Here is a 1,109,845-nt window from a genome sequence, read left to right on the forward strand (position 1 = left end):
ACGAAGACCACGGGAGCTAACGGACATTGTTAAGATAAATAGGACTGAAGTAGAACGTAACGCGTCGTTTCGTCGCTCGGCACCGTCTCGATTAACGGACTCGAACCGAGGCGATCATATCCGATGTTATCAAACGGAGATTTCAATATATATTTCAGTTGTAATGATACCGTTCAAGTGATTTCATGTGTGTTAAAAATATAACTGTAAATATAAAATATACAATATAAAATATAAAATATAAAATATAAAATTACAATATACAATATAAAATATAAAATATAAAATATAAAATATAAAATATAAAATATAAAATATAAAATATACAATATAAAATATAAAATGTAAAATATAAATTGTGCTACATTTCTGCAACCTCAAATATCACCAATCAGTATAACATATTTTGAAACCGTTGTAAAAATATAACTATGATGCAATATTGCAATAGTATGTATTTAAGGGTTACGTTGAGTCTGAAGACAACATGAGTGTATTCATAAATTCGTATGTGTCCCCTGTCCACTATAAGTATGTTTAAATAAATGCTTGATTCGGTAATCGAATTTGAAATCTGCTTATTTTCCGTAAAACCGCCGCGCAGTATTATACGCGTCTTATCTTTCTCCATGACGCTTTGTAGTCCGCGAGCGTTAATACAGAGTCCGCGGGGCACTCGCGAATCCTCTTTCGCTCTCTGTTTCAGTTGCTCTCTTGCAACTCGTATCCCACTCTATTCCCCAGACGCGTTTCTCTTTCCCCGTCCTTCGAGGACTGTACTCTGGTACATTCGGACCTCGATAAAGATTCCGAGTTATTATAACGTAGAAATAATAGAACATTGTTCGATTAAATCGCATACGAGACGTTTGTAGTTCGATGCGTATCGTAAAACGCGTGTTCGCGTTTACATGGTTCGTGACTTTTATTAACCATGGCGGTTAAGGGTTAAGGTCACGCGCGAAGCCATGGCTCCCGGAACGCGTGTCGCGTGCTCTCCGGCATACGGCCCTGATGATTCGCTCGCGCCACCAAGCGGAGCGAAGCGCCCCTCCTCGTTTGTCCTCGTCCCCCTTATTTCTCTCGCCAAACCCACCGCCCGCCGCTCGACGAGCCACTCGATTTACTTCCCCCTTTCGCGCCGTTATCCTCTCTATCCTCCTCTCTCTCTTTCGCCGCCGAGTCGCGTGGCACTCTCTCCCCCCTCGCGCTACACTCTCTCTTTCTCTTTCCTCTAGCCCCTTCCGTTTATTCTTTTCCTCGCGGTATTTCATTACGCTCCTTCCTCTTTCCGAACCGTCTACGTTTTGCATTGTTTTCTCCGATTTTCGAAACTCGCTCCTCAAGTCTTTTTCAACAATCGTTTTTATCGAATGTTAACATTAAACCCACCTGCATAATTCACACTTCACAATTACTATCTTAAAATAAATTAGTACAATCCTCACTTCAAAATTATTATCTTAAAATAAACCAGTATAATTCACATTTCAAAATTGCTGTCATAAAATTTATTTTAAAATTGAAAATGACATTAAAAGATAAATAAACAATTTAATAAATTAATGTACATATTAATTCTGCATATTCATGAAGATCAACATAGATTTCATTACTTGAACAAATTTTATAATTTATAATAAAAGATTTCTAAAATTAAAATAAATCAGTATGATTGTATCATAAGTGCGTCATGATTGCGTCATGAGTTAATATGCAGTCAGTACAATTCACACTTCAAAATCACTATTTCAAAATTTACTTTAAAATTGAAAACGTCATTGACAAATAAATAAATGCAATAAATTAATATCCATAATAATTCTTTATATTCATGGGGATCAACATAGATTTCATTACCTGAACAAATTTTGTAATTTATAATAAAAGATTTCTAAAATTAAAATAAATCAGTATGATTGTACCATGAGTGCGTCCTGAGTGCGTCATGATTGCGTCATAAGTTGATATGCATTCAGTACAATTCACACTTCAAAATCACTATCTCAAAATTTACTTTAAAATAGAAAACGTCATTGAAAAATAAATAAATGCAATAAAATAATATCCACAATAATTCTTCATATTCATGAGGATCAGCATAGATTTAATTACCTGAACAAATTTTGTAACTTAAAATAGAAGACAAGAATAAAATGGAAGACTACTAAAAAAGCTTTGGTCATTTAGCTCTGGTTTGCTGTCAAACTATACTGTCTATAGCCTAAGTTTGAATTCCCTGAATTACAAGATTTGTCGACAGGCTTTCTTAAAGTATTTTTGACAGTGTTTTAGGATTTGTTATCGACAGGGGGCACGACGTACGCGCGTTACGCGATAAGTTTTCTTGTTTCCGTCGCGTGCCTCCGTCCGTTACGTACGCGCCCGAACGGCTGACCGACCGGTCTTCTGTTTCCTTCTCGTTCGACCTCGAAAGGAATCGCGGCGTAAAGCGTAAGATTTCTCCTTCCTCGTCGCGCGTGCCACGCTCGTGTTTCTTCGTTCGAATCGTTTTCTCCTACGAACGTCCTTTTCGTTTGCTTCGGATGCCAGTGCCGATAATCTCTGTCCGAATACCTCTAACGACAGTTGCATTTGTTTATGGTCATCTCGACAAATCGATTTCGTAAATTCGATTATGAAGATTTAAAAAAATTTGAAAATGAAATTTTTACAAGTACAGCACTTTCAGTAAACTTCATCACGAATATTCTATTTTATCGTCAGGTATTTTTCGACAGAATTACTTCATGTTTAATGACGTCAATTTCGGAAGATATTTGACAGATGCATATGTAAACAAAATGGCGGCAAAACAAGTGCGTCTATACGCAGCTAGAGTTTTCGAAAACATGTTTAGTGTCAAAAACGTAAAATAGTAAATATATTTATGCTAAACAAGTTGCGTGAAATAAATAATAGTAAATATTGTGAGTTAAAAATCTCAGTAGCAGTTTATTTATAACTGTTGCTTCTGTCCCCCACCACGACGCGGATAACCGTTTTACGGGACTCGCAAGTAAGCGAAAAGTTTCGTCGGCGTTGCCAGCTTGCGTTTCCAGCTATCCGATGAAACGACGCGTTACAGTTTTTCGTACAGCTCGTACAACGGGAGTTTCCAGTTTCTCCGTGAATAGGAAACCGTGTATCTTTCACCAACGAAAATGCGTTAACTAGCATTTAATTTTCGCGGTGTAGAAATAAGATGGACGAAGCTTCTAGAAAATTCGATGCCTGAATTTCTGTTTATTTTTAGGTAAGTTGGTGAATGGAAATTGTATGCCTGTGAACTTTATATTCAAGGACGGTATCCCTTTTCAAGGTCCTGTAAACCCTTCTGACATCCGAGGTCCAGAAACTTTAAAGCAAAAAAAGCAAGTAGGTTAAAATAAAATTTTGTGTGAAATTTATTTCCGTTAAAAGAGTTAATATGTTTGAATTAAAGTAATTGTATTATACGGTCGAGTAACGAAAGAGAATATATAATCGACACCTGTTGTTCGCTCATTTCTTTTTAAATAATATTCGCAGAATGAAAAAGCACTGGAATTTGAAGAGAGAGGATTGGCGGGATTCTGCGGCGAATATTTTTTAATATTTTTACCTGTTGCTATTTTCGAGCTTTCCCGACCTATCGCAACGACTTCGATATAAAGCCGGCGTTGAACGTGAAAATGTCGCGTGGGCGTATCTCCGGGCGTCGGGGCGCCGGGCGTCGCTACTGGGTACACCGGCCACGGAGTTTCCATGGCGATCACTCACCAGCTGACCATGATTTCAACCTGACGTCATAGCTTTCGAAAGGACAACCACGCGCCGCCGACGTGTTATCGGTTAACGAGTTTACCTCCTCCCCTCTCCAACCATTTTTCACCGTTACGTCAGAGCAAGAAAATCATCGCGTCAAAATAACGAGTGCGTGGGTGCGGCTACCTGACGCGGTTTTTACGGAATTAAAATTTACGTTTTAACACTAAATTGACGAACATATTATAGTAAAGATGGAGGTCGAGATAGGTAAGGTAAATGGACGTTCTTAGTGAACTGAAATATACAGTCATTCTTTTAATTTATATTGTAAATAAATTACACAAGGTATAGGATAAAGATATTATACAAAGTAATACAAATAATACAAATTAATTTATATAAATAATACAAATTTAATTTATATAAATTATATTATGTTCATAATTATATAATTTTAATTATATTTATAAGATATGAAGAATAATTTCTTAACAGAAACTGTATTAAAAAATATTTCAAACAAGAATATTCAATAATATAATTTGTACAAATTATGTGGTTAGGTTAGGTTAGGTTATAATTTATACAAATTATATTATATTTCTAATTATATAATTCTAGTTACATTTCTAAGATGTCAAGAATAATTTCCTAGCACAAATTGTACTAAAAAATATTTATAAAAAAATTGTATGCAAGAATATTGTCAAACAAGTTATATCAAAATAATTATTAATTAAAATAGTAACTAAAATAGTAAAAGTATTAATTTGTTAAAGTGAATTATTATTGTTATATTAAAATAGTTATATTATAAACTATTTTTTTTCTTATTTATTTATTTATTTATTTATTTTCTTTCAGGGAGATGTATCATTTATGCCATATAACAAGTATTCCATCGAAAGGCAATGTCTGCAGTTCCTTTATTTAAAAATCGCACGAACCCCGCCTGGACAGGAGACCATTTTTAATGATAATCTATGAAATATCGCTGTCAAGATTCTTTGCGTTACGTATACGGACCTCTAAAGTAGGCCACGAACGTAGATCGAATTTGAAGCGACTGCGGTGAAATGGGGTTACACAGCTGTATCATTTATGAATCCGTTGAAATGCTAGACTGAATGCTGTTTCCGAAAACGAGCAAAATATATGTACACCGTACGAAAAACTGTAAATCGTTATGATTTTTGTATCTCAAAATTAACCTCTTGCACTGTGACTTGTCAGATGCGTCAGAACTGATCTATCATATTTACACAGACAAAGAAGAAGTGTTATGTCAATTATATATTATGCAATAGATGACTATGCAAATTATTGAACTTCGTATTGAAGCGTATTAAAAATCCGAGTAAAGTCGTAGTTGAAATTCGAGTGTCATGGGTGCGTCATAGGTGCGTCATGAGTACACTAGTGTGTCATGAGTGCGTCACGAGACTGAAAATAGTGCAAGGAGTTAAATATCGCGTATTCAAAAATCTGTAGAAGCTATAATAATGTAACTGAGTTTTCTATTCAATCACTATTAAAATCAGAGTAAAATCAGCTGAAATACTAGTGCGTCGTAGGTGCGTCATGAGTACACTAGTGTCATGAGTGCGTCACGACACTGAAAGTAGTGCAAGGAGTTAAATATCGCGTATTCAAAAATTTGTAGAAGCTATAATCGTGCAACTGAGTTTTCTATTTAATCACTATTAAAATCAGAGTAAAATCAGCTGAAATACAAGTGCGTCATAGGTGCGTCGTGAGTACACTAGTGTCATGAGTGCGTCACGAGACTGAAAACAGTGGAAGGAGTTAAATATTGCGTATTCAAAAATCTGTAGAAGCTATAATAATGCAACTGCGTTTTCTGTTGAATCACTATTAAAATCAGAGTAAAATCAGCTTAAATACTAGTGCGTCGTAGGTGCGTCGTGAGTACACTAGTGTTATGAGTACGTCACGAGACTGAAAACAGTGCAAGGAGTTAAATATCGCGTATTCAAAAATTTGTAGAAGCTATAATCGTGCAACTGAGTTTTCTATTCAATCACTATTAAAATCAGAGTAAAATCAGCTTAAATACAAGTGCGTCATAGGTGCGTCACGACTACACGACTGTGTCATGAGAGTGTCACGACCGAGGCTCGTGGAAATAGTGCAAAGAGTTAAATATCACGTATTCAAAAATCTTTACAAGCTACAATCGTGCAATTGCGTTTTTTATTTAACCACTATTTCTAATCTTATATAATTACTGAAATTTGCATGTACACGCTTATATAATCGTTGCAAGATGTAATTGCGTCAACTAACCTGAGGTTAAATTATGTCGCAGTATTTTTTACACGAGAACAATTTCGCTTTTATGTTCCCGAAATTCGATCTAAAATTAGACGTCGGAGAAAGTCACTCTTGGAAATTTGATGTCGTCACGTTTGCTAAGAATTTAATTTGCTTAAATCATTGCAAGTCGAGCAAACTTTGAGCTTCTGTGTAAAACTATATTTTTAATCGGACCGTGATAACTATTTAATTTGAATCGTTGATAACGCTGTTTCATAAAATCATTCGATAAGCTAAAAATATTTGAGAACCTTTGGGAAACGGCGGTTTAAAGCTTTGTTCGTCGCAGCTTTGGAAAGCAGAATGTACAGGAACCTTCGTCACGTGATGAAGTATTGAGTCAAGTATCTCTTTTGATAAAATAAAGCAGTGTTACGGTAAGTATATTTTGTAGCTGATCTACAGTCACGCAGGAGTTTCAGAAATGGCTGTACGGTAAGTATGAAGCTTCATACTGGAAAAATAGAGTTAAATATAAATGGTTATAGAAAGCTTAGTCATCTAACAGTGGACAGAGAAATAGCACTTTACATTTTTAATAAATTTGACTATTTCGGGACTCTGTAGGGTTTATAATTGTAAGGAAAACATACTAAGGTCAAATAAGACGAGTTTGTGGAGAGTATTGTAGCGTAGCAGTGCAAAAAATGAATATTAATTGAAATAGGTCGAACACGATAAAAATGGCGCCATCTGTCAGTACGATGTACACCTGTCAAGATATAAAATTGCGATTTTCTGGAAAATTAAAGGTTTTTATACTGTTTTGGACTTTTTAAAATGTTCAATATCCTTAATAGAACAGAAATAATGCCATAATAACACGTTGAAACCGTTAATAAAGAAAATTAAAATTATTGCGTTTTATGGACCTAAAAAAGTGTAGCCACCTAGCGGTGAAAAGTGGAACTACGAAAACACAAAATATCGATTTTCTCGGAAACTAGATATTTTTTCGCAATTCTGAAAAGTACAAATTGTTCTATGTTCTGAACGCTATCGAACGAGTGTAATTACAGCGCTCTAAGTCTATTATTAAAGAAGTTGAAAATTATTTCATTTTATGGACCTAAAAAAGTGTAGCCACCTAGCGGTGAAAGTTGGAACTACGAAAACACAAAATATCGATTTTCTCAGAAACTAAATATTTTTCCGCAATTTTGAAAAGTACAAATTGTTCTATGTTCTGAAAGCTATCGAATGAGTGTAATTACAGCGTTCTAAGTGCATTATTAAAGAAGTTGAAAATTATTGCATTTTATGGACATTAAAAAGTCCGTCCATCTAGCGGTGAAAGTTGGAACTAATTTCAGTATAGGTAGAATACAAATTTCGTATTTATTGACTTTTCGGGCATGTAGACACTTCAGAAATGATCTAAAAGTAATTAGTATTGCTTTCCTGATGAATTTGTTGCATAATAAGTGCTCTAAGTCGAAAAATAATGAATTTTAGAGTGAACTCAGCCGACAACGGTTTACGATGACGTCATCAATATGCTTCATATTTATCGAAGTCAATTAATATTGATTTTCTTTAGTTTAGGAGGTAAAATATGCACTAAATTACTTACAAAAACACTATTAATTAATTGGATAATGTTCAGGTAGCACCACCGTGTCAGAAAAGTCGTAAAATTCGAAAAATGTAAGGGTACTGTAGTTCCATATACTGAAATTAGTTCCAACTTTCACCGCTAGATGGACGGACTTTTTAATGTCCATAAAATGCAATAATTTTCAACTTCTTTAATAATAGACTTAGAGCGCTGTAATTACACTCGTTCGATAGCGTTCAGAACATAGAACAATTTGTACTTTTCAGAATTGCGGAAAAATGTCTAGTTTCCGAGAAAATCGATATTTTCTATTTTCGTAGTTCCAACTTTCACCGCTAGGTGGCTACACTTTTTTAGGTCCATAAAATGCAATAATTTTCAACTTTTTTAATAATGCACTTAGAGCGCTGTAATTACACTCATTCGATAGCTTTGAGAACATAGAACAATTCGTACTTTTCAGAATTGCGAAAAAATGTCTAGTTTCCGAGAAAATCGATATTTTGTGTTTTTGTAGTTCCAACTTTCACCGCTAGATGGACGGACTTTTTAATGTCCATAAAATGCAATAATTTTCAACTTCTTTAATAATTGACTTACAGCGTTGTAATTACACACATTCGATAGCTTTTAGGACACAGAACAATTTGTACTTTTCAGAAATCCAAAAAAATGTATAGTTTTTGAGAAAATCGAGATTTTGTATTTTCGTAGTTCCATCAGTAGCTCAATCTTTTTTCAGGTCCACAAAATAATACTCATACGCGAATTATGATATCCTATTATACTCATAAAATATTATTTAGTCATTATAAAGCCAAAATTTTCAGTTAATAAGCCGGTAAATATTTTTTCTTTGAAACAATTCAAGTTTTACTGCCAGATGCCGCTAACGTATTGTTTAACAATGACGTCGAAATCTAAGATGGCGTAGTCCATTCGTGATCAATGAGTTTACCGGTTAACCTAATTCATTGTTTTCCTTTAAACATTTAAATCATATTCAGGAGTTTTTAAACATCATTGTCATCAAAATGTTTCCTTTCAGAATTTGTAATCGTATTAGATATATGTCGACAAATGTCGACAAGATTGCTAACCTTGTAAAGGTAAGCAGTCTTGCGAAATGTTTGCAACGCAATATATTTACTTATAATTATCTTAATTGTTGCTTAACTTTAATTGATAAGCGTTATATAATCCTACCTTATGATTTAATTAATTATACTTATTTTAATGGAAGGGTGTAAGGGTTAATTTTGATTCAAAGAAAGTTCCTATTGATTTCATTCTTTGTTAATTACTTTATGACGTGTTAATTGTATTATACAGAAGAACAAAGTGGTCGTGTTCATGAAGGGTGTTCCGGACAGTCCCAAGTGTGGCTTCAGCAATGCTGTCGTACAAATACTAAGGATGCACGATGTGAAATATGATGCTCATGACGTTCTTGAAGATGAACAGTTGAGACAAGGTTACTATCGTTCCAAATAAAAGTCTCCTCAGTATTAAGCTCTGTAACAAAGCATTAGCTGTTACACAGCAAACGTAACTTTTAACAAACTTTATTATCTTGTACATCCAGGTATTAAGGACTTTTCCAATTGGCCTACTATACCACAGGTGTTCATAAACGGAGAGTTCGTGGGAGGATGTGACATACTGTTGGAGATGCACAAGAACGGAGAGCTCGTGGAGGAGTTAAAGAAAGTTGGTATCCAAAGTGCCCTGCTTGAGAAAGAAGAGTCCCAAGAGAAGAAGCCTACGAACTAAGCTTGTTTTTAAGCTTTGTAACATGTAAATAAAGTAATTGTTATTTTTGTGTTCATGTTTGAGTTGTTTTAAATAAATGATGGCAGGAATTTTGAAGCGTATATTTAATAACCGTTCAATTAGGACTTGTTACAAATTAGGACTGTCTTTTGTAGGGTTGTTTCGTTGTTCCTTAAGCTGTTGAGTACAATAATACAATGTACAATGTATGTACAGTGTGGTACGATATAAGTTTAAGATGTAATATATGGATGAATAAAATTTTTTAGTGCAAACATTTTACCACTGGCTTATAAACTTTTTAATTTACACAAGAGGATGTACACCAGAGGATTTGTAGAAATTAGAAAATTGGAAAGGGTTCATATGTTTGGTTTTCAGAAAATCAAAAATGTGGAATTTCTGGTTCTCCACTGGAGGACTAAAGGAAGCCACGTTGTAGCCAAATGTACTACCGTTTCCCTTTAGCGTTCATTGAAAAGAAGGAAACAGCGGAAGGGGGAGGAAAAAGTAGATCAAGGTCACGTGACGCGGGTCACGATCCAAGAGGTTCCGTTTTGCGTGCGCGTGCACGCACAACCACCACCAGGTCCTGCTTTTCCGCATTGCGTTCGCCAACTTGGACTCGATTAACTTCGTTGCAGTCCCATAAAAATTCTGTTCCAAAACGAAGCTCTTCGGTTGCTTTTTCTTCGATGGATCAGGAACGATGTCTCTTCGATTTCTACAAAATTAAACAAAATTTATGATATTAGAAATTTATGTAATATATTTATATTATACACGTTATTTATTATTACGTAATATTTTATATGGAGAAATATTTGTATACTGAGAAAGAAGGAGGTGAAAGTTAAATTATGACGTACGTAATTAAGTCAATAGTTCGAAGAAAATCTGTTTAGCAGGAGGTTAAAAGATAAGTCAGAACCAGGAGAAATATTTACGTGAGCAGTTGGCAGACACGTGCATTCTGATTCTCTGACACTAATTGCGAGTCGCTCGCGTCTGGCTGGCTCTCGAGGCCCAAATTAATTAATGGCATACCAAATGACGAGCGGAATCTCGACTCTACAGCAACCTGGAAAAGGAAAAAAAAAAGAAGATATTAAGTAACACGGTGTACGATCGTGCCGGGAATATCAATGCTTCCTTCGTTGTCGTCAAGAAGCACGTCGGCGTGCTCGTTAACGACCTACCGTCCTGTATCGTTTTCATCCCTTTTTCCGCTACTCCATGTTACGCTCTTCATATCTGTAAAACGAATTTAGCTTTTCAAATTAACGCGTTTAAATCCGAGAATCTTTCGCAATGCACATCAGCGTTAGATATTTTTCTAACGCAAGTATAATAAACAAAATTGCGTTTGGACGAAAGGTCGTACCGGTGCCAGCGAGAAACTCGTCCCATCGATCCCCCTGTCGGCGAGAGCGCGAACTATCGAGGTTAATCGAATTTCAAAGCAGTTTCTTAACTTTTAATCTGTTTAGTTAATTTCATTTGATCGAGCTCGGTGTCTCATTTCAATACGCTCGAAAGAAAGTCGGAGTCTTTCGTCGGGCGTTAAAGATACAAAACGATAACGGAGGATGCAGGTACAGCTTCAATTATCTTATAGCCAGGGGTGTAATTGAATTCGGGCTGGTTCAGAAAGGCCCTTGTGACGCGCATTAGCCAGGACCAAACGAAATTACACATTCGCTTAACGATTTCTCGGCGGACTGTAAATGCACTCCCTCTTTCCCTCTGCGTCTATGGAATTGCGAGGCTCCATCGAAACTTGTAAATCTCTCAAGTTTCTCTTTCGAAACTTTTCATTTCGGATCGTGTTTGACTTTTACTAGGTGAAATTTACGTCGAATAGAACCACGATAATTTCACTTTTATAACAGTGTCATATATGGAATATTGTGTTGGGTTAAAATTATTGCTAGATACATTGATGACGATGTATATAGCAATTCACTATCGTGATGAATTGCGAGTTAAGCGATTGAGAACACTAAGGAAAGCTAAAATGTTCATTTTGTTTTCATTCTAGATTATAAAGATTGCGAGTTTGCACTCAACATTCAATTGGAGTGAATATCTGAATGTTTATCCCATACCAATTGTAGTGTGCGTCATGAGTGCGTCATGAATGTGTCGTTAGTAGATCAGGAGTGCGTCACAAGTGCGTCACGGGTGCGTCATCAGTAGGCCACGAGTGCGTCACGGGTGCGTCACGAGTAGGTTACGAGTGCGTCATGGGTGCGGCACGACTAGGTCACGAGTGCGTCAGAAGTGCGTCATGGGTGCGTCACGAGTAGACTACGAGTGCGTCACGGGTGCGTCATGAGTAGGTCACGAGTGCGTCAGAAGTGCGTCATGAGTAGGTCACGAGTGCGTCGGAAGTGCGTCATGAGTAGGCTGCGAGTGCGTCACGGGTGCGTCATGAGTAGGTCACGAGTGCGTTGGAAGTGCGTCACGAGTAGACTACGAGTGCGTCACGGGTGCGTCATGAGTAGGTCACGAGTGCGTCATGAGTAGGTCACGAGTGCGTCGGATGTGCGTCATGAGTGCGTCACGAGTGCACATGAAGTGCGTCATGGGTGCGTCATGAGGTCAGAAGTGCGTCGTGAGTGCGTCATGAGTAAGTTAAGGGTGCGTCACAAGTGCGTCAGCAGTCCCTCACAAGTGCGTCATGATTGCGTCACAAGTGCGTCATCAGTCCCTCAGAAGTGCGTCACGAATGCGTCACCAGTCCCTCACAAGTGCGTCATGAATGCGTCACGAGTGCGTCATGAGTAGGTCACGAGTGCGTCACGATATTGCAGTTCCAGATACAATTGCCCATCACCACAAATTGATACTTCAATATTAACGACCATACAAAGCACATGATCAATGTGCAACGCCACAAGCCACGACCGAAGCAAAGGAAACAGATACGCGTTAACAATGTTGCAACGGTATCACGTTCGTACAGGTTTAACATCGAAAACGTACAATTCCGAAAACATATATGGAGTGAAAAATGTCGAGAAAGGATAAGATTAATGTACGGGAACAGGTTTTGAAAAATAAGTCGGTTAACAGGTGACGTTGAATGACAAACAGGTAACGATAGGGTGATAAGTGGAAAATGGGGTGGTCGGCAAGGTGGCGCCCTCCCTTCGACAACTTCGATCGAACCGACCCTCCTTCGTTCTCCTTTATTCAGGAACGTCTCGATCGCCTCGACCACCCCTTGATCTTGAACCCTTATCTCGATCTCGTTCGATGTCTAGATCCTAGATTACCACCCTTGCCTTGCAGAGTACCACTCTCGTGACGCACGGTGCAATTCGGATCAGACTCGTATTTTCACTGCAATTTTCCGTTCGATTCTAATTCTAATGTGGGCAATCGAGGATTGCTGGTTATGTAACGTTAACACTTTATTCTAACGTCTTAATGTCCTAACCTTAATGTCTTCGTGCCGCAGAAATAATTAGCTAGTGAATAACGCAGTTGGCTAGAAAATTGTAGGTTAAGGAAACCAAAAGCTTTCCGTAATTCGACTTTGAAGAGTGATCGAAATTCTACAAAATTTCTCTCAGTAAACTTTCGAAATTTCTTTCTGTGAACCTTCTTGAGATTTCTAGTAACCGATCTTAGAATAAACTCGACAGAGAAATAAAGATTCCCGTTCAGGAATCGAGTTTCTTTGCCACGCTTAACGAATCGACATAACATCGTCTAATCCTCTTCCCGCGAAGGTTTCGCGAGTAGCTTGTCAGCCGCAATTCCGAAGCGTGTATATCGTCGGTGAAGTAATTAAAGGGTGGTTCGTTAAAGCGATGAAAACACGTTTCACGGATAATGAGACGCCCCTGGCACTTTGTCGCTCCTCGGCGTTATGTCTGGAGGAATACGTTCGCGGAATTTGGTCCGTTGTCGAAACCACGTTGAAACATTGTCCCTTTATCGAAGCTTCGTTTCGAACATCGAAAACAAGTCTGTTAAAAAATACTAAACCTACTGATTTACAACTTTTGTACAAACTATTATTTTTCGTAGGATTGAATGTTTATAAAAAGATAAGTGTACGAGGCGCAAGAAAAAATAACCTAACCTCACTTGCAACATTGATGTCTTAAAAATATTATTATTTATGAATGTCATAAATGAATACTTTGTATTAAACTTTATATCCAATACATGATTAATGTTTAACTAATACTCTTCCACAATTTTTATTTTAACAATTAGAAAAATGATGTGTTTCTTCATAGGTGGTTTAGCGCAGGTCCGCCATATTTAACTTCCCATCAAAATGAAGTATTTCACACCTGACCGTCCATGAAGAAACCAAATAAACATTTTTATTCCACGCTTCTTAACTCCTTGTTCCACAAATGCTAACAATAATGGTAATGGTTTTCAATGAAGCCCGAACAGAAAAATATACCGGTGGTAAACCGGCTATTTCTCGTAGGTAGACGCATTACTAATGTACACCTGCTCGCCCCTGAAATTATGGGTTCCAAGGGTTTACCATCGTATGAACTATAGAACGTACTAAGCATTCTTACCTGCTCATCGAGATTGATAACTTACCCTGTAATATTGTGTCACTTGTGACAAACACTACAGTCAGATTGTGACAAACATTGGTTAGTTCAGATATGGTTACTAAACACTACAGTTACATTGTGATACATGGGTGCGTCAGGAGTGCGTCATGAGTAGATCACGAATGCGTCAGGAGTGCGTCATGGACGTGTCACGAATGCATCACGAGTGCGTCGTGGGTGCGTCAGGAGTAGATTACGAGTGCGTCGTGGGTGCGTCGCGAGTAGATTACGAGTGCGTCATGGGCGCGTCATCAGTAGGTCACGAGTGCGTCAGGAGTGCGTCATGGCTGCTTCACGAAAGCATCATAAGTGCGTCATGAGTGCGTCAGGAGTAGATTACGAGTGCGTCGTGGGTGCGTCGCGAGTAGATTACGAGTGCGTCATGGGCGCGTCATCAGTAGGTCACGAGTGCGTCAGGAGTGCGTCATGGCTGCTTCACGAAAGCATCATAAGTGCGTCATGGGTGCGTCGCGAGTAGATTACGAGTGCGTCATGGGTGCGTCATCAGTAGGTTAAGAGTGTGTTACCAGTGCGTCACCAGTGCGTCACCAGTGCGTCACGAGTGTACTCAAGACTGTACTGAAGACTTCCATCACATCAAATGTTTGACTACATAACAAAATATCCGACACTTGACGAATTCCGAAAACCGTCACAATGTTAACATGGCAGTAATAATTAGTTAACCGTGAAAGCGGCTGCCTAGAAAATTGTAGGTTAAGGTTAAGAAGTAGGCGCGAAGATCGGTACCTAGAGGCCTCTATTCGTCCGCGGAGACAAAGACGCTATTTTGGACACGGAACCTCTAGTTACCTTGTGTATGGGCACTTCACGGATGCTGTATAAGGGTGTCTATAATTCCATCGGGCGTGGGATAACATTCGCGGTGGATCCTTGTGTGGTTCGATAATTCGTCCCGCAAGTGTCGTTAGGTCCATCTTGTACGCACCCTTTCGACGGGGGACGCGTCGAGAGTCTTGAACCGTATTCTTAGCGATCGTTATCCTGAGGACGTTGTGTCGGATGTATACGTTGTCAGAAACAACGTGCTGATCTGAACATCGTATTGGACATTGTGCTAGAAGTATACATTGTGAGAAATAACATATGTTTCTAAGAATATTGTATCTGAAGTATACATTATAACGAACAGCATATAATTGCAAGAATTTTATAAGAAACGCATCGTGACGCACTCGTGACGCACGCATGATTTACTCTTGACGCACTAGGCAGGAAGGCAGGACGCACACACGACGCACTCTTATTGCATCTCTGACGCACCCATGAAGCACTAGACATGAAGTCGTGACGCACACACGACGCACCTATGACGCACCCATGACTACTCGACGCACTAGATAGGAAGTCACGACGCACCCATGACGCACTCTTATTGCATCTTTGACGCACCCATGACGCACTAGAGATGAAGTCCGGACGCACTCGTGACGCACCCATGACTTACTTTTGACGCACTAGGCAGGAAGTCACGACGCACCCATGACGCACTCTTATTGCATCTCTGACGCACCTACGACGCACTCTTATTGTATCTCCGACGCACCCATGACGCACCTACGATGCACTCGTGACGTACTCATGACGCACTCGTGACGCACCCATGACACACACTACAGTTTTAGTTACAAAATTAACATTTTACCTTTCCTTAGTGTTCTCAATCGTTCATCACACAATTAATCACGACGGTAAATTGCCACGTATGTCGTCATCAACTCAGTAATAATTTTGACCTAAGACAATTTTGCATATGGAGTAACGTCATAGCCGTAACAGTGAAATTTTCGTACACGGTCCTAAGATGGCCAGGTACATGGTATTACGGAATTAGGTTTGTTCGAAATGATCGAACGAGAGTTAATACAAAAGCAGTATTTACCGAGAGGAACGTTATCCTATAAGAAGAGGGAAAATCGTGGAAAACCGGTACGAGCGACGAACAGAGATATCCGAATCGACGGAGTCACGCAACGTCGGTCGGATTGCGGAGTAGGGAAGAGGGTTGCGTGGAGGGAGTTCTCGAAGCAAAAGAGGGTAGGGTGTTCGGGGGTAGTCAGCGCCGCCACAGAGGGTGAGTCTCAGTCGCCACTCGGTCAGCCTGCCGTACGGTCGGCTTTCGGTTTCCGTCTGCTTGATAAAGGGGCGCGCGCGCGCTCTCCCTCTGCCTCGACGAGGCAAGGACAAGGTGCATCTTCCATCTGGAAAAAGATCCTGCGTCCATTATCCTGGGACGTCCCCGAAGGTGTCTGGGACGCGTTTTCCGAACGCGTACCGCAACCGGTCAGCGCGTGTGCACCCGACCACGATCGATCCTCGGGGCGATACGATCCAGAAACGCGATGGACGGAACCACCCTGCCACGGGACGGATAACGACGTCGAGCAACGCACGTACCGCCAGGACGTAACTCGGTACGATCCCAAGTTTTTCCGATCCGGCGCCGATCGAGCGCGTGGTGCGCCCTTCCCTCTTGCACACTGTCCCATTCACTTCTTCACCCGTGTCACACCGGTCAGATCACGCGAGTTTGGGAGTGGACCGCTCCGAACGTGTGGACTTAAGTGGTGTATTCACGCCAGTCTCACGGCGCAAGGTCAGGGGACATTTTTCGTTCGACCGATCCTCCAGTGTGTTAAGTGGAACGCGTGGATCAATCCGATGCTAACCTTTGGGAGCTCGGACACCGTGCTGGATAGGTCAAGGCATGCGTCACCGATACCGATCGAGCTTTCGATCTCCCTAACCCTGCAGAAGGGAAAGGACGAGATCCTGGCCGAATCGAGGATCGAAAACGGGTCTATCGGAAGAGAAAATATTTGGGTCGCGGAGAGGTCAAGGAGGACCGTGAAATTTCGCGTCAAGTTGCGGAGATTCGTCGGTTTCCTTTGTCCGCGGAGCGGAAGGGTTGTGTTGGTCGCCGGTTGAAGGGCGCGGGATTTTCTGAAAGAAAGGAGAAATAGGTTAGATTTATTAGGGTTTCACAGTTAAGATAATCGAGGAAGGCTTACGCGAGGATCGAGGCCAATACGATTTACGACCGGTGCGAAAACAAAGTATTTCGAAACTCGGATACTTTGTCCGCGTAGTCTAAAATCGTTTCTTTATGGAATCTGTAATGTTACGTCGAAAGTGACGCGTTAGCATATCCCAGAAAATTGCGCGCGTAAACTTGGAACTTGTTCGGTTTCGAGGTTATATCGTGCAGCCGACTTTGCAGGATCATGCGAAAGTATTACCATTTATGAGATAATTCGACTCTCGAGGTATTAGCTCCTTAACCTACAATTATTTAGTTGCGTCACTAATTATGTGAACTAATATGACAGATGAAGAAAATGGAGAAGCTAGGTTTCAAGGATTCTTTGTTGTAATTAGAATACTCGAATTGCAATGAAAATGTGAATATGGTTTAGCGTGAACTGCATCACGAGTGCGTCACGAGTGATACGGTATTGTACAAGGGGATCGGGTATGAAAACATAACCTAAAATTTCAGAATCTATCTATATAAGAGTTTAACATATGAGACTTTAATTCTGAAGCATTTAGAATATGTCTTTGTACCGAACTCTAACTTTAACCCTCAACCTCTTCTTTATTCCGTGACGCACTCATAGTTCAAATGTGACAAAGCTTCCTCAAGTTTCATTCTTCATTTTGAAATTCAGGTGCAACTATTATTTGCATAGTCAAGATTCACCGAATATAAAAAACGCTTTAATTTTCTTTGTTTTATTATAGCTATGCTTTCGAGGCATTTGACAAATAAATAGCACAGGGGGTTAAATGTGTCATTTCTGTGAAAGACCAGATTTCAATATTATTTATTTTATTAGTAACGATACAGTGCTGAGGAGATTATTTCGCATGAATATTAAAAATATAACTGTGTTGTAGTTTTGCAATTTCATGTCACTATTCAGTATGATATATTTTGAAAGAGTTATTGCGGTAGGGAAAGATTCTAAAATGTATGTTGCTGTACTGCAACGTTGTGTTAGTTATGATCGCTATGATAGTTACGATGGCTATGATAGTTATGAGTGGTGGTTATGACGGTTTTGATAACTGTGATGGTTATAATAGTTATGGTAGTTGGGATAGTTATGATAGTTACGATAGCTATGGTAGTTGTGATAGCTATGATACCTGTGATAGTTGTAATATTTATGATAGTTGTGATAGCTATGATACCTGTGATAGTCATGATAGTTACGATAGTTATGGTAGTTGAGATAGCTATGATACCTGTGATAGTCATGATAGTTCCGATAGTTATGGTAGTTGTGATAGCTATGATACCTGTGATAGTTGTAATATTTATGATAGTGATGAGAGTTGTGATAATTATGATAGTTATGATAGACATGATAGTTATGATAGCAAGATTAATTATGATAGTCCTGTTAATTATGTTGTTTTTTATGTTAGATATGATAATTATGTTTGTCGAGTCAGTTATGATAGTTATATTAGTCAAGTTGGTCATGATAGTCATGTTTGTAAAATTAGTTATGATGGTTATATTAGTCAAGCCAGTTATAATAGTTATGTTAGTCAGGTGAGTTATGATAGTCGTATCAGTGCAGTTAGTTGTAATAGTTATATTATCGAAGTTACTTATGATAATCATGTTAGTCAAGTTACTTATGATAATTATGTTATCGAAGTTAATTATGATAGTTATGTTATTGAGGTTCGTTATGATAGTTACGTTGGTCAAGCCAGTTATGACAGTTATATTATTGAGGTTCGTTATGATAGTTATATTATTGAGGTTCGTTATGATAGTTATGTCAGCTCAGTTAGTTATGATAGTTATGTCAGCTCAGTTAGTTATGATAGTTATGTTATTGAGGTTCGTTATGGTAGTTATGTTATTGAAGTCAGTTATAATAGTTACGTTATTGAAGTTCGTTATGATAGTTATGTTAGTCAAATTGGTTATGATACTTGTGTTATTGAAGTTCGTTATGATTGATATGTTATTCAAGTCAGTTATGATAGTTATGTAATTGAAGTCAGTTATGATAGTTACATTATCGAAGTTCGTTATGATAGTTATGTTATTCAAGTCAGTTATGATAGTTATGTTATTCAAGTCAGTTATGATAGTTGTGTTATTGAAGTTCGTTATGATAGTTATGTTAGTCAAGTTAGTTATGATACTTGTGTTATTGAAGTTCGATATGATTGATATGTTATTCAAGTCAGTTATGATAGTTATGTTATTGAAGTCAGTTATAATAGTTACGTTATTGTAGTTCGTTATGATAGTTATGTTATTCAAGTCAGGTATGATAGTTATGTTACTCAAGTTGGTTATGATACTTGTGTTATTGAAGTTCGTTATAGTAGTTATGTTAGTCAAATTGGTTATGATACTTGTGTTATTGAAGTTCGTTATGATTGATATGTTATTCAAGTCAGTTATGATAGTTATGTTATTGAAGTTCCTTATGATAGTTATGTTAGTCAAGTTAGTTATGATAGTTAGGTTATTGAAGTCAGTTATGATAGTTACATTATTGAAGTTCGTTATGATAGTTACGTTAGTCAAGTTAGTTATGATAATTAGGTTATTGAAGTTAGTTATGATAGTTATGTTATTCAAGTCAGTTATGATAGTTACGTTAATCAAGTTACTTACGTTATACGTTAATTCACTTACGTTATATACTACGCTATTTATTATCATTTAAGCCTAAAAGCACAGTTCAAGTACTCTCACTCCCGAAAATGTATCGAGCTCATCAGATATCCCACCTTACCAGACTTCCCGAACTTCCGTAGCTTAGCCTTCTCCTAAGTTCACGTTACCCTCCTCCAGGAGTTACGACTCTAAACCCCTAACTTACGTTTAGAAACCTAGGGAAGTTAAGTTTCGGTTCTAGAAGCGTTCTATCGAGTCCAACGAAATGGAACAAAGGGGCCGATCTCGAGCAACGTTTAGGATGATTATGGCCGTCGTCGGTGACGCTGCTTTTGGATGCCTGCCAGGTTTAGCTAGTCCGTTTGCTAACCAGACACGGTATAGCCCTTTTCGATACAGTTCTTTTATGTAGGACTTCCACGAATTTATCCTCTTGTTGAACAGGTGATCTATTCATGATCGCTGTTCAAACAACTTTTGGACTACATAACATACGCGTTATTACGTCAAAATGTGGTTTGTACATTAGGGTTGTTCACACGATCGACTCTCATATTACTCTCGTGTATCAAGATTGACTCTCATGTTACTCTCGTACATCAAGATTGACTCTCATATCGCTGTCGGTTGTTTTACAAACATGGAAAGTTGTGGAAATGGGTGTAGGATGTAAGCTGGATGCTGAATCTGCTGGATCTGCTGGATATGGACACTTTAGGGTGATTGCAAGGTTCAAATTTTGAGGTTGCAAGGTATATTGAAATTTGGGAAATTAATGACAGATTCATAGTCATAGTTCATGCTGGATCTGTTGGATATGGACATTTTAGAAAATGATTGCAAGGTTCAAATTTTGAGGTTGCAAGGTATATTGAAATTTGGGAAATTAATGACAGATTCATAGTCATATTTGATGCTGGATCTGTTGGATATGGACATTTTAGAAAATGATTGCAAGGTTCAAATTTTGAGATCGCAAGGTATATTGAAATTTGAGAAATTAATGACGGATTCATAGTCATAGATGATGCTGGATCTGTTGGATATGGACACTTTAGAAAATGATTGCAAGGTTCAAATTTTGAGGTTGCAAGGTATATTGAAATTTGGGAAATTAATGACGCATTCATAGTTGCAAATAATATATAGGAAACAACACATGCAATGATACATACATATATGTGTTAAAAGACACATAGGTTGTGAAGTATATGTATAGGTACAAAGAACTATGTGGTAGAGCAATATTTGTTACCTTATCAAACCAGAGACTTATATTGTTCTTAACTCTTCGCTTTATTCATTTATTTTATTTTTAATATTTTTTGTATTCATTTGATTTTTTCAATTTTTGTTAATTATTTCATTTTATGAATTTTCTTTATGCATTTTCCTTTTTCAATTTTCTTTTATGAATTTTCTCTTTTCAATTTTCTTTATGCATTTCTCTTTGTGAATTTTATTTATGCATTTTCCTTTTTCAATTTTCTTTTATGAATTTTCTCTTTTCAATTTTCTTTATGCATTTCTCTTTGTGAATTTTCTTTATGCATTTTCCTTTTTCAATTTTCTTCTATGAATTTTCCTTTTTCAATTTTCTTCTATGAATTTTCTCTTTTCAATTTTCTTTATGCATTTTCCCTTTTCAATTTTTTTAAATGCATTTTTCTTTTTGAATTTTCTTTATGCATTTTCCTTTTTGAATTTTATTTATGAATTTTTTCTTTTCAATTTTCTTTATGCATTTTCCTTTTTCAATTTTCTATATTCATTTCCCCTTTTCAATTTTCTATATTCATTTTCCTTTTTCAATTTTCTATATTCATTTTCTTTTTTCAATTTTTTAAATTCATTTTCTACTTTTCAATTTTCTTTATTCATTTTGTGTTTTCAATTTTCTATATTCATTTTCTTCTTTCAATTTTTTAAATTCATTTTCTTTTTCCCAATTTTCTTCATTCATTTTGTTGTTCTCAATTTTCTATATTCATTTTCTTTGCTCAATTTTGATTCATAATTACACTCCTCACAGTTTCCCATTCTCGACAAGAACCAGTATCCATCCACCCCATCCTTTTATGATTCGCTTGATTTCACCCCTTCTTTCTCTCTCATTCGACGTAACGCCTTCTCTATACGGTTATCCGCTCATCAATCTCTGTTGCCCTTTGTCTTCGTCCATCGTAGGTGCAAGGTGAAACCGAAAAGGTAGTCCACCTTCGAAGAACGTTGAAGGTTCGTCGATCGATACACGTTCCCCGCCTTCGAACGAGCCGAAACAACCGTTGTGCCGAACCGTTCGTTCTCCGGCTAACTTATGGTTCTCACCAGGAACAGACCTCGTAAACAACTATTCCTTCTAGTTAACGTCGTGGAACGGATTTATATCTCAAGCTATACTATGCTTGCACAATTCTAGTAAATAGTAGATTCGACGTGATGCTTCTTGCCTTTCAAGTTTTTTAGTTATATTAGTAGTCAAGGTTTTATTCCTAGGTTTTTCTGGGGATTTATATCTCAAGTTATACGTATGCTGCACAATTCTAGTTAATGCTAGAAATTCGACACGATTCTTCTTCTCTTGTTTTTCAAATTCTCTAATTACTTTATATTACCAATGTTATTCCTAGATTTTTCTAGGGATTTATATTACAAGCTATATTCATGCTGTACAGTTCTAGTAAATTCTAGAGAATTCGACGTGATCCTTCTCTGCCTTTCAAATTTTCTTAGTTACATTACCAAGTTAGCCCTAACTGTATTTGTTAGGGTATCTACTTACTTATGAAGGTTTGGTGGTTTGGGGAGAAGGTGCAAGGACTATAGAAAGAATGAAGGAGAGGTGAGAGTGTTTCGTTCAAGGACTTGCTAGTGTACTCATCAGTAAGGCATCCTAGCAGGTCCTTAGACGCGGGATGTATGGAAGTGATGGACTGGCACTATATATATGAGTAGACAGGCTCCTCGAGCACTAGCGAGAAAGTCTCGGTCCCATGCGCCATCTAGTGGCGGTGAACGTAAGCGTGATACCATCACAAAGTTATATCTTCTAATCATCGTGTGTACCTTATAAATTTGAACAATTGTTATGTAGCTATCCCTAGACTTTCTGTAGACATCCTCTAACAGCTCCTATATGATCGGAGTATATAGTTTATAGAAGTCCCTATGTGCATAGGTATCCCTAGATTTTGCATAGGTATCTCCAGATGTCGCATAGTTAACTAAGTGATCCTATGACCAGGTTATGTACCTTATAGTTATCCTACATTTAGCACAATGCAAGATTACATTTAGCTTGTGTATCACATACGTCTCTAAGGGATCCTATGATCAACGTATGAATTGTATAGGTATCCCTACATTTTTCATAGCTGTCATCAGATGTCGCATATCTGTAGACTTCACATACATCACATATATATCTAAGTGAACCTATAATCCATGGAACCACTTCCACAAGTATTAATGCAACCTATGATGCATGTTCCTTATAGGGTTCCCTAGATTTCACGTAGGCATCCTCAATTGTGGCATAGATATCCAAGTGACCTTACAATCGGTGCATGTACTTTATAGGAATCTAGTAACTTAATTTACGTATTATATCAGTATCCCTAGATGGCACATAGGTGTCTAGTAACCCTATGGTCGATCTAGTTTATAGGTATCCCTAGATGTGACATAGGTACCTAAGTGACTTGCGATCGGTGCGGGTACCTCATGTCCCTAGATTTCACGTAGGTGTCCCTAAATTTGACACAGGTATCTAGATATAGTAGGTATCTAACAAGTGATCCTATGATTAACCTATCTCATATCCCTAGACGTTGCATAGATATCTAACTAACCCTACAATCTACGTTTGAACCTTATAGTCATCCCAAAATTTCGTATATATCTAGATTTCGCTTATGTCCAAATTTCACGCAGATATCCCTAGAGTATAAATATCCCTAGACGTAGATATCTAAATGAGCCTACAATCAGTCTGTAACTAGCTCATATCTCTCGACATTGCAATAGACTTCTAACCCTAGAATCAACGTGTGAAGCTTATAGTAATCGAATTTCGCATATCCCTAGAGTATAAATATCCCCAGAAGTAGATATGTAAATAACCCTACAATCAACCTAGCCATCTCACATCACTCGGCATCGCGCAGACTTCTAATCGCGCAATCAACCTTACAGTCATCGGATTTCGCATATCCCCAGATATCCCCACATCCATATCTGATTTAACGAAGCTTTCAGTTGACGAGGTAATAACATCGATTTAGCCGGACGCGTCCATAGGTTTGGAAAGTCGTAAAAGCTTTCGAAGGCGATGAAATCTAGCGTGTGGTAGTGCCTGGTAGTCTGCGTTACGCTGGTCGAATGCATAGTCTCGGTGTCGATCGATCATCCGAACGGTGGGAAAAAAAGGATGGCAACCGTGCCAAAAACTCCTCCCACGAAAAATGATGGGCTACCTTAAGATACGACTTGCTTTCTGGTGAGTAGACCGCTCGAAATCCGGGTGACCTCTTTCCACCGACACGGTCTTTGCCCTCTTTCCTTCCTCCCTCGTGAGCACCCTCTCCTCTCGCGCAACCTATCCCTCTTCTTTTATCCGTGGGACAAGTTGATCTTCCGGAAGTCTTGCCTCCAGTTTGCCCTCGTGTCCGAACGCCGGAAACAACCATCGGAAAATGGAAAATCGTTTACTTCTTACTGGGGACTCACTATTTCGATACTAGTATTTTTCTATTTTCTATAATACTGTTAGATAGATCTTTAGGTTAGATTTACTTTGGGTGCTGATATCTGGATACAGGTATTTTTTGTTTTGAGTACAGGTATTTGGATACTACTGTTTCTTTTTTATGAGGGATACAGCTGATGGGACACCACTAGTTTTTTATTTTGGATGCAACTGTTTGGATACAAGTATTTTCTTTTATTTTGAGTACAGGTATTTGGATACTACTGTTTTTTTATTATTATTAGGGATACAGCTGATGGGACACCACTAGTTTTTTATTTTGGGTGCAACTGTTTGGATACAAGTATTTTTTTTGTTTTGAGTACAGGTATTTGGATACTACTGTTTTTTTATTATTATTAGGGATACAGCTGATGGGACACCACTAGTTTTTTATTTTGGGTGCAACTGTTTGGATACAAGTATTTCTTTTGTATTTTGAGTACAGGTATTTGGATATCAGTATTTTTTTAATTGGGTTGCAGTTATTTGGGTACAAGTATTTTTTTAGTTTGGGTGCAGCTAATTAAATACAAGTATTTTTTGGTTGAGGTGCAGGTATGTAGATACAAGTACTTTTTTAGTTTGAGTACAGGTACTTGGATACAAGTACTACTTTATTTGGAGTACAGCTATTTGGCTGCCACTAGTTTTATATTTTGGGTGCAGCAGAATTTAAGAACAAGTATTTCTTCATTTTAAGTACAGGTATTTGAATACAAGTATTTTTTTATTTGGGTTGCAGATAATTGGGTACAGGTATCTTTTTACTTTGAATACAGGTATTTGGACACAAGTGCTATTTTATTTGCAGTACACCTATGTGGATAACATTAATTTTTTTACTTTGAGTGCAGTTGTTTGAATACAAGTATCTTTTTATTCTGAGTACAGGTATTTGAATACAAGTATCTTTGTATTTGGACTGCAGCTAATTAGGTACAAGTATTTTTTTTATTTTGAATGCAGCTAATTGAGTACAGTTATTATGTTACTTTGAGTACAGGTATTTGAATACAAGTATTTTTAATTTTGAGTACAGCTGTTTGAATACAACTATTCTTATATTTTGGATGCAATTTTTCCTCCTTCTTCAAGTTTGTTTATCGATAAGCTTACATCTCCAGATCCCGAACAGTAGATAAACTTTGACGAACTTTAGGACTCCGTGGCTTTGTCTCTGGCTGTCGACATCGATAGTCGATACTTAACACCAGGCTTACGTGTTACAACCTTTACTTTACTCGTACAATTACTCCTTCCAAAATATATATATTAACTTTGGTACGAAGAATAATTACATAAATCATGTTCAACTCTTAACAAACCTAGTGTGAACACTTGAAGCCTATCTCATTCATCTTTTGACTCCACCTTGACTTCCATTGACGTTCATTTTTCGGTCACGTCATAGGAACTGTGGAGGATAATTGCGTCACAGCTCGTCCGTCTGGACTGTCACTTTCATCTCTTACAATTTCTTCTATGGGGACTTCAAGCATTCTTTTCACATAATACTTTGATAATTCAACCCTACTCCAAAGGCAGTTTAATACAACTTCAAATATTTTTTAATTAAATCTATTGTTTTATGGGCTGTAGATTTGATATAGTGATGTACATGTAAACACTGTAAAGTAACAGTGATATATAAACATAGTGAAGACATAGAAACATAGTAAAGTGGCTGTTAATATTAATGTTTACGCACATTTTCTAAAACAGTTAAAAAATTAATCGTTTCGTTGTAGGCTCGTATCGACGCACGGTTAAATGCAGAATTTCTATCGATTCCAAGTTGGAGAACGAATTACCACGATCCAATGAATCCCGACCGCAAATCCAGATAAGAGCAATCGTTTGCTCGATCGACGAGAAACCACGCGACTACAAAGAACAGTCCCTAACGAACAAAATACGAGTCCAACGAAACAGATATCTGTACTCCACTTAAACAGAGTGCTAATTAAGCGGAATTTTTTCCTAAGCTTCGCTCGGTTTGATGAAATTCGTAAACGTTTCACGTATTGTTATTTAACCTCTGGAATTTACATTTTAATTTCTAATATAAATTTAGAGCTAGTTCTTGGTCATTGAGCCATTATTTTTCAGAATTGTTCATACTTGCACAAGGGTATATTTTTAAAGTGCAATCTCTCTATAGACTTACACAGTATGTCGGAAAAGAAACGGAACTTTTTAAATTCAAGGAAAACTAGCGCTATCTATTAAAACGTGTTGTCTGAAAGTATACCTCCCCTACAAAACACAGCAATTATTGGAATCGAGCAACGGATTGCAAACTTATAGCGTTTAACGCGACAGAACCTTTCGTCACCGTGTCACAAAATCACGGGCAAGCGCGACAAATTGCTCGCGTTGAATATTGCGAGATCTTATCAAAGCCAGAAACTGTACATTGGAATCAATTGTAACTAGTGACGAGACTCGGTGCTTCAAGTATGAACCTCGAACAAAGCGCCAAAGTGCTGCGTGGAAATCTCCAGGCTCTCCAAAATCAAAAAATTGCGATTCCAGAAGTCCCTCGAGAAGACGATGTTAATTCGCTTTTACGATTCTAAAGGAATTATACTTCGGGAATTCGTTCCACAGGGACAAAACGTTAATGGCGAATATTATCTGGGTGTTGTGGAACATTTGTGGAAGAGGATCGTTCGTGTGGGGCCCGAATATCGAGCTCCGGGAAGTTGGGTTCTGTTGCACGATAACGCACCATGTCGGAACTGTCTGTTCGTGAATTTTTGGCGAAAAAGTCTGTGTGCTCCAACATCCTCCGAATCCTGACTTATCTGCGTGTGATTAGTTCCTTTTTTCAAAACTGAAATTGGCTGTGAAAGGTTTTGTGACACTGTTACACGAGTCCAGGCAGCTGTGACAAGGTTTGAAACGATTCCGCAAAATGACATAAAGAATCTATGTTAACGTTGTGTGAACCCAGCGGTGTATCGATGCGGATTTGAATAAAAAAATTAATTCTAGCAAAATAATTTTCTTTTTATTTAAAAAGTTCCGTTTCCGACATACTGTGAAATATATGAGAAACAGTAACGCGTAGAAAATCGATGGGAACCGATAAGAAAGGTCGTCGAAATAGCTCGATATTCGAAGGATTAGAATAGGTTCGATGATTTCGAACAAACGACAAACTATGTGTTTCATGATTCGTACTTTACCTTCCACCGCGAAAACACTTGGCATCGATCGAGCGAACTACTTCTCCACTTTCGACCGACCTTCGAACTATTAACTATTAGAATTCCTGCGAATCGGACCTAGCCCGATTTCGTTTCGTTATTTCTAATATTATCGCTCGCGTGCCGCCTTTAAACGAATAAGAATAGGATCTCGTTAAAGATAAAACTGCATTTTTCGCCCGCTTCAAAAACTGTCTCTCTGCGATATCAATAAATGAACGTCGGTATAATTTTACTCGAAAACTCGTGCTACTTTTTGGCCCGCAAAGAGTCCTTCGGCGACTTCGATTCTTTTGAACGTTTCGAGCACAACCCTGGGGAACTCTTACGTATTCGTAACCGTAGGGATTCGTCGATTTTTATTCCCTCGAATAATAGATGCTGCGACGTGAACTAACTCGATGATAGAAGTAATTAGGGAAAAAAACCCCTCGGTTTGTCCCTGGCCATCTCGTTCGGAATGACAAACTCTACCACCCCTTTCAGGGATCTAGTTGTGAGGCATCTTGCACACGTAGCAATTTACTATCGTGACAAATTGACTGATGAGCGATTGAGAGCACTAAGGAAAGTCAAGATGCTAATTTCGAATTCATTCTTGAATATACAGATTGCGAGTTTGCACTCGAAACTCAATTGGAGTGAAAATACGAATGTTTATTACACTTCAATTGCAGTGAGCGTCATAAGTGCGTCACGAGTGTCTCCATTAATCCTTGTGGATGAGTCACAAGTACGTCACGAGTGCGTCATGTGTGCGTCATGAGTGCATCGTGGGTGCATCACGAGTGCGTCATATGTACATCATGGTGCGTCACGAGTGCGTCACGATAGAATTTAAGTGCGTCGCCCGTGCGTCATTGTAGAATTTGGGTGCGTCACGAGTGCGTCACGATAGAATATGGGTGCGTCACGAGTGCGTCACGATAGAATTCAGGTGCGTCACGAGTGCGTCACGATAGAATTTGGATGCGTCACGAGTGCGTCACCATAGAATTTGGGTGCGTCACGAGTGCGTCACGATAGAATTTGGGTGCGTCACGGGTGCGTCACGATAGAATTCAGGCGCGTCACGAGTGCGTCATGATAGAATTTGGGTGCGTCACGAGTGCGTCGTTATAGAATTTGGGTGCGTCGCGATAGAATTTGGGTGCGTCACGATAGAATTTGGGTGCGTCACGAGTGCGTCACGATAGAATCGGGGTGCGTCACGATAGAATTTGGGTGCGTCACGACAGAATCGGGGTGCGTCACGACAGAATCGGGGTGCGTCACGATAGAATTTGGGTGCGTCATGTGTTCATCCTGGGTGCGTCACGAGCGCATCACCTATCAGACTCCTCAAAATAATACAAGACTCTCATAATAATAATTTATCATTGAAACCCTTGAAATTAGAAGTCCATAGGATTAAAAGATTCACGAAAATTCATTGAAAACAACGGGGAAACCCTGTCGATAGAACGATGCCACCGCATACTAGGAAGACCAAAGAGTATCGAAAGAACGAGAGACGATATTAAACGGGTACATAACAGAGATGAAAGGTAATCTTCCTGTCGAATGGACCGAACGGAATTCAGCTCGAATTCCCTCTCCCGAAACAGGGATTGAAGGATTTCCCTTCCAGAATTCGCTAAGCTCCTCGCGTATATCGAATGGTTTGAAAAATATTGAAAGAAGCTCCTAGGAAGATTTTTCGCTGGATTAAACTCCGAGGAGATTTCGAGAGAAAGAACAATTTACAGTGCGTCTTATAAAATTCGAGTTGCGTTTATTTTATGCTGTAGCGCCCGATTGGTGCGGTATCGATAAGTATCGAAGCGGTTTAGGACTTTGAGATGCAATTTTCAAACTTTCAAACTCACAAGCTCATTCTCACATTCTCAAATTCTAAAACTAAAACTTAAATATCGATAAATAATTAGGCAATTGTAAAATTTTGCCTTAAAAATTAATCTTGAGAAGGATTGTCTTCCGAAGAGGCTAAGACACATTTCTGAATTACGGAAGCGTGCGCGTAAATTCGAAACGAGCAGCAATGGCGTCGCGAATTTCATCGACGCGCACGATGACGTAACGTTTGTTTCTCGGTTATTCTCGAGATTAAAGAGTCGTTCGAGTGCGAGCACTCGAATCGATCCGATCCCCCGCCTCCTCGAATACCGAGCATCGCGAGCCTGGAAATTCCAGGCTAAAATTAAATCGGCCGAATTGATGAAAATTACCGCGATACCTTCGAGTTATCGAATCCGCAATGGAGCGTCCTCCTGCAGTCATTGTTAACGCTAATTACTCGAGATCGTCTTCTTCCCGTGCGATATTCGAAACGTTCGTTACAATCCCTTCCATTATACAATTTGCTAATTCTACCTACATTCTTCATTCTTCTACATTTTTAAATTACGCGCGTTTATTATAAGTGAAAGAATGATATTTCTGCTTAAAACATCACGGTCCATTTTAAAACAGAGGTTATTACGAGGCGCGTTTCATAAAGTGGCGACTGCGGCGGAAAATCAAAGCGCTCAGAAAAGGAAACAATTTTCATTTGATCCCTTTTGTCATTTTTCCTGCGATTTTTTTTTTTAGAACCCTTCTTTTTAATTATTACGACGCTAGAAATTATTAAGATGCCTTTATAAATGTGTATATAACCTTCCAAGATGAAGAATTGTATAAATTTATGTACTTTATTTTTCAATTTTTGTCTAAAAGCTACTGCACATGAACTTATAACATTTTGTCAATTTTGTCTGGATAGAAGGGCTAGGAGAAATAGAGAGGGAAAGAACGTTTTCAGGACTTCCCTTAGCGGTTATGGAAGGAATAGAACTGTTTGTATGAATAGAAAGGCTAGCACTAGCGAGAAAGTCGTCTCGATGCGCCGCCTAGCGGCGAAGAGCGTAACCGCCACAAATATTTACACGACATAACTGTACATCATTACATCCCTTCATACACCCCTAATCAGATTGCAAATAATAACAAAAGAAATATTGTGTGTTACAGCAATCGTCGATCCGCAAGGGCGTAGATTCCATCGCGTGTCAACGTTGAAGGCCCATCTGGTTGGTCCTGCGATCGGTTGGCGTCCGCATCGGCAGCAGAATCGGTTTCGGGGACGAGTATGTGATCGAGGCTTACTCTACGGTCGCGTTCCCCTGTCTAAGGGATGTCCTCCTCCGCGGGCACCAGCTGCACCGACGCCGAGGAGGACGCCGAGGATGTGGAGAACGACGTGGCAGGTAGCGCGCAGTCGTCTAATTACTTGCCGTCGGGTCTCAACGATAGCGCGCGCGATCACCTGGAAGGACTGCGGTTAGATGGGTCATCGATCGGTCCACCAGCCGAGGACACTTCCGCGAGCCCATCGTCAAGGTGGTCGGTGCCTCGATAAAGGATCCAGCCGTTCCAGAACCATTGACCCGGGGTCGTCGAACGCGTTGGCAGGCGTCGCGAGCTGGAGACCTGCGTTCAGGTGACAGAGACAACTCCGGAGTAACGAGAAGCGGGACGTGTCCGGGACAATCGGGTGATCGTGTGAACCGAGGTGCTCCTTTGGAACGATTCCAGCGTCAAACAGGTGATTCTATACACAATGGTGAACCCGCCGTTCATGCCGTTCGGTTAGCGGAGTGTCGCGAGTGCAATACGAGGCCTACTCGGACTGACATGTCGCCGGAACCAGAGATAGTAGCCAGAGGTTGGCCGAGGTCCTGATAGCCGCAGCGACCAGGATCCGGGATCATCCAACGGAGAAAGGATGCCAGGGGGGCGCAGGGGCCTGGTCGCCCCGCAAAACACATTCCTCGAAAACATCATACGTCGTAGCAGCAGTCAACGTGAGTCCTACTATGTACCTTCATTGGTTTCGTTTTCCGATCAATCGATCATTCGAATATAATGCCGAGTCCCTGTGGATTCTACTCGGGGAGGGATTGATTCCGAGAGCTTTTGTGGGAATTCATGGCATTTTAGTGCGTGCTCTCTCTCAACTAGGTCAAACTAATAACTTTATGTAACCGCGCAGATAAAAGTTGCGCTCGTAACCAGATTATTACCGATGACCGTGATATATTACTACCTGATTCGTTCGGACCTGCTAGTGAACTAAGGCATCTTAGGCCCTTGCCTTAGGTGGAACTATTTGTATGAATACGAAGGCGAGTACTAGCGAGAAAGTCGAGTCTCCGTGCGCCGCCTAGTGGCGTAAGAGTGAAACCGTCACTTTATCTCCCTTTTTTACACGTTTCTCATAGATCTCTTAGTACTCCTTCCACACAAGGGGACTCTAGAGGTACCTCCAGGATAATTATACTATGGTGTCTAAACTTATCTTTGAAACGTGGTGAAGGTAGAAAAGTGTGAATCAGATATATGAAGGCCATTTGATTCTAATGGTACTGAGTGAGCCACAATGTAATTTAGGATGAAACTATAGTCCAGAGAGACACCCGTGACATGACGCTAAGTGGTTAACCAAAGAAGTTAAATTTACAGCAAGCTACGAGTAATGTCCCGTTCGACTTCGCGACCAAACTTTTTCGCGCGATTTACCTTTCAACGTTTCCAAAGTTGCCTCTTCCGTAGTTTTCGACGTATCCGGCGAAACTGTGGAGGCTGCCGGAAAGTGGAGTACCGCGAACTCTCCTTGGAAGGATCCGTTACAACGAATCCGCGATAGCTGGCTTTTCAAACGAGACCGAATCGATTATTCGAGGCTGAAGGAGCTCGATAAACGTTTAACTGGTCGAAAAAAGAGCAAATATTCTCGTCGCAGTGTATTAACCCGTTACATTTTTGATGAACCGCCGCAATAGCGTGACACGATTTACCTCGAATCTGTATCGCGGAGTCGGTTGCAGTTTCAATGGCGGCACACACGATGATTAACAAACAGACGCTTCGAACGCGAGAACAAAAGCTTTCGAATCGATTAACCGGAATGTAGGGAAGCTTTGGGAACCTTGGATTAATCTGAGTCTGGAAACTTTCGACGTTTAAGGACGTTCGAACGCGTCTTAAACCCTTGCGCCATTTTCACGAGTCTCGTCACGCGGCTCTTATCAATTTCGTTCGACTTTTCAATGATTTAAGTTTAGTTATCAAGGGTTCACTTAATGCGCGATGTTACACGTGCGGTGTGTAACAGTGAGACTGCAGTGACGATCACTTGCCTTATAATATCACGTGATACATTCGTGACGCACCCAAGATGCAATCATGACGCACTCGTGACGCATCTACGACGGGCATGACGCACCCATGACGCACACACGATGCATGTGACGCACTCGCGACGTACCAATCGCGGACGTGACGCACTTGTGACGCACCCAAGGTGGATATGACGCACTCATGACGCGCCCATCACGGACGTGACGCACTAGTGACGCACCCATCACGGACGTGACGCACTCGCGACGCGCCCATCACGGGCATGACGCACTCGCGACGCACCCACGGTGGATATGACGCACTCCTGACGCACCCATCACGGACGTGACGCACCCACGGTGGATATGACGCACTCGTGACGCACTGATCGCGGGCGTGACGCACTCGCGACGCACCCACGGTGGATATGACGCACTCGTGACGCACCCATCACGGTCGTGACGCACCCATGGTGGATATGACGCACTCGTGACGCACACCTCATGGATGTGCCGCACTAGTGACGCACCCATCACGGACATGGCGCACTAGTGACGCACCCATCTCGGTAATGACGCACTCGTGACGCACCCACGATGCACATATGACGCACACGTGACGCACTCACGATGCGTGTGACAGTCAAATAATTTCAGACATAACTCTTCATCGTGGTTAAAATCGATAGATGTACATTTCCTCGCGATTTTTTTTTAGTCAAAGAGTCGAACAGAAGTCATTCGTGTGCATCGTTCGAAAAATGTCGATATCGAGTTTATTTCGGTGTAAGCTCGTAGGTACCGGCTGCTAGCAGCGATATCCGATCGTGAATCACGCCGACGCGTGAATTCTGGCGATAAACGATAAATGGCTGAAGTTTGAAATAATTAGTGAAGCGGTATGTTAATGAATTGCAGTGTTGTTAAAGGCACACTGGAAGAACGTTAACGGTGCTACTTTCGCTCTCTTGTTCACACTCGTGTTGGGGTGCTCGTGCACAGGTTGTTACGTCCTCAATTCAAAGGTGCCGCGAATGAATTAACTGGCGGTGGGAGCCGCAGTCACGTACCACGTATGTTTTTCGACGACGGCCAAAAAAGCTGGGGAAAAAAACCGGGAAGAAAAGACGAAAAACGACAAGGAAAAATAAAGAAATTGCCGGCGACACACTTAGGGAGTGTCCGCGTTTTAAGTAACTGGCTAACCGGCCATTAACCCGTTTACAGCGCTTGTAAAACGTAGGGAGCTTTCGGAAACGTTTTCTCCTCGAGAATTACCTGTTTAATAACGCGCCGCTGGAATACTTTATTGCCGGACTAATCAGCCATTTTGTATCAACCTACAACTTGCGAGGCACTTACGTCATTCGCGGGTACATTGCGAAGAAAAAGGCATGATTCGGTTATAATTAAAATCGAACATAAATTACGTGGTGGAAATACGATTCTGGTTTAGCATATGAGTGCGTCACGATATAGGGCAAGGGGTTAACGCCGCCGGTCTACGCAGTCTCGTGAAACGTTAAGCGAATTGATATGTCACAAGCAGAGTACTTTTCTGTTATGAAATTCTAGTGGACTTTATACGATTCGAAATTGGCCCATTTGGTACGCAACGACGTGGCAGCGATTTTCTCGAAGATGGTAGTTTTCCATCGAATGAAAATCAGGGAGTCGATGTCGATTAATTGGCCGGATATTTCATCGAAGCGCGATCCGGTTCGATCGTTGAAAGGAAATTTCCTGTCTCCCTGAACGACGTTAATGTTCGACGAGAGCTTAAACTGCGTTCTTATCTCTGTCGAGATGAAAGGAAAGCCACTTGTTTCGTCAACTTTTTGCTGTTGCCTAATCGAGCACTCGAACTAATCGTTCGATATTTTAATTCTCGCCGGAAGAAACTAAATTCTGCTTTTAATCGAAACTTTCTGTACGTGTTTCGCGGTGAACGCAAACACGCGAGTTTCGAAACTCGGCTGCCTCGTTAAACGGCCGAGAAAAAGTTGTTTTCCAATTTTAAATACGAGGAGAGTTAATTTTTACACGGGCTCACCGCCATTCGGTGACCTTTCGCCGATAAACGAAAGCGTGGTCTGTTCGCGAATGCCGCAGAAAATTTCGCTTTGTACACGGTATTTGCTTTAAAGTGGTCTCGCGTTATATTGCCGGTGGTTGCTAAAGCCATCCAATTACCTGGACAACGTGTTCCATTCGTCAAGTTGCAGTTAATGTACGAATTAACTCGTAGAATTTACTTTTGGGTGGACTCGCGTTATATCGCCGATAGCTGCTACTGTCATCCAATTACCTGGACAACGTGTACAATTTGTCAAGTTGCAGTTCCTGTACAAATTAACTCGTACAATTTACTTTTCGGCAGACTCGCGTTGTATCGCCGGAAAGCGTTAATACCGCTTCCGAATACTTGGACAACTTGTGAATTTATCTACAATATGTAAAGTTTCAGTTTCTGTACGAATTAAGTTGAAATATTCACTTTCGAGTGGACTCTCGTTATATCGCCGAAAACCGTTTCTGCTGTTTTTGAACACTCGGACAATATTCTACTTGTCCAGCTTGAATTCCTGTGCGAATCAACTCGAAGATACTTAGTTTTGACTGATCTCTCGTTATATCGCCGGAAAGCGTTATTACCGTTATCGAGTACTTGGACAACTTGCAAATTTATCTACAATCTGTAGAGTTTCAGTTTCTGTACGAATTAAGTTGAAATATTCACTTTCGAGTGGACTCTCGTTATATCGCCGACAGCTGCTACCACCATCAAATTACTTGGAAAATGCATTTAATTTGTCGAATTTCAGTTCCTATGCGAATTAACTCAATGAATTTACTTTTGAATAGACTCTCGTTATATTGCCGAAAAGCAATGTCACCGCTATCGAATACTCGCACAACGCATTCGATGTATCAAGTTTTTAATTTCTGCATAAATCGACTCGAATTCAGCTGAAAGTATCTCATCAAAAGTTATATCGCCACTTACCGACATAACAAGAGTTTAGTAAACTTTTTCGAACGGTTTGTTTCACTGAAATTCGATCCGTATATCGAAACGTTTCATCAGCGGTCCCTTCAATAATGGAAATAAATGCGGCGTTAATTACGTTCGCCGTTAATTACCGGACACGAGTCGTCGCGAGCGAAGGCGGCACGGATATCAGTTTGTCAATTAGTCCGTGCAAACATTTGCATCACGGTTTTCTCGTAACGTCGCACGCCTACTTGCATGCGTTTCAAAAAGCGGAACAGCCGTGAAAGCGTTGAAATTTGCAGAGAAAACGTTTTAGATAACGTAAAAAATTACGCATGATAAAAGATCAACGGTTAATATCGAGACAATCGCGCAAGCACCGGAAGTGTTTCGAAAATAGAACAGGATATCGAGCGTCTGTTGAAACAGCGCTATCGTTGCATCGTTCTGCCGATATTTCCCTATCTCGCTCTCCTATTTAGAATATTCATCGTGCATTCGTTGCTCGTAGCAGTCTTGCCAAAAATCCGGATGAAACTTAGAAGAGATTCCATCGAAAACACTATTCGGGTCTTTCTCGATTCTCTACTTTCGTCGATGCTTTCTCGCGATATCAAAATTCGACAAAAAATACGGAGCAGAGAAATTTGCATTTTCGAGTCGAGCGGAGAAACTGAATTCGCTCTCGGATTTAAAGGGCACCGTTCTGGTGACGTTTGTCTGTCAGAGGATGTCGATTTTCGATAAAAAAAACCAACGGTATTCTGTTTTCCCGTCAAATGTTTGCCACGCCTTCGACGCCGATAAAAATACAGCTTTTCACGTTCAATTTTCCTCTGGTGTAATTCTTAATTCTTTTTTAAAACTCGCTAAAGTATCGCTATACATTTTTCACGTATAAGAGTGCTTAGAAGTTTGACGCACTCGCCGCTCAAATATGACGCATCTTATTCGGATTATTAATACTCTTCAATTTAAAGTTTATATCTCCCGTCACGAATATAAAATCGCATTCGAATGTTCACGGAATAGCAGAAGCAGAAGTCCGGAAGCTGTGAGATGTTGGCAACGGAAATTCGAAGAACTTTTAAGATTTCGAAAGGATGAAAGATGATCGGTCGTTTTCGGCCGGTCTCGGGTCAGCTCGCTGGGTCATTGGGTCAAACGTTAGGTTACATGGGGTACGGCATACGGTACGCGTTCACAATGCAAACTTGAAGCGTTAGCTGTACGGGCCGGCTCGTTATTCGATGCACGACTATTTTTAGAAACAAGCCGGCCCGAGTGAGAGAAGCGACCGAGTGGCCGGGTCGAGCTCGAATAAAAGATGAATAACTCGTGCTGCACGAGACACGGTGCCCCGTAACCGTAACACCCCACCCGCCAGTCTCGCGATACCGATATCGATTTTAAAACGAGTCCTGTCAATTCGACCCGCAGCGAACGCTAGACAGCTTCGAGGGTTGTTAACCTTTCGACGTCGCCTGTCGATGCCAGAAACCGAATTCGAATGTCCTTTCGACCTGATCCACCCTTCATCGATTAACGTAAGCTCGAGGGCATTTTCGAAGGGGGTGAACTGTACGGAAATTTCTAATATTTTGGAAATACGGGTCTGGGTATAATGCAAAGACTGTCACATAGAAGGACTGAATAGTCTTTGAACTTCTGCCGAACATCCGCCGAGAGCAAAGCGATGAGGTGATAAATATATCGCCACGCGTTATATTACTACGCGTTATATCGCCACGCGTTATATTGCCATGCGTTGGATTACCACGCGTTGAATTACCACGCGTGGAATTCCTACGCATTAGATCGCCACACGTTGGATTACCACGCGTTACATCGCCACGCGTTATATTGCCACGCGTTATATTGCCATGCGTTGGATTACCACGCGTGGAATTTCTACGCATTAGATCGCCACATACTGGATTACCACGCGTTATATCGCCACGCGTTATATTACCATGCTTTATATCGCCACGCGTTATATCGCCACGCGTTATATTGCCATGCGTTGGATTACCACGCGTTGAATTACCACGCGTGGAATTCCTACGCATTAGATCGCCACACACTGGATTACCACGCGTTATATCGCCACGCGTTATATTACCACGCGTTATATCGCCACGCGTTATATTGCCATGCGTTGGATTATCACGCGTGGAATTCCTACGCATTAGATCGCTACACACTGAATTACCACGCGTTATATCGCCACGCGTTATATCGCCACACGTTATATTGCCACCCGTTATATCGCCACGCATTATACTGCCACGCGTTATATTGCCATGCGTTGGATTACCACGCGTGGAATTCCTACGCATTAGATCGCCACACGTTACATTGCCGCGTGATATATCGCCACATGATATATTGCCACTAGTTTTCGCACGTTATCTACCTCGTTTTTAATTAAAAGAAAAATAATTGAAATTCGAAATTATGGCGGAAGTACGACTCTGGGTATAATGCAAAGAATGTCACATAAAAGGATTGAATAGTTTCTGAACTTCTGACGAACTGTTAAGGATGCAGGTCCATTTTAGCAATCTATCACATCCGCCGAGAGCAAAGCGATGAGGCGATAAATGTCTAGGGTGTTTTTCTCGCTGCTTACTTATTCATCGATATTTTGAGGGATACTCGAGTTTGCAATTAACAGACCTCCCTACAGAGTTCCTGCTGTGGATTCCCTTCAGTCAGGCGTCGAAATGACATTGCATAATAGATCAATTAGCAAATGATCCCCGATTCATCTACCCATCCCTGGAGAACGTAACACTCCATAACGATGTAAAGGAATTTCTTTAACTTTGCGATCTAACGATAGTGTAACGTCCGGTAATCGAAAGGAGGTAACATCGCTGAGAAGAAGTAGAAACCACGAATGACTGAAAGGGGCGAAAATGCAACAAGATAGGGTGTGAGGTTAGGGTAGACAATAGGTCGTCGAGTTGTGTTGGTAAGATGGTCGCGATCATCCCTCCGACTTGACATAAATTTCCTCGAAAGCCGGCGGGGCGCTATTTTTAGTCGAAAAGGGGTACGATTGACGTGAAGGTGGAGGAGAAAAGGGAACAGAGATCACGGAAGAACGGAAGCAGTGGTCTGTGCCAGCCGCTCACCCGTAAACACGAAAACCCGGAACATCGGAGAAACTTTTTGTAACCGCACTCTCCTTCCTAGAATGTTTCACTTTCGATCGTGATCGTATTTAATGGATGATTTTATCGTTGATAAACTTTTTATCACCGATACTTTTTATACTGCGCGATCGGAACTTTCTTTTGTAGTTTTTTTTCAGGGGACGACGATATTCTTCTTGCTTATTATACCGTGACGCACTCATGACACTTTCGTGACGCACCAACGTTGCAATTATGACGCACTCTTGACGAACTAGTGACACATGTGACGCACTCTTGACGCACTAGTGATAAATGCGACGCACTCGTGACGCACCAACGATGCCATCATGACGCACTCATGACACATTCGTGACGCACCAACGTTGCAATTATGACGCACTCTTGACGAACTAGTGACACATGTGACGCACTCTTGACGCACTAGTGATAAATGCGACGCACTCGTGACGCACCAACGATGCCATCATGACGCACTCATGACACATTCGTGACGCACCAAAGTTGCAATCATGACGCACTCTCGACGCACTAGTGACACGTGACGCACTCTTGACGCACTAGTGACACGTGACGCACTCGTGACGCACCAACGATGCCATCATGACGCACTGATGACGCACTAGTGACACGTGACGCACTGATGACACACCAATGTCGCACTGATGACGCACTGATGACGCACCAATGACGCAATCACGTCTCACTAGTGACGCAACCGTAATGTAAATTACAGTCACAAAAAAAATATTTTTTTGAAGTATATTTAACAAAAATATATTTAACATCGCAGCAATAATTATGTAAGTTCGACGCACCTGACGCGGAAATCAAAGGTTAAGGGGTGTTTCTACATTCCTACAGTGTTAATATGGCAGCGTTCGCGATCTTAATAAAAAGGAGACGACGTAATCCGGTATTCCTGAAAGTAAGAATCTCGTAATTGCCGTCCGAGGAAAATCCAGTGAACGTGTTACCCGCGGCGAAAAGAAATTAAGGCATGTTTCCACGCGGGTCGGTGACGCAGGGCTGACGGTTGAAGGTATCTCCACGTCGGTTATCAGTGGACGATTGTTCAAAGGTCCCAAGACCGCGTCAAGATCTCTCGTGACGAGCACGAAAGAAACGCCGATAATTTCCTCATACCCCAACGTCTCTTCGTCCCCGATTTCCTTCGACTGTCGGGACTCACCCCCGAGCGACTTTTTATTATTCCACTTGCAAGTATTTTCTATTTTTAGACGGTCCATTTCCAGAACGTCCCACTTCTCGATGTTCCCTTTTCCCCCTACCGCGAATTCTATTTACACATGTTCGCGGAACATCGTTTTCCTTTCCTTCCCCCTTTTTTCGGCAACCTTAATTCCCGCTGCCATTGTGCACGACGATATAATTTCCCCGGTTTCGTTATTGTTCGCATTCGCATCGGCACATCCGGCGGAAGGGCTTTGTCGATCAAGGAACGCCGATATCCGACGATGAAATTCAATTTTAAAGAAACGGGGGAATCGAGCCCCTTGCCTGGGAGCTTTCGTTTTCCTTTGCCATTGTGCTACGCTTTATTTCGTATAAGTGACGTACGAATCCGTGATGAGTGCTTCTTACCTGGGGAATCCACTATCGGTATTCGATGAAGTGGTATAAAAGTAACTAGAGTGAATCTCTGCTTCGCTAACGCAATCTTTTTTCGCTACGAGGTCCTTCAGCTTTGACAATTTTACTCGGATTTTTAATATGCTTCAATTTGGAGTTATAACTTGCATAGTCAACGTAAATTCACATATTTCAATCTTTTCTCTGTGGTTTAATATTATAAAATCATAACAACAGTGGAGTATGTGACAAATAAATTTTTCTTTTACCACAAGTACTAAATAAATTATAATATTCAAGAGAAATGTGATGTCGATAGTAGTACAAATAACAGAAATTTAATTAAAAAAAAAAATTAATGAAACCAAAAACAAACAATATCTGCCAGAGTGCGGTAAAAAATAAGAACCGCGGGTGAGTGACTCGTCGAGTCGAAAAGACGCTCCGCTTTGTTGACGATTAATCTGATTGTACGGCAAATAAGATGAAAGAAAAGCGAGAGGTTAATTAGCGGTCCGATTGAAAGCGTCTACCGAGACGGCAACGTTATTCCGTGGGCTCGTATAATTTATAAACAACGATACACGCGATACCGCAATCTTTTTCTCTCTTGCTCTCGCTTCTTCGCCCGCGAATTTCTTTTTTTCCCGCGTTCTCCTTGAACTTTTCCTCGGTCGAATGCTATTTAATACTCGCTAAGAACCGGCCACGGTTAACATACGAACGATGCTTTGTGATAGGGGAATATTTCTGATGGTGCGGAAAGATCGAATTCTTCGACGAGATCTCTCGTGACGCACCCATGACGCACTCGCAATGCGTTTGTGACGCACTCGTGACGCATTCACGACGGACGTATGACGCATCCACGATCAACATATCTTGCAACTTTGGTGCGTCAAGGGTGCGTCGTGATTGCGAGTTCGGCGCGTCACGAGTGCGTCATTGGTGTGTCACGTATGGCAATAGTGCGTCATTGGTTTGTCGCGTGTGGTAATAGTGCGTCATGATTGCGACTTCGGTGCGTCATGGGTGCGTCATGATTGCGACTTCGGTGCATCATGGGTGCGTCATGATTGCGACTTCGGTGCGTCATTAGTGCGTCACGTGTGTCACTAGTGCGTCGGCAGTGCGTCATGATGGTATCATTTATGCGCCATAGGTGCGTCACTAGTGTGTCATGATGGCATTGTTGGTGCGTCATTGGTGCGTCACGTGCGTCATTAATACGCCAAGAGTGCGTCATGGTTATAACTTTAGTGCGTCACGAGTGCGTCACACATGCCACTAGTGCGTCAAGAGTGCGTCATGATTGTAACTAGTGCGTCACTATTGCGTCAAGAGTGCGTCATTAATGCGCCAAGAGTGCGTCATGGTTGTAACTTTAGTACGCCACGAGTGTGTCACGTATGTCACTAGTGCGTCACGAGTGCATCATGATTGTAACTTTAGTGCGTCAAGAGTGCGGCAAGAGTGCGTCAAGAGTGCGTCATTAATGCGCCAAGAGTGCGTCATGGTTGTAACTTTAGTGCGTCACGAGTGTGTCACGTATGCCACTGGTGCGTCATGATTGTAACTTTAGTGCGTCACTAGTGCGTCAAGAGTGCGTCATTAATGGTGAACAAGTAAACTCTATTAAATTCTCTCCAATCAATTCTGTATTTTCGATTATATTATTTTTAGTTAGTCGACCCATGAGTTTCCTCGAATGTTGTCAATTCTACCGAAATCCAACAATACTTGATTCAATAGATTTAATTAATACTTAATATCATTCATATCGATCGATTTGAAATTTCGCAAAAGATCGATCGCGACACTGACACGCTTTCCAAACGAAAAGCGAAACTGTACCGATTACTGGCACGACTCGAGATCGCGTGCCGTCGGTCCCGTTGGAAATCTGCCCCAAGGCTGATCAGGAATTCCGGTGACAAGCAGCCGGCTCGTACCAGCCAAACGTACGCAGTCACATTTTTCTCCGCTTTTATTTATTCGATTGCGTGGGGCACCGCCGACATAAAAAGGCAATAACAAATGTGGGCCGATGTTTCTGAAAGCTCCAACTTTTACTACCCTCCACGTACACGCACTGCCATTGATTCCTTATATTTCCTTAGCTATTTCTTAGTTACTTTCTTTTATTACTCCTCCGATTTTGTTCTTCATGCTAACTAGTTTTAGAGTTCGTAAATTTTGTCGGGATCCGGAAACGTGGGACGTTTGTACGAATTTATTTTGGGCATTTTAGAAATATAACTTAGGAGATTGTTATATACTGATTTAATTTAACGTAGGCACAAGAGGCACTTAATAAAATGTTTAATGGTCACTTATATTTAAACTTGAATTCAATTTGTAATCTGCAGAATGTAGCTTCATATGTGATCTGCAGAATGTAGCTTCATATGTGATCTATACAATGTAGCTTCATATGTGATCTATACAATGTAGCTTCATATGTGATCTATACAATGTAGCTTCATATGTGATCTACGTAACGTAGCTTTATATGTGATCTACATAGTGTAGCTTCATATGTGATCTACACAATGTAGCTTCATATTTGATCTACACAATGCAGCTTCATATGTGATCTACATAATGTAGCTTCATATGTGATCTACATAATATAGCTTCATATGTGATCTACATAATGTAGCTTCATATGTGATCTACATAATGCAGCTTCATATGTGATCTACATAATGCAGCTTCATATGTGATCTACATAATGTAGTTTCACATAAAGCGACGAAAGACAGTTACAAAGTATAAAATCAATTTTAAAAAAATATTTGAGCAGCAAAGGACACAGGTTGTAGGTCGCAGTACAAGCAGAGTATCAAGTTCGGTATCGATGTCAATTGATCGAAAAGTTCGAGCATTATTCCAGCGTAATCCTCGCGAAGAATCCTCACGAGTGAATCATCGTGACAGGTTAAACTGCGTTCTCATCGATGCCAAACGATCGATACACCCTTTCAAACTGTCGAAGCTGACGCGTCGAAAAAATCTGTGTAGACGAGAAAATTCGACGCCGTGAGAATTCGATAACGATCAGTTATGGCGAAGAATTTGGCTTCATTAAAAATAGAGGGAAGAGAGGAAGAAAATAATAATCGAAAACACAGGATTGATCGGAGGGAATTTAATAGACTTTACTCGTTCGCGGCCAGGCATTGTGCCGTTCACCGATCATTGAAAATTGCCGATATTCAACGCGACGAATACGGAATACGGGAACGAGCCCCGGTGAATGACAACGAGATAACCGAATCAACAGGACGCTATCTCCGTTATTAGGAAGGCCGACGATTTCCTCGAATAATGGCTGCACTACGTGCCCGTACATATTCGATGTGTGTGCTCGAGAACGCGGCCGAATAACCAACATTATCAGCGAAAGGACTGTTTCGCAGAAGAAAAAAAAACCGCTGAAATTGCGCCGTTCGATCGTCTTTGAATTCCACGCGTTATATTGCCATGCATTATATTGCCATGCGTTGGATTATCACGCGTAGAATTCCTATGCATTAGATCGCCACACGTTATATTACCACGCGTTATATCGCCATGCGTTGAATTACCACGCGTGGAATTCCTACGCGTTATAGTGCCACGCGTTATATCGCCACGCGTTATATTGCCACGCGTTGAATTACCACGCGTGGAATTCCTACGCGTTATATTGCCACGCGTGGAATTCCTACGCGTTGAATTACCACGCGTGGAATTCCTACGCGTTATATTGCCACGCGTTGAATTACCACGCGTGGAATTCCTACGCGTTATATTGCCACGCGTGGAATTCCTACGCGTTATATTGCCACGCGTGGAATTCCTACGCATTAGATCGCCACACGTTGGATTACGATGCGTTATATCGCCACGCGTTATATAGGCACGCGTTATATCGCCACGTGTTATATTGCCACGCGTTATATTACCACGCGTTATATTGCCATGCGTTGAATTACCACGCGTGGAATTCCTACGCATTAGATCGCCACACACTGGATTACCACGCGTTATATCGCCACGCGTTATATTGCCACGCGTTATATTGCCACGCGTCGGATTACCATGCGTGGAATTCCTACGCATTAGATCGCCACACGTCACATTACCGCGTGATATATCGCCACATGATATATTGCCACTAGTTTTCGCACGTTATCTACCTCGGTTTTAATTAAAAAAAAAATAACTGAAGTTCGAAATTATGGCGAATAAAATTTGACGCCGTTGTACGTTTCTTTCGGTCACGAAATCGTTTCTAATATTCTCCACTTCTGTTCGAGATTATCAACGGTTAATCGGCGTTAAGGATTTGATAAATCCCGTGGGTCATCGATAATGATGATTGGTCGACGCTCGTAGTTGTATGAAACTTCGAGATCGTCCAGATTGTCACGAAAGTGGACGAATACGCAATAATGTCGGGCGCGGTTCGGCCGAGTGACACGCGATATGATTGAAAGCAAAAAAGTATACAGGTTCTTTCGAAAAAGTACACCGTCGAAACTTTAGATCGTACACGATTAAGCGAATGTGGAAGCCCTTTATCGTCGATCGAGATACGAGCACGTAATGATCGACCTTTCGAAAGTTTCCGATTCGATTAGACGGAACGCTCTTCGTTCTTGAACGTGTTGCCACGCGTTATATTGCCACGTGTGCGATTTTTATGCGTTAAATTACTACAAGATTAATTGTCTCGCGTTATATTGCCACGCATTATATTGCCACGCGTGTCATTTCTGCGTATTAGATCGCAATGCGTTATATCGCTGCGTGATATATTACCACGCGTTATATTGCCACGCGTGGAATTCCTACGCATTAGATCGCCACGCGTTGGATTACCACGCGCTAGATCGCCACGCGTTGGATTACCACGCGTTATATCGCCACGCATTATATTGCCACGCGTTGGATTACCACGCGTTATATCGCCACGCGTTATATTGCTGCGCATTATATTGCCACGCGTTGGATTATTACGCGTCGAATTCCTACGAATTAGATCGCCACGCGTTGGATTACCACGCGTTATATCGCCACGCGTTATATCGCCTCGCGTTATATTGCCACGCGTTATATCGCCACGCGTTATATTGCCACGCGTTGGATTACCACGCGTGGAATTCCTACGCATTAGATCGCCACACATTACATTGCCGCGTGATATATCGCCACATGATATATTGCCACTAGTTATATCGCCACGCATTAAATCATCGGACGTATAATTTCTACGCATTAGACTGCTATGCGTTATATTGCTACTCATTATATTTATAAAAGTTATATTGCCTCGTGATATATTGCCACTCGATATATTCGCTACGCAATACGTTGTTGCATGTTATATCAACACACAATATATTTGTTACGCATTACAATGCGATATATTGTCCCCTGTTATATCGCCACGTGTTACATTGCCTCGTGATATATTGCCACTCGATATATTAGCTACGCAATACATTGTTGCACTTTATATCACCGCGCAATATAGTTGTTATGCATTACTATGCGATATATTGTCCCCTGTTATATCGCCACGTGTTACATTCCCTCGTGATATATTGCCACTCGATATATTAACTACGCGATACATTGTTCCATGTTATATCGCCGCGTAATATATTTGTTACGCATTACAACGTGATATATTGTCCCCTATTATATCGCCACGTGTTATATTGCCAGGCATTTGTGCGCCTCGCAAGACCAAGGTCCCAATTTTCGTACCGCGAAAGGATTGAACCTCAATAGGGTTCTGTATATTTAAAAAATAAATTTCCGCGAAAAAAGGCACGTGTACGTTTCGTAAGCACAGTAACGCTCGATCGTGCAAACGTCTCGTGTGTCCGTCGAGATTATCCGCGAAACGATCGAGATAGAGCGACTGGTTCAAACTTCTTACACGCTCCGTGGAAGGTCGAGTTGACAATTAACCGTGATAATCCACGAGTCGTAATTTACGAGCGGCAAAATCTTCTGGTTCGGCTGGAAATCGTGGTATCGCGTGGGCCGCGGGTAATTGGGTTTAGCAAGGATACGCTCAGGATGCTTTTTTTTTCTAAGGGAGAAGCGCGAAAAGGAAGAAACTTGAAATTGACCACGGTCATAGAGGTGCGAGCGGAGTGGTCAAGGCGCACCTGCAGGTGCGTGCATATGCACCTTGACCCAGCGATCCGGCTTCTGTCGCGTGCGAATCAAGATTAAGTAGTCAGCCTGGCTGACCTTACTCTCGGTAAACACGATCGCCAGGTGCGTAACGTGCTATGCTTTCTCCTTCTTAGAGTTCTCCTTTCTAACACCCACTAATAGCAATCGCATACAAGTATAATTTTAAAGCTAGTCCGAATCAAGACAATTATTTATTAAATTATATAAAATTTATTCGCGTGTTATTCCTGAGAATGCTCTGGTAAAAGGTTCATCCTGCTCACGGAATTATCTTGCAAACATCAGCTCAGCGGCGGTCAACGTGTTTTAATTCCCAGCGGTTATTTTAACAACTCGGTTAGAGGAAAGTGAAATTTCATATTGCGGCGAAACAAGCGAGCACGTGTATACGCGTACAATTTCACATACGATGTCCGATGTTTAATGGACTTTTCTACTTAAGAGGCCAGCAAAGTGCTCCGAACCGTCCCGAACATCTTTCCCCTTTCGCGTGAAAGCTCTGATTTACCCTTGGACGCTCGTACTTCTTGATTCCGTGGAATGAAACGGGTAAACAAGCAAAAACACGGAGCAAGAAAGACGGAATAACGGAAGACATTGAAAACAGAGTTTAATTCGTTCAGCGGGTCACCGATAATCGCTGCGCGCTCCGATAAAATGCAGGCCACGATTAGTCATATCGACTCGCTAGTTACTTCAAAAACTTCAGGTTACTGCAAATTATATATTGAATTGGATATATGATGTCAATTGTTATGTTACTTAATTTGTTACTGAATTTTTTATTGAATTTGTTATTGAATTTGTTAGTGAATTTGTTACTGAATTTGTTACTGAATTTGTTACTGAATTTGTTACTGAATTTGTCACTGAATTTGTCACTGAATTTGCTATTGAATTTGTTACTGAATTTGTTACTGAATTTGTTACTGAATTTGTCACTGAATTTGTTACTGAATTTGTTACTGAATTTGTTACTGAATTTGTTATTGAATTTGCTACTGAATTTGTTATTGAATTTTTTACTGAATTTGCTATTGAATTTGCTACTGAATTTGTTACTGAATTTGTCACTGAATTTGTTACTGAATTTGTTACTGAATTTGTTACTGAATTTGTTACTGAATTTGCTATTGAATTTGTCACTGAATTTGCTATTGAATTTGTTACTAAATTTGTTACTAAATTTGTTACTGAATTTGCTATTGAATTTGTCACTGAATTTGCTATTGAATTTGTTACTAAATTTGTTACTAAATTTGTTACTAAATTTGTTACTGAATTTGTCACTGAATTTGTCACTGAATTTGCTATTGAATTTGCTACTAAATTTGTCACTGAATTTGTTACTAAATTTGTTACTAAATTTGTTACTGAATTTATACATTACTAAATTTATACATTACTGAATTTATACATCAAAAGAATCTTTAGACTTATAAGAATGTTAGCAAAGATGGAAACCGGACTCGTGGCACCGCACAGTCGGACCAATATTTAACTCCTTCACTGTACGAACCTTAATGGACTATTCTACTAGCACCACGCCCAAGATGCGACTAGTGATGTCTTTATTTTCCCCGGTAAAAGTCTGCTCTCCACGCAAAACAGAAATTTTCTATCCAAGCAGCTTCCTTGTTAGAATTTTTTAATCCCGTTTGGAATTGTACGAAACGTGGAGCTTTCCGTGGCGGAAAGTGGTTCAAGTACAGGCATGCAACCATGCTTCTCCACCGAAATAACGATCACACCTCTGCTGCACTGTTTACCCGAGAGACCAACTATCGATTACGCCGCGCGATAAATATAACGGCGACCGAAGTCTTTCTTCGACGTGTAGTCAATGCTCGTTGTCAAGATGTGCGCCTTTAAACGGAGGTTAAATCGAGAAACTTAACTGCAGATGTAATTGAAATAGTTGGTGAAGTTTCACCTTTTGAACGTCTTAGAAATCTTGAGAACTTCTCGTAGCAAACGGTGATACGTCTTCACAAATTTCTATACAATGTCTTCACATATTCTGTTCACAAGGACACCGTTAGCATGATCATTTATAATCCTTGAACCCATCTTGGATCCAAACTTGCCTCAGAAAGAAGAAAGCTTCCAACGAAAAGCACCCTCCATCGATTTCTATTTTTCTAATCTTTCAGCGACAGTGGATCGAAGCATAACTAGCTCATAAATCGAGCTATTAGACGTAAGCCGATGTCCAATGTTATCGCGACTTATTGCTCATTTGCCGGAAGGAAATATTTGCCCGTGGACGATAAAGTCGTGTAACGAGCGGGGCAAGTATTAATAGGCGCACAGAAATTAGAATAAATGCCGTAATAACCGGTTGTTCGTGAAACACAACCCCGTTACCTTATTTTCTTCCCCTGTGTTCCTCCGCGTTTATCGAGCAACCATCGCGAAACAAAACGTTTCCAAGCTGCACGTTCGCCTCTTAGAATTCGCTCAATTAGCAATCTGCCGCTTACCACTTGTTCGTTATTCAACCTCTACCTATTATCGATTTCCGTAGGCTCTTTAAAATCATTCGCCTCGTTTCTTCGGTTAACCGAAACCGGGGTCAGGCATTTTCGTTGGATGGCGGAACGAGATAGGTCTATTTACTGCGAGCATCGAATTCGTGAAACGTTTCATCTACATCTGTGATGTCTTTGTATTTTTCTTCTGTGGATTTTACGCTTCGGTGAACGTGAATCGATGTCCGAAACACGGGCAGTTTTACTGACAATGTTTGGTCAAAATGCTTGGAAGACTTACCATTGATGTTTCTATTCCAACGACGATAGGTTGTGGAAACTGGACGCCTACATAGCTTACATTCTTCCTAAAAATATTGTATACAGTGTTACATATGTAATACAAATATAGCAAAACAAGTATTTAATAACAGAGAAATAATAACTTGAAAGATATGTTTATACATTGATAAATTACCATGGACAATTTTCAAGTGCTTATCCTTATCAAGACTTGTACATCATTTACAATGAAGACATCTTCCTAAAAATATATTGTATACAGTGTTACACATGTGATACAAATATAAAAGAAGTAGTGCTAGTCAGAGAAATAATAAGTTCAAAGATATTTTTATACATTGACAAATTACCATGAACAATTTTTCCAACTGTTTGTCCTTATCAAGACTTGTACATCATTTACAATGAAGACATATTCCTAAAAATATATTGTATACAGTATTACACATGTGATACAAATATAAAATGAGTAGTAGTCAGAAAAATAATAACTTGAAAGATATGTTCATACATTGATAAATTACCATGGACAATTTTTCCAACTGCTTGTCCTTATCAAGACTTGTACGTCATTTACAATGAAGACATCCTCCTAAAATTATATACACAGTACTATACATGTGACATAAATATAAAACAAGTAGTGTCAGAAAAATAATAACGTGAATAATATGTTTATACGTTGATAGGTTACCATAAAAAATGTTTCCAAGTGCATATCCTTATTACAACATGGCTGCCTACATTCTTTACAATGAAGCATCTTCCTAAAAATATATACATAACCTTACACATATGTTCCAACATAAAACAAGTAGTAGTCAGAGAAATAATTTGAAAAATGTCAAAAGTACCTACCAGAAAAAAATACCTTCGTTCACTAAGGGCGATAGAGTGTATTTACTATCGCGCGACGAGGTAAGAAGGTGATCGAGCTTGAGAGAGGATGAAGGTGGTCGGGGTAGACGGTTACGAGCAAGAGGCACTTTGATCGAGTGTGCCTACTCGAATGGCGGCTGTTCGTCTCGAAGAGCCCCTGAGCTGTGCATCCTCGGAACGCGCGGCCAACGCCTATGCAACAGGAACTCGAAAACAGTCGGAGGATCTTCGAGGGGCTTGGCACACTCTGTAAAGCATTAAACGAATCAGATTCGATCGAACCGCGAGAAACTGTTTCTTTTATTCGGGAATATCCAATTAGTTTGTTTGTCTGAACGCGTTTCTATAACAATTCCGTCTCTGAATTTCACCTTACCGATCGTTCCGTGTTTTCGAAGCATGGGACCTTTTAACGCGTTTATCGAGACAGCTACGGCAAATCCGATTCAGCAGAACGGAGTGCCTCTTGAATATGGATGAGATTAACGGGCTGATGTAAGAGAACATTTGAAGCCCCTGGCGATAAACAGGCCTCCACTTCCGCCCGTGTTCCGTCAAGATCAACTTTTAAGTGTTCTCGATCGCGTTTATAACCGCACGTTTTACTGACTCCTCATAATTTTTTTACCGACGAAAACACTTCCGAAGACGACCCGAAGGAAATTAGTAAAGTATTCGAATAATAGAACGGTATTCGATTTGTGAAACTTGCAAATTCGACGGAGGGTAAACGAAAAAGTGCACCTGTAAGGACGACAGATGTCCTGCGGATCGATGCACGGTTCGAGTGTCGATTCGGTAATCGTAATCGGATCAATCGATGTATTCTCCCGGTCGTTAACGACGTTACGTTGATTTCCTAACCGAAGCTCTCTCGGGTGACGGTTCACGAACCAGAATACGTCGATTTCGACTGGATAGTCAAAAGGATCACCGGAGGTGTGCACGTAAAGCCATAGTACGTGGCCTTGACCCGTTTCGAACGAGTGACCGAGGTCAGGAACATGGAAACAGTGGCAAATGGCGAAGCTCGTTCGCGTGGCGTGCATAGAAAGCGAGTTAACTCGCGCGTGCACGCGTGATTATCGTCATCGTTCTGGGAGAAATGGCAAACGTTCGGGAAAATGAAGGAACGAAGGCTGCGAGTTCTCTCTTCAAGCGCAACGGTATTGACATCTGCGTTTCTCTTAAAAATGCGAAAATGCATTTACATTTTGCGGAGGAACCACTTGACTCGACTCGTACGCGTTCGGCTTGATTCGATTCGGTTTAATTCGGCGCAATTCGGTTCGACTCGGCTGCACTCAAGTGACGGAGATTACGAACACGAAAATGTCAAAATGCAATCGACTTTGGTAATGCGGTTAATAACTTTAGAAGAGTGAAGAGAAATAGATAAGCACGAAATATCTTTTGACGCTCTGTTTCTAACCGGCAACGAACCACGGCTTCTAAAACAGCGTTTTATTATTAAACGCGTGACGTGCAGACGTCGCGAGTTGCGGAAATAAAAGAAAGAGGGAACTCGGAGATACAGCTTGGTCCGTCGCGAATAAAGCAACCTCGGTGTTTTGGCAAACAAATGGAGCAACACGGGAACGTGTCGTGACTTCAATAATAAAGACACAGCTGAATACCGAGGGAAAAGGATTGTTCCATCTTTCTAGTTAGGGAAAATAACGGAGAACCTCGAGACAGCCACCGTTCGAATTTCCCGCCAAATTCTGGTATGACGCAATCTCGATTAAAATTGCGCTACAAAATTAATTACTTAACATCGCGTTTTCAAACATCGTGTTGCTTTTTATGACCTATACCGTACGTTTTTCTGTTCACAGCTGACAGCAGTTTTCTCCTGGCGAACGCTCAGATCGTCGACTTCCCTATTGTCTATTGCAACGAAAGCTTTTGCAAAATCTCTGGCTATAATCGTGCCGAGGTAACGAAACATTCTCGTGAGCTTTTTAAATTGCGTTAAAAAGAATGAAGACCGTGCATGTTACGAGGTACCTTCGAAATTTGTTTTAACCGTAATCCATGATTTTTCGTTGCTACCCCGGTAATTTCATTCGCGAAAATCACACCGTTGATCCGATTATCCAAGAGTGTCCACGAAGATATAATCGGTTTAATGTAATTGTACGTTACACGAGGGTGGCGCACCTGGCCGACCAATTTTAATCTAGTTTCCGGTGTCGGTCGCACGCGCCACCGTTAATACATCCCGTAAAAAAACGTCACGGATCCTCCTCTACACGCCTATTCCGTAATTCGATGCTTTCCTATTATTTCTTCCATTATTCCAGCGGGGATTGTGATAATATCGCGATATCAATTGTACCGAACAGGTTATGCAAAAGTCCTGCCGCTGCGGATTCATGTACGGGGAGTTGACGGACAAAGAGACGATCGCCAGGATCGAGGAATGCCTCGAGGGCCAGATTCACGATCAATTCGAGATCCTGCTGTACAAGAAGAACAGTAAGTACCAACGATAATCGACGCATGGGAAGCTTAATTAATGTGCGGTGTTCGTGGCTTCTTTCATCGTCGGAATCGACGATGTTTATTCACGACAAGGTTCAACCACGTTAAAATATCCTGAACTATATTATTAATTTCAAATATTATTATATACTATGATTACATATATTATTATATACCATTACTACATAAATTATTAATTTCAGATATAATTTAAAAATGTTATGAAGACAAGGAGGAGAAGTTTGAGGTTATTTTCCAGTTAAATTGCAGTTTATGAATGCGTTAAGAAAGGAATACCGTGTGAAAAGATGGAAATTGTTCAGGCTGTTTTGAAAGGTGTCAGGTTGACGAATGTCGTGAACGCAAAACAGGAAATCGTCTATTCTCGACGAAATTACCTCTGACAGAACGCCTCGAGGCACGAGACGATGTATCGTTGTGCATGCTCGGCGCTGATCCGACCACCGAAACCGAAATGTCTGTCTTCGTTTCTATCGATTCTCGGCTTCGAGTTTCGTGTTACAAATTTTGTTTTTTTTTCTATTTTTTTTTTAATGCCACGCGTTGGTGTTACGCCTGACACTCACCTCAGTCTCGCTTCGTGTATCAACGTAACGAGCGTCAGGAATACGTTTGATCTACGCTCGTCTCATTCTCGTACTTATTTTTCACGATGCTTCTGAGTCTCATACCCTCTGTTTTTTTATCGACTTTTTTTTCTTGAGTACAGAGAGTTCAAAAGAGGTAGCTGTTGTAGAAATTGAAACATTTCTGTGGCAAAAGGAATTTTTAAAAAAATGTTTTGGTTGTGAAAATGTAGTTGGATAATTTTCAATTGTATTTAAATTGATTTTCCTTTGGCCGCAAATGTTCGCATCTTTTTTGAAGCGACCTGTATCATCATCGAAGCGTCACGATCATTTGAGAACAGAACAGCGAAACGGTCAACGATTATTAAACAGATTGTTAGAGGGTAATCCGAGAGTTCCAACGAAACACCCGAGTCCTCTATTTAGACCGTGCAGACTTAGCCGGACAATCGAGCCCAATAATATGTGTGATCGTTCTGTTTAAAGGTGCCCCACGAGGTATGTCTAGCACAGGTTCGCAAAAGAGTGCTCGAAAGACCCACCAGTAAGTCACCCTCGAATCTAACTATACAAAACACCGTATAATTTACTATTATATATACGTATACATACATACATGTACAGGGTGTTTCCAGACGACGCTATCAGACTCTCTGTGTTATCCTTAAATAAGTACAGGATAAAGTACTGTATTAAAATATTTAACAGTTAACATTTGGAACAGTTTGTAAAGGAAACGACTATTCAAGTAAGTCTATTTTTTGTTTAACATTGTTGTTTATTTATTGTTGTCAATTTGGTATTTTCTGTGGAATACTTGTTTATCGTGTTCTTATTAGATGGATACACGGATGGAGTTGCAGATAGTTGAGTTTGGAAAGACTCTGTGTATATATTATACATTAAGAAATATATAAATATATGTAAATATACAAATTGAAGGTACTGTATACGATTATTATACACTCCCATCTTTAGCCTGAACAAGAGACGACACACTTACAAGGATCGTCGAACGATCCCTGGACCAAGGGGCGGCCATAATGAGAGGACACTGTTCGACCTCCCACCTACTCTTGATTTCAGTTAATTTTTCCCGAATCAATTCCTAATTAAGTACTATAGATACACACGTATATACGCTGTCTTGCAGATGTACTGTTTCCCGCTCGGCGAACGACGCGTGGTTCTTGGCGTCCATCTTGTTTTTCATGGACGAACTTCAAAATAGTTTCAAATTCAGACTTTTTATTGAGAATTTTATTTTTGAGGTTAGGAATGGAATTTTATTTTTGAAGTTAGTGATAATAAATAATTTTTATAATTTTAATTATGAAGCTAGAACGTTCAAACATTTTATCGATCCAACCGTGTTCGCCGAGCACGTATGCAAGCACAATGTATCTTATTCGTATGTTTCGTCCTAATGAAGTTGATATCGAGAATTAACTATGAGAGCAGGCGTTGGCCGAGTAATCACCAGTGTCTATCACTTTAAAAACACTCGTAACATACCATTTGTACATGTCCGTAGGTCACAGCTTGTAAAGAACGATACAAGGAAGTATTTAATAGGAGTTCGAACGTTCCCATACAGTACCGTTGTAAATAACACGAAATAGCATCTCCGGCACTGGGTCCTCTTTTGTCTGAACGCGACATACACATTTTTGCAACTCTTTATCACGATATCATAATTTTAATTTATTGCTTCAACTTTTCGCTCCTGCTCTGCGAAGTCTCAGCGAAAGGAAGTTCTCTTTATACTTTGCACTCGATACGCGATATGCATGGTGGCATGCACCCGTGGACTTCCTATGGAATCTTGTATCGCTTTGCTTACTCGTTTATGTATCTGTATACATTTTGTGGGCTACTGCCTGATAACGATTGCTTTAGTGTTCTGTAGCACGATAGATAAGGTTAGTGTACCTTGCAGGAGGGACTCTTAAGGAACCTAACCTAACTTTGTGAAGGTTCCTTAAGTGTGATGACCTTGAATGTCTTGCTCTGTTAGAACAATTTGATGAACAGGTAGAAAGGTTCAAGAACAGGTTCATCAAAGAACAGATTCATCACAGGTTCATCAAAGAAACTTATAATTAATTTATAAAGACATCTTTCCTGCATGGTCAGGTAGATCCACTGTATGATAACCTTTCGGCTAAAAGTCGAACGTAAGAATTAGCTGATAGGTTGACGTTTCCAACGAATGATAGAGTGTCTGATTCGACTGATGCACAGAAACACCGCTATGGCTGCTTCTGCAAATAGCGCCAATAAAAAACGAACGGGACCTGGTGGTCCTGTTCCTGTTGACCTTCCGGGACATCACTGCCCTGAAGCAGCCAATCGACACGGACGACAGCAAAGGTGGCCTCTCGAAGTTCGCCAAACTAGCCAGATCGGTCACCAGGTCCAGATCCGTTCTTGTCTCACAGTTCAGCTCACATCTGCCCGCCCTGAAGGACTCCGCGTTACCAACCACCACCAAACAATCGCACTTAGCTCATGTAAGTTCATATCTCTTAGGAAAGCTAGATATGAGATATTGGACTAGGTAGATTATATTGTTAAATAGCTTTATTGTTAAATTAGGCTGATGAAGGTACATCTTAGGACCTTAGTGTAACATAGTATTCTAAGTTAATCAGCTCCTATATTTTTATATATTTAAGTAGATGCTCAAGAGAGCACATATTGGACTAGATAGGAGATTGTATTGTTAAATAGCTTTATTGTTAAATTAGGCTGATGAAGGTACATCTTAGGACCTTAGTGTAACATATTGTTCTAAGTTAATCAGCTCCTATATTTTTATATATTTAGGTAGATGCTAGAGTACTCTAGAACTTTGTTAATAATTGACCCAGATTATTTATTGAAATGACTGTATGTTTTTAGATGATGTCGTTAAGCGGCGACGTGATGCCGCAGTACAGACAGGAGGCGCCGAAGACTCCGCCACACATTTTGTTACATTACTGCGCGTTCAAGGCAATCTGGGACTGGATCATTTTGTGTTTGACCTTTTACACGGCCATCATGGTGCCCTACAACGTTGCGTTCAAAAACAAGACCAGCGAGGATGTGTCCCTGTTGGTCGTCGACAGCATCGTCGACGTCATATTCTTCATCGACATTGTCCTCAACTTTCATACGACGTTCGTTGGTCCGGGTGGCGAGGTGGTGTCTGACCCAAAGGTAATAGGCAAAGCTTCTGTCAAAACAAGTCGAACGGTATCAGTAATTACTGGTTTGTTACAGGTGATCAGAATGAACTACCTGAAATCATGGTTCATCATCGACCTCCTAAGTTGCCTTCCATACGACGTGTTCAACGCGTTCGACCACGACGAGGACGGCATAGGTAGTTTGTTCTCGGCGTTGAAGGTGGTGCGTCTGCTTCGTCTGGGTCGGGTAGTTCGCAAACTAGACCGGTATCTGGAGTATGGAGCCGCGATGCTCATTCTTCTGCTCTGTTTCTACATGTTGGTTGCTCACTGGCTGGCCTGTGTCTGGTACGTCACTTTAAGGTGATTTTACCCTGCCCACACACTGAAAGGTAACACTGCGGCAGGACTGACGGCTTCCTCGACGTCATTCGATCCTTACTACGAAACAAACACACACGCACGCACACACGAACACGATGCACGTACACAGGTAGTACACGCGATGCTTTTGATCAGCTTTCCGATCGAAAATCTCGATCGTGACGTGTGCAGCTTCATAGAATGACGACGAGAATCAAGAGGGAAAACTCGTCTCGCCGTTAAAGCGAGAGCGTTGCATTTAAACCGCTGTCTAGTTCTTTTAGAAGCCGCTTCTTAATTATTTTCGCTGCTTGCTCGCGAAGCGGCATGAATGAAGTAGCGCTCGAGATCAACCGCTGTCTTTAAGGATGAAAGTCTCGACGATGCTAACGTTCCGCCCTTTTCCTCGGCAAAGAATGTGCCCCTTTTGTCGAACGGACGACGACCGCTCCTTTGATCGTTATTACGTTAAGTTGGCAAACTTTGCAGAGGTATATCGCAGAGTATTTGATCGTGATCTTTCTTAAACAGAAAGAGCCCGATGAAAGAAAGCTTAGCGATTAGCGAAAAAGCATGAGCTTATTCCCCGATACCCTCATCCTTCATTCTGTAACCTAGTAGCCGTTCACGAAATTCCTCCCGAATAAGAAGTCTCGTTGCGTTGAAGGTACTCGATAGGAAGGTCGGACGCCGACAACGGGGTTCAATATTCATGGCTGTGGAAGCTGGCGAACGTCACACAGTCACCCTACAGCTATTTGTGGACTAATACCAGTACTGCGCCGGAGTTGGTCGCAGGACCGTCCAGGAGGACTATGTACGTCACCGCCTTGTACTTCACGATGACCTGCATGACCTCCGTTGGCTTCGGCAACGTCGCCGCGGAAACCGACAACGAGAAAATATTCACCATCTGCATGATGATCATCGCTGGTAAGATCTAGTGCTAGATAGAGAACCTATAACCCCAGAAAAAATCTGAAAAGAACCAAAGAACCTAAAGACTGTTGGCAAAGCCTAAGAATTTTATGGGTGCAAGGAGGATTAGGAGGACCTAGGAGGTCTAACAGTACCTAGGAGGACTAGTAGGATCTAGCAGGACCTAGGAGGTCTAACAGAACCTAGGAGGACTAGTAGGACCTAGGAGGTCTAAGAGGACTTAGGAGGACTAGTAGGACCTAGGAGGGCTAGTAGGACCTAGTAGGACCTAGGAGGTCTAACAGAACCTAGGAGGACTAGTAGGATCTAGCAGGACCTAGGAGGTCTAACACAACCTAGGAGGACTAATAGGGCCTAGCAGGACCTATGAGGTCTAACAGAACCTAGGAGGACTAGTAGGATCTAGCAGGACCTAGGAGATCTAACACAACCTAGGAGGACTAATAGGGCCTAGCAGGACCTATGAGGTCTAACAGAACCTAGGAGGACTAGTAGGATCTAGCAGGACCTAGGAGGTGTAACAGAACCTAGGAGGACTAGTAGGACCTAACAGGACCTAGAAGACTATACCTCTAAAGAGCTACCTCAGAGATATCTCTAGATACCCTTAAGATATCCTTCTCCCTGACCCCATAAAATTTTTACTGAGGCACTCAGCGTTAACCACAGGTATACCTTTATGTTTCCAGCTCTACTGTACGCCACGATCTTCGGTCACGTCACCACAATAATTCAGCAAATGACATCCGCCACCGCCAAGTATCACGACATGCTGAACAACGTGAGAGAATTCATGAAGTTGCACGAGGTGCCGAAAGCCCTAAGCGAGCGAGTGATGGACTACGTGGTGAGCACCTGGGCGATGACCAAGGGCCTAGACACCGACAAGGTACTCAATTACTGCCCGAAAGACATGAAAGCGGACATCTGTGTTCACTTAAACAGGAAAGTCTTCAACGAACACCCAGCGTTCAGGTGAGCCATCTCTTTAAGGTAAACGGGCATAGCAAAGCTAGAGTGCTTGCTTGTAAACTGCCCACTCTTGACCTTTTTAATAGACAGTTGATTCGTTCCTCAGGTTGGCCTCCGACGGTTGCCTGCGGGCACTGGCGATGCACTTTACAATGTCGCACAGTGCGCCCGGCGATTTGCTTTATCATACAGGCGAGTCGATCGACTCGTTGTGCTTCATCGTGACTGGGAGTCTCGAGGTGATACAAGACGACGAGGTTGTGGCTATCCTTGGCAAGGGAGACGTGTTCGGAGACAGCTTCTGGACGAATCCGTCCGTGGGACAAAGCGCGGCCAACGTGCGAGCTCTGACCTACTGCGACCTTCACACTATCAAGAGGGACCGACTGTTGGAAGTGTTGGATTTTTATCAAGCTTTCGCAAACTCCTTCGCCAGGAACCTCGTTTTGACCTACAACCTGAGTCACCGGGTAAGGATTCTTTGTGTTGATGATGCATGTAAATGTACCGAGTCTCGACGCAAAGAGTAAAGAGAATGTGGGTTTCAATTCTTTATTGAACTCTTACCGAATAACAATTCAGTGCTGATTCTTTGGTTTCGTTTCATCGAGCAAAGCCAACGAGTTCGCGCGAATGCACACACGCACACATACGCACACGCAGTCTTATATAACAATGGCAACGATCCTCGATAGTCTGATTAGATTAAGAATTCTGATTAAAAATGATTGATCACTCACCAGGCACTAGTAATAGGCATTCGAAAGACACAACAACTCGCACGACATTTCTTTTAATATCGCGACATGGTGTTTTTTTTTCAAGTAGCAGACTAGTAGAGTCGAACGATGTGACAGGCCGTTTACAAAGGATACTCTTTTCGAATTAACGGTCCGGACGAAAAGAAACGTGAGAAGCTTATAAAACTTTACTGTTCGTTCGCAGCGTTCATAACCGATTTATTGGCCCTAACGAGCTACGAAATTATAGATAGAAACGTGAAACAACATTATTATTTATATCTCATCGCATTACAGACACTGTTTTACAATGACTCTTGTCCTAGAAAGCTGTTGTTATACTCGAAATAGCCTGACATGTGACCTCGCGATTACTCTTTTACTTTCTCTAAGTTCTCGGAGTACATCTTGCGTCCAGACATTTGTAGTAACATTTTCGAAGTGGGATCTTGATCCAGAACCGATTTCGAGTCGCGCGTGTCTTCCTCTGCCTCTGGTATTGGACCTACACCCCACACCTCGCAGTGTTTGATCTTGAAGTTCTCCTTGCCACTGAGCTGCACATAGTTCTGGAAGGTTGTACACGATAAGCTGGATTTGCCTGTCCCGTACTCGCAGTCCAACCATAAACCAGGATAGTTCAGTTGTCCTCCCATCAGCATACCGTTAGGCATAGTTTGTTGGTGAAGATTTAAATACTGATAATGGTTGTTGTAACCCGTAGATGAGAATGTTAATATTTCTGGTTCTAATTTGAACAAAAAACAAGTTTGATTTCCTATGAAATTTGGCCCTATTGCCCAACTGTCCGAAGCAAATCCACCAAATACGTGATCATCGGTATCTTGAAGTATCATGATAGTAGATCCTTGCATGGTAATTCTTCCTAGCATGGTAGAGAATGATTCTCCGTGAACTTGGCTGGAAAACAGAAATCTCCATTCGTTACGTACTTCATGAGGCAAGCTCAAATTCAAGAACAGAACATCCCCCAGTCCAAGAATGCTGGGGAAATGAGGTATGTTTTCTAAACCTCTGCAGATTGGTAGGAGATTCAAATCGTTTATTCTAGCACCGCTGTTCTTGTCCCCTTTCTTCTGGGAGACCAAGAAAAGGCACTGGAAGACGTGCGATTGGATCATCTTGAATGTAGCAGCCATAGAGAACCAATTTTCGATTTGATCTACGGTTAAAGTATCCCCGTGTTTGACTAGATCTTCGCACAAACTTCTAGAGCGCATTCCTATTCTCCTGGTATTCACTGTACAACCGATACTGCTCCAAGTTAAATAATGCGCATTCCCAGAATTCTTCTGCAGTCTCAAATAAGAATTAATAGTTGCTTGAACATACTGAAGGAACATGGAGGTGGGTATTTCGTGCTTCTGTTCCTCTTCGGAGAAACCGTTAAAAATTAAGCTGGTCCTCTCCTCTGGACTACCACGAACAGCAAACACGTACAGTCGTCCGAAATTCTCTCCATTAATGGCAGATACCCTTTTCCCTGGCTCATGGCAGAGAAATCGTACCACAAATTGCAATAATATATCGTCTATGTGAGTTGACCAGTGTTTAAATATGTCCTCGCGTTTTATGGAGCCTGAACTCCGTGACATGGACTTAAATAAATTCTCCACCAAGGTCAGCTCGTCCGCGGATAATATATTCGCGGAAGAGGCAGAACGGCTCGAACCGTGACCCATCTGAAAGAACACGATTAATTCGTAGAACGAAAGTGACGTCAAAGTAAATAGGCGTTCTTCGGGAAAAAATGATTCAAACCTTTCGAACGCGAGGTGCACTGTACACGACAATCCATATACCTCGTGTGCCTCGCGAATAACTTCGATTCGAAACGAATCAGAACGCTAAAAGTACGCGCTAAGCCGCGCACTTTGCTTCAAAACCTTTCACGACTCATCCGAGACGAAGTTCCGGGACGGAACTCGTCGGGGACCGGTCCACGACCTTCTCCGAACCGACACGATAAATAAAATATTTTGAGGTTAGTCGAAGAACGGCTGGTCCGCTAACGCTGCGCCTATCGACTGCACCTTGCGCGCATGCGCAGACGCATATATAGCTACTTCAATCCCCTCCACCCTTTTCGATCACGAGAAGGATGTAAGCGTCATTTTTTAGCGCTGTCAAAAAATTCTATCGTTCGAATTATCTGCGATCGAACACGATATGTTTAATCGCAAAACTGACCGAAGTATCATTCGCGTCAATATCACTTTTTTTCTACGGAGTAAGGAAAAGAGGTTTCATCGCTCTACCCGCTGGAGATTTAAAGAGGTTGTTAAAATGTATTTTCTCGTTTAGCGTCAACCCATGGATTATTAACATCTAACAATCAACCGAATAATGCTCACCTATATACTATAGGGTGGAAAAAACCGATAGAGGGTTTGATGCGCTGTGGGACATTAATAATAGCGGAGAAGATAAGGGCATAAATAATTGTTCCGGACCCCGTAAATAAAACGTAATTGTCCGTTTGCCATTACGTTCTAGATCATCGATAGGTCGCGCAATAGGTAATTTTCGATTTAATTTCTTGATCGATTCCACTGTTTCAATGTTCGATTATGCACGCTCTGTCGGTGTCCGTGAACTATTGTAAGTGCTCGAGCACTTGAACTATCGTAAGTGCTTTATAGACGGATCTGAGACTGTAATCGTAGCTTTATATACGAATATAACTTGTATCGAATTTGAAATATTTTTTACAGCTGATATTTCGAAAAGTGGCCGACGTTCGCCGGGAGAAAGAGTTGGCCGAGAGAAGGAAAAACGAGCCTCAATTGGATCAAGCACAGGATCATCTGGTGCGAAAAATCTTCTCGAGGTAGGACAGATTTGTTGGCCGTTACTCTCGAATGGATATCGTCGAATCCATTCTGTTTTTCAAGAAATATTTCTGTCGGTACGCCTTCGGAAAATTACTCGAACGGGAGATTGAATTATTGCGAAAGGAACGATGCTTATCGAGTAATCGATCATGCAATCTTCCATTGAAGCGTACTGACGGAAATCTTAAAATCTAATTCGAATTCTTTTAGGTATATATATTCGTTCGTAGAGTTTTATTATCGATATTTTGATGATGCAAATTGAATCGGTGTTGAAATAAAGGTTAAATGAAATAATTTTGATGAATTTACGAACGAATATACAACTGCGTAAACGGTTAACCGATCGCCCAGCGTGTCCAGTGTTGGAAGACCAAACAAACATCTGGTCTGTGTCTTTACAGATCCACAAGCTGACGATACACATAACCTTACTTTTTTCTAACGAGAAATCGCAGTGAGAAGAAAAGAGAGAGTGAGTGAAAATGAGAGATTGAAAGGTGGAACATCGAAACGGTTGCAAATTTTATTTTCTATACGCTCGCATATTCTTCTCGAACATAACGATCAATTAATTTCGCAGATGCCGCCATTTTGCGAGAGGAGTACGCGTGCAACGAATACGTTTCAAATGTTAATTAAACGTTTGAATCGTATAATTATTATTAAAATAAGGAAGAGCATGAGAAAGAGTGAAAGTGAGAGAAAGAAGAGAGAAAGAGAGAGAAAGCAAGAAGTGTGTGACGTCAGCGAGGCGATCACGTGGCACAAATAGCGTACAATTCCTTTCGTATCTCTGGTAAATTGTTGTTGATTGTTGATTGTTGATCGTTGCTTGGCTGGCCTGTTGTCCGTAAAGGTTCAAGACCGACGGGGATGCCCAGATTGGCGCGACTAGGGCCGCGAACGGACGATCCCAACAGGATTCCGACGAGGAGCTCACCGTGAACGTCCTGCCGCCCTGGCCCAGTTTTAGGCAATTTCATTTCTTACGTATTTATTTATCTTCTTCATTCTTTTTTATTGCCATCTCTGCTACTTCTTACGTACACACTTTATTATGATTAATTATATTAACTACATTTATTGATTCGATTATGATTCTTCCCATTATGATTATTACTCATACGTTATTTATTATTGCACAGTCGTACCTTGCACTTACGTTGTAATTACTTTCAGACTAGCCACGAGTTTTATGTTACACCGGAGTTAACGTGGGTTTTTTTCACCGAGTTAAGGAGCTTCCACCGCTTAGCATTTTAGGACTTCAAACTTAAAAATCGTATCTTCAAATTTCTAAATTCTAAGCGCGACAGACGCAAGTTAGGACGTAAGTCGGGGTACGACTGTATATCGTTATATTATTATTATTATTAACTCTCAAGCTGTGATTTCGTTTTTTCTTCTTCGCAGGGCGTTTCCATGTTACGCGATGCAAACCACGTATGTTCTGCAAGCGAGAGATAAGGATAGAAGATTTATAACATTTTTTAAGCTAATATTAGTTGAATTGTTGGAAGTTAAATAATAATTAGTTGAAAATTAAGTTGTTGATCTTCGGTAAATTAGGATCAGTTTCATGTTTGACTACTTGCTTGTAGAACATAATAAAGGTTAGGTCGTTTAACTTTGAGACGCCCTGTATATTTACATTCGTGTACAGGCTGTATCAAAAGAGATGCTTAAATTTTTCACGACAAAGTTGACACTAGAAAATTAAATAGTAAAAAATAGTTAAAGAATTGCAAAATATTAAAAAATAGATAAAGAGTTATTCCGCAATAGAAAATGTACCATACACTGTACATTTCTTGTACATTACTGTACAAAAGCTGTACATTTCTATAGCGTTTGAAACACCCTGTACGTATGTAAGTATACGAATATTCTACATCATAATTGTATACGTGTATATAATACTGGACGCGTCGATTTCTGTACATGCGTAGCTGCGAATTTAGCCGAACCATTTCAAACCACGAGAGAGATCCGAGAGAGTTTTTTGTATATTTTTTTGCCGGTCCCGAGCGAAAGCAATGGAACGTGTGCGAATCGTGATTCGATGCGAACCACGCGTAAATCGAAAGTAGACGCGTTTTTCTTCTTCTTCTTCTTCTTCTACTTCTTCTTCTTCTTCTTCTTCTTCCTCTACTTGTTATTCTCGTCTCGTGTTTGAAACTCGCTCCAACGAGAGCAACGATAAAGTGCATCTCGAGAGATTGCGACGTTCGAAGGGTATTACACGGATGTGCAATCGCTGTACACACGCTTGAAAGAGAAACTGAATACGTATTCTCACTTTAGCACGTCTTTGAGCCCCAGGCAAATCGAGCCTCGAATTTTCAATCTTTAATGTTTCTTATATTACTCGTACGTCTAAATTGCTAACACTGTCGCGTACAATGAAGGCATCTCCTAGTAAAGCCTAGTTCACATTGGTAGAGCAAACGGTAGAATATGCAGCTAGTAGGAAGCCATTCACTGTATCTGTGCAAGCCAAAGTATTCTCTAGATACAGTATCTGTACCGTGGATCTAACATTATAGGGACAGAAAATGATGTCCATTTTGAAAGTATAAATGTGGACGTTTACATCTTTCCTTATAATTAGATCCATGTTTGGCTTGCTTCACACTGATACAGTGACTGGTAGTAGTAGCACTAGTACACTAGAGTGGTGGGAGAAAGTACTGGTTATATCGGTAGAGTACACTAGCTACATTGAAGGAGAAATTAGAAAGCGAGCCTTCCAAATGTATGCTAGATATTCTACCGCTAGCTTTTCCTCTGTAAATTTTCTTCCAGTAAATCTGTGTACTGGTCCATCGCTCCTATACCTGTACCAGCTACTCTACCGATGTAACCTAGGCACCCCACCACTCGGCTGACTCACTGTTCAAAGGATATGTAAATGAAAGATAGAACACGTGAGTTATCGAGCTCAATTTGCCTGGAAGTCGCATCTTCAGGTGCGTACACGTTGAAACCGGTGCCATTACAAACTTTGCCATTTTTGACGATCACTGCAGTTCTGACGAATGCTAGAGTGCTGTAAGATATACGGCTTTAGAGGGTTATGCGCATCTTTCTCCCACCATATGTATATGTATATACGTATACATATACATGTATACATTTTTAGCGAAACCAGGATTGTACAGAGCGGACTCGAGGACTCGTCGATTTATTTTTTTGTCTTGGAAATGTAAAGCGTCCGAAGATCAGAGTCCTCCGTGCCATCCTTTTACAATTTTATGCAACGCCGAATGCATGTGACGTACACACTCTAGGATTCAAATTTCTCTCTGTCACCTGTACTTACGTATACAGAATGTCTCAAAATCCTCGTACCGAATTCTGCGTTCGAGAACTTGACAAACCTTAATTTTCATTATCGAGACGATAACGAAGAAAGGTTAGATGAGTTCTCACACAGAATCCGTCTTCGTATAGTCTTTTTGAAACACCCTGTATTCTTTATACGTATATACATTCTTACGTGTGTATATATATATAAATATTATATAACGACGCCAGTAGCTGCTTGAAAAACAGCCAGACTGCCAAGGAACGATACCGATAGAAGCCTCGATCGTGTGGCATGTTACGTGCATGATAGACTGATAGAATGTTATTTTATTCCTCGATTTGCATTAGAAATTGGAAGACGAACGAGGCGATACTTTCTTTTTTTTAGCTGTCGACGTGGCACTCTCAAAGTTGATCAAGCAGCTGTTACCATTTACGACTGTATCATCGAATGTTGCGTCGGTGGACCTCGACTTGTACACCTAAGATTGTTTGTTCAACCATTGTTTGTACGCTGAACACTGTAGACTCTTATCAAGGGGAAATAACTGGAGGAGTTCTTACTGATCATGTTCAAATTAATTCTTAAAATAAGCATGTACTCTGAGCGTATGTGGTTAGGTACCATTATTGTGTAGTTCAAGGTCAGGTCTGTTAAGTAAAATGATAGTTCATGTATTAAATTTTTGGGGATGTTCAGTTTAATTGTGGAGGTAGATGTTCAGTTTAACTGTGGAGGTAGATGTTCAATTTAATTGTGAAGGTAGATGTTCAATTTAATTGTGCAGGTAGATGTTCAGTTTAATTGTGGAGGTAGATGTTCAGTTTAATTGTGGAGGTAGATGTTCACTTTAACTGTGGTGGTAGATGTTCAATTTAATTGTAGAGGTAGATGTTCAGTTTAACTGTGTAGGTAGATGTTCAGTTTAATTGTGGAGGTAGATGTTCAATTTAATTGTGGAGGTAGATGTTCAGTTTAACTGTGGAGGTAGATGTTCAGTTTAATTGTGGAGGTAGATGTTCAGTTTAACTGTGGAGGTAGATGTTCAGTTTAATTGTGGAGGTAGATGTTCAGTTTAACTGTGGAGGTACATGTTCAATTTAATTGTGAAGGTAGATGTTCAGTTTAATTGTAGTCTCCACATATTTCACATGTCTTAACTTAAGACTCCACATTGTTACTTTTCCCAGATAAATCTACAGTGTTCATCAAAATTAGAGTTAGCAGGGAGTTCACCCTATAAAGTCAAGTCGAGGTTGACCGGCACAGGCCAGGTTTTCCCGTATGTTTTGTCGGCATTTTTATCACCACTAAGAAACTTTTTTTCGAATCCTGTAGGCACACCAAAGTAGGTTGCTCGTGAACACCGCTGGAGCTGTCTCCCTTTTTCTAAGCCTCAGTAGAACGAACTTGACTCATTTGCTACCAAGAACCACAGAAAAAGAAACACCTCATCCTTACAAAAAAAAAAAGAAACCTCCATGTAAAAAAAGAAAAGACACTGTAATGACACAGAACGAATGCTCGCTGATCAGAGAAAAGGGAAAACGAAAAGTTTCACAGAGCCAAAAAGTGAAACTTTCGGCAAGCAACTCCCACAACCCACGACTTGTATACACCATGTATTTTATTATTATCCCCTTACTTACTTGATCAGCCGCCTAGTGAAACCGACCTTTAACCCCGTAATGTAAATAGTCCCGAGGCAATCTTTTTGGATACTAAAGACGAGCGTTCTCGCTCTCGACATGTTTTTTTCTATTCAGGTTCCGCAGGGAGAGGCACACCGCCGACGTGGAGAAAGGGGACAGCAAAGACGGGAAGGACGGCAAAGAGGGAGAATCGTCGCACACTAGAAAACTCTCCGCAGCGGAGGAGACCACTGCCGTGAAAACGCGACCTGGAAAATGGGGACGACTGCTAGGTAAAATCAACTGCTAGCTAACTTTACACTGCAAGGCAAACGTAGTTCAACAACTAACTGTGTATTTTCTTTAGGGAGCTCGAGTCTGGACTCCGGAAGCGAAGCAGGGACCGGTGTGGACACCTTCAAGCGTTCGCTCAGCGCCAGGGACGCCCGTCCCGGTTCGAGCGCCGGTGGTAACAAGGTGTTCCCAAAGTTCGGCAAGCTCAGCGGCACCATCGAGGAGACAGCGGACTCAGAAAGCGGTAAAGACGCTCAGCAGCAGCAGCAGCAACAGCAACAGCAGCAGCAGACCGTGGCAGACTCGAAACAGCTGCAGCTCCGTCGTCTGGAGAGCTACGACGACGGTCTGATCACCTCGCAGCCCAGCCACGACCGCGAGATCCTCGCCGCGGTGCTGGAGGTGAAGGTCGATCTAAAGCTGGAGGTGCAACGGGTGAACCAGCGGCTGGCCAAGATCGAGGACATGATGCAGACGCTAATGAGTCGGCTGCCGGTGTGCAACTCGCAGCAGCAGAAGAGTTCGAACAGCGGAGGCGGTGGCTCGAACCAGTCCGGTCAGGGTTCGTCCGGTTCTCAGCAGGGATCTCAGGCTACGCAGACGCCGGAGCAGAAGGTGTCGCTTGCGACCACGTCCACCTCGACCACGTGCACGGAGAGCTATAGGGAGCAGGGCACGACCACCGAGCGAACCTCCAAGTCTCAGGAACACCATCATCATCACCATCATCATCATCAGTCGCAGCAACAGTCGGACAGGCTGAAGGAGTCGGATTACAAGAGCTCACCCAGAGACGTGAGCAAGGAGCTTCTAGAGAGGCTCGCGCAAGCTTCGACCTCCAGAGGGGACGACTCCACTCCGCTTGGACCCCTGATCCTCAGGAAACGCAGGAGCAAGTCGCGGAACAAGGGCGCAGCGCCGCTGGCGCCCCTCGCCACCCAGCCTATCAGCCCGTCCGAAGCGACAGAAACCACGCAGATGCTCGAGTGCACCGACGACAGGGAACAGAGCACCGCCACGACGGACAGGAGCGACAGGCCCGACAGGAAGAGGCCTCCGCCCAGGACCAGGGAGTACTTGTGAAAGTTCTTACGGCTCCGGACGGTCTCTGAATTCCTGCGTCGAACAGCGAAGATCGTAGAATGTCCTGGCGGAGGATTTGAGTCTTGGATACTCAACCGAGTCGTCGAGTTGTTCGAAGGGAGTTGCCTTAAAGAGTTGTTGGTTAGAAGTCCGAGTGAAGATCGTGAAACAAGTTTGGATGATTCCGAGGCGCTCGAGCAGACTGTTTCGGCGAACATTGTTTTTCAACGAAGTGATAAAGTCGACGAACGATTAACAAATAAACCGTAATATCCGTTAAGTTCACCGCGTACGTTTAAGTACACGCTGCATTTTCGCTACTCGCTTCGCGTACGGTCTTCAACGAGCCTCGTCGAAGGTCGTCGGAACCTAAGCTAATTGAAAAGTACTAGTAGCGTATCGTCGAATGTAAGCGAACAACAAAGAAGATTACGATGAAAATGAAAGGGGAGAAGGTGGTCTCCCGCTACTAAACTTGGCATATTTTTGCATGGCCAAATCACGCGATAAAACCAAGTATATCGAATTAACTGCTTGCGACGGCTTCTTCGAGACATCGAACGTTAAACGAGAACAAAGAAACTAATCAGAATACTCGTGTTCTACCTAAAGCTACACACACACACACACGTGTACGCATACACGTACAGATACACTGTAATTGTAGATTTACACGCATCTTAGGGGATCTCAGTTAGATCGCGATAGATTTATAAGCGGCAAAGTGAACGGTACAACGGTTCTCAGAGGCAATCTTGCGAGATCCCCGTATCGAGTTCGAACGCGATCCGAATCGGGCCGAATCGTTTTCCTGAATCAGTGCTGTCGAAGGCCTGAACTTCCAGAACCAATTGCCTAATATGTAATACGTTTCGGTGAAGTGGCGACCTCTGTACCGATCTGGGAACGCGAGGTTCCTGCTCTGTCGTTTCAACGAAAATGAAGGTGCCACGTGAGGGATTACGGGACATTCGGTACGGTAACTACCCGTCCACACCGTTTTCTGTGCAGGCCGAACGACAGACGGGTATCTTCGATTTTGGGAGATGTGCATAAAGAAAGCCCAGACGTTCTCTTTCTATTCTTATATCTGTACGCATGCGCGGCAACGGCGGCTTAATTTCTCGTGGCCGCTCTCGTCGACAGCACTGATTTATGAATGGGTCCGTGGTGAGGAGACATCGGCTAGAATCGCGTTAGGGATTTTTATCGGCGGAACACTGGCAGGAGACTGAAGCGGATAATGAAACCCTCCCATGGACAGCACCCTAACTCGCGACCCGAAGATTCTCTACTTTGTTACGTTGAAAACATGACCTAATCCCGCGTATGGTGGCATTCACGGAAGCCAAACAGCAATATTAGGTGTATATATCTCTTGTAACTACGGTCACGTGTATATATGTACTCGTAAATGAGAGGCGCGCGTGTTCGTGGCAGCGCATTTGCGAGGCTGCATTCCGTTAACGAGTGTAGGGATTATTGGTACCAAACCTTATTTCATTGACCTAGACGATGTCGACCTTGAGTCACTTTCTCTTACAATTGTCTTGTATTTTTAGAAATGATCAGACTTACTTTTACTTGGGGTCATTTACTTAGGCTCATTGTAACTTCACTTATAGTTGTATTCATTTACTTATACTCATTGTAAATTTGCTTATAGTCACACTAATGTTCATTTACTTATTGTTAACTCATTGTAACTTTGCTTATAGTCATACTTATATTCATTTATTTATTGTCATTGTAACTTTGCTTATAGTCATACTCTTATTCATTTATTTATAATCATTGTAACTTTGCTTATAGTCATACTCATATTTATTTATTTACAGTCATTGTAACTTTGCTTATAGCCATATTCATATTCATTTATTTACAATCATTGTAACTTTGCTTATACTCACACTTATGTTCATTTACTTATTGTTAACTCATTGTAACTTTGCTTATAGTCATACTTATATTCATTTATTTATTGTCATTGTAACTTTGCTTATAGTCATACTCATATTCATTTATTTATAATCATTGTAACTTTGCTTATACTCACACTTATGTTCATTTACTTATTGTTAACTCATTGTAACTTTGCTTATAGTCATACTCATATTCATTTATTTACAGTCATTGTAACTTTGCTTATAGTCATATTCATATTTATTTATTTACAGTCATTGTAACTTTGCTTACACTTACACTTATGTTCATTTACTTATTGTTAACTCATTGTAACTTTGCTTATAGTCATACTCATATTCATTTATTTACAGTCATTGTAACTTTGCTTATAGTCATACTCATATTTATTTATTTATAATCATTGTAACTTTGCTTATACTCATGCTTATGTTCATTTACTTATTGTTAACTCCTTATAATTTTGCTTATATTCATGCTTATATTCGTTTAATTATACTCCCTTGCTTACCGCCATCTTGTTTGACACTTTACTGTAAACAAAATGGCCGCCAACTGCGACTCTACATCGTTGAGGATTTCGTTAACAAGATATTGCAGAGGTAATAAAATCGATGAGGTATCCTAATGCAAATAATTAATTAGATGAAAAAGATGGACAATTAAGTTATGAAGAGAAGGTTAATGAAATTAGGGTTGACTAATCCGCATATTTACGAGTAACGGTCTTTTCTTTTCGTCTCTTTCCGGGCTTCCAACGCAGCTTCTCTACGATTTCTAAAAAGCGAGTTAAAAAGGCGAAGGCCTTGATCGGTGTTCCATTCGCAGGCATCCGTTGCGAAACAACGGTACATTTTGTTGCGTTGCTGTCGCCCGTTAACCGAACCTAACCTATAAAGCAACATATACACAATTTTGAAGGACAATCAAAGATGGAAAGTATCGATCATAATAGGTCGACGCGATTAATCGATTAAGGCTATAGATAATATTTCGTTAGCTTAAACTTTAATCCGAAGCGTAGTACCCTGGCGTGGAGCGACGCGTACGAATAATTTTGCACGGTGCGAATGGGATTTGACATTGCGGACTAGCGTTTAGTCATTTTTATAAATACCGAAACGGGGAAGAACCACACGACGAAAGAACGAAAAGGAGAGACGAATGCACGTCGCGATCGCGCCGACAGGAACATCGATGCGTGTAAATATTATAAATATTATACAAAAGAGAGTGCGTGGAAAGAGAGTGTATGTGAGCGAATATAGTTCTAATCTGACGTTAAATCGAGGAAGATATATATAAAAGAAGAAAAAGTAATTATCGAGCAGTTACGAGGACTTTGTTAATTAGGTTTTTAGCGACGGATACGATATAGTTGGCTCTATCGTAGTTTCTATACTTTTAACGGGAAACGAAAGTGACGCGCAGTTCAACGTTTCTAGTCCTCTCAAGGTATGGACCGTCGTTCGAAGTATCGAAACCTGAGAGCTATTCATTAGCATCTTTACGTCGTTCCTGTTCGATCACAATTATAATCATTTTTTTTTAATTTTAGGTTAGGAAATTTTTTACGTGGGTTAACCTTTACAAGATGTCAAAGACTGACATTATGGTCTAATTATTGGTGTAATTATATGAAGTTTCTTTGTGTCAGATCTTTTGAGGTTATGTTTCAGTCACAGTGAAGCATTGGTGCTTTTCAAACTTTTTAATCTCAAACTTTTAAAAACTTTCAAACTTGACAATTTTACTGTAAAACAGTCTTAAAGATTTTCAATTAATTTTAATTAAAAAATTCATGCTTGCAAAAGAAGGTTACCTATTATATTTTTAAAGGTACAAAAATACCCCAAGTAAAATATAAAAAATTATAAAAATGAATTTAAGCAAAATTTGACAAAATACTTCCAAATATTTTGAAAGACAGTCTAACAGTAAAACTTGCAACAATTGCAGGAGGAATATATGGAACAGGGACGACGTTCCGGGTGCGACAAAATCACGTGACCGACGATGCAACGACAAAACCCTTCTCGCGTTCGAGAAAGAAATTGTAGTACATCAGAAACTGTCGAGGAACGTTTGAAAAACAGACAAAGATATAAACATGTGATATTACGATTTTATATGTGAAGCTGATATTGCTATACACATAGGACAAACCGAGATGTGTATATGTATCAGCTACATCGCAATAAATTGATTATATCGCGCTGTTATTCTAAAATTATAAGCGCGGCGCGACACGAGTCGTCGTTCTTTTATTGTACAATGGAACTTTTATTGCCTATTCAGTTCGTTTGTTGCAATTTATTTTCTTACGCTAAATAGGGGTTAACGTGGGGTCGCCATCTTGGTAGCGGCCATCTTGTCTGTTAGCGGCCATCTTGTTTACGGCCATCTTGTTTAGCATCACACTTTTCGACTTTATTAAGCATGTATTGTTTAAACAAAAATACAGTGTGTGACACAGTGTGAAATACTTGTCAACAAAATGGCCGCTAGCAAACAAGATGGCCGCCAACAAGTGACTCCACGCATTTAACCTCTATTTTTTCCAAAGTTTGTAAAGCTTATTTCGAATTACCATGCAACATTAATAGCGCCGTAATTCAGTTGAAATAGGATATTTTGTTCGGGGAAAACAAGAAGACAGAGACGACGACAGTGATCGCCACGACGATCGAAGAAGCCGTGATCGTATCGAATTTTTTTGTGAAAATGATCGAGGAGAGAGTCTATAATAGCTATCCGACGAAATAACAAAATAAAGAAAAAAATATATATATATAATTATTATTATTATTATGATTATTATGATTAGAAGAGGGAGGGGGGACAAATTTTTGCTATAACTAACACTTCGTCCATTTTTCTATATGGGCAATTCGTTGCACTGTAATCGATCCTCGGCCTTGTAAATTCTGTCCTTGTCACTTCCGGTAGCGCTCTTCGATTGTCGAGCGTCACGGAATACCGCTCGGTCGATGTACATACTGTTCGATGGCTCGCATATGAAATTTTAATGAATTTCGAAATACTTCAAGATAATTAACTCAGAAGCCTCGTTCGAAAAATTTGATCACAATACTTATTTATAAAACATTGCCTTTAAAATAAAATTGCAGTACAAAATAAAATTACATGATGCAAAATAAAATTAGTACAAAACAAAGTTAGAGTTAACAAAAGTATTAAAAGAAGTTTAAAAAAAATTGCATCTGTGTTTAAATAAAAAATATGACATTATGACAATTATATAAAAATATGACACTAGATTTATAGAACTTGTTGAAATGATACATATGTTATGTTACAAAAATTATTTATTTATTACAGTATTTTATTTCTAATAAAAAAGTAACTGCAAGTCTGTAAACCTAGTGTTTAAAGAATCTGTCCAAAATTGATTAAAAAATATATATATATAGAGTCGTACATCAAACAGTATTTACAGCATCGATCGACGTTAAAAACGGTGAAGAAATACTCGATTTCATGGATGATGAGTCCGCCATTTTGATCGGTTCGAGTCCGCCATTTTGATCGGTTCGAATCCGCCATCTTGATCGGTTCGAGTCCGCCATCTTGATCGGTTCGAGTCCGCCATTTTGATTAGTTCAAGTCCGCCATTTCTCGGTTCGAAAAGTACTCAAAATCTAAAATTTCCGAAATTGTTAAATCTTTAAATTCGATACCGATCATCCATGAGAAAAGTACAATATCGCTAAGTTAGACTTCCGTGGCGCTCGCGGCTCGACGAGCCAATTCTCGTCAAATCTCGAATCTCGACAGCTAAAAAAAAAGATACGACGAACACGAATGATCCTCGCCACGTTCTTGTTCTTGTTGTCATTTTCATTTTGAGCGATCGTCGACGACCGTGAAGGGCTCGAGACCTCAGCCTCGATCAAGGTTCCCATCTCGATCGCTTGCTACCCGAAATCTCTTCTCGTAGATTAAACCGTTCTGTAAATACTTCCCGAACATTTGGATATCTCGCGAAACAATGGTTTGCAGGTGACCATTACGAGTGTCTGAAAGAAATGTTTGAGGACTTTTTCGATATTTTGGACTTTGAACAAGAAAGCGAGGATATTACTGCCTTTAAAGAATGCGATTACAGCGAGTTTTAAAACGAGATTTGATGGCTTTTTCACGCGTTCGATGCTGAGGTATCTCAGCCAAAGATTATCTTAGCAAAAATTTCTAACAGCGTTGTGCACCTCGTCAACGATCGCTCAGAAATACGAGGAAAACCGTATCATCGAAAGATCAAATTGTAGCATCGAACGAAGCCTGGCTAGAATACTCAAAAGGAAGCTGCTTTCGAACTTATAATAAAAAAAGTTTAAAATTTAACAAGCTGACCTCTGTACCCCTGCGCATTCCTTTCTCCTTCACTTCACTCATACAGTAATAAAAAAAATGCGAAGTGAAGTAGCAAGATTCATTAATATAAAACAGTTACATAATACAAAATGTTACAGCGAATCAATCCTTCATGGTTTAAGGATCTTTACATACTTTCAAATAAATAAACAAATGAACGATGAATTATAACGTGATTGTGGTCTGAGCACAGGTTCATTGTTATAGCTTGCTGCAAATATTGTATGTCCACTTTTGAAGTCTAAATTAATAGTTCTCTAGTCTCATACTATATGCAAATATACTTTATAAATATTGTAAAAATATTTTTCTTTAGCGCTTTATCTTATATATATATTCACATTTATATATTCTTTAGTCTTTTATAATTCTATATACTCTATCTTATACATTTATAATCTATCTTAAATACCCTTACGTATTTATAACAATAAATACAATAAAAGTATAATATTAATCATACAGAGATTTTAAACTCATCTTTCTGAACAACGTGGACATACAATATGGCGTTGAAACATCGATATTTGTTCGATTTGTCTTCCATGACGCTCCTGATAGATGGACCACATTTTGGCGGGAAAAGTATTTACACAGGTTTCTCCATCACATGAATATAAAATCCGGGATGTTTGACTTCTTCGAGGGTCTTGAAGTCAGCGTAAATTGTGTGCTTAGCTCTGTAGTGGAAAGCCTCGTCCAACATATCCCTGAAGACGTTTAATCGGTGCGGATAATAAGAGAGCCTGAATTCACTGACAGCTTGATTTTCGTCGTCGTTTTCTTCTAGGGCGATCATGTAGTCCAAGGTAACAATGGCTGGCTTTCCCGAGACGAACAGGACGGAAGCCTTAATATTTGTCATGTGTTGGCTCTGTAATAAATTTGTGGTCGTTAAAATCATTTTGCAGAAAGGACACTAATTGACAAATGTCAGAAGACAATACGTAAATAGTTTGTGACAAAATAATTAGCCAGACAAATATCGACAACGATAAATATACTTGCGTTATAATAAATGCATTTAGGAGGTATATTCCCAGTCTCAATAATGTAATCATAATTTCTATGATCGATTAGCAACAAACCACCCGGTTTCACGCAACGCTCAAAATTCAGCAGCGCCTGCCTGCAGACAGTAAACGAATTAGAGATGTCGAATGATAATTTAAATCTGCATTTATGCATACCTTTGCTCCCTCTGATCGCCGAAATTGTCAGGCATGTGAGCGAAGCTGTTGCCCAAACAGATCACTGCATCGAAGCCGTCCGCTATTTCGTGACTGATGTCCTTTGGTAAAGTCAACCAGTTTGCCTCTTCAATTACTGCAAGAAAAAAAATTATGAAACTTCAGAAAACTATGATGCTTCGACATCGATCAAATTAATAATCAATAAAATCGATATTAATCGGATTTCTAAAAATGGTACTAGTGGCGCCATCTCTCCGGCGAACAGGGTGAACTACACGGTTTTGAAACTGTAGTTACGTTCGTTCCCGCCATTTTCGCCAGATGGCGCCACTTGGTCAATTTCCGTAAAAACTCAATTAACATTGATTTTATTTACTATAATATGCATCAAGTGACATCGGAGTGCAAAACAAATAAACTTCCTAACGTTTTGCCTTTATCAAACCATGATAAATTTGATTTGTAGAAAATGCTGAGCTAGTATAAATAGATTAAAACAGCAGTTCTGAACGCTTGACCTTTGACAAGGTAGTTCTCTACGTTACCACGTGTCACCGCACGATAAGATAACCAGCAGCGCGTTTGTTTAAAAAAGTGAAAAAGAAATAGTGAAAGATGAGCATTTATCGACGCAGGGATTTCATAATGATTTTATTGCCCTCAACGTGCCACATTTCTTGGTTATTGTATTACGGGAAGATTGAGCTGCCATCAATCGCTATCTTACGAAAACAAAACCGATGCAAAACACGTTTCGAGGTGGAAGATAAAAGTATTCGTACCGACTCTTTTTACGATATTTGTCGTACATCTCGGAGAGGCAATAACATCTTAACAATATAATTATACAGGTATCAAGTGTATTTACTGTTTCCAGAAGATAGTTAATCTATTTTTATTTTCTGTCAATTTGATTCTAGTCATTCGTCGATCATTAAGGATCATAAAGTATATGTTTATGGACCATGAAGATATGATACATAAAGAATGCTTGTACAGAGTATCAAATTTAAGTAATATTTACCCCAGTTATCAAACGCAGGTTCCTTGCGACGATCCCATCTAGATTTCAACGCATACTTCAGCATCTTGTCCGAAGCGTCCACGCTAACAACCTCGAAACCTTCTTCGAGGAGCATCACCGAGTCGACGCCTGTACCGCATGCGACGTCCAGGATTCTACGGCATCCTTTCTCCCGTAATAAGCCTACTAGGAAGTCTCGATAATTTTGCGTCCTCTGTTTTTTGTCGCCTATAAACACCTCCCAGACTTTGGCGGCTCTTCCGTCCGCGTACTGGTCGCGGACACCTTCTGCCGCGGTACCGAGCGAGCGGGTACGAAATACAGAGTCCATCATTTCTTTTTCGAACTTTGCTGAAATTATTATGTGAAAATTAGTGCGATTATAGTTCGATTTCTTTTGTTATAGGGAGAAGCCTAACGCTTTCAAAAACCCTGCAGAAAAGTGAGATTCAACTCTACAAATTCCGACAGGAATTCAAGAATTCGATCCGGTTGAAATTGTTACATAAAATTGCCAAATGTTTGGCATACTTTTCACAAAGAACTAAGCCCGATTAATTAAATGTATATATGTGTATGTTTATTCCCTTATCTGTTATTTAAATGATCAACGTACGTTTGTGATTAGATTATAGAAGATCTGTTACGAAACTTTTAAGAGGAGCCGAAGAAAACTAATGGATTAGCGATATTTCGAATATGGTGTTTCGTCAGTTACACAAATTTTCGTCATTGTTTTTCAATATAATGTACTCAAGTGCACCTGATTGTAACAAAGATAATGATTGTTGCATTTACGTCATTTTATAAAAGCCAGATTTTGATTATCAAACTTTTCAACAATTTTATATTACAGATTTACGATCGATATAATTTATCAATAAATATATCTAATTATTTTTAAAAAGTCGTTACCTGATTTAACTTGTTACCCCGTGAAAATGTGATAGATTTTGTACAGAATTTTCATGTATAAAATGTTATAGATAAGTCATTAAAACATTCAAGAATTATAAAATTATAAAACACAAAACTTAGGGACAATGAAAGAACGACGCTGCCGCGTGCAGTGACAACTTGAAACTGAGATAGTTGCGGATCATTCACCCATATATAAGATCCCGTATTCCTCCCTGAATCCCTGAATGATGTAATCCTTCGTAGGTTTTTCTAGGCACAGTTTAAATCGGCTGATAAACAATCATGACGAAGCAAAATCGTAGAGAAAATATTATGATATCTACTAGTAAAGAATGACTGTTTTCTGTAATGCAATTTTTCCTGCTACTACGTGACATCATTATCATTACACTTTCTGTTTATTCTTTATCTGTACCGCGAAACAAAGTATCTTTAAAAATAAAATCACCGGATGTACAGATATCGACAAGATACATATATTTTGCAGTTCTCATGAGGAAAATGATTAATGTGATGCAACTGTAGTGAAAAATTGTATAATTATTTTATCAGAATAAATTACATAATGCGCATACTTATTCCTAAATTAAACACATACTAGGAATTCCTATAAATCATGTCCGTACAGAACACCGTTAACGTATGTTCACGATGTAGCTCTATGCGTTTGGCGAAGCATATTTTAAAATACGATGTATTAGTTACTGAGAATAACAGATTCTCTAATAAATACTGATTATATTTAATACTTTGATATTTTCCTTAACAAAGATAATTGTACAACGTAGCGTAACACTTCTTGTGATTAGGCAAAACCGAATCGACTATTCTCAGTATAAAAGAAGGGTTTAAGTACTGAAAACTAAAACGCAGTTTTCTTAAAAACATCTATTAATTTCCATATTAATATAACGTATTTCAAAATAGCGAATACTGTAAATTTAATAAAAATTAGGCTCGAATACAAACGAAAATAATGATCAAATATTTATAGACCACCGCGTCATACAGCATTCTAATCATAGAATATCATTAATAAGTAAATGGCAGATACTATAAAATGGCAGTTTCTTAATTCTTGTAAGATATCATTTCCATCGTTACTTGCAATTATTAAACTCTCGAGAATCGCGTGACTACCTACATTGAATTAATGTGATTTTCTAATCGGATAAAAACGAGTACCATTTTACTGCCTACAACATTAAAATACGTACAAATACTTGCAACAATTCTGCTAAATTCATTATCTTTATTTCTTAGCAATATACATCTTTAAATTGCTTTTATGCTTAAGTGAAAACTTAAGAATCGTATTATTAGACAAAGAATGCTGAATATCTTTGGAAAAAATGGAGATTTGATTCGATAAGCGAGCCATCGATAATGTTATAATAATTTGGGACAGTGCACAAAAATTCATTCATTAACCGTGCAACAGTTCGCTTTAAACGCTAACAAAGTTTCATTTATTTCCTGATTTAAGACTATGTAATGATCCGTTGAACATTGAAGTATATCACTTTGTCATTTATAGTAATTTCTTTTCTCCTCCATTCCAGCTCCATAATCGTACAAAAAATCGCACCCTCATATATTTTTTAAATCCTCTGGCAACTCATTCTTGGGATGTTTGTTCTCAAAATGTTGCTTATAAGTCTTTGGATCTGGCATTTGGGCCTATTAGTACAAAACATTTATTATTAAATGCATCTTAAATATATTTACCAAATAAACATCAAATTTTTGAACTGAAAAGTTCATTAGAAAAGTGCTACATACCACAATACTGTAAATTTACAGAGAAATTAATTTCTTTTTGCCAAATTGTTACAAAAGGAACATGGTATGTGCTCCATTTTCATTGAACCTCCCGATTACATAAAAGTTGCAAACAATTTATAAATGTTAGGGAATCTTTCACAAAAGTTCACTGACCTTACAAACTACGCATACGTGTACTAAAGCTTTCTGTGCAGCTTTTTTTTGATCGTTGGCACTGTGTCCTTGTTGTTTCTTTACTTTCGCAGCTTTTTCTGCTGCTTTAGCTTGAGACTGAATCTTTTGTTGTCCACGGGCCATTCTGAAAGTTACGTAAATCATTTGAATGTTTGATTTTATTTATATGAATATATTGTGTGGAAATAAATTAAGCCTCTGTAGAATTAAATTGGCACCTTCTAAAGCTTCAACCACTTAAATATTATCGGTATCGTATATAATAAATATATATAAAATAAAAAATAAAATTTATATGCGATGTTCCTTGTAACAGAATGCTGACATCTTCATTTAACTGCACGATTTTCGATTCTTTATTTTTTTGTAGCCTATTATTAAGGACGAACTTTCTCTTCTTCGAGATTACTCCGACATATACCCAACCTACAAAATAGGTGAGCAAGGTGGCAAATATTACCCGACATTATAGCTCTATTTCGCATCATCAAAGATAAAATATAGAAATGCGAAATAGAATTATCACAGTTTCACAGGAAAATGACCATACAAAATGTATAAAAAAGGAACTTTCAGAAAACGTATTTTACGAAAAATGGATCGCTCACCTGTCCGAGAATGAATGTATTTAAAAGCGACTTTTTCTTGCCACCTTGATGATCCGGGGCTCAGTACTTCGTAACGAAGAAAACTAATTTTCTCCTTTTACTTTGACGTACGATAAAAAATTATTGAGAAAAAATATGCAGCACTGAAAAGTAGTGCTCGTGGCACGTCTATTAGTGCATGCGATCTTCGAGCATCCACACGTGAAGTATTGCCTTTTAAACAGGAGTAGTATTTCAAATAGAACGAAATTGAAACAGCTATTTAATTGGCAGCTTTTACAATATGATTTTCCCTGATTAATTTAGCGTTTATTCGTCTAATAGATACCGTGAAATTAAAATTGTTTTTAATCGATATCTAAATATTAAGGCTTGTAAGTTCAGTGACCGTATTTTTATAGATACACAAGAAATATGTATGCATGTGTAAATATTGGAAACCTTTCTTCCAATGAGGAAGACTTCTTTCTGCTAGCTCCCTCACTCTATTGGTTAGAGTTTCGTACAGTAATTAATACATCTATACAGTACTTTAATTAGAAGAAATTTAGCTGGTGCAACTTATTACAATATTATTACAACATTCATATTATTTCAGTAACAATATCTTGGTATTGTTCGTTCAACGAAAGAACATACTTGTCAATCGACAGCCTTCGTTGTGTGCGCATGTCCGCTCTGATGGGTAGAGAATTGCGCATGTATTTGCGATTTCATAAAGCATATACCTAGTGACCTTTTATTTTGACATTTAGTCTTTTATACCTGCAATATCGTCAGTCCTCTTTATTCATATATTTCTGCCTACCATATACATACAAAAAGGGCTTTTTTTTTAAACAATTCTAAGTAAAATAAGTCTACTGAAGTTAAACGCGTTATGCGAATCGATATGATCTCTCGATGAACAAATATCGCTCATTTTGGCGGTTCATAGCAATTCAAAATTTAATGTCAATATATTGCCACTGAAATTAAGTTACTATAGAAAATCATTTCAACTTCTTATTTTATTTATTGCTAATTATTTTTAACTTATAATTTAGAAATACAATGATTTCACAGACATTAAATATGGATTCGTATCCAATTTTTCTTTATTTACAAACAACCTATCTATTATGTATTTATACATAATACAATATAGGAAGAACTACAACTTGTTTACTGCAATTCTACAACATATTTAACTTTTATATAAAAAGAAAATTACACATGCTTTAAACGCTTAATTTTATAGAATTTCTTATTGAAGTTATTGTATTGTCTATTTCACTACCATCCTAAAACTTGTAAAATGCATACAATTTTTTAATAATAGGATGTTTTATAAAATTCGGCTCCTATATATTATTTTTGCAGCATAGCATTGTTCTTATGGGGTTATAATCATTAATTTTACTGTAAAAAATTCTATCATGTGGTGCTATAAATCCTCTTGAAACATAACACTATTACTAATTCAATACATACAAAGTAAATTGAATTATAAACTTCAATATCAACTTCAAAAGACAAATTATATATTATTAAATTTATACAATTGTAAATAAATAAATCTATAATAACAAACTGTTGTGCTCCTAGCAGACACATAGCTATTATAGAAATTTTATTACTATAATATCAGTTGTGTGCGCTGCATAAAGCACACAATTTAATCTTAATTTAAAATAAACGCATAAGTGACAATGTGATATACATATATGTATACTGGTTAATGCAGGAAAAAGATATTAATTCGATATTAATTAGTACGTAATTATTCATTGGTTAAATAAATTACAATTGCTGAATTAATACATATACACATAAATATACACAAAGAATATATTGAATGAAAGAGTACATGGTCCAGATGCTATTTCTTATGTATGTATAGTTCCTGCAAAGCTTTTATTTAACAAATTTTTTACAATTCCGTAATTCTTTGGGAAAAAATAACATAGCATAAACTCACGTTTCTTTTCATATATTTAAACGGTGCAAGTCTTGTTACTTCCTATGCATGCATTTTGTTGTACTACCCCTACTTAACAATGGAATATATATTATTTGTTAAGTGTATTTAAACAATACAACCTTCTTTTCCTAAATATAAAATGCTATGATAAAGGTGAGACATAAAATGAAATAAATTAAAACAGTATATTTAACTCCTTTTTATCACTTATATTCTCTATCTTTGAACCTACTTCTAAATACAAATATACATTAATAAAATTAATATCCAACAATAGAACATAAACCAGTGTACATTAATAAAACAGGAAACAAAATTATTTACAAAATATATTTGCATTTAAATGCATATAATCAACAGTATATTCATTACTCTCTTCATTAAATATAAATAGAAAACTAACGATATAACATATGTACATAGAACGTAAGAGCATATGTTGAAATTTCTAAAACTCAAGATGTAAAACAAAAGAAGAGATATTCCCGAAGACAATATACACTTCGTTCGATATTCTGATACTCTGGCAGTGTATAGATAACTCACAGTTTAACTGCATGTTACAATTCCAGACAAAACATACATTCAAAATAACATTAAACCATGTTCTAATTGAATGTAAATAAAAGCTATTCATCGTTCTCTTGTCACAAAATCTTATAGTTGTTTATATTTCGGATCAGTAATTAATAATAAATATCATAAAACACTTAAAACTATTATCCATCGTAAACTGCACCACATCTATTGAAATCACTAAACTCATGAAAATGTACAGTATTATTTAAGTAATTTATGGCGATCGCATGCATTAAAATGAAACTGCAGAAGCCATAGCTTTTTAGCAAGCTGTTTATATATTTGCAAATATGAATATTAACGAAGTTTTAATACTATTTATTTCTATACTCATTTTTATGCCCTGTACATTGGCATTTAAATGAACTAGCAATGTTCACGGAGTAATTTTACATACTTCTGATGATAACATTCTATGAATTCGTGATAACTCAAAAGATGGATATATAATAGTTGCTAAGAGAGTAAGGAAATGTTATGAAAATATATTTAGGTATAAAAACGAAACTACTTTACAAGTTCCAATGAAAGCAAGGTATGATTTAAAAATGAATACATATAGAGTTGGATTAATAATATCATTGAGAGAAAATAGCACAAAGAAGGAACAACCGATCAGCGCAAATCTGGATTATCATTAACTTGTTTTTTGATACGTAATAATACTGTCGTGTACCACTGATCCAATCGTGAAATTGAATCATATTCCTTTACTGCTTCTGTAAAACCTTCGAGGTGTTGTTCCTCGAGGTGTTCTATTAATGTCTGAAATAAAAATTACAATGTCTAACATATAGAAAACCGACACCGAATCTCCTTTCAGCCTACTGTAAAATTTCTTAACAGATATTTAAATATCAGAAAAACTGTATACCATACCTTTATTAATTTATACTCCCTAGAATCTTGGAACGCAGGATACTGTTCTTGATAACGTTCGATCGCGTGTTGCGCGTTCAACACGTCAACGCATAAATGACAGAGTGCCGCTCGGAAGAAGTACTCCTTTGCGCTGTACTTTAACAAAGAACTTTCCAAGGATGCAGAAGCAACCTGTAAAATGAAAAACAAAACCTTACAATCTCTCCTTCCTTAATAATTATGTTATATACAGATATCATAATATATCTTGCCTGTTCATAAATTTGAATAGCCTTATCATAATTCTCAAGTTGCGCTGCGTACTGCGCAACTTTTAAAAGACACTTATTGGCAGAGGAATTGCTTTCTTCTCCACGAAAATAATCAGCTGCTTGTTCATAATGGCAAACTGCTCTTTCAAGATCTACAGCCTCACTTTCATACATTTCAGCTATGCTCTGATGATGTTTAGCTGCCATTGTAAACCTACCCATATCCGTATAGATTTCAATTGCCTTTAATAGGCAGCTAATGGCTTCTACAAATAAATGATCGATTATCTCAATTTATGTTCTTTCATAATAAACAGATGATAGCTAATGACTGTTTTCAATTACTGTACCATTTATATCAGATTTCTTAAAACAGTTAGCAGCATCCACGTAATTGTTAGCTGCATCATGACGGCTGCCTGCTTTTGCATGCAACTCTGCTGCTTCGTAAAATGCACTCCCTGCCGAGCTCCAATTCTTTGCCATTTTGAACATATTTGCTGCACGTTGGTAACATTCTACGGCTTCTTCGACTTTTGATGACCCACTGTAGTATGTGATTAAATGTATAACAATAAAGTATAACAATAAATTTAGTCTTCATTATTGTTACAAAAATGAAACTAAAAGCCATCACATATGGCAATATTTGTTGTTTATTTACTTTATGCATCCTAACAGAAAAGCATGAGTCATCCAGAGCCAAGCAACAATGAATCTCATAAATGCATAAAACAGATGTAACAAGTAGGAGAATGGAGAAAGTGTATGACTTGAACCCACTGGTCTATCAAAAATGCGTGCTCTCGCACATTTCCTCCGCTGCATCTTAATTTAGTTTTAACACGATATATCACGAGTAGATAGCAACTGTTATAGATACAGATATGCACGAAAGAATTACTACAGCTACTACTTCGCTAAACGACGAGAAAATACAATAAGAGAACAAAAGATATCGTTACGACGAATAAAAACATAGAGTAATATAGTGCGTGACACACAGTAAATAATACGCTGCAAGATTGCAGATTTGGCGTTGGACGAGTTCAAGTAAATCAATGTGGTAAACCTACCCAAATAACGAGCCGAAGAAGCCCTTCGAAGATGTTAATTTCTTCTCGGCTTCTGCTATCAATTGCATCGCCTTCTGCTCGTTGTCAGCCATGATTTCGTAGGATTACAACACGTAATAATTTTTTAAAAAAATGCTTGGTCGCATTAACTTCGCAGAAAAGCTCGCCTCCCACGAACCGACGTCACTAAAGTCAATGAAAGTGAATCAAGTGTCATCGGCAACAGGATTACCAACCTCTGAACGCATGCGAATTAAGCTTAGTTCATAACAATGCCTCAAATTTATCATTCAGATTAGTTATTTTTTATGCATAATTCTTTAAATAAATTTTATAAGCTCTACAAACCTCGATTCATTTCATTCCCGCTAATCACTTTTACACTAACTGATCCAACAATTTATGAAATTCAATTTTATTTACATTTTCTATGATTTTTAATTCAAATGTGATTTCGCGCTCTTAAGAATGGCGCCAAAATTGGTCACCGTCTAGGAGGGAGAGGAGTGTTAAAATTACAAAACGTATAACCGATTAAAGTAATTGCAGGTACTTTATAATTAATGATGGCTAATGTACATAAACAGGCATTAAATTCGCTGCAACCTGGTATGCAAAATGCTCTCGTAATTGGCATAATTGTAAATAGTTTTAATATGAAAACAATCGACGCCTCACGAACAAGATGTAAGAGTCCAATTTCGCGATTAAATTCAAGTAATTTACAAATAGATATATTTAAATATTTATTTCAGTTAATAATGGTGAGCGAGGTGTGTGGACATTCACATTACGCGATTCCGAAAAAGATTCCATAAACGTGACGGTATGGGGAAGCGTACAGTTCGTCAAAAAACTATCTTCCTACTTTCACATCGGCAGCGTCGGTTTGTATCGAAACAAATGACATGCGATAGTCTTAAATTTGAATTTAAATCACTGAGTTATGCAATCACGTATTATATCGCGGGTCACATTATCATACATTAAAATTAAATTTTTATTTAAATCAATGTTTATTCAAGTTCTAATTTTAATTTCAATTTCAACTTACAGTAGAAGTAATTAATCCGAAAGTGACTGAACGCCGTCTGGAGGATAAGAACGAACTCTTTGTACCATGGGTGTCTAGCCCTTGTAACCTGACGGTGAACGAGGGCAACGCGTTAGTGCAAATTCATGATGCACCAACATGCGCAAAATATGAACCTTTACTGATGCTCCCGATTAAAAACCCAACTGAGCTACGAAGTCTGAAAAGCATTTTTGATAACCTGGACGCGTTGCGCGATCAATACGTGGACATCATGGTCGTCGTTACTTTTGTAGGTTTTATAGTAACGTTGAAAATTTTTTATAAGCATATATTATCATAGACAACAGTTAATGGAGACTTGATAAATGTTTATAGATCAGTGACATTCGCAACGTAATAACACGAGATGGAAGAAGCATAAAATTCCGCAGCTTCGAGGCAGCCGATTCATCCACAGATGACATCGTGTCTCCGATATTGTGGGAAAATGAGTGGATCGAACGAGCTGCCCTCTGGCAGCCCAAACGAACCGTCTTACTCCTCACGGACGCTCGCATCGCTTATGACAATTTCAGAAAGAAACTTGTATTATCTATAGGTCATAATTTATGAATTCAAACTCGATGCAGTTTGGATTAGATACTTTAAACTTTGGGTTGATGTATTTGTAGCTAGGAAGACTATGATCACCGAGAATCCTAACATGCCGGAAACCACAACTGTAAGAAATGCGGTACAGTACTACGATCATGACGTAATGTCCGGGAACTTCGCGACACCGAATCGTAAGAATGATTCAGAATTTTTGAAAACTTAAAATGATGCAAAAATTTGATTACACCTTTTTTATTAGCGGATAGTATTACAACGGTAATGACTATACAGGATATCTCAGACAAATTGAACAAAAAACCGAAACAGGGAGAGAGAATTCAGTTTGCTACGATTTTAAAAGCGTATGTAATGGACATAAATGTTGAAAGCATGAGTCCTGGAATAATATCCACAAGATGGTCCGTTAATTTTTTGACATGTTCATATAAAAGATAATCATGTTTTAAATAAATATAAGCTTATTGTTTCTTGTAGCGCATTGTGTAAAAAAATTGTAATGGATGACCGAGATTCTTGCATGAATCTCGAATGTCCTTCGGGTAATGGGACCCGTGTGCCTTTAAACATAATGATCCTCAATTTGAAAGTGAACCTGAAAGATGATACAGGATACTTAATTGGCTGTCGGTTATCTGGGGAAGTAGCCGAACGAGTCCTTGGTTGCACGGCTGCTGAGTTTCAGGTTCTTATTTATAATTCTCCAATTAAAATAACGACGTTAAAAAATGGTCCAAAATTAAAAAATTCTAAATTCTTTGAAAATTTTTAGGCTATGATACCTCCGCAACGGGCAGATTTGAAATGGAAGTATGTATTAGAAAAGTGTGACATCCGTTTGCATATCCTTGGACCAACACCGGCTTTTCCGAGAGCTATATATAATATTCTATCGATTTCCCGGATGGTAGAAGAAGACGACGATACGGAACTACTCGACGAGTGTTTTAATGCGACTGATTATTAAATATTTTGTTCCTAATTATTTTTAAAAACTATAGAGTACAATAACGCTGTGATGTAAGGTTTTTACGTAATTTTATTTTTAATGAGACATCACATTAAGCGATCAAAAGATTTAAAACAGCAAGCCATTATGTCTTCCTTTGTTTCGATTGCAATCGTTACGTTATGATTGGTTAGTTTGAATGCGGAAAGTCGATAATAATTGTGCGGAGAACTTTCTGAAAGATCATCAGCACAGTCGTTGAATTTGTTAATTGTAGATTATAGTTTATGTATAGATTTTTGTTTGTCGTGTAATTTATGTAACAGTTTCAATAAAAATGGAAATAGAAGCATCTACCGAAGAAAACGCTGTTCAGGTTATTAGAGAAGGTTTGAGAGAACTAGTTTCCACGGAAAGGAAAGAGTCGCGATTGAAAGTATTAAATAAAAATCGTGTAGCTTTGGGAAATGCTATTCCGGATTCAGCTTTCACGCCAGAATTTGTTATTAAAAATGCGGAGGCGCTTAAGAAGAAAGCATTGCCAGTTGAAAAGTACAAGCAGCTTCAGAATGCTCTTATTCAGGTTATGATTTTGTAGAATTTTACTTTGTTTTGTAGATGTATTAACTGAACATTGTTTTTAATTGTAAATAGAATGAGGAAAATGTCAACTCATTTCTAAAAGTGCATAATGTAACATTTGCTCTGGTACGTGATTTTTCTGGGAATAATCCAATTATACAATTATGTGCAATCAGTTGCGCTTGCAACATTGCACTTGGAAATACTAAGGCTTGTACTTCATTGGCTAAAAGTATTGGATCTTATCTCACCACAGAATTAGATAGTTTAAATTACCCTTTACTGGTAAGTTATTAATAGTAAAAGATAAAATATGTAGATACAAAGGTGTTGACTGGTTAACATTTTTATTGTCATCAGGAAGCCTGTATATGGACATTGGGAAACTTAATTGCTGGAAGTGATAAAGCTTTTGAAATATTTCATGCACAAGGTTGTTTAAAGCAGATAATATCTCTGATGCAAAATTGTGATAATACTATTTTATTTGCTGTAGCATACTGTGCTATGCATTATGTGCATGTTGGTTTTCAACACATTCGGTAACTACAATTTATATAATTGTTTTTGAAACAAAGATTTTAAATAACATTATTTGAATGAATCTTTTAGAAAAGAGGAACTAATTGAACTTGCAAGAGTTACAGCAGGAAGAGGACTATGCTTTGAAAATCCATATATGATTTGGTTGTTAGCTTTATTATCTTCACACGAGCCCTGTAATGCACATATATGTAATGTTGCATCTCCTGTAATAGATTATCTACATCAAAATGTTAAAAATAATCATGCCACTGTAACAGAGGTATGTAACTAATTGGTGATAATTATATTTGTACTGAATTAATGATATTAAAGTACTGATTTGTTTCAGATCACAGCATGCATAAGATTGTTGGCTAACACTGTATGTGAAACATCTGGAAATGTGGCAAAACTTTTGTTAGAGAATGCCAAATATACCCAGTCTGATGTAGAAACATTGTTAAATGGATTACTTTCATCCCAGTATGTGCATGTCAGAAAAGAGACACTATGGTTAATAGGTAATTATAAGTATTTTATTAATAAATTAAGATATTCTTTTTTAATTAATCAAATAAAAATAAATAACTTTTTAGGCAATCTTTATAATCACAATCTTATTGATGTCAAAAACACTACTCAAAAAATTATACCGCGCCTATCATCCCTGAAACAAACAATTTTATGTATGACACAGCAACCTGTATTAATAAATGCAGATTGAAACAGTTGTCTGGAATTATCATGTAAGCTTAACAATGTATTAACATATTTACATATGTATAACAGTAACAAAAACTATAAACAATAAATATCCTTTCCCAATTTCTTATTTTAAGAAAATTGTACAACATTGCAGTATAAAAATATTAAAATTATTGCTATACAATGTAAATCATCCAATTGAATCATTCTAATAATTCTTTTTAACAGGAATAAATCGTCGTCCTAGTCCTATGGAAGTATCTTGAGCTAGGGCGGCATCTTCTATACACGGTATTTTCATTACATTGAAGTATATGTGACCCATGATGTGTGCAGCTGGATGCGTTGCAGCTTTCAAACAATAGTACAGCGCCTCGTCGCACACACAGTGCGATCTAGGAAGGTAAGAACAAAGTTAAACAACTTTAAAAAACTATAAAAGATCAAATTAGTAACTTTCTCGTACTTGGTATATATGGAATAGTTGGTGAGATTGTATCGCGTTTGTTGAGCTCGGACTTTAACGGGACAAAGATCATGGCTTCGGCAGCACCTACACAAAAGAAAAGAATAAACGATAAATTGATTAAATACAACTTTCGTCACAATCGAAGCTGTCGCAATCTGACCTATCAATCTGAGCCTCTTGACCTAAATCATGATAGTTTTCAGCAATGTCTCCAGCTCCACACCATTTTGTACCTGCAACGTTATATCAAGATTACTTGAAAATATCAGTAAGTAATAAACACAAGATATTACCTGGTAAGATGCCTGAAAGAAGAGACAAAACGCTCCCCATTCCATTAATACTTTTGCTCATTGTATTGATCATCGAACCAGACATTTCATTGTCCTTTATTTCATCTAACAGTTCACATTGCTGCATGAGTTTTGTCATCTCCTGAAAGGACACCTTTTGAGGAATAGTTGTCAACGATAGATTTCTTAAAACTTCAGTGGCTTCTTCTTGTTCGCTGCAAGATGAAACAATTGTTTACTTCATCCAAAAGCATTATCCTATTAAACTGATAATTTGTAGATGGTAACAATATTATCTTCCTATGGGATAACTCACTAAACTTCAATCAAGTTGCAATTGTGCAATTCATTGTTAATTCCAAGGTCGACCACCGCAACAGTCTGATCATGGTAATACACAGCCCTTATTTCATCTTTGTTCTGTACATCGTTCCATACTGTGACACCATTCAATCCTTTGTACGTGTTCTTGAAGAAAGTCGGCTGCTGCACACTAACAGAACTGATCGCTACGATTAAGAAGAATATCCAACCGAAAGAATACATCTCAGTGCTTTACATTATACTGCATCGATGAACACGTTACATTGCACACCGCCGCGCGATCATATGGTCTACACATTCTTATGGATTTTGATGAGAAAACCGCATGATCACGGCGAATCAGTGAAGAAGATGAACCACAGCAGAGGATACACACTTCGTCACAAATAAGATCAATCCTCGTTCTCTTGAGCTCTGCAAAAAAAATAATCATTGTTCATTGTACATTTAAAAAATTTTATAATTCGTAAACTTATCAATTTGTGAACTATAATTAGTAAATATGATATGACGGTGTTAATCTACCGCAAAAGAAATTTTGAGATTACCGAAGTTACAAAAACTGTACAAAGATATAAGGATAAACGTAAAAATATTTATGTTGTTGTCTGCATATTTACATAGTATCAAATACACTTATCGTGCGTTACGTAAATAATGCAAAAGCGTTGACAGGCTTATATACACTGTTTAACAAAGAAAGCAATTTATAATGAAAAATGTATGCCATTATGAAGGCCTAGCTTCTTCAATCAATTATCGAGTTCATCTTGTAGATCATCCACAATATGAAAACGGTGGACGCGTACCTGACCGGTCTCTTCTTCTCTCGTCATTCTTGATAATTCGATCGCATGTTCGTTGCTGCACACCTGCCGAGAACACACTGAAATTTCGCGAGAACCTCCACGAATAGTCGGAACGTTGAGACAATACAAATATGTCCCTGCGAATTACACGGCTTGCATATTTATAATGCACAGTGCCGCTGTCAGAAAGTTCAACATTGGCGGGCAGAACGATCGAATCAGGATATATAGCACGGCAAGTTTGAGAAGATCCCTGAAGGAGTGGTCTGTGTGTGGTGGGATAAGTGGCGGGAACCGTGTCTCCCCTCCTATCATCACTGTGCCCATTGACGTAACTAGAATTTTTATCTAATGGGTGGGTCCGGTTCTTTCACTGATAACGTTAACGTTTCACACCTTAGCACCTTTTTGTGCTTTCACAAATACTAGATTTTGAAAAATTGTAACTTTGAAACTTGCTACATTTATAATATGTAATAAAGTATCCTATGTTCTGTGTGTTTGTTACTATGAAGAGGTCCCTCCGCATTTTTGGAGGCCGGGCCCACTCCGGTCCCTATCCAACTACGCCAATGGCCATGATAAAAGTATGCTCATCGATCCACATGCGTTACAAGTCCATACACTCGTAGCTTCCCCACCGTTTCTTATTTTGTCGCGAAGTTACATGGTGTTACCTGACAAACGGAGGGAGAGCCCACATTCGAGAAGACTAGGACAAAGAAAGTGGGACAAAGAGTAGAGAATTATGTGACTAGTACATGGTCAGTATACACGGGACGTTTCAGATATCTCAGGGAAATTAGAATCCGCGAGGTTGGGTCCGTTACACGCATTTTACATAGAATTTCGAAACACCTGTTGACTCGTGGTCAGGAATAACCCGCGGAAACTTCTATTTTTACAAATGATTTATTTTATCCTGAATTTTCCGTGTTTTATAAATTCACAGTTATTTTAACTTGTCAATTTAGAAAATTTGTTCTCACTGGGGTAATAGGTAAATGGGAAAGTTTATGAGCGGTGAACACCTGGGGAGTAAACGAAGAATTTACGATCCCTGAATTGCGAATACAATTTCTAAATTAGCTCGATTTTAAGGGCTGTTGTTCGTGCGACGAGGCGGTAGTCTTCGAGGCTCCATTCACCGGGTACTGGTTCCCAATCCGAGTAGTGCTCAGCGTGATACTAATCGGCGTAGCGTTCGAAAGTTGTTGGCGAACTGGGCATTGTCTATAACCTGTAATTGGAAATGCAAGGAATATTAAGCGTTCGCTAATAAAACCAAGCTAGACATATTGCTAATGAACCGGGTAACCTCTTCAATGACCAACGTATCTCGTATAAATTATGCCGTTTTTGCGCTGACCTCATTAGCAAATAATAAAAAGTAACTTCCTCGGAACAAAAAAGTAGAATATCTGATTAATTTTTTCACTGTTCAAGAAAAACATTCTCTCATTCTGTTATTCGAGTTCTTATGATTCTCTACATGTTTTATTTCTTTACGAAACATACTAAATGCCCCTCTGACCGACGATGCGATAATTTCTGATATTTCATTAGTGATTTTGATAGCCATACAAAGACAAACTGTATAGAATTGATTCTTTTTCTCTCAAAATATAAATTGGTAGAATGTAGTCTATACTCGACGTACATCAAAGGACACGAGGTTATTAATGTCCCCATAAATACTACAGCAGATCTATAGAACTCGTTACATAGTGGCATAGTACCGGCATGGTGGGGTCCAGAACAGTGGCAACAAATAGGATTGTTTCGAGGCCTGGGGCAAAATTCGACGCTATGCGGTTCACCGCATCGAACGCAACGTGGTAAGTGTCTGCAATTGGCGGCCATATGCCAAAAACCTTGGCACCGGTAACATTGCAGAACACTGTCTCCCGTCTGGAAATTTGACGCCTCGAAAAGATTGTTGACGATTCCTAGACCAGTCTGCAGCGGTCCACCGACGTTTCCAGTCCCGCCACGCCACCAGCGTTCGGGAACCGCGGTAAAGCGAGCTGCGCCGAAAAAGTCCAAGCCTTGACGTAACAATAGCTCGTAATGTCCTGCGTCGAGTACCTGAAACGAATGCCAAATGAGTCAAGACTGAACTTCTCAAGAAAATAATATAATAGGAAAGCGGGAACATAATCTTCCATGTAGAGATTTCGAGGTCGTTTATCAGATCGTCGGGTTATCAAAGTTAAATCACTCTCAAAAAACTTTGTACGCCTTTGCCATACATTCAAGAAGGTTTTTAAACTTGTTAAATCATCAGACATAGTTTGATCGAACATGATAACAGCATTGTATATAGTGAAAATAAAAATTCACTGAACTTCGTTCTACGTTCAAATTTTCATTATCATCGTTCGATAATGGTAATTAGCTAAAACATAATAGGACTCAAGTTGTTTCAAATTGCAATAGATAAGAAAATTATCTCGATTATTCCAGAAGACAGCTTCGTCAGAATTAATAACCTACAAAGTCATGACGTTTATGGTATCGCCTAACCTGTGACAATTAATGCACGTTAATCACAACGGAAATAAGTATTTACAAGGTTCTAGAACTTGCTATCTATACAGTAATTTTGACAATACCTCAACACGTATATACTGTCGCCAACGTTCGACGCTACCGGTTGCAATTCCTTGTTTCGCCAGCGCAGAATTTATGTCTTGCAAAGGTATGGCCCAGGGTACATCGCGTAAAAGAACCGCTTGTCTGTAACGAGAGTCCTTCGCCGAGAATCGAGCTACCTGATTCAACGAGGACAATGTCAATAATTGTCAGCAATTTCTTTCTGGAATATATAAATTAAGAAAGCTATTTTCCGTATATGACGTCGAGTAGTGTCGTTAGCATTCTCTAAGAGACACGAGATTTTCATGAGGCGTTGTGCAAGCTCGGTTATCTCACTTTCTTACATAAGGGAAAGCGAAGAGGAAAGCGAACGGTTGCAACGCGATTCAACTATACATGGCATATAATATTCAACCGGTCGAACATTTGTATGTATCACGGACACAGATAGGGAAATCATACGTTTCCATACTAATTGTTCAGATTACTGCAAGAATTTCAAGGTTGCACATTTCTCAGTTTTTTGTTTTGTAAGCGACGGTATTTTTATCTGCTTTTTTTACGCAACTCTCCATGGTGGAGAATAACTTAACTCATTTACATCGTTTATGAAAGGAATTTAGAAATATATTTACAAGTAAAGTTACATAGAAGCTCAAATATTAATCTATTATTTATAATCAATCAATAAATCAATGCAAATAAGTTAATTAACAATTGGTAACGACTGAAGGAAATTAAAGGAATGTAGAGGAAACCAGGATACTTGTATGGGTCCTTGAAAAACTCGCGCCAAATCGCCACGCTGCAGAAGTTTCTCGGCATCCGTTTCCCGCTTGAACGCTGCGATCAGACCGCAAGGAGTTTCAGACACGTGCCATCCCGCCGAAGGATCAGACGCGCGAATTACTTCTTCGAGATTGGAATGTAGCAGTTCACCACCTACGATTATTTATTTGTCATTATACGTGCATTCAAATACTTAGAATCAAGCGATTCATTTTGTTCTTACAAGAATTACATACAGGTAAAAGAACAAGCTTTTTTAGCCAAACAAAAAATATCAACAGAGATAAATATCATGACGGTGTACATTAATGATATTCTGGGAAATGTTGGGGGAAAAAGTTGTAAACTGAAGATCATTTGTCTTAGAAATGTTCAAGTTTGTTCTTTGAAGAATGAAGACAATTAGCAGAATGCTCTTCCTGTTTATCTTAATCAAAGTCTACGTTGCACTTGAGATGCTATTTATAAAGGGAGTTTGGTAAATAAAGAAGTAAGCAATTTGCCACCTTGCGTTCTTTGCACTTGGCCTTGAGGACTGACAGCACGCGAGATGTAGAGGGAACACGTGAACTCTTCCTGACCGGAAACACGTGCGCGACCATCACATACGTCATCCGATGATATACTCGGTTCCATAATCGCTCCTTCCATCGACTTCACAGACTTTTTATCATCTTGAAGGGGTTCCTCCTCCATTGTGCACTTTGTGCACCATCAAACGGTTCCCTAAAACGATAGAAATTAAAATTGTATCTTCAGAACATCATCAACGTTCCCACCATTTGCAACATCCTGCGATATCGACATATTCAAACATCGCGATCTACAGTCGATGTAAAGTAACAAGTTATCGATAAATCGAAATAACTACATATGTAATTCAGTTGTTCAATGGAATGTAAGGTTATAGTTTTTTGACACGCGAATACGATTTAGAAACCAAAGTTCCAGAAATTGATGCCGATGCATCATTCAGTACAGGTCTATTTGTAATACGATCGAAAGCAAATTTTTTTTATTCAGCCTTTCACGATCAACCAATCTGATATGCGAACCGATTTCCTTTCACTTGCGCACACGGATTACCATTTTTTTTAGCCACTTTGTTTTCTATCAAGAAGTACGACCACTTGAAATCACCTTAAACGTGTTTCCTGCAAGTTGTATTTTCGAAAAGAAACGCTCGAACCGAAAAAGACATGGTCTAACGCTGGCGCCATTAATCAGCCTCGATCATGATCGCAACAAAATATCGATTCTCTTTTTTCTGGAACGATTCACCTACTGTCATTTTCGGCGGCAGAGCTCTGACAAATCTTCGGCAATCATTGCATAGAGACTTTAAAATAAACTTCGAAGTCTCATCTCTGAAAGTGAAAATTGATTTTATGATTCATAGTTTGATATGGCAGTACTAAAATCTTTTAAATGTTTGTCACCTCTAAAGATCTTAATCTGATTATTTATTGATAATAAATCATAACATTTGAACCCCATCTACATCGCGCGATGCTGTAATATAAAATATAATTTGCATATCCACTCTTTGAGTTCCCTCTTTGAGTAGATTACGAGAATTTCATTTCTGCTTAGCAAGACTCGTGAAATCATTCTAGCAACAAGTGTAAAAAACGATACATACATACGGTTGATATCTGGTGTGCTAGACATTTACTTTTACCATCGTTCTAGTAAGTGGGGATTGTCGCTGGTGGTTGGATGGCGGAGCATCGCGGCAGCATATGCGCACCAAGACGTGACAGCAATTATTGCCGCTGTGTGCGCGTTCGTGATTATCGATCAGGAAAATGGCCGAAGGACGCAATTCACCGGTGTTTTCCCCGAAAACACTTTATCAAGTGTGTGTATCTGTCATAGCGAAGAAGTATTCAAAATTTCGCAAGCACCTCACTGATTTACCGAACGATTTAGTGTTCGATATTTATTATCAGGTAAATGTCAAAACGTCTCCTCTCCTATGAACACCGTCACAATAATGGACGCATATACATATATACGTATATTTATATATATGCACACGTATATTTTTCTTCTTTTTTAACAGCTTTACAGTAACTTTTCCTTTGTCAAAATTTTTCTTCGAGAATAGCATTTCGATTTGTTCGAGAGATCAATCGCGATATTGCTGAAACAATATATCGTTTTCGATCGATCTAAATCATAACATATTCTCGTGACAACTATATCGCTGTGTACGTGCCTTGAAAATGTACATATTTTTAGCGATATGGACGATGACAAGATTTTGTTGAATTAACTTTAATTAATTAAGTACAATAATAAATAAATTAGAACTGTTTAATACATTTTCAGAGCGAAACTATTACGTGTCATATGTTTAACCTGTACCTTTGATTCCTTTCATGTTTTTCTTATATTTGTAACGCACCATAATGATTTAAAAAATAACGAGATAATTCGTTAAATATAAGTCATATTTTGCTCACATATGTCTCATTGTAATGTGAAATTTGTTTCTACTTATGAATTATTAATTTGCTTTTATACGTCATGTCGTTCGTCATGCTGTTTTCGAATTATATGAAATTGTACCGCGATAGGAACACGCGAACTGATTATTTCTCTTATTCTTTTTTTAACAATATACCTCAAAAGAATAACATATCTTTGAAAAACTACTTTGTCGGATAAAATAATTTGTTAGATTTTTTGTATTTACAGTTATATAAAGAAAAGGAATACTATCTTGTGGCAGATGCATTCAAAAATGTGCAAATTTTCTCTAAAATGCTGATGGTCATTGACCGTCGTGTGCACTTATTACAATGTTTTCAGGTAACAATTTGTACATATTGTATATTAATAAATAAAACATGTTATAGTTTTTTGTATTAAAGTTTTAATCATTTTTATATGTGTTTAAATTTTAAGAGCATTATAGAACATGGGATACCTTTTGAACAAGGATGGCGTCTCAGTTACAACAAATGTCGTCGTCATGCTTGTCAAAATCCAGTTGACAAGCAAAATTTAATAAATCTAGGCTTAAGAATCGGTGAATTTATTAGTGATGCAGGATGGTACATAAAAAGTGAATATGTGTTGTTAGCTTGCAAAGAATTGTGTATCGCAAATAATTCTACGCCTGAAGATTGGTGTAGAACCTTAGGATACTACCGTAGGTAAGTACTATTATGCAATACAAAGTTTACATAATTTAATAGAAATGAATTTACAATACCATTAACTTGCAATCATTGTTTCTTATTTGTGTAGCTTACTGCATGTACAAGCAGCATATTGCGAATTTTTGAGAGCAGAAAAGACATATGAACTTGCAGTAGAATTGATAGACAAATTAAAGGCAAAAGGATATCGTTACAATTGTGCTGCTTTATATACAGAGTTCAGTGTATTTTTTTATATGAAAGGCAAATATGATGAAGCTTACAGGTGAATATTAACTTTTATTTTTATCATTTTTGTTATTATAAGCATTATTAATTTTCATAATTTTCCAGATGGAGTATAGCAGCGTTGAAAGAACTAGAACCTAAGCTGCCTCCACGTATTACTATCGATGTCCTAAGACAAGCGTCAAAATCGTGCGTATTGAAACGCGAATTTCGAAAAGCTGGTCTGTTGATCAGAGAAGCTGTATATCGCGCTAAAGAAGTATTTGGTGTAAATCATCCAGTGTATAGTAACGTTCTTATAGATTATGGATATTACTGGTTAAATTTTGATAGCATAATAAATAGTGTAACTATTTATAAAGTTAGTACATTGAACACATATAACTACGTCGGTTCATATTTTTCATTGTTTAAATTGTAACAATATTTTCAGGAAGCATTAGACATTCGAAGAGAAATATTTGGCAAAATGAATTTACACGTTGCACTAGCTCACGAAGATTTAGCTTATGCTTTTTACGTGTACGAATATAGATCTGGTAAATTCCCAGAGGCAGGGTAAGTAATTTTACAAATTATTATTCTTTAAGATTTTAAAAAGTCATATACTTTTATTTTGCTTTAAATGAACAGTGTTCACATTGACAATGCAATAGACATAATGAACAACCTTTTACATGGAGATCATTTGTTATTAGCAAGCGCAAAAAGAATAAATGCATTAATTCTTGAAGAAATAGCATTAGATAACGAATCGACGCCATTATTGAAACAAAGTTTGCTATTTAAAGCTGAATGCCTTCACTTGTCTGCTCTTCAATCGGCAGAAGAAGCATTTGGCGAACAAAATGTACAAACTGCAAAGCATTATGGAAACTTGGGACGTGTATATCAAAGCATGAGGAAATTTAAGGTACTTGTTGGATACTGTGTGCATTAATTAACAGTATTGTCACTGTATTTTTAATCATCGATTTTAGGAAGCTGAACAAATGCATCTTAAAGCTATTCGTATCAAGGAACAATTGTTAGGACCAGATGACCACGAGGTTGGTTTAAGCGTTGGACACTTAGCCTCGTTATACAATTATCACATGAACCGGTACAGAGATGCCGAAAAACTTTATCATCGTAGCATCAAAATCAGTAAGTATACAGATTCCTCTGATTCTATTAAATCTCTTACATCTAATATCTTACTATAATTAGGTTTAAAACTGTTCGGAAAAAGCTACAGTGGCCTAGAGTATGATTACGATGGTCTTTTAAATGTTTATACGAAATTAAATGAGCACGATAAAGTTCTGGAATATACAAACATATTAACCAACTGGAAGGAGTTGAGAAATGAAAATGTTCAATCCAAAGATCCGATTGATCCAAAGAGACGTCCACAACCAATCGAAGATGTGATTAATATATTCTTTTCTATGTAAAGTTATTAAGATAAGTCTAATTACAATTTTAATTTTATTTAAGTAACTCGGGCCAAAGTATAAATAAAATCACGAGTTACGTTATACGACTAGGATTTTACAAATCATAATATATTTTTGCGGTAATATCATTAAGATTGTTCGAATATAGTCACGTGAAATTCTTTATGTTTGTATTTTGTACCTCATCGTTTTCTATGCATTAATTTTACAATTAATTTTAATTCAAAGAATATTTAGATTTGAAAGTTTATACCGTTGTAATCAATTGCCAACCACATTTAGAATACTTTTATTACACAAACAATTTACGATGACCGTAAGATTTATGTGTAAGTTGTCAATCGAGTTATAAAATCATGAAATATAATATCTATAGAGTATTTGAAAATATGCTATGACTACTGTAGCGTTGTAAGACACATTTAGATCAAAGAAGGTTGCAATATTGACCATAACCTTGAAATTGAAGAACAAATGATGAGTCGGAATTCAACCTTTTCTTATTTTTCCACACGAAGTCACTTCCTTTTGGTTGAATCTCGATTACCACCGCACACTTTTTATTTTCACAATAAGTACTATGCAATATGTCGATAAAAATATTTGGTCTCGAATATCAAGGTCAATGTCAATGTCATCAAACTTTACAGAAACCTTCAATCGTCCATCGATTCAAAAAATATAAAATAACGCTATACTGGCCATGACGTATAACTTTCGGATACTTGATACATTGTAAATTTCAGAGATATACTCAAACATCGATTTGTCGAATTATTGTTTTGTATAAATTTTAATTGTACGATTTATTCACAAATCTTGTGAAATCAAATATGTGATATGCGATGTAATGTTACTTTGTATCAAATATTTTGTTCCTATATGAAGATTGTAATAAATAACAAGATTAGAAAAAAAGATGTTGATTTTCAGAATATTAAATTAGAGAATTATATCTTATGATAGGAATATGTAAAGATTTGTGCTTTAAAAATAAATTTGAAAACCATAAATCCCCTTCCCTTTTTTTTTAGCATCTGGAAAATGACATAAAAGTAGTATATCAATTGTATGTAAGACTGGTTTTAATGATGCAAATAACAAGATAATAGATAAATATTCATAAATTTTTGAATAACTGGCATACATTTAAAAGCTTTAATTTTTTAAATTACAATAAACATTAAGTAGTACATAATTTGTATTTACATGATATTTATTTTATCACTCCAGTTGTCAGGTAATAGGAATCTTTATCTAGCCCCCTCTTGAACTAACAGCATTTCTACATTTTCCTACAAGGAATAGAGTATTATTTAATTAATACTACTATATTATTAAATTTATCAGAGAAATCTATAATAAATTAAATTACCAAAATTGATATTGCACATGTTGTTGAATTGGTTTTTAGAATATTTATTAATCAGGTGTGTGTGGTGGTTCTTGACTAAAATATGGTGCAGTATCTTGCACCAACAATGTATGGCAAACATCACAGACTCTGGATGGTCTTTGTTTCGGTCCACTTTTCACAACATGTGAAAGACAAGATTGACAAAATATATGGCCACAGTGACGGCAATGCACCTAAAAATAAAAATACCTCAATTGCAATCAATGTAGATCTGAAGTGTTTAATATTTATATTTATTGTTACATTACCTTCTTTTTTGTTACCGTGAACGCAGTATGACAACTAGGACATTCTTCAACGTCTTCTTCGTGTTGCCATCTAACTTCACTACCAGCTTGCCTAATTCTTTCTAATTGTACCTGTTATCGACAGACAATTTAAAGCAATGTAATCATGTTATAACACTAATCATATACTGTAACCGTTTATTATACCTGTAACGATTGTGATAACCTAACAAAATCTTTCTGAACCGCTTCGCTAGTATCTAGTTCTTGCTGAAGACTAGTAACTCTTTGTCGTAATTCGGCTATTTTTAATTCAGCTTCTTTGTTCTCCTTCATAACAACGTCCAGTTGTGTTTCTAAACATACAAGCTTCTCTTCTCTCTCGGCAAGCGACCGATGATCTCTCACGTACTTATCTAATTGCGTTCTGAAAGATATCGCGAGATTAAAATTGCAAAGCGATTACCGGAGAAACAAAGAAGTTCAAAAGATACTACCTTAGCCCACTGATTTCATTTTTTAACACAAGTATTTCCTGTTCCTTTACTCTACTTTCCTGCTCCATCTGTTCATGAAGTAACGTTACTTCGTAGCGTAGTGTCTCCTCCTTTTCTTGTGCAACCTCCTGCGCAACTTTAGCGGTGATCAAGTCTTCTCGCATTTTGAGAAGACTGACATGTAATTCTTCAACGTTATTCGGCATATTAATACTTTCACTTTGTAATTGTTGAGAATGCTTGCTATGTTTACCAACAAGATTCTCATTTTCCTTTTGAAGCCTGCAAAAGTACAACTACATTTACCATAAAGTTTTGTCAAGAACGCTACGGTAAAAGAAGTAATTTCTGCGTTCAAAATTGGAAATAGCAACGGAACAAAAATGCTTAAATATTATTACAAATATTCTCACGCGATAAGATGCCTTTGTACTCCTTCCCGGTCTCGCGTTAACTTGATAAGTTCGTCCTTCACGTTCTTCTGAACTTGTTCGAAAATGTTTTTCAATTCCGTCAAAGTCTGCTGTAACGTTTGCGAGGTAGCCGTGAGTTCCGCTACTTTGATTTTATGCTCTTCTTTCTTCTCGTTCCATTTCTCTTCCATTTCTTTACGGAATTCCACTTCTTTAGATAAATCTTCTTTCTGTGCTTGTAACATGCGTTCAGAATCTAACAGCTGCTTTTCTAAATCTTTAGCAGTCGCTTGCATCTTAACTAATTGTGCCTCGTAATTTATACACATATCACATGTCGTTTCAGAGGAATCTAATTCCTGTTGCCTTTTCTGCGATTGTACCTCTTTACATTTCTGTAATTCATCATCTGTTGCTCTTAGTTTCTCTTTCAAGGCTTTAATTTCCTCCTCAAGCGGCACTACCAGTGAACGCAAAACTTCTGCATCTTCCTGTGCCTATAAAGCAATAGTTTCTAATATTTTGCACACCTAGGTGAAATCGGTAAAAAAAAGTAATAAAATAAACACCTCATTATGATCTTTTAAATGATTTGTGAACGCTTTCTGAAATGTAGTGCCACTCTATAAAATTCATTGCAGAAAAGTTCAAAAACCACAGTTTTAAGCTTACGTACATATCTTTTTACCTTCCTCATTGATTCCTCAAGATTGTCAGGGCCTAAAGATAAAGCATCTGCACCTAGTTGCGAAACTACTTTTCGTGCTATTGTTTTTGTTACTGTAGATAACGATATCTGTGGGCCATCTATAGGTGGATCACGAGGTAATTGTGATTTTAATAATGCATTTTCTTCTTGTAACTTAGAAAGAGTCATTTTTAACTTAGACACCTCTGCATCTAATTGCTTTCGCGAACAAGAAGATTCCTCCACTGTTTCATGAATAACCCTCTGCAATGATGCTATCTCCTCCTGAGCTTTTCTTTTCTCTATAAGTATATCATTTTGAATTTTTAAATCTGCTACAACCAGTTGACTCTTAGCTTCGTCTAATTCATTTCTTAGTTTCGCATTTTCTTCCAATAAACACGTGTTATCTTCTAACCGTCTCTTTAACTCTTCTACAAACAAACTTTGTCAATATCCCAATATATATATCTTTTAAACTTATTCCTTATTTAAATTACGTTGACTATGATCGGTTCAGTTTACCTTCTTTCTGGAGGAACAATTCCTTCATCTTAGCCCTCTGAACGTTAAATTCTTCTCGCATCTTAACATTTTCTGATTCCAATCTATTTATCTTCTCTTGTAGATCCTCTAAATTGTAACAAATGGTTTATTACAAACATTTGCAAACACATAATAAAAATAATTTCAAAAAATAGTGTCTTAAAATTAACAAAGGATAAATGTCATTAATACAAAATGAAGGAAACATTTGTGAAAGTACTATCGCGTTGAACGTACCACTTCCATTCATGTCGATCGTATTAACCTGCGTGTGGTTCTCCATTGTTCACTGATTTAATGTAGTTAAACGAAATTTTGTTAGGGTGGGTCACTGTCTTTCGTGTAAGATAGAAAAACGTATTTTGAAGTTCTCCTCGGTTGAATCTTTCGATGACATTATGGTACATGTGCCTATAATGCCTATCTTTCAGATTTCACTGACATTCATTCTCTTAACACGAGTTTAGGATCGCGATCACGCGTAACCACCGATAACGAAGTCCTGTTCGCCAAAACATAAAATGAACCTCAACAATTTAGCGGTCTACCAGCGGTATATTATCACCACTTCCTCATCAATCGGTATCGATATTTTAAACAGCACATATTCGATAATCGAGCCATCGCAATCGATTATTTTAGTATCTCGTTTATGCCACATTTAAAATTACGCGGCACGCTGTGTCGAAACGAATCTTTTTCATATAATTCACAATTTAATAGAAATCATTATTCTTTTTTTAGTAGAAATCAATTCAATTAGTTTGTAAATTACAAAACATAATAATAATATTAATTAACATAAAATTCTGTTATAGCATATAAGTCTGCGATGTATTCTTCGTTATATAATAAAATATAATCGAATAATGAATTATTTGATAAGCGTGCTCCTACACAATGTTTTTAGAATCGTTGTTTACATCTATGTAAATTTGCTTTGTAAATATTTTCGCTATCAAAGTTAGTCGGAAATTGTTTGTAATATGTACGTAAGTATTGCATATATAGATGTATAGTATAAGCCTCGTAAAAACTATGAACTGTTGGTCGATCGTGAAGTCTTTTAAAATGTGGAACTGTCAAGTTCAAGAGAATACTTAAGACCTGCCTTGCGTTGACCCTGATTTGTTCTCCCCACCATCTTTTCTCGCTTCAACAGTGCACAATCGAATCACTTATTTTCTGTAACATTGATAATTCATTGTATCGAGTGCCATTGTCCAGATGAAAATGAAAATAAGAGTAAAATAATGATTGACATCTCTCGCTATATATATCCAGTTCTTTAAAAAAACATTGTTTATCATTGTGAAACCATTTACAAGTGAACGATAATTTATACGTTGAAAAAAATTGAAACATGTTTAGTAAATAAAAAGGAGAACAGGTAGCGTTAGCCTTGAAACATTTTCGATTGCAACTCGAATGGTTTTAAAAGAGTTGCCTGTTGCAATCGACGAATCAGCTGCGTTGCGTGAGTTGTCTGTGTTAGACGTGTTATCGATAAACAATTCATTTTTGGGATTATACAAAATTGTTTGACCGTTTTTAATATTCTCGAAGCTGGGCCGTTATGACGCCGTATCCTTTCAATCGGAATCGTTAATTCTTAGAAAGGTAAGGTCGCCATATCAGCTTCTGTCAATTTGCGCAGTTAACCGGCTGTATAAAACTGCATCGAATGTATATCATCACTTTTTTTTCTATGAGTCATCGTGAAATAACATATTATTTATTGGCACATCGATATACTGTTGTTGTTACAACACTGAATGTATAGATTGCTTGGTTATTCATATTTACATGGTGTTGATGTTCCTCTTGTATTTAAATGTATCAAATGATTCAATTGTTTTAACGGTAATTCAGTTTGTCAGTAATAAGGTTTGAGTATAATATTTTTGATAAAACTTTTCATATATTTTACTTGATATATTATCCAATTGATAAGATATAGATACTAAATATTATTTGGGATATTTCAGAAGTAACGTTGCTAAATTGAACTGCATCATGAGTGCATTATGGAGAGAGCAAATACTGGAAGCGACTGGACCAGCTATCATGGAAAGTTTGGATAGTATGTGTATTTGCAACAAAAATGATGTTCCTGCAAATGAAGGTTCCAAAAATGGAATACGTATGAAATGTCAGTGCAGCAAGCCAAGGAGTTTCTTACTAATAGATGAACAAGAATACCTTAGAGTTTCCAGTGCAGAACAATTTGTAGAAATGTTAAATTGCAATCAGAAAGATCTTAAAGTGAAGGTGATATCGATTTTTGGAAATACCGGTGATGGCAAAAGTCATACATTGAATCAAACGTTTTTCAAAGGGCAAGAAGTGTTTAAAACTTCAAACGATCAAAGCTCTTGTACATTAGGTGTTTGGATTGCATTTGATCCAGATCTTAAAGTGATTTGTTTAGATACTGAAGGTTTATTAGGTAATAATTTATATATCTGGATAAAGTACAGTTAAAAGTTTGAACGTAATACATTTTATGTTTGTTCAGGTGTTACCACTCATGAAAATGAACGAACAAGACTGTTACTTAAAGTACTTGCTGTGTCAGATATTGTCGTGTACAGAACACAGTCTGAAAGACTAAACAGGGATTTATTTATGTTTTTGGGCAGTGCTTCAAGAGCTTACAGTGAACATTTTCAAGTTGCATTACAAGCAATAGGACAAAGAGAAGGAGTTTCTAACTCTTTAAATGCACTGGGACCAAGCATTATAGTATTACACGAAACTAGATACACCAGACCTTTGACCAATAGTACATATTGCTACATTCTCAGATTAACAGTAATTTCAAAATAAGAGTCTATTCACAAATTCAGCCATTTGTTCCTTAACAAATATATTCTTTTTCTCTGACACAGATGGCATAGAAAGTCCAGAAGACATTCTTAAAACACGTTTTGCTCAAATGAAACTGGAAACAGACGCATTTAGTTCAATAAAATATGTTGGGTTACATACCAAAAATTCCACGACTGACTATGAACCCTTGCAAAATGCTATTAAGAAAGAATTAAATAATACGTCTGTTCGATCAGCTAGAAAACCACATTTAGTTTATAATACATTAAGAGTATTAAATGATCAGTTCTCCGGGAAGATGGAAAATTTTTCCGGCATTTTATTTCCTGATCAATATTTCACTTGTCCTGTTAAGTGTCTCAGCTGTGGATGCAGATGCAGTAATAGCATGGGACATCTTCGAGAGGATAAGCCCCATAGTAGCAATACCAGGTTAGTTTTATGATTCGTTATCGTTTACGATTTAATAAATGGATATCAAGAAATGATTTTAATAATATATTTTTTATCAGGTGTCGATACCAGCATCAGTATGAAAATTTAGTTTATATATGTAAAAAGTGTTATAGTAATGGAAATGAAGTACAAGTTATAAAACGAATTCAAACACAGAATGATAATAGTTGGTATGGATTAGTTAAGTATGCATGGTCAGGAGATGTGATAGAGTGTCCGCATTGTGGAGAAATATATAGAAGTCGTCAGTATTGGTATGGCAATAAAAATCCAGAGGAATTTGCCATTCGAACCGAAATTACACATGTGTGGAATGTGGTACGTTAGGTATATCAGGAACTCTTTTAAATATAACCACGGTGTCTAAAAATAATATATTTTTTCTAGACGAACAATTCTGTAACATCTCAAAACACTGCGCAAAGGGTAATCGATGGCGTGTCGTATATTACCGAAGCTGTAACTAACGTTTCGTTACAACCAACAAAGGTGTTATCCGCATGGGTTGCAGACCAGGTTGCACCCTCTTACTGGCGACCCAATAATGAAATAAAACACTGTCACAAATGTAAAACATTATTTGGACCAACGGACACGAAACATCATTGCCGAGCATGCGGTGAAGGTTTTTGTTCGCAGTGTTCATCCAAAACAAAATGTGTTCCATATAGAAATTGGCACACACCGGTACGAGTCTGTGATATCTGTTATAATAAAGATACTAACTCCAATGATGAAATCATCGAATCCTCGGAAGACGTGAACGCTAGAAAAGTATCGGAACAAGTAGTATCTACTTTAAGCGCAGTTGGAAGTGTTTTGAACTATTCGAAATGTAAGGCGATATATAATATAATCGTTACCAAAGTATTTACAGTAAATTTAACATTTATATTTTATTCAGCATTCATAAAAGATTCTGTTCGACCCTCCTATTGGATTCCGGATTCAGAAGTCGTCAGTTGTTGCATATGCTACCAGAATTTTTCTGTAGCGCTTCCTCTACATCATTGCCGAGATTGTGGACGTGGAGTATGTCAAGATTGTTCGCAACATCGTAAGCCTGTACCGCATAGGGGTTGGGATAATCCAGTTCGCGTATGTGATTCTTGTATAAAAATTGACTAAAGGATAAAACGTTAATAGGATATGAATTTGTTGAAAACATTGTATCTGCACAATATACAATGAAAAATCAGACACTTTTAAAATTAAATATTTTTTTTTAAACTTTTTATGAACCTCCAGCAGTTCTATTCGATGTGACTTTTCAAATTTTGTTGTTATTTAATGAACTAAAAGGTTAACTAAAACTGAACGTTTTTAAATACATCGTTGTAAAAAACTTTTCCCATCAATTGTGCCATGTGTGTACCTACCTTTTCTACAAAATGGGTTAAAGAAAAGTAACAGTAATTATTGCTAGAGTAAAGGAGTGGACTGTGTATATTCGTAAAAGAAATAATAACTGCAATTAAAACGTTGCAATAGAAAGTATATGGTGCAGTATATCGTAGCAGTATGTATGGAATTATAATATAATTCGAAATATTAATATTTTAATGAATGATGCGAGTTGAATTGTTATTAGTATTGTGATTTATTGGACTGTAATTGTTAAATTCCAAAGAAAGCATTTGTCGACTTTTTTAGTCAAATTCTCAGTATCTGTTACAGTTTTATATCAAAGAAGAAATCATTAATTTCCATTGAATTTTGTAATTCGTACTGGTTTAAGATGACAGAATAAATTGTGAAATCTTAAATAAAATAACTTTGTATATTTATTAGTAATCCCCCTTCAATTATAGTACTAATAATAGGTATGAACGATAACGTTAACTAGAGGTGGTAGTAATCGATTATCCGAGTACACGAAGTACTCGTTATAACTCGAATTTTAGTTTCAGAGCCAGATGAGTATGAATACAATTGAGTTGCTACCTGAATATTTGAATTTGGATGCAATGAAAGCGTCTACGGTTTCTTTGGAATCGTAATTTCCCGGGGAAGGAATTAAACGCGATAGATCGATGTTCAAGATTCGATATAAGATGTTTCGGTAACCACGTGATGACGTCAAAATATGGCGTCTCAATCAGCTGGGTGTTGTGTAGAGTGTGCTTGAAATGCCCGTCTTTAGAAAACCTACGACGACTGCCGTCTGTCTACTCGAATACGTGAGTTGTTCAAGAACTTTGTACAACTTTTCTTTTCGCGTTCATTCGTCGATGATAAAGTTTGAATATCTATTGATACGCGAATGCCAGGTAAAAAACCAGAAAGACGCAAAACGCTGTTTCATTTCTTAAACATTCCAAGTTAATTTTCGTGAAAGAATATCAAGAAAATCATGGAAATTTTAATAACGTGATATAAACTGATCATTAATTCATGATATAGCGCATAAAAGTCTTCATTTCCTTGGAATTGAACGTCGCAAAAGATGACGCGAATGTAAAAATATATAAAATATGTTTGATAGAGGAACCTTCGCAGTGTGCTCGAATTTTAATTTCATGATATAAATGTCGATTATTGTATTATTCCTTTGAATAATTTTAAAAATATATGCTCGTCGAATGTAATGTTGATACCGTGTGCAAGCGATGCCGTGGCCATTTTCATGTGTGCTCCAGTTTCGTAATCATTATCAACTCCATATTTGAATTCAACAAGTAACGCAGTGGCATGTTTCATTTATTCACGAATTTTTGTGTCGTTTTACGAGCCATCGATTCACTGATAATGTGTTCTGTTTCGTTTTTCCTTTTTGAACATTCAACCGCGAGGAAATCATTACGAGAAATGAACGTAATTTCTCAAAATATGTACGTCCGCGAAAAATCTGTTTATCTCGTTCCACGTAGGTCAGATTTTACGTGAATACCTTTATCGTGATCTAACAAATGCAAAATGCATTGGGAATTTTTAAAAGCGCTCCTCAAAGTGATCTTGGTAAGACACGCTGTTAATAAGGGCAACAAACGTGTTGAAAAACTAGTACGCTGCGTAGACGCCATTTTTTTTAAATGATTTAAAAGTATATATTATTACAATGAAAAATTCAATAAAGTGGAACACGTGTATAATAACTGCAACGCTATCGATCGACGTGAAAGATAACGTGAAAACTAATAGTGAATCAATTGAACTGGTTAAAATTTATTTTTGATTACAATGTGTTCTTAGCAGCACGGCCATTTTGTTGCTTATTAGTGGATAAACAAATGACGATTTTGGTACTTTGGGTTCGAGGCTAAAGGCACGTCACATGCGCGAAAATTCAATTTCATTGTCTACGTATTTCTTTTGTAATTATAGTATTCCTTTATGAATACCAGTGCGTATTGTACTGTACGAAAGTAAAACATAACCACGTTGCTAGGATTACAGAGAAGCTGTTGCTTGGCGACAGTACTTCTGCTATGTTGCCGATCAAATCGTCGACGCTTATCGCTCCCCTTCGTTTCGTGGACTGAACATCCTTTCTTTCGAATAAAGACGTATTTTTAAAAAAGCCTTTAACGTTTTTGTTTCAAAATGAACTGAAAAGATTATATGAAATAGATTTTTTAAAAAAGATTCATAGACACGTGACTAAAAAAATAAAAACGTAGGTGCTTATTTTTTTTACCTTTTTTCATTCATATGTTTCTGAACACTTTGTGGATTTCAGTTAAAAAGTATATTTTCTACTTTCAGTGTTTTTTAAAATAAAGTCAGTTTATGATCTAGTTTTTAATATATTGGAATTTTGTACTTTTTGAAATTTTTTATTGTACATCATTTTATAAATGAAGTCTTGCTTTCACCATCCATTCCTTTCATTCAAATTATCTGTTTGATTTTTAATCGATTAGAAACTTTACATATTTGCATAGATATAGATGTAAATGATCTAGTATTAAATCTAAGTTTAGTTGCTAATTGCTGAAAAATATGATATGATTCTATTTAACCCAATTCATTTTAGATTCAATTTTTGGTTTCAAATAACTATAAAATACAAAATGAAATTAAAATCATGATAAATTTCATAGTTAATCATACTTTTTCAGTGACGAAAAAACTATTTGACGCAATATGCCACCAGATAGACCAGATGCAACGGGCACGGAAACTGAAATAGAACTGAGTGGTACTCAGGTTTTCAATTTTGAAGAAACATCGATCACGATGAAAGAAGAGGAAAACTCAAATGGTTTGGTTGAAACAAATTCAGCCGATGAACTTTCTATGTCTGAAAAATCCATTGAAAAAAATAGTCAATCAGACGATGATTTGACTTCTTTAAGTTGGCTCCATCAACAGAATTTATTGAAGGGTTTGGATATTTCAAATCCTTCTAAAGATATTAAAACCAAAAACGTTTTGAACAATAACGTTTGCGACGATATGGCAGATTTTTCTGAAAACACAAATTCTGTTTCAAGTTTGGACGATAGTTACTGCCCAGGTAAATAATACTTCTTCATTTCTGTTTCAATTGCATAAACACAATGGCATTATATATTTTATTTTTCATTGTCACAGCAGATAATAATGGCAGGATGAATAACACGACGTCGCATGGTAATAGTCAAAGCTACCAACATTCAAATAAAAATGGTCAAAAATCAATCTTTCAGGAGTCGGTAAAAACACATTATAATACTTCACAAAATAATCAAACAAAGATTTCTTTGAACAACAATAATCTGCCAGTTTCAAATCGCAACAAACATCCTACTCATATACCATATGATCCTCATTTACATAGAAACAGTAAACCACCATATTCATTTTCTTGTTTAATTTTCATGGCTATTGAAGATAGCCCTGTAAAAGCTCTACCAGTCAAGGAAGTGTATGCGTGGATTTTGGAACACTTTCCATATTTTAGGAATGCTCCAACTGGGTGGAAAAATTCTGTTAGACATAATTTAAGCCTAAATAAGTGTTTCCGTAAAGTAGAGAAAGCACCGGTAAGTACTACATTATAATACGCGTCGTTCTATCAGAAATTATTAATAATAATTTGTTTATTTTCAGAATTTAGGCAAAGGTTCATTATGGATGGTGGATGCTCAGTATCGTCCAAATCTGATACAAGCATTATCTCGTGCTCCTTTTCCTCCTCCTACTGCTCAAACGTTATCTTCGTCGGAAAAACCTCAAAAAAAGAACACAAGTACACGCCTTCCAGATCCTATTCTCTTTCCATATCTTTCCAAAAGACTGGCATCAAGTAATATTACCGATAATACGGACACTGAGGTAGATAGTGATGTAGATGCAGCAGCGGCTGCAATGCTTTCTTTCAAGCATGGACCTATTATTTTAAATCACAATAAAGGTTGAGTATTTAATAATCTGAATAATATCACTTTCTCAGATATATTTGTTATAAGAAAGTAAAACGACTGTGTACGTATATGTGACATTTGACGATGTATCTGCAGATCGTAAACGAAAGGTACCAGAATCAGAAGTATTGGTTCCTGTAATCACTAGGAGTTCCAGTGAAGATCATACTTATAGTTGTATTACTTCGGTAAGACAAGAAAGGTAAGAATATCAGTGAATGTATAATATTAAAATATATATTTTGGTTATAGAAGTAAAAATTTAAATTTTTATTTCTTAAGCAAATATACGAGGAAAGAAACGAATCCCGATGTCGATGAACAGCGGAAATTAGTAGAAGGTGTAGATGCGCTTCTGAATTTAGCAGGTGTTACTACACCAAGTAATCCCAGTAGGACACATCCCGGTCAAGGTATTAACCTAACATCAAAGTCTGAAAGTACGTCAAAGTTAAAGAAACGCTCGGCTCCAAATGATTACCCGAATCTACCAGAGAAAAGGCGTAAACATTGGCCAAAATGGAGCGATGGCAAGCGGTATTTAAAACAAACTATATAAGAACATTTTGATTGTGTGTACATACAGCAAACTTCCAATTTTGTTCTGAAATTGAACAGAAGTCTGTTCTAAAATTGTGTCTTTAACTTGAGTTTTGAGATAACGGACTTAACTATATCATCGATATGGATCTATTATTTCGAAGACGACTAATGTTAATAAAGATTTGCATCGAAGTTATTGCCATTTCTGAGGCATCTATCGCGTACGAAAAAATGAAGTATGTATCAGGTGCATTTCTATTGAAAAGAAACGGAGGAAGCGAGAGAAGCAAAAAATTGGCGGACGCTCAGGGTTTAGAACTCGCTATATGCCAAAATGAATTCAGTAGCATTAAGCAACAAGCAATAATAGGGAGATAATATTAAAAGGTAATTTTCTCAGCATGTTATTTGAAACATGATACAACTAAACAGTTTATAAAATGTCAATGAAGAAAACTATCGTGTACTAAAACTAAAATAACGATAAACTTTTTAGACCTGTTGTGACAATTATACATATTAATTCATAGAGAGTTTAATTAATAATAATAGAGTTCTATATTAGGTTTTTTGTAGATATGTATAGAAATATGATTGATATCTATTCGATAGAGAAATTGATAATATATTTAAAAAAGATTATATATATATTATATATATATAGACACATACACACGCGCGCGCGCACGCGTACACATACATATTGTTCATGTTACATTCGTGCTCATTTGTTTACATTCGAAATACATCTGGTCATGTACGCAGCTGTATGTGCAAAACGTGTACCGTGGAAAGCTATCAATAACAAAAATTCGTCGTTGAAATACAACAAAACATGGATTCAAAACAAGAAAAATAATTATCATTTCACGCCTTTTTCTACTCTCTTCGTGGCTTTTGAAATGATTTTGAACAATGCTGTACATATGTAGATCCTATAATGTATGCATAGACCAGTTTCAAAATTTTGTTCAAAGGTATATATGTATATACACATGTACGTATGTATGTATCTCGGTAACAAGTTGATAATATTGGAATGTAATATGTATAAGACAAGAGGTCACCCTATTTTTATAAAAAATAAGAAAAAAACAAAAAAATAAGTATCTGTAATATTAAGAAGCTTGTGAATACCTGATAAATAGTTATATATATGTATGTATATGTATGTCTGTGTTTATGTATACATACATATGTATATATAGTACGTGCACGTTGCGCGTGCACATGTGCGTGTGGTAAAATAATGCAAATATCGATGAAAAACTGGTCTTGTGTACATTAATATGTAGTTCTAAATAGAGAGACCGTATATTTTTACAGGGCACTGCCCGCGTGATAAAAGCTCTTCCTAATAATTGCTAAAAATACAGTTCATTAGCTTAAATCATTTTACTAATTGTATTTTGCGTGACACTACAAACACAGCATGGTAGCGCAGCCTGAACAATCCATGTGTTTAAAATCACATGTCTTCTGATGTAAACTTCTGGTTGAACAAACAAAAAGGAACTATAATCTTTCATTTACTTCAATAGACAAAGTATACATGAAAGTATGCACTCGATGAATTGCTTGGTTACCAATTTAAAATGTCAAAATTTTAAATCGGAGATATTTCTAGTCTTAGGACTCTATATATACACATACATATTGTATATATATACATATATATATGTAAACATAAAAACCTATAAGTTATTAGGTTGATAAATGATATTTAAGCGTCACACAGTTGCAAAATAATGATAAATTATTATCTGTAATATAGGTTTACTGCTGGCTCAGATATATTCAAAACTATTGCTTTTAAAGGAAAAAATACAAAGGTGCAATTTAGTTTAATTTATTCATTATATATTGTTTATATTGTGTAACGTTTAATTCCTAGTTTAAAAAATTGTTAATTTGCCTTATAGTAAATTAATTAAGAGAAGAACTGCGATATTTTGTCAATGAGGTAATTTCAGTTTGTAAGGATATTACACTTAACAAATTACAGTAATAACGTGTAATTTTTAGATGTTACTAATGTAATAATTTAGCATCACGAAAAGGTAAATTTAAAGGACAAATGTTAACACAAGGCGCGCTGCCAGAACGTTTTATGTGATTGTAGCTAGTCAAGCTACAATGATAAAAAGTCAAGATGAAAGGTGCGAGGAAGAATGCCATGTTATATATGATCAAGGAATTTCAAATTTTTAGAGATATATATACACATACATACCTACGTACACGTAAATTTTATGTAAATGTTAAACTAATCCATTTACTGCACGTATTTATATGCTTTAGAAGCGTGTTCTCAAGATGGAGAACTTTTTGTCAAAATTTGTATACACACAAAGACCAGCTTTTTATAGTTTTTATGTTCTTCTATTTGTCTGTGATATTATTACAAAACGGAACATGTCTTGTTATTGTTGTTGTTATATTTTGGTGAAACGAAAGTTTTTACATCTTTATGAGTTTTATTGGTTGGGGAAATGGGTGTTACTCATGTTTTTCTGATATTGTTGATTGGCATTCTTGCTGACACCTCAATATTTTGATCTACGTATATATTGGAAGTAATATCACAGTTTTTACTATTCGTTGAAACTTTAAGTCTAGCTTTTATTTGCTATGACTGAAGATCTGTTCTTCCACGTAGTTTATTCTAATCTAATTAACTAGGGGGTGGGATGCCATTTACAGTAAATAGTGATGTAGCTAATCGATCCGTCACAAATTCTAGTAATCGATTAGTGATGCAACGTAAAGCAATACACCAGTAAATCCTGATATTGGGCAAAATACTCTTAGTCAACCGGTCTATGGATATTTGTATTTAAATGATTTATTGTAATATTTGTATAGAGATGATAAGTGTAAAAATTGATGAAGCAGTAATTGTATAAAACGACTTATTTATTGAGTATTTTTGTATATCATTGTAGCTTGTACATGGTAGAAATATTTTTTTTTAAATAATCTTTATTAAAATTATTATTTATCATCACATTGAATGATTGTTTATTATTCTAACATATGACCGGTTGACTTAAGTAAAACATCATCGATAATTAAGACACCAAAATGCAAGTGTACGAAGTAAATCATATATTTCATTGTATCACAACTAGCCACGGACAATCAAAATGTAACATGGTGTTTATTTGCTTCCATTACATGACATCGTGCCAAACGCAGAAATCATTTATTTTGAGGAACAGATGTTTATTTATATGTATATCTACAAATTGTATATTGTGCGAATTTTGTTAGCGTAATATATTATTATTATTATTATTATTATTACTATTATTATTATTATTAATATAATTATTACTCATTTTAAACACAGTCCATTGTAAAATGTTTGTTAAGTTTTTGACCTTGCTTATATAATTGAGTAGAATATTTAATATTTTAGATTGTAACAAAACCGAACTTTATTAATGAACAGAATGTGAAAAATTAAATGTAAGCAGAGTTGATTATTTAAATTTGCAACCTTATCGAATATGCATATAACATTATACATAATGTAATCATGAATGAAGTTATTGAATGCAGAAATGTAAAATACAAAGATCAATTGTTGTTAATCCATGTTAATTTGAATATAATATATTAATATATATTTCTATATTTAAACTCTCTTAAATTATTTGCATCTATCATACTGCATGAATTCAAATTTTCTGGACATACCTTCCTGCTTGAGGTATAACTATTAATGCTTAAAAAATGTATGCTTTTATTGTGCATTCGTATTTGGCGCGTTTTCACATTTCAAATGTGGCGCTTGTGCGCAGAAACCTTTCACGCAAGTTTCTGGGATTTACAAAGAAAAATTACTGCACTATACATAAAGTAAAATGACGTTTTCTTGTAGCAGCATAAAAATAATATTCTAAGATATTTATCAATTCTGAAACATGAAATTTGTGATTAGTCTTTATTTTCGTACTACAAAGAACTGATCGCATGACACTGTAGCACAGTACCAACCTGCGCGCAAGTACCTAGATCAAGACACACGTCGTTACTATACTTTATCGCGGTTCAAAACCTGTCGGTCTGCATTCCAGTGTGCTGGTGCTGGTGGACGCCAAGCGTTGTGTTCTGGTAGGAAGTTGAACCCGTTGAAACGATCGCTGAAAAAAATGAAGCGATTCATCGGTATAAATTATTAACGAACACATCGTGTTCCTCTGCGAGGAAGATCGTGGACAGTTGCTGGAAAATCCAAAGGATCTGAAACGAATAGATCGTACGGTTGGATCGAAGGGAAAAGGGTGAGTGTACCGAACACGATGATATTTGTTTTCTTCCTCCCTGTTGTCGAACCCCATAGTGTTTTATAGGTTCACGTTTCTCGACATTTTTCACATAAATTCGTTGTCACGATAAAATTGGGAATCGGTATCGAACAAATAGTTTATCACTGAAAATTTCGTTTAGTAGTATCACTGTAGAATGTAGAGGATCACTTGCCGAAAGGGGTGAGCTATTTTCAGTTCTTACACAAGAGTTATTATTGTTAAATAATGACACTACAAAGTTAATTATTAACAATTTTTTGACATTACAAATACTATCTCGGATAATACCGCGCTACTTAATGCGCCTGCGTTCTGATACGCATATACGTAATGTTCGAATGTTCAAGTTTAATACAAATTTCGGTTAAATAATTTTCGATGTATATATCGATCTATGATCGAATTTTTAATCAGCGATAGCTCGTTCGCAGCGGTGCAACGATGGCATCATGGAAAAAGCATCGATGAAGATCTCGAACGATCAATATATATTGTCAGTATTTCAGGGTTCTCAATTGCGAATTTGACAACTATGGAATTTGATAATTTATGAATTTGAAAATACGGGGCGAGTATTTGTTCACAATGTTTAAATATTGACAGTGCGTATATTGATCATTTGAGCTTTCCATAAGATGTTTATATAATTATTCATGTGTGTTCGTGTTCGTTTACTGGAACAGGTAAACCGGTATTGACGAAATTATGGGTTAAAAATAAAATATTAATGACGGGATAAGTGGCTAGTATGGGAAGTAGATTAAAATAGCGTATGACACGTATACAGCTAAATATTCTTCGCTCGTCTTGCTAAGCGATCGGTGTGCATACTGAGGATGAAAATTAAGTTAGTCGCGTGTCTTGTCGAAAACGTAACGACAGCTATGCGAGAAGAATAATGGTCGCGTGATTAATCAATGATCTGAAAGGAAGGATCCACTCGTCGAATGTTTCCGATCGGCGAAACTTGATCTTCCTGGTTCCTGTTCGCACGAATAAAACGTTCTGGCTCGTGTAAAATATTCGCTCAAAATATTTAAACACCAATGTCAAAGTGCAACATCAATTTATTCGAATTCGTAATTGCGTATTAGTAAGAGATCTTCCTGTATTTTGGTCAAAGTCGTAAATTCGTGAAAATGGAATTTTTTCGATGAATCTTGGATCGATTATAAAAGTCAATGTAAAAAAAATATATCAGAATTGGACTACTCGACGACAGGTCGTAGAATCAAGTCTAATTCTTGTTTAGCTGTTTGGATGGTATACGTGTGCGTAACCCGGATGGTATTGGTTGGTCCGTAAGGTTAGGTGCGTGGAGCATCGTTTGCGCGGGGTAAAGGGGCTTGACAACCACTGCTTTGGAATTCGAGTTCTTTATTTTTATGAGAGGCAACGTCGGAAACCAGCCTCTTTGGGACCCTTCTCACCTGTTACATACCACCGGCATTTATGCTACCATTTAACCAGAAGTTAAGAGTCCTCCCGTGCATAAAACATGTTAAACTACATCGCCAATTGGGCAAACATGCGCGTGCTTTTCTTCGTCTCAACCATTTCGACCCTGATGAAAAATATCGATTTCGATTTACGATCGAATTCTGACGGACCTTCTCGATTCTTCCATCGCATCTAAATCTATTTTCCAGTATTAATAAAATGAAGGATATTAAACACTTTGTTAATCAATTAAACAGGAAAAGGAATACCGTTAACTTCATACGCGTTTAAACGTAGGCGCACGTTGTACCCCATCATTGGATCTACCTACAATTACAGCTCGTGTTAGCCAACAAATAATTTCCATCTATCTTCAACGTGTCAGCATGGTCTCCTAATCGTCGCGAGCGACGGTCAGCCGCCCGCACGTGGGTGGAAAGCGGTGTGCGCAATGAACGACGGTTTTCGTCGCCGTATATGGTCATTTTCACGCTGTCATTGTGGCACTTCTGATTGTTCGGTTTTTCACCTACGAATCGATACGAGTATATACGAATTCGATACTTTCGTTACGATTTCAAATACTGTTGACACTTTCAGTCGCGATTAGTTGCGATATGTATTCGATATCGATAACCGTTACTCGTACGAAGGTATCAAAAAGATTTTGAATGTTCCGACGCATTATGTTCGAACGATTTGTCTTTTTTTAGGCTTTTATAAAAAAAAACAATTGTTAATATTGTCATTGTATACTTATTTTTAAATCGAAGATAAAGTACGAAAGTAAATAAATAAGGAACGTGAAAATAAAAGCTTAATAGTTTAAAACACGAAGCAAGTGATTTTGAGGCGTTGTGTAGTGTTAACTATTAGTGTGATAGAAGTATTTGAAATGAAGTTCGTTCACCGTTGCGTGTGTTGCGTCTCTTTCCCTCCGGTTGGAATGTGTAACGCAACGCATTTGGAAGAGGGACGTTTTCATGGCGAAATGACGGGTCCCGATCAAAACTAGAATAAATGCGTGCTATTTTCACATGAACTCGCTACGTTCTAAAGTTAAACGTAGTTGGCCGGCATTAATTTTAGTGGGCTCTCGCCGCCTGGCGTTTCTGGTCCTCGCGAGTTTTCGTCCCATCCCCGAGAACGAGGTCGGAAAAACGACCACCGAGAACAGAAATATGTGGCTAACATAACTATCTTCCCTCTTCCTTGATTGCAGAATGTGTCAAGATGCGACCTGTGCCCTCCCTATGTGGCGTCGTCACGGCTCTGCTTCATGTCTTAGCTGGCTGTGCACACGGTAAGTTTTTATTTTTAATAAAAATGCAAATGTTCAGAATGATCGTTCAGTTAAATTTATTTGATTTTTTTAGGACAAAGGCAAGAGTTGGGCATGTCGTTCACCAGACACCCTCAGCCCCTAGAAGCACCGATCGGCGATGACGTGAATTTTGAGTGCAATCTAAACCTCGCCGCAGACCGATTTTCGTGGCGTCATAGACCCTTGGGGTCCGACAAATGGCTACCTGTTCTACATACACCTGCCAACGGCGGTAAAACTTCTAGACACGTGGTGAATTTCGATAACGAATCGAAAGCCGGGGATTATCGTTGTATAGCGTATTATGGTGAATTTCCTCATATTACTCTTCTGAAATTCTTCCGAACTGTAATTAATAAATACTTGTTTGGTAGGTTCAAGTGGCTTAGCTTCTAATCCTGCACGACTGACGCTTGCGACGCTGCAGAAGTTTTCTGACAAGAATGACATTGTTATAAAGGTTGCAGCAGGAAATACCGTGCCTATCACGTGCCCTGTGCCTTACTCAGCTCCAGACGCCATAGTTCAGTTTTATAAAGACAATACCGCAATAAATAATCTTATACAAAGAGACGATGTGATCGGCAGTAAAACTATGGTTATCGAGAACGCTAAAGTGTCGGACAGCGGAGCGTACCACTGTACCGCTACTAATTACATAAGCTCGCAAACGTACAGTAGCAACCATAAGACTATTTTGAACGTGCACTCGAATACCAGTTTCCAAGCTCCATACTTTATAAAACAACCGCAGACGGAATACAAAGTTTTGAAAGGTAAAAATGTGACTCTGGAATGCTTTGGCGCTGGGTATCCAGTACCGTATGTAGCTTGGAGTAGACTGGGTAGTCCACTGCCACCGAATTCCACCAAAACCTCGATGGGGTTAACGATAGTGAATGTCCAACCGACTGACAGAGGAGAGTATGACTGTATATGGAGTAAGAACGGTGTACATATCAAGTCTGTGATCATATTAAAGGTAATGGAGGCACCTGAAGTAATTAAGCCACCAAAGGCATCTACGTTTTCTGAGGGAGGAGAATTGGAGCTGTCTTGCTCGGTCACTGGGGAGCCACAACCGAAAATTGAATGGTTGATCAACGGGGAATCTTTGGCACCCAGTGAGAACGTGGAAATTAAGGGTTCTATGTTGCTCATTTCTGAAGTCGAAAAGAAACACGCTGGTATTGTTCAATGCGTTGCGAGCAACGAGTACGGCTCTCATTCTGGGTGCAATCTGTTGAGAGTGAATCCTAAGCAACACATAGGAACGGCTGAACCGAGACCAGACTATGGAATCCCTAATTCGAGGCATAAACACACTAGAGGTGGAGGTAGAAGGAGGAATAAGGAGGGAAAACGAAAAGGCACTGGTAATTTATTACATTTTGCGTATATATTGTAGTATGTGAGTTAACTTCTAAATTATATTTTACATTTTTAGCAGTGTTAGTACCACCAAACCAGCCAAATGTCACGAGACTCTCGGACGTGTCGGTAATGGTTATATGGTCTGTGCCTAACAATACAGGCTTGCCAATTCAGTTTTTCAAAGTTCAGTACCGGGAACTTGGACAAAAAATGAACGGCAAGCAAGCAAAATGGATGACCGCGAACTCTGAAATACCGAAACACGTACGTTCGTTCGAGGTCACGGATTTGCAGCCCAACCATACTTATCGATTCAGGATCGCTGCAGTTTATTCGAACAACGATAACAAATTGAGTCCGAACTCCGTGCGTTTCCATTTGAATAAAGATGGAGGATTCGAAAGTAATAAGATGCCAATACCTTTACTGACAAACACCGAGGCGTTAGGACCGCAGGAGGTATTACTCATTTGGCAGAATCCGGATAAATCTGCCGACATCGATGGTTTCTACGTGTACCATCGAGCCTCCACGTCGGCTGGAGACTACATGAAAACTGCAGTGGCGGGAAAGGACTCTTACAACATAACTATTTCTCATTTACAACCTGACACGACGTACGAGTTCAAGGTGCAAAGCTTCTCGGTGGACGCTGCCTCTGAGTTCTCGCAAATTCTTCGACAGAAAACGAAAAAGGTTGTGAACGAAAATAATGATCGTAACGACGACAATCGTAATAGTCACGGTAGTAATTTGACGCTGGACAGTCGGGTGAGACCAGCGGAGGATAAAAACGTAAATATGTACGCGATTGTTGGTGGAGTTCTTGGTGGTTCGACGTTACTGTGCGGCTTGGGTGTGGTAGCAGTAGTCTATAAAAGGACTAAACACAAGCAGAGTCGGGAATCTTCGCAAAGCGAAGGTAAGCTGAAAATGAATAGCAACTTGAAAGTAATATTTCAAGCTCTCTTTTTTTCTATAGGGAAACCGATAACAAACGGAAGAGTAATGAACGGCGGAGTCACCGACTCCAAAATAAATATAACTTCGAATCCACTTGCTGGTCTCGATACGTCCGAAGATATAATACAGCCTAAGGTCGGTATTTGTAAGTAGAAATATACTTCGTTCTGTCAGAGGAAAAGAATGACCGAGGGCTGAAAACTTTACGTTATCTCGTATCAACGTCTAAGTTTCAATTCGTTCTGCGGTCATTCCATTTCTCTCTTCAAGCGAAACAAAATACACTATGCGAACGTAAATACAATCTTAGGTGTCCTTGTAACTTAAGATTTCTTTTAATTTCTGTATTCAAAAATTGCCAAATTTCTATATTTTCAATTTGAAAATTGACAAAGTGGTGGGACCTTTTCTCCCATCACCATTTTCTCTGGGGAAGCCTACCGAGTTCGCTATTGTATGGCCCACGCTGTATGCCTTTTCATATTTGTGATTGCGATTATTTCTACCGTTGTCTGTCAGTTCATGTACGTGTGTGCGTGTCTGATTGTAATCCTGCGCGGAATTTTACTTCTTAAATCAACAAAGTATTTCATAACACCATGGGTATATCTGTATGCGAAAATTTCATAGAAATTCTTTGTCACATTTAGCACTGCCCATGTGTCCTCTTCTGTACTTGGTCAATGGATTGATAGAAGCGTTGGGTGTTAATTTATACTGTCAATCTGCATTCGAAAGGAGAATAATGAAGAGGTGTATTCAATCACTATAATTGTCTACCACGATCAATTTCATGTTTCGGTGATAGGACTCCGCCTGGATTACAATAATACACCTTTGAAGTTGGCACGTTCACCTCCGTCGTGCTTTGACCCGTTCTATTTTAAATCTACCGCCGCACACACGTACGTGCGCACGCACACGCACGTGCGCGCGCACACAGACGCACACATTTTCCCCTACGCACTTTCGCACGCAATATCTGTATTTACATTCGACTAACGTGTTTCTGCTTTCAGACTATTCGATATTAAGGAGACTAGTCTTTCCTAGCTTTAGCATTGGCCGCGTGCTGCTCTTTAATTCTACTCGCTCTCTGCACTCTCTTTGGAGCCGCTTTTCTTTAGTTTTATTTTCCGAAACACACACGTACTTACACGATGTTTGAGATCTGAAAGAAGCGAAACGAACACACATGTTTCTAAACAGAGCGGAGAGCAACAATCGCCGATGGAAATGGCCTCGTTTCTAAACGGGCAAAACAACAACAGCAACAACCATAACAACAGTGACACAGCTGGAACTACAGACGTGAACACGTCATATACTGAGCCTCCACTGCTACAGGGATCACTGCCTATTGAACAACCTCTGTGAACAACATTGTACGAATGTATCGCGCCTGACTCTGGACAGAATCTTATAAGATTTAGTTTAGTCCTTGTATTGAAGCGAAACGACGTGAATTTGTGGAACGAAATTAGTACAAATCTGTACGAGGGCACGTCGTTTTTATCGGGATACTTAGTGAGAATTTCTTAACGTATAGATCACCTTTAGGTTTAGAACGAACAAACTGTTGCAAGACATTTCTTACAGGGTGTTGTGTAATAGGTATGCTCAAATATTTCAGTGAATTAGACGTGTATTCGTCTAGTGATTTTGTATCCTATGCATTCAATTTTTGTGCGATAAATATCAATCTTAAAAGCTCAACGTAGAATTAGAAAATGAATTGTTCGATCATGAAATGGGTACGTTTCAATCTATTATGTACCTGCTTGATATTTTTCTCTCTTTCTTTTTTCGTATCTCTTTATACCCATTTCATGGTCGACGATTAGTGAGCTTGGATGTAATTAGAGTCGCGTGAATGAAAACCCTTTAGTCGTACAAGCTTATCGTTGAATGGTTTTTCCTTTGTGACGTTATTTTTTATCGCGTGCGCGCGCAGTTCTATATTAATTTTATTCCAGGCAGCTTTTTATGCGTTATATTGTTTCCTAATTTAAATTAATTGACGTCCATTATTTCATATTGTACATACACGAAATGTTAGTAGCTATGCGTCAAATTAAGACACGAATGAAATTGTGCCTAATGAAAAAAGACAGCTGTGCTCCGTGTCTTACAAATTAGATGTACAATTTTTAAAGTTATGTAGAATGTTTTGGAATCATATCATTTTTTATTTAATACACTATCATCAAACAGATACGCATTATAAATCGCAAACGCATTGCTACATAGAATGATAGAAATATTTCAATCATATGTCGCTAACAGTATTTGTTATGTATTATAACAAAGTTAACTCGTAATAACAGTATTTCCCTAGCTTCAAATTAGATGCAACCATTTTCGTTCTTTTAGTGGTAAATGTTGTATTCTTGACGGTAATCAAGCTTTACAATGAATCAAGTTCAGAAAACGTATCTTTCAATATTTATTGGTCGGAATTTCGACGTCGGATTAAAAATATGCAAAAGTTTGTAAATAAGTATTTGTAACATTTTTCGACGCTACGTTATTTTATATACATATACATATTTTTAATATAAACTTAGTTATTTAAATTTTTTGTACTTCTCGAAAGTAATTGGAATGACGAAGGTGGAAAAGCAATTTGCAAGCGATAAGGAATTTTGTATATAATAGAATGTTTCAAATTTTATGGAAGAGCATATGTGCCTTACATCTTGCCTATTACAAAATAATGTTAAGATTAATTATTTATATACCTATATAACTATGACGACATTTTATGTACTTAATTTTTTTTTAATAAACATATAAAAGTTTACATGAATCATTACCATTTACCCACTTTTTTAAATTTAATTAATATTGATTTTATAATATACTATTTTAGAAGAGTTATCGGGTCAGCAAAGTCAATAACTGCAAAGATTGCAACTAAGTACCATTAGTTTTCGCTTTCTATCGCTAGATGGCTAACGATTCTCGGGAAGACTTTTTACTAGCCGCCATTTTCCCTAGGAAGGCTCCATTGCACTTGGGTGTACACAACAAGTTGTTATCATTACCGTAATATTATCATGAATTCAATTAATAGAGAGACTACAATGTCCGTTCAGGAAGCCATAAAATGTTTCACAGATATTATGCGCTCGTTAAATGCAGTCGATCAACAACTATTTTTATCATTTATAGCCGATAATTGGAAACCTGAAGAAGCTAAGATCCAATCCCTTCCACAAAGCTGTACAAGTATATAACATTCCTGTGGTTAACAAATAATTTATAAGTACATCATGGAATTAACATTTTTTATAGATAAGCAAAACAGTTGCAGCATGGAAGATGATCAGTTAAAAAGTTTGAAAACCATTGCTCTTGATATTAAAAATAGAGTACCATTTGATGGTATACTTCCTACAGAATGCATCGTTACACCAACAACTGGAGAGGTTTGCTGTTTAATATTATAAAAAATGAAGCCAAATATTGTTTAATCTTAATAAAAAGGAATTTCATCTGTTCCATAACTTTCAGAATTCAGATTGCAACAATGCATCCACAAAGCACATTGATGCGTTTCTTTATGACAGTAAAGAAGTTGACGAGCTTATAGACCAAGGATTAGTAGATAATTTCTATTGTGCTAATTGTGGATCAAATAACGTGAAGGAATACAGTAAGAAATTATGAATGCACTCATTGTTTTTAATTTTACAATCATATGACACAAACAAACTTTCATTTCAGATATCATATCGCATTCATTATCAGTGGCTGACATGCTACACATATTTCATACTGTTTTACCATCTTTAAAGAATAAAACTGTACTTGACATAGGATCCAGATTGGGAGCAGTTTTGTATGGGGTAATTTTATCTTTATCAAATTGTTGGTTGTATTATAAGGTAATATTGTTTGTAAATGTACTTTCAGGCATACATATTGACGCCTGCTAAAAAGATTATTGGTGTTGAAATGAACAAAGAATTTTGCACACTACAGCATGATGTAATAGATAAATATAAAATGAATGATCGCATTGAAGTTGTAAATAACAGAATCGAGAAATGTCCAGAAATTGTGCAGCAAAGTAATATAATTATTATGAATAATCCTTTTGAATTTTATGTATCAGATTCTGTGCACATAGAAATATGGAAATTTCTAAGGGAAAACATTCAAAAAGGAACGATTCTTGTTACCAGACCATCTATTGAAACAACTTTTAAGACTTTAAACACTGGAATATCAATCAACAAATGGTTGAAACCATACAGACCACAAAAATTCACAGGAGAACCACAAGTGTTTGGATCATTGATCTTAGACCCCGATGAACATTCTGATATCCACTTCTATGAAGTATTATGAAAAAAGCCTAATGTTTAATTTGAACAATTAAACGAAAATTATTAGATAATATACGATTATTTAATAACGTCATGAACAGTATTTTACCGTATCATTTTAACAGTGGTCGTGTTTATTAAAACTAAAACAGACTTCATAATATCGTAACGGTTTTCACGGTCGGAAGGAAAAAACAAATTATCACGGTAATGGTAGCACATGAAAATAGATATGCAAGTAATAACTTTACAGTTTACAGGCGGAGTCGTAATTACACAGTTGCGTCAATTGTAGGTGGGAAAGGTTCCCTTCTAGGAGAACCGATTTCAATGCAATCGAATCCCCTCCTTTTACACAGGAACTCGAGTATAGGTGGTTACCGCGGAGTGGTCAAGTTCAAAACTCGAGTTCAGTCGGCCATCAGCTACGATTGACGTACAATCATTGCATACATTGCTTTTCTCAATTATCAGCGATTCAAAATTAAACACCGGTAGACAGCGATCAACAATGAAGGTTGAAGGCGTTCGGCCCTACTTTAATTTCAATTGTAAAAATCGAATTTTGTCGCGACGTAAACGTGATACATATTAATTACTAATATTATCGTTTCCTTTACAAATCTCGAGTCTCTTACGATGTAAAATTCATTGCAACCGTTTTCATGTTATTGAACGAGAATAAAATGCAAAATACAGCATTGAACTGGACAGGTAAGGTAAATAACGCGAAACGAAAAATTTTACGACCCCTACTTTTTTAATTACACTTTTATGCATGTATTCTGCATGAATCTCTTGTACGAATTCAACCATTAAATTGCTAAAATTCTATTCTTCATTTAACAATGTTTAAAAGGTGATGTTCATTCAATTCTCGTCAATGTTTCTCAACTATACGCCTAAAATCCTTTGTGTGTACATACATTACCTATCTAGGACATGAACAAGTCATTAGCCTTGAGCCGACATTGACCCGATTTCGTCACAAGTATGAGTTTGGGTTAGTCTTCGCTATCGTGTCATCTTCAAATTTCTAAATAAAGTAGCTATAGAAACTCCATCTACGTCCGTCGAACCTTCTCCCCGTTCCGATCGAATTCGAGAGTAAAGTGAAAGGAATCTTTTGCCAGACTGAAATATATCGAGACACGTTTAGAAATTCTCCTCTTGTAAAATATGTATAATGTTTCTTAACGTTGAACTAGATCAAGATACGAATAAATTTACAAAATTTTTTTTATTACTTGTGGTGTTCCTCTAGAAGCATGGGTCCAGGCAAATTGTGATGGGTCGTGGGCCGATTTTGGAATTTTTGAAATATCAGAAATGTGGGGCCTTGTAAACTAATGCATTACAAGCAAAAAATTCGACAATGTATCTCTGTATAAAAATTTGGGAAACCCTATTACATATTTCCTCTTGAGAAAAGCTAACAGAAATCCTGAAGTGTAATCTTATCTGCCTCCCGGTTTTATGCCAGGCGTAATCAGGAAGTACTCCTGATAGAAACTGATGCGTGGGCGATACATAAAAAAGAGAAGGAAAAATTATAATTCAGTCTATTCGCGTTGCATGGTTATTTTGTACAATGAAACAGTCGAACGGTCGCAGTAGCAGCACAGATAGGCTCAAGTGGCCAAGGGGCACTTGAACTGACGAGATAATGGACCGATTGTCGAGAAAGAGAAAGAATTAACGATACCGAACAGTACAGTACACATTATAACGCGGTTGCTGCAACCGTGATCATTCAATCGCACTTTCTTGTTTCTTTGCCTTCAATGACGCACTTGTGACGTCAATAGAAGGAGCAAGAAGCAACCCTGGCATACCTTCCGCTGCATCTCTCCCTACGCATTTCTTCGACCCGGATATTCGGTCCTTGACTCGTCGTTTTCAGCGACGTTCCACGAAATATTATTTTTGACAAGGAATACGATAGTTTGCCTACAAACATTTCAAAATTATTTACGACGTTGCTATCGTTTCTATGTCATCATTATTTTTACTCTTTTTATTACCCATTGTCTTTAAAACGTTTTAATAATTAACCATCTCATACGAGAAATGACGACGTGTCGAGACTAATGGCACAATTCTAAGATTAGATAAGAACTTGTAACGGTCATAGAGTCTTACTATTGTTTGAATTTATGTGCATCCATACTCCAGTACTCGGATATCCGTTCAGACAAGATATGAGTATTCAATACTCATTCAATTCTGAACACTTGACGAGTTTCATTCTTCGAAATCGCTTTTGAAAAGTACTCTTGCACTTGTACTTGTCTGTTATACTGTTTCATTACTTCTAAAAGAATCGCAACGTTTTTAAAAGTGTCTCATTGAGTTTTTCTGTTTGCATCGTTTCAGTTAGACGATCCTGTCGAATATCGTTACGAATCGATCGCCACAAAATATCGAAATGAACGCAGTCGGAAATCTATTCAAGAAGAAGGTTCATTTTATGAAGAATTTTTGTGCAAACGGTGATGAAGATCGAGCTGATAAGTATAACGAACGTACATAAAGATGTTTGGGCCTGATTCAAACCGGGTCAGAATATTGGATTACGTTTCCTGTCTAGCTGTTATGTGGTCCATGGAATTGAACATGGCGACCTCTATGCACCGCTCAACCATAGATACTAAATGCGCGCAACTCGGCTAACTTCACTAGAATTTCCATCAATTGAACGCTCTTTACTTTGCCGATCACATACAGAATATATAAATAGAAAAAAGGAACATAAACATGACTACATTTATTGATTTTGGAAACTCTAAAATTGGGAAATTTGGGTTTTACAAATTTTACACTTTGAAAATTTGAATGAGTATAAAGATTCCGCGTGAAAAAAACGTGTAAGAGCTCATGCGCGTTGCTGTTGGTTACCAAGCCCCAACCAATCAGCTTTGACATGCGCAGAATGAACAAAGAATCGTCAAGCGATGAACATGATCTGTCGATGAACGGAGTACATCATCGTCGACGCCGTGGTTGCGATTGGTTCAGAGTCGATGCGCGATGCGTTTCGCGTATTTCAAATCGAAAGTCGAGAAACCGTGTATTGAGAGGACGATGCGTGTCCTCTCGAAAACGAAACGGTCGACGTGACATCGAGCGTCCCTCGATTTCGAAAGTGAGTCAATTAAAAGCGTTATCGCGACGACAGTCAAACAAAGAGTCGGTCGTCGAGAAATCGGGGAAGCAGAATTGTGGCTCGTTGTCCTCGAGCACACGAATTTCGCGAAAACGGCGCGTCGGCATCGTGGAAAATCAGTATATCGCCGAGAGCGACGGCGGTTCATCGGTATGCGAGCTGGTACGAGGTTTCGAACGGTTGTTCGGTGAGACAAACGCCGGTAACGGGGTCACGATGAAATCGAAGAAGCAACAGAACGCGGAGGAAGATATCGTGGATCCGATCGAGGAAAATGAGACTTACGACGAGTTCGATACGGTCAGGATGCCGGTGGTAAGATCTCTAAGCAAAAGCCCGCAAAGCGACGAGGGTATCGAGACAGATCCCGAACGTAGAAGAGGCTCCATGGCGCGTTGCTGGAGTCTCGATTCGGCTGCAGCCAGCGACGAGGACACATCGCTGACTACGCACCAACAGAAACGACACAAACTACGGGTCACTAGATGTTGTAGCTCCGATAGTGCTGTGTTGAGCGACGAGGATCAAATAAAAGGTGAGGGGATGTAATCGTGCCACCAGTTGCTCTTTCTGTGGTCAGAGAGAGAGGGGAGAGTCTATTGAAAACACGATTCCTGACCACGCGTGCTGTGTCAATGACATCATCATTCCTTTTCCTTTTCTTTTTTCTCGAGCGCTGTTCCGTTGACCCGCTGCATTTTTCCCTCTAATGGCGGCACAATTAAAATTCTTCAAATGTATAAGCAATTAGTCAGATGTCTTTAATAATTGAGAATGACATTTTTCATTAATGTTTACTTTCAATTGACTTGACTTTTAACAAGACATCATTATGTAAACTCTGAGGAATTGTAAAAAATGTAATTAATTAGACATATATGACAGGAAAGATATATTGCAAATTAATGTCCAATGACATAAAAATTAAATGAATTACTGATGTTATTTAATGATTATTTTGCAGGATGGGACAGCACCAACATGGTAGAGGGAAGCGAGTCTGAACAAAATGAAGGAAGACCCAGATATTGGAGAACTCCTAGCGTTGTAGTCAGCGATTATTCTGATTATTCTTATTTGGATGAAAAGTTGGAAAGGAATGATTTAGATCTGGAGAAGTACGATGGAACCAGTGGAACTCCTAGTCAAGCTAGCAGTTGTTCCTGCTTGGATTGCGATGAAATTCGGGAGTCTCTGGACCAACAATACTTACAAGTCTGCCGCAGTAGAAGACATTCAGATTCCTGTTGTTTGTGCCTTGATTCCATGAATGCTGTAACCATAAGGTGTTTATTTTTTTGCTATATTATATATGTGCATTTATATCAGTCATGTAACACTAAATTCTCCTTTTTAGAAATTATAATGAGGCAGGAAATAGAAGGAATTCCTGTTTGGATAATCCTGATTCTTACTACTCCAAGCTGAACTCTCAGTTTGCACGGTACACACCAGACAACGCTTCAGAGTTGCAGGAGAAGACAAAGGTCTTTCTGAACATTCCAACAAGAAAGCTCTCTGACTGCTCCACCACATCCAGCCTCAGTGGGGATGAATCCGAATGCCTTGAACTGCAGCCAGTAAAGCCTTCCAAGGTGAGTCTAAATGATCACAATTTTAGATTAAAGGGCACATACATATTTTACTATTGATTATACTCTTTTAAGTCATAAGAGTTTGGAAGAATGGTGTATTGAAAGGATGAATGAGTTTATTGGAAATACAATTGCAGCTGATTATGCTACCACGATCGTGCTGCAAGAAATTGTATTTATTAATAATTCTAAGTATTTTGAAGACACGAGAAAATTGCACAGGGAAAGGAAGAAAAACGATAAATAGTATTTACGTAAAACCATCGAGCGGTTTTTCTCTATTCTGACGTACTTCCAGGTGTATAAATATTTCAATGTTAAAGCGAAGAAGAAGCTTATGTTTAACGCGGTACCATCATCGCGTTCTGTTGTTCAGCCGAACAGCCGCGTAATTTATCTTACGCAACGTTTACACGTTATAAGTTCTTCTGCCCCAGTTCGTGAACAAATGAACCGTTCATTCGTCAAGTAATGAAACTCTTCTTGGAATCTAGATAAGTTCAACGAAGCCTTGGGCACCCACGTATACACAGGAACATTCTTATCTGCCTTTTGAACAATATTTCATTCTTCTATTTTTAACACCCATTGTTTCTTTTTTCTGTGTAGTTCTCTCGTGCAGAAGTTTCTGATTCAGTTTAAAGGAGTTAACAATAAAACGAGGAGTATAATTTTCCAAGAATTCCCACGTAGATAAACATGTTACCGAAGAACGAAAATTTACAAGCTGTTCAGCGTTTACAAATTTGTTTTTCCCATTGAACGGGAGCCTCGCGTGCAGGAGAAAAACGTGTCAGGCGAATGAACATTCTTTCGAGATGGTCTTGGAACTTGTTATACACACCTCGCCTATTGTACGCACGAATGCTTGCTTTTATCTACATATACACACATAACACAGATCAACGTGTTTACAAACTCATGAGCGTATACGTTCGCTTTGTACATTCTTTGCGTGGGTTTAACCAGTGTCCACGCTCTAGTGTACTCGAGCGTGCTACCGTATTAACTCTGTGACGTTCTCCAGCTTCATAGAATTCACTACCACTGTAATGTGTTTCCTTCTGTATCCAAGCCAGCAATTTTCCAAACCGGAATTAATAATTGCTACAAAGAAATCGATTACTCGGATTCTTTATTTTAATCAAGATAGCATAGAAGAAGATTATTTATGAGCTCGAGATAATGCCAACTTCCTAGATTTACCGGAGGATTTCTCTTATCGGTTAATTAAAAAGATCTCCGTTTTGAGAAAACATCGGCATTGACGTAGTTTGATTATCATCCGAACAAAAACTTGGCTAATAAACATCGCCGTAAATCCTGCTGTTTTCTCCACTTCGAGCAAGAGGAAATCTGGAATTAAAACAGAAATGGAAGTTTATTTTTTCGCTTTTTGTGGAACCGTACCACGTGGAGCTATACATCATTCGCACTGTTATTACCGTCTGAAAAGCTACACTGAATTTGTACTTTCAAATATCGTTCTATTTTTTACCATACCTTGCCAAAAGTTCAGTCTGTGTTCCACTGATTGGCAGTATGGTAACAACTGTTGATCCACTTTTTTATTTTTTATAAGTTCTTTAAATTCAACTATATTTTATATAGGGTGTCTCATAATTAGTGAACTGAGCAAGATGGATTAAGGATTTATAACTTAATATTTAACATGAAGACAGTAGACTTCTAGAACTTGAAATTACACTTAATTTCATTTGGTAATGTTATGCATTTGGTGCATTAGTCAAATACACTATCACGTTTCTAACAACCTTACCTTTTCCTAGGAACTGAAGGAGTCCGGAACCAATCCTGATCCTCACCATTAACCACCACACATATTCACAGCTTCTGTAAGTTCATAGAATTATCTCTAGAAGACAGGAGACTCCTAGAACCTCAAGTACAGTTAACTTCATTTGGTAACGTTATGCATTTGGTACATTAATCAAACACACTATCACATTTCTAACAACCTTACCTTTTCCTAGGAACTGAAGGAGTCTGGAACCACTCCTGATCCTCCATTAATCACCACACATATTCACATCTTCTGGAAGTTCATTTATCTCTTACTGTCTTCTTCATTTATACTTGTATGAAGAGTCTGTTAGTAATTCTGAAGACACCCTGTATAGAGAGAGAGAGGGCACATTGTCATTGGCAGCGCGTAGCATGCGATTTCATCCACGAGATTCAAAGCTGGCCAACTCTTTCGACCATTCTGTCCACTCTCTAATGGGTCAAGAAAATCGCGGAGTCGCGCTACGAATCGCAAACTGGAAGGTTCGTTTGTTCCAGTCTCTCCGCCGCTTCTATCAACAGTGGAAGATATCAAGTCCACTTTAAACCGTTTCTTAGCGTTAATTGTCATCGTGATCGTTTTAGTGAAAGTGGAGAATCGATTTGTTGCGACGTGCACGTGAAGGGTGTGATTAAAATAAACTGGATTAATGGTGTTGTGTCGTGGAAGGTAATTTTGGAATGCTTCGGATGGAACGAGGATCATGCTTGGCGGATTCTTTCAAGCTTTCCATGCTTGAGGATTTAATCCTTGATTCAAATTTATTTTTAGATTAGGCGAAAATATTAGATAAAGTTAAACTTTATTGTAGACCTTGTTAGTATCAGGCATTAGGATATTTAAGTATACTTGATGTGTTCAAGGATACATCAAGTTTACTTAATATATACAGTTATGTTAATTGTTATCATCTGAATTATTAGCTAACAAATTTTAAGCTAACAAGTAGGTAATAGTAATAGAATTAAAATTACAACGGAACACATTGAATGTCTTTAGTTCAAAATTGTTTGATATATTTCATAAGGCTTTCTGCGATGTAAACACGTTTGCTAGACTTCCGGTGTGCTTTGTTTACGCCACAGATATTACAGATATCAAAATATCATAGATAAAGATGTATGAAGGACTTTTTCAACTGTATCTTTTATCAACGCTGTTTGTAATCGCTTTTGTTCGCGACTGGTCGCCACCGGCCAAGTATCGTTCTCCAAGAAGTTAAATCTTATTTCAAAAGTAATCAAGATACAGTCACGCGGTGATAAAATATGCTGCAATGTTCGTATCGAAAGACAACAGAGAATTTTGCAATTCGTTACTATGCGATTCACTGTAGTCTCAATGAATTCGAGTACTCGTCGCTTGGAACGAAGAAGACATCGTGGAAGAGTGAAACGTGAAAGATGTTTGTTTAATACCATGAAAATCGAATGCGACGAGGCGGAGCTTAGGCTTGAGGATTTACTCGATAGAAATGTCGATCGTGACTATTACAAGGTAGAGAAACATTTTTGTTATACGACCTTAAATTAATATACATATATTGTCAGTGTGTATGTAAATTTACAAATAGGAATCCTAAAATATTCTAAAATATTGACAGTATGTGTATATTGTCTGAGGTCTCAGAAAAATTGTACATTGTAACATTTGAACTTTAGCAAACGTGTTTACAATTTAAAAACATCAGACCAAATTTGATTATCTAAAAAAAAAACTACTCTGCAAAATAGACATGAGGTAGCGATACGTGTCCGCGAATCCCGGGAAAGATAAGGAGGCGATAATAAGTGTTTGCTCTAACATTGTTTTGTTTACCTGAGAAATTACGCTATACAGATGTTTAATCTACGACAAATTGTATACTTTTTAACCTGGTATTTGTTATAAATTAATAACACAATTGTACTGTTGGATTTGCACTAGTATTTATTTGTTGGATGTGTCAGCCAAAACTAACTGTTCATTGTTATACTTTTATAGCAAAGAAAATTAAGATGTTATCAATATTTTATATTCAGGCTAGACAAATTATGATTGTATGTAAACTTCAAGTTGAAGAGTATACAAGTTTGAGTAAGGTTTAAGGTGCTAAGAGCAAGCACTATAATAGTAATGTAATACTAATAGAGATGTACTAGGGAACATAAAGGTCTGAAGATCTCAGAGATTTGCAAATGGTGTCAAAAAAGTAATCAAGGAAAAAAACATAGAACCAAAGAAAAACAGTGGCCACTGTGTCAAACGCGTTATGAATAAAAGATTGACTGAAATAGTATCCACCGATTGAAAATTCAGCTCGGCTTTCGCTTTCGAAACGAGCTGACCCGAAAAAAGGTGGATACCTTAGGCCATGCCGCTGACATTTCCGCGAGGGAAAGTAAGCGAACCTTTACTTTGTAATATCGCCTGTTCAATTTGATCTGTTCATTACATGTACAGATGTTGTAGCGGAGACCTTTATGTTTCCCGAGAACTCAAGTGGAATGCAACAGTTTCCTTTACATAACGGAATCGATTACAAAACTGACGTAAGAATCTTAAACCCTGGCTTCTTTACGTGCTTCTTCATTCAGCTTGTTCAACAAGTTGGAACATTCCTTATTGGATAACGATATCATCTTTTGAAAGAGGCTTTGAATATTCGATGGATTTAATTTTACTCGTGCAAGATTTCTGCCTAGAACAGAATCATCCTTGTACGTCTCTGAATCAGCGTCATTTGATTTGATGAACGATATCGAAAAATAGAGATAGCTATTTACGGCGACCCGAATTGTAAATACGTTACGTCAATCGACTCTTCATTATGCGAGAGAACCGTACACCTTTTGTTTCCTGTCTGATCTGCATGATCGCGTTTGAGAACAAAGACAGACGTACTGAATGAATCAAGTTGTGTGAGTTTTGAGTTCGCTTCAAAGAAACGCGTTACAAAGATCTTTACGTTTTACCTCATTATGGATTTCGATAGTTTTATCTAATAGGATTAAGCTTTTGTACTGAAAGATACGAGAATAGCGAAGCCGAGTCGCGGCAGATGGCAGTCAGGATTATCACCTGTTAGGCTATGCAGTGCACGTGTATATGCCATATATGTAATACACGATAGACAATCGAGTAATACGCGGACTGGTAACAGGAAGTTGTCAATTCGGGTCACCGGAGGAAAACCGTGCAACCGCGCGTCGAGTATCATCGATCCTCTTCGATATTCTATCTCTTCTCCAACCGAATTGCTATTGCAATCGTACTATGTTTCTACACAAAATTCTTGATTCATCGAATATATATTTACGCTTCTATCTTTAAAATTGCCCAAGCTTTTAAGAATCGAATATCCTTCTAGGAAGAAAAATACTTAACAAGTTGTCGAGCCTTTAATTCACGCTGGTTACATAAAAGCACTGATCATGTTTGTTATCGTAAGATCGTTCTTTTCCTCGGCTGTTCAAATTGTCTGAGCGTTGAGTAACATAGGGACACGTAACTCCACAGAAATTGATCCTCGTTCTGAGTGAAGTTCAACCGCGTCAAGGCTAACAATCGTGCGTGGGTGTAGTTATATGTTACCGACGATCCAATCTAGGTGACTCTGTGAAACGATCTAGCATTTAATATTTATCGTGCGACTCTGCTATTCTGATACTTGCTTACTATATTAACAGTGTTACTTGTTTACCGCCATCTTGTTTACATCTGTAGCAAAGTGCGACTTTTATGCACTCTGTTCTCTACATTATGATGTAGGATAGTACAGGATATTTACAAGAAGCAATGCAGAATAGGTTTTCTTCAAGAAAGTATTAGGGGATGATCTTCAGAGAAGTCTTTGAACATGTCTTTAATTGAGGACATCATCCTTGCCAATAGGTTCCTTGGAAAACTATTGCATTGAATCACTGATTAGCCACCTATAAAGATTCCCACAGAAGCTTTCAGATTATTGCTGGTTTTATTTAAATTTAATTATATGACAAGCTTGTGAGATCTGTAAAACATCACCATAAGTGAGTGTGCGTAAGCACCTAAGATGCAACCTAGTGTTCCAGTGCGTTCTTCATATTGTACCTTATATCAATTATATGTAGTGTCTTCTGAGATGTAGGAGAACTGTTCTGTATAAAGTGATGTGACTTGCACAGTGTTTTAAAACAGAAATCTCAAAGTCCAGAAGATATCTTCACAGATAAATCACAAACTTCAGTACAATCCTGAGAACTGCTCTTCAAGAGAGAAAATAAATTCCAGACCTGAGACTCTGAAAAAGAAGAAATAAAATTACTTAAAAACAAAAGTGAAGGACTATTGTTATTGAAGAAAGAATGGAGGCAGAAGACAAAGGCAATAACTCTAAATACACATGTAACAGAAGCATGTCTCCAACGACTCCAGCGTCGCCTACGTTGGCGACGCCGCCAACGCTGAATCTGATGGAGCAGATACTCTTAGCAAAAATAGAGAAGCAAAATCTGCACGAAGTTACGAACGAGGATCATGGAAAGGCGAGGAAGAGTTTTCTTCTGAGAAGAACCGACTCCATGGACAGTCAGACTAGCGCCAGTACCTATAACTCTTTGCTATCCAGCGACTCAGCGTCCAGCAGCAATCTTTATTGCAAATGCGACGACTGCTTGCTGGGCATCGCTGATAATTATCAACCGAGTCCCACACCTGTTGGTAGAAAAAAGGTAAAATTAGATTTTTATTCTTTTTGAAGATTGCTTTACATATTTTAATATTTAATGTACCTCAGATATTTTAATATTTAATGTACCTCAGATATTTTAATATTTAATGTACTTCATATATTTTAATATTTAATGTACTTCATATATTTTAATATTTAGTGTACCTCAGATATTTTAATATTTACTGTACCTCAGATATTTTAACATTTACTGTACCTCAGATACTTTAACATGTAATATACAACTTCAGATATTTCAATATTTACCATTTAGGTACTTGTTACACTTCTGAAAGATTTACAGGCTTAACTGACTATTAAGATTTATTAGAAATATTGTTTTTGGTCGAGAGAAAAAAATGTGTCGAAACCGAATCAAGGTATTGCGTTTCACTCTCATTCTGTATGCCTCGGGACAGTTCGATATAATTAATGCGGGGAACTCGACAACCGGATGATCGATTAGAAAATTATGATTGGCTAATCGATTCGAAGACCCAGTTCTCTGCAAACGATTGTTCAAACCTTTTTACATAGATTTCATTTTTTAAATTATAGGTATGTAACAAATAACATAACCTATATGACAAATTAAGTTATGATGACGTAAATTATGATAAATCATGACGACATAAATTATGACAAATCATGATGACGTAAATTATGACAAACCATGACGACATAAATTATGACTCAACAAAAATAATGAATAAAATAAAACGTTTTAAATACATAACGTCTACTTTCAATTGTTGATTACAATTTATATTTAATTGTTAATTAAACATTACGACACCTCGGCTCTAGATTCAAGAAAGCTCGAGCAATGTCGGGTAATTAGTGCGAAATGCGAAGTTTGTGCAATCGTAAGTAGTAGCACCAGTATGGATCGATTAGCGATCGTACCCCTTTTCGCGAACGATTTCTTCTTGCCTAATCGAGCTCGCGGTCCAATTAGACGTTGATCTAAGTTCTAGTTTTCTTCTAAGCGGAATGCTGTGTTCTACTTATTTGGGAATCGTGATTTTGACCAATTAACTATTGAACGGCTAATTAGTAACGGTATCTAAGTACATAAACATTGGTAGTTGTAGATTTTGATAAATATCTTGGATGTTATTTAGTAAAATATCTAGGAGAATATTTCAATCAATATTGTGGGAGATATTTAATATAATATTGTTGAAAATATTTAATAAAATGTCCTGAATGATACTTGATAAAAGACTGTAGAAAATATTCAAAAAATAATCATGGAAGATATTTAACAAAATCTCTCAGACTATCAAGTTATTTTTAAAAGTTAAAAGTACCAAGAGATACTAAACGTCCACGTGCAAAATTTAGTAGACTGAAGTTGTCACTAAATTGTCCATGTGTGTCCATTTTTAAAGAACCAAATTGCTTTTCTCGATGGTTTGAACCTTGAAGTATATTATCGAATATTTCTCCGGCGTAGCACATTCGGGTCAAGGGTTTTTTGTCCGGATTTCTCTCTTTTTTTATTCGGTGCTTCAATCTGCAAAATATAATGATATGTTACTACTGTGATTATATATTAAATAATTATGAATTTAAACATTCTTAAGTATATAGTATAAACTATTAAATTAGTAAATTGATATTATAATTACAATGTTACAACATATGTTTGTAATGAAGTTCACTGTGATTATAATATATAATACTGAATTTAAACATTCTTAGATACAAGTACAAACTATTAAATTAGTTATACTATCGTTAAGTTGTTACAAAGTATGTTTGTAACAACGTTAACTGTGATTATAATAAATAGTATTGATTTTAAAATGTTACAGATGTTTGTAACAAAGTTCACTGTAATTATAATAAATAATATTGAATTTAAACATTCTTAGATACAAGTACAAACTATTAAATTAGTTATACTATCGTTAAGTTGTTACAAAGTATGTTTGCAACAACGTTAACTGTGATTATAATAAATAATACTGAATTTAAACATTCCTAAACACACAATACATACTATTAAATTAGTAAATTGGTAAATTAGTTGTATTATAGCTACAACGTTACTAAATATGTATGCAATAAGTTTTACTGTGATTGTAATAAATAATCTTGAATCTTCTTCAGTACAAACTGTGGTAAATCATTTATACAGTTAGATAAATGATTTATACAGTAGTAAGAATGATTATTTAGCAAAATATAGAAGAATAGAGTAACCTGACAGTGTACTTTAACATCAAGATGGAAAATAGCATTGAATAACGTTATTTCCGGTCGCATTTAAGGCCCGTCGAGCCGTAGATCGCCCCAACGTTTCATCCACTCCTGATAATTCCGCTAATGACGCTAGCAAGCGCTAGTTAATTAGTCGATGACGCATTTCGATCGCTTGACTCCGGTTCGCACGAGCTCACTGAATGGTTTCGTCGCGAAACTCGTCTACCTTCGAAACTATTTAATTCATCATCGAAATACAGTTTTCTTCCAACGGAATTCCGCTTGTTAATCTCGGTGATTGCCCGTTCAATCTGTGGAAAAGATCCTAGTTACAAAATTGTGAAAATTAACAGAACGCGAATTAACGACGTTTTTCGTATACAATTTTTACTCAATTAGTGAAACGTGATCGTAAAAAAAGTTACAAAGATCTACAGGAATAAATTGTCGAACAATGATGCTGTAGAAATTCAGAAAATTATCTTGAATTAATCGGGTTTATCTGTACGATGCGTGACAGTGAGTGATCCATAGTGAGTATTCTTATTTCTTGGATGATAAGCGACTCTCGTGACTTTCGACACCGGACAAATTTTTCTCTCAATTCATTTTCGTTGTAGATACAAAAATTGAAGTTAAAGCTTCACGTAATTAGCTTGTACAAATTCTATACGTTCACAGGGATCGAAAGTCCATTATTTTACAATTCCTGCATACATAGTTATGTAGAGTATTAACAATTATTAACACTGGGTTTACAGAATGTAAATTAGATTATTATCAGAGATTAGTAGATTCACTATTTTACATATGCTTTTGTTAATTTTTGTTGTGACAAAGATTAGTATAAGTTTCAACCCTTTTTTGTATTTAATTTTTAATCTGAATATAATATAAATTTGTAAACTAAAAGTATAAACCTAGTGTTAGATCGACTTGCAGAGTGCCAAAAGCTTGAGAACTGCATACCACTCACTAATATGCGTAAATACGCCCACGTACGCATAATAAGGCGTTGAATTCTTTGATTCGACACGTATGAGTGAACAGGTCACCCTGGAAGTCGACGACCTAATTTTTAATCGCGTTGTCTCTCTACATATCTCTGCATATCGTATCCCTAAATTCACAATGCTACAGCAACTCTTTCTGGATAATTTATGCTCATAAATATGTGCTTTATATGTATTATAATACATGATATTAATTATGATACTGATATCAATTATAATATATAAATATTATAATATAATAGCATATATATTTATGCTCATAAATTGTACAAATATGGAACTTCTTATGAAAGTCTTAATTTACATTGCCACTCAGTTAAGAAGCTACAGTTACTAAAGTCATGTGATCATTTTCTTCTTAGAACAAAACCCGATTGATCCACGAGTATATGCTAGAGAATTATCGGTGGTACATAGGAAGTTCTCTTAGATCTGCGAGCGGATGCGATAAGGTTCATTTGCGTTCAATTAGCTGATCCAAACAGTTTCACGGTACAAGACTATTGAAGGGTGTTTAAACTTCAATTATGATTTTATCTTGACAGTAGATGATTAACGAAGATTATTTTTACCATCTCATTATTCTTTGCTATATTATTCCTCAATAGAATGCTAGTCTATTATTCCTTGATACAATTGCTGTTTACACTTTGTACACAGTACCACTCTTTTGCAACTAATTATCTTAGACTATTTAAACTAGACAGCACAAATAGTTGAAATAATATTCCAGATTCTGAGCTTCAGTTGAATAGACGTAGCGTGGAAACGTCATGTTTGCCTCAGCGATATTATATAATATCAAGGAACGCAACCTAAGCGCCACGATTCTTCAAATCGTATTACAAGGCGATAAACAGCGAGCAATCGTGGCGATCAGAACAAGGATCACAAAACTTTCTACAAAACTGAATATAAATATTGCAAGTGGGGTTCTCTAATCTGATATTAATTATCAAAAATTTTATCTGATCTCTAATTAACAATTTAAGTCCAATAATATAATTGAAGTCCAAACTATAATTAAATTTAAGTCCAAACTATAACAAAATTCAAGTCCAAACTATAATAAAACTTAAGACCAAATTATAATCAAATCTAAATCCAAACTATAACAAAATATAAGTCCAAACTATAACAAAATATAAGTCCAAACTATAACAAAATTTAAGTCCAAACTATAACAAAATTCAAGTCTAAACTATAATAAAATTTAAATCCAAATTTAAGTGAAAAAATGATTTGAAGATTATGCTTAACTATTCTCTGTTCAGTAAGCGATTTCCACTTGATTGCAAGCCGACAAAATTTGCGTAACGATTCCGATCGAGTCGCCTCGAATAAAAAGTGGCACACGGTTCGCTTTCCACGCTCCTCGAAGAAGAGACCCGGTGTGGGTGGACACGTCCAGTCTGTTCAGGTGTCTCGATTCGTTCGTAGCTCGCAATTTATATAATTATAAGGTTCTCCTCTCTTTCGTCGTTTTGTCGGTTAATTAGAGCTGCGGTATACAGTTGAAAGAGAAAGTGTCTCGCTGAGGTTGGTGATGGTTTGGTGAAATCGTGGGATCTGCAAAGAAAATTTTCGTCAAGGTCATAGTCTTTGTGGCTGTACATACCTGGTTATAATTTTTATCAGAGATAGGCAGAGAGATGTAGTTATAAATTAAAATGCAGTCTCTTGAGATCATAATCTTGTCTTATAGAAATGCTAGGAGAAGCTTATATCCAGAGATCTATGCTCGGCACTTGATCTATCTTCAGCATCAACTTGATCTATCTTCAGCAACAAGAGGCAAATAGCCTGAAGACCACATTCCCCTGGAACATTCCATTCTTAAAAGATGCAGCAAACTTACGACAGGATAACGATACCAAAGATAGTGGTGTGCTCAAAATCGAGCCTGGACGAGCGAGTGGACGCCGACGATTGCGAGAGAAGGTTGATCCAGAGGAGGATGATGAGATCACGAAACAGAAGGCATTCAAGACGATTCTCCACGTCGATCGTCGACCGTCGGTCGCCATCCTCGTCTCGCAGTCCATCTCCGTCGTTCAACAGGTCTCGCTCTCATATAGAAACGTCCACAGATAATCCCGAAGATCAGGACGAGACTCGCATAACTAACTGTCTGTCGGATAACGATAAGAGCGACGTGAACTGCAAAAACAAGCATTCCAGATATTGTGGATGTACCAAAGAGAATAACGGAGAGACTTGTACGGGATACCAACAGTATCTGGAATTGCTACAGGTGCCGTCAAGTAACCTGGAATGGGGAGAGGGTAGCGGTGATGACCTCAGTTCAGAGTGGGAATCTGACCATACGGATAGGTCTAACGAGCGTACAACCCCGAAGGTAACAGTGAGAAATGACGGAATCGTCGATTATCTGAAATAAAATGAACATCTTTATTGTTATGTCCACTTGGATCTGACCCTACTAATATTTAGCATAGATACATATCTTCTTCTCAGAGATGTCTCAATATTCGTTCCATCATGTTAATCAAAGTGCATCTCCATTCTGTTGCAGTCGTCCGGCTGGAGGAAGCTCAGGAACATCGTCCACTGGACACCGTTCTTCCAGACCTACAAGAAACAGCGGTACCCCTGGGTGAGTATCTAATGGTTAAGTCTAATAGTTAAGTCTAATGGTTAAGCCTTAATGGTTAAGTCTAATGGTTAGGTCTAATGGTTAAGTCTAATGGTTAAGTCTAATGGTTAAGTCTAATGGTTAAGTCTAATCGTTAACCCTTAATGGTTAAGTCTAATTGTTTTTGTAGTAAGAAACCATATTGACAGAGTACTCATTTCAGGTACAACTAGCTGGACACCAAGGGAACTTCAGAGCAGGACCAACACCAGGGACGATACTCAAAAAGCTGTGTCCTCAGGAGGAAGCTTGTTTTCGCCTGCTGATGAACGACGTCTTGAGGCCTTATGTCCCAGAGTTCAAAGGTGTCTTGGATCTGAAAGAGACAGAGGAGGGTAATGTCGAGGAGACTGATGCAGAAAAGGATGGTACCGGAGACAATGTAAACAAGAGGACAGTGCTATCATCTTACTTGCAACTCCAGGATCTCCTTGGTGATTTTGAACATCCCTGTGTGATGGACTGTAAAGTCGGCGTCAGAACTTATCTGGAAAGTGAGCTTGCCAAAGCCAAGGAAAGACCCAAGGTGAGGCAAGAAAATGCTATAGTTTATTGGCGGTCTTGAATGAGTTCTGTGGCGCCATCTGTTAGCAGCGTTGAGTACCAATATGCGGTTGCTGTAAACTGTGTTCCAAGAGGTTGCTATCAAGGTTATCATAAGAAACTAGCAAGCACCTGGCTCTCCTCAACTAATAATCTAGAAGCATTCTTGACAACCAGAATACAGCACCTGCAAAGCACCAAAATGCACACCATAACTTTTAATTTTATGACATAGTTAAGAAAAGACATGTATGAGAAAATGGTACAAGTGGACCCCTCTGCACCGAGCGCCGAGGAACGTCGCGTGCAAGGAGTCACGAAACCAAGATACATGGTGTGGCGGGAAACGATATCCAGCACCGCCACTTTGGGTTTTCGCGTGGAGGGCATTAAGCTTGCACATGGAGGCTCGTCGAAGGACTTCAAAACGACCAGGACTCGGGAACAGGTTCGTGTCCGCATAAACATCCATAGACGTTCAGCATATAATTATTTGATAATTTTTTAGGTCACAGAAGCGTTGAGGCGCTTCGTGGAAGGCTATCCGCACGCGGTACCCAAGTATATACAACGTCTGAAGGCGATCAGAGCGACGTTGAAGGCGTCGCCGTTCTTCGCTTCCCACGAAGTAGTCGGTTCCAGCTTGCTGTTCGTTCACGATGCCAAAAACGCTGGGATCTGGATGATAGATTTCGCGAAAACGCTACCCCTGCCACAGCACTTGCCACGAATTCATCATGACGCTGAATGGCAAGTGGGGAACCATGAAGATGGATACTTGATTGGCGTGAACAATTTAATAGACATATTCCAGGATATATGGAACTCCGAGGAAACATAACCGCATCTCTCTTCAGGACACATTGGAAGCTACGAACAGGATATGGAATTAATGGCATGCGGGCTTATTATTAGTAGAGGCTTCCAGCTGTAACTACATAAGGATCAATCAAAATCAGGACATACCGATGCTTCTGACGCCATCGGTGTCTCACGTTACCTCGCGCATCAGTATTAATGTCTCTTTACTCTTTGAAGCCTAAATATTTATTCATCTAGAAGCCTCTTCTACCGATAAGTACAAAAGGCCATGGGAGTCTCATCTAACGTACAAGCTTTGCACACGAAAATTTGCGCGTTTGCTCCTCCATGTTCTTTTCTACGATACGAAGTGAAAATTGTACATAGACTCGTCAACTGCTAGGATGTCAATATCCGCTGTCACGAGAAACGGACCAAAGACGCGGTGGCTATCTGCTGCCTAGGTATTCATAGTAAACTCGTTACAACGTAGACCGCAAAGAGAATCTGTAAAAATAATTTAAATGTTTTACCGTTACATAATAAGATTTATTTATACGTGTTACATTGCGACGCTGCAAGAATCTTCTTCATATAAGAGAGAACGAAAGACAAAAAAAGAGAACGGTGTTTTGTATTTAAAATCGTACCATGCATTTGTAAATAATCCGACACTTAATACAAAAGAAGGTCACGATCACATTGTTCTTATTCTTCAGTGTCCCACGTCATTCTTTTCCACGTTTTCACTACGCGAAAGCTATACACGAGTACACGGCTTAACCTACGTGTACGAGTTTAATTGATTTTTATTAAATCCCGATCTTTTTTTTACATAAAAATTCTGTATTTCTAATTTCGAAATGCCAAAATTTATAACGTTTAAATTAAAACAAAGTGACGTCAATTCTGTCAAGGCGTGCTGTAAGAGTTACTCCTCGATGGTTGTTGAGCTTGAATGGTTTGTTGCTGATTCGCCGACTGCGTCGAGGTTATAGTAGTCGGAGCGATGACCCGCGCGTAAACTGCTGCCCCTGTGGTTTTTAATCCAGCCGGGGTTGGTATCACTTTCAAACCGTGCAATGTTTTGATATTGAGCAACTGACTCGGTAAAATAATTGGCTGTTGTTGCGTTTGTTGCTGTTGCTGCGAAGACTGTTGTTTCCCAAGTACCACGCTCCCGCTGCTACTAACTCCAACGCCCACGTTCTTGTTCCCGCTGGCTAGAACTATCTGCTTTCCAGATAACTGCGCGGTCACCATTCGAACGGTTTGAGCCTGTTGCGGCTGCGGTTGCGACTGCTGCTGCTGCTGTTGCTGTGTATTGGCAATGATCTTCGCTTGTCCTGATGAAGTTTGCGCTTGCGACACAACCTGTAAATTATTTCCAGGTCAAAAACAAAGTTACAAAAGATAATATTTATACTACTTGTGCTTTGTACCTGATACTGAGTTTGTATAACTTGTTTCCCCTGTCTGTTCAGTTGATTAGCATGAGCTGTCGTCGTCGCCAACTTCAATCCTTTCTGAGCAAGGAGACTCTCTACCGATATCAGCTGACCCCCGCCAGAACTGGTTAAAACTTTCGCCAAAATCTTTTGCTGCTGCTGTTGTTGATGTGGTGATTGCTGTATCTGCACTGCAATCGGTTTGCCTCCTATCTGCGCGATTATGCGTTGCATCCCTGAAGTCTGTATCGACTGCTGTTGACTTCCTACAACCCGTTGCTGGATTTGCGGTTGTTGCTGTTGCTGCTGTTGTTGCTGCTGCTGCTGTTGTTGTTGCTGCTGCTGCTGTTAAAAAACAATACATTTATTACAATAAAATTTTAACTTAATAATTCATGTTGTAATTTACATACTTTCAGCTGCTGCTGTATTTGTTGTGATTGATTACTGGACGGTGACGACTGTTTAATAAATATCGTCTGTCCCTGCAGACCATGGCCAGTGAGAAGCGACTTGATCTGACCAGGACTAACTAATTTTATCTGCGAGGCCAGCAGAGTCTTCCCAGGTAGAACATGCTGCTGTTGAGACTGCTGTTGCTTTATATTAGCTGACTGTAAGATACTTTTCCCAGCTTGATTCGTGACAATCGCTTGTTGCTGTTGCTGCGACTGCTGCGATTGCTGCTGTTGCTGTTGTTGGTTTTGCGTTTTATTAGGTGGCAGTATTGTCGTCAAACTTGTGGTCACGTTAGAATTGGTGACGCTACTGGCAGCGACTGACTGAGTAGAATGCAGCACCGAATGCCCAGATAATCGAATAGTCTGCAAACCTGCAGACGTCGACACTTGGATTTGGTGATGAGGGAAGTGCTGCTGGTTCGACTGCAGTAAACTCTGAGCACTCGTTTTCACGACAGCGACCGGTTTACCGCTGATGTTCGTTGCTTTCTTCGCTGGGGTTGTTGTTGTGACCTGTGGTTTCATTTCGTTAGAGGTTCCATCCTTCTCTACGGTGACAGTGCTGATAGCAGTGCAAGACGTTGGCAGAGACGTCACAGGAACAGAAGTTCCTGACACAGCGATGCCTGATGTAGGCGTTGAGTTTATCGTACTCATTACGTTAGAAACAATGGACTGCTCCGTTGAAACTGAATGATCGTTCATAACCTTCTCTTCATTCTTCTTCTGCTCTTTCCTGAATTAAAAACACACTTCAAATTTCTTTCTTCCTCTAAAGAAATTTGTTACTTCCTCTAATGAAATTTGTTAACTACCTTGATATAACTGGTTGCGTTGTGGCCGTCGTCTTTCTTTCCTTTTTAGGCGTACTTTCCTTGCTGCTGTTTGGAGACTGCTCTTTATTAACGGAAGGCTTTATAACCGGCGGCAGAGCTTTATTTCTGGACATGCTAGCAACGTTCTTTTTATTCTTTGCAACACCTTGCAGCTGTTGGTGATACATTTCTAAAAAAAAAGACACAATGTAATCTACCGAAAGAAACTAGAAATAATATATGCATTTTAATAAATACAAACCAAATTCAGACTCCGAACGCGCTCGATGAAGATACAACCACTCCTTTCGTCGCGGGTAATACCTCACACAAGGATCAGTTTCATAATGCAATCTATCCAGAGCACCAGACACAACCGAATGCAAGTATCCTTCCTTATCGTCGCTGTCCGTCTGTTCTCTTATGTACTGCGAGTCCTTCAGCAGCTGACAAATATCGGCTCGAGTTCCCTCGCCGTTCGGAAGCCTCGCGGTAGCGTCTCTGACTAGCGCTAAGATTGTCACGAAATTTGGTCTGTCCGCTACCAGCAACGAATGTCCACGAGCCTTCGTCAACCCAGAAGCTATCGAACGATTCTTTGGATTATTATGAGTTCTACTACAAAAATGTCAACGAAGAATTTATCAACGTACCGACGTTATGTTGATAAATACCCTTCACAGGGCCAACAACGGATGCGTAGCCGTGCATTCTATAAGTGAACGCTTTGTGAGGAGCAGCGTAACGCATACGCTCTTGTCTTCTGAATTCCTCGCGCTCATCCGGTGTGGAGGGTCGTACTTTCCATTCGGTTGGCCATAGAGCACGCGGTGGCTCCCATTCTGCAACTGTATTGATAGATCCACCGTCTACGCTGATGGATTCTATGGCAGGGCTATTATCTCTGCCACTTGAGTTTGTACTTCCATTGCCAGTAACGTTGTTCACGTTACTAATGTTAGACTGAATTATTTGAGACTGCTGTTTCACAGCTACTATGGAGCAAGAGATAGACACTGGCGGACACAATGAATCTCTGGAACGTAACAATCCTTCGGTAATATACATTATCTCCATCGCTTTACGATAATCAACACTGTCACATACTTGTACAGGAGAAATTTCGCGCACAAATCCGAGAGTCGAGAATCAGAGTCTCGGCCAGCTCCGATCCAAGCGTAAAGACCGTTTCCTTTATTTTCTAAGTAGGGAACGAGTTCTAGCTCGCGTTCTTGTCTGTCCCCTAGCTCCTGACTGTACGTAAGTTCACCGGCAAGAAATCCCAGAGCTAGTGGAACCAATGCAGGCCACGAAGAAGCCAGGGAATACCTGAATCAATTTATTGCTTAGTAATCTTGCGAACAAGGGCATGGTTCATTATATTTACCAATCGTTTAACGGTGAAATAGGATTCCCTTGCCACTGCGTCACGGCATCTCGCATTTCTCCTGTACTCATTCTGTATTCACCTTTTGAGGTGAACGCGTCTCTTAACAGGGAGAAAAAGCATGCGTGTGTTTCTTGCATTAATTCCGCTCCGCTATTAATATCGATATGGTCATCGTTCGATGGGACGGTTAATTCTTTGTGTTGTATCGATATTACTCCTTCATCCTCGCATCTAAAATAAAATTATACATATACATATTCCATATATAAAATATGCAATCGCTTATGGTATTTAAAATAAAAGAAAGAACATACTTCACGTCATCCAATATATCAATTCCGTCATCTAACTGTATTGGTATTTGCATCATGTCAATGCTATCCAAATCGACTTCCTTTTTATCATTCTCCTCCTCCTCTTCTGTCTCGGGAGGAACATCTTCATTCATCCCAGAGCCAAGTTCAATTTTAATATCCTCGTATTCTATGTCCTCTATTTCTTTTTTAATTTCTGGCGTGGTCATTACGGACGATTTACTGCCTTTTGGTGTGGTAGGACTTCTGCAAGAAAAACTGGAAGAAATTTAGTATGGCCCTTGTCTTTAGAAAACATTCTATAAAAAGTGTACTTACAATTTTTTCTTGGGCATCGAATGAACTTCGTACCCATCCATCGGTTCGGATTTGATTGGCGTTAACATTCTGTGATCCATGTCCAACATACTGGAATGTCTGTTTTCATCGGTTGTATGAGAATAATCACTGTTATCGCTTTCGTGTTTCACCGAATTCAGTAATCTCGGTGCAGGAGGGTACAAAGGCGACTGCTCTAATTTTATTCGTTTCTTTGCTGGCGTAATACGAACGGCTGGACCAATGGATAATTTATGCTTCTGGCCGATTTGTGCTCTTTGAGTGAGATCGGCCAAAGCAATACCTTGCGTATTTAATTCCGGATGTATCTAAAACGATATGACATATAATATTAAAGATAATAGAAATATATAATTTCACGATGATTGTTTTACTCACATCTCGTCGCGCTCTCCTCTTTTTATGTTCCAACAACATTTCACGATACATCTCCTCCGTCTGTTCGCGAATGAAAGATCTGTGTGTAGGATACTCTGCCCGTTGCAATGTGGAAAAGACAGGTCGAATCGTCTCATCTTCATGATTCATTTGCAAACCTCTAATGGAAAGGCCTTGTGGACCCATTAAAGAACGCCTCTTCTTCTTCTGCTTAGCCCCAGATAGTTGATAATGTGGATAGTTCTCTTCATTCTCGGACGTCGTATCAGCAGCTAACTTCGTGCTTGCTCCAAGCTCTGTCCTCAGTGCATTCAGTTCCTCCAAATAGCGCAGTTGCGTTTTCTCTTCAACTGTCGGTTCATTGCTTGTTAGTATTGTCCCTCGGAAGTTACTACATACTTCTCTGCCAAACGGCTGGAGCGTGGGGGAAGTATAAACAGCCAGAAAACTTTTTACAATTGTTCACGCCAATAGCTTAACTTACCCATAGCAGGCTTTGGTTTTCTCCATTGAACTTTCGACATCGTCCTCTGCGTTGGTTGACAGAAACCTTGCTTGTACGCGTTCGTCAACAAGCTCTCTCTAGATTTCAATAACTGGCTGGCGAGTTCGTACGATCGTTTCCGTTCTTCGAATAACAATCTTCTTTGCTGTGCTTTACGTACCAAACTGCACATTCTTCTAATGTCTGGTCGATAATGACCAGCTGACAGATGGTCATGGAATGCGGTTAAAGGTGCTACACCAAATCTGAAACACATACAAAATTTATATAACTAAAATGACATTTAATTCTTAAAGATTTATTGAATGTTCATTCTTTTAATTAACCTGTAATTTTCACGTTCAAACAACATGCGCAATGTCTTCTCTATTTCTGCCTCAACATCACAATCTTTTGGGAAACTTGGTAACAAACTACACAAAGCTTCCCTCTGACTCTCTGTAAGACATTCGTTCCAAATATAAGGATAGTCCAGAAATTCCTTAAATATTGCAGCATGTTCACAAAGATCTTGTGGCAACTTCACCTTGGTATTTGCAGCGATACAAGTTTCCCATTTCTAACAGGAAATTCTTTTTGTAACACGAGTATCATATATATCATGAAATCATATGATTAAAAATTATACCAGAGTATCTGGACTTTCTGCTTGAATAGAATATTCTGTATTTTCATTATCTTCTTCGTCATCCTCCCCAGAACTATGACTTTCACTGCCACTGGTAGCATGTTCTTCTCCGCTGTCATCACCGCTATCGGTGGATGTACTACTTCCACTAATGCTACTACTGCTACTATTGCTTCTAGAGCCATGAGATGATGCATCATCCTCATCCTCTTCTGCTGCACTGTCTCCACCAGCTGAACATTCGTCCACCTTTAAAAATGTTGTATACATAGGATAATTCAGACAAAATGCTGAGTACATTTAACTCATATAAAAATAGTGTGGGACATAAAAAAGTGTGCAATAAAATGAATCAGTTAAGGTTTAATAAATAGGTTGCCTGTAATGTTACAGAAAGCATTTAATTAACTAATTTTCCAATTGATTAATTATCCAATTACGGCGATTGAAATAGTTAATGTACCAAGAAGGAGAGAGGATGCTATTCTTTTCAGGAAGAAACATGACACAGGGTATACATGAAGTATTTCCAGCACATACAGTGCTATCGATCATGCAACATTAATTTCGAAATAATTAATTGTAACCAACCTCCATTCCGTTTGGTTTCTGCGCTTGCTCTCTTCTTGTTCCGTAAATTCTACTGTTCTTACGAAAATAGCGAATCTTCACCGCTAACAATAATTCACGAAATAGAAACGAAGAACCGAGAATAAATCACTCAACGTTTTTCGATACGAGAAACGTTTGGCGTATTAGGCAAATATTAAGTAACTTCGCTATTCACCGTTTGACCTGTCACAGCGACTGCACTCCTACTCTTCCGACAAATTTTAGTCATGGCGTGGAATACAGCGAACAGAACCACGGTGTTTGTATATTGAAAGGTCCCGAGTGCGCACCTTCTTTGCCGGTTTATAACTGCGACTGTTCAATGGCGGAGATTTTCGAGTTTGATTCGAACGCGATTAGCATAAATGAATAATGTCATTTGTGTTATTCAATAAACAGGAAACAACACGTGCTTTGTATTCATGTAATTAAACATTTATTATGTTTCTTTTTCATAAAGTATAAAATTAACGTTTTGGAATATTTGCAAAATGTTCCTAATAATATTCCTTTGTCACTTCTGATTGTTGGTATCACTGAAAGAACGAGGGACATCTAGAAACATAAAGACATAGCATATTCTTGAAGGGGAATTTATTGCGTGACGAAAAGAGATAAATCGATGCCTAATTTCGATTGGTTACTGTTTGATACTAGGTCTGTTTGATTGAGGCGCTCCGCGCCTAACCTAACAATGTTGAGTAAATTTTACGCTAAAGCAAAAATAGTCAACCGTGTCATCCGGTTGAATTGGTTGAGTGGTGCAAAAGAAAAACGTGGACAAAAAAGTTGAAAGGTCAAGTACATAAGCGCGAGCACATTCAATTTTGCATTAAAATCTACGGGGGTATGGTTTTTCGGTAATTATTCTTCCGTGGCATGCGCGGGGCGGCGCGCAAGAGGAATATACACGATAATGAATATGCAAAATCCTTACTTACTCACTTTTTGAGCACAGTCTACAAACTTTTATAATTAAAGAATGATGAACAATGCATTATTTACATGGTTCAATCATAAAAGTTCATAAATAATGTTCTGGTAATGAGTAATTAATTATTTTGTGTCAGCATTGCGATGCGTACATGAGCCGTCTATGTCAATTCTACTGCACATGCAAAGTGCAATATTTCGGCACTTTGACGACGTAGTATGGTACCTGAGGCATTTAGAAACAAATTTCTATTAGGGTTTGATGCGTTTTGATGCCTAATAAAGCCAGAAAATGAATTTTTGTCGAATTCGGTCCAAAACGGTACAAGTGGCGCCATCTAGCGGCGAACGGCGGAACTACGAAAAACTAAAATCTCGATTTTCTCGATAACTAGGCACTTTTCCGAAATTCTGAGATATACAAATTGTTCCTTATCGCCTACGGAATCGAATGAGTACTTTCATAGCCCTCTAGGACCCTTATTAAAGAAATTAGAAAAATAGCCCATTTCATGGACCAAAAAATTGCCGTCCATCTAGCGGTGAAAGTTGGAACTACAAAAATAGAAAATCTCGATTTTTTCGAAAACTGGGGACTTTTTCAACATTCTGAGATATACAAATTTTTCCTTGTCGCCTAAGGAATCGAACGAATATAATTATAGCCTGCTAGGGCCATTATTAAAGAAAATAGAAAAATAGCCCATTTCATGGACTAAAAAATTGCCGCCCATCTAGCGGTGAAAGTTGGAACTAATCGAAAAAGTCCATGAATTACACTTTTTTTCTAATTTCGTTATTAATAATGCTAGCGTGTTATAATGGTATTCTATGGATTCCGTAGGCGACAAGGAACAATTTGTATATCTCAGAATTTCGGAAAAGTCCCTAGTTTTCGAGAAAATCGAGTTTTTCTATTTTTGTAGTTCCAACTTTCGCCGCTAGATGGACGGCAATTTTTTGGTCCATGAAATGGGCTATTTTTCTATTTTCTTTAATAATGGCCCTAGCAGGCTTTAATTATATTCGTTCGATTCCTTAGGCGACAAGGAAAAATTTGTATATCTCAGAATTTCGGAAAAGTCCCTAGTTTTCGAGAAAATCGAATTTTTCTATTTTTGTAGTTCCAACTTTCGCCGCTAGATGGACGGTAATTTTTTGGTCCATGAAATGGGCTATTTTTCTAATTTCTTTAATAAGGGTCCTAGAGGGCTATGAAAGTACTCATTCGATTCCGTAGGCGATAAGGAACAATTTGTATATCTCAGAATTTCGGAAAAGTGCTTAGTTTTCGAGAAAATCGAGAATTTAGGTTTTCGTAGTTCCGCCGCTCGCCGCTAGATGGCGCCACTTGTACCGTTTTGGACCGAATTCGACAAAAATTCATTTTCTGGCTTTATTAGGCATCAAAACGCATCAAACCCTAATAGAAATTTGTTTCTAAATGCCTCAGGAACCATACTACGTCGTCAAAGTGCCGAAATATTCATTTTTTTATTTTCCTTATATGTGTGTTCGAACCCCCATTTTTTAAAATCAGTTTTTTTGGTGATTATTCCTCCGTAGAAAGTCCAATTAAAAATTTTTTTTTTCTATGTACGTTTGGATGTACATACGCATGTGCGTGCAAAATTTGATGAGAATTGGTTGAGTGATGCAAAAGAAAAACGCGGACAAAGAAGTTGCAAAGTCAAGTATAAATTTAAAAGACCACATGTCAAGGGATATCAACTATTATTGCACTCCTTTCATATTTATAACTTATGTGAATACAATTTTATAATAGAATACACTAAATAAAACTAGATAAATACTCATGTTCGTTCTTTATTTCAAAATATCTTTTAACAAAGTACATGTAGAAGTATAAATGACCATAATTGTTAATAAACTAAGTCACCTGTATAAAATGTTATGAGGTATCTGTTTTGTTTTGAGCAATGTACAGTGAAGAAACTGTACTGGAGGAACTAATTAATTTATACAGGCATTTCTACTAATACTTAGGCACAGCAGTTTGTACTATGATCACTTAACATTATAGGAAATTAGAAAACTTACGTTCAATTTTAAATTTGAATTTCTAGTTTGTAATATATGTAATATATTTTTAACATTTATTTCAAAACATAGGATTTCAAAAATTCTGAAGTTATATGATATTTATATATATCATGAATCGTCTTCAACACTATCAGTGGTATAAAGACATAGATTCTGTAAGTTTTAAGGTGAAACGTTCGGACTTGCACTTTGTGCTATTCCATTGCAAGTTGTTTCTGCGGTTACAGGCATTACAGGTGCATACTGCATGTAATGCGGTTGTCCAGCAACTGCATACCAATGTTCTTGCACATTTTGCGGCGGCATAGTGTATGGAGCCGGTTGAGGACACACGTACGACGGACACAACCCAGAATAGGCTTGCGCATAATCCATACCAGGGCACATATGCGGTGAATATGGTTGTATGCCATTGCTATCCGGTATTTCAGAATGTGGTAAGCAAGGGATTGGAAAAAATCCTGTATTCGGAGGGTAATAAGAATTCACGAATCCCTCTGCCTCGTTACCATAGTATGGTAACCCAGTATATATGCCATGCTGCATATAGGGTACTTGATAAGAGTTTATCGCATTTGTAGGTGTATGCATCTGTTGAGGCATTAAATGAGAATGTTGTATATTTGCATCATCTTTCATTTCCTTCTCTAACTTTGGAGATTTAGAATTGGATGTTTCATTGGATGAATATTGATTGTTTGATGATGAGAAATGTTGAGTAGAACGATGTCGAGCTGTAAAATGACCGCAATTAAAATAAAGAACAATTTATCATTTTTCATTACATTATTAAAACATACTATCTTTTTTAAATCTTGGGCCCACACTGCTTCTACTCATACGAGGCGCTTCTCTATTAATAGGCTCCTGGTCCTTATCACGAGTCGAATACAAGTCATTCCCATGGTCACCTTTTAAATCTTCAGTCTTTACAGTTTGTGTTTCGCTAGTATCATTTTTATTTTCATTTCCGTTACACGCCAATTGGGGTGTGCCCGTTTCTTTTTGATCATTATTTTCTTTTCTTTGAGTCAATGTACAGTTCTTCATTGCGTTATTTGTAATATTCACAACTTCCACATCATTTTGAGGTACTCCTTTTCAATAAGATATTAATGAAGAATAAGTACAATATGAAAAAAGAATTAATTTAAAATTTTACCTACCTTGATACCATTGTCCAAAGTCAGGCGATTGTCCATTTGTTAAATAGCTCCAGTTAGTGTTACCACGAAAATACTACAAAATAATTTAGAATAAAGAAATAATTGATTAAAGTGTTAATTCAAAACTGAACAACGAAACTCACCTCTAATCCTAAATTATAAAAAAATCTTAAAGTGAATGGATCTATAATGGAAAAAATGATTGTGATTATGAATGTTAAATAATGTGTTTCAATAAACGGCAGGTTCGTTTACCTGATAATGGTAAATCACTACCATTTATATCAACGCTTTTTTGAACAGAACAATTAATAGAACGTAGCATATTGTCCATTTGAGTCGTAGAATCTCCTGAATATTAAACAATACATAAAAACTAAAATTTGCTAAGTACATGAACTGACCATTTATTTTGAGTTACATACCGGGATATGTCGAATAATAAGCTTCCTTTTGCACTCTTTGTTTAGAGTATGAATTGAAACCTGTATTATTATTATTTGCACCATCAGATTTTAAATTCTTTATCATATTATTCTCAGAATTTTTATTTGTAAACGAGATTTTCTCTTTGCGTTCTTTATTATTTTCTTGCTTAACAGAATCCACTGCAGATTGAGTATTATCAAGAATGTTTCTTGCAGGTATTGAATTCTATAAGAAGAACAAATTTATTATGATATCATGTCTTTTCTTTTACTATTACACCTTTTTTAACTTACATTAACTGAATAATTGGAACACTTTTCCATCGGATAATTTTCATATCCCCGTTGATCTACCTTTCTATATTACCAAGAAATAAATTTATATCTTTTGCAAATTTAAAATAGTAATGCAAATAAAATATACTTACAAATTTCCTTCTTTCCACTGAAAATTATTTTTGTTAATATCGTTATCATTATTCCCAATTTTATCAACATTGTTTGATAGAATGTTCATATTAGTAGATTCTTTGATTTTTCGCGGAGTTGTGCCACATGTTTTTTTCCATTTCTGATCTATTAAATATACAACGTTAAAAAATAAAAGTACATAAAACTATTAATGATATAACATACATTCAATTACTAACTCGAATCTAAGAGCACGTTCCTCTTACACGTTGATAGCCAATTGTTCTGTTTATTCTTTTTTAAAGGCAATGGCTTAAGAGCAGAATAGGGTACAACTTTTTTCTCTCCTAATTCTTCAATAAAAACTAGTACTGGTCCCTGATTTTTACTCATTTCTTGTATATGTCCATAAAAAAAGATAGGATCTTGTTTACCCTTTGTCTGTATTGTTTTTATATCATTATCAGATTCCTTTTCAAGAGAAGATACATAAACATTATTATTATTAGCTTCGTCAACATTCTCCTCATTAAAGTCCATTTGTACTAAACATTTGCCTCCAACTTGAAGTTCATGGCTATTGTGTCTAATCCATCCTGCATTTTTAACTTCTGAAACAATTAAATTTTCAGTATTTTTTTTATACAATTATTTGTAATATAGACTGAATTTTTTTTACCTCTTCTGATTTCATGCCAAATATCAAAATCAGTATTGCGATAGATATTGGGATCAAGAGCTTTAGCGATTCTATATGGAAAAGGTGGTACATTTTTTGATACAACTTGTGTATCATCAACCTCATCAGTTCCATTTTCAAGTTTTGTATATATTTCTGTAGCCAGCTGACTAAACACATAGTTAAATCTAAAGTATATTCTAGACTAAATATTAATGGTACATGTACTAACATACTTACTCCCTCATCTCTAAATTGCCTTTAAGGAAAAACTTGTCGTGCCTAAATGTACCACTTCGATCATGTAACATTTTATGAACAGTATCTTCTATATCAGTCATTCCAAAGACATTTTTATATAATACTTGATAAACAATAGCTGAAAATCAAATGAAACAAAATGTTTTATTCATAGTTTTAGTACTTTAAAAGCGCATATAAGATAAATAACAAAGAAATCCTACATTGGCAATAAGCAGCAGTCGCAACAAAATCTCTGGAATATATACTTTCATATTGTTTTGGTGGGGTGTGACACAGGTATATTGTATCTTTGAAACCATTGTTAGTAACATTGTGACTGATTTGCTTTTGACCATTAAATATAATAAATTCTCTTTCGTAAAGCAATGACATGGCTTGAATTTCATTAACACCACCCCATTCGGTGAAACAAGCCATTTGCTCGATATAATTGTCAAATGGAATCGTTATGTTCTAAAAATAATTATATAATATAAAATCTTATGTTTCTATAATTAAATTAAACATATTCAATATACCTCTATAAATAAGTGTTTCATTTTCCTCATAAATTCTACACATTCTTTCCTGACTCTTATGTGATAATGTTGCGTCGTATAAACTTGTTCACTAACTGCTCTAAACAGACAAGTTGGATCTTTGGGAGCATGTTTTCTGAAATATCCTTCAGTTTGTAGCCATTCATCCACAGGTTCTTGTGATCGTTTAGATGGTTTTCTAGGTGATATTTCCATTTTTTATAACTGAAGAAAACAAAGGACTCAATTAAGCAATTAAATGAATCATTTTAAAATTAAAAAGTTCTATGAGAAGATACTATTTTCCCTGTTAAAAAATTCAGACTACATAAATTCTTAATAACCAGATAAATGTTTCGAATTCTTCACGTAAAATTTCTGTCCTTTCATGATACGTTTAACAGCAAGGTCAACACATTTGAAAACATGAAAGCCGAAAGACTATTCTGATTTATTGTTAATCATATAGTGTTAGAATATGTATTATTTAGAAAAAAGATATACTGCTACCTGTTTTTGGACACATACGAAATATTTGTTCGATCAACAGGTGACAATTGGCACAAAACTTGTAAGATATAATCCGATTTGACTGTTACTTTGCATTTAAGATTATACCATGATTATTATGGTATCAGCAACAGGTCCTTCCCCGTTGGGTTACTAATAGAATCGATTTCCACAATACTATTGGACGGAAACAACTTATCGACCAATCATGAACCGTTATTCGGTACTTTCAGGAATTGTTTTTCGAGAGAAAAGGACCTCACTACTACTTATAGGGAAACAGTTTCAAATGGCAGAGTCCCCTTTGTTTGTTTTCGCGCCTTTGTTTGAATGACACCCGTGTCTTATTACAGCGATGCGTGCGTGCGTGCACGATGTGTGCGTCAATGAAATATGCATTAGGAATATCAAATCAAATTTAAAAATTTTCAAATTTTTAAACATACAAATTTTCAAATTTATAGATTCTTAAATTTAAAAATATACAAATCTTCAAAATTATTAAATTGAGTAATTCAAAAACTCAAAATTTTAATTTTGTCATTGTTGCAGCAAATTCATGATATAGTCAGTACATGAGTCAAATCATGAATGTTATAATGTATATGATAAAAATTGCTATCTGTAAGGAAAACTTTGCTAATGAAATTGGTGTATGGACATATAAGACTTTTCGTACAAATTACTTTTTTTATTCGTCATAATAATTTTCATCGGAATGACAATGCGATGTGTACGAAATGTTAAAAAAGTACAATAGCCCGTTATATAAAATATGATTTTTACACAAATATAAGATCAACCGCTGCACCATTGCGACATCTGTAACGCATGCAATGCTACCCAATAATTTTGTTGCTATCGAAAATAACGTTTGCTCACGTGCAGCTTTCTTAGTATAAAAAGTACATCCTTTGGCGAGTTAATGTTAGACGGATGTTGATACAGACCCAAAATCGTTTAATGTTGGTAACAGTAGGAATCAAATAGATCGTTTGTAAAGTTTGATCGTATTATTTTAATTAAATTTGGGCCCGAACCCTCATCGTCGTTTTCATCGTTAATAGTTTTCGTATAAAAAACGACTTGTGCGTCTCGCCGAAAGGGACGCTCATGGCGGTAGGATAAGTATAATCATAAGATTACATTAACACAGTGTGTCGCATTCTTCTTTTTTCCTGTGGACAATGTATGAGTAATTGTTATAAAATGTCACGATATAGAAAATGGAAGAAATGACGAGTCGCTGCTTCCTTTCTTTTTTGTGTTTCCGGTTTTGAAGCTTTCTTTAAGCAGCTATTTTTTCGGCGTCAATTGCTGCAACAAGAAACATTATTTTACTTACATTTTCAATATGAAAAACAAACTCAATTTTTCTTGTATTATTCGCTCACCTTCTTTGGTAGGCAAGGGATTTTTCTCAAGCGTTTCGGCGTGTTTCAGCTTTGCAGGATCGAAATTTTCAATTCCAGAGATTAATTGCTGCTTTCCTTTTTCTTGTTGAATCGCTACATGGAAAAGATTTAATTTCTATTACAGCATCCATCCATTTGATTACTTTCTCACAAAATTATGGAAGACATAAATGATTTACAAAAAAGAAATATGATACTTTACCGTCCTTATCAGGTAACGGATTCTTTTCTTGAGTTTCGGTGTGTTTCAAACTGGTCGGGTCGAATGTCTCGATGCCCGACATCAACGTTTGTTGAGTCTTCTCCGCGGCTACATCTACAAAAAAGTAAATCAAGGTCAGAGAAAGAAAAACAAAACACGTACAAAGGTAACACGCTAAATATTGTTTCCATGATAAAAAGATATCACCATAAAACCATTTTAGGAACAGTGTACATAAATCACTCAAGTGAAATGTATTTCTTAAGCGGACAGATCACACTATTTTTTTTAAACTTGTTGCCCTTAACAAAGAATATTCAAGCTGTATTGTTATTGTGCGATATTTCTAAAACGTTTATCGCTGAGCGGACATAACGTTGTGTTATTATCATCGACGGTGTAAAGTACGTAATTGACCAACGACGGCACATGCAAAACAATCCCTCAGCTGAAAGCAAATGTGTATAAAAAATAGGGATGAATCGATACAAATGCTTTTGATTACGATATCGAATATACAAATCACAAATAAAAGTATGTTATTAATATCGGTTTATCCCTAATAAGAAGCTTGTCTGATATTACGTGTAAGACTGGCGCGAACATTTGCGGGAGGTTCCAAACTTGATCACTATATATATGACATAAAGAGAGCCAAATCAAGACGTACTATGCAGTGTATAATGTTCTGCATAAATGATAGTATAAAGCCCCAAAACAGGACGCTTTTTTACTATATAAAGTTGCCAGGAATGTTCTGAACCCGCCTTGCGCCAGTCTTGATCACGTGGGTTTTGATCGCGTCACCTCGAAGCACCAAAAAGCCGCAATAACCTCCTGTCACCCACCGAAGAATCTGCGAATGTTCCTACAAATTGATAAATTTCTATGTAGAATACCTTTGGCATTGGGTAAAATGATCTTCTCTTTCGTGTCGGCATGTTTCAACTGATCTTGTTTAAAAGACTCCACATCGTGGATTAATTCGGAATGTTGTCGTTCTTGTCGTACGTCTACATTGCAATATTATCATTACATGCATTACAATCGATCAAACGAATTTCTTAACATTAAAATTCTTCTACAACATTTGTTACTTTAGAGGAATAAAGAAAACAAAAAGAACACACAATTCAAACCAAAAGTAATAGAATTTGTACCTTCAGCGGAAGGTAAAACATTTTTTTCGGCCGTCGCAGCTTTCTTCATGCAGCCATGATTGAAACCTTCTAATTCGCTTTTCAAGTCTAAGGCTACTTTTGGCAGGTCTTTCAACGACGGACTCGACATGGCTTTGTGTTGTACTCCTCAATCTACAACAGAAAAACCAATTATTACCGACAAGAATATATTGTGTAGTTCTATATAACATATTATACTATTTGTAATAATTTATAGAAATACTTGTTAATAATCAATCGAACAAAATACTATAACAGTTTGTGATACATTATGTTTACAATAACACTCTCATACTTTGCAACTTGTAATTTGTTTTCTTAGCTGCCAATATCCAAAAAGCGAGATCTTGAAGCGAAAGAATTTCCAATTAAAAAAGTGACCAACTTGAACCACGGTTTAAAAATGAGCTATACAGCGAGTTTGCATAAATACGATATGTTTTTGTTCAAGGCGGTCGAGTTTAACGAAGTATCGATCATACGACAAAGCATAATTATATTTCAAAATGTTTGTAATCGATCAATCACAATGTCAATTTGCGCAACATGTATCGATTAGAAATCGTATATCGATTAAAAACGAATTGAAGTTACTGCAATTCGATTCGACGAATTTCGAGAATCCACGAAACGCAATTTCACTACGGTGCATTTACGGCGCGATTCTTCCTTTGACTTCGACTCGTTTTCTTTGTTCTCGCTTGAACAATAACCACTGAACGTCACGTATATATTGAAAAGAAGAAAGTGTACGAATCATCACTGTCAACGAAGAGCGTAGATTTATTGTTATCGTATTACCGAGAACGAGGCAAAACTGTAAATGCGATATGGTTATTTCGCATACCTACTTACGTACATGTATACCTACCGACATGTATCGATACCGAACGCTTCTCGCGATATTTCAAACTAATATCGACAGAAATGTCGAAACGAACAATACGATTGTTCGTTGTACTTGTTTCCAATTTTCATTTCGAAACGAATAAATGCGCGTTTAAGATTTATAGCTGTACAAATATAACAATAACAAAGGAAAAGATGATAAGAAATATTGTTTGATTGAAAACAAGATGAAAGATGAAGAAACAAGTCGTAAGTGCCATAAATTCCGCGCGAATAACGGCATCGTTTCTGGCGAATGCAAAGGTAAGCAAGCGTTGCTCGTCTACTACTTCCGGTCGTCTCGGTTTTTCTTACAGACGAAAATAACGGATTTGCCATAATTATGTCGGAAAGCTGAATTTTAACATACACGCTTATTACTCTGATTACAATCACTGAATATAGTTCTTTCAATTGAAATGAATTTAAAAATTATAATTGAATGCCCACAATTAAATTTAATCGATAATTTCGTAACGTCGATAAGTTTTACAGGTAAGAGTAGTGGAATACGCACAAATCCCAGACGTGGAATTTCACGTAAATCCCAAGGAATTCCGTGCATTGCAAAAATGCGAAATATGGAATTCCACATTTAATCAAATTCCAAGGGTGGAGTACTCCACACATTCTACGCACTCGAGTCGGCCCTTGTTACGAAGCGGAAGCAACGAAAGCTTGCTACTTCCGGTCTACGTTTCCTTCCATTTCCTTTCTGGTCACATATCCTTCATCTCTAATTTATTTACAACAAACATCGATATTTTTATGAAAGTAAGTTTATAAACTGTACACGGATATTTTATGCACGTAAATATGTAAAAACTGCGACGTTCGTAATCTCGGCACGTTCTTGCGGGACCTCTAAAGTTTAAAATGTATAGTATACCCGTACGTCGAACTCGTTACTCATATTGCTTTTACGCTTTATGGTTGCAGTGACGCACAACCGAAATTCAGAATACAGGATATTTTGACTAACCTGTCCATCTATTAAATTTATTGAAGAACACTGTCTACCATATACCTACCTACTAGAAGATCTGCGCAACTACCAGTGAATGAATTTCCAGAAGTTTACTATGAAAGAACGTGAAATTGGAAAAAAGTTTGTGCACCACTGAACCCGGAATGACTCACGCCCGCCGAGGCGCTTCCTTCCATTTCTTTCTCTTATTTCCTTTATTTCCTTGTTTAGCATTGATGGTATCTATCATATTTAACTGGATAATCATTTCTAGATTTAATGCGAAGAAGCAATTATATACCTTGCAATCCGAATGGTTGAATATTGCAATCTGTGTTATCGGCACTTGAAACAACTCTGACATAATGCTTAAATTCGTCATCACTTTATCAAAACGCAAACGGTTTGCTGGAAAATAAATTTTTTTCTTCAACAGCAGACAAAACTTGCCGACTTACACATGATTTAAAAAAGGAAGTTACAAAAGTGAATAAATTTGAATACAATTCAGTATAAAATTAAAACTTCAGTAAATAAAATTCTTTTTTCAGGAATGTAAAAGTCGTAGCTATTTTTCTAAATGCGTACAGCAGGATAAAAACAAGTAAAATCAAGACAGATTGGAAGAGTAGAATCAACGGATAAGCGTGCATCAGAGGTTTCAGGAGAGCGTTTCGAGGGATACGTTCCAACGGTGGGTCAGCATCGACAAGGCTGTGTATAGGTCCTTATATGGTAGCCGGTCGTATGGCTGTATATAGAGAGAGCTCGAAAGAGGCTGAATACGCAACCGTGGAACACGTTCGCGTCCTTTACGTATCCACTCGTTGAATATTTCTTCTTTCCCTGTCTTTTGTACCCGTGTAGGAGTGTTGCATCGAGTGCACGCGTACACAGATATAACGTTGCGCGTAACGGTCAGAAAATGAAGACCAGAAACAGCGATTAATCTTACAATTGATACACGCAATTCGAACGTAACGTTTTGTAGAGATAACCGCTTCAAATCGCATCCATTGACGCTTTAATTTTAGGTAGATTATATAAAACTCTTAAAAGGAAGTGGTTGCCCACTTGGAGGTTAAGGTCAATGCACCCGCTTTTGAGCTCTCCTAGCATTATTACAACCTTTTAGTAAAATTTGTATTTATGCATATAGCAATATGTATCGAACATGCAAACACGGAGACTGTTACCGTTAAGTCGGTCGATTTCACGAAAGCCATGAAAGCACGTTCGAAAATGTATCTCATTGGATTGTCGCAACACGAAAGGAGAACTGAAAATGTTCGGTACGCCAGTGTCCGGAGAAACCACGATAAATTCTACTTGATCTCGCGAGGAGAAAAGAGGTCTGCAAGTTAATAAGGAAACTAGGTTGCTCGCACCGACGCGCTAGCCGGTTTGCAGTACGCGTCGGTGTATGCCACGCTTCGATGCTTGTACTCATCGCGAAAGATCGTAACATCACACAAGGTTTGTGTTCTCAACTAAATGATTACCTCGAAACTTTCTACAAAATGTTCTTAACTTGTGTAGCTGACGCATAACGTCCATATAATTTTCAGTCGGTAACCTATCATCCGAAAACAACGACCTTCAAGTAATCTGTTAAACGCACGTGTCTGAAACTGATCAACTGTAAGTGCATACTGTGGGTCGATAACATTGAGCCATCGTTGAAGGGTTTCATCGGGCATTGTCGTGGGTTCCCGGGCAAAGAGAGATCTTACTGGCGACTAACGAGTTTGCGCGGGATGCCAATTAACTTGGCTAATCGTGTTTAATTGAAGACCGCATTGAAGTACATAACAATTTGGTTTTGTGCGGCTTTGTATCGACTGATCGATTGCATAGTACACCTACATGCAGTAATCATGTAAAAGCGAGCACAACATACTTACAAGCAGGCTTCATTGGGGAAACCTAGCAGGGGGTACCACTCTTCTGTTGGTTGATTTTTAAATTTAGAATCTTTTTTATTTAAAGCTTGAAATTTAGCTTTGGAAATTTGAAATCTTGAACATTTATAAATTTGTCAATTTTAACTTTATTTGATGTAATATTAAATAATATTATTTGATGTAAATCTAAGCTCCTCCTACATCCAGTCTTCATTCAAAGAGAGCTTGCGTCTAGGTGTATAGCTAGAAAATGTGTTGCTATGATTTCGCGTTGCACTCGTGGCTGAAGAAAACGCGATACAAATGCTCTCTTTGTCTCTCTTTCGTGCGACCGTGACGGCTAACGAACCCTGGACAAGCGCGTATCGTATCGAGCGGTGGCGCGTACAATTCAGGGGCGTATTACGTGTTACTAAGCGGCTCTTCGATCTGCGTACTTCGGTTTTTATCAATGGACGCAATTGTTTATTGATAATACCGACGTTAATACCAATATTAATTTTAATAGATTCTTTGCAATCAAAATATTTTATAATCTAATTTCCCAGATTATAGATCTCGCTGCTTGTAAACTTTATACAGGAAAATTTTATTTTATAATACATATATTATAGTGAAAATTTTCACTACTAAGAATCTAAATTGTAAGATTAATTTTGGACAAATCATAAATTAAAAAAAGATATATGACAATATATTAAAAAAAATATGACAATATATTAAAAAAAATAAATATTCAAATATAAAAATTCTACAGTACATAATTTTTAAGTGTTACAGCGAGCGGAACGTTTTCTCCTGCAGATTATTTTCCGCAAGAAAGTCAACCATGCTGTACACGAAATTATGCCGTGATCTCGCCTGGTAACACGAGCGTAAAGGATCCTCTTCAGCGGTCAAGATTTCGTGAACAAGTACTACGGTATACACTGCGAATGAATAGAGTTGAAGGGAACACCCTTTGACCCAATCTCGTAGATTGCAGATTGCTTTCGTTACTACGCTTCAAATTGACGAGCAACAAGGCTGATGTAAATATCATAAATAAAATACGAAATAATTTTTTAAATATATTAATTTTTTCTTGGTGTTTGTTTCAGGTATTTAGTATTTCTTCATAACGTTCGAGGAGATAACCTAAGGTCCTTGACTGCTCCGACCTTGAAGATGCTCGAAATCTCAGAGATACTTCTCTTCCGTGATGTGAATGAAATACATGCGAAGGTCTATGATGCGTGTGCATGTGTAGGTTCGTGTAAACGGGGTTGCATCGGGGGAGCGGTCGACGGGTGGCAGACGGTTTCATCGATTGGCAATGCGGGGGTCGAAGAGTGGGGTTCGTGAACCCCTCCCTCCCTGCTATCTATATCTACTTTATAACGTATCGACGACCTCGGTTTTCATGGTCATGGGTAAAAAGGTGATTTTTAATATTTCGCGTAGGCTTCATCTTAATCTATGTTCACCTTCTATTGACATACATGTATGCATCTGTTAAGACAAACATTACTAACGTAGGTGTCTTAAATTTATTTACAATAAGTACTTTGATTTATCGATATATATAATGTTCTTTATCTACGTTCGACGTAATGGGTTATGAGAACGATAAAAGTTATCGTGCATTTGTTGTTCTAAAAATACATTTTTTCTGCAAGTGCAGTAAATGAAAATCGTGGTCGAATAGAATTTGTTAAGTGTTTTACTTATTCGAAAGGCCTTCTTGCTTGCCTTGAAACGACCTAACTTGTCCAGGACATGATAAGATGCAAATACTGGATTCTCCCTTTTGAAGATACGACGCGTTAAACTGTATACATTTAATTATAGCAGAACGCAGTTCTCATTACAAGTTTCATTGAAATGTTGACTAAATTATTTTTCATTTAAATTAAGTCGAAGTTCATTACTGGGTTTATTTGTAGAAACCGTTCTGACTCGAAGGGAGAGCTTGCCAGTCGGTAACGAGGAATATATTTGTGCGCCTGATGCGCAACGGAAATGCATTTGTCAAAACCACGCCCTTGTCGAATCCTACCGTCCTACACTGGCGTGCACCGTAAAGCTTCTCTAGGGAAAATGGCGAGATGGGGGAAAAGACCACACCGGGCGTTGATTTTTTATTGGTAAATTTTCAGTCAGAAATGTTCGAATTTACAAGCTTCAAATATTCAGAGCAATGAACTTTTTAATTTATAATTTCAGAAATTTGGAAAATTCGGAGATTTGCATATTTGGAAATTTTCAACTTTAATCTAAAATCAAAGATAAGTCTCTTGTTTTTAAAGGAAAACTATATCTGAGTATATCTGGAAACCGGATGATAGCTTTAGGGTAGCTACTCGATTCTTTATATGTACATGGCTTGTTCACTTTCGAATTAACTCCCGTATCAAGGTTTATATTATAAAAAAATTTCATTCTGTTCTATAAAGCACAAAATACCACAGTAAAAATTTAATTACACATTGTAAAATTATTTTAAATTTCTATGAAATTATAAAAAATTATATATTTCAGATTTCCGGCGAAGGATAAAATGGATGATTCGAAAATGAAATGTATATAAATATATAAATGCACAGGACCTGTATGGAGATTTGACCACACCCCTCCATTTTTGATCATTGAATAATAAACACGATCGATATCGTTAAAAATTATTGGTCCGCGTTTATCGGTCCGCTTGTTGAAGACAAACAGGATGAGCAACGTATCAACGATGACCGCCTTCGGATAGCTTTCATAATGTTAAAAACATGTATATATGTGCGATTGTGCTACCGCCTTTCTTCAATGTAGGAAGAAAGCCGGTCCCGGCGAATGTACCGGTACAATGACACCGATACGATTCTTTCACTCAAAGAAAATTTATCAGCGGACAATTTAAACGGCGAGATAGAATGTATCGCGCAAAGAGCACTGACCTGTCAGTTGTCACTACAAGAGGTAGCAGGCACCGTCCAGCCGAACGTTCAAGGGCAGGAAGGAGACAGCACACTGACTGACCGGATAGAAATTCCGCGGCACGTAACACCAGGTAACACCGGCGGAGCCACTCTTCCACTCTTCCTTCAGCAGATCCTACGCTCTGACTGTCTACTCCCACCACGAATTCCGACCCCGAACATTAGCCAATCGTGAAGCATCGTTGCTCTCCTTCCCCTACTATTGGATTCCTCCTACTATCCTTTGAAACTTCCTCCAATCGTCGCCTTGACCGTCATTGGAGAGGGTGGCTGACTCACCCTTCGTGACGAACATGATTTCACATTCGATGCACGAAAAAAAGACCCATGTTTTCCAGCATAAACTCGCTTTCAATTGTTTTATTTTGCCATTAGGCTACGTTTTTGTGGATATATGATACATTGCAGAGATTCCAAACTGAATTTGCAGCTGCAATTCCGGAGGAAGTTTCAAAGGATTGCTGTTGCTATTTTTGATGGAATAGGGAGAGAGCAGATCTGAAGAAGTTTAGGGGTTGACGAGCTCGAATGACTCATCGTGCAGTTATCCCAGCTGCGCGTCATATGGTAGTCCCGTTGGGTGTTACCAGTACTTGAAAATAGCATGGCTGGTCAAAAAAAAGATCGATTTATTGAGAGAAAATGGGAAGAAATAATGCTATATGTTCTGCATTCTTTTTTTTCAATGAATTGCATGTTACGTGACTCGTAATTTTTATCGAGCATCTACATAAAAATGGCGGATGCAATTGTGAAGAATAATCTCTTAAACTGATCGAATTATTGGTAATAAATAAATCTCCTGTTATCGATCATACTAGATTTAATTAGTTGTAGGGTGAGCCACTTCCACAGTGACTGTACAACGATGTCCAAATACATGCTACAAAATAAATTGTGTTCTAACACGTTTAAAAGTTTATTTACTCTATTATTTAATGAAACTTAAATTAGAAAAACTATAAATACATATATATATACAACTCGTCCTATCTTATCCTAAATATTATATCGGAATAGGTAAATCTTTCGCAACTAGTACTAAAATCTGATCTGTGCTCAAGCACCAGTTCGCTATGTTCTTCGACACTTTACACCAGTTTTCACCGTGATGAGGTTCGGCGGTAATACATCGTTTCTTTACGTCTTCCTGTTGCTCCTCGGTTCCATTTAACAATTCAAATTTATAAAAATAAGCCCATGCGTCTCCTAAGTCTGGATCTATCTTAACAGTTCTGTTGAACCAATCTCTGCACTTTGTAATTTTATGTTCACACCAGAAGAGCCTGTAAAATATTTTTGTCATTGTACTTGTGTCTGTATCATTAAAATGTTACACCTAATAGTTATATACTCACTTGGACACTGCCAGAAGCACATGAGGGTCGTGCTCACATTTTTTCAAAGCATCCACGCTTTTAGTCTTTCTTTGTGGCCGTGGTTCCATGAAAATTGCTTCAGCCCAAAGTAAACCAGATGTAGGACATTCTTGCAATGCTTTTGCCATTAGTGTATTAGCCATGTCTCTAACGCCTCCGCTTTTTAATTCGTTCCTGATAGCTTCTAACCAAAGTTCAGCATTTTTAGGATTTTTCAACCGTGCTTTTTCCAATACTGATCGAGCTTTAGTAACTTGTCCCTTTCGGTGTTCTAACTGTGCTAACAGTCGCCACAGGGGAATTGAACTGGGACATTTCTTTATCTGTAAATCAAGTAAGAAATGTAAATAACTTGATCTCCAATTTATTGTCAATTTAATAAGAAAAAACTTACAGCCTGAGTATATGTGTCTAGAGCTCTATCCAAATTGCCTTGTTGCTCCTCAATTTGACCCTTCATTAACCATAACTTAGGGAAGTCGTCGAATGCTTCTAAGGCTTCCTTCAGAAGTTTCAAAGCTGCGTCAAGGTTGTTCAAGGCCCATTCTAATTTTGCACTTTTCATCATAACTCTGGGTGTTGGTGCAGACGCCCTGGCTTTAGCAAGCAACCGTCTGGCTCTTTCGTATTCCGAATTTTCTGACTCCAATTTCACAGCTGCTAACCATATTTCCTCCGAATTGGGATTTGCCTGGAACGCCAGAGACAAGATACCTCTGGCTGCTGGAACGTCACCCTGCAAAATTGACATTGTTGCACATCAAGGAGATAAGATACTTGTACAATTTCTATAAATCCTACGTACCGCCAACCATTTAGACTTCGCACCCATAAGCCAAAGTACTTCGCTTTTGGGACAGTGAGCAACTGCTCTTTGAAGCAAGGATTCCAAAGACTCTCGTGTTCCATAAGTTTTCTCGAAATAAGCTGCACGTAGCCAGATTGATTTTTTACTGGGGAATGTTGACAACGCATAAGCGTAAACAGCTCTGGCACATTCCAGTGCCCCTTGTTGCGCACACTGAAACAATAAGAGAATGAAGAGACTGATTCATATTACAGGATTTAATATATATTAATGACATTACAGTTTCTGCATCTTCCATCCAAGTATGTTTCCTGTCCTCCTCTTCCACTCCAAAACCAATAATTGCCTTGACAATAACTTGACAAGTGTGGACCGCACCAGCCTTTTCTGCCTCCATAGCTTCTTTGAACCAATGTTCCCTATTAATTTCAACTCCGTTTGCGCTCAAAGAAGATATCGCACGATCAATGATCTTCTCAACCATGTGTTTATTTCCATTCGCTTCCTCCAATTTCGCAGCAGTGGTCCAGATTTGTCTGTCAGTCGGTATATTTTCTCTTGCTTTGTTGAGGACCTTTCTTGCGTTGTCATAAGTTTCCAACCGGGCAAGAGCAAGCCATAGGTCTACGCTGGTTGGACAACACTCGACTGCTCGACTGAGTAAAATACGAGCGTCTTCCGGTTCTTCTAATTCAACTGCCGCTTTCCACAGTCTTACCGAATTTGGTATATGTTCCAGCGCTTTGCGATATACTCTTCTTTTTGCTTTTGTTTCTGTTTCCAAATCTGCTGCCTTTATCCAGATTCTTACAGACGTCGGTATGTGTCTCACTGATTGAGCGATCACTGCCTTAGCTGTGTCTGGAGGCTGAAGTCTAGCTGCTTCTAACCATAAGTCTTCCGAAGTAGGATTTACCTCGCATCCTTTCATTATTAAATTTCGAGCGGCTTGCACCTTTCCTGTAACTTCCTCTAATCGAGCGGACGCGATCCATGCTGGTGGATGATTGGGATTTGTTTCTCTCACAGATTTCAATAATAATCTAGCCTTTTTGATGTCGCTGAAAAAAGAAAATAATGAGGAGAAAATATTTAATAGAATGATTACATTTGATATCTTGTGCTACTTACTTGATATCACCACCATAAGTTGGAATCATACTTTGTAAATCTGTTAGATAACCCTTAGGATCAACAACAGTTTGTCCTTCCACAGAATCAGAAACTTGATTCAATTTAACATTCATTAAAGTGTTTCTAGCTTGTCCAATTTTCCTTAAATCTAAGTCTCCTGTAGGAGTTAACATTCCAGGTGTGGCTACGCCAGGCATCATGGATGCCAAACCACTAGAAGGGTCGATACTAGTTGATGTTTCACCCCCCAAGTTTCTTGCAAGAACAGAATCTGGTAAGGGAGTAAACTTTTCAGCTCTGGGATTTCTCTGTTTCCGGTTTCTGGCATCACCCACTTCCGGAACATTTTTCCATTCTTCTTCGGTTACATTTACTAATTCTCGTTTTAAGTCAGAAAATTGCTGTTGAATTTTCGGACGTTCCTGTCGATATTTTTCCAATTCCTCCCTAAGTCTTTTCTCTCTGTATTCTTTACGTTTTTCGTCCATTCGTTTATCAATAGCTTCATATATGGCATCGGCTTCTTCGTCATCTTTATCATATGGATCCTGCAAAACATTAATGATTTAATACAGAATACATTCACTTATTCTGTAGTATTTATAGTAAACTTACTTTACTAAATAAGGATCCTCCATATCCAGAAAATTCATCATAGTTAGAATCGTTTAGATCCTCTTCATCTTCTTCCTCTTCCTCTTTCTTTTTTGTTCTCTTTGTAGGGGGTGCATGTCTGTCATCTCTACAAGTAAAATATAAGAAACCAATATGATACCAAACAATAGTGAAATAGTATATTTTCATTGGAGCATATTTTAGAATAAAATACTTACGAGACATCGTTAGCATCTCGAGCTGGACCGATATCAGACCGAGTAGTAAATCCAGTAGCACTAAAAACGAGAGACAAATAACGTTTTGATATGTTATTTCAACGAAAAGGGTTAGGATCATAAAATAACATTGTATTTTGTATATTACCCTCTTCCAACACCGGCAACATATCCCAAAGGTGCTGGCACTCCTAAGAAATGCTTCTTATTTCGGGTTGATAATGAAACTGACGGAACTGCCATGTTATTTACGTTTAGTTTATTAACGTAAATAAGTACACAAGACACTTTCCATCTAACCTAACTTTAGAAAAGCTGTGATGAACAACAGTGCATGCTATCTCTGTTCTACAAACTCTATAATCAATGACATGTATGCACTTTCATTATACCATTCTGCTGTAAAATAAATTTGACACAATTATGCTATACTTCTTATTAACATATTCATAATTATTTTTTGTTAAATATATTTGCAATTGTATATACATTATCGAAAAGAAGGGGATTTTATGCATTTATTATCATACGAAGATAATTATTTAATTACAGCGCCATATTAACACCATCTGTTAGCAAGCAGTCTAAGCTTTAGTTCTGCATTTTGCCATGAGACGCATGCGTATCTGTTTGACGTTCAAAAATTTAATTTTGCCCATTTGTAAGGTCTGTTGTACTAGATGTTCGATGTATTTTTAATTTCGTTGAAAAGGAATTATGAATTAACTGCGCAATTTTGAAGTGTCCGCACATTATAGCTACATCCATGGGTGTTCGTCCAGCTCGATTTTCCCACTTTAAATCAGCTCCTTTCTCGATAAGATACCTACTCGATTTTAAAGAAAATTATTAGAATATGTTGCGGAATTTTATTTAATATTTATTTACTGACGAGGCTAGTTCAAAATTTCCTGTCATAGCTACTATGTGCAAAGGGGTACGTAAACCACAGGCATCCGTTGTATTTACATTTGCATCACTTCGAAAAAGAAGTTCCAATATTTTTATATCCGATGCGCTTTTCATACTTAACACAGCTTCAAGAAGTAACCCTAACGAATTCTGATGAGGTTCCGAGTGTACTGTAGCTCTAGAAAAATTTATTTTTATTACGACTTTCGAAAATTGCAACATTATACTCGCTTACCCGTATGCTAGCAATAATTTAATCATCGGATAGAAGGGTCTTCGAATGACGCTAGTGTAAAGTGGACTTTCATGAAAGACGTCATAGACGTTCACGTTAGCATTGTTTGTTAATAATATAGTGGCACTTTTAACGTCTCGGTGTAAAGCGGCGTAATGTAACGGATATCTTCTTAGGTTATCCGTGCAATTAACTGCGGCGCCATTTTCTAGCAATGTTAGAATCGCATGCGAATGTCCTAATAAGGCAGCTTTGTGAAGCGGTGTCAATCCTATAGATATGAAACCAGTAATGTTAAAAATAATGTTGATTTTTCTTTTGTTTAATAAATAATATAATATATAAGATGCAGCAATGTAGGTATTAATTTATGCTTGTTATTTAAAGATAACCAACCGTGCATCGTTTTTGCCTCAATATCGATGGATGGCTGATCGCAGAGCAATTGTACGAGTTCCGTATCATTATGTTCGGTAGCGATATGCAGCGGCGTCAAGAAATCGGACCTTCTGCAATTAACATCAGCGCCCTAAAGTATATAATGTTTATAATATAATTATTTTAACATTAATACAATTCTAACTTCTAAATTTTTTTATTGTAGATGGAGAACACGAAACAACTTTTTCGTGCCTGAGACAGCGCTTCTCTCGCTATAGCTATATGCCGAACGGTGCAAGCTTGCAACAATTTCCAATTAATATCATCATACAATGATTTCGGCCAATCGGTAGGATCGATAATAACGACGCGACGAGTTGATCTTTTGGCCATGTTTAAATGAAATAATTAATAGAAATAATGAAAGGAAATAATTAATAGAAATAATGAAAGAAAATAATTATTAGAAATAATTGATGAAAGAATATTTGGGTTATAGAACAGAATGTCTTTTGTTTCTGTTTATGTTTAATAGAAATAATTAATAGATATAATTAATAGAAACAATTAATGAAAGAAAATATGGGTTATAGAACAGAATGTCTTTTTTATGGGTGATCAAATATTAACTTGTATAATATAGTTTTGATTGTACTGTTTATTTCAACAAAAAGCAGAAATATACATAAACATCAGAAGTAAAAGTTCACAAGTTGAATACAATTATTTATTTCTCGTTTAGTTTCATTACAATTATATCGTTCGAGAAGCACCATTAGTTTGAAAAAATACTTTCGGTGCCGAGTATACATAACTTCTTTCATAACGCACATGTACCATTGAACGTTTACATATAGGACTATTATGCACATAGACTCATTGTTACTGTTACACGTCTTTCTGCTCTTTTTCATGCATAGTCCAGAAAGTATTGTAAGTTTGATCACTAGTATAATAAATAAGTCACTCGCTAATTTTTAAAATTACAACTTTGGAGATTCCGAAATTTTTAAATCCATAAATAAAGGCAAGGGACATTTCACCCAAACTATTGTCATTCAAAGAAACATTTTCATTTGCATGTTGCTGAAATACGATTATTGTTCCACGTTTCTTCTTGAAGATATCTCAACTTTTTGTCAAACCTTTTAATATCAAGAAGGAAGATATTTTTGTAGCATAACAAGAAGTCTGAATAACGATGTTGATTCGTTCGTTTAAGGATATATAAATCTATTCTTCATTAGTAAAATCGAACATGCATCAAAAATAGCTTAATTTTTGTTCTGTGTGCGAAAGTGGGGAAAACTGGAGTCCTCAATATTGCATAATTGACTAGAATCTTGTATCTCTAGAATCTTATTCTGTTTGAAATTATATAGAAAACGAGTAAAAAATAGTAATAAAAAAATAGAGTGGGAAGCTTTGGAACATTGTAGAGTGCAGAAGATATAAAGATGTAAGAGTGTAAAGTCTAAGTATTTGACATAGTGCAATGTGTACACTTTAAAAGCTGAGACAAAATGTTAATACTAATGCCTTTCTGTTTTAGATGAGAGGAGCTAAAAAAATACGAGTGCCTTATTATCAATGAAACTCAAACCGAATTGATTGATGTTCCTTTAATTGTACACAATAATCAATATTTCTCATCTATAACGCTAATTACAATGAGTAATAAATACTGAATCATTCCGTCGCAACGATACTTAATCTACGTAAATACTAATTACACGCTAAACGATCGTCAAAAATATAGAGCATCAAGTCACAAAAAAGATTTTATCGCCGATCGTTCACGGATCGATCGGTCAGTCGTACGCTGGTTTTAATCTCTCTCTCTCTATTTCTCTCTCGTTTTTTATATCTATCTCTCTCTATTCTGCTGTTGTATCTACCGTGAAAAATAATCATTGTACGCGTTCAAGCGAACAAGGAACCAAAAGGAAAATTTATTCAGTCTCCTCGGAACATTTTGCTCTATGGAAGGCCGTGTTTGGTTCAATCGAGAAGAACATTACATGTTATTTGGTGTAAGTTTTACAAGTTTTCTTTCCTCCTTTTTTTCCTTGAATCATTTCTTTCTTATTTTCAGAGACAATGGTCATTGGCGTAACCATGCAGTCCAGAATATTCGCTCTTTCAATAGAAATTCGAGCTGAACGATATTCAATTATATAAACATAATATTCTCAGATTATAGAAACAATGTTAAAGCGATACAATGGCCTAGACTAAAACTTCAGTTATGCCAATGACAATGGTAAGACGATGGATTATCTGTAAAAGATACTTCACACTTTATATTCACGGTAGGAATTAAAATTTCACCTGGATCTCGTTTTTGATAAACTTTTTACTTTCATATTCAATAGAGCATAATTGTCAAGAACATTAACTCGAGAATCCAGTCACGAAATTTTAATTCTAAACTGATGCAAGAATCATCACTGATTATTCCCGCAGACAGTATAGTATAAGTCTGTACACGGCTAAAAAATTAATTGACAATTATGTTTAAAGTAAGGGTAGGAGGATGTACGTCGAATATAAAGTGTGAATTCAATAGAAGATATGTTGTATATCGTCCATTAGCTTTGGATTCAAACTGGTATTTTCAGTACTCAATATATACACCATTGATCTTACACATACAGTGAACCAAAATAGAGAGCAAAATAATTAGAGTGTATGTAATGATGCAATTACTTCAGTTCAAGGTACAGCAACAAATACATTCTCAACAAAGTTTGTAATGTTTAATCTTGTATTTCATATGAAAGACTGTAAAGTAATATTTCATTTTTCAAAGTAAGCTTAAGGCTTAATACTGCAACATATTCATACTCAACAAAGTTTGTAATCTTTAATCTTGTATTTCATATGAAAGACTGTAAACTGAAATTTCATTTTTCAAACTAAGACTGTCATCTTGAAATTTTATAGAGATTTAAAGTTATTTAGATTATGTAATATTTTTATAACAAGAAGCTTATTTTGCTTGCCACCCTGGCTGAAATAATTGTAAAATTATATACAAGTATTATCTTAAATTGATATATACAGGAATTTTTTCTAGGTTTACTTCCCACTGTATGCGTGTACAATATCTCTCTCTATCCCTCTTGCAAACTAATTCAAAGAGGATGAACTACATACACGTATGAACTTGTTATACACGTCCGTATATGTAACAATCCACAAAAGCGAAACGAATGGTAAACAATTATAAAATGACATATCAGCCTCGTTATTTTTTTTTCTATTCTATCGTTCACTATCGTCTCGAATAAATCTTGTCCTCCTTTTATTGTAGGTCGTCCATGTAATCCCATCACCTAGTCGTCTAATCGGATGGAGTCTATCGAGCCTAACCCATGGAAAAACTATTCTTCGTCCGTTTTTTAATCAGTCAGAAAAGCATGAGGATAGTTTGATTCGAATACACTACGATTGTTTTAACGATTTCAGTCGTCGCACGATTGATCGGGGCTCTTCCTGCCCGTGCTGCAAGCAAGGAGAGCTTGAGGGTGTTTCACAAGTGTCCCTGAAATGAGGAGCTAATTCTGAATTAGATTTTCGCAAAGGGAAATCTTGTTCAGAATCTACCCCTCATTTCAGGGACGTTGTGAGACACCCTGTATAGTGTTTTAACACGTTAACTACTGTAAGATTAATACAATTGACGTTGTACTAGCGAGTACAGTAAACTCTTGTTATATCACCCCGCACTAGGGAGCTATTGTTACATTTTCATCTTGATTACTTAAATCCAAGAATTAAGATAACTTGAACATTTTGAAAATATAGATCTTGCCAAAATTTTTAATAAATTTAAAATCTGGAGGCTTGAAAACTCTACAGAGAAGGGTGGCGATATAACGAGAGTCCTAAATGATTAACGTGTTAAGAAATACAAGAGCACGCTGAAACCAAACGTTCTTAATTCAGGGTGTTTTCTATTTTGGAAAAGAAAGATAAAATCTTACAACGCATTGGCCAAAGGTTTAAGAGGGCTATTTCAGCAGGCTCTTGTAAGTGAAGTCTTTCTGAGCACCGTGTTTCTTAAAGTAGTCTCTCTTGTCTCGCCGTTTGAGAACGTATTACTGTTTCATAACAGAATAGCTAAAAGAAGGGGGCGTCAGAGAGAGAGACGTCAGAAAATTATCTTGCGTATACGTGAGTCCGAAAACGTCAGTTCGTTACCCTCGTGATAAAGATCCCTCGTATCAATCACGTTTTCGATATTACTTTAAGTAACAGTTTAATATACTAGACGGTGCTGGTAAGGATATCCTCGTGATTGAGAGCTTATCTGATACTGAGCAGAATTAGAGTAAGGATCATATGCCTGTAACAAAAATCAATTATAAATATTTCTTGTAAATCATACTTATAGTACATCATTTTCAGGGTTGCTAATACCTGAGAGCGCTTTCTGGAGACCATAAACCTCTTCTCGGGGAGGTTGTAGTAACTCTGAGGATACACAAGACCATACTGGGGGCTGCCGTATTGAGAACCGTCGTATTGTTGACCATATTGGTTCTCGTATTGTTCATAATAACTGGATGGATGAGTGCGAATGATTCCTATGTCTGAAGGAGACAGGGAGTCCAGGCTGTAGTGACGAGGGGGATACACTGGAGAATCCATCCATGGAATTACTATTTATAGATTGAAACAATCATGTATTAAAATTAGACAGATAGACTGTTTGCATAACGTTCAAACCAGAGCTAAAACTTTTATACTCAAACACTAATTTCATTTAATTTCATTTCATTTCATAGTCCATAAATTCACACAATTATAGTACGTTCTATATTTGTAAATCTGTAGATCTCTGTAGTTATCTATGAAACTCTGGTTTGACTGTAAAGATATATTGCATGTACCATTTCGAGGATCCTCTTCATCAAGAAGATTGTCTTCGTCCTCCACATTCTCGTACTCGTCGTTCATGTACTTGTGCCAGTTCCTAAATATTAAAAACACTTTAGTTTCAGGTGTACTTGGAATTATGATCCACAATGCAATTACCGTTTTCTACGCTCGTTCTCCCAAAGGGACAGAAGAGTTAACACGTCTTCCGGATCGATATCCAATTCCCTTTTGAATCGCGGCTCCTGATAAATTGGAACGCTGAAAATTTCAAGTTGGGTAACTTCCTTTGTACTTAACATTCAAGCTAGCATTTACTCAAATCGATTTCATCGCAGGTTGTGCATGCAGTATCGAAGAGTTTGAATGGAAAAAGCAGCGAACAAAAGGATAGTTTGCACCAATGACCAGCAAATCGTACGCGTTTGCGCTGAGATAGAATGTTATCGTAGGTCGGGTCTGCCGAGCATGCTTGGCACGCTCTGTTGCGGATGATCGATATGGCACCGGCGAACGCCAACAGCTGATTGGCTGGTCATATGCCAAAACGATACGGACTCGTCAGGTGGTTTCATTCAGAAACTTAGTATATACACAAATGAAGAAAAAAGAGAGGGAACAAAATTGAAAGTCTATAGAATCTCTATAAGATATGTGAATGATTTAACAGCGAACTTGTCGACTCAAGAAATTTGCACTATAATGATAATTTTAGAAGGAGAGCTATGGAAGTTACAGAGAATAGTTCAAGGCTTCTGTTTCCTAATTTATGTATCTATATGCCAGTAAATGTTCTCTAGAAGGTTCACTTAGAAAGAGATAAGGACCAGAAAAGTTTAAAAGTTATGTATGGATAAGAGAGCCTAGGGAGAGCTTATTAGGGAGACTTAGCATTTTTATATCTTTAAAGGAAGTAACTTCCTATATTCGTTGATATAAAATTCATCTGGAACGAGAATATGCACCGAAAGTGTCATAGCTAACTAGTCAGCTGATATATCAAGTAATAGACCTGACCTACTTTTGCTCCATTCAGCTTTTCGTGGATACACCCCTTGGAAAGCTACACTCTTGCGTCACGAGTATCGAACGTCTCGATGACTGCACCAAATTGTACTTGTGTCTACCCACGCATCTAGGAACGCCCACGCGAGGGATGCTTTAGCGAATTGTCGCGTGAATGTTTTGTTGAATCCCGAAATTTCATTCTCACGATTATTAGATTTTAGCCGCCCACAATTTATTTCATGTTAAAAGCTTTTTATATTTTCTGTTCTTTTGAGTTATACGCTTGTGACCTGTTGGCGTTAATTAACGTTTGTACAAATGAAAGGTCATTAATATCTCGAGGTCTGAAGGATAAAGTTGAAACAAAGATATGTTTTTTAAAAAATGACGTTCAGTAATATGTTCAGTATGGAGATAGGTCGCGATAAAACAGTTTCACGTCTGTGAAATATATTTTTATACGTTCCTAATTATCCCTTGTAACTTTCAAACATACTAATTCCATATGTTTCCAGGTTCGAACAATTTTATGACCCCTCAAAGATCAACTTGGAGCATGTTTTAAAACTTGAGACGGAAGCTGTTAATATTAATTATCTAGCATCAAAACTTTTGCAAGGAGATTCTAAAGAAGCAAGATAAAGATATTAAAGAAGCAAGCTACATCATTGGAAGAGTATTTTATCAACGGCAATCAGCAAAGACTTTGCTTCTCGTTAGAAATTAATTTCGAAAATTGAATCGCATTAAGAACGACTGTCAACCGGTTTCAATCTTGTCGAGTCTCCCTCCTATGTAAAGGAGAAAAAGTGCACGAGTGACCTGTGACATTTATTTACGGGTCAAGCAATTGCACGTCGACGCGGCGGCTACGTTTTTCCGCGTAAAAATAAAAGTTTGACGTAAGGAACTCTACCGGCTGACTTTAAAATAATTGATCATGCTCTGACGTATCGGTGAACGTCATCGTCGACGTCATTTAATTAATGAATAACTGCTTCGTGTGTACGTTATAAATGTCGTCGATAGCCTTCGCTGTAAAGATATCAAGTTTCAACCTATAGTTGAATCTTGCATCGCTATAATTGAAACTCTGGATTGCCGATCAGATGTAGGTGCATAGTGTCTCACTAGGAATATAGAGATCTAGGGAGATATACATATACTGTACTATATATATACATATGTATGGTTAGAAGGATATGAGGATATGTGGAGATAGATATATGTAAAGTATACATATATATTTTTATGTATATGTATATGTATAGTTAGATGAAAGATATGAGGCTATGGGGAGATAGACATATGAAGAAAGTACATATATACTATATATATGTACATGTATGGTAAGATGAAATGTATAGATTGTTTAAAAGTGTATGTACTAACAAGTAAAACAGCTGAGCCTAATTTCGAATTGTATTGCAGATGAAAGAGAAGGTGAACAATTTGGAAAGCGTTCCCTCCACGAGTGGACTAAGAAGAGCAGGTTCAACATACTCCGCTGATCAACTTTGATAACGACGTCGTATTGAACCGACTTGGTCGTCAAGCCGACCGTCGTTTCTGCCGAGGGCAACGCCCTCGCCAACCCTCTCATCCCCATTCAGAAGAAATGTCGAAGAAAAAGAGGGTTGTCCCGAGCAAGAGGGCGGGAAAGGCGTGCTCGCAAGGGTGGGAACAGCCGGGTTACCAAGTCGATTCACCCAGCCTGCTACAGGTGCATTATTACGAACTATGAAACGCTCTCGAAAACAGCATGAAATGCAACACATTCTGCGTCAAACTCTTTTTCAGGTTTCACTCACCTTCTCTTTGCTTGAGACACGGACTGCTGAGTGGATGTTGATTGGAATGACGAGGTAGATGGTTTTATGGTGGTTGATCCGACTCCAGACTTCTCGGACCTCTTCCGACGGTCTTCGTTCAAGTAGTAGCGAGAGTACGCGGGAACGTCCCAGACTTGCGGCATCTCGTCGCCTAGTTCGTTGACGAGGACCTTGCTGTAACTATGCAGAAAATGTTTGTTAGGTTTATTGGTAATGTAGGACACTTGGAGTTAGATTCTGGATTTTGTAGGTATGCATACTGGGATGTGAAGTATTGGAGTACAGCATATGAAGTATTGGGGTATAGCATACTGGGATGTGAAGTATTGGGGCACAGCATACTAGCATGTGAAGTACTGGAATTTGAGATGGAATTGCAGAGCGATAGGGCACGTTGGAATATGGAACATATGGAACCCTTTGTAGGGATACAAGGCACAGGGATACAATACATAAGAACACAGGACCTTCAGATACAGTAGAGCACTAGAATATGAGTAGAATAGTGGAGCAAAGCACTGAGATACAGAGCTCTAAGATATAAAATGTGGAAACATAACAAATATTTGTCCACCATAAAAATTAATATATATCTCCTGTAATAACATTATGCATCCAGTATTTATATCTTCATTTATAGGCTAATTTTACCAGCAATTACAAGGTATTCATAATATACTCATAAGATCATATCATTATAAAACACTTACTCGTAATTCTTTTCATAGGGAGGAAAGGAATCACGATCGTACATGGCATTGTTAGGAGTATTAGAACGAGACTTCTCCTCTTCGGCCAAAGCTGCCTTCAGTCCACCTAATCCTGCCGAGGCAAGAGTTCCTGTAACACAAAGAAAGGGTGTAACAAATGATAACAGAAGATCATTCAGGGAGACGTACTTTTCTCTGCTGTAGAGGAATACGAGGTGGTTTTGCTTTCTGCTTGACGATTCTGTTGATTACCAAACATCAACATCTCCTGTGTTCGTTTTGCTAAAATAGTAAATAAGTAAACATCTTGGAACATATAAATATGTTCTGATAGTTTAAAATATCATAGGAAATAAGTCTTACGTTTTGGTCTCATTGTTTGCTCAGTCTTTTTTCCTTCTTCCAGATTCGTCGGCAAGGATTGGACCATAATGAGACAGCACAGAGTCAACCACACCCAGGCGTACATCGTCTAGAAAAAATTTTTTACATGATCTTCTGTCTAATAAGTAACAGGTAGGTTTTAAAATTCAGCTACTTTTAGAAGAGTAAAAAAATATTCCTTGTAGATGGTGGAAGTAATGGTTGCTGAAGAATTCATCGTATGAACAGCGCACGCATAAGACGTAGATCCACGGAGATCAAAAACTTTCAAATTTAGAAATTAAGGAATTTACAAACAAGTGTAAAAGTTTCGAACTCTCGAAAAATTTATTAGGCATCGGTACTGAATTTATTAGGTTTCAGTACTGAATACATCATTTCGATAAAGTATGCTCTTCGTATACAGGTTAAAGTCTACGTAGCATAGGCAAATGAAGATAGCAGGTCGCTACAAAAGAAGCTTAAATGTCACATAATGCGAAATGTCAAGAATCTATTTCCATTGCGTGTAAAAGATTAACGGCGATATCGTGCAGTTCCTTATTTTTTTATGATTCGAGTCTTACACGAAATTAATGGAATATAGTTAACTGATATTTCTCAAGGTAGTACCCTGCGTACTCGCAATTAGTTTATGTACAGAGTAGAATAGAGTATGTCAGGAAACTTATAATAGATCTGTTTAAAATGTCAAAGTTTGAAACCCTAAAGCCATTATAAAGAGAACCTATATATTGCTTGAAAGTTTGCAAGTTTAAAGATTCAAAGAATTTGAAAATGTATACATTAATTTCCTAAATTTGAAAGTTAGAATAATTCGAAATTTGCATCTCCGAAAGCTCCCCTAAGTTAAAGTCAGTGTTAGCGATAATATGTTTGGGTAGCTTTGATAAAATCGATCGAAACTTCGTGATTGGACGCGAGCGATAGCGTGTAACAATTAAAGCTGAGCAGGAAATGAAATTGAACCGGATATAGTAGATCCAGAAATCGCACACTTGTTGCGTCTAGAAATACTATAGCTCATTTATCGCGTTTGTGTACGTCTATGCAACTCGCAATTAAAAATACATTTCATTGACTGTACTTTCATTGATGACTCGAAATGCTCATACTTCTTCTCTGATAATGAACTCTTAAATCAAAATTTACAGATTTTGAATTCGTACAATTTCTGCGTGTTAAAATGTCGATAATACAAGCCTATCACTGTCAATCTTTCTGATAAATTTTTTATAGAAAATATTTTTACTCTTCCAACTTTAATTTTTGCAGGTACCAATTAAATTGACAAGAGGATTTGAAACGATTGTCAGAAGGAAATTTTCACCTTAGTTGTTCTGGAGTTCAAGATTTCCTCGGATGTTTCTCGTGGCGATGGTTCTCGAGGACGTAGAGAACTGGCGAGTTCGGCTGGTCGAGGTAGAATGAATGTTGGAGCTCGACAGGACGACTAGAAAACCAGTGGAGGGTACGGTCGATCAACCAACCCCACCTTGGTGAACGAGCATCCCCTACCCTTTCGAGCAACCCCTACTCGAGGTGATATGACGTCCACACGCGCACATTTCTGCAGACACTCCACACAGAACTTGTATACGCTATTGTGGTACGAAATACGTCTACCCACGCGATGACCCGACCAAATCTTCGGTTCTATTCTTAAAATCTTCTCTCGCGTATCCTTTCTTATTGTTTTGAAGGTAAATGGGCAGACATGAAACTTATCTTTACTTTCAAAGAACTTTCAGAATTGTACAAGTCTCTTATTTTAATTCCAGACTTTTTTGGTAAATTGCGGACTGAAATTATAGTGTGTCAATGTCATTTGTAGATGGATGGCTCTAGGTATTAACAGAGAAAGTTCCTGGAACCGTTTACCCTATAAAAGTAGAGAATTCTCTTAACTACTGTTAATTACTATTGTTTTAACAATCCTATTGTTTTAGGTAATTTACAAAATTTTCCTTGTGGTCTGGAAGTTCCAGGGTTGAAAATTGTAGCAGCGTTTTCCGTATTCAGTCCCCAGCTCTTCTTCAACCCCCGCAACAGGCAAAAACGCCCACACCCTCCCCATCGTACAACGCCCACGATTACCCAACGCCCACGCATATATTTTCTGTTGTGCATGAGAAACAGGATCGAAAGGGGAAAGAGGGAGACGTGCGAAATTTCTTCTTTTCCTTCTGCGTTATCACGCTGACGTCTTACGACAAAATATTTATCATCGCCTGAGATCCTTGAAATATTTATGACCTCGCCCCCGTACGATCTTCGGATTCTTTTTTCTATACAAAAAATTAATTTCTCAGGTAAAACTCTTTGATAAATAATTTTCAATTTAATTAAAAAGATATATTATACTCTCTTTTCAGAAAGAGCAGAGAGAAAGAAATTCTCTGGGGAAGTTTTTGAAAGCTTAACTGTTTACCTGAGATGCATCTTGACGTATCTTCGTAATTGATCTATTTCCGAAGAACGCACGCTTGCGCAAATTCGAGCTGCGGAAAAAGTGCGTCCTAAATCGTTTCTCAGAAAAACAGCGAGATCTCGAGTTTCAATAATTAAGAGATATTTATCTGTTAATTGTATTAAACTTATGGAAACCAGTACAGCTTTTTTTGCAGTACTATGCCTGGATTTAAAGCATCAGTTGTACTGGAAAAAATGAACACCATCTTCAACGAATTTGAACAGGAGGGTTTTTGTGAATCTACTGAAAGCTTGATTATTCGGAGGATACAGGACGCTATAATTACGGGTTGGTTCTATGAAGTAATATAATTCGACGTGCTCGACCTGAAGCGCGAAGGTTGATTCCCATTGACGTCACCCGTTGATTCTGGGAACGACGAATCCCCGTGCTTCCAACACTTAGTGGGGGGATGTACGTGAGTCGTGAAGAAAATCACCCGTGGGAGGAAAACATGGATGTACCTAGAGACCTAAAACACCCGACGCAGGATCACAATGAGATATCAAGTGCTTTCGATCTTGGGGGCAAAGAAAATCTAGAAAAAAGAAGGGTTTGGAAAGAGTTGGCATCACCTTGAGACCTTGAGAAACAATATTTAAAAACTTCTTATAAAAATCACATTGAGAATTTAGGTTGATGGGCAAAATCTCGAGGGAGATACAAAGATAGGTTAAGGCTAAAAGGTAGTCAAAAAAATTTTGAAAAGAACATAAAAAGTATGAGTGTAAAAGTTGATGGATAATGCATGTATAATTTGCAGTAGTATAAATCGGTGCTAGAGGAGGCATTTCAAGTTGTTGATACTACACTGAGTGGAAACTGTAACCAGCCGGGAGAAGGGGGTATCCCGAAGGAATAGATCGATGTTTCACGCTGTGTAGTAAGGAACGCCTGTTGCTGTAAAGGAGGAGTAACTTCATTCATGAAAATGGCAAAATATGAAACGATATATCATCTTAGCGTTTAATAATACATTAGGAAAATTATAGCTTCATAAATTTAATCTTCAGTGATAATTTAGATGCTACTGATAAACCAAAAAGTAATTTATTTCTAATTAACTATTTTATAGTAATTTCCCTGCTTTATAACATAGCTATCATATAAAACAACACAGTCAATCTTTAAAATAATATAAGGTCAAAGTTGTAACCTTCTTAAACACTGTGGCAATAGTTGTCAATTTTCATAAATCCTAATTTATGAATCCTAATTTATGAAAATCCTTATAATTTTCAATCAATTACGTATATTATATATATACACTTATGATAGTCTACTTCAGTATTTATTTTTTATCACATTTTCAGTATTTATTCATGTTAATAACGTAAGAAGTTTTCCTTTTAACATGACTTCATCTTATAATTTGTTTTGTTGTATTAGTGAAAGCCTTGCACAAGATGTATACATACTTTCAAAATATTTTTAGCCTCGTCATTTAAAATTGAAACAAGATGGCAGTACAATGTCATTTCCTGTTTAGTGCATTAAATTTGTAAATATGGAGTGATATCGTTGAAGTTTTTGATGTAGAAAGTTATCAAACAACAAACACAGTTCAGACGATTACATGTCATTTTTTTTATGATCACATCAACGTTGTTCAGATAATAGCAGAAAAAGTGGCTAGAGAAGAACAAAAAATGGCGAAACAGTCGTACAGTATTGTTGAATATTATGCTGAACAAGAAAGATATAGCTGCGGTTACTGTAAAAGTCCGAATACAAATTTTAGTCATGGCAAGTAATAATTTGAAATTGAAATTATGTATGATTACGTACTTTTATTGATAGGTTATGTGTCTCACTTGACAGTTGCTTGTACATATGCTTAAGAGTGTCGTGTCAACTATGTCATGTATAAATTTTATTTAAGCGATACTTCTTTGTTTCACCAATTTAATATGTTTTAGGCATGGGAACCCATATACTGACTGTGCAAGATTATCAGAGTTTAATAGACAGAGGTTGGAGAAGATGCGGTTCTTATTGTTACAAACCAACAATGGATCAAACATGTTGTCCAATGTATACCATCAAGTAAGAAACTGGAAAATCTTTTAATTGTTATAATAACATGATCTTATAATGAGTATATAAAGTTTTATATTGTTTGTCCTAGATGTGAGGCATTACAGTTTAAAATTTCTAAATCGCAGAAGAAAGTCTTGAAAAGAATGGCTAAGTTTTTAAGAAATGAATTACAGAAGGACGATAGTATGGATATTGGTGAAGATGACCACTGTGATAATATAGGTACAAATAACCCGAACTTCAACATGTATCCTCAAAATGTGTTTCTAACATCAATCTATTATAGATATTGCAGAAATTCCTAATCAAAGCAAACACTTTTTAAAAGCCCAAGAAAATGTTTCTGACATGAATGTAAAATTTGTAAATGATGAAGTGAACATGAGATTACATCCTGATGTATCGAGCAAAGAAAACAAAGCTAATGATTTGAAAGTTCCACAAAAGAGTTCAGAAAATATACCTGTGGCATCAAGTCATAATAATGAGACAGACAGTACATCTCACAATTCACAGTCTGCAAAGACTGCAACTAGACCACCATGTATGAAAGCAAAAATGTTACGTAAACAACGCAAACAGAATAAATTATTAGCACAAGGAAAATCTCCAGAAGAAGTAGAAGCTATCTTTAACGCGAATAAACAGGATAATAATGCTAAAAGTTTAGAGAAGTTGTTTGATGAAGTGTGTAATGGAACCAGTAGGCTGGAGGTAGGGTTTGTAACAACTTGAAGTATCTTGGTAAACATTGCATGTAATAAGTTGGTCCCTTTTCCTCCAATTTATCTGATGCTAAAAAATCAAACATAGCAAAACTAAAATATAACATGAAAATTTAACTACTTTATGTTTTTTGTTTACCTAATTCAGTTACAGTATTTTATTTGATTATTGTTGTGATACAGTTATGTTAAATCTACAAATTTTACTAGCTGAAACTAGTTAGAGTTTCACCAATGAGCTCTGGATACATAGAAACATCAAAACAGTCTTATGAAGTATATAGAAAATATCAAACAATGATACATGGAGTTGTACCAGAAAAGGTTACAGAGAAGCAGTATATAAGATTTCTTGTCAAATCACCTTTACAGGTAATTTTACAGTTTATATATATTTATTCATTATCAGAATGCATTAAACACATTTTTACTGCTTCTATGTAGTGTCTGATATCATACATAATTAATATTACAGTGAATAGTTTTAATATAATGTAAAAAGATATGATACATGATTGGAGCATTGTGGACCTTCTATTATATGTTATGTTCATTACTTGCTATATGTAAATTATTCCAAAAATTTTTTATCAATTATTTTTGTTTAATTCATCAGATAAAATTAGTGAGAACAATATCCGATGAATTTATTAACACTCTTGAAGCAAGTGCAAACGTTTATAAAAAGTACCAGATGATTATCCATGGAGATCCGCCAGAAGAGTTGGATACCGAATCGTTCCTTAATTTTATTGTAAAAAGTCCTTTGCAGGTACACTTTGCATTCAGCATGATCTTTCCGTGAATCCTTTATATGTACATGTAAATAATATTTGAATGTTTAAAAAATTATGTATGATGTCATAACATTTTTCCTCAAATACTGTTGCTTTAATTGTTTTATATAAAGATGATATACAATTAAGGAGTTTACAATTTTAAAGCCATGGACACCAGAAGATGGACCGCCCAGCGGATACGGTTCCTTCCACGAACAATACTGGTTAGATAATGAATTAATTGCCGTTGGAGTAATAGACATTTTACCTTCCTGTATCTCAAGCGTTTATTTTTTCTATGACCCAGCGTACTCTTACCTCTCTCTTGGAACCTTTAGGTCAGTTCCGAAACATATAAGTTGACATACAATTTTTTTATAAAATCTGTGTTTAAACTTAAATTTATCTGCAGTTCTCTTCGAGAGGTTTACTTAACGAGAGAGCTGAATAAAGTGGCGCCAGCTTTAAAATACTACTACATGGGATTCTATATACACACATGTCCTAAGATGCGATACAAAGCACGAATGAGGCCGTCGAAATTATTGTGTCCTGAAACTTATGGATGGTTCGATATAGAGCCTTGTTTATTGAAATTAGATAAACAGAAATATAGTAGATTGAACGATGACATTGATGCAATCGACGAAGATGGTGTAATCGATATTCGCAAGGTACTTAATAATTAATTTCCATAATTTTACCATAACAAATATTTTGTCTATTTCTATCAATGAATACTTTTTCAGGTATTGGTTTTGTATCGTGAAGTTGCCATGCCGTATGAAATATATAAAAGACAGTCTCATCACTCAGTGTCGCCAGAAGAGGAAAATGAAATTAAAGAGTATGCTAGTTTGGTTGGAATGAAGTGTGCACAGAGATTGTTACTTTATCGCTGTTAGACATTAGGTCTGTGAAAGATTTCAATTTGCATATTCTTTTTTTTTAAATAGAGAATCTTATTTTATGAAAAGACAAGGCACTATTGTTATAAAATAACATTGATTAATTAGTACGTAAACTTAAAATTAGCAACTTCGAATAAAGTATTTGTGATGATAAAATGTATAGCGAACTAATAAAATTCTTTCCAATTATCAAGGAACTCTTTACGCTATGCATCTATGATGTTTTTGCTAAGCATCCTTAAAAATTTTTTTCCTTTTTCCATTTCATATATATTGTGGAGATCAGTGAACAGAAATCATTTCAATTTAAACAAATTTATTTAACACCAAAACATTTTCATATCACGTACATTGTTCATAACATTTAAAGTTGTACAAAATATAGAAAAACTGTAATATACAGAAGTCGTCATTTTAGAAATAATATCATAAACTAAGACATCAAATTTATAAAATATTTACAATATCATTCATCATCACAATACTTCGTCACACTCGTCATCATTATAACAAAAGAATACAGTTCTTTAAGAAGTCGAACGCGTTAACTCACAATTCCATCATTCTAATGATACTGTTTGTTTCACCAAACGTATTGCACATCACTAAAAACAGGTTCGATAATTACTCTCTTCCTTCTCTGCGACGTCGTTCATCAGCAGGTCGTATTTCGTTCCAACTCTGGATGTTCCCGCTGCCGCCAAATAAAAAGACGACCATACAAAAGATACAAACACCAGCACCGATCCAGAACAACGTTTGCCATCTGTCGATAGTATTCTAAAAGCAACAAATCTTGTACATTAATAACTTCCTGCAAGAAAGGATTAAGATGTGCCAAGCATTGAGCGTATAAAGCAGCAAATAACATAGGTTGTAATATGTATACACGTACCCGTACACCTGCCATTAAGATGGTCACTAAGCATTGGATAAAAAGTGAGTGCATGAATGCTGCGTATGTGAGGACGATGCGACTTGTAGGTACGTCTCGTACTATAAGCTGGATGATATAGAGACGAGTAGGTACCCACAAATCGACATCGTCCAGTCATGAGTGCGAATAAGCGTAGCGAAGCCTTCTATTCCGCTTAAATGCAATCTTTTTTGCGCGTTTGATCCACGGATATTGACACTGTAATTAGTACTTCATGCATCTGAACGACGAGAATTACAAGGCACCTATATTTCGCATCTCCGCGAAATTGAGAAAGCAACATTTTCTCCTGTACTTTCATTTTTTTTCAGACCCAAATTAAAGCATAATGAAAGGATAGGCGAAGCAAAAAGCCCTGTGCGACAAAGTGAAATTCTAGGCGCTATTAGGTCGGTGAAATTTAAATGATTCATTTAGGATGCATCGCACACACAATTCCCCAGTACTGCCCGTACTATGAGTTACGCAACAGAGTACAAGGCTGAACTGAGGTCTCGAATATGCCAGGAGCAGTTTTAAGCGTTAACAGGATATTCACTGCCATATCAGAATGAATGAACAATACATAGAACGTCATGCAAGTAATTTGACAAATGTTTATGATAAGCTGATATGAAGAAAGCTGATAAAGCACAAGGTTACACGAGCAAAAACTTACTCCATATTTTCCTGCTATTTCTTCGACCATCGGCGAAATAATCATACCCGATGTCCCAGCGATTGTATTAATGATGCCATATAGAAACCCAGCGAAATTCGGCGACAGGTCCTGGTTGTTGGACAAGTTAGAGATACTCGCCGCCCCGTTGAAACCTAAAGCCAGCACCAAGAACACGTTGGCGAGTACGAATCTGCATCCAACGTAGCCGACCAATATTAGAAAGATCCCTGGTATGAAGTGAGCTGAGGAAGCATGGAATAGTTAGAATTAAACGAAGCAATTGATCTTCAAGTACTTACAAAATACAGTAGCGCCTTTACGAAGTACGGTCACGGAGACTAGCTCCTTTTTTTTGATAGTATCACCAGCCCAGCTGAAGAAGAATCCAAAGATCATCCTGCCAGCCCAAGGCAGTCCAGCCGCCAAGCCTCCTTTTGCCAAGTGGAACCCTAGAGCGTTCGTGAGGTATATCATCATCGAGTTTTGGTAGAAGAACAGGAGGAACATGTTGCCGAAGTGACAGAAGATCAGACTGATGACTGGAATTGATGTGAGGATCTCCTTGATGGGTGTCTCTGCCAGCGACGGCTTCTCTGTCCTTATTGTGCCGGCTTGTGCCCTTAAACATTCATGAAAATATTCTTTTTAACATAAGGAAAAATCAACTACACCATTAGTTGAGCTGGTTCACCAGGCAAGTATAGTCATACTTTTTCAAGCATCTCAATCAAATTATTTCAAAGTACTTACTGAATGATGTAATTCTTCTCTTCATCAGAGATACCAGGATGCTCCGCTGGCGAGTCATACGTGAGCACAGCCCAGAACAAGATCCATATGACCATCAGCAAGGCAGGAATGTACCATCCGCTCTCCCAGTTGATCGTCTGAGCGATACCAGCGACCATAGGATAGGTGAAGACGGTGCCAAAAGTACCACCGAGAAGGGACCAAACGAAACGAGCCCTCTCGTCCGGTGGAGACCACTTAGCAACCAAAGTGTGACAAGCTGGGAACGTCACTCCGCCAGTAACACCGATGATTATCCTGGAGACCAGCAGAACCGCCCAGTGCAGATTGGCTAAGATAGGACTTATCAGCGAGACTGCAGCAGCTACTATAGAAGTCCAGAGTATCGCTTTCTTCGGACCCCATCGCAGAGCCATCAAGCCACCCAGGAAGTTTCCGGGAACGTTTCCATAGCTGTAGGCGGCTATCAGCTGGCCACGGATGGAGGGAACCCAATCGAAAGGTTCACCACTGAATAATCGCATGGAGCCGTCAGCGGCCCTAGGTAAACGTATCTTGGCCTCGGAGTCTTGAGCCGCTTCGAGTCGCTCTGATAAAATGTAATCTTCCAGATAAGCTCCTGGGTCCAGCCAGGAGATCGCGCGCCGGGCTCGGGATTCATCTTGGCAGGCACCTCCGGTGAAGTTTCCGGGCAGAGCTTTGATCATGGGCACCGCCAGAATGGGCATCTGCAGACGGCACATGTAGTTCGTCCAGCAGGCCGTGAACATCATCACGCAGATTATCACCCGTGTCGGGATCCATTCTGAAAAGAATTAAAAATAATTTACATTAATTTTAAACTCATGAAGATTTAGAATTTCTGAAGTTCTATCTCTGTTCGGAAATCTTCGACTAAAAAATTTGAAGAAGAGGTTGAAGAAATTTTAAGCTTGAAGAGATTCGAATAATGCACGATTCTGTTTATGACTTACTTAAGGATCTCCATACTACGGAGTCCGGGCTACCAAATAACCCGGCAGTACTTTCCTGAACTGATCGGAACATAAATATTAAGGATTCAAAAATATAACGATCTTGAACCGGATTGTGTCGAATAAATTATGAATATGTGACAGGTTACCATGCCAACTATGATTGCTTAATGTTTGCCGATTGCTTACTATAGCAGCATCTTAATGCAATTGATCTCTAACCGACTGACAAGAATGAACTAATTGTAAATATTCAACTACAGAATTTATTTAAATACGCGAAATTTAAAAATGTTATAAGAATACATAGGATAAAATATTTGTGGAAATAGATTCCCTTGAGCGATCACTCTCTTGCACAATTTTTAACTTTCTTCCAACGTTCGTTACTCCTAACGAGCACGGGCATAGTTTGTCTTTGAAAGAAAGTTCTCGACCACTTTCCAAGCATTTCACACTGTATTTACAAACTATTTTTGTCCTGTCTGTGATTATTTACAAATATCGTTGTTACCTTGATTACCGAGCAAACTTCCGTTTACCGATAAAACCGTTTACCAACAGACCGATCTACAAATCGAATTTAGAAGGGAACTGGAAATATCATTCGAAAAAATATGTGCAACTAGATGATGCAATACATTCCAATCTCTATAAAGTTTACAGAAAGCTATTTGAATTTGGTTCAGTAGGATAGCGTTGACATTAACGATTCTTTGGAAAGAATATTAGCTAAGTGTGATCAGCATGTAACAAGGTTAAATAACGGCTGTCAGTCGAAAACTATGCCGGCAAGATTTTAAACTATGATAGAGAAATTTGAACAGTTATGCAAACTTTAGACTTCAAATTTGAAATTTTGTAAAAAAAAAAAAACAAGTATATTTCACTATTAATTATTATAACTATTTTATAATTATTATAATTATAATTATTTCACAATAGTTATTGTTTATTCATAGAAAAAAAAGAAAGTGTAAATTAACTTGTTTCACTCACGTGGAAAAAACTTTTTGTAATAATGTTTGTACATCTTTCAGAAACTGGAGGACCACGCACCAAATCGCCTTCAGGACATTTTCCGGGAAAACTGAACTATCGACGGACGCGACACAAAACCGAATCTGTTCAAGGAGTGACTAATGACATCCGTTGGGCAGCTTGGCTATTTAAGTAGTCGGCAGGTGAGAGTAAGTGGGGAAACCAGGTACATCCCTTCCTCGGGATAAGAAGAAAGGACACCGAAAGTTTAGGGACCGGGCCACCCCTGCTGCCTTTCCATGATTTTGGAATATTGGAATTCTACAGCCATGGACTTGCATGAACACGTTTTGCAAAAATTAATTTCACTTCTGTTGTCAGAGATCTCAGTTTGAATTTAAAATTAATTACAACTCTGTATATCTCCGTACATCTCTGTATTATATTCATAGATATACTATATCTATCATAGTTTTGTATAAAGACGTCCATCGGTGCGTTATCCATAGAGACGTCTCGCTAGGATTTATACCCACGCGTTAGAATATTACTATGTAGAATCACGTAGCAAATTATGTCATGATTAAGCGTTTACAAACGCGTACAAGTCGAGCGATCCGCAAATGTGAAAAACTATACTCTACTGTGATCATGTTCCGTGATTTGACATCGCAGAATCACTTCCTTAATTTTCAACAATTTGTCGTTACGTAAATCCGTCTACGGGTTTATGCGACGAATTGGTCGCGAAATTTCCTCATGAAATTTTTGTAAATTCCTCCTCGATGAAGTATTCGGGGAATTACCGATTGTTTTTCACCTGTGAGCGAGTTGTAATTAAGACAATGTTTTTTAACTTCGACTCGAATTTCATTGAAGTATATCGTTTAACCACCGATTCGAATTGACAGCATTCGATCTGTTATGCAAAGCTTTCATTATCTTTGATGTACGGAGGTAAACTTTCGTTTGAGTATGCAGTCACCTGATAACGCTTCCTCGAGTGACAATGGTAATGTTAATTGAAACAGGAAGTTATAGGAGCTTCTGTCCTGCAAAGCACGATCGATGTAAACGATGTTAATTTTACTTCAAATGGGATAGTATTAGTCACTGAATAATTATTATTGTTTTAGATAACGGAAATGACCAGCTTTCAAAGATGTATTTTCGGTGGAAAAACATGATAGAAGAGAATGGACAGAGGGATTGTTATGAGAGATGTTTATTTGGATAGTGAAAAGTCTAAACAGAATATTACAATATTCCATTATACTACATTACAGTGCAGTAATGTACTTTATTGTTTATATAAATATTTTATTATAAAAGTATAATTAAGGAATTCAGCAAATTTTATATTCATCTGTTTAACAAAAACATGTCTTTTAGATTATAATTTAAAGTCAGTTATGCTCTATGATAATATATTAAATGGCTGCAGTATTTTAACTGTACTAAGGTAGCATAATCAATTGTCTTTTTATTGAAGGCTAGACTGAGTGAATTAATAAAATATATACTGTCTCAATTATATTTAATAAATTTAGAATTTAAGTTAAATTCTTAAATTTAATTTAGGGACGATAAGACCCTATAGAATTTTATATATATATTATATTAATAAAATACAGTATAATATTGTCAATTATAAATACAAGTTATTAATTCTCAATTTATGTTTACAGATCCAACAAAATAAACGAGATATTCGAGACGAGCATTATATAATTTCACGTGGAAGGTTCTGATCGCTTGGATGAGCAGCATGTAATATCGAAAAAAAATTGCAATTTAAAATAATATTTCGAATATTTATAAAAGCTTCAATGTTGTAAAACGCGCTGTCAAATGCCTCAGGTATAACAACTTTCTCTAAATTGCACGGATAGTTCAATCCAACGAAAAATAATTATGTACTTTTAACCGTTAGGTCGTCTTATCCGTTTGGGCCATTCGGACCCTTCTACAATAAACATATTTCTTAGGCTGCAATATAAGTTGAACCGTATTTTCAATGTCCAACTACCTGAACGTACTTTCAACTTCGGCTAAGGTCACCGTTGAGGCAAATGACCAATTTGCAGGAAAAGTACTTGTCGCTTTCTGAATATGTAATTTACTCTAGAACATTCGTCGCTTAACGATTTTAGTTAAGCTTATCTTTAAGTACGATAAGCGACATATTCCTCGTTTCAATGTTTTGAAACGCATAAAAAATTGTTAACTTATAAAGAATAGATTTAAAAATTGTATTTTAATTGCATAGCTATACATTCAAAAATAATTTGTGACAAGAAATAGGTTAAAATGAATTCGAAACTGTTGTCATGTTAACTAATTTTATTGTTCTAGAGTTACAAGTGATGGAAGAGCATAACCTGACAATCAACATCATTAATAATAAAATGCATCCTGCAACGTATCAAGTGTAACAGATTACATAATTGGTTCGCATTTAATTTAATGTGTAAAATTGCATATAACCAGTAAATTATTGCAGCGATGATTTCACGGGTTGTTGCGGGAAACGCCTGTGAAACGCGAACACGGTTCGACACGTGCGGCTGCAGGCGCGGGAGCTAATTTTGGAAGGGAGACAGTTGGAAAATGAAGGATAAAAACAAGTTTTCAAATCGGCAGGATAATAGCTTCACACTGCGTTAACATCCTTACCTCTGTAAGGTAAGTCATAATTCAAAGCTCCGTTATCCTTTTTTGCAACAAGACATTTTGCAGGTATACGGTTTTACTGAAAGAGCTGGGCTAAAAGTGACCTGGCTAAACTTTATGGTACCTTCGAGTAAGGTAAAATGTACTTTTTGTATTTACTATATTCACACCAGATTCTATGTTTTTAATATCTTCTTACAGAAAAATTGACGACCTTGAATGTCGACCTTAAATTATTTACTTCTGAAGCATCTTTTGGCCCTTTAAAATATATTGCATAGTTATTAATAAAATTTAGACAGATTCTTTAAATAAATACTACAGATCTTCATTTAAAGAGAGCTTATTAAAACTATACAACTTTTGCAGGTACTTCTATGGAATGATAAGAATTTAAATATTAACTGAATTTTCATGCAGAAAAAAATAAATTGCTGAAGACCGAATGAAATCGCAATATTGTTGTCACTGGATCCAAAGTTCAACGACGTTGCGTTTAAAGAACATACATATATCAAGAAATCGCTGTTAACCGGATTAGTTCCTTAGAGCTGTCAAGAGCAGCAACATTTCGTCTACAGTGAACAAAATTGATTCAAACATGAAGAGCGGAAATCAAATAACTGCTGAGGCTTTGAAAGCTCAGGTATAACACTTGCTACTGTTTTCTTTTTCTTTTGTTTTTTTTTTAAATGAAGCAGTGATGTCATTTAGAGGTTATGTAACGTACAAATTTACTTATATCTTTTTATTATTTAAACATTTGTCATGTGTCGAATAAAATTTTTTTATTTTCTTCATTACTTATTTATGATATTTTTGTATTCACATTCGTTAGTTCCTTGATATTTTAGTCAACGAAAATGCGATAACAATGTTTATTTGTTTAAAAGAAATGTTTCTTTTTACAGATTTGTTTTGGTGAGCATTATTATAAATTAAATGTAATATAAAGTATTAGAACGTTATGTGGATTTTAAAAAATTCCATAAATTTTTTTATGTCGATACAGAGTGATAACACGACTATCGCCGCAAGAAAGATAACTGCCTATAAGCTAAGCAAAACGAAATCAATTGGCAAGAGTAGCGTGCATAAACAACAACAAAAAAATATTATACTAAAAAACTAAAATACCAAACTAAAAATATTTATAACACTTCTTAGGCACTTTCTGGAAAAAAAATGCTAAAAAATAATACTTACTTTTCGTTACTCGGGATAGAAGCGGAATTCGTTCCTCCTCGCAGCGGTACATCCTGTTTCCGTTTTAATCTTTTCTGCGATTCAGTACAAATCACTTTTTTAATCTATGTAATTGTCATAAAAAATTCTTCTTTTTAACACAAAAAATATATTCGTATTTTCACCGCAACGTTGTTAGTTTCTTAATCTCGAGTGCACTAATAGTGCACTGATTCAAGAAACTTGCGAGTCCAATCCTCGAGTCCGATGCTTCTTGAATCCAAACGATTTATTAATCGTGATAAGACATTTATTTATTGTTATTAAGCGGCAAAAAAATTATGTAGTATTACTGGAATAAACATTGTACTTCCAGTTTTTTTCCATTTAACTGACAATGAATTTATCGCTTTTAGCTACACGAATCATAATATTGCGATAATACTTTTAAATATATTCGTATTACAATTTTAATTAACATTTAAATATATTCGTATAACATACTTAAAATGTAAATGAACTTTAATTAAATAGAAAGAGATTTTTTTATGCATTATTTAAACTTTGCACTCTTACAACTCTGCACTGCTACTAATAATACAATGCAAAGTAGATTTATAATCTTCAACCCATAACAAATCTATTAATTATTGTATTGCATTAAAATTTAACTTTTATTTATTCAATAAGAAAATTAATTTTGTTCATTTTTGTATTGCAGGGCATCGAATATGTCTTTGGAATTGTGGGACATCCTGTGATCGAATTGTCCTTGACCATGCAAGCAGTAGGCATTCAATATCTTGGATTCAGGAATGAACAGGCCGCATGCTACGCCGCTCAAGCTTATGGCTACCTAACGAGTAAGCGAGGAGGAATTTAAATTACAATTATAAACGTGTGAACGTTGTTTCAAAGCTAAGAATTTCATTGGAAAAGCAAAATTAAAATTTGTATTGTAACACGATTTTGATGACTTCATATTAATTGTTCTTCTTCTCCAATTAGGAAAACCGGCAATAGTTTTATGCGTCTCCGGGCCGGGTATGCTACACGTTATAGGTGGTTTGGCGAACGCTCAAGTGAATTGCTGGTGAGCAATGTAGAATTTTTTTTTGTACCATACATAAAATGTAAAAATACATGTGTGTATGTGCAACTTGATATAACACATATGAATATTATTGTTAGTGATTGCAGTTAATGCACTCACAGGATGTGCACATATTTCGCATCACAAGAAAACGATTATCTTATGATCTATTGCGTAACTAGTTCGTATTCATTGTGCCATATTATTAAAAAGAATACACAGCATTAGATAATGATTATATAAACGTATCATGTATCAATCAGAAGGTGAAGAAACACTGGACAAAACATAGTAGAAATAGTGAAGCGATAACTCAGCGATTCGTTATCGAAATTAATATTAAGAAACAAATTATTCGACGCTAAATTTATGTAATATAATTTTTTACGTAGGCCAGTCATAGTAATTGGTGGATCCTGCTCTCAGGATCATGAGGGTATTGGAGGCTTTCAAGAATGGCCACAGGTAGAAGCCGCTAAACCCTATTGTAAATATGCCGCCAGGCCACCATCTGCAGTGTTAATACCGCTTCACGTAGAAAAGGCTGTTCGACTGTCCACTTACGGCCGACCTGGTAGGTACATTTTATGACCACGATGCAAGTACAATGTATCATAACTCTATGTTATAAATATTTGCAGGCGCTGCTTACTTGGATTTTCCAGCCACCATATTAAATCAATCGGTCGATGAAGAAAAAATACTCAAAGTCGCAGTTTGTCCACCACCTCCTCTAATATTCCCCGATCGTCAGTTAGTCCAACAGGCAGCTAGTCTGCTTATGCGAGCAAGAAAGCCATTGTTAATTGTAGGAAAAGGTTGGTCATAATCCAAAGAGTCCTGTTTCAAATAAAAATTTTAGTTATACCAATGTTACTGCTCAAGAGATTTTGTAGTTTGAAAACATTCATGAAGTTATGTTACAGGAGCTGCTTACTCTAGAGCAGAAAATGAAGTTCGCAATCTCGTATACTCAACCAATATACCGTTCCTTCCAATGCCAATGGGAAAAGGCGTTGTTCCAGATACAGATGAACGATGCGTTTCTAGTGCAAGAACTTATGCATTACAGCAGAGCGACGTTATTGTGTTATTAGGTGCCAGACTGAATTGGATGTTACACTTTGGTCAGCCACCTCGTTTCCAACCAGATGTTAAAGTGATACAGGTATTGTTTATTTCGTTGAGATAAGTGATTACTGATAAGGAGTCACTGATTTGTATTTTAGATTGATTTGTGTCCAGAAGAATTGCATAATTCTGTCCCTTCTGCAGTGGCGATTCAGTCAGATATCTCAACAGCTGTAGATTGTCTTGTTGGCATTTTGAAAGAACGTAAATGGGCGATTGAAAAAAGCAATCCTTGGTGGAAAGACCTTGTTGCTAAATCGAGCAAAAATAAGGCACTTGTTCATGTGAGGGTCTTATTTAATTATTATGAATAAATGTTGAACAAATAATTTAGTAAATTTCTTCGTTTTCAGAGAATGTCGTTGGATGTTTCGGTACCCTTAAATTACTATGCTGTTTTTAAAGAGATACAAGAAACGATTCCTCCTAGTTAGTTATTTTATATACTGTTAAATGATTTAATCAAAGATGCTGTTGCTAAGGAAATGCTGTTTCTGGAAACAGTAATAGACACTATTTGTTTACAGATTCCATCATTTGTTCAGAAGGAGCTAATACAATGGATATTGGTAAAACAATTTTGTTGAATGATGAACCCCGCCATAGATTAGATGCTGCTACTTTTGGTACCATGGGTGTGGGTCTAGGTTTTGCCATAGCAGCTGCACTTTATTGTAAAAATTATGCTCCTACAAAGAGAGTATTTTGTGTTGAGGGTGATAGTGCCTTTGGATTTTCAGGCATGGAAATTGAGACAATGTACAGGTAATTGAAACCAACTTAATATAGCAATAATAAATTTTCGTAATCATTAATAATATTTCTCAGATACAAACTGCCTGTTATTATTATAATTGTAAATAATAATGGTATTGGTGGTGGATTAGACAGCGAAACATTTAGACAAATACAGTCTTCAGGAGAACCAACACAAGTGTAAGTTTCTTACTGTAAGTACAAGTGTAAGTAAGAAAATTAATGACTTTACGAACATTAATTTTCAGAACACCATCAACTATTCTATCATGTGATACCCATTATGAAAAGATGATAGAAATGTTTGGGAGGAAAGGATATTTCTGCACAACTGTGCAGGACATTCAGCATGCGATTAAAGCATGCCTTAAGGTAAACCTAACATCAGCTAATAATTGTAAGAATAATTATAATGGCAAAATGATTTCTGTTATAGATAACCGATGCTCCAAGTTTAATAAACATTATGATCAATCCTCAAGCTAATCGCAAAGAACAGAAGTTTAGTTGGTTAACAGAATCAAAGCTTTAAATTTATTTACTGTACCAAAGAAAAATTAATGTTTGTATGTAATATAGGAGAAAGTGATACAGATGTAAAAAATATGTATAAATTTTCTCTATTTTTTTATCAAATTATATTGTTTTTCATAAATAAATATAAAAGTACAAAATAGTAAGAAAAGTTATATATTATTTAAACATTTTAATATCTTCTCTTGGAAAGCAGACGCGGATAGAACATTTCTTAAATCAGATGCTGTTTCATCAGTTACCTGATTATTGTTTAGGATACTTTCAAGATTTATGTTCATGTTTTGGGCTGCTGTGATCAATGTTTCATTTGCATTAGTAACAGCTGTGTGAAATTGTCCATTTTTTCCAATAAGACCATTAATTGTGTCCAATTCATTCTTTCTGAGTAATAAAATAAAAATGTGTTTCATTTAATAATTATTTTAAAATAACATTCATGCTGTAATGATTCAATAAATTGTATTTATAATTATCTTACATTTTGCGCGCCGTTTCATTGATAGAAACCAATGTTTTCTTAATTTCAATTTTAACATTCGAATTACTAGTTTCATTTAATCTTGAACTCATTTGGATATAGAGGATTATTTAACGCAACAGGTGTACGATATAAATTCTAAACAATCAAGTAGCAAATGACATGTGATGCAGCATAATCATTTGTTACAGTTCTTAAGGGTGCGTGTAGAATAAGCGAACGAATGCCCGTACCGCCATTCCCTACCTTAATAAAATTCGGTCAAATTTAAAAATAAACGATCGTTCTGTCGTTTAACAATTCCGTAATAAATTAAGTAATCAACGTGAACGAATATTTTAATGATAGGAACTCATTCATTTAATCGACACATTCAATTCGATACGATTCGATTCAACGCGATTTTTGGTTTAAATTCCAATTGCCCAGATTCAAATGAATCTAACACTTTATTCGACAATCGTTTTTCCTAAACGAGTACAAAGAAATGTTTTTGCTCTACTTTTTATTCATTTAGTCTAAACATATCCTGTTCATCAAGAGTATAGAAGGATTGAGTACTATTTTTTCATTGGTGATTGTTGAGACTTAAACTTGCACAAATAGATTTCCCAAATTCCAAACTGCGATCAATGAAAATTTATACATAATTTATATAATTATTCGTTGTTCATTTTTCAAAGAAATTGTCTACTAATAAATATTATTAGTTTCTAGCAAAAATAACGGTTCTACCAATCGCAATACGGAAATACTGTTGACTATCGTTTCGCCAATGCATGCAGCTGACGTCACTTAAAATCGTACCGCATGAAATAGAACCTTGAAATTGTAAATTATTGTAAGAAGTCATGACATCGAAAACATTAAGTATAGAACAGAGTAACGAGACAAAACGTGTCGTGATGATAATGAATCGAGGTCCATAAACCAGAGACTGCGAACGCTTGAGGTTAATCATTCTCGATATCACGCTCCAAATGCTTGTGCAGCTTGATCGTAATTTTGTTCGAGTGCCAGGATTTTGTATCAGCTGATGAACTCAGAATTATTTTATAGAATCGAGTGACTAAACGATCATCGAAGATTTATCTAGTCTTTTATTGACAGAATACGTTGATATGGCAGATTTCGCGTTAAATGAATTTAGCAGTGATCAGACTGAAAAAATCCTTCAGTTTCAGGTGAATCATTGTTATAACTTAATATCACATTTCATGTTGTGTATTCAAATCATAATGTCATTGTAATCATTTTAGGATTTAACGGGTATCGAAGACCTATCAATCTGTAGAGATGTTTTGCAAAGGCATAACTGGAATTTAGAAGTAGCCGTACAGGTAGACTTTCTTTTCTTTACATTACATACACAGTTGATTATTATGCACATATTTGTTTTGGAAAGATCTTTAACGTATGTAGATCGATTGTGCAACCTTAGTATCAAGAATGTGTTAGGAATATCTTAAAAATCCTTGAAGACCAATATATATTATTTTCTTTGTTTATGTAATGTCTGCAAAATGTATACTCATGGTTGTCATATTGTATATGAATGCCCCATTGCTTATTTCATTATTTGTAAAAATTAAACTACATGACTTGTATTTGATAAGAAATTTTACATTTTTTGATTTAGGAACAACTAAATCTCTACGAAGGAAGACCATCAATGTATGCACAGGATTCGAGGTCAAGGCCACCACAAGTTGTTGATGACAGCAATTCTAGAATATATTTTCATTATTCTGGTAGTTCTAGCGGCAGTGGTAGTTACCTGTGGTATATCTTTTCGTTATGTTATGAAAGAGTGATCCGCATCCTACAATTACTTCTATCCATATTTAGGAGAAATGTTAGACCTGGTAAAGCTTTATTGTTCTTATGATCAGTTGTATGAAACAATTTTATTAAATGTGTTAATGTATTAATTATCTTTACAGTATCAGCTGATCCAGTGGAAGATGTAATTAACTTCATTCGATCCTATGAAGAACGTTATGGTAATAGTCATCCTGTTTTCTATCAAGGTTCTTATAGTCAAGCTCTTTCAGATGCAAAGCAAGAATTAAGATTTTTATTGGTATACTTGCATAAAGATGAAGCTCAGAATATCGATCAGTGGTGCAGGTAATTTTGCTATGTTTCCATATGTGCAATACAATCCTTACATGAATAAATAAATGCAGCTGTATCTTTATTCACAGGAATACATTAGGTAATCTAGAAGTTGTTCGGTACATAAATGTACATACATTGTTTTGGGCATGTAATGTACAATCAGGTGAAGGTTACAAAGTGGCAGAAGCTCTTAAATCTGGTTCTTATCCTTTCCTGGCTATTATCGTTCTAAAGGACAACAGAATGACAATTGTTGGCCGGTATATAAACCTATGTATTTTATTTCATTTAATTCTAACAATGAAGTGAATTCGTATAATAAAAAATTATATTTATTTATACTATAGGATGGAAGGCACACCGTCTCCTTCTGATTTGATATCTCGTTTGCAAACAATCGTAGAGCACAATGAAATTAATTTAATACAAGCCCGCCAAGAAAGGTAAGAGAACGCCAAGGTTTCTAAATAAAAATTTCGTGTTAATTGTTATATGTTTTATTATAGAGCGGAACGTAGTGCCGCACAATCTTTACGCCAACAACAAGATCAAGCCTATGAAGAATCATTACGTGCAGATCAAGAGAAAGATCGTAGAAGAGAAGAAGAACGAAAAGCGCGAGAAGAACAAGAAGCTAGAGAAAAGGAACAATTAAATGCACAAGAATTGGAAATTCAACGTATTCGTCGTGAGAAAGAACTTACTGTACACAAAGTACCTCTTGAACCAGAGCCTACACATTCTAATGCATGTCATCTTCAAATTAAACTCGGAGAGAGAACGATGAAAAGGCGTTTCTTAATGTCTGACACAATAGAAGTATGTTAATTATATATGATGTTTATTCAATCTTAATTATATAATTATTTCTTTTCTTCTTTTTTTAGGATGTTTATCATTGGATATTTAGTCAACCAGATTCTCCAGTGAGTTTCGAAATAACAACAAGTTTTCCGAAAAGAATTTTATATCCATGTAGAGAAGTCTTAACATTATCAGATGCTGGATTAACTCATAGAGAAGTTCTTCATGTTAATGATTTAGATGATTAACCTCTAATGACATTTCAATACTGCATTCTTTGTGTTTAAGTATCATTCCATGGAAAAATGATACTGCCGTAAGAGACATTTATCAAAAGATAATAAATATATATATATATACATAAATATATATATATTTGATACATTCGAGTATTTTATGTGAAGCGTAGCTCGATGACGAGAGTGCAGTTATGCAACGGGTCTATGAAATACATTGGAGAAAAAGAAATCGGAAACCGTCTAATTATACTGCACGAAAAGGATCGTTTCAGCTACAAGTATATTTATCGTGTGTCACGAAATACAACACGTTCACTGAAATATACATTGAATAATATAAAAGGGCAGATTTCATTGTAGAAACTGAAAAGAAACTTATATAATACGTCATCAGAAAAGCTGTACACCAAACATTTATTACACTTGTCTTAATACATTTTAGCTTAAAAAAATCTTTTAATAAGCTGACTAAAAGATGTAAGTACTTTACAAAGCTGAAGAAGCAAAAAATGTTATATGTTATAATTAAAGCACAGATTTATAGTATTTGCACTTGATAATTTTCTGAAAGTCAAAATCACTTTATTGTAATGTTTCAAATCTGTACTTTAAATGTAACTAATGAAACAATTTCTGACAAGTGTGTGTTTCTTTTGCATTTTGCCGTCCTTACAATTCTGGTCAGTCTTATTAAAAATCATATTAGATACAATGAAAGAGCGAATTCATAATAGATCATTCGGTTAAATGAAATTGTACTCGATGGAAATTTTTGTATGAGGAAAGAGAGAAAGGAGTTAAGCGATAATAGTTCATCTTAGAATATCAGATTTTTTTGTATATGATAATTTTATGAGTGTGAACACGACGGTGACTATTCTTTTCTTTCTTCATAGATGTCTTCTGGAATCGAAGACTAGACTAAACATAATCTTACATATTTTAAAGTTTAACTTTTTAAAATTAAGTGCTTATTATTGTAAGTTCAAGTAAAGATTTTGTTGCTTTATATATGGGTTGTAAGGAAAACGTTTAATTTATACGTTATTATTGGTTTATAAATGTTGGGCTACTGGAAATTAAGTATTTATCATTTTTCAAGCGTTTGTTTAAAACGTTCGTAAATTAATATGTACTTCTTTCGATGTTACGTTTTTTCTGTACAAAAAAGAAAACCGAACAAACGGAAAAACGTCACCTACGAATTTGTATTGCTCTTTTATAGAATAATATAAATTATTGAAGAGCAATCCATAGCATTTATACATATTATACATATACACACATGTATACATACATATATACATATGCATATATAAATCGTTTGATAAAGCGAATACAACAATCTGTGCAATGCATCAGATTTGTTAATCATTAAATGTAAACTTTTGTATACACGTTTTGTGATCTAGTTTTGATACTTGTTTATTTTCCTTTGGATACTCTTCTGTACATACATAAAAATGATCAAACATTTAATGCCAGCTTATATCTGATGTTGGGTATTGCTGTCTCTTTTGTTACCATTCAATATTTAAATAAACATGTTTCAAAATAAAACTGTACGAGTTATCAATGTTTTATTAAACTATGAGTAGTATTTTTAGCGTGATTAATGTTAAATTATGTAATTGAAGTCTTTAATAAAAAAAACTACATTTTTATTGTACACCAATATCAAGCATCAGATACAAACGTATTTGCTGAATAAAATGTAACTGAATGGTTATTTAAAACAAATAATATAAATAAGTTGCAAATAGTTTTACATACTGCAATAAAGGTACATTTCGTACAATATAAAAGAAAATATAGAAACTAAGACTGTACAAAATAATATACAATTGTTGTACAAGATAGAAACTAATTTTAAAAGTATTCAGTTCTGAAACATAATGTTCATTATAGTGTATAAACGATTGTTATTTTTCAATACCATTGGAAACATATTGAATTCTTTAATCTTCTTATCAAGTGAATGATACAAAGAAATTATGTAATTTGCTTAACAATGGATTTTATAAAATTTAAGAAACGAAATAATGCAACACCATATCTTCTAGTATGCCTAGTCATATGAAAAGAGATGAAAAAAGAGAAGAAAAAGTAAGAATGATATATTATGACATATTCTATTTCAAAAGAGTTAATTCACTTGTGAATATTGTATACAATCAATAAATGTTATAGATCTTTAGATGAATTTCAACTGAATGTTTTGATAAGCAAAATGTCCTATAATTTGATCATGAGCAAGTAAATTGATTTAATAATTATTGAAGTTTGTCCACTATTCTTTAAGCAATGAAATAGAAATTCATTTTATAAAAAACTGTACATAATTTTCAATTTATCAAGTTTACCCTACAGTACAAATAGCTTTTGTTTGAACTATTACAATAAATCCTAGGAGGCTGAGTTGACTGTCCTTTGTCAGGAGCTGTTGTCAATTGACAAAATGATTCATTAAAGCATCATACAGCTTACAATTAAAAATGTTTATTTATTTAGTGGCTCTAGCCGCTACAATATTCTTTATTTTTGGACTGTTACACCTCAGGTGTTTGTAAGTGTCACTTTATTACGATCAGTAAAAGAAGAATTAATGTTCTAATGAAATATGTGTCTTGTCTAGAAATGGTTGGCTGCAATCATCATTTTGCTATGTCTCGAATGTTTATAACGGATTAACTCACAGATCTATGATTGAAGCAACATTACAGAATGAGAATCTGGAAAGTAATTTAACAGCAGCAAGGTCTGAGAGACCTTTTGTTGTAATCAATGAATGGCGAGAACATGAGAATATATCTGATGTATTGAACAACACAGAAAGATTACCAGATCCAATATTAGAAGAACCTGGAATTAAATTAAGGGATTTGAATCCGCTGTACAACTTAGAGAATGTTTCTCCAACTGAAATGAATAAAGATGGTATGATAAAAAATATGTTGCCTAGTGAATAATATTAACAGTGCAACTTTTTTTTTAATATGATAATTAATCTTTTACAGTTACAAAAACATTAGAACTAAGCACAGCAAAAGTCAGTGGTATTGGTACATCTAGAAACGAAGGAAACGAGAACATATTTGAATCCATAAAAAATTCTACTGAAAAAGTTACCAATCAATTAAATACCCACTTAATACATCATTTGATCACGAAAGAAACTATGAAAGGAAATGAAATAAAACAGAAGTTGATGGATAGTTTAAAAGAGAAGCTAACTGATTCACCTATTGAAGTGTAAGATAATTAAAATAGTAACAAAAATATTAGTAATTAAAAAAGTACCTTATTTTGCTTACAGAAAGGACCATCCATCAGCATCAAAAATAGAGTACAAAGACAATCTTAATAAATCTAAATCCAATGATATACCTTAGAATTAAAATGTAACATGAATGAAAAATAAAATACCATACAAAATATTCCAAATTTTCTTTTGCTCCTTTTTATCACTTATTTTCAGCGAAAACCACTGTGTGCATATTACTGCCGACCAGATTTTCATTAGTAACAGGAGAACAAAATGATAATGAAGGTAGTTCCTCTCAAAGAAAGACACATATTTTGCTATCTTAAGTGTTGAGATATATTTATCGGCTCCTCATCTAAAATAAACGAACATTGATGTATGTTATATCCCCTCCCTGCCTAGCACTTGTCTACTTCTGCACCTACCCATAATTAAAATATCTACGGAGTGGGGATCAACACCTAAGACAGAAAATATCTACCTCTCTCTTCAACCTTCTCACGCGTTTTTCTAACACTCTGCTGATGGCCAGAGACTCTCCAGTCTTTTCAGTGTTCTTCAATAGTATAAGCTCTATAAGCAAAACCATAGACGTAGCAAAACACACCGTGTTACTATTAGAGCTGCCAACTTGTGGAATACTCGGGTACTCGAGTAATCGTGAGATAGCTAGTTACTTGTGAAATGTCCGGGTAAAATTATCTGGCTGCATGGGGTATCCGTGAGATACTTGAATACTTGTAGAATCGAAATGAAAATTTTCGACCATCTTATAGATTCAGGTATTTTACGGGTACCCGGATCAATAGCCTCAGTCACAACACGATTACCCCTACTACGAGAGTTTTGGGATCTGTATGTATGCATGACCATAAAAGCATGCAGTCACTAACACTCGATAATTCCCTGTTTCTCTAAAAGAGGGCTCGCCACTACAGCCCCCACCGTAGGGAACTATCGAGCGTCTAGGTTAGTTAGTTTCGAAGCATTGGAGAGAAAAGATCATCGAGCAGGCGAAAATGGATTTATATCAACCTTGTATAATCAGTGCAGATCAACCAAGTACGAACAATGTAAATCAACCGAGTACAAGCAATGTAAACCAACAGAACACAAGCAGTACGATGCAACTGAGTACGAGCAATGCCATTCAAACGAACCGGAAATCGTATTCTTCGTTAACGCTTCAGCAGAAATTAGAGGTATTGAAATTAAAAGATGCTGGTGCATCAACGAATTACTTAGCGATACGATACAAGGTCGACGAGAGTACGATCCGGAAATGGATACGTGAAAGGGAAAAGCTAGAAAAGTATAGTAGCTTATCTGCTGAGTCGAAACGGGTGCGTCTATCCCCCGTAGAGAAGGTGAATGAAGCGTTAACAATATGGTTCCACCGAGAAAAAAAATTAAACAGAACAGTCAGTGTTACGGATGTCAAAGGTACAGTCATAATGTTTAAAGTAACGCGGAAATGGATTAATCCAAAGTAAAATGGCAAAATATGAAATTATGTTTTATATAATTTGTGTAAAATTTAGCTTCGAATATTTTTTTTAAATTTTACTTTGGAATTTATTCAAAATAGGGTACAGCTCACCGATTTTGATGACCTTAAAAAATGTCAACTGAATATTTTTTTCCTATACATATAACCGGCCTTAGTGTTCGAGTACGCAAAAGTACTTTTAACACCATGCATTTGATATGTAATGGCGGTTAGGTTTGAGTTTAATTTTGATAATAAATAAAAAAATAATTTCAATCACTTTAGACTCTAATAGCCAGCGATTCGATAGGTATTATTTAGTACAGAGGTCTGTACGTATGAGACGAGATTTTGCGTATGGTAGTTCCCATTGGTTAAAGAACCCTTCGTAACGAAAAGTGACGCGCAAGCGTCTTGTAACATTCGTCACGTCGATTCGTATATACCCGGTGGCCTCATTTTTCCACATTTTAAAGAAATCATTCAGTATCCTATTTTAAATAATTACCATTTATTTTCGTAAAGCGTAATTCTTTATACTTACATGAAATTATTTTTCTAGCAAAAGCACACGAATTTTTCAAAAGATTCGGAGGCATGGAATCATTTAAGGCCAGCGACGGTTGGTTCCGTACGTGGAAAAAGAGGAGTGCGGTGCAAGCAATATCTTCGGATGACCAGTTAGGAACTTTTATGGACACCGAACTGGTTACAGATTTCAAAAGCACTTTATTAAAATTAATGGAAGATGAAAATTTAACACCATGCCAAGTATTTAACGCATCCGAGACGGATCTATATTACAAAATGATGCCAAACGAGATATTAGTTCATACAACCGAGCATTCAATGCCAGGCTATAAAAAAATTAAAGACCGATTGACGGTAATGGCATGCGCCAATGCCACAGGATTAAAGAAAATTCCGTTATTGATAGTCGGGCGGTTCGAAAAGCCACGATCGATCAAAAATTTAGCGCCACATCTTTTACCAGTAAAATATGCTAGCCATCCAAATGCCATGTTAAGCGCGAAAATTTTTGAGACCTGGTTTAAGGACGACTTTGTTCCACACGTTCTTGCATTTTTAAGATCTAGAGGGTTACCCGAGAAGGCCATTTTATTACTGGATAATATCAAGCTACATTTATCAGCTAGTGTCTTAACTGTAGGAGGAATAAGAGCAGTATTTTTACCAACAAACATCACGAAATTGATCCAGCCTATGGACCAGGGTGTTATCGAGGAAATAAAGAACAGATACAGGTCAAAACTGTTAACGTTTATAATGAACGTTCAAGGCATCGGGCAAAGTTATAACGAAGCAATGAAAGGGTTCAATGTAAAGCATGCCATTAACTTCGTTAGCGACGCTTGGGAAGAAGTAATGCCAAAAACAATTTGTACTTGTTGGAAAGATTTGCTGAATCTTCCTGTCGAGCCCATCGACCAATCAGAGATAATTACACCTGAATACATCCATGAAGCGTCTAAAAATATTCCACAGTTTGAGAACATAACGTTGGAAGAGGTTAACAAATGGATCAAAGTTGATACAGATAACATAACCGATGAAGATATCGTTCAAGCAGTACAATGCACCGACAATGTAAAAATTGGTATGCGCTATAATATAAATTTAGGAGTCTGTTGTAAAAGGTTTAAGTTAGGTGTAATTGCTGAATTTCAATTATCAATTACAAGCAGATTCTGCTTATACATAATATTGCTGATAAATACATTATTTTATTCATAACAGAACCGGAAACCAATGACTTTGCGGACGCTGAAATCGACCCAACCAAGGCACTGGAGGCTGCAGATTGTTTGTTACTATTTTTTGAAAAGACAGAAATATCAGTTTCTGATATAAAAGTTCTGAGAAGACTGAGACAACGGATTGAAAAACTGAAAGAAAATAGTTAATTTATTATAAAAGATATAATATCAAGAATAAGTATAAAAAGTGGATCAAAGATATCATTTTTATCAAATAATTTTTATATGTATTAATATTTTATCTTTTTAAGTTACATTATACATTCACCACACTCGATTTATACATAGACTATCATTAGCTGTGTAGGAATCTTATTTTGTGCAATATTTTTTTTCTACAGAGAAATATATATATATATATTTTTTATATAAAATAAGTAATTGGATTTTCAATTATTTGACATGATCCAATTTTATTCGTACTATTGACTGAGCATTTTAAAGGGATATGATCTTTCTTGTTAAGTCATATTCATAATTAATTAAATACAATTTGTACAGCAATAACATGTACGCGCCACAACTTTGTAAAAAAATTGTAAATAAAATAGTTATTTTAATTCATCTCTTCAAATTTCCTTATTTATGTATTTATAAATTATACGTTTAATACAACTTTGTTAAACACTTATAAATATAAATGTTTTCTAATTTATTGACCACATTTGATTTTCAAATTTTATATTTATGCGCGCGCATTTTTTAACACGACACCATCGACGCACTTGGCGCCATCTGGCGCTAGTGCGTATAAGGATAATTTTTGAAAATGCTACTGATGAGACTTTCAAAATATTGAAAAAGTATTTTAAAAGAAAGAGACTAGAGATTACAGTGATATTGTCGATGATGTCGACATCTTAGATTGTATTGCATGAATAACAATGTAAGTGCCGTACTTTGTACTTCATCTCTAATATTAAATATGCATGATTATATATACAAGCCTATTTTATGTACTATAAACGGATCGTTTTGCACAAAATCGTGCAACGATGCATCATGCATTTGTAACATATGCAGAAATAAAAATATACCCGAATTCTACGAATGCTTGTCTACTTAATAACAATGTATTACATATAGATACATGTGTATATAATAACATTGTAGCATCATGATTTGCATAATTGCGTCATATGAAATTAATTGATATTATTCTAACATTAATGGGTTGTTTATTATTTGTTGATTCGTACACTTTTTATTTCAGCGATCACATACTTACATGGTGGACAAAATATTGGAAAATTTGGTTATGTAGAAACAGAGAAGATCGGAAATCCGTAAAGTTGTATATGAATTCAGCGTCAGAAAAGTCATACGTTATGTAGTACTGTTATTTGAAATGATGAAAATTGATCGTATGATTCGTAGGGTTTCTCATTGAAGGTATAGCGTAATATACAAATCGTTTTAATAATTGTAATAATAATGTATAAAGAAATTATGAAATAAAGTTTGTCGATACCTGACCTGTCAACAATGCTTAGTTTATTAAATGTTTATTAATTTCGATACAATCTGAAGTGCGTCCCTTCGTGCTCAAGACAATTTATTTCCTGTCTTATTTCTGGAAGGTTCGTGGATTCTCTCAGAGTTTGCGCAGTTCGATCGTGTTGCGTAACGTGTATATATGAGAGATTAGAGGTAAAGATTTCGTCGTAGTGTCACAAGAATCTCTTGAGCGAACGAACGTACAAGTTACACACGAAATTTATTGTGCATAATCATAAAACATGCCTCGACGATCTGCACCTTCAAGATCGTAAGTATTTTTTTTTTTAATTCGTACACAATTTTCTGTACACTACTAACAATTGTCAAATCATACAACGTTGTTTTAACGAAATTACGCGTTATTTTGGTCCATTTGCAAACGTGTTCAATGTTCATGTTTTTCTGTTTAGGGCTAGGTCGGCTCCAGCCAGGCCAATTTCTCATCCTCCAGCACCTGCTCCAGCAGCTACACCCATGATGGCCCAACCTCAACAGCCATCCCTCATGGGACAAATGGCTGCTACTGCAGGAGGTGTAGCCATTGGTTCAGCTGTTGGTCACACCATTGGACATGCTGTAACTGGACTCTTCAGTGGAGGTTCTGAAACAGCCGCTGCACCTGCTGCAGCCCCAGTAGCACAACCTGCTCCAGCTGCACCTGCTGGTGGTGCTTGTGCATGGGAGGTTAAACAATTCTTAGACTGTGCTCAGAACCAGTCAGATCTTACACTATGCGAAGGTTTCAATGAAGCTCTTCGTCAATGCAAAGCTTCTAATCGTATGTATTAAATTGTTAAGTTAAATTTGTTGATTTGAATGGTGCAAAATAATATTTAAATTTGTTTTTAATTTCAGATTTAATTTAAATAAATATTTTTAACAAATGGGGATTGTAGCATTTGATTGATAGCAAAATTTAGGAAAAAAATATGGAAATTATTCAATAGTCTTTATGAACAATTCTAATATCTGTTAAAACAAAATTCTGTTAAGTATTACCTGCATGTATTACAGATATGTTATGATCAGTACGTGTATCAAATTGGAATAAATTAATTTCTGTGTATATGTATTGTTGTTTATTGTACTCCATTCCTGGTCTTCCTATATATGTGTGTTTATATATATGAACAAAATCGCCTCATGTCACTAATAAACTGATTGAAAGAAACAGATTATATAACAGCAGAATTATTAATAATGTAAAATTAAGAATAATTACTGCATTGTAGCTTAAACACTTTTAAATAGTTATATGAAATAGTGATTTTAAGAACTATATCTATAAAAGCATTATGAAATAGTGATATTTATTATTGTGTAATGTACTTTAATTACTTCTGATAAGAATGTGGAATGTGCCACTAATATTTCAACTACTAAGATTACTCTCTTCTTTAATAATATATGATAGCAAATCAAAATGTGCACACATACACGCACGTATTTGTAAATTTAACAAAAAAACTATTTTAGCCAGAATTGTAGGAAAAATTTTTGATCTTCATATTAATATTAGTAAGGTTATGAGCAATAACTTAATCTGCTAGAGATTAATAACTTCTATTAAACCAAAATCTCGTGACTGAAGTACAGCTATAAAGTCCTGTATTTTTGTAATACAATAGCGTTTCAAATGTGCTGCAAGAAATAAAAATTTGGATATGTGCAAAGCAACATAATATGTGAATAAAACATCAAACTAAGCAACATGAGAACTCACCAATGAATTAGTACATTAAATAGTAGAACGATAAACAAAAAAATCTCTCTTTAATTATAAACCAGTCAAGGATAAGGAATTAATGATTTAAGAACATAGTTTATTAACTTAACGCGTTTTCCAAAGACGGTTTTATACTTCACCAAAAGAGGCAGTTAAATGTGCAAGAAAAGAAATATGGTAGACTATCTTTTCTCCGTATTTAATACACGCATCACCACAAAACCAGCAACAGTAGCAACTGCAATTCCAAGACCTGCCTTCCACCAGACAATGGAGTCCCCTTGCATTAGTCCAAATTGGTTTATATGTCTGTAACGTTAAGAATTATTTTTCATAGCGATCGAAAATAAATTACACCAATTCACCAATAACGAGAAAACTCATGTGTACATACATATTGTATTAAATAATGTAATTAAATAATAACATAACACACCACCCTATAGAGTATTGCTAGTTTTTTTAAAATGTCACAAAAACATAACATACGTAATATAAAATACAAACTGTATCTCCAAAATGTACATGGAATATAAAAAATCACGATAAGAATTCAAAAATCACTCGTACTTCATGCTCATGCAGATACAAAAAAAAAAATAGTAGTTGTAACATTTCATATTGTAAGTCGTGAGCACGCCGTGAAATGAGCAGAAACTTATAATACGAACAAAAACCTTGTAAAAGAACTCCACCATTGAGTAGGTGAGGGTTTCACAAGCAACATTTGGACCATACGCCTCAAAGGACTGAAAATATTTAAGACCATGTTATGATAGCCTTAATCATGCGGCAACTTCTGAGCAAATCGCCTAGCACATTTGACGACTACATATCTGGACGTGTATACGTGCAGTGATACATGAATAAAACAGAACAAAAAATGTGATTCACGATTTGCTCAAGCTTACAATGCTTACGTTGTTGCAAAAATTCAGACCAACCTGTCTCTGTAAAATAATACCCATGCTCCTTGAAAGCGGCTAAACATGAAATCTTTTTGTTAGTATCTAATAATAATTCAGTTGGAAAAATATCTTTCTTAAAAGCTATAAAATAACATTTGACAATAACAAACAAAATGCAACATAACTTTGAGACTAATACTTTGTTGTGATAATTTGAATTTAACGTGACTTCATAAAATGTCTTTGGGTTGTAATAGTTGTATAAATTATATCTACTCGTAGTGAATAATCTAAAGAATTGAACTTACGGGAAAGCTGCCATCGTTGCTAATTTAACGAAGATTTCCCGACGTACTGTGCGAGAGATGCTGTAAGGTTGTGGCGGCATCAGTTTGTACTTATTGCAAAAACTTACTGGTTGCAGTAAATATTCTTGTTTTACTTCAGAAAGATCACTTTTATTTGCTATTATGAGAACGGGGATCTTACTGTCCGCAAAATATTTCTGAAAAAAGAATAAAATTAATTTACTACATGTACCTTACACACACTTGGTTCAACAATGAAATACAACGCTTACAATATAAATTCGTGCGATGTATTCAAATGACTTAGGATTGCTAGCATCGTAAACGAGAGCTGCCGCATCACATTGTATTTGTGCTGGAGTTAAAGCATCTTGAACATTAAGTATGTTTATGTCCCGCAAAATTATTGTCTTTTCTTGACCATACACGTGAACCGTGTTTACGGTTACGTGTGAACTTGACGGTACCACTTCATCAGTTAACTTCTGCAACCGTATTACATAGTTACTTTAATAGCATTACATTTACATATATGTAGAGCCGGTGAAATTTACGGACGAAGAGAGCGATAGCCCAATGCGTACCAGAAAATAGTTCCAACCCGATATCTAGTATCAATATATACTATTTGTATACATGTACCTCGAGTTTAGGGTCAACAAATGTTCTACATAATGTTGTTTTTCCACTGCTTTTCGGACCAATCACGTGACAACTATAAACGTTCCTACTCGATTGTTTCTTTGCCAAATCCAACTTTTTCTCACGAGTAACTACAACTGCGTTTGTTTGACATTCGTTATTATACATGTTATATCCTAAATATGCCAAATATTCTAGAGTTTTCCGCACATTAGTAAGAGTTAACAATGCCCATTGACACATGTATCCTTGAAACGTCATCCACCCCTATCAATCAAAACAATTATAAAAGTAATTAAATGGAGAAATGAAGCATTGATAAGGGGTAAAAATATACCTTTTCATTAGTTGGTACAGTATATTTATATTCTTCTCCCCAGGGTGCAGTTAGACATCGTGAAAACAATGATTCCATTTCAGATGGCGAAAGAGCACCGTCCCGATCTCGGTCATGTTGCATGAATAACAAGGTTAAAAATTCTTGACCTTTGTGTGATAATTCAGTCGTACAACCAACAGGAACCTTAAGCCTACATAATATAAAAAGAACATGCAAAATATATATGAAGAAACTCAATTTTTAATATCTTTTATTGTTTTTATACTAACGGTGGATTTATATATTCTTTAGACATTTGTAACTCATTATCATAACCAAATTTTCTCAACACAGCCCAAGTTGTTTCATTTCTTCCCCGTTGTATAAATAAACATTGTAAATACATAAAACCTGCAAACAATAAAGACATTTTCCTATACCAGTCTTTATATGTTACCTAATGCAAAATACCTTTCATAGTAACACATCCATTACAAATGCCATCTTGAATATTTTTTGACAAGACAGCTTTTACATCTTCCAGAACCTGTGGTTGCAATGGAGTGTTGAAGCACCATTGTTGAAATGCATTTAATTCCATGTCGTTTAACAAACCATCATTATCCAAATCACAAATCTGTATCAAATAATCCAATGTGTATGTAGAATATGTATGTAGGTGCAAGTAGAATGTACAAATTTTAAACAATGTTTAGTTACCTTAAAAATTCTTCGGAGTGCAATTTTACATTCTTCTGTAAGCTAAACATTGTATTATGTTAGTAAACTATTCAGACATCTTTATAATGAAATATACCTTTACTACATCTTACCTCTTGAGTATCATAATTGTATAATGGAGTAGTAGGATGTAAAACAGCTTTTTGTGCATAATAAAATGTTTCCGAAACATTTTGTAATGTTTTGGCAGAACACTAAAATCAATAAAAAATAAAAAAACTGCTTTAATTCCTATTAAAACAATTATAATTCTTTTTACCTCAATACAGCTTTCAATTTCAGTGAATTCTTTCATTATAGGGTATACAGCCTGTAAATTAAAATAAATTAATACATCACATAAGTAGATCAAATAATATAACTTTTGCAATTGCGCTAAACCTCGATGGTAGAATAATCAACCAGGTCGATCTTGTTCCCTACAAGAACCACCGGACAACGATTGTTGGATGAACATCGTCTGATCAACGGTAACCAGTAACTAGCTGCTTTATCCAACGTATCTTCATCAACCACAGAATATACTACACAAATTACATGTGCCTTTTGAATCTCATCGCTCAACTGATCTTCACTTTGCTCCGCAGCTAAAAATCAAATATCACAAATGGGATGATCATTGAATGTTTCCTATAATTTATAAGAATATTAGAATATTCTTATGTACCTGAATAATCAACAATGTGCGTGGGCACTTGTTCAGGAGTGACATCAGCCGGTATTGTGATTTCCTCTGCCTTGCAGGGTACATCCTCCGCGTACTCCTCGCTCACTAATGACAATATCAGAGAAGTCTTACCGACTCCACGATCACCGATCAACAGAATTCTGACGTTGCGCCTAGGCGCTACTGGACGTTGCACCATACTGAATAAAATGCTTATCACGCCTAATAGCGGCATTTACCGCTTAATTTTTTAAGAACATTTTCGTCCTTTCTAAACGAAACCGTTGCTACTTTGCCCTAACCTATACCTGCACCTTACCACGACACCAGCAACTAAACGTCACTTCGTCGTAGTTCTCGATCTCCTATGTCGACATTTTATCAGCGATCGTCATCTATGATTGGAAGTTACAGATCTCCCTAAATCTTCGTATATGGAAAAAATGTGTTGCTTCACCCGCAGCGATTGAACTTGTGCTTCGAGGGTGGGCTTTTCAAGGTTACGTTCAGTACTTTAAATGACAGTATATACATATATAAAACGTATACACGTGCGCGTGTAATTGACAAAAAGCTCAAAAGAGGAGAGATAATTTCGATCGTAAGGATATCGAACGAAAAGGTCGTTCGATTTCGAATCAAGTGCTTGGACGAATGGAAAGCAATCTAAATAAAAGATAATTCTATTTGTAGAATGAATTTCATGGATCCGTAGCGGCCACATTTAAATCACGCGTTGCGCTAGATATGCTTGAAGCTCTAAAAAATCGATAGTACTCAAATATTTCGATGTTTCAGATTAATTTTTGAGTTGAAGTATGGATGGATATAAGTATTGTCGAATTATTGTTGTTATGGTAAAAATTTGTTATCAAATTATAATTATTTATATATATTTGTCTGTAAAAATAGTTTTTATAGCTATTATAGAGCGGTTTGGAATAATTCAAACTGAGGAGAAGAAGTTACTTAACACTACAGGTATATAGCTATAACATGACAGTTCAAAATGGCATCTTTTATGGTTGAAAACTTTTGTTCTGAAATTTGTTCAAATATTGCAGGGTTATAGGCGTACTATTGCATCAACACGAGAAATTAAAAAATAGCAATGATACAGGGTAAAACAAGAAAAAAGTTGCAATTGATTGTGCTGCTATTATCTGAAACCAAAGTATATTTTTGCTTTTTTATGTTATCGTACTTTCACGAGATTTGTTTTTTTCATGTTTTCGTATGCAATTATTCGCAAAAAGCAGCGCGTCATCGTATACCCAAAAAAAGAGAATGGTAAAAACTGACTTATCACTAAAGAAATTTATTAAACGATATTACCATGCAAAGATATAATAGAATATTTTTTCAAATTCTTATCATGCACATACACGAATTGCATGTTCTAATAAACGAAAACTTCAAATGCAGGAAAAAAGGAAAAACAATCGAATCTTCTTTATCTCCCTGCGTGTTTATTGGAAGAATTGCTTATTGATAAAGGTCTTGTCCTTTCTGTCTACCCCCCGGGGATATAAAAATACAGTCGAAACATTTAAGAGGTAAACAAAGTGATAACCCTTGCGCATATAGTCACCTGAGAGTTCAACACTCATTATCTTATATTATCCCGCGCGCGAAGATACCGATGACCCTCAATATTTTGTGCTCTCTTTGCAACTGCTAAAAATGTTAAAAATGTTTTGATAATTGAACTTTATTGCGAAATAATAATCGATATAAATTTTTTAATTAAAATAACATGTCAGTATATAGTAAATCATTATTGTTATTATAAATAAATAAATTTGCCAATCTATGTAGTATTAGTAGTACTATTATATATTATATAATAAAAGTAAAATTAAAATTACTTAATAAATATTATGCTGGAAATAGGCTGCTATTTTTTCTGAAATTTTTTATTTTAGAAATAGTGATTCCAGAGTCTGATGCATGTCTTTTTTCAGGTTTTAGTAAAAATTTGCAATAACTTCCAAGGAGGAGTAGCACTCTGGATGGACTTTGGAGAATGGAAAGGTCAGAATTTTTAAATCATAGAAACTCAAGAGGAACATTGAAATTTCAAAACCTTAATATTATAAAAAATAATGCATTCCAAGGAGGAGTGGCACTCTGGATGGAACTTTGGAGAATGGAAAGGAAAGAATTTTTAAATCATAGAAACTCAAGAGGAACATTGAAATTTCAAAACCTTGATATTATAAAAAATAATGCATGTTGTGAAAAATAACCATTTGAAAATGTATGGAAGCTTGAATCCATAGAATCTTGAACCCTGAGAAAGAAGATTGAAATTTTATTAACACTACAACTACAAAAAAGGCCAAATGACCCTTTTACAAATTTTTTCTTATAAAATCAGTTAAGGCAATTTCTTTAGAATCTGTTAATGTTCATGAAGGTAAAGAATATGTATATTAATTTATATTTCATTATTTATTTATTTTTCAACTTCATTTTTAATTTCAGACTAAGTACTGTACATCTTTAGTTAAAGTATGAAGAGAAAAATTGACTAAGTGCATATCGCAGAATATGGGCGGATAAGAGGTGCTAAATTTTGTTACAACCTGATACAAAATCTATTGACGATGATACGTATCATCGGTTAACCTTCGATCGAATGCGTCGAGCATATTCGAAGTAGCAAAGGATATCGCGGTTAGACCGCGAAATCTTGAGGGAGGTGGGTCGACAGGTCGCCGATAAACGCTTTCTTCGATAGGATTTGGGTATAAAAGCCTGGCGGAACGTTCAGTCAGCATCACATTGTACTATTTCATCATATACAATGAGGTTCTTATTTGTCCTGTTAGGTCTTGTGGCTTTTGCCTCCTGCAACAGCGGTAGCGTCAAACAACGCGCTGGTAAGTTAACACTTTTAAAATCTTATAACTATTTGGTAATAATATCATAAACTTTCTCTTGAAAACTGGTGTTTGAATTTTGAATTTCTTTTTCTCCATCTACTCTTCATAACTTGCCTAACATCTTATGAACCAAATTGAATCTTAACAATTGTTTATTGAAATAATAATTAATAATTTATTCATTGTAGCTGACCAGGATCTCCTCAGAAAACAACAAGATTGTATCCAACTCCTGCAAAAGATCACACAAGAAATCCCGAACCCACAGCTTCAGAACCTTGGCACTACCTATGACATCGACAGCAATGCACACCAATACAACAACCCCATCATTGTGAAATACTACAGTGGTGCTGTAAGAGCTGGTCTGGTACAACCTAAGGGTACAGTGTACAGCAACTCCATCAGCCAACTGCGCAAAGAAGTCGCCCTTCTTTCCAGAATTTTATTAGGCGCCAAGGACTACCCAACTTTCCTGAAGACCGCTGCCTGGGCTCGCGTTCATGTCAACGAAGGACAATTCGTTAAGGTATAACATCGCACGAAGAGAACATAGAACAATTGCATAAATGCAATGGACTCATCAAATCTTCTTCTGTAGGCCTTTGCTGCTGCTGTTCTGACTCGCCAAGACACACAGGGTGTGATCCTCCCCCCAGCCTACGAAATCCTGCCCCAATTCCACTTGGACGCCAGAATCATCCAGGAAGCTCAACAAATTGGCATCCAACAAGCTATTCAACAGAACATCCAACACAACATTTTGATCCCCGTCAACTACTCCGCTACCTTGTCCCACGAAGAGCAACAGCTCTCCTACTTCACTCAGGATGTTGGTCTTGCTGCCTACTACAGCTACGTCAACCTTGCTTCTTACATCTTGGACAACGTAAGTGATCGGTAAAACCTTAACAAGTAAACTCTTTCATACAGTATTTGAAAGATCATATGTTCTATTTGTTTGAGCAGGACCAAGAACAACAACAACAACAAGAACAACCCCTGACTCAGCAACAATACCAACAACAAATCGTAGGCAAATACTTGCAACAAGTAGGACAGAACCAACAAAACACCATCGGCCATGGAGCTCAATTCTTGTACCTCCACCAACAACTGTTGGCTCACTACGAACTTAACCGTCTCTCCAACGGACTCAGCCCCATCCAAGAAATCGACTACGAAAATGTGCAAGCTCTCTACCAACCACACCTCCGCAACCTTAACGGACTTGAATTCCCAAGCCGCCCACAGAACCTCCAACTGCAGCCACAACAGAACCAGCTCATCCAAGCTGTCACCACCCTGGAACAAAGACTGATGGAAGCCATCGACTCTGGCCATGTCATCACCCCACAAGGAAGCTTCCTTTCTCTCTACCAACCACAAGGCATGAACATCCTTGGTGACCTGATCGAAGGTTGCGGCAGAAGCATCAACCCAAGATACTACGGAAGCCTTCAAGCTGTAGCTCGCAAACTCCTCGGCAACGCCCCTGAAGTTGAGAACGTATGGGACTACACTCCATCTGCCCTTGAACTTGGACAAACCGCTGTGCACGACCCAGCCTTCTACCAACTCTTCAAGAAAGTGATGAACCTCTACCAACAATACCAACAATCTCTGCCATCCTACCAAGCTAACGACCTCATCCTCCCTGGAGTCACCATCCAGAACGTTGATGTCAGCAACCTTGTTACACTCTTCACTGACTACTACATCGACCTGGACTCCGTTACTCCACAGTCTGAACAGACCCAACAACAACAACAAGAACAAGTTACCGCTCATGTTAAGGCTCATCTCAAGAGGTTGGACCACCATCCCTTCCAATACCAGATTGCTGTACACAGCGAACAAAACGTTCCCAACGCCGTTGTCCGTGTCTACCTTGGACCGAAACACAACTACAAGGGTCAACCCATTGGCATCTCCCAGAACAGGCATCTCTTCGTTGAGCTCGACCAATTCATCCACAACCGTATGTTCTAATATTTCTTTCTTTTGTAAATGATTGCAACATTCTTATGACACTCTTCGTTTGCAGTTCACCCTGGCCAGAACGTCATCATCAGGAACTCTCAACAAGCCCCAGGACAGAGCTTTGACTGGCCATCCGTCTCCCAGATCCAACAAGGTGTCAACGGTGCTATCCGCTCCCAAGAACCATACTACATCACTGAGGTTTGTGAACTACTTGCAGTTTATTCGGGGTAAAATAGTAAGGGTATTCATAACAAAATTCATTTTACAGCCACACCAGATCTTCAGCTTCCCAGCTAGATTGGCCCTCCCCAAGGGACAACAACAAGGTTTCCCTCTTCAATTTGTCGTCGTGATCACCAGCTCTAACCCACTCAACGTCCCATACGGACCAGTGATCCCAGAACAAGCTTTGACCTTCCAAGACCAACAATTCCAGATCGTCCAACCTGAACAATACGAACAACTGAAACAACAAAACCTCGCTCAAGTCAGCGGTGGAATCCAACAGAACGTGGAAGTCCTCCCCGAAAACTTGGTCAACGCTCAGCAACAAATCCAAGGTACGATGAAACAGTTAATAGTTCATTGCAAGGTCTTATACATTGCTCTGTTACAGCCGTGAGGAACCACTATGCCAACGTCTACACCAAATACCACGGACAATACCCACAAAACCAAATCCAGAACCCAGTCGGCCAAGGCGAAGACATGACCTGGATTCAACCTGGTGCTGGAGTAGCTAACGCAGCTGCAGCCGCCCAAGGATTGGGATTACGCGGACAATCGATCTCTGGACAAACCCCACAAATGCAGAACCAGATCCAACAACAAATCCAAGCCCAAGCCCAAGCTCGTGCTCAAGCTCAAGCCCAAGGTCAAGCAGGACAAGCAGGACAACAATACCAAGCCGCTCAAATGATCTACGGACAACACCACGGAATCAAATGGGGATCCCACGGTGCCCAAGGTGTACAAGGTTTACAAGGAATGCAGGGAACCCAGAACCTCCAAGGTGTACAAGGTGTTCAACAAGGTGTACAAGGTGTCCAACAAGGCGTACAAGGTCTCCAAGGCGTCCCAGCTGGCGTAGCTGGTGTACAAGGTCTCGCAGGTGTCCAAGGAATCCAAGGTACCGTACAAGGTGTTGCCGCTGGTCTCCAAGGAGTACAACAAACATTAGGCGCTGAACAAGGCCCTCAAGCTGTTAAGATCGCATACGGTATGGAAGGAGCTCAAGGTATCGGTGGAGTACAATCCTGGGGACCACAAGTACAAGGTGGAATCGCCGGAACTGGCATCGTCGCTAGTGGACAACAACACGCTGGTGGCTTCCAAGGTGCCTACGCTCAGCCACAAACTGTTCAAGACCCGACCGTCAGCGAATACTTCCAGAACAAACCCATCTCTGAAATCATCGGTGGTGCCATCTCCCTTGATGGCAAACCCCTTGGTTTCCCATTGGACAGACCTCTGACCCCTGGTGCCCTCAGCGTCCCCAACATCTTCGTCAAGGACGTTCTCGTCTACCACGCAGGACAACCCACCAACGACATCACTCAGTAAATCCAGTTCCTATTGGTGGAGCCGTATACGATGATTTAATATCACGAATTTAGTGCGCGAAATATTGTAACATTAATCTATCAAAAAAAATTGATTTATCAATGTATCAATTATAATGAATAAATTGCTTTAAAGAGCAAATGTTTATTATAAAATATGGTCTCTATACACCTTTCACTAGAATTAGGATTAAGGACGGGTTCACAGGTTTTAAACGAGCATTTTATTAAACAATTAAGACACTAACGAAAAAATTAAATTAACATTTTAATTGTAAGCTGATCACTCTCCGGTCATCATCTCCATAAATTCTAAAACAAAAAATCACAAAAATTTTTGGTCAAGTTAAATAGATTGTATAAGTCATGTCTTAAAGTTGAAATATTCACCATCGAAGTCGACCGTGCCAGATCCATCGGTATCAATTTCAGCGATTATACCGTCGAGATCAGCACTAGTAAGTTTGTCATCGAGAGCCGCAAGAATCTCCTTCAAGGTAGCCGTCGTGATATATCCGTTCCCTTCGCGATCATATAAACGGAAAGCCTCCTTCAATTCCTCTTGCATCGCCTCAGCGTCTTCTTCCTCTAAGAATCGACCAGCGATCCTACAGAATCCGTCGAAGTTTACTTTCCCTGTTCCTTCTGGATCATTTTCCTCGATCAAAGCGTTTAGATCTGCGTCGTCGAACAATTGGCCCATGGTGTTCAATATCGTTGATATCTTCAGAGTGTCGATGAAACCACTCTTCGTGGTGTCGAACATTTGAAATGCTTTTCGCATCACGGCCATCTTTTGGTCGTCTTCCTCCTATAAATTTTAAATCATTTTCATTATTTTATTATTAGCTCTTTTATTGCTATCAACGATTCGACTCATAATTTAATTTAACAAAATTATATTTACTACAATTTACATGACAAAGTACGTTTAGTAGGTTTACAGTTGTAAGCTGAATAACAGTTATTAACAATACCACTTAATTTTTAAATTTAATCTTTCCGTTTATCTTGCATATTTTTTTTAAATCCGAGTATAATTTGCAGTCAGATCAGTGACCAGTTATCTTCCATAGCTCCCGATTTGCGTTATCTCTCCTTTACAACCATATGTTCAATTTTTTTCCATTGAACTACATTCACTGATACGAATTTATTTCACTGATCGGACGATGGAACACGAACACGATAATAAAAATCCGTGACCGCGACACTTACCATGCTGACGGATATCTTGCACGGCGGACTACGGACACCTGAAGTGCCGAGGCTTTTCCACCCCGGTATAAAGACATCGTCCACGTCTGGTAAAGCAGCTAGAAAATCAGTGGGCGCAAAAATAGAGCGACGCGACGAAAAATGAAATATGTTATAAGTAGGTCTTCCGCGAAATAGAAGGCCGATGTTAAATCACGCTAGACTGCATTGATCGTCTTTGCTGGCTGCACTTTTGTCCCTTCGTTTTTATTTCTCTTATTGGATTTGTATTGTCGCCGTAATTTGAATAAAGTTTATTGCGCTATGTAAATTCATATACCATCAGCAACGCATACTTATATGTACTTATATTTATATATACTTATATATACACATAGGTGATGTCCTTTTGGAAACGATTGAAATCATAACCTTAAAAGAAAGAGAAGAAGAAATTAAAATATCGAGTAAAGTTGCTAGTAGATAATCTAATTCATATTTATATAAAATACACTATAGGTCCTTTCAAAAACGATCGAAATCATAACCTTAAAAGAAAGAGAAAAATAAAGTGTTAGTGGATCTAATACAGCAACCAAGTATACAATAATTTATAAAAATTATTTCTTGTACTAAAGTTTGATAAACAGTTAAAATTTACAAACATCTTGTATACAAGATTGTAGTTCATTCATAAAATGTTAACATAGAGGAAAATTGGAAAAAGAAGTGTTATTTATCTTGCCAAAGTATGCATTAGAATGTTCTCAATGGTCATTGTGTTAACAGGATGGTATCCAAAACGGCTTGGAACAGTGATTACTCAGAGCTGACTGACTGTCTTATAAATCTGTCTATCTTTAGGTAAATGATTATAATTCTTGGGCGATGGAACAACGTCGAGTAATATCCATGTGCAATTTTCAGACCGGGTTGCTGTTCTTAGATCCTACACCCACGCGTTGCAAACTATTACAACATCAACGTATATACCTGGCTTAGTATACCAGTGAAAATATAACGGGTCCTCGGACTCTTTCCGAACGATTCATCAATGAAGCGTGCGATTTGCCAAACGCGAATGGAACGCATATTCTTGCTTTTAATCTTCTATTTTTCCTTCTAATTATTTTTTTGAATTCATAACCTTGATGACAGTTCCATTATCTAAAAAAATTCCAGATCCTTCTTTTAAATTATTGAATTTTTAAATCAATACAGAATTTAAATTTTACCAAAAGTTTACTTGAAAAGTTTATTAACCAATAAACAAATACTCTTTCTACCACATCCTTCATACAAGCAGCACTATAAATAATGTGAGGTGATTAATTAACCGTGGCAGGTTGATATACGGACATCTTCATTTCGAATGACACAAGAATACAAGGGACATTTGTACTCGTCCTATTTTCATTCGATCGATTTTGATTTCTAAGAGACCAACAAATTTGTCTCGTTAAAAATACTTTGTGTGGTAATGCGTCATAGTCGTTATCATCATCGTGGTCCTCGTCATCGTGGGTGATGTTCATCTTGTCAATGCTCGGTAGGCAGTGACAACGGCTTTTCAAGCGTGCAAAAGCAATTATGCGACGGTGCCAAGTTCTGAAAATCAGCGTTCCCTTGGCAGGAGATCATGCTCATAAGCCGACTCGTTAGAGAGGTATGCGGATGCCGCCCCTCCTACTGGATCCGTCTCGAAAAATGAATTCCTTCTCCTTGGTAATATCACCTCTTCCATTTTTACTCTTCCTAACAGATTAATGTTTACCGCCAATTATTTCAAACTTTAAGTTCTACATGACTCATTTCAACATATAGGTTACTACATTTACAACAATGTTTACAAAAGGTAAAAAAAAATTACAAATGCTTCAACTACATAACTAACTGTATGATATTCCGCTTTTGTCACCTGAGAATTTTTAGAGACCTGAAAATATTTCCGACTTTCCATGAAAAAACATGTACGTGAAGTAACAACGTAGTTTACATAATAAAGCTCCGTGGTATGTGGCATCATTCTGCTTTGATCCTGAAAGGCACTACGTGGGTGGTAAAAGCATCGTTACTAATAGAACGTGTCTCGATTCAAAAACCATGAAATTAGCTGTAACCGTAACAAACACGAACGCAATACCTTTATGCAAATTAAAGAATGTTGGATAGATTGTAATAACTTTATCCTTCCACGCGAATCGTATTGATAGGATTATTTCCCTTAATTTGCAATTCATCTCGTTGGCCTCCTGCCAGACTTCCTAATATAGTGACAACGTTCTTCCGTAACAGTGTTTTGCTCGTTATTATTTTCTGTGCAGTTTATAGATAACAATGACCGACTGTAATGTCTTGCTTGTTTACGATTGAGCTTTTCATAATTACAAATTATGATTAATGAATTATCGATATCAAACAGTCATTTAAAACGACAATAAATGTTTGAACGAGCGAGCCGAAGGCGAGCATCCAGGTTTAAGGGGTGAAAAAATTTCACTCTGGGCTGAAATACACTTCTGGAAATTAACGGTCAATTTTGAACTTTGACCCCATGCGCAGTAGCAAACTTTTACAAATAGTGCAGTTTATGGACTAAAAAATTGGCGTCCATTTAGCGGCGAAACGGGCGAACTAAACGTAAAAAATGAAGGTTCGACCATGCATATAAGGAAAATAAAGAAATGAATATTTCGGCACTTTGACGACATAGTATGGTTCCTGAGGCATTTAGAAACAAATTTCTATTAGGGTTTGATGCGTTTTGATGCCTAATAAAGCCAGAAAATCAATTTTTGTCGAATTCGGTTCAAAACGGTACAAGTGGCGCCATCTAGCGGCGAGCGGCGGAACTACGAAAAACTAAAATCTCGATTTTCTCGAAAACTAGGCACTTTTCCGAAATTCTGAGATATACAAATTGTTCCTTGTCGCCTAAGGAATCGAACGAATATAATTATAGCCTGCTAGGGCCATTATTAAAGAAAATAGAAAAATAGCCCATTTCATGGACTAAAAAATTGCCGTCCATCTAGCGGTGAAAGTTGGAACTACAAAAATAGAAAATCTCGATTTTCTCGAAAACTAGGCACTTTTTCGAAATTCTGAGATATACAAATTGTTCCTTGTCGCCTAAGGAATCGAACGAATATAATTATAGCCTGCTAGGGCCATTATTAAAGAAAATAGAAAAATAGTCCATTTCATGGACTACAAAATTGCCGTCCATCTAGCGGTGAAAGTTGGAACTAATCGAAAAAGTCCATGAATGACACTTTTTTCTAATTTCGTTATTAATAACGCTAGCGTCTTATAATGGGATTCTATCGATTCCGTAGGCGACAAGGAACAATTTGTATATCTCAGAATTTCGGAAAAGTTCCTAGTTTTTGAGAAAATCGAGATTTTCTATTTTCGTAGTTCCAACTTTCGCCGCTAGATGGACGGCAATTTTTTAGTCCATGAAATGGGCTATTTTTCTATTTTCTTTAATAATGGCCCTAGCAGGCTATAATTATATTCGTTCGATTCCTCAGGCGACAAGGAAAAATTTGTATATCTCAGAATTTCGAGAAAGTGCCTAGTTTTCGAGAAAATCGAGATTTTCTATTTTTGTAGTTCCAACTTTCACCGCTAGATGGACGGCAATTTTTTGGTCCATGAAATGGGCTATTTTTCTAATTTCTTTAATAAGGGTCCTAGAGGGCTATGAAAGTACTCATTCGATTCCGTAGGCGATAAGGAACAATTTGTATATCTCAGAATTTCGGAAAAGTGCCTAGTTTTCGAGAAAATCGAGATTTTAGTTTTTCGTAGTTCCGCCGCCCGCCGCTAGATGGCGCCACCTGTACCGTTTTGAACCGAATTCGACAAAAATTCATTTTCTGGCTTTATTAGGCATCAAAACGCATCAAACCCTAATAGAAATTTGTTTCTAAATGCCTCAGGAACCATACTACGTCGTCAAAGTGCCGAAATATTGCACTTTGCATGTGCAGTAGAATTGACATATGCGGCTCATATACGTATCGCAATGCTGACACAAAAGAATTAATTACTCATTACCCGAACATTATTTATGAACTTTTATGACCGAACCATGTAAATTAACTGAAGTTTTGCAAACACTGAACTTTACATGGAAATAATGTTTCACTACATGACAAGTTTGTTTTATGTCTTCTCCGTAGCGCTGCTATCTAATTTTAGTTTAAACCGATAATGTCACGTGTGATGTGAGGTTTACGATTTGTAATTTATTGAACACTTGTTAATTTTAACAGCTGATAATAAAGATTCAGTTTATTTCTTTAAATATGTAAAAATATGATAATACAATGATTTACATCTCATTCAAAGTTAAAACTGTAAAGATCTCTATAAAACATAAAGAATACTGGGTCAAATCAGTACTTGGTATATCATAGTAATAACAAAATTCGTCAATAAAAAAACGCTCGAATACATAAGAGGCAACTAAGCTGATAACATTGTAATTACTATTTCTTAAACCTATCAATGCAATCATTAACAACTGTAATGTGTAAATAATATTCATCAACAATTGATGTTTTCTCATTTGACTCTCTCTCCTCTTTGGTTGTAGGTAAAAAAATACTGGCAAAATGCCTAAAGACAATACTGTGAGCCAAACTTTTTGACTAATACCGTATCCATGTAGGAAACTAGCCGTAAATAATGCCAAAGGTACAACATCGACGATCTTGGAGTACCAGTCATAAGAGATCCTTAAGTACTTTGTAATATCAATCGCTGATGTGATAAATGGAGCTCCTGGAAGTAATATCGCTTAAAAATAATGTGCTTATTATTATATGTTAATGTTATTGGTGCTGCTATATTCACTATATGTTACAGCGTGAACTAATTGTTTTCAAATAGTGAAGCCAAAAATATTTTTTAAGATGAAATTTATAAAAACATTATAGAACCTTCACATTATTAGATATGTATTTGCGTTTATTGAACAAAAACTTGTAGTGAAACAAAAAGAATTAAAAGATGATAGTATTTGATTTCAATTCTTAAATATGACATGAAAATAGACCAACACAGTTTTAAGATTAACTGAAAAATAGTTGGAACTTGCGAGAAATAATATGAGTAACAGGTTTTTAAACTACTATACTCTCTAATTTTAATAGGAATAATTGCTAAAGCTTATATTAAAGGGCCTGCAAAAACAAATGTTAGTAATAAAATGTTTTAATAAAATGAATAAAATAAATGTATTAGAATAATGGTTTAGTAACTATTATGTTATGTTTAAAAAGGAATTTTATAATATTATTTTAGCATTTGTAACTAAGATACACACACGAAAAGTCCAAGCACTATATTTTCAAAATCATTAAAATCTACAAACTTGTATTAGAAACTACAGTGTACACATAAATTTCTACATGAAAGCAAGTGATACAGGAAGTTGATAACATGCATAACGGACAAAAAGCAGCATTATGCAAAATTATTACATTGCTATATGCAAAGCATAAATACCCAATACCTAACACTTAAGTAAAAATTTACATAAAAACAAAAATACTACTTTACTACTGCTAAATAATGTCTGTTAAACTGTTCATTTTATTAAATGTGTTATTTGAATTGCTGCGCTAAATGGCAATATTATTTCTCACCTGTTCCAACCAAATTGAAATATCATAAATGAAGGATGAATACATCCTGTTCCTTTGATGTCCTATATTCAAAAGTCAAATACAATACCCTTACGTAGTTTCATACCAACTAATCCTTTGCGTGACCCCCAATAACTTATAAGATGAACATTTAGGGGGCCCTGTACAGATAATGTTATTTTAAAAATATACTAAACAAATGGCAAGATGCAAAATATACAAGTATCAGAAGATTATTTCTTACCAAATCTGAGCACTCCCAGTAACGAGTGAAAAAGTTGGATTTGAAAGGCACGAACTGACCAAGTAATTGCTTTACCATAATGATTATTAAGAGTTCTCATACAACCGATTGTTACGATTAATTTCGCTAAATGCGCTAAAACACTGCTTGGACAAAACATGGTCAATTGTTGCTTAAAGATACCCTACTTCTCGAAATAATTACAGAGGCGTAAGAAATTCAACCAAAATTGTCATAAAGTTACAATTAAAATTAATACTAAATAATGTTCTTGTTCATCGGTACATGATATTGTTACAGATTCTTTGGTACACTAGAAAGGTTATGAGTAAGCCAATCAGCTACTATTTTGAAGATAGCAACTCATGCTGGCGCATGCTGCTATGTATCTATCTGAGCTAGATCAACATTGTTAGAACATAAATGGTGATATAGATAGCGACACCGAGGGGTATTGTAACAATAATTTGATAGCTAATCTAACGTTCCTAGGGAAAATGGTGGTCAAGAGCGATGCGTATCATCCACCATAAAACCAGAGTATTTACAGACATTAGACCAATTTTATAGAACTCGATAAATAATCAAATTCTCTAATAAAAACCTCAGAATTGACAGAGTAACAGAGTTGAAGAGTAGCTTAGTGTAAAGTATTTAATTTAAAAAGTTGGAAGCATTTTGAGAGCCTCATTGTTCAATGCATTTTGAAAATTTACATTTTCGCGCGTGTCGTCTCAAAATGGCGTCGCTAACTCCATCTAGCAGTCAAGCACGAAACTATCGAAGAAAAAAATCGCGTTTTTAAAAAAAATAAAGCATATTTGGATTTTGCTAATGCTAAAAAATTGTTCTACAGGACAAATATATTTGGAGGGATTATTTTAGAATGCATTTAAAGTTCTGTATTTGTCAATTTAAGATGTTGCACTTTTATGGGTTTTAAAAAGCTTAGCCATCTAGCGGTAGGAAGTGGGAACTAATTGAACTGAACTTCGAATTATATTTTATACATTTATTGATTGTTCCGAGCTGTAAATACTTTCAAAATATTCTAAGATTTATTAATATTACTTTCCGATGCATGTTATAATCTGTTTAGTTGGAAGAAATTATTATTTAACGAACTAATTTAAGAACAGTACAACTGGTGTCACCTGCCACTGAACTGCGGTACTAGTACAACAAAAATTTGTATATTTCTTTAAAATTAGCAACCTGACGTAATTTCGGAATAAATTATATAAATAAATAAAAGTATGACATCTCTCTAAAGATATTCGTGAAAGAAGTCCTGTGAAAAAATGTTCTGCCGACACAATACACATGTCATAAAAGAATCGTATGAAATTCGTACAAAATATGTAACGAAAAAAGAAACAGTTACATGATTAAAAGAAGTCAGAAGGATGAATCGGTCAGACCAATTTTGGCATCAAGACAGAAAGTTCTTTAGGTAACCGCAAATAGCAAGTATTTTCTGGGAAAAAAAAAGATAGGTATGATGGAGGTCAATGTTTCGTTCAAAGCGCCAAAGTGACTAATACATCACCGATGCGCATTCAAGTTTCTACTAAAAGTTTTGCAGCAGTACTGCAGTATTTTTACCCTTGACAACTCGTCGTGTAATCGTGGTAAATGTTCGTGCGCACTCGACGTGAAATCGTTACACCACCCTAAACTCTGCACGAACTTCATGGCATTGGAAATTTTGATTTTGTTTGTCTGCAGTGGTTCTCAAAACAAATATCGGAAGGAACAAACACCGTATTAGCTATATATTGTACTTCAATGTATCCGTCTCTTCATGGTCCGCCAGTACCGTGTTTTACCCTAGTACTTTTCATGCTACCATGAATTAACAATTTTTATTACAACGATACCATAATAACTAGCTTATAATGAAGCCTAGTACCGAGGTGTTATTTAGGAAAGGAATAATAATACATTTCAGTCGAGTAACGGATAATAGCTATTTATGAATTCAAATAACAGCTCACTTAAGAAATCTAACAAGTGCTGCCATCTATCGCGAAAGGAAGATTTAATTTATCTGCCAAAAACGTTAAAAAAGGTATGGAAGTATATTTATAAATATGTGTCGCAAGACAAATTTTGAAAGTACCAAAAAATTATAAATGATATTCATGAAATAATAATTGGAAAATGTTTCATTCCCAAACAGGTGTCACAGATTAGATCAGCGTTATTATTTAAGAAACACTTGTTTTTAGTGCATCATACGAATTCAATTAAGATTAACGTTACAGTAGCGAGTAATGTTGGCATAACTTTTGAGCGTGATTTTATTATCACACTTTGGCAAACAGAAAAGCAGCACAATGAAAACTTATCAGCCGTTTTCAAGCGGGGCAACAATAAAACGTTTACTCACATTTAACACCTCATTAAAGAATTAACAAGCCTGAAATAGGTACTTGTGTGTCGTGTATGTTTACAAGCCTAGATAAGTCTGCTTAGGTAAGTATACCGTGGTTATGTGGTTGCGTCCTCTAAAAATAGAATTTCGCGACATTTTTATATACAGAACCGAAAACTATTTTAAAATCTACCAGAGCGGCCAGTAAACTGTAATTTAATATTAAATGGGTCCTTGAAAGTAGCCTCGCCTTTTTTACACAATCAAGATTCAAGGCGTTAAATAAATATTATTCTCTTGTTTAAAGTCTCGAATACTGATTATATACTTTTTTTATCTTGCTTATTATTCTACAGTGGATAATTAAATCAACTCGTGTTCAGACTTTCAATACATTGTAAACGTTTAGTCCTTTAAGCACTGACGCACGGTGACGCATTCTCCCTCCTTTTTCTCACCAATTCCCTCTCGCTCTAAACACATCTTTTATCGCCGCGATCTTCCCAAACATTCCCGGAACTCGACCACCCTACGTGACATTCGAACCATTCACCCAAACAATCTCTCGAAAACAGTATTCAGATCAGTTTTCGCAGTCATATTCGATTACCCTTTTCAGTTTGCCTGGGACGTGGCGGCAGATTATCGCCGTCACAATATCATGACTGGAATTGCAACGCTGTTGCAATTATTATGTTACGTGACGGGAAAAACACAGGCAATTTTTTCCTACTTATCAATGTCAAATGATTTGTATCTATTTTCACCTTCTGGATATTTATGGTACCAAGGTACAAATATGGAAGCATACTTATGATGGGTAATTATAATAATTATGGTAGAGTATCACTATTATTTTTAAATGGTTACTTAGTTCATGTGATACATGTACATATACACATAGCATAGACATAGACATAGACATAGACATAAACATAGACATATACATATACCTATACATATACCTATACATATACCTATACATATACCTATACATATACATACATATACATGCATATACATATACTAACTGAACCATTTTGACTTTACAGGCACTGCACACACTCGTTTCTAATTCGGCAACGGAAATTGCCAGTTTCTTCGGCTAGTAATTAACACGAACAATGGGATATACGGTGTTTCAATTTCGTTTTAACAGAATCGAATTCATCCGTGAGACAAGCTCCGTGTTGAAGAGACGACACCGCGGAGTGCTCTCTTGTTAACGATTTACTCGATGCTGGGTACAATGCGCGTGTAACGAAGTAAAAGAAAGAAAGAGCGAAAAGGAAAAGAAAAGGGAAAAACCGTAATCTTGAAAGCGGGTCGGATCTCGAGACTTCACCGACCTAGACATCACATTGTATGTGTCATTCGTGATATTAAAAACCTGGGTCACGTTGCTATCGATCATTGATGTACCGCTAAAACATCTTGCAAATTTTATAGGTGCGTTGTGTACATCTATGTGCAATTAACTGACTATTTATCGTAGGATAAAATTTAAAAAATTTCATCTTGTATATTGGACTTATTTTGTTACAGAACATGTGTACATTTTGAATGTCTATGAATGTATGTGTCATGTCTATGGATGTCTATGCTTTGTCTATGAATGTCTATGTCTTGTCTAAGTGAGCTACAACAGCTAAATGTGCATGTGAACCTGTGGAACTTATTTGAAGATCTCTCAAATCCTCAGATCTCCAAGAATTACCTTGATGAAAAATTCTTCTAGTTCCCGCATCGAGTTTCTTCAAATTTTTACTTCTCCAGGTGTTCCAATCTCGGCTTTCAACGTAAAATACCGTAATACGATGAACTTTGTAACTTATACTGCACAAAAGGTTCCAGTAACTTCGGAAGAACTCGTCAACCTTTAATGAAACAATCGCGGAGAAATTTAATGAATTCCGCTTTCAGGTTTTAAAGTGAATCGTCGGATAATATTTAGTTCAATGTGCCCGCTATTGTTGGAGAAACAAGGTGAAACTTTTCACGAACTGCTCGATGATTCGTCCGAATGACGTATTGTTTGTATTCGTCTCCCATGTGCGGACGGAAACCTTGCTTGGAGAAAATGTCAGTCTCAACGTTCGACTTTCTTCTGTGTTCAAGATTCTGGAAAAAAAGCGTTTTTAGAATGAAAGACTCAGACACTATACATGGTACATAATTTCAGTATTTTCTGCATAAAATGAGTTGTGTTAAGATTTCTTTTTAAACTATCAAATATTATACACTTCAAGTACTCATATATTTCATACATTATATATGGTACATAGTGTTAGTACTCACTGTGTAAATTGAGTTGTGTTAAGATTTCTTTTCAAACTATCAAATATTAAACACTTCAAGTACTCATATATTTCATACATTATATATGGTGCATAGTGTTAGCACTCACTGTGTAAAATGAGTTGTGTTAAGATTTCTTTTTAAACTATCAAATATTATACACTACAAGTACTCATATATTTCATACATTATATATGGTGCATAGTGTTAGTACTTACTGTGTAAAATGAGTTGTGTTCAGATTTCTTTTCAAACTATCAAATATTAAACACTTCAAGTACTCATATATTTCATACATTATATATGGTGCATAGTGTTAGCACTCACTGTATAAAATGAATTGTGTTAAGATTTCTTTTCAAACTATCAAATATTATACACTACAAGTACTCATATATTTCATACATTATATATAGTACATAGTTTTAGTATTCATATAAAATGTGTTAAGAGCTCCTCAAACTATCAAATATTAGACACAAGTACTCATGTATTTAGACAGTTTAGGTACCTGCTCTAGGTAAGTGCTAAAAGGCTTGGTTTAAGTACCGACTAAGTACCACTACAGAGTATTCAGGTACCTACAAATTTCTAAACAGGTGTATCATAAATATTGGCGCCTTGAAAGTATTAAAAAATTAATTCAGACTTGTATTGCAGGTACCAACGTGCAAGTTGAGCTTCCTTTAAGTATTCTACATCGTGTGGAGAACAAAATACATCAATTTGAGAATTTCCCAAATTCTCAAAGCCTACGTATTCTTCATGAGACGTTCTCATGTTCTACATTTTTAAACCTTAAGACTCTGATAACGGGAGATCACTCGAAGAAGAATTCTGCATAATCCTCGACTGCGAACGTTTTCTTTAAATATCGTTCCCTGGCCTTGGTTAGATCGAGGACGCTGCAAGTTTTGCGGGAATTACGTAAATAATTTGCCAGAATGAATGAACGTGACTTGCATGATATTTTTAAATAATTCCTTGTGACCTTATTCGCGGAGGGGAGAGTACCCTTAAGTGTTCATATAGTAAATTGCAAAAATGTTCAACGAGATACTCGTTAAGGAATTGATTTTTTACCAGCATCTGCACCGATAAGATCACAGGTGAATTACAAACCGACGCACCATTAGCGCCGAGCAAACGGGGGCATTTGCCCCGGGCGTAGGGATGTTCCGTCACGTGTCTGTATCCAGAAATGTCTCGAAGTCTCTCTGAATACCGTAGATTAATCGAGCAATGCATTTACAGTAAACACATCTGATAAAATCGACGCGTCAAACACTTTCCGTTCAAAAAACAAAACCAGAATGTCAAAGAGCAGAAATATGATGCACTGATTATCATACGTTAAGTTGATCAAGATTGACACAAATTGTTTTTTTTCGACACTGAAAGAAGATACGCGTAACGCGATACCTAATCCTATCGCGTGATGCACCTACATATAATAACAATGCCTTGCAAGTAATGGCTCTGTCATGCATTTTCTCCGGTGAGCCAGCGATCAATGGGATATCGCGTTCAAATCAATCCTATTGCATTTTGTTTCGCGTATCCAGGACAGCCATAAAGAAAATAAATAAAAGTCGCTTGATCAACGTCCAACGCAAAGTTGCGATCGATGCTGCGAGATCTCAAAAATATTCTGTCGAAGAATGGATTCGTTGTTCCTTTCACTCGACCTTTTTGAAGCGGACATTGGTTTCCTATAAAACAAAAATTACTTGGCAAGAGTGGGCAACTGGTCATCTTCACTGAGATGTAGAACACTTGTCATATTAGAAATTCCTGTGGATTAAAATTCCTGAAAATCCAGTCACGCGAAGTACATTAGGTTTATCTTATAATCTAGTTACTCGAGCAGAAATTTTTGGATATAAAAAGGTGCACAGTTATGTATAAGTAAATGTGATAGAGCGTGCAATAGTGGGTAAAGAGCAAAAAGTGTTGCCGGTGTCGTTTACATGCCACGAGAATACGATCCGTAGAAGAGAAAACACAAGATGTAATGGTTTCCATTCAGGTACTTTAATAAACATGTACAGTTGAACGTATTTCTGAACGTATTATTATTATTATTAATATTATTATTATTAATATTATTATTGATGATGTATATATCACCTTTTGAACACGGGCGGACTCTAGCGTCATTTCACGATATGACCGGGACAACATAGTGAAATGATAAACGACCTTGAACCCGCCTAGTACGCATCGAATTAAATTATTATAAACTATAATTGGCAATGTTTCGCGTGACATAAGAAGTTATGAACAAGTAACCGATCGTTTAATCCCATTCCACCACAATGTTAAAGAAAAAATCGTGCGTGTCTGTTCCGAGGAACGAGATCACAAAAGAAACTGAATGTGCGAATAATTGCGAAACAGAATCGTTGAAAAGTTGCGTCGAATTTTTGGCGGACGTCCGTGTCGGTAAAATAGTATTCTACTGTAGTTTCATTGTTTGTTTCATTAGGCATGCGCGAATTTGTTGCACGTAATTTCAACACAATTTGACAGCGATAGGACAGACGCAGCTATAAAATTGTGCTGCTGAAGACACTTTCGATAAGTTAGAAAAAACGATACGAGATTGTCCATTTTGTTATAGCATATAATCACGTGTATACAAAACCGGAGGTGCTTGAACAGTCATCGAAAAGCAATCCGAAGCGATTAATTCGTTATAAATAATTCGCTAATGCCTAAGTCATTCGTGCACACGGACACGGAACACACGAACGTCCGTTTACGTTTCACACCTAACAAGTAATGTACACACATCCAGCCGACGATCATGCACGCATTCTCTCACGCTCGTACGCATACGCACGCAACTTCCTTGTATGTCACGTTTCAGGCTCCACCAACAGACGGTAGATACACGTATTGCTATCAAATATTACAGACTCGATAGAGCGTACATTCGATCGTTTCAATGCTTTATTTGGCAGTAAAGAAATTAAGGAATTAATCTCGCGGAATTACACGCCTCTAATAGCAACGCAATGCTGTATCTATCTACGTAGACTCGTTATTTTACACTGTCACATTGGCGTAATTAAGAGTGATTCCCCAAAAAACTAACCCTCGTACATAAGACAGCGCCATCTTGTATAAGAAATTTAGAAATGTTACAAAGGTTAAGTCAAACATCGTCAAAATTTCCAAGTCATTTAGATATGGAACGTTTGTACTATTGTAACAGTAGCTGCCAGATCTGGTCCAGAATAAATTCCTAATTACGCCAATAGTGTTACATAAGTTGATTTGGAAACCAAGGGAGGGCCGACTGGACGCTGAAGCTGTCGCGTTTGGACACAAAGAAAAAGGAACGTTTACAAATGAATTTCGCACGATTTCGGTAGGATGAGATCGACGCGTGCATATCCGTGAACATAAATTACGATCGTTGATTCGGTAGAGCATGGAACCTACAATTGAGTAACAAGTGTTTATCGTAAGAGGAAAATGCTTACAATCTTCTTGCTTCCTTACGGCGTACAAATGTCCACGCTTGAGCTTTTTTCATGTTCTATACATTTCGAGTCAATTGGCATTACAAAGTGTGCACGACCCATTCGTGCACCTATACACGTATATACAGGATATTTATAAACTTCTGCCATTTCAAAACTGGAAAAAAAAGATAAAAGTTTTGTTACATTCTTTCCGTATCAGCTTCAGCAGTTGATTCAAACAGCAGACGTTTATGGATATTCGGTATATTTCCTTCCAAGCTTTAAGGTCACGATTAACCTTTTGTTCTCTTCATTTAACACGTTCGCTACGAATATGGTGGTTCATCTAATCGTTTGGAAGATGTGCGTCCGATTCATTTGTAAATAGAAATCCGCAATAATATGTGAGTACGCGTGTATTGTTCCTACGATAATAACCGCTATATCTGAAACTATCTTAAGCGATAAATAACACTGCAACTCGAAGCAGAGTGAATTACCATTAAAAGTGAAAAATTACGGTAAGACTAATGTACGAGCCAATGACGTCTCGTATATCGCAGCGAAAGTGTTAATCAACGTAAAGGTGAAACGTCTCGCTGTAGTTTCGTACGAAACCGCCCTTTTGTGACGTACATACCATTCTCTCGCAATTGCATTCTATCCATTACCGTTGTCACGATATACAATGTACCATTTTACCGCTTCGTCGTAATCCATGTAACAAAAAGAACTTATAAGAATTTCTATCACTCTTGAAAGAAAAAGAACATTGAAAGAAGTCGAAACAAATTACCTCGTTTCGTTAATCCTCAAATGTATCACAGTATTAAAAGGAACTGAAAATAGCTCTTAGTTCTGGAATAATGAACACTTGTGTCGTGATTACGTCAAAGATAATCTAGAAACGCATAAAGATCTCATAATATCTTACCGGAGTAATCCGATAGAAAGGCGTGCTTCGCAGATCCTCGTTTTATCATCGATCTATCGAATCTCTACGGTAGGCCTATTACGGGTGTATTACACATCTGTGAAAACCCCGTATACAAATGAAATCAACAGCCAGTAAATAAGATTCAAAACAAAAATGCAAGAATGCGGATCGCCATTCGAAGAATCGATGAATCATCGACTGGTGGTTCGACAAATACCGAATCCATATTCATGAGGACTCTTTCCTTTTTTATTTTCTCTCTTCAACTTGTTCCGAAGCGGCGGTAAACTCGCCGACTTTTACATGGTTCTGCACTAGTTAGCGCGCACGCATGCGTGAGCGCATGCGCAGATATAAAATAATGCGTTCTGATGGTAAAAAAGTCGTACGCACATTCTCCTGACATGTGTCAACCGGCGAAATTCGGGGAGAATATCTGCTTGTAAACTGCATTAACGCACGCTGTGCAATGATGTCTACGATTACACGACGCTTAGAGAAGTCTTTCGACGTAAACGTTTAACGAGACTGGACGCCCACACGCGTAATAACACGATTTAAAATCCTCTTAACCTAGCTTACTGGCGATGACGGTAATAGGATCGAGTCGAGAAAAGTCGCTGAACGATTCGTATGCAAGTGCGCATGCGCAGACAAATCAAACACCTCGATTTACAAAATCGAGGAATCGATTACAAGTTGTGATCATTTCAAGATAACCTATCTTCGATTACTCGGATACGAATCGTTCACTCGTTTTCCGTTCTTGTTAATGTTAATGTTTGTGTTCGCCTTAATGCCTTCATTACCCGTAAACGATTTCGCTCGTCAACGTAAACAACGTGCATCGAAATGAAACCGGAAGTAGAATGGATTCGGTACGCTCGTCGATTTCACGCAGCCGTAATCGAATTCTTCGGTGCGTGTAGACTACCTGTGAATTCTAACGACATAAAGACAATGCGAGAAAAAGGAAAAAGCATCGACGAAGGAAACGCGTCAAGTATTCAAATTCCAACCGACTCAGTTGTGCTCAATTGCCAAACAGGGTTTAAATTGTTCGCAGTCGATAACTGCGTGGGCGTCGCGGACGAATCGTTTCCCTTGAACCTTCAAATCCCGCCAAACTCGGCCGATTTCGTGGGAGATTTAAATTGTTCACGAGACGACGGGAGTAACTTAGAACGTGAATAAAATGACTAGTAAACTATAACGAGTCCGTATCTAAGTATGTACCGGGTGGCGCAAAAAGAAACGGTTATATATATGTTACCGTAAAAGCATAAAATTCTATACATTTACTTGGTCATAAATTTTAGTATCAGCGAAGATGCTTCTATGAAACTTTCAAGTTCATTGCTCACGTTTACAGTAACATATACATACATCAAATGAAGTATATTATAAAAAAGTGTCGGTAAGTCTTTGATGTTTCACGCTTACATGTCTATGTACATATTGTTCAATGATTACGAATGAAAATCGATATTATTTCATGACGATCACCAATATCCGGGAAATTAATATTATATCTATTAAATAATATACACACATGTATAAATAAAAATAAAAATTATCTTAATGTTTTAGCGTTTCGGACTTCTCTCCTTGCGGTTGTTACGTTTATTGCCAGCAGCATCATTATCGAGTGTTCCTTTGCACCACCGGGTATAGAATAAAACGGATTTAGAGCTTTCGTAAATGTACATCCACTGGACGCGGCTACGTGTAGCGATGACATATATTACATAAGGCGCGGAAATTCTATCTAAGCGGATCACAGCTGCTTCCGCTTGGCCACGTTTTGAATCTCCCTTAAGAATACCCTCTACCCTACCCCTTCCCCCACACACACCTTCGCACACTTACAAACTACTGGTCGATTTTTTTCGAGATTTTTCGCGAAATGCGAGGAGCACAGACAAAGCAAGCAGGCCCTGAGGTTATCAAAGTGTCTTATTGAATCGACGATAATCGATCTTTTATCGATCTGTACTTTTCTAGAAACATCACAAGAAATCGTGATTCGACAATCGAACACGTTCGATTCATAAGACAGTTCGATCTAAATAAACGCAGTTAGTCGATTAATTGAAACACTGTAGTTATTCGAGTTTTTGTAGAAATGAATTTTTGTTCGATTGCTGCTTAAATTCTGTCAGCAATTTTTTTCTAAAGAGTTTAAAAATATTTAGAGTAGATACAAATTTCAACAGCCGATTCAAAAATAGTATTATATAATTTGGAGAGAGTTAGAAAAGCATGTTACGTTTTTAGTAGAACTTATGCAGCAGTTCGAGAGATTGAGGAAAATGTAGTCGGCGTATTACTAATTTAAAAAAGTTTTTTCGAAAAAAAATGTGATTCTCTGATCAAAGTTCAACAAAATTTCCATACCGATATTATTCGCCGATAACGGTTATCTGATAAAATGGGAATCTTTTACTGCAATGCAGATCGAACTCCGGAAGTTCTAGACCCTCCCTAATTATGCACGAATAATACTAATTTTATGTACGCGTCGCGATTGCGTAGCTAATTACGTGAAAAACCCAGTAATAAATATTAAAAAAGAACGAATATTAATCCCCTCTTTTTCGTAATGCCGTAAAGTTTCGTGCGCGTGCGCATGCGCGCGCACTATACAGGTTAGGTGCTAACACCTAACTGTAGATCAAGCGTTAAAGACTAATTTTTAATTTTACAAGTATCTCAAATTGTGTATCATTTATACTTTGGGCTTTGAAACATGTGATTCGAATTAGAAGTACATTGCTTCTATTGCTATGAATTTCAAATTATACTTCGATTAATTACGCGCGCATTGTTTTCGTAGCATATCATCTCCGCGATGCTCGTTAATTGTTTTACACTTAAATTCTAATTCTAAAGCTTTGTGACTTGATTCCATTAATCCACGCGACCGTCGTCTACATTTATTGCGAGATAGATTCTCTGTAAACATTTTTGTTCCTCGATAAAAGTTACACAATCGTTTCGATTTAATATTATAGAATTTCGACTATCGATTACGCGCTCGAAGAATGCTGGAGCAACGCGGACAGTAGAAACAGAAAGTATTCATCGCGGATCCTTCCTTGTTTTCATTTTTTATTATGACCATGAAGAGTTTCGATCACGACGAAGATAAACGAAGACATAGAACAGAAATGGAATTGTGTTATCAATGAAGAGTACTAGTTCAAGTTTGTTGATTATCGTGCTTGGAGAATTAGTTTCGTCAATACTACAATAAAGCCGCAGTGAGTCATGTAACGCGGACGCATAGTGGTGAAATTGTCATTGAAACTTTACGATTATTTCAGCTTGCAATCCCATTTAAACCGTACGGGACGTTGTCCCCTAATAATAGATTTAAAAAGACGCTACTATAGCAATTAACAAACTAGCCAAAAAGTATTGATAGACCGCGATATTACAAATGTGCCAATATATTTGGCTATATTCGTACAATTCGCTCAAGGAAGATGCACGAGCCTTTCGGCAACTCTCGATGAAGATCGTCCAACATCGTAACACAAAAAACGAAAAGCGAACGTCGCGTGGTATTCCCGAGAGTATCGAATTGATACGTAAACCGCTCGTTTCTATGAATTATGCATGCAAATAAAATGAATCGCTCAGCAGACAATGGAAGAAAAATTTCCGTCGTATATTATTTTGACTTTCAAGACTTCAATGTCAAATACCCGTTAAATTACGTCGTATAAAAACTTATTCAAATTCGAGGGATCTCTCGGTAAGTTTTTAACCCACCACAAACGTCAACTTTCATTTTTATATACTTTTATCTCTATATATCTCATCTCTAAGTATTGATATTGATCTTTGTATAGAACACAATGCGTCACACGTAGGACAGCATGAGACGCACGTGGTGCGTCGTCAGTCTTGAACGCTATAGCAAAAACAATGTTCATTCAGGTGTTCTTATGTTCTATACGTTCTATACGTCAAACGACGATGCTTATTAGTCTAGCGAACAAGGTAAGCTCGAGGACGCTGTTCAATTATGTAATGATAGTAAACGAGACTCGGGGTTTGATTCGTTCTTACGTGTACGGATTGATCGTATATAGCGCGGACGTTTGCGTGAGCACGTAATCGCACGCGGACAGATATGACCGATACGCGTAGAGGTATAGCCGCCTCTTTTTCCGAACTCATGGAATCTTTTGTTTTAGGACAAACACATAGGCCTTTCGAAAACATTTTATTGGACTTGCTAATGTACTTTGACTCTTCAAATTAAAGAACTGTCGAATAAATGAAGTGGAGCAATCAAGATTCATCTGTTTGGTAATCGTCATTAAAACGATGACTAAATTTATTTTATCTTTCTTCCGTTTGAGATATTCCGATAAAGAACAATCAGGCCTGAGTCACTTTATCACGCATAACCTCTCAACGCACGATTTATTTGTCAGATGCGTTAGTCATAACCAAACTATTTACAGGTACAATATTGAAACGAATGAGGAAAGTTAAAACTGAAGGAAATGAAGAAAGTTTTATATTGAACCTTGAGATATTATAATTGGAATTAAACTGAAAATTAATGCGAGAGAAATGTGCGACATTTGAACTGTCGATGCGTCACGCATGACTCGTCAAAACATACTAAGAGGTTAATTTATGCTCAATTGAAAATGCGTCACGTTTCAATCGCATAATTGTACACTTTCTGAGAAAAACGGAAGAAGTTCATCGAATGTTTTACGTAACTTTGCTTACACTTATACGTGTACATGTGAAGTTCAGTATAACACGAGCATTGTTGCGCACACGCCCATAAATCGAATTTCCGATATCGCTTTATTACCTCTAGATTTGGTTTACATGGAACACGCGCAGCGTTCTCATCCGTGGAAATTCGATTAGGTAGAAAAAAATCATTGACGCAATTGGAGGAGAATTATTTTGGAAAGGATTAGAGAATCCGTGTAAAAGGAAACGAACGGGATTTGAGCCTGCGACCTTTGCCATTACAAGCTGCCACGGAAATATCTATTAATGGAATTTTATTTTTCCCCGTTTCCTCATCCTGATCTCTTATTCCAGGGAAAACGTTTAGTAATTCCACAACAAAGTCTTTGTGCGCTCTCAGTTTAAAGGATTTCTCAGGTTAGGTTAAAAATTTCTGGTTATTTTCACTAAGCCACAATAGCTGAATACACATCGATGTAATTCAATTTTCATAGAACAATGAGAAAGATAGTTTTTTGTATTTACTGAATATATGTTTATGAGTAAAGTGCGATAAAAAACTTTATGCAAGCAAAACAAAATAAAAGCGTGTATCACAACTGTAGTAATTGAGTTCAAAACGATAACCGAAAGAAAATCAATAAAATGTTTGATAAAAGATTTATCGTGAATCACTGTGAAGAAATCTTTAACACGAAGTTTTATCCGTGTATTTTCCCGGTTCTACAAATACGGTTTCTCTTTCGTTTAAATTCAACTTTTTACCGGAGTGAAATGCACCGGAGGTATCTAGTAAATTTTAATCGCATCTAGGAACATAGCGTGACAACTTCAAAGAGCGTCCTTTGAGCGCTGCGAAGCAATCTTCCCGAGATTTCTCGATATTGTCCTGGTTAAACGTTTTGCTTCCTCTCATTGAAACGTTCTAATCTTTCGGCTTTATTTTTAGAACCTCTAAGAACTGCACTTTACTAGATAATCTTTCTGCTCTACTTTTGAACCGTTTTTTCTTCCAAATTATCGTTCGATTTAATTAGTTATTTAAATAGTAATTCAAAATAATTTTATTCGTTTATTTTTTTGACAGAATTTTCAATAATGAAGGAGAATGACCATAATGGAAATTAAATTTCGCGGGTTTTCTGAGGACCTCGATCGCCGCAAACGAATCGATATATCGACCCGAATCGCCAATGAAAATCAAGGGAATTTGCAAGCGGCATAAATAATGGCGGCATGACAGCGCTTCCTTCGATAAATCAAAGTGGTTAGGTAGGCAATATTTTGAGTTTTATCGCAAAGCATAAGTCGTAAAATGAAAAAAAGGACAGCGTTCACGGTCTAATCCACGAGGAATAAACGTTATTGCGATTGCTCCATCAATCGACGCGTTCTCTTTATATAAAAATGAATTGCACTCGATGTGGATATTGAGCAAAATTCGCGTGGGCTAAGTTGAAATTGTAATATATTTAAATAGAAAAAAATTCTACAAAAAATATACATTCGAAGAATTTCGACGAAAGTATAATTCTTAACATTAGAAAATACATATATACATATTTATATTAATACTTTGATGACCAACGTCACATATTCATGATTATTAATTATAACAAATTTTGCAGGTACAAATATAATGTAGAATTTCAGCAGCCAATAGGAATTGTGAAAGCAGAATCATCGATGGATGTTTACTGTCTGTGTGGTAATTTAATAATTAAAATTAATTAAATGTTAAATCAGATAAATAAAATAAGTAAAAATATTTACAGAAACATGAAGTTAAATTGGCAAGAGAAGAGGAAATCCACGAAATGCTGTGGGCCATCAAAGTGTTAAAAAATGGTAATGGAACTTTTTCAATTGGAATGCAAGCCCTAAAATCTAACTTCATGACAAATGATTTTCAATGACAAAATTTTACAGCGAATAGTAAAAAAAAATGCGGCAAAAAGCTTAAAAAACTGCTCGATTGTTTTAATTAAACGCGTGCTTTATTTGTTGAAATCCGACATGCGATAGTGGGTTAAGCAGTTATTGGCCGCATACTGGTAAACGACAGTATATAAGTATCACAATTAATTGACCATTTGACTGATGAAAGTGTCAGGGTTCAAAAGCTTTAGATTCACTTTTGTCGTTAAGCGTCTCTCGTTGTACAAAACATTTGCTGAATCTGCAACTTCTCACCGAGCTTGATAACATTTCCCGCGATTCTAGATATCGTTCTATCTGTATCAACGCAAATTCGGAAGATCTCTCCATATTTACAATCTTAAATATTCGATGACGATAAATCACCTGTAGTCTATTTCGTGAACACGCTAAACGACTTGTCTTTTAAGTAACTTATTCGTCAGGGTAAACTAACGAAGGAAATTAGAAACTCGCCTTGCTAAGCGTTGGATAAAAACTTTCAACTCTTCGTTCGTAAAAAAAAATTATTAAAAATTCAAATTAATTTTCTTTAATTTCAGAAATATAGTAAGACAAATATTAAAATTAATTTACAATTTATTTCATGATTGTTAAATATTGTAACAATTTAAAATAGAGTATCATTAATAGCTGATATGCTTATTTTTTTCCAGGGTCATTTCCCAACGTTATGCAGTAACGTAAATCGTGCAAAAAGAGAAACGCAGAAAGATACGATGGCGAGTAAACCTTGGAATAATCATTTCACCGCATGTTTTCCAATCATGATTCATGAAACATAACAAAAATGGCATATTTTTTCACACTGATTACGAAGAGGATAATTGGTCCTAATATCCTCTAACGAACGAAAAACAAAGAGTTGATAGTTTCGCTGAGAAGCACGCAATCGCGATCGTTGTAACGCACGTGACACGCTAGGAATGTAGAAAAGCAAGGAACCATTTGTTTCTATATTATCAAGACTTGCAAAACCTTTGTATCAAACTGTGAATTGTTTAAGTACACTCGGATGCAATGTAGGCTTTTAAAAATTAAATATGTTACACATTTTCAAAACATGTAATCCCAAATTAAAGTTCTAATCAAATACCCAACTAGGGTGATTTAAGCCTACAATGCCCACCGGTGTTCCTGTAATGAAGTTTCCTAACTTTTTCTGGCTTTTAAAAATGAAACAGAAGTAGTTAATAAATATTCTGATAAACACAGTTTTTCATGATGCAAAAAAAGATGATTAGGAAGTAGCATATAGAAGGAGAAAATGATTAAGTACTTGTAGAAAATTACAGTTAAAATTGTTCAAAATTATCATAGCAACGATTTTCTTTGATTAGATAATTTCTTGTAATAATACTGATACGAAAGGTATAATATAAAGAAACGTTTGTACGTGATATATACCTGGTGTGACTCGTCAAGATATAAGATCTTGCTTAATACAAATTTTAATACCGTTAAATAATCTTAGATCCTGAGAACGATATGTACGAATCGTTATTTGCTAAAAGTTTGTTCGATATAAATATTGCAAAATTCAATACCGTTATCTTCATACCGGATGTATTTTAAATAACGCCTCCATTTATTATTTAACTAGCCGTATTTACCAACGCACGTATACATTCCTCGATTCCACTTTCACCAATTTAAAAATTATGCGGTGCCAACGAGGAATATTACCGCTATTTAAAATGATTGATTCGAATGTTAACGATTTGCGATTGTGTACCGATTGATATTTAGAGCTTTGTAAAACGTGTTAACAAATTTTAGCGAGAAACTGAAATATTAAACGTAACATTGAATGTATAGATATCACATATGAAAATAAGCGTGTATTTCGAGAACGATTAGTGCTACGTCGACAAGACGTTAATGTTGATTCTGGCACTATATCTTGACTTCTCGTTCTAGTAGAATATATCGCTAATTTCACGCGCATGTTACGATTAATGACTCAAAGTTAACCTCGTTTCGAGCGAGAATTTAGAAAAAAAATTAAAGCAAACAAATATTATTTTGTAACATGATCTATACAAAAACGAAGCACTTTTATAATATTGCACGAATAGTGAGTGTATCGTAACGAAATGACGGAGATGATATGCTAAACAATTAAAAATTATTTTCACGCGCACGTGCGTAGGTACGTGTCGTACGATCGTCATATTCACGTATATGCGTGCTTGTGTAGGTGCGCGCGCACGCGGGCATCCCCCTATTTGTTACAAGGTTTGCGTGTACAGCATGTTTTTTTACTCATCTAACGTAATACATCTATAATAAGTACTATATGCGTAATAGCATAGTATGTCGAATATATTACAATACACCCACGTCGTTGTACGTTGTAGATGTCGATCTTAAACTATCAATTAAAGGAAAGAAATAGGAAAGAGGAAACTAAAAAACAATAACGAGTATATTAGGTTGGTAACCAAGTTCGCGGACCTCATGAAATGTTAACACAAATTGCTGATCAATGTAAGCACTAAATCATTGATGCAACTAGGAGGATGTGCCTTTCCCATGTAACGTGGAGGATGTAAGGCAAAATCTCATACTAAAGATTTAAAATTTTTTAACTTATCAAATTTCTCAGATATACAGATACAAAAATGAAATTTGCAAAAACCGTTTGGTAATGTCGGTGTAGGGCGTTAACGCTATTGGTACAATCAGAAGATCCGGTCCACTAAAAATCTTTGTTACACCAACGTTAATCTTTAGTGATGAGGATAAATGAAAAGATTGCAAATATAGTTGCCAACCTAATATAAGAATTTTGTTCACGCGCTATTTAATACTTGACTTTCGCCTTAACCTCTTCCGCGACACCACCCCACCTGAGCTTGTAAACGCGCGATCGCCACTGTATGAGAGGATCTAGAACCGCCTGAAGGAAAAGATAGGGCCTGGTGATCTCACTGAGTAACCACCCGCAAACGAATTCTAATTTGTTGAACGGCAACGGACCGTTCTGCACGACGCACAACAGCGTCCAGTCCAACATGAACCACAAGAGTATATGCACCAAGTAGAAAACCAGAGAATCCCACTCAAAGAGTACGCTAGCCGCCCAGGAAGCACAGGCACCTAACACTAAACACTCGCTCAACGGCTCGAGAATAATCATGGTAGGTAACATAGCCACTCGCAGCTTCGCCCACCTTCGTAGCCTCGCTTGGAAAGAATGCAGCTCGCAGTGACCGCTGTTTTGCAAAGCCGGCTGCGAGGATACGGTGATGCGCCAACCCCGGTCGGTCAATGACTTCGCGTAGAAAAAATCTTCGGCGAGATATACACCGAACTTCTTCAATCCGCCGACCTCGTCGAGAGGCGCTTTTCTCAGCAACGCGGACATACCCGTGTGACAGTTTATCCTGAGTAAATCGGCGGCGAGGTACATACGCGACTGCACCGTGCCAAAGAAGATTTTCTCGTAAGCGGCCGCAAAACCCTCGCGATCACAGGTGAACGGCATCTGGTGTACCAACGCGACCTTGTCGGTCATATAATTAACCATGTCTAACAGAGTGTCCTCCTTCATCTTGATACCACTGTCACTGATCAACACTAACTCGTGTTTCGCCGCCTCGTACGCCGGCTGCATATTGTTGATTTTCGGATTCACGCCCACGTTGCAACCACCGATGAAAAGTTTTGCGTCTACCTCCGGATACTTCTCGATCAATTTACGCACCAACATCAACACTGGGTCCGAATCGTCCTCCACGCAGAATAGTAGCTCGTAACGAGGGTATTGCATGGTGAAGAATGTCTCCAAGTTACTGAATAGATTCGGATCAACGCCCATCAGCGGTTTTATGATCGACACGCCGGGCAACGGCGTCTCGTAGGTCGGTAATTGAGTAACTTTACGGTGCAGCTTCCACCGTCCAACTATCAGAGCCAGTGCGTGAACGATCCACATAACCGACCAAAATATCATGAAGAATATCGCGAACCCGTATAGGGTATATACCATGGAGTTCATCTTCGAACGAAGATACTCGTTTCTCGGAGGTGTAACCTCCGGGGTTTCTGCTCACCTCTCGCCCGTGCCGTGGCTTTCTCACCTTTCGATTACTTGATCCTTTCGCCACTATCGACAGAAACGGTCATCTCGAAGCCCGCCATCCTTCTGCGCGCAGACGACGTTCGCGGCATCCTCGACGCGGTTCCTGTCGCACCGCGATCACGAATACCATCGAATCGGGCGGGCCATCGGTGTAATCTTATCGGTGACGTCCACGGCGTAACACCGTTTTCACGGCGATCACAGCGACGGCGACGACGACCAAGACGTGCCCACCGCTTCCAATACATTCATGCGCTAGCTTCCCCCGCGGTTAGGATGGTCGCGTAGCCGTCCACGGCTACCAGCACTCGAAACGCCGCGCCGGCACGCTGCGTCGAACAACCTTCCTCCTTTTTTACGCCTTTTGCCGAGAACGAGGGTCGCCTATTGCCTATTCACGATCACCACGGACACCGAAGCACCCTCTTTGTTACGACGAACCAACCGATCCACCCCAATTTTCCCTGATGCATCCAACTTTGCTCTTTCCGTGGCTCGATGCACCGAATCTCGTACTTGTTCCAATGATCTCACCCTTTTTGCCTGGATACAGTTTGTCCTGCTATAGCAGTCCCTCCCAAATGACACTTTCAGTGTTTCCTTTTAGCGAGACACCAAGATTCAGCGATCTTCCCAGTGCAACGTGTGTACGCGTCAAAGCAGGATATTCGGTTCGCGTTCACGAACAACGACAGCTTCCTTTCATAACGATGCGCCTACGCGGCCTTGTACCGTTCCGATTCGCCCGTTACCACTGCACTGCCACCGTGTACCGATGCGTGTCATATCGATAACCAAACTTCTGTCAACTGACGCGAACCGATACAAAATGATGGTCGTGAAAACCGAACTGATAGAAACAATCGTGACAGACCGAAATGGAACGACGCACCGCCAAGTGTCGACGGTACAACTGTGGCTGCATGTGACAGCCGGTAGCTCGCACGGCTAATTTGCAACTAAGTTCACAGCGAACGCGTCAGCGGCCAAGGCAGCCAATCAAACACCAGCGCGCGTATTCTTGAAAAATCTCGAATAAATTTCGCGTAATCCTACCGGTTCAATATTCTACTTGATAAATATTCAGAAATCTAATTTTTTGTGAATGGCTTGAGTACAAATAATTTTGTCCTATTGTTAGGTGGGTTTAATAAGATGATATTGCGGGGAGAGGAAATACATTGATGCCCAATTTTGGTTCTGGTTTCAATTCCAAATTGAAAATTTGAAATTCCTACATTTGAAAGTTTGTAATTTTGTAAACGTAGCAAAATGTATGGAGGAAATCAACCAATCAAATTTGGATATCGACTATCAGGATCTGATCGTCTACTGCCTTATTTATAATTCAAGTTTACACTCTATCTTCATATTGCTAGATGATAGTTGATGATTATCAATTATGGGGAAGTAGTACGCATGCGCCATGCTTTATTTGAAATTGACTGTTAAATATTATTTGTATATTAGATTTGAATCCTTAAAGCAATTGTAATAAAAGACAATTATTGTCTTACGTCAATAAAGAAAATACGTAGAAATAAGGTAAGCATTTTTGCATTAATATTATCCTGCATATGATAAAAAAAATCCAAAGATTGAAGGTTGTGAAATTCATCATTTTATTGTAGTCTATCATTTAGGCTATCTTTGAATAAATATGTAAGCTCTCTTCGAATAAATATGATATTGCAATAAATGTGCGAATTATCGCTTTAAACTAATAAATCGGAAGTATCTTTATCGCATTACGCGGCTGTCCATACATCGGGTTTATGTTTGCGTAAGTTTTATGAAAATTTAAAAAATGACAAGATATCAAGTTTAGACATTTTAAGTTATTTTAATGAATTGAAAATAATGCAATTAAAAATGTATAATTTTATGCATATGAAAATCACTTCCTAAATAAATATAAAATTAATAACGAATTTAAATATTTTTACATGTATATCTACAATTAAAAAGTTTTCATGCTCTAAACTTTTTAAACAAAGGATGCTTATTTGCTTTTTTATACTCGGAATAAACTGCGTCGTCTGCACCGGACATGGATGTCATGTTTCCAGCTTTGCGTATAATCTGAAATAATATTAACATTGTTTAACGCAATCAGTGACATACTTTTAAAGAATAATAACGAGATAGTGCTTACCGGTCTTGGACCTTCACCAGGTATTCTTTCTTCGTCTGCATCCATGTCACTGGCAGACAGAACCTGCTGCAGTAAATGACCCTGTTCTTCCCTAGACGTGTACATTAAGTCTGGCTCCTATTTTAAGAATAAAATTATATAAAATTTAAGAAATTTAGAATTCATCAAATTAAGTATAAATGCGTACTTCATCCATTCCTGCTAACTTCGTTATAACTTTATAAGCGTATCCCTGATTCACGAGGAAACGTTGACGCTTTCTTGAATAATTCATTTCCATCGTGTCTTGCGATACTAATGTATAGAAGAATGCATTATACTCTTCCGCAATAGCGCCTACAAGAATTTGACTTTATAATATTTCGCACGTTTAATTACTTTCATCAAGTCTATAACAATAGATACCTTTCTTGGCTCTTAAAATACGACCCAATCGTTGTGCTTCTTGTCGTCGTGAGCCACCATGCGAAGATATTTGAATCAATACATTAGCTTCGGGTAAATCAAAAGAAGTATCTGCTACTTTACTCACGAATATTGTATTTACTTTGGTATTGAATTTAAAGTTTTGTAAAATTTGTATTCGTTCACTCTGAAATAAATTATATATAGAATATTTGTGTGTACTTCAAAGATTGCTGTGATTAAATTATTTATACTTACTTGACTAGTTGGACCATAAATATATGGTTTATTCATTTTAATAGCATAATGCTTCAAAGCAAACACATTGTCCGAGAAAACAATAGTCTTATCACCTCGCCTTTCATGGTATCGTATCAAATATTGACAACAACGAAATTTATTAGGATTCATCACATAAAGTAACTGTGGATAAGAATGTCTGATGATTTCTGATCATTGCTATCTAATTACATTAAAATTGATTCCCTTACCAGCTTTTTACTCATTTTACAGCCAAGATACTCTCTGTAAAACTCTGGTGTCATAGGACACCAAACTTCAGCACACTGTACTCTTGCAATGAAACCTCTTTTCTGCAATTCTAACCAGTTGGCCTCATACAATTTAGGTCCGATTAGAAAATTAAGATCTGCAATCTTGTCGTCTTCTCTCAACAATGTTGCAGTCAAACCCAATTTACAATGCGACTGAACAATAGTTAACACTCTTCTGAACATTTTTGCTGGAATTGTGTGGACCTCTAAAAACATGATGTGTTACTGCTTTTATAAAATAAATATATGTTACAAATATATTACCATCTAAAACCATAATTCCCCATTCCTGATCTTGAAGCCATCGCATGGTTTGCTCAGCTTCCCAAGAACGCTTTTGCGTGTGTGTAATCATGGAGTACGTAGTGATTAGAATTTCACAGCCCATGGGTTTGTCTTTAGCTTCGCTTGTAAAGCGACATATCATCGAATCGTCTGCGGTCGACCACATCTTAAATTGTTGTTTCCATTGCTCTACCGATACTCCAGAATTACACAATACCAATGCACGTTTTCGGACTGTACAACAAGCTGTTACTCCCACTAAACTTTTACCGGCACCTGAAAAGAAACGTAATGCTCATAAAACAATATTTCACTAAGAACAAAATTATTACTTACCACAAGGTAAAACTATAACACCCGATCTAGCGCGTCCATTACCAAACATTTTCCTCAAACTCTTTTCCTGGTAAGGCCTCAATACAGCTGATGGTTTTAAATCAATACTAAAATAGAACATATTTTTTATTCATTTCTTATTACTTAACTTTTGTATAATGTACTTACTTTATGTCAGGATTTACACTATCATTGCGAAAATCATACTCTGCTAATAATGGATGTTCTAGCTCTATACATCTCTTTTGTATCAACTCAATTTTTTCCTACAATTGACAAATATTTTTTGTTATTAAATGTATACATGTTTTGTAAGTGTGCATACGTACTTGATTTACTTCAAAGCTGACTGTTTTCAATTCTTGTTCTTCCTCTTCTTCCTCATCCTCTTTATCCATTTTATCATAGAAAGTAGTTATATCCTCAGGAACAGTTGTTGTTTCTGTCGGGGTTTGATCATTGGATGATTCAGTCACTTTGGTGGTTCCAATTGGTGCATTGGTTGTTGGTTTTGCTCCAAACTGCAGAGTTTTGGTTTTACTTTGAACATTTGTAATTATTTCATCCTTTTCGTTTTCAACATTTTTTTTCAATCTACACTCTTGAATTTTCGGATCCTTCAGTAATTTTTGTAGTACTTCAGGATATGGAGATTCAACAAAATATTTATTATGCTTTAACACTAGTTTTACCTATATCCAGAATTAAAATAATTTATTATATTTGATTTAAAGTATATAATGTATTTTTGATCAATTTACCTTGCCATATGATAATGTACATAGTTTAATAAACTTTATAATTCCATCAGGAATACTAGTTTTACTAAGTCTTTTCAGGTATTCTATTATATCATGTGTTTGAAGACCAACACTGACAGCAGCATACAATGAATAGGCAGTTAATTTGTACTATAAAATAAATACTTCATGAGAAATGTTCCTATCAACATAAATTCAATGTCTATAATAATGATTTTACCTCATGAATATGTTCAGGACGGCATACAGGTTCTGAGATAGCAATTAAGAAATCATGAGCATGTTTATACACTGGTGAAAAGGATTCTAAGAAAATGTGTCCATTTGGTGCCTAAAGAAATATTGTATAAAATGTTTACTTTTTAAAAAATAAAAGCAAAGCTAAAACTACATTGATATCTTACCACCCAAAGCGGTCTTGAAGCACAATCAGGTTTTAGAATCATTTGTGAACGATAATCTTTTGCTCCAAATTCATCTTCTAATGCTGTTTCGTCTTGTTTCTCAACATCATTTTTTGCTGCATCAGGAACACCAGCTTCATTATCATCTAAAGAATCATCGTCATTGAATTCTTCAAGATCTTCTTTACGTTTTTTCCATTTACCCCTATCTGCAATAGTAACTGACACTGTTCACTATGTTACAAGATAACCTCTTAACAAATTAACAACATTCAAAATGGCATAAAAAAAGATTCATAAGTAAAAATTGACAAGTTTTGTGAAAATAAGGAATTGTTCATACCATTATCTTTTTTAAAACGTTTAGGTGGACCCATTATTCAATGGAAACTTAGTGGTTAAATTGTAAATAAATTTATCTAAGATTTCTAATACTATTATTCCTAATATTAAGGTTAATTTTTTATGTTTCAATGTATTATTTATATCCTAAAATGAAGTGCAATCCTTTCTTTTATATTATGTTGCATACTGTTGCTATTGCATTCTAAACGTGATCACATACGAACTGGTACGAACACGATCATAACGATACAACATATATATCGTCATTCATTGTTACATCGTTCACAATTTTAGTGACAGAGGGAAAACAATAAAAATAATTTTTATTAATACTTTTTATTTTCTAACTTTAGAAAACTGTATATAGATATGAAATTAGCGATGGAAATATAACAGTGCGTGTAATATCACAGATGATATATAATAGATCATTCATGACATTGTTTTTGTCACACAGCGCATGAGACACCATTACCATTTTCGTATCGCATCCTACTATATCAGTTAATGGAATATTTGTAAACTTCTTTTTAAATAATATACAATAGGTACAAAATAATGTTTAATTTTATTCAAATCGAGGTATCAAGTTGTAAAAATATTGCTTCAATTTGTAACAGAAGAATGTGTTTATTTATAACAAAATGAATAAGAAAATATAATATTAGATTTTACAGATCTGCGTCGATATTTCGTTTATCCATCGTCTCTGTTCTTAAATGACATACTTTACTGTCAAGAAACTATATTGCCGTTAGTAACAAAATTCGTTTCATTGACTAGACCTAATGAAATTAGGCAAACTAATGCAGCTCCTTGTTCTGCCCATTTTTTATTTTTTTCCCTGAAAGAAAAATTGAGAGTAGTTGTGGTATATGTTCTCATCATCTTATGCTAAATAGTTCTATTAAACTACCAAAAAGATGATCCGAATTTCCTTCCGTCGACAGTAACAATAGAACGGAAAAGTTTTCCTTTTTGTAGCGTATCGTAGCGAGGAATTTTTTTTCTTTGACTTTGTGTCCACTTATGTAATATAGTTTTTGGCAAATCAAGATCTGTCAAATAATTATTTCTTAAAAATGCACAATGCATTAAAACTACGTCTTCTTCATTTATTAATTTTCTTTTATTAGACAGTTGTTCTTCATTCTGTTTGTCATCTTCCCTCATGGGTGAAACTTGCGACCTTCCTTGTAAACCTTTTTCATTAAACTCTTTTCTTTTCAAATGACAATAGTCACTTAAATTCCATACAGCACTAAAATAATATATTCATTATATTTGTGGTAGCATATAGTCACACTTAAGTAATACAATATGTACCATATTTGCTCTAAGGTTTGAGAATTTAGGAACTTTTTGCCTAGTTCAGATTCTTGTTGCTCGCGAAGAATGTTTTGTATGCAGTACTTGGTATTAGAAGGTGGATTATCGCAATCCACGGCATATTTTAAATACGACTTTATCACATCTTCCATGGGAAGTAAACCGTTTTTGCTAAATATTGAACAATTCCATTCAGCTGCACGTGCAAGCATTACACTACTGCAGCCTGTTACTTCTTTAAATCTGAAAATATCTATAATTATCCTTCAACTGCATAAGTAACAATATATAAAAGATTAATAATAGTTGATATAAAAAGACAACTGAGATATTACTTGAAAATGTCAGAATGCTTCTGTATTTCTTTTGAGCCTCCATTTGCTATAACTGGTATTGAAAGCTTCTTGGATATTTCCCTCAAAACTTCATTACGGTTTGCATGTTGTGGTCTCTCTTCAACAGTACGACCATGAACTGCTATTGCAGATATACCAGTTGATGCCAAAAGTTCACAAAGCTCCAAAGTGTCGTTTAAGTCTGGCAATACACGTATTTTACAAGTTACAGGAATGCTTAAATTATCTACCAATGTTTTTAGAATATTCGTTGCAGTTTCTGGTTCTTGTAAAAGAGCAGCTCCCATTTTTCCTACCAATGAAAATAGTTTTGGGCAGCCCATATTTAAATCAATTCCAGCAACATCTTGTTCAATCATCTTAGCAACCTTTAATGCTCTTGCCGCATCACAAGTACCAATTTGTAAAACTACATGATCTCTTTCTCTTGGACATGTTCTAAAAGTTACAGTGCCATCTGTTTTGTCTATATAATCGATCGTTCCTAGAACATCTGAAGATGACTTCATTAAATACAGTTTCTCATTGTTTACTATAGTACCATAACATTCTTACCATTCACACGGCGAAATGATCGTAATAATTTCCAGTCTATAAGTTCCTCTGTATATACAATATCAGCACCATAATCAAGTGCAAGTAGACGCATAGGAAGTGTGCCAATGCGTACCATAGGAGCTAATATGAGTTTATTCTCATAATTTAATTTCTTTCTTTCCAATGGTTTTATTACTTTTTCCTCCATCGTATTTTCAATATGTTATAATATTCACTGTGATTTTTAAAAACATAACTCTTAACAAAATCAAAGTGTTAAGATCAAAATGGTAATTAATAAATATACAACTGCAACGATTAACTTTTTACTTTTATCAGTGTATAATAAATAAAAAATACTTCTTTACATTTTTAAACATAACTAAAGGTTATTTGTAGTAAGTTTACATTTGCATAAATTATTTATTTACATGTACATTGCCGCAGATATAATTTTTATTTATGATATAAAGTACAAACACTAAATATTACATGTAATTTAATAAATAATGTTTATGGAGTGGTGCAGGGTACTCTGATTATCACACTAGTGATATGATGGGGGTGTTACTTTGAACTTATTTGCTCCAGATGGCAGTTTCATTCACAGGCATATAAGTTGTTAATCTAACAAAAATTCGAGTTTATGTTTCATGATTGCTGACCTCAGATGCTTTCAAATTTGAACGCTAAAATCAATCAACTGCCAGACAATACGTTAAGAGTAATATGGTACAATTTTCCCTTTATTTCAATGACGTAGCGATTAATAAATCGCTTAGAATATTTTATACGTAGGCGCCACTACTTCGAGCGATTTTTATTTGATATAATCAAGTAGTAGGTAAGCAAAGAATCGATAATGTTTACTCCATCAAAATTAACGGAGAAAGATTTTTTCGACGCGACTATATTAAATACGCCACAACCGCAAGCAACCTCGACTGTTCAAAGAAAAAGCACGTGAGTTCTCTACTTTTATTAATTTTTTATTCACCTTTGTTCATTTGATATTATGTGCTTTATTAAATGATAAAATATCTCTTCAGTGTAAAGTAAAATGTTTTCTTTTCAGATTAGAAAGTCATTATATTCATAAGGATGGTAATGAGGCTGTATATAAACAATTGATTACACAGAATAATGATAAATCACGAAAATCTGATGAATCTTCTCTTGGTATAATTAACAATATATCATCTTGTAAGTGCTTTGTTTTATTCCTATTCAGTGTACCCATATTATTTCATAACAACATTTGTAGTGTTAGCTGAAGTAAGTGCAATGGAGGATAAAGAAAAGCAAAATGAAAGTAAAATGGACGCAGAACGTGAAATTGCTAGAAGATTGCTGCAGAGATGTAGTGATTTAAAACCTGTGTCTAATATATATGGTAAGATCTTACTTAAACATGCTTTTATAATAACAAAACTTGATATATATTTCATGATCTTTGTAGATACAAACAAAGAAAACAATGCTAACATTCAAAACTTATCTCCTAATACTACATCTTCAACTCATGTTGACCAGGAACAATCCTCAAGTTTCAGTCAATCAAATTCTCGAGGTGAAAGTACCTTGCATGCATCTGCTAGTAAAACAAATAGCGTAAGTTTGACTTATTAAAAAAGTAATTTATCAGAATATTTTTATATATATTATGTATATCTTTAGGTTGTTTTTGAGCCAAATGAAATAAGTGCACGCTCATCTGGATTAAGTAGGAGTTCAGAAAAATGTAGATCCTCCACATCAAGCAAGAATGTAAATGCAATAACATTTGATACAACAACTGCTGAATTAATGGCTCAATTTAACAATGAAGAGTTCCATCCAGCTTCTGAAATGGCTAGTCGGTTATTGGCTGATGAAGTATCTTGGCAACAAAATTATTCTTATGCACTTCCTACAACAACTTCTGCTGAAAAAGAATATTTAAATTTGTCTTGCTTCTCTGGTATCATCGGTGAACTAGATTTATCAGTAGAGTAAGTTTCTAAAGTGATTCATTTTTATTTCACTGGAATAATATAATAAAAATTTCAGGTCTTGTGCTGGACACAAGGTATCTGTAGATGAATTTTTCAGAAGAAAATGTGGAAATTTTGGAGAATTATCGGATAATGCAATAGCACGACCAAGTTTGGGTTTATCTGTAACTAGTCCAAAAAAGAAAGGCCAGCTCATACCTTTAGTTGATTCTACCATGATGACGGAAGGTACTGTTATTTTATTTGAAACAAAGTTTTTAGTATGTATAAGCTTCTCTTTTACAGAATCTTCGGTTGCTTCATACGCTGTTAAAGATAATCCTCAACAAAATATACCAAATACAACAAAAGATATAGAAGAACAAAGTATTATGAGTTTAACTAGTATTGCCCAAGCATTACAGGACATCGATAACGGTACGCCAAGACGATTGGTAGACCAACTTATAATGGCAAAAAAGAAGAAGAAACCTGTACAAGTACAAGAAGAGATTCCACCAAGAGATACTTACACATTATTGCCTTCAAATCGAAAATCTATGCCTGCTACTCCAAGTAGAAATACTGAAAACTTTGAAAAAGATATAAAGTCGGCGAATTTTTCTGCAAAATTATCTTTGGATAGTAAAATTGCGACCGAAATGTTAGATGTTAAACATTCAAATGCCAGAACACTATCATTCAGCTCTAACTCAGGTGCAAAGACCAATTTTGACGCCGTGTGTCAAGAGCTTAAAAAGGAAATAAGCAGTGAAAGTTTACCGTCTTCGTACAGTAAAGGTATACCTCGACACTTAATAATTATAAACTTTTTTATATTTGAATTAATTTAAGATGAAATGGATTCTAGATTTTAATTCTCTTTTGGAAGATCCTAAACTATCTCTTCCACATTACACTATAGAAAAAAGATCATCACCACGTACTTCAAAAGTTAACATGTTACTGAATCAAGAGAAAAAAACCTTTGACTTTCAAAATGAAGAAGTAGGAAAGAAAGAAACTGTAAAAGAAGAAAATATTTCGTATAAAGAAAAATCAGAAAATTCTGTACAAGACATTTCAAATTTGTCTGAATCGCAGTCCCATTTAAATAGTATGATTCAGTAATATATATGATGTGAATTAATCTTAGATTTTAGTGTTATAATTATTCATTTTTGTAGATGTCGTCATCGGTAAAAACACAGAAGAACTATGCAATTGCATTGTAGGTATGATTAGAGAAACTGATATTGAACTTATAAATAAAAGTGATAGATGGATCATTTGTTCATTAAGTGTGAATCAAGTTCAAGGAGACAAGCACAATGTTCGGCTTACATTACCAAAGGATGTGATCCTTATAAAACCAAATTCGAAACAACATGCTAAGGTATAGATAAAATATAAATGTTACCGTTATGTAAAATGTTCCTTATATATATTGATTTCAGATTACAGTGACAATAGTGAAAATGAGCAAACCAATTATAGCTGTCTTAAATATAACAGTCTCAGATATGGTAACAAGGTACGAATGGATTATGAAACATATAATTTGTTTTAAACCCGAAGAATTTGATATAAGTATTTTAAATCCTCCCGAAAAGAAGGACCTAGATTTTCAGTGTGTCGTCGAAAACAGTATTACAATTTTACCAATTACAATAAAAAATAAGAACAACGTTGACGTCCCCATCAAGTTTTCCTTGTTACAGGTAATAATACTGTCCATATTATATTACACTAATTTTACTTGTTTTCTATATTCATAATTATTATAGGAAGAACCATCAGTATTCAGCTTAGAAACTCTTAACGAGTCGCAGTATGTAATGCTTAAACCACAAGAAGTATTCACTACAAATATTAAGTGCAAAGGTATCTTAAAACAGAATACGGAGGCGAAGCAACAGTCCTTGCAACGACATTGTGGAAATCTAATAATTCAAGCTGGAAACAATTCAGAAAGTATTGTAACAATTGGCACGGTTCCACTTGTTGTGCAAGTAGGAACTTGCAAGATACAAGTAATCGATACAGAATTGCCTTTGGTTGTTCCTTGCAAACAAAGCAAACCACTGACTGTGATCAATCTTGGTACCACACCAGTATTAATATCCGCCTCGTTTGTGCAAGATAATGACTCAGTGAAAAGCTTGAAATACTTTTCATTGCAACCTGAAAATTTACTCGTTCAACCCAATGAGACTGGATGTTTTTTTATTACTTACAAACAACAGAACTCGGACAATTCAAAAATGTAAATTGATACTCTGGATATTAATATAGCATCAAAAATTCATTCATAGTAATTGTATAATATTTTTATAGATACGCAAAGATTAAATTAACCGCTGCCAATAATGTTTATCACTATTCTATAATCGGCGAGTCAAATCCGTCTACTGAAGCAGAAACCGATCATCTTCGTTGTGAAACGCCACAGTATTCATCATCCGCAAGTTCTCCATCGTCTCCACACAGTATAACTTCGAACAAGTAAGTTGAATATTTTTAAATGTATGTTTTATAAAAGATTATTTATTAATGTTTCTTGTAATATTAGATCTGGAAACTGCGGTCGAAATTCTCCTATCAGTACAGTGTCAGGTTCAACTGTTGCTGGGGACAAAATTCCTATAAGAACCACTCACGCTGCTCTGGTATGGAGTAGTATAAAAACAGGAAAATCAGATATCAAGGAATTCACCATTCGTAATACAAGCAACAACAAAATTAGGATTCAAGCTGTTATATCAGACAGCGAGAAAAATTTCCGGGTAATATATACATATGTAAAGTATTACAGAATAGAATAATTAGAGGTCTTTAATTTCAGTTTCTTCGAGAACGACAGGCTGTAGGCACCATCGTATTAATTTTACAAGGTTTAGAAAGTAGAACACTATCTGTTGTATTTGGTCCCCACCATTTAGGCGCAGCAACTGGGAAAATAATATTTAGGCACTACGAACCTAGGAAAGAGGATGAATCCCGTCCCTCAAAAGTGGTACATAAATTTATTTAGTTACTTTTACCATATCAGCGTAGATTCTTTACAAAAAATTATTTACAGTTATTTCTCTATGGCTACGGTGGTTACAGTAAAGTCGAGATTTCTGAAGCATTTAAAGATACAAGTGGAAAAATGTGGTTGTCCCTAGGTACTTTAAATTCAGGAGGGTCTTTAAAGGCAAAAATAAAATTGCAAAATACTGGAGATTTGTGTTCATATGCAAAAATAAAATTAACACCAAAAGGTTTATATTTTTTTTACAAATAAAAATATTAAGTAAAATTCTTTTCTAATTTATGTTTATATAATTTCAGCTGTGTATCCAACTATGGTTTCAAGTTGGCAAGTAAATCCAAGCGAATTACTACTCAGTCCAAAGGAAACTCAGTGGGTGACTTTAGAATTTTACCCGCGGAAAGAAGATATAGCGTTACTGCAGCGATCCGATGTGTCTCATGTAGGCACAATATTAATTACGCACGGGGACGAACCTACGCGTTGGCGAATTCGTAGGTAAGTAATTTTCAAATAAAATAATAGGTAGGAAACATTAATTTGAGTGAAATATTTAGATTATACAACAAGATGAAAGAAACTGGTGAATTAAGTGGAACTGGGAACGAAGCATTTAGAAACATAATTCATCCGATATGTATAGCCTTTCGCGGAGAACAATTAATCTCTGATGTAAGCGCCATTCGAGATTCAGTGGTAAGCAGCCGAATATTTTTATATCAGTGAGTGCTGCAACACATAGCGGTATAGGGTACCATTCATTTAATTCCTATATATGTTACACAGCAAAATCTTGGAGACCTCTGCCGAGGAATTCGTCAACATGAGATACTATTAACAATGGAAGCATACGCCGATGAAACTCTATCAATTCTTCATGACAACGCCGATGAATCACAAATGTTTTATTCTCTCTGTAGTGATAATAGTCATATATACGAAGGAAGCGGAGAAAGTTTTCTCCCCTCTGAGTAGGTGTCAATAATGGAATTATTAAAATAAATTTTAATGAATATTTATATCGAGTATAAACAATTTTCAGAACGTTTATAGGGAACAGCACACTTCAAAGTGATATGAATACTGATTTTATGGTGCATCCTTCAGTTATAATTTTAACTCCACCATCAAAAACAGAAGCAACTGTGACAGTAAAAAGTTCTTGTATCGTAGCGCAACCATTCGAAACTTGTTTATCAAATACGGAGTACTTAAGTGTTGTCCCTGCTGAAGGAATGATACCCACAAGAAGAGATTTTCAGTTAAAGATACAATGTAAACGAAAAATCGAACGCAACTTTGATGCAACTCTTGAAATTTATACAGAGAATAACAAATTTGATGTACAGATAAAGGTTAATGTTAAACGATTGTAAATTAATGTTAATTTGTTAACAAATATTTATTATATAAAATATTCTGTAGTTTTGCATTTTTATATGGGCAATATTTTATTACTAATAAATTAGTTTTCAATAAACAAGTTTGTTTTTATTTCAGTAAAATATTATTCCTATTTATTTACAAAATTTGGCTTTGGTTTTACTTATACACTATGTCGTGTTTTGCTTGAAGAGCTTGAATTATCCTAACCATATTTTCTACATCATTTATTCCAGAATGCAGTCTTCCATGTAAAGGAAGTTTAAGAAATGCAAGCATATCTTTCAAAGACCGTGGATAATATTGAGTTACGTCGCAGAAAATATTTTTTAAGTTTATCCACTTTTGAAAATGATCAGGTACAGGTATATTATCTAGTTTACATTGTTGTGGTAGCATGGATTTCATATCCCAATCACCGCAAGTTACATATACACAATTGTTTCCCTCTGTAAAATAATTGTGCTCTTCTATCCACTTACAAAACTTGTCAAATACTTCTGGAAAATGAGGCTGATTATCTACCATGTCCTGTATGATACCAGTAAGTTCTGTGCAAAATGGAGTAAGTTCTGGATTAATTTTTGGTTTAACGTATTCATGGAAAACATTCTCTATATTCCAGGTCCTCGTTGACACTGCTGCACAAGGAAATTCAATAATTTCTTGAGGTTGCATTTTTACGTACCGTTCACATGTGCTTTCAAAGTCTACTACAAGCAAATAATTAAAATGTTGTTTAGCTTTTTCAGTGCTTCTATAAATGGATCGAGGGTACTTTTTAAGGAGTCTATGCGCCATGTCCACTCGAGTAAAGCAATAGAAAATCTTCCAGAGTGTGGATAGATTTGAAATTACTTTCAAGAGGTTAAGAAAAGATATCTTCTCAATTGTATAGCGAGCACAACATATTTAGTATTCCAATTTATAGTGTTTTTACAAAATTAGATTATAAATTTATACATTTTATATTTCTTTCAATATAAGAGCACTGATGTATAATACTTTACAAATACGATCAACAACACAGCGGAAATGAACAACTGTCAACAAGCAGCATATGTGTATTATGCAGCTAACTTCAATAGATGTCTCATCATCCAGTGCTACCTTACCATTGTACTCTTTCCACTATATTGAGAATTTATTTATTTTCCATATATTCCAATTTCTTGTTAGAAGTTGATAACTTGACCAAGTTTTTTCAATCGGTTAAATATCGTGTCGCCTCTTTTTATTATGTTTTGATACATCAGTCCTCGATCGCACGAAGCATTAGGTGCTTGTCCTTTACTGCAGCCAACAGCACTAATTGTAACAATAGTTCCAGCTACTTTATCAATCTTACAATGCAATTTACCGCTAACAATGAAACCTGCTATTTCTTGTTCTACGTATTCCTCCGTCACACCAAATTCTGCCGCTATTGTGCTCAAGTTAATAGTCCGATATGCTTGCAGCAACTGAGAGTATGCCCTCAAACGCATCTCTCTCATGAAATAACGACAGTGGGGATGAAATAAAGGATTGGCTCTAAGTTCAGACTCTATCCAGGCAAGACTTCGAAAGAATTCCCCGTAATGACAATCATACAGGAAATAAAAAAATTCTCTGTATCTAGGAGATTCCGTAAGTAACGCCTGTTGCAAGAGTCCATTGTTATTGAAATGAGATTCGAAATCTGATCGCGAGAAAGAAATAATTCCGGATAAAATAGTGTATTCAACGACATCTTTGAATGGTAATAATTCATAGGATTCAAAGGTGGGAATGCAGTCCAGCAAGAGCGACGCAGTCCGTGAAAAGTTCCGTGTTGCGAGACAGTAGACAGCTTCGTACACTTTTAGTTTGTTACGACTACACCAGTCGCTGCCACACGTATAGGATCCTTCCATGAAATGTGTTAGTTGCGCGATCATTTTTCCCATCTGACCAACGTCGTTCTTTATGTACGCTATTCTGAACAAACCAAACGCAGCTTCGACTCTGGCACTGAACGAATTACTTTCGTCTTTCAGAATTTGATTAGCAGTGTCCGCAGCACGTTCAAGATCACCGATTTGACAGAAAAACTCTAACTCTTTCCTCCAACTTTGTTTTTCAGAATCCTCAACACCTGAACTATCGGGTAACCGCAGTTCTTGCCAAGTCACCTCATTTGCTTTCTTCATCGTGTCGAGCAATTCATCATCAATTTTCCAATCAAATTCTTTGCACGCGTTCTCGTAATATTTCGTCATATTTCCTTGCGTTACCATGTCCAGAAATTTGGTTTTTAAATCTTCTTCATTTCGATGTTCCTTTAGAGTCATCTTAAACCAAATTTTAGCAAGGAACATGTATTCCGGGGTTTTATGACATAATTCTGAATTACTCATTATGATGATTCAAACATTTCCTTCGATATTCTGACATAGATAAATACTGACAGTTTTCATTTGTAAAATGCAAGTCTTTTGTTTAAATTGGGTAACTGCAAAATCAAGCGAGAGACTATATTTGTTGTATGATAAATTTTCACTCGTTTTGAAAGTTTGAAAGTTATCACTTATCTTCGTAATTCATATATTTTGATTCGCTGTATATATAATCGAGGGGATGGAAAATGTATGGTATTATAGGGTAGAATTGGCGGGGAATCGATTACCAGTCAGTTTACCCGATTGTACCATTTTGCCGCGCTTTTGATGCCATTTGTAATACCTCGTAAATAGGCGCCAAACTGTGATTTCTAACCCCACGTGTTGCTTTCAAATATTAAATTATGTCAGCAAAACCTATGATATCTACAAATTTACCATGGTATACAAAAACATTTTTCTCATATGCATACTGAACGCGGTATTAAATATGATATTTATTTATAGGGTTGAAAAATATCGGCCGAAAAAATTGGATGATTTAATATCCCACGAAGATATCATCAAAACTAGTCGGTAACTCTGTTTATTTAACAATCTCATAAAATATATCTGTTTGTTAAATGTTAAAATGTTTGTTGCAGTAAATAAATTTATCAATGAAGATCAACTTCCTCATCTTCTCTTTTATGGACCTCCTGGTACTGGAAAAACTAGTACCATTCTTGCTTGTGCACGTAAATTGTACACAGCAGGACAGTTTAATTCAATGGTTTGTTTTTTATTTATATACTGTTTTTATTTTGCAAAAGTTATGTGTAAAAATATTTGTGTATGTAGGTATTAGAAATGAATGCTTCAGATGACAGAGGTATCGGCATAGTAAGAGGACAGATTCTTAATTTTGCAAGTACAGGTACATTGTACAAGTCTGGTTTTAAGTTGATTATCCTTGATGAAGCAGATGCCATGACTAATGATGCACAGAATGCTCTTAGGAGAAGTAAGTTTTTTTAAGAATTTCTTTCAGATACGAATATATCTTATTTAGAAATTGTATTTCAGTAATTGAAAAGTACACAGACAATGTTCGCTTTTGCATCATATGTAATTATCTCAGTAAAATTATCCCTGCTCTCCAATCACGGTGTACAAAGTTTAGGTTTGGACCACTTTCTTCAGATCAAATTTTACCAAGACTAGAAACAATTATTAAAGAAGAGAAGTAAGTACGTATTATTTATTGTGTGCATAGGTAACAACAATCTGTATATGCATGTTGTAGTTTAAATGTGTCTGAAGATGGAAAAGAAGCATTAATAGCACTAAGTGGAGGAGATATGAGGAAAGTTTTAAATGTTCTTCAAAGCACATGGCTTGCTTTTGGTACGGTCACAGAAGAAACTGTTTATACTTGTGTTGGACATCCTCTTCCAATAGATATAAAGAACATTGTAAACTGGTTATTGAATGAATCGTATGAATTATGTTATTGCAGTATCCTTTTTGTTTCATATGTATCAGAAATTATTTTGGAAGTTGTAGAAGTTTCTTTAACTTATGTTCATACAGAAATTCAAGACATAAAACTGAAGAAAGGACTGGCATTGCAAGATATATTAACACAACTTCATTTATTTGTAAATAAAAGTATGTTTTATATTTATTATAATATTAGAGAAGGTACAAAATGTGTAATCATTCCCTTTTAGTTGAGTTTCCAGATTCAATACTTATCGAACTGATAATTAAGCTGGCAGAAATAGAAAAAAGGGTAGCTATTGGTTGCAGTGAACCAGTACAATTAAATGCTCTCGTTTCAGCGTTCCAAAATGCTCGTAACATCGAAACTTCTTAGGATATTAGTTGAAGGTAATTTAAAATTTAAAAGTATTATATTTTGCTACGAATAACAAATTAATAAATAAATAATGGATACAACTATATTTGTATATGCCCTTTCACGTTCCATTGCATTTTTTTTTCTTTCAATATTTATAATAAATTGCGTTTTGTCGTGAGCCGTATCAACGTAACAAATCTCAACGAATAAGTTGTTAAAGTCTAAGTCGCAAACCAGTCGAGTCACCATGAATACAGGGGGGTCGTAAATTTTTATCTAGCCTTGTTCGTCTAATCTCGATACCGTTACGTGCGCGGAACAGTTATAGAAAATTCATCTACGAAATGATAAGTTTCTTTATGATAGACGTTGAATGTGCTCGAGTGTATTCAACACAATTACAGTGCGTCTGTGCTCGATCGTACAAGTGGAACAACGTCTGACAGTGGTCTGACAAATACCTCCCAATCAGCACGCGATCGTTCAAGCATCACGTCGACGAAAACATATCCAGATTCCAAACATGCAATGCTGCTATTTTCTGTGGCAGTGATGCTCACTGATTTTTATCGGTCACTATAGTAATTATTTAAATATAAATCATTCTAAACATAACCATTGTGATTATTATTTTGTTAAATACTTTTGTTTGATGAGATTTCATTTACTTTTAGCCTCAAATAGGAAGAGTAAGAAATGTATGGAAATTCAGAAGAGAATTAACACGGTAATAAATTAGGAAATTTGAGAGCTTGGGTTCTTAGGCGAGAGAGACCATATTTGGGAGTCTTAGGGCCACTGGTGATGGATCTATGAATATGAGGATAATCAAATGAGTACCACTGAATTGCAAGGCAGAAGACGTAGGTGGTTCTTACGTTTCACCTCACGTGCAGTAAATTTTCTTCAGAGTAACAATTGAAATTATATTTCAGTTTATCCCTGAAACTGTAACCCCTGTCTGATTGTTCCGACATCCAAGCTTACGGGAAGTAAAACAGTTTCCAGTACATACTATCGTCGTCATTAATGTCGCAGTAATGAAATGTTTCATCGCGTTTTAATTGTCCTCCCCGCTGGAAATATTTTACAACTTTTGTCGAAGCGTGCCACTCCTCTCGTTCAATTTCTCTGCGCTGTAATTTGAACGAGAACTTTCTCTGACTGTAGCCGATTATATAATTCGCGTAACAAGAATGTAATGAAATTAGACGAGCGATGTTAAATTTTTGATTTGGTAAAATAAAAATAATAGTAATTTACGTTAGTAGATTTACCGGCGTACTTTAATGCGTATTAATGTTACAGTTGCAAATGGAAAGGCTAAAACTGCTTACATACGTGTCTTTGAAGCAGTCGCTGTCGTACAACCTATGTCCAATCCCTGCAAGTGGAATAACCTGACACTAGTCCGGCATACCATTAACTCCCTCCGCATTTTTCTCATTCTATCATCGCTCTCTCTCACGACCAGGTAGACCCTTCAAATTCATTATATCTAAACTTCATTTCCGTCCATCTTTCTTAATTATTTTCTTCTTTGCCAGCAGAATTTTTTCATTTACTTCCATTCATGTGCGCATAAGGAGAGAGAAATTTCTGTATTATGCTAATACTTATAGAATATTCTTGTGACTAATGTACAAGGTAAAATATGTCACATTGGCGTAATTAGTTATCTAAGATGGGTCCACAGCCACAATTATGTATAACGAAATGTATAAAATATGAGGATTTTGAAATACCTACAAAAGGAAGATATGACGAAATTCTTGCACCCGCCACTAGATGGAGCACGTGAAATCAAATTTCTCGCTAGTGCTCGCCTTTACGTCTATTTTAACATGCAGGCTTTTTAGATCACAATTGCCTTCATATTTAATGCATTAGGTAGTTTTATCAATATACCTTTTCTCTTTTAAAATAGTAATGTTGAAAGCAAATTAAATTATTAATGTTAAGGTAGCAGATTACAATTATAATCTAAAGTAATTCCATGTACTATTTAGGTGTCAATGGACAGTCAATGGAGTTTCTGATTAGATGATAATTTCAAGCTGAATTGATTCTATTGATCCTGAATTGTTACATTCGTGTAGAAATAAAATGCAATTAACGTTGACACGTACGAATCTCTCTTCTTCGGGTACTCAGGTGGGATTTCCTGATCAAACACATGCATACAGAAAAAAAAGGAAAAAATTTGAATCTCTGGTAATTTGTATTTCACAGGTTCGCAGTTTTTCTCGTGCATTCAACTATTTTAGCAGGATGGGTGCACTCGAACGAGCATGGATTTATTGTGCGCCAGGAAAAACAAGCAGACTATAAAGTGTAACGCGTCGACAGTGGTATATCGGCGATTTTCGAAAATCCGTAACCCGTTTCCTGTTATATCCATTGACATAACCAGATAGGGATCAGATGACCTACTTCTAAAGGACACTCAAATTCCTAAACAATATTTTAGTACTTTTGATTTTACTGGTAAAGGTGCAGACAAAAATTTTCCGTCTGTATCATCTTATATTTTGAAAGATCGACTTGTTTTACACGGAGTGCCGTTCCAGGCCTCTGAATTGATAATTAAATAATACTTCGTGCTCGACATCAAACGAAACTTTCGGCTTAATAAGAACTTCCTTGGGTGTAGCGCTAGCACGTCGATTCTCTGAGTTATTTCAGCTTGAAAACTTGGCGCAGACATGCCCTTAACTTTCCGCTTCGAAATAACTAATTCAATTAGTATATCGGCACTGCTAGACTCAGGGTTAACTACATCTTTGCCAGTGTATCTAATCTTCGTGCTAACGTTAATTCTGCCATTGCTAATCTACTCTTGAGCCCAGCGCCAAGGGAACCACCTTGTTTATAACAAGCAAACGCTTTACATGAGTTTTTTCTGTCGTTTGTTTCAGAAGGCGCGTGGAACGAGAATTCATGGTCTCTCATGAGAAATCGGAGGAGCTGTGTATACGTGTTAAATGATGTATCGCCGAGGCTGGAACCAAGTACTCGGAGTCAGTCAAAAATCTCCCTCACAAAACCGATGATATTTCTCCTCGTTCCTGCGTAACGTGCAATAAACGTTTGAATAGATGAATACGAATGTTCATCGCGGTGCAAACTTTTGATGGAGTATTTGTCTGAGCATCGATCTACAACGCCGAGTAAATCCTTTCCATCCCTCTGTAAATGCTGTAACTAGAATTTTTATTGCGCAATCAACCCTGTTCGCTTCTACTAATAGTTGTAACACCAAATGGTTTTTAGAATGGTCCGGAAAAAATCTGCTGAGGACACTCTATGAAAAACCAGAGGCTGAATGCAGACATTTATAACTGAGAACCAAGACATTTATTTATTAAATTAAAAAGTGAACGCATATTCTAAGAATATAGAAGTTTACTCCATTTTTCAGCAACGGAATTACGAGCTCACGCATGAAAGGGTTTTTAAAATCATTCATGACACTCGAGGAAAGTTGCGCAACGGCAGAAGCATGATTGTAATGCTCATTAAAATTCAGGGTTGTGCTGAAAATAGTATCAAGATCGCGAGTCAGAGAAACCGTGGCAAGGACAGGATTCTCCAAGAGATGCGTGACAAGTTTCTTTCGGAAGCTTTACGTAGGCTTAGCCCTTTAACTATTAAAGGTGTACGAGCAAACTGCATCCATGTTTCGAAATACGCCAGAGAGAGTCCCGAAAATTTGACGCTTTAATTTGAAACATTCACGCACATTTTGTTCCGATCGATCGCGCCAGTTAGAAAGAGATCTCCCGCGTCTTTTGCGAACTTGATGCGTACTAAGGAATTCCGTAGTTTCAAGGAACTTCGATCTTCGGCTAATTATCAGGCAGCCCATTGTATCCTCTGCTTTGTATGTCAACGAGCCCTTCATTCTCGGGGTTCGATTGATTGGAAAACTGCTGGCTTCGTCCTTTCAAGCTCCTTTTTTTTCCTCACTCGTGTTCGCAACTTCGAGAAGCTTCTTACAGAAAAGGAAAGAATAGACTTGAGAAATACCATACTTTAATCACAAAAGGCTAACAAATCTTGGGATGTATTTATAATTCAAGAGAGCAAGTATCGTTACAACCTACAATCTTATTCCAATAAAGTGCAAAAAGTGTTAATGAAGCTATAATAACTTCCTGATGCCAAGCTTTTTTAGAACCAATAAAACAAGGATCAGATGTTCATTCAAGAAAGGCAGGTATCAGAGTTCCATCTAGGTTCGTGGAGTGCGCACTGCACGCTGAAATAGGTGTACCATGGTGCGGCTCGATGCTGATCGCGGAGCTTGACCTGGAGAGGGGAGCACGACGAAGTGGTGGAATCAGTGTTTGGAGGGGGTTGGCGTTGTCGTTAGTGCCGTAAGTCGCCGTTCAAGAGCCTAGGACCAATTTAAATGACTATCAGGTCTAACCGTACGGCTACCCTTCTTACGATTATCTGATGATTCACGTGATTCCTTATAGCAGAACAACTAATTCTTGATTTTATAGACTATTAGCACTGACGTGCAATTAGAGTTGCTTCGACGCGTACAGACATTTGGCTACGCCAGGCGGATACTTTTAATGGAGGCCCCTAAAAACACTGTCGCGTTTCAAGTGGCAGGCGCTCTGTCCCGAGAAATTTACTATCATTATGTGCTCTTCGAGCGGAGTTGTTTCGCATTGTCGCGAAATGATACACGTGTTTAGCTGTATGCGACTCATGTGGTCAATTGTAAGGAATGTAAGCTCTTAGGCTATCATTAGGCTTCAGTATTTGTTTTATTCTTATCTTATTTTACAGTAGGTTATAATTCTTTATTTTGTTTAAGATGCTTCAGGTTCTCCAGCTTTATTAAAATTGTCTAAACAACATTGAGGTTAAATAACATTGAGGCTAAACAACATTGAGAATATGGAAGTTCTAACAGATTGCAGGTTACAATTCTTTATTTTGTTTGGGATGCATCAGGTTCCCCAGCTTTACTAATACTGTCTAAACAATATTGAGGCTAAACAACATTGGGGATGTGGAAGTTCTAACAGATTGCAGGTTACAATTCTTTATTTTGTTTGGGATGCATCAGGTCCTCCAGCTTTACTAATACTGTCCAAACAATATTGAGGCTAAACAACATTGAGGATGTGGAAGTTTTAACAGATTGCAGATTACAATTTTTTATTTTGTTTGGGATGCATCAGGTCCTCCAGCTTTACTAATACTGTCTAAACAACATTGAGATTAAACAACATTGAGGATGTGGAAGTTCTAATAGATTGCAGGTTACAATTCCTTATTTTGTTTGGGATGCATCAGGTCCTCCAGCTTTACTAATACTGTCCAAACAATATTGAGGCTAAACAACATTGAGGATGTGGAAGTTCTAACAGATTGCAGATTACAATTTTTTATTTTGTTTGGGATGCATCAGGTCCTCCAGCTTTACTAATACTGTCTAAACAATATTGAGGCTAAACAACATTGAGGATGTGGAAGTTCTAACAGATTGCAGGTTACAATTTTTTATTTTGTTTGGGATGCATCAGGTCCTCCAGCTTTACTAATACTGTCTAAACAATATTGAGGCTAAACAGCATTGAGGATGTGGAAGTTCTAATATGAAATATGAGGTTATGTCTTTGATGCAGAACCTCATACTTTGAGTAGTCAATATGACCGTGGTCTCTACGGTTCTCCGTTCGATCTCATCGGGTCTTTGTCCACGATCCGTTTTTGGCCTGTAACATACGTAGCGAGGCTTTTTAGCCTTCATAAAGGAGTCTCGGGTGGCGTTCTCGCGTCTATTTCTAGAACGGCTTATTTATACGAGTAGCGTTTTGTTACAGCGCAGCAGCAATCACTTACCGCCGAGCAAAGGTAGGACCAGCTTTGCGGCTTGTTGTCTAACTAATTCAAGAGAAGCGAACAGCCGCGGGTCGTAATCGATAATTCCCGCTCGAATCGTTTAACGACGCTTTATCAACGTCGTTTTGAGATCGGTAATTGTTATCCTGTCTCGCTCTCTCTGCGTCGACCAGAGCCGGACGATTATTCTTCTTAATTAATTAGCGACGCTGGAAGAAAGCCGCGTCCCTCCAACCCTTGTGACGGAAATTTATGCGAGACAAAGTAATACGTGCTCGTGGCACGGATATCGGTATTCGGTCTCTTTTAATTATCTCTTCGCGCCTCTTCGGAGACGTCTAAAATTCCTGGCTGGAAACGGTCCATTTACGCGTGTATTTGATTGCAGGCCATTTGAAGAGCAGCATTCAAGGTAGCGAGAAACACAAGAAGGGGACAAGAGGCAGGGAAAGTAGGACGAGCATCTTCGAGTCTGTTTCCCTTCCGAGAACGTAATAGTCGATTTTCGTACTCGAAATAAAATGTTGCTAATAATTCAGCTGCACGACGAAACCGTTGCTTCCGTTAATCGTCCACTTTTCCCTGTTCCTCCTTTCTCAATAGTCTACCGGGGTAAGTAGAAATCTAGCGACTTTAACGTTATCATAACTTGAAATACAAAGTATTCTTCATAAAAATCATTCGTGCATCGAGGAATGCGACTCATGAATCACGTAATTTGCAGCTACATCCCGTGGTTCCGAGGTTGCTCGTGACGACACTGATCGAGGGGTTGAAGCTGGAGGGGATAGAGCAGCTGGGGTGGCTGGAGCTCGAATGCGAGCTCGTGGTACCTACACGCTGGGTCTGGGTTTGGCCGGGTCGCGGTGGCTCCTGCGCAGCGGTCCAAAGAGACGGAGAAGCGGAGACAGAGAGGCGGAAGTTGCGACGAGGCGAGGCGAGAAGAGCAGGCGAGGAAAAGCGAGGTAGCTGGCGAGCGAGCGAGCAAGCAAGCAAGCAAGCAGGTAGGCAGGCAAAGCCTTTAGGCAGGCAAGCAAGAGCAAGCACGACCACCGGGCTTGCGAGCCACCCCCCAGTCGCCACCCGCCACCCAAATCGTTTCCCCTACCCTATCCCCTTTCGTACACCCCTCTTCTCCGTGGTTCTTCGCACTCCTACTCGTTCTCCGGTGCTTTCAGCCGCCTTGTTCGTTCCTCTGGCTGGTTCATCTCGTCCAGTGCTCGCGACTACGAACGGAGTGTGGCTCGTCAGTTCCAGGATTCACACGCTACCAGTTTCCGTCACGCATCCTCTCGCCGCACCGAGGGACCTGTCTCGTGTAGTCGCGTTCTCGCCTCCCTCTGTGTTCTCTTCGTTGGCAAGCCAGAGACGGGGCCGGGGTGATCGTACGAACCAGCAGACGACAGAGAGGGGGCTCGTTCGTAACGCGGCACCCCGGGCTCCTCGGTTCCGTTGGCCAATCCGCGCCGTTCACGGGCAAAACAGATCCGCGTCTACGTGTACCGGGAATAGAACTTGGTGCCAAGTGACCGTAGCTTCCAGTGCGAGAGGCAAGATGACGATCGAGAGGGACTATCAACTGGACAAGAAGACCTGCCCTTCGTGATTTCACCGTGATACCAAGCGTGCACGTTGCGTCGGACGTCCACACGCGCGTCTACATCGGTTGCCAAGCCGGCTCGCAGCGGACCTTCGTACCTAGGCCGGTCGTTCAACGTGGCCGATCCTTGGACATGTAAGTACCCCTTCTAACTACCAAGCGATCCACCGAACTGTTTAGTCAAGTGTCTACACCTGCAGGACAAAGTCACAGTCGCGTTCCTTGCCTCCGACTCTTCTTGTTTTCTCGGTTCGATCGACTGGTCGTCCCAGGGGATCGGTTAAACGGAAAGCCAGGCGAAAATCGGTGAAAAGAGGTGGCGAGGGGTGTTGGAGCGATCGATCTGTTTGGCGGAAAGCGTGTGATACTGACAGAACTCGAACACGCGAGTAAACACTCGAAGCAACGTTCTCGTAGGAAAGCAACGTCGAATTGGAGATGGAATTTCGACGTAATCGCTCGATTTTGCTTCGACGAATGTGCGCGTGTGGGTGGGCGAGAAAAAGGGAGACTGTAACAACCAGTTGGTTCAAAGTACAGCGAAGATTGCGCAACTGCGAAGGATAAGGCCAAAGAAAGAAAAGATATTGGGCAAGATCCTACCGATAGAACTGTTGTATGTCCGCCATCGCGATTATCTTTCGTCACCGGTTTTTCGAACGCTTTGATGAGTGCTTTCTTTGACTCGCTTCCATTAGACGCGCGGACTGAAACCGTGCGAGCAGGGGAGAGACGGGAATCCTTTGGGTGTTGAACCGCGTCAACTTGTGCACGCGTTAAATGTGTATTTTGCGACGGTGAAATGATATTTCAAATTGAAATTCTACCTCTGGAATCATTAACTCACGTTATTTTTAAACGTTTAATTAACGCTGACGTGGAATGCAATTATCGTAGGATATATCATTTTTGGAATTTAATATTACACGATCAATTTTGAGTTGTCTGTTTCAACACTGATTTCTCTAAAGTGAGATCAGAATTGCGCTTTTATCCAGTTCTTTCGTTTTTGTTAATATCGTTTATTTTCTGATTTTTAGATGAATCTGAGTTCTTAACTTCTTCGATTCTTGTCGCTGCTTCGAGGTAACATTTTCCTGGAGATTAGTTTTCGTAACAAATGAACCCCATTGAGACACGTGTGTTTGTGGATCCGAGTAGAATGCAAACTGGACATGGATTTAAGGATACGAGGACACGTTCACGGTGACCGTAAAATTTGCAAGAGGGCCATTTTGCGCGACGTTTTATCTGGTCGACGCAGGAAACAGAGGCGCTGCTTTGTTACGGTTATCTGAAAATGGATTAGCCTAGCAAGGTACACGCGTGCGAGATTTTACGGGGCACATTTAACGCGTTCGCTGCTATGAGGGTCACTGGTGACCAGCATCGCAAATTTTATCCTACGGTTGCTAGAAAGTTTAACTTTATGACCATTTATAAAACGATGCTATAAGCGTATATATTTTAACGCGGATTTGCAAGGAAAGGCGGAACACGTGTGTACCTTTACATTCTCTAAAATATTCTTTCTTACATTGTCTCTCTATGTAATCTCTTTGTTACATTGTCTCCATCTACATTGTCTTTCTCAAGTCGGTGCATCTCAAGTTTATTTTAATACTGCACATGTATACATATTAATTTTAATACTGTACATGTATACATACTAATTTTGATACTGTACATGTATATATTAATTTTAATACTGTACATGTGTATATTAATTTTAATACTGTACATGTACATATTAATTTTAATACTACACATGTATATATTAATTTTAATACTGTACATGTATATATTAATTCTAATACTGTACATGTATACATATTAATTTTAATACTGTACATGTGTATATTAATTTTAATATTGTACATGTATATATTAATTCTAATACTGTACATGTATACATATTAATTTTAATACTGTACATGTATATATAATTTTAATACTGTACAAGTATATATTAATTTTAATACTGTACATGTATACATATTAATTTTAATACTACACATGTATATATTAATTTTAATACTGTACATATTAATACTGTGATGACAAAGATTCAAATCATTCTCATTTTGTTAATAGGCCATGGGCGTGACAAATTCTTTCATCAGTCTTCAAACTTTATACCCATCATTATCGACACAATTCATCTTCGCCAGCAGTGACAGTTTGCTAATATTTCCCAGCAAGATGTAGCGAATAGAAGGATTAAGAGAGTTTGGACAAAATATCTACAGATAGAAGAATCGCTGTTTTTTAGTCGCTTCGATTCATTGGTACAGGATCTACAAGGCTCGTAAACAGGGTCAAGATAGTATTTCATTCCCGCTTTCTATGGCTACTGTCGTTTTTAGCTACGTTTCCGATAACAATCCTACCGTGCCGCTCCGGCAGGGATATATTCGAATCGATTCAATGCCAGCCGGGCTTTCGTGTCGCCCTGGGGCATTTCGAATCAAGGATCCGGAATTAAATTCGACAAATGCGAGCGATCATTAGGGAATATACGCTTAGAAACGTGTAACTTGCTGCTACAAACTGGGCTAATACGTCTCCCTCACGTTGTTATTTGATCAATCCTAAATAATCATTATTTTTAATCTTGTTCATGTTCATTTCTTTGAACTGCTTCTTCAAGAACTCTTCTGTAGTTCTCAGACATCTTTCTATTAATCTTGATGGCTTCTATGTTGATTTATTTAAGTTAATTTTTATACAGAACCAATGTGTACAATAATTTATGTCTGATTTTACAAACTTGTCTTTTAGAATAAGTGTGCATTATACACTGCTAGGTTGTGACTTTTGTTATTTGATCAATTCTAAATAATCACTATTTTTAATCTTGATGTTCATTTTTTTGAACTGCTTCTTCAAGAACTTTTCTGTAGTTCTCAGACATCTTTCTGTTAATCTTGATGGCTTCTATCTTGATGTTTTTAAGTTGATTTTCATAAAGAACCAATGTGTACAATAATTTATGTCTGATTTTACAAACTTGTCTTTTAGAATATATTTGTATTATACATTACTAGGTTGTGACTTTCAGAAGTCTTCATATGTATATCTATTTAAAGCTTCATAGTGCAATGTTTTCTATTTCCACATCTTTTACTGAAGCCTTCAAACAACTGAATCTGCATAATGCAGAAACTTGTAATAACTTCTGATACTAAAATCCATGCACATTAATATTTTAAATACTCGTCAAAGCCGTGTAACAGATACCCAATACGCAAAGTGGAGTAAGACAAAAGTATCCAACAATGGAGCTGACAAAGAATATACGTATTCTGCACATCACATGAGACTTTGAAATATCGTATACTGTTTTATCAGTAAACACGTTACTGTTCAAATAGCTTTTTAATCCAACAATGTAGCAAAAGCGTTAATCCTATTCATTCCAGACACGTTTCGTCTGCTCGCTCAAGGATCAATGGATTTCCATCGAACTTCGTTCCAATGTTCCAAGCGTTCGGTCAGAGTAAACACTCTTTTTCATTGCTGTAATTAAGATATTTGTCCGCTGTGAATGTTCTTGGAAATATCTGGTCGTCGAATTACCACGGTAATTGGTGAATTATCAAATATTCACTTTTAACAGTGGAAAAGGGCCTTCAGTTATTACTGAATACATTGATGATGATATTTACTGTGTTAATATTATAATATCTTAATAATGTTACAATACAGTAGTGTACAGTAGCGTATGACAGCTAATATATTATAAGAAAATTTATAGTGATCAATGGCCACTGTACACTGCACAGTATGTCAGAAAACCTTTTAAATTTAAGGAAAACTAGCACCATCTATTAAAGCAATGTTATCTGAAAGTATACCTCTCCTACAAAACACAACAATTATTGGAATCGAGCAACGGATTGTAAACTTATAGCGTTTAACGCGACAGAACCTTTCGTCACCGTGTCACAAAATCACGGGCAAGCGCGACAAATTGCTCGCGTTGAATATTGCGAGATCTTATCAAAGCCAGAAACTGTACATTGGAATCAATTGTAACTAGTGACGAGACTCGGTGCTTCAAGTATGAACCTCGAACAAAGCGCCAAAGTGCTGCGTGGAAATCTCCAGGCTCTCCAAAATCAAAAAATTGCGATTCCAGAAGTCCCTCGAGAAGACGATGTTAATTCGCTTTTACGATTCTAAAGGAATTATACTTCGGGAATTCGTTCCACAGGGACAAAATGTTAATGGCGAATATTATCTGGGTGTTGTGGAACATTTGTGGAAGAGGATCGTTCGTGTGGGGCCCGAATATCGAGCTCCGGGAAGTTGGTTTCCGTTGCACGATAACGCACCATGTCAGAACTGTCTGTTCGTGAATTTTTGGCGAAGAAGTCTGTGTGCTCCATCCTCCAAATCCTGACTTATCTCCATATGACTTTCTTTTTGCAAAACTGAAGTTAGTTATAAAAGATTTCATGACACTGTTATACAAGTCCAAGCAGCTGTGACAAGGTTTGAAACGATTCCGCAACCCATAAAAAATCTATGTCAACGTTGTGTGAGCCCAGCGTATTGATTGAATGTTTGAGGTTCCTAATATTTTTTAATCTTAAGTCTAAACGGTATCCTTCGAAATCTCGCGGTGCTCCATCTTGGAATTGCTTTACGTGAATTCGCAAGAGTCGAGGAGGAGAATCGACGGGGAAAACGATCGATTCGTCGGAGAGTACGATTGCCTCGTAGCTCGGGTTCCTTGATTTTCCCATTTCCTTTGCGCCGTGTACGCAGCTCGTTGCACGGTTTATACCTGGCTTCGGTAATTGAGCGATTCGATGCTCGACGACCGATCGGTCAAACTTGTGCCATCGATGAGAAAGCTTCAAAGGCTTTCCCGGCGAATCTCTTATCTCGCCAAGTGGATGTCTTTACGGCTTCCCTTCTTATCCTAATCTTAGCCGAACCTATCGGGTCTCCCAGGACCTGCACGTTTCTTTCCCTCCCTTTCTTTTACTTCGCCTTGAGAAATGTCCATCAACGATTCCATTTTTATCGGCCACATCGGAACACCGGATGCGCTGGTCCCAAAGGAGGAAATTCTACTTTTTTGATTTTTGCTCGCTTGCGAATCGCTTTTCATGGAATATTCCACTGGGTGAGTTTCGATAATACAAAATTCTGATAATACCAAAATTGGGATACCAATTTTACTTTTTTTGATGCACGTTTTTTAAGGAACTCGGACTTAAAGCTTGCGGAAACTATAACGAGATTATAATGGATCATAATCTTGATGAACTTTATCTTGGAAGTCTTAAGGTCACTCAGAATTGGAGCAACATTATCAATGCAACACAGGAGCCTCTGATTCCTTGGATTCTGCAGCATTGTAACAAAATTGTAATGGATCATAATCTTAAGGGATGAAGTTTACTCTGAAAGTCTTAAGGTCACTCAAAATTGGAGCAACATTACCAATGTAACACAGAAGCCTATGATCTCCTCAGCAGAGATTGTAACAAAATTATAATCATTCTATCTATAATCTTAAGGGATGAATTTCACCGTGAGAGTCTTAAGGTCACTCAAAATTGGAGCAACATTACCAATGTAACACAGAAGCCTATCATCTCCTCCTCAGCAGACATTGTAACAAAATTGTGAACATTCTATCTATAATCTTAAGGGATGAATTTCACCCTGAGAGTCTTAAGGTCACTCAAAATTGGAGCAACATTACCAATGTAACACAGAAGCCTATGATCTCCTCCTCAGCAGAGATTGCAACAAAATTGTAATCATTCTATCTATAATCTTAAGGGATGAATTTCACCCTGAGAGTCTTAAGGTCACTCAATATTGGAGCAACATTACCAATGTAACACAGAAACCTATGATCTCCTCCTCAGCAGAAATTGTAACAAAATTGTAATCATTCTATCTATAATCTTAAGGGATGAATTTCACAACATGAACATTAACATTAACATTATCAAAGAGCCTGTAATTCCTTGGAGCACTGTAACAGAATTAATGGATAATCTTAAGGGATTTTTACCCATTAAAAATGGAAGCAATATTACCAATGTAACGCAGGGACCTCTGATCCCTTGGAACCTCGTTCACGTTGCGGAGCATCGATCGACAGATTCAAGAATGTTCGCGGCAACTGGCTAGAGCGTTTACTGGCCTCCACGGAAAATATATCGTCGAAGCTCCGCTGGGGTCAGTTACAACCGCGGCTTTAATGCTCGCGGTAAACGCGCAACAAGGGGATACACGTGTTCCACGTGTTCGCTCTGTAATTTTGAATCAGATTGAAACGTTATCGCTTGGGAAAAGTTTAATGAGAGTTACAAGACAGCGAGATATTTCTTGTAACATGTATCTTAATGTTTAACGAATGTATACTTAACTGATCTTGGTATCTTGGTATCTTTGTCAACGTGAGTATACTTCAAAGGAATTACAGGATTATTAAATGAATGCAGTATCAAATGAATGCACTGATGTACTGAATGGAAACTGGTATCTTGGTACCCGTGTATACCTTGTCAATTACACCTGAAAGAAACAAATCCTAAAATTATGAACTGAAGTATGGTGGAAATGAAAGAGTAAAAAAGAACAAGTAATTGTGTAGCATGTGATGGATAAAATTGGCGACTGGATTAGACTTCATAAAATCCAACAATGGCGCAGATTCCGAAACAATGGACTCTCAACCGCGGATCTTCGAATAATTCAAATGCAGCTTCGAATTAATTACAGGAAATGCTTCGTCGCTAGGATGCTCTCGTATGGAAGCTCTTGGTAAAAAGTTTTAATTGAAAAGCACCGGCTCGATGTTTAGGACGAATCGATCGCGAACACCTGCAAAGCTGCTGCATACCTGCCGCACTCGAAATAATTTCGTAATTAAGCACAGATTGCTCTGATTGTGTTGCTACTGTTCTGGTAAGACGCGGGGAGAAAGAGAACGGTGCAATCCGATTATTCTTACCCACTCCGGAGACTTCGGAAACAGATACAAATCGATGAGTCTTCGTGGTTCGTTTAACTCGAATGGGGAGGTCAGAGATGATTGCTTCCGAATACGTGTCATTAAACTGCTGTGAAATTATACATTGTGACTCTCGTTGCGTGCATTTTTACACCACGTGCACAATTCTTCTTCTTTGAGCAACTTCAACAGGGATGGAATTAACAATTTCTTAAGCAAGGTTAAAGTTAACAATTTTTTATGACTTCTATGTGTATATTAGCACTTGGCTGCTCAGATGAGATTATTGACATCATTATTTCAGGTTTATTTATATCAGCAAGGGATGAAGCTAACAACTGTCTGTGACTTCCATGACTTCTGTGTATATTAACACTTGGCTCAGGCAAGATCATTGACATCATCATTTCAGCAAGTTCAATCACATCAACAAGAGATGAAGCTAACAATTTTCTAAGACTTCTATATGTATATTAACCTCTGGCTGCTCAGACAAGATCATTGACATCATCATTTCAGCAAGTTCAATCACATCAGCAAGGGATGAAGCTAACAATTTTCTAAGTCTTCTATGACTTCCATATGTATATTAACCTCTGGCTGCTCAGACAAGATCATTGACATCATCATTTCAGCAAGTTTAATCACATCAGCAAGGGATGAAGCTAACAATTTTCTATGACGTCTGTGACTTCCATATGTATATTAACCTCTGGCTGCTCAGACAAGACCATTGACATCATCATTTCAGCAAGTTCAATCACATCAGCAAGAGATGAAGCTAACAATTTTCTATGACGTCTATGACTTCCATATGTATATTAACCTCTGGCTGCTCAGACAAGACCATTGACATCATCATTTCAGCAAGTTTAATCACATCAGCAAGACATGAAGCTAACAATTTTCTATGACTTCTATATGTATATTAACCTCTGGCTGCTCAGACAAGATCATTGACATCATCATTTCAACAAGTTCAATCACATCAGCAAGACATGAAGCTAACAATTTTCTATGACTTCCATATGTATATTAACCTCTGGCTGCTCAGACGAGATCATTAACACCTGGCTGCTCATACAACAAGCTCATCAAGTTTCCTTAAATTAATTCTTCAAAAATACAGCCAACTAGTTTGACAGTCACTAAGGTATTAATATCGTTAATTCTACATATGCACGCAGTCAGACTACACGTGTCGTCAAATCCTGAAGTGTGGCGGAGGCTCCTGCTGGACACGTCTCGAAACTGTTCGGTACACAACGGATCTCGTAGCTATGCGACGCTCTATTATCGCATGTATAATCGCCCAATCGACCGGCCGAATTCCCACAACAACCTGACCGTTTCGGCTGGATACGCGATTTAGACGTTTCCGATGCTTCCCGAATTATTGCCGTCACCGGATGCAACGTGACGGAACTGTTGTACAGAACTTTTCGGATGAGAAGCTTGCTGTGTCCAGACTGGGTTTGCGGCGAAGTGCACTTTAATCCTAATCTGACTTTCCAAAATTTAATTCATCAATTGTGGGTAGAGTGAGAAGATGACTTATGATCTTTTCAATGAACTTTTAGGATCTTGCTGATAGACCTTGCAGAGTTAGAGGACATTATGATCTGGTTTCTTAATATGGTCCTTGTGTGGGCTCTGACTTTTTGTCCCATGAACAAATGCAGTTATCCAGGTGTTCAATATCAGTTGTCTCCAATATTCATGACTCAGTCTTCATCTTCAGTGAACCATTATCTTCATCAGACTAATTCTCTGCATTCGTTTGGACCCTGCAAAAATAATATCATATGAGAAAACATTGTCAGAAGAAATTCAGTCAAAGAACAACATTCATATGCATTCATTTGGACCCCATAAAAATAATGTCATACAAAAAAACAATGTAAGAAGAAATTCAGTCAAAGAACACCATCAAAGAAGACCAAGTGCGTTACCAGTTCAGTTATAGATAAAAAGAAGAGGCGTGAATGGGTGATAAAAGAAGAATCCTCTCGATTACAGTTTCATATTGAATTTTTCATCGAGCAGTACGTGGACAGCCTCTTCATCGTAATTAGATGTTCGAGCCGGCCAGTGAATAACGATACCGCGAACTGCACAAGCTGGCTTTGCTTCCTGGCTCCTCCACCCTTCGTCACGCTTTCCTCGCTCTTTCCGTTTTATTTCTTTTCTTACGATATGCCAGACACAAAGTCCGCTCACGTTCCGCGAGCTCCGTGCGCGCGCACGCCCCGCGAACAGGTAACTCTCGAAGGAACTCCGGCAAAGTATCCTGTATTAAATTACAGACCAGGCGTAAATCTTCGCTGGGTATGTTCGTGCGAGATGGAAACTTTCTTATTTTTTTGTCCTTCCCTGTTTCTTCCTTTTCCATCAACTTTTTCGACCGGCTTTGTATAATGGACAACTGAGATCCTTGGATGTACTTAAGACTAGCTTATTAATTCTTATACTGTTATTGGTTCATTTTTTAATATTCTTTGTGTATGACCATTTCAACGCTTAAAATTGATGGCTCAGTAAGGGGATGAAAATCTGTTTCAAAGGTAATTGCATGTAACGAATGCGTCAAAGTTAGAACTAAGATTCCGTGTATAAAATTAGCGAAAGTTAGACAGGTTGCAAGACCTCAAAGTCCGGTCGAACAATATTCGTTCGAAAAACGAGGAAGAAGGTTGGAAGTTACCGAACTAGAGTACGTCGCGATCAAAGCTAAAGGTAGCTTTGTGGCGCGTTCGCCAGCCAGGATACGTGAACAGGAACAAAGGAGGTATCGCGACTACGGGAATTACGTACACACAGTGCGTCCGGATGGAAAAGAAAAGGCGACACGGTGGAATCCGAAGAGGATAAAATAGGAATTGTTGGGAACTTCACGGTTCGCCGCGGGCGCCCTCTGTATCGACGCTGTATCTTAAGTTCCTCTTCAATCGAACGGGAAACATCCCCCGTTATTATCCCGATTTCCAGTTTACGGAATTCGCGTATTCTCCGGAGTAAAGTGTACAGATGTTCAAATGATGGCTCATTAAAGAATATCTAAATCGTTCGATGTGTCGGATAACGAGGAACAAAGCTAACAATTTTAAGATACACGCTTTTTTCCTCCGAGGGATTCCCTTTGAACCTTTAATAAAATTGAAGTCCCGGAAACGATCTCATTAATCTTTTTAGCGACCTCGACCTCGTCAAAGCGTTTATTTATTTCCAGGAAAAAAGGAAGATTACGGATAGGGAAAAATGAAAATCCTCTTCGAAGGTGCTTTCAACGAAATTAGAATTTCAAAAATGTCAGGCTAAATCACCCTCTCGTGTGAGCCAACTTATTAATCTCTTTTTCTCCAGCTTTTGTCGGCCGACGCGTCTTCGACCCCCTTCCTTCTGGTTTCTGTTTCTTTTCCCAGCGCCGATGAAGCGATTCTCATCTTTATTCATCGTGTACCAGGCCCCGTACATTGTACATTACTCGAGCGAACTATTAATTCTCGTTTGACACTCGGAGACCGATGGCGCAGACACGTCCGAGTACTTTTTACGATCTCCATGATCGATTACCGGCTTGCACGGAACATATGTATCCTCTCACGATGTTTTGCCTTTCCTCGATCCAGAGTAAACCGAGCGTGCCGCAAGGACGTGTGTACATTGCCGACGATGGAAACAGAGTTGCCCAAAATGACGCATCTAAAACACGAATTTTCCAAATATTTCACTGTCAAGTTTCATCCCCAATCTTTGGCAAGGTCTTTCAACCCGAATTTCAATCGTTGAAATATAATTACACGCTCGCAACTGGAACGCGTTCTCCAGGGGACATTATTACAATTATGCCGAAGCGAGAATGGAATTGGAATGTAAAAGTAAAACGAGAGACCGTACATCAGATCGCTAATATAATTTCCTGCGGAAATCGGCCAATTTAACTTCCTCGTTTTCCGGCGGCCATGTAATAAATAAGAAAGCTGCCAGATCTGTGGCTTTTCCTCTTATGCGGAATTATGTACCTTTTCGCGTAATTGTCTGGCCACCAATATCCAACTCGTCTGAAATTCGAACGGGTGGATGTACATACATTCTATTCTACAAAGTGTGTACTTCTCAAAGGATATAGCTGGATGAGACTAATGACAGTGCAATTTTGTTTAAATAAAATACAAATAAATATTCTATATCCTTTGAAAGTAACGATTGATTATTTTATATTATGACGATCTTTCTGTATCGAAAATTGCACTCTTATACAAGATATCTCACAACTAACGTTCCTAAAATGAAGAGGAGTTAATTCTGAACAAGATTTCCCTTTGCAAGAATGTGCCCCGTAGCTTCGTTTTTGAATTATTAAGGAAAAACACCGGCCAATCAGAGCGCTCTGATTGCGCGCGCTCCGCCGCCATGTTGGAAGCCGTCGCCTCGCGCCTGCGCGCGCATCCGATTGTCTTTCCGTAATAATTCAAGAACGAAGCTTCGAACCACATTTCTGCAAAGAGAAATCTTGTTCAGAATCACCTCCCCTCAGACACTAGTGAGTATAATACAGGCAAGCGTCGCAAACTATTCCGTTTTAACGAAAGTCGTGAAAATGTGCTACAAGCGATACACGAGGCAAAGTTTTTAATTGCACATGGCGGTATAACGGCGAGAGGTGTTCGAATTCTTTGGAGGAGGCTGGGTGGGATTTGAAGTGTTCAAATCCACAACCGCTTAACGCAAGGTACATATTTAGTTTCCGTACTTACGTTACGTGTAAAATTCCCTGCAACAAGAATTTCTAATTAAATAATTTCAAAGTTTCTGCAGCCTCGCGAATTACCGGGAGAGACAAATATATCTCGCAGCTTCCCCAGCGATGCGCTATTACCATCTTGTACAGCAAGCTTGATTAAGGCGAGTAATCTTCATTGTTTTTTTTACTTCATTTAGTCTCGACAACTGTTGTTCGAACTGTTGTTTCTAAACAGCGCTTTCCAATGTGCAACAATGCGAGCAGAAACAAGGGATATTGGCTACCGTAGACAATCGATTGTGCAGAAAAACGCCATTTTGTGGCTGTGTGTCGGTTGTTAACACGCACGGTCACAAACTATCTACGTACACATTCTACGTGTACTACGTGTACGTTCGATCGCTTTAATTCCTATTTTATGAACTCTGTACAATGGAGCTGCCTGCAACCGTGATGGTCAAATGTCCAAATAAATTGCAGTGACTGAAGTCTTGCACCTGCAGTGACTCTAGGGAGTATTCTGAAGAATCCAGAAAAGGTGAAGAAAGACCGGCGTGAGATCTGAAACAGAGAGTTCTGAAACGAGTGGAATATTTGAAACGGCGCTTGGAGCAAGAAAATTATTACAATTAGCGAAACGGGTCACAATACGTGCGACGTACGAAACAAAACGCGTGTAGTCAGGCAGCGGCGATTTCCCGAATTTAATGACGTTATACGTAGATTTAGTAACGGCCGGACACGTGACAGCTGCATTAAATTTTCGCATTAATTTGCTAGCTAGCAGCCTCCCCGTAGCGGCCCTCTTCGCGAATTAAACGTCCCGGAACCGATGGAGGAGGAGCTATCGCGATTTTTTTTTCACCCTCTCCCTTTTCACTCTTTTGTCTCGATGCGCTTTTTGTTCGTACGAACGATTATTCGCGTTACGCTTCGAATTTATCATTGCGATTTGGCCGGCCCTTTTGAAAAGGCCCTGAATAATACCGTACGAGAGCATTGACAAAAAAGGCCGGGTAATTCTGTCCCTTCTGCCCCGCACGAAAGCTTTTTACAATTTATGGCGAATTGGAAAAACGGCGCACTTGTTTCTGACGTTTAAAACGGGAAGGACAAAGAAAGAACGAGACGGATAGCGACACTGTTGATTGAAAGTGACCCGCTTTGGAGCGAACGTTCGTTAATTTGTTAATTTGTCCGTAGAGGGTCAGCGGGGAAAAAAAACACCGACGGTTTTTTGTTTGCCTCGTTCTTTATTTATAATGAATCGACTCTGCGGTTCGTCGTTCGAATTCCGGGTCTGATTTTTTATTCATGTCGCTACCAGAGGCATAGATTCTCGCGGGAACGATTTTTTTCTTTTTTTCAATGCGATCCTGATCGACCATCGAACGAAAATATCAACGGCACGTTGAAAGTAATAAAACGCAAGGAAAGAAACTGGGAGTCCGATAGAAATTACTCGCTATTTTTTAACAGACCGAACAAAAAGAAATGATAAATCGACGTTCTAGGAGTTTGCAGACGATGCTTTTGCCTTTATTTTGGCGGGATTGCTTCCGCTATGGAACGACAACGACTGATTCAGCAATAACTTATCGCAAAGACTGATATACACCCACTCCATTATCCGAGATACTCTCTTTTCTATCGTGTCGACATTTTCCGATATGCCTTCTCCCCCCTTGTTAAACACTGGGTGCGTGCACGCCTTCCCGCGAACGCCATGTTCGACTTTCCACGGAATATTTCCTCTCCGGTGAAAATATTTCGGTCGTTTGACGCTTTGAATATTCCAGCTTCGGTGATTACGCTTCTTTTTTCCTGTGTACGTTCAATCAAGTCTGCGTTTGACGCTCCAAGACTTACTGTTCTATTTACATTTAAGTGGATCGAAATTCCTCTTCAAATCATTTAACTTTACTTTTTAAATCGTTTTTCTATATTACGTATCTTAATTTCATTCCTCTCTTCAAACGAAACAATCTTTTCTTCGTATCTTATTACTTAATGCTTCCATGTTTTACCAGATGGCTGTAAACAAGATGGACATAATATTCAAGTCTGTATTTGACACTGCAAGTCTTACGGTTCTATTTATATTTAAGTGGATCGAAATTCCTCTTCAAATCATTTAACTTTACTTTTTAAATCGTTTTTCTATATTACGTATCTTAATTTTATTCCTCTCTTCATGCGAAACATTCTTTTCTTCGTATCTTATTACTTGATGCTTACATGTTTTACAAGATGGCCGTAGACAAAATGGCCATAATGTTCAAGTCTGTATTTGACGTTGCAAGTCTTACTGTTTTATCTACATTTAGGTAGATCACAATTCCTCTTCAAATCATTTAACTTTACTTTTTAAGTCGTGTTACTATATTACATATCTTAATTTTATTCTTCTCTTCAATTTTATATTCCTCTTTTCTTCATATACTCTGTCTTGTATTTACAAGATGGCCGTTAACAAGATGGCTGCAATGTTCCAAAGTCTATGAAAGTTTTTCTGCATCTCCATGCATAATCATGGGCCTCAACACATTCAAATCCAACCATACAATATTCCATACTTCAGCAGCTATTTTTAAGGTTGTAAAATCTCTGAGACATGTAAGATATCTTCCATACTGTTACATCCCTGTAAAAAATAAAAATTAGCACTTATTTGTATAATCAAATCCCATACAAGAAAATGAAATCCTGATGACCCAAAGTGAAGTTTTAATCAATATATACAAGCATACCAAAACTTAATACCGTCGATTTTGCGAGCTATTTCCATCCTTTGGAGTTCATTTTTCAACGCTCGTCAGGGAGACATTTCAGATATCGAAATTCGCTTCGCTGGGAGATGGACGGATAATCGATAACACCATACAGCGGTCGATCACTCGTACTCCGAAACAGGGGTGTGTTTAACGGTGATCTCTATCGTTAAGACGTCAGACTTTTTCCCCGGAAGTTTCCGCGGAAGAGTACGCAATTGAAGAAATCGCCGATATCCTGTTGCCAGGAACTGGTTATGTTCATTTGACGAGTTACGCTGTTTGAGGTGGTAACTCGCACGGCGAACTGGCGCATAGATAGAACAGTCGTTACCCTGCGGAAGTGTCTTCAGCTTAGGGATCTGGAATACACTGCAAGCCTTGTCAGGATCGAAATTGGCGTCGGGACGATAATTTTCCTCTTGTTATGCACTGCGCCACGTTCGCGCGGTTGTCAAATTATTGTCGCTCGGTAAACTCATCCCTGGATAACGGCATAGTTGTGACAACGCTAAAGGGATACAAGGGATCAGTAATCTAACCTTTGCTAAGAATTTACATTTTACCGAAAGCAAATAAGGATACGTACACTTTGGTGTTAAGCTTCTTTAGGAACCTTCCAGCATTTGTCTTCGATTGAAAGCCTCAGAGAAACCTTCAGAACTCAAAAAGTACCAGAGGATTAGAGTCTGAGAGCTTACGAGCTCAAAGAGAAAGATTTGGAAAAGGAACACGTTTTATCAGCAAAGAGGGATCCTTCCTATTTCCTTACTAATGTATAATCATTAAGAGAATCATCAAACAGAAACGATTAATTTTTTAGGTCATACCGATTCTAATATTCTGTGAAAGAACTGGTTTTGCATATTAAAGGTTGTGTACACATTTACCCGTCCCTTGTTTACCTCGTTGGGATACATTATTCAAGCTGTCAACGAAAAGTAACCATTGATGAACGATCTTTATAAGATTTATCCTTTTGTGATTCCACGGTAAAGTGCTCTATAATTAAACTATGCCATTCAATGGTTAAATACGTACAACGACCAACCCCTCTGTACATATTCTGATGGATGGGGAGTTTTCCAGCCACATTTACTGTGCTCAAAGTGCTGTGCATTACATGTGCACGAGTGTTACATGGTCTGGCTGTGCATATTAGAGTTAGAGGCAATCGATTGGCTTTATAATTTCATGCTATTTACCCTCGATAACATTCTTTTTACGTAATAATGAAGCAATCGACGTTGTTAACGATTTTACTATGACCGAGCACGAATGTTAGTTCTTTAACCCCTGAGTCGTTGCCCTAATTCTAAGGTTGACTTTTGAAAGTGCATTTATAAATTTTTATATTTATAATAAGTATGTTAGATCAATGTATCGTGGAACGCAATGACCAACTGCTTATGAGAAACGGTTCAGTGAAATATTTGGAGAAACGATGTATAGTTTGTATCTGAAAGATTAATTTTGCAGCAGTAATAATAAACAGGCGGTAAAATTTCTTTGCAACCGAGAGCAACGTTGCTAGTAGTGAAAACGATCATTGGCAAGGCCGGTCTGCATGTGCAGTCTGCCGCGGTAAAAGCCGGTGACCTAAATGTCGCCTTTATGCCAGGGGCGTATCTGTCATACGCGCAGGTGCACCCTATCCCACGACCGCCCCCAGGATATTAGCAGTACTCTCCTCTCGACAATTTCTTCCTCATTCTCTCGCTGCTATTCTTCCCTATTTCTGCCCTTGCGTCTCCTTCATTTTGTGTTATCGAGACAGCAAAAAACGAACGTTTATCCAGTTGTTTATCTGCTTATCCGGTTGTCGATCCGTGTCCATTTATCTATTCGTCCATTTATCTAGATTTTTTTGTTTCCACATCGACGGCTTTCATTTTCTGCTCTACATTTCTCGCGGCACGCCCCTCACCCCACCCGCCGTTGCCGTCTCTCGTTTCAGTTTCTATTTTTCTTTCTTTATCTCCACTCTATCCTTCTTTCCTTCTATTCTTCCTCATTCGCCAACTTCTCTTTGTATGAAATCCTCTTGAAAAATTTACGACGCGATAAATCATTGTTCGCTCGAAAAGAAAACGTGAAAGAATTAGATCGCTTAAAAATGATTCCGGCCGTCACCTGCCATCCGATCTCGTCCCCCTCCATCTCGCGTGTTCGTGTCACCGGTGCACCATGGGTAAAGCGCCATTGGTTGAAAGGAATCGCTCAAGAGGAATTAATCATTTCGTTATTCTTCACCGCGATTGTCTCATCCCTCCGTGTACCGTTATATTTCATATTTAACAGAAGATAATGCCTGGATTCGGCAACTAAATGGCTATAGATTTTCGCAAACAGAAATTTGATGTTGCCTAGCCGGATCGAACAATTACCCTTTCCCGGATAACAACGGGCTTTTGTTCGCCTACAAGCTCTTCGTTAACTTCGACGGCCACGTACCTCTACACGTATCTACGTACGCGCGCTCTGCTGGATTCATAAAACAAGGGATTATTTCGTGTTTCTGAATTCTCCCTGTTCGCATTCATCGAGCAAGATACGTGTACAGTGCGCAACTGGGAAGTTGGCGCACGGGACGATACAAGGGCGACAAAGGTTTTTCGCTTGCTCCGTCTGTCCCCTTTCATGCTCTCGAAACCTTTAGATTTTTCACGACATACGTTGACACGCTGGCAGTGATGTTCCAAATATAGTAGCCGCTCGATAATTCCTTGCGTTCCCTGCGAGAATAGAGAATTATTACAGTTTGTTTGTCATCACTGATCTAGGCGACAAAATGAGATGCATTCGCGTGCATCTGGGGTATTCCTAACACAGAATTAACGAGTGACAACTGTAATACCATGTTCGCGCTCCCTGGGACCCATCGTCAATGATTAATATTCTAATGCCTACATTGTTTAGAGTTGCCCCAAAACGAATTGCGTAAATAATTAAACTTTCCAACCTCGCAACTTGGTTACAAAGTCGTGCCTTACTTCTCTATGTTTTTACTTCCTGTTGGAATAAAAAATACAGGTAAAAATACGTGCATGCGACTACGTATACTGCAGTTTAAGCGACTTGTAAAATAACATTTAAATATTGCATAAATACAAATTTACGGAACACGTTCGTGCGTTCGAGTTCTGTATTTTTCATTAAATTTTTACCTCGGCAGAATATGATATTCCTTTAACCGGTACGAGTTATGTTAAAAAATAAAAATCTTGATTCGTGATGATTTGTGCATATGAAAGCATGTTTTTTTTATGGACTATTTCGAGATACAAGCTCGGGAAACTGTTGCGAAAAAACTGGTTAATACAATAATCCGAGTCTCTGAATTAGTAAAACGTGAAAATAAACGTGGATAAGTTACATGGAAAGAGGGTGAGCAGGGGATCGGGGAGTGCAGAAACGTAGCCGGTATAAACATGTAGAGAATTTTCAGTTGAAAGCGTCGGAAAGTTTAAAATATATAATGCTGTTAAACGATAAATCAACCGTCCGTGTTGGCCACGTATTGATCGAACGATGTTTCAACGCAACTTTTCGAAAGCAACTTATAAACGCCACTCGCAAGGTTGAGACCGTTTCAAAGCAATAACGCCAAGTGAAAAGTTAATCAACTGCTGCTTCCCTACTTCCTTTTAACTGTTTTCTCTCTTTCTCGCCTCTTATTCCTACCCTTCTAAAATCTCTTATCACTCCGTCCCTGTCTACGCTTTATTTCTCGTCTTTCTCGCTCGCACTTGCCTGCTGCATATTTCAGTTGGTCTTGAGACGCTCGACGAGCACCGATGTTTCAAGATTTTTTCTTCGACATCTTCAAACATTCTTTAATCCGAACAATATTTAAAACGATTCGCCTTTCAGTAATTCTGCCGTTCTTTCTTCTCTTTTCCCACTGCCATTTGTACTTTGCTACATTTGTAATTAGCATTTTGTTTATCGCTGTTTGCATATTGATGGTTTACTCTGCAAATATTGTATGTTTACTTTTGGTATTATCAATAAGGTTTAAACATTCAATCATGCTTTATTTTATATTTTATATTAATAAATACACTTACGTGAATACCTTTTAATTACGTCAATTACCTTTTAAAAGTTTCCCGCCATTTTTCGATAGAATTTTAACAATTTGAGGTTAATGTCATAATTATTGACATTATTGCGTGGTCCACAGTAGAGCATTCCAGAATACGAACTGTCTAACCTAAAAGAAATTATTGAAACAAGTAAAAAAGTTGACAGTTCGAAACTTCGTACCTTGATACCTCGAGCAAAAAGATACCTCCACAACACCGAACAGGATACAGTGCCTGGTTTAATGTTTTAACAATTTAAGTTCGAACGACAATAAATGTAAGAAATATGTACATAGAATTACCTTTATCCATGTTGCACTCTGTCTGCATTTATAATTACTCTGCAAATAAATGGAAATTCGAGATTATCGGGCAACGATCTTCGGTCGACGGCAGGTCACTGTTCCCGTTTTAATTATCCCCGGCACCAGTACCTCGAATAAGTATTATTGATCCACGATATTCAGGGATACGAACTGTAATATTCACGAGCAGTTGGATAAAGTTAAATACACCTCCTTTTCGAAGTAAGAAAATACTAAAGACGGGTGCCTGACATTAGTCTCAAATTACTTCGGTAAACAGATTCCACTCGAAGTATTTGAATTTTTAAATGCAACTTTTCTGTATAATTAATTGTTTCAGCAACTCGAATGAATCGGAATTTCTGAATTAAATTTCTTGATCTCCAGTTTTCGTTTTGAAGCTATTAACCTCGGTCGGTAAAAGAAACACGTACCTTCCGGGCATGCATCCTGCATCACGCAACACACAGCCCGTCAGTCCATTGGTTATGTCCTTGATTATAAGGGTTGGTCTAGAAATTTTTCATCTACCAACAGTCAAGCTTTGTCAACCTCTTTGTAGTCGAGATAATGTCTCGCGGAGAGGAACGACCCTTTCTTGGATTGGCTAATTTCTCTTTTCTTAAGAATACTTCGTCCACCGCTTTTTGCATCGCACCGGTTTGTAGGTTATGGAGACGAGACAGAACACACACCGGTCCTATTCTACTTGAAGTAGAGAAACGTTTCGGAATGAATGAATCGGACAAAACACAAAGGGTAACTTTTAATTTTCAATGTAGGAAAATAAATTATACCCCGGAGAAATTTTACTGTTTATCATCATTTCGTTTTAGGAATTAGAATACATAACAGGATGAAGTGTATGGAACAGTTTGAATGAGGTTATTTGATTTCAAACATGAAATGGTTATTTCCGCTTTATTTGATGCATTGCAATCAAGCTTAGCATTTTTGTCGACAGACCTTGACCGGATCGCATTTACCGGTAAATAATAGAAACATTTTATATGATGGTCACGAAACAGATACGTTTATGAAGCTACGACCGGGTTTTGCAGCGGTATGATCGCGCATTGATTTTTCGGAGGGTCTATTTGAAGAATGACAGGGATGGCTGTAAATTCTGTTGGGGCCCCGGCCAACATCCTGTCAAACAATTTTAGCGAATAAATGCGCGATAATACGCCCCGTAAAACGGCAACGTAATTAATTCCTTTCGCAGCTTCACGTGACTTTTCATATAGAAACAGTATGATTAATATTTCTTTTCTGTTGCTCGAAATGCACAGGGAGCATAAATTTTTACCTTTGTACCTTTAACTCCTGGCGTTCTTCAATTTGTCAAGCTTTACCACTGATTTTCAGATAGGACGCTCCGAAAAAAATATAAAACACATGTATGCACGTCATCCGCGCAAAACTTGGATGCCAGAAATTGTTCCATCCTGATTAAAATGTTCCTCGCCACTGGCCTTCTTTATCTCTTTTTTCCGCCGTAAATCATGGTACGCGGTTTGTAAGTAGAAGCATGAAAATTCGTGGAGCCGACGCTTTACGCTTTGGCCACGAGGTGCCTCTAACAGCAAGGTAAAAAGTCGACGATTAAAATTTTGAAGCACCGATTTTATTTTTCTGCTCCTTTATTATTTTCATTCTTGCAGTTATTTTTATTATTTGGTTCTCGACAAGACATCAGTTTGATCCAGTCCCAGGATTTAATAATATGTAAGCAAGCAGGGATTAGACTGCCTCAAAATATGGAATGATGCAGAGGGTTGTAAGATATATGCAACAGAAATTCTCAAATCACAGAATTTTCTAATTCTGAAATTTCCAGATTTCTAAAAGCCATTCCTGAAGTGTTGACACTGTTAGCTAAGGGATCTGATCCATAGAAAGTTACACCAATGGCGATATTATAGTTAGACTCTGAGGTGTCCAGTATTTTATGAGTAATATACAAAGCTTTCTGGACGACATCCTCTTTAGCAGCGGCGTTATCAAGATTTAACATTTTGTTCTTGAGGATTAGTCAAAACTTCGCTTGAAAATCAGAGTAATCTCTTAAACTTTCGCCGGTTATATGCAACAAATTTGTGAAGGAAGTTATATTTCAGAGGTAAAGTTAGAATGACATCGTCACAATCAACACGACTCGGCCAATCAATCCTCCATTCCTGGAGGTAAGCTGAGGGTGGTGGTACTTTGATTACCCTCTGCGAGAAGAAAAGGAACCTTGGCTAGTCGCCGCTGTCGATGACACCCACATTCATTCGGTTAACTATATCTAGCTCGGTCTTCGCAATGCGTCTCTACAAGAGTGGAGGCTGTGTCTTTGTGTCGTCGCAATCACGAGGAGAGACGAGCACCATTACACCGACATAGAGGACGGGGTAGGACGAGCGAGGGGACGAAAGGAGAGGAAAAGAAGTCGTAGATTAATCGGGGACGCCTAACAATCGCGCGGTATTCTTCCTTCACGTGCTGCTCCCTGGCTCCGACTCTCTTTTCCGCACGAAAGGATGAGGCCTCTGAATTCGACGAGGCTGTGGATACCGGCGAAACAGCAGGGAGAAGAGTGGAAAAGTGGAGAATAGAAAAAAAGAAGAGGGACAAAAAAGGAAGGGAGGAGGAAGAAGGAGAAAATATATAATGGAGGTTCCTGGCTCGAGCGTGGATTGAAGCAGCACCCACCACGCGAATACGTGTGTTCCCGCTGACGCTCTCGCAAAAAGCTAAACGTCAGGGCTTTGGCTGTACGTATAACACGGCTGGTTTGGTGATGTATGACGCGTGTACGGAACCGGGATACGGGACCGATGGAGCGAGATTACCGACGACAGATAAGATCCTGATGATGCCAGGTCGCGCCAGCCGCTCTTATCCAGCTTCTGATAGACAAGCCTGGGTAATACATGTGTTTGTTTTGTCGGTACGATCGCGATATGTTTACGTGGCTCCGTATAAATTGCAGGGAAACGAGGATTGAAAAAGAGGGACTGAAACCCTGACTGGTCGGAGAATCAGCGTGATGAATGTACCATCACATAAATTTCCGAATCGACTCGCGAACATGCTGAGCAGATACTTTTGTTTAGATTTCGATCACGGATTCTCCCGCTCGAAAGGACCAACGATAAGATAACATTTAGCTTCTCGTTTCGAAGGAAGCTGCAAAGAATTTGGATGAGATTTCCCTAAACCGTGAAATTGTTCAGGCATGAATGAACGCCGAGTTCTCTGGAATTTAAAAATTTCAACGAACGGCAATTCTTCAATTTGAACGGTGTAACGTGATATCGAGGTATCGGATTATCGAGGACCTCGTCCAGACTGAAACTTCGACAACGAGATTAATAACGGAGAACAAATTCTGTAAGTTCCAATTTCTGACGCTCCCTTTAGGTGAAAATTGAATTTTCAGCGTTGATTTGTTCTTCGATTGTATTTCATCCTCCAACGACGTCATCTTACCTCTTGATTAAAAAAGAGAGGAAAAAACGTAGAGGTTGATTACACAGTATTCCCAACGATGACGTAACGCGTTGGGGTTAGAAAATAAGGCCGAAGGGTTCGAAAAGGCACATTCATCAGAACGACATGGGCTATACATCGGTGTCGAATAAATTAATTTCTTGCAAGTCCACTGTGGAACCGATGGAAAGAAAATTACCAGCTAGATAAAATCCTGATGATGTCAGGTCGCGCCAGCTACGGTTTACTTACTCAGCTCTTGCTACAGGAAGAGAGAATACCGGACTATGTTTGATCAACCGAGATTGCGCTGGCCAATCGATTAGTTCCGTACGATGAGAAATGAACCGTGGGTAAATAAGATTTATGCCACGTGACAATTAAATAAGATTATATACTTCTAGTATTTCCAGATATGCAAATCGTAGGAGTGAAAAGAATTCTATACAGTACTTTGTCAAGACTGTTGGCATGCAACACGTGGATACAACTTACAGTTCACCGTCGCACAAGAGAATCTCCAAAGCATATTTTGTGGCAAATCTTGAATTATGAAGACGACGCAAAGTGACGAGATATTAACAAACGCGATAAAGAGCAATAATTATCCTTTGTTCGTATTCTGAAGAACATAGCGTGAATCATTAAAGATATGGATGGACAGGAAACGCATGTATTCGGTTGTCCTAAGAGCTAACGATATAATCGGTCGAACCAAAGAAGCGTTGAAATTTTGATTCCCTTTGATATCGTTTTCCGTAACCAGGATGAAAATTTTATCTGGTTCTGCCTGGTGGTACTGGTGCCGCTGCTGCTGGCGTTTTATTTATTTAATGACCCAGGCCATAGGATGTAATTAAATACCTCGCTTTTGCAGCAGCAAAACGACCCGAGCTTTCGGGCAAATATTAATCAAGCGAGGGGATATTTCGTTTGCCAACCAACTAATGCACAATTGAAAACCGTCCGTCGAATATAATATCGCAAAATTGCGCGTTACCGTTTTATTTAGAGGCCCGGCTAAGTTCTGTCGGGTTTTCTACGGTCCAGAAAGTTTGATTTTTGGCAACCGGCTCCACCATCACGTACAACACTTATTTCCTTCCCTTTTCAGTACCTCCTGGCACTTTTCCCTGCCAACTTCGTTCGATCGCATATGTGCAGGTTTCTATCCCACGAATAGACACATTGCATCTGTCTCGTAACACCCCGGGGGATGTATGGTCGAATGGGGATCTATAGAAATCGTTGCGATAAAAAATCCATGTGTTTGCAAAACCAACAGAACGCTTGATCTACTGTTTGCCCACACAGTGTGTCGGAAACTTTTTTTCAAGGAAAGCGTCATCTATTAAAAGGATATATTTGTTACAGTAAATGTTGGGATGCTCTTCGTCATTTTTCGAGGCCTCTTTAATCCACTACAAGTATCATGAAAATCCTCCACCGTAGCAATTTCCGCCTTATTTATTACCAGTAATTTTTAATATCGCGTTATTGCTGTTGCCCCACGCGGCCACCGGCAGGAACCTCGTTATGAAATCTCTCGTGTGGAAAGTGACTTATCCGCAAGCATTCCCCGCGCCTTGTATCACTTATACCCTTCGTAATCGTCGCTTTTTCCTGGCACTCCGTCCGATCAAAACTGCATTCAACGAACAGCTATCCGATAACGAGTCGCGGACAAAGTGACGAACCCGAAGCTAGGATATCGTCGAGCATTGAATATTTCGGCCGAATCAAACGGATCCTGAGCCCATCGATCTCAATCCACTTGGCCATGGTCGGCATTCAAATAGGGATGCCATAGATAGACTTTTTGAGCCTGATCAAAGGACGAAACTACTGAAAGCCATCCACCGGGACTCTTTGGACATCGAGGCCGATATCGGGGCGATCGATTTTCGAGGCGTGCATACCAATCGAGATGAAAAGAGGATCGCGAGAAGCTATAATTAAGCAACAGGTTGTAGCTTCTTCGTGGACGTCGATGACCCGTCGGTTTCTTATCTTTTCTACTTCTCTATATTGATAAAAAGTTGCGCGATCAATAAAGCGAAAAACAGTTCGCCAACCGGAAGGTACTTCGTGCCCGGAATGATTTCGTGTCCTTATTTCGGAAAGATTAAAGGGCACCGAATTGTTAATGGAACCAGCAAGACGGCAGTCGCCCGCTTTTTCCACCTTCCACCGCTTTTCTGGCCAAGAATTTCAATGTGCAGGCAAGCAGCATGGAAATTAACGAGCTTTTATCGGTACACACCGTTGCCAGGAATAACGACGTTTGCTGTACAGGGTGTTCTCCCGGAAAATCTTTACACTTTTTCAAGAATCTAAAAGCCTTAGACATATGTTAGCTATTCAAACTTTTGAACATCTTTTTAATGAATGCTTTTTCTTATTTAGATCAGCTGCTCAGGTCATACATGCATGTATACAAAAATAGATGTTACTAGGATTCTTTGGAGGACCAGGTTCATTAGTTTTGGTAATAAAAGCTTAATATTTTGATAACATCAAAACCATGCTGGTTACACCTGCTTACATCTATGGATATAAATTCTTCCAGGTAGAAAATTTCATATCCAGACAACATATCAATGTTCCAATACACTCTGTAGAAAGACAGCAAGGTTCATTAGCTTTGGTAATGAAGGCTTAATATTTTGGTAACATTAAAACCATGCTGGTTACACCTGCTTACACCTATGGATATAAATTCTTCCAGGTAGAAAATTTCTTATACAGACAACATATCAACGTTCCAATACACTCTGTAGAAAGACAGCAAGGTTCATTAGCTTTGGTAATGAAAGCTTAATATTTTGGTAACATTAAAACCATGCTGGTTACACCTGCTTACATCTATGGATATAAATTCTTCCAGGTAGAAAATTTCATATCCAGAGAACATATCAACGTTTCAATACACCCTGTAGAAAGACAGCAAGGTTCATTAGCTTTGGTAATTTTGGTAACATCAAAACCATACTGGTTCTGCCTGATTACGATGGATATAAATTCTTCCAGATAGAAAATTTGATATCCATTTGTTCTTGCCAAGATATGAACGTTCGAATACACCCTGTAGAAAGCAAGTCCAATTACCGAAGCCGGTGTTCAAGGAGATGGAGGCCAAAACACACGGCCAATTTATGTGAGGTTGTAGATCTAAACGCGTTGGGACGACGTATACAACCGAACTGGAGCGAGAGGGTGTTCGGTTGTTACGCAAAATCATTCTTTCCTCCAATCGTTCTCCGCCACCATCTGTAAGAGAGGGAAGAATCGTCGATCCACGATCCTCTGCCTATTCTTGGCCAACGATTCACCAGCCCCAATTTCGCATCGATGGAAACGACCAGGGAAAAAGAAGGAGGCCAGTGGGTGGGCTGATCCACCGCGAAGAGGTCCTCTCAATCTGCAGTCGATTTTCTCGTGCACCGACCCAATTTCGATGCCGGTGCGGGCAATTTAACCCACGACTGCTTCTTCCTTTCCGGTTGCTTGGGACACCGGTTTTTCGCCGTGGAATACCGATCACAACCTTCAGATACTTTCACGGCTCGTGTACACTGTGGACATTCGGTATTTTCACTCTGGGAACGGTATTTCGTTAAGAACAAGTTATCGTTGGCAGGAACTTATTGACGTTGAAAACTTCCATCCAACTTCCTAGAATGACTTTTCTTCGCCGCTATCAGGAAGAGGACGTAACTTGAAGAGTTCACCTATCCAACTTACACTTACGCAATTAATTTTCAAACACGTTAAAAGATAGTTAACAAAGGATCCATGGTTCAATAGTTCCATTTTCTCGTTTAACAGCCATCTTGTTCTGTTACCCAGTAAGCGGTGTTTGCGAAAATTGAGAATTAACCGCCATTGGTCTCAGCGGGAAACAGCGTACGACCATGAAATTATATTGCTTCTTTGTATCGGTACACTGCGTCCCTGACTGGCATTTATAATTTACCAACGATTTAGAAAATCGCTGGATCTACCAAATGTTCGCTGCGCCAGCGTCGAATTGACCGTACAAGTTGCTCGCAGTTCCGGTGACATTTGTACGTAACAGCGTACACTCAGTCGAGGCAAATTACCATATTCCCCTTGCTACGTGTTCCTCGGCTGGTTTGGCCCAGATTCTATTCTCCGATTTAATAAACAGAGCATTTAGAGGCACGCGTACCATACGCAGCCCTAAAGCCGCTTATCTTTTACGAGAGTTCCCTTCAGAGTGCTTCTTTTAGCCTTCATTCGCGTTTGTCATCGAAGAAAAAAAATTGTAAACGGAGGGTTGTTAACGTACCCCTCTTCAAGAGAAGGGTTAAATAGAATTATCCGGGTCTCAAGTATTTCAGCTTCATATTTTCCAGAGAAGATTACTCTGATTCTTTGTATTTCCAGGGTGAGGGGGCATGTTGATGTGTCGGCGGTTGCTGCTGATCGCAGCCGCGATCACGGCCTCGATCGAGGCTGGCTCCGCTAGTTACCATCCCGGGATCTCCTCCGACTATTCCGGATATCCCGCCTTTCCGGCCTATCCGAGTCTGACGTCCGAGTCCTCGTCGATCGCAACCACGACAAGTCTGGAGAATGTGCCCACCTGCAGGTACTCCCAATATCGAGAGAAAAAGAAAGAGGAGATATCGCATGTTCTGTACTTTTGCAGGCCATCAGAGTATCTGTGCGGCACCGGCAACTGCGTCGCGCAGGACAAGTACTGCGATGGCGAAGACGACTGTGGTGACAAGTCCGATGAGCCTAGATATTGCACCCGTAAGTCTTCGTGTCAAGACGCAGTTATGGGATCTAAATTAATCCGCAAATCAATGTACTTATGACATGGTTGATCCTAGAGTAAGATAGGGTAATAGATCATCTCTGAAACAATATTCATTAATCTCTGTAATATTCAGTTAGATGCGAAAGTACTATGTATACTAGTATACTAGTTATCTTACTAGACTTTTCATTCACTCTATGTCTTGCAGCGTGTAACAGAACCTTGTACGGCGACGTTGGCCGAACCTACAGGGTGGAAGTCCGCCGGCCAAGGGAGGATCGACTGCCATTCTTGTGTCATCTGAACTTCACCGCCGCCGGATCTGATCTAGGGGACCTAGTTCAGGTGCGAGACAAGAAAAATAAGTGCTGACCCGTCGAGCAGTAAATGGAGACTGTCGCTAGTGGCGGATAATAATTTGTTTGTCTGCTAGGATACACACATACATACGTGCACGTGTGATGTTTTAGCGAAAATAGATTGTCTCTCGAAATTGTTTTTGTAAGTTTGTTTATTTCAGTGTTTGCCTTTTTGATATGTTTTCCTTCCATCTCGTTTTATGCTTGTTTTTCTGTGAACGCAATGTACACTATCTTGTTTTGTCGAGTCGAAAGTAATTCTGAAATAGCGTTTAGTCTTTTTGAAGATCTTTTTACGCTTTTGTACTGTAGTAACTTTGTATCAATTCCGTGTGAATGAAACGAATAATGTAATCGTTGAAACGCGTCAAATTGCAGTTAACATTCGATACGTTCACCGTGGGACGATTTCAGTCGTTCACATCTACAGGATGTCCGGATGGTTACATGACCATCCGTGAGGAGGGTCGTCCAGCGACTGGGGGGCAATGGTGTGGTAGCGCCTGGGGATATACCGTTTACTACAGCGAAACACCTTCCATCAATTTGACGCTGTATTTGCTGCTTCTGTCCGAGCAGGTGAATCTCCTCGGCAGAGTTAAATTAAACCGAGTGTCCGAAATCTTTCCGTTGTCACCTGCGGCCTCCGGTGACGAGGCTGACAAATTAAAGAAACTACTACTGGTTAACATTTTAACATTGTCTACAGGGTATCGGCTACAACTTCGATTTCAAATTATCGTACAAGTTCCTGAGACGTAGCGAGGCTCACCTCAGATACGGGAATAGCAGCATGTCTACCTGGCGGGGAGAACTGGTGAACGGCACTTACTGCGATCGCGTTCTGACCAAGTGCGACGTTAGAGCTTGCCGACTGCAATCGCCGAATTATCCCGGTGTTTATCCTAGAAACGTCACCTGCTATTATCGCGTAGAGCAGAATCGAGCACCACCTGGACATCGAGCATTGCTGGCTGTGAGTCAACGCAACAGTCATAAAATACACATCAAATATCAGGACGTAAAGTACGATGGCAGCCAGAGGATATTGAGGTACCATTGCGGTGGATTTTGCTATGCACGCTTGATTCTGTTCTAATTAAACGGGATTAATTTATCCGGCAGAGTCTGGGATCAATGCAACGTGGTGCAGGATTACTTGACCGTGTACGACGGTGGCTCGACTTCCGACAAGGTATTGGTTAGACTTTGCGGAGGAGATGCCGTGCCAGATATCGTTAGCAGTCACAACACGATGCTCCTTGAGTTTCACACGTCCCCTTACGACAATCTTTTTCATCCGGTTCCTCTGTCGTTCCTACCGGGCTTCGAGCTCGAGGTTCAGGTATGGATTTCAGTCTACAAATTACTTTGAAATAAATTGTAACAATTAATCTTGGTTAACAGGTGCTCTTCGTGGACGAGAAATCCAGAAGTTTCGTGAAGGAGAACAGCAACTGCGACTTTTATATATCCAGCGACGAAAGTTTATCGGGAGTCGTGGAGAATCCTAAGCATTCCTTGCCTCCGAACACGACCTGTCGCTACCACTTCCAAGGCAAGATGAACGAGATCGTCTGGCTGTCCTTCATCAAGTACTATGCTGCCAGTGCTGACGCCGCCTCGAGCATCGACGTTACTTCGGACTGTAACGCGAAGCTTCTCATATGGGACGGCGATCACACGATAGATAAATTAGTTCCCGTGCGTAAGGTACGATCTTTAAGTCACTTGTCAGCAAGATTTTCCATCGGTTTAATATTCCACAGAATATCACACTGATGGGGCAGTTCTGCAAGGATGATACTCCCCGCCTATGCGACCACAGTCTACTGCGAAACGGAAGTCGTCACGCTCGGCCCTGTAGTCTCGCGGAGAGCTACGTGTCCAGCGGCAGAGACCTCACCCTGGAACATATTCTACGTCAAGGAAGTGCACTTTATCCGATAAGCTTTGTACTGCGATACGAGTTCGTGCACGAGTCGGCTTCATGTAACCACGTGTTCGGTCCCGCGTCGACAACATCCACGTCTTCCACGTCCTCTTTATCCTCTTCCTCTCTCTCGTCCGCCAAGGTAGGCAAATTCGCGTCGCCGAAAAGTGTATTCTTCTATGGACGCGGTGGTGCGCAAAACGTTAGCTGTGTGTATCGTTTCGAGGCCGAACCGGATCACAGAATAGAACTGTCTATAACGAGAGCCTCGTTCGGAGACAGAGGATGTTCCTCGTACGTAGATCCGTTGGTTAATCGGTGGACCTGCGACCGACGGGTTATAGACTCCCTGAAGATAGGCACCGCGGAGCTCATCGTTGCCGAGTATCCCTGGCAAGGAGTCGAACTGGTCTGTTTTTGTAACATTCGATCACTGATTAATCTAACTGAATCTGATCCAAACGTTTGTGTCTAGGTCCGCGACTGCCTGTGTTCCAACATAAGCGACAGAATCTTGCTGAGGACGTTGACTTCCAACGTGGTCGAAGTTCGGTTCACCGTAACGCTGATGAACGTCACTCAGGACTACAAGGACTTCTTCTTCGAGGGAGAGTACCGTTTCGTCGCGTTAGGAGCGGAAACGAGCGAGCAAGGCTGCTCGACGAAACTCGAGGAACGTCGGTTACGCGGGACCAGTGGTGAAATTTCCCTCAGAAGTCCTCTTCCACGAGTAATTCCCGGTGTGGCCGCAGTAGAGGAGATCTTGACTAATACGGAGGACTTAACTGCGACCCAGTGCGTGAACGAGCCCTGGCTGATCGAGCCCGAAGACGCGAGGATCAACTATCTGTACTTAAGGACTACCGGGTACAGTATTACTTTGGACAACGTCGAGGATTGCACCACGTCGAACCGTATCGTTGTTTACTCGGCGGCCAACACGAGGGACCGCAGCGTAATTTGTCCCGAGGGTGGCGTTGACACCACTAGAACGGTGGACTTTTTCTCCGGTGGCTGGAACTACAGCGCTATCAACGTTTCAGTGGCAATGGCACAGCATTCCAGAAGCTTCGTCGTGGAATTCCTTCAGAGGGAGCCTGGATTCTACGCTGTTACGTGGATGGCCATCTCTAAGAGATCTCCTAGTCCAAGCATCGGACAAAATGTCTTCACGATACTGCCCCACGAGGACTGTCTTTACAGGTAATTGGAGCAATTTCTTTAGCTTCGGATGACAATGTAACGATGAATTTGTTTTCTAGATGTCCAGAAATTCAAGCGTGTATCAGCTCAGTTTTATGGTGCGACGGCATACGTCACTGTCCTTCGGGTTTTGACGAAGAGGAAGCCAACTGTTCTTATCGGTTCGGCGTGACGTTGCTCTACGTGGCCGTAGGCGCTGGCGCTCTTGGTATATTTTTGATCCTCCTACTCGCTACTGGCTGCCTCAAGTACTGCCTCTACCGACACAAAGCTCGCAAGAAAAAAAAGAACGTCGCTCTGAACGTGAACCATCTCCACGTGAATCACACCCATCACAATAACGGTCTCACCGGAAGCCGGTTAAGCGAACGTTATAACCTCGCCACGCCGCAGGAGATGTATCTGGAGAATTACGGGAAGGATAGTATTTGTTGACAATACGCCATCGCCAATATCGAGACCACCGTGTGAATATACAGGATTTTTAACATACGCCTACCTCGCTGGCCTCTTTAATTTCCCCCGTGGAGAGAAAAAAGGAAAACAGGCGACGAACCGTCGACTGAATGTTCCCCCACTTGGTGGTGCGCATACACATGAAAATATGTACGCAATAATCGTATTAAATTCCGTAGACCAATTTGAAGGCATTTAACGGACGAACGGGTACCGAGTTCTTTCGAATCCTCGACAACGATTTACCCTTTGTCGAACCATCGTTTGAGTTGAAATAATTGCGACTATGATTTGAGGTTTCGGATTTTACTAAATTTTCGAGTCGGACGATGGATCGTGAAGGGGGACGAAATCGATGAAAGGCGTTCACGCTGTTCGAACACTCGTGTATATGGTTCTCATGATAAAATCGCGGTATCAAGTAGCTCTAGGAACACACGGTTTTTTTAGGTTTAAAAGCAACGCGTGAGAACTGGAAGCATACAGAGCGTGAAAGAACTATATAGGAACTAAGGGAAGAGAAGAAATGCAAAATACGTACGAGTATATGCTTTTAAAAACGAAGTAGGAAAACTTGTAATTTGCAATGGGAGAGAATTTTTATTACGGTCGGTTGCCGAACGAGTGCCACAAACGTCCACGACGAGAAACGACGCAGAATAGAATTGGCGGGATGAAGAAAAGAAATGACGGTCCTAGTACAAAGTCCTATAAACGATATTACATAAATCGCATGTGAACATCGGGGGAAAAACGAAACACGCTGTGATGTACTGGAAAAAGAAAGAAAACTTGATCATATACATAAAGGGAGACATTTTTAAAAAGTTGAAAAAGCAAAAAAATGAAGAGAATTATTTCGACCGATATTGATCATTTTTTAAATCCGTTTTACGCTATAATTTTATAATTGTCGTGTTTAAACGATATTCATATGCAATTTATTCTAAGGATCACGACCAAAATCAACCAACGCATTATCACCGAATCCTTGTGGATCGTTTTTATTATGATCGGTGTAATCTGCGTCGATCCGTCGATACCATCGTTTTTTGTAAGAAATACGCAGCCACCATTAATCCGTTAACGCGGAAGTATAGTTCACCCTGAGAAGTTAAAAGATCGTTCGATACAATTCCTTTCGGGTCAGTTTTAAATTTCACGAAGCCCCAGGTAAACCTATACTTCCGCGTTAATTCGCGAAGAACTAACCTATCCAGATTTCATAAGTACATACATTAATGAAGATGATATAACACATAGTTAAATCACACATGTAACCTAGGTTTGATATCGATGCGCGAGGCTTGACTGGGAATGTAGAGATCGATGTATAGTTGATTATCGTTTAAACGAATGCGACGAAGAGAAGAAAGAGAGGGCGGAAATGACAACGCATACATTGTAACCCTATTACGAAAGTGTTAAATTACTAAAAAAAAGCCATCATTTCACGTACGCACACGCGGAGACACGTATGCTGAGAGAATATTACCACATACATACCACGTACACACACGTATGGTAAAAAAAAAGCGCGTATATCTTACGTCTGTATGCTGTGATAGAAGTAAGCGTATCAACAATCGGAAATAAATTTCTCGCGTGAAACATGTGTTTATTATATGCAATTCCCTTGTCCTATTATTAACTACATGAAAATATTGTACTACTCTATTGAACAGTCAAGGTTTTGAGAGAACTCAAGAGCCTAAAAAAATCATAAAACCTAGCCTAACTCATCTCATGTAGGATATGTGGTCAAATGCAGTTGCATGTCTTCCCCTTCAGTACTTCCTTTCAAAAGTAAGCTTAAGTTGTACGATCGTAGACGTCATATGAATGCAAGGTGTGCCTTTGCATTTTAAGGATCTGGACGTATTCGAACGCAACGACCTAGTATCATACAATCAACTGCAATGGAAAACGTTCCCTTTCAGAAAGCTCAAATTTCGTTATTCAAACCTTCCTCGGCCGACCTTCGAACTAACGAGCACATTCAGTTTATGCCCTCAGTCTTATTTACTTTATTTTAGTATTCAGGCTTTTTTTTTTTAGAGATCTGCGTTTGAACAGCGATGTCGGTCAGTTATAAATATCTTCTTGCAAATGAAACGCTCACTGTCGATTATTGTTGATCTTAATCTATTCAAAACGTTTCATCTTTACATTTTAACAAATTTGTAGTTCTTCTGCATGGCATTGCAATTGTTTTATGAGGTAGTTCATGAAAATATAATGGAAAGTAAGTAGTTTTGCTAAATAGGTTTCATGGTTGGGTATAATTTAAGTACGTCAAATGATCAATGTGAAAAAGTGTATTAACAAACGTTATATTACAATAATAGCGAATCAATGCCACATCGTACCTTATCCTTAAAAGTCGATAATGGGAATTGACTAGGTCTGCTAGATCGATTCGAACATTCCAACGCCTAACAGTAAATTTCTTCGTGAAAAGTGTAGCGTCATAACTGGAGTACTTTTGGTCGCAAAAGTTCTAAGGAGATAGGCCTCCGCATTCGTTTTTACATCTGGGTTATGCGACACGTTCACGTCTTCTAAGCTCATTTCTTCAGCGAGTTTCGTGAAATCCCATAACTTGATAGTAGAGTCTAACGAGCCTAAAGTTATATATTATTCAGTATGATAGTTCTGCTTCAAAGAGTATAATCATACAACAGTACTTACCGGATACTAATATATTTCCATCTCTGCTAAACGATAAACAATGAATAGTACCGGAATGACTCGACAAGGCGGCAACAAGGTGACCATGTGCCAAATCCCAAACTAAAACGCGGTGATCGGCCCCAGCCGACGCTAAAAAGCGACCCTCTGCGGAAAAAGCAAGAGAATAAATCGGAGCTTTGTGTCCTGTCATTAATCTGACTTGGCTGCCAGTTACGCAGTCCCATAATCTTACTGTCATATCGCTGGAACCGGTCGCTACGTAATTCGAATTTGGATGAAACTGTACTACCTGAAAAATTTATAATTGTTCACTGCATGCACATAAACGAGCAATTAAAGTGAACTTACATCTACGTCCGAATAGTGACCAGCAAATATTCGAAGAGGTTGATGAGAATCAGTTGCCCATAATCTGGCAGTTTTATCATGAGAGGAGGTGGCAAAATAATAACCGTGAGGTGAAAATCGAACGCACCATACTGGGAACAAATGTCCCTTGTAGCACACCACACAAGTCCACGTGTGCAAAGACCACAACCTTACTGTAATACATTGCATTATTCAGTGATTCAGTATAGTTACAAATATGTGATCAAATGTCATACCTGTACTATCTTCTGAGGATGAAAGAAGTAGGTTCCTATCTGGACTAAATGACAAACTGTACACAGGACCATTGTGGCCAAACAAAGGTCTAGATGTTTCTGCTGTACGATCATCCATCATTCTCACCAGTACATCATCTGTAACATCATCATAAATATAAATAATGAAAACAATAATGAAAATCTTGTGGTCAATGAATATTACCTGCTTCTCTGTCAATGTCTTGTAACTGTTCCCCTGTTTTCATTAGTCTCAATTTTTGCGGAACTAAGCTCCATACCTTTATACAAGAATCACTGAATCCAATAGCTAGTAAACTCGAATCTTCTGCTACTTCAGCCGCTGTCACACTATGTTTCATATTAGATGTAAGCATAATCTTAAATTGACAAAAACAATCTCGGTGCGAACTTACGTATGAACCGTGTTCAAGAGCGTATAAAAGCATATAGATGGTAAAGTGTCTGGGCCGAGTATAACGCGTTTCGATGCTTCTCTAAGCGCTTTTACTTTTTCCAACTTATCCGCATCTTTTCTGTACATAATTAAATACATTTTCTTTTGCTACATATGGATTCATCATATATTTATTAATACTATTTCCTTACAAGTTTGGTAGTGGCATTCTACCAACCGGAGGTGCATTTGGATCTGATTTAGTTTTCTTAGAAAATAGGGGGTCCTTCTTAGCTTTCTTCTTTTTTGGTTTATCCCCATCTGCACCACCTGTATCGTCCTCCTCTTCCTCAGTTGGAGGCATACACTGAATGTCGGGTTCTTTTAAAAGTCCATAATATACTTTGGCTTTATTATCTGAAATAAAAATTGTATTCTATACAAATCTTTATTAATAGTAAATCTAAAACTTCTGTCCAATTCTGTAGTAACCTTGTCTTGTTGCTTCTCCAACTACTGCACCAGATGTAGCATCAATTTGTTGTTTGTTCCTTGCTACACCCTCATACATATCAAAATATAAATGTTCTTGAATGATATTTAGTAATACACTATGTTTCTTTTCTTGCAAATGTCTTTTCAATATTGAAAGAGTGTCTCTTGACATTCTGATTATAAACTGATTAGACCTATAAAGTGTTTTATAGAATTTGTAGTATAAAATATTATAATTGTTTATACAAAAACTTGGATAATACATACTTGAAAGTATCTGTTAACTCATTTCCAGCCATTTGTTCACGTTTTGTTACATTTGACAGTCTTTTCAAATCATTTTGGTAATACTCCTCTAGATTTCCACCAAATTTTTCTAATAATTGTTTAGCCTCTTCAGAATGATTATTGTAAACCAATTCAAGGTACATATGTACCAAAACTGGATATAAAATTGTACCCAACTCATGCTGTTAATTAATCATAGATTATTTCTCAATTTTGAATACGTTCTATCTAATATATATACATGATAACTTACTTTGTATATATCCAAAGAACCTTCTACAAATTTTTTTAGTTCACTATATGCTTTCTCATATAGAGCAGGATCTCCTTCACTTTTATATGCAGAAAGTACACTGTTAACTTCAGAATCAGTCTGTTGGGCATCGTCTGCAGATATATCAGTCAAATTTGCTTCCTTTTTGAACAATTCTTCCGTTCCCTATTAAAATAATGCATATGTAATTACCATAATATTAACCATATACATTGCATAATCATATTTGGTATAAAAATATACAAACAATCAATTAACTTTCATGAAAAATTGAATGTTTATATACAAGTTTTAGGTTAGGAAACATTTGACAGTTAAATTAGTTGCAAAGTACCTTCAAATTATATTTTCTAAGCAGTTGCAAAACTGCAAGCATAGTACTTTTGTCGTTATCCATTTTCATTTAATTATTATGTCAATAATTTAAAATACTTGTTATCAAAGAAATTGTGCAAAACATAACACCACCTATCACCATCCACACGCGCATTATGGCGCGTATATACTCTCGATTGCATCTATTTGTATTTTGTATATCAGTAAAGCTATGGTGGCGTTGTTATCGCACCAGGAAAATTCAAATGAATTATTTTTGCTTCGCTTATTTTAGGGAAATGGGAAAAATAAACGAGTCATTGGTTAACAGTAAAAGATATAGTTTTATTTTCACCATTTACAATACCCACTACGGTAATATTTCATCTTTGTCCATAAAATATATGTATATAACACAATAATGTGTACATGTATAGTTTTTATATAAAGTAAAAAAGATATATATAAGAATATGTTTGATCATTTTTAACAATTCGTCATTTTATAATCCTTTAAGCTATTGTATAGATACGATAGGCTTTCGTGAATTATATCTGAGATTCAATGCAAAACATGTAAAGCTTCAAAGATATAAATATTTGCACAAACAACTTGTAGGAACACTGTCTTTCTTGGCGAGATTATCTTATACAACGCATTAGAAGTTATCAAGTGTATAATTGATAACCATAAAAATATTAATACTTGATAAATTGTACATTTAAATGCGAGACGAAATTGACGCTTGAGTTAAACATTTAAGAAACCAGAGCCAAAAGACATTTCTTATAATGACCGGAACAATCACCCTAGAAAAAAGCAAGATTAGATTCAACGTTCACTTTCTCCACAAATATTTTTATGGGCTATACTAACCGATATGAAGTCTTCTAATGATTCTCCATACTGATGTCTGAATACTTCTCTAATCTCTCCCATATCTATCTCAGAACGTGTGACAACCAGTCTAATTAAACGAGCATCATCTGTACCCATACCCTTCATACTCTTATACAGTTGTTCGGCAAAGAAGGCAGCTCTGTTCTTCACGCATTTTACTACCAAAATTAATTTACAATAATTAGTACAAGTCAAAGAGAAATTATGATAAACATTAAAAATATAATAATTACCAATTGCAAGAAGACCTTTCTTAATATCTCCTGAGAACTCGTTCTCGATGGCATCCTCAATTGTGTGGCCGGTTATGTTTTCGTATTCGTGGAATATTTGCTTCAACTGTGGAACATTTCTTTGAACAAGAACTGCATTGAATATTGATTCATCAGTACCAAAACGAAGTTCGCCTACAAGAAAATTAATATGTAAGCTTAGGAAGCCTTGCTATATATATAAATACATTACGTACCGGCTCTGAGAAGTTCTTTGGCATCTTCTAATGCGGCTGCAGGGTCTACATCGAATGACTCATCTCTGTTGGCACAACATAACGATACCATTAATCGTTTGAAATTGCCGGAAGTATCGTCTCTCAGGTCGTCTTCCAACGATCTTCCGTACACTGAAAAAATTGAACATGTTAATATAAAATGTATGATGCTATGTATAACATTGAAACTTACTTGCTTCGTAAGCTTGCTTAATTACACGGATCTCATGGTTAGACATGGTACACAGTACTTCGATAAGTACGCATTCGTCGGTTCCAATACCAGACATTGCATCATGCAGCTCTTTGGCATAGTATTGCGGCAATGGCATCATCATAGCAAGAACTAATTTTTCAAAGTTGCCCGACAATTCGGATTTCAGATCTTTTATTAAGTCCTTTCCATATAAAGTTTTAAACTGAACAGCAATTTCTTGGCGTTGTAAGTTGCTGCGATTAGCGAGCACGTTAATAATCGTTTTTTCATCTGTACCAAAACCTTTCATTGCCTTTCTTAAGGCTTCTGCATCTGCCCTGGCATCGAAATCACTGTACGGTACAACAGTAGGGGACAACTAGAACAGAAAGCAATATAAAATTCAGCACAAAATCATTTACAATAATAAAACAATGATAACTAAAAGTTGCACAATTTGATGTTATTTTATGTGTACTTTCTTAATCTCACCTTTGGTGTAAATTGATCTTTTCGGGGTGAGCTATATCGCTGAGAAGGCGATTTACCTCTATGTGGAGAATCAGATTGATTAACCTGCCCCCCGGAATATCTCCCGCTTTGGTAAGGATTTGAATTATTTGAATAAGCATTAGGCTGAGGTGGATATGAAGAAACTGCACCACGACATTCTCGTGCTTCTGGTGCAGATTGAAGGTTTGGATACAAATTATAATTTGGCTGCTGTGGATACCCAGAAGGTTCACTAGGATATGGTTGCTGCATTGGTTGAGGTGGATAAGAAGTATTAGGTTGATAAGGAGAGGACGGTTGACGGTTTGGCTCAGGTGCATATAAGGGAGAACCTCCTGGTGCTGGATAAGGACACTGCTGAGGTACAGGGTGATTAGATTGTGGGGGATAAGGGCTGGAAGGATAAGGACTATAGGGCTGTGGCATTCCAAAAGACACGGGTGGAGCATTAGAGAAACCTATGTTGCCACTTTGAGGATAAGGTGGAGCAGAAGCAGCACCAGGGGCAGAAGGTGTACCAGGTGGAGCTCCAAATGACGTTGGTGGTCGTACATGTCCAGGAAATTGAATCACCGGTGGTCCCTTACACACCAAGCGCAAATTTGCAAATGTTTCATCACAAACACGGCAAAATACAATAGATATAAATAAATACTTGTACTTACTTGATAACCGTAACTCATGTTGCACGTTTCTCTTGAAAAAGTAGCTTGACACAAATAATCTGCAATAAAAAAAGATTCCTTTAATCATCTACTAAAAAAAGCAATCGTGTTTTCAATTGCAAAATGCTTTAGCGCTCCTACATCTGAACAAACAGTCACAGGAAGCGAATAAGAGACGCCCAAATAATGATAACAGTAAACCGTATGCTTGTACACTTGTTACGAAACAATAGCAAACAAAACTGGTTGGATCAAGCCTTATATTAAGACTGTGTACGTTATAGATGGGTTTAAAGAGCTCACCTAGGTTTCCAAGAATTTGATACTATAGATATTTGTAACTTTGTTTCTATGACGTGTATCGCAACTGCTTTTGGTTCTGTGACGTACTGCGTCTGCGTTTGAAGTCAAAGTCGTTATGTGGTTTTAAAAGAATGTACATTACATATAACGGTATTATAGTGGGGGAAGAACAGAAATTAATCTACAGTTTCACTGACGTCACAGCATACCGAGAAAAACCCTATGATGTTTCAGCGAATGTTGAAGAGGAAAAAGCAATTTGCGACCTTCCTAAAAAAAAGAAACTGCAATGATTCATAGTCTATGCGTTATGTTTGGTTTTCACAATGTGTGCCATATATCAGTTCATACTTTTGTAGATAGCATAAATCTTGTTACCCTTATAATTATTAAATGTCCATTGTAAATTTAAGTGTGCATGTGACTCAAATTGGTTCTACTACGTTGTGCAACGTCAAACGCATATACCCAGTGATCCTTTCTTTAATATGTAACAGTTATGTAACAGAATAAATGAGGAGTACGTTGGAGCACTCTTGCTGTTATATTGTTTGTCCCATGATGTAAAATGCCATTTTTCCTGAAAAAGAAATTTGTTAACATAAGGATTTTCATTATAATTCATACGTACATCATAAATTTAAATTTTTGCGTGCGGAATATGGAAATGGTATCCGTAGCACTATCTGGCAGCTAAACCTGGAACTACCGAATAAGAAAATTACGTTTCTTTGAAAAATAAAATATTTTTAGACTGTATAGGTACTTACAAATTATTCTACAAGTTGAGCAGAGCCAATTAAATATCATTATTAGACAATCAGAGCTTTGTACTCGAAAATTTTTGATACAGTATTTGATGGACCTAAAAAAGTATTGCCATCTAGTAGTAAAAAATGAAAATTAATGAAGCTAATTTCAATAATAAAATTTTCTATTTACCGATATTTCTAATTTAACATCATTAAAATGCTTCAAAATTAATTAATTCTGCATTTCCGAGCGTATTGTAGTCACTTCAGTTAAAAAAGTCGATATTTAGTACATAAGTATGGAATCGAATCGATGGGTCGATTCGGAAAAGTACTACTAGCGCCATCTAGCGGCAGGAACCAGGAACTATTTTTCGAGTAACAGGAGCGCAGAAAAGTAAAAGAGGTATGCGGAGTAAGAGGTATCTCCCGCGCAAACCAGCGCGCATGCGCAGCAGCAGGTGTCCCGCGCAGCGGTGCGCATGCGCAGTAGCGGTGTCACCTTATACATACGATAATTATATACGCAAAAAACGTTAATTACTCATTTTCTGGGCACAATTTATGAACTTTTATGATTGAAGAATGTTCAGTGATTCCTTAGCTGCTTTCTCGTATCCTATTTGTTCAGATTTGTAGTCGCAGTAATTAGTTATTAATGATTTTTGTACCGCATGTCGGCGTGTCACGCGGTGTAAATGTGCTAATTAAAATCATTAATTACACATTTCCTGAGCATAATTTATGCACTTTTATGATTAAAGAATGAAGAGTGATGCCTTAGCTACTTTCTCATATCATATTTGCTCAGATTATTGCTGCTAGTAACTAGTTATTAATTAATTATGCAGCAGACGTTGGCGCGTCATATGAGCTCATTTAGAATAATTAATTACACGTTTTCTAATTACTTTTTATGCACTTTTATGATTGATTAATGCTCAGTCATTCCTTAGCTAATTTCCTACACCATATTTGTTCAGATTATTTATTAATATAATGTACTACTATTGAAGTTGTAATGGAGTGTTAATAACTAATTAATTACAACAAAAATCTGAACAAATTCGACGTGAGAAATTAGCTATGCAATTATTGAACATTCTTCAATCATAAAAGTGCATAAAATATCATTAGAAAACGCGTAATTAATTATTTTGTATTAGCTCATATGACGCGCCGACTTCGGTTGCATAATTAATTAATAACTAATTACTGAAAGCAATAATGTGAACAAATATGATATGAGAAAGTTGCTAAGGGATCACTCTTTATTCTTCAATCATAAAAGTTTATAAATTATGCCTAGAAAAAGTGGAATTAACGATTTTAATTAGCGCGTGTATACCGCGCACCGTGCCGACATGTGGCACAAAAATCATTAATAACTAATTACTCTCAACATAAATCTGAACAAACAGTATATGGGAAAGTAGCTAAAGGATCACAGAACATTCTCTAATCATAAAAGTTCATAAATTATGCCCAGGAAATGAGTAATTAACGTTTTTTGCATATATAATTATCGTATATATAAGGTGACGCCGCTACTGCGCATGCGCGCCGCTGCGCGGTACATCTGCTGCCGCGCATGCGCACTGGTTTGCGCGGGAGATACCTCTTACTCCGCATACCTCTTTTACTTTTCTGCGCTCCTGTTACTCGAAAAATAGTTCCTGATTCCTACCGCTAGATGGCGCTAGTAGTACTTTTCCGAATTGACCCACCGATTCCATACATATGTATTACATACTGACTTTTTCAACAGAAACGACCGTAATACACTTCGAAATGTAGAATTAATTAATTTCTAAGCTTTTTAATAATGTTAAATTACAAATATCGGTAAATAGAAAATTTTATTATCGAAATTAGTTCCATTAGTTTCTACCTTTCACCGCTAGATGGCTATACTTTTTTACGTCCTGTGGTGATCATCAGAGTCATCGTCGATCAAGAAGAATTTCATTTTCAAGCCATCGATAAAGAAGATTTCTATTTATATTTGACATTCAATTTTATTGTTCAATTGTATATTTTAAAAAGAAAAACGTTCGCTATTCATTCCTTAATCAAATTTAAATTCAGCAACACGCATTTCAAAATCAATATCAATAAATCAGTTATTTTTGAAGTTTTAATCTATTAACTAATTTTAAATATAGAGACGCATTCTCTATAGTCCATAAAATGCAACATGCACTTACCTGCAGAGCTAGACTTAGGTCCATGAACCGCTATGAATAAATCTAATAAATGAACTATTAAGGAGTAGATAGGAACATGAAATAAATAAACCATCGAATCAATCTTCAAAATAATTTATTAAAAATGTCGCATACTCGATACTCGAATCGGTAATCAATAATGGTATAATTAGTAACTATATGCATGTTGTGTGAGCATGTTTTTTGGAGGTTCTGTTCAAACGTTTGCGGCTGACGGTGATCCATCCTCTATTGATTTTAATCGATACATAACAGTATCTTTCAGGTCGAACGTCATCAGTCAACATGTTGTCATTATTCTGTTACCTCAACTTTTACATACATATTAATAATTATATGTTTCTCCGTTAAATAACGTTTAACTATGTCCACCGTTACTGTCAGTGATATTATGCAGAATATTTATTGTTGCCCTAATCCTTCGACAGATTTCACAACCGAATCATTTTTTTTACATACGTCGGCCTGAGAGATACAACTATACTCGTTGCTACTCAACATTTCGCTTTCATATATATATGCGGTGCACGGCGCATGCGCATAAATGTTGTATACATGCGTTCGTATGTTATTGTCGGATCTGTTCATAATTTCGCTCACTCGGATATTCTGTTTATACAATCCTTTCACATTTATATTTCGGTCGACATTTTCTCTGTTCGATAACAGCGTCGGAATCGAGGAAATTTCGGTATCGTCTTCGGAAAATTTTAACAAATCGGTGTCTATGATCTATGAGTATACTTGGAAACAGAAAATGAAACGCAGTTTTAGAACTGTCTAAATTACCGACGGTCGGTATCCTATCGAATTTTAAAAATACGCAAAAACGATACAAGCTGTGCCATTATCTGCTGATACAATTTAACGTGAAAGGAGAAAGTAATTTTAACGCTTATTTGATCGATTATTGCGGATGCCGAAGCGTTTCAAATAATTATTTTGCCATTGGCGTAACTGGGTTACTGTTAGAGTGGAGCAAAGAACACAATACTACAAAATTAAACTATCATTCCACATACAAGTGGTGTACGATACCATTTCAAACATTTTCATCAGCTCATCAGCTCAGATTTATAAATTTGAGACTCCTAACTTTATACAATATCAATTTTTCAGATCTCTGCGTTTCAAATCTCTGAATCTACAAATTGTTATACAACCAAAAGCCCTAATATTCAAATTTGAAGCTGTAATTTTTCAACAATGTGCTCATATGTTGCTATTACTACTAGGTATACATCCCTAAGTATACTAAGTCCACCCCAACAATTCCAGTTACGTCAACAGTATTCGGCAGTCTTCAAGAAGTGTTCAGAACTCAAGTCCTGTGACTCAGGCCAGTCCACCGTTCATCCAAATTGTTAACCCATCCAATTTCTATAGTAACAATTATTAACTACATGTCAATTTTTTTGATGTACAAATTCCCAGTACAGAAGGAAGGAAACAGCTTATGTTACAAGTCAGAATTACCATACAGCTGTTCCTCATTTTGTACTACAAATTCATGTTCTAAAACATTGACACCGATATGATTATTCGCACTTTATCTACTACATTTTTCCTTTCCAGACGAGTAATATTGATGAGTAACACAAGGATTATCGTGGACAGGCCTTAAACGCTGTACAAATCAGTTCGACGAGTTTACAACTCCTTTCCCTATATTCGTTTTCTTTTTACATGTAATAGTTTGTCGAGAAATGAATACTTGTGCGGTTTCTCGGTTTTCGGTTCAACACTTACATGTACAGAAACCGCGCGAATTTTGTCGATTCGCCTGAAATCTTCGTCTGTGTTTCTCGCAGACTTCTGGAATCTTTTGATTTTCGAGTATTCTAGCGGTTACGAGGCGAAACAATAGGGAGAACGGTTCCAGTAAGCTGCGAGAACGAATCGTCTCTGAATTCCAACGCGCTGGATATGGTTTACATTGTAATTAACGTCTAATCGTCTACATAGTTTACCTGCTTAGATCGTGATCTAGAATTAGTTAAAATTCGTACGTGTGTGTATTACGTTTATGTACAACCGCGTTCGCGACGATTTTGCTATCTATTTACACTACACCCGCGGGGGCCATCTTGTTACAACAGTGTTAACTTAAAATTTGTTACATCCTGACACGGGGAAGGCCCCTGGTCCCTACCTAGCTCATATGCTTCGTTTATTTTGAAAGTGGTTTCATTTATTTTGAGAAAATTAAAGGTTAGCATGTATGTCAAAAATTTAGGTTAATCAAGACTGACAGTTTAGCAGTTCTTGTTATTTGATTATACAAATATGTAGTATGTAATTTGTAGTACAAATATGTGATATATAATTTGTAATACAAATATGGAGTATGTAATTTGTAATACAAATATGTAATATGTAATTTGTAGTACAAATATGTAATATATAATTTGTAGTACAAATATATAATATATAATTTGTAATACAAATATGTAATATATAATTTGTAGTACAAATATGTAATATATAATTTGTAGTACAAATATATAATATATAATTTGTAGTACCAATATGTAATATATAATTTGTAGTACAAATATATAATATATAATTTGTAATACAAATATGTAATATATAATTTGTAATACAAATATGTAATATATAATTTGTAGTACAAATATATAATATATAATTTGTAATACAAATATGAAATATATAATTTGTAATACAAACATGTAATATATAATTTGTAATACAAACATGTAATATATAATTTGTAATACAAATATGTGACATATAATTTGTAATACAAATATGTAATATGTAATTTGTAATACAATATGTAATTTAAATATACAAATTTCTTTTAGATGATTTAACTAAAATAATATATATTCATGCAAATGACACCACTTTCAAAATAAATGGTATTATAACTACGCCAAGTACACAATGTCGCAGAGATTCAAGTTACATTTTGCTAATCCTTGTTTCACAATGTTCTGTAACTGTTGAAATACAATCTGGCTCACATTTTCCACGATTCGTTTAATTTCAATCCTCCCAATGATCACCATAGTCCCTGACATTTGAACATTTGTCTTACAATTAATGTTACAATAATTCTGACGCACTGAGAAATAAGTAAAGGGTTTAACAAAGATACGCATCGAAAAATGAGATTACAAAGGGGTACAAAAGAGAACAATGTTGTAACGAGATTAATGGTAGCATCGTGCAAACAAGAGAGGGGTTTAGAGTGGATGGCCCTGCGGGTGTCTCCAAACACGGGCCACGTTTTCATGCACGGTGTCAATAAAGGTTCGCCGATAAATTGCAACTGGACCAGCGGTTTGCGTATCGATTGAAACGCTGGTCAAACCTTCCCGTGTATGCGTAACCAGAGGAATATATTTTTCGCGTAAGCTCATTCCCGCTGTTCACCTTTTCGTCGTTGCATCGTGTGTGTAGACCGAGAATCATTAGCTCGTCGACAATAAATTGTGGAGACCTTTGTGCGAGTTTTCCTCCCGGCTCCCATGCAGGGATCGGATATACAGAATATGAAGGTCTAATCCGAAGCTTGCTTCGGAGGTATTTAAAATGATTATCTCTCATTGGCAGCCCTTAACCCTGTGACGTTGATTAACTCGTTCTGTACGGAATTTGACTGACACAAACGGAAGAAGAAATTATGGGAAGTTACAGAACGGTTAATCAACGAATCAAAGTGTTTTCTTGCCTAATTTTTCCTGGGACGTTATCACGATCACTCGAAATCGATGCGCGACTAAAACGTAATGGCGAAACGTAAGTGGCAGTGAAGCGTGCATCTCGTTATCACGGAATCGCTGGAGCAACAGCAACGATAGAACGCGAGAAACTAAAGTCAGTCTTCGATTCTCTGTAAATGTATTTGGTATTGATCGCGCCGGACCAACGGAATCACGCGAGCCAACTAAAGAGAGAAGAGAAACGGTGAACGAGATGACGGTATTTTGGCACGGCCAATTCCAGCGGTCGTACGCGTTTTTTTTGGTCCCCGCAACGCAAGAAACATCGGGAATTAGTTCGTTGCACGAGAAAGAGAGGAATCGTAGAAAAAGAATCACCGATTCGTATCGAGCGAACGTGAATAAACCTTAATGTACGAAATAAGAGACGTTTTAAAGATAACAAGTCTTCTCGTTAGGACGAAATCGTGTGCCTATGGAAATCTCGAAAACCTTGTCTCGCGAAATTGTGCTTGTCGACTTTAATCGTAATTGTTCGATGAAGTATGGCAGCTTTGTTATTTAGGTTGTTGCGAAAGAAACGGTTCGAAACATTTTTAACTAGCGGAGGGATTCGAGAGTTTAAGAACTTAGGGAAAGTTTAAACTTAGGATCTCGGAGAAACTACAGAGTCTAAATTACACAAAGTTCAGAGTTTATATAAGAAGTCTGTATGCAACAACCTAATATTTATCGTCTTAATATTCGAACACAATTTCACGTTAACTTTGGATAAACGTAGCTGTCGGTCTACCCGAATACAATTAATAAATCCATATATTAACGATTGTCTTTGATCAACGTATAATATGGAGGCTCGGTTTCGACGTTGCTGTTTGGCTTTCGTTCCTCTTCCGAATGATCGTTACGTGCACGGTGAAAACAGCGAGAAAACGACGATGATATTTCCGGTTGACAGTATTTATAAGTTCTTTCGAGCTGTGCTTAGTGGCTAATAGTGAAGCGGTTTGGAACATGTCTCCGTTCTCACGCTTAGAATTAAGATTTCGTACGATGAAACGATCGATGTTATCCTCGAGATATATTCGGATAGTCGGTGAGTTTGAGCTTGAAACGTGTCGAACGGAAACGCGTGCTAAAAACGCGTTATTATCCGATACAAATAGATAAATAATTCTGTACAAGTATGAACATGGTGTCAGGCGTCGACCCTAACCGAATCGAATTCCGATTCGACGACCCTAGCCGGGTGTAACAATTATTAAACGGAGCACAGCTCCGAGGAAAACAGCATTTCGTATTATATCACATAATCATCTCAGGCTACCATAGATTCTACCTTTCGTTCCGTCGAAAACTTATACGCTAGTATATCATTAAGTCGCCTAAAACGATATTCGCTTGAAACATTTGGTCAAGTATCTCTAGTATTTTCTTTTCTTTCAAACTTGCTCGGGGATTCCTTGTTCGAGTCGTGTAGACCTTACGATTCGTTGTGACCTTAATAGCATTCCAGTGTACACGTTGTATATATGTGTATATATGTACACATGTGTGTACGATGGAAGGTGTAGATTATGGTGTACATGTACCGTGTTACAAGGGATGCAGAATTGTGGCTGCACAGTGCATATGTAGAGTACATGTTGTATGTGAGGTTAGGTTCCCGTTCAACGAACATGATTTTGTCTCCGCACGTTCGACACTCATAATCCGTACAAACGTCGACAAGAAATCCCGGAACAGTTTGATCCTTGCGATCGTAGTGTTTCCGTTATGACGAACACGCACGATCGCTTTCTTTCACCGAAGGTTTCCGGCGCGATTATTTTTACAGACCGCGCGGTTCGCCACGAGGGAAGAGAGCGGTGTTGAGAGTGAACTTAAAATCGTGCTGTCGACTGGCTCGTTGGCCATTCAAACTACTAACAGCTTGTTCCCCGCTCGACGACTCGGATTCCGTCCTTCGTAATCGAAGAATTTATTGCAGTTTTAAACGCCAGCGGTGAAAGACTCGTCTGAGGTTGCCGCTACGTTATACTACCAGCGAAAGGTACCTAGGATTTTTTTTATTATTGTCCTCTTTAAAGCAATTCGATTTCGGCGACTCTTCGAAACCTAAAACGCTCGTGGATCTAGCGGGTGAAGCTGCTCCAGGGAGCAAAAGAGGCGGTAAGCCGCGGAGGAAGCCGGAAGAGATCCGTGAGAGTGCTAGGGACCGGAAGCTACAAAATGGAAACCTTTTCGGCGAAGAACATAGTCCGAGTCGTCGAGCGGAGTCGGTTATAATCTACGTCTCGAGCGAAGCATCGTTACGGAGGAACAGTTCTGCGCGTTACGTGGAAGCGAATGTCGTCGGGAGTGTCCCGTTCAGGAGGATATCAGGCAGATGAATTCGCGACGACGAACGAGCGTGGCCAAGGGCGATCGTCACACGGTGGTCACGCGGTCGACCTCGACGTAACGCACAGAACTGTCGCTGTGTCAGCAGATCACTTCCTTGCCGTCTATGATGGCCGTTTCCGAGGAGATGCTCTTCAGTCTGTGCTGCGATATCGACCGGTTGGCCCGCTGTCTGCAGATGCGCCAGATCACGAAGCAGATCACGGCCAGGATCGTGAGGATCGCGAGCAGACCGAGTCCCAGGTGCAGGGGAGGTAGTTGCAGTAGCATGGAACAGTGGGTCAAGGCTTCGTCGTAGCCCGACGGGCAGTGGGTGATACCGTCGCACCATAGGGACGCGTTTATGCAAGCGTCCAACTCCGGACACCGCTGATCGCAGTCCCGAGCCATTTGCAGGCCCGCCGACGAAGTCACCGATGGCCTGGAAGTTAATTTCGCTCTGGGTATCCCGTAAAATTAAGGACTTAAGGTCTTCTTTAATTCGAGACCACTGAACCGTGAAGGCGGAGATAAAACGCCAACCATAAACAGCAAGATAAGATAGAAGCGTTTGAAAGGGATTTCCGGGAAAATGCTTCCAGATTACCTTCTGGTGAGCTCTAGCCAGGTGACCGTGTACGTGTCGGGCTCCTTCACGAGGAACTCGACGACGATGGTTCTCACTGGGTCCTGGCTCGGCGCGAGGATCATGGCGTTGCTGCTGACGGCCCAGCCGTCGCTGAACACCTCCACCACGTGGTGACGGGATTCTACCGGTGGCTTCGGACACACGGACACGTGGATCGCGCCGCCTGTGTGCACCACGATACGGTTCTTCGTCGCGCACTTGCTGCCGTTCGACATTATCGTGCCGTGCATCTTCACGTACAGGTACTGGTTGGGTCCCGGGTCGATCAACCAGGGATGCTTCTCGCAATTTTTCTGAAATATTTGCAAGTTTACGCACTGACCATCGGTTATCTCCTCGACGAGTTGTATGCAAAAAAATGTTATAACCTCATCCTCGTCGGTGATCGGTGCCTTGTATTTAATTTCTCCGGAAGGTCCTCTGACTCTGCGCTTCTGTAAGCAAGGAGTGGTCTTCACGAAGTCCCAGACTCCCTCGAAGAAGAGGTTATTGTAGTCGTCCAACGCGTCCATGGAGAGCACCGTGAAATGCAACTCGACGATGTTCGACGTGGATTTAATGTTCATTGGCAGCGATCGGTTCGAACAAAGACAGTCCCGTTGAACCGGAGGAGCGTTCGGCCATGGAAGATCGAGCACCTGTGGATTATTGGCGAAAATTCCCAATTAGAAATTAATTAGCCGACGGATTATTACGATTGCCGTGCAAACAAAACGTGACGCCGCATTCGAGGCCATTCGCGTCCCTAATTGCGCTTTAAACTCGAATAGGATGCGGTGACCCCCGTAAATCCTGAAATCGATAACGCGGTTCCGGAATTTTATCTCGGAAATTCTGATAAAGTCCCGATGAAAAAGTCTCCTTAATTACACGGTCCTTAATGGAGAAACTATCGGTTTCTTTTCGCCGAAACTTTAGATTAAAATCATTATTAGCTCGTTTGAAACGGGAGTTTACGGATTACGGGATCGATGCTATTGGTTACTCATTTTTCAAGGGCTAGGAAACGCGTTGAAAATTGTTACGGTAATTTGAATGTTTACCAGGTTGATTATTTGTGTTTGTTCAAAAATCAAACATATAAATTGGGAGCTCGTCGACTATCCCGTTACAATTTTATTTATTTCATAGCTCGTTACCGTCGATTTTTGGTATTAAACACGTTGTCACGCCTTGTCAAGCACGTTTAAAACGTTTCAAGCATTTTACTTTGTTTTCGTTCTGTTCGTTTACAGTCCTTTTTATATTTGCTTTTTCAACTCGTTTCCCTGTAGGATTTATTGTAATTAAAGTATTCAATTTATACGGCTTTTATTTCTACTTTCATATTCGAAATTCTTTTTAATTATCCATCGAACGCTTTTACCGATGAAATAATGAAATTGTCGGAAGCAGGAATAAAGTACAATTACAGTAAAGTGTTCTGCGTACCTTGACGGAGAAATTATCGGTGCCAACGCATAGTAATCGATTGAAGTCCGAATTGGAGACGCTGCGGCAAGTTCGGTTTCCGTTCAGCAATTTGTTGAATCTCAGCTTCACGATTTCGTCGTGCTCGCCCTCGAATCGGTACACGCAGCTGGAAAATCCGTTTTGCCCTACATTTTCGGCATTTAATCGAATCTGCATGCACGGTCGGTCACGCAAAGGACCCGCTTTTCCGATCGATTATGGCAAGATTACGGGGCATCGATTACCCTACTCGATTATGCGATTTTGACGAGGTCAGAATTTGACAAATTTTAACGCAAAATTCTCGGGGTTTACTTATGATGTTCTTATGACGCACTCGTGACGCACTCAATCATAGACTCATGTCTTCGTGACGCACTCATGTCGCACCAATGACACACATGACACACATGACGCATACATAAAAGTTAAGATGCACCCATGACGCACTCATGACAATTATGACGCACCCACGACGCACTCATGATAATTATGACGCACCCATAACGCATTCACAACGCACCCGTCACATATTCATGACAATTATGACGTACACATGACACACTCACAACCCATTCATAACACACATGACGCACTCATGACGCATACATGACACAGTTATGACGCACTCCTTCAGCCATGATCATTTTTTCTCGGACTTTGAACAGGTTTCAATTCAGAGTTCAAGTACAATAATTTCATAGTCAATGTATAACAATAAATGGATAGAATATTTCAACTTTCCTTGATGTTTTAATATTGTAAGAATTCTGAGGCAGCTGACCAAATTATGGTATAAGGCGTTGAAGCGGTGTTCGAACATTTTTAAGAGACTGTACAAAGGAGAAATGAACATGTCTGTAGGAAAATACAATAACAGATGAAGGGTTTCGCACCCCAGGAATCGTATTCCTGAGTTCGAATATGCCCGCGTTTGTCACCGATAACGACGACCCAGCATTTCCACCCTTTATCGAGGAAACCTTCCGTCGCGTGTAATCGTTTTCCACGATCTACCGAGAGAAAGGGCTGTTCAAGCCTTCAGGCGTAAAGTCCGCTTTACAACCCCATAAAGCACCGCGTCCAGCTTAACTACCGCCTTAGGAAACTTTCCTCGATTCTCTGGATCGATGGACAGTAATCGATGAAATTCACTTGCTGAAACGTATCCCCGGGCTACGAAGGAAATTCATGGAAGTGGACAGCCATCTCTAGTATTTATTATGACGATCGTATCGCAAAATTCTTTCGTTATTTCTCGCCGGCGGAAAATTGAATTTTCGATAACGCGCGAAGCCGGCCCATCAAGATGTCGCCGGGGTATCGGAGATCGAACTAATGACGGAATAAACGCGGAGGAAGTGCCTCTCACCTCATATTTTTCGCACCTCCACGTCCATAAAGGAAAATGTCGCGAGGCGCCTGGAATCTGCGATCGGGGTAATGATCCCGATTACGGCTGTAGAAGATCCTCGAGCACGGTCCATTTCCGTAAGGATCACCGTCCTGATGAAGATCGACGAACTCGTACAGCGCTCGAAAATCGACCGGCCTGAAACACGAGAACGATAGTAACTCATCTGACGCAAATACAGTATGTTCTCCGTAAATGTTAAAAAGATCTCTACTGTTTTATCCACACTACTGGGGGGATCCCCTTCGAAATCAGTCAAGAATGACACACGATCAGTGGCCGAAACGACGAGGATCGAATATCGGTGAGACACATACAAGCAAAGTAAAAGATTGCAACTTTCTTATTTCTTACTATTTTTACATGAAACTTTTACTGTCGTATTTGTCTAGTTTTCCTGATTAAAACGACACCAAACACGATATAATTACGTTAACAATTGCGTGTGTAACGAGTGATTCAAGTTTTTAACATAAAAGAGGACGGCGAATGGAAAAGAAAGAGAGGCAGAAGGTTGAAGCGTTCGGCAAACACGAAAGACTCGTGCGTGTTCTGTCTTTTAAATTAAAAAATCAAAATTCTTTATTTTTGCTTTCTCGTCAATGGAACTTTTACCATCTTTGTCTCGTTTTTCTGATTAAAATGACACCAAACACGGTACGATCACGATCGTAATTACTTATGTAACAAGCCATAAAAGTTTCGGGCTTTCACACTTACGGCAAACTTTACATTTACGGCAGAGATACGAATTCCTCCTAACGGCTTGCTATACAAGTAATTATGATTTTAATTATACCGTGTTTGGTAGCATTTTAATCAGAAAAACGAGACGAATACGATAATCAAAGTTTCATTCGCGAAAAAGCAAAAATAAAGAATTTTGATTTTTGAATTCAAAAGACAGAACACGCACGAGTCTTTCACGTCTGCCTCAGTCCCTCTTTGTCTTTTGTGTTGCTGTCTTTTTCTATGTCCGTCTCATTACAAAGAATGTAGTACCTATTCCATAAATGTTACAATCGAGACCCGAAGTTTTAACATTTACGGAGAGAATACAGTACAATTTATCTTTAAATAGATTCGATAAAGAGTACAAAAAATTCCTGTCGATAATTGAAATATCCGTTCGCTATAAATAAACCGTACGCTCTTCAGAAGCGATGCATATTTCCGTAATCCAGGTTGTCGACCAACGGCGTTCAACGACGTCGCGATAGGCAAAGGGGGTTATTTACATTACATTATTTTTTCTCTCAAAAGCCCCGTACTGCGTGTTCGAGCGTGATAGTCTACGCGGAACACGTAGCACGGTCTACTTAATCCTTTCCACATGAATCGAACCTTCCTGCCCTTTCATTAAGCGCTCAACAGATAATTTCTTGATTAAGAGTGGAATTAAAAATGGATATCCGCATTTTCCGTCGATAATACAATATTTAAATTGTTGAAATATCGCGTTAAAACCTCTCGATTCTACCTGCAGCAATATCTGTCGCTTCGTTATTAATCGTCACCGGAATCGATAAATTAGAAGTAAAGAGCAAACGGAGCTAGGAGAATGAAACTTTTGATTACACGGAAAAGGAAGAAGCTCGAGGGTTAATTAAATAGGAATCGATTCGAGCGGAATTTTTTAATATTAAAGGAGCGGATAGAAAAATAAATTCGCCAAATAAAATATGTAATTATTTTTCACGCAAGTATCGTTCGTTTTCCCGTCGCTTCCTTCGTAGTGGAAAAATCGTTCCTTATAAATAAGCGATAGCAAGGGGGAGGAAAACGTGCGAGTGCGGCAGATATTGCTCTGCCTTCGTCGTAAAACTTCCACATTCCTCGCGTGTAACGTTTCGTATCGATTCCAGCAGGCCGGTGTCACCGGCAAATTTCGTCCGAATTTATATTCACAGCCAACCTGCAATAAAAAAGTAAAAAAAAGAGCGACGGAGAAAGAGAGAACGAGCGAAATAAAAGGTACAGCAGATTTTGCAAATTTACCGGAGCCCAGCCGGAATATCAAACGCGATTTCTCGCCGAATCGTTCGTTCAATTTTAATTCTTTCGGTTTCCGTTCGATTTAATTCGCTACAATGATGGCCCGCAGCTTTTAGAAGGTGGTTGCTTTCAGCTTTAACTTTCGACCGGATTTTATTCGATTTTCATAAGTGGAACCGCTGGAAAAAGAGCCTCGAGAGGAGGCTACACAAGGGAAAAAGAGATTTTTAACCAGAAAAAAGAGGACTCGATGCAGCAGGGATGTTGTTCGGAGTGCAGATAAAAACGTGTATTTTTTTCTCGATGAAACGGGGAAAAAGCTCGTGAACTGTTCGAGCATCGCGTCGGAAGCGATTGGCTGATCGTAACCTTTGGTTTATGCGTTCGACCCTTTTCTTTGCCTCTGTTATCTCTCTTTTTCGAATTTCAGCCGAAACAAATATCACCAGCTTTTGTACCAATTGCCTTTCAATATTTCTTCCAAATAATTTTACATACAAAAATTCATTTTTAAATACAATATAAAAATTAGATACGTAGGAATAATACACACGTTTCGTTTTTATAATTCAAACTCCTAATTTATAACAAATCGTTCAAATAGACGTCGCAGAAAATTTCGTTTACAGCTTAAAAAATGTGCAAAGAACCGATTAACAGCTAGAAGAGGTATTTCGCGACAAGGAAACAATCTTGAACGGAAGCTCATTTCCCACGAATATTCCCGTAAAATCTCTGTAACATCGCTGCTCGAGAGAAAACATAATACGCGGTGTCGATCGATAGCAGAGTGGACGCGCGTTTCATCGTGAAACAACGGGAATAAAACGGCACGCGGAGCGTGTTCGAGAGGGTCTGTAATTGAAACGGAAACCGCTTTTTTCCCTCTCTGGCCCTACCGTTCGCAATCGAGTTACACTCGCCTGAGAGCCGTCGACTCGACCATCCGCATCTCGATGGTCAGGCTGCTTCCCCTGGAAACGAAGCTCTCTCCCAGAGAACAGGGACGACCCGTGTTTTGCAGGATCGCGTGGTCGCATGTCCTCGGCACTTTGTCCTTGCAGTAGCGAGCGAGGAGTGTCGTGTTGCCTGCTGGACGAGCCGCGAGAGGATGAGAGGGCTCCGCCGACCTGTCTGCGTGCCGCTGGTGTTCTTTTTCGCTGTTACACACATTTTTTTAACATTTAACGGATTAAGAAAGTTATCGGCCAGTTCGTGGAAGAATCCAAGTGCTTTTCGAGCAGTAGTCTGCACAATTCAACGCTCGCAACATTTATTATTTACAGAACAAGGGTAATTCTTGACCCAAGGCTCGATACTTTTTCTTGGCAAGCATTCTCTATTTATGGATCCAAGGTTTTGAAGTTCTACCTTTTCTAGAGTATCTATAGAACTATAAAACGTGCCAAGGTTTATGTCCCAAGACCTGGAAGTACTTTTCTTGGGGTTGTGCTGAATTATGTGCTTCAAGAAAACATCTTTATCGCTATGATTGAAATATTTTTAACCCTTTGCGCTCGTGAGGCTCCTCTCAGTCACCATTCGATTTAATACAATAATTTGAAATAAGCATTATTTAATTAATTCTATAATAGTGCTGCTGTGAAGTGTAAACATAGTAAAATAGACAATAGTGGAAATTATTAGTAGTACTCATTTAACATTTTAATTAATATTTTAAAGTTGCTGTTTGTAAACAATAAAATTATCTTCGAGTGCAAAGGGTTAATATTAGAAAGTCTTTACAACATTCTGTAAATTAGGAATTTAGCGATGGAACGATCCTTTACAAGGTTCCACAATTTGTCGCATAATATCTAAACGCCTCCGCTCGCACAAAAAAGCTTGGAAACTCCAAACCACGGAAGCCTCTGATGCACATAACAAGAAAGTAAACTCGCTAAAGCAATCACGAAGATCAAGCACCAGAGGCGTTCGGAGTTTCGAGTGTCTAGCAATTAATCAGAGGTTGAACGAACCAGAGTGGGTCGTTGCACTCGGACAGCGGCATCATCTCGCCGTCCCAGATTATCAGGGTGGTCGAGCAGTCTTCGTCGCCGCTGGACAAGCTGGTGCCCACGTGAAACTTGAGGATGGACAACCAAACGCGAAACTGTGGCTGCACGGGTCTCGGTGCTGGCCTCCGCCATACCGTTCCTGGCCTCTGCTCCGGAAACTTTGGCAGAGGTCGGGGCGGTGTTGGACTTGGGAGCGTCGGTCCCGCTCCGCGGAGATGGTACAAACAGGTGCTGTTCCTTGGCAAAGAGTGACGCGGTGATGTCAATACTCCTCCGCCGTTTCCCTGCAGCCAGAACTCACAGTGTTTGTTCTTCGCGTACGTTGGGGAGTCTGCGTCCACGAATTTCACCTGCAATTTTAATTTTATTATTATCGTTTCTATATAAAATGCTGAGCGAAAAAATCGTACAATTTGAAAGAAGCTTGTGAAGAAGCTTGTGAGAAGGAAATTACGCGAACAGGTTAAACAACGACGGCTGTAAAATTCATTAGAAGAGATCAGTAAACGTTTCAGGCGAAAAATAGTGTAGGCAATCCATTTGAATGCGACCCATGAACCGGCCATACTTCAGGTGTAAAGCATGGCCGGTGTTTCCGGCCCTCTTCTGAATGTTTGAAGAGAATTACCACGTACTTGCACTTCTAATTGAAAGCCGTGGAGAGAGTGGGGCGGTGTGGGGTGGAAAAACGTGCCGTACGGAGACGTGGTGAACTCGACGAGGATCTCCGTGCCGCTGCTGGTCGCCTCTGGCACCGGTTCTCCTCCTCCGCAGAACTTCAGGATCACCGGGTCCCTGGTGGTGTAGCCGTCGTAAACGGTCACGTAATCCTGCGGAAGATGAAATTTACTTTCGGAATTCTGAAGGGAGCAAAGATAAACTGACCGGTCGACTTCTTTTAATTGTATCGCGATTTTCCAGCTAAATCTCGTTGGACAAACGCGGTTGATTAATTATGGAAAATTGTTCTATCGGTCTGGAAACACCCGGTATCTTATCTAACGTCCCATAGTCTGCCAATAAATTATCCTTATCAACTTAGACCACGCGCAGCCCCCGAATTTAGGCAACTCCCTTCAGATCGATAAATTCGCCGATGGCTAGACGGGAAGGATTCGGTGATTTAAGAAGAGGAGATTATCGTGCGAACCACCGGCTGTTCGGTTTTATGGGTGCTGTAGTCACGTGCAGCCATTTCCATGCTCGACCTTATGTATCTCTGTTTCCAGCTATTATTAACACACGGTATGAAACGTTTCGTATATTTTTAAGTGGGGTATTTAAGTACTTTGGTTGAAATATACGTGCCTGGACGTTGTCGCAGTCCTTCCACAGACGAAGTTTACGGGGCGATGATTCCGCCTGGGTGTCCGCTGCCCGCGCCCTAATGGCTACCAATTGACCCCGAGGTTGTTTCACCGAAATTAAGGCGTGTTTTCCTGGTGGCACATCGTGCTGCCTCACCTGTACGATTAAAGCGGAACGAACTTGTTACAAATCGTCTCTAATACATACAGCCTGTCTCACAACTGGTATTTTCATTCCAGAGACACAAGTTATGAGACACCCTGTATTTTACTTATTTCCCTACAGTTTCCTTTCTAGGATCGAGGTTACACTCTTCACCACTTTCCGTTCTTTGCAAATAATTCACACTCGAACACGCCGGTTCACACCATCGGTTTCCCGAATAATTTCGTTTCGTTACAAATTTCACGATTCGCACGCGGAAGTTTCGCGGCCCCCCGGAGAAACTAGTTCGGCAAACCACGGAATTTCGTGCGACCCATCGAAGTGTATTTAGCGTAAAGTCGGTAGCGCGTCTAGACTGACCAAACCGAGAGAATAATGGTCCGCGGAACGGCGTAAATTTTCGTCGGAATGCCAACATTGTTGCTGTTCGGTTGAACCCCTTTCGAAACGACTGCACATCGACCCCCCGATCTGTTCAATTCGCTCGGGCTGCCGCGATTTCACGCTGAAATACGGCTTCTCGGATTACCGGCTGTGTTTTGCGTGTCGCTACGAACGCTTTAATGCCTCTGTTCCACACGCGTACGCTAACCTAAACAACTCCGTTAATATTCATTACCCGGACAACGGATTCGATTTGCCCGGATTAAAGCTTGCATTCCTCTACAACGTTAATCGCTTTTAACAATTTTTTAGCTTTGGTGTATCTTTGTTGGTAGGCGGAGAACGCGTGTCGGTCTGTTTGGTAATTTTATTATGTATTTCGACGATTAACCTCTTTGTTCGATATATGACGCATTCGTGACGCGTCGCTTGTGACGCGCATTCATGAGGCACCACTTGTGATGCACCAATCGTGACGCACATTCATGACGCAGTACTTGTGATGTACCAATCGTGACGCACACTCAGGACGCAACACTTGTGATGCACCACTCGTGACGCACATTCATGACGCACTACTTGTGATGTACCAATCGTGACGCACACTCAGGACGCAACACTTGTGATGCACCACTCGTGACGCACATTAATGACGCACCACTTGCGATGCACCACTCGTGACGCACGTTCATGACGCACTATTTGTGATGCACCACTCGTGACGCACATTCATGACGCACCACTTGTGATGTACCACTCATGACGCACATTAATGACGCACTACTTGTGATGCACCACTCGTGACGCACATTAGTGACGCACCACTTGTGATGCACCACTCGTGACGCACACTCATGACGCACCACTTGTAATGCACCACTCATGACACACATTCATGACGCACACATATGACACACTCATGACGCACGCTATAATAAAATTATAACTAACCAGACTCGTATTTTCTCTTCAATTCAATTTCTGGCAAAGAGTAGAGACACAAGAGGTGACTTTAGAGTACAAGTGAAGATACGAAGACATGTGTGTCATAAAAAAATGTCTCCTCTTGTATCCCTACTCTTTTCAAGTTTAATTTGAACTGTCCAAAGTTCGTCGAATACAAACATTATAACATTACAATATTTTGATCTTTGCAACAGTGATCTGTGACGCAAGCCGAAAGTGTTACGGAGAAAATTGGATATTCCCGAAAAGGATCGAGAAAAACTGAGCGAGAAAATGCGGCAGATTCCCCGGGGTTATCCTTGTTCGGTATTCCATGGTTTACGGCGAGGTTCTTCGAAACTTTCCAGCCGAAAATTCCCACGGGACTTACCGCGTAGTAGCAGGTGAGATTGCGCGGGTACAGGCCGGGAAAGTTCGGCGACTGTAGCCGGCAGTTCTTCCGGTCGCAGTCGCTGAATATGCGAGAGCAGTAGGTACCGGATATCAGGTCTCCAAGGTATTGCTCGGTGCTCGGTTTCGGGGTCGTTGATGGCTGTTCCACCATCTGCGCTGGAATAGCCATGGAGCTGTTCGCGTAGTCGCTCGACGAGGACGCTGACGTTGACGACGACGTTGGCTCTGTTGACGAGGGCGTTCCTGTTGCTTGCGTTATTCCTGAAACAATATTAAACCTTTATACATCCGTCGCAAGTATGCATCTTCTATAAAATTGTTATATGAAATTCTGAGTGGTTACGATATGAAATTTCATTTCTAAAGTCAAACATCATAGACCATAGAATCATAGTATAATTATTAGGGGACCTGTAAATTTATTAGATGAGGTACACGGTCTGTATACTTCTACATAATAATATCATGTGGACAAATAACAGATATTAGTCTTTGGTTCAAATACAATAGCTCTTCCATGAATGATGGAAAAAGTCATTTCAGTGCCCGGAAATATGGAGGACATCAAATGGCCGCCATTTTGTTTCCCATCGAACAGCAGTTCTTCTAGAAAGAGTCATCGCACATCAAGGAAGAGTCCTTACGACTTTATCCAGACGAGCAACCTTCTCCTACGCAATCACGTGTTTTATCAACGCAAAAGAAGAAATAATCGCAAGTGAAATCTGATTCACAGATACTCGATATTTGAAAACACGAATCACGTACCAACGAAGGGATTCCCGTAGCGCACCACGGCGTCAGATTTTCTGATCATCTTATACGCCATCCTGAAGTCGAAATTGAATCCCGTCTGATCCTTGCTGAGCCTGAGCAGCTTCAGCGTGATGGAGACGGTTGGTGTCTCGCTGTAGTAAATCGCGGGTCCCCAGGACGTCCCGCACCAGAGGCCGCCAACGTCCGGTCGTTGGGCCTCCGAAATTTGCAGCGAGCCGTCCGGACATCCTTCCACCGTGAACGACACGAATTTCCCGAGGGTGAAGCTGTCGAACGTCAACTGAAATCAGACCACTCGGTCAATTTCTATTAATTCCTTCCCTAACTTTTCTGTCTAATTTATTTATGTTTAAGAAGATAGTACTTTGTTATTTCATGCAGTTAGAGCTTGGTACATTTTTATCTACGTTTTTATCTGACATTTTTAGCAACAGTTTTACCTGACATTTTTAGCAGACATTTTTTGTATCAACATTTTTATCAGACATTTTTATTTGACATTTTTATCTAATATTTTTGTCAACACTTTTACCTGACATTTTTATTTGACATTTTTATATGACATTTTTATCTGACATTTTTGTCAACATTTTTACCTGACATTTTTTGTATCAACATTTTTATCAGACATTTTTATCTGACATTTTTATCTAACATTTTTATATGTGACATTTTTATCTGACATTTTTGTCAACATTTTTACTTGACATTTTTTGTATCAACATTTTTATCAGACATTTTTATCTAACATTTTTATCAGACATTTTTTGTATCAACATTTTTATTAGACATTTGTATATACATTTTTATCAACATTTTTATCAGTCATTTTTATCTAACATTTTTATCAGACATTTTTTGTATCAACATTTTTATTAGACATTTCTATATATGACATTTTTATCAACATTTATATCAGACATTTTTTGTTTCAACATTTTTATCAGACATTTTTGTATCAACATCTTTATCAGACATTTTTTGTATCAGCATTTTTGTCTGACATTTTTGTATCAACATTTTTATCAGACATTTTTTGTATCAGCATTTTTGTCTGACATTTTCATCAGCATTTTCACCAAACATTTATGTCAATTGTCCTAAAATTCGTACGTCTGTTGCTCGTCGATGAAAATGATAACGAATCGAGTTAGCAAAAACTTGGAACGAGCATTCCCTGATTAAAATATCGGCTTTAAAAAAAAGTACAGATGTTTTAAACGTCGTCCGTCTGATTCCATCCGGGTCCGAAGAAGTTCCTTTGATAAAAACAGCAAACAGGTAAAAATATCCGGTGGAACGGCCTCGTCCGGTAAATACCGAGTATAAATAATTTGGCATAGCGTGGAAGGAAAAGTTTCACCGCGAAACTTTTCCGGCCAACGATCTATTCGGATGGTTTTCCGGCTAACTCGTGCAATCCTAGCAATTTGCGTTATTAAAAATTCCACCGTTAATTCTAGTTCGTCTGTATTTCTTTGCCGAACGTTGGTCACGTATTTTTTGAGTTAACATTTCGGGGATTATCGTTTCTCCGTTTCGAACGAGATAATTTGATCGTTAACGTTCGGAAAGCCACAGGAGACCAAACGGAGTAAAATTATACGATCTACTGGAGGCAGTTTATCTCTCGGTTTATAAATAGGGTAATATATCAACGAATTTACCTGAACAATATCTCCCAAATCGCCGCCAGGTGCGCTGAAGGTGAGCTTGCAAATGTAAGGCACCTTATCCTCCTTTGGTCGATGAAGCTCCAGGTCGTAAGTTTTCCCCACGTCGCCGTAGTACGTCTTGTTGCAAGCTGCGAGTTACAAAGAAAACGTCTAATCCTCTTGACAATTTAGCTTTCTCCGTTAACGCGACGATTAAACGGTCGAGAAAGTTTGAAAGGAAGAGCCGGAATGCGTGATCGAATTCGATCGGAGAATTATGGAGAACAATATGGAGAAAGGAATGCCAAGACAAAGAATCGACAGTTGACGATGAATTATCGATGCCCTTAGGTGGGTTGTTCCCGGCTGGTTTTATTGTTCGTCGCAAGAAAACTCGGCCCGATGCTCGTTGAAGTTTAATGGAAAACCGGGGGAAAAAAACGAGCCTCGGACGAAAGTAGAGCGAACAGGAAAGAGGGTTTTCCGCGCGTTTCAACGTTTGGCATTGTGCTCGGTCCTGGCTATCGATCACGTGTTTATCGAGGGTAATCATCGCGTCGCGAATATCGAGGCCTGTCACTAATTCACCGTAAATGCCCGTATCGTTTTTGAAACCTGTCCAATTGTGTACATGGTAGTTCGATGATCTCTGACCTCGTTCGATTGATCTTGCCGAAACTCTTCGATACCCCTATCGATTCTAATTAGATCAGCTTTGATATTTTTTACGCGCGAACTACGCTACACACTTTTTAAATTTAAGGAAAACTAGCACCATCTACTAAAACAATGTTATCTGAAAGTATACCTCTCCTACAAAACACAGCAATTATTGGAATCGAGCAACGGATTGTAAACTTATAGCGTTTAACGCGACAGAACCTTTCGTCACCGTGTCACAAAATCACGGGCAAGCGCGACAAATTGCTCGCGTTGAATATTGCGAGATCTTATCAAAGCCAGAAACTGTACATTGGAATCAATTGTAACTAGTGACGAGACTCGGTGCTTCAAGTACGAACCTCGAACAAAGCGCCAAAGTGCTGCGTTGAAATCTCCAGGCTCTCCAAAATCAAAAAATTGCGATTCCAGAAGTCCCTCGAGAAGACGATGTTAATTCGCTTTTACGATTCTAAAGGAATTATACTTCGGGAATTCGTTCCACAGGGACAAAATGTTAATGGCGAATATTATCTGGGTGTTGTGGAACATTTGTGGAAGAGGATCGTTCGTGTGGGGCCCGAATATCGAGCTCCGGGAAGTTGGTTTCCGTTGCACGATAACGCACCATGTGAACTGTCTGTTCGTGAATTTTTGGCGAAGAAGTCTGTGTGCTCCAACGTCCTCCAAATCCTGACTTATCTCCATATGACTTCCTTTTTCCAAAACTGAAATTAGCTATAGAAGGTTTCGTGACACTGTTGCGACGATATAATATCGTTCATTCATAATTGCCAGCAAAGATATCGAATGAATCTTTATTGCATTTCAAAGGAAACCGAAACGTATACACTGTCCGCCGATTAAGTTACTTTGGCTTCCTCTATCGCATGCTCCGTGCAGAATCACATTCTGCAGGACGGCTTGGTTACAATACTAGTTCATTGTGGGGCTTCAAGGGCTCATCACGGACGGTATAGGATGGAAATCGAGGCTACGTGGGCCAACACACACACGCACACGGTGACGGGGTGAATGGGTCGAGAACACAATGCACGCCATTTCCAGGTATCGAAGGGTCTCGTTCCTAATCAGAATCCCAGCTCGCTTGGCTAATAGAGCACCTGAAATCTGGCCATCTTGTACCTCTCTCCGTTACTATGTATCGATGACGTAATTCGATTTAATCGCTCGATTTTGCAGCTCCTATGGGAACACTTAACCTAACGTACTTTTGCGTTATCAATCTCCAGATCACATCACCGCCCATAAATCCCAAATTAAAAATAAAATACAACGATGTAAGGAATGAAACAATTATTCTTCTGCACAAGAACGTACATTTCTATAAGAGCGAAGCTTTTAACCTATTATTCAACAGCTAGGATAATTATTGCTGCAATGTCACAAGCAAAAAAATTGAAATAATATTTAGGATTCAGGTATACTTGATCCTGTATTTTGCAATTGGTATTAAATTTCAAACGGAAAGGTTCGTTGTGTCTGCACTATAAAGTGCGTCACGAGTGCGTCACGTGTGCGTTTGGCTGCGTCGTGAGTCCGTCATGAGTGCATCGTGGATGCGTCACGAGTGCGTCATATGTCCATCGTGGATGTTTCACGAATGCGTCATGAGTGCGTCATGAATGCATTGTAAGTAAATTAGGAATGTGTCGCGAGTGCGTCATGAGTGTGTCATGAGTGCGTCACGAATGCGTCAGGTATGCACTCCGAGTAAATTAGGAATGCGTCACGACTGCATCTCGAGTGCGTCAAGAGTGCGTCAAGGATGCGTCAGCGATGCATCAAGGCTGCATTATGGATGCGTCAGAGTTGCATTAAGAGTGCGTCAAGGGTGCGTCAGAGTTGCATTAAGAGTGCGTCATAGGTGCGTCAGAGTTGCGTTAAGAGTGCGTCAAGAGTGCGTCAGAGTTGCATCAAGATTGCGTTACAACTGCATCTCGACTACGTCGAGAGTGCGTCAAAGGTGCGTCAGGGATTCATCAAGACTGCGCCACAGATGCGTCATAGATCCGTCAAGAGTGCGTCAAGGGTGCGTCACAGATGCATCAAAATTGCATCATGACTGCTACTCGAATGCGTGAAAAGTGCGTCAAGGGTGCGTCAGCGAAGCATCAAGGCTGCGTCATGGGTGTGTCAGAGTTGCATCGAGTGCGTCACGAATGCGTCAGAATGCATTCCAAGTGAATTAGGAATGCGTCACAAGTGCGTCATGAGCGCGTCAGAAGCGAGTCATGAGTACATCACGAGTGCGTCAGCAGTGCGTCACGAGAACCTCACGAGAACATCAAGAGTGCGTCAGGAGTGCGTCACGATATTATAAGTGAAAAGGTTTAAACTCAACCAGGTCAATTTTGTCCCGTCGATTCGATTAACTCCGAAGCGAAGTTGCAAGGTGCAAGAAATTCTTGCCAGCGCAAAAAAGCTGTCCCAGTGCTCGACTCGCTTCTTGAATCTTCGACAAGGCATTACGTTCAATTAATATTCAATTTGATCCGTAAACAGGCTGATTTGCAAGCAATAGCGGATCAATTCGTAACTTTAACTTTCTTTTTAATAGGAAATTTCAACTTTCTAATACCGCCCTTAGTCTCGAAAAACTTTTTCCTGAATGGAAGCTTATTTGCCTACTTCACCCTGTTACCCGTAAGATTGAAACGCGTTTAGAAAAGACAGAACTACGTAGAAGCGTCAACTACCTCGTTATTTAATTGGGACGTATTGAACTTTAAAGTTGAACTTCCTCGAACCGGAAAGCACACTCGCGTTTGAAATTCGTCTGGTCACAAGGAATATACGTTAAATTCGCGGGGAACTCAATTTCTGTCTGAAAATTCAGCGCAGACCGTAGTTTGTTTGCCGCTATTCAATTGTAGAAGTTTGCACGCATTCTTGCTACAATATTCGCGACGTATAATGACCGTCGAAACTCCCTCTCTATCTTTCCCCGATATTATTCCCGGTTAAGCGCGAGCTCCGGTGTAAAATAATTAAAGCCGGAGGATTCGAAGCGCTTCGCGCAAACATTTATCTTTCGCAGAAATATCAAAAAGTTAAATTAAACAATAGGGAGACAGCAGTTCCCTACAATTTTTTCCATAAATAAATGTGATAAAACATACACGAACAATGGAAATATTTTCAGTGGTTTGAATAATTTTCCTGACAGAAAATTTCTTGAAATTGTTTAGATCGAGTTTGAAAATATTTGAAGGAAACAATCGGCGTAATTCGATGTACGTTAGGTTTAATGGCGGGATTCAATATCGGAAACCGATATATACGCTTCTCGGAAGTATTACGAATTCAGCAGGTGCATCTGTTACGTCAAATTACGAAAGTTGCCGGCGAGATCCTCTCCTCGACGTCTCACGGCTGACTAATGACTGACATCAACTACTTCGCTGCGTTTCACCACTGCGGGATGCGTTTCGCCGTTATATCTCCTCATGGTCTGACGAATTATGGGTCTTTGTCACTGCTCGAAGTTGCCCATCTGCGGCTCGTTATTCCTAACCGCGCAAAAATAGAGAAAAACCATTTCGAATTAGTCGTGATTAATAATGCGGGCATTCGTCTTTCGTCCTGTTTTTCTATCCCCGTTTTTTCCCTTTATTTCTGTGTCCCCGTTTATACCGGCGTCATTTTTCTTCCCTACTTTCGCGAAAGCCACACTGGCCGCTCCATTTCGCCTAATTCCGCCGTCGTGTTTTTGACCCGGTTTCCAAAGTGCAACGGCGCCCTAATAAATCCTCGACTGACCCACGCTCCGACTCTGTGGCTTATATTTTATTACGCAATAAAATATGGACTCCGAGTGCTTTTCTTATTTATCGCGCCGTTTTAAATCGCTTTTCGGTCTTCGATTTTTCATGGACACGTTCCACTTGTTTTATCCTGCATCCCCTTCCCGTACTTTCACGAGTCTGACTCGTGACGCACTTACAGCTCAAACCTTATTGGAATTTTGAATACTCTTCAACTTGAAATTTAGGTCCAACTATAAGTTGCATTATCAAGGTGAATATAAAATAGTTACATACTATTAATAGTTAATTAACAAATAGTTAATTTTGTTTGTTCGTTTTAATGTTATAGCCCTGAATAGACTTGACTGACGCATCTGTTAACACTAAAACTACCAAACCGTTCAAATGACCGCTCCACAAAGTACATATTTTGGTAAAGTACATTCCTTGAAATCAGCATTGATTTTCATCAAGGTAAAGAATAAATGTGTGTACTAATTTATGTTTCGTCGTTTGTTCATTTATTTTTTAACTTCAATTTGAGTGCACATTATATGTCGGTAGGTTTAGTGTTAAACAAATGGCACGGTAAGGGTTCAACTTACAGCGTGATGTTTCATAAATTACTGCATAAATCTTTCTGTATAACTCGTAACATGTAAACGTATCCAAAAAGACTTTGATACGTGAAATTACGGAAATTTGGAATTAGGGAACATCTCTGTACACTTTTCATTCCCCGCAAAATAAAGTACGGGCCGAGCTAATATTTCCGACGGTGTCTAGCGATAAATAACGAAAAAACTTCCTTTTTTTCGCGAAAAAATAAATGCCGGTTATCCAGCCGGAAGCAGTGTATTTCGCGATTGTAGGGTCGAGGCGAATAGACGGGACAAATAGAGGTAAAGAAGAAACGTGCTGCGACTGAATAAACCTCGTGTTGCCAGGATATAAGGCTTGTCAGCTATTTTCGCTGGAAAATAAACGCTACGATCTTTTGTTTAGCGAAAATCGGCGAAGTCAGCGAGCCGCGGAAAAGTCGTAACGTGGCTAATTTTTCGATCTGTTGTTAAACGTTTATTTTGGAAAACTGTAACTTCGAACTGGGCTGATACACCGCTGGGCTGACACAACGTTAACATAGATTTCTTTATGTCGGAATCGCTTTAAACCTTGTCACAGCTGCTTGGACTCGTGTCATGAAACCTTCTATAGCTAACTTCAGTTTTGCAAAAAGGAAGTCATATGGAGATAAGTCAGGATTTGGAGGACGTTGGAGCACGCAGACTTCTTCGCCAAAAATTCACGAACAGACAGTTCACATGGTGCGTTATCGTGCAACGGAAACCAACTTCCCGAAGTTCGATATTCGGACCCCACACGAACGATCCTCTTCCACAAATGTTCCACAACACCCAGATAATATTCGCCATTAACATTTTGTCCCTGTGGAACGAATTCCCGAAGTATAATTCCTTTAGAATCGTAAAAGCGAATTAACATCGTCTTCTCGAGGGACTTCTGGAATCGCAATTTTTTGATTTTGGAGAGCCTGGAGATTTCCACGCAGCACTTTGGCGCCTTGTTCGAGGTTCATACTTGAAGCACCGAGTCTCGTCACTAGTTACAATTGATTCCAATGTACAGTTTCTGGCTTTGATAAGATCTCGCAATATTCAACGCGAGCAATTTGTCGCGCTTGCCCGTGATTTTGTGACACGGTGACGAAAGGTTCTGTCGCGTTAAACGCTATAAGTTTACAATCCGTTGCTCGATTCCAATAATTGCTGTGTTTTGTAGGAGAGGTATACTTTCAGATAACATTGTTTTAATAGATGGTGCTAGTTTTCCTTAAATTCAAAAAGTGTGTAGTGTAGTTCACACGTAAAAGAATCAAAGCTGATCTAATTAGAATCGATAGGGGTATCGAAGAGTTTCGGCAAGATCAATCGAACGAGGAGACACCATCGAACTACCATGTACACAATTCGACAGGTTTCAATATCTTGAGTCAATACTTTGAGACCTGCAGCTTGTTATGCATGATTCGAGATCTTTATCGGCATCTCGTAGCTCGTTGAACCCATCAACAGTCGTACATCCAATCTGTCGATTCCTTTCTTGTCTTCGAATCCAGTTTCCCCAGATCTATTTGCAAGAGAGATGTACCTATCGAGGAAGCCAATAGAGGATGCCGTGCGATCAGTGGCCTATCAAGCGAAGTGCTTTTGCGGCTTCTCGCTGAAAAAGAAAATCATTCCCGGGAACGTTTGATCGTCGAGAGCTTTGCCCTTGCGGAAACGTCTTGGATCGTTTGGCTTCGATTCTTGCGCAATTACGTAAAACACGGACGCAAATTAATCCTGTACCATTTCTAGTCAGAGTTGATTGAGTTTCGAGGAAACGCAGGCATCTACTGAGTCTAGCTACAGTTGCGCTTCGAGAGAAATTATATTTTGCACGAGAAGATATTTCGTAGGAGAAGATATTTTGTAGACGTCATTTGAGGGAGTCTGTCGAGGAGTTTGTTGAGATATGAAGCTGAATTTCAAGAGAAGCGATATCTAAGGAATCTGTTCATCAAGGTACAAAGTTGAATTTCAAGAAAAATTACATTTTGTAGTCATCATTTAAAGGAGTCTGTTTGTCGAGGTGTAAAATTGAATTTCAAGAGAGGTGACATTTAAAGGAATCTGTTCATCAAGGTATGAAGTTGAATTTCAGGAGAAGTGACACGTTTAATAGTTATCATATAGGAGAGTCTGTTCGCTGAGGTACAAAGTTGTATTTCAAGAGAAGTGATATACTTAATAGGGAGTCTGTTCGTTGAGGTACAAAGTTGAATTTCAAGAGAAGTGACACATTTAATAGTCACCATATAAGGGAGTCTCTTCATTGAGATCCAAAATTGAATTTCAATAAAAGTGTCACATTTATTATTCATCATATAAGACAGTCTGTTTCTTGAGGTACAAAGTTGAATTTCAAGAACAGCAAAACATTTAATAGTCCTCATATAAGGGCATCTGTTTATCAAGACACATAATTGAATTTAAAAAAAAGTGGCACATTTAATAGTCATCATATAAGACAGTCTGTTTCTTGAGGTACAAAGTTGAATTTCAAAAAGAGTGTCACATTTATTATTCATCATATAAGACAGTCTGTTTGTTGAGGTACAAAGTTGAACTTCAAGAACAGCAAAACATTTAATAATCCTCATATAAGAGAATTTGTTTATCAAGGCACATAATTGAATTTCAAAAAAAGGGTCACATTTATTATTCATCATATAAGACAGTCTGTTTCTTGAGGCACAAAGTTGAATTTCAAAAAAAATGTCACATTTATTATTCATCATATAAGACAGTCTGTTTGTTGAGGTACAAAGTTGAATTTCAAGAACAGCAAAACATTTAATAGTCCTCATATAAGGGCATCTGTTTATCAAGACACATAATTGAATTTCATAAAAAGAAGTAGTTTGTAGTAATCATATAAAGGAGTCTGTTTGTCAAGGTGCAAAGTAGAGTTTCATTATAATCTTGTGTCATCATAGACGTCAGTGATTCACGCTGGAAATTCATAGTTTTGGAGTCTGCGGAATATTCCGGTCGTTTATCGGCAGACTAGACAGCCAGCGGCGAAAGTAGAATTCAGAGATCATTTTTTCCCCCTGGTTTGAAACATCCAAGCCCCAGGCAACGAATGCACCAGCGAACGCACGAGGATCGACGCGACGCAAAAAGAAGATGGAAATAAAGTAGAAAGATGGATAAACGAGACCAAGTGTGACTGGTGGATGGGGGACAAAACCCTGTGGGTCTGCGATGCTCATTTCGAAAACCGTGCTTTTATGTCGCGGCATGGAGGAATTTCAATTGAAATCGCGCGATTTTGTATCGAAAATCTTTGCACGAAGAATTTTCCTATTCGAAATAATTTTTAATTCTGTTCGTTAATCGCTGATTACGTCGCGAAAGACGCGACGGGCCTTTCAGTAGTTTCTTTGACGACTTTCGATGAATTACTATTGAACGAGGACGTCAAAGAACGCTCGAGGCGTTTTTTACAGGAAACCCATTACCAGGTAATGGATTTCCGGGTAAAACTCGAACGAGTGTCAAAGTTACGACTTACAACCAAGTGCTCAGTCGATTGATTTATAATTCTTTGAAGAGAAAGCTCCTGGGAAATCGAGGGAATTTTCGAACTTCACAATCGTTTATATTTCGTGCTCGTTAAAGAAAGAATTCCGAATAGTACTTGAAAGATAATGCTTTGAATATATTACGGTAACAAGCGAGCAGATACGACGCTTACCGAACAAATACGACGCTCGCCGAGCAAGTACGACGCTCACCGAACTGTTTCTTTACAGATACGTCGATACTGTTTAATCGAAAATTGAAATTATTCGAAAAGAGAGAGAAACAATATTTATTACGAAGAGGGTTGATAAAGGAAACGAGGGGGAAGATGGGCGAGTTCTCATTGAAAGCGATACTCTCGCGACTCGTCCTCTGCGTCTGAAAGGCGTCGAGCACTCGACGCCGGCGTCGCATTGCGCGTCGCAAATTGTGCGCAGTTGCGAGCACGAAAATCTACCCCCTTAGTCACAAAGGGACTACCTTCTCTCGCCGCTTCCTTTCCCACCTTTCATGGTGTCCTCCAACGAGTATCCACCGTGTAACGATCACAATTTTTCTCGAAATCACATTTTTTTCCGCGGGGAATATTTTTCCCTTTTTTTTCGGGATAGCTAACAGGATTCCACTTTGACTCGTTGCAAGTTAAATCCGTTGCGAGTCAGTTGTCACAGAGTAAACTGACTGCGATGGATTTAAATATATTTCCATAAAAATGCATTTTTCCTCTTTTTGCTTCTGCCTTTTAACTCGTTACTGCGATACTTTTATTGCGGATTTCGTCGATACCAGCTAATTTCTGGATGCTCTTTTTATTCAAATTTATCATTATTTTGTGAGTAATGATACTGTTAGAATTATGCTGTGATCGACGACAGCTTAATTGGATGTTAAGAGAAATATAAATAATATTACAACAAACTGTTAACGATTTAACGATGGCAAATATACGATAAGGAATGACATTTTATGACAGAGCTTTATATAAATTAACTATGTAACAGCTTTTTGTTAATCGATTTATGAACGTGCGATAATTTGTTGTATTCTCAAAAGATACTTTATAATATTCTCTCCGTAGATGTTAAAAAGATCTCTACCGTAAATGTTAAAATTCTATCCCCACTACTGGAGGGATCCCCCTCGAAATCAGTGAAGAATGACACACGATCAGTCGCCAAAACGACGAGGATCGAATATCGGTGAGACACATACAAGCAAAGTAAAAGATTGCAACTTTCTTATTTCTTACTATTTTTCATGAAACTTTTACTGTCGTATTTGTCTAGTTTTCCTGATTAAAACGACACCAAACACGATATAATTACGTTAACAATTGCGTGTGTAACGAGTGATTCAAGTTTTCAACATAAAAGAGGACGGCGAATGGAAAAGAAAGAGAGGCAGAAGGTTAAAGCGTTCGGCAAACACGAAAGACTCGTGCGTGTTCTGTCTTTTAAATTAAAAAATCAAAATTCTTTATTTTTGCTTTCTCGTCAATGGAACTTTTACCATCTTTGTCTCGTTTTTCTGATTAAAATGACACCAAACACGGTACGATTACGATCGTAATTACTTATGTAACAAGCCATAAAAGTTTCGGGCTTTCACACTTACGGCAAACTTTACATTTACGGCAGAGATACGAATTCCTCCTAACGGCTTGCTGTACAAGTAATTATGATTTTAATTATACCGTGTTTGGTAGCATTTTAATCAGAAAAACGTGACGAATACGATAATCAAAGTTTCATTGACGAAAAAGCAAAAATAAAGAATTTTGATTTTTGAATTTAAAAGACAACACGCACGAGTCTTTCACGTTTGCCTCAGTCCCTCTTTGTCTTTTGTGTTGCTGTCTTTTTCTATGTCCGTCTCATTACAAAGAATGTAGTACCTATTATATAAATGTTACTTTTACTGTAACATTATTATATAAATGTTACTTTTACTGTAACTTATTATATAAATATTATTATATAAAATATTAATAAATATAATATTATTATATATAAATATATATATATTATTATATATAAATATAATATTATTATACATAAATATTATTATATAACTTATTATATAAATGTTACTTTTACTGTAACTGTTACTTTTACTGTTACAGTAAAAGTAACATTTATATAATACAAATATATAATTGTTACTTTTACTGTAACATTTAAATGTTACTTTTTCTGTAACATTTATATAATACTGAATGATACTTTTACTGTAATGATTTACTGTAATGATACTTTATTACTTATCCTATAAGTCAGTGACGTGTTCAGTAATGTAGAAGTTTCGGCGATAAATACGATTAGAAAAATTTGTCGAAAGGATTACACAGCTCGGTAAAGATCGGTTGGTTACCCCGGAGACAAGGGAGCCGACGAGAAAAGGATCCCCTAGAACGAGCTTACCATCCCCGTTGAATAAACGGCACACGGCCGTATGCAGCTGCATTTAAGCGAACGAGGCACCAATATGCCACGGCCTGGCTGTTTTATCCCGTAATGGCGCGAGGCAGCTTTTGTGCGCACGCAAGAACGAGCACCACCTTCAATTTCTGCCTCCTATATACCTTTCACTCGTTTCTCCGTCTATGGCCTCGTTCGTTCCCCGACTTATAGATTCAGCTGGTTCTCCATTGCAAACGAGAAAACTTGCCGCGTCCGTTTTCGATGGAGAACCTGTCGTGAAAAGAGAAAAAGGAAGGGGAAGAAAGTGCTCGGCACGAGTGGCTTCGTTTCAGCTAGCGCCTCGTAAACGGGGCATAAATTTATCCTCTGGAATATCGATGTATCGATGCACGCGTGAACGTAACTCTGATTATTATTCTGTCGATAAACGCTGTATACCGAAGAACCAAAATTATTTTAACTAACGGAGCTTTTTAAATTTAAGGAAAACTGGCGCCATCTGGTAAAATAATATTTTAGCTGAAGACGGTATACCTCCCCTACAAAACGCAATAATTATTATAGGAATCGAGCAACGAATTGTAAATTTATAAAGTTTAATACGACAGAAAAAAATTAATTAAAATAATTATTTTTATTTAAAAAGTCCCGTCATCTTTCCGACATGTTAAAGCTTCAACGCGAGAGTCTATGATTTTAAGTGATTAAAATAATCCATATTACGCCTAACTAAACACGTAGGAAAGAGGGTTTGAAATTCTGAAAGGATGGGTTTGACCCGAATGGTGGCTGGCTCCTCGCCAGCTTCCTGTGTCCGCGCACTCGGCATCGAGGCCTTTATTTATATTTTTCCAGCGGTCACGATATCAATTTCCAGCCCCGATTAATTAATCGCTTGCCAGCTGGTTGCGTCGCGCCCATTCGTTCTCCGTGAAAGAGGCCGGCAAAATGTTTACTCGAAATTTTTATCGTTGGAGAATTCAATTTGCGGAGGGTGTAAACAAAAGGCGATAAAAAAGTAAACGAATAACTTGTTCATCGCTGTTAATTGCTACTTTTATCCAACGTTTAAATTGTTTGATCGAATACGCTGTTATCTTTACACGTTCCTTCGTTTTGGCGACGCGTCTCGTAAATCGGTTCAAATTTTCGCGCGCTGGCGGACGCCAATCAGAGCGCGTGTACGAAATCGACGCGCGCACGGTTTCAGTACGCGTCTCCACCTCGCGATTCATCTTTCGTTTAATTTTTCGTTGAAGAAAACTGAATTGAATTCGAATAACTGTGTGAATAAATTCAAAGTGAACATGGAGAACGAAATTACCTGGGATGACCCACAATTTATGAATTTTCTAGAGAGCTGTCTACGAGTGGAGACTGAATCCATGAAGAACACGCTATCTGGTAAATTAATTCTTTTCTACAGCTTTCATTTTTGGGAGAAGTTTATTAAGATAAGTTTGTTAAATTTTATCTTTGCAAGATCTGAAAGGGGAAATAAAGGAATTCAAGACTAGAATTCAAAATCAGCTGCAAGCCAGGAGGGAACTGAAGAACAAAACGAAAAATATTCAAGAGAACTATTCGGCCTTGACTGCAGCTTTGAACAAGTAATTTTTAAACAATTTTATGCTTGTGATCGTAAAATGTGATTGTAAAACTACAAGTTATGTTATTAACAGGCAAAGAAAGTACCTTAACGAAACTTCCGAGAGAATCGAGTTAATGAAACTGAACCTGGACACCGACTACAAAGTCAAGAAACTAGAATGCGATCAGTTCGAAAAGATTTGTGCCGAATACGAGAAAACGTGGCAGGAGTATTACGTAACTACGAAATAAAAAGTTCGATAAACCGTAAAGATCTGTTAATTGAATTGTTTTTCGATACAGGCGAAATACGAAGACTTCCCGTTGGCCAAGAAAAGAAAAGAGGCGAAGATACGATCGGAGAAGCTCCGTATCGACAAAATGGTGATCGAGTACAAACTCAACGAGCTGGAGAAGACACGGAAGCTGAATCAGCAGGTCAAATGGTTAAGAATGCGCGTCAAAATAGTGGAGTTTGCGCGCGCTGTTTCAAACGGGTCGAAACTGGAAGAATCGTTGAGGAACTCGTACAAAAGCATCAGGGACTGCAAAGAGGAGCTGATCGTCGTAAACGCGGAGGTTTTTTAAATTTCCCTCCCGCTCTCTGCGAGTGTCTGTATTCTTTTCTTTGTAGCTAGAGGTCCAGACGAGGAAGCGGGAGGAGGAGAAACGCAATCGTGCGCTGAAGATGCTGGAGATGCCTCCGCCGACGATTAATTTCTCTCACATACGCTCGATTTATGGTCGCAGACTGAGAACGAATTTCTCAGAGAACTGTGAAAAGAATTACGAAAATTCTTTAGGTGAACAAACAGTTAACACTTGATCGATCGTTCACTTTGTTACAAATCTTTATGTAAGATTTGTAACAATCATTATAAGATGATAAGTATGTTTCGTTTTAGACTCCATATCGGTGGACACCGTGATGCTAGAAGAAATGTGCACTACAGAGGAAATGCTATCCGAACACGCGTACGGTTTGAACGTCGAGAACGAAGCAGATCCGGATGAAGAGAAAGTAGCCGACATGGAGGAAAACGACGAGCAGATCGATGCCGAAATGGAACAAGAACCTCTGAACGTTTCCAAAGATAAGCAAACAGTTCAACGAAGCGAGGATCTGGAGGTTCCGCTGGCGAAGAGAATGAAGCTGATCCCGGAGGCGTCACCAGCTAGCAAGCCGAAAATCGTTCGAGCAGAAAGAAGTCAGCTTGAGACTTCTGGTCCACGGATCATCGGGGTGGAGACTATCCGGTCTCCGATGGGGAAAAACCTTAATCCGGCCAGTATGTTTCAAGCCTGCCATGGTTACCATTAACCCTTTGCACTACAATACAGTATTCTCTCCGTAAATGTTACAACTCCGTAAATATTACAACGGTCTTGATTGTAACATTTATGGAATAGGTACTACATTCTTTGTAATGAGACGGACATAGAAAAAGACAAAGAGGGACTGAGGCAAACGTGAAAGACTCGTGCGTGTTCTGTCTTTTAAATTCGAAAATCAAAATTCTTTATTTTTGCTTTTTCGTCAATGAAACTTTGATTATCGTATTCGTCTCGTTTCTCTGATTAAAATGCTACCAAACACGGTATAATTAAAATCATAATTACTTGTATAGCAAGCCGTTAGGAGGAATTCGTATCTCTGCCGTAAATGTGAAGTTTGCCGTAAGTGTGAAAGCCCGAAACTTTTATGGCTTGTTACATAAGTAATTACGATCGTAATCGTACCGTGTTTGGTGTCATTTTAATCAGAAAAACGAGACAAAGATGGTAAAAGTTCCATTGACGAGAAAGCAAAAATAAAGAATTTTGATTTTTTAATTTAAAAGACAGAACACGCACGAGTCTTTCGTGTTTGCCGAACGCTTCAACCTTCTGCCTCTCTTTCTTTTCCATTCGCCGTCCTCTTTTATGTTAAAAACTTGAATCACTCGTTACACACGCAATTGTTAACGTAATTATATCGTGTTTGGTGTCGTTTTAATCAGGAAAACTAGACAAATACGACAGTAAAAGTTTCATGTAAAAATAGTAAGAAATAAGAAAGTTGCAATCTTTTACTTTGCTTGTATGTGTCTCACCGATATTCGATCCTCGTCGTTTCGGCGACTGATCGTGTGTCATTCTTCACTGATTTCGAGGGGGATCCCTCCAGAAGTGGGGGTAGAATTTTAACATTTATGGTAGAGATCTTTTTAACATTTACAGAGAATAGTAATTAAATATTACAAATTACTGGTAGACTTTTCGACCGCCATATTGAACGCCGCGCATGCGCACTTCGCTTCGGTTTCTCTCTAGGTTTCCTAGTGTCGTTTGTTCCTTACTCTTACGTGTCACACTCGTGACGCACCTTGCAGTTCACACGCGATGAACCAGACTCACATGAATTTTGTGTTCAATCATAATTACAGTCTTCAAAATTGAGGATCGTTGAATACAAAGCTAACTTTTTAATTTTCTTTATTCGTCTTCACGTTGTAGCAATAATTACCTGCGAATGATGCAACTGCTAAAATTGTAGGTTAAGGGGAAACCTATTTCGTAGCCAAGAAAATTCGAACATACTATGGAACTGTATGGCAATTCTAATTTTTGTGTGGACGTTTCAGGCGGTTCACGAGGGAGTCAGTTGTCGCTCGCGTCGAAGAGTCGTTATGAGTCCCCAGCGAAGATCGATCAGAATAATCCGAATCCATCCAGTATGTTCACCCCTCGGCATTACGATTACTCCGACAGCAACTTCAGCTTCTGCGTGGACAATTCGGAGAACTTGAAAGGTATGATTCGAAAGTTGAATATGATAAGTTCTTCGATTAGATTTATCTGGTAACACGTACACATTCGACAGATGATCAAATCTCGCTGTACGGAGGGTCGGTGCGCGATCTGTGCGAGTGCTCCAACATCTCGACGCCATTACAGGAGGCCGAAATGGCGGACGTGGAGAAGGAGCGAGCCTCGACGAGCAAGAAGTCTTTCCCACGTAATTCCTTGTCTTTTGACAGCTTTTCGTTTACCGTTCATCTTGATTTTCTTGCAGAATTTGACTTCAGTAATATCATGAAAGGGAACTCCGGCCGAAAAACTCTTTTCTAAAGAAGATCAACGGCCATCGGCAATTACAGGAAGATGTATCGTGTAACCGAAAATAAAAATCGTACGAAAGGAAGCGAAGTTTCTTTCGCGGACGGCGATAAATCTCTTTTCTTGCGCTCGAAGAAGCTCGACGTCCGTATTCGTTCAACGTGCACAGGCTGAATAATATTCGAGCAGAATTACGCGAACCCGCTGTAATTTCCACTCTAGACCGTCGCTAAAAAGCGTCGGAGAAGTTAGGCTGCTTGCTTCCTCTCTAAGAAACCAGGCGGGGGAAAAGGGAAAAAAACGGACGAGAAAAAGAGAGAGCGTTCGTCAGCGGAGAAAGGGAGAGGAGCACTCAAACTAGATCCTTTAAAGCTCCCTTTTGCGAGCGGCTCTTTAAAAGACCATTGCGACGTTTAATCCTCCCTCTGAATATTTGTCAATTATTTAAGGAACGTGTATCGCTTTGTTAAAGATCACTTAACTCCTTCTTTCAAATAAAATAAAGATTAATTTGAATCGAGTCTCGGAACTTTCAATATACACATGTCAGAAAAAGAAATTAATTTTTTTTATTCAACATACATCCCTTCTGTGAACAATACACCGCTGGGCTCACACAATAATTGTTGAACGTAGCTCATCACATTTCTCTTGGATCTTATAAATAATTCAGATAAATAGATTTATTGAATTGTATATTTTCATTTATTTACTATTTATAATAAATGAAAAATGTCACATACTGTTACAATACATTTTACTGAGAACCCCTTTGATTCATTTTGTAAATGAAGAAGTTGATATGTAATAGAAATTAAGGAGTGACGCTAGTTTTCCTTACAAAAAAAAGTTCCCTTACCGTCATACAGAAGAGGATCGATTAACAGAAGCTCGTTAAGAGCGTATCGTAAGGCGTTAGAGCTTCCTGTTTACGAGTTCACCTTCATCGCTTTATCTCGCTCGAAATTGAAACTGGAACGAGCTGAAAGGGTTGAAACGACGAACAGACGGGTGCGAGCTCGGTGCGTTTTACGTACATATAACCAAGAAACGAGTTTTATTGCCGGCTGTGTATAGCGACGAGAGCTCGTTTCCTTAGGGAACCGTGAATTTCACTCGAGGGTCTAGTTCGCTTAATCCTCCCTGAGTCGCGAATATTAAGCCTGTGAGCAGCCCCGTTTGTAATCGCGACATTTTCTGCGGTCTACGGACCGGCTTCCTCGCCTGTACGGGATGTAGACAATACGAGAGACCGAGTTTATCTTCGTTTTAAGTGCATTTGCTATATCGCGTTGACTATTCAGATGCGTATGACACGTGCAATTGCACCGGGTTATAGATATTAGGTCTTTGCATATTGGATCTACTTTTGGATTTCAAGTATCTCACTTGTTTAATTAACCTTTCGCTCTACGAGCTCGTGACGCGCAGGTGGGACGTGATAAAGACTCGTTGAAATTTTTGGGTTAATTGTTATGTACAGAATTAGGGATCAAAGCGAAGAGCATCTCTAACTTTGTTCATCCTAACGTTGTAACAATTAATTGACTCTTAATAACCCAGACTCGTTGAAATTGAATTTTTGGGTTAATTATTATGTACACGATCGAGGATCAAAGTGAAGAGCATCTCTAATATTTGATACTTTGTTCATCTTAACGTTGTAACAATTAATTGACGTTTAATAACCCAGACTCGTTGAAATTGAATTTTTGGGTTGATTGTTATCTACACGATCGAGGATCAAAGCGAAGAGCATGTCTAATATTTTAATATTTATTCATTTTAACGTTGTAACAATTAATTGACGTTTAATAACCCAGACTCGTTGAAATTGAATTTTTGGGTTGATTGTTATGTACAAGATGGAGGATCAAAGTGAAGAGCATCTCTAATATTTAATCCTTTATTCATCTTAAAGTTGTAGCAATTAATTGACTCTTAATAACCCAGACTCGTTGAAACTGAATTTTTGGGTTGATTGTTATGTACACAATCGAGGATTAAAGTGAAGAGCATCTCTAATATTTTAACCTTCTTTATTTATTCTAACAATTAATTGACTTTTAATAACACCACTAGATACTTATATCTTGCGGTTAAAATCCTGGTGTTGTTAACCTAGCTCAGTTGTAACGACTTTGCATAGAACAGGCTCGAAACAGCATTTAATTCGAAATAGCATTAAACCTGGATATCGTCCCCCGTCGCTTTTAAGATAACAGTGAAATTTCCAAAGTGCTTATCTCGCAATCTCCTTTATTTCGATCGATCGGAAAAAAGTTTGCCGTAACTTCCCAATCGCTTTCGCTGTTTAAAGTTCTTGAACGACAACACGGATGAAACGGAGGGAGTCATTAATTTTTCCGACTGTTTTCCCTCGGAGCTTGCCTCGAACAAACAGGCAAATATTTTTCCTAACGCGACGCTCTTTACGAGACTTCCGGTTACCCTTTTCAAAAAGAAAGTCACAGGCTATCTCATTCGAAAGTGACCGTAACAAATCGGACAGAATAAATCAATGGATCAGAAATAAATCAGGAAAAATTAGAGCGTTTAGGATCAGACTACGTTTTTGCTCGATTTCCTGGGCGAACTACCCTATTTTATCACCGTCTGTCGATAGCAGGCAGTCTGAGTAAGGGAAACATCCCTGTCTTTCGAGTTCTGTCGTGGGTCCTCGTAAAACGTGCGCCGCGTTTTCCTAACGTATTCATTTTTCTCTTTCTAGATTTTACTTGTCGAATTACTATTCCTCTTTCATCTAGGATCTAAAGGTATAACACTAGACAAAGATATGAAGAATCAATTTAAATAATAAGAATCGGTGGAAGCATTTAGATACGGTGTTTCGAACTGCGCATGCGCGGAGAGTACAAACATGGCGGTCGGGGAAGCATAGTTTAACCTTTTCCTTGTTAAATTACTATTCCTCTTTAATCTAGGATTAAAGAGTAAGTATAATACTAGACACAAATCTAATTTAAGAGACGAAGAACCAATTTAAATAGTACGAATCGGTGGAAGCATTTAGATACGGTGTTTCGAACTGCGCATGCGCGGAGAGTACAAACATGGCGGTCGGGAAAGCATAGTTTAACCTTTTCCTTGTTAAATTACTATTCCTCTTTAATCTAGGATTAAAGAGTAAGTATAATACTAGACACAAAACTAATTTAAGAGACGAAGAACCAATTTAAATAGTACGAATCGGTGGAAGCATTTAGATACGGTGTTTCGAACTGCGCATGCGCGGAGAGTACAAACATGGCGGTCGGGAAAGCATAGTTTAACCTTTTCCTTGTTAAATTACTATTCCTCTTTAATCTAGGATTAAAGAGTAAGTATAATACTAGACACAAAACTAATTTAAGAGACGAAGAACCAATTTAAATAGTACGAATCGGTGGAAGCATTTAGATACGGTGTTTCGAACTGCGCATGCGCGGAGGGTACAAACATGGCGGTCGGGAAGCACAGTTTAAACTTGTACACCTCTAATTTATTTATAATATTTCATCACTTCTGTGTGATTCATTCATCTGTTTCTTGTGTTTTTCATTTTCTTATAAGTTGCTAATAATCATTTCTGTAATGTACATATAATGTATATTAATTTATTTAAATGTATAATGTAATGTAATGTAATGTAATGTAATGTAATGTAAAGTAATGTAATGTAATGTAATGTAATGTAAAGTAATGTAAAGTAATGTAATGTAATGTAATGTAATGTAATGTAATGTAATGTAATGTAATATAATGTAATGTATATTTCTAAAATATATTTTGTACAGTAATCGTCGTACTTCTTTTCCACCTGCATTCGAAAGGCGCTAAAAGAGTTCTGAAGAGTATCTTACCAAATGCAATGACACGTTATGAAGTGGTAGAATCTGATCGGTAAAATCGGTAGAGGCGCAGCGACCACTAATTGCAGAGCGTAAAACGGCGAATAAAAGCGAAAGATCGGGGGCAGGGTCTCTAACGAAGTAGAAACAGTTTCGAGACGACAATCACGAGACAGCCTTTCAAACAGCTCGAATCGTGGCCCGGCAGGAACAATGAGCAAGAGGATCGGTTACCGCATTCAAGTCGACAATGAGCGGAGAGAAACGTTGGCGGCCTCGCCAAGCCGTATGGAAGAGGTCGAAAGAGGGCCATTCTTATCGTGAAAAGCGACGAATCTCCGACTAATTATTGTTTCGATTCGAAAAAGTCGAAGGTCGAGAGTTTTTCGTATTTAACGAAGTTGCATCATTGTCCGGAGTGCATTCAGTGCTTCGGTTGAAATTTTTCATAAATGATAATTGGAGTCGAGATATTTGTAAGAGGATCTTGTTCAATGCTTCTTTATATCTTTAGTTCGATTTTGGGTCAACTGGGTCTATAAGGACCCGAGTGTATTGATCGAATTGCCTTCGAACTTAGGAAATTTGTAAGAGTAAGATAATTGGAAAATCTGTATCAGAAGCAGGGATTGATAAACGGTGACATTCGATCTGCAGGACGCGTGTCTTGTGGTTCGACGTAAACGACGCCGGAAGCGAACAGACTCGATTCGAAATCGAGTTAGCTGCGAAGCTAGTTAATCCGAGGCTGAGGGGCGGGCTAAGTTTGATTGACGACGAAACTTTGGATAATTGATGCGCAACTTGTCGGATAGAATCAACTTATACTAGGGCGTTCACTTGACAGTCAAGTATATGGCCGTTCGAAAATTTGTTAAGCTACTAACACTAGGGAGAACTAGGGTAGACATCGGCAGATCAAATAGTCCAAGATAGTTACAAAGAAATTTTGTGCAAAACGAAATAATTCAACATGGACATACACATAAAACAAAAACACATTTCAATGTAGACATACACATAAAACAAACAAAAACACATTTCAACATAGACATACACATAAAACAAAAACATATTTAATACAAGGAAATGTCTCAAACGATTTTGGGAGGTGTACTAGCAAAGCAGCAACGTTTGAGGCAGTTGTCTTCGATTAGTAACGAAAGTAGCTTGAACGAGTAACTTGAACTTGAGGTACTAAGTTGAGATTTGACTAAGTTGAAGTTTGACCACAAGTTGCTCTTTGGTCTCAAACGATTTTGGGAGTCGTTCTAACTTAATCAAGTATTTAACTTGAACTTGAGTTATCAAGTTGAGGTTTGATCAAGTTGTTCTTTGGTCTCAAACGATTTTGGGAGTCGTTCTAACTTAAATATTTAACTTGAACTTGAGGTACCAAGTTGAGGTTTGATCAAGTTCCTCTTTGGTCTCAAACGATTTTGGGAGTCGTTCTAACTTAATCAAGTGTTTAACTTGAACTTGAGGTACCAAGTTGAGGTTCGATCAAGTTGTTCTTTGGTCTCAAACGATTTTGGGAGTCGTTCTAACTTAATCAAGTATTTAACTTGAACTTGAGGTATCAAGTTGAGGTTTGATCACGTTCCTCTTTGGTCTCAAACGATTTTGGGAGTCGTTCTAACTTAATCAAGTGTTTAACTTGAACTTGAGGTACCAAGTTGAGGTTTGATCAAGTTGCTCTTTGGTCTCAAACGATTTTGGGAGTCGTTCTAACTTAAACAAGTGTTTAACTTGAACTTGAGGTACCAAGTTGAGGTTCGATCAAGTTCCTCTTTGGTCTCAAATGATTTTGGGAGTCGTTCTAACTTAATCAAGTGTTTAACTTGAACTTGAGGTACCAAGTTGAGGTTTGATCAAGTTGCTCTTTGGTCTCAAACGATTTTGGGAGTCGTTCTAACTTAAACAAGTGTTTAACTTGAACTTGAGGTACCAAGTTGAGGTTCGATCAAGTTCCTCTTTGGTCTCAAATGATTTTGGGAGTCGTTCTAACTTAATCAAGTGTTTAACTTGAACTTGAGGTATCAAGTTGAGGTTTGATCAAGTTGCTCTTTGGTCTCAAATGATTTTGGGAGTTGTTCTAACTCAATCAAGTGTTTAACTTGAACTTGAGGTACCAAGTTGAGGTTCGATCAAGTTACTCTTTGCTCTCAAATAATTTTGGGAGTCGTTCTAACTTAATCAAGTATTTAACTTGAACTTGAGGTACCAAGTTGAGGTTTGAACAAGTTGTTCTTTGCTCTCAAACGATTTTGGGAGTCGTTCTAACTTAATCAAGTATTTAACTTGAACTTGAGGTACGAAGTTAAGATTTGATCAAGTTCCTCTTTGGTCTCAAATGATTTTGGGAGTTGTTCTAACTTAATCAAGTATTTAACTTGAACTTGAGGTACCAAGTTGAGGTTTCATCAAGTTACTCTTTGCTCTCAAATAATTTTGGGAGTCGTTCTAACTTAATCAAGTGTTTAACTTGAACTTGAGTTATCAAGTTGAGGTTTGATCAAGTTGTTCTTTGGTTTCAAACGATTTTGGGAGTCGTTCTAACTTAAACAAGTGTTTAACTTGAACTTGAGGTACCAAGTTGAGGTTTGATCAAGTTCCTCTTTGGTCTCAAACGATTTTGGGAGTCGTTCTAACTTAATCAAGTATTTAACTTGAACTTGAGGTACCAAGTTGAGGTTCGATCAAGTTGTTCTTTGGTCTCAAACGATTTTGGGAGTCGTTCTAACTTAATCAAGTGTTTAACTTGAACTTGAGGTACCAAGTTGAGGTTTGATCAAGTTGTTCTTTGGTCTCAAACGATTTAGGGAGTCGTTCTAACTTAATCAAGTGTTTAACTTGAACTTGAGGTACCAAGTTGAGGTTTGATCAAGTTCCTCTTTGGTCTCAAACGATTTTGGGAGTCGTTCTAACTTAATCAAGTGTTTAACTTGAACTTGAGGTATCAAGTTGAGGTTTGATCAAGTTGAGGTTTGACCAAGCTGCTCTCTATTTGGTCTCAAACGACTTTCAGAGGCATTTTAGTAAAATCTCAACGTTTGAGGCACTTGTCTTTGATTAGTAACGAAAGTAACAAGCGTGTAACTTGAACTAAAGTGTTAATAGTATCGAAAGTACTCACGAGAGCACTGACGAGGTTCATCGCTGCCGTCGCCGCAGTCGTCGTCCACGTTGCAGAGCTTGTTCAGGGCGATGCAGCGGCCGTTGCCGCATTGAAATTCGCTCTGTCGACAAGAAAGCACCGTCGTCGCCATGAGAACGCAGATGAAAACCGGCCAGTGCGTGTCTGAAACAGAGCAGCTTCGGTTAATGACCCGATAACTCTCGTCTCCTGTTTGCGATTCAAATCTTGCTGGAAAAATATGGCATTGTTTATGCGGGAAGCTACGGGAAGCAAACAACGCATTCGTCTTCATAGTTTCGCGAGAAACATCGCTTCTTTTTTCCCCCGAATCGATTTTCTTTGTTACATTGATTGACGACCGAGTGATTTATGTCTCTGAAGATTATCGTTACTTTATTGGAAAGTCGTAGCGAAACATTTGTTCGAAAGTTGTGTGGGTAATTAAATTTTGAGAGGTTACGCGATAGCATATTTTGTCTAGACAACAGTTTTTCGTGCAAAGTTACAGGGAACTAATATCGCTAACTTCTCGAATATAACATCGATCTCGAACTCGATCGAAGTTGCATCGTTACACCGCTCCGAGGAAAATTCACGGGAAACTTCGCCTTGTTCGCAAGCTGCTATTATGTACGGTATTCAGATTCAAATGGCATTCAACTTACGAGCCTACAGGCCTCGATTACAGCGAAGCACGATAGGATCGTATACGTGTTTTCCAAAAGAAAAGACTGGAATAAGAAACGGATATCAAAGCGTGGACGTTCTCCATAGAACGTTTCTCCGTCGAATTAATTCGATTAAAGAATTTGTAACGCAGTGTTTAGACACCGAAATGTTTCTAGCAAGAACCGATTTCTCGAGGGCCATTGATGGAGCACTTAGTAGTAAAAAAGGGGTAAAAGGCGAGGGACGAAAATCGAGAATTTCAGAGGCCAATTATTCGGTCCACTCGAACAGCACGCGGAAAATTAAACGGTTCGAGGACACTAGAAATAAATACTTCGCCCCTTTCGCGTCACCTACTCTTCGTTCGAGGGTGCTGGAAAATTACGAGTACCGGAGAGACTTTGAAAAAAAAGAAGAGGGAAACATTTCTGCCTACGTGTAATATATAGTCTTCCCGATTCAACTTTGCAGAGCTATTTTCATGGAAATCGGTCCCGGCAAATATCTTTCGGGAATCACCCCATATTTCATGCACGTATTAATTCTGCTCGAATATAAGAAACGCAGAGGCACAATTTCATCCACGGTTATCGCCATACAGCTATATCAACTATATTTTAAATTATAGTTGTTGTAAATGGAAATAATTCTACTCGAATAGAAGAAACGTAGAATTTCGAGATACAATTTCATGCGATATGGTTGAATGTGCTTCAATTTTGAGTTTGTCATATTCCAACGTCTGCTGTGTAATATTGCAGTGATTAGTTCTGACGCAGCTAACAATAGCTACTTCAGTGTCGCACCCAATTTACAGCTCCCTGTATCAATGGAAATGGAAAATTTTCTTGGAAACTCCGACATTAAATTACCGTGCCGTATTATGCGATACCGTAAAAGCAGACAAAAACCTCGAATTTTTAGACTTCGACCATTAAAACGCGGGAGCGTTGTTAGAACGTCTCGAGCAAGGATATTCGTTGTATTTTCGATACAGAATAGAGGTCGTTACGGCTAACGAGACGAATTTTAACTTCCCAGTGGAAATTCATACGCAAATTCTTTGTGTACGATAAAATTTCAATCTTGTTCGATCGAGAGAGTGTTTGAAACGCGTTCTTGCCGCTGAAAGGTCTGAAAAATCCGGATATTAAATCCGAGCGGCGACCAGAGGAGAAATAATTCAGGGAAAAGCTGAGCAGTAGAATTTCTGAGCGTTCGTTAATCCAGAAACGACTGCGATTAATGTAATAATGCGATCTGATGGCCCTTAACGCTTCCGCGACTTCCTGCCGGCTGGATCCATTATGAAATCTACGTATAATTTTCCGCGTACGTCGCGCGACAGAACGAGACGGAAGATTTTAATTACGGCATTGTTCCGCGGAATATAACAGGCCACGCTGACAGCCTGATGAATCCGTCGCGATGGAACCCCAGCCGAGATTCGCAAGGTAAGAAAGTAATGATCACGAAACGTCGATGATCCGTCGGAGAATTCGAAGCGTTCCAATATTTTTCCCCTCGGTTTTTCGATAGCTTCGAATATGTACATATTCTTTTATTTACGCCTGTGTCAGGCTCCGAACAGTTTCAATAGATCGAAGAATTTCTTGCCGAGAGTACTTAACGTTGCGACTCTCAGACACTTGGCCGTTGCTTGATCAATATCCGTGCAAAGAAATAGGTCGCTCTTATTTCCGGTCCCCGGTGATTTCGCTTCAAAGCTCGGCTTCGGAATATCTTTCGAAATCGCTGCCACTTTAAACCCTTATCTCGATAATCGAAATTTTATTAACACTTAAATACGGTCAAATGATCGTCCCACAAGTTTCTTATTTATAAGGCACACATTTTGTTAAAATTCCTTGGAATGAGCATTGATTTTCATGAAGATAAGGAATAGATGTGTGTACTAATTTATGTTTCGTTGTTTGTTTACACATTTTTTAACTTCATTTTTAATTTAAAATTAGTAGACATTATATGTAGATAGGTTTAATGTTAAAAGCATGAAATGAAAATTCAATTTTCATCGAAATTTGTCCTACGTGCACTTTCGTTCTTTGAGAAAGATCGATGAAGTAATTTGCTTGGAGCGGAGAAAAAAAATTCGTGTCAGCATCGCATTTTTCGGGATGTTTCTCGTTCCGCGAGAAGACGTGGCTCGCGATAAAAGCGTCAGGACGCTTTTCGTCACGGGCCACGGGACAAAAAGGGCTCGAAAGCAGGCCTGTATCTCTTCCAAAGCCCACGGGTCGGCGTTCTTTATCGTGGAAAACGACGACAAAAGCCGGCCAGAAGCCATCGTGAAATAGGAAAAAAGAGAGAAAAATGGGATCGAAAAACTTGCGAGGTTTTTACGTAGAATCGAGCGAGAAAAACAACCTTGCCTTGGTCGTTTTAACCTCTAAGGGGAAACGTCGATGACGTTTAAGACAACACCGTTATATCGCCATGGATGAAATTTTACCAGCGTGATATTCTACGTTTCTTATATTCGAGGAGAGTATGAATTCTTCACTGTGTACATTTAAGATACAGTGAATTCTCGTTACATTGTCACAGATGAAATTGTAACAGTGTGAGATTCTATGTTTTTTATATTCGAGAAGAGTATTAATTCGTTACTGTGTACATTTAAGACACAGCCAACCCTCGTTACATTGTCACAGATGGAATTATAGCAGTGTAAAATTTTACGTCTTTTTATATTCCAGTAGAATTAATTCGTCACTATACAATTTAAGATGCAGCCAACCCTCATTAATATGATATGATATAACATAATATGATACATGAAATATATAATATGATAATATGAAATTGTAACAATGTGAAATTCTACGTTTCTTATTTTCTAGACGAAAATTAATTCGTCACTGTAAACACCTAATACGTCAAGAGTGCGTCACAAGTGCGCATCACGAGTGTGTTAGAGGTGCGTCAAGGGTGCGTCAGATATGCATCTCGAGTGCATTCATGGATGTGATAGAGGTGCATCAAGAATGCGTCAAGAGTGCGTCAAGAGTACGACAAGGGTGTGTCAGGGTTGTGATAGAGGTGCGTCAGAGATGCGTCATGGGTGCGTCACGACTTCATCTCGAGTGTGCCATGAGTGCGTCATAAGTCTATCAAGAGTGCGTCAGAGATCCACCAAGAGTGCGTCATGGGTGCGTCATAAGTCCCTCAAGAGTGCGTCAGAGATCCACCAAGAGTGCGTCATGGGTGCGTCATAAGTCCCTCAAGAGTGCGTCATAGATCCATCAAGAGTGCGTCATGGGTGCGTCATAAGTCCCTCAAGGGTGCGTCATGGGTGCGTCAGATCCATCGAGGGTGCGTCAGAGATCTACCAAGAGTGCGTCATGGGTGCGTCAGAGATCCACCGAGGGTGCGTCAGAAATCCACCGAGAGTGCGTCATGGGTGCGTCAGAGATCCCCCAAGAGTGCGTCATGGGTGCGTTCGAGATCCACCAAGAGTGCGTCAGGTGCGAGACTCGTCAAACTAATGCAAAAGTTATAAAAACCGTCGACAAAATATATACACAGCAACTTTTTCGCACGAAACTAAAAACAGACACGTCGAAGCGACATTTTGTCGAATTTCCACGTAGGTAAATCGAATCGTAGGACAGTTTGCGAAACAGTCTAACGCGTTGTTTGAAAATCCGACGTTTCTCCGCGCAATACGGAGGTGAATTCGCGATAAAGAAACGTTCCGCGAATCGAAGACGTCGAATAGCCGCGAGTAATAAAGAGAAGATAAAAATAAAAGGTGGCCCCCAGGGGTAGTTCGATACAGACCCTTCTCGAAGACGCCGCGAAAGAGAATTCTTGTTACGATCGCCTCCGGCTTCCTTTTCGAAACTTTCCACTTCCTTTGAAAACCGGTGTCGCTCGGAAGCGCACGAAAAACGCAGAAATTCGATCGCCCGCGGGATCCCTCGCGGTTACCGTTCTACTCGGAGAAAGAAAAGCGATACGCGTGTTCTATGATTCGTTTATCGCCAGAGTGGATTTCTCGGGATCGATAGAAAAGTCTGCGAAGAGGTGGCAATTGTCTCGGGTTCGAATCGAATCCCTTAAACCCCGATATCGGATAGTTTAGATGGAAAATTCCAGATGGAAAATAAATAAATCCGCAGAGAAATATCGAAACGATTAGGGGAAAACAATTCCGGGATCCCGGTGGAATAGCTGAAGTGAAAAATAAATAGAAAAGTAAGAAAAAGGTGGGAAGAATAAAAGGCAAACGAAGTTAAACGAGTTTCCTCCGTATCGAATTACTCGGGAAAAAGGGTGGTTCGAATGAAATCGAATTCGTGTATCAATGCGGACAAGTACGTCTAAAATTTCTAAAATATTAGTTAGGAAAATCTTCACGATTAAAGAGGGTACTCGGAAGTGGTCGAAGATCGATCGAATTTCTCGGTTCTTTCGGAAATATAGAACTCGCGATTTCGGTAAATACAAACTCCTTTGTAGCGGAAGGTAGTTGCGGTGGCGCCAACCGCGAAGCTTCTCGAGGTCGAAACGAAAACGGATTTGCCTAATCCGATTCACGATACGACAGTTTCCGCGAGACCGCGTTACTCGACGCGACAAAAGGATCCCCACGATTTTGCGGCCGTCGCGTCGTTTAAACCTGCTGACCGGTAAAACGGTGAATCGGTTTCTACTGAAAATACCTGTAATTCTGCATCTTCAAATATCTTAAAATATCGGAGAGTATACGAGTCTTCGAACTAGGACCACTATTTTCATCATTTGTTTCGTTTTTAAAATTTAATATATTAGATATGATACATTAGATGTAATTTATTAGCTAACATGATACATTACTATTATGCATAATATTAACACATGTTTTCTATTTATCTTCTATCTCCACCCTTTGTGCTCCATCTTCAATACAAAATCGCTCCATCGATTTCTTACGGTTTTTCATTTTTCACGACTGAAGCTTACAACAGAAAAATCTGAAAAAATTCTGAAACGTCGAGGACCCCATAGAGAATAATACATCACGAGTGCGTTAGGAGTGCGTCAAGGGTGCGTCAGGAGTGCATCACAAGTGTTAGAGGTGCGTCAAGGGTGTGTCAGGGTTGTGATAGAGGTGCGTCAGAGATGCGTCATGAGTGCATCACGACTTCATCTCGGGTGTGCCATGACTACGTCAAGAGTGCGTCATAAGTCCATCAAGAGTGCGTCGTGGGCGCGTCATAAGTCCCTCAAGAGTGCGTCATGGGTGCGTCAGAGATCCACCAAAAGTGCGTCAAGGGCGCGTCATAAGTTCCTCAAGAGTGCGTCATGGGTGCGTCAGAGATCCACCAAGAGTGCGTCAAAGGTGCGTCATAAGTCCATCAAGAGTGCGTCAGAGATTCACCAAGAGTGCGTCATGGGTGCGCCAGAGATCCATCAAGAGTGCGTCGTGGGTGCGTCACAAGTCCCTCAAGAGTGCGTCATGGGTGCGTCAGAGATCCACCAAAAGTGCGTCAAGGGTGCGTCAGGAGTGCATCACAAGTGTTAGAAGTCCGTCAAGGGTGCGTCAGGTGCGCATCTCGAGTGCACTCATGGATCTGTTAGAGATGCATTTTTCATTTTTCACGCCCGAAGTTTCCAACAGAAAAATCTGAAAAAATTCTGTAACATTCTCTATGGGTTCCTCGACGTTTCAGAATTTTTTCAAAATTTTTGTACGAAAATAAATAGGAATTTTGACAGACCTTTCGTCTTGACTACCATTGACGAAATAGAGGGTTGAAACTTGGTGTCACGCATTTTATTCTGACTAAAATATTGAACCACTGGTTGAAAGAAATTTTTGACCTCATCCAACTCATCTTATACACTCATTGGTAGCTCGATAAATTTCCAATTAATTCTCCATCGAAATTCCATAGGAAGAAAGAAACTTTGAAACCGTTCGATACGAATATGCTTCCCGGCCGACCAATAAAATAATTCGAAGAGGCGACAGAATCGGTTGCGGTATCGGTGCCGTAATATCGGCAAACGCGTTACGATTAGCTTAACTGCCTGGTATATTCCGGCCGTGAATTTGAAGGCTGGTTATCGATCGCGTGTCGCGATACCATTAACCATCCGAACCACCGTCGTTTCCATTATCGAGGCACGTTGGGAAAATTACGCTTTTTCTGCCGTCCTTCTCTTTCTTGTACGCAAAATATTTCCTGCATTCGAGGAACAGTTTCGGTATTTTGCGGGGTCCATGGATTCAAAATAGTATCTGAATTGCATCTCAATTTCTGGGATTAATTTTAGTCTTGTACAACGCAAGTTAGGGTGAAGTAACTTTTATTAGGGGAAGCTAGGTTAAGACCTTCCAAAGGAGCAATGATGCTTGTATAAATATTAAGTACAACTTTATTTAACAGGTAAAACTTGTTATTATAAAAATAATACATCTCTTTATGTTACAGACTCTACTGCACTCGTATGAGTACATGTACATATGTGTAATTAATTAATTTTCTCATATGAGTACATGTACATATACATATGTGTAATTAACTAATTAATTAATTTTCTCATATGAGTACATGTACATATACATATGTGTAATTGACTAATTAATTAATTTTCTCATATGAGTACATGTACATGTACATATGTATAATTAACTAATTAATTAATTTTCTCATATGAGTACATGTACATATACATATGTATAATTAACTAATTAATTAATTTTCTCATATGAGTACATGTACATATACATATGTATAATTAACTAATTAATTACTTTTCTCATATGAGTACATATACATACACATATGTGTAATTAACTAATTAATTAATTTTCTCATATAAGTGCATATACATATACATAATTAATTAATTGATTTTCTCATATGAGTACCTGTACACATACATATGTGGACATATTCATATGTCACATTGTACAAAAATTTTATTTCACGTCTCACGAAAGTCAGTGAAGTCAAACAAGTGCACTCAAATGAGCATAGTGATGGGTTTAACCGTTGATCCCGCGACTCCGGAATAAAAGTCCGAAAATAAAAAATGTCGGTTCTCTTCGCGTAACGACGTTTTTCGGCGAGTTTGCATCGTTAGGTCGTATCGGCGGTCTCTTTGAAGGAAATGGACTACTCGCCTCTCGAATTTCTCCGTCAAAATCCTATCCGGCTATCGGACGATCGCGTTACCTCGCTTCGTTACCTTGCCGAATCGAGTTTCAATTTTATCGACGAGATAATATCTGTTTCCACAGACGATGATTTATAAAAACAGTAACAACCACCCGCTTGTTAATCCTGCGAAATTACGTGTATTCAACCTTTTAAAACCCCGTGCGCATATAATTAATTGGACCCTTCGGTTAATTATTATAATGAAACGAATTTCAATGGGCGAGCGTTTTTACGGATATAATTCAGGAACGAATGAATGAGACGCGATTAATTATTGTCGAATAGGAAATACCGAACGAATTCAATTCAATCGACATGTTGCTGCTTTCTGATTCGGGTACACAAACGTTAATTAACGTTGATCAGATGTTGAAACACGGTTTGTTATCGAGAGGGACCCTAGGGAGCTAGGGTGCATTCAGAAAACCCAAGGTGTTTCGAACGTAAATTCCGTGAATGAGGTAACTTACCTAATCGTGTTTCATCTAAAACACAAACTAATCCTTGTGATTCCGCTGCAGCAAAATCGAGAACTTTGCGAGATTGCAAAAGTTAATTAAATCAACTTCTTTGATTTAATGAATTTTTACTTGAATTTTTACTTGAATTTTGAGATGAATTTTGAGTTGAATTTTTACTTGAATTTTGAGTTGAATTTTTACTTGAATTTTTACTTCAATTTTGAGTTGAATTTCTACTTGAATTTTTATTTGAATTTCTACTTGAATTTTTACCTGAATTTTGAGTTGAATTTTTACTTGAATTTTTATTTGAATTTTAACTTGAATTTTCACTTGCATTTTGAGTTGAATTTTTACTTGAATTTTTATTTGAATTTCTACTTGAATTTTTACTTGAATTTTGGGTTGAATTTTTATTTGAATTTTTATTTGAATTTCTACTTGAATTTTCACTTGAATTTTTACTTGAATTTTTATTTGAATTTCTACTTGAATTTTTACTTGAATTTTGAGTTGAATTTTCATTTGAATTTTAACTTGATGTTTTACTTGAATTTTTATTTGAATTTCTACTTGAATTTTTACTTGAATTTTGGGTTGAATTTTTATTTGAATTTTTATTTGAATTTCTACTTGAATTTTTACTTGAATTTTTACTTGAATTTTAACTTAAATTTTAACTTGATGTTTTACTTGAATTTTTACTTGAATTTCTACTTGAATTTCTACTTGAATTCCTACTAGAATTTTAACTTGAATTTCTGCCTTGTCTCCTATATTAAAATATGCCAAAGAGTGTCTACCTAAATCCTGAAAATATTTTAATTCTCCCTCTCATGACTCCAGTAATCAAAATGATTAAAAAGTTCACTCGTTATATTAAATACAGAGCATCGATTAAACCATGAGAAGAGAAAGCAAATGCAACACAGAATTAACCGTTCAAGCTCGCGTTCCGAGGGATTTATATTTGCGGTCCACCACGGACCTAACCTTTCTAGGCTTTATTCGAATGCCAATCCACCCCTTCAGACAGCCAATTAATTTAATTGGCAAACCATTGGTAATTATTCTTCATGCCCGTAGGATTCGATCGATCGATCAATTTGCTTTGCAATTTTATTCCGCTCGTTTGATCAATGTATCCTTTCCTATTCTTCTAATTTTATTGCGTATATTTCCCACCCGACTAGATACACTCTCGACCCACTTTGCTCCGCTGCCTTCCGCACTCGTCTGACCAGGTATCCTCTTATTCTACTTTAATTGATGGCGCTTGCACGACTAAACACGCTTATTCTACTTCGACCACGTACGCCACTTGTCCGGCTAGATACGCTCTTGTTCTACTTTGTTCGACCACACTCTAATTGCCTGACTATGCATCCATTCTACTTTCAACGACACTCTTCACTTGTCTCGGTACACATTCTACGGTGCGTTCTCTAGCATCTTTGTTCGGATTTTCGATTATTTACGTCAACTCTTTATTTTTAGTTGGGGCAAGCACTCCGTTGCCTGCAAATCAGACTCTTTATTGCACTGAATTTTTATTTGAATTTTGAGCTGAATTTTGAGTGGAATTTTTACATGAATTTTTACTTGAATTTTTACTTGAATTTTGAGTTGAATTTTTATATGAATTTTTACTTGAATTTTTACTTGAAGTTTTACATGAATTTTGAGTTGAATTTTTACATGAATTTTTACTTGAATTTTTATTTGAATTTCTACTTAAATTTTTATTTGAAGTTTTACTTGAATTTTTACTTGAATTTTGAGTTGAATTTTTATATGAATTTTTACTTGAATTTTGAGTTGAATTTTTATATGAATTTTTACTTGCATTTTTATTTGAAATTTTACTTGAAGTTTTACTTGAATTTTTATTTGAATTTTTACTTGAAGTTTTACTTCAATTTTGAGTTGAATTTTTACTTGAATTTTGAGTTGAATTTTTATATGAATTTTTACTTGAAGTTTTACTTGAATTCTTATTTGAATTTTTACATGAAGTTTTACTTGAATTTTTACTTGAATTTTGAGTTAAATTTTTATATGAATTTAAACTTGAAGTTCTACTTGAATTTTTACTTGAATTTTTACTTGAATTCCTACTTGAATTTCTACTTGATTTTTTACTTGAATTTTCACTTGAATTTCTACTTGAATTTCTACTTGAATTTCAACTTGAATTTCTACTTGAATTTCAACTTGAATTTCTACTTGAATTTCTACTTGATTAACCAAATTAATTAAAGTGTCCAAGTGCACCCTTGAAGTACGTTCTCTTCACAAAGAATAATTCTTTCATTTCTAAATTCTGAATTCGTATATTCCCACAATAAAATTTCTCACAATCCATCTCGGAATGAAACCATTATCAAACAGAAAATTCCGAAAGGGCTCGTAAAGGCGAAATAAGCGATCGGTAGAACGGCAAAAGAGGGTGAGATACAGTTAGCGAGTGTGTTGATGGCAGTCGTTATGGATCGCCGGCGGTAACAAGCAATTTATTCCACGAGCCGGTGGCTCGAGCTATCGCGAATTGCTGTATGCCTCTATGGGACACTCCTGGCTATACATCGTATTATTGTCATAATACATCAGTGACCGAGGCTTTCCCCCCGGCTTCGAAACGTTGGCCCTGTTCCATCGACGAAAATGGACGATTCCGGGAAAATACTTGAAGAACTCTGCTGTTCTGTTTCGACTTTTTTCTTGGTGACGAAACAATGGAAAGTACGGAAAAGGAGGAAGCTATTTGTATGGGCCGGTGCCTAATTTCGGGGAGACCATCAATCTTTCGCCTCATTTATCATCTGGCTTTATTACGCTTTTGGAGAAACGAGACTTTCTTCCCGAATTTTGATTGATTTAAAATTTGACGGAAAGACTTGTCTTGAGGTACATGGGCTGGGTGGAGAGTGTGGAGGGTACAAGTTTAATAATATAATAATAACAAGAATAATTATGGTGTGCATATGGGAGTGATTTATACTTGTCACACATACTCGTATGTTCACATATGAATATCCTCTTATGTACATACATACTCAAAGAAGAATAATATTGATGCACATGTAGGAGTGATTCAGATAGACAGATATGATTATACATGAAGATAATGATTTACATGTAGAAGTCACATACTGACCCATACTCATATGTTCACATATGAATATTCTCTCATATACATACATACTCAAAGAAGAATAATATTGATGCACATGTAGGAGTGATTCAGATAGACGGATATGATTATACATGAAGATAATGATTTACATGTAGAAGTCACATACTGACCCATACTCATATGTTCACATATGAATATCCTCTTATGTACATACATACTCAAAGAAGAATAATATTGATGCACATGTAGGAGTGATTCAGATAGACAGATATGATTATACATGAAGATAATGATTTACATGTAGAAGTCACACACTGACCCATACTCATATGTTCACATATGAATATTCTCTTACGTACATACATACTCGAACAAGAATAATAATGATACACATGTAGGAGTGATTCAGATAGATGTATGTGATTACACATATAAATAATGATTTACATATAGAAGACACATACTGACCCATACACATATGTTCACATATGAATCTCCTCTCATGTACATACATCCTCGCATTTCCTCATATGGTCAAATACGTGTACGCTCGAGTACAGTGTTCGAGGTAGAAAAGTTCTTGAATCGTTAAAAGGTTGGAAGTTTTGAGCAGAGCTCGGAAGCCAAGAAAGTGGGAATTTATCCCGGTATCAATTACGAGGCGAGCGAATCGGATATCGAAAGACGAATGCCGGCAGATGGGTCGTTCGTTTTCCATCGAGGAAGGAGAAATAAAAACGGAGAGAAGGAGATAGAGAGGAGACGGGTGCGATGCAACGAGCAAACAAAGACTCGAAAGCCGCAGGAAATTGCTTTCTGGCCTGGCTGGAGCCCAGGTGAAATCTAGGTGAAAGACCGCGCACACACGCTCCAACCACCTGCAAACAGAGCGCGGAAATTTTCGCCTGCGAAACTTATACTTCAACTTCCTCCATCTCGAGCTTTCAAATCACGCAGCTGCGTTTTCTACCTTATTGTGCGCTAATTGCGGATGTTCGAGATATTCAAAGCTCCATTAACTCCTCTTGAACCTAAAATCGAAACGCCACGTAGCGTAGAACACTTGCGGTCATTTCACATCACTGTTTCACAGAAGTCGAAGAAAGAGTAGCTTGATGAACAAGAGTGTTCGCTGAGTAAACTCGACGGGGTAGAACGTGTTTGATCGTACGGGTAAACGTTAGAACAGGTATTTGAACGAGTGGGTGCTCGGTCAAGCCAAGTAGAATAGTAGGGTCAGGTTCTACGATGCCTTCTAACTCCACAGGTTAAATTGCCTCGGGATATTTTCTTTCTGCGATATAAACTGATGTAGAATTTTATGTGCATCGAAAATTGTTCGAAATAATTCCATGTACAGTGGACGTTTTATTTCACTGCACGAAACGGAATTGGACCAAAATTATCAATTATAAATACAGTATTCTCTCTGTGTCTGAAGAAAATGTTAAATAGTTGTTCTCACATAATAATCCTTCATAAAGATTCTACATTAGACAATCACCATGAGTCTACAGTCAAAGTCAGTGCCTGAAGAAAATGTTAAATAGTTATTCTTATTTAATGATCCTTCATAAAGACTCTACATTAGACAATCACCATGAAGTCTACAGTCAAAGTGAGTGTCTGAAGAAAATGTTAAATAGTTGTTCTTATTTAATGATCCTTCATAAAGACTCTACATTAGACAATCACCATGAAGTCTACAGTCAAAGAGAGTGCCTGAAGAAAATGTTAAACAGTTGTTCTAATACAGTATTCTCTTCGTAAATGTTACAACTGCCGCTCTCGATTGTAACATTTATGGAATAGGTACTACATTCTTCGTAATGAGACGGACATAGAAAAAGACAGCAACACAAAAGACAAAGAGGGACTGAGGCAAACGTGAAAGACTCGTGCGTGTTCTGTCTTTTAAATTCAAAAATCAAAATTCTTTATTTTTGCTTTTTCGTCAATGAAACTTTGATTATCGTATTCGTCTCGTTTTTCTGATTAAAATGCTACCAAACACGGTATAATTAAAATCATAATTACTTGTACAGCAAGCCGTTAGGAGGAATTCGTATCTCTGCCGTAAATGTAAAGTTTGCCGTAAGTGTGAAAGCCCGAAACTTTTATGGCTTGTTACATAAGTAATTACGATCGTAATCGTACCGTGTTTGGTGTCATTTTAATCAGAAAAACGAGACAAAGATGGTAAAAGTTCCATTGACGAAAAAGCAAAAATAAAGAATTTTGATTTTTTAATTTAAAAGACAGAACACGCACGAGTCTTTCGTGTTTGCCGAACGCTTCAACCTTCTGCCTCTCTTTCTTTTCCATTCGCCGTCCTCTTTTATGTTAAAAACTTGAATCACTCGTTACACACGCAATTGTTAACGTAATTATATCGTGTTTGGTGTCGTTTTAATCAGGAAAACTAGACAAATACGACAGTAAAAGTTTCATGAAAAAATAGTAAGAAATAAGAAAGTTGCAATCTTTTACTTTGCTTGTATGTGTGTCACCGATATTCGATCCTCGTCGTTTCGGCGACTGATCGTGTGTCATTCTTGACTGATTTCGAGGGGGATCCCCCCAGTAGTGGTGATAGAATTTTAACATTTACGGTAGAGATCTTTTTAACATTTACGGAGAATACTGTACTAATTTCAAGTATGATAAATGATCGTTGTAATTTTATCTCTGAATTCGTTCGTAGAGAGATGTTATCAAACATTGCGTTACAAAGCAATTTATAAAACGTCTGTTAAACGAGCGATGAGCGATCGATCGGAGTGGCACTTCACGCGACTTTGTTCTGCCCGAAAAACGGTATTATTTTACATTACTCTAGCAGCGGCATATCAAAGAGTCGATTCTCTAACAACACTCGTCACACGATATTCCAATCATCGAAAGCGATGAAACGCGATCGTCTCGATGCACACGATACCCACTCGTCCGTATTCAAACTATCGGATTAACTATCCCGTTACTCGACTTGCAAATATTTCCCGGGGAAAAAAATTCGTGCAAAGCACTTGGGTTAATGAAAATGTTACGTCGATAACTTTTAGGCTCGATTTTCAGTGTCTCAGATTTTGTGGATCGTCAAAGGGACTCGATCAGCCTCGAGAGATCGTGTCTGCGCTTAATCAGGGAAATCTTCGTTAGAAATAATTTATACCGAATGTGTCTCCTCTCGCTTATGTCGTTAACTCTCGTTCTCCCCTTTCAGCTTTTTTTCGCTTCTTATTTCTCGCCGTGTTCAAAGAGCCCTCCAGTTAGTTCCGTGTCTGACGATGTCATCTTCGCATTTTATTATCCTTGCAGCCTCGTTACCCGCGTAATTCTGCGTTTCGAGGACCTTCGATTTTGCGCACGCTGCATTTATCGAGGATTTCGGGATTCTCGCTGTGGAGGATTTCAAATAAAACAGTCCATAGTTGTAGCTGTCTATTAAATTCTGTCACTCGTCTTTACATAAAGATACTACATTATGATTCTACATTAAACAATCACCATAAAGTCTGAAACTAAAATGAGTGCCTGAAGAAAATGTTAAATAGTTGTTCTCATATAATGATCCTTCATAAATATTCTACATTAGACAATCACCATGAAGTCTACAGTCAAAGTCAATGTCTGAAGAACGTGTTAAATAATTCTCCTCCCATGATGATCTTTCATAATAATTCTACAGTAGACGATTTCAGTATAGTCTGAAGAAAATGTAAAATAGTAACAATGGCCAAGTATAAAGTCTGAAGAAAATGTAAAATAGTAATAATAGCTGAGCCTAAAGTCCAAAGAAAATGTGAAATAGTAATAACAGCTGAGTCTGAGGAAAATATAAAATAGTAACAATAGCCAAGTATAAAGTCTGAAGAAAATATAAAATAGTAATAACAGCTAAGCCTAAAGTCCAAAGAAAATGTGAAATAACTGAGTCTGAAGAAAACAGTAACGTTAGTAACGACGAAGGCAAAAGAGTTTTTGTAGCCGGGCGCAACAGCACACGTAATTTAGGAAGTTGGATTTTAGTTAGCCAGCAGAAGCCGTCTGTGGAATAGTAATTGCAAGAGTAACGCAGGTGACTGTAATTGATTCGCGCATTTGGAGGGAAGCATACCGGTGCATGGGCCGGAATTACGTGTACGGTTACGTGACCTTTAGCGACGGTGTGTCGCGACGTTACGACGTTACACCGAAAGGCATTCCGTGTAACTCGATCCTTGCTATCTCTGAACTCGCGTAATACCATTCCGGACAAACGGAATACCCGGCGGCACCGCTTGAAAAGGATTACCTAAGCACAGACAAATTGTATTTAACGTCTCGCCGCGTAATCTTGCTCGAAGGGCGTCTTTCGACCCCACTGAATCGATCGTCCGGAAGCGTTTCCTTTTCTTTCGATCGCCGCGTTTCGACACGGAATCGCGTCACATTTCTACGTGGAATCACCAGGTTTCTACACTGAATCACGTGACGATCTTACAGAAAATCACGTGACATTTCCACACGAAAGGACTAGACACTCCTACACAAAATTACAAGACGTTTCTACAGCGAATCATGAGACTAAATCTGAGGTTTCTACACGAAATCCGAGGTTTCCGCACCGAATCTGATTTTCACGAAATACATGACCTATGTCTTCGATCTAGATCCGAAAGGGTGAATCAGTGGAGGCGAATTCCCCTAATCGAATTAATTCCCGAGTACAACTCAGTTTCGAGTCCAGGACGGAAGTCCTCGATTGGTCGCGTTACAATCGCGTATTCACCTTAGGCGAACAAAGCAGACAGACAGCCTTCCGGTTGATTTAATTGGCTGCGAGAACAATGCCGACTGATAAGACAAGGCTGCGCTATTAACTATCCGATCTCCGATATTCGGGACAATTAGCAAATTTTGGGAAATCTGAAAGGATTAATTGTATCTGCTCTACTGTTGTCAAGTTTCAAACCCCTTCGACTCCGGTTTTATTCACAATTGATTCGAGGAAGCATTTGCTAAATAAAATTCGTGGTGATCCCTTCGAACAACTCTAGCCATTCACAAATGATTCAAGGAAGCATTTGATTACAATTTTGTTAAATAAAATAATTGTGAAATTTTTTAAATGTAGCCACATGGTTAACCTTATAATCCGCACTACCGTGTTTACAAATTTTCTTATTAACCAGTCCCAAAACAGCTTTCTCCCTCTTCTCCATTTTTCCAAGCCTGCAATCAAATATCTATGATTCACCGAGAGCACATTTAAAAAGTACTCCATTACATCTCGCAGACTCCGAGACGTTTCGCGAAATAAATGTTCGCAGGAAAAATGTCTACAGACCAAGTCGACCGTGCGTCGATTTACTTCCCTTCTTTTACATCGAATCTTTAATTCCGTCCGTTAATAACACGAGTGTCGTCTGTGATTCCAAGACCGAACTCGGAATTTCATTATCCGGCCGACTACTTTGTTACGCGCGATCGTGCGCGAAAATGAGTAGCAAAAAAGAGGAAGAAGCAGCAGATCCGGCGAGAAAAATAAAAGGTCGATTTAATCGAGATTCGAGAAAGAGATTACAGCCCCGAATGCTCGTTCATCGACGCCTGCTCCGATAAATTGCGGTTCCAATGATTTAGGGAAGCGTTTATTCGCTGAATATTTCTTCCTTCTGTTCCGGGATTCGTTTTTAATCTTGTTAATCGAAGTCGAGGATATCCAGAGCTCTTCACTGTAATTGTCGAGTCGATAATTCGGTTTATTATTGGAATATTATTTATTATTAGATAATGAAGCAGAATTTTAAAGTAAATTGAGTTACGGCTTTTCTGTAGACATTCAACGCATTTTTAACGTTAAAACTATATGTAACCCGCGCTTGAAAAGCGGCGCGCGCCGCGAAGGACCGAGCGTTGCCGAATCCTTCCGAGCGGTTCCGACGCGTCCTACGGGACACATTCAGTTGAAATATACAGTAGAACTGAATATGCAGTTCGTTTAACGCTCCTTCTCAACAAATATTGAAAAAGAAGTTAAGAGATAAATAAATGAAACATAAATTAATATATTTAATTGTTTATCAACAGGAAAATCAATATAGATTTTAAAGAAACTTAGTTTTACTGTTAGAAATTCATTCGTTCCCAGATGCAAGATTCGATATAAATAGGAAGGGCAGCTAGCCAAGGGGTGAAATTCTGCAAGGAAGGCGAGGGTTGAGAAAGATGTTGAAGAGATAAAGGGAGAACCGTCGGTGGCTGCTGACAGAACAATTTCATCGTAGGGACGCAGCCACCGGTGTCCCAAGGGCTGAAAGACGGGACGAGCAATCGATACCCGATACTCGCGTTTCCACGTTTTCCCGATTAGAGGATTTTCGAACAATCGCGAACCGCGAGAATCACGGATTTTTCATTTTCCAAATTTCTATTCCATAATGTCGGGTATTAAAATATAATAATAATTGGAAAATTGAAAGTTCGATCGGAAAGTTGGACATTTTCCACGGACTTTTCCAAGGTAATCGTTGCGGTGGAAGTTTGCTGACTCGAGCGAGACTTTCGAGCTCGGCGGACTTTGAACAATGGCAGTTTGTACCGTGGTGGATTTAATTGAATAGAAATTAGACCATCGATCAGTCTGGTGTAGAGGCGTCGTTGAACCGTTCCGTTCGTTTACCTGGAACACCGCCTGTTCCATCATTTTTTCATTTTCTCCTATAATTAATCGCACTCGGTATCGCTTTAACAATCGGCTTTTTAACGAACACTAAGAAATCGTTTTTATGAAATTAACTTTTGCTCGGAACGTCAGAGCGACAATCGAGTTGAAGGAAATTAGAATTCGTTACATTTTTCTGACAAATTTTAATTTCAACAGGTTTTAGCGAAGGACCTTGTAAAGATAAAATCGAACGCGCGATTCGTAATTATAATTATAAAATAAACGATTGGACTCTGCATCGATAATGAAGTATTTCCATTACCATTATTAATTGCACGAAATATCGAGAGAGTTTAAAGCGTCAAATTTAATTCCGTGTCCGTGTAATTATTATTAGAAAATTGGTTCACGAAACATTACCGACTCGTCGAATTTAAAACGAGTTTCTCGATTCCATCGAATTGTATCTTCAGCCGTAAATTGTTCCCCTTTGACGCCTCGAAACCCATTAATCTGAATTTCCTCAATTTATCCGTCAAAATATTCTCTCGATAGTATATCAAGCTAACCTCCTTTCGCTAATTTCAAAGCATTTTTATTTCCCGAAACTGATCAGAAGCTTGAAAAGAACTTGGAGAACTCTATTTCGTAGAAAAGACGGGATCCGCTTTCAAGCAATAATGGAGAAAAACGCATCTCGCCGGGGAGATATATTCCTCCTACGGATCTTTATTTGCGCGATCCGTCGATATCATAGATCATGATCTCCGTGTTCGGTTTGATTTATTCAGCGAATGAATACCGGACGGATGAAAAGGAAAACTGGACGATCTATTGAAAACTTGCTCCGTTCCTGCTCTTTTCTACTGAACCTATGCTTAAAACTCGATAGATAAATATCTACGAGAGAACCAAATTTCGACGATTCGACTGTGCTTCTACTGACAATTATACTAGGCTTCCAATTTCATTAGCTAACTCTCGTGTCCTCAACTGAGCTTTTCTTTCTGCAAATCAGTCGTGAAACAGTCAGTTGCCTCGTAACATGTTCTACCGTATGTGTACTTAATTGGAAATTAAGAATGAAACCCAAGAATGAAGAAGGAAACATAAATTACAACATTTGTTTTGGTAAAAATCTTCAGATTCGTTTAAAATTGTATAATTTGTAATATTAATCTTGTGGAGCATTTAACCTGTTGATTCTGGCAATCTTGACTTAATTTTACACGATGACCCGCAACTAGTGTCCCAGAAATGAGGAGGAGCTGATTCTGAACAAGATTTCCCTTTGCAAAAATGGGATTCGAAGCCTCGTTTTTGAATTATTAAGGAAAAAGGGCCGATGCGCGCGCAGACGAGAGCGATGGCTTCGAACATGGCGGCTGTGCGCGCGCAGGCGCGAGAGCGATGGCTTCCAACATGGCGGCTGAGCGCGCGCAGTCCTCGCGCTCCTAGTCCGTGTTTTTCCCTAATAATTCAAAAACGAAGCTTCAGACCCCGTTTCTGCAAAGGGAAATCTTATTCGGAATGAGCTTCTCCCCATTTCTGGGACATTAGTTGTTAATTTCTTAAAGGTTTTACTTTGATAATAAATAACTCTTGTTACGCACGTAACACACACTGTGAGAACAGAAGAAAGAAACAAAATAACTATCGTACATATTTACATGACAGGTGTCGCTTAGATATACAAAGATAGATTCCTTCAATATATAAAAATAATTATTACATTTTTCTAACAAGCTGTACCCCTACAATGTACCCCTACAATAATAATCTACATAATTATATCTAGCTATATTTTCCTCTCCCAATTCTGATAAGCTTCCGCACTGCGTAATAGTCTATTTCAGCAATGTATATCTAGCAATTCCAACAGCGGTTTTTAGAGAATAATGGAGAGGCCCTTGTATAAATTGCAAACGGTCTCGAATTTGCAGTGTTTGGTGTTGCCACGCCAGATACATTTCTCTCTCCAGTATAACGGTGATTTATGCAACCGTACGCTCGATTGGCTGATTCTAGGTGCTGATTATACGTGGAAATTGCTATTGCGGAAACTCGGCTCCGTCGTTAGCCGACTTTGTATAGTTCCGCCGCAGATCGCGTATGTTCGATCGCGGCTAACCGTGGTGAATTTTTTCGTCGCAATTAAAATGGCCGGTGATCACGCGAGCCGTGACTGGAATCTTCGGGTACCTGGTTGCATTTCTAGGTGCGACACTGCACTTTGAATCTTAATGGCTCGATTTGTATTCACAGCGAGGGGATGAATTTTTCATCGACGAAGGGAACGGCCGTCGCGACGCTCGACGCTTCAGAGATGACCGATCACGAGCTTCCACTTCAAGGTCGCTTGATTCAATCCGTAAAGGAGAATTTTTTAATTGCACCGAAAAGAATCGCGAAACGCGAACGTTTTTAACTCGATCATTCCGCGAGGTTATTTTACCGAGGTAAAATCCTGGAAGACTCGTTTTATTACTATTCCCACGAGCAATTTCTTAATTATACCGAAAAAATGTACTTTGTGTGCCAACTCCGGTATGATAGAATTAACGATTAATTCTGTGAACACGAGGAAAATTCTGCACCGAAAGGCTTTTTATTACAATTCCTTTGTTTAGAAATCTCGTAATTATTCAGCGTTGAATCGCAGCGATGAAAAATTCATTGAAATTCGCCAAGTTCAAAGACCGAGGAAATCACAGACCTTTAATTTCTGCCAAGTGGAACAACCGTACGACTGACCGTACGCTGGATTTACGGCCATGAAACCCGTTTCAATATTCCCTGTTCCTCGTGCACCTCTTTTTTCATCCTCCAACTTTTCCCAATAAATATTACGAAGCCACGAAAGTGGCCTGCCTTACGTGTCTGTTTCTCCCGCGAACTTTCCTCGTTAATTAAATCATTTATCGCGGAGTTGATTTACAAGATTTAAGTTTGCGAAATGAAACTTCGTCTTTGAAAACAGTGATATTTTTTTTATTTAAACTGAAAAATAAAAAGGGGTGAAAAATCGATGGGTAAGTCATTCGAACAGCGGTATCAGGTCTGACCACAAACATCCGAAACTACTTCGGCCCGTCTGACCAAAACCATCCGATTCCACTGATTCTCCCGATCGAATGCTCAGAATGCGGTTCGAGCATCCTCGACCCGACATTTTAGGTCCGATGCCAATTTCCTTGCAAGACCTCTTAGCATCTTTTCCTCCCTTCAATTATCGACTTTTCGCGGTTCCGAAAACGCGCGAAACAACGCGATGCATCGAGAAAGGGATAATTGAAATATCGAAAAAGCTACGAGGCGGTATCAGATTCCATTGTTGGATACTCGTCCGAATTCGTAGCAACGATTCGACGCATCTCTTTCACCGATCCGAGCAAACTCAATATCCGCGTGGTTGGAAGTTACAGTCTCGAACTTCTATCGCGGTTGCGTTCGATATACTGATCCTAATCCGTCGTTCCAATTAGATAGCTTCTTTTTCCGCTGCAAATCCTATTGTTCGCGGTAATTGCCCCCTAAGACGTACAAAAGCTACGATTAATTTATGCGGTGGAAACCTGCTTTCGCTTATGGAAAGGATACTTTTTATGGTGAAATTTAATCGTCCTTTGGTGCGATACGGAACACTGGATATTGTAGGGTGAATTCAAGAATACGGTTTATTGTATTTGAATCAGGAGGAGATTATAAATATGTCACGAGTGCGTCACGAGTCAAATTTGTCAAAATAGTGTAAGGAGTTTGGAATTGAGTGCGTCACTGGTGCGTCAGGAGTTTAGTTTGATAGTGTAAAGGGTTAAAATCCGAGTGAGTCACTGGTGCGTCACTGGTGAGTGAAGAAGTGCGTCACGAGTGCGTCAGGAGTCAAATTTGTCAAAGTAGTGGAAGGGGTTTGCAACTGAGTGCGTCACTGGTGCATCACAGGTGCGTCACTGGTGCGTCAGGAGTTTAGTTTGATAGTGTAAAGGGTTAAAATCCAAGTGAGTCACTGGTGCGTCACTGGCGAGTCAAGAAGTGCGTCACGAGTGCGTCAAGAATCAAATTTGTCAAAATAGTGTAAGGGGTTTGGAATTGAGTGCGTCACTGGTGCGTCACAGATGCGTCAGGAGTCAAATTTGTCAAAATAGTGTAAAGGGTTTGGAACTGAGTGCGTCACTGGTGCGTCAGGAGTTTAGTTTGATAGTGTAAAGGGTTAAAATCCGAGTGCGTCACTGGTGAGTGAAGAAGTGCGTCATTGGTGCGTCAGGAGTCAAATTTGTCAAAATAGTGTAAGGGGTTTGGAACTGAGTGCGTCACTGGTGCGTCACGAGTGCGTCACTGGTGCGTCAGGAGTTTAGTTTGATAGTGTAAAGGGTTAAAATTCGAGTGAGTCACTGGTGCGTCACTGGCGAGTCAAGAAGTGCGTCACGGGTGCGTCAGGAGTGCGTCACGACTCCTCCAGCTGTGATGGATTTTACTCGAATTTTGCATACGCTCTCATGCACCTTGTCTGTTGTAATATTACAGCTATGAGTACTTGTGACTAACGCACCTGACAAATAAATCATAGCACAAGAGTTGTATTAACAGAAAATATCCTAACTCGTGCCATTACTAATGACTGAGCATGCATGAAAAAAATGTTGGACAAAACTATAGACCAAACTGAACATTCAGAATTTTTGAAGCAAATGTTAACGTAACCACAGTGTAACCCCCAGTTGAAACTGGGCCATGAGTCGGTCCGCAATCAAGGCCACAGGATTCCTCTATAAATACAGGCACTCTAACGATCTCCCTGCGATCACTTTAACTACGGCATTAAACGACGTCATAAACCGAGGCTTTTGGACAACCGCCGAGCATCTAATCCCTTATTTGCTCCCGTGTATTCTACCGGGAGAATTAGCGAGTTCAACGAATGTATCGCTGAAGACGCGATAACGGAGCTCGTGAAATCGAGACAAGAAAAAGAGACACGGGGCAAACAATGCAGGAAAGAAACAAGAAAGTCGAGAAGAAACGAAGCGCGAAAGGAAGACGCGACGGGAGAAAGAGGGTGAAATGCGCGAGAACACGCAGACGAAAGAGCAGAACCCTGGTCGCGTTCCGGGGCTTGGATCAATACCACTACCACCAAATCGTCACGGGATTCACCAGGCGCACCATCAGGACTTTTTACTCGCTTTGACAACCAAGTTAACTGTCGCGCTTGTTTACGCTCGTCTTGTTTACGGGTATCTTTAGCTGTCGCCTTCGAAAATTCGGCTTTGTTAATTTTTATGGAGTCGAAGACGCTAATGTAAACAAGATGGCCGTAAAAAAAAACAAGATGGCCGTAAAACAAGTGAGACACTGTGCCATTTATTCAAGGATTCTTTAAATTACTATTAATTTTATATCAATTTCAAGCTTGAGAACATTATGACTTTTACTGGTATCCGATAATTGATTGACTCTTTGTGATCGAGAGGTGATTCACTCTTACTGTTTCATACAACTATTTGATGTATAGTATTACACATGTGATGGACACGATGAAGAGGACAATAATGGCTATTAATTTTGCTCTATAAAATCATGACGCATTCATGATGCACCTATGACGCACTCATGACAATTATGACGCACCCATGACGCACTCACGATAGACATATGACTCGTAATGTACTCTTGACGCACTTGTAACGTACTCGTGACGCACTCTGACGCACAAGTGACATACTCATGACGCACTCGTGACGCACTCATAGTGCACCCACGGTGGACATATGACTCGTAATGTACTCATGACGCACTCCTGATGCACAAGTGACATACTCATGACGCACTCCTGACGCACCCATGACGCACCCGTGACAATTATGACGCACCCATGACGCACTCATAGCGCACCCACGATGGACATATGACGCGTAATGTACTCTTGACGCACTTGTAACGTACTCGTGACGCACTCCCGACGCACAAATGACATACTCATGACGCACTCGTGACGCACCCATGACGCACTCGTAGCGCACCCACGATGGACATATGACTCGTAATGTACTCATGACGCACTCCTGACGCGCAAGTGACATACTCATGACGCACTCCTGACGCACCCATGACGCACTCGTGACAATTATGACGCACTCATAGCGCACCCACGATGGGCATATGACTCGTAATGTACTCTTGACGCACTTGTAACGTACTCGTGACGCACTCCCGACGCACAAATGACATACTCATGACGCACTCGTGACGCACCCATGACGCACTCGTAGCGCACCCACGATGGACATATGACTCGTAATGTACTCATGACGCACTCCTGACGCGCAAGTGACATACTCATGACGCACTCCTGACGCACCCATGACGCACTCGTGACAATTATGACGCACTCATAGCGCACCCACGATGGGCATATGACTCGTAATGTACTCTTGACGCACTTGTAACGTACTCGTGACGCACTCTGACGCACAAGTGACATACTCCTGACGCACTCGTGACGCACACTACACTTGAAATGTAATAAAATTCATATTTTTACTCCAACTGAATTTTGCCAATTATAGACTCTATAATCAAGAATCGCTGAAAGGTGCTTAACATTTCAACTTTCTCCATTTCAACTTTTTTCTCTTAATAATTAGCTAGCTGTGCATAATAGATGTCTTCTTTCAATAAATCCCTCCTTAACAGGCTCCTCAAATTTTTATAAAAGATGTATTTTCGAAAAGCTTCGCATTTCAGAGCTTCACCCCATTCCAGGTTCCCAAATTTGAAACTTCGAGGTTGCGGAGTACAGAACTTCGAGAAGTCGCCGGGTCAAGTCGCGTTTTGAGAATCTCTGCACACCGTCCCTTTTCGGCGTTTTCCCCGGTTTCCACGGCGTCGAAGAAACCCTCCAGTTATGTCTCCAATTAAATTACATCGAGCCCTGTGATATACACGCTTGGTTACTTTTCAACCCGACGACTTCCCGACTTCTCAAACTTCCCGTGTGTTTCCCACGTATTTTTCCGAGCGATTCCTTTATTTTCCCTTGCGGCGAGCTATCGGGAGAATTCGATTTTTGTACGGTTTTTTCAAAACATTCTTTCTGTTTTCCTACGCGGAGGATGAGTTTAATTGAAAAAATATCGGATCACGGGAATTAAAGGCAGAGATAAATTTTCGAAACGAGATTCGAATATAAATAACCACATCGCATCGTAATATACGATTTCGCCGGGCAAATGTGTCGGGCAACAAGGCTCCGAAATCGCTCGTTAATTAAACCGAAAAGTGTCGTAACGGGCTTTGTACCGATTTCCGGGAAAATTGCATCGTAGCGGAACTCTCAATTAACGCTTCTCTTTCCAGCGATTTCAGTTTGACCCACGATTTTCTCCACCATTACATTTTCCGTAAATGTTACCTTTCACCCTTTTACAACCATTAACAAATCTAATTAATGTCATTTTTCTTTCGATTTAAGCTCTTGAGTATTCCTGTCTATTCTATGGTGCATGTCCGCTACTATGAACGCTGTAAAGGCGGCAATATAGCGAGAGTCATATAAGGAGCGAATCACGCATCGAATCTCGCCTCCAATCACAAAGTATCGAGTTAGTTTCTAAGTTCTTGAGTATTCCTGTCTATTCTGTGGTGCATGTTCGCTACTATGAATGCTGTAAAGGCGGCAATATAGCGAGAGCCATATAAGAAGCGAATCAAGCATCGAATCTCGCCTCCGATCACAAAGTATCGAGTTAGTTTCTAAGTTCTTGAGTATTCCTGTCTATTCTGTGGTGCATGTTCGCTACTATAAATGCTATAAAGGCGGCAATATAGCGAGAGCCATATAAGAAGCGAATCAAGCACCGAATCTCGCCTCCGATCACAAAGTATCGAATTAGTTTCTAAGTTCTTGAGTATTCCTGTCTATTCTGTGGTGCATGTCCGCTACTATGAACGCTGTAAAGGCGGCAATATAGCGAGAGCCATATAAGGAGCAAATTAAGCATCGAATCTCGCCTCCAATCACAAAGTATCGAGTTAGTTTCTAAGTTCTTGAGTATTCCTGTCTATTCTATGGTGCATGTCCGCTACTATGAACGCTGTAAAGGCGGCAATATAGCGAGAGTCATATAAGGAGCAAATCACGCACCGAATCTCGCCTCCGATCGCAAAGTATCGAGTTAGTTTTCCCGAATAGAAACGTCGCTAAAAGACGAGTTTCCTTTACCGAGAAGACACGGATTTCTGTTCGTTAACGAAGCCATCGGAAATTCGCCGGTTTTTCGCGTCGAATGCGTTCGTTACACCCAGACACCCGGACGAGCTTGCAAGCCCGTTGTTCACCTTTGATTTCTCGTTCGATATTCACGCGAACGAGACACACACCGGAGTTGAAAGTCGATACAGCGTGGATAAACGCTTTGTACCCGACCGGCAAACGAACCTACAAAGGAACGCTGGAATAAAAGTGTCGATCGGCACGAGAAGCTTGTTCAACGATGTCGTTTCGTTTCGTTTCGTTTGTTGCATCGTCGACTCGCGTAAATCGACCGTTTCCATGTGACGTTTCCACGCTTTGAGACACCCGGTACTTCGAGAACGCTGGTTAAAGCGATCGAAGAGTATTTCAGATTTTTTTACTCTTCTGCAACTTGGACTTGTTTGGTATAACTTGAGGTCCTCGTTTGATGTAGGAAGAGCACACGAAATGATAGGCTTGTTCTAAATTACACGTCTAGCTCTATGTACATGTAGGATTATACTACTAGGTCTAACTCCATGAAACTTATATGCATAATGTCCTTACACGTTTGACTAAGTTTTAGCATTTAGTCTTCATACACTATTAAATACAAAGTACAATAGTAAATACACAGGATGAGGCACTCAAAACCACCTTAATAACTCAACAGCTATACTGATACTATCAGGGCAAAATTATTTTGAATCACCCTATACAACCCATAGTGCTTCAGGAACACAACCCTTTAACAATGATATCTTTTGAAGCAAGCTATACTAATTGCACGTGTCTCCTGTTTACTCTGTAAGCGCAATTTAAATGGTTTGTCCAACTATGTCGGAGCTTACTTATCGCAGGAATTTAATTAAGCAGATATTGATTGACTAAGCACCCCGACAAAATCGAGGAATTTCGTGATACCGTGCTGACATTCTATTAAGATAGCAGGAATATGTTATGTCACAAAATTCATGAAAAATCGATTCGACGAAAGTCACCCTGTACGCAAACGTTAGACGTCTAACGATCTGCGAGTGTGACTCTATGATTTACAGCGAGGGGGGTTAAGATAAAGCAGCGAGGGTGTTCTGGAGGTAGACGGAATAAATCTGGCTCGTAATGGCTTAATGCGGCCAGCCACGCCATCTTATTAACGATCGTCGACGGCGTTATTGCCTCTTAGATTAGTTAGCGAAATTCGTGACTGCATTTTACTCTTGCCGATCGGTGCGATGGACGTCGAATTAGTTGAAAATTAGATTAGGGATCTCTCTGGAGTTACCCTTGCCAGTTGAGTCATTCGTAGCTAGTTTATTATTCGTGCAACATTAAGACAAAAGGAAAATAGTTGGGTACAAGAGAAAGACTATGAAATTGTAGGCTGATTTGCAATCGAGTGGATGAAGAATTAGTAGTAATACATCATCTTTGTGATATAAACTTAGATTCTTATTTGCGAAAGTTTTCGGTCACCCTTTAGAACCGACTTCGAACTGCAAAACCTTTCAGTCTTCGTCTAATCAACGTTTAATTTCTCCGAACGTACTAATCGATAAAAAGGGAAAAAGTCGATCAAAGGAAACGAATGCTGAATGAGTCGTTTTTTTAGTTCCGAGGGACGGAGATTCCGATCGAAGTTAATAGAGGAACGAAACGGATAAATAAACGAACAAATGGAAGGAGAAAAGGAATCCGTCTGGCGGTTGGCCACGGCTCAAAGGTTTGCCCTCGTATGCCGGGAGGGATGCAAAATGCTCGAACCCCCTCGTTTCAATGCTACGCTCCTGGACAGGGCCGAGACGTTATTCCCCAAAGCAGCTTGGAATCCCTTTGAGTCACGATGAGTCGCAGTTCCTGGCTCTAACTGCTAAAACGGCCAGCCTCGCTGAAAATCGACCTCTTTTTTCTCCTCGGAACTTCTGAAACTGTTTGTTAGGCTCTACGAACTTTCCGACTATCTCTATTTTTACCCTTACTGTTCACAAATTTACGCAGAGATATAACAATAGTTTAATTAACGGAACAATCAGAGTTCTGCACGCTTTTTGTCTGGACTCGTTATTCAAACAACGCGGTTGCTCTCGGAAGTTCGACAACTCGAGCACCGCTTCAAGACTTTGACAACCTCAAAGAGTAAGGAACAAGCGACACTAGGAAACCTAGAGAGAAACCGAAGCGAAGTGCGCATGCGCGGTGTACAATATGGCGGTCGAAAAGTCTACCAGTAATTTGTAATATTTAATTACTATTCTCTGTAAATGTTAAAACGATCTCTACCGCAAATGTTAAAATTCTATCCCTACTACTGAGGAGATCCCCCTCGAAATCAGTGAAGAATGACACACGATCAGTCGCCGAAACGACGAGGATCGAATATCGGTGAGACACATACAAGCAAAGTAAAAGATTGCAACTTTCTTATTTCTTACTATTTTTCATGAAACTTTTACTGTCGTATTTGTCTAGTTTTCCCGATTAAAACGACACCAAACACGATATAATTACGTTAACAATTGCGTGTGTAACGAGTGATTCAAGTTTTTAACATAAAAGAGGACGGCGAATGGAAAAGAAAGAGAGGCAGAAGGTTGAAGCGTTCGGCAAACACGAAAGACTCGTGCGTGTTCTGTCTTTTAAATTAAAAAATCAAAATTCTTTATTTTTGCTTTCTCGTCAATGGAACTTTTACCATCTTTGTCTCGTTTTTCTGATTAAAATGACACCAAACACGGTACGATTACGATCGTAATTACTTATGTAACAAGCCATAAAAGTTTCGGGCTTTCACACTTACGGCAAACTTTACATTTACGGCAGAGATACGAATTCCTCCTAACGGCTTGCTGTACAAGTAATTATAATTTTAATTATACCGTGTTTGGTAGCATTTTAATCAGAAAAACGAGACGAATACGATAATCAAAGTTTCATTGACGAAAAAGCAAAAATAAAGAATTTTGATTTTTGAATTTAAAAGACAGAACACGCACGAGTCTTTCACGTTTGCCTCAGTCCCTCTTTGTCTTTTGTGTTGCTGTCTTTTTCTATGTCCGTCTCATTACAAAGAATGTAGTACCCATTCCATAAATGTTACAATCGAGAGCGGCAGTTGTAACGTTTACGAAGAGAATACTGTATTAGAACAACTATTTAACATTTTCTTCAGACACGCACTTTAACTTGAGACTTCATGGTGATCGTCTAATGTAGAATCTTTATGAAGGATCATTATGTGAGAACAACTATTTAACATTTTCTTCAGGCACTCACTTTGACTGTAGACTTCATGGTGATTGTCTAATATAGAATTTTTATGAAGGATCATTATGTAAGAACAATTGTTTAATATTTTCTTCAGGTACTCACTTTGACTGTAGACTTCATGGTGATTGTCTAATGTAGAATTTTTATGAAGGATCATTATGTAAGAACAACTATTTAACATTTCCTTCAGGCACTGACTTTGACTGTAGACTTCATGGTGATTGTCTAATGTAGAATCTTTATGAAGGATCATTATGTAAGAACAATTGTTTAATATTTTCTTCAGGTACTCACTTTGACTGTAGACTTCATGGTGATTGTCTAATGTAGAGTCTTTATGAAGGATCATTATATAAGAACAACTATTTAACATTTCCTTCAGACACTGACTTTGACTGTAGACTTCATGGTGATTGTCTAATGTAGAATCTTTATAAAGGATCATTATGTAAGAACAACTATTAAGCATTTTCTTCAGACACTGACTTTGACTGTAGACTTCATGGTGATTGTCTAATGTAGAGTCTTTATAAAGGATCATTATGAGGGAACAACTATTTAACATTTTCTTCAGGCACTCTTTTTGACTGTTGACTTCATGGTGATTGTCTAATGTAGAATCTTTATGAAGGATCATTATATGAGAACAACTATTTAACATTTCCTTCAGGCACTCACTTTAATTTCAGACTTCATGGTGATTGTCTAATGTAGAATCTTTATGAAGGATCATTATGTGAGAACAACTATTTAACATTTCCTTCAGGCACTCACTTTGACTGTAGACTTCATGGTGATTGTCTAATGTAGAGTCGATATGAAGGATCATTATATAAGAACAACTATTTAACATTTCCTTCAGGCACTCACTTTAATTTTAGACTTCATGATGATTGTCTAATGTAGAGTCTTTATGAAGGATTCTCCACCTTTCAAATAATTTTAGATAATGTTACGATTCGGAAAGCGGTTGTCTACCATTGAACGTGCCAGATTGCACTGTTGCACGATATCTCGAAGTGGTTCAACCGCAAACCCTCGATGCACCACGATCGGAAAACAAGTAACAAGGAGGAGAACAAGTATCGACGACAATTGAAAGAGCGTAGAAAAGGCTAAACAACGTCCAGAGATTTCGTAAGCAAGCGAACGTAGGACAGGCCATTTCATTGAAAGCTCCTGGTAGAAAGTCGATGAGACACGAGTTTCCAGCTTTCTGCGTTAAAACGTGTCGAGACCGGGTGAAACACGGAAGGGGTTACGAAAGGGCTGTAAGGGGAGGAAGATAAAAGGCAGCGGATCGAGGTAAAGAATCGACAAGAAAAGGAAGGGTCGATGAACGGAGAGAAGAAACAAGAAGGGGTGGAGGGAAAAGAAGACAACGGAATTGCAAAGGGGGCGCAGAAAGAATGGGAAAAGTTAAGGAACGGAACGATTCGTCCGAGAAAAAGGGAGTTTCGGTCTCTTTAAATCGTCCTCGCGAATTCGACCATTCATCCCTCCTCGACCACCCTCCTGTTTGTTCGACCACGACGAAAGCAATAAATACAAGAACTCGCCAACTCGGATTCTAAGAACTTCCACCTTAATTCCACCCCTCTTTCTTCACCTTCCATTTTTTCTTCCACACACCTGCGTTTCTTTTAACGTTCTTGCGTACATAATTTCGACTAGAAAGTCCAAGAAATGTGAGGCACGTAATGATGCAAATTATTCGAAGAGGTAAATTGTTGGGACACTAGAATAATTACGAAGCGGTTGCTATAAGGTTTTTCATTTTCTGTATCGTTGGACTGCATTATAAATCCACATGTAAAAGTGAAGACTACGGTGATTATGGTTAATGAAGGTTTGCTCTGTAAGAGCAGAGATCATACAGATATCCTCGGACGAGGACAAAGTTAATAAAATTGTCAGAACTTAATGCTTCTACAATAATAATCTAATAGACCACCTCTCGATGTGATAATCTGTCTCTCAATATAATAGTTCACCCCTTAATGTAATAATCTATCTTTTAATACAGAGTGTCTCACAACTAGCGTTCCTGAAATGAGGGCTCGTAAACCGTAAAGGTACACGAAGTAATTTGTTGTTTTAATCTTCGTAGCCATTAAAATTGAATGCAACGTGAAAACTCTGTTATTAAATAGAAAGAAGTCAAAATAGTTAATTCCGAGCGTAAAACTCTTTTTAAAAAACAATTTTGATGAGCCACAGTGTAGGCAGCGTTCCAAAAGCAAGCTAACGACCAACCTAAAAGCGTTCAACCCCCGTGCAGTCGTTTACCGTCGAAAACTGGACGTTTCGCGAAAAGCAGCCCTCCCCTGGATCCTCCGTGACCACGGCCATTAGTGAACTTGAAATTGAGCCGTTTTACGCTGATGCGAGGGTCGAAAACTGCTGAAAGACGAACGGGATACAAACTCGGCTCGGGGTGAAATCGGGAAACATTCCAACGAAGTCCGATACGTTTGAAGCATGTATCGGCAGTTTTATTTGCCTTTCAATTAACTTTTATTATTGCAACCCTCGGATTTTTAGGTTGATTAATGACTCTGTTCTGTAGGGGCTATTCAGGGTAAGGGAGGGGCAAAGAGTCTCGTTACGAAGCGTCGTTAACAATGGAGGTCAGGTTAATTTGAGCGCAGTAAAATAGAATCGGTGAAAATAAATAAAAATTTGTTCGTGCCGTTGTCGCAATACTTAAGAGAATTATAAAGCAACCCTCGAGAAAGTATTTCTGTTATCGAAAAGGTAGCCAAGTGGGTTAAGAATTGACCGGAGAGAACGTTACAGAAAAGGAAGGGCGAGAAAAGCGGGGTTGGCTGAAAAACGGCAGCCACGACTGCGTCAGTCGAAAACGATCGAGTTCGGCCAGCCTCTGCGGCTGTGCCGAGCTATGACGCAATCCGAGTGTACGGTATAGTATAGGGGTGCACAATGGCCCGTATCTGGGTCGTGGTGTCAGTGCTACCCCTTGCTACGCCCGCCAGGGGGCTGCAGCCCTGATTCTGCAACCCCAGTGTGCCTGGAAAATCGCTGCGATATCCAGCAGCAGGCCGGTGAGCAACCCTTGCGCTGACCTATTCTTCCCGGACCGAGTCTTCGTTCTTTCTTATCGCTCCAACCCCTTGCCGACCAAGAATAAACCGTTTTTCAGACCTGGGACACCGTTCGAGCTGAGCTTGATTGGTAGATGCTTGGGGATTAGCTTTCTTTTTTCTTTTTACGAGTATGACTTTTCTCCGCCGGATCGATTCGGGCTGGATTAAGATCCCCTGGATTTTGCTGCATTTAGCAAAGTAGTTTAATAATTTCATCAAAGTTGGATTATTTCGTGTAACTGCATTTCGACTGATAACTGTTTATTTTGTTGGGAGTAAAATCCTTGTAAATACCAGTTTGATCCTTGGTAATTAATTTCGAAGCGCTCGAATTGGAGAGCGAATTTTCGAGACGAAAGTCAGGTTCACGTTAGCGCAGTCAAGGCTAAACTGAACCTTTAAGACGATCGATCCGAAACGCTTAAGGTCCCATCGGTCAAAGGAATTTCCCTCGACAGTTTCCACCTTCTGTTTTCCTTTCTCAGCCGCTTCGCCCGCCTCTAATTGTTCCGATAAATTCAATAACCGACTAGTTTCCCGAGGCTTTGAATACGTCCAAGTAAAACCAGAAACTCAAAAACGCACCCCTTTAATCAACCCTGCCTTCGCAGTTTGCTCGCAATTTCTTCTGCAAACTCCGCTATATCTCTGACTCGGGTAAGTGACGCGAGGTCTAATTTTCAAGGCTAACACGGTGGTGGAAAATAAAAAACCTCGCCTCCGGCTAGATCCGAAAGGGAAAAAGGAAGAGTAACGGGCAATTGTTTCGCAACTATCACAGCGGCGTGTAGAGAATAAAAGGAGAAAGATTAAAAAAATATAGGGGGAAAGGAGGTCACGAATGGGGCGAGAAAAAGGGCGTCGAACACGTATCCTGAAATTACGTTTCCAACGATTTTCGCGACCCAGATCGACCGACCACGCAGATTGCTTGCACGCAACTCCGTCCGTTGTTCCACATTTTCGCTGACACCGATTCCGCGCGAATTCGAAAGAAAACCGCTCCTCTTCCCGTGAAAACGTTACAGAGTACGGTAAACATTCGAGGCACGAGTGCTTCTGAACGACTGGACTTGTTTTGATCGATTTTTACTGAAATTAGAACTTTTTGGGGTTGGTCGACGCTGATGTTAAACGTTGGAGACAAGTTTTTATGAGGTACGGAAATTAATTTCTATTTTGGCGAGGTTGAGTTAGGACGCACTTGTGACGCACTGTTGATGACTCATGCACTTCTGACGCACCGATGACGCACTCTGGGTGGCTCTCTGACGCACCGATGACGCACTCTTGATGGATCTCTAAAGCACCCATGACGCATTCTTGATGGATCTCTGACGCACCCATGACGCACCCATGGTGGATCTCTGACGCACCAATGACGCACCCTTGATGGATCTCTAACGCACCCATGATGCATTTTTGGTGGATCTCTGACGCACCAATGACGCACCCTTGATGGATCTCTGACGCACCTATGACGCACCCTTGATGGATCTCTGACGCACCTACGACGCACCCTTGATAGATCTAACGCACCCATGACGCACTCTTGGTGGATCTGACGCACCCTTGATGGATCTCTGACGCACCCATGACGCACCCTTGATGGATCTCTGACGCACCTATGACGCACCCTTGATAGATCTAACGCACCCATGACGCACTCTTGGTAGATCTGACGCACCCTTGATGGATCTGACGCGCCCATGACGCACCCATGACGCATTCTTGATGGATCTCTGACGCACCCATGACGCACCCTTGATAAATCTAACGCACCCATGACGCATTCTTGGTGGATCTCTGACGCACCCATGACACACTCTTGGTGGATCTCTGACGCACCGATGACGCACCCTTGATGAATCTCTGACGCACCCGTGACGCACTCTTGACGTATTTCTGATGCACCCATGACGCTCTCGAGATGCAATTGTGACGCATCCATGACGCACTCTCAATGGTCTTATGACGCACCCTTGACGCACTCATGACACTCGAGATGAAGTCGTCTCGCACTCGTAACGTATCATTGACGCACCTCTAACGCACCCCTGATAGAATCTTGACGCACCCTTGGCGCACTCCAGATGCAATTTTGACGCATCCAGGACGCACTCTCCATGGTCTTGTGACGCACCCTTGACGCACTCATGACACTCGAGATGAAGTCGTCTCGCACTCGTGACGCATCTCTGACGCACCTCTAACGCACCCTTGATACAACCTTGACGCACCCTTGACGCACTCACGATTCATTCATGACGCACCCTTGATACAACACTATGGCATCATTGACGCACTCACGATGCATTCATGACGCACCTATGACGCAGCTCTGACACAACCCTGATGCACCATTGACGCACTCACGATGCATTCATGACGCACCCCTGATACAACACTGACGCATCATTGACGCACTCACGATATATTCGTGATGCACCTATGACGCACCCTTGACACAACCCTGACGCACCCTTGACGCACTTAAAATGCATTCGTGACGCACCTATAACGCACCCCTGTCACAACCCTGACACATCCTTGACGCACCAACGAAGCATTCTGACGCACAAGTGAGACCTCGTGACGCACGCGTGACGCACTGTTTTAATCCTCCAGTGATTAGTTAGTTATGATGCTCCTTCACAAATGAGTCATAGTGCAAGGTTTTAAAATAGTTACTATGGCAAATCGTGGAAAAATAGTGTTACAAGTATCTAAACTGCACGAAAGCTGCTTTACGAAGGTATTACTTGAAAACTACCTACGGAAATAGTTGGAGAAAATAACTGAACTGTGAGAAGGTACTTTATGGAGGTGTAATGGGACGTACTATGTTAAAGTAATGTTAGGAACAACAGGGAACTGTACGAAGGAACTTTTATGGGAAGATATGGATTTTGAACCTCGACTTCCGATCCGTAACCGCGTATCGTTTAAAAAACATCGCATACGCGAATACGCTGATTCAAACGATGCAAGAAAACGTTTCCCTAGAGATAAACCGTCGCGACTGTTTCCCCGGAAAATCTCAATTTACTTTGAAACGATATCCCCGATAAACTCGACCCAAATATTCCTTTTGCCTCCACAGTTCGAGTATGTAGGTCGACCGATTAAAAGATAACGCGATGGCTACTCGAACGAGATAAAGGACCGATAATGTTCTTAACGGGTAGATTAACGGTATGATATATTTAATTGGAATTAAGTCGAGAAACACGCATTTTATAAGCTCCGAAGGTTGAAGATTCTAGTTAATCGAAAGTAGGTTGAACATTCAAAGGACTCACCCTTCATGCCGAGTACTTGCACTCTCCTCCGGTCGAGAGGACACTTTCTGGGCTTGCTTGCTTCCTCCGCGTTGCAAACGCTATCGATACTCGAGAAACGGCTCGATAGTTTCGGATCACTCGATCTACCTCGATCAGGAATACACGCAGGAACATACAACACTCCCTGCAACAAACGGGTACGGGTCAGAGCTGTTTGCTTCTTTAAAATCAAAAATAGGTCTATAAAGTGCAAACTCGTGTTAACTCCTTAACTCACAATTTTTTAGACAGTCATATACAAGCTTAGACATTATTGCTATAATGTAAAGGCAAGTCAGAAAAGTAAGTACTCAGCGATTTTTAATTGTGAGGATACTTAGAACTGAACTTAAAATTCAATTACAATGTTAACACGAGACTGGTGCATCACATATGAACTGTACGTCACATATGAGCTTGTGTGTCACATATGAAGTGGTGCGTCACATATGAACTGGTACGTCATGTATGAAGTGGTGCATCACATATGAACTGGTGTATTACATATGAACTAGTGTGTCATATATGAACTGGTACGTCACATATGAACTGGTACGTCACATATGAATTGATGCATCACATATGAAACTGGTACGTCACATATGAACTGATGCATCACATATGAAGTGGTGCATTACACATGAACTGGTGTGTCATATATGAACTGGTACGTCACACATGAACTGGTACGTCACATATGAACTGATGCATCACATATGAAGTGGTGCATTACATATGAACTGGTGTGTCATATATGAACTGGTACGTCACACATGAACTGGTACGTCACATATGAACTGATGCATCACATATGAAGTGGTGCATTACATATGAACTGGGGTGTCATATACAAACTGGTACGTCACATATGAACTGGTACGTCACATATGAACTGATGCATCACATATGAACTGGTACGTCACATATGAACTGATGCATCACATAAGAAGTGGTGCATTACATATGAACTGATGCATCACATATGAACTGGTACGTCACATATGAAATGATGTGTCACATATGAACTGATGCATCCCATATGAACTGGTGTATCACATATGAACTGGTACGTCACATATGAACTGGTACGTCACATATGAACTGGTACGTCACATATGAACTGATGCATCACATATGAAGTAGTGCATCACATATCAACTAGTGTATCACATATGAACTGGTACGTCACATATGAACTGATGCATCACATATGAAGTGGTGCATTTCAAATGAACTGGTGTGTCACATATGAACTGGTACGTCACATATGAACTGATGAATCACATATGAAGTGGTGCATCACACATGAACTGGTGTGTCATATAGGAACTGGTACGTCACACATGAACTGGTACGTCACATATGAACTGATGCATCACATATGAAGTGGTGCATTACATATGAACTGGGGTGTCATATACAAACTGGTACGTCGCATATGAAACTGGTACGTCACATATGAACTGATGCATCACATATGAAGTGGTGCATTTCAAATGAACTGGTGTGTCACATATGAACTGGTACGTCACATATGAACTGATGCATCACATATGAATTGGTGTGTCATATATGAACTGGTACGTCACATATGAACTGATGCATCACATATGAAGTGGTGCATCACATATGAACTGGTGCGTCATATATGAACCGGTATATCACATATGAACACTAGTGTGCGTCACCAGCGTCACACTATTGTAGAGCAAGATATACATGTAAATTAAATTGTTCACGCAGCAAGATTTAATTCGACATAGCCCGACCAATTCACCCCTAATCTCCCTCCAAAAAACTACATGCTTATCCAACGATCAGATTTATTTCAACTAACGATCCTCCCATCGACGTCCCTATCAAAAGAAATCCCAATTCCCGTTGATTTGTCTGGAGCTAGCGTTTCTTGCGCACAAAAGCTCCGTCCCTTCGAGATGCCATTGTTGCCTGCCTAGAAGCTCTCTAATGATTCAGGATTACCGTCAGCCCACTCGTGAAATGCTTGTCTAACGACCAGACCCCGAGATCCCCTTCACCGAGTCCACGTGTCGTTCTTAACCCCTATCTCTACCATTCCATGTCCCGCTACTTCAAACCTACCATTGTTTCCATAGCATTAATAACGACAACGATAATTAACAGGCGGATGAGTATCACTGTGTAATTCGAATTGAGCTGTCAAGAATCGAGTTACTTGTGGACGAGTAACACTTGGGGTAGGTCTGAATTTCGGTATGGAATCAGCGTTTCGCCTACGGTTACATTTGCTTAGGTTCCAGTTAACACGAGATTACATAGGCCTATATTGCCGGGGGTTAATATGGGCGGTATTTGTACATGTTGTTTGTCTAATCTGGCATTTGGATGTGCGGATTTGAGGATGCGTTTCGGGATTTGGGGATGTGGGGATTTGGGGATGTGGGGATTTGGGGATGTGGGGATTTGGGGATATGGGGATTTGGGGATCTGGGGATTCGGGGACGTGTGGAGTTGGGGATATGTGGATTTAGGGACATGTGGAGTTGGGGACGTGTGGAGTTGGGGACGTGTGGAGTTGGGGACGTGTGGAGTTGGGGACGTGTGGATTTGGAGACGTGTGGATATGGGGACGTGTGGAATTGGGGACGTGTGGAATTAGGGACGTGTGGATATGGGGACGTGTGGAATTGGGGACGTGTGGAATTAGGGACGTGTGGAATTGGGGACGTGTGGAAGTGGGGACGTGTGGATTTGGGGACGTGTGGAATTGGGGACGTGTGGATTTGGGGACATGTGGAATTGGGGACGTGTGGAATTGGGGATGTGTGGATTTGGGGACATGTGGAATTGGGGATGTGTGGAATTGGGGACATGTGGAATTGGGAATGTGTGGATTTAAGGACGTGTGGAATTGGGGACGTGTGGAAGTGGGGACGTGTGGATTTGGGGATGTGTGGATTTAGGGACGTGTGGAATTGGGGACGTGTGGAAGTGGGGACGTGTGGATTTGAGGATGTGTGGATTAGGACATGTGTGGATTTGGGAATATATGGATTTGGGGAGTGCATAGACTTGTGCAGAACCCTAAGACAGCAACACAGTGACATTATCAACAAACATAAACAACACCATCGAAATACGAGTTAACGAATCCTAGCGTTCGATTAATTCTATCCCGAACGCGAACTCATTCAATTACCCTGTATATCCGAGAGCAGGTTGTAGCGGTGCGAAAAGAGCAAAGACCAGGAAAAGCGAGCCGCCGTCCTCTGGAAATGTGCCGGCGTTATCGTTTCCGTCCTCATAACGTCCCGCGCTTGAGAGCTTATCGCGCTTTATCAGCAACGATCCGCTTGCAACGCGGAACTATCCTCTCGCTTTCGATCCTCTGCCTATCTCCTCCTTTTTTCCTCTCTCTTTTATCTCTGTCGGTCGATTCTTGCCCGACTCGCATTTGGTACGGTTATTCTTCTGTCTGGCAGATCGAAACACGCGTTATTCTCGCAAAAGCAGCGGCTGAGACCCGCTGCCACGTGTCGAGCACCGTTACGGGGTCTCCCGGATTAACTGACGGGTTTGGAACCGAAAAATGGAACGCAAACTTGGAGAACTTTTGGACGCGCTTGTCTACAGCTGATAGAGCGTTTCATTTTTTTTCTGCGTTCTCGAAACGGTGCTTCAAAAATCACTGTTGAGGTTTAAGGGTAGAGTTTTGTATTCTGTAATTTTCCATATATTATCAAACTTTTATTATTTCTTACTTTTTTGTTTATTATTATTATTTAAATCAGAGGATAATTGTATGAAGTGCGTTAGGAGTGTGTCACAAATGCGTCATGAGTGCGTCACGAATGTGTCAGTTGCTTGAAGACTGCGTCATGAGTGCGTCACGAATGCGTCAGTTGTATCAAGAATGCGTCATGAGTGCGTCACGAATGCGTCAGTTGTATCAAGAATGCGTCATGAGTGCGTCACGAATGCGTCAGTTGCATCAAGAGTGCGCCAAGAGTGCGTCATGAGTGCGTCACGAGTGCCTCACGGATGCGTCAGTTGCATCAAGAGTGCGTCACGAGTGCGTCACGAATAACCACGTAATCTAACAGTTCGAATTTCAAGAATTCATCACAGCACATCTCAAAGAGGTTAAACTTGAATAAATTCATTCCAAAAAATATGAAATATTTGTCCAAACTTAAAAGTTCATCGAGAGCAGTACACGAAGGGGTAGTTTTAACGTTTAACAAATTTATTTCGGGAAGTATTAAATATTTGTTGGAACTTCAAAAATTCATCCAACAGCAGTACACCTTGAAAGGGTAGTTTTAATAAATTTATTTCGAATACTAAACTTTTGAAGCTTGAAAATTTCATCGAATAAGCACTACACTTTGAAGGTCCTCAATAAATTTTGAAGAATAAACATTTATTTGAAGTTGAAAAATTGAACGAAGGACCCGTAATAATTTATTTGGAGGTGTAAACTTTGTCTCCTTTTCCCCTTTAATTGACAGTCGATAAATATGAAACTCTAAGAGCCGTAACATAGGGTGAGGGGTCTAAATGATTCATGGAGCCATCGAAAAGTTTTCGACAACACCCAACAAATTCTTATTATTTCTACCTGACACTCGAACGACGTGCAGACACTTTTTATCGCGTTGTCTAGTTTATTTCCCTAGAAATGGCTCGAGGGTGGAAGAAATATGGAAGAGAATTTCTCCGCGAAATTCTGTTATAAAACTTTCCGAATCATCTTTTTTACGTTTCTATTTTTTCACGCGTCGAAAAGTTTTCGCGTAAATATTAAGGTTTATAAATTGAATCCCGCAAGGTAATCCACTGAAGGGATTAAAGAAAAAAGAAATTAGCTGGAAATTAAGAAACGGAAAGTAAGGGTAAGCCAATAGAACGAAGTTATCGTTCGGCTTTCCCCTGGAAACAGCTAACTCCATTATCGTCGGGGCATTTACTGGAGCCACGTGTGTCTAGGTTGCAAGAGTGCCATCCAGGAAAGTCGGAGAAAGTGGATAAGAAAGGTGAAAGCTCGCGGAAAGTCCTGTGGGGGACGTTTCCCTCTTTGTGGAATTAAGTTCTAGCACGTTAACTGCGAACGATCTCGTTAAAACGCTCGGCGAGGACGAGCGGAACAGAAATACTCTCGCCGTGGAAAATTGCCGCTTTTTGGCCAGGGGATTTGTAAATTCTCTTCGTTTACGCGAACACGTCTTTCGGTTTATTTCATTTTGCGGTCTGCTTCGAGGATCAGATTCGGGTTTCGTCAAAGATTGTTGAGGGTGAAAGGAAATTCTATTATCGACTGTTCTTCGATTAACCGATAACCTATGATTTTTTCGACGGTTGTGTTACTCAGGATTATTATTAGATCTTTAGACATCGTATAAGAGCTTATATAATAAATCATATAATAAATCATATAATATATCATATAATACATCATATAATATATCATATAATACATCATATAATATATTATATAATACATCATATAGTGTATCATATATTACATCATATAATACATCATACAAGACATCAAAAAATACATCATATAATACATCACATAGGACATTATATAATACATCATATAGTGCATCATATATTCCATCGTATAACACATCATGTAATACATCATATAAGACATCATATAAGTCATCATATGAGACATCATATAATACATGGTATAAGACGTCATATAAGACATCATACAAGACAGCACATAAGATATCAAATGTACAGACAATTAAAAAAAGTTGTAGTAATATTTAGGTTTCGGGTATCCTTGACTACAAAGTGCGTCGCGAGTGCGTCATGGATGCGTCAGAGATGCATCAAGAGTGCATCACGACTGCATCTGGACTGCGTCAAAATTGCGTCAGAGATTCATCAAGAGTGCGTCACGAGTGCGTCAGAATTACGTTAAGGGTGCGTCAAGGATTCATCAAGAGTGCGTCATATGTGCATCAGAATTACGTTAAGGGTGCGTCAGAGATGCATTAAGATTGCGTCACGACTGCATCTCGAGTGCGTCAGAGATTCATCAATAGTGCGTCATAGGTGCGTCAGAATTACTTTAAGGGTGCGTCAAGGATTCATCAAGAGTGTGTCATAGGTGCATCAGAGATGAGTTAACAGTGCGTCAAGGGTGCGTCAGAGATGCATCAAGATTGCGTCATGACTGCATCTCGAGTGCGTTAAGAGTGTGTCAAAGGTGCGTCAGGTATTCATCAAGAGTGCGTCATAGATGCGTCAGAGTTGCGTTAAGTGTGTCAAGGGTGCGTTAGAGACGCATCAAGAGTGCGTCATAAGTGCGTCAGAGTTGCGTTAAGTGTGTCAAGTGTGCGTCAGAGACACATCAAGAGTGCGTCACAACTGCATCTAGACTGCGTCAAGAGTGTGTCAAAGGTGCGTCAGGAATTCATCAAGAGTGCGTCAGAGATGCGTCATAGATCCGTCAATTGTGTCAAAGGTGCGTCAGGAATTCATCAAGAGTGCGTCATAGATGCGTCATAGATCCGTCAAGTGTGTCAAATGTGCGTCAGGAATTCATCAAGAGTGCGTCAGAGATGCGTCATAGATGCGTTAAGAGTGCGTCAAGGGTGCGTCACCGATGCATCAAAATTGCATCATGACTGCTACTCGAATGCGTGAAGAGTGCGTCAAGGGTGCGTCAGCGATGCATCAAGGCTGCGTCATGGGTGTGTCAGAGTTGCATCGAGTGCGTCACGAATGCGTCAGAATGCATTCCAAGTGAATTAGGAATGCGTCACAAGTGCGTCATGAGCGCGTCAGAAGCGAGTCATGAGTACATCACGAGTGCGTCAGGAGTGCGTCACGATATTATAAGTGATAAGGTTTAAACTCAACCAGGTCAATTTTGTCCCGTCGATTCGATTAACTCCGAAGCGAAGTTGCAAGGTGCAAGAAATTCTTGCCAGCGCAAAAAAGCTGTCCCAGTGCTCGACTCGCTTCTTGAATCTTCGACAAGGCATTACGTTCAATTAATATTCAATTTGATCCGTAAACAGGCTGATTTGCAAGCAATAGCGGATCAATTCGTAGCTTTAACTTTCTTTTTAATAGGATATTACAACTTTCTAATACCGTCCTTAGGTATCTCCTTTTTCCTGAATGCTCCTAGTTTCGCCTAAGCCCTCCGTCATGTTTAAACATTAGCCGGTAATTCGGATATTATCCAATAATCGACGCTATCGGTTGTACGAATGGAAGTTAAGGCGAGTTCCAATGGATTCAAATTCCCGTGCACGTCGTGCTTCGTTCCTGTGGTATCAGCGCATTTCCGGCGCGCAATCTATCCTGGAAAACCGACAATGTGAGCTGATACGAGCGTATCCAGTTTATCATCGGCGGAAATTAAACTAGTTTCGAGGGCGGTCAGAAACGATATTAGCTTCGACGCCGCGAATAATCACGTTGCAAAACTGGACCGCTTTTATCGAGTCATCGTCCCGTGGGACGGTCTCGATTTTAAACGAATGCGTATAAATAATCGGAACTGCGGGAATTTTTACGGACTCTTTTCACTTCGCGAAGAAAAGTTTGAAGACAAAGGGGCGGACAGAGATTGCTGCACACGGGGAAATATGAACTCTATGGACTTCATCAAGGCCTCGGAAAATGGAGGCGTTTCAAAGTGAACCGTGAAGAGACTGCCACTTTGAAAATTTCAAAAACGCATTGTTCTGAGTTTAATCTCTTGGGACTGGTCCATTTGTTTATATGTTCTTGGACGGATTTCAACATAAACTACTTTAAACACCGTTGAAAAACAGAAGCTTTAAACCTTTGGACATTTATTTTGAAGCCGAAGAAAATGAGCAAACATCTTCTCATGATGTCTTGTCTCTGAATGAACAGAGACAAACTTAACAGGTTTGAATTAAAATAATTTGTGAAATGGTCACATCACCTCTTTGGTTTGAACGAGCCACCAAGATAGTTCACTCGTAAACCGGAAGAGAATTGCATTTTTGTCTCGTGTTTCGATCGGCCCCGGCATCAATCATCGCTGGAGGACTCGAGAAAGAAAACCCTGAGAGGAAAGTTGTTCTTAACAAAAGCTGACGTGGTCGACGTCGAAGGCAGACCCATCTTGACTCCTCCGATCTTCTTCGGGCTTTTTCTCTGCTTTTTTCGTGTCGTTGTTCCGCGACAAATCTCGCCCTTTTCTAAGTTGGTTCATACAGGCCTTAAAGGCTCCATGGTAATTTATCGGAGGTTTCGATATCGTAAGCAAAGTTACGATAGGAAGTTTGAATCCGAGTCAAGATTGCTTTACACCTGAACTGCATTAAATCTGAACTTATCCGAAACTCGAAACAACGCTAGGCTCGTAATATCGCCGTGAGCAGTTTGCACCCGGGCCAAACTTAATAAGAAGGGTCATAAATACACGGGCTAGTAAGTTACTCGAGGTGACGTACCCTCGCTCATTACCATTTGCACCCTAATTCTCGGTAAAGCGGACACAATTTCCCGGAGCATCTACCCTTATCGAATTAATGCCAACGGTGTACAGTTTCATTAATTATCGGCCGTAATGTCCGCGACGTTTAGAAAGAACCTTCTCGTATCTGCAACCCGGAAGCCAGGGCCGCCGCTAATGGTCTGTCACTTTCGTTCGTTTATTTTCAGCATTTTAAAACCGTAGCTCCGGGCCGTGGATCGAAGGAACCGAGCCAAAACAGAATTATCCGTGTGTTGGAGTTTGCCGCAGGCTGCGATATACTCGTTCCACTTCGGAATTCACTTTTAAGATCGATATTTCGGCTGCCTTCGAGAAAATTGCTCTGAAAAGCTATCATTCGATTATTTACATCGCAAACTGGAAGAACACCAAACTTATGAACCATCTCGCTATGATCCTTGTAATAAGGACACCCCGTGGCCTACTTCCTGACGCACCTTGCAGTTCAAATGCGACAAACTATATCGTAATTGCATAAAAAGCTTCGAGTATGATTAAAAATTGCTAAATGCAAAATATGTCCAACATTTCGACATCCTTTACCTTAATGCTGCTTAATTTACCTTCATTTAATCAGGAAGGCAAAGTGCATGAAGGAACTCATTCTGTACGAAGGAACTTTACATGAAGGAACATGAAATAATTTGTACGATTATTCAAATCGGACAATAATTGTATCAAGTGCGTTAAGAATGCGTCATAAGTGCCTCATGAGTGCGTCACAAATACGACAGTTGCATGAAGAGTGCGTCATGATTGCGTCACGAATACGTTAATTGCATCAAGAGTGCTTCAAGAGTGCGTCATACGTGCGTCACGAATACGTCAGTTGCATAAAGACGGCGTCGTGAGTGCGCCACGAATGCATAAGTTGCATCAAGAGTGCGTCATCAGTGCGTCATGAGTACATAAAGAGTGCGTCATCAGTGCGTCAGTTGCCTAAAGAGTGCGTCACGAATGCATCAGTTGCGTCAAGAGCGCGTCATCAGTGCGTCACGATTGCATGAAGAGTGCGTCATCAGTGCGTCACGAGTGCATAGAGTGCATCAGTGCGTCAATTGCGTCAAGAGTGCGTCAGTTGCATCAAGAGTGCGTCAGTTGCATCAAGAGTGCGTCATCAGTGCGTCACGAGTGCACGAAGAGTGCGTCACGAATGCGTCAATTGCGTCAAGAGTGCGTCATCAGTGCGTCACGAGTGTATAAAGAGTGCGTCATCAGTGCGTCACGAGTGTATAAAGAGTGCGTCATCAGTGTGTCACGAGTGTATAAAGAGTGCGTCATCAGTGCGTCATCAGTGCGTCACGAATGCGTCAGTTGCATCAAGAGTGCACCAAGAGTGCGTCATGAGTGCGTCACGAGTGCCTCACGGATGCGTCAGTTGCATCAAGAGCGCGTCACGAGTGCGTCACGAATAACCACGTAATCCAACAGTTCGAATTTCAAAAATTCCTCACAGCACATCTCAAAGAGGTTAAACTTGAATAAATTCATTCCAAAAAATATTAAATATTTGTCCAAACTTAAAAATTCATCGAGAGCAGTACATAATGGGGTAGTTTTAACCTTTAACAAATTTATTTCGGAAAGTATTAAATATTTGTTGGAACTTCAAAAATTCATCCAACAGCAGTACACCTTGAAAGGGTAGTTTTAATAAATTTATTTCGAATACTAAACTTTTGAAGCTTGAAAATTTCATCGAATAAGCACTACACTTTGAAGGTCCTCAATAAATTTTGAAGAATAAACATTTATTTGAAGTTGAAAAATTGAACGAAGGACCAGTAATAATTTATTTGGAAGGTGCAAACTTTGTCTCCTTTTCCCCTTTAATTGACAGTCGATAAATATGAAACTCCAAGAGCCGTAACAGCTCAGTCTAAGGGGTCTAAATGATTCAGCCATCGAAAAGTTTTCGACTCCCAACAAATTCTTGTTATTTCCACTTGACACTCGAACGACGCGCAGGCATTTTTTATCGCGTTGTATTTCCCTAGAAATGGCTCGAGGATGGAAGAAATATAATCAATTACCGAGCGATCAAATTGCCGATTTAAAAGGTGGAATGCGAACCAAAGCCAGTGTTAAGCTGGTTATCGCAAGTTTGATAGAGGAGCATCGAGGGTCAGATCGGTTTTTGGTGGGCATGTTTCTCGTCGCTTATCTGTCATGCTCTCGGTTCAGTGATTTAGCACGAAGCACGTGGGTGAACCTGGTTCCATCGCAGCATCTCGTGGCGAGCCGTAATCCAACGTCGCGCAAAATGTACACGCGCAAGCGGCCGAAGCGTAGGCTCGAACGCGCCACCGATATCGATATCGATCTCGAGTGGCCTGCTACCGGCGACCAACAGGATATCGGCCCCGGCTATCCACCTCCGATCGCCACTGTTTACGCGAGCAATAAATACCCGAGGATCCTCGCTGTTTGGTCTTCTTCGTTAGCTGTCCTCTGTGATCCGGATTTTCAACGATTTATACTCGTCGAATATATTCTGTCGAATATGTGCTTTCAAAGGATTTTCCTTCTTCGAGAATGCCTCCAACGGAAATTCGAGGATATTACGTTCTCCTTTGTGGACCCTTCAATTTACTTGATCCGATACAGCGCCTCGACAAAAGCGAGCAATTATTTCCGTGGGGTTCAATTACGGATCCCAGATCCTATCATCTTTCCGATAGTAATCACCTTTGTCCTTATGTTCCAAAGGCGGTCTTTAATACTCTTCGACGGGATTATTGCTTCCAGGCGGGAATAATTCGGTAACGCGTTCGTAAGGCTTATTTACCCTCCAAAGCCGATGCAAGAACTTCGGGCACTCTGAGAGCATCACTAGAGATTAGGGCAATCGAAGAAACTTCCCTCAGAATACAGAAGACGAAGGACTCTTCACTGATTTTTATTTTCAACCAACAACCTACGTTAACGCAAATTTCAAAAATCTTCAGTCTCCGCTAATAATTCGCGACGTTAATTAAATCCGTGGAAAGCAGAGATACGTTCCAACGGGTAATGCGATTGTCATAAAACAATACGTAACAAGAAATTCATCGTTAAAGTTGATTACCATCCGCAATAAGTCTTGTCTGTTAGTCAAAGCGTCGCGACGAGAGCACGAGATAAAGAAACAAAAGGACAGACAGGAAAACGAGGCAGCGCTATTCCTACGTTTCTTTGCCGGGAACACGATGTCATGGCTGCGACGTTACATAATTTCCAATTAGCCGGCTGAAAGCAGGCGCCGCGGTAAGTAAACGCGTCTCGCTTTACACAGCGAAACGTGTTTTCTTCGCGAATCAAATTAGACCGATTGTGCCACCGTTTGCCAATGCTTTCGATCCCAACGCTTCTAACTTTCTATAAAATTACCAACGTCTCCCTTTCAATTATAAATAATATTTCAAACTGTTCAAATTAAAGCACTGACCATACTTACTTACTTACTGACCATACTTACATACTGTTTTTTGGAAGACACCTTTCCAGTTATTTTTTAGGGTCTAAGAGTACTCCTGTTATACAGGGTGTCTCAAAACTAGCGTCTGAAATGAGGGGCATCTTATTCTGGAACCCCAGTTGTGAGACACCCTGTAGATGCACGTACTGCCATTAACTATGCACCCATGATCACCGATTTCTTCAACAGTTCTTCACCGTTTGAATTTTCTTTATAAATACAATTACTCTGACATCCACGCGTATCTCATTTCAACCCCTTAACAATAGCAAAATGTAAAGGTTCTCCAAGGAAAGTTCCTTCCATCCTGTGAGTCTCGCGAAGACCCTCTTTTTATTTTTGTTTTATCTGCAAATCAAATTAAGCGAAGACCCCGCATAATGTTCGAGAAAGCCCTTCATTCTTTATCCGCCTTATTTCCTTTCCCTATCTCGGCTGTGAAACGCTGGCCAGGTGATATACGACCCGTGGGCTGATTCCATCCGTAGGTGTAACGGTTCGGAACGGTCGCATTGAACTTTATAATCAGGTCCCCCGGTTTATTAGTTCGCTCCCAGGCGTCTGCCGTTATTACGATTGGCTGATTCTCCTGCCAATCCCCTATCGCATCAGAGCTACAATCCTTGGGAGATAATCGAGTTCTTCGCGTACAATGGCTCGCGAATTTGAGTAAATGCTACTGCAATTATCTGTGACTTTGATGTTATATCGATCTAGTGTGACTCCTATCAACTTTGATAAGTTTGCAAGTCTCTGGTAGAGATTAAACTCGTAAATGCAAACGGGGGTCATCTGAAACTACTCCACTAAAATGAGAATGTATATGGTAAATAAACGGAAGTATAAAGTAAATGAAACTGGCGAGGAAATGGCGACAGATATGATTGCAGGGGTTCACAGACTACGGGGTTCACAGAACGACGCGCAGGGATGCGCTCGAACTCTGCGAGTCAGCCGTTTTCTTTTTATATACTCTCCGAGAGCGAAACTCGGTAAGAAAGTACCTCTAACCAACTAATCGAGGTTTAATTGTTGCATTGCGTATTTGAAATTATAAATTAGTTCAGTGAAAGCTACACTTCACCTGCGTACCTACTTATCGAATGTGATAAACTGATTAAAATGTAGAAAATGAAATCTGAGATAACTCTGTACATTTCTCTAAGACAAGCTAAAGTAGTTTATCTCATAATTCATCCTCTTCGATTGTCCCGACAGACATTTCTCAAATATTTCCTCCGAGTGAAAAGCAGGGAAGACAGCATCGAAATGACACGCGTGAAAATCGGATGGAACGGGTCCTAAGCTGACTGAGGCATGTAACCTCAGAAAGGAAGAATTGATAAATTGATGGTAGCGTGGTAAGTGCAACGGCGACAAACAGCTCGCAAACAAAGTAAATCGTGTCGGAGAAAAGACGAAACCAGAAGCGGAAAGTGACGGGCGGCTAGAAGCTGATCGGCCAAGTGTAACGCGGATCCATAAGTCATGAGGTGGAGGCGCGTTCAAACGCCCCTCGACACGCTGAACAAGCGTAGACCCTCGGGAAGAAGCCGCGAGCGGAGAAGTGTTTGCTTCCCTTCCTCTCTTTCTGTCTCTCCCTCGCGCCGACAACCACCGGATTATCTACTTCTACGCTTTCAATTACCACGATCGCTTGCCCCCTTTTTGCCCTCCGGATTCTTCGACTCGCTGCTTCATTGTCGCGTGGAAATTCGGTTTGTCGGACCGGGAATTTGCGGACACTTTTACAAATTAACTGCACTCCGCTCAAATTCTGGGACACCTTTCTCGGTTATTCACTGAACCCTCGGAATTTGTCGTCATTCAACGATTCAACGCGCATTTTACATATTATCGATGGCAGTTAACGCGATGGATACAAATACTGTTAATTATTATAATTTTAAGATGAATAATGTTCAAATTTTAAGGACATTTTGGAAATGGAGATTGATAGGTTCAAACTCGAAATTCAATCTGGGTGAAAATATGAGTTTCATTTCAATAGTTATGTATTCGAGTGCGTCATGGGTGCGTCAGAGATGCATTAAGAGTGCTACGACTTCATCTTGAATATGACATGAGTGCGTCATGGGTGCGTCAGAGATGCCTTAAGAGTGCGTCGCGAATGCGTCACGACTTCAACTCTAGTGCGTCATGGGTGCGTCAGAAATGCAATAAGGATGCGTCACGAGTGCGCCACGACTTCAACTCTAGTGCGTCATGAGTGCGTCACAGACGCCCTAAGAGTGCGTCGCGACTTCAACTCCAGTGCGTCATGGGTGCGTCAGAGATGCAATAAGAGTGCGTCGCGAGTGCGTCACGACTTCAACTCTAGTGCTTCACGAGTGCGTCAGATGCCTTAAGGGTGCATCACGAATGCGTCAGATGGCTTAAGGGTGCGTCACGAATGCGTCAGATGGCTTGAGGGTGCGTCACGAGTGCGTCAAATGTCTTGAGAGTGCGTCACGAGTGCGTCGGATGCCTTAAGGGTGCGTCACGAGTGCGTCGGATGGCTTAAGAGTGCGTCACGAGTGCGTCGGATGCCTGAAGAGTGCGTCTCGAGTGCGTCGGACGCCTTAAGGGTGCGTCACGAGTGCGTCGGATGCCTTAAGGGTGCGTCGCGAGTGCGTCAAATGCCTTGAGAGTGCGTCAGATGCCTTAAGGGTGCGTCACGAGTGCGTCAGATGCCTTAACAGTGCGTCGCGAGTGTGTCACGCGTGCGTCACGATATAGCAAAACAAGTTAAACCCAGAAATTTGTCAGATTCGAACATTTCGCGACAACCTATGCAAACGTCTCTCGATTCCGATATTTTCTAAATAAACGACTAAGCCGTCTCGGCCATTAATATCGATGTCACGATATAATTTCCGTTAATGGGAAGCGAGAAGTGACCGCGTGTACCAGGTCTGAAAATATTCCCGATTGATGGGCACTTTGCGCGAACAATAGGTTAAACCAGCGTTCCGGTGATTAACCGTACATACTGTGTCGCCGGCGACGAGTTTGCCTCGAATTTATCGGATTCGAGGGGACGGGGAACAGTGAACAATGAAATCTATTTTGGGAAACTAATTCGATCGATTACCGTGCATGTTTGTTGATCTTTGATGGTAGCTCTGGATGGTGGACAATGAATCCAGATTAAATAACGTTCCATCGAATCACGGGGAATTTAATACTCGCATTCTTTCGAGCTTCCACGGTGCTGGTAGCTGACTTGGAGTCGCAATTGACGGACATTTTCTTTGTTTACTGACATCTTGTTGACGGGCCTTTCTTTTTATTTACTGCCATCTTGTTGATCTGATGTTTTCTTTATTTACTGCCATCTTGTTGGACCGACATTTTGTTTATTTACTGCCATCTTGTTGGACCGACATTTTGTTTAATTACGGTCATCTTGTTGGACCGACATTTTGTTTAATTACGGTCATCTTGTTGGACCGACATTTTGTTTAATTACAGCCATCTTATTGAACCGGCAATTTGTTCATTGACGGCCATCTTGTTGACCCAGCATTTTATTTAATTACGGCCATCTTATTGGACCGACATTTTGTTTAGTTACAGCCATCTTATTGAACCGGCAATTTGTTCATTAGCGGCCATCTTGTTGACCCAACATTTTGTTTAATTACGGCCATCTTGTTGGACCGACATTTTGTTTAGTTACAGCCATCTTATTGACCCGACATTTTGTTTAATTACGGCCATCTTGTTGACGGCCATTTTGATAATTGGCGGCCATCTTGTTTAGCGTCAATCACCCTTCAGAAACTTCAAGACAGACGCTAACATAAAAGATGAACAAGTGCAATTGCACGCCATTAAGCAGATAATGGCTAACGTACGGCAAATTACTTTGAGCGAAGTTAACGAATTAACCTGTCGAGTCGAAGTTAAACCGTGTAAGTGAAGTTAAGCGATCGTAGAATAACCTAAATCTGCCGTAAGCAGGTACATAAATTATGTTAAAGTTCGTAGGAGGAAATGGGAATTCGAAGCAGTCTAAGCGCGTTGGAACGATCCGAAGCGTTTCGGGTCATCGATGACCTCGACTAGGTGTTGCATAACTTGGAGCACGCGATCTCGCCTCGTCAACTTTGTCGCCGATTCCGACGATCGATCGATTATTTACCGGTTAACGTTCGTCTCGGTTCACCCGAGAACCGCGATGCATTGCTCGAAACGTTCCACGGTTTCCCGGCGTGCTTCGGACCTGGAATTTTCATCGGGACATCGATCGATTCAGCCTTCGAAAATGGAACGCGCAAAAGCGCGTTCCTCTGTCATTTATTAGGTTGTTGCATAACAAATGGCCAATTTCGCATCGAAAGTCTAACGCGATTTCGTGACATAAAAGTGTCGCGGAACGACGCTTGTAGCATATCAATTTAAAGCTCGAAGCACGAGTGATTACGTAAACGTTTCGTCGATATTCAAAATTGCCAATTACAAACAACGAGCAATTTCGTTTAAAACGTGTTGATCGCAGTTTTAAATTCTCACCAATCGAAGAAGATAATCACGAAATTAAATAGATGGATCGTGAGACGCATAAATTTCTTTCATTTCCCTCTGGGTTTGCACTTTTAATTCTAAATATTTATTGTCGAATTAACCCGCTGAAATCGGTTATTCGATCGATGTATCAAGTGCGATTCGTGGACGTTAATTAATTAATCCTATTTAGGGGAGATCGACGTTTTTGGAGGTAATTTCTCAAACGTCAACTTCGCTCTTTCCGTCCGATAGCTGGTTATAATTCATCCGAATAGATTAACGTTCCTCTTGATACGTTTAATACGATTATGTTCCTGACCCTCTGATTTCACGCTGCAATTTTTCTGCGTAAAATTAAGAGATAGGACTTCTAATTGTTGCAATAACCATCTTAATTCCAAACCGATGGAATTTGAATTCCTCGAAGGGGTTCGATATCGCGCAAATTACCGGGAAATTTGCAAAGCGAAGCCCAAACCGCTTTCAGATGCGCTAATTATTGCATAACTTGGTAGTCCTTTGTTAAACAACGAAAGCGTCATCCTGTCTCTCCCCTGTTCTCGAGACGAGTATTCGATGTTGAGTACTCGAGGAAGCGTGAACTTCATCTTCACACTTCTCTCGACGACCCTGTTTCTATCATTTTTCCCTTTACTCGCTTTTCCGCTTCTTGTTTGTTTGTTTTCATACGTCGGTTTTCTTTTCACGTTGGCAAACTCGACGGCGAAAAACGCCTCAAATATTTGGCGACGCTCGTGTTTACCTCTCATTTATTCGCTTCTGGACCACCCTTTATTTAATAGTCTGTTGTATGGACATTGTTCTCTCGACATCGATTCCGTTTTACGATTCTTCGACTCTGATTTTCCTCGCTTCCGCCATAAATATTAAATTAACGGGACCCGTGTCTCGTGTACAGCTGCGCTTCCAGCCTGATTTCCTACCCGTTAAGCGACGAATAATTTTACACCGACTAATGAATTCGAAAACTTTCGAGTGCTGAAAATCGCATCAGAACTTTCGGAAAATTCGAAACTTTCTGCAACTTGCCGGAGAAAATCTCCACTCCGTTTTATACGAAACCTCGATACAATCTCCCCCCGGACGAAATTGATAATTACGTCTTATTAGTAAAATTTCTTCGGTTCAGCAATTTTTGACAAGTTGCTAACTAGTACTCGAAATTTAATCCCGAAGCAAATATCAATTATTTCTGTTATATAATTGTGTCACTGGATATAGACAGGTGATGTCAAGGGATTAAAAAATTTGACCTTACATCAAAAAATCGCGAAGCTTTCGAGAATAAGCATAAAGTGGCCTAACCTTTGCTTTGCCCGTCGTTTTCGTTGCTAATTGCTCGGTCTGCCATATTCATTTCCCATAGAAACCAGCCTCGAGTCGCCGAGGCGAAGAAGAGGCGGCAAAATTTTCCGGCTCGAACATCGCCACCCGGCGCAACGCTGAGATGGAATTTTAATTTCGTACAGTAAATACACAAAAAAGGAAGCTTAAACAACCGGTGTTTCAAAGAGAAGCCGTGGCAAATATTTGCACGACGGGCACGGTGGGAAAAACACATTCTGCGCCCTCTACAATTAACTTCCTATTAATTCAGGGTTCAACGATCTCGACGTTAATTAACGCTCGTTACGTCCTTTAAATTCTTTTTGTACGAATCGATTTTCGTTTGATCGAAAAGAAATGTGAGGAGAGGAACTCGTTGGGGAGCACTTGCGAGAAGGGAGTGTTACAACGACATCTGACGGTTTAAAAATTGAGTGTTGCTCTTTGATCGCCACGAAGGATTAATCCGACGATTAATCGCTTCGGTCGGAAACTCTAATGGATTATCACGAGCCCGTACCAGGATGAATCACCAGTTTCTTATAGGAACTGAGAGCAATTTTTATCGAATTTAGATAACTCGGTCAAGCACTCGAATCTTTCCAGAATTCGGGAGTTAAAGTACTCCCCAGAATTTCGTGAGGTTCCGAAAATGACCCAAATACCGAAATTACGATGATAATTCGTAGGACCGACGCCAGATGGCGCAACAACGGACGCCATTCTGGAAACTTCTTGCCCCGGAAAGGTCGAAGGTCAAAGGCTCCAGGGAATTCGAAGGCCGCAATTTTAATTCCGAACAGCTCACCGACTAATTAGGTTATGCAAAACAGTGGTTTTGTCGAAAAAGCTTTCGCACTGAATTTACATTTTTCAATTTCGGTTCCTGTTATTAAGTTGCGATGTTTGAATTGGGTAAGATGGATCGTTAAAAGTCGAAGGTGATGGAGACGTGTTTACGAAAACGTCAGCAAGAGTATAGAATTTCAAAGACTCACCCTTCATGCCGAGGACACACTTCTTCGAGGACACTTTGCTTCGATCGCTTCTCACACGCAACTACACGATCACTGATCTCGCGCACTGATCGAGGGATTCAGGAACATGAACACTCTGAAACGTAACGACAAATATTAGGAAAATCACTATTAACCATTTCTATTATTAATTTGTCAGAAGTTACTATTAACTGTATTAACCCTTTGCGCTCGAGAGGTGACTCACAGTCAACATTTTATTTAATACAATAATTTTAAATAAGATTCTATAACATGACACGTGTGATGAATAAACATAGTAAAACGAATAGTGAAAATTATTAGTAAAGAAATAATAACCTCAAGAAAATTCATTTACCTTTTTAACTGAGTTTTAAAGTTGCTGTTCGTAAACAGTCAAATTCTTTGAGTGCAAAGGGTAGAAATCAATAAAGAAAATTAAAATATTGTGACTGTACAGCGGTCTTAGACTATGTTCATTGACTATACAAATTAGCAAGACTCAATGAAATTTTTAAATCACTCTTTTGACGCTAGATGTCGTCGCAACACTCCGTTCTCGCTAGAGCTCGACAACGAGATCGTCTCCTCAGCCCAATTTCTATACTTGACTAATTATAATTATACTACGCTAATTATAATTGAACTTCAAATTGAAACGTATTCAAGTCGGAGATATTTGAAGTCCAGTAAGAGATATCTGAACCGTAAGTTACGAATCTGACTCGTCAAATTGCAAGGGGTTAAAGTATGAACTCATACAAGTTTCCATGCAGAAGACATTCGAAAAAACAGTCGAAATTTCAGCAGACAAAACAGAGGATAGAACAGTGTCGGAACGTAATGAAATTCCTGCAGGTGTCGCAGGAAGAAAGGAAATTCGATAAGACGACGTTGAGAGCCAGGTCTCCCTTTATCGTTGTTGTTCGAAGAAATTCCAGGGTCCCAGGGGTGGGCCAATTTACGAGCAGGCTTCCCATCCGGGAAAACTCGAAAATGAGCCGTCGTAATCGCAGTAAATTTTCGCCGTACTATTCAAGAATAGGCAGAGTTTCTACTTTTCTTCTTCTTTCTTTCTTTTTACGAGGCAATCGTCCCATAGATTCTTTCGGGTCGTCGTGATTTGTTACGCGTTCGATTTTGAATAAAATGACTCTACTACAACTTTCTGGCTGATGCTCATAATTTACCGTCAATTAAGACAAGTTTTCAGCTAACCATTAAGAAACTTGAAAGTTGCTGCAGAATATTAACTCTTGGCTTGCGTGGAGTTGGAGTTGCAGTTCAAATGTGACTCGAATGAGGTCAAATGAAGGGTCACATGAATGAGGTCATATACGTCGTATATGAATATCACATATGAATGAAGTAATATACAATAACCTGGTTTAGGTACAATTATAATTTAGAATCGCTGAATATGAAATTTATTTTAATTTTCTTTGTTTGAATACTGCAGCAATGGGTAGTGAGTGCTGTCTAATTTATCTGATATGTGAATCGTGCTGCAAGGGGTTAATTCTTAAATAAGGGGTTAATACTATCAGTTAGAGGTGCGTCAAGGATGCGTCAAGGATGCGTTGAAGGTGCGTCAAGGATGAATAGGAGGTGCGTCAGAGGTGCGTTAAGGATATGTCAAGGGTGCGTCAAGGATGAATAGGAGGTACGTCAAAGGTGCGTCAAGAGTACGACAGGGTACATCATAGGTGCGTCAAGGGTGCGTCAAAGATGCATTAGAGGTGCGTCACACGTGCGTCAATGGTGCGTTAAGAATGCGTTGGAGGTGCGTCATAGGTGCGTCAAGGGTGCGTTAAGGATGCGTTGGAGGTGCGTCAAGGGTGCATTAGGGGTGCGTCAGAGGTGCGTCAAGCGTGAGTTAAGGATACGTTGGAGGTGCGTCATAGGTGCGTCAAGGGTGCGTTAAGGATGCGTTGGAGGTGCGTCATAGGTGCGTTGGAGGTGCGTCATAGGTGCGTCAACGGTGCGTCATAGGTGCGTCAACGGTGCGTTGGAGGTGCGTCATAGCTGCGTCAATGGTGCGTTGGAGGTGCGTCATAGCTGCGTCAATGGTGCGTCAAGGGTGCGTTGGAGGTGCGTCAAGGGTGCATTAGGGGTGCGTCAGAGGTGCGTCAAGGGTGGGTTAAGGATGCGTTGGAGGTGCGTCATAGGTGCGTCCAAGGGTGCGTTAAGAATGCGTTGGAGGTGCGTCAAGGGTGCATTAGGGGTGCGTCAAGGGTATGTCAAGGGTGTGTCAATGGTGCGTCAAGGATGAATAGAAGGTGCGTCGCGTGTGTGTCACGTGTGCGTCACAATATTGTAAGAGAAGTTGAACCTAGAAATTTGTCAAATTTGCAGTAAGTGCACTCTGACCCATCTGCTACGTGAATCATACCATAAGGAGTTAATCCTTAAATAAGGGATTAATCCTTACATGTTAATCATTCCTGAGAAAAAAAAATTGCAAAGATTCAATTCGAATTTATCGTAGTATAAGTTCCCGGTTGTCGTTTTATTCAACTCCCGATAACCGGTACAAAAGAAATCGATAATCGAATGTCTCGAGGGTTCCCTTTGAGCGTCAATTAATTTTCCATCTGAATTCCCGCTCGCCCAGCGTGCAAACAACCTCGGAACTCTAAAAATCAAGGGAAACAGAGCGGAAACGGACTACCCAAATTTCCTAGATTCAAGATCGAGAAAGTAACTCACCTGCGACGATCTCGGCGACAGATACTCCGCTTATCGAAAACACGTCACAAAAACACTCGGCACAACGTCATAGCTCGCGAATCACCACACGGATTATTTAATCGTGTCGAGGGTGAACCGCGACGCCCCTCGAATCCCCACTGTTCATCTTTAGCTTGTTCCACACTTTTTGCGCGGAATTCCGCGGCGAAACGTTCTTGCTACTCATCAAGACGTCCTCGACGATCCATCTCATCTCCAACGGGTTGCATTCATTCGGAACGCTGCAATCCCGTCGATATTCAAATTCTGCTTGAGCAAGGATTTATTTGCGAAAATAAGATATTCTGGAGAGAGGTGGAGATATTCTAAAGCTGTGGATGTTATATGGAAAGCTGTGGATTCTTCGGAATCGTTTTAGGGAAATTTTCTTATGGGATCTGAAGGATGTGGTTATTTTTCTGAGGGAACATTGTGATGACCTTCGAGAACATAGAGTCGGGCTATCGAAAGTATGTGGACACTTAATGAAATATTCTACAGAATCGTTTTAGGGAAATTTCCTTATGAGAACTGAAGGATTAGGTCATTTTTCTGAGGGAACATTGAGATGACCTTCAAGCACATAGAGTTGGCCAATCAAAAATATGTGGACACTTAATGAAATATTCTACAGAATCGTTTTAGGGAAATTTTCTTATGGGAACTGAAGGATCTGGTCATTCTTCTGAGGGAACATTGAGATGACCTTCGAAAACATAGAGCTTGCCAATCGAAAGTATGTGGACACTTAATGAAATATTCTACAGAATCGCTTTAGGGAAATTTCCTTATGAGAACTGAAGGATTAGGTCATTTTTCTGAGGGAACATTGAGATGACCTTCGAAAACATAAAGCTTACCTATCGAAAGTATGTGGACACTTAATGAAATATTCTACAGAATCGTTTTGAAGAAATTTCCTTATGAGAACTGAAGGATTAGGTCACTCTTCTGAGGGAACATTCAGATGACCTTTAGCCTGCCTCTCAAATGTGGACACTTAATGAAATATTTTACAGAACTGTTTTGAAGAAATTTCCTTATGAGAACTGAAGGATTAGGTCCTTCTTCTGAGGGAACATTCAGATGACCTTTAGCCTGCCTCTCAAATGTGGACACTTAATGAAATATTTTACAGAACCGTTTTGAAGAAATTTCCTTATGAGAACTGAAGGATTAGGTCCTTCTTCTGAGGGATCATTCAGACTGCCTCTCAAAAATATATAAACATTTAATAAAATTTGTGATACATACTGTACATATTTGTTGTTAATATTCCTTGCTAAATTCTAAATATATATGTAATATATAACAGTACTAAATTAACAATTTATACAATTTTCTTGAATGCCTAAACACCTACATGATCTGTGAAAGACTGCATTATATTCCCCGTAAGCAATGAAGTTTGCAACTCTTCTCTAACAGTCCACATGTGATTGTTTCAGTCCACAATCCAACAAACGAACATCGTTATTCTAACAAACGCCCATAGTCCCCCCGGTAAAAATCGAAGAAAAACCGTGTAAAATGAAAGGAGAGAAAGGTACGAAAAGCAGAGTTTAATCCGTGCTCGATCCGGGATCTTAAACACGCGACCAGGTCAAGGACGCGAGTTGAACTTGCTTTTTCAGCAAAGCAGAGCCCGCAAGGAGAGAGTCGTTAGTATTTAGCTCGGGGTGAAGAAGACGAGAAAGACGAGCCGAGTTGTTTCACGATGGACTGGGGGGTTGTTTCAAAGAATTCTGAAGTGCTGGTCGAATGTTGCGGCTATTCGAGCCTCGAGGACTCCTCCGCTACCAAGGACGGAAACTTCTTTTCACCGAGTTGACCCTCTTTTTTCCTTCAAATCGTATTTCGTCCCTGACTTCCGCGGAATAATTACTCGAGTGTTTAATTAAATCCGGCTCTTTTCGACGGAATTATCATTAGTAAACTTGATCGTGGTGAGAAGGCGAATCGCGTGAAGTATGTGGACTTAACGGTTGGGGACATTTAGGTACTCATTTGGGTACATTTAGGTACTCATTTAGGTACATTTAGGTACTCGTTCGTGTTCTTATCGGAAGGGAAGATGAGGCGCGATGGGACGAGTGATGGGACAGGGATGAAAGTTGAGATAGAGTAAAATTTGTGGACAAAGTTATTGTTTATGAAATACAACAAGGTTCAGGTTTTGAGCATAAGGCAAGAGTCAAAAGGAACTGAAAGTCGAATCGAGTGCAATGTAGACATCTACCATTAATAACATCAAGGTTCATTAAGGTACCTTCGTGTTTTTATCGGAAGACACATCGAGATGAAAGTCAAGGTTGAGTAAAATGTATGGACGAACTTATTGTTCATATAACACATCAAGGTTTAGGTCTTGAGCATAAGGCAAGAGTCAAAAGGAACTGAAAGTCGAATCGAGTCACATAGAGTACAATCTGAACCTCCATCATTAACAGCAAGGTTCATTAAGGTACCTTCGTGTTTTTATGGGAAGACACATCGAGATGAAAATGAAGGTTGAGTAAAATGTGTGGACGAACTTATTGTTTATATAATACATCAAGGTTCAGGTTTTGAGCATAAGGCAAGAGTCAAAAGGAACTGAAAGTCGAATCGAGTCACATAGAGTGCAATATGGTCCTCTATCATTAACATCAAGGTTCATTAAGGTACCATTCGTGTTTTTATCGGAAGACACATCAGGATGAAAGTCAAGGTTGAATAAAATGTGTGGACGAACTTATTGTTCATATAATACATCAAGGTTCAGGTTTTGATCATAAGGCAAATAAGTTAAAAGGAACAGAAAGTTGAATCGAGTGTATTAAAATATGTGGACACCTTCTGTTATTAATGGAGTACATCAAGGTACTCGTTCACATTTTCTAAAACTTGTCGAAAGAAGTCAAAGCGAACTGAAAGTCCAGATCAAACTGAGTGTACCTAAATATGTGACACCTCTGTTATTAACGAAGTACATCAAGCTACTCGTTCACAATTTCTAAGACTTGTCGAAAGAAGTCAAAGTGAACTGAAAGTCCAGATCAAACCTAGTCTATCTAAATATGTGACACCTCTGTTATTAACGAAGTGCATCAAACTACTCGTTATTCTAACGAGTACATAGTCTAAGACTTGTCGAAAGAAGTCAAAGTGAACTGAAAGTCCAAATCAAACTCAGTCTACCTAAATATGTGACACCTCTGTTATTAACAAAGTACATCAAACTACCCATTCACATTTTCTAAAACTTATCCAAAGGAGTCAAATAGAGTCACATAAACTACATAAACAACCTATCTTATTGTCCATAAAGTATACGAAGCTTTTGACCATAAGAAACGTCAGAAAGCGAAGTAACGCAAAATGTATCAATCCCAAAAACTTTGCACCAAGGAAAGCGAAGAAGGGTTTTCCGAAGGGCATAAAGCGAGACCACTTGTCGGTCGTTGATCAAGAGAGAATACTCGAGGAATTTCTCGAGGGTTGTCCTTTGAAGCGAGAATTCCTTCGAGATCGCCTTGCCGTTTGTCTTTGACAATAATCACCCTCGACTGTTCCGTTTCACAGCTTACGATTCTCGTCTTGACTTTTCGTCGCGTCTATCGTAAACGTTTGTCCCTTACTCTCTTATTTTCTCAACTAAAATCCTCAAATTAGGGAACATGAACCTTCTTGCAAGAAAAACAGTTCGCGAAATAAAAATCCAAAATGTTTCATCTCGGTTTTCAGGAAGAAACAAAAGAAGAAAAACAATCTGAAAATGCACCGCGGTATTCTCTCGCTGATTGAAAGTAGTTTGTCAGCGGTCCATCAGAAAGATTGCTCGAAAGTGGAGGATCCGGTGAATCATTTTTAATACCGTGAAATCTTCGTCTCTGGAAACAGACTACTTTTCTTATCGAAATCGCTGGGATCGTGAGGGGCACTTGGTTTCATTTTTTATCGCGCTTTAATTCTATCTGAAATGACACTTTCTATTTCCCTTCTCTTATGTGTGATTTTGTACCTTGGTTCCTTTACTATCAAGCAAATACCTCGAGTAGAAAAATCGAGGGTGTGTCTTAGATCCAGACTGATCACATTCGAGTAAAATTTCTCACAATGGCACCCATCAAGGTACTTTGAACCACCCACGATCTTGGCGATCTACGTCTCGAATGGTTTCAGGTTTGAATCAAATTTATTCGCGGGAAGACAGGTGACAAAGAAAGTAAAAGAAAGTATACCGTTGTATCGTAATCGAAGTACAAAACGCGTCGAGTCGAGAAGCGTCGGTTCACCTCAGATTATAAAATATCGCGTGACCGATGTGGAAGAATGGCGCGAGTAACGAAAGCGTGTTCGGTAGCGCGCGCGCCTCGCAACTGGCCTCGGGTCTCGCGGGGCAAACAGTAGCGCTCGTTCGAGGGGTTGACCCAGTTCGAGTCAGGGCCGGAGAGTGCGCGCTACGGACGCCAGCACGTCGCGATGCCTACTGAACCGACACGACGCTCGCAGCTCGACGCTCGTCGCAAAAACGACGCTGCGCGTCGTCCTCTTCTGCCCTTATTCCTCCTTCCATCCCTTCCCTTGCGTTACGTTTCGGACACGCAATCGAAGGGTTGCTTTCCTGACCCACGCTTCGATCCAGGCGAAACGGAAAACCACCAGACCCCTCCGAGGGATCCCCTACTTCGAGTGCTTCTACCCCTCCATATTGATTAGTGCGCGAGACCAACACGACAACCCCGCTACGCTACGCGCTGTCAACATCGCTGACAAACCGAAACCACGCGGATCGGTCTTCGATGTCCTTCGTGATCCTTACTTTTATACTCATTAATTACCTTTCACAATGGGGAACAATTACATTTCACGGTAAGGAATAGATGAAGTAGATCTGGGTTCTCTGTAAAATTGCGAGGGGCACATGTGACAAATTTTTTAGTTGTTATGTGCTCAGTATGTGGCGAAGTTTTTATTGTTTGCGGAGTGTGTGAGAGAGATTTCATTTATTATATGCAGAGTATGTGAGAGAGATTTCATTTATTATGTGCAGAGTATATGACAAATTTTTTGTTTATTATATGCAGAGTATGTGAGAAAGTTTTTATTTATTATATGCTGAGTATATGAGAAATTTTTAATTTATTATATGAAGAGTATTTGACAAATTTTTCATTTATAACATGCAGAGTGTGTGACAATTTATTATTCATTTATTATGTGAAGAGTATGTGACAAATTTTTAATTTATTATGTGCAGAATATATGACAAATTTTTTACTTATTATATGCAGAGTGTGTAACAATTTATTATTCATTTATTATATGAAGAGTATGTGACAAATTTTTAATTTATTATATGCTGAGTATATGACAAATTTTTCCCTTATTATATGCAGAGTGTGTGACAATTTATTATTCATTTATTATGTGAAGAATATGTGACACATTTTTAATTTATTATGTGCAGAATATATTACAAATTTTTCCCTTATTATATGAAGAGTGTGTGACAATTTATTATTCATTTATTATATGAAGAGTATATGACAATTTTTTCATTTATTATATGTAGAGTCTGTGACAATGTTTTCATTTATTATTATTTGCAGAGTATGTTACAAATTTTTCATTTATTATAAATAGTAAATAAATGAAACTATATATATTCAACCAATGTATGCATCTGAATTATTTGTAAGATCCAAGAGACATGTGGTAGAGACACACTGGACATAGAAGTGCAAAGAGTTAGGGGATGTATTTTACACCTGGTGCAAATAAAAAACCCACTGCAAACTCTCTTCTAGTCTTGTACCTTTATAGAATCCTCGAATGAAGGTTAGCTAACAAAATTGTTAGAATTTAATGTATCCACAATAATAACAAAAGTCCGCCTCTTAACATAACCTATACCATTTTTGCAAAAGGTCTTATTCAAAATTAGCTGCCCCTCTGGGACATTAATTATGAGACAGCCTGTATACCCAGGCCCTAAATACTTGCCTAAGCCCCTAAGAATAAATACCGAAAGACCAAAGAATCAAATTTTGAGTCAACAAACTTTGAAACCCTTTTGGTACCCTTGAAGGAATTTCGAACAGACTCGGAATGGAAGCAATTAAGCTAACGGTTAATCCGGAAGTTTCAATATCAAAAAGTAGTAGAAATTTTCATCGCGAATCTTCCATAATTATTTCCATCGGAAGAGCCGCGTTCATCGGATTTAGCGCCGCGTTTAAAACTCGGTCGGGAAAGTTGCTCGTTTCTCTGTTCGGGCCGGTTAGCCTGCACGAAAGTGTTCCGGTTCCGGCGCGAAATTAGATTACCTTTTTAAAATAAAAAGCAACGTAATACTTCCCATTTCAGACTGTTTACACGAACGGCGCTTACGATGCTGTTAGCCGAGTTAATTTTTCAAGTAATTTCTCGAATAGAACTTCTTTCGAGAGTAATTAATTATCTAGCGCCGCTAAATTATTTTTAAAGCGTACTTTAATGTTAAGGTCACGTCAAAGTTTCGTACAAACTATAATATTATAGCACTTCCAACTACTTTAAACATTTATTTAAAATATTTAAATATTTTATTGAATCTTTTAAAACACGTCTGTTACAATTCAAGAATGACAAAGGACTGGTAACAAATCAATTAACGGCATTCATACATTTCCAACGATCATTCGTCTCCGCTTGCAACACCCTCATTCACCCCATTCACACTTCAAGAAATTATAACAAACATATAACGGGTCTTGCAAGTAATATGAAACCAAATGCCTACAATACATAAAATTGTAATTTTAATTTCAACGTAGCACAGCAAAATGTGTCGAATCAATAAACGGAAATCGAATGTAAAAGTGTAGCCGGAGTAACGAAAACAAAAAAGGGAGTGCTCTAAATCACGGCCAGCCGTTCTCCCATTAATTAGCGATATCGACAGGCCGTTAATAGACCGTCGGTATAATATGAAAATTACAGTTTGCACGGGCGCGGGACAAACAGCTGGATTCTGGTGGTAGTTGCGCGCTCGCGAACGCACCTGTGAAACCGCGAGACGCAGCTGTGAAACGAACGCGTTTATTAATTGATTAAAGGCACTGTGTTGCGTGCAGTTTTCTGCGGAAAACCTGCAACACCTCGTTTTGTTAATAAGATTCAAGGTAAAGGTGGTTGAACTATCACTGCTTTTAATTTTTTTTAAATTCTTTGCTACACTACGCTGTTAAATATAAAATTTTTTTCGAATAAAAATCAGCTCGAGAATCTTACTTTGTGGACGATTAATAAGGAGTGTAAAGATGCTAGCAGTGTATTTGATTTTTTAAAAAATTCCTTTGCTATCCTATACAAGATTTTCTTCGAATAAAAACCAACACGAAAATCTTGCTTTGTGGACGATTAATAAGGAGTGTAAAGATGGTAGCTTTGTATTTGATTTTTTAAAAAATTCCTTTGCTATCCTATACAAGATTTTCTTTGAATAAAAACCAACACGAAAACCTTGCTTTGTGGACGATTAATAAGGAGTGTAAAGATGCTAGCATTGCTTTTGATTTTTTTAAAAATTCCTTTGTTATTCTATACAAGATTTTCTTCGAATAAAAACCAACACGAAAACCTTGCTTTGTCAACGATTAATAAGGAGTGTAAAGATGGTAGCACTGCCTTTGATTTTTTAAAAAAATTCCTTTGCTATCCTATACAAGATTTTCTTCGAATAAAAACCAGCACGAAAACCTTGCTTTGTCAACGATTAATAAGGAGTGTAAAGATGGTAGCATTGCCTTTGATTTTTAAAAAAAATTCCTTTGCTATTCTATACAAGATTTTCTTTGAATAAAAACCAACACGAAAACCTTGCTTCGTGAACGATTAATAAGGTTGAAAAGATGGTAGCATTGCCTTTAATTTTTTTTAAAAATTCCTTTGCTATCCTATACAAGATTTTCTTTGAATAAAAACCAACACGAAAACCTTGCTTTGTCAACGATTAATAAGGAGTGTGTAAAGATGGTAGCACTGCCTTTGATTTTTTTTTAAAATTTCTTTGCTATCCTGTACAAGATTTTCTTCGAATAAAAACCAACACGAAAACCTTGCTTTGTCAACGATTAATAAGGAGTGTAAAGATGCTAGCACTGCCTTTGATTTTTTAAAAAAATTCCTTTGCTATTCTATACAAGATTTTCTTTGAATAAAAACCAACACGAAAACCTTGCTTCGTGAACGATTAATAAGGTTGAAAAGATGATAGCATTGCCTTTGACTTTTCAAAAAAACTTTTTGCTGTACTTTTAAGTCTATGATTTGAAGATAAATTTCGTAACTCGAAGGAATGTCAAAAAGAAAGTAGAATATAAGGAAAATATGAATGTTCCCTTATTGCAAGAATTTAATTAATTTATTCCGGCCAATAACACACCCGAAAATTCGAAAATCCGGTAACAGGAATTTACGAGCGAGGTAGCTACCAATATTAAAAACGCGACTCCATTTCGCGTGCAAAATCATTTCTCTTTGTCCGCGTTTCGATTCGCGGTTTCGAACTGTAATCGCAAGCCCGATGTTTTCAATTTGCACGCTTTCACCGATTATTATTGCAAACTTGTACGCAAAAATGAATAAAACTACACTTTTACTGTGCCAGAGCAGGAGAATTTCCATGACACTCGTATAAAAAAAGAATCACCTAATATCCAAACTTCCGGAGGATCTAACGACAGGAAAAACGAAGTTCGTCGACCCTCGTTCGTTAACGTCCGTACAGGGTTGGCAGCGCAGGGTAAGCGAGCGTCTCGTGAAAGAAAATCAAGTGCATTCCCTGAAGGGAATTACACGCTCGAGCTTTCGTCGTCGACCTTCTTCGAAATGCATGTCCCCGGTGCAATCGCGAGCCGGTGAAAGGAGCTTTCGCTTTCGTTTTCGAAGGGTTGCCGGAACTTAAAGTCACGGTGCCAGGCCCCTTTCTAACTGCTGGGAAGCTACGCTTTTTCCGGCGTCGCGACGCTGAATGGACCGACTAACTTTTTAGACCCTTCTTTCTGCTCTTTAACCCTGTTCGCGTTAAAGAGAACCGTCGGAAACTGGGTAAGGATCTTCCTGCTGACAGCAAGTTCAGACCAAATTGATGGCGAGTTGAGATCAAATTGACAGCAAGTTGAGACCAAATTGAGACCAAATTAACAGCAAGATGAAAACAAAATGATAGCAAGTTGAGACCAAATTAACAGCAAATTGAGACCAAAATGATAGCAAGTTGAGAAAAAATTGACAACAAGTTGAGACCAAATTGAGAGCAAATTAACAGCAAGTTGAGACCAAAATGATAGCAAGTTGAGACCAAATTAACAGCAAATTGAAACCAAAATGATAGCAAGTTGATACCAAATTGACAACAAGTTGAGACCAAATTGAGAGCAAATTAACAGCAAGTTGAGACCAAAATGATAGCAAGTTGAGAGCAAATTAACAGCAAATTGAGACCAAAATGATAGCAAGTTGAGACAAAATTGACAACAAGTTGAGACCAAATTGAGAGCAAATTAACAGCAAGTTGAGAACAAAATGATAGCAAGTTGAGACCAAATTAATAGCAAATTGAGACCAAAATGATAGCAAGTTGAGACAAAATTGACAACAAGTTGAGACCAAATTGAGAGCAAATTAACAGCAAGTTGAGAACAAAATGATAGCAAGTTGAGACGAAATTAACAGCAAATTGAGACCAAAATGATAGCAAGTTGAGACAAAATTGACAACAAGTTGAGACCAAATTGAGAGCAAATTAACAGCAAGTTGAGACCAAAATGATAGCAAGTTGAGACCAAATTGACAGCAAGTTGAGACCAAAATGATAGCAAGTTGAGACAAAATTGACAACAAGTTGAGAGCAAATTAACAGCAAGTTGAGAACAAAATGATAGCAAGTTGAGACCAAATTAACAGCAAGTTGAGACCAAATTGAGAGCAAATTAACAGCAAGTTGAGACCAAAATGATAGCAAGTTGAGAGCAAATTAACAGCAAATTGAGACCAAAATGATAGCAAGTTGAGACCAAATTGACAACAAGTTGAGACCAAATTGAGAGCAAATTAACAGCAAGTTGAGACAAAAATGATAGCAAGTTGAGACCAAATTAATAGCAAATTGAGACCAAATTGACAATAAGTTGAGACCAAATTAACAGCAAGTTGAGAGCAAAATGATAGCAAGTTGAGACCAAATTAACAGCAAATTGAGACCAAAATGATAGCAAGTTGAGACCAAATTGACAAGAAGTTGAGACCAAACTGAGAGCAAATTGAGACTAATTTACCTTGACCTCGAGTTAAATCCTCAAGTTAAATTCTTGTACAAGTTATTTTAGTAAGAACTAAAAAATGCGTATCGAGAAGAAATTGTGAATGGAAGAGACATAAGTATTAGAGAGTCCAAGAAGAAACGCACGGTGACCCGATTTATATTCGATGCTTGGATGAATTCGTCGCACGAAACAACGCCAGGTGAATTCATCCGTGAACCGGAGCTCCTTTGTTTCCCGGCCCAGACTCTCAGCCGTGAGACGCGTTCTTATCGATATTATTGGAAAATCTGTTCGTCGAGCATTATTGCCTTCCTGTCTGAGAGGTAAATGCCCGTCTTTTGGTTGCGAGCGAATCAAGGGAAAAAGAAGGATTCCGAGGCGGGATCAAGGTGTTCTTTTTTAGTTCGATCAATGAACTACTCGGTTGAATTGATCGATTATCTTCGGTTATATCTTACTAGCATATTTTAGACACTACTGAATTTGTGGTAGGATGAAGTACCAATTATGACGTACATAAGTTAAATTCAAAGTGTATCTTTTTGTTTGTATCTGACAGTTTCGAGACACAGGATGTAAGGATCCGTGAAAAATGGAGTTTCCTATTAAAAAGAGAAGTACACTACTAACTGTGTTATTACTAATTCTTCATCTACTCGATTGCGAATCAACCTGCATTCATAGTTTTTCTCTGCTGCAATAACTGTTTCAAAAAACATGTTATCGCTAATAAAATACGTAGTGGGGTTTCGTCTTCCTTTCACAAAAACAATGCATTTACGAGTTAATATTAATTATGATTCACACAATGAAAATACTTAAAATTTCAGCTTTTCTAACTTGTCTAACATTACAATGATTAGTCTCAACTTGTCTAACACTACAATGATTAGTCTCAACTTGTCTAACACTACAATGATTACTCTGAACTTGTCCTAACACTACAATGATTACTCTGAACTTATCCTAACACTACAATAATTAGTCTAAACTTGTCCTAACACTACAATGATTACTCTGAACTTATCCTAACACTACAATAATTAGTCTAAACTTGTCCTAACACTACAATGATTACTCTGAACTTGTCCTAACACTACAATGATTACTCTGAACTTGTCCTAACATTTCAATGATTAGTCTCAACTTGTCTAACACTACAATGATTAGTCTCAACTTGTCCTAACACTACAATGATTACTCTGAACTTGTCCTAACACTACAATGATTACTCTGAACTTATCCTAACACTACAATAATTAGTCTAAACTTGTCCTAACACTACAATGATTACTCTGAACTTATCCTAACACTACAATAATTAGTCTAAACTTGTCCTAACACTACAATGATTACTCTGAACTTGTCCTAACACTACAATGATTACTCTGAACTTGTCCTAACATTTCAATGATTAGTCTCAACTTGTCTAACACTACAATGATTAGTCTCAACTTGTCCTAACACTACAATGATTACTCTGAACTTGTCCTAACACTACAATGATTACTCTGAACTTATCCTAACACTACAATAATTAGTCTAAACTTGTCCTAACACTACAATGATTACTCTGAACTTGTCCTAACACTACAATAATTAGTCTAAACTTGTCTAACAATACAATGCTTACTCTGAACTTATCCTAACATTACAATGATTACTCTGAACTTCTCCTAACACTACAATAATCTTAACTTCTAAACATTAAAAAATGGAACACAAGATTTGTGTACCTCTTCCAGAGAAGATAGGGTTACACAAGTTGCGAGCGTGCATCAGTTAATTATCTGCAGCCGACGCGTTAATCTCGCATCAAGCGAACGCGAAACAACGAAGAGACAGGCCATGGTTGGCCAAACTCGTAGCTCGTTTAATCGGCATCCTTTCAAGGCGTAATTCACTCGCGAACGCTCCGAGCTTCCTCGAACCGAACTGCTTGGTGTCGCGTTAATTGCGTTAATTGCGTGGCCTGCCAACGATAACAAGATGCAAACGGGCCGGAAAAAGCGACGCGTTGTCGCGCTAAGTTGGCGCTGGCCAATTATTGTGCCATTAAAATTCTCTGACATCTTGTCTCTTTAATTTCGTGCACGAAGCTTCTTTCATTCTAGGTCCTTGGGACGGGGGATGAATAGCGGAGGTTCGAGGATTTTTAGGATTTTCTACACTTTCGGAAATAATTTGTTTTCTCTGTTCATAAATTTCTGGGATCTTCTACTCTTTCGGAAATAATTTGTTTTTACTATTCTTAGATTTTTGGAATTTTCTACCCTTTCGAAAATAATTTATTTTCTCTGTTCATAGATTTCTGGAATTTTCTACCCTTTCGGAAATAATTTGTTTCCAGTATTCTTAGACTATTGAGATCTTCTACCCTTTCGGAAATAATTTGTCTTCACTGCTCATACATTTTTTGGATTTTCTACCCCTTCGGAAATAATTTGTCTTCACTATCCATAGATTTCTGAGATCTTCTGCCCTTCCAGAAACAATTTGTCTCCACTCTCCATAGATTTTTGCAATTTTCTTTCAAAAATAATTTGTCCCCTCTATCCATAGACTCTTCAAATTTTCTACCCTTTCGTTTATTCAAGTTTTAAAACAATAATCGTGTTAGGTTGCCAAGGAAGCTATCCGGAGGCGTCCAAGATTTTTCATTTTCGAGAAGATTAAGTCCTGAATTCCCTAAAATATTCAACGACCACCTCGAGACAGGATATGAAGAATAAAAAGAGCACAGAGCTTAGCAAGTACAATTAGCAAGAGTACAGGGACTTGTTCTATGCGAACGCCATGGAACAGCCTCATGAACGCGTACCAATTCCAAAGGCACACAGAAACGCCAAATACCCGATTCCCGACACGTACGAGCAATTCGAGTTTCGTTAACGACTTAATGCATGTGCGAACGCTTAGCGGGGACGCGAACTTGCTTCGATAGAATATTCGGGACAAAGGGTGTAAACAGAGTGCGTTGGGTTGCCGACTGCTTTTATGGACTTTTGGCATTTTGAAATTCGGGGTGGGGTATGTGGATATTTGGGGATTTTGGTATTGGGGAGTGGAGAGATATGGGGGTGAGGGGTTTTGGGGGTGTAGGAATTTGGGGGTGAGGGGATTTGAGGATGTGGGAAATTGGGGATGTGGGAATTTGGGGATGTGAGAATTTGGGGGCGTAGAGATTTGGGGGCGTAGAGATTTGGAGATGTGGCAATTTGGGGACGTGGGAATTTGGGAATGTGGGAATTTGGGGATGTGAGAATTTGGGGATGAAGGGATTTGGGGGCGTAGAGATTTGGGAGCGTAGAAATTTGGAAGCGTAGAGATTTGGGGGCGTAGAGATTTGGAGATGTGGCAATTTGAGGACGTGGGAATTTGGGGACGTGGGAATTTGGGAATGTGGGAATTTGGGAATGTGGGAATTTGGGGGTGTGGGAATTTAGGAATGTGGGAATTTGGGGATGTGAGAAGTTGGGGATGAAGGGATTTGGGAGCGTAGAGATTTGGGTGCGTCGAAATTTGGGGGCGTAGAGATTTGAAGATATGGCAATTTGGGGACGTGGGAATTTGGGGACGTGAGAAATTGTGAATGTAGGAATTTGGAGAGCGTAGAAATTTGGACCTGTGGATATTTAAGAATGTAAGAACCTGAGGACGTAGGCATTTGGAAATTTAAAAACTTGAGAACTCAGCTAAGGTTTAGAGAGCTTGAGGACCCAGAACTTGTACCCTCTTGAACATATACGAATTTAAAAATTTCTAAAACAAAATTTGTCCCTTTTCTTCCTCACCACCTCTCTCCAACAACAGACCAATCACAAATCAACCCAGAAACGTAAAAATTGAACTACCTAGACAATTCCTCAGACTTAGTATATGAAGAAACTCGTTTACAAGGCGAAGGAACCGGGCAGTTCTTAGCGTCGCTCATTTACGTCCGTCTGATCCTTATTGCGACAACCTTTCGCGTCTCTGTGGATTATTCGCAGAGAACTCGCGGACGTACGGCAGAAAATAGAATAACACCGGCCAGGTCCCGGAAATGAGATTTCGTGGTCCGCGTGCAATGTAATCTCGACGAGAGAGAGAGGAGAGAGAACCGGGAAAGAACGGCGAGAAAAAGGGTGCGGTAATGGGACGCTACGAAATAAAGCGGTAAAAGCATTAAAAGGATCGAATTTAAGCAAGAATGTAAATCGTGCTTTCTGGTTTATGCGAAATGAAATCAATTCGATTGTCTCTGCTTTCTTTTGAAGGACTTCTGAAAAATTCTCTAAGGACGTTTCAAGGTTATTGTACAGGAATTAAAGAATAATATTATCAATTCAATGATGTGTCTGGTTTATATTGAGACTCTTAAAAAATTCACCAAAGAGACTTCAAGATTAATGTACAACAGATTAAAGAATAATATAAATAATTCAATGATGTGTCTGGCTTCTATTGAAACTTTTAAAAAAATCACCAAGAAGACTTCAAGATTAATGTACAACAAATTAAAGAATAATATAAATAATTCAATGATGTGTGTGGTTTGTATTGAAACTTTTAAAAAATTCTCTTAGGACATTTCAAGGTTAATGTACAATAAATTAAAAAATAATATAAACAGTTCTATGATGTGTCTGGCTTCTATTGAAACTTTTAAAAAATTCTCTAAGGACATTTCAAGGTTAATGTACAATAAATTAAAAAATAATATAATAAATTCAATGATGTGTGTGGTTTGTATTGAAACTTTTAAAAAATTCTCTAAGGACATTTCAAGGTTAATGTACAATAAATTAAAAAATAATATAATAAATTCAATGATGTGTCTGGCTTCTATTGAAACTTTTAAAAAATTCTCTAAGGACATTTCAAGGTTAATGTACAATAAATTAAAAAATAATATAATAAATTCAATGATGTGTCTGGCTTCTATTGAAACTTTTAAAAAATTCTCTAAGGACATTTCAAGGTTAATGTACAATAAATTAAAGAATAATATAATCAATTCAAAGAGATGTTTGATTTCTGTTGAATCTCCTAAAAAGTGCTTCAAAGTTACAGTAAAAAAATTAAAAATAATAAAATCAATTCAAAGAAATGACTCTTACTGAAGCTTCTAAAAAGTGCTCAAAGGTTACAACAATAATTAAAAAATCTAAAATAAATTGAATTCGCCCAATGTCTCGAGAAGTCTCCTAAAGAATTTACTCTACAATAATTCCAAAGTCCCCATCCTAAATTTTGAAAGAGCTCTCTCGAAAATGAAACGACTCGCAACACGACGCTAACTTCTGTTATCGCACACGGAGGTAAAGTTTCGCGAGCAAGAGACAAGAAAATGCTTTACATCGTATTACCCCAGTCCCTTGGAAAGTGTAGCATCCAGGATGTTCGTACCGTCAAAGGTATTCTAGATATTTCATGCTCGGATATCGAGTGACTCGTGTACTTTTCAAATCGATAGGAAACCGTTTGCATCTTTCAGACTTGTCAAAGGGGGAGCTTTTGCGCCCTTTTAGTCGATTAAGCTACGTGTTTTTGGTCAGGGAATGATAAGCAGGTTTTAGTTTCATTGAGAAAAAAGCACATCGGTTGCAGCCTGTGACGTAAGAGGCTGGGATGATGTAAGGTAGGGGTGGATCGTGGATTCTTGCACCCCTGTGCTTTTCGTTTTTCTTTGTTTTGAGTTTTGGGGGAAATTAGGTGGAGGATGTTTAGAAATTGGGGGTTGGGTGAGGGATGTAAGGGGAGGATTGATTAGTGCAATCTCAGGTTTTTTTAGTTTTGAATTTTAGAGAAAATTTAATAGGAAATATTTAGAAATTAGGGGTTGATGTAGTGAGGGATGATATAAGAGGAGGATTGACTCGTGCAACTTCAAGTTTTTTTAGTTTTGCATTTTAGAGGAAATTCACTCGAAAATATTTGGAAATTAGGGGTTGATGTGGTGAGGGATGATATAAGGGGAGGATTGACTCGTGCAACTTCAAGTTTTTTTAGTTTTGCATTTTATAATAGAAGAAATTGACTCGAAAATATTTGGAAATTAGGGGTTGATGTTGTGAAGAACGATATAAGGGGAGGATTGACTCGTGCAACCCTCAGTTTTCTCAGTTTAGAATTTTAGAGAAAAATTATTTGTGAATCTACAAATCTGGGATTGAGGGTGGTGAGGGATGTAAGGGTAGATTTGACTCGTGCAAAACTAAATTCTCTTCATTGGGAACTTCAAAGCAAAATTACTCTTCAAATTTCTTAATTTGAGGTTGCAGAAGATAATGAATGATAAAAGGCTAGAACTGACTCGTAAACGTATGCACCCCTAAATGTTCTCTACCTTAAACTCAAAAACAAAATACTCAAAAATGTAGAAAAAGCTTGCAGCATAAGGGATGATCTAAGAGCTAGTGAACACACACACCCTTTTTCATCAAAAACTTCAGAACAAACCACCTAAAAAATCTGACAAATTTAAGAATCAGTCGAACATTAACGCAGAGATTGCTCCAGAAATTTCACTACGTCCTACAACGTTTGAAATTTGAAAGTTCATAAATTTCCGACAGCGACGTTGGAAACTGTAGACAGTTCGGAAGAAACGTAGCAACTCGATCGCAGGGTCCGTCACTGGAAACTGAGAAGTAGAGATAAGAAGAGAGAGGAAGAGGGGTGGCAATCGTATGTAGGTCGTACTGTCAGTGCCACGACCCGATTTCACCCCCGAGCATCCCCCCGCCCCTGAGACCCAGAATCATCCCCGAAACCGACGTCCTGCGTCACCTCGGTCTCCTCTGCAAATCCCTAAATACATTTCCAACCACCCACCTCCCCCTCTTGTCCACGTCATAATGCTGAATTATTCAACGACACACCCCTTTCTCTGATGAGCTCCTACTACCCTCAACCCTTCCTTTTTTTCTCCCACTTTGTCGCTGCGAATTAACTCGTATTATCTGGACACTGGTTGCAACTTGGGGACGCTTTAAATTGGGGATCTTTTAGCTTGTTTTTACGGGGACGTTTAAAGTTATTCGCGCAAAGTTTAAAAATTAATATACAGACGGGTACAGAAGAGGCTCTTTTACAGAGATCTCACAATTTTTAACCTTTGGGGTACTTTGAGTAGTTGGAAATTTGATCATACATAGACTACTTGTACTTTGATGTAGACTTAAACATAGACTTGTAATTTGACATAGACTTAAAGATAGACTACTTGTACTTTGGTATAGACTTAAACATAGACTTGTAATTTGACATAGACTTAAAAATAGACAACTTGTACTTCGACATAGACTTAAACATAGACTACTTGTGCTTTAACACAGATTTAAACATAGACTAATTGTACTTTGGCATAGACTTAAACATAAACTTGTGCTTTGACATAGACTTAACAGACTCAGTAAGAACAAACATACTAACAGATTCAATAAGAACAAACATAGTAACAGACTCGATAAGAACAAACATAGTAACAGACTCAATAAGAACAAACACAGTAACAGACTCAATAAGAACAAACATATTAACAGACTCGATAAGAACAAACATAGTAACAGACTCGATAAGAACAAACATAGTAACAGACTCGATAAGAACAAGCATAGTAACAGACTCGATAAGAACAAACATAGTAACAGACTCGATAAGAACAAACATAGTAACAGACTCAATAAGAACAAACACAGTAACAGACTCAATAAGAACAAACATATTAACAGACTCGATAAGAACAAACATAGTAACAGACTCGATAAGAACAAACATAGTAACAGACGCGATAAGAACAAGCATAGTAACAGACTCGATAAGAACAAACATAGTAACAGACTCGATAAGAACAAATATATTAACAGACTCAATAAGAACAAACATAGTAACAGACTCGATAAGAACAAACATAGTAACAGACTCGATAAGAACAAACATAGTAACAGACTCAATAAGAACAAACACAGTAACATACTCGATAAGAACAAACATATTAACAGACTCGATAAGAACAAACATAGTAACAGACTCGATAAGAACAAACATAGTAACAGACTCGATAAGAACAAACATAGTAACATACTCGATAAGAACAAACATAGTAACAGACTCGATAAGAACAAACATAGTAACAGACTCAATAAGAACATTAACATTTTGGAGCTACTCAAGATACTGTAGACAGACTATCTCTTGCTTGTAGGCTGACCATGAGGCCAGATCTAAGGCTCCAATTGGTCCAACCAGAAATATATACACAAGAAGAAATATTTTATAGTAGTATTCAAACATCGAAATGTCTCCTGAGGCTGCTCCAGGTGTATCAGATGTGTCCCTCAAACTTGAGTCAGTCTTTTAAGCATGATAAATAGGGTTCTTACATTGAGACTGTTCCAGGTGACGTCCTTTGAATCTGGATCAGTCTTTTACGTGTCATTAATTTGTTTACAATCTGTTTGTCTATTTCCTTTAAATGGATATTACTTGAATGTTGGAACGTCACTGCAGGGTTAAACGTAGAATCAGAGATCGCGGTTTGCGGCTCGCTTAAACGAGGAAATGGATCCCAAAAGGTAGCGCGCGAACAGGAGTAATGCCAGCAGGGATATCTATAATGAACGTCAACTGGAATCAACGGGACATCGGCTGGCCGCGATAAATTAATTAAACCGACACGGCAGCGCGCAGCCTCGTATTTCCCAAAGGCTGTATCGCTGCACGTGCCTCGCGTTCTCATCAATTTCTGATGGAACCGGCGAGACACGACACCCAAGAATCAACAAATTCCTCTTCCTTAATTGCCTTCGCTTATCAGAACTAATTACTCTATTTAACTTCATCTATATTTTCTATATCAATTATTGCTGCAATGTTTACTTCACACGTTTTAGGAGAGCTAGGAGGTTAAGAACAGCGGTGTTACTTGGTCGTTCTGGAGACATAGGTCAAAAACTTAGTTGTGGATGCAGCAAGACTGGATTCAGGGACTTGGACTTACATCTAGGGAGCTGTCAGAAGGTTTTGAAGCTTGTGCTTCTCTTAGGACCTCCAACAAGCTAGCTCAGGATTGTCCAGGTCTGGCTAGGTCCAGAGACTTGGTCTTATTTCAACAACTCCAGTATTTGCAAGGTCTAGCTAGGTCCAGAGACTTGGTCTTACTTCAAGAAGTCTAGAGTTTACCAAGCCTAACTAAGTCCAAAGACTTGGTCCTATATCTAGGGGGCTGTAAGAATCTTCTGAAGCTTGTACTTTTCTTAGGACCTCCAAAAACCCTCTTCAGGATTGACCAGGTCTGGCTGGGTCCAGAGACTTGGTTTTATTTCCAAGGAGCTGTGAGAAGGTTTTGAAGCTTGCACTTTTCTTAGAACTTCCAAAGGTCCTCTCAAGGTTTGACCAGGTCTAGTTGGATCCAGAGACTTGGTTTTATTTCCAAGGAGCTGTGAGAAGGTTTTGAAGCTTGCACTTTTCTTAGAACCTCCAAAGGTCCTCTCAAGGTTTGACCAGGTCTAGTTGGGTTCAGAGACTTGATCTTATTTCCAAGGAGCTGTGAGAAGGTTTTGAAGCTTGCACTTTTCTTAGAACCTCCAAAAGTCCTCTCAAGGTTTGATCAGGTCTAGTTGGGTCCAGAGACTTGGTTTTATTTCCAAGGAGCTGTGAGAAGGTTTTGAAGCTTGCACTTTTCTTAGAACCTCCAAAAGTCCTCTCAAGGTTTGACCAGGTCTAGTTGGGTCCAGAGACTTGATCTTATTTCCAAGGAGCTGTGAGAAGGTTTTGAAGTTTGCACATTTCTTAGAATCTCAAAAAATCCTCTCCAGAATCGAGCAGGTCTAGCTACGTCCAGAGACTTGTTCAAAGAAGCCATGAAACTCTCTCACAACTCTTTTTGAGGTCCCTCCAAAAACCCTTTGTAGGATTTACCAGATCTAGAGTCGTGAAAAGCTTTCACGACTCGTTTTTCTCCAAAAACCCACCGTCCAGCTCTGTCCGGACTCGGTCTTATTCCACCGCGCTCGAAAGCGTTAAAAAGGAGCCGATGCTTTTAAAACGGGCTTAAAATTTTGTAGGGTAAGCACGGAGCTGGTCGCGAAAATAACAGCTGACGCGTTCGTGCAGGCGCATATACGCGATTATCGCGGAACCGTGAAGGACCGAGGGCTATTCAAATTCGCGAAAACCCTCTCGAGATGTTGAATATTCAGGACGTCGTTTCACGCAGACGTCCTGCGACGGGATAACCTCTTCGACGGATACTGCTTACCGGACGGAAACGTCCTTACAGTTTGCTGAGGATCAGATTGTAATTGACACCGAATTGATTCCGTAGACCTTTTATCTCTTTGCGCTGTGATTTGCCAAATATCACACTTTCTGCTACAAATCTAGGAAGTTAAAATGTGACCTTTACTAGAATGAGAAGGTTAGAATATTTTTAGTGACCTTGTAGCTGGATTTATTTGAAAAATTCAGGTGTATGAAGAATATAAGAAAAGTTTAGGTTTGAACGAATGTTTCTAGGCTGATTAAAGTACAAGTAGTCTATGTTTAAGTCTATGTCAAAGTACAGGTAGTCTATGTTTAAGTCTATGTCAAAGTACAGGTAGTCTATGTTTAATATGTTTATTCTTATTGAGTCTGTTACTATGTTTGTTTTTATTAAGTCTCTATATATGTTTGTTCTTATTAAGTCTAGTAACAGCCCTCATTGTTAAAATTCACTAGAACAGTGGGTCAACGAAACAGTTTCAAGCCTCTCCATAGTCGATGATGACTGTTATAATCAACAAACGATTCATCTCGAGTACATTTTCCTGAAAGAACTTTTTCGAAAGAAACACAGAATGGAAGAATAAGAGTAAGAGACGACCTCAAATTGGCCTGAAAAAGTGAGGCGAGGCTCGCTTCCCATTGTAAATTGAACTCACGCGCGAGCTGGAGCATCCGGGAACAACGAAAAGAATAAAAAAAAAAAGAGAGAGAGAAACGAGAAAAGAAAGAAAATAAACGGTGAAACTCGTGTTTCTCCGCATCCACGTTCGCCTTTTGAGAATTCATAAATATTCTACGAGAGAGCGGAGTGGTATCAACGTTTCGATGGCCTAAAAATTCTTTGACGGTATTCCGCTCTCTATGACAGAGAGAAAGAGTTACAGAGTGCATCGCCACGATACAAACATCATTTATTGGAAAACTTTCGTTCGAACTCGGCCACTTCCAAATGGAAAACATAGACAAAATTTCAGTGAAATCACGGCTGAAGTACTAGTGCGTTATCAGGACATCATAAGTATATGAGTGTGTTACGAGTACAATCACGAGGACATCACAGATATATGAGTGCGTCACGAATGCGTCACGAAGACATTTTGAGTATATAAGTGCGTCACGAGTGTGTCACGAAGAAATAGATATATGAGTGCGTCACGAGGTCATCATGGGTATATGAGTGCGTCGCGAGTGCGTCATATATGTGCTATGAGTGTATCAAGAGTGCGTCATGAATGCGTCACAGGTGCTTCAAGAGTGCGTCACGACTTCATCTTTAGTCCGTTATGAGTGCGTCACGAGTGCGTCATATATGTGCCATGAGTGTATCAAGAGTGCGTCATGAATGCGTCACAGGTGCATCAAGAGTGCGTCATGAGTGCGTCACGACTTCATCTTTAGTCCGTTATGAGTGCGTCACGAGTGCGTCATATATGTGCCATGGATGTATCAAGGGTGCGTCATGAATGCGTCACAGGTGCATCAGAGATGCATCAAGGATGCGTCAGGAGTGCGTCACAACTTCATCTCTAGTGTTATAAGTGCGTCACGAGTGCGTCATATATGTGCTATGAGTGTATCAAGGGTGCGTCACGAATGCGTCATAGGTGCATCAGAGATGCATCAAGGGTGCGTCGTGAGTGCGTCACAACTTCATTTTTAGTTCGTTATAAGTGCGTCACGAGTGCGTCATGTGTGTGCCATGGGTGTATCAAGGGTGCGTCATGAATGCGTCACAGATGCATCAAGGGTGCGTCAGGAGTGCGTCACGACTTCATCTTCATCCCGTTATGAGTGCGTCAGGAGTGCGTCCTATATATGTCATGGATGTATCAAGGGTGCGTCATGAATGCGTCACAGATGCATCAGTGGTGCGACAGGACTTCATCTTCAGCCCGTAATAAGTGCGTCACGAGTGCGTCATAGGTGTGTCAAGGGTGCGTCATGAATGCGTCATAGGTGCATCAGATATGCATCAAGGGTGCGTCAGAAGTGCGTCACGACTTCATCTTCAGCCCGTTATGAGTGCGTCATAGGTGTGTCATGGGTGTATCAAGGGTGCGTCATTAATGCGTCACAGATGCATCAGAGATGCAGCAAGGGTGCGTCAGGAGTGCGTCAAAAGTACATCACGGGTGCGTCAGTTGCATCAAAAGTGCATCAAGAGTGCGCCACGACTGCATTTTGAGTGCGTCATGAGTGCATCGCGATATCATGAGTATACCACGTTTAATAATATCCCGTTTTATGTGACAAAGAAAAAGAGTTACAGAATGCATATAAACATCAGTTATTGGAAAACTTTCGTTCGAACTCGACCTGTTCGCTCGCAATTTCAATGTTGCAGCTATACAACCGAATCGACGCTCCATATTCCGAATAATTCTTGATATTTTAACGAGGTTAGCGTTTCTAATCGCGTTACGAGAACCGGCGAGTAATAAATTATTCCGGAAAAGCGATCCGCAAGAGATACTTTCGAATTAAACCGCTAGAAATCAGAAAATCATGAAATTATCGGTTTAGCTTCTGATTAATACGATTTGACGAAGCTCTCGAGCATACGTCGAACGAAGAAAGCTGAATAAGATGTCAAGAACCTCTAGAAGGTTTGAATGAACGGTGGATACGTTAATCATCATTATAATTAAAAACGAACTCAATGAACGCCGGCATTCGAATCACGTGCTCGTACTTCCGGTGAGATATCGAACGAGTGCATACTCGAGAAAAATTCGAGCCGGGGGAATGGATATAACTCGGATCCTCGCGAGACGGACGAATAAATTTTACCAAAGAACCCAGAGTAAATATGTACTCTAGACCCATGTATCTCTCGAATGTACTTCTTCCATAACGAATCATGAGAAAGTAATAGCACGAAGTTCTACTAAATTCTTACGAATAAAAAATTGAAGAACTTCAGTCATGACTACATTTACATAACTTTAAATAGATTGCAATTAATAAAGAAAGATCAAACTCCTCCAATACTCTTACAATTTAAAACTCCAATAAAAATTTTACAAGAATATTACACAAGAATAATGCACAAGTAATAATAAATCTGTACATTTATACTTGAAGACCAGTATCGATTTTTACAATAGAAAGACTTATCGACTAAGACTTACCTGGGACTTCCTTCGTGACCGACGATCAGTGAATTCACTTTTCATTTTATTTAACAGCTGAAAGTCGAACATCGGTACTGAAGTTATGTTCGGAAGTGCAGAATGAAACAGGATTGGAAAGAGAGCAGCTTTACCGACTGTGTTTCTTCAGGAGAGGGATAGATGGAGGTACTTGGACGGAAAGGCTGCAGCTCTCCTTCTGGAAAGAAGTTATGTTTTACTGCTTTGGTAATTTGATGGATAAAGAGATTATTTTTATGTAACTGTAAAAAATATTACTGTTGGATAATTACTGCTTTACTGAAACCTTCAAGGTTTTACCTTGAAACCAAGGTTTTATCTTGAAAACCTTGGAAGTTACTCTTCAGTAAAACAGAACTTTGAGACTGAAGGATGTGACATTTTAGAGAAGATGGTGAAATTCAAGATCGTATAGATATGTCCGTGTATTATATAAAACATCGTTATTGTAACGTACATAATCGTACACCCGCCTCTTTCCTTCTCCTCGATTTCTCATAAATCAACTATTCTCGTATCTCTTGATATTGCACAATCGCGAAAAGGAAGACGAGGAAATCGAACGCCGAAGTTTCCTAAAGATCTATAAAGTTCCACTCCTACTTTACGTGTTTGTCCTAAAGAACATCTACAAGTTCCACTCCTGTGTTCCTTATTTTCTAAGATGGTATCTTCTACAATCTTTATGCCATCTACAACTGTACTCAAATTTTTATTTCAGAAAATTCTGCGCACAGCATCCGACTTCCTCTCACGCGTAAAAAACAACATCGCACTCACACTTAAATATCACATTGTACGGGTTTCATTACACGGGGACTAGCTTAAGGTAATTTCCTACAGCGGCGACGTCGCCAAAATATTCGAACCCTACCGAAATATTTCAATGTAATCTCGATAAGGTTGCTTCTATGTACAATCCGAGTTAAACTTTCCACGCTCGAAACAAAAATCTCTCTTTCTGTACATAAATACGATCTACGAGCGAGATAGCGATGGTCCATCGGTATTTGGCTCCACGTTGCGTAAACGTTCCAAACTATCTACATCTATGTACAAATTTCACGACACAGTTCTAACTTCTCTGGACACGAATAAAAAAAATAACAAAAACAAAGTACAGGTGAATCCTCGAAGGTTCTCTTCCGTTTCTTCATCCGGTGGATCATCTGTGAGGACAGTTGGCCACATGGGGAAACAGATGGCAGTGGATCGACTTGAATCTGTAATTAGAATTAAGGATTCTTTACTTCTGCATTAAGGAGTCTTCTGCTAGGTACTTCTACTTCAAGGAAATCGATGGAGTTTGCGAAGGGACAAGTTTTGTTAAGTAGTTGTGAAGTTGGAAGTGGAGATAACGTGGAATGAACTCAGATGATTATGTTGGGATTAGAACTAGCAAGAAATGTTGTAGAGATGTTATAGAAATGGCTGGAGATTTTGTCTACGTCAAAGAGTCAAGCTAATGAAAAACCAATAGGAGCTTCATAATAACATTTATAATAATAAATACTAAATTTCTAGCTGCTAATAGTACAAATTATAGAAATGTTATATAGAAATGGCTGGAGATTTTGTCTACGTCAAAGAGTCAAGCTAATGAAAAACCAATAGGAGCTTCATAATAACATTTATAATAATAAATACTAAATTTCTAGCTGCTAATAGTGCAAATTATAGAAATGTTATATAGAAATGGCTGGAGATTTTGTCTACGTCAAAGAGTCAAGCTAATGAAAAATCAATAGGAGCTTCATAATAATATTTATAATAATAAATACTAAATTTCTAGCTGCTAATAGTACAAATTATAGAAATGTTATATAGAAATGGCTGGAGATTTTGTCTACGTCAAGTAGTCAAGCTAATGAAAAATCAATAGGAGCCTCATAATAACATTTATAATAATAAATACTAAATTTCTAGCTGCTAATAGTACAAATTATAGAAATGTTATATAGAAATGGCTGGAGATTTTGTCTACGTCAAAGAGTCAAGCTAATGAAAAACCAATAGGAGCTTCATAATAACATTTATAATAATAAATACTAAAATTTCTAGCTGCTAATAGTGCAAGTTATAGGAATGTTATATAGAAATGGCTGAAAATTTTGTCTACGTCAAGTAGTCAAGCTAATGAAAAATCAATAGGAGCTTCATAATAACATTTATAATAATAAATACTAAATTTCTAGCTGCTAATAGTGCAAGTTATAGAAATGTTATATAGAAATGGCTGGAGATTTTGTCTACGTCAAAGAGTCAAGCTAATGAAAAACCAATAGGAGCTTCATAATAATATTTATAATAATACATACTAAATTTCTAGCTACTAATAGTACAAGTTATAAGAATGTTATAGAAATGGCTGGAGATTGTCTACGTCAAATAGTCAAGCTAATGAAAAACCAATATAAGCTTCATAATAATATTTATAATAATAAATACTAAATTTCTAGCTGTTAATAGTACAAGTTATAGAAATGGCTGGAGATTGTCTACGTCAAATAGTCAAGCTAATGAAAAACCAATAGGAATTTCATAATAATATCTATAATAATAACAACTAAGAATATCTAGCTTCTAACAGTACAAGTTAGAGTCCACAAAAGTCTACCGCAGATTCTCCTACAATGAAGCTCCATAACCACTTGTGACAAGAGAAAAATAGAAGGACGGAAACAAAAGGTCCAGAAATTGCAGACTAATTATGAATAAAGTCAATTAACGGAGCATCCCGGTGTTCCCAGGTTCGTGTTTTCTGCCACACGGACAATTATACAGGCAATTGAAGCTTTCACGCAAAAGGAAAAGAAACGAGAGGAAGCAGAACGAGGCAAGATTCAGTTACACGCAGCTCTACCGCTAATTACTCCTCTGTCTAGCTGGGGATGGTAAAAAAGATAGATTAGTGCTGGAGAATCAAGGAAGTTCACCTGGGATTAAGTTAGGGAAGTTTGAAGGAATTGGAGACTTCTGGGATGCGTTGTAAGGTTTCTGTTTTATGCAAGGTTCAGGAAAATTGGGAACTGTGGAACATTTGGGGAGCTGTGAAAACTGAGAAGGAGGTAGAACAAGGATATGAGCTTATGAAGACATCATGAGTTATTTTATTTATAATTATTTTATAGATATTTGACTTTTTATTTTATCAGGAAGGGTGACTTTTTAGAGAAAGGACTCTAACTGGACAACTTATAGTAAGGAACAGATCAAACTTTCTGTAGCTTTATTTAGCCCAAACCTTTCACTTTAATGTTTCTTAGTTTCTTTAATTCTTGATGAGGTTTTAGGTAACATTTCATTTTTGACCAATTAGTTTCTTTAATTCTTTATCAATTTTTACTTCAAGTATAATTAATTGATCAGTTAGTTTCTTTAATTTTCTATGAGCTGGGAGGTCACATTTAATTTTGGATCAGTTAGTTTCTTTAATTCTTTATCAATTTTTACTTCAAGTATAATTTTTGACCAGTTGGTTTCTTTAATTTCCTATGAGCTTGTAGGTCACATTTAATTTTTGATCAGTTAGTTTCTTTAATTTTTTATGAGTTTTTAAATCAAATTTAATTATTGATCAGTTAGTTTGTTTAACTTTTGACCAGCTCCTACGTCAAATTTAATTATTGATCAGTCAGTTTCTTTAATTTTCAACCAGTTTTTATATCAAATTTAATTATTGATCAGTTAGTTTGTTTAATTTTTGACCAGCCCCTACATCAAATTTAATTATTGATCAGTTAGTTTCTTTAACTTTTTATGAGTTTTTAAGTCAAATTTAATTTTTGATCAGTCAGTTTCTTTAATTTTCAATCAGTTTTAATATCAAATTTAATTTTTGATCAGTTAGTTTGTTTAACTTTTGACCAGCTCCTACGTCAAATTTAATTATTGATCAGTTAATTTCTTTAATTTTCAATCAGTTTTTATATCAAATTTAATTTTTGATCAGTTAGTTTGTTTAATTTTTGACCAGCTCCTACGTCAAATTTAATTATTGATCAGTTAGTTTCTTTAATTTTCAATCAATTTGTACGTCACATTTAAATTTTGTTTAGTTAGTTTCTTTAATTCCCAATCAATTTTTACGTCACATTTAATTCCTGATGACTTAGTTTCTTTAATTTTCGATCATTCTTTACATCACAGAAGCTTGAGTTACCTTTTAGGATCGTCCTTCATGTCGAAGCCGTCGATCTTCAAAATATTCCACTCGTCCCTAGGACCCTTCGAGTAGCTGAACGAAACCTGCGAGAAAAATAGTTTGAAACAGATATCGATGCGGGTGACCATCGCCAGCAGCAACACGATATCGCTATTTTCGCATACCTAACGAAACACGAGCTCCGGCAAATATTTGTTCTGTCCGAAGATACGATTACGCTTTTCTACGACCGTTTTCTACACGGTCAGCTCCTAAACGTAACCGTCAAAAGACATTCTCGTCCGAGAATTCATTTTTCGTAAAGAAACCGCTTTCGGATTTTGGAAAGCAGCGAAAATGGTGGGGCGAACAATGGTCACCTGGTTCTCGTGAGTCAGTAGCGGTAATTTCCGAACAACGGCGATTAAATAATGGTCATTGTACGATGGAAAGCGAGCGCGGTGATTCATGGGAGATTATTCTATTACCCGCGATTAGACTTCACACTGCGACCCGTACCATCTTAATTCCCTCCCCTGGCATTTTTTAAATCCCTACCGGATCAATTAATCACCGAGATTGAAAGCGTTTTTCCTCCTGGAAAAAGTTTCGGGAAGTTGGAATTTCTCGAAATTACCTGTTCACCGAAGGTGTCCTTGTTGAGAAACTTCATGGGCTCCAAATGCGAGTGGAATTGCTCGATGACGGTGAGCTGTTTCTTCAGCAGGTACTCGATTATGTATCCCATCGTCACGTCGTCGGGCAACCTGATTCTGTCGCCGACTGTGATGAATTTCCCTCCTCTGAAAACAACGATGTAAAAGGTAGATTTCGTTCGGAGGAGAAATAGAATCTGTTGGGCCGGTGTTTAATTGTCGGATTGCGCGAAGCCACCTTAATTTACCGGCATTCCACGCATGTAGATTAGCCGTGAACGCGCACCTGCTGCTCGTCCACTGTCCTCTCTTCGTTCCGCTCCGCTCGCTTCCTCTCCCGAGCATAACTGGTTGGCCGCATTAAACCGAGTCCCGAGCCTCGGCATTTATTAAGGCCGTTCGTCCACGCGATATGCCCTACCAGCCCTAACGAATTTCCATCGATCGCTCGATTATTCGACCTATTAATCCGCTCGATTCGACCACGCGACGCCACGCTTCGACGGGCTTGAAATCATTTTCCATGCTCCGTCAATGCCTTGTTAGCTTATGGACTAATTTCGTTACAACGAAAAATACTTTTGCTTCGAAATAAAGAGCAAGGTTATCAAATGGCTGTAAGATACAAAATAGGACTTGTAAATAATATTATGATGTTTTAAAAATGTTACTATATTTTCTCAAGTAAAATTCTTCTTAAGGGTTGAAACAGAAAAAAGATTAGTAAGATGCAAAATATGACTTGTGAATAATATTATGATGTTTTAAAAATGTTACTACAATTGCTCAAGTAAAATTCTTCTTAAGGGTTGAAACCGAAAAAATATTAGTAAGATGCAAAATATGATTTGAAAATAATATTGTGATGTCTTAAAAATGTTACTACAATTTCTCAAGTAAAATTCTTCTGAAGGGTTGAAACAGAAAAAAGATTAGTAAGATGCAAAATATGAGTTGTAAATAATATTGTGATGTCTTAAAAATGTTACTACATTTTCTCAAGCAAAATTCTTCTTAAGGGTTGAAACAGAAAAAAGATTAGTAAGATGCAAAATATGACTTGTGAATAATATTATGATGTTTTAAAAATGTTACTACAATGTCTCAAGTAAAATTCTTCTTAAGGGTTGAAACCGAAAAAATATTAGTAAGATGCAAAATATGATTTGAAAATAATATTGTGATGTCTTAAAAATGTTACTACAATTTCTCAAGTAAAATTCTTCTGAAGGGTTGAAACAGAAAAAAGATTAGTAAGATGCAAAATATGAGTTGTAAATAATATTGTGATGTCTTAAAAATGTTACTACATTTTCTCAAGTAAAATTCTTCTTAAGGGTTGAAACAGAAAAGAGATGAATAAGATGCAAAATATGAGTTGTAAATAATATTGTGATGTCTTAAAAATGTTACTACAATTTCTCAAGTAAAATTCACCTTAAGGGTTGAAACCGAAAAAAGATTAGTAAGATGCAAAATATGACTTGTGAATAACATTGTAATGTCTTAAAAATGTTACTACAATTTCTCAAGTAAAATTCTTCTTAAGGGTTGAAACAGAAAAGAGATGAATAAGATGCAAAATATGAGTTGTAAATAATATTGTGATGTCTTAAAAATGTTACTACAATTTCTCAAGTAAAATTCACCTTAAGGGTTGAAACCGAAAAAAGATTAGTAAGATGCAAAATATGACTTGTGAATAACATTGTAATGTCTTAAAAATGTTACTACAATTTTTTATGTAAAATTCTCCTTAAGGGTTGAAACCGAAAAAAGATTAGTAAGATGCAAAATATAACTTGTGAATAACATTGTAATGTCTTAAAAATGTTACTACAATTTCTCACATGGAATACACCTTAACACATTGACTGCCACGTCATCCACATATGAGTGACAAGTTGCTAAGCCGATCTAACATGAGTATAATTAAAAATTTATTCACTTTCCCAATAAAAAATTTTTACACTAATTACACGGCATTCTTGGATTAATTACACGTATCTATGGAAAATAACTGTAATAATCTATTATAAAAATATTTGGTAAAATTGATGGTAACTTAAAAGACTCCTTGACGCAATTTTCAATTGTTTCATTGTGTGAATGTGTTAAAAGCGATCGATATCGAAATAAGTCTTTCCATAAGACCCTTATCCGTGGACACCGATCCTTTCGACATACCAAGCGGCTCGTTCAGACAAATCTACGATGCCTCGAAAGCGGCAACCCTTTGAGACATTTGTCCCCGTACTGTTCTCTCGCGTCTCGAACCAGGTGTCACTCCGTTCGATATACAAGCTTGCTCACCGAACTTGCGACTACCGGCCGCTCTAATTGGCACGATTTATGTCCACGTTCTCTTCCCTTCTCGATTGACCCACGAACTCGCGAAATTGCCGATTTCACCCCTTCTCGAGTGACGTCGATTCTTTCTATCGAATTCCGAATCGCCTGTGCATTTTTTGTGTCGAGGGACGAACGCTTACGTCAACTCCTTGCCTTATAATTTATTTGTCTGGTGCGTCAGAACTAATCACAATATTAAAACAGACAGGGAAGGTTGAAATATGTCAATTTGAAATTGAATTACAAATGAAGACATATTCATATAAAGATATATAAAAGACAGATAAAATAACTGCTGAAGTTCGAGTGCGTCACGAGTGTGTCATGAAGACATCATGGGTATACAACTAGTGCGTCACGACAACATCATGAGTGTGTCACGAGTGCGTTATGAAGACATCAAGACTAGAGCACGAGTGCGTCAAGGGTGCGTCACGAGGACGTCAAGAGGACATCAAGAGTAGAGTACGAGTGCGTCAAGGGTGCGTCACATTTCCTGATTCCCACGTCCTCAAATTTCCACATTCCCCAATTTCTACGTCCCCCAATTCCCACATGCTCTAATTCCCAGATACCCCAATTCCACGTCCCCCAATTTCCACATTCCCCAATTCCCATATTTCCCAATTCCACGTTCCCCAATTCCCACATTCTCCAAATCACAGATACCCCAATTCCCACGTCCCCCAATTTCCACATTCCCCAATTCCTACGTCCTCCAATTCCCACGTCCCCCAATTTCCACATTCCCCAATTCCCATATTTCCCAATTCCACGTTCCCCAATTCCCACATACTTCAAATCCCAGATACCCCAATTCCCACATCCCCCAATTTCCACATTCCCCAATTCCTACGTCCCCCAATTCCTACGTCCCTCAATTCCCACATGCTCCAAATCCCAGATACCCCAATTCCCATGTCCCCCAATTTCCACATTCCCCAATTCCTACGTCCCCCAATTCCTACGTCCCCCAATTCCTACATGCTCCAATTCCACGTCCCCCAATTTCCACATTTCCCAATTCCCATATTTCCCAATTCCACGTTCCCCAATTCCCATATCCCCCCATCCCTACATGCTCCAATTTCCAGATGCCCCAATTCCCACATTCTCCAATTCCCATATTCTCCAATTCCTCCAAAATTCCCCAACGTCAAGAGTGCGTCATGAAGACATCATGGGTATAGCTCGAGTGCGTCAAGAGTGCGTCACGAGGTCATCATGAGTGCGTCAAGAAGACATCATGAGTATAGCACGAGTGCGTCATGAGGACATCATGAGTATACCAAGGGTGCGTCATAAGTGCGTCATGAGAACATCAAGAGTATAGAACGAGTGCGTCAAGGGTGCGTCATGAAGTTATCACGAGTGCGTCAAGAGTGCGTCCCGAGGACATCACGAGTATACCACGTGTGCGTCAAGAGTGTGTCACGAGAAAATTACAAATATGTGACGAGTACGTCACGAGACAAATTCGTCAAAATGGTGCAAGGGGTTAATAAACGTGTCGGCAGCTATCTTCATACTCGTAGCGCCGAAATCGATGGGAGAGCCCCGGAATTTATTATTCCAGAGCTTCGACGGGAAAAAAGAAAGATGTCCTCTCAGTTGGTTTACACACGGTCGAAAAATCGAACGGGACCCCTCGTAAGTAAACAGCCGGTCCTCCTCCGGCACCGAATTTCTCACGGTCCACCGAAAAATTTTCACGATATTCCCCGTCCAATTAGCAGGAATCTTCGCGTACGCAAAGCGTCGCGTCTAATTAACGTTTTCCGAGAGAACCGCCTAGAAGAGGGCCCCGAACGGGCCCGGGAAAAAATGTTGGACGAAACGAGAGCAATAGAGAGAGAGAAAGAGGGAAAAGGGAGAGGAGGCACTCATTAGCGAATACCATCGTTGAATTCTCGAATACGGCGTACCTGCCCGGCCGTCTCTCTCTTTCTCTCTCCCGGTTCTTTTTAATTGGCCAGATTAGTCCCGAAATCGCGTACCCTTTCGCTGCTCCCTCTCGCCTTCTTCCTTCTGTCGCTCCTTTTTTTCTCTCCCCTCCCCCTCGGCGTTGCACCTTCCTCGCCGTTCTTTCGGCACCGCCGACACGGAATATCGGCCTCGTTAAAATACCTACGGGCCCGAAGACGAAATCGAAATTTCAGGGGTTACAAGAGAGGATGAAAGGGATCGAAACGTGTCCTTCGAGCTTTCAGTCTTCGTCCGCCGCTAAATAAGCCAGAGGGACAGATTTCGCGATACCGATCTCTTTTATCCTTTACATTCCTCGCAAACCGCCGGGAATTTTGTGCCACGAAAATTTACCAATCTCGTGCTCGTCATTTTCACGTGTGGATCGATAAAGTTATCGATGCCGCGATCGAGATGAGATCTTCCTCTGATCGAGCCGACGTTATCGATCGAACGAGCACCTCGCGATCGTATCGATTAATTTCTAATCGATAGCGGCAATCAATGCGGCAAGAGCAAAATAGACTTCGACGGTTGGATCTTCCCATGCTTCACAAGTTTTTCCTCGTCGCGATAATAAACGGAAACGTAAAAAATCCCCCTAAGAACTTTTCAGCGCCAGAACTGGGTCGATCGATTCCCTTCCTCGATTACTGTTCACTAAATTCATCTGTGGGACCACTATTTAGAAAGTGTCAACGTCAATGAATTTACAGAAAGTAAATGTTTTTACAGAACCTGTAAATAATGAGATGGCACTATCGAAAATACGAAAGTAATTGATGTAATAAAGGTAATTTACTTGGACCCCGCGTTATCCCAAACTGAAACCGACACTCACATTCAGAAGCGACTTTCTCAAACGAATCTCTGAATATTTATCTTTATCCTCCGCCAACTGAATCGAAATTGCTTATTAATTAACGACGTCCCCGTTTCCGGAGGAGGAAAGAAAGGATCGAAGACTCTCTGGACAACTCTTTGATTCCATTATTGCTCGCCTAATTGGATTCCTCTCCGCGATCACGGCACACATCTATAAACCCGCGGCTCGTGAAACCAATTTGGGCATTCCTACGTATATACGTGCCGGGCCAACCGTCGCCGATCTATAGATCACCGCCGACACTCGGATACCTTCGCATCCCCCAAATTTTCTAGCTGTATTGCAGCTCCTTAATTGGCCAACTTGTAGTCTTAGATCCCTTTGAGTCGCTATTCGATCGTGTCGCGATCTTTATATACGAACCCCTCTACGAGGGCTCCAAATAGTGTACGATGGTTCCCGAGTTTGTACGAAATTCTCCGATTACCTGCTAAAATAGTCAAAGATCGGGAACTTTTATCTTCGCGATTTTTATTTGGTCTTCGACTTCTGTGAAGTTTTTTAAGACTTCTAGTCTTCTAGAAGTTCTTCTAGGGTTATTTAATTGGTTAACCCCTTGATTTTGACGAGTGACGCACTCGTACCTCGGCTGCGATCAATTTTACTCAAATTTTGACTGCGCTTCAATTTGCAGTTCGAGTCCAATTATAATTTGAATAGTTAGCAATTGAATAACAAAATATTGATATAATATTTCAATCTTTTTGTTCTGTTTTAATGTTGTAGCTATGATGACTGACGAATAAGTCATAGTGCAAGGGGTTAAGCGTAATAGTATAAAATAATGAGTCGCGTTTGAGATTGCAAGGGTAACCAGTCGAAAACAGAGATAGTTTTTGCGGACGTTGAATCGAGTCTACGAGCACGTGGGTGGCAATCAGCCGTAGGCCCATTGTGACCGGCTCGTTGGTCGTTAATTAAGACCCATCTCAATCGAATCTTTCTCTCCGCCCGATGGACAACCGATCGAAAAATCGTGATTCCTCTATCGTGACATTTCAATTCCTCCGAGACGTTCGCGTCTTTACCTGATCTCGTTTAGTCGATTACTCTGATTCGAAACAAAAATAGAGCAAGATTTGTCGAGTTCAGTTTCTCGTGGTAATTGAAGAGGCTAAATGATTAATTCGCAGAAATTCGGTTCCAAAAGTACTTATTACCGATGTTAAATCGGTTCGTGTGAAACGAGATTTCGAAATAAAAAATAATTGCTTCGTAATGAACGGTCGCAGGAAACGTTTCCTGTTAACGAAGAGGAGTTAATATCATCGACGTTTAAGAGGCATGCACCGTTACGAATATGCTATCATAAGTAATGAACAGTTAGAAAGTCTCGATCAACGGGACCAACTTTATCTCGGGACGTCTTCTAACCCTTTACGGTCTATAAATTTGCGATACCTCGAGATTAAAAGACGCGTCGAATAATTACCAAGTATATACTTGAATTAATTTGAAGGCCGAAATTGAAGAACTGAAAGTCCGATTAAAAACGTAGCTCGAAAGGCTCGGTCTCTTCGAAAGAAAGCAAAACAAGGAAAATGGAACTCCTGAATCGGTCCTGTAAGAAAAGAGAGAGAGGGGAGCAGTGGCAACGTCCCTGAATGAGAAAGCGGTTCGATGCACTTGCTGCCGGATCCCCACCTTCCTTCCTATTCGTGGCCGATTCAGACGTGTTGCAACACGAAAGGAACGAGTGTACAGGATAATGCCAGGAGCGTGTATACCCTCGTGGACAAGAACGGGGAAACTCGAAGAGGAGGATGCGGTCTGATTCGAAAGCCCTCCCAGGTGCCGGGCTTTTTGCCAGCTTCATTCGTCTCGCCTCGTTCCTTCTCTCGTGATTTCGGGGAATCGTGAAAATTTCGATCGAGAGAACGGAGATGACACTCTCGAAACGAGGTTTTTCGAATTAATGATGCAACGGAGGAGGCTTGATAAGAAGAACGTCTCCTCTCACTTTGGAGGACCAATTTAGATGCCTAAGGCAAATGACGGAGGATTTCGACGCGGGGTTTCTGCGCATGCGCGGGGAGTACGAGTATGGCGGCCGAGAAAGAATAGTTTAAACTTTCCTTTGTCTTATTATTAAATTACTATTAGGTTAAATTACTGTTTAATCTAGAACTAAAGAGTAGTACTCTAGACAAGGAGAGAAGGAATCAATTTATATTAAACTAGTGGAGGTACAATTTCGACGCGGTATTGCGAATTGCGCATGTGCGGAGAGTACAAGCATGGCGGTCGAGAAAGAATAGTTTAAACTTTCCTTTGTCGAATTACAATTAAATTAGTATTAGATTGAATTACTATCTTTAACCTAGGACTAAAGAGTAGCACTCTAAACATGCAGATAAAGAATCAATTTATATCAAACAAGTGGAGGTACAATTTCGACGCGGTATTGCGAATTGCGCATGTGCGGAGAGTACAAGTATGGCGGTCGAGAAAGAATAGTTTAAACTTTCCTTTGTCGAATTACTATTAAATTAGTATTAGATTCAATTACTATCTTTAACCTAGGACTAAAAAGTAGCACTCTAAACATGCAGATAAAGAATCAATTTATATCAAACAAGTGGAGGTACAATTTCGACGCGGTATTGCGAACTGCGCATGTGCGGAGAGTACAAGTATGGCGGTCGAGAAAGAATAGTTTAAACTTTCCTTTGTCGAATTACTATTAAATTAGTATTAGATTGAATTACTATCTTTAACCTAGGACTAAAGAGTAGCACTCTAAACATGCAGACAAAGAATCAATTTATATCAAACGAGTAGAAGTACGATTTCAACGCAACATTGCGAACTGCGCATGCGCGGAGAGTACAAGTATGGCGGTCGAAAAGTAGTTCACATTCACCGCTAGTTTAAATATATTCTGTAGAGTATTTTCGCATCCTTTCTCAATTTTAGAATGCTATAAAAGTATAACTTCAAAAGCCAATACCAGTAATACAATAAAATAATATAATATATAAAATAATACCGAATACAGTCCTAATTGAAATTAAAGCTTGATTTAAATTTCCCGGTCCTTGCCGACAAAGAGCCTACTGTAATTATTTTTGTATGAACCTGTATGACCACCTGTTTCTCGCAGGATAAAATCGCTCGGAATAAAACTGATTTCTTGCTCGCAGAGAAGACAAACAAGCAGCCACCGTTCGCGACGTAAATAATGATTGACGAGGCGAAGGCCCTCCAAGGAACATAAACGTTGTTTCTGCCTGCTTGAATTGCTCCTCGAGACGAATTTATTGATAATAACGCGGATAGCACGACGATCAACCATTTTGATTCGATTGCGCGTCGTTAATTCGTGGAACGTCTCGAACTGTTTCGAGCTGGCTTCCCCGATCGCTAGTTCTGGCTCATTAACTTTCTTAGGCCATTCTTGCCTTAAACGCTTCCTCTATTTATTTAGCGTTTACAGCTTTCCAGCTTTCCGTTTCACCGACTCGGAGATATGCTACCTGTTCGGATATCGAGATCTAATTCCTCGTAAGAAATTATCGAGCAGGTGTTCGCGTGCAAGTAATTGCGTCGTATCCCTTGCAATTATGAAAACGTACAGGTCGCCCCAAAATAGTTGCTCCTTTATTATCTACTTTGCACTCCAATTGAAGGCAAAATCTTGTAAGAAAATCAAACTCACCCAGCCACAGGCGTCATTTTCAGCGCGAGTGCTCTGCTGATGCAAAATCCAGCGCCACCGGTCGCGAACCAGAACTTCACCTTTTGCTAAAACAGAAAAACAGACAGTGGAATCTGAGACACTCGTATAAAAAATCGTGATCGATCGCTGGCAGGACGCTTGATCGATCGCCGTTGCCAGCCGATTATCGGGGATGACTTTACGAATCGAGGCCACGATCGATTACCCGTCGATATCCCTCCTTTTCGGACAAATTACGCATCCGACGCGTCGGGAACTGATCGAATATCCTTCCATCCCTTTGAAATATAGGGAGATATTTAAAGCCACCTGAACAACTGCTATCTGACAGGAAAAAATGCTGAAATCTAAATTATTTGACTCGAAGATCATCCGATGACATCAAATGATCACTCCTAACACCAAGTCATTTGTACCTGATTTCTTTCTATCAGCAATCACTTTATTCTAGCCATTCTGCCTCACCCTGCATATCCTCTACGAATAATAAACTTGGAATAAAAGTGTGGTTAAGAATGTAGTCGCTGAAAAATAAGACGTGGAGAGTAACGTGTCATATCGTAACCGTTAGGGTATCGCAAGGAAATCATGTACGAAGTGGAAGCATCGTTAGCCAGTCGATTTCTGAGCGATCGTAGCTGCAGGCCATAGGTATCCGTGCTGGCGATACTATCTAGAACTCGAGAACTCGTGGTGCTCTCCTTAGGCTAGGCGTGGTACATGACGAACAACCGTGAACCTAAACTGTGCTGCACGTGCGTAGCTATCGATGAAACCGGTCCTTCGAAAAAAGCCCGAGACAATGCTTCGATTCGCTGTTCCTTGCGGCTCAACCAGCTGGAACGAGGTACATTTTGCTATTCATTTGCGGTTCTCGGTTCTTTATCTCGACTCGAAATTTTATGCGATATTATCGCGGTTGGTCCACGACTGACCCAGTCGAGGTAAATCCTTCGGAGGATGATAAGAGAAGGCAGCCGGCGAGCGTTATAGCAATCAGCCAACCGAATTTATCTCTGGATCGCTGCCAATCGTCGCTACGTAATTGGATATAGGATCGCGTAATCGGTTTCCCGAAGCTCCGAGAGTACACATCAACCCTCGGCTTGGAAGCCAGGAATGTAATTAGTCAGAGGCACACCCGGCACAATCTTCCTCGACGATCTGCCGATCCGTCCGTTCTCCGCACTTCCAAACGATAATAAAAATCATCCGATCGAACAGGTGCCGTTGCAATGGTATTTCAAGGAAAGTTATAAGTTTATACGGTTTAATGAAACAAGATGATAGAAGCTCCTGATAGAGGGATTGGGTCGATGGTACAGGAGGTACTTTGATCTTCCTTCCTTTATTTCGAGTTCCATTTGAATAACACAAGGCTGCAGTCACGAGGAGCCGCGAGACTCGCGTGGAATTCTAGGGTCAGCTGAACTGCACACTGGACAGCCAAATGGCTACCATCGTTCTATCTTGCGCGTTCTTTCTGGTCATTCGAAACTTCGACACCTTTTATACAATTGTCTGTAGGTGTTTGAAGGTGAGGGACTCTGGATCGATAGAATTTGGAGCGACTCTTGATCTGAGGGATAGTGATCGCTTGGTTCAATTTGGTCACTTGGTTACTTGATCTACTTGGTCACTTGTTCCAACTTGGTCATTTGGTCGAACTTGGTCATTTAGTCATTTAGTCTAGCTTGGTGATTTGGTCACTTGGTCCAACTTGGTCATTTGATCATTTAGTCCAGCTTGATGATTTGGTTACTTGATCCAACTTGATCTAACTTAGCTACTTGGTCCAACTTGGTCATTTGGTCATTTAGTCCAGCTTGATAATTTGGTTACTTGATCCAACTTGATTTAACTTGGCTACTTGATCCAACTTGATCCAATTTGGTCACTTGATCCAACTTGGTCACTTAATCCAACTTGGTGATTTGGTTACTTGATCCAACTTGATTTAACTTAGCTACTTGGTCCAACTTGGTCATTTGATCATTTAGTCCAGCTTGATGACTTAGTCACTTGATCCAACTTGATCTAACTTAGCTACTTGGTCCAACTTGGTCATATGGTCAATCAGTCCAGCTTGATGATTTGGTTACTTGATCCAACTTGATCTAACTTGGCTACTTGGTGCAACTTGATCCAACTTGGTCACTTTATCCAACTTGATTCAACTTGGTCACTTGATCCAACTTGATCCAACCTGGTCACTTGATCCAACTTGATCCAACCTGGTCACTTTATCCAACTTGATTCAACTTGGTCACTTGATCCAACTTGATCCAACCTGGTCATTTGATCCAACTTGATCCAACCTGGTCTCTTAGTCCATCTTGATCTAACTTGCTCACTTGGTTCATCTTGATCCAACCTGGTCACTTGGTCCATCTTCATCCAACCTGGTCTCTTAATCCAACTTATTCATTTGGTTACTTGATCCAGCTTGGTGCAACTTGCACACTTGAATAATCTGATCACATATTCTACAATCTATGTAGCCATATTTTGTGTTGAAACCTAAAAAAGCTCTAAAATCCCCTTTGTCTTAGAACCAGAGTCCTAACTCAGCCTCTATTCCCTGCAAGATCCAGATACAATCCCTGGTGCCGTTACTCGCACCCAGGTTAACATTCCGCGCAATTAACCGAGCCGATCGAGCCGCATAGTTCGACAATCGACGGGGCTAAGTAGACGTTGACAAGCGGACCCGGAAGCTTCGAGGCGGGGCCGATAGCGCATAGTTAGCTCGAAATGAAATAGGGCCGTCATCGAAAGAGGACAGGTGAACGTATCGAGCGGTACATCGCGAAGAAGCGTTCGTGACCCATGACGGCCTCCATGGATGCGTTATCCGGTGCTACGTTAAAAGTGCCGGAGTAAAGAGAAAACGAACATGTTCCTGCGCCACGTACTCCTTAGGTATTATTATACCGGTGTTCTTTTTCATGCATCCGGCAATCTAGTTCTGGCGGCTTATTTTATTTACTTCATCGATTTGCGCGTTACAGCACGCGCATGCAAATTGACACGGCTTGTCCGCAATTATCGTTCATTAATATTCGCGGCGGACTTGGCTGCGTTTATCGGGTGCTGAGTGCTATTTCCGAGGCTCGTGTTAATTGTTTCTTCCGAGTCTAAATACTTATACGATCGTATATGCTACTTTTACGATAAGATACTTGCACTGGTACTCTCTTTGAGTACTGACTCTTTGAGACAGTACGAGTTTTGAGAATATCTGAATGTCGAGTGCAATGATTCGAATGTTGAGGTAGTGATTGAAGATGATATCTGAATGTTGAGCTAGTGATTGAAGATATTTGATTTGAAAACACAGTTTCATAAGAAACTTTACTCTCGTGTCAAGCTAACTAAAATTGCAGTCTAAGAATCTAAAATATGTTTCTACAAAGTCAATCTTTATCAGATTGATAATAAAACTAGATATCTCAACCCAGGATTTTTGGAGCCGAATTTTCTTAGAATTTATTTGAATGCAAGTACGAAAAAGGCTCGTAGCGAATATATTCGAGAAGTGGTTCAGTAAACAGACAACAAAAGAGGATTCCTCTTCCACAAAAGCGTATTAACCTCTTATCTGCAATTCAATCCGTCGACCGAGCAATCTTCCGATCTAATTAGCTTCCGTTCCATTGTGACCGCGGCCACAATTTTCCAGCGGGAACACGAGTAGGTCTCAGTTTCCACGTGGATCGGGCAAAGCGTAGGATGCGCACGGTTCGTCACGGGTCACGCGCGCAATCTCGACGCATTCAATGCGAACAATACGACTGCTAATTACGGTAGGTTCGTTAAAATCACCGGAGAATACCGACCTCTCGCATCCTATGAAACACGAAGTGGTACAACGTCACGCCGTGGAACGGTCGTCATCGATCTCGATGCTTAATCGAATACTTCCGATAAATTGAACCGCACAGAGTACATCCTTTTTGAAGAAACTTTATTTTTGAAGAATTTATTGTTTATTATGTATTGGAAGAACCATAAAGAAATTGTTGTAGTTACACCGAAAATTCACTCGTTTCGATCTTGCTGCAGTTTGTTGTCTGCGCATGCGCGCCTCATATGAACAGTCATCGATAGATCCTCGATGTTTAATCGAATACTTCCGATAAAATAAACCGCACAGAGTACATCCTTTTTGAAGAAACTTTATTTTTGAAGAATTTATTGTTTATTATGTATTGGAAGAACCATAAAGAAATTGTTGTAGTTACACCGAAAATTTACTCGTTTCGATCTTGCTGCAGTTCGGTGTCTGCGCATGCGCGTCTGATATGAACAGTCATCGATAGATCCTCGATGCTTAATCAAATACTTCCGATAAAATGAACCGCACAGAGTACATCCTTTTTGAAGAAACTTTATTTTTGAAGAATTTATTGTTTATTGTGTATTGGAAGAACCATAAAGAAATTGTTGCAGTTACACCGAAAAGTCACTCGTTTCGATCTTGCTGCAGTTCGGTGTCTGCGCATGCGCGCATCACGTGGCCATCTGTTTGGGGCGCGCCCGAAGATTCGATCTTTAATTACTTTTATCTGCCTAAGGAAATTTTCGATTCGTTTTTACTTTGTATATCAGAAAAGAGATTATTCTTAGGATTTGAAAATGGACGAAAGGTGCAGCAAGTAACATGGTAATAGGAAGATTTTATTATCGCAGAGCGGTTGCGCTAGGTACCACTTAGAGTTGTTTAAGTGCCGTCCAACGATTATAGCGATCTACTTCGGCCGAGTTCTCACGTGCGATAAAATGCCTCCGCGAACTGTTTCAACGACATACCCGTTTGTAACGAGCGTTTCCTGGCAAAGCCCTTTCTTATGCACCGGAATTCGCGATCGATTTCCCTGCGTTTTTATGGAAATTCGTGTTGTAACAGAATTTACATTTTCAAATTCCATGAAGTTACCACGAAATTTATACGACATGATTTATTAACGCTGAAAATTGGGGAGTAGTAAAAAATAGTGTTTGTTGGTGCGTGGGACGCACTCGTAAATAACGTTGATTTTCCGGCAGAATAAACAGAGCAAGATGTAATCAGAGTGCGATAGTTTCACGGCGGCGTGCACTCTGAAAAGGATTCCCACGTTCGTAACGCGTTCCGACTCTAGCTGTGATTTCCGGAAGAGCCGTCTTCCATTTTAATTAATTGCGATCTTAACTGACCCTCCACAGACCTCGTTCTCTCGCAATTACGTTGTAATCAAAATTCAAAAATCGAAAGCAATTTCGCCAGGCAAAAATTTTTATATGAACACGGTTACAATTTCAAACTCGATTAACAACAGTCCCCAGAGGACAATCTCCAATTTCCTCTTTTCATCGATTCGTCCACAAAACGCGTTGACTTGCAGAGGCAATAGTAAATCGATCGGTGTCGCGTGACTCGAGAAAGGCATTCGAGACGAGCAAAGAACAGGCTAATTAATAGTTCCGGGAACGTTGGAGAGGATCGCAGGATTCGCGACAGGAGAGAAAAAGACAAGGATCCGAGAATGCGAGACATGTGGCGCGCATCCGCGTGCCGAACGGGCGTTTTCGAATAGGTGTCGGTCCTTCTAAAACTCCAGAGAAACTTCTTTACGATTATCTTTTACATCAAACTCCCAAGATTTGAGTTTATTAAACATGTAGTATTGTTGTGTTTAATAAAGTCGAATGATAGGTGCTGGGAGTAGATGCTGGGGTAAACAAGATGGCCGTTGACAAACAAGATGGCCGTTGATAGACAAGATGGCCGTTGACAAGCAAGATTACAGTAGATATATAAAATGGCTGTAGATGAACAAAATGACTGTAGATAAATAAATTGCTGTAGATGAACAAAATTGCTGTAGATGAACAAAATGGCTGTAGATGAACAAAATGGCTGTAGACAAACAAGATGGCTGTTGACAAACAAGATGACTGTAGATAAACAAGATGGCTGTTGATAACCAAGATGGCTGTTGACAAACAAGATGGCTGTTGACAAACAAGATGACTGTAGATAAACAAGATGGCTGTTGATAACCAAGATGGCTGTTGACAAACAAGATAGCCGTTGACAAATAAGATGACTGTAGACAAACAAGATGGCCGTAGCTAAACAAGATGGCTGTAGACAAATAATATAGCCGTTGACAAATAATATAGCCGTTGATAAACAAGATGGCCGTTGACAAACAAGATAGCTGTTGACAAACAAGATAACTGTAGACAAACAAAATGGCCGTAGCTAAACAAGATGGCCGTAGACAAATAAGATGACTGTAGACGAATAATATAGCCGTTGACTAACAAGGTGGCCGTTGACAAACAAGATAGCCGTTAACAAACAAGATAATTGTAGACCAACAAGATGGCCATTGACAAACAAAATGACCGTAGACAAATAAGATGGCCGTAGACAAATAATATAGCCGTTGACAAACAAGATGACCATAAAAAAACAAGATAGCCATCAACAAAATGGCCGTAAATAAACAAAATGACTGTCATCAAGATGGCCATAAATGCACAAAATGGCCCTGAAAAAACAAAATGGCCGTCAACAAATGCTATTCTACACTATTAATATTTCCTCTTCCTAACATCATCAAAAAATATAGTTTATCTGCCTATCACTGTTTTAAATATTATTTCTCACACTAGAACGCAAATGCAAACACGTGGTCTCGAACGGGACACGCTAAGAATTCATCGGCGAGATGCCTGGAGATGCCCCCATAGCCATGGGCGAGGTGCTTTTACTCGCCTTTTTGCTCACAGCTATAGGAAAAGCAGAGGCGGTCGAGCAGAACCTCAGGATCGCAATCTGACCTTTCTAATGCAAGATCAAGGCCGGACAATTATAATGAAATTTAGAAAGTACGAGACAGGATGAATAACGTCGTAACGGAACTCGTTAATCGGAACCATCAAACTGTATATTTTCTGAACGTCTGCGGATTAACACTGTATGTTCAAACGATCATTCAAGTTTCTTATGAACCACACAATAATAATGTAATTCATATAATTCATCATTCAAGTTTCTTATAACTCACACAATAATAATGTAATTCATGTAATTCATCATTCAAGTTTCTTATAACTCGCACAATAATAATGTAATTCATATAAACCACACAACTTGAAGTGCATTTCTTCAGCATTCATGTTCGTCCAAAACTTATTTGATTTTGAACTTTAATGATGACACGAAATTAACGTGAACTAATTTATGTTGCGTTCACTTACGTTTCGACTTCGTTAAGTTCAAATTAAGTAGATTTAGAGTGAATGTTTAGAGGTAGGTGAACTGTTACAAGGAGAAAAGATCAAAACATTGGGGCGTGTAAAAATCCCCGATCGATTAATATGCATCCGATTACCGATTCGACGCGCTATTAGCAGTAAATCCCGTGGCGAGGGTTTTGATGAACGACCCGTGGCACTGCCTCTCTCGTTTAAATCCTCGAAAGAGTAGGCTCATGGAAATTTCGGACTAGTCGACACCCTACGGAGTTACGACACAACGGGTCGCCGTCAACGTCTACCTGTTAATTAGTTTCGGGATCGGCCACCGATCTCCGTGTTTCGATTTTCGGCCCTGTCAGACCAACCCGATCCTTTCCACGGATTTATCGACCGGTTAATGAGCTTGCCAACTAACGGACTCAAATAGAGGATAACCGTGAAATGAAAACGTTTACCTTCTTCGATTAACCTAATGTGAATTCAAATTTAAAGATCTGAATCTTAACACATTTGCACTCCTTAATTTCTTTTACTTCTCTTTCATTTATAAAATAGATGAAAGTGTTGCAACTGTGCAGAGTATGTGACAAATATATCTTTCATGTATAATAATAGTAATGGAGAAATAATAACTCCAAAAGAAATCATTTAACTTTGCAACCCTTTGGTCATGTGACTGCAGTTTGGTAAACCAGACTCCACCGCAACAGACTATAATTCTGCCTAGAATCTGCGCCGTCAAGAACCCCCGAAAGCACCTAAAAGTCCCGAAAAGCGACTTGGAATGTCCTAACAAGAATACCGCGAGCGTAAAAAGCATTCCTGGCACGAGAAAATCCAAACGTATCCTCGAAATAAGTGGAAAGGAAACAGGAAATCCTTGCAGTCTAAAAAGAAGATGAAAAGAAGTGGCTTTCACGCGGCGAGGAAAAGGAAAGAGAAGGGAAAAAAGGGAGCCGTAGGTGGCCACAGCGGGAAAGCAGTAAACCTGCAGCTCTCCAGTGGCCGTATTAATCATTCCACGTTGGATGGATCGGAGAGGCTGTAGAGGGAAAGGACTCTCGTGAAATACGAGACGTTTCATTAAAGCCCGTCGATTCTCGCAGCCGATAATTATCTGCTACCAACTGCTTTAATTGAGAGAATTCGGCGGAGGTACAATTTAAATCTGACTACCAGAAACTCTTCTGCCATCTTTAATAAGTGTGTCCTCTCAAGTTTAAGTTACCAACGTGGATGTATCAGAATCTCGAGGATCAGTATGTCTTGTATTTTCTTTCCATCACCATTCCGGTAATTACGATTGCACCGGGATATTGCGCACCACGCCCCTGGTGAAAGGGTGATCCAGCGAAACGAGAAGGTGGAGAAGAAGAGAGGCGATGCAGAAGCCGGTGATTTCAGTTGGCCGGTAGGCCGATCCAGCCTCGGGATAACCTGCCGATGAACCGTAAACCAGGAACTTATTATGGAGCCGTGTAGCTCGCGCGAGCACACAGCCGCTTTATTATTGCGACTATCCAGCAGCATGCTGGCCGTTGCACGTGTTTCTAGGATAGCTGCAGGATTATCGGAGACCTGAGGTTGTTTACCTTTCCTAATTGTGAAACCGAGAGTCTGATAATTACAAGACTCCACAAAAATTTTGGTAGCAAGGAATTAAGCTTTTTGCAGCATCGATTACTCTTCAGTTTTTATTTTCATTGATGCATAAAACGTTACTGGGTCTATAAAGCCTTAACTCTGTCTGTAGACTCAATGAATTCCACACTAAATTTATATCAAAGGACCTATTGGACGAATATGTTGCAGAACTAAATCTATTCTTCCTCGGACGCCATTTTGGTTGTACATTCGGCGCCAAAAGTAGGCGCCATGTTAGTTATATGTACATTTGGCGCCAAAAGCGAGCGCCATGTTGGTTATATTTACATTTGGCGCCAAAAGTAAGCGCCATGTTAGTTATATGTACATTTGGCGCCAAAAGTGAGCGCCATGTTGGTTATATGTACATTTGGTGCCAAAAGTGAGCGCCATGTTGGTTGCTATACATTTGGCGCCAAAAGTGAGCGCCATTTTGGTTATACGTTTGGCGCCAAAAGTGAGCGCCATGTTGCTTTTCCTTTTCAGAAAAGTCTTTCACCTTTAGATTCTTGAATCATGCAAACATCCTTCCTCAAGACCTTCCTAAAAACCTTCCTCAAGATCTTCCTTATAACTCCACTTAAATTTCTCAATTTTTCAATTTAATTTGAAATAAAATATTTCGATAATTGCCCAGTAAAACAAACGAAACGCACTCGAATTTAATCTCGATGCTCCATGAATCTCCACCCCCTTGAATGCTCATTGAATCGTTGAAGCTCTTCAGCTCGAATAATAGTCGTGCAGAGAGGAACGGATAAAGGACAAGATACTAGAGAAAGAGAGAAAAAGGAAGTAAGAGGGCAAGAAAAGAGGAGAGTATTTCTCGGACAAATATAATATACGAGTACGCGAAGCCCCCGGGGAGTAACGTCCACCATACCGAGACCATAATCTCGGCTGAAGATGGTACCACACCCATGGGGGGTCGGATAGCTCGGTGAACATCGTGCAGAAACGTAGCTTGCCCTAACTATTCCTTTCGAATATTACACTTACAGAATTTTGCTATTTCTAACTTTTCTACTTTAATACGATTTCCGGGTAACTTGGAATATCGAGAACACTTATGTCAGCTGAAGATACCACATCTAGACCTTGATCCACTTCCCTTAAATATTAAATATTTCGACAAACTACGCAATTCTAATCCCAACAAAATTATCCAAGCAATCTAAAACTCAGAACTCGATATTTTTTCAAAGAAAATTACAGGCTTCACGGTTTTAATAAAGTCGATACGATCCTGGCGAATCTAAGCGAACGGTAATCTTCGAGGCAATACTTAAGTGGGTTACCCGTGCACGTTATCGATAGGCAGGTTCTTTCGAACGCCGAAGGGTGGGTTCTGTGCAACGATACTGGTTCGACCGGCTTGCGAGGCTGAATGAAGAGGACCACGACTGAAAAACATCGAGAATCGACCCTTCCACCGTTTATGCTTACCATGTCCGCCGAACAATGTCCATTCACTCGTGACCGCCTTGCCGAATATATTCGGAAATAAAAAAACTTGTGCTGTTGCGCGGACTTATGTAATCCTTTTTTAATTTATTTTATATTGCTGCATGAATTATATTGAGTTGAGTATTGAAAAATTGAACGAGGTCACATATCACCTCACATGATATTAGACTTAGCAACGTCATGAGAGTAACTCGATATAATAAATTATTATAATTGTACAAGCTGAGTATTGAAAATCTGAGCAAGATCACATATCACCTCACATGATATAGACTTAGCAAAATTATGAGAGTGACTCGATATAATAAGTTATTATAATTGTACAAGTTGAGTATTAAAAATTTGAGCAAGATCACATATCGACTCACATGATATTAGACTTAGCAGCGTCATGAGAGTGACTCGATATAATAAATTATTATAATTGTACAAGTTGAGTATTGAAAATTTGAGCCAGATCACATGTCACCTCACATGATATTAGACTTAGCAACGTTAGGGGAGTAACTCGATATAATAAGTTATTATAATTATACAAGTTGAGTATTGAAAATTTGAGCAAGATCACATGTCACCTCACATGATATTAGACTTAGCAGCGTCATGAGAGTAACTCGATATGATAAATCATTATGATTATACAAGCTGAGTATTGAAAATCTGAGCAAGATCACATGTCACCTTAAACATTTCACCTTAAACTCTTAATTCTAAACTCTAAAATCATGATCACTCGATATAAGCCATTATGATTACACAAGTATTGAAAATTTGAGCAAGATCCCATTTCACCTCGCCTCACATCAGACCCAGCAGAGAGTGACTCGACACAAGCCAAAGGGTTCCATAGTAAAGTTCCTCATGGCTGACAGGTTACTTAGGTGAAAGATAAAAGCAGGTAAGCAATCTTAATTGACGGTGTAATAAATTATGAGCATTTATCTGGAACAGCTGGACGAAAGTTGGATGATCAAGGAAAAATGGAGAAAGAGCAACGATTAGACGGGTTAACGAGCGACCGGAGCAGAAATCGGGGACAGAGATAAGTAGCCGGTTGACGAATGACCCTGATCGGTCGTTTATAAGAAACGTTTAATCTCCGCGAGTCGTTTGGCTTTTATAAGATTTATCGTCCCATCTCGCGACTACCGGTTTCGATTTCGTTTACCTTCGAGAACTGTCAGGGCGAATATTACGACTTCCATCCCGTCGATTCCGATTCAGAAATCTTGATTTCATCTTGAGACTTTCTGAGGTTGTTTTAGTTATTTTTCTGGTAATTGTTGTGGACAGAGTCACAACACTCTTTCGCGTTTTGAATTTCCCGCGCTGTGTATGATTTCAAAGCATCTTTGACGCATAAAATACACTTAGATTGATCTGAGATACTTTTCTTGGAATACGAGACAGAAGGAGCTTTCTTCAGATTGTCATTTTTCTGATAATTATTGTGGACAGATGGTCACAACACTCTTTCGTGTTTTGAATTTCCCGCGCTGTGTATGATTTCAAAACATCTGTATTCGGGACGTATAAAATACTCTAAGACTGATCTGAGATACTTTTCTCGGAATACGAGACGGAAGGAGCTTTCTTCAGCTTGTCATTTTTCTGATAATTATTGTGGACAGATGGTCCCAACACTCTTTCGCGTTTTGAATTTCGCGCGCTGCGTTCATATGCTTTCAAAGCACCTATATTCGAGGCATATAAAATACTACTCTCAGAGTTGCTACTCTGAGCTACTTAACCTTCTTATTATATTATTATCAAATTTACTGATGCCTTGACAAAGTTTTTCTGAATTTCCTGACGAAGGAGGCAGCGATCCTAAGATCGCTCTTTCGAGTTTTGAATTTCGCGCGCTGCGTTCATATGCTTTCAAAGCACCTATATTCGAGGCATATAAAATACTACTCTCAGAGTTGCTACTCTGAGCTACTTAACCTTCTTATTATATTATTATCAAATTTACTGATGCCTTCACAAAGTTTTTCCGAATTTCCTGACGGAGGCAACGATCCTAAGATCGCTCTTTCGAGTTTTGAATTTCGCGCGCTGCGTTCATATGCTTTCAAAGTACCTGTACTCGAGACGTGTAAAATACTACTCTCAGACGTATCTGAAATTTCGGAATACGAGACAGGAGCTTTCTTCAGCACGTCATTTTATTTTTATTCATCCTTCTGATAATTATTGCGGACAGGCAGTTCTTACACTCCTTTAGGGTTTTGAATTTCCCGCGCTGTGTTCATACGCTTTCAAAGCACCTGTCGTCGCGAAACTTGTATTACTCTCACAGTTACTTAAACGCTACTTAAACTCACAGTTACCAAACGCTTACTTAATTAACCTTCTTATACTATTATAATTACCGATTGACAAAGACTCGATTTCCTTCCGAAGAAGGCAACGAGCAGCAGCGACAGGATCAAAGCCGCTATTAATTTGTCTAAGCGGATGATAAATGGACGGGGAAACTTTTTTTCGGGAACACAAGAGGAGGCCCGTCGGAAGAGCTCCGACAACGGTGATCCTTTTATTCATCCTTTCTTCTCTTTTTTTCGGTCAAGGGAAAAAGGATTAATAGGCTTATAGCATGACACTGTCGACCGATAAGATCGCAGCCCGTTTTACCTGTCGGCTGCCGGACTCCGGCGATCATATCTCGCGGAATCCAAATCGCATCGTGTATCTCGTAAGCCCGCTCGTAAGACAGGCCTTTTATCGATTTTTGATCGCACCCCGACTTTCATAGCCGTACTCTTTCGCGCACGACTACCCTTTCCTTTTCTCCACTTTTCAATTTTCCGAACTTTTCACTCGGAAAGTTTATTTTGTCGTTCAAAATGTTTCCTCAGAGGGGACAGCCGAGTGCGAAGGGTTAAGATTGCTATTCTGAGTATTCAAACGTTTACTGTCTCGAAAAATGGTCAACGCAGAGGGAATAGGATTGTTGTCTAATAGGATTTTAACCCTTTCGACGGTATTTTTGTTGAAGATATCTGAAGACATTTTTAGACTTGAATCTCTTGGTGGAACTGTTAAACTAATTATGAAATTTTAAAGTAAAGGTAGTTTGATCTTTATGAAATGTTGAATTAAACATAGTTTGATCAGTTAACCTGTCCACGTTATGTTTACCATGTAACTATTTCACACCATGTAACATCCATTAACACCAGAACTACCGACATTAAATGCTCGTTTATCGAAGAATGAAAAATAAAATTAAAAGGGAAATAAATAAATACTAAAACATCAAGTAACATATAGAACTTACCTCGACAAAATATGATAGACATTTCCATAAAATCGCAATAAAATTATGTAATATAAAATGAGAAATCTGAAACCAGTCATTTTGACTGGTTGGTAGTTCTAGTGTTAATATTAGCATCTATTAAATTGTATTAAACAGAAGGATGAGCGAGTGACCTTTCGAGTGGATCACCTTTAAAGAACATTTGAAGTCAGTTATAGAGAAGGGAGTCAAAATGATCTCGGAGCAGATTTTCGAGTAATTTCTCAGCGAGAGGCGAGAGAGACATAATGGGGCGTGTAAGAAGCTCAGAAAATTGACTATTCGAGAGACACGAGGAGACGGTCCCTCGCGAGGAAAATCACGATTTCACGGCTCGAGTCGACGAGATACAACCGTAAAAACCTGTCGTGTCTGTTGCAGTCCGATAATAAGGATACACAGGGTGCTCCAAGAAACACCGTCTGAATTTAAGCAAAGTTTAACTTGAAATATACGGAAAAAGAATCTCTACAGTGGCAGAAGTCTACGGCGATTTTAGGCCAAACCTCCTGAGATGCATAAATTCGCCAAAGCCTGCAGAGAAGTAAAATGAATAAAATTCAACGTTGCCCTACTTTTATTTCTAAAAAAGTCGAACATTTATCGATATTCGACCTTCGGCTCGTAAACTCGGACCTCCCGGGAACGAATTTCACGCCTCTAGCTACTGACCGGTAAAAAAAGAAACGCTGCTCATTACTGTCTCCGTGGGTCGCCGCCGAGTGTCGGTCCCTCGCAAGAAAACGAGAAAGGAATCCGAGGCACCGAAAAATCGGAGTTCCTTGATTCCCTGCCTCGGATACTTTCGAGCGTCGATTCCACTCGAGCTCATCGTTCAGATTAATCGTCGATAACTCTCTCCTCGTAATCCAGGTTAACCGATAAGACTCCGTGGCCTTTTTTCGCGAAACATTTGAAACGATTCGTTGAATCGGACTCACCGGTCGCTTGGAGGGTTCCGGTCCTTGCCTGATGATCTCCAAGGGTGCCGGTATCGAGGGCCTGCCCAGGTACCAATCCTCCCGAGGATTGTAGTTGTCCAGAAGCTTCAGCAGGCGTGGCACGTTCACGTAATTATCGTCGTCGAAGTGGCAGAACCACCTGAAACACCGGGTTCGATTTACCCTTTAATGTGCGCTTCGAGTCAAGTTCAAAAATGAATAAACGGACGGCAGAACATAAAATATTATAGGTATTAATTCAGCAGTGCGTCGCCAGTGCGTCATGCCCATCATGGGTGCGTCACTAATGCGCCACGTCTCTCATGGGTGCGTCGCGGGTGCGTCATGCTTATCATGGGTGCGTCGTGGGTGCGTCACGAGTGCGTCATGTCCACCTTGGGTGCGTCACGAGTGCGTCACGACCACCTTGGGTGCGTCAAATCCACTTTGGGTGCGTCACGAGTGCGTCATGACCACCTTGGGTGCGTCACGAGTGCGCCATGTCCACCTTGGGTGCGTCAAAAGTGCGTCAAATCCACTTTGGGTGCGTCAGGAGTGCGTCAAGTCCACCTTGGGTGCGTCAGGAGTGCGTCAAGTCCGCCTTGGGTGCGTCACGAGTGCGTCAAGTCCGCCTTGGGTGCGTCACGAGTGCGTCAAGTCCGCCTTGGGTGCGTCACGAGTGCGTCATGCCCATCTTGGGTGCGTCACGAGTGCGTCATGTCCGCCTTGGGTGCGTCACGAGTGCGTCATGCCCATCTTGGGTGCGTCACGAGTGCGTCATGTCCGCCTTGGGTGCGTCGCGGGTGCGTCAAGTCTACCCTGGGTGCGTCACGAATGCGTCAAGTCCATCTTAAATGCGTCAGGGGTGCGTCACAGGTGCGTTACGTCAACGGCGAGTAGGGATGCGTCGTGAGTGCGTCATGAATGAGTTAAGCATGCGTCACGAGTGCGTCCTAGATGCACCACGACTCAGACTTGTTACAATAACGCAAGTGTCTTATATTTCGAAACTTATGAAAATGCCATTCGACCATTTTCATACATCCAGCGTTAAATAACCTTCCTCCGCAAATAGCTACAGCGTTGAAAAACCACCTGCATTTCCGCGAACGTTGAACACCGTCCGATAATTACCCCCTATTACCTTGTCTACCCATTAAAATAACCATCGATAAAGGGGCAATGAATTCGGTACGCTGGGAAAAATCAGTATCTTATCGTGAGCAAAGTGGCTGACATCGAAACGCAATCGCGGGCAGCCGTTTTCCCGGATGGCGATGCCGTAGGGAGTCCCCGCTGACAGAGAGCGCATAAACGATTGTACATAGGCAAGATAGGCGAAATAAAATCTCTCTAACGAACGGTTCCGTCGTGCCATTAGCGCTACCGGGTGGCCGGGATAGCTCGATACGTACCTGCCGGCATCGTTAATACACCTGAATTCCAGCTTAATGGCGTACTAGCCATTCGCTGGCCGGCCAGAAACGATGATGCGCCTTCGTATACGCGAGACCAGATCGTATCTTCCGCGTGAACCGGAACGATACTCCTTGCGACAATACGGAACTCGCTAAATAACGATTTGCATCGATAGGAGGAGTATTCTGCAGATGCGTTGCTGATAACGTTCTGAGAATTCAATTTAACTCTACGGCGAATCCCTGCGACCAGATTTTGGTGATTAGGCAAGACATCTCACAGGGAGAACTATTTCACCCAGACTCACAACGTCAGATGACAAATCTGATCATTTGTGATGAAATCACAATGATCTCACTCAAATTTTGAATACCCAACTTGTAGTTTATGTCCAGTTATGTGTAGCCAAGTATCATATAATATAAAGTGCTTGCAGTACTTTTAAGTACTTAAAGTACTTTTAATTGTTTGTGTCTTAACATTATATGAACAGACGCTTTCGACCAAAGTTTCCATACGTTCCTCTAAATCATCACAAGCTTGAAGATCGAAATTTTCTGCGCGAAGTCCCCAGTTCCCTAACGAAATTTAATCGCGTATCCCGAGCCGCTCATACATCGAAATTCCGACGCGTATCCCCCTCGTTCATTCCACTTTACGCGTGCCTCCCGGACTATGAATAAGCCTCAACCCCGGATTCGGGCGGCCAGGTAAACGTGGAACAACCGAGAGCTCGGAAGCTCTCTTCCGTGGAAATTCGAAGCGCTACCGATTTGCATACGTATTAAGTCCAGGCGAGAACCGGGACGCATGAATCATTTATACCGACCGACTCGAAACTAATTTGAAATTTGCCAAGGGAACTTTCGCCGACTTCGGAACCGCCGAGGGAAAAATTGTTTCATGGCCACAACCGCGGATCTCGTTTGCGATATTTATCGACCGTTGCGTCGAATTAAAGCGTTACATCCACCGTTCGCGTTAAATTTCAACACCTTGTACGTAATCTGCATATATATTAGAAAGCCTCGAACAAGGAAGGGGTAATGCTTTCCTTCTTTTAACTTGGAAACTACAGTTTCTGTTTACTTCGTTCATTTTATACTATCTTGGACCGTGAAATTTTAATTGAACTCTAAACTTAAGGGTATGTGAAGGATGAGTGCGTCGTATGTGCGTCGTGGATAAGTTAGGAGTGCGTCATGGGTGCATCGCAGATGAGTGCGTCGTGAATGCGTCAGGTAAGAGTAAGAGTGCGTTGTGAATGCATCACGAGTGCGTCAAAGATGTGTTAAGGGTGCGTCACAAGTGTGTCAAAGATGTATTAATGGTGTGTCGCGAGTGCGTCATAGATGAGTTAGGGATGTGTCGTGGGTGCGTCAGGCAAGAGTCAGGGTGCGTCAGGCAAGAGTAAGGGTGCGTCAGGCAAGAGTAAGGGTGCGTCGGGCAAGAGTAAGGGTGCGTCGGGCAAGAGTAAGGGTGCGTCATAGGTGCGTCGTGGATGAGTTATGGGTGCATCAGGTGTGCGTCATAGATGAGTTACGAGTGCGTCAGAGGTGTGTTAGGCATAAATAAAGGGTGCGTCAGGCAAGAGTAAGGGTGCGTCATAGGTGCGTCGTGGATGAGTTATGGGTGCATCAGGTGTGCGTCATAAATGAGTTACGAGTGCGTCAGAGGTGTGTCAGGCATAAATAAAGGGTGCGTCAGGCAAGAGTAGGGGTGCGTCATGAATGAGTTATGGGTGCATCAAGTGTGCGTCATAGATGAGTTACGGGTGCGTCAATGGTGCGTCAGAGGTGTGTCAGGCATAAATAAAGAGTGCGTCAGACAAGAGAAGGGGTGCGTCATAGGTGCGTCAGGGCTGTTAAAATTAGTAAAAGTTAAAATTATTATTTACTGCCCCACAAATGAAACGAAATAACTACAGCGTGTAATAACGTTCCATAGAAGAAAGGAGATCTAAGGACGTTTAATTAAAGCCGATGAAAGAAAAAAGAAAGCAAGTGAACCGGTTTGGCAGCACGCTGCGAGTTTCGACACTTCGGATCCTTTGATCCGCGGCAAGGCAACTCGTAAAAATCCGAAACGCCAGGCTTAATTAAATACCGCGTCTCGAAAGGAACGAGCCACCCCCTGCGAGCGACCGACTCGTCCGAGAATCGATTAAACTTTCTCGGACGATCGGAAACCATTAGCCCGAGCAATTTGGCGATACGCTGATATTCAATGATGAATCGATCTCTAAATCCGAATCTATACCCCCATCCTCCGTCTTCATTCTCGTTCATTAATAACAATTTCGAACGAGTTGCATTCGATATGGTAAATGATCGATCGGACCGAATTTGATTGCCCACTTCGAGAGGGGAGCTGAATAGTTTCTGCTGCTAATGGAAGAGGATCGATAAAGCCGACTGGAGGAAGATCTAAGGATGACTGGAGGAAGATCTCGGTAAGATGTAAAATGTCCAATGAATACATGTGTATTCGTGTATTCAATGAATACACAATGAAGCACTGAATGTTCAAACTGATCTGAAAATGCTAACAACTGAAAAGAAAATGCTAACTGAACTGAAAATGCTTCATCCTTGAATTAAATTCAAACTCACCCTTGCAAATCCTCTGGTAATTTATCCGAAATATTAGCTCGCAATGTGGAAACAAGTTTATCGAATGTAGCTAGAGATCCAAGTGCACGTGTTCCGCGAGCAACGAGCCGGCAAATTGACATCGAAGCTGGTCAGGCTTAATGAGTCGTGGGTGTGCCAGGGCCGTTAATTACCGTGTAAAACGGCCTGGCTCGCGTGGCTGAAAACCGGACGCAAACTTGACCGAATTACAGTTTTTCGCTCGATATTCTTTGCAGAAGCTTGACCGCGGAATTCGATCGTGCGTGAATAAACGATCCTCGCAAAAATTGTTGCGGGCAGCCGTACAACTCCTCAGAAATTCTTCAGGTTCTCAGATAAATTTGGTTATTCGAAAGAACGTTAATCGACGCGATTCTTTAATTAAACGAATTATCCAACGTAGCGCGAATCCTCAACTCGTGAAAGCGCGACACGAAAGAACGCGAGAACAAGTTTTACGGCAATCAATCGATTAACACTGTATGGATCGACAAGTTTTTTCCTCGTAGAACGATCTCGTTCCAACTTTCACGAAGCAATTGGCCGTTTAATACCCGAAAGTCTGCCTTCGTTTTTCGTACTCTTAACGATGGCGATTCGACGACGCTCGAGGTGCGAAAAGAAACCAGCTGCCAGCTGCAACCGCTGTTTCGTTTCTGCCAATTATTCCGGACAGTGCGGTGTCTGTCGTGACGAGAATGCTTCCATTTTACACTTCTAGCGACTCGCTGCAAACTTTTTCGTTTCTACGAACACTGGAAGAGATGTTCTGCGACTCTATTTATTTACAATAACTATTTTTTAACTGATTTTATAATTACATATGTATAAACATAACGATAGTGGAAATTAGTAGTAGAGGAATTTCGATAGAATTTATTTAACTTTTCAACCCTTGTGTTCTCCTTCTACGACTCTGCTATTTATTTACAATAACTATTTTTTAACTGATTTTATAATTACATATGTATAAATATAATGATAGTGGAAATTAGTAGTAGAGGAATCTCGATAGAATTCATTTAACTTTTCAACCCTTGTGTTCTCCCTATGCGACTCTGCTATTTATTTACAATAACTATTTTTTAACTGATTTTATAATTACATATATATAAACATAACGATAGTGGAAGATAGTAGTAGAGGAATCTTAATAGAATTCATTTAACTTTTCAACCCTTGCGTTCTCCCTCTGCGACTCTCAGCTATTTATTTACAATAACTATTTTTTAACTGATTTTATAATTACATATGTATAAACAGAACGATAGTGGAAATTAGTAGCAGAGGAATCTCAATAGAATTCATTTAACTGTTCAACCCCTTGTGTCACTCATGACATTGCAGTTCGAATCTGATAAATCACACTCATATTTCCACTGAATTTTAATCACATTCAATTCTGATTATATTCTAAGGATCATTGAATAAAATTTTAACTTCGCGCAGTTATTTTCAAGTTGCTGTTTGTAAACAGTGTATTCATTCTAACAAACCCTCACATGGAGCGACCCTATCGTGTACGAAGATCTAGAGAACCGGAAGTAGTGAAAATCCGATTGGCCAACCCCCTATTTGCGTACTTTCGCCTCCCTCCCGAGTGTCCAGAAGGTGGATCCACGATCGTGGGAACTCGTGGCAGTTAACCACGCGTGGCAGTGCCCTTAAAAAGCCGAAAGGCTCGCTCACACGTGCAGCGACACGCGACTCGGCAGCATGCGAACAGGGGTGAACGAAAGGGGCTGACTGTTTTCTCGATAGCTTTTGTGGGAATTGTTCTCTACCGGATTCCCATCGAAACGTTGACTGCTCGACTTTTCCCCGTCACTGCGAAACTTTACAGGGGTTGCTTTCATCAAAACCCGACTAAACTCGAGTACATCAAATTTGAAAAAAAATAGAAATTCTCCTTAGCTTCGAAAAAGTTGCAAACAGTAGAGAAATTGTTGAAACTCCCGATTCTGAAGTACTCTCCCCTTCTGAAAGAGCTCGCGACGCGTCCAGATTGCCTGATCGTTTAATTCCGCAGGCTCGATATCGAATAATCGTTATATCGATTCGTAACACGAGTACCGAAAAGGTCAGGGCTGACGTGTGCCGCACGTTCTCGATCCGGGCGTGGCGATCACGAATCGCGGATTAAATCGTGATCCGAGTCGGGATCACGACCCTTTCGTGTAAAAGCAATCGCCTTCGTGCGTCCACTAGCCGAGATTACGAGTCGATAGAAAATTAAAACGGGCCAGACACGTTGTTGCCGGACCAACGATCTATCTATAATCAAGCGCACGAACGCCACTTCGATTTCTACGTTGCGCAATCCGTCGTTTGTTTATCGCTGGAAGATTAATCAGCATACTCTACTGGTAGCGAGCGTTTTAAGACTGGGATGATTTATGCGAGGTCGATTCGCTTTCTGGGTTAATCGACGCGTTTCGATCTGCTCGATACCTTGGCTGTTTCGTAAATTCTGAAGTTACGAAACTTTTGTACACGGTATATCAGATAAATAATTGTTAACCCTCTAGAGACTCTCAGTCACCATTTTATTTAATACAATTTGAAATAACTATCTTTTGAGTGATTCTATGATATGACACGTGTGATGTATAAACACAGTGAAACGAACAAATAGTGGGATTTGTTAGTAGAGAAATAATAACCTCAAAAGAATTCATTTAACTTTTTAACTAAGTTTTAAAGCTGCTGTTTGCGAACAGTCAAGTAAGGGTTAAATAGAAAGAAAAGAATTAGTTATTTTATACTGAAAATATTTTAATTTCCTGTGCCTCGAAATTTGTTAAATTTATGTCTGAATATTCCTTAAAGATCGCTAGAATTTCTTGTACGTCCATAGGAATTCAAGAACGAAAAAAATGTCAGGCTTCGCTGAATAAGGGGTTCGAGATTGCAACAACGATTGCCCGCACAAAGTTACATTTTCTGGCGGGCATCGAAAGCGAAGAAAAAGAACGGAGATCGACGATCGGCAATTTTTAACCGACTTCGAAAAAGGAGGAGGTTACTCAATTCGATCAGTATATTTTTTTTTTTTTTTTTTTTTTTTTTTTATTATTTTTATTTTCTATGTGTGCCCGCCTATTACGCCTAGCTGGATGCACCGATCGGAACGAAACCTTTTGCATCTGGTAGGTTCTGACTCCCCATTGGTACCATTATCAAAAAATTTTTCATTTTTCAATTGCAAAGTGTTGTTATTGCAAAAAAACCGGCAACTTTTGAAATAAACTTTTCTCGATTTTAGTGCGCTTTTAATATCTTATCACGGACATGATTCTGAACAATTTTGTTCATATAAAAATTTCGCGGAAAGCTTTAGTTTTCGAGATATTAGCGAAAAATTGTTGAAAAGTTTTGAAATCAACTTTGGACGATTTTAATGTCCTTTTAATATGTTATCAGGGGCACGATTCTGAACAACTTTTTCCTTATCCGCAATTAAGGGGAAGCTTTAGTTTCCGAGTTATTAGCGAAAAACTATTGTTACTAATACAGTATTCACTCCGTAAATGTTACTTTTGCCGGTCTCGATTGTACATTTACGGTAGAGGTCCTACATTCTTTGTGGTGTGCCGAACGTAGAAAGAGACAGCCATGCAAAAGACAAAGAGGGATAGAGTTTCGAGCGTTCGGCAAACATGAAGGACTCGTGCGTGTTCTGTCTTAAATTTAAAAATTAAAATTCTTTATTTTTGGTTTTTCGTCAATGAAACTTTTACCATCGTATTTGTCTCGTTTTTCTGATTAAAATGACACCAAACACGATACGATTACGATCGTAATTACTTATGTAACAAGCCATAAAAGTTTGGGATGTAACATTTACGGTAGAGGTGCGAATTCCTTCTAAAGGCTTGCTATACAAGTAATTATGATTTTAATTATACCGTGTTTGGTACCATTTTAATCAGAAAAACGAGACGAATACGATAATCAAAGCTTCATTGATGAAACTCCAAAAATAAAGAATTTTGATTTTTGAATTTAAAAGGCAGAAGACGCACGAGTGTTTCATATTTGCCGAACGCGTCAATCTTCTGCTTTTCTTTCTTTTCCATTCGCCGTCCTCTTTTACGTTAAAAACTTTAATCACTCGTTACACACACATATGTTAACGTAATTATATCATGTTTGGTGTCATTTTAATCAGGAAATCTAGACAAATACAACGGTAATAGTTTCATGAAAATAGTAAGAAATAAGAAAGTTACAATCTTTTCCTTTGCTTGCATTAGTATGTGTCTCACCGATATTCGATTCTCGTCGTTTCGGCGACCGATCGTGTTTCATTCTCGACTGATTTCGAGGAGGATCCCTCCAGTAGTGGGGATACAATTTTTAACCGACTTCGAAAAAGGAGGATGTTACTTAATTCGATCAGTATATTTTTTTTTTAACATTTACGGTAGAGATCTTTTTAACATTTACGGAGTGAATACTGTATATTGAATTCTACGTATGCCTCTGTGCCTCTGGTGGTGTATGAATCAACATGCAGTCGCCGATTTTCTTGTCGACAACAAACACGTCTTCTTGTTGACAACAAACACGTCTTGTCGGCCGAAAATCAGTATACATGTATAATAACTATTGTTATTGCAAAATCCTATTCTTTGGTATTGTTATGTAAGAAATGCACCGATCGCGATGAAACTTTTCGAATCTCGAAGATCTTTCCAAGATGATCTCATTTGTAACAGACATTTATGGGACTCGTTAATTGTTAATAACTACTGATATTGCAAAAGATTTATTCTTACCCTGCAAAAAATATGGCGACCGTGATTTTTCAAAGTTGTTCCTGTAAGTAGACTTCGTCAATTTCTTTATCAATTGGCCGCAAATAAAAGAGAAGGAAAAAAAACATACTTGGCTTGTTTCTTTACGTGTCAGTCGCTGGAAGCTGATTTGCAGTGTTTGTTTGCAAAAGCAAGCGTCGTAATCTTTCCATTTCTGCGAGTGCTCGCTCGTCATGAGGTTTAACTAGGATTTTGTTTGGCGCTAAATCAGATAAAACTAGACCATCTAGACTTTTAACACGACTAAGTGCAACGTAAATTTGACCTTTTGCAAAATTCCTTTTGCCAAGATCAATTACAGCTTTGTTTAATGTGGTCCCTTGTAATTTGTGCACCGTTACTGCCCAACTTAAAATAAGTGGTAACATTCTGCGCTCGACGTCCCCATAACCTTTTGTTGCCTGAAACGTTGCTGAAACTGGAGATATTGGAATGTAACCATCAATATCTTTGAACCTATTTCCAACAGATTCGTCGTCAAATTTTATAAGAACTGAATCCGGCAATTCTCCCTCTTCTAGTTGGTCTCTTCTAAGTGCCGGCCATATAAATTTCTTAACTATTCCCATTGCACCGTTTATCAAACCATCAGAAATTGATATATTTCGCCGCAGCATGATTCGCGATCCCTCGGCTAACGTTATTGTATGTAACAGTCCGCCACAGTTATTAACATTTGTAGGAATAACATTTTCTGGTGGCCTTTTTCCATATGTAGCTGCCTCACGGGACTCGTCTACTGCATCAATGATGTACATTCGATGTGATTGTGCTAATTTATCGGTCATTTTTGTATTATATTCATCGACTAATTTTATGGTTGGGAATATTCTTACCGCTTCACCATCCTCAAACTCTCCGGTTAAGGGAACTCTTCTTCGTTCGCATAGTATTTGTAGTTGAAAGGTTGTCACTTCCCCAAACCGTAGGTTATTCAGTAAGTCGATAAACTCGACGTCATCCCTTTGTCGCATATTAATGGTGAGTTCGCAGAATGAAAATTGGTGCCATAAATTAATTTCTGCGCTACACCAATGGGGCTGTATAAAACACCAGTGTCCTTTTACCGGGGGCAACTGCATGATATCGCCAAACAGAAGTACATTTACGCCACCAAACAGTTTATCATTCATTTTGAATTCTTGCAATCTTAAATGAATTATTCGCAAATTCTCGTAAGATACCATTGATATCTCGTCAATAATCAACCACCTTATGTACCGCCACTTTCGTCTCTCTTGTTCGAGTCTTTGTCCAGTCAGTCGCCGATAGGTCATTGCAGTACCTTTTTCAATAGGCAACGAGAACAAGGAGTGCAGAGTTTTTCCGAATATTTGGCGGGCAGCGACGCCAGTCAAAGAAGCTACTTCAATGAACAATGGTTTTATCATCATATCAACTGTGGGATTATAGCAGCGTTTAATATGTTCAACAAGTAATTTTAAAATAAACGACTTGCCACTACCAGCTCCTCCGGTAATAAAAAGTAACATTTGTTCCGTATCTTCATCATCATTCTTTTTAATATCTTTCTCAATTACTGAGGAAACTGATTTCAATAAACTTTTCTGTTGAACGTTAAGACTTCGAATACTGTTAAGGAACACGTCTTCTGGCATTGCAAGTGTTTCTTGCTGTTGATCCTCATACAAATCAACTTGATCGCAATATACTGTTTCGTCGGCATGAATGCTGACTGGTTCTCTTAACTGTTCATTATTAGTTTCCCCTTCGCGTACAACGTTCAAAGCTACAGCCTGGGCCAGCGCTGCTTCAATAATTTGTTCTGCGTGAGTAAATTGTTCAACGGTTGCGTTTCCCAACATAGGTTTCAATTCGTGTCGCCGTCGAAGAAAACATTGTTCCGAAGATTCGTTTTCGGACATAAGTGTACTTTCATCACGAAATGGAATGTGACACACTATCAAGTTATAGAAATATCCTTCTCTATCACTGTTCAAGGTATAATATCGGTGGCGAAGTACAGCTGCTTTATTTCTTATTCGCATTCGAGTATTGTCCTTCAATTTTATAAACCTCGACCTCGATGTTTCTTCATCGTCATTTCTAAGTTCTGCGTCTCCATCCTCTTCTGTCCACATTCCACTTGAAACTGTTTCATATCGGACAGCAAATTCAGCTAAGCTCAAATTCTCTAGACTGTCCGGTCTCTTTGCGTAACGATCGAATATGTTATTGAAAAATGATGTTTCATATCCTTCGAAACGCAAAATTCTGTATCTCTGCTCAGGCCGACAGCTGTTTATAAATACAGCTTTTCGCGAGCTCATTTTAAGAGGCAGATGGCATAATCGATAAGCACATTCTGCAGCACTGACCATTCGTTGGGACAGAATTGCCATAGATACCGAAAATAATTGATTCCAGACGGTACCGCCGCGGCGTTTCGCACGGGAAACGGCTTCTTTAATAACGTCTCCTGTATCCTGCGGCTCGCACTTACTTGCGTACTTAGCAATATAATATGCAACTGCTGTAACATTTCCGCATGGTTGAATATCCATGTTTGCTTCCCAAAGCTTTAAAAGAGTTGGATTGTAATTATTTACCATAACTTCATTTACGGTTCTCTTAAGTACACAGAAACGTCCATTGTTGGCAAGTGTGTCATCTGGACCCAAGCACATCGTTGTTTCACTTATCGGTCTAGGAAATCCGAAACGACAACAACGATTATTACGATCTTTGTAACATGTATCAGAATGTTTATGAATTTGGACTCTTTGTACTATGTCGCTCATATCTTGGTTTTCTGCTTCCAATGAACAAGATACAACTTTCTCAATAACGTTGCGGCCTTCGTTGGTAAGGAAATCGGGTACATTTTCACACCAAATCAGCATGTGTAAATGTGGACTTCCCCTATTCTGAAATTCAATTCTATACCAAAAATCGATAACAACGCCACCTAAGCAATGAGAGTTTTTTAAATACTGCATCAACGCGTTTACTCGTACCGTAAATTGTCTTGCTATAACTACTGGATATTTCTGAACCAACTTTAGTCGATCCGCAAAAGTTAGGTTTTCAAATTCGGTAATGGGACGACCATCGGATAAGAGTAACGCTTTCAACATATCTGGCCAGTTTAGATCATTGCAAGAGAAGGTAGCAAACCATGTGGGCGGTCCAAGACTTCGAACCATGGCGATTAATTCCGAGCAGCAACGTTTCCAGTATGATACCGATCCTCTTATATTTCTCATCGTGAGGTGCATATTATCTACTAATCGCTGTGGAGTATGTTCTCCTTGGCGCATTCTACATGATACTGAAACGCTAGCTTTTGCGCGATAATATTCAACAACAGATAATGCGAAGAACAAATAATCTGTTCGTTGAAATCGTTTGTCATTGCTCAGAATACGCGCTTGGAAGTAATCCAGTGGTGTTATTGAGATATCTCGGTGCTCTCCGAAACCATTTTTTCCATCTGGAAATAGAAAGAACCAACACAGTTCTTCCATTCTTCTTTCCCTCTCTAGGTTCAAAGGAGGCGCAGTTTTTCTATGTATATTCGCCAATCTTATCGGGTCATTTTCTGTGTTGTTATTATTACCGATAGAGACGATATTATCGATATTGGGAATATCGTCATCAATCGAACGTAACATACTTGTTGCGAAAACAACTTGCGCCTCGCCGGACTCTGTATGAGTAGTCGCAGCAGGTGATTGTTGTATCCTTTCGACTTGTGGGGATCTATTCATTTCGGGTGCAATTGCTAGAGGTGTTAATGAGTAGATATTTAGCACATTGCTATTGCCTCCTTTAGCATATAAATTACGACGCAAGATCATGTGTAAATCTTCAATATTCGTAAATTTCATACAGCATGAAAGGCCCCGTGACGGTGCTTTATATCCTTTCGGACCTCTTGCGTGGGAATCAAACAACCAATAGCAGGGACTTTCCGACTGGTTGCTGCATGATACAGCGACTGATATAAAATTCGCGGTAAGAATTCCGTATGTATACTGTTGGAAAAACATAATTAAACCGTTCTTTAAATTTGGGAATCCTTCATCACCGTTATCAATGTCAATATGACCATTTACAGCCATTTCATAGCCAATGTCAATACCGACTCTGATATTATTAAACGATAAGTGTGGCAATAATTCTGTTACAGCTAAGTAGTCTACATTGACTTCTCCGGGGTCAGGGTTATTTCGCGCTTCAATGCAATCACGGTAATATTTATCTCCTACTAAAAGTACATAATCAACATCACTAGTACACCACGTACTAGGATCGAGCAAATTAAACGCAACACAAGCAACTGCAGCTATGCCTGTGCATTGCTTACCGCGAGATTCGATGCTGAAGCGATCGCTAGCTTGATGGCACGTGCCTCGTAAAATAGCTACATTATGGCCTACATGCACAAATTTACTGCTTGATTCAGTAATTCTTTGTGCAACTTCAATTTCTTTTCTTACAATAGGAAGCTCTTCAGTGACATGAGCTATTTCCGAAATGTTATTGATAATATTAGAAAAACATGGTCGCACATCTTTGTACAAAGCATTATTTTGTAGCAGCCATTCTAAAGCTCTTCGAAGTTTACCGACGTCTATTTCAAATTGTCGCTGTCGTTCCAAATTTTCTAGGCTTTCTACGACAATCATTATACCGGTCTGGTTTAACCTAACTGGAAGTTGTTCGGCAACTTCGAATACATCACGGGCAAATAGGACTACCTGACCTTTGCACCAATTCTGACTGAAGCGATTTTGAATTTTCATGATTTTAAGGAACGGGACTATTCTGCACAACATGTGTTTTTCGATTTCCGATAAATCTGATATCACCTGAGGTACTTGCATTACTTCCATTTTATTCCACAATGCCTGCGATGGAACTTTGTGCTTTTTAAGATGATGTAGGCAGCGAGAACATGTTGTTATCTTCTCTAATTCTATCAGATTTGCAGGAATTAGATGAGACAGAGGCTGCGTGTGCAAAGCGTAACGTTGCTGCGGATATAAAGTTTTGCAACACACCGCACACGGTACATCAGCAAAAATATTAATAGCCGATTTAAAACTGTCTGCCTGAAGAAGAAGCTCTTTTCTTCGGTTTCTAGCATGTTCGCGCATATCATTTAAGCGTGTATTTCTTGATTCGGTACATTCTGTTAGTACCACTTCCCGCGTACGATTTCTTGCGAGCATTAGACGTTGTGAACGTTGTTTCGTAGATTCGTTCTCTAATCGCCGGTGGATTAATCCGATCCGACGTGATCGTTCCTGGGCCGATTCATTCTCTAATCGCCGGTGGATTAATCCGATCCGACGTGATCGTTCCTGGGCCGATTCGTTTGCTAATCGCCGGCGGATTAATCCGATCCGACGTGATCGTTCCTCGGCCGATTCGTTCTCTAATCGCCGTTGGATTAATCCGATCCGACGTGATCGTTCCTGGCCCGATTCGTTTGCTAATCGCCGGCGTATTATTCCGATCCGACGTGATCGTTCCTCGGCCGATTCGATCTCTAATCGCCGGTGGATTAATCTGATCCGACGTGATCGTTCCTGGCCCGATTCGTTTGCTAATCGCCGGCGGATTAATCCGATCCGACGTGATCGTTCCTCGGCCGATTCGTTCTCTAATCGCCGGTGGATTAATCCGATCCGACGTGATCGTTCCTGGCCCGATTCGTTTGCTAATCGCCGGCGCATTAATCCGATCCGACGTGATCGTTCCTCGGCCGATTCGTTTGCTAATCGCCGGCGCATTAATCCGATCCGACGTGATCGTTCCTCGGCCGATTCGTTTGCTAATCGCCGGCGGATTAATCCGATCCGACGTGATCGTTCCTCGGCCGATTCGTTTGCTAATCGCCGGCGCATTAATCCGATCCGACGTGATCGTTCCACGGCCGATTCGTTCTTTAAACGGTTAGAAATTCTACTTAGCCGCCTTTTTTTTTCACCTGTTGTTTCGCGTGACACTTTCGAACGTGCGTATTTCCGCATTGCGGATAATCTCGAACGGCGTTCATTAATAGTTTCTTGACGCCGTGCCTGTGCATTTATTTCACGATTCCTTGACAGACGTAATTGTTTAACTTCGTGCGATTCTTTCGCTCGATTCTTTTTCCTTCGGGATGCATCTTTTGTCGGTCTGCCCATAGTTGTATATATGAGACTTCTAAAAAAGTGATTACTTCAAACCACAATTGGCTCACTTGTTTTTGATTCGCTCAAAGCAGAATAGGACCCTTTTTTTGATTCGCTCAAAGCAGAATAGGACTCTTTTTTTGATTCGCTCAAAGCAGAATAGGACTCTTTTTTTGATTCGCTCAAAGCAGAATACGACCCTTTTTTTGATTCGCTCAAAGCAGAATTGGACCCTTTTTTTGATTCGCTCAAAGCAGAATAGGACCCTTTTTTTGATTCGCTCAAAGCAGAATAGGACTCTTTTTTTGATTCGCTCAAAGCAGAATACGACCCTTTTTTTGATTCGCTCAAAGCAGAATTGGACCCTTTTTTTGATTCGCTCAAAGCAGAATAGGACCCTTTTTTTGATTCGCTCAAAGCAGAATAGGACTCTTTTTTTGATTCGCTCAAAGCAGAATACGACCCTTTTTTTGATTCGCTCAAAGCAGAATTGGACCCTTTTTTTGATTCGCTCAAAGCAGAATAGGACCCTTTTTTTGATTCGCTCAAAGCAGAATAGGACTCTTTTTTTGATTCGCTCAAAGCAGAATACGACCCTTTTTTTGATTCGCTCAAAGCAGAATAGGACTCTTTTTTTGATTCGCTCAAAGCAGAATTGGACCCTTTTTTTTGATTCGCTCAAAGCAGAATCAATTTTTATATCTTACTCTAGTTTCTTAAAATAAAAAAAAAAAAATAAAAAATAGAAAAAAAGGAAAAGCTGTACTTCGAATACCTATTACGCAGTCTTCAATTTTGCCTGTATCGCGCTGAGCTCAAGAAAGCGTGGCACGATACTCGATACAACTGACTGCTGTTTGCCTTTCCTAAACGTTGGAAGAGATGCTGAACGTAGAAAGAGACAGCCATACAAAAGACAAAGAGGGATAGAGTTTCGAGCGTTCGGCAAATATGAAAGACTCGTGCGTGTTCTGTCTTTTAAATTTAAAAATTAAAATTCTTTATTTTTGGTTTTTCGTCAATGAAACTTTTACCATTGTATTTGTCTCGTTTTTCTGATTAAAATGACTCCAAACACGATACGATTACGATCGTAATTACTTATGTAACAAGCCATAAAAGTTTGGGATGTAACATTTACGGTAGAGGTGCGAATTCCTTCTAAAGGCTTGCTATACAAGTAATTATGATTTTAATTATACCGTGTTTGGTACCATTTTAATCAGAAAAACGAGACGAATACGATAATCAAAGCTTCATTGATGAAACTCCAAAAATAAAGAATTTTGATTTTTGAATTTAAAAGGCAGAAGACGCACGAGTGTTTCATGTTTGCCGAACGCGTCAATCTTCTGCTTCTCTTTCTTTTCCATTCGCCGTCCTCTTTTACGTTAAAAACTTTAATCACTCGTTACACACACAATTGTTAACGTAATTATATCATGTTTGGTGTCATTTTAATCAGGAAATCTAGACAAATACAACGGTAATAGTTTCATGAAAATAGTAAGAAATAAGAAAGTTACAATCTTTTCCTTTGCTTGCATTAGTATGTGTCTCACCGATATTCGATTCTCGTCGTTTCGGCGACCGATCGTGTTTTAATTCTTGACTGATTTCGTGGGGAATCCCCCCAGTAGTGGGGATACAATTTTAACATTTACAGAGAGAATACTGCATTGCATTGGTATTGTTTCGCCAACATATACCGATTTGTTTATGCTGTGTCTTCTTTTTCACGCGCTGTCCTTCTTTACGTTCGAAGCGGGCGGCAAACTTGAAACAATGTAGGAGCTGATGAAGAGTGGACGGCTTGTCCCAAAGCGTATTGCACTGTTGTTGTGTATTCTATATTTACAATCTAAATGACCTTGCAATGAAACATATGAACAAAGCATGGAATCCTGGAATTTGCCCCACCAATTCTCTTCCTTTGGAAGTCACATACCGCAGATGTTTTATTCAGTTTCAGTTCAACCACCATACTGTTGACAGGTAAGTACTATTTTTCATTTTTAAATAAAAATAGGGGATGAGTGCTTTTCGGAACTTTATTCACAAATGCAAATAGATTATTTTTTAAATAATACAATTTTTTTTGCAGAAATATGGCTGCGAATGAAAATACTCGTAAGTATAATTAAAATTTCAATAGAAAATTAATATAATGCATGATTCAGCGATTTACTTGCCAGCGTTTTTCTCGTAAATGACTGGTAATAGAAAAAAATGAAAGAGGACAAAGTGATAGTGTTTTTTATAAACAACATAATGAAGTATGTATTTTTTTCGTGTTTATACTATTTTTTAAGATAGTTTTTCACTCTTTCAGAACAAGCTCTTATGAATGCACTGCAGCAACTGCAGCTGCAGCAGCAGCAGCTGCAGCAACAGATGCAGCATATGGGCGAGGAAATGCGGGCTCAACAATCGCTGCAGCAGCAGCAGCAGCAGCAGCAGCAGCAGCAACAGCAACAGCAACAGCAACAACAACAAGCGCTGCAAGAGCAGCAGCATCAGCAACAGGAGGAAGGTGCTAAGCCGTCGCGGGGTAAGCATCACAGATTCTATCACACAAATGACTAACACTACAACTACCGAAGGGGTCAAAATTAATTGTTTAAAGTGTCTTATTTTTAAATTATAAAACTTGTAAAATTGTGTCTTCTTCGAATATACGTTGATCCTAGTTTTGAGATAAAGAACTACGGTATGTGCAACGGTATGTTTATATTTCATCTTTTGTTTTATTATCTTATTTCCGATTTAAAAGTCATGTACATTGAACGCTGGTAGTTCTAGTGTTAACCAATCCGTGTCGTACATAATAAAGAATTATTTTCCAAAAATGTAACAGTTCAAATTTTACATTGCAGTGAGAGGAACAGCCGCAGGCACGAGACGGAAGCCGTATCGCGGCAGACGGCGCGGCAGAAGGCGAGGCGGAGGAGGGTGGGGGGGAGTCGGCCGCGGGGTGATAGACGGCCCCAACTGTTTATATCAATTTTTTAATAAATAAATAAAAAGCATATCGAATATCCATGTTGTCTTTTACTTAATTATGTTCATGGCATTTTCGCGGACAAAAAAAAAGCCTAGAAGAATTGCCTCAAAGTATCCTATATAATTCTCCCCATTCCACTAAAAAGCGTGAAATAAAATAATTTTAAGAAAAAAAATACACCGACTTCGAAATGCACTAAAAAGTATAAAATAATTTCTATTTCATTCAATCATACAATTACGTCACAGATATGAATGAAACCTATTTACGCGTTAGGTAGTGTATTAAATACATTTCAACCTTTTCGGAGGCGGCGCAAAATTAAAAGATTTTCTTGAACATGACAACCTTTGGACTGCCGAACATAGGCAAAGCTTGTACAGCTATTTCTTTTCTATATATATAACTCGACAGCACGCCGCGAAATAGGTGTTAGTGCGTATACAAACTATGTGTGGGAATTGGTGATCTTGAAATTAACATTTATCTTTCTTTGAACTAAACTATTTTAATTCATTGTAAAAATACATAAAACCATTTTTCCATTATTCCCACGCTCTCACTCCACTCTCATTTTTTATTACTTCCCCTTTCTTCTGTTTCAGTCCTACCAATCTTCTCACGCATCCCAAACTCCTCACTCATACCAACCTACTCACTCCTACCAACTTACTCACTCATACCAACTCACGCACTTATTAAAAAACCAACTTCACACTATGGTCTATCTAGATTCATAGAGTATGCGACGGAAAGACTCGATCGCCGCATACTCTATAAAGATAGAGCCGATCTGCCGCAAATTTGGTAATTCCCGCGTCGTGGGCTCCGTTTATAGGTTCTTAGATCCATGGCTTCCACACGCGAAAGAAGTCGATTCAATTTCATTTATATCAGAAACGTTACGAAATGAAGATGCAGTCGTTACATTTACGTATAGTCCCAGATATATCTATAATGAATCATATTCTTTCTCAGGATTTATTAATTTCCAATACGCCATACCACAATCAACTGATTATTGGCAACAACGTTTACTGAGGTATTTTTAATTTTGCGCCGCCTCCGAAAAGGTTGAAATGTATTTAATACACTACCTAACGCGTAAATAGGTTTCATTCATATCTGTGACGTAATTGTATGATTGAATGAAATAGAAATTATTTTATACTTTTTAGTGCATTTCGAAGTCGGTGTATTTTTTTTCTTAAAATTATTTTTCTCTGCGTGTAATTTCACCTGTTGCGCATCCACCGGTTCGATTTGTAAAGGTAACGAGCCGTCTCGAATAATCTGCCTCCATTATCGCCGGCTACCGACGCTCTATTCTCTTTCAAACTGCTTTCAATTTCCCGCGTTTCGAATTTCTCGTAAAATTTCACGAGTTTCTAAAACGACCTTCGGTTTAGAAATCCGCAGGAATCTGGGGACAATTAGAAAGGGATGCAACATCTTGCAGACGGTCGATTAGTCAGCGAACAGGTGCGGCGGGACCGGAAGCGTCGCTTTATCGACAAAACCGGACGAGATGCTGTCGTCGATTTCCTTGTGCCAAGTCGACCGTGACTTCGAAACACTAACTTTCCGTGTGTTGACATCCTGTCGCTGATTTATCATTCCGACAGACCTCATTTGTTAACCAGACTTGGATTTCTTATTTTAAATTGGAAAATCTATCGAGAAATTTTTGTGAACATGTCAAGATGAGTTATACATTCATCCCTGATTTATTAATTTTCTACCTCAGTTTCATTTTAAAAATAAATCAGCCATCACCCGTAAATCAAGTATTAAATAGGTAAAGAGATTTTTGCATTTTTTTATAGAAATGCAACTTGAAATTACATCAATCTGCAACTTGAACCTACCTGTATAATTTAATCTAACAAAAGGAGTTCAAGAACCTACCCGTATAATTTTTCATCTAAAGAATGAACTTCAAGAACCTACCTGTCTAATTTAATCTAAAAACTGAAGTTCAAGAATAAATAAAAATTGCAAATGTTTCTGAAAAAAATCTGCGATAACACATACTGATACGAAAAGAACCCGTAAAATTCCGAAAATGAGCCCATGGAGGAAGTGTGTGCACACCTCGGGCGTTGTTTGTCAAATAAAACGATCACGATAAGCACCGAGCAGAGTTTTCGAAGGGAGAGTGATCGGCGCGGTAAAAGTATTGGTCGAAGCGCTAGGCGATCAACACGTAAGCGAGGGACATAACTAACGCGGGGACGCGGCACGATCGCGGCACGGTCCGTGCACGTGCAGCCCCGGGGCCTTACCGGGGGAAATTATTGATTATTAAACTGGGGCCCGAGTATCCCGAATCCCATAACCCAGGCTGTTGCACCTCGTGAATCGATTCGATCGGCGGAAAAAATATCCAAAAAGATCCTCTGAATATTCCTGAGGAACCTTGAGTACTTTTTTGATTGCGCACCTTCGCGTGTGGTTAATGGGGTCGTACGCTTGTGGAAGGTTATTGATCGAGGCGCTTTGATAAACTTGCTATGTTGCTTCGTGTTATTTAATAAGTTGGTGTGTTATTAGCGACAGTTTGAGCATGTGGTCTCGTTTGGAAACATTGTTTTGAAAGGTTGAAACGTTCTTGTAAAAAGCTCCTATTCGCGTTACGGGACTACATTTCTATTTTATACAAGAAAAGTACATCGAGACAGACTTGGGACCAGTACGGTATATGCAACTACTAGACACCCCTCACTGGCTACCACCAAAGGAAGAGTCCCTCTGATGGCTCCATCAATGAAGGGAACCACACTTGACTATGTATAAGGAATTTTAAGAATACCCTTAACCTCAGTACAATCGTAACTAGCCACCACTGAAGGGAGGGACTTCCCATCGGTGGAAGGACTCTGTGTAAAGAATTTTGATCCTGGTTCTGCTTATTCCATCAAATTAAGAAACGCATCCCTCAACATCCTCATCCAACAGAAGGAGACAAAATCTTACATCGATAAAATCTTACATCCACAAAATCTCACATCCATAAAATCTCACATCCACAAAATCTCACATCCATAAAATCTTACACCCCTAAAATCTCACATCCACAAAATCTCACACCCCTAAAATCTCACATCCATAAAATCTTACAACCCTAAAATCTTACACCCATAAAATCCCACATCCACAAAATCTCACACCCCTAAAATCCCACACCCACAAAATCCCATAAACATAAGATTAAAACTGTAACACTAAATAAAAAAGTCCGTGAATGAAAAAGTCGTTCATCGTCCATTTAGGAGTGACAGCGTCCGGGTATTACGAGTTAACCAAGGCACGGAATCCTATATGCGGTTCCCGGTGCATACGTAAATACACGACTGCGTGGATACACATGGCGAAGGGGCAGAAGCCCTCCGGTGCCCGCGGTTAATTCCTGGCAAGGTGCGCATAATTCTCTCGTCCGGCTGCTCGCACAATGCAACGCGGCTGTACGATCGCGGTTCGACGCCGGTTACCGGCGTCCAGTTTAATTTATACGCGCCGACGAGCACGCTGTTGCGAGCGTTCAGTGTCCGGCGAACGGGCTACCGTCGGTGTCTAGGGTCAAGGACGGAAGCTGCTTCTATTAGCCCTTCGATTGTCGATACCGCCAATTTCAATTACCTGCCCAAATACCGCTTTGTATGCTCCTAACTCTTTTCTTCCTGCGCTACAGATTCACTCGTACTGCAAATTGTTATGTGAATGTTCATGGTACGCTTCAAATTTAGTATTTTGTTGATTCATCCCTTATGTTCTCAGTTCAAATTTACCGCGGTTCGAGCCTTCAAGGTTAGCAATTAGGTTATTCAAGGTTTGCAATTTTACTTATCGTTGAACTCGGTAGATCACTTTTGGTCAAGGTTGCGTTAGTCGTGAGTAGGGATGCGTCACGGAAAAGTTAGAGGTGCGTCAAGGTTGCGTCAGCTATGAGTAGCGGTGCGTCATGGGTGCGTCAAGTATGGGTAGGGATGCGTCATGGGTGCGTCAAGCTTGATTAGAAGTCATGGGTGCGTCATGAGTGCGTCACAGAGGAATTACTGATGCGTCGTGGGTGCGTCAAGGCTGCGTCATCTATAAGTAGCGGTGCGTCATGGATGCGTCAGGTATGGGTAGGGATGCGTCGTAGGTGCATCGTGAGTGCGTCACAGAAGACTTACTGGTACGTCATGGATGCGTCAAGGCTGTGTCAGCTATGAGTAGTGGTGCGTCATGGGTGCGTCAGATATGAGTAGCGGTGCGTCATTGGTGCGTCAGCTATTAGTAGCGGTGCGTCGTGGGTGCGTCAGATAAGAGTAGCGATGCGTCATGGGTGCGTCAGATGAGTAGCGGTGCGTCATGGGTGCGTCAGATGAGTAGCGATGCGTCATGGGTGCGTCAGATATGAGTAGCGGTGCGTCATTGGTGCGTCAGCTATTAGTAGCGGTGCGTCGTGGGTGCGTCAGATAAGAGTAGCGATGCGTCATGGGTGCGTCAGATGAGTAGCGGTGCGTCATGGGTGCGTCAGATGAGTAGCGATGCGTCATGGGTGCGTCAGATATGAGTAGCGGTGCGTCATTGGTGCGTCAGCTATTAGTAGCGGTGCGTTGTGGGTGCGTCAGATATGAGTAGCGATGCGTCATGGGTGCGTCAGATGAGTAGCAGTGCGTCATTGGTGCGTCAGTTATGAGTAGTGGTGCGTCATGGGTGCGTCAAGCTTGAATAGACGTGCGTCATGGGTGCGTCATAGATGAGTTATGGGTGCGTCATAAAGGAGTTACTGTTGCGTCATGGGTGCGTCAAGCATAGTGAGGGTGCGTCATAGGTGCGTCGGGCATAAGTAAGGGTGTGTCAGGGGTGCGTCAAGCAAGAGTAGGCGTGCGTCATAGGTGCGTCATGTATGATTTAAGGGTGCCTCAGGGGTGCGTCAAGAGTGCGTCACGTATGCCTCACGATATTAAAAGGGGTTAAATAATAATGCACACAACCTGCAGCCACCTAACTATACCTAGCCACAAAACTCACCCCGAAATATTGCAAAAGTTGCACACACATATGAACCCATATGAAACTATTACAGTCCCACCCTACAAAACCAAAAAACACACCAAAACGTCCCTGATAAACGTGGACCAAGTAACTCCGCAACGTGGACAAAGAAATCAAGCCACTCGAAAGTCGAAAAGAGCGAAGAGACGCAAAGTCGAAACTTTCGAGAAGCCATTCTCTTGAACGGAAGTTGCCTCCGCATTGTCCAGCTTCCGTTCAAGAGCATCTCTCGAGAAGACGAGAGAAGGGCTAAGAAGATAAAAGGACACGAGATCGAAGGCTAGTTTCGAGAAGGAGGTGGTCGAACTTTTAGACACCCGATACACACAATAAGGCCAGACTTACGCATCGACCGCAAGATTTTCTTTCCAACCTCGAGGATATTTTGTTACGCGGATACGATTGCGTCTCGATCGGACGCGTTACAGTCGCTCCAGTTTTCGTTTTATTTTTCCAGAGACACGCGAACTCGCGGGTTGATACTCGATCACGCTTGTACCGACACGATGTTACGAAACGTAAAAATAAGCTGCTATCTTGGCAGAATTTAAGAGATAGAAAGTTTGAACGAATTCGTTGCGAAGATATATCAGACGGTGTTTAAACGCAGGGCGTGGCGGCAAGATAAACGACCGGTAAATGGAAAGCGAGGCAAGAATGATCGGCCAATATCCGAGCTGTCCGTTCGGTCAGAAAACAACGGGCCCCGCGGAAGCAATCACGGCTAGATTTGAATCGAACTTCGCCCACGTTCTTCCCAAATTGAAAATAATTGCTCCGAGCCATCGACCGTAAACTTCAACTTTTGCCAGCTCGGAGTTATGTAAAATAAAACACGTCGAATCGGAGTAAATAACCTTTCAAGTACAACTATTGCTTACAAGACGTGCAAAAACGACAGGAGATACCTGCAGACTCCAAATAAAATTTCCAAAAAGGTCGACAAGGCTAAAGAAAGTGGACGAAATCGGATAAGAGTAGAGGGGCAATTATCGGGGCAGTTGCGGACGTACCTAAGCCAGACACGTTCGATGGAACTCTTTTGTTCCACTTTCGAGTGTATCAAGTTATATTGTGTACCGGCAAGCATCGTGCCGGATGTAGCAATGAGCGGCGCGGCGAGAGTCAACGAGCCATTTCCGGGGCCTCTCGCTGCAGAATATTACATTGATAACAGAAATTGCCTTCCAAGTGTTCGCGACAGAGACGTTGCTCCTTCAGACGTCGCACGAAGATGCCATCCGGCGTTTCGCGCCAGCGTTACTTTCTCCATTTTCAAATCGTCGGAACCTTGACTCGGGGCCTGGCATCGGGCCGAGATAAAAACTTCCTCGAATCGTTGATAAGGTGGACCGAGTCCGAGGACTCGTTTTTTAGCCTGCATCTCGAGGGCCGGCGTATGGAACGTGTCCTCGCATGAATGATTCCATTGAGCTTCGGATGCTCGATGAATTCGCGAGATCCCATCGGCGGATTTCGTTTCCTTTCGTTTCTCGGTACCTACATTAATTCGCTTATCTTTCCCTCGTGAGTCGACTGCTCATCGGTTTGTCTTCGGAGTTCTTCACGGAAGGGTCGGCTTTCGTAGGACGCTTCGAGGTTCCATCAAAGCCTGTATATTGTAGGAAGGTCACATCTGATCAAATCACTCTACAAGTTTATAATTGCAAGTTATGCGATTTGTTAAGATTTGTTGAAGTCTACATTGATTTTCATCAAGGCAGAGAATTAATGCATGTGTGATTTCATGTGTGGCTTGTTCATTTATTTTCCAACATGTGCAACATTAAATTAAGTGTACACTGTACGATGGTGAGTTTGGTGATACTTCTCGAATGCATCACAACTACAAGTTATACTATTTGTTAAGATTTGTTGAAGTCTACATTGATTTTCATCAAGCCAGAGAATTAATGCATATATGATTTCATGTGTGGCCTCTTCATTTATTTTGCAACATGTCCAACATTAAATTAAGTGTACATTATATGTAGGTATGTTTAGTGTCAACCATTAAATGCATCATTTTTGTAAAAATAAAATGAGACCTCATTATATATTTTATTAGTAAATATATCATACAGTTCAGACATTGTATATTTCACATATGTTGCACTTCTGCAACCTCATATGTAGTATACATGTAGTCTGCAACTTCATATATATTTTCAAACAATAGTAAAAATATAACAACGTTACAATACTTCAACCTATCCAAGGGCTCCTGACAAGTAATCATTACCAAAGGGTCAAGCAAAAAAGGCAACATGTAAATTCCAACTTTTTATGAACAGCGGAATTACGAGGATTGCCGTGTCGCAACGCTGGCTTTGCGAAACGACTGCTCCATAAACAAATCGCTATCAGCGCTGTTTTACAGACCGTGCAACTCTAATAGCTAGGAAAACTCGTTCGACCATGCGGATCGAGACGATTCATACGTTCCGAGGAACTATTTTGCATTTCGATCGACCGCGAAATTGTCGGGTTTCTTCCTTTATTTTTCTAAGTCCAGTTCGCTGGAAAGAAATTTTATGATTGGACACCCTGTGCGATGGTTACTTTCAATCGGTATTGATCGAAGATTCATTAGTGCGACCTGGATAACTAACTAGAAGCGTAATTAATTAACTAGCTGGAATGTCTGAACCCCTGCTATTTATTTTTGATGCAGTCGAAAGTAACTGTCCATATAATAGTAAGACAAGAAAATTGAAATGCACCTTCAAATCATTACTGAATATTCTAATTATAATTGCACCTTAACTTCAGGCTGAAGTAGTAAAAACTTGAAGAGTATTAAAAACTTGTAGATTATTATAAAGTTGAAGAGTATTAAAAACTTTAAGAGTATTAAAAACTTGAAGATTATTAAAAACTTGAAGAGTATTAAAAACTTGAAGAGTATTAAAAACTTAAAAATTATTAAAAACTTGAAGAGTATTAAAAACTTGAAGAGTATTAAAAACTTGAAGAATCTTAAAAACTTGAAGAGTATTAAAAACTTGAAGATAATAAAAAACTTGAATATTATTAAAAACTTGAAGAATCTTAAAAACTTGAAGAGTATTAAAAACTTGAAGATAATAAAAAACTTGAATATTATTAAAAACTTGAAGAGTATTAAAAACTTAAAAATTATTAAAAACTTGAATATTATTAAAAACTTGAAGAGTATTAAAAACTTAAAAATTATTAAAAACTTGAATATTATTAAAAACTTGAAGATTATTAAAAACTTGAATATTATTAAAAACTTGAAGAGTATTAAAAACTTGAAGAGTATTAAAAACTTGAGTAAACCTAACCTAACCTAACCTAACCACATGTCCGTCACTTACGAGTTATGAGCGCGTCAGCCTCGTAAGGGGTTAAAACTCAATTCCCCCAAGTCCGATTTAAAAAAGAAAAACCCTGGAATCCCAAAGAGCCTTCCTCCGTTTTCCCGCCAATTTCTGCGTCGTCGCAACGGTAGGGAATTCGTCAGGGCGGTTTCGCAGAGAATAAATCAAAGGGTCGAGGAAGAAGACTCGGAAGATCAAGGGGATGGGAGAATCGAGTTCTCGCGTGAGGCAGATCTTTGTGAACGTGGAAAAAGGAGCAAGCGGAGCAACGGAAGAAAAAGAGGCCGAGGGTAAGAAGAGGCGGAGGCAAAAGAAGAAGAATAAGAAGGGAAAGAGGACGCATTGAAACGCGTCATTTGATCGCGAAGCTGGTATCAGGTGCAAACCAGTTTCGGTGCATACAAGAGTGCATGGATCTGCGAATGAAGGGACTCGAACAAGTGAATCCACCTGGACTTTAACCCTTTCTCAACCCTGCATTCTAAATCAAAATGAGCGAGACACGATCGAGAAATTCAGCGATTCTAGCAAGTTTGCGGGACACCGTGTACAGCTATTTTAGCCATTAAAGTCGATCGCTGACGTATATACGTTCAGGGCGCGGCTGGATAATTCCGCGTGCACGCTTTCCTAACTGACATACGTGCAATCAGACACGCCTCGAGCAAAGGGGATATCCTGCGCTGGCTGCTGCAATTACCGGCAAAAACTGGCAAAAAACTGGCTCCGCTCCTGGACACGAGCAAGTTTCCTTGCTACGTTCGCGTGACTCGGTGTTATACATGTAGGCAGGGGGCTGCTGGTAATGCCGCATAATAAGCGTTTAGGGACGCGGCGACCACCCCATTTTTCTACCTTCATAGTCCACCTTCCTCTGCTAACGATCGTGTTATTAAAATATCTCGACGCTACCATTACATCAAGGTTTCCTTCGCAAGTCTCCGAAATTGGAGTACGTTCACTTGAAGATGGAGGTTCCATAAAAATTATACAACTTCTTCCTCAATTTTTATATAGAGGGACTTATCAAATAAGTTTAGTCTAAGGCAAGTCTAAGCTGAGTTACTCTGTTGAAGCAACTTTCTTGTACATGATGCAAAACTCCACATACTAAAGATACAACCTTCATGTCACGTCGAGTAAGTAGGATTTGGAGAATACTCCACATATGAACGTATGTGAGCCTGTACTTCACACCAGTCAGTTCTAACTGTACACCCATCTTGACATCACAAGATCCACCATAGTTGTAGAATATACTACAGTATGTTTGTATACCTTCCACTTTACATATCAGACTTCCCTTAGGGTTATGAAGCTTCATAACCTTACAGTTATGAAGGATTAGGGTTATGAGTGCATTTAAAGCTTGAGGTTCGACAGAAATTATTATACAACTTCTTTCTTGATAACTTTTCTATGGAAAGGTCTATCAAGTTCTAAGTTGAGTCACCTTGTTGAAGCAACTTTCTTGTACATGATAGAAAACTCCACATCCTAAGAATGTTCCTTCATGTCACATCGACTATGTAGGGTTTAGAGAATACTCCACATATGAACATATGTAACCTTGCACTTCACCAGTCAGTTATAACTGTACACCTACCAAGATCCACCACAGTATTCGAATATACTACAGCATGTTTGTATACTTTCCACTTTACATATCAGACTTCCCTTAGGGTTATGAAGCTTCATAACCTTAGTGTTATGAAGGATTAGGGTTAGGAGTACATTTAAAGCTTGAGGTTCGACAAAAATGATTATACAACTTCTTCCTTGATTTTTGTATAGGGACCTATCAAATAAATTAAGTCTAAGGCAAGTCTAAGTTGAGTTACTCTGTTGAAGTAACTTTCTTGTACATGATAGAAAACTCCACATCCTAAGAATGTTCCTTCATGTCACATCGACTATGCAGGCTCTAGAGAATACTCCACATATGAACATATGTAACCTTGCACTTCACCAGTCAGCTCTAACTGTACACCCACCAAGATCCACCATAGTATTCGAATATACTATAGTATGTTTGTATACGTTCCACTTTACATATCAGACTTCCCTTAGGGTTATGAAGCTTCATAACCTTAGTGTTATGAAGGATTAGGGTTATGAGTGCATTTAAAGCTTGAGGTTCGACAAAAATGATTATACAACTTCTTCCTTGATTTTTGTATAGGGACCTATCAAATAAATTAAGTCTAAGGCAAGTCTAAGTTGAGTTACTCTGTTGAAGTAACTTTCTTGTACTTGATAGAAAACTCCACATCCTAAGAATGTTCCTTCATGTCACATCGACTATGTAGGCTTTAGAGAATACTCCACATATGAACATATGTAACCTTGTACTTCACCAGTCAGCTCTAACTGTCCATCTATCTTGCAGACATCACCAAAATCATTCCACCATAGTTTTCGAATACACAACAGCATACGTATGTTCAAACTGAAGATTCCCTCCAGCAGATATTTTAAGATTCCCCCAAGACTCGAAAATTACCCGCAAAGCTCCGATACCAAAATTTTGACGCGTCCAAAGTTTAAAATGCCCGTTCTAAAGGTTGAAGCGTACGTGTGACAGGCTGGCAGGTGTAGCACCGACGTGATACGAATTCGGTGATTCGAGTTCCCGGAATTCGACCAACCAGGAATATTATTTCTCCAGCGGAAAATAAAACGTGGAGGAGGATCGTTCACGTACGATCGAGCTGGCTACTCGCCAGACTTGTCTTTTGTTCTTTCGTGCACGCGACCAGCCTTTCGACTCGATATACGCGTCGCAGAAATGGTAATGGCCGATTGGAATGCGCCTGTTGTTCGCGACGTTTCATGCGGACGTTGACGATGTTTCTTTTTTTTGAATAGGGCTGATCTAACGACGATGCGATGGGAGTGCTTTTTTAGGTACGTAGCATTTTTCGGTACGAATTGATTTACGAGGTGTCGAAGCGGGTGGAGTGCTAGTAGATGATATTTATGTATCGGAGAGTTTTCCACGTGATAAAGTTATTCCACAACCTAACTCATTTTGGACAGTAAAGTTTGATTAGGACATCTGCCAAGCTACTTACTAATGCCTCCGACAGAAATGGTTCCTATTTCCCTTCGAAAAATTCCCAGTTGAAACAGGTTTTTGGTACAGTAGAACATTGTTTGAAGCGCAGCTCCATCGATCGTTTAATCGATTTGACCCGACGTCATCGCGACCAATTGATTTAGATGACGCTGCCACGTTAGGCCGTCAGCACCGATTAGTCGAATCGATCGTTGCGTAACCGTGTCGAAAATTGCCGCGTATTCTCTGCGCGTTAAATATTTGGAGAATTGGCAAGGAACGTTATCGAGCAAACAGTTTCTTTGACGATAAGCGTAACCAAAGCACGGATCAATGGAGGACGACAAACCGTGGTGTTTGAACGAGGATATCGTAGTACATACAAACCGTCTTGGCTCGAAACGCGATAAGACAAGCTGAAATGCCGCGCTCGTCAACCGGCTATCCTTTCACCAGGCCCCACCAATGGAATACGTGCGCCTATAAATCATCGGTATCGACGTTACCGATCACGAACTCTGCTAACAATGAAACGGCAGCTGATACGGTGGCCATCGTACGTGTTTTCGCGCCATCCTGCACGAAATTTGTCCTATCTCTAATGATTAACTCCAAATAAGCTTTTCGCTACTGATTTTTCAAGATCTACGGTGTTTATACAGGAAAAAACTTGGCGCCTAAAGGCAGCTTCGCACGAGGTGAACTCGTATGTTGGTCACGCGATCAATTATCGAGAACAAGATGAAAAACTTTATACACCGTGATCGATCGCCGACCGGTTGTCGATGACTCCATCGATCCAGCGATACCTCGAAACCTACTCGGCCTTCGAGGAACCTCTCACTCTTGTTTTTAACCCCAACCTACAATTTCCTGGACGGCTAGTTAATTTGTATGGGTGAAGAAAGTTGAAATTTAGGTTCGTGATTGTGCTGGTTGGGAAGCAAATTGCGAGGAATATAGGAGTATTACGTTTGAATTGGTGCGTCAGAATGTGTCATATGTAGCATATAGTGTATGTAGTATAATGTAGTGCATATGTGTAGTGTGACATTGTGCATTTATGTAGTGTGACATAGGGTACATGTATGTAGTGTAACATTGTGCTCATGTATGTAGTGTAACATAGTGTGCATGTATGTAATGTAACATAGTGTGCATGTATGTAGTGTAACATAGGGTACATGTATGTAATGTAACATTGTGTGCATGTATGTAATGTAACATTGTGTGCATGTATGTAGTGTGACATAGTGTGCATGTATGTAGTGTAACATAATGTGTACATATGTAGTGTAACATAATGTGTACATATGTAGTGTAACATAATGTGTACATATGTAGTGTAACATAGTGTGTATATATGTAGTGTAACATAGTATACATATATAGTGTAACATTATGCATATATGTAGGGTAACATAGTGTGTACAGATGTAGTGTAACAAAGTAGACATACGTAGTGTAATATTATGCATATATGTAGTGTAACATAGTGTGTACATATGTAATGTAACATAGTATACATATGTAGTGTAACATTGTGCATATATATAGTACAACATAGCGTGTATATATGTAGTGTAATATAGTGTGTATATGTGTAGTGTAACATAGTGCATATATGTAGTGTAATATAATGTATGTATATGTATATATGCTATATTTGTAGTAGTCCGAAATTCGTAAAGAAAGATGCTAACCAAATCTATCGAGAATCCCCGAAACACTAAAAAAAACCTTGAAAACCAGAAAACCGTAAGGAATAAGTGACGAGTTCGATCGTCGACCGTCAAGCAGCGTTCCGCGACGTAAATCGCGCGAAATATCGAGAGCAGAATGGCGAGGATAGCGCGCAACGAACCGATGTCTCGTAAATAGCGAGGAGAATCGGCCTCGAAACGTTGGACGTTTCACGGTGCGCAGCTGCGTGGATGCGAGGAATTCCATAAATTCGCGGCACGGTTATACCCGCCGCCGTTCTTTATCGATAGCTTGGATCTAGCTAAACGGACAACGCGTAAAACGCTCGCATAATTGGACGATGCGAGGTGTAAAATCGCCGGCGATAATTTAAGCCCGGATGATAAGTCGCTTCTCTCTTCTCCTTGGAATCTCGTTGGAAACTTAAAAATATTGAGACATTCTAGTTGCTAATTTAACCTTGCGGACGATTAGGCAGAATTTTGTTGTCGTTTGGGAATAAGTCTTTTGTGATTTTTCTTTGAAGGCAAGTTCTGAACGCAGTTGGTTCTTAATTTGGTGTAATATTTTGACGAATTGGACTCGCAATGTACTCCTGATGCATCACTGGTGCACTCTTGACGCACCAGTGACGCACTCCTGTCGCGTCAGTGACGCACTCGTGACGCACTCAGTGTTTAAGCTCTTACACTATTTTGGCGAATTGGACTCGCAACGTACTCCTGACGCACCAGTGGTGCACTCTTGACGCACCAGTGACGCACTCCTGGCGCAACAGTGACGCACTCCTGACGCACCAGTGATGTCCTCATGACGCACTCAGTTTTTAAGCTCTTACACTATTTTGGCGAATTGGACTCGCAACGTACTCCTGACGCACCAGTGGTGCACTCTTGACGCACCAGTGACGCACTCCTGGCGCAACAGTGACGCACTCCTGACGCACCAGTGATGTCCTCATGACGCACTCAGTTTTTAAGCTCTTACACTATTTTGGCGAATTGGACTCGCAACGTACTCCTGACGCACCAGTGGTGCACTCTTGACGCACCAGTGACGCACTCCTGACGCATCAGTGACGCACTCCTGACGTACCAGTGATGTCCTCATGGCGCACTCGGGTCTTAACCTCTTACGGCATTTTGACGAAATAGACTCGTAACCTAATCTTGACGCACCAGTGACGCACCAGAGACGTCCTCATGACGCACTCGGTTTTTTAACCTCTTACGGCATTTTAATGAAATAAACTCGTAACCTAATCTTGACGCACCAGTGATGTCCTCGTGACGCACTCATGACGCACTCGGTTTTTAACCTCTTACGGCATTTTGATGAAATAAAATCGTAACGTAATCTTGACGGACCAGTGACGTCCTCATGACGCACTCGGTTTTTAACCTCTTACGGCATTTTAATGAAATAAACTCGTAACCTAATCTTGACGCACCAGTGACGTCCTCATGACGCACTCATGACGTACTCAGTTCTTAACCTCTTACGACATTTTGACGAAATAAACTCGTAACGTAATCTTGACGCACCAGTGACGCACTAGTGATGTGCTCACGACGCACCAGTGACGCACTCAGAAAAATATGAACTGGTGCCGTTGAAACGTCAATTCCAGTAAACCAGAGATATGCACGGTACAATAAGTGGCAGATGTATGAAATGGGTTTCCAGGTTCCATATAGAGAAATTGTGGACTCGAGGATTATCTGTGGACTTAACGATGACGTAGCGAATAAAGTAAACCTGGATCGGTGAGGATATAAGCTAGGTGGAGAAGTACGCTGAAACGGGAGGAGCTATGCATATGTACGAACATGATCATACAATTAGAAAGTACAAGTACAGGATAAAACGAGTAACTAGAAGTTACGGTTTAATAAGAACATCGTAGGAATAAAAAACGAGTAACAGTTGTAAGTTTGAATAAGAAAAAAATGTCGAACAGCTTATCGTTTAATCGAACCAGAAGCATAATATTTCAAAAGCCCATAAAACTCGTGTAGCATTGCCAATAAAAATCGATGAAAAAGGCAAAGGCCCCACAAATCACCACGAGGAGTACAGACAAATATCGAAGCAATAAGACCGGCTTTCCAGCAACCTGTCGGAAAGCGTATAAAAGTTTCCGTGCTTCGATAAATCATGCACGGACGAGAGAAAAAGGATGATTAAAAAGAAGCGGACGAAAAAAAGGGTTTCGAACAAGAGGAAGATCGGGAAGAGGAAAGGGAAGGAGCCCGCATGTGACATTCGAGACACGCTCCTTTACCCTTTTTCTCCTCGTGGTGTTCTTTCTCGAATGGCTTTGCGTCGAAAGGAGGAACGAGAGAAAGGAAGAAGATTGAATCGTCTACCGGACCAGCTGGTGCACACCTCTTTCCTTTGCTCGTTAATCCCTCCTTGCCTGTTCCTCCTCACGAACATTCAACCACGCAACCTTATTGTACGAGATTGTCCTGGAAACCGGGACAAAAGGATTCTCCGACGCACGTGCAACCACGGATGAGGGCTAGTTGCAATTGACTCCTCATCAAAAATTTCTGCTTAAAATTCAACGTGAAATATAACCAAATAGGTACATAATCATTGCCCCAATTAAGTATACAAGAATTAATAGATAAATAATAGATAAGTCTCACATAACTCATAAGTCTCATCAGAATAAACAAATGCGGAAAGGAACTAGTGATGGGTTTGAGCGAAAAGAGTCCACGTTCAAATCTTGCGTAATTTTTCAATTATCAAGTGTCTACACCTTACGTCCCTGAAACCCGCAAACAGCTGAGACTCCCGGTTTCGAAGGCTTTTCCCATGAATAAACAAGTGCGGAAAGGAACAAGTAGTGATGGGTTCGAGCGAAAAGAGTCCCTGTTCAAATCTTGCGTAATTTTTCAATCATCAAGTGTCTAGACCTTATGTCCCTGAAACCCGCAAGCAGCGAGACTTCCGGTTTCGAAGGCTTTTCCCATAACAATCCCTCGGCGGATGCATTTACCCGCTCGAGCGGCGTAAACCAGCGCGATGCAACCGCGATAAATGGAGAGGATCAAAGAGCAAGATCCTTGCCGAGAGCGGAGCTGTAATTGCAGTTGTTAATCCGACGGGAAGCCCGTAACCCCCCATAAATATCAGGCGTTCCGTACTTTATTTTCGAGTAGTACAAAATGAAATCTGATTTTTAATGAAAGCTGATGTTCGAATGAAAATCAAGTTCCAGTTCGAACTATCACATATTGATAACCGTCGTAGAATCTAGCATCTTGAAGATCCTACGAGCCCCCAAAATGGTTCTTCCTGCATAGAACGGAGGGGAATGTTTTACAAACGTGTATCCCGGAGTTAATAGGACTTTGAGCGGTGATTTCGGTGAAAAATATTTGGTTAACCGTTCAAAGAGCCTGGAAAGAATTCAAAACACTTTCCCTCGAGTACCCGAGACACTCCAAGTATTTTGATAAATGTCTACGAAGAGTGTTTTCGGTAGCCAACCACTTAAACTTCTCATGGAAAAGCTTCCAGACTCCGGACTATCAAAATAGATATATTTTACATTCGGATAGAAGTTTACATTCACGCAATCTTTATGATCAGACAGACATAAGCACACAATTTTCACGAACAAGACATTTATAAAGTGATCTCTGTATCGAGTATTCTATGACGAAAAATGAACTGCAAAATTCCAAATAGCGAGAGTTAATTTCTCCAGTAGGGAACGACAGAAGTGTGTACTCAGGCGGGAAACATAAACACGTTAAAATTCCATTTCGGCGAGTTTTCAGAACGGTCGGAAAAATAAATAAAAAAGACCAAGTGGAATAATGAAAGAAAAGGCCGCCGAAACGCGGTAATTGGTTCGCGACGACGACCGCTGGCCCATTAGACGTGTTTTTTCTAGCCGACGTTTTACCAGAGATAATATTTTGAAGCATCTTCCCTATACAAACACGAGTTTTCGACGTTCACCGCCAATAACGTACCGTTTGCAAACAACCCCTCTGCGTCAACCCTTAACAATTTCGCTACGATACACCTCGAATTTCCCTCACATTTACTTTTCATGTCACGCAAATTATAATAACTTGTAATCACAACCATAATGATAATAATAGCTTGTAATTATAACCATTATGATAGGATAACCATAACCATTATGTAATGACTTTACTTAACACTAAAGGGGTTAACACTAAAACTACCAAAGTTATCACTTTACAAGTTCTGTAAGCTACAAGATTTCTTTAAAGATTTCTTGACTTTTATGATACAGAATTAATTTGTACATTTTATGTATTATCATTTGTCTATTTACTGAACTGTACTGATCTTTATGGACATTAAGAATTAATGTGTACAATAATTTATACTTCATCATTTGTCTATTTATTTAACTGTATTAATCTTTATGGACATGAAGAATTAATGTGTACAATAATTTATACTTCATCATTTGTCTATTTATTCAACTGTACTGATCTTTATGGAGATGAAGAATTAACATGTACAATAATTTACATTTCATCCTTTGTCTATATGTATATTCAACTGTACTAATCTTCATGAAGATGAAAAATTAATATGTACAATTATTTATGTTTTATCATTTGTTATATTCTTCAACCTCAATTTTAATCTCAAAGTGTATCACACCCTGGTAGATTTAGTGTTAACATTATTTCATAACTACCAGAAAATACTGATGGTCTGCTGAAAATGACTGTATAAACCTTCTGTAAAACAATTTATCATAAAGTAGTTTATCATAAAACTTCATTACTTTCCAGCCATTTTCAACAGAAATTGAATAAAAAGGTACTCACTTCCGGCCACTGTCGAGGAACCTGTCGAACTCCACGGACATTTTGCAGCAAAGGGCCCGCCTGTTGTGAGAGGACGAACACTTGGTGTTGATCATATGGCCGTCTGCAAGCAAAGAAGAGGTGGTTTAAGGGTGGGCGTGCAATTAATTAAGAGGTTAATAATCATCCTCGTGGGTCGGCGTTACAGAGGCTTAATTAATTCGGCTCGGTAGCTGCCGCTCCTTCAGCAGCCACCGCCAATGTGTTCCGAACCGTGATCGTCCTGATATCGTGTACCTGTTTCGAGACTCCCACGATACTCACCCTGTGTCTCTGTTCGACAATGACAACATATTGTATTCAACAAGTGGATAACCTGGTCAGAGATATTTTAGATGTATGTTAGGATGAAGCACCTGAGCTTCATTACAGCTGTTTACATTAACTGGTACTAGGTGATTGAATTTTTATTCTTTATACCACGTCTGTTATTAGAAGAAGAGGACTGAAAAGGAAAGAAACCATTTCCTCTTTCCAGTGTCCTGCAAAGCTAGAAAGACAAACATATGACTACCTGTGGCAAGACTGTTAGGACTCACTGGTAAACTGCTAGAACTCAGTGTAGATGGTCTCTAAGGTAGATGCTAAAGAGTATGGACTTAGGTTAACCCAAGAGTATCAAGTTAAAATTACCAAAGAGTATACAGTCATGATGACCCAAGAGTGAAGTCAAAATTATCCAAGAGTATGAAGTCAAAATTACCAAAGAGTATACAGTCAAGATTACCAAAGAGTACACAGTCAAAATTACCAAACAGTACACAGGGAAAATTACCCAAGAGTATACAGTCAAGATTATCAAATAGTATGAAGTCAAAATTGCCAAGTAGTATGCAGTCAAGATTACCAAATAGAATGAAGTCAAAATTACCAAAGAGTACACAGTGAAAATTACTAGAGTATACAGTCAAAATTACCAAACAGTACACAATTAAGATTACCAAAGAGTATAAAGTCAAAATTACCAAAGCGTATAAAGTGAAGATTACCAAAGAGCATTAAAAATAATCCAAGAGCACGATTTCCAAACTAGGAAAAGCCGTGGCAGGTTGAAAGGATGAAAGGGCGACAAGGGTAGATTATGCGAGGCAGGTAAGAACGATCGTGGCAGAGGTGCAAACCGGTGCAGAGCGCGTGTTGAGGTCAAATGTCGGACGGTGCCCGAGGGTTCGCGTGCTCATCCCTTCTCCTTCGACTTTCCGTAGTCGGCATCCTGCCGATCCACCCACACCACGGATAACATTCTACGTCACAACTGCTTGTTCACTGATTGCGACATTGCTCTCGAACTAATGCGCTGTACACTTGGACGCACTTAGAAACCTAAGACCTCGAAAAGGATGCAAGAAGTCTAAGTTAGAACCCTCTTTGTCTGACGATACCCTTCTCTGACAACCCCCTATTTGACTGACAACACCCTTCTTCATCTGACAACCCCCTATTTGTCCTACAACCCTCAAGACCTCATATGACTCCACATACCGACTTCCCAATAAAATTTCTAATAAATATCAGCAATACTTAAATAATGCAAGTCAATCGTAGAACATTAGAAGAACGATCGGAGGTCTCGATTACACAGAGAATGTAAACCAGGCTTAAGAACGTTCGATTGAAACGTTACGTCTCGCTAGTGACTGGCGTTTAGAAGCGTCTTTGGAGGCCTGTCCGTAGATCCTTCGGATACGTCGGATCGCTAACAGAACTCGGTATTTTCACGCGTGGATATCGAGGATAATCGACGCGATCGATCAGGGAACATAGGAAGAACACCCTCGGAAACCGGTCGCCCCATCTGCCGTTGCTGGAATCTCGTCCAGCCTGCTCGGAACATTTTCTTTTCCCTTTGAGCAAGAAGGATCATCCGGTTGCGTCAGTTGTCACGCGATTATCCAACTCTGTGAACGGTTAGATACACTTTATAGACACTTCCAAATTCTGAAATTTCACAAGTTTTAAATTATAAGTACTAGTTTTCTAGGTAAGTTGTCAGTAATAATAAGTTAACTGTAACATAGTTAAGTGTAATACAGATGCTGGAGATAAGCTGTGGAACCGTCAGATGGTCGAGAGAAGAAAAATTTCGAAATAATCTCCGTTAGCGAAAGAAGCTGCTCCTACACGAACGCTTGTTTCGCTGGCAATTATCGCATAAACGAGGGCAGCCATTAAGCTCCGCCGTCATAATTATCCTTGCCTCGTATTACAACAGAAATAAACGCGTCTCTCTGTGACGCTAATTTCTTTTTTGTTCGTTCCCTTTTTAACGCGGTTATTTTCTTTCGACCTTCCAGCGTCCCCTATCGACATCCACCACCGAACGAATGATAAATGATACTTTTTATCGCAGAATATTAACGACTCGGCATCTAAGATCCGTTTTCCGAGGATTTCTCGTGAATGCTCTCGCGAGGATCGTAATGAACGACATTTCCAGCCTCGGGGCTTAATTACTTCCTCAATTAACGAACTTTACGACAGACGTGGCCATCTCCAGCGTTTCACCATCTCGTTACGTGGAAAAATCTGCAGATTCTTGCTTATTGTGCAAATGAACGCTTCTGTTATGTGCCGAATACGAATTCGGTTTAACCTATGATTTTTCCACGGTTTCGAAAGAGACATTGCAATGTTAAAACTTTCGCCGTTGCAGTATTAAAATAAATTAAACTTGTTAGACTTATTTTTAATTTAACTTTAATTGTACAGAGGACAAAACTTAATTTTAGGGCTAACACGATTTTTGTTTGTAAGCACCCCATTATTTAATTTGAATTCTCCCGCATTATCTGATACGCTACTCTCGCGCATGCGCGGTAGCAAAATCACATAAGACTTTACAAAACTAATAAAAATTTATAATTAATAAGACTGAAAAATAGGGAACTCACTGAATAATTAACATCGAATTTTGTGTCTTCTTCGCCCTTATAAATATTAATTTTACCCCAAAAAGTTACAGGAATAAACATTACACGTTAAATCGATTATGAAAGAAATATAAAGTGAAATACTCACTGGTTTGGTTCTGGAAGTAGGGATCGTCGCGGTCAGTGAAGAACCACGTCTGAAAGAAAAACAGAAGCAAGATTAAAATCCGCTGTCACAGCCAGTTAGATATTTGTTGCCGAGTCGATGGAGCGGACCTAATGATCGAAGTGTTGCTCACGTACTGGCGTGTCATTGTTCAGCCGAGAACAACGCGCACCGCGTACCGATCATAAATTTCGATTTCTTCCGTTCGATCGGACCGGATCGACTCCATCTACGTTCGACAAGATCGATAAGTACGAGCTCGGTCTTTTTCAGACCACCGAGTTTCACCTTTGTTTCGACAGAATGAAGCTGTACGCTTTTACTGATATTTAATGATACCTTTGATAAATACACAATTTTAAATACTAGACATTAAGATACAATTTTTTTGAGACACAATTTTAAACTGTATTGTTACAGTAAAGCATTGATATTGCTTTTTGTGAACCATAATAATAAATACAATAGTGGGTGCCTTAAGCTCCCATGTTTTTTTATAGCTCGACTAATTAGGCAATTTTAATCCTGTACACTTATTATTAATCCTTGATTACATTACTTTAATCCTTGTATACATATGCACTTCCTCTACCTTTGAATGTAATTTGTATGGAAATTTTCAACCCCTACAATCCCTAATAAAAGTTATTTCAGATGTGGGGAATCCTCCGAAAGGCACCTTAGAACTAAGTCTCGTTTCGTACTCTCGATCCGTGCAGTGCACGTGTTAGTCGCCTATTTTTAGTTCCCAAGTTCCCTTCAGGAAGTGAACGGCTGCAAGAACGTCGGAAAGAGGGGAAACAGTAGCGCACCAGACGTCACGAGCATTGTCTCGAGGATTTTCACGCGGTGCTCTTTCGAAGGAACGCGAGACGATTCCCAGACGCGTTTACCAAATTACGAAAATTCAACGAACCGGTGCCAGTCGAATATTTGCTTGTATCACAAAGGAAGAAACAATTCAACTAGTAGCAAATCACCCTTACAAAATAAAGAATGAAGATAAACTCTGGCAAAATGGAATCGAGACGGATGTCCGGTACAATTAAAACGACGAAGAAGGTAACACGTAAAAAAGAGAAAAAAATGAGCAAGCCCTCCGTCAGCGTTCGTGGAAGAACACGAATATCCGGCAAGAGAGGCTAGAAAGGAAAAGAGACGAGAGACGTGATGACGTCAGTGGCACCGGCGTCGCGTTACATCGACATAATTACGTTAATCCACGCACGTACCAAGTGGCTAAAAGGCACCATCTACGGGCTCCCTCGTTCGATCCTCCTTTTGGCCCTATTTCCACTTTTGTGAATGGCAACTTTGATATTACTCTGAATAGGGTGAAAACCTACTGAAAATTTTGTGGAGATAAATAGAAAATAACGAGGAATACTTATATTATGATCAGAAGTACTCATTCGTTGAGATGCACTCATTGTATGATTAGACACTCATTCTATGAGAAGTACTCACTGTGTGATCAGAAATACCCATCCTATTAGAAGTCCTCACTGTATGATCAGAAGTACTCATCCTATCAGAAGTACTCATTGTATGATTAGATGTATTCATCCTATCAGAAGTCCTCATCCTATGATCAGAAGTAGTCATCCTATGAAAAGCACTCATCCTATGATCAAACGTATTCATCCTATGAAAAGCACTCACCCTATGATCAAAAGTATTCATCCTATGAAAAGCACTCACCCTATGATCAAAAGTATTCATCCTATGAGAAGTACACATCCCTATGATCAGAAGTACTCATTCCTTGAAAAGCATTCATCCTATGATCAAAAGTACTCATCCTTTGAAAAGCATTCATCCTATGATCAAAAGTATTCATCCTTTGAAAAGCATTCATCCTATGATCAAAAGTACTCATCCTTTGAAAAGCATTCATCCTATGATCAAAAGTACTCATCCTTTAAAAAGCATTCATCCTATGACCAAAGTACTCATCCTATCAGAAGTACATATCCTATGAAATACTCCAGGTTCCAAAAAGCAACAATAAATATCAAAAATATCTGAAAAAGAAAATATATCAACATAAAATCCTTGCAGAATAAAAAAATGAAGATCATTTCCCAACGGATATCAAATTAATTTCAAGATCTGATTGCACAAAAATAAAACCGCACTTTCAGTCGGTAAAATTACGCCCAGCGAGTAATATCGGATAAATAAACGTTGTAATTGAGCAATCATCCGTGAACGATTCAGAAGCGAATACCTTTTCTAAATTGAAGGGTTGGAGCGAGTCACTGAAACTAATGACGAACTTCAATCGACCATCCTTTGCTGGAGACTTTTCCTTGAAATTGATTTTTAAAATCGTTGTCGAATCTGCAATCCTTTATAAATAAATTAAATATACGTTCATCAATTTTACAAATTTCAGAAATATACTAGTAAACGAACAAGATGGCCGCTAACAAATAAGATAGCCGTAAAAAACAAGATGGCCGCCAACAAATACGACGGCCGTAAACAAACAAGCTACGCCATCAAAGATTGATTAATTCTGTAAAAACTGAAAGTCTTTCTATTTCAGTTAACCTGTGCGAAAGTAGTAAATTATCTAGATCCACCATTTAGCGAAGAGACCGTGAAAACGAACGAAAGTTTGCCGACATTGAAAGAAGTCGATTTGCATTTTGAACGAGCCTTCTACCGTGTAAAACAATTCAGAGCTCCAGGCAATGATCCGTTTCCCTACCTGACCCTTCCCTCGCGGTAAATCATCTTTCGTAAATTGGATCGTGAATTCGAGGTACCGTGAAATGAAACAATTCGATGCTAATATTTCGAATGTCTGAAAATAAAGGATTGTACACGGAAGGGAATTGAAAAATGAACAGCGCAAATTTGGTAGACACCGAACACTAAGGAATACCACTGTAAGAGTTGCAAAAACAATAAAGAGCAGAGGGATCCTTTGTGCTCGAATCAAGTTAATCGCCGTTTGTTTCGCAAATTACACGCGATTAAAGCATCGAAATCGGCGTGGTATCACTGATCCGGCGATTAAACGATCGCTTCAGTTTCAAGGAAGATTGTGGGTGAATCGAATCGATTGAAGAGGGTACAGATCGATGAACCGTGAGCTTGTAGAAAAAATATTTCAAATGAAATTTACCGGTAAATCGTACGCGTCGTTTACTTTGGTTTTAATCTATAAGCCTCAACAGGCCTTGAAAAGTATCGTGCCTCGAGAAGATAAGTGCTCCGAAATTGCCTTCTGGGTCCAGAGTAATTCTTGCAAATACGCGATTCCCGAGAATCTGCGGGTTTGACCCTGCAACTATCCAGTTCCAGGAAGTGTCGCCGAACCGGGAGAGAAAGTACAATGCATGTAATTAGTCCTGGAGATAATATCGCGAAAGTTGTGCTACTCGTTCTGAACCGAGGATACACCTTCGGGAATCAGCCTACACAGAACTACGTTCTCTACAACGGACACGCAGTGAACCGACTGATAAAATTCGTTTGTTCCGAGAACGAATCCTGTGTACAAACAATGCAATCGTGCACAGTGTTCGTCACAAGTGTGGACGGTAATAACGAACGAGGAGCACAGAAGAAACGGTAAAACGGAAATACAGAGAATCTCGTTCCCACGAGAACGTCAAGCTCGTATATGCTCCATCGAACGGTAACAAATCGCACACAGGATTGTTCCCGATGACAGAATTCCAAGAATTATTACCTTTGTGATATTTCCACTAGCATTTAACTAACTAGGGTTTTCCTAGATCGTTCCTGAAATCCTTCAAAGTCCTTCTAATATTTCGCAATGGTTTTTACTAATCTTCTAAAGTACTACGTTTTTCCTAATTCTCTTACTGTCTGTCAAAGCTTCTAGAACATTCGATGGAATGTTCGATTTTTCCATAGTCATACACGATCGGTTTAAAATGTCAATTACAATTACCCTCTAAATTACGCTTAATGATTAAGAACTTACCTGATCTTTGGCGAATTGAAACCACGTGCCGATGATCGCTGGCAGACGAGAATGATGATAATGTTTTGTAGTCTTTACGCTGATGAACACGTCGTCGAGATTGGTGGTGAACGGTGCCATCGTCGCCGTGGCGATCGCAGGTGTCACCGATGATTCCTCGCTGATTATTCTCCTCGGGGCTGGCACTTCCACGAGCACATTTCGACTGTTCACTTCGACCGTCATTTCGTCAACCCACTAAAAACGACGCGACACTTTATAAACATCGCACGCGGCAATTCGATCGACGACGGTTCGCGGAAAAGGCGCGAGCACGTGCACGTTAGTGCGGAACGTTTATCCTCGTTCCTTGCATCGAAATGAAAGCAAACTAGTCGCGATATTACACCCGATACACGTTCGATTAACATAACTGGCTGCCGGTTCGCGGTTTGTTACAATTATTTTGCGCGGGATCTTGCACTGACAACTAGTACGCGGAACCGCCAAAATTGAGCGTCACCTACTACGTGAATCAATTGACGATATAAATTTTGCAAAACGATATATCGATTCGATCGATCGTTATGACGTCATGCCGTTCGAGTACGTAACCGTCAAAATTTTTCGATTTAACATTTAATGTTGAGATACGCTATGATAAAAAATTGCTAGGACTCACCTGACGCGGTGCAACGGCCTGATAAAGGAGAATTGTGGCGTAAGCGGTGGCGAGAACAAGTGCCAACGCCTGAAGGCCTCGTCTAGTCGGCAGGCCACGGGGCATTTTAGCACTACCGGTGCTGGTGTATCCCGCGCCAATCACCGACAAACGAGACCGTCCTTCTTCTTCGTGATTTTCACGCTTTTCTCGTGCATCGACGATCAACGGCAACCACCCCACATCGTTCTCCTCCTTTTGCCTCGTAAAAAATACGCCAGTCATAACATACGACACTGATCACTGTTCCTTTTCGCTCCCAGTACCCTTTCGACTCATCGAAAAGAGACGCGATCGTTTGTTTTCGATATTTCTTTAAATCGAATCTTCTCGCGCTAAACAATCGCAACTGCGCATGTCAACGAATCGCGCGAACTGTCCTCGATTCGTAATGTATGATCACGAGTCAAATTTGTCCTTCGCGTGTACGTTGTCACTTTGTAAATTAATCGCGAACAATGCGCACGGAATTTTTGCGCGCGATATTTCGTACCAAGTTTCCAAACACACTGCCAATATCATTGTTTCGATTCTCTGTTCGATCAACGTTTCGATCGGTGCGATCACAGTGTTTGGACCGTAGTCCGTGAACGAATAAATTTGCGTTCCGAATTTCTGTTTGAATCTTCAACGATTTAAACGATCGTATTCCGTATCGTTTAATTAGAAGAACCGCTAGTTGCAAATACAGGATGTCGGGCAACCTGCAGCAGCACGACACCAAATGTTTAATTTGACAGTCAAGTGGTTTCTGTACACGAGAACGCTTTCGTAAAACGAAGGTACACGAAGAACTGCGAGGCAACACACGCACGAGAGAACCCCCTGTTATCCGGCGCGCGACAAACCACCGACTGAACACATGGCCAGTCGCCCTGACTACGCTGTAAACATCGCCATAGTAGCCACTTCGCTGGCCGGCGGTAGTGGGGAGTGGAGCCGACGAGTGACGAGTGGCGAGTGGCACGATGACGGGAACGGGAACTGAGAACCATCGAGTAGAAAGGGATAACGACTATTTAAATGGAGCATTGCCCCTTTCCTATATTGCCAACAATTAGCATTTCACCAAATTTCTATTTCATTATCGAACGAATCAATCGGTATGTAACACACTATTTTATCGATATTATGTTTAATAAAATATGTACATTATTTTGTAAATATTTTGGACGGTTAAAGATTGTTGAAGGTGAAATATTAATTTACAATGTAATGTAAATATCTATGTTCATGAATTTTTATTTATGTATTTTATATATATATTGCACTATAGCATTTATCAAAAATAGATAGTCTTACTTTGTACTAATAAATTCATTTTACAGAAATTGGAACAAGCATTGTAGGTTAAGAAAATTACTTCAAGACATTTTTCTTATTTTTGTATTACAATATTTAATTATTAAGATCATTAATATTTACATTTGTACATGATCGAATGCACTTCACTGTATAAGAAAAATTAAAACGGACAATCGTAAGTACTTATCATGCGCGTAAATTCGAGCTATGCTTATATTTTATAAAGTCGGGGGAATCGTCCATTTCAATTTTAAACACAATTGTCTTTTCACTCTTCGACGATCGATCTTTCGTGTCATTGAATTTAAAAATTCCTTCTTTGTTTTCTCTTTCTACTGATGAAACCAACATCCCTAATCTCGATAGAAAATATGTACCTTTCTATCTCGATGATTCGTTAAAATTCTCAAATAAATATGTTTGACATTATCATCGCGATAGCTGCCACTTTACACTTTGCAATATCCAATTATGTGTGCGTTCATCGCACAACATTCATGTTGCCCTCCGTCGCAGAAGAACTATACTATTGTATAATTTAATAGCAGGGCCAAGACGTAATCCCAATAACGACACCAAGTCCTCTTGAGTTAACATTAAAAATGCCTCTCCATCAATATTCTAAAAGCAAAAGAACCGATTAGCGACAAAATTTACATAATTATATTTGTCAAATACTTTCGTCGACTTTATCATAATATACGTACATGTTTCCTGAAAATATTTCCAATTTCTTTACAATTGGGCACGCTCTGTATAAACTTAATAACTTCCTCGTTCGACCACCTTCGGGGATTCGTATTTTGCTTCGCTACTACCCTGTTTAAAGCGTTGCTATGTTTTGCCCATATGTGTGGTGCATCCGGTAATGGATTATATCCAGGATTATACACCGATTGGTACAATTCTGTACGCAGCTGCTTATCGGGCATATTTGCGGCATAAGGTATCGAAGTTAATGGCGAGTCGCTATAAGTATTTGATAGAGAGTATAAATTCTCTTCGGATATCTGTCGTCTATAGAAATATTACCAAAATCAATAATGACAAAGCTAACGTTTATAAATAGAAGTCACGAATAAAGTGAACAGTTGACAAACCTTTTCTTTCTCTTCCTCAAAAGTTCATCGTCGTCTGTTTGTCCATCGCTGTGATGGTGTTTCGATCTACTTAACCTGTGAATTAGAAATTGTTAATTTTCATCTACATTGGAAAAACGTACGAATACAAAATATTTATGCGACGTACTTTTCTAGATTTTCAGGCCTGTCATGTTTGTCGAAGAAATCACCATCCTCTTGCTTAATATCTTTCTCAGTCTTCGTTAAGCGTTCGTCCGAAAAGAATGATTTCTCGAGTTTCTCGAATTTCTCAGACTTTTCCATTTTTATTTTATCAGTCTTTTCTGTTTTTGGTTTATCTTGTACATCGTCCTCAAAATCACACGTTTCATGTTTTAAATTGAGCCTATCTGACAACTGCCTAACTTTATGAAGATTTTGAGGTGAATATGGACAACCAGACGCAGAATTGTGCGTAGCATACTTAGGTCCTTTTACGTGCCCTATTCCCCTGCAACCATAGGTTCCACACTCTGGCCTGTCATTCAAGTTATCCGGTGCTGTAACATCAAATAATATAATATAAAAATATAAGTTACACACGAACAAAAATATCAAACTCCGAAGCTAATTAATCTTACTCAATGGTGGTTCCAAGGGATGACCAGTTTTCAAACACCAGCCCATAGGATGTATATCCGGAGAATCGTCGTCGACCCAGTAAGCGTGATTTTCTGGCCACCCATCAAATCGTATTTTTAACCTGCGACGTAAAAATATACCTAATGTATCTGCACCAAACAAAAATCATACGTACACAAAACATATACGCACATGTGATCTTTTACATCTTCAACCGTTGCTACCCTTATTAATTGAGGTACGCGTTTATCGACTGCTTCGAGTTTCATTCCACGCTTGAATCCACAAGGCGGCCGTTGTTTAAAAGCTCTAGCTGGGGCAACCATAGAATGAGTTTCTCTAAGATATGCATCCCATGTGAAAGATTTTGGGTCTTTATAATCTGAAACAACGAAATTATTTTTAGAATATGAGTCATTTTTCAAAGAGAGTTGAAAATTCAATTAAGAATATTTTGTCTTACTGTTTGGTGGTGTGAGACTGTGACCATTGTGATGACACCATCCTACAGGATGAATGTACGGAGAACTTGCATCGGCCCAATAATCGTACACTTCGTCCCAAGAATCGAAATGTACCAATATGCGAGAATCCATTAGGCCTGCTATACTAGCTACACAAACCAGCGAAGAATGTTTTCTATCTACCGCTTCCAATTTCATTCCTACGCGGAAACCAGTTGGAAAGACCGACTGAAAGAAGCAAATATATATCTATTACCATCAAAATCATTAACATAATTAAATATAATACTCACACTTTTATTTGAAAATATATTTTTCGGTGCTGCGGTAGCCTTGCAAATTTTAAGATACGCATTCCAATTAAAATTACTAGCTACATAACCCTTCGGTGGGTCTAATCGATGTCCATTTTTCTCTGACCATCCAGCAGGAAAGATATCCATACTGTCTGCATTTACCCAAAAATCATAATTTTCTGGGTATCCATCGAAATGCAAACGTATTCTGTAACCTATTGCAAATATCAGTATAAAATATGCTGCGTAAACAGTTACTCGAATGCCAACCAGTAATGTTCTACTACTTACCTACTACTTCAACGACTGTAAGAACACAATAACGTGACGGATGTTCGGGATCTATTCCTTCTAGTCTCATGCCAACTTTGAAATGGTTTTTAGTGTATGGAAAAGGATCCTTGAACAGCTTAACAGGCGCCGCTTTTGCTTTACAGTGCTCCAAATATTTAGACCATGAAAATCCAAGTTTTCCTGTCTGCCAAGGATACTACATACAGAGACACACTTATAAGCAGTATGTTTCAATGCATTCAGAAACATGATTCGGTTGTACATACCTTAGATTCGGTGGAATCTCCTTGGCTCTCATCGTCCATAGCTGTAATAGTATCTTTCGTATCTTCATCCGTTTCTGATTTTATTTTATCTTGTACTTTTTCCTCCAACTTTTCGTCCGTTTCTTTAGACTGTTGTTGTTCCTGCAATAACTTTTTACGTTTCCGTTTCGCACGTAAATCTCTGCAAAAACGTGTACATATAAATATATATATCTGATGTCTATCAATTCTTATAGAAATTGACCGAACAACATACTTTAAATCTTTCTCTTTTCGTATTGCAGGTTGTTTCTTAGCTTCTATTATTTCTGTACACGATGGACTACACGATATTGGACTTTCAAATTCTGCTGCTAAACCATAGCACCCACAACCTTCACAATGATACATTGTGTCAGCCGAAATAGTCCTAGATTTCCTATCATCGGCTGAAAATAAAAATAATTTAGAAATATATGTATAAAATGTTCTGAGAAAAATAACTATTTGTTACTCACGTTTCTTCTCGGCATTAATATTATTCACAGTTGGGGGACTGGATTTTGAAGAATTTTGAGTCGAACAAACGTTTTCTTTATCACCAATACTATCTTTACTTTGTTTGTTGGTTTCATCCTCATCTACTACTTCCATAATACCGAATTCGTTCATACAAAACTATAACAGATGCGTGTTATTTCAAAGTATCAACTAATTTATAACTTTTTAATATACCTCACCATACCTTTAAAGTACTTCCAGGAAGTGTACCGACACCATCTTTCCAATCTAATACTTTTGTAGCATCGAAATTTGAATCATTTGTATGCGTTGTATTTAAATGATCCTTTAAATCTTCGTGATTATTAATTTTAGAGTCTGTTTTATTGTCTGAAATTGACTCAACACCACAATTTGTGCGTGTTTTAATAATTTCTATTTTTATATCATCATCCATATTTGTGTTAGGAAGTTTTATACTTTTATCTTCACTAGGAACTACTTTAATCAATGTAATATCATCATCATTTTGAACTTTTTTGTCCTTGTCTTGCTCTGATTCTGGACTACTTAGAGCATAACTTACATCAACCATACTTTCCTGAGGGGACTTTGAAAGATTTTGTTTTTTCAGTCTCTTTTCGGTGGATCCTCTTAATATATTACTTATGGTCTTTTTTCTTTTCTCAGGCATATTAATGTCATCCTTTTTTGGAATAGGAGTAATGACAGCTGAATCTGGATTTTCTGTAATTTTTATACTGTCTGTGGAATTATTATTTCCTTTATTTGCATTTAATAAACTCATTTTTGCAATAGGATGTAAAGGCGGTGGATGTGTGGCTGAATTTGTTGTTTTGGACTCCCGTAAAACTGTAATATAAGAGAGAAAGCTATAGTTTATTTGTATTTAAAAAGAATATAACACGAAACATATTTTCAATTATGTACCTGTAATAGTTCCTTTGTTATCGCTGTTAATTTGGCCATTATTAATTTTTAAATTAAACATGCTAGATTTAGTAGGTCCACTTTGTTGAGGAATACTGACAGGTAATAATAAATTTGCCATGTGTTTAGGAGGTTGACTTTGAGATCCTGCGGTTGTGTTTGTTGATGTCTGAGCTAATTGAGATATAACTGGTGCAATTACCAATTTTGGTTTAGCTATTTGAGTCGTTGTTAGAGCACCTAATATCACACATTAATAAGTAAATTTAAAATTATCCCATTGACAAGTATTTTCTGCTACTTATACATTTATCGATAAGAACATTAATTACCTGCTGGAATAACAACAGATTCACGTGACTTGTTGGGTTTGATGAGCGTTCCAAGATATGCAAACGTATGCTTGCCAGCTTGGGTATTACTTTGATTTCCCTGAGAAGTACTTAAGGGCACAATCTGAGCAGTAGACGTATTAGACTTTCTGAGCAGAATATGTTTCTGGCCTTGCGAAGTTGTTGTAGTACTAACAGTATTAATTGGCCGATGAATTACAATATGTTGTTTGCTTTGGGAAGTAGTAACCTGACTTGGCCCTTGTATAAATACTTTATTTTGCCCAGTGACAATCTAAAACAAAAACAAAACAAGTAGTCCATTAATGATCCGAAAGCAATTTACATATTCCAAACAAACTACTTTACAAGTTCTGACAAGGTTTATCAACAGAAAGGAATTGTGTAAATTAGTGCAATTTAATGTAACTTCTTACCTTAAAAAGCACTTAAGATATTTTGGATTAAATATGTTAAAAATATTGAATAATTCAAAAAGTTAATGTTTAATGTAATCTGTTGTATTGCACTTGTACTTCACTGTAGCAAATATGTTACTACAAATCTATATTTACTGTAAAGTGGCTCATCATTCAATGCTACCACCTACATATGAAATGTAATAAGATTCACATTTATACATGTACATCTTATATTAGTTTATACATGACACTTTTAAAATATACTTAATAATACATCATTAAAAGTTCTTAATTATTTTTGTTTTAATAGAATTGTAGGTTACTATGACCTAAATACGTATAACTAAGTGGTTTATTATGCCACATAGTGTAATATATTAATCTACTTATATAATAGTTAAATGATAGATATTAATATTCATAAAAAAACTTAATGTAAATTTTTTATTGTCACACTGAATATGACATAAGCATAAAATAAATCCCTTCAAAATATTGAAATATGAAGTTTATCAAATTACCTGATTATTGACTGGATTAATAATAGCAGCAAGTTGTGTTGCATTGGACGAAACCATGGCTTGATTTGTTGTTGTCGGTGGTGCAGAACGCAATTTATTTTGTTGAATATATAATAAAGGCATAACGGATGTTGTTGGATCATCTGACTGTAGTGTCTCCGAGTTACTATTTTCATCTATATCATCTACTACAATTTCTTCTTCCATTCTATAGAAACAATATAACACAATGTATTTTACAGATATACAGAATAAATTTTTATTATAATTATCTAACTGAATCATTTGATGAGATTAAAATGTTTGAAATTTCTATAAATTTTTACATGTTCAAACTATACTTCATTGTTATAAACAAACACGTGGTTAAAATGTTAAAATGCAACAGTAAAGATATCATCAGATTTCATTTGCATGTAGAAAGAGTAGATCTGTAAGATTATCATGAAAAGCTTATTTATTTAACGAAAATATTGAACACGAACTAACAAGGAGAAATGCATACAATAAACTAAAAGAACAAATGTATCAGAAAAAACAAATCGTAATTTTACAAACCTAACAGTATATAATGTCTTCTATCACGGAATAGAATTGTTACCAGTTACATAATTCGTGAATAATCATAAACTTTTATAAGCTCTGCGGATAAGGTTCAGTGAACTAAATTTTAATATAATTTGCAAACTTTAATAACTAATGCCGATGTATCGCAGATAGGCATAACTGGGCGTCAGGCAAATCTCTAACACAATTTGAAAGGCGCGCCGAACTATTATATCTGAGTAGAGTTATGTTATTATTTTTCACGCTTTCAACTAGATTGGTGTAGCAAGAATTTATTCCACGCATTCTATAGAACGCTAAAAATTGTTCAAACAAGCAGTTTCAACTGTTACAACGCGAACACGTTCGTTCAAATACTTTTACAAATCGTTCGTCGCGCATCACGAATCACTCGAAGAACACAACGCGCACGCACTTTTCGCTGGAATAAGAGGCTACATGAAACTATGAGAAACTGATCTTTTCCATGAAGATTACTAACGCGATGCAAATAATTAATACACTGGGACGTGAAAAATAAGCCAAATGCAAATTTTACACGTTTTTAAACGATTATTTTCACATATCTTTTAAGCGTTCGAGCCTTCGTTCTCTGTACGCTACAGCTACGTCCTTATAGGCTCCAACGGTAGTAGCGACGGCGCAACAGGCCGCTAGCTATTGGTTAATCGTTGTTATACCGAAGAATAAGTTCACCATTTCGACCAATCGAAACGTTCTCGATATATTACTAACCGCATCTGAAGTACAGATTTTTCCTGAGTACGAGTCATTTTGAAATCATTCAAGGATCGTCGTCGATCGATCGATAAGTATATTCGACGCATTAAAGCTGTTTTATGTAATCTGATGTTCCAACAAAATATCCGCGTTATAGCAATACCTCGATCAATCTCCCGCGCAAAATACCAACAAGGAAAGAACGTCCAACTTTCGTCCTGCTGATCAATGTGTGTTCAGTCAATATTTTTTAAAAAGACAAATCACGAATTTATCGATGTTTCAAGAAATGTTTTCAGTTAACTCTTAATAATTCAGATGCAGTGTTGCATTAATGATTTTTTCAAAATATGACGCGGAGAACGTTTCTGATTCACATTGATTTCAGCCACAGTTGCATATTAATTTTATTATTCCATTTTTTAAGCTTTGCGTTGAACCAATGGTAGCTGGTATTCCCGTGACGTCGTAATATTATCGTAGTTCGATTGGTTAAACGAATAGTACGTGTTCGTAGTAAAAAGATTCTGTCTTTAAAACTGCAATTTTAACGAATTAAACAAAATTAATAAATTTGACATTTAACATTTCCCATTATATTATATGCAGTAATATTGTTTCTTATCATTTGTAGAAAATGCTAATTAAAGTATTCTTTCGTCATAACAAATAAATGCCCAGGTTTCGATTTCGATATACTTCTACATTAACCTCTAAAATATAAACGCGAACGTTTATAATGCTCGATATATTGTCGCATCATATTAATAAAATTGCAATTAACTCAGATTATTATTACAATGTATAAATTGTATATATTTCGTTTGAAAAGTATATGAATTACAAATAAGCAGTTGTCACTTCATAATTTATGAAAAGTGTTACTAATTCATAAATTTAATGTAGATTAATGATAACGATAACAATACGTTATGTTTGCAGTTCACAAATTCTTTTAAATTTATGGAAACATTATAAATTGAATAATCCTGAAAACAACTTTTCAATCGTTAATTGTTTTTATAACACGAAGATTACGAATACTTTCGTTATTTTGCAAATAATTGCAAATTACATTTTTATTTAATATTTAATCTGTACGATATCGAGGTTATTTAAAAGCTTTTAAATATAATAAAAAAAAATTTTTCTTCTTCTAAATTTAACCATATAAATTAATCGTTATGAATATGTAGACGTAATTATTATCAAAGCACCAAAGTCACGATTGTTTGAAGTATTTCTATATAAATGGAGGTAAATTAAAAACGGGATATAAACAAATATTATCATGGAAATTGAACTATTATCTATTAAAAAGTTTGCACATACATTCATTCATAAATACTTTAAAACTTTTTTCAAGTATACCAATGCGAGAAGTTATGGGAAGCTTTATAGGTATACTTACTAGGATAAGTGAATGTTGGTCTAACGAATTATGAGCGGTAATTTTAAGGATATATTCTATTGAACAACAACCGTGAAAAAAAATTAGCCGATTAATAAGGATCTGAATATTTACTGATGTCGCTATTATATTTTACACGCAAACAGCACAATGTAAACATAAGAAATTATATGATAATAAACTCACGTTTTAAAGTTGTCAGTCGCCATCATATGCGAGGAGACGGTATCATTTTAAATGCGCATGCGCATCGACCTATGTTGCTTCTGCTGTAAAGACACATTCACATTTGTACATTTGGAATAGAATAAGATAAAAATGCTAAGTACTCGAAAAATGCATGTTTGATAGCATGTAATAAAATTTTATAACATTTTTTCATCTTTTGCTCACAAAATTAAATGTTTTTTCTACTTACAGCTCGTATAAATAAAATTTCAATTATATTTGATTTATGTTTGTAACTATATGTATAAATCTGGGAATGATTATGATTATAATTTTTTTATTTTTGCATGTAAAACGTCGCACGATTACAACATTATTTTATTTTCATTTTGAAAGGTAGTATTATAAATTTTCAATATAAATTATGTATGCGTTGGTAATTTAAAATTTAATCTCACATATCAAGAATTAAATGTTACGCTCTTCGGTATCGATCGAAATAAAAAATAGAGATAGCATAACAAATTTAATGCAGGTGACGAACACATTGAAACTCGTATTTTGTGTTTAGCTCGTGTAAAGATAAAATCTTAATACTTTTAACAGTAAAATTTCATAATATTCGTATGTTATACGTTCGTTAAATTTTGTATGACTAATTTGTTGCTATCTTTGTAGTTGTATCTTTAATACGTATTATAAATATATATAAATTATATAAACGATTACAAATGTAAAAGCAGTTTTTAAATTGTTTTATTCAGCTTAAATGACATACGTATTAGCAAAATTATATGTACTTATAAGTATATGCACATATTTACTTTTATATTTGAGAGACATATGTCAAAGCATATGTAACGCTTGCGCTCGATGTTGTACGCTTCGAAGAGGCCGATTAACACACATACACGTTTCGAAGAAACAGGTAAAAAGCCACAGAAAAGTCCATTGAAATTTAGATAAAATTTCTCAAATATAACGTGCAAGGGAAGAGTGATAGCAAGTGATTCGATTTTTTCTCATAAAACCTGTTCATGTGCCGTTTAATTCGCCACAGAACAATTGCACTCATACAATGGCGTAGAGACAGTTCGTGTTTTGTGCTATCAGCTGATGGACTTGATGGACCTTACTCTTATCAAAACAGAAGACGTTGTAACAGTAATTTCAGCTGTCGTCGCAAAATGTCATCTTGCAATGCGTGATACTGTGCTCATCATAATAAACTAATTTGAGCTGAGAAGAAATTTTTTTTTCGATTTAGCATCGACTCCATTATTCATTGTCACTGAATATAGTGTTTTCATCTGGTAAGGGAAAGTTTTGACGAAATCGTTGCAAAAATTTCGCGTATTTGTTTCAAGTTTTTAATATCTATGTATACTTTGTAAACTTGATTGATCTATTATGTATTACACAATAGAGATGCTCATCTATCGTAATAATTAAATATATACTTTATTCAATTTGTATTTGTGAGACGCATTTTGACGTAATCCTAACACGTTATATTTTGAGGCGTAATATTAACGATTTATAATAAAATCCAGTATAATACGACGGAATTATTCGATATTTACTACATCGTGATTCTTAACAAATGAAAAATATCGTTATAAATTCTTAATTGCAACATTGTTGATATTTGTATAAACTCTGATATTTAAAGTTGTATAGTTTGATATGGTAAGTTATTTTTAATGTTGAGCTCTTGAAAGTTATGATTGCTATATCTGTACAAACTTGTCATATTTTTGAGACAATCAGTAAACAAAGATTAATACACGAGTGAAAATAGGTAGGGTTTATATAATGATATCAATGAATAAATAGAAATCTTTGTTTTGCTTATCGAAGTATAATAGATCCTTATTTGTTTAATATTTGTAAAAAAGGTTATTAAATTATAATATCTGTAAATATGAAAAACGAATATGTAATTAATGGCATATAAATTTTGTTACAGAAGAATTTATAACTCTTCAAGATGGGGACAACTGTAAGTAGTGGACAAAATAATGATGAATTAGTCGATGATTTAATGAAATCTGGATGTATAAGATCAGAAAAGATAGAGAAAGTATTTAGAGCAGTGGATAGAGCAGATTATGTTCTGCCATTACATAGAGAAGTTGCTTATAAAGATATTGCTTGGAAACATGGAAACATTCATTTATCAGCACCATGTATATATAGCAAGGTGATGGAAGCTCTTTCTTTGGAACCGGGATTGAGCTTTCTAAACCTTGGGTCAGGAACTGGTTATCTCAGTACTATGGCAGGACTCATATTGAGTAAGAACACTACTGATTTATTCGATCAATGTAGAATATTGGTGATATCTTTGTGCCTTCCTTAGACCAACATGGAACAAACCATGGCATTGAGTTACACGAAGATTGTTTAAAATATGCATACGAACGTCTTGAAGAATTTAAACAGAAGTCATTAGCTTTGGATGAATTTGACTTTTGCGAGCCACTTTTTATACAAGGTGATACATAAAGAATTTATTTACAACTACATGTGACTTCTGTGTATGCAGAAAACAGTCATGTAACTGTGCATTTAACAGGGAATTGTCTCAATGTTGCACCTGGTAGACAATACGATAGAGTATATTGTGGTGCAGCATGTCCAGAAAGTCACGAAGGTTTTATTAAACAATTCGTGCGCGTCGGAGGGATTCTCGTAATGCCTTTTAAAGATCACCTGCTTCGTATACACAGAATAGATGAGGATAAGTGGTTGCATTTCACAATGTTTTCTGTATCATTTTCAACATTGGTTGTGCCTAGTGCTTCAGAACAAACTTTATTTCACTTACGTGTGTATATTTCTAATTATTTCAAAATACAAGTAGCATTTCACAATATGTTTTAATAATATTAACAATTTATTAATGTTCTGTAGCCGAATGTAATCCCTTGTCTTTACAAGAATTATGTAGAGGTAAAATCAGACATCGACTACGTCAAAACGTTTGGAACGAACACGCAGATCTGGAATCTATAAAGCTCATAGTACCGGAACGTCGAAAACTTAGCCCTCTACCAGGACTAACGCAGCGATCTTTAAGCAGATTCGTTATTCCTATTTTCGAGGAATCCGATGAAATCGTTTTCGAAGGGAGCGAACAGTTCAGTAGAGCGGTAAGTTTCTTGCTCAGCATGAACGCTCAAAATTCCGCCTCTCAGGTGACAGTCGTGCAGTTTAATCAAAATGACAATCAGAATTGGAAAAAGGACAGCAGCAACGGTAGCACTGGTCAGTATAATCGAATCATAGAAAATTAAGAAAACAGAAATACGTTAATGAAAGATTTTTTTTTAACGCAGAAGCATCAAACAATGCAGACGGTATTTCAACTTCGACCGATGAGCAAACACAAGAAAATGAAATGCACAGGCAGCATCTGAACAATCTTAATGAAAATATTACAACCGCTACATATTTGAACATAAACGACATCGACAGCGATAGTGTATCTGTTGAGTCAGAGTCGTGTATCGAATTTGAGAGCGATGTGGAACCGCAGTGTTTTCTCATGCAGCATAAGGAGGTGGCAAAACGAGAGAAAACTGACAGCGGAATAGTAGAAGACGTAAATTTAAGTAACGAGGATGGCAGTTCAAGTTCAAACACGAATCACTCAGACTTGGAAACGGTAGATCCATCTGAGGCCGCGGATGCGATGGATTCAGATCTTTCCGATATCACGATCAATAGTAATTTTAATCCCCATTCAGCCTCTAGTGATATTAACCCTAATGAAGAAGTTATCGTCGCCCATTACGTAAACAACAATGCCTTTTCTACTTATATGAGGGAAAAGATACATCAGTTACCATTGCCTTTCGCATTAAAATTGTATATAGCTTACAATCGAGAACTGTAAGATAAGTTAATTACATAAACAAATTACGTTATTCTAATTTAATTAAATAAATAAAAAAAGTATATATATATAACATTTTATCATGCAATAAGTTACATAGAACAATTGTTGCGTTATTGCTTCTATCCTGAAACCGTTAAGGATCCTTCAAGTAAACATGTATAAGTTTATATCATCTTTTATTATTTCGTTTATCGTTTAGATTCCTATCAAACTTAATATCATTTTACACATCCGTATCTTTTCCCAGAGTTCCATTAACAAAATGATTATCTACAAGATCCTCATACAATCCCACAGTGGCTATCTACGATTTTTATCCGGAGTGGAATTCCCTAATTTTACTAACAGTACATTTTAAATTATACATAACAAGGCTTTTGGAAAATTGGGAACCACGGGGTTGAAAAAGTGGATACTCTTGTATTATTTTTCTGTGCCCTATATTTTGGGGTTGAGGACACCCCAGTTTCTCTCTAGATGGCCTTTAAACTCCATGCATGATCCGATCAGAAGTGTAAACACGTAGTTCTAACAAGGGTTGCCAGTATCCTGCGGTACCTCCACTGCCCTTCTCTCGCCTCGATCAGGCATCTAGGAAACAGGAGGAGTGCACTGAGGGTGCGCGTAGAGAAATCAGTTGTGCAAAGGAGGCTAACGCCCAGCTGCCCGGCAGATCGCGGGTTTGTACGTACGCGATAACACTTCGACAATCTTCATCCAATTGTTAAGCGCCTTAGAGTATAAGATAAGATCGATTCTCGGACTTGTTCTTACCCCTTGCGTGTTAATTTCTATCGCGTTTAACACGTTACAGTAGGCCATAAATCGTATTTCCGAAAAGGGCACATCATCTGTGGGTTATAATTACCTTACACAATGAGACGACGAAAGCTCTTATTCTTCCGCTAAATAATTGTTATATATAACACTGAAAAATTAATACAAATGTCCGTAACAAGAACAGTGAATGTCCACTGGAAAAAATAGTATGAAACATTTTTGTGTGTTGTGTTTATAAAATAGGCGCCCAATTGAGCGTATTAACTCTCATCTTTGTATGCTGTGCTTTATATATATAGACGTATTAACACGCACGATATCATGACTTTATACACCTGTAGATGCACGGGTGTCCATGCAGTTTCGTTCTCAGAATGTTGTTTCCATGTGAAAATGAAGTGTAATCCTATTTTGATGAAACATACGAAAGGACAAGTGCACTCTGAGCGCGGTGAAGAGGGGCATTGAATCTTCAAATTGGGACATAGAGGTTGATTCAAAACAGCATCTGTATACATCATTGTTTTCATTGATTCCATAGTTAATTATAAAACATTCTTTTATTTTACAGTACATCTTGAATTAACGACACAAACAGGTAAACAACTTTAATAACTAAATCAAGCAACGCTAATTCACACGTTAAGTCTCGGAAAATTCTCTGTTTAGAAAAATGAAACTCATCTACTACCTGTACTGTCTGAGCTTAATCGGAGTGTCCACGACGAACGAGGTGTCGTGCGGAGATCGTCTTACAGCCCCAAGAGGAGTAATCCAAACCCCAAATTTCCCCAAGTCGTTCCCGGTTCCTATCAAATGTCGTTGGGTAATCGATGTGTCCGAAATTCCAACCACCAACAGTTCCATCGTCGTGTACCTGACGCAGGTCTACGTGTACAAAGGACTCAGTTTCACCGAGTACGCTTATTACGAATCGGAGACTACGAACTACGGCGCCACGTTGATCAAGGAGATCACCGAAGGCAACGTGTTCGAATACAGGTGGTTCAGAACGTTCAGTCCGTTTCTCGTCGTGGAATTCGAGCTTGATCGGTTGGAGGGTAATCACGTACGCGTCCTGAACGATCTGCTGGATGTGTACGGGTTCAATGTCACGTATCAGATGACCGAGGACGTGCCCAATCCTAATTCTTGTTCTGTTCAACGGTGCTCTTACACGGGCGACTGCCTCATGTCCATGGATTACACGTGAGTCCCCGTTTCACGTACCTGAAAGGTTTGGTCAAAGTAGAAAGGTCGTGTATCATCCACATTGGATACCAGTTTGTATAAAGGGATCCACCCTTGTATCTTTCTGTATTAATTTAATATAGCAACTAACTTAAATATATGACTAACTTTATCAATTAGGAATTTTACTAAATTAGAAGTCGTTTCCTATCTCATTCTATATTTAGAATTTGAACAGTAAATCCCCCGCAAAATTTCCACACTGAAAGATAAAAGAGCAAGTTGTAGAGAGGTTTGTAGGACATAGATACCGTATCAAGTTTTCTGAAACATTAATGAATTGTCCCTCATTTTGTCCTTCTCTGAAAACCTTTCCACGTTTCGTCAAATAACGAAATTTTCCATCGCTTTTCGCAGGAATTTTTGGTGCAACTGTTTCAACGGCTTCTCTGGAAGAGATTGTAACATAGGACCTCTCTGTTTCGACGGTGAGAACCCGGTCTGTCAAAACGGAGGCACGTGCAGGTACATCTTGCAAGATCATTTAAAAAATTTTAGTTTTGCAAAATGAGACCAAGTTTTTATTTAATAAAATTGCTTGTAATTAATAGTAAAAATGTAATCGTGTAAAAGCCAGAATAGGTTTGGCCTCAATGGAAGTTTTACCAATAGCTGATACAGAAACTTATAATCAACAACAGGGTTTCACAGAGTTTTCGTAAAAAGAGATAGTCGTTAGGGTAATAAAGTTTGTAAGACCCTCGTAGTTTCAATGAACTACCAATACCATCGACAAACATTGTTCGCCAAAAGTCAAGCCAAACAGAATCGATCGATTCTACGAATGTAGGTCGAATCCAATTACCTCGCATCGTCGAACTTTTCAAATTGAGAAAACTTGGACGAGAGTCGATCGAAAAATCTACTTTGAATAAGAATTATGAATGTATGACCGGTTCATTAAACTGTTACAGGCAAATTGGAGCAAAAGCGATGAATTGCCATTGCCCCGGCGGCTACGTGGGACGCAACTGCGAGATACGCCTTCTAGACACGATAGACGGTGGTAAGATTCATTTTCACGTGCACGCTAGTCCCGTTCGCGGAGAAAATACTTGTGGATAACATTCTGATGAGTCACGTTCGCGTGGTCGAATTCGAGCTGCCTAGCGCGTGAGTCATTCACGAAGATCAGTGAAGGTATGTCGATGCTTGTTCACAGAATGCGGAATCGAGAATTGCATAATACAATGCCCTTACAATGAAGAGGAGCGGAGACCGTGCATGTGCAGAAATGGCACCAAGATCTATAATAGTAAGTATCGCGCGTATTTAAAATTCATAATTTTTTCAAATATTTAAATTCAAAAGACACTATTAATAAAAGTAGAGTACATCTGGTTCCCAAGGTTACACTGCTAGGAAGGTGTCTAAATATCCCTAAAATGATTTTCCTAATCTAAACGTTGAACAATAGTTAACAAATACGGAAACTGTTGCAGATCGTTCGAGGTACGAGTGCAGGATCAAATTATCTAACGTCACGTCATTACGATCCGGCCTGATAACGCAACACGGTAGCTTGGAGACGTACATCGGCAAACAGGTGAGTTGCTGCTCGAAGATAGATGCTTTATTTCCTAGATATCTATAATCGTTTTACAATAGAACTTGAAACGTGCGAATCACGCGTACTATCTATATCAAGATCAGTTTCGCAACATTTGGCGTCTCGCTGCCATAAATCGGACCAGGTTGTTTACGAGCGAGACACGCGCTACCGTATGACGAATGTCTCACTAATTTGCTCACGCGGTGCATTCATCTGAACTCCCAGATGTAACATTTATCGTAGCCGTGGTTTTCTTTCCGAACGTTGTCTGGTAACGAATAACATTTTAACAACGTCAATTGATTTCTTAAGTCGTTGGTTAAACCGTGTCTTCCTGGGTCTCCCACGAAGATACGCGTGCCGTTTTTCTTTGCTTTTTGCAGCCACGGAATTAAAATTCCGGTAATTTCTTCGTCGTACAGCATGTCACCGATGAAAATGTAGTCCGTTGCGTCTGGTGAACGGTGCAGGAGATTTTCTTGGGACACGTTAAGCTCCACGTTGTTTAAGCGAGCGTTTAATTTAATAGCTGCGCAGGCAACTGAAAACATACAAGAGTAGACGTTGATTTAATTTAATTTTTTTTCTAATGTTCAGATTCTCTGGCTTAGTGCTGTAGAATTTGAACAGAGAGCTCAGGTTGATCCTCTAATATAACTAGTTATGCCAACATCAGTATACAAATGTAATACAAACATCAAAGAGCTAAAAAGGCCAATAATTTTACATCAACTTTGATACCAGTACAATCGCCTCTTTACGTCCGCAACTATTCCACGGACTTTAATGCAAGATTAGGTACAATTCCATGAACGGATCACACAACAAACATTACATTACATAATAACGTAACGGGTGTCCATTCGCGTGTTTTATATCGGAAAAGTATTTGTAGCGATAATCTGAAGATGATTTTATAATTCGATACGAGTTATCGAAGAACACTTAAATATAATGACTCCGTCGTGTCGCGCGAACAAAGGGTGACAGATAAGATAAGCGTAACGCGCATCTCAAGAGGATTCCAGCGGTTGCGTAACGTTTATGTACCAAGAATGCGGTCTTGGGAACGATTTGATCCGGTGAAAGTGAAGAAAGAAGTCGGATTCATCGATGCTGCAACCATGCACTACTTGGAAGAATTTAGGGAGACCCTAAAGTGCCTTGAGAAATCTTAGAGACCCATAAAGAATAAAGGTCTCTACATTCCTGCGTCCGAGCAGATGCTGCACATGGGTCGATAACGTCTGCGAGTCCCGTAACCAGTTTGCACTACCAGTTTCAGAAACGTACGTATGCTACGACGTAATATTAGTGCGTCAGTGGGATTAAGTATCGTGCGGAGGGAACAATTTACGAATGCAATGGACGTCCAGAAACCGGCCACCTTTCACTGACGCACGAGCAGAATAGCCCCCTTTTGAGCCGACCTTCCTGTGAAACGGGGAAATCCAAGTTGCTTGACCCACATTTTGGACTTTCTTCGAATTGCTCGGAATTATCGATTCAGAGACCTTTATGTCAGACGTCTTTAACAATCCATGTTTGTGAATATACAGACTATGAGTTAATTTCTCGTCTTTCAATTAACAAATTATACCTCGGTATGTACAGAGACAGTTCCACGAACTGTGCGCAATTACGGAGGCTCCTATCGATTCGCATTCCTGCTGATACGCGAGTATTAATGGAATTAAAAAAAAACATAGTAAATTCTGAAATAGCTCCGAGATTAATTCAACTTCTTGAATGCACTGAAATCACCTTATCAACGTTCCATACCTGAGACACTGAATGTGTTTTGTTTAGTCTTCAGATCATTGACCCAACGCAAAAAAAGGATCGTCCTTGAACCGGTCTTGAATTTTTGTAACAATTACTTTCTCTGTAGCTTTCCCTTTATATGTTCTTTGCATAACAAAAGTTCTATTTCCACCCGAATTCGATCCTTTGTTACGTCGAGCTTTCTAATGCGTCCTACGATTCTATGTATACCACAGTATTTATAGCCGCTAGTATTCCAAAATTCCACTACTGTTCCAAATTTATATCGGCCATTCAAAATCTGTCTAAATTTAAGATTCGACAGCTATCGAATAAGTGACGTTAACCTGTCTTCTTTTTTCTCTTTGCCGTGGTATTTCCATCCGCTCCGGCTGGTTTTTATCATGTTCAAAGCACGTTGCACTCGGTTCTTCCCTGAACCCTTCCTCATACAATGAGGAAATTCCCAGACTTTTCCATACATCGACCTTACAATAATTCTTACTTTAGTTACACCTTAACTTTGCACAATCTATGGAAATGTTGCTTGCACATTAATTTTCCTAGACAAACATAAATAGATTTCCTGTCATTTTTGTATCTTGGGCTTCCCGAGGGAAGTCTGGAAAGGGCTCAGAACTAAAGAAGTTCTGAGAAGAATCTTAAGAATATGCTGAAGTATAAGAAAATCTTGGAAAATGCTTAAACAAATGTTTCAAGATTCCAACTGTGTTTATCTTTCTCAGACATCAGTGCAGATATCGGCCCACCTATCTGGTAATACCTTCCTTGAAGCCGTTATTAATAGACTGCTCAATATCTGCGTTTAAGCTTAATAAAATGCGAACCTTTATCGATATCGTTGGCAACAACTTCCTTCGCACCCCGAAGTTTGGCGGCTATAGCGATGGCTCCGCATCCAGCCCCAAGATCTAAAACGGTCTTCGAGGACGAGAATAACATTTTCCCATTATCCAGGACGAATCTGGCGAGTCCTTGTCCGCCTGGCCAATAAATTGACCAGAAGGGATCCACGAAAACGTTCGCGTTATCTTCCAAAATATTTTGAACCGGTTCGTGATAAAGAGCACAATTTGGCGTTAAGAGGTACAACTTGATCTCCGGCGTCATATGGTTCGTCGTGATCTCTGTGTTGTTTAAAATTGTCCAATTCACTTTGCAGTCACGTGAGGTTGTGCTGTTCGAGGAAACTCTTTCACGAGATCCGCATGAATGAAATATCCTTCTGATCATCTGGTAGCCTAAAAAGAAGAAAGTTATCGGTAAAATGTCGATTCGAGGAAACAGTCTATTTCTTTTGCATTGCAAAAACATTATCAGCATTGACGTAACTAAAATTTTTGTGTACTGGAAATACTTTGAGTGGTCATATATGGAAAAGAGGTGCACTTGTATCGACAATAGGACCTGTTATCGAAGGGAAGACTAAGCCCTGATATCGCCAATGACTATTGAAAATCGAGGTACCTTCCTGGAACGATATCATGATTTGCAACCTTATCCACTGTAATCAGAAATAGCCTCCCCGCGATAAGATTAAGCCCGCACTCTTTGTACATTGAAGAGGCTGATTTCGAGGCGCCGAATGTTTTCAATTACAACAATCGCGATAGGAATTGCGCCACAAGTCCAGTCGTAAACGACTGCATACATTTCTTTCTCAAACTTCTCAAATGGTCTACTTTCGTCACTCTTTGGTACTCTCTTTCTTAAACGATTTACATAATTACATGGTTAACAATTTAAAAAGAATCTTAAAATCCAAAAGAAACGCTACAACTCTCACTGGATTGTATTGTTCGTTCATGAATCATCTTTGATATCAATGAGAAAAATTACCTCTTCGCGTCATGTTTTGATGTCCTCATAAAGAAACAAAGCAAACGATATTTTTCTAATCGGCCATTCTCTGCAACAGAATACGGTTGTTGAAACACAGTAGATAACACGACGATTTTAAAGTAATAGTTCCATTTTCCTTGCCTAAGGGTTTCTGGGATTCCCAAACGACTGCGCATGCGCAACTTGACTCCTCCGTGGGTGGATGACCGACCAAGGTTGGCTCGTATTTTCTGAAAAAAGATTGCGTTAATCTATTGCCTTATTAATACCGTAAAGAGCAAAAATTGAAATGCTATTCAAATGATTTACTGGAAATAGCAGATTGGACTCCCAGCATCGTTATGCTTTATCATCGATTATGTAACAAATTAACTTTCCAATTCATCGAAATTAAAACCGTTACGTGTGATCGGTTTAATTTTAGCACGCGCGTAGTCCTTGTGAGATATTATTGGTACGACAAAGGACATCAGAGAGGGAGAGGAAAATCCAAAGCAGATGCGAAATATCGACTTTTCATAATTCCCCTATCAAACCGTGATTCCCAGGTAGATTTCCATCTGGGTTATCAGCAAATCTGTTCGAGTTACAAGGCTGATGAAACCGAAGGGACGAGACGGTGTTATTTGCATCATGTACATACCATCTATATTTGCCACAGACACGTGTTATCGATCGAAATAGAAGAACAATGTGACGACCAAAACCCTATTCAGTGGGACGCGAACCTGTTATTTAAATATATTCTATCTGACGAAAAGATGCTGGAAATTTGATGTATGTACATCTGCTATAGCAACTTGTCATTCTAATCGAAGAGAAACGCCGACTCATTCAGCGCGAAAATTATCTCGCGTCTCTGTTTAAAGATTACACGATGACATTTCGAATGGTCAAAATGTCGCGTGGAAGGAAGTCCCTGACCCGGGCACTATTTTAGTTTCGATGTCTTCTAGGATCGCCTGCAGGTAAACCTTTGCTCCTCATGACGCAGCAACTTTCCCGTACAGGTTCATCGTTGGAATTTCTTTCCTCAATCTGCTCCAAAGGGTATTTTATGTTAAATACTGCGAAGAAACCCAATATCGTAACACGAGGAAAAACAATACTACTTTTCCTTGTGCTACATTTCCATAGTACGGGAAATAATACGCTAATTACCGCAAAAAGTACCTACATCTTTAAAACGCTTATCAAATTATAATGCAAATTATATGGAAGTTTACCGTAAAGCTTTTCGCGTTATTTCGATTCCAGGTAAAAAGCTTTCACGACCGATTCGTCGATAAAAAGCTCCGTCGTGTGTACACACGCTCGGTATAGTTTATCTGGAATACCCCGGCGATATATAGAACGTCGCGGTGGTGAGGGAAGTGGTCGTATAAAAGCGACGCGCGCCTGCTTCGAGGTCATTCGTAACTCGAGCCTCCTCTGGTGTGGTGTTAGTACGACAGAACGTTGAAACGATCGTATCTCGTGAAAATTACGTTATTTCGTAAAACTCGTGTGCATCAGTCAGAAGCTCCCTGAAGAGTCAGTGAGTTGGATTAGCTGTCAACGGTGTCTTCTTGTGATAAACTGTTAACCAAAGCCGAGAAAATTCCAACATTTAGTGAAGTGTGCAAAAGAGGCACGCTAGGGATTAAGCCGGAGACTAAGCAAGAACAAACACTTACGGATATGACACGTTGCCAAAGCTTGCAGTCTTATGCATCCGTCGCGATGACAGACAGGTAAGGATTCACTTTGATACCCGGTACAATCTATAAGATGACACGTGCCGTCGCTCGCTCGCGTGCATAGTTTACATTGTTGCGTGAAACATCGCAATCTCATGCATTGGCGTAACTAATTTTTATCTCGGACAAATTAGATTCCTTAGTCTCGATAATAGAGTTAGCATTTCATATCAGATAGCTGATAGATATCTGAACAGTTTAGAGAATTAAAATTGTCTGGAATTTACGTTCTTAAGAATTAAAAAAGGATTTGGGAATTTAAGACCCTCGTGCTAAGTGAATGAAGCCATGGAAAGAGGATTAGTTACGCCAATGGTCTCGTGTCAATCTTGCTAAATCTTCACTCTCTTTAAAAATTCCTCACAACTGATTTCGATTGATTTTTCAGTGGTTCATTACCCTGGTTAGAACAAAAAGAACAGAGGTGTCCTAGGACCACGATAACTTGTGGAATGCTGCCAACATTAAGAGCACTGGCATCCAAGGAATGTGAAAACAGTCAAGGCACCATCTGCCTCGTGCCGTTTGATACCGAAATGGATTCAGCCAGCCATCTGCAAATGATCTTGTTAGAGGCTTATTGTCGTGAAACGGGAATCAAAGTATTACGAGTATCCAGAGAGCGGATACGAGATCACTTGTGTCCGGGAAGCGGCGATCCCTCCTGTGTGTTAATCTCCAATGAAGATCCATATTTTCTCGATCCACCGGAATGAATTGGAAGTACTTCTTCAGGAATGAATATTTTTTTTGACTGGATATAGTCATGCAACGTTGCTACGTTCCCTGAAGCTGCGAAGGACCGTTGGTCGATCGGTGAAGGCGGAGGATGTGATCGATTTTCCGTTTGAGCGTCGTCACGGTTGAAGTGGTGGATCGTTGAAGAGCTCCGATGATAGACGGTTGTCGTCTGGAGGCAGCGGACTGACGTAGATATCTGCGTAAAATTAATGTACAATGAACAAAAAGTTTCAAGCGTGAAGATCGTTTAAACATTTAAACGAGACAAGAACGGAAAAAGAAATGAACAATTGCGTCAGTCGTGCGGATACGCATACTTGTATGTATAGTTATGTTCCGCGCGCACGTGTGTAATTATGATGTAATTGTGGAACATCGAAGAAATACGAAATAATTATTTTGTAGTAGAATATCGAGAGAGAAGTTATTTTTATGACTCAATGATTATTTTGTAATAATATACGTACTTGTTAACAAAAATGGTGCTTTTCTTTATTGTCCTAAAAAATCCCTAACTTTTAACCTTACACCTCCGGTATTGATGCGTTGTACTTCTTCGCAGCTTGCAAAGTATTTAAGGAATTCTAACATCTCGTCTATGGAGGATTTACAAATCCTGAGCGTGACGTGAGTAGGTACATTAAACGATAAGTAATTTCAGTCACCTTTTTAATGAAACTCGTTACAAAAACAAGAAATTGCTTTGAATGAAAAGTTTACCAACGGTACTTAAATTAGACCTTATTATTTACGTATCGTTGCGTAGACCTACGTCGGAGATCACTGTCCACTTTTTCGGAAACTCGGAAGATGGAGATAAGATTCGAGAATCTCTCAATAAGCTGGTGCAGCGTCGACGACTTAGCGAGATCTCCCTCGAATCGACTCACTTCACATTTCAACAAAAGCCAGCTCCCAAATTGCAGGTAGCTGTCCTTGAACGTTTATCGAACAGTTTATGCAAATATAAATTATAAACAAATTAATGTACCTGCTTAGAGTCTCCGTCTCGATCAAGGAAATGAACACGAGGTTCATTTGGGGGATCAGTTCATCTTATCTTGCACCGCGCAAGGCAGCTATGGAATGAATTTCACCTGGTACAAGGATAATATGCTGGTGAACATGCACAAGGCAACCAGGTGAATGAACAAGTCTTCAATGCTTATAAAATATAAAACACAATTGCTGTCAAAGACAATTTGAAGTTTGAACGTTAGTTAAACTGACGCCATAGTTTGATGGTAAAGTAGGATTTGGCGGTAACATTTAAATTTCTGTTTGAGTCGATAATATCACATATGAGAGGAAAATGGTAGAACATAGCTCTTGAATTGCAGGACCAAAATTTAATATAAGTTCAATTATTTTCATTTTTATTAAAATGGAATTGAACAATAAATTTCAAACTGAACCTTATAAATGGAAATGAAACATTGCATCTTATCAAGAAGCTCAATTTTTACATTCTTTTTTAGAGAAATCTGGTACAAACATCTTCCAAATGATGGTTCTGATTTCCATACATCACTATTAACCATTGAGAAGGCATCCATGCTGGATGCGGGTCAATATACATGTCAGATAGTTGATTGGGGCGTACAGCAATGTAAAAGCATTTATGTTGACGTGAGGGATGAGCCAAATGTGAAGGTGATGCCAATGAGTGCTACTATAGATAAGGTAACTATTTGATTTCTTCTAAGCTTTATATCTATCCATTGTTATCTATGAAACAATTATCTACACTTTGTCTTCTTCTAGGGAAGCAGCATACAATTAACATGCATGACACCCAATATGCCCAATATTGACATAGGTTTTGGTTGGACTAAGAACAGAGCCTTGCTTAAGCTGGAACCTGGTAGTGAAGTGTGGGAGGATCTTTATCCATCAGGAAGTATATTGAAAATCACAAATGCTCAGGTATATTCTTTAATCACTGACAAAACATTTGCCAGTCCTTAACCAATGGTTGGTATTTATAGAAATCAGCGATATACACGTGTAACGTAGCCGACAAGTCAATGTCCGTCCGTGTAGAAGTTGTAAATCGAACACTGATTCCCATTTGCTTGAAAGGAATGTCTTGGGGATTAAATTGGCCAGATACAGTCCCAGGTTCTGAAGCATTATTAGAATGTCCTCAGTATTTTATAGGGAAGAAAGTATCCAGGCTGTGTTCTATGAAAGATGCGACTACACCTGAATGGCAGATACCTGATTTTTCTTCTTGCTTGTATGAACCACTCATCTTGTATTACAACAAGGTTTTCATAATTTTACCTGCTTTTGTAATATCCGTATCTAAACATATTGTATAGTTAACTTGGATGTACATACTATTTATGTTTATAGTTTAAGAGTCTGACTCTGGGTTACCAGAATACAACTGGCTCTGAAACAATTTTTGCTTTCTGGGAGATCTTGCGATCACGGAGTATGCCACTTTACCCAGGAGAAGGAGATCGAATTCTGAATATATTAGCCGAGATTGAACATTATCAGCAAAATGTCGAACCATCAGATTTGCATGCATCTACAGATGCTCTTATACGAATTATCGGTCGAGTATTGAGCGACAAAAATTCAGTTCTTAGCCAACAAGTAATGTCTTTCCGTAGTTTTCGATAAGTTAGGAAAAAAACAGTAATAAAATATCTATTCGTAAATTCCAGAAAGTGTTACTGCTGCTGCAAATCATGCGAAGAAGCTTGACCTACTGGAGCAGAAACGATACTCATCCTTATAAACATTTATCTCTTCCTTCGCTCGTGGTAGATGTCCAAGAATTACAACAGCACAGTGGTGACAGCATTACGCATTCGCTTCAGATCTCTGCAGACGATTCCACGTAACTATTATGCACTTCATAAAGTTTGATTGATTGTGTTATTCATTTTTTTAATTGAATTATAGATATCCAAATTGGTACGAAGATAAAACGACCATACGATTGTGGAAGAAACGACTACGTGGTTTAAAGGCCAACGGTACACTCAGTGGAATCGTAATTGTTTACAAGAATGTGTCCCATTTTCTTCCAAATACATACGTCAAAGAACTTGAGTTAGTAATATAAGGATCAATGACTTTATTATATAATTTATTTAGATCATTAACTCAATCATTTTTCTCTTGTTCAAAGCGATGGCACAGACCTCGAATTTCGTATTAATTCCCGCATCATCACCGTGGCAGTACCTGCATTCAATTTTGATAAGCATAATAAGATATGGGTGGATCTACAAATAAAACACGTGCAAAATCAATCTAATTTTTGGAACGTGTCCTGTGGCCTCATGGATGACATGGGAATGTGGGATCTGAACAGCTGCATTGCTAACACATTACCAGGAGACTCCACGACTCATTGTCTATGTCCTAATACTGGCACATTCGCAGTTTTTCTAACGGCACGTGCAGTGAGGGTAAGTGTGCACGGTGAAAAATATTGTATCTAAAGTTTTAAAATAATGGAAACAATTTCAGGTAGTACTTGCAAAAAGAGAACAAACGACATTTATCGTGATATTTGGATGCGGTAGCTGTTTACTACAGTGTCTTTTGTCCTCTCTGATCCTTGGATACTTTTGGTGGAGGAATCGAAGTTGGTTAAATTTTCTGAAACTGCAGTGTTGTGGTGCTTTGGTCGGAGCGATGACTGTATTTATCTACGCTGTACATAACAATTTACCAGAGGTATAGACAATATCGATTATATATAATTTTGTAAAAGATATAAAGGTGTGATAATTGCTTCATGTGCCCAGAGCTCATATGCAGTCGTGGCGATCGCTTTGGAAGCATTCCTTTTAATCGGCATGTCTGCACCAATATCAGAAGCTCTGATAATCTTCGCGGGCCTGACCCAAGCTCGATCCAATCATCACTTTCAACCCACTGTCATTGCAGTAATTACTGGTTAGCTGAAATGTAACTGATACGTCGAATGTCAGCTAAATAAATATAAACACGGTTTTAATATGATTTAGGTGTACCTATCTTAGCAGTGCTAACTACTGAATTAACACACAAGAGCACTGGCTGGAGACACGAATCGTGGTGGTTGATTTTTGGTAGCGGAGTTTACAATATATTCGTAACTTGTGCCACGATGATGTTGCTTATATTTGTATTATTGTACCTGGGAATTTTGCACAAGGCTCATGCACTCGTCGAGGAAAATGTGATGAAGAAAGAAGCGATAGAAACAAGGTATCAAACTAGTAGAACATCATATCATTCCACAACTTCTTTTATGAATAATACGTTCTTTTCTTAGACTACGAATGCTTCATCGAGCCGCGATCGTCATTTGTGGCGTGATCGCAATGGAAGCTTCTTCCATCTTCTATATAAACTCCAATTCTATCATCTTCCACTATACATTCGCTTCTCTTTCTTCATTTTTAGTAAGTATACATACATTGATATAATTAAAATTGAAATCAATCTAATAATAATTTCTGTGTATTTAGGGATTTATCATAGTAATGGTTTACATCGTGAATGGTGAGCTGGCGATCATCGACTTAATTCTACGGAAAATGACATGGAAACGAAACACTGAAGAAGAAATAACATCTGAACCGATCAAAGGTACTTCATAACAGAAATTTTATTGAAACATTATATATTAAAGGAATCGTTTTCGTTGTTATCAGTGTGTTCGAAGAGCGCAGAGGTTGAAAACGACACGGCACCGCCTCCGTCATCGTTGAGCATCGGGGAATCGTATCTTGAAGCTCGCGGTATCGCAGCTGGCAGTATAGATATGCGCGAATTTATGAACGAGTCCTCTTCATCGTATTCAAAGCCTTCCGTCTCCGTTGCCGGCAGGTTCTTACCAGAAATACGCATAGATCATTCGGACGATATAAATCTAGAAAATTACAATACCAGTCCACGAAAGTATCAAGAGGCAATCACGACATTTGACAGCGTATTCACTGCACGTGGTTCACACTGTGTGAACGAACCACCTTACGGCAGTGGTGAGTGTTGTGGCTTCAGGGAATTCGGCAAATACCGCGAGTCACAGGGACAAATTTTTATTGCGCACAATCCGTCGCCAGAGAGCGCTGCAAAAGTTTTGTGCAGCGCTGACGTCGAATCTCGTCTAAGTGGTATGCCAGACGTCACTTTGGCCGTGAAAAATGACATTGAGCTACTATCTACAACGGAGTTGAAGAGCAGAGAACACGTGAACGTTATTCCCGACATAGCCAACACCACCGAACGTAAGCAACCAGACGGAGAAGAGAATACACCTGAAATAGTAATTACGAACTGTGAAGCCACTACGAGCGGTATGCTCGATCGTATTGCCCATGACCTTGACTATTTACTGAATCGTACACACTCCACAGATGGAACTTAGATATAAGCATAGTATAAGTCTGGGCAAGTCGATGCCCTTTGGACAGTTATTTCATCGTTACCAGCGATCGTTTGCTGTAAAAATATTTAAGCAGTACTGCCCTTTATACGGTTCGACCTCCATTATTCGTATCTTCCATCGGTTTTTATAACACACGTGTGTATGTTTAATCTGTATAGAACACACACATACATGTATGAATATTGGCGTAACTGGAACTTTTGTTTGGAGTGAGACAGAATCTCCTAACTTTACCAATAGTACCGACGCTCAATGCCAGGCTATGACCAAGTGGCTCTTGAAAAGTTAGAAAATTGAAATTTTAGGAATTAAAAATTGAGGATTGGTAATTAGGGAGGAGCAATATGTATTTTGAAGTGGTCAAGCCCACCTTGCTCCCTATCTAGTTACAACCATCTACATGTGAAGGTGTGAGGTCTAACTTAGAAATCGACTTTGCTAAACAACACTGGTTTAGAATGTTTGATAGTGCATGTAGATGAGGTGATTCATCAGATAAATAGGAAATTTAGATTCGATTGGGTCAAGGATATATCATGTAACAGTACATAGAATAAAATACAAAGCTAAATTGAAACACATTGAATAAAGTTTCTATAATTTTTCTAATATAGATACATAATATAATAGGTTGAGTTTCATGCAAATTTAAAAAGTATTTAAGATACATCTAGACATTTGAAGAGAACCATGTAAAAGATTTTGGTCAATATTGTCTTATATGTTTCACAAAATGTTACTTTGTCTACTGTTAAATGATAAAGGTGTACTATTCTCAGCAGAAAAGAAGTGCTCAGGGATGGCACAGAAGTAAAGGGGGATACTTCACGCACACTACTCGATTCTCTATTCTTATACGAGCTTAATTAGTAGATGTGATCGCTTTGACTACTCGAGGCCCCCTTCGTTCCGACCAATTGGACCCACATTCCTTGTAAGGCACTTCTTCTCTGCCAACAGTAGCGGGCAAGGAAATTTTGAGGTTTTATCGATGAATTTTATCGAATACACGTTGAAACGAGTAAACGAACGGCAATTTTTAAAAAATATTATTATTATTATCATCGTCGTTGTCGTTTATAATGTTACTAAATGTTTTATCACGTAACAAAGACCTAGCATCGTAACAGTATTACAGTAAACCTGCAGTGTGTGCAATACGAATGAAAAAATTATACAATTCATTTATTTATTTTACAAAAACGTATACATTTTTCTCATTAAATACTTCTAAGAAAGTTCAGTCGTAAAGAGACTATTTGTAATTACGTTTTTCTTTACACTCCATCCATAAAAAGTTTTACATCGAAGAGACATTTCATGTTTCTCCTTCTGCTATAACGTTACAGGAATAAATTTTTATAAAACGCATCGCTTTGGATTCATGTTCCCCTATTATTATGTAATGTTTAGTCAATTGAAGTACAAACTGGGAAAGTGAAAGTCAAAAAATTGATCAGGAAGACAAGGAGCAACAGTTTCAATGAACGAAAACAAATTTCAGGCAGTGGAATTCCGAGTTATAGTATTTATTTATCACTGTCATCGTACAGCCCTTTCAATTAATATCCACGATTCAGTCGTCGCACTTTTTTGTTTGTTTTATAATTTCAATTATAAAGCTATACATTCAATTTAGTTCCATAATCTACTTACACACTTAAGATCGAAGTTTACGTTGGTTGGTAATAGTTTCCTTTTTTTTTTCTTTACCACTAGTAATGGTTAGTCATTTGCTTAGTGAAATGCGTCACTGAAATTTTATTTTACCGAGGTATGAAATTGGAGCAGTATCTCTTGGCCAAGCACGTGTTATAAATGCAAAAAGACATAATAAAGTCGGTGTTAGTTTGTTAGCACTCGAATATACCTATATGACTAGTTTTCTGTGTCAACAGATTTTCTTAAAAATATAAATTATTTACAAGGATTTCAGCTAATTTTATCGAGATTTAATAATCTTGGTTTAATCACATCAATAATACCGAAGTATAGGTGGGCCGTGGCTGTTTAACGGAATACTACGAAAGAAAATAAAAAAAAAAGATTCTTTTTTCTATCCTTATAGTAACAAAAAAGGAACCTAGTCTCTTATTTTTATATTTCATTGTTCTAAACAAAGGAAATACGTCGATTCATATGACTCGGATCGAATCATAATACATACTGAATATTCAAACGAGAACAAGTGCGAAATTTGTTAATGTCTCCTTTTGGTACGTTACATTTTTCTTATTGCTGTACGATTAAACTGTTCTGTACCTATTAATTAGATCGTTACCTTCCTCGTTTTAATTTTCTTTAAACCTTGTCCATTAATATGTACAAACTTAATTTCATTTTTTTATCGAACATTTCATCGTGTCGCGGCAAAAGATAAATTTGAACTTTGATTAATATTTAGTTCCAAGTAAATTCGTACGCGTTCTCGACGAATCGAAACGTTCACTAGTTAAAATGCCCTTTATTTCAGCCTAATAACAAGTGACTACGATTATTAGTAATACCTAGGCGCAGTTTTGGAACTCGTTACATTCGCAATTACATTTTCTTAATAATTGTACAGTCAACTGAAATAGCAGAGCTCGTTCTCTTTAATTTCACATTAGATTTATTCAGCGTATACTCTAACCGTTCGAACTACCTTACTATTTAATAGAAAACTTAATACCGTTAAATTAAATTAAATTTCGTAAACAAAATATCGTATCCTCGATGAAACGAATATTTGATGATATCGAGTTAACGATTTTAGCCTAGTGGTTTAGCCACGGCACCTTTTCTGCTTTTTTTTTCTTTTCTTTTATTATTTCAATCCATTCTTTCTTCCTGTTTACTTAAATATAAAAATACATAGCCAGTCTATACATAGAGCGTGCAAAGTGGCACAGTGAACTGAGTTACCAGATATCCTGGATGGTTAACTACCGCTTTCAGCATTCGACGGTGGTTCCGTTTCATCATGACTTTTGCTGGCGTTACTCGATACGGGGAGACCTGAGGTTTTTGGCAGCGGGTTAGTTACACTATCACTATTGGATGTTGTCGCGTTATACATAGAATTATCAAAGTGTTGCAAGCATGGAAATTCTGGACCAGGCAGCAATAAAGTAGTTTGGGTGGGAAGATTAGTTAACGATACCATTCCAGGTGTCATCATTTGCTTATTAAAACAACTTCTTAACGCTTCTTCAATTAAATTTGCTATTTTATCACGATCGTTCTACAACAGACGATACTAAGTTGAAAATCATTGTTCATATTATCGAATACCATAATTATATAAATCGAATCAGTTACCTCGTTAATGAATCCAAAATGTACAAGCTCTTGCGCGAGAAGCATCGAAGTATCTAATTGACTCACAGGACACGTCAATTGCCTATTCATTTTGTCGTCCATGCGTAATAATATTGTCATCTATAAAATACACCAACGTAAAAAACAACAATTTTTGACGGTGATGTTAGGTTACTCTCACACTGTGTTATATCACTCACAAGTAATTCACAACTTTCTTCTCTAGGTTTAACATTACACATCATATTAACTACTCTTCGAGACTCCACGTCCACCGGTTCGGGTGTGACCGATTTTACCGATTCGGTTACCTCGGGCGATATTGCCCTTGGTCGAACAGGTGGTGGTAGCTTTGCCATAAATGCTGTTAACGGATATATACCATATCTGTCGAGAAGAAAAATAATCGATATTGTTAAAGAACAAGAGACTCATACGATGATATATATGTACTCACTTTACATCTTCGACAAACTTTTCTAACTTTTCCGTAACGGGAATATCACTCAATCGAATTTGTTGCGGTGGTCGACCTTGGTATTTAATTTCGGCAACCACTGTATCAGGTCGGTATAGCCTTTGTAATACTTCGTCAGTTATCGTTTCTGAAATATTAGCTGGAAAAGTATAAAATCAAGTTAGTTGCTATTCTTACTACACTTTAATTATAACAGAAAATATGGGACATAACGCGTGATGCATTTTCTGACACATGATAGTATAAAGATAAGATAACAAGGATATTATTGCACTTACTGGCTGAATTAACCAAAGCATGAGCTGCGAGTAATTTTAAAGAATGTACTTCGAATAAAACTGGATGAAAAAGAAGTTCCCGCGCACTCGGTCTACTTAAAGGATCTACTTGAAGACATTTCCGGATAAAGTCTTTCTGCTGGAAATCGTCTAAAGATTCTATCGTTTTCTTAACGTTCTCCTCGGTCACGATCGTGCCAGTATCACCGTTACCCTGAATTTCTAACGCAGCCATCTCCAGAGCACACATACCAAATGAATAAATATCAATGGCGGGGGTTACTGAATCTACAAAACGCAAGTTAGATGTACCAAAATAAATTACGTAATTATGTACTGTAATATTAGATGCAAATATAGTTCACTCACTTCCGTATTCAGGTGCTACAAAATGCATGTTTTTCATATTTGTTCTACAAGTTTTAACGTGATGATGAATCGCATCTGGTGCCACTGTAATTAGTAAACAACACACATTACATTTACAAGTATGCCTCAAATATGTGTACACAAAAGTAATATGTTTATATGAAAGTATTTAACAAGCAACGCATTGAAAAACTTTCTTTACGAGGCAGCAGGAATTCTGTAAATCTTCTATGTGGTAGAAAATGACAATTGCTCTTTCTGAATACCCGCCACCTCCCTTTTAATAAGTGAATCGATAAATCACTAGAAAAATTGTGTTGTAACTGAAAAATTATCCTATGAGTAACTTGAGCCCTTGTACAATCGTTTTTATATATACACTTGTATGCATCAAAGTGTCTCTGGAAGAAGAAAATAGCACTTAAAAAATTTCTTCAAACTTTGCAGAGACACTTTTATCAAGCAAGATGAATTTTTTAAGTCGGAAACGGAATTCGACGAATTTATTTTATCGGTGAATAAAGATGCAAAAAAAATATTGAAGTATAATGAAAATTTGTGCGATATCGGGGTACAAACGATATTAAAGAAAATAAATTCGAACATTTCGTATTAACCAATCTACTAATAAGATGCGCGCGCGCGTGTGTTTATGTGCGTGTTGTGTGTGTGAAATATCGTTTACCTCATTATGCCTAAATTACTTAGCTGGCAACAGTTGATGATTATCTGCCAAATGTATTTCCTTCAAATTCACCACCTTTTCACAATTTACACCAACCGAAGAACGTCGATATCAGTTGACTTATCCTCTTGGATGGATAAAAGTACGAATACACTTCTTCTCTCTTCAAAGACTTTGCTGTGTTTTTTCATTATCTAGATTAGCCTATCTGCTATAATTAAAAATGAGGACTCAAGTTACTCCTAATATATTAAAGTAGTTTATACACAATTTTTCTAACAGATTTACATTACTAATAGAAAAACAGAATACATATGTGCACAGAGAATGAGAGAGAATCACGGTACGATATAAACACTGTAATCATGATTTAAATAAAATGGACTGCTAAAAATATATTAGGTTTTTAGCAGAATTACCAGAGATAGAAAAAATATCTCATCTTTCATACGTGTATACCATTTAGTTTTAAGCCCTGACACACTATTAATCTTACAGTAAGCTTCGACTGAACATGGAGTGAAACTGTCTTCACAATACATCATTGAATCACACCCTCTTCCACACGTTATTATATACTTTTTAATACTTGTATTCAAATGTTATTTATACATCGTTCACTAATCGTTCATTAATCGGATAACTGTGTAAAACTTATTTGTTACTGTCGATCGACTTATTGTACAAGCGTTGAAGAGGCAATCACAGTAATAGCAATATACGTACTTTGCTTGTACCCCATGTAAGAACAAAATAAATACCAGTTAGGTCACAGTTGTTATTTAAACATCACTGGTTGGTTGATTAATAATCCTATATTGTGATTTTTAGTTTTCTTCCATGAAAATTATGAGAAACAAAACTATTAGCTTCTCATAGTCCTGTGAATAAAAAAAGGGAAGTGCCTTGCAAACTCCTATTCCAATATATGCTAAATAATTTCATTTAGGGATAAATGCTCTCTTGAATACCTACAGCAGCTATGTATTGGTATTTGTTAGCAGAATGTTTCAATACATAAAATACAGGAACATAAAAACTGTATTTTCTTGGGCATAAAATGTCCTATAAAAAGGAAAATATTTTTATATTTTATCATTAAAGTACTTACCTGAACCAATCTTTACAAGTCCATTATGTTGAATAAATATAGTGTCACAAGTGAGGTTTCCATGAATAATGGGGGGAGAACAGGAATGCAAATAGCTGAAATTTTAAAATAAATTGATACATATGTATCATAATAAACAGACATACGATTTGTTATTAATGAAAAATTTATAATTTATGTACGAAATATACTACCTTAATGCAGAAAGTATTTGAGTACACCAACGTTTCCATGCTTGCAGGGGTAATTTTTTCACATTACGTTTTGTTCTTTTTAGGAACTGTTTTAAAGATCCAGAGGACATATATTCAGTTATAAATATAACCTAAGAAACAGAAATATATATTACAATGAGTAATATTTTAAAAAAAAATCTTTAGTACAGTCCTATTTAAATGTAAAATGTTGCACTTACCCGAGGCTTATCATTATGGGTATCTGTCCAATACCTATGAAATTTAACAATATTGGGATGTTCCAGTTGTGTAAGGTTTTCAAAGACAAGTTGTATTTTTTCCTCCTGTGCTTTGAAGTTTTTTCTTTCAGAGAATTGCACTTCGTTCCAAACAACTTCAACCCCTTCTTCTGTATCCATTGCCAAATAGGCACAGTCGATTCCTGGTACATCACGTTGCTCCACCTAAGTAACAAATGATATTTTTTACAAAAGTAGTCAATTCTATCAATGTAATTAGTTACACAATTTAAATTAACAACATAAAATTCAAGAGTTAGTCTATTTACAATTATAGTTTATAAGTATACCATACATAGTAACATTTATTTACAATATATAAAAGTTATATAAAACAAAATTGAAACCAACCTATAGATATATTTTAAGATTCAATACGAATGAAGTGGCAGAATGTATTACCGCAATCATTCATTTTAAAGTTACTTAAAGCATAATTCAAACAATTTTGTGCCTATTTGCCATTAGATTAATATGACCTTGTAAAAAATTTGAGGAGGGGAATAAATCATGGTAGGGATTGTTATGGTAGATGTTACCTATAATGTACTACTTTGAATTAAAAACTTCAAAATTTGTGTAATTACATTTTCTAATTAAACATTTACAACCAAATAAAAACAACATGCAAAAAATGAAAGAGATAGCCTATTTTTTTTTTAAATAGACATACCTCCATTTCAGTGACTTCGTTTTCACTGCCTCTGGCTGCTCCAAAGGTAGAGCCTTCGGCTAACGTAGACTTGGAACCTACATATACCTAACATAAAATAATAATTATTGAACAACAAGTGAACAAACATTTGCTTTATCTTCATATTAATACTGTTTGTCTTACATGTTGTTTAGAATGTTATTATTGTAACTAGTCAATGATCCAACTATGTTTATTTTTAGGACAAAATATGAAAAACATATCACTGTTGGTAAAAGCTTAATGCTAAAAAGTTATTAGAAGTTCATTTACAAATATAAAGTTAAAAACATATAATATTTACAAAGATATTATAGAAGTTATTTATTCACGTTAAAGTTGATTTAAAAGATTCATAATAATAGTTAAACATTATCTCTGAATTGTTATGATAAAGTAAATCTATTAATATCCTTATCGTCTGATGACTAAGTCTATAATAAATTGCTTGTAACTACATAATTCTTCCTTTGAATTCAAAAATTAACAAACGATTATACAATGATGAAACTATCTATTTTCAGCTGTAAAAATATTCTGTAGTATCAAAACTAACATTAAGTAAGTTCTGAGACAGGTGCTTAAACATTGTTTACCTTTCACGCCAGACAACAAATATCCCAATAGTTTATTAAACTAAGATCAATGCAAACAAGAAGTATCACAGGAGAATATATTCATTGATGTATTTCCATTACTGTACGATAGTAGTCACAACAAAGAGAACGTATATGCCAATGTTTAGAGCTGTACAACCAACATATAATTGAAACGTGTGGACAAGCCAGATATAAACAAATGCATTGGTGTATTGTGTATAAAAAATACACATACCTCTTCCCGGCGTTTGAGCCACCGCCCGCAGGGGCTCTCCTCCAGGATTTCACTCTCATCCTCAGAATCTTCACCACTTTCTCGCGGTGACTTGTGCTCTGGATCCGTGCTGGAGCGACTCCCGGGCATCACACACGCGATTAGTTGAAGGAGCAGCACCGAACAGAGCACAACGCGACCAAACTCATCGGTGGTAATTCAAAAGAATTCCTTAATATTGCATTTATTACACCATAAGTACTGTCAATGATACACACGTGAACTTTAGTATAAAGAATAGTTGAAACGAACGTTTAGTGCTCTAGCACGATAGCACTCACAGTGACACATGCAGCGACAACCCGTTGCAGGGGAACCCGAGCTGCGATATTTCTGATCTTACGCGGTCACGCGCACGGATCTACGCTTTTCGGTTTCCCTCAAGACTTGGCCGGTGTATCGAACATCGCGTGAGCAACTCACCAATTACACTGTCAAAATAAAATCTCTGTTATGAGCAAAATAGCTTCGATGTGTCACACACTCTAGTACTCATTTTCGCTCTGTCTTCGGTCACGTTCGCCCAGTATGGCGATTAGCGTGCACCGCACCCTTTTCGGACCATTAACAGCGACACCTGTCGGCTCTCGTCTTGATGTCGGGTAAATCCACCACTGAACGCGATTAGAGCAAAAGCAAGAATATTCGTTCGTGCTCGTTTAGTCTAAACGCACCCTAACATTTGTCGAACCGCCGTTTAATAAATTCAATGATACATACGTTGTCTTATGTCGCTAGGTAGTTTGTGCCCATGTGATTGCCATGAGGCATCAATAATCAAAAATGTTGAGATGATGTAAAGTGTTATTCTGAATTTTATACGTTATGTTAAATATTACTGATTAAATAAACATAGACCTTGAACTGAGAATTAGAGTTTGAATTATAGCTTTGATCAAAACTATTTTTATTCTGTATAGAGAGATATATTTGTTATCTGCGCACCCTGTGTGATTATCGTTGATTGAATTATTTATTCTATTTGTTGCGTTTAATTATAGTTAATATTATGACATCTATAAAAACATTACCTTTAGTAGAAGGTGCAAAATTAATCGTCCTTGATGAAGGTGCGGTAGAAATATATTAAAAAATTTCTATATTTTGCCAAGTTTTATAGCTGGTTTGTTGTTATATGTATATATTTCAGGAGTGGATGCAATGTATGCAAGAAAATTAATTGCAGGATGGATAGAAATGTGGAAAGAAAAAGATTCTAATTGTACGTTTGAATTGTTATTATTTTCTGATCCAAAGTCTGTGTATCAAAATGAACCTGAACCTTTTATGTCGAATAATATAAACATTTGTGATTATTACACGGTAAATGTAAATGAAATTGATATAAATGTTCTTAACAAAAAAGATATTCATAGTCTTGAACATATTCTGAAAAATACAAACATGAAATCTATAATAATCATTGATTGTTTGACATCTTTAATTTTATATGTTGGTTTATCAAAGGCTTTATGGTTCTTAGAGAAATTAAACAAACAAACATCACAGTTAATATGTATTTACAGAAGAGATTTTGTATATGATAAGGTACCATGCATTGAAACTTTAGGAACTACATATGTAAAGATAATAAAATCTTACAAAGCACAAACAAATAACAATTTTAATTATATAACTGAATATATACATCGTAAATTAGGTGGAGGAATTTTAAAACAACAAGAACTAGTCATTCAGAATAATATGACATATGAAATTCAATCAGAGAAACTTAAAATACAAAGTAAAAAGTTAGATCTAATACATGATGGTCAAAAACAGAAAGTTGAATCTTCATTTAGAATAGAAATAAATGAAAATGAAATGAAACAAAGGGAAGAAACGGTATTACCGTACACCCTTAACACAAATGTAATAAATACATCTAAAATTCATTATCAACCAGAAGATGTAGATGACTTTGATGAGGAAGATCCAGATGATGATTTATGCTTCTAAATAATTTGTAATTACGTTTTTATATCTAAGCTTGTATTCCATCATTAAATATTAAATTCAAAACACAACATTAACATGTTAAGCAACATTTATTTTATATTTGTTTTGCAATTTATAACAGATTAAAGCTGATACATGGAATATACAACATTTCAGCATTTTAATAATGTCATCTAATAAAAATATATACTTAAAAAATATTTTAAAAAATATGAATTTCAGTAACATGCTATTTCCAAAACATAGCCATTGTATAAATGTTAAAAAAGTTTGTACAAAATATAGATATTCTGATGTTCTATTTTAAAAAAAAGGGTACAATTAATACTGTGCATAATACTAAAATTTACAAATATAAAATTGGATATTAATACTCTATACAGCTGCATATTTCATAAAATATGACTTTTACTATTCTCTGAATTATATTTAAAATCTTTTATAATCTATAGTTTAAGATTCCCAGTCAACAAATTGTGAATAATGAATATACAATAAATAGAAATAAAGTAAAGAACAATGATGTAAAAAAGTAAGCAGCAGTCAAGTGTTAATATTCATCTTTGGTATTTATAAAATTAAATACTATTGTATTACTTTGTTCTAAAGTATTTAATTATGTAATAAAGATTATGTCATTTATTATACACTCTAACAGAAAAACACAGCCACAAGCACAAAGAAAACTTTTTATAGTATCATATAAAAAAAATATAGAAACAAAATAAATACATTGATAATTAAAGATTTTTAATTCCATATCAAATGAAATTATGCAACAAACTAAAAGTGTTTTTCCTATGAAAATACTCTTTTTTGTAGAATTTACAAAAAAATAAGTTATGTATTTTAAGCATTAAAAGTGTAAAGCATGTTCTCATCATGAAAATGATGAGTACTATCAATGTGCTGTAAAACTCTGCTTTCTAATAAGCTTCGACCATATTGTACAGCTTCGTCTCTGTTTTGCGCAATACCAGCTTCGAGTAACCAATTAACTAAATCGGTTCCAGTAAAAACACCTCTGTATACCTTTAATAAACGTCTGCGACATATAGCTATACGAGCTCGACATTCACTTAAGTGGCAACGATTAAATTGATCCCGTATGGCTTTTATTTCGGGGCTTAATGCATCTTCAGAAGGAAGCTGCAATTCTTTTTCTACAAACATAAAAAATTAGTCTATATCACAGCCTAAAATTGTTAATACAAACAAAATGAACACAGAAATGATATATTATTACCAGCGCGCCATTTACGACACATTTTTCGTAACCAGCATCCTAATTTTCCAAAGCCAGGATCTAATCCAAAAATGGCAAATGCAATTATTGATTGGCCAAAGTTTAAAGCAACATCCAAGAATGCTAATTCCGCATAAACGCCGGTCAATTCTTCCATTATTAATGTTCCAATTGATATAGACAAACCCTATAAAAAAATATTATATAACATTAATTTACAACTTTACAATAACTTTAAATTTAAAAATACATTTCACTGACTCACAATAAACATAGAACAAAGAAGTAAAATAAGAAATACAAGATGTCTAAGAGATTGTGGATCAATCTGTTCATCACTATTGTATGAATGTGCATCACAGTCATCATTTTCATTGTTGTTATTTCTGCATATTCCACCTGAACATCCATCCGGATATTCGCAGCCAATACTGATACAATGAAATATTAATTAGAATGTAACTTTAATGTGTGTTAATTTAAAATTTTTTATAAATTACTTACATTGGTGTAGGTGAAGTAGGAGAAACAAGATCTTCAACATCTACTAAATGTCTTTCAGCACCATCATTATTAGAAGTTTCTCCATCTATTAAATTACTGTAAATTGTTGAAACATGTCTACGTTGATATCTCTGCTGTAAAACTAAACAGCCCAATGTTACTGCAAAAAAAATATGTCATTATTCTTCCAAAAGTAATTTTCCCAGCTTCCACATTGTACATTAGAACATACCAATAAAGCAAAATATCAGTATAAAAGTAGAAATTGCAGCTTGAATTCTACCCAGTTGAAAATTAGGATTTTTAAAATCAAGTTCAGAGTTTTTTGGAGATATTGTACTACACATTATAGTTACTATTATAAGTGGAACTCTGTAAATGTAAAAGTTATTAATATTATTTTAGTATCTTACTTATAAATAAAAATAATTTGATCATACCCCCATCCAACAGGATAAAACCATTTCTGTACATTTTGAACAAAATCCAAGGAACGAGAACTTAAATATAGTAATGTTGCGGCTATTGCCGCTGTCCACATGCGACTCGCATATACTCCTGTTGTAATCAGAATGAACTGTATGTACCTAAAATATGATTATAATAATATAGGTATTTATTAAATAAAGTAACTAAAAAAATATAGCGCAAATTACCATAAAATTGATCCGGTATTACGCGATTCAAGTTTGGTCCAAATTATTACACCTATAGCTGTGGCTAACTGAAATCATATTTTTTATATAACATTTGAACTGCATTTTATACAAATTTTATACTATATTAGTACAAACCTGTGCAACTATAATACATAATGTACACTGATGAGTAGCACATCTATATTTCTTTCGTCCTAATCCGATGAAACAACCAATCAACCATATACAAATTGTCGCTGAAGCGATACTCACATCGAAAGAAAATACATTTAACAAATGTGCATAATCTGCTGGCGTTTTCCCAGCAGAAACAGCATCAATTAATTTTGCTGAGACAAACATAAGTGGAGCAGATAAAAAGGTACAAGCAACCATTGCCGATGCAATTAAATCAATTTCGAGATTATATCGAAGAGTAAAGATGAATAGTGCTGGTGCTGTTGGAATAGTACCATACAGAAATCCATATGTACTTAAATCTTGAGTAGCTGTAGCATTTTCTCCAGCATTTAGAAGGATAATCGATTCTCTTATAATTAAAGGAAGAACCAATAATTTTACTGATATTAATATGCCAGGTATAACGAGAGCTGTACCCTTCAATTTATGCACTTTGCCTACCATCATTAATCCTAATAGAAAAAGTGCACTGGCCGAAAAAGCATTACCAAATACGTCGAGAACAGTGGCAAGAACTGATGGTATTACGTGTTTAAAAATTAGATTTCCCAAAATACCAAGTATAGTCATAAGAAGCACTGGATTCAATGCAATTCCTTTTATAATAGAATAAATCATATTTTTATAACTTCTATGATTTTCGTCATAACGTTTACCAATCTCTAACAATACAAAACCAATTGGATTTAAAATTGCCAGAGATATGGGTGCCATTAGATATAAATATGCTGCATATTCAGGATGAGTTGCTCCATACAGTGCATCAACTATAAAAATATACTGTTAGTCTTATATTATTAATAGGTATTCGTGTACATATACACTTTTTATTATACATACTCATTGGATATCCAATGGCAAAATCATTACTTTGCGTAGTAAATATTGCAAAGAGTGCAGCACAACCAGGGTTTGATGGTCTTTTAATGACTAGAGAGACACCAAGAACAATAAAAAATACACAACTTTTGGCTAATAATACAGCAAGAAGAAATCTCCAATTCACTAAACTAAAATCTAGTTTTGCCAGTGACATAAAAATTAGAGAAGGCAAAGCAAATGTTCCTACAAAAGTATTTAAACCATTTGCTTCATTTTTATTGATAATTTCAAACCTTCCTGCGACATATCTGAAAAAAATATATAATTGATGATTACATTTTAAGTAAACATATAATAATTTAATATTTAAATGTATGTAAAAAATTTACCCGCACAATATAATTGCAAAACATTGTATCAATGCAAGATACAAATTATCCATTGGTTCATTTTCCAATATTGAAAGGTCAGATCCTTCTTGTGATAGAGACATGGTTGGCAAATTTTTTTAAATCTCTGTAAGGATACAATAAGTTTAAAAATAAATGTAAATATTTGTATCGCAAATATAAGAAAATACAAAAAAGAATTTAGTACTTCCTAATATATGTGCAATTGCATTATAATTATTTTCTACATAAATATTGTCATCTTTCTAATATAATGTTACAACCGTCCCAAGTTGGACATGCATACGAAAGAATATTACACAGCAACAACTTCATGTCAACTTCATTTTTACTTAATTTGTATTGTCCTCTTCTTGCATCCTGAAATTTAAAAGAATTAATTACATACTTTATAGTCACAGTTTCCATATGTTCATGTACCGAATAAATTAACTTTTGAAAATAAAATACTATACAATTTTCATATCATTACAAGATAATTATTTTTGAGGATAACGATGAACATCATATAGCATATATAAAAACATTCACTAGCCAAATATTACACACTATGTCAAGTGCACCTTATACCTATTGTATTTTATTTTTATAACAAGAATGAAATATACGAACGAAAATTTATAGAAAACCTCTTCACGATAGTCATAAAATATGCTAATGCCATTTAGTAAAACAATAATTTCTTATAGAAATTCATACCGTTAAAACATTTGCGAGACACTTGTGTCTTACGTGTACGGACAATTTTCAATCTCGTCCGTATGCACTAACATCGATATTCGCAGCTGGATCACATGATTGGTTCATCGCATCACGTGCAAATAATCAAACTTGTACAGAGATATTTAACTTTAAATCTTATTTATTAAAACATAAAAAATAAATTTGTAATTATAACGAAACGTAAGGTAAACTTTTACTGAAGTAAACTAAACTGCGCATTTACATTTAAAACAATTTTAATTATTAAGAATTGTACGCTAACTGTTTAATTAAAATGTAGAATAAATAAAAACTAATACCATTCATATTACTTGTACATCGAAATGCTCTTAGTTTATTTGTATCGATCGAGTGGTCTAGGTAATACGTAATAGCATTGGGATTGCTAAAGATAGGTTATCATTTGCAAATAACTTATCGAAAAATTAGATGGCAGACTTTGAACTTACGTAAAACATAAGGCATATACATATTTTTAACACAATGAATGCTGGTTAACTTCATTAACGTCAGATAGCGAAGGATAAGTGGTTTGAACAAAAAGTGTATATATATGCATATGTTTTGTAAGCATTTTCATCGCAATAAATGTTATCTGAATTAAGAAACCTGTCTCACTGTTATTATTTTTTAAAATGCATATTTACTGTACATACATGCGCAGATACATCCGTGTATTTTTATACGCATTTATTTTTACGATAACGGTGCAAAGTACTTTAATAGTACGCAAATTATACTTTTGCGTCATTGACCTCTATGAATCATAACATTGTTATACCTTGCGCAATTAAGCGATTGCGATATAAAGAGCAATAGTCGACAAATACCTTTCAAATTGTTCGATAGAATCGCACAATATACATATGGATGTACGTCAAATCGATATCGAAGCGATCCAATTTTACCCTACTTCAGAATTGATTTCGAACAAAGTATATCGATAATTGTTGTGTAAATATCATTTTTCTGAACAAGTATCTACGTCGTAATTTTATTATATCCGAGCAAATATCCAATCACTTTATAATCACGTGGCTGATAGTATATTCAAGCAAACTATATATCTATACACATTTATATATGTGTATGAATTTAAACATAAATATTTGTTTCAGCGAACTGTTCGACGTCACCGACTCATTAAAACAGAGATCATTTTACCGTGTAGCTGTTTTATCGCGATAAGATATACTACTGCGAATATAGTCGGAAGTTTCAACGGAATTTTATTTCCAGTTTTCATGCATTTCACATAATTATATAATGAATAATGTTCAACTTTGTATGTATTCAGTCTTTTTTCCAGGAAGTCCATTGTAATTATATTAGTGTGTTCAGAGAATATAGTCATTATTTATCGTGACGTTATTCGAATCAGACGGAGCTGACGTAAGGCTTCGATTCTCGAACAGCTGGGAAACGGTGTATTTTTTAGGAACATGACGCATGCAGCTAATCGCATTAAGTACAAAGATTCCTGTGACGAATTTACTTTCTTAGGTATTAAAATGTATAGGAAACAGGGAAACCGTAAAATTTAAATCGCATGTATAAATTTGAAGAGTTACATGAAAACGCGTTTATAAGATACGTGAAACATCGCTGGAGGTAACACGAGAAAGGATGTAACATTATAGTGTACTTAATGTAAAACGAGAAAAAGAAATCAGTTTCCTTGTTTGTTTATAAAAATTCTAGTGTACGCAATTACGTCTTTTAAACTTTATACATGAGTAGCGGTCACGTGGTAAACTATCAATGGTTCGGAGAAGGGGAGGGTAAAGAGCGATACGTTCCGAACGTATATAACTTTCCGCTCGCATACCACCACTTCAGTTCTACTTGGACTTCGGACGTGTGAACTGTACCAAGCTTGAGAACAGAGAAAGTTTTTGTTTGTTGGTGCGCTCATTGTATGGGTAAGTTGTATATTTATCTTAATTTTTTTTATGTGTCGTGCGCTGCCGTGTATATTTCCAAAAGAAACTGTTAATTTATTCCAATAATTTCCATATGTGTACTTCAAATATCTTGTGTGCCCTAGTTCAAGAGGGAAATGCCTTTCACTTCAAGCATTGCATATTTTTGCATTGAGTCAATACGTCTAATGACGCAACAAATGGTAAATACAGAATTATAATGATGTATGTAATATAATGCAAAAAAATTAAATGATATATACTCATGAAGTGTACGAAGCCGAGTGTAAAGATAAATATTTTAGGTATCATTGATATTGCTATATTTCGAAACAAATTTAATTAAAATTTTTTTATTTTATAATTGTTGCGATATATCGATTCAAGAAAAACATTGAAATAAATCATTGTTTTATCCTTACGTAATTATTTGCGAGATAACAACTGGTTTGTTTTGAACGAAACTGAACAATATTAAACAGTGAAGATTTAATGTCTTCATTCCTAAATTAAAAGCCTACATCGGTATTGGAATTATTTTTTTCTAATGAATACGTGAAAAATAACAGTGGATTAGCGCGAATCGTAACATTATGCGATGAAGGTCGTACTAGACACGTGGCACGTTACATATCTATTTGGTCGTGTATTGATTCACTGTGCACATACTGTCGCCATGTTGGATACCAAGCCAACGACAAATCCGATCCTCTTTTCTACATTTATTTCGCAAATTTTGTCATATGGAAGTGAACTGATTCGAGTTCTTAAATAGCAGTGGACTTACAGTAAATATACTTAGCGATAGAAGTAATAGTTAATTGAATTAAAACTTTAGTTATATTAATTAAAGAAAATAAATTCACTTGTGAAGAAATTAGAGTATAAAATATGTTATTTGTAATAGTTATCATATACCTATTCAGAATGTTATAAAGTTTGTTGCAATTGTTACTAAAGAACCTTATTTTATAGAGCGAGAGAAGAGTATAAAACACGGAGAGAGCCCTGTGGAGCCAATAAGCAGCTGCAGGGATGAGCATGGCTTTGTGCCAACGGTTGGCCGTTGGGGAAGCGAATGGCCGAGTTGACTCGAGACGGCAGAAATATGGTGCCAGCCACAGGGGCAGGCACGCGGGCCCTGGATTAGGGGTGTGCCGCTACCCCTGCCGGTATGGGCCCATTACGAAGCACCAGCCCTGACCGTTTCCACGGTCGAAGAGTATGAGGAACTAGCAGGCAGCGTTGAATTGGAAACGCAGCACTTACTGCGTGAGCACCGCTATGACACTGTTGGCAACTTCCTTAAGTAAGTGTTGCATATGTTGTTGTGTTTCAATAATCTAACAAGAGCATTTACTAATATTCTATTTCATAAATTACAGATTTTATAAGGATTATACTGCGAGTGGTGAAAATGTACTGGAGAGATTTTATCATAAATATCAACCACTCATAACACGTGAACACCATACTTGCGTAGGCTTGGGATTTGAGTTACTACACCGGTTAAAGAATTTAAACAAACGATTTGCTGATATAGCAAGTGGCCTCTATTTAGTGTCCTGTGAGGAGGTCTGTTTGCTATTTGTTGTATTATTTTGTTTCATACGATATAGACAATGTTGTACTAACAGGTGATATTTTACAGACGATAGATAACGTTGCTAATTACGTCGGTGGACCACCCGCTGCAGACAGTGGAGAAAAGGAACATGTACTAGTGTGCCTGAAAATTAAAATTAGTGGGCGCCGAGGAGTTATGCTTCTCGATCCCGGATATCATGTAGCTCGTGTAATTACTGTGATGGAAGATAAATTGTATCCACATACAGGCTGGTTTATTCAGTCTGACGAACCGGATTGTAAAAAAGAGTACAATTACTTTCTATGTGCTAATGACCCCGATTATGTCGAATGGCATGAAAGGAAAACTCGATCTGGTACTTTGGAAAGAACACAAGTTGCTCTTATTTATGTGGCAAGGCCATATTTAACTGCCATCGATGTTACGGAGCGTAGAAATTTGGTTTATAACTTCAGGAGTATTCTGGCCAGAGATACTAAAGGGCATGTTACAGCTGGTATATATTTTCCTGTTGTGCTAGACATGCATAATGCACAAACTTTTACAGTTTTTTACCAAACTAGCAACGGCAAGAAAAGAATCAAAATGGCATTCAACAAATTTTGCAGTTCACCAAAGGTACAGTATTTTTATTGCAACGAAATATGATTAAATAATTAACGTGAAAGTACTAACAAATATATATATTTTTAGATTAATTCTGATGCTGAAGAAAAGGAAATTATTGCAGAATGTGCTCGGCAGTTAGCCTTGTCACAAGACGCAGTACAAGATTTACTTTCTGCTCTTGCCACGGTTATGAGCGATACCGCTTTCGTGGCACAACTCTTGACTATTAATTCAAGAATTAATACTTTAGCCGAAGACAATTAACAGACATCAATCCGCCCCGCGTGGTGCAAACGAAATATCTATCACTTTTTTTGCCAGTTTTCCTCTTACTTCTTTTTTCTTTTGTTGATTCTCGTGTTAATGCTTTGCTATATGTTATAAAAAATTACTTTTATTCTTGTTACGATATAGGGCATGATATTTTTTAATGAAATTGAATAAAAATATATTGTATTTTACGCACTATTGTGACGTGATTGAATGAAAATATTAACAAGGTATATCAACAATTTTTGGAAATTTTTTTAAAATATATATTGATAATATTTTATTAGTCAGGTTTATATTACCATTTAATAGAAATATTTAATTTGATATGATTTTGAAGTTACTATAAACTTGATAATATTTTCATTGGAATAACATTGAATAACATTAAATTAGTTCTTTACTTATATAAAAACACATGAAAATAGTGGTATTAGGGATAATTTGCTCTGTTCTTTTGTTTTAGCATAAAAATGGGTTTTCAATTTATACTAAATCTGTAACTTTTATTTAAATAAATCATAATGAAAAAACTTATTACATTAAACTGTATGTTTATTGATAAATACACTACTTTAAAATACGTTAGTTTCGGATGTACTCTTAAATATATTCATAAATTCGTAACTACATTTTCACTTACTTTTTTAAACAAAATCTAAAAATTAAACATTTACGATTTATAGAACTAAAAGATAATACTTTAACAATAATTTGTAACGATAAATTAATAATAATAATAGTGATAATAATAGTTTTGTGACAATGTAGTTATAGAGACATCCAAAAGAATTAGATACTCCATAATATTCTTACATTCATACTTTTCCAAATACTTTGATATATAACTTTTTAGACTCTACACATATTTTATTCATCCACAGAGATTCTAAGAAATAGTTCATATGGAAAATGGAAAATAACTGCAGTGAAACTTCGATAAGTTTATTCTATATATCCTAAATAAAAATAGCTTTTTCTTAAAAGAGATTTACAAAATATATAACTAACACTTTTAAATTTATCAGAGTAAATAAGATCAGTAGTTCCTACATTGTCAATATACTACAGAAGGTTCCATATAAGATTAACTTCACCGAAGTTCTGCAGTAATGTTAGAACATAGTTCAAACCAATTTAATAGAAATTCTAAACATTACTATCTGACACAGTGTGACTCTTTTTGCAAACTTTGGTACTCGGTGTATGTTTACGTTTTCGGTTTCCTACACTTGTAGATGCTGCTGATGTAGATTTAACATTAGCAGATTCAATTTGATCGGCTGAATCTGAACTGTAAACATGAAAATGTTAAAATATAATTTATTTTGTTTACTGTGAGATCGGATTTAAAATGAATCATGAATATAATTAGTCCATGTGTAAAAACTGTTAAGTCATCACATTTTAGTTAACCCAGGAGCACATGTAAGAGCCAGCAAAATTTATAATGTTATAAGTGCGAATATATTTGTTGCACTCAACAAAGTATTATTAAATATTGTCAATGTATCAAAGCAGGTAACTAAATTTATAGTAAGAACATCTGTAAAGGAGAAGTCTGTGATTATTTGTATTTATGGGACAGTGCTCTGAAAACCTGTGGAGTAATTTTCACTTTGACGCGTCTACTCCAGGGTTAAAGTTAATAAATGTTTACTAAAAACTTTGTAATAATATTGGAAACATATCCAGAAAATTACAGTAAAATTTCAAGAATATTAAACATATATTTAAAATGTAAAGCAACGTACTTACGTTGCATAAGTGCCATCACTGTGTACTATGCTTTTATTTTATTAATATTTGCGGCTGTACCTGCAATACACAATATATGGTATATTCTATACCAACGTTTTTGTTGTATTACAGATAATGTAAACGGAAAAAGTATAAAGTAAATACAGTGATTAAATAATATTTTACTGTACACAATGAAATAATACGCATATAAAACGGAGTAATACTCTAGCAGTTATAAGTAATAGTAACAGTAGAGTATTACAGTATTTAGTGAACCTTTTAACTTAAAATTAATAAACCAAAAAATGTCTGCTTTTATTTAGAAAAAAAAAAAAAACTACAAGATAAATAAATACACCAATAATTGTCTTTAGATATTGCTAATAAAACTAATGAATATATAAACAAACAGTTGCATGCAACAAATTAAAAGTTCACACTGCAATTATATCTAAATACCATAAATAACATACTACATTGTAATTGCACAATATGGTACAAAATGTTATTTTGTGGATATAAGATTCCGTTTATACTTTTATTTATTTGTTATTAATTTCATAATATAAACACATGGACATGTTTTTAAAAAGTGAGCTAAAATTGATGGTACAATGTAATAAGAAACTTACCTTAAAGTATGAGTTGGGCTGTACATTCTAGATGTAGATGGAGATTTTAAACTACATCTAAGAGGTGTCCGTCTCGAAGAATTAGAATATCGACTATGGAAGCATATAATAAGCGAATCAACAACACATAAATAAAAACAAAACACAAAGACGAAATAAAGCAAAAAAATTACCGAGTTCCACCAAATTATTGATTAAAGTTGAAATTCAGTTTATGTTTATACATTGAATGAAAGAGACATCAAGTGCAATATTACGTGATTTAATGACATATTTGTTTTATTTATTGTACTTATAATTTTGACGGTTTTACATTGCTATAAGATACTATAATCTAGATTTAAAGTTGAAAAATATGTCACGATTTATTGTCCTTAAACTATCCTTATTGTACTGATGTACACATCAGTTAATAAATAATAATACATAAATTATATGATAGCTTTACTTCAATGTTGTGTGGTGAAAGTACTATAAAATGAAAATATAAATATCACAAAAATACTACAATGCAATGCATGTACACCTACAGGGCATGCAACATTGCAACTAAAAACAGAACAAATTAAAACTGAAGCCTACTTGTTTTTATTGTAATGCTTGATACAAAATTTTGATAGGGAATGCATAGACTGAGATAGAAGTGACATAGCATGATGTGATCCCATGTTGCCCTTCACTTTTTTTTACTGGTTCGTCTTCTGGATTTTTTATGCACACTGCATAAATTGAAGTTTATCAGTAATATTGCTATACTTTTGATAACATTGTACATGCATGTATAATCCTATCAATTAGATGCAACATATTTTCTCTGTTTCAACATATATGTTTACTAGAGTAGGGTAAATATACCCTATTACATGCATGTAGTTGTAAAAAAAATATAATAAAAAAATATTGAGATTTTATTAAATTAACTACTATCCATATCTTTAAGACTTATCCTACCTTCAGAAAATACTTTTTTTCGAGATTCTATTTGTTATATATCTGATAAATTTATTAAACTAACCTTCCTGATGGATCAGGTAAAGCCAATTGCCTATGATCAGTGCGGTTTCTATGACCATGATGATTACCATAATGAGAATTGCCTACAGCACCGACTCCGCGGCGAGTGCGCGTTTCCCATTCATTATTAAAACTCTCTGCTTCTTCTGCAAAATACAATTTGTATGTTATTTCATTTCTCATGCACAAAAAGTAATATATATATATATTAAATTAGTTACCTTCATCAAGATTAATGAATTCTTGACGTTCTTCTTGTTCACCACTGTGAACATTTTGCTCTCTCTCCAAAATATGTGCTCTTTCTCCAATGTGATGACCGATAGCCATTTTTTTCACTCCAGTACGAGAATCACAAACAGTTTTCTTTGTTTCTTTTACGCCACCAGGTGCAGTTGTTGTAGACATAGTTTCTTGATAAACTTGTGGACGTCCATCAGGACCACTAGCCATAGTCATTACAGATCTTGAAGTGAAAGAATGACAGTTTCCATTTGATGCCATGTTATCCTAAAACATAGTTGTCATAATGCAATTAGTTGATTTCAGTGGTACCATAAATGTTATAAATAAAATATAACAATTTACATACAAAGTCTCCAAACAAATTGACCATATTAAATGATGGCATTGGTGGAAATACAAAAGGCATCATTTGAAGATCATTTTGACGATTCCTGCTTCTATGATTACCGTCTGCGATGGCATTATGACAGGGATGACCCATCATGCCAAATGGATCATTAAACAATGAGTACATTTGTCTCATTGATTGCATGTGAGACCTACAACAGATTATACATAAATATTGTTATCAGAAATAATTTATTTATAACAGAACCTCCATTGATTGTTCATTAGTTTATGAAAGAAGAATTTTAACAATTCAGGCTGTCAGTTCATTACAAAAATATGAAAAGTTAAGGGAAAGGGTAGTGTGCAGTAAACAAAAGTAAGGTGCCATAGAAACAAAATTTGTGTCTGAAGTTAAATAATATATGATTTCAGTGTTATATAGATGTATAAGCACCTTGTTACAGATTTACGTTGTTATATTAATATTATATTATTCAAATGATATTTAATATAAAATAGAGAAAAAATAATTTAATTCGTATGTTTACAGTATTACTCCTCAAAATTAAAAAGTTAAAAATAATTTTAACTCACCCAAAAATAGGATCATCATCAAGATCACCCATCAGTGATCCGAACAAGGACATTTTGGAAAACAGTTGATCAGATAGTATTTGTAAAAAAAGTTACGATCAATAATCCCAAGATTGAACAATATGAAACTTTAACTGGACGAAACAGGACGAATTTTCGAGAGCAATTACATCCACGGGTCCTCAGAAATTTCTGGAACACAGAACTCTGAAGCGAACGTCCAACAATATCGAAGTCCCAACGTTTATTAATCGCTAAACGAAGAGCACCAGTGACGAGTTAAGTGTCGTACATACGCATTTCATATACATGTATATTTTGGTGTTATGACGAGTTTACATGGATCTTATTATCTGATAAAAATTTTGTAATAAATTATTCTTTAAAAGCTTGGTAATATTAATTGCTTATAACAATAATACAGTCTAATGCATTTATAATTAATTCTATGCGAAATTTGGCAGCCCAAAATTCTTGATACTACTCTTCTCGATACGATGCTTCTCTATAATGCGTTTTTGCTCGTGGTCATGTATGCTATAGGGACGAATAAAATAGCACAACGTGGTAAATGTATAAGATGTAAGATGCATTATAAAATTTTTGAATATATAAATAGAGTGGGAGAAAAATTATTGTGATCAATGAGAATTAGAAAATATGGAATTTTGTTCTCATTCTATACACATGAGAGAAAATGTACTTTCCTAGGGAAAATTGTGGCCAAGGGAGAAAAGTCCCCATTAGCACTGCGGCATTCGACTGTACATACCACATTCAGTATTACGATCGTCGTAAGAGCGCAAGTGCGTTACCATACATTACAGAGTATGTAGATCCGAACAGAATTAACATGCGCAGAAAGATCGAATTAGTAAGGTTATTCTTTCGTGAAATGAAATATATTCGTTAGAAAATATAAAAAGAACAGGAGATATGCTTATAAAAAGATTGCAATGAATATGATACATGATTAAACATACATTATTTCCTTTATGAACGTTAAAAATGAATTGGAAGTTTGTCAATTTTGTTAGGAAAGTGAATGTCGTCAATATTTTTGACTTGACAAAAAAGAGAAATATTTCAGATAGCGCCACATGCAAATTAATGAAAACACGTCATCGTTACAGTTAGCGTATACAAGAAGAGGAACTAAATTTTTCCTCAAATACACGTATCAAATGTCAACTATGTGAAAAATATTTCAATTTGAAAATCTCGAAGTTTTTCATTATGTTTAAGATGTACTTAAAAACTATGACGTTCGTTAAAGAATTATGGAGACTGGTCTAACCCAACTTTCTCTCCTCTAGACTAACAGTAGGTATATAGGTAAATTTATTTCGATAATCCAATATATAAATTAGAAAATAAATTGTATTTGAAAATTGTCCAATGCATAATATTAATAATGATATGTTATTATCTCTTATCATAGATAAACTTATTATACAAAACTATAATCACACTACAAATCCTATTGTAGTTCTTGTAAAATATTTATTACTAATATTGATTCAAATGTATTTTTTAATAATGAATTTATATGTTTATAATGCTACTTACTGTGTTAATTGGAGAAATATATTATGAATTTGTTTCTGTATTATATAAGTAACTTAATTTAATATACTATAATTTATATCATCCACTATATTATAATATATTATACTATATATTATTATTTTATTGTAGTATAATTATAGTATAAATTGTGTATTATAATTTATAGTCCATTTTATATAGAGTATTGTTATTGTATATTAATTCATAATATTCTTCTGAAATAATTTATAATTATACATGTATGATACTAAATTTTATAACATTTATAATCAAGGAACAATATAATGATTATTATGTCTTATTTGTAGCACAATATAAAATATGATTTCCAATGGTATTGGGATTTCTACTAAGGAAATTGGAGGAAAATCAATGTCAAACAGTCCAAATTGTTCACCAACGTCATCGACGTTAAATTCTCCACTAATGAAGTTATCTTCGTACTTCCTAGCTGTACGACCTTGGTCATTAAGCGCTTCATTAATGCCAACACTTCTTGGGTCTGCATTAGCATATCGGTTAACAGGCTTAGCAAATTTTAGTTGGATATCTTTCATTCTGACTCTATATACAGTGTTTTGTGTACATGGAGCTGGTAATGTAGTAAACACTTATTTTGATTATATTAAAGGGGTGGACAGCCGAAAAAGCGATGACAGGATATTAGTAGATCAACTTTTATCAAAAGATGAGTTAGTGTCATTAGGTGCATTACTGTATACAGCAGGATGTTTAGGTTTTGTTTTATTAACTACTATATCTCCTGCAAAGATGGAGCACCTAGCACTTGTGTACTTTGGAGGCTTATCCTCTTCTTTTCTGTATACTGGAGGGATTGGACTCAAATACATTGCATTAGGTGATGTTCTTATCTTAGTCATCTTTGGTCCAATTTCAGTTCTGTTTGCATTCATGGCTCAAACTGGTTACATTGAATTAGGTACAATATATTATGCTATACCTCTTGCATTAAATACAGAGGCTATTTTACATAGTAACAATACACGAGATTTAGAGAGTGACAAAAAGGCTGGAATAGTAACATTAGCTATCTTAATAGGTCATACAGTATCTCATGTTTTGTATGCTTTTTTATTATTCACACCTTATGTCACTCTTGTGGTGCTTGCATTAAGGTATTCTGTTTGGTTTTTGTTACCAGTAATCACTTTACCGACCGCCTTTAAAATAGAAAAGCAATTCAGAAGCCCTCATATGATTCAGAGTGTGCCTAAACAAACTGCTAAACTTAACATGTTTTTGGGCATTTTATATGTTATTGCTTGTTTACTCGTAGATCCTCTTCCATACCTGTAACACGTATTATATTCATACACAACTTGTAACATTATTTGGAAAAAACTTGACAGTTCAAATAATTATATAGGCAGCTGATAGCCTATGTAGTACACAATCTCATATAAATTTTGTTATTTTTGTTATTTTGTTTTACTATTATGGATCATCTATTATTAATTTATTTGGTTCTCTTTAAACATATTTTCTGTTTTCATAAGAAATGGTCTTATATCGTGGTGTCTGTACAAGCGTTACTATATATTATGAAATTTATTTTTTAGTTAACATATAATTTTAACATTTGTAATATGGTAAATATTTGGAAATGACTTTTCAGTAAAGGGATAATCTTTAATATGTACAAAATAATTACATCATTTAGAATTTAAATATGTATTTGTATTTCTCTAATATGTGTAATAAGCATAACATTTTCACGTTTAAAATAGGTGTAAAAATGTGAATTTTGAACATGTTATTATTTAAATATTTTCATGTATAATTTATCTCATTGTTTAGATTTTTAAGTAGCATTATTTATGTGAAACCATATGCATATCCTAAAAGTTTTGTAATTTTGGAAACATAACAAAACTTGTCATCAAAGTTTTTACATTTTATAAATTGATAAATTTTTCAAGATAAGACAATAAATCTTATACCGTATCAATAATAAACTAATAGAGTATTGTTTTGTTATTTGATATTAATATAAAAATTTGTAATGCAACAATTATTGCAAATTACCAATATAAGCTTATTTATGATCAATGTATTGTACCTTTTTTAAAAGTACAGGATGTAATTACGAACAAATATGCTGTACTTTTAAATGCATAACCAATAAATACTGATAAATCTATAATGTATCATAAGTCTCATTCTATATGTAGTATGATTATTTGTAAAAATATCAAATTTAAATTAATGTTCTTTACTTTAAACACAGATTCGTGTAAATAGTTTTAACGAAAATAAAATGTATCATTACTAAACGTGATTAGAAAAAAAAATAAGTTTTTATAGCAATAATTTAATAAATCAATTTTTAAATCCATTATAATCTTAAATTTTAATTCCTAATTGAATGCCGGTATTTGTTGCGGAGAGCTGCCATCTGTAGGAAAGCGTCAAAGTGTAGAAAATCTCGTTCAATTTTGATTAGTGTGCTCTTTTTGATGGCGGTATAAGTTTAGTTTTCAGTCATGGCTTCTGCACTTGTTCCTGAAATTCCCGCACCTGGATTTTCCTTCGACTATTGTCAAAGGTAACGTGTAATTTCAAAGTTACATTATTAAAAAAGATTTGTTAACAACATGGACAATTCTGATGAATATATACTAATACATAACCTATCATAGGTTAATAATGCTGTGTCATTTATAACAAATGTTGTTTCAGTATGAATTTTACTTGAATGTACATGTTTTTCAGGAATAATCTGTTAGTGAAAAATGGGTTTCCAGCACCCAAAGCAGTTAAAACAGGAACAACAATTGCTGGAATTATTTACAAAGATGGAGTTGTTCTTGGTGCTGACACAAGAGCAACCGAAGGTACCATAGTTGCTGATAAAAACTGCAGAAAAATTCATTACCTTGCTGAAAATATGTAGTAAGTATATTATGTAAATTGCTTTAACATTTTAGTTAAACTATGTTTCATAACATTGAACAGCACAATATAATTTGACAATCATTTTGAAGTTGTTGCGGAGCAGGAACTGCAGCTGACACTGAAATGACAACTCAGATGATATTCAGTCAATTGGAGTTACATCGTTTAAATACTGGACGTATAGTACCAGTGTGTACCGCAAATGCAATGCTTAAACAATTACTGTTTCGTTATCAAGGCTATATTGGAGCAGCTTTAATATTAGGAGGTGTCGATTTAGATGGACCACATTTATATTCTATTTTCCCTCATGGCTCTTCAGACAAACACATGTACACTACCATGGGTTCCGGATCATTAGCTGCAATGGCTGTATTTGAAAGTAGATGGAAGCCTGGCATGGAGGTAAAATGTTTCCACATGCCATAATATTTTACAATTGAATTATTAGCCATACTTAAATATTGTTAATTGATTTTTGTAATTTATTCAGGAAGAGGAAGCTAAAGAATTAGTCGCAGACGCTATTCGTGCCGGTGTATTTAACGATTTGGGTTCTGGTTCTAACGTAGATCTGTGCGTAATACGTAAAGGTACCGTCGACTTTTTACGCCCTTACGATGTTGCCAACGTTAAGGGAGAGCGCAGTATATCTTATCGATACAAACGCGGTACCACTGCTATACTCAATAAAACAGTCCATCCTATAATCATCGAAGGAGAAACTGTTCGCAGAGTCGAGGCAGAACCGATGGATGTTTCCTCTTAATATATTATTTACTTGGATTTATAAAACTTTACTCTTATATTTCTTTCAATGAATAAATTTAATTCCAAACAATAAAGTATAAAGATTATCTTGATGTTTTGATTACAATGACTATGGTACAAAAGCTTAAGACTATCCAGACGTTAAAAAAGTCCAGCTGATTGCTTGAGCCTCTGCCTTTTCCAAGCAGGAAGTTTGACAAACTCGTCAGGTTGCATTTTAAAAATTGCAATAAAATTATCAAACGTAAGATGCATCTCTTTACGAACAACGTCAACACCTGATGGCAAATTTTCTGGGTCATTTTTCAAAACGGAAAGAGGATACTTCACATAATTATCAAATTCACTCGACGACTTCGACAACGTCTGTATCTTAGTTATGGACTCCTTGTCTTGCAAGAGCGTGCAAAACGTTTCAAACGATTTATACTCCCTTAATAAATTGTAGTTCCAATTATCAAAGAGTCCTACGAACGTTGAAGGTTCTATTCCTGAAAAAGAAACGATAAATTTGTTTGTTGTTATATTTTCATGAACGTATGCTTCCTTACTGTACCTTGTTTAATTACAGAAATTGTCGTGTTTCGATCTCGGCCAGCCGGATGATTGTATAGAAATATCATTGCGTCGTGTATACAGTCCTTCAATGACTTAGGAGCCGAAAACTTTCCGATCCAAATCCATATCACGTTACCAGCATCCAGCAACCAAATTGCTTCCGGAAGAAGATTACTTTGCCCATATCCAAGAATTTCTTCACCGACGAACGTTTGGCTCTCCGTTAAACACCTGTACAGATGTTTCTCAAGCTCCTCTCCATCGTCCACCGTTTCCGTGCCATACGTGCCTTTACCTTAAGAAAATTCAACCAGAGATTAAACACATGAAATGTAAAATGATACTAAGAGAAGAGAAGAGAACCTCCGATCTCTGCCCAGAATTCGTCATCCTCGTTATTCTCGATCATCAGCAATGCGTTTCTAGGTGCAAGTCGCCTAGACGCCTGCCTAGCATCGCCAGTACTTTTACCGCCGCACCACACTACGGGTGTACTACAAAATAGAATAAAAACTCCACTGGAATCGAGGCTGCTGGCTCTCAAAGGTCGTTCAACCGCCTTGGACGTGTAAGGAGTGGATCCGAAAACTCTGACGAGATACTTCTCCGGCGCTGCAATATTTTTCAATTAGAAATTCAAAGCGATGCACGCAGATGTGACTTACGAGAATCACGATGTTGCCCAGCTAATATTTTCAATTTTCCGTCGTAAATCTGCAGCAAGTGAGGCGGTTCTCTGCCCTGGCACGCTTTCACTAACTGTCCAGAGGTGTCTTCTGCCAAACTGCAAGCCGTTTCCAAACAGGCCTCTCGGTCCACGTTGATGGAGTGCACGCCTTCCCAACAGTACACCTAAAATTTTCTCAATTATTTATCATTTAACTTTGTGGTTGCATACGTGGTACGTACTATTGTCTTGCTCCTGCGACCTTGACCGTACTTGTAGCACATTACGTAACACGCTTCCGCGTAGTATATTCCCTTATCCTCCACCTGAACCATACCCTCCTTGCGACTCACTCTCCACAGCGTTCTTTCACCTGACCCATCGTCTACCAGTTGGCATTCAGCTGCCATTTTAGGCCTCTCGTTCATGTAATCAGGCTCGAAATTAATCGGCAAAGTAAGCGGCCTCGTCTTCGCGGTCTCCCATCCTCTGACCAGCGCCTTCATCTCCGTCGGCTCCTGAGTCTCGATCGCTCTTCCCACCGACACACCGTTACTATAATTCTTCTTTTTCACGAATCCGCGAGCGTTGCGAATCGCCTCCAACTTCTCTCGAGCGTTCACGTTGCGTCCGACCCAGGCCCAGACTCCTGCCTCTCCGCGATCTATCAGGTACACGGACTCGCACGTGAGGTCCGAACGAAGAATGGGTCCAGACTTCAACTCCGCGACTTTGTATTTGCCGGACTGCTCGCTGCATTTGTATAATTTCACCGGACTCGGTATACTGATTCTGTGAGGACGGTCAGGCTTCACCACTCTGGTGGATGGCTCTAAAACGCTGTCGAATAACTGTCGGTCTCGCTGGGACAGCGTTTGTTCGTAGCCGTCGTCCACGATCACGATGCGTCCATTTTCTTTTCTTGTTTCTAGGATGCTGACTGCGTGTCGCTTGTGCAGGGGGTCCGATAACGATCCCAGCCAAAGGAAGACGATTCCCCTGTTTCAATGTCATAATTACAGTGGCAGGCTTTCTCTCGGATTTTCCTATTCAAGCACCATTCTAGATTCGAGAGAATTCTTGCGAGACGGTGAGAGCTCCAACAAAACGAACAGAAGCTTAACTGGTACGCGAAATGTTATTCGAAATAGAGTTGCTAAACGAGAACCCGAGTTAAACGATCGTACAGATCATTAGACAAGCTGTATAATTACTCGGTTTCCGGTATATACTCACTTGGAGAGAACGTCTACGAGAATTACGTCCCGAGAGCTGAAGTGGTCCCAGTGAACCTTTTCGAGTTCCGTCAGAACAGGAACCGCTACGCCTGTTACTCTGTGCAGCGTGCACGATGGCGTTTCAAAATGGAAATTTTCGATGACGAGACGTTGTCGGAAGTACGATAGGAATCTTGGACTCTCGCGGCCCTGGGCCTCGCGGGAGAGAATCGTGGCCGAAACTTGGGAGTCTAATTCGGCGGCTCGGAGGGCGGCTGCTCCGGAAATCGTTGAATCACAGGTGGAGCCGATCCAGAAATGGATGACGCGGACTATGGGGCTGGACTTTAACTCCTTCACCTTATTGTTGAACGTTTATGGGATTTGAGAAATATCACGTTTGTAGAATGTGTAGATTAAGTGGCTAAATAATGTAAGAAAGCAAGGAAGAAATTACCGGCATTCCAGGATAAGGGAGTGGACCGTCTTTCAGCGACACCGCGTAGATAATGTACGCGAACTCCGAGAGGAAATATCCCATATTACTTCCTGTGACGGCCGTAACTCGCAAACCCTGTCGCGAACATTAGACAATTTCGGATTTCACACTTTCACCTTCTGCATTTCTTCTTACCTCAATTTTCCAAATGCGAAACGTGCTGCTGTTCCTCGGGACATTCTTGAACACTTCACCGTTAGAGTCGTCGGAACGGTTACTTCTGTCGTCCTGCATCAAATTCGAGAAACAAAAAAGACTTTAACATAAACTCGTTCAAAAGTTCAAAAGTTCCTTCGATCTTGAAAGCCATCACAGGATTCAGGAGCGTTTGAAACGATCGCAGGAGAAATCAGTGAAATTCGACACATTGTTTTTACTTTTGATTTCTAAATCAATGAAAAGCGCAACAATTCCCACGCTCTCTTCGATTAATTAGAATTGTATACACACCGGTTCTTCGATCTTTCCCAAAGCCTCCATATCACTATCGATCCGCTCTCGTTTAAAGATCGCACGGCCACAGGCTCGATCGCGCTCGGAATCTCGGGTACGAGCGTGAATTTCGCAACGGAGAAACACGATCGCACCGTACGGTTGCCGGCAGAAAACTAGGGTATGAAAACTCGCGAGGTCCTCGGGAGGACTTAATCACAGGTGATCCGCAATCGGTCGCGCTTGTGTGCGTACATGCGTGCGTAATCGCGACTGAGCTAAAACACAATTTGCGAAACCTAATCCTTGGCTTTATGGCGGATTAATTAGCCTGGTATTTTCACGGCCAATGATGTTAACACTGCCCAGTTATCCGTGTACGATTAAGTGTTACAGACGGATCTTAATACAGGTTACATTGTGTAATAGGAAAGAAAAGGGAAGACGCTTTTGATAAAATGTAACTTTGGTAAGAATTTTAAAAGAGGTTTATTGATGATGTTTGTAATAAAAAAGAAAAGGGAAGGCGCTTTTGATAAAATGTAACTTTGTTAAGAATTTTTAAAATTGTTTGTTGATGATGTTTGTAATAAAAAAGAAGAGGGAAGACACTTTTGATAAAATGTAACTTTGTTAAGAATTTTTAAAATTGTCTGTTGATGATGTTTGTAATAAAAAAGAAGAGGGAAGACACTTTTGATAAAATGTAACTTTGTTAAGAATATTAAAAGAGGTCTATTGACGATGTTCGTAATAGAAAACAAAATGGAGGACACTTTTAATAAAACTAGCTCTGTTAAAAATGTTAAAACTTGTCTGTTGATGATGTTCCTAATAAAAAAGAAAAGGGGAGGCACTTTTGATAAAACATAACTTTGCTAAAAATATTAAAAGAGGTCTATTGATGATGTTCGTAATAGAAAACAAAATGGAGGACACTTTCAATAAAACTAGCTCTGTTAAAAATGTTAAAACTTGTCTGTTGACGATGTTCCTAATAAAAAAGAAAAGGGAGGCACTTGATAAAACATAACTTTGCTAAAAATATTAATAGAGGTCTATTGACGATGTTCGTAATAGAAAACAAAATGGAGGACACTTTTAATAAAACTAGCTCTGTTAAAAATGTTAAAACTTGTCTGTTGATGATGTTCCTAATAGAAAAGAAAAGGGGAGGCACTTTTGATAAAACATAACTTTGCTAAAAATATTAAAAGAGGTCTATTGACGATGTTCGTAATAGAAAAGAAAATGGAGGACACTTTTAATAAAACTATCAAATCAAGTATTATTGTAAAAATACTATTTTGTTCTTGTACTTGAATATTTGTACTTATACTTGAATACTTGTGCTTCTACTTGAATACTTATATTTATACTCGAGTGCTACTGAACTAATTTCTTTCGCTTTTTGCCCGTCGTTTCCTTCGCAATTAGTATTTCCACGCTTTCTTACACGCGTTGCGTTATCCCAAGTACAAATATTTCAGCACCGGTGATGTAACAGTTGTGCGCAGAACCTGCTCATCAATGTTAGCAAAGTGCAACGATCGCACACGCGAGGCTATTGTCTTTGCAGATGTATCTCTGTGTCCATTCATGCCCACGTTTTCATATATGCAAAGTGTACGTCTGCGACGATCATTTGCGACAGGAAGTACACCGACGCCCACCGCGGTCTTTCTCGAAATACAACAAAGGATTCGCGCGCTTTTTTCACTTCTAGCTATTGCCGATCACTTTCGACTTTAAAGAAATAAAATTTATCAGCGATACGCGGAAAATGAGAGAACGGAATGTCGCTCCAGTCACCAAAACAAAGAATCACGTCATCGGTTTAATTGCTCAAGGAAGTTTGTTACTTTCATTAAAAAGAAACAAACAATCGATTAAATGTCGCGTATTTCTTGTACCTGTTGCACCAGTTACGCTGTTACGCTTTTCTGCGGACTCACCCGTCTAGAGAAATCCATCCTCTCTGTTTATCTGCTGGATTTAAACGAACGCATGTACGATATGCGCGAAGAAGCAGGGAGAAGGTAACGCCGTGTAACTGTACGCGGATAGAACTGAAACGTTCTTAACTTAAAAAAGAAACCGTACCGGTGCGGATACGTCCGGAAGTGGGCCCGGAACTCCGGTCGGCCACCCGTGACCACCATCGAGTGCTTTATGAATACGTTTTCATGCGGGTATCTCGTACACCTGTCTCATCTCTCTATACTTGCATTTTTTTTATAGTCGAATGACGGACTCCACCCATTGGCATGAGGATTTCTGCTATATAACGCGTGGCGATAATGCGTGACGTAGTATGGTGATACGAGAATATTTTCTGTGTATGCAAGTATTGTTGTGATTGGACTTTATGAGTTTACTGTTTTGTTCATTTCTGAGGGGGTTATTCGGAGTTATAGCTATAGTTACGTCATTGTTTATAATGTTTGCGGAAACAATAGGTGATTAGGAAGGTTTATGATATTTACTTGTGATATAAGGGGTATAAAAGTTGCTTTATGTTCCGGTTTTTGGAAGAGATTAGGTGGGTACACAGGAATTGCTAAGGGAATGTGATATAGGGATTAAAAGAACGCTTTGACTTTCTAAATTTATAGTATTGATAGCTTTGAAATAATAATATTAATATTATTTCGTAATATCGAAGTAAAAACCTTTTTCATTTTTCATTAATATACACGAATATTTTAAAATATTATAATTTCGCGCGCTTTTCTAGCAAATGGTGCCACTAGCGCCATCTAGCGGCGAAACGGGTGAACTAAACCTAAAAAATGAGGGTCCGAACACGCATATAAGGAAAATAAAAAAATGAATATTTCGGCACTTTGATGACGTAGTATGGTTCCTGAGGCATTTAGAAACAAATTTCTATTAGGGTTTGATGCGTTTTGATGCCTAATAAAGCCAGAAAATCAATTTTTGTCGAATTCGGTCGAAAACGGTACAGGTGGCGCCATCTAGCGGCGAGCGGCGGAACTACGAAAAACTAAAATTTCGATTTTCTCGAAAACTAGGGACTTTTCCGAAATTCTGAGATATACAAATTGTTTCTTATCGCCTACGGAATCGAATGAGTACTTTCATAGCCCTCTAGCACCCTTATTAAAGAAATTAGAAAAATAGCCCATTTCATGGACTAAAAAATTGCCGTCCATCTAGCGGTGAAAGTTGGAACTACAAAAATAGAAAATCTCGATTTTCTCGGAAACTAGGCACTTTTCCGAAATTCTGAGATATACAAATTTTTCCTTGTCGCCTAAGGAATTGAACGAATATAATTATAGCCTGCTAGGACCATTACTAAGGAAAATAGAAAAATAGCCCATTTCATGGACTAAAAAATTGGCGTCCATCTAGCGGTGAAAGTTGGAACTACAAAAATATAAAAATGCGATTTTCTCGAAAATTAGCGAACTTTGAGTACTTCTAACGCTGAGAGAGTGTTATGTGATCGTATTAGAAGCAAAATAAAGCAATAAAAGTTTCCTGAAAGCTTTAATAAAGAAAATAAAAAAAATGTCATTTTATGGAGAAAATTTGTGGCGCCATCTAGCGGCGAAATTGCGAACTAAACTGAAAAAACGTATGTCCGAACACGCAGTAAAATGGTCAAATTGAATTTAGTTTTCTGGGCTTAATATGCCAAAAAATGAATACCCTCTTCAACAAAAATTGCATTATAATGTCTAAAGAAGCATACTACGTCGTCAAAGTTGTGAAATATTGCTTTATATACTTTTCCTTAACGCGTGTATGGACATACGTTTTTTCAGTTTAGTTCGCAGTTTCGCCGCTAGATAGCGTCACAAATTTTCTCCATAAAATGACATTTTTTTTATTTTCTTTATTAAAGCTCTCAGGAAACTTTTATTGCTTTATTTTGCTTCTAATGCGATCACATAACACTTTCTGATCCTGGGAAGTACTCAAAGTTCGCTAATTTTCGAGAAAATCGCATTTTTATATTTTTGTAGTTCCAACTTTCACCGCTAGATGGACGGCAATTTTTTGGTCCATGAAATGGGCAATTTTTCTATTTTCCTTAATAATGGTCCTAGCAGGCTATAATTATATTCGTTCGATTCCGGAGGCGACAAGGAACAATTTGTATATCTCAGAATTTCGGAGAAGTGCCTAGTTTCCGAGAAAATCGAGATTTTCTATTTTTGTAGTTCCAACTTTCACCGCTAGATGGACGCCAATTTTTAGGTCCATGAAATGGGCTATTTTTCTAATTTCTTTAATAAGGGTCCTAGAGGGCTATGAAACTACTCATTCGATTCCGTAGGAGATAAGGAACAATTTGTATATCTTGGAATTTCGGAAAAGTGCCTAGTTTTCGAGAAAATCGAAATTTTATTTTTTCGTAGTTCCGCCGCTCGCCGCTAGATGGCGCCACCTGTACCGTTTTCGACCGAATTCGACAAAAATTGATTTTCTGGCTTTATTAGGCATCAAAACGCTTCAAACCCTAATAGAAATTTGTTTCTAAATGCCTCAGGAACCATACTACGTCGTCAAAGTGCCGCAATATTCATTTTTTTATTTTCCTTATATGTTAGGACGCAAATTTTTTAGCACTGTTTAGGTATATTTAATATTTATATTTTTAAACAATTAAACGTAATGTATTGTGAATGTTTAAGAACTTACAGTTTTATTTTAAGTTATAATAACAACAAATTTCCTTGCTTCTTTATTTTATTACTTGGTTGCCAGATGACACTGTGGTATTGTTTTCCACAGAAAGCGCGCGCAGTTTTAATTTTTAAAAATATTTAAGAATGTGACTTTGAAAATTAAGAAATGCTAATGAAGAAAGGGTTCTTTGTTACTTACACAAATAAATCTTAAAATCAAATAAGGGTAAGACAAATATTTTATTGAACATAAGTACCTTAAACATAAACTTTGCATATATTTATAAAACACATAAACGTTCAGCAAATTAAAAATAATAAAAAAGGTTACCAAATAAGATTATACAAATTAAATATCTTATGATTATAAAAACGTCTTTGATAATTGCTGGTTCACCCTGTAGAAATGCTTGAACAATTACGACAGTCGCTCGTTTATTACAACGTTGCTGAAGCGTTGTTTTGCAACCGAAATGGAATCTGTCAGTTAATTTTTACAAACACAAGACATATTTTGATTTCCTTTTATATGGCGTAGCAGATGAAACTGATGGATTGGAGAAACGATGAGTCTGACCATTCCAGTGGTTTGTTTCTTTTATCTTACATATGTATCTTCATGTTTTTTCGACATTTAATGCTATGTTTCCTCTTGCGGTTAGTCGAGAATTTTACATGGGACGAAAAGAATATCTTGTCGAAGACAATGAGCGATGTATGTCTGTCTGGAATACTTGGATGCAATGTTTGTTCTCAGGGAGTACAGGTTTAACAGTTGTTGACGTTGTCTTTTTTCACCTGTACAATTATGTCATTTGCGCAACAGCGAATTTTAAACACAGGCAAACTTTGGCAACTGCAAGGAATCGAGAAGCTTCACGTCGGCTCTTGAACGCTTGGAACTAGAGGCAGAAATTGAATACAGGAAAGATGCAACACCGATTCGACGAACCAGCGACGCACAGACTGAACCATCGGAGGACGTGAAACAAGATCTAATTGGTTTAAATCTTAAAGACGTGTTGCCCTGTCGAAAAACTCTTCAAAATTCTAATATTCTAAACTTTCAAGTACGATTTACTTTTATAAATAATAGAAATCCTTGTTGACCAATTTTGGATACTTTAGGGTGTTGTGCATTCGCCAGAAGATATTGCGCCTTATTGGAAAAAAGACTCGAGAATGTGGTTATGGAAATCAGTGAGACTCAGGCGAAAAACAAACAAATCTGAGTCCACAAATAATATGTGTACGATAGATAATGAAAACGAAGAAAAGCAATAATTTGCATTTATATCATTGTTACCGATTGAAACTGATTTTAGCTTTTGATACGATTTATATGCATCATTGAATGACGAGTAAAGCTTATTCTTAAGATACTTTAGTTTTCATATTACATTGTACTTATATTAATTCTCGAATTATACAGAATAAAGAGATGCTATCATTTTAGTATATTATATATATTGAAGTAACGTATAAGTAAAATGCTTGTATATTTTTTACCATGAAGAAGCAACAGTACATTTGTTTCACATATGTACAAAATCGAGGCGTAGTAGATTTATTCTTTGTGTTAACCACAAATTTCTACAGAATCCAATGACTCTTTGTTATCGAGTTCTTCACCCATTTCAAATCGTGCGAAATCCAAAATTTCAACTTGTTCATTCTGTAATAATTGCTGAACAGATAAAGTTGGATCGAGCAAAAATTCTTGGAACAGCATAATATTTTCACTGTTCGCATCATCATTAGGTCTATCAACCGATATATCCCCAATCTTGATTGGATTCATGCCTAATATAAAACATATATTGTTAGTAAATATTTTTATAATAACTCAATGTACACCAAACAAATCTGAATGTTGAATTTACCGATAACATGTTGGCAAAGTTGCATTCCCAAAACCTCATTCTTTTTATTAGACTTTAAGGCCACCAATGCCCCATATCGTCCAAAAGATGATGGTACAGGATTCAAGGGAGCAGGATGAGTACAACCGTATAAATGCACGCCTTGTTGAACACTCATGCATATAGCACGACGTATATTAATATTTTCTCCCACGTTTCCAATGGCCAAAGCAGAATGGTCACTCAAACTCTTACCATCGTTTGCAACTAAATCATTTATAGTGTCTGGATATAACATAGTTCTATTCACAAGAGAGGTCTGTTCTATCGATATTCCTTCTTTCAATACGGTAGCAAGAACAGTCTCTGCTAGCTCATGGAATCTTTTATTTCTTGCAACAAAATCTGTCTCACAATTTATTTCCACAAGTGCTCCATAACTTTCATTAGTAATCATTGCTATTAGTCCTTGGGAAGTTATTCTGGACTGCAATTTAGTTGCTTGTGCCCAACCATGATTCTGAGCTTGTTCATTTAACCAGTCCTCTGCCTATAATGTTAAAAAGTAATTAGCAGCCATTTGTGAACATTGTACGTCAATGAGTTTCTTACTTTTTGAATATCATTGTCATGTAGTTCTAATGCCTTCTTGCAGTTGGTGAAGGTATAGCCTGTTTTCTTGCGTAATTTGCTCAGTAATGTCTTTTTTGATGCGTAACACAGCAAATAATTTGTATGTATACACCGAAATAGCTGACGTGAAATCATCTGAAACACACCATTTGTTACTTTGCATAAAAGAGATCAGAGTTTTACATCCATAGAACCTAACCTAGAAATGTTTAAATATTATATTGACTGAAAAGTTAAGTTTAAGGCAATGGAATTACAGTAGCGTAGTTTTAAAAGAAATTTTTCATTAAAAAATCGTGTGAATCTTGTGGAAATCGATAAATTTCGTTGCCTGGAAACTGCAGTCAATTGCAATCACGGATGTTAGTCTATTCGCAAGCTAATACTCCTACATGAACAGAAATATTTCGAAAACATTTTAAAACAGTGCAAAATACTTTTTAATGTCAGAAAGACTTCTGCATTCAAAGAACCATCGTTTATCAATCTACTTACTGTAAACAGGATTTAAACGTCGAAATGTAATATTCAACCATTACAGTATAGATCCGAAAGTGGCGCCTTCTGCGGCTAGAAAAGATTCGATTGTAAGGTAGTAGAAAACGAATCAGTTTCTAAAGTTATTTTAGTCATGCAATTTGTCGTTTACATTAGTATTGCAGCTTAAGTTGCGTGGAAATATCGCTTTCGGACGACATAATTTTGCATAAGCCATATATTTCTCTTTCACGATGACCAGTTAAAAGAACGAATAATCTCAGAATGGAATGCGATTGCGTGGAAGTGACGTCGTGTGAGGGCATTCCACATCCGGTAACTCGGAAAAAGAGCGCCAAAGGTGTTTTTAAACTACCAAAAGTAACTGACAAAGTCGAGCCACTGTTCTGTTTGCCACCACATTTAATGCAATGTACACGATGCAAGAGGAAGCTTAAAGAACAGGAGCAACGTAAACTCCAAGAGACTTATACCGGAAAACGACTAAAGACAGAAAACTTTCGTAGGTTAGAGAAATGAATTACTTAAATATTTTTAGATAGAAAGGCAGCCATGTTGTTCCTTTTGGCAGTTATACGACATTCAAAAATTGAGATACTTTTGCATTTACAGATTCACAGTCGGTCTCGTCGTAAAACCTAATTTACCAAAGGCAGATATAGATTTAACTGACGATCAAGAGGTGAATCGATATTACAATTACATTTGCGACGGGGTCGACACTGTCCATACCGTACAGATTCAAGATGACGTGATACGGAAGATATTGAATTTAGTGCCGTACAGTTTGACTGACCGTTTCAATTACTGCACGGAAAGCCTATTGATCGAAATCAAGGACAATTTTACTAGGAATATTAAGAAAGCGATATTAGAACACGCCCTTAAAAGTTCTCTTCAAGAAGACTTACACGAGGTCTGATGTTTCATAGATCGTACGATCTCGTAAAATATAAATAATATTTTTATTTTTACAGGAATTAACCGGAAGCAAGATAGTCGAGATAAAACGTATTTTCCCTCAATTAACGACTAAAGTTTGCAGATACCGTGAATTTTTGCAAAATAATTTATACTTGATAAATCCATGCATGACAATGACCTTGGACGAATGGGTTCGCAATTTTTAGTAAGAGAAATTTATTTTTTAGTTCGTTTTGTCTTCGGGGTGTAACAAGAATATTTTTTCAGCAACTTTCGACTGATTAATTTTAACGACATCGCTGAACACGAGAACAGTTGGGACCTAATAGAATTCAAGGACACCGTTCTTCGTCAGATCAGAAGAGCAAGACTGACCCTGACGAATTCCTGGTACAGCGGAATACAAGATATATTTCTCGCGAACAATAAGAAGAATTTGGTTCCCAGTCCGCTGCAGCGTACACGATTTAAAAGATTCTTCGGATGTATAGCAAGAATAATGGAATCGCAGCTTTTGTTCACGTGTAAACGTACTTTGAGCGACTTCATGAATTTATTACTCCACGGCAAAGTAATTTACCTATTGCAGATAGCTCGACAGAATAATGGAATAATTTTGCGATTTTTTTAGCCGGTCAAATGCGAATTTAACGTCAGCGCAGTTGTTCGTTCCGAACAGCTCGCGTTTAATCCGTGCTTCGAGGAATTCAAGCTGGGTCTTTGCAGCATTTTAGACAGCGTATGCGAAGCGGTTCAGCAGTTTGATCAATTAGAGATTCAACTATACTTGGATTGGTCCAGTCCCGAAGAACTTTTGAAAGTACCTTTAATGCACAGACTCTCATTCTTCTTTCATACCGATCCTCCATTTAATATCTGTAATTCTCCAAATTTAGCCGAGGATAGAGCAACCCCGGGTAGAGAAGCTCAAACAGGAGATTATCGATTTGATCGAGCGAGAGAAGTTGACATCCGTGGAGCTATTACATAAATTAGAAATGTAATTATAAATCGTACGTTTCAATATTCCAAATTTCATTTCCATAATTTTAACGCGTAGATACGAACGTTTCTACAACGAACAAGAGTATGAGATAATGGAGAGATTCGTGAAGGACGAGAACAAGACGTTGGAGGACTACGAGAACATGATCAAGTATTATCATGAATTTATGATGAATGTACCAGTTGAAATCGAAAGAACAGCGTTCACTGGATTATTCCGACTGTCTCGGAAGGTCTTCATCGAAACTATTGTCGAGAACGTAGGTCGTATAAAGAGTCTTCTTACAAGCAAACTGGTGGACCATTACCAGGACATGGCAAAGAAGTGAGTCTTTACCTCGTTTTATAACCACGCGTTTCACATATTGTAGCCACGTAGAGCTGTGTATTAATTAGTAATTCTAATCATTCAGAGCTTCAGAAGAATACGAGGTCATATCCGAGCGCGCGTTGAGCATACCCACCAACACAGCCAGCCTGATGGAGCTCAAGGACTTCATTCGAGTCGCCATAGAAGTTTCCCTGAAGAATCTGGAGATTCGACTTTACGACATAGTCGAACACATTATCATGTTATCCAATTATCGCCTGCTTACGGACCACGAGATTAAAATTAATAACGAGGCGTTTCAATGGTATCACAAGGTGCCTCACATCTTGGCCGAAAACGAGACTATCGTTGCGAACAAGACTATAGAATTCCAGGACGCGCTGAAGGGTATTTATGCGATGAGGGACAGTTCGGATTTATCTTAATTATTTCTTTTCTTTCAACAGTGAGGTATCAGAGGTTCCAGGAGGAACTGGAATCGTATGCCAAGCAAGTGGACGAGATGCAATATTGGGGCGACATTGCGGAGGTGTTCAAGTATCAGAAGAGAGGTCAGGTACTGGAGAACAGGTTGATCGCTGCTATGGAGAAGATCGACAGGTTTAACGAAGAGGAGGCAGCGTTCGGTTGGGATATTACGCAGTACCCTCGTCGCAAGGAGATCGCTGATCAGTTGAAACCCTTTAAGCAACTGTTCGACGCGGTTTGCGATTTCTTGAATAAGCACGATCAGTGGATGAATTCGATGATCGGCTCTTTTAGCCCTGAACAGATCGACAATGACGTGGGATACGCGTACAGGTTGTTATAGAATATTATGTGAACTCATGACGTTGATTACTAATTAAATTTTCCAAACAGGACCATCTACAGATTAGAGAAATTTTTCCAAGAACCGGACCTGAAGAATCTGGCATCCAATGTCCGGGAAAAGATCGAGGAATTCAGAGAACGTATGCCTATTATTCATACTCTGGGTAATCCGGGATTAAAGGACCGTCATTGGGAACAAATTTCGGCCATCATCGACATCCCAATAAAAGTCGACGAAGATTTAACGCTGGCCAAGGTTCTGGAGATGAACTTGGACGCGTACGTCAGCCAGTTCGAGAGTATTTCAGACAACGCCTCGAAGGAGAGTACCTTGGAGAGGGGTATAGACAAGATGCAGAAGGACTGGGCTGATTTATCTTTCACCGTAAATCCCTTCAAGGACACTGGCACCTACGTGATTGCGGGGGTCGATGATATTCAGTTGCTTCTCGACGATCACATTATTAAAGCCGTTACCATCAAGAACTCCCCGAATATAAAACCCTTCGAGACGAGGATACTGTAAGTTAAATTATGAACGGAGGCTTATAAGTTGTTCCATGATTTTATAAACCTCCGTATACTCGCTAGAATTAGGTGAAATTAATTGAACGCTGGGACAGGCTATGGGAGGGTAAGCTGCACCTGCTGCAAGAAATTTTGGATCAATGGCTCCGCGTGCAAGGGATATGGATGTATCTGGAGCCGATCTTCTCGTCGCCGGATATCCAGCAACAAATGCCGGAGGAAGGTAGAAAGTTCTCGGCCGTGGACAAAACTTGGCGCGACATCATGAAGACTGTCTACGCTGATCCCCGTGTACTCGCTGTCGTCGAAATCGATAAGATGTTAGAACGATTGAAGAAGAGTTTCGGTTTGCTCGAGGATATACAGAAGGGATTGAACGACTATCTCGAGAAGAAACGGCTCTTCTTCACGAGATTCTTTTTCCTGTCGAATGACGAGCTGCTGGAGATCCTATCGGAGACCAAGGATCCCACTCGGTAATACTCTTAAGAATTTGCTAACAGGGAGAGATGCAAGCATGGTTTCATCTTTACAGCGTTCAACCTCACCTGAAGAAATGTTTCGAGGGAATAGACAGATTGAAGTTCAACGAGGATCTGGAAGTGTTGGCGATGAGGTCGACAGAGGACGAAGAGGTCGATTTAGTGGACACGATATCCACCGCCGCCGCTAGAGGACAAGTAGAGAAGTGGTTGATCGAACTGGAAGCAATTATGCGCAAAAGCGTGCGACACGTTGTGGAACAAGCGATACTTGCGTTCCCTACTAAACCGAGGAAAATTTGGGTACTGGAATGGCCAGGTCAAACGATCCTTTGCGTTGGGAAAACTTATTGGACCCTACGCATAGAGGAGTCGATGTTATCCGGTGTGGAAGGACTAAAAAGATATCTGGACGAATGTCAGAATGACTTGAACGAGATTATATTGCTCATCAGGGGCAAACTATCGAAACAAAATCGAATTACATTAGGTGATCAATAAGTTCTTGATCGACTTTAAGGTAAAACAGATAAAGTAACATAGTTAATTGATTACAGAAGCCTTGGTTACGTTGGATGTTCACGGGAAAGATGTCCTGCATTCGCTCTACAAACAGGAAGTGATTAAGAACACCGATTTCAGATGGTTGTGTCATCTGCGTTACTACTGGCTGGTCAGACATTGTTACTTTTGCAAATAATTAAATTAGCAGCAAGCTTATTAATGTGTTTTCCAGGAGGAGAACATGTGGGCGTACATGATAAATTCCAGCCAAAGATACGGTTACGAGTACCTAGGAAATTCTTCGAGGTTAGTCATCACTCCCCTGACTGATCGATGCTATCGAACCCTGTTCGGTGCATTGAGCCTGCACCTCGGCGGCGCACCGGAAGGCCCGGCCGGAACTGGAAAAACGGAAACGACGAAGGATCTCGCGAAAGCGGTAGCCAAACAATGCGTCGTTTTCAATTGTTCCGAAGGATTGGACTATTTGGCTCTGGGAAAATTCTTCAAAGGACTCGCATCCTGCGGCGCGTGGTCCTGTTTCGACGAGTTCAATCGAATCGATCTGGAAGTGTTGTCGGTGGTGGCACAACAGATACTGACTATTCAACGCGCCATCAACAGCGGCGCGGAGAAAATGGTGTTCGAAGGAACGGAGATCTTCCTTGATCCAACCTGCGCCATCTTCATCACCATGAATCCCGGTTACGCGGGTAGATCCGAGTTACCGGACAATCTGAAGGCGTTGTTCCGTCCCGTAGCTATGATGGTCCCAGATTACGCGTTGATCGCCGAGAATACGCTTTACTCGTACGGTTTTTACAACGGCAGACCTCTGGCCGTGAAGATCGTCACCGCTTACAGGCTGTGCTCGGAGCAGTTGAGCAGCCAGCATCATTACGATTACGGTATGAGGGCGGTGAAGTCCGTCCTGGTCGCGGCGGGCAATCTGAAGCTCAGATACCCTGACGAATCGGAGGACATACTGATGCTGAGGAGTATAATGGACGTGAATTTGCCCAAGTTCCTCGTTCATGATCTGCCACTTTTCGAGGGCATCGCCTCGGATCTGTTCCCTGGCGTGGTTCTTCCGACTCCGGATTATACCCACCTGAACGCGTGCGCGAGGGACGCTTGTGCCAAGGCTAACATTCAATGCACCGACTTCTTTCTGGAGAAGATTCAACAGATATACGAGATGATGATCGTTAGACACGGTTTCATGATCGTCGGCCTGCCGTTCGGCGGCAAAACATCCGCTTATAGGATGCTGGCCAGTTGTTTGGGCTTGCTGGAGGACCGAGGACTGATGGAGGAACGCCGGGTCGAGATAACGGTTATCAATCCGAAAGCGATCACTATGGGCCAATTATACGGTCAGTTCGATCCCGCCTCGCACGAATGGAGCGACGGCGTGCTGGCTGTCAGCTACAGAGCTTTCGCTACGTCCACCAACCTGAATAGGAAGTGGCTGGTATTCGACGGGCCGGTCGACGCCCTTTGGATCGAGAATATGAACACTGTGTTGGATGACAATAAAAAGCTTTGTCTGACCTCCGGGGAAATTATACAGTTGGCACCCACCACGAATCTGATTTTCGAACCTATGGATTTGGAGGTAAGATTGGGATGATAGAAACTACGGAAGCTCATTCTGTTTATTTGTAGGTTGCATCGCCTGCTACCGTGTCTAGGTGCGGAATGATTTACATGGAACCTGTGAGTCTGGGTTGGACACCGCTTTTGACCTCCTGGTTGAACACCTTGCCATCCACCTTTACCGAACACATAAAAATTCATTTGAACGAAATGTATTTGAGATTCTGTCCACCTCTTCTGTATTTACTTCGTCGATTCGATTTGAGGGTATGATGTGTAACCTGACTGAAGTGCGTTGTTTAAACTTTTTCTTCCTTCAGGAACTGATCACGATGCCAGACGCCAACATGGTCAGATCGCTGATGTATTTGTTCGACTGTTTCCTAGACGATTTTTACGACGAAAAGTATCTTCTAACATTATCGGATTTAGACATGAGAGCACAAATAGAGGTAAAACGTGTTATTCGCTTCGTTGCTCGAAATCGACATTCTCGTTGTTTCAGGGTTGCTTCTTCTTCTCCTGTATTTGGTCGTTGGGTGGCACATTAACGGCCGACTCTCGCCATTCGTTCAGCGATCTCTTCAGGGCGTTGACCGAGAGGGAATTTCCCGAAGATGCGAGAGAACGTTTCGAGATATCCGAGGAAACTACGGACCCAACGAAACCGTACGTGGTCAGTTTACCTATAACTGATCTGGTGTTCGACTATAAATACGTGAAAGAAGGTAGGGGGAAATGGAGGCCCTGGAAAGAGGATCTGCTAGACCTTCCACCTATACCCAAAGACGTACCAGTGAATCAGATCATTGTACCAACCATTGAGACTGTCCGATACGTGCACCTCTTTAAACTATTAATCTGTCATCAAAAGCCTGTTCTGTTGGTCGGCCCAACGGGTACAGGGAAGTCCGTGTACATGATGGACTTCCTGCTGAAGAAAAACGATCCGGACACCTACAAGCCTCTATTCGTAATATTCTCAGCGCAAACCAGTGCCAATCAGACCCAGGATATCATCATGAACAAGTTGGATAGAAGGAGGAAAGGACTTTACGGAGCACCGCCCGGAAAATATTGGGTGATCTTCGTGGACGATCTTGCCATGCCTCAGAAGGAAGAATACGGCGCGCAGCCACCTATAGAGTTGCTAAGACAGTGGCTGGATCACTGGACGTGGTACGATTTAAGGGAAGTCGCGCCCATACACTTAGTGGACGTTCAGTTAGTTTGCGCGATGGGTCCTCCAGCCAGCGGACTGGACGTTACACCCAGATTTAAAAGGCACTTCGTCACTCTGGGCATTTCAGAGTTCTCCGACGACGTCCTCACCACGATCTTCTCTGCCCTGATGTCCTCGCACTTGGAACATTATGAGTTTCCCGATTTGTTTCTACCTTGCGTCGACTATATTGTTCTAGGCACGCTGGACATTTACAAGGAGACAAGAAAGCACCTTCTGCCAACTCCAGCCAAGTGCCATTACTTGTTCAACCTGCGAGATTTCTCGAGGGTGATTCAAGGAGTGCTGCTGTCCATGCCTGAAACTGTTCTTGAACCTGTACGTACTCGCAAGAAATCTTTCGTCGTTTGAGTTTTGAGGATCAAGAACTTGCAAGTGATTGTGAAATTATTTATTCGACTCAAATTGATCTGTACAAGACCCACTTATTTTGTAAGGTTGGCATGAAGCGATTATGGGTGCACGAAGTGTTACGAGTCTACGGGGATCGGTTAATAGACGACGCCGATATCACGTGGCTAGTCGAGCAGATACGAAAAACCGTAAGGGAGCACATGGAAGATGAATTGGATCACATGTTTCAGGATTTACTTACCGAAGCATCTACGTCTGTATGTTCTTTCTATTCAATGTTCTGAAATTTCCATTATCCCTAAAAAATTATTCTACAGGTGACGGACGTTGATCTACGAAATCTAATCTACTGCGACTTCCAAGATCCAATAGCGGATAGAAAGCTGTACGTAGAGGTGGCAGATTTAGATCACCTGGCTATTGTAGCTGAAGAGTATCTCGAGGAATATAATTCTATTTCCAGAACACCTATGAATTTAGTACTTTTCAGGTAGCAAATTTGTTTTGGTATGTCAGGTACAAGGTTGTTACACCTTGCATTTACAGATTCGCCGTAGAGCACCTCTCGAAGATCTGTCGAGTACTGATGCAGCCCCGAAGTCACGCGTTGCTGATAGGTGTCGGAGGTTCCGGCAGACAATCGCTGACCAGACTAGCAGCTCACATAGCCGACTACGAGTTGTTCCAAGTAGAAATGTCTCAGATGTACGGTTCGCACGAATGGCACGACGACCTGAAGAATATCTTGAGGAAAAGCGCCGCTAGCGAGCTGCACACCGTCTTCCTGTTCCTGGATACACAGATTAAGGAGGAGGGATTCCTAGAAGACATCAGCAACCTGCTGAATTCCGGGGAGGTCCCGAACATATTCGCCCCTGACGAGATGTCCGACATTTGCGAGAAGATGCGAGTGATAGATCGGCAGAGAGACAGATCCTTGCAAACTGACGGAAGCCCTGTGGCTCTCTTCAACTTCTTCGTGCAGACGGTTCGCGAGCACCTGCACGTGGTCGTCACGATGTCCCCCATCGGTGACAATTTCCGTATCAGAATCCGAAAGTTCCCAGCCTTGGTGAATTGTTGTACGATAGACTGGTTGCATCCTTGGCCCGAAGACGCTTTACTCGCTGTGGCTACCAAATTTCTGGGCGAAATCGACCTGACGCAGAAAGAGGAAGCAGCGTGTATCGAGATGTGTCAGTTCTTCCACACGTCCACGCAAGAGCTATCGCAGGAGTTCCTGAGGAAGACCAAGAGGTACAACTACGTTACGCCCACCTCGTACCTGGAACTCATCAACACTTTCAAGGACCTGCTGGCGAAGAAGAGGAAGGCGACGATCGAAGGAAAAAAGAGGTACGAGGCGGGTTTGATGAGGTTGGACAGTACTCACAAGCAAGTGGAGAAAATGCAAGAAATGCTAGTCGCTCTGCAACCGAAACTCCTTATCGCCGCCAAGGATGTGGAGATGATGTTGCTCAGCGTTCAAAAGGAAAGCGACGAGGTTGCAGCCATGGAGCAAGTCGTTAAGCTGGACGAGGAGGCTGCTATGGTAAGGTGTGGTCTGTCTGAAGATCACGGTCACTTGATTTTATTTAGGAACTCGTTGCCGGTACGATGATCCTCGACGTTTCTTCGCGGTTTCTGGGATCTTGAAGAACACTTGGCTCGTTCCACTCTGTGTCTCCTTAATGTTAATTAACTTTGTATATTATACAGGAGTTTGTTTCAAATTTTGAAGACTGGCAGAAAGTTATTGCAATAAAACGATTCTGGGGATTGATAAAAAGCCACTTTTCGTTTTAGGTTGTGGCCAACGAAGCGGAAGCCATTCGAGCAGAATGCGACGCCGACTTGCAAGAAGTAATGCCTATACTGAACGCGGCTAACGACGCCTTGAATACTTTGACCCCGCAAGATATTCAGATAGTGAGATCCATGAAGCGACCACCAGCCGGTGTTCGATTGGTCATGGAAGCAGTCTGCATACTAAAGGTTCGAATTTACAGGACGTTTATTTGTCGAATAGGCAAATTATAAAGCCAAAATCAACAATGTTGTCAGGATGTGAGACCCGAGAGGGTGCAGACTCCGGAGGGAACCGTGGAGGATTACTGGAGGCCTTCTCTTCGTCTGTTGAGCGACATGAAATTCCTAGAGTCCTTGTTGACGTACGACAAGGATAACATTCCAGAGAGGATCATGACGAGGATCCGGAATACCATCTTGACTAACCCTAACTTTGATCCCGAGAGGATCAGACACGTGTCCACAGCTTGCGAAGGTCTCTGCAGATGGGTGTTCGCGTTATCGGAGTACGACAAAGTGGCCAAGATCGTGGCGCCCAAGAAGCAGGCCCTGGCCATAGCAGAGGCTGACTACTCGCAGGCGATGGACCAGTTGAACTTGAAAAGACAACAGCTACAAGAGGTTAGAGACAGACTCGCGAAACTGGAAGAACTGTTGCAGCAACGAAGAGCCGACTACGAGGCAATGAACGACGAAGTAAAAGACTGCGAGGAGAAGTTGAGAAGAGCCAAAGAGCTAATTGGAGGTCTGGGTGGAGAGTACACCAGATGGTCCGACACTGCGAAAATGCTGGGTGAACGTTATTACACCTTGACCGGGGACATTCTCATAGGTTCTGGAATCGTTGCCTATCTGGGAGTGTTCACGTCGCAATATAGACAGCAACAGATCGAGAACTGGGTACAGATCTGCACCGATCTCGACGTGTTCTGTACCCAGGACTATCAGCTCACCCAGGTCCTGGGTGATCCCGTGCTCATACGTTCTTGGAACATCTTCGGCTTGCCCACGGATCTCTTCTCGGTAGACAACGGAATAATTGTGACGAACTCCAGACGATGGCCGCTGATGATCGATCCTCAAGGACAGGCCAACAAGTGGGTGAAGAATATGGAGAAAAATAACAACGTCCACGTGATCAGATTAGCTCAGAGGGATTATATGAGAATCCTGGAAAACGCTGTACAGTTTGGACAGCCGGTACTCTTGGAAAATGTTGGCGAAGAGCTCGATGCTGCTTTAGAGTCCCTTTTAATGAAGCAGACCTTCAGGGCTGGAGGCACCGTATGCATCAAGATCGGAGATTCCATCATCGAGTACTCTGAAAACTTTCGGTAAATAATTTGGGACTTATTCTTAGTTCCCCAGTTCACATTTCTTTTTCCGCAGATTCTACATCACGACAAAGCTACGCAATCCTCACTATCTACCGGAGGTGGCAGTGAAAGTAACGCTGTTGAACTTCATGATCACCCCGATTGGTCTACAGGATCAATTATTAGGTATCGTAGTTGCGAAGGAGAGACCCGATCTGGAGTCCGAAAAGAATCAACTGATCGTTCAAGGAGCCGCCAACAAGAAGTACGTCTACGTTTCTTTCGTCGTCAACGTTCATAGACAATGAATGTTCCTTTAGAATGCTGAAGGAGATCGAGGATCAGATACTGGAAGTCCTGTCGACCTCCCAGGAGAACATTCTCGAAGATGAGACTGCGATCAGCGTATTGAGCTCCTCGAAGACGCTGTCCGACGAAATTCTAGCTAAGCAAACGGTTGCAGAAGTCACTGAAAAATCTATCGACGCTGCGAGATTAGAGTACACTCCTATCGCTGTTTATAGCACTGTTCTCTTCTTTACTATTGGTATTCGCAAATCTTTAACCTGCGATTAAATTCTGAATAATTATCGATCGTTCAAGTCACGATATAATTTTGTGTAGCCATGTTAGCGAACATCGATCCGATGTATCAATACTCCTTGGTCTGGTTCGTGAATCTCTTCAAGCAGACGATCGATAATACGGATCCTGTGGAGGATATAGCGCAACGACTGAAGGACCTCACGAAACACTTCACGTACTCCCTTTACGTGAACATCTGTCGATCGTTGTTCGAGAAGGACAAGCTTTTATTCTCGGTGTTGCTTTCGGTGAACCTGCTGAACAAGCAGGGAGCGATCTCGATTCCTCAATGGATGTTCTTATTGACCGGAGGCGTTGGCCTTGAGAATCCTTTTGCGAATCCGACGAATTGGCTGCCCGCGAAATCTTGGGACGAATTATGTCGCTTGAACTTTGTCCCGGGCTTCGAGGTATAAATAGAAATTTTTCAACATTTTTCTCGAGCTTCTGAAGCTTTCCGTGTTTAGGGATTCAAAGACGCGTTCACGAAAAACATAAACAGCTGGAAGGTCGTCTTTGATCATATGGAGCCGCACACACTGCCTTTTCCCGAGCCTTACGAGAACCTCACCCCTTTCGAGAGGATGCTCGTGCTGAGATGTGTTCGCCTTGACAAAGTCGTGCCTGCCGCCCAACAATTTGTAGAAGGTGAAAAGAACTCAAAGACAAAAGCTTCAACTCTTTTTGATGTATATATAAAAATTAATCCGATTTATTACGACGAGTGTTTGCACGTTTTAGAACAATTGGGACGACAGTACGTCGAGGTACCGCCCTTCGATCTCGTGTCATCTTTCGCGGACTCGTATTCCTGTATTCCCCTCATATTCGTGCTGACGCCTGGCGCCGATCCCATGGCGATTCTACTGAAATTCGCCGACGATCAGGGTTTCGGTACCAACCGACTCTTCTCTCTGTCTTTGGGTCAAGGACAAGGAGTTATCGCCGCTCAGCTTATCGACGAGGGCGTGAAAAATGGTACCTGGGTGGTTCTACAGAATTGTCATCTTGCCAAGAGCTTTATGCCACAGCTGGAAAGGGTAAATAATTTACTCGATTATTAACTCGATAGCTGACAGAAACATTTTGATGTAGATTTGCGAGAGCTTCACCCCGGAATCTGTGCATCCTGATTTTCGATTATGGTTGACGAGTTATCCCGTGGACCACTTCCCAGTCAGCGTGCTTCAGAACGGTGTTAAAATGACGAACGAGCCACCGATGGGGTTGCGAGCGAACATAATCAGGTCGTTCTTGCAGGTAATCGGAGGAAAAAGGTAAGATAGAATCGTACGGCGAGATTGAAAATCGTAATCCTGTTACTGAAAGGATCCAATATGCGACGAAGACTTCTTTGAGACATCTCATCAGCAGCAGACGTTTAAGAAGCTGCTCTTTTCCCTGTGTTTCTTCCACGCGATCGTCCAGGAACGAAGGAAATTCGGACCCATCGGATGGAACAATCAGTACGAATTCAACGAGACTGATTTGCGTATCAGCGCCTTGCAGTTGAAGATCTTCTTGGACCAATACGACGATGTTCAATTCACTGCTCTGAAATACCTGACTGGTATCCGACTTGTATATTTCGAACACAATTTTAAGTCCAATTATTCGGAACTCTTCGTACATTTAATAATTTCAGGCGAGTGCAATTATGGCGGTCGTGTAACGGACGAGTGGGACAGGAGAACTTTGGTCACGATCCTCTCGAAATTTTATTGCCCGGAGGTGATCGCGACGGAGAAATACCTCTTTGACCCGAGCGGTATATATTTTGTGCCTCAAGTTACCGCACACAGCGAGTTTCTCGAGTATGTTAAATCTTTTCCGATGGCCACCGCGCCCAGCGTCTTCGGGATGAACGAGAACGCTGACATCATCAAGGATCAGCAAGGAACTACTTTAATGTTATCATCGATATTAGCTACTCAGGTGAGAAAACTTCTCGACTCACTGAACGGAAAATTGATTTTATAAATAACGAAAATGTAATTGCATAGTGTATCGGGGAATTCAACGTAAGTAGCCTGGCAATATTTTACTGTATATATTAGTTTGTCTGTCAGTATCTTCGTCTCCAAAACGGAGTAAAAAGAAGGTAAAACAGTTTGTTTATATATAGGACTTGGTTAAAAAAGTGTGCTCATCTTTCTAGGCGAGAAGCGTAGAATCTAGGTGCCGGTAACACGGTCGAGTCGTTATCATTATCTTCGTTCATTAATTTCGAGACAATTTAGGTGTACGCGTACGCGTCGTGTTTCACAAACATAATGGGATTCCTTAAATGTATTCCGTGCGACGACTAACGAGGCCCTGTGTTGCGTCTCTTTCTTCCTCTCTCTATATCCTCCAATTAGGACACCGGAGAAACGGAAACAGACACAGGAAAATCACCCGACGAGACCGTCTACGGGGTGGCGTCTGATATTCTGTCAAGGTTACCGGACGATTTCGACCTGATCGTTGCACTGGAGAAGTATCCGACGTTGTACAATCAAAGCATGAACACGGTGTTGGTACAAGAAATGGGAAGGTTCAACAAGCTTCTGCGAACGATCAGGAGTAGCCTGGTGAATGTTCAGAAAGCGATCAAAGGTATAGCCGGCGGTAGAGAGCCCCGATCGATTTTTCACGCTCGGATGAACTTAATCTAAGGTTTGGTGATCATGAACTCGGACCTCGAGGAGGTGTACGTGTCGATAATCACTGGAAAAATACCGAAGATGTGGATGAGGAACTCGTATCCATCTTTAAAACCTTTGGGCAGCTACATACAGGACTTCTTGAGGAGGCTCGACTTTCTTCAGGTATTTTTTCTTCTGTTGCAACGTTAAAAAGAGTTAAAGGTGTATTCGATTTACAGTTGTGGTACGACGAAGGACCGCCAACAGCCTTCTGGATCTCCGGTTTTTACTTCACTCAAGCGTTCCTCACCGGCGCACGCCAGAATTATGCGAGAAAATACTCGATACCCATTGATCTGCTTATCTACGATTTCGTTCCCTTGAAGGAAACCGTTTTCGAGGAACCACCGGCCGATGGAGTGTACGTTTACGGTTTGTTCCTCGACGGAGCTCGTTTCAACACGACGACGATGAAACTCGACGAGTCCTTGCCGAAGATTTTGTACGATACTGTTCCCTATGTGAGTATTCGTTTTACGATTTCCTGCAAACATTCTCGATAACAGACGTACGAGTTTATTTGCAAGAAAATCATCGAGTTTCTTGAAAAATTCTAAGGTTGAAACAAGACTTTGCTATGTGGTACATTTCTAGCTTATTGTCAAAGTTTAAAATCAAAGATGTGATAAATTTTTAAACGATTAAGGGTATGTACTAAATAGAAAGAAATCTGTGTGCCAAAGCAATGAAGTTTTGTCTCAACACAATTTGTTTTCCTGGAGTAAAAATCAAGCGTGTTCTTCTCGGCAGATTTGGATGATACCAACGAAAAAGGACGACGTGGTAGACAGACACACTTACACCTGTCCCGTATACAAGACCACCGAGAGAAAAGGTGTTTTGTCGACGACCGGACACTCGACCAACTTCGTAATCGCCATATGGGTCCCGACGGACCATCCGCCGGACCACTGGGTTCTACGAGGCGTAGCCATGCTCTGCCAATTGTCCGATTAAACCGATTTCTTTCCAACAACGTTTCTATTCGTCAGCTATTTTAGAAACACGGGTATTTTATATTTATTCTCTCTACATTTATTAAACCATCTTACAGTATGAATTTACTTAATTTAATACATTCTTAAAGTTATCTAGATTTAAGAGTATCACGCTTTCGTACAAAGTAAACCTGACAAATCGTGAGCCTAATGATTTCGAAGTCACAATGAGTTACCTTGATGATTTTGAAGATTTTTGTATGGACAAAATTTGTCGGACAAACCTTTGAACACCTAAGAATGGCACTACAACAGGTGGCGATACATCCAGGTCACCCAGGCAGTCTGACAGGGTTCAATCGGGCGTCTAGCGTCTTTGTAAAAATCTTCAAACGACCTCCGGTCTAAAACAGCCGTGCGAGAAAGAGGAGCCACCGATTTTCGATATCATCGACGGATCGAAATTCTTTTTGCGAGCGCTTATCGTAAATATTGCAAGTTGTATCGGTAAGCCAGATGCAGAAGATTTCGAAGGCAGGAGATAGGAGCGGAGATGGGAGCGGGATGGAAAAACAGTAGGAGGAGTAAACGGGTACGAGAGGTGCGTTAGATGTACAGGGTGGAACACTTTAACGATGAAAAATCTATTAATCTCGTAGTCAATGACTTGAGAGATGTAAAGTTTCAAATATTCCCCCGTTCGAAATTTGTTTTAGGTACAAATAGAATAATAATTTTAGAGCGCATATTTGAAACGTTGAGGAGTCGCGTGTGAAACTTGTGAGACCACTGTGAGCTTGAGAGATCATTGCAAGCTTGAGAGATGATTGTGAACTTGAGAGATGATTGTGAGCTTGAGAGATCAGCGATGGAATTGTTGAAGTTGTGGACGCACATGGATTTTAATTATCGGCAGTGTTATTTGAATCGTTTGTGCGTCTCATAGGACGGACACCCTGTATCGAAAGAGAAGGAAGAGGTAGCAGGTTTTGAGGGGGTGGGTACCCACCAGCCATGAAGCCACCCAGCTTCAGGGGTTGGTGGCGGCACCCTGTCTACCCGGACCGAGATCGCCGGAGGCTCGTTGCCTAGCGACCTCGTATTGATCTCTCCCCGTATCTCGGCTTTTCCCCTTTCCCACGTGATTCTCTCCTCCCACCCTGTTTCTGTCTACCCTTGCCATTGCTCGCGTTCGATCCTCTTCATCGCGTTCCTGTCTTCGTTCTTTCGCCTTCCTCTCTCTCGTTTTCTTTTTTTCCCTGTCCTCCCTTGGACTCCTTCTCCCTTTCTGCCACGGTTCCACCTTTTTCCACGGTTTCTTCTTCGTCTCCATTATATAGGTTCCTTCTGTTTGCGCGTTTCGAGTGCTTTCAGAGCCGAGAGAAAAACGGTGTCGCTGCGGAGGTGACGGGATTAGGATCGAATGATTTTTTTTTCTCTACGGATCAGAAATTTTGCGCAAGTTTATTTTTCTGAGGGAGCTTCGATCCAAATTTAGACTCGGTTCTTCTCGATTATTCATTCCGTGGCTATCGGGAGTCTGCTGGGTTTCGTCGCGACCAATACCTTGAATTATAGACGAGCACGGTTTATGATTACGCGGTTTTCCGAACGGAAACGGTAAGACTCGCAATTGGCAAACGCAGTTAGAACGCGTTCGGGAACATAAATATTCATTCATCTTGATAGGATGAAGTTTAAAGGATGTAATTAAAACACCCTATTAAGTTTTTATAGAAACCTATATCTTTATTACTGTCAAAAGATGAAATATCGTAGCATTGAAACAAAGGTTGTCCGATAAATGTGTAAGGCCATTTCGGGCCACCCTCGAAATTCGCTCGATCTCGTGGCACGAGACGCGACAGAGAAATTCAGATGAAGGTCACTTTACCGATAGGAAGAGGCAGGGGTAAAGAGGACACGCGAAACAAGAGGCGTCAGAAAGGGAGGGTTTCACCCTCCTCGTCCCTTTCACGATCGAGGAATAAATTTCATTCGGTCGACACGTTCCTCCGCAAACTCTGATGCTCGTTGATTGCAAATTAGGTGACTTTATGCAACTGTTTCCTTTTCGAACCATCGATTTATGCAGCCTGAATGTTTTTCAATGAGGGCTACTCGAGGTTTTTTCGTACATCTGATAGTTCCTTTTTTAGTCTTTCATGTATTTTAAACAATATTTTATTTAAAATATTATTGTAGGTTATGAATTATTATTGAAGTTAGAATGAAAGAATTTATTGAAGTTAGAAGACTTTGTTTTTAAGAGAATCATCGCAAATGACTGATCATTTAAGTGGAAATCAAAAAGGAAATAAAGTGAAGAAGGGATAATTGCGTAATGTGGGAGAGGTTTCGATCGTTTTGACGCGTTGAATCACTGATAAAACGTGATGAGTTTGTTACGTATATGCTCGTTTATTCAAACAACATTACATCATGCAATCGAACGTGTGTCGTCGGGTATTATAATTAAATGGTCATACACCCTGCTCGTAATAAACTGTTGGGTCATTCCATGAATAATGTTACGTGCACGTTAATACATTGTACAAAATGATCGTTGATCTTTTAATTAATCAGTTTGCAAATTTACATTTTTATTATTTATGAAATGACCTGATACATCGTGACAAATGGCCGATTCGTAGATACAAGTTTGAAGCGATTTAATGCGTTGGAAGCTCAAAATTTGATCAGCGTTGTAATCGGTCATTTATGGCAACCTAAAGTATAACTAACGCTACTTGCTAGAGAATCATACATCACGATCGACAAAAAATTCAATACGTCGCACAAACTTACAAGTTCAGTCGAGGCAGGAGTCTCTAAAATTATTGCACACGCCTTAAAATACATCGTAAACTTCAACCCCAAAAATTGTCTACTCTATTCTACAGTAAACGAAAGAAAAAGCTCGTTGGTAATTCAACCCTGAGTCCCTAATTTGCGTGCTCAGACGTCCATTATCCGTAGAAGATCCGTGACGGTCCGTGGAAAGCTGGAAAGAAAAAAAAGCGGATCCCAGAGGCCAGAGGAGGAAACGGGCGAAAAGGGACAGTGGTTGAGCATCGGTCCTGAATAATGGAGGTAGCCGCGTGGAGTGTTGGACGTTCTCTGGAAAAGAAAGAGCAGAGACGTTTCCGAGGACGGGGGTTGAAAACGTGCGGGTAGAACGAGGGGGTAGAATCGTCCTCGTCGCGGTTGGTAGACGTGGAAATGCATCGGTGGTATTGGTAACATCGTCGGTGAAGTCGAGGCGGTCCACGGGGGATGCTGCGAGAAGGGATGGGTTGCCAGGCAACGTACGTCCACCCTTAAACCTTCGTACACCCCCTCTCTACCCCTTGCTTGCCCGTTCGGATGAGGAGTACTCGGTCGATACAAGCAGCCGTTTTCGTCGCACGGGAATTCCCCAATTTAGGGGGTGACTTTAAGGGGATGCGAATCTATTTGCTTTTTACTTTTGGGCAAACGAAAGTTTTTATGACGAGCACGCATTTTGATCTTCGGGTCTATTTGTGTAATTTAGTCTATTTATGTAATTTAGTCTGTTTGTGTAATTTAGTCTGTTTGTGTAATTTTGTCAATTTGCAATGTCCAAGTTTAATAAATTTCACTGTTAAGCCGCTATAAAAATCTTGAGAAACGAGTATGTCAATTAAGTAAATTAATCTCCCCTTTCAATAATAGTCTTGTTTTTAAATAAATCTTAAATAATTCTTGAAATAGGCAGTAATTGTAATTTAGTCAATTTGCAACGTCATCGAAGTTTAATAAAATATTTTCACTGTTAAGCTATAAAAATCTTGGCAAACGAATATGTCATTTAATTCCCCTTTTAATAATAATAGTCTTGTTTTTAAATAAATCTTAAATAATCCTTGAAATAGGTAGTAATTGTAATTCAGTCAATTTGCAACGTCATCGAAGATTAATAAAATATTTTCACTGTTAAGCTATAAAAATCTTGGCAAACGAATATGTCATTTACTTCCCCTTTTAATAATAATAGTCTTGTTTTTAAATAAATTTTAAATAATCCTTGAAATGGGTAGTAATTGTAATTTAGTCAATTTGCAACGTCATCGAAGTTTAATAAAATATTTTCACGGTTAAGCTATAAAAATCTTGGCAAATGAATATGTCATTTAATTCCCCTTTTAATAATAACAGTCTTGTTTTTAAATAAATCTGAAATAATCCTTGAAACAGGTCCTTTTGAGGGTGCCTCCCCTTTCTCGACCCTTGTGGACACTTAAAACGATTGCTAGCTTCGATCGGTCGAATAATGTCTTCGGCTTCAGATTTTATTCTCGAAGGATAGGAAAGACGAGGATTCTGACCCGGTAAAGAGATGGATAAATGAGAGGTACATAACAATAGCGGAGTCTCTTTTTTATTACAAAGAAATGCATATGTACAAAAGTATTGAACCTGCACATGATCGTCTACACGTTCTACGCACTACGATTCTAGCAGGAATGCAAAATACAGGTGTCCTAACATTACCAGCATACTCAAAACATTTTCAAACGTGTATTTCGAACGTAATATCACACGATCTGAATTTACTTCGAGGGAGAGAACACGTAAAATCGTAGACGAGGTTTACTGACCTGTCGCAAGGTTAACGCGTATCGCACGAGTCCGAAGATCTTCGATCGCGTCGAGAAGCGTAAAACGTTGAATTTGGTCCGCTCTTGGCATTCACCGCGTGCCTTATGAATTTTGAAAAGTTGGCACATGGAAGCCCGCAGTGAACGCAAGGAGCACAGACTCACGCATCTTCCTTCTTCCACTTGTCGGTATCGATTGCACTTCTTCGGCTACGTAATCCAGCATCCACTAACTTCGCAAAATTCAAAGAAAATACAGATAAATTCACTAATACACGCGTTATAATCCCGAAAAGTTGCCACTTAGAAGCTTCCAGTTCGGTGTTAAAGAATAAAAGAGCACGATGTGAACCGAGCTTGACGAGCGTCGAAACTGTAGCACGGAACGATACCATTCGTCTTATGGACCCACGATTAGGGGATGGCCAAGGGGGTGGGTCGATGGGTAGGGGGATTGCGGGGGGGTTCGTCAGTCCCACCATAACTTATTGCTTATTTCGCGGAGGGTGTACGACCCCGTGATATCCCAGGACCGGGGAGCAGCTGACGCTGGGGTTCCATTGTCTGTAGATATTCGCATAATCAACCCACCCCATACTTTTTCCAACCGTGGAAAGTGACATATGGGATGCTCTGACTAATATCAAACTGATGGATGATCTTTCACTATTTCTCTACAAGATTTTAGATACATTTCCCTTTCGAAAATGGCAGGCAACGTGAAACGCGATGGTCGTATCGAGAGAAGCTTGTCAATTTTCAGGAACTGGGTTTTGATGCACTCCAAGGTCATTCACAAGAAGGATGTAAAAAATGAAGACTTAAATAATTGATGGAATATTGTGACAAGGGTTGATACCCCAAGAACTTGCACCAAGTTTCATTGTCAATGAAATATATTAGAATAGTAAATCGAACGGGAAGAGATCCCTGCCTCTCCGAAACTTGGGGCAACTACAGCCCCGAAGGAACGAAGACACAATAGAGCAGTACGAAACCGGAAATCCATAATTTTCGTCGTCGCAGAGGTGACTGACCGAGCGTATCTTTGGCCGAGTGTCCCAGAAAAGGACAGAGGGGGGGATAGAAGGGGAGGGGTAGAAACACGTCCGAAAAGGGTGTTGCTCGTTTTAAAGGGCGCGTGTGCCGACGCGAGAGCGTGCGCGCAAAGGGGGTCCAGCGCGTGCTCGTCGACGATCGCCCTAAAGGCCAATTCACATCCGTGCCTTACCGTGGCACAATGAGGCATTCCCTCGAAGGGCTGGGACCTCGTCTGCCAGAACTGTGGGTCAGGGTTACCCCGAAGGGGGACTTTTAATCCATCGATTTAAACCCTCCCCTCGACGCCGTCCGATCTCAGCCTATTAACCCTTGCAGACACCCTTGGAGAGGAATTTAATACGGAGCTATTTAAATGAACACGCGTCTGTGTCGATTTAACCGTGTGAACACGAATGGGAAAACTGTCTTTTCGAGAGAAAATGAAATAATTCATTTCATGGACAAGATGAAATTTGACAAGTTTTATGAATAAGATGTTTGAAGCTGTACTTAGAAGCGTATACTGTCTTTTCACGGGTGAATTTTAGTCAAAGCTGTATGAGAATTGATTAAAAGAATTGAAAGAGTAGTTCGATAGTGCGGAGAAGGGGCGTGTAATCGGGCGTGGCGATATGGCCTAATTATACGACCAATCCCAAGGACACGAACGACACATTCCCGTAAAATTTCAGAAGCGATGTGTTCGATATTCAATAAAAATCTCCATAGTCACTGGTTAACCCTGAATATCGAAGAACGAAACTACTGAAAAAATGCAAGCGTGAAGAAATTAAAAAGTAGTAACAGTGAAAGAATAGGCGAATGAATCCTTACCACAGGATAACGGGGTCCACACAGGTAACCGGAAACGTAACCGGTCGAATGCGCTACGAGACAGGATCACTGAATGGCTTTACTCTCGTCACAAGCCGGCTATCCTTGTGACGTAATCGAGCACGTGCACTCCGTTTGCGCCCTTCTCAGGTGGGGTTGGAAACGTCACGGATACCAATCCTCCCCTGAAAGGCACGCCCTCTTCATCGATCCTGGCGAACCCTCCTCCATTCATGAGAACCCTGGTACCAGGCCGACGAACCGCATGGTTCTACCTGGTATCTAGAACAAATGAACAGTTTTCATGAGCGAAACCCGCTGGAGGGGGGAAGATGAGGCAGCATTTGCGACAGAGGGGTGAAACGTGCGACCCAGAGGCAGCTGTATCGTAGGTCAGCAACAGCGTTTCTCCGTCAAAGAATTAAATGCCACGAGTCAGATGATTCTTAAACAGCTTTTAACTTAGGCTGAGATGCAAAGAGCATTCGGGAAAACTAAACTGGCTGTAAGTTTGGCATCGAAAAACAATTCTCATAATTGTAAAAATTGCAGACGCTGATCGTGGAGATACTTATGAAACTAATTTTCAGTCAGCTAGAAAGTACCTAATGAAATTTGGTTATGTAAAGCGAACATAAAAGCGTGGATTCAAGATTGGTCCAGAATAGATCCACCCTAAAGTCCCCTAAAGTAAAGGGCGTCTAAACAAAGAGACGTTCAAGCCTAAAAGAGCGTAAACTGAAAGAAAAGAGCTAGAAAGGTTAAACGAATAATCGAATTTCTGTGAGCAGCACCGAGGCAGTCGGTTATAAATAGGAACCCTCGCCGGAGTTCGTCAGCTGATCACATATTGACAGTCCGATAAGTTGTCTCGACTCGTTGAATCCTCGAAACTGTTTTCCGCACAATTAGCTCGATCGCAGGCGATACGGGAGTTTATTGAAAAAGCGGGTACAGAAGAATCCATAAAGGGTTCGAGCGAGGGGTCGCGAGAGTCGCGGTCCAAGCAGGTGGTTGGTGGAAAGATTTTTCTCGGTCGACAGCGACTGTAAGTGAAGTTTCGTGACAGAAAATGACGAAAATGGTAATTAGGCAGGTAACGGCGACGTGCCGGCAACGGCTTATTCATACTTCGTAGCCATGGCGATCCTGCACTACTGATAAAACAACAGTACACACCATAATGTACTTACGCGGAATAGGGGAACACCTTGTCTACCGGGTGTCAGAGAAACCGGACAACGTTTATGGAACGTTCGTTTAATCGACTATGAAAGGATTTTTATGGAGAACGAGATGTTACAATGCGAATAGGATGCTCCCCGAGGAATGTTTTCATCGGGATGGGGTGTGGTAACATATGGTGATTCGGAGCAGCATGGATTCTTTTTTTCGATCGATGGCCGACCATATGCCACATCTCGATCGAGGCAGATCGATATAGGTTAGGTAGTCTAGAAAGGAACACACCGAGAAAGACTAATCGATTTGGTTAAAAAGACCGTGTGCGAAAGATCGGAGTATGACCCTGAAGTCCCGTGAACGTCACTCCCTGATCTATACATAACCTTGAACTACCCTCGAACACGGCAGAAAAAGAAAATTACGTATCTCCCACTGGCATCGCGACCGAGAAGCAATCTCGCGTAAGCGTTTAATTAGTAGGATTAAAAGCGTCGTATCGACACGCGAGCAAGGAAAATTGAACGATAGCATCCCCGTGACCTTGAAATCGTCACGAAAGAATCGTGAAATATATTACCTGTGAATGAACTCTCCTGGTAGATTGAAGGTTCGCGAACGTCCTCCGGTTGCAGGGTCACCGTTCGCGGAGAACGATGCTATCCAAGGTCCACCGGGCAGAGATGTTGAAAATCTCGCGGGTCCAGGACGGTCCCGGTAGGAATCGTTGGCTGAGGTCGAGGCCGCGAAGGTGGTCGACTACGGTGGTTCGGCAGGAACGCGCCGACGATGAAGAAGAAGAAGCAGGAGAAGAAGGGGGCGCAGCAGGATGCGCCGTTTTGTGTCGGGACGGTGTTGTTGGTTTGATGGTCGCGGGACCACTGCGCCCTCTCCGTCTTCACCCACCTAGCCCTGCCCCTCGATATCAACCCTCGGTACCCCTGCTAGTGTCCCAGGGATCGACTGTTCTCCCTCCAACCAACTCGCGTCTCGTTTTAGCCCTCTCTGAATCCCCCACCAACGGTTGCCACCCTAGAACGAGGATGCCATGCCGGCTCCGGAGCCCCCTCCAGGAGCATTCTGGGCTCGTCACGAACGAACGAACGAACGAACAGGCTGCCGTGTCGTCACTGCCGAAAACCGGCAGCCAGGGTGTACGTTTCTCGTCGCTCCTTTTCCACCCCTGCCGCGCGGATTTTCCGCGACGAGACAGGCTCGAGCCGATGCTCGTGATCGCACTGATGGTGGTGTGCTGTCACGCCGTTTCTCTCCGTCGTTGTTCAACGTAACCCAGGCCTGCCTGCCCAGAACCACCGGTGGAGGTGGTCGTTGATGCTGGTGGTGGTTGGCCGATGGCGCGAGCGCGCTTTGATACTCGTCGCGCAAGCGTCACCCAGAAAATCGAGCCTCGTACCGGCGCGGCACCGTGCGATTTTCTTCGTCCTTCCCGCGCCTCTCTCCTTTTTCTTCCCGAGCGGGATGGTCTTCTTCCTCGTTCCCGATGCGCTCCTCTCTGTCCCAGAGATGCACATCGTACGCTCGCGTTGGCCGTCTTCGTTCAAGGGCGTACAACCTTCTCTTGCACGAGCAACCTTCAGGGGTGGGTCGGATCAGGTTGCTGTCTCTTTCGCGACCCATCCTCGTTCTTCCTTCCTTCCTTCCTTCCTTCCTTCCTTCCTTATCAATTCTTTTTCTCTCTTTGACCACCATTCAACCCTCCTCTTACAAAGTAGACGCGTAATGTGTTTCTGTTCCTTCGTTTCCAACCCGAGCTCCTGCTTTGTCGACCGATTCTCGTCGTTCTTCTTTCACGAGTCACCCAGAAACGAGACACTCTTTCTCTCTCGACGTGTTTTCCTTCCCTTCGGGGACTTCGGATTCTGCCCGCGTAAGGGGAACAAATTTCGGGTGCAAGGTCTCTCGACGACTCTTTGCTCGATTCTAGTATCGCTTCTCCTGGGACTTCTCTCCAGAATGACCTGTACGCCCGCGGACTTTATAGTGGTCTCATAACTTTCCGTCGTTTTTCATATTCATATTTCGTCAGAGATCTTCGACGTTTGAAACGAGTTAAAATTGTCACATGTTCTTACTTAACTTTGCTGACTTCGTAATCTGGAATTTCAAATAATTCACAGTTTGGTAGTTGTTATTTCAGCAACCATTTCGTAAATTATAGCAGGTACAACCTTGATTAACCCCTTCCCGTGCTTTGACGAGTCGTGACGCACTCACAACTCAAATGTGATTAATATTACTCAAATTTTGAATACTCTTCAACTTGAATTTTAGATCCAACTATAATTTACGTTGTCAAGGAGCCCTGAATATAAAATACTTAGAACATTTTAATTTTCTTTGTTCGTTTTAATGTTATAGTCCTGAATGGTTAGTCTGACACACCTCATAAATAAATGGCACGGCAAGGGGTTAAACTCGTTACAACATAAGGCAGAAGAATATTGTAGCAAAAGTTTATGTCAGCTTAACATTTCAGTATTCCGTTAATTACATTTACATTCTACCATAAGAAAAGTACCATTTTCATGGATTAAGATGACCAGCTTGAAAGTTTTTCCTTTTATCAGATCAGCGTAGCCGCGGGGTAAAAAAATTGACTTTGATCCACCCCTGTTCGCGGAAAGACTCGTTTACGTCGCGCCATTTCCGTTTCTTGCTTTCAGAGTTCTCGGAGCGGGCGTATTAGCGAGCTCGTCGAGGCCTTTCCTCGTTTGAGATTCAAGCGAAACGCGGAGGAAAGCAGGAAACGAAGAGAAATTAAAAATTCATTTCCTAACCTGTTACGTGACCTTTTTGCGGGAAGCGTCTTCCGTCGCGATTCTTTCTCGAAATATAGACTGATTTCCGAAGAACAGCGTCAAATTTTTAATGGCTGGTGATATCAATTAACACGAATGAATTTTATTCTCACAGAAGATGTAACAACACATGTTAAAATAATTACGATAAACATTGTCATGAAATTCAATATTTAAGAATATAATCTTTTCTCGTTTCTCAAGGATGGTATCGTCGATTACCCTCGAACCGTCGTTCTAATAATCATCCCTCCTCGAGGCTGCGCCATCTTCCGAGTTCGAAAGTTCTTTTCCTGCTGGAGATGAAGTTGCCGAGAGAAGCCGGCTTCTTTTCATGGGATCCTTTCAATCGCCTAAGCGTACGAGCTGTAAACTTTTGTTTCCATTTAATAGAGGTCTCGCTTCGATGCCGCTTTCTTTTCTACCTCTGCCGGAAGACTGGAACAACGCCACGGAAATTGGAAAATTGATCGGCAATTAGCGGAGGCGAGACTGCTCGCGAAACTCGTTGATTCGAATCGAATCGTATAATGAAACTAATGTTACGTCCGCTGATACATGAGTTTTTCCCATTAATTTCATCATTCGTACATTCTTATTGCCGTGGACTGAATTGCATAAATTTGTACGTCAAATGTACAAGGTTTGCAGACACGACTCAATATTTTTCACGGCGACTCAAACTGTCTATTAATTAATTATCAAGTTACGAACACATTGACTGCCACACTGAAACGATTGAAAATTACATCCAGTAGTATTTTCATTACCGAATATTTTCACAATACCTTGTTACATTTATTTTCTATAGATCCATGTAATTGATGAGAGAATTTTTTAAAGTCAATTTTTAATAATATTCCTGTTAGATCAGTTTAGCAACTTAAGTATCAGCCACATATGGACGACGTGGCAGCTCAGCTTCTACACAGAAGTCAATTCGAAGACAATTTTATTTTATTCCGTCCGAATAAACATCGAGAGAAATTACACCGTTCATTTGATACCTTTTTATCTGCAGAATGACGAAAGAGAATCGATGACAATTAATTAGTTTTAATAGGGCGATTTATATCGACGCATCGAGCGAGGTGAATGGTTGTGCCGATATCGAAAGTGAACATTAATTGCTGCCCGTTCTCGTTAACGCATTAATCATTACGATTGATCGTATAACATTATACTGGTTTTCTTTTTAATCGGTACTCCTGCTTCAAATTATTCGTAAGTAGTATTAGACACTTGTTGGTCGGACGTCTGACTCTCTCCGAATCTACTTCTCGACCTCTTCTAAGCACACGAACACAAGGTACAAAGGTACAAATGTACTACAAACATATCTCCGTAAATTAATTAACAGTCGTGGAAGATTCGATCGTCGAGAAAACAAATTTTTCATACGAAAGATCTCTGGAAAAAATGGAGATTGGTCATGGAGCCGTGACCGTTGGCAGTGTTCCAACCTCCGCCTATCGTCAAAGGGAATATTTTTTATGTTTGAATTAAATTGCCCGGGGCAACGAGCATCGACGTTGGCAGAGGTGACGATTGCCGTTCTAAAAGGGAATTGGCCATCGTTTCGAAATTTCGACAGCTTTCGTTTTGTTTTCTCTATGTACTCATTTTTTCTTTCATCACATCGGATTGGACCGTTCGAAACTGCCGCTTGACGGCCATTGCGATATCGGGTGATTCATTACGGATTGCTCGAATAAAATTTCGCTCTGCTCAAAACTCTGAAAATCACCGGAGGTTCATTATATTTTGAAACATCGCTGCCGGTCAGCAAAAACAAAAACACGTGCCAGTGTGCGTACGCAATCTCTTAACCGGATCTTTTGGGCAGGTGAATGAAGCTGAAGGCTGTTGATAGTAGGTACACACCGTGGGTCGATAGAATTCGGGCCACGGCCTCCTTCGGCGGGGCTAGTTTGACGCGTGGGGGCAAAGGGAATTCCCAGGAGCGACGAGGAAGATCTACTCCCGGAGCCGAGTGAAAAGACGCGGCAAAACCGACAAGGAAGCACTCGCGAAGAAGGGGTAGGAGAGGAAAAACGGTCCCAGGGATGTGGAAATAAAGAGAGAGCGAAACAAACCTACGGGAGAGTACTACGTCGAATGGAAAAGAGATCAGGGAGAAAAAGAAACAACGGAGAGGAGAAAAAAGGGGTGTACGCGGTAACGGTGGTGGTGGAAAACAGCGTAACGGAGGCTGGAAGAAGGTGGTGGAGGAAGAGGGTATTGGTATTTCAAGAGACGGACACGCGAACTAGGAGAGAAAGAACGAAGAACCAACAGGGTGCTCGGAGCAACGAGGCAAAGGGGATGAAAGAGAGAGAGGGTAGGCAGCACGAGCCAGTAAATAGGGGGATTGGTAGGGAGAGAGAGAGAAAGGGGCTAGCAAACGGAAGAAAGAGAACAGGGATGCTGGGGTCGCTAGGCAACCCCCATGAGCCGCTCAAGGTGCACCCTCGGTACACCGTTATTGCCTTTCCAATTTTGGTGATTCCCATGCACCTACCCCCCTCGCGGACAACCGATACCGACTGTCAAGGCTCCGCTTCGAATCGGTCATTTTCGAGGAAATCGATAAAAATGCCGGCAGAAAAATTCACCCTTCGAGTCATCGTGACGAGCTCGAGATTTCGTGTCGATTTCGGTGTAATTAAAATAAAGCATGTCGATCGTAACATCGGAGTTATGGAGCGATCGCGAAGCTGCGAAAAGAGATACAGGGGTTGCGCGGTCGAGTTCCGAGGGTGAAAATCCGTCGGGACAACTGGCGTCACACCGTCTAGCTCGATCGTGTACGGAACACCGAACTTCCTGATTGGTCACGGGACGAGATAAAATTTGGGATCAGCTGTAGGAAGGCCAGCAACCCCGGGAAGAATCGTTGCGGTTTGTGTGGCAAAGAAAAACACTCGAGAAAACGACGTTTCACGGTGTTTTCCTTTCCAACGATCGACGATCTCCGGGGTAAACCGCTTCCGTTTCGATTTTACGCTCTTTTCAAGATTTTAATTCGGTCTCGTTAAATAAATTTAAAAGCGAATATTTTGTGACAAATATAAACTACGTTTTGTATAAACTACGTTGAAATATGAGACTGTAATGAGTAATGAGACTGTAAGAAACGCGATGAAAGCTGTTTCCAAAGATGTATCGAAGCGATGGGAGACGAATGAACGGCTTTTTATCTGACCTCGCGATAATAATCTCGAGGGTAGAGGGATGTAAATACTATTTTCTTGCGGAGTAAAAAACTGCGAGAGAAAAGGGGGCAGAAGGGATATTTATTGCGTGTATCCGTCGAATCTCGTGAGAGGGCGAGGGTGGAGAAAGAAACAGAAACGGGAGAAAGGAGTTGATCCTGGTCCATATAAATTGCGCGTTTAACCATGAATTCGATTAACGTGCTATAAGCGGCAAAGTAACGGCGAAGAAAGACGAGGCACGAGTTTTAATGAAATTAAAAAGACGAGAAAGTTTATCAACGGAATTGACCTGCAGAACTTTCATCCCTTTCAAGCTTTACATTTCAATTCATACGGTTTAAAAAATGACGCGATATTCAAAGTTTCAAAACGAAGTTACGAAAGTAATGATTTTTCGGGCGCTTCAATTTTTTCCGTTATTCGGTAATTTGATTGGTCGTTGGAAAAAATATCCTCTTTCATATAAACGCTGCAAAGCTCGGGCAGCCTCTTTTCCGCCGCGAGTAGGATTTAATTAAACGACCAGACTGGCCGGTTAACAAGGAACAAAGGTAACGACGTTAAAGAAACACGTACAAGTTGGGAACTCAAACGACACTCGACCCCAGTCGAAATTGTACTTTACAACCTATATTGTTGACGCACTGAAAACCACTGTATAATTAATAAAAACTTTTTATTCTAAACATGTCGCTTAAGGGTTGAAGGAGGGAGGATCTTCATTGTTTGTCAGAAAGAAGCTTACCCTGAACGAAGATGGATAACTGTACAACGTATATTGCTTATAGACTGAAAACCACTGTATAATTAATAAAAACTTTTTATTCTAAACATGTCCCTTAAGGGTTGAAGGAGGGAGGATCTTCGTCGTTTGGTAGAAAGAAGCTTACCCTGAACGAAGACGAACAACTGTACAACGTATATTGTTTATAGACTGAAAACCACTGTATAATTAATAAAAACTTTTTATTCTAAACATGTCCCCTAAGGGTTGAAGGAGGGAGGATCTTCATCGTTTGCCAGAAAACTTACCCTGAACGAAGACGAACAGCTATACAACCTATATTGTTGGACTGAAAACCACTGTATAATTAATAAAAATTTTTCATTCTAAACATGTCCCTTAAGGGATGGTCCCTTCACCGTTCGCCAGAAAACTTACCCTGAACGAAGACGAACAGCTATACAACCTATATTGTTGGACTGAAAACCACTGTATAATTAATAAAAACTTTTCATTCTAAACATGTCCCTTAAGGGATGGTCCCTCCACCGTTTGCCAGAAAACTTACCCTGAACGAAGACGAACAGCTATACAACCTATATTGTTAGACTGAAAACCACTGTATAATTAATAAAAACTTTTCATTCTAAACATGTCCCTTAAGGGATGGTCCCTTCACGGTTTGCCAGAAAACTTACCCTGAACGAACGAGAAGTTGAATCGTAGTTTCGAAAAATCGTGGGTAAAAGGTAAGTGGAGTTTGAATTTCGACCGGAAGATTGGAAGTTGTCGATGATACGCGGAAAAAGAGGAAAGTACGGGAGAGGCGGTAGAGCCCTTTGCCCCTTTCGCGCCCATCCATCGATCGATAATGTGATCCGGCGAAGGGTGCACCGGACGAATCGCAGAAATATAAGAGGCATGTTCTCTGTTCCTCTCGTTCGTTGCTCCTCTTCGTGGCGCGTTCATCTTTGCGACTCCACCCTCACCTGGTCGAAGGTAGACGCGAAAGGTGTACCAGCCATCCAGCCAGCAAGGTTACTCACTTTCCCCATGCGTACTACACTGGCTGGCTGCGTGAGTATCCGCCTGCAACCGCTCGTCTACGTGCACGTCCACTCGCTTGCCCCGGGTGCGTGCACCCTCGTCTCTACGTACAATTACGCGGTCACAGGGTTGCTTGTGGTCGTAAGAGTGTAAAGAGAGGTTGCACACGAACGAAAAGGTACAGAGAAGATCGGGCTGGTGTTGGTGACGGGTATCGGTGGTGGTGATGCCAGTGGTGGTAGTGGTTAGCGACTATAGTGGTGGCGATATCCATAGAGGGGTTGCAGATCGATGGAGCAGTGACGTCACGGGGAGAGGGAAGCTGCGTCTCCATGGTGACCGCCAACGTATCCGGCAGCTCTCTGTGTACGGTTCGACCAGCGAGCTTGAAATTTTATTAAATTTCATTTGTGCTCTTCCTTCTCCCTCGCGGTCCCTTCTCCCTTTGTTACCTCCTCCGACCACGCGTCATCATTTTATTTTTCATTAGATGATGCCTGAAACCTTCGTCAAATTTCGGTCAGTTTCTTTTAACAATGTTTCCCTTATATTTTACAAGGTGCTTTTTTTCAAACTTCAAGCACGGTCAAAATCGAGACCTTTCTATTCTCTGAATCGTCAGAAGTCTTGGAGAATTTGAGAAAAAATCGCGTTTCCCGATTCGTATCGACGATACAGGGGCTTCCGATTAGCCTTTGATCCGGTAGCCACCATTATTTCTCCCGATGACACGTTACCCGAGGCGAACCGGTAAGAAAAGGACGAACGAAGGTGCACGAGAAGAGAGCGTCAGTTAATCTTCCTCCTCTTCGTTAATCTTCGAGCCGAGAGAAGCTCTTTTTTGGCACCCGGAGCGAGTTCCCTTTCGCCCCTTATCCCATTGAATTTACGAGCGAAATGATGGAGAGGGTGTCTCCTTGTGTTTTCCACGGCAAACTTCTGCGAGCAGGCTTGCAAGTTTATCCTTTTTCTAAACCTCGTATTAAAGAGATGCTCGTTTATTATAATCAAGCACCGGGCTTATAACGCTGGGTCTTCGAGAGGATGTGCATTTTGTACCAAATACTCGTAACCCAGTAAAAGTATTCCCTGTAGAAAACACTTGTAGAAAACGTTTTGCAAAAATTTTAAACATGGATCTGTTTTCAATATTAATGTTAATGTTTCTAGTTAATGTAATTAGAAATGTAATGTAATGTAATGTAAATTAGAAATGTAAACTTTTCTGTAAACTTGAAAATTAGTAGAAAATTGAAAAACTCTGAGAAGTAAACTAGAAATGTAAACTTTTTTGTAAACATGAAAATTAGTAGAAAATTGAAAAACTAAGAAGTAAACGGAGAGCCTATTCCGTATTTTGTTTAATTAATGAACGTTAATCTTGCGGGATCAACGACCTCGAGCGTAGGAGTAATTAGAACGACGAGAGGGGAAAAAAGAAGGTGAGACGAGCGCAGAATTGGCCATCGTGGAAGATCATCGTGGACGTCGAGCAGCTTAATTGATGATTCTCGTTTGAAACTGCTCCTGCGCTCATCGATGCCCAGGCCCGGTTTTCCCACGCAAACTTAGGCAAGATCGCAACCGCATGAAATCGAAACGCTAAGCTGCATCAACCATGGTAATACGAACTTGCATTAATTTACATGTTTAGCGATACAGCGTCGCGTTTCGAGAGTACACTTCGCTCTTCCTTTAGAGGGTAGTCCTTCGGTTCTGCTAAATCAAACAACTCCTAAATTTAGGGATACTTAACTAGATTGGAGTTAAAGATTTAATAAAAGTTTACTGCAACTTTGATGATAAGAGTATGAAGCTTCAATTTTGTTAATCGAATAGGTACATAACCTATGAACTCATAGATTTAGCACTTGTGTTATTGGAGTCAAAGATTTAATAAAAGTCGACTACGTATGTTAACTTTGGATAAAAGTATGAAGTCCACAGCTTCGATTTTAATAAATCAAATAGGTACACAACCTCTAAACTCATAGATTTAGTACTCATGTTATTAGAGTCAAAGATTTAATAAAAGTCGACTACGTATGTTAACTTTGAACAAAAGTATGAAGTCCACAGTTTCGATTTGAATAAATCAAATAGGTATACAACCTCTAAACTCATAGATTTAGCACTCGTGTTATTAGAGTCAAAGATTTAATAAAAGTCGACTACGTATGTTAACTTTGAACAAAAGTATGAAGTCCACAGTTTCGATTTGAATAAATCAAATAGGTACACAACCTCCAAACTCATAGATTTAGCACTCATGTTATTAGAGTCAAAGATTTAATAAAAGTCGACTACGTATGTTAACTTTGAATAAAAGTATGAAGTCCACAGCTTCGATTTTAATAAATCAAATAGATACACAACCTCCAAACTCATAAATTTACCACTCGTGTTATTAGCAATAAAAATTGAATAAAAGTCGACTATGTCTTTGATAAGACGTACCCATACGAAGTCCACTACTTCCGTTTTGTTAAATTAAACAAAGAACATTCCTACATTATTTAAGAGGTAGCGTTAGATTTAATAGAACTCTCTACTTTTCTCTCTGAGTGATTTGCATGGTCCTCCGTACGAAATCCCGAAATGATCGCGAGATTGAATTTGTTGATCCGCTAGTGGCCTCGACCCTCGTGCGTCAGCGAAGCAGTCGCCTGCAATTTATCCGAATCGACGTTTACACGAGAGACAACGCAGATTCATCGGCTGTTCCAACGAATTTGAATAATCCATAAACTACGAGTGTTTTTTGAAACGAGCTTAATTGTCGAACACGTTCCGCGCACATTTTCCTTTTTTCTGTGTCGGAGAATAATTAAATGCAACGACGAGGACGATCGATCGTCCGAATTCCAGATGACAACAATTTGGTTGCCTCTTCAGCGATTTTACGCCGATGGAAACGCGAGGATATTCCGATCGACTTATTTCCGACGCGGTAAATTTACCCGGCTTTTAATACGCAACGAGTTTATCTTCGTATTTCGTGATATTGTATCGCATTGCATTGTGTCGCAAACTTTTCGAGAATACTTTCAGAGATCGCTTTTCAAAGATCAATTTAATTTAATCGAAAGTTTGCTGGGAATTCGACGCGAACGACGCTATTTATAAGGGGACACGACCCGTGATCCAAACTTAGATCCAGTAACTCCGTCAATTTTTCCCGAATATTTTTAATAAGAGAGTTCGAAAAACCGTATTTAACCGTGTACGGTCCATGTTCCATCGGAAACGATAGCAATCGATTAATCCGTCGAGTACGAGAGGAATTATCCATTCTAGAGCTCTTTTTTCCCGCTCGCTAAATCCGTAATTAACCGCGTCTCGTCGTGCAGCGAGTTCGCGATTGTTTTCGAGGATGACCCACCGAAAACGGCGCGATAATTTTTGCGATCACTGCACCGAGATCCGGCCGCTGGACAGGAGTAAGAGAGAAAACAAACGAGAAGCTCCGAAAGAGGGAGGGGGTCGTTCGGGTAACGGAAGGGAAAGAGAGGGTTGAAGCTGGTCGAACGAAGAGGCGCGAGACGATGAAACAAAGAAGAAAATAGCCGGAGGGTAGCGGTGGAACGGATAGAGAACGAGATGGAAGAAGGGCATACAGGGGATAGGTTGCCAATGGGGGGTGTAAGCGGGTGTCGAGGGGGTGTGTTTGGTCCGGGAACTCACGGTGATGCTGTATTGATCCGAGTGCACGAGCAGAGCTAAAGTAAGCCGAGGCTGGCAGAGCGTTGCCTTGGCAACCTCCTCCCTCATCCCTCAGGACTTTCCACCGGTCGGACCAACCTCTCGCACCGAAAACCACCCCCGAACTGCCTCTCTTTCTCTGTTCCCTCTCTCTCCTTCTCCGCCTATCTCTCTCTAGCTCGGAACCCCTTTCCCGTTATTCCTACCTCTGTCCTCACCAGGTCGATCTATAGGTGTTAAACGAACGCCCGGTTTCTCTTGGTGTCCTCGTAGACGCGGATGAAGAACCGTATAGCGGTTCTACGTGGGCGTACGCGAATCATCCTTTTGAAGAGTCGCGCGCACGTAGAATCGTTCCTTCCGGGGTCTTCGACACCGTGCTTTTTTCTTTTCCCTTCGAAATAATCTTATCTTCGCTGCTGATTAATACCGATGCGGCACTAATTGTTTAAAATGTGGAGCACAACTTTTACCGAGAACTTCGTAGCTAAAAAAAGCGCATATTTTAACCCGCCTGTTATTATTAAACTGCGAAAGTAAAAGTTTGGGAAAGGTATCAAAGTTCGATCGTAAAAAGTTTGTCGCAGCAACAATTTATTTTATAAAAGTCTTCTACATTCGGTGTAAATGGCACTATCGGAGATGTAGGGGTAGTTACTGGAAGTGTTTACTGTACGCAATCCGGCATAATGTTGCAGTCTCAGCCCCTACGGAGGTGGCCAAATCTTTGGCACAGAAACGAGGGCTGTAACGCGGATATAGCAGTCTGGAATTGTTTAAGAAGCTAGCGGGAGTCGCACCCTCATCGAACCACCCTTCTCTCGCGAGAGAGGTTTTTACCGTTCTTTGAATTCACCAAATTATACGATCTGCTTTTCCACGATAATTCGACGTGGGTACACACAAGAACTCCGTATTTGCACGCCGTATATTTTCTTGGAGAGGTATAAATTTTTGACGGACGATTGCACGCGATAAATTGCACGCCGCAAGTTTCCTAAATCGCGGTAAAATAAATACAGCGTCTTTCTGGGTCGAGCACCCTTCTCGGTTCGTAAACGACCCGAAAGTGTCTCTCGAATTTCGAGCCAAAAAAACGTGGCAGACGGTATTTATCTTATCTTACGTTAAAAAGCGAATTATCGATTCCGTTCAAGCAATTAATAACTCGATTCTTTAAACGGAGACAATTCGAGTTATCTCGAAACCACTCAAACTTCTTTGCTGATCAACAACCGATACCGAGGGCTCAATCTTGTAATTATGTCGTTAAATGCTTGTACACACGGTTTTTAAAATATTCCGACATCTCGTACAAAATATTTCCACGGACCTCTTTTGCATGTGAGCCAAGTATCCGGCAGCTTTGGAATTCTGGTTACATCCGCTCAACAAATTTCATTTTTCTGTGATATGGTAAGTAAACAGCGTTTCTGAAGCGCAATATTCTTCCCCGCATAAATCTGCTTTAATTTTCTGCATAAAACTGGAGGAAAGTTTCGAGGAAGAGCAGGAAACAATTTTATTGTCCACAACTTTGGAAAGTTCTAAAATCCCAAAATTGTTGATTTAAATTTTGAAATTGGTGTCTTTCGTGGCTCCTTTAATCCGGCCACAGGATATAAATTAAAGCGAGTAGAAAAAGGAAGAGGAACATTTTCGGCAGGGTGAAAAATTTGCCCATTGTTTCGGGCAAAGGCGGCTCGGACGCCGCCGATACAGAGTTTTCGTCGAACGTGTTCGTTGCGAATGACAACCCTCCGCGTCGTGCACACGACAGATGCAACGAACAATATGGGCTCGACGTGTGCGTATAGACGGGTTTTGATTTCGGGCGTTATTATGCCCGCGGTCAGGTATATAACGCACCGCGTTACGACGTGTCAGTCGTCGATCCGCCGTTATTTCGTGCTCCATCGCGAATATACCCTGTTCGTAAAATTGATCCGCACCGTTACACGACCGGGCCTGCATCCACGGTCCACGTTGCATTTCCGTTCTTCGCCCCCTACCGTTTACCAAATTTTCTGCGCCTCTTTTGTTCCTGCTCTTCGATTCCCCGCCCCTTTTTTCCCATCGGCTGTTTCCGAATTTCACCCCCTCCAACGAATTCACGGTTACGTTACGTTTTGGAAATGTTTCATTGTTTCTGGAACAATGGGCTAAATGCAACGGGTGTTCCAAAAGATTTTCTTGCAATTTTACAGCAGCCATCATGTTCTAAAATATAAAACTTGTTAATATGACTTGTCATGATAAGCTTGTCAAACTTGTCAAGCATTAAATGTATGATCAAAGCAAAGGGAAAGGAAATTTTCTAATGTCAAAACCAGAGGTACCTTTACTTTATTCAGATTATTGATATTTCAATATTATTGAAATATCAAAGATGTATCTTTCGAACTCCTGGGCATCGACCTATCCAGATGGTAAGAGCTGACCCCTGTTTCCTGGAACTTTGACCGGCGTTCACCAGGGTTCGCCAGCCGTTGGTCCAGTCCAGCATCCCCCGACGCTGGCTCGTCCTGTCGGAGAACGCTCGAACTACATTTGGGGTTGTGCACCCTGTGCGCAGGGCGTCAAACAACAGACGCGTGCGTTCTTAAAAGTGTCTTTGTGCGATAATTTCATCGAGTAATAACAGAGAATATCTTGAACGTCTTCCAACGACCAGTTTACTTAAACCTGAAAATTACATAAACAGTTCAATCTCCAGTACTCTTCGATGGCTATCAACGGTCATTGAATTACAATCACAAATATAAAAAGAGAAGAATAAATTACAAAGTGATAATTTTGCCCAGAGGAAAGATGGCCTGTTACACGTTGGTGCGCAAAAAATTTTGCTGATCCTTGGATTGGGGAGATCCTGCGCCGTGCATGACCGGAAAGAAGTTCGTCGGTAAGTTTACTATTGATTACGCTTGCCCGATTATGCGTGAACAAATGTTATGAATCGGAAGGTGTGGACGGAAGTGAGACGCTCAGAGCTGAGAGATGAGATCCTACGACGGTGAGAGCAGCTCGACGGAGGACGACGACAGAAGAGAGGGTCTGCCCGAGGCGCATCTGCAGCAGGGATCCTGGCAACGCTCCGCTTCGCACCCCACATGGGCCTGGGAGCATCGCACTGTGTGTACATTACATAATTAAGACATTTTAAGTAATAAGCTATCGGTGCTTAGAAAAATTACAATATCTTGACTTAGAGGTTCTTGTTTTGCAGCATCCGCTACCACCGCAATCCACGGGGCCGCTCGAGTCGATGTACTCGGTCCCAGGAGCGTCTCACGCCAGCGTTTCCGCTCCGACAGCTGGCTACTCGTCAGAGCACCCTCAAACTGCACCTGGAAGGAGAACTCCATTGGGTGCTGTAGGTCTCGGTGGTTTTTACTTCCAGCAGCAACCGCAGCCCCACGCTTCGTCCAGTGCTTTGTCCGATGAAAACAGACCTGACCCTGAAAGGTATGTTGATCCTCGCAAGGTATGACCCTTGCATGTTCCTGAAATAAATTACACATGAATGAAATTAAATTACATATGAATAAAATTAAATTACATATGAATATTACATGTTACGACAAATATTGAGAATCGAATGTTTACAGACCTGGAGCGTCTCGGCTGAACTGTCCCTCGAAGTCCAAAAGCACTCGTCAAGGCAAGAGCATGCGACTGAACATCAACGCCAGAGAGCGCAGAAGAATGCACGACTTGAACGACGCCCTCGACGAGCTCCGATCCGTCATTCCGTACGCTCATAGTCCGTCCGTGAGAAAACTGTCCAAGATCGCCACCCTGTTGCTGGCGAAGAACTACATTCTCATGCAAGGTAGCTCACCGAGTCCCCGTTCAATTACACGCTGCTGAATTACACGTTTTACGCAGGAAACGCTTTGGAAGAACTGAGAAGAGTGATAGCGGTTCTGCAGTCACCACACGCTCACACTACGGCCCTGCCGCCTACGCCTGTCTCCTACGATCTGTTGCACGGGTTCCCAGGAAAATTGTTCCAGGGCGTGCAGGACATGCAGGGACTTCCTTCGAACGATCCGCAGAACGTCACGGCGGGTGGACCTTCGACGGATGGCACGGTGGCGAGTGGAGAATCCAATTAAGGATTTCGAAGTTAGCCCTTCTGGGATGTGTAATAGTTGCGTCACTGAAATATGGTTTCTTAAACTTTCTTCTGAAAAAGTATCGTTTGAAAATTAGAAAACTAGATTCTTCAGCTATAAGTTTGAGCCACTTAATATCCCAGTATGTCTAGTAAAAACTATGTCTAAAAGTACGTCTACAAAAACGTAAGCGAGATTTGTTGATGAAAGTATTAGAAGTAAATATTCGAGAGCGTACTTCTCTGATAAACTGTTACGAGTTCGATAAACGATGAGTCAATATTAACTATGTACTTACTATTAACTACGGTTAAACGCTCCTAAGATGAAAGTTTATGAAAGTATTAATTAAGAAAGTAATTACTTCAACGATCTACGATAACGAGCAATAAGCGACAGCATATTTCTGTCTCTGGTGACCGGAATTTTTCATTTTTTTCCCACCCCCGTACGCCAGAGAGAGAAACGATGTAAAAGGGTGAGGAATACAATTTCCGAATCCCGTCCTGCAACGCGATAGTCAATATAGCATGTGATACATGTCGAGATATTATATATTATTATATTCTAGTCATACACGCGTACAGATCATAAATATTCATATACATATAGATATATATATATTTAATAATTCGAATTGAGCCATCGATTGTAATAACTTATTTATATACATAGTACGTTTATTAAGAGTTTATTACAATGTGCCAAGTCCAGTGCCCACGCGCGGATATAGTTCTCGGCACGGTATAGCGAGGCCGTAAATTGAACGTCGGATTTCATGTATTTTGCTGTCTGGAAGATTTTACGACCTTGCTATATCGATAGAATCTGAATCCGCATGCGATGTGCATTTTTCGTGGGTACTTGAGCTGATCCTTTTTCTGTAACGAAGGACGAGGTTTAATATAACGAAAGCCTTGTCCTTTGATCACGATGGAACGTTTAATAACGAGCAATAACGACTATTATTCCTAATGACGTCGATCGTTAAAGAATAAAGTGTGCAGATGGTTTGTTGTAAAGCGTAGATATCACTGTTTAGTGCTCGAATATTCTAGATACAGTAGCCTCTCGTTATATCGCCACCAAATTTCAGAAACCGTCAATCTTAAAAATGGTCATATAGCGAGAATCGACTGTGATTGAACGAAAGGATGCTCTGGAGAAAATATTTTATTATATTCCACCTTTCAAAGCGAAATCAACTTTCATTTTTAACGAAATAAACGTAGTATTAGTGTGACCTTGAAAAGTCGATATCACCGAACAGTAAAAATACTTTGAAATTATTTATTAATATAAAGAATTGCAAAATGCTATTTATTGAAACTTATCGCGGATATCGTACAAGGTCAGATGGGTTAAAGAGAATAAATAATAAGATAATGGTATTCTTTCAGGGCATTTTTTCAATTCGTTACGAGTTAAGACGCCAAGTTTTTTTTTAATACAATAACTCGTACTTTTACTATCAATATTATCGCGCGGAACTCGTATATTTTTAAGCGAGACGCAAAAGTTTATCGAATGTATGGATTTTCGATGTAATTTTACGCGGAACGTCAGAAACGTATAATTTATTAGACACGTTGACTGCCTAACGTGTTTCGAGTTTTGTATAATCTGATCAATTAATAAAAGAATAGACAAACTGTGAACAGCGTTGATACTAACAATATACACTAACAAAAGCTAAAATGTGAAAATTAATTAATATTTTGACTCGTGTCATAACGCGCAATAATTTCCACTACGGCAGTCAATGCGTTAATGAAACGTCGTCGATATTTAACGTTGAATACCTTCCACTACGCCGCCATAGTTCATGGAGCAATTGAAGAAAAGGAAGAAACAGAAAAATCAATTGATCGATCGATAGATACCAGTAAAATTAAGAACGCGACTGCACGGAACGATGAATCATAATTTTAATCGCGAACCGATGAGCTGGATTTGTTTATAATCTCTGGAAGCCAATTATACATTGCGAAAAATAGATAATTGTTATCTGAATCACCCACGCAACCGACTAGTGGCGCCATCATGGCGGTCGCTTCACGAAATATCGCTGCAATCATATTTCGACGGTATTCCATTATCGAAGCTGATTTTAATCACAAACACGAACAATAATAAACAAAATTGCACGGGAACTAGGACACATTATCGCGAACGTCGATTCAAATTAGATGCGTTGAGCCGTTCAACGAATTTTACGCGATTTGAATGGTCCGACTAGTGGCGCCATCATGGCCGCCACTCGACAAAGTATTCACTCGATCGTCTTCCGTCCTTCTGGGAGGACCTTACACCGTATGTGCCTGATTCGACGGGGTTTATTGTGTGCGTGTCTCGTCGGTGGCTTCAAGATGGCTTGCAGGCTGCTGCGCGCCATGGTGTGATCCGTTTCGTTCACGGTGCTAACAGTGTTTCCGAAAACTGTTTCGTGAAAAAGATTCGTTCGTGCTAGGACGACGACGTGACTCGACCGGCTGATAACTCGGGGTAACCTGGAAATGTGACGATCGCTACAAAACCGGTAAGTCGTCGTAGAATAATCTTTTATCATCCAGTTCGCGATTGTTCACGACTTTTTTTCACGGAAACTCCGCCACGGATGTTATTTCGGTAACGAAACACTTCGTGGTTAGGAGAAACAGAACGGAGCGTGACAGAGATCACGATTAGACAGCTACGAACTTTCTTTTTCCATGCTACTCGATCGAGTTCGCAGCGATCGCAACGGAGGCTTTAAAGCACAATTGTTTTTTACTCGTTGATAGGTTATGATGTCATAATAGTGGACAGCGCAATCTCTTTGTCTTCGCGTTCGTTAACCTTGTCGGTTACATCCGTAAGCAAAATAGAACGATTAATATCGTCGAAAGGGAAATTAAAGCCGTAAAACGTAGTATCGCTACTGCTCTTTTCGTATACGTCTTTCCCTTTCTTGTAACGTAGTAATATTTTCCGTTGCGAGCGAACTAACCTTACCTTACCGTTGGGCGAAAGACGCACGAGACGGGGTCGCTATTGGTAGTCCTTTCTACATACCTGCCACGCAAAAGCTACCTGCATTCTCTGGCAGATCGAGCTTCGAGAATTTCGTCGATATCTGTGCTTCATTTACCATTGTACACTGGCGGACATGACAGGCTTTCCTAGGGAAAATGGCGGCGTATAATGCGACTTCGTCACTCGCTGATTTTCGGTTAATAAATTTTCAAAATTAGGTACGAGGTTTTGCATTTAGCTCTTTATAAATTTATTTAGGCATTTACTTGGGTATTTAAAGGGTGTAAGGTTTTCTTCATCTTGAAATTTCCCTAGATTGACTTTAGACTTTCTCTGCAATTTTCCCAGTACGTTTTCAGAATTACTCTGAGCTACCCTTATGTTTGTCATGACTAAGACTTTTTCTAATATTTTGCCTTGATGTCTTTTGAAATTATTCCTAGGTGGCGTGCCATCCATATTTCTTTAGAATGTCCCTATACTCCCTTTAGAATGTTTGAAGTCTATCTCCTGTCACTATCTCGAATTTTCCAAAATGTTTCCCCAAATTTAAATTTAAATTTAATAAGTTTCCCCTTATTTCTTAATATTAGTTCTACAAGTTCCAATTTTTTTCTAGGGTAATAATTGAGAGAGGTGAAAATTTCTATGACAGAGGCAGCTGCACAGAAAAGAATGTAGGCTTCGAACGCGGAACAGAAGTTCCATCCTTATCGGTAGTGACCCGAAAACAGAGCGACAGAACTGACAGGTGACGCATTTCCGGTGAACTTATCTCAGGTACATGTACGTCACACGATTGGCACGCGTGACGCGTGATCGACAATCAAAATCGTCCGTTAATGAAATCGAACAATTTTGCCGAGCAGTGAAAAATTTAATTAAACTGTATCGAGTGTTTGATGAACCAAAATTGTGGTGTTGGGTCAAGGATTACCGATTGAATTATCGCGGTTTGCTTTTGTTTTCGAGCTGGGTACGATAAATCCTTAATTCGTTGTAAAAGCGAGAATGAAAACGTGATTCGCTTATCAACGAAACTGAAAAGTTATCGATACCGATATTTGATCAGGAGTCTTTACAGTCTCGATTATTTGGCTAATATAGTAATTAACATCCATGTAAATAGGAGTAGGTCTTCTGAAATAAGGAAGCATCCTTCACATGTGAGGGACGCAGGGGTATTTCGTAAACTTTACGCATATGAATCAATACGTTATTGGTTTCAAAAATATTACAGAGAGAAAATTTCTGATTTTTAAAATATTAAGCTACGAACTACGTATGTGTGCTCTCTAATATACCAACAGAAGAATGTTTATGCACGATATCTCTGTAAGATAATGAGAGATACCTGCCCTCTGCAGTTGCATATCACGCATTTTTCCTTTGCTGCTTCTTTTTATCCCATTTCGTAACGGGATTCGCGCAAATTCCGTACTTAGCGGATACTCGTGTAACTGTATTCATTTAGACAAGAATTACGGTAAGCTGAACTTTTATTCCCACTAGTTTTAATTTCTGTATACGAAATTATAACATTCCAATTTCAAGTTCTGAATGCGGAAAAGTCGCATAATAGACCCATGTAATATAACGAGATTTTACCATGAAATTTTAATATATTCTCCATTATGAAACAGTACCTGTTCCATAGTTGTGAGTTTTATGTCACCATAATGAAACGCTGAAAATAAAATCACTTTGATAAAAGTGCGATCAATTTCGATACGTAGTCTCAAATCCAGATTCATAGAAAAATTGAATTTCTGGTTTGTAAACGATACCGGTGAAAGGTACGAGTACAATTGTAAGCGTACGGTAAACCCGAGTTGGTAGCTTTTGTAACGTCGCTCCTCTCTTTTCCTCCATAGTTATGGATTTATTATTTTTCATTAACGAACAGCCAGAGAAGCCGGTGGGTGGGTTGGTCGAGAGCATCGAGTGAAAAATGGTGAAACGAGAGAGCAGGGAAAGAGACGAAAACAAAGCGGACGCAGCCGCCAGGGCAACAATGGCGCATCGACCCGCCAAAACTCGGTTGTGCGCAGAAACGTTTAATCTTTCCCTATCGAGAAATCTTCCGAATACTTTTACACCGATTATTATACACGATTTTACCGATTATTTTACACGACCTTTTTCTGCGAAAATTGAGATAAATAAGTGCGGAGGAATGTGGGTAAAAAACAAAATGGCCGCCTATTCGCTTGATGCGCAGAAGCATGCGCAATGCACACGCAAGCACGGTGAAGGCATTTCTATAGTTTTTGGAATTCTGCTTTTCGAAAACGGTGCTTGCGCAATATTTATGATGTTAATGTACAAGTAAAGTATGAAATTAACTTGGAGGCCAAGATTTATTGCGTAAAGCCTTCGAAAAACATTAGTTTTTGGAATTCTGCTTTTTGAAAACGGTGCTTGCACAATATTCATAATGTCAATGTACAAGTAAAGTATGAAATTAACTTGGAGACCAAGATTTATTGCGTAAAGCCTTCGAAAAACATTGGGTACGAATCATCGTGCAAATATTCACCGATAAATCGTATCAGTGATATTTAAGCACGCAGTATCGAGTGAATTCACCGTCGAATTTTACCTGAACAGTTTAATCGCAAAAGTACTAAAATTAGTAAGTGATATTAATACCCGGTATCAACTCAGAAATTCTGTTAGATAAGTTTCCTTACATTTGGCAGATTGGCCCGATCAATTTGTGCCTGTTACGAACACCTGGAGCCGAGGACATAAGAATAGGGGGTCCAAATTGCAGTAGCCAATTGGCTGACAGGGTTCCCGTATTTTTCCATTTCTGTTTCAATTCGTGAAGCGAGCGTTTCAGGTATCCTGCAGGACTGCAGTTGGTTCCCGTGAACAGGGTAAGACTGAGAGAAGCGTGGTTCACGATGGATGAAGATCAGGTGCCGTGGTTGCCAGGGTAACCGGCATTGATCCCTCCCCTCTTGTTCTATCGGCCTTTTCGTCTCTCCACCATACATTATTTGCCTCTCTCTCGCAACCCCCTCGTTCAACACACAGATCAAATGCATACACGCATTCGTGAACGGCAAGAATCCATTTTTGTTGCAACATTTGAACCTCGTTTAGATACCTTTCATAGATGGCTTTTTGAAGATTGCGATTTAGCGGAAACATGAAAGTTGGGAGCAAGCGGAGAAAGTAGATGCGGTTTGCCAAAGAGTCGGGCAATATTGTTCCATTGTTGCGGTCACAACGTAAATATTTGAGTCCTTCGTTTTCTTATTTGTTGGGGTATATATTCGGGGTTAAAATAAGGACGTGTTTGGAAGAATACATGGAATCTGGATTGTGGTATTTTCTGAAGTCCCAAATTCTGGATATCTTAATCCCTGGATACTCGGTGCTCAATGATGACGTGATGTCATAAGCAGCCAAAAGCTTGAGCAAAACCTAGCGATAAATAAAGTTCTGAATGTAACGAAGGATCTATGTACGCTCCACATACGCTGCCAGAACCCTGCAACAAGTACAATCGGATTCCAAACAGCCTTACATGCTCACTGGTCCTCGCAACGTTGTAAAATCACTGGAAGTCTACCGAAGACCCTTCAAGACAACGGTTTACATTTAAGCAGAAGATTCAGCTTGCTCAAACTTCGAGTTCAAACGTTCTACTTCGAAACCCATTTTCCAATGCGAATCATTACATGCTTGCATTTCTGTGTTCGAAACTTAGAATAAACTTATGTACGTAGAAACGTTAGTGCTTAGAATCTTAATTAGAATAAAGTAGTTATGCTACTGTTTACCAATGTTCAGCTGAAGAGGTCTTCCAAAGTACGACTACGTTATATCACCGCTCGTTGTATCGCTACCCTGAGAGCTTTAATCGATGGCGGTGTTCGATGATTCTAACGGACGAGAATAGCGTCGTCTGACGTCACGTTAACGTAGCAGTACGACACGCGTGGATGACAAGCGGCGAAAATACCGCTGCGGCTCGTCAGCTCGCGTTACACACGCGATTCGCGTGTCCATTAGCTCCGTCACGTCTCAACGCAGTGACGTCAGTTTTGTCAGGTACACGCTCTGTTTCGGTCAAAACCGCGATTGACCCACAAAACTGGAATTCGACTTCGCGGTTTCTAATACTCCTTGAAAACGGTACTCTTGCGGATTTTACGGATTTGAGAAATTGAGTTCGTTCAGAAGATACTTATTGGCTGAAGCCAAAAGTCGCAGAAGTCAAAAGTCATTAAAGTCAAAGGTGGACAAAGTTCATTTGGGATTTGTCGTATTTTGTTGATGCACATTGTCATTGCTACTTATGGTTTATAGGACAACTGGAACCTTTGAACCATGAATTGAACCTTGAATTCACAGCCTGCTAGTGGAGCACATAATTACGTGGACATAAACCCACATCTCGACACAAGACGTTCTTTCAATCCAACAAGATGTCTAGATGTCTCTTTGTATCTCAAAAAGTAAGGAAAGCAGCAAAACCATAGCATAGGATAATTGAAGTGACTGGATTTAACGATCAGGAAGGATCGCAGTATAAACACGTGCACAAAGGTTGCAAAAATATGGAAACGACATTCATGAAAATCGAAGTGGATTCCGAAACTCCGATCGCCAATTAACAAACCTTGTCTACGAAAGGTAAACCTTGTCTATTTACCTTAGGTGGAATTAAGTTAACCAAATTGAGAAACAGTCTCCTTGAAAAGTGCGTTTCGGAACATCCGCAGTATCGTCGGATTTACTGCAGATAGAGTTGGGAAAGTAATTCCGCGGCAATAAAACGCCACAAGTGAGCCGCGATAAAAAGCTGCTTAAACTTTAGCGCGTTGTCCATCAAACGAAACATCGAGTAGTGATTCCAGACGTTCAGAGGAGGCGACCCAGTTCTGAACGAGGTTATCGCAATAGTCCTTCCTTTCCTTTTCCCGAGCCCTTAATCGAAGAAAAAAAGATGCAATTATAATCGATGTCCAATTAGGTGTTTTTGTCAGACGTGAAAGTATCGAGAGGAATGCAAGCAGAACGCAGCTAGGCCTGTTGCAAAATCATCTGAGATTGCTGGCTGGCCGAGCATTGCGAGAATTTCACAACGGCCATTGTTAGAACGATGTCGAAACCGCGTCAATTTTAGAGGCGAATTGAAGACAGAATGACCGCGGTTTGGTGCATCGACCTTCAGTTTCAGCGAACCGCGATTCAATACTCGATCGAGTTATTCTCCAAATAGGGGGTTAATTCAATGGGAGATCAAAATTCTTTATGGGGTCATGTGAGGGAGGTTACAGGTTTGATGGGACCGGTGGCTAGTTAGGGGTGGATAATAATTTACTCGATCAGATAAGATGGCACCCTGTGAGAAGCTGGCATCCTCGGATGAGGTGGCATTCGATACATAACTCTACGTTTCACAATAACTCCGTACAGAAATACTCTGTACTGCTGAGACACCCAACGATGCGAGAAAGAAAGATTTGAAGGCGATATAACGAGGATCTCCGGTGTATTTACCGACGCATGTTCCTTCGGTGCGGTTGTAAACTAACGTCGCTGACCTCGCGGTCAGGGGTGATCCACCCGCGGTTGGTTACGGATTAGGGTAGGTTAGGGTCATGGACCACCGGATTAACGGGGGTTCCCTTGATCCCGATTTCAAGGATCGGGATTTATGAGACGCGTTTTCTTGCACCGTGGTTAATCGTCACAGTTCAAGGTTGCATTTTCTGACCTCCGTCTTCTCTTTGGACATACTTCTGAACTATTCGCGACTTCATTGAGTTATGAAGATTTAGCTAGAAAAATAAAGACTCGATGTTGTTAGTTGCACTTGTTTATCCCTGAGCGTTTATCGATCGGCAGCAACCTTTTGCGTGAAGAGTTGGGGCAGCTACGAGGAATCAGGATATCGTTTCTTAGAGAAGAATGAGTTCAACCAAACCTCAGACTTGAGTTACCAATGTGAAGAAATACCTAGCTGTTGCACGAAGTCTGTGAACTAAGATCTTTCGAACCAAAGTGACGTTTGAACCTTGTGACATCCCTCAAACTTGAGTTATCAATGTGAAGAAGTAGCTAGCTGTTGCACAAAGTCTGTGAACTAAGATTTTTCGAACCAAAGTGAGAGTAGAACCCTGTGACATCCCTCAAACTTGACTCACCAATCTGAAGAAATACCAAGCCGTTCCACAAAGCCTAGCTTAGCCTAACTAAGCTTCTATGAACCAAAGTGATGCTTGAATCTTGTACCATCCCACAAAATTGAGATACCAGTCGGAAGAAATACCTACCTATTCCACAAAGTCTACCTACTAAGATTTTAAAAAGCAAAGTGAGAGTAGAACTCTGTAACATCCCCCAAACTTGACTCATCAATCTGAAGAAACACCTAGATGTTCCACAAAGCCTAGCTTAGCCTAACTAAGCTTCCATGAACCAAAGTGAGGCTTGAATCTTGTACGATCCCTCAAATTTGAGTTACCAGTTGGAAGAAATACCTGCCTATTCCACAAAGTCTACCTACTAAGATTTTTCGAACCAAAGTAAAGTTTGAACCTTGTGACTCTGATTCCAAGCCTTTGTGACATCCCTTGAACTGCAATTACCAAATACCTAGCTGAGTTTCCCCAAAGTCCCCAAAATCCTGTTACAGCGTTCGATTTTCCGTTCTTACGGAATTTCAAAACATGTGGCCTGTCGCGCAGCCATGCCTTAACTCCCCGTCCCGAAAGTTTAACAAGCTAGAAACGATGCGCGGAGTTTCAGTTAGCCGACTGTTGCAACTAATCGGACATTAATTGAGTTTAAAGGTTTATTAAACTGTTCTCTCGTTTTCGAGTGTTCGGAACTCAATTTACCGAACGACTGGCGCAATCTGGCCGTTTATTCAACGCAGAAAAAGTATTAATTCGTGTAAATATATTAAAAGGTGTACTCTGACACGGTAATTGATATTACCAGCGTTTGACTCTTGAAAAATCATTTTTCGCTGGTGGAAAAAATGTTGGTACTCGTAAATTGCATCGCAGTTAAACGTGAATGAAAGGTCCTATGCACGTACGAGGAACGTAGTCTGGTCTATTGAACCGGGCACAATGAGCGACAGCTATGGACGCTGACCAGCACTGAGCTTCGTATTTATGCTCGTGTTAACGCGTTCCGTATAATCCTTTGCGGGAAAATACAGGGTGTCACAACTAGTGTGGCTCTGTATCTCACTAGTGTCTTAGAAAGGGAGAGCTGATTTTGAATAAGATTTCCCTTTGCAGAAATGGGGTTCGAAGCTTCGTTTTTGAATTATCAAGGAAAAACGGGCCAATCAGAGCGCGGTGCGCGCGCAGACGCAGGAGTGATGGCTTCGAGCGGCGGCTGAGATTCACGCTGGGTTATTACATGTTATATTACTACGCGTTGGATTACTACGCGTAGGATTACCACGCTTTGCATTACCACACGTTGTATTACTACGCGTTGGATTACCACGCGTTGGATAATTACGCGTTGGATTACTATGCGTAGGATTACCACGCTTTGCATTACCACGCGTTGGATAACTACGCGTGGGATTACCACGCTTTGCATTACCACACGTTGTATTACTACGCGTTGGATTACCACGCGTTGGATAACTACGCGTTGGATTACCACGCGTTGGATAACTACGCTTTGCATTACCACGCGTTGTATTGCTACACGTTGGATCACCACGCGTTGGATAACTACGCATTGGATTACTACGCGTAGGATTACCACGCTTTGCATTACCACACGTTGTATTACCACGCGTTGGATAACTACGCGTTGGATTACTACGCGTAGGATTACCACGCTTTGCATTACCACGTGTTGTATTGCTACGCGTTGGATCACCACGCGTTGGATAACTACGCATTGGATTACTACGCGTAGGATTACCACGCTTTGCATTACCACACGTTGTATTACCACGCGTAGGATTACCACGCTTTGCATTACCACACGTTGTATTACGACGCGTTGGATAACTACGCGTAGGATTACCACGCTTTGCATTACCACACGTTGTATTACTACGCGTTATCCGAAGTTGTCGCTCTCGCGTCTGCGCATGCGTCCCGCGCTCTGACTGGTCCGTTTTCCTTAATAATTCAAAAACGAAGCCTCAGATCCTATTTTCGCAAAGGGAAATTGTATTCAGAATCAGCTCCCCCTTATTTCTGTACAGTAGTGAGACCTACAGAGCTTAGAATTTCAGTTGCAATCAAGGGTAGGGAATTTAAAACTTTCATCACTTCCCTATTCTCGAAAATCACTTTTCCCTTGATAAATTGCGGCCCGTTGGAATGTATAGTCGATTGTGTATCGCGACACACGTAATAATACTCCGTACCGTTATCTGCCCACGCCTCTCCACCCTTTTCATCTATCCCTTCGGCGCATTCGATTTGCAGCTATATATGCATTCTGCAGCCATCGGTTGAACGCGAGTAGTACTAGGAATTGAATGAACGCGTCGGTAATCCTCGTACAGGATATCCAATCAGCGCACGAGGATCGTATCGATTTATAATATCCTTTCTTTCCTGCCGCTTTTTTCGAACCTTGAACTCTCGAGTTCAAACGCTTTACGGATTTAGGTTTAGGTCGAGATACTTAAAAAATAAATTTGATCAGAATTTCGTTGGTAATCGACGCAGCTGCGGCGGTTTGTTACGGTGTAGTATGAGCGGAAAATACGATAGAAGGGAAAATGAGAGAGTCCATGGTATGTATGCACGTGGCTATAGTGCTACACTGCGGTGGGATCGATTCGGCTGGAGGTGGAACCCCACCCCCATTTACAAGCCCCAATATACACCCCCGGAGCTCTCACCCTCGCGAAATATCCGTAGGTTAGTTCCTCGTCTTATTTTCTTTCTCTTTTCAATTCTTCGCGATTTGGATTTCGAAATTTTCGACCAATCGGTATTTTACCGATTCGCCAGATTTTTCAAAGTTTCTTCGAGAAGGGTGGGTGGTACATTCCACAGCTTCCAGCGAGGCTGTATTATATTCCGCTCCCTCGCTCTTATTATGCCAAAGCGACCTATACCACTGTGTTTCAGTGTGCGTCCCAGACTCCCACATCTTACCATTATTTATACAGAAGAGTTTGTGTGAGTGTGTATATCTAAATACACAGTTCATGAATCTACAAAATCCCGAATCTCCAAATTTGAAAATCGATTCACCCGTGTACCCTATATCGCCACTGTTTTTACAGCGAAAGTTTCAGTAGTACAACACGATAAATGACGCTACCCAAAATCCCATACATTTACTCGATTAACGAGTACGAATAATATTTCTCCTCGTAACTAAAGCGTGCATGAAAACCTCGATGTTTTCGTGTCTTACGCCGGCCTTGTCTCTGGCTCCGCGTCGTCGGTTCGCTATATACCAGCTACACGTATAGTAGTCAGCGTGATTGCTATAGTGGTTCTGCACCGTGTTATAGTGATGCGCCATAGTAACCTGCGCAGAGAGGAGACGAGGACGCCAGCGGAGTCTGGGCAGAAACGGAGATGGAGCAACGGGAGAGAACGAGCGTAGGCGTCGAACGGAGACAACCGAAACTGAGCAAAGATCGAGCGAGACGCAGAGATACAGAAGCGGAGAATTTGTGTAAGCTTCGTGCGCTAGAGACGGAGAAATACTACTGATGAGAATGGGGTAGAGGAAACGACCGGGGCGAATTTTATTTGAAATTAAAATAAACTGCTAGTTGAAATAATATTTGTTTCCGATACTAGAAAAGGTCAATGTTCTGTAGTTTTATGTACAGGCTGGTGCAAAAATAGATTTTTATTTACTGAAGATTTCCATCGATAGTCATCAAGGTCTCTGGAACCTCCATTTTTTTTTTGACGGGAACATGTACTTCTAACGATGCAATTTGTTGCATTTTGCGGTCCTCTACAAGAAAGTATTAAGGTACTATCGTGAAAAAATCGTTAGTTCAAGAGATATTTTAGGGAGAGCCAGGGAGATCCCACTGGCTCTCCCTAAAATATCTTTTGAACGAATCAATTTTCGACCCAAGTACCTTAATACTTTTTTGTAGGGGATAATAAAATGCACCCATTGCCGTTATAAAAAGAGTACGGTTCCATTAAAAAAAATTAGGGTGACCTTGAAATGTTTGAAATACATGCATTTTCGGGAGCGGTATACACATCATGAAATAGTGTATTCGATACCATTTGACTTTGCTTCTTGAAGTTTTTGTCTATCTTCCACCGTTTTGGAGATATAAATTATTCTTGCTGCGTGAAACACCCTGTACCGCCACTTTTGTGCGAGAAACTTTTGGATATGAACGTTAATCCTAATAAATGTAATGTACAATAAAGTTTGGTACAAATTATAGCTTTAATTATTGTATAGCACGATGGTATTTTGAAAAGGAAATAATTGCAAATCAACGCTAAGTGTTATTCGAAATATTTCAAATCGTGTCATTTGAAAAGTGCCCAGCTCCGAAAGAGAGACCAGAAGGTGAAAGAGTACGGAGCAAAAAGAGGGTGTATTCGTGTAGGTCGTGCTCAAAGTTGTGCTCGCGTGTAGGTGAAAGAACGACGGAGCCTGGAAGGGGATGATGGCGGAGGAAGAGGAAAAAATGGGGGAGAGAGAGAGAACGCTTTGGACCTTTCTCAGAAAGCAGAAAGCACGACGGAGCAATATCGCAGCGTCTGCCGGTGTTGTAAACTGCTTTGATCTCCTCTCTCTCTTCCTCTCTCGTTCGTTTAATATGCTCTCTCTCGCTCGCTTCCACCCCCTTTCGAGAGTTTAGAAAAGCCGACGGAACCAAGTTTCGGTTCCCTTTTTCATGAAAATTCCGATCAAACCTCGTCTTCGCCTGGTTCACGAAATTTGGATCAATGTTTTAATTCCGAAACGAAGATATCTTCCTGATTCCACATTTCATCGAATCGATAAATATTGTCAAAGTGGAGAAAGAAATCGGTGAACGTTTCCGCGACTTCGAGCACGAAGCTAACGGTACCCGATGAATTATTTAATCGTTAGACGTAAGCTGCTGCAACGGGAACGAGAGTAACGTAAATTGGGTCTTCTTCGGCCGTGGAAAGCGGCGCGCAATTGCCGCGTCGTTCTTCCTCTTGGTGGCACACGGTCGCACCTGTTCGCCGCGCGTGCAGCAGAGGGGATGGGAAATTTCGCGACGACCTTGATACGCGAAAACCAAAATGCACGCGAGAAGACATCGATTATATAACAAAATTAGCTTAGCAACGCGACATGATACGATTCTCTTAAAAAATTGCATCTATGAAAGCACGAATTTTTTAAATCAACGTGTTCGCCACCTACAAATGATTTTTGCGGTTCTATGCAGTTCTACAAATTCTCGAGACACGAGAGTTCGGATCACACACGGCTGAAATGTTGATACGATCAATTTACAGCAAGTTTTCCCGGCGCAGTTTTTTATATTTCGTTATGAATGCGCTATTACTTTTCGCGCAAGAAGGGAAAAGAGGATTCAGGGTAGTCTGGTTGCTGTAGTCTTCTACTTTCGCAGCGTAGCGACAATTACGGGCCGTGCAAACCCGCGCAAGCGCCACGCTCTCTCGTTCGTTGAACCGTTCGTGAGAGAGAGGCGCCTGTGTGCGTGTAACGAAGAGATGGAAAAATATAAATGCGAGAAACGGAGAAAGAGAAGCGAGAGAGAGTTGGAGACTCGTAGTAGACAATACCGCGTCAATTTTACAACCCCACCTATGCAAAACTTTCCACATTTCAAAATGCACCTTGCGTATCGAAGCTTTTCAAATTCCCTGCGCAAATTTTAGAATTTAGAATCTACTGGACCTCGCTTATGCACGAAAGTCTGCAAGGGTAATGATAAGAGTGATACAGTCACTGTTCGCTTATGTAACGACTGAAACCTGTTTGGTATACTTCGAATACACAGTGGCTTTCATGGTTTCTTCTGTATACTTTACAATTTCTCCAAAATTTTGTTAACAAGTCGATCAAGCGCCCTTAAACGGTCCCAGAGTGTAATATTACGTTCTCGAAAGGCTCGAGGGTTTTCCTGCTAAGAAACAGGTTTGTTTACAGGTCCTGCGGTTTTCAAAACCGGGGTTGCGCGCAAGTTTTACACTCGAGCTGTTTTACGAGCTTTGAAAGATCGTCTTTCCTCCGGAATGTATGGAAGTGTTAAAGGCCGATTGGACACCGTTATGGATTACTCTATAAACCTACAAAGTTTTATTCTCCCTTGCGAGATCTTCCGGTTTATAAATAAACCCCGGAGATTGCTGGAAAGGCTTATGAATTCTCCAGTATGAACTTCCAGCTTTTTACTAGCTTAGTTCGGCGAATTTCGGTTGAATCTCTAATCAAATAACTTCGATTAACACTTACGATTACTAATATTATAATACTTTCGATTAGATTTCGTAACACGACTCTGAAAAGTTTTCGTTGTTTCCCGATTTATCCAGTTTTCAATTCGAAAGAGAGTACACATTGTAGTCCGATTTAGGAAAGTTAATAATATCCGTGGTTAATTGTGTAGGTCCGTCAGTAGGCGTAGCCTGTGCGAGAAAATAGAATTACTCTAGAAAGGCCAGGGAATTTCACCGATGGTAATCAATGAGAGTCATTTGAAAGTCGCTTTCCCTCCAAATACGATGCTCGGAAACGGCCGTTCGAAAAAAGCACCGAATTCGAAAATACGAAAGATCGATATCTCGAGAACGCGTGCGGTTCGATCGGTTCGTTGAGAGCCACTGCGTTTCGTAGCATCGTACACTGTATTACACATTCACGAACACTGACGAGGCTCGTGTGTGCGGCAAGTACGCGTGTACCCTTCACTAGCGTGGAGGAGAACCGAGGTGAGCCGAAGGTGACCGAACGGCGGCGGCGAGCGGAATCGTCATCGATGCGGCGTCGAGGCACCTCCGCTCACTCTGCTCCGAGCTGTCGAACGCGACGCACGCGTCTCCGCTTCGCTTTTTTTTTCTCCATCTCTGCGAGTATACGCTCTCCACTTAGAGCAGCATTTCCCTCGCTTTCTCGTCATCGAGTATCGTCGAACAAGAGAGAGAGGGGCAGGCATACGGGGTCTCTGGGATATATTCCAGTCAGTTTGCTCGTGAACGTTCAGCTCTAGTCTTCAGCTTCGACCCGAAGCTTTTCTTTCCGTCTTGTCGCGTTCGTTTTGGATCTTCAGGTTACTCTTCTTCTTGTTCTTCAACGAGACGTTGTTAGGACGTTCGATCTCGTTCATCCTTCGTTTCGGTGTCGGTCGATTCGAGTTCTGCGATTTCCATTTGCGTTGTAAAAGGGATCTCGTCGATCAAAATTGGATACCGTTTTCTTCGGAGGAAGAAAGGGACTCGCTCGAGGCAGTCCGGAGTTCGTCGAATGCCGCGTAGCTCGAGAGCGCGGTCGTCCTCTATGGAGGAGGCCGATCGCTCGATGGATCTCAGGGCCAGACGGGTTTGCGGGCAAAATGGAGGCAGTTGGAGTTGCGAAACGACTTAAATCGACGCGCATCGAGATATCTAGCCTCGTGTTCGGAGGTTCGAAGGGCTTAGCGACAGGCCAGAGTGGTGCAGAAGGTGGTGGAGGGGGCGGAGGATCGTGCGGCTCGAAGGTAAAAAGACGAACGGGGAGAAAGTATTTAAACGAAAAGAAAATAAAAGGAAAAGAAAAGAGGAACGGAAGTCGAGAGAAAAACCCTTTTACACCTGGCTAGTCGAGTCGAGTTGTTCTCCGGGGTATATAGGGGTACAAGGTGCGCATGGTAACCGAAGGCAGACAGAAACCTCTCCCTCCCTCACCCTCCTTTCCTGCCAGCTTTGAATCAATAATCTCCGGCCAGGATTATATGCGGACCCCTTTTATATTCGGTGCTGTGATAAGAAAGATATCGGCAGATTAAGGACACGCTCGATCGCCTGTACGTCCGAGACGTTCTCGATTACGATCGACAACTTTTCGGACGATGTTCCTCGGATGCGTGTTCGACCGCGTACTTCTCTGTTTACCGGTGCGCGGTATCAGCGCGCGGATTATTGATCCCTCCATCTTCTTCTCCGTCCTTTCGTTTATGATGTATCGGAAACGTGGTTACGCGGTGAGAATGTAGATCACTTATCCCTCTAACGGATGAATCGATTCTTTATTCCCCTCTCGATCCACGCGATCAAACTCGATTATCTAACGCGTGTTTCTTCTTCACCGCAGATCAGATGCTTCAGATGGAATCATCTTCGGCCGAGGATCGCCTTCTCGAAGCCAAAGAAGATTCCACGTCGGTGGAATCATCCAGTCCTGGACCGAGCGCACCCATCGAGAAGTCGGTGGAACCCGAGGATGTCGATATACCAGAGAAGGAGCCGAATGCGTGTCACGGGCCCAAGGACAGCCAAGGGTTCGTGAATATAGAATCGCGCGAGACTTCGATCGAGGTCTCGAACCCTCCCGTGCCAGAGGATCAATCGAACATGGGACTGAAGATGGGAAAACAGAGCAACCAGAGTGAAGGCTCGGTTGCCGTGTCCGAGTCCGCGGAAACGTCGGTCAACCCCGACAAGCAGGACAACGAGGAAGCTTCGGAGTTCGTCACCTCGTCGCCGATATGCAGGAAGAGGCCAGCCAACGATTTCCTGCCGATCAACGCGGAGATTAAACGAATAGAGATGGAGGTTCCGGAGAACGAGGCGAACCAAGTGAGGAGTGACGTGAGGAGGATCTCGCCGGTCCTGGTGAGCCTTCGAGAGCGCACCCTGGGCGAGATATCCTTGTCCTCGGACTCGTGTCTGTTCGATGACGACGCGAACGGTCGCTGCGTCTCGAGGAACAGCAGCATCCTCGAGGATTTGTTGACCGGCGCCTATAAACTGAACAGCAGCACGAACAGCACGCTGAACAACAGCCAGAACGGTAGTCCGACTCTCGACAGCTGCGCTCAAACTGGCAGTGACAATCCTGCGTCGACGGTGGGAGGCTGTTCGGATTCGGAGCCCAGGATCAACGGGGTAACGTCACAGGGTGGTGAACGCACGGAGGATCCGTTCATCGACGAGGACTCCTGCTATTCGCTGCCCCGCGACAGTCCTGGCAGGGACCTGAACTCGTGTCAGCAACCGAAACAGTGCGAGGAGCCGATCGAGCCGTGTTCCTGCAACGACGCTTCCTCGTCCGCGCACGACGGTTGCCCTTACGTCCCGAGGTCCCCCAAGATGCCGACGAAACTGCTAGATTATTCGCCGTTTCCTTATTTAACCGTGACGATCGAACGCCTGGACTCTCTGACGGAGAGGAAGGACAAGAAGCGGACGATCGTGAAGAAGAAACCGAAAAGTGCAGCGTGCGACGACGGTGGCACGGAGGCGACTGACTCGAAGAGTACGTCCAAGGAGTCGAGTTTGGTACAGAGGTGTGTTCGCGAGAAGGACCAACCGCAGGAGGAGCACCAAGTAGATTCTCCCTCGGTAGAACCGTTCTGCGAGAAACTGTGTTCGCCTAATATAAATGCTATGAAACAATGCAGAGTGATCGTGGAAAGAGTAAACTCGCCGAAACCGGTGAGGACCGCGGTGCAGAAGCATTGTCCGGACAAGGGAGAGCTGAGCCCGAAAGTGGTCGTTAAGCGGTTGGCCGAGGACGAGGAGATGGTGTTCACCTCTACCCTGTCCGACGAGAGTCTGCTGCCGGTGAACACCTCGAACTCGTCCGAGACAGCCGACTCTTCCGACCAGACTTTGGAGCCTTCCACGGACGTTCCGGAAGCCGTAGACACGGAAACCGAGACTGAGACCGGGTCCGATAGTTCGGAGGTGACGTCCGTGAACGCACGACTTCGGGGATGCGACGATGACACCGTGTCCGACCAGATATCTTGCCCAGAAAGCGAATCCATGTGCTGCGTCGACATCAACCCGGAGATTATAACCAGGTTGGAACCCGAGAGACCGGAAGCGTTCACGGAGGACTCCGCGGAAAGTCTAGCTCTTGCCGCTGGGGCTCGGGACGAAGTCAGGTCGGACGGTAGCGATTCTGGCCTGGGAAGCGAGATACCTGGTGAATCTGGACCTGCGCCGGCTCCAGAAAGCGATTCCGAGACATCTTTCTTGGATAGGATACCCGATGATATTCTTTCCGATAAAGAAAAAGGTATTTCTCGTTTGTTCTCATGCGACTTCTATTTGGACGGCTAAGTAAACCATTTTGTTTCAGTGGTGAATCAGCTGGAGTCGATCGGAGTGGATGTACCTGGTACCCCGCAGACGCCGTTGACGAACTTCCGGAGTCCGTCGAAGAGCAACTTGAAACGGAGATTGATCGACTGCATGGAAGGTGCACCGAGCCCGAAGAAGAGCAATACCGATGAGTCCATGAAAAAGAAGCGCAACATTCAGTTCGATGCTGTAACCGTGTATTACTTTCCCAGGGCACAGGGTTTTACTTGCGTGCCTTCTCAGGTAAATTCTCTACCTTTAAATACTATGATTTCCCTAAACCGCAGACTCCATAAAAGAATCTATTTCTCCTCTCATTCTTGATAAAATAGTACACCTGTAGAGTACTATATGGAAAATCGATTTGATCGTTCTTCAGGGTGGCAGCACTCTTGGTATGAGCGCGACGCACACTCACGCCGAACGGTTCTCGTTATCGGAACACGCTGCCGAACAGAGGCGGATTCATCGTGCTAGGCTTGCACAATTGCGCTCCGAGCGCGCTGCAAATTGCGTGTCCGAGGCGGCGTCCAGTTCCGAGGATCCTAGCGACGACACGGACGAAGAACAAAGCGATAACGAGGAGTTGGATATCGATAGTTATTATTTCCTGCAGCCGGTGCCAACGTGGCAAAGACGAGCGTTGCTTCGTGCCGCGGGAGTTCGTCGAATAGACGCCATCGAAAAAGACGAGTGTCGCGATATTAGAGCTAGCAGAGAACACTGTGGTTGTGGATGCAAAGGGTATTGCGATCCAGAGAGTTGTCCTTGTAGCCGAGCTAATGTCAAGTGCCAGGTTAGTTCAACGATGAGAGAAATTCGTGGTTACACGTAGATTGTGTTTTACATGTACGTTTATTTGACAGGTTGATCGAGCAGGTTTCCCCTGTGGATGTACTCGAGACGGCTGCGCGAATAGTACAGGCAGAATCGAGTTCAATCCCGTCAGAGTACGAACGCATTTCATCCACACGTTAATGCGGTTAGAGTTGGAGAAAAAGCATCGGGAAGAAGAGGAGGGTACGGATCACGATGCTTCTGACAATCAGAACGGTAGAAGTCCGTTGAGAGAGATTAACTTGGGATCTGTGATGGAGAATAGGAACGCGGAATCGTGTTTGAACGGCGGTGGATTCACGACGTTACACTATGAGAGCCACGACGCGAGGGATGCCGGAACAAATTGTCAACCAGAGATAACCGGCACCAGAGAGGATAGTCTGGATCTGTACGCTATCAGAGACGATTGTTATCCGAGCGAAGACACTGTCGATGGTACGCAGGGACCTCAAAGGAAACTTCATCCTGAATTTAGTCAAGCTTTTCAAACGTTCACGGGTCAAACCGGTCCCGGTGTTAATTTTCAACAGCCTACTTATCAGGATTACCAGCCTTACGCTAACCTTCCTTCCACGTCTAGGGTGCAATTTCAGCCACAATTCCAAACGGTGCCAGGAAATCCAGGGTTCTCGCATTACTCGCCTTACGGGCAAGACGCTGGATCGATTCAGGGGAACTGCCAAGTCCACTCGGGACAACATTCTTCCGCCTATGAGACCAGCTTCGCCCAAGACGAGACAACAGGATCGCAGTACACGAATCTGAACTCGGTGCAGCCAATGAACACTGTGGTTCAACAAATGGGTAAACTAGAACCGTTCTCGGAACTCTTGTCTGCCAGATATTCGTACTACGGTGAAATGGAGCCGCAAGCGCACGGTACTTATCACGGGAACGGAACCAAGGTCGACGTCGAGAAGAATCATCAAGGTAACGAGCAACAATCGGAGAGTACGGAGGAGTGCGACGAAAACTTCGGGGAGATCATCAAGAAGTCGATGGTCGAGACTGTATCCGCTTAAGGTCGAACTGTCTGTAGATATGTCGAAGACCGTGTACGCGACTCCGTCAAAACAGTTTTTTCACCCGTAGTGAAACATAGTGTAATGTCAGCGGGTTTAAAAGCTTCGTTGAAAAACCTCGCGGTGAATGTAACGGGGAAAGAGGACTGTCTCGAGACAAAGACACGAAGAAAATGGAGGTGCCGCGGTACTTTGACTGCGTCCTTCCTTGCGTTAGATAAATCCGAGTAAATTGTTCGCGTGGTTTTCGAAAAGAACTTCGAAAGGAAAGTCTCCTCGAGAATCACGGTTAACCACGACGCGACTCTCGTGGATGTCGTTAAGAGAATTGTAACGACACGTGCGTCCGCCCGGGATGAAAGTTTCCGGACATCGTCCTCCGCGTTGGCGAAGACGATGTTCTCGAAACGACGCGAAGAGAATCCTGGGCCGCCGATTCGGTGGAGGATTTTCAGGGGCAGGTCTTCGTCGAAAATCTTCATGAACTTGCCAGCGACTAGGATTCGGTAACGGCCAGTTACGGAACAAATTCAACGAGGTTGTGACCAAAAAAACCAACAACATGGGATCAGCTTAGATTGCAGTTTATAATATTTAACTTTAATACTTTAATCTAAGATCGCGGCTCTCGCGTCTCTCTTTATAAAAAACAATGTTTCGGATCCGTGCGACAGCGGCGATGGCGGAAACACGTATTTCGTTGCAACAGCGAGACCGGAAGCGTTCGTTTCGCTGTTGCAAAAAGGAAGGATGGCATATTCAACACGCAAAACACGCATTTGTACACGGAACGTGAGCGATTGTGATACCTGAAGTGGTTTGTCAGGATCATCGTGTAGGTTAAGGAATAAATTATGGGACTTTTTTATGCCAGTTAGTAGGGGATCAAGTTCGAACGGTTTTCGTTTTTTAACGGTCAATGGTAAACGAGGAAAGGGAACAGACCTTTCCCGCGTTGTACGAACACTCGTGTTTTTCAATGTTTGAGAGAAATATTGATTGATATACCAAGCGCACGCTGTCTACAGAACACACGAAGTTCAGTCCTTGTATATTTTTCTTTTCGTTCTTCATTTACGTGGCACCTTGAAATTGCAATCCTTTTTAATACCATGCATATAAATTTCTCGAGAACTCCTGTGCCCGAACGATCAACGGCTCAACTTTGTTCTTCAGTCGCAATTTCAAGGTAAACCTTAACGTCGGCGAATGAAAAGAAAAAACCCGCTCGAATGTTTATTTTCGATTTTTGAATTGCCGAACGATAAATGAAGTCTGATAAAAAAAAAGCAGAAGTTTGCCTTGTTCGGTGATTCCTTCGCACATCCATCGTTATACACCTTGTAGATTTTCAGACACAGACCTCTTTAGCATCCCGGGACGTTGATCGCTAATACCCACGATTAATTGAAATATTACATTTAAGGATACAATGATAACGACGATAGTATTAAATTTATACATACTTACTGGACGTGTCAACTCTTGACCGCATTCTGACGTTCTTCTATATCCGTGTTTTTTACACTGTGTTCATCGTCGCTGAATTGGTGCCTGAATCGTTACGTTTGTTATCGATGTACAATGATAACGAAAATCTCATTTTCTCCCGGATAATAGAAGAAACGAAAGAGGTCACGGATTTAAAACGTCGACAAGTTGCGAAGGATGTGACACCTCCGTCTAACATAAATACATATATAAACTACACGTATGTAAGTAACTTTTAGAGTATTTGAGTAAAAAAAAAGGCATACATAGTTGATAGCGTTTTATTAAATGTTGTGAAAAAGTCTCTTGTCTGTCGTGTAACGTGTTGTCTCATTTTGTGTGTGCAACTTTTCACGTTTTTTTTATTTCGTCCTTCACGATAAAACCGATCCTAAGATTTGTTGATTTTTTCACGTCGTTATACCTTTATCCATAGTACGATCCTGCCTTGTCATTTGTCCTTATTATACTTGTGTAAAGTTTCGTAAATGTGCATCACCTTGTGTTAACCGCATTGTACTTGTTCTTATCGAATATTGCGGAAATATGAAATTATGGGATATCAGTATATATCGTTTCTATTTGCATGAACGGAGCAGTAATTGTTAGTAAATAACAGACACGTTAGTTTATGTCGTCTTTACAAGTTAGGTAAACTCGCGGTTTGAATTTGGCGCACTATGGCCCAGATGCGCGCGCAGGTCAAACGGCAAGATGGCGTCGGTAGCGGGAATCCTGTGCGCGTGCAGTGCCGTTTATTCGCAGTAATTTTCAAAGTTTTACGTCGCGTATGAAATCGTGTGTCGCGATAACGATCGGTCCTCGATAAGGTCGAAACGATAATGCAAATAACATAACGCGAAACGCGCTAATTGAAATGTAAATGTATCGTTTGTATCCGACGTTCGTACAACGCGTTCACTGGTGGGGGAAGTGACGCGATGGAAGGGAAAGCATCGGCGAGTCGTCGACTCGAGTGCCGCTGGAAGTTTGCGCCTGCCCGTGAGCTCGTACGGAGTTTAGTTTGTTTGGTGCGGTAAAGTTTATTGTTTCGTCCTTCTTGACCGTTCGGCGAGTCGCGAAATAACGCGTCGTGTCGAAACTCGAGCGGCGGTGTAAAGTGCAGGACGCGTGTTCGTGGCGTAATTGAAAAGTTTCGTGAGAACTTGTAAAATACGAGGCGGCGTGGTAGTGTCGTTGACGTTTCGTGTGTCAGTGTCCTCTCTCTCTGTTCCCGTCTCTGTCCCGCTTGCACCCTTTCTCGATCGCGTCCCTTCTCCTCTCGATCCTTCTACACATTAAAACATCGTACTACGGAACCGCGTCGCGTTGTTGCAATGCCAGATGACAGGTGCGAGGCGCTGCCACTGGTATCCGTTAACGAGTCCTTCGAATGTCCTGCGGATTTAGGATTAACCGCAGAATGACGAGCGCAAGGTTATTTTACCGGAAGGGCGGCGAAGAGGACCGAAGACGACGGCCACGACGACGTTCTCGAATTCCCTCGCGCTAGCGGTGGGCTATGAGCGCTGACAATGGGGACGACTCCTTGGTAATTATCATACCTTTCTCTTTTTTATTGCCCTCTCTCGTTTCGTTTCTCTGTCCGTTTCGCGTACGTTTCGTGTCCGTAACGCGGGCAACGAGGCTCGCAGGTTGACAGGCTCTGTCGTGCGGAAATAATGGTGCGTGGATTCGAAAGCCCTTTCTCTATTGTAACACACACCGCACGAAGGAAACGATATTCCCGATGGTCAGAATATTACTATAAACTAGCGTCGATCGCGTACAACGTAGGCTTCCTTTATTGCCTAGGTCGAGATTTCCCTAGGCTTCTAGATTCTCCCTCGGTTTTCCCAATACCGAAGCATACCTCTCGTACGCTTATTCTTAACCGAAAGAAGCCTACGTTGCACCGACTGTATATGTATTTCACTTTCGCGTCGACGGTGAAGCGAATCGATCGCGTAGCGAATTATGAAATCGTCAGGATCGAATAAACCGTGTTATAATTTTTATGTAACACGCGAAGGTACATACATCGTACGTAACAGCGTAGAATCACGAAAATCGTACAATGGCAGTAATGGCTCGATCGCGATTCACCTTGTACGCGTCGAACTCGACCTTTTGACAGTCGGTTAACCGACGTTGACTAATCGGACCCCGTAGCATTCTAAGCACGAGTTGCGCTCGAATTCGAAGCTTTCGACGCACGAATTTAATCGGGCCTTGCGATCATAATTCATTTTCATACTCGACACTGATCGGCAATTTTCGCGCGTTATGAAAGACAGCTATAAATCAAAAGTACTAAAAGACAATTCGTAGCTGGTTGTTAATTGCTAATAACTCGTACGTGTCACGTGGTACAGGGACCACGTGACGACGCGGTCGCTGGACATTCATTCGCGTCGGGCAAAAGTAATTTTCTCGCGTCGCGTTGACAAGGAAACATCACGAATCCTTTTTCCTCGGTTCGCGAACCGGTTAGAGGACAGAAACGAAACGAGAGTGGAATACGATTTTCGTCGAAGGCTTGATAAAAAATTATGCGACGCCGCGTGACTACCTAACCCTTATTTCTAATTCTTGTATTTTATTCGAGAATCGTACGGATCTCGTTGACCTTTGTATTCGGACGCGTGAACGCAATCGTAATAGGACTGACTTGTAGGCCCGACGAGACACGTTCAATAACTCGAGAGTCAATGAAACTTGCGCACGCGAAGGTATGCTTACTATCGAGGGACGCCGTTCTGTTTATGTTGGCGAAGCATCCTTTTTTGCATCAACCACTTTGTATTCGAATTAGAATTCTTATGTGACGCGCAAGGCACGCGTGGTCGAGTTTTCGTTGGAAAATCCGGGGTTTCGGAGTTCGAAAGTTGGTTAGTCCGTAGTCGGTTCGTTTGGAAAGTTCTCTTTTTTCCTCGATTGGAAACTCCTCGATCGCGAGCTGTCCGAGCTCCCGATTCCTCCACGATCTCGCGTGCTGTCGGTTCTATGAGAAAGGCAAGGTATAACGCTTATGAGAATGTAAAGTAATACGTGTCAAGTCTAACGAGGCGCGTCGCGGAATGCAGGAGGCGAGAAAGAAGCGCGGGCTCTTCGTGTACAACGAACGCGTACTATTTCATACACGGTGTCTCGAAATTTCGGAACAATTTCTTTTTATATTATTTATGAAATAAACACGTGAAGAGTAGATACAAGAGGTTATAATAGACGAAGTATTCGACATTCTAGAGATAGAGAATCAATTTTAAATGTCCAAGCTAAATTAATCTGGGGTCAGGTGTGATTTTGGCGGTACTTCGTAGTGCGCATGCGCACAGTGAACAAACATGGCGGCCGACAAAAGTCTGCGCATTTACCAGTAATTTATTTGTAATATTTTGTCATTTTTCTGTAACATATCTGTATTTTCTCGTATAATATCATTAATATTTATATATTATATTATAATATCATTAATTATTATTACATTCCGAATTGTTGGAAGTTGAAATTAGATCGACTTGATTTAAATTATGTCGCTTTGTTACATTGTCGACATTTTCGAGGAGGTAACGGTTCTCCGCGCCTAGAAAGATATATTCGGAGATTAGTTTAGACACTCCTTGAAGGCGTCTTCGGAACGAAACTGAACAAGGACTTTAGTAAGAAACTCGAACGATAAGTCGATCCGGCACGTTCGATAGATAGCCGTGCCAATGCCACGGGTACTGTTACTTCCAGTTATCTCAAGGCGAGAAAATCGGCGAATTGAGCCAATCGAATACGCAATCTGTCTCCGAAATAAGCCTATAGTTTCCTCTCTCGTCACTTGAGTCTCTGTAACTCCTCTCCGATACAATTAATCTCGAAATTATTTGTAAAGAGAAACCTGTAGTTGACAAAGTAAATTTGTAAAGAGAGTCCAACTATGAATAAGCCTTTCGATCCATTTCAATTTTGAAAACGTGAGAGCTTGACCACGTGGTCCACGTTACTTTCACGTTTCCATCCGTCGCGAGGGAAGAGGAAAGCAGAGAAAGATTTTCGCACTGAATTCTGAATGGACATCCGCCTTTCTCACGATCGAACCGACGCCGTGAGAAGATTGATTCGTGCGAAGAGCGCGTTGTAACTGGAGCATCCACACGCGTGTTTTCCATGTACGTTCACTGGCTCTCCTCGAGTAATGTCAATATTGAAAGGAACGGTGCAAGTGTTTGAGCACCGATGATTGTACGAAAAACATCGACTCTCGGAAAACTTATCTCGATTATAAAACAGCTGTGTCCATCTCTGTTAACCTTAACCTATGATTTCTTTCGACTATTGCGTCAGTCGTACCTTATTGCTGCTGTGTTAACCCCTTAACCTACAATTTTATGGACAATTGCGTCACATGGCTGACTATTCTTATGTGACTGGGACTTAGGTATATTGTTAGGTACATTGTTAGGTACATTGAATGCAAAATTCGGTTGCAATAAAAATGGGAGTTTAGCATATTGGAACTGTGCGTCATGGATCCCACTGGTGTGCGTCATTAGTCCCACCAGAGTGTGCGTCATTGTTCCACCAGTGTGCGTCATGAGTGCGACACAGTATTGTAGAGCAAGGGTTTTAGACAAATGAGGGAAATATATTTTGAATTTAGTGATCCTTGCAAATTATAATTAGTGCTCCAAACTAATATATCAGAAGTGTAATACACATCACAATAATATAAGTCAGAGGTTCAATAATGCTTCTAGGTATCAGTTATTGCCCTGAATAGTTCAGAGAGTCTAGAACCTTCGACTAATTTTTGGTTAACAAAAATGAAGACAAGTGTCACTTTATCGGCGTTGCGAAATTGCTATCGGCGTAAACGTTTGTACAAATGGGCAGCATTCGATTACGGTCATTAAGTCTCGATATTTCGCGGAACTTGGTAGGCCGTCTCACGGGTATTAACTGCAACTCAACCGCGACAAAGGAACGCTTCGTTACCCGTTGTTACCAGAAAATTGCGTTACCAGATGCAAATAGCTTTCTCTTTCGATTCACGCAATTTCGCAATTCGATTATTTTTCACCTACTCGAAGAGGTTTTTCAAAATGATTTTTCTTCGAGTCTCCGTGGAAGATTTCGTGAAAACGTGCTTGTGGGTCACGCGTGGGACACGTCTCGTGAGTCATTCCTCCCACGTGGGGTCTGGGCTTCAAGGTTTACCGTACTGCAATTCGACTACTCGAAATCGACAGAGCGATAATTGTTTTTTTCAATTGGTTTCCTGTTTCGCTCCGGCGAACGGGATCTATGGGCACTGACCATCGCTGGTAAACACGTGTTTCTCGACGCTCGTGTGAAAGTGGAGAAAAGCTTTCGCGACCGACGACACGACCGACCAGGATCTAAATTGCGAGCTGGCTTATTTTCGCCACTTGTTCTCGTTTAGATTCGTATCGCATTCCTGAGCGAGTTCAGATAGTTCGATAGTTTACTTCCAAATTATAAAATTACTCGTTTTCAAATGAATATCGTAACGTTTCGTGGAGATGAGAATTTTAGGAAACCGTTAAAAATGTGGACAAGTTGGAGAGGTTAACGAACAGAGCCTAGGGCTAACATTTTATCTCGTCGATTTGCGTATTCGCAGACGAATGTAAACGACCGGCTAGCTGTCCGGTCCAAAAGGAGGCGAGGCTATGAATAACGAGGTTGTTGTTCAGATACGTTTCACCGTTAGACTTTTGCTCGTTCGAACGTTTTGATCTTCCTCTTAACAGTAGTTAATTATTTTACATTTTTAACGATTCTGAAAAAGATGAAAATTCATGTGAGATTGATTGTAAAAGAGAAGCAGTTTGAAAATTGTCAGGTATAATTGGGTAAAGAAGAGGAGATTGAAATCGGAGGATATTTCGAGTCAGAACGTTTCCAGCGAGGGGTCGTTTCCCGCTGATCCGGGGGTTAGAGTCTCGCTATCGATTTTCCGTCTCTCCCTCGTGCTCTCGTGTGCAGACACGAGTGGTCCGCTCGTCGGAGAGCACTAGCTGCACGCGCTAACAAGATTTACTGTTTTACGAATCGTACGAGTGGAAACGGAACATCGTGAAATTCACCGAGTCACCTATGCGTAATCGCGACGCGTAGAAATTGCCGAGAAACGCGAATTTTCACGTTTCAAATGGCGTTATAGACGCTTCTCAAGTAACGAATCTACCCGCTCTTGGATACCCTATCTTTCTCGTTTGACATTTCGAGACTTCAATTACGACTTTTTTTATTTAATCGAATTAAGGTTCGAGGACTATTAAGGTTTATTTCGAGATTCTTTCATTTTCGATTCGTATGATGACATTAGAAATATGGAAGTTCTATTTTATTGCGGTATAATTAATTTTTTGGACTATTTTGATGAGTTTGACTCTTGACGCACTTGTGACGCATTCATAATATACTCTTGACGCACTCGCGACGCACCCACGATAATATTCATGACGCACTCGTGACGCACCCATGATATATTCATGACGCACTCGCGACGCACCCACGATAATATTCATGACGCACTTGTGACGCACCCATGACCACTTGTGACGCACTCGCGATGCACCCATGATATATTCATGACGCACTCGCGACGCACCCACGGTAATATTCATGACGCACTTGTGGCGCACCCATGACTACTTGTGACGCACTCGCGACACACCCATGATATATTCGTGACGCACCCATGACTTACTTGTGACGCACTCGCGACGCACCCATGATATATTCATGACGTACTCGCGACGCACCCATGATATATTCGTGACGCACTCGTGACGCACCCATGACTTACTTGTGACGCACTCGCGACGCACCTATGATATATTCGTGACGCACTCGTGACGCATCCATGACTTACTTGTGACGCACTCGCGACGCACCCATAATCTATTTATGACGCACTTGTGACGCACCCATGACTTACTTGTGACGCACTAGCGACGCACCCACGATAATATTTACGACGCACTTGCGACGCATCCATGATATATTCATGACGCACTTGTGACGCACTCGCGACGCACCCATGAAAATATCCAGAACGCACTCGTGACGCACCCATGGCATACCTGTGACGCACCCATGGCATACATGTGACGCACCCATAGCATACCTGTGACGCACTCGTGACGCACCCATGGCATACTCGTGATGTTCCCATATGATAGCTGTGACGCACTCGCGACGCACCTATATCACACTCGTGACGCACCTATATTACACTCATGACGCATTCGCGACGCACCAATGACATACTCGTGACGCACCTATATTTCACTCATGACACATTCGTGACGCATCTATGACATATTCGTGACGCACCCACAACGCACTCTACGTCAGCTGTGTTTTTCCAGGATTTTTAATACACTGCAATTTGAAGTTAAAGTCCAATAATTTGCATAGTCGCTTGCGTAAAAACTGGCATAACTTTCCTTGTCTGTTTTAGTACCGTAGTTGTGAGTAATTAGTTCTGAAGCACCTTTCATAGGTGACGCACCTGATAAATCATAGGGCAAGAGGTTAAATGGCAGCTTGCATAAAGCGAGTATTCTCGGAGCATGATGTTTGTTCTATAGATTACGCGGATCGAACGTAGTGACGTAGGTGCAGACGAGTACGAGTACGTCATCGTTGCATCTAGTACGTCACAGGCTGATAACGAGTAATACTGGCCGCTGCAATTGTTTATCGATTCGCGTGGGTTGAAAGGAGATTCGATAGCTCGGTGTTAGTTGTCGTCTAAACGAATAAGATAGAATGTCTCTTTTAGTTTTTTAGAACGTTCGATTCTGTTGTAAAAGTAATTGTGTGAGGTTGATGATGAAGGTAGGGGATTAAATATGTGGTCCTTGATTTTTTGGTGATTGAAAGCTTAGTACCTTGACAACTTCTGTAAGGTTGACGATAGAAGTAATAGAGAATTAAATATGTATATGGTTCTTGATTTTTTCTCGATTGAAAATTTAGTACTGTAACAACTTCTATAAGGTTGATGAAGGTAATAAAGGATTAAATAAATGGTCCTTGATTTTTTGTCGATCGAAAACTTAGTATCTTGACAATTTTTGTAAGGTTTTGATAAAAGTAATAGAGGATTAAATATATGGTTCTTGATTTTTTCTCGATCGAAAACTTAGCACTGTGACAACTTCTACAAGCTTGATGAAGATAGTAGAGGATTAATACTAAAACTACCAAACTAGTCAAATGACTCCACAAGTTTATCATTATAAGGTACACATTTTGTTAAAATACATTCCTTGAAACCAGAGTTGATTTTCATCAAGATAAAGAATAAATGTATGTACTAATTTATGTTTCATCGTTTGTTTATTTATTTTTTAACTTCATTTTTAATTTCTAATTAAATACACATTACATGCCGGTAGGTTTAATGTTAAATAAATGGTCCTTGATTTTTTGCCCATCCAAAACTTACCGTGACAACTTCTGTAAGGTTTTGATAAAAGTAATAGAGGATTAAATACATGGTCCTTGTTTGGCGATCGAAAACCTACCGTGACGACTTAGTTCCACCGAGGTCAGTTTAGCGAAAGGCTTAGACAGGGGTCGAAAAGAAAGTGGCTTGCGCAACTGGTTCGTGTAACAACGTAAAAATGTTAACGATTTCATGGTGTACGGAGGTATATTCACCCTTGCTCATTGTCGCCCCTCGCAAGGGCGAATTTGATGACTCAGAACGCTTTTACACGGAACGCACAGGGGAAAGACGAGCAAACATCTTCGCGTTGGAGTAGCTGGTTTGCTCGAGGGTGCCTCTGAAACGTGTCTGTCGTAATTTCAGCGTTTTACGTTTTACCCTGGCGAAATTTCTTCCCTTTCACGACTGACACTTTCTAATATTTCGCAAAAATTACAAAACTGGACCGAATTCAGATCAATTTAGCGGATCGAGAGAGGTATCCTTTGCGGAATTTGCATAGATAACGTGTCCTGATTACCCGAGTAATCACGGGTGACAGGATTTTCAGGATTCTAGAAAGCGTGAACGAAACGGTTCGAAGGGGACGGGAATTCTTGTGTGCCCACTGTAATGCCCAGCGATGATTATGGCATTATCGGCACGCGATGCGCTTCGCTGAAAAATCTAGCATAATGCCCGGAGCTAAGCGGTTTCCTTGTTTGGTTCAAATTGCGGTAATCGAGCTGTTTTCCTTTAGGAAACTTTTCAATCCATCTCAGGAAACTCTACATACTTCACCAATATAAATCCTTAATTCAATACAAAATTTTTAATTCATTCAAAAATCCTTAATTCATTCAAAAATTATTTAATCAACTCATTCAATAATTCTTAAAGCAACTCATTCAAAATTTCTTCAATCAACTCATTGAAAAATTCTTTAATCATTTTATTATTCATACATTCCTCTACAATTGTCTCGCATTTAAAATTGTCTTATCGACGCAAACGTTACGATTTCACTTTTTCTGATATCGATTATAAATCGTGACTGGTATTTTCGATCGACTGCTCCACTTCAAACCTGTTGTTTTTCCACGAGATCGTTAGATAATGTCGTAATCGATTGTTCGGAATAAAATATCGTTTCTAGAGAGATCGAATTTATCGATCGAGCGAGACTCCCGATGGTAATGTCATTCGTTGACTTTATCTGTGTCACTGAAGTCAACCACGTAGCTACTGGAACCAGAACCTGGGACTTGTTTTATTAATCAAATTTTGTTTGAAATTATTAACATCAAAATTAAAGTTCATACTGTTAAGATCAGTGCATTAGTTTACCTCTCAAGTTTGAATTTTTTAGTCATACTGATCTTCAACAATACTTTAGTATATTTAATTATATTCAGTTTACTTAGACAGTAAAATTGTTTGTGTTACTATGTTGAAATTCTAAATTGATATTACAGCTAGTGCAATGTCAGCTATCTCTGAGATCAATAAATTAAAAAAAAAACAATTTAGTTCGACACTTTAGGAATTTATTTAGTGCATTCAAAAATAAATCAAATTTAGAAATGCATTTATTTAGTTTCATCAAACATCATTTACTTTAGACAGAAACTTTAGTCCACTCAAAAATAAATTAAATTTAAAAATGCATCTACTTAGTTTCATCAAACATCATTCACTTTAGGCAGAAACTTTAGTCCACTCAAAAATAAATTAAATTTAAAAATGCATCTACTTAGTTTCATCAAACATCATTCACTTTAGACAGAAACTTTAGTCCATTCAAAAATAAATTAAATTTAAAAGTGCATCTACTTAGTTTCATCAAACATCATTCACTTTAGGCAGAAACTTTAGTCCATTCAAAAATAAATTAAATTTAGAAATGCATTTATTTAGTTTCATCAAACATCATTCACTTTAGGCAGAAACTTTAGTCCACTCAAAAATAAATTAAATTTAAAAATGCATCTACTTAGTTTCATCAAACATCATTTACTTTATACAGAAAAAACAATTGAACATTACCTATAAATTACTTAATGTTACAATGTCATTGTTCATAACTATTATGCAAGTGCAATGCAACTTTCTAACAAGTACATTTTGTTTGCAAATACACTGCAACTTTTTAATAAGTACATTTTGTTTGCAAATACACTGCAACTTTTTAATAAGTACAATTTGTTCGCAAATACCCCGCAACTTTCTAACAAGTATAATTTCTCCGCAAATACCTTGCAACATTTCGCAATTGCGTCTTTGACTCGTAGAGAAATTTTGACGAGGCAGGGAGATAAAGTACGTGCGTCCGTATCGAGGGTGCATACGCGAGTGATAATGTTGACGACAACTGCCGACGTAAGCGCGTGGTCAGTTCGGTCGTATTCGGCCGGCTCGGGCGAACGCGTGTTCGTTTCGGAGTCAGTCGTAGTCGGGATGGCGAGGTGCACGGTTCGCGGACCGCGTTTACCTCGATCCACGGTGTCGCGTGTTTCTTCTCGTGTTCCTCGCCGACCACCTGTGCTCCCGTCTGCCACACATTGTTCGTCTCCGCGCGTGTCTGTGTGCGTGCATCTCGCTTAAATTTCGAAAGGGCAGGTGCTTCTAAAGAATACTGGTTCGATCGTGCATCGAACGTCCGTAGAATATCTTGGACTCTAAATTGTAGCTTGAAAGGTAAGAGTCCTGGGTTTAATCGAGCTACTCCTATCAAAATGATTTGATAGAATGATTTTAATTTATATCAATTACAATAACAGTGAGAGAATCGTTTGACTTAAGTTGCTCCGTTTGTCGCAGTGAGTTTGAAAGTAAAAAATTTCCAGTATCGATTAATCGATATCTTTCCCTCGATTATGAAGTAGATTACGCGATAAATATCTTAAGGTCACTGCAAGTAAACAGTTTCAAGCGAGAATATGATTTCTCTCGTGGAAAACGATTCCCACGAGTATTGGCGCCTTGCAAATGACGCCTTTATCGCAACCCGCTGACATATCATCGCGTTATCAACCTTTATCGTCCTAACTCCTCAGATAGGCAAATTTTAATTAATAAAATATTTGCTCACAATTCTTCCGAACATAACTAAACTTGGAATGCGTTTATATTTCCCACGCCGGTTTAGATAAAGAACACTTTTATCGTTGCACGTGTACCTAACCTAATAAAGGCGTTTCTAGGAACGAAAGCACATGCACCTTTCCACGTGCACTGTTCCGCGTACCGTATGACTAACGTTCGCTCGATACTTGGTCAGGCAATTGTCTCGTCAGAAATTGAACGTCGATTCCAGCAGGACGTAACACACAGAAATAGACAGTTACGAGACCGAAACGTATGCAACGTGGAATTTGTAGACGCGATTGATCTGACGCTGCGCGCAAGCGTTCTGCAATTTTGAGTGCGATTGACACCTGAGAGGGCAGAGAATGAGCCAAGAGCTTTTACAGAATTTTCTGTGGAAAATTTGAGGCTGAAATGTTTGTTAAATCGTTTTGGAGACTCGTGAGAGTAGATCTCCGATCAACCTTGTTCGATGCATGTGATACGAGGTCACGGTGTTAATACGTCGAGACGGCGTTAACAGAATTGTTTGTACACAACCGTTCCGTGTGCAATAGCTTCGATTAATTTCGTCGTCGGCAATTGAAACCGTGCATCGCCATTAGTTTTCAATTTTATATAATATAGATTTAACCCTTGTGATGGTTCAAACGTGACAAATTTTAGTCAAATTTTTAGTTGAAATTTTTAGTGAGAAATCTTAATCAAATTCTTAGTTGAAATTTTTAGTGAGAAATCTTAATCAAATTCTTAGTTGAAATTTTTAGTGAGAAATCTTATTCAAATTCTTAGTTGAAATTTTTAGTGAGAAATCTTAATCAAATTCTTAGTTGAAATTTTTAGTGAGAAATCTTAATCAAATCCTTAGTTGACAAATCTTAATCAAATTCTTAGTTGAAATTTTTAGTGAGAAATCTTATTCAAATCCTTAGTTGAAATTTTTAGTGAGAAATCTTAATCAAATCCTTAGTTGAAATTTTTACTGACAAATCTTAATCAAATCCTTAGTTGACAAATCTTAATCAAATTCTTAGTTGAAATTTTTAGTGAGAAATCTTATTCAAATCCTTAGTTGAAATTTTTAGTGAGAAATCTTAATCAAATCCTTAGTTGAAATTTTTACTGACAAATCTTAATCAAATCCTTAGTTGACAAATCTTAATCAAATTCTTAGTTGAAATTTTTAGTGAGAAATCTTAATCAAATCCTTAGTTGAAATTTTTAGTGAGAAATCTTAATCAAATCCTTAATTGAAATTTTTACTGACAAATCTTAATCAAATCCTTAGTTGACAAACCTTAATCAAATTCTTAGTTGAAATTTTTAGTGAAAAATCTTGAATCTAACATTTGAAGATTGAAATTTAAGTTTGAGCTTGCCATCTGAATTGATCTGAAGCTTGCGATCTGAAGATAGAAATAAAATCTCTATCAGATTCCTGTTTGTAAACATTAAAGTGACGCACTCATAAATTACACAGTAAAGAGTCAGAGGAATCGCATCGAAGTATCCGGAGCGTGCATTGTTCCGTCCACCTCTCGAATAAGAAAATAACGTAACAGCCGAGTCATTTTAGTCGCCAAATGATTCATGCCAGGCTGAAATGCGCTTAAAGTACATTTCCTGCCACGGACCGATCCACCTCTCTTTATGGACAATATAACCGTATTGCATAATGCGTGCGCTCGAATTGTCTGCGTTTCTCGAGCAGTCTGTTATTCTCATGCTTTCCAATGGCGAAGTTTATGGGATGGCGGAATGGTGGAAGTCTGGGGATTTGGAGGATATTGGAATTTGGGGGTTTAGGGATTTGGGGATGTGGGGAGTTGGAGGTTTAGGGGTTTGGGGATTTGGGGGTTTAGAGATTTGGGGATGTAGGGAGTTGGGGGTTTAGAGATTTGGGGACGTAGGGATTTGGGGTGGTAGGAATTTAGGGACGTAGGGATTTAGGGTGGTAGGAATTTGGGGACGTAGGGATTTCGGGTGGTAGGAATTTGGGGACGTAGGGATTTGTGGGAACGTAGGGAGTTGGGGACGTAGGGATTTGGGGTGGTAGGAATTTGGGGACGTAGGGATTTGGGGACGTAGGGATTTGTGGGAACGTAGGGAGTTGGGGACGTAGGGATTTGGGAACGTAGGAATTTGGGAACGTAGGAATTTGGGGACGTAGGGATTTAGGGATGTAAGGAGTTGGGGACGTAGGGATTTGGGGACGTAGGGAGTTGGGGACGTAGGGATTTGAGGACGTAGGAATTTGGAGACGTAGGGATTTGGGATGGTAAGAATTTGGGGACGTAGGGATTTGGGAACGTAGGAATTTGGGGACGTAGAGAGTTGGGGACGTAGGGATTTGGGGACGTAGGGATTTGGGGACGTAGGAATTTGGGGTGGTAAGAATTTGGGGACGTAGGGATTTGGGAACGTAGGAATTTGGGGACGTAGAGAGTTGGGGACGTAGGGATTTGGGAACGTAGGAATTTGGGGACATAGGGATTTGGGGACGTAGGAATTTGGGAACGTAGGGATTTGGGGTGGTAGGAATTTGGGAACGTAGGGATTTGGGGTGGTAGGAATTTAGGAATGTAAGGAAGTTGGAAATGTAGGTATTTAGGGGTCTAGAGATTTGGAAACGCAAGAATTTGGGTATGTTGGGAGTTGAAAATGTAGGTATTTGGTGGTCTAGAGATTTGGAAATATAGACATTTGGGGATCATAGGAATTTGAGAACTTAGGAATTTTTATAATTTACCTACGTGAGGGTTTAGAGATTTAGGGATGTAGAAATGTGAATATATAAGTATCTGACAATTTTGGAAAGAAGTTCCTCTTCTCTCTTACCATCTTCTCCAAATACAGTCCTTCCTACCAGTCGCTCTATCCCAAACTAGTAACTAGTAGTTACTAACCTTGCTCCTCCTCAAATTTTTGTATCTCTTCACCTACTCATCCTCACCAAATCATCCGAAAGATAAAATGCTTTCCTTCCTTTTTTCCTTTCTTTCTTTTTTTAATCACCCTGTAAAGACAAACCTATAGAACGCTATAATCCCGACGCTAGCAGTACCAGTTACTGCCAGACTTCTCGACTGGAATATCGATATTGTCCAGATTTGGTTCTTCAGACGTCTGTTATAAACTCTTCCGGTCGTATTCATATTTCTGACGATACAGTTAACGTTTGCCTGTTATTCGTGCCTCTGTGTACAACAGCATCGCGTAAATCTCGTTAATTCCTTCAGTCTCGTTTACGAAAGACACGCTGCGCGAGCGTGCTCGCGTTAAGCGGAAGTTTCTTGTAGCGGCAAAAATGTCTGTAATTTGTTTCATTATGCTTCGCGGAAAATTCTAACGGTCTGTGTATTATCTGAAAATGTTGACATGCAAGTTTTCATTAATTAACGAGAGTTAGGACAGGAAAATTTTGTTTAATATAGAATATTTCTTTTAATAGCATCATTGTCAAATTGAAAGATTAACTTAGCGATTTATTTCGATGTGTGTACTTGTTCTTATTATCATGTTCGATATTGTGCTAACATTGCAAGGAGAATAAAAAAGTAAGCAATTATTTCTAGTAAAAGTCGTACCATCTTCATTGTTCGAAATCTTTAACTCGAAATAAAAGACCAGCAAACGATCCACATTTCATCAAGGAAAAAGTTTGCAGCAAACGTTCTTTGACAATGAAAAGTTAAGGTCTCGTGTCAAGCGGCGACAGGGCGTTCGTTTTATCGAAACGAGGCGTCGACGGGCATCGACTCATTTATCGAGTAGACATTTCGTTCCATCGTTTCGACGATTTAAGGTCGACTTGATTTTATTGTCGCTTTTCTGAGGAGACAAGGGAGATTTTCTTGAAACTTCCAGTATTTAATTACTCATAAGTTATTTAGTCTTTCAAGATTTCAAGTTAGTAGCGTCTTTCAAGATTTCAAGTTAGTAGCGTCTTTCAAGATTTCAAGTTAGTAGCCTCTTTCAAGATTTTTCGAAGAAATTGCATTTGAATTGAAAATCTTATTCCTTCATAAGGAATTCGTGATAAAAATTTAGCAAGGAACCCAGTGGCTCAGAGCGTAGCGTCAAAGACTGATAATCTGCAGATTCGCGGATCGAGTCTCCTTTTTGATTTTATTTTTTTTTCTTTCAATTTATGTCTACTTCATTTTTAATTATAATGAAATCTGCTATAATGAACAGTTTTTTATTTTTTGAATAGAAAATGCATTTATTTGTGAACATTCTATCGAACATACAAATTATTAAATATATTCACGTTGTCACTACACATTTTCTTTATTAATTCTAGTATGACAATATTCATATTCGTAATAAAAAACCTTGTTAAAAGCCTCTTGTATAGTCCCAAAGTTTTACACAACACTAATACATTTACATTGTCACTACACATTTTCTTCATTAATTCTAGTATGACAATATTCATATTCATAATAAAAAACCTTGTTAAAAGCCTCTTATATGCCCCAAAGTTTAACACAACAGTAATTTTCATAAAAAAATTGGTAACGGTGAATAATCGAATACAAAGATTGCACAGCTGGAAGTAAACGCTTGCGAAGGTTGTAATAATAAATGTTCTTGCACGAAGATGAATCAGTTTGATCGTTTTCGCGATGATATTGTATTACCGCTGCGTAACGAATCGGCACGTGGGAAATCGTGAACGCGTACAGAATGCCCGTCATGCATCGTGGATCGGTATGATAAATCGCCGCAAGATCGTTTATTCTCTGTCTTCCTGCGACAGTAGGCGAAAAGTCACGGGGTTAGTCTAGCAAGTGCTCGCGTTTCGACTAATGGTCGGAAATGCGATTCCTCCTACGCACCTCACACGACATCCTCTTTAACGAAAATTCCTTCGACCTTTATGCTGTTCTACCTGAACATCGATTTTAACCTTTGATCTTTGCACTGTGATAACATGGGTGAACATTTGCTCGATTCGCAGAAATCGGTTATTAAATATATTTAATACTTTCAAAGGTGAAAGAAATATTTGTTAAATGCTTTGGGAGGTGAAGTAAATATTTGTTAAATAGTTTGAAAGGTGAAAGAAATATTTTTTAACGAAATCAGAGTGTCATACTGTACGCGATATTTGAATTGCGCGCGCAGGGGGGGTCACGTGACTGCGCGCCTCGAGGGCTCCTCTTTTCGCCCCCCATGTGATGTATAAACATAATCAAATAATACTGGATAATAATACAGAATTAATCTTAAGTAATCTCAAAGCAGTAATAGAATAATAATTTGGTAATTTTAAAATTCAGTGAAATTCATTAAAAGATTTTAATCGCAAAAATACCTTCGAGTTAAATATCGTACTATATCAAGTAAAATTGCAAGCTATTTAAAGCTTGCTATCAAATTATCGTTACGAGCACGAAAACGGAGCAGCTTGAGAACACGAGACGCAGTTTCAGCAAACGCGAAAGAGTATTTTATTTGACCTTCGTTCGAGATCGTAAGTTGGACTTTTAATGTCGATGGTTCCGATAACGGTGCACGTTTTCGTCGCGTCATCGATACCGTGAATCCAAACTTAGTCGACGATAAGTCAACTTTTCTACCGAATCTTCTTGCGTTTATCTTTCGCTTTATAGATCTCTTTTTGGCGCGAAAATTTGAAGCAGCGAATTTGGCGCGAAATAGTTTGCTGTGGAAAATTTGGAGATAATTTGACGCTAGAATTTAGGGATTATTTGGTGTGAAAATTTAGAGATAGAGAATGTAGCGCGAAAATTTCAAGATAGAGTATTTGGCGCGAAAATTCAAACTTAAAGAATGCGGCGCCGAAACTCTGTAGACAATTTGCCTTGAAAATTTGAAGATAACTCTGCTGGAAAACCTTGAGATGGATAATTTAGCTTGAAAATTTAGAGATAGAGAATGTAGCGTGAAAATTTAAAGATAGACTATTTGGCGCGAAAATTCAAACTTAAAGAATGCGGCGCCGAAACTCTGTAGACAATTTGCCTTGAAATTTGAAGATAACTCTGCGGAAAAACCTTGAGATAAATAATTTAACTTGAAAATTTAGAGATAGAGAATGTAACACGAAAATTTCAAGATAGAGTATTTGGCGCGAAAATTCAAACTTAAAGAATGTGACGCGAAACTCTGTAGACAATTTGTCTTGAAAATTTGAAGATAACTCTGCGGAAAAACCTTGAGATAGATAATTTAGCTTGAAAATTTAGAGAATATAGCGCGAAAATTTCAAGATAGAGAATTTGGCGCGAAAATTCAAACTTAAAGAATGTGACGCGAAACTCTGTAGACAATTAGGCGCGAAATTTGAAGATGAAGGTAGAGAATAAAAACCGGAGTAGCTCGATGATGAAAAATGACAAAAAAAATTGCACAGGCCGAATCGAAGTAGCGGACGAAGGGGAAGTTCCGCGGACATTGACACGTGGATGCTGTGGCCCGTGTTGGGGGATGATGGGCTGAGCCCAACGTCGCCCCCGGCGTCGGCCAGCGTCAAGGGGGTGAACAAGCTGGCGCCCTTGTTGCTCTGCGCCCCGTGCAAGCCGACCAGCCATAGGAAGAACCAGAATTCCACGCAGTGGTACGTGCAGCAGGTAAACAGACTGGCAACAGATTCATCAGACATGTTTTGTTTCGTTCTCTGGTCGGAATCTCTTCTTCTTTTTCAGTTTTCTCTTCCTTCTTTCTCTCCGCGGTTATTTCGACGATTATTCCACCGTCTCTTTTCTCTTTATTTTTGCCTGCTGGTTTTGTTTCGTTGAGTCTTGATTTTCTCTGCCTTCTTCCGGTCGTAGCGAGACTTTTGTTCGGAGTATTCGTTGTTTGTCGTTTGCATGAAACTGCGTATGCCGTAGGTTTAGTCACGTAGCTTCGAGAACGTTCATGTAGATTTTTATTAACATGCACCGTAAATTTAACCTTATCCCCTTTCACCGATTGATTTATAGTAACGCTATCGTTCGAGAGAAAAACTCTTGCGAATTCGACAGTTTTGTCGGAGCTAGAGCACACGTGGAGGTTAATCGATTAATCAGGGTCACAGTGTCATCGGAACTGTATCGTTGTCGTTAATGACCGGAGGGCAGCGTAAAAACTGAAATATGGTTACATTGACCCAATTGAACCGCTGAAGCGAGTTCGAAGCCCCTTCATCTCCTCGAAAGGGAAGTAATCGCAGGTTAATCGAGAGCGAATTATCGGGAGATTGCTTTCGATGCATCCGTGGGGAGTTACTTCACATTTTTTCTATTTAATTGACTCGAAGAATTCCTGCACTACAAAAATTCGCATGAAATTGTGGGAATTTCGATTCTTAAAAAATTTAATGCAAAAGTTACGATGATCACAGTGAATGGTGTTTGTGGTCAGACACTCCGTAAAAAATTATTAAGATTGAGGGCACTCAAGCATGCTTAATCTGCTAAATATTGTGACGCACTAGTGACGCACATTACAGTACAGAAATAAATCAAAATCATATTTGCACGATTGAGAATGGAATTTAATATCGATTAGTTTGTACAAAATATACTTAAAATTTCAACTTCCTTTACTTTTTTTTAATGTTACAAAAATTAACACTGACACACTGATTCCTCTGAAAAAATCGTACAAGGGTTTAATGTATGTTATTGTTTCAAGAGAGCCTCCAAAAAATTTTTCATTCTCCTCTTCCTGTAAATAATTCGTTTAACTTTGCATAGTCAGTCACGTATGATGACCGCGTTAAAATAATAAATGCAGCGAATTGTCCACCGCATGCAAATTATTGTCTTCGTATTTTTGCGTCAATCGCCACCATTTTACGTCAATTCTTGCTGACCTTATCTCGAACGTGTTTCCTAGTCGTTTGTTGCAAATAACAGTACTTGCGCATAATTGGGGGCGTCCCCTAATTTATATACAATTTTAGTACTTTGTCGTTCTCGTTACACGTATGAGTCTTCTAATAAATAGTAATTTCCTTTTTAAAAGGAAAACAGAGTTCGAGATAAGGTTTCCATTATTGAATTCTCGATTCACAAACTTTGTGTTATGTTCGATTTACGAGGCTGCATCGAGCACTTTTTGCTCTCGACGGTATTGTGGTTTAGCAAGTTTAACTTTTATTAGAAGTTCAATGAATTCTTTCGAGGTTCTTTTATTAATTTTCATTAGTGTCTTCTCGACTGTGGTTGTATACAGTCATATATTTAACACTATACTATATTAAAAATTATAGTAAAATCGATCATAGATGAAGTAGTGCGTCATGTGTGCGTCGTGACTGCATCTCGAGTGCGTCATGTGTGCGTCACGACTACATCCCGAGTGCGTCGCGGGTGCGTCAGAGATGCATTAACAGTGCGTCATGAATGCGTTATGATTGTACCGTGAGTGCATGATAGTACAATGAGTGCGTCATGAATGCGTCATGATTGTACCGTGAGTGCATCATGATAGTACAATGAGTGCGTCAAGAATGCGTCCTGGGTGCGTCACCAATATATCTTGAATGCGTCACCAATATATCTTGAGTGCGTCAAGAATGCGTCACGAGTGCGTCACCAATACGCCTTAAGTGCGCATGCGTGCGTCACCAATACGCCTTAAGTGCGCATGCGTGCGTCACCAATACATTTTGAGTGCGTCACCAATACATCTTGAGTGCGTCATGAGTGCGTCAAGAATGCGTCCTGAGTGTGTCACCAATATATCTTGAGTGCGTCACCAATACGCCTTGAGTGCGTCAAGAATGCGTCAGGAGTGCGTCACCAATACACCTTAAGTGCGTCATGCGTGCGTCACTAATACATCTTGAGTACGTCATGAGTGCGTCACCACTACGCCTTAAGTGCGTCATGCGTGTGCCACCAATACATCTTGAGTGCGTCAAGAATGCGTCCTGAGTGCGTCACCAATACGCCTTGAGTGCGTCAAGAATGCATCTTTAGTGCGTCACCAATACATCTTGAGTGCGTCATGAGTGCGTCACTAATACGCCATGAGTGCGTCATGCGTGCGTCACCAATACATCTTGAGTGCGTCATGAGTGCGTCGCGAATATATCTTGAGTGCGTCAAGAATGCGTCCTGAGTGCGTCACCAATACGCCTTGAGTGCGTCAAGAATGCATCTTCAGTGCGTCACCAACACGTCTTGAGTGCGTCACACATGCGTCCTAAATGCGTCACGAGTGTCTCACGCACTCAAATTGCACGCGACACGTAAGCTATCATGAAACTTGCAAAATCAGAATTACGAGGCAATCGTACATTTTCGCGTAACCGAGCGGGTTACGTTCGCGAAAGGAAACGAGAGCAGAAGGTGGCAAAAGGTGCTTTGACACCTTATTTCTCGGCACGTGAGTCATCGCGGCTCCTTGGCAGCGGTTCGTTTAATTGCTTATCTGGAATCGTACCTACGAAGCCGTGTAATTATGCGTGGCCTGACCGGAAACTGCCGGTAGTTTCTGTCTAATAGAATTCCGTCGAGAGTCTAGGAAATTCCTTTGTTCGGTTGTTCGCTAAACACCTTGTGCTTTCCACCCGTTCTTGCAAAACGCTGTCCCTGTAATCCGCCAGCGACACGTGAAATCTCAAGCAATTATCGAATAACCTGGGAATCTTGATTGACTTTTAATCACTCTGCTGCTTCGATTTCTAGTTTTTATTTCAAGGGTGCAGATATTCAACTTTATTTAGCGAATTCCTTTTGCTGTGAGAAAAATTAAATTCTCTTCATATTACAAATTTTAGTGTACTCATGTGAGTACAATTGAAACACACGTGTTTATGTTTTATGAAAGTCTCTGTAGTGAAAGTCAGTGTACTTAAATAGGGAAAAATAGATTAAGGGATCCACCAATGAAGAATATTCTCCAGAACATAGAACCGTCTGAAATGTAGGTATCTTCCACGCGTTATCGCGGTCGTTAACACACGAATTCCGATTCAAGCACAGATTCGTGAAACGCCATTTGTCCTTGTACAACGAGGGAAGAATAGCCGAAGGCTCGATTCATTGACCGTGACTTTCCCCGCGAGAGTTTTCGGCGTTAACACGTTTAGGGCATTGTGCCTTCTATTGAGACTTAAGTACAGGGCTACGTGAGTGGCTTTTGTGGCTTGCAAACAAAGCAACCTTTATCAGCGCCGTTCTTTGAACTTCCGGTGTCGTACACGCGACTTTTTCTCACCGTATCTTTCAATTTTCTATTTCCATTCTTCGATTTCCTAGCTATTTCGAATGCAGTGATTTTGGAGAGGAGGATTCATGGAGGAGAATAATATTTGTCTAATCGTTTGACGTTCGTTTTACGTCATCAAGGCGTATACTCTTCGATGTGGATCGGAAATTGTATACCGTTCAAAAATAAAGCGGTGAAAGTGGAAACCGAGGTGAACTCATGTGATCGGATCGACTGGATTGTTGATCGATTTTGAGACTTGTAAAGTGTCTTAGAAGATACTTTTTAGGGTATGAAGATGAAAATGAAGGTATACTTTGCTAACAAGATGAAGATGCATTCTCCTAACAAGATGAAGATGCATTTTGCTAACAAGATGAAGATGCGTCTTGTTTAAAACATGAAGACACATCTTTTTAAAAAATGAAAATACACGTTGCTTAGCAAATGAAGATATACCTTACTTAGCAAATGAATTGTACATCTTAGAAAATTAAGGGAGACCTCAGCTAGAAAATGAAGATACCTTACTTAGAAAATGAAGGTACCTTGCTAACAAGATGAAGATGCATCTTGCTTAGAACATGAAGATACACCTTCTTAGAAAATGAAGATACACCTTGCTTAGCAAATGAAGATACACCTTACTTAGCAAATGAATTGTACATCTTAGAAAATTAAGGGAGACCTCAGCTAGAAAATGAAGATACCTTACTTAGAAAATGAAGGTACCTTGCTAACAAGATGAAGATGCATCTTGCTTAGAACATGAAGATATACCTTACTTAGCAAATGAAGATACACCTTACTTAGCAAATGAAGATACACGTTGCTTAGCTAATGAAGATACACCTTGCTTAGCTAATGAAGATACACCTGCTTAGCAAATGAATTGCACACCATCTTAGAAAATGATCGTACACCTTGCTAACAAAATGAAGGTACACCTTGCTAACAAGACGAAGATACATCTTGCTAAGAAAATGGAGGTATACCTTGTTAACAAAATGAAGATGCACCTTGTTAATACACTGAAGGTACACCTTGCTAACGAAACGAAGATACATCTTGCTAATAAAATGGAGGTACATCTTGCTAACGAAACGAAGATACACCTTGCTAATTAAATGAAAATATACCTTGCTAACAAAACGAAGATACACCTCGCTAACAAAATGAAAACACACCTCGCTAACAAAATGAACCTCGTTAAATGAAGATATACTTCTCAAAAAATGAAGCTACCTTCCTAAAAAATAAAAATACTGATACAGTTTTAACTTCAACATACCGCATGACGCATCAAGTACACACGATGCAACACCGATGACTATCAATCAATTTTTAAGATCCATATTCGCACACAACATCTAACGGATTAGATCATCGTGGACTTATCTAATAGACTTTAGAAAATCGTTGCGAAACTGTTTCATGGAACGACTGCACAGTACCGTTGCCTTTAATCTCAGCCATCTAATTACGTTTTTTATTTACGAACGCTTCTTCTGATCGGAGATAATTTTTATTACGGTTATGCTACGCTTCGTGCTATATATCCCTGTATATTCAGGGAGTTTCAGTTGGAAAATCTTTAGTACCTTTTGTGCTAAATTGATTAGTGTATCTGACCTGTTTGCAATTTGCAAGTTTAGTTATTTTCTGTTGAAAGAATATTTTCAGTTGGAAATCTTGAATCAAGTGAAACTTGATTTTGTTAAATGAAACTTGACTTTGTTAAAGGAAACTTGATTTTGTTAAGTGAAACTTGACTTTGTTAAATTAAACTTGCTTTTGTTAAAGGAAACTTGACTTTGTTGAATGAAACTTGATTTTGTTAAATGAAACTTGACTTTGTTAAGGGAAACTTGATTTTGTTAAAGGAAACTTGACTTTGTTAAATGAAACTTGATTTTGTTAAATGAAACTTGACTTTGTTAAATGAAACTTGATTTTGTTAAATGAAACTTGATGTTGTTGAATTAAACTTGATTTTGTGAAGTGAAACTTGATTTTGTTAAATGAAACTTGATTTTGTTAAAGGAAACTTGACTTTGTTAAATGAAACTTGACTTTGTTAAATGAAACTTGACTTTGTTAAATTAAACTTGATTTTGAGAAATGAAACTTGATTTTGTTAAATGAAACTTGATTTTGTTAAATGAAACTTGATTTTGTTAAGTGAAACTTGATTTTGTTAAATGAAACTTGATTTTGTTAAAGGAAACTTGACTTTGTTAAATGAAACTTGACTTTTTTGAAGGAAACTTGACTTTGTTAAATGAAACTTGACTTTGTTAAATGAACTTGACTTTGTTAAATGAAACTTGATTTTGTTAAATTAAACTTGATTTTGTTAAATTAAACTTGATTTTGAGAAGTGAAACTTGATTTTGTTAAAGGAAACTTGACTGTTAAATGAAATTTGACTTTCTTAAATGAAACTTGACTTTATTAAATGAAACTTGTCTTTGTTAAATGAAACTTGACTTTGTTAAATGAAACTTGACTTTATTAAATGAAATTTGACTTTGTTAAATGAAACTTGATTTTGTTAAATGAAACTTGACTTTGTTAAATGAACTTGACTTTGTTAAATGAAACTTGACTTTATTAAATGAAAATTAACTTTATTAAATGAAATTTAACTTTATTAAATGAAACTTGATTTTATCAAATCGAAACTTGACTTCATCAAATGAAACTTGATTTTGTTAAATGAAACTTGACTTCATCAAATGAGACTTGACTTTATCAAATAAAACTTGACTCTATCAAATAAAATTTGGCTGTCTAGCTCCTTCTAAAATTGTAAATACCCACCAATGAATTCGAGCATCCGCTCAGTCCAGTATCCTTAAAACTTAACGATAGTTATTACAAAACCACTTGGAAAGCGTTAGACCGTTATCGACTTAGTCATCCATTATCATTGCTTACGCGAGAATTATCAGAAAGTGAAAAGAGGCTTTCGAAGTAATTCCATCAATATAGAAAGTATTCGAAAGATTTCTTTCTCCTGCGTAACTAAGGGATGTTAAAGGTTAAACATAAAAAGAATATCGTGCAGAATCTAATTCGAGATCGATAGCAGACAGTCGCGTTGCACCGGTTTTCTTTCGCTCGGAATATTCCATGGGTTTCGCTATTCGTGACTTCGCATCGACGTGGGAGGAAGCACCGGTTGATAGTCCGATGTATTTCCACGTATATCGATCGTTAGAGCCTCGATAATCCGATGTTAAGCTTTTTATAGGTCGACGTGGAATAATATAAGGGATGGCTGTTTGTACACACGTCTCTTTACCTGTCGACTGCCGATTGACGATTTATTTTCGTTCCGAAATCGAACCTTCGGAAATGATAAAAACCTTCGGATGCCGAAGTACTTGGGCAATTTTCGCGAGATTAAACGGACTTAAACCGACTTGCGTTCCCTCGTTTTCCGAGGGACACCGACCGAGAGTTCACGCGTCGTTTGGAAATCTCGGGGAAACGTGTGCTTTGACGGAAAGAGTGGAACAATGGAGCGTTCCAAGGAGTCGTCTCCAAGGACGAAGGGGTCTAAGGACCTTAAGTCACGCTCGGGTTCTCCCGTAGGCCTCTAATTGCACGGTTCGTTCCAGAGCGTAAGCCGGCTTTTTTCACAGAGTCTGCAACGGTAGTCGGTACGTGGCCAGATTTCTTTCGGATCGGCTGTTGCTTTTTGCCTCTCCTATTCATATTCGTGAAAGACTTTACGGTACAAATCTCTCAATCCCGCAATAGGATTTCTCTATTCAGGGAATATTATTTCACCACTTCAAATGGCCATCTTTCACTTAATCCCTATCGCTCATTTGTCAGGTGCGTCGCACCCAATATACAATCCTAAAACTGACAAAACAAATTGAATTTATATACTCTATTATTATACTGTCGTTCGTTATGCAAATTACTATTGAACTTCAAATTATACCGTACGAAAAATTCAAGTAAAACTGATCACAGCTGGAGTGCGTCGTGAGTGCGTCATGAACAAGTCGCGAGTGTGTCACAAGTGCGTCATGAACAAGTCCGGAGTGCGTCACGAATGCGTCACGAATGGGTCATGAATGCGTCATGAGTGCATCGTGAGTGCGTCATGATTGCGTCATGATTGTACCATGAGTACCAGGCGCGTCGCACCTAATGTACAATTTTAAAACAGACAAAACAAATTGAATTTATATACTCTATTATTATGCTGTCGTTCATTATGCAAATTACTATTGAACTTCAAATTATACCGCACGAAAAATTCAAGTAAAATTGATCACAGCTGGAGTGCGTCGTGAGTGCGTCATGAACAAGTTGCGAGTGTTACAAGTGCGTCATGAACAAGTCGGGAGTGCGTCACGAATGCGTCACGAATGGGTCATGAATGCGTCATGAGTGCATCGTGAGTGCGTCATGATCGCGTCATGAATATGCCACGGGTGCGTCATGGCTGTATTTCGAGTGCGTCGCGACTGTATCTCGAGTGCGTCATGATTGCGTCATGACTGTATCTCGAGTGCGTCATGATTGCGTCTTGTCTGCATCTTAAGTGCGTCATAATTGCGTCATGACTGTATCTCGAGTGCGTCATGAGTGCGTCGCGACTGTATCTTGAATGCGTCATAATTGCGTCGTGACTGTATCTCGAGTGCGTCATGAGTGCGTCGCGACTGTATCTTGAGTGCGTCATAATTGCGTCATGACTGTATCTTGAGTGCGTCATAATTGCGTCATGAGCGCGTCGTGACTGTATCTTGAGTGCGTCATAATTGCGTCATGACTGTATCTTGAGTGCGTCATAATTGCGTCATGACTGTATCTCGAGTGCGTCATGAGTGCGTCGTGACTGTATTTCGAGTGCGTCATGAGTGCGTCGTGACTGGAGCTTGAGTGCGTCACGACTGCGTGTAGAGTGCGTCAGAGATGCATTAAGAGTGCGTCGGGAGTGCGTCACGAATGCGTCATGAGTGCGTCAAGATTGTGCCTTGAGTGCGTCACAAATGCGTCATGATTGTGCCATAAGTGTGTCATGAGTGCGTCACGAATGCGTCCTGAGTGCGTCACAAAAACAATACAAAGAATTAATACAACCAACAACATAAACTATCGACTCGTTCGCAGAAGTCAATTCCCTACCTTAAATTCAAAAAGACAAGCCCAAAAATTATAGACTGCCAAACATCTGATTTCTCGCAAAGAATAATGCATGAAAGCATGAATTTTTGTTTGTACCGTCTTCGGTTAATAAATCGATGAGGAACCGTCTTATTTCGTATGCAAAAACGTCGATCGATGAAGCTGTACCTTCATACAGTATTTCTATCGAAACTGTTGTGTACCGGAATGGCAATGACACGGTTTGTTTCCGATCGCTATAGCGATACAATACGAGCAGAGGAAACGAGACGTTGTACGGGTTCTTGGTATATTCTTATCCTTGGATATTACGATTCTCTTGTTGCTCGTGCAGCCAAGTTGTCTTAGCCAGGGGACCAGGATAACTTCGACGATGTTTTCAGCGGTGCAAATAAAACGCTAAATGGTGCACGTTCCAGAGAGGATACTATTTTTAGTAGTTCCTTTGAAACTGACATTTGTTCCCTTCAGAAGCATGCTTTATCCTGAACGCAGTAATTAACGTTGCTTGCGTGTATGAACTTTGAAGAATTAGCGGTAGACTAATCCGGGTATTTTGATGAATCGAGTCATTAGAGATCTTAATTAACTCGCGAATGATTTGTCGCGGAGACTCATGGATAATATTTAATTCGTTTTCATTTCCGCTACTCGTTCGCAAAAGGAAAAACTTCGTACCGGTTTAATTACTTTTTTACGGCGGCTTATGATGCGAGAAGTTTCGCAATTTGCGATCACATTCGTAATTTTCCATCCACGTGTATTCCGGTGAAATTTTGCCAAGTGTCTCACTGTGCCTTGAAGACAAAAGTGGTTAACAAGAACCTAGAAGACGTAACAAATTTTTCGTTGAATCCGAAGAAACATCACCCGGAGCGAAGATCGTGGACAGCGTCGTAGAAGTCGCAAAACGCGAAGATAAAACGTCTCATCCGGTTAATTGTCTGCGAGCCGTGAAACGAACGGGTCGAGGTCAATTCCCAGCTCGGAAGTCAATTATTTCAATAAATCTGCCGACTGCACGACGATGTCCATTGATTAGCCTCTCGTTCCCCTATTAGAGAGATGGTTGCGCGTGACAGGGGGTAGTCCGTGAAATTAGTCGCGTAAATCATCCCCTGGAGCGTCGCCTTTCGCCACTCTTCTGGTGCACCGCCCACCGGATGTCTGCGTCTTTCTAACGAAGCCGTTTGCTTTTACTTCGCAGCCCACGTGGCGTTTATGGGGCGAGGAACGGGGCGACGGCGTCATATACACGGTGTACCTGAAGAAGGTTCGCTATCACAGGCCGACCAGAAGTCTCTCCGCCTCGGTAAGTAAACTTGTTGCTCCACGATCTTCGGTTTGAATTTTTGACGACGAAATTTCTTTTACCCAGGACTCCGACGACGAGATCTCGCATCTAGAATGGGAAACGGTGAGAGTGCGTTTCCTGAAAGCTGGCACGGTGCAGAGGTTGGTGGAGAGTTTGGCGAACGACGATGGGGAACTCGAGTCGACATACATAAACGTCTTCTTGGCGACGTATCGTGCGTTCACGACGCCGCGAGAGGTTCTCGAGCTATTGTTAGCGAGGTACGACGCCCTCGACGAGGGATCCGGCGCCCTGACAGGTGAACAGCATCGAAAGACTCTGGTACAAGCTCTTCACGTCTGGCTGGACGCTTATCCCGGTGACTGGAAGTCGCCGCCGAATCATCCTCTGCTCAGCAGACTCTTGGACTTCACGCATCGACGGCTTCCTAGCTCGGAACTCGAGCTCAAGGCAAGGCATCGTTTGCACAGGTTCCAGCGTGAAGATCAAATAGGTAAATGGACGGATGTCGAGATTCAGCGATTGAAAAGGAAAATTCCTCCGCAAATGCGATCATTAAAACCTCGTAAAAGAATATTTGGCTCAAGAATGAAATCAACAGAAAATATTCGTATCTGTTCTATTTATATACTCGCAGTCACACGATATAAAACGTTATTCGTAGTCATTATTATACTACACGTCAAGCGGATGTTTGTAACGCTCGTATCACAAATTCGTGTTTCCCCAGATAAACCCCTAGTCACGAGTCATCACAGTCTGATTCATGTACGCGTCATTTTATTGTCGAGTGCAAGTTCCACTGAAAGGGATGAGCGTTTGCTTTTGGGGAACCTAATGTAAACCTTTCTGTCCTCGCATGTGAATAGCGGTTAGGGAAGTCTTGTTCAGATCTAATCGTGAAACCGTTCCAGACTCCTGCATGGTCTACGACAATGGACGTCTGCCCCGAAGTTCCCCGGAGCCCATCGTGGATCACTGGGCGAACTACAATTTCCCCGAGGTTCCGCACCGCCATTTCGCCGAACAGTTAACCCGTATGGACGCGGAGGTGTTCAAGAAGCTCGTGGCTCATCAGTGTCTAGGTGCTGTTTGGTCCAGAAGGGACCGCTCGAGAAGTCACGACGCAGCCACCGTATTGGCAACCGTGAATCAGTTCAATGCCGTATCGCTGCGAGTGATATCCACGATACTGATGGAGCCGACGATGAAATCTCAGGAACGCGCGAGAATTCTTGAGACGTGGATCGACATTGCTCAAGAGTTGCGCGTGTTGAAGAATTTCAGTAGCCTGAAGGCTATCGTGTCCGGTCTTCAGAGTAACCCCGTATACAGGTTAGAAAAATGCTGGCAGTGCATGCCCAGAGAGAAGCACGAACTGTTCAGAGAGTTGGAGAGGATCTTCTCGGAAGAGAACAACGCGTGGACGCAGAGAGAGCTTCTGATCAAGGAAGGCACTGCCAAGTTCGCGGACACTGCCGGTAGAAGCGACAGACACCTTCAGAAGCTGTTTCAAAAGCAGAATACTCATGCTGGCGTAAGTAGACATTTGTAAGATTCTAATCTGTCGATATGTTGTGCCTACATGCGCTTATTTTTCTTTTAGAACATCAGCTACGGAACCATACCGTATCTGGGGACCTTCCTGACGGATCTAACAATGATAGACACGGCGATACCCGACACGATAGCGGAGGGTCTGATCAATTTCGACAAAAGAAGAAAAGAGTTCGAGGTCCTCGCCAGGATACGGCTGCTTCAAGGCGCCGCAAACGCGTACAACTTCAGCACGGACGCGTTGTTCGATCGGTGGTTCCACTCGGTGGTGGTGCTCGACGATCGCGAAGCGTACAAGCTGAGCTGTCAGATCGAGCCACCGCCGCCTGGAAACACTCTGAGCAATCGAGGCAAGAAGAAGCAGGTCAGCATGCTCTCCGTCTCGTTATTCCGCTCCCGTCCCCGATCACCCGTCTCACGCGAGAAGCTTCAGCCCAGACTTGTCTTACAGAGTCATCAGGGTCACCGTAAGAACGACTCGATCGCTTCTACGTCGAGCTCGAGCAGCTCCCAGTTCTATTGCGACCTAGATTCCCTGCCAAGCTCGCCGCACAACTCTCTCGACCGACGCACCTCGCCGTCCCAGATGTCCAGCTCTTCCTCCAGCTCGTCTTTACCATCTCTGGACGTGTCTCTGAGTTCCGGAGGAGGAAGCGGGGCGACGGGTAACCAGCACAATCGACTGGCACCTTCCGCAGCCGTCACCGCTAACGGGAACGGTCCGAATATCGTCGGTCTCTCCAGTCCCAGCCATTCGCACAAGAGCTCTCCAGACTTCTACATAATCAAGGTCACCATGGAGAGCGACAACGTCGAGACGGACGGCGTGGTGCTGTACAAGTCCATCATGCTATCCAATAACGAGAGGACGCCGCAAGTTATACGCAACGCGATGCTGAAGCTGGGAATAGAGGGTAGCCCGGATCAGTACACGCTCGCCCAGGTTCTGCCGGATCGAGAGTTGGTCTTGCCAAACTCGGCTAACGTTTACTACGCCGTCAACACCGCGCACAATCTGAACTTTATTCTGAGACCCAGGCGAGAACCCAACGACACGGCCAGCGAGAGCCCTAAGAGCAAGTCGAGTCACGGTCACAAACGGTAGTGATGAACTTTTCGAGGAATAGGATCGTTGTTTATAGGCTCTGTGTCGCGACGAGAGAAGACTATTCGGAGCGACACGCCCAAGTGTTCATGAAGAACTCCCTCGCATATCTGACAGAATCTCGGTACATTGCGATGGTGCGTTTTGTACGTTTTCTTTTATTACCCATGACATTACCAATTTCTTCTATCGCGAGGATGTATTTTTTGTTCTTTAGTGATAATTGCGAACGGCGCGTTAACTGCGATGCACACCAAAATTTACTTATTTCTTCTTTTTTTCTGTTACTTACTCGTCGCACTCTCGCGTTAACACGGCGTTACACGGTACTCGGATTTTGACATTGCTGTGTGGACTAATGAATTAGCTTTAGGTACGTGAGTCGTAGGCAGACGAACAAACGAAGACGAGGCAACTAGCATTTCGTACGTGTAGTTATGTGTATTTATACTTGCGGATTTCACGAGATTACAAAGGAAGGAAATATCGCGGATCGCATAAGGGAAGTGTCCGCGCGAGGATCATTGTGATTTTGTACATAACTTTAGTTTCGTAGTTGTGGTTCTGATCAGCCGCGATGACCAAGTGAATCCCGATTCAAATTGTCAATTACATTTCTTCTGCGCCGCAAACCAACAAAAACATTGAAAATTGTCGAAGCAATCGTTCGTCCATTCCGTTTTTCTAGCTGTGCATCCGCGAAAGATGCACGGAACAGAGAAATTCAAATTCTGTGATATATTGGAATCTCTCATTTCGGCTTTCAAGTGGAATACAAAAACCGAAATCGAGCATAATGCGCGTCAGAAGCGAATACTCCGATATCGAAGGTTAGGGTGCGCTTAGGCTGAGCAAGCGAATTTTCGACGCTGGCGAAATTCGATTCAGCGATGTACTCGGTTCAAATCTCGCTCGCTCGGTGTAAACGTAACTCTGCGAACGTTGATATATTTTTACAATGGCCTGCATGCATTTGTACTAGGAAAAGATTCGAAGCACAGAAACATTAATCGTAGGTTCCAAACTCGGTGAGGTTTGATCCTCTTCGTCGATTCGGTTCCTCGACGCATCCGTTAGCTTAGGCAATTTTGTACTTACCTCTATCGACCCTAATCTCCCTGAAACTAGATGTATCACGCGTCAATTCTTTGCTGAAATACGCGCAAGTTATGTATAATGCGAGTCGATAAAAGTGAGAATAGATGGCCTACAATTTTAATCGGCATTTTTTGACAATCCTTTGTCTGATCACTTCCATCAAATGTTTCGTTCAGATTAGTCCTCTCATTTTACTATACACTTAACATGTCATCGCTTCTACCTTTTTAATTGTAAAATAATTATTTAACCTCCACCTGTAACCATTCACCAAACTAATCATTTTTCTGTTCCCCATCAAAGGTCCCAGAAATCCCGCATGATCCCTGTCATCGCCATTTCTAACCGGTCAAGACTAACGTTTACCCGGAGGATCGTTAGCTTGCGAGGTAGGAACCGTGCGGCCTCACTGATGACTTCCGGTGTGCCAGCGCATCCGGCACGCGAACCTGTTGATTCTCCAGCAAAGGTAGGTGCACGTCTCTTTCGTGTTGAACGAGGAAACCGTCGGGTTAAGACTAAGTTTCTAACAAACGATCCGCGATCATTCAGCTAGGGTCCCCCTTTCCTCGCGTCGCGATCGATAAGGGTGAGTTTCCTCGAGGAAACCGCCAAGGTGGCCACGCGTGACCGATATCGTGCCTTGAAACTGGTCCAAGGTTATGCTTGCGTCAGAAACCGAGAACTCGAGGAATTTCAACGTGCATACCGATTGAGGCTTAATTGCTTCCAATTTATATCGGTTTCTTGTCATGCAGTCGCTATTAGTGACGTTATTTGACATTCTACATTGACGTTTTTGACGATTTACGTTACAATTCGTTTTTTTAGCGCGTTAAATCCTTCAAGTATATATTTTTGAAAGTATGTATCTAGCGAGAGGTGACTATATGATAAAGTTGCATTCTCTGCAAGGTTCTCGGTAAAGCAATTGTTTCAAAGTTTTGTCACATTTGACTTTGTCGTGGTGTCGCTGTGACCGTTTTGGTCAATAAGTCCTAGGAGTGCCTACTGTCACAAGCACTCAGGCGTACACAAGTGGCAATTTTCCAGCATCCTTTGGGTAAATACATGCAGACAGCCTTCAGAAAAAGTCAGATTTCTACATAGAACAAGAATATTTGTGAAAAGGAATGTTACAACCCTCGTAGCGCCCTCTAGAAGGTTCGTCTATTAGCTGGTAGACGGCGGTGTCGTCCAAGAGAGGTTCCACCCCCGGCACCTCCGAGACCACCCCCTGAACCGGTGAACCCGAAGCAACCCCCAGCTAGCTCGGTGATCGAGAGGCAGTCGTGAGCTTGGTGTCGAGCTGGGGCGATGCTCGTCGCTCGCGTGTGCTTCGCGATCGCACCGAGTGCTCGCCATTCCGTGTCGTTACGCGCGTTGTTTGTCCCGCATCGACATCGTCGCGGTCGATCGTCCTCGTCTTGCTCGTCCTCGTTCCCGCTGTCACGGTTCTCGCTGTCGCAACGAGGCCCGACGGTGCAACGACCGTGCTACCATCGGACAGCCGCATGTGAGCGTGTCCTTGGATCGACTGCGAGATGAATAACGTGAGTCCCGATTACATCCCTGGCCCTACCTGTTTGCCCCGGTGCTCAGGGCAGCGCGCTCCTATCGCGACATGGCCGAGCTTCCCGCGACTCTTTCGGTTACGATATTTCCATCTATCATTCATGGCTCCACACTTTTCAAGCCCGAAATAAACCTTGGATCTTCTGTGTATTTTGCTTAGGTGTTTTGCAACGTTTCATGGTTTCGGCTTTTTGCTAGTATGGCTAAGGGATTCGATTGGGTTTTGTCGAATTGTTTGTTAGGTGTTTTTGGGTATATCAAAGTTTGATGGGTTCCTAGTCTGAGCTTTGGTGCACGTTGCTTTGATGACTCGAGTCATTTTTTGGCTATTTTATTTTTGTTGAGTTGTTGGGGGTTTTTGGTCTTCTCAAGATCCTCTTTCTAATGGGTTCAGTTAGTAGTTTCGTAGCTGTGGATTATGTACACGTTGCATTGATGATTCAAATAATTTTCTTGCCATTTTATTTTTGTGAAATTGTTAGGTGTTTTTGGTCCCCTCTTTCAGAGTCCTGTTTCTGATGGATTCAGTTAGGTGTCTGATAGCTTTGGATCATGTAGACCTTGCATGGATGATTCAAATAATTTTCTTGCCATTTTATTTTTGTTGAGTTGGTAGGTGTTTTTGGTCCTCTCTTTCAAAGTCCTGTTTCTAATGGATTCAGTCAATAGTTTGATAGCTCTGGATCATCTACACCTTGCATTGATGATTCAAATAATTTTCTTGCCATTTTATTTTTGTCAAATTGTTAGGTGTTTCTGGTCTCCTCTTTCAGAGTCCTGTTTCTAATGGATTCAGTTAGGTGTCTGATAGTTCTGGATCATGTACACATTGCACTGATGATTCAAACAATTATCTGGTCATTTTATTTCTGTCGAATTGATAGGTGTTTTTGGTTCTTTCTTTTAGAGTCCTGTTTCTGATGGATTCAGTTAGGTGTCTGATAGTTCTGTACCATGTACACGTTGTATTAATGGTTCCAATAATTGTCTTGACATTTAATTTCTGTCCAATTGTTACATCTTTTTGGTCCTCTCTCACGAAGTCCTTTTTTGCCTAATTTTCATGACATTTCATTTTAGTACAATTGTTAGATGTAGGTCCTCTTAAGTCCTGTTTTTGATGTCGATTTCCCAGTTGAGTTCCTAGTCTTTGATATTTCTAGGTACACATCGCATCGACGACTCGAATCTTCATGAAATTAATGCTTGCCTAAATTTCTTATCACAGTTACCTTGTAATGTCACTTGAATCAGCTACTTTGAATCGTACACATCTACCTAGTGTTTCCAAAGCATTATTTGTACAAATTGTCAAGTTTAATTTGCAGTTTCTTCTGGTCTATAAAATTAGATCCAGAGGTTTCAGTTTGCAAGTAAACACGGTTCGATTGGTTTACCATTTGCATCCCTTATTCATCATCAATTCCGCTAAAAGGAAGCACTTGTACCTCAAAATTGTGTGGGATAAAAAATTTCATCAAATTCCGATCGATAACCCCAGGTCCCTGAGGAAATATTTATAAACCGGATGCTGTTTTCGTCAGCGGATGTACTCTATCGACGTACATAAATCTACAAGTGTTCCATAAAGAAAATGTAAAAGACGCTCTTTCGAGAAAACTTTCGATCACGTGCGTTCGGAACAATTGAAACCGCAGCGGAAGCTCATTAGTAGGCTTCGATACCATCGATTGTCGGAAATACTTCGAACGATGATCCTTTTGTAATTTCGGGGTGAAAACCCTCTTTGAGTTTTGTGAATTAATCTTTAAACAATGTTGTTTTTATTTAGGGAGAGTTATGGGGTTTCATTAAGGGGAGGTTATGGGTTTTTGTTAAGGGGAAGTTATGGATTTTTGTTAAGGGGAAGATATGGGTTTTCTTCAAGGGGAAGTTATGGATTTTCATTAGAAATTTCATGATTTCATATCAAATTTATTTCATGATAAAATTTCATGATTTCAATCATTCATGATTTCATATCAAATTTATTTCATAATAAAATTTCATGAAATTTCATGATTTCAAAATAATAAGGGTTAGAGTAAAAAATAAAACAGTAGTTATTTCTTTTAGAACTAAATTACAGATTACAGGAAAGTAAACATAGTAGAAAAAATATTAATACCCTTTTCAACCCTTGGAATTCCTATGCCCCTGAATTTCATAATTGCACCTTCGATCCTCGAGTTTCGCTATTTCCCTGCTCTTTGTCCTCGTATAAACCACTTCCGTTTGGTCACGGGCCGAAGTCAAGTGGCCAACATCCCCTTGTTTTTTTCCTTTTCCGCGTTTTACGTGTACCACGTTTTCCTCTTATTCCTCGCCACCTTCTCTTCTTTCTTTTTTCAAGTTCCTCTATTTTTAACTTGTACTGTTGACTCTCCGATCATTTCTCCTTTTTTCATTTCTTTTTAGATATAATATAGGGAGGAATTTTTGATAGTTTTAAATTTCTGATGTGGAGGAATTTTCCTGATGTGTGCAGTATCGCAATCCTCTGGCTCTGTTCCAAAATTATAATCCTGAATGTCATTAATGTTGCACGGAGCATAAAATGGAAAGTTCGAATTGTACCTACAAGTTTCAACTTCGAATTGTCTCTGTAGTTACAAGTTTCAAGTTTGAATTGCATCTGCAGTATCAAATTTCAAATTCGAATTGTATATATATTTACGTGTTTCAAGTTTGAATTGTACCTCCAGTTATAAGTTTCAAGTTCGAATTGTCTCTGTAGTTACAAGTTTCAAGTTTGAATTGCATCTGCAGTATCAAATTTCAAATTCGAATTGTATATATAGTTACGTGTTTCAAGTTTGAATTGTACCTCTAGTTATAAGTTTCAAGTTCGAATTGTCTCTGTAGTTACAAGTTTCAAGTTTGAATTGCATCTGCAGTATCAAATTTCAAATTCGAATTGTATATATAGTTACGTGTTTCAAGTTTGAATTGTACCTCCAGTTATAAGTTTCAAGTTCGAATTGTCTCTGTAGTTACAAGTTTCAAGTGTGAATTGTAGTTTCAGTAACAAATTTCAAATTCGAATTGTATCTATAGTTACATGTTTCAAATTTGAATTGTACCTCCAGTTATAAGTTTCAAGTTCGAATTTTATCTGTAGTTACAAGTTTCAAGTTTGAATTGCATCTGCAGTATCAAATTTCAAATTCGAATTGTATCTGTAGTTACAAGTTTCAAGTTTGAATTGCATCTGCAGTTAGAAGTTACAAGTTCGAATTGCATCTGTATTTACAAGTCTCAAGTGTGAATTGTACCTTCAGTAACAAATTTCAAATTCGAATTGTATGTACAATTATATGCTTCAAGTTTGAATTGCATCTGTATTTACAAGTCTCAAGTGTGAATTGTATCTTCAGTAACAAATTTCAAATTCGAATTGTATGTACAATTATATGCTTCAAGTTTGAATTGCATCTGCAGTTACAAGTTTCAAGTTCGAATTGTATCTATAGTTACAAGTCTCAACTGTGAATTGTACCTTCAGTAACAAATTTCAAATTCGAATTGTATGTACAATTATATGCTTCAAGTTTGAATTGCATCTGCAGTTATAAGTTTCAAGTTCGAATTGTATCTATAGTTACAAGTCTCAAGTGTAAATTGTACCTCCAGTTATATGCTTGAAGTTCGAATCACATCTTCACTTAAGAGTCTCAAGATCAAATTGTATCAGTACAAGTTCGAACCTTCTCAATAAGGAATTACCGCAATTTCGGAATTAACGAAAATGAAATTTTTCTCTAAGGACAACTCGACCGCGTTAATTAAGGCCTTGGATGTTCTAGCGTTCGACAGATATGTCGATCGGAGCCGCGTTTTTGGTCGCGATTATCCGTTCACCACGCGAAATATCGGCTCTCCTGTCGATTCGGATTCGAGAATTCTGGGTTAGCAAAGATATCGCTCGAATATTTCGATTGGATGGAAAAAACGGCCCCGAGGCCGAGTTAATGGAACCGTCGATGAATTTCTACTACGCTTCGAAAATTTTTAATGGAGTTTCCGAGCGCTAGTGCTCTGATATACCATATGTCTCTTACTAAAAAATATTCGTTGAATTTTTCCTCGAAAATAATACGACCTTTTATTTCAAATTTATATAACAATTTTTTCATTTTCAAGTTTTATATTTTTACTCGTCAAGGTTTTTTGTACTTGTGCATGTTTTTTTGTGCAAGTTACTATTTTGTAATGTAAAGTATAATTTTTAAAGGAATTTTATATAATGTTTTATTGTAGTTAATCAACAGTTAAGGGTTGTTTAGAGCAATTTTTTTTGTAGGAATTATAATTTGTAAATGTAAAGTGCAATTTTAAAAAAAAGTTTTGTACAACTTTTATTATAATTCTCAAACTGTTAAGGGTTGTTCAGATCAATTTTTTTGTACAAATTATAATTTGCAAATATAAAGTGCAATTTTAAAAAAAAATTCTACACAACTTTTATTGTAATTCTCAAACGGTTAAGGGTTGTTCAAATCAATTTTTTTTTGTACAAATTATAATTTTCAAATATAAAGTGCAATTTTAAAAAATAATTTCATACAACTTTTATTATAATTCTCAAACGGTTAAGGGTTGTTCAGATCAATTTTTTTTGTACAAATTATAATTTGCAAATGTAAAGTGCAATTTTAAAAAAAATTCTACACAACTTTTATTACAATTCTCAAACGGTTAAGGGTTGTTCATATCAATTTTTTTTGTACAAATTATAATTTTCAAATATAAAGTGCAATTTTAAAGAAAAATTTTATACAACTTTTATTGTAATTCTCAAACGGTTAAGGGTTGTTCAGATCAATTTTTTTTGTACAAATTATAATTTGCAAATATAAAGTGCAATTTTAAAAAATAATTTCATACAACTTTTATTGTAATTCTCAAACTGTTAAGGGTTGTTCAGATCAATTTTTTTTGTACAAATTATAATTTGCAAATATAAAGTGCAATTTTAAAAAAAAATTCTACACAACTTTTATTACAATTCTCAAACGATTAAGAGTTGTTCAGATCAATTTTTTTGTACAAATTATAATTTGCAAGTACAAAGTACAATTTTCCAAGCAATTTTGTATAACTAACAAGAAATATTTAAGGACATAGAAAAGTTAGATCAGCAAGAGAATTACAGTCACCTTGACCAGATAAGGGTTAAGAGCATTGAGAATAACGCGTAGAAAATTGCCGACGTTTACCATTTATTTTTCCATAGAAACACGGCAAAGTTGCTTCTCGCAGCGTAATCGATAAACATGGCACGGTGAAAGTGTATAATGGGTGCGTTGTATGGATAATACATCAATTTCTGACACACGGGGAAAAAAGGTGAAAGGTTCTTAGAATAACCAGAACGTTTTTCAATTGTACTGCAATTGTTTTCGCGGAATTTATTACGTTGGTTCATCAATCCGTAATTGTTCCTAGAACACTACGTTTTATTCGATCGAAATCGTAGCTGTAAGAATGGAAAAATTTTGTTAACGGAAAATGTGATGAAAGTCGAGGTATTTTTAGACGCAGATTATCGACATTAAACAGCGGGTCTGAACGGGTCAATCTCGAATTATTCATTCGGCGAACATGTAAATAGGACGATTCCTGCAGGATTTACATTGCAAATTAGCCAGCGGCTGGGAAACAGGATTTTCGGACTTTGTTTGGTCCGCCATGAATTCTCTTACAACTTCTCCGTGCGATTCGATTTCCGCGGACAAACGACCGATAAAAATTACTCGAAATTGCTTTGGACTGATCGCCTTCGCTATTACGTATTCATGATGGCCGGAGAATAAAGCCCGCATTTTACGGGACCGTCAAATTGATACTTTGCGCTCGTAAATCGACTCGCACGCATTAACAAGGATTTCTATAATCGAACACTGTCTTGACGATGGTTAGGTTTTACTATTTAGGTTCACTATTATTTTTATCGAAGACTGTTACAACTTGTACGGTTTCCATTTTGAATTTCGTCGCTTTACGAACGTACAAAGATTTTCGTCGCACAGGGCGTAAACTAGTTCCTAGAAATAGAGGAGCTGATTTCGAACAAGATTTTCCTTTGCAGAAATGTGATCCGAAGCTTCGTTTCTGAATTATTAAGGAAAAACACGGACCAATCAGAGCGCGAGTATCGCGCGCGCTCCGCCGCGAGATTCAAAGCCGTCACTCGCCTGCGCGCGCATCGTCCGTGTCTTTCCTTAATAATTCAAAAACGAAGCTTCGAAACCCATTTCTGCAAAGGAAAATCTTATTCAGAATCATCTCTCCTTCATTTCTGGAGCACTAATCGTGCGCCACCCTGTATTTACACAAATTGAGTAATTAAAGTAGGTTCGTGACTCTAACGAAATATTGAAAATAACCATCAGTTAACTCGTGTAAATGAACACTTGAAGAAAGAAATACGAGATACGGTGGAACAATGGTAGCAAGTACAAAAGGCTAACTACTCGAACAAGTAGAAATTAAGAGGGTCTCGATTTGAAGCGTTATCGCTTACGAAATCTTTCTCCAGGTAAATTGGGTTACAGTTGTGTTTGCATGCTCGTAACCGCGCTCTGCACAATATTTCAAGGCTTAATTGGTGTCACGCCAAGTAGACCTTCCTTCAATCCTTTTCTTTTCTACGCGTGTTTTCGAATGTCGATTGAAATTTTACCCCTCATGATTTTCTCAGCGAGGGCGATTATTGTAAGACAGAAGAATGACATTGACAGAATGCTGGGAGATTTTCTATGTGGCGATTGGAGGAAGAATTGAAATTGAATCGTGGTGAAAATGTTAGTCACACTCGTCGCATTTGAATAGTTACATGCGAACGAAGGGTAGGGTGAAACTCTCGTAAGGCAAGGGGTTAAATACTGAAATTGTCACTCTTTATTGAAACCGGCACTGGAAATCCTTCTCTAATTTATTCCAGAATATCAATACAATTATACAATTTGTTCCAGAATATCCGGAGATTCAAAGCTAATTGCCATCTCTGTAGATGTGTTCTTTTCCTAACGAAGTCCTGTTTACTTCGTTAAAATTCTCGCTGAGAATTAATTTCAGCCTCTTCGAAGGCTTCCTGAACACGCGTTCTTTGGAACAATAGACCTTCCTTCATTTCCTCGCCTCTCATTACGAGAAGTAAGAATTCCATTGTGATCTCGAAAAATATTCTCACCCCTTTCGAATATTTTCTCCTTGGCTCGCCCCGGGCCAGCCCGCGGGCTAATAAGCGCGGCTTTGGGACGTTGAATCGGCTCGTTTCCTTCGCTATGTAGAAGGTGCCTCTCCTTTCTCCTCTCGTAACACTTTCCAACCCTCGACCTCGTGGCCGAGGATCGATCCCTGTGACGTGGTGCGTGAGCACCCCTTCGTGGGAAAAACGGTGGGGGCTGAACACTTTAATAACTAATAGCTTCCTACAGTGTGTTTCAAATGCACGATAATTCGCGAAATGTGGACTCGCGTTCATTCAATTCGATTCACCGGCTTGAATCGCGTGATATTCGGTTCAATTCGAGAGTTTGATTAGTGGAAACGCGGTGGACGAATATATTGACCTTCTACCATGAAACGGTGAGTAGCAACGTTAGAAACCGCGGTAACCCATTTGCATCCGTAAGAGTGCTTTCGCCGCGATTCGGCGTCTGCCAGCGAATCCGCTTCAACCCCTATGATTTCGCGGTGATTTATGACCGAGCCAAGCGGGTGCGACGTCCGTGAAATTGTTGGACGGCTCTCGAAACAGCTCGGGAATCCTCGGAAACGCTTGTCGGGCTTCTTTTTTTTCGGGGATCATTTTTACACTGATCGCCTCAACAGGGGTGCTTTTTGCCTCTATTTCTTACTTGCGAAATTTATCTGTTACTCAGGTAACTGCAGATTTATAGATTTATAGATTTACAAATAATTTTCATGCAGTGTCTTCGATGGTCTATCAGAAGGGTTGCTTTCGACTAAAGTTATCTTAACTTGATCGTTAAACAACCCTGTTAATTTACAGATTTGTTTTGCCACTTAAAATAAGAAATTTAGTGCATTGTTTTCGATAGCCAGTCAGAGGGTTGCTTTCTCCTTCTGAAGTCGAGTTAATTTTCCATTGACCATCAAGTAATAGCAACCCTATTAATTTACAGATGTCTTGCCACTTAAAATAAGAAATTTAGTGCATTGTTTTCGATAGCCAGTCAGAGGGTTGCTTTCTGCTTCTGAAGTCGAGTTACTTTTCCATTGACCATCAAGTAATAACTCTGTTAATTTACAGATGTGTCTTGCCACTTAAAATAAGAAATTTAGTGCATTGTTTTCGATAGCCAGTCAGAGGGTTGCTTTCTGCTTCTGAAGTCGAGTTAATTTTCCATTGGCCATCAAGTAATAACTCTGTTAATTTACAGATCTGTCTTGCCACATAAAATAAAAGAACCTTCATGCAAAATTTCGATGGCCTATCAGAAGGGTTGCTTTCGACTAAAGTTATCCTTACTTGATCGTTAAACAACCCTGTTAATTTACAGATTTGTTTTGCCACTTAAAATAAGAAATTTAGTGCATTGTTTTCGATAGCCAGTCAGAGGGTTGCTTTCTGCTTCTGAAGTCGAGTTAATTTTCCATTGACCATCAAGTAATAGCAACCCTATTAATTTACAGATGTCTTGCCACATAAAATAAGAGATTTAGTGCATTGTTTTCGATAGCCAGTCAGAGGGTTGCTTTCTCCTTCTGAAGTCGAGTTACTTTTCTATCGACCATCAAGTAATAACTCTGTTAATTTACAGATCTGTCTTGCCACATAAAATAAAAGAACCTTCATGCACAATTTCGATAGCCAATCAGAGGGTTGCTTTCTTTTTCTGAGGTTGAATTACCCTTCTATTGACCATCAAGTAATAACAACCCTGTTAATTTACAGATCTTGTCCCATAAAATAAGAACTTCCTTGCGTTTTCTTTTGATTGAACTTACCCTAACTTGACCATCAAGTAACACACCCTCATAATTAATTTACAGATTCTGTCGTATGAAACAAGAACTTTCATACGCTGTTTCCGTCCAGAGGGTTGCTTTCTCTTGATTGAATTTACCTTTATTGACCATCACGTAATAACAATCCCTATAATCAACCCCTTGCCCTGATACGCTCGTTGCCATTTGATCACGTGGCCATTTAGCTTTATGAACATTTTAACAATATACTAATGGTTAGCTTTGTGACGCAACTGTATTAAAGGGGTTGATTTACAAATCCGTCTTGAAAATTCCTATTTCAACCACATTCACCCTTATATTATCATTTCCCTCATTTCTATCATATTGCTAAGTTTTCTGCTTCAGAATTTCATTCGTGCACGTTTCCCTTTTATTTGTCCACCGAGAAACAAAAGCGCATTCGAAAGAGTGCGGAGGAAAAACGTTAGTAGCATGAAAAATAGGCGAAGGAACAATAGTTTGCTCGCTAACTGGACGTATCAGTGGGTATTCACGTGCGGGACACGAGCAGTTGACGATATTGCAGCAAACCATCACGAAGTAACGAATGACCGGGCACGTTTCTATGGAAGCAACGAACTTTCCGCGCTTCTGCAAATCGTTTCTGTTTCGACTTTTATCGTGGTTTCCTTGGATCGGAAATTAACCTAAATATTTTATTCACAATCTCTTAACCCACATCTGGAGAGCTAGACGTTTGAACTAAATGTGTCAATCCGCCGGGCAGTGAAAGGTCAATAGAAGGCGTTCAGAAAAATAACCAATATTTTTATTTCTTCCGTGTTACGTTACCTCTCGTGTGAATAAACTTCCCTCGATTAAGGGTTGTTTTTGCGCTCGACCTTTGCTCGTTCCACCGGAAACTTATCACTTCGCTGCTCCTCGCAAAGTTGACGCGCGACGAATATCGGCGCAATCGAGTGAATATCGGTGTTCGAATTCTCCCTTAAATCGCGACGAATTTAGAGAACGGACAGACAGTGAAAAAACTGCTATCTTCAACCTTAACCCAAATTCGCCGTGCATTTCGAAACGTCAGCGTTGCGTTCGAAAGCATCCTCGCAGAAGAGATCCATCTAAAGCGGCCAGCTTGAAAATCTGGAACGAGAAAATGCGGCGGTTTAAAAGCTTATTTATAAAAAAAAACAGATCGAGAAGAGGGCAACAAAAACTGAAAGAGAGCGTAAAATTAACCCTATCTGGCATCAGCGTTCGCGCAACAGGCTGTACCACGATCTCGTATAAAGATGCATCCGTACAAAATGCGCGGAACAGGAGAAATTACTGGGTTCCTTTTTCAGAAAATGTTCCTTGTAATTCACTGTAATATCGGGCCATTTCCTTCGATACGTATCGCCGTTCAATTTACCGAATCGTAACTTAACGTCGTTCTCCCTCGTCATTTATTTGTTCCTTCGAAAGAAATCTGACCGGCCTCGTCGAGCAACATTTCTTAGTTTCGCGTCTTTCCAATCGATAGAATAAGTCACCAGGGACACACGGCGGTTAGGTAAACGTTAACTGGACGTTTCGAACACTGTCCCATTGATCCAGGTACACGCTAACACGCCCCTATAATACGCGAACCAGTCACGCTAACCGGCACCGGAAATTGGATTCGATCGTCGACTGAGCAGCTATTCGATAGCTTTTATTTTCTCCTTCGTTTCCGAAGCTTAAACTCCGCGACGCCCGATTTCTATCTTCGACGCGATTAATTTATTCGGCGCTTTAAGTTGGCGCATTGCACGCGTCCACGCGCTCATTCTCGTACCTGCAACACGTTGCGTGCTGTTTCCCGCATATGCAACGCTGCTGGCCCACGCAATGCGGCTGCATAATTCCGTAGTCACGTCAGCACGAATTGTGCGCGTGGACAGGTGAAAAAATCGTGTAAATTGAGGCGAAGTGAAAAACGGGAAAAAGGCCAAGGAAACGAGGCAAATTGTTGCAGAATTTTTTAAACGGTCTTTCTTTGCTGTTGCGAGGTGCTTTGTGAGGGTGCTGGGTACATAAATTATATACTCGTACTAATTCTTTATTCGCTATTTTTGTCATATGTGACTCGTGACGCAGTCATGACGCACTCATGACACACTAGAGATGAAGTTGTGACGCACTCATGACACACTGAGGGTGAAGTCGCGACGCACTCATGACACACTAAGGTTGATGTCGTGACGCGCTTCTGACGCACCTATGACGCACCCATAATACATCTATGACGCACTAGAGATGAAGTCATGACGCACTCGTGACATACTAAGGATGAAGTCGTGACGCACTCATGACACACCAAGGTTGATGTGACGCACTTATGACGCACTCTTCATGGATATCTGACGCACCTGTGACGCACTAATGATACATCTATGACGCACTAGAGATGAAGTCATGACACACTAAGGATAAAGTGGTGACGCACCCATGACACACTAAGGTGACGCACTCTACACGCATCTCTGACATACCTATGACGCACTAGAAACAAAGTCATGACGCACTCATGACACACTAAGGATGAAGTCATGACGCACTCATGACACACTAAGGATAAAGTTATGACGCACTCATGACGCACTAGAGATGAAGTGACGCACTCATGACACACTAAGGACGAAGTCGTGACGCACTCATGACGCACTCGAGATACAGTCATGACGCAATCATGACGCACTCGAGATACAGTCGTGACGCACTCAATATACAGTCGTGACGCACCCGTGGCATATTCATGACGCATTCGTGACGCACTCTCGACGCATTCATAATGCATTCATGACATATTCACGACGCACTCATGACGCATTCTTCATGCATCTGTTGCACCTATGACGCACCCATGATACATCCATGACGCACTAGATATGAAGTTATGACGCACTAGACATGAAGTCATGACGCACTCATGACACACTAAGGGTGAAGTCGTGACGCACTCATGACGCACTCTTCATGCATCTCTGACACACCTATGACGCACCCATGGTACACCCACAACGTACTAGAGATAAAGTTCTGACGCACTCTTGACGCATCTCTGATGCACTTATGATGCAGTCGTGACGCACTCATGACGCATTTCTGTCTCTTTTAATTTTGACCATAAGATAATTATACAGAGATCTGTTGTATAAGGAATACATTATGTCAATGGTGGTAGTAATCTTCCTATTAGTGAAATTTTTGTATTCCTTCGCCTGTATCAGGTTTGTTAGACAAAGAAAATGGTTCTTCTCTTTTCTTCTTCTCCAACGACAAAGCAACGCAAAAATTGGAGTACTTAGGCTACCAGTGGGAGTTACAGACTACCTAACTGAGCGGTCAAACTCGATTCCGTGGAAATAAATCCGTAAACGGCGTTCAGAAAAGGAAGAGCGAGACGTCTCGTCCAATATTTACAAACGGCAGCTTTATTCTCGGAGCGGAGGCTTACGAGACACCTGAGCCACACGTTCTCCGCGTTACATAGGTTGTTGTCGGTGCAGCTGAGTGCACTGAGGTCAGGCATGCCCATTTCCGTGGGGTTGGTGAAATATTGCTACTGCAGTCGCCGCAGCGTGTGTGTTGCTTCGACGAAGGGCCGTTCTATTACCGATACCGTGGAAAACTCGCCTACCATAACACGAAGATGCTGTCGGTCGAAATGCTTTCCACGTTTTATGATGCTCTTTACTCGGCTTTACTGCCCTCGACTAACCCTCCTGTTTTCTCGCCGCCACGACACCTTCCTTACGGTTCTTGTTTCTTTAACTTCTTAACCCCTCTTCTACAATTCCTCTTTCGTCTACAATTCAAGGCTTCAGCGATTGTAAACTTTTCTAAATTACGTTTAAATCATTTCCGAATTAATTACCTTGTACTTTTAATCGACGAAAGTAGCTACGACTTACGATTGCGTTACAGTAGGTTTTAGAATATCATTGAAAGGACGAATATTCAGGAACTGGGAAGTTCGAATTCATTCATTAAGCCTCGTTAATAAACCCGTGATCGATTACGTATTTATCGCAGCATTGAACGAAGGAGAAGTATATTTAGAGAAGGGTAGTCGCGTTCGATAGAGTCACCATGCCGACAGGGGCTAATCGTTAATTGATGCGCGAAAAGTTACCGGTTTGATTCTCGTCGAAGGCAGTCGCTCGTTTCGTAATAGCGATTTCGTGGCGTGCCACGTAATCCTGTAAGATAATTTGCACCTACCGCCCTTTCAAACGTTTTAATTTACAATGCTTCGCTACTGGGTTGCATTCTCTATTTATTTCAGGTAATCGATCGAATCGGTACGAATTCAATTACCTCGAATTCCTCAAATTCAAATTTGTTCGTCTAACAACGTTCATCTTACAACCTTATTCATTTACAACGTAGATACAGCTGATTACGTTGAATCATGATTTTCTTGCCGTATCAGATAGCACTATCATGACGCACTCATGACACACTAGAGATAAAGTCATGACACACTCTTCATGCATCTCTGACACACCTATGACGCATCCATGATACATCCATGACGTACTAGAGATGAAGTTATGACGCACTCATGACACACTAAGGATGAAGTCGTGACGCACTCATGACACACTAAGGTTAAAGTCGTGACGCACTCATGACGCATTCTTCATGCATCTGACGCACCTATGACGTACCCATGATACATCCATGACGCACCAGAGATGAAGTTATGACGCACTAGAGATGAAGTCGTGACGCACTGATGATGCACTAAGATTCAAGTCGTGACGCACTCATGACGCACTGTTCACCCATATCTGACACACCTATGACGCACCTATGATACATCCATGACGCACTAGAGATGAAGTCATGACGCATTCATGACACACTAAGGTTGAAGTCGCGACGCACTCACGACGCACTCTTCATGCATCTCTGACACACCTATGACGCACTAGAGATGAATTCGTGACGCACTCATGACACAATCTTGACGCACTCGAGATTGTAGTCGTGACGCACTCATGGAGCACTCTTCATGCATCTCTGACGCAACCATGACGCACCCATGATGCACCTATGACGCCCTAGAGATGAAGTCGTGACGTACTCATGACTCATTCTTCATGCATCTCTGACGCACCTCTGACGCACCCATGGTACACCCAGAACGTACTAGAGATAAAGTTGTGACGCACTCTTGACGCATCTCTGATGCACCCATGATGCACTCATGACGCACTCGTGTCGAATTTCTGGCTCCTTTAATTTTGATCATAAGGTAATTATACAGAGATCTATTGTATAAGGAATACATTATGTCAATGATAAAATTTTTGTATTCTTTTGGTTCTTATGGTTCGTTTCCACTCTTATCTTCTTCTCTAACGACCTACAGCGAAGAAATTCCATTGCCACAAAATTAAAAGTAATTCTCTGTCAATTATACGAGTACGAGTAAATGTTATGCCAGTTGTATCTTCTACAATTTTTACACAAACTTCGAACTGAGGCATATTACAAATTCGAGCAGCAATTAGCAGCAAGAGTACGCGCATAAAAATTTTGCAAGAGGAATCCGTTAGGTCTTAGCCTCGTATTCGTGAAATTTCTACAGGCCGTGCAAACGCTCTCCCAAAGGATCGCAGCAACGAAAACCGACAATAATCGAATACCGAATCGTCGACCGCAACATTGCTCGACTTCCGGGCCGTAAGTTCACACCATCTGCACCTGTGTGCCAGCCACAGTCCCGAATAGCCAGGAAACCGAGCAATTTCCCAAATACGCGTACGTTCGATTATTCGAGCGAAGCAACGATCAAATCTGGCTCATCCAAGAGTCTGACCCAACCTTGACACTGAACGGGTGGTTGGGTCGCGTTGGAGGTTGCCCCTGGTTCCTAGGAGAGAGAAGGAGAAACGAGGGTAAAATGTGATTTTTAACGCGTAAAAAAAATAGAAACGTATTTCGTCATTGGCCTTTAGCGTTAAAGGGAGAAAGTGGATGGGGTAAAGTGTGTTAGAGAAGGGTGGGTGGAAGAGAAGGTCGAGGGTAGAAGAGAAAGAGATAAAGTTACAGTTGAGTGGGTGGCGGAGAAGGGATGCTATGTGTCCCGTAGTGCGAGGGTGGGGCGATCAATACTGCAGGAACACCCCCTGAAGCCAGCTTCATTCAGCAGTTCTCTTTCCACCGATTCTCCGACCGCTCTAACGCCGTTACTATACTTCGCTATAGCGTCAAGGGGTAACCACCACGATTGTTTCGAGATAATCGCTCTTTTCGATTTAATCGCGTTAAAAGGCTGTTTCACGAAACCGTGGTAATTCGCAACCCTCGCTGTCTCAACACCGATCCAAAATACTTTCCCGATTTTCACCGAAACTCGCCTGCAAGAATGTAGCAGAAATTCTGGAGGTTTTTCGTAAGATCGAGCGGACAACGGAAGATGTTTGAAGTCGAGGTCGCGGATCGATCGCGGTGTCGCGTATGAATTAAACAGCGTCGATCGATGCTCAACGAAGCACCGCGTCAGGTTTGCATAGTATGCATTTACCGCGAACCGGATGACTCCGAAATTTCTTCCGGCGGTAACAGGAGGCTTCCTAACGCTATTAGAACCTCACCGCTTGGTAATGCCGTGGTTGTTCTAGAAAATCGAATCGCAGTCCCCTTCGGATTAATATTCCGACTCTGATTTCGCTGATCCCGACTATTTACCCGACACAGCGAAATTCCTCAGTTTTCTGCTTATATGGCGCTGTTTCAGGAATTTCACAGTGCAAGGTGTCAATTTCGTCGAAAACGAAACCTTTGTTAAGCAAAGCTCGCTTCATTAAAATTCGGCTCTTACGTTGCGGTTCTATTCTTAGTTCATCTTTGTCTAGCCTCTTACGTACAATCATAACTATAATACCATTATGTAAAGCGGGGCATTATGCGAAAAGGTTCGGTTTAGCCGAGACGTTTGAACGATACACAGAGGGTGAATATCAAAGTTCCCAGAGGACACCGACTAATTTACGAGATTCTAGATCGACGTCTTCCTATCTTCGAATTTAGGTCGTGGCCCATTCTCTTTCACCGAACCGATTTAATTATTAGCCTTCCTTCGCGCGACGCTAATTGTATTTTCATAATCTCGAAACTTGCCTCGTTTCACGAGCGACGACTTCCTACACTCTTCACAATATTCCTTCTAAAAGAAACCACCATTTTATTTCTGAGTACATCGATTTACCTATGCGCTTTATTTTTGCCCTTCGATCAAATGCGTTTGTTAAATGAACTTGCTCAACATTTTTTTGAAACGAACTTGTTTAACATTTTTGTTAAATGAACTTGTTTAACATTTTGTTAAAATGAATTTATTTAACATTTTTTTTTACATGAACTTATTTAACATTTTTTTAAAATGAACTTGTTTAATATTTTTTTAAAATGAACTTATTTAACATTTTTTTAAAATGAACTTGTTTAATATTTTTTTAAAATGAACTTATTTAACATTTTTTTAAAATGAACTTATTTAACATTTTTTTTAAATGAACTTATTTAACATTTTTTTTAAATAAACTTATTTAATATTTTTTTAAAATGAACTTATTTAACATTTTTTAAAAATAAACTTATTTAAGTTATAATTTTTTTACATGAACTTATTTAAAATTTTTTTAAAATGAACTTATTTAACATTTTTTTTAAATAAACTTATTTAACTTATAATTTTTTTTAAATGAACTTATTTAACATTTTTTTTAAATAAACTTATTGAACCATTTTTTAAAATAAACTTATTTAACTTATAATTTTTTTTAAATGAACTTATTTAACATTTTTTTTAAATGAACTTGTTCAACATTTTTTTTTAAATAAATCATTGTTTGATCATCATAAAAAGACTCTCGTACAAAAATACAATTAAATTGTAACATCTGCACAGTTCCATCTATATCAGAATAATTGTCCTCTCACAACGATCCATGTTTAAAAAAATATTATCAAATGTTGTCTCGAGTTTCGATCGAGATCGATATTATCTTGATGATCGACCGTGAGGCTTATCGATCGTCGTAAACGGACAAGCGGAGCGAAATAATGAAATTCATCGCGAGGGAAACTCCCTTATCTCGACCGGCTGTCCCCGATAACATCTTCACGCGATGCCCGAGAACGAGGCGATTTTCCGTGCCGTGGCGATGTCATAATCCCGCCAGGAAACCGGCTATTATCGCCGGAAGAAATTTGAAAGTTGCCTGTTACTTCGCGTCGTTTCACGCCTCGTGCAAACCCGCTCGTAGCTCAACGATTTTATACGCCGTTCGCTTAGAACACTCGCATTCGCGCAAATGTTTCACTGCAAGATTGGAATATCACGTTGTGTGGATGTGCAAAAGTTTACGTGTAGGTTAGAACGTGTGTATCGTTAATTTTGCAGGTCTGACAAAACGGATCCCAGAGGCATGGCCAGCAGCACGGAGGATTACGGGTCGGAATTGCAGGAGTTGCAGTGGGGTGGCGGTAGCGGGTCGCACTTCCTGCGCAGCGGCTCACACTTCCTGAGAAGCGGCACCGGTGGTTGTTACGAAGCCGAGGATTTAGAACCAACCAGCAGGCATCATGGCGGTCAACACAGGGGTTATTACAGTCCTCCGGGCACGAGTTACACGATCGTCGAGAGACCACCGAGCGCCCCTCATCATCACTCGTCTCATACCACCCCTTACAGGCACCGGGGACACACCACCGGGGGTTCTGGTGCCATTTCACCGGAACAAGTGCTTAGGTTTGCTTCCCTTTTCTTAAAGAAAGACTTCTTAATATCACGTCAAACATGATTAACATCACTGTTAAGAAATACATTCGAGCTACTATAAAGTGCACCCTTAACGAATAACTTTTTAGTCGAAAAGTTACTTCTCTGCTATTAACCTCTTAACACTAAAACAACCAAAGTAATATATAACTAGTTTGTATGTTTCACATATTCATTTTAACCCTCAGCCCATGATTTCTTTAGAACTTGCTTCAACCACAGCTAATTATTTCTGCATTGTTAAGACAAATAAGGAAAATTGAAATGTTAGATACATTTTAAATTTGAAGAGCCTCGTGCAATTTATAATTGGTCCAAACTCAATCGTGCTGTGAATGTAAATCTGATTTGTTGTATTTAAAGTGGTCACGAGTGTCACACGATATCGTAGGAAGGGGTTGATTGCCAGTATTGTCAGTTATATCATGTTCATATATAATACTACAGATTTGATTAGCAAATTCTATCTGCCTGTATTGTCAGTCTCATCATGTTCATGTGTGATGCTATGCATTTGATTAACAAGTAAATAAAGGGTTAAATTGGATTCACCTATGAAGTTCAATCATGAAATTCATCTATGAAATTCAACCATGAAGTTCACCTATGAAATTCAACCATGAAGTCCATCTATGAAATTCAACTATGAAATTCACCTATGAAATTCAACCATGAAATTCATCTATGAAATTCACCTATGAAATTCAACCATGAAATTCAACCATGAAGTTCATCTATGAAATTCAACTATGAAATTCAACCATGAAATTCAACCATGAAATTCACCTATGAAATTCACCTATGAAATTCAACCATGAAGTTCATCTATGAAATTCAACCATGAAGTTCACCTATGAAATTCAACCATGAAGTTCATCTATGAAATTCAACCATGAAGTTCACCTATGAAATTCACCTATGAAATTCAACCATGAAGTTCATCTATGAAATTCAACTATGAAATTCACCTATGAAATTCACCTATGAAATTCAACCATGAAGTTCACCTATGAAATTCAACCATGAAATTCACCTATGAAATTCAACCTTGAAATTCACCTATGAAATTCACCTATGAAATTCACCTATGAAATTCACCTATGAAATTCAACCATGAAGTTCACCTATGAAATTCAACCATGAAATTCAACCATGAAGTTCATCTATGAAATTCACCTATGAAATTCAACCATGAAATTCAACCATGAAATTCACCTATGAAATTCACCTATGAAATTCAACCATGAAGTTCATCTATGAAATTCAACCATGAAGTTCACCTATGAAATTCAACCATGAAGTTCATCTATGAAATTCAACCATGAAGTTCACCTATGAAATTCACCTATGAAATTCAACCATGAAGTTCATCTATGAAATTCAACTATGAAATTCACCTATGAAATTCACCTATGAAATTCAACCATGAAGTTCACCTATGAAATTCAACCATGAAATTCACCTATGAAATTCAACCTTGAAATTCACCTATGAAATTCACCTATGAAATTCACCTGTGAAATTCACCTATGAAATTCAACCATGAAGTTCACCTATGAAATTCAACCATGAAGTTCACCTATGAAATTCACCTATGAAATTCACCTATGAAATTCACCTATGAAATTCACCTATGAAATTCAACCATGAAATTCACCTATGAAATTCAACCATGAAATTCACCTATGAAATTCACCTATGAAATTCACCTATGAAATTCAACCATGAAATTCAACCATGAAGTTCACCTATGAAATTCAACCATGAAATTCACCTATGAAATTCAACCACGAAAATCCCCTAACGAGTCCTTTATTTGACGCAGGCTGTTCGGCAACGGAGTGTCTGAGCGTCGCCAAGGAGACAGAAGGACGCCCGCGTCGTCTCCGGCCAGCGTCGCGGCGGTGAGAAGCACGCCATCGTCGACCTCTCAACAGCAGCAGCAGCAGCAACAATCGCAACAACCGCAACCGAATCCTCCGAACCCTCCCACGTCCCCAAGTTCTCAGCCCCTCAGTCTCCAAGAGCTCACCGTAAGGACAATCACCATGACGAGAGATCCCCCGGACTCTCACCATGGCTTTGGGATCTGCGTGAAGGGTGGCAAGGACGCAGGTGAGATCCGAAGTACCTTCAGGCTTCCCCCGTCGCCGTACTTCGCGCCTCAAGATCGAGGTATCTTCCGAAACTGTGACTTTCATTGCCGTTTGACCTTCTTGGCGCCTGTGCTTAAAGAACGTCGATCGCCATCGAACGTTTCCGATCAAGCTCCTGTAGTTCTCTTGTTTTATTAGGCAGCTAGGTAGCTAGTTCGCTAGACAGTTAGACAGCTTGTTTATACAGAATGTATAATATTGTATATTTCGGTGACAATTGATGTATATTATATATGTCGGTACAATTAATATTGTTATACGTAACTAAAATTGAGAATGTAAAATTGAGATTGTAAATTGAGATTGTAAATTGAGATTGTAAATTGAGATTGTAAATTGAGATTGTAAAATTCAGATTGTAAATTGAGATTGTAAAATTGAGATTGTAAATTGCGTGCGTACTATAACAGCGTTGAATCATAGCAAACTATGTCGTGAGTAGAAGATATTGAGAGATGTCTCACAATTTTGGATTTAACGAAAGAAAATCAAGAAGATTTGGAAATAGAATCGATGGCGATCGACGTCTTTGCATGGCGACGTCCACCGAGAACTCTGGCCAGGTTCACACCCATCTCTCATTGGCAATAGTGTCACCGACGACACCCTGTGCTTCCTGTGCTTCAGCACAGCTGTATTTCCACTGCTATCCTCTCGAACTTTTCGATCGAAGGCGAATTTTAAGCAGCCAACGAACCGCCTTAAACTCAGCCCTCAACTAGTTTCTTTTGAGAGATCAGAATAATTTTGAATCGTTCGTTGGAGGCTTGTGGATAGCAGGGAAAAATATTTCCGATCATTAAGTCACTTTCCATTCCAGCCACGGTCTTCGAATGAAAGAATTCTGATCGCGTTTCGCCTCGATTTTCTCCTTTCTTGTTCTTTTAACGGCGTTCCTTTCGCTGATGAAAGGAAAATGTTGGTTCCTTTGGACCGCGGTTCTATGGAAAACAAAATGTGAACTTGTTCTTTCTCTTTCGGAGAGGGAAACTTTAACACCAAACCTGATGGTGTGAAACACTTAGTCTGAAGTTAAAAATGAATAAATGATAAAGCATAGATTAATGTATACGTTAGTTCTTTATCTTCATGAAGATTAGCAATGATTCTAAAAAGATTGTCCTAACAAATTTTGTAAGATAGAAACTTGTAAAAGGGTCAAACCCTTCATGCGATCATGTGAGGTTTAGTGTTAAGGCTACCTTCAAACAAGTAAACCTATTTTCTAGTCTGCACAAGTAACTTCTTGCTGCAGAGTAAAGTTAAAAAATTAGGCAAGTTTTCGAACGTTGTAAAGATTAGTGTACTTAAAATTTAATTTAGATGAAAGTATGCTGAGATATCAAACAAGTATGCTGAGATATCAAACGCGTAATCGTGAAATTCGCGAAAAGAGTTAAAAAGGTCCGCCACACTAAAAGTCAAAGACAAAAGTCTGTAGGCTGGCAAATTGCGTTCCAAGGTTCGCAATTAAATTGAGGATGACGTGGCCCGCTATCGGTGATTAGCAAAAAGCGTGAAGTGGTGGATCCGAGGGTAGACGCGAACTGGTGGCCTTGGTGTATTTACAATGGGGGCAGTTCGAGCGGGTAATTAGCAATGGCAGCTAATTGAGCCGCGATAGGATGGCGGAGGTTTAATGACGCGTCCCTAATTGCCGGTAACCGTGGCGGATTTTTTTTATCCCGCGGCAAAACGGATTAACCGGACGTGTAATTGGTGTAATCAGTTCGGAGAATCGGGTGCACGCGACGACTGGAAAAAGACGATCGAGATTCGAGCAGAATTTTTCTGACTGTTTCGAAACAAAGGGAAAGAACAAGATAGAGAAGTTTTCCAAAGAAGTTGAATAAGTTAGAAATCCCCGTTCAGGATCCGAGCATCCCTCGAGGTCCGGTTTCACGGTTTCGAGTCTCGTAAACTTCACGCTTGATCACGGCGCAGCGCACACGCACTGTAAACGATCGCTTCACGCTTCGTCCTCGTCGAGATTCGAGCGTGAAACCGAGTTTTATACTTTCAATCGTTATCGTGGATCCTGCGGGGAAACAGCCACAAACGACGTCCAGGTATTTCGTATTCGAAAATGTTACAATTTCTCAACCGAGGTTTTTAAACCGATCACAGCAATCTTATCCTAAGAGCAATCTTAAGCAATCTTATTCTGTTTACAATTCGCGTTAAAGCGTCGAAATGTCCGATCGAAGTAATAAAAATCACGTGAAACCGTGTTTAAATTTTCTTCCCATCGACTGATATTCCGAGCACGAAAGCAAAAAAAGTAGGGCGAACGATCGATCGTTAACGTTTTCGAAGAAACATCCGACGAAACCTTGGCGTCGTTTCGAGCTGGACGAAATCGAAATAAGCCAACTGGCGGTGTCTTTCTTGTTTTCTGTTTCGCTGTACCAGAAGCGCAGTCAGGTAACTCATCAACCATACGAAAGGCATAAAGAATGTAAGGAAAAACAATGAGAGCGAAAGGGAGAAGGAATGAAAGAACATTTGCATATACACAAAGAAGTCGTTGGGAGATTGAAACCTCCGAAAATTTCGAACGAAATATTTTTTATTAAAACGCTTTTGTCAAAGTAACTGTACTCAAAGTAATAGCTTTTGAAACAAGGGAAATGTTTGTATAAATTGTCATCGATGTTCAAAAGTTAGGACAAGATGTTTAAAGTCGATGTATCGAAATTTCGAACGAGATCTTTTTTATTAAAACGCTTTTGTCAAAGTAACTGTACTCAAAGTAATAGCTTTTCAAACAACAGAAATGTTTGTATAAATTGTTACTGATGTTCAAAAGTTAGGGCAAGATGTTTAAAATCGATGTATCGAAATTTCGACCGAGATCTTTTTTATTAAACCGTCTTTTAACTATCGTCATAGTAACTGTAATTTTGTCAAAGTAATAGCTTTTTAAACAAGGGAAATGTTTGTATAAATTGTTACTGATGTTCAAAAGTTATGACAAGATGTTTAAAATCGCCTGTATCGAAATTTCGAACGAGATCTTTTTTATTAAAACGTCTTTTAACTATCGTCATAGTAACTGTACTTTTGTCAAAGTAATAGCTTTTCAAATAACATAAATGTTTATATAAATTGTTACTGATGTTCAAAAGTTATGACAAGATGTTTAAAATCGCCTGTATCAAAATTTCGACCGAGATCTTTTTTATTAAACTGTCTTTTAACTATCGTCAAAGTAACTGTAATTTTGTCAAAGTAATAGCTTTTTAAACAAGGGAAATGTTTGTATAAATTGTTACTGATGTTCAAAAGTTAGGGCAAGATGTTTAAAATCGCCTGTATCGAAATTTCGAACGAGATCTTTTTTATTAAACCGTCTTTTAACTATCGTCATAGTAACTGTACTTTTGTCAAAGTAATAGCTTTTCAAATAACAGAAATGTTTGTATAAATTGTTACTGATGTTCAAAAGTTATGACAAGATGTTTAAAATCGCCTGTATCAAAATTTCGACCGAGATCTTTTTTATTAAACCGTCTTTTAACTATCGTCAAAATAACTGTACTTTTGTCAAAGTAATAGCTTTTCAAATAACAGAAATGTTTATATAAATTGTTACTGATGTTCAAAAGTAATGACAAGATATTTAAAATCGCCTGTATCGAAATTTCGACCGAGATCTTTTTTATTAAACCGTCTTTTAACTATCATTAAAGTAACTGTACTCTCGTCAAAGCTTTTCAAATAACTATTTGTATAAATTGTTACTGATGTTCAAAAGTTAGGGCAAGATGTTTAAAATCTCCTGTATCGAAATGTCAGTGGTTTCAATCTTCGGGTGATTTTCGACTATCCACGTCCAACACTCACGTACACACACGTGCACACATTGAGTAACGATCGATGTCGCATGAGAGTGTTATGCGCAGATCGGCCGGGCTTGAGACTAGAGGGCAACGAGAGAAAGGATTTCCCGAAAGTATAACAAAAATGATTCTAAACAATTATGCCACGTTCGAACATTTCTCTGTCGATTACCCCATTCTTCCAGTTGGCTAACGAGTCGAAATTCTCCCCGCTTTTGAGACAGATTTTCCAGATAATCGAGCCAGCTCGTTTCTTTTTCTCCTCACAAAGGACGGTAAATCGAGTCTCTAAAAGTGGGAACAGGTGGCTGGACCCCGGATCGGAATACAGTTTCGATTGTCCCCGTTTCGAAGGGAACAAGTGTCCCTTTGCTCCTTCTTTTTGCTCGAGAGTTCTTTCGCTGACCAGCTTTGCGATGAGGACGGATTAACCTGGATACGTCTTTCGATTCGTACACTCGATTTTTGCCGTACACAACGAATTTTCAGAAATATAAACATGTAGTAAAATAATGTAAAAATTTGCACCCTTTGCACTCGAAGGTAATTTAACTATTTGCAAATAGCAATTGTAAAACTTAGATAAAAAGTTAAATGAATTCTTTTGAGGCTATTAAAATAATTTCCATTATTGTTTGTTTCACTATGTGTATACATCACACGTGTCATATTACAAAATCAAGGTTATCAAGGTCATCAGTTAAAGCTTATTACAAATTATTGTATTAAATAAACGGTGACTGAGAGTCATCCCTCGAGCGCAGAGGGTTAAAGTAAATAATGTAGAGCGTGAAAGAAACAGCTTATCATTCTACCACAAAGGAGCAAATTCCCAACGCAAATTTTCGCGTGATTCCGTTTGAAACTCCTCGCTCCGCAAAGATTCGAGGAATGTTAAAAGGATCCTTTCTCTCGTTCTTCCGACGATTTATCGTCAGAATTTTGCAATTATAGCAACCGAGGATGCCTCTAGGCTTAGCACGCCGGCATTTCGTTGCATGACAGTGTATGATGCATATGCGCATAGTTTATGAATTTATAGAAGAAACACACGCGGGTTACACACACATAGAAGAAATTTGCGGTATAAATTTTCGCGGCGTCAAAGCTCGGGTTTTTAAGTACAAAGCACGTTTCTTGAGTGAAACATATTTTTTATGGGTAGCTTCCTTCTTTACTACTTTGATCTTTACGAATTGTTTTGAGTAAGAAATCAAGAGCAGATGAATACAGTGAAAGTACATTTTTGCAGTTAAGTTTATTGTTAAAATTTTTGTGAACAATTTTCAAATTCATTGGTTTAAAAGTTTAATAATATTGAAGGGAAAGTTGAATTTAATAAGGTTATTTTTTTAGTAACAATTTTTCTTTTCTTTAAAAAAGAAATTTTTACGAATTGTTTCGAGCAAGAAATCAAGAGTAGATGAATGCAGTGAAAGTAAATTTTTGCAGTCAAATTTATTGTTAAAATTTTTGTGAACAATTTTAAAATTGATTGGTTTAAAAGTTTAATAATATTGAGGGGAAAGTTGAATTTAATAAGTTATTTTTTTTAGTAATAATTTTTCTTTTCTTTAAAAAAGACATTTTTACGAACTGTTTCGAGTAAGAAATCAAGAGTAGATGAATGCAGTGAAAGTAAATTTTTGCAGTCAAATTTATTGTTAAAATTTTTGTGAACAATTTTGAAATTCATTGGTTTAAAAGTTTAATAGTATTGAAGGGAAAGTTGAATTTAATAAGTTATTTTTTTTAGTAATAATTTTTCTTTTCTTTAAAAAAGAAATTTTTACGAATTGTTTCGAGTAAGAAATCAAGAGTAGATGAATGCAGTGAAAGTAAATTTTTGCAGTCAAATTTATTGTTAAAATTTTTGTGAACAATTTTAAAATTGATTGGTTTAAAAGTTTAATAATATTGAGGGGAAAGTTGAATTTAATAAGTTATTTTTTTTAGTAATAATTTTTCTTTTCTTTAAAAAAGACATTTTTACGAACTGTTTCGAGTAAGAAATCAAGAGTAGATGAATGCAGTGAAAGTAAATTTTTGCAGTCAAATTTATTGTTAAAATTTTTGTGAACAATTTTGAAATTCATTGGTTTAAAAGTTTAATAGTATTGAAGGGAAAGTTGAATTTAATAAGTTATTTTTTTTAGTAATAATTTTTCTTTTCTTTAAAAAAGAAATTTTTACGAATTGTTTCGAGTAAGAAATCAAGAGTAGATGAATACAGTGAAAGTACATTTTTGCAGTCAAATTTATTGTTAAAATTTTTGTGAACAATTTTGAAATTCATTGGTTTAAAAGTTTAATAATATTGAGAGGAAAGTTCAATTTAATAAGTAATTTTTTAGTAATAATTTTTCTCTGTTCCAATATATTCATACAAGTGTAATATACACATATGTAATACACATATGTAATATACACATGTGTAACATACTAATTAATTATTTTAAAAAATTCCTATTTGAAACATAAATCGAAAGAGTCGTAAAGGGTACGATAATCGAAAACACGTGTTAAGTCGCAGAAATTAATCGGAATGAGTTTCGAAGTGGTTTGAGTAATCGATTCGGAGGCTAAAGAACGATCACACGGCAGGGAACGAGAAGAATAGGATTGAGCCTCGTTAGCGCGAAGTAATTAAGCAACAATTCTAATTGTAAGCAGCGGAACATACCGGATTATCTTCGTCGTTCCAATGCATTATGCATTACACAAATTAGTTCTGACTAACGATTCAACGTTTGTATCATTTCAATTGAGCAGCTAATTGCTTTAACCGTGAATCTGCTTTTGGATTTTCAAAACTCCCGAAATTTCGAGGGTACTTGGAAGCCTATGTTGTAGCTACGGAATGCTCAGACCACCCCTAGGGAATTTCCTAACGGTAATTGATCTGCTTTCTCGTCGATAGCCCAGTTAGGAGCTGGGATTAATCTGGCTAATAAAAGAGATAAGGGGAACAATGAGCTCGTTATACTGATTTAGTGATATATTTTCTGAGATAGTAAAGTTTAATTTCGATAGAAGTATTTTCGATTATCTTACTTTTTCTATGTGCAAATTGTAACTCGATTCAAATTACAAGTATTTTTTTGTCAAACTTTTTAAGTTTCATTGTGCACAAAAATTTATGACAAATCATAAGTAACTCGATTTCGATTCAAGGTACATTAAAAGTATTTTTTTGTCAAACTTTGTAAGCTTCAATGTGCACAAAAATTTATGACAAATCATAAGTGACTCGATTTCGATTCAAAGTACATTAAAAGTATTTTTTTGTCAAACTTTTTAAGCTTCAATGTGCACAAAAATTTATAACAAATCGTAATTAACTTCATTTCGATTCAAAGTACATTAAAAGTATTTTTTTGTCAAACCTTTTAAGCTTCAATGTGCACAAAAATTTATGACAAATCATAAGTGACTCGATTTCGATTCAGAGTACATTAAAAGTATTTTTTTGTTAAACTTTTTAAGCTTCAATGTGCACAAAAATTTATAACAAATCGTAATTAACTTCATTACGATTCAAAGTACATTACAAGTATTTTTTTGTCAAACTTTAATTTCAATGTACACAGAAATTTGTTAATCTGCGACGAATTTTAACTAACTCGATTTCTATTCAAAGTCCATTACAAGTATTTTTTGTCAAACATCCTAAGTTTCAACGTGCACGAATCAACGACAAATCGCAACGAAACAACATTAAAACAGAAACGCTGCAAAAAGCTGTGCAAGAAATTAATTGTACACGGTGTGCATCTGATTAATGTTCTCACGAATTCTCGCCGCACGAGCTCGAATGCTCAGCCAGTCATCAACATTATTGCATCACATTACCATTTTTCTGCGGAAATGCGAGCGAAAAATAAACGTAGTCTTTGCGAAATTAAATAATTTACGAAAACTAGCAGAAGTTTTTAATTAAGTTTCCGCAGAAAAGTCCGTGCATGAACCTTGTCACAGTCCGTGAGAAACAGAGACACGCACCATATCGCAAGACACTGTTTTGCCTTCGCATATCTTCACATTTTTGCGCCGCTCCCTTGTTTCATTTGACAAACACGATCCCCTGTGATTCTACCCATGACGCCGAACTTGCCAATTTCGGTGGAACGGGAAAATTTTTACTGATCGTTTCGACCACCCTTGCATTCTAATGGACCGATTTCTTCGTGATTTATGGAGTCTCAGGTTCGCCTTTTCTCGGGGTGCGAGCTGAATCACAATACTGGACGGACACTTTGACCTTTCTGTGACGTTACATTTACGGTTTCGTGTCGAATTTTCAAACTGAAACTAAAGTAAAAAAGAAAAGAAATAAATTACGTAAATCTTGATGAAAATTAAAAAAATACCTTTGCAATTTAAAATAAGAAATCTAAGATCAGTGTACCGTGAATCTAGTCTTAAAAAGTCAGAGGAGAACTCTGAAAATTTTTGACGATGAAAAGGACGAGCGCGAAGCGTAATAAGATCCGAAAGGGTTAATGACGAAAGTTCGAAAAAAGCGTCCTGGGTGGAAGATTTTAGCCAGCACCGCTCGTGGACCGGTCGCCAGGCAGCTTCCGGCCTGATGGAAAGTCTGTGAATTGTTCTCAGGGGTGGGTGTCTACATTTCGAGGGTGGAGGAAGGTTCGGTGGCCGAGCGTGCTGGACTGAGGCCAGGAGACACCATCTTGGAGGTGAACGGCACACCCTTCCGGGCGGTGACCCACGAGGAGGCCCTCAAAGTGAGTTTCTATCTTTCTACACGCTTTTCAATATCTTACTCGTTATCGATACCTTTCAACCCTCCTTATAACAAAATATACTTCAAACCCTTGCCCCACAATTTGTCGGCTGTCGAACCCTACAATATTACACCAGAGAAATTTGAAATATTATGTCTGATATTGTACAATCGTTGACTATGGAAATTGGACTTGAATTTCGAGTTGAAGCGTTATTAAAAATTCCAGCAAAATTGATGACAAGTGGAGTGCGTCACGGATGCGTCATGAACAAGTCGGGAGTGCGTCATGAATGGGTCATGAATGCATCATGAGTATGTCGTGAGTGCGTCATGATTGCGTCATGATTGTACCATGAGAGCCAGGTGCGTCGCACCTAATGTACAATTTTAAAACAACCAAAACAAATCGAATTTGTATACTCTATTAGTATGCTGTCGTTCATTATGCAAATTACTATTGAACTTCAAATTATACCGTACGAAAGATTCAAGTAAAATTGATCACAGCTGGAGCGCGTCGTGAGTGCGTCATGAACAAGTTGCGAGTGTGTCACAAGTGCGTCATGAACAAGTCGGGAGTGCGTCATGAATGCGTCATGAATATGTCATGAGTGCATTATGAATGCGTCGAGAGTGCGTCACGAATGCGTCATGAATATGCCACGGGTGCGTCATGGCTGTATCTCGAGTGCGTCGCGACTGTATCTCGAGTGCGTCGTGATTGCGTCATGACTGTATCTCGGGTGCGTCATGAGTGCGTCACGACTGTATCTCGAGTGCGTCACGATTGCGTCGTGACTGTATCTCGAATGCGTCATGAGTGCGTCGCGACTGTATCTCGAGTGCGTCACGACTGTACCTCGAGTGCGTCATGATTACGTCGTAACTGTACCTCGAGTGCGTCATGATTGCGTCGTGACTGTATCTCGAGTGCGTCACGACTGTACCTCGAGTGCGTCATGATTGCGTCGTAACTGTATCTTGAGTGCGTCATGATTGCGTCGTGACTGTATCTCGAGTGCGTCGCGATTGCGTCGTGACTGTATCTCGAATGCGTCATGAGTGCGTCACGACTGTATCTCGAGTGCGTCACGACTGTACCTCGAGTGCGTCATGATTACGTCGTAACTGTACCTCGAGTGCGTCATGATTGCGTCGTGACTGTATCTCGAGTGCGTCACGACTGTACCTCGAGTGCGTCATGATTGCGTCGTAACTGTATCTTGAGTGCGTCATGATTGCGTCGTGACTGTATCTCGAGTGCGTCGCGATTGCGTCGTGACTGTATCTCGAATGCGTCATGAGTGCGTCACGACTGTATCTCGAGTGCGTCACGATTGCGTCATGACTGTATTGCGAGTGCGTCATGAGTGCGTCACGACTGTATCTCGAGTGCGTCATGAGTTTACAATGAGTGCGTCATGCGTGCATCATGAGTGCGTCGTGAGTGCGTCATGATTGTACCACGAGTGCGTCATAACTGCGTCACCAGTGCGTCACGAGTCAAACACCTGAAAATAGTACAAGAGATTTCAACCTTTGAATAATTAAAACATCTCTTTCTCCCAGATGTTTGTACATAAACTCAAAAAACAAGGCAGACAAAATATAGGTTCTATTTTCATCCCAGAATCATTACAGAACCATAACGCAATTATAAAATCAGCGTAAATATAAACAGTAAAGTTGCACGAGTAACAAAGGTAGATTCCCAGCGTTAACCGAACGACAGATTGCTAATAAAATCCAAATTCGTTTCGTCGCTTCTGTGTATCTTCGATTTTGGAACGTTTCCCCAAACACGAGCTCCTGGCGACGTGCCTGATCGCAATTAAAAATCAACATCGAATCATCCGTGCCATTGGTGCGATCGAGGTCATACCCTGCTACCTTGAGATAACTTACCCTCTCAGAAATTACCTGTTTTGTACGGAAACGGAATTCTCACTGACTAGGGATCGAAATCTTTGCTTAAAACTGGAGATCCGTAAATAGAGAATCTGCGAAGTGGCAAAATAACGCTGATTTCAGCTCGTTTAAAGTCCGTTTTGTCTTAGCCGATTGATGCCGACTGCAGCGGGACATCTTTGATCTCAATTATCAAGTGTACTTCTTTCTCTCCTCAGTTTTTACCGTGATTTCGCTTTTAGATCTTTTTTTAAACCTCAGAAAATTTCGTGGGATCTCGCTTAATTTAACTTTGAAGCGACTTGACGAAAAAGCCAGCGGTTCGAGACTGGTTATCGTCAAACTTTTAATAGTATTATCGTCCTTTATAAACTTAACTCATTCCTGCTTAACATTGTTTAATTTACTCGCCTTTCAAAAAATACAGAAACAGTAGTCTGCTCACAATTAACTACCGTCTGATTACAATAAAAAGGAATTAAAACTGAAGACTACAAAAGAGTCCAAACAGAAAATCGATTAACTCGAAAATGAACCACGATGAAATGCGGATCAAACCGCAGACTAGAAATCGACCGAAACATCGAAGCAGAAGACTAATCGCGTACAAAAATTGATCAAAACGAAAAGTAGAATCAATATAAAGTTTCGCAGTGTCCAATAACCACGACGTCATCGAGACCTAGAAATTTCACGGTGTCGTCGAGCAGAAATGTAAGAACATGGACTCTATCGACTGGCCCGATAGAAAAGAAGGGTCGCTCGAAGCACGCCACGACTAATCTCTGATGTAAACGCTTCTGATGAGTATCTCTGGATCCGGTATCTCGTCATACTCTCATAGTAGGTAGGGAGTTTCGAGACAAAAGCTCGTCGACAATGGGCCATCAAGGTTTCAGACTCGCTCGATGAAGAGGCACATAGCTACGCGAAAACTGCCTGCAAGTTTCGAACACATCGTTTTTTCTTTCTGTTAGCAAAACCTATTTCGAACACTCTCTAATTAAAAATATCGACAGTCATTTTTACCCTCAGTCATCAAAAAATACAGACTTCTTTAACAAGGTTTACCAAACCCATACCACTTTTCAATTTATTTATTTATTCATTTATACGATTTTTTATTTCACAGACAGGGACTTTTCTATAGATGTTTTGTCAGCTGATTAATTTTGAGTCTGATTAGCCCAACTAGTTTTTCCAACCTAATCTTACCAGTTTGTTGTCGATTTTCTATTGGTGCAGTGATATAAAGAGACGTTTTAAAAATCCACAGTGTATCGAATAATTTTGAACAGCAATAGTTAGAAAAAAATTGCCAAAGGTATTCTCTGTTTGAGTCACAGGAATATCCACTTTTTAATACTCCTTTTGATTATTTATTTATTCATTTATACAATTTTTAATTTCACAGACAGGGACTTTTCTGTAGATGTTTTGTCAGCTGATTAATTTTGAGTCTGATTAGCCCAACTAGTTTTTCCAACCTAATCTAACCAGTTTATCGTCGATTTTCTATTGGTGCAGTGATATAAAGAGGAACTTTTTAAAAATACACAGTGTATCGAATAATTTCGAACAGCAATATCCAATAGTTAGAAAAAAATTGCCAAAGGTATTCTCTGTTTGAGTCACAGGAATATCCACTTTTTAATACCCCTTTTAATTATTTATTTATTCATTTATACAATTTTTAATTTCACAGACAGGGACTTTTCTGTAGATGTTTTGTCAGCTGATTTATTTTGAGTCTGATTAGCCCAATTAGTTTTTCCAACCTAATGTAACCAGTTTGTTGTCGATTTTCTATCTATGCACTGATATAAAGAGAGTTTTAAAAATCCAGTGTATCAAATAATTTCGAACAGCAATGGTTAGAAAAAAATTGCCAAAGGTACTCTCTGTTTGAGTCACAGGAATATCCGTTTTTTACCCCCTTTACAGTCGTGATTCACAAAGCAGTCTAGATCTGATATTTCAATTAACGTACTAAATAAACAAGCGCGTAATCGAGCTGTCGGACTCGAACCGTGCCTCAGGAACGTTAAACTGCCAACATTTAACGGCACCGTAACTCTCGGAAAGGTCCATTACGTCACGAAATACGCTTCGGAAGTTTCTCGTCGGCCTAAATTTACCGTCGCGCCGTCCTGAATGAATTCAGTGGAAAAACGCCTCATAAATCCGGCCAAGTTTTCGCCTAGCGACGCGTCTCGACGTTTCTTGCCCGCGCGTGTACGAGCCATTACGAGATAACGAGCTACCGCCACCGTTACACTTTACGACAAGCGTGCAATTTAATCCGGACCGTTCGAACGTTTATGTTCGATCGATATCGCAGACTGGAGCCAGAAGCTTCCACGGAATTCTCCGAATACTCTTTGAACGCTCCGTGTTATTTCCTGTTGTGCTGCGAATTGTCCCGGTCAACGATTTACGCTGGAAGATCAAAGGAGGTTCATGATGGGATGTGTTACAATCTTAACATGAAGGAACAAGGTTGAAATGTCATTTCGATCTGCAGTTAATACGAAAAATATAAGAAAAGTTTGTCAGCTTTGGTGATGAATGTGTCACAGCACAGTTCGTTGTTAAAAGGGGTTAAAATTGTGCTCCAAGTTAGTTAAGTTCGACTATGGAGAGTGCAGATTGGATTCGAATTAGTTCTCCGAACTGGTCTGCCTATCAGACACGCCTGGAACGTACCCGAACATATTTGAACGCTGAAAGAATAATAAAGCAAGTATGGAAATGAAAGAACCTTGAATCAATTTTGATTACGAGTACCAACGGAGCAGGAAGCTTAATTCGACTGTCAAAGTGGGTCATCCATCTGACCTATCGTATCCTGGAATTCTCAGACGGGTCAAGGCCTATCGCAATTATCAAATCGTTAATTGTATGGGACTTTCAACTTCGATTCTTTTCTGTTGTGGAACGTCTGTCTGGCGCCAGGCGTCTCGGCGCCTCAGCCCCGTCATTTATTTTCCCTACATAATGCACGAAGCTACGGATGCTGCCTGAATCGATCCGAAATACCCGAAAGGGTGAAAGACACTTTGCACATTTTCTTAAATATTACTTTTCAAGCTTTCTCATATGTATATGTGTATGTGTATGTACATGTGTGTATATATATGTGTGTGAATATGTACATGTATGTATATGTATGTGTATGTATAGGTACATGTGTGTATATGCATGTGTATGTGTATGTATTATAGGTACATGTGTGTATATGTACATGTGTGTATATGTATGTGTATGTATAGGTACATGTGTGTATATGTATGTGTATGTATATGTACGTGTGTGCATATGTATATGAATATGTATATGTATATTTCTCGTATGCATATGAATGTGTATACATATGTGTACATGTACATTTCTTATATGTATATGTATATTTCTCATATGAATGTGAATGTGCATACATACATGTACACGTACATTTCCTATATGCATACGTATATAACAATAGTCACGAGGATCCCCTACAACTATCGATAAATTACTTCTTCTTCCATCTTATTTCCCCCAATCACGAATTCCGAAAATCCATTCCGAATCTATCTCCATCGACTATTGCGTGCAATCACGAGAATGACCGAGCTGATAGTAAGACTTCCTGGTTCGTCGAAAACTCGAAGGTTCACGGGACGTCCTCGAGCTGGGTCGAAAGTACACAGGTACACGCGAGTGGAACGAAAATAGTGCGATAAGCGAGTTAGGATCGACTCGATTTCGTACACTACCCTTCGACCTCATGAATTATTTATTTAATTGTCTCGAAGGATGGCCACGAGATTATCAACTGACCTATAAACTTCTGCTTTACTCGTCATTGTTATTCACTTGGCTGGAATTCAGTTTCTATCTGTCTGAGGAAAGTGAAATATGTACATATGGATCTGTGTTATACGTTCTCTAATTTTTCCCTTTCGATTTGAAGTTTACTTTCCATTTTTGGGTTCTCGTATTTTAAGCTAGTTTAAGGTGCATTTGAAAGAGTGACGAAGAATTTTTCTACAGAAATTTTTCTTCTATTTTATTAACCCCTTGACTTGAGTGCGTTAATGTGTCTCTTGACCTGCAACTTTTATCAAGTGCGTCAGTTAGAGTTAGCTAATTATTACCGTAATTTTAAGATAAATAAAGAAAGTTGAAATGTTAGGTGCATCTTGGATTCAGGCACCCTTGATGCAAATTATACAAACTCAGTCGTGCTTCAAACATAATTTTGATTTCTTGCGTTCGAACTACAATGTGCATCACGAGTGTGATAAGATACGAACAAAAGGGTTAATTCAAAAAAATATCTTGTTCTTTTTGTGCCTTGAAAACGGTTCAATTTCAAGTGGCAAACAAAGGACTTGTCCTGCAATCAAGTAGGATTAATTGGGAAGGGTAGACCAGTCTCACCAAAGTCTGTATTGAAGAATGTACCAAGAGTGTCGGCACGTATTTCGCATAAACACGAGAAAATTGCATCTTCCAGAAGCATGGAATCCTAAGGACGTGATCCGGGTCGGGTCAAGGATAGGCAGGATGTGACGTCACGGACTGCCAGGAGATCGATATCCTAGCTACCGAGTGGCGTCACCGCAGAACGCACTGTCTGCTCCCTGTTGACCTTACACGTGCCAATTTTCTTGGAACGTGTGTGAACAAGCAGGCAATCTTTGTCCGAGCGAATCTGCTGCTTAAACAGCTGTTGATCTTCCCTTAGCTTTTTGTAGGAACTCTAATAAACGAGCACTCAAAGATCTGAGTGATTTGATCGCGAATGAACTCCTTCATTTACAAAATAGATAAAGAAGATTGTCAAGGGGTATATATTTTTCCTTTATTATAAATAAATGAATGAATGTTCAGTCTAATCACTTGAATATTTATTCAAGAAAACTGTGACACACTCGACATAGGAGTGGCCTTTTCCTCGTTTCACCCATTCTGAATAGCCACGAATTCTTTCAGGCATTTCCAATACGTTCGAGTGGCCTTTATTCAAGGTATCGCGTTAATTTAAAGCCTCTCCCATAATTTATGGATCGATCGCGGTAAAACGACGTTTACCATAATCATACTTTTCTCCAGCGAGATACAACGGGCGTTATTCGAAAGAGGCCATTGTACTTTATCGAACGAGACCGTGAAAGGGCTTTCGAGCGTTATTCAAAACCCGTCACGGTTCTGTTATGCAAAAGAACCAAAAGGACACGTGTCAGCAGGGACAGATTCCGACAACTACGAATAGATCAAAGAAATCATTGTTAAGCATCCAAACAGAGTACATTTTTCTTCAAAAATCGAAACACGAAATCCCACACTAAAATTTCATTTAAACGACTATTACTTAAGTTTAGGTGTCAACCCTGATCCTTAAAACTTTTACTGTCTTTCAGATGCTGAAGTCCTGCAGAACCCTGAGTATGACGGTACGCGGTCCAGCGTTGGATCCCCGTTGCAGAGGAGGCCACCCTGTATGGTCCACTTCCGGTCGCCAGCAATCCTGCAGCTGGATGGATCGTCAAGGTCGTCCAGCCTCGCCACCGCCGTTGTACCCTCCGCGGGACTCCAGATACGGCCCCAGGACGAGAAAGGTCGAGCTCTGCATCGAACCTGGACAGTCTCTAGGCTTGATGATCAGGGGCGGCCTCGAGTACGGTCTCGGAATCTACGTGACAGGGGTCGACAAAGACAGCGTCGCCGATCGTGCTGGCCTCCTGGTGAGAATTAATTGTCGTGATTGTTAAATTGTCGAATCACGGTGGAGCGAAAAGTGATCGTGAGTGCTTACCTTTTGGATTCTTTGCGATCGTTACCGGCGACCCGATGAAGCATCACTTCGATCCACTTTCCTCGTCGAAGTGCTTGCGCCCGTTCTAACACGGCAGATTAATTAATTCTTCCTGACATTGGATTACGTAACGGGCTAATTGACGGCATTCGTTATTCATGAATGTTCTATTACATCGATTGCGCGTCAAACAATCTTTCCGATCAATTTGTCTTTCGTGATGTCGTGAACTTTGACCCTTTGGCCCCTAGACACGGCTTTTAGACACTAATCTATTATTCTCTATGGCCTTCAGCATTCTCTATTATCCACGCAATGATTCTGCTAATATTTTTATCTTTTTGACGTCAGTTGATTTGACAATTTCTTTTTACTTTGACAAGTTGATAAAGTTATAATTAAATAACCTTTTATGAAAAATTCTTTTGGTTAGATACGATTGTTAGACACAGTTCAAAATATCCTGTTATCTGTTTACAGGTAGGTGATCAGATCATCGAGGTGAACGGACAGAGCTTCGAGGAGGCGACCCATGACGAGGCAGTGCAGATCCTGAAGACCAACAAGAGGATGACTCTCCTGATTCGCGACGTCGGAAAGGTTCCACACTCTTGTACCACCAGCCAGCCCATCGTTATGCCCACGTCCAGGTACCCTGAACACGATCCGCTGCTTCTGGAGAGCCCTGGAAATCATCGACCACCCAGTCCCACGTAAGCGTTTGAATCGATGTTAACATGCACCGATTCAAATCTTGACACGAAGATAAATTCTTAGAGGAGTTATATCAGTCGATACTTGTATCAGTCAATATTTTATATCAGTTACTTTGCATCAGTTAGGTATTTAACGTGAAAGAAATTAATTTGCATTTCTGTTGAACTCTGTCCAGTATCGCCAGCGATTGGAGACATCGAGGCGGCGTGCACACGGTCTCCGCCGCCACGGCCGCCATGGTGGAGGAAAAAGCGAGGGTGGTACTCGCACGAAGCGAGAGGGCAGCTCTCTCTCAGCTCCTGGCGGATTATAGAACGCGTCGAATGACGATCGAGGAGCTGGTGGTCAGTTTAGGAGATCTGTTGAACACCCACGAGAAGCTGACTCTTCTGACGGAGCTCAGAGAACTCGTCGACAGCAAAGACAGGGCTGCGTTCGACGATCTGGTTTATAGACCTCGTGTTGCTATGGCAAGGGTACGTAATCTCGCAAAAATTTGGCATTAGAGATTAACTAACTAATTAAGAATTTTGCATAAATGACGTGAGAAGTTTACTAACGAAATGACTTGATTGTTTTCAGAGAAAAGGCGACCGAGCGCACTCGGATCTAATAGTGACGCCGTCGCTGCACGATCTTCCGGTAAGTGAACGCATTCGACACGAACATGATTCTCTCTATAAATCACACGTCTCTGTATATTTGTCTCTATCTCTCGGGACATAGAAACTGTCTATCTCTGTCTCTTTCTCACTCTTTGTTCTGCGTTGTCCACCGTCTTTCTGTTCTCTACACCCGTCGAAAAGATTTCGATCGGTACCCTGAATGTATCCTGGATGTTAAAACGGTCCCTTAAATAGCTCGAAAAAGCGTTTCCCGATTCGAAATCGGGGAAACTAGAGCGAACGGGACGAGGAGAGATCGTCGTGGTTGGAGAGGTGCGAAGAACGCGCGAAGAGAGGAGGCAAAGAAAAGAAGAGCTGGAGAACGTCCAAGGCAGTGGATCAAGTTACCAGCCGTCTACGGTCGATTTCGATGGAACGAACCGCTGATCAAATTCTTTTTTCTTCTCTTTTTGTTTTTCGCTTCAACGCTGTCGGCTATCGCGGTTTAAGCATGACTCTCTGCAATTAGTGATGGACTTTGTACAATTTAACTAAGCATCTCATCAGGCATATTGGGAGGAATTGTCTCCTAGATAATTCTGAAGAGAATAAAATACAGTACAATACAACTAAGCATCAATTTAACTCTGGGTATCTAGAAATTTAGGATCTGGATGTAGAATTTTAGTAAAAAGCTATAGCCCATCACTATTTGCTCTATCTTCTTTCTTCTCTATTCTCATAGACTCTTCTACTGTCTCTGCTAGTCTGCTACTGTCTCTTTTCTGCTTCTCTGCTTATGATTTAGTGCCCGCTTACGGCAGTGTTGCCTCACGTCCGGTGGCTTCTTTGGCGATTTGCAACGTTCGCTTAGAGCTTCAGCCAAGCGAATATTCGAAGGTAGAACAAAGGCTTTTGCTCGATAGACTTTCTAGTGCTTTAGTGCCTGTACTCTTTTCACGCTGACCACATCGGGGGAGACAGTACATGATATTTGGGAGTTCGCCTGAGCTTTGCTGGATTTCTGTTTCGTTCTGTCTTGCCTCGATCGGGTGCTCGATCAATACTTTCACATTTTAAACAAAGCGTAAATTCACCCATGTTTAAAATAAATCTGCTAGAACCTGGGTAAATAATTGATCACGCACTCGATCGCAAGATGCTAAGAGTAGTTTTAAGCATCTCGTGCGCCACGATTTCAGGGGTCCTTGACTCAAGCTCTCGCACGATATTATTTCGTTATTCCGCACACGAGATCGTCGAGCGAAAACAGATCCACGAAGATCCTGCCGGCCTTCAAAGCTCGGGCTAGCTCGCTAATGGCCGGTTTCGTAGCCAACGAGTTCAAACAAAACCCCATCCTCTCGTATTTCCTTTCTTCGCGAATCTTCCGTCGCGATTTCGGTCTTTCTAATTGAATAGCTCTCCTGTCAATTTGTCCCTCTTCCACCGATTAATTAACAGCGATTGTCAATCGATCATCGATCGGCGCGTCTGTTGATTTACGACGACTTCCGGTAGCTGTCTTCCGTTTCGAGGATCACGGAACCGTGAAAGCCGTTAATCAAACGTCGTACCATCGATTTGTCGATCGACTAAATCAACCTCGGCTTAATCGGAGCGTACAGGTGGCTGATTATTCTGTTAATAGGAATTTCTCTATTGTACTGCAATTAGCTTACTTCGAATTAAAAATATCTTAGGGTTTAAACCCTTGCATTATTTTAACGAGTCTGACTCATGACGCACTACTGACGCACTTGTACTTCAGCTGTGAAATCGACTTTCATTTAACAGCTCTTTCCATGAAATCAATTTCATTCCATGAAATCAATTTCAACTTTCTTTGTCTTTTAATTAAAATTAAATTGTAACTGAGACCCCACAAATAATTGTCTGACCCAAAAAATAAATCATAGTGCAAGGGTTAAACTTTCGATTCATGACATAACGATCGAGGAGCAATATCGGTAAAAGTTTGCGCAAAGAAGGAAAAAAAAGTAAGACGGGTTTGTCGCGGAGAGTCGTTGGCGATCGAAACCGGTGAGAAAGTAGCTAACGGAACGGCAAACGGCATGACAGGATCTGATGATTTCTCGCAGAGGGGTGTACCCGGTGGTTGTTGCCGTCCGGGACGACTGGTGGACGTCGAAGGAGATCCTCTAGGAGTGACAGGACCTCTCCTGCCTCGGGAAAACCAGGAATATAGATCGCCGAGCGAAGACAGCGGTCTCGGGGCCGACATGCCCAGGACCAGGTCGACTTCCTCTAAACGAATTCTCTTAATTTTCCTACAAACTCCTCGCTGTAAATCCTTTCTTTTTGTCGAGTTGACTCTTTGTAAAAATACAAGTTTCTAAGTTTGATAATTGAAAGATAACGAAGAAGGGAACTTTGGGACAAGTAACTGAATTTTGTTGAGTGCTCGACCGATTTCTCGAATGTGGAAGTTTGACTCACCTGTTTGCTTATTTTAATTTTAGCAGGTTAATAAGTGGCAAAACGCGTTTTAATTAGTCAAAGTGATTCGCCGGACGAATCCGTCCGTCCAGAAAAAAGACGAACACGTTATTTCCAAGCGAGCAAAGATAGCCGTAATGGCGTTTCTGTGTCGGATATACGAAGCTACATCGATATTTCATTTCCTAGCAGACCTGATCTGGCTTTAGCTGTCTTGCATTCAGCCCACCCTTTCGTTACCAGAAGGTAAAATTAAAATTCTCAGACTCGCTTCGTGTAATGGGAATATCGCGATGGCCGGTGCACTTTGAATAGAAAATCGCGTGAAAATTCTTTTACCGCAGTACGTACGAAATTCATGCGGTAAAACGCGAACCTATAGGAACCACGGATGGCCCTTGAAAATTCTAACACTAGGTCGTATCCTGGGTAACGGAATGAAACAAATGAGCTTCGAGAGCTGGCAGTACCGTAATAGCTTCGCGAACGTGATGTTCGAAGTGTCTACTCTATGTCGTATTTTTCTGTCATTTCTATTGCAATCTCTCTAGATTTTAATATCGATACGTTCACTGTGTTACTCCTCGCTGTAGACTCTCGCTATATTGCCAGTAGCAAGCTTCCGTTTTACTACGTAAAACGTAACAAGCTTCTTTCGTTATCATAGAAGTGTGTCGTATGAGCTGCGAACAAACTACGAAGTCTTTTACTGTAGACTCTCGGTCTTTTACTGTCGACTCTCGCTATATTGCCATAAACAGTAAAACGTAACAAGCTTCCATTTTTATCACAGAAGTGTGTCGTATGAGCTGCGAACAAACTACGAAGTCTTTTACTGTAGACTCTCGGTCTTTTACTGTAGACTCTCGCTATATTGCCACTAACGGTAAAACGTAACAAGCTTCCATTTTTATCACAGAAGTGTGTCGTATGAGCTGCGAACAAACTACGAAGTCTTTTACTGTAGACTCTCGGTCTTTTACTGTAGACTCTCGCTATATTGCCATAAACGGTAAAACGTAATAAGCCTCCGCTGTTCTCATAAAAGTGTTGTCTGAACTGCGAACAACTCTGTGAACACCCTGATGTTCCTACTAACGCAGAACACAGCTAAAGTGGCAATAAAACGAGAGTCACTAACAACTACAATTTCGGCTGGATTTTTAGAATATTCGGACAAATCGCGTGATTAGTCCTTGTCACGCGATACTGATCGATCGAAGCGACTATCAAAAGTCGAAGGACGAGCTGGCGAAAATAGATTTGACACGCCGCGACGGTGTATGCTCATTGATAAGTGACGTCGGTCCTCATTAAATAATCGATGGCAAACGTATAAATAACTGCACCGGTGCAGTCGCTCGCATGTGCTCCATTCTTCTTTCAAACCTCACTGGGTGAGAAATAGATTTAATTCACCGTGTTCATTTTTTTCAAATTCGAGAAATCGGTTCGATTTTCGGAAAGAAAGGAAAGGAAGAACCGTGACAAAGAGAGCATTCGAAGGAAGTAAAAAGTAGAAATAGAGTGTGAAAATTTTGGGAATTGCAGAGTGGGCTGCAGGAGGGCGCAACAGCACCAAGTGACGACCTCCGATCTCGCCCTCTCCAACGACGACGAGTGTGACAACCAGGTACAAAGAATGACGGCGAAGTTCGCTAACGAAGCGTTGTCCCTCGATAACTCGACTCGGAAATAGCGAGGAACATTACGAAAAAAAGAGGAATTGATTTGTTTTGCAGGACTACGAGGACGAGCTGGAGAACGGCCGCGGACGTAGACACAGTTCGCCAGGTGGTTCCCGCGGCAATCCCAGAGACTACGGCCATCATCATCTTCATCCGGACAATTTGGTGAGTAGCGATAGTTTACCTTCGCCTCCACCTTGAGTACTCTTTTGTGACGACACTTCCTGTCTCTTCTTAAGAACCTTCTTCGCCGAACGAAATTAACCTGAGAGTGCTTTCTTTCGAGAGACTGGGATGGGATTTTATATGGAGATTTCTTTTTACGATTCGGATAACTAAAACACCGTGTATTAATTTTACCGAATTTTATTTCTTTAATATCACACTTATTCGATAATTTTTCCTTCGTAAAAATTCATGAACATGGCAGTAATACTAGTTATAAATAAAGTCGATTCGCTTGAACTTGCAACGATGGAAGCTGAAGGGATCTCACGGCTGCCATCTCGAACGAGCTCGATTTATGGACGTCGATCACGCCAGCTCGATCGACGCTCATCGTGCCGCGTATATCACTCGTACACGCGCGAGAGAGATCCTGGAAACCAGACTCGAAGGTGTTTCCACGGCTGAATTAATTATCGGGGTACCGATCGATCAACCGCGATTGCTCGATCCCACAGCGAAATGTCTCTATTTCTCGATCGCTTCTTTTTCGACGGACATTTATCTCTCGTTCTTGAAGGCCGTGAACTTATCCTTGAACTGCCGGGGGGATAACAATCCTTCTTTCCCGTTTACGAATACTTCGCGGACGTTTAACCCTTCTGCTGCGATCTTTGGTCTTCATCATTTTGACTTCATCTTTTCCTTCAAATTTCTACATTATACGAAATTCGAGGAATCCTATAAATTTCAAAGTTGTAGAAATCGCAGCAAAAGGGTTAGACGTCGTGACGAGGATCTGCGCAGCAGAAAGGCTCGATTATCGAGCGTTACAGTCCTTCTGCGAAATCATCGAATCGCGGAATAGGGACACTAAATCGTCCACAGTGAATCCCAGAGTGAAGATCCTCGATGCGTTCGGTTCGGTTACGGTTGGCGTCTATCACCACTGGCCGACCGGTCAAAGTTTCTCTTGAAGGGCTTGTCGCAGCTCTTCCGTGGCTTTCGCCACGTCCTGGCTTTGTCTCGAGTGCACTTCCGGTCGCACGTGTTGTACCGTGGAATTGGATCGCCTCACGCAATTACCGCTGCCGAATTTCGGCCGTGGAATTCTCACTCGCTGCACGTCGCTCAACCAGGATTCCATTTCGATGCTGAAACAAACGATCGAAACAGATACTGTCAAGGTTACCTTATCTTCGATCTTACCCTCGAATTTCGAGAGCCATAATTTTCGAGCGTAAAAAGTAAATGGGACGGTCATTGCCGGTCGAGGGCAATGGGTCACGCAAGTACGTGAGACGAGAAGAATGTCACTGGGACACCGGTCTGGGTACCTGACGCGAATCTCAATTACCCGACTTCGGAACTTTTACTTCGGAGAAAATTTCTTGCCAAAAATTATCCGAGTTCGAATGTTGAGAATTTTAATCCTGTTCGCAACGAAATTTCATTTAAAGACGCAATTAACCGAGTTCGAACTCGATCTCCTTCGGGATTTTACGATCCTGTTTACGTCCGGTCGGAGCAAGGAACTCGAATTACGCCGATAGCATCGAGCGTCGAAAGCTTCTGAATTTCTTGGCGGAAACGGCGCCTCTTGCGACGACGTCGAGTCGTAAACGCAGATGTGGAATGAATATTACATTTAACGCATAATATTCTACTCCATATCTAGCAAATAAAACGTATTCATAACATCGATAGGGGCGTGGAAAATTATTCTTTATTTCCGAAGAAATAATTTTCTTCTAATAATTTCCGAAGAAATTAATAATTAAAATTCCAAGGATTTCCTCCTCTTTTCTTAATAATTAAAATACCAAGGATTTCCTTCTCTTTAAGACGGAAAACTTGAACTTCCTTCGCAAGTAAATCAAATTTTTATTCGCAAAAATCTGTATTCAAACAGATCGAAAAGCGGCGCGCGCCAATTACCGAACATTGCCGAATCGTTCCGACCACTACCGAACACGTCCTGTCCGCGGGTACATAGTTCTTTCATCGTTCCTTTTTAAAAACAAATTAAACGCAAGATTCCCAGATAAAGTTACAAGATATAAATTACTCCGAGCTCGGTTTACGAGATACGAACGTTATTAGCAGGCATTAAAATGTTTTTACGAAAGACGTAAACCAGAACATTAGCATACGTATCTGGTCTCGTTCCAGATCCAGCGGATAGTATCGCTTACGCTCTTTTCTTTTCCCAACCGCGTGTAAATAACTTTCTCGTGTAGGTGAAAATTTTCGAATCGAATTTCTTTTCCGGCGACACGTTTCTCGGAACGAAAATTGGCGAACGCTTTAACTCGCCGTAATTCGGCTGGAAATTTCACGGTGGCAGCTGCGGTGAAAGGAACATTTTAGAGGGACTATAGGAAACGATCAAACCGGTTAAAAATATGGATTCCCACAGTCGGTGCTCGGATACCGTATAGAATAAACAGTTAGACGTCGAGGAGGCAACCTCGCTTCAAACGGACAGTTTCCGACGTGTACGCGGTTTTTCGATAACTCTGCCATTCTTTTCGCAAATCCAAACGCTCAAATAGTTAGGCTAGGTTCACTGTTAAGTTTTAGGGAAAGACGGGCTTGTAAATTAACCCCTTGACTTATGATTTCTTTTGGTACTTCAAAAAGAAAAATTAAAATGTTACATTTTTTATTTGATCCACATGGAAATTATAGTTGGTCGAGATTGCATTATGCTGCGAATATAATTTTAATATATTACATTTGACGTGTAATGTGCGTCATGAGTGCGTCACAGGTGCGTCATGAGTCAAAGGGTTAATTTCAAAGAACGCGAAATACGAGAAACTCGAGTACCATTGAAACCACCGCGATTTTTTATTAGGAATACGTCAGTACAGGAGAAAAGGTGTCGACGAGAAAGGAACATGAATCATCGCGTTTCGATAGAAGATCGCGAATGCACGCTTGGAAATTGTAAATCGTAATGAACACTTTCTACACAACGTGCTTTTTATACAGCCTGTCGTACACATTGTGCGTCGGTTGCACAATAGCGTCAACGCTGAAAGTAAAAGTTTCCCGATCACCTTGTGCAAGCTTTCCGCCTTTGAAACGTCCTGTACGTTGACAAAATTCGAGTTTCATTCCGCTGTCGGGATTTATGCGGCTCTTTGTTTTAGAGACTTTGTCTATTTCGCAACGGTTGCCAATCCGTTTTTGCTGCACAGCGTTTCTCCGACGTTTTTCGCGATCGCGTTACCTTGGATATTCCGCTGAAACCGCACGCGAATAAAAAATGGAACCACGGATCGATGTGGCAATGTTTGATCTACATCTCGGTGTACGAAAGATTGACGCGGGTTTAGTCGGATGAAAAGTGAACACGAGTAGAAATTTGCTAATCGAGACTCTGGGACTTCCGGGTGAGGCGTCTGCGCAGCCCGGAAGTTCGATCGCGTCTCCAGAAGACACAGGGATTTTTAATTCGATCGAGTTCGCAGCTTCCACTTTCGAAAACCTTGCCGATGGTTGGAGATGTCGAAATCTTTTAATTACAAATTAATTAGAATTTTGCTTCGATCATCGCTCCCGAGCAAATATCTCTCAATTCAATTACCAACAACTAACAAAAACTTTTAATGAAAATTGCACAATTGGAATTAATCATGCGAGATAGCGATCGTATGATTGTTTTTATGGTTGAAAGAAACTCGTATCAGCGGATCAACGGATTGGAAGAATATTAAGTGGCTGTCTATTAGTCACGCTAATTGGGCATCCTTCGATGAACATGTGATGACGACATCGAACAGAAACAGACTAATTGTCGCTGTCTCGTAAACAAAGACTCGTACGATTTACTGTATAACTTGGAAGTGAATTTGGTGCTTTGACACACTTTGGGACTGAAATTTGGAACGGTGACTCACTGTGGATCCTCGGGAACTGCGGATGTAAATTCGGGATTGTTATGGTCAGGTGGAGCTGTAAGCTACGTTTCAACTTAACCCTCGAAAGTTACATTATAAGTGCATATGTCAGCTTATATTTGGGGATAAATTCTGAGATGTTGCTTATCGAACTTGTTGAGAACTAATCTGGAAGATAGTTTTTTAAATATCAAGTACGCAAGCTACTCAACCTCTAATACTCTGAACAATTGATCAACTATTGTCTTATCGAGAATAATCTCTTAACTCCATCTCTGAAGCTCTAGAAAACTCTATCTCTAAAACTTGTCCAACTATCTGAAACTGTCTCTAAAATATCAACAATCTTGTTAACACGGGAACAATCTTATTAACAGTACATGGGCCTCTGATAAAATTCTAAACAGCAATCTACCCTCGATATCCAAAAGGACTCACCTGGTATCAGCGAACTAAACACAATCTCGGTGTATCTTGAGGACAATTTTGCGAATGAAGCGTCCAAACGTTCGCGATCGAAAGAGCAAAGCGGCACGCGTCTCGACGGTGTCGCCTCGACTGATTCAAGAACCGAGCTTGAAGTGACGGTACGCCAGACCTGGCTGAGTTTACGTTTACCTGATCGTCCACAAGTGAGAGAAGGACAGTGATGCTCTCGAGTAGCTGCGGCGAGAGAGAGACTGTCACAGGTGTGGAGGGAACGAGTGGACAGGTAACAGGTGAGAGGGGAAGGTGGAAGAATGGGTTTTACAACGTTGCCAGGTTGTCTGGCTATCCTCGAATGCGGGTTACGAAGCGGAGAACCGACTTGCAGGATGATAACGAACAAAAGGGATGATACAATGGTCGAGTCAAAGGGTTTGGACAATGATCAGATTATGGAAAACAGTCTCCGTCAAGATGAAGGACTTCCAGATCGTTTCAGTAATGAACGCCGATGAGTAATCTCCTGTAGACAGATTTCTAGGTTTCCTCAGATCTAGCTCTCCAACTCTGGGTGCTAAGTTACCTTCGTAGTATCTGTTAGTACAGAGTGATAGCGTAGCGCTATAGTAATTACACAGTCAACGACTAAATCTTAGAAATAGAAACTTTGTCCGTCACTTACATAGAAATTTTTCGCGAGTAATGATTGTAAAAGGTAGAAGAAAGATTCCCATCGAGAGAAACTGGCAGAATCTCGCTTCCTGGTTGGCAGCTTTCCTCCGTGCGAATCCCTCGCCGATTAGAATTGCCTGAACAAAGCTGACGAACGGTACTCTTTTTCAGCCGATCCTTCTGGGAAGCTCGACGTTAATCGGATATTCCGTTAATTGGCCCGTTCACGGTTTTTCTCCGTGTGCCATTTGTATGGAAATTCGTCGGAATATTTTTAATTCGTAGCTCGATAATTCTGGCGGTTTAAGGCGAAGACGCTCGAAGAAGAACATCTTCGGCTCGCGTTTATGACTTAAGTGGCGAAGAATTTATTACGTCGGCTGGTGATTGTCAGCATGTTCGCGGCGAGAAAAACTGGAAGCGAGCCGAAGCGTTCTTGGCCGACAAGAAAATTGGAACGGGCTCGTTTCTCGATCGATCTGCTCGCCAAGCCGGATCGGTTATCTCTTATCTACGAACCGGTTCGATCCGGGGATCATCCTTCCGATCTCTACCTTTTGTACGACGCACTAAGTGCGTCCTGTACTCTGATCTTCTAATGACCATATGTGTCGGAGACGCACCATGTGCGTCTTGCACTATAAGCATATAAGTCATGACGCACCTTATGCGTCTTATAAAATGATCGTTCTGTCAATGACGCATCAAATGCGTCCTTTAGAATAATCGTTCTTTCGATGACGCATCAGGTGCGTCTCGTACAATTGTTCTATGTATGACGCACCATGTGTGTCTTGTACTGTGATCATATAATTCATGACACACCATGTGTGTCTTATACTATAATTTTATAATCCATGACGCACTATGTGCGTCTTATAAAATAATCGTACAGTCAATGACGCATCAGGTGCGTCCTCTAAAATAATCGTTCTGTCGATGACGCATCATGTGCGTCTCGTACAATTGTTCTATTAAATGACGCACCATGTGTGTCTTGTACTGTGATCATATAATTCATGACGCACCATGTGTGTCTTGTACTGTGATCATATAATCCATGACGCACCATGTGTGTCTTATACTATAATTGTATAATCCATGACGCACTATGTGCGTCTTATAGAATAATCGTACAGTCAATGACGCATCAGGTGCGTCCTCTAAAATAATCGTTCTGTCGATGACGCATCAGGTGCGTCTTGTACTGAGATCATATAATCCATGACGCACCATGTGCGTCTTATAGAATAATCGTACAGTCAATGACGCATCGTGTGCGTCTTATAGAACAACCGTGCAGTCAATGACGCACCGTGTGTGTCCTTTAGAATAATCATGAAATCAGTGACGCATCGTGTGCGTCTTATAGAACAATAGTACAGTCAATGACGCACCGTGTGCGTCATTTAGAATAATCATGAAATTAGTGACGCACCTTGTGCGTCCTATAGAACTAGTGCAGTCAATGACGCACCGTGTGTGTCCTTTAGAATAATCATGAAATCAGTGATGCACCTTGTGCGTCCTATAGAACTAGTGCAGTCAATGACGCACCATGTGTGTCCTTTAGAATAATCATGGTATGAGTGACGCACCATGTGCGTCATTTAGTGTAATCCTGCCATTAATGATTGATAACGAAACTCAAATAAATTTACTACGAGTAAGTGTATATCTCTGAAGAGTAATCTAGCAGAAATCTCGTATTCGTTACGCAATGTTTACGCAATGGTAATTTTACATAATTATTTCTCTACCAGTGGCATACGCAATAAATATTTTGTAACGATGATTGCGATAAATATTTTAAGGCCTGACCTTTCGAGACACTTCGCACTTAAAGGTTCAACGTTCTACCACTGTTAATTATTATTTCCGCGTTCGAATTAGTAACTTTTGTTCGAATACAAGGTCCATTGAACCGGCGTTACGTAAGAATTCGAAAGCAGTTCGTGACACCTACTCGCTAGGTAATCAGGTAGTCGTTCATGGAATCGATAGGTGGATATCCTAATATCTTTATGATTAATCTTAATATTTTATATTAGGATAATTTTACTGGACGTTTGCGAACGAAAAAAATCATAGCGAAAGATTTAATCCGCAATGGCCTTCGAAAATCGTTTTCGATCGAATATTACTTTATCGGGTTAACGCCTGTTTTATTAGTCGATAATCCCTTACGCCACTGATAACGTATCGATATTTACTCGTTCGTATTCCTTGTAGCCAGCGTGTTACCAGATTAGATAAAACTTGAAGAAGCGTTCGCTGCAAGTTCTGTTCCCATAATTTTTATTTACTAAATCCCAGGAAAATTATACCAATATTTTCGGAGAAATGTCCCGAGGAACCGTTCCACTCTGAAAAACGCACCTGGTTCTTTGGACACCCGGCTCGTAATTCAGTCGCGGTTACCCACTAACCTTAACCGAGCGTGCGAAACGGTGATAATGATGGCGGTCCGATAATAGGTCAACGTCGAAGAAAGTTTTCACCGGTGTCGTTCCGTTATGTTCACATACAGGGTGTTTCCGCTCCTTTCATGTCTCAAATCACCGTAAGAGACAAAGACGATGTTCTTCAACTACTTTTCCAAATAACATTCGTCGAATTCGCATATTCTTTCGGTACATGATGAAGAAACCGACCCATCTCACAATCTGGGTCACTTATGTATCGGGTCATATATTAGTGAAATATTTTAACGAGAGCAATTACGTGGTCATGAAAGCTTAAATATTACAATAGACTATCAATAGTCTAGGCTATTTATCAATGGTAGTTTAGATAACGTAGCACAGTAAGGTCAGCTCCATTTTCTTACCATATGTAATTTTTAAGCTCCGTCACCTCAGACAAACGTAGAATTTATTATTTTGACAGTATCCGATGCATGTTATTAGAAATATTTCCCTCTAAAATCCTCTTTAGCTTGAGAGTAAGCTGAGAGTGACTCTCTATCGCCCTATCAAAGTATCGGATCTAGAAATTATCTCCTAAACCTCTTCCTAAAACCATACTTAAACCCATCCCTCGAAGGGTAAACGAAGAAACGAAGGAAGTTGACGTAAAAAGCAGGACCCCAATTAGGTCCTATGGGTCGAATGTACCCCCTAATATAACACGCTGTAAACGGGGCTAACACGAGGTTTTTCGATGTTTTTCTCCCGGCGTCGCGACGCAGGAAAGCGACGGTGGTTGCGATGGTAGCGACGCCGAGATGATCGGTAATGGGAGACGAGGAGGAGGAACGGAAAGGGATCGCGATATGGAGGAGGATGAGGACGAAGGAAGGGAGGAAAGGAGCTCAGAGGGTGGAGGTGGTGGAGGTTTCGGTGGTTGGAGGTCTCACCTGCTCGGTGGGCTAACGCAACGTGTCAAATCCTGGTACTGGGGCGCCAGGCCCCTCGTAAGTTTTCTATCAAAACGAAACCACAACACACAGATATCTACCAAGCACAAGACTTTCTACTGTTTCTTTTACCCTTTTGTTCCTCCTGTTTTCATCTTTCTTTTAATGGAGCTGTCGGACTTTCGGGATTAGCCCTTTGCACTCGAATTTTTCTTCTTTGGAAACTTCGCTTGGAACTTTTTCCTTCGACTTATACTCTTTTCAAGTTATCTTTCTTTTGTTACTGTGCTCTGTTACTTGGCATTTACAAAATGTTAATTACAGAATGCGTTAAATGGTGAGTTATCCTTCGAGTGCAAAGGGATCACGTGTCTGGAAATTCTTGCTAATCTCGAAATTAACCCCTTGCACTATTTTCACGGATTTGACGCAGTCGTTACAGTCGTGACGCACCTAGGACATACTCATGACGCACTCGTGACACACTGGAGATCACGCTGTGACGCACTGTTGACGCACTCTTGATACATCTTTGATGCATTCATGACGCATTTGTGACGATCGTGACGCACACGTGATGAGTCTGACACAGTCAAGAGTATGGTGACGCACTCATGACGCACTCGTGATAAGTCTAAGACACTTGTAAGGATCGTGACGCACCCATGACACACTCATAACACACTCATGACGCACCCATGACACATTCATGACGCACTCATGACGCACTCTTGCTACATTTCTGACGCACTCATGACGCACTCGTGACACACTCGGACCAATCTGACATTCGTGACGATCGTGACGCACTGGTGACACACTTGGATCAATCTGACATACTCGTGACGCACTCGTGACGCACTCATGACGAGTCTAAGACACTTGTAAGGATCGTGACGCACTTGTTACAATCGTGACGCACTTGTTACAATCGTGACGCACTCTTGACGCATTAGTGACAAGTCTGACATATTCATGACAATCGTGACGCACTCATGACAAGTCTAAGACACTCGTAAGGATCGTGACGCACTCGTGTGAATCGTGACGCACTTGCTACAATCGTGACGCACTCGTGACGCATTTAACAAACTTATGAGGATCGTGACGCACTCTTGACGCATTAGTGACAAGTCTGACATACTCGTGACGCAGTCATGACAAGTCTAAGACACTCTTAAAGATCGTGACGCACTCGTGTGGATCGTGACGCACTTGTTACAATCGTGACGCACTCGTGATAAGTCTAAGACACTCTTAAGGGTCGTGACGCACTCGTGTGGATCGTGACGCACTTGTTACAATCGTGACGCACTCGTGACGCATTTAAAAAAACTCGCGAGGATCGTGACACACTCTTGACGCATTAGTGACAAGTCTGACATACTCGTGACGATCGTGACGCACTCACTAAAGTCGTGACGCACTCATACTTCAGTCACGATCAATTCTACAATTGACATAAAATCTTCAATCTTCTTCGTTCATTTTAATACGATAGTGATCAGTGGCGCACCTAAATAGTGCAAGGGGTTAATAAGGTAATTTCAGTCTGGATAAACAGCCCTAGTCCTCCGCTATTCAAGGAGATTTAACGAGATAATGTTCGACTCATTTTTGTTCCGTTTTACCGGAAAACAGATTTGCAAAATCGCGAGGAATCGGAAAAGCAGTAAAATCTGTAACAAAAAGTGTTGCCTCGATTGACAAGCGTTTCGAAGACGGCAAACACACGAAGAAACTTTTGACAAACTCTCGGGAAGCTTAAAAGTTTCCTCGAGCATACACATTCGACCCGAAAGATTTTTCCGAGGAAATCGTTTCCGGAGTGAAAGTTCAGAATGTTAAAAAATATTCTCGCGGCTGAAAGCCAAGAAAATTTTCGAACGTTCGGAGTCATTTGGCATGTCCCAGTTATATCAACCTCTCTATTTATTTATCTCTTTAGTTGTCTCTTTCTGTCTCTGTCACCAAGATCAATTCTCCTGTTCTGCTCTTAGAGATTTAGCGAACTGTTAGTACGAAATAGCGTTAGGTGTGTACGTGTACTTTTTTTCCTTAGATGTCTTGCACATGCTACCTTCGAATTTTTCTCCTTAAATTATCATTATTATTTTTATTCAACGCACGAATATTGTAATTACACCGTGACCGTGTCATCGTGTACGCATGTCTACACGATCACGCGTGCACGCGTTCGAGCATCTACTTATCAGAGTGTATTTTACATAGATGTCTTGTTGGCATGCACGATCACTTTACTCACAAAACCGATTCGGTAAGGGGAACGGTAGATTAGATCGAGAGTCACTAGCTTAGAATTCCATCATCATACCCTGATTAGCCACTTACCCGAAGACAGGGAGTTAGAGTTTGCCTACTTTTCGTTTCCTTCTTTCGTATTTTTTGTTCGGTCGCTTCTTTCTTTTGGATTAGCTGTGCCATCTTCCACTCGGATGGGCGTCGGAAAATACTCAAACACTTCTCTTATGGACTCCTAAAATTCTCAAAAACCAATTCATTCTTGACTTGGTTGATATAAATTGCTCTCAGTAAGAAATTAACATCTTCTGCAATTGGAGTGCAAAAATATTCAAACACTTCTCTTATGGACTCCTAAAATTCTCAAAAACCAATTCATTCTTGACTTGGTTGATATAAATTGCTCTCAGTAAGAAATTAACATCTTCTTCAATTGGAGTGCAAAATATTCAAACACTTCTCTTATGGACTCCTAAAATTCTCAAAAACCAATTCATTCTTGACTTGGTTGATATAAATTGCTCTCAGTAAGAAATTAACATCTTCTTCAATTGGAGTGCAAAATATTCAAACACTTTTCTTATGGACTCCTAAAATTCTCAAAAACCAATTCATTCTTGACTTGGTTGATATAAATTGTTCTCAGTAAGAAATTAACATCTTCTGCAATTGGAGTGCAAAATATTCAAACACTTCTCTTATGGACTCCTAAAATTCTCAAAAACCAATTAATTCTTGACTTGGTTGATATAAATTGCTCTCAGTAAGAAATTAACATCTTCTTCAATTGGAGTGCAAAATACTCAAACACTTCTCTTATGGACTCCTAAAATTCTCAAAAACCAATTCATTCTTGACTTGGTTGATATAAATTGTTCTCAGTAAGAAATTAACATCTTCTTCAATTGGAGTGCAGAAATATTCAAACACTTTTCTTATGGACTCCTAAAATTCTCAAAAACCAATTCATTCTTGACTTGGTTGATATAAATTGCTCTCAGTAAGAAATTAACATCTTCTTCAATTGGAGTGCAAAATATTCAAACAAACACTTTTCTTATGGACTCCTAAAATTCTCAAAAACCAATTCATTCTTGACTTGGTTGATATAAATTACTCTCAGTAAGAAATTAACATCTTCTGCAATTGAAGTGCAAAATACTCAAACACTTCTCTCATGGACTCCTAAAATTCTCAAAAACCAATTCATTCTTGACTTGGTTGATATAAATTGCTCCCAGTAAGAAATTAACATCTGCAATTGGAGTAAAAAATATTCAACCACTTCTCTTGAAGACTAAAATTTTGAAAGACTACTTAACTTCGTTAACAAAAATTGTTTCCGATTCTGATGCCCACCGACGTGGAATGACACGATAGACCTAGGAGGAGTAGGAAGTTTGTAGGAAGAAAGTCTTGATCGGTAATGGGACGCAATCGAGGACGGTAAATCAGCAGAGAAAGTGTAGACAGAAGTTTTCACCGCAGGAAATTCGCTGGGAGGGGTAATGGAAAATCTCAGATGGTGAACTTTAAAAGCGATGTGTCGATAACGTGACACGTTCCAGTTACGGTGATTATCTGTTTATTTTAAGATTCGGACAATGCGCGATTAGCTTTTGTTCGGGGAAGAGAAATCCCAGGGCGAGGAACTTTCACCGTGATCGCGTTTCCCTAGCTTCTCGGGTCCGATCGGACCCATTGAAAGTTCACGATCATTGTCCATATCATACACGAGTGGTTTTTCTGATATTAATAACGCGACAGACACCACTACCACTACCACACCACCACCACCACCACCACTCTGTTCGAGCACCACCAACACCCAACTGCTACCAGCCTATCAGCAAGCATGACTTAATTTTTTACTATACTCTTGTGATACCTATATCGATATGTATTTATATCGTCACTTACGTCTCAACACGATGTCATGTACGATTGCATATAGGTACCGGAAGGGATGTGCACCGTTGTGGAGAAGCGAAGCCCGGTAGGCAAGTTGGCCAGTGCAAAGGACGGGAACCTGAGGATCCTGAGCGACCTTCGATCAGAAATTTTCGAGTATACTCGAGTGGCATCGCTGATCGAACCTCTGGCAATTCATAGTAAATTTATTCTGATGAATTTCAAATCCAGAACTTTTTCAACCCAGAAGACGTAATTTCAAAGTGAAGATAATCTAATTTAACTGGCCCTTAATTTAATCGAACTTGCGAGTATTAAGACAAACGTTGTTAATTTGTTATTTGTTGAAGACGATATTTGTTGCGCTCCGACCAATTTCCTGGAGTTTCAGATCACCGATGCCATTCGAAGCCGAGTTTGTTCGTTGAGAGTAATCTAAGTAACCAACTTTACAGACTACCAGGACTCCCTTCGACTACAGCGTGCACAGAAACTCGTCAGCATCAGCCTCCTTTAGCTCTTGTGTGCTGTCGTCGTGCGTGCTCGGGCTGACTTTGACTACGTGACAGCAATCGAGTATTCTCCATCGCTCCATTTTCAAATTTTGCACGAAAATCTGACTCTGCAGGAAGACTGGAAGATAAATTAAGATATCTTTGTAATGTTAAACCTTAATTTACAATTAGACAATCATTCGCAATTAGCTAATTATTGCTATAAAGTTAAAACAGCGAAAGTTATAATGTTGAATTTTGCCTTCAGCAATTCTTGATTACATAGATTTTAGTCAGAATTCAGTTCAATATTCTACTGCAGTGAAAATACGACTTTGGTTTGTCACATACAACCTGCCGTTACATGTGCGTCATGACTGCGTCATGATTGTGCCATGAATGCGTCATAAGTGTGTCACGAGTGCGTCAACGATTGTACTGTTAGTGCGTCATGATTGTACCATAATTGCGTACGAGTGCGTCATGAGTGTGTCATGAGTGTGTCATGAATGTGTCATGAGTGCGTCACGAGTGCGTCAACGATTGTACTATTAGTGCGTCATAATTGTACCATAATTGCGTATGAGTGCGTCTTGAGGGCGTCATGAGTGTGTCATAAATCTGTCATGAGTGCGTCACGAGTGTGTCATGAATGTGTCATGAGTGCGTCAAGGATTGCGCCATTACTGCGTTATGATTGCGTCCTAACTGCATCCTGAATGCGTCTTGCGTGCGTCATGATTGCGTCCTGAGTACGTCCTGAGTGCGTCATGATTGTACTGAGTGCGTCTTGAATGCGTCATGATTGCGTCCTGAGTGCGTCTTGATTGTACCATGAGTGCGTTATGATTGCGTCCTAACTGCATCCTGAGTGCGTCATTGTAGTACCATGAGTGCGTCATTATTGTATCTTGAGTGCGTCATGATTGCGTCCTGAGTGCGTCTTGATTGCTGCCTGAGTGTCTTGAGTGCGTCATGATTGCGTCCTGAGTGTCTTGAGTGCGTCCTGATTATACTATGAGTGCGTCTTGAGTGCGTCCTAACTGCATCCTCAGTGCGTCATTGTTGTATCTTGAGTGCGTCTTGAGTGCGTCCTAACTGCATCCTCAGTGCGTCATTGTTGTTCCATGAGTGCGTCATTATTGTACCTTGAGTGCGTCATGATTGCGTCCCGAATGCATCTTCATTGTACCACGAATGCGTCATGATTGCGTCCCCAGTGCATCACAATTGCACCATGAATGTGACACACTATTGCATATCAAGGTTTAACATTCATCAAGGCCGAGAATTGATGTCACCCTCGTATTTCCAATCTAAAAGCAAGCGTAAAGCCAGTTAATCGACTCGATTGCCGTCGCGAAGCCGCAAGGTCGACCGGAAATCGGATGCTAGACTTTCGTCGATAAAACGTAGCTCTGCCCGTTTCAGGAACTCGCGCACAAGCTCTCGCGGAGCTTCGACATGCAGGAGGCGCAGCTGCTGGAGGAGGGTGGTTCCGGTGGCGGGCCCGCCGGAACCGCGGGTGCCGGGGGACCTCCACGACGACACCACAGCGCCCAACGATTGGCGAGGAGCGAGATGTCCGAGAGAAGGGAAGAGGACGGCGCCCTGGTGGTGCCCGACCATCAAGGCAACCTGAGGATCACCGTCAAGAAGACCAAGTCGATTTTGGGCATTGCCATCGAGGGCGGTGCCAACACCAAACATCCACTGCCCAGGATTATCAATATTCACGTGAGTCTGATGTTAAAACCTTTCATACTAGATTGTTTACAAACTCGATAAGTTTCTTTATACTATTGTGAAAGATGTTAATATGTGTTCACAGGATAACGGAGCTGCTTACGAAGCCGGTGGCCTCGAGGTTGGTCAATTGATTCTAGAAGTTGATGGTCACAAAGTCGAAGGTAATCGCAAGTTAAAATTAAAGTAGGCTACCTTATCATTACTAGAAACGCGATGAAAGTTATCGTCAGCGAGGAGAAATCCTCCATCTGCAATTATAAATTCATTTCAACGTTAAGTAGTTTTCGCTTTCGTAGTCTTTGCACAGATGCTTTCTACCTGTCCCGACTGCTTCTAAAACAGTTTCTCGTTTTGCAGGACTGCATCATCAGGAGGTGGCGAGACTGATCGCGGAATCGTTCGCGAGACGCGATCGCAACGAGATCGAGTTCCTGGTGGTCGAAGCGAAGAAGAGCAACCTCGAGCCGAAACCGACGGCTCTGATTTTCCTGGAAGCGTAGCAGGAATCTCCCACCTCCGAGCCGGAGCCACCGTAGCCCAAAATGACCAGAGCTCGACCTCTGACTCGCTTGGAGTACCGTCGGCATTAACATCGCCGACTCGGTCGAGCTCTTCGTCAGGTGCTGAACGAACCTGGCCTTGGTGGTGGGAACTATCAAGAAAAATCCAAAAAGAAACATTGATAACGTGAAACGCTGCAACGAAGTCCTCGTTGCCGAAGAGTTGACACGAGGGAAAAGAAATTGTTAAGGAGAGACACTTGTAGTGTGACAGGAAGTTGTGCCAAACTAGGGATTGTTTCGTGTACTAAATACTCGGACTTCTTCGGAGAAGACGTGGGTGCCATTTTGGGATCATCGGATGACACTTTGTTTTTGTTTTGTGGATACCCATGAACTCCTCGAAGAGACACTCGAGCACATGGGCCACGCCATCTTGCGAGACGCGAACACTGTTGACTAATGCGTTATCGGCGATCCTGGCTACGTCGATCAGGACTTTCGTTGATCCACTTTTTTGGCGGGTCGTTTAATGGCATCACCATGACGTAGGTAGTTCCGATCGGTCCACGGATGCAGCTCTCGCGCTTTCAGATTTTTGCGGAGGAGCTTGTTTTTCAGATTCCACGGTTTAATCGAACGTTCTTTCAACGAATCGTAAAACACGAACTGCCACGTCATCCACTTAATTCGTAAGAAGGAAGGTTAAATGTACAACTAGACGAATAGTGTCGTTAGAACAAAGGTGAATGTCGTAAAAAAATGTCAATATCAAAATGTAACAAACGACAGAGTAATCAGCTGAGAAAAAAAAGAAAAAGCATCTATTTTTCCACGCAGCTTCATCGAGAAACATCGATAGAGTCGACGAAAGTCCTGAACGAACCACAGCGATTAACATAGACTTATTACGGGAATTGTTGAGGCTTAACAAAGTATATTATATACACACACACATATATTATATAATATTATCGACTATCGTAGTGGAATTGCAAACTACTAATCGGACTCGAGCTTCGCCAGTGCGCGAAGAATAGAGTTCGATAAATATTTTTGACGTAGCTATTGATCGAGTTTCGAAGGATCGGTCGAAGAATTACTGTTAGATAACACCGGTGGCCGATCGAGAAGATAGGATTTGGAATCTCAGTTTTGAGAATTCTGGCACTCGGATATTTGTACATAGGACGCTATCTAACTTATTAAAATGTAATCAAACTCGAGAATATTTCAATACCGAACGACGAGACTTTCCACACGATTGTAATCTAAGAATGGCTATTTCGAACGACCGACATAACTCATTCGGTACGAATTAATTTCTATTTTGAAAATCGTAATCATCGGTGTGCCATGTTCTCGAACAGCAACCTGGACCCTGATAAACGTGCCAAACAAACAGAAAGAGGAAGTAATAGAAAATAAAAAACAGAATCGTTGCTGATGCAAGACGATTGCACAAATTTTAAAATGAACCGAGGACAAAACAATAGATGCTTTCTACTTAAAAAGAAAAAACGTGCTAGTGTCTCTTCCTGTGTTTTCAAAGCGACCTTTTCTAAAAACCATTCACATCGTTCCAGAAACGGACTAGAGAAAAAGGAAACTCCGAAAAACTGGGACGCGAAAGCAGATGATATTTTTGTAAAACGATTACGCAGCAGCGATTTAAAGATCTCAGCCCACATATCCGACAATGCCTTTTGCAGCTTTAAACAGGAACGAGGGGAAAGAGAAAATGTTTAAACTTATTTCAATAATTGCATCGTGCGGGAACTTTATTTTCAATCGATTCGACTCTTTCTGATTATGCAAAGCGGGAAAGCGGCAAAAACTGGTTCTACCGTTTTTTCTGTGGAAACCGTGACCGTAACGTTGCTTAATTACGCTGCTTTCAATTTCCACTGAATACTGGTTCATGAACAAAGTAAACAGGGAGAAAATTAGGCTATGAATGGAAAATGGTGGTGGTTATTTATATGAAAAATTTCATTGTAATTGTCAGCGTGGAACAAGAGAATTACATAAAAATTTCTCCCACACGATGTTCGCAATTTCCAAATTTAACCCCGGTGCCAATCGCTTAAATTAAAAGTCTCTTTCCCCTCGAGCATGTAATCATCCCTTGCAACAAGTGGCATCGTAAAAATCGATTTTGAATTCATCGAAAGCGTCGAGGCTCGATTGTAAGGAAACTTGTTTCAGTTCCATTTCCGAAAAACTGCGAATACAGATTGTAAGTCAAATTTGACAGAGACCGATGTCTCACACACGAAATATTGAATCTGAAATCGATAACTGATTGTCAAGAAAGGGAAACCAACCAGTCGCGATAGACCGTAGATGTAATTCGAACTAGAGAGAATAGATTCGTGCGTTTAGGCTTCCTTTGAGATCAAAGTCAGCGATTATGTATAACAGGCACAAACTGTAATTGTAGGCTTATAATTTGTTTTAAATGGTATGTTACATTGCGACAGGGGTGAATTTGGGAGAAAGAACCTGTTAGTGTTTGTGGGAGACCAGGGAGATCCAGGGAGAGACAGGGAGAGCCAGGGAGATCCTAAAGTAAAGATAAATATGGCAAAAAGGTTCTTTCTTCTCAATTTGCCCAAAGGAAGCCTAAAGCGCAAAGTTAGTAGGTGTCTGAAGTAGAAAGAAACCGGACACAGTTTCAAAAGTCACCGCGACAGATTAATCTAGCAAAGATTTATTTTTTCAACGAGAGATAAGGAGAGAAAGAGCCAACGGACACGGACTATAACCTGTTCAGCTTTCGCACGTTCACATTGCTTTTTCTCTCGATCGACCGTGGGTGTGACGCGCGTCGATCTTTGCGAATCTAAAAGGACAGAGGCTTCCTTTCAAATCAGTAGAAACTTAATGGAAAGATTACGAGTCTGTAAATGATTAACACTTCCTGCGTTACAATTTTGTAAGAGTTGCTTTCTGAGTTGGTTTTCGTTGAGCGTTTTTGGTTCTCTGTATTTTATAGCCTCGTAATCGGAGAAGATTCGCGAGACGAGGATCGTCGAAGCGTGACGTGAAATCAATTCGAGCGCTAATTGTAAAGCAAGGCGTAACTGTACTCGTAACGTTTCAAAAGAACACTCTGTACATAAGCAACATGCCCGTTCATACGCATTTCATAGGTCGTCCTTTTTGCAGTCGATTTCGTACACCTTAGAGACACGAATACACGAAAATGGTTTGGGAGAATAGACGCGTCGTTAATTAGCGCGTCGATTAATACGTTCACCGTCGTGGAACGAAGCACCGATGAAATTGTTACACGAAAACATGTACACGAACGAAGCGGAACACGTATAGGGTGTGAAGGAAATTCACAGAGATAGTCTTGTATTTAACAGCTGTTTATGTTGATGTACAGTGGGTCAGCGTTTGTGCCCTCTCAATTTATATCTATATGATACTCTCTCAGAAATGTTATACTTGCTATGAATTTTGTTAATATAAGATTGATTAGGTTAGGTTAAGTAAGTTGTAAAATTTCTCTGCTCAAAGTTTTGTATCTTATTTCATTTCTGTTTGACTAACGTTAGAAGTTTGATATTGGTAAACGTAGAGATTATAACTAGATTGTGAACATCTGTGGTTTGTAAAGGTGCGCCTCATGTTATAAATCATTGTAACAAGTTTGGAGTATGTAAAACTTTCCGGAAGGGAAATACTGCGTTAAATATGTATTTGTGAAACTATGCGTAGTGTAATTGTTATACGTTGTAAGATATTCTATATTGTTTTGTTTATAGTGAAATCTAAAAGCTTGTAAATGTAACGCATGAGTGAGAAGGTGCAGATGTGGTGGCTTACTGTATGAATTTGTTACCAGTTGGGAAAAAAGGTTTATGTATAGTGGAAGTTCTGCGAAAGCAAAATGTCAAAATTAAATAACTTATTTTCTTTACACCCTGTATATACATACACATTAATACGCATAAATCATATGTATAAAGAAAACCCATCGTTTCTCGCGATCGTATTATTTAATTATTGTTAAATCGCAAACGCTTTGATTGTCCGTTCGAGTGTTGCTGTTCATTATTGTTATCGAGATCATTGTAATCACCAATGAAAACTGTAAAGCGTTAACTATTATCATCGCAGTTGTTATTCTATTTTATCGGTTATCATAATTATAGATTATTACGAATCACGACTGTTATTATTATTCATCATCGTTTACAGCGACAACGGCGATTATTATTGTAATTGAATAAAACGTTCACCACGAGAACTGGGAGTCTTTATTAGACCTACAATTTTGCGTTGCGCTTATTTATTTTCAGGTTAATTTATTTTGCTGTAAATATTTGCATAAACGCGGAAAAAGAAGCCTACAACAACGGTAAGTTGTTCAAGTTTCTAATTAATGAACTAGGAACATAACACGCATCATAAATCATAAGTTATAGACATAATAAATCTGAAATAATTGCAACATTTCAAATATACAGCGCGTTTTCTGAAAAAGATACACCTAGTGCCATTTAGCGGTGAACGACAAAATTAAGGAAACACAAAATTACGATTTTTAGCAAAATTATAAATTTTTTTGCAGTTTTCACGCTTGCAAATTGTTCTGTAACCTCAATTATAATAGGAAAACAACTTTTTATTAAGCTGGAAGCATTAGAAAGGAAAATGAAAAAAAGTAGCATTTCATGGACCTAAAAAAGTCTAGCCATCTAGCGGTGAAAGGTGGGAACTAATGGAACTAAATTTTCATTATATCTTTAATAAAAATCTTGCATTTATCGATATTTGTAATTTACCAATATCATTAAAACGCTTAAAAATTAATTAGTCATGTATTTCTAAGCATATTATGGTCATTTCAGTAAAAAAAGTCGATATTCAATACATAAGTATGAAATCGATGGGGCAATTCGGAAAAGTACTACTAGCGCCATCTAGCGGTAGGAATCAGGAACTAAATTTCAAGTAACAGGAGCGCAGAATAGTAAAAGAGGTATGCGGAGTAAGAGGTAGCTCCCGCGCAAACCAGTGCGCATGCGCAGTAACAGGTGTACCGCGCAGCCACGCGCATGCGCAGTAGCGGCGTCACCTTGTATATGCAATAATTATATATGCAAAAATCGTTAATTACTCATTTTCTGGGCACAATTTATGAACTTTTACGATTAAAGAATGTACAGTGATCCTTTAGCTACATTCTCGTATACTATTTGTTCAGATTCGTGGTCGCAGTAATTAGTTATTAATGAATTTTGTACCGCAAGTCGGCGCATCATACGGTATACATGCGCTAATTAAAATTATTAATTACACATTTCCTGAGCATAATTTATGCACGTTTATGATTAAAGAATAAAGAGTGGTCTCTTAGCAACTTTCCTATATCATATTTGTCCACATTATTGTTCCCTGTAATTAGTTATTAATGAATTTTCAATTGCTAGTCGGCCGTGTCATTTAGTACACGACAGCTAATTAAGAAAAATTAATTACTCGCTTTGTAAAGACATTCTATGAACTTTTATGATTGAATAATGATCAGTGAGTCCTTAGCTAATCTCCTGTACCATATTTGTTAGGATTATGCACGTATTTAGTGCACTACAATTTCAGTCGCAGTCAGTATTAATAACTAATTAACTACGATTAAAATCTGAACAAATATGACGTGAGAAATTAGCTATGCAATTATTGACCATTCTCCAATCATAAAAGTGCATAAAATGTAATTAGAAAACGCGTAATTAATTATTCCGTATTAGCTCATATGACAAGCCGACATCCGGTGGAAAATTAATTAATAACTAATTACTGGAAGCAATAATCCGAACAAGTATGACATGAGAAAGTAGCTATGGGATCACTCTTCATTCTTCAATCATAAAAGTACATAAATTATACCTAGGAAACGCGTAATTAACGATTTTAATTAGCGCATGTATACCGCGCACCGTGCCGACATGTGACACAAAAATCATTAATAACTAATTACTCTCTACACAAATCTGAACAAATAGTATATGAGAAAGCAGCTAAAGGATCACAGAACATTCTTTAATCATAAAAGTTCATAAATTGTGGCTACAAAATGAGTAATTAACGATTTTTGCATATATAATTATTGCATATACAAGGTGACGCCGCTACTGCGCATGCGCGTGGCTGCGCGGTACACCTGTCACCGCGCATGCGCACTAGTTTGCGCGGGAGCTACCTCTTACTCCGCATACCTCTTTCACTATTCTGCGCTCCTGTTACTCGAAAATTAGTTCCCGATTCCTACCGCTAGATGGCGCTAGTAGTACTTTTCCGAATTGCCCCATCGATTTCATACTTATGTATTAAATATCGACTTTTTTAACTGAAATTACCATAATATGCTTAGAAATACATGACTAATTAATTTTAACGATATTAGTAAATTACAAATGTCGATAAATGCAAAAATTTCATTATCGATATAAGGGAATTTTAGTTCCATTAGTTCCCACCTTTCACCGCTAGATGGCTAGACTTTTTTAGGTCCATGAAATGCTACTTTTTTTCATTTTCGTTTCTAACGCTTACAGTTTAATCAAAAGTTGTTTTTCTATTATTATTGAGGCTATAGAACAATTTGCAAGCATGAACACTGCGAAAAAATTTTTAATTTTGCGGATAATTGTCATTTTGTGTTTCGGTATTTTCTGTATTCAACGCTAGATGTCGCTAGCTATACCTTTTGCAGCAAATGCGCTCAAGTATAAATTTTGAGAAGAAATTCAGAAATTTTGTTTTTAAGGTAGTTGTAGCTGTCTATGTTAATTAGTTTGCATGCAATTACTGTACTCTATATAATTGCTATAATTTAAAATTACAGGAACATAAGGAGAGCTAAGTCCAGAAAAATTACACAGAACATCAAATTTAATTTTCCATCGACAGAAACCATAGCAGACACACATTTCAACAGTCTCCCATCAATCTATCGGTACACTCAAATCCATATCACCAAACGTGGTCCCATCCCGAATCATCTGCGCCCTAAACTCCCTAGCATCCCTCTGCTCCCGATAGTCCACCGGATCCTTATCAATCCTCCTCAAATTCGGCAGCATCGCCAGCACAATATTTCTATACGTACTCTCCTCCTCCCCAGGATCCCCCACCGCAGGATTCTCCAAAACAACCAAAATCTCCAGCGCCGGTAAGCAACTCAACTTCTCCAGCTCCGATAACTTCGTCAATTCATTGTTCCTCAAATTCACATAACTGAGCTTCGCACATCTTGAATCAAACCCATCCAAATTCACCAGTTTATTACTTCTCAGATGTAAAATCTTCAGATTAATGAGTATTTCTAGACCTTCTAATTTCTCTATCTGATTCTCTGCTAGGTACAAGTGAGTCAATCCTGGGAAGAATATACCGTTGGTGGTTGTTAGTATGTTTCCTCGAAGCTCGAGGGTTTTTAGGTTTGTAAGGTCGTAGGGGTTTAGGGTGACTTCTTCTATGTTGTTGTAGTTGAGTTCGAGGCATTCGAGGAGATTGTGGGAGATGCCGAGGGTGGATGTTAGTTTGTTGTTCTTTAGAGTCAGCACCTGTGGGAAGATGGATAGCGTGTTAACTGAATACTCTTCACGTTCAGTATGATACTCTTTAATATCAGTGTGGTGGAATATTTGTTGCAATAATATTTGTTCTTCTGCAAGGTTATTACACCTATTGCAAAGTAAATAGTGTGTTAGGGGTAGTTTTCAAGGTTAATTTTATTTAAATTTTGCTTGGTCCTCAGTGTCAGCACCTGTGGGAAGATAGATACTGTGTTAGGGGTAGTTTTCAGGGTTTATTTCATTTAAGTTCTGCTTGTAGTTCGGGGTGAGCTCCTGTAGGAAGATGGATACTGTGTTAAGTTAGGGATACTCCTCGAGTTATATTGGGAGGGAAGAATATTTTTTGCAATCTTCTCCTGCAAGGTTATTGCACCTATTGCAAAGTAATTACTGTGTTAGGGGTAGTATTCAAGGTTAATTTTATTTAAGCTCTGCTTGGTCTTCAGCGTCAGCACCTGTGGGAAAATAGATACTGTGTTAGGGGTAGTTTTCAAGGTTAATTTTATTTAAATTTTGCTTGGTCTTCAGTGTCAGCACCTGTGGGAAGATAGATACTGTGTTAGGGGTAGTTTTCAAGGTTTATTTCATTTAAGTTCTGCTTGTAGTTCGGAGTGAGCTCCTGTAGGAAGATGGATACTGTGTTAAGTTAGGGATACTCCTCGAGTTATATTGGGAGGGAAGAATATTATTTGCAATCTTCTCCTGTAAGGTTATTACACCTATTGCAAAGTAATTACTGTGTTAGGGGTGGTATTCAAGGTTAATTTTATTTAAGCTCTGCTTGGTCTTCAGTGTCAGCACCTGTGGGAAGATAGATACTGTGTTAGGGGTAGTTTTCAAGGTTTATTTCATTTAAGTTCTGCTTGTAGTTCGGGGTGAGCTCCTGTAGGAAGATGGATACTGTGTTAAGTTAGGGATACTCTTCAAGTTATATTGTGATGGTAGAATATTCGCTGCAGTGTTCTTCTACAAGGTTATTAGTGTGAGGACCTGTTGCAAAGTAAATACTGAATTAATTCATAGATACTCCTCAAGGTTGATGTCACTGAAGTGTCCCACAGTTTCTGAACACCTATTGCAAAATAAATACTCTGATAATTCATAGATACTCCTCAAGGTTTACTTTATTGAAGTGTCTTACAGCTTGTGAGCACCTATCACAAAATGAATACTGCATTAACTCATAGATACTCCTCAAGGTTGATGTTACTGAAGAGTCCTACAGCTTCTGAACACCTATCACAAAATGAATACTCTATTAATTCATAGATACTCCTCAAGGTTGATGTTACTGAAGAGTCCTACAGCTTCTGAACACCTATCACAAAATGAATACTCTATTAATTCATAGATACTCCTCAAGGTTGATGTTACTGAAGAGTCCTACAGCTTCTGAACACCTATCACAAAATGAATACTCTATTAATTCATAGATACTCCTCAAGGTTGATGTTACTGAAGAGTCCTACAGCTTCTGAACACCTATCACAAAATGAATACTGCATTAACTCATAGATACTCCTCAAGGTTGATGTTACTGAAGAGTCCTACAGCTTCTGAACACCTATCACAAAATGAATACTGTATTAACTCATAGATACTCCTCAAGGTTGATGTTACTGAAGAGTCCTACAGCTTTTGAACACCTATCACAAAATGAATACTGCATTAATTCATAGATACTCCTCAAGGCTGACATTACTGTAGAGTCCTACAGCTTCTGAACACCTATCACTAAATGAATACTGTATTAATTCATAGATACTCTTCAAGGTTGATGTTACTGAAGAGTCCTACAGCTTCTGAACACCTATCACAAAATGAATACTGCATTAACTCATAGATACTCCTCAAGGCTGACATTACTGTAGAGTCCTACAGCTTCTGAACACCTATCACTGAATGAATACTCTATTAACTCATAGATACTCCTCAAGGCTGACATTACTGTAGAGTCCTACAGCTTCTGAACACCTATCACAAAATGAATACTCTATTAATTCATAGATATTCTTCAAGTTTAATTTCTTTGAAGTCCAACTACACTGACAGACTATAAACTAGTCCCTAAATTGTACCTAAACCTTATTCCTATTAACAATATAACAAACCTGTAAATAAGGCATGGGGTCCAGCTCCGCAGAGTCCAAAACATTCTTATCAGCGCGAATCATCAGAAGGTACGTCATGCAAGTAAGAACCCTCAACGCCTCCGTAGTTAATCTATTCCCAGAAACATCCACGTAGAGCACGTATTTGAACTTGGGTATCACCTGTATGTCTGTCAAGCCTTTATTAGAAGCGTTCAGTCCTAAATAAGCGTAACCTAGCCCAGAGTCGCATTTTCCTAGGGTGTGAAGACACTCTCCGGCTTCTTCGAAGGATAGGGCTCTTGTGGTGTCTTCGAGGATGGAGGAGGATTTTGGGGTGGGGTATCTGTCTTCACCCTCTTGTTCTTCGTACTCTTGCGCTTCTTCCATTGAACTTTATTTTCTAGAATGATACTTTGTGGAGTTGGAAGCAAATTTGTGGTAGTTTTGTAGGTTGATTGGAGGAGTAGGGTAGGAAATGGAGAGACTGGGTAGGTTAGGAAATTAGAAATTATTGTTTAGGGTAGTTGGTAGTTAGGATATTGTTTATGAAGTTTGGAGTACTTTGGTAGCTTGATTAAAGGGGTGAGAGATTAGGTAAATTAGGAAATTAAAAATTATAGTTTTGGATTTTTGGTAGCAAGTTTGGAGTACTTTTGGTAGATTGATTAGAGGGGATGAGACATTAGCTAGGTTAGAAAATTGAAAATTATTGACTTCTACTTTTAGTAGCAAGTTTGGAGTATTTTTGGTAGACTGATTAAGGGGGTGAGACATTAGCTAGGTTAGAAAATTGAAAATTATTGACTTCTACTTTTAGTAGCAAGTTTGGAGTATTTTTGGTAGATTGATTAAAGGGAGTGAAACATTAGCTAGGTTAGAAAATTATTGTCTGATAGTTTAAATAGCAACTTTTTATTACTTTTGATAGCTTGACTAAAGGGATGAGACATTATCTAGGTTAGAAAAATTCAACTTATTGTCTTGTACTTTTAGTAACAACCTTGTCTTACTTTCTATAACTTGACTAAAGGGGTGAGACATTATCTAGGTTAAAAAAATTAAACTTCCTGTCTCGTACTTTTAATAATTTGTCTAAAGAAGTAAAATAACAACTGGATCAAGAAACTTAAACTTGAAGTTTGGAACTTTATCCTTCATTTATTTGAAAAAGTACAAATGTACACATAAAAAGCTTCCATGTAAAGAGTTCCAAAGTGAAGAAATGATTAGTATTAGCGAGTTCTGATGCATCGAGACTCGTCCCACTTTAATCTGTGGCTCCCTTCAACCACCCTTTTCCGGTGCATAATATCGCGCAGCTTTTTTAGGAGAATGAAATTGTCTCTCATGATTCGGTCTTGTTTTTCTCTCTCCAACTGCAAGCCCTTCGCGTTGAAGACTACGTGAGGTCTATCTTGAGGCGGATTCACGTCGATAGCACATGTTGCTTCTTTCACCTGTTTAACATTATTATTATTTTTCATTTAGCTTCAAAGAGTCATTCCTTTCATTTAGTTTAAATATTTATTTCATTCATTTAGCTAAAATAGTCATTTCATTTATTTAGCTTGAACATTCAGTTTATTCGTTTAGCTTAGATATTTATTTCAGTCATTTAACTCAAATATTTATTTCATATATTGAGCTCAGATATTTATTTCAATCATTTAACTCAAATATTTATTTCATATATTGAGCTCAGATATTTATTTCAATCATTCAATTTAAATATTTATTTCACTCATTCAATTTAAATATTTATTTCACTCATTCAGCTTAAACATTTATTTCATTCATTTAACTCAAACATTCACTTCATTCATTCAATCTAAACCAACCGACTTCACTCTTCGTCTCTTTATTTTATTGATCACAGATTTACCTTCAAACGATGTCGTTCATATTCTCTGAACTTCCAGTTGAAACTTTTCTTCTGACACGACATAGTGGTTGCTATCAAACTTCAAACTGTTTACACGCTACACCGCAAGTTTCTTTAGCAACGCTTTAACAAAGTTTTATCGATATCTTCTTCGGTTTCCATGTTGCGTTACTTTTAATTTCTTCGCCTCGTATTTGTAACAAGAAATGCAACAAGAAATGCAACAAGAATTGTAGCAAGAATTGTTATAACAAGAATTATACAATTCATTTCTTTACCTCGAATTTGTAACAAGAAATGCAACAAGAAATGCAACAAGAATTGTAGCAAGAATTGTTATAACAAGAATTATACAATTAATTTCTTTACCTCGAATTTGTAACAAGAAATGCAACAAGAAATGCAACAAGAATTGTAGCAAGAATTGTTATAACAAGAATTATACAATTCATTTCTTTACCTCGAATTTGTAACAAGAAATGCAACAAGAAATGCAACAAGAAATGCAACAAGAATTATTATAAAAAGAATGATCATTTACAGTAACAAGAGTCATTGCAATTTAAACAGAAGACTCAGCCATAAACATAGAACACTGGTTCGAATTTCTGGTACTTTCCACCGATCGAAACGTGCAGGGTTCCCCACATCGTGCACACGTTGCTGCCTCATGTGTGTTCGTTTACCCCTACCACGTCTCGCAACCCCTTTGACGTAACACGTGACACGATTGGCGAGGTGGTGAACCAATCGACTGGCACAGAGGCGTGACCTAATGCGACGCGGGCTTTTTTTTCGTTCCGTCGCGACGCTCGTGAAATTAATTTCGTCGTGCTTGGCATTCATGGCGACGCTGGCAAATTCAATTTTAGTTCAATGAATTCTTTCGGCAAATAATTTTTAGATGGTAAAATTTCTTTTATCTGGTGTTTTATAGGGTGGTTGTTTCACATTTTATACTGTTTCAAATTTTATACTGTTTCAAATTTTATATTGTTTCAAATTTTATATTGTTTCACATTTTATATTGTTTCACATTTTATACTGTTTCAAATTTTATATTGTTTCACATTTTATATTGTTTCACATTTTAAATTGTTTGACGATTCTCTTCGTAAAAGAGGGATGCATTGAGGAGACACTTTAGAGAATTATGGCAATTTAGAGGCAACAAATTTTACAGTGAAAGTATAATAAAAAAATGGAGTTAGAGACCAAAACAGTTGAGTAAAGTTTCCAGTGCAATTTCATAGGATTGTAGAGTGATTTGTAGAGAGATAATAATCTCCACGAAAGGACTTCCAGAACAGTCAAGTAAATAGACACCAATAAACTTTACTACCGTCAAGTCATATTCCAAGAGTGTTTTTACAAATTTCCAGAGACGGTCTCCGAAATTACCAGAGAATATTAAGAGTACACCGTTGACCATAAAGCACCCTTGACCTGTCGTAAAAATCGCTCGTAAAACTGAATCTCTAGACTAGCTTACCTGCAACTTCTATCTTAAGCGTTTCTGCATACAAATGTTTATTGCTCGTTGCAATTAAAATACAAATCCTTCGACTGCGTACTCTCAGTGTTAAAGAACTATGTGCATTCTTAAAATTACCACGGTTTTTATATTTATGAGTTTGCTTTTGCAAAGCTTGCAATTTACATATTTACAGATGAAAATTATTCAACTATGCTGTTAGTTACATGTACATACTAAAAGAGTTGTATGTTCATTTTTAAATTTACAAAGGTTTTTAAGTTTATAAAGCTTGTTTTTACAGAGTACATTTTTACAAGCTTCATAGAGTACCTTCATATTAAATTACTCAAGTGAAAAAGCTTCATAGGGTAGCTTCATATAATATTAAAGAAAATAAAAGCTTCATAGGGTAGCTTCATATTATATTAATAAATTAAAAGGCTTCATTAACTAACTTCATAGGGTAGCTTCACATTGTATCAATAAATTAAAAAGCTTCATAAACTAGCTTCATAGGGTAGCTTCACATTGTATTAATAAATTAAAAAGCTTCATAAACTAACTTCATAGGGTAGCTTCACATTGTATTAATAAATTAAAAAGCTTCATAAACTAACTTCATAGGGTAGCTTCATATTGTATCAATAAATTAAAAAGCTTCATAAACTAACTTCATATGGTAGCTTTATATTGTATGAATAAATTAAAAAGCTTCATAAACTAACTTCATAGAATAGCTTCATATTGTATCAATAAATTAAAAAGCTTCATAAACTAACTTCATAGGGTAGCTTCACATTGTATCAATAAATTAAAAAGCTTCATAAACTAACTTCATAGGGTAGCTTCATAGGGTAGCTTCATAAAGTAGCTTCGTAATGTATAAATAAATTAAAAAGCTTCATAAAGGAACTTCATAGGGTAACTTCATAAAAGAGCTTCATAGGGTAGTTTCATAAAGTAGCTTGATAGGTTAGGTTCATAAAGTGTAAACAAAATAGGAGGTTCATAGTGTATCTTCGTTATTAACAAAATGTATTTTCCAGGCCTCCAAAATGGAACACTTCGCAGTCGGCATAAAGCGACAAAAGGAAGAGAAGAAAAACGGATACAGGGTATCCATGGCCAGTAATCGGGCAAAAGGGTCGTCGATCTTAATCGCGCATCGACAATGATCCTCTCAAATGGATGAGCCGTTGGCACTCGACAGAAACGATGAAGATCTCTTTTTTCTCTCTCGAGGGGATACACGTTGTTACAGCTAGCAGACCCCACGACACGTATTTCCCGTATCTACGGGGGATCCAGCCAATCCTGTATATCATATTATTCGGAGCTTCCTCGTATGTGCCTCGCCCATCTTTTCATGCCCACGGAAAACGGCTTTCAGGGGAGGGCAGCTGACACGTAAAACACTCTTCTTTGTTGCACTTGTTTAATATGTAATAAAGGAGAATGGAGACTCTGAGCTAATTCATTCTCTTGTCAAGGTTCAAGTTTTCTTTAAAAAATGTAACGCTTAACGAAATAGAAAAAATTGCAACACATAACAAAATAGAAAAATGCAGCACATAACAAATTAGAGAAAATTGCAACATTTAATAAGACAGAAAAAATTGCAACACATAAGAAGGCAGAAAAAATTGCAACACACAACAAATCAGAAAAAAATTGCAATATGTAACAAGACAGAAAAAATTGCAATACATAACAAGACAGAAAAAATTGCAATACATAGCAAAGCAGAAAAAAATTGCAACACAAAACAAGACAGAAAAAAATTGCAACCTATAACAAGACAGAAAATATTGCAACACATAGCAAATCAGATAAAATTGCAACGCATAGCAAAACAGAAAAAATTCGAACACCCAATAAATCAGCAAAAATTCCAACATATAACAAATCAGAAAAAAATTCCAAACTCCAACAAATCAGAAAAAAATTCCAAAATCCAACAAATCAGCAAAAATTCCAAAATCCAACAAATCAGAAAAAAATTCCAAAATCCAGCAAATAAGAAAAAATTCCAACATCCAACACATCAGAAAAAAATTCCAAAATCCAGCAAATAAGAAAAAATTCCAAAATCCGGCAAATCAGAAAAAATCCAAAAAGCAACAAATCAGAAAAAATTCCAACGAAAACAGATAAGCTTGCAACATAATTTTGTGCAATATTTCTGCCTGCACGAAAGAACACCCTATAGTTTCCCTCCATGGAGGGTGAAACTGTGAACAAGGGTGACATAGGAGGTTCCCGCTCCCTTCCACTCTCCTACAGAACCCAGTGGGGGATCCAGGGCGTGTAAACGGGCGTGGCTTCAGTCAGGATGAGGAAAATCGTAGGTTTGGCGCCTGGAAGTCCTTAGTCTCCACTGAGACGCCACACGGCGCAGTCGAACGCGCGGAATTCGGTTGTTCAGAGTGAATCTTGGTACCGTTGTGATAATTTGAAGATTGAGAACATTGCAAAATGATGCACACGATGAGCGAACACACGGGTGGCGCGGGAGGTTTGGGTGTTAACGTGCTACCCTTCGAAGGAATGGGGTTGTTCGAGCCACAGAGACCCAGGTACTTCCATAAGATGCCTCGGGTGGTTCCTGATCAGAAGGCGAAGTTTGAGACGGATGAGCTGTTTAGGAGATTGAGCAGGGAGAGCGAGGTGAGTCATCTTTCAACCCCTTATAATTAGGATATTTTTGATGAAACTTGTAATTAATTTCGGAGTAAATTTGCAAGCTTTTATTATTTTTGTTGTGTTTGGTCATTGAGGATGTTAGTTCATATGTCAGTGGCAGGTAGCTCATATGTGCAACATATGTGAATATTGCAATATGTGATTGAATTCGAGGTCTGATTTAAATTCGAGGTATAATCGTCAAGTATTTGTAAACGTAATTGCATATCTATTTCTGTTAAAATTGCGATAGGGAATAATTTTGATAGGGTAACTGCTGATCAATATCGTAAGAATGTAACATCGTGAAAAGTGAACAGTTTTATGAAGCTAACAGGTGCAGTTTCAATTTCCTCTTCATGTATTTATTTCTACATGAAGAGTTTATCTGAAGACCTTATAAGATGTATCTGAAGACTGGTTCCTTTAAAGAAATTCAACAAGAGATCGATAGAATGAATTCTTCAGTTTTGTGTTGAATATTGGTTTTAATTCTTGGGTTCAATATTGAGTTTCACGGTGAAATAATATAAAACTGAGACTTTCAAGGTGAGAAGGGAATAGAATGAGTCCTTAAATGAGCACAAGTCCTGTTTGGACAGTCTGTACATATACATAATCCATTGTATACAAACGCTGTCAGACACATTCCAAAGTCAGAAGTAACGATCATTCGTAAATCATAATAGTCTTTCAAACTTCCAAGTCTACCGTTTAATATTTAACAAATCTCCCTTATACGATTCAAGTTGAACTCAGAGACAGATCTTCTGTCTCAGATTTTACTTCTATCTCAGATCTCTTCCTAAGAAATTAGACTTAATGATGGAATCTGCCTAAAAATGGAAGTGAAAGAATTGGTTGCTTCTGTTACAGGTCAGATATACAGGTTACCGAGACAGACCAGTCGAGGAACGTCAAGTACGCTTTCAAAATGGCTGTCGAGAGGGGTACACGGAGATCGCGTTCGCAGCGACCGGTACGAACCTCCAACTCGTTTTTGGTAACGCTTCCGCGAACTACGCCGATGACATCAACGACTGCGATTTTGAGAAGGAACGTGGCAAGGTGAGAATACTTTCCACATTACACGGAAGTCTTCACACTACCTTACTTGTTATTTCCTTAAAAGATTCTGAAATTCGAAGCTGTAAAGATTTCTTAATTCCAAGCTGTAAAGATTATTAAATTCGAAGCTGCAGGGTTGTTAAATTCAAAGCTGTAAGGATTGTTAAATTTTAAATTACAAAGATTTCTTAATTCGAAGTTGCAAAGATTGTTAAATCAAAGCTGTAAAAATTAAATTCGAATTATCGAATCAAAGCAGTAAAGATTGTCAAATGGAGAAAGTTTCCACTTGTGTCAACTTAGAATCACATCTCAACATAAATTTCAAAGTTATTTGGTAACACTAATTGAACGCGGACAAATAGAAGGTCATTAAACGGGTCTGGACGTCTAGTTTTTCGTGTCCTTGGCATCGTATATCGCAGGACGTAGTCCCCACAGCAATTTAGTATCCGTTTCTGCTCGGACAATGGTGTCACCGTGTCACGGTTCTGGAACGAGACGCATCCGGTCCCAAATTTTCTCGCCTCGGGGGGTTATCTTCTAACAATTCACTGTTGCAATGATTTCTTATAAAAATTTCACTCGGTCTGTGCAATTTCGTGTCATTTGGGAGTCCTTTGGTGTCCTTGTACGCCGGCGCCGAGGGGCGACGCCATCGCGATCGATAACGGCGTCTCGACGCCATTTTCTAGGCAGCGTCCCTTTGCATCCATTTTTTTCATATCTGAGTTATCTTCATTTTCACATCTTCTGAATTATCTTCATTTCAACATCTTCTGAATTATCTTCATTTTAACATCTTCTGAATTATCTTCATTTTAACATCTTCTCAATTATCTTCATGTTAACATCTTCTCAATTATCTTCATGTTAACATCTTACGAACAATCTAAACTCTAACGAGACAAGAGTATAATCGGTATTTAGAAATCATTTAAAAGTGTTTAGAGGATGAGGGAGATGAAGAGATTTCGTGACTCTCCATTAGAAGCAGAGGCAATTAGTGAGTTTCGAAATCCGTCAAACAAGTTGAGAGCCGGTGCCAGATGCCGGAGGGCCTCGCTAGTCACCCGGTATATAATGGCTCATAAATCTTTCTGTCTCTGTGGATCCTCAGGGTGAGTCCTTTGGGTCCTCCGACGATTTCGAACTGCCTGGGTCAACTTTGTATTCTGTTGCTTCCTTTGTCGCTGTAACGTTACTTGGACAATTTCAGGTTGTAGGGAAATAGGTGGAGAGTAATTGTTAGATGATTTGTTCTAATCAAATCAAAGTTAGTAACTTAACTTGCAACAGGGTTTGGTACACTAACTTGGCACTGTGCATCCATTCATATTTCTACTCATTTAGTTACTCATTTAGCTACTTATGTAGCTACCTAGTTACTCATATAGCTACTCATGGGGCTACTTATTTAGCAACTCATCTGACTACTCATCGATATGGCTACTCATCTAGCTACTCATGGGGCTACTCATTTAGCAACTCATCTGACTACTCATTGATATAGCTACTCATCTAGCTACTCATTTAGCAACTCATCTGACTACTCATCGATATGGCTACTCATCTAGCTACTCATGGGGCTACTCATTTTGCAACTCATCTGACTACTCATCGATATGGTTGTTCATCTAGCTTCTCATTTATGTAGCTACTCATGTAGCTCACCCATCTAGCTTCTCATTTATGAAGCTACTCATGTAGCTATTCATCTAGCTTCTCATTTATGTAGCTACTCATCTAGCGTCTCATCTATGTAGCTACTCATGTAGCTACTCATCTAGTTACTCATCTATGTAGCTACACATCAAGCTACTCATCTAGTTACTCATCTATGTAGCTACACATCAAGCTACTCATTTAGCTGCTCATTTAGCTTCTCATTTATGTAACTACTCATGTAGCTATTCATCTAGCTTCTCATCTATGTAGCTACTCATTTAGCTACTCATCTATGTAGCTACACATCAAGCTACTCATCTAGTTACTCATCTATGTAGCTACTCATCTAGCTACTCATTTAAGTATTCATTTAGCTGCTCATCTATGTAGCTACTCATCGAGCTACTCATCTAGCTACGCACTTAAGTATTCATTTAGCTGCTCATCTATGTAGCTACTCATCGAGCTACTTATTGAGCTATTCATCAAGCTACTCATCAAGTAACATCGTTGTTCAAAACGTTCCGCCAGCAATAATTTGAAGTTAGACGAACATCGAAGCAAATTTCTCCATCGCATCGAGTGAATCACTGCCCAACAGCGAATTTATCCGGGAGTACTAACGATTCATTATTTTTCAACTCGCAAAAAGAGTCGACAGAAAGAGCGGAGACACGAGTGGTCCTGGTTGTTTACACGGCGACCCGCGGCCACCGTTTTGTTTTAATCGACAATGAACGATGGAAAGAGACGTAATAAAAAGGCGACGTGTGCATGGCTGCACGTGTCTCACGGTATTGTCCTCGTCGTCGTTCCCCGTAGAGAGGAAATAATTAAGGGAGAGATTCGCGAGCGCGATACAGCTTGATAAAGGACCTACCGACGAGATGAAAAGGGTGCGCTGGCGCTTTCGATCTTATCGTGCACTTCTTCGACGCGTCGCTTGCTCTTTCTTGGTTCGGATCGACTTACTCTTTCAAAATTTTGGTGGATGGTTTGGTAATCTTGACGTATTTATGACGCACTCGTGGTACAATCATGACGCACTGTGGACGCACTTAGGATGCAATCATGACTCACTCTTGACGCATTCGTACTTTAGTTGAGATCAATTTTACTCGAATTTTTCAATATTTTAGATTAGCTCTGACGCACTTGTGACGCACTCGTGACGCACTCCTTCAGCTAAGATCAATTTTACTCAAATTTTTTAATATTTTAGGTTAGCTCTGACACACTTGTGACGCACTCGCGACGCACTCCTTCAGCTAAGATAAATTTTGCTCGAATTTTGAATATGCTCTAATTTAGAATTCAAGTCAAATAATTTTTAGCTAGTTTGAAGTAAAATTTCGACTATCTGTGTCTGTACTAATATTGTAGATTAACTCTGACACTCCTGAAAAACAGTGCAAGGGGTTAAATTAGCTATTCGTTCTTTCCTTAACATATTTCCTCGCCCTCTCGCGTGAAGAACGAAATTAGATTAAAAGAATGAACCGTTTGAAATTAACAAAGAGTCTAACTCAGAAATGAGCTTCTCGTAAATTTCTCGGTCGAAACGCGTAGGTCAGCATGATTTACACCTCGGGGATGCTCGGTAGTCCTCCGAAGGCCTCCTCAATCGTAAAATTTCACGAGAGTGGTATTCGAAACCCCGTAAAATATAATTTCGAACCCCCTGAACTGGTAAGCAGAAAAGACAAAAGTCGACTGACCGTATGTCCTCGCCATCAGTTGACGAATGTTCTGCCCATTGTGCCGGACTCGTATCGCAAAAAGGCAGCGCAGCAACGCCTACCGAAAAAACAAAAGAGCCGTCGAAATAGCCGGTCGTTTGTCCCGGTACATTTCACCCTTTCCCGATTTTTCACCCCTTTGGTTCCACCAGGAGCCGACGTTACATCTTGCTTTTTTTTCTCTGCGTTCAACCCTTGCTCGCGACATGCAAATGTATTAACGAAAGGGTTACGACTGAGACAAGCGCGTTACGATTTTAAATATCGTTGGCTATTATGCGCGGTAATGGGTTACGCCCCTGGCGAACCAGAAAGAGGTGTGAAATTTTTGTGCTTTCTCTTCCTTCGACTGTCGTGAGAAAGTTCGTGTGCTTTTTGATTAATTGTCTTTTGACGGAGTTTTTCTTCGTTGGAAATTACTGTTGTCCATGGAATACGTTTAAGAAAAATGGGGCGAAAGAAACCCTGAATTTGGGAGATTCACCCCTTCTGAGTTTCACCCCTTTGCAGAGAAATAAAGTCAGATCACTCGAAAGAGAGACAAGTACCAAATTTCTAGCTTGCCACTGTTTTTACTATCACAGTGTGTTGTTAATAATTAAATAATAAAGTAATTGAAATTGCTTCAACTTTATTGGCTTGTAATATTAAATCTGAATGGTTATTAGTTCCAAAGAAATGAAACATGCGCCAAATGGAAATTTTATGAGACTCAAGGATCGCGTGCATAGCATACATATATTCAAGGCGGTAAATTCAACGTACTTCCCCGTTACGTGTCGAGAAATGCTCCGCGAATCATTGTACGATTTGTACGCAACACGTATTACTGCCAGGGCCGGAATCTGTACAGCTCCCAGACGTTAAAGCGTTTCTTCCTTTAGGTATTTTTATTTAACGTCATTTTGTACCGGATTCTAATCTGTACAAGTTCTAGACATTAATAAAGCATTGCTCCTATTAGGTACTTCTATTTAGCATCATTTTGCAACGAATTCAAATCTGTACAACTTTGAAACATTTATAAAGCATTGCTCCTATTAGGTACTTCTGTTTAACGTCATCTTGCAACGAATTCAAATCTGTACAACTTTGAGACATTCATAAAGCATTGCTTCAATTAGGTACTTCTGTTTAACGTCATTTTGCAACGAATTCAAATCTGTACAACTTTGAGACATTTATAAAGCATTGCTCCTATTAGGTACTTCTATTTAACGTCATTTTGCAACGAATTCAAATCTGTACAACTTTGAAACATTTATAAAGCATTGCTTCTATTAGGTACTTCTATTTAACGTCATTTTGCAATAGGAAAATTGACATTGCTCCAAAATATCTTTCTATTAAATTAATTTCGAAGTTTAATAAAACTGTGATGTCATGAAACTTTGATTTTATGAAACCTTGATTTGATGAAACTTGAACAGCCTGTTAATTCAAAAAGCCGTGTAAACTTAAAAAGAATGATTTCGCTGAAGGCACAGAATTCGGGGTTTCGATAAAGGCGACAAACGATTCGATTATCGAGTCGTACCGACGCTTCCCGTCGCTCAATTATGATTTCACAAAGAGCGCCACGCTGCGAGGTTACATTGTTACGCGTCAACCAGCTGTAAGTTTCGACGAAAAAAATTGGGAACCTCATGGGATCGTTTCAAACTTCTGACTATTTCAAGTTCAAACTATTTCTTCGTCAAATACAATAAATAATTATACTTCGTACAATTATACTTTGTACAACTACTCTGCATACCTTGAAGGCTACATCCTCATTTTCTGTGCACGAGAAAAATATTTTCTAAACCGGTGAATTGACCGGTCAGTATGAATCCCCTTTCCAAAGCATACGACCGGAAACGGGACCATTTGCCAGGATATAAAATAACCCTGGGCCAAGATAATTGCTCGTTTCTTTTTCGAGACCCGACGGCTCGTTCCGGTGCTTCAAAACCAGCGTTTAAACTCCGGTATATTTAACGCTAAACTAGTAAATCCAAAGTACTTGTAAAAATCCGAGTTAACCGCAGAATTTCTGGAATCTCATCTTACTCGATCACTGCTACCGAGCATCACAATTTCATCTCCGCACGTAGCTTGTACCTTCCAATCTGCGTAATCGTTCTCTGGAAATAAGAAACGTTTACGAGGGGCAAGGGAGAAACGTGATTGAAAGTTGCCCGATCGCTGGACTTAATAGGCTACACGCTTCGAGAAGAAAAACTACATCCGCTATTTTTTATTATTATCTTACCTTGCTGTACAATTTATTTGTCAGATGCGTCAGTCAGAAGTAACTATTCATAGGTACATATGAATATGTTTAACATGTTTGTTTAACAAACATATTATTTGACTAACAAACATATTATTTGTCTAACAAACATATTATTTATCAAACAAACATATAATCATAATGTTTAAACAAGCAATAAAAATTAAACCGTGAATTTTTTTATATTCAGCGATCTCTGATAATGCAAATTATAGTTGGACATAAATTTCAAGTTGAAGTGTTAACAATTTTAGTGAGACTTATGTTTGAGTAGTGAGTGCGTCTCCAAGAACGACAAGGGGTTAATTGCTTCGACCGATTTTGTTGCACGTATACCTCATATTGTTGCATTGTCTTTACCACAGTTTTGATGGTTCAAATAGAATAACACCATATTCTATTTTTTATACAGTATGCCCCATAAATTTCGTACGAACTGTTTCTATTTCCAGGTTCACATGAGGTCCCGCCTAATAATGAACGGCGTGTGCGTCCTCTGGCGAGGCTGGATCGACCTGGAGCGTCTCGACGGCGTCGGCTGTCTGGAATACGACGAGAAACGCGCCGCCGAAGAGGACGCCCTTCTCCGAGAGCAGTTAGAACGCTACAAGCAAGAGATCCGACTTTTCGACGACAAACAGCGAGCGTACAGAAGCGGAGCCGTCCAGCCGCCTCACCTGAACCACCGTCATCACCATCACCACCATCAGCACGGTCATCACGGACACCACGTGACCGGAACAGGTACCGGTACACCGGGATCCATCGAACCGCATCTGACCCATCGACAAGACTCCGAGATGGAAGTGAGACTGAGAGCCTACTGAGGTCAAGAGATGCTAGCCAGCGAATCTCGAAACCTCTTCGACTTCGGACTGTTTCTTAATCATTTGCGCGAGCTGGCTGGAGAAAATCGCGAGAGAATTAGGAGGAACCTGGACGACAGGAGCTTCAGGTCGTTTGGAGAGTAGATTCTGAAATTGCGTCGAGTAGGTTCCCAATCGCGATTCGTCGCCAGGTTAACGAATCCCAAGTTTTATAATCATACGTGTAAGGTATCGATCGCGACTCAGAACGTCCTTTCGGAGAATCGATACTTCGAGATTCTTTTGACTCTTCCCGAAAACGGATTCGAAATGCATATCACTTCGTGTTTCAACGAATTATGGATTACGTCCATAATGTATAGTCATACATTTGCATAAATCTATAATTTACGTAAATCGGTACACTTAATGTATATGTAAGAGTGTATGAGATTTATGTAAATGAATGTAAATGTCGCGACCGAGTTTTGTGGGAAGAAACGTTATCGAACAGTGACGTCAGAGGAGGATGATTCAGAATGCTTACGACTTACGGATTTCCTTCTGAGTCGTCGACCGAGTTTTCGTTTTTTTACGGCTGACGATCTTTCTGTTGCATTGTACATATTTGTAAAGAGTTAGGTTAATTTGACGGCGTGTGAAACTCGGGGAAACCCACTGTGCGGAATCCACCTTCGCCGATACGATTGTAAAAAGCTGTTTATCGATTAAATGCGATTTCCCTCGAATGACTTGTTTATTCCTTCCTCTCACTTTTTTTAATTATTGGATATGTGTAGTTTTTTTAAATTATTAAATTTCAAACATGGTCAGGATTTTTTTAATTATTAAATGAATATGTGGTTTTTTTTAAATTATTAAATTTCAAACATGGTCAGGATTTTTTTAATTATTAAATGAATATGTGGTTTTTTTTAAATTATTAAATTTCAAACATGGTCAGGATTTTTTAAATTATTAAATGAACATGTTTAGGATTTTTTAAATTATTAAATTCCTAACATGGTCAGGATTTTGTAAATTATTAAATGAACATGTTCAGTTATTTTTAAATTATAAAATTTCATATATGGTCAGGATTTTTTAAATCATTAAATGAACATGTTTAAAATTTTTTAAATTATTAAATTTCAAACATGGTCAGGATTTTGTAAATTATTAAATGAACATATTCAGTCTTTTTTACATAATTGAATTTCATACATGATCAGGATTTTTTAAATTATTAAATGAACATGTCCTGTCTTTTTTACATAATTGAGTTTCAAACATCTTCAACATTTTTTAAATTATTAAATTTCGAACATTTTCAGTCTTTTATATTATTAAATGTCAAACACCCTGTCCTTTTTGAATTATAAAATTGCACACTCTTTCAGTCTGTTTAAAATAATGAATTTCGAGCATCATTTAACGAATAGAATAATTATAAATAACGAATAGTCTTCGTATAACAATAAATCTATTTCCTGCTGAGGAAATATTTTAAGTCACAGAACGCGTGATTGCACGATAGCATCGAGAATAGCATGGTTGATTAATGTTCTGTGAAAAGGTGACGAAACAGTTTCTATTCGAAACGACCTATTCTCGCATTGTCGGAAAAACACGATCGAAAGGGTTTTACTGAAACTGCAAACCGGTCCAGAAAATCATAAAACAGCTTGGGTAATAAGAAATAAAAACGAAGAGCAATCACGATTCCATCGAACGATCGAAGAAATCACGAGCGATTTCAGGCTCGTGGTGTGCGCGCGCACACGTATGAACGCCTCACGTATTTACAAAGCAAAGGGGAGCTGCATTAGGGGGTTATTTTCTGGAATAATGCCGTGGGCGTTCGAGCGTGGAACTACAGTATCGCAGTTGATCCTATCAAATGGGAATCGGCCCTAAATCTGCTTTTATTGTTTCCATTTAAATATCTGGGTATCGAATTCCTAAACTGGAAATTCGACGCTAATAAAATTAGCTGTTTTAGGTTATGTCTTCATAGAGTTTCCTTTAATTCATATTTGTTGTAATAGGTTACGCACAGATTTTCACAGAAATTTGAACAAAAAGGGAAGTTTCTTGGAGGAGAATTAGGAGGGCATTGGCTCGATGTAAGACGATAATGCGAGCGTTGGAATTCTTATAAGAAGCCATATTCGTGGAGAAGTGATACGGGGGAACAAGAACCCTTGCCATTTCCCACAGTTCCTCAAGATCTTTGCGAAAGTAACGGAAAGTTTTGCATCCTTCTCAAACAAAATCCAGAGAGCTACTCTTATAATAATAAAAGTGCAGTTACATCCACTGTTGACCCTAGAGGAACATTGACCACATATAATTAAATTGCGACTGAACTGTACAATTAAATAAATAATATATAATAAACTAGTTTATACACTTCTTCATCTTCATGAAGTTTTCTAACCAACCTCCCTTATTAAAAATGAGAAATCCAATCTTCCTAAAAAATACCGAGTCAAGATTATAAGATATCTTGTCAAAAGCAATCACTCGATATTTGACAACAAAATCATTCGATATTTGGAGGATTTAACATAAAGTCGATCTAAACGATGGAGCACAAAGATATAATTTATTAGCCTACGCGTGACTTTTGCCTCTATTATGCAAAGTCCTGACACGGTTTCCAGGCACTCGAGAATCGAAGAAAGGTGCCGGGAGTCATCAATTACGATTGGAAATAAATCGAAGGCAGATGCGACGAGTACCTAACAGGCCCTTCCCGCTGCTCGACCTCTCGCCCCTCGACCCCCTGTCGACAATACGTCTGTTTTCAACAAATACAAAACGATACACGAGCTCGACCACCCTCTTGCGTCCCTCCTGGAATTCCTGCTCGAATATGTTCCCGAAAATTTCCAGACAACCCCTATATTTAACATTTCTGTAAACTTCTCGAGTTATGTTCGCGTTTCTGTACCTGTTTCTTTATGGTCTTTTTGATGCGAAGATGAACTAGCGTTGTTACTTTTAGTAGGTTAGTGTTTTTAGTACGTCATTCTGTTTTGTTGGGAAAATCGGAAACACGTTCCAGCTTAATAAAGACCTTCGTTAAATTATAACGAGGAGATATCGTTTATCGCTAAACCACAGGAAGTTAGGCGTGAGCCGCGTGATAAGCCTCGTAGACCTATTTTAGAGAAAACGTGAGAATGTGACTAATTCTGAATTTACGAATATGATTATCAAACTTCTAAGTAACACTTCATCGTTTGGTCTTGGTTGAACTTGATCAAACCTTTTATTTCTATCAAGAAATTGTTGTCAAGGTTCCTTTCAAGCCTCGTAGACTTATTTTAGATGAAACGCGAGAATGTGACTAATTCTGAATTTACGAATATGATTATCAAGCTTCTAAGTAACACTTCATCGTTTAAACTAGGTTATTTAAACTTGAACTTTGTTTTAAACTTGATCAAAGCTTTTATTTCTACCGAGAAATCTCTGTCAAGATCTAATTTCGTTTCCCAAATACGGGAACGAGTTGTCAGCCCCGAGGCACGATCTTTTCACGCGTGTACTTATGTCGCGCGTGTTTTGACAGAAACGCATCTGCCCGGTTTCTCTTTTTCAAGCGGAGGACCCTCGAACGAGAAGAGGTGGTCGCTGAAGCGGAACTCGATTGTCGAACAGCGTCTGGAGGATTTGTAATCTTCTAATGATACGGCGCAGGTTGAAGATTACCGTGGCGGTCGCTTTGAGTTCAATTTTTTTGGACCCGAGGGTTACGTAAACTACTCCTTTGTCTTTGTGAACAATTTTTAGAAAAACTGTCATTCAGAACTGTGTTGCAAGAAATTTAATCTATTGACTGGATAAGGAGTTTACCAAAGACTCTATGGTTAGACTCTTTGCTTACTAAGATTATTCTAACTGCATTGTCATATTTGCAAAAGCCACTGTAGTCTAAGAGGTTAACCTACAAGATGTCTCGTAGAGTTTCTCGAATTCCTTTACTAAATTATTTTCCTCAAAGAAATGTTTGACAACGTACAAATATGTGACTCCATATGAAACAGAGTAAATACAAAACTGAAGACGTGGTTTAATTTTTAATTCAGATAACGAATGGCAATAAAAAAATTTTGTGGCTCAGAATTCGTAATTTTACCACACAATGAAAGAGTTAATATAAAGTTCAGAATACGTTCTGATGGGGTCAATCCAGTCATCGAGACTGCTCATCTATCGCCAACACATGCCCGCATGTTTCGACTCGAGCGCGTTTCAAACGCGATCCTCCACGCGGTGGGTCCTCGTAAAAGACAGAAGGTCGTTCGACGGAATTACAGTCGCTTTGTGGAGTTCATCAAAACGCTTCGAAGAGTTTGTTTATAATCCTCGATGTTGAAATTTCTAAATTAAAAGATTCGTCATGTAGGAGTCCTTGCGCCATAATTTCAACCCCGACACTTTTATTCGAGCGTCAAACCTCGTTCACGTGGGCGCGTTCGCTCGGTACTGGAAAAGAGGGCTCCATGTCCCGTCGAGTTTTGTGTGCCAACAAGCTAAATGCGTTTCACGGATGGCCGCCTTCGATCAATGCCTCTACCGGCTCGATTCGTGCACTCGTAAGAACTTGTTCGTTCGACTGGACACCTATCGAGAATGGTAGAGAAGTTACTCGGTAGTTTTGGTAGAGAATTTACTGGGTAGTTTTCACTGGCAATATTTTATTTCGTAGGTTGTTTGCTGCTTCTCTGTGCAGAAGTTTGACATGAATTATGGGTAAACAGAATTGTCATTCACGAAAGTCATTATAGCTTTTAAGGTGGCAGTTTTCCAAAATCATTTTCAACGTACAAATATGTGACTCGATAGGCAGAGTAAATTATACAAAACATATCTCGTTCCCACAATTTATTTCATATTTTTTTCAGGTCGCCACGGTGTATTAGTCTTGCATAGTCGCACAAGAAATTCGAGACGCCATGATTAATGGCTGGGAGGAAGAAAAGTATGATAAACTATGACTAATGTAGATTTCACATTCTTTCTTGTTTCAGGTACTTATATCATAATATGTACTTTCGAACTCACTGCTACGAAATTTTCTCTTTGGACATTTAACCCTACTTTTGCTGTTGTGGATCTTTTTTTTCGTTGAGAACTTTGCTCATATTCTTTTGAGATTACTATGTGAGATTGCCTCTATAATAATAGAGGTATAATATTAATTGTTGCTCTCTCTATAATATTAATTTGTTGCTGTGGAGCAATTATATTATATTTATATTGTGCTAAAGTTCAATTGTTTATCAAAATTTATTTAATTTTTAAGTACTTATTGTATCAAGTTTAATATTTATACATGACATGTTTTTATGTATAACACTGTGGATTTAGCTAAAAATATTTATTTTAAATTGTTGGATTAAATAAAACATTGAATGTCACTCAAAGTTTGCACTCACCTTTCGAGTGCAAGAATTAAAAGTTTCTTTAAGTGTACATAATTTCATCAAGCGCTAAAAACTTGTATATAAAAAAATAATAGAAAGTAACATAACGTGAACGTAGAGGAAACGGACTCATTACGGAAGCACCTGCACGATATCATAATTTATTAGAATAGCAGGGTAACGATTAGGTAATAAATAGCAGTAGGGTCATCCAGGCCTTCTGTCTTCTTCTCTTCGTGTGCCACGATTCGGGGGAGTGAATTAATAAAAAGACCCCTGGCTGCTCCTCGCCGCACAGATGTGGCCCCTCCGCGAAGGGGGTGTTTCTTTTATTTTTATTGCCAAGGGTTAATAGAATAGTTTGCATTCTACGAATGTCAGATTACAAACTGCTGTCTCTCTCCTGCACATTCTTTTTACTCGAATTAATTTCTTTAATTATGTACGTCTTTTTGTGATCTGTTAATTTTAGAAAACTCGTGTTCGTACATCCCTATCGGGGTGAGATTTTTTTGTGGAGATCCATGGGACAAGAGGGATGAATGCCTCCGCGTGAGATCGCAAATTCAAAAATCCCTTCGACCATTAATCTACCTTTCCTCGATGTCATTCTACGAATAGTACATTCAGAATACGAGAGACAAGTTTAAATCACGAAGATTTCGTACGTATAAAGCTCGTATCAACCCCATTAACATGGAAGCTCTCGCAGGGAGTGTAACGGGGTTAATAGTTTTCCTTGGGTTTCGTCGAGTGGTCGCACGTGCGCTTTTATCTTGATTTATGGTTTCGCGACCATTTCAACGCCCTTCTTCTTGTTTTGCATTTAACGGGGGCGTGATTTAAATATGCGAGCCGATTTAAAACGATGTTCTAATTGCTCGTCGCAGGAACCCTCGCTTAAAAAAAAATGTTAATTCTACCCTCATAGTAGAATACAGAATTTGACTCAATAAAAGAAACGGAAAAGGGGTAGATCGGTAACGGGAATCGAAAATTTGATTTTCTTCGTCGATGAACTCGCAGCCGAGACAAATCAAAGAATGGAGAACCGCGTTTTCGAAATTTTCCATGGTGAAAGGGGTTCGAATTTTCTTTCACCCCTTCTTCCGATCCAGTGGGCAACCCTTAGGTAACCAGGTGACGTGTCGTTGCGGAAAATCGAGCAACCAGACGACTTCCGGCCGATTTCACCGCAAGTCCATAAAATTGAAACTACTTCACTGCAATATGGCTCCTTCAAAAAATATAGAATACACGTACATTGTGACTTGAAAGGATAAACAGGTTTGCGATACAGTATATTTACGAGGTTGTAGCAAACTGTGATTAGCATGTCACCTTAATTCGGCGTATCCGAGTCGCTCCTGGACATTTATTCAAATTTTACGCTTTCCCCGATGCAGATGCGGAGGGGAACCTCGCCAAGATCCGTGAAATCGCTCACCCTTTCGGGGACAAAGACCTCGTACGTTTAGCCTCTAATTGGCTCGTCCTTTGAGATATTAATTATTTTTATCGCCTGATCTTTCAGAACGGCTTTGTTCAGACAAAGATCTTTATAAATTCTATAACCTCAAATTCTTAAACTAGCATCCCCAAATTCTTAAGCTTGTATTTACAAATCTTTTAGCTTGTATTTACAAATCTTTTAGCTTGTATTCACAAATTCTTGAACTAGTATACTCGGAAATTTTTCAATCAAAGCTGTTTGCCATGGTATTATGTTTAATTGAATACGTTGGATAAAGGTCCCCAGGAACGAGATAGCGTTGAAATCTCAAGGATTCCAGGCGCTCCACCCTCGATACCGCGGGGCTTACTCTCGCATACTCAGGTGTCCGCTCCCATAGTCTTGATCCACTGCCCAGGGACGTTTAAGTGTTTGACGTTCGCATTACGATGAAATCCACTTGGAAGACTAGTGCTCACAGGACGAAGCTGCATCAAGATTCGTACATTTGAGACTGCATCGAGAAATGCAGAACAATTACGTTGTAAAATGATAAAGGTGTTCGATGGAAGTCGAATCGATGGAAACGTGGCCCCCATGAAAAAGCACCCTATGAAATCCACGCACGGCTTATCCCGGCTTATTCCGGCTTATCCCAATCATTTCTGCCCCGTTCTTCTGGTGCCAATTACGTCAAATCAGTGTCACGGGACAATGCGTACGTAGGACGCGTGCAGAACGCAGGTACCAAGACGTTTACGGATAAGGGGAGGTTGATCCCTTTTTAATTTCCTGTACCCCGGGATCGCTAAAAATCGTTAACATTCGACATCTCAAAATAACTTCGACATCTCAAATAACAAAAAATAATTCAGGATCAAAATTGATTCTTCTCACGATAGCGATCTTCCGGAGTTAAGTGTCAGACTCTAAACAAGGTCCCCGTATCGAAATCGTATTCAAAGCGAGTCGGACGATTTGCATATCGCCGTGTCACGAACGACCCTTGTTCTATGTCACCCAAGAAACATCTGCATCATAAAGAACACGGTGCAAAGTGGATTACGGTAATGGATAGCTACGATCGATCCTATTATCGCTGGCGATACCGTAATCGGCGATCTGCTCAGCCAGTGTGAAACGACATACGTTTTTTAGATTTTATCGACTAATATTAAACCGTCAAAAACATTTGCATTCGTGAAGAGGTTAGGTCAGGTTCGACAACCTTGCAAATCAAGAAACATTTACATTCATAAGAAGGTTAGGTTAGTTTAGGCAAAGTCATATTAAACCTTGCATATCCAGAAACATTTACATTCATGAAAAGGTTAGGTTACTTTAAACAAAGTCATATTTAACCCTGCATATCGAGAAACATTTATATATGCAAGAAGGTTAGGTCAGGTTAAAGAAAGTCATATTTAACCTTGCATATCGAGAATCATTTATATAAGCAAGAAGGTTAGGTCAGGTTAAACAAAATCATATTAAACCTTGCATATCGAGAAACATTTATATATGCAGAAAGATTAGGTCAGGTTAGAAAAATTCATATTAAACATTCACGTTTAAGTACGAATATCGAAAGTTCCTAACAAACGTCATTTGAACAAAAGATCATAGCTTGAGAACTCAGATCAAATACGGGTTGAAAGAGCAGTAAACAACATGGAACTCTCGAAGCAAGCTGCAAAGCGTGTTCGTTAAAATCACGAGGAGGGTCAGTTGCGTATTTTGCACCGGGCACCATACGAATCTAATTGGCACTAATTTCCCGAACCTGTTCCGGCAACGGGAGAAACGCAAACAAGGAACACGATCAATCGCTCGCACAATATTGACCCTACATCGGTGTCGCGGATGAAAGAGAGAGAACGGAGGGAACATAATACCTCCGCCCCCGCCTGGCAAACGAACTGCCAAAGCGTTCCATTCATTCCGCTAGGGAACCACCATGAGTATTGACAGCCGGTCATTAGAAGACCGATGAAATACAGACCTGTGGTGTACAGGATCTCTTCAAAGCTCGCTGACTGGTCAAAGTGATTTCGTGGAAGGATAGCATTGGAAGTTGTAAAATTTTAGTGGGAGATAGTTCTAGCTAGAAAGGGAAATTTGGGAAAATTAAGTTTGGAGAATTGTAATGTTTTAGGGGTGGGGTCTCTCTAGGTTTTAGGCTCCTAGGTCCTGGACTCTTTCTAGATCTGACTCTTCCTAGGTTAGGCTCTTTCAACTCCAAATTTTCCTTTGCTCTGGGCTCCCAAGTTTCCACCTACACTCTTTCTAGGTCCTAGACTCTATGTAGGTCTGACTCTTCCTAGGTTAGGCTCTTCTAACTCTAAATTTTCCTTTGCTCTGGGCTCCCAAGTTTCCACCTACACTCTTCCTAGGTCCTAACCTTTTTCTAGGTCCTAGACTCTACCCAGATCTAACTCTTCCTAAGTTAAATTCTTCTGACTCCAAATTTTCCTTTATGTCTGACCTCCCAAGTTTCCAAATCTCCGAATCTCCAAATCTCCAAATCTCCAAATCTCCAAATCTCCAAATCTCCAAGCTCCAAATTTGCAAACAATAAAATCGTAATATCTCCACCTACATTGCAACCAGCTTTGAAGCATTCAGTAGCGATCCACCCACGCCCATTCTGTCGCGATAACCCTCGTAACGCGATACGTGAGCTACCTGAGCCCCGAATTCGTTCAACGACTCTTTCTGTCCACGCTTCAGGGTTCACGGAAAATGTCAGTCTGGCTTTTCGACTCTTGACTTTGACTGACATCCGTATTGGTTCGAAAGGTTCGGGACAGTCGCGATTGGATGTTTTCGAGGGTTTATCGCGGTGCGCTCCATCTGCTTCGCCCGAGGGGTGGATTCGTTATAATACGGGAATTATAGGATCTGCTCGAGAATGAGACACTTATTGTCCTCACCTGAGAACTATTACAATGTATGAATTATTATTATATTTATCTCTGATTTGACAGCTATACTGGAGCTATACAATTCAGTGACAGTAATGCAACTATAGAATTCGTCTTTCAATTAGAAGTAAACGTTGTTTAATACTTAAGTAACATTTAAGAAATATCTAAGTATGAATTGAGTATGAAGTCAGCATGAATCTTAGTTCAGTATGAATTATTATGATGTTTGTCCCAGATTTGACAGCTATACAATTAATTGACAACAATGCAGCTATAGAATTCGTCTTTCAATTAGAACTGCACGTTGTTTAATATTTAAGTAACATTTAAGTAATATTTAAGTATGAATTGAGTACGAAGTCAGTATGAATCTTAGTTCAGTATGAATTATTATGTTTGTCCCAGATTTGACAGCTATACAATTCATTGACAACAATGCAGCTATAGAATTCGTCTTTCAATTAGAACTGCACGTTGTTTAATATTTAAGTAACATTTAAGTAATATTTAAGTATGAATTGAGTATGAAGTATGAATCTCCGAGATTATAATGAAATTAGCAGCGCAGCAAGGCGTCATAGTCGAGCGGGTACAACCTACACTAAGCATGACGTTGCAGCGCTCAATGAGCCGTAATAGAAGCTAAGTGTCAGCCCCGATCGCGTGTAACATTTATCCCAGAAAAGTGAATCGTCTTGATCTTGAAACCCTCCGGTGTCCACCGAGTTGCATTATACACGCTCACGTACCGGACGCGTCCTTCAGGGGCAGGATATGAATATTTGGGGGACACGTGTCGCATTCAGTTGCACCGTGGGGCGGTTGCCTCTGTCCTCCGGTGTCTAAGCCCTCGGTAATTGCCAGCATCACGGGGGATCACGACTACGAATCGTTGCGACTGCGTTTAATTACACGTCACGTACGTGAAAGTCTCTATTATACTGCACCGTATACTCCGGTAGCATTTTCTCTTACATCTGCAGTTTTTTTTTTTTTGCAAAAGAAAACGCATAACGGTGCTACGGATGAACGTTCGAGAGTACGATTGTCTTTGCGGTTCTACGGACGCGAATATCTCGACTGCGACCACAGAACTCTGACCACACGTTTCGCTCTTTTTAGTCGGGACTGCCGAGACGGGGAACGTTATACAACCGGATTGCGAAATTTGCTCTTCAATTTTCCTCGTATTGAATACGGCCATCTTGCTTTTTTGCGGCCATCTTGTTTACGCGTGACACATTCCGAAATTCTACTTTGCTAAATATGAGATAGTTGTGATATTTAACTGTATGGTTATCTTGTTTTTTTACGGCCATCTTGTTTACGCTGGCGTCTGTGACACATTCAAAAATTCTACTTTGTTAAACATGCGATTATATATTTCTAGTAATTATTTCTGTGTCAAAGCATTATTGCATTGATGTCTACTTGCGATTGTTGTAAAAATATTTTTGCAATCATGATCAAAATAATTACATTAGTACAAAATTAAAATCGTTACAGAAACAGTACTATTGCATGAATTTCTGCCTTCTTGAATGTCTGCAACAATTTTAAATTGCGTTAGAGAAGAAGTTTCAGTGAATTTTTAGTTCAGAAGAGAATACGATAATTTATTCAAAGCAACTTTTTCCAATCGTCAAACAAGATGAAAGAGAGATCGACGTAAAAGAGCAACGTGAAAGGTTTTTTCCCTCTTTTCCCGTTTTATAATCCGCGAACAAGAATACCGAAAGGGGTGGCCTTATTGTACGACATAATTTACTGTCTGCAAACAGACGGGGCGTCGATGTAAAACATGAGCAAACACGGGTCGGATTATACCGATGCAACGTCCTCGGTGTCGTTTTCGATTGAATGCCCGTGGAATAGGGATTTATTTCGAGCCGTGTAAAATGACTCGAGTTTGAATCGAGTATAGTTGCTCGGAGAGAAAGGCGCTTTTTGCTGGAGGAGCCGAAAGAAATTGCCTCTCGAATTTCGTTACGTTATTTGATGACATTTATTTGGAGACTTCAAGATCCTTGACATTATTTATTACAAGATCCTTATTATAAATTATATAGCTTGAAGTTATCTGCTGTTTGCGTTGATCAAGATAAAGAATAAAATGTTTGGTCATTTATCTCAACCCTTGCACTATGACTTATTTGTCAGGGTCAGTCAGAACTGTCCACTTAAGCTATAGTATTAAAATAGACAAAAAAATTGAAATGTTATTTCAATATTATTCAATTGTCTACGCAAATTATAATTGGACTTGAACTCCAAATTAAAGCGTATTAAGAATTTGAGTAAAATTGATCACGACCGAGGTACGAGTGCGTCACGAGTCAGTGCAAAGGGTTAAATTAAGTACACATAGTGTTAGACTGATATCGAAAAGCATCGGTACCAAATTACCTGAAGACTCCGAGAGATTAAAAGCTAGAAAAAATTCAGCAACGAGGAACGATCGATACGTTCTCCGAGTCTCCTCTTCCTCCCTGGTCTCCATGGTGATGTAGCAATGGCCGACGAGGACGTCGGCGCCTGCGTCCATGTTCACAATAATTGAATTTTCGGCTCGACCCACCGTCAGGGACGCCTCCAAGTCTCTAACGAAGGTTTAAAGTCTTGGATAATAGTAACTGACGTTTCTATATTTGACATTTCACCCCTTGGAAGCAGAGGCGCGAGAGCGTTCACATTAATAAAAATTTCACTGGTCGATGCCCATGGACTATGGATTCCCGTGGAAGAGCCAGGTAACTCTTTCGATCTGGAAAGGGCACCCCTGATCTTTCTGGGCCGTCGCTCAGCAGGACGTTGCATTGCCTCCCCTTTTATTTTGATTTATTCGACGTTAACTCGCTCTGACACCCCTCGCTTTCAACCTCCTCTCATTGTCGTAAAATGGAACTATTAAAAATATTGGAATGGAACTAAAATATTTAAGTTAAGGAAGATTTCGTCCGAGCAAAAAATTGATGGTTTTGATAAAGATGGAAATTCGTAATGCACCCCTGGGAAAGGGTAACACATGTCGATGCGACAGTTAAGATAGAAGGGGTTGGATTCGAGCGATTTTTACCCCAAAAGCGAGGTTTTGTCGACGGGGTCATAAATCAAGAGGCGTGAAATCAATTACCACTTATCGAACCCCGTGACACACTGAACCTGTTTCGTTCGATAAAAAATCCTGGAAAATTAAGAAATGTGCGAATATTATGCACCCCTTGTACAAGAAAATTTCGCAAAATGTCGATTTTGAAGGATGACATAATCGAAGGATGGAAAAGTAGAAGCGAAAGATGGGATTTTGTCATTTTCAAAGCGAGCCGATTTCAAAATGAACAGAGCTTTCGATTTTTATCTTCCGTCATGCGCATCGGATTCTTTTTCTCTTCTTCGAGCTCGAACGGTTCTAGTAAGAAGAAAGGTGGAGGGAAACGAAGCGTAGCGTCTCGAGATGCTCCATCGATTTCTACTGATTCCTTCCGTGGTAAAACACGAGTCTTCTCGCTGTACCGTCTCTGAATTACTCTTCTGAAGGAACCTTTCGAAATCCGAAATTTCCGTGAAAACCTTCCTTCTTGTATTTATTTCCGACAAAATGACAGCGAGTGTCTTTTTTAATTTGAACTAGAAAATGAATGTTGCACGTAAATTATAGAAAATCTTTCATTACGTAAATTATACAAAATCTTTCACTACGTAAATTATACAAAATCTTTCATTACGTAAATTATACAAAATCTTTCACCTTCAATGAGGGTTGCAATAATACGATGGAAATTTTTGAACGGTGTTAAATAGCGAAAAGGGTGGATAAGCGTGTATTTAGCAAATAAATTACACGGTGGTATTCGCGTACAAGTCCATTATTACACGCTCTGGTGACCAAGGGCTGTTTGCCTTTCCCATGTACGGAATAATCCACGATTTCGGGGTCGACTTGTCGCGCGTATCGCGCCTTCGCATTATCCTGAAACGGGTAAATAAACTGCCGTCAGCCTACCTCTGGAATCGGCTTAAATGCGTCGAGCTGACGTATTGACGTCCTAGGGAAAGGGGTGACTTTCTATCTCCGTCAAAACACTTCCTACTTTAACTTTTTCCAAAATTAACAACAATCAAGCTTAAGCCTTTGCATAGTTTATTTTGCCATTTTGCAACAAAGTGCAAAGAGTTAAATTTTTACAAAATTGCATCTATCTACTTGCCCTCAAGTTACAGGAGTCCTCAAGAAAATTTGATGATAGAATATTTGAAGATCTACATTGACGATTTGATCTGACATTAGGTGTAAACAGGACCCTCCCACGCAATGAGATAATTGCCCAGAAAAGGTATACACGCCGGTCCACATATACCGTACGGATTAGTTTCGTTTTCCGGGCCGTTCACCTTTGAACGCGAGTTTGGAAGGTGGTCCAAAAGGAAAGGAAACCACGGAGAAGGCATTCAGCTCGGCTAATCCTCTGATTCCATACTCCGATTCAGCCCATTCTGTTCTGCTTCTGGCCCTCTTCCTCTGTTGACCGGCATTCAGGGATCTCCTTTAAGGAATCTGTAACGCTATCCTGTTTGCCGACGGATCCTCTTCATCGTCCGATTTTGGATTTATAGCCTGCAATTGATTCGTAATATCTTGCTGAAAGATCCATTGTGTTCGATGGGAAACATGTCTCAAACTTTAACTTTGAGAGTCTCAAAATTTGCCAAATGTGTCTGATATAAATGTCTGTACATATGTGCATACATACACATGTGTGAGATTTGTAATTCGTATAATATTAAGATTCTATTTGTGTTGTATTGAGTTAATTACATTTAATCACAGTTTGTTAAAGAAACTACATTAATCGTTCCATCTATTAAAATTATTCTACACATGTATGTACACATATGTGAGATTTGTAATTTGTATAATATTGAGATTCTATTTGTGTTGCATTCAGTTAATTATATTTAATCATATTTTGTTAAATAAACTACATTAATTGTTCCATCTATTAAGATTATTCTACACATGTATGTACACATGTATGCACACATGTATGTACACATGCATGTACACATATATGTTCACACGTACGTACACAATATATGTACACATGCATGTACACATGTATGAATACATGTATGTACACATGCATGTACACATATATGTTCACACGTACGTACACAATATATGTACACATGCATGTACACATGTATGTACACATGTATGTACACATGCATGTACATATGTACGTACACATATATGAACACATGTATGCACACATGTGTGTACGTATGTGCTCATGAATTTTTGAGAGGCTGCTCCGCCATTTTCTGAGATGCTCATGATACGTCTTCTTAAAAAGAACGCAAGGAGCAAGTATGAATGAACAGGAAAGACGTGAAAGAAGTTCTCGGAAAGGCGCTAACGTGACCCGGTCTTCGTGTCGCCTGAATGGGGCCCGATGCGTCAACGTTACGTTTCAATCTCGAGAAGAGAAACGGTCGAAAAGTGTCCAGCAGGTAGAGTCCTTTTAATACCATTTCGTGCCATTTACACCTCGAGAAGGGGGTTCCGTTGGATCTTGGCTGTCGTTCATTGTCGAAGGCTGCCGATGCCCATTGACGAAAAACGACTTCCCGTCACGCCATTGCTCGCCAGCTCGTCTTTTCATTGCTCGCTGCTGCTCTGGTAAATAAAGGTTTCTCGAAACGCCGAACAGGTACAATTGCTGAGCTAGATTCCGGTCAATTTTTGAATCGAATTCCCTGAGAAACGATATTTTCTAGAAGAAGAAACTCTACTCTGCGGACTTCTACGTCTACTTAGGTGCTTCACAGAAATAAAAACTGTACGGGATACTTTCGAGCACTGAAAATGACCAATTTTTCAGGGACGTCAACGTGTCCAGTACGAATATGATCGATGGACATTCGTGATCCTTGATCCGTGTAATTCGCATGCGTAAGAGGATACGAAAGGTCCCATTGTCCAGCTGTCGGTTTCTTTAACGACAGCTCTGACGGATCTGTCGGTGGTTTGCGCATTTTTCGGAAACGGCACGATTCCACGTCGATGCAAATGTCGGTTCCGCTTCTGTTACGCGTTTCACAGGCAACGCGACTTTTGTATCATTGAAAATGCCGGATCGAGGGGAATTCGCCATGAACCGGATCGTTTTCTTTTATTTTCTTCTCCAGGTGCTCTTTTGCCAAGCCTCTTTATTTTACGATATTGAATGGTCCACTGTCTGATTGTCCATTAATAATTGAATGTCCATAATAATTTTAAGGGGTTAAAACACACATCATAGTAATCATTGTATTTATAAAGAAAAATCAAACGGTGAAACTGTTGCGTAAAGGTTAGGCAGAGTTTCAGAGAGCTCGTAAAATTCGTTTTCAAGTTCTAATGGAATATGATGTCAAGCTCGCCGCGGCGCTTGCGCTGTAAATCTCGATGAATTATCGTCGCTTAAACGACTGTGAAATTAGCGGTTTGAACCGTGGCTCGAGATTCTCTATGCTCCTCGTAACTGTCTTCTAGGTGCTAAATTTCGCGCGAGCCCTTCGCGGTTAAAAACTTCAGACACAAACTCTACTTCCAATGTTCTAACACTTCCAATATCCTTCAAAATTAAAACAATGTACGTAGTAGCATTTTTAATCTTACTGCACAGTAGTAGCTTGATAATCCACTTTGAACTGCGCGCCAAAACGGGGTCCACACAGCTCGAATCAAAAAACAGCGAATATCGCGCAGTCGAACGTTTAACTTATGCGAAACAATGTTTCTGTTGAAAGACCGTTAATTCGTCGTTTTGTGAGAGCAGAATCGACGGGTGGTCCACGAGGAGGGCCCAGAAGTGGAAGGGTTAGTGGCCCGTGGAAGTTGGAATCGATGGGTCCCAGCGTGACGTCAAAATAACCAAATGTCAACAGTGTCGCGCGTCAACGGGGTTCTTGATCGAATTACACGGGCGGGGGTAAATTTACAAGGTGCTTCCCGGGGCGCTGCCTTTTCTGTCAATTAAGTCGCGCAGCTGCGACGTGCACGCGAGCTGGAACGCGACTGTAAACTGTTTCGATATGAACGAAAAAGGTTCGGTCCATTCAACGGACAAATCTGGGCGACGCTGACCGCACCTACTGCACCTAATTTTACTTATCTGCCTAATTTCTGGACAGTGGTCAGCTCAGGTGGAAATTACATGTTCCGTTCAAGAGTTAGAATACCTCCATTTTGTTGTAGGAATATTTTCTACTTTCGAGACGCGTAAAACGAAACACGAGGTCTTGTTTTAAAACGAAGATGCTAGGAAAAAAAGGGCGCACGTGGGTGGACACCGGCTGCGCTTTACGAGCCCTTTCTTCCTGCGCGTCGACGGTTGTAGCCCCGAACAATATACAAAACGTTAATATCCTGCGACGAGGAGTTAATGGAGCTTCCCCGTTAACGTTAGGTAGGCCCAGATAATATATAGTCGATGTAACAAGGTTATAACCGGGTGCAACCCCTTTCGTGCCGTTTTGCGTGTCTACGAGTGTAGCGTTAAACGTGACGAGGACAAATTGTGGATACGTCCCTTTCATACCCTCCCTCGCTTGTACCCTTCTTCCTCGTCCGTGATCGATGATCCTACCAGGTGATGCCTCTCGTTAAAAACCCACCCTCTGTTTTCTTATTCGGGAAATTCCCCTTCTTCGAAAGGATTCCGTGTTTCCTATTGAATCTTGCTTTTTGATGACCGAGAATTTAATCGCCTGCCATTCGTTCCACGGGGGCGGGTTCATGAAAACGTCGTCTCATGCACTCTTTTTCTACGGTGCTCGAACGCTGTTTCATGACGTTTACGGAAATTTCTTTCCTATTTATTTCTGTCCAATAGAAAATTTTATTTCATGGAAAATCTCCTTCTATGACGTTGCTAAATGACGTCGATAGTGAATATGTTTATTGTGGAAATAATATGATTTGTTAAATCAGAGCTGAATTGTGAGGCAACTTGTGGTGTCAGTATTATCTGCTGCCTTTCACTAATTGTTCAAAACAAGTTGAAATGAAAAATAAAAATAATGCTCCTTCCAAAAGCATCTTTTAGTAAATACTATTAGTTTTGTTCCACTGAAAAAATTGATCAGATAGAAAATTTCGTTCTATGACGTTGCTAAATAACGTCGATAGTGAATATGTTTATTGTGGAAATAATATGATTTGTTAAATTAGAACTGAATTGTGAGGCAACTTGTAGTGTCAGTATTATCTGCTGCCTTTCACTAATTGTTCAAAACAAGTTGAAATGAAAAATAAAAATAATGCTCCTTCCAAAAGCATCTTTGAGTAAATACTATTAGTTTTGTTCCACTGAAAAAATTGATCAGATAGAAAATTTCGTTCTATGACACTACTAAGTGACATCAATAATGATTACATTTATTATAAAAGTTAAAACAGCTGAATTATGAGCCAACATGTTAGTATTACCTCTTCGTGTTTCATTAATAGTATTTGTATTTCAAAAAATGGAAAATAAAAATACTTCTTTGAAAAGCATCTGCAAATATTTTAGAACGAAAAAGCTAATGGACGCCCACGATCAATGACGCTCAAAAGACAACGTCGGCACTCGTCAAAGCGTCATTTTACGCGTCGAGTCTGTTCGCAAGGAAACGTCTAAGCCCGCCGGGCGGTCCAAACAGTTTTTCGTCGTAATAAAACCGCGCTTACGTCGATAATAAAAGGAGTCGTAAGCTCGACTCTGTTTGTTTCTCCTGCCAGACGTCTCTGATGTCTGCTGGTGCTCGAGCCAACGGATTAACGCTTCCGCTTGTGGGAAACGACGCTCGATTTCCGCGACATCGGTGCTCGCTACCGGGAAAGAAATCCTCTATTTTCTAAAATTACTTCTCCAAAAACGTCTTGACTCGTAGACGGAATCATTCGGAATTCATTCATTTGGAACTCTTGAAAGAGATTTGATTTCTTTTGAATATTGTATTTAATTTTGGGGGGTTGAGAGTTTGGAAGTTTGAAATTTAGGGTTTGAGGTTTTGGGGGATGCAGGGAGTTGGCTCTTGAGAATTTCGTGGAGAGAGTATTAGAGTTTGAGAATTTTATAACTTCAAGATGTGAAAATATTCTATTTGGAACTCGGGAGGGTCATTTTGATTTTTTACAAATATTCTTGCATTTAATTTGGGAGCTTGAGAGTTTGGAACTTCGAAATTTGGAATTTGAGATTTGGGGGATGCAGGGACTTGACTCTTGAGAATTTCATGGAAAGAGTATTGGATCTTGAGAATTCTACAATTTTACAATTTTAGATGTGGGAATATTTGGAACTCGGGAGACTCACTTTGATTTATTCCAAATATTCTTGCATTTAATTTGGGAGCTAAAGATTTTGAAACCTTGAAATTCAGAATTTGAAGACTTGAGCTATCGAGGACCTCAAAATCCAGCAACTTGGATCTTAAAAATTTTGTAACATTGGAATATTGAAATCTCCATCTCATCCTTAACCAAAGAATGCACCAATTTACTCTTACAGAGTAGTGACAAAATATACACATCTCCGCAAAACAAAAGGTAGAGAAAAAGGGGTGTTGACACCCTGTACAATAAAAAAAGGAGTTGTCAAGGCTCATAAGTTAGGCAATCTGGAGGGCCAGCTTAGCAGGTCGACATAAGGGCGATAAAGAAGGTGCAATTAGGACAGGCAGCTTTATTTCCCTAATTCTCATTTTAATCAAGCCGATGCCGTATTCGTGCCGGCTCCGTATTGTCTTCGCACTTTTGTGTCGCACTGAATAGAGCGGAACTCAGTAATCAGCCGTTACGCGCCTTTCAATTACACCCACGTTCAACCGGTTAAATGGCAATGAGGGACACCTTATACTTATTTTTTCATCCTATTTTTCTTTGCTACCTATAATAAAACATTTGCAGGTTAAACATCGCAGGTTATAATTCGACGTACGTTCAATTATTTAAATTTCACTGAGGGTCTTATTTTCTTGTCACATTCTTCTTTGCTGGCAATCATAAAATATTTATTACAGGTTAATGATCGCAGGTTATCTGGGCAAGTTGAAGTGTTTAAATGGCAGTGAGGGTTGTTTGCTACCAATAATAAAACATTTGTAGGTTGAACATGGCAGGTAAACCGAGCAAGTTGAAGTGTTTGATGTTCGAAGTGTTTGTATAAATGTTTAATCCTGATTTTTCAGGATTAGGTTAAAAAGAAACCGATCGATCATTTGTTTGACTTTCCAAGCGTGCCGGAAATAGAAAATTGTCGACCCTGTTTGCGCAAGCTGACCCTTCAGACCTCTCCGGTAGAAGAGTTCTGAAGAGGTCCTCGAACACAGATGTTTATTTTGACGCCACCTCAGAAGTCACGAGGGGCTCGAGTTTTAGAATTTTTATCGCCCGATTTTGCAAATGAGGAACAGGGAAATATTGGAGTTTCCTTGAAGACTCGGTTACTTTGTGAAACTGGTGAATGTGCATCGACAAAAACAAGAAAACGAAAACCGCACAAAAGTTCGTCTACGCCGCAACGGTTCACCTTGTTTCCTTTCTCTTTTGTCTTCCATGATTTCTACTTTTAATATTACCTTACCTAAACCAGACGACTAAATCATAAAATTAACTTGTCATACATAAATGGGTAATACATACTTTGAAATTGAAATTCAAGTTGAAAAATAAATGAAACATAAATTATTGTAGAAGTTAATTCTTTATTTTCATGAAGATCAAATGTTCTAAAGAAATAATAAATTTTATTGACTTGCAAAATGATTATTAACCTCTTTGGTAGGTTTAGATTGTATCTGGACATCAACTATAATAATAAATTTTGTTGACTGTCAAAATCATCATTAACCTCTTTGTTAGATTTAAGTTGTATCTGGACATCAACTATGATAATAAATTTTGTTGACTGTCAAAATCATCATTAACCTCTTTGGTAGGTTTAGGTTGTATCTAGACATCAACTATAATAATAAATTTTGTTGACTGTCAAAATCATCATTAACCTCTTTGTTAGGTTTAGATTGTATCTATACATCAACTATAATAATAAATTTTTGTTGACTGTCAAAATCATCATTAACCTCTTTGTTAGGTTTAGATTGTATCTATACATGAACTATGATAATAAATTTTGTTGACTGTCAAAATCATCATTAACCTCTTTGTTAGGTTTAGGTTGTATATGGACATCAACTATGATAATAAATTTTGTTGACTTGCAAAATGATTATTAACCTCTTTGTTAGGTTTAGATTGTATCTATACATGAACTATGATAATAAATTTTGTTCATTTTCAAAATCATCATTAACCTCTTTGTTAGATTTAAATTATACCTAAACACTGACTATAACATCGTAAACAGAATTAGCAAATTAAGCTTGAAAATAACTGGCGATGCATAAAAGACTATGTCTAACTGCAATAGATACCTAGAAGTATATTATTCGGTCACGCTAGCTCTGTTCAGAAAGGCGAGGAAACGGAACAGTTTTCTCGCTGGTAAAACTGCAACAACCGCTTTGAATGGTTGCATTGAAATAATGTTCCGTGACACCGCGAATGTCGCTCCAGCGATCCAGCATCCGTACAAGGCGAAACCGTTATCGTCCTGCCACCGACGATATCCTGAACAGCAACGTGATCAATGTGACGAGACCTTGCGTGTGCCTCTTAGATATTGAATTACGGTATCGATATCGAATTATACGCCGTCTTGAATCGATACCGGTGGAATAAAAAACCTGACAGACCTCTCCCTCTTTCTTTGAGATACGAGCAAAAGGAGTTTGCGATCGGAGGAGACTTTTAGGCGTACCTTCTTCTCTGAGCTCTTTCAAAGCTTTGTATAAAATGAATGTCTTGTACATTCTCATGTGATGAATCAAAGCTAAATGTCTACTATATGTACAGTTTATAAAATGAAACTCAAACATGAAATACATAAGTCATCGACTTAAAGAGTGATTGCTTTTTGAATCAAAGATAAACAGCAACTACGTAAAGTTTGTAAAGAGTAACTCAAACATGAAATACATAAGTCATCGACTTTAAGAGTGGTTGCTTTTTCAATCAAAGACCAACAGCAACTACGTAAAGTTTGTAAAATGTACCTCACACATTAAATTCATAAGTCATCAACTTGAAGAGAGGTTGCTATTTTAATCAAAGACAAAGTGCAACTACATACAGTTTGTAAAATGTACATCACACATTAAATTCATAAGTCATCAACTTGAAGAGAGGTTGCTATTTTAATCAAAGACAAAGTGCAACTACATACAGTTTGTAAAATGTATATCACACATTAAATTCATAAGTCATCAACTTGAAGAGAGGTTGCTATTTTAATCAAAGACAAAGTGCAACTACATACAGTTTGTAAAATGTACATCACACATTAAATTCATAAGTCATCAACTTGAAGAGAGGTTGCTATTTTAATCAAAGACAAAGTGCAACTACATACAGTTTGTAAAATGTACATCACACATTAAATTCATAAGCCATCAACTTGAAGAGAGGTTGCTATTTTAATCAAAGACAAAGTGCAACTACATACAGTTTGTAAAATGTACCTCACACATTAAATTCATAAGTCATCAACTTGAAGAGAGGTTGCTATTTTAATCAAAGACAAAGTGCAACTACATACAGTTTGTAAAATGTATATCACACATTAAATTCATAAGTCATCAACTTGAAGAGAGGTTGCTATTTTAATCAAAGACAAAGTGCAACTACATACAGTTTGTAAAATGTATATCACACATTAAATTCATAAGTCATCAACTTGAAGAGAGGTTGCTATTTTAATCAAAGACAAAGTGCAACTACATACAGTTTGTAAAATGTATATCACACATTAAATTCATAAGTCATCAACTTGAAGAGAGGTTGCTATTTTAATCAAAGACAAAGTGCAACTACATACAGTTTGTAAAATGTACATCACACATTAAATTCATAAGTCATCAACTTTAAGAGTAGTTGCTATTTCAATGAACACTAAATTGCAACTACGTACAGTTAGTAAAATGTGACTCATTGATACAAATGTAATACTGCAATTGACAATATATTCACATATTGAACTCACAAGTTATCGAATTGTAGAGTGATTGCTATTTCAATCAAGTTAAATCTCAACCACGTTAAATTAATAAAATGGAAATCATATATCGAACCCTTAAGTCATCGAATTGTAGAGTGATTGCTACTTCAATCAAAGCTAAATCTCAACCACGTAAAGTTTCTAAAATGTAACTCACATATTGAACTCACAAGTCATCGAATTATAAAGTGATTGCTATTTCAATCAAGTTGAATCTCAAACACGTAAAGTTAGTAAAATGTAACTCACACATTAAATCCATAAGTCCTCGAATTGTAGAATGGATGTCATTTGAATGGAAGTCTAATCGCAACTACGTAGAGTCCCTAAAATGTAACGTATGTTGAAGAGTTGAAGGAACCAAGTTATAGAATCGAAGAGTTGTAGGAACTGTAAGGCAATTTCTAACGTATGCGAGAGGCAAGAAAGCACGTGTCCCTCCCCGTCTGCCAGCTGCAAATATCGTGCAAGAGGTCCAACGAAATCCACGGGTGCAATGGAGAACACGGGATCCATCTGGCGTGTGCGTGACCTCCTTGAATTATCCTGACTCTAACTTAGACTTCCAATAACGTTTCGTCCTTTTCACTTCGATCTTGATTGACGTCCACTTAACGAATTTTCGGGACTTTTTAATCACTTTTGTTATTTAAATATCGGCTGCAGAAATCTCGTTTTAGAATACAAAATTCTCATCCACTTTCAGAATATAGAATCCTCATCTGGTTTTAGAATACAAAACTCATCCACTTTCAGAATATAGAATCCTCATCTGATTTTAGAATACAAAACTCTCATCTAGTTTTAGAATAAAAAATTCTCATCTGGTTTTAGAATACATCTCGCCTCCTTTTAGAATTTAATAACGAATAATTTCCAAATTCTACTTCCACCGAGTCTCTAAAGCAACAGTGCTTTAAAAGAGCTAGATGCTATCGATTATACTTCTTTGTCCAGCTCCGCGTTAAATTTCACGTACACCCTATAGAATGGAGGGTAGCTCCAAGGGTAGTTTCCACCCCAACTGATGGCCAATCGTAGCTCGTGCACGCCCAGTGACGTCACCCTTACCACCCTACACTGTAATTAGCCAATCCCGACGTTGGGTGGCCTGCACCCAACCCCTCGAACGATTATATTTACGAGCCAATGATTTCTGCACACGACCGGTTACCTGTATGCTCGAATGTGTGCGTTTCTATCTAAAATTGCAAAAGACGCCACGGTACAATGGTTCCCTTCGTGCTTCCTTTTTCGTCAGTTTTCATCCCCTTACTAGTTTTTTGCTCTTTCTTTTCATTTTGTACTGGAGCGCTTCGTTCGTTTTATTTTGTGCAAAAGCACTTCTAGCTTTGGTTTTATTTTGTGCAAAAGCACTTCTCGCCTTGGTTTTATTTTGTGCAAAAGCACTTCTAGTTTTGGTTTTATTTTGTGCAAAAGCACTTCTAGCCTTGGTTTTATTTTGTGCTAGAGCTTCTAGCGTTTGTTTTATAGGGTGGCATTTATATGGTGTGGACGTTCGAGAGGTTCAGCAAGGTTTATAGTGACTGGAGATTTATAGTGACAGTGGAATTGCAAATTTTTATTAACACAAGAAGAGATTTAAATGTAATCTCTTTAATTTCTTTAAACAAGAGATATGTCTCTTCTTTTAATATGTCTTTTCGTGGTTTAATTTCAAGTATAAGGAGACAGATATTTTTTTGAAATACTGAAAATTGGCCAACTCAATATTAAAATTGTTATTCACTTCTCAAACTAGAATTTATAGAATATATACAACTTTTATGGAACTTGAGAAGTGAATTGTCGAGTTGCAAATTTTTATTTAAATACAACTCAAGTCTTGGGATTACATTCTCCTTTGACATATCATTATTCTCGCGTTTTAGTTAATAAATATATTTATATGAGACTTTCTACATCTATTAGAAGAACTCAATATTAAAACCACTCCTCTGAAGTTTATAAAATATATACAATTTTAAAACCACTCCTCTGAAGTTTATAAAATATATACAATTTTTGTTCAGTCTGAAAAGTGAATTGTCGAGTTGCAAATTTTTATTGAAACACAACAGAAGTCTCATAGGTACAATTCTTTCGACATATTCTTCTCGTGTTTTACAAGTATAATTACACAAGACTTCATTTATAGAAAGAACTCAATATTAAAACCACCCCTCTGAAATGTATAAAACAAGTACAATGTGTATATCATAAAATATATACAATTTTTATTCAGTCTGAGAAATAAATTGTCGAGTTGCAAATTTTTATTGAAACACAACAGAAGTCTCATAGTATAATTCTTTCGATATATTCTTCTCGTGTTTTACAAGTGTAATTACACAAGACTTCATTTATAGAAAGAACTGAATATTAAAACCACCCCTCTGAAATGTATAAAACAACTACAAAGTATATATCATAAAATATAAACAATTTTTAAACAGTTTAAAAAGAGATGAGTCCATGAGGAGACTATGGACATCATTGACAAAGGATCCCAAAGAAAAAAGTACTAGCATCTTCAAAGATCTGAAGATAGCGATTATAGTGTAGTAGATAAAACTCTGAAGAGATCGTTGACAGTAAAAAACACGAGTACAATATTAGCGATTCTCGGATGTGGGTGCGTTCGAGTATCGCTTTCTACAGTTTACGGATAATCCGCTTAGGCAGACCTGGCCTGTCATCGTCTTTGGTGGCATTGTTGGCGGCGTTTTGAGAGAAAACAGCATTTTCGACGCTCGAGGTGGCGACAAGAACAGGGCTTAACTTATCTCCGTCACAACAACGACATCTTCTTTTCGCGTGGGAGCTTTCTTGATACACCTGATGCTTCGACCCTCAGAAATCTATGTATTATATCTATGTGATCTGTACAGTTGACTCTCGTTATATTGCAACGAATGCTGTTGATAATATATTGTTATTGTCATCGAATTTGATCATGTAATTAGGTTATCGAATTAGGACCACGAAAATTTCTTTTATGGCTGTAACAAACAGGTCTTTTAATTTTAAAAGCGTGAAAAATTCTGACAATAGTTGTTCTGAAAGACTGTAGACTTCTACGAAGTAAGTTTAAAAAACTTGAGGACTTGTAATTTTTTAACAAAGAGCGCTTTTAATTTTAAAAACGAGAAAGATTCTGAAAATTGTGGTTCTAAGAGATTGTGGACTTTCACGAAGAAAATTTACAAAACTTGTGTACTTGTAACTTTTTAACAAAGAGGTCTTTTAATTTTAAAAACAAGAAAGATTCTGAAAATTGTGATTCTAACAGACTGTGGACTTTCACGAAGAAAATTTACAAAACTTATGGTCTTGCAATTTTTTAACAAACAGGTTTTTTGATTTTGAAAACGTGAAAAATTCTGAACATCCTCGAAGAATTGAAAGTTTGCAAAACTTGTGAACTTGATATTGCCAAAAGTAAACTAGAAAAATTGGTTCCGTAACAAAGTTGGATAACGTATGATTTTTGCGATCAACGAAGGGGTTGTCGAAGCCACCCCTCGCATAATCCCATGAATACATAATCCAGATGCAAACAGCCGGCACGCGTGTCTCGTTTTAGAACGGCCGTGATATTTCACGGATTACGAATATTTGCGCTTGAGTTTCACGGTATCTCGATCGGTTTCTCGAATCTATCTTGTGTGTGGAGCGGAAAAAATGAATCGAAGAAGTTGATGGATGAGGTCGATTTAATCTGACGGTAAAAAACTCTAACATGATGCATTTTCGAGGAGACAGGGAGAAATGTATGCACTCAAACTTTCTAACAAAATTATTATGTCACTTCAGTTAGTATAATAAAAATTGAACGTCAAGACACTTAATTGAAAAACTAAACAAAAATCTTCTTAAGAATTCTGAATTCTTAAACTAGGAATCGAATTAAACTGAAATATATTTTGAAGGAGGAGGAGAAATAAATTCAGTCAAATTTTCTAACAGAATTATTATGTCAGTCAAAATAATAAAAATCGACGAAACACTTAATTGAAAAACTAAACAAAAATCTCATTCTGATTTTATAAACTACGAATCGAATTAAACTGAAATATATTTTGAAGGAGACAGGGAAAAATGAACATCGAGTCAAATTTTGTAATAGAATTATTATTCCTCAGTGGCTGATTCCTTAAACTAAGATCGATTAGTTCGAACGAGAACGCACGGGAACGAAATTAAGGCAGTCGGAGAAGCTCGATAAACAGGACACTCCTGTGCACTCAACCCTTCTGCACCGTCAAATAATTATTTAAAATATTTCAGTGTATTTAATATCACTTTTGTCAAATTCTTTAACAACGATGCACGAGGGTTAATCTGATATTGGCAGAAGTTCGCATCTTAAAAACAAAATACTAATCTAAATTTCGACGACAGTGAATTTCTAATCTCACAAGCTTTCTAAGCTTACGAGATCTAAATATGTGTAGCAGTCGTTTTATCGAGTGACATCGTTAGAAATATGATCAGTCAGAATAAAAATCGAAATACTCCACGATAAAAAATAAACGAAATTCGTCCCTGGCTCGTTCTCAGGCCTTTGCACTGGTGCGATCGCAAATAGTACGAGAAATAGTACGATTATTATATAGAAAATATTCTTATCCTTATTTACATTAACGTACAAAACTAGAACGTTCTAGCTGACGGTTAATAGGCGTATAATAATCTTCGTTAATTGTGTATTCTATCGTTAGTCGAAAATTGTGTCACCCCTGCGCCAGAAGTTTTGACAATATGGAAGATATAAACGTTATATTGCGAATCCGACGCTGAGGGGTTAAAAGAATCTATGAGATAAACTGGCACGATCAAAAACGAAAACCATCCGTGGATCGTTTGTGTTTTCAACGGTAGCTTAACAGAAAATAAATTAGCAGATCCACGAAAGTCGCAGTTATATTAAAGATATCTCTACGGTCGTAAGCGCTACGTGTTACAATTAATTGAGCGCAGACAGCTCGTAATATTTGTTCGTTAAGAGTGCAAAGGCTTAGACAATGAAGGCGTAAGTATGTACAGATCGATCGCGGGAAACTGGATCGTTGTCGATTTTAAGGTTCAACACCTTAGCTGCAAATTATCACGATATCTTCCATTATTTAGACATACTTCCGTATACACCGTATTCTTGTCACAATTACAATTGTAATCGTATTTTGCGAAAGAGTAAATCAACCTCCCAATTATTATACATTAACCTTTTCATGATTCCTGTAAACTTGCACAGTAAAAAATTTAACCACTTTCATAAATTCGCAATGATATGTAAAAAGAAGATTTGAAAAACGGCGTATAAAAATCCCGCAGCTAACGTGTCGCATCCAAAAGTGGACGATAAGGAATATTGTACAGGATATTTCAAAATGGACGTACACGAAAGGAGATTCTTTACGGAAAAAATGTATCGAAAATTTTGGACACTCAAAGTGTCCGAAAGTCGACTCGTTTTTTTTATGAAGAATCTACAACTTTTGTGGTGTACTTTCTGAGACACCGTATGTTCACACTCACTCTCGGCTCTCTCGCACTTTCTCTCCCTTATAAAAATAAGTTGGACGGAACCGACGAGTCTCCTCGTGCTCTTATGTATTTTTGCCTGTATTTTTCCTTTCGGAACGCGTTCACTACCGGCGCTATCGACGACGACTCTTTTCGAAAATATAATCTTCAGGCCATGTCCGTTAGTCTTTCACGATGAAATTAAAATAAAAATTTATTAGAACAAAGTTCCATCGAGAATTCGGCGGGATCGAATTTCTCTTCGCATCTTCTTTTCCTTCGAAGTGTCAGGATTCTTGGAGCTACAAAAAATATTCTCTGATTTGGCTGTAAAGGTGATTTACTTGGTATAAAAACAGACTTGATAAAATTCGTAAAATCTGCAGCATGTTACAAGGATCATACAGTTTAAAAATTTCAATCTGTTGAGGAATTAGAATTTTCAGTCGTGTCAATAATTCCGTCGTTAATTTTAAAAAAATACTGTTTCGAAAAATACTCGATATTGTCGAACGATTAAAAACAACCGCCGATTAAATGCACCCACTCCGCTTAAACGCAAATTCGAAGAGAACGTGTCGGCAGCCTATCTTCTGATCCCGAAAAATTGTCACTGGAACACGATGTACCGAAAAGGTTACAAAAAAGAGGTTTACAAGTTTTTTAACAATCTAGAACAATAATGGGAACTTGTAATATTGTCACGAATGGAGATATAAAAGCGACAAATGCTTAAAATTAACAGATACGCACACTCTGCCCATTAATGTTCTAAATTGAGCTATATATTCTTCTTACATGATCAAGAAATTAATTTGACTGCAAAGCAAAACTTCCAATGATCCAAAAAACCAGTCTTCTCTCGGCTCACGAAACGCTTCGTGCAATATCAAGGGCAAAACATAGCTACGCGATTAGTACCTCTTTTTTTTCGTTTTTTCCTTTCTTTTTCGTTTTTATTAATGAACGGACGCAAATGGCTGTTGCAAAAATACAATTTGTTATTTCTCATCTTTCCGTAATAAGTCTAGCAAAAATGTATTACTATCTAATACTTCTTAATTAACACGCTTCGTCATCGCCGTGTTATGATTACGCGGGATTGGCAAGAAGGCCGTCGAAAAACATCGGTTTTATATCTTTCCCGCGAACGCGAGAAACTGCATTTTTGAAGAAAAATTTCGTCGTCAACTTTGTTAGAGTACATCTGGCGTACGCTACCACTCAAACTTCTTGGTACTCGTAGACTTCGTGCAAATTTTTATGTTATGAAAATTGTTTTTTCTCGCTATGATTGTTTTTTTCGAAAAACACTTTTGTTCCTCAAATATTACTCTTTATCACAAGCATTCGTAATTTAAAAATTAAGTTTGTTACATCCAAGACTTTTGAGCAACAGTGCACATCTAAGTGTATATATAATATAGCGCAATATATTATATAATGTACGATACTTTACAATATTTACTGTGCCTCGATCGACGAAACTTTTCTGTTGTTCCTTCGGGAACAGCTCTCAAGGTCTGAGTCCATGAAATACCGTCGTTCGTTTAGGAGTACAAGCGCTTCAACAATGAAGGCGTTACGTATATGTATATATGTACAATTAAAACCACACGATGGCCGAACGACCCTGGATTTAATCAACTAGTTGTTACACTCCTAAAATCTCTCCACGGCCGTTCATCAGGCGACTTTCGTTCCACGCTTTTTATGCCGACGATTGTAGAGCAGCGGACGAAACGAGACGAGGGAAGAAGGAAGGAGAAGCCATCCTCGACGTCCACTATGGCGTCCAACGGGATGAAGCAGTTCGAAAGCACGTTCCTTCATGGTCGACGGCCATCCACTTCCATCGCGCTCGAATTTTTGTCAGGTAACGACCAGCCTGGTGGTCGAATTCTCCAAACGCTTCAGCCGTGGTCACTCGAGGCTTCGTATGAGGACGGCCAGCTCTCGGAACGAGGCTCCTAATTTGCCCGTGGTTGATTGCTTCTTCAGCAGGATGCTCCTGATTGTGCACAGCTTCTCGTAGCAGGAGAGACACTTGTGGTAGCTGTGGAACAAAATGTAGAGCAAAGTTAGAAATTAACAAATGATAATATATCTTTTAAATTTAACAATATGATAATATTTAAAGTTTGAGTGAATTTACCGTTCCTCTCTTGACACATCGACGCCGATGGTGTGAAGAGGCGCCTCCACGTTGGACTTGATGACCGAGGCGAAATTTCTCAGGATGAGCCTCAACGCCGAGGAGCCCACCGTTATGTACCTATAACAGTAACAAATTGTTAGAAACCGGAGGAACAAAACGACAATGAATCACGATGCGAAGAGAAAGTACGAACACCCACCGGTGTCACGGCTAGTTTGTTCCAAAACGTGTTATTAGCCCATTATGACGCCAATAAATAACGAAAGGCACGAAAGGCTTGGTCGTACCATTCGACACGCTCGCTTTCGACGATAAAGGGTTCGCGCGAGCTCCCGTTCGAATCAGCGAGACGAATCGAACGGGCCGCCTCGTAAATGTTCCACGGTACAGTGTGAACATTCTGTAACGGACTACACCCTGTTTTTAGCGATGCTATGGTCATCTCTGGGATACAAATCCTAAAATTTTCGATCAACATCAGAATCGATAAGTCTGAAAACCACCCTCCATGCGATATTCCATTCGATATTCATTCGATATTTTTTTTCTCACGGCACCTTTGACCAGGACGAAAGGCCGTGACGAACGGACCGTGAAAACGACTAGTATGCAAACGGCTCTGCATTACACGCGAGATGTGTATATTTAGCCGGCAATTTGCTGGATGGATTCACCCTTTCGCCGGTTGTCGAACCGTGACTCGAAAGTACCGTAATCGACCTGGATGATGAGTAGATTCGAGGTCATACTTTGAATCGTGCTTGAAGCCTCGTTAATCAGTCGAACGTGATCGAAGAAAGCTTGAGTTAAGCGTTCATTCGTTAAATTAGAGAAATGTTTTTTCTCATCGGTCTTCGTCGTTATACACTTTCTTCGAGAATTACTAGCCATCAGAGCGTGCGTTTTAGTTTCAAGCAGCTGTCGAGCGAACACAATTAGCTGAATTTGTGGAAAGTGGATAACGAAATTTCGAGCTTCTTACAGACACAATACTTTCACTATCACCGAAATTATCAGGGTTACGAAATTTTTAATCACGTCATTAAGAATTCGAGATGTTTTTAAATAAATTGTTATTTTATTGATAATGGAAATCATAATCTCAGTATTTTTCAGCTTCTAATAATAGTAATGACAGAGAAGCGATGATTGTAGCAATACGCGTGACGAATGAAGCGGCAATTTTCCAGACCGCTAACTCGACGTTCTAAACGTACTATTATTAGATCGTCTCTTTCAATTAATACAGAAAGAAAGTTGATCGGGCAAAATTATCGCGAGAAATTCCATAAAATAATTTAATGTCAGCTTATGAAATACTTATTTATCGCGGTTGGTTGCACAAGGCACTCTGTCGACGTTAATGGGACTATTTATAATGCGCATCGTGCGTCATTGGAAGAATAGGGCAGGAAGAAATGCACACGTGAAAGGAAATGCTCGTTTCTTCGTCATGACAGCACAACAGCAACAGCTTGTAACTGAGCACCGGCTAATTGCACCGTGTCCGACGTCAGACTCGCACCATTCAATTTTCCTCGTTGTGTTGTCTGAGAACGATTGTACTGTCACTTGCCATCTTTTACACGATGTAAAAAAATTCATAGAGAGAATAGAAAGAATTCATTCTTACTTTAGGACCATAAAATGTAGAATATACGAGAAGCATGAGCAAACCGGATTTTCCTGAATCGATAAAAAAGCGTCATATTCTTCCTACGCATCATTAATATTCATGATCAGCTGTCAGACGAGAGAGAAGAGGATCCATGGAGCGTCAACATATGCGAGCGCGTGGCACTCGGAACAAAACGAGCGCACGAGGAGGCTCGAATTTGCATCTGCCACTGTCTTCCATTGTCTTGGCTAATTTCGCGAACCCCATTTCTTGCAATCCTCTTCGCCTCGTGTTTCCCCGTTCGACAAATTAGCCATTCCCATACCGTGAGCCGCGTGAAGTGACGCGACCCCACTTCAAACGCCCTGTTTGCTTTTGCATTCGAGAACTCGCCCCTCCGCATCAAAGGGGTGGCTCGATTTTCTCTGATTCACGGAGCGTGTAGTGTTTCACGCGAGGTAACGTTACACGCGAACGTGTACCACGAGTGTATCGTATTTTGAAATCGAAAAACAAGACTGTACTCACATCTCGTATTTACTCTGAAGCAGGTCCCCGATCGGACCGAGCAACGCGTTACATAGATCCAGGTTCCACATTGTTCTGTAAAAATGAAAGAATAGTGAGAATGTAAAAGTGGAATATGATCATTGTATTGTACAGCAATTTCACTCACGGTTTTAAGGTCAATATTCCCAACAGATCCACGACGACTGCGAGATCGTTCATCGCTACAGCTGATTGAACCGCGGCCTGAAAGTTTAACGTTCTCTTTAGGTCTCACGTTATTTTATCAAATAATAAACGAGATATTACCTTAAGATCTTTATTGTGCCAGAGAGAGTAGATGATTTGTAGGGAACGATGGCGATTCGTGAGTATCGTCATCATCGGTTCGTGACCTCTCATCATGCTGTTGAGTACCTCAGCCTCCGACATTTCGTTCAGAACTCCCATCGGAGTGTATCCCAGGCCCGCCGAACTCGCAAAATGATTCTGTTAAAAACACGATTATGTTTACACGTTACATTTTTAATAACTTTTTAAATTATGATAACTCACCGGTAGGAAAGCTTCAACATCTAAACCGAAAGGTTTATCAGTGTTTATAGGGATGAACTCTTCCTTCTCCGTAGTCTCGATGTTTGGCCTCAGTTGAGGAGTACGAATTTCAACCTTAGGATTCGGGGGCACTTGAGCTTTGTTTGATTTCTTTGTGGCAAAGGTGGTAGCTGTGGTAGCGTTGCGCGACGCTGAGGTAGGAAAGTTTCTGTTGAGAGACGTGGACCTGGACTGCGCGGAATTTGGCCTGTTCAACGCAGGGTCAGAGGGACTATGCCTTATATTATTAATTCTGAAACGAGTTCAAATAAATATTTGTGACGTGAAATAAATACTTGTGACTCGAAAGAAAATATACTTACTGTACCGGATAATCGCTTTCGTATCCCTGTTCCCCATCTCTGCAACTACTTTGTCTTTTCAAGTAGTGCTTAGGAGAATCCGGGCTAGGTGCTCTATTCTTTATTTTCCCATCGTCCATAACTGGAAGAACAGCAGCCATTGGTGCCACGCGCGGTGTCAGCGTAGAGTTTGATCTTTGTGGACCCAAAGGTTGTGGAAGTGTTCCCATATCACTGGTTGGACCAGATTTTTTCCCGGGGAAAGGCGTGATGCTTTGTCTAAGAGGAGGTATGGACGCCAGATTCTTTGACGTTCTGGCAAGACCGTTGTTCGTTTGAAGATTCGCCTTTATCTGACTCGTGGAGGTGATGGCATTCCTCTGAACAGGTGGCGATGACTTTATTGGTTGAACACGTACGGGTACGGGTTTCGTTAACGATAACGTTGGTGCAGGTGGAGGCGGAGACGACGGCGATACTATGGGCGGAACTTCCTCTGAATCCATCATATTTATGTTTGACATTGAGGTAGAAAGATTTTGCAATATCTGTGGTTGTGTGGGATCTGAAAAATGAATGTATGAAAGACAATGTATAATATAGACATTTATGTACGGATATTTGTAAATTGAAGTCCATGCAATTCTGGTGTAGAAGGAAAAAGACGGAAAGAACTCACCTAATTCTTGAGGCTCCTGGAAAGCCTCAGGTTCTGGGGGTGGAGTGCGAGACACTGAAACATATCGTGCACAGCATGCTCATTCACAAACCATACAGCACAACATTCAACTTTTAGATGCATTTATATTTTTAGGCTTGTGATTAGAGATAGATAGTAAAGGGTTAGAACAAGCCGGGAAAAGTATGTTACGATACAAAGACCTTGCAATAAAGGGCGAATAGTAGAATAGTATGATATTTACGCGCTCTATTTGGTTGAAAGACTTCATCGTATTCGGTGACACTGGGTATATCAGCATAAGTTGCTTCATCCTCTGGGTCAGTTCCAGATTTGTCTGCCTCTTCAATAGTTCGTACATCTACTCTATATGAAAAATAGAACGATTATATACAAGAAAAGTATAGTATTAGATATAAAACTTATCGTGAGACTTACGTATGTTTTTTTAAACCCGGTGGTCTTTCTCTAGAGAAGCTTTTCCTTAGCGAATTCCCGTGACTAAATGGGGAACCGGATGTTGAAACTCCTCCCAGCGGAGCAATTTTTTTCAAATCGCATACGTACAAAACAATATTTGCAGTGTGAAAACTTGCACCAATCTGGAAAGTTGATAGTCATTAATATTAATTTATAATTCGATATCCCTTCCGCTAACAAATATAGCCTTACCAGCTGGTTCTGAGCTATAGCTATATCTTGTACTTTTCCCCAACCAGTTGGGACAGAATCTAACGTTCTACCTGGTTCCCAGCCATAAACTTTTAGCACATCATGGCAACCAGCAAAAAGACATTCTCCACCTTGACTGAAATAGAGACACCTAATTGCTGAGGAGTGGCTTTGTTCTGTAGAAGATACGAGCTGAAATGACTCTAAATCCCAGAAATGCGCTGTTCTGTCTGCGCTACCACTAGCTAATAAGAATTCGTGAGGATGAAATTCTACTGTTGTTGCTGGTCCTCTGTGTTCTGAGAATTCCCTAAGTTGTCTGCCAGCTCTTAAATCCCATAACTAATTTGAAAGAAAAATAATTATTAATTAGAACCATTGATTTAAACAATGCTAAAGTCACATGGCTGTAATCATCACCTTAACCATTCCTTCCTCTCCTGCACTAGCAATCCATTGACCATCAGGACTAAATTTCAAACTGTTCACCATTCTATTATGTCCCTTATATGTGAATATACATCCTTTCCTCCTAATGTCCCAAAGCTTAATAGCGGTGTCCAAACTTCCTGATGCCAACAATTCTCCATAAGGATGGAAATCCATGCATCGTATACCTGCTTTATGTCCTGTCAATGTACGAGCTAATTTGGCATGTTCCAAGTCCCAAATTTTTAATGCTCCTGTCTGTGAGCCAGCACATACTAAGTCTTCTGTTTGTCCAAATCTTACGCATTCTATCGGTGTGGTATGACCACTCAGGCTCTAAAGATATTACAATTATATGAAGAATAAATTACGTGTTTACATTATTATTTTAACAAGCAGAGAGGATGAAAATATACCATAATACAATTCTGCTTTCCAACAGCCCATAGATTCACCTTCTTGTCATCACCACCAGTGACCAAAACACGTCCAGACTTGTGGCCTAATGCTAGACAATTGACATTGGACGAGTGGGCAACAAAATCCTCTGCGCAAAAGGAAACAGTAAATTATAAATTGATCTGAACATAGTATCAACTTTCAGTGACATCATAAAGATAATGTGTTTGCTATTCAACGAAGGTTATGACCATAATAAAAAAATGCAAACGAACAATATATCCATTGAGATGATTTGTAAACAGGAATTGTTTACTCATATCTAAGAAGAGAGCGCCAGAACGGTATCTACTGGATCCACACTGTGCACCGACGTATTTTTAAATAAATAAATTGTATGCTATAAGAGTGAAAATCGCTTACGGAGTTTCCATGATCTCTTCGTGGACGAAGCCATATTCCGGGACCACAGGATTGCGTTGTGCACGACTTATTTGGCAACGACAACAATTTGAGATTTCAACTTGCGGATGCACAATTTTTTTTTGCTTGAATTCGTGGGTAACATTTTTACTTGGTGTTATTGCTTGATTAAAAAGACGATTGTTCAACGGGGCGGCAGCATGTTGCCGCGCTGTGGTCCTGAAGGCGATCCTTTCCTTGAAATTTCTGTCCGTTTTCAGAAACCGTTCGTACCACCTCTTCGTCGTATCTCATTTCTTGAATCTGCCTGTCCGTGGGTAGCGCGAACCAACGTGACGTTGAGAAATATCGAAGTTCTGTTTCTATCGAGATCACGTTCCAATTGATCGCGCCAGATGTCACCAGTTCCTCGGTCAATTGAATTTTGCTGTAGCAAGTATCAGGCGGTGTTGCTTATCAAAATAAATAATATTCAAAAACTCGCTATCAGGAACTGCATCGTAACTTATTAATAGAGCGGTTGGCAAATGCCGTATTATTACGTACGATTTACTTATTACGTTACGAATGACATAATGACGTCTCATGACGTATTTGTAAACATTTAGGACAGAGGTTACAATCTTCGTATTGTCAGTTCGTAAAATTAAAAATGTTTCGAATTTTGTGTTCACGTACACTTGTAAATGAAAGTAAAGCATTGTTTCCGAAAATATTCAACAGACATTATGTAAACTATGTGCAAGGACAGTCACCACAACCTGGAATTAGGGAATATTTTTATTATATAAATCATGAAGGCATGGTATAATTTATTTTCTGGATTAGATTTGTTAAAGTTTTAAAGATTATGAAATTATATTTTCTATGCTTTCTATACTATAGTTGTTCCTGGATGATGCTCGTGTGAAAAACTTTACCTCATGTTTCAAAGGTTTGCATAAATTTTGAAGTAATCTTTTATACATACATCACACATCATATAAAATATGTCGTTTTAGATACAAAGTTTTTGATTTTCTTTTTCAAGAACTTGGGCATAAATGTTACTAACAGATATACAGAGGATTTTCCTTATATATCTCGTTGTGGAAGGGAACTTAATTTTGTCAGATGCGATGATTTGCCATTTGTTTTTACAAAAATTGTTCAAACAAAAGATGATTTAACGGGTGAGGTTACCGATGTCCTATTTTATGCTCGTGTAGAAAAGCTACTACAGGTAGATTGAACTTTTAATAGTATTTGTATTGGTTCATAGTTAACTGTTAATGAAGGAAAGGAATAATTACAGGTTAAGTTTCAACCAGACAAATTATATATGAATGTTCACTCAGGTAGAATATATCATCCTGCACCAGCCAAAGGGGGAAAAATTGGTTTAGTAGCATCAAAACTTGCAATTGAACTTAGCTCACAATTCGAGTTTGAAAATGGCGAAGAAAATGCTCCAACTCATTTTAATTGGAGAGGTAAAAGATATTCTCTTGATACAGATTGGGTGAAGTTAACCCACGTAAAAGTAAATAATCTTGGTTTTTAATTAGAAGAGAAAACAAAGTATGGTATATGAACAACTTTCATAAAATGTATGTATATTTCAAACAATAACAAAAATTGTATATTTTTCACTATATAATAGATTACATTAAGGTAGAGATGAAATATCAAAAATTCTAGCTGTAGAATCGTCAGATGTTGTCAAAGCTTTTTCTCCATTCCTAAAAAAACACTTGTTATAATATTACAAACAGAACAATATTCACAATTATTTTTACTTACTCAGATATATATAGATCAAGAATATCTGCAGTGTGACCTTTAAATGATCGTATACACTGACCATTTCGTCCATCGAAACACCTAAGAATACCGTCCAATCCTGTTGAAAACAGAATAGCGGTATTTCCTTTCCACAAGATTTTAGATACACCACTTTCTTGTTCTATCGTTTGACGGAGTATCTATATAGTTTCAGTAAAAATTATTGATATAAGGTTGGAAATATAGTTATATTCAAGTAGAAAAGAGAAAGTAATAGTACCTGTTTTGAGATATCCCAAATAAAAATTTCTCCATTAACAGTTCCAGTTGCAGCAACTTGAAATGTAGAATCTTTACAGAAAGCTGCTGTTTCTACCCAATTGCTATCATTATTTCCTTCACTATTTCCAGCCACTTGATCAGTGTTGGTACTGTTATTTTGTTCACGATTATTAAGACTTTGCAGAACAGAAATAATCTGTGATTTTAAAATTGCATTATTTTAATGTTGGTTGATACAAAAACTGTGATTTTTATTACCTTGCCCGTGTTTGATGAGCTTATTATTGTTTTTCCATCCACAGCTGCAGAGAGTATTAGATTGTTGTCTGAATGACAATCAATTGTAGTTATAGTGGAAGTATGACCCATTACAGAGGAGACAGATGACAGCACAGAACCAGACTTTAAATCTATGACTCTAATAACTCCATCCTCATAACCTACCGCAATGCGTTTACCTAAACCATAAATAAATTCAATTTCAATTAAGTTGCAATACTTAAGATTCAGAAAGACAGTTCAAAGACAGTTACCATCTGGAAATATTGCACCAGTCTCTGCCCTACATCCAAATCCTTGAAAGACCTTACAGTCTCCATCAGGTATTTTCCACATATATACTTCTCCATCCACAGACCCTCCTAATAAGACATTTGCAGCCACGTGCCACTTCATCCACTGTAATGACATACTTTACTAATATTCATAATCACATTAGACACATAGAAAATATGTAATAAACCAACTGTTGCATCTCCCATATTGTAGTTCCAAACTCTGACTTTGTCAGACATTCTCCAAACTTGTATCATACCGCTCATATCTCCAGTAGCCAAATACGATTCATCATGATTAAATTCTGAAAAAATAATACTATCTTTGTGATCCACACAGTCAAGAATAATTTCTCCAGTCGATGTATTCCAGACATAAGCTTTATCCTCTTCTCCTCCTGTAGCAGCCAACTTTCCATTTTTGGTCAAAGAACCGCAAAAGACAGAACCTACAATTTTATATAACAAAATTATGTTTTTGGCCTAATATCTGAATTAAACTAACAATTTGAACATTATTAACCTCGTTTATGACCATTAAACACAAAAATTGCATCTCCTTCCTCTGGAGCATCTTCTTCCATTCCATCTTCATCTTCAATTTCTCCTGTATCATATGTATCTATTACTTCTTCTACATCACCTATGTAAACCATATCTTCGTCTTCCATCTGATTATTCATGTCTGGTGAGGATGGCGGTGTATCCTTGTGCATGATTTACCTTAAGAACTTAATAAAGCGTGCAACAGGTCATGTTTTAAAGTGATTATGGATATATTTAAGTAAGAGATACGTGAAGTAAATAAAACATTGTTGATAATGATTTAGCGTTCTTTCCACGTGCAAGTTGTGTAACTCGTTAGATTTTTACCTTTATTGAAGCAGTGAGAATTATGTTCGAAGTTTATCGTTCAAAAATTTGGAAATTCAAATGCCCGTCAACAACAATCGGATATCTCAAACATCAGCTGATTCGGAAATCACATGGTGTTAAAACGATAGGGACTTTTCATTTAGTTTTGCTGGTAAGCAATAATGGTCTTACACAGCTAGCGACCTCTGTAGCAAAAAAAGAGCTTACCATCTGATGCAAAGTTAATTTTCTTCAATGAAAATTCAATTGAAATTGGATAATAAACTTGAACAATTTCAAGTGTTCTAATTTCGAAACCTATTATGCTCACTGATATACAAACTAATCTTGTTCTAAATAACTGTGCAATAATCAGATTTTTGCACGAAATTAATTTGTCTCACATTCAATCGTTCTTTTGATTCTCGCCAATTTTGCAATAAAACATTTGAAATACGGTTGTTATGCAATTAAGATCTAATCATGTTCAAGTAACCGACAATTGTCTACGCGCGTAGAGTGTCTATACAATTTGGACATGCAACTTGTGGTGTACGTCAATCGCACTTCTGGTTTCATCATCCGTCTCATCCGTTCTCCCACTCTCTCCTCGTACGATCGTTCTTCCTTGTCTGGTTGCCACCTTTTCCCTATTCCTTTCTTCATCGCCTTGTATCCATCTCTTTTTATGAATAGAGGTGTACGCCCGACAGCCGGCAGTCTCGGTCAAGCTCCCGTACGGTGTGTCTGTCATATTCGACTTCTTTTTTTTTTCAAAATTTCTTCATGTCTTTGGTGTACCATAATTTTCCCAATTTCAATGAAACATTTACAAAAGTCGTATCGATCGATTCAATCTATAGAAACCGACAGATATACAGAAATCACGAGATACCATCGTCCAGCTTTTAATGACTCTTCGAGGAAACCATGGATCATGGATCAAACGAAATTTCGAAAGATTAACTTGACGGGAAACTAAATAACGATAAACACCGAGATACGACACGTCAACTGGAAAATGGCATCGAAGATATTGAAGTACCGCCAAATAGAAGATATAAAGAGAATAGACACGTGGTCCAACGATGAATAGCAAAACAAAACTCGCAAATTTGTGGAACAAAAGTGGGAGGAAGAAAATTAGTATATTGTAGCGGGAAGAAGAGTTTCTTAGCAGTTGAGCTTTACAGTGTTGGACGGTTTGGAGGGAAAAGACCATTAAAGCCACGTGCCGCGCATTTGCCAAATTGATGATCATTCGCTGCAACGTTTGAAAGATAAAGAAACACGAAAAAAGACAAGTTTTCGCGATAATTCTAAAACACATTGACTGTGAAATCGTTTACATTAGAGGGTCAGTTTACGTACATCCGCACGAGGATGCACTCATTTGAATATCAAACGTCAAATATTTGATGCGTGTCTCTTTAGACATTAGTAAATATTGTCAAATGCGTGGGAAGGGGAAAGTGTACACACCGTTTCTGCAAGATCGTTTTAATACAAAAAGAAAACATTTATCGAAGATAAGAAGTACGATACGCGTTTGGAATCCAATAAGATATGCTTAGATTTGAGGATAAAAGCTAGATCAAGTCGAATTAGAGGCCCGTATTCAGATTGTGAACCGGACGATTCGGTCACGTTTTTCGAACGTTTAAAATGGAAAGCAGGAACGAGAACACTGGCCTGTGGGTGTTCGGATACGGATCTTTGTGCTGGTATCCTGGTTTCGAGTACAAAAGAAGCGTCGTAGGATACATCAAGGGATTTAGCAGAAAATTTTGGCAAGGGAACACCACCCATCGTGGTACCCTTGAAAACGTAAGTTGCGAACGGTTTTTTATTACTTCTCTGTACTTCACGTAATTTACACGTTGTCACGTGACCTTCTGAAAAAATGTAAATAATACGTGCTAATGTAATGCTGATAGTTGCAATGACGTAAATGAGTCGATGACTTCAATTTATCTATCCCACAACATTTTTTTGTTTCCACTTCTATATTTCCGGAAATTTATTATGGAATTCTTTTTTCAAACCGTACCTGTTACTAGTTGATGCTAATTTTCATTTCCGTCGATTAGAGTCTATTGACCACGCATATAGCTCCTCGTGCGACTTAATTCTATTTATATTTTTAAATTTTGCGTTCATGAATCCGCCACGTGAATACTTTTACGAGGTTTTGGCAAGCTACTACTGCGTTATAAACATGAGATTCCACTTGGCACTTAGTGGTCACAATGTATCGAAATTAGAGAAATGTTTTCATGAAATGTACGTAAAAAGTCTTGTGACATTTTATCGATAAAGATTATATTACCTCAGCGACGTATGTAAGAGCAAAATAGCTTTTCTTAAATTATATATAATGGTCACGGAAATGTACCGTCAATGGGTACTTACGGATGTTCCTATTAAGAGTAATGGAAATCGGATAGAGTTTCACCCATAGATCCAATTTCTCCAATTGATATAATGCAGTTTCAGAGATTGAATTTATTGCTTTCTATCAATTGTACCGCGTTAATTAAATTCTCTTATAAACTGATAAGACTTTGTATTGTTCTCACGAGTAACAAACCGGAAGTGATATGGCGTCCCATTAAAAATATGGCGGTCTCCGGAAGTTACAAAATCTATAGATAAATTAGGAAATGAAAGAAAATAGTATCGTGAGTTATACCAGTTATCTATTATTAAAAACCAGAATTTCTCCTGGTTTCGCGTTACAGTATTCGATTAATGCGAAACCAGTTACAACTTGTAGAAACCGATATCTTTCGAACACAATTTTGTGTCCTGTATTTGTGCTACTTATTTACGTCATACCAGTTGCTAAGCTTCTCATTGTTTCCGTTATATTTGTTCATCGATCAATAATGATTTATTTTCTTTTTCTTGCAGCCTGGACGCGTGGCTACATTGGTCGAGGAGACGGAGGTAATTTTTAATTATTTTTATAACTTAAGATCGTATACTTTCATTTAATTACTGGCCATTGACAAACATTTGTTTCGCAATAAATCACAGCTGTTCTCTTTGTCAACAGGGTATTGTTTATGGTCGTGCGTTTGAAGTCCAGGATAGCGCAGCTCTGCCATATTTGGAAAATCGCGAATGCACTTTAGGAGGATATATGACTACGATTACAACGTTTTATGGCCGCGGGGGAAACAGAAAGTTTCCTGTGATCCTTTATATAGCTACCAACAAAAATGAACACTGGCTTGGCGACGCGCCCCTACATAATATAGCAAAACAAATCTCTGAATGTTCTGGCCCAAGCGGTCACAACGTTGAATACCTTTTACGGTTAGCATGAATGTCGCATTACGTTTAATCATTTTACTCGAGCTAGGGCTGGATTAAATATTGAGATGAATTGAACGAGGGGACTACCACGGTAGTTTTCCATTGCCAAGTTTATTGGACCATACTTTCTAAAATTAAAAATTCTCAGTCACAGTTCTAAAATTATAACTCAGTTTCAATGATCTCAAAGTTTAAAAGCCCAAGGTTCAGAAAAAAGAATATGTCTAAAAATCTTAATCCGGTTCTCCTGCCTGTAAAATGTATCTGCCGATAATATTTTCACTCGTTTCATGTTCTGTGCAGATTAGCTGAGTTTATGCACCGTTATCTACCAGAAGCGCATGACGAACATCTGTTCACGCTGGAATTGTTAGTGCGTTCGAGGATAAAAGAGCAAAATATGTGTCTCACGACGTTAATGGGTAACCGAGACTTTAATATCGACCTCGAGGATGCTGAAATCGATGTCAGGGATGACGAGGATGACGACTTGGTCGTTAACGGTGCTGCCAACAATCTCAGGGAAAACTCTTTCCAATTTATCTCACAAGTACCTGAAAAATCCTTGCGTTGTCTGAAAATGTAGCCTGTAATTAATATTGTTTTTGTATTAGATGTATAAATTCAGAAAAAGAGACGAACGTTTGTAATTCGTGGCGAGAACACGAGAAAAACTAACAATTATCAATGTGTTAATGTGCGAATGTACCGTCCCAGAATAGCGATGTTAATAACGGAAGTCTTTGTTCTCATACATTTTGGCGGCGGTACGAATGTATTTTAAGGACTGTACAAGTGATATTTCGGCAGCTTCGTGTTAAGTATGTTTGACTGTGGCGCTAACAACTACGGCTAAATTCTTCTTAGCCAAAGTGCCTTAACAATAATTTTTAGAATCTTCAGTGCTCGTTCCTATAATTTCAATTATAAGTTAATGTAGAACAATTTTATACTTTCACGTGCGAGATGTGTGCTTTTGTGAAAACAGACTGGTTGAAATGTATTAATTTGTATGTGAGATTAAAAGAATTGTTTTTAAAAATGGAGTGTTCATTTTACCTATAAGTATTATCTAGTATCTGTAAGGTTAAATGAATTGATTCTTTAATTTTTAGACACTTGAAACATAAAAGCTAATTATAGTTAAAGGTATAAAAATAGAAATATCTAGTATCTATAACATTGAATTCTTCATTTCTTAATTTTTGGACACTTGAAACATAAAAGGTAAGTATAGATAAAGGTATAAAAATAGAAATCTTTTCAAAAACGAATGAAGACGATACAGGTAGAGCCACCTAGCGGTGAACACCGAAATTAACGAAACACAAAATTACGATTCTCAGCAAAATTATAAATTTTTTCACAGTGTTCACGCTTGCAAATTGTTCCGTAGCCTCACTAATAATAGAAAAACAAGTTTTGATTAAGCTGTAAGCGTTAGAAACGAAAATGAAAAAAGTAGCATTTCATGGACCTAAAAAAGTCTAGCCATCTAGCGGTGAAAGGTGGGAACTAATGGAACTATATATCGATAATACCTTTAATAAAATTTTGCATTTATCGACATTTGTAATTTACTAATATCGTTAAAAATAATTAGTCATGTATTTCTAAGCATATTATGGTAATTTCAGTTAAAAAAGTCGGTATTTAATACATAAGTATGAAATCGATGGGGCAATTCGGAAAAGTACTACTAGCGCCATCTAGCGGTAGGAATCAGGAACTAATTTTCAAGTAACAGGAGCGCAGAAAAGTAAAAGAGGTATGCGGAGTAAGAGGTAGCTCCCGCGCAAACCAGTGCGCATGCGCGGTAACAGGTGTCCTGCGCAGACCACTGCGCATGCGCAGTAGCGGCGTCACCTTATACACACGATAATTATATATGCAAAAAACGTTAATTACTCATTTTCTGGGCACAATTTATGAACTTTTATGATTAAAGAATGTTCTGTGATCCTTTAGCTGCTTTCTCATATACTATTTGTTCAGATTTGTGTCGAGAGTAATTAGTTATTAATGATTTTTGTGTCACATGTCGGCACGGTGCGCGGTATACATGCGCTGATTAAAATCGTTAATTACACATTTCCTAGGTATAATTTATGTACTTTTATGATTGAAGAATGAAGAGTGATCCCATAGCTACTTTCTCATATCATATTTGTTCAGATTATTGCTTCCAGTAATTAGTTATTAATGAATTTTCAACCGGATGTCGGCACGTCATATGAGCTAATACGGAATAATTAATTACGCGTTTTCTAATTATATTTTATGCACTTTTATGATTGGAGAATGGTCAGTAATTGCATAGCTAATTTCTCACGTCATATTTGTTCAGATTTTTATTGTAGTTAATTAGATATTAACACTCACTGCGACTGAAATTGTAGTACACTAAATACGTGAATAATCCCAACAAATATAGTATAGGAAATTAGCTAAGGACTCACTGATCATTATTCAATCATAAAAGTTCATAGAATGTGTTTACAAAGCGAGTAATTAATTTTTCTTAATTAGCTGTCGTGTACCAAATGACGCGGCCGACTTGCAATTGAAAACTCATTAATAACTAATTACAGAGAACAATAATGTGGACAAATATGATATGAGAAAGTTGCTAAGAGACCACTCTTTATTCTTTAATCATAAAAGTGCATAAATTATGCTCAGGAAATGCGTAATTAATAATTTTAATTAGCGCATGTATACCGTATGATGCGCCGACTTGCGGTACAAAATTCATTAATAACTAATTACTGCGACCACGATTCTGAACAAATAGTATACGAGAAAGTAGCTAAAGGATCACAGTACATTCTTTATTCGTAAAAGTTCATAAATTGTGCCCAGGAAATGAGTAATTAACGATTTTTGCATATATAATTATTGCATATGCAAGGTGACGCCGCTACTGCGCATGCGCGTGGCTGCACGGTACACCTGTTACCGCGCATGCGCACTGGTTTGCGCGGGAGCTACCTCTTACTCCGCATACCTCTTTTACTATTCTGCGCTCCTGTTACTCGAAAATTAGTTCCTGATTCCTACCGCTAGATGGCGCTAGTAGTACTTTTCCGAATTGCCCCATCGATTTCATACTTATGTATTGAATATCGACTTTTTTTACTGAAATTACCATAATACGCTTAGAAATACATGACTAATTAATTTTTAAGCGTTTTAATGATATTGGTAAATTACAAATATCGATAAATGCAAAATTTGTATTAAAGGTATAATAGAAATTTAGTTCCATTAGTTCCCACCTTTCACCGCTAGATGGCTAGACTTTTTTAGGTCCATGAAATGCTACTTTTTCTCATTTCCGTTTCTAACGCTTACAGCTTAATCAAAAGTTGTTATTCTATTATTATTGAGGCTGCAGAAGAATTTGCAAGCGTGAACACTGCGAAAAAATTTATAATTTTGCTGAGAATCGTAATTTTGTGTTTCTTTAATTTCGGCGTTCACTGCTAGATTGCGCTAGGCGTATCTTTTTTAGAAAACGCGCTATATATTTGAAGTGTTGCAATTATTTGAGATTTATCATGACTATAACTTATGATTTATGATACGTGTTATGTTTCTAGTGTACATATCGAATTGTTTAAATTTATTAGTCGAGTAATCTGTATATAACATGAGTTGATAACGTAGAATTCATCTTCCTCTACACATGATACACAGCCGATAGAAGGTACGTCACGTCGATAAAATTATTCCGAAAATTTCTTCCTTCTCGATTACGGATAATGCTCCCCAAAAATTGCTAAATCCACAAGTCTAATTATTCAAATAAACGAATTTACAAAATGATATCCAGTAAGATATGCAGATATCACATATAAAACATAAGTAGTATAAATATACACATGTCTGTGGTTTAAGGAAGAACATTAGTCTACTCATGACACGGAACGCTGCTTGAACTCTCAATTACTATTATTTTATGTAATAACGCTGTTTCCAGATAATTTCCATGTAATCTGATAAATAATTCGCAACGCGTTTCAGCTCTAATTCAACCAGCGATTAAATCGGACATATACGTACTTGTATCCTACTTTCGCGAAACTTTTTAAAAACGATTATCACGAGCTGCAAATTTTTTCGACTGTTTCTACCTTGTTTCTTAGACTTCTGTTTTACGCCGTGGTTTGGGCGCAAAAGATGCAAATACCGTTGGTAATTAATTACAATTAGATAGCCGTGAAAGCGCAAACAAGAGCAAAACATCTGCACGCTGGTAGAACACGATTTTCATAATTTTCGGTAGGAATACAAGGAAAAGGAACATGGAATTCTTGGTTACGCCGTGACGGTGTGCCGGGGCTCGAAGATCTTCGTTATTATTTCAGCGAAACGAAGCGTGCACCACTGCACGCTCGAGTTGGCTCCCGTGCGAGTTGTTAACTTCTGCGCGAGGATTTTGTCCAATTTATTAGCTGCGTTTCTTTCGGACAGATTCTGTCGACCTTAAAAATGTACCGAACGTTTCAAATTTCCAGCAGTACCATTTCTGATTTTATAAATTTCGAGCAATACAATTTCTGGTCTTTCAAATTTCGAGCGCTTCAATTTCTGATCTCCTAAATTATAAAGATTGCAATTTTCAATTTTCCAAATTCTAAGCATACCAATTTCCAATTTTGCAAATTCCAAGCGCCCCAATTTCTAATTTTGCAAATTCCAAGCGCCCCAATTTCTAATTTTGCAAATCTCAAGCGCACCAATTTCCACTCTCCCGAATTCCAAGCACTCCAATTTCCAATTTTCCAAATCTCAAGCACCCCAATTTCCACTCTCCCAAATTCCAAGCACCCCAATTTCCAATTTTCCAAATCTCAAGCGCCCCAATTTCCATTCTCCCAAATTCCAAGCACCCCAATTTCCACTCTCCCAAATTCCAAGCATCCCAATTTCTAATTTTGCAAATCCCAAGCGCCCCAATTTCCACTCTTCCAAATTCCAAGCGCCCCAATTTCCACTCTCCCGAATTCCAAGCACCCCAATTTCCAATCTCCCAAAGTCCAAGCGCCCTAATTTCCAATTTTCCAAATCTCAAGCGCCCCAATTTCCAATTTTCCAAATCTCAAGCGCCCCAATTTCCAATTTTCCAAATTTCAAGCGCCCCAATTTCCACTCTCCCAAATTCCAAGCGCCCCAATTTCCAATCTCCCGAATTCCAAGCGCCCCAATTTCCACTCTCCCAAATCCCAAGCGCCCCAATTTCCAATCTCCCGAATTCCAAGCGCCCCAATTTCCAATTTTCCAAATTCCAAGCACCCCAATTTCCAATCTTCCAACTCCCAAGCTCCCCAATTTCAAATCTTCCAAATCTCAAGCGTCCCAACTTCCACTCACCCAAATCCCAAGCTCCCAAATCCCAAAATCCCCAATTTCCAATCTCCCAAATCCCAATCCCCCCAATTCCCAATCTCCCAACTCCCAAAACCACCGAATTCCCAACCCCCTATATCCCAAAACCCCAAATCCCAAAATCCCAAAACCCCTAAATTTCCAACCCCCCAAATCCCCCAATTTCCCAACTCCCAAACCCAGCCACCTCCCATCACCGAATGGGACGGTAACATTGTTAACATTCGACAGCGCTCCGGTAAGCCAAAAGAAACGTTTCCTAACAAGAGCCACTTAGGATTCAGTAAGCACAGCCGCGATATATGCTGATATTTTTACGCGGTTCGTACGATTCCAGGTTTGGTGGACGACGGAACAGGGAATATAGAGAGGAAGAGAATTGGTGAAGCTCCTTACGGAACGTACGTACGTACGTAAACGAACGTTCGTCACGCATCGCGGCGATCGTTCGTCACGCATCGCATCAGCCAGGTATCTCAGGGATAACGTTACTCCTGACTACGTGTGTGTTGTCCTGTAATTCCATTAATGTGTGAATGCAGTATATTCCCTAAGAGTATATCTAAGGGTAAAAAATCTCCCTTAGACTCGTAAAATTTTAGGTCAAGAGTGCGTCATGTCTGCGTCACGACTTCATCTTGAGTGTGTCATGAGTGCGTCAGAGATGTATCAATAGTGCGTCGAGGGTGCGTCAGAGATGCATCAATAGTGCGTCATGGGTGCGTCAGATGTATCAAGAGTGTGTCACGGGTGCGTCACGACTTCATCTTGAGTGTGTCATGAGTGCGTCAGAGATGTATCAATGGTGCGTCGAGGGTGCGTCAGGGATGCATCAATAGTGCGTCACGGTTTCATCTGTAGTGCGTCGTGGATGCGTCAGAGATGTAATAAGACTGCGTCACAAATTCATCTTAAGTGCGTCACGACTTCATCTCTAGTGCGTCAAGAGTGCGTCACGGGTGTGTCGGAGATGCAATAAGAGTGCGTCATAAGTGCGTCGCGACTTCATCTTGAGTGTGTCATGAGTGCGTCACTTCATCTCAAGTGCGTCACGAGCGCAGCTCCAGTGCGTCAAGAGTGCGTCACAAGTGAGAAGAGTGGAAAATTGCAATTTTAAAAAACCCCTCACGCATAATTAAACCGAATCAAGTATTCGTTTACACGTCGAAAGCATGAGAAATGCTTGTAAAGTACTCTTGGAAAAAAATATAAAAGCAAAGCAAGAGGATTACACGTTTATTCCATAAAAAAATGAATAATTCGTTAACGATCCTGGAGAGCAAATACACATCGTGCACAGGCAGTTAACCGGTTAAAGTGTAATCTTAACTCGATTAATAGCCGTGGATTTCGTTTTAATCGTAAAATTAATTTACATTGTAAGCGTCGATCTATGAATGCGCGAAACATCGAATCCTCTCGCGGAGATTGCGTAAAAAGATAAGAAAATAATCATCGAGAAGCAGCTACGATGAAAATATGTTTCCGCTCGCGAGCGGTTTCCACGAGTTCGCTTTCGCGCGGAAAACTCGTCTAGCAGCCGGTCACGGTTATTAAACGCGTTTCTTCTTTTTCAGTTTATCGGAGGATATTCAAATTGATCCTCCTACGTGTTCATTGATCGGTGTGTAATGCAACGCGAAAACTTGCGAACGCGGACAAGGAAACCGGGATTAGAAAGCTGTTATTTTTAATACGGCGTTAAATCGAATATCGGCATTGTTTCCTTGATTCTTCATGGTCATTGGATTTCCACAGCAATGAAACCGTGCTGCAGGTTGCACGTTTTCCCGCGTTTTTCTGCCCACTAAAAAGAAAAAACGAGACCGTGGGCTGATTTAAAAGGCGTAAAGACATGCTTTACTGCCGATATGGCGATTTCCGTCACGTTATTGTGTCAAGTACTCGCGGACGCAAAAGTAACGCTTAATTTCTTCCTCCGAACGCGATATGCAAAATACGGTTTATTTCTCGAAACAATCTTCCAACGTTAGATCACTCTTTTCTCAAGGATTCACGTCGGTAGTCTCGCTATATGGTCCTTCGAATCACCTCTCGACGTTATATCACATTCTCAAGGATTCACGTTGGTAGTCTCGCTATAAGGCCCTTCGAATCACTTGCCGACGTTAGATTACATTCTCAAGAATTCACGTCGGTAGTCTCGCTATATGGCCCTTGGAATCACCTCTCGAAGTTACATCACATTCTCAAGGATTCACGTTGGTAATCTCGCTATATGACCCTTCGAATCACCCCTCGAAGTTAGATCACATTCTCAAGGATTCACGTTGGTAGTCTCGCTATAAGGCCCTTGGAATCACCTTTCGACGTTAGATCACATTCTCAAGAATTCACGTCGGTAGTCTCGCTATATGGCCCTTTGAACCCATCATCACAAAGTGCAAATTCAGATTTAATAAAAAGATTCTACCACTTTTTGTGGCTCATCTACAGGTTTCTCCAGAGTCACCCGAAATAAACTATAACGTTTAATCGAACGGGAGCGTCTGTCGAAATCTGGCCGATAAGTGAAAGTCCTCGCCGCGGATAAACGTACAGATTATCCATAAGTAATTAAATTATATTCCCTTAGTTGCGTAATCCACGAAAAAGTGAAACTGAGAAATCAATTATTCATCGCATTGTCGGTCAATCCGTTTTTATCGACCGTGAGAGCGGTAGCCGGCAATAAAGCACCGGCCAGCCTCCTTTAGCGGACCGCTCGTTTTATCCAGTGAAATCCTTTCGCTTCTGACACGACGTAAACGCGTCGGACCCTGCTTTAACCTCTTAATTGTAGAAATTCGCGCGTTAACAGATGCGCGCGTTCCTTTCGTTACCGCTCGAACACGGTCTAGGTTGCGTGCACTTAATTTCCAGGCTCCGCAAACTCTTCGCAAAACGAGAATATTCCGATTCGAATTTTCTCATACTTAGCTTCTTCGACTCTCGTGAATTTTATTAACAAGAGAAATTAGATTTGCAAAGATGCAAAATAACAGATAGTTAGATTAGGTTAAATTAGACCCGTAAAATTTCTGGTGAAGAGTGCGTCATGGGTGCGTCAGCAATGCATCAAGAGTGCGTCATAGGTGCGTCAACCACGCATCAAGATTATGTCACGGTTTCATCTCTAGTGCGTCATGGGTGCGTCACGACTACAATCTCACGTGCGTCAAGAGTGCGTCATGGGTGCGTCAGGACTATAATCTTGTGCGTCATGAATGCGTCAGAGATGCAATAAGAGTGCGTCACGGCTTCATCTCTAGTGCGTCAAGGGTGCGTCACGACTGCAATCTCGAGTGCGTCAAGAGTGCGTCATGGGTGTGTCATGGGTGCGTCAGGAGTACAATCTCGAGTGCGTCATGGGTGCGTCAGAGATGCATTAAGTGCGTCAAGAGTGCGTCATGGGTGCGTCAGATGCATTAAGAGTGCGTCATGGGTGCGTCAGAGATGCATTAAGAGTGCGTCAAGAGTGCGTCATGGGTGCGTCAGAGATGCATTAAGAGTGCGTCAAGAGTGCGTCATGGGTGCGTCAGATGCATTAAGAGTGCGTCAAGAGTGCGTCATGGGTGCGTCATGAGTGGGAATAAATGCGAACAAAGAGGGTACAAGAAGACCTGATATTTTAATCGAGAAGTAATTATCTAAGATTGCAAACAATTAAACCGGTTGCGCGGACACACGGCAATTGTTCCGTCAGCGGTGAAAAGAGCTTCCCTGACGCGACGACGTTACTCCCCGGCATGAAATTTCTCCGGCAATGCGTAATTTTCGAATAATAGCCGGGCAGATGCGGATCAGGAACGTACGGGGCGGTGCACGCCGTATTTTGCCATTATTGCCCAGTCCTTTGTCTAGCAAAAGGAAAAACTTTCGCCGGAGACGTTTCCTGCGTGTCGCGTGTCATCTTTTTAAAACGTTATTATCAGCACGCGTCACGCCGCTGTCGCGTCAAAACAGACGGTGAAATCGAAAGTCGAATCGTTTGTCTTAATCGATGCGTTGACAGGAGTGAATCTTTGAAATGAGTGGATAGAGGTATCTTGACATGGAGCCTTGGAAATTAGATTTGAAGTTTATTAGCGTTGTTAACGAGGGTCATTTAGCGTTATTGTGCGTGGACTTAATTAGCGGATTTGCGGTGGAAAAAGAAAGCGATGTTAGGTCACTTTCTTAGTCGCGAATTCTCACACTGGTTTACTTATTTTAGTCTCTGGCGTTCACGAAGATATTAGTCCTAAATATCAAATTTCTAGTTTTGCAAATTCCATACTCTTCCAATTTCTAATCTTCCAAATCCCAGAGTTCCCAATTTCCAATCTTCCAAATCTCAAGCGCCCCAATTTCCAATCTCCCAAATTCCAAGCATTCCAATTTCCAATTTTCCAAATCCCAAGCGCCCCAATTTCCACTCTCCCAAATTCCAAGCGCCCCAATTTCCAATTTTCCAAATCTCAAGCGCCCCAATTTCCAATTTTCCAAATCCCAAGCGCCCCAATTTCCACTCTCCCGAATTCCAAGCGCCCCAATTTCCAATCTTCCAAATCCCAAGCGCCCCAATTTCCAATCTCCCAAATTCCAAGCACCCCAATTTCCAATCTTCCAAATCCCAAGCGCCCCAATTTCCAATCTCCCAAATCCCAAAGTCCCCAATTTCCAATCCTCCAAATCTCAAACGCCCCACTTCCCAATCCCCCAAATCCCAAATTCCCGAATTTCTAATTCTGCCAATTCCACACTTTCCCAATTGCCAATCTCCCAAATCCCAAATATCCCCAACTCCCAATCCCCCAAATCCCAAACCCCAAATATCCAGCATCCCAACTCCCAAACCCGCATTCGCCCACGCTCTAGCTACCTATTATCTCACAAACAGTTAATTCACCACACAAGAGTTAGACCAAAGTCGTTATAACGAACGATAAAAAATTCAGAAAGAACGATTGTCGTATACCGCACTTGGTCGATCATTCAGGCAGCCGATTACACGGTGGTGCATCAATTAACCGCACTCGGTTGCACCGTAGATGCGCTCGGAGATGAGAGAAAGGTTTCTGTGTCGGGGCAAACGAAGCCTGTGGGCAACACGACCGTGTACATATTCGTAGTGTACTATTGAAATATCTTAACGCTTTGCATGATGCACCTACGCTTCGAGTTTCATCCGTGATACATCGCTCGATCTTCTCAAAATAAATTGTACAATTCATCTTGTTTTAGCCTACGATGGTTTAAGGATAACGATTCCATTGTGCGTTTAATGACGGTAAATAAACGTTTGCACGGGGTGGTCCATTCGAGGAAGAGCTTTTATAATTGGAGGACTTCTGAATCGATCGAATAGAGCTGCAGTTAATAACGAGGAAGTTCACATAAATTTACGAGGTAGCAACCTACTTATCACCTGCTACGCTGGTGAAACGCTATCCTTTTAATATCGTTTTACACGCTGCACAATTATCGACGGCGATAAAGAGTACATTGTACGGTGACGTGGCTGTGTTGGAAATAGAAGTTCATTTGGAAACAGAACTGAAAGACAAAATCTTTTTAAGGGACAGGCTTATGTTTCTCTATTATGAATTGCTGTTGGCTGCTTCTCTGTGCTTGTGCATTATGTACCCTACTTTACATTTTATTTAAACTGGCCAATAAGTTGTGTTAACATAAATGAGACTCTTCTTGAATGAGAAAGATGAAGTCAAGCATCGAGTACCAGACTTAATTGGCTAACTCACCTGGTCAGCAAGTTGTGTTAACATAAATGAGTCTCCTCTTGAATGTGAAAGATGAAGTCAAGCATCGAGTACCAGACTTGATTGGCTAACTCACCTGGTCAACAAGTTGTGTTAACATAAATGAGTCTCCTCTTGAATGCAAACGATGAAGTTAGACATCGAGTATCAAACTCAAATGGCTACCTCAACTGGTCAGCAGGTTGTGTTAACATAAATGAGTCTCCTCTTGAATGTGAAAGATGAAGTCAAGCATCGAGTACCAGACTTAATTGGCTAACTCACCTGGTCAACAAGTTGTGTTAACATAAATGAGTCTCCTCTTGAATGCAAAAGATGAAGTTAAGCATCGAGTATCAAATTCAAATGGCTACCTCAACTGGTCAGCAGGTTGTGTTAATACAAATGAGTCTCCTCTTGAATAAGAAAGATGAAGTTAAGCATCAAGTACCAAACTCAAATGCTTAACTCAATGCTGACCAACAGTCCAACAGTCCAACAGTCTATGTTAACCTAAACGAGTCTCCTCTCGAATGCAAAAGATGAAATCAAATATCGAGTACCAAATCACCTTAACTCTCTAAGAATTTGGCAAACAAGATGAAGCTACCACCAAAATATCTCCTACGCCACCAAAATCCACCACAGCGTCGAAATAAGAAGGTGAAGAGTAAACGATAGGCGATGATCGTGATAATTCCGAAATACATCAAGGGAGAAGCAATTTGCATGGTATAAAAGGTGCGGCCGTGCGTATACGAACGTCGCGCAAATGAGGGAGCCCGTAAGATAGAAAGATGCGAGGTGTCAGCTGTAAAGTCCCTCTGGGAGACAGAAGCCTGTGCATCAGGAGGGGATAACCACGAGTAGAGTCATCCCGCTTGCGTCATCCACCTGCCGCATACGGTGTCCGTGTCCGGTACCGTTTTCGGTACAGTCATCAGCAAATCTGGCTTCTTGGAAAGCCACCCTTATGGTCCGTGATCTCCACACATTTCCCTGCCCTCGTAGGAGGAGAACAGTCTCGAATTTTCCGAGATTCGCGGTGGTTTAAGATTCTGGGATTTGAGGATCAAATATGCTAATCTAGCAATTTGAGGATCGACGAGTCTGGAGATACGGTGAGGGACTGATAATAGTAACGGGCTGATCACCTTGGGATTTCGGGATGACGGACGTGGAAATCTACATAGCAAGTTGGGCATCGTCGAATATGGAAATCTAGCAATTTGGGGATCGTAGAGTATGGAAATCTAGACACATCTCGAATGAGTCAAAGGTGCGTCAAGGTTGCGTTAAGGTTGCGTCAAGATTGCGTCAAGGGTGCGTCAGGGATGTATCAAGAATGCGTTATGAGTGTGTCACGACTGCATCTCGAGTGCGTCAGGAGTGCGTCATGGGTGCGTCACTACTTCATATCTAGTGCGTCGCGAGTGCGTCAAGGGTGCGTCAAGGATGTATCAAGAATGCGTTGAGCGTGTCACGACTGCATCTCGACTGCGTCATGGGTGCGTCACTACTTCATATCTAGTGCGTCACGAGTGCGTCAAGGATGTATCAAGAATGCGTTGAGCGTGTCACGACTGCATCTCCACTGCGTCAGGAGTGCGTCATGGGTGCGTCACTACTTCATATCTAGTGCGTCACGAGTGCGTCAAGGATGTATCAAGAATGCGTTGAGCGTGTCACGACTGCATCTCGACTGCGTCAGGAGTGCGTCATGGGTGCGTCACTACTTCATATCTGGTGCGTCACGAGTGCGTCAAGTGTGCGTCAAGGGTGCGTTATGAGTGTGTCACGACTGCATCTCGGGTGCGTCAGAAGTGCGTCATGGGTGCGTCATTACTTCAAATCTACTGCGTCACGAGTGCGTCACGGATGCGTCACGAGTGAAAATAGTACAAAGGTGCAATAACCGAGTGTACCTTCCGTCTACAGTGATGCTAGCTCTCTCGTGACCATGAACTTGTCGATTCGCTGTCAAATGATTCAATTTAGCCCATAACTACCATCAGAATTATATCATCCACGCATCTTTACAGTTTTACCCATCCACAAATACTCTCCGCGCGTGAAATTCATACCAAGCTGAAACAGCATCGTTTACTCCGTGTTTTACCGATTTTCCTCGTTAAAAATTAACAGGATAGCCCCGGGTTCGTTTGATGGTTGTAAAACGCTTAGAAAAATTCGCCATAAAATTCTATGCATACCTTTGTCCTTGCGTCATAAACTCTGCGTCTTAAGCACTAGCCGCGAAGCTTATTACGCGGTCATAATCGAAGTTTACCCGTAATTTTTCAGCGAATGGTTTTTGACCGGTTGAATTCGCAAGGGGACCAGAAGTTCGCAATTAAAACCGTTCCCTCGGATTCCGATACGAAGAAGCTCGCCATTGCGTCGCGTGAAAGTTGTTCACCTCCTGTTCCTCCATCGGTTTCTTTCCCTCGACGAAACACGCCACGAAGGAAGAAACACCGCTGGCTCCTCCGAGTCGCGATTTACCAATCGGCTGGTAGCCAAGTCGTCGACGAGCCTAACCTCTTCGGCTAACCCGTGACCACGTCATCCTTGTCCTAACCTAGTCACGTAAGCCATTCTTTATCTCGCTAGAGGAGGCGAGAGACACGCGGAAATGCAAGATTCCTTATGGCTATGGTGTAGCTATGCGAGCGTTTCTTCGATTTTCAGCTCTGAGGTTAACCACTCCGGACATCGCTGGCTCTGCACTTTACGGCAATATACCTACAGGGACATCGGTTCGATAGTTATACGCGTTACAAGTTTTCTAACGGTACAGGGGGCGACGATGTTCACCCGTAGATACAGTCCCACCAAAATTTCACTTTTGTTATTTCATACAAAATTGGATCGCAATTAATCCTTCGATGACCAGTCTTACCGGTTTAATTTCGGTACGATCGTGAAACGGTTCAAGATTTATTAGAATCTTGACCTAGGATGTCGAAGACGGTGCCTCGAGGCAGAGCTATTAAGGTTCCAGCACGTTGCTCCCGCTTCCGGCGTTTAAATTCAGACGATGGACCGGTAGAAAAAAATAGCTCCGGGCCAGCTCACGCATTGCCAATTATTATATTAGTCTCCTGATCCAACTGTTCTTCGCCATTATCGCGAGACGCTCTCCTGAGAATCTTCGATACATCGAATCCTTGGAATCCGCTGCTTCACGAACCTCGAGAGATCCTCATCGCTACACCGTCATATAATATGTAACTTGAAATGAAAAATTCAGTCAAAAATAAATAAACAAACGATACATATGATGACTAATGTATTAGTACAGACATTAATTCTTTATCTTGAACCACTGTATTTCAAAAAATAAAATTGTGTATGTTATAACAAGCGATTTGAAACTTGAAGAGGTCTAGTAGTTTTAATGTTAATATGTATGATTTCGTCAGGTCCTTATGACAATATACTTTTCCATAATTCAATCTCTTTTTCAATGGTATCGGCAGAATCGGGCAGGAAGCAAAAAATGATGTAGCCATAATCGGTGCATTCAGGAAGATCATATGCCGTGCGCCCGCGGCCTAATGATTAGCCTAATGGGAAATCCGGGTCTGCTCTCTCCGGTTGTGCTTTAGGGTCACGAAGTCAGTCAGGTGAATTCTTCTGTTTCGAGCGGACTACCTCCGGATTACTTTGTTCCCGGCGGCCCTGGCTGTTTACCGGCTTTTACCGACCGGTTGATGTGACGTTTATGTGCCATTGTGACGGTCAGGATACATTAACCCCTCGGGACCGGGTATTAATCTTCGAAACAACTTGAATCTTGATCGTAGAAAGTTCTCTTCGAGGTCCAGTGTCAATTTCTTGCATAATAGGTTCGTTAATTAGCTCGGGAAACGACTGAAAGATAAATCGAAAGGGATTCCAGAAAACGGTGCCGCACAATTCCCCGCGCATTTTTACCAGCCAGATACCATTATCGTTATTAACGTCGAAGGACACGCGTTTACGCATCGACGACCGCGGCAACGAGCGGCGCGGAATGGATTCGACGGCGTCGGTAACGCGATTAAGAAAACTACGTATCGATTGTCCCTGAATGATCGAGAAGATCGGAGATCCCGTGAGGCGTAATCGAGGCATTTTTTTACAATTCCAACGGTGATTGTAAACCGTTCAGTGGATGCGTTCTCTTTATGGCGAGCGTGATTTGCCAACGTTGCACCGATATTTACGAGGACAAGTCCCTTGGCAAATTCTCGGTATATTCTATTATTTTCCGATCGTTCTCACAAAACAGAGGTAATTCTAACCTTGTATTCTTCAGACTACATTTACTTAATGTCATCATTGAAATCTTTGCACTCGTAACACTACATTTCTCCTGTATCTTATAAATAATTCAGATAAATTGGTTGAACATATTTTTATTTATTTACTACTTGTAAAAATTTGTCACTCACTGTTGTAATAAATTTGAACCCCTTGATCTATTTCGTAAATTAATAGCTAAATGAAGGATTAACACGTGTCCCAAACTCCCACATATGCAGCTCGAAGCTTCCGTCGCAAGCGAAACTTTTTCCTTCGACCACGTGGAAACACAAAGTATTGTGTCACAAGTTTGCAAACTTGCCGAGTGAAATTGCGGAGGTGAGGGGCATAGAAAATCGCCGGCGATGAAGCGGAGTTGCGAGGAGACGGGTTGCACACGTTCGCCCACCTTGAAAACGAGAAGAAAGACACCGACGCATCGCCGGCATTCATTCTCTCCTACGAATTAATCCTATTATAGCGATAAGCCTCACCTTCCTCGGGCCACATCATCGTCATTGGCCTCGACGTCGCGACGCCGTCGTCGTCGTCGTCGTCGATCCCACACTCGGTGCGAAGGCGAGTCATTTACGTAATGGAGGTTCCGTTTGTTTATGTAATCAGATCCCCTGAAACGGGCAATTTTGCAACGCCGAGTGTGTCGTTTGTTAGAAAAAATCCCTTAATCCTTTCGCTACGGTGATTCGTAACGGGTGCTTTGCTTTTTGCGGCTTTGTTGAGCCGTATCGCCGTATTTTATCTCGCTGCAATATTTTGACGGGCTGACTCGTGACGCACTCATGATGCACTCTTGTTGGACTTCTGACGCAGCCATGACGCACTCGAGATGCAGTCGTGACGCACTCATGACGCACTCTTGTTGGATCTCTGACGCAGTCGTGACGCACTCTTGTTGCATCTCTGACTAGAGACGAAGTAGTGACGCACTCATGACGCACTCTTGTTAGATTTCTGACGCAGCCATGACGCACTCGAGACGCAGTCGTGACGCACTCTTGTTGCATCTCTGACCAGAGATGAAGTAGTGACGCACTCATGACGCACTCTTGTTGCATCTCTGACTAGAGATGAAGTAGTGACGCACTCATGACGCACTCTTGTTAGATTTCTAACGCAGTCATGACGCACCCTTGTTGCATCTCTGACTAGAGATGAAGTAGTGACGCACTCATGACGCACTCTTATTAGATTTCTGACGCAGCCATGACGCACTCGAGATGCAGTCGTGACGCACTCATGACGCACTCTTGTTGGATCTCTGACGCAGTCGTGACGCACTCTTGTTGCATCTCTGACTAGAGACGAAGTAGTGACGCACTCATGACGCACTCTTGTTAGATTTCTGACGCAGCCATGACGCACTCGAGACGCAGTCGTGACGCACTCTTGTTGCATCTCTGACCAGAGATGAAGTAGTGACGCACTCATGACGCACTCTTGTTGCATCTCTGACTAGAGATGAAGTAGTGACGCACTCATGACGCACTCTTGTTAGATTTCTAACGCAGTCATGACGCACCCTTGTTGCATCTCTGACTAGAGATGAAGTAGTGACGCACTCATGACGCACTCTTATTAGATTTCTGACGCAGCCATGACGCACTCGAGACGCAGTCGTGACGCACTCTTGTTGCATCTCTGACTAGAGATGAAGTAGTGACGCACTCACGACGCACTCTTGTTGGATTTCTGACGCAGCCATGACGCACTCGAGACGCAGTCGTGACGCACTCTTGTTGCATCTCTGACTAGAGATGAAGTAGTGACGCACTCACGACGCACTCTTGTTGGATTTCTGACGCAGCCATGACGCATTCAAGACGCAGTCGTGACACACTCTTGTTGCATCTCTGACTAGAGATGAAGTAGTGACGCATTCATAACGCATTCTTGTTGGATTTCTGACGCAGCCATGACGCACATATAATATTTGTTAATGAAATATAAAATAAACTTGTAAAACGATCGTTTTTTAAGTTTGCATCAGTGTAGCATATAAGTCCAGCGATCGAATAAAAATTCGCGAGGAGAAATTCGCGTTCCGAAATAATCGGGCAAGCTGTTACGAAAAAACCATCGGGCCGTGTTATCAAGCCGGCTCGTCCGTTACGTGGCACCTTCACGACGAACGAGAAACCGACTCGTAATTAGAAAGTACAAAGAGCCTCCGATCGCGGAGAATGCGGCGTAACGCAATGCAAGTGGAATTCCGTTTGATTTCCGCGGCTGACTCCCCGCGAAGCACGCGTCGAATCAACTTGTCCCCCTATCAAATTCTTTCTTGCCGATTATTTATCGCGCTCCTCCTTCCGTCCGCCGGAGGTTCTGCAACCGGTCGACACTTTCTTCGTGTTCGACGTCGATAGCATCGCCAGAAGAATGGAGTAAAAGTTTCGCGGCAGCTGATGCGAATAGTTCTCCTTTATGTAAGTTACCTTGAGAGAATTAAATTTTTTATGCGAACGCTGTTTGCAAATCGATCGTATCTTCAATAATTAGTCTTTTGCGTTTTCTAAGAAGAATTCGAAAATAAAATCCCGGAGATGGAAGACACGTGTTTAAAATCGAATAAAAACGTCGATGACTTCTGGCTCGCTTGTGAAAATGCTCGTTAAGAAGTCTGATATCACGCTCAAAGTAAGAACTATTAATACCGGCAAAGAGAGCCGCTGGAAATATTCAAGCGTTGCATTCGACGGGGGATAGGTTTACGGTGGATCTAAGTACACATGGTCGCACACTATATTGAAACGTGCATACATACCCACACGTGTGTGTACAGAGAGTGTTTGCACGGCGAGGAGATGAGAGAAGAGAGGAAAGGATGGAAGAAGATCCGTGCCACTCGGTCATTGGTGAACGTACCGTGCCGTACCGTGCTGTACCTTGCTGCATCCTATACCTCGTTGCTCGATTCTTTCTACTTATTTTCCTTCTGCTATATCGCACCGTGTGCCTAATATTTTATCCCTACGCCTTCAGACAACTCGGGAGAAATTTTTCCCGGGGTAAAATCTTTTAATATACTGGAAAACATTTTAAGAAAAAATATTACGATTAAAATATATACTGTATGTATTAAAATGTACAATTAAAATGTAGAATTAAAATGTACAATTAAAATATACAATTAAAATGTAGAATTAAAATGTACAATTAAAATATACAAGTAAAATGTACAATTAAAATGTTTATACTCAAGAAAAATGAATCGAGGGGTATTTTGAACTGCGCATGCGCACAGTGTACCAATATGGCGGTCGAAAAAGAATTTTTTAAACCCACACATTCACAACTAATTTATTCGTAATAAATATTTTGTTTCTTCACATCATTTAATTATTATATTTATATTTTCTTTGCAACACATTCATCTGCATCTTGCGATTATTTTTCTCATGAGTTTATAATAATACTATAAGTATTACGAAATGCGCATGCGCAGTGTACCAACATGGCGGTCGAAAAAGAATAGTTCGAACCTGAACATTACAACCTGATTTCTCCATAACATTCATCTGTATCTTCTCATGATTATTTTCTATTTTCCTATAAGATTTTAGCGATAATTTCTGCAATTCCTCAAGTATAAAATCACGAGTCGATCTGGAGAAAGATAAAGAAGTGATAGCGCATTTAAGGATACAATAAAAAGCTGGATCGATTCAGTGGGCAAACGAAGCGTGTTAAGATAAGGATACTTGTTAATTATCTTAATTGCTGTTCAATTTATTGAAGCAACGCGCAGTTTGTTTGCTAATCATTCCAGTACAGTTTCTACTGTTTTAATGGCTGTTTGATTGATTGCGAGGGAGAGACCTTGTATACGTCTCTATCTTAGCTCCTTGCTTTTACTACTGCTCATTGTGGAACGGTTTCTCGGTAACGGTTCATTTTTCTTTGTCTCGAATGAAATTATTAGACAATTCGAAATACGTCGATGGGTAGGAATAAAGATATGAAAAGTGCAGTAATGGAGACAGTGTGGAATAAAATCCACAGTTAGAAGCCCGCATTAGAGCCTGTACCGGTAAGGTCAAAGGATATCACCTGCATGCCCCGCGTACACGCATACTCCGCGAAAAATCCTGGCATCCGCTATACTTGACCTCTTACAGTAATCTCCGTGACAGTGCCTGGCAAAAACGAAATGCAGCGTTATAGGACCCGTCACTACACTCAAAATCAACACCCAGAAATTCTGTAGCTGCAACTTCCTAAACTCACAAATATTTCGCAAGTTGCAAAATCCCAAAATTTCCAAGGTCAATGTCACAAGAAAAAATTCGAAATTTGTGAAACATCGATTTCGAAATTCTTGTAGATGCGAGGTCAAAGGATATCAACCGCACACATCCTGCCGACGAAAAGAACGGGTCCCGGAGAGTTGACCCTAGCCTATCCCTTTCTCTCTTTCTCCGTCTCCGTCCGTACCTGTACGCTTAGAATCTAGGTAAAGCCGACCGCGGCGCCGGTAGACCGTTAAGGTTCGATCACTTAAACGTACGACACGAAAGGGGAGGGCATGCAGCTCTCCTGGAGAAGGTGTAGGAGGCCGGTGCTCTCTGCATACCTGCGTGCGAAGGTGTGTATAAGAGTATAAGGCAAGAGAGCTCCAAATGTCAGAGCGGAATAGAGCGAGTGAGCGGCGAACAGGATCGTCCGAAAAAGGGATCGTTGCCGGAATTGGACACCCTTTGCTCTCTGTTTGTCACTTTATCGTTTCTTGATAACCTCGTTCGGATCTTATAAACGTTTACCAGTTCTGAAGGTGTCAGAAGTACTTTGCGAAGACGATGGGACTCTTCTGAGATAGATCAGAGGTTACGAGGACGGTCACCGTTGATATTTACACGTTAAATGATTATCTTCTTGATTGCAGTTGCACTCTTATTGCATCTTTGACGCATCCATGACGCACTAGAGATGAAGTCGTGACGCACTCAGGACGCACTCTTAAGGCGTCTCTGACGCACCCATGACGCACTCCTGACGCACTTGATATGAAGTCGTGACGCACTCTTAAGGTATCTCTGACGCACCCATGACGCTACTAGAGATAAAGGTATGACGCACTCATGACGCACTCTTGGATTTCTGCTGCACTCTTGACGCGCTCATGACGCACTTGACGCACGCAAGGTGAAGTCGTGACGCACCCTTGACGCACTGAGATGAAGTGACGCACCCTTGACGCACTGAGATGCAGTCGTGACGCACCCTCGACGCACTGAGATGAAGTCGCGACGCACCCTTGACGCACTGAGATGCAGTCATGACGCACCCTTGACGCACTCATGAGTACTCGAGATGTATTCGTGACGCACTCGTGACGCACTCTTCATGCATCTGACACATCTATGACGCACTCACGACGCACTATTGGATTTCTGCTGCACTCTTGACGCACTCATGACGCACTTGTGATGAACTCGCGACGCACTCATGACGCACTTATGACACACGAGATGAAGTCATGACGCACCCTTGACGCACTGAGATGCAGTCATGACGCACCCTTGACGCAGTCATGAGTACTCGAGATGTATTCGTGACGCACTCGTGACACACTCTTCATGCATCTGACACATCTATGACGCACTCACGACGCACTCTTGATGCATCTGACAGCCATGACGCAATCATGACGCACTCAAGACGCAGTGAAGATGCAGTCGTGACGCATTAGAAACGAAGTCGCGACGCACCCATGACGCACTTGTTAAGTACGTTAACAAGTATGTTAAGAAAGTACAAAGAATATCAGAAGTAGCAATGCGAATAACATTTACCTATAAAGTACCAAAACAGTTAACCGCCACGATGAATATTAAAAGAAACATTCTAAAGCTTATTAAGTCCATAAATAAAACATCAGATCGACGCATATAACTGAAGCATTAAACTTGTAAAAAAAAAGATCTTCCGTCTAACACGGAACATCTAATCTACAACGAATCAAAAGATACATAACTTCATTGTGATAATTGTGCTTAACGCGTTGACTGGCTCGTAGCTACATCGACTGAACACGACTCGGTAAGACACACTGGAACTCTAATTATTACAGATATGGCTAGTTAAGTCACAAATTTAAGCTTTAAATTTACTTTACATTAAACTTGTTTCTCCTTTTCCCATTATAAATTAGCGCGGCATCTACGCGGTTCAGATTGTGATACCGGCGTGAAACGTATCCTCCGATGCTTTAATCGGGTGATTGGAAGATAACAGGGATTTCTTACATGTTGCTGTTATGCAAGAAACAGTACCGTAACTGGGATCGTCCGTTAGAATTTTATGTCAATGAACTTGTGTAGAGAGGTTTTTGGAAATTTGGGGGGACACTTTAGGTTCTAGGTTCGCAGATTCTAGGTTCACTTGGTTCTAGGTTTCTTAGGACTGTTTGATGTCAGTGAACTTGGTAGCAAGGGTTTTTGGTAACTTGGAGAGTGATGACATTTTGAGTCCACTTTAGGTAGTCAACCAATTTTGGGGTTAAATCCATCAGGACTTGTGAAGTCAAGGGATCCAAAATTTGGAGGGTAATGACATTTTGAGTCTATGCCAACCTTGGTAACTGAAGAATTTGATGAACAAGTGAAGAGAGGAACGAGGAGTATAATATCGGTGCAACGATATGAATTACTGGAAGAACGATTGTTGTCTGGGACTGGGTCCGTTAGCACCGTTTTATGTCAGTGAACTTGCCTCCAGGAAATTTAGATCTGAAAAGGAGAGTAGGAGACTCTATCTTCCAAGTCCTCGCATTATGAGGTCAACCGATTTTGGGGGTCAAGCTAACGAAAATCTAATGAAGAACAAACCTGATAAAGAACAGATGTGATAAAGAACATACCTGATAAAGAACAGATGAAGAACGAATTTGAAGAAGGAACGAAGAGGTGTTATAACATCGTAGGATATGGATTATTGTGCGGAAAGTCGATTAGCAAAAAGCGAGGCCATCGTCGAAGGGAATCGAGGCGAGAGGTATAAACGCAAAAGGAAAGGTGCACCGTTGCACTTGTACCTCGCGAGCCACCGTTGCTGCGGTTCTCCTGCCGGTGCATTCTAATCAAGCGACTATAATTAAGCTCGCGAAGCTCGTATTGGCGCCACGTGAGTATTCCTGGCGGGACGTGCCGGCGGACTAGTATTTATTACGCGGCGAAGAAGTTCACAGGGACGTGCGTCTCTCTAATTATCTTCTACGCGTAACAATATTACAAATTGCATTAATCAACCGACGTATCTCGTGCGATTCAAACGTTTAACCGGTGTTTTCGCGGCCTTCTAATTCACCTTGGTTTGGGGCAAAAAAATTTTGTCGATAAATGGAGCTCGAGGTGGTTATTAGGGTCGTCGAACGTTTAGAAATGGGAAAACGGGAGGTCTTATATCGACGGTGCATTAGCTCTTATCTGGCAGGTCGAATTTCCGCTTGCAAAAATCGATCCGACGAATTTATTGCTCTGGGGAAATGCTAGCGAAATCGAACTGCGAATGTATCAACGTAGAGTCCTTGTGGCCATCTTGTTCATTCACGGCCATCTTGTTTACTTTATTATTTCATGAAACATCTTTCCTACTTTCCTGCTTTCCAGCTCACAATACAATTCTTGTTTTTTTACAGCCATCTTGTTTTTCACGGCCATCTTGTTTACCTTATTATTTCACGAAACATCTTTCCCACTTCCCTCCTTTCCAGCTCACGATACAATCCTTGCAAACGAAGGATGATACCGCGAGTTTTAATTAAAAACAATTGGAGCAACACGGTGTGGTAACAGTAGCGTGCGCAGAGTTGCGGATGTCCGTCGAAAAGAAGTAATCGTTTCTGAAAAGAACCGACACAAGTACGTATACCGGTTATCGACGATAATGGACCGGATCGATTCGTACGTACATCGCGTATAAAAGCGGCGCATAGTCGAATCGTGGGAATCGATCGGATTACATCCGCCCAATTAATTTTTTTTCCCGTGGAGCCGCCTCTCCGCGCCATCCCCCTTGCTGTCCTCTTTCCTCGCCGAATGCTCTTGTTTGACCCGGTGCACCGAGGTGCAACGTCGCAGTGCACCTGGAAGGAGTACCTGGAACCGACCGGAAGCGGTCGCTGATGTTTTTGGCGCGTAGAGATTTACTCGGGTTCCTGAAACAGCGAAATTACTTAGGTACAGAGAATCATGAGTATCGGGACTGTTTTCGGGAGTTCTCGAAGTAAAACGGTGTGAGTTTGGAGATAACGGGCACGTGCCTTGGAGGGCAATGTTCGAGGGAGGGACGTACTCATGACGCACTAGAGAGGAAGGCTTGACGCACTCTTATTGCATCTCTGACGCATTCATGACGCACTGGAGATGAAACCGTGACGCACTCTTGACGCACTCTTGATACATCTCTGACGCACCCATGACGCACCCGAGATTGTAGTCGTGACGCACCCATAACGTACTAGAGAGGAAGTCACGACGCACCCATGACGCACTGGTGATGAAGACATGACGCACCCGAGATTGTAGTCGTGACGCACCCATGACGCAGATGAGATGAAGTCATGACGCACTTGTGACGCACTGGAGATGAAAACGTGACGCACTCTTATTGCATCTCTGACGCATCCATGACGCACTGGAGATGAAACCGTGACGCACTCTTGACGCACTCTTGATACATCTGACGCATCCATGACGCACTCGAGTTTGAAGTCGTGATGCGTTCATGACACACGCATGACGCACTCGAGATTGCAATCGTGATGCGCCCATGACGCACTCGATATTGTAGTCGTGACGCACTCATGACGCATTAGAGATAAAGCTGCAACGCACTCGTGACGCATTCATGACGCACTCATGAAGCATTAGAGATAAAGCTGCGACGCACTCGTGACACATTCATGACGCACTAGAGATGAAGTCATGACGCATCAGAGATAAAGCTGCAACGCACTCGTGACGCATTCGTGACGCACTCATGAAGCATTAGAGATAAAGCTGCGATGCACTCGTGACGCACTCATGACGCACTAGGGGTGAAGTCATGACGCATTAGAGATAAAGCTGCAACGCACTCGTGACGCATTCATGACGCACTCATAATGTATTAGAGATAAAGCTGCGACGCACTCGTGGCACACTCGTGACGCACTCGTGACGCAATAGAGATAAAGTGACGCATAAGTCTAAGAGCAAGTAATTTAGTTAATCTTCTAAGATTAAATTTGAGGTTGAAATTTTGAAACGCCACTTAAAGCCATCACTACTCGTCTGAGTTTGTTAATATAACGAACCCGCGCAATTAAGAATACATTAAGCTAATCGATGAATAATATAATAGGTCAACCGAAACTAGGGGAAACGTAACGCTTCTTAATTTTCCATTATCCGTCTCTGGTAAACGCCAGGCGTCTTCAATTAACGAGACGCGCGAAAAGAGGAGAAAAAAGTCCTCGGCGAGGATAGAAGCCATGGTCGACTTACGATACGTTCGAGACCGTGCACCGAGGAAGAAGCGGATCAGAAATAGAGCGGAGAGGGAGAAGGAAGAAGATCCTTAACGTCTCACGTGGTAAACTCTGCACGCCGATACCAAACCGGAGGGCAAGTGAAAGTCTCGCGAAAAACGTGTGTGTGTTCGCTAGCGTATACGAAGTTTCTTTGCGCAGGAAAATCGGGGAAAAGGTGGAAAATCTTGTGGGGAACTGTTTCGTAGCAATTTCCATGGTAATTTTTATGAAAACAATTTCTCGTGTCGTCGCGTTTGATCATCGTCGACGTAGGTTGCGGACGTCGAATCGACGCGAATTTCAGAATCGGTGGAGCGCAACGGATTCGCGACGGGCCGTATTCAATCCTATCGCTCTGATCGATTGCGACAGATTTCGTCGGGCCGATCCCCTTTCCGACCATTCAACACTTTCGCCCCGGTGGCTTTCCTAGATTCGAGATACTCTGCGATGCGTTATATGCCGGTGAAAACTTCGCGTGTTCTTGCTTTATCGCCTTACAAATCGGATCGATAGCTTCGCTACGAATTACGTTCGATGTAGATTTCTGAGGAACTTCAGGAAGAAGTTAGACAGTTTTTCATTTGACTTACAAAAGTTAAGACAAGTTAGAATCTCTGGTAATTTTCATGAAGATAAATTAATATATTTTATAATTTGCTCATTTGTTTTTCATTTTCATACCAGTGTAAGATTTAACTAATTTTATGGAAACTTTGTATATGTTAATACATTTTAATTGTGATGTAATTGATGATTTAACTGTGACATTTTAAACAGGACTTAAATTTAAGGAAAGTTTAAGTACATTCAATAGAACTGTTCTTCTTGCTGTCTTCTGTTATAAACTATTTTTTAATTGTTCGACGAAAGACAGTCACCCAAGCAGACCTTATTGTCTTGATTTCCCTGTTTCTTACACAAGAGTGTATTAATTTTGTGTAAGAATTTGTGTTATACACTTATTTTATTTTATTGTGAAGTCGCACATGTTGAATTAATAATCAAATTGAGAGAACAAAAATGTTGAACGAATGAAATCAAATTAACAGAACAAAAATGTTGAATGTAAAAAAATTGCTAGTAGCCGCGCATGCGCAAATATTCCTGCGTTCCCAAGAAGCGTAGAGATGCGGAAAACGAAGGAAGGAAAAAAAGATGGTTGAAAAATGCGAATGCAAAAATGTTAATTAACTAGAGGGGAAAGGTGGAAGTATAGGAAGAATACCGGCAGTCGTAATGGGTTTGCGAAGCTGCAGTAATAACCGGCGCGTATATAACGACACGATGAGTCGTGGGTTGGCCATGTTCGACGACTTTCACGTTCCTGTAAGCTAGAATATCTAATACCTTGGTTCTCCGTTTAAACTACATTGTCGATGCATGAATTCGTAATAAAAATTAATTTCTCTTGAAACAATATTTTACAAAAAACAATAGCTGCAAATATCGATCATAATTAATGGATAAAACCACTCTAGAGCCCGAAAAAAAGACCTAAATTTGACAATTTATTTTGGACGAACGACAAACGGAAAAGAATTTCTTTTCAGAGGGTTTATTTAACACACGTTGAACTACGACAAAATAATTTTTGCAGAAGTTAATTTTTGTAGAATTCCGAAAATAAATTGTATGTAGTTTCGATAAGATTTTCAGATCGAAAATTCCTCTTATCACTTTCCCACAGATAACACCTTTTACCTTCTCGATGTCTATTTATTCTAGCAAGATAGTAGAAGTATTACTTCAACAGAATTGTAATGCAAGTAGCTGTCGAACAAGGTAGCACTGTTATCAGAGCAATCTGTCGTTCCCAGAAGATGCTTCCTTCAGGACCTTTCTCTTTCCATCTTCCCACGTTCGCGTATACTTCGTCGTGTCCTGCAAGCGTAAACGCCATCTTCTCCACGGAAGCCATCTTCTCCTTTAAGGATTCAGCTCGCATTGCGTAACTCTCGTACGTGTTTCAGTTTTTCTTGCGGGCGTTTAAAATTGTACGAAAGGCAGGATATAAAAAACCACAGAGATTCGTTCATTTTGTTTTTAATCAATATCATATTAATCATTCGATGTCGTATTGACAATTTCCTATGTACACGTCGACGATAAGTATAATAAAATAATGAATAATAATGATAATAAAAATAGTAATAATAATCGCAAAATCGTAATTGTACATATTTCCGCTACGAATATACACAGATCGGCGCTCATACACACGCCTCTATATTTATATATTTATAATGCATATTATCTCTTCTTTACAAGTCGTTAGGAATCTTTACACATATATTAATTTCTTGGCAAACGTATCGATACATCTCACTAATAAAGAAACGGAGGACATTCGTTTCCGGCGTCGAAACTGAAGCAATAAATAATTTATAGGAAGAGTCGAAGGAGAAGAGACAAATTTTCATGATCGAAGGGGAAAACTCGCGTCGATCGAAAAAAGATGTAAGTACAAAAAGATGACAACAGCTTTATTACACATTCTATTCCATATAATATAATCGTTTCAATACGTACGTGATTCTCGTTTAATTACGGCCAGCCAACGTTGGCGCCGGTGAATGAACGATCGATTAACCGCTGCTTAATCGATCTAGATCCACGGACAGACGTCTTCTTACATATACGAAAATTTATCGTCCAACTTCCCGGAAAAAAAAAAGAAAAAGTGACCTGACTTAGTGTTGGTAGACTCGTAATCGTTTATTTAATTATCATTATTATTTATTAACAGGAACATCATTCGAATCTTTATTCGTTACATCGTCATCGTACGTTTCTACATTATTATCGTGATCATCACTATCAGCAATATATTATCACCACCGGCGTTAATTGATCATCGGACAAGTAGCGTCGTAGTGTGTGTACGTGTGTAGGTGTGTGTGTGCGCGAGTGTGAGTGTATGTTCATTGTTACATCGTTAATAAACAGCAGTTACCGTTTGTTCGGCAGCATCATCCATATAAATAAATTAATTATCAACCGTGCGATAACAACACATAATCGTCATTTGTTCGCTTTCGTGCACGAAGTTGGCGAGAAAGTTTACAAAAATTTTACATTCGCCCTCGTCATACTGCCCTTCTGAAAATTTCTCGAGTCACTCGAGATCGAAGATGGAAGTCGTTCGAAGTTGCGCTCTCTGTGAACCTCCATAGTTTACGATGGCGGAGGAGCGCCCTGAAAGTGGCAATATAACGAGACTTTGCCCAAAAAATCCAACGCTCTGACTACCGAATTTTCTCTCTAAAATAACTTCACGAAATAAAAACGTCAAAGCGTGAAGAAAGTTTCTCGCAAACTTCGGTCGCGAAAATCTGGAATAACCCGTCCCGTCGTCGAAACGCCGTTGACGACGCCGGTTTTTACATATACATATACATACACATATATACATATATGTATATATATATTTTTCATATATATTCTTCTATCTATATATATATTTATATATTCATTTATTTACCTGTTTATACATATCGCGAGTTTCACTGTATGATGCGCCGTATCGTCGAAGGCTCTCACACGGATACGAAAAGGTTCGGAAAGTCGTACGAAGGAAAGCCCACGGTTTAAGACCAGAAAATCCGTACAAAAAATCATCTTCCAAATTTCGATGCAAATTTCGAGATCGCGGGCTTTCGTTCGAGGAACTTTTTACAGAAAAAAAACACGGTTGAGAATGTTCGCGTTATGGCGGGATTCGAGCGTGAATTTTGATTTCAGTGACATTCCACGAGCGGGTGGCACTGTGCGCGGCACGGGGGCTCTTTGGGACGCGGCTACGGGGATCGAGAGTACGCTGAAAGGGACGAAATTCGAGGAAACGTCGACTTTTCGTCCCTCTAGCTTCCTTCGGGGCTAAAACGTGGATTTTGCGCTCGACGGCCCGGCAAGTCGGGCTTGCCAGAAGCGGGAATCCCTGATTGCCGGGCGGAGTTTGTTCCGGTGTTCGTTGTTCGTCAAATCGGGATCCGAGAGTCGTTCTCCCCGAGAGCTCCCCGTTTTAGGTACGCGCGACGTCGTCCCCGAGGACGAAAGAGCAAAAAAAAAAAAAAGAAATAAAATAAAATAAACCGATATCTCGTTGTACGTCGAAAAAAAAGACGTTATCCGAAAGGCCGAAAAAGAATCTCACGAAGGGGCGACATCGTTTGAATCCTAATTCGTCGTAAACTTTCTCGCTCGTAACTATATACGCACGGTACATACAAACGCTCTCCTCTCTCGGCTCGTTGCTCGTGTACTCTCTCTCACAGTTAGCTCGCGCGAACAGACGGACACACATATACATAATATATATCTATATACACATATGAAACACAAGCACGCACGCAGACAGACAGACAGACACGCGTTACTCTCGATGCATGCACGCCGTGTATCGCTCGCTAAGACGCGCGCGCCTGTGTACACGCGGGCGCGCGCGCGAAAAAGTAAGTATCCTCTCGAACGCGTCTCTCTTAGCCACGGAGAGAGAATAGTTCAGTCACGCGATTCGAAATAGAGAAAAGAAACGAAAAAAAAAATAGTAGAAAGAATTATCGGAACAATGATAATGGGATACGATAGAATAATATTAATAATAATTATAATAATAATAATAATAGCGGATAGTAATAATAGTAAATAACAATAATAATAAATTAGTTCTGTACAAAGTTCTGCTTCGGACATGATATAATAATAATATTAATACCTAAGAACGGGTCGGACGACGATATCCGCCGTCGTCCGCCTCCACAGCATTTTCGTACATATATATATTTTTCCATTTGCGTCGAGCTGTTCGCGAAAGTCTCGTCTGGTTAAAGGTTCGTCTCGTTCGCAGGACACAGAGGCGTTCCTCTTGTCCCGTCGACGTGGATCGTCCGCGCGATCGTCCGGCGGAACGCGCGCGTCAACTTCTTCCTCGGCAGCAGCGTCGTGGCAAAGTCCGGTGGAACGTTCTCACGCGCGACGTCCTGCGCAACGGGAGGGAGAGAAACAAAGGAATCGCGAAGAGAACACACGCACGCACGCGGGCACGCATGCATGCACGCCCGTTCACCCGCTGGCCCATAACGGAGAGCCGAGAGGGTGGTGGTGTGCGGCGGCGAATCGCGCGGCGTCGGTCAGCGACGAACGAAAGAGAAACACGAGTTCGCGCTCGAGTCGCGGGGGTTACACAGCTTTCGCGAGGAAGAAACGTATAACAAGAGAGTCCAGAGTTGGTCGACTGGCTCTTCGGCGAGACGAAACTACACTTCCGTCGCGAGCGTGGCCGCCAGTGACGCGTCGTGCCTGTAATGGTCGTCTATCACGTAAACCCCACAGCCGGTCTCGGTGGCGCCTCCACCGCTACCCGGTGGACCGCTGCCACCCTCCGTGATGGTCGTCGGCCTCTTCAGCAACGCTGCTTCCGCCGCGCAACAACTGTCCGTCGTCGCGTTACTCGCGAACACGGACGACCTCTTGGCACTCTCCATGACGCCGACGCCGACGCCTATACCGAGACCAAGACCCAGGCAGTCCTTCTCCTTCTGGAAGAGGTGCGACGCCCTGTGCGCTGCCGCCTCCGTGTTCAGTTGCTTCGTTGTCCGCGTTCGACCGTCCTGCAGCACCGGTTCTGGTTTGTAACCCGAGCAAGAGCTATCCAGCGTGACGTCCGTTTGAAACGAGGAGTCGAGGTCGTCCTGTCTGGCGGACGCGGCGTTGTTCACGCTCTTGTTCGCCGTCCATGTGTTTTTGATCATGTGTGCATCCCCGGTGCCCAGGGTGCACACGCTGCCGCCGCCTCCGCCGCTGATCATTCCGCTTCCTGCTCCGCCGAGAAGACCCACGGTGCCGATTCCGACGCCACCGCCTCCGGTCGAGCCGACACCGGCGCCTCCGCCGACACCTCCCATCACGCCGCCGCTCCTCTTGCTCATGCTACTGTGCACGGCGTTTCGCTCGTTCTGCAGCCTGGCTTCCTCGTCGGCCTTAGCCTGTTCCCGCTTCTGTCGTCTCTTCATGCACATCACGGCGACGGCGGCGACCAACACGAACGCAGGCACCGCGGTCGAGAGGGTCGCTATCACGACCACGTGCTCGGTGGTCAATCCCGCGTCTCTGGGTTCCGCGGACGCCACGTGCTTCGACAGATTTCCCGACAAATAACTGGCACCCGAGGGCAACACGGCGGGGACCGCCGCCACGGTGTTGGAGGCGGCTGCCGCCGCGGCCGCTGCCGCCGGTAAGATCGCCGTTCCGCTTCCTACCTCCTCCGCGCAAGTGTTGCCGTGCCAACCCTCCGGGCACTCGCAGAGAAATCCGTTCACTCTGTTCAGACAGGTCCCGCCGTTTCTGCACGGTGCACTCCGGCACTCGTCCACGTCCACGCTACAGTCCTTTCCGGTGAAGCCGGGTCGGCACGCGCATCGATAATCGTTCGTCCCGGAGATACACCGGCCACCGTTCGCGCACGGTTTCGCCAGACAGTAATCCACCTTGTCCTGGCAGAGCCTCCCGACGTAACCGGGCACGCACTGACAACGAAACTGATTGACTAGATCCACGCAGGTGCCGCCGTTCAGACAGGGATCTCCTTGGCAGTCGTCGATGTTGGTCTCGCAGCGTTCCCCGGTGAATCCCGCGGGACAGGAGCACCGGAACCCGTTCACGATGTCCGTGCAGGTGGCGCCGTTCGCGCACGGATTCGGGGAACACTCGTAGAGGTGGGACTCGCAGTCGTTGCCCGTGTAACCGGGCGGACAACGGCACACGTAGCCGCGCAGAGAATCGTCCTCGCAGGTGGCTCCGTGATGGCAGGGCGAATCTCGACAGGATCTCGAGGTGATCTCGCAGTGGCGACCGCGCCAACCGGGCGGACAGGTGCACCGATAAGCGGCGCGATGATGTTGTCTGGAGGATGACGCGTCCACGGACGTTTTAGGGACACTGGTCGACAGGCTAGAATTGCCGTAGGAAGATTCCATGTTGCAGGAACCACCGTTCAGACACGGTTTCGAGTGACAGTCCAAAAGCGGCGTCTGGCAGTCAATGCCGGTGAAGCCTGGCGCGCACGAGCAGGTGTACAAACCCTGGCCGGTGTTAAAGCAGGTGCCGCCGTTCACGCAGGGCTTGTGATTCGTGCAGTAGTTCAGGTCCTGGTTGCAGAATAACCCGCCCCAGCCTTCGTCGCACAGGCACTCCCAGGGTTTTTGGCAGCTACCGTGAAGGCAGCCTGGATATCTCACGCACTGGTCGCAGTACGCTCCCTTCCAACCGTTGTGGCATCTGGAACATCGAGAAAAGACGGCGCTCGTTAGCGATCCTCTTCGACGGGTGAAAGTCGGGTGGTTTTTTCGACCGGGAGAAACTATCGAGGAAGATGTCTCCTCCATAAATCACGGACGGATCTCTTCATCGAATCCCTATTATCGAGGGTCGAATTCCTTTCATACTCGCGATTTATTGCGCCGTCCGCGATTAGAATCCCCCGACCGTTCGAAGACGAATGTCAAAGACCTCGTTAAACGCGTATGAAAAATGACGGACGATAGACGAGAAGCAATAAAGACGAGGAGGAATCCCCGTTTCCAGGTAACCGAGCTTCGTACCGGGTGTCGCGATTTCGCGAGGGTCAAAATTGATACGGACTAAAATTCCGAGAAGGCGAAAACGCGACTGCGGGAAGGGAGGAAAAGAAGCGGCGAGCAGAAAAAGAAAGGCACATCAGAGGATACGCAAAGGTGGATAAAAGGCAGCGCACAGAGACGAAGGTAGAAAGGAGCTGGATCCCGGGAGGGAGGGAAACGAGGAGGATATGGTGGTCGGCCATTACGTCCAACGGGGGTTACACTCGTTCAAGGAAGGACAAAGAGGGTCCAAGATAGAAGGAGAATCCAAGGAAGACAGAGGGAAGCGAAGAAAAAGGTGTGTATATACATATGTACGATATTATACAGCCACGCACATACACGAGGAGAGAGCCGGAGAGACCGGTCGAAAGGAGAAGGAGGGAAAGAGAGCCGACGAGAGAAGGGAGGAAGAACCTTAGCCAAGAGAGACAGTAGAGGAGGTAGAATTCGAAGGAGAGTGGGGAGACGAGTCGTCGAGTAGTGTTCCCACGGTTCGAGCCTCGGCACAGCCGTTCAGTATGCGGGTCAAGGAAAGGTTACGATCCTCTGTGTGTGCGCGCGCCTTGCTCTGCCCACTAATACCCATCCGCCTCTCTCCGTCTCTATATATACGTTCGCTATATATCCGTGGAGGGAAAGAGAGGCCGTAGCCGTCGACGTCGCATGACTATACCATTAAATCCCATGTACACACCGGAGAGCGTAATCGAGAGAGCCCGTCGAGGGATAGAGACGACCCGGAGAGCCGCGGTTAGAGCGAGAGACGACGACATGGAACGAGACGAGCCGAACTGTGCCGCGTGGATATTCCTAGTCGTTTGTATACGCGCCTATCGGATACTCCGATTCGTCTTCGCGAAACTGCCGAATACCGGTACTCGATGGCGTCCGGGCACCGGGCAGGTCCCGGGCAGTCTTCTCCTCGAAAGAGTACCGGTATTTGCCTGTACTCGCGAACCTGAATCGGAAGTGTCGAGGAGAGAGATGCACGATGCATCGGTATTCAGATACCGAACGGACTCCGAAATTTCAATGGACACCGCGATTCTTTCACGTATCGGGGCCAACATCCGAGGCTCTCACGGCAATTTAGCGATCATATCGACTATTTCCACGCAGGTACGCGGCCAGAAAGCGGATTACCCTTTACGTGTCCCTTTCTTTCCACGGAGTATCCGTGAACCTATTTCGCTCGAGACACGATCCTAGCGGGAAATCGGTGCAGCGAGTTCGATATAATTTATCCGGGCTTGTTTGTTTGCGACGGTATGCTCATAAATTCCAGGTCGTCTGGGACATTTAAAACCACCGTCTTCTGGACGTCTGCCCGCGACTATTTTTGAAAATTATCGCTTCTTTTTCCAGCAGATGGCGGCCGAGCGCGAGGGGAATCGCTTGGACCGATGGCTGCGGCTAACGGGACAATTAACCCTGGTCGTGCAGTAATTAGATGATCGAGTTAACTCCAAACCTCCGGGTTAAGTCGCTCGGATTCGTGTCCCATGAAGACGAATCTCGGAATTACTCCGCAATTACCCCGTTCTCCTAATTCCATTACCGCGATTTTTCCCCCCGATTTAAGCCGTATTTATAGACGTCGGGATTCTCGAATACTGGAATTCCCGGATCGATCTTTGGCCCTACGGTCTCCTTCTTTTTCCTAGTTCGATTTAGAAGGTTCAACGACTCGTCGCGAAAAAGGTGCACGGGTAGAGAGCGTTTGCCACCGAAAGCTTGGAATTCCTTTCCGTACTTTTACTCGCCGCGGGAAATCTGGCTAATATGCTAATCGCTTTCGTGCAACCCGGAAGGCTTTTAACGAATAAATAAAAGTGAACGGTTTCCGAGATAATTTGCGAATAGTTCGAGCGCCGAACGATCGATCCTTATCGAATTTTCATGAAACGACAAAGAAAGCGATTAACGGCGAAGTTTCGCGACTCATCTATGGAGGCATCGTTGTTAATGCCGCGCGAGTATGATACACCGTCCAGGTATCGAGTCAGGAATGTAATATCAGCGAGGAAGAAGTTAGTTAAAAGAGAGAGACAGAATAAGAATATAAAGGTGTATGCGTATACTCACATGCATTCGTCGGGTCGATTGCAGTGTCCGTGCTGCTCGTCGCATCCGGGCAGGCAGCGGGCTGAAACGAGTAAGAAAAAAATCCGAAAGGTTAAGGCAACTCTCCGCAAGAGGTCGATCGCGTCCCTCACGACTGCACGACCGGGTAGGATACACACACACGGGCAAACGTGATGCATCCGATACATTCCTCTCTTATAGGCTACTCGATAATTCACTGGTCTCGTTGTTAAATTACACTTGCAATTCCATAAAAACACAATTTTAAATTGGAACTTCAAATTGAAACTCGTTAAAAATTTCAATAAAATCATATGTAAAACTTGAGCACATCATGTGTGTGCATATGTTGTAATTTCAAATTGAAACTTCAAGTTGGGACTCATTAAAAATTTCAATAAAATCATATATAAAACTTGAGCACATCATGTGTGTGCACATGTTGTAATTTCAAATTGAAACTTCAAGTTGGGACTCATTAAAAATTTCAATAAAATCATATGTAAAACTTGAGCACATCATGTGTGTGCATATGTTGTAATTTTAAATTGGAACTTCAAGTTGAGGCTCATTAAAAATTTCAATAAAATCATATGTAAAACTTGAGCACATCATGTGTGCACTACATGTTGTAATTTCAAGTTGAAGCTTCAAGTTGTAACTCATTAAAAATTCCAGTAAAATCATATGTGAACTTTGAGCATCATGTGTGCACTACATGTTATAATTTCAAATTGAAACTTCAAGTTGTAACTCATTAAAAATTCCTGTATAATCATATGTGAACTTTGAGCATCATGTGTGCACAACATGTTACAATTTCAAATTGAAACTTCAAGTTGTAATTCATTAAAAATTCCAGTAAAATCATATGTGAACTTTGAGCATCATGTGTGGACAACATGTTACAATTTCAAATTGAAACTTCAAGTTGTAACTCATTAAAAATTCCAGTAAAATCATATGTGAACTTTGAGCATCATGTGTGTACTACATGTTGTAATTTCAAATTGAAACTTCAACTTGAAGCTCATCAAAAATTTCAATAAAATCATATGTGAACCTTGAGTGCATCATATGTACACAACATGTTAATATTTCAAATTGAAACTCCAACTTGAAACTCATCAAAAATTCCACTAAAATCATATGTGAACCTTGAGTGCATCATATGTACACGTTACAATTTCAAATTGAAACTCCAACTTGAAACTCATCAAAAATTCCACTAAAATCCTATTCAAACCTTCAGCACATCATATGTACACATGTTACAATTTCAAATAGAAACTCCAACATGAAGCTCCATAAAAATTCCACTAAAATCCTATTTGAACCTCGAGCATCATTCAAGTGCATCGTCAGACTCGTCAACAGTAAGAGTAGAGTGCGTAATATAAAGAAGACTATAACCCAACGATGCAGAAGAGTTAGCCGATTTATAGACACGAAGATGAGATGGTTTCACACCTCGAACACGGTCGCCTAATTAAAATTTATGTCATATGTACCACGAATCGTTCCTGTTTTCCCGGAATCCTGGATGGGAAAGGAGTCTGACCGCACGATTCCTTGCATAGCTGCACGTAGACTAGTCAACGATACGTGCGCTCGCGCGCCACTACGCTGTCGCGTCCCACAAGGTTGATAAAATTGTGTCACGTGTGAAGATCCCTATCTTATCGCCTCGAATGCACCTCTAACGCCCTACTAATTGGCCAATTCGGCTCTGCGATATACTTTACGCTCCTTTGCACGTATTTTCTACGGTTTCGAAATTAAACGTGGTGGGAGACTAGTCTGGTAGTAGAGAGAAAGCTGATGATCAAAGACTTAGGCATCCAAAAAGTGATCTCAAAGTACTTAGACGTCAAAGTACTGTAGAATAATATTTAATAATTAGAAAGATTAATGAAGTTCATTAACAAAGTATGATTAGTTATAATTAATTAAATGCAACACAAATGGAACTTCACGAATTACAAATTTCTCGCGTCTTTATCTCACGAAGCAATGCGCTCTTTGCTTTACTCCGAAAATATTCGATCTCACCAAAAAGACAGTCTTCTGGCAATCTTCATTACATGCAAACTTCAATCATACCATACGCAAGCTTCATTCGTATTATGCACTCATGTCGATCATACAATTACATAGTACATGCATACACTCATACCACAGTACCTAGTCCTCAAATTACTTAATCTTCAAATTATATAGTCCTCAAAGTACCTAGTTCTTTAAGTGCCTAGTCCTCAAATTACTTAATCTTCAAATTATATAGTCCTCAAAGTACCTAGTCCTCAAAGTACATAGTCCTCAAAGTACATAGTCCTCAAAGTACATAGTCCTCAAATTACTTAATCCTCAAATTATCTAGTCCTCAAGGTACCTAGTCTTCGAAGCACATAGTCCTCCAAGTACCTAGTCCTCAAATTACTTAATCCTCAAATTATATAGTCCTCAAAGTACATAGGCCTCCAAGTACCTAGTCCTCAAATTACTTAATCCTCAAATTATCTAGTCCTCAAAGTACCTAATCCAGAAAGCACCTAATTCTCTAAGCACCTAATCCTCCCTAATTCTCAAAGCACCTAAACCTCAAAGCACCTAATTCTCAAAGCACGTAATCCTCAAAATTCCTAATTCTCAAAGCACGTAATCCTCAAAATACCTAAACCTCAAAGCACCTAATGCTCCAAGTCCCTAATTCTGAAAGCACCTAATCCTCAAAGCACCTAATACTCCAAGCACCTAATCCTCAAAGCACTAAATCCTCAAAGCACCTAATTCTCAAAGCATGGAATTCTCAACACACCTAATTCTCAAAGCACCTAATTCTCAAAGCACCAAATCCTCAAGGCACCTAATTTTCGAAGCACCAAATCCTCAAAGCACCTAATTTTCAAAGCACCAAATCCTCAAAGCATGGAATTCTCAACGCACCTAATACTCAAAGCACCTAATTCTCAAAGCACCAAATTCTCAAAGCATGGAATTCTCAACGCACCTAATTCTCAAAGCACCAAATCCTCAAAGCACCAAATCCTCAAAGCATTAAATTCTCAAAGCATGGAATTCTCAACGCACCTAATTCTCAAAGCACCAAATTCTCAAAGCATGGAATTCTCAACGCACCTAATACTCAAAGCACCTAATTCTCAAAGCACCAAATTCTCAAAGCATGGAATTCTCAACGCACCTAATTCTCAAAGCACCAAATCCTCAAAGCACCAAATCCTCAAAGCACTAAATTCTCAAAGCATGGAATTCTCAACGCACCTAATTCTCAAAGCACCAAATCCTCAAAACAACAAATCCTCAAAGCACCAAATCCTCAGAGCACCTAATTCTCAAAACATCTAATTCTCAAAGCATCTAATTCTCAAAGCACCTTACCCTCAAAGCACCAAACCCACAAAGCACCTAACCCTCAAAGTACCTAACGAAAACTTTGAATAAAACCACCGTGTAAAGCAACGAAATCAGCAACTTAAACAAGTAGACTTGGAACGAAGAAGGACGAAAGGGCCAGTCTCGAAGAAAGGAACGCGGTCGACCCTGAAACCGTGCGTGCCTTCCTGAATCGGGGGGTCGAAGGTGAAAAATCTGCTTTCGTATTAATTCCAAGGAATTTAGCGAGTAGTAATTTTCGGGACGACGCGATTTACTGTCGCGTGAAAACCCTAAGAGGGTGACCTTGGCACCGAGCGCAACGGCCCACGGATCTCGGCGGTTCTCTCGAAGGCGCGCTAAGGAGAGAAGGGTATTTATAGAGTGGAGAACCAGAGGGACGACTCTTGGGTTCCAGTCTCGATCCCGCGGGACGAATCGCACGGATTCCCAGGCAAAAAAGAACTTTCAATCTAACCGGGATTACGTCTGAACGTTTAAACTTGTCGTTCGAATTGTTTGCGTAAGCTGATTCGGGTGCTGAGGTTATTTCTGGGCTTTGAAAGATTGTGACGCACTATGACGCACTGGTTGAAGTCGACGTCTCACTGCGATTGAATTTTTAATTCTAAATGGAGTTTGAAGACTGTTGGTTATTTCTGTGTTTGGAATATCGTGACGCACAGTGACGCACTGGTTGGAGCAGACATTTCAGTGCGATTGAATTTTTAATTCTAAATGGAGTTTGAAGACTATTGGTTATTTCTGTGTTTGGAATATAGTGACGCACTATGACGCACTGGTTGGAGCAGACATTTCAGTGCGATTGAATTTTTAATTCTAAATGGAGTTTGAAGACTGTTGGTTATTTCTGTGTTTGAAATATCGTGACGCACAGTGACGCACTGGTTCGAGCAGACATTTCAGTGCGATTGAATTTTTAATTCTAAATGGAGTTTGAAGACTATTGGTTATTTCTGTGTTTGGAATATCGTGACGCACAGTGACGCACTGGTTGGAGCAGACTTTTCATTGCAATCAAATTTTTAATTCTAAATGGAATTTGAAGACTATCGGTTACTTCGATCCCTAGAATATCGTGACGCATCCTGACGCACTGTTTGAACCAGCCATTTCATTGCAATCGAATTTTTAATTCTAAATGGAATTTGAAGACTGTTGGTTATTTCTGTGTTTGGAATATCGTGACGCACTCTGACGCACTGTTTGAACCAGACGCTTCACAGCAATTGAAATTTTTAATTCTAAATGGAATTTGAAGACCATCAGTTATTTCGATACCTAAAATATCGTGACGCACCCTGACGCACTGTTCGAACCAGTCATTTCACTGGAATTGAATTTTTTAATTCTAAATAAAATTTGAAGACCATAACCTTACGTAATCTCCTAATCTTCTACACCATAGTGACCATAGCCTAACCATAGTGACCATAGCCTAACCATAGTGACCATAGCGTAACCTTAATAACAATAACCTAACCACAGTAACCTAACCATAGTCTCTAAAGCACCCGTACCTGTCTCCACAGAAAATATTTCTAAAAACGCAACAAGGTGTTCCTTTCAAAGTTCTGCCATTTATGTCGGTCACCGAGAGAACTTTCCTCACAGCTGATCGAGGAAGAGAAACACAAAGCCACAACCTGCACGCAATAAACCCTGGAGATACCTGAGCCAACGATCGTTTCGAGGACGCACCCGTTACTATGTCTGAGCAGTAAAACGAGGGCAAAGTCGGTTCCCTTTAAATGTCCACGAGGGGCACTGTTCCCCCGACGAATTTCACGGCTCGTGACCAACGTATCGATTTTTCCTGTAACCGTTTCCCTGACCTTTCGACATTCAGCTCGGAATTTTTTCTTTTTGATGGGCTTTGTATTATGGTCACGGTTTTGGGGAGTTATTTCATTTAGATATTCAGATTTTGGCTCTGAATTTTTTCCTTTTGATGGGCTTTGTCGTATGGTCACCGTTTGGAGGAGTTATTTCATTTAGATATTCAGATTTTGGCTCTGAATTTTTTCCTTCTGATGGGCTTTGTCGTATGGTCACCGTTTTGGGAAGTTATGTCATTTCGACATTCAGATTTCTGCTCTGAATTTTTCCCTTCTGATGGGCTTTGTCCTATGGTCACCGTTTGGGGCAGTTATGTTATTTAGATATTCAACTTTCAGCTCTGAATTTTTTCCTTCTGATGGGCTTTGTCGTATGGTCACCGTTTGTGGGAGCTATGGCATCTTTTGAGGGAGTAGTGCAATCTTTTGTAGGAGTAATCTCATCGTTCATAGGAATAATGCAATCTTGTATAGCAGTAATGTCACTTATAGTTCATCGATTTCTATCAAAATATAGAAACTGTTCAAAGGGTTTCTACCCGAAAACAAAATTTGCTCTACAAAGTCTAAAAATTAGCTCAGCCAACCCGTGAGTCATTCTAACCTCATTCATAAAAAAACCTCCATTAATAGAAAACTAATCAGCTTGGATTTCTATCTCCTTTCCTCTCCCAAACTTCCTCTTCCAAAATTCTACAACCAACAAAATAAAACTTGAACACCATCCTCCGAACGTCCTACTTTAACTCCCAACCGAGGGGTTAATCACCCAGCAACAAAAAGCAGTCCAGTGCCAAGGTTCATCCTGCAGAAGGGTTACCGGCAGGGTTATAGGGTGGCAGTCGGACATTTTTCGGGGGTGCCAGTATTACAGGGGTTGCAGAGGCAGCTGCAACACGACGAGGCGAAAGAGGCCAGAGTGGGCCCCTGACAGCTGCACCAGAGGTCGGTGCTTTAACCAACAGCTGCTGCACCGGACTCCAGTTCACAGTCCGCTTCCATTTCAACCTCTCCCTTTCCTCTTCTCGTACCTTCTTCGATAACCGCGTCGCATTTTTCCGTCTCCTTTATGGCACCCGTGTACCTGCCTTTTTCTTCGCAGGTAGATCTCAACGACGGATATTTATTGAATTTGATAGATGGTTATGGTTCATAGTTGGTAGATGGTAATGGTTCATAGCTGGTTAGGTCTTTATGATCCAATTTCTACTCTTCAATTTTTGTTTCATGGAGTCTGTGTGAATTTAGAAGACGTTGTTGATCTGAGTCTCAGTGACAATTTTATTTAATAATATAGTTTGAAATGAACATTTTTTAACTGTTTATGTAATATGACACATGTGATGAACATAGTGAAAGAAACAATAGGGGAAATTATAATTATTACCTCAAAGGAATTCATTTAACTTTTTAATTAACAAGTTTCAAAGTTGCTGTTTGCAGTCAAATTACCTTCAAGTGCAAAGGGTTAATATATTTTACATAGTGAATTATATTGAAAGGTATTCTTACATTATTTTTTGTATAAAATGTATAAGATAAACACTGCATTATAATTTACTGCAAGATTCTTTACTGTCATGATTAAAATTTTTGTATCAAGTTTTGTACCATGTGTGTTCATAAGATAAGTAGTTAAGAAGTTAAGAACTTTATTATACTTCATATAAAATGAATTGTACTGAAAGATATCCTCACATCATTTTTAATAATTTTGTTGAGGTATGAAGTGTATAAGTAAACACTGCAAGATTCTTTACTGACATGATTAAAATTTTTGTATCAAATTTTGTACCATGTGTGTTCATAAGATAAGTAGTTAAGAAGCTAAGAACTTTATTATACTTCATATAAAATGAATTGTAATGAAAGATGTCCTCACATCATTTTTAATAATTTTGTTAAGGTATGAAGCATATAAGATAAACACTGCAAGATTCTTTACTGTCATGATTAAAATTTTTGTACCAAGTTTTGTACCATGTGTGTTCATAAGATAAGTAGTTAAGATGTTAAGAACTTTATTATACTTCATATAAAATGAATTGTAATGAAAGATATCCTCACATCATTTTTAATAATTTTGTTAAGGTATGAAGTGTATAAGTAAACACTGCAAGATTCTTTACTGACATGATTAAAATTTTTGTATCAAGTTTTGTACCATGTGTGTTCATATGGTAAATAGTTAAGAAGCTAAGAACTTTATTATACTTCATATAAAATGAATTGTACTGAAAGATGTCCTCACATCATTTTTAATAATTTTGTTACAACATGAAGTTATAAGATAAACACTGGTATATAATTTACTGAAAAATTCTTTACTGTCATGATTAAAATTTTGTAGTACCACATGTGTTCATATGGTAAGTAGTTAAGAAGTTAAGAACTTCATATACTTTGTACATAATGAATTGTAATGAAAGATACCCTCACATCATTTTTAATAATTTTGTTACAACATGAAGTATATAAGATAAACACTGGTACATAATTTACTGAAAAATTCTTTACTGTCATGATTAAAATTTTGTAGTACCACATGTGTTCATATGGTAAGTAGTTAAGAAGTTAAGAACTTCATATACTTTGTACAAAATGAATTGTAATGAAAGATACCCTCACATCATTTTTAATAATTTTTTATAGAATGAAGTATAAGATAGATATATAAGATAAACTCTATAACATAATTTATAAGAAAAATACCACTGTCCTATATATAAATACTAAAGAACGATAGACAAAGAATGACTATCCACATCAAATTTCCACCATGATTCAAATCCTTTCTACCTCAACCTTAAAAAACATCAAAAAGCGTAGGCGAGGAAAGGAGTTCCGCGAGGACGCGTGGTCGGTTCGCGAAACAGCGCACGAACGTCCACGATTCCACGAATACCGGAGAATGTCACGAAATGAAGAGTAAGTAGTCTATTAGTAATCGATGCGCGGAGAAACTTTGTCGGCCGAGCACGAGTGCAACGACCGAGGACCCTGACCAAACCGCGAGTCAGAAAAGGGACCTCGGAAGGTCAACGCCTTCAAGATCACCGATTTAAGAGAATGTTTAGAGGTTTCACCGGAATTGAAGTTCGCGAAGCTCGAATTTCTGGAGATTGGAGTTCACGATCAGATTTCTAAGTTTCACTCGCGTGACTGAGGTTCGACCGCGTATTTAATTAGCTGGGAGTTATCCGAAAGTTGAGCATCGCATTCCTTTGCTGTAATCAAGATTTTATCGCAGACAAATTCGCGAACGCGTACTGTCGATGTCTACTGTGGTAAATTTACCAAAATATCTGGAATCGAGATCGAATCGATCGAAGCTGTCGATTAGCGAATCTGAACTGCCGTACCGAACATACTTTGAAGAAACAATACTTTGAAGATATAGTAGTTTGAAGAAGAAGTACTTTGAAGATAATATAGTACTTTGAAGAAGAAGTATTTGAAGAAAAACGTTCGTGAAAATCCTAGTTACCCAATTGAACAAGAGTTGGCGTAACCTGCAGACAGAGGAGCCATGGAACCCGACACACACACGTCGCAGACAGAAAGCCACACACGAAGAACGTTGACGGTGCAAGAGTGCACACGTACACGCGGATTAATCCTTCGCTCAGGTACGAGCGACAAGGAGGATGCTGGATGCAGACGAACGTTCCCCAGGAACAGCCGAGAGAGGGAGCGCAGACGGGACCAGACGAGAGAGAGACTGACTCTCTCGCACACGAGCCAAGCGTGGGAAGCTGCTGCACGCTCGGACCCTGCTGCACCGACACTGCACCGGGCCTCTCCTTCGTCGAGTTTCGTTACGACTCTAAACGTCCTGCAGCTTACATAACGCTGAGGATCACGGTCTTTTCTGGATGTGGTGGATACTGTTCGTTTCTAGTTTATTCTTCAAATTTGGTGGTAGGACCTCACTTTGGATTTAGTCTCAGATTTTAGGATTTTTAGCTTCTCTTATTGTTTTATTCTTTGGGATTTCTGGCTTCTCTTATTGTTTATTCTTTGGGATTTCTAGCTTCTCTTATTGTTTTATTTTTTCAAGTTTGGTGCTAGGAGGACTTAGTCACTTTGGACTACTTAATCATCTCAAACAGATTTTAGGATTTCCAGCTTCTCTTATTGTTATATTCTTTGGGACTTCTGGCTTCTCTTATTGTTTATTCTTTGGGATTTCTAGCTTCTCTTATTGTTTTATTTTTTCAAGTTTGGTGCTAGGAGGACTTAGTCACTTTGGACTACTTAATCATCTCAAATAGATTTTAGGATTTCTAGCTTCTCTTATTGTTTTATTCTCCCAGATGCAATTTGATGCTAGTAGGACTTAGTCACTTTGAACTACTTAATCACCTCAAACAAATTTTGTCATCATCAGCTCAAACGTTGTTATGTGTGTGATATCATCATACGTTAGGTATGGACGATGTAGACAAATCTTAGGGACAATCATACAATGTATCATGGAGAGAAAAAAGATCCTAAATTCGACAGCTCTCTGGTTACCAGCGAACAGAGTATAAATTACGCTCGAGACGATCAAGGGATGGGATCTCTGTAATTTCATACACGGAATTCCTACAAAAGGAGGGATGTCACGCGCGGTGCAGTCGCGATGGACGAGCGTGGGAGTGCACGCATTACACGTAGTTCAGACAAAGTGGCTCGGTTGCATATTTTCAAATTTTCCAAATTTGAGAATTTTTCATTCCTTTGACAATTTGACAATATTTCGTTATTTTGAAAATTTGAGAATTTTCTGCCACCTTGTCGAAGTGAAGCTTGATAATATAAACTTACGGGTGTTGCAGTAGTCGCCCTTCCATCCAGATAGGCAGACTCGCTGACCGGTCGGACTACAGCTGTAATGACCGAAGTTGTCGTCCCTCGGCCTGCACAGGTTCTCGCAGCCCTTTCCATAGTAGTGGGCCACGCAGGTCACTCGGTACTCGTACACCATCTTCGAGTGCGCGCTCCTGTACTCGTCCTCGGTCCAATTTGGCCCCACGTCCAGCCACTTCTGCGTTGTCAGCCTCGTGATCAGTACTTTCTCTGCAAACAAAATCACTTCATCAATTCAAGGTTCTAACTTTGTTGCTGTTGTAACTTTATCGGAACAAGCCTTCCAAGGACACCTTAGTATATATCATAGTATGTATCAAAGACATTGAAGTATCAAGATATCAAGGTACATCAAGGTTTTGAAGGAACAAGGTTCATGATCATTAACGATGAAGAAGTTTATGCTGGTTACTGGTGCTAGCAGCTGTATGCATTAGTGTATACATTGTTGCAGGAGAAGGCACAGCTTGTCTGTGCAAAAAGAAATTTTGTTAAAGGGTATGGGACTGCATTGATACTATCAGCAGTTACTATGTACTACAGTAAAAGTATAAGACAATCTGTAGTTACTATGTCCTACAGTAAAAGTATAAGGCAATCCACAGTTACTATGTCCTCCACTAAAAGTATAAGTTAATCTGCAGTTACTATGTCTTGCACTATAAGTATAAGTCAGTCTGCAGTTACTATGTCTTGCACTATAAGTATAAGACAATCCATAGTTACTATGTCCTCCACTAAAAGTATAAGGCAATCCATAGTTACTATGTCCTCCACTATAAGTATAAGTCAGTCCACAGTTACTATGTCCTCCAGTAAAAGTATAAGTCAGTCCACAGTTACTATGTCCTCCACTATAAGTATAAGGCAATCCACAGTTACTATGTCCTCCAGTAAAAGTATAAGTCAGTCCACAGTTACTATGTCCTCCACTAAAAGTATAAGTTAATCTGCAGTTACTATGTCTTGCACTATAAGTATAAGTCAGTCTGCAGTTACTATGTCTTGCACTATAAGTATAAGACAATCCATAGTTACTATGTCCTCCACTAAAAGTATAAGGCAATCCATAGTTACTATGTCCTCCACTATAAGTATAAGTCAGTCCACAGTTACTATGTCCTCCAGTAAAAGTATAAGTCAGTCCACAGTTACTATGTCCTCCACTATAAGTATAAGGCAATCCACAGTTACTATGTCCTCCAGTAAAAGTATAAGTCAGTCCACAGTTACTATGTCCTCCACTAAAAGTATAAGTTAATCTGCAGTTACTATGTCTTGCACTATAAGTATAAGTCAGTCTGCAGTTACTATGTCTTGCACTATAAGTATAAGACAATCCATAGTTACTATGTCCTCCACTAAAAGTATAAGGCAATCCATAGTTACTATGTCCTCCACTATAAGTATAAGTCAGTCCACAGTTACTATGTCCTCCAGTAAAAGTATAAGTCAGTCCACAGTTACTATGTCCTCCACTATAAGTATAAGGCAATCCACAGTTACTATGTCCTCCAGTAAAAGTATAAGTCAGTCCACAGTTACTATGTCCTCCACTAAAAGTATAAGTTAATCTGCAGTTACTATGTCTTGCACTATAAGTATAAGTCAGTCCACAGTTACTATGTCTTGCACTATAAGTATAAGACAATCCATAGTTACTATGTCCTCCACTAAAAGTATAAGGCAATCCATAGTTACTATGTCCTCCACTATAAGTATAAGTCAGTCCACAGTTACTATGTCCTCCAGTAAAAGTATAAGTCCGTCCACAGTTACTATGTCCTCCACTATAAGTATAAGGCAATCCATAGTTACTATGTCCTCCACTAAAAGTATAAGACAATCCATAGTTACTATGTCCTCCAGTAAAAGTATAAGTCAGTCCACAGTTACTATGTCCTCCACTATAAGTATAAGTCAGTCCACAGTTACTATGTCCTGCACCATAAGTATAAGGCAATCCACAGTTACTATGTCCTCCACTAAAAGTATAAGTCAGTCCACAGTTGCTATGTCCTCCACTATAAGTATAAGTCAGTCCACAGTTGCTATGTCCTCCACTAAAAGTCCAAGGCAATCCTCCACAAGGTGTAGCTACCGTCCTACACAAAAAATAGAGTAAGTCAGTCCACAGTTACTATGTCCTCCTCTAAAAGTGTAAAACAGTCCTACACAAGGTAGTTATAGTCCAAAACTAGAAGTGTAAGGCACTCCACAGTTACTCTGTCCTGCCCTAAAAGTGTAAAACAATCCTCCACACGGTGTAGTTACTATATCCTCCACTAAAATTGTAAGGCAATCCTACAGAAGGTGTAGCTACTATGTCCTGCACTAAAAATATAAGTCAGTCCACAGTTACTATGTCCTCCATTAAAAGTCCAAGGCAATCCTCCACAAGGCGTAGTTACAGTCCTACACAAAAAATAGATTAAGTCAGTCCACATTTACTATGTCCTCCTCTAAAAGTGCAAAACAGTCCTCCACAAGGTAATTATAGTCCACTGATAATATAAGTCACTCCACAGTTACTATGTCCCGCCCTAAAACAGTCCTACACAAGGTATAGTCCAAAACTCGAATAAAGCAACATATAAAGAGAAGCCTAGTCCAAAAAGTAGGTATCGACGATATAATCGAAGGTGCACGAAAGTAATTAAGCTTGTCCATCAGTAGGGCAACGAAGAGGTGCACCGCTGCGCCCAATGATGCGATCGAAGTGCATCGGCCTCCGAGGCTGGAGGACGGAGCGAGGCAAGGAAAGAGAGAAAGAGAGAGGGTAGACCGGACGTTCGTCCGCTATTGCTACTCCGCCGGCGGCACGCATCCGGCACAAAGAGAGTAAGCGTATACCACGATGTGGCTCTGGGAAAGAGGCGTTCTTTCTTCCCTTCTTCTCATCCTACTACCTGTTTTCGCGCCGGAGGAACTGCCAGGCTTCCTACTAAACGTATTATCGTAATGGCCCGGCCAGATTAGGAATCAGGTGCCTGGTACTTGGACCAGTTTAGTATTGTCGGGGTCTATCAGTAGCGTAAATTAGATTTTATTTATTTTAAGCCTGTACGGGACATAACCTAACCTGTACAAGACATAACCTAACCTGTACAAGACATAACCTAACCCGTGTAGAACATAAACTAGCCTGTACAAGTAACGCAACCTAATTTGTGCAAGATATAACCTAATCTGTATAAAACATAACACAACTCGTGCAAAACATAACCTAACCCATACAGGACATAACCTAACACTTACAAGACATAACCTAACCCATAAAAGACATAACCTAGCCCATACAAGTAACGTAACCTAATCTGTGTAAGAAACAACCTAACCTGTACAAAACATAATCCAACTCGTACAAAACATAACCTAACCCATACAGGACATAACCTAACCCTTGCAAGACATAACCTAACCCACAAAAGATATAACCTAGCCCATATAAGTAACGTAACCTAATCTGTGCAAGATATAACCTAACCCGTACAAAACATAACCCAACCTTTGCAAACCATAACCTAACCCATACAAGACATAACCTAACCCTTGCAAAACATAACCTAACCAATAAAAGACATAACTTAGCCCACACAAGCAACGTAAAGCACCAAAGATTTATAAAATAAAGCATGGATAAAAGTTTGGAAGTAAAAGTACGCCACTGGGAGAAGAGAAAAAAAGAAACACTCGAAAAAGAAGAAGAAAGGACGAAACGTAGGATTCGCCGATGGCGTGCCTGACGATACTTAAACAGGATAGGACCTCTCCTCTTCCCAGAAGGGAAGTTACGTTTCGCTGTCGGCGAAACGGGAGTCGAGGGAGAGGCAGTTTACGGGGCCTATCTTCCCAGGTGATGCTGCTTACGAGTTCTGAAAACGCCGATGTTCGCACGCCACGGCAGATGTATCGAGAACCAGATCCTGGATACATGAATTTTAACGAAACGTCGGAAAAACTTGTTGCTAATCTTTTATCTAAATTGTTACATTTATAGAACATTCTTAGGAAAATGTTATAGGTTTAGGAATTTATTTTATGAGCGATTGGCTGTCAGACATTTTATGAAGATATTAAATGAACCTTAACTTCTTGTTATATTATTGAAACAAATAAATGAAGTTAAAGAATTGTACCAATTTTGTATTTAATTTTTGAGTCTATAAATAATTGGAGCTAAACCTCAAATTAAAGCGTATAGAAAATTGGAATGAGATTTGTCATATCTGAACTGTGAGTGCATCACTTGACTCCATAAATAATAATTGCATCTAAACCTTAAATTAAAGCGTATTTAAAATTGGAATAAGATTTGTCGTACTTGATCTATGAGTGCATCACTTGACTCCATAAATAATAATTGCATCCAAACCTCAAAATTAAAACGTACTGAAAATTGGAATAAGATTTGTCATATTTGATCTATGAGTGCATCACTTGATTCCACAAATAATAGTTGCATCCAAACCTCAAAATTAAAACGAACTAAAAATTAAAACAAAATTTGTCATATTTGATCTATGAATGCACCACATGACTCCACAAATAATAATTGCATCCAAACCTCAAAATTAAAGCGTACTAAAAATTGAAATTTATCCTACATGAACTATGAATGCATCGCAAGTAAAAATACAGCTAAATTACAAAGCATAAATACTTAATTAAATTACTGCTATATATAACCCATAAATTTTGTTCGACCTTAAACGCTCGACTTTAAATTTCGAGCTGAAAGTCTGGTTTCATCGATGATTGCCCAGAGCGTGCGTGTACGCACCTGTAAAACCGGTGAACTCGAGGCCAGTCTGATTCAAGGTATTCATTAACAACGTTGGCGTCGGCGCGAATAGCCCAGACATTTTCTATTGTTCATTCAGAAACGAGCGGCCGTCGAAGTATAGCCCCGAGCTGGCAGGTAGCCAGATGCATTGCTTACACACCGTTTGCGCTCTTCCTATCCGTGGAAAAAACTCTCTTAACCCGGATCACGACTTGTCTCGGACGGTTAAACCCTTCAACGACACTTAGTCTGTCACACCGACCGGAAATAAAGGGGGTGATTCGATGTTAAGTTGTTGCGTTTCTACGCTGTCTTTTTTGTTTTTTTTATTGTTGACTTTTGTTGAACTTATGGGATAGTTTAGGGACAGGTAGTTGTTTTTATGGATATCGAGTTGGGTTTATGGATATCAAGTTGGGTTTATGGATATCAAGTTGGGTTTATGGATATCGAGTTGGGTTTATGGATATTAAGTTGTTTTTATGGATATCAAGTTGGGTTTATGGATATTAAGTTGGGTTTATGGATATCAAGTTGGGTTTATAGACATCAAGTTGTGTTTGTAGACAGCAAGTTGTGTTTGTAGACATCAAGTTGTGTTTGTAGACATCAAGTTGTGTTTGGAGACATCAAGTTGTGTTTATAGACATCAAGTTGTGTTTATAGACATCAAGTTGTGTTTGTAGACATCAAGTTGTGTTTGTAGACATTAAGTTGTGTTTATGGATATCAAGTTGTGTTTGTAGACATCAAGTTGTGTTTGTAAACATCAAGTTGTGTTTGGAGACATCAAGTTGTGTTTGGAGACATCAAGTTGTGTTTGGAGACATCAAGTTGTGTTTGTAGACATCAAGTTGTGTTTGTAGACATCAAGTTGTGTTTATAGACATCAAGTTTTCTTTATAGACATCAAGTTGTGTTTATGGACATCAAGTTGTATTTATAGACATCAAGTTGTGTTTGTAGACATCAAGTTGTGTTTATAGACATCAAGTTGTGTTTATAGACATCAAGTTGTGTTTATAGACATCAAGTTGTGTTTATAGACATCAAGTTATGTTTGTAGACATCAAGTTGTGTTTGTAGACATCAAGTTGTGTTTGTAGACATCTAGTTGTGTTTGTAGACATCAAGTTGTGTTTGTAGACATCTAGTTGGGTTTATAGACATTAAGTTGTGTTTGTAGACATCAAGTTGTGTTTATAGACATCAAGTTGTGTTTGTAGACATCAAGTTGTGTTTATAGACATCAAGTTGTGTTTATAGACATCAAGTAGTGTTTATAGACATCAAGTTTTGTTTATGAACATCAAGTTTTGTTTATGGACATCAAGTTTTGTTTATAGACATCAAGTTGTGTTTATAGACATCAAGTTGTCTTTGTAGAGAACTTTCAGACTTGCAGTGAAATATAAAGAAGTTTAAGAGTGCAGTTTATGAAACGAAATAGTGGATGGTCACAAAGGGGTGGTTTTCTGAACGAAAGTAGTCGACGTTGACTACAAAGTAAGAGAAGGAAGAGTTATTCAGAGAAAGCAACGTGGAATTATCAGTTACCTCGAATCGCTCTTATCGCGAAACGCGACAAGCTTATCCTGAAGAGGTGCTCTGAGAAACGTGGAGCGTGAGAAGACTCTATCGATCAAATTAGAATTACTTGATCGAGACATACCTTCTTAAAGACCTGAAATTCCTCTCTAAAGACCTACTCAAAAACCTCCTCAGGAACCTCCCCAAACACCTCTGCAAAGACCTCCTCAAAAACCTGTTCAAAAACCTCTTCGAAAACCTCCCCAAACACCTCTTCATAGACCTCCTCAAGAACCTCTTCGAAAACCTCCCCAAACACTTCTTCAAAGACCTCCTCAAAAACCTCTTCAAAAACCTCCCCAAACACCTCTGCAAAGACCTCCTCAAAGACCTCCTCAAAAACCTCCCCAAACACCTCTGCAAAGACCTCCTCAAAGACCTCCTCAAAAACCTCCCCAAACTCCTCAAATTTCTCTCCAAAAACCTCCCCAAACTCCTCAAATTTCTCTCCAAAAACCTCCCCAAAAACCTCCCTAAACACCTCTCCAAAGACCTCCTCAAAAACCTCCCCAAAGACCTCCCCAAACTCCTCAAATTTCTCTCCAAAAACCTCCCCAAAAGCCTCCCTAAAAACCTTCCCAAAAACCTCCCCAAAGTTCCTCAAACTCCTCCTCAAAAACCTCCCCAAAAACCTTCCAAAAGTCCACCCCCAAAACGCGAAAGCGTAAAAAAGCAGTTATCGTCGAGTCCTAAACAAGCATCGGAAGTGCACGAAGAAAATTCGGTGATAATTCAGGTGCGGTCGGAGGGAGAAGAGAGAAAAAGAGAGAGGAAGAGAGAAAGAGGAGGTGGGCCTGAGAAAGGAAGCAGCATCCGAGCAGCGAACGGCAATAAAGGGCTCGTTTCAGCGGAGCTCAGTGCTGAGGGGGGGCATTATATTGTGGCCGAACGGTGCGATACACACGGGTACTCGGGCAGAGAATGGGCACAATGTAAAGCGGTGTTTCGCCGATAAAGGCCGGAATATGTCCAAACACAACGACCGACAAAACGCGCGTATTAATGGGAGCTCTTTTCAGCGCGGATGCGCACAGGTACATCTGTGGGATACCGGTAGGAATTCCGTTCACGGCGAACTTGAAACAAAGGAAGCTCGATTCGAACCTCCTTGTGTAATTAGTGCTTTCGGAACACTGTATTTCTTTTTACAGATCGAGATTAAGTAACGTTATGTCGGGGACATTTTACAGAGGTTCTCAATTGTCATTCATCGATGACACAATGTGTAGTATTTGCACTTCAAGGTACTTTGTGAACAGCGACTTTAAAACTTGCTATTATTTGACTCACTAGGTTTCTACATCATACGTGTTATGTTATAAAGTTAGTTAAAATATGCTTATATTAAATTATTGTATTAAATGAAATGATAAGTGAGAGTCACTTCTGTAGGTATTGTTTAATGTATGGAGTAAATCAGTTGCAGTCTTGAAAGAAAAAAAATATTTAAAACATGAAAAATATACAATTATTAATATTATAAATGATGTACTTAATTTGTGGGGAAAAACAGTTACAATTTTGAGAAAGAAAAATATTTAAAACATGAAAGATATACAATTATTAATATTATAAATGATGCACTTAATTTGTGGGGAAAAACAGTTACAATTTTAAAAAAGAAAAATATTTAAAACATGAAGAATATAGAATTATTAATATTATAAATGATGTACTTAATTTGTGGGGAAAAACAGTTGCAATTTTGAAAAAGAAAAATATTTAAAACATGAAGAATATACAATTATTAATATTATAAATGATGCACTTAATTTGTGGGGAAAAACAGTTACAATTTTGAAAAAGAAAAATATTTAAAACATGAAAAATATACAGTTATTAATATTATAAATGATGTACTTAATTTGTGGGGAAAAACAGTTACAATTTTGAAAAAGAAAAATATTTAAAACATGAAAAATATACAATTATTAATATTATAAATGATGTACTTAATTTTTTAGGAAAAACAGTTGCAATTTTGAAAAAAAAAAATAATTTTCAAAAAAGAGATTTGATCGAAGGATCTACAGATTAGCAGTCCTTCACTCTACGCCCTTAGCCATTGAACTACTTTAGTCGAACATTAAAACGAACTCCTTATCAACTACGACAATTCAACTACAAGAATTAGTATATCATAGAATTGCTTACTAAAATATCTACTAAAAATCTACTGCTTACTAAAATAAGATTCTTATAAAAATAAGAATTCCTCCATAAACAGCCTAATCGTAATAAACCTATTTCTTGCACCAATTACCCCCTCCTATCCTATCACACATCCTATCATACATCCTATCAAAACATCGAACCTTTAAACACTCAAAATTCAGAGTAGTATTCAGCTTAATTTCCCGAGGTCCTGTCTGGCTAGCAATTAGAATGAACCGGAGACCGGAAGCTCCGGCGTGCAGCGCTCTCATGCGTGTCGCTGCGGTACACTCGGTGTGCCTCTGGAACCATCGTTATTTCGGCGATACCGAATGATCTTGTGTCTTGACCGAAGCTTTCCCCGGACACGGAAGTCGTAAGTTATTTGCATGCGCGATTTCCTGGAGCCTTAACGAGAGAATGCCGCGCGTGGATGACGACAGCCTGATCGTACTGGCTTTAATCACTTCCGTGAAAGAAACTGTTCTTTTACGCTTCGAGCGAATTTAATTTACGTACAAAAAGCTACGAACTGCTAAGGTACTTTAGGCTAGAGGGAGCAGTGGTGCATTCTGGGTAACTATGGCGATAATTGTCTTATTTTGTACTAATAGCTAGTTTGATAGGTAGTTTGATACAAGGTAGAATGTTTACAGAGGTGACATGAGAGCGCAACACAATTTCAGATAAATATTTTTTGAATTTATAGTCAGAAGAGTTTATTAAGTTTATTAAGGGTGTACTCTTGAATTAGGAAGATGTGAAGTTACCAGACTTTGTGGAGTTAATATGTGGAGTTAAGGGGTAAATATGGGGTAAAAATGTAAGCAATCGAAAGATAGCGAAAGAAGTAATATCGAAGGTGTCGGACATTTGTTGTACAAGCGAGGCAGCATTGTACGCATAGGATACATCCACATCGTCTACGAAGGGTTTCGAGTTACACGGTGGAAGCTAGGTGCTACGGTTACACAGGAAGGAAACACTAGCGCCTCCGCGTGCGTCTCTTTCCCTCGTTCAGGTTCCCTCGCTGTGACAAGAGGCTTTGTGCACGTGTACGAGACGAGCACCGACGAAAACGGGTCGAGAACAGCTGAAGTAATGCGGGAAATTGGGAAATGAAACAGGAAGATCTGCTATCGATCATACACCGTCTCAAGAAAAAAGGTTGATATAAAAGTTATAAAACAGGAAGGAGTTTAGTCAGAAGCAAAGTTGGTCTCTGGTGAGTGTCGTGCACCGGAAGTGGCTTCTCGACCCGATCCTACCCAGCTGGACCGCACATGCCCAAAAATCTTCTCGTATTTACAGGGAGACTCTACTTCCTCTCCTGTTTTTATTTAGAGAGCGCGTGCGCTAGCACGTACTCGTGCCATCGGATATAGCTAATACACGCTCGTGTCTTGGAAGGCTTAATAGAAAGAGCGTTTTAAAAGCGGGAGGTTACTTACCGGCTAAGTGGTGTGTCGTGTTGTCTGCGTCGTGATAAGCTTCCACTATCAGCGAGAAGGTGCCCTGGGAACAGAACGGGGTTGCTGAACTTTATGCCTTATTTTTACTTATAATTATTTACTATAAACAATCGTATCTAACAATCATACTCACACATCAACACACATGATCCTCACTCATCATCTCCACACATGATCCTCACACATCATCTTTATGTATCATCTTTATGTATCATCTTTAAACATCATTTTTACACATCATCTTAACTCATCTTTTTGGCTAGCATATAACCACAATGTTCAAATATGTTTGTCTGTGTTTGAACATCTTGGTCAAACTTCAAACTCAAACTTAACCTTATGAACAATTATCCACACTTTTTTGATGTGACATGTAACCAATAAGTTTATCACTATGGTCAAAGCTACTTGTCTATGTTTGAACATTTTGCTCAAACTTCAAATTCAAACTTAAAGTCATGAACAATTATCCACATCATTTTGATATAACATGTAACCTATAAGTTTGCCTCTAAGGTCAGACCTACTTGTCTACATATGAACATCTTGACCAAACTTTGAATTTAATCTTAACTCCATGAACAATCCTCCACATGTTTTTAATCAAACATATATAGTTTGATACCTATTATAATGTTACCTATAATGTCAGACCTACTTGTCCACATATGAACATCTTGACCAAAGTTTGAATTTAATCTTAACTCCATGAACAATCATCCACATGATTTTAATCAAACATATATAGTTTGATACCTATCATAATGTTACCTATAATGTCAGACCTACTTGTCCACATATGAACATCTTGACCAAACATTGAATTTAATCTTAACTCCATGAACAATCATCCACATGATTTTAATCAAACATATATAGTTTGATACCTATTATAATGTTACCTATATTGTCAGACCTACTTGTCCACATATGAACATCTTAACCAAAGTTTGAATTTAATCTTAACTCCATGAACAATCATCCACATGTTTTTAATCAAACATATATAGTTTGATACCTATCATAATGTTACCTATATTGTCAGACCTACTTGTCCACATATGAACATCTTGACCAAACATTGAATTTAATCTTAACTCCATGAACAATCATCCACATGATTTTAATCAAACATATATAGTTTGATACCTATCATAATGTTACCTATAATGTCAGACCTACTTGTCCACATATGAACATCTTGACCAAACATTGAATTTAATCTTAACTCCATGAACAATCCTCCACATGTTTTTAACCAAACATACATAATGTTTGATACCTACTATAATGTTACCTATAATGTCAGACCTACTTGTCCACATATGAACATCTTGACCAAACATTGAAATTCAATCCTGATATAATAAACATGCACAACTTCTAAATACCTCATCGTTAGGTCTAGTTTCTCAATTTTGTGTTGAATAGCGAAGTTTATGAAAAGAGAAATGGAAAGTGTCTCGCTTGAAAAAGGCAGCTGCGCAATTAACAATAAATTAAACGTTCCACAGCCGTGGCAGCACCTGCCACGCATTAGAAGAAGGGTGCGCGTGTCTCGTCGAAGCGTGCCTAAACAGCCGGCGATGTGACGCGTGTTGCGGCTATCTAGAGGGCGACACCGAGGCAACCCTCTGCTTAACCTCGCTGTTGGTTGGAATTCGCGCGTGAAACCATCGAAGGGTTCCTCTGACCCGACACGCAAGGGTTCGCTTTTATAACGACCGGATATAAATCATGCGTCGTTTTTCCCCTCCTTCTGATACGACGGCACGTGCTTGTGCCGGGGATGAGAGTTAATTGGACGCGAAAATAAATAATCGATCGACAGGTAAGAGAGAGACAGTTTTAAATGGAATGCTGTCATCGGGAACCTGTTATGCTTGCATTATGGATAACGTATGCGTCGGCCACACGCGACCACATTGTGCAACCGCGACATCAAACGATCTATTAACTCCGCTATGAATTAAGGAAATACTGATATAATTGTTGATCGTTAGAGATGTTACGTATTCCGAGCATTATTACTACAATTTAATTACTTCGCAAGATTAGTCAAGGAGGGTCGCTTCTATTCGTGGGGAAATACAGAGCTTGACCATCTAAGATTTGCTCTGCGCTGTTTCGCAAACCCAGTGAGCCTAAGCCTTGCAGTGACTCCAGGCTTTGCAGTGATTCTGAACCTTGCAGTGACTCTGAACTTTGCAGTGACTCCAAGCCTTGCAGTGACTCCAAGCTGCAGTGACTCCAAGCCTTGCAGTGACCAAACCTTGCAGTGACTCCAAGCTTTGCAGTGACTCCAAGCTGCAGTGACTCCAAGCTGCAGTGACTCCAAGCCTTGCAGTGACCAAACCTTGCAGTGACTCCAAGCTTTGCAGTGACTCCAAGCTGCAGTGACTCCAAGCCTTGCAGTGACCAAACCTTGCAGTGACTTCAAGGCTTGCAGTGACTCCAAGCCTTCCAGTGACTCCAAGCCTTCCAGTGACTCCAAACCCTGCAGTGACTCCAAGCCTTGCAGTGACTCCAAGCTTTGCAGTGACTCCAAGCCTTGCAGTGACCAAACCTTGCAGTGACTCCAAGCCTTGCAGTGACTCCAAGCCTTGCAGTGACTCCAAGCCTTCCAGTGACTCCAAATCTTGCAGTGACTCCAAGCCTTGCAGTGACTCCAAGCTGCAGTGACTCCAAGCCTTGCAGTGACCAAACCTTGCAGTGACTCCAAGCCTTGCAGTGACTCCAAGCCTTGCAGTGACTCCAAACCTTGCACTGACTCCAAGCCTTGCACTGACCAAACCTTGCAGTGACTCCAAACCTTGCACTGACCAAACCTTGCAGTGACTCCAAGCCTTGCAGTGACTCCAAACCTTGCAGTGACTCCAAGCTGCACTGACTCCAAGCCTTGCAGTGACTCCAAGCCTTGCAGTGACCAAACCTTGCAGTGACTCCAAGCCTTGCAGTGACTCCAAGCCTTGCAGTGACTCCAAACCTTGCACTGACTCCAAGCCTTGCACTGACCAAACCTTGCAGTGACTCCAAACCTTGCACTGACCAAACCTTGCAGTGACTCCAAGCCTTGCAGTGACTCCAAACCTTGCAGTGACTCCAAGCTGCACTGACTCCAAGCCTTGCAGTGACTCCAAGCCTTGCACTGACTCCAAACCTAGCACTGACTCCAAACCTTGCAGTGACTAAGCCTTGTTACCGTCATCTCTAAGATGAAATGCAAGGATCCCTCTAATACCATCGAATCGAAGGCCAGATCGATCAGCACAAGAAAATCCGTGCGCGAAAGGCAAGTAGGCGTCGCACAACCATAAGCAACGATCCCTTATGGACAAACGGCCTACGCTGCGCGCGCGCATCGTGCGGCACATTATTGTGTAATAAGTACGTGCTGTACACGCGGTGGCCGGTACGTGTGCATGCAGCGATAATACGACGTTTAATTATTAACGTCACAAGCACTCTAGAGGCGTGCACATGTGGACGGTCGCGTGGTGTACCTGGCACACACGCGGACGCATCGAGAGAGAGGAGCGGCTGGTATTACACACGACCTCGTTAGTCGTTGCCGCACCGTGAATAATAAATGTTTATATCCGGCCTCTCTGTCATCGTCATCGTTGCTGTTCCTGTTCGCGTAAACGAGCCGACGTGCCAACAATTTCATTAGCTACCGACGTTTTAACCTGAGAATCCGCGTATGGGACGTAACACAGTTATGGGAATGTATGACGCGCTGGGTTGTTGGGAGATTCATGGGGTTGTTTGAAAGGATTCGCTAGAGGATACCGGTACAGATGGAGATGCGGATGGAAATGGAGATAGATCGCTAGTGGATGCATGTGTGATGCATAATTAACCCTTAAAAGCATGATTTTCTAATTTTACCAAAAGTCATCAACTAACAAAATACCTTGAAAGGTTGATTCAAATTAAAACGTACAGATGACGCTATTGTGTATTTGATTGGTACGTGGCATATCTGCAAGACTACTCATTGCAGGTTTCCTACATTTTGTATATAATTTATAAGATTAAAACTGGTATGTTGCATTTATACAACTATATGCATTTAAGGGTTAAATAAGAAACTGCAACTTGCAAGGATCTTGCTTGTCTAATTTTATAACCGAGTTATGCTATTGCTGTCGCTGTTTCAGTCAGGCATATTCCGCTCCTAGCGATGGGATCTCGACCTTCCATCGAATAAATGAATCATATCGTCACGGTTCGTGAGAGGACCGGAGTCTGGGAATGACAGAGATTGCGACTAGAAATAATACGCGAAGCACGAATAGTACATGAGTCCTCATGAGTACACGTTCGAATGTTCTATTCTATGACTTAACTTGAAGGTCCCTTAACAATGAAGCTTCACCAATTAACCTTACGTTATACCACCCTTGAGTCAACCACTATACCAGCCACTAGAAATAATACATGAAGCACGAATATGAGTACATGAGTCTTCATAAGTATACGTTCGAATGCTCTATTCTATGATTTAAGTTGAAGGTAGTCTCTTAACAATGAAACTTCACCAATTAATCTTACGTTATACCATCCTTGAGTCAACCACTATACCAGTCACTAGAAATAATACATGAAGCACGAATATGAGTACATGAGTCCTCATAAGTACACGTTCGAATGTTCTATATTCTGTGATTTAACTTGAAGGTCCCTTAACAATGAAGCTTCCCCAATTAACTTACGTTAAACCACCCTTGAGTCCACCATTATACCACCCTTGAATCAACCACTATACCACTCACTAGAAATAATACGTGAAGCACAAATACGAGTACGTGAGTCCTCATAAGTACACGTTCGAATGTTCTATATTCTGTGATTTAACTTGAAGGTCCCTTAGCAATGAAGCTTCATCAACTGACTTTACGTTAAATCACCCTTGAGTCAACCATTATACCACCCTTGAATCAACCATTACCACCCTTGAAATGCTAAACGAAAAACTTGCACGAAAGACTAGAAAAGTCCCCATAATTTCAATCCCACGAATCGGAGAGCAATTTGTCTGTCGTAAGGGAGAGAGGTATGTCACATGCGTACAGGTTAGAAAGTTCCATCGAGATTCCTGGCGGTACCTGGCCGGAGATTCATTCGGGGCTTGAAAAAAGAGCGACGGGTAATAAAACAAGAGAGAAAAACATCGGCTGGGAAGAACGGTAAGGTGTAAAGCCGAAGGCAGAAAGAGAGGGTCGAAGAGGGCACACGCATACCGCCCTTTTCTCTCGCGGCAAGGACGAAAGCGGAGGACGAAACGGAGAGAGGAAATAAATTGTCCGGGAGACAAATGCCACCGTGATCGGCCGCTAATTTATTACGGGGATCGGAATTAAGCCGACAAAAAGCTGAAAAAGCCCCGCGTAGGCATCTCCGTAGAACAATGTGTTGGGTGTGTTCGGTGGCCGGTTCTGCCGCGAAAGACGAAACGCCGGAGAGCTGGGTCCTGAATGAAGGGGAAAGAGACAGAGGGTGGACCGGTGTTTCCAACAAAACCACGCGCGCAGGAGGGAAAAAACGGTGAGGTAACGAGAGCGAGAAGGAAACCTGAATGATGAAAAGGAAGGAGGCTCGTTCCCTGTCGAAGAGAAAGAGAAATAGAATGGAGAAAGAGAGAAGAGGTTGGATAAAGAGAGAGGCTCACGAGCTCGAGAGTCGGTTCCCACGGCTGCGCAGCATACCTCCACCTTCTCTCGCCTCTCTCTCTTCGCCCCTCTTTCTCTCTTACCAAGCTTCTCCTTTCCTTCTGTTCGCCGCTCTCTCTCTAATATTGGCTCCGTGATTCGTTCTTTTCTCGCTTCTCTCTATCGAGACTATATCCAGCCGCTTCTTTCGTCTCGTTCCTTTTCTGTTTCATTGGCCGATGAAATAGCCTCTCGTCTAGGCCTCGTTCGTGTGTGCAGCCTCGTTGCAATCTCGCCGACGCGTCGTACGTGTATAGCCGCGTATTAATCATCACGGAAAACGATAAAGAAGGAACAAACAGGTAGCCGACACGTTGCATATAGATGTGACCGCTGCGATTCGGTGTATCGAGGCTACAATGATTCATCGTGGAAAAAGGAGCCGGAAGTCTGCCACGACTTTTCTGCATCCTGGGAAAATGCCTTCGGATGATCAAAAGGTTGATGTCTAGCAACCGAGGTGATAATCGACGATAAACTCGTCGTGAAAAAACTCGACGATAAATTCGGGGCGAAAAATGTTCGGAGCATCGCGGAAACCCGGTCGTGCCCTAGCGTTTCTATTTTTAACGCTTTAACGTCTCGCGCTCGAGGAGCGTGGCATTTCCGCGTGGAGAAATTTTCGTGGCCTCCATTCTTCGTTGAAAGGAGGAAGAGGAAACCGAGGATAACGACGACACCGCCCGCGGCTCGCCGAAAGTACACACACCTGATTTTTATAAAACTGATCCTCGATTTTCAAGTTTCCATCGATTTCGAATTTTTCTAGCGACGCTCGAAGCCAGCTGAGCCGAACGGGCATGCATCGACTCGTTACACTGAATTATTACACCAACCGAATAATTTTATTCCTTTCCTCGTTTCGAGTAATGCGAACAAAAGTCACGCTTTCACGGTCCTTCTTTTAAAACGCGCGTTCTTCTGTTAATTCCGATACGTTCGAGTTTCTATTTACTGTCTTGCTATGTCTTCTTCGTATCGAAACTTACTGTCTTGTTATATCTCCTTCGTATCGAAACTTACTGTCTTGCTATATCTCCGTATCGAAACGTTGTAACTAAACATCAGGTTCGCTGTGAGACCATCACGTGGACGGTGAACAGCGAAAAGGAAATTCTGTGGTGAAAAGTGATGTGTAGAAACCAAGTCTGTTTTTACCTCGAAAAATGTATTGAAAGAAGAGCTACTGCTATATGAAGACATCAACATGTGTTGGACCAACTGGGCTAACAAGGTTTGGTCCTCAAAAATATATTAAAGGAAGAACAAGATGAAATGTGGTACTTTGAATGTACTAGGAAAGCTACTGTTCTCAGGAAGTACCAACAAGTATTGGGCTGACAAGGTTTGGTACCAAAGAATATATCAAAGGAGGAACAAGATGGAATATGACAAAGTTTGAGTAAATTTTGGTACCTTGAATGTAGTAGGAGAAAGGGTGCTGTTCTCTGGAAGTACCAACAAGTATTGGGCTAACAAGGTTTGGTACCGAAGAATATATCAAAGGAGGAACAAGATGGAACATGACAAAGTTCGAGTAAATTTTGGTACCTTGAATGTAGTAGAAGAAAAGGTGCTGTTCTCAGGAAGTACCGACAAGTGTTGGGTTAGCAAGGTTTGGTACCAAAGAATATATCAAAGGAGGAACAAGATGGAACATGACAAAGTTTGAGTAAATTTTGGTACCTTGAATGTACTAGGAGAAAGGGTGCTGTTCTCAGGAACCACCGACAAGTATTGGGTTAACAAGGTTTGGTACCGAAGAATATATCAAAGGAGGAAGGAGATGGAACTCGAGAAAGGGAGACTGAGTAAATTTTGGTACCTCGAATGTACTAAGAGAGAATCTATCGTTCTCAACATATAGTGTGGATCAAGCTTTGGTCCTCAAAAATATATCAAAGAAGGAGAAACCCGGAAAAGAAAGACTGAGTAAATCTTGGTAACTCCAATGTGCTAAGAGAGAATCTATCGTTCTCAAGAAATAGTGTGGACCTAGATTTGGTCCTCAAAAATATATCAAAGAAGAAACCCAGAAGACACCGAGTACCTGGTACCTCAAGTGCACTAAAACCTATCGGAGTAAATAGTCTGAGCGTCCCGAAGAATAAATGAAAGGAAGAACAAGATGGAACTCGAGAAAGACCGAGTAAACTTTGCTACCTCGAAAAGCTATTGTTCTCAAAAATAGTGTGGACCTAGATTTGGTCCCGAAAAATATATCAAAGAAGAAACGCGGAAAAGACCGAGTACCTGGTACCTCGAGTGCACTAAAACCTATCGGAGTAAATAGTCTGAACGTCCCAAAGAATAAATCAAAGAAAGAACAAGATGGAACTCGAGGAAGACCGAGTAAACTTTGCTACCTCGAAAAGCTATCGTTCTCAAAAATAGTGTAGACCAAGCTTTGGTCCTCAAAAATATATCAAAGGAGCACCGCGAAAAAGAAAGACCGACTAAACCTTGGTACCCGAATATACAAAGAGAAAAACTATCACAGTAAATAGTCTAGAGCAACCTCCCAAGAAATAAATAAAAAAAAGAACAAGATAGAAGCAAAACAAAGCGTGTCCCGAGTAACATGTTAATAAGCTTTGACAGCAGGTCTATCAGCTGATGTGTACCTGCTCGATGACCACGTGTCGCGCCTCCAGGGTGGGGCAGATACTCCCCGTTTATGTATCTCTTAGAAACCGTTCGGCCCATATACAGACTCTCTCTTTCTTCTCGCCACTAGAGGCGCACACAGCCGGCCGCAAAAAAAGGACTTTATGCCCCCGGGACATAAACTCATTTCAGCATTATTACGGGGAACAGCCTCATCTCGTTCAGGCTCTTTCAGCATCCTCTTAAAAACGAGTCACTGCAGGAAGGAAGCACGGTGCCTCTATTTGTGGATAAGTAATCATTAACGCAACGCTCTAATTAGTTATTCTGCTAATTAGATTTTGACGGTTAATTAGGACGGAAGGTACAATGGGTTCGGAGTTCGATCGAAACGAATAGATTCGTGCGTGGAGGAATGAGGCAGGAAAGGAGGTCGCGGGTGGTTCTAAAGATGGTAGCTTGAAATCTCCGCGCTAGTTTTGTTAAATTAAAGGCTATGGCTTTGTAAAATTAAAGGCTAGTTTTGTTAAATTAAAGGGTACTCTTGTTATATTAACACGGGAAATGGCAACGTTTCTCCAAAGTACCAAATGTAGATAATTAACTCTTTTGTTGGGTAAAACCTAAGAAGACCTGTCACGTTTATATTAGCGGGACTAAAGACCACTTTGACCGAGGTCCTAACTTTTCCTTTTCAGGAAAACGAAAGAAGTTCCTCGAACAAAACTCATCGAATCCAACAATGACGAACTTCGGTAACTAACTTAGAATCCCTAGACAACGTATTCCATCATCTAGTAACGGTCCACGCGTCCAAGATGTAATATATGCTAAACGTTTCGCGTCGTGGAAGCATCGCCATTCATCCGACGCCCTTCTCCGTTCGTCTGGGACGCGAATCACGCAGCCTTTTCGGCCGTGGGACCACGATTCTCTGTCTCTTTCGGTCCCACCTTTCCCCACCTTCTCTGCCACCTTTATGCTCCTCTCTATCCTACTCCTTGCCCGCTCACGCTGCCTTTCATTCGTCCTTCTCTCGGCGTCCTCTCCGCTCGGTACCCACGGATCCTCGAGTATGTACGATATGCTGCTTTGTGGACCGGTACGCGAGCGCCAACACAGGAAGGATAAGGGAAAGAAAGGAATTTTTTAATCATTCTTTTTCAGAACGATTCATCTTTGTTCGTTGGGCTCGTGTTACCGCTTCTAGAGAAATCGATAAGAATTCAAGCACTTTGTGGACCTGTGGACTCATCAGGTTAAGGGGCTTGCAAAAGAAGTCTTGAGGAAAAGCTAGGTCATAGATGGAACTAGACTTGAGGAACCTTAAGTCACCAGGACTTAATGTGTTAATACATCTCAGGTCACTAAGTATCTGATCTTGCAAAAGAATGAAGTCTTGAGGAAAAGCTAGGTCCTAGATGGAACTAGACATGAAGAACCTTAAGTCAGCAAGACCTAATGTGTTAGTACATCTCAGGTCACTAAGTATCTGATCTTGCAAAAGAATGAAGTCTTGAGGAAAAGCTAGGTCCTAGATGGAACTAGACATGAAGAACCTTAAGTCACCAGAACCTAATGTGTTAGTACATCTCAGGTCACTAAGTATCTGATCTTGCAAAAGAATGAAGACTTAAGGAAAAACTAGGTCCTAGATGGAACTAGACTTGAGGAACCTTAAGTCACCAGGAGCTAGTATGTCTTAGGATAGCTCAGGTCACTAAGTATCTGATCTTTCAAAAGCCTGAAGTCTTAAGAAAAAGCTAGGAATCCTACATGGACCTAAACATAAGGAACCTTAAGTCACCAGGACCTAATATGTCTTAGGATAGCTCAGGTCACTAAGTATCTTGATCTTTGTAATAGCCTGAAGTCTTAAGAAAAAGCTAGAAATCCTACATGGACCTAGACATAAGGAACCTTAGGTCACCAGGACCTAATATGTCTTAGTACATCTCAAACCACCAAGTATCTGATCTTGCAAAAGCCTAAAGTCTTAAGGAAAAACTAGGAATCCTACAAGGACCTAAACATAAGGAACCTTAAGTCACCAGGACCTAATATCTCAGATCATCAAGTATCTGATCTTGCAAAAGCCTAAAGTCTGAAGGAAAAGCCAAATCCTAGATGGACCTCGACATAACCTCAGGTCCCCAGAACCTAATATCTTAGGTGACCGTATTTGAAGGAGATTCCGCGTATCGAGATTGGAGAAAGACCAAATGACGGAATTCCTTAGGCAACAGTAGCCGCACTGTCGCGAGTCGTGCTGTTTTAATAAGTCGAGCAGCTCGGTGAAGCAATTAAAGTCGGAAAAGACGGAGAGGAGATCTTGATACGACGAAGGTTACGATTACGTATCAAGTTCTTTGAGTCAGCTTAATTAACGGCAGGCATCCCTTTGGACCGGCTTGCGCAATCCATCACGCAATTTCGGGAAAATGTCGGGTAACGAATAAACGTGATAACGTTTTTATTACCGCGACGTTGAATAATGGAAACGGAAGCTCATTCTCACGCACCGGCGCAACGAAAATAAATCCGGCACTCCAAATAGCGATTACACACCGTTACGACCGTCGCCTAATTCCTTTTCCCTCCCATGTCGCTAACATAGACAGACTACCGTGGCCTCAAAGGTTCCACGCGCAGGATTCCAGCCTCTTTTCCGAGAACGCGACTTTTTTTATTTCGCCGTCGAGAGCTCTGCCCCTCGAGCCGGTATGCAGACCTTTTGCCGGACCGATATAGACTCGTAATATCGATACGGAGAAAAGAAACCGGGTTCGAAAATTACGCGTGGAAATCGGCGAAAAGCGAGGGAAAAGAACGAGGTTTCATTGGGAACAGCTGAGGCGCGAGGGGGCGCCATATGGGTTAGTAAATTTAACTCTGCTCGCGAGAGCTTCTCGAAGACGAGAGAGAAAGAACGACGGAGATTACGAGGGAAGTGTAGAAGCACAAAAGGCCTAGCCATCTGCCAGTGGCCCTGCAGTGCGTCTCATAGACAGAAGTACGCGAACAGCGTCGAGAGAGAACTGACGTATACCAGGGATGCTGGACAAACATTGGCGTAGTGTTCCTTCTTATAATTATACTCGTTCTAACTTAATAAAACCTGCAATAAAATCCCATAATTTTAGCCCCTACGTCGTCAAATTTACGAGAAGATAATTTATTACGCCGCCATTTTTGTTTGGAAAAATGCGCGCCAACTTACGATGCTTCCGAAATGCGTAGTTACTTCTTATAATTCTGTTATACTCGTTCTTACTTAATAAAACCTGCAATAAAATCCAATAATTGTAGCCCCGATACGTCAGAGAAAATTTACGGAAAGATAATTTATTACGCCGCCATTTTTGTTTGGAAAGATGCGCGCGCATATGGCGCTAACTTACGATGCTTCCGAAATGCGTAATAAAAGAGAGAAGAATGGATTTAGCATTCCCGCCAATGCCACGAATTACAGGAGCAACAGCGAACTCGCAACAGCAGGAGGGAGACAAGTGCCATCGTTTATCTTCGTTTCTCTCCGGCTCCTCGGACCATCTGCCATCGGATAGGCGGGTCCTCGTTGCACTCGTGCATGCACGCGCCCAGCGTGCCACCGAACATGCTTGTTTTTAATGCGATCCTTTCTTCTCGATCGTGACACCGCGAGAAAGTACACTTCACTTTTAACAATTTCCATTTACCTAATCGAACAATTTACTTTTCAATTTTCTCCTATCGGACGGAAGCCACTTTACGATGCGATAAAGGTTAACAGTTTGAAACGTTACCTGAAAATCGAGTTTAACCTAACGCCTACCGGCTAATTCACCCAGGAACATGTTAAGATACGAGCGGAAGATCGCAGATACACGGCACGATTTTTTACTGTCCGGTGAACTCGCGCATGCGCGGTGCCTCACCCTAGCGGCGGGTTCAGTCAACGAGATCTTAATTTTCCGCAATGAACGCGTGCTCATTATTCGAGACAAGGATCGTCTCAGGTTCATTCAGAAGATCGTCGTACGACAAGGAAGCAACCGAGGGTTAACTGTATACGGGTAAACGGCAGCACGCGCTGATTTTCGACGTTGGAACGGGACGTAATTGTCCGTCCTCGTAGAAAAAAAAATATGACTTACGATCGTCGGTCGAGATTGCTCGGAAATGAAGTGGTTGTAACGAGCGCGGGAACGATTTATCTCATCGACGTTTCGCGAACGACACGCCGATCGCATTCATAATGAATCGATTCTTTTTTTGCACTTCTTTACGCGTCTTTTAATTCCGCTTACGAGAGACAATTTCTCGCATCCCACACGCGACGCACGCGATATGCTAATGGCCGACGTTGCAAAAAGGTGCGCGCGCACCTTCGACGCTAAACAACCGCGATTTTTCCGATTATCTGCGCGATCGCACTGCGCATGTGACACGGTATTATTTTTTCCTCGCGCCATAAATCGTCCTTTGCTTAATGCACTGTTAAACTTGATTAATGTGTTTTGCTACGAGACTAACCTCTAATCGCTCATTAACATAAAAAAGAATATCTACGTCACGGAAGTGAATTGAAACGTCAATTTTCACGCTCTCCCGCTTCGAGAGTATGTAACAATTTATAAGAGAACATGACACTTACCGGCCAGGTGAACTCGAACGGAAATTTGATGGGGTTGGTGAAGCTGGGCATGGCGACGTTCGGGCTGAGGTTAACGACGTTCTCCCCCAGCACGGGTGTGACGACGTCGCCGTACGTGCACGGCGTCGTCGTGTCGATCTTCACTTGATACTGTTTCAGGCATACCCTGAACTTGGTCTTGCAAACGCCCGAGCACTCGCCCGTCTTGGAAGTGCTGCCTGAACAACACTTGCCCAGACTGTCTTTACCGTACTCGTTCACGAATGACTTTAGCCTTAACTCGAACACCCCGGACGCGTTTACCTGAAAAGAATCGTAATCGATTAATCGAAGTATCTTACGGATTTTTTTAGGTTATGTGTACGAAATATGGACCTCGATCAGACAGCTGCTATTTTGATATTTGTTTTGGAATCTATTATATTTTTACGTTGAAATGAAGATAGTGGAGGACAAAATAAGCTTTGTTAAGGAAAATAGACGCAGAGAAAACAGGTATTACCATTTACAGTATGAATGTTGGTTTCTGGTTGATAAACTTCGAAATTCGGAAATTTCAGTATCTGCTTGGTTTCTTGAACCGTGAGTGCAAAGGACACGAAGATCGACGTATTCTGGCAAAGACGAAAACACAATCGCGGCAAACCTCCACGTCGGGGGTCGTCTCGTGCCCAACGACCGAACACGCCGCCCGGGCAGCACGTGTGTAACCGCGTTTTTGCGCATGCGCGTCTTGTAACTGCACATCTCCCAGGAGGAGCAGAGATATCCGCGCGAATGACCCGACAAAAACTGCTTTTTTCGACTCGCCAAGAGAAAGAGAGGTTAGAGGTGCAGATGGACATTTCGCCACGCGTGCTGCCGAGCGATCATGGAACACGAGGGGCGTTTTCGAGAGGAAAAAAGAAAACCAGTCGTAAATGTATTAAACGTTCGCTTCCTCTCGACAAGGAATTAATCTTCTTGAGTGCTTCTGTATTCTCAATAGAAATTTCGAGATACTGAACCCACAAATATTTTTCAGGAGTGCATACAATGTTTTCGAAGCAGAGGATTCGCGTCTCGCGGTCAGAGGAATCGCGAAAGGGACCGTTTTTCTTCGACGACAATATCCAGTGTAAACAGAGCCGATATGTCAATATTTCTCCGTTCCTAACCCTCGTCGTTCGGACCCGTAAGAGTTCTTGACCACTGTGGACAATGGCCTACGGATATGTGCACAGACACACGGACACACGGCTGTCGTTGCGAGTGTACACACACGGCGAGCAGACAAGCGAACCTTCCCACGAGACATTGTATAGCCAAGCAAAACTATACATATATCGTGTCTCGCGTGAACGAGAGGAGCGCACTAACCTTACTATCGAGCCAGCGGATCGTTTTACGATCTCACTGGGCCCTCGTACATCCATTACACCCCCGTTTCGATCGTCGAATTTCCTACTACAAAGGACACTGACCTTCTTTTTTGACACGGTAAGAAAAGAGCCTGGTAAAAAAATTACATTCTGTACATTAACCACGAAAACGTGAGAGCAGGCTCTGGTGACAACCCGTTGGACGAGAAAAATGTACGGAGAATATTCTCACAATGTCTTCCCTCGGTTAAATGACAAGTGGCAAGCTTCCTTGGAATCCTAGGTTCTGGGATTACTTTTCTACGTAAGATAACCTCTCTTTACTCTTATCTGAAGGCTGCATTCGTACACAGTCGAGCAACACGGTCCTCGATGAGGAATTCTCATTTTTGGCGCGCTGGAGCGCTATTCTCGGAACGAGAATGGCCGCCGTCGACTATTTACGGATACAACCGGCGTTATTTCGTCACAAAACAATTTTACAAAGCCACCCTTCGGACTTTTATCATCGCATGTGTTTTATTTTTCAGGTGACTATCAGAGACTTATTTACAATAAACAAGCGTGAGTTCCTTTCGATGTATCTACTCGACGCATTCTTTATCGTTATTGTAATCGATGTGTACATCTCTACAAGGTCTGTTCTTTTCAATGACGTTAATTAAGAAATCTGTTTGAGTATATACTAATTGTACGTGTAATATTATTCAGTGTCAAGCAACTGTGAATGAACCTAAGGGTGTCCGTTGAAGGTCGAAAAGAAGTTACGAAGGGAGGTTATGTCGGTGTAACGAACGAGTCGAACGAAAGCAGACGGAGCTAGACACTTCTAAAAGAGTGGATCCAGATTTAGAGTTGTGTTGTGCGCGGCGAATACTGTTGCCACTGCTTTTCTCCTCTTTCGTCGGATGGTTCGAGTCTGGCCGATGAGACGCGAGAAGGACGGAAACGAAACAAGGATTCGACGAGTAACAGTAGGAGGGAGAAGGAAAGGGGAAAAAAACATCTCTCCCAGGAAGAATACTCTCGGGACCCGTGGTCTAAGCGCGTGAAAAAAACGAAGCTCGTGCACGCAACCACGAAACGTTACGTAGAAGGCCCTAGGGAAAATGGCGGACAAACTTGCGAATTTCCTAAAATCGATCGAAGATAAAACGATTTGAAACCACGAGTTAAAACTGGTAAGCATTCTAGCGTGCATGATCGAAGCTAACACTTACGGATATAGCGTTCAACTGGATAAATATAACGATCGCACTTACGCAAGTACTTAATTAGACGCGCGTGGAAGAGAGAGACGGAGAGGAGATAAATATATAGAAGTTCTCTATTCTGAACGCAACCCATCGATGGCGTGTCATCGTTTTTACCATAAATACCAACAGAGCTTACGGGGCCTACCGACCGGTTTGACAGACGGGAACACGTCGGTTTCTCAACCAAAACATCCCGCCATTCATCGAACCGACGAAGGTCGATTACGACGTGTGTCTCCGAGTTTGACAACACCGAGTCTATGGAACCCGTTGACAAAATTACTCTTTCATCCGATCTCGAATACTACGTGTTTCTATCTGGAAAATTAATTTCAATCAGGTGATCGATACCTCGAGAACGGTGGTTGAACCATAACCATAATCAAGATAGTCCTAACATCTCGAACCATATCGATAACTGGTCATGTGAAGCGTTGACAGAAATGTTGAGAAAATAAAAGAAGTTGCAAATGTGCACCGACAGTAACTGTTCTCGATTGTTTTTAAGAAAAGATGGCGTCGATGGCCGTTAAGTATCGGTTCCCATGAAATCGATCGATATCGAGCGCGAGAGTCGATCTCGAGTATCGATGGAAGAAAGGAGAAAAAACTGTGGAACGACTCTCGTAAATCAATACCGGATTATTTTTCTTCGGCTCGAAATTCCAAGAGAATCTATCTCGAATTCGTACGCAACCGGACGATTGCAGACTGAACAAGGGAAGAAACAATGCCGCGTGAGATCTTTCAGACGGGTCGTAAATGATTTCTGACGTTTAAAAAGACGTTTTGCAACGGCTGTGCACGAGGCCAGTACTAAAAATAAACAGCAATAGTTCCACGAAACGAGCGTCTTTCGAAAAGATTTTTCGCGATCAGATTGTGTAACCGAATCTTCGATTCTCAACTCCTCGTTATTTTCGCAGCTCGAACGAATTTTTCTGACTGGTAATACGACACGTGACGATCTCGGCGATATAAGAATGTGTATTGTTGAGCGGAGGATAAAAAAAAAACTATCGGACTTACCGCTCGGGGTGCTGGTAGAAGCACGACGGCGACCGTCCACACGAGCATCGTGGTCCACATGTTTGGTGGTTGTTCGATTCGATGTTTACACGCCGCCGGTAGCGTCGTTCGGCGGAGGTGTGTGGACCGTGGTGGTGCGGTGTGCTCGTCGGCGTTACCTCCTCGCCGTGATTTCGCGAGGCTGCATAGCCACCGTACGACCAACGAGGTACGAGTTACGCACCCCGTGTCCTGTCCGTCCTCTCGATCCGAGACACGCCGGCCGTGTTACGGTCGCTGTTAATCCTTCGTTGAAAGATCCGTCGACAACTTTGTCCGTTCTTTCGGTTCACGCAAGGTACGATGAAACAGAGAGAGAGAAAAAAAACAAGAACGAAGCTAACTGTCGCGGTCGAACGAGCCTCGGGTCACTCTCTTGGTCTGTCGCACTGTATAACACTGAAGGGAAAAAAACGAATGCTGGTACATGCATGTATCATGTATATCCGAATAGCGCAAAAGGTATTCACGATTGCCGCGACAAATATACAGATGAAAATCACGCGCGATCACTGAACACTGTGTGACACACTTTATTCCATTATCCGTGGGACGCTGAGAGTCGTAGAACAGCTTCTCGTCCAGGGTACGATCGGATCGGCGACGGGATAATGTTGTGTTGTGCGTAGGATCTATAAAAAATACACACAGGTTTGCGATCCTTCGACGTCTCTCTCTCTATCTCCCTTTCTATTTCTCTCTCTCTCTCGATCCGAATCTCCGCTGTGTACAGTGTATATATACACGCGTAGTACTCGAGGATTTTCGTCCGCTGTTGGGTCTTCTCACTTTACGCCCGCGTTGAGCGTTCGTTCGCGGAGCACGAGCCACTACGTCGACGAGGAGTACGACGATTTGTCACGAGCATAATTTTTCACGGGAAAAAAAATCACCTGTACGACACTCTCCTCCTCGCCAACCGTCGCAACAACGACGAGTCGCGCACTGACTGGCCGTCGACGAACCGTGAAGAATATTCCCTCGGCGACCGGCTAGAGCAGAAGCGGAGAGATATGGTGGTGGTAGCGGCGAAAGAGTAGGAGGAAGAAGAGAAGGGTAGTGGTGGAGAAGCGAAGGTGGAGGTGGAGCGAGGATACCCTTCGCCGTGTGCGACGAGTCAAAGAGACGAACGAGAGAGTCAATGTGCTGCTCGCGTTCGCGAGAGGGGAAGTTTTCGTAGGGCCAAACGGGGGAGGGGAAAGGAGGAGAAGTCACAGAGCAGAGAGAACCGGCACGAAAGGCACTACTCCGCAGCCGAGCCACTACTGGATCCAGAGATGCGCCCCCTTAGCCCGCGTACCGGTGCCCGTCGTGTTTTCCTCGTGAAAGTACTCGTCGAGCGATCGTGTGCGTACGGTGTGTGTACGCCAGAGAACAGTCTTCGTCTCGCTCTGCTGTCCCGTTCGATGCGCTCCTTTATCCTTCTCTTGCGCGTACGAAAAAGCTGCGTGTATATTTCGCCGGAACGTTTCCGCGCCACTAACAGCCAACACTAGCGCCACACCGCGGTAACTCCAGGAACCACTGTAACGTCGACTCTTCGCGAAACACTACCGGCTCGATCGACAGATGGCGAGTCCGATCTCGGTTGCTTTCGCGTGCACGACGATAGAACTCTGTGTGTTCGAACGAGCGAGCGCGCGCTTCCCTTTTGCTGTCTCTTTCCGATGCAATGTTGCTTTTCTCTCCGACTAAAACCCGAGGGTCTATCGCAAACACGCGTGCGCTTTAGCCGGTGAAACGACGCGACATGTACCGGCGCGTCTACGCTACGAAGTGCAACCCTCGACTGGAGGTAGTAAGCCGGGAGCACCCCTACTTATAATTGTGGTCCCGCCGGGCCCCCGTCGGGAGGGGTTGCCCAATAAGAGGGGTGGTGGGTAGCGGCTGCGCCGGTGGCACGATGCGTGGAGCTCTGGAGGGGTACGGGGAGTTTTCGGCGAGGGGTCCCGAGGGGAAGGGGATGGTAAAGAGGCAGCTGCAAGCCGGCTGCACGCGCCCACCCCCACCACCGTACCCCTTGTACGACACCCCAGCCACTCGTGCGGACTTCTTGCCCGCTTGCTTGCATGCCTGCTCGCTCGCTAGCTTGCTTGCTTGCCTGCTTGTCTGTCGTAGACTCCTCGGGGCGCCTGTCTTCTCTCTCCCCCTCTTGCCCTCAGCCTTCTGCTTCCTCCCCTCGTCGCCCGTTGCACCGGTTACACTCTCCTGTTTGTCTCTTGTCTCTGTTCCACGGGCCACGATAACTCCGTACCCCATCCGACGGCACGCGCCGCGTGCCACCTCCTCGTGACGTCAGACCTTTCTTTTTAAGCGTATTACGCTTCTTACGTGTCGCGATACGCCGGGACCGAACGTGTTACCCAGCCTGGATTGCTCCGGTCGCGATACGCGCGTGACCCATCGAGCCGGCCCGCTACTCGTTAATTTGATTACGGCGAGGGCTGCTCCCCTCTGCGCCTTCGAGGAAATCGTTTTATAAGATGCAGTTTTTTCGCGCCGCGAGCTTTCCGGTTAGACGCCGCAGTTGGTACGCGTTCTCGTGTCACCCTTCCGTCTCTTTCAACGGAACTCGTAATACGTAAAAGTCTCCTGGGCCGGTCTGACGTCACTCGTTGCAAAACCTGATGGGGTGCGAACCCCTCCCGTAATGGTCCCCTGCCCCTCTGCACGGAACGCCTAAGTATACGCAGCGGTGCACGGGGTGACAGATTATTACGGTGCACATACTGCTCCTCGCAAGCTTTTGTATTCGGAACATAATGCTCTGGACCTGTCTCGGGCACGAATCGACGTCCCCCTTATTGTAACCCGGCGCGAATCGCATTTTTCGTTCCCTCCTCCCCTGTGTTTAGTTTTCGCAGCCTGTCCGGGCTTCGCAAAGTGCCGAGGGCTCGATCGTAAATCTAATTGCATAACGTTAGTCTTGGTCCTCGATTGTTTCGGTGCTGTTTCAGCGCTTCGTTCGACGACGCTGCTAGAAAGTTTCGGAGCTCGGTGGAGCACGAAATCATGGTCGCGAGTAAACGAGCAGTGATAAGGTGTCACGCGGCAGAAAGAAGCCTTTGTTGTTTTCGTGGCGTGCACCAACGAGGACGAGGGAAGAGCATGGTGCCCGTAGGTGTATGGTATACTTCCGGTCACGAGGTGGTTCAACAGGTCAGACCAACAGGGGAGCCAGATGGAACCACTTCCGGCCTTTCTGCCACCACGCCACCAGTAGTCCTTCCTTTCCATCCTTTTCTGCGCACACTTCGCACACCGCCTCTTCGTTCCGGCACCACATTTTTCGCCGACACTTGTACGAAGGGATTGTATTCCGTTGTGTACAAACAGATTCTTTCTTTTTCGCGTCCACGAGCTGTAAATATACGAGCATGAATTAGCGTTACGGATCACAGACACGCGACCGTTAAATGCATCGAGAAGATAAGGGTTATTTAGGGTAACGTGACACAGGACCCGCATTTCTGCGGTTCGTCAGATAACCTGGACAGCTCCCTGCAGGCGCCGAGGCCAACGAACGACTCTAAAGATGCTCGTGCGACGCTAATTAACATAATCGCTGCATCTACGATCGTTCCACGGCTGCTCGAGATGGGCCAATTTTGTGCCTCACCTGCATGCTCGCCTCCATAGTCACGCGGTTCGTCAGCAGCGATGAAATTCGAACCAGCCATTCAAACGCATAATTAATCGAATTAGCGATGGCGCATCGGCCATATTGTATGCAAATTCGAAACTCTGAACTTTCCACCAGAAACACGTGGAATCGCCATGAGGCTCATGGACCTGCGTTAATGCTTATGCGCTTGGGTGCAATATTTCTTTTACTTAGAGCTCCCTGGGCTCCACAGCTTCTAGAAAGAAAAGTGAATAATAGAGTAACAATGGCGGAAGTTTAATCACAAAGTTCTAGATTGCATCTGGGTAATATTAGTAAAGTATAAAGTTAAAATTATAGTTGGTATACTCTATGGATTACTTATCGATCCGCATGAGAACTTCTCATTTACTTCTAACCGCGCACGTAGAGAATTAGGATTTTACCCCTTTTCAGGCAGATGCTGCAATCGAACAGAAATTAAGCCTTCCGAAGAAATCGAATAAACAAGCAGATGGACACTGAAACGGAAAAAAGGGGTTAGAGAAGGTTGGTAAGCGGCGAGGAATTAAGGAAATCACCGGTTATTTGCTGGCGCATCGATCGATCGATCGATCCGTTCAGGACTAACGAACCGATAAAGCGTTATGACTGCGTAAATGACGGTTCTCGGTCGGAATGACCGTAAACCGGCAATCATAGCGTGCAAGAACACGTAAGTATGTGCACACGCGGTCGCCGTGTACACGTGTGTCCAGTACTAGACCGCGTACTCTGTTCTACCTTAAGCCGTCAGCAGTTCATTGAGTCCGGCCTAAGTACGCATACCAGTGCAACGCTCGCGTGTACGTACGGTATATGAACGGTCTTTCTATATGGCAGCACGTATGAATGAAAGAGCGGCCAACGAAGAAAGGAACGAAGGGAGTCGCGTGATGGATTCACGTGTACCGCGGCTATCGACCAAACCACCACGACCACATTCTGCATTTGATACGCACACGCGTTTACGTGTTCGCGATTTCCGAGGAAAGCCTGTGAAATCTTGCACCTCGTCAACTCTTCTGGAACTCCCATCATTTTTTGGACTTTGAGATTTTGGAAAATTTATGCTTCCTTTCATGCAACATCTTAATTAATGGTTATTGTATTTCTGAAACTAATAAGGCTTTATGTAATAAATGTATGGCATCGTTTGGAGAGAATTGCGGAGTATGGTACAATACCGGCAAGGTTCGTGATCCGAAATACGCGATCGCGTTTAAGTGGACTGAACTCGTTTATATGGGTACATGGATCAGGGTGATTCATGTAATGACTCGTAATCCTTCGTCGAATCCCCTTAATGCTTGTGTGACGTTTCCAGCCGATTGGCGGAGATTTATCGAGGGTCGATTGGTACCTTAAAAAGGGGCCAGTCCTGAATCTCCCGTTTCTCGGTCAACACGTTTGAAAAAGCTCCGACAGACCAGTTTAGTCACGATGTTCCAATGTCTTTACCCATCCTTGTACAAGTTTTAATAAACCCCTAAAGACACAGAATCTTGACGCTGTTAGGTTGTAATAACCGAGAGTCATTGTTATCTTCTCCAGTCGTAAACCAGGCATAAATCATGGGACGGACCTGGGCAGTCGATAACGACATCCAAGGTGTGGGATATAAAAGTGCGGCAGTTTCGCATTCATTTCAAACAATGTCCCAGTTTACGAGCGCGGTGACATCGTAATATCCAAGACACCCTGAGTGTACGGGGACCGAGAGCGAACGGCCAGAATGGGCCTGTTCCTCCGTGGCGGCAGGTAGAGGGGATACGGCACGCGTGCCACGCGCCCGAACTTACCCGACCGTCCACGAACTCTCACGAACAGGGCCCGATACAAATGATAATAATCTCTCCGGAGTGACCCTGCCGGGCATATTCCCCACCACGCCCCGGACCCAACATGATACGTATCGGGTGTTGCAGCTGCTGTTTCTCCCGTCGCGGCCAACCGGGCCTCTTTCTTTCCTTCTTCCTTCCGCTTCTTTCCTTCCTTCCTTCTTTCCTTCTTTCCTTCTTTCCTTCCTTCCTGCTTACTTATGTGGCCTGATTTCTCGTCGACCAACTTCCTAAACAAATAACTTGTGTGCCCTTGTCTCCATTCCGATTGCAAGTGGCCTCGTGATAGTTGCTGAATTTGTTTTAAGGTGTCTATGATGCATTTACTCTAGTAAACTAAGGAGAGAAGCATTGTATTGATTGCAGGTCTGACTCCGTTGATACGAGTTGAGTCTGAAAAGGACACGTACTAGTTATATCATCACGCGTAGCGTTACATCACCGTGGAAAGACCCACTCTGATTAATACCTAGTTACCCAACGGCTCAACCAATCATCGCATGGAAATACAAGATCCCAAAGGATCTCTGGTGCATCCCATTTGTAATCAGCAGCGTGACGAACCTTCGCAACCGCAGTCCATCAAAACAAAAGGTGGTCGTGCTCGTTGTCCTCGAGTAACAAAGACCATTTCCAAGGAACGTCTCCCCCGCGTGCCAGTTTCCAGTCCACCGTTCTGAAATAGGGAAAAAAACCACAATGGGTACTCGAAGAAGGGAAAGGGCAGGTCGGAAAAGCGTCGATTTGCATGTGACTGCACGTTACCTGCGGCAGCGGAGGAACGGTCGAGGAGAGGCGGAGAAAAAGAAGCAGCATCTGTTCTGCGCTTTTCTTTCGTCGGGATGAGGCAACTGGGTTGGAAGAGGACCGCTGTGCCTCGAACGAAACGTATCTGGAGAACGACAAAGGGCGAAGATGCAGGAGAGAAGGAACACGAAGGAGCATCGGTGCTCGACCTTCCAGGATCCTTTTCTTTTTTTCTTCTCTTCGTCAGCAGCTGGTTACCCCAGAAGATCATTGGAAATTAATAGGCCTCTATAGAGTGACCGCACAGAAGGGAGGCGATCCTGTAACGGGTTGAAAAGATGCCTCGAAGATGCCGTTCCTTATTCATCGACTCCACAGAATGTGCATACTTCCAAAAAAAGTGTGCCCTGAAGAATTTTGCGGTACAGCTGGAGCACCCCATAGTATCGAATTATTCCGTTTTTTTTCCTTTGTTTAAGAAATCACACGCTACGTCGACTCTGTAAGCTAATACAGAATTAAAGAAAATTCCACCTGGATCGAACCTGAAGGCATTCCTAAGGGTCGACGATCGTCCGCGACATTTTTCCCTAAACGTATTCGTATACATTGTGTAACTCAGTCACATTCCAGCCTCGCACAGAAACACAGGTTTCGGCTGAAAAGTTTTCGAAACCACCGGTAAATTTTGTCGCACGAACAAAAAACCTGTGGTGATTTCCATTTAACTACACCGTCGCGTACTATGGGAAGCTAACGGAGAAAAATAGCCATTACGATTCGCTGGGACGCGTAGATTTCGGAATGAGGCGGTATTATTCCAAGTGTTCATTGTCGGTGGTACAATGCTTCTTTTATTTTGTAGATTCAGCAGGGTCTTTTTCATTCTCTGAAATATTTTAACTTAATTCAATCGTTTGATTACAAAATTTCTACATGGAGACTTATTTTAGTATATGCAAGAGTTTTTACCTTGTCTATTATCTTCTTTACTTTGTCTATTACCTTCTTTACTTTGTCTATTATCTTCTTTACCTTTACATCATAGTCAAAGTTCCAAACTAAGCTTCAGAAAGTCTTAATCTTCTAGGAGAAGCATCTAGCAATCTCACAGTTTAATTAAAAGAAAAAGTAGCGCTGTTGTGTTCATCAAGGAATTAATTTGTTCCATTATCATAGGCAGATGAGTGTGTCGTGGCGGATCCACGAAGAGACGATAAATCAAGAGAGGCAACGTGGTTGCGTTTCGTAGCGGCTTACGCGTGTACGCGGGACGCACTCCCATTAGCGCGATGAATTCGCGTCACGTAGAACCCGCGTGTGGGAAAAGCTGGAACAATACTCGCGCGACTGCTATGACGAACCTGTGTATTGTTATGGTAAAAATGCTGGAGTCACCGTAGCCGACTCTCTTGTCGATTTAATCACCGACGTGGCAACCTTTCTCCTTTGATTTCGTGATTTTTTTCAATTATCTGACTAAACTTATTTATGAATTTTGTGGAACTTGATCCTCTTCTGAGCTTCCTCTGAACAGTATCTCTTTGATCAGTTATTCTGAAAGAATAAATAAAAGTAAATATCTGCATACACCACTCAAGTGAATTATAAGAAGTTTCAAGTACTAAACTTATCTCATGGTAAACTTATTTTGAGAAACTTGATCTGAACTTCCTCTGAACAGTATCTTTTTGACAAGTTATTCTGAAAGAATAAATAAAAGTAAATATCTACATACACCACTCAAGTGAATTATAAAAAGTTTCAAGTACTAAACTTATCTCATGGTAAACTTATTTTGAGAAACTTGATCTGAGCTTCCTCTGAATACTATCCTTTTGACAAGTTACTCTGAAAAAATAAATAAAAGTAAATATCTACATACACCACTCAAGTGAATTATAAAAAGTTCCAAGTACTAAACTTATCTCATGGTAAACTTATTTTAAGAAACTTGATCTGAGTTTCCTCTGAACAGTATCCTTTTGATCAGTTATTCTGAAAGAATAAATAAAAGTAAATATCTACATACACCACTCAAGTGAATTATAAAAAGTTTCAAGTACTAAACTTATCTCATGGTAAACTTATTTTGAGAAACTTGATCTTTTGAGCTCTCTCTGAACAGTATCCTTTTGACAAGTTACTCTGAAAAAATAAATAAAAATAAATATCTACATACACCACTCAAGTGAATTATAAAAAGTTTCAAATACTTAATATATAAGAATGCCTCATTGTTCAAAGACAATGAAGTCTATTGAACAATGCTGTATCACCAGCAACTTTCTGGAAGATTTGTTTGGAGGTAAACAACCCAAGGTGAGAGATCAGACAATATTTAAGCAATGAAGATAAATGTGGAAGCAATCTATCTTCCCGTTTCATTAGAAGCAGTTCATCCATTTAACGAAATTGTCCAACTGACGTCGAGAATTATCTTGTCAGCTGTTGACTGATCCTCCACCCTCGCTGACCATCCTCGAATTTTAATTAACTGTCCGCAAGTTAATCCATCATCGATTTAATGAAATTTCATGCTGATTTGTTGATAAATTAGATTATAGAACAAGGCGGAAGAGACATAGAAAGTGGAGGCGAAGGGATGGCCGCGGGACGAAAACAAGGAAGGAAACGAAAAGGTGGAGGACCACTTATTTTAGGCCTCTGTTCGCAGAAGTGGGATACACACTGCTAAGCAACACGTGTGAGGGAAGAAGGATGAAAAACACAAGGTGGTTGTGTTGTATCGGTGGCCCTCAATGTAGCGGAAGCCAAAGTGATTGCAGCCTCCCTGTACGGGCCACTTCCGCCCTCTACATCCCTCCTTCCGTGAATATTCCCACACGCTGTTCCTCTCACAATCTTTTCTTTCTGCTCCGTGAACTTATGAATTCGAACCTGTTTTACCATGGTCAATTAAAAATCACACGACATTTGAAGCTATAAGCTATAACTTCTTTCCCAGCCGATAGCCAAATGGAATCGTAAGTTTCGCACGGTCCAGCCCCTCCTGAGGCTGGAATCAACGTTCCTATCAAAATTCCCTATCTTCGTGGGCGTGGAATCAGCCAACCATCTGATGAATCTGATCTGTTGGGTTCTACCTACCAAACTTGTTGCAGATTGCATCTTCTTACCACTACTTCAAAATCCAATAATTCTCAGGTCTATATAATTCTAACTGATCACTGTTTCATAATTTAATAATAAAAGAGCTTATGTGCAGCAATTAATCATTTGTCTACATCTCATTAAAGGAGCAGAGTCCAACAAGGACTACCCACAAATTCTCAGACCTCCAAAATCCTAAATGTATAGATCACTCTTTCATAATTTAATAGCAAGAGCTAATGTCCTAACAAATAATCATTTGTCCACATCTCATCAGAAGAGCAGAGTGCAACAAGGACTACCCACAAATTCTCAGACCTCCAAAATCCTAAATGTATAGATCACTCTTTCATAATTTAATAGCAAGAGCTAATGTCCTAACAAATAATCATTTGTCCACATCTCATCAGAAGAGCAGAGTGCAACAAGGACTACCCACAAATTCTCAGACCTCCAAAATCCTAAATGTATAGATCACTCTTTCATAATTTAATAGCAACAGCTAATGTCCAGCAATTAAACATTTGACCACATCTAAATTTGGAGCACAGTGGATTTATCTATAAGATAATCCCAAAGAACAATATCGTCCCGAAAACAGCCGGCGTTTTGCGTGCCAGAAGGTAGTTCCTCGAGGATAGAAAAGAGGCAAAAGAGACGGAAGAAGATGAAGAGAAACGGGGGTATCGGAGATGAGAGTGGCCGGTCAATCGGCGGCTTCGAGAGCCAGATGCAAGATCCACAGACGGAACGGAAGGAAGCACTTTTTATTGTGTTTATTGCGCGCCTTTTTTCGGCTCTCCACCCATATACGAAGAATAGTGGGAGGGGAAGGTCGTTCCTGTGGGTACGTAGCGGTCTTAAGACCGAGGGAAGCTGCCGCTTCCTGTCCCGCATTCGAAAGGATCCGCGATCACGGTGTAAACAACGACTGTGTTTTAAAACTGGATTTTGCTCGCTTTCGTACTTGTTCGTACTTCTTTTCCGTAACGTTGGAGGGGACATTTTTGCCAGTCTTTTGCTTCTGCCGGATGTTATGAATGCCTGCATGCTCTTTTTACTTCCATCTTTTTTTAAGCTTTCATTCACTCGCCCCAATCACTGTTTTTTGACACTTGTTCTGCGAATCCGTTTCAGAAATAAACTGGCACGGGTTGAATCTCTTTCTTAATCTGCTGAAATAACGGAAGCTAATTGCTGATTCTTCTTAAAAAAAATAAATAACAATACCTCAAGGTACTTGAAAGAGTAATGCACTTACTCTGAACATAAACTCTGTTAATTAGAGATTAGAAAATTTATTCCTGGCCGCTAATTAATATTCAGGTATGAAGAGGATGTATTCCAGGTAGAGGTGATTCTAGGGTTGAAATTTCATTCACGATGGCGTCGTGCGTGGTCCCTGTTTGTCTCCTCTCGTGCGTGTATTTACAATTCACATAGCCCGATATCGCTGTAAGAAAACGGCGGTGAGAGTGTATGGAATCCCTCTACGTGGGACAGGCAAGAATAAAGACTACGTGCCGGATTAGTTCCTCCCGGATTTAATCTCAGTGTTTGAGCAGGAACTCGAACAATTAATAATGAGACCTTCACCGAATGCCCGTCCTTTCAATTCAAGGGACAGGATGTCGTCGTAGTTCTCGTTGTCCTTGTCGTCGTTGTCGTCGCGACGTCTCGCATCCGCGATTGGGAATCACCGTGGATACTACCTTCCCATGTTTCTTCGGTGGCGTTCAAGAACAGGGATTCAATGTGCTGCAAAAAACATCTGAATTCCAAATGAGAAATTTATTTCTGGACGGCTTATGGAATTATTGTCTGAATTATGACATTTTTTACTTTTTGAATTCCTGATGTTCCATCGTTAACTTTTGGTAAACGTTAACTATTAATTAATACCAAAATTGATATTATTAAAGTTAACCCCTTGATGTACAATATCACACTCCTGACGAACACCGTGAAGACTCGTATTCTCACTGCAATTAAATTTTAGGTTCAATCTTAATAAAAATCTGTACAATCAAGAACTGCTTAAGACAAAACATGCTTAACCTTCTTTAGTTACCTTAACATTGTAGCAATAACTGTGCATGACTGCCTAGAAAGTTGTAGGTTAAGAGGTTAAAGAAGCTTCTATCAGAGCCTTAAAATACTTGACAAGTTCTTGACTTAAAATTAATGTTCAAGCTTCAAATAAAATTATGAGTTTGCAATACCGAGCGAACGTATCAAAGTGACACATTGTCTCAAGAATAAGAGAAGTCTGAAAGGATCCATCACAAGGTGACACCTCACGTGCACCAGTGATCGCAGCTGTGAATGAACAATGAAATTTGGCGTCGGTATCGACGGGTAGGAGGAAAAGTCGACCATCTGAATGGTGGATAGAGAGGTCGTATATCCAGAAGAAGTAGGCAGGTCCCACGGGCAAGGAAGGGCCGAGGCGCAGGGCAGCCGCAGCAGTAACAGGCAAGAAGAAGAAGAAGCTGCAGCCGCTTTTTGGGGCCCTTTCTGCTCTCAGCTGCCGGACCTTCCCACGCTACGCGTATGCACCTACCTACCACCACCTACCCACCTTACTACCTGACTCCTAACTTTGTGTTGGTGATCGTTTAATGCTGTGTCTGTGTACCCTGTACTTCCAATGGGATCTCGTATCTTTGCGAGTGTCATACGATCAAACTTTTTAAGTGACTGCAAGTGTGACATTAACTAGCATCTAGTATTAACTGTTAGTACTCTGTTAATTTCTTGAGGTTCCAAGTGACTTTGATCAGTTTAAGTCTTAACAGTGAACTTCTTCTTCAGCATTTGATTAAACTTTTGAGGACCTTCCAGTTGTTTCATTTGATTCATGTAATGTGGCTGATTTGTTTGAAGTCATATCCTCAAAGAACCTGTGAAATGATATGATTAAAGTACCTAGCTAGTTTGGTGATCAGATAAGTTCTTAAGTAACTCAATTTCTTTAGCACTTGATGAAACTTTTGAGGACCTGATTTCCAGTTGTTCCATTTGATTCATGTAACATTATAGCTGATTTGTTTGAAGTCATATCCTCAACGAATCTGTAAAATGATATGATTAAAGCACCTAGCTAGTTTGGTAAACAGATAAGTTCTTAAGTAACTCAATTCCTTCAGCATTTGATTAAACTTTTGAGGACCTGATTTCCAGTTGTTTCATTTGATTCATGTAACATTGTAGTTGATTTGTTTGAAGTTGAATCTGTGAAATGATATGATTAAAGTACCTAGCTAGTTTGGTGATCAGATAAGTTCTTAAGTAACTCAATTCCTTCAGTATTTGATGAAACTTTTGAGGACCTGATTTCCAGTTGTTCCATTTGATTCATGTAACATTGTAGTTGATTTGTTTGAAGTTGAATCTGTGAAATGATATGATTAAAGTACCTAGCTAGTTTGGTGATCAGATAAGTTCTTAAGTAACTCAATTCCTTCAGCATTTGATGAAGCTTTTGAGGACCTGGTTTCCAGCTATTTCATTTAATTCATGTAACGTTGTAGCTGATTTGTTTGAATCTGTGAAATGATTAAAGTACCTAGTTTGGTAATCAGATAAGTTCTTAGGTAACTGAATTTCTATAAGAAAGCTCAATTAGTTCCATGTGACGGTAAGATACAGCGATCGGAAAAGAAATCTGTTGGCGCAAAAACACTTGCCTTTCATCCTCGAGTTTCGTTCCACGTGAACGAATCTGAAGCCATGTTTCGCGAGTTTCTTCTGTTTGCTAATTTAAGGGGAAGAGGTTCGATCAAACGGTGTATCCCTGACGAAACAAAGAACTTTCTTGCATCGAGCATCAGGCACGCATATAAATGTGCACGTGAGCCGAGTTGACCTACTGCTCACCTGCTGCACGTACACCGGCTACCTGCGAGTGGTCCAGCTACTCATCTGTCTCCCTTTCGAAGCCTGGTGGATGCAAAGTATCGAAGCCTACAGACATTTTATATGTTAACAAATTATTCGAATTTGAGTTCTCAAAATGAAGAGCAGGTTATTTTTCTTTAAAGGTTACTTTTCTTTAAAAGTCTCTTGCATTGTGCATAAGGAACTTCTTTCGGTTCTTCAGTAAGCAGGTCGTTTCGTCGAAACTTCTGAGGACTGCCTCGAAATTAATCAATTACGAAGCAAAACCGCTTTCCCGCCACGCTACATCTACTCGTACATCGTCGCATGCTTCACTTCTCTCCCTTCATGCTCCAATTCGTCCGTTCGTTCCGTGAATAATAGAAGTTACCTGAATTTACTAGTCTACTGATTCCTCGTCCATAAAAGATGCAATCTAAAAAAAGAAAACATGTGACTGGTCAAAAGCGTTAATTGCAAAAGTGATCGATCGATTCGTATTTCGTTATCAAAATATTTCCCAATGGAGGAAACGAGCAGATGAACGCGAGTCAACGTCCGTGGTCAATTCGCAATCTAATTACGATAACCTAGTAGCACTGTTTCTAATTAGAGCCGCTTTCGCGATAGCGATCGTTACACTTTCGCTTGTTTTCCAAATTTCGTTCAACCAACAGCCAATTAAACAACCGCGACTCGTCTTGCTCCGTTGCGAAACGAATTCTTTTGATAGACCCGTTCACCATGGTAATTCGCGTTACCAACCGACTCGAGGATTAGGTGTATGCAATCTGGGATAAAAAACCTGGAAACTTGAGTAGAAACATCCCACGGTTTTCAAGGTCTAGGGTTGAAAGGAATTACATTATCGCAAAGCGTTTGGGCGTGGGAGCAGCCGAACCTCGAGGAACCGGCTTCAGATGCACCCGTTGCACCCGCGACCTACCTTCACCGTTTCCTCTTCCACCTTCCCGGTTGTTAGCTCGAGTACTCCTTTATCTTTTCATCCACCCTCGAAAAAACACCCCTGCACTTGGCGATGCCTTTCAAATCTTTGTACACTCGCTTGCCTGCAATTTTGGGGGTCAAATGTGTAAAATTGTTCGCTCTACGATTAAACCTTGAAACTATCGGGCTTACTCACCCCTATTCTCCATGGAATTAAAGCTCCCCTGCTATGTTAGCGAGAGTTAAAAAGTTTCTGCTTTCACAGCTGCTGTTCTTGTACCATTGGAAAGTTGTTTATACTTTCGCTGTGTATTATCACCAAGATTCAGAGAGAGGTACAGAAGGAAACTCGGGCGACAACTTTCGTAACAACAGTTTGCGTATGTCGTTCAGTTTGCGCAGGTGATGCAACCGTTTTTGTGTCAGACGATATCTCGCACAAAATGGACTGATTGTTCGATTATCATTTCATGCACAGATACCTCAGCAAGTTTTAGAGCAATTCTTTTACGAGAATCTCTTTCCTATTTTGCTTCGTTTCTTTTAAATAATTGCAAGAATAGAATGCCATCGTTTACATGCGATACGCAAGTTTCTTAAAGCGGCAACCTGTTCTCGCAGCTGACAGGTATAACGACTGGTAATTCCAGCGAGATCAAGGTAATTATACGTCTACAAACTGCAATGATTATATTATCGAGCTAATAAGCTGGACCCGATGAAGCGTTTCCAATGATTCTGTATAATTACGCGATATGTAATTCCTGTGCGGATTAACTAATTGTGTAAGTGCAAAATCACGTATCTAAACTTGTCATTAATTGTCAACATGACTTTGTGTTAATAGAAACGAATAACATGCTAAACTATTCTGTGCATCAACTATTCTATGCATCGACAAATTGTTCTCCAATTTGAATGAGGTGATCTTAATGTTTCTCTCTTGTTGTGAACTTCATAATGCTTCATCTACACATTGTTTTCCATGAATGAAGTAATCTTAATGTTTCTTGCTGTGTGCGCCATAATGTTTCATACACAAATTGTTTTGCATGAATGAGGTGATCTTAATATTTCTTGCTGTGTGCGCCATAATATTTCATAGACAAATTGTTTTCCATGAATGAAGTGATCTTAATATTTCCTGCTGTGTGTGCCATAATGTTTCATACACAAATTGTTTTCCATGAATGAAGTGATCTTAATATTTCCTGCTGTGTGTGCCATAATGTTTCATAGACAAATTGTTTTCCATGAATGAAGTGATCTTAATATTTCCTGCTGTGTGTGCCATAATGTTTCATAGACAAATTGTTTTCCCTAAATGAGATGATCTTAATATTTCTTGCTGTATGCGCCATAATATTTCATAAACAAATTGTTTTCCCTAAATGAGGTTATGTTTCTTCCTGTGCCATAATGTTTCATCAACAAACTGTTTTCCATGAGTTCCTCATAATGTTTCTCCTCGTTGCCATAATGTTTCTACGCTCCTGTCGTTTCAAAATTCTCGCTCATTTCCTGTCCAAACATAAAGAAGAATGAATACCGAGCATAGCATTAAAAACAAGTATATAGCATTTTTCAAGAAACTTTCTACCAGGGACAATACCAACAGTCCAGGTCAGTGGACAGAGTCAACGGACAGGAAGGTAGGATCGATATTTCTGGATGGAGTTCTCAAAACATCGCGTGTCCGTGGATGAATGCGTTCATCAGGTGTTGTCGATGTGCAAAGTCGGCGCGGTGTTTCTCTGTAGAAAGAAGGGGAATCTGCATGCTTCGGGGCCCGCGAGGGGACCGTAATCACAATGGGGCACGTACCTGTACTTCGGCCCTACGAAGAATGCGAGATGCCACTCCCTCTTCCTCCCTGCTGCATCACCTTCTCTTTTCGCGACACAACGGCTCCCATTAACAACCCTCCTTCAAGAAAACTTTGAAAATTCGAACCGGTCTTTGTGCATAGAAGGTCCCTGCTGATTTGTTTAATTTTAAACAGAAAATTTTCAGAAGAGAAAGTTTTAAAATGAAGACCAAAGTCTCTGATAAAAGCTGAAGACGTGGATGGACCCAGTATGCTAACACACTAAACAAATTTTCAGAAGAGGAAGTCCTAAAATGAAGACTAAAGTCTCTGATAAAAGCTGAAGACGTAGGTGGACCTAGTATGCTAGCACACTAGACAAATTTTCAAAAGAGGAAGTCCTAAAATGAAGACTAAAGTCTCTGATAAAAGCTGAAGACGTAGGTGGACCCAGTATGCTAGCACACTAGACAAATTTTCAGAAGAGAAAGTTTTAAAATGAAGACTAAAGTCTCTGATAAAAGCTGAAGACGTGGATGGACCCAGTATGCTAGCACACTAGAATAATTTTCAAAAGAGAAAGTTTTAAAATGAAGACTAAAGTCTCTGATAAAAGCTGAAGACGTATGTGGACCCAGTATGCTAGCACACTAGAATAATTTTCAAAAGAGAAAGTTTTAAAATGAAGACAAAAGTCTCTGATAAAAGCTGAAGGAGGCATAGGACCTAGTATGCTAGCATACATAAGTTATGAACTATGCCTTTAAGTAGCTTTCAACAATCACCTGTTCATTCACCCAAATAATAACCTTCCTAGTAATAATCTAGCCTAGGTCCAGAATAACAGGCTGCGTCAATCATCCACACCTCCACCAGTGTGAAGTCAACGCGCATCTCCCCGCCTCTCGTTTACCACAGCATCCATCAACAGTTGCTGCATCAACACATATCACCCTGTCTTGGAAGCAAGAAATCACCTTAACTCCAGCCACGATGGCTGACAATTAGCCTCGTGGCAGAAGGTGGTTGCCAGAAGGATGTTCAACGAAGACAAAGCTATTCTCGATCGGGAGTTTTGGACAGAGAGGTGACGAGGGGTGGCACGGAGACGCAGATGGTGGAAATCTCGGGGAATAAAAGCATGCAGGGAGCAGAACCGAGAGGGAGGGGTACGAAGAAGGTTTTTTCGAAGACGATGGGGAGACACGGAAGGTGGGTAGCACCTGGTGGTCGGTGGGGCCGGTGGTAGTGATGGTGTCTTCTGGTGGTGGTGTTGATGCACGATGCAACAGATGCTCCCGGAGAGGACCCTCTGTTCCTCTGCATGTGCCATCTTTGAAGGATGCTTCCAACGACTTTGCGAGTATGTGGACTTCTAGCGTCCCTTTATTCCCGGGAAATTATCTATGGAGAGGGGTCATCGCTTTAGTCACGTACGCTAAAACAAAGTACAAGTTTTTGAAAACCACGAAATCTGCGATAAAATAAATGGGAGAGATTGTAGCCAGAAGAAAACCTTTCTCGCAGGTATGAAAACTGATGCCCGTGGAAAATGTTGCGTACGTTCAAAGCGATGGATTCCGCAAACAGATTCTGCAAACTTTGCAAACGTCCTTTCCAACCGGAAGAGCAGATGTGCTTCAACTCTCCAGTGAACTATTTCAATAAAACCTATGATTTAAAATTGTTGGTTAACAGAAAGTCTGGTAATCGCGTAGAAAGGCGTTGGCTGTAAACTGCCTCACCCTCGATTTCAATCCATTTATTACGCGATTCGAAGGTATCGATCCTCGTATTCCTTGGAAGCGTTTCCGTGCAGCGAAGGCAGGAAAACGAAAGTGGAAAGGTCGTAAACTACGGGAGAACGTCTTCCTAGAGAAAGGGTTGCCAGGATTTTCCTTCTCCCCTTTTTACTGCACGTCTGGCACCGAGAATAAGTCCGGTGCTTAATAAAGACCGTAGGGTTGTTCAACCCTCTGGCACGAGATTCTCAAAGTTTCTTAGCCCTCTTTTTTCTCTTTCCGTCGTTCCTTTGAAGAACGAGGGGTGAAAAAAGAATTATCGTTACTTTGTGTAGGCTTGCTTCCTTTATGGCTGAAAAATTAAATTGATATTAATATGAGTCTTTCGTGACTTGGATAATTATATACTAGTATACCTAACGATTTAGGATGAAAGTTTCTAACGTTCTTCCATGTTCGATTCAAAATGTATTAACGTTCGCTGTTAATCGTCAGAATCCATCTTTCACGCGTACACATGCTTATAAACACCCCTAAGCGGATCTTTTGAATCATACTCCCCTACGGACCGTCTTACGCAAACGATCCGCTGAAATCGCAACGGTCGTTCCAACAGAAAGAGGACTGGGTCAAGGGAACTAGAAGTATCCAGGTATGAGCAGGTGTCGATGACTTCAACGGTGTGACTCCAGGACAATCCGGACTTCTACAGAAAAGAATTCCGATTATAACGAATATTAGTGAAATTGGAATTGTTTTACAAAATAAACTTACATTCTGCTTCAACAAACAACTTCTATCTTTTAATCATTTTTTCTTTGTGACAATCTTCAGAGACAATGTCAACTAAAAATGTAGATATCAGTTGTAAATATTTAACCAGACTGAAACATAGAAATGTTAGTGCAATTGAAATTGTTTTACAAAATAAAAACCTACATTCTGCTTCAACAAACAACTTCTATCTTTTAATCATTTTTTCTTTGTGACAATCTTCAGAGACAATGTCAGATAAAAATGTAGATATCAGTTCTAAATATTTAACCAGAAACATAGAAATGTTAGTGAAATTCAGATTGTTTTACAAAATAAACTTACATTCTGCTTCAACAATTAACTTCTATCTTTTAATAATTTTTCTTTGTGACAATCTTCAGAGACAGTGTCAGCTAAAAATGTAGATATCAGTTGTAAATATTTAACCAGACTGAAATTGTACTTCTTACTGAGAACTGAGAATTGCAGGTGGTAGCAGTTTCCAAAATAACCGTACAGAGTACAAAAAGCGACAATAAAAGAAGTCAGAGAAATCCATTATAGCAAGAAACGATGTTAGAGAACCCAGGGGTGAACCCAAAGTTTATCCTGAACGCAAATCGATTCGAAACGTTCGTTCCATCGGCTGTTGGCAACGACCGTTGCAACGATGACGACGAAGAAGAAGATCGGGGGAAGACAAGAGCCGTACAGCAGCCGTGATTCAAAAGATTCTTCGTACTTGGGGTGTCTTGCAGCTGTTCCTCGCCCTCTACCTCCCCGACTTCTCGTAGCATCTTATCTGCGAACCGTGCAGATCCACGAAATCTCCATATGTGTGATCCTAGCCAATTCACCCTTTCTGTTCATCGATTTCAAGATCTTTTGGAACGCGAAAGCTTCTGGATTAACCGAAGTTCTCAGGATACTAACGGTATTTCTTTGACCTTGAGCGCTATCAAGATCATCAGAAACAAAGCTGGACGGCGGCAAAAAACGAAGAAAGGGAGAAGGCTTTCCAGAAGGTCTTGCGAGGGTGAAAACTTCGGGAGTCAGTCGTGTAGCGGGAGCAAAAGCCAGTGAAAGAAACAAGTCAACCGGCTGGCAAACCCTCCGGCTTCGATCGAAGCCAGCAATCTGTCGTCTTTACGCCCTCCTCCGGGAATCTTTTTCCAAATCTTTGCCAAATCCCTTCGCCTTCCATATCTTTCGTTATGTAACCTTCCGAGGGAAGATCGTAGATACGGTTTATTCTGACATTAACTCTTGTAATTAGTGTTCTGTAAAATTTGTACTTGCAGTGTCATTGACAGACTAATGGACGCGTAAAATGTCCGTGGCAGGAACTGATGTTCGCTCGCTAAACGTCGATCTGCAATGAAGAACGCTTTACCAAATTGTAAGTGGCAAGTTTGCGTTATAAACCATTACCGTCTTAACCCGTTGGACAGTTTCGAATCCTTTTAAAGTGACGGTCATTGGATGTTTATGATCAAAATATACAAGAGTCTTATATGGCAGGTGATCTGAAATGACAGGTGTTCTTTGACTGTCTTTAAGTCATCTTATGCAAATACGTGTGTTTACAATGTACTTCTCAATTCAAAGTATCCTTGCATGTCCTGCATCCTTGTCTTCTAAATTTAATTCCAAGTAAACTGCATCAGCACTGAAGTAGCTTTTCATCCCCAGTGACCGGTATTCTAAAAAGATAACCGAATGTTAATAGAATGATTTGTAATTGTGTTCTTGTAATTACAATAATCGTTCAGCTGTACATATTACCAAATCCGTGGTGTAGGTAATACCAATTATCTTGGAGGGTGAACACAGTAATCAGAAGATAAAAAGCGTGCATTCAAGATACCTCGAAGGTTCTTCGCCGCTTTTGGAAAATGTTCTCGATTCATTAGACGAGAGGATGGCGCGTTAACGAGGCCAATAACGGTGCAGGCAGGTGCCACGTGCCAAGGACCACTGTCGGTGCTCATCATCGTGCACTTACTTTCTTGCTGTTCGCCGGCAATATTTTGAATGAAACAGTAACACAGGCCCGCTTGAGAAAGCGGATTAATTAAAAGGCTCTACGTGAGCCGATGGATGAATTTTTATCGGTGGACGTTTATTCCAACAGGGGCGATCATCGAACTCGAACATGATCCTCCACTTTCATTCGTGTTCAACACGTATATTTTATTGTTCAACCATCTTTGAGAAACTTTTGATTGTTTTAACATTCTTCATTGATTTAACATTCTTCATTGATTTAACATTCTTCATTGATTTAATATTCTTCACTGATTTAATATTCTCACAGCTTTTAGAATTACTTTCCAAGTTTGTACTTTAAGTTTAATGTACCTCAATGTCCAAATGAAATAAAAGAAAAGAGAGATTACTTCAAAGATAGTCTTCGGTCAATGTTTTTGGCAAATGAGAAATGTGTTGCAAAGTTGCAAACGGGTATCATTAATTCTTCGTTTACTGCAGCACGTTTTCTCTTCAATTATCTTTCAATTTCAGCATTAATGACGATATGGCGATTTACAATTTCACACGCGTTCCGTATATTCCCCAGCCTTCATTTTTTTCCACCATTTCCTCCGCAAAGGAAACCCTCGTCGAAGTTTCGGGCAGCTGTTCATCCTCGGTACGGAAGTAATCCTAGGCTATCGGCTTCCTCTGCGGAAAAAACGGTAGGCTGGTGAACATGTTCGGAAAAAATGAATTGATTCGGTGAAGAAAATCCTGCCATGCTTCCTCGTGTTTTAAACCGATTAGATCGCTAAATCGGTCCAGGGATTGCTTCATGCTATGATCTTATTATTCTGGGTGAATTCTGAAAACTAGCACGTGTCAAGCATGTGTGAACTCTGGAAAAAGTTAGACTGGAGAACATACGTTTATTCATGAAGTTTGGATTTGAGTTTGGAATCTCCAGATTTAGGAAGATGTTCAAGTCTACTAGATGGCTCTTGCTTCAGCATTTTTTTTCATTTAAAAGGAAGTCTAAGGGAGCCTATGATGCACTTGGCTCTGCATTGATGCTAGGCTTTGGTCCTGCAAGAAATTCTCTGTTAATTATTTTGTATAAATTAGTGGAATTATAGATTAGTGGAGATATCTTTCTATTCTCTACATTTTTTACTATTCTCTAATGCTTACTTTAGCATTCATTTGAAGAACAGTGTTTTGTAAACAGTTCACAACCATGATTTGCCAATCTGAAAAATCCAACACAAGATTATAGGAGATTTGTGGCAGCCGATTTGCGGTAGCTCAATTTCATAAGGGTAATAAAATCTTACGTGGCAATCAAGGTAGGAAAGGGAGGCCACACTAAAGGAGGAACCTCGATCGGAAATCCGAGTTCCTACTTGGTTACCTTCACTTTACATCTGGCACGTTCGAGCCGCGACCAGGAAGACCCTCTTTTATCCAGCTGTCTCTTTCTCGTACGGGTTCTCGACAGAGACCTAAAAAATTGCACAGGATTTATTGCAACAGTCTATGCTATTACCCCAATGTTTCCTATCATTGCTTCCATTAATTTATAATGATTTTGTCTCTCACCAATATTCATTTTTGACTTCATTTAAACATCATCAATATTTTTAACTTCTATGCATAAAAATTTAATCTACTGTTAATATTTTTATCAATGTCTGTAGCCTGAGAGGGTGCATTCAAGCTGAACATGGTACACATAACCTAAAAGAAGAAAGACATTTTTAACTTCATACTGTACATAAACATTTTGCCTCTTAATATTTTTACCACTGTTTGTAGCATAAGAGGTTGCATTCAAGCTAAACATAATGCACATAGTCTGAAGAGAAACATACATTTTCTTCAACAATTCTAACTGCATACATAAACATTTTGTCTACTGTTAATATTTTTAACAATCTTTGTAGCCTAAGAGGGTGCATTCAAGCTGGACATAGTGCACATAACCTAAAAGAAGAAAGACATTTTCATTAACATTTTTAACTTCATACTGTGCATAAACATTTAGTCTACTGTTAATATTTTTACCAATGTCTGTAGCATAAGAGTGTGCATTTAAGCTAAACATAGTGCACATAGTCTGAAGAGAAACACATTTTCTTCAACAATTTTACCTTCACACATAAACATTTTGTCTACTGTTAATATTTCTACCAATGTCTGTAAGAGGATGCATTCAAGCTGGACATATAGCCCAAGGAAAAAATACATCTTTTTGATCGAACCACTTCGAACCTTCGGATTCGAGTCCCAGGTTCCCTTCGGATCATTGTGCTGCTCACAATAGAGGTCGTGCATGACGAGCTTAAGATCGCGACGGATTTCCTTCTTGCAGATACAAAGGATCATCGAAGAGGAAAAGAAAACGGGGAGCACGTGCCATCTGCGAAGATCGAAAATCGTCTGAAAGGAGCGTCGAAGGTGGGACTGGTGGCACGAGCCCGGTGAGATAAAAGAGCTGCATCTGCGGAGGAGGAGAGGACAGAAATGGTGCACCGTTTGAGAAGGATCAAGTACAGAAACTCTCGAGACATCTGTCGATATGCAATGACTTAATCTAACCAATGCGATAATCTTTGTACGCAGGCGTAAGAAACTCATCAGCTATTTCAGCCGCCAACATCTGTGACAACGTGAAGTATCTGGCAAAGACACTGGTGATCAGGGAAATGAGAGAAAGAGGCGGTAGGTGGTTGAGAAAGAAACTCGGCTGACTGCCTGTTAGAAGATGGCCTGTTGCGAGTCGGTGGTTCTCTTGTACTCCTGGGAAGTAACGGCAGATGTTCTGACTCGGTTGGCGCGTGCCCGCTGCCACTTGGCTGCGAAGAAGACGCTACCATCTGCCCCTTCTTCCCCTTCGACCTCACCCTCTCCTGTCTCTCCTCGACACTTACCTTCAGACTGATTTGCTCTTACGCGACCTAGAATAATAGCACGAATTTAAAAAACCGTATAGACTGGATTTAGAATTGGAAAACATTTACCTAGAGTACAGATGTCCTGCGACGTTAAAGCTGCACTGATAAGACCACGGCTATCTGACTCTCTTTCCTGGATACGCAAGTCTGCAATATAGAGAGATAAGGGTAGCTGTTTGCTTTGGGACTCGAGGGTAGAAGTGGGTGCTTCGTGCGCATGATGACGCGTTGATTTGGACGATAAAGATGATGGGTTAATTTCAATGGTCAAATATTAACACGTCCCGAATTCTCTTAGTGGATTAAGTTCTATAAAAGTGAAAATGTCCTTGATTTGTATAACGAAGAAGATTCGAGCAAACCAGAAAGGTGTTCGTTTACGGATTCAGTCGGCAGAAAACCACAAGCAGATATCGATCGGAGTAATCGAAAACTCGGGCAAATACGACACCGACGGATCATTATCGGACCATTGTAGTCCGGCACGAGTCCCTCGAATTAAGATCGATCGATTCCACGCTATTCCCGTCTAATTTTACAATCGCGGTCGTTTGCTCGAATTTACACGAAACCTTCGGCGGCTCGTGTTCCCTATCAGGTTTTACTGAATGAACGTTATCAATGGAAATGATAGGTTTGCTATAACGTTAACCGGGAAACTGGAGATTCAACGCGGTCGTTAACGTTAAACATCACGTGTTGTGAAACGTGATCCAACACGGCAATACAATTCCTTGCGATCAATGCTTAGCATACATTGGAAAAATTAAGACCTCAATCGTTCATGACTTCTAAACTATTAGACTCTGTTACATTATACAAATCAAGAACACACTAATTTTGATAAGAATCATATTAGTAATACTGATCATAACCTCAATGTATCTGATTTTCGTGAAGAGTCTAAGAGTTACAATTATCCAAAACCCATCCACTTCAATTTACATTCGCCCATCTACGCACCATAAGGTCACCGTAAAAAGCGCAGCGAAGAAACCCGGCCCGGCGGGATAATTGCTTTCGAATTCATAGTCGACAGAAGGTGGAGCGAATGCGCGAGTCGAATGCAAAACGTGAGAGCAGGTAAGGATTTCCTCCAACTGGCAGGATAAGCACGCAGATGGCGCAGATATTTTTTATTTTCCTTTCCTTCCCTTTCTTCCCCCGAGAAAAGGAAAATCTCTTTTCACGAGGCAAGAAGGAAAGCCGAGACGTGATCCGGCTTTAACCGTTCAATATGGTCCACGGACTGGTCGCGGATCGGAAGCATGGCACGTGCCGCTCACAAAGAAAAACGCGGCAGCATCCGCAAGGTCGGTGCCATCTGTTGCTTCTCCCGCTCTGGAAACTGAGCCCGCTGGCCCACTTCGGACGAATTCTTTTCCGGCATTTCCGATGGTGCTTCGTTAGCGAACGCTCGCGTGCCAGCCTCTTCGATCCTTATGGTTTTACATTACCGGTCAAAGAAGTTCCATCCTGCAGTTGCGACTGGAACAGCTGTTACAAGATCTTTGTCTTCAAATGATAAGTAGACTTCTTCGACATCTACTGTTCTGTACACACAAAGATTCAGTGAAGATTAAACTACTCACTAGTTTAACTACATTTCTTTAAAAAATCTTCAAATTAATAAAAAGACCAAACCAATGATCTTGAAACTGGTGCTAGGTGCAATTAGAGCCATAAATAGTTGTGCACTGACGCGTCCAGTGCAGCATCCATGAAGCACCATCTGTCTGACATTTTTTTTCTCCACCGATTCGATTGACTGAATTTTAGGAAGCTGTCGATGCACGACGAGCACGCGCTTAGGCATTCGCGAAGCTATCTTTGTCTCGAATTTCTGCGATAGATGGTTGCTCGATTTAGGGCCTCGTCAGGTTGTTGCCAGCTTGCTTCTCTTGCTCTCAAGATGCTGGCACGTGTGGCGCGAATTATCGAGCCTCGTGTTTACGAGCGCACATGGGTCAGAAATTGCTCGGATGCCGAGGAGCATTTAGCGACTTTTAATCTTAGGGTTAATTCCATCGTGATGCCCTTATAAATTAATGAGTTGAATTAATCAGCAAATTAATCAGTTGAACTACATATATAATAAATAAAATCTTACTAATTCTCCCTTGATTCTTTTTAAGATCTTCCTGATATAAATTCTTCTGAAGAGAATATCAGAATTCAGACTTTTAATCTTGGGGTTAATTCCATCATACCCCTATAAATTAATCAGTTTAATTAATCAGCAAATTAGTCAGTTGAACTACATATATAATAAATAAAATCTTACTAATTCTCCCTTGATTCTTTTTAAGATCTTCCTGATATAAGTTCTTCTGAGGAGAATATCAGAATTCAGACTATTAATCTTGGGGTTAATTCCATCATAATGCTCCTACAAATTAATGAGTTGAATTAATCAGCAAATTAATCAGTTGAACTACATATATAATAAATACAATCTTACTAATTTTACCTTGATTCTTTTTAAGGTCTTCCATATATAAATTCTTCTGAAGAGAATATCAGAATTCAGACTTTTAATCTTAGGGTTAATTCCATCATAATGCTCCTACAAATTAATGAGTTGAATTAATCAGCAAATTAATCAGTTGAACTACATATATAATAAATAAAATCTTGCTAATACTACCTTGAGCTTTTTAAGGTCTTTCTAAGATCTTATAAATTCTTCTTAAGAGAAGGTTGTCGAATTTATTAATCGGCAAAATGATTTTCATAAGAGCGAACATTGCGAAATCGTGTGAACTCACGGGGCCAGCTGGTTGGTCCCTCGGTGTCCCATCGCAGGACAGAATTTAAGCAATTTCTGGCAAAGGTGGCCTGACAGGTGTAATATGCACGCAGGCGTCTCACGCGTCGTTAAGCGATGAGGTAACATCACCAAAAATTTTGGCTAGGGACCGTATATTTGAGTATGATACCTCAGTGGACAATACTGAATTCGAGAGGACCTCTTTGTAGGCGCGCAGCTTGACAGCTGCAGCATTGTATCATTGTTCATGTCGCAGGACTTTAAGACGCCTAGGTGCAGCTTCCACGAATATTTGAGCATGATACGCGTACAGGCGGCAGATAGATTTCTTCAGCAGCTGCGAAATGTATGTCGAACTTGGAAAATGTGCACTGTCGATAACGCGATAAGGAATTTACAAAATGCTTGGAACGAGATAAGAGAACTTTTATCTATTTTTTTATAAAATCCTTATTGCTATCGTTGATACGATATAAAAGTTCAAACAATTAATTATAAAATAATTTGGTAATAAAAGGTTTAGGTTTCCAATCTCGAAAGAAGTTTAAGAAGAAATTATCCGACGTTACGTAAGCGACAACTGCGAAATCACGGAGCTGTCGATCGAACAAATCAGAATCCAACAATCAGTGCAGACTTTCCATTCGCACGAGATCCTGGTCAAGGATCGTCGCTTGGTGTATTCCGAATTGGAGCAGGTGCTCGCCAGGGATGTCGCGGGTAAAGAAGAATTTCAGGGGAACCGCCGTGATTGGTTCGTCGTGTAGGCAGCTGTTCGTAGCCTCCAATTAAGTAAGTGCTGTGTCGTAACAGGTGTCGCGTGATTATCAGGTACCGAAGGACCGGCCAATAAATATCGCTTGCAATATTCTAACCGATGGGCCGCGTACCTCTGCAGACCGCATCTAAAACGATGATTCATTAATTTTTTCCTCCAGCGTACGCCACGGATAATATTAATTAATCCTCGAAGAACTTAATTCTTGTTTGAAACGCCATTTAATATCATCATTTAATTAATTTGGAAAGTGATGGCTGTACCAATGATACTGTTTCAATGTTATAATTCCTATCTGAGTTCCATTGTTGATTCACTTACCATTGTATGTACTTATTATTAGATACAGATTAAATTTCATATATTAGTATGTGTATGTACGAACACAGTATCGTCAGCCAAGCTTCAGTGGCAGCACCTGCAGATTTCTACTAAATTAATAAGTCGGGACGGTTATCAGATCGGGTGAGTTCTTCGATTTGCCGGAGATTTAATTATCCAGTCGGCGGATGAAAAACCAGCCAATTAACAGCTTGAACCCTTCACGCATCCTGCATTAACAATAAAAAGGAACACTTCATAAGGGAGAAAAAAGAGGGCGATATGGAGATCTATATACGTTGCCAATGAGCCACGATTGATCGTTTATCTGCCCCGGTTAGTGTCGCGTGCGGTACGGTGGCCCCGTAATAAAAGTCAGCCGGTGTAAAATTGCAAAATCAAGGCCCGCCGTCAGCAGGAATTAACAACCCGAAAAGGAAAACCCTCGTGTACACTTGAATCGAGTAAAGGGAGACACGCATGCATGCGCGGAACTCCATCTTGGGGATATTTAGTACCTAACCTCACGTTCAGTACTTAACACTTGTCTATCGACCTGGCGATCTTTGTCAAATACTTGCAAGCGTACCAGAAACGCAGCACGTACATGACCCATCTAACGGTTATAACCTAAAATAAAAAAGGGATCTAAACAGGAAACGATGAAAGTTCGAATGGGATCAAAACCGGAATAATACATGCAAAAATGGTACACACTGCGTCTTCCCGTTCACCTGGATCGTATTCAATCATAGAGGCCGGTGTATAACACCTATCTACACAACAACCTACCAACCTCGGCTATCTAAGACGAGCTCATCGTGCAGCACGGTGGTAGCACGTGCTCAAATCCGAGCAGCTGTCTGTTTGCTGCCCCGGCAGGAAGGATATTCGCTTTCGACCCCCTCCGCCACTTCCTTCCCATCTTGTTCTCCTCGCTTGAAGGGCCCTCCTTTTTCTCTTCCTTCTTGTCCCTTTTCGGTTTTCACGCCAGTTCTTCGACGGCGAAGAACTACGAGGGAAGCCGTCGGTGCTTGCAGGTTCGTTACTCTGATTTCTTTTCTGACCCTAACCACTAACCTATGTATGTCGGTTTCTTTATGGAACATAACTCGAAAAATGTATACCCTCTTCCGTTCTTCGATGACGTCAGAAAATGTTTTTTATTTTGCATACAGTATTTACAACTGAAAAATGAGAAGGTTGTTAAGGAATGCTTTTAAGCCTACTTTGTAGGTTACTATGTTATTGTTGCATAATGTAGAAAGTTGGAATGTGTTATTTCTAACCGTCTTAGTCCGATCTAGTTTTATAAGACCACAGTGGAATCGTAATGTAGTGTTTAGCAACCATTTTTTGAATAAATTGAATCATTAAAATCCACTACGATATTTTATTGCAGCGCCGTGGTGAAATCTTCGAAATTTGAAATATGTCGTCTGAAAGCATAAAGTACTTTATATTTAAGCCTAACTTTATTTATATTGTCATATTGAATATTGTATTAATATTGTTGATTTACATTAGTTTGTTCAATTTAAAATTTGGCGGGAAACCTCTTCGATCAAGGACTTTTTAATTTCCAGTAAAGAGAACATTGTTCCTTTTAAGTTTGTGTAATGACGGTTCTACTAACGAGATCACCTGCACCTCAAATAGAAAACACAAACATATTTTACTACGGATATAACAAAGCCGCCGGTAATAAGAGTCTTTACTACCGGTACTTGAGGCACAGTAGTATTGCGGATAGCCGGGTCATTTTCCATTCATGAATTCAAAATGTTCATTAATCTTTTAAACAGTATTTCATTGTAAAATTTTAATCACGATCAAGATTGTTTCGTAAATTATAGCTTCAACAAATATTCCTGTATTCTTAATGAGGAAAATCCGAGGAAGGAAACACCTATAACTTCACGACTTCCCGTCTGTTATTTCAATCTTCTGTCTTCCCCCTAATAGAACAATGAATTCCAAAAACTTTCGTAACAGAGTTTAGCAGCGTCGTCACGCAACCTATATAATTACGCTTGTCACGATTATTCAATCCGGTCTAACCTCCAAATGTTCCGAATATAATTCGAAACTAACCTGTCATCTAAACTTTCCTCGTTTAGGGAGAAATGATGAAACAGAATTACAGATCTGGAATTAATATATGTCGTCAGCATCTCAGGCTTTTCAATGTTTGTCATATTTGCGAATGTTGACAACGTACGAGTTCTGATTCGAAAATTAAGTATGGAACTTCTCTTTTTACAATCGATTTGTCATGTTTTTTACACTCAATCCGAATACAATGGTCGCTTACTTCAGTTTGCTAATGAGCAAGCGTTTAAAGAAAGCGATGAAATTAAAAAAGGAGGGAAAAAAATTTGACAAGTGGCAAGTGGAAAAAAGTGACTCGTGATAATACCACCAGTGAACATAAAGTACCGACATCGCATTGATCGGTGAGTGTATGTACCTGCTTGGCTCTCTCGAAAAACCGCGAGGAAAAGCAAAGGAGGGCAAGAGTGGCGGAGGTGCAGCAGCTGGCTTCACCGCAACATCTGGCGGCATCCGATACTTATTCGGCAGTGCCACGCGCCACTTCCACTTCTCCGCCTTCCTTTCCTTTCTTTCTTCGCTCGTTTCCTCTTCCTATTTTCACGCTTTTCCGGCCGCGGTCTGCCTGCGGTTCAGCACCGACCATTCTGCCGGTCTCCATCGACATCCTTTCCGCTCGATCGATAGATTCGGAACAATCGATCTATTGTTTGAAAATAACAATAAAAATTTTGCTAAGGATAAACTATATTTAAAGAATGTGACAAGCGTTCGAATATTTCGAGAACATTCGAAGTACGAATGTCGACTAACCTCGATTAATTTTAATCTACGTTTAATTCACTAGTGTAGCCAACTGTAAAATTTTTAACTGTGCGGAAACCTTAACCTATCTTTTTGTAATGTACCTTTTTTTCGTTAGTACCAAGTCTAAGTAATAAAAAATTAATAGTGTAGTTTGTATTAGAACCAAACAATTGAACAAGAAACTTAGCTTTATCGAAATCAACTGTTTCGATCGAAACTCGAGGCAATTGAACGCTTCTAATCGACATTATCGATGTTACATCGATACTTTTCGAAATCATCTACAGTCGATAATGAAAATGATCCGGTAGCAATAGATTTCACGTTAATAACAGGCGTGAATCAGAGGGCCATCTTCCGATAAAGTAACAATTAACAAATTATCTTTGGAGAGTTTGTGTGACGGATTCGACCGTGAATCGTTAATTTCCGTAACGAAGTATAAGGTTAACTGGACGCCTCTCGAAAGACCGGTGCTCACACGCCCAGGAAGTAGAAAGAAAAGGAAGAATAAGGAGAAGGAGGATGCAAGGATAAAATTGTACGAGTCGTTGCCCGAAAACGGGCAGTCGAAAGCACCGGGAATACTTGGTGAGGTGAACTGTGCACATGCAGGCGAGCCAAGGGAAAGCCATTAAACCAGATCATTAAGTAGATGCTTATCTCCTTGATTCGAGGAATCGATCTTACGAATTCGCATCTTTCGCTCCTTTAGCGGACAATAATAAACCTGTTCGCTTTATTTCCTCGCCATGTTCAATTGCAGCGATATTTTGACGTGTCACTTCGCGCGCATTTTTCCATCCCTGTGTACCGTGATGCACCATTCGCACAATCTTCCCGCCATTTTACCTGTTTGTCTTTCATGACTTTTTTACGATTGTCTTTTCTCTTGTAAGTATACGATTTATAATTGATTTAAATACTGATAATATTTAAGAATGTTCAGTCAACTTTATTAATATTTTTATATGCTTTTTAGAGATTTAGTGAATAGTATAAGAGGAGGATCATCGAAATGTAGTTCTAATTAGTGAATTGTGCTAAAATACGAAGTTTTTGAACGTGGTATTCTGAAAATGTGAGTCTGAATTCCTGTTGTACAAACAATGAGAATTCGAATCGAAGAAACTCGTTAGACTGTCATTCAATTCGTGTTCTTATAAAACGCGATACAGGGTGCGCACATTCCCATGACAGGAAGACTGAAATTAGGTTTCCTGCCGAGTGCACGGACCGAAAGATAATTCCTTTCCGAACCACGAAGTCGTACGAACGAGAAATTATTCTTTCTTATCGTATTAACCGTACTTTCCTCGTTTTCAGCCAAGTTTCACGGATATTAACAGACAGAGGAACCAAGCGACCCATTTCCATTATCTCCTTCCTTTTAATCCAAACGATCCTGGATTGAAAACTTTCGAGTCTCCCTGAAAAGAAACTTTCTCCAACCTGAACTATCGGTTTCTTAAAGTTCGCTGTTAAGTAAGAAGAGGTAATAATTCTTTGAAAATTTTCTCTTGCATAATAATCTCAGTTTTTAATGGAAATGAATTCGTGTAGGTTTGAGTAACGATTTCCAATCAAGGGTTGAGACAACGTCGAAGCTAAATGAACTTTAATAGCGGCTACCAAGGAAGTTCAACTTCTCATTTATATCGTCCGGATGTACGGTTGAAGCCACCTTCGTGGCATTCCCCTTCGTTCTATATTCATGCCCGTAGTAAAGTAACGAGTTACCGAGCCGACATCAAGACGGAAAATCAGAAGGATCCCGGATGTCGATCGGTCCAAATGGATTTTCATTTTACCCCGTCTTCGTTATTAGCTGCAATCAAGGTAGTTGAAGATTCAATCATGGTTACAGAGAAGTTAAAAGTATAATTTGGTTCATCCGCTTTATTTGCTCATAATAATATATTTACTGCTATCATTATCTTCTATTCTCCACTATGTTATACTAATGAATGATTTTTTATGAAGGTTGGAAGAGAATGAAACTAGATTGTTTGGAATTTTGTACTCATGAATTTTAGAAGCTTAACAGAATGAAATTTCTAAACTGTAGGAAGAAATGAAGATTTTATCGACAGGATGGAAAGTACATTGTTCTCGGTCGATGATAAAACAGTCGGTATGACAAATGCATTTAGGTAGAAGTGAAATAAATAAATATTTCGTAGCTGATGGCTAGGCGTAAGGACGCGAGTCGACGTCGGTGGCGGCGACGCACCGAGCGTGCTTCCTGCCGCTTGACCGGAAGTCGCGAGTCAGAGGCTCGGCTCTACGTAGGCGTTACGCTTCCTTACGCGTATCTACACCGTCTCGCTACCCAGTTTCTCCTACTCTGCTCGATGTTCGCCGAGGAAGGGCCTACGGCGCTCCTCACTCGAGGAACCTTCTTTTCAAGGTCATCCTTTTACTATCCGGGCCAACCTTTCCCTTCGTTTCACCTTCTTTCTGTTTTTACCCCCCTACACCTTCGAAAATACAAAGAGCGTTAATTAATTCGTAATGAGAGGAGAAGGAAACGAGACGTTCCATTTCTTCCGGTGAAATCTCTTTCTTTTTTTTCGCTTGTGATTACCTACGAGTCACGTCGCTAGAATGATGCCGTTAATTGACCCACGCTCAAAGAGCTTCTTTATTTCCCTCTCACCTCGCGACATATTTATTCCACGATCGCAAGATGAACCTAACGACGCCGTTAATTGTACCCTCGGCGAAACAACGAGACCGCGAGCTTTGTGTCAAAGCTGACCATGTTAAACCTGTTTCGTGCCAGTTAACTGTATTCGAACATTGGCCTCGAACATGCTAGAACCATGATACATATGCGAAAATGGTACCTGACATTCACGTAACTAGACTAAAAATAGATACTTTGCAAGTATAATGTCTGACATGATTTGATGACATAAAAGTATGGCGCTTATGGCATCAATTTACAGCTAAAGGCTTGAAGAGGTAAATCATCTTAATGCGAATAATCAGTCAATCAATTTACAACTTAGTGTGGATAATTAGCAAATATTTAATTTCCAGCTGCCTGTACTTGAACATGCTAATGGACTTTTCAGCTTGACATGCCATGAAATATGCAACTTTCTTTTATAACGCCATCGAGATAACTGTATCTTATGTTCCAAAATGAAAATTTCCTTCAAGACATATTTTCGCTACGTTGTAACCAAACTGTATGGATGTTAATATTTATCAAGTACCGATCGCTGTCTATCGGCAAGGATACATGCTCCACAGAAGCGCTTAATTAAAGGAGACTTAAAACGGATGATTTATTGCTACGAAATGAACGAATTTCGTAATAACGTTTGATAAGGAAATTTAGTGGATGTTGGTTACCTTATTCGATATCGGAGCGATACGCTTTCTGCCTCTTCGACACTAATTGGCCACGTTAAAATCTCACATCTGTCGTATCAATAATCTCACGCGATACCGTGGTCCTATAATTATTCAAAGATATTAATTATAATTGGGGAAACGATCTACTTCTTTCCCTCCCTTCTCTCTTTTTAGACGTAAATTTGTCGGATAGTGATCTTTCCAATCCTTCTCTTCTCTTCCTTGCACCAGCCTTACGCTTAATTCATGCAAACATTAAGCTTAGAATTTGCATGTATAATTTTAATTACTCATCTCTCATGAAATAACCGGTATTGTTAATATTATCTGGTTATGAATTAGAAGTATTGTAATAGCTCCCCACTTTCTAAATTTAAAAATTACCAAATAACTTGTGGAGATCGATATCAGACTAGAAACTGTTGGTCCTAACGATATGCTTATACCAACTCATTGTTAGTCAGGTGTAGTTTCGTTTCACTCGGCTAATTTGGTCGGTTTTCGTTCGCACGCCAAAATAAAAGCTTCGATTCCGTGTGGCCACAGGTAATTGCCGACGAAAAACGCTGGGGAGCGCCTGGAACCGCACGACCGACCGCCTTTTGATGGTGATCAACGCCAGCCATGGACAAACAACGTCCACCATCGCCACGTATCTCTCCCTAATTATAATTAGCCCACCGATAATTCCTGCTTGAATTCTAATGCGATCATTGGCGTAACTACCTTTTTTCCAGGCTCAACCAACTTTACTACAAAAGTTACAGGTTCTATGATCACATGTCTTCCAGAAATTAAAATTGAAAAGTTTGAAGATTTGAGAAGAAGAGACTTTTAGAAATGTAGGTCTGAATTCGTAATTATTAATATTTTTAAATTGATCAAACTACATGTTACAATGTTTTAGGTTGCTGTTAAAATATTTTGTGAGAAGACTCCCTACCTACTTACGCCAATGTCTCGAATTTTCGCCAGCAACGAAAGCGAAATTGCCCGACGGTTAGTTTTTGCAATGGTGATCGCCTTTCAGTTCTGCCCGAACTCGCGTCATTTGGCCTTCCTGGTTGCTTTAATTTTTGATCAGTACTGATAGAAGGATAGAATTAATTCGGAGGGTTAGAGGGTTCTAGGAAGGTAACCGGTGAACTTGGGAGTAGCTAAAAAATCACTAATGACTGCGTGTATAAACGACGGTTGTATGAATTATGGACATCAGAATTTAAAACGTTTAGGAATTTAACAATTATATGAACTAAATGAATTTCTTTTAGGTTATGTAACTGGAGCTAATGGAATGACGAAGCGAGATTCACGACCCCACTAAATATTCCATCTAAACAGACGTATTTCTGTTGACGGACAGGAAGTTATCCCCCAGAATCAACAGGTGAATCGTTTCGTAACAGGAACATCTCTGAAATTCAACCAATTACGTCCGTGTGATTAAACTGGGATGAATGGATGTTTGCCATGCGCTAGTGCAAATTGAGAAGAGAAAAGTCAACATTGTTCATACAAAATGGATCGTTATCTCTGGTAGCAAACAATAGAGCATTGCAATTCATTTGAAAGAAAATCTGACACAAAAACGTTGCAAAATCAGCATCAATTTAAAGCGTAGAATTTAAAAAAGACGAATACATAAATGTTTTGTTATAAATGCATTGTTGTAAGTCATTTGAAAGACAGAAAATCTGACATCTTTTCAAAACATTGCAAAATCAGCATCAATTTGAAGCGCAGAACTTGAAAAAGATGAATGCATAAATGTTTTGTTATAAATGCATCCTTGCAAGTCATTTGAAAGACAGAGAATCTGACATGATTTCAAAACATTGCAAAATGAGTATCAATTTGAAGAACATGAAAAAGGTGAATACATATCTTGTATAAATGCATCCTAAGCAAACATGGTTTAAGAGAAACTTTTAGCATCGATTGTATCGTTGGAAAGTTATTGACACGATCCATCTTAAAAGTAATTCCACTTGTCATGAGAAGCGACAGCGTAAGAAGCGTCGGTATTTATACATTTTACACTTTGATCCATTACCGTGTGTCATCGAATGCGAGATCGATGCGATAGATCGTTATCAGTCGGGTAAAAGAAACGGTATTCGAAACTACACGAAGTAACCGTGTTCTTTTCATTTAGGAGACAGCTCGACATAGTCGTTTAATGGTCGACAATTAACGATGAAAAGGACCTCGAAGACACGCTTTCATCGAGAAGCGACGTTCGATATTAATTTCAGAATGATCAGTAGGAAACATTCTATACTTGGAATATATTCCGAAGATCTTCAATCGATCACCTCAAAGAGACGATAAAAATTATTCACGAAGAACACCTGTCACATGTGCTCACGCCGTGTCCTCGCGAAGATCAGGCATCGATTACACTCCTTCGAGAGTTAATTAACCAATCAAACTGACGGTGGAATTTGAAAGAATGCCGTCACGTGTCCTGTGACTAATTGCTATTTCCTTTTCGACGAACGATCGATCATCTTTATGGATTTTATACTTTGTCCAAGTTCGTGTATGAATCGTTTACTTAGAATCCAGCGGAATGATTCGACAGAGGACTTAAAAATAGCTCCATGGAACTATCCTCAAGATTCGTTCACAAAGCGACACGCCTGTTTAGATTCTCCTTTGACGATATAACTCACAATCACTCCATTAACTAATTACCTTTAATGATTTCTCTCCATAGAAAGTATACGTACATAAATATCATAAACGAGAAGAATCCTTATTAAACCAGCGTGAGTAGAAAACACGTGGGATAAATGTAACGATATTGTAAATTAAAACCGTGACGAATAGAAACTGGTTCGTGAATATGTATGAATATAACGCGGCTTTTAATAGCTTCTTACGATATTAAAACGCGAGTTGTTATGCCGGTGAAACGGTTCCTCTTTCGCGAAATAGCATGGTTCTCACGAACTGTACGGATTGACCCCTGCTACAACGCGATAATTAAGTTCCGAATGTAAAAAGAAATCGTGTTGTACAAAGAAATTCGATTCAAGAGTTTTGTCAAAAATTTTAATCCAAATTTATCGTTTCAGTTAACATGACTTGCTGTACGTGGAGAATGGCATTAAATATTTGAAGGAAGAATCGATAGTAAAATATTCTTGTCGCAGATCTATTATTATCGCCAAATATTCCGGAAAAAAGCCAGGCAAAGTAAAGTGGCCATTGCGATTCAGGATGAGTCCGAACACGAGAAAACACGGTGAATACGGAATTTCCGATATCAAGTGTAAAGCAAAAAAGAGACGAGCTATGCGACTGCCAAGTGACCTTGTACAAGATGCAATTGAAGAGTAGGATAGTCATGCAAGTAGACTGTTTTATTTGTTTCCTAATTGACCAATAACACACAGTAACCATAAACGTCTCAAAGGGTCGAGGAATCAAAATCCAAGAAGCGTTGAAGAAGCAAAGGACCTCAATCAATTTTATGTCCCCTGGATCAAGCGATTGTCAGTGGCAAAGATAAAGAGAGAGACAAGAGAGCAAAGAGAAGAGGACCATGCGATGCACCTGCTCTCAGGTGTACGTCCGCACCTTCCATCCGCGCGTGCAATGCATCTCTTTCCTCTCCCTTTTTCTCTCGTGCAATCTCGCTTCTCCTGCATCAGCGAATGTGCAAGCTGGTCGATGTTAATCCTTAGTTAAGGATTCCACGACTAACGCTGATAGTCTCGGGGAGACTATGGGCCTATAGTTCGATGGGGTCTTTGGTATGCCACCAGAGAAACTTCAGGTAATTAAATTTACGGCGAGTGCTGGATCAACCCGATAAATTTATCAACGTTATTTTTGGAGGCGAGTTTACGTCGGCCAGGTGTTTCCCCATGAAGGTATTTTCATGCGTGAACGTTCTAGAATGACCCTTGTTTACCTCGAATTCAAGTTGTCATTGCTGGAGTTTTTTTCAAGCTTTCTGCTACAAGTTTCTTCAGCAACGTTCCCTAACAGTTTCTAGTGTTACATCTATTTTCTCTTGAAAAATTATTCGAATACCGCTGTATTGTACCATACTAATTTGTGCTATAATTTTCAGAGTCTGCTACGAGATCCTTGATACGTAATTGCGAGGTCAGGTATGCGACACACCTCAAGTTTGAACAGCAATGAACTAAACGCTTCGATTATGTCCGGTTTACCGTGAAACCTTGACAAAAAAACAAATAGCATTCGTTCGAGGCGTGTTGGTGACACCAGTCTCGGTTCATCCATTATTCACCGTTCATCCATTTACTTCATTTACCTCGTTCACTTGGTCGTGTCGGCGCAAAAAACCAGCAACCGGACACACTCGTAACGCGTCACTATCCAAGGAATGCATCGCAGAAAATAAACTCAACGCACGGGATGTCATTACCAAGAAAATGGTTTTTTTCCATCTATGCTCCTAGATTTGTAGCATTACAAAATGTCTTTGTTAACGCACATAATTCCAGGTTCACCTGGCAAACTCTGTGATGGCAGCAAATTTAAAGGATTGAAGACAGAACTCATTGGCATTGAAGACAGAACATTGGCCATTTGAATCGTTTATTGCTAATATAAATACCTTTTTTATGTTTTTTTTTTTATAAATCGAATCGGCGTGATGACGGTTCATAAACACGCATAAAAAATATCGTTTAACCGAGCCTAGCGACGTAACGGTGCTACAATAGTTTGACGAATTGTAATATTCTAAAGAGTGAAGAATAGGAGGGATGAAGGCGCAAGGAGAAAAGCGAAGGAACGAGGGACGGTTTCGTAAAGCAATTGTGGAAAAAGAAACGAAACGTGAAAGGTATCTTGCTACCTTCTGTTCATTCGATTGCTTTCACGTTCGTCCCTTGTTCGCTCGTCACAATTTTAATAATGCTACAATGTGTCCAAGTGCGGTACATTTGCGACGTAGGTTTCCTTTGGCTAAAAATGAATGTAGATTTTACTAATATGTTAATTTTCAAATCTCCAAACTGCTTGATTTGCAAACTCAAAAATTTGTCAAAATGAATCTTCTACATCATTTTTTTTAGAAAAACTCGTCAATGTACAATCAAAATCAAAAGCTATTAAGTTGTTGCATGTCAAACTGATTTAAAAACGCGTGAAGACACCATAAAATTTACGGAATATTCCAATTTATATCCAACGTTCACATTTTCGAACCTTAAGCTGCTACACTGCGATACTATGTCATAATATCGGATTTCGGTTATTGTTCGTTGTAACTGGCAGCTAGCCACTTTATATCGAGAACATCAGTGAAACGCAGTTATTTTCGTCAAGCTCAAAATTGATATGCCGTAAGTGCTATTTCACTTTTATGTCACGAACGGTTTTAGAAACCATTTGACAAGCAACAATTTAATATTTACTGTTCGCCTTCGTTTTAAGAAATCGACGCTGCAAAGAGTCTTTTTTGGCAAGAACTCCAATTCTTCCAGAATCTTTCTTTTCGTTTTGCTCGAGGTCTGCTATTGTCCTTTCTGACTGTTTTCCGAATTTTGTTCCCGAATCTCCAGCCAGCTCGAGCTTCTATTAAGTACCTAACGTAACGCGAATGGCGTGAATTTGTACAGATTGCCTAAACGACCCCAGCGCTCCGAAGGGACTAATTTATAAGGGAAAATTACGCTCGGTTATCTTTAATCGTTTACGATAAGCTTAAATATCGACAAGTGTTTTTTTTATACATAGTTTATAATACAGAAGAAAATCGACGTTGATCAACATCGTTCTCATCGTCACAGGATCCAGGGTTCTCCTCGCAGCTAAATGCCAGCTAACTTGCAAGCCGTAGTTACGCTAAACGCCAGCTAATTGTCATTCGTCGAGAAAACGCTAAATTCGTTAAAAAGATTGAATTGCACTATTTGAGCGTAAAATCATCACGTGAAACTTCATCTACCACATGTTCTAATGCTTCGTTATATCACCGAACAATCAACATTGTACATTGTTACTTTTTTCAGGGACTTCGTCAGACGTTTTCCGGAACACTGGTTCAAGAATCTCCCTCGAGTATCACGCGAAGGAACTCGCCCTCCGGAAGCTAGGACGAACCGCGTGGCTGTTGCTGCTGCTGTTGTTGCTGTTGCTGCTGCTGCATGTAAAATCCGAAGGGGCGAGATTCGAGGGTAGACGAAGAGAACGACGAGGAAGATGCGTTCATATTGGACGAGGATATTAAGGAGCCCGATCCTGAGGGACGCTGCGCGGACTTCTGTTGATTCATCGACGCTATGGTTTGTTGAGATCGTAGAGGAACCGGAAGCGGTCGTTGGACTTTCCTGCCTTGATGATGACCCGGGGTACGGTACCCTTGGTGGCCTGGACCGGTTGGCCTCAGGCGGGGTCTGCCGGGACCTCTCCGAATCGTCGGAGGAGCTCCCCTGCCTGACATAGCGCCTAGAGTGCCTACGGGTCCTAGAGGACCCACCGTGCTGGGACCGTCGCCTTCTGCTGGACCGGATGTCCCTTGTATCCCTGTAACATGGTAATTCTTAACATTATGTCTGAACGCATCTGAGTCCATGATTGTATCTGAAAAAATTTATGTATTCCAGAAAATACAAGGCAAATGGTAATTAAATTATGAGAATGGATTATCGAGATGTGGAGGAATGCGTGGAGTGATAAGAATGTCCTGGAGCGACGAATTTCGCGAGAAAGAGGACGCTCATGCCCCTGAACATTTTCACGATTATAATGGCAGATGCAGGCTACGAAGGCCCTCCATTTAACGTGGAGTGGTCTGACCAGTTAATCGGTTATTCACCGGTACACCGCGGCATGGAAGACAAACTCGAAAGATCGTGCCACGGCATCTATTCAAGTGATCGCACAGGAGCCGGCCACGAGGACGAGCCAAGGGTGTACAGAGGGGAAGAGAATTTAATGAGATAGCGAAGAGAGAAAAATTCTGGGCGAAGGAGGAGGGTGAGTGACAGGGTCGGAGGTCAGTAGCCGAGCAAGGATGTACGATGCTCCTTGTCTTCTTCCTTCCTTCCTTTCGCTCATTCTTTTTCCCTTTTCCTGTTTCAGAGTCGTCGACATTCCTTGCCACGTTTCTCGATCCTTTCAGGAGACGCTCTTCAGCCACCTCGCGAGAGGAACTTCGAGTGGCCACTCGAGAACAAAAGGACCAAGGGTGAGAAAAGCTCGGGCTCGACTCGTCTCTTTGCAGAAGAGCGAGTCGTTACGTGCTTTCGAAATTCTGCACGCGATTTCGTCGACGAGATTTCGAAATCCTTGAAAAGCTTGCCACGATAACGGTTCGTATTATCAACTACGATTGCCAGAAAAATTTATGTACATTTTATTCACTTGGTCTGAACAGAAAAACCAGAAAACTCAAGGAGACTGAAGTTTAACAAGAACAAGATGAAGTTTAATAAGGACAAGATGAAGTTTAACAAGGACAACATGAAGTTTAACAAAAAGGACAACATGAAGTTTAACAAGAAGGACAACATGAAGTTTAACAAGAAGTACAACATGAAGTTTAACAAGAAAGACAACATGAAGTTTAACAAAAAGGACAACATGAAGTTTAACAAGAAGTACAACATGAAGTTTAACAAGAAGGACAACATGAAGCTTAACAAAAAGGACAACATGAAGTTTAACAAGGAAGACAACATGAAGTTTAACAAGAAGTACAACATGAAGTTTAACAAGAAGTACAACATGAAGTTTAACAAGAAGTACAACATGAAGTTTAACAAGAAGTACAAAATGAAGTTTAACAAGAAGGACAACATGAAGTTTTAGTACCAATATAAAATAACAGCATTGCAAATAGAAAGCAATGATTCAGTCGTATGACACAATTAGATGAGAGTAACACAAAATGGCACTCACAGGATTTAAAGCAGAATAAGATCGCCACAAAAGCGAAAGAAGAATCGATCCTAATTGAATTCATATCCAGGCACGCAGGCAACGAGGGGTCGGTTAAAATATTTTCGCGTCGAGGGTCCGCGATTCCCGCGAAAAGCACGCGTGGGTGAGATTCCCGGCGGGAGATAGAGCCCGGTGTACAAAGAGGGTCTGCAGAAGTTTCGAGGTAGCTGGAAGAGCGAATGGAACGCGAGGATCCGCGGAATGCCGACCGTCCGGCTGGCAGTATCCTCGTCCTATCTTCTCGCATTATCCTGCCGTATCTCAGCCCGACAGCCGAACTCCTTCGTCCTTTACCGACCGGCTTCTTTCACCCATACCCTGAAGGGCCGTCTCCCGGCAGTTTGAAGCCGGAGAAAATTATTGCATTCTAAAACGAGGGACAATGAAATAGTTTCGTACCCTCGATCCCTTCAAGGTATAATGAATTGCTCGATATCGTAATGATAGGAAGAGTTTAAGCACTGAGATTATGAAGGGGCTTTAGCCTTGAAGTTATAGCTTTTATAATTTTAATCTTAAACTCAAAGTTTCAAGGTTTTGAAATTCTCTAACAGATATATTTTTGTAGGTTTGACAAGGATTATGATGGTAGGAGGATGCTAGTTGGCCTTGAAGAATTTGCAGATTTGAAGATTTGTATATTGTTATAACTAACCTATAAGTTAGTCTCTAAGTCTCTAGTCTTAAGTTGAAAGTCTCTAACAAATATTTTTGTAGGTTTAAATGAGCCAATGGAATTTGAAAGAAGATTGACCCGTCGCGGAACCATAAGCTGTTCCAACCACTCGAACTGGTTGAAATTACTTTCCGTTACACGACACGGAAATATGATGGAAGCAATGCGAGCAAGATGACACGGTGCGGTACGATCAGGTACGGCACGATTCGACTGAAACCAACCCCCTACATCTTCCCTTTCGAACCATCCCCAACAGTTATCTACTCGCGAATTAACATTATGAATACGAATCGTTCATGCAATTTTATCGTTAAAAACTTTGCAAACTGAATATTCACGCATGTTTCAGAATTCCATGAATTTTCAGGACAGAATTTTCGCAAATGCACATCTCAGAAGGGCATCATATTACTTTGGATACATCGATCATGTCTCGTTCGCATCTCCATCGATGTCCTAAATACAAGAATGTGCAAAGGGAATTTAAGGTTCGAATAACCAGAGTAATAAATGAATGTAATTATGTAAAATTGGAAGCAAAGATCAAGAAAGAAAAGATACACGGAGGAAGATACAAAAGTCTAATTACCAAACGAAACAAGAAGGACATGACAAACAAACAAAAACGAAGAAGACAAAGTAACGAAATGATAGTAGAAAGGAGAAGGAGAAAAGAGAGGGGTGAGCGAGTTCCAAAAACCTAAGAAGAGCATCATCGATCGCAGCTGTCGCGTTCGCTCCGCACCTGCTATTGTCCGCTCGCTTTCCAGTCCGACGACAAGTGAGAGAAAAGGAGAAAGAGAAGAGAACGACCCCTTTCCTTTCCGTATATGTAGCACGAAAACATCGTGCAACGCGCGAGGTGCCGTGGCGCACGTTGCCCGCGTAAACTTCGGTCCACGTGTCGTTTCGTTTCGTTGCGTGAGGCCACCTACTCGTGTGGCTCGCTTTCGTCGAGCCTTCTCGCCTCTCTCCTTTTTCCTTTTTTGCTCCTTGTCACGCATCTCCTTTTGCGTTATGCAACGATACACGCGCGACAAATTGTTCTCCAAAATTCGACTGTTAACAACATTCCAATTGCAAAGAAGAGAAGTTCTTTTTGGCAGTCATTTGCATCGAGCTTGGAGTTAACACAAGTGCCGCTTTGAGACTTTTTATAAAAGGGAGTAGTAAGCCCGGATCAATAGAATGATCAGTTTGTGGCAAAAAGTAACCACCTAAGCCAAGATAAGCCCGTCCCAGAAGACACGTCCTCGAACGACATGAAAACCGCGAACGAATGAGTCACTGGACTTACTTCGATGGGGGTAGATATCTCGAAGGGTAAATCGCGTACCCTTAGGAAACAACGCCAACTGTTCCCTGAAGCACTTGCGCACATGTAACCGCGAGGGAATTTCGATGGACCCACGGACCCTGGGGTACTTTCTTTTTTGCACCGAGCGAAACCCCATGAGAACCCGACCAAGTGGTGCGATACAGACAAAACTGGGGTTCGGATCTATGAAAGAGTCAGAGGAATTAACGGGGTCGATTCGAGGGGAAACGCGTCACGAAAAGTCATTTTCATCGGTGTGGACCATTTCGAATTTGGTCCCCGTTCTCTTTTAATCCTCTTAACTGTATCGCGAACTGTTGTGGAGTCGGTCGTTTCTCAGCGACTTAAGCTTAAGTTTCGAGTGAGAATTTCACAGATGGAGGATTTAAGGACGCACGAACGTACATGCAAGTTCTCTTCCGTTATGCGCAAATGATTTCCAGAATCAATAGCACGCGATTTTACAAATAGTTTACGTGAATTTCACAGATGAAGAGATTCAGGTCTCGTTTCGCGTTTTCGAGGACAACTGTATACACTTTAATCTGTGCTGCAATCTGCTCAATATTCCTGCCTTGATTATATGCACCTGATTTTCTGTAGCGTGCAATATAAACAGGATAAAAGCTGTCCCAGTTAATTATCCGAGTTAATCGCATCAGTCGATTGTATAAATTAAATATTACACGAGCTTAACGTTCGAAGTTCGGTGTGCAAGGGTGTTTGCATATTCATCGCTTTACATTTTTTTCCCTCTTGCAATAAACCTCGACATCATTTAGTGTTATCGATAAACTAGTATGTAATCGCGTGAACAAAATACTCACCGTGTTGAAAAGTTTGTTCATTGGCTATACTACTGCTGGTCGGAGACAAAGATGACGGTGACTGAGGATCGCTAAGACCCTTTGAAGGATGAAGCAAGAGTAGACCTCTACCCTTTCCTCCAACAGGACCTCCTCGACGAGACCCACGAGGTCTGCCTCTTTTACTAGTACCGCGAACGTTAGGTCTCATTCGAACTCCAGTTCCACTGCTGAAGGGCATGTGATGCTCCAGACGATTGACCTTCCCAGCTTCTCCAAATTGGCTAATTCGTGATTGTCGAGTGTCACTCGAGGTTGCTCCTACGGGTCCATCGACGTCGACCACGAGTCCGTCGTTACTTGTCTCGTCCTGAGTGAATTAAATTGTTATTAAGAGAAAACAGGCATGTCTTCGTATATGTATACAGACCTCTGATTTAACTGGACTTGTTGGTACACTGTAGTCATCTGTGCTATCAAGGATTTGTTGATGATTGTTGAGGTGATAGGGCTGAATACCACTTTGACTGTTCTCGTTGGAATTGGACTGAAATCCGTCACCGATCTTATCACCGTTCGCGTCAGACAAGCAGGGCTTCTTCGCGTCACCCTGGAAATGCAAGAAAAATTAAAGTTAGTTCAGAGAAGAACCGCTTGAAATAATGTTAAGGAAAGAATGAAAGTAAGATTCTATCAGTAAGGGAGAAATGGAGAATGAGAAGACTGGGGACTGATAGCTCTAAGGGCATCGAGCTTACCTTGACCGGAAGCGCGGTTAACTTCCTCTTCCGGTCCCTCTCCTTATGGTATAGGTTCAACTCGAGTCGGACATCCTCAGCATGCTGCTTTCTCTCCTCGCTCCGTTGGCTATCTGAAATATATAAACGTGGGCTTGTATATACGGGGACGTTCGTTACTTCTTTTTTATTATTATTCGTTATTAAGGTATTAGCATAACCTAACGAGCATAATGTAATTGCACCAACATTCTTTCCATCCTCTTATCTATCCCTTTTTGTCTAACTTGGTATAGTTTGTGTAACATGATGCAACCAAAATTGCACCTGAATTAGTAACAATATTTAGACTAAAGATTATAGAATTTTTATAGAGGTTGTGAAGTTTTTATATATTTTAACTTCTCGTCTGCTTTAATAATTTGTTTACTTTTGTACTGATTTGTTATTATAAATCACTCCATCAAAATTAGCATCTGATGCATTTTGTGATACTTACATTTGGCTTCAATCTCTTCATCATCCAACAACAGGGAAACAACTTCCTTAGGCTTCAATGTATCTGGTTTAAAGTTTCCACCGCTAATTACCATACGTTGTATCTAAAAAAAATTCATCAGCAAATTACTCCCAAGTCTGACATTCAAAAACTTGATTTCTGAAGTCCAACACCGACCTCGCTCTTTTCTCGAGCACGCTGCAGTATCCTCTCCTCGATAGTTCCTTTGCAGATCAATCGATACACCGTAACCTGCTTCGTTTGTCCTAGCCTGTGAGCGCGATCCATAGCTTGCTGATCCACCGTTGGATTCCAATCACTGTCATAGAATATTACCTGCAAAATAATTTTGCTTTAGTATCAAGTTATAATTAAACATTGCAATTTCTGAATACACTTGAGTCTCGCTATATGGCCCATGAAACATTTCCCAAATTCAATTTTTAAAAATTTCCAAAGGGAAACCTTATAAGAAGACTGTACTGTAATGTAAAATTGACAAAAGTTTTTAAAAATTATTTCCTTTCTTGTATAAAAGAATTATCATGTTTTGAAATCTGTGAAAATAGAATTCAGATATCTGTTACACGGTGCTCTAGATAGAGACAGTTCTCTTTCTATTCGATATTCGAACGAGGGCATATGCAAATGCATTTGATAATGCATACCTACGGCCCACATTCGTGCACTTTCGTACGTAACAGAATGCAAAGTTTCGGCACTGCAGGGGAACGACCCTGACCAAAAGTCTTATCGATCCTATCAATTAATTTGCGGCAACATTTCGCCTGCAGTCAAGATATATGCACGTTCCTATTCAAATACTGCTTCGTTCATCTGAACACGTGATAAATAGTTCCATTTGTAACATCGTTATTAAAGATCTTTTCTTGCTAACATCAAATTTACGTGAAAAGTTACTACACAGAGTACAGTTCTATTATCTATCTGCATATCATGAAAAATGATATTTGATCTGACACGCTTCCAGTCTTGTTAAATCGATGACAGATACTGAAGACTATCGTGATCAAATACTGTCTCCAAGAGAAACGAAATAGTGATTCCTCACGCTATGTATACATTTGGTTCTTATGCTATAGCGTTTCTGATCAATTACTATTGTCACAGTTGTTTGTCTTTAATTCCAGAATAAACGAAACGTTGCTCGAATTAATTTCTCCCACACTTGAAGACGTGCACTCCTTTGTACACTCCACAGCCAAGAGAAGCCCACGTCGCACCCAAGGTACCATGTCAAAGGATGAAATTACTAACCGTGTCCGCAGCAGTGAGATTTATTCCCAGTCCTCCAGCTCGGGTGCTCAATAGAAAGACAAAAATATCCGCCCTGAAATATGAAACAACCCCTGTAGAACTGAATAGTCAGATAGGATGTGTTTAGTATGGAAATTCATTCAAAGTGCCTGGCACTTAGAGGATTTCCTATATGAAATGCATAGGCTACGTTAATATTTGTACCACTAAAGTACAACTGAAATATCAGTATTAATATTGGTAGAAAAAAATTTGTCTTTTTGCAAGTCTGTTAAATCGTGTATTCCTGACAGGCAGACAGTGCAGCTGTCGGGACAGGGCGATTCGCCGATTAATTCGTTGATTATACACGAGTGAGCGAAGGGCATACTTTAGACATGCAACACGATACAGGACTAATACATATTCTAAACAAGAAAAAGAGTTCGTGTAGTTCGTTATCCTCATTAAAAATATAACCCCCTTCTAGATCTAGAGATATTAAAATGTCTTGTTACATTTTATAAGAAAAGTTACCGTTTCTGAAAATCTGCGACCATGTCACGTCGATCTGAGATTTTAGAAGAACCGTCTAATCTCATGAAAGTGTGTTTCCTATGATACATATATTCCTACAACAAAAATGCAATGTTCAATCTCGTATAATTACAATGTTACATAGAATTAGATTTTAATACCTCTAATAGATCAATCATCTTTGTCATCTGAGAATAAATGAGAACTCGATGACCTTGTTCTTTGAGGCGACGCAAAAGACTGTCCAATACTGACAATTTTCCTGCATCCGTCACTAAGGTTTGCTTATCTAAATCATTAAAATAACATTCATTAAAATTCATATAAAAAGATTTAAAGCGATATAAAAAATAATTACCCGGTACGATAATATTTGACCAGCCATTAATCGGTGTACATGCAGATATTCCACCGTATGGTTCGACGGAAAATGTTGGTATTGTCTGTGCTACACGAGAATGAGAGCTCTCTCGTGACGATGAAGTAGAGAGAGCTTGTTCACAACCGAACCAAAGAAGTCGTTGACCAAAGTTTCCGCCGCATTCTTCGTGTCTCCTCCACGCACACGCTGCAGAACTATTACTAACATACAGTTTTCGCGGACTAGCTTGAACCTAAAATTAACAGCCACTTATTGCATTGCTCGTTATTACTGCATTCTATTGAGTCGCTTAAATACCTTAGGATAAGTATCGCAAATAAAAGATGGAATGGTAGTTTGTTGACAGTATCGCATTATCGGTGGTCTGGGAAGGTGAGGATGTTCTGGTAACAAAGTAACTTTTGACTCTTCTTGTTCTGCTTTGGTAGAAGGAAGTATCCTCTGCGAAACACAAAGCAAGTATATAGATGCTTCATTAAATAACACGAAAAATATTTTTAAATTATCCTCAACCTTCAATAATTGATTAGCTGCTTTTTTACTACTACGCAGAATTCGATGGGCAACCGTTTCAGGCATTGAATGAATGACATGTGTCGTATGAGTATATACAGGTTCTCCCTCGATTATCTTTCGCGTGAATATTAAATTCTGCAACGATCGTGACGAGCTGTTAACCCTCCTAGGTAGAAGAATCATTTCATTTCTAGGTATTTCTGTTCTCTCGTCGGCGTTCCAATCTTCCCAATAATGCATCATCTTTATCTTTCTTTCCATTATAGTCGCAAGACATAATCTGAACAGGTATAATAAACTTAGTGCCATGAATCATTAGATACGTTTGGTTTGAACAGTTCTATATACCTGAATAATATACCAACGATAAATATTTGATTTATTTCCATTGGAGATAAGTTAATAAATCGACTGAAAGAGAAGAAATTTTGAGAGAAATCTGCGCTGCCATCGTGAAGAGTTCGATGTATGTGTTCCGTAGCAAATATAAATAACTTATTGTACAACAAGTGATCTTTGGATGGCAACGAGAGGTGCAAGAGTCCCTCTATATATAACAATGCGGGCATTTCGTAACATTCTGTACGCATGAATAATGGAGATTTAGCATCTCTGCGTTCGAACAGTTCTGGATGATTGCAAACCTGAAATTAGCATTATAAAGAAAATATTCATAGACATGCAAAGTGGTGTGACATATTAATTACTACCTTTCGGAATTGCATGACTAGATTCATAAGATTTGATGTGAAATTTTTATCATTTGTTGCAGTATCACCGCCGCCCACTGTATAATGTAATAAATCTTCTATCCTAATTTTCTTCTTCAATGCTGTACAAAAAGCATATCACAGTTATGACAACTATAATAATTACACATATAAAAAATATATTCTTACCCGAATAAAGTAGCTTTTGACGAGTGGTGAGCGGACAATACACCATTACTTCGATTTTGTCCGATAATTCATTTTCCACATCCTTCTTTATTCTTCGTAACATGAAGGGTTTCAGAATCATATGCAATCTCGATAAATGCTCTAAATAAAAAAATATATATGTATACCTATTTATAAACTTTGTAACAGTAATCCTTACTTTCATCGATCCCCGTTTTGTTTTCTGCATGGCTCTCGATATCTTTGGAAAACCATTCATTGAATTCATCGTGAGAATCGAATAAAGTAGGCATTATAAAATGTAACAATGCCCATAACTCTGCCATACTGTTCTGAATAGGTGTACCGCTAAGTAACAATCTATTGCGGCAACTAAATCCAAGTAATAACTTCCATCTCATACTGTAAAAGCGTATTAACATATTAAGTGCTCATAACGAAATTAAAAGGTCAATAAACACCGACCTGCTGGTGCTTTTTATAGCTTGTGCTTCGTCTAAAATCATGTACTGCCACTTTATTCTGTTAAAATACTTATAATCGGTAATAACTAATTGATAACTGGTTATCACAACGTGAAATGAAGCTTCTTTTGTATGTAAATCTTTAGTGTCCCAAAATTGTCTCAATATTTTCCGTTCCTGTGGATTACCCCAATATGGAACCACTTTGAACATTGGTACAAATCGTGCCATTTCCTGTTGCCAATTGTGTAACGTCGAAGCAGGCGATATGATTAAAAATGGTCCCCACACAGCTGCGAAAAACATTATAATTTACTCGCCATGTTTTAAAATGTAACAACAATGTTGAAAAAAGACGTACAATATCTTTCAGCAACATGACACAAAAACGCTATAGATTGTACAGTTTTTCCTAAACCCATTTCATCTGCCAAAATTCCACTAATACCCTAAAAGGAATATCAATTATTAATATCTTTGTTTTTAAAAAGGATGATGTTATGGATAGTTTAATACATGAACCAACCTGATCATACAAATTAGCTAACCAATTCATTCCTTTCAATTGATATCCTTTAAGATTTCCTTTAAAAATCGAGGGCTGCGGATGTTCCAGATTTTCAGGGGTATCGCTAAGTCGTAACTCTTGAGATGCTGTTGCGGTATCAAACTGTTTTGCCCTAGCTTTTTCATTGTCAAATGCTTCAGTAGCATTCTTTTTCGCTTTCTGTTTCATGACTTCACTGTATAACAAATAATTATTATAATATTTTGTTGTTTCGATATTCATTAAATATTTACCTGTCATAATCATCGATCCCAACAAGTCTCGGATTTTTTTCCTCGTCTAGCTGATTTAAAATTCTCAACTGTTCTTCGGGCGAAGCCTTTCCTAATTTTCGGGACATAAAATGAGCATACAATTCAGTTTGAGTTATAAGAAAGTTTAACTTTCTTTGTTGCCGTTTTGCCTAAAACATGAAGGAATTTAAATCAGATCTTAGTTTGTAAGTAAATGTAACAAATTACGAAGGTAATTAATCACCTCAATCAACTCGACATCCATTTTTCTCTGCTCTTCAGCTTCTTTTTCTAATCTTCTCCTTGTTTCACGTTCGACTCGGTCGTAACGTTTCCAATAGGCTTGCATTTCTCTTGTTAGACGTTTTGCTTTCCAGATAGTCTCTTTCATGTTTCTCTGTGACTATAAACATGAAAAAAACATACAAAATTTTTAATTATCCTTAAATATATATAAGCAATAACAGAGATGCAGTACTACTCACTTGCATAGCCTTTTGTCTCCAATGTCTCATGCAGTGCTGTGCTACTTTCTTACAACTAATTAACATTTCCTTATGATTATTAGTTTTTGCTCTTTGTACTTTTCCCAGTTCCTTTTTAGACATCATTACCCAAATTTTTCGTCTTCTCATTGCCATTACTTCAGGACTTTTATTGTTATGCTTCTTCCTTCCGCGTGGTCGAGGTTGATGACGCATTATTGCTTCCAATTCAGCTTCATCTAATTCCTCTTCTTTGGGAATAGTACGATCCCATTCTTCTTCTGGATATTCACCTTCCTAAAAACCATGTATGATAATAATCTAGGATAAGCGGCGATTTCGATTTCACATACAAGGTAATCTTCTGATGGTCTATGGCGGGGAAGTTTTTCCTTTTTTATTTTTATCACTTTTTTCTCTGGCTTCTTTTCTTTCTTCTTTTTATTTCCAACTATTAATTTCTGATGTTCTAAAAATCTGTCATAACTTGACAATAACCCAGCACTATAATATTGGTACTGAATGTTCTGAAAATAATTATTATTTATTGTATGGATATGTACCTCTCCCTAATACAATTTTAGTTTAAATAAATTGATCTTACCTCTGGTTTCTGATAAAAACGAGCTTGGTACTTTTTCCTAAGTATATGAAACTTTAACATTTCTTGAAAATCTTCTTCTGTTATAGGACTATCTGTATCAGATCCTGAAGCTGAACTATCAGATGAATCACTCAATAGAATATCCTGCAACCATCTACGTTCCTCTCCCACACTTGACATGTTGTATAGTCTCAATTTATTTATTCTCTCCTCTATAAAATTAAAAATTAGTACACAATACAATGGAGCAAAATATTACTTTTAAAATACATAAATCATTTCCACACCTTCTTTACGAATCAGAACATTATCGAGATAATTGTCTGATCCTTCTGAAGATTCTGAAGATACAGATTTATCATCCTCGCTGTAAAAGTAAAGAGAATACAAATTTTTCATCATGTTTACAGTTATCTAAATTTTATTTAAATGTGAAATCTACCTAGCTGGATCTTGAAACAGTTCGTTAATCTGTCTTAGAAAGGGCTGTACATTAAGGCTACGCTCCAATCTTTGCAGGTGCAAAGGAGCAGCCATTTCTGCTTCTAATCTCATCGTGCGTGCCCTATCTGTCATTACCAGTTTATATAAAATTCAATAACCTACAATAATAAAAAGATTATTGTCAGTAACAACATTAAAATCTTTATTCGCATTGGAAACAACCTTTATCATATCCTTTACACTACGCTTTATAAAATCCTTCTAACATGTATAAAATACTATTTAATTATGCAAACTGAGTATGATCAATCACTAAAATAAATTGATTTAAAATAGCAACATCCACAGACCCGTTGTCAAGGAAACAAATACTTGATCTGCAACATGTACGAACCTAATATCATTCTGTGATTATTTGACATTTCAATAAATACATTAAATGATTTTGATAGTACGTGTTACATGGACGACAGGAAATATTTCGTGTAATTCGTACATTGCGTGTAGCCAAAATAAAACATCTATGTTGCGCTCTGTATTAATAAAAGCATATAGGATTTTGCTCCTTACTGCATTGCCACAATGCTAGATTGTTTATTTTGTGTTTCCTGTAACGGGTAATACATGTTAAAGGCGTGCGATCGCCGTGTGGAACCGTGTGTAACCAATTACATTATATAAGGTGAATGACACGACGAATCGAGCTGATGCGGTTATAATTTCGCGAAATATTCGATAGTTTTGGATCACCTTCGGTTTGGTTAGAAGTAGCCCCACTTATTTAGCACGTAAGATAGGGTCGACCGCGAGGAAATGATTCCCTTTGTTCACATTGAAATTGGGTGTATCAGTCGGAGGGAAATACATAGTAGAAAGAAGCCTAGAGAACGCAGACATTTGGCGTGCCATAAAACCAGGGCAGGGATAGGGCATATTGTGGGCCACCATTTTTGTTTTCAATAGGTGGCGCCACGTTAGTCAACCGTATAGATGATCCACGGCTTTACCAACATTTCTTTGCTGACAAACTAATTTTGTTATTCTTCTTTGCGCAATATATGCCTGGTCTTTAAATATACAATATTATATATGACGATGTTTATTTTAATCATGATTGCGATTTACTTTGCTAAACTTTTTCTTTATGTTCAATTATTGATTTTAAAAATAAAATATCTAATTTCATAATCGTATGTAACTTAGTTTCACAAGAGTAACATCATGAAACTTTATCTACATTTTATTTCAGAGTATTTAAACTATGATGGTGCTTTTCTAAAACATTTCATTTTAAAGACAGTGTTGCTGAAATCTTTATTCAAATTTGCCGCGCAACTTGCTGCGCACAGTATCCTGAACTAAAAACTATCTACACACACTTACAGTTACCCGCCAGTATAATAAAAATCGTTAAAAATAACAATAAATTTATAATAAAAGCAAAATAAACGAAGCTTTGAATAATTATAGTATTTATTACTTTGAATACAGTAAATGCGTAACTTCTTCGCAATACAGCGTTTCAGAGAAATGGAGTAATAGTCAAAACAAAAGATATTACAGAATATTATTTCATGTAATGTATCAATTTTAAAATTATGAGCTTCTTCTAAATTATAATTTTATTTTATTAAAGTTATTGATTGTAATTTATGTTATATTCTCCTTTAGTTTTAAGGTTAGGCGTCTGGTGTCGAGATTCAGATAGCCAGCAACTTTGTTTTCCGTTATGTGAACCCCGTTTTGTTTCCGTTATTGCAGCGAGCCATCTTACTTCAGACGCCGATCATTACTTCTTCTAGTAATTTCAGTGGTATCGTGTCGTAGAAGAACATAAGGGTTTAGTGGTCAAAGAAAATTTGTTTCACTTGTATCAGGTAAGTTTGTAAACATGTTTTTCCCTCCGCATTATTATTTATACGCGAACGAAATTGAATCGTTTGCGATTACTTCGTTTTATGGATAGAACAGTAAATTCGCGATGAGCGTTCTCTCAACATGTTGTATCGTGATTAACAGTAATTTGTCAACGACCAAGATTTTAAATCATATTTTTAATATTATGATTCAAACTACCGTTTGTTATACAAATTGTATGCTATGGTAATGACGTGGCAACAGCGTTTCAAATGCTACGTCACACGGGTGCTCGTATATAAGATTTTTCATTAAATTAACCAACATAATCTTCGTTAAAAGTAATCAACTTTCTTCAAGCATTATCTACACTGGACAACAGATAATCCTCGTAACAAAATTATGCTGTTATCAATTTGTTTATTGTATCTATAATTTTTCATAGATCCCTTAACTAATAAAAATAGTAATGAAAATAGTGTTATCCAATAAATATAATTATTTTGCAATATCTTACACATGCTTTTATAAGTTGTATTTGCCTCATTTTTATTTGTATATATGTAGTTCATAAATTATGTAGCATGAATGGAATCGAGGATAAGCGATCGTACGACCGCCATTTTATGAAACGAGTGTCCAATCAAAAATACGGTTTGTCGTTGGAGTACATTGCATTTTTCTTTCGTTTCATGTATCAGATAAAAACATCTGTATTAAAATTAACAATAAATTAATTAAATATCCATGCAAATTAAACTATCAATACTTTTTAACCTTTGAAAGGATTTCATACGGGTACAATATTTAACGATACACCAATAATATTAGGTAATATATATCAGCGTTAGGAACAAGTATTCAAATCTTTTTTGTATAAACGAGTATATATTACAAGTTTTTATCATGCATCTTTTAAAGATTAATAATACACGATTTTATGTTCGAAATTTTAATTAGTTTATTGCAAATTATTTATATATTCGATGTTCTTAATTATTTACTTGTAACATTAGGCGGGTTCGGTACACTCAATGAATTATTGCGTTTTATATTTGCAGTTCTTTATTTTCATGTTGAGGGTAGTGGTATATTACAAATACCGAATACGGCTAATGTTCACATTCACTTAATATTGTGTAAACACTTTTTGGCTGAGTAATAAGCATGGTGATAAATACTTGACTATACTGTAGCAATTCATACTTTGTCAACAAGTTAAATGCTAAAGTATTTTAAGTTGGAATAGAAAAAAAGAAATGTTTTTGTTATCCACAAGTGCATGAGATGTGCTTAAATTAGTTCTATACTTTTGTTGCAAAAAATCTTAGCTTCAAAGTTGTACAATTAACCAGATTCACTTTGGAAATCTTCTTTGTACATGGTAGGAAATATGTCCTCTATACTATTGCTTGTTATTTAATGTTATTAAAATATTTCTGAAAATGTTTATTATCATTTAGAATTTTCCTGCAATATTTTTTTGTCAACACGCAATCACCATTTTATAATTACAAATTTCATAATTATTTCATGGATTGTTTTTTTAAATACACAGCATGTTACATATAAGTTATAACTTACTTTTTTTATAAACATTAAAATAAAGCTTCCAGTTATTTATCTTAATCATGTATTATTTTAATATTTTATAAGTTCTGCAAGTTCCGACTGTGAACATTATTAATTTCTATAGTAAATGTGGAAGTCTTACACTTTTGTGTATAATCATTTAATAGATGGTTTAATAATTTTATCATTTTGATTTAAAGGTAATTTCATATACTAACAGCACTTCTATGTTGCACTTGTGATTTGTTATAATTAGTTTATCATTTATGGCGTAAGGGTTACTTGCAAAACTTTATACAATGCAGTACCAAAGTTACTTAAAAAATGTAAAATGACATTACTAATAACAGTATTATTAAACATAATTGCATTGCCATTCTCAGCCAGAATATTGGAAATTAACAGTACTTATGTTGTCATGTGACTAAATGGCAGGTTCTTAAAGAAGCCTGTTATGTATGGTGTTTTTATATTTTCCTTTAAGAATGAGCACCCGAGTATTCGTTGGTGGATTAACATACCGGGTGAGAGAGCGCGACCTTGTGAAGTTCTTCCGGAAATATGGTAGAATCAAGGAGGTCGCTATGAAGAATGGATTTGCCTTTGTGGTAAGTCTAATGTGGTTCAATTGTTTTTTTTACAGTATGGTAGGGACAAGGGTCTATGTCGGTGGGCTTCCATACGGCACCAGGGAAAGAGACCTTGAGAGATTTTTCAGAGGCTACGGTCGATTCCGTGATGTCCTCATCAAGAATGGTTACGGTTTTGTTGTAAGTACCTATATTAAATTTTACATACGCATCTTAACACTTTACTCTACTCAGTTTGGCTCTGTATTATTTACCACACAGTGTGTTAATATTCCTAATCCCTATCTTAATTTTTCCATTCATTTTTGCTAAAATATCACACAAACGCGTTAAGAAAAATCACGCAAATGTGTTAACGGTACATCACGCGTTCCGCTAGATTTTTCATAAGACCAGAAAATTAAAAAATTAGTTAGTTACTCTACCATTTCATCGTTGACCAAAGTGTGTAGAGTATAGTGTTTCACTTTGAAAATGACTTGAACTCGTGAGTTGATCTGACCTACCTTGAGTCCTGAACACATTGGTACTGTGGCTGCTTAGTGGAACTGTGTGCTGGTTTTCATCGATTAATCTACAATGTGTTTGTAAGTTATTTATAATCAAAGGGAAGTCGTGTTATTTGTATACAACATTTATTCATATGGAGGTAAAAATATCAATTACAAAATTCCAAGTAATATATCAGTATAGTTTGAGTATTACTTTATTTGTTACAAAACGAATGCAATAATATTGGTATTAAACCAGTTTGAAATCCCTGAAATGTTAATTCATTGAGGCTGTTAATTAAATTTTGTTTATATACACTATCATTACATTTGTTTAGTATACATTATTTAAAAAGTTATAATTAACTGCTGTATTATTGATTGCATAAATGCATATGTGTTACCGTTCTACCTATACTCCGTCATTATTAATGACAAAATATTGATCTGAATTAGTTATGTATTACAAAGCTGCATGTAAATTAGAACGAGCAATATCTGTATTATATTGATTTATAATGAATGTATTTTGTTCACAGGAATTCGACGACTATAGGGATGCGGACGACGCCGTTTACGAGCTCAATGGGAAGGAGCTTCTAGGAGAAAGGTAAAGCGTACCATTTTGTTACTATACGTATCTTATACGTAAAAGCGAAAGAAACTTGTTAAAGAGTATGAAAAAAGAATGGTGTAGGTAGCATGTTCTGCATGATTAGTTTCCTTTATTACTTGAGTTTTGAATTATTCATTCATCATATTGTAATTAATATACTGTCAAAATTAGTAGTTTTCAATTGCACATTTGTTTCAAGGTACTTAAAGTAATGTAATTGTTAGAAACTGCAAAATTTTACACTTTGTTGCATTGAAATTAGTAGTTTTAAATACTACAAAATACTTAAAAGTGTAACATTAATATAATTGATTAGCACTATTCATAATTGATCATGTTAATATTATAAATAAATATCCATTAAACTTCATTAAAATTCACTGAAATGTAGTGTTACTCTATTATGTTAATGTTACATTAAACATGTAGTATTATACGTGAGAAGCAATAGCATTGATAATCTTGTTTAGTGCTCCAGATTAACGTGTTCCAGTCCAGGATAAAGTGCAGCTATACTTTTGAAAATAAGTCAGGATTCTTGAATCAATGGATTACATGCTGTTGCTTCCATGTAATTTAAAATGCAACATACAAACAAATATTTTTGGTTATTATCTTTAAGTTTAATGAACGGCGTCTGTCCTCCAAATTATTGATTGGGTTTGTTCTGGAATAAAAGTGCATCTTACTTAAATAGCCGATATGACTTGCCGCCATTTTGAACTACTTCCATCAATTCCCCGATATTGTGTTACAAAGAGATTATTAACACTTAATAATACTGAAAAGCCTCCGCATTTTAAGTAATGTCTTTGATACAAGACAAAAGAAACACAAACGTTACATAGTCAATCAATATCAGATTTCTATAATTTTGTGATCATTAAGTAACTATACTTATTTATTTATTAATTTGATTCTTAAAATACTTGATAAAAATGAAAGAAATATAAGAGTACAGTAGTTAATTATAGGAAAGCTTACAAGTTTTATTAAGACTGTACATAGATTGATGAAATATGTAACGCGTTAAGCGGACAACTATAAAAAAAAAAGTATAAAGAGAGGGGATGAAGACTAACGATGATGATGAGGGGACAGCGCCTCAATGACTGGACTTGTAGATAAGACGAGAGACAGGCGGATGATGATATTTGAACGGATTTCGAGAGGAGGCTGAGGAATGGAAAAGAAAAGGAAAGAAGGATGGAAGGAAGCCGCTTTAGAGTAAGAGTTAGTCGAGGACTTAGGCGGGGTTTTGTTGGGTGTGTTTCAGAGTGGCGGTGGAGATAGCACGGGGTGTTTCAGGGAGGCGAGGCGACCGTGGCTACGGACGCTCACGCTCCTGGAGAGACAAGTAAGCATATCCAATGTGTCTTGTTACAGAATTACTGTAGAGAGGGCCCGGGGGACACCTAGGGGTAGTGACCAGTGGCGCTATGGTGACTCCCGTGGTGGTTATGGGGACTCGAGGCGATCTGCGTAAGACACGCTATCCTTTTTTTTATTTTATCAGAGCGATCATTATCTCCTCCTCCCCTGAAGAAATTCTATTTGAGATATGCAAAATCTATTATCATTTTCAATTAACCTTTACAGTATGGACTTCCCATTAACTTCACAATTTTTCTAAATATAAATGTTCTAAGATATAATTCTATATAGCAGAGGTTTCCACTTTCAGTCTTCCAAATTATCTAAATCCTATACTTCCACATTCTCCTATATTCATCCACATATTGGAACCTCAGTTATATAGTATTAAAATATTGAAATCATAGTTTGAAATATGGACTCCGTACTCTAAAGGTTAAGTTGAATCTTTCATAAGCATTCTAAGATAATTTAAATAATTTATTTTGGTTTTTTGTTTAAGCGTATTTGAATGATTTTGCATATCACCCGCAGAGGGAAGAACGTAACCTTGGATATGATAAGCTCTAAAATACATATAAAGAGAGAGAGAGAGAGTGCGCGTGCATTGTACAATTTGGCATAATTTTTGTATATGAGAAAAAATTTCATCTAGGCACCGCCAATTTCTAACTAGTTTGAATTGGTTGTCTTGGATTTGACTGCTCCCAGGAGTAAGTCGAATGAATGGAATTCGAAATTTGTTGAAAGGCTAGTCTAACATAGGAATAATATGTAATGCCTAGTGAATTACTACCCTCCCAGACGTTATTTTTTATTACTGGTAGTTGAGAAGAGGTGATCCGAATGTAATTGGCGACTAATAGATGTGTGGTATTGTGTTTGTTACAGCCGAGACGATATGCGGCACGACAGGTACGCTATTGCTGCATTTTGAGTAGATTTGATTCGATTGGAACAGGTGATTGATTGTGTGCCTGAGCAATGAGTGCAGATCTGTAGTTATTTGCTGAAGGTTTAACCATCGATCCGTTATTTCTGTTCACATGACATCCCTTTTTGCAGAGATAGTGTGAACAGAAACACGAGGACTGCATCTAGCTACAAGCAATCATTGCCCAGGTACATACATCCAATGTTACGCTCTAACGATACATCTTTATAATATTATTCAGTATTTAAATATTACAATCTTGAATTTTAAAAAAGTTAAAATCAGTCTATTACGTTTTCCATTTAGAATATTCGCTATTATAAATATGTAAAGTCAGGTCCAAGACAAACCTGCTTTTATTGAAATCATGCAAAAACAATAATATCGATGTTTTTCCTTTTGTAGATACGGACCACCAACACGCACCGAGTATCGCCTTATCGTGGAAAATCTGTCGAGTCGTGTCAGCTGGCAGGTAAGCAATATCTGTACCTTGTTTCGCTCTTATGTCTGATAGCTTTTCCGTGAGTTTGATTACTACTCGAGGTTCCAGAAAACAATGCGAGTACACCGAAAAATGCACCGGTACCAAATAATATATATACATTATATATATATTCTCTCGCTGGCGATTCTGCAATTTCGCATCCCCGAGTTGAACCAAACTTACACGCGGCATTAGCAGCATTAATATTTTTATTCGATTTTTCTTTCATCATTTTTAAGTTCGTTTACTCTTATTCAAACTCCAAATCCGAGTTACAAAAAAAAGATGTACATTTTGATCAAGTAAGTCTATGGGCATCTAAAACCAAATTTTTATTCTGAATGATACAATTTCCGCTCGATGAAGAGTCCAAAAAAGAACACGAGCCAAAACGATACACGAGCGGAGGAAAAGTAACAGACGAAAGATGCGAAACGGAAGAAAGACATTACAGAAAATATAATCCTGAAATACGAATGTAAAAGAGACACGTTAATTTCGGCGTTCATCGTAACGAGACATCGAGGAAATCTGAGCGTGCTGCTTACGTACGTGCTTTGTGGAAGAAGTGGTACGAATAGAAGATGTCAAGGAACGAACAATGGAGAAGAGAAACAGAGATACAAGAAGGGCAATCTTGGGACAACTTGGGAAATGCAAGAACGATGTGGGAAATAACCAGGACGCACTTCATCTTTCCAGTCAGAACAGTCATGTCCATTCCAACGAATTCAAAAAAAAGAAGCAAACAGATATTTCTGTTAAAGAGCTCATTCGTGTGCATGTGGACCAAGTCTTACTTGATCAATATACATTGATATAAATGATAAATCGTCTATCGTACTTTTCGGATGATTGGTTGTCTTTTGATGAAAAACGAATTTCTCTCGCTCAGTCCGATTCTCTCGATTGTTCGACGTTCCTTTTTCAATTTATTATTTCATTTACGTTCGGCCAACAGTTGAGAAAAACAATAAAATTGATGTTCTTTCCGAAGAGCCATGTCCTCTTCGCCGAGGAGGGGTGACCGGTAGGGCCAATAGACTGATGATGTGCGATGATAAAGATGACGATGCACGCGATGGGCCCGCCTTGAGGTCAAGTGGCACCAGGTTGGTTTCTGAGGTGTCCCGGGTGAGAGAGATAGCCGCGTGGCACTGGGTACACCTACCACCTACCACCTTCTACTACTTACGCAGTGATTACGTGGTGAAAATCCGATGACGAGATAGGTTCTTACCGTATCTGCGATCTTCTCATCATGATCGCCGGGAGAGAAAGAACGTCGTCTGTGCCTCTACGATCATCAATGACTCTGACCTGTATCTATGCCTGGATGTGTTACAACAACAACAATCATTACTCTTTTCCTCTCCGCTCTGAACGTTCTCTTTTAATATCCTTTATCAAGTATCATCTTCTATCCTCCTCATTCTCTTTACATTTTATTATTCAACTTTTATTCTCCCTCTCTCTTTTATCATCTCCATCATTATGACTGCCTATCTCATCGTCTAACTTCTCTGCTACTACTACTATCACATTTATTACTACACCACCGACTGTTACTGCTACTGGTACGCCACCAACCTAGCCATCTAGTAAGTCAGGCAGCGGCCACCCATGAGGGCATACACGGGCCGAAACCCGAACCATCCGCGACTACGCCACACAGATCCGTTCGACCCGACCAAGCGCCGTTGTGTCTGGCCTTTCTCTCTGTCCGTAAGCAAGGTGGTGCCTGGGCCCAAGGTAAATGCGTCACCTTAACCGAGTGTACTCTTTAGATATATACATTATATCTATTATATATCTTATATACACTTACACACTTGTAACTTGTTCTCTCATTTATATTGTTATCTTTTTTAATATGTTGTATCTAATTTTTAACTGTGCACCATCGTAGTTCAGGTGTTTCGTATTATATATCATATATATAATATAGATCTTGGAGCCGTGCACACGCAAATGAAAAAGATACCAGTTCCAGAGACAGGGGACCAGTTTAACAATTTATCTAATATGTATATATATATGTATATGTATATATGTATCTACGTACGTATATAAATATATGTATATATATATACACATGAAGTGTGCTCGAAATTAGGCATCGGATCATGAAAATTCTTTCGTACCTTTTTAATTTGCTTTTATAATTTACAAACGGATTTTTCTTAACGATATACATGCACTCGTTTCAAACGTAAGATAAGGAAATCAACTTTTCTTTATGCAAGGCAATTACGTCCTGTCAGATTCAACATTTTTTTCTCTGTTCAAGCGTATGAACATTTCAGTAACTTGAACGTCGTTGCAGTTACGGTGTTGATTCTTCGCTCGCATAACACTGGATTATGAGTATGAATTGCGTTGGAATATTCGAACGCCCGACCACTTTTTTTTGATAAACTGATGGACGATGAGAAGAAACATCAAGATACAGATTTATCTATTCTGGTATACACGCACGCACTTGACAAGAGAGTCCACAACATAAAGCCGTACCTGGTTCCCACAAATACAAGAACAAGTTTTATATACGATGGACACCAAATAGAGATAATAAACGGATAAGATTAAGAAGAATATAAGGAAGAACAACCACTGATTCATAGAGGATATAAAGAAAGGAAAACACATCAAGAGGAATTTTCCAGAAAGGGATGAGAAAATCGGCGAGAAAAATAAGAACATGATATTGTAAGGCTGTGTTTCATGCGAATGGATTTCTGCGTCAGTTTGGAAGAAATTCACGAAAGCATTTATTATTTTCTGCATCGGTTTGATCTCCTCAGAGTTTTCGAATTCCATTTCCGACTGTTACAGGGATCGTTCCTATACCTGATTTTATGTTTAATTTTGTCATCTTTCAAGTAGCGAAAGGCATTTTAAACATAAGTTTTTTTCAGCACGTTACAGCATCGATCATCGTTTCATTGTTCGTTCGATTTCATGAGCAACTTGTCTTTTTTGTCTGCCTTATGCAGTTCCATCTTTTCAACGGTCCATATATTTTTTGATAGAATCGTTAAGTTGATTTTGTTTGTGTCTTTGACCAGTCTTTAGAAGTTTATTGTAATTATAATTTATGGAAATTATATTGTGAGCTGCTCTGCAGAAATTGTATGATCTACCTAGTTGAAACAATTTTTCTTAGACGAATAGAAAGGGGCATACTATTTTCTGCAGGGTGGAGATTTCTATTGCAACTATTATATACTGCTGCTTGTTTTAAAGATTGAATTGCATAAAAAGAAAGGTTGCATCAATCACAGATACTAAATTCGAGCACATGTTTTCAACATATATTCAACACCGAAGAAATGGACAGACAGGACATTACTTGGCTTTTTCAGTAAGGATAGATTTTTTCCATATACTTTGGGAGGTGGAAGGATTTATAAGTAGGAATTATAGTGGATAAAAAGTGCACAGGGTACATTTTAACCTCTGCGTAATCTATTTTAGTATAGGAACACAGTTTAGTATTATATATTCATACGTGAATATTAATCATATACCACGTATGATTAATCATAAGATTAATCTTTGTATCACTATAATATATTAATTCGTCTTCTTGTGTGATGCTCAGGATTTGAAGGATTATATGAGACATGCTGGAGAAGTGACATATGCAGATGCACACAAACAACGCAGGAACGAAGGGTAAGATATATTTGCTAAAAAATTTTATTTAATATATTACTGTATTTAAATTACATTGTAAATTATTGTTACAGAGTTGTAGAATTCGCAACCTACTCTGACTTGAAGAACGCCATTGACAAATTGGACGACACAGAACTAAATGGAAGAAGAATCAGACTAATCGAAGACAAAAGACGTGGTCGTCGCTCAAGGACATCGAGTTCGAGATCAAGGTCACGGTCACGATCTCGATCTCGCCGTCGATCACGCTCCCGCTCAAGGTATAATCGTCGTTCTCGAACCCGATCAAGGTACTATCGGGGGGCGACAATAGCTCCATCATTTTTATTTTATTCCTGATCACATTTATATGTTTAATTTTAATCCATACATCTTTTGCAGTTATACCTAACACCATACACATCGTGTTATTATTTCTAGTATTATAGGTATCGTATAACTATTGGGGGCCATATTAAAAATATAAGGTGGTATACCTAATGCAACACAAAACGTTGAAAGATGTTAGTTCCTTTGACTTACAAAGCATTTTATATTGAGGAACTAGTTTTAAAAGCAAGAAATAACATTTTTACATAGGCATCCCAAAAGTTATGCACTACCAGGTTCCCTAGTCACACACTTCACTTTATAGTGAGATTCATATAAGAGTAAATTAGAACAGTCTTGCTATATAGCCCTAGATAAACCATATAGCAAGACTTTGTTGAAGTTAAAATTATTTTAAATCATATTTTTCTCTTTTTTACTTTAGGAGTCGCCGCAGCTCTCGCAGCCGAAGTCGTCGTAGCAGCCGTTCTAAATCAAGGGCACACTCTAAATCTAAATCAAAATCTAAATCCAAATCCCCTGAACGTAGCCGTTCCCGTTCCAAATCCAAGTGAGTATTCCTATCACAAGATTAAAAATATTAGTTGGTTTCCAGTCGTATAATTTATTACTAGCGTTTATTTGCTTTGTTTCTTGCGCAATTATTTGTGTAATCGAACATTGTTGTAACGTCGCACATTCACCTCCCACTGCGTTGGCATTGTGTTTGGGCTGGTTTTATATTTACAACTACCTCTCACCGCTTATTCATTGTTTTACACTGAACATCATCATGTTCTGTATTTTTTACTTGTATCTCCTGCATTTTCTTCATTTGAACTATAATTTTACAGATCAAGAGACCGCTCAAAGTCGAAATCTAAGTCAAAGTCCAAATCCAGATCTCGTTCTAGGTCCAAGGCTGAGAGGTCAAAGTCCAGGTCGCAGTCCAAATCCAAAGCCAAGTCTCCCTCAAAGTGAGTTTAATCTATATAATTAGCGCAAGAACAGCAAATCCATAACCGTCTATTTAATCCAGTTCTTCTTCCAGAGATAGATCTAGTCGCGAAAGATCGAGGGGAGACAGATCGAGGTCCCGATCAGGAAGCAAACATAGTAAAAGCCGTAGCCGTTCTCGTTCACCAATGAACGGGGACAAATCGCCAGAAAGTAATAAACAGAAAGTTGATTAAGCAAACGAACAAATAAGAAAAAAGGACTACGGAGTGAAGTTGACAGAAGAGGAGGAAGAATGGAAGAAGAAGAAGAAAGGAGTTTTCTTTTTTTTTACAAGTTAAATACATTCAAGAAGCCAATTTCATCATGCCTTTGTTATAAAATCTCGATTTTTTTGTGACATTGTAATTAACATGTACATCGTCTTAAGAATAAGCAAAATTTGTAAATCCTAATGGATACATAAATCGAAAAAAAAATGTAATTAATTATCGGCTTAAGTATAACAATTGTACATGGTTACATACTTAACTAAACCAATTTGCACATTGGTTTCATTTTTTAATTTTAATTGTACATGTCATTTTTGAACACCACATCGCATTTAGGAAAATAAGACGTCTTCATAAGTACCTTCAACGGACTCTACACGTTTTTCGATGTAACGCCGTGAAATATCAAGGAATTCCCTGTAATGGCTTTTTGTATATATTCCTAACATTCACGTTACAAAATAAGGAAGTATGTGATGTGTATTAAATTAGCGGTAAGAGGTATCTTATTATCAATAAAAAATACATGCCAAGCCTACGAATGAGTTTTATTTTGTTTATCCAATTTGTAAAGAATGTGTTAGAAAGTGAAATAAAAGTAGTTTATCACAATGATATATATTACTGTTTTTAATCATTGGAACCTGCCCTTTATTTTTTTATAATAGTATTAGAATAATGCACGTGCGTTAAAGCTAAATGAAGATTGTTAGACTGTTTTTTTTTTTTCGTTCTGTCAATTTGGCCAAATATCTTAAAAGTTTGCGAATGTTGATATGCTCGTTGGACAGGCTAAAATAAAACGCACGCTATGTCAGAACGTCGGGACTCTACGTGTCAGAAGCACGAACTTCCGAAATCATTGCAAGGAACAGAGGATGCAGAATTCGTATGGAGTATGATAATCGATAGGTTTCCAAACGCTGCACCGCTTCTTTGCGAGATGGAGGCAGTTATAGATCGCGCAGAGGATCTTCTTCAGCAACTGCGAACACCTTGTCGCGAAATTGGTAAGTTTTCGATTTGGGAATTTTCAAAGATCGTCACGAAAAAAGTTTTGATCATTTCCAGAAACGTCAACCTCGTTCTGCTCTCCAGACTCGGAAGATTCGACCGTGATGATCTCGGCTAGGGAATCGATTTTCACTGACATCGATGTAAATATAAATAACTTTTTATTTTATGGTCAGAATTGATCGCGTGACTCTCGTAGACCGCGGAAGAAAACAATGCTGGAAAAAACGTAGCAGAGATACAGGTTTCTCAGAGCACTATGTGCGAAGAGGACGTCAACGTAAACGGTCAACGTTCTGATTTTAAGGAACAGGATACCAGAACTCAGTCAAGTGATTCGTTGATGATATTCCATCCCACTGAAGAAAAGTTTCCCGTTGTAGAATCTCCTACAAAAGTTGAAACTGGTCTGTGACATTTTATCGAATTTGACACTGACAAACATATTTTCTCTCATTGTAAACGTGAACTGAACTGCTTAAAGACTTGAACAAATGAATATTTCGTACAGAAGCATCTTTACAGTACACTAACCTTGTGTTATATTGCCGCGTATTATACGGTGTATCATATTTCTGTTTAGACACCGATCAGATGACAAAGCATGCACGCAGTTTAGAGGAATGGGGTAAAGCAGTGGACAATGCTTTACGAGGATCGATCTTAGGTACAAACATATTTCAAAAACATCTATCTTTATTTTACCAAGTTAATTATTTTAGGCAAAGAACAAATACGTAAAGAAACAACTGTCGTCGAGAAGAAGCGCGTTGATGAAATCAAAACTGAAGATGGTAATGTTTGTATTACGTTTAATTAATCTGGTGGCATGGATTTAATTATTTAATATTTTTTAGATCGTCAAAGCTCTTGCATTATTCTCCATCGTCAAGAGAAATACGCAGATGTCGAAGGTTCGGTTGTTTTAGTTGATTCTGAGCTGAGTAGGAAAACAGAAGAATCAAGAGAGAAGTCCGTGAACGCCACTACGAAAATGAATACAACTGTACAGTTGTCTTTATGTATTATGACGAGGAGCTTAGAACCCATGCTCGGATTCTAAATGAATTGGGGCTTATTAAATTTTAATTAAAGGGGAGCGGTGACGAGGGCACTTCGAATCAACGAACGCCGCTAAATATCCTCGAGGCATACTCGAAACGATGCGGAGTTCCAATTACGTATGAATTCATAACTGACGGACCCCATCGTCATAAATCGAACGTGTTTGTAATACGTGGATCTCTCGGTGGATTTACCGCCACTTCTCGAGGACAAACAGAAGAATCCACGAAGAATGATCTAGCCTCGAAAATTCTACAAATGATAGCCAATCGTCAGATGAAGGATGAGAAGCTCATCACCCTTGCAAAGCTATCAAAAGAAGAGTAAGCAATACACTAATTATATACTTTTTAAAACACAATCCATATAATTTGTTTTACAGAATGATGGAGGTAATTAATCTGGGTATGGACAGTCCAAGGGAAACAGCTCAAAGGAAGTTGTACCAACTGTGCCTTGAAAGAGGACAGGAGCTTCCTAAATACTGTGTGGATAAGAGAGAAACTTGTGAAGGTTTATCCTGTATAGCTACGTGTACTGCATTGGGCTACATTGGAGAAGGTATATGGAGCAACTCTGCCTTCTATTTTTTATACAAGAATAAATGTTTATTGTATTATGTACACTTTTTAATAACTGTAGGTCGCGGTGTCAGGGAGTGCGTTGCCAAGAGAGCAGCCGCTGACGACTTGTACCATCAGTATTGTCAAGACACGAAGGCAGCGTCGAAGGTAAACCTTCTTGTCGCCTTATAAGCTCCTCTTAACCCTGCAACTTAGTACACTGGGGAGCATGGTATTCTAGGGTATTTTAGTGACGATCCATGGCAACTTGCCGGTTTTTCTGAATGACCAGTAGTCGTAGAGTACTTTAACAATGATCAGGAATATCAGCAACGCTAGTATAATGTTCAGGATGTCTATAGGATGCAGCAAATACTCTTCATCGGGTGCGATGCAAATTTCCGTGCGTTTTAGATCTCGTATCTAAACGAAAATTATAATATGAAGATACATGATATTAATTAAGGGTATTGTTGCTTACAATTTTGCCGAAATGCTCGTTCCCGTTTAGACGAGAGCATTTGATATCGTTGATGTCTTTCACTAAGGTCGTGTATCTGATCAGTAGATCCTAAAAAGTCATTGAGTGAAGATATTCCACTGTTACATATATTTGATTAGGCTACAATTCTACCTGAAAGCCAGGCGTGAATAGGCAATCACACCTCCATGGATTGTTCCCAAGATACAAGCTTACTGCATTTCCATTGTGTTGTAATACGTTCTCCAAGGCGTACGTAGGCAACTGAAACAGTCGGCAACTGAAACTAGTCGATTCTTAATCCCTTAAACTGTAATTAACCAGCTAAATCCGACAAGTGTAACCGAATGCAAATGCTCTCGAAACAACATTCGTTAAATATTCCGTATGTAATCGTTATTGCAACATTTCTGTTCCAGTAAAATATTTTAAATCACGGATAACATGATACGAACATCGGTTAGCCTGTTTCCACGAAGACTAAGCAACCTGAAACCATCCATCCAACTAGATCCTTCCAACTGGACAATGGATTCTATCAGATTATTATCTATGTACAGATCTATTACTCCCCTATACGCTGGATTCGTCGTAAGTGGCCTCAGGTCATTTATCTAAAAACCAAAAACTTTAAGCTTAGTGTATTATAATAATAGTTACAGCATTGCAACCTTGTTTCCAGACAAATGAAGAGTGGTCGTGTTCGCTGGCAAGAAGCTAGGCATCTCTGTCAGTCCACGATGACTACAGTTTACAGAAGCAAACGCCATCAGCTGCTTTTGGATGTGCTTTCCTCCGTCACCAACTACGTACACCAATTTACATTCGCATACCGTCTTCGCACACTCTTCCTTCAGCGCCTGAAACAGTAAATTCATGCACTCAGAAACTTGAACAATTTTGCCAAAATAAAACTGCAACAATATGCTATTACTTTGATTATTTCTATTACTGGAATGAGCGGCCTGCCTTCGTACGGTTTGCTGCAACGTAGATTGTTCTTGTCCGAAATCTTGCGACCTAAGGAACCTTTTCCTTGGTCCAATATCCATTTTGCATTGTCGGTACATTTCAACGGATTAGCTGTGTAAATTAGCATTAGCTTGAGTGCAGTACTAAAATTGCGATGAGTAAACCGAAAGAAATGTCTCACCTGAAAGGTAGATATGATGCAACGACGGAATATTGAAAGTTGTAACATTAATTTCTGTGATGCTATTGTTTCGTAGATCAAGGATCTTCAAGTGTGAGAGATTGTTGAACGCGTTGTGCGGAAGATCCTGTAGCTTGGTCCCGGTTATGTTCAGCTTCTAAACAATATCTTACTTTTGATATTTGTAAAATTTTTTTTATCTATGTTATAACTCTAATTAGCACTATAATGTCAAATTTTTTCAGCTCTCAAGTTTCCGTACTTCTACCAGATGAATCTCCGCTGGAAATGGAGATGTCAGTTTAACCAAGTTGCTTCTGGAGATTGTCAGCTTCTTCAACGAGATAAATCCTTGAAGATTATCCTGAGGATCGAACGTCTCTTCGGGCCAATCGCAGAGCAACAGCGAATGCACGTTCTCGCCTCTAAAATAATTACGTATTACTATTTAAACGTTTATTAGTGAGTAACGAAACGTTGGTGATAATCACCCGAATTTCCATTTATCCTCGAGACCGTGAAAGCAAACGAGATGGTGATCGTGTTCTTTAAAATCGCATTCGGTCGTGTTTGACTTCACCTGACGGAAATCGCAGTTTTCTTCACTCCTCGACGAACATTGCACATTAACGAATGAAAATGTTGTTATCCTGCTTAACAATTATCATCTTTTTTTCTTTTGAGTAACAATTATCAAGTTTGAAAAGAAACGTGTTACATTCTATGTTGCAAATGTCTGATAGTAAATGTATATCATGTTTGGCCATGTGAATTTAGAATTATTGTATAGAATGCAGATTTAAAATCTTTGTTATCTAATCATTAGAAGTTCATCAAACACGGAAGCACGTAGCGCTATAATTTTATAGCTTATGCAAATATTAACGATCTTATGCTACTTTATCTAATCGTTACCTAAACTTTTCTTTGATTGTTTCACGATGATCAATCGTGATTCTGTATTTGTTTGCAGTTGTGAATTATACGTAATATATTTGTACTATTAGCGATTACGTGTAAATTATATTGAATCATAGTAATTTGATATTGTTATGAAAATAGCAAAGAAAAGTACTCACAGAAGGAAGGAGCTAAACGTCCGCATTTTCACCGACTTTATTTATCACAGAAGAATGTTAAAATTGAAAAGAAATAGGTGTTTTATTAAGTGTATGCCATCGATGTAAGATATTTTTGACCGTTTAATTTTTAAGAACCGATAGGAACACAAACGTCCACTGAAAGTCTGGCAATACTAATAAGAAAATTGAACTTGATCCTCTCCTTTCGTTGGATGAACGACTAAGACGATGGCAGGGTTTAACTGGAAGAGAACATATTGTAAGATGCGAGCGCAGACGCAGACATTCGATTTACATAGTGCGTTAATACATATTGCGATAATTAGATGTTTTCAGATGGAGAAAACAATGATTCAAAATCGTTTGCGAAGATATTATACTCCTTTGGACAATAAAGAACTATCACGAAACTTTCTTACTTCACATGTGTAATATATGAACTACGTTTATTATTAAACAGTTACTTATATTTATTTTTGGATACAAATAAACTACGCATTTGTATAAATTATTTGTAATTTCTTCTTCCTATTCTTTCACGATAACTTTGCGGAGAGAAAATCGTGTACCGCAACACGTAACGTTTGAATTTCGCGCGCAAAGTAGTGATACCTCTTCGATCATTATAGTATTCTAATATTAAAAACAGTATTTGCCGCGGTTTTCAAAAATGCCACCTACTGACGAAATACCTCCTTCACTAACATGATTGAAGTTGTTTTACTGCACATTTTACGTTTCAGAAAAGTGATTTATTCATCAATAAAATTATATTCGATTTTTACGAAATGGTACACGTGGCGTCATCTAGCGCCAGTGAATGTGAACTCATGAAACACACATAAGGAAATTAAAAAAATGAATATTTCGGCACTTTGAGGACGTAGTATGGTTCCTGAGGCATTTAGAAACAAATTTCTATTAGGGTTTGATGCGATTTGATGCCTAATAAAGCCAGAAAATCAATTTTTGTCGAATTCGGTCCAAAACGGTACAGGTGGCGCCATCTAGCGGCGAGCGGCGGAACTACGAAAAACTAAAATCTCGATTTTCTCGAAAACTAGGGACTTTTCCGAAATTCTGAGATATACAAATTGTTCCTTATCGCCTACGGAATCGAATGAGTACTTTCATAGCCCTCTAGGACCCTTATTAAAGAAAATAGAAAAATAGCCATTTTCATGGACCAAAAAATTGCCGTCCATCTAGCGGCGAAAGTTGGAACTACAAAAATAGAAAATCTCGATTTTCTCGAAAACTAGGGACTTTTTCGAAATTCTGAAATATACAAATTGTTCCTTGTCGCCTACGGAATCGAACGAATCTAATTATAGCCCGGTAGGACCATTATTAAAGAAAATAGAAAAATAGCCCATTTCATGGACTAAAAAATTGCCGTCCATCTAGCGGCGAAAGTTGGAACTACAAAAATAGAAAATCTCGATTTTCTCGAAAACTAAGGACTTTTCAGAAATTCTGAGATATACAAATTGTTCCTTGTCGCCTACGGAATCGAACGAATACCATTATAACACGCTAGCATTATTAATAACGAAATTAGGAAAAAAGTGTAATTCATGGACTTTTTCGATTAGTTCCAACTTTCGCCGCTAGATGGACGGCAATTTTGTAGTCCGTGAAATGGGCTATTTTTCTATTTTCCTTAATACTTGTCCTAGCAGGCTGTAATTACATTCGTTCGATTCCGTAGGCGACAAGGGACAATTTGTATATCTCAGAATTTCGAAAGAGTCGCTAGTTTTCGAGAAAATCGAAATTTTCTATTTTTGTAGTTCCAACTTTCGCCGCTAGATGGACGCCAATTTTTTGGTCCATGAAATGGGCTATTTTTCTATTTTCTTTATTAAGGGCCCTAGAGGGCTATGAAAGTACTCATTCGATTCTGTAGGCGATAAGGAACAATTTGTATATTTCAGAATTTCGGAAAAGTCCTTAGTTTTCGAGAAAATCGAGATTTTCTATTTTTGTAGTTCCAACTTTCGCCGCTAGATGGACGCCAATTTTTTGGTCCATGAAATGGGCTATTTTTCTATTTTCTTTATTAAAGGTCCTAGAGGGCTATGAAAGTACTCATTCGATTCCGTAGGCGATAAGGAACAATTTGTATATCTCAGAATTTCGGAAAAGTCCCTAGTTTTCGAGAAAATCGAGATTTTAGTTTTTCGTAGTTCCGCCGCTCGCCGCTAGATGGCGCCACCTGTACCGTTTTGAACCGAATTCGACAAAAATTGATTTTCTGGCTTTATTAGGCATCAAATCGCATCAAACCCTAATAGAAATTTGTTTCTAAATGCCTCAGGAACCATACTACGTCGTCAAAGTGCCGAAATATGTTTTCAGAACAAATCGAATATTAGATCGTAACACGCCTAGCACGCATGGCGCTCCGCGATCATGTTATCCTAATACTCCGTTAGAATTTTGACAGCCAATTCATCATAGCTACAAAAGTGACATCTACAATGTATATTATTACCTCCTCACGAAACATAGCATCTTAATACAAGAAGTAACTTTGGAGGGAAAAGTCAGATTAATTATGGAAGCGTACTATTGTTTAGGTTACCTCTTCGCATCTCATGTTATTCAAGTGATACAAGTAGATTTTGAGTCGAGTTTCGCGATTATCTTATTTTGAACGATGAATAACACCAAAGTACAAGTGCAGTCAGATATGAAATCGAACAATGTAGAATAAAATTAAGTTTGTACTTCTCTTTTCTGGGTGGGGGATAGTAATAAATAAAAAATGTTTTGTGCATGACATCGCTTTAATTGAATCCATACATATTGATTAATTATTGGATAACAGATAAAATGTGAATAATTTAATAATGTATATACAGCAATGTACATGTACGTTTAATTCGTACACGTTATAGGTGTATAAAATAAATATTATCTTATACTTTAACGAATGTTCTATTAATATGACAAATGTCACCGATTTTTAAACAAATTTCAAATGAGCTGTGTAACTATTTTTATATCCTAACTTAACATCATTCTAAGTAACACAATATTTAGAAATTGTCGTAATTATTTGACAAATATGCATACTGTTTATCAACAAACAGTTAACAAAATATTTGCAAATTGAAAATGAAAGATTTTGGAAATTTGAAAATTTAAATCGTCGAGTATAAATGTCCGGCGTTATAAATATCATGATGTGCACGTTACTCTTGGTTGCATGGTTGAACCAATGGTGGCTGATTTACACGAAACAAATGAAGACTTGTCATACGATAAGTGCAGTCAGTATGGCCTCAAGTTAAACACAATATACTTGTGTTTTGATTGGTACAGTCCTTCAAAATTTGTCCAAAACATGTATTTCCGCTTACCAACAGAGGTCCCAGTATAACAAATGTTGCCTTTGCGAAGAAGAATTCAGGTTGAGATTCGTACAGCGCCGAAGACGGTTACAAATTCATAGGTTTTCTGAACACGCACCCTGTAAAATCGCTTTCACCCTTGTGCCGCTAAGTATTTGATGTAATATCGGTGCGAAAAGTGTTTGGAATTCAAATTTAAGCACGCAGTATTGATAAACATCGTGGTAATGTCATAATTCGTGTTTAAACACTGTCTCGATTATATTTCGTGTCTAAATACAGTGCCCTAACGCAACGTAAACTTGTTGCAGATTAATGTCAGGAATTGCAATCGCCAGGCTCGCCGAAGAGCGAAAAGCATGGAGGAAGGATCACCCTTTTGTAAGAAATCGTTTTAACGCTTTACTTTTCACGATTTCGACCGTTACACATGTTACTACTTTGCGATACGTCAAATGACGTTTCTAGATTGTTCTGCTATAAAAAACCGTATTGTAAATAAATATTTTTGTTTGTAGCTTAATTTAAACATAAACAATGGTTCTGAAATAAAGATCTAGGGAACGATTTTGATTGAACAGTTACATTGTCAGAATCCTAACCTTTCGGTATTAGCACTCTTGTTTAGCTTCTTGACATACTTAATGTACATGTTAAATTAATAGTTTGTTGATATGATTTGTGATAACATGAGTTGAAATATGAATTGAAATTTTGTTTATAGGGATTTGTAGCACGACCAATTAAAAATCAAGATGGATCTCTTAACTTGATGAGTTGGGAGTGTGCAATACCTGGAAAGAAATCTGTAAGTTATATCATAACGCTGAAACTGTCGTTGAGATTCATGGTATTATATTACTTAAAGTGTTTATTTTACAGACACCATGGGAGGGTGGATTATATAAGTTACGCATGATTTTCAAGGATGATTATCCCTCTAGTCCACCAAAATGTAAATTTGAACCTCCTCTATTTCACCCAAACGTTTATCCTTCAGGAACCGTATGTTTGTCACTCTTAGATGAGGAAAAAGATTGGAGGCCTGCTATTACGATCAAACAAATTTTACTTGGTATACAAGATTTGTTAAATGAACCTAATGTTAAAGATCCAGCTCAAGCAGAAGCGTACACAATATATTGGTAATTATTTTACATAATTATAAATGTGAATTAACATAGAACTAGGAGTAAAAATATTGTGTTTTACTTGCAGTCAAAATCGCTTGGAATATGAGAAACGTGTAAGAGCCCAAGCTAGAGCGATGGCTCCACAGGAATAAGACTATATTAAGTCCTTAATTCAGATATTCCAACTATATACAGAGGTTATCGTATACCCATAGTATATTCTAATATCAATCTATATTTCTTATCTTTTTTATAAGTGACATTAATATATAATGTATCTAATTTACTATTTGCATTTTTTGTTCATGTGGTAAAATTCTTAAGCATAATCGTTACATCCTCTATAGACATGATGCTAATTTTCGAAAACTCAAAAAACAGGATATTATGTTCCATTTAAAAATATCGCATAATATGGTATTAAACTATAACCAAATTTCCTTATTGACATTCACGTATCTTTGTATGATTTGAAAATAAGCATTTTATTTAAGGTACAATTTATTCATAAGTTTTAGTAGCTATTACTAGTATCTAGGATGATATTTGAGGTAAGCTACGCGAAGGAAGATAAACAATACTATTCTGACACTTCTTTCTGCAAATTTCAAATCATTATTCAAGTCATTATCCTTCAAAAATGTATTTGAAAATCTTGTAAGCATTGTACAAATCTTAAGGAATAAAGTATTCTAGGTCACCTTAATTCTAATATCCTCAATTAAAAATGATGTAACTCTCAAAAATAAAGAGTGGAAGACAAACAAATATTCCAGATCTTTTAATTTCACATTTAACTTTGATGAAACGCGTCGGATTTTATCGTACATACATTATCGAATAATGATAATTTCGCGGGAGGTGTGGAACAAAGTTCTTGCTCAGTATCGCAAATGCTTCAGTCTTAATGTGACCGATCAACGTGTATTACTGCTTTTTAAACACGTATTTCATTATTGATCGTCATCGCGTTCGTATACGGTGCCGCCACGAGGAACATTAGTTTCGATTTATATTGCGTTTAAATTTTCAAGTGTGTTAATTTCTATCAGTTATTTCCTGTCAATAAAGTAAAAAGTTTACAAGTAAATCATGTCTTCGAATAAAAAATCTGCGCGTAAAATAAACACTGCAATTATTTTAACGTGTATATTAGGATTTTCTGTTTCGTATTATGCCTACATCGTCGAAACAAAAGTTGAAAATGATGATTCGTATGAAGCAATGTGTGACATTAGCGAACACGTTAGTTGCACAAAAGCATTTGCATCTGAGTAAGTCTACAATTACATTCAGAATATGCAAAAATATGATTATGGATTAAAGTGAAAACTGTGTTTATGTATAAGTCTGATTTCGTAGTCGACCATACGGAGAATATGCGCTAACACTTTCGCAATCGAAGTACAATTTTAAAAGTAAAAATGAATTCTGCCATTTAATATGTGATTTAATCTTAAAATTGTAGTACTTATCAGACAGAATTTATAAATGTCGGCACATTCGAGATATCTTTATAAAATTACATAGAAGTAGTAACACGTGTAGAAATAAGCCTTTAGGATTTTAGCGCATGCGCACTCGCAGTGAATTTCAATTTATTCTGTATTCGAGAATCATTAAATTTGAATATATTATAATTAATGTGTTAAGCAATTCATTTTATTACAGATACGGAAAAGGATTTGGAATAATTCCAGAAACATCGATATTTCATATAGCCAATTCTCTATACGGATTAATATTTTATGCTTTGGTTGCAATATTGAGTACGTACTACATTAGCATTTCTACTATAATGTGACTACAAAATCTTATAGTAGAATTATTTTTTAGTAAAATATTACACCTTTTTTTATTGAACTGATTTTAATTAAGCTTTAATTTTTTAGGTTTGTCTAACAAATATATCGCTTCAGCCTTCGTTTTAATGTTAGCAATCGCATCGAACATCGCCACGATTTATCTGGCCTATATTTTATACAAATTAAACAACATCTGCGTGGTCTGTGTTAGTACTTACATCATAAATGTTATACTTTTAATACTTGCCGTTAAAAAGCATCGAAAACTGTTTCGACATGGCACAGCTAAGAGAAAGTCGAAGTAGACAAAAAGAGATTCCGGTTATATCGATTATTGTAAAATCTCTAAAAATATTATCTACATTATGATTTTAATATTTTTTACTTAAAACCTACGTATACCTTCGTTTATGAAAATTTTACACATTGTACTAAAAGACATATGTACTCTATTTTAATAAATTGTCCTGTTCAAAATATAAATGCAAATACTCTGATATGATACAACGATGACGCGCATTTAAGAATGAATTCTATCGTTCATTCCACTCTATTAAACTGATATGTAATCTTGGATTTGTAACTGGCTGCACGAGTTAAAGAAAAACAATACAAATATAAACCCTGCTAAAGTTATTAAAATAAACCACTGTTATAAGTCTCTAATCAACATCAGAATTTCACTTCATTGTACTAAGACAAAACCAGACGTCTAATTCGTTACAAAATTACTAGCAACTTTCTATGTCGATTGCCTAATACTCGCGTCTAGTGTCCTTCAGTAAATCCCTGTTGCTACGACTTATACTGGCCAAGATACCCGGACTCTTAAGAGGCGGCGTTTCATCTAAGCGGTTCAGTTGCAAGTTAGAGGTATAAGGTATCCGCGGTGGAGGCGTGTCCGCGCCATTTCTAGCCGCTTCCACGTTGAAGCTTTTGCTACGCGACAAGGACGACTTGTAGGTCCTTTCCGGCTTAGCAGGAGGTTGAACATTGTTCTGCACGGTGAACTTCGGAGGTGTGATCGTGTTCCTTATAGAAATATTGATCATGCTTCCGTACTGGCGAGACTGGTTGGCCGGAGCAGTGGAATGTATCGTTGGTTTAACTCCGCTGGGAGCAGCCGGTCGTCGCGAGGAGTGGGCCTGCGTTCGGGCATGTCCACCGGAGTGCAGATTCCTCGGTAAGGTTTGCGTGGTCCTGAAGTGGTCCTCTCTCTCGTGATCATTGGCCAGCCGACTAGTGGACTTGCTAAACCTGCCGAGGGAACTGGACACGACGCTGAAACGCGCCGATTGACTGAGAAAATTGGTTCCCCAGGTATAGTTGGCGAAACTACATAGCGGCAACAGTCATGCTCCCCTTCATGCAGCCTTCACCCAGCAGTCGAACTTTTCAAACAAGCGAAGCACACCGTCTCAATTATGTAAACGTGTATCAGCTTACTGGAATACCTTTCGACGATTGCGTTTTTCCGTCGCAGTCGGGCGACACGATACCGGTCTGCTATTTTTACAATTAGCTTGCACAACGACAGAGGGGACTAACCCATAGCCGTTTAACAGAGTTTTTGCTTAGGTTGATTACCTGTACTCGGTCTCGCCGCTAGTCCTACCCCGTGGCTTGCCCGATCTTCTCGCGTCACGGTACCCTTTCTCGCGTCCGTAGATACTTCCGCCGAAAGGATCTTCACCCAGATAATACCTATGCACAGGCGGCGTCGATTCGCTGCGTTGCCACTGCTCTTGAACCGCGTCGCTCGTTCTGACCACTTTCGTGACCTTGCCGTTGGCATTTTTAGGAGATCTGGGAGGCCTCTCCGGAGGCTTCTCCTCGGTCTCGTGCACCAACGGAATGTTCTTGTCGATCACGTTGTACTGCATGTAAGTCGGTCCGTTGTCGTCCGTCTGGGTCAGTTGAGAGGTAGAGCTGCTACTGGCGCGCTTGTTCTTCCTTTCGCTGCTGGCTGAGCGCAGTTTCCCCACCAGTTTTCTGAACGACTCGCCAATCTTGTATTTGGAATGTCCTGAACCTGCGGCGATACATACATGAATATTATCTCAAACAAACAGCAGGGCTAACTGTGATATTTACTCTTTGTAGAACGAACGGGCGTCTCGTTCAATTTCTCGCTCGATTTTTTACCACTGGGTGGATTAGGCTCTGCCGGTGAAGCTGATCGTGATCTGGACTTCTTACGATCCTCTCGTTTGACGGATCCGTGGACATCTCGGTTACGGTTCTCCCAGGTTCTCTGCACAACGTGAACAGGACTCGAGGTTCTGGCTGGCGAATCGTTTAGACTCGTCCTCTCTTCCCTGGTCCACTGAAGTTCATTTTTATTTACTGTAATACTTGCTTCTCATCTGTTCTTTAGACTTGTGACTTTGTTCTCACCTGCTCCTTGGACTTCCGTCGAACAGGTGGCGACGGTACACGCTGTCGTTCGTGAAACGATTCCTGGTGTTCGCGACGGACGGACTCGTATGTCTTCGAGTACGTCGACTCGACTTGATTCCTTGTATGATCATGTCCGTTCGTATGAACCGTCTCGACGTACGACGGTGAACTTCCCACCTGATTCTGCCTCTCTAAACAACGTAACAAATTAATCTACAAACCTACTGAATTGCACACCTATCATTTATAGAATAAAGCTATTACCTCTTCCTTGATATCGTTCAGACCAATCACTTATCCCGTGAAAATACCCAGAAGGAGACGTCGAGTCTCGCCCGGTACGTCGCCTATTAGCATTCTGATAATCACGCTCCTTGGGCGTACAAGACTTCATGGTAACGTTAATGTAGCTCGTGTTGGTGCTGGTCGGAATAGGAGAGTCGTCAGCGTCGATGGAACCATGAGAGGAACGCGATTCGCTGCCGAAGTGGCTCTCCAACCACTTAGACGTCTCAAACTTTCTCGCCTCGTCTTCCTCCTCGAAGTCCAATGGCTTCTTCGTTAACACGTCCTTACGGGCTAAAAAGTTTTCTCCTGGAAAACCTGGAAGGATTCGTTACACGTTACAAGGGTGCTTAACCTTTGGAGGAGTTAGTAGAGCTAAGACTAATTTTGGAAAGCAAGAAACAAAGCATAGGTGAAAGGACTCATTCTTAGTATAGATAGATTTGATGTGTGGAGAGTACAGTGAGATTATCAGAGGTTCTTAGGACTCATTCTTAGTACAGATAGATTTGATGTGTGGAGAGCACAGTAAGAATATCAGAGGTTCTTAGGACTCATTCTTAGTACAAATAGATTTGATGTGTGGAGAGCACAGTAAGAATATCAGAGGTTCTTAGGACTCATTCTTAGTACAAATAGATTTGATGTGTGAAGAGCACAGTAAGAATATCAGAGGTGCTTAGGACTCATTCTTAGTATAGATAGATTAGATGTGTGGAGAGTACAGCAAGAATATCAGAGGTTCTTAGGACTCATTCTTAGTATAGATAGATTTGATATGTGGGGAGTACAGTAAGAATATCAGAGGTTCTTAGGACTCATTCTTAGTATAGATAGATTTGATATGTGGAGAGTACAGTAAGAATATCAGAGGTTCTTAGGACTCATTCTTAGTGGAGAACCAATAATCTGTGAATGACATGTGTAGGCAGTTGGAGACTAGTGTTTGGTTGTGGAGAGTTGAAGAATCTGAGGTACCAGAATGCTTGTGGAAGCGAGTAGTTCTCATGGCCGTCGGTGATGGTGTCCAGTCGCCGATTCGTTCTCCCTCGGTTGTCTCCGCGACGTAGCGCATTTCTCGACCAACTCTTTCGCCGCCAGAGATGTAATCCACTATATCCTCGTCCCTTTTCTTGACAAACCTCTGAGAACTCTCCTTTCTGATCTCCGACTCGTTATCTACATCCTTTCCATCGTCGGGCACCTCGTCGTCCTTTATCTAAAACATATCAATCTAATAAATCTACTGAATCTAATGAATTAGTCAAATGAATGTTATTGAAGAAAACCTCCTCGTGCTCGACAGTCCGTTTCCTCTCCGTGACGATCAGTCCATCAGGCTTGAGTTCCTTCCTCTCCAAAGTTTTCTCCGTGTCGATAACCTTGTTCGATTTGGTCGTGTGCTGCACAACCCTGGGACCTGTTTGCGACGCCAGTTGCTTGGATGACTCGGCAAGAGCCACTCTGAGATCACCCCGGTTGTTTCGCACCGCTTTCTGATACGCCTGAAAGCAAGACGGGTCGCTATTAGGACGGCTGGACCAGTTATTATCCCCGTGGAAATCACCTCGCGATCCGAAATCTCGTCGCGATAAACCGGATCGTCCGGCTCTTGCCCCCTCGCGAACAAGTGGAAAGAAAGGTGTATTCTGCGAAGGTCACTCGATGCGACAATAAATACAAAAGGCCGGAGACGTCCAGCAATTACGTGTAAGTCTCCTTGAGATTACGGATGACGTTAAGGTACAGTTTAATTAAACCTTTGCGATTAAAGGGGCTCGTTAAAATAAATTACTTCGAAATCTTCATTCGGAAGGTAAGTTGACATTTACCGCAGTTAAAAATAGATATGCCTAAGACTCTTGTAAAATCATTTTACAAGGACAGATTTTCGCAAACCTGCGCACTAATGTACACCAGACTCAGTCCACTAATTTTAGGGCGTGAAAAGCTCCTGGACGAAGGTGTTCACTCGTAACGATCACATAATGTCCCCATCAGCAATCGGTTTCCGACGCGTGAAACGACAGAAGCGTCGAGTTCAGCCCGAAACAGCTGCTATGACTGCGATCTTAGGTGAAGGGAGAACGAAGCTGAAAGATCATCGACTTCCACTTCTCAACCGGGTTCTCCCGTCTCTCCTCGATTCTCTTCCTCTCTCCCGTTCGCATTATCCCTACTTCGCGTTGCTTCTCGTTTCTTCTTGGACCTCTTTGTCTCTGAATCGCTCGTGCGCGAACGTGAGTACCTGTTGCTAGCGATGGACTCGGTAATCGCTTCGATTCGCTTCGAATATCGCTCGAAATTGGATCTGCTTTTTAAATGACATATAAATACTGAGGTCTAAACAAATTTCATGACGTTTTACGTTTTCCTACACCTCTTGAAGCTTCTTCAGTCCTTAGACTGATTACATAAAAATTTGTTTAAATAACAGAAATACATTTGCATCCTTATGGGATGTACTTCCTCTTGGTTCTATGAACCACCTAACACTTTTGACCTCGACCGAATTCCAACAATCGCTTGAAATGTTATCGTGCCAGTCTCGAGCTCAACCTTTATTTCACCCATTTTACGCCAGCTTGTACCGTTACCATGATTTAAGGAAGATATTATGAGCAATGATACAACGCGTTATCAGCGCTGGTTTCGTGACAAATGGCACGCTACACCTGTTGCCTTCTCGATCTTCCGCATTCGTCTCTCTTCATTAATCATCCCTCGACCGATGCAGTGTTTCGAGACGTTTTCACGATCGATCGTGGAATTCGCTTTCTCGCCAAGGATACAAAGGCGTGAAACACAAACGCGAATTGGGTAACCAATCGCCGCAGAGCTTTCTCGCAAGACAAACATTCGAACTAAATATAGTAGCCTGCCATTCGAATATAGCGTGTCCGGGTCAAGTGTGTACAATTCTTTCTAAAACTGAACAATAACGGTGTGCAACAGCCATTAAGGGTGGAAACTTCAGTTACGCCAACGCAATTTTAACACGGTGTAATTAAATGTGGACCTGGTTCTCAACGTTTAACAAAGAAGTACTTTTAAACATCATTGCGCAAACACGAGCTCATCAATTATTTTGGACAACGTTTGTCGCTAAGAGAAAGTCACTTAACATCTTTTGACGTTAACTGAAATATCTGCTGTCATAGTTGACATAAAAATTCACTGTGACTAACATATATGTACACATGTGGATAACCCTATATCTTAAATTGAGTCACTCTATCAATACAATCCTTAGGTTTATCATTTGTCAAGGGTGGTTGAACATCAAGTATGCATAACTCTAATGTTTGGACAGTGTGCTTCAACATTGCATCAAGGAATAGTTATGCAAATTGCAAGAAATAGATTACTTTTTAGTGGTGCACAGTTTTTACCTCCTTCAAGTTATGAGCTCGGTATCCTATAAGCCTTGCAACTTTGAAGTTAGTCAAAGAAATATACAAACAATTTCCTCTAAAGTTTCTCATAATCTTCCTATATCTTGTGTTAGATACTAGCAACCTCAAAAACTGTACAGTACTTCAATTTGCATATCATATGGTTGTGTAAGAAACAAGTCCGGTGATAGGATGTTAGAAATTGGTCACTAGACCAAAATAAACCGTAGAAATAATTTCTTCGAGAATACCCCGCCCAAGTAGTCCTTGACCAAATCAGAAACCGGAGAGTATCGAGGTCGCTCCAGAATCCGAAATTTCTACTCGCCATGAAAGGAAGCTGGCCAAAAGGTAGCTCCGTATTTGTTCTCAGCTCGGATACACGTGGGATGATCCTTCGACCAGAGGCGAACTGACCTTTTCGTGGCGCTTAAAGCCTCGCCAACAAAGAGATAGAACGTGCACACGTATACAGAGAGACGGTGTATCGTGGCACGCGCAGGTGGAATTTAGGTGTGGGTGTGTCGCGTGGATTGTACCTCGTCTGAGATATCTCCCAGCTGTTGACGATCCTCCGTTTCCAGTCGCTCCTCGATCTCCTCGCGACTCCTCACCACTGTCTCGTTTAATTCCTTTTGGACTATGCTACCGCCATCCGCGGAACTCCTTCCACCTGTTGGCCATTCAACCTCCTGCGGCTGGTCGCCGGTTGTTCGTCTCTGAAAATATACACTCTATTATTTCTGCATTTTTATGGCATTACTATAACTTATGTACAATTAATGTATGGTTGACAATCTCCTATTTAATCTTCAACTTTGAAACAAGCTATATAAGCAACATTGTCATATGCTACTTTGTAGTGATATCATATAGTGTCATTGCTGTAACTCATCATGTGTAAACAATTAATTTTATGTATCATAGACAATGTTCTATTTAGTCTCCAACTTTGGAACAAGCTATAAAAGCAACATTGTGTATGCAGTACTTTGCAGTGATATAATATAATGTCATTGCTATAATTCATCATGTGTGAACAATTAATTTTATGCATCATAGACAATGTTCTATTTAGTCTCCAACTTTGGAACAAGCTATATAAGCAACATTGTGTATGCAGTACTTTGCAGTGATATAATATAGTGTCATTGATATAACTCATTATGTGTGAACAATTAATTTTATGTAACATAGACAATGTTCTATTTGGTCTCCAACTTTGGAAGAAGCTATATAAGCAACATTGTGTATACACTACTTTGCAGTGATATAATATAATGTCATTGCTATAACTCATCATGTGTGAACAATTAATTTTATGTATCATAGACAATGTTCTACTTGGTCTCCAACTTTGAAACAAGCTGTATAAGCAACATTGTGTATACAGTACTTTGTAGTGATATAATTTAGACAATTTTGAGTGAACTCAGGGAAAACCTAACCTAGTATCCTTCACTGTGAACAATAGAGACAAGCCTGTACATAGAAACTTTTCCTAGACCCTCCCAATATTCTCACTAATTCCTAAGGTCATGATAACATTCTGACTGTAATAAGTGTTCTGAATGTTCTTGCATCGGTTTCAATTTATACAAAGAGTTACGAGCAAGATTTCTGAGAAGGAGATTAAACGGCAATTTTCTGTTGTAAATCGAAGAAATCGTACTTCTTGAGTGGTGTGTTCTTGTTGCTCGACATCCTCGGTGGTATTGGTGGTGACCAAAGGACCCGAGTCTACCACAACCTCTCCGTCCTCGAGCACAACCTGCCGCTTGACTCTGGTCTCTATTTGCCGGGTGGTAGTTATTTCCTTCTTCTTGCGAGTCTCCCATTCCTCTGGAAAGCGGAAGCGTACTTTTTCGATTTAGGCACAATGGCTCTGTTATTGCGCAAAAACAATCTGACCGAACGAGAAAAGAAAGAATGAAGGATCGGCCGATGCAACGATCCGTTTCGCGACGTCGAACAAGAATAAAAGAAGCCTCGTTCACGTTAATATACGCTATAAAGTACGTCGTTAAAGGCGTCACTTAGCCAGCGACACGCCTTTCATTCTTATCTTCTATCTGGTTTATTTGAATCACGACTCAATATGCTCGCAACAATGCATGACAATTACGTTCGAGGAATTACCTTCTTTGACCAAAGCCACAGAATTCTCAGGGTCAATCTGCAAATAAAAAGTTGTACGGTTAGATGCTGGAATGCGTGACTGCATTTCATAAAGATAAACGGCTAATTAGAAATCCAATTAACGCCTTATCTTGATGAAAACTATAACTACTGTTTATTAATGGTCATTAATTGTGCACCAGTACAGAGTTGAAACAATTACAAAAAGTACAATACTCACGATAATCGGTGGACGAGCCTCGTACCGGCGTGTCGAAATCACCTCCATCATTCGATCATGCTTGAGTCCTCAGAGGTTCAGGAAGCGGCTCACGAATTTTACTGCAGAACCCTACAAGAAGATTCATTTATACAACTTCGTCAAGTACAATAATAGGCAATAAAATAAGGTTCATTCAGTTCTCCATGAATAACGAGATTCGCTATTTCCGGAAACGAGGGAGATAAAAGTGACGCAAGTAGCGAACGAAGAAGATGCAACCTATTTAACGCTTGTAACGTAATCACGACCACATACGTCCGTGTATACGTGCATAGGCGGGGCATAATAATTCATCAGGACGCTCTTTTCTGCATGGAAGTCGAAGGCCGCAGTGGCACGCGGGCCTGTGGTCGCGACCACCTCGATATGGGCTGCGATACGATATCGAGATGGTTAAAGACACGCGTGCGCCACGTACGACCAGTTGCCGATCACAGTGGCGTATTTGTTCTACCGTTTAACCCTTGGGGTTCCCGCGCACCTAGGCACTCGCTACAAAGCTACCAATCCCTACAAGATTTGTGCATTACAATCTAACTGAATAAAAGATCTGAATTACCAATTATAATTGAACACTTTGTAATTATAATTCATGGAGTAATTACACTTGAAGTGTCTACACTTTGCCTAGATTCCTTAGAGTCCAGATTACATGGAGTTTCTTCCAGTATGAGATCATTCAAGATCACAAAAGAGTTCATTTAATTTGTAAGAGTTAATGGTGTACCAGTGTCCTAATTATTAACCTTTTCACTAGCAAGTTCCATCTAAGGTTCACACTTTAAAAAGGTAAAGGCTTTGCTGTAGGAAGGTGTCCAGGATCAAAGGCAAAAGGTCCACTTGTAATTGACAAAAGTTTACACCTAGGTTGTGAACAGTTAAGTAATTATTAAATGTGTACAGTTAATTGTTATTGGTAATGAACAGTTAAGAGTATTATTAAATGTGTACCTAAGGAATATGGTTCAAATTCCATGTGGTTTAGAACATTCGTGAAAATTGCACAGTAGAGGGAAAAGTGTCAGCCTACGCCATTGAACACTCGCGTCCTTGCGGTTGGAATTACGCACGGGCTCTCCCCGTTCTGGCTGGAACAGGTACGTATGTATCTCCATTTTTCCTCCCCTAGAATCTACGCTTTATAACGTCTTGCAATAACGGCTAGGAAAAAATCATTTCACCCTTGTGTTAACCAAATCAACGCTATTTCGATCGATTGTCCGATTTTGAAATATTTAGGAACGTAATAAATTCTTAACTCGCAACACGTGGCGATCAAATTATATAGTGTAACACGTGACATAGAATGATCAGTTGACAAGATTAACCGATCATTATTAGGTTAAGTTATGCAGAAGCTTAAATGAATTAAATACAGTTAAATTATTAATGAATTAAGTTAAAATATTGAGGGTTTCTGCATAGCACAGTGAGTGATGCCAATAAGTCTAACACGTGGTAAAAGCAGAGATGAGGAATTTGAAAAGCAGGTGCGATTCGTATTGACATCACGCTGGCATCGCGACGATTCTATATACGACCGTGTCGACTTTTATCTCATTGGATATGCGCGTGACGTCAGAGATGCGTCATGCCGGTACAACGGATGAAACCAGTAAAAACTATCCATCGGAGGACATTTTTCTGCTCTATTGTCACAGGAACCTTCTCGATTGTCACGTGCTTCTTTTACGTCGTCAAACGAATATATACGTCGAGTTCCTTAACAAGTTACCAGCGTCAAACATCTTTTACCTATTAAAATTTTATGCAAATTAAATACGTGATTGTTAAGATGTTTATCTTACCAATATCATTAATAATAATTAGAGGTTCTTCGTAATGAAATTAAAGAGTCTGTACCTATTTTTGTTAAATACCTAATTAAGAACTATTTCCGCAGATTAAGAGCGTAACGTTAAAATCGCATCGTAAATTGCCGCGGTTCGCAAGTATGGAGAACGCAATTGTTCGCAAACGGCGTTTAAATCACCGAGTCAGCGATTTAAATGCATGGCTGAGAAACGAAAAGCGACAGATAAGTAGAGCAATCGGAAAACAGGTGGACACTCGTGGGCGGTATGTGTGCAATGCGATGGACACGTGACCTCGACAAGGACGTCGCCATTTTGAGAGAAAATAATAAGCGCGGCAAATTTATAAATACCACGTTTTCCGTGTTTGTCACTTACAAAAAACTATCATTCTAATACAGCTTACAAACAAAAATTCTTTTCTTACTATCATAAATATCACTGTTAAAATATATAATTATAATAGCTGTGATTACAAAGATCCTTTTTTTAATATCATAAATATCACTGTTATATAATTATAATACTTATTATTAATGATATTGGCTTTAGTGACTTCATGTATATTAAAGAGTTAATAAATTGTTTGCTGAATTTGTTTAAGAAAAAATAAAAGCAGCCTTAACAGCAAGACACAAATGACCGTTTCATAAGTCAAGGAAAAACACTTATTCCACTGTTTTCAACCTCCTGTACCAGATATCTCATCAATTTATCGCCGGTGGAACGTTGTAATTCAATCTCTCAATCGCCTGGTGAACGCAAGACCGCGAGTCATCGATGAAATCGTGGAAAATCAAATTTCGTTGGCGGTAAAAACAGCGGACTGTAAACGTGTCTTTACACCCGATGCACTGGGAAGATTCCCATCGGTTGCACGGTGAATTACGTAAGAAGCTGACAATGCCAGTCTCGTAACATCCTCGAGGAAAAAGCTATCCGATGGAGCGGCCAGTACACGCGGTTTTCGAACGAGGCATGAAAGAAGGCACTGCTACAGATAAGATGCCCGGACAATGCGAAGGATGGTCGGTGAAAAAGGAAAGGAATCGTGTTTACATTCACCTGATTCTGTATCGACGCTGATCTTAAATCCTTCAATGGATCAAACGACTTCGTGTTCTTTCGCTTCTACAGAACTTGAACGTGCACCAGGTATTAATTGATTATTGTCACCGTCGAGTGACAAACAAGTCGCGTGAACGATCGTGGAACGAGCGACAAACAAAATTCCCGCGCATGCTGTCGTGGCCAGCGCACACGATACTGTCCGTCCGTCGAGCGCTTTCTGACTGATCCGCCAGCATCGGGCTCCCAGTGGGAGACGAAGATCGCCGGAGCAGCACGAAGCACGGCCGAACTATCGGCAGTGATGAGATCAAGCTGGAATCCTGCAGGGATTGATACTTTCTTTCTATGGGCAATCTGCGATACGGATTGCCAGATTATAGATTAACACCTACGTCCCTCGGGTGGCTTGACAAACTACAAATTAGGATTTCAACTTAATTGTGATCATAATACTCAACGTTTAGGATCTCTTAAATAGGGTTCCTTACAGTTCTTATAATCTACTAGATTTCCTAAAGTTTCATAAACTTTAAAAAGTTCTTTAAGTGCCTCAAAGTGCTTCTGGGTTTCTATACATCTCCTAAGGTTCACACTTTACAAAGTTCTTTAAGTGTCCCAAAGTTCTGGTACTCTATAGATTTTCTAAGCTTCCATTTTTTTATAGGTTATTTTCTTGTATTCTCTAGGTGTACAGTTGACAGAATATCCCTTCAGTTAAAATATTCAGATACCTGTAAAATAGAACTTGTTACAAGAAGAAATTTTTATAGCCTTGATAAGTCAGGCACTTGAATCATGTTTATTGTTAGTAACCATTGAATGGTACCTCTATAAGGCTGTAGGATCCCTTTGTCGCGGGAAGGACAACGATCCAATCAGGGACAATGCTTGTAAGGGATGTGGTCACAAGAATCGAGGACATGATTCGACGAAATTGGTCAGCAGGTCATCTCGCAATATTCTAACAGATTCGTCAATATATTCAAAAGATGTGAATCCTAATAAGGCGTCCTACAAACATGAATCACGATATGTTACATATATGGTAAATAACTTTTTGCATGGTTATCATTGAAACTAGTAGAATAGTGTTTCAATCACAAGACGCCATTATGTAATCTAGTAGAACCTGATCTACGATTGAATTAAACGAACAAGTGAAAGATAGTAACACTAGTTACATGATCGGTTAGCAAGATAGTGCAATTGCATAATGAAATAGTAAAATAGTAACATAACCCTGTAGCAAGGTAAAGTGAAATAATTAATAAGATTTGCGTCGCGTATCCTAAAATGGGTTATCGTGAAAACTGTATCTGGAAAGGAGGTGCATTTTCAGAGACCAGTTCTTAACATTCGAGGTCGTTAATATGCAAATGCAAGGTTCCAAGTGAATAACATTATATCGCGTGCGTGTGAAGTGATTCATCCGTGGACATAATCAAAATATCATATCTTAATATCTGTGTGCCTTGTCCGGTGTCCAAAAAAGGTTGTCTAGAAATAAGCGGAAAGGAGTTTGCATACATTAAAAAATCAACGTTCATTGATTTCGCTAATACTACCGTTGCGGTTGAACGATTACAATCGTTCTTATAATTATCGTTAACATTAACCACAGATTCTATGACTCAATCGATGCGCTCTGTTTACAGTCAACAGTAAAGCCGTAATAGGCGCTATTGACGTGGTTGCACGATTTAAAAGTACTCTCGTTCAAAGAATTTTGCATTCTGCTTATGTAAGATGCAACGAGGTAAAAAGAAGCATCTAGAACAGCACGAGAATACTAAGTATTTAATTGTAAATCAAGTCACAAAGACACTTGAATAACAATATGTGAGTTATATAAAATAATGAATAATAAGGGAAAAAAGAAATACTATTTACGCATTCGAAATTCGAAAGCAATGAATGTCGAGCAAACGTTCCCTCCGCAATCTCATTATCCTGGTTTTCCTTGGCGCTAATCTCGTTCTCTATATACAGATTGTAGTATCCTTGGAGCAAAGCACGCGTCGTTGGTCCCCGTATTACCGACTGTGCCTCAGCAATCATGCCAATGTCAATAGCAGAAATTGCGAGAACGATACAGTGGTGCAATAACGTGGTTAACAGCATTTAGTAATTTAGTCGTATCCTAGATACGATATAACTCCTTGATACGTTGCTCGTTTACCTGCAACAGAGGGAAGATAAAAATCCAACCTATCGGTGTACAGATTCATTATTTTATATAAAGCAGAGTGCACATATTAGGAAAGTATAAACTTGCAGTACTACATCATATAGTACATTCATACTAATTCAAGACCCATATAATTAAAAAGCGAAAACGTGTTCGACCTCGTTCAGACTATGATCTATAACAGAGTAGTGGTCATGAAAGAAAACATTGACCATACACTGACGGTTGACGATACGTTGACAGTATGTTGATACGTTAGACCTTCATATGTATGTAAGTAAGCAAGAAGATGGAGCACGTGACCTGGGAACCAAGCAACCTTACCTATAAGGATTTGGAAACGTGGCCATCGCCAAAAGCGGTCGAACAAAATCAACGACGAGATACGGTGAGACAAGTTTGCCAGAGGCGAGCATAATTGGTCCCGTGAACTGGTTCAAAAGAGGCGCGCCTTTGCAGGTGCGCCGGTCTAATGCATCGAGGCGGCTTTTTTCCAGGAATTCTTGCGTTTCCATTCCCTGGAAGAGTTATGATATCATTAATCAAAGAGAAAATAAAGTTAACGATTAAAAGAAAGTCCGTATTACCTATTTCATCCTTCTGAACCATGTATAATTGATAATCGTAAAATGAATCATTAAGTGGAATTCGAATAGAGCGCCACAAACAAACGTCGAAGAAAATATAAGAGCAATCTGTTCTTAGCAAAACATGAACTATCTGTCTACTTATTAGAATCGTAGCAAAGTATCCTGTGATTAAATGTTCTAATTTTTTTCCCGTTGCACATCCATAATATACTCTACCTACAATATTTTAATATTAAAGAAAGACGAGAGTGGTTTACCAATTAAAAGTCAATCTGTCAGTGGTTAGAGATAAAATCTTGTTCCGTATATCCTTGAAAATATCACAATTTCGAATCGAAATTTTTCCTGTAGACACTTCTTACCCGCCGATTATGACGATGCAGCAAGTGGCGCCAACTAACGGAAATGGCGCGCACTGCGACATAAAGAATCACCTTCGATTCGAGTATATAGGTTGCGCTACGAACAACCGTCTAGTGACAAAAACAAAGTAACTAGAGTAAAGAAAGCATGCGAGAGGGGAACAGAGCGGTGTAACAGAGGCACGACCCCAGGCAAAGGGAACACATCGAGCGTATCCCTGTTCGTATGTCCGTCTTTGAAGCATAGGTACGCCATGTTCTCGGTCGTTGTATCAAGAGAGAAACAACGTCGTAGTGGAAGGGAGAGATAGTGAACAGAAGGCAGTAGAAGAGTAAGAGAGAACACGAACAGAAGGTAGAGAGGAAAGGAAACAGATAGACGGATGACAGAAATGCATAGCCGTGCTAGCAGCAGCGAGAACAGCAGCAGCGCATAGAGGAGAGATCGCGTCGTCCACGCGTAATTCGGGGCGTGTGCTAGGTTGGTCGGTTTCCCTGGTGGCTGCGAATCAAAGATGTGCCGGTGGCAGTGCGGAATACGCGTCATCGTCCCGTGACGACAACGTTACAGAGGTGCGAGACTGCGAGCACGGTGTAGGCAGGTCGCGGCCATTTTTACCACACGATGCGGCAACCGTGCGTGCCCGTTCGATCCGCCATTCCAAACAATCGGTGTACTTCGTGCCCTCTCAGGGTGCCTCTAGCCACGACGACTGGTCGAGGCATCGTCGAGCAACGATAATACGTGCCAGTTTATCCTCGAAAGGAGCTGGAGGAATTTGTTGGGACGAGCACGACGGGACAGCTCGGGAAAGCCGGCAGTGCTGGTGGTGGACGTCGACGAGGACGACGTGGAGGAAGAGGAGAAAGAAAAGAAGAACAACGATGATAACGAACACGACGATGGCAATGACGACGACGACGATGACGATAGTGATGATGGCGAAAAAGAAACTCGAACAGCCGATCGGTCGGAATACGAATGGAGCTGTTCGAGCGTGCCTGTGATTCGTGATAATCCCGCAGTGTGTTCGCCGATGATAGTGCCGTTTGTGCCAGTGTCTCCGTTTCTCTCCGTGCGTCGCTCTCCGTCAGTCCGCCCTGCGTGCGTGTTTCGCGTGCCTCCTCGCCACGCACCGGACTCTCTCCTCTTCCTCGCCAGCGCGATCGATGTGACACCGTGTGACCGTTCGAACGTCTTTTCCCGACGAGAATTCGCGCTGATTGCCATAGAACGCTGATACCTGGAACACGCCAACACGGTGAATCAAAACGGTGTTAGATGCGCGGTGTCAGGACGGTAAACGTCCCGTGAGAGTGTGTTTCGAAGGCAGTGCGTGTGCTCTCTTACTCACGCTCCTTCCACCTTTCTCTTACCCCGCCATCTGTCTCTTTTATTCGCTTATTCTCTGTTTTTCCTGTTTCCCCGTCTCTCTGCCTCTCTGTCACGCTGAACAAGCATCAAAGACGACCCGTAGGAATGCTCGACGATACCGCGATACGACGCTGCTCGTCATCCTTCTCCTCCTCGTCGTGCTCGTTCCTCCTGGATTCGTTTACTTCTTCGGCTTCCTCGAAGCTGAAGCGCTGAAAGCCACCTCCTCGATCGTGAGGTGACGAGTACCTCGTAGTAGGGCGCGACGACGGCCCTCGGCAAGGGAACACCGCGTCTCCCTCGACATGGAGATCGAGGCGAAACAACGGAACCAGAGGAATCGGAGACGAGAGCGAGCCCAGCGTATGTTGGCGCAGAGGGAGAGCCTGGCCACCGCGAAGCAGCAGCAACAGCAACAGCAACAACAGCAGCAACAGTCGAGGCAACGGCCAAACGACGAGGAGGACAGCCACAGCGGCGAGGACGAGGACCCCGCCGCCGGTCTTGGCCTCGGACTCGCCAGGACCGGTCATCCTCGTGACAGCCATTCGCGACCGCCCAGGCCACCGCGACCCCCGAGGCCTCGCAAGAAGTCTTCCCTCGCGGCTGCCAACCAGAAGGAGCCTCCCTTCGAGGAGGACATTATCGACGGCTTTGCCATACTCGCCTTCCGCACCTACGAGGAACTTGAGGTAATACCGATATTTCTTTCGCTTGCTTTTCTTTCTCTAACTGGATCTCCTTTATTTTTTCAATTTGATCTTTTGCAGTAAAACCTCGCTTATCCTCTTACCTGTCACTGTCTACCTACTCTCCCTCCGCAGAAGACTTTCCTGATTCACTTAGGCGGCGTTGCATCTGTTGACGGATCATGCTTGTGTTACTACCATACATATGCGCGTGCATCAGCGTAGACCTACTACACGATTCTCCTTTCCCGTGGACTACCGTCTTTTTTCACCCTTCGCTCCTGCCGACCATGTTTTCGTATACAGGCTGTTTCGTTAAACTGAAAATGGTGGAATATCTCCTGAGCAATTCTAGTTATTAAGAACATGTTCCTACAAAAGTTGTACGATGTAGAGGAAGACGTCGTGTGATATAAATAATTTTTATGTGGGTGCAGTGGAGACAAATTCAAGGTCACGTTAATTTTTCTAAATGGATCCACACTTTTTGCGAGAATCGAATTATTTATATCACATAATGTTCCCTTTAATATCGTGCACCTTTTGTAAAAATATTTTTTTAACAATTTTAATACTTTGTGAAATATTCTACGTAATTCATTAACATTTGGCATAGGCCTTTAACAGCTCTTGTATTGCATACAGATATTAATAATAATGATATTAATGTAACTACGTATTACCTATTACACTGACAATTGGACATTACGGTTTCCGTTTGTCTTAGGATTTCCTACTTTCAGGTAATTGCAGGATTATTTTTGTTTACACACGAGCAATCGTTTAAGCCGTGTCCCCTCTACCTCTAACTTTATCCTTACTCTTCCAAACGGCCGCTAGAGCAATTTGTAGTTTGTTCGTTTGCGCCTTTTTACTCGGTTTTATATAGCTTCCATTCACCCGCGACCCACCTCGGCCAACAACTGTTCTTTTCACCGTGCCATCGTTGTCCCTTGTGTGTATGTTGTTGAGGATCGCGTTTTAAAACCGTAAGCTGTTCGACCTGCAACGAATATTTTTTGGTAATTACGCGTGAAAATTTTCCCGCCCCGTATATCTTATTTTTGTACAGACAGTATTCTGCAACAAATGTGAAACCTAACATAACCTAATAAAAGCTTAATATTTCTTTTAGCGAAGAATGCTCAAAGTACTTAACTGCCATACGTATTCAGACCATGATATTCTTATTTAATTTCTTTGAATTATTAGAGTACATTAATTTTGTGATGTTGATTACTAGCAGCTTTCAACGTGTTAAGAAACAAATGGGTTTTTCAAAATTATATTATCCTTGCACGAGATACGTACATAGTCGTTCGTTCAGCTAGTTAGAAATATTGCTCGAAAAGAGTAATAAAAACCAATTAGGTTAAATTGCCTGCTGGTGCAATTAAACGGTTCAGCGTTTTAACTTTGCAACGTTGATTCGACAAGATTAATTTACGAACATTTTAACTACAGGTTGCATTACTTGCTTGCTGTTGCAAACAAAAAATCATTGTGCGCGGACCGTGTACGTGAATTGAATTGCTTTTCGAGCAGATTTTAATAACAAATTTTATCCGACACTAACGCGTAGTACATTGAACAATCTCGAATGAAGTAATTGAATATTGAAACTAGTTTGCATATTTAGGGAATAAGTCGTTTAAACGCTCAAACTAATGATAACGTAAAACATTCGCATGTTCGTGGCATTCTTTTTTTTGTTTCTTGGTATCAACATAAATTTGCATCATAACGATACGAGACCTTGCGAATGTAATACGAGACTTAGTGTTGCGGTTTCATGCGCGATGTTGCGAGTCGCCTAACTCCTCCTTTTTTCTTCCTACGTTTTTCCATGTAGCTCCAAATAATTAGGGGATCATATTTCTAAATGTTTCGAGAGTGGATTGAACGTGTCCTGCGAAACGGCTCAAATTACTTTTTCAATTACTTTATAGATAACTTGTTGAACAAGGTCCTTAAATCATAATAAAATGCTCACAGTATTTTTTTTCTCCTTTGGATTTTCTGAGAACTTCTTGATCTTACCAGAGTATACTTGTAGTTAAACTTTCTACAGATTCCATTATTTACTCTGTCAACCCCACAATAATCTCATGGTATCAATTCTCCACTGGGATTTATCTCTGAAAAGAAAAATAAGATTTTCAACAAATTTCCTGTTGCAAATCTTATCGTACGACATAGATACAGGTAGATAAGCAAAAATTTAAGCCTTGAAGCACTCCAAACAATTAATTGATAATGTTTAGGAAAATCGATCAATCATACTGCTTCGAATAACCATTAGATAAAAACGTTTACATTGAGAAGTATTTGAAATACCAAACTACACTATGTTACATTTTCTTTGTACCCTTTTAGTGTCTTAATTGAACAACAATTTAGCTGCTTTCAGTATTGTAAACACAAGATTTCTGTGTGTAGTTTCTTAATTATAACATACATAAAAAACTCATTTCCTCCTAGTACCTAATAAAACACAACCTTCAAAATATTATATAGCATCTCCTTCCGCTTTGAAATGTTAAGTCAAGGAATATACATGTTTACCAGCTAATGTATCCATACGAGATTAGTAGGTTGTATGACTGATATGCACATTTGTTAGCATTTGAATTGATGTACTTCTATTTACATATACTTTTAGTACGTTTTGATGCGAGGTTACACAACGCGTGCCAAGTGGATACATTGATTAAAGGAGTATTAAGCTAAGAAAACTCAGTGTGTACGATTTTACTTCAATGTCACGAGCGAAAGCAGTATGATCATGTCTAGTGATTTCGTAGGTCGTTTTTAATTACTCTGTAAACCTTATCGACGTAAACGTAAATTTAATATCTTGGAGCTTGAAGGGGAAGGTGCGACCACAGTGTTGTAGATTGCGTCTGCGAAGCAACGAAAACTGTTTCTCGGTACAAGCACCTTTTATCATGATTTATCGCGGACGCAACCACTAATCGTTATTTTTACCGTAGACCGCGATACCATATACCGACTGACACGCTCCTTGTCTTCGTTAACGAGCTATAATTTTCGTTGATAGATAAAGGCAACCTAGCTTCTGTTCGAGATTTTGCACTGGTGCACATATTTTCTTAACCTGAAAGATTTGGAAACTTGTTAAAATAAAATTGGCAGTTAATTTCGTGAACTTTATGGTGAAAGAAACGTTACTTATGATTAGATAGTGGTCGTACCACTAAGCAATATTCATTACCTTGATTTCAACTGTATTACTTTGATTTCATTAACCGAAGATTCATCTGTTGCTTTAGATATTCAAATTTCACTTTTCTGAAATAGACAAATTTGTAATATTAATTACTCCATTATTCTCTATTATTATATTTACTCTATACACTATTATAAACTAATACAAATTAACCAAGTAATCTTCCCAACAGATCAGTCTGATCAACTACAAATTACCTAGTTATCTATGTTAGCAATTAAAGTGTTAATAGACTGATTAATTCATAAATACATTAAACAACATGCTTTCAATGCAGGAGTTGCATAAATCTCATCCGAGGCATTCCAATGGTAACAAAAAAAAGGGAAAGACATTTGAGACATACTTGTTGTTTACTTGTTCATTCGGTGCATTATCGAGGCACAAAGTGCATTGTTATTGTCACGGAGAAAGTAGCCACGACGTAAACCGCTTAAACCGGTCCCTCTTGTTCCTGAACGGGTTCGCGATCCGACCTGAGCTTCTGGACGGTGCACAACAGCTGTAAAGGCTGGTGGCGAACGCTTTAGCAGGAAATGCCAGATCTTCGCTTATCAATCCAGTCGGCTGAAATGCAATATTCTTCCTGCTTGAATTCTTCATTTGGAGTTCGTTGTTCTTGTCGGACATCTGGAATGATTGGTTTATAAATTCACTTGTTGGATATATTTTTAACCTTATATTATTAAGTATTGTATTATTAACTAGTATATTATTAATTATTATATTATTAACTACTATATATATTATTAAGCTGCACTATTACCTGCAGGTTGCTCTAAATGTTACAATGGTTGCATCTCACTCAGAAAAGTAAAATAATTTCTTCCATCAAGATTTGAGGCTTTTATCAATTATTAATTATTATATTATTAACTACTATATATATTATTAAGCTGCACTGTTACCTGCAGGTTGCTCTAAATGTTACAATGATTACATCTCACTCAGAAAAGTAAAATAATTTCTTCCATCAAGATTTGAGGCTTTTATCAATTATTAATTATTATATTATTAACTACTATATATATTATTAAGCTGCACTATTACCTGCAGATTGCTCTAAATGTTACAATGATTGCATCTCATTCAGAAAAGTAAAATAATTTCTCCCATCAAGATTTAAGCCTTTTATCTGAAAGACAAAAATTAAGTACAGCAATCATAACATTATACATTAAATTTGTTTAAGAAATAAAAAGTATCAAATCTGACGGATAATTAATCCAGTCAACATGAAATTACTTGGCATAAATTATAAAGCAGTTCCGCCTATTAAAATCAATATAAAGTTCTCATGCCGTACAAGTCATCGTTGCATTATTAAAATTAATATCTTTGATGCTAACGATACTCAACCTAAAGGGTTAATTATAAAACTTGGAGCGAAGGAAAAAGAATCTTTTTGCTCAGCGAGCACTTCTCACCCTGTGATACAATGTCTCGCAATCTCTCGCTAATTAAATGTGAGAAATCGTTAGCTGGCTGTAAGTGAATTATCAACCAGTGTTCACACTTGCTAGATGCCTTGTTATCTCTCCGAAGGAGCAAGAAGCGATTTGAAATATAAACGGCAACGATTCGGTGTCAAACAATTAGTGGAGAGACGACGATACGCATCTACCGGCACGATCGACTAATTATGAAAAGCCGTGGGAAGAAAAAGAGACCCTTTTTTTAATGTTCCTATTACGGACACCTCTGAAAGGGATGGCCATGTTTTAAAGACACGCTTCCTGTTCGCGATGATAAAATGCAAATTTCACTCGGTTACACTGCGTTACCCGATTTGGGAATCCTGTCGTCTAAGCGGTTCTGAAAGTGGAACAAATATGAGAAAATGCTTGAACTTAGTTTAACATTTTAGATTGCCTCGTCAGCTGTTTTAGGATCTTACCCATTATAAATAATTTTGCTGAATTGGAAGTATGACTGGTTCCCGTTTTAACGATGACCAGATAATTAACTCTTAATCTAAAACAGATTATTAGCGCTCGAATTTTAAAATTCAAGGATTTAGAGTTCTTTTATTTTTGCAGTGGATTTTTGAGTTTCTGAAATATCCTTTCACGGAAGAATGTCAGTGATTTCTTCCGAATTCTGCAGCAGGGAAATGCTTTCGTCTGGCAACGTTCGACCTCTCCCGGGTTGAGTGTCCTTATACCATAGGTTCTTTCTTATCCAATGCGTTCCTCAACTCCTGGTGTTCTCACATTCTTGGGGCTACACAGAGAAAGACGTCGGGTCAAGTGAGCGTTGACACGCGGCAAGAGATTATTATCGTGTACGTAACACCGTACTCCGCAATACTTAATTATCTTGTCCAGCATCGTGAACGTTTAATTTATCTCTTCAGAAAAAAGATGTTGATTCTCCTGTATGAGTAATTAGCGACATTCAATGGTACGCATTACCCCCGAGCGTATAAATGAAAAATGATCCTCGAACCACCAACCACTAGCTTCTGAAACAAGTGAGTCTAATTTGAATGATCACTGGCTACTTGATTGAAACATTGTAATAGCATGTGTTTTCACAATTTGTTCGGACTAAAATTGTTCACAATTTTTAAAGATGGCTATTATAGATATCTCAAACATGATATGATTACATAAATATTTGCAGTTAGACATGTTTAGAAATTGTTAAGAAGGAAGACTGTCATGCTTGTATTACTTGTATCAAGATAATTATATGTTGTATATCTATTTTTAATTGTAAACTATTTTCAATTGTAAACTATTCTCTCTATTTTAATATAAATATTTTTAATTGTAATCTGTTTTAAAACTGTATACATATATTCTTTAATTATTTCTAAATATTTTCTTGGAACATCAAATCCATCTTATGATACAATAATTATTAAATATTTCCTCAATTGTAATATAACTATTTTTAATAGTAATCTGTTTTAAAACTGTATATATATTTTTCAATTATTTCTATTTTCTTGGGTCATCAAATTCTTATGATACAACAATTATTGGATATTTTCTTAATTGTAATATAACTATTTTTAATAGTAATCTGTTTTAAAATTGTATATCTACCTTCCAATTATTTCTAAACATTTTTTAGAACGTCACCTTATGATACAATAATTATTGGAACCCTGGTAATCATTTTGAACTATATCAACCACAGGAAAGCGACCGCAAAACAATCGGGTCACTCTGTGCCTACTCTACCAATTAAACATCACCTAACCGGTCACACGCGTGAAACAAAAGAAGAATTAACGCGCGTACGCTTCATTAATTCACCCGTTGTAAATTCACTTAGTCGTTCATGAACGAGATGCATGCGATGAATGGAATCTGAAAATACACGACGCTCTTAATAGGACGTTTATTTATAATTGATTCGGCTAAAAACAAGTCTGTTACTACATCACGAATATCTCAGACTGCTGAAAATATTATGACGTTGTTACATGGCACTTAGGAAAGAAGCTAAGATACTTAAGAAGCTACTAGCTTTAAAGGGAGATTAAATTCCCAAGGTTCCAAATTTTAAACTAGAAAATATTTCTGTCACCAATGTCTTCTAGCTTCAAGGTGTACATCGCCATTTATTTTAACACGTTGACTGCCACTTAAGTTGCTAAACTGATCTAACATATTATTAAAAATTTGTTCACTTATAATTCTTGCATTAATTACATAGATCTATGAAAAAGAAATATAATAAGATATCATGAGAATATTAAAAATCTATTAAAAATTAAAACTACTTAATGCAATTTTCAATTGTTTGTGGCAGTCAATGTGTTAACGCGCTAAATGTTCTATCAACGTAAGCCTTGTGCTCAGATAAAGTACATAGAAGTTCATATAGTAACATATCCACTCGAAACGTCTCTCCAGCTTGTGACGTCGATCGAATTTGTCGTTACACGTCACATTGTACGACGAACATTAATTACGTTAGGGTAAACTCGTCCTGTTCAGAATCAACCGACCGTATCCCACATATTGCGATATCCGACCGGACTGATTAGCGGGCCACTCTCTATCGGCTCTCCCTCCTCCTGTCTCATCCCCTTCATACGCTCCACCCCTCGACCTACCCTCGTTTTTCCCACGTCGTTGAAATCGTTGAAATCGTTGCCACTCGATAATTAACAGCCACTTATGGATTTAGAGTGAGGTCAGTGTCACCATATGATTACGTAAGAATACGTGTTTTCGCACGACAGACACAATTGCTGTGAGGGTATTCGGTTACAATGGAACAAGTTCATCGTTCACTGCTTGCTTCACAAGATGCACCTACAAAAGATTTTACTCTGTAGTATACTTAAGACATTACTTCTATTATTATAATATTATTCTTCTATTTAGTCTGTTTGTGTTAGGGTCTATTAATAATTACCTTTCTGATATATTTTTCACAAACTACATGTTTGCAAAACAATTCTGTATCAGTCTTGAATGAGGAATATCTTGTTTCTCAACAAGAAATTTGGATTATTTGACAACGTAAGATAAGTGTTACCGAATTAAACATTGATTACTCTTGTCTTGATTAATCGTTGATTCTGGAGATAGGGAAACATTGGTTCCGTGAATTAAATTCTTCACGTTACGCCGTACATTTGACGTACTGTATAAAGTATATTTCTGACCCTGTTTCAAGCGATGGCCACTTTTGAACTGTAATAATCGTAAACCGGTGTAACTTGTTACAATCATTTGCAAATAATGCTTGATACGCGTGACCGTAATGTCACACGAGCATCACTCCTAGTGCAGCATGACTCACTCGCACATTGTTGCACACAATGGAAATGACTGAAACATGAAAATGGATTTTAATGGAACATGTGTTTATCTGATGCTCGAAGATAGCTGACATTAGTACCATTAACACGTAGCAGTGACTAACAAAAATCCATCCATATTATTAATTTTATAATTTACAAATTACCTAAATTAAATTATTCTGACTATGATGATTACAAAAATATTAGAATATCAGTTGTTTCATAGTTGTAAATTTTGAAAGTGGTATCAGTGTCCGCATCGGTGCGTTCTTTGGCGGGCACTTGATCTGCCCTGCATTGACCAAGAGAACTCTCGGTGTCGTTAGCCGTACCGAGGGTGAGGTCAGCAACGCCGCGCCACTCAATAAATCAGCTCGGTCGCCGGTGCCAACGGAGTTGCCTGAAATCTGCCACGTGATCCGTCAACAGAGAGTTGAACCAGTAATGCGCGCCTACCTTCACTCGGATATATTCACCGTCGCTGAAAATCGACCAGAGAGAGTTCCGAGATGGTCGCGCTAGACATATCACCATCTAGCAAAACTGACTCGCGACCCATTTTTCTGTCCCGTTTCCTCTCCTTCTCCTCTCTTGCTTTTTTTCCACGCTCACGATTTTTCTCGCGTTTATACCTGCAACAGGGGAACCGTCGTTACCTTGACACTAGCTGGAACAATTGTTTCCACGTGTTCAAGCGTGGACGACCGCAAGAGATTTATCCACTTTTTGTTGCTTTTTCTCTGGCGATCTTTATCTCTCGTGATTTATGTTCCTACTCTAATCGAATCAACATTACGTAAAATTCTAGCTTTTTGTCTGTTATTTTCTTCACTCGAATTTAGTGCATTCATACTTTACTGTGGGTCAAAATGTGTTCATAATATGTCCACCAAAATGTGTACATAAAAAGCTACATATATATTAAAAGAAAACAGCGTCTTTTTGCAAGTGTTAACCCTCTGCACTCGAAGGTAATTTGTTTACAAACAGCAACTTTAAAACTTAAAACTAGTTAAAAAGTTAAATGAATTTTCTTGAGGTTATTTCTTTACTAATGATTTCCACTATTGTTTGTTTCACTATGTTTATCACACGTGTCATGTTATAGAATCTTATTTAAAATTATTGCATTAAATATAATGAGTCACCTCTCGAGCGCAAAGGGTTAGCATAAAAAAATTTCTTATAAAGATGAAAAGTGATGGACACGGAAATGCAAGACAACGAATTTGTTGGACCTCTGCTTGGATTTTACATTGCTCGATTTACGCTAATTAATGAAACACTCGAAGGCAATATGTAATTCGTTCGATTACCGACGAATACATAATTCTATCGCGCACTGAATTACAGGATACATTGGTATCCTATATCAGCAGTCACGTAACGAGGCGGAATATTTTAATAATAAACGGAGGAAAATACTCGTCCTCGTATCGCGTGTCTGTGCTTTTCGGTATATATTTAAAACCCCAATAACGAGACCTGGGTGAACGATAATGCTCTTAATTAAATAAAACGCTGCTCAATGCAGCGTAAAGATTTGCATTCTAATTTTTTTATCTCGTTCCATCGGATTGGTTTATTTTCAGTCACGTAACAGATAGATTAATTTCGACACGTTTCCAATTACTTGTTAACTCGTGCAAAATTTACTGCTTGCCACATCTAGAACATAAAAACACGTATCAGTGCACTTATTATAATTACCGCTTCTTTTGCTTTATAAAAAGAAATTGCGTTTCATGCAAATTTCATTAAAATTCTTGAGAAGAAATACAAAATTAATGTTGCAACAAATGCACTATCCATTACTGCATTCGAAAACGACAAAAGATGTATTGATGATGAACGAAACAGTCGTGCACCTGCACGGTGAGCTGACCCAGTTTTATTTCTTTTAATTTAACACGGAAAAGACACTCTTTCAGACTAATAGCCTTTATGAATTTTACCAGTTTGAAATTAAATTATTAACGAGATCAGTCTGTAAAGATAAGCTTAATATAGAATAAAATATATTTGCATTCTTTGAAAATATTAACTTACTTTATTTTTCTGATCTAAACTGTATCTAATTATTTTCACGCGGAAGTGATCGTGACCGACATTATCCATAATAATCGTACAACGGAGATAATGGCGGCACTTATTCTCAAATCATCTAAATTACGCGTACTTGGCATACTCGGGTGCAACGGTGGCTTCCTTGGTTACAGAGACTCCCACTAGAAAAACAGACATACAAATTTCAATATTATTCAATCTTCCATTTTTCATATTAATAAAATTCCAACTTTCGAATTTCTAAATTTGAAAATTTACTGGGCGCCATTTTTCCTAAGAAAGGAATGCATTTCCCTCCACCTATTGTAGAATAAACGTGTCTCCCCGCTAGGAATATTGTAAATCGATGAAAAAAGCAAGCTTTGATGTAGCAGCCAATGGTTTCTTTATCGTTGTATTTACATCGCTAAATCTTTATGTTTTTTCTTGCAACACCGCCCTCTTCCTTTAGCCTACCTCTCCCTCTAACATGTTTTCGTAGAACTAAACTTTATTGGCCAGTTGGACCAACTAGACAAAACACGAACGCTGACACTTAAATGTTGATTGCATTTTCTTTTTCTTTTTCGTCGCCACATTCCATTCGAAGTTTGCGTCACTTAATGGCGTTAAAATACATCATCTCCGATAAGAATCTCTCCTGCCAAGAGTTAGTCATGTTCTCGCCCGTTGATTAACATCTTTACATTCACGAACGTCTGTTTTATAAACACCTAAAATGTAATGGGAAACTGTTACTAGAAAGAGAGACAAGCAATGGAAATTGATTACACTTTAATCAATTTTATTGCGCAACTTGCTTTTACTTCTTCCAATATATTTTCTTAGTTAATTCGATATTACACGAAAGGTTTTACGCAGTGAAAGTTTTGAAATACCACAAGCTACTTCTTTCGCTTGAAGTAACCAGCAAATGAAACGCGAAGACAGTACCTTCGAATATAAACAATGCTGCCGTGATATATGTTTACTTTCGAATAATTTTTGGACCATGGCCAGCGTCGTTTCACGCTCAGCACGTCAATTTGGTACTGGCAAGCAGCCGGAATTTTCGTCAAACAGATCTCCAAATGACTGTTATTATCCGCCTGTTATTAACGAGAATGAAGAATACTTAATCTTGGCGCTAATATTTGTCAAACAAGAAACGTGGCTGTCAAACTCAATGGGGGAGTTTTGACGCTTCTGATTGGTGGGAAGCCATTGCGCGCGAAAATGTTCGATTTCAAATACTCCATGAATGTTTGCCTTCATGGCATAAAATGACTGAAATAATTTATATGATTGTGTCAATCTACTACTTGTTCGAACCGTGTACATATTAAGTACCGATATCAGGTTATGTTTGAAGTTTAAACAAAAATAAATTGATGTTAATAGAATTACATGTTACGTTCGATATATCGGGGAGTATCGATATGATATTGATAATTTATCGATAATCAGTAGCAGTACAAATGGTGCATACGGCTCGCACATTAACGTCGCGACTGAGCATACACGAACTGTGAGTAGTAGCTGAATTAGAGTCTGATCGTGTCAACACCGAACGAATAGACGTGGCAACGTTGTACAGACGAGTTTAGTAGCCGGCTAGCCAAAGCACGGAGTAGCCGACCGGTGGAACGTCCGCACGTCTGGGGACGACCTTCCTTTACTCGTCCCGTGTCGAGGAACTTCACCTCCCGCACTGCCAAATACTTTTATCTTTTTTGAGTCGAAGATTTGCTTACTTACCATTAATTTATAACAAAAGTATTGTTACTTCGCTTGTACTCGCAATAAATTATTTCGATCGAACAGTCTTTTCAATATCGAAACATATATAAATATATCGATAACTTCCAAACGATTCGATAACAAAGTTCTCAATAAAAAGAATCGATACATATCGAAATTTTACTTGGTACCAATTATCGATATCGATTTTTCTTCGATCGATATGAAACTAATACTGTATGCAATAGAATCGATTCTTGCGTAGAACTAACAGATATCGATACTTTTTAACACTTCCTTTTTCGATATTATTTAATATGGGCAATGGTATCAGTTTCAACGCTAAATATATGTATGTGTATGGGCGCATATTGAGGTAATATAATTATGTACTACTTCCTGTATATGTATATTCTCAAGTCTCCGTTTATTCAATTAATTCGTCTAAGATACGGAGTGTATGTAATCCGACCGCGATACAAATCCTAGGGGGTTTCATTTCGCAGTTGGCACACGTGCGCAGGTGGAGTATGGCTAGGTGGTAGTTTTTTACACCGCGAGCTCTAGTGGCTTTTTCCCATCGTTTCTTTGGTAGCCAACCGTACAAAAGGAGAGGGGGGAAAAGAGAGAAGAAAAGAGAAGAACGTTAGTGGGTACATGGTTATCAGAAAAGGAAAGTAATACCCAGAGCCGAGAAAGAGAAGTCAGGGTTCGGGCTTCGTTCCTTCCAGCTGGCCTGGCACGGCAAAGGAGGCCTTGTCGCGCGGCTGCTCGTTCGGTCAATGTCTTCTCTTTCTTCCTCGCTCTTCCTCTCTACCTTCCTCGTCGTCCCCCTCTTCTCTTTTTAACCTCCCCACTTTCTACCTTCCCCTTCCTCCCTTCCTCTCTCGTTCCCTTCACCATTACCCCGCTCACTGCCTCTTTCATTCTCCCCACTATTCGTGCGCTGCATCGCGCACACGAGACACGGTGCTGCCTGTGAATCCTGCTGTCATCTTTTGCAAACGCCCGTGTCTGTCTTAATAGCTTGAATTTGAACGAGAATCGGTGTATCACGAACGTACATCCGTCTGGATAATCTTTCGCTCGAAATCACTGCAACCACGTTTATCGCGATAACGGTATTTAGATGCACACAGGGGAAACCGAGAGAGAAAAAAGAGGTGGGGGGAGGGCTGAGCGCCACCCGTTCAGAAATGTGCACTGACATCGCGGTTTAAAGCCACCGACGGAAAGGCGTTCTCGTACGACTTTTTCTACTGTGCGCGCACCACCGACAGAGTTTCACTCGCGCTTCTTACGTGAACCGACAATTCATCGGCGTTCATAGTGATAGAAAAGGAATTGCTCGATGTTTACGACCAGGCGGTATAAATTTGTGGGAAAATCGTGGAGTGTTTACCATACGCGTTCAGCGTAATCGTTCTTCTGGTTTACTCGAGTTTTATACGTGTTGAATGTGAGCTGAGCCAACCGATATCGCTGTAAATCCGATACGACGAATGATCACATCCCGCGATTTCAAAGGAATGAAATTTAATTATTTTAATTAATGCTCGTGGTGGTAACAACTGTACCAAGTTATCGTGTATAAAAATTATGTTACGTTTATTAGGATACCGTTTACAACAACATCTTTAGCTTCATGTAAATAACATTAATTCTCTAACAACATAATCTTACATCCTCAAATTCTTATATCCTCAAATCTTCCATTTTTCAACAATAGTACAACAAATTTATCCTTTTTATAAACATTTTAAAAATAGTATTTAACTTTTTTTATCATATTATATACAATAGTAATTTGAATTACTTTTTTATGATTTCAGAGTGCAATAAAGTTAGCTGGTAAAAATAATGTCAAGAAACTACACACGCTACTGTCAATAGTGGAAGAGAAACCAAAGGTGGATACAGGACAGAATAATAGACACAACGAGCATCACATCAAAAATCATTTCAAGCACAACCATTATACACACAGTTCCATACTGACACCTTCGACGCTTAACCAGGTAAATCTTAAACAATAAATGAACACATGATATATTATAGCAGAAAGAGGAAGTACATAAATATATTACATATGTTTTACAGGGCCTAGATGCAGGTACAAGCGACGATAGTGGTAGAGCATCTGAACAACTGCATGGCCCTGGTATACCTAGGGATTGCCAGGACGCAGACAGTTCCAGGGACCACCTCAGCGATGTAAGTAACATAGCAATTATATAATTGATATTATATGTACCGTTAAAAAGAAAGTTGAAACTCAAACATATTTCTATTGGTTTTACAGGCTAGCAGTCATTGCAGTTCGGGTAAAGGTTATATCGTAAGTATCATTGTTGTGAGAATAAAAATATTATTTATGAAAATTGAAGGCTGTTATAATAATTTTGTCATTTTATTTTTCTATTATAGTGTGATAGTGAAGGAGAAGACGATAAGGTAAGCAATCATACGATAAATACGCGGTAAAAAGTCAGCAATTCTTTGTTAAAAATAATTTGTTTTACAGGGCTCGGATGCTGAATCGATACTCTTTGAATCTTCTACCCCACCACCCCTTGCACGTAAATGTACGTAATGTTAAAATCGATAATATTCGTTTGTATTCTAAATGCATACATAAAATTAACGTCAATTTTTCAGACGAATTGCCATCATCTTCGCCACACGTTTTGCCTCCAGCAAACGGAGCCGGAGGTTCTCCTCCTGACACGGGTGGACAAATTTCAAATCCAGCAACGGATGCTCCGGCACCTATACCACCTCCCGTGCCCGCGTCTGCGCCAGTTCCAACAGCACCAAGTCCTCCCAGTCCTACATTACCCCCTCACATATCCCAACCACCTGTAAGTAAACGTAATTCTTCGGTTTCTTTCTTACATACGAAAATATACATTCAAACATATGTATTTTCAGATGACTAGTCCATTGGCAGCAAATCCACGTGCAATAGCTCCTCAACAGCGGCCAGCTTCCCCTGCTCTGCCACCTCCATCCCTTTCCCAACAGCCTCACACAACGATACCCGCGTTACATCCACCCAATGTACCACTTATTTCGTCGAGTCATACAACTAGTCCTGCGGTAGCAAGTTTAGGTGTTACCCCAGCAGCACCATCAAACGGAGCTACCACCACTAGCTACCCACCATCGATACCCATGGCTGCTTATCCACAAACTCAACCATCTTATCCTCCTCTTTATACGCCGTACACTGCTCTCAATCACAGTCCATACCTTCCACCTGCGGTTCCATCTCCCTCCCATTCTGCTTCTTCACGGGCAGAGGTGGTAAGTTACACGTTTTCGTAAGATCAAATTATATCAAATTTAGGAAGTATATTATTCATCTTTTAATTTGTATTCTCTGTTTTTAGAGAGGAAGTAGAGCTTCCCCGTGTACTAACATAAATAAACAGCCTGTAGGAAATAATACCACAAATCATAATACTCCGTTAAGTGCTGCCACTACGACATGCGTGTCTACGATAACTAACACAGTTACTACGGCAAATACTATTGCTCACAGAGACATGGTAGCCTGCAGTTTAACTGGAAGAAACAATAATTCCCCCCGTGGACATAGCCCGAATCGAGAAAGGGAGAGTTATAGGTATAATTTAAATTTATGTACCAGCATTTATTTATCACTATAGTGGTCTTATAGTGGTATTGCTTATTGCAGCAGTAACGTCAGTAGCTTAAGTCGAGGTAGCATAACGCCCGTAAGTGTGCCAAACACATCTTCGCCAGCCAATTCTAGTCTACCTGCTTATTCCAAGCCACAAGGATGGATTGGGTATGAATTAAATCGAAACCGAAAAATCTGTACATTTTAAATAAATTTTCTCTACAAAAATTTGTAATTTGCAGTAGCAGCACAACGTCACAATTGTCTCCAGCAACAGCAACATCAGTACCAAGGCCGACACCTCCACCAGTTCCACTTGGAATGCATACATTTCCTCCACCAATGTTTGCCGCACCGTTACCACCTCCCGTCTCCAGTTCCAGTCCACATACATCACTGCCTTCGTTACCACCGCCAACGACCAATCCCAATCCATTCTCTGCCGAATCACTTTTTCAAACAAGTAAGTTTATAAACTATGCTTCAATTGTGTTAACTCAAATAGTAAAAGTAAAACCTTCGTTCGAAACGAATGGGATGCTAACCGAAACAAGGGGTGCCTCATGTCGCAGGTCAGGCAGACCTGTTAAGGCGAGAGCTTGACAATAGATTTTTGGCAACTCAAGACAGAAACGTTGGAGTCGGAGTCGGCAATTTAGGTCCACCTCCTTACCTTAGGACAGAAATGCATCATCATCAACATCAGCACACTCATGTACATCAACACACCACACCTCTACTTCCACCTGCAGCTGCAACAACGTTATTTCCACCGCCTATAGTAAGTGAGCAGTCTTGTATGCATTATGTATATATCATAACAGTATATTCACAATTACTTTTTTAGTTTAAGGATATCCCAAAATTAGGAGGTGTTGAGTCTCCATTTTTTCGTGGGAATTTAAATCTTTCTAGTTATTCCGGTTTTAATACCGGTCTTTTACATCCTGGAATTGGACCACCTTCGACTCCTTTCGTACCGCCTAATCACTTAACATCATTTGCACCAAAGGTGAAATAGTTGACTGATGTAACAAATATGTGAACCCATAGCATTTGTTATAATTTATGTTTTGAATTATAGAAAAGTGGAAAATGGAATGCAATGCACGTGCGCATTGCTTGGGAAATTTATCATCATCAACAGAAACAACAGGCAGAAGCTAAAGCAGGAAGCGTTGTTAATACTAAAACGGAGTTACTGAGACCACCGGGTCATCTTTATCCAGGAGGACCAGGAGGTGGTCTTGGAATAGGTGCACCACCAATGGCCCCTCCATTTCCTACTAATATACCACCAGCTCATCCTGCACCACCACCACCTCATCCTGTTGGTTGCTTATCTACACCAGCCTCGCATTTAGGTAATCTTGCAGTAACTATATAAGTACAAAATATCAGGTGAAGAGTCTAATCATATTTTGTAATTAATCCAGGGACAGGAATGTCACCATTTGGAAGATATCCATCAACGTTTGGCGGACCAAATCCTAATTTCCCTGGCCTTTCTACTTTTCCTCCATCAAGGGAAATGCCACCACTGGGTGGGCTGGGTTCTGTACACGATCCATGGAGAGGGTACGTTGTTAACGATCGTGTCACAAATTTCCAAAGTTGAAAGATTATCACGAGTTCTCGTTTTAAAACGTTTAGATTACAACGAGCATCAACTGGCTTTCCACCAACAACGGTATCGTGGAGTCTAAAACCGGAACCACCTGCGATCGACAGACGAGCCGAGCTTGAAGAACGAGAACGTGAACGTGAGCGCGAACGCGAGCGTGAACGGGAACGGGAACGAGAGCGGGAAAGAGAACGTGAGCGTGAACGGGAACGAGAGCGTGAGCGTATCAGACGCGAGAAGGAAAGGGAGCGGGAAGAACAACGAGAAAGGGAAAGACGGGAACGCGAAAAGGAAGAGAAAAGGAAACAGCAAGAGGCTGCTGAAAGGGAGAGAGAAAGAAGGGATAAAGAACGCCGCGAAATGGAAAGACGGGAAATGGAACGCGAAAGGTTGCTTCATCAAAATCGGCAACATGTAGTGGTAGGTCGAGAACGGTCGCCTTTGAGGAATGGATCAGCTCCTATGGATGCTGGTGAGGTACGAGTTAAAGAAGAGCCACGAAGCAAAGACGATGAAGTGGTGATGCTTCCACGGCCACCGGGTCCCGGTCCTGGAGCGGCGTCCGCGACAGGACCTGGTCCAAGTCCACTGCCTGACACGAGATATCATCATCCTCATCCTCATTCATACCTTGCAAGGCATCCGCATACTATGCCTGCGCCGCATTCCATGCCACGAAGTATGCTACCTGGATTAGGTGCTCATCCGATGCAACATTTTCCACTCCCGTCTGCGCCTACCGGTCAACCAGGCGGTCCTTGGCCTGGAGATCCTTTCAGAGATTATCGTTACGACCCCTTACAACAATTACGTTATAATCCACTGATGGCTGCCGCCGCGTTTCGAGCAGAAGAAGAAGAAAGAGCTAAACTATATGCCGGATACCCACCACCACCACCTGTAAATTCTTTAAGAAGCAAGGATCCAAGTCCTGGTCCATTGAGCAATTTACACATGCATCATAGAGCAGGGCCTGGACCTGGAGTACCAACACGACAGTTAGAGCCTGCTTTGATGCACGCGGATATACACAAAAAGGAGGATGCATCCCAATCCCGATGATATATCCTCCCCACGTCCTCAGCTTCTACAAGTGAACGCGCTAAAGGGCCAGCATTCTGAGCATTTACGTAAAGTTTTCAGGCCCCGGTGCTAATATTTTGCTAATGGAGAAGAGGCGTTATTTAAAAAAAGTTGTACATAAATTATATAATATTTATAGTTATCAAAAGAGAGTGCGAGAAAAAGATGAACAGTGTAGAACATTTAAAAAACGCACCCGTAAAGAAGATCGTTAACGAAAATGCCTTCGCGATCGATTAAGGTTCCGTCTATCACGTGACAAAACTTAAAGGCGGTTCCTTAATATAAACTACCAAGGCATACAATTAAAATGATGCAGTCATAAATAAAAAAGATAATGACGATGTTATTGTGATTCTCTGCGAGTTTCGGGGATTTGACTGTTCATAGCGATCTAAACTTTAATCATTACGGTAACTATGCGTACAGTTAAAACAAAAAAGTATCGTGTGTAATATTATAGATATTGTAGAATGCGAGACGATGCTACGTAAAGAAAGAAATCCAAGTTAAGAGAAAAGTTAAGCGGATCTCTACCATTACTCAAAAAAAATTATTTAATTATTTATTTATTGCGACGTATAAACGAATCTCTACTACCGACGTACGGATATGATCGTAAACAAAAAAAGTTGCCCTAATTTAATCGATATAACTTAACAAAAAAAAAAGGTTATGAAATATTCTTTTCTTATAGAGATTATTCATTTGTACCGTAGAAGTAATAGTGAAAAAATTAACAGGGCAAAAGAACAGATATCTTTGGCTTTTGGCAGCACAAGCTTGCTTTTTTCTTTATTTACGTGGAAATTAGAATTGCACTCTGGTGCTTTCCTGTGATATAAAAGTAAGATCATTCAGAAGCGTTGCGATTGTTTTTTGTCATAATTTGTAAAATAAAAAGAAGGAAACGGAAGGACATATGCAATGTATGTGACTCAAATTGTTTTTCAACAAAAAAGGTATCGCTGCATTTTTGCATTGAAAAAAATTTGTATTTGACAAGGAACATGGAATTTATGAGTAAACAAATACAAAAGCAGTTTGTCCGTGCCAAAGTGCTTTAATCAAAAAACATTTAACGCTATGTAGAAAAATTGCAACTTCTGATTTTGTACCTAACAAAAATTGAGAAAGAAATATGGTTTTGTACCCTTGTTTCATCGTCCTCTCAATTATTAGCCATATACGTCGTTATGTTACCAGAGAGATAATTCGAGGTCTCTCTCAAGAAACAGACAAAAATAAAATAATTCGTGCCATGGACCAGGCTAGATTCAAAACAAACCCTGGTGCCTCTGAAAATACTTACTTTCGTGAAGTTAATCGGACTCTTTAAACTGTTTCGTTCACACTGTGAAGTCATCGTAAAAAATGTATATTATTATATATTTAACGACCATACTGCAATTTAAAAATTGTAGATATTTTTCATCGATACAAAGTTGCAATGTGATGCAATGATTCTGTTCTTGTAGATATCGCGAAGTATAAAAGAGGATTTTGTGTGAATAGGTTTTTTCTAAAATTGATTCTTTGTAAAAGGGTCTAATAATCATAGTTTCTATCAAACTTGTCGTTTCTAGTACTTTCACCAAGCCTAAACATCTTGTGTAGTTCATAAAGACCTCAGAAAAAAAGATACGAATAATACAACAGATACTGCCACTATCTGCAGTATTTGTAGTATTTGCAGTAATTACAAAATTACGCTTACATTACATTTGTCACTTATTGAATAATATTTCTTCTGAAGTCTTCGTGTCTATACGTAACATTATTATGTCACAATATCTAGAACACATTCTTTTGCCCAGGGTCATCGGCTTCAGGTACCAATCAATAGCAGCAATGTATTTGTCACGTGTGAAACTGATATATTTGAAAAACAGCGAATCACGAACGGTGCTTCCTTCATTATCATCATTGAAATGTAAATTACTGTTAACACCGTTATGAACAAGTCTATTGTTTTAAGTGCGTACACTTCCCTGTCAATACGTTTGAATGAATTGGTAAAAACTGTTTTGCTTAATATATTAAGACGACCAACCAGGATAAACTGAGTTTGGTCAAATTCAGTTTTTATCTTATATGTACAGAAAAATGTTGCTATCGCGAGCTGCTTGAGCTTGATCTCGTGTAACGACGGTGCCGATGCCGTGGATTATTTGGGGGACTTCGCGATCGAGTTCGTGGTCTACGTCTCGGTGGCCGTGGGCTTCTGCGTCGATTAATCGGTGGTGAACGTCTGCGATAACGTGGGGGAGTATTTCTACCACCACCACCCCATCGTGGTGGTCTTCTTCCCATTGGAGGTGACATCCTACGCATCGGTAACGGCCGTGGTTTTGGTAATAATACTGGAGCAGCAGTAATCTCCTGACCATCTATTTGTCCTGTACAAAACGTTATCGTTCAGAAAACGAATGTAAGTTAGACAAGTTCACAATTCTTCACTTACCACCATCCATGTGTTTCATTGCATTTTCAGCTTCATCCGCTGTTTCAAACTCCACATACGCGAAGCCTCGTCCTTGATTAGGATGAAGCTTGTCCATGGCAAAATCGACCATTTTTATTTGACCATATGTGGAAAATATTTCCATAATGTGTTCTTTAGTGACATTGCGTGTCAAATGTCCAATATGTATTTTGGTTGGTCTAGGAATCGGTGATCTTTCTCTGCGTTTTCTACGCGGTGAGGGTGATCTATAAAATCAAACAGAATAAAAAAGATTACATACAAGAAAGGATCTGTTTTCCCTATGCACGTCAGACAAACATCTTTACCTAGAGTGTCCTTTTGGCTTAGGTTTATCGATCACAGAATTGCTACTTTTCTTTTTGTCTTTTTCCCTATCTCTATCTCTGTCCCTATCCCTATCTCTTTCTCTTTCCCTTTCTTTTTCTCTTTCCTTTTCTTTATTATCATGTCTGCGAGAAGCATCAACGCTTTTGCTTCGACTTCTTTTCCTTCCTCTATCTCTGGAACTTCCAGAAGAACTGCCTGAACTACTAGAGGTACTGCTTGAAGTAGAACTTGATCTGGAACTACTTCCGCTGCTTGTAGATGATGATCCTGAGCTGCTATCTGATGAACTGCAAAACATCAATAGCAAGAGCATTGTACAACCTTAATTATGAATTGAATTATTTTGCAAAAACTTTTCAATTGCCTTACCTGCTGCCACTGCTCGAAGATGAAGCTGCACGCTTCTTTCTTTCTCTTTCTCTACCTCTTTCTCTCTTATTTTCTTTATCCGTTACTTCGGAATCGCTTTTGCCAGTACTATCTTTACGACTGCGTGCCCTGCGTCCATATGAAAACACTCGATAATGATGAGGTTACGATCAAATGAAAGAAACTAAACTAAGATAATAGAATAATAATACATATTACTCACATCATAGTATGATGTAAAACTCCAGGTTATAGGCGTGGTTTCGTCGTCTATAAGCGAAAGAAAACGTTGAACGCCGTATAAACGCCAATAATGGCGGACGGTGCCGCTAAAGAATCACGTCTTTTCACAAAACACGTTTCCGCTGTTAGTTATGTATTAAACAGTTATTGCATATAAACAATATACAATACCGAAAATTAAGAAGCAGAATTTGTTATCAAATCATAATAGAACAACATACGAAGTTTACGAAGGAACGATGCAAAATTACCAATAAAATGACGCGGCGCTCGCATCGTTATTCCCGCCGGGTTACGGTCATGTCACACCATAAAGTTATAAAAATTTGATCGTATATGTATATATACACAGTATCCATTTTGAAAAATGTCGGAATATTCAGCACATAAATATGATTATTAACTTCTTTCTCATTAAATACATTTTTAAAGTTACCGCAAAGTACAGCGTATTACGGTCATATTGAATTGAATATAGTACTCAACTTTTATGTTAACTTTATACTTGTAATTCTTCAAAATTTAAAATAATTTTACATTACCTAATGATAACTTCGTTTATTTATATACAAATTATTTAGTGGATGAGTTTATTTATACATATAAATGCGAAATTCGGAAATGGATAAGGCTGTTGCTAATCTCTTTTACGAACGCTCATGTAAGAATATGTATCTACTCTAATATGGCGCGCAGTTTGATATAAGATCCTTAAAAGAGTAATTTTCAAATCAAATAAAATAAACTTTCTAATACGATTAGCTTATATTTCATGGATTTATTTTTGTAAATTGCTGCAGCGATACGTAAGTACCGAAATGTATATGTATGTACATTTAAGTGATAATAACGAGCAATATTTATGTACAAGTACACCGAATTATAAACACTAAACATTCGTCACACCTTACACATAATCCTCTAAACCAATTCGTTTTATTGTTGTACCAGTTTTTTGTTTGCTTCTTGTTCCTTTTTTCTTTTTGCTCTTTTTCTTCGAGTGCCCTCTGTGTGTAAAAACTACGTAATTAATGTGGAATATGGAAAATCGTATGTTTCCTTATTTTGGCACAGCTCATTGTAAAGTAAAACAACAATATATGTAACTCAAATAGAGAAGGAATGAGTAACGCGTTTCTTTTTAACAGTAGCGCCAACATTGGAAGAAATATGACTAATAATCGCAGTATATCCATTTCTTTTTCCTTTTTCTGTTTTACCAAATATAGGATATTTGTCGAGAAAACGCCCCTTTAGCCTGGAAATATTCGATGTTCGATAAGCCCTTTAGCTGAACGATATGTGCTATTTTAACAATAATAATTCGATTATCAATTCGTCGTAAGGTAAACGGACACGCCATATTTCACGATTACCTTACGCATACACGGTTCGCAGTTATTCATTAAGCCTGCATAAATAGTAATATTGGTCTCGCATACAAATACATAATACAGAAACCGGCATGCAACTTTTTAAAAGCGGGGTATATTACAAACTTAGTAATAGCAGTAGATATACCAATAAATTTATGCAATATGTATATATTACAAAATTGTATTCCCCTATTTGCCTTTTTCCTTTTTTCTTTTTTAACAAAGTCTGTTGGCGAGATTTTGTATATTTTCTTCTTTTTTTTCCATCGAGTAGATCACCCATCATTGTAAACATTTGAAACACGCCGATCTGTCACTCTTCTTCTTTCTTCTTTCATATAATACTCTAATGTTTTCCTGGTATACATTCATTCATACAACTAGTTTTTTTCACTCATTCACACATTCTTCTCTCTCATATATTTTTCGTTAACTATTCTCTTTTACTTGTAAAAATCCAATTGATCGTATTAGTGGTCACATCGATAAAATTATCATTTATAACAAACAAATGAAATCATTGTAAAGTCTTATTATTTACGTATAAATATTGTTAAATATGTATATTAAAAATTTACTACACATTTCACGATTATTTTACACAGAATTTGTTATTCTATCCTGATAATGACTTAAGTCGATTAAGTAACCTTTTGTTAAATGGACACAAATCGCTCTCGCATCAACGAAGATAGGAGACTACACCGGGCAGACTCGATTTTGATCTCCGTTCTTCTCTCAGAGAAACAAAGAACACACGCGCGATCAAAATCGAGCCCAAAGAATGCACGCAAGAATAATCCCTATGTTTTTTGTTACTAGTTTACTCGTATGTATACGATAGACAAAGAAGAGGAAAACGGAAGGAACGGGAATCAACCGATGCTGCGTTTCTAGAAATTGAGTCACGACATCATGGTATAAAAATCTAAACTGACCTTACTGTGTACTAAAAAATAGAATTATTTGCTGCTAAGCGAGACAAGCTCGATCTTTAGCAAGGGTTTCGCTTAGCGAATTATCTCTAAGCGTTCGGAATTACTTTCGTTGACGCTTTTCGTGACTCGATTACTTCGATCGTCAATCGGTCCGAACGCTTCTCTTATTATTTCCCTCGGATAAATGAACACGTTTCGTCTCGTGTACACGTCGGATCGAATGTTCATCGTTAAACAACGGTTAAATCAAAAATATTGCTAGTAACATGACACAACAGTCTTACGTTGACGGTAAACTTCGCGTTGAACCGAAACTTTATATTAATCTTATGCATCGTCGTTCGTCCAACGCGAAATAAGACCTAATAACACTTTTCCTATATTAGCCAGTTTCTGATGAAAAATAATTGAACACCGATATCTTCTTTCCACGGAAACTCTCCAGATTTGTCGGTAATCGTTCCACAAGTAGTAACGAATGATACGTCGTATCAAAGTCCATCGTTCGATCAGGAAAATAATCGGCTCCGTTTCAATAAAGTATCGATAATGGATCAATGCTTGGACCGGAAGAACTTACGATACCTCGACCGGATTAATATCATTTGACATAGAATGTTTAGCTGCTTCGATACGATAATTCAGACGGATATCTCGTAGGCGGCGTACGTTCTTTCCTCTTTGGGACAGGAAACGCGTAACGTTGCCGGCAATTCTTGTACAATCTCCGTCCAGCCGCAGGTTGGTGCGGAGACCGTAAAGCTGGGCTATACAGATATTTCGTAGTTCATATCGTAGACACTAGCACGATCCGGCGTCGGCGTGGTGGGTCGCTGTGATCTGTTATCGTTAGGTGCTGAGACCATTTCCATGGAATCGGTCATCTCTAAGGCTCTAACAAACGACATTGGTCTGCGACGCGTATCGCCCGACGTAGGTGTGGTCGGTGTCGCCATGGTGGCTTTTCGTTTCACCTGAGGTGACTGTTGATGTGGTGGGAAGACTGGCACTCCACCCCTCATCGCAGGATGATAAGCTGCTCTAGGAGCATTGGCGTATAATTGTTGAGTGGGACTTGTTGGGTTGGAACGATAATAATCGTACGACGACGGTGGAGGTCTTTGCGACGGCGACTGATGCGTCGTTGAGTTTGCCGTCGTACCAGCTGGAGCTGGATAGCTGCCGGGTGAATTATCTTTCCACATGTAGACACCACGCTGAGGTGAACCCGCTAACTCTCGAATGTTGTCAACGGTATTGTTAGTTCTTGAGTACGAATGATCGGTACCTTGACGAACGAGCTCACTTTCCGACAAAAAACGACGCTGTGGACTGTAACCGGCTACTACGGCACCGCTAGCAGCACCAACACCGGTATTATTCCCTTGCTGTACATCATAATACGTTGGTGTGTCGTTCACTCCTATAAAATCTGGCCGACGAACCTGCGTCGGCGTACCTGGGTTCGATCTGTAACAGAGACACGATACTTTGACTTCCAAACTTAGACACGATCAGTCTGATGTTTCAATAACCGACAAATGCACAATAATACAGTGAACCAAGATGAATATGCAAGTGCTGAGCATTGTAGCCATACAAATACGGCTCTGGCGGAACATACAAGAGAGAGAGAACAGCGCATCATTCCTGTTATAAAATTAGCATCTATCCAAGAAAAGTAAAAAGGTAGCGAACCTAGGAAATACATATATGGACATTTACTTGCGTGTTTGTCGACTGATATGTGTGTAAAATATATACATATATATGCATATGTAGTACATATACATGTATGTATTTAGAATCTGCTTTTTCTCTTAAATATATATATATAGATACGTATGAAATATATGCAAGAAAGCATAACTTTAAACTACGGTATGTCCTCGTAGGATGAAGTTCGTGTTTACCTGCAGTAGGTCGCAACATGATGGTAGAAAGCAGCTCCTTGCAGTTACCACCCCCTGCAGTGGGACACAAACTTATCTATATACCATACATCTTGTAATATGTACATGCAGAGAAACTAATTCTCTACTATATTATCGTGATCTACAATCGCGCAACGTTTTATTATTATTTTTTTATCACGTTCCTTCGTCATTCAGAAGGCGAGAATAGTGGTGAGAAAATAGGGAAGAAAGAATAAGAGCAAGAGTGAGGTGTTCTTAGTGAAGGATAGGGAATCTGAAAATAAACAGGCTTCACATCATGTTGAAAGGTTGCAAACAGGACATCGAATAAAAGGAAATTGTTCAATTCGTATTGGTTAGCGTGCTCAAGAAATGCAATGTAACTAATTACTAAATGTGGCGCTTCCCTCTTGCTCTCTACATCGAGATAAATTTTGTGCAATGTGAAACGCCGCGACGTACAATTAAAGGAAAAAAAATGTACATTAAATACATAATATTTCAAAAAATACTTTAAGTATCCACGGAATAGAACAAATATTTCATTATCTTTGTATCACGCAAGGTCGTATCACACTATTCGCTTGCAGACTTCATATATTTTTCAAAATATATTCAGTTTAGATTCGTAATTGTTCTATTTTCGTTCGTAAACGGTAAGCAAATAAAACATACCTGCGAATGGGACTGGAAATGGCAAGTGGAGTAGGTACTCCGATAGCTTTAATCCGTTGTGTTGTTGGACTAGCACCTCCTTGTCCTTGACCTCTTTGGGAAGCTGTGGCAGGTGATCCGCTTGCTTCTGGCGATAATGGATCAGGTGTATGGCTTCGAGAGCCGTTCATTCCCCTATAGGTATTGACAACGTACCTTATGTATATTAGAAAAAGTATTAAAGCACGAAACATCATTTATTGTTATTATTTATTGTACCTTGGCCTTGTATGGGGACTGCCTCTAGTGTAATGCATTGGATGGCGATGTTGCGATGGCGGTGGATGCCTGGGAGATTCACTGTTCTCCACAGGTGGCAGGAAGAAATTGCTTTTGGAGCCATGTCTCTGTAGTGGAGGTGTGGGTTCGCAATCCGCAGACTGAGATGCAGTGGGTTCCATGTCTGTATCCGACCCATCTCGTCCAGGAGACAACTACAAACAATAATACATTTGATAACTATTTTCATCGGAACAAGCGTTTAACATTCGTTATTAGATCATTGTAGCACGCTATTGTACAGTAATAACGCACGTTTCTTTTTGGAAATACTGACGTTCAACCAGGGATGGGGAAGGATCAAGGAACTAAATAAGTAGATAACTGCATTTTCCAACGCTGTAAATAGGATTTTACTGACAGGAAGAATCGCAGCTCGAAAACGCACTCTAAAGAAACAAATGGAAAATTAACGAACAAAGGCAGAAAACTCCAAAAACCGTGCAAGAAATGCCTTTTAGAACGCATTAATGTGCACTACAATTTGTAACTAGCAATATATGTTGTGGTTAAGCTTTGAAGCACGGTAAAATAGTGCGAATTTGTAAATTTTCTAAAGCAAAATAAATTACATGTTTATGGTGAAACTGCATACAACTGGTACATTGAAGAAGCATTAAAATTGCATGCTAAAGAGGAAGTACTATTTACAGTTGTAAAGTCTTCTTGTATGTAGTGTCAGAAGCGAAGTTGCACTAGCTCTTACCTTATTGTAAGCATTTGAACTGGCATTTCTAACACCATTGCTGCTATCCATGTAGGTTTTTACCTGGTTCTCACTGCCTATAGTCGATATCTCAGACGTCGAAACTCCTCGTCGTTTTCCTGAATACTTTTCAGGCTTAATTAAACTGAAACACCATAATTTCCTGATTACCAATTATTTTCACTCCTAATACCAATTTTTAATTGACTAGCACGGTACCTGGGGTATTGTGGTCCAAATTGCGTATAACAGCAATTGTGTAAGCAACCATGAGAAAAAGGATTGTAGCCTCCATTAAATTTACCCGTTACCTGTTCATTTGTTGTACGTCCTCTAGAAACAAGTATTACATGAAAGCCAGTCAGTCCAAAAATTGGAATGAACAAAAGTATAACCACTCCCATGAGTACGAGTCTATTTCAGATTTAAGGATTATAAGGTACAAAATTATATACTGTAACAAAGAGGTGCATTATTCGAACTTAGACTAAAGAAAATTTTACTGCAGTGGATATTAAGTTATGAAAAAAGGATACGCAACAATTGTATCCACTTCACCCAACTGTTGTTTACGCTCCAATACAAAATATAGGCAGAGCCCAAATATACTGAGCATGTGAAGACTTAGGGACAATAGAAAGAAAAAAAAGAATCTATAATTCCTCCTTCCAATGCAGTTATTTACCCATGGGCAGTGATGATCGAATGTCTGCAAATATACAAGATAAAAGAACATTAAATTTTGAACAAACAAAATTTAATTACATTTAGTACGAACCTCGATACACTGATTGCAAACACTACAATGTGAACAACGTGGAGGTCTATAAAACTTGCATGTGACACACCATTTCATACGAACTGTTATCCCATTGATTTCTACACTTTTATATAAGGGAGCATGAAAGTCATCCTCTCGGTCTTCGTCAGGAGGTGCTTCAAAAAAAAGAATATATTTTCTAAGAAACTACTTTTCACTTGTACATTCAGTAATACCTTAATTCTATGCAGGAACATACCTTTTGGTATAACTCCTGGATCCATGAATGTCGCTAATGTGAAATTTGCCAAAACAAAAAAGGTAATGACTCCTTGAAGTACAGGCACCCATGTTCCCCATCGAAACACATAATACTGGCACCTAAAAGATTCACACAATAAATGTTGCAACATTCATTTTCACACATTAACGTTAACTTCAAATTATGAAAACAAGAGCCCAAATATTATAGTCTCTCATCAGAAGAAAAGAGCAGACATGTGTGCACAACTTACGGAAAACAGAAGAAAAGTGTCGTGCTGCTGAGTAGGACTGTCCAGGCAAACGTAGCTGGTAGATACCTTGTCTTCACACTGCATTTCGGCATTCTGCACACTCCACTTCGTGGTCGACGATTAACGAATTATTAATGGGTAAGATTTCTGCTACCAGAAAACATGGCCGCGTCCATCGGCGCTGCTTATTTGCAAGTTGTGCGATCCGTATTTAGCACGGATTTCCATTCTCGTTATGTCTGTACATCCGTGACATCTTGATAACCGTTTCGTCTATTACGCGCGCGTCACACGAGCAAAAACATCCGTAATGTGATTAATATTTAAACGCTTCTGCATACACGATCCGCGAACACACTATCGTGCTGACATATATATACATATATATATATACACTTATATATATTATATATACACATATCGTATGTATCGTGCACGACGGCGAGCCGTGCCCCCTCTAACACAAGTGTTTCGCAATGCGATCCGCTAGGACCTTGCGGCTCATTTTCACAGTTTTCTATTAGACAATTAATAAATACGTATTAGCTTAACGTCGTTCCATGCAATACGTACGACTTGGAAAATCATTGCAAAAAGTAATCTTTAAAAAATAATATTAAAGTAAGCGCTAAGATTTTTCGTTTTGATCAAGTTACATTTGTTTATTAACATTATCGTCTATAGTAATGTCTATTTTCTCAATTTGGTTTTTTAAATATAGTTTAGAACTTTATCGTTAGATAGCGCTGGCAGAACGCTAAAAGTTTTGCCAGTGTTTTGTTGATTCACAATAAGTTAGCGAATACTTTGCAAAGACAATTTTATAAGTTATGTGCATTTAGTAAATAAAATTTAAGAGGTATATTGTTGGTGATGATTGTTATGGATTCTAAATAAACATGGTTATGTTTAAATTTTATACTACCAAAAATGAAAGAAAAATTTGAATGTGATGATAATTAAAAACAGTACAATAACTAAAGAATCTGCCTTTTTTCTGTGATACATATTGATATATTGTTAAGTACCACTAAAAATGAATTTAGTATTAAAAATACTTTTGTCCTATTGTTGGACAAATATGTATTTAATAACTGGATTAAGTATGGGTTTAAGTCTCAGCATAATATTAATACCGCTTGATATTAATGATCATGATAGTAAAACAGAGAATTTATTACATTACTCGAACTATCAAGACGAGTTGGATGAATATGAACCAAAGATAAACATTAACAATAAACCGCAACAAGCACAAAAAGTTTCTAAAACACTTATACGTCCGAGGTATTATTCTACAGAACTTGGAATTAGAGAAAAGCTCTTCATAGGGGTGATAACGAGCCAGCAGTATTTGCACAGTAGAGACACAGCAATTAATAAAACAGTTGCTCATATTGTGGATAAAATACGTTACTTTATTTCCATACCAGAAGGGACAAAACCCAATGTTAGTCTTCCTGGTATTGTTGGATTTACTGACACTAGAAGCATTTTGAAACCATTTCATACTATGAAGTATATAATTGATAATTACTTAGAAAACTATGATTATTATCTTTTAATTAAAGATACAAGCTATATCAATGTTAAACAATTACAGAATTTTGTTTCCAAGATTAGTGTAAGTCAGAATGTTCACGTGGGTGTTCCCAGTGACATACCAACTTATTGCTCTTTGGGTAAAGTAATTAATATATTAAAAGGTCACTCTAATATGATTCCATGAATTGTAATGACTCATACTCTATTTGCAGATTCAGGAATTCTCTTGAGTAATTCATTGATACAAGAATTAAAGAGCAATTTAGATTGGTGTGTGAAGAATTCTTATTCAGATTCGGATGACGTAAATTTTGGACGATGTATCGTTCATTCCACGTCAACGCCTTGTTCCAACAGCATACAAGGACAACAATTTTTATACACAAAATTGAAACCTACTTTTTTATTTGAACGAAATTTCAAGGATTTGACTGAGAATGAAGAATTTTTACGTTCGCTTGTAATATATCCGATATACGATCATCATCTTATCTATAAATTTAATACCTACTTTGCAGCAGTAAGTTTGTTAAATAAATTTCAAGTTACTTAATTATTGTAATTCATACTATATATTAATTGTAGACAAGGTCTGTGGAAATTCAGGAGAAAATTTCTAACATACGAAAGGCCATTTTAACTATGGCACCTTTGGGACCACTGCAAAATCAGAATGTTTCTTGGCCTATTGGTAATCAGCCAGGAAACAAAGCTACTGGACGTTTCGATATTTTACGATGGACATATTTCAATGAATCTCATGCGTTTTTTAATACTGATTTCTCCAGTGTTCAGGAATTAAAAACCGACGCAAAGTTTGATATAGATCGAATTATAAATATTACGGCCTCTAGTATTATCGCTGGTTATAATGAAAAATTGAAGTTTAAAAGATTACTGAATGGATATCAGAAGTTTGATGCGTCTCGAGGAATGGATTATATATTAGATTTAGAATTTATTGATACTGGTACTGGAAAAGAATTGATAAAAAGAGTCGAAGTGTGCAAGCCGCTTGGCAAAGTTGAAATTCTACCTGTGCCATATGTAACAGAAAACACAAGGATAAATATAATATTGACTGTGGATTCATCAAACAAACATGCTGCATTAAAGTTTTTAGAACAGTATGCTTTAGACTGTATGGAGAAAAAGTACAAAACTTTCCTGATGGTGGTTAGTATTTTTTACATTTTGTTAATTATTTTCAAGGTATTTGTTTGTTAACGTTTGCTCATGCACAGGTACTTCTATACAATTTTGATTCTGCTTCAAAAGGTAAAGAAGATACATATTATGACATTAAACGTTATGCTTTGCTGTTGGCTGAAAAATACAAGAAGCATCAATCCAAAATTACTTGGCTATCTGTACGTTTGCCTAATAATATAGGATCCATAGAATCTAATCAATTATTAAAAATCGCTATCACAGATTTATGCGTCAGGAAATTTTCACTCGAAAGTTTAATACTTTTCGTTGAAATGGAAATACAGCTTCGACTGGATTATTTGAATAGAGTAATGTATATTGCTAGCTTCGATAGAAACAGTTTGTGGATAATTCTAAAAATTTGCAAATTAATTATTTACGTTTAAATATTTAGGTCCGTATGAATACCATCAGTCAGTATCAAATATTTAGTCCAATTCCGTTCATGGAATTCCATCCTGATATAGCTCACATGAACGACGTGAAACAAGACACAGATATTAATCGAAATCATGGCAGATACGATGAATACAATTACAATAACATTGCATTCTATGCCAGGGACTATAACGCAAGTATGTGTCCAATTTTTTTTTGTATACTCTCCTACTGAATATTTGTTAGAACTAATTATTTTACATTTTTATTATAGTGCGAAAAACCGTTGAGACTAGTATTCCAATAATACACTCTGATCGAGACATTGCGTCCTTATTAAAGCTTTCACAGAAGATACCCGTTACATCTTTATTCGAAATGTTTGTTTCTTTTAGTAATGTTCACGTATTACGTGCAGTAGAGCCAGCTCTCAAAATAAAATATAAAAATATTAATTGTACTGATACCACAAACAGTATCTATAAAACCTGTAGTCGGTCAAAAAATCTTTATTTAGGCCGACATAGTCAACTTGCCAGATTGATATTAGATTATCAGAATTATAAAAATAGTTTATTAGTATAAATTATATTTATTACAAGAACTATTATCAAATGTTGAAACATATATTATTGTCAAATTGAAAATAATTATATAGTTTATATAGTACAAAAGTTAAAATAATTTTAGATGAGATTATTAAATGACAGCGTGAAGTTTTATATTTGACCAGAAATTTGATATGAAATGTTACCTCTTTTTAATGCATGTATGTAAGAAAATACATATTATAATGAATACTTTATTAAATTTATACATTTCATTTAAATAAATATTTCGTAAGTAATACAGTCATTTAATTATTTTTCTTAACACAGCACATATAATATTCTGTAATTTATAAGGAAGCTGTGAAAAATCAATTGGTTGATATGGCATTTAAATATTTTAAAGGTTTTAAAACTATGAAGAATCAATTTAAAATTAAAGCATTTGCCACTTTCTTAGGAAGTATGTAGAAGATTTCGGCAAGATTTCTACCTTTAAAATATATAAGAAAATAAAGATCATATAATTACACTAAATATTAGTCAGTAGTAACTGTACAATCCCTAATACCTTATAAATAAATGTACATACACTACATTACCACTTGTATTCATTATGTGTTGCATATATTTACTGCACAAAAAGCGAAGAATTGTGTATGTATAATATATAACATAACTTACTGTGGTACATATAAAATATGTGGAGCATGTTTTCGTATGTACTATGGACATTTCCTTTTGTAATATGCAACAGAAATAAGTTTCCTTGATTTTTCAGTATACCATAGTAAACAAAATCTTGGAAAAAATATAACATTTCAACGAAAAAGACTTTAAACAGACCATTCGTTTCTTCCCTGAAAAGTATTGTTTTAGTGGAAATACAATTATTAAAATAAATAATATTATTATATCAAATTTATAATATACTTTACCATTAATCACTATCAGATTCTGATTCTGATAGTTGCAAATCATCATTTAAAAGATTATTTGGTGGCATAATGAGGGTGGGAGATGAAGTTGTACTATTAAAATGTCCTAGAAAAATACATATTCAGTAGCTTTAAATTAAAGTACAAGAAAAACAAGTAAGACCTGATAGAAATAGTAAGTTGTTTAAAAAAAATACCATTGGTTCCCAACACTGGGACATTCTCAGCATCAGAATCACTGTCTGAACTATCTGAACTCGAGCTACTTGATGTAGAATCACTGAGAGCTCCTTCATCACTGTCTACAGTTACAGAAGGTTTTGTGGTAGGCTGAGTATTTGCTGCAGGAGATGACCTTGAAGGTGCAGAAGAGTTTACAGTCGGGAATGATCCAGACGACGGTAAAGGACAGTCATCATTATCAGAACCAATCATCGGCAAACTTGCCAAAGTCGACGGTTGCACTGATGGTTGCACTGGTGAACTAAAGTTCTGTGTGTTTTTAGTACGTTTAGAAAAAAATCTTAATATATTATTATAACATTACTGCAGAGTTTAAACAAACAAAGTTCAAATAAAATATTATTCAAATGAAATAATAATTAGTACCAATTAGTTGAAGTAGAAGGTGGACTTTTCCCATGATAAGGAGAAACTCTAAGTGGACTATACTGTTTTGGATGTAGTTGAACACTAGGTTCCCTCTTCTTTCCACTTGTAACTTTTGTTCTTCCAGTTGCCCTTCCATGTGTAGGACTTCTTTTGGTTTCAACTGGAGTTATAGGTCTATTGCTTCCAGACACTCCTAAATGTGACTGAGACTTCGGTTCCGTTCTAAAAAATCATACATGTATATGCTATAATTTAATACAATTCATAAATTATACTCAACCATACCGAGTTTTTTTAACTTGTATGTTTGCTGTCAACTTTTCTAAAGTAATTTCTCCAGTAACTCTATCAATTATTAAAACGCATTCTTTGTGATAAGGTCTTTGTGAACCTCTAAATACCGTGTGAGGAATTCCAGCACCATCTAAATGTGGGACAGTAACTGTCATTGTGTTGTTTGCTCCAACGTCAACTCTTGCCACTTTAGAAACATCTACGCTTGCTGGTTTAAAATCATCTGAAATTAAAAGGTTCATTTCACAGTTACTGTTCAAAACTTTGTCAACATTGTTCATTGCTGACTTTTCATTGTGTTAACGCACAGTAGAGTTTTCATCAAGTACATTCATAAGTTTGATAAATTCATATACTAACATTTTAACGTATGAAAAGCTGTCGACCTATTGTTCGTAAAAGTTGGTCCGAGTTTGAGTTCGCGAATCTCAGGGCCCAAACCAAGGCGCTCTGCCATGTCACGCCCGATACCTTGGAAATTTGTTTCAGGAACAGAAGTGACTGATTTCATTGGTTACACTTTTATTCACCACTTTTAGATACCGTGAATATATAATGTGCTAGAGCCACAAAAAATTGACAGATAAATTAAGTGCCGTACGCTTTACTAATTATTCCTGCCAAAATATGGCAGACACGCGCACTTGCGTTTCTCAGTAACAGCTGCTTCGAAAATTGCTTCGTTTATACTGTTACAATCTACTTATTTGTTCGATTTGTTACGTATATGGAAACGATTATCATTAATTTGTATATTAATGATCATCAAAGTAATACGATATAGAAAAATCGAACGAAAAATCACAGCTCACACAATACAATTCGTTGACCTAGTTAATTCAGATATCTGCACTCATGAAGATCCACACTTATGGTTTATACATCTGATAATTCGAGAATGTATTATAAAATTTAATTGTAACTGCGAAGTGTCTCGTTAATTTGATCACACTTAAGATATGCGACAATTAATCTGTTCACGAATTCTGAGTAACAGCATTGTAGTGAACGTTTTCTGTATTCAGCGAAAATTAACTTTCCACAGCACTAGAAGAATATCAAGGAATATTTAAGTATTATCATAGAGTCTGTATTAAATATAGATGGACTATCTACAGTATAATGTCTGACGGATATGCCAATATGGTGTTTTAAAAGAATGCATTTCCCATTGACCACTAAACGCATAAGTTTAGTACGTAGGTGCTACAATAGATGGCTTTGACGACGTTGTGATTTATATATGTTTTGAACTGTGCAATTAAATTATATTAATTATAGCAAAAGACACTTTAATATTTGAAATGGAACAATGATCCTAAAATGTGTAGGACCTGTAACATACAAAAAATGTTAGTTACACATGTATATACATACATCCATTGCAATATTTATTGACATTAAAGAAGAGAGGTTATAAAGGAGATTGAAGATAATATATGAAATGTGTATATATATTTGCAAATCATATTCAATTTATTTATTAACGAAACTCCGATAACTTATTAATATGAATTTTCTTATGAGGAGAATTTTTACTTTGGCAAATAGGTCATTAATGATGAAGGAACATTTCAATGCACAAATGAAGACTGTTAACAGCTTTCACAGTTATCAAATTTTATACAACAGAAGGAAAAAACCAGCAAACGATATTGCACTTTCTTATTTTAATAGGGCAGAGAGAAAGGAAAAAGAAGTTTTTTTAGAAATAATACGTATATATGTGAAAGAAAATGCTCAGCTAAGAAATCATATACAATTTATATTAAAAGCCTTAAAGTGCATGGATGACTTTGGTGTAAATAGAGATTTGGAAACTTATAAGGCATTATTGGATATATTTCCAAAAGGAAAATACATACCAGAAAATATATATCAAGCTATGTTGCACCATTATCCAAAACAACAAGATACAGCAATAAAATTGCTTATAAAAATGGAAGATAATTATGTAATGCCCGATTATGAAATGCAAGAAATGATATTAAATATTTTTGGTGTAAGAAGCCTAGTTATAAAAAGATTTTGGCGTATGATGTATTGGATGCCAAAATTTGTTCATTTAAATCCATGGCCAGTTCCTGAACCTCCACCTACTGACCCTCGTGAACTAGCACACATAGCTATGCATAAATTATCTAATATAGATTTTCAAGCTAAAGTTACTGAGTTCAGGACAAAAGATGTACCAGATGCTATTGATGATACATGGATCATGTCTACTATGAGCTCATCTCAACAAGAATTACTTGCTGTACAACCAACTGATAAACCATTAACTATAGAAGGTCCTTTTATGATTTGGGTTGGGAGAAGTTGCTTGGATTATTTCGTACTCAAAGGAGACCCAATAAAAAGAGATATTGTTTATGTTGATTATGATGGTAAGAAATAATTGAGACTTACACATTGCTTGCATCAGTCTGCAAAAAGTTTGAGTTACACATCTTGTTATTTAATTAATAATATGTTCTTTCAGATATTTCTAATGTAAAAATTCCATTTTGGGAAAAGCATAACTTTGGTATACCTGTTACTATTCATGAACAAGATGATGGTGTGTATTATGCAATGTGTGCAACTGGTACATCTTCTAAAGATTCTCTATTATCCTGGATAAGATGCTTACAGAAAACAAATCCTGTTCTTGAACATATACCAATAGTATTCAAATTGAAATCATCAACAGAAAAATTACAAATTGAATCAAATGAACAAAATCTTGAATTAAAGCAGGTAGCTTCTAATGCAAATATAGTGAAAAAATAGTTCAATTGTTTATGTAAATAGCATAAAATGTAAAAATAAAACATTTCTTTGTGTTTATTATGTACCTTCCTTATCCAGATATTAGACATTTCTTCAGAAAATATATTTACTTAAGACTAATTAATTATTTGTAATTAATGGCAAAGTAAATATATAGAAGAAGACATATACACAATCTTTATTTTTCCTACATGATTTATTTTTATAACATGAAGCTTGAATAATTTAGATTGTCTACATTTGCAGGAAACGAATTAAAATTTCATACAAAACAAAATCGGCATTGTTGTTTATGGAGAACATTTAATTCGCAAGGGAGCGTTAATGCGCATCTATCAGCATTCTGAAGCGAATTTTTTGACCTCCTTCGGAAGCGAATAACTTAACGTATCTACATTTATACATGAAAATGAATTCGTTCCATGTTCAAAGCCGTGCATATAAAATTGTGTATTGTCAGTAATTATTCAATCTTTATACAGTTAAAACATTCTCCAGTACTAGTACTAAAGTGGATACTGATCACTAATTTTTTATAAAGTAAAAAATAATTTGCAACGTAACAAATACAAAGTAACGTTTAAATATGTTAGCAGATAAATTTAAAAACATCTCCGCAATCTACTCCAGGCGTAAGTATCACCTGACATTCAAAATTTTACATAATAAAAGTTCGTCATCAGTTTTAGTTCATATACATTTTTTCATAAAATGTGAATTGCTATTTTAGGGATGATCTTGCAAAATAAAACGTTTGTACATAATGCAAGAAATTATTTAAGAATGCCCAACTGCAAACATGTGCCTTCGACATATATGGTAATATAATTATTTAAAAAAATTATTGACGTAATATATATATTCAAAAGCAAATCTAGCTTCCCTGGGGAAAATGACAGCCTAGGGGAAACGATTCCCTAGTATAAACATTGACTATAGTCTCAAGAGAGGCCAGATTTGCTAGCTTCAGTACATATTGTAGAAATTATTATATTTCATATTATCGAATGTCTTCAACATAGGGCAAAAGCTATGAAGAAGTGAAAAGGGCACACGAGTCAATTGTGTCACCTTCTTTGAAACCATTTTATAAAGAACCATTAATTATATACGAGGGCCGAGGACAATGGTTGTGGGATCATCGAGGAGAACGGTATTTGGACATGTTTGGAGGTGTCGCTACCGTATCTGTTGGACACTCTCATCCGTGAGTGTAATCTTACCAACTGTTGGTAACGATACAATTCAAATTCAAATGTTGAATAATACCTTTTATTTTTCAGAAAAATAGTAGCTGCTATATCTGAACAAGCATCAAAATTAAATCATGTATCTTCTGTCTATATGCAACCTCGTCTACACGAATATGTGACTAAATTAATCAGTAAATTTTCAGGGAAGTTGAAAGTAGCTTATTTAACAAACAGCGGATCTGAAGCTAATGAATTAGCATTTTTAATGGCTAGACTTTATACTCGCAGCCAAAATATTGTTTCTTTAAAAAACGGTTATCATGGAGCAACTTATGGCACCTCAGCATCTACTGCACTAAGCAATTGGAAATATCCATTTATTGCACAACCGGCAGGATACATGCATGTAAGGGCAATATTGTGCATTCTCTTTATCATTTTAGTGGAACTAGAAGGAAAGGGATCTAAGAATCACCCAACACATATCTTGCTTTTACAATAGATACCGCATTTTAGATGGTATATCCAGATGTGTACAAGGGTAATTGGGGAGGTTCTAAATGCAGAGATTCTCCTGTACAAGTGACTGCAAAGAATTGTGACTGTGGAGAGCAGGAATGTCTAGCTTCAGAAAAATATTTTAGCGATTTTAAAGAGGTGTTCTGTTATAGTTTGCCATCTAAACAAAGCATAGCAGCATTTGTAGCTGAGAGTATTCAGGTACCTTATGAATAATTGTACATGTTCAGGTATAAAACTTGAAAGTGTTATATAATTTTTAGGGAATAGGAGGAACAGTACAATATCCTAAATACTTTCTGAAGAAAGTATATGATTATATTCATGAAAAAGGTGGCTTGTGTATAGCAGATGAAGTTCAAACTGGTTTTGGTAGAACAGGAGAACATTTTTGGGGATTTGAAAGCCACTGTGTTGAACCAGATATAGTAACATTAGCAAAAGGTATAGGTAATGGATTTCCTCTAGGTGCAGTAATAACAAGTAATGAAATTGCTGAGAGTCTAAATACTGCATTACATTTCAATACATTTGGAGGAAATCCACTTGCATGTGCTGTAGGAATAACAGTGCTTGATGTAAGTATTACTTATGTAAAATATTAATTATTTAACATATTGTGAGAATATAGATAGTGGTATTTCAGATTATTGAAGAAGAATGTCTTCAAGAGAATGCACATATAGTTGGTACCTACTTGATTAACCACTTAAGTAGTTTGTTATCAGAATTTCCTAACATTGTTGGAGATGTTAGAGGAAAAGGACTGATGATTGGAGTGGAACTTATTGCAAATCCTGAAACAAGAAGTCCTTTAGAAACTGAACATATGCTTGAAATTTTTGAAGATATTAAAAATATGAAAGTTCTCCTTGGAAAAGGAGGAGTGTACGGAAATGTAAGTATCTAAGTGAACAAAACGTTTATATGTAATTATGTACTTATATAACATATGGATGAGTATTTATTTACTAGTAACCTTTGTTTATACACAGGTACTAAGAATAAAACCACCCTTATGTATAACAAAGGAAGACGCAGATTTTACATTTTCTGTCATAAAAAAAGCCTTAGAAATTCACAAAGAAAAATACAATAAATAGATCAAAGAATAATTTAATACATTAAGCGAATACAATCCTTTTTATTTGGTATGGTCAATTATATATTACATTTGTACAATATAATTCCATTCTTTGTGTTATTATACCTTAATTTAACAAATTTTGTGATTACACTGAAGTCATTACAGTATTTTGTACATGATACTAATGATTCACAATGTCCATAGACAACAAAGATTATCCATTATTTACATATATATTTATTCTTATTGCAAGAAAAATATATTTCATATTTTATAAAATTTGACAAACAGATCGAAATTAAATTTCAACTTTATACTGGTAAATAATACAAATTGAAAAATTGTATTCAAAAACTTAACAAAGTGATACATATTACTTTTGAAACATAATTCTATTGCATTGGTAACAGATTAATGTGACCATTTTATGCTTCATACTATAGTTTCAGTCTTCCTAATAAAATGCGTAAGTTCATTTAATAATTTTCTTGGTAATTATTTTTATACAAATGCAATTGTCATGGCAAATTTTTTTCACTCATCTCATTTTTCAATCACGTATTCTAAGTTAAATTAATATCTAAAATCATATGTAGATAAAGCAAAGCAAAGCAATAAATTGCATTTATTTTGAAGTAAATAAATAATTGGTTTTATTACGGACATTTAAGAACATCCGCGTTTTGTGTACATAACTCATTTAAATTTTTCTCAATTGGAAGACCTGTTTATAAAAGTATCATAATATGTATATATACTTCTGTAAATAAAAAAGCATAAAGATGCCGACGGAACATAAAAATTAAAATATATTAACAAATATAAATGCAGTCAAATTTCTTAAAATGAATTAAGATATAATATGAAAACTTTTAATAAATGGAAATGAGATTTGGCACAAAATTATAGTATCAAAAGGAATAATATGGAAACGAAACTCTATTGTTCCTGCTATTGTCTAAAAACTCTGCTGAATTACATTCAAACTACAGTTTCCCATTATTGCTTGTATTACAAAATATTCAGTTCTTTTAGAATAACTTGATATTAAAAAAATGTCTATAGTTATCTCTCTAGTTAATGAATAAATGACTTCGTATTTTATACTAAATTTATGTAGAACTTATTTTTCGAAATGATATTAGTCCTTGAAGAGTATTTTGAATTAAAAAAAAATATAGAATTTTATCATTAGTAATAAATAATATGAATTATATTGTTAGGTATGAAACATGCAGGTACCTATTGAAAGAGTAAAGTTTTCTTTCATATCATTAGGCAATCAAATTAGTTAAAACTATTTTAGAATCTGGTAGTGTGTCAAGAAGATAATGAGAAGAATCTGTCATTGAAGCAAGATCAGCCTCCAACAATGCTAGTTGAAGTTCTCTTCGTGCTTTCTGTACAACATATACCATTAATGATATGCCTATTAAAATCTGAAAGTGAAATAAAAGAATACATGAAATGTACATAATTTTTAAATTATTAAAAAGATCTGAATATTCACAATAAGAAAAAAGAAACTGACCTGAAAACAGAAGACAATGTAACCAGTTGCTGCTGTTGATTTATCCTCAAGAACATCTTGCATAGATCGTAAACTACTACCAAGATAAATGTTGATGATCTGAGCAGGTAGTAAGCCTAATGCACTAGCTATATGGTATTGAATACCACCCATGTTACTAACCTAGATGTATTGCTGCTTTTAGTATAAACCTTCATAAATATGAGGTACATTTATTAAAAGGTACATACCGCAAAAATAGTGTTCTGTAGACCAAAGGGAATAGGAGTTAATCTTGCAAACAACACAACTTTAAAAGTTTGTGGTCCAGAAATAACCCTAAGAATTGCTCTTGCAGTATTATTTTGTAGAAGTGCTCCAATAGGCAGTTTTGATGACAATGCACTGAGAGTAACATGTGCTATAGCTATTCCCAAATTGGCAGATAACACTACCATTACAATACCTTTCAATATACCAAAGAGGTAACCACTGGCAATGATAAGGAATAAATAACCAATTACAATTGGAAATGAAACCACACTAAACAGTGCAATGAATATTACAGTAACAATCCATATGTTTTGATGTTCAATCCAATAAAGTAGGACTTTAATATAGTCTCTACAGATGAATACAATTGCTCCCAAAAGAGCTAGGGTAGTAATTGTTACAATAATGTAACATATTGAATTTGAATGAATGCAGTTGCATTGTATGGGAGTAGAATTTTTTGTTGGTCGCACACCAGTTTCTATGTCTTCTATATTAATTATATCCATGTCCAATGCACTTATTCTTCATTATGTATAACAAAACAATCATTTAAATGCCATTCTTCTGCTATGACCTAGGTAAAACATATTAATATCATTGAATGTTTCAGATATGCAATTACAAACATTCAATCCTTATCAATGTTATTCTATCATTAATCATTACTGATATACTTTAATTGTTTTATGATAGCAAAGCAATGAACTATTTGTGCAAGATATACCTATTTATCACACAAAATGATAAAAGTAAAGAATAAGTTTAATTTTATTACTTCTAAAATGTATTTATTTAAAAAGTAATACATAAAACATACACTAATGCATTAATTATAAACATTAGAAAATAACAGTAACTACAACCATGCAGTAGCTTTAGTTTGAAAATATAATAAATAAAATGAAAAAAAGAAGTATTAAATTTTATATTTTTATTATTTATACACAAATTGGTTTTCTAAGGCACATATGACATGAGAAAGAAATAAGTTCTTGTTATAAAAAACGAACGACTACAATTAGTTAATTCATGTGAAAAACAAATAATACGTAACAAAATTTATTTTTACCTCGTGTCACTGTTACAATAAAGAATTTTATAAATCGTTACTTTCTGTATATTTTTCATCCCACGATAAGAATATCAATTCTTATATTCGATTCTCATATTGCAATAATATAGTCATGGTAAAATATTTTCTTTTCGTGACGAAAACACAAATCATGTAAGCTCGTTAAATCCATAATAATTGAAATCCATTTATGATTCTCTCTTGCGTCAAACGATACATGCGGGGTGAAGCAGGAACATTTTATTCTTTAACACCATCTATTGGTTTGACAAAAAGAAGTTCGGTAAAAATACAAATCTTATTGTTCATTTATTAAATTCAAATTAGTAAGTTCAAAAATGATGTAAATAAGTCCTATATGTATGATTTGACATTATCTATAAATTCAAAAGTATTTTTCATTTATGAAACAAAATATTTGTATTATCAACATATTAATACAAACAATAGTTAGGACAAAAATTAAAAATAAGTAAGAATTGAAGGTTTGTAAAACCGCAAGATACATTCAGGATATAAGGACATATCGGTTAGGTTTCAGTTAGAAAGTAATAGGACTAGGAAAGTAATATTTCCAGTTGTACACTTGTCAACCTTGTTTGTGGTGGTCGCGTCGGTATGGCGGTATAACGAATTTTTAAGGTTACAGAAAAACACACGTAAACTTAACAAATCTAATGATTGTTTTTCTGTTTGTTTAACACGTTTGCTGTTCACGTTACGCTCAATTAATATCGCTAACATTCAAACTAATATTAGGGAAATTACTGTCGAAATTACTAGGTTAACACATTGTGTATACCGCGGATTCGCATTACCTCCACGAGTATTAATATTATTTTAAATAATATCGTGTTGAATATTGTCCAAATACCGTGTCTGTTAACATTGATCTGTGATTTTAGGGAAGGGGTGATTCGTTGATGTTGATAACAGACGCTGCTCTTAAATCGGCGGTGCAAAAATACTATTAAAGAATGATTGTAAAAAAGATTTTACATTTGGGATTGATTGTGACCGTGTTTCTTAATTTATACGGTGTAGCCGAAGAAGAATCAACCACTGACGCGAAATGTCAATTTGGCAAAACGTTACGAAAACAAGTGAATGCAGAACCATTGAATGGAACATGTTTACGAGACATCGTGATTCGACTGTCAAACGAGTTTCGATCGATCACAGACTCGGAACTTGGTTTTAAATCCTTTGAAAAGATACTCGATGAAATGGAATTTGTAAATATTTCGAATAGCTTGAACGTAAAGCTAAATGTATTGGTCGATAAGTTGAACAATAAACTCTCGTCTTACGCGGAACTTCTGAAGCAAAGTTATCACATTGTACAGCCAATTTTAGCAAAGAATGAAGAACAGTTCATTCATTCTGGATCTATAAATGGATTAGATATATCAAGTGGGTTGTCTGATTTCTGTTCACAAATTGTTCAAGGTATTTAACACTTTGCCATCAAGTCAAAAACATATTTTTCATTCATACAAGTTTGAATTTGTTTGTATGTTTCTCAGCTTTGGCAATGAATATAAGAAGTCAGGAATGGAAGAATTTGCATCTATTGCCTTTTATGTATCCTGTTACTATGTGTGGCCCTCTCAGTGCAGGCCATAATATTGGACCTCTTTTATTGTCTCAGTATTGTCCAAACAAAAAGGTGTTATTACTGCTTGAGCATGGCATGTTCATGTCTGAAGGAGATATTACTTTGGCTCAAATAACTACAGAAACAATAATTGATATGTTATCTCAAACAGATTATATCAATGTCATTGGTCTTTCCAGCAATAATTCTATATATTGTAAAGATGGTTTACTGAAAGCAACAGATGTCAATAAGTTTCAATTAGCACGTTACATTCATAGCTTAACCAGAACAGGTATAATTTACTTTACATTTAGTCTGCTTTGATACATTCATTTTCATAGCACTGGTTTGTTTCATTTTTAGAAACAAATGACACATTTGAATTTGATTTTAACAAATTACTACAAAATGTGAAAGGTGAAGTGGTATTCATACATTTAACTAATACACTTAAAGATACTCCACCTGTGAAACAGATAAGAAACATGATATCTGTGGGAAAAGTGAATGGTTATTTGAAGACAGTTCTAATCCTTTCAGGTACATTTAAATGATTTGCTACAAGTGTTTTATTATTACACATATTTTTAATATACAATGTTTTCCTTTATAGATCAAGAAGCACATACAAATAATAAAAAATACAATGATAGTATTGTAACTCTTCCAACCCAAAATATACTGGGTTATGAAATATCAAAATTGTTTTCTGATTTGAAGTGTTCAGAAGAACATAAGAAAGATTATTATTTGTCTGATCCATATTTTGATTTGTATAGTAAGACAATGACTTTGTCTATTGGACATATTACAAACAAAGCATTAATATCTTTAGATATTAAATTACGAAATTTTGTTGATGATATAACATACTTTAATGCTGGATTATATGTATATGCTATATTATTTGATAGCAAAGGTACAGTTTGGATCCATAAAGATTTTCCGCGAATGGAAGTGATGATGGATCAACCGTTTAAAGTTAACTTGCATCATATCGAAAATATTAATCCTGAAACTGTGAATATAATGATTGAACAACATGAAGGTGTTTTAAATGTGAAAACAAAATTAGGAGAACAGGTATATTAATTTTTGTAAATATATATACAATTTATATTGATTTAAATTTTATATTTTAGAAATGGTACAGATGGAAACATTTGACCTACAAAGACCTGATAGTATGTTTGGTGTCTGTAACTAATGAAAGTACAATATCCGTCGCAAAACTAGTGCCTACATCATCATCAAATCTTTTACATCATCGTCTTGACCTACTATTACATAGCATTACTGATAAAAGTATTTTATGTACTTACCATAACAAACTTTTAACTTTATGTAAGTTAATAATTGAGCAAAAATTGTGATTTCAGATTTTAGAGAAATAACGTATATTTATTTTTTAGCAACAGGAGTGGTTTACCTTTCTCCATGGTGTTTTCAATCTCCAGTAGAACAGTTGAAATTATTAGAAACTGGACCAGCAGTAACTATTCAAAGTTACATGGCATACTTAAAAGATGTAACTGGTCTTTTAGCTAATCCTGGTCTTCATCAGTCTGTTAGACCAGATGTAGCCATGTTAACTCAAATCTTAGGACACTTTAAAAACAAACACGCAGAAAGTACTTTAAATAAATTTATAATAAGAAGATATGTTACTGGAACTGTGAGTGGAGTCTTAGAAGTATATCCAGGGATTATGCTAGACTCTAGTTTTGATCCTAAAAGACGAATATGGTATGGAAAAGCATTGGAATATCCTGGAAAATTAGTTTTCACGCCTCCATATTTGAGCGCTGGTGGTTCAGGATACGTTGTTACTCTAAGTCGCACAGTTCATCTTAAATCGAAATCAAGTACAAACGATATTGCTGTAGCAGTTCTAAGTATGGATATAACAATGGGTTTTATTTCAAGACTGTTAAAAGAAATGTTTCCATTTTGCAGTAATGCGACTGTAAAATGTTTTTTAATGGATGACAAAGGATATTTAGTATCGCATCCAGCATTATTGGAGCCAATAGGAAAAATTGAACAACAACATTTAACTCATAAAGAATTGTTAGTTGCAAATGACATATTGAATCATGAATTTTTTGTAAAAAAAAAAGCTTGCGCAAATTATTTAGATGGCACTATACAAAGATATTATCAATTTAATATTTCTCTAAACGAAGTACTTACAAATATAGTTCACGGTGAACACTGCGTTAAATACCAAGTAGCAGCAATACCCGGAACAAATGTATTTTTGGGAGTAGTTAACATAACTTGTAATTTATTAAGAGCTTTCTGTCCGTGTAGTACGGTGAGTAATAATACTGTTACTCCTTATAAACATTGATATTTTAAATGTTTAACTAACGTATTTCGATGAAATGTTATAGATGGATCGTTCGTGTTTGAATTGTAAGAGAATGGAGCAAACAGAATGCGAATGCCCCTGTGAATGTGCTTTATATTTTTCAAGTTGTGCAGAGTATAACATGCATGATATGCACGATCTCGAACCTTGTCCAGTATTGTACGAACACGGAGGAAATTCACAAATGTCGTGGATACAATCTACAAATTTGAAAGTCTGTCCGTCCATTGATTGTAAGACATTTAAAACTCAAAATGAGTGTCTGGGAATTGTAGGCTGCCAATGGTGCCATGTAGATAGCGACGGAGAAACAGTTTTACAAACTCCGTTTTGTAGCGATATGTCTCGATGCTTCAGAGGCATTCTTGGATCTTATATACCCCTTAGTGATGGTATATATAGTATGTAAACGTTTTAAGAAATTGATTCTTCTTAAATGTTTACATGTTCCATTTTTAAAGACGTGTTTTATTTATTTTTAGATTCGCAGTCAACCGAAGAAATTGCAGTGCATGAATGGCCATCAGTTGGACCAGTAGCTGGTGGAATACTAGCGTTTCTTTTAATACTAGGAGTCATGCTGTTTTGTTATAGACTTAATTCGGTACAATCCGGTTTGGAACATCAATGCTTACATATCCACACTTCGCCTGATATGTTGCGTATGACACATTTAGAAGGAGACGCAGAACCGATGGAGTTAGAACAAACGAAAAATAATTTGGATTCTTTTATAAGAGATAGTATACCTCCTATATCGCCATATAAGGTATCCACGAACTATAGAAAACCACCTGGTGGTGATAGCGATCATGGATATAGTACAATGACACCGTATGATGATTCTGAACAACAAACATTTGCTGAACCATTACTAGTAGTTGGTAATAACACTGAGCCTGATCTTAGAAGGCGATCAATTTGTCTTCCGTCTCCAACAACTCATTTAGGACCTTCTCATCATGTTTTAGCGCCTGTCACTGTTCACTATAATATGGAAGCAAATTTTTGTTAGTAAATACTCGAAGTTTTATTAAAAGAAAAATGTTTTTAAGCTATAATAGGTTTAAAAACAATAATATTAAAGATGACAATTTTAATTTTAATCATGTTGCAATAAGTAATGTAACTGAAAATACTATTCCTTTTTACATCATGTGTTTATACTTAAGAATGACTCGATAAATTTAAATGTGTTCGAATATTACTTAAAACGATCATATATTTTTGATATAAATGAAAAACAAATGATGTAAGTGAAGTATCCCATATTACTGAAATTAATCCATCCAAATTTTCATAACTTACATATCATTTTAACTTACATTAAAATACTACATTTTAGGGATACTTTATTATACGGTTTGTTTTTATTAGATACATATTTCAAAAATAAGCGATACAGATGAATTATTTATATATTTTGTAAGTGTAAACTGTGTAGTTTTAAGATTTGCGATAGATTATTGATCGATATAAAATCATATAATTATTAGATATTTACATTTTTATACATTGAGATACTGTTTTGGAAAAGATGTACAGTTTTATATGTATTAGATACATTAATTTTATATCAAAGCATGTAACGACTTAAGAGACAATTTTGTAAGGATCTACATTTCGTGTATACGTGACTGACTACTTATGACATCATCTTGCCACTATTTTACTGTTTACCTTAAGCAAAATGCGACTTGTTGTATATGAAAATTTTACTATTTTTATAACGTAAATTTAGAATAGTTACTTTTTTAATAATTTACACGTTGTATCAGTATTTTAATTATTAAAATATAATTGTCGTTGAAATGTGTAGTTTTATTATTATCATAGATGAAAGATACAAAAAATTATAAAAATTTTCTATTTTATTTATTCAAATGTTCCGGCGACTTGTGAAAAATAAATTTACCTTGTTTTGTTATGTTATAAATTATATACCAGAAAAATTCTGTATACACAATCAGTTTTATTTGATTTTATACTAAAACTTATGTAATATGAAATATGATTTTCACTTAAGGTACAAAATCCGGATTTTTCCTCAAAATTACAAAACCTTCCATAATTGGGGTTAAAGGAATATATTCTTCTGTTGCCAATTCAGCTCGTTCGCCATACGCTAACAGAACAGGGGTTGTATGTGTTTGGAAACCAGTAATAGTTTTTGGTTTTCCTGCTTGGCCTACGACATCAACAGCAAGACCAACTCTCACCGGCACAGCAAGTGGATTTAGCTTTTCATCGAATGTAACCAACATCCTTGGCTGCATCGCAACTGCTAACGTGTATAGCAAATAATGTGAACGACCAAGAATGACTGTAAAAAAAAACAATATTTATTTAACGAACCCTAAACGACACTGTACTTCAATGGTTCTTAAATACTTACTATTTTTTACATCAAGGAATCCAATAAGTGTAGCTAGAAGTCCAGCTAATGCTACAGGACTTAATACCTGTCTGTCGCTATGATAAGGAGACAAAGTTAATGTACCTTTTCCAAGATGTGTTAAACCCTGTGCAATGCGAACCATGAACAAATTGTTTGGATCTTTAGCGTGGAACTGAGCCAACTGTCTCAACATGGCAGCTAGACGAGCATTGTTAGTTCCTGCTCCAACTAAGCCCATTGCAAAGATTGCATTATGCGCTACCTCAGGATCGCTATCGTGAGAAAACTTAGACAACGTATCTAGTATATTCAGTTTCGGATTAGAGACAGATATGAGTCCAAGTGCGAGAGGAACCGATCGTCGTATGACAGGCTCACAATAACGTAATAAATGGCCAAAAGTTCTGTACGCCATTTCAGCACCAATTTCCTCTCCCATTGCAATTAATGCAATGCCAAGTACAGCAATTGCTTGCCTAGAACTAAGGTCTTTCGGCTTGTCCTCTTTCTTCTCTTCTTTCTTATCCTTGTCCTTACGGTCGCTCTTATCCTCTTTTTCGTTGGATGGCTCATAATGCTCGGAACAAATATGCAACAGATGTTGAATTTTAAGTACGTTTCCGGTACCAGCATATGCGCACACTTCTACCAGGGTGGTAGACATAGATTTGAAAGGTTCAGGTACTACTTCTAAAGCTGCAATGATAGCTTCTGCTGCTTCTTGTTTTCCCAAGAAACATAACCCAAGACCTAGAGGTAGAAATCGTGCGTACGTATCTTTAAGATCTGCCTCTGATTTCTCCATCAAAGTGTGCATTATCGTGGTGGTAACGTATGCGTTGCAAGAACCTACGGCTATCATCCCTAATGCAAGACCTGCTACTCCTATCACTTCCCAATTAGATATGGGATCGCTGAGTACAGGGACTAAAAGACTCAGAACAGCCTCTCGATTCGAACCAGCGTACGCCAATCCAAGACCAACGATTGCACCGATACGCATAATGTTACTGCTATGTAAAACGTAATCAGAAAGAAGAGCTAAAGCAGGATCGCATTCGATTTTGACGCGACAGTTGACAAGACCGCAAGCTAATAATGCACCAGATTTTATGTAGTCCTCTGAAGAGTATAGAAATTTGTCGATTGGTACTAAGCCACCATCAACGTCCCATAACAATACAAGACCAAGGGATGCTGTTGCACTCAACATTCCATGCTCTTTATTCTTATACAACCATTTATTTCCATCTTCTATTAATAATTTGTCCTGAGCAAAGGCTGCATTTACAAATCCGTTAACAAAGCTAGCAGCAAGGTTCTGTCTTGCAGAGTCTGCTTGACCACCACCAAATGCAGGTCTGGAGTTTTCTAAATGAGACTTGTACACATCCTCTGGTGTTTTTGGTTCCATTATATCTAATTCTCGTGCCAGATTCAAGAAATGATAATTTAATAAAGAATTGGACATTATTTCTACCAGATCATCATATTCTTCAGTTGATTCAGGTAATTCTAAGAAAATTTGTTGTCTTCCAAGCATGAATGCTAACTGCTTTTGCACTGAACTGAAAGAGAAAAGAAAAATAACAATCAGAATTTTTGTTATACAATATTAATTTCAACATTAATTTAACTCACAGGTCTGTGCATTTTGTAAATATGTCCTCGATAAGTGGCAAATCATTAAGCTGCATAGCCAATCTTATAGCTTGTGGGTATTGACCAAACTTCCTATATAATTTAGCAGCAGCATGAAGGAGTGTACTATTTTCTGGGTCTGCTACATATGGTACACAACTTGTTAGATACAAACAAACTCTTTGATATGCACTTTCATCTACATATTGCTCCAGCAGATCCAATTTTTCGATTTCCATTAACAAATCACAGGCTTCAGTTTCTGCATTATGAGCCATGTTATAAGGTACAATCTCGTGTACCAGAGAAATTAATTTTTTTGTAGCTTCTGCATTATCTGTAAGCTCATCCCATTCTCCTGCTAATTCTCCTGATAAATGTCTAACATATTCATGTCCCCATTCTCCAATAGCTAAAGCAGATCCGGTAAGTCTGTATTTTAAACATTCCCGGCCCTCACCCATTGTCATAGCAAGGACAGAAATAACATCAGAACAAAGTTCTTTTGATTTTTGATCTGCCATTTTATCATATATGGCTTTCATAGTATCATAATGAGGTCTCATGAACTTAAGTGGTTTTGGAACACTAGTCATTGAAGTAGTAGATGCACGAATATGATTACGAAGTGATTCTAAAGCAGGATAATGTAAACTAGTATTAGAATCTTGTAAGCGTTCAACCAAGTGAGTTAATTCCTCTTGCAAGAGTTTATCTTCTTCTGACTAAAAATATATCGAATTTAAAAGAAAATGTTAGTACCTCTTACTGTGAAGCTTTTATCTTTAAGTACGAAAATTTACGTAGTATTTTAAACTCACCAATTCATTTTTATCCTCCTCCTTTCCGCTTCTGAGTTCCTTACTCGTCTTCGTCTCCACTTTTACGCTTTCTGGCATTTTGTTTTAATTATTTCATGCAACGAATACAAAACAGAAGATCTAATTTCTTTTGAGCAACTGCTTATATGTTTTAGGTTAGAATAATTGTAGTACTTATTTGCGAGTCACCGCTTTTTGTCATCAGTAGCGTATTTATAAGAAGTGCATTGAATGCAGGAAGGTTTGCACTCGAGTGAACTTTCAATGCCATCTTCCGTTTTTGTGGAGAAATAAAACTAAGAAAATGAATACAGAAAATCATGCAAACGCGCCCAATTTTACTAGCTAGTAAATAAACGTAAATTAGATGCAATCGTCTAAATTATTTTATATTCCGTGTTTTCTAAACCAACGCTTCGCTTCTGCTCCACTTCACGAGTACTTGGACGAAGTTGATTGAAGCTGATCTGGTTATGTTGGATTGAAGGGTTAGGTTTTCTTATGATGTTTTACAGTAAAACAGTCTTTAATGCATAAACTTTTGAAGATACAGGCTACGGCTGAATAATTTCTCTATTTTTAAGTTAATGAGAAAAATATAATATACGCTTTTAAAAATTTGATTGTACAATATGAAAGTGTATAAAATACCGTTTAGTTTCATTTGGGTTTGAGAATTATGTCGTCCAAACAGTAGCCTTCATTGATAATACAGTCATAACCAATTTCGAAAGTTTTACATTACTTAAGTGACTATTTTCAACAGTACTGTTGCAATCTGTTGGTGCACAACAGTTAGTAGAATAGAAGTTCATAATTGGTATATGTAGGCTTTTTCTTTTATCTGAATCCAAAAGAATCAGAGGGTTTGAGAGTGACCTCAAACTGGGTACAAAAATCTTTCCACAGATTTGTGCTTTATTTTTATAAATTTGTTAATAAGACATGTGCAAAAAGCAATAAGTTGTATGTTGTCAAAGTACCAATTTTGATCTCTCTATTCTATAAAAACTTGAATACTCTTTTACAATCTGGCAGAGCATAATATTCTACTCTGTGTAATTATATTTGTGAATTTACATTGAAAATATTGCAATTGGTTGACAGGATATATTCAATTTTTCAAAAATGAGTCGTAGAAGAGTTCACGAGGAAGAAGATGGATATGGTAAATTTTTATATTTTATATAATTTTTGAGATCTTAGTTAATATTTTGATGTATTAGTGTTTATCTGTATGCAGTTTATAATATTACCAAGTTGAATTAATTTGAATCATACATTTTTTTAGAACGTGCATATAAGAAACGTAGAAGGGTATCAGAGAATCAAGAAATTGAAGATAGACTTGAATCCCTTATTTTACGGGTTGGAGAGAAGTCCACATCTTCTCTGGAGAGCAATCTTGAAGGTTTGGCTTCTGTATTAGAAGCTGATCTTGGATTGTTTCGAAGTAAAATACTTCGAATTTTAACTGATTGTGCTATAAAAATGCCTGAAAAATGTACAATTTATACTACACTTGTTGGCTTATTGAATGCAAAGAACTTTAATTTTGGTGGTGAATTTGTTGATTATATGGTGAAGAACTTTAAAGATGCATTAAAAGCTTGTAAATGGGATGTAGCTAGATATTCATTAAGATTTCTCGCAGATTTAGTAAACTGCCATGTTTTATCATGTGGTTCTTTAATGCAGCTATTTGATAACATGTTAGATGCTGCTAATGAAGATGGAGTACCTCAAGTAAGACGTGATTGGTATGTAAGATTATGTATAATCATATAAATATAGATAAATAAGCAATTTTACTTCATTATCGTTCTTTTTAGGTATGTCTATGCTGTATTATCAACATTGCCATGGGTTGGAAGAGAATTATATGAAAAAAAGGAGCAGGAATTAGATCATCTGATGGTGACAATAGAAATATTTTTAAATAAACGAAGTAAAAAGCATCAGCCAGCACTGAGAGTCTGGTCAAGTGATACTCCCCATCCCCAAGAAGAATACCTTGATTGTTTATGGGCACAAGTTCGCAAACTTAGACAGGATAATTGGGCAGAGAAACATATTCCTAGACCATACCTTGCATTTGACTCTATCTTATGCGAAGCATTACAGCATAACTTACCCACTATAATGGCACCACCGCATCATGAATCTTATTCTTATCCATTACCTACGGTAGTTTTCCGTATGTTTGATTATACAGATTGTCCGGCCGAAGGACCATTGTTACCTGGAAGTCATGCTATAGAACGATTTCTCATAGAAGAACATTTAAGACAGATTATTAACAATTATTTTTTTGAAAGGAAAGATTGGTATGTATATTACATGTTATTTATGTATTATTCCTTATATAAAAAATAATGTGATCATAATAATAATTACAGTGCAGCCCAGCTATTGAATTTTCCATATAAGGCAAAGATACCGTTAGACTATTGCATTGTAGAAGTAATATTTGGTGAACTATTTAGACTGCCAGCGCCAAAAAATTTAGAAATATGCTATGGATCAATTTTAATTGAACTCTGTAAATTGCAGCCATCAACTATGCCGCAAGTGAGATTATAATACAATAGTGTAATATATGAATTATGTATAGACAAATTTTTCATTGAATGCATAATGTTATATCGCAGGTTTTGGCTCAAGCAACCGAGATTTTATTTCGTCGTATAGATAGCATGGCTGCTACTGCATTTGATCGTTTTGTATGGTGGTTTGCGTATCATTTGAGCAATTTCCAGTTTCGTTGGTCGTGGGAAGATTGGGATTCTTGTTTACAACGTGATCCAGAACATCCACGTCCAAAATTTATTCGAGAAGTACTTCTTAAGGCCTTACGGTATAAAATTTCATTCAATTACAATATGTCTTTTAAATTAAAAATAACAAGAAATCATAGTCTCTTTAAAATCTGTGTTTAGATTATCATATTACCAAAGAATACGGGATATGATGCCAGAATCATACGCTGAATTGATACCAGCACCTCCAGAACCCATTTACAAATATACTTCTGAAGGAGCAAGTATGTATATAATTACTCATCAAAAAAATTAAATATAATTTAACTAACCAACCAATTTTTATTTATTTTAGGTTCACTTCCTGGTACAGCCGCAGCTCACGAACTAGTTGTTTCAATTAGACGAAAATGTACACCGGAAGAAGTATTGAACGTACTAAACACTTTACCGGGTCCTAGAGAAAACGAAGAAACTAATAACTTTAATCCTTTGAAAATCGATGTTTTTGTACAGACATTACTGAATCTAGGGTCTAAAAGTTTTAGTCATAGTTTTGCAGCAATAGGGAAATTCCATTATGTTTTTAAAGTAAGATTTTAAATATTCGAATTTCACTTTGTCGAATTAACACAAACGTGATTGTTTGAAATTTTGTGTTTATTAGGTTCTCGCAGAAACGGAAGAAGCCCAAATATGCATTTTAAGAAATATGTATGCATTGTGGAAAAATCATTATCAAATGATGGTGGTTTTAACAGATAAGTTGTTGAAGACTGGTATCATTGAATGTAGTGCTATCGCGAATTGGATATTTTCTAAAGAGATGGCCTCGGAATTTACCAAGTATTTACCACACTTTTCATTAATAATATTATGCGTTATAGTATTTTATGTGTTTCATGATAATCCATTTGTGTAGATTATACATATGGGAAATACTTCATTTAACGATTCGAAAGAAGAACAAACACGTGACGAAATTGAGTACTGAACTAGCAGAAGCACGAGAGAAATTAAGAAGGGCAGAAAGCAGATCTGGATCATCGTCGGATGATGAAGATAATAACAAAGACAGAAACAGAGAAAAACCATCAGAAGACGTCGTAGAAAGAATGGAAGAGAAATTGGAGGCGGCGCAAGCAGACCAAAAGAATTTGTTTCTTATTATTTTCCAGGTACGTTCGATTTATTGATGCTTCTATAAAAATGTTTAAAAATATTAAATTAATAATTCCTCTTTTTTTTAGCGTTTTATAATGATTCTCTCTGAACATTTAGTACGCTGCGATACCGATGGTATAGATTATAATACTCACTGGTACAAATGGACTATTGGAAGATTACAACAGGTGTTTTTAACTGTAAGTTCTATCAAGCAATAAAAATAATGTGTTATTTTATTCCCAGTATATAATTTTGTATTTTTTCTTTTTTACAGCATCATGAACAAGTTCAAAAGTATTCATCAACATTAGAAACGTTACTTTTTACACCAGATTTGGATCCACACATCTTAGATGTTTTCCATCAGTTTGTTTCCCTTCGGGCATGAGTGTTATTTTTTATAATAACCATTTTATTATGTAAACTGTAACTTAAGTTGACAGGAGAGTAGGATTTCATTTCCCATTCTTAAGTATTTCACATATTCATCTATGAGTATACAATCATGGTTCTTTTATAAAGCAAGTGACAAATTTGCAGCTAGAAAAAAAATTGTACGTTATGGCATATTTTTAGAGATAACGTAACGGTTCATTAATTTTCAGCATAATAATCATGTGAATTGTGATACAACATTAATGTGTAAATGTTAAACATTTCGTACCGCAGTTTATCTCACGTTGATGTAAATATCGATATTATTTATCCATCTTTAAAAATTTTTTTGAACAGAATATCGTAGTATGAACAATGGGTCATACACTCCAACATGTAATGTAAATAAAGGTTTAAGAAATGCAATTATAACTACAGTTCTCGTTGAATGAATCAATTACTAGAGAACTAATATAATGTATTATATTCCCCGCTTTTTACCAAGACCTCCCAAACTTTTATTCGCCTATAATACATGTTTTTAAAGGAAGGGGACATTGTATACCCGCATATTCTTATTCTTTTATATGGCCCTGTATATGACCGGCCACGAAATGCTAAGTAGACAATAGATTGGTATCATACTAATTGAAAAGTATGCCGTGAACTCAGCTGAGATGCTCCGATTCTCTTGCAAAGCAAAGTGTACAACTTTACCCCGTAACATTAAAAATTGGCACTGCATCGATTTCTAGAGGTAAATGGATTAGCTGAGAAGGGACTTTTTTTTTCTATATTGGCGCCTATGACGGCTTCTATTCGTCGTATATTCTTCGCTTGCGATTGTCTCGATGAGTATAGTTTATGCGAGATACACACAAATAATCGGTACGTCGAATGATTATCGAAAGAAAAATACCAGTGCTTTGTTTAACGCAAGAATTTATGATACTGTCATTTTTAACAGGGTGGTTTTCTTTTCGTTAATTACTGGCCGTGACACCCGTGTGTACTGTAATCATGAATATGAGGGTCGTCAGCGCGAAACTATTGGAATATCATGAACATAGTAACAGTGTAATTTAGAGATGGAAAATTAAATTAAGGCATAACAGTGGACAAATGATTTTTATACTTCGTTAGTTATTGTGCAAACGATCGGCTTATTATAATTGCGTGTCTCGAACGTGCAGCGAAACCGTTTCTGAACGCAGATCTCAGCATGGTGATACGGTAAATAATCTATCGTTTCTGGATGCCTAGGTTAATTAACGTTGTTTGTACATTGCGATTCCCGTACCGTTCAATTCTTATCATTTAACATTCTTTTTTTTCTTCCAAGCCGATCGACTTTTCAAACATTTTTAATTTATCGGTCAACCGTAAACATCTCCACAAGTTACTTTCCTTCATTTAAAATACATTCTATCGAAATTCTCATCGCAGGATTTAATATTCATTTCTAATATTTTGATAGACGATAATGTTAATCTTATTACGCAAAACTAAACACATTAAATTCTATTTGTTTATTATTAATTTGTGCACGTAATGAAAGTATTTATAAACGATTTTTATTAGGAAAGAAAATAATGTTGATATTAATAAAATAAACAAATAGACAAACATGTTTTTAAAATATTTTATGAAAATTCAGTGGTACACAATAAATATTTTTGTCTTGTAAAAAGAATTGTCTTCTTATTTTATTTTCAATAAACACAAATTATTTGGTGGTAATAAAATATATAGTTATAATTCATAATGGACACATGTTTACTTAATTTAATTCAATACACTTTATATTCATACACAATGTTGGATGAAACAAGGTGAATTGAATATCTCCATATTTTAATGATAAAATTCATAATTAATTATTTGTATGTTTATTTACTTTATTTATATATATGAAGCATGCACTGATTTGCCAAATATCTGAAAAAATCTGGCACATATTGATTATAAATTATAATTCTTGTTTAATATAATCTGTATCTTATGCACAGTGATATGATTAATTGGTGCAATATGTTGACAAAAATAAATACCAAGATAAGATAAAGAATCAGCTGTTGTACCAATGCAGTAAGACAAGATCAAAAATAAGTAAATATAAGCTGATACAATTTCTCCTTACTCTCTTTATAAAACAAAAATATATTTGTTTTAAATTATGATAATGTTACCAATATAAAGACATTTTATGATACATTTTAGCTATTGCCAATTGCTTTTTACTATATTGTATCAATGTTTAATGTTATGTATGTTTTTTGTAGAAGCTGATATGAAAATTAATCAGATATTAATTACAATTGCATTAATTCCTTTGTGCATCAAGAAATAAAGTAGAAAAATGTTGTATTATGTAACAACTTAGTAATGATCATTACACTGAATATTTCTTATTGCAGATTATAATTACCAATTCACAGCATCCCGCGTTGTACTTGCTCATGTTTGTTCAACTTTACAAAGATACTTAAGATTGTCTATCCTTATGAGTATCTTTTGAAATACAGTGGAAGTAGTAATCTGTAAATTTTACTGAAAGGAGGATGCCAGTAACTAAACGTATTCCATGCCCTTCGCGGTAAGTAAGTGGTTTACGTATTACCTATTATAGGCCAAGGAAAAAGACACCTGTAAATAGACAGTCAAGAACAAACATGTATCTTTATGATAGTTTTGTTCTTGAAAATGCTTCTCCTCTTAAGTTAGTATATAGTATTAATTATCATACCTGTGTATCTGAAACATAAATTCTGATTTTTGTATTTCTAAACTAAAATAAAATATTGTTTTTTACATTTTTATGTACAATTGCATCTGTGGCTTATAAAAAACATGTTACTGACATCCACCTTTTTAGTATTAAAACATTTCCAAATACAAATTCATTTTAGAATGTAGTAAGTTATGAAACATAAAGAGTGCATTTGTTATAAAATAACTAGAAATTTAGATACTTCCACTACATGGTTGCATAAACATGAACACTTTCTCCTTTTAAAAAATATAATTAATATATTCAAAGCATCATTAAATATTATAGGAAACAGCTATATAGGTGTATTTCACCTGCAATTTGGTAAGAAGTAAAAGAGGAATAAAAGTTTCAGAAATAATATTGCCTTTGCTTTTGTTTCAATTCTGCATGATATTAATTGCTATTATTGAATTATATCTTTTTAGATCTGACGGTGGTAGTAGTGAAAGTCCATTACTTGTGGAAGAAGGAGAAACAGTCGGTGCACCTCACAGTCCACACGCCAAACATAATCATAGTCATTCACATGCTAATCCTCATAGGTCCCATAGTTACCGCCATGAAAAACCAAAACAATTAGTAAAATATGGAGAGTTAGTCATTCTTGGGTAAGAAACCAATATAATAATTTACTTTAAAAAAAGTATATAAATTTTTTAAATAAATTTATGTAGATACAATGGATTCCTTCCGCCGGGAGATCGGGGAAGAAGGAGGAGTAAGTTTGTTCTTTTTAAAAGGCCAGTACCAAATGGCGTGAAACGCAGTAAACATTATATTGTTAAAACGCCTCACAGTTCACAAGCTATCCTTAACACGAAACAACATTCAATATCGTACACTCTTTCTCGAACACAAGCCGTTATCGTAGAATATACTGAAGATGAAGGAACTGATATGTTTCAGGTAAGTTATACACCTTTTTAGGTTTGTTAAGTATTCTGCTGTTTCGTTAATACTCATTTGCGTAGGTCGGACGTTCTTCCGAATCTCCAATTGATTTCGTCGTCATGGATACTTGTGCCGGCGGCAGCGACAGTTCTAACGAGGGGCGCGTCGCTCAAAGTACAATCAGTAGATTTGCATGCCGAATTCTAGCTGATCGATCAGATCCTAGAATTGCAAGAATATATGCTGCGGGTTTCGACAGTTCAAGGAATATCTTCTTAGGGGTAACATAGCGTGCATTATATTTGTCTTTATTCCAAATCCAATGTCTTTTTCTTCAGATAGTATTTAGCATGAAACAAATTTAAAAAGGAAGAAACTATTTGTTTCAGGAAAAAGCAACTAAGTGGCAAGAGAATCGGGAAATCGATGGACTCACAACAAACGGCGTTTTGATAATGCATCCACGAGGTCAGTTTTGCGGTGGAGAGGCACAGTGTGGCTTTTGGAGAGAAGTAAGCGTGGGCGGTGGAGTGTTCTCCTTAAGAGAAAGCCGAAGTGCCCAACAAAAAGGAAACGTCGTGGAAGATGAGAACAATATCTTACAAGATGGAACTCTCATTGATCTCTGTGGTGCTACGTTACTTTGGAGATCAGCTGAAGGTCTTGCTAAATCTCCGGTAAATATACAGAATCTACAATTTTTTAATCTACAAATTAATGTTGCTATAACTGTAACTCATAGTTATCTATGATGATCGACAGCGAAGTAAATTATCGTGTGCATTTTGTATAGACGAAACACGATTTGGAAGAATTAGTTGATGCTATTAATGCTGGAAGACCACAGTGCCCAGTCGGTTTAAATACTTTAGTCATACCACGTAAAGCAGCTACAGATTCGACTCAGCAACAGCCATACGTATACTTGAAATGTGGACACGTACAAGGTCACCATGATTGGGGACAAGAAAAAGACAAAGCTACGAGAAGGTGTCCAATGTGTTTAGTTGCCGGTTCAGTAGTTAAACTTTCTATGGGAATAGAACCAGCGTTTTACGTCGATTGTGGCCCACCTACTTATGCATTTAGGCCTTGTGGACACATGGCTACAGAGAAAACTGTTAAGTTAGTATTTAGAAATACTATGAAGTACAAATATATTCATTTATTTCTATATACACCAAAGTGTTTCGTAAAAATGTTTCTCACTCATTACAGATATTGGGAGAAGGTCGCAATACCGCATGGAACAAACGGCTATATCGCAATTTGTCCATTTTGCGCAGTTCCCCTTGAAGGAACACCGGGATACGTAAAACTCATTTTCCAAGATAATGTAGATTGAGGTTCGTTTATTATAAGATCGTGAGTATGTGTAGAAATTATTAACTTCTTATAAAATGCAAGGACTATTAAAATTAATAAAATGTAAATAATCTTAATGCGAGTATATAACAAAGTTCTGTCTTCTTCCCTTGGTATAAATTTAAGCGAAGTTTTGTATGTACAAATAGCTCTGCAATAATTATTATGTACATGGCTATCGAAATAAATATCCCTTCTTAAATGGTATTACTCGCATATGTCTTTCTTCGCACATCTTTCTCTTTTTTTCTTTTAGTGTATCTCTAACAATGGCAAAATGAAAAAATGAATGGTTAGTGATTTAAACAATAATTATTTAAACGTATATATTTTTGAACATACCTTCATTTTTATGCTCATATAATATTCACATAAGACGAAGTAATTATATTATAAATATGTAACATCTTCAAACGGAGTTACATCTGAACTATTCTTATGTACACGAAATAGTAACTAGATTTAAAAGTATATTAATATATCAAGATCAAATAGAATAAGTATATTCGTAATATTAATATCTAATAAATTCAATCCTGTTATACGTACAGGAGTATGCCTAGTTTTACACAAAGATATTTCGAAATATTGGTGTTTTTGATAAGGTGTGAACGATCAATGTACAAATCTCAGTTTAATTTTCAAAGAAATGTCTATTGAAAAATTATGTTTAGCGAGCGATTCTGTTTTTACATGTAATGTGCACAATTAAGCACGTGATTTATACGAAGAAAAATGATTGAGCATAATTGTAAATGATCATTAGTTTTATCTTTTTCGATCATTGGACCCACTACGACGGGAACGTGATCGACGGCTACGGCTACTACTGCGGGAACGTTTTGATCTGAAACATATTAAACAATTATCATTAATAGAGGAGAAAGTGATTCAGATCTCTATAGAATACAGATTGATTTCTCAGTTAGAAATTATTATGTACTGAGTACTATAGATTGCCATAAGAAAAATGGCAATATAGGGAAAGAATTTCTACCCTTCTCGGGAATTTATGAATTTATACAATACTGAATTATTAACAACATTTATCTTGCAGTACTGACAAAAGATACTAATCGTCTGAGGTCTACATTAGAAAGTGTGTGTTCATACACGATTATTACATATCTTTTTTACTTATTATCAACTAACCTTTTGCCACGACTGCGGCTTCGAGAACGTGACTTTCTCCTATCCCTGTCTCTGCGTTCTCGATCTCGATCCCGATCACGGTCACGGTCACGATCACGGTCTCTGTCACGGTCACGATCACGGTCTCGGTCTCGTTCTCGTTCTCTTTCTCGATCACGATCGCGATCGCGATCACGTTCACGTTCACGCTCACGATCACGATCACGATCTTTATCTCTGTAACCTAAACCTCCTCGGCGATTGTCTGATCTATCACGGTCTCTGTCGCGATCATCTCTATCTCTGCGTCTGTCGAGCAATGACTCTCGTTTCTCTTTACGTCTTTCTTCAACAGTTTTCTGAAGCTCTGCCAATTTTTCACGGATCTTGATAAAGCCCAGATGCAACTTCCCACCAAAATGGTCGGCCAGCCGTCTATCGTTGTCGTGAATGCCAAGGTAGGCACTGCAAACCTCGCAAACCCTCAATTTCTGTTGCTGATAACTTGACGCTGGCATACTGTTACGATACTCCTGTTCAGCTTCATTTTTCTTCTTTCTGAGCTCGTCTATTTCACCCATAAGTTTCATTGATTCCTCTACGAAACCTTCCTCTCCAAGTTGTTCTGCTTTGGCCAATTTTTTACCGATCTCCTCCGCAAGAACATGAACGTTATTCGCTTTCGCTGCTACTTCGGCACTGAGCTCTTCTTGAGTTTCTGCTAGCCGTTGTTTCGCTTGTTCCGTTCGGCGATCACAATCAGCAATAAAATTTTGCAAATGTTCCATGGCCTTAAATTGAAAATGTGTGCAATTAATGCTTAAATGAAGTAATATGATTTTGTATGATTCATGAAATACATGTAACTACAAATTAAAAATTGAAGAACAAAAATATACTTACATCAATATCATAAAAGTGATCTTTCTTCTTTTGTGCAGCCTCATAATCAGCCCGTAGGGCCAGGTCGTGAATCTGGGGGCATTCTCCCAGGTCCATGCGCTGCGATTTACAAATCATTTCAATATTAACTTAGATTGTCTTCAATTACATGAAAAAAACTTCATCGGTTTTATTTAAAATGGTCCCTCCCAACTTTTGTTTTCATGAAATCTTATTCAATGAGAACAAGGTTTCTTAATTCGCTGTTTTTTGCAATAGACAAACTTAAACAAATTATTTGAACTAATGAACGCAACAACGACAGAAGTTAAACCCCTAATTGTCCAGAAACATACAGTCTAAAGATGCGTATTTATATATAAGAACTTACAAAATGGTAGCTTGTCCAGTATACGCTTACAAGATATTTTGTATATGCATATATATACGTGTGTGTACATATATATACATATATATATATACAAGCAAGTAAATATAAGTTTGTATATTTACTTGTCAACATGTACATATATACATATATATATATGCACATATGCATAGACTAACCAAGACTTTTAATTCTGTTCTTTGGACAAAGTAAAAATGCAATCTTACAGATAATAATTTTGTTATGTTCACTTACAGAGTGGCAACACCTCTCCGCCTGACACGACAATGCGATGGCAATGAAGCTACAATCAGCACACACCTTAAGTTCATATGTTCAGTGTCTATGAAACAACTTACAGCCTAATGGTTTATTATACTATTTACGTAGGGCACGAATTGCCTTATATGAATCAATTCTAGACCATTTAGAAAACGAGTTCAATACGTACACATCCAATGCTGAAGGAAATTTTTCTAACAGAACTGGCGCGTTGCACAGTCCTCCCTAATTTTTTTTCTTTCTCTTTCTCCCCCTCTTTCTCCCCCATTTTCTCTGCTTCATGCCACTTCTCACTTTTTTCATGGACATTACATTGCAAATTGCCAAAATTATTTTTATTTCAAATATCTCTGTTTGGAAAGGACACAAAGATATTCAATTTGTTTATTCAATACAGTCCTGCTACATGGCCTCTGGTCTTCTTATATCCAAATTTTGAAATTTTAATTTTTAAGCCTTGTAATAATGAAGTTTTAGCAAACAAGCTTTACCTTACTTCATCATTGCATTTATACGGCCCCCTCTAAAATTGGTCTGTCGACAACCATGTAACAAGACTTCATCACTTTTAATATTTAAGTGTATTACGATAATACACGATCAAAATTTGTCTGTAGAGTTCTTACTCGTTAATATTTAAACGAACCGCTTTAACAGTATCATGAGAATATCGAAATCGAGAATCGATTATCGCGTGATCTCGAGTAACCAGTATGAAGTACAGTGAAATCTCGATCGAACATTTTCTTTAATCGATCGTTCCCGTTTGAATCATCGTGTGATATCTTTCAAACTGGACTTCTGTTGAAAGCAGTATTATTAATTATTATAAAATTTCAGGAAATGACCAATCGAAGTTTCATTGCATACTGCATCGATTGTAGAATGAATTAGAACTGTCAAGAACACGTGAGTAGAAACATTTACAATCCTATAGCCGAATGAATTTTGTTTATCTTGGCAATTCGCATGGTCTTTTACTTACAGATCACTGCTTCATTTCCTGTACCCATTATATCTCCGAGGATGAATATGATTTTCACGCATACTTTCAAAGTAAACTTCATTTCTACCTGCCGTAAACGGCATCATTAGTAAGAAGCGACAATAAGACATCGTTCTCATGAATCAGCAATGGCGCTACTCACCAACTTTATACAGGCCTTTCAGGGTCTCGGAATTAATATTCGACACTCAGCCTCGCCACCGTTGACCGGTAGAGGGGCTGAGGTAACCGCCCGCCTTTATTATTAACCAAATTAATACCTAGTATGTACTTGAATTATGTTAAGATAATCAAATTGTTAGAATGTAATACGTACGTCCTCTTCGCTTTCAGTACTTACAGTAACGCGCATGTGAGAGCGACAAGTACAACACGACATATGAGCGGACAATACTCGCAACAATATTGTACAATGGATCTGATTGGAATTGCTTTTTCCAGAGACTCTGGAAATAGAACTGTAGGTACATTGGCATTAGTGAACTTGTGTATCGTGTCATTCTCGCGAGTATTTGCCAGAAGTAAATTTTTGTTTATTTCATTTTTCTTTCAACATTTCGTTACTTCATTCAATACAACGACATATTAAATGTTTTATTTTCATTTTAGTTGCTTACAAATGTACTAAAAACAACCAGAATATGAAGAAATTTAGAAGGGTGCTTGCTAAGAGCGACGAGAGACCCCCCTCCTTATGCACTGAAGATTAGGTTTGCAAGTCTCCTTTTTTAGTTTAACTATCTCAAATGCTAAACGTGTGTTTCACGTAAGATAACTGAAATATTTTGTGTCTTCAAGTAAGAGTTTAAACGAAATGAAACTTATAGGTATGGAAATTACAAAATTTCCTACTGCATGATATTTACGTTTCATTCGTTTTTATAGAGAGATATATGAGATGGAATAATATGATAAGTATTACAATATTTTTCACTTTTCTCACGTTTGAAAAAACCCCGCTTGAAATGATCGAAATATATCCATTTATGTATTACAGTTTATATTCAACGTTTACGAGATGTTGTACTACGCGAGAGAATGTACGTGTATTATGTCGCCTTACTGCAAGTAGTTGGGCCATTTGGACCGACAATGAATAGGTTTTTAATTTTTTAACAAACACCCTTTGGACCAATTCGCACGAGATGACAAAGAAATGCGCGAAGCAGTATTAACAGAAACGGTATGTTATCGTATGAATATAACATTTGTCTCCACTCCAACCTTGCGGTTATGTCGTTTCGATTTCCTGCACGTATTATTATGCAAAAATATCGGGCTATTTCCGCAAACGTAGTTTCGGTACATTTCCAAGTACCATACGCGAAAGAAGTGGGATAAAATTTGTATTTTATGGCTTTGAATTGTTAATAATTCCCATTATTAATCTTCTTCTTGCAATTTATATAAACAAGATATAAAGTTGTTTATACAAAATAGTGACATGATTCTATATAAAGGGCTACCAGAGGCATATCCTACTTCTTCCTCTTTTAAAACTTTAAGGGTTGACTCCTTCTTTATCTTGGTTTGCTGCCCCGTATTGCACTTCAACGCCTATCTGGTGTGAATTGATCAGAATCAATTCTTGAAGCACATCACGCAAATATAACTCTATTGTATATCATAGACTACAAAACTGATTTTTATTATTTAATCATTTAATTATAGGATTGACCAGACCAGTTGGCACCGATGAAAAAAAGCACTATGCACAATGTATTTTGTGTTGGTAATCACTGATTTAAAATTCTTGTTGTTTTCCGTAAGATTAAAAAGATATATGCAAAAGGAAATTTATGAGAGTATATAATGTAAAACATGAAATAAAAAGATATTTGTAGAAAGAATTTAAAAAATTTAGGCAACCAGACTTACTACAACAAAAGAAATTAATTGTATCTATTTGACTGGCTACTTTGATTACACGATCCAAAGTACATATACAAATTAATATAAAATTAAAACTCTATAAAACAAATAATAAAACATTTTAAACAAAATAATTTTATTTTAATATACAACTCTGTCATAAATAAGTGCATAACACTTTTTTCATGAATGTACGATGATCCATAAAAGATATTAAATTAAAATATAATTTATAGGATGTACATGTACATATGTGTTTTTATATACAGATAAGATATTTTTCAATCTTTATGTTGTATATACACCTACCTATGCAGAAGTAATATTACTTTTATTAATTGAACTCTCAGATATAAAACATATAAGATCTCCTAAAATAATCATTTTATATTTTATGTTTAAAACCTCAATATTGATTGAGTTACATATGTCTACAAATCTACTGCAGTATTCATCTTCGCTTTTCAAATAAAATTCTTAGCATACCTTATGTACTACATTATTTTTTGAATTAAAAATAAATATGAACTTCTTAATAATGAACTGATTCAACCACTTTTGCATCATAGGTGAATTATTAGACACAGTTTTATTTAATTCTAAAAAGCGAATCATATTTAATGATGAAATGTGTATTGAAAGCTATTTAAGCAATGTATATGTAAGTAAAATAATAATTAAGACAATTGCATTTTTCTATACTGTTGTTATACATCATTTGTACTTTGTATCAAAGTAAGGATCAAACAAATATTTTTAACACATTACAAACATATATTGAGACGCATTATTTTAACGTGTACAAAAATTCAGCTAAAGATCTTCTGTTGTGTTTTTTGTTTATGTTCATAATGAGTTAAAAACATTCTCTTAAAAGCAATGTTACATGTAAATATTGATAAAATATGGCTTATTTTATGATAGAACTTAAAATAGAAAGCAAATGAGTTTACTAGTAAAATGAAAGCGACTGAATCGTGTAACCAGAGTAAACTGGAAAAATACAAAGGTAACAACTGAAAAACTGAAGGTGACATTGAATGTATCGATGTCTGATTGCTTCTGTGTTAATGCGAAGAAATATCAAAACGGGATATAAAATGCTCTACAATAGCGCAGAAGTGCCAATGGTATATCATTGATATTCAATATGTGATAAATTTGAAAAAAACTCACCGTTGACGATAAAATTTCATGTGGACAGCATGCCAGTAAAAAGCTCTTGCAGACCTTTGGATCCGAGTACTTCACTTGAAATTTGTTATTTTCACCTAAAAACATGAAATATTTGTCAATACGATACTACCTTTAAGGCGGATAAATATACGTGTAATGGTAGTGTAAGCCACCATCTTGTATTTTTGTATGAGATTTCAAGTAATTGTAAATAATGTTATTGCAAGTAATATTTTATCGATTATAAAAGGCAGTAATACGCACCATTCCGTCCAGTGCCCATTAACTGGTCAAGCATAGCTCGCATCTGGTCGTGAGCAGTCATTTTTATGAAAAAGTGCAATATTTCACGAACACTGTCAAAAATGGGAGAGAGCAATCAGCCACGCCGCCAGTCTTCGAGTTTCGAGTTATTGTCCAACTCGTATTTATCGATCTGAGTATCGTTCACTACTAACCGTGCATATATGTGTGCGATCTGCACAGGAAGTGCACAGGTCATTCTAGGAAATATACAAAACTTTCAACTATACTATATTTCAACCAATAATATCGCAGATTTTACACGATGCATTTAGAAATTATATTTGATTGGTCACTATTTTGCTGAAAAGATTCAACAAAAATTGAATGATTATAAAATACATATTTCAATATTGCACTAAAATTTCGAATATTAGAATTTGTTACATATTTAATAATTTAATAAAATAGTGCATATTGATTTCAAGTTTTGTAAATAACAAAATTTTCTGCGTCTTCTATAAGTATTATAGGAAAATTCGTATTGTTTATTGTGCTAGACGGAAGATATAAAAGATGGAATAAAATAATGCAAATTATCTTACGTCGGTGCAATGGAGGAGTTTAAAATTTTTACCGACAATCTTCTATGTTCATTGTGAACCTAGGGAGTTCAATTAGCTATATATTCAGCGTGCTAGTAACCCTTCTGCGCGTGTGTAATACGCGCCGGGGGTGGTTAGTCGATGGTTCGGTATACGAACGTGAAAAATTGCAATTTCAACAAAGATTCCTTTAATGTCGTTTGTGTGATTTGTACCTGAAGAGGCGATATCGCGTGTACTTTTTTCTAATTAATAGTTTTTTGGGAAACGACGTTTAGATAAGCAGCAAGTGTAAGAAAACCAACGATAGAACTGTAGCGTACAGTACGCACGCGGTGTCTAAAAATGGCGAAGGTGTTTCGCGCGGTGACAGTATCGACTTTGTCAAACAATGGACAGTCAACAGCGAAATATAATAAGCCGGTCACACTCCATATTAACTATGATCCGCAAGGTCTCAGTGTTGAGTTTCTTGCAGGTATTGATTTATCGATAAATTATCTTTTACGGATTATGTTAGCGTCGGGCAACATAACCACATTTAAATGAGCGTTTATAGTTTTTTTTTAATTATAATTTAACGAAGATTTCTTAGCACGTTATAAAAAGTATGTTTCGACGAATAGTCTTTTGATTTTTCGTATAAAAGATTTAAAGAAATGATATACTTATCTTTTGTTACATAATGATCTTTAATTCAATAGAATTTATTGTAACAACGTTTATAGTGTGATATTTGTATAGAACATTTCTTTCACTGCTCCTTATTAAGTAGTAATTTTGCTTTGCTATAAAGCATTTGATAAGAAAAGTATCTTTTAAAGTACATTATTTAATGTATTTATTTTCTGTAATACAAGTATTAAGTTTTTATGTTTTTGTGTGTCATAATAGGAGATTCAGTGGGTAGGGATAAAACAACATTATTGGAATTTCCAGTAACTCCTAGTACAGAATGCTCAAGAGTATCGTCTAAAAGTTATGTATTCACGCTTGATACAGATAGTTTACTCATAACATTTGCTAATGAAACAGGTAAGTATACTTTTATAGACTATAAATGTCCAGAAGAATTTGCTATTAATGACATGATACAATTTTTTTCTATATAGATTTTCGAACTTTTCATTCACAAATACTAAAACTTAAAAATGGCAAAGGAGTATCTGCATTTAATGAAAGAACTGAAGAATCTTCTGCCATGCAATATTTTCAGTTCTATGGTTATCTCTCACAGCAACAAAATATGATGCAAGACTATATTAGAACCAGCACATACCAGCGAGCAATTTTGGGAAATTTGTCTGATTTTAAAGATAAAGTTGTTCTAGATGTGGGTGCTGGTTCTGGGATATTATCATTTTTTGCAGTTCAAGCAGGTGCAAAAAAAGTATATGCTGTAGAAGCAAGTAACATGGCAAATCATGCAGAATTATTAGTTGCTGCCAATAATTTATCGGATAAGATCATTGTCATAGCTGGTAAAATAGAAGAAATTGATTTACCTGAAAGAGTGGACTGCATAGTAAGTGAACCTATGGGTTATATGTTGTATAATGAAAGAATGCTTGAAACTTATCTCCATGCAAAAAAGTGGTTAGTCCCAGGTAATTGATTTTAAAACATTGTCTTTATTTAGTTGATCTCCCTCAATCGTTGTAACCGAAATTAAATAATTGTTTCATAGGTGGTAGAATGTTTCCTTCTCGAGGTGATCTTCACATTGCACCATTTTCTGATGAAAATCTTTATATGGAGCAGTTTAATAAAGCTAATTTTTGGTATCAAACATGTTTTCACGGCGTAGATCTCTCGGCAATGAGAAATAACGCGATCAAAGAATACTTCAGACAACCAATTGTTGATACCTTTGATATAAGAATTTGTATGGCTAAATCTATCAGACATATAGTAGATTTTCAAACTGCTAATGAGACTGATTTACATAAAATAGGTAAAAATTTGTGTATGATATATAATTTTTATATCATAGATCTTTATCGGCATTTCACATCGTTCATAATTTCTTTAGAAATTGATGTCGATTTTCACATATTGGAAAGTGCGACTTGCCATGGGCTTGCATTTTGGTTTGACGTTGCATTTATCGGATCCACGCAACAGGTTTGGTTAAGTACAGCTCCCACGGAACCGCTTACTCATTGGTATCAAGTCCGTTGTCTTTTGGAAAATCCTTTGTTTTGTAAAAGCGGTCAGTTATTGTCTGGAAAAGTCATTCTTGTTGCAAATAAAAGGTGAAGCTACGTAATTGTAGTAGTCATTTTTGTAAGTTACAAGCATTCGTTAACATCGGTTACACATGAAACTCATCTATTTTTTAGACAATCGTACGACGTGACAATAGAACTGAAGTTAGAAGGAACAAATATGGAAAGTAGTAGTAACACTTTGGATTTGAAAAATCCGTACTTCAGATATACCGGTGCAGCGGCACAGCCTCCTCCTGGTTTAAATAACACCTCGCCTAGTGAATCTTACTGGACAACTTTAGATGCGCAAGGTGCCAGACAAGCAGTAAACATGGTCAATGGAATGTCAGTGAATGGTTTGGGAGAAGTTTCTATGGATGCAACAGCAGCTGTAAATCCTAGCAATTTACTTGCCATTGGTAAGAACATAGAAACATATATGTAATCTATATATTTATAAAATAATGCGTGTTATTAAACACTTGTCTAATATATGAATTTTTATTTTAGGAACATACTCGAATAAACTTAACTAACAATTCAGTATTTTAAATACGTATATTATAATGATTATGATCTTATTTTCCGTCTGTTGATTCTATGTATGCTTTAGGAGGTCAACCAAATATACACCCTGGTTCAATCTCGAGCACAGGACGAGGACGAGTCGGGGGTACAGCGACAAGTACGCAAGCGGCACAACTAATAGGTGGTGGAATTACTCCAAACATGTTCACATCTCCTGCTACGGTAAGTGTACAAAATAACATTGTAGATTTCGAGCGAGCCGTTTTCAACTAATTCACGAGTACGTGCGGTATTTGTATACCTGTGCGCGAATACCTACACCGAAACAAGAGCTCGCTAAATATTTGATTTCAATCTAAAGCAAAAGGATACTAAAGTGTACGCCTGCCTGCGTGTCTTTCGCGCTACAGCTTGGTGTTACTTTCCAGCAATCGCTGGTCCTTGGCAATACCTCACATTATCCAGTGAATCCCAGCTTGATGATCGGGGATTACGTGACACCTGGTAACGGCATATCGTCTCAAACGTATCGACAATGATCAATGGCGAAATCATTTTGCACCGAGTATTCCCATACGGCAAAACAGTTAAATGATCGTCATAGCACTAGCAGTAGCGGGGACACCAGCAACAATAATAAGCAAACCCGCAAGTTGGTGTTTAGTTCTCCAGCAAGCAAATTACGACTCTCGACTGCCGTTCGAATTTTGAACGCGGTCAACCTGGCCAATCTTAATTCGAATATTGGCTACGTAAATAACAACAACCACAACCTTGCTTACTTTAACAAAGTTATTATTGGTTCTGGATTCGGATTTGGATGGAGTACGAGAAGAAATAAGTCACAATGGGAAGCACGTTGGAGGAGAGTGCGAACCGTCCTCTCGTAGTTGTCATTAATTCTTATCTACGTTTATTTAATTATCCCTCGAAGAGTTGATCTTCCAGATCGAAATGCATGCTTGCCAAATGTACCCGGGAAAATCATATTTTTTAACGACAATACAAGTTTACTATGCGTAAATGTTCCATGCGACACTATTGTACGGGGTCCTGATATCATTTTGTACATCAAGAACGAATAGCAAGAGCAACAGTAGTAACATCGCAATTTTTCCCTTATCGTTTCATGTGCTTTTAAGGTTTTATTATTGGTGATTATGCGTCTACTAAGCTTTACATTGTACACAGGCTTGGTTAAGTTTTCGACTTTAAGTGATTTTTACATGACTAGGGTATAGTGTATAACGTTCCGAATATTTCGAAAAGTGCAAAAAGCAATAATTCATTAGGGATACGATATGGAGCACTCTGTGGCATTGCCTGTTATTTATCTGCCCTTTTTTTAGCGTGATTACATTTAACATATTTCTTTTTATTTTTTATTCAAGATACGATAGATCCTTTCATGAAAATTCCGCATAGTATGTTCAACTTTAATCTCAATTAACTTTTGTATCGTTGTCTCCGTTTTTAATTAATAATATTCTCAATTATTATTTATGATCCATAAGAAAAAGAATTGTATATAATAACTACGTAAATTGACCAATCCAATGATATAATTTATGATAAAAATAAAAAAAATTATATTCCAATAAAACAATGGTAACTTAAGTTGCGGTTCATATTTAGACGATTTATTATTGTATTATTGCAATGTACAGATATTAGAAGTAGCATGTACAGGCACAATTTCAAATTTGTGACATTGTATTACATATCGGCCTTCGGTCAATAGGATTAATTCTATACTTTTAATGTACTTCTATTATAGTAGAATTATTCTACCGCCTATGTACGTCTCTTAATCATTAGTCATTTCATTGAGTAACCAAATTTTCCTGTCAACGATCAATTGGATTTTATTCCTTCTGTAAAATATTATCATTCATAATACTTCAATATTTATAAATTTATGAAATAAGATATGCATATAAAGAACTGAGAATATCATAAGATAAACGGGTTACATTAACTTTGTTTTTTTTTTCAGTACAGTTATGTTCCCTTTGTTCTTTTTTATAAAATAGAAATTTTAGGGTTTACCAGGTTTATTTCAATATCTGACCGTATGAAATTTAGTTACGCAATGAAGTAGAATTAAGAAACCATTTTTTATAGCTTTGAGATAATCACTTATTTAATTCTACCGAATGACTAAGAATGTATTTCTCGATAAAAAGTACAGGTAATCTCCTGATAATGAAATTTTCTCGTAACGTTTGTATAATTGTAATAAGCATGAGCCAATATTCATTTTGATGGTGTATTTCTTTTATAATATTTAAATGATAATGATACAAGCTTGCAAGGTCCATAAAGAATGTGACTTAAAACTTGCAGAACTTCAAAAATTATTTCCAGTTTCTTCTTTATGATGATAAAGTTCAGCTTATGATTTTTTCTTTTTTATACATATATATAGAAAAATAAAACCTCTGAAACTGATTAAATTCCTTTTCATATCATCCCTATTTTAAATAATTTCTGCTCCCTGTTATATAGTTCTGTTTTATATATATATTTTTTTTTAATTAATTCAAACCCCCCTATTATCGGCGGGTTACCTGTTACTCAAATAATTGTACATATAATATTCTTAATTTTTTCAAGATCTCGACATAATGTTTAAGTCTCATTAGTTCCTAAGGAGTGCTCTTTATTTGTTATCTGCACAAATTTGCTTCTCATTTTAACATGCTTTTACATGATCCACTCATTTTATATACTTGGAGAAAATTGCTTTTCGCTTATGAAATTAGATACAGTTTTTAAGAGAAGCGAATCATTTGTTTTTTATTAAAACAGCTTGTAATAGTATTATCTAGGAATCCATATTTATTCCATTATTATTGTAAACGGTTTCGCGATTGAATATTTCCACATAATTTTCAGCAAACACCACTAAAATTGTAAATAATTTGCTAATATTCTTTGATGTTTGCTTAAGAACATATGTATTTAGTATTTGAAATCTGACTGCAGGCATTCCACAAGTGCTGATAACATTATACAATTCGTTATTATATAACAAATACATGCTTCTTCCAGTCTCATTCTTTCTCTCTTCAAAAAAGCTGAGGAACATTAAAAGCAATATTTAGAATTGAACGCCTACAAAAGTATTAGTTAACTGCGTGTTTTAAGTTTCTACAGGAGAGACAAAAGATTGAATAAAACTAAGCATACCTTTTGATATTTTTTTCTAGATATTGCTTTCAATGTTGGCGCGTGTACGTTCGTGTGTATGTATTTTCTTTTTTCGTTTTAGAAAATTCTTAACGACTGAAAGATACAAAATGTCTCAGGTGTCCATGCGAGTTAAAACAGAAAACACTGTACATTTCCCACTATTTTTTAAATTATGCGTTTGTTCATTGGAGATTCTGATTTCGCATAAAGACGAGTTCTTTTTTACACATGTATATTTTTCATGATATTGAACTTAATAACTACTATATTGCTTTCATTGCTTTTATACCTGTACACGTATTAATTCTAATTGATAATTGCAAGAGATTTGTACGTTGGTCAAAAATTTGTTGCTCGATAACATTTATGATATTATTTTTTGCAACTTATAGGGTTTTTCTGTAATATGTGATATACAAAAAGTTATCGAGAAACATAGGAAATATTAAATACTGTTTCATTTACAACAGGAAGTACGAAAGAAAAGTCTTCAATTTATGAGATATTGAGTACAATAGTATGTTGTTTGGTAATATTAAGTAATAAAAGCACTCTATTCCAATGCTTCCTGTAATTAATGAATTAAAAGTTTTCTGATCTTTTGTATCATTCAAACGTAACAATCATCATTTGAATAATTTGTTATTTGGCTTCATTTCATTTGTATAACAGTTTTAAAATGAATCTGAATTTACCTTCATTGCAATAAATCAAAATTGTTCATTTATTATCCATTCCACATATAGAAAATTTGTACTTAGATTATTTGTCTATAGTCATGTACATTACATGCTTTTTCATCCTGAACTGAAATAGTACATCGTAGCTTTTTATTATTAATTTGAAAATCATATAATTTTTGCAACTGCAAGGAACTCATAAATGATAATTTCATAAGATTATTTAGGATTCACTGTAACGTGTTAACGATAAGTGATCAGTAGTTGTACATAAGCTCAAAGATTACATTGTTTTTAAGAAATTGTCTTTTAACCGTGATAAATAATGTCCACATAATTTTTTTTGTTTGATTTAGACTACTTAAGAAACGGAAAAAGAAGCAAAAAGAGACTAATGGATACCCTTAAATTAGACGACATTAGGATCCCAACAAAGATATGTTCAGCTTTGTAAAATGCATACATAAATGTGAACGTTACATTTATGTATGCACGTGCTCGTGATATACATATACAGTTTGCCTATGTCTTTTTTATGTATGATGATGTCTGTATGTATAAAGGAATCATGTTTTATACGATTACAACAACTGCAAAAAACCGCTTATACACACTCGTGCATTGTACTTCGATTATTTTACATTTAGTGCATGGACAATTATCCTGTAATTATTCTCAGGTGAAAATGCCATAAAGTTCGATATGTACGATGTGGATTGATTGTCCTGAACATCAGGAAATAATCGAATAGAATAGAATCAAACTAAACATTGATATGCATTGTACTGATACATCATAGCATTTATAAACTCCATCTAATGGTACATCGAAGAAGAATTGTACGCAAAGTATGTAACTGAAAAGTCTTCGATGCATGATGAATTAAATGATCATTTAATAATTGAACAAAACTAAATCCTTAACAAACATAACTTGATTCACTGGTTTACATTAATCTACTCTACAGGTGCGTTTAATAGTAGAGTGAATCAAATTTAGTTTAAATTTCTTGTTAAGTATTTACCATGGTTACAGAGATTTTGTATGAATATATTATATTATAATAATGGTCTGAAATTTTATGTGCTATAGCATATTGTTAGTTTTATTTAAAATTTCGTGACTAAATTGGTTTATTATTTTTCCAACTCATGTACCCAATGTATGCATAATGAAAAAAAATGTAACAGACAAAAACATTGCAAATTTGGTCTTCTTTGAAAGATTTAGTTGAATGAGATAGAAAGTAAGCACAGTATTTAAGAAAGAAGCGTAATGTATTAGAACAGGTTTGCTTAGTACTTGCAATTTACTTATTTGTAAAGTATTGAATTTTGTATTCTGCCAATGTTTTTACAGACAAACGAAAAACAAGATTACTCAGATATTACACCCCAGATCTGAGATTAAGTTGAAATAAACTTATTTACTTCAATATTACAATGAAAATTATTTCTGAAATTATTTCTTTTCTCCCTCCCTTTTTCAAATTTCAATTTCAAACGCGCGTCGATAAGTTAGATCGCTTTGAATCGATTCGATATACGATTAACTTCAAAACGTAAAACTTCAGTAGTATTGCAGATGTCCGCAGGTACAGACTGAAGAATTTTCTGTAAACGTGGTGCAACATGTTTCCTCGGTTAGAATATAATTATTAACTTTCCATGTATACGAAAATATTAAAAAATATAATTATACAATGATATGCGTAGACCAAAGAATTCCTGAAATAAATGAACGTGTTCAATGTGTATCAATTCTGTAACTTCTGTTTTACTAACGTTTATAGACTTTGTTTTATTTAACTTTTTCTTTTCATTAACGAAATGGTGAAATTCATGACTGCAATGAAATTTCAGTACGTGCAAAAACTATTGATACCATTACTTTGTTTAAGTGTCACAGTCTTATTTATTTATTTAAATCGTATACATCCTTATTATTTTATTGACGAAGTTTTCCACGTAAATCAGACATTACAATACTGTGATGGCAACTTTACTCAGGTATGTTTTTATTTTTGATTAATTCTTATTTCATTTAAGTAATGAGAAAGTAACATTTGATTATTAAAACTGTAAAATATTTCATTTTTTTTTTTGAGGGATATGTTATTTTCAGTGGGACCAAAAAATCACTACTTTACCTGGATTATATATCCTTGCAACTTTAATATTGTCACCTTTAAAACTTTGTAATATTTTCTATCTAAGATGCATAAATTTACTTGGAACATTCTTAAACCTTTATCTTACTAACAGTATACTTAAACAAATTTCAATAACTCATCGGATGCAAAGATGGGATAATTGGATAAAACTTTCCGTAGCTTGTAATATCACGTTCTTTCCACCCTTATTTTTTTGGCACTTTTTATATTATACTGATGTTGTTTCGCTCAATGCAGTATTATTGATGGTACTGTTACATCTGCATAAACAATTTAAATTGGCAGCTTTTGTAGGTATGTATGTAAGTAACAATGTAATTGATACTTGATGCATTGAAATCATAGTAAATATTGTATAGGTTTATTGTCTGTGATAATAAGGCAAACAAATATCATTTGGGTTGCATTCCTTACCATGGAATGTCTGTTTGATATATTAGATAATAAAATAGGTAAATCAATTTCACCCAAACAGTATAACTCAGTAACTTATGTCAAAGTGAGTAAATCATTATTATGGAGAGTATAAATGTATTTAATTAATTTAATATATTAGCACATAATATTATATACTTTTTAGTTGCTGTGGAAAAGACTAATAGATGAAATATTCAGTGGATGGAAATCATTTGTGATGCTCATGAATGAGATACTCATCAAATTATTTCCATATGTTACAGTATGTTTGACATTCGTTGCATTTGTTTTTTGGAATAAAGGGATTGTAGTTGGAGACAGATCAGCTCACACTCCAACTGTTCACATTCCTCAATTATTATATTTCTCTGCTTTTCTTTCCTGTTTCTTGTGGCCATATATGATAGTTCATTGGAAAGATTATTTTAAGTTTATCCGTAAACATTGGGCTCTTGAAAGTTTCTTTTTAGTACTTCTAATTTTAATAGTTCATTTTAACACTCTTGTTCATCCATATGTTTTGGCTGATAACAGACATTATGTGTTTTATTTGTGGAACAAATTTATGGGAAAATATTGGTGGTTCAAATATTTGCTAGTACCTGTATACTCATTTACCTTGTATACAATGTTTTGTGGGATTAAACACTTAAGGTTCATGTCACAGATTAACTATATTTTTATGGTTTCTGTAATACTTATACCTCAGTTGCTTATAGAGCCACGTTATTTTATTGTTCCTTATGTATTTTATCATTTATTTATTCAGAAACCAAAAAAGTGGCAAATTGTAGCAGAGTCAATGACCACACTAATAGTGAATTTCCTGCAGTTTTATATTTTTGTTAACAAGGTATTTTATTGGAGTGACATTCCTAATCCTCAAAGGATTTCTTGGTAAAATAAAGTAGCACAATCTGATGATTCCATGTCATGCGCATAATAAATCATAAAACTTTAAAAGGTGTTACATTATTTCCCTTTGAAATGAAAACAAATAATTGTAGGTGTTATGTAAATTAGAATATCACATTGTCATTTATTACTTTTATTACATTCTTCTATAAGGAATAGTAACTATACGAGTGTGAATCTTTGCTCACACGCAGAAGTCCTTTCTATTTGCATTATTATCTAGATAATTTGAATAACGTAACGCGACTAGCAAATATTTAGACTAAAATGAATTGGTTATTTGTACTGAAAGAAACTGTCTGTATGTATCATGTATAAAAGTTAATATGAAAATGAAATAACAACGAATTCGTGTATCGCAACATTTCTTTATCCAATTATTCAGTTCCATAGTTAAGATATGTATTAACCGAAGTAACGATGCTCGTAAAATACACGGTTAAATGTTTACAAGTTTCAAAACATTTGGAGGGATTCAACTTTTTCCTATATCATGACTATCTTTATCATTTCCTGACTTACACTTTCAAATATTATCTTGAAAATCTTTATCAAAAAACTTCTCCCACGCTTTCAGTCTTACATCATTTACCATGTTCGTTTACGAGTATCGTTCCTACTATTCCATCATTATCCGCATAATCTTTATCTTACGAAAATTGATTAGAATTATTTTCAGCGATGAAACGTTTAATTTAAAAATATACAGATACCTATTATGTAAATATTTTCAGAAGAAGAAATGATAGATATTAACTACTGTAAGAATTACATTTTATGAGGATTAAAAGAAGAATAAAATTGAAGAATATATATTGTCAAAGTTAGCTATTAGTGCCTTACAAAAGTGGTAGCTACACTTTTTCCGCTCGTTAAACAACTTGTCACGCTGACTCTGAACACGATAAAATAAGAGTAAATTTCACGGTTGGGATACGCGTTGGGAATATGTGAGACTAAGAGTACGTGTCGATCAAGCGCGGCAATATCACACAATTCAAATAATCGTAAACATTATTAGTTTCAAAGCCATTTTCATTTTTTATTTCGCATGATAAAGATTAAACGTACCGTTGAATTTTATGATTTATAAAGTCTTTAGCACCCACTCTCGCAAATACATAATTTGCAATAAGCCAACTTCATCTAATAACAGGTTATTGCTTTCACGTTATATCTCCGCTTAGCGTACAAACAAATTACAGAAGACTGACCCTACTTCAGTTTAAACTTACACGTTGGTTTAAACATTTACATAAAATAATTAAAATTTGGACTTAAAGAAATATATGCAATTAATTGTTACATTCCTCATATTTTAATAATAAATGTTGCTGGACTAGAAGGTTACTTTGTCTTTCGAGTAACGAGGGCGGAGATTAAATCTTTGATCGACTTTCGATAATTAAAAATTAACCACAATTTTCTGTGGTTCAAGAATTGTTCTATATCACTTGCATTACTTTGGTAATCAATATATTGCATATTAAGACGTTGATTCAAAAAGTCTGTTACAATTCTAAAATAAATTCTTTGCCTTTATTCTATCTTTGGCTATCATTTTTAAATAAACAGATTCTCAATTTGATCTTGTCGCAGACCTTTTGAAACATTACATTGCATTTCATTCTTTTTCCCTACCTACGCATGCATTCGATATGAATATTCACGCTTCACGACTAAAACGTTTCGTGTCGTGAATTGTATAACAATCATCCTTATTTCTTACGAAATTTCAAAGTCCATTAAAAACTAGTGCATTTAATGTCTTCTTGCACCGACATATTTATCCCTTTAGTGATTGGTTACTTTAATGTATTATACATAAATATATAGGCGACCTTTCATTAGAAATAATATCTTCAACGGAATGAGAAATCAATGATGTAAACATAAGCTACTCATTAAAATTGGCATTCTTAAAGAATTCTGATTTTGTATATATATCTAAAAAATGCTGTACTGAGAAACATAAAAACACTTCATACACATAATGAAAATATTGCACTGCAAAGGTATCTAGAAACGATATTTGTACAACTGTAAGTACAAAAGAGTAACTCTCATTTACCTATTCTATTAAAAACTTACTAAATCATTCGCTGTAATTATTCGGAAATTATATTTAACCTAGCAAATGGTTTTCAAGCGAAACGGAAGATAACGTTGTACTCTTCATTGAGTTTCTATTTTCCTATTTCTTGCTGCGGATCCACTCAACCGAATTCTGACGCTAATTGGTCATTGGTCTACATATTACAGTAATAATTAAAACCTAATGTATAAAATAATGACTAACGCTATGCTACAGAGCCACAGATTTTTGCAACAAAATTTAATATCTCTATTTCTCTCTTTATCCTTCAACGTTTCTTGATTAACTTTGAGCTATGACAGGAAGCTCATTCAGAATCATTTGAGCAATAATCCAAATTTAGAATCTAATACTTGATAGTATTTTATTCCTTTGCACTCAAAGGTAATTTGCAAACAGCAACTTTAAAACTTGGTTAAAAAGTTAAATTAATTCTTTTGAGGTTATTATTTCTCTACTAATAATTTCCACCATTTCTTGTTTCACTATGTGTACACATCACACGTGTCATATAGAATCAGTTAAAAAATTTCAAATTATTGTATAAAATAAAATGGTGACCGAGTCACTTCTCGAGTGCAAAGCGTTATATCTTCTGACATCATAGAAATCTTTTGAACAAACGATTCTGAATATATAGCGTCCTACGAATTAAAACTCAACAATAAAAAGAACTCATTGCTATACCAACCGTACCTTACAATACTTCAGGCACTGAATCACTTTGTTTCTCATAGACATAGTAAATGATTCAAAGAAAATTGAGCTCGAAATTTCGAATTCATCATACTATCTGCTGTTTTAATTTAACGAGATTCGTTTCACCGTACAGTTTCATATCTAACGGTGCACTAGGTTCGTTCTTCTTCGTCTGCGTGTGCCACGCAAGAACCTTGGTGCAATTGTCGGCCAAAAACTCGATATCTTTTGGCTCGAACGGCGCAAGACTTTTTAGGAAACCGTCCTCCTCGTAGCCGGCCTTAAATGGCATGGTGGCATTCGGTCGTTGATGCAGGAATTTCACGCTCACGGCGAACCCAGCCATATCTACGGGAAACTTCCGGCCAGCTATCCAACCGTCGTAGAATCCCACGAACTTTCCGTTCTTGATAATAGGCGAGCTCAAACCGAACTTTGTGCACAGTCCCACGGGAAACATGGATACTTTCTTCGTTTTGCGTATCTGAAATAATATTACTATCAGACAGAACTCTACAGTATGTGTACGTCTCAAGTGGTGAAATATTTTACAATACTTTTTACAATAAATTTGTAGACAAAATTGAGAGTATTATAACAGAACGTACCTCGTTAAAAAGGCTTATATCATACGTGTTATCGTCGTCCGCAAAATAAAAGACACCATTGGTCGCGTTCGCCCTGATCCACTGTAAGCCACGATTCCTATTAGACACGCCTCGTGGTTTGGCACCCTTTTTCTGCTTGTATTTCTCGGGCATCGGTGCTGAAAAGATTAGAAAAGCGTCAGAGCCACATCGAACACTGTCCATCCAATATAAGTTTAGTTCGTGCAAAGGCTGACACGGTTCTCGTTTGGAAGGCTACATATTTAACGTACACTGTGGAGCTACAAAATCAATATAACGCTTTTTCATCGAGACATTTGCGGCTGTTCCAATTAATTCTCCGAGTTGGCCGATGAACGAAATTAATCTCGCTGAAACTTATTTACACTGGTCGCGTTAAATGTTTATTGATCATGTTTTAAAACCGTTTCAGAGCTCGTTACTGCTTATCGTTTCATATGTCGTAACAATCAGGTTGTGCGATTCAACCGCATTTTATGGTATGAAATATTTGTGGAGAATTTATAATTGCACTTCTACTGGTTAGCAAGATACAATGATAAAATACTTTGATAAAATACAAATCCAGTATTTACTGGAATAATAAAATAATAGTAGAATAATAAAATAACAGAATTTCGGTGATTAACCCCCTAACCTATAATTTTCTAGGTAGCTGGTTAAAATTTTAGGTTAAATGTTAAGTATAGTTTGTCTTCAATGATCCCTGATTATACAGATTATGATTAGAGAGATCCAAAATTTAATTGCAGTGAAAATATGAATTTAATCACATTCCAAATGTGCGTCATGAGTGCGTCAAACTATTGTGGGGTGTTGTGCGATCGACATGCAAGGTTATGTTAACCTTCGCTTCATCATTTACCAGTCAAATGCTCAAAATTTAATCCCGTTCGTTCCAACAGCCTGGTAACTTGTTTGGTAGCGGTAGTCGCGTCTTCGATGACGAGCCAATGAACGTTCTTCACCAGCATCAGCGTGTGCGACATCCTGGTGAGTTCCGGTATCTGTTCAGGCCTCCTGTACGTCGGCGTTATTATGTAGAGCGGTTCCAGCGTCTCGTCCGATCCGGTCGGAGACTGATGATTCAGCGTCACCATCGTCACCGGAGGTGATCGTAAAATCTTCGAATTATTCTCGGACGATTCGAAGATATTCTTGCTCAAGTGATTCACTAGCTGTTGCACCAACAACGACGCCAGGTCAGGACTCAGACCGTTCGTCTCTTGAACTCTGCGTACCGCGCTTTTGATCTGGACAAACGGGAAGGGGGTTAGAAACGAGTAGAACGAACGGTAGTCATGATGTAGCGTTTCATGTCTTAATTTCATCTTAAAGTGTTCACCATTTGTTCCGTGAACTTGGACGTTCTTACATAATTTTCAACTTCCTCCTGAGACAGAACCGGCACATCTACGGATCCGTCCGTGTTGAAGTTGATCATCTGATCGAATCGCACGCCGGTTGATAGATGATACTGATAGAACACCACGAACACGCCTATCAACGCGATCATCCCCATTTTCATGGATGGCCTCATTATACTGGAACCTGCAATCACGACAAGATAATTGTAATTCAATTAATACAGTTTAGTACATCTTAATACATTGCACAAATACATTAATTAATACATTGTGTGTTAATGTAAATCAATACATTAATATATTATACAAATGGTGAAAACTATGTATTAATTAATACATTAATATATTACACAAATTGTGAAAACTATGTATTAATTAATACATTAATATATTACACAAATGGTGAAAACTATGTATTAATTAATACATTAATATATTATACAAATGATGAAAACTATGAGCAACATAATACAGTCAAAGTGAAAATTTCAAGTAGGAATTACAGGGGGAGATAGCTTTGTTCATAGTCCAAAGATTAGAAATTAGTAAAACAAGTTTGTAGCTAACAATGCTGATCCCCTAATTATGGACCGTTGAGTTATGGATGCTGGGGAATTAGGAAGCCCATGCTAGCACCAGAAGGGAAACGATAAGATACGCGTTTCCGTTGATATGCACGTTTCTTTACGCCGAACCGTGAAAGAATGTGTTATTCATTCCTACGTGATATTCGTTGCTTTTATATCCTAAATGTTGCCTCAAAGAATTTACAACAGATACAGGTAAGAAGATAACCGAATTCCTTAAAAAACTACACCTTTTTTTATATTCTTTCTAGGTTCTCAAACACTAGATTCTAAATTTGTACAAGTGTCTATTAGTCTCTGTATAATAATAAAACTCTTCTTAGAATCTGCATAGTTTCTATTTTTTCCTAAACTAGTCTCTTCTCTACAGAGATAACATTTTAATTTATGAATTCTTATCTCAACTGAGTTAATCTGAACATGTTTATAGGTTTACCTTGTGCAATATTTTTTCTTAAAAAATTTTGAGAACATAGAAGTATTTTAATCCGTTGCGAATTCTTTACACAATGATATGATAATTTAATAAATTTTTGATTCCAAATATCTATTCTCTTGCGACTATCTTTAAAAGAATCGATACGTCATTTACCAAAACTATTATTTGTCATTGTGTAAATAAATTTCACAACTGCTTCACAAAAGCTGGAAATGCGCTTTATATTTTGACGTTCCGACGGCTGATATAGTTCAGTGAAAGTACAGCGATATCTACACGAAAGCACTACCTCAGAATTTCGTGATATGTACTTTTATCTAACATCCTGTTCATATTATCAATTCAACTAGTGGCCTGGCTTAAACCCGTTCTTGCACAACCTACAATTCAAATTGTTGTTTAATTACATACTTAGTTCACGTCGAGAACGAAAATAATTTATAATCTTTATATATTTTCATAACAAAATTTGAGATAAAATGGTAACTCAACTTTGGTACTGCAGAATAACGGATATGAAACGTCTGCAACCGGTAAACGTTTGACTACATCTTCTTTTCAAAGACGCAAATCATTTTCTATGATTTATAGACTTCCGCGAATAACTGTGAATCAAAATATTTGTACAGACAAGATGCAACAGTTATGATTATTTTCTATGAACTAACGTCAAAAAGTTTTAAAATCGAAAACGGACGGAGTACCCTACCTTCTTGTCCAAAGCAAGTCTACACACTAATGACAAGACACGTGAAAATTTATGGGTTTGCATGCACATTATCGTCAGCGAAGTTGATAACGAAATTTGGGATGTCTTCTGCTAGATCGGCTATTTCGTGTTATTAGCTAATAATCCGAAAGCCAAAAAGTATAATTTATGTGTTTATTAATCTGATAAATCATTAACATGTTGACTGCCACGTCATCCATTTTGTGGGCGAACCTTGAGCGTGTGTAGTAACCCATACTTTATTGCGAAATCTTTTATTTACCTAATTAAGCATATTTGCATTAGACACCTGTACTAAACAATTGACGTAATGAAATATTGTGAGAAGAATAGATAAGGTTCATTAAAAGTCATTACCTAAATACATAGTGCATTAAAAATATAATTAAATCGTAAATCTTCTTCTTACGTCCTTCATTGGTAAATTCGTTTGTGACTAATATTTTTCAAACCCTGCGACGCACGTGGATATAGTATATTCATAATTGTAAATTGAAGAATTAGTCCTGATAAAATTCAAATACTAGTGCTAACATGTCGAGGATAAACTGAAACATTATTGCGTTGTCAGTAATTTTTCCTGCAAGTATTTTACTTGCTAATTGTTTTGTATGATAATAGAACAGTATTGTCTCACGACTTGTGTTACCTTTTTGTTTAAATACAACGACACTATGGCGGCGGTTCAACGAATTTTCGCGCCAGAAGCGTAACAATTGAGAGCCAATTTTTCGGGCAGAACGAAATGTGTTTTTTAACTGTGTTAGTCGAAGTTTCTTCGTGCACGTATTACGAGAGAATCGGTGTGTAATTAGTGTAAATCTTTACATAGATTCCAACAGTCACTGCATGCGTGAACGGGTTAACTAAAATGGGAATAAAATGTTAAAATAAATCGAAAAAGTATCAATGGCGCGCTCAAATATTGAATTACACGTATGGTGAAATTCTAACGCTTGACATTACATAATAGAATCAAGGAATTGCAAATAGTCTAGTAAAAGACTGATTAGACTTAATTTAGCATTGTGACAGATGTGAGTCACTTGCCGTAACATCAATTTCGTCGTGTATGTAGGTCACAAAAACTTGCAATTCTTCGTTAATATTTTCAATTTAGTGGCGCCACGCGATTCCGCTTTTCATTTATTTGTAACGAAATATTGCCATGCACTCCGCCTCCGAAATTCATTTCCCTCCTTTTCTGGATTCGATAACGATACAATTATCGATTGCAAATCGAAAGCAGAATCGAAAAAAACTCGCGAATGAAAACCACCACGATGGTCATAACCTTTTCGTCTTTTTAACGAACGCAAATAAAACTCGATTTGAAAATTTGAGGTAATCGATTGGTATTCGATGCTAATATCGATCTAATGAACACTGAATGCTCTCTATTCACATCGAACAATTAGAACTCACCTGATAACCGGTGTTCATATTCCGCTTACGAACTGTGACAGTTTTGCTTTGTTCACGCAGCTCGCTAAGGGCACAGATTTTCATGCGTGTCAATATTTTACGCGTTTTGCACGAACAGCACTTTTACGTCGACTAACGTATCGTTGTCATTAATGACGAATTCCGATGAAACTCAATTGAAATTTAACGCTTCTAATGTTTCTTGGTTGGTGGCTCATCGTTTGTGTATCAAACTTACCGTGCTCGATAAAGTGCACGGTTTACGTTTGCACATCAGTAGAATCGATGTTGCATCCTCACGCTTTTCAATGATGCATCGTTTGTTTAAAATTTACCATCGATTTTATGACACAGTTATTTGTCAGAAAAAGGTCCATTTAATAACCGTAACAGTCGGTCTCTCCATCGATGCGCGATAATATTTCTTACAAGAAATATATGCGCGAGTACAACGATAGGCGGCTTATGCGTGTACACGAATAGTCCCAAAATTATTTATTGTGTTTATGCGAATTGAAAAATCGTTGCGGTGATTACGATCGTGTCCGAAATACACGGCGATAGACGCACGTTATTGGTGGCATTATTGTGCAAACTTACCGGCACTTGAACATCACTGATATTCCTTTTTACTGAGCCCGTAACGTGCTGACCGTTCGGAAAATGTATTTTTAGCGAACGGCTTAGCACCGCTTCGAAATATTGGCCACATGTCGTGCACGGACCACCAACGGTTTCTTTCTTTGACGACCGCGCGTTTCGTGACGAGACTTCGTCGATTGTTTCCCTTGTCGCGTGTCTCGTTGCCGTGCGTTTCGTTCGAGTTCTGTCAGCGAGAAACGGAAATGGCACACCTGACGGAAAAACCGATCGAAAGACGATACGGCAACTTCCCTTCGTCGGACGATACTAAACTGCTTCTTCGTCGCATTCCCCCATGATCCGTCTACGTTCGCATACCCCCACCTATTTCATTTCAGCTGGCGCAGCAGCCGACGCCGTCATTGCTTTTGTACGTATATGCATGCATTGCAATATATACGCTGCATCGAATCACGTGGGAGAATGTATTTGACGCAAAGTAGGTAGGTGATTTTATCGATCTTAAAAACAAGTGCGTGCGACTACCGTTGATCGCACGATCATACGGTCAATCGTATTTAGGTATCGATTCCTCGACCGCGTTGCGATTTTATACAAGTGTATCGAAGTACACAAGTTATAAGGGTGTGTTTAAATTTAAACGACCGAGAACATTCTATGCGTTTAACACAATTATTAAATCGCATCGAATCGAATCGTGTCAAGTTGACTCGTACGAGTCGAATAGCACCGAATTAAATCGCGCCAAATTGAATTCAGCCGAATTAAATCATGTCGAGTTTTAGCAGAGCAGTGAATCAATGAGCATTCGCTCGGTCAGCTTAAGCACCCTGTAATACTGTTAACTTTATAATCTCCATATAAAATTAGGAATAAATAAGTAAGCGGATTTTGCATTGCAAATGAATAAACGTTACAAACATTAATCCTTTGCAGGTTGGAAATTACCCATATATGAATATAATTATAATCCAATTCACATTTAGACTACACAAAAGCGATCAAATAATATGAGTGACAATTTGCTGGAACATGTCAACCTAAATAGATATTAAAACAAAAGATGAATAAGGGTGGGATGGAAATTAATCGTACGGTAAGTTTTTTTAGATTCGAACGATCTAGTTACTTCTCACTATTTATCTTGAACAGTGAACCGGAACCGACACGAACTATTCTACTTATTTCGATTCAACAATCCTATAACAAGTGGAATCGCTCGATAACCATGCTCCACAGACACCATGCGGTTCCCCTTCTCTCTCGTGCCGCTGCTGTTACTTCTACTTCTTGCCTTGTCTTTCAATGGCCGGAGTATTGATCCAACTGTGCAATACCTACATACGGTGTATAATGTTGTAAACGACCACGATTGCTTACGGATCTCCCGAGGAACCGTAAAGGACTTGTACGCACTGTTTTTAATTGTACAATGAACTCGTTTCAGTTAACGCATTTTTGCATGCAGTTGCGCAAGAGCGAAATAACAAATTATATCCACTTTGTTGTTATAACGTATCGTAATAATTTATTGGTCTCTGTTATTTAAATATCTTTATAAATAGAGTATTAAAGAAAAGGTAAGGTATAATTTTACGTACATCTGGCTCCATAACCTTCAACATAAAAAGAACACATATGAATTGTACTTAGCCCTGAGAAGACAAATTTTAACCAGGTGTACTCTTGTTTGTTAATTAATAAAAGTATTATCTAGAAACAGGTGGTTTATGATTGTCGTCTTTAAATTGAATGTTTTAAATACTTATATCTTATGGTAAACATTCGGACTGGTTTACGGTTAATTCCGAATTAACAACTGTACATTGCCATGCGAAATCGAGAAGCATGGATTAAAAAGAAGAAAGAAAACTTAGCAGTAACACGCGTTTGTGACAACAGTTCAGTCTTAAGGTGCACATTGTTGCAAATCCAATACAATTATATATTAAAGCTAACGACGAATCGTATCAATCATTCTGTACCGCGTACAGAATTAAAAAATCAATCTTTTTATCTGTGTATAACTATCAGAATCGATACGATCGCAAATATTAGCTAGAAAATCTCCAATCTGAAAAGATTATTGATTCAAGCGTATCAGGAGTCCGTTCATATACTTCAAACACGCTGCTTTGATCACAATTCAATGTTGCTCCCACTTCGACGAACGTAACGGTTGAAGTAGTCGGGGCGCCAACATTTGCAGCTACCTGGCACCAGGAACCAATCGTAATACAATCTTACCTGTATCACAAATAGGATGTTAGAATAAAGACCTAAAAATAGAAGATTACGACACTGTTTAAAACTCTCTTAGATTACCTGGAAGCATCCCATTTCATCAACGCCGTCGCAATGATGTTGTGAGCCGCTGTTGCGAGCCTCGTTTTCCCCGGCACGTTTCTGCAAGTACTGCTGGTAGTTTTGGAAATCATGGACAGGTGGCGGTGAATCAGCGTTCTCCCTAAGGCCACTGATCCGAGAGTTTTGATTCTCTTCTAGGAAGGTGTCCGGATAGAAAATTTCTGCGACGAGGAGACTCGTCCATCTTGGCGATGATAGACAGCCACCGTCTAGATAATGACACCTTGACTGCCTATTGGAAAAAATACAATGAACAATTAAAAGTTAGCGTATTCAATAAGTTATCTAAGAACTTAATAAAGACGTTCTTACATGCATCTGGTAACTTCAATAGTTTGCGTGAAGTAACCCTCGTAAGGTATTTGGACCACGTAGCGCCAAACTCCTTGATAGTTCTTAGCAAAAACAGGTGTCGCGTATTCTACTTTGGCGGGGCACGGAGTGGGCGGGCCAGTGTATTCCGGCTTTTCTTGTGGTGGTGTTCGCTGACGATATTCGGGGGTGGAGGGCTCGTCGCGACGCTCGGCTGCTGACGGAGCTAGTGGCTCTCCCTGTATCGCTTTGTACAGCATGCAGACCCTTGAATTTATAGATGCTAGATAAGAATTGTGTGATAACGGTTTATGTAATAATAGTCTCATTACATAAACTACTGTCATACAATAATTCTAATGCATTGTCTATATTCTGTTATGTGATCTTTTTTGATGACTCACACTCCTCCGCCATTCTCGCAAAACTTGCGACCATTTCGATTAATATCCTGACTCGGGTCGGACCGTTTACTTCTGCTTCGTTTCTCGTCAGTGTCGACGCTACAATTCGTAGATAGATTATAATATGAGGGCACCCACATTTCTCTTTAGTTCAGCAGCAGATTAACGCTTACTTACGAGTTTTGAGAATAAGCTTGTACTGTGGCGACTTTTGGCAAGGAGTCGTCCGCCTTGAGTATGGGCAAGGCTTTACTCAAAAATTTCAGCGTGTGATTTTTCAAGAGAGCACTGTGAACATTTTATGAACATCATAACTATGATCAACCTTTCTAAACATGATTTGTCCCACTTACAAAGGATACGACGTGCCGTTAAAATACTGATTCATCGGGTTTCTAGGAATGTAACCTTTATTCAGGTCTCCACAGATGTTGTGCACGGAGACGAAACCTTTTCCTTGTTTACCGGTATCTGAAATTATATTTGTCAGTTATAAATTTAATTATAGATATAATTTCAATGAGTAATTAACTTTGACAAGATACTGTTTGACTGATATAAAATGTGTTATTACATAAATAAGTAGCACGAGATTAATATGCATACCATAGCACTCTTTGTCACTGTCTATATAAGGTGGTGGCCTAACTTTAGGCGGTTCAGCGTTCGGTGACTTCACGAAGGCGTAATATCCTTCTGGAGGCTCGTCCGACTCCGTGGACGGATCGCTGTTGTTCGCTTTTGATGGTTTCATCTGGTACTCGTTCGCGTAACACGAAGCACACAAAAGTAACATCTGAAAAATTATTAACTTGTTAAATTGAACAGTGTAACATTTAAGTATTTTTATGATGCACAATTCTTTTTGTACAGATCTCTCACAATTCTTTTTGCATTGTTTTACGATAATTAACATACAAATCATACTTGTGCCGATTATGAAATTACAGTGATGTTATCTGTTTGCCTGGAGCAAATATTTATCTTAGTGATTCCTCTGATTACAGATAATCTCAAGAGACTAAGAAATCCTAGAGACTAGGAAAATCTAAATTACACTCTGCATTTTCTATGTTTACTCTTATTTTTACAGTGTTGATCATCCGCTAAGATCAAGGCAAATAAATATCAGATTCTCGTTAAACAAAATCTGCTAACAAACGCTAATAGAGCTTTCGATTCGCAAACATTGACTTATGCGGTTTTGGAGTGCAATAAGCGGTCTAATTATTCAGTTATCTAACTGGTTCATTAAAGTTTGAAGAGGAATAACAATGAGATAGAATCATATCGGAATTCCTGAACGTTAAATAGCCGAAAGAATGTAACGGCCAAGTGAGCGACGTGCACGCTTAGTGGGGCAGTCAGTGTACAAGCCTATAGTCCCGAGTATTAATAGTCCACGGAGCGTGGACCGAGTACCGTTAAGACCGAATACGATACCACGCGTATCTTACTAACGGGGAATGCCTTGTAAGATCGGATACTCGTACAACTGAAGGATCATCGACAGATCGGCACAAACAACATTGTTTGTTCCCATGTACAGTGATTGCAGTCTTAGCGATAAGATCTTTAATAAGTTTACAATTGTTTGTTCACCTGGAGTGCAGATGAATTACCAGGGAGCAATGAATGATAAAAAAGTATACAGTGAGAAAGCTTTGACCTTTCATAAACAATATTAATACCTGGTCTAGTTTTTCAAATACTAGTTTATCAAACAATATTAATTGGTCTAATTTATCACATTTGTGGTCAGATGACAAAATGTGATATGTTTTGTCTGTAACATATCAAGTTTTATCTCGTTACAAGATACTTTAATGAAAACTTTGATTCGAATCAATCTTGATAGACTACTGTCACTGTAAGTCGAATAGAATTTAAAGGAAACGTGCAGTTCGCGCATGCTCTGCTGGTTCCAATTGGTTTGACGTTTCTTCTCAATACTCAAAACGATGAAAAAGCTTGTTTTTCTCGCCGCGACATTTATTACACATTTGCATAACGGTATTACTTTATACCGGTTCCAGCGATTACTGAATACGGGACATTTCTATAAGTATCGACTTAGCGATGAATTTATTCTTCCCGCTTTTATCTATGATGCTCGAATGTTCTATAAAAATAACTGTAATTTCTCATTCTTCGATAGCTTCATGTCATTTGAGTCCAATAAAATTTGTACAAAATCAATCACTCTCACCTACGACACAATGCAAAAGTTTGTACAATATTGAAAAATAAATTGTTTCTAAATTTGGAAAAATATTTTGTTTGAAAAATACACTCGGTTTAACTTACAATAAATGTACGGAATTCCATCGTGGTTTTTCTTGCAAACAAATGTACAGGGTTTAAGACAGGACCGATCCAGAGATGTGACCAGTCGGCGGTCATAGCAAAACTGAACACATTGAACCCGCGCTATGGTATAAGGAGCCACCTGCCTTCGGCCCCGTACTCATCACCATCGAAGGTACGCACGAACCTCGTTAAATCTTGCCCCGACACACCTTCCATCCTCCTCCTCCAATACTTAACTATTTATCCAGAACATTCTAGCGTTAATTTCTTCTATATAATTTATCTAAATAGCTTCTTGTATTATATCACTCTGAAAAAGCATAGCAAGTTTAATTTAAGTTATTAAATAATTTTATTGTTCTTCATTATGAGATGTCTATTGTTCACTAAAGATTAAAATAGAAAAAGATATGAAAGTAGTAAGAAAGAAAAAATATTCACATTATGGCGCGCCGCGAATTGTTGCGCATGCGCAGAAGCAACATACTCAGGACAGAAGTGAAGATAGCGGGAAACGAATCATAACGGACAAAGATGACAATAACTTCTATCCTTTTCTTCAAACGGGTGATGATCGTTTGTTGCTGTCGCGACATTCCGACACAATTGTCACTTTCCAGTGTAATTTCCAGAACAGGTTTTGTCATTATATGGCTGGGAAAACGTAGATAGTTATGTTAATAAGTAGAAAAAACTAATCAAAGGTTTCTCAGAGATATTTGTCCCTAATCATTCGTATGAAATTATGTAACTTACTTGCAATTATTATAATCAATTTATCTATCCTAGATTTTTGTAGAGATTTCTAACATTTTCTAGCGGTTAGGTGACCTCTAACGTGGAAGAAAGATCTGGAGAAGCGAGATCAGGGCATTTCCGGAAATGCACGCTATAGTAGTTGGTCAAGGCCATCAGCTCATTGAACATCCTTCCACGGCGAGTACAAAGAAGAATATGGAACGACAGCCTGTCGATCTAAGCATTGGCGTACGACTCTTTAGCGCAAAACTGTACGTTCAAATACAAATTGTCTCTCGTTCAAATTTTATTTAAAAAGTATCTAAGCATAATAAAACAATCAGTTAAATACTATATGACTCATATTTAATCATTCCTTGTTATACTTACATTTTCTGCACCTAAGAAACTAGCTGAAAATGGGCTGCATCGAAGTCAAATACATTCATGCGTGTTTACGACATTGGCGAACGAATGTATCAGATTTACCGCTTGGGGCGCTGCAGGTCAGTGATTCGTGGTGCAGTAGACTCGCATAAAGAGGTGATGATTATTTAGAAAAAAAAAGAAACAGCAAACGACCTACTGAATGTAGTCTAGAAAGTTTAAGTAATCTAACGAAACCTGTATCTTACAATTTGAAATCCTCACGCGCTTAACTTTCGCACCAGTGGAAACACCTCTACAATGCAATTAATTTTATTACGTCGCGTCATTGTTTAGATCGTTTAAACTGAAATTAGGAACACTTGACATTGGCATAAGTAGGCATGGGCCCTTAAAATGCAGGTTGACAAACCCTTGAATACGGAAATAGGTAAACTAATAGCGTGTCTTATAACACCTAGTTATGCCAATGTGAATCGATGTCGAATTTTTATAGAAAAGTCATTCAACTTACCCATGAATGAAACAGAACAAAGCAAAGTACTGTTTTTGCCTCTTCGAGCGTAAATTACGGCGCATTCTTCGTAAGGGGAACGAAAGGTATGGTAGAGAAAACATTTCTGACAAGTTGATAGGATAGATGACATTTATTCCATTATTTTATCGTTATTACTTGCTACTTGAATGCTATACTCGTAATAGGTATCTATAATTATGTCGATAATTATGCGTGAATTTAAAGAATACGTGAGGTCAGCCGCAGAGATTTACAGCCCGTGTCAGTGTTACAATGATTGTATAAGTAAATAATTACAGAATGAAATTACGTTTCAATTTCCAATGCAAACACTCGTAAAGAGGGGGCGATGGCGGCTCATCCAATTCCTTTTTAATTCCTAATTTTTCCCTATCGATTTATCGTATCGAATCGGTGGTTAGGTTGTTTCTTTTCTAATGTCCGATTGAAAAGATTTCTCGATCACTATTTTCTTGCCAACCTAACACCTTCACTTACAATAAACTCCTAATTAACATATGAAATCGCAACGCACAATATCGGTACAGGAGATACCGTGCATCTTTTTCGTTCTAATGAGTTTAACTCACGTTTTAAACAATATACAATTTTCTCCTTATGCTCGATATAATCGATAAAATCGCGATCTGTTCCTAATCGACTCTGCGTTAAAAAACAATCGATACACGCTACGCACTAATTTCATTGAAAAGTTTTTTGGTCTAACCTTAACGCAACGTTCTCTCTTTAATTTCATACGAAAATTTCGACCGAAAGTATATAATTACTTTTCAAAATTATTTCGTACAAAAAAAAATAATTTGTCATTTCGTTTGTCGTGGAATATGTGGCGCGAAATCGTGAAATTTTCGAACGACCGTTTTCGAAAGACAAACGAAACAACAGGGAATTAAAGAACGTACGAATTATCTGCGAATACGCGATTCGCAAAACATATATATAATATATATATTAAAAGTAATCGCTGAACGTCTTCAAAGATATCGAAATTCGAACGTGTAGTGAAAACAACTTCGAGTTTGTATATGTACGTATATATATATACATATATTTTCATGAACGAATTACATAGCACAATAATTACAATGAAATAATTTATAAAAAAAAGTTTCCACAGACTCAACAACCATAATTTTTATTTAATACTATTTGTGTCATATCATATCCATCAATTTGTATTTCGCGCTTTTTTTCTTTTCATCTCGAATCTTCCATCGCAAGTACGATAATCGAAATTGGAAACGCCATGAAGCGGTACACGAATATCGATACCTTTTAACGTTCTGCACATAGTAGGAACACCGCATTCCAACATATAGGTTATTTAATCCGAATTGCACTCGACAGTTTGTACAACTTATACATTTACAATAATACGCCGAAATAGTATACATGTGTGCATGTACATGCCGCCATTCCCGAATTCGAGGCACAACCAGGAAATAAACAGCGAACAAAAAATTCACGGTTTGCCGAATTTCCATGAATTTTAAAACGAGGCAACGATCGCGCTTCGCCGAATTCCCGTCGAACGAGGGATGGATTTCAACGATAACGATAGAAGGTTAAATTTTTTTTCTTATATTATTTTGTCGTTTTAACGGTCGCGCGTTTGTCCCTCGCGTAAATTGGTTGGCTTTTTGTTACGAATTCGTGTTCGCGTATATCACTTCGGTACACGCACTCGTACTCGAAGGATGTCCGAACCGTGCACCAGTTCGATAAAAATTGATTTTATCTATTCTATCTATACAGATATCAAATCTTCCAAAATCTCTGAGGAACATAAACGTAGCTTTGTTATTATAATGCTAAATTAAAGAAAATTAAAACGAAGAAAAAAAAAAAGGAAAAATAATGAAAAAAAATATACATAATTTGTTACTATCCGTAATCGACAAACGACGATCGTCTCGAATGAAAATTCGTCTAACGTGTACACTTATCGACGCACACTGGCCGGATTTCCGCAGTAGCGGATTAAATCTTACGGAATATAATGTACACTTGGGTGCAACGCAAGCTTCCGTCGGACAATAACCAGTGTACGAGAAGAAGACATCCACCACTCGATTTTCAATTGTCGAAAATCAAATGTACAAACTTGAAAATTTTGCTAATGAAAAATCAACAAGTGTCGGGGTCTTTTTCCCCTACATCGCCATTTTCTTCGCGGAAGGCTATGCTGCTCAATGTACGTTCGAGAACCGTTTCGTCGGATTCCCCTCGTTCGGACACAGATAAAGTGATTCTCGTTCTTTTACAGCTATAAACGAATAATCGAATGTCTGCGATCCGACTTTGGAATAATGTTATTGCAGCCTTTTTTATTCAATACTGTGCGCTTCTCGAAGTTAAATAAAAATCGATCCACCGTGCAGCATACGACTGAAGTTGCAACGTTTTTTGAACATTAACAATGCCCTTGAAGTCCTCTGTAAACACGAATGTAAGTATCGATACGGACAACGTTATCGAATTGTTCTTCGCGATCGATTTTTTACCGCCTCGATATATATTTCTGACTCCATCTTGTAAATCAGTTAAGAACTTATTCTCTGTCTCGCGTGCGATAATATCGATAACGTTGATCAATCTTACACTGGCATCTATCGGAACCTCTTTAAAATCGCATTCATTGACAGAGAAGCACAGAGACGCATTCTTGTGGATCGTTATAATGCAAGATCGTGGAAGATATCGTCGCTTTTTTATCTCGGAAGGAATAACCGATAAACTGATCGTAAATTGACATCCCGGTGACGAGTACAGGTATTACGTTACCGATACTCGTGAATCGATGCGCTGACGTACAATCTTACGCAAGATCGATCTATCGGAGTGAAGTAAAGAAACTCGTATTCAAGGTATTTCAAATTTATATTTTTTACAATCTTTTTTTTCTTATATTGTTTCAGTTTACTATATTTTTTTAAGATGATTTGAAAATTTTATTACTAGAATCACGAGTGTCTTTGAATATCGATCTCGCGCCATATTTTATCGATCGACTTTGAAAATCGTTCCACGAAAGGCGCATGCGAAAAGTTTCGACAGTTTCGAAACATCGAAGATTCGACACGTAGAATTTTCGGAACTGACTGGAATTCAGAGCTACGCGTAAAAAACAAGTGGAAACGGCGTCCCTTCCGAGTGTACTTAATTTACCAGGATCAAATTCGTTGACTTTAAAGGTACCACTCTAATGATATCAAAAAGTATATTATGCAATTTTCATTATCTTTCGTGTTACGTTTATCATATCACAGTCACGCGTTCTTCATTTTTGGTTAACTTTGCTGAAACTATTCGCCGTGCACCGACAATCGAGGAAACCGATGAAACGTCGCGAACAGTCGACTCCATGAAAACGTCCGAATCAACGAGTCGAAGAACAGGGGAAGGAAAGAAAGAGAAGGTAAGCTACTACTCTCGTATATAAATCACGCATACCGTATAATGTTCGTCGAACTGTACCAAAAATATAGAGTTTTCTTTCAACTTAGAGCCAATAAGGAAGCACTTATCTTTTTATTAAATTAAACCAAGAGAGTAGAAGACAAGGATACAAGAATAAGGAAAGTGACTTACAAGGGGAGTGCACCAGCTTCAATTTGGTCTAAAATTTATCATGGTGGGTCCCAAAAATTTGCAAGAACCACTCGCTCAAGACTTTGACGGTAAAGTTAGGTTAAATTATATCTGAAAATTAAGAATTAATCTTGGATTATTGTAGGGTCTGAAATCTGGAAGAAGTGCACTCTCCTTATGGCAAAGAAACAAAATAAAAGCGACGTCGAAACGGATTCTCTGTGTCCTTTGCAAACAGTAACGGGTGTTCTGTGTTTAGTAATAATTTTCTGACGAATTTGAACGTTACTCGAAACAATTGAAAACATGAAAACTGTATCGTCTAGACGGAAATATACAACCAACATGTAATAAATTCATTCCAGTGTTTTCATATTTTCAACGTATCGTAATGCTTGTCGAGTAATATTCAAAGTCGCTGAAAACCGTCGTCATTTGAAGGACGTCATCGATCGACGACGATTCGAGATGATCGTATGTACAGCCGTGTATCTAAGAATGTACGTCAACGCGAAATACGAAAGATGTGCTCTCGAAGATTTTTTAACTCTTACTTTAAATGGTAAGTCCTTTCCATATCTCCGAAGAGGACGAAAAAATGATGGACGAGGCCGCCTCACTTCGCTGAGGGAGAAAAAACATTTCTTCGACCTTATCTCGTGTGCACTTCTCTCACGGAGTTCAACTTTGTTCGTTCGTTTGTTTTTTTTTTGGTTAGTTTTAACTCTTTTTTGTTTCTTTTAGCGTCTCGATTCGAAGATGGATAAGGGGGAGATGAAGGAGATTATCATGTAATACAAGTGCAGCGAGTTCTGGATAAAGGAAGAAGAGAGGATTGATTTGTGACTTGATTTAAAAGGTTAGTTTGGTTTTTGGGACCCAACGACTTGTGAGGAGTTATTGTATGAAATAATCGGGATGATCTGAGTCCTTTTCAAACCTCTTCGCCTCTTCCTGCATGCTCTCCTTGATCTTGAGTATGGCCGCTGACTCAGTCTGATCCTGCGAATCAACCAACACCAGGCCGGTTACACGTAAGAGGTTAGGCAAGTTCACCATTGGTGATATCTTGCCTTCACTTGTTTTTTTCTCAGCGTCTAATCAGCGAGCCGAATAAATTTCCTCCACAAGTATTTTAAAAATAAATGTGCATAATGGGCAACCTTTGACATGTGTCGGGGACATTCTGAATAATCTTTTACTTATAAATTAATCGGTCATCGTTCATTAAAAAATTATGAAGCATTAAAGTTTTGTACATGCATGGGCAAAAGGATAATTAAAAACTTTTTCCTTTATCTCTCAATATGATACTCAAAATAGCTAGTATATTTCACAAACTCTGTTGATAATTTTTTAATAAACTGCCAATTAATTTATGAGTTCAGTTGTGTCCTCGACAACGTGTCAGGGTCGAGATCTTTCGTGAGATTGCCACTTGCACTTTTATCACATCATCTTTGCCATGTATAAATTGAGTTAGGCTTTTTACTCGATAAACAAGTTAACGTACATATTATCAAAGTAATGTGTTTTCAGATATTAATGTCGATAATATGGATAAAGTACTATGATAAAAAAGAAGACAATTACTCGAACCCAGAATCGTGCAAAGGAAATTCATCGTAGTTCGCTGATCCCAAGTAAAACTCGGGGTAAGAATCGCTAAGATGCTGATGCTGCGTAAAGAAGATAGCGCAGCGCGGTGACGGTGCGTCGTGAAGGGGCTGGGCTCGTGAAACACAAAACTTAAAGACAGGATATGAAAGAACTAGGAAGAAACGGTTTTGATTCAGGAACCGTAAGAGACAAGTATGGTTCCACATCTCCAGGGCGCTCTGACCCACAACACATGGACGTTACGTAAAAAAAGTGAAGCCCGTATCGAGCAAAAAAAATGAATAAATAAATTAAACAAACAATAGAAACAAAACGAATAAAAAAAAAAATTGTTGCGCATACCGTGTGCGCCGCCTGCCCCCTACTCACGCACACCTCACCGAATAAACAACAACAATTAAAATATTATTAGATAAGAAAAAACTGTAATTAGAGAAACTCGACGTGTCATCCATCACGGGTTCTTAACTATCTTTTTAACTCTTGGCAGATTAAATAATTTTTCGTTTGAATCGTGTCTCGATACGACCTCGCAATCCACCAACCGCTTTGCGCTCACGCATCCATGTGCTACAGGTCAGTACAGGCTAGTACTATATACAGCTATCAGATTTCACTGTTTTTCTTTCGTGTTTCTAAGCGACTCGTTTGAAAGCAACGTTTAACGTTCAAATTATATTAATCGTTTGATCGTAATCATTTTAGAACATCACAGTCATTGTGTTCCACAGTACACCTTTATAATTCATCTTTCAATCGAAACACCTGGGCTAAAATCCTAACGCTTTTTATTCGCACGTGCTTCGTGTTAGTTTCTCTTCACGTGTGGTTGCTAACTTCAAGCAAGTGCCGGTGTTAATATTAGTGATATTTTATATTATGACGTAGACGAAGCACAATTAAAAACAAGTATTTCAATTGCACATACACAGTTGCTTTACGAAGCAAGAGAAGTTACACTCATCGTTATACGGTGTTATGACACATATTGTACAGCATTTATGTATCGTGTTAACAAAAAACAGGATGTAACTCTTAATTAATGTTTCAGGGGAGTGAAAGACAGTGGAGGAACCAATTCGTATACCATTGGACAACTGCTAATCGAGGTTAAATCAGAAGGAATTTTCAGTATCAAATCCCTTTCCAGTTGCTGAAATATTAATTAAGAATTGCGGGACACCCTGTATACGTAATAGGTTATAAGATTTAGTCCTTTTCATGATGAAAGCTATACACCGTGAATCTAGTGAATCTTTGAATCTCTTTGTCGAAGCGTCGTTATTCCCGTGACATCCACGTGAAAACGTCAGGATAACACAAGCAATGTGAAACACAAATGACATGTGATTACTAGAGTGCCACGGACAGAATGCTTACGTAAAAAGAAAATGTATGGAAACGGATGATAGTTATATATAAATAATCTAGTAGCCAGCACCCTGCAAATTGAACGCAAATAAAAAAGAAAAACGCAGTATTCTCAGTGTAACAGGTTTACATTTATTGTCTCGATCTCCCCTGGCTTAGGCATATATTAATAAATGTAATATTTATCGCCGTATTCACTTGATGTGTGTATCGTGTGTCTGTATGTGTGTGTATGTATATCCGTGTGTGCGTGTGGCTTACAACTTGGGCCTCTGTTAAAAAGTAAATCGACGAGTATACCCATGGTGCGCTTTTACGCATAATTTGATCGAAGCACGCTCTCTCGAATTACTTCGAAATTAACCTCTCTGAATATAGCTCACGACGAGTCGTGTTACAAAGCAACAAAAAAGGACTACTGCTTTTATCATCGTTAACAATTTTCTCTTTCTTTCTCTCTCTCCCTCTCTCTCTCTCACTCTCACTCTTTCTCTGTCTGTCTGTCTGTCTCTCCTATTTTGGCTTTCGTCGTTCGAACTTCGAACCCGTGAACGTGTCTTATCTCGAACGTTTCATTTCCTCGCGATAAACGTATTTCTCTGTACTCTGAGAGAAATTATTATGTATATACATGATCCCATTAATATAGTGCTTTTCTTTTTAACTTTAAAACGTAATGGGACATCTTACACCAATTAAATGTACTAAGTCGATACAAACGAATGTAAGTTATCTCTTTCGTGTATATGTTTCCTATTTAGTTTCTCCGATTAAAAATACGCATTCAATTGGCACGGTGAACACCCCGGAACAACGGCAAGCATTCACATTGTTTTTACGATAATAATAATAATAGTAATAATAATAATAATTATATTAATAATAATAAAAATAATAATATTAATAATATCAATAATTACAAAATATCGAAAGCTGAAAGTCTTCTTTTACTCGTTAAATTTGGCAAAAGAAGCAGTAGAATATACATACATTGTCCGACTAGTTTACCGATCATTTCCTGTCGTTAACCTCAAATAGTTTTCCCGTGACTAACTGTATATTAGTAATACCGAAGAATCGCGAATATCGTCTAATTCTTATATGTTTCAGTACAGTGATATTTGTTTTTTTTACAAAAAAGTTCTTATTCAATTATATAGTATCGTTAAAAATGTATATTTCGAAAATTTGTGTTACGCGTGTACGTGCGAAAGAGAGAAATATACGTAACTGAAGATCCCAGCATAATAAACTGGGTTTACATGTTTGTGCAATTTGCAGAAAATTACTTGTGCAATCGAAACTGTCCAAGTATTACGTCCGAAGAACTATTGTGCCACATAATCAGAACGCGGTCAAATATTCAACACACGCTACACCTTCAACTTTTATCTATATTTTAACCAATAAAAATAAAGTCAACGTTAGATAGACGGTATAAGGGTTTATACTAAACAAACAAACGTTCGTCTTTCGCCGACCTCGGAAAAATTCAAGTATAGATGGGAAACAAACACGTTGAATTTAGACGAAATGGGGGAAGAACGAACACGTGTTCGCCTAATGTAAACGCGCCGTAAATCGAACGAGCGACGTTGGAAAAAATAAAAAGTATTTTAGAAGTGAAACGAATGGAAAAATTAATCCGGATAAATTGGTATTAAATTGTGGTCAGTGCAAATTACATGAGCGTGTACACCCAGCTTGAGATGCGGCACCTTGGCGCCAAGAAAATCGTTTTCGTGAAAGTCACAATACACTATCGATTAATCTTCGGAACCATCATCGATCTTGCCGGTGCTCTCAGAGCATGCACTCGCAATGGGCGCTTTCTCTGCCTCCCTCTCTCGCTTTTTCTTTCTCTTTGTGTTTACATAATTCGATCAATACTTTTCTTTAAATATTTTAAGTTAATTTTTAACGTAACTAACAGCAGCACATCATAGTCCGGTACTGACCTATAACCATTACGGACGGATGGATTCCGGGAGGTTCGCACGATATATTATCTATTCTCTTCGATTATCGGCCCGTATATTTTTATTCTTTCTTTTTTCACACTCATTCATTTAGGTTCAGTACTTATACCGTCTACGACTCTTATTCCATACAAAAATAGGTTACGTTATATATATAGTGTCTATATATATATGCGTATATCATGCGCACGTTATATATATAACATTTTCTTTATAAGTTTTTTCCAAGTACTTTTTTGTTAAGTTAATCGCATGACCATTCGCTTCGCAATACTCAACGAAATTAGTATTATTATTTAAAAGAAAAAAAATTTATATTGCTGTTCTTTATAAAAGAGAAGTCGATTAAAAGAGGAACTTTTTACAATGAAAATTTTCTAGGAACTTGACAAATTCGTTGCTTTTAATTACTAATATATGCTTTCGTTATTCTATTTACTAGATTTTTATTATATTCATTGCTGAAACAATGTGTCAAAAGCAAACGGTACATACAAATGCATTTTGACTATGTCAACCTCTTTTCAATTCGATTCAGCTCTATCAAGAACCATCGTTTTATGGTTAGGTTCGATAGTAATCGATCGTGTAATCGTATGACTAGATTGGTATGCGTTCGTTAACTTTAACATTTTACATCGATGTGCGTACTTTACTATTTTTTTTTTCTCAATTGGAAAAAGTAAAGGATGTTTATACTTTTTCAACCAAGGCACTAGCGGAAATGCGCCTGTTAAATCTAACGTGTCGTTGATCATGTCCGCAAAGTATTGCGATGTTAATGGCTGCGAATCGATAGTGCGCGAACTTGCTTCTATCAGTAGTGAATTTTCTGAGCAAACAGTGGAGGGACTCGGTATGAGTTCGGCAAATTTGATCACCTCATTACAGAGTTTTGCAATTCGTTCAAATTCTATTCGAATAAATAAACAATTTAAAATCACCTTCATAGGTAAACATCTGTATATGCGTGATTCGAAACCTTTTTACAACCTCTTACCTGTCATGGATTCGTATTGTACCATTTTCTGACCTAATACTGACAGAATTCTAACTCTATAATGGGATGAAAAATAAGCCGGTTGCTAGCCGGCAAGCTAGCGGTGCGATTAATAGAAAGACAGTAAACCAAAAGCATAAAAAAAAGGAAGAAAAAAAAAAAGAAAAAAGAAAAAGGATAGGATAGAAAACAGTATTAGAAATTGATTAACAATTATGCGATTGATAATCACAGTAGTTCGTGTTTTTCAGGCACCTTTGCTTACAAGCTAATGTTCAAATAAATATAAATAATAAACGTTAGCATTGACACGAATCGATACAAAAAAAAATGATATCGTACTGTCAATAATAAAATGTATAGAAATATTCGTATAAAAAAAAAATAATAAAATAAAATAAAGAAAGAAATTAATAAAAATCCTAATCTGCAACCTTGTGAGTATTTAGCAAAGCATATATATATGTAACGTGTATATATATACTTTTAAATATTTATATAGTGTATGTTGCGCGCGCGCATGTAATGATGATGATTCAAGTATTATAGTTCTGTTAATAGTAACGTAATGAGCACTTAAATGCTAACCTAATTGATTAGGAGTGAATAATGCGTAGTCGCGAATAGTCTATGTGTTGTTTTTTCTTTTCTCTTTCGTTCTCTATGTTGCTACGAGCGAAAATTGTGCTTGAGCCATTGACGAAATCGTTTACGAATCGCGTACCACGTGATGACGTACGCGCACTTAAAATTCAGGGTTTGCGTATGATCCTTTTCCACATTGCGTGTGATTAACCGGAAATCTACGGCATCTACGAACTCGAGGCTGGATCCAAGGCGACTTGACTTTTTAAAAAAACTGTCGGGAATACAGAAGGCGCACGTGCGAGATTACTGATTACTCTTTCGATTTAAAAACCTACTCATTATCCGAAATAACGATTACAAAAGAACACCGTATTTGCGCGCTCGTTAAAGAAGTCGATTATACTATATTATATGAGGTTTCCCGTAAAGCGTATCGTACTTCAAAACAAACAAAAAGATTCTCTGAAACGATTTTTGACTTCAGCTCTTTATTGTAACTATAACCTCACCAGTTATCACAGGTTATTTAACTTTAAATCTAAGATTGTATCTTTCAATTTGTAATTCAAAATCAGTTGTCAAAAATCATTGCTTAATTTAAGAATCTCTTTGTTATCGTACACAATACACTTTATGAAGTTTTGCATATCATTAGACGAAAGTTGTTCCGTATTGTTCTTTAAATATAAAGTGAGTAGAAAAACCTTGAAACATTTTAAGCGTGGACACTATTTAGCAACATTACTTTGAACAAAGAAAAGATTGAGATTTGTTGCCACAATAAACTATATTCTTTTTATATAATTACGGAAACTTGTATTGTACTTAAACGTTCCATGATTTTTGTGCCCACTTTGCGTTTGCATCATTAGCCATACTGTTAGTATGATAATAGTTAGATACAATTTGAGCCAAACAGTTACAACATTAGATGCAAGTGGGTAATCTAAATTAAATTTCCCAAAAAGCCTATATTATTAAACACGACATGTCGAATTTTTGTAAAAATGTTGATACTTTAGATAAGCATTAACCAGATTGTTGAAACAAGCTTGTGGATAAGCCCTCTAATGTAATAAAACCCAAATTATTTTTAATGAGATATATAAGTAATTGACGTACTGATGGAAGCACCTGAATCTGTTAATTGCCGAATAATTAGAAGAAAGGTAGGTTCCGATATGGACTTATATGGTTTTCGATCGCCATTTAACCATTTCAGACAAACATGTGTTAGGAACAAGTCTTTTATGCAACTTTGAAGTCTTAATATTTAAGTTAATGATCAATATCAAATAAGCCCATGTTATGAACATAATACACGATATTATTTTGAAACTATTACTGCTTTTTAAGTTTTGCAATAAGGTGTATTTAAAGATATACGTTTCAGGTAATAAATCTAACTCTTTTAAAAACAGAATCAAAGCGTTAGGAAGTAAACTATAAACAACAGTTAATTCAAAAATTTATAAAAGTTGATTATTTATTAAATATTTAACAGAAATTAATACATATAAGTCCATACTAACACGTCGAGTAACTGCCATAGATTTGAGAATTGTTAAAAAACCTACTAATACTTACATTTTCACCAGGACCTCCAAAACCACCCAGATTATAGTCACCCATTCCACTTCCACTGTCTTCTCGTGGTGTTCCAGGGCCACCATTAGCCGGACTATTTTTCATTCCATCAAGACCATCACCATTGAGAACAGGACCCATTGTGTTTGGGCCCATAGGGCCCATTGGACCTCCTTCTGGTCCCCCACTCATTGGAAAATCCTGATACATAACACGAATTACATTTTTTTAATTCAATATCCTTTCATTAAATATTCATTGAAACATCAATTAATTATGACAGTATAAAATAATAAGTACAAGATATACTTACACCAGGCATATTTCCTCCAGGTACAGGTTTCATCATGGTATACATATTTTCGCCGCCGCTATTACTACTATCTTGTGGGCTGGGCATAATTGGTGTACCTGGGCCTGGAGGACCCGTTGAACCGGGTGGGCCTCCATAATTACCCGGCGATGATGATGAATAATTCATTGGCTAGAATAAAAGTAAAATTCTCGTCACAATGCCAATATTTATTTTGATATATTTGCCAAGATTATATACTTTAAAAAACTAAACGTATTTTAATAAATAATTTGAAACGTACCGTGGATGTGTTAGGTTGCCACTGTTGTCTGCCACCTGCCATACTCATTGGTGGCATTCCTGGACCTCCCGGACCTCCTGGACCTAAACTACTGTTAGGCGGTGGTCCCCTCATTCCTGGCCCATAACTTCCTGGTCCCATTGGAGCCATTCCTGGACCTCGTGGAGGATTCATTCTTGGATTCATGGGATTCATACCTGGTGGAGCTATTAACAAAAACACTTTTTGATTTATATGTCTCTGAACACATTAATATTAATACTGTTCTAGTTTCATGTTAATACTAAATGCTAATCGTGAATCTTTGGACGAACGGCAAATCATGTAATTCTAAATTATCATGATATTTGATAATATTGCAATATTTGCTTGCTTATTCTGAAGTTCTTTAACTTCAAATCATGCTTTGCCGAAGTCAAATATATAGTAAAGCGAGTGGATATCATGCTGAATTGGTAATGTGCATCTACACGAAGTAATGAAGTGAAAAGCCCATGCGAAGGATAAAGACAGTGCTACCAAGTAACTTTTACAAGTCTCTGTGCTTCAAAGACACAATATACAACAGCACAATGTATGACAAATACATAACAAACAAGACAATCATTCAATTATTACCTATTTAGACAAAGAATATTATACAGCGATACTGGTACTGAATTGGTATTTGACTGATTATGAAATTACTTCCATATAAATGATATAAAATCTCAATTAATAATTTGACATTGTTAGGTACTAGTGTTGTAGAGAATTTATACTGACATAATATTTCACATGAAAGGAAGCAACTGTTTAGTGTTTTATCACATAAAAAAAAGTTGATAAATTTTGTTAGCCACATGTTCAATACATTGCACGTAGTAATAAACAGTTATATGTTAACGGTATTATTGAAGATATACTTTGGATTACTTATTAATTATTTACATGAAAACTGTGAAACTTTGGCTCTTAATATATTCTTGTTAAAAATTAAACACGTTTTCTAACGCACTATATTGTAATTGACAAACTGGATGCAAGATCGGGTGAGCAAGTATTATACAAAGAAACAAAGCTAGTGCAATTATTCATATATGTGAAAACAAAAATTTCTTAAACGAGCAGGAGAAAAAATAAAAGTTAGGCTTGACTAAGTCATGTGAGTGTGATTTGGTTGCTGGGTTGCTTCCTACCTTGCCACCCTACAAATTCTCCAGCTTCGCCTGAGGAACACAAGAGCACACATTAGTACGGCAGGTAGGTAAGGTCAGGTTGATGGCGGTAAGGTCTAGTTACTTTGCGGTCGCATAGTGAATACAGTTGTAAATATATTTTAACTGTGAAAATACATGTTTACAGCATGTACTAACAAATCTTACATAGGAATGCAAGTTGAGCCAAAACAACTTTCTATTACTCTATATTATATTTCCTTTTAATTTATTTCATCAAATAAAGATTATTTAAAGCGCTTAAAAACTAACTGAATAATTTCATTTCTGATGTTATATACAATGCTGTACAACAATGAACTGTAGAAGAACAGAAGTAGAAAATTCTCAATGATTGAAATAACACGGAGAAATCATTATATAAAAAAATTTTCATTTTATATTATTTTTAAAATGTTTAAGCTATCTAAAAAATTATATATTTATGTAGAAATATATATGTTTGTTAATGTAATAAGGAGAACAGGAATATTTAGCTTATGCATCGAATTATATCAAATATGGAGTTCTAATTATAATTGTTTAATTTAAAAAAACTACACCACTGCATGTAACTAGACAATTCAAAAACCAATCCACTCCACATCACAGCAATCCAATCCACTTTAAATAATTACTTATTTATTTATTGCTGTGTGGTTTTTGGTATGCATGCGTCTATGCCATTCTCCTCTCGCAATTATTATCAATGCCAGAAAAAAAATCAATATGAATCTAGCATATAATGGAGCTCTTACCTTGCCTAGTTGGATCCATACTATTTGGCATCATTGGTTGCCCTGGCGGCTATACAAACACAAATATGTAAATAATTTTGTTCAAAGTACATGTACAATGTTTGCACTTTCAAAATTATTATACATACCCCATTGAAATCATTCCCCATTTGTGGCATACGTACTCCAGGCCTTGGACCAGCTGGATACCGGGGACCCAAGAACTGCAACAAGTTAGGAAAGTAATACATTAAGTAAATGATGACTCAAGACGAATTGCATAGGTAAAAACGACGAATATTAGATCGTAGCTTTTTGTTATTATCACGTAATTAACACACCAGGCAGCCACAACAAGCATTTTGTTACATTTGGCCATATAACGTATGCGCTTTGATGAAAGTCATCATAGTGCATATTATAAATGTGTGAGATATTGGTGTGCAAATAGGATTGTAAACAATAAGGGCTCATATTCAACAATAAGTTAAAGTAAATTATGATGTACATTTACAACAAATCTTACCTTAAAATAAGCCATTGTAATAGAAACATAACTAACCTTTACATAGTTACAACGTTAGAAAATCCTTTGCTTACCGTACACTTTTGATGTTATATTTTTATTAAACTCTAGGTGTTTTTTATATATAACAAATATGTGATTGTAAGATATTGTTTTAATTTTCAATGTATCAAGTGTTCAAATTGTACAAATATATTAAGACATTATATTCATTTAAGTACTTTGACCGCACCATATGTAAGTTCTGTGGTGGACTTTAAATATATGGGTTGAACATTGTGAAGTAGAAGTAATTTGAATAGGAAAAAAAGCAACTTTGAGCAAACAATCATAGGTACAGAATGATACGGTGTAATGATAGTGGATCGAGTGATTTTTCATGAGTGATAGTGTATGTGTTGAATGAGGCTTACCTGAGTGGACATCATCTGCGAGTGTGGGGGCGGGGGTGGCTGGGGGTGCTGGGGGGATGGCTGTGATGAGGGGTGTGTGGGCGGAGATGGTCGCATTGTCGAGTTGTTCTGCAACAAGCAACGCAAACGACAGACATGTAGCAACACTGCGATCCAGGCAACAGCTAGACTAGAAGGCTTGGGTATGATCGTGTTAATACTATGTTGGTCAGCACCTTAAAATTCTAAAAGTTATAATTACGAAAATACAGTAATAAATTAAACTTTCATATTATAAAGTTTACATTTTATCATAATGATTGTGTAATTCAATTATTTCGTAATTACCACTTTATACATAGAATAAGAATTTAATAATGAATGCCTGAGAGAATCTCATTTCACTTTGAAATAGAAAAGTAGATAGTAAGTTTCAAAAATATGATACCTTATCAAATATACTACATATTTCAAAGTGAAACTTCGTCGTTTTTATTTTAGTTTCAATATCATTAGCTTAACATGACTCGAAGGATAGTTTGACCAAGCAATATACGCATAACTAAGAAACTTTTTTACCTACATATGTTGTTATCTCAATATAATGATAAGCGGTCAACGAGGATACCTTAGTAATATTTAGTTCTAACTATTCGTGGACCGCTTGTATCGAATACTAAGCTACTATCTAAGCAGGCTTTTATGTTAGATATATTAGAATTTGAAAGAGTGTAACCTTAGCTGACATATATATTGATTTAAGATAAAATCAATGTATTATCCTAAATGTCGGTACATGCTGCTATTTATAAAATTTTTAATAAAAACTGTAATATTTATTATTAGAGTATGAGAGCAAAACGAAGTCCTATATCAAGAAAAAAAGTACTAGCATAAAATACTAGATATATTTTGTATACCTGAATAAATTACTCATAATTACTAAGACCAAAATTGATACAATGTTAAGTGAAAATTAGGTCAGCACAAGGTAAAACACTATCATTTATATGTATACCTACTATACAAGTATTAAAAGTATTAAAACTAAAGCTATTATCTAACATCTATACAACTCTTTTCTGATAAACTTTTGAAACCTGCTTTATGCAGAAAGGACATCAGAGAGTGAAAATGGTAGAGGAACGCACATACAAGTGTTAGATACATAGCAGAGAGAAAATAAGTACATAGATACAGTGTAGACAAGCATGACATGAGAATCTTATTTGAATGTACACTTGTTTCAAAACTAATATATATTCAGTTAGTTTGTGTACATTTTATATTTATCAAAAGAATGTAGTTCTTCCATGTAAATGAAATATTTGTAATAACTATTTACATTATTATTCTATATTAACCAGACATAATAGGATATAAAATGTTACATATTTATGTTAAACAATGTTGCTGTGATGTCTTCTGTGACTTACTACCACTAAAATTTATATATTATGATTATTTTATTTATATATACATCCTACGTTTTATTTGAACATCTATGTTCGGTTATATTAAAAGCTTTGAATCAAGTGTAGGACTATAATGAATGAAAATTGTAACTAGGCATAACAATGGTAACAAATATACATATTTATGTATATACACGTAAGTATTTGTGATGTGTTTATATACAGTCAACATGTCTGATTTCATTAAAATAAACGTTGTAATGCTAACTCTTCTTTTTTCTTATACTTAAAGACCAAATTGTTATTATATGTAACTTCAATAATTTGTAATGAATTTTATATTATATAATAATGTTTGATAATGATAATATTGTATCTCTGTAGGAAAAATACGCGTTTATTATCTTTCCCCCTTCCTCCTCTTCACATATACACATATGCATGTACGTATAAAGTCTAGTTAATATAAATAGACATGTTCTTCAAAATAAAATGGGCATGTTCCACAGAGAGGCATTAATTATGCTATATATTACAATCTGAGAATTTGAAATTATGTAGTTGTAACAGAATAATAACAAAGAAAATAAAAAGAAAAGTAAAAAGTATATACTTTTTTCATTTTTAAAAGATAAATTATTGTATTAAAAACACACGTTTTAATGTAGATTTAAATAATACGTAAAATATAACAAATTACGAATCAAATAAATTAATATTTCGCGTAATTCTTCAGTTTATCACGTACAGATTATTCGAAAAAAAAATTAAACATAAATATATAAGTAGTTTAAAAATATAAAAAAAAAAAACTTACTGAGAAGAAAGCAGGAGGCATTGGACCACCAGGCATGCCATCATTGGGTGGCATTTGTCCTATGGGGGAAGGTGCTGGACCAGCATTCTGTAATGATCTTATAGTTATCTACTAACCAAATTAATACCTAACTGGATGCAAGAAGTATTAAATACTTTATGCATTTAAATTTATATAACAAAACTTACATGAGCAATACCATTGACTCCATAACCACTGTTTACAAAACCCTGTTAACAAAGTTTTTATATTAAAATTTGCATATATTCATGGTAAAAGAATTGTATCATTATACAATAATACTAACATAGTCGTGAAAAGCTTTTGCTTCGCTACTGTGTTCACAAGACTCCCGCCGTTCTGGTGCCGCAGAATATAAGTCCCAAAATACACTGAAATAATTTGAAATGATAACAATTATATTTGTAATATTTATTTATGGATGATTCTTTAATTATGTCCATTACTATATGCTAATATTGTGTATAATGCTTACCACCACCAGGAATGTAGAAACCCAGGTGGTTCTCCAAGTGTGATATTTTTTTCCCATCGTATCTACACAACAAAACAGAACAAATATGTAATAAAAATATAATACCAAGACTTTCTATAAATTTCATTAGATCTTTAAATTATTTTTAAATGTTTACCTCCGATAAGAATGTCTGTGCTGCCTTTTGTGCGCCAACATGTAATAAATATTCATACACGTACAAGGCTAACCTGGAATAATAAATATTTTTTAAGTATGAAAAATATATGTTACTATATTTTTACAAAATTATTTTAATGTACTTCAAGAAATTTCTATTAATTAACATTCAATTTTTATCAACTTTAGCCCTAAACAGTGTAGCCATTATTTACAAAAATATATAAAACAACAATCATTTTGTTTAACAAACACACGAATTGAAATATTTGCATATGTGTCCACAATAAAATTTGATATTTATACATGATTAGATCATGTAAAAAAAAAAGTTTTGAGAAATGTCATAGTACCAATATTTTGCGTAAACTACTTGGTTGCAAATGATAAAAACATGGCGCCCAATCGGCCTGCTTTGCAAGACAACTGATTCTAGTGAGTCATAGCACACGTTCAGTCGAATTTACGGGAAAGCAGGTTGCAAACAAGACAGTTAAGTAAACAACTCGATTCATAAATGTTTCCGCCAAATTATTCCGCTAAGTTATATTTGTTTGAAAATCAACGAAAATCGAATTAAATGTCACTTAAGATTCCTCAAATGACAAGAAATCTTACAAGATCGTACATCGGATGTTTTCATTATAACGTATATTAACATCGGGAATAGACAGTAATGCCGCATTACTCGACGAATCCGGATCCCCGGTTTTGGACCGTCCGATACCTGTACGCACGCTCGGTGTAAAGAAAAAAAATGGAGTCACTGGTCGATCAATCGGCAAATTTTTTTCTTTGACTTTTTTTATTTTAATTTCCTATAATATTATACTGTAAGATTCAAATAATACGTACTTTTCTCTTGCTTGAGAGTCCGAGGGCACTGTAGACCCCTTCCCCTTTGCATACATCCTTGAAGACTGTCAATTTTTCCAGTGTAAACAGAACCACTGTTCCGTCCCAACTAGTAATGTCCGACACTGTTGATCCCGCACGAACGGGGAAAAGGAAGAACTGAATTGTTAGGAGTAGTATCGTAGAGGGCGATATGCGAATGACCGGTGTGGTGGCAAGCATCAAGAACGATTAAAACGCCACCATATGGTAGAAAGTCGAATTAGATATATAGTAACTTTTCCCTAGTTTCCGTTGGCATCGAATATACGCGCGTTATAAGTGCTCTCGTTCCTTGCATGTATTTCGAACTGTACACGCTTGCAGTTATTGTTTTATTGCAGTCCTCGAATGTGTTTCGTAAAGCACGAGTCCTCTTGTCATTTCCATTACCTATCGGCGTCCGAACTTAATAGTCAATTGTAATATCTGCAGATACAAAAAAATTGGATAAAGTCAATTCCCCGCCAACTTCGAATAGGTATTAGCGACATCTAGCAATTACAAAGAAACCGATACCGATCGTTTTTCTATCAATTTGATACTTATTTTTCTTATACAGTATACAATCGTACGTGTACAATTCCCGCATCTTTATCACGTGATATTTTTTTTACACTTTTGAGCTTATTTTTATAAAACCTTGACAGGTTATTGGCCCAAAGTAAACACTAAGTGATTTTAAAATAAAATACTGTTTTTCATTCTCAAATGATATGTGAACAGTGTGAAAAAGTTTCAAATATAAACGTTATCAGTTTTTATGCAAACAAAATAACAACACGGTATGAGCTTCGCGAAAATCTACGTATTTATAAAAATTCGTTGAGTATCAATTTTATATAAATTATATTTTTATTTATCTAATGTTAATATATAAAAAATGTACCCGTAAATGTGTTTAGTTCCAAAGGAACGGGCACGAAAATGTGCACATCACTTCGCGGGAAAAAGAACCGAACCAATAGTGAAAATAATTTTTTGTTTGGTCACACACGTCAGCCAGCAGCTTATACTAAACACAGTATTCCATATCATGGCTCAGCGAATTGCGAACGCATGACCGCGGAACGAACGCACGCCGTCATCGTTCATAGACTTCACACTCCTCTTCTTTTTTCCCTTGAATAGTTCACTTTGCCCTCTCTCTCGTTTTCTTTTTCTTCGATTCTTTCACTGGTTATCAAACCTGTTTCTGTACCCTCGCGTTCTGTAATTTGACAGAAACGGCGACGCGTCCTCTCACCGCGATACCGCAGTTACGGCTCGGTCACTTCACTCTCTTCAGCTTCGGCTTGCTTGCCACTCACCTCACTTCTCCTCACAACGCTTCACCTCATCCCGCCTCACCTCATTAAAGATAGAGACAGACAGACAGACACACTCGCGCTTTACTTCTTCGTAACAGGGTGACACACCGATTTCCAAATCCTTGATGCGTACGTCGACGCGCGTTCTCACTCCCGTATCGACGAATCCGTTTCTTTTATCTGTTACACCTACATACCTAACTCGTGGTAAACGTAGACGAAACACGGTGTCACTTTTACACACGTGGACGCTACACGAATGAATTTATTTTTGTATAAATACGCACGAGTTTAGAAGTGTATTTCGTACTCAGCATACGTACAGTTCACCTGCACACGTACACGTCACGGGAACTACTGGCTATCTCCTTTCCTCTTACGCTAATGTCGCTCTCTTTTTTGCGCATGCTCATAACGACTGCGCGCGCAGCTATTGCTTTTCACACCAGTACCGTACGTAAGTTGGTTTTTTACTGTTTAATTTTCATAATTGTTTCGTTTTCATTGTGTTCTGTTCACTAATCTATAGAAATAGTAATAATTTTTCCTTGAGTACAAATTATTCTACTTTATCTTTTCTATACATTTAGTATCGTTTATATAAGTTTAGACTTATTGGTATTGTTTATCTATATATACAAACAAACATTTTACATGCTTAAATTATAAAATATAAATTGTCTTTGATAACATATAAGTATTACATAGTTTGTACAGTTGTTTGAAACTTATAGAACTAGTATTTTAATTTTTAGTATATAAAGGTAATGATTGTTTATTCGAACAGAATTTTTAAATGGATTTGTTCGTCGTTATATTTGAATATATTCAAAATAATAATAATAGAACAAATTAGATTCAAAAATTCTATCTGGCGTTGCTACATTCCTGATTACAACTCCACGCGCTATTGGCTGTCGATTGCTGCATGCGAGCTGCATATATATATGTGCATGGCACGCATACATTATACAAGCTATGAGTACATGTACCGATAGCGGGGATGACCGAACACGACCGAATATCAGCGAACATTGCCGATGCAAAATAGCCGACAATTGACTGAGCGTCGAGGGGTCGGACAGAAAAGAGACAGGCCATTCCTTCGGATGTACAGCTTCCCCTTACACAATTTTATTGCGAAATTAATGTATCGCTAATTTTTGGAAATCAATGAAAAATGAAAAGCAGTTTCAAGGTCCTTTGTTCTTTGCACATCACTCTTTAACTCATTGCCTTTAACTGTTCCAAAATTCTTTATCTAATTTACTATATGATAGAAAAACTTTCTACTCTTCATTTTATCAAGGCACATCAAATAGGAAGGTTATATTATTTCATTGATCACCAACTTTTTTAAGCTGATAGGTCCATGCAAATATATAATCAAATGTTTTTTTATACCGTGCAATTGCGCTGCGAAACTTAAATCTATATATAGAATTTAATACGTAATGTTGGAAAACGTCATTATTGTAAATGTTTGCGTTTCAATAGGTGTGCTACATTGTAAGTTGGCGAGCGGGTTTCAGCGCACAGGAGTCGATGGTGTTGCGCGTAAAATTTCAACTTTAAAAATAAACGACCTACCACCTCTTCAAGGTGGAAAATTCAAGAACTCTGGAAAACATGATATAAAAGTTATATTAAATTTGTTATTTCTTAAGGTTCGCAATAACCTATTTTAAAAACTGAGTGATTCATGTACAAGAAATTATTTACATATTCCTTTGGTCTGTTGAACAGCGATGGACGGTTTAGGCACGATTACGTGGGACGAGTTTCTTGAGAATGCCGAAAGTTTCGTACAGATGTCGAATGAGTTATCAGATGGATGGGAACTGCGAGGTAACAAGGTGAATCCATTAAGCAGTTCAATCTCTATTAATTGAAGAAATGATAACTTTCAGGATATGATTTACAGGACATTCCTGGAGAAGCATACATCGTCCGACAGAGAAAGCAATTTACTTCCGCCCTTGACTGCAAAGCATCGGAAAATAATGAGTTTACCGATTTGAACTTCGTGTTAGGTGAAGACCCATTTGAAGCCACTTCTCCAATCGAGAAACCATTGGTCACAGAACATCATGTATTGTGGTCGATGAGCTACAGCGTTCCAGTGCTTTATTTTAATGGCTGGAAATCAGGTGAAAACGATAATGAAGTAATTAAAAGATCGAAAGAAAGTAGATAAAAAATCACCTTCAACTTCGTTTATATTTGATGAGGTTATGAATCGGCATTTCTTGAATGTCGTTAATTTTATAACATCTATTCATCAAAATATGAAACTTCCATTACAATTGCTCCCTGATCACCACTAGACCTTAATCTGGTATGTACAGGCTGTTGAAAGTCGCAGGCGACGTAATACTGATTGTTCCTTCGATTGTAGCCGATCTTAAACTAGGCTAAGAAGTCAGCAAAGGGATCAAGAGTGACTGAAGGAGAAAGATACGAGAAACAAAGGAAATCTGTTTTGTGACAATGCCGCGCATTGAACATACCATTTTTCCGATGATCATATATATATGTGAATTATAACTTTTGTCCAATTTTTTAAACAATAATTGAGCTTTGTCACGTTATGCATTGCTTGTTATATTGCCAAGAACTTAATTTTTTGATGCGAGTCCACGATCGATCTGTAAATTCGAAAGTTATTTAACATTCGTGAAATTTCAATTTAAAAAAAAATTATTTATATAATTAATTTCGACAGATTTCCCTGGAATTAATCTAATATCTATGGAAGAGGCGCAGTCACTTATTACCGGAGCAGAATTGAAGTATACAGAATTGTCACAAGCAATGCATCCCATATTGAGCACACCATTTTTATATCTGCATCCTTGTATGTCTCAGGAACTCCTAAAAATTACAAGTAAAAGGTAATAAAATATTTGGAATTATACCAGATAAAAATAGTTAACAATTTAATTGTCTTACAGTAAAAATAAGTTAGTCAGTTGGTTAAGTACCGTCGCTCCTGCTGCCCTTGGTCTTAAATTACGATCCGAGTATTGTAAATTAACCTTATAACGTATTAATCTGTATATTATAAGACTGAATATTATAAATGTGATAATAAAATGATATAATTTTTTGAAGAAGATATACTTTCCTTGTTTCCTTGATCTTAATTGTAATTATCAATTAAAACTTTGATAGATTCGTTTACGATTTACCGCCTCTATATAGAGGATGTGCGTCAATTGGTGGAGCTTGGATTCAAGTAATGGAACGTGATTGGCGAACGCGACGAGCCAGATTACGCGAGGACCAATCAGATCACGCGGTTCATAGAACTTGTTCCTTTCTTGCTTTCCTTCGACTTCCCCACCACTCGCGCGCTTTTCGAACGTTTGGCTCGAATTACACGCTCCTAGTAGTAGCACAGTCCCACGACTGTCATCGCACAGTATACACGAAAGCGATAATATAACGAGTGAATTGTTGTGCTGTATTTCTTTTTTGTTTTTGCTATTATTTGATCCGAAGCGAGTCTGTTATAGTTTACGCGGTAAACGTAATCACTTCCGTATAACGTTTTATTGGCAACATAATCGGCGCGTACTTACTGTGCACGCGAAGTGTTTTGTTTAGATCGCGAAATCGAAGAGCGACTTTCAACAAGCTTGTTCAAGGTGAGACACTTAATCTTTCTTTCTAAGACCGCAGTATGTACCGATAAAAAGTACGTAATGATGCCAATGTATCAATCGATAAATTAATCGTGAACAGTTTGCACTGAAGTTCGACTTTCACCAACCGTCGATACTCGTTAGAGATTTTCGTCAATTATCGACTGATCTCGAAACGCTGCATATCAAATTCACTTTGTCTGCGATTACAAATTGCATGTTATTCTTATTGCGATGAAAGAAACTGTTATATATACTCTTCATTCGTATCTGTCATCGTTGCATTCCATTCGTGCTTGAAAATGCAATTGTTATTAAATTATCCCCAACTGAATGACTGTATTAATGTAAGTGTAATGTCCAGCAACTTATTATTGAAATATAGGTTAAACCATGTTTATTACGAAAAGAAACATAACCGTAATTTCTTTTAGAATGAAGTTTGCGATAAGTTTCGATTTATAATATCGAAAATATATCAACTTGTCACAAATCGATTATTGCATGGCGTTTTGGCGGAAATGTCTCACACGGAAAAACACGATCAAATTTTATTTATTACTAAGACAATTATTTTTTACAAGAGATGCGTTAAAATGGACCAGGTTATTGCCAAAGACAAATTTGTCTTTCCTAAGGTTCTCTATGAAGAAATTTGCGGTTAAATGATTGACGGTTACATAGAAACCACGATCAAATTACAGGGACGGCACACGTGCGGCGATTATAGTTGACGGTAGAAGAGAACAGACAATTAAGTAATGCGATAATGGAACCCGTGAAATATTATGTTACGATTAGCGAATCAGAAAGGACAAGGAAAAAATTGCACTTTTTAGGCAATTTAGATAAAGTGGGTATCATTTTACAAATATTATATAACATACACACGATTTGCGTACAACTTGTATCTGGGAATATCGAAATTGGCTTCAACTTCGTTTTTGTCAACAGAGTTCATATTCACCGACGCTGCCAAGAAAATAAAACCATGGACCACTGTTTGCTACCTGTTTCAATACCATCTATTCAAACATGCATGAATTTATCGCGCATTAATTTTATCGTGCAGATATTCTTCGTGCAACTATTTTTGAAGATGCTATTCTATTATGGAGTATGATCTTTATCTTCTGACTATTGCACAAGTGTCTTCGCAAGACGCATTTCGTGCGTCCATTGTTATATGACGCACATGGTGCGTCGGTACGTTAAAACGGATAGCTGTAGCTAAAATGCAAATATGCTTTTAGTAGATAATTTTAAAATATGATTGAACACACGTTTGTCAGAATATTGACGATACTGACAGAACTACGTCGGAAATAGACGTATTTAGTTGGTCGAAAATAAACTTTGTGCCGTGTCGCATCATAGTCTACTAAATCTTCCGCAAAATAGTTCACTATCGGCTTCCACCGTTTATTATCATATGTTATCTAATACCACGTATAATTATAAACGGGAAGGAAGTAACAGTATAATTATTACTTGCACTGTTGCTATGAGGTTACATTTAATACATGGCATATATTTTTTACAGGGTTCTTATTATACAATAATTGATCCAGATTGTTCGAAAATGCGGACGGTGATTATACTGCGGTCTCAGAAAATATGAGTGAAAATGAGAGTATGAACCGGAACTGTCCGTATTCCTTTTTGTGCTTCACAATAGATGGGACAAATGGTGCGCCACGATAAACATCATTTACATCAGCGTTGCATAAGAATGTAATTGCGTTCTTGAATCGTAATTATTTGTGTACCTAATCTGTTCTCTGATTTCATGCATACTGAACGTCAAGAATTTTGTAACTGTACAGACTCGCGGTATATTGCCATTTTTACATGAGCATTAGTGGCTTGTCTGGCAGGGTGTTTGTGACTTATGAAGACTTAATCTTGTTGGAATCTTCTTTCTGACAAATGCTCACAATTCGTACGTCTGGTCCCGTTACTCGGATAACAAGAATAAATTAGAGGAATAGCAAGTAGCTGATTTTAAGGAACCGTTACATTTCTTTTCACGGCCTTCAAGCTTTAGTTTCGCTATCAAGGGAAATGATTTTGGAAATTGATCAGCGTGAAATCGTCTTCGCAATTGAAAGTAATTTATATCTTCAAGAATATCTGGATATTATAAACCATTTTGGTTATTAGGGGATAATTGAATATTATATAGGGCAAGCAATTTAGCAATATAATTGCACGTAATGAGCGAAGAGTAGGGAGCTCTCGTTCGGTTAAACGTTCATGGAAAAGTAGCCCATTTACCAGGTTAAACGTTTGATTAACTCGTTAATCAAAAATTAAAAGAGCACCCTTTGATCTTGTGCTAAAAACGGATAAGCAAATCATCATTACCTAATTTCCATAAATTAATATCTCTGATTATCATTTCAAATCAATTCAATTTCTTTTTTAGTTACCTTCGACGTTAGTAACCTAACCTTCGAGGCCAGGATAAGAAAGAAATAATTACGGATACCCAAAGTCTTCGCCTACGTTTCGCTCGAATATCATCAACCGATTGCGTCACGATCTGCTTCTATAATAGTTCATTAAATTGCCGGTAATTTGTCGTGGGGATATTTTATGTTCGATGCTTTAGGCCTATCAGATATGAAAAAAATATCAGATAGAAAAAAATAGGAAGTGGAAAGTTCATTCAGAAGCGATGAATGTTTTTGTACCTTGAAAACATTGAACGATACTCGAGCGTAATTTTGTTTAGCGTCTTTTGGCGTCGTGCCATTTGAAATTCATCGCTTGACGAATGCGGGAAGCTATGTAATTCAGGATAGGCGAGACAAGTTCGCGTGAATGAATAATTGGTTAGCTTGTTGCTCGACGTGTTGCTCTTTGCACTTGATCATGTAATTGTTCGATTGTAGACTTGATGTTAGATGTCAGAAGGCCATGAAGAAACAATTATTGCGGGCTTCTCTTAACTGTATCGAGTTCCTTGGTTCTTCAGTTTAATTTTTTAATTTTCCCACTCTTCTTATTTTTCCTCAACTTCATTCATAGCTTCTTCTTCATATTCCTTGTCTAATTCTTGTTTCTAAAATCACAAATTGCCCGTAGGTTCCATCTCCCAGCACCAAACGAAACCAGCACGTCAAAAAGGGTCATTCTGCGCAAATGGATCAGATTGAAGTTGAACACTCTAACGCTCCAGATAGTCCAGAATATTTTGTGGCATACGTTTAAAGCTTTCTTCCTCTCGACACGTAAAAGTGCTCTATTGCGACACTGAGAAGCGTGGCATTCTTTTCGAGGATCAAAATCCGCATTACTTTCCGACGGAACAAAGAGTCCTTTCGATCGGGTCTGCGTATCGAGCGCATTCAGCGTACCCGACTGTAATCAATTATAAACTTGACCCATCTCGACCCTTCTGACGCTTCCAAGCATTACCACTTCCTTCCTACTTTCGATCCGCCTACCAAAAAACAAGAGGATCTTCCAGCATGCTAAACGAATTAGGCTACCAGCGTTAGGTCGCTTATCAAGCTGATTTCGAAACTGACACAGTTTCATGACTGAAAAGTTTCGCAAAATACCAGTAGTGTTACATCAATTAAAAGCTTACAGTTTAATGGTCACAACAATGTATATTCTTAATACGATTGTCATGTGATTGTCATTATGATATCATATCTAGTTTGAAAAGACAGAAGTAACAAATCAATTCAAATCTGAATGTACACCTTTCTTTTGCAGATTAAAAGAACCCATTCGGTTGTCGAAAAATCCCCGAGATTCAATCATCGGCGTTCAGCATCCATCGCAAAACAGCCACGGAGGAAGAGGATTTAGTGGAAGTCGGAAGGAAGGGATCGGTGCGCGTATCGGAGTAAGGGCAGAGGTGATCGAGGAGAGCGGATCAGCGAGAGAGATAGCAGGACAACCGACAAACAATAGACGCATAAAACCCGGTGCTCTCCCGATGGGGTCGTAGTTACGGTGTATTTGTAATGTATCTGGCGATGATAGGCTAGCGCGGCAGGAAGAGATCGTCGTAGGGGGATCGCCATAGCTAATCGTACCACCCAAGGTGGTACAGATTGAGAGCTCTATCAGCACACATCCTCTCCTGGACTAGCAAGTACATCCAGCAACGTTCAACGCGTACGTACGATTATCATCAAACAATTTTTGCTTCGCCTGTGTTTGCTGTTACCCTGCGCCTCTTTCTTCATATCTTCTCCTTTCATAGATGTGCTTGCTGCTTGCGGACGGTCCTTTGCTACGCTGGATCTACTCTGAGGGGTCAGATCTTTAACGTCGTCACTTTTTGGGAATGAGATTCATTACTGCACGCTTGATTACTGCACGGTAGATTACTACACGATGGATTATCATGCGTTAGATTATCATGCGTTGAGCTACCACGCGTTAGGTTATCACGGGTTGAGTTACCATGCGTTAGATTATCAAGTTTTGAGTTACCACGCGTTAGATTATCAAGCTTTGAGTCACCACGCGTTAGGTTATCAAGCATAGAATTACCACGCGTTAGATTACCAGGGGTTGAGTTACCACGCGTTAGATTATCAAGCTTTGAGTTACCACGCGTTAGGTTATCAAGCATAGAATTACCACGCGTTAGATTACCAAGGGTTGAGTTACCACGCGTTAGATTATCAAGCGTTGAGTTACCATGCGTTAGATTACCACGCGTTAGATTATCAAGCATAGAATTACCACGCGTTAGATTATCAAGCTTTGAATTACCACGCGTTAGATTACCACGGGTTGAGTTACCACGCGTTAGATTATCAAGCATAGAATTACCACGCGTTGAGTTACCACGCGTTAGATTACCACGGGTTGAGTTACCACGCGTTAGATTATCAAGCTTTGAATTACCACGCGTTAGATTACCAAGGGTTGAGTTACCACGCGTTAGATTACCAAGCATAGAATTACCACGCGTTAGATTACCAAGCATAGAATTACCACGCGTTAGATTATCAAGCTTTGAATTACCACGCGTTAGATTACCACGGATTGAGTTACCACGCGTTAGATTATCAAGCATAGAGTTACCACGCGTTAGATTACCACATGCTAGATTACCACGCGTTGTATTACCAGACGTTATATTATCAACCATAGAGTTACCACGCGTTAGATTATCACTTGTTGAAGTACCACGCGTTAGATTACCACACGTTGTATTATCAACCATAGAGTTACTACGCGTTAGATTATCACTCGTTGAATTATCACGCGTTAGATTATTACACGCTAGATTACCACGCGTTAGATCATCACATGTTGAATTACCAAGTGTTATATTACCATCTGTTGATTTACCACGCGTTAGATTATCAAGCGTACAGTCACCACGCGTTAGATTATCAAGCGTACAGTCACCACGCGTTAGATTATCAAGCGTACAGTCACTACGCGTTAGATTATCAAGCGTACAGTCACCACGCGTTAGATTATCAATCGTACAGTCACCACGCGTCAGATTATCACGCATTGAATTACAGCGACTATCTCCACGCATCAGATCATTACGCGTTGACTCGCCACGCGTATACACCGATCCCCATTCTCTTCCTCCTCCTAATTTCCGATATTATTCACAGTGATCTAAGAAGACAGTGGCCGGTATATCACCGGATCAACAGTTTCTTCCGATCTCTCCGATCGCACCACACCGTATTTCTTCCCTGATCGGAACACGAAGCAGCTTCCGGTTCACCGGAAGTGATCTATGCGAACGGGTGACCGTCTTTTGGATACCATCACGTAAATCAGCATAGGACACAACCATGGAAATTGCCACTGAATTGTATGTATTCATTTTATTTATCTTCTTTGAAATTTTGCAGAGCATGAAAAGTTTGATGTGTTGTATGATATAGGCGGCATTCTGAGATGACATTAATAGGCACATGAAGTTACTATGCGCAGCATGCTTGATTAATGGATTTGCGAGGATACGGTTACGGAATGTTGCAGGAATTTGCGTGACTCAATGTTAAATCATTTTCATGAAAAGTTACACTTCTGTTTATTAAAGAGTTCAGGTTTCAGAGGGAAGAAACACTTCTTCTTTAAAGCTTACGTAAAGCTTATATTAGCTTATGTATATTCATTAATTATGATCAGTAATTATGATGCAGTAGATGTGATAAAATGCAAGTTGATGTTCAAACTCAGAGAAAATGACGCCGTCAAGGCAAAGAAATAAGTGAATGAATTCGGCGTTCAGAGGCGTACCGTGAAAAGGCACAATTTGATAAGTGGAGTTTGCTGTGGAGCCACTTAAGATTAATCCAATTTGTTAAAATATTCGTCTCGCTTACTCAAAGTAAAAGAAGAAGGCACATAAGATTTCGAAATGTTTCTATCAAGCTAATAAAACCTGTCGATGACTGAGTCTCAAAGGACAATATATCTCGCTACAAGGTCATCAACGAGACTTTCAAGACTTGGACCGCCTCTTGAGGCCTACTTAACCCGAGGTCGCCGGCAAAGACTCAATCAAATCATAAAGAAGACTACTTTGACCCTTGCTTGAGAAGCTATGGGTTACGATATCGTCGATTTTTATTTTCTTAATTCAATGGTGACTTCAGTTCACTTTAAAACACCTACGTTTCATATATAAATTATCAGACTCATCAATTATTTCAAACTCTCTGTTCAGAACATTCTAAGTTCCACAATTGCAAAGTTGTACTGTAAGAGTTATATACTTACATAGAGTTACATACTTATGGTGTTGAGAGTTAATTAAATGTTGAGAGATTGACTCGATTGTGTCAAACGGATTGACTGATTATTTGATTCGATTCAAACGTTGTTCGCGCATGCCTGAATCAAGACAGCAGGGATATAATAATCATTGTCAATTGCCATTCTGTGCCAATGCTTTACTAATCGTACGCTTATTTCTTTCCAGTCGTAATTCTAATTTAGAAGGTGACTTCTTTTCGCGAAGACGTACCCTTCTCATCAATGGTGTTAAATATTCAAGGCCGTCAGACTTTCACACAACTCGATTAAAAATCCCGAACTACTACTCGTGAACGTTACGCAAACGTTTCGCGAATGTTAATGATCAAGTTGGACCAGTTCGACCCACGAATCTTCTCGTAGAAAAACACGTGGATATAAAAATGAACTCACGAAGCAGGAATCTGAATAATAAAAATGAAAAATAAACACGACAATACATCCAAATACTTGTCTGTTAAAAATATACTTAATTAAGATTCATTGAAGATGTACTCACAAAAAGGAAGGAATTAAAAGTCACACGCTAATTAAAATCAGAAGGCGTTCATTGACTATGCAAGAGATCAGATGTTAAGGTCGCAATCGTCTTTTTTACTCGTCTGACGATAAGATATCGTCTAACGCAATTTCTTGGTTCGACAACATTTTTTTTCTAACCACTGTTGATCGAAGTGACCGAGTTACGAGCCGCGACTCGTTAACATCGTTGTAGGATTAATTCTTGCAATTAACCCTTGGTAGTTTCTTTTTCTTGGAATTTCTGGCGATTTATTTGCACTGAGAATTAAGGTGATTTTATTCTTCATAATTCCTTCAAGATATTCTTCAGAGAATTCCTTTATATTGTACAAGTCTTGCCAACTTATCAGAAACACCTTATGTAGCTTACATATTGTAGCTTACATCTTGTAGCTTACACCTTGTTCTAACACAGCCCCAATTTTTCAGGTCCCCACTATCAGGAGCAGATCCACAATGCAAGATCATAGAACGCACCTCATACTATCCCCAAGACCCGAACAAGAGGCCAAAGACCAGGAGAGAGAAGGTTCTAGCCTGTCTGAGGCACAACTCGTTGACTATGCTCACTGTGGGCGGTGTGGTCGGTGGTGTGATCCTTGGTATCATCCTGAGAAGCTCACGACCGCAAGGATGGACGAAACGCGAGATTATGTACATCAACTACTTAGGAGACCTGTTCCTGAGGATGCTGAAGAGTTTGATCCTGCCGCTAATCATATCCAGTTTGGTCTCAGCCATAGGATCTCTTGATTTGTCGCTGAGCGGTAGGATTGGGGCTCGGGCTATCGTTTATTACATGGTTACCACTATTAGCGCTGTTATACTAGGTCAGTGAAGATTTACAGCATCATTTTTTAACAAAGAAATTGATACATCTTATATTGAAGTGAACTCTTCATGTTGAACTCTCCTTTTCAGGTATAATTTTGGTAATTACGATACAACCCGGAGTGGGAAACAACCCAGACATCAAGACAAAAGAACACTCACAGAACGTGTCCACAGTAGATACTCTGATGGATCTAGTTCGGAATATGTTTCCTCCAAATCTGGTGGAAGCTTGCATTTCTCAGCACAGGACCGAAATGCAGAAACCAGTGAATGGTTCCACAGGTGAAGATCACTATAGAATCCTTGAAGAATAGAAGGTAGACCAGTGGCCTGGCCTGGTCTAGCATCAGTGAGAAATTAAAAATTTGTAATTTTGAAAATCTTTGTGCAGACAATATGGACAACTGGGAGCTAGTGCAAAAGAGCGTCTCCGGGACCAACATTATGGGTCTGGTTGTCTTTGCCACAGCTCTAGGCATCACTCTAGGAAAGATGGAACAGCAAGGGAAACCTCTTCTTCACTTCTTCGAGTCACTGTCGAGCGCGATGATGCTAATTACTCACTGGGTGATCTGGTGAATACGCATTTCATTTCAAATTAGGCATTTCATTGCAAATTTCACTCCCTCGCAAAATGTAGCAGTTTCAAATAATTCTGCCTTCACAGGTTGTCACCCATAGGTGTGTTCTTCCTGGTAGGCGCAAAGATCACAGAGATGCAATCATTAGACGAAGTCGTTGCCCAGCTAGGAATGTACTTCCTCACCGTTCTAATCGGTTTATGCATACACGGTTTCATAGTTCTACCCATCTTGTATTTCGTCCTGACGAAAAAGAATCCGTACGTGTACATATCAAACATGGCACAAGCGTTGGTCACTGCATTTGGCACCTCTTCGAGTTCTGCCACTCTTCCAATCGCTATCAACTGTCTGGAGGAGCGGAATAACATTGACCCTCGAATCACGAGATTCGTGCTGCCAATTGGTGCTACCATTAACATGGATGGCACTGCTCTGTATGAGGCAGTGGCTGCTATCTTCATCGCGCAAGTACGGCAGGTCAGCCTCACCTTTGGTCAGCTGGTTGCAGTGAGGTAAATCAAACAATATTCAAGTCTGAGAGGAAGGTTACAAGTCTGACATCAAAATAATATGCCATAATACTTGTTTCAGTATTACAGCAACTGCTGCAAGTATTGGAGCAGCTGGAATTCCTCAGGCAGGTCTGGTGACAATGGTAATGGTGCTGGATACTGTTCGCCTTCCAGCTGATGATGTCTTTCTGGTTATCGCTGTTGATTGGTTGCTGTGAGTTTCCTCAAATTGCAGGACCATAGAGCCCACTATCTTAGAATGCTTTCTTCTATTTCCATCTACTCTTGATGCTCCATGCTTTGAATAATATATTGTTAAAAAAAATAGATATGAAAAGTATAACTTGGTTAAATTTGCAGAGACCGCTTCAGGACAACGGTGAACGTGGTGGGCGACTCGCTAGGAGCCGGAATCGTGAACCATCTAAGCAGAAACGAGCTAACGTCGTTATCGCACAATACACAGTCCCAGAACGGAGCAGATCATCATACGACAACGTCTATATGAAGTCGGGATCAGTATTAATTGTTAGAATTCACTTGTCACGATAGCAGAAACGTTGAGCATTCGCTTTCTCCTGCGACAGTTTGATCCGTTAAATGTTACATTCCCTAACTTGAAATTTATCGAGAACGAAATTTTGTATTCACATCTTGATGGCAGCAACCTTGCGTAGTTACTCGAGAAGCGATTTTGTTGATACGACGTTCTGACGAGGGCATGTTTTATATTTAACTTAATCTAATCCCAGTTTCGTTCAATTAGGGTAAAAATCGAATTGTCTGATCATGTTTTAATGGTCGTGTTCAGTTGATTGTATTATAAGTTGCCAGCTTTTACATTTGATTTCGAAGTTTGTTAAATTTATTTTGCCGAACACTTTAAGTTGTACCTGGTACATTATGAGGCACTTTGAAAATTCTTTCTGTTGACATTGTGCAATGTTACACGCCTCTATGGGTACAGTGAACATAGTACTGCCTAAGTGTTCTGATTTTAATGGTGTTCTTTTTTTATCTTACTTTTCAATTTCCGAAGCACCATTCTCTTCTTGCTAACTTGAGATGAAAGGAAGGGGATACTTCAAATAGCAATAACAAACTTGCAATGCAAATATTTGACTTCAAAATAATTTTTTAAAATTTGGAGGTAATTAAAATAACACACGATTTTTAATAACATAGTTGAGATGTATAAAATCCGATTGTACATGATTGATCTAGACAAAACATTAGTACCAATAGATATGCATTCTGAATAATGTTTCACATTTAATCTTTGTCTTCCATCGCTACAATATGATAGCTTAATTTGCTGTTAGTACGATTCAGTTGCAAAACACATGTAAACCATAGTTTCAGTCCAATTCAATAATAAGAAAAGTCTAAATTTTTAGAAAGTTATAGTCACCTTCTTATTCAGTTTTGAAATTGATATATAAAGTAATTATAAATGTGTTCAATCTTCAGTAGATTTGTATGCTTGTAAAGGGGCACAATACATGCAGAAGAGAAGTTGTTTCATGCTAGTAATATTTGTAGAAAGTCAATGATAAAAATATTATGGTATTTAAAATACCTCACTGCACTAGACAAAAAGTGTTCAACTATTATCTAGAAAGTAAAGAAATGTATTTTATTACTCTCTAACAGAAACACTAAATGATTATTATATATATTCCTTTATACAGTTACATTGGTGCATGCAGTGAATGTAACTGAATAGTCAATTTATATTTTTAATTTATTTACTGTATTACACTTTATATAGGCATAACTTAAGTTAAATAAGTTGGAAGATAATTAACTACGTTTACATTTACTTTTCAGGAACATTAACATCTTATTTATTTTTTAATAATAATTTTAATGAAAACATTCGTTGCAGACAAAATTTATAAATAGCTTGAAAATTCAACAATAATATAAAGATGAAAATAAAGCAAAATTTTGATTCTGTTTCATTTCAACTAGATGTTGAAATACCACTGCACATTCAGGAGGCATTATATTATTGATTATCAACCAGTTAATTTGATTGTTCATATTGTCATGCTTCTTCTTTTTATAAAAGTTTTATAATGGCCACGTTCAATTTGATTAACATATCTTTTATTTCTTATTTTGTGAAATTAGTTATATCTTTAACTTTATGCTGTGAATGATTATAGATGAATTGCTAAGAGATTCAGGAGTACAAGTTAGCTTTTAGTTATGGTATTTTATAAAACTTTTTTGTTTGCATTGATCCCAAATTTTTAATCCTTTACCTAATTATTTGGAAATGTTAAACAAACAACAATTAGTTCATTAAATTGTTACAACAAAGCTAACTGATACCATGTTGCTCCTCAGCAATTCCAATAATGGGATGTGTTTAAAGTTAAGGCATGATTCAAACTAATGTTTGTATTATTATAATTAATCTCATGAATTGATGTACAGTTACACTTTGTAATTAAATTCTGAGTAGAATTTATGTACCTGTACGTAATTAAGTAATGCCATAGTTGCTTAAAAATATGCTGTATAATATTTATTTGTACAATAAATGTACAAACTGACAATAACAATAAATTTATTGCTTATTTCTAAACAAAGTCACGCGTGTACGTGAAAAATACTTGAGCCTTTCAGCCGTTTTATTTCAGCAAATGATACACCATCATTATTGTGCTAACAAAATAATTCTTATCACAGTGAAAATGTGCTTTTACATGATTAAAAACAAGAACAGATTTTTCAATAAAAAGTTTTTACCAATTGTTTTAGTACTCAACATTATTTCCCCTCCATCTTGTAGGAGGTATAGGTTTACTTAAAACATAAAATAATTAATTAAGAGAATTACTGAAAATTGTTTATTTCTTCTATTCACTAACTGTGCATATAATATTTTCTTTTTTGTTTATTTTATCAATTACATTTCAGTTTGCGTTTTCATGAGTTAATATTAAGTGGCAGTTGCAAAAAAATAAATCTATTTGGGATCTTAGAAATCCGGAATATATACTACAAAAGAACTTTGAAAAAATACGAAACGTATATGTATATTAAAACAGTAATATTGCAAAAGTTTCTATCACGTTTTAAACATAAAGGACTCTTTTATTTATTTGGTCACCTATTCTATTGTCTTAACTTCAAACGGATATGCAAAAATGATCTACGCAGTAGACTGTCATTGGATTTATTCCAAATTGATCGGTATCTTAGGTGCATTTAGAAAATTATAAAAGATCATAGTGTTATATGTATACAACTAAAATGCTTAACACAATATGACTAGATAAAATGCACTTTGTTATAATACTTTGAAGTAAAAACATACTGGAGAAAGGAAATAGAAATTTAATAAAAATAAAAAGCAGTGATTCGGAAATCCTTGCAAAGTTTGGAAATTCTATTTCTTATGCATAGCAATTAACGTTGCTACATTTTCTATGCAAACATAAAGGCTTCATGTCGTTTCTCTCAAACTAAGACAATGTTAATCTAACATCATCCTATTCGTTATTTTACAAATGTAAATATAGCAGCAAATATAATTTTATTATTTAACACGATAGCTAATAATCACGGACGTCTGAATTAATTTCTATTAACTTCTTTAATAAAAAGCACTTTCGATGGCATTGAATATATAAAACTTCTGTACTAAACCTGTTAGGTGACCCCACAAAATGAAGTTTCGTTTTGCAATACAATTTCAAACTATCATTCCTTTCTTGATCATACAAGAACGGCATGATAGTACATAAAATCGAAAAATGCACGTTTATAAAGTCTTAAAATTTTAAACAGGCATCCTTATGTACATAATATAAACAATTCACTATAGTATTTACAAAATTAAAACAGTATATACGTTCTGCTTAATACTAAACATCTATAAATCACAATTGTCATCAACCTCGACAGAGTGTAAAATATCGCTCGTACCTCGGTAATAAATTGTGCTCAATAATGTGTAAACGTCGATACAGAACGATTTCTGATTCTCTTTCAAATAATTCCCAATATTTAATTCAAGGAAATTCCTTGTATCCACGAACTGAGATCGCTCGTGTCTTCGCAACTAAGACTCAATAAATTCTTTTCATTCTTTTTCGATTCCAAGAGCGCTTGAGCAGCAGTTCGACCAGTTAAATATGCTCCATGTACAGTACTATAAAAGGAAGAATGTGTATGTTCACCTGCAAATGCTATTAAAATTTTAGTAGGATCATTCTCTTGAAATATAGGCTCAGCTAAACGATTAATATCTAATTGACTTGCACCGACAGCCATAGCAGTGTAGGAACCGCGTGTATACGGCTGAGAATGCCACGATGTATGCAAACAATTCTTTGGTGCTGGTACGAACGGATCGTTTAAAAATCTTCTTAATATCGATGTGCATACATCTGCCACTTCTGCTGTACTCAATTTCTCCATATATTCGGCAGCTTTTCCTGATATCCATCCTAATAACAGAGTCTCTGAAATTTTTGTAAAAGAATATATCTTTCTAAACCACGTTTTAGTAACATCTTGCTTTTCCTCTTCTGTCAATCCTCTGTCATCCCACAGAAGCATTACTTCAGATACACCAGGATTCAAAAACGGTCTTTCGTATTCTAAAAATATTTTATCCACAGTACCAAATAAAAGTCTATCTATGGCTTCTAGTTTATAATTTGGCAGAGGTGGTTCAAATATATCGTTTGCTTTCTCCTTAAGTACACCTAGTGGTAATGTACAGATTACTTGTTCCGCTAGTATTGTTTTTCCATTTTCACACTGTATCTCAATATGCGGATTTGTATTAGAACAGTTATTAACTTCAATATTTGCATTGTCCACACTTTTTTTTCTCTGCCACCTACAATTCCATGAAAATAAAAATTGATTTTCTTTAAGACTTGTACCATGTAAGTAATGTCAACCTGTTTTACCTAATTTTAGTAACTACATGTCTAGTTAAAATGCTAGTTTTTGGTATGTGTTTTGCAACTGGTTCCAATATCGCACTGTATCCATCTGGAAGACTAATATTTCCACCTTGAAGTTCTGCATATGAACCCATTTCCAAGAGATCAACATCTTCCATGCTATCACAGCCAGTAATACAGGTCTCTCTTTTAAGTAAACAATCGAATAATAGTTGTCTAATTTTCCTTTCTTCAACTGGTAAAGATGATAAATAAATTTCAGCTTCCAATGCCACATGTGCTCCAACACTGTTTATGCCATCTGGAGGACTATAAGAGCTCAGAAAGTACTCTTCGCACCGTCTTAGAAAACATACATAAGCTTCATAGATTTCTTGTAAAACTGGAAAAGGCAACTGTTTTCCATCTTCCATTGCTGCTACAACTTTATGAGGCCTTGGTACACGTACAATGTCTATTAATCCATTTGCCATTGCCAACTCAAACATTGGATTTCCTAATACTCCATGGATCCAATTTGCTCCTAACTCTATCTTCTCATTACCTATGTTAAAATATGCACACAACTTAGACTTTGAACTAAGAAATGTCTAGTATTTAGTTTTGAAAGTAAAATAAAGAAGATGTTTAACTTATTTACACTTTCAATGACTATCTTGAATAACAGAACACAATTTTGTATGTATATGAAATACATTAAAAAAAACGCTGTTCATTAGAAAGAAGGATAAATTTATATAACCAGAATCAAAAGCTAAAACGAGTAATCGAAGATGTATTGATTATTAACCAATTTTGAAAATAGGTTATGTATACATTTACCGAGTTTCATAGCAACAATTCGACCACCTATCCGTCCTCGAGCTTCAACAATCAAAAAATCAGTTTCGTGGTTTTTCAGTAAGTGATTTGCGGCCGATAATCCGGCCATACCAGCACCAACAATTAAAATTTTACATTTAACTTTATCATCTTCTGTTCTCTTCGTGGATTCCGCCATGATCATATCATATCAGCTGTCAATGGTAAAATGTCCGTGGACAGTTCATAAAAATTCATGTACAATAAATTAGGCCTGAATACTTTTCCATTTCAGCAATTTTATCCCTCAGTATAATTAATTTAAAATACTTTGTAAGAACACACTTAGACTTCTTCGATGTCTTTAATTTTTATCATTCCGTTCCACTTAAGATCGTACTCATTGAACAACGAGTTTTCGTTTATTCCGCGCATGTCGACTTTAATTATTACTAAAACATTGTAACATTGGCGGCACCAAACGAGAATACCCTGTGATCCTTTATGTTATATACTGCTTATATTATTACTTCTTCGCTCTATTCACATATTTTTGTCCACCGTATATATGATAGAGACAGTAGAAGTGTGACATTATAAGTAGTGGAAACGTACTGAAGTTAGTTGCAATGCGTGATTGAGTACTCAAGTGGCTATCATAGGGAAAATGGCGATGAAGCGAAAGAGATCCGGTCAATCGCTATAACATATAGTTCCCTGTTGATAAGAAACAAATGCGAAATCAATAAATAGTGCACTTCTCTTTATAAAATAATTATATTGAAAAGCTGTTTATAGAAAAAGTTACTATTAGATTACAATATTTTGTACAGTAATTAATTTAAAAAATTGAAAGTATTTTGGGAGCATCATTCTTGAATATATATTTGAAAATTTATATTTTCGCGCGCGCTGCTTGAAAACAGTAGCACTTGCCATCTGGCGGTTAAACGTGAATCTAGAAAAATAAGGAATTGTGTTTTTCTTCAAAATTAGGAACTTTCACGCTTTTCTGAGAAGAATAGTTTTCCAGGACGTCTATAGAAATGAAGAAATGTCATCACAATGTGCTAAATAGGTTAGAAAAAGAAATTAAAAATATTTTATTTTACGTACAGCAAAAAGCTCCAGCCTCTAGCGGTGCAAGGTTAGAACTAATTGTTTGAAAACGATACGGCGCAGTGTTGGGCAGTTCCAGTGCATGCGCAGTAAGCTATCCGTAGAAGTCCTCAGTAGCGTATACACTTTGATGAAATATAAGGTATCACTAGGCCCTAGTAAGGAAAAAAAAATAAATTCATTTAGTGTTTTAAAAGTTATTGTGCTTTTGTGTTATTTCAAATATAATAATCTCCTATATTCCATCATATTATTCCCATTATATTATATTATATAATTTACGATATATACATATATGTATATTAATAAATAATCATTTTGCAACATATCTGCAAGATTAAGTTAAAAAAAATTAATAAATTTAAATAATTACAACAATAAATTTGTTAATAAACTACCAAAAAATATAAAATTATAAAAAATATGACGTTAGAATAATTATACAGCAACCAATGAGAGTGGCTGCACGCTATTGGTGGATTACATGATGTCTGATTGGCTACTGTAACTAGCAATCATTCTTGCACTTCGATTTGATCTATTGGTCGATTACGTGATGTCTAATTGGCTACTGTAAACTACCAATCGCACTTACACTTGAAGAGGTCGCCGCTGCTCAGTTTTGTTTTGGAAGTCGAGGAGGTCGGGTCGGCCCTGTCAACACTTACCGGTACGAGTCAAGGGTTTACTTTACCGATATTGTGCTTGTCCCTGTATTACCTACTGTGCTTTAATAAGTGTTTAGTGTGTTTTAATAAATATTTTTTAATAAATATGCGGGTGTATTAACAAATTTTATGGTGTGATTCTACAAGTGTCAGTGACTTAACCAGTGTGTTACCTGCATGCATATACGGATATATTAGTGTACCTTGTGTGTTATTACTAGTGTTTAATGTGCTTTAATAATTATTTTTTATTAATTATGGGGGTGTATGAATAAAATTTATGGTGTGGTTCTACAAGTATCAGTGACTTTACTAGTGTGTTTCCTTAAGTGTTTGTGCATGTGTATACGGATTTATTACTGTGTTTTATGGTGCGGTTATTTGAATGTTTTATTAATTTTTTACTGTTTTAATGTATTTTGTGGAGTGATTATTTAAGTGCTTTTACAAACTGTTATTGGGTGTTGGTGTACTTTATGCAATGATGATTTAAGTGTTTTGGCATAGTGTTACTGGTGCTTTAGTGTACTTTATGCAATGATTATTTAATTGTTTTGACATATTGTTACTGGTGGTTTAGTGTACTTTATGCAATGATTATTTAAATGTTTTGACATATTGTTACTGGTGTTTTAATATATTTTATGGAGTGATTATTTAAATGTTTTAACAAATTGCTACTGGTGTTTTAGTGTGTATTATGGAATGGTTATTTAAATATTTTAACAAATTGTTACTGGTGTTTTAGTGTGTATTATAGAGAGGTTATTTAAATGTTTTGGAATACTTGCACTGGTGTTTTAATGTGTTTTACCATGTAGTTATCTATGTGTTTCGGTATAAATTTGCAAACGTTTTAACCTGTGCCATACAATAATTATTCAAGTGCATTGACATATTTTTTCGAATATTTTATAATGTTTCACTGAGTGACTATACGTTTTGATACACGTTTGCAAATTTATTACCAGTTTTTGTAATGTAGTTTGCATGCATGTTTTTCAAAGTTAAAAAAACCAATCGAAATGCAAATTGATAGACAGTTACTAAATTGTTGTCCTGCTATGATTACAGAAGGCCACTCTGCCAATCCAATGGTCACTCTGCCAATCCAATGATCACTCTGCCAATCCAATGGTAACTCTGCCAATCCAATGGTCAACCTGCCAAATCCAAACGTTGCCAAAGCAATCCAAACCAATCCAAAGCAGTCCAAAGCAGCACGAATTTGATGTTTTGCCGGTAAAGCGATCGCAGTGGCGCAAGTCAGCGATCGGTGAGTCGCATGCTTTATGGTTCCTCCGGTTCCCATCATGTCGTAGGACGAATGGTCCGAAGCGACACGGGAACTGGTTGTATTTTATATTTTTGAGCGAGCATAGTGACCACGACTGTACGATCGTGCAAAATTCGTACACACTGTTTATTTCATTTATTAGCTCAGGTCAGGGTTTTCTTGTACATCGCGTTTTAACTTCTTTTCAATTTAAAATTAAAATTAGTACATAGAAGTCGGATGACCCTCCGATTTCACAGTACTTTTCGAGTCACTTTCATAAAGTTATCGAGTCACTTTCAATTTTTACGTACGCGTGAAAATTTTTTAAATACATATGTACAAGAAAATATCGCGAGAAACAGATTTCGATATCAAAGTTATTTACGAATGTTTGAGTCATTTAGAAATTTACTTTGATATCACAAATCTGTTAAAAATGAAACAATCGTATACTTAGATTTTTGCAAAGTGATCTTCCATTTTCCATTTTGAACATTTTTTAAAGTTAGAGTCAATTTTTGCTGGAAGACACTTTATTAGCATGTTTCTAATCAAGTTTTTTAGCTCAGGATTTTCAGCACACATGAAGAAAACTGGTAGGTGAAAATACACGTGGCCGTGTTCATTTTTATGCTCTATACTCATGCGCGTGCTTAGATGCTACTCGCATGGGTTAGGGCAGGTGGACACGGTTTAGTTTTAAGATGTTTTGGCGATCGACAAATTGACAGTGAATTATCGACACAAGTTACACGTGTGTGTGTGGTTAGGTCGTGGACCTTGTGTCGATTAAACTATAGATTTATTTTTTAAATTTTGCAAAATTCTATTTGAAAATGCATACAAAATGCAAGTCGAGTCATTTGAAAATGCATACAAAATGCAAGTAGAGTCATTTGAAAATTATATAAAGTTATTAAGTTAGAAAATTGTATTAGTAGTTTAAATTATTACAAGTACATATTACATTGAATATTTGAAAGAATAAGAAAATGAAATATGTATGTTCACTGTCGATTGTCGATCGATTTCAGCAAAAAGGTATGAACATAGAGTGTGAATGTAGTATTGAACTCGGGTGTCGGAGACGTCCCGGGACGTACTCCCTAGGATTAGGCTTATTTGCACCCGGGTGGTATGTGTGAGAACCGTGGAGTGTGTTTTTGTGAGAGTGGACTTTGCAATTTTTTAAATATAGCGATAGGCAGGCAGGTAGCTTACTTCTGGTGTGAATGAGTTAGTTTTAAGTAGGTAGGGCCAGAGCAAGCTTTCACGTTTCTCTATCCTCCTCTCTCACACGTGAGATGCTTGCATCTGGGGGGTTCACGAAAAATCGAGAAGAGAAAAATTAAATATGAATATATTTAATATCTCTTGAACTCGATTGTTCGTTCAGGCCAGGCCTTTTAGTTTGTAAGTCGCAGTCGGGTTCTAGATCCGACTGCAAAAATGAAGTATAAAGTGAAGTGAAGTGCAGTGAAATAAAATATTCTGCTCGGACATTCTTTTACGGACAGCGCATTCTAAGAATCGCTGCTCGTATTTTTATTTTGAGTAATTATTTTTCTTTGCAAACTAACTTGTATTGCATAAAATTTCGAGTTTGTTATCGATCGAAATAAATGGATAGTGGTGCAATTTTATTTATGTAAAATTGTTTGCTATCTGTTTATGGAGATTGATAGCAAAATTGAAAATTTATGTAATTGAAAAATAAGAATGTCCGAGTTACCGTAAAATTTCGCGAGTGATTTTTGTGAGGCTGTGCCGAAGAGAGAAGAGGCTATATGCCGAAGAGCCCCGGCAAAATTGCCAAAGAAGAGGGGAACTATTAATGGCTGTCCATCTTAGGATGGACAGTCATTTTGTCACTATGCTCGCTATTATTTTCTTGTGTTTTACATGTATTTTTTTGAACGATACAAAATGTATCGTTTTGCTCGAATTTTTACGAGCAAAGTCACCCGCGATTTTTATGCCCTCCCAATTAAATTTCGAGATTAAAGATTTTTTCGTAACTTCGCGATTAAATTATGAGATTAGAGATTTTTGTATCCCTTCGCGATTCCAGATTTTTATGCCCTCCCAATTAAATTTCAAGATTAGAGATTTTTGCGATTAAATTTTGTGATTAGAGATTTTTATATCCCTTCGCGATTCGAGATTTTTATACCTTCGCGAGTAAATTTCGAGATTAGAGATTTTTGTATCCCTTCGCGATTATATTACGAAATTCGAGATATCCCTTCGCGATTTTATTACGAAATTCGAGATTTGTATATCTCTTCGCGATTTTAATTTCCCACAATTTTATATGTTAATTATTTTTCTCTGTTTCAGGAATTGATTTTGAATAAATTGTTTTATTGTTCACTGATTTTTAATTCGTAATTTTCATTGTGTTTTTTGTTTCTCGATAGCGTCGTTTCACTTCTACTCCTACGATTGTTGTATAGATTAATAAAATTTTGTATCTTTCAGATTTCATTTTTTGGTAAGTTATGTTGTTCCTTCTTCTAAAACTTCTGTGTTAATAAATTTTTATCTGTTTCAGAATTTAATTTTTGGTAAATCGTACATTGTTCTCTCTTCTAAATTTTCTATGTTAATAAATTTTTATCTGTTTCAGTATTTCTTCTTTGGTAAGTGATGTCTTCTCAAATCCGCAATTTTCATTGCGTTTTGTATTTTGTGAAATTCTTGTATGAAATAAAGAAAAATTTTCCTCCTCCTCCCACTATATTCTATGTTAATAAAATTTTGTCTGTTTCAGATTTTTATTATAAGTAAGTAGTGAAACAATTTATATTTGTCTTAATAACTTTTGTCTGTTTCAGAATTTAATTTTTGGTAAGTTCTTACATTGTTCTCTCTTCTAAATTTTCTATGTTAATAAATTTTTATCTGTTTCAGTATTTCTTCTTTGGTAAGTGATGTCTTCTCAAATCCGCAATTTTCATTGCGTTTTGTATTTTTTGAAATTCTTGTATGAAATAAAGAAAAATTTTCCTCCTCCTCCCACTATATTCTATGTTAATAAAATTTTGTCTGTTTCAGATTTTTATTATAAGTAAGTAGTGAAACAATTTTTATTTGTCTTAATAACTTTTGTCTGTTTCAGAATTTAATTTTTGGTAAGTTCTTGCATTGTTCTCTCTTCTAAATTTTCTATGTTAATAAATTTTTGTCTGTTTTAGCATTTAATTTTTGGTAAGTCATGTTGAGCGCATTAGATTTTTAATTCCGAGCTTGTGGGAGGAAGGGTGGGCTCGGGCGCAGGTTTTTCGTCACAAATTGTGACGAAAAGCCTGCGCACTTTGTAAGTACCTCTTATTCTAAATTGCACTCATCTTTGTCACAATTTTTTAACTTACGTATTAGATTATAGTAATAGTTTGTTATTTTTTGTACTTTTTTTTTTCAATTTCTACAAACTTAAAAGAAAGTTCTTCCAACTTTCTTTCCTATCTTCTTGCAATTTTTACAAAGTTTTATATACGAGTGCAATTTTAGAATAAGAGGTACATGTAGGGCATTTAAAATGTATTACAGTATGCGTGAGTGTGCGAATGGTGTGTGTCCTGCATCCTGTACTCACTCGTAGGGCCTCTAATTTTCTATCTGATTTTATTTCTAGCTTCGAAATTTTCAAGCCTCTTCTCTACTTTATTTCTTCTCCTGTCTTACTTTATTATTTCATTGATTTTTAATGCTTCAGTTTCGCTTTCATCTCGTGCATATTATTTCGAGCGTCGAAGTCTTCGGATCTCCTCGTCATCTCATTTTGACTTTAAGCTTTTTAATCTCCTCGGGTTTTTATTTTCTATTCAACATTTTCAAACAACGTGATTTTCTTTCGAGTCTTGAAGTTTTTCAATCTCTTCGTCTTTTTATTTCGGAGTTGAGATTTTCAAAATCTACTATTTCCATTTTTGAAGAGTTTCGTTTCGAATAGAGGGAGATTTCATCCCTTGATCCTTCGATTTTCTGTATTAATTACTTTTGTCTGTTTCAGGTTTTGATTTCAAGTAAGTAATTCACTGATTTATGTTTGTCTAAATACTTTTTGTCTGTTTCAGATTTTTATTAAAAGTAAGTAATTCACTGATTTATGCTTGTCTAAATACTTTTTGTCTGTTCCAGATTTTTATTTAAAAGTAAGTAATTCACTGATTTATGGTTGTCTAATTAATTTTTGTCTGTTTCAGATTTTTATTAAAAGTAAGTAATTCATTGATTTATGTTTGTCTAAATACGTTTTGTCTGTTTCAGATTTTTATTAAAAGTAAATAATTCACTGATTTATGTTTGTTTAAATACTTTTTGTCTGTTTCAGATTTTTATTAAAAGTAAGTAATTCACTGATTTATGTTTGTCTAATTAATTTTTGTCTGTTTCAGATTTTTATTAAAAGTAAGTAATTCACTGATTTATGTTTGTCTAATTAATTTTTGTCTGTTTCAGATTTTTGTTAAAAGTAAGTAATTCATTGATTTATGTTTGTCTAATTAATTTTTGTCTGTTTCAGATTTTTATTAAAAGTAAGTAATTCATTGATTTATGTTTGTCTAATTAATTTTTGTCTGTTTCAGATTTTTATTAAAAGTAAGTAATTCACTGATTTATGTTTGTCTAAATACGTTTTGTCTGTTTCAGATTTTTATTTCAAGTAAGTAATTCATTGATTTATGTTTGTCTAATTAATTTTTGTCTGTTTCAGATTTTTATTAAAAGTAAGTAATTCACTGATTTATGTTTGTCTAATTAATTTTTGTATGTTTCAGATTTTTATTAAAAGTAAGTCATTTATTGATTTATGGTTGTCTAATTAATTTTTGTCTGTTTCAGATTTTTATTTCAAGTAAGTAATTCAATGTTTCATATGTGTCTTAATCAAATTTGTATGTTTCAGGTTTTAATTTTATGTAAGTAATTTCTAATGTTTCATTTTTGTCTTAACTATTTTTGTATGTTTCAGATTTTTATTAAAAGTAAGTCATTTATTGATTTATGGTTGTCTAATTAATTTTTGTCTGTTTCAGATTTTTATTTCAAGTAAGTAATTCAATGTTTCATATTTGTCCTAATCATTTTTGTATGTTTCAGGTTTTAATTTCAAGTAAGTAATTTTTAATGTTTCATATTTGTCCTAATCATTTTTGTATGTTTCAGATTTTAATTTTATGTAAGTAATTTTTAATGTTTCCTTTTTGTCTTAACTACTTTTGTATGTTTCAGGTTTTAATTTTAAGTAAGTAACTTTTAATATTTTTCATGTTGTCTTAATTATTTTTGCATGTTGCAGGTTTTAATTTCAAGTAAGTAATTTTTAATGTTTCATTTTTGTCTTAACTATTTTTGTATGTTTCAGGTTTTAATTTTAAGTAAGTAACTTTTAATGTTTTTCATGTTGTCTTAATTATTTTTGTGTGTTTCAAGTTTTAATTTCAAGTAAGTAATTTTTAATGTTTCATATTTGTCCTAATCATTTTTGTATGTTTCAGGTTTTAATTTTATGTAAGTAATTTTTAATGTTTCCTTTTTGTCTTAACTACTTTTGTATGTTTCAGGTTTTAATTTTAAGTAAGTAACTTTTAATATTTTTCATGTTGTCTTAATTATTTTTGCATGTTGCAGGTTTTAATTTCAAGTAAGTAATTTTTAATGTTTCATTTTTGTCTTAACTATTTTTGTATGTTTCAGGTTTTAATTTTAAGTAAGTAACTTTTAATGTTTTTCATGTTGTCTTAATTATTTTTGTGTGTTTCAAGTTTTAATTTCAAGTAAGTAATTTTTAATGTTTCATATTTGTCCTAATCATTTTTGTATGTTTCAGGTTTTAATTTTAAGTAAGTAACTTTTAATGTTTCATATTTGTCTTAATTATGTTTGTATGTTTCAGCTTATTATTTTATATAAGTAATGAAATAATTTATATTAGTCTTAATTTCTTTTATCTGTTACAGATTTTTATTTTATATAAGTAATGTAATAATTTCTATTTGTCTTAATTTCTTTTATCTGTTACAGATTTCTATTTTATGTAAGTAATGAAATAATTTATATTTGTCTTAACTACTTTTGTTTGTTTCAGAATTTTTATTTTATGTAAGTAAGTGAATTATTCATATGTGTCTTAATTATATTACTATTTTTCAGATTTTTATTTTAATAATTCATGTTTGTATTAATTTCTTTCTGACGTTTCAGGTTTTTATTCTAATAATTCATATTTCTCTTAATTTCTTTCAGATGTTTCAGGTTTTTATTTTTCAGATTTTAATTAGGTAATGAAATGTTTCATATGTATCTTAATTACATTTTTATGTTACAGATTTTGATCGTAAGTAACTAAGTATTTCTCAAGTAAATTGTAATTTTATTTGCGTATTTTTATCGAGTCAACTCGAGATGTATTTCTCTTTTATTCCAAAAATGCTAATATAAATTTTGCATGGTAGCATGAATTGTGCATGGTAGCATGAATTGTGCATGCCTAAACATTATAACGTTACTAGTCTTAGATTTGCTTTTCTATTTCCTCTTTTTATTAATACACCTAATTAGTCTACAGGTAAGGAAGAGGTCATCATTGAAGACTTCCTTCGTGGGATTTCACCAACTAACGCGCTAATTTTAAGTAATTTTAAGTTGCTATTGTAATATATTGTAGTACGAATGAGTAAATGTGTGAATGGCGTATACGCGAAGATCGAAGACATCAATCATCGAGGGATCTTCGAGGGATGCGTGCGTTAGCTATAAGTTAATGTTACGCGTGCGTTAGTTTTAAGTTAATCGTAATCGTGTGGGCAGGGTGGGTGGGTCCCTGTAAGTGCCTCTTATTCTAACTTGCACTCATCTTCACAACTCTCAATCTTTGTACGCGTTAGCTTATAGTATATTCA

At 38.6% G+C, this 1,109,845-nt stretch overlaps 107 protein-coding genes and 21 long non-coding RNA genes across 405 annotated transcripts; 64 read left to right on the forward strand and 64 right to left on the reverse strand.

Moving 5' to 3' along the window:
* Window positions 1-8,554: 8,554 nt before the first annotated feature.
* On the forward strand, window positions 8,555-9,700 carry Grx5 (Glutaredoxin 5). The gene is made up of 3 exons (XM_003700561.3): window positions 8,555-8,754; window positions 8,978-9,119; window positions 9,231-9,700. The coding sequence occupies exons 1-3, from the start codon at window positions 8,680-8,682 to the stop codon at window positions 9,416-9,418; spliced, it is 405 nt and encodes a 134-aa protein (XP_003700609.1). The 5' UTR covers window positions 8,555-8,679; the 3' UTR covers window positions 9,419-9,700.
* On the reverse strand, window positions 9,505-51,297 carry LOC105664394 (uncharacterized). 6 transcript variants are annotated; one of them, XM_076537404.1, is made up of 8 exons: window positions 51,162-51,297; window positions 50,397-50,664; window positions 50,233-50,305; window positions 49,714-49,779; window positions 49,537-49,603; window positions 24,169-24,353; window positions 10,366-10,499; window positions 9,505-10,142 (listed from the first exon to the last, which is right to left on the reverse strand). In XM_076537404.1, exons 4-8 carry the CDS (start codon window positions 49,714-49,716, stop codon window positions 9,890-9,892), a joined length of 642 nt encoding a protein of 213 aa, XP_076393519.1. In that variant the 5' UTR covers window positions 49,717-49,779; window positions 50,233-50,305; window positions 50,397-50,664; window positions 51,162-51,297; the 3' UTR covers window positions 9,505-9,889. The 6 variants fall into 6 exon arrangements, with proteins under 6 accessions (XP_076393519.1, XP_076393521.1, XP_076393522.1 ...); XM_076537406.1 differs by lacking the exon at window positions 51,162-51,297 and adding an exon at window positions 50,794-51,153; XM_076537407.1 differs by lacking the exons at window positions 50,397-50,664; window positions 51,162-51,297 and adding exons at window positions 49,889-49,956; window positions 50,063-50,130 and having other exon boundaries at window positions 50,233-50,298.
* Window positions 15,933-75,148, forward strand: eag (potassium voltage-gated channel protein ether a go-go). Of its 14 annotated transcripts, none has more exons than XR_013039912.1 (17): window positions 15,933-16,451; window positions 30,668-31,500; window positions 52,256-52,356; window positions 52,766-52,898; window positions 53,981-54,038; window positions 54,473-54,579; window positions 55,739-56,007; window positions 56,399-56,698; window positions 56,762-57,030; window positions 57,698-57,963; window positions 58,659-58,944; window positions 59,048-59,411; window positions 62,417-62,532; window positions 63,396-63,512; window positions 67,616-67,773; window positions 67,848-72,619; window positions 72,740-75,148. XR_013039912.1 is itself a non-coding variant. In XM_076537348.1 (16 exons), exons 2-16 carry the CDS (start codon window positions 31,422-31,424, stop codon window positions 68,855-68,857), a joined length of 3,633 nt encoding a protein of 1,210 aa, XP_076393463.1. In that variant the 5' UTR covers window positions 15,933-16,451; window positions 30,668-31,421; the 3' UTR covers window positions 68,858-75,148. The 14 variants fall into 14 exon arrangements, 10 of the variants coding, with proteins under 10 accessions (XP_076393463.1, XP_076393465.1, XP_076393466.1 ...); XR_013039913.1 differs by having other exon boundaries at window positions 67,848-72,235; window positions 72,339-75,148; XR_013039914.1 differs by having other exon boundaries at window positions 67,848-72,235.
* On the reverse strand, window positions 59,480-61,746 carry LOC100883093 (MTOR-associated protein MEAK7). The gene is made up of 2 exons (XM_003700520.3): window positions 61,464-61,746; window positions 59,480-61,384 (listed from the first exon to the last, which is right to left on the reverse strand). The coding sequence occupies exon 2, from the start codon at window positions 61,382-61,384 to the stop codon at window positions 60,053-60,055; it is 1,332 nt and encodes a 443-aa protein (XP_003700568.1). The 5' UTR covers window positions 61,464-61,746; the 3' UTR covers window positions 59,480-60,052.
* Window positions 75,149-75,219: 71 nt separating the features above from the next.
* Window positions 75,220-78,649, reverse strand: Gnmt (Glycine N-methyltransferase). Its single transcript, XM_003700518.3, has 5 exons — window positions 78,308-78,649; window positions 77,393-77,743; window positions 76,366-76,501; window positions 76,184-76,304; window positions 75,220-76,049 (listed from the first exon to the last, which is right to left on the reverse strand). The coding sequence occupies exons 2-5, from the start codon at window positions 77,724-77,726 to the stop codon at window positions 75,765-75,767; spliced, it is 876 nt and encodes a 291-aa protein (XP_003700566.1). The 5' UTR covers window positions 77,727-77,743; window positions 78,308-78,649; the 3' UTR covers window positions 75,220-75,764.
* Window positions 78,650-78,833: 184 nt separating this feature from the next.
* Window positions 78,834-81,275, reverse strand: LOC100882763 (zinc finger protein 706). 2 transcript variants are annotated; one of them, XM_012299081.2, is made up of 4 exons: window positions 80,881-81,275; window positions 80,491-80,698; window positions 80,252-80,396; window positions 78,834-79,993 (listed from the first exon to the last, which is right to left on the reverse strand). In XM_012299081.2, the coding sequence occupies exons 3-4, from the start codon at window positions 80,393-80,395 to the stop codon at window positions 79,904-79,906; spliced, it is 234 nt and encodes a 77-aa protein (XP_012154471.1). In that variant the 5' UTR covers window position 80,396; window positions 80,491-80,698; window positions 80,881-81,275; the 3' UTR covers window positions 78,834-79,903. The 2 variants fall into 2 exon arrangements, with proteins under 2 accessions (XP_012154471.1, XP_003700565.1); XM_003700517.3 differs by lacking the exon at window positions 80,491-80,698 and having other exon boundaries at window positions 80,881-81,269.
* A 1,106-nt stretch (window positions 81,276-82,381) lies between these two features.
* Window positions 82,382-85,817, reverse strand: alphaSnap (Alpha-soluble NSF attachment protein). Of its 2 annotated transcripts, none has more exons than XM_003700516.3 (5): window positions 85,632-85,817; window positions 84,906-85,102; window positions 84,556-84,821; window positions 84,302-84,475; window positions 82,382-84,187 (listed from the first exon to the last, which is right to left on the reverse strand). In XM_003700516.3, the coding sequence occupies exons 1-5, from the start codon at window positions 85,721-85,723 to the stop codon at window positions 84,038-84,040; spliced, it is 879 nt and encodes a 292-aa protein (XP_003700564.1). In that variant the 5' UTR covers window positions 85,724-85,817; the 3' UTR covers window positions 82,382-84,037. The 2 variants fall into 2 exon arrangements, with proteins under 2 accessions (XP_003700564.1, XP_012154456.1); XM_012299066.2 differs by lacking the exon at window positions 85,632-85,817 and adding an exon at window positions 85,220-85,593.
* A 321-nt stretch (window positions 85,818-86,138) lies between these two features.
* Window positions 86,139-88,248, forward strand: hdm (meiosis specific with OB domains hold'em). Its single transcript, XM_012299068.2, has 8 exons — window positions 86,139-86,318; window positions 86,387-86,518; window positions 86,688-86,956; window positions 87,043-87,265; window positions 87,339-87,452; window positions 87,521-87,680; window positions 87,757-87,964; window positions 88,052-88,248. Exons 1-8 carry the CDS (start codon window positions 86,195-86,197, stop codon window positions 88,244-88,246), a joined length of 1,425 nt encoding a protein of 474 aa, XP_012154458.2. The 5' UTR covers window positions 86,139-86,194; the 3' UTR covers window positions 88,247-88,248.
* A 317-nt stretch (window positions 88,249-88,565) lies between these two features.
* Window positions 88,566-91,725, forward strand: LOC100878399 (uncharacterized). Its single transcript, XM_076537396.1, has 10 exons — window positions 88,566-88,811; window positions 88,883-89,095; window positions 89,171-89,352; window positions 89,423-89,615; window positions 89,685-89,856; window positions 89,932-90,081; window positions 90,269-90,443; window positions 90,525-90,777; window positions 90,915-91,192; window positions 91,278-91,725. Exons 1-6 carry the CDS (start codon window positions 88,566-88,568, stop codon window positions 90,057-90,059), a joined length of 1,134 nt encoding a protein of 377 aa, XP_076393511.1. The 3' UTR covers window positions 90,060-90,081; window positions 90,269-90,443; window positions 90,525-90,777; window positions 90,915-91,192; window positions 91,278-91,725.
* On the reverse strand, window positions 90,148-91,348 carry LOC100882432 (uncharacterized). The gene is made up of 5 exons (XM_003700514.3): window positions 91,119-91,348; window positions 90,803-91,017; window positions 90,670-90,742; window positions 90,507-90,593; window positions 90,148-90,435 (listed from the first exon to the last, which is right to left on the reverse strand). Exons 1-5 carry the CDS (start codon window positions 91,346-91,348, stop codon window positions 90,249-90,251), a joined length of 792 nt encoding a protein of 263 aa, XP_003700562.2. The 3' UTR covers window positions 90,148-90,248.
* A 1,103-nt stretch (window positions 91,726-92,828) lies between the features above and the next one.
* On the reverse strand, window positions 92,829-96,037 carry LOC100878286 (uncharacterized). The gene is given in 6 exon segments (XM_003700559.3): window positions 92,829-93,175; window positions 93,675-94,023; window positions 94,551-94,709; window positions 95,300-95,475; window positions 95,829-96,019; window positions 96,021-96,037. Coding segments are annotated over 6 exon segments (1,047 nt in total). The 3' UTR covers window positions 92,829-93,020.
* Pat1 (Protein interacting with APP tail-1) lies at window positions 95,471-101,077 on the forward strand. Of its 3 annotated transcripts, none has more exons than XM_076537372.1 (10): window positions 95,471-95,812; window positions 97,015-97,274; window positions 98,026-98,139; window positions 98,236-98,486; window positions 98,581-98,757; window positions 98,826-99,081; window positions 99,154-99,278; window positions 99,354-99,633; window positions 99,701-99,866; window positions 99,930-101,077. In XM_076537372.1, exons 2-10 carry the CDS (start codon window positions 97,131-97,133, stop codon window positions 100,154-100,156), a joined length of 1,740 nt encoding a protein of 579 aa, XP_076393487.1. In that variant the 5' UTR covers window positions 95,471-95,812; window positions 97,015-97,130; the 3' UTR covers window positions 100,157-101,077. The 3 variants fall into 3 exon arrangements, with proteins under 3 accessions (XP_076393487.1, XP_076393488.1, XP_012154468.1); XM_076537373.1 differs by lacking the exon at window positions 95,471-95,812 and adding an exon at window positions 97,388-97,535 and having other exon boundaries at window positions 97,133-97,274; XM_012299078.2 differs by lacking the exon at window positions 95,471-95,812 and having other exon boundaries at window positions 97,135-97,274; window positions 98,009-98,139.
* Window positions 101,078-101,303: 226 nt separating this feature from the next.
* On the reverse strand, window positions 101,304-104,327 carry Rbpn-5 (Rab GTPase-binding effector protein rabaptin-5). 5 transcript variants are annotated; one of them, XM_076537370.1, is made up of 10 exons: window positions 104,185-104,327; window positions 103,927-104,034; window positions 103,402-103,835; window positions 103,283-103,318; window positions 102,714-103,210; window positions 102,301-102,582; window positions 102,011-102,230; window positions 101,825-101,935; window positions 101,535-101,749; window positions 101,304-101,454 (listed from the first exon to the last, which is right to left on the reverse strand). In XM_076537370.1, exons 1-9 carry the CDS (start codon window positions 104,228-104,230, stop codon window positions 101,582-101,584), a joined length of 1,902 nt encoding a protein of 633 aa, XP_076393485.1. In that variant the 5' UTR covers window positions 104,231-104,327; the 3' UTR covers window positions 101,304-101,454; window positions 101,535-101,581. The 5 variants fall into 5 exon arrangements, with proteins under 5 accessions (XP_076393485.1, XP_012154453.1, XP_012154454.1 ...); XM_012299063.2 differs by having other exon boundaries at window positions 103,283-103,336; XM_012299064.2 differs by having other exon boundaries at window positions 103,390-103,835.
* An 831-nt stretch (window positions 104,328-105,158) lies between these two features.
* LOC100878172 (zinc finger FYVE domain-containing protein 1) lies at window positions 105,159-108,451 on the forward strand. Its single transcript, XM_003700558.3, has 7 exons — window positions 105,159-105,567; window positions 105,936-106,396; window positions 106,466-106,732; window positions 106,839-107,211; window positions 107,292-107,553; window positions 107,623-108,070; window positions 108,140-108,451. The coding sequence occupies exons 2-7, from the start codon at window positions 105,964-105,966 to the stop codon at window positions 108,361-108,363; spliced, it is 2,007 nt and encodes a 668-aa protein (XP_003700606.1). The 5' UTR covers window positions 105,159-105,567; window positions 105,936-105,963; the 3' UTR covers window positions 108,364-108,451.
* A 698-nt stretch (window positions 108,452-109,149) lies between these two features.
* Window positions 109,150-116,771, forward strand: LOC100878058 (uncharacterized). Of its 9 annotated transcripts, none has more exons than XM_012299040.2 (6): window positions 109,150-109,505; window positions 111,297-111,694; window positions 111,772-112,202; window positions 112,270-112,573; window positions 112,680-112,785; window positions 112,866-116,771. In XM_012299040.2, the coding sequence occupies exons 2-6, from the start codon at window positions 111,322-111,324 to the stop codon at window positions 113,140-113,142; spliced, it is 1,491 nt and encodes a 496-aa protein (XP_012154430.1). In that variant the 5' UTR covers window positions 109,150-109,505; window positions 111,297-111,321; the 3' UTR covers window positions 113,143-116,771. The 9 variants fall into 9 exon arrangements, with proteins under 9 accessions (XP_012154430.1, XP_012154434.1, XP_076393497.1 ...); XM_012299044.2 differs by having other exon boundaries at window positions 109,152-109,415; window positions 111,332-111,694; XM_076537382.1 differs by having other exon boundaries at window positions 109,154-109,415.
* On the reverse strand, window positions 116,264-128,706 carry LOC105664389 (uncharacterized). Its single transcript, XR_013039958.1, has 4 exons — window positions 128,125-128,706; window positions 127,804-128,011; window positions 117,129-117,274; window positions 116,264-117,048 (listed from the first exon to the last, which is right to left on the reverse strand). It is a non-coding gene; the product is annotated as an uncharacterized LOC105664389 (long non-coding RNA).
* On the forward strand, window positions 117,271-125,346 carry LOC100877946 (interference hedgehog). 6 transcript variants are annotated; one of them, XM_012299045.2, is made up of 7 exons: window positions 117,271-117,415; window positions 120,105-120,185; window positions 120,259-120,513; window positions 120,581-121,582; window positions 121,654-122,502; window positions 122,563-122,678; window positions 123,753-125,346. In XM_012299045.2, the coding sequence occupies exons 2-7, from the start codon at window positions 120,116-120,118 to the stop codon at window positions 123,918-123,920; spliced, it is 2,460 nt and encodes an 819-aa protein (XP_012154435.1). In that variant the 5' UTR covers window positions 117,271-117,415; window positions 120,105-120,115; the 3' UTR covers window positions 123,921-125,346. The 6 variants fall into 6 exon arrangements, with proteins under 6 accessions (XP_012154435.1, XP_076393480.1, XP_012154437.1 ...); XM_076537365.1 differs by having other exon boundaries at window positions 122,563-122,688; window positions 123,563-123,896; XM_012299047.2 differs by having other exon boundaries at window positions 122,563-122,688; window positions 123,753-123,896.
* On the forward strand, window positions 125,466-126,968 carry LOC100877832 (uncharacterized). 2 transcript variants are annotated; one of them, XM_003700556.3, is made up of 5 exons: window positions 125,466-125,768; window positions 125,841-125,974; window positions 126,060-126,201; window positions 126,273-126,394; window positions 126,462-126,968. In XM_003700556.3, the coding sequence occupies exons 1-5, from the start codon at window positions 125,603-125,605 to the stop codon at window positions 126,897-126,899; spliced, it is 1,002 nt and encodes a 333-aa protein (XP_003700604.3). In that variant the 5' UTR covers window positions 125,466-125,602; the 3' UTR covers window positions 126,900-126,968. The 2 variants fall into 2 exon arrangements, with proteins under 2 accessions (XP_003700604.3, XP_012154438.2); XM_012299048.2 differs by having other exon boundaries at window positions 125,468-125,774.
* Window positions 128,707-129,253: 547 nt separating the features above from the next.
* LOC143265416 (uncharacterized) lies at window positions 129,254-134,103 on the forward strand. Of its 5 annotated transcripts, none has more exons than XR_013039925.1 (5): window positions 129,254-130,578; window positions 131,008-131,329; window positions 131,401-131,638; window positions 132,248-133,359; window positions 133,429-134,103. XR_013039925.1 is itself a non-coding variant. In XM_076537390.1 (5 exons), the coding sequence occupies exons 1-4, from the start codon at window positions 129,801-129,803 to the stop codon at window positions 133,468-133,470; spliced, it is 1,380 nt and encodes a 459-aa protein (XP_076393505.1). In that variant the 5' UTR covers window positions 129,254-129,800; the 3' UTR covers window positions 133,471-133,494; window positions 133,633-134,103. The 5 variants fall into 5 exon arrangements, 2 of the variants coding, with proteins under 2 accessions (XP_076393505.1, XP_076393506.1); XR_013039923.1 differs by lacking the exon at window positions 132,248-133,359 and having other exon boundaries at window positions 133,429-133,563; window positions 133,633-134,103; XR_013039924.1 differs by lacking the exon at window positions 132,248-133,359 and having other exon boundaries at window positions 133,429-133,544; window positions 133,633-134,103.
* Window positions 134,104-134,765: 662 nt separating this feature from the next.
* Window positions 134,766-146,059, forward strand: IP3K2 (Inositol 1,4,5-triphosphate kinase 2). Of its 3 annotated transcripts, XM_076537385.1 has the most exons (6): window positions 140,656-140,879; window positions 143,065-143,718; window positions 143,896-143,976; window positions 144,179-144,541; window positions 144,794-145,006; window positions 145,067-146,059. In XM_076537385.1, exons 2-6 carry the CDS (start codon window positions 143,203-143,205, stop codon window positions 145,397-145,399), a joined length of 1,506 nt encoding a protein of 501 aa, XP_076393500.1. In that variant the 5' UTR covers window positions 140,656-140,879; window positions 143,065-143,202; the 3' UTR covers window positions 145,400-146,059. The 3 variants fall into 3 exon arrangements, with proteins under 3 accessions (XP_076393502.1, XP_076393501.1, XP_076393500.1); XM_076537387.1 differs by lacking the exons at window positions 140,656-140,879; window positions 143,065-143,718 and adding an exon at window positions 134,766-134,942; XM_076537386.1 differs by lacking the exons at window positions 140,656-140,879; window positions 143,065-143,718 and adding an exon at window positions 137,706-138,136.
* NFRKB (nuclear factor related to kappaB binding protein) lies at window positions 136,807-152,667 on the reverse strand. Of its 3 annotated transcripts, none has more exons than XM_012299052.2 (23): window positions 152,229-152,667; window positions 151,638-151,886; window positions 151,336-151,568; window positions 150,989-151,254; window positions 150,505-150,854; window positions 150,106-150,434; window positions 149,788-150,045; window positions 149,471-149,704; window positions 149,191-149,412; window positions 148,737-149,119; window positions 148,346-148,666; window positions 148,084-148,273; window positions 147,221-148,004; window positions 146,802-147,149; window positions 143,594-146,733; window positions 143,218-143,519; window positions 142,620-142,928; window positions 140,347-140,657; window positions 139,449-139,654; window positions 138,013-138,119; window positions 137,451-137,706; window positions 137,120-137,359; window positions 136,807-137,040 (listed from the first exon to the last, which is right to left on the reverse strand). In XM_012299052.2, the coding sequence occupies exons 1-15, from the start codon at window positions 152,232-152,234 to the stop codon at window positions 146,272-146,274; spliced, it is 4,635 nt and encodes a 1,544-aa protein (XP_012154442.2). In that variant the 5' UTR covers window positions 152,235-152,667; the 3' UTR covers window positions 136,807-137,040; window positions 137,120-137,359; window positions 137,451-137,706; window positions 138,013-138,119; window positions 139,449-139,654; window positions 140,347-140,657; window positions 142,620-142,928; window positions 143,218-143,519; window positions 143,594-146,271. The 3 variants fall into 3 exon arrangements, with proteins under 3 accessions (XP_012154442.2, XP_076393458.1, XP_076393459.1); XM_076537343.1 differs by having other exon boundaries at window positions 146,802-147,152; XM_076537344.1 differs by having other exon boundaries at window positions 146,802-147,152; window positions 149,788-150,033; window positions 152,229-152,666.
* A 2,326-nt stretch (window positions 152,668-154,993) lies between these two features.
* On the reverse strand, window positions 154,994-159,582 carry LOC100877500 (uncharacterized). Of its 5 annotated transcripts, none has more exons than XM_076537363.1 (14): window positions 159,223-159,582; window positions 158,713-158,937; window positions 158,395-158,647; window positions 158,171-158,309; window positions 157,931-158,118; window positions 157,491-157,859; window positions 157,269-157,416; window positions 157,135-157,198; window positions 156,838-157,066; window positions 156,668-156,763; window positions 156,556-156,596; window positions 156,413-156,485; window positions 156,047-156,343; window positions 154,994-155,980 (listed from the first exon to the last, which is right to left on the reverse strand). In XM_076537363.1, exons 2-14 carry the CDS (start codon window positions 158,926-158,928, stop codon window positions 155,409-155,411), a joined length of 2,685 nt encoding a protein of 894 aa, XP_076393478.1. In that variant the 5' UTR covers window positions 158,929-158,937; window positions 159,223-159,582; the 3' UTR covers window positions 154,994-155,408. The 5 variants fall into 5 exon arrangements, with proteins under 5 accessions (XP_076393478.1, XP_076393476.1, XP_076393475.1 ...); XM_076537361.1 differs by having other exon boundaries at window positions 157,491-157,862; window positions 159,241-159,577; XM_076537360.1 differs by having other exon boundaries at window positions 157,491-157,862; window positions 159,223-159,574.
* Window positions 159,583-159,892: 310 nt separating this feature from the next.
* cib (thymosin beta cib) lies at window positions 159,893-168,869 on the reverse strand. Of its 2 annotated transcripts, XM_003700511.3 has the most exons (6): window positions 168,707-168,869; window positions 162,000-162,152; window positions 161,739-161,852; window positions 160,840-160,953; window positions 160,617-160,730; window positions 159,893-160,539 (listed from the first exon to the last, which is right to left on the reverse strand). In XM_003700511.3, exons 2-6 carry the CDS (start codon window positions 162,127-162,129, stop codon window positions 160,511-160,513), a joined length of 501 nt encoding a protein of 166 aa, XP_003700559.1. In that variant the 5' UTR covers window positions 162,130-162,152; window positions 168,707-168,869; the 3' UTR covers window positions 159,893-160,510. The 2 variants fall into 2 exon arrangements, with proteins under 2 accessions (XP_003700559.1, XP_076393528.1); XM_076537413.1 differs by lacking the exon at window positions 161,739-161,852 and having other exon boundaries at window positions 168,707-168,867.
* Window positions 162,845-169,670, forward strand: LOC105664386 (uncharacterized). Of its 10 annotated transcripts, none has more exons than XR_013039950.1 (12): window positions 162,845-163,172; window positions 163,404-163,682; window positions 163,848-164,016; window positions 164,150-164,361; window positions 164,427-164,569; window positions 165,035-165,351; window positions 165,444-165,516; window positions 166,552-166,810; window positions 166,880-167,199; window positions 167,705-167,905; window positions 167,985-168,176; window positions 168,300-169,670. It is a non-coding gene; the product is annotated as an uncharacterized LOC105664386 (long non-coding RNA). The 10 variants fall into 10 exon arrangements; XR_013039952.1 differs by having other exon boundaries at window positions 163,848-163,965; XR_013039947.1 differs by having other exon boundaries at window positions 163,396-163,682; window positions 163,848-164,361.
* Prp6 (pre-mRNA processing factor 6) lies at window positions 169,554-173,262 on the reverse strand. Its single transcript, XM_003700510.3, has 9 exons — window positions 173,051-173,262; window positions 172,903-172,962; window positions 172,685-172,811; window positions 172,067-172,617; window positions 171,216-171,996; window positions 170,933-171,148; window positions 170,522-170,863; window positions 170,107-170,450; window positions 169,554-170,034 (listed from the first exon to the last, which is right to left on the reverse strand). Exons 1-9 carry the CDS (start codon window positions 173,143-173,145, stop codon window positions 169,755-169,757), a joined length of 2,796 nt encoding a protein of 931 aa, XP_003700558.1. The 5' UTR covers window positions 173,146-173,262; the 3' UTR covers window positions 169,554-169,754.
* Window positions 173,263-173,355: 93 nt separating this feature from the next.
* On the reverse strand, window positions 173,356-174,547 carry LOC105661768 (uncharacterized). The gene is made up of 4 exons (XM_012279148.2): window positions 174,446-174,547; window positions 174,050-174,320; window positions 173,795-173,992; window positions 173,356-173,728 (listed from the first exon to the last, which is right to left on the reverse strand). Exons 1-4 carry the CDS (start codon window positions 174,450-174,452, stop codon window positions 173,548-173,550), a joined length of 657 nt encoding a protein of 218 aa, XP_012134538.2. The 5' UTR covers window positions 174,453-174,547; the 3' UTR covers window positions 173,356-173,547.
* LOC143265421 (uncharacterized) lies at window positions 173,714-176,599 on the forward strand. Of its 3 annotated transcripts, none has more exons than XR_013039960.1 (3): window positions 173,714-173,839; window positions 174,437-174,583; window positions 174,654-176,599. It is a non-coding gene; the product is annotated as an uncharacterized LOC143265421 (long non-coding RNA). The 3 variants fall into 3 exon arrangements; XR_013039959.1 differs by lacking the exon at window positions 173,714-173,839 and adding an exon at window positions 174,200-174,337; XR_013039961.1 differs by lacking the exon at window positions 173,714-173,839 and adding an exon at window positions 174,272-174,354.
* Window positions 175,144-185,108, reverse strand: LOC100881779 (prohormone-2). Its single transcript, XM_003700509.3, has 9 exons — window positions 184,579-185,108; window positions 183,228-183,336; window positions 183,054-183,146; window positions 182,865-182,994; window positions 182,134-182,334; window positions 179,474-179,575; window positions 179,329-179,411; window positions 178,856-179,097; window positions 175,144-178,781 (listed from the first exon to the last, which is right to left on the reverse strand). Exons 2-9 carry the CDS (start codon window positions 183,331-183,333, stop codon window positions 178,695-178,697), a joined length of 1,044 nt encoding a protein of 347 aa, XP_003700557.3. The 5' UTR covers window positions 183,334-183,336; window positions 184,579-185,108; the 3' UTR covers window positions 175,144-178,694.
* On the forward strand, window positions 178,634-180,830 carry LOC143265420 (uncharacterized). The gene is made up of 4 exons (XR_013039957.1): window positions 178,634-178,766; window positions 178,844-179,121; window positions 179,434-179,588; window positions 179,653-180,830. It is a non-coding gene; the product is annotated as an uncharacterized LOC143265420 (long non-coding RNA).
* Window positions 185,109-187,150: 2,042 nt separating the features above from the next.
* Window positions 187,151-192,016, forward strand: Ate1 (arginyltransferase 1). 4 transcript variants are annotated; one of them, XM_076537375.1, is made up of 9 exons: window positions 187,151-187,467; window positions 187,641-187,767; window positions 187,830-187,983; window positions 188,048-188,475; window positions 188,697-188,858; window positions 189,103-189,258; window positions 189,431-189,603; window positions 189,678-189,939; window positions 190,015-192,016. In XM_076537375.1, the coding sequence occupies exons 2-9, from the start codon at window positions 187,705-187,707 to the stop codon at window positions 190,168-190,170; spliced, it is 1,554 nt and encodes a 517-aa protein (XP_076393490.1). In that variant the 5' UTR covers window positions 187,151-187,467; window positions 187,641-187,704; the 3' UTR covers window positions 190,171-192,016. The 4 variants fall into 4 exon arrangements, with proteins under 4 accessions (XP_076393490.1, XP_003700556.1, XP_012154419.1 ...); XM_003700508.3 differs by having other exon boundaries at window positions 187,154-187,467; window positions 187,850-187,983; XM_012299029.2 differs by lacking the exon at window positions 189,103-189,258 and having other exon boundaries at window positions 187,156-187,467; window positions 187,850-187,983.
* LOC100877386 (sialin) lies at window positions 190,476-198,739 on the reverse strand. 3 transcript variants are annotated; one of them, XM_012299021.2, is made up of 5 exons: window positions 198,359-198,739; window positions 192,525-193,329; window positions 192,074-192,393; window positions 191,772-192,016; window positions 190,476-190,956 (listed from the first exon to the last, which is right to left on the reverse strand). In XM_012299021.2, the coding sequence occupies exons 1-5, from the start codon at window positions 198,408-198,410 to the stop codon at window positions 190,801-190,803; spliced, it is 1,578 nt and encodes a 525-aa protein (XP_012154411.1). In that variant the 5' UTR covers window positions 198,411-198,739; the 3' UTR covers window positions 190,476-190,800. The 3 variants fall into 3 exon arrangements, with proteins under 3 accessions (XP_012154411.1, XP_003700601.1, XP_076393491.1); XM_003700553.3 differs by lacking the exon at window positions 198,359-198,739 and adding an exon at window positions 194,498-194,726; XM_076537376.1 differs by lacking the exon at window positions 198,359-198,739 and adding an exon at window positions 193,499-194,277.
* Window positions 195,610-202,002, forward strand: Hacl (2-hydroxyacyl-CoA lyase). 2 transcript variants are annotated; one of them, XM_076537374.1, is made up of 18 exons: window positions 195,610-195,769; window positions 196,168-196,339; window positions 196,413-196,571; window positions 196,835-196,910; window positions 196,983-197,164; window positions 197,219-197,287; window positions 197,522-197,798; window positions 199,059-199,200; window positions 199,346-199,430; window positions 199,823-200,004; window positions 200,072-200,248; window positions 200,357-200,598; window positions 200,660-200,845; window positions 200,915-200,990; window positions 201,089-201,326; window positions 201,390-201,497; window positions 201,566-201,689; window positions 201,754-202,002. In XM_076537374.1, the coding sequence occupies exons 7-18, from the start codon at window positions 197,754-197,756 to the stop codon at window positions 201,847-201,849; spliced, it is 1,701 nt and encodes a 566-aa protein (XP_076393489.1). In that variant the 5' UTR covers window positions 195,610-195,769; window positions 196,168-196,339; window positions 196,413-196,571; window positions 196,835-196,910; window positions 196,983-197,164; window positions 197,219-197,287; window positions 197,522-197,753; the 3' UTR covers window positions 201,850-202,002. The 2 variants fall into 2 exon arrangements, with proteins under 2 accessions (XP_076393489.1, XP_012154414.1); XM_012299024.2 differs by lacking the exons at window positions 195,610-195,769; window positions 196,168-196,339; window positions 196,413-196,571; window positions 196,835-196,910 and having other exon boundaries at window positions 196,964-197,164; window positions 197,573-197,798.
* Window positions 201,922-202,473, reverse strand: LOC105664384 (uncharacterized). The gene is made up of 2 exons (XM_012299026.2): window positions 202,333-202,473; window positions 201,922-202,235 (listed from the first exon to the last, which is right to left on the reverse strand). Exons 1-2 carry the CDS (start codon window positions 202,422-202,424, stop codon window positions 202,004-202,006), a joined length of 324 nt encoding a protein of 107 aa, XP_012154416.1. The 5' UTR covers window positions 202,425-202,473; the 3' UTR covers window positions 201,922-202,003.
* A 656-nt stretch (window positions 202,474-203,129) lies between these two features.
* On the forward strand, window positions 203,130-207,699 carry Faf2 (Fas-associated factor 2). Of its 2 annotated transcripts, XM_003700506.3 has the most exons (8): window positions 203,133-203,516; window positions 203,592-203,672; window positions 203,972-204,197; window positions 204,276-204,462; window positions 204,540-204,713; window positions 204,801-204,896; window positions 204,960-205,272; window positions 205,341-207,699. In XM_003700506.3, the coding sequence occupies exons 1-8, from the start codon at window positions 203,454-203,456 to the stop codon at window positions 205,503-205,505; spliced, it is 1,305 nt and encodes a 434-aa protein (XP_003700554.1). In that variant the 5' UTR covers window positions 203,133-203,453; the 3' UTR covers window positions 205,506-207,699. The 2 variants fall into 2 exon arrangements, with proteins under 2 accessions (XP_012154417.1, XP_003700554.1); XM_012299027.2 differs by lacking the exon at window positions 203,592-203,672 and having other exon boundaries at window positions 203,130-203,516.
* A 130-nt stretch (window positions 207,700-207,829) lies between these two features.
* On the forward strand, window positions 207,830-208,933 carry LOC100877273 (uncharacterized). Its single transcript, XM_003700552.3, has 4 exons — window positions 207,830-208,062; window positions 208,132-208,433; window positions 208,514-208,748; window positions 208,813-208,933. Exons 1-4 carry the CDS (start codon window positions 207,992-207,994, stop codon window positions 208,886-208,888), a joined length of 684 nt encoding a protein of 227 aa, XP_003700600.1. The 5' UTR covers window positions 207,830-207,991; the 3' UTR covers window positions 208,889-208,933.
* Window positions 208,934-213,631: 4,698 nt separating this feature from the next.
* On the forward strand, window positions 213,632-214,594 carry LOC100881344 (coiled-coil-helix-coiled-coil-helix domain-containing protein 2). Its single transcript, XM_003700505.3, has 3 exons — window positions 213,632-213,796; window positions 213,939-214,306; window positions 214,384-214,594. Exons 1-3 carry the CDS (start codon window positions 213,768-213,770, stop codon window positions 214,392-214,394), a joined length of 408 nt encoding a protein of 135 aa, XP_003700553.1. The 5' UTR covers window positions 213,632-213,767; the 3' UTR covers window positions 214,395-214,594.
* Window positions 214,595-215,282: 688 nt separating this feature from the next.
* Window positions 215,283-219,504, reverse strand: Miro (mitochondrial Rho GTPase). 4 transcript variants are annotated; one of them, XM_076537368.1, is made up of 14 exons: window positions 218,840-219,504; window positions 218,554-218,759; window positions 218,432-218,482; window positions 218,265-218,366; window positions 218,152-218,193; window positions 217,903-218,068; window positions 217,722-217,842; window positions 217,450-217,642; window positions 217,113-217,379; window positions 216,743-216,955; window positions 216,471-216,667; window positions 216,199-216,237; window positions 215,926-216,003; window positions 215,283-215,563 (listed from the first exon to the last, which is right to left on the reverse strand). In XM_076537368.1, exons 1-14 carry the CDS (start codon window positions 219,072-219,074, stop codon window positions 215,437-215,439), a joined length of 2,037 nt encoding a protein of 678 aa, XP_076393483.1. In that variant the 5' UTR covers window positions 219,075-219,504; the 3' UTR covers window positions 215,283-215,436. The 4 variants fall into 4 exon arrangements, with proteins under 4 accessions (XP_076393483.1, XP_012154406.1, XP_012154407.1 ...); XM_012299016.2 differs by having other exon boundaries at window positions 215,932-216,003; window positions 218,840-219,503; XM_012299017.2 differs by lacking the exon at window positions 215,926-216,003 and having other exon boundaries at window positions 218,840-219,501.
* Window positions 219,505-221,596: 2,092 nt separating this feature from the next.
* Window positions 221,597-225,431, forward strand: Hex110 (hexamerin 110). The gene is made up of 7 exons (XM_012299003.2): window positions 221,597-221,724; window positions 221,916-222,256; window positions 222,329-222,616; window positions 222,697-223,708; window positions 223,775-223,911; window positions 223,982-224,273; window positions 224,330-225,431. The coding sequence occupies exons 1-7, from the start codon at window positions 221,649-221,651 to the stop codon at window positions 225,274-225,276; spliced, it is 3,093 nt and encodes a 1,030-aa protein (XP_012154393.1). The 5' UTR covers window positions 221,597-221,648; the 3' UTR covers window positions 225,277-225,431.
* Window positions 225,432-225,484: 53 nt separating this feature from the next.
* Window positions 225,485-226,811, reverse strand: TpnC25D (Troponin C at 25D). Its single transcript, XM_012299005.2, has 3 exons — window positions 226,494-226,811; window positions 225,666-226,086; window positions 225,485-225,587 (listed from the first exon to the last, which is right to left on the reverse strand). Exons 1-3 carry the CDS (start codon window positions 226,494-226,496, stop codon window positions 225,559-225,561), a joined length of 453 nt encoding a protein of 150 aa, XP_012154395.1. The 5' UTR covers window positions 226,497-226,811; the 3' UTR covers window positions 225,485-225,558.
* Window positions 226,812-226,927: 116 nt separating this feature from the next.
* Window positions 226,928-229,112, reverse strand: LOC143265422 (uncharacterized). Its single transcript, XR_013039962.1, has 3 exons — window positions 228,391-229,112; window positions 227,466-228,227; window positions 226,928-227,020 (listed from the first exon to the last, which is right to left on the reverse strand). It is a non-coding gene; the product is annotated as an uncharacterized LOC143265422 (long non-coding RNA).
* Window positions 229,113-230,739: 1,627 nt separating this feature from the next.
* On the reverse strand, window positions 230,740-232,536 carry LOC105664381 (uncharacterized). Its single transcript, XM_012299009.2, has 2 exons — window positions 232,377-232,536; window positions 230,740-231,266 (listed from the first exon to the last, which is right to left on the reverse strand). The coding sequence occupies exons 1-2, from the start codon at window positions 232,534-232,536 to the stop codon at window positions 230,815-230,817; spliced, it is 612 nt and encodes a 203-aa protein (XP_012154399.1). The 3' UTR covers window positions 230,740-230,814.
* Window positions 230,829-249,441, forward strand: LOC105664382 (uncharacterized). 20 transcript variants are annotated; one of them, XR_013039943.1, is made up of 11 exons: window positions 230,829-230,964; window positions 231,079-234,447; window positions 234,559-234,854; window positions 235,373-235,591; window positions 235,806-236,202; window positions 236,299-236,600; window positions 236,677-236,921; window positions 237,712-247,461; window positions 247,818-247,897; window positions 247,965-248,037; window positions 248,784-249,441. It is a non-coding gene; the product is annotated as an uncharacterized LOC105664382 (long non-coding RNA). The 20 variants fall into 20 exon arrangements; XR_013039945.1 differs by having other exon boundaries at window positions 247,818-247,888; XR_013039937.1 differs by having other exon boundaries at window positions 237,712-245,469; window positions 245,667-245,781; window positions 245,940-247,461; window positions 247,818-249,441.
* On the reverse strand, window positions 239,064-253,640 carry GlcT (ceramide glucosyltransferase). Of its 6 annotated transcripts, XM_076537392.1 has the most exons (4): window positions 241,459-253,640; window positions 241,321-241,382; window positions 241,165-241,228; window positions 239,064-240,699 (listed from the first exon to the last, which is right to left on the reverse strand). In XM_076537392.1, exon 1 carries the CDS (start codon window positions 252,128-252,130, stop codon window positions 250,934-250,936), a length of 1,197 nt encoding a protein of 398 aa, XP_076393507.1. In that variant the 5' UTR covers window positions 252,131-253,640; the 3' UTR covers window positions 239,064-240,699; window positions 241,165-241,228; window positions 241,321-241,382; window positions 241,459-250,933. The 6 variants fall into 6 exon arrangements, with proteins under 6 accessions (XP_076393507.1, XP_012154404.1, XP_012154405.1 ...); XM_012299014.2 differs by having other exon boundaries at window positions 239,064-241,228; XM_012299015.2 differs by having other exon boundaries at window positions 241,321-253,640.
* A 172-nt stretch (window positions 253,641-253,812) lies between these two features.
* hay (ATP-dependent DNA helicase hay) lies at window positions 253,813-257,939 on the reverse strand. Its single transcript, XM_003700501.3, has 14 exons — window positions 257,458-257,939; window positions 257,115-257,323; window positions 256,931-257,041; window positions 256,711-256,860; window positions 256,279-256,641; window positions 256,118-256,215; window positions 255,950-256,056; window positions 255,593-255,889; window positions 255,266-255,534; window positions 255,033-255,197; window positions 254,775-254,961; window positions 254,557-254,705; window positions 254,370-254,486; window positions 253,813-254,296 (listed from the first exon to the last, which is right to left on the reverse strand). The coding sequence occupies exons 1-14, from the start codon at window positions 257,489-257,491 to the stop codon at window positions 254,186-254,188; spliced, it is 2,367 nt and encodes a 788-aa protein (XP_003700549.1). The 5' UTR covers window positions 257,492-257,939; the 3' UTR covers window positions 253,813-254,185.
* A 130-nt stretch (window positions 257,940-258,069) lies between these two features.
* Window positions 258,070-260,230, reverse strand: Dus2 (Dihydrouridine synthase 2). The gene is made up of 6 exons (XM_003700550.3): window positions 260,090-260,230; window positions 259,700-259,916; window positions 259,124-259,637; window positions 258,786-259,031; window positions 258,376-258,720; window positions 258,070-258,303 (listed from the first exon to the last, which is right to left on the reverse strand). Exons 2-6 carry the CDS (start codon window positions 259,887-259,889, stop codon window positions 258,195-258,197), a joined length of 1,404 nt encoding a protein of 467 aa, XP_003700598.1. The 5' UTR covers window positions 259,890-259,916; window positions 260,090-260,230; the 3' UTR covers window positions 258,070-258,194.
* Window positions 260,231-260,366: 136 nt separating this feature from the next.
* spd-2 (spindle defective 2) lies at window positions 260,367-266,174 on the forward strand. 4 transcript variants are annotated; one of them, XM_012299000.2, is made up of 19 exons: window positions 260,368-260,644; window positions 260,757-260,884; window positions 260,946-261,074; window positions 261,141-261,292; window positions 261,359-261,672; window positions 261,731-261,903; window positions 261,961-262,455; window positions 262,526-262,771; window positions 262,842-263,050; window positions 263,112-263,375; window positions 263,442-263,920; window positions 263,992-264,159; window positions 264,227-264,440; window positions 264,500-264,670; window positions 264,737-264,920; window positions 264,991-265,189; window positions 265,249-265,387; window positions 265,478-265,662; window positions 265,734-266,174. In XM_012299000.2, the coding sequence occupies exons 1-19, from the start codon at window positions 260,544-260,546 to the stop codon at window positions 266,065-266,067; spliced, it is 4,284 nt and encodes a 1,427-aa protein (XP_012154390.2). In that variant the 5' UTR covers window positions 260,368-260,543; the 3' UTR covers window positions 266,068-266,174. The 4 variants fall into 4 exon arrangements, with proteins under 4 accessions (XP_076393460.1, XP_012154390.2, XP_076393461.1 ...); XM_076537346.1 differs by having other exon boundaries at window positions 262,580-262,771; XM_076537345.1 differs by having other exon boundaries at window positions 260,367-260,644; window positions 261,731-262,455.
* LOC105661733 (26S proteasome non-ATPase regulatory subunit 6) lies at window positions 266,157-268,701 on the reverse strand. The gene is made up of 2 exons (XM_012298999.2): window positions 267,270-268,701; window positions 266,157-266,880 (listed from the first exon to the last, which is right to left on the reverse strand). The coding sequence occupies exons 1-2, from the start codon at window positions 268,450-268,452 to the stop codon at window positions 266,234-266,236; spliced, it is 1,830 nt and encodes a 609-aa protein (XP_012154389.2). The 5' UTR covers window positions 268,453-268,701; the 3' UTR covers window positions 266,157-266,233.
* Window positions 268,702-268,707: 6 nt separating this feature from the next.
* RfC3 (replication factor C subunit RfC3) lies at window positions 268,708-287,797 on the forward strand. Of its 2 annotated transcripts, XM_076537401.1 has the most exons (22): window positions 268,712-268,876; window positions 268,942-269,006; window positions 269,079-269,206; window positions 269,275-269,437; window positions 269,500-269,659; window positions 269,720-269,931; window positions 270,007-270,084; window positions 270,147-270,306; window positions 270,644-270,858; window positions 270,952-271,140; window positions 271,213-271,514; window positions 271,586-272,167; window positions 272,287-272,431; window positions 272,510-272,628; window positions 273,196-275,023; window positions 275,112-276,757; window positions 276,870-277,149; window positions 277,324-277,880; window positions 277,946-278,715; window positions 278,786-279,063; window positions 279,840-282,882; window positions 282,963-287,797. In XM_076537401.1, exons 1-8 carry the CDS (start codon window positions 268,839-268,841, stop codon window positions 270,290-270,292), a joined length of 990 nt encoding a protein of 329 aa, XP_076393516.1. In that variant the 5' UTR covers window positions 268,712-268,838; the 3' UTR covers window positions 270,293-270,306; window positions 270,644-270,858; window positions 270,952-271,140; window positions 271,213-271,514; window positions 271,586-272,167; window positions 272,287-272,431; window positions 272,510-272,628; window positions 273,196-275,023; window positions 275,112-276,757; window positions 276,870-277,149; window positions 277,324-277,880; window positions 277,946-278,715; window positions 278,786-279,063; window positions 279,840-282,882; window positions 282,963-287,797. The 2 variants fall into 2 exon arrangements, with proteins under 2 accessions (XP_012154379.1, XP_076393516.1); XM_012298989.2 differs by lacking the exons at window positions 270,644-270,858; window positions 270,952-271,140; window positions 271,213-271,514; ... (9 more) ...; window positions 279,840-282,882; window positions 282,963-287,797 and having other exon boundaries at window positions 268,708-268,876; window positions 269,720-270,084; window positions 270,147-270,378.
* On the reverse strand, window positions 270,068-274,522 carry LOC143265425 (uncharacterized). Its single transcript, XR_013039965.1, has 2 exons — window positions 274,384-274,522; window positions 270,068-274,271 (listed from the first exon to the last, which is right to left on the reverse strand). It is a non-coding gene; the product is annotated as an uncharacterized LOC143265425 (long non-coding RNA).
* A 3,380-nt stretch (window positions 287,798-291,177) lies between the features above and the next one.
* Window positions 291,178-297,205, reverse strand: LOC105664379 (uncharacterized). 2 transcript variants are annotated; one of them, XR_013039926.1, is made up of 8 exons: window positions 297,073-297,205; window positions 296,636-296,674; window positions 296,515-296,567; window positions 296,344-296,461; window positions 295,999-296,220; window positions 292,835-294,980; window positions 292,225-292,756; window positions 291,178-292,118 (listed from the first exon to the last, which is right to left on the reverse strand). It is a non-coding gene; the product is annotated as an uncharacterized LOC105664379 (long non-coding RNA). The 2 variants fall into 2 exon arrangements; XR_013039927.1 differs by lacking the exons at window positions 296,515-296,567; window positions 297,073-297,205 and adding an exon at window positions 296,891-297,022 and having other exon boundaries at window positions 296,636-296,809.
* Window positions 297,206-299,879: 2,674 nt separating this feature from the next.
* Window positions 299,880-303,149, forward strand: LOC143265417 (uncharacterized). 3 transcript variants are annotated; one of them, XM_076537417.1, is made up of 5 exons: window positions 299,880-300,016; window positions 302,522-302,603; window positions 302,685-302,762; window positions 302,844-302,921; window positions 303,003-303,149. In XM_076537417.1, the coding sequence occupies exons 2-5, from the start codon at window positions 302,562-302,564 to the stop codon at window positions 303,147-303,149; spliced, it is 345 nt and encodes a 114-aa protein (XP_076393532.1). In that variant the 5' UTR covers window positions 299,880-300,016; window positions 302,522-302,561. The 3 variants fall into 3 exon arrangements, with proteins under 3 accessions (XP_076393532.1, XP_076393531.1, XP_076393530.1); XM_076537416.1 differs by lacking the exon at window positions 299,880-300,016 and having other exon boundaries at window positions 302,472-302,603; XM_076537415.1 differs by lacking the exons at window positions 299,880-300,016; window positions 302,522-302,603 and having other exon boundaries at window positions 302,640-302,762.
* A 1,387-nt stretch (window positions 303,150-304,536) lies between these two features.
* LOC100880780 (uncharacterized) lies at window positions 304,537-310,466 on the forward strand. Of its 3 annotated transcripts, XM_012298994.2 has the most exons (10): window positions 304,537-304,730; window positions 304,791-304,897; window positions 305,113-305,249; window positions 305,642-305,842; window positions 305,973-306,316; window positions 306,389-306,608; window positions 306,671-306,976; window positions 307,033-307,605; window positions 307,672-308,399; window positions 308,459-310,466. In XM_012298994.2, exons 1-10 carry the CDS (start codon window positions 304,537-304,539, stop codon window positions 308,832-308,834), a joined length of 3,186 nt encoding a protein of 1,061 aa, XP_012154384.1. In that variant the 3' UTR covers window positions 308,835-310,466. The 3 variants fall into 3 exon arrangements, with proteins under 3 accessions (XP_012154384.1, XP_076393474.1, XP_012154385.1); XM_076537359.1 differs by having other exon boundaries at window positions 304,537-304,897; XM_012298995.2 differs by lacking the exons at window positions 304,537-304,730; window positions 304,791-304,897; window positions 305,113-305,249 and adding an exon at window positions 305,266-305,405.
* Window positions 310,467-311,158: 692 nt separating this feature from the next.
* Taf5 (TATA-box binding protein associated factor 5) lies at window positions 311,159-314,121 on the reverse strand. Of its 2 annotated transcripts, none has more exons than XM_012298996.2 (11): window positions 313,943-314,121; window positions 313,588-313,773; window positions 313,314-313,516; window positions 313,044-313,240; window positions 312,764-312,968; window positions 312,571-312,690; window positions 312,360-312,505; window positions 312,155-312,292; window positions 311,898-312,091; window positions 311,547-311,838; window positions 311,159-311,479 (listed from the first exon to the last, which is right to left on the reverse strand). In XM_012298996.2, exons 1-11 carry the CDS (start codon window positions 314,009-314,011, stop codon window positions 311,265-311,267), a joined length of 1,965 nt encoding a protein of 654 aa, XP_012154386.1. In that variant the 5' UTR covers window positions 314,012-314,121; the 3' UTR covers window positions 311,159-311,264. The 2 variants fall into 2 exon arrangements, with proteins under 2 accessions (XP_012154386.1, XP_012154388.1); XM_012298998.2 differs by lacking the exon at window positions 311,159-311,479 and having other exon boundaries at window positions 311,547-311,693; window positions 311,782-311,838.
* A 126-nt stretch (window positions 314,122-314,247) lies between these two features.
* LOC100880668 (annexin B11) lies at window positions 314,248-317,248 on the reverse strand. Of its 4 annotated transcripts, none has more exons than XM_003700499.3 (8): window positions 316,991-317,248; window positions 316,688-316,746; window positions 316,002-316,604; window positions 315,507-315,888; window positions 315,293-315,445; window positions 315,057-315,230; window positions 314,800-314,981; window positions 314,248-314,732 (listed from the first exon to the last, which is right to left on the reverse strand). In XM_003700499.3, the coding sequence occupies exons 2-8, from the start codon at window positions 316,703-316,705 to the stop codon at window positions 314,682-314,684; spliced, it is 1,563 nt and encodes a 520-aa protein (XP_003700547.1). In that variant the 5' UTR covers window positions 316,706-316,746; window positions 316,991-317,248; the 3' UTR covers window positions 314,248-314,681. The 4 variants fall into 4 exon arrangements, with proteins under 4 accessions (XP_003700547.1, XP_012154375.1, XP_012154376.1 ...); XM_012298985.2 differs by lacking the exon at window positions 316,991-317,248 and adding an exon at window positions 316,829-316,979; XM_012298986.2 differs by lacking the exon at window positions 316,002-316,604 and having other exon boundaries at window positions 316,991-317,221.
* Window positions 317,249-320,047: 2,799 nt separating this feature from the next.
* On the reverse strand, window positions 320,048-322,386 carry LOC105664377 (uncharacterized). Its single transcript, XR_001097585.2, has 2 exons — window positions 321,941-322,386; window positions 320,048-321,856 (listed from the first exon to the last, which is right to left on the reverse strand). It is a non-coding gene; the product is annotated as an uncharacterized LOC105664377 (long non-coding RNA).
* A 2,501-nt stretch (window positions 322,387-324,887) lies between these two features.
* LOC100876498 (uncharacterized) lies at window positions 324,888-443,452 on the reverse strand. 4 transcript variants are annotated; one of them, XM_076536936.1, is made up of 17 exons: window positions 423,670-423,920; window positions 419,426-419,688; window positions 416,717-416,831; window positions 397,900-398,065; window positions 361,898-362,062; window positions 339,233-339,369; window positions 337,557-337,845; window positions 336,766-337,049; window positions 334,881-335,036; window positions 334,208-334,402; window positions 333,534-333,922; window positions 332,478-332,714; window positions 329,518-329,697; window positions 328,125-328,272; window positions 327,062-327,331; window positions 326,652-326,986; window positions 324,888-326,486 (listed from the first exon to the last, which is right to left on the reverse strand). In XM_076536936.1, the coding sequence occupies exons 4-17, from the start codon at window positions 397,904-397,906 to the stop codon at window positions 326,147-326,149; spliced, it is 3,132 nt and encodes a 1,043-aa protein (XP_076393051.1). In that variant the 5' UTR covers window positions 397,907-398,065; window positions 416,717-416,831; window positions 419,426-419,688; window positions 423,670-423,920; the 3' UTR covers window positions 324,888-326,146. The 4 variants fall into 4 exon arrangements, with proteins under 4 accessions (XP_076393051.1, XP_012154374.1, XP_076393052.1 ...); XM_012298984.2 differs by having other exon boundaries at window positions 419,426-419,713; XM_076536937.1 differs by lacking the exons at window positions 419,426-419,688; window positions 423,670-423,920 and adding an exon at window positions 443,124-443,452.
* On the forward strand, window positions 351,451-355,557 carry LOC143265401 (uncharacterized). Its single transcript, XM_076537229.1, has 9 exons — window positions 351,451-351,625; window positions 351,705-351,831; window positions 351,904-352,048; window positions 352,115-352,390; window positions 352,446-352,614; window positions 352,717-353,100; window positions 354,436-354,603; window positions 354,675-354,809; window positions 354,867-355,557. The coding sequence occupies exons 1-9, from the start codon at window positions 351,529-351,531 to the stop codon at window positions 354,920-354,922; spliced, it is 1,557 nt and encodes a 518-aa protein (XP_076393344.1). The 5' UTR covers window positions 351,451-351,528; the 3' UTR covers window positions 354,923-355,557.
* A 99-nt stretch (window positions 443,453-443,551) lies between the features above and the next one.
* On the reverse strand, window positions 443,552-516,030 carry fng (Fringe glycosyltransferase). The gene is made up of 9 exons (XM_076536946.1): window positions 515,143-516,030; window positions 514,482-514,718; window positions 510,500-510,548; window positions 507,443-507,545; window positions 471,437-471,596; window positions 456,806-456,891; window positions 447,926-448,091; window positions 447,307-447,392; window positions 443,552-444,367 (listed from the first exon to the last, which is right to left on the reverse strand). Exons 1-9 carry the CDS (start codon window positions 515,404-515,406, stop codon window positions 444,310-444,312), a joined length of 1,209 nt encoding a protein of 402 aa, XP_076393061.1. The 5' UTR covers window positions 515,407-516,030; the 3' UTR covers window positions 443,552-444,309.
* LOC143265350 (uncharacterized) lies at window positions 478,530-486,579 on the reverse strand. The gene is made up of 2 exons (XM_076536931.1): window positions 480,379-486,579; window positions 478,530-480,310 (listed from the first exon to the last, which is right to left on the reverse strand). The coding sequence occupies exon 1, from the start codon at window positions 486,464-486,466 to the stop codon at window positions 480,392-480,394; it is 6,075 nt and encodes a 2,024-aa protein (XP_076393046.1). The 5' UTR covers window positions 486,467-486,579; the 3' UTR covers window positions 478,530-480,310; window positions 480,379-480,391.
* Window positions 487,457-490,153, forward strand: LOC143265352 (uncharacterized). Its single transcript, XM_076536955.1, has 4 exons — window positions 487,457-488,449; window positions 488,559-488,584; window positions 488,787-489,005; window positions 489,331-490,153. The coding sequence occupies exons 1-4, from the start codon at window positions 488,331-488,333 to the stop codon at window positions 489,471-489,473; spliced, it is 507 nt and encodes a 168-aa protein (XP_076393070.1). The 5' UTR covers window positions 487,457-488,330; the 3' UTR covers window positions 489,474-490,153.
* A 129-nt stretch (window positions 516,031-516,159) lies between the features above and the next one.
* Window positions 516,160-521,118, forward strand: LOC143265354 (uncharacterized). Its single transcript, XR_013039820.1, has 2 exons — window positions 516,160-516,284; window positions 516,510-521,118. It is a non-coding gene; the product is annotated as an uncharacterized LOC143265354 (long non-coding RNA).
* On the reverse strand, window positions 516,685-525,196 carry l(3)mbt (lethal (3) malignant brain tumor). 6 transcript variants are annotated; one of them, XM_012293342.2, is made up of 17 exons: window positions 525,100-525,196; window positions 522,216-522,423; window positions 521,273-521,567; window positions 520,941-521,180; window positions 520,234-520,862; window positions 520,007-520,166; window positions 519,766-519,937; window positions 519,510-519,690; window positions 519,241-519,439; window positions 518,947-519,164; window positions 518,653-518,881; window positions 518,382-518,571; window positions 518,189-518,310; window positions 517,735-518,107; window positions 517,587-517,661; window positions 517,194-517,503; window positions 516,685-517,107 (listed from the first exon to the last, which is right to left on the reverse strand). In XM_012293342.2, exons 1-17 carry the CDS (start codon window positions 525,123-525,125, stop codon window positions 516,982-516,984), a joined length of 3,753 nt encoding a protein of 1,250 aa, XP_012148732.2. In that variant the 5' UTR covers window positions 525,126-525,196; the 3' UTR covers window positions 516,685-516,981. The 6 variants fall into 6 exon arrangements, with proteins under 6 accessions (XP_012148732.2, XP_076393049.1, XP_076393048.1 ...); XM_076536934.1 differs by lacking the exon at window positions 525,100-525,196 and adding an exon at window positions 524,914-525,063; XM_076536933.1 differs by lacking the exon at window positions 525,100-525,196 and adding an exon at window positions 523,518-523,741 and having other exon boundaries at window positions 517,194-517,455.
* Window positions 525,197-525,930: 734 nt separating this feature from the next.
* On the forward strand, window positions 525,931-529,087 carry LOC100880179 (protein-L-isoaspartate O-methyltransferase domain-containing protein 1). The gene is made up of 6 exons (XM_012293363.2): window positions 525,931-526,394; window positions 527,051-527,378; window positions 527,444-527,578; window positions 527,660-527,911; window positions 527,998-528,351; window positions 528,423-529,087. The coding sequence occupies exons 2-6, from the start codon at window positions 527,072-527,074 to the stop codon at window positions 528,980-528,982; spliced, it is 1,608 nt and encodes a 535-aa protein (XP_012148753.1). The 5' UTR covers window positions 525,931-526,394; window positions 527,051-527,071; the 3' UTR covers window positions 528,983-529,087.
* A 1,219-nt stretch (window positions 529,088-530,306) lies between these two features.
* On the reverse strand, window positions 530,307-536,856 carry LOC105663599 (electron transfer flavoprotein beta subunit lysine methyltransferase-like). Of its 6 annotated transcripts, none has more exons than XR_013039815.1 (6): window positions 536,839-536,856; window positions 536,193-536,425; window positions 536,005-536,057; window positions 535,181-535,594; window positions 531,822-533,109; window positions 530,307-530,995 (listed from the first exon to the last, which is right to left on the reverse strand). XR_013039815.1 is itself a non-coding variant. In XM_076536948.1 (6 exons), the coding sequence occupies exons 1-6, from the start codon at window positions 536,546-536,548 to the stop codon at window positions 532,778-532,780; spliced, it is 1,002 nt and encodes a 333-aa protein (XP_076393063.1). In that variant the 5' UTR covers window positions 536,549-536,645; the 3' UTR covers window positions 530,307-532,777. The 6 variants fall into 6 exon arrangements, 2 of the variants coding, with proteins under 2 accessions (XP_076393063.1, XP_076393062.1); XR_013039811.1 differs by having other exon boundaries at window positions 530,307-531,487; XR_013039813.1 differs by having other exon boundaries at window positions 531,268-533,109.
* LOC100882352 (uncharacterized) lies at window positions 530,439-549,976 on the forward strand. Of its 3 annotated transcripts, XM_012293461.2 has the most exons (21): window positions 530,439-530,974; window positions 531,374-531,481; window positions 531,931-532,022; window positions 532,179-532,271; window positions 532,459-532,562; window positions 539,238-539,302; window positions 539,442-539,601; window positions 539,675-539,817; window positions 540,154-540,358; window positions 540,440-540,601; window positions 540,664-540,945; window positions 541,034-541,282; window positions 541,354-541,529; window positions 541,595-541,744; window positions 541,824-542,106; window positions 542,168-542,377; window positions 542,449-542,599; window positions 542,671-542,893; window positions 542,961-543,090; window positions 543,157-543,277; window positions 543,343-549,976. In XM_012293461.2, exons 1-21 carry the CDS (start codon window positions 530,439-530,441, stop codon window positions 544,056-544,058), a joined length of 4,359 nt encoding a protein of 1,452 aa, XP_012148851.2. In that variant the 3' UTR covers window positions 544,059-549,976. The 3 variants fall into 3 exon arrangements, with proteins under 3 accessions (XP_012148851.2, XP_076393047.1, XP_012148884.2); XM_076536932.1 differs by lacking the exon at window positions 531,374-531,481; XM_012293494.2 differs by lacking the exons at window positions 530,439-530,974; window positions 531,374-531,481 and adding an exon at window positions 531,719-531,802.
* LOC100880065 (uncharacterized) lies at window positions 537,794-539,155 on the forward strand. The gene is made up of 2 exons (XM_003699922.3): window positions 537,794-537,928; window positions 538,323-539,155. The coding sequence occupies exons 1-2, from the start codon at window positions 537,876-537,878 to the stop codon at window positions 538,648-538,650; spliced, it is 381 nt and encodes a 126-aa protein (XP_003699970.1). The 5' UTR covers window positions 537,794-537,875; the 3' UTR covers window positions 538,651-539,155.
* On the reverse strand, window positions 545,593-552,864 carry Madm (MLF1-adaptor molecule). Of its 4 annotated transcripts, none has more exons than XM_012293514.2 (12): window positions 552,624-552,863; window positions 552,304-552,513; window positions 551,449-551,535; window positions 550,716-550,940; window positions 550,495-550,625; window positions 550,301-550,395; window positions 548,505-548,588; window positions 548,136-548,423; window positions 547,837-547,996; window positions 547,580-547,766; window positions 547,380-547,499; window positions 545,593-547,302 (listed from the first exon to the last, which is right to left on the reverse strand). In XM_012293514.2, exons 2-12 carry the CDS (start codon window positions 552,430-552,432, stop codon window positions 547,000-547,002), a joined length of 1,809 nt encoding a protein of 602 aa, XP_012148904.1. In that variant the 5' UTR covers window positions 552,433-552,513; window positions 552,624-552,863; the 3' UTR covers window positions 545,593-546,999. The 4 variants fall into 4 exon arrangements, with proteins under 4 accessions (XP_012148904.1, XP_012148897.1, XP_003699969.1 ...); XM_012293507.2 differs by having other exon boundaries at window positions 552,304-552,543; XM_003699921.3 differs by having other exon boundaries at window positions 552,304-552,863.
* A 92-nt stretch (window positions 552,865-552,956) lies between these two features.
* On the forward strand, window positions 552,957-556,212 carry Elp5 (Elongator complex protein 5). The gene is made up of 2 exons (XM_003699920.3): window positions 552,957-553,412; window positions 553,493-556,212. The coding sequence occupies exons 1-2, from the start codon at window positions 553,352-553,354 to the stop codon at window positions 554,299-554,301; spliced, it is 870 nt and encodes a 289-aa protein (XP_003699968.2). The 5' UTR covers window positions 552,957-553,351; the 3' UTR covers window positions 554,302-556,212.
* Window positions 554,821-560,896, reverse strand: anchor (integral membrane protein GPR155 homolog anchor). Of its 7 annotated transcripts, none has more exons than XM_076536940.1 (12): window positions 559,676-560,896; window positions 558,310-558,482; window positions 558,102-558,228; window positions 557,731-558,020; window positions 556,846-557,657; window positions 556,708-556,775; window positions 556,492-556,638; window positions 556,284-556,423; window positions 556,052-556,211; window positions 555,813-555,978; window positions 555,548-555,734; window positions 554,821-555,464 (listed from the first exon to the last, which is right to left on the reverse strand). In XM_076536940.1, exons 3-12 carry the CDS (start codon window positions 558,203-558,205, stop codon window positions 555,151-555,153), a joined length of 2,388 nt encoding a protein of 795 aa, XP_076393055.1. In that variant the 5' UTR covers window positions 558,206-558,228; window positions 558,310-558,482; window positions 559,676-560,896; the 3' UTR covers window positions 554,821-555,150. The 7 variants fall into 7 exon arrangements, with proteins under 7 accessions (XP_076393055.1, XP_076393059.1, XP_076393058.1 ...); XM_076536944.1 differs by lacking the exon at window positions 559,676-560,896 and adding an exon at window positions 559,502-559,645; XM_076536943.1 differs by lacking the exon at window positions 559,676-560,896 and adding an exon at window positions 559,295-559,475.
* Window positions 560,897-561,858: 962 nt separating this feature from the next.
* LOC100882240 (uncharacterized) lies at window positions 561,859-563,425 on the forward strand (the record flags this gene model as incomplete). Its single annotated transcript, XM_003699941.3, has 4 exons — window positions 561,859-562,076; window positions 562,153-562,342; window positions 562,419-562,973; window positions 563,049-563,425. Coding segments are annotated over 4 exons (1,143 nt in total), but the record flags the coding sequence as incomplete, so codon positions are not given.
* Window positions 563,426-564,158: 733 nt separating this feature from the next.
* On the reverse strand, window positions 564,159-568,084 carry Mlf (myeloid leukemia factor). Of its 9 annotated transcripts, none has more exons than XM_012293664.2 (7): window positions 567,794-568,084; window positions 567,216-567,408; window positions 566,845-567,133; window positions 566,625-566,769; window positions 565,610-565,702; window positions 564,993-565,052; window positions 564,337-564,528 (listed from the first exon to the last, which is right to left on the reverse strand). In XM_012293664.2, exons 1-6 carry the CDS (start codon window positions 567,844-567,846, stop codon window positions 565,034-565,036), a joined length of 792 nt encoding a protein of 263 aa, XP_012149054.1. In that variant the 5' UTR covers window positions 567,847-568,084; the 3' UTR covers window positions 564,337-564,528; window positions 564,993-565,033. The 9 variants fall into 9 exon arrangements, 8 of the variants coding, with proteins under 8 accessions (XP_003699988.1, XP_076393064.1, XP_012149054.1 ...); XM_076536950.1 differs by having other exon boundaries at window positions 564,989-565,052; XM_003699940.3 differs by lacking the exon at window positions 564,993-565,052 and having other exon boundaries at window positions 564,159-564,528.
* A 471-nt stretch (window positions 568,085-568,555) lies between these two features.
* On the forward strand, window positions 568,556-570,959 carry heix (UbiA prenyltransferase domain-containing heix). Of its 3 annotated transcripts, none has more exons than XM_012293318.2 (2): window positions 568,556-569,128; window positions 569,671-570,959. In XM_012293318.2, the coding sequence occupies exon 2, from the start codon at window positions 569,684-569,686 to the stop codon at window positions 570,677-570,679; it is 996 nt and encodes a 331-aa protein (XP_012148708.1). In that variant the 5' UTR covers window positions 568,556-569,128; window positions 569,671-569,683; the 3' UTR covers window positions 570,680-570,959. The 3 variants fall into 3 exon arrangements, with proteins under 3 accessions (XP_012148708.1, XP_012148713.1, XP_012148700.1); XM_012293323.2 differs by having other exon boundaries at window positions 568,556-569,120; XM_012293310.2 differs by having other exon boundaries at window positions 568,558-569,116.
* An 831-nt stretch (window positions 570,960-571,790) lies between these two features.
* Window positions 571,791-573,135, forward strand: Prosbeta2 (Proteasome beta2 subunit). The gene is made up of 4 exons (XM_003699917.3): window positions 571,791-571,928; window positions 572,096-572,275; window positions 572,368-572,683; window positions 572,772-573,135. Exons 1-4 carry the CDS (start codon window positions 571,867-571,869, stop codon window positions 573,045-573,047), a joined length of 834 nt encoding a protein of 277 aa, XP_003699965.1. The 5' UTR covers window positions 571,791-571,866; the 3' UTR covers window positions 573,048-573,135.
* qua (villin like protein quail) lies at window positions 571,817-578,546 on the reverse strand. Of its 3 annotated transcripts, none has more exons than XM_076536938.1 (9): window positions 578,526-578,546; window positions 576,126-576,218; window positions 575,949-576,065; window positions 575,511-575,851; window positions 574,517-575,273; window positions 574,273-574,459; window positions 573,971-574,219; window positions 573,606-573,902; window positions 571,817-573,540 (listed from the first exon to the last, which is right to left on the reverse strand). In XM_076536938.1, exons 3-9 carry the CDS (start codon window positions 576,030-576,032, stop codon window positions 573,191-573,193), a joined length of 2,265 nt encoding a protein of 754 aa, XP_076393053.1. In that variant the 5' UTR covers window positions 576,033-576,065; window positions 576,126-576,218; window positions 578,526-578,546; the 3' UTR covers window positions 571,817-573,190. The 3 variants fall into 3 exon arrangements, with proteins under 3 accessions (XP_076393053.1, XP_012148687.1, XP_003699987.1); XM_012293297.2 differs by lacking the exon at window positions 578,526-578,546 and adding an exon at window positions 578,378-578,515; XM_003699939.3 differs by lacking the exon at window positions 578,526-578,546 and adding an exon at window positions 576,441-576,847.
* A 2,829-nt stretch (window positions 578,547-581,375) lies between these two features.
* LOC143265353 (uncharacterized) lies at window positions 581,376-582,465 on the forward strand. Its single transcript, XR_013039819.1, has 2 exons — window positions 581,376-582,153; window positions 582,212-582,465. It is a non-coding gene; the product is annotated as an uncharacterized LOC143265353 (long non-coding RNA).
* Window positions 582,466-582,565: 100 nt separating this feature from the next.
* Window positions 582,566-584,148, reverse strand: mEFTs (elongation factor Ts, mitochondrial). Of its 2 annotated transcripts, none has more exons than XM_003699916.3 (4): window positions 584,074-584,148; window positions 583,558-583,713; window positions 582,967-583,495; window positions 582,566-582,886 (listed from the first exon to the last, which is right to left on the reverse strand). In XM_003699916.3, the coding sequence occupies exons 2-4, from the start codon at window positions 583,711-583,713 to the stop codon at window positions 582,663-582,665; spliced, it is 909 nt and encodes a 302-aa protein (XP_003699964.1). In that variant the 5' UTR covers window positions 584,074-584,148; the 3' UTR covers window positions 582,566-582,662. The 2 variants fall into 2 exon arrangements, with proteins under 2 accessions (XP_003699964.1, XP_076393069.1); XM_076536954.1 differs by lacking the exon at window positions 584,074-584,148 and adding an exon at window positions 583,836-583,966.
* Window positions 584,149-584,302: 154 nt separating this feature from the next.
* Window positions 584,303-599,316, forward strand: Dhc36C (Dynein heavy chain at 36C). The gene is made up of 35 exons (XM_076536930.1): window positions 584,303-584,582; window positions 584,689-584,992; window positions 585,054-585,205; window positions 585,268-585,571; window positions 585,632-585,820; window positions 585,897-586,000; window positions 586,061-586,330; window positions 586,419-586,723; window positions 586,783-587,137; window positions 587,198-587,671; window positions 587,773-588,153; window positions 588,213-588,649; window positions 588,717-588,832; window positions 588,896-590,281; window positions 590,332-590,529; window positions 590,583-590,714; window positions 590,768-591,823; window positions 591,943-592,116; window positions 592,177-592,349; window positions 592,406-593,411; window positions 593,666-593,854; window positions 593,924-595,002; window positions 595,058-595,249; window positions 595,305-595,531; window positions 595,609-595,979; window positions 596,037-596,217; window positions 596,311-596,609; window positions 596,665-596,829; window positions 596,899-597,139; window positions 597,215-597,504; window positions 597,573-597,590; window positions 597,930-598,167; window positions 598,228-598,379; window positions 598,436-598,717; window positions 599,007-599,316. The coding sequence occupies exons 1-35, from the start codon at window positions 584,341-584,343 to the stop codon at window positions 599,211-599,213; spliced, it is 11,889 nt and encodes a 3,962-aa protein (XP_076393045.1). The 5' UTR covers window positions 584,303-584,340; the 3' UTR covers window positions 599,214-599,316.
* A 19,639-nt stretch (window positions 599,317-618,955) lies between these two features.
* LOC143265388 (uncharacterized) lies at window positions 618,956-626,026 on the reverse strand. 3 transcript variants are annotated; one of them, XR_013039882.1, is made up of 5 exons: window positions 625,783-626,026; window positions 621,994-625,662; window positions 621,578-621,886; window positions 620,723-621,499; window positions 618,956-620,603 (listed from the first exon to the last, which is right to left on the reverse strand). It is a non-coding gene; the product is annotated as an uncharacterized LOC143265388 (long non-coding RNA). The 3 variants fall into 3 exon arrangements; XR_013039881.1 differs by having other exon boundaries at window positions 620,723-621,513; XR_013039880.1 differs by having other exon boundaries at window positions 620,723-621,068; window positions 621,168-621,886.
* Window positions 621,379-622,253, forward strand: Oli (basic helix-loop-helix family member olig). Its single transcript, XM_012293176.2, has 3 exons — window positions 621,379-621,515; window positions 621,610-621,848; window positions 621,992-622,253. The coding sequence occupies exons 1-3, from the start codon at window positions 621,381-621,383 to the stop codon at window positions 622,251-622,253; spliced, it is 636 nt and encodes a 211-aa protein (XP_012148566.1). The 5' UTR covers window positions 621,379-621,380.
* Window positions 624,898-645,382, forward strand: Axud1 (AXIN1 up-regulated 1). Of its 8 annotated transcripts, none has more exons than XM_076537198.1 (6): window positions 624,900-625,040; window positions 634,998-635,164; window positions 639,764-641,695; window positions 641,759-642,003; window positions 642,140-642,556; window positions 642,627-645,382. In XM_076537198.1, exons 2-6 carry the CDS (start codon window positions 635,065-635,067, stop codon window positions 643,620-643,622), a joined length of 3,690 nt encoding a protein of 1,229 aa, XP_076393313.1. In that variant the 5' UTR covers window positions 624,900-625,040; window positions 634,998-635,064; the 3' UTR covers window positions 643,623-645,382. The 8 variants fall into 8 exon arrangements, with proteins under 8 accessions (XP_076393314.1, XP_076393313.1, XP_076393319.1 ...); XM_076537200.1 differs by lacking the exon at window positions 634,998-635,164 and adding an exon at window positions 626,136-626,296 and having other exon boundaries at window positions 624,905-625,040; XM_076537201.1 differs by lacking the exon at window positions 634,998-635,164 and adding an exon at window positions 626,136-626,267 and having other exon boundaries at window positions 624,905-625,040.
* Window positions 645,383-645,657: 275 nt separating this feature from the next.
* On the forward strand, window positions 645,658-677,184 carry Rgl (Ral guanine nucleotide dissociation stimulator-like). 3 transcript variants are annotated; one of them, XM_003699937.3, is made up of 7 exons: window positions 645,658-646,665; window positions 663,044-663,260; window positions 673,196-673,300; window positions 673,367-673,796; window positions 674,218-674,840; window positions 674,910-675,224; window positions 675,312-677,184. In XM_003699937.3, the coding sequence occupies exons 1-7, from the start codon at window positions 646,649-646,651 to the stop codon at window positions 675,963-675,965; spliced, it is 2,361 nt and encodes a 786-aa protein (XP_003699985.1). In that variant the 5' UTR covers window positions 645,658-646,648; the 3' UTR covers window positions 675,966-677,184. The 3 variants fall into 3 exon arrangements, with proteins under 3 accessions (XP_003699985.1, XP_076393329.1, XP_076393328.1); XM_076537213.1 differs by lacking the exon at window positions 645,658-646,665 and adding an exon at window positions 655,985-656,268; XM_076537214.1 differs by lacking the exon at window positions 663,044-663,260 and having other exon boundaries at window positions 645,729-646,665.
* Window positions 677,185-677,316: 132 nt separating this feature from the next.
* Window positions 677,317-740,049, forward strand: dysc (whirlin protein dyschronic). 9 transcript variants are annotated; one of them, XM_076537207.1, is made up of 16 exons: window positions 685,393-686,231; window positions 696,040-696,387; window positions 698,243-698,532; window positions 700,986-700,997; window positions 707,030-707,160; window positions 714,479-714,802; window positions 715,354-715,586; window positions 715,766-716,066; window positions 716,173-716,232; window positions 718,298-718,452; window positions 720,207-720,288; window positions 720,398-720,508; window positions 728,705-728,929; window positions 734,971-735,276; window positions 735,371-735,449; window positions 735,646-740,049. In XM_076537207.1, exons 1-16 carry the CDS (start codon window positions 686,224-686,226, stop codon window positions 735,786-735,788), a joined length of 2,808 nt encoding a protein of 935 aa, XP_076393322.1. In that variant the 5' UTR covers window positions 685,393-686,223; the 3' UTR covers window positions 735,789-740,049. The 9 variants fall into 9 exon arrangements, with proteins under 9 accessions (XP_012148575.2, XP_012148611.2, XP_076393327.1 ...); XM_012293185.2 differs by lacking the exons at window positions 685,393-686,231; window positions 700,986-700,997 and adding an exon at window positions 677,317-677,532 and having other exon boundaries at window positions 698,243-698,592; XM_012293221.2 differs by lacking the exons at window positions 685,393-686,231; window positions 700,986-700,997 and adding an exon at window positions 677,874-678,616 and having other exon boundaries at window positions 698,243-698,592.
* A 2,630-nt stretch (window positions 740,050-742,679) lies between these two features.
* LOC100881590 (leucine-rich repeat-containing protein 23) lies at window positions 742,680-746,632 on the reverse strand. Of its 3 annotated transcripts, none has more exons than XM_076537060.1 (3): window positions 746,555-746,632; window positions 745,495-745,876; window positions 742,680-743,371 (listed from the first exon to the last, which is right to left on the reverse strand). In XM_076537060.1, exons 2-3 carry the CDS (start codon window positions 745,861-745,863, stop codon window positions 742,751-742,753), a joined length of 990 nt encoding a protein of 329 aa, XP_076393175.1. In that variant the 5' UTR covers window positions 745,864-745,876; window positions 746,555-746,632; the 3' UTR covers window positions 742,680-742,750. The 3 variants fall into 3 exon arrangements, with proteins under 3 accessions (XP_076393175.1, XP_076393174.1, XP_003699983.2); XM_076537059.1 differs by having other exon boundaries at window positions 746,477-746,599; XM_003699935.2 differs by lacking the exon at window positions 746,555-746,632 and having other exon boundaries at window positions 745,495-746,125.
* Window positions 746,609-747,664, reverse strand: LOC105663544 (uncharacterized protein CFAP97D2-like). Its single transcript, XM_012293105.2, has 2 exons — window positions 747,359-747,664; window positions 746,609-746,933 (listed from the first exon to the last, which is right to left on the reverse strand). The coding sequence occupies exons 1-2, from the start codon at window positions 747,419-747,421 to the stop codon at window positions 746,709-746,711; spliced, it is 288 nt and encodes a 95-aa protein (XP_012148495.2). The 5' UTR covers window positions 747,422-747,664; the 3' UTR covers window positions 746,609-746,708.
* Window positions 747,665-751,190: 3,526 nt separating this feature from the next.
* On the forward strand, window positions 751,191-759,822 carry LOC100878618 (protein big brother). The gene is made up of 3 exons (XM_003699910.3): window positions 751,191-751,502; window positions 752,394-752,585; window positions 758,720-759,822. Exons 1-3 carry the CDS (start codon window positions 751,311-751,313, stop codon window positions 759,092-759,094), a joined length of 759 nt encoding a protein of 252 aa, XP_003699958.1. The 5' UTR covers window positions 751,191-751,310; the 3' UTR covers window positions 759,095-759,822.
* Window positions 759,823-786,152: 26,330 nt separating this feature from the next.
* kat80 (katanin p80) lies at window positions 786,153-795,667 on the reverse strand. 2 transcript variants are annotated; one of them, XM_003699911.3, is made up of 14 exons: window positions 795,347-795,667; window positions 794,941-795,071; window positions 794,516-794,860; window positions 794,096-794,437; window positions 793,862-794,025; window positions 793,668-793,789; window positions 793,424-793,477; window positions 792,766-793,309; window positions 792,404-792,695; window positions 792,158-792,337; window positions 792,018-792,094; window positions 791,870-791,944; window positions 789,721-789,840; window positions 786,153-789,621 (listed from the first exon to the last, which is right to left on the reverse strand). In XM_003699911.3, exons 1-14 carry the CDS (start codon window positions 795,378-795,380, stop codon window positions 789,489-789,491), a joined length of 2,613 nt encoding a protein of 870 aa, XP_003699959.1. In that variant the 5' UTR covers window positions 795,381-795,667; the 3' UTR covers window positions 786,153-789,488. The 2 variants fall into 2 exon arrangements, with proteins under 2 accessions (XP_003699959.1, XP_012148518.1); XM_012293128.2 differs by lacking the exon at window positions 793,424-793,477.
* A 98-nt stretch (window positions 795,668-795,765) lies between these two features.
* Window positions 795,766-798,771, forward strand: LOC100881698 (UPF0598 protein CG30010). 2 transcript variants are annotated; one of them, XM_076537434.1, is made up of 5 exons: window positions 795,766-796,151; window positions 796,232-796,280; window positions 796,348-796,568; window positions 796,641-796,818; window positions 797,695-798,771. In XM_076537434.1, the coding sequence occupies exons 1-5, from the start codon at window positions 795,999-796,001 to the stop codon at window positions 797,724-797,726; spliced, it is 633 nt and encodes a 210-aa protein (XP_076393549.1). In that variant the 5' UTR covers window positions 795,766-795,998; the 3' UTR covers window positions 797,727-798,771. The 2 variants fall into 2 exon arrangements, with proteins under 2 accessions (XP_076393549.1, XP_003699984.2); XM_003699936.3 differs by having other exon boundaries at window positions 795,767-796,151; window positions 796,641-796,935.
* On the reverse strand, window positions 796,925-798,662 carry LOC100878843 (angio-associated migratory cell protein). Its single transcript, XM_003699912.3, has 7 exons — window positions 798,470-798,662; window positions 798,139-798,395; window positions 797,926-798,070; window positions 797,651-797,850; window positions 797,391-797,588; window positions 797,129-797,310; window positions 796,925-797,067 (listed from the first exon to the last, which is right to left on the reverse strand). The coding sequence occupies exons 1-7, from the start codon at window positions 798,660-798,662 to the stop codon at window positions 796,995-796,997; spliced, it is 1,248 nt and encodes a 415-aa protein (XP_003699960.2). The 3' UTR covers window positions 796,925-796,994.
* A 772-nt stretch (window positions 798,772-799,543) lies between the features above and the next one.
* Window positions 799,544-803,164, forward strand: LOC100878950 (putative glutathione-specific gamma-glutamylcyclotransferase 2). Its single transcript, XM_003699913.3, has 4 exons — window positions 799,544-800,628; window positions 801,715-801,750; window positions 801,860-802,122; window positions 802,426-803,164. Exons 1-4 carry the CDS (start codon window positions 800,467-800,469, stop codon window positions 802,706-802,708), a joined length of 744 nt encoding a protein of 247 aa, XP_003699961.2. The 5' UTR covers window positions 799,544-800,466; the 3' UTR covers window positions 802,709-803,164.
* A 26,377-nt stretch (window positions 803,165-829,541) lies between these two features.
* Window positions 829,542-875,309, reverse strand: Delta (neurogenic locus protein delta). 3 transcript variants are annotated; one of them, XM_076537634.1, is made up of 6 exons: window positions 873,495-875,309; window positions 869,849-870,151; window positions 856,871-856,934; window positions 846,848-847,099; window positions 836,784-836,844; window positions 829,542-834,354 (listed from the first exon to the last, which is right to left on the reverse strand). In XM_076537634.1, the coding sequence occupies exons 1-6, from the start codon at window positions 873,552-873,554 to the stop codon at window positions 832,335-832,337; spliced, it is 2,760 nt and encodes a 919-aa protein (XP_076393749.1). In that variant the 5' UTR covers window positions 873,555-875,309; the 3' UTR covers window positions 829,542-832,334. The 3 variants fall into 3 exon arrangements, with proteins under 3 accessions (XP_076393749.1, XP_076393750.1, XP_076393751.1); XM_076537635.1 differs by lacking the exon at window positions 873,495-875,309 and adding an exon at window positions 870,351-870,487; XM_076537636.1 differs by lacking the exons at window positions 869,849-870,151; window positions 873,495-875,309 and adding an exon at window positions 869,349-869,533.
* On the forward strand, window positions 870,146-872,948 carry LOC105663541 (uncharacterized). The gene is made up of 6 exons (XR_013040026.1): window positions 870,146-870,343; window positions 870,409-870,770; window positions 870,873-871,327; window positions 871,391-871,513; window positions 871,740-871,846; window positions 871,921-872,948. It is a non-coding gene; the product is annotated as an uncharacterized LOC105663541 (long non-coding RNA).
* A 270-nt stretch (window positions 875,310-875,579) lies between the features above and the next one.
* Window positions 875,580-880,161, reverse strand: LOC143265446 (uncharacterized). Its single transcript, XR_013040025.1, has 6 exons — window positions 879,783-880,161; window positions 879,487-879,693; window positions 878,364-879,410; window positions 878,139-878,296; window positions 877,153-877,658; window positions 875,580-876,894 (listed from the first exon to the last, which is right to left on the reverse strand). It is a non-coding gene; the product is annotated as an uncharacterized LOC143265446 (long non-coding RNA).
* A 5,889-nt stretch (window positions 880,162-886,050) lies between these two features.
* LOC143265390 (uncharacterized) lies at window positions 886,051-890,152 on the reverse strand. Its single transcript, XR_013039884.1, has 3 exons — window positions 887,902-890,152; window positions 887,704-887,827; window positions 886,051-887,193 (listed from the first exon to the last, which is right to left on the reverse strand). It is a non-coding gene; the product is annotated as an uncharacterized LOC143265390 (long non-coding RNA).
* A 6,440-nt stretch (window positions 890,153-896,592) lies between these two features.
* LOC143265386 (uncharacterized) lies at window positions 896,593-898,960 on the reverse strand. The gene is made up of 3 exons (XR_013039878.1): window positions 898,583-898,960; window positions 898,396-898,491; window positions 896,593-897,085 (listed from the first exon to the last, which is right to left on the reverse strand). It is a non-coding gene; the product is annotated as an uncharacterized LOC143265386 (long non-coding RNA).
* Window positions 898,961-899,712: 752 nt separating this feature from the next.
* Window positions 899,713-903,767, reverse strand: LOC143265410 (uncharacterized). The gene is made up of 5 exons (XR_013039894.1): window positions 902,330-903,767; window positions 902,097-902,246; window positions 901,604-901,994; window positions 900,872-901,037; window positions 899,713-900,613 (listed from the first exon to the last, which is right to left on the reverse strand). It is a non-coding gene; the product is annotated as an uncharacterized LOC143265410 (long non-coding RNA).
* A 1,230-nt stretch (window positions 903,768-904,997) lies between these two features.
* On the forward strand, window positions 904,998-905,927 carry LOC143265411 (uncharacterized). Its single transcript, XR_013039895.1, has 3 exons — window positions 904,998-905,161; window positions 905,230-905,505; window positions 905,650-905,927. It is a non-coding gene; the product is annotated as an uncharacterized LOC143265411 (long non-coding RNA).
* A 733-nt stretch (window positions 905,928-906,660) lies between these two features.
* Window positions 906,661-910,938, forward strand: LOC105663539 (uncharacterized). The gene is made up of 4 exons (XR_001097003.2): window positions 906,661-907,874; window positions 907,940-908,225; window positions 908,304-909,803; window positions 910,113-910,938. It is a non-coding gene; the product is annotated as an uncharacterized LOC105663539 (long non-coding RNA).
* Window positions 910,939-911,593: 655 nt separating this feature from the next.
* On the reverse strand, window positions 911,594-926,348 carry Ino80 (chromatin-remodeling ATPase INO80). 6 transcript variants are annotated; one of them, XM_076537284.1, is made up of 27 exons: window positions 926,143-926,348; window positions 925,787-926,000; window positions 925,391-925,550; window positions 925,236-925,315; window positions 924,949-925,160; window positions 924,698-924,871; window positions 924,345-924,641; window positions 924,104-924,262; window positions 923,860-924,029; window positions 923,585-923,801; window positions 923,420-923,507; window positions 923,060-923,351; window positions 922,794-922,996; window positions 922,595-922,735; window positions 922,406-922,527; window positions 922,044-922,339; window positions 921,477-921,975; window positions 921,156-921,411; window positions 920,959-921,086; window positions 920,798-920,892; window positions 920,282-920,354; window positions 919,181-919,339; window positions 919,004-919,106; window positions 918,526-918,638; window positions 918,198-918,377; window positions 917,789-918,137; window positions 911,594-913,545 (listed from the first exon to the last, which is right to left on the reverse strand). In XM_076537284.1, the coding sequence occupies exons 3-27, from the start codon at window positions 925,522-925,524 to the stop codon at window positions 913,112-913,114; spliced, it is 4,974 nt and encodes a 1,657-aa protein (XP_076393399.1). In that variant the 5' UTR covers window positions 925,525-925,550; window positions 925,787-926,000; window positions 926,143-926,348; the 3' UTR covers window positions 911,594-913,111. The 6 variants fall into 6 exon arrangements, with proteins under 6 accessions (XP_076393399.1, XP_076393400.1, XP_003699981.1 ...); XM_076537285.1 differs by having other exon boundaries at window positions 926,065-926,348; XM_003699933.3 differs by having other exon boundaries at window positions 921,477-921,620; window positions 921,693-921,975; window positions 925,787-926,348.
* On the forward strand, window positions 913,559-919,395 carry LOC105663520 (uncharacterized). Of its 4 annotated transcripts, XM_076537315.1 has the most exons (6): window positions 913,559-914,017; window positions 914,104-914,333; window positions 914,399-915,379; window positions 915,533-915,625; window positions 915,682-915,837; window positions 916,011-919,395. In XM_076537315.1, the coding sequence occupies exon 3, from the start codon at window positions 914,443-914,445 to the stop codon at window positions 914,830-914,832; it is 390 nt and encodes a 129-aa protein (XP_076393430.1). In that variant the 5' UTR covers window positions 913,559-914,017; window positions 914,104-914,333; window positions 914,399-914,442; the 3' UTR covers window positions 914,833-915,379; window positions 915,533-915,625; window positions 915,682-915,837; window positions 916,011-919,395. The 4 variants fall into 4 exon arrangements, with proteins under 4 accessions (XP_076393430.1, XP_076393431.1, XP_076393428.1 ...); XM_076537316.1 differs by having other exon boundaries at window positions 915,533-915,837; window positions 915,993-919,395; XM_076537313.1 differs by having other exon boundaries at window positions 915,533-915,837.
* Window positions 926,349-927,110: 762 nt separating the features above from the next.
* Window positions 927,111-939,070, forward strand: B52 (serine and arginine rich splicing factor B52). Of its 29 annotated transcripts, none has more exons than XM_076537296.1 (12): window positions 927,111-927,269; window positions 929,465-929,591; window positions 930,442-930,512; window positions 931,795-931,875; window positions 932,784-932,807; window positions 932,958-933,014; window positions 933,232-933,301; window positions 936,918-936,991; window positions 937,066-937,284; window positions 937,749-937,874; window positions 938,158-938,280; window positions 938,343-939,070. In XM_076537296.1, the coding sequence occupies exons 2-12, from the start codon at window positions 929,466-929,468 to the stop codon at window positions 938,494-938,496; spliced, it is 1,125 nt and encodes a 374-aa protein (XP_076393411.1). In that variant the 5' UTR covers window positions 927,111-927,269; window position 929,465; the 3' UTR covers window positions 938,497-939,070. The 29 variants fall into 29 exon arrangements, with proteins under 29 accessions (XP_076393411.1, XP_076393405.1, XP_076393409.1 ...); XM_076537290.1 differs by lacking the exon at window positions 931,795-931,875 and adding an exon at window positions 931,905-932,000; XM_076537294.1 differs by lacking the exon at window positions 931,795-931,875 and adding an exon at window positions 931,905-932,000 and having other exon boundaries at window positions 938,355-939,070.
* A 137-nt stretch (window positions 939,071-939,207) lies between these two features.
* On the forward strand, window positions 939,208-944,080 carry LOC100881261 (uncharacterized). 4 transcript variants are annotated; one of them, XM_076537288.1, is made up of 12 exons: window positions 939,208-939,542; window positions 939,604-939,689; window positions 939,746-939,953; window positions 940,130-940,213; window positions 940,269-940,340; window positions 940,404-940,552; window positions 940,642-940,934; window positions 940,994-941,172; window positions 941,254-941,342; window positions 942,075-942,246; window positions 942,338-942,523; window positions 943,054-944,080. In XM_076537288.1, the coding sequence occupies exons 1-10, from the start codon at window positions 939,344-939,346 to the stop codon at window positions 942,075-942,077; spliced, it is 1,362 nt and encodes a 453-aa protein (XP_076393403.1). In that variant the 5' UTR covers window positions 939,208-939,343; the 3' UTR covers window positions 942,078-942,246; window positions 942,338-942,523; window positions 943,054-944,080. The 4 variants fall into 4 exon arrangements, with proteins under 4 accessions (XP_076393403.1, XP_076393404.1, XP_012148364.1 ...); XM_076537289.1 differs by lacking the exon at window positions 943,054-944,080 and having other exon boundaries at window positions 942,318-942,588; XM_012292974.2 differs by lacking the exon at window positions 943,054-944,080 and having other exon boundaries at window positions 942,338-942,588.
* Window positions 941,412-944,026, reverse strand: swi2 (Protein singed wings 2). The gene is made up of 10 exons (XM_012292983.2): window positions 943,888-944,026; window positions 943,300-943,458; window positions 943,071-943,233; window positions 942,809-942,965; window positions 942,590-942,738; window positions 942,327-942,515; window positions 942,111-942,269; window positions 941,809-941,919; window positions 941,656-941,745; window positions 941,412-941,597 (listed from the first exon to the last, which is right to left on the reverse strand). Exons 1-10 carry the CDS (start codon window positions 943,911-943,913, stop codon window positions 941,412-941,414), a joined length of 1,389 nt encoding a protein of 462 aa, XP_012148373.1. The 5' UTR covers window positions 943,914-944,026.
* Window positions 944,081-947,285: 3,205 nt separating the features above from the next.
* On the forward strand, window positions 947,286-949,088 carry lwr (ubiquitin conjugating enzyme lesswright). The gene is made up of 5 exons (XM_012292676.2): window positions 947,286-947,473; window positions 947,561-947,630; window positions 947,974-948,057; window positions 948,132-948,394; window positions 948,468-949,088. Exons 2-5 carry the CDS (start codon window positions 947,565-947,567, stop codon window positions 948,532-948,534), a joined length of 480 nt encoding a protein of 159 aa, XP_012148066.1. The 5' UTR covers window positions 947,286-947,473; window positions 947,561-947,564; the 3' UTR covers window positions 948,535-949,088.
* Window positions 949,089-949,474: 386 nt separating this feature from the next.
* Vkor (Vitamin-K epoxide reductase) lies at window positions 949,475-950,670 on the forward strand. Its single transcript, XM_003699931.3, has 3 exons — window positions 949,475-949,656; window positions 950,054-950,151; window positions 950,275-950,670. Exons 1-3 carry the CDS (start codon window positions 949,475-949,477, stop codon window positions 950,490-950,492), a joined length of 498 nt encoding a protein of 165 aa, XP_003699979.1. The 3' UTR covers window positions 950,493-950,670.
* On the reverse strand, window positions 950,233-964,464 carry chas (chascon). Of its 13 annotated transcripts, none has more exons than XM_076537483.1 (17): window positions 964,329-964,464; window positions 962,380-964,259; window positions 962,042-962,284; window positions 961,548-961,967; window positions 959,620-959,752; window positions 959,415-959,531; window positions 958,627-958,737; window positions 958,407-958,443; window positions 957,940-958,109; window positions 956,807-956,986; window positions 954,162-954,377; window positions 953,851-954,091; window positions 952,852-953,190; window positions 952,585-952,778; window positions 952,282-952,513; window positions 951,775-952,219; window positions 950,233-951,468 (listed from the first exon to the last, which is right to left on the reverse strand). In XM_076537483.1, exons 7-17 carry the CDS (start codon window positions 958,675-958,677, stop codon window positions 950,943-950,945), a joined length of 2,631 nt encoding a protein of 876 aa, XP_076393598.1. In that variant the 5' UTR covers window positions 958,678-958,737; window positions 959,415-959,531; window positions 959,620-959,752; window positions 961,548-961,967; window positions 962,042-962,284; window positions 962,380-964,259; window positions 964,329-964,464; the 3' UTR covers window positions 950,233-950,942. The 13 variants fall into 13 exon arrangements, with proteins under 13 accessions (XP_076393598.1, XP_012148095.1, XP_076393595.1 ...); XM_012292705.2 differs by having other exon boundaries at window positions 959,620-959,756; XM_076537480.1 differs by having other exon boundaries at window positions 959,620-960,423.
* Window positions 964,465-964,905: 441 nt separating this feature from the next.
* tay (tay bridge kinase) lies at window positions 964,906-986,486 on the forward strand. 2 transcript variants are annotated; one of them, XM_076537477.1, is made up of 16 exons: window positions 964,906-966,760; window positions 980,394-980,579; window positions 980,662-980,775; window positions 980,864-980,899; window positions 980,989-981,015; window positions 981,086-981,146; window positions 981,220-981,422; window positions 981,493-981,867; window positions 981,954-982,189; window positions 982,265-982,375; window positions 982,450-982,670; window positions 982,780-982,988; window positions 983,055-983,219; window positions 983,292-983,571; window positions 983,644-983,785; window positions 983,861-986,486. In XM_076537477.1, exons 1-16 carry the CDS (start codon window positions 966,374-966,376, stop codon window positions 984,891-984,893), a joined length of 3,786 nt encoding a protein of 1,261 aa, XP_076393592.1. In that variant the 5' UTR covers window positions 964,906-966,373; the 3' UTR covers window positions 984,894-986,486. The 2 variants fall into 2 exon arrangements, with proteins under 2 accessions (XP_076393592.1, XP_076393591.1); XM_076537476.1 differs by having other exon boundaries at window positions 964,908-966,760; window positions 982,262-982,375; window positions 982,762-982,988.
* A 282-nt stretch (window positions 986,487-986,768) lies between these two features.
* On the reverse strand, window positions 986,769-988,463 carry LOC100878282 (uncharacterized). The gene is made up of 5 exons (XM_003699907.3): window positions 988,322-988,463; window positions 988,099-988,227; window positions 987,708-988,016; window positions 987,379-987,626; window positions 986,769-987,313 (listed from the first exon to the last, which is right to left on the reverse strand). Exons 1-5 carry the CDS (start codon window positions 988,324-988,326, stop codon window positions 987,027-987,029), a joined length of 978 nt encoding a protein of 325 aa, XP_003699955.1. The 5' UTR covers window positions 988,327-988,463; the 3' UTR covers window positions 986,769-987,026.
* A 636-nt stretch (window positions 988,464-989,099) lies between these two features.
* Window positions 989,100-996,016, reverse strand: Zdhhc8 (zinc finger DHHC-type containing 8). 3 transcript variants are annotated; one of them, XM_012292555.2, is made up of 9 exons: window positions 995,546-996,016; window positions 995,290-995,411; window positions 995,049-995,206; window positions 994,807-994,979; window positions 994,490-994,684; window positions 994,271-994,415; window positions 993,505-993,719; window positions 993,247-993,441; window positions 989,100-992,125 (listed from the first exon to the last, which is right to left on the reverse strand). In XM_012292555.2, exons 1-9 carry the CDS (start codon window positions 995,635-995,637, stop codon window positions 991,423-991,425), a joined length of 1,998 nt encoding a protein of 665 aa, XP_012147945.1. In that variant the 5' UTR covers window positions 995,638-996,016; the 3' UTR covers window positions 989,100-991,422. The 3 variants fall into 3 exon arrangements, with proteins under 3 accessions (XP_012147945.1, XP_003699977.1, XP_076393605.1); XM_003699929.3 differs by having other exon boundaries at window positions 993,247-993,420; window positions 995,546-996,015; XM_076537490.1 differs by lacking the exons at window positions 995,290-995,411; window positions 995,546-996,016 and having other exon boundaries at window positions 995,119-995,206.
* A 245-nt stretch (window positions 996,017-996,261) lies between these two features.
* Chpf (Chondroitin polymerizing factor) lies at window positions 996,262-999,826 on the forward strand. Its single transcript, XM_003699928.3, has 6 exons — window positions 996,262-997,227; window positions 997,303-997,610; window positions 997,676-998,266; window positions 998,335-998,610; window positions 998,697-998,877; window positions 998,955-999,826. The coding sequence occupies exons 1-6, from the start codon at window positions 996,582-996,584 to the stop codon at window positions 999,263-999,265; spliced, it is 2,313 nt and encodes a 770-aa protein (XP_003699976.1). The 5' UTR covers window positions 996,262-996,581; the 3' UTR covers window positions 999,266-999,826.
* On the reverse strand, window positions 999,463-1,002,114 carry Eaf (ELL-associated factor). The gene is made up of 6 exons (XM_003699927.3): window positions 1,001,433-1,002,114; window positions 1,001,064-1,001,295; window positions 1,000,776-1,001,000; window positions 1,000,364-1,000,650; window positions 1,000,167-1,000,272; window positions 999,463-1,000,088 (listed from the first exon to the last, which is right to left on the reverse strand). Exons 1-5 carry the CDS (start codon window positions 1,001,581-1,001,583, stop codon window positions 1,000,169-1,000,171), a joined length of 999 nt encoding a protein of 332 aa, XP_003699975.1. The 5' UTR covers window positions 1,001,584-1,002,114; the 3' UTR covers window positions 999,463-1,000,088; window positions 1,000,167-1,000,168.
* Window positions 1,002,115-1,002,297: 183 nt separating this feature from the next.
* Window positions 1,002,298-1,003,885, forward strand: ECSIT (evolutionarily conserved signaling intermediate in Toll pathway, mitochondrial). Of its 2 annotated transcripts, XM_076537516.1 has the most exons (3): window positions 1,002,298-1,002,518; window positions 1,002,624-1,003,459; window positions 1,003,555-1,003,885. In XM_076537516.1, coding segments are annotated over exons 1-3 (1,128 nt in total). In that variant the 5' UTR covers window positions 1,002,298-1,002,516; the 3' UTR covers window positions 1,003,845-1,003,885. The 2 variants fall into 2 exon arrangements, with proteins under 2 accessions (XP_076393631.1, XP_076393630.1); XM_076537515.1 differs by having other exon boundaries at window positions 1,002,298-1,003,459.
* A 162-nt stretch (window positions 1,003,886-1,004,047) lies between these two features.
* On the forward strand, window positions 1,004,048-1,006,744 carry LOC100880478 (alanine--glyoxylate aminotransferase 2, mitochondrial). Of its 2 annotated transcripts, none has more exons than XM_076537493.1 (8): window positions 1,004,048-1,004,476; window positions 1,004,575-1,004,663; window positions 1,004,867-1,005,051; window positions 1,005,128-1,005,443; window positions 1,005,554-1,005,757; window positions 1,005,820-1,006,134; window positions 1,006,188-1,006,454; window positions 1,006,552-1,006,744. In XM_076537493.1, exons 1-8 carry the CDS (start codon window positions 1,004,431-1,004,433, stop codon window positions 1,006,657-1,006,659), a joined length of 1,530 nt encoding a protein of 509 aa, XP_076393608.1. In that variant the 5' UTR covers window positions 1,004,048-1,004,430; the 3' UTR covers window positions 1,006,660-1,006,744. The 2 variants fall into 2 exon arrangements, with proteins under 2 accessions (XP_076393608.1, XP_003699973.3); XM_003699925.3 differs by having other exon boundaries at window positions 1,004,054-1,004,476; window positions 1,006,203-1,006,454.
* LOC100878168 (transmembrane protein 64) lies at window positions 1,006,657-1,008,935 on the reverse strand. Its single transcript, XM_012292613.2, has 3 exons — window positions 1,008,405-1,008,935; window positions 1,008,175-1,008,336; window positions 1,006,657-1,008,082 (listed from the first exon to the last, which is right to left on the reverse strand). The coding sequence occupies exons 1-3, from the start codon at window positions 1,008,933-1,008,935 to the stop codon at window positions 1,007,918-1,007,920; spliced, it is 858 nt and encodes a 285-aa protein (XP_012148003.1). The 3' UTR covers window positions 1,006,657-1,007,917.
* A 1,543-nt stretch (window positions 1,008,936-1,010,478) lies between these two features.
* Window positions 1,010,479-1,015,287, forward strand: LOC100878054 (VWFA and cache domain-containing protein 1). 2 transcript variants are annotated; one of them, XM_012292631.2, is made up of 8 exons: window positions 1,010,479-1,010,950; window positions 1,011,028-1,011,393; window positions 1,011,465-1,011,641; window positions 1,011,715-1,012,184; window positions 1,012,244-1,012,445; window positions 1,012,514-1,013,418; window positions 1,013,498-1,013,876; window positions 1,013,958-1,015,287. In XM_012292631.2, exons 1-8 carry the CDS (start codon window positions 1,010,479-1,010,481, stop codon window positions 1,014,488-1,014,490), a joined length of 3,504 nt encoding a protein of 1,167 aa, XP_012148021.2. In that variant the 3' UTR covers window positions 1,014,491-1,015,287. The 2 variants fall into 2 exon arrangements, with proteins under 2 accessions (XP_012148021.2, XP_012148041.2); XM_012292651.2 differs by having other exon boundaries at window positions 1,013,498-1,013,867.
* Window positions 1,015,288-1,015,427: 140 nt separating this feature from the next.
* Rpn1 (regulatory particle non-ATPase 1) lies at window positions 1,015,428-1,018,556 on the reverse strand. Its single transcript, XM_003699904.3, has 4 exons — window positions 1,018,336-1,018,556; window positions 1,017,515-1,018,239; window positions 1,015,871-1,017,441; window positions 1,015,428-1,015,798 (listed from the first exon to the last, which is right to left on the reverse strand). Exons 1-4 carry the CDS (start codon window positions 1,018,411-1,018,413, stop codon window positions 1,015,497-1,015,499), a joined length of 2,676 nt encoding a protein of 891 aa, XP_003699952.2. The 5' UTR covers window positions 1,018,414-1,018,556; the 3' UTR covers window positions 1,015,428-1,015,496.
* A 132-nt stretch (window positions 1,018,557-1,018,688) lies between these two features.
* Window positions 1,018,689-1,023,068, forward strand: Cbp80 (nuclear cap-binding protein subunit 1). Its single transcript, XM_003699903.3, has 12 exons — window positions 1,018,689-1,018,823; window positions 1,019,443-1,019,503; window positions 1,019,627-1,020,095; window positions 1,020,168-1,020,662; window positions 1,020,735-1,020,906; window positions 1,020,987-1,021,192; window positions 1,021,275-1,021,378; window positions 1,021,450-1,021,685; window positions 1,021,762-1,021,940; window positions 1,022,017-1,022,272; window positions 1,022,345-1,022,458; window positions 1,022,536-1,023,068. Exons 2-12 carry the CDS (start codon window positions 1,019,464-1,019,466, stop codon window positions 1,022,647-1,022,649), a joined length of 2,385 nt encoding a protein of 794 aa, XP_003699951.1. The 5' UTR covers window positions 1,018,689-1,018,823; window positions 1,019,443-1,019,463; the 3' UTR covers window positions 1,022,650-1,023,068.
* A 358-nt stretch (window positions 1,023,069-1,023,426) lies between these two features.
* On the forward strand, window positions 1,023,427-1,027,872 carry Pli (E3 ubiquitin-protein ligase pellino). 4 transcript variants are annotated; one of them, XM_003699902.3, is made up of 8 exons: window positions 1,023,505-1,023,869; window positions 1,025,054-1,025,232; window positions 1,025,835-1,026,017; window positions 1,026,084-1,026,315; window positions 1,026,381-1,026,581; window positions 1,026,690-1,026,977; window positions 1,027,094-1,027,425; window positions 1,027,519-1,027,872. In XM_003699902.3, the coding sequence occupies exons 2-8, from the start codon at window positions 1,025,198-1,025,200 to the stop codon at window positions 1,027,643-1,027,645; spliced, it is 1,398 nt and encodes a 465-aa protein (XP_003699950.1). In that variant the 5' UTR covers window positions 1,023,505-1,023,869; window positions 1,025,054-1,025,197; the 3' UTR covers window positions 1,027,646-1,027,872. The 4 variants fall into 4 exon arrangements, with proteins under 4 accessions (XP_012147897.1, XP_003699950.1, XP_012147921.1 ...); XM_012292507.2 differs by lacking the exon at window positions 1,025,054-1,025,232 and having other exon boundaries at window positions 1,023,427-1,023,524; XM_012292531.2 differs by lacking the exon at window positions 1,025,054-1,025,232 and having other exon boundaries at window positions 1,023,506-1,023,869.
* A 104-nt stretch (window positions 1,027,873-1,027,976) lies between these two features.
* Window positions 1,027,977-1,034,883, reverse strand: LOC100877605 (putative RNA-binding protein Alsin2). 2 transcript variants are annotated; one of them, XM_003699901.3, is made up of 5 exons: window positions 1,034,667-1,034,883; window positions 1,034,403-1,034,497; window positions 1,029,700-1,029,798; window positions 1,028,818-1,029,587; window positions 1,027,977-1,028,512 (listed from the first exon to the last, which is right to left on the reverse strand). In XM_003699901.3, exons 1-5 carry the CDS (start codon window positions 1,034,725-1,034,727, stop codon window positions 1,028,434-1,028,436), a joined length of 1,104 nt encoding a protein of 367 aa, XP_003699949.2. In that variant the 5' UTR covers window positions 1,034,728-1,034,883; the 3' UTR covers window positions 1,027,977-1,028,433. The 2 variants fall into 2 exon arrangements, with proteins under 2 accessions (XP_003699949.2, XP_076393632.1); XM_076537517.1 differs by lacking the exons at window positions 1,034,403-1,034,497; window positions 1,034,667-1,034,883 and adding exons at window positions 1,030,322-1,030,387; window positions 1,030,518-1,030,647.
* Window positions 1,031,734-1,033,325, forward strand: LOC105663468 (uncharacterized). Its single transcript, XR_013039989.1, has 3 exons — window positions 1,031,734-1,031,875; window positions 1,031,964-1,032,537; window positions 1,033,026-1,033,325. It is a non-coding gene; the product is annotated as an uncharacterized LOC105663468 (long non-coding RNA).
* Window positions 1,034,884-1,035,334: 451 nt separating the features above from the next.
* Art4 (arginine methyltransferase 4) lies at window positions 1,035,335-1,043,312 on the forward strand. 3 transcript variants are annotated; one of them, XM_012292247.2, is made up of 8 exons: window positions 1,035,335-1,035,728; window positions 1,036,145-1,036,285; window positions 1,036,363-1,036,857; window positions 1,036,938-1,037,204; window positions 1,037,283-1,037,505; window positions 1,037,593-1,037,879; window positions 1,038,074-1,038,210; window positions 1,042,220-1,043,312. In XM_012292247.2, exons 1-8 carry the CDS (start codon window positions 1,035,596-1,035,598, stop codon window positions 1,042,226-1,042,228), a joined length of 1,692 nt encoding a protein of 563 aa, XP_012147637.1. In that variant the 5' UTR covers window positions 1,035,335-1,035,595; the 3' UTR covers window positions 1,042,229-1,043,312. The 3 variants fall into 3 exon arrangements, with proteins under 3 accessions (XP_012147637.1, XP_003699948.1, XP_003699947.1); XM_003699900.3 differs by lacking the exon at window positions 1,042,220-1,043,312 and adding an exon at window positions 1,038,399-1,041,449; XM_003699899.3 differs by lacking the exon at window positions 1,042,220-1,043,312 and adding an exon at window positions 1,038,417-1,041,449.
* Window positions 1,043,313-1,043,435: 123 nt separating this feature from the next.
* Window positions 1,043,436-1,072,391, forward strand: Alg10 (alpha-1,2-glucosyltransferase Alg10). 14 transcript variants are annotated; one of them, XM_076537501.1, is made up of 7 exons: window positions 1,043,436-1,043,872; window positions 1,043,988-1,044,330; window positions 1,044,396-1,044,535; window positions 1,044,617-1,050,364; window positions 1,050,655-1,054,822; window positions 1,054,879-1,055,038; window positions 1,055,095-1,057,821. In XM_076537501.1, exons 1-4 carry the CDS (start codon window positions 1,043,693-1,043,695, stop codon window positions 1,045,352-1,045,354), a joined length of 1,401 nt encoding a protein of 466 aa, XP_076393616.1. In that variant the 5' UTR covers window positions 1,043,436-1,043,692; the 3' UTR covers window positions 1,045,355-1,050,364; window positions 1,050,655-1,054,822; window positions 1,054,879-1,055,038; window positions 1,055,095-1,057,821. The 14 variants fall into 14 exon arrangements, 12 of the variants coding, with proteins under 12 accessions (XP_076393616.1, XP_076393620.1, XP_076393622.1 ...); XM_076537505.1 differs by having other exon boundaries at window positions 1,054,879-1,055,033; XM_076537507.1 differs by lacking the exons at window positions 1,054,879-1,055,038; window positions 1,055,095-1,057,821 and adding an exon at window positions 1,059,383-1,060,427 and having other exon boundaries at window positions 1,050,655-1,050,940.
* On the reverse strand, window positions 1,045,455-1,056,403 carry GlcAT-P (Glucuronyltransferase P). Of its 4 annotated transcripts, none has more exons than XM_076537514.1 (5): window positions 1,056,268-1,056,403; window positions 1,050,137-1,050,342; window positions 1,049,657-1,050,044; window positions 1,048,771-1,048,928; window positions 1,045,455-1,048,646 (listed from the first exon to the last, which is right to left on the reverse strand). In XM_076537514.1, the coding sequence occupies exons 1-5, from the start codon at window positions 1,056,275-1,056,277 to the stop codon at window positions 1,048,248-1,048,250; spliced, it is 1,161 nt and encodes a 386-aa protein (XP_076393629.1). In that variant the 5' UTR covers window positions 1,056,278-1,056,403; the 3' UTR covers window positions 1,045,455-1,048,247. The 4 variants fall into 4 exon arrangements, with proteins under 4 accessions (XP_076393629.1, XP_012147656.1, XP_003699946.2 ...); XM_012292266.2 differs by lacking the exon at window positions 1,056,268-1,056,403 and adding an exon at window positions 1,051,496-1,051,624; XM_003699898.3 differs by lacking the exon at window positions 1,056,268-1,056,403 and adding an exon at window positions 1,051,338-1,051,371.
* Window positions 1,055,444-1,059,473, reverse strand: spz6 (Spaetzle domain-containing protein 6). Its single transcript, XM_003699897.3, has 8 exons — window positions 1,059,333-1,059,473; window positions 1,057,632-1,057,821; window positions 1,057,379-1,057,496; window positions 1,057,203-1,057,313; window positions 1,057,026-1,057,124; window positions 1,056,622-1,056,888; window positions 1,056,268-1,056,541; window positions 1,055,444-1,056,189 (listed from the first exon to the last, which is right to left on the reverse strand). The coding sequence occupies exons 1-8, from the start codon at window positions 1,059,426-1,059,428 to the stop codon at window positions 1,056,082-1,056,084; spliced, it is 1,263 nt and encodes a 420-aa protein (XP_003699945.2). The 5' UTR covers window positions 1,059,429-1,059,473; the 3' UTR covers window positions 1,055,444-1,056,081.
* Ssdp (Sequence-specific single-stranded DNA-binding protein) lies at window positions 1,061,089-1,080,064 on the reverse strand. Of its 3 annotated transcripts, none has more exons than XM_076537510.1 (14): window positions 1,079,924-1,080,064; window positions 1,079,067-1,079,139; window positions 1,078,910-1,078,971; window positions 1,078,721-1,078,805; window positions 1,078,602-1,078,643; window positions 1,078,414-1,078,500; window positions 1,076,203-1,076,310; window positions 1,075,413-1,075,487; window positions 1,075,285-1,075,333; window positions 1,074,509-1,074,538; window positions 1,073,331-1,073,536; window positions 1,073,048-1,073,218; window positions 1,072,735-1,072,935; window positions 1,061,089-1,065,591 (listed from the first exon to the last, which is right to left on the reverse strand). In XM_076537510.1, the coding sequence occupies exons 1-14, from the start codon at window positions 1,079,977-1,079,979 to the stop codon at window positions 1,065,487-1,065,489; spliced, it is 1,350 nt and encodes a 449-aa protein (XP_076393625.1). In that variant the 5' UTR covers window positions 1,079,980-1,080,064; the 3' UTR covers window positions 1,061,089-1,065,486. The 3 variants fall into 3 exon arrangements, with proteins under 3 accessions (XP_076393625.1, XP_012147736.1, XP_076393626.1); XM_076537511.1 differs by lacking the exon at window positions 1,061,089-1,065,591 and adding an exon at window positions 1,067,690-1,071,418; XM_012292346.2 differs by lacking the exon at window positions 1,076,203-1,076,310.
* Atg10 (Autophagy-related 10) lies at window positions 1,079,445-1,084,388 on the forward strand. 20 transcript variants are annotated; one of them, XM_076537528.1, is made up of 6 exons: window positions 1,079,445-1,079,560; window positions 1,082,770-1,082,939; window positions 1,083,019-1,083,120; window positions 1,083,183-1,083,422; window positions 1,083,998-1,084,166; window positions 1,084,227-1,084,388. In XM_076537528.1, exons 3-6 carry the CDS (start codon window positions 1,083,021-1,083,023, stop codon window positions 1,084,315-1,084,317), a joined length of 600 nt encoding a protein of 199 aa, XP_076393643.1. In that variant the 5' UTR covers window positions 1,079,445-1,079,560; window positions 1,082,770-1,082,939; window positions 1,083,019-1,083,020; the 3' UTR covers window positions 1,084,318-1,084,388. The 20 variants fall into 20 exon arrangements, with proteins under 20 accessions (XP_076393643.1, XP_076393642.1, XP_076393650.1 ...); XM_076537527.1 differs by lacking the exon at window positions 1,079,445-1,079,560 and adding an exon at window positions 1,080,304-1,080,443; XM_076537529.1 differs by lacking the exon at window positions 1,079,445-1,079,560 and adding an exon at window positions 1,080,452-1,080,786.
* LOC105663449 (uncharacterized) lies at window positions 1,083,286-1,084,359 on the reverse strand. The gene is made up of 3 exons (XR_013039990.1): window positions 1,084,225-1,084,359; window positions 1,083,478-1,084,146; window positions 1,083,286-1,083,411 (listed from the first exon to the last, which is right to left on the reverse strand). It is a non-coding gene; the product is annotated as an uncharacterized LOC105663449 (long non-coding RNA).
* Window positions 1,084,389-1,084,690: 302 nt separating the features above from the next.
* LOC100876495 (excitatory amino acid transporter 1) lies at window positions 1,084,691-1,096,900 on the forward strand. Of its 5 annotated transcripts, none has more exons than XM_076537494.1 (10): window positions 1,084,691-1,084,922; window positions 1,088,649-1,089,056; window positions 1,089,145-1,089,263; window positions 1,090,529-1,090,734; window positions 1,092,636-1,093,036; window positions 1,093,128-1,093,322; window positions 1,093,432-1,093,615; window positions 1,093,708-1,094,136; window positions 1,094,216-1,094,350; window positions 1,094,497-1,096,900. In XM_076537494.1, exons 4-10 carry the CDS (start codon window positions 1,090,715-1,090,717, stop codon window positions 1,094,642-1,094,644), a joined length of 1,512 nt encoding a protein of 503 aa, XP_076393609.1. In that variant the 5' UTR covers window positions 1,084,691-1,084,922; window positions 1,088,649-1,089,056; window positions 1,089,145-1,089,263; window positions 1,090,529-1,090,714; the 3' UTR covers window positions 1,094,645-1,096,900. The 5 variants fall into 5 exon arrangements, with proteins under 5 accessions (XP_076393609.1, XP_076393610.1, XP_012147787.1 ...); XM_076537495.1 differs by having other exon boundaries at window positions 1,089,145-1,089,197; XM_076537496.1 differs by lacking the exon at window positions 1,089,145-1,089,263 and adding an exon at window positions 1,090,808-1,092,476 and having other exon boundaries at window positions 1,084,692-1,084,922.
* Window positions 1,096,364-1,101,096, reverse strand: LOC100876383 (peroxisomal N(1)-acetyl-spermine/spermidine oxidase). Its single transcript, XM_003699889.3, has 4 exons — window positions 1,100,988-1,101,096; window positions 1,099,893-1,100,588; window positions 1,099,074-1,099,614; window positions 1,096,364-1,099,000 (listed from the first exon to the last, which is right to left on the reverse strand). The coding sequence occupies exons 2-4, from the start codon at window positions 1,100,074-1,100,076 to the stop codon at window positions 1,098,160-1,098,162; spliced, it is 1,566 nt and encodes a 521-aa protein (XP_003699937.1). The 5' UTR covers window positions 1,100,077-1,100,588; window positions 1,100,988-1,101,096; the 3' UTR covers window positions 1,096,364-1,098,159.
* Window positions 1,101,097-1,109,845: the final 8,749 nt, after the last annotated feature.

The sequence above is a fragment of the Megachile rotundata genome, chromosome 11, assembly GCF_050947335.1.
Source record: "Megachile rotundata isolate GNS110a chromosome 11, iyMegRotu1, whole genome shotgun sequence".
NCBI classification, from domain to species: Eukaryota; Metazoa; Arthropoda; class Insecta; order Hymenoptera; family Megachilidae; genus Megachile; species Megachile rotundata.

Coding starts and splice junctions, on each gene's coding strand:
- LOC100877386 (XM_076537376.1), bottom strand. CDS start 193,571: ATGTTCCGATCAGTTCAGGAAAGTACTGCCGGGTTATTTGGTAGCCCG. Junction 192,394..192,524: donor GAGAAGAATTACATCATTCA/GTAAGTACTTTG, acceptor TGAATGTTTAAG/GGCACAAGCCGGCACAATAA. Junction 190,957..191,771: donor AAATAGCAGGAAAATATGGA/GTAAGTTTTTGC, acceptor TGTTGCTTTTAG/AATACTATCGACAGATGGCA.
- Prosbeta2 (XM_003699917.3), top strand. CDS start 571,867: ATGGCTTCTGCACTTGTTCCTGAAATTCCCGCACCTGGATTTTCCTTC. Junction 572,276..572,367: donor TACCTTGCTGAAAATATGTA/GTAAGTATATTA, acceptor ATCATTTTGAAG/TTGTTGCGGAGCAGGAACTG. Junction 572,684..572,771: donor GATGGAAGCCTGGCATGGAG/GTAAAATGTTTC, acceptor TAATTTATTCAG/GAAGAGGAAGCTAAAGAATT.
- LOC100883093 (XM_003700520.3), bottom strand. CDS start 61,384: ATGGGTCACGGTTCGAGCCGTTCTGCCTCTTCCGCGAATATATTATCC.
- cib (XM_003700511.3), bottom strand. CDS start 162,129: ATGTCGAGTCCGTCGTTGAAAGACCTGCCAAAAGTAGCCTTAGACTTG. Junction 160,731..160,839: donor TCCGTTACCTGATAAGGACG/GTAAAGTATCAT, acceptor TTTTCCATGTAG/CGATTCAACAAGAAAAAGGA. Junction 160,540..160,616: donor TCCCTTGCCTACCAAAGAAG/GTGAGCGAATAA, acceptor TTCTTGTTGCAG/CAATTGACGCCGAAAAAATA.
- LOC105663599 (XM_076536947.1), bottom strand. Junction 535,595..536,004: donor GAGAAGTTTGAGAAAGAAAT/GTATGCAGTCGT, acceptor TCTTCTTTTTAG/GCTACCAGATGATCAGAAGG. Junction 533,110..535,180: donor TGCCAACGATATCGATAAAG/GTTCGCATTTTA, acceptor GTATGTTTTCAG/TTGCCTGCGCAGCTATTAAA.
- NFRKB (XM_076537343.1), bottom strand. Junction 150,855..150,988: donor AAAACCAAAGCCTGCTATGG/GTAAGTTAAGCT, acceptor ATGAACCGACAG/TTGAAGAGAAAACGCAACTG. Junction 150,046..150,105: donor TCGATGCCCAAGAAAAAATT/GTAAGTACACTT, acceptor AATTTCTTCCAG/TTTTTCTTGCAGAAGTCCTA.
- LOC100882352 (XM_012293461.2), top strand. CDS start 530,439: ATGAAACTCATCTACTACCTGTACTGTCTGAGCTTAATCGGAGTGTCC. Junction 540,359..540,439: donor TGAGTGCTACTATAGATAAG/GTAACTATTTGA, acceptor GTCTTCTTCTAG/GGAAGCAGCATACAATTAAC. Junction 542,107..542,167: donor TAACGGCACGTGCAGTGAGG/GTAAGTGTGCAC, acceptor AAACAATTTCAG/GTAGTACTTGCAAAAAGAGA.
- LOC100878950 (XM_003699913.3), top strand. CDS start 800,467: ATGGAAAGCAGGAACGAGAACACTGGCCTGTGGGTGTTCGGATACGGA. Junction 801,751..801,859: donor CATTGGTCGAGGAGACGGAG/GTAATTTTTAAT, acceptor CTTTGTCAACAG/GGTATTGTTTATGGTCGTGC. Junction 802,123..802,425: donor AACGTTGAATACCTTTTACG/GTTAGCATGAAT, acceptor TGTTCTGTGCAG/ATTAGCTGAGTTTATGCACC.
- Alg10 (XM_076537507.1), top strand. CDS start 1,043,693: ATGGTGAAATTCATGACTGCAATGAAATTTCAGTACGTGCAAAAACTA. Junction 1,043,873..1,043,987: donor GTGATGGCAACTTTACTCAG/GTATGTTTTTAT, acceptor TGTTATTTTCAG/TGGGACCAAAAAATCACTAC. Junction 1,044,331..1,044,395: donor TAAATTGGCAGCTTTTGTAG/GTATGTATGTAA, acceptor AATATTGTATAG/GTTTATTGTCTGTGATAATA.
- LOC100880478 (XM_076537493.1), top strand. CDS start 1,004,431: ATGTTAGCAGATAAATTTAAAAACATCTCCGCAATCTACTCCAGGC. Junction 1,004,664..1,004,866: donor ATGTGCCTTCGACATATATG/GTAATATAATTA, acceptor TCTTCAACATAG/GGCAAAAGCTATGAAGAAGT. Junction 1,005,758..1,005,819: donor TTGTAGCTGAGAGTATTCAG/GTACCTTATGAA, acceptor TATAATTTTTAG/GGAATAGGAGGAACAGTACA.
- Pat1 (XM_076537372.1), top strand. CDS start 97,131: ATGGCCGAAGGACGCAATTCACCGGTGTTTTCCCCGAAAACACTTTAT. Junction 99,082..99,153: donor ATAGTGTAACTATTTATAAA/GTTAGTACATTG, acceptor CAATATTTTCAG/GAAGCATTAGACATTCGAAG. Junction 99,867..99,929: donor TCATCGTAGCATCAAAATCA/GTAAGTATACAG, acceptor TACTATAATTAG/GTTTAAAACTGTTCGGAAAA.
- Taf5 (XM_012298996.2), bottom strand. CDS start 314,011: ATGAAAATGGATAACGACAAAAGTACTATGCTTGCAGTTTTGCAACTG. Junction 313,517..313,587: donor GTTCTTTGGATATATACAAA/GTAAGTTATCAT, acceptor ATTAATTAACAG/CATGAGTTGGGTACAATTTT. Junction 312,691..312,763: donor AGAATGCCACTACCAAACTT/GTAAGGAAATAG, acceptor AATTATGTACAG/AAAAGATGCGGATAAGTTGG.
- Atg10 (XM_012292366.2), top strand. CDS start 1,081,657: ATGTCGCTCTCTTTTTTGCGCATGCTCATAACGACTGCGCGCGCAGCT. Junction 1,083,121..1,083,182: donor AGATGGATGGGAACTGCGAG/GTAACAAGGTGA, acceptor GATAACTTTCAG/GATATGATTTACAGGACATT. Junction 1,084,167..1,084,226: donor CTAAAAATTACAAGTAAAAG/GTAATAAAATAT, acceptor ATTGTCTTACAG/TAAAAATAAGTTAGTCAGTT.
- LOC100882763 (XM_012299081.2), bottom strand. CDS start 80,395: ATGGCCCGTGGACAACAAAAGATTCAGTCTCAAGCTAAAGCAGCAGAA. Junction 79,994..80,251: donor ACGTATGCGTAGTTTGTAAG/GTCAGTGAACTT, acceptor TTGTACTAATAG/GCCCAAATGCCAGATCCAAA.
- IP3K2 (XM_076537385.1), top strand. CDS start 143,203: ATGCAGCAAACTTACGACAGGATAACGATACCAAAGATAGTGGTGTGC. Junction 143,719..143,895: donor ACGAGCGTACAACCCCGAAG/GTAACAGTGAGA, acceptor ATTCTGTTGCAG/TCGTCCGGCTGGAGGAAGCT. Junction 144,542..144,793: donor AAGCCAAGGAAAGACCCAAG/GTGAGGCAAGAA, acceptor TTTATGACATAG/TTAAGAAAAGACATGTATGA.
- Elp5 (XM_003699920.3), top strand. CDS start 553,352: ATGACATCTATAAAAACATTACCTTTAGTAGAAGGTGCAAAATTAATC. Junction 553,413..553,492: donor ATTAATCGTCCTTGATGAAG/GTGCGGTAGAAA, acceptor TATATATTTCAG/GAGTGGATGCAATGTATGCA.
- Prp6 (XM_003700510.3), bottom strand. CDS start 173,145: ATGGCAGTTCCGTCAGTTTCATTATCAACCCGAAATAAGAAGCATTTC. Junction 172,812..172,902: donor CGAGATGCTAACGATGTCTC/GTAAGTATTTTA, acceptor TTTTACTTGTAG/AGATGACAGACATGCACCCC. Junction 171,997..172,066: donor ACTTATGGTGGTGATATCAA/GTAAGTAGCACA, acceptor TTCTTTTTTCAG/CGACATCAAAAAGGCTAGAT.
- mEFTs (XM_003699916.3), bottom strand. CDS start 583,713: ATGATTTCACGTCAGCTATTTCGGTGTATACATACAAATTATTTGCTG. Junction 583,496..583,557: donor ATGACAATGATATTCAAAAA/GTAAGAAACTCA, acceptor TTAACATTATAG/GCAGAGGACTGGTTAAATGA. Junction 582,887..582,966: donor ACTTTGCCAACATGTTATCG/GTAAATTCAACA, acceptor GTTTTATATTAG/GCATGAATCCAATCAAGATT.
- GlcT (XM_076537392.1), bottom strand. CDS start 252,130: ATGAACTCCATGGTATATACCCTATACGGGTTCGCGATATTCTTCATG.
- Cbp80 (XM_003699903.3), top strand. CDS start 1,019,464: ATGAGTCGTAGAAGAGTTCACGAGGAAGAAGATGGATATG. Junction 1,021,941..1,022,016: donor ATGGCCTCGGAATTTACCAA/GTATTTACCACA, acceptor CCATTTGTGTAG/ATTATACATATGGGAAATAC. Junction 1,022,459..1,022,535: donor TACAACAGGTGTTTTTAACT/GTAAGTTCTATC, acceptor TCTTTTTTACAG/CATCATGAACAAGTTCAAAA.
- spz6 (XM_003699897.3), bottom strand. CDS start 1,059,428: ATGACCGCCGACTGGTCACATCTCTGGATCGGTCCTGTCTTAAACCCT. Junction 1,056,889..1,057,025: donor TGCGAGAATGGCGGAGGAGT/GTGAGTCATCAA, acceptor TATAAATTCAAG/GGTCTGCATGCTGTACAAAG. Junction 1,056,190..1,056,267: donor ATGAAATGGGATGCTTCCAG/GTAATCTAAGAG, acceptor TTTGTGATACAG/GTAAGATTGTATTACGATTG.
- hay (XM_003700501.3), bottom strand. CDS start 257,491: ATGGGTCCACCTAAACGTTTTAAAAAAGATAATG. Junction 256,216..256,278: donor TCAGCTTTGAAGTAAATCAA/GTACGTATGCAC, acceptor TGTCAATTGTAG/GAAAAAATTGAGTTGATACA. Junction 256,057..256,117: donor AGTGTAAATCCTGACATAAA/GTAAGTACATTA, acceptor GTTCTATTTTAG/TATTGATTTAAAACCATCAG.
- LOC100880065 (XM_003699922.3), top strand. CDS start 537,876: ATGACACGTTGCCAAAGCTTGCAGTCTTATGCATCCGTCGCGATGACA. Junction 537,929..538,322: donor TCCGTCGCGATGACAGACAG/GTAAGGATTCAC, acceptor TTGATTTTTCAG/TGGTTCATTACCCTGGTTAG.
- LOC100877273 (XM_003700552.3), top strand. CDS start 207,992: ATGTTTATTTATTTAGTGGCTCTAGCCGCTACAATATTCTTTATTTTT. Junction 208,434..208,513: donor AACTGAAATGAATAAAGATG/GTATGATAAAAA, acceptor AATCTTTTACAG/TTACAAAAACATTAGAACTA. Junction 208,749..208,812: donor ACTGATTCACCTATTGAAGT/GTAAGATAATTA, acceptor TTTTGCTTACAG/AAAGGACCATCCATCAGCAT.
- qua (XM_003699939.3), bottom strand. CDS start 576,470: ATGGAGGCTTTGGGAAAGATCGAAGAACCG. Junction 575,274..575,510: donor CTCGTAGACGTTCTCTCCAA/GTGAGTATATAC, acceptor ACATTGAAACAG/GGGAATCGTCTTCCTTTGGC. Junction 573,903..573,970: donor ATTCTGGGCAGAGATCGGAG/GTTCTCTTCTCT, acceptor AATTTTCTTAAG/GTAAAGGCACGTATGGCACG.
- kat80 (XM_003699911.3), bottom strand. CDS start 795,380: ATGGCTTCGTCCACGAAGAGATCATGGAAACTCC. Junction 794,026..794,095: donor CTATAGCTCAGAACCAGCTG/GTAAGGCTATAT, acceptor TCAACTTTCCAG/ATTGGTGCAAGTTTTCACAC. Junction 792,095..792,157: donor GGCACAATAAAGATCTTAAG/GTAATATCTCGT, acceptor TTAAACTTTCAG/GCCGCGGTTCAATCAGCTGT.
- LOC100878618 (XM_003699910.3), top strand. CDS start 751,311: ATGATGCACACGATGAGCGAACACACGGGTGGCGCGGGAGGTTTGGGT. Junction 751,503..752,393: donor GATTGAGCAGGGAGAGCGAG/GTGAGTCATCTT, acceptor CTTCTGTTACAG/GTCAGATATACAGGTTACCG. Junction 752,586..758,719: donor TTGAGAAGGAACGTGGCAAG/GTGAGAATACTT, acceptor TTCTATTTCCAG/GTTCACATGAGGTCCCGCCT.
- Rpn1 (XM_003699904.3), bottom strand. CDS start 1,018,413: ATGCCAGAAAGCGTAAAAGTGGAGACGAAGACGAGTAAGGAACTCAGA. Junction 1,018,240..1,018,335: donor AGGAGGATAAAAATGAATTG/GTGAGTTTAAAA, acceptor ATATATTTTTAG/TCAGAAGAAGATAAACTCTT. Junction 1,015,799..1,015,870: donor ATTCCTTGATGTAAAAAATA/GTAAGTATTTAA, acceptor TTTTTTTTACAG/TCATTCTTGGTCGTTCACAT.
- LOC100876495 (XM_076537494.1), top strand. CDS start 1,090,715: ATGGAAATTGCCACTGAATT. Junction 1,090,735..1,092,635: donor ATGGAAATTGCCACTGAATT/GTATGTATTCAT, acceptor CCAATTTTTCAG/GTCCCCACTATCAGGAGCAG. Junction 1,093,616..1,093,707: donor ATTACTCACTGGGTGATCTG/GTGAATACGCAT, acceptor CTGCCTTCACAG/GTTGTCACCCATAGGTGTGT.
- LOC100878399 (XM_076537396.1), top strand. CDS start 88,566: ATGGAAATAGAAGCATCTACCGAAGAAAACGCTGTTCAGGTTATTAGA. Junction 88,812..88,882: donor TTCAGAATGCTCTTATTCAG/GTTATGATTTTG, acceptor AATTGTAAATAG/AATGAGGAAAATGTCAACTC. Junction 89,857..89,931: donor AGAGACACTATGGTTAATAG/GTAATTATAAGT, acceptor ATAACTTTTTAG/GCAATCTTTATAATCACAAT.
- LOC100878054 (XM_012292631.2), top strand. CDS start 1,010,479: ATGATTGTAAAAAAGATTTTACATTTGGGATTGATTGTGACCGTGTTT. Junction 1,012,185..1,012,243: donor AAACAAAATTAGGAGAACAG/GTATATTAATTT, acceptor TTTATATTTTAG/AAATGGTACAGATGGAAACA. Junction 1,013,877..1,013,957: donor CCTTAGTGATGGTATATATA/GTATGTAAACGT, acceptor ATTTATTTTTAG/ATTCGCAGTCAACCGAAGAA.
- tay (XM_076537476.1), top strand. CDS start 966,374: ATGGAGATCGAGGCGAAACAACGGAACCAGAGGAATCGGAGACGAGAG. Junction 966,761..980,393: donor GCACCTACGAGGAACTTGAG/GTAATACCGATA, acceptor TTATGATTTCAG/AGTGCAATAAAGTTAGCTGG. Junction 982,376..982,449: donor AAGCCACAAGGATGGATTGG/GTATGAATTAAA, acceptor TGTAATTTGCAG/TAGCAGCACAACGTCACAAT.
- ECSIT (XM_076537515.1), top strand. CDS start 1,002,583: ATGAATTTTCTTATGAGGAGAATTTTTACTTTGGCAAATAGGTCATTA. Junction 1,003,460..1,003,554: donor TGTTTATGTTGATTATGATG/GTAAGAAATAAT, acceptor ATGTTCTTTCAG/ATATTTCTAATGTAAAAATT.
- alphaSnap (XM_012299066.2), bottom strand. CDS start 85,383: ATGCAGCGGAGGAAATGTGCGAGAGCACGCATTTTTGATAGACCAGTG. Junction 84,822..84,905: donor TAAGAAATCTGATATAAATG/GTACAGTAATTG, acceptor ATTTATTTGTAG/AAGCCATTAGCTGCCTATTA. Junction 84,188..84,301: donor GGGAGTATAAATTAATAAAG/GTATGGTATACA, acceptor TTTTTATTTCAG/ACATTAATAGAACACCTCGA.
- TpnC25D (XM_012299005.2), bottom strand. Junction 225,588..225,665: donor TGGCACGGTCGACTTCGATG/GTGAATATTTCA, acceptor TTTTTGTTTTAG/AATTTATGGAGATGATGACC.
- Dhc36C (XM_076536930.1), top strand. CDS start 584,341: ATGGAATGCGATTGCGTGGAAGTGACGTCGTGTGAGGGCATTCCACAT. Junction 584,583..584,688: donor AAGACAGAAAACTTTCGTAG/GTTAGAGAAATG, acceptor TTGCATTTACAG/ATTCACAGTCGGTCTCGTCG. Junction 592,117..592,176: donor TTACCGAAGCATCTACGTCT/GTATGTTCTTTC, acceptor ATTATTCTACAG/GTGACGGACGTTGATCTACG.
- GlcAT-P (XM_012292266.2), bottom strand. CDS start 1,051,517: ATGAACAGGATGTTAGATAAAA. Junction 1,050,343..1,051,495: donor GAACAGGATGTTAGATAAAA/GTACATATCACG, acceptor TCGTGATTGCAG/GTTCCAGTATAATGAGGCCA. Junction 1,048,647..1,048,770: donor ATATAAGCCTTTTTAACGAG/GTACGTTCTGTT, acceptor ATATTATTTCAG/ATACGCAAAACGAAGAAAGT.
- Hacl (XM_076537374.1), top strand. CDS start 197,754: ATGAAGAGCGGAAATCAAATAACTGCTGAGGCTTTGAAAGCTCAG. Junction 200,005..200,071: donor GTCCACTTACGGCCGACCTG/GTAGGTACATTT, acceptor AAATATTTGCAG/GCGCTGCTTACTTGGATTTT. Junction 200,846..200,914: donor AAAATAAGGCACTTGTTCAT/GTGAGGGTCTTA, acceptor CTTCGTTTTCAG/AGAATGTCGTTGGATGTTTC.
- LOC143265417 (XM_076537415.1), top strand. CDS start 302,640: ATGCTGGTTACACCTGCTTACATCTATGGATATAAATTCTTCCAGGTA. Junction 302,763..302,843: donor AGCAAGGTTCATTAGCTTTG/GTAATGAAGGCT, acceptor AAATTCTTCCAG/GTAGAAAATTTCTTATACAG. Junction 302,922..303,002: donor AGCAAGGTTCATTAGCTTTG/GTAATGAAAGCT, acceptor AAATTCTTCCAG/GTAGAAAATTTCATATCCAG.
- LOC100878843 (XM_003699912.3), bottom strand. CDS start 798,662: ATGCACAAGGATACACCGCCATCCTCACCAGACATGAATAATCAGATG. Junction 797,851..797,925: donor TGGTGCAATATTTCCAGATG/GTAACTGTCTTT, acceptor TTTATGGTTTAG/GTAAACGCATTGCGGTAGGT. Junction 797,068..797,128: donor CTTGATCTATATATATCTGA/GTAAGTAAAAAT, acceptor GTGTTTTTTTAG/GAATGGAGAAAAAGCTTTGA.
- LOC100876498 (XM_076536937.1), bottom strand. Junction 334,403..334,880: donor AGGACTGCGACAACGTCCAG/GCACGTATATTT, acceptor CATCTTCCGCAG/GATTACGTGACCGTTTACGA. Junction 328,273..329,517: donor GGAGGTGCGAAAAATATGAG/GTGAGAGGCACT, acceptor CGGATTTTCCAG/CTGCGTGTACCGATTCGAGG.
- LOC100881698 (XM_003699936.3), top strand. CDS start 795,999: ATGTTTCGAATTTTGTGTTCACGTACACTTGTAAATGAAAGTAAAGCA. Junction 796,152..796,231: donor ATATAAATCATGAAGGCATG/GTATAATTTATT, acceptor TCTATACTATAG/TTGTTCCTGGATGATGCTCG. Junction 796,281..796,347: donor CTTTACCTCATGTTTCAAAG/GTTTGCATAAAT, acceptor ATGTCGTTTTAG/ATACAAAGTTTTTGATTTTC.
- LOC105664384 (XM_012299026.2), bottom strand. CDS start 202,424: ATGAGTTCAAGATTAAATGAAACTAGTAATTCGAATGTTAAAATTGAA. Junction 202,236..202,332: donor AATGAAACGGCGCGCAAAAT/GTAAGATAATTA, acceptor TTTATTACTCAG/AAAGAATGAATTGGACACAA.
- Rgl (XM_003699937.3), top strand. Junction 673,301..673,366: donor CCAGAAGTCTCTCCGCCTCG/GTAAGTAAACTT, acceptor TCTTTTACCCAG/GACTCCGACGACGAGATCTC. Junction 673,797..674,217: donor CCAGCGTGAAGATCAAATAG/GTAAATGGACGG, acceptor AAACCGTTCCAG/ACTCCTGCATGGTCTACGAC.
- LOC143265416 (XM_076537390.1), top strand. CDS start 129,801: ATGCGCAGAATGAACAAAGAATCGTCAAGCGATGAACATGATCTGTCG. Junction 130,579..131,007: donor CGACGAGGATCAAATAAAAG/GTGAGGGGATGT, acceptor ATTATTTTGCAG/GATGGGACAGCACCAACATG. Junction 131,639..133,428: donor AGCCAGTAAAGCCTTCCAAG/GTGAGTCTAAAT, acceptor ACCTTTTCCTAG/GAACTGAAGGAGTCCGGAAC.
- LOC143265352 (XM_076536955.1), top strand. CDS start 488,331: ATGAAACATATGAACAAAGCATGGAATCCTGGAATTTGCCCCACCAAT. Junction 488,450..488,558: donor AACCACCATACTGTTGACAG/GTAAGTACTATT, acceptor TTTTTTTTGCAG/AAATATGGCTGCGAATGAAA. Junction 489,006..489,330: donor AGGTGCTAAGCCGTCGCGGG/GTAAGCATCACA, acceptor TTTACATTGCAG/TGAGAGGAACAGCCGCAGGC.
- LOC100881779 (XM_003700509.3), bottom strand. CDS start 183,333: ATGTACGCCTGGGTGTGGTTGACTCTGTGCTGTCTCATTATGGTCCAA. Junction 183,147..183,227: donor GCAAACAATGAGACCAAAAC/GTAAGACTTATT, acceptor TTACTATTTTAG/CAAAACGAACACAGGAGATG. Junction 182,995..183,053: donor TTCCTCTACAGCAGAGAAAA/GTACGTCTCCCT, acceptor TTTGTGTTACAG/GAACTCTTGCCTCGGCAGGA.
- spd-2 (XM_076537345.1), top strand. CDS start 260,544: ATGTTTACTCCATCAAAATTAACGGAGAAAGATTTTTTCGACGCGACT. Junction 261,075..261,140: donor ACCTGTGTCTAATATATATG/GTAAGATCTTAC, acceptor TGATCTTTGTAG/ATACAAACAAAGAAAACAAT. Junction 264,671..264,736: donor AATCCCGTCCCTCAAAAGTG/GTACATAAATTT, acceptor AATTATTTACAG/TTATTTCTCTATGGCTACGG.
- LOC100881344 (XM_003700505.3), top strand. CDS start 213,768: ATGCCTCGACGATCTGCACCTTCAAGATC. Junction 213,797..213,938: donor CGATCTGCACCTTCAAGATC/GTAAGTATTTTT, acceptor TTTTCTGTTTAG/GGCTAGGTCGGCTCCAGCCA.
- lwr (XM_012292676.2), top strand. CDS start 947,565: ATGTCAGGAATTGCAATCGCCAGGCTCGCCGAAGAGCGAAAAGCATGG. Junction 947,631..947,973: donor GGAGGAAGGATCACCCTTTT/GTAAGAAATCGT, acceptor TTTTGTTTATAG/GGATTTGTAGCACGACCAAT. Junction 948,395..948,467: donor GAAGCGTACACAATATATTG/GTAATTATTTTA, acceptor TTTTACTTGCAG/TCAAAATCGCTTGGAATATG.
- Art4 (XM_003699900.3), top strand. CDS start 1,035,596: ATGGCGAAGGTGTTTCGCGCGGTGACAGTATCGACTTTGTCAAACAAT. Junction 1,036,858..1,036,937: donor AAAAAAGTGGTTAGTCCCAG/GTAATTGATTTT, acceptor ATTGTTTCATAG/GTGGTAGAATGTTTCCTTCT. Junction 1,037,880..1,038,073: donor TAGCAATTTACTTGCCATTG/GTAAGAACATAG, acceptor TGTATGCTTTAG/GAGGTCAACCAAATATACAC.
- Ssdp (XM_076537510.1), bottom strand. CDS start 1,079,979: ATGTATGCAAAGGGGAAGGGGTCTACAGTGCCCTCGGACTCTCAAGCA. Junction 1,078,644..1,078,720: donor CAAAAGCTTTTCACGACTAT/GTTAGTATTATT, acceptor CTTTGTTAACAG/GGTTTTGTAAACAGTGGTTA. Junction 1,075,334..1,075,412: donor TGGGGAATGATTTCAATGGG/GTATGTATAATA, acceptor GTGTTTGTATAG/CCGCCAGGGCAACCAATGAT.
- Axud1 (XM_076537197.1), top strand. CDS start 639,027: ATGGAGGCAGTTGGAGTTGCGAAACGACTTAAATCGACGCGCATCGAG. Junction 641,696..641,758: donor TCTTTCCGATAAAGAAAAAG/GTATTTCTCGTT, acceptor ATTTTGTTTCAG/TGGTGAATCAGCTGGAGTCG. Junction 642,004..642,139: donor TTACTTGCGTGCCTTCTCAG/GTAAATTCTCTA, acceptor ATCGTTCTTCAG/GGTGGCAGCACTCTTGGTAT.
- LOC100877946 (XM_012299045.2), top strand. CDS start 120,116: ATGCGACCTGTGCCCTCCCTATGTGGCGTCGTCACGGCTCTGCTTCAT. Junction 120,514..120,580: donor TCGTTGTATAGCGTATTATG/GTGAATTTCCTC, acceptor CTTGTTTGGTAG/GTTCAAGTGGCTTAGCTTCT. Junction 122,679..123,752: donor AAGATATAATACAGCCTAAG/GTCGGTATTTGT, acceptor GTTTCTAAACAG/AGCGGAGAGCAACAATCGCC.
- Rbpn-5 (XM_012299063.2), bottom strand. CDS start 104,230: ATGGAGAACCACACGCAGGTTAATACGATCGACATGAATGGAAGTG. Junction 104,035..104,184: donor GATCGACATGAATGGAAGTG/GTACGTTCAACG, acceptor GTTACAATTTAG/AGGATCTACAAGAGAAGATA. Junction 101,750..101,824: donor TCACGGTAACAAAAAAGAAG/GTAATGTAACAA, acceptor TTTTATTTTTAG/GTGCATTGCCGTCACTGTGG.
- LOC143265401 (XM_076537229.1), top strand. CDS start 351,529: ATGGAGAACGAAATTACCTGGGATGACCCACAATTTATGAATTTTCTA. Junction 352,391..352,445: donor TGATCGTCGTAAACGCGGAG/GTTTTTTAAATT, acceptor TTTTCTTTGTAG/CTAGAGGTCCAGACGAGGAA. Junction 352,615..352,716: donor GAATTACGAAAATTCTTTAG/GTGAACAAACAG, acceptor GTTTCGTTTTAG/ACTCCATATCGGTGGACACC.
- heix (XM_012293318.2), top strand. CDS start 569,684: ATGATTTCCAATGGTATTGGGATTTCTACTAAGGAAATTGGAGGAAAA.
- LOC105661768 (XM_012279148.2), bottom strand. Junction 173,993..174,049: donor AAATTATTGCTAGCATACGG/GTAAGCGAGTAT, acceptor AAATTTTTCTAG/AGCTACAGTACACTCGGAAC. Junction 173,729..173,794: donor GGAAATTTTGAACTAGCCTC/GTCAGTAAATAA, acceptor AAAATCGAGTAG/GTATCTTATCGAGAAAGGAG.
- Pli (XM_012292507.2), top strand. CDS start 1,023,442: ATGACGGCTTCTATTCGTCGTATATTCTTCGCTTGCGATTGTCTCGAT. Junction 1,026,978..1,027,093: donor AAGGTCTTGCTAAATCTCCG/GTAAATATACAG, acceptor CATTTTGTATAG/ACGAAACACGATTTGGAAGA. Junction 1,027,426..1,027,518: donor GCTACAGAGAAAACTGTTAA/GTTAGTATTTAG, acceptor CACTCATTACAG/ATATTGGGAGAAGGTCGCAA.
- LOC100882432 (XM_003700514.3), bottom strand. CDS start 91,348: ATGTATTCTTTCGGTTGGATATTCTTCTTAATCGTAGCGATCAGTTCT. Junction 91,018..91,118: donor TGCAACTTGATTGAAGTTTA/GTGAGTTATCCC, acceptor TTCATCTTGCAG/CGAACAAGAAGAAGCCACTG. Junction 90,743..90,802: donor TCTTTCAGGCATCTTACCAG/GTAATATCTTGT, acceptor ATAACGTTGCAG/GTACAAAATGGTGTGGAGCT.
- LOC100880780 (XM_076537359.1), top strand. CDS start 304,537: ATGTTGATGTGTCGGCGGTTGCTGCTGATCGCAGCCGCGATCACGGCC. Junction 304,898..305,112: donor TGAGCCTAGATATTGCACCC/GTAAGTCTTCGT, acceptor TATGTCTTGCAG/CGTGTAACAGAACCTTGTAC. Junction 306,317..306,388: donor GGCAGCCAGAGGATATTGAG/GTACCATTGCGG, acceptor TTTATCCGGCAG/AGTCTGGGATCAATGCAACG.
- LOC105664394 (XM_076537404.1), bottom strand. Junction 24,354..49,536: donor TTGGAATAGAAACATCAATG/GTAAGTCTTCCA, acceptor TTCGGACACGAG/GGCAAACTGGAGGCAAGACT. Junction 10,500..24,168: donor AAAGCAAGTCGTATCTTAAG/GTAGCCCATCAT, acceptor TTCCTTTTCCAG/GTTGCTGTAGAGTCGAGATT.
- Hex110 (XM_012299003.2), top strand. CDS start 221,649: ATGAGGTTCTTATTTGTCCTGTTAGGTCTTGTGGCTTTTGCCTCCTGC. Junction 222,617..222,696: donor CTTCTTACATCTTGGACAAC/GTAAGTGATCGG, acceptor TTGTTTGAGCAG/GACCAAGAACAACAACAACA. Junction 224,274..224,329: donor CGCTCAGCAACAAATCCAAG/GTACGATGAAAC, acceptor GCTCTGTTACAG/CCGTGAGGAACCACTATGCC.
- LOC105663520 (XM_076537316.1), top strand. CDS start 914,443: ATGAAGTTTAATAAGGACAAGATGAAGTTTAACAAGGACAACATGAAG.
- fng (XM_076536946.1), bottom strand. CDS start 515,406: ATGACTGGCGTATTTTTTACGAGGCAAAAGGAGGAGAACGATGTGGGG. Junction 514,719..515,142: donor AGGCCGTTGCACCGCGTCAG/GTGAGTCCTAGC, acceptor CGTCGTTTTTAG/TGGGTTGACGAAATGACGGT. Junction 507,546..510,499: donor CTACTTCCAGAACCAAACCA/GTGAGTATTTCA, acceptor CTTTGCTTGCAG/ACGGCCATATGATCAACACC.
- Vkor (XM_003699931.3), top strand. CDS start 949,475: ATGTCTTCGAATAAAAAATCTGCGCGTAAAATAAACACTGCAATTATT. Junction 949,657..950,053: donor ACAAAAGCATTTGCATCTGA/GTAAGTCTACAA, acceptor ATTTTATTACAG/ATACGGAAAAGGATTTGGAA. Junction 950,152..950,274: donor TGCTTTGGTTGCAATATTGA/GTACGTACTACA, acceptor TTAATTTTTTAG/GTTTGTCTAACAAATATATC.
- LOC100877605 (XM_076537517.1), bottom strand. CDS start 1,030,616: ATGGGGGAGAAAGAGGGGGAGAAAGAGAAAGAAAAAAAATTAGGGAGG. Junction 1,029,799..1,030,321: donor CGGAGAGGTGTTGCCACTCT/GTAAGTGAACAT, acceptor TGTAAATCGCAG/CGCATGGACCTGGGAGAATG. Junction 1,029,588..1,029,699: donor ATCACTTTTATGATATTGAT/GTAAGTATATTT, acceptor TTTCAATTTAAG/GCCATGGAACATTTGCAAAA.
- LOC105661733 (XM_012298999.2), bottom strand. CDS start 268,452: ATGAGTAATTCAGAATTATGTCATAAAACCCCGGAATACATGTTCCTT. Junction 266,881..267,269: donor TAACCGATTGAAAAAACTTG/GTCAAGTTATCA, acceptor GCTTTACTCGAG/TGGACATGGCGCATAGACTC.
- Faf2 (XM_003700506.3), top strand. CDS start 203,454: ATGGCAGATTTCGCGTTAAATGAATTTAGCAGTGATCAGACTGAAAAA. Junction 204,198..204,275: donor TAGGAGAAATGTTAGACCTG/GTAAAGCTTTAT, acceptor TTATCTTTACAG/TATCAGCTGATCCAGTGGAA. Junction 204,714..204,800: donor AGAATGACAATTGTTGGCCG/GTATATAAACCT, acceptor TTTATACTATAG/GATGGAAGGCACACCGTCTC.
- eag (XM_076537348.1), top strand. CDS start 31,422: ATGCCAGGGGGGCGCAGGGGCCTGGTCGCCCCGCAAAACACATTCCTC. Junction 56,008..56,398: donor AACAATCGCACTTAGCTCAT/GTAAGTTCATAT, acceptor GTATGTTTTTAG/ATGATGTCGTTAAGCGGCGA. Junction 67,774..67,847: donor AAAATGGGGACGACTGCTAG/GTAAAATCAACT, acceptor TATTTTCTTTAG/GGAGCTCGAGTCTGGACTCC.
- LOC100877500 (XM_076537361.1), bottom strand. CDS start 158,928: ATGGAAATATCACCTAGAAAACCATCTAAACGATCACAAGAACCTGTG. Junction 158,648..158,712: donor TGAAACACTTATTTATAGAG/GTATATTGAATA, acceptor AATTATTTTTAG/AACATAACGATTCCATTTGA. Junction 157,199..157,268: donor CAGTGGAAAGAAGGAAATTT/GTAAGTATATTT, acceptor TTGGTAATATAG/AAAGGTAGATCAACGGGGAT.
- LOC100878172 (XM_003700558.3), top strand. CDS start 105,964: ATGAGTGCATTATGGAGAGAGCAAATACTGGAAGCGACTGGACCAGCT. Junction 107,554..107,622: donor TTACACATGTGTGGAATGTG/GTACGTTAGGTA, acceptor TATTTTTTCTAG/ACGAACAATTCTGTAACATC. Junction 108,071..108,139: donor TGTTTTGAACTATTCGAAAT/GTAAGGCGATAT, acceptor TATTTTATTCAG/CATTCATAAAAGATTCTGTT.
- Gnmt (XM_003700518.3), bottom strand. CDS start 77,726: ATGATGGACTCTGTATTTCGTACCCGCTCGCTCGGTACCGCGGCAGAA. Junction 76,305..76,365: donor GGCGATCAGAGGGAGCAAAG/GTATGCATAAAT, acceptor TACTGTCTGCAG/GCAGGCGCTGCTGAATTTTG. Junction 76,050..76,183: donor CTAAATGCATTTATTATAAC/GCAAGTATATTT, acceptor AATTTATTACAG/AGCCAACACATGACAAATAT.
- dysc (XM_076537206.1), top strand. Junction 715,587..715,765: donor CATCGACCACCCAGTCCCAC/GTAAGCGTTTGA, acceptor AACTCTGTCCAG/TATCGCCAGCGATTGGAGAC. Junction 735,277..735,370: donor CCAGGATTATCAATATTCAC/GTGAGTCTGATG, acceptor ATGTGTTCACAG/GATAACGGAGCTGCTTACGA.
- LOC100878282 (XM_003699907.3), bottom strand. Junction 988,017..988,098: donor TCTTCGAGCAGTGGCAGCAG/GTAAGGCAATTG, acceptor GATGTTTTGCAG/TTCATCAGATAGCAGCTCAG. Junction 987,314..987,378: donor AATGAAACACATGGATGGTG/GTAAGTGAAGAA, acceptor CGTTTTGTACAG/GACAAATAGATGGTCAGGAG.
- LOC100881590 (XM_076537060.1), bottom strand. CDS start 745,863: ATGGAAGAAGCGCAAGAGTACGAAGAACAAGAGGGTGAAGACAGATAC. Junction 743,372..745,494: donor ACCCCATGCCTTATTTACAG/GTTTGTTATATT, acceptor ATCTTCCCACAG/GTGCTGACTCTAAAGAACAA.
- LOC105664381 (XM_012299009.2), bottom strand. CDS start 232,536: ATGTTTTGTCCAAGCAGTGTTTTAGCGCATTTAGCGAAATTAATCGTA. Junction 231,267..232,376: donor ACTGGGAGTGCTCAGATTTG/GTAAGAAATAAT, acceptor TATTACTTCCAG/GAGCTCCATTTATCACATCA.
- Mlf (XM_003699940.3), bottom strand. CDS start 567,846: ATGTCCTTGTTCGGATCACTGATGGGTGATCTTGATGATGATCCTATT. Junction 567,134..567,215: donor TCAATTTGTTTGGAGACTTT/GTATGTAAATTG, acceptor ACTATGTTTTAG/GATAACATGGCATCAAATGG. Junction 566,770..566,844: donor ATTCATTAATCTTGATGAAG/GTAACTAATTTA, acceptor TGTATTTTGCAG/AAGAAGCAGAGAGTTTTAAT.
- LOC143265350 (XM_076536931.1), bottom strand. CDS start 486,466: ATGGGCAGACCGACAAAAGATGCATCCCGAAGGAAAAAGAATCGAGCG.
- LOC100878168 (XM_012292613.2), bottom strand. CDS start 1,008,935: ATGGATATAATTAATATAGAAGACATAGAAACTGGTGTGCGACCAACA. Junction 1,008,337..1,008,404: donor TACAGAACACTATTTTTGCG/GTATGTACCTTT, acceptor CAATACATCTAG/GTTAGTAACATGGGTGGTAT. Junction 1,008,083..1,008,174: donor ACATTGTCTTCTGTTTTCAG/GTCAGTTTCTTT, acceptor TTTCACTTTCAG/ATTTTAATAGGCATATCATT.
- Chpf (XM_003699928.3), top strand. CDS start 996,582: ATGAATTTAGTATTAAAAATACTTTTGTCCTATTGTTGGACAAATATG. Junction 998,611..998,696: donor GACTGGATTATTTGAATAGA/GTAATGTATATT, acceptor TTAAATATTTAG/GTCCGTATGAATACCATCAG. Junction 998,878..998,954: donor TGCCAGGGACTATAACGCAA/GTATGTGTCCAA, acceptor TTTTTATTATAG/TGCGAAAAACCGTTGAGACT.
- LOC100880668 (XM_003700499.3), bottom strand. Junction 315,446..315,506: donor TAAGCAAGCTTACGAAGCAA/GTAAGTTTCAAT, acceptor CAATTTTTTCAG/TGTACGGAAGATCGTTGGAA. Junction 314,982..315,056: donor GAAAGGTCTTCTTGCAATTG/GTAATTATTATA, acceptor TAATTTTGGTAG/TAAAATGCGTGAAGAACAGA.
- Madm (XM_012293514.2), bottom strand. CDS start 552,432: ATGCCCGGGAGTCGCTCCAGCACGGATCCAGAGCACAAGTCACCGCGA. Junction 550,941..551,448: donor ACGAAGTCACTGAAATGGAG/GTATGTCTATTT, acceptor TTTGTTACTTAG/GTGGAGCAACGTGATGTACC. Junction 547,500..547,579: donor AAGAAAGTTGTGAATTACTT/GTGAGTGATATA, acceptor TGTATTTTATAG/ATGACAATATTATTACGCAT.
- LOC100881261 (XM_012292967.2), top strand. CDS start 939,344: ATGTCAGAACGTCGGGACTCTACGTGTCAGAAGCACGAACTTCCGAAA. Junction 939,954..940,129: donor TCCTACAAAAGTTGAAACTG/GTCTGTGACATT, acceptor ATTTCTGTTTAG/ACACCGATCAGATGACAAAG. Junction 941,173..941,253: donor ATTGGGCTACATTGGAGAAG/GTATATGGAGCA, acceptor TAATAACTGTAG/GTCGCGGTGTCAGGGAGTGC.
- Dus2 (XM_003700550.3), bottom strand. CDS start 259,889: ATGGAGGAAAAAGTAATAAAACCATTGGAAAGAAAGAAATTAAATTAT. Junction 258,721..258,785: donor CAAACCTTAGAGCAAATATG/GTACATATTGTA, acceptor ATATTATTTTAG/TGCTGTATGGAATTTAAGTG. Junction 258,304..258,375: donor AAATTCGGATCATCTTTTTG/GTAGTTTAATAG, acceptor TTTTTCTTTCAG/GGAAAAAAATAAAAAATGGG.
- RfC3 (XM_012298989.2), top strand. CDS start 268,839: ATGTCAGCAAAACCTATGATATCTACAAATTTACCATG. Junction 269,007..269,078: donor CGAAGATATCATCAAAACTA/GTCGGTAACTCT, acceptor TGTTTGTTGCAG/TAAATAAATTTATCAATGAA. Junction 269,207..269,274: donor CAGGACAGTTTAATTCAATG/GTTTGTTTTTTA, acceptor TTGTGTATGTAG/GTATTAGAAATGAATGCTTC.
- B52 (XM_076537290.1), top strand. CDS start 929,466: ATGGTAGGGACAAGGGTCTATGTCGGTGGGCTTCCATACGGCACCAGG. Junction 936,992..937,065: donor AAACAACGCAGGAACGAAGG/GTAAGATATATT, acceptor TTATTGTTACAG/AGTTGTAGAATTCGCAACCT. Junction 938,281..938,342: donor AAAGCCAAGTCTCCCTCAAA/GTGAGTTTAATC, acceptor TATTTAATCCAG/TTCTTCTTCCAGAGATAGAT.
- Eaf (XM_003699927.3), bottom strand. CDS start 1,001,583: ATGAAATCAGTCACTTCTGTTCCTGAAACAAATTTCCAAGGTATCGGG. Junction 1,001,296..1,001,432: donor AGCTTTTCATACGTTAAAAT/GTTAGTATATGA, acceptor TTTTAATTTCAG/ATGATTTTAAACCAGCAAGC. Junction 1,001,001..1,001,063: donor ATACAAGTTAAAAAAACTCG/GTATGGTTGAGT, acceptor ATGATTTTTTAG/AACGGAACCGAAGTCTCAGT.
- LOC105663544 (XM_012293105.2), bottom strand. CDS start 747,421: ATGTCGTGTCAGAAGAAAAGTTTCAACTGGAAGTTCAGAGAATATGAA. Junction 746,934..747,358: donor ATGAACGACATCGTTTGAAG/GTAAATCTGTGA, acceptor AATGTTAAACAG/GTGAAAGAAGCAACATGTGC.
- hdm (XM_012299068.2), top strand. CDS start 86,195: ATGATGGCTAATGTACATAAACAGGCATTAAATTCGCTGCAACCTGGT. Junction 86,319..86,386: donor CGACGCCTCACGAACAAGAT/GTAAGAGTCCAA, acceptor TATTTATTTCAG/TTAATAATGGTGAGCGAGGT. Junction 87,453..87,520: donor GAACTTCGCGACACCGAATC/GTAAGAATGATT, acceptor CTTTTTTATTAG/CGGATAGTATTACAACGGTA.
- Ino80 (XM_076537286.1), bottom strand. CDS start 925,524: ATGACAGATAGGGCACGCACGATGAGATTAGAAGCAGAAATGGCTGCT. Junction 924,030..924,103: donor TGGATGTCGAGTTGATTGAG/GTGATTAATTAC, acceptor TTCATGTTTTAG/GCAAAACGGCAACAAAGAAA. Junction 919,107..919,180: donor GTGCTCGAGAAAAGAGCGAG/GTCGGTGTTGGA, acceptor AATTTTTTTTAG/ATACAACGTATGGTAATTAG.
- LOC100880179 (XM_012293363.2), top strand. CDS start 527,072: ATGGGGACAACTGTAAGTAGTGGACAAAATAATGATGAATTAGTCGAT. Junction 527,579..527,659: donor CGAGCCACTTTTTATACAAG/GTGATACATAAA, acceptor TGCATTTAACAG/GGAATTGTCTCAATGTTGCA. Junction 528,352..528,422: donor CAGCAGCAACGGTAGCACTG/GTCAGTATAATC, acceptor TTTTTAACGCAG/AAGCATCAAACAATGCAGAC.
- Grx5 (XM_003700561.3), top strand. CDS start 8,680: ATGTTTCCTTTCAGAATTTGTAATCGTATTAGATATATGTCGACAAAT. Junction 8,755..8,977: donor AGATTGCTAACCTTGTAAAG/GTAAGCAGTCTT, acceptor TGTATTATACAG/AAGAACAAAGTGGTCGTGTT. Junction 9,120..9,230: donor AGATGAACAGTTGAGACAAG/GTTACTATCGTT, acceptor TTGTACATCCAG/GTATTAAGGACTTTTCCAAT.
- Delta (XM_076537634.1), bottom strand. CDS start 873,554: ATGTGGACCACGATGCTCGTGTGGACGGTCGCCGTCGTGCTTCTACCA. Junction 870,152..873,494: donor TTCTACCAGCACCCCGAGCG/GTAAGTCCGATA, acceptor GATTCTTTTCAG/GTAAACGCGTCCGGGGTGTT. Junction 836,845..846,847: donor GGGCGACTACTGCAACACCC/GTAAGTTTATAT, acceptor TACTCGTTTCAG/CCCGCTGCCTGCCCGGATGC.
- chas (XM_012292695.2), bottom strand. CDS start 958,677: ATGATGGAGGTGATTTCGACACGCCGGTACGAGGCTCGTCCACCGATT. Junction 953,191..953,850: donor TCGCTTCCACAAGCATTCTG/GTACCTCAGATT, acceptor GAATCCTTCCAG/GTTTTCCAGGAGAAAACTTT. Junction 952,779..952,851: donor TGAACGATATCAAGGAAGAG/GTAATAGCTTTA, acceptor TACGTTGTTTAG/AGAGGCAGAATCAGGTGGGA.
- anchor (XM_076536940.1), bottom strand. CDS start 558,205: ATGTCTCTATCACAAGAAGGATCTGACCTTTCAATATTGGAAAATGAA. Junction 556,424..556,491: donor TTTTATCCTGTTGGATGGGG/GTATGATCAAAT, acceptor TTACATTTACAG/AGTTCCACTTATAATAGTAA. Junction 555,979..556,051: donor CCTACTTCACCTACACCAAT/GTAAGTAATTTA, acceptor TCATTGTATCAG/TATTGGCTGCGAATATCCGG.
- Miro (XM_076537368.1), bottom strand. CDS start 219,074: ATGCCGCTATTAGGCGTGATAAGCATTTTATTCAGTATGGTGCAACGT. Junction 217,843..217,902: donor TGGATGTGTTACTATGAAAG/GTATTTTGCATT, acceptor TATTGTTTGCAG/GTTTTATGTATTTACAATGT. Junction 216,004..216,198: donor GTATTATTTTACAGAGACAG/GTTGGTCTGAAT, acceptor AAATATTTTCAG/TCCTTTGAGGCGTATGGTCC.
- LOC100878058 (XM_076537380.1), top strand. CDS start 110,145: ATGCAAAATGCATTGGGAATTTTTAAAAGCGCTCCTCAAAGTGATCTT. Junction 112,203..112,269: donor GTAAAGTAGAGAAAGCACCG/GTAAGTACTACA, acceptor GTTTATTTTCAG/AATTTAGGCAAAGGTTCATT. Junction 112,574..112,679: donor TATTTTAAATCACAATAAAG/GTTGAGTATTTA, acceptor ATGTATCTGCAG/ATCGTAAACGAAAGGTACCA.
- Ate1 (XM_003700508.3), top strand. CDS start 187,371: ATGGCGAAACAGTCGTACAGTATTGTTGAATATTATGCTGAACAAGAA. Junction 187,984..188,047: donor TGACCACTGTGATAATATAG/GTACAAATAACC, acceptor AATCTATTATAG/ATATTGCAGAAATTCCTAAT. Junction 188,859..189,102: donor TTGTCAAATCACCTTTACAG/GTAATTTTACAG, acceptor TTAATTCATCAG/ATAAAATTAGTGAGAACAAT.
- Oli (XM_012293176.2), top strand. CDS start 621,381: ATGAGATCCTACGACGGTGAGAGCAGCTCGACGGAGGACGACGACAGA. Junction 621,516..621,609: donor GGGCCTGGGAGCATCGCACT/GTGTGTACATTA, acceptor CTTGTTTTGCAG/CATCCGCTACCACCGCAATC. Junction 621,849..621,991: donor AACAGACCTGACCCTGAAAG/GTATGTTGATCC, acceptor GAATGTTTACAG/ACCTGGAGCGTCTCGGCTGA.
- swi2 (XM_012292983.2), bottom strand. CDS start 943,913: ATGCGGACGTTTAGCTCCTTCCTTCT. Junction 943,234..943,299: donor GAGGATAAATGGAAATTCGG/GTGATTATCACC, acceptor TAATTATTTTAG/AGGCGAGAACGTGCATTCGC. Junction 942,966..943,070: donor CGGAGATTCATCTGGTAGAA/GTACGGAAACTT, acceptor GATATTGTTTAG/AAGCTGAACATAACCGGGAC.
- LOC100876383 (XM_003699889.3), bottom strand. CDS start 1,100,076: ATGATCATGGCGGAATCCACGAAGAGAACAGAAGATGATAAAGTTAAA. Junction 1,099,615..1,099,892: donor AATTGTTGCTATGAAACTCG/GTAAATGTATAC, acceptor ATTTTAACATAG/GTAATGAGAAGATAGAGTTA. Junction 1,099,001..1,099,073: donor CATGTAGTTACTAAAATTAG/GTAAAACAGGTT, acceptor ATGGAATTGTAG/GTGGCAGAGAAAAAAAAGTG.
- LOC100877832 (XM_012299048.2), top strand. CDS start 125,603: ATGAATTCAATTAATAGAGAGACTACAATGTCCGTTCAGGAAGCCATA. Junction 125,775..125,840: donor CCTTCCACAAAGCTGTACAA/GTATATAACATT, acceptor CATTTTTTATAG/ATAAGCAAAACAGTTGCAGC. Junction 126,395..126,461: donor TGGGAGCAGTTTTGTATGGG/GTAATTTTATCT, acceptor ATGTACTTTCAG/GCATACATATTGACGCCTGC.
- Zdhhc8 (XM_012292555.2), bottom strand. CDS start 995,637: ATGCCGAAATGCAGTGTGAAGACAAGGTATCTACCAGCTACGTTTGCC. Junction 994,980..995,048: donor TTTGCAATCAGTGTATCGAG/GTTCGTACTAAA, acceptor GTATATTTGCAG/ACATTCGATCATCACTGCCC. Junction 992,126..993,246: donor ATTTCCAGTCCCATTCGCAG/GTATGTTTTATT, acceptor TCTCTGTTACAG/ATCGAACCCAGGTACGCCGA.